This window comes from Scyliorhinus torazame, chromosome 17, assembly GCF_047496885.1.
Source record: "Scyliorhinus torazame isolate Kashiwa2021f chromosome 17, sScyTor2.1, whole genome shotgun sequence".
Taxonomy (NCBI): domain Eukaryota; kingdom Metazoa; phylum Chordata; class Chondrichthyes; order Carcharhiniformes; family Scyliorhinidae; genus Scyliorhinus; species Scyliorhinus torazame.
In genome coordinates this window covers 39554815-40708247 of record NC_092723.1, presented here as the reverse complement: position 1 = coordinate 40708247, position 1153433 = coordinate 39554815, and the positions used below count along the sequence as shown (strand labels likewise).

The 1153433-nt window shown below is 47.2% G+C and overlaps 1 protein-coding gene across 13 annotated transcripts; it reads right to left on the bottom strand.

Moving 5' to 3' along the window:
* Positions 1-432470: 432470 nt before the first annotated feature.
* On the bottom strand, positions 432471-1083411 carry LOC140393831 (chemokine-like protein TAFA-5). Of its 13 annotated transcripts, none has more exons than XR_011935741.1 (7): positions 1075651-1076267; positions 933164-933313; positions 809856-809983; positions 707526-707779; positions 652143-652250; positions 628244-628297; positions 617597-618734 (listed from the first exon to the last, which is right to left on the bottom strand). XR_011935741.1 is itself a non-coding variant. In XM_072480333.1 (5 exons), exons 1-4 carry the CDS (start codon positions 1075742-1075744, stop codon positions 628271-628273), a joined length of 399 nt encoding a protein of 132 aa, XP_072336434.1. In that variant the 5' UTR covers positions 1075745-1076266; the 3' UTR covers positions 617597-618734; positions 628229-628270. The 13 variants fall into 13 exon arrangements, 6 of the variants coding, with proteins under 6 accessions (XP_072336432.1, XP_072336434.1, XP_072336433.1 ...); XR_011935742.1 differs by lacking the exon at positions 617597-618734 and adding an exon at positions 623927-624267; XR_011935744.1 differs by lacking the exons at positions 628244-628297; positions 1075651-1076267 and adding an exon at positions 1082855-1083411.
* Positions 1083412-1153433: the final 70022 nt, after the last annotated feature.

Sequence of the window (1153433 nt, the reverse complement as noted above, 5' to 3'; positions counted from 1 at the left end):
GGGTTTAAATTAAAGTTTATTTTACCATAAAAGCTGTCTGTTGGTCAGTATTTTCACTCCTGTGTTGCAGCAACATTTACTCACAATTTTCCAAAGTAAAAGTTGAGTTCTCGTCCAAAATCCCATAAAAAATTGGGTTTCTCGTTCTTCCACACATAACAATTGGGGGCATTTTAACAGAATTTAAAAAGTATAATTCTTTGTTTGCTTTGGAAGTTTTGAATCTAAAGACAGTGAGTGTGAGGAACTGTTGCTTTCAGGTGTTGATACTCTGTCAGTTTAATAGGGAAAATGGCTCCTTCAGAGTCTAAAAGTTTCCTGGATGTAGAAGAAATAGCCAGGGGTGGGTTACAAAAGATGGTTAAAACAAAACTTTTGGAATTGGCAGGCAAGTTGCAGTTGAATTTATCTGGAGGGGCGAGGAAGTGATTGCCCATCCTTTAGACTTGGAAGAGATGCCAGAAACACAGTGTAGGTCACGGTAAGAATCAGTGGAATTAGTTAAAATTCAATTCGAAATGAAACGATTATAAATTCAGAAGAAAGAAAGAGAAAGTGCTTTTCAAAAGAAAATTGAAATGAGCAAACTTAATGTGCAAATGGAAATATTAGCAAGGGAAGAAAGGGAAAAGAAGGGAGAGAGAGAATGTCAATTTAAAAGACTGGAGTTGAGGAAAGTCAAGAGATAGGGAGGAGTAACCCTTCCCAGTCCAAATTCTAGTGGGATATGTTTGAATATTTTAATGCACTGCCAAGGTTTGATGAAAAAGATGTGGAAGCATTTTTTTAATCACTTGAGAAAGTAGCTAAACAATTGAATTGGCCAAAAACCATGTGGGCATCATTTGTTCAATTTAAATTAGTAGGTAAATCTCGAGAAATATTTGCATTATTGTCAGAGGAAGTGTCTAGGGATTATGGTGAGGTAAGAAACATAATTTTAAGTGCATGGGCAGGATTCTCTGTCCATTCATGGCAGCAGGATTCTCTGGTCCTGCTTCAGTGAATGGGAGAATAGCCTGAGCACCAAACTGTCTGTCCTCGCCAGTAGCAGGGTGGACTTGCACAAGAGAATCCCAGCCCATGTGAACTAGTGCCACACACCTACAAACAGATGTTTAGAAATATAAGGAAATAACAAGGTCAGACGTATATAGAATTTGAAAGAATCAAAAATAATCTTGATAGGAGGATAAGAGCATTAAAAATAGACCGAAAGTATGGCACTCTTAGCAAAATTATTATTCTGGATGAATTTAAAGATTCACTTCCCACAGTAGTGAGAATTCATGTGGAAGAGCAAAGGGTTAAAAGCGCTAGACTGGCAGGAGAAATGGCAGATGATTTTGAATTAATTCATAAATCAAGATTTTATTTTCAACATCATTTTCATTCCATGAAGGATAGAAACTGGGGATAGAAAAATCCACAGGTAGTCAAAGCAAAGGAGATATATTTGGTGATATTACAGAGATTTTGCTTCAGGTTAAAAAGTAAACTTATGAGGGTGGAAGGAAAATTTAAAAAACTCCGATGTTTTCATTCTAATAAAGTTGGACAGACAAAATCAAGGGTTGATTGCTTAAGAAGAGTACTGGGAAGATTGTTTATAACAGGAGAAGCAAGTGGGGTTTATTAAAGTGGCAAATAAACCACGTTTCCAGCAGAAGAGGGGAAAAGATGTTTACAGTCAGTTCAGAGATTGGTTGATAAGTATATGTCAGATAGTTTTAAACACTTTATTTGGGAAGGTAAGTCTCCAGAACGGAGAATCCAGCCCTACATATCTCCTCATCTCTCACCATCAAAAATTGACTTGACCGTAAGATTTTACCTCCCTTACCTACTCCATCTTAAGGTGTACAGGACCAAGTCAATTTTTGATGGTGAGAGTTGAGGAGTTATGTAGGGCTGGATTCTCCGTTCTGGAGACTAAGTCCCCATGCCGGCATGAAAACGGTGCTTCATGCCAGATGCCGCTCGTGGAACCGGCTCATGAAATAGACCCCCCTTCGGCCGGCTCGCACGCCCCGGACCGCCCCACCACAGTGCCCCCAACCCCGAATATGTCCACCCTTGCCCGCGGATCGGCCCTCCCCTGACTGTGGCAGCGCTGGACTGAGTTTGCAGCTGCCATGTTGATTTTGCGACGGGTGAGACCACACATGTCCCACGCCATCAGGAAGTCGGCCAGTTGAGGACAGAACATCGCAGGGTGGGCCTCAGCCAACGAACAGAGGCCGTGGATACGGCGCACGCCGTACTCTCCGAGCATGTCGCTCTTCAGGGGGAGGAGCATCGTGAAAGTGGCGCCGCCCCCAATTTCAGCGTCATCGGGGATTCTCCACCCTGTTGCTGAACACGATTTTGGTGTCGGGATCAGAGAATCCAGCCCGTAGTTCAGAAGGAGTATTGCCAGAAAAGGGAGTAATATGTGGGATTAATGGTGAAGTGATCTGTTATGCAAGATAAGGTTAGAGAGTCCATTGGAAAATGAAGAAGTGGTGGTCGAAATAATAGAGAAATTATCGTTTTCAGGGGTATGGTTTACCCTGGGAATTAATATAGCTGGATCACAGGTAGGAATGATGTCTACTGTGGTTGAAAAGTAGGTGGAAAGTCAAACAACTGAGGTGTTGCAAGAAGTATTTCCTGGGGTATTTCCAGGTTGTGTGCTAACAAGATCACAAAGCCCCAGGTTAAGACAGGATGAAGAGAAATCAAGGAGTAAAAATAGGGAGGCTGCGGTTCAGTTATCAGGACCAAACTTTGACCAAATTGTCGATAAATGATACGAGCAGTTGGAGGAAGAAGCTGATATGAGGTTTGAAAAAAAATCATACAGACTCGAAACATTAACTCCCTTCTCTCTCTCTACAGATGCTGTCAGACCTGCTGACGTTGATAGAGTTACAACACAAAGATTCAGAGATAAAGCAGTTGTATCAGAAAGCCAATACAGAAATAGAATCCGAATGTTATTACATTAGAAATGTATTAATGAGAAAGTGGAGTTCTTTACACATTCAGGCAAATATGAATGGGCAGAATGTTCATCAAGTTATATGACAATGGGTTGTAGAGAGGAGATATTGCGGTAGCTTATCAGGTTCCAGGAGGGGGTCATTTAGGAGTGAGGAAAACTCAGGCAAAAATACACATTTTTATTAGCTTGGACTGCTTAAGGATGTAGTTAAATTTTGTCGTACATGTCACACGTGTCCTCATAATATGCAGAAAAGGTATTTTGATAGGGAAGGAAAGCAGAAGGATGGGGTAGTAGTTTGGGGCAGCACTGTAGCATTGTGGATAGCACAATTGCTTCACAGCTTCAGGGTCCCAGGTTCGATTCCGGCTTGGGTCACTGTCTGTGCGGAGTATGCACATCCTCCCCGTGTGTGCGTGGGTTTCCTCCTGGTGCTCCGGTTTCCTCCCACAGTCCAAAGATGTGCAGGTTAGGTGGATTGGCCATGATAAATTGCCCTTAGTGTCTAAAATTGCCCTTAGTGTTGGGTGGGGTTACTGGGTTATGGGGATAGGGTGAAGGTGTTGACCTTCAGTGGGGTGCTCTTTCCAAGAGCCGGTGCAGACTCGATGGGCTGAATGGCCTCCTTCTGCACTGTAAATTCTATGATAACTCAGGGGGAAGGGATAAATCCAGAAGATTCTGATTTCAACATTCCTCAAAATAGTTTAGACAATGAGGTAGTAATAAAAAATTTGGCTAAATTACTGAGTTACCTCCGGAGGAAAATTAGAGTGACCTGAAATAGCAATTACAATCACATGGAGATATATGTGTGAGCATCCTGGGAAGTACCAAGGCGATTATACATGACGTAGATGCAGGGATTTCTGTTCCAACTAAGCAACATTCATATAGACTGAAACCACTCAAGTTGGCACAAGTTCAATTGGAGGTTGAAGAGCGAAATAAATTAGCAATGGAAAGCAGAGGAGATTAATAAGAAGGTGGAAAAAACAATTCAGAGCCAGGTTCGTGATTCACATAGAAAGTGAAGAGAACCAAATTGTTAAGTTGAAGATGATGGCTGAGCAGAGTGTTGATTCTTTAAAATTTGATTGGGTGAAAAAGTTATACAATGATGTTGGAGAATTGGAGCAAGAGACGTTTGAATTACAGCATCAACTAACTTTGCCACACTTAATTGGACTGATTATGGAGAAATTACTACTCAGTTATGCAATACCCCCAGAACATGGGAAAAGGTTGCAGCCACTGGAAAAAAAGGCTTCATGATGTATTTCTTCAGCACACAATGACTCTTATACCACGTTCAATGCTGAAGAATTACAACCTTCCCTCGGACAGTTGTAGAGACCAATTTGTAACAATGGAGGTCTAAGTTGGAGGAAATTCTGGAGAAATTGACATTTTGCTGTTGAAAGAAACGGGCTGAGATTTGACCTATATAGAATACCAACAACTTTGAAAAAATATTTATGAGAGAAACCAATACCTCTGTCTCCGATTTTAACAAAAACAAGCCTGGGAAATGTTAACGCATCCTGCAGACTCGAGTTTAAATCCACGAGACAGAGTTAGAGATCAAGACAAAGGTGCTGAAAGTACAATTTCATGAGGAGAGTCTCAAACTGCAGTAACAGCATGATGCTGATGTTCGACAAATTTTGGACCAGAAAGAAAGGATGAAAAGGACTATACTGATGTTACATGCATGAATGTATGAATATGACAAGATATGTGTTTAATTTTGGAAGAGTAGTATTTAGTAATGAACAGTATATTAAGTTGAAACGGCTTTGGGGTCTTCCGGTGGCATTCGCGAACAGAGCGGCCGCAGCAAAGAGGCTCCCGCAGGTCCACGAGGGGGTTTTCCCGGTGGGTTTTGATAAAAATTAAAGTCCCGCGAAATCGGCCCTACCTCCCTCGCCTTGCCCAGGCGTCAAAGCTCCATTCCACAGAGCTGAAGAGAAATAAAAAAGGAGAGACTGGTCCTGGATCACAACAAGAAACTGCCGGAAAGTCGGAGCACGGAGAAGATAAGACCCAAAAAAAAAAATTTTTTAATTCAACTTTTTTTTTTCCTCTCCTGAAAATTTGAAACACTTTTAAAAAAAAAATTCTAAAAAAAAATATCCTTTTTATAAAAAATAAAAAATCGTTTTTAAAAGGAGAAAATACCCTCGGTGGGGGGGGGGGGGGGGTTCTTTGGGGGAAAAAAAGAATTTCTTTTTCGCACCAAAAGAGAAAGGTACATAACAGAAATATGCCTGCAAATAATAATAAATCGGGGGGGACGGCGAGATGTACGAAGGAGCAGCAGAGAAGGAAAAAAGCAGGAGCTGCCAGAGGGGCCCGGCCAGCCACACCCACATGTTTTGGGCTTGCCCCAAGCTTGCTGGGTTCTGGACAGCCTTCTCCGAGGCAATGTCCAAGGTTGTGGGGGTGAGGGTGAAGCCATGCCCAATAGTGGCAATCTTCGGGGTATCAGAGCAGCCAGAGTTACACATGGGGAAGGGGGCCAACGCCCTCGCTTTCGCTTCCCTAATCGCACGCCGGAGAATCCTGCTCGGCTGGCGATTGGCAGCACCCCCCACAGCTGCAGACTGGCTCGCTGACCTTTCGGAATTTCTCCACCTGGAGACGATTAAGTACGCCATCCGACGGTCAGAGGAAGGCTTCCTGGATACTTGGGTGCAGTTTGTCGGTCTGTTCCAAAACCTGTTCGAGGCCAGCAATGAGGAGTAACCTAATAATAATGAAAAAACACCAAGATAGATGAGGTACCAAAAGACTGCAACCCGGGCGGGAGGGGGGGGGGGGGGGGCTGGAGAGAGAGGCGTAAGGAAGGTGGGGAAACCACGAGAAATGAGGGGGGGTAGCTCCACCTTTTTTTCCCCCCATTCTGTCCAGACAATAAAAGAAAAGCACAGCCGAAACCGGGGGGGGGGCACAATGGGGAAGGGGGAGGAACCATAGACCGATCCATGGGGTCAGTTACACAAAGGGCAAACTAAACCTCTCTGTATAATAAAGGAAATTAGCACGGGTGATAAAAATGTGATGTGTACATGTACAACTGATTATAAATATGGGAAATGCCAATAAAAAGATTTTTAAAAAATAGAAGTTGAAACGGCTTTGAAAAATGAAGCCAACTTTTCATATCGCTGGTTAATTTTTGCTTTAAGGGGGGGATGTGTGAGAAATGTTCATATTAATTTTGTATTTAGCATTTCTGATTGTTTTGCAGGGGCAATGTAACCTTTGGTAACAAGACACAAGTATGTGGTGGATCTTTGGATTGTAGATGGCATAGTTAATGGGAGAGGCCAGGTTTGGCAGTTTCTTCTGGACAACCAAGCTGGACAGACAGATTCCATAGAAATATCTCTCTCCCTATGACGGTGGCAAGATAAGCAAATAAAACCTGATTGTTAACATTATTCACAAGTAATATTTTAATATAAACAAATTTTCTTCATTGGAGGCATGGTTAGAAAACATGGAAAATATTGCAACTGTTAAGTGTCAGAGAGTGATTGAAGCAGGGTCAATATATATTTTTAAGGAGGGGTGTGATGAGATGCATAAGGCAAATTTGTACATAATGTTAAGAATGACCTCCGCCCACTAGGTGGCATTGTAAACCCATCATGTGACCCTGTGGTCTGGGAGAGTTGGGAGTAGGTCATGATGGAGAATAGATATCTTTGCAGTAGTTCCATAATAGTTGATTAGCGTTAATCGTTTATTCTTTTATTTGTCCTAGTTATCTTATCATGCAGTTGTTCTACAATAAATTATTTAACCTACATGTTCTATAGTTCATCATTCACTTCGGCCAGCATACAGAACATGACAAGGGATAGGTAGATTTTTGACTGACAACAGATCAAAGGTTATTGAGGGAGACGGAATGTGGAGTTGAGGCCCCAATCAGATAAGCCATGATCTTTTTGAATGGTGGACTCGGCTCAAGAGGCCGAATGACCTACTCCTGGTCCTAATTTGTACATTTGTATGCTCCTATTAGTGCTTCTCCAAAGAGTATTATTTAGGTAGACATAATGCAGGCTGAATGTTGCTGCACTAATTGTGAAAAATTGTAATGATATTACATAACTAACTCCTCAATGCAACTGGACCTATTTCAGGCCATTGGCAGAGACCTATGTTTATACATGAGGATCCTTTACGGAATCATTTGTATATAATATTCAATATCCTTTTTGATTTGGGATGTGATGCAGCACAAACAATTGCATTATGAATCCATGTGCAAAGTAAACTTGCTGATCATGCTTCTCAACAATAAATATCGATGAGTTTTATAAACTTCTTGCAGTTCGATTAAAAGCAAACCTAGTTGCGTCTGCATTTTTCTTAGTACAGTAATGTCACCATGGCTATAGAAAGTGCTTTTCACCTGCAGCAATAGTAGTTGTCATCGTGCATTGAAATTGATTGCTTTCTTCAGATTTGCTGCAGGGCTCCCATGAGAATGATGAGCGATTGATTTTCAGTAGGATGAAAAGGTTAACTAGAAACACACAATGGACTAATTCCATTTGTGTAAAATTTCATTGACTTATTATAATATCCATTTATATCAAACAAACCTAATTTAGAAAGGTTATAATTATTGGTTCAAGGTTATTTGATCATTGTATTCATATAATTAACACCATACGTTTTGACACAGGATTGTGGAATAATCCGCTTATTTTTCTCACAGATACAACACAGACAGTTCAAGACATTAGAAATCTTCAGACCATTGGTATCTTTTTGGATGGCGAATGTTGGTGATTATGTAGTTTAATAACCTTATCAAAGTGATTGTGAAATGTAAAGTTTTGGATTTGTTTTACTTCCATTCTTTGTGCAAATCAATATAGTACCTTGCTTTCTGTAAGATTTTAGCAAACAATATAGTCAACATCAGTGATGTGAAAGCGGGGCTAATTCTTTCAAATAGATGCAAAATTATTCCAATTTGATCCTTTAGATGTGCAACACTAATTGTTGCCCTGAATTAGCACTATAACAATTTTATTTGAATCATTTAATTTATAGTATATTATATCATATTTTATTGGGAGCGCTTTAAACAACTAATGCAAGTCAGAGTATAAAATCATGACAGTAAAGTGCTCTGTATTGCACTGACTAAATAGAATATGATAACGATGAAATATGATAGAATTTTTCATCAAGATGGAGAGTGACGTATTGATTCTGAGACTAGGGTCCTGAATCTTAATAAAGGAAACTATGTGATTTGAGGTGAGTTGGCTTTGATCAATTGGGGAATGTTACTTAAAGGAGTGGCAATGGATAGGAAATGGCGCACATTCAAGGAGTGCAAGGGGGAACAGCAACAATTGTTTATTCCTGTCTGGCGCAAAAGTAAAACGGGAAAGGTGGCCAATACAAGGCTTACAAGGGAAATTAGAGATAGTATTCGATCCAAGGGAGAAGAATACAAATTGGCCAATGAGAACAACAGGTTGAGGATTGGGAGCAGTTTAGAATTCAGCAAAGAAGAAACAAGGAATTGATTAAGAAGGGGAAAATAGAATATGAGAGTAAACTTGTAGGGAACACAAAAACAGACCGTAAAAGTTTCTATAGGTACGTGAAGAGAAAAAGATTGATGAAGACAAACTCTTACAGTCAGAAACAGGGGAATGTATAATAGGGACAAAGAAGTGGTTAAGTAACTAAATAGATACTTAGATTCTGTCTTCACAAATGTGGACACAAATCGGATATCAGTAATGTTGGGGCATGCAGGGTTTATTGAGAGGGAGGAACTGTCAATATTAGTAGAGAAATCGTGTTGGGGAAATTGATGGGATTCAAGGCTGATACATCCATAGGGCCTGATAATGTACATTCCAGAGTACTTAAGTGGTCTTCTTAGTGATCAGCTTCCAGGATTCTACAGACTCTGGAACAAATTGGAGGGTAGCTATTGTAACTCCACTATTTAAAAAGGGCGATAGAGAGAAAACAGGGAATTATATACCAGTAAGCCTGATGTCAGTAGGAGGAAAACTCTAGAATCTATTAGCAAAGATTTTATAGCTGAGAACTTAGGAAACAGTGGCAGGATTGGAAGAGTCAGCATGGATTTATGAAGGGGAAATTATGCTTGACAAATCTACTGGAATTCTTTGAGGATGTGAGGGCAGCATGGTGGCTCAAGATTAGCACTGTTGCCTCATGGCGCCGAGGTCCCAGGTTCGATCCTGGCTCTGGATCACTGTCCGTGTGGAGTTTGCACATTCACTCTGTGTTTGCTTGAGTTTCGCCCCCACAACCCAAAGATATGCAGGGTAGGTGGATTGGCCATGCTAAATTGCCCCTTAATTGGAAATAATGAATTGGGTATTCTGAATTTATTTTTAAAAAAGAATTCTTCGAGGATGTAAATAGTAAGTTGACGGGGGAGCCAGTGGATGTAGTACACTGGACTTTCAGAAAGCTTTTGACAAAGTCTTGTATAAGAGATTAGCGTGTAAAATTAAAGTGCATGGGATTAGGAGTAGTACATTGAGATGGATAGAAAACTGGTTGGCAGACAGGAAACAAGGAGTAGGAATTAAGGCAGTGATTAGTGGGATACCGCAGGGATCGGTGTTAGGATCCCAGCTATTCACAATATATATTAATGATTTAGATGAAGGAACAAAATGTAATTTCTGCAAATTTGCAGATGACAACAAGTTGGGTGGGAGGGTGAGCTGTGAGGAAAATGCAGAGATCCTTCAGTGTGATTTGGACAAGTTGGGTGAGTGGATAAGAATGGCAGACGCAGTATAATTGGATAAATGTGAGATTATCCATTTTGGTAGCAAAAACAAAAAGGCAGGTGTTATAACCTGCCTACTTACCATTGGCTGGGGACTAATGACAATCCCACAATCCTGTGGGAGTATGAGCTTCCCCAATGAGGGGGGCAGAGAAACCATTAGTAAACTCCTAGTATAAATAAAGCTGGCCAGTTCAAGAACCAGCAGGAAGGAGTGTGCAGCAAGGGACGTTGCTGCTGCTGTTATATATATATGTTATTGTAAATAAATGTTATTACTTTGTATCCTTAAAACTCGTGCTGGATTCTTTGTGGCCCTCACAAAACTGGCGACGAAGGTTAAAGCGAATAGCTGTCTACACTGCTGAAGCCACCTCCCTGGAGTTTTGTTGGATACAGGTTAGAAGTTGTTTTCTATTATACCAAGCCTCTGTACGGACGTTTGGATGTTTTTGATGCTGCGCTGGAAAGCTGGAACCAGTACACACAACGGATGCGTTACTATTTCAGGGCAAACAATATCACTGAAAACGAGCGCCAGGTGGTCATATTGCTCACCACCTGCGGCCCGCATACGTTTGGGGTGATTAGGAGCCTTACATACCCAGGTGCGCCGGACACCTAAACGTTTGATGAACTTGTTAATATAGTGGGGCAACATTTTAAGCCAACCCCGTCCATGATAGTCCAGCGTTACCGGTTTAATACCGCTGAGAGAACCCCTGGAGAATCCCTTGCCGATTTTCTATCCAGGCTACGCAGGATTGCGGAGCACTGTGACTATGGTGAGACCTTGTCAGAATTGTTACCCGACCGTTTGGTTTGCGGTATTAACAATGCGGCCATCCAGAGAAAGTTGTTAGCTGAGCCAACATTGACTTTTCAACAGGCCATTCAAATAGTATTGTCCCGAGAGAGCGCAGAATGAGGAGTGCAGGAGCTACAGGGAATGGAAGTGCATGCCTTGGGGCGCAACCCCTTCCGTCCGAAAACGTCCCCCCGCACTCCTGCGGTACCTTGGGCGAGGCAACGTCCGGACCGACGCCAGTGGCCGTCGGACATTCCTCCCCGAAGGGAGCCTTCTCCAGAACCAATGGATGAGGAGCCATGTCCGTGTCAGACTTGTAGGCGCCGACCCTGTCACGGACGGCGGGCCTGGGGGCGCCAGAGGCGCCGTCGTTCCGACCGAAACTGGGACCAGCCCAGGGGCCGTACCTTCCATGTGGATGAACCTGCGGCGACTACTCCTGAGGACGTGGAGACGGAGGACGACTGCCTGCAGCTGCATTGTGTGGCAGCTCCCTGTGTGGCCCCCATTAAGGTGACAGTATGGGTCAATGGCCACCCGCTTGAGATGGAGTTGGACACTGGCGCAGCGGTCTCCGTGATCGCCCAGAGGACATTCGACCGCATCAAGCAGGGTATACAGACCCTTACATTAACCGACTCACAGGCCAGGTTGGCCACCTACACGGGGGAACCACTGGACATTGCAGGAACTACAATGACCCCTGTTGTTTATGGACGCCAGGAGGGGCGTTTCCCACTTATCGTGGTGCGCGGCCATGGGCCCAGCCTGTTGGGTCGGGACTGGTTGCACCATTTGCGGTTGCAATGGCAGCACATCCTCCAAACAGTTTCTGAAGGGTTGACTGAGGTGCTAGGACGATACCCAGATGTATTCCAGCCTGGTTTGGGGAAAATAAAAGGGGCTGTAGCCCGTATCCAAGTCGAACCAGGAGCCATGCCGCGCTATTTCCGGGCACGCCCGGTGCCTTACGCCTTGCTCGAGAAGGTAGAAGGGGAGCTCACTCGTTTGGAGAGTTTGGGTGTTATCAGGCCCGTCCGTTTTGCTGACTGGGCAGCACCAATTGTACCTGTAATGAAGCCAGATGCCACAGTTCGCTTATGTGGCGACTATAAACTTACAGTGAATACGGCTTCCCGACTCGACCAATATCCAATGCCTCGCATAGAGGATCTCTACATGAAGCTTGCAGGTGGACTCTCGTTCACAAAATTAGATATGAGTCACGCCTACCTGCAGTTGGAGCTGGACCCTGCCTCCCGACCATATGTAACGATTAATACACACCGGGGCCTGTATGAATATACACGGTTGCCCTTTGGAGTATCCTCTGCCTGCGCAATTTTTCAACGTGTTATGGAGGGCATTTTGAGAGGTTTACCACGTGTTGCTGTCTACTAAGATGACATTTGATTACAGGGAAGTCGGAGCAGGAACATTTGGAAAATCTGGAGGCTGTCCTTAGACGCCTTTCGGAGGCTGGTGTCCGTTTACGTCGCACAAAGTGCGTATTTCAGGCAAAGGAAGTAGTCTACCTAGGTTATCGGGTGGACCGCGAAGGTTTGCACCCCGTCGCAGAGAAGGTGCGTGCAATTCAACATGCCACCGCCCCGACTGACACTTCGCATCATCGTTCTTTTCTCGGTCTCGTAAACTATTACGGGAAGTTCCTCCCCAATCTGGCAACTACGCTGGCCCCTTTGCACCTTCTGCTAAAGAAAAATCAGACCTGGGTTTGGGGTCAGCCACATGAAACCGCTTTCCGGCAGGTAAAGCACCAATTGTCATCGTCTGGGTTACTAACCCACTATGATCCTGGAAAGCCTTTGCTCGTCACATGTGATGCATTCCCGTATGGTATTGGGGCCGTCCTATCCCACAAGATGGAAAACGGGGCCGAGCGACTGATAGCTTTCGCCTCCCGCACATTGACTGTAGCGGAGAAAAAGTACGCGCAGATCGAGAAGGAGGGCCTGGCAGTGGTTTTTGCGGTGAAACGCTTCCACCAGTACATGTATGGCCGCCATTTCACTATCGTGGCTGATCAGAAGCATCTGCTGGGACTTTTCAGAAAGGATAAGCCAATACCGCCCATTGCTTCCTCACGGATCCAGCGCTGGGCTTTGTTGCTTGCTGCATACGAGTATTCTCTGGAGCACAAACCAGGTACGCAGATAGCAAATGCCGACGCACTGAGCCGATTGCCTTTATCGACCGGCCCCATGTTGACCCCCACGACCGGTGAGGTGGTTGCAACCCTAAATTTTATGGACACCTTGCCTGTCACGGCATCACAGATCCGTGAGTGGACCCAGACGGAGCCAGTCCTGTCAAAGGTTCGGCACATAGTCCTGTATGGTGGGCAGCATAGACAGCTCCCAGGCGAGTTGCGGGCATTTTCCTCCAAGCTGTCAGAATTCAGCGTGGAAGACGGCATCCTCTTGTGGGGGACGCGTTTGATTGTCCCGGAAAAAGGCCAGGAGCTGATACTAACAGACTTGCACAATGGGCATCCAGGTGTGACCAAAATGAAAATGTTGGCCCGGAGTTATGTCTGGTGGCCAGGCCTCGACACCGACATTGAGAAGGTGGCCCAAAACTGCTCCATTTGCCTGGAGCATCAGAAGCCTCCGCCGGCCGCACCCCTACGTCACTGGGAATGGCCAGGGCGGCCTTGGGCACGCTTGCATGCAGATTTTGCAGGCCCTTTTCAAGGATCCATGTTCCTTCTATTAATTGACGCCCCGTTTAAATGGCTAGAGGTGCATAAGGTGCAGGGGACAACGTCCTGCGCAACAATTGAAAAGATACGTTTGTCGTTTAGTACGCATGGCCTCCCCGAGGTGCTGGTCACGGATAACGGCACTCCATTCACGAGTGAGGAGTTTGCGAGGTTCACGAAGATGAACGGCATGCGCCATATCCGCACTGCCCCTTACGACCCGGCTTCAAATGGGTTGGCAGAGCGTGCAGTGCAGACATTCAAAAGAGGCCTAAAGAAGCTGGCTCGCTTTTTGTTTACGTATTGGAGCACACCCCATGCGGTGACTGGGCTAGCTCCCGCAAAACTCCTAATGGGTCGGAGACTTCGCACCCGCCTTAGTATGGTTTTCCCGGACATTGGCGCAAAAGTACGCCGCACACAAGAACGGCAGGGACAGGGATTTTCTCGGCATCGGCCGATTCGGCAGTTCGCGCCCGGTGACCGAGTATTCGTTCGGAATTTTGCTGGTGGTGCCCAATGGGTTCCTGGTGTAATCTTTCGCCAAATGGACCCTATATCTTACCATGTGCAAGCCCAGGGTCGTCTCCAGCGCAAACATGTAGACCACGTTCGGTCCAGAAGACTATCCCCTCAAAAGATTCCTCGCCCCCGGAGCTCATTTCTACAGCCGCAGAGACCAGAGACAAGGGAAGGTAGTCCTCACAATCTTCCACTGGTGCCTCACTCGAAGCCTGCGCAGGTCGTTACGGAACCGAATGGAGATAGAGACGCTGACATGACAGAGGCAGCAGACTCTGACTCCGAAATGGAGACACAGGACGCATCAGAGGGGGAATCCTCGGATCCACGGTCCGTGGATGTACAACCGTTGCGCCGTTCATCACGGAAGCGCTGGTCTCCATCTCGTTACACGCCGCCTGATCCAGCGCCGTGTGCAGATGGTGTCCGGCCTGCGGCCAAACGAGTCCGACGCCTTCCTTCGCCAGGGTCTTCGGTGGATTCCTTGGACTTTGGGGGGGAGGGATGTTATAACCTGCCTACTTACCATTGGCTGGGGACTAATGACAATCCCACAATCCTGTGGGAGTATGAGCTTCCCCAATGAGGGGGGTGGAGAAACCATTAGTAAACTGCTAGTATAAATAAAGCTGGCCAGTTCAAGAACCAGCAGGAAGGAGTGTGCAGCAAGGGAAGTTGCTGCTGCTGTTATATATACATGTTATTGTAAATAAATGTTATTACTTTGTATCCTTAAAACTCGTGCTGGATTCTTTGTGGCCCTCACAAAAGCAGACTATTGTCTGAATGGCCATAAATTAGGAGAGGAGACTCTGCAACGAGATCCAAGTGTCCTCGTACACCAATCACATATTTCAATTAAAATGCCCCTTAATTGAAATATGTACAAAAATAAAGGCTGCAGGCATAAGTTTTAAGTATTGGGTCCAGAATGTTTAAGAATACAATCATAGAAAATTGTTAATTTTAATGCAAATCAATAAGTGAGCTGTCAAAGGTGTAGCTAAATCATTTCATACCTTTGTGAGGAGAAGTTTTAAAAATTAGAAAATCCGTATAAACACAAGGAATATGAGTAGGATTCTGTTGCACTTATAATTTTATCTGGTAATTGAATTTCAATGTTGGAGCCACTGTGAGTTCGCAAATTTGCATGATCTACACTTGTGCACCTTGGAAAAGAACTATATTAATTCAGTGGAGGTTTTGTAAAATGAGCATAGAAATTCAGGAAATTTAAGTAAAAATGGACAGGAGTCATTTGTGCTCAAATCTCCTTGATCTTCCATGCCAAGAATTGTCATTGAATGCACTTGTGTCATCGTCTTTGGTGTAAGGTTTCAGGACACTTTGGACCTATGCAATGTTGCAGGCATCAAAATTTGACTTAAGCCTTTTTTACAAATGATATTTGGACAGCTGTGAGTGGGAAATGTTTTGCTGACATGCCTGTGGCACTTTGTACCCTGTGGCATTTCTGACAGGCAAAACTGATGGCAGAGGAAGCATTTGCCTCAAATGAGCAGATACTTAATTGAAACTTTAATTGAGGGGCATGTCGACCTTGCATGCCATTTCCTGCTGTTATAGCACACAGATGTTAGATGTTGATAACGTTAGTTTAGAATGGATGCCAGGATTGTTAGTCAGCAGGGTATAGGTCATGAAAAGCATCCCACACTATGAAGATATGTGCACTTCATTAATTTCTTCACTTCTAAACAATTTTCTGTTGAAACTTAGATTCTTATGAATTATTATGTCAGTTGCTGTAAAATATTTACTCACCCCAGTACCATTACAAGCATTGTTGAGAATTGCCCAATTAATAGAATTACTACAGTACAGAAGGAAGCAATTTGGCCCACCGCGTCTGCAACAATCCTCTGAAAGAACACCCCACCCAGGCCCACTCACCCACCCCATTCCCACAACCCCGTAAACACACCTTTCCTTGGACACGAAAGTGCAATTTAGCATGGCCAATGACCAGCACATCTTTGGAGTGTGGGAGGAAACCCACACACACAGGGAGAAAATGCAAACTCAATACAGACACCCAACATTAGTCACCCAAGGCTGGAATTGAACCCAGGTCCCTGGTACTGTGAGGCAGTAGTGCTAATTGTACCACACTCAAATGCTTTTGAAAAATGAGAAGAACCTGTAGAATGATGCCACGCAAGTTAGGAAACTACACATCTGTACAACCTACCAAGACCTGAGCGCCCATATTTTCAGGCAGACATTGCCAGATCTCTCTTCAACAGATGGTTAACACTTATGTGTCCTTCTCTCCTCACAAAATGTTGCCAGAGCTGAATTAATATTAGTACCTTAGATTGTGAATGCAAGTATAGTTACATTACACTGCATGCCAGAGTCAGGAAGATCTATAACCCCCTAATTAGACTGCATCTGCCAACCAACGATCATCTGGAGTTCTTAATGCTCGTCCCTGGCAGTGATCATGGCGTGCAAACTTCTCATGTCTGTCTGAGTACAGAGGTTAATGTTTAAGAGTCCTCCCTGTTTATTTCCTTTGTTCCCATTTCTTTCATGTTATTTTATTATTTTGGTTTGTGGGCCCAGAATCGGAATGCGTCATTAAGTAGAAGACTCGAGTTGAAGCAGTCGGCTTGTCAGGACACTGTTTTCCCAGGTTTTGTCTTGAGACAGACTCTTGGGCACTGAGTAGATCTTAGGAATCAGGGGCGACATTCTTCGCCTTGTGCCGCTAGTAGTGGAGTTCCCAGTGAGCCGTAAAATCCCGTGGGTGCGATTTTCCCAAAGGGAGACAAAGTCCCGACGCCGGAGTGAAAACCGGAGTGTTTCACTCCGGCGTCGGAGCCCGCTCCCAGCCCCCATTCTCCCGCCCCCGGGGGCTAGGAGCGGGTTCGCATATTTTATGCATGCTGGGCCTTGGCGCCACGTAAAAAGCAGCACCGCGTAAATGACGCAGCTGGCGTCGCTTAAATGAAGTCACCCGCGCATGCGCAGTTGCCGTCCTCCCCGAGGCCGCCCCGCAAGAAGATGGTGGATGGATCTTGCGGGGCGGCGGAGGAAAGGAGGTCCTCCTTTAGAGAGGTTGGCCCGCCGATTTCCAATGCTCTCCCCCCCGCTGCCATTGGGATCAAAGTTTGCATCTCGCGCCAGCAGGGCGCAAATGGGTCATTGAGACCGATTTGCATCCACTTAGCGGGCCGGGCACCATATTTTCCGGGCCTGCTTGATTCTCTGGCCCTCTGGGCCAGGAATCACGTGGGTGAGAATTACTACAGGTTTGTATAAGTGTTGCCCTGATGTCGTGGACCTCATGGGGGGCCAAGGGGGTAACTTCACATACAAGCTCCCCTCCAAGCCGCACACTGTCCTGACTTGGAACTATATCACTGTTCTTTCACTGTCACTGGATCAAAATCCTGGAGCTCCGTTTCCAACAGCACAGTGGGTGTACCTACATCACATGGACTGCTGTGGTTCAAGAAGGCAGTTCATCACCAGCCTCTCAGGACAACTAGGGGTGGGCAATATAAATGCTGGTCTAGTCAACGGTGCCCTCGTCTCATCAAACTATTTTTAAAAAACAGCCTGCTGTTAACAAAGCCTTGCCATGTTTGACATCCTATTCCAAATTGGCTTTGTGGCAGAAGGCAGTCATGGTCGAAGGTTGTTTTTGTGATGGTTAGCCTGTGTCCAGTGATGGAGTGCAGGGATCGGTGTTGGGTCCCTTGCTGCTTTGGAGTGTACAATAATGATCTTGATGTGAATGTGGGAGAGTTGGTCAGTAAGTTTGCAGATGTCAGGAAAACTGGAGGGGTGGTAAAGAACGAGGAGGGAAGCCTTAGATTCCAGTGCGATATAGGTGGGCTTGTCAGATGGGTAGAACAGTGGAGAATGGAATTTTATCCTGAAAAGTGTGAGGTGATGCATTTTGCAAGGACTAAGAAGGCAAGGGAATATACAATCAACGCTAGGAAGCTATGAAGAATAGAGAACCAGAGAGACATTGGGGTGCATGTTGATAGATCCATAAAGGCAGCAGTAAAGGAAGATAATGTGGTTAAGAAGGAGTATGGGATAATTGCCTTTATTAGCTGATGCATAGAGTATAAGAGAAGGGAAGTTATGATGGAGCTGTATGAAACGCTTGTTAAGCCACAGCTGGAGCACTGTGTGCAGTTCTCGTCACCACACTATAGGAGGGATCTGATTTCACTCAAGAGGGTGCAGAGGAAATTCACCAGAATTTTGCCTGGGCTGAAGCACTTCAGCTGTGAGTAGAGGTTGGTTAGGCTGGGGCTGTTTTCCTTAGCGCAGAGAAGTCTGAAGGGAGATCTGATTGAGTTGTACAAAATAATGAGGGACATAAATAGGAAGGACGATTGAGTAAAGGGTAAATAACCAGGGGATATAGATTTAAGGTAAGGGTGGGAGATTTAGAGCGGACTTGAGGAAAAGCATTTTCACCAGAGGGTGGTGGAACCTGGAACTCACTGCCTGAAAGGGTGTTATCGGCAGGAACCCTCACAACATTTAAGAAGCATTTAAATAGCATACAAGGGGCGGGATTCTCCGCCCCCCCCCCCCCGCCGGGTCGGAGAATCGCCGGGGGGGGGGGCGGCGTGAATCCCGTCCCCGCCGGTCGCCGAATTCTCCGGCACCGAAAATTTGGCGGGGGCGGGAATCGTGCCGCGCCGGTCGGCAGGCTCCCCCCGGCGGTTCTCCGGCCCGCGATGGGCCGAAGTCCCGCTGCTGTCATGCCAGTCCCGCTGGCGTGAATCAAACCACCTCCCTTTCCGGCGGGACTGGTGGCGCGGGTGGGCTCCGGGGTCCTGGGGGGAGGCGCCGGGCGATCTGGCCCCGGGGGGGTGCCCCCACGGTGGCATGGCCTGCGATTGGGGACCACCGATCCGCGGGCGGGCCCGTGCCGTGGGGGCACTCTTTTCCTTCCTACTCAGCCATAGCCTCCTCGATGGATGATGTAGAAGTGACCCCCACCCCCGCGCATGCGCGGGGATGACGTCAGCAGCTGCTGATGCTCCCGCGCATGCGCGGACTTCCGCCGACCGGTGAAGTCCCTTCGGCCCCGGCTGGCATGGCGCCAAAGGCCTTTCCCGCCGGCCTGCGGCGCGCCAACCACTCCGGCGCGGGCCTAGCCCCTCAAGGTGAAGGCTTGGCCCCTAAAGGTGCAGAGAAATCCGCACCTTTGGGGCGGCCCGACGCCAGAGTGGTTCCCGCCACTTCATCCCGCCAGGACCCCCCGCCCTGCCGGGTAGGGGAGAATCCCAGCCAAGGCTTTGAACCAAGTGCTGGAAAATGGGAGTAGAATTGATAGGTTTTTGATGGCCGATGCAGCCATGATGGGCCGAAGGACCTTTTTACGTGCTGTAAAATTACCCTATATACGTTTTAGGACCCTGATGGACATAGATTTATTATTCATAGAATTTACAGTGCAGAAGGAGGCCATTCAGCCCATCAAGTCTGCACCGGCTCTTTGAAAGAGCACCCTACCCAAGCCCACACCTCCACCCTATCCCCATAACCCAGTAACCCCACCCAACACTAAGGGCAATTTTGGACACTAAGGGCAATTTATCATGGCCAGCCCACCTAACCTGCACATCTTTGGACTGTGGGAGGAAACCGGAGCACCCGGAGGAAACCCACGCACACACGGGGAGAACGTGCAGACTCCGCACAGACAGTGTCCCAAGCCGGGAATCGAACCTGGGACCGTGGAGTTGTGAAGCAATTGTGCTAACCACCATGCTACCGTGCTGCAGTTTGTCCGAAAAGGTGGTTAAAGAAAACAGCAAAGCTAAATTGGCTAAAGGGAGGTAAAACTTAAGTCAAAACATCGCTTGCAATTTATCTATGACTTTTCAGCGAAATTCATGAAAGGTCACAGACCGGAAACAAAATGACCGAAGTTTTTCTGCCTCTCCCACAGGTGGGGTCTTCAGGTCCTTCTGAAAGCCAGCCCCCCACGTTGGTTCCCGGCAGCAGAAGGTGCAAACAACAGGAAACCCCGTTGACAGCGGCGGGACTGATAGATCCTGCTGCTGGCCGATGGCAAACTGTCTCCACAGCTGTAAAACTCGCCATGACCGTGTGGGGGAGAGAGCGGAAATCTAGCCCAATATTCTGTTTTCCTCTCCACAGATGTTACCTGACTATCTGACCATTTCCATCATTTTCTGTTGGGCGGCACGGTGGCACAGTAGTTGGCACAACTGCCTCACAGCTGCAGGGATGCGGGTTTAATTCCAGCCTCGGGTCACTGTGCGGAGTTTGCACTTTCTCCCCGTGTCTGTGTGGGTTTCCTCCGCGTGCTCCGGTTTCCTCCCACAGTCCAAAGATTGTGCAGTTTAAGTGCACTGGCCACGCTAAATTGCCCCTTGATGTCCAGAGGTTGGGTTGCAGGGATGGGGTGGAGGTGTGGCATAGGTGGGTGCTCTTTCGAGGGCTGGTGTAGACTCGATGGGCCGAATGGCCTCCTTCTGCAAACACATTTTATGAAGACAGGTTTCCAGTATCTGTAGTATTTTGCATTTACCTAGGTTTTTATCTCCTGTACTGCTCAGTTTTTGTCACGTATGGGGATTCAAAATGTCCCCTTCTATCTTTTCAGTGATCTGCCACAGGACAATCTCACTTGGACAGAGCTGTTACTTTCTTTTTCAGCAATCTATATGCGTGGACAAACAGCAGTCTCAGGTAGTCTCACCTCCACTTCAGAAATGGCAGATATTACTCACAGCAATATATTCAAATTACAAATTATAAATAGAAACCAAAACACATTCAGGAAAAATACTAGATGCTACAAGTATAAAATGTACTAGATAAGACCATAGAAAGTTACCAAGTCTTTGAGGATATAAACAACTGTATTTTCAGTGACGCAACACATTTACCCAATAAGATCCTTGATAATTGACTTTGTAAACAGGCTCCATTCTCTTGGACGCAGTGGCACAGCGGTATTGTCACTGGACGAGTAAACCAGAAACCCAGCGTAATGCTCTGGGTTCAAATCCTGCCATGGCAGATGGTGAAATTTATATCCAATAAAAATCTGAAATTGAAAGTCTAAGGACAACCGTGAAACTGTTGTTGATTGTCGTACAAACCCAACCGGTTTGCAAATGTCCTGTAGGGAAAGGAAATCTTCCATCCTTACTAATTCTGGCCTCATTGTGATACCAGACCCACAGCAGTGTTTCATCATTTCTCCGCCAGCTTTCAAAGCTCCAATTTTACCCATTTGATTCTTCTGAAATGTAGACCACACATTTCTACAAGATTAAAATTCACAACAGTGTAACTTTATTCGCCACTTTGAATTGGCACAATTGCAAATCTGAAGTTCAGCTGAAACTCACATCCACATGTAATAAACCACATTTCAATCTGTGCAGCTCTCAAATGCTCAAACAGAGCATTCACTATACAATTGGCAGTAAATTAGCATCTGCGCCTATGAAACATACTTAACACATTCCTGTTAATCACTCGATCATTCACATGAACCCCTTTGAACTCTGGATCAAAGGACAACTGATTCTTTGATTAAAAGGGAAACAAAAATGTTTTAAATATGTAACAATCAGCACTAATTTGCGTACCAGTGTTGTCAAGACTAGGCGCAACATGCAGTAAACACATAATTCACATGGTTGACACTCTGATGTAATAATAATCATCTTTATTAGTGTCACAAGTAGGCTTACATTAACATTGCAATGAAGTTACTGTGAAAATCCCACAGTCGCCCCACTAACGGCGCCTGTTTGAGTACACTGAGGGAGAATTCAGAATGTCCAATTCACCTAACAAGCATGTCTTTTGGGATTTGTGGGAGGAAACCGGAGCGCACGGAGGAAACCAGACACGGGGAGAATGTGCAGACTCCGCACAGACAGTGACCCAAGCCGGAAATCAAACCTGAGTTCCTGGCACTGTGAAGCAACAGTGCCAACCACTGTGCTACCATTTTTGCACATGTTCTGTTGGATTTTAAATAATTAAATAAATTATCTGTTTTTGAAGTCTGCCAGTACACAAGTACAATTGATTGCCACTGAGGGAATGTTTGTGCATTCAGTTATTCGAAGTGCGCACTTTTCAATCTCACAAATGGAAGACAGAAAAGTGGCTCGTGCCTTTGTTATTTATTGTGTTAGGCGTGGGAGAACAGATGGAACTGGAGCTTGATTTGGCTCAAGTTTACAGCTTGAACAATGTCTATCATACCCAAATTTGGCATTGTCAGATAAGCATTCTGATCACTTGTACGGTGCCAACCTAAGTTTATTTCCAGGACTTCCCTGCCATCATCATCCTAACTGAAATTCGCTACATATCGAATTCCAAGTATCTACCAACAGAGAAAAATATAACTCGTTTACAAAGGTGAATTTGTTTACATATTTACAATTGCATGTTTACAACAGCATCTCACTTCCAGTACGGACCTCGCTGGAAGCAGAGAGCTGACCAGGCCCTGCTTTTATCTCCTACCTTAACGAGCCCCAGGTGATTGGCCTCCGCCCCCTACCTAGTCAGTTCATATTCCACGAGTCCCACAGGAAGTTCAATGATTATTTCCACGGGCAGCACGGTGGCACAGTGGGTTAGCCCTGCAGCCTCACGGCGCCGAGGTCCCAGGTTCGATATTGGGTCACTGTCCATGTGGAGTTTGCACATTCTCCCTGTGTTTGCGTGGGTTTCCCCCTTACAACCCAAAGATGTGCAAGCTAGGTGGATTGGCCACGCTAAATTGCCCCTTAATTGGAAAAAATGAATTGGGTACTCTAAATTTTTTTTTTTAAATGTTTTTTAAATGAGTATTTCCACATGGTCCTCATGGGGATTATAACAGTGTCAAGTGGAGCTTTTCTGAAGGAAAGAAGATATAACTTGTGCCACTATGCACAATAGCCCAATAGCAAGTGACACTCTTATCCTATCAGTTGATGAATAATGTGTATCATGGAAAGACCTGTAAATTGCTTCAAAATGTATTTCTAACAGCACTCACTTCACTATTCAACAAAATTATTTAAAAAAACCTAACAATACGACTTTCACTTGTAATTGTTCCTTTTTTAACCCTTGGCATGCTGCAGAAGAACTTACAACAATGGTTGTTTCTTGATAATGATTGATCCAAACAATGTATTGTGCCAATCATTTGAAAAGAAGGATAGCTCCATGCTGATGAATGATATCACAAAATACAGTCACAGCAGTGATGCTGGTTTCATAATGACCCAGTGTCAAATTGTGAGAGATTATCGAGGGACAGATTATCATATGTATCAAGGAACATATAGCTTTGTCCCTCCCATCACCACATGTATTTTGATTTCTGATATTGAATTGTGGAAGCACAAAAACTTAGTCCAACTGAATGTAAGAACAAAACCATTTTGTTTTTCTTCCTCCAAATATACCATCCACTTTTCCCTGCTTGTTCAGGTTGAACTCAGCAATGCCAAACACTATGTGCTATTTAATCACATCTCAAACCTCACATTTTGTCTATCAGCAAGATTAATTACTGCTATTTCCACAATGGACGGGAGGTAACAGGGAACTGGGGTCCCCATGGCAACCGCCCCCCACAAAGCAAAAATGTTGGTAGTGAGCACATCCCATTCCAGTGGCTCGCCCTGCTGTCATTTCACACTCAGAGGGGCATTTACTAGTTTAAGGTGGGACCTCCACCCCAACCTGGTCAGCATGTCCTGCCTCTGAGAGCTGCCAGCCAATTAAATATCAGGCATCTCCCTGATCCCTGTAATGCCATCGGGACCCGTGGCAACAGCTGCCAAGGAGCGGAACTCGAGTGAAAGGTAAGTTGGGGAGAAGGTATCACTGGGGCTGGGCTCGAAGGCCTCTGGTGAAGGTAGTTGTGGAGGTGGGTAGGGGTGGGAGGGAAAGCTCTGGGAGATCGACCCAACGGGTGGCCGGAGATGAGGTTTGGGGGGGTAGGGGAGTGGGCATTCAGGAGGCACCCATTTCCTTGCCCATTCCCAGTCCACACAGCGAGAGCTGCCAGGGTAGACACTTGGTGTGGGCCTCTTTCGCTGCTCATTAAATCCCAGCAGCAGCAGAATGTGGCCCTTAAAAGGTCATTAGTTGGCCACTTAAAGGTCTCAATTGGTCCATGCACTGGTGGGCCGCCCGATGTCTCCCCCATTGTCTGGTAAAATTATGGTAGGGGCCGTGGTATGCAGGTAGGCAGGGGGTACAGCGCCCATGGCATTTTATGGGCCCCCCAGCTGCAAACCCAGGGTACTGTTAACTCCTCACAAATCTCTATCGGCTTTCTGTGCTCATGACGCATAGCATTCAACGTGCTGTTCTTGATTTACAGATCCTTTGTAGTCATTACCAAAACTGCACCATGCCTTTTCTAACCTTGCATCCTAACTCTGTAAAGTGTCCTGGGATATCTTTTGTATTCAAAGTTCCAAATTAATTAAAAGTATTCTTTGGCAGCATGTGAAGAAGTACTTAGTAATTGTCAGTGAGCAAAAAAAAAGATATAATGGTTCTAAAATTGTTTTAACCATTCAACCAGCTAATACTTGACCTTTGGTCTTGGCCAATCTGACTACCCTTAGACCAATTGCTGTTGTTTCTTAAACCCATGAAAATAAGAAGATCAAATGTATTTGATATTTACGGTATCGCTGTGTAGTTGACATCGGGTTTTCATTCGGAGTGTCAGAGTTTCATTTGTATCAAGTGTGGAAGAGTTAGGGGCTGAACTGAATTGTTCTAAAAAACAGGCAGAGGTGGATGGCGGGTGGGGGAGGGGGGGAGTGGTTGACTGCGATGTACAATTATCTCTCATCCATTCAGTGTTACACATACAGCACCTTCGTGCTGCTTGCTTATTAGTGTGATTGCTGTATGTAGCCAGCATTAACCAGGCTGTATATTGACTGCAAATATCAGCAGAGGGCCCAAAATCAATACTTGTGAGTAACACTTAAATTCAACCTGCATTGCTTAAAGCTAGCCTGCACCTCTTAAAGGAAAAGTGCATTGTGGCTGGAGCAGGTGCGAGTCCTTTGCGATCTGGATCTAACGGGGGAAAGACAGAAGAAAGGCTGAACGTGGAAGGATGCTGACACCCAGCTTTTCAGACTCCACACTGGAGGTGTTGGTGGAGAAGGTGAAGGGAACAGGAGGTTTGGTATCCACAGGAAGCCAGGATGCCCTCCAGACATACAATGAAAGGGCATTGAGAGAATTTCCTAGCTTCAGAGGTCAATGCCAGGATTTTAGCGCCAAGCAGCTGAATGCAGTGCTGTAAGAAGTTTAATGACCTCATATGAGTGGTCAAGGTCAGTGAATGCATCTTAAAATGCAAGATCCTACCAAGTGCGTGGGTTTCCTCCGGGTGCTCCGGTTTCCTCCCACAGTCCAAAGATGTGCAGGTTAGGTGGATTGGCCATGATAAATTGCCCTTAGTGTCCAAAATTGCCCTTAGTGTTGGGTGGGGTTACTGGGTTATGGGGATTGGGTGGAGGTGTGGGCTTGGATAGGGTGCTCTTTCTAAGAGCCGGTGCAGACTCGATGGGCTGAATGGCCTCCTTTTGCACTGTAACTTCTATGAACTGCATCACTAGCCATGGACACTGCTTAAATCATCACATCCCCATTACTCACTCACCAACTATCTCTACAGCTAGGAGGCATGCTAACATTCTTGTGCTTTACCTCACCCTTCACACACCCCCATCTCAAAGTTTGTACACCCTGTCAGTTATTCAACCATGGCAGCCCCGCCACATCACCCAAACATATTGCATGTAACTCCTTGACACATTTCCCTCTCTTGCAGAAGAAGATGACAATATTCTGAAGGTAGCAGGAACTAACTGGGTGGGGGGCAGGTGCAGTGCGCCTTCATGTCATTGATCTATTGCAGGAAGCTGTGCTGGCCATATTGAAAGGGTCATTGCTGAGGTCGTAGCCTGTGTTGGGGTTGAATACATTTGATGCATGATCAATAACTCCCGAAGCGAGATTGTAGGACAATTGAAGGCTTTATTGAACTAGATGGTTCCCCCAGCAGCGCAGGTACAGAATGCAGCAGCTAGGGAAACACAGACTCTTTACTCCGCCTTTCTGGGCGGAATCAGCAGGCAGGCTCCACCAATGATCTTACAGGACCAGGTACCTCCAACACCAATGATCTTACAGTATCAGGTACCTCCAACCTGAAGTGTTGGGTACTCTGATACACAGACGAACCAACACGGTTGCGAATGGTACAACTCAGTTTTATTTCAATCAACTATTAACATGTTAAACTCTGGTATTCAGCACATGGTGAACCTCTGAGTGGCTGGCAATGAGGTCTGTGCCCTGAGCCCTCTCCTGCTCGAGTGCCCAGGAAGTGTTGTGTTCCTTGCTTTGTACTGTGTATGCTCTTGTCCGTGATTGGCTGTCGTGTTTTGTGTGTTGATTGGTCCGTTGCTCTGTCCATCATTATGTATGTATGTGCTGTGATGTTCACCTGAATATCATGACATCCCCCCTTTTTTACGGGATTATGTGCCTAAGTGTTTATAAATAGAGATGTGTACTGAGTGTAGCGAAATGTGTGTTTGTGCAATATTTACAGCATGTACATGGGGCTTAACTATATACAAGGGGCGACGTCGGGTGTGACATAACAACGAGGTTGTACCATGAACAAAGAACGGGCAAATGTTGAACGATAAAACAAATTCCTGTAACGATAAGAACATAAACATATTAACACAGTGGTAGTATGAGTTCAATGTACAAACAGTCTCATACGTCCAGTCTAGTAGGTGGGCGCCGAATTGAGGTTGACCACCTCAAGGGTGGGTCTCGAACCACCGGCTGAGGAACGGGCCTGGCCACGGGCGACGACGGAAGGGGCATGGTAGCAGGCAGCTCCACAAAGTCGAAATCAGGAACAACAGGAGGGCACGGTGTCGGTGTAAGGTCTCGTAGCGAGCGTGGAAGCAGGCGAAGAGCCCGGCGATTGCGCCTACGAACGGATCCATCAGGCATGCGTACCAGGAACGAGCGGGGAGCCACGCGTCAGAGAACTTCGGCAGGTGCTGACCAGCCACCTTCTGGTAGGTGGATGCGGACTTCGTCTCCAGGGGCCAGGGCGGGAAGATCAGTTGCCGGTGTGTCATATGACCTCTTCTGGCGACCGCGCTGCAGTTGCATCCTGTGCAGTACTGGAGCATGGTCGATTGTGGGTGCCAGAATGGAAGGCACAGTAGTCCTGAGGGCGCGACCCATCAACAGCTGGGCTGGTGAGAGACCAGTGGCTAGTGGGCCCGAGCGATAGGCCAGCAGGGCGAGGCAGAAATCCAATCCAGCAGCAGCAGCCGTACAGAGGAGCCGCTTGACAATGTGAACGCCCTTCTCCGCCTTTCCGTTGGACTGGGGGTGCAGAGGGATAGACGTCATGTGTGTGAACCCATATGAGGCAACAAACGATGACCATTCCTGGCTGGCGAAACAGGGCCCATTGTCCGACATGACCGTCATCGGAATGCCGTGGCGAGCGAAGGTGTCTGCAGGCCCTTATGACAGCGGGTGACGTCAAATCGTGCAGGCGTATGACCTCTGGGTAGTTGGAGAAGTAGTCAACGACGATGACATAGTCCCTGCCGAGCGCGTGAAAGAGGTCTTCACCCACCTTCGCCCAGGGGGACGTCACCAGCTCATGGGGCAGAAGCGTTTCAGGAGGTTGCGCCGGCTGAAACCTTTGGCAGGTTGTACAGTTGAGCACCATATTGGCAATATCATCACTGATACCCGGCCAGTATACCGCCTCTCGGGCCCTCCTTCTGCACGTCTCGACTCCCAGGTGGCCTTCGTGTAGTTGGTCGAGAACCAGCTTGTGCATGCTGTGCGGAATCACAATCCGGTCCAACTTCAGAAGGATACCATCAATGACGGCCAAGTCACCTCGGACATTGTAGAACTGCGGGCACTGCCCTTTGAGCCACCCTCCCGTCATGTGGCGCATCACACGTTGTAGAAGGGGGTCGGCCGCAGTCTCTCGGCGAATACGGGCCAGACTGGAGTCGTCAGCTGGCAGATTTGCCGATGTGAAGGCCACCTGCGCCTTGACCTGACATACGAACCCCTCCGAGTCTGGCGGCGTCCTCACTGCTCTCGATAGGGCATCCGCAATGATAAGGTCCTTCCCTGGGGTGTAGACTAGTTGGAAGTCATACCGCCTGAGTTTAAGTAGGATGCACTGGAGGCGAGGGGTCATCTCGTTCAGGTCCTTGTTTATGATGTTGACCAGGGGGCGGTGGTCAGTTTCAACAGTGAACTGGGGAAGACCATACACATAATCATGGAACTTGTCTAAACCGGTTAGCAAGCCCAGGCACTCCTTTTCGATCTGCGCGTAGCGCTGCTCTGTGGGCGTCATGGCCCGCGAGGCATAGGCGACCGGGGCCCATGACGCAGTGTCATCCCGCTGCAGAAGCACTGCCCCAATGCCGGACTGGCTGGCATCAGTCGAGATTTTAGTGGCACGAGACGTGTAGAAAAACGCCAATACCGGTGCAGTGGTGAGCTTGAGTTTGAGCTCCTCCCATTCCTGCTGGTGTGTGTGCTGCCACTGGAACTCCGTGGACATTTTGACGAGGTGGCGGAGAGCTGTCGTGTGGGAGGCAAGGTTGGGAATGAACTTCCCCAGGAAGTTGACCATGCCTAGGAAGCGTAGTACTGCTTTCTTGTCTGCCGGCTGCGGCATGGCTGTGATGGCGCTCACCTTGTCTGCATCCGGACGGACCCCTGACCGGGAAATGTGGTCCCCCAGGAACTTCAGCTCGGTTTGGTCGAAAGAACACTTGGCTCGGTTGAGGCGCAGGCCATTTTCACGTCTGCGTGCAAAGACGCATTGGAGACGATAGATGTGCTCCTGTGGTGTGGTGGACCAGATGATAACATCGTCCATATATACGCGCACCCCTTCGATGCCTTCCATCATCTGCTCCATGATCCTATGAAAGACCATGGATGCCGAGATGATGCCAAATGGCATTCGGTTGTAGCAGAACCTGCCGAAAGGGGTGTTGAAAGTGCACAGCTTTCGGCTGGACGGATCCAGTTGGATCTGCCAAAAGCCTTTAGAGGCATCCAGTTTGGCAAATATTTTCGCCTGGGCGATTTCACTCGTGATCTCTTCCCGTTTGGGTATGAGGTAATGTTCCCTCATAATATTGTTATTGAGGTCTTTTGGATCAATACAGATCCGGAGCTCGCCAGAGGGCTTCTTGACACACACCATAGAGCTGACCCACGGTGTGGGCTCCGTGACCCTGGATAGGACCCCGTGGTCCTGGAGATCCTGCAGCTGCTGCTTGAGGCGGTCTTTGAGTGGCGCAGGGACCCTGCGAGGTGCGAGAATGACAGGGGTGGCGTCTGGTTTGAGCCGAATTCTATAGGTGTATGGCAGTGTTCCCATGCCCTCGAATGCCTCCTGGTTGTGGGCGAGGAGCGATTGGAGCTGTGCGTTAAGCTCTGCATCCGGGAAGTCAGACGTTCCGTCTGGAGAGAGAGAGTGGACTCGTTGCACGAGGTGGAGAGCCTTGCATGCCTGTGCGCCTAGCAGGGAGTCCTTCGATGAGCCGACTATTTGGAATGGGAGTGTGGCCGTGTGTGTTTTGTGTGTCACCTGGAGCTGGCAGGATCCCATAGCCGGGATAACGTTCCAGTTGTAGGCGACCATCCTGCACCGGGACGGCCGAATTGGTGGGCTGACCTTCATGGTGTAGAAGGCTGACCATGCTATGAGGTTGGCGGAGGCGCCAGTGTCCAGGCGGAAAGTTATCGGCGATCGGTTGACGGTTAGGGTGGCACACCATTCATCACCCGGATTGATCGTGTTAACTCGGTTCACATCAATGACCGCAACACGGAAGGCGTCTCGGTCATCTGTGTCACCGGTCTGGATGTCGTCTGGGCAAAATTCGTAATGGGGAGGCTGAACGGTCCGCACGTCCCTGCGAGGATGTTCGGAGTTGTGGAAGATTGACAGGCTGAGTTGCTCGACAGTAAGCAGCGTAGTGGCCCACCTTGCCACAGCGTAGGCATTGTCGGATTCTTGTGGGACATTGCCGCTTTAAATGTGCAGCTCCACAGTTGCCACACGTCGTGACGTCATGACCTTCGTTGCGCCACTGCGTATGTGCAGTTCGGTCTTGCGTCGGGCGTGCCTGCGCATCGCATCCCTCAGTGTTGCCGTAGGTTTTGGCGCGCACAAGCGCGGGAGGCTCCGAAAAGTGCGCGAAATGGCCGACGTCGTCCGGGCCGCGGGCCGGGAGGAACTCGATCGCCTGGACCCGTTCGGCCTCGTGGGGCACCTGGCTCGCCGATCCGGCCGCGTAGGACTCCCGCCGCGCCGATTCAGTCGCCTGAAATTGTGCATAGCGGCTAGTCGCGTTTTCGTGCAGGTCACACGCTTCGATTGCGGAGGCTAAGGTGAGGCCTTTTATTTTTAAGAGCTGCTGGCGTAGGGTGCCCGAGGTGACCCCAAAAACGATCTGGGCCCGAATCATGGAGTCTGAGGTGGTGTCGTAACCGCAGGACTGCGCGAGGATGCGCAGATGGGTAAGGAATGAATGAAAGAGCTCATCCTTACCTTGCAGGCGCTGCTGGAAGACATATCTCTCGAAGCTTTCGTTGACCTCGACGTTGAAGTGTTGGTCGAGCTTGAGAAGGACCGTCTTGTATTTGGATTTGTCCTCGCCTTCCGCGTACACCAGGGAGTTGTAGACATGGGTGGCGTGCTGCCCTGCGGTGGTGAGGAGGATGGCGATCTTTCTGGTGTCCGAAGCGCTCTCTCTTTCGTTGGCTTCCAGAAAGAGCTGGAAGCGCTGCTTGAACACCTTTCAATTACGCCGAGGTTCCCAGCGACTTGCAGCGGCTGCGGTGTGTTGACGGTGTCCATGGCGCAGGATGGCAGATTTGTGGGTAGGTGTCAAATCACTCCTGGTATCATGAAGTGTTGGGTACTCTGATACACAGACGAACCAACACGGTTGCGAATGGTACAACGCAGTTTTATTTCAATGAACTATTAGCATGTTAAACTCTGGTATTCAGCACATGGTGAACCTCTGAGTGGCTGGCAATGAGGTCTGTGCCCTGAGCCCTCTCCTGCTCGAGTGCCCAGGAAGTGTTGTGTTCCTTGCTTTGTACTGTGTGTGCTCTTGTCCGTGATTGGCTGTCATGTTTTGTGTGTTGATTGGTCCGTTGATCTGTCCATCATTATGTGTGTATGTATGTGCTGCGATGTTCACCTGAATATCATGACACAACCTAGGTACCGTAATACCCCTAATACAGACTACCACATTCACCCCCTGTTAAAAGAGAGTCCGGCGCGGGTGATGGTCTTGCGCTGTACAGTGATGGAAGTTATGGCAGTACCCATCGGTGGTACAGTGTTTTGCCTTTTTACATGTCACACAAATCATTTCCAGGTATTTATTTACAGATACATTTCATAATGAAGCCATTAGTCGATCGGGGGCCCTGGTCGTCTTCTGTGATCGTTGCAGTCTCGGCGGTGATGCAGGCGCCGGCTCGAGCATCCGTGACTCCGGGAGCGTGGTGTCTTCAGCTTCATCGCCCCTAGGTGGGACCAGTGGAAGGACCGATCCCCCTGGGAAAGGGGCAGCAGTGGGGTGCACCGATGGGAGGGTAGGTGGGGTTGGTGAGCGGGGTGTGGGTGGGGATCCAGCGGAAGTGGTAGAGCCGTCCATCTGCTTTGAATGCAGTGTACTTGCGGTCGTCTGGGCGAATGGGGAGCTGGTGGTAGGCGGATTTGAGGTCCACTGTGGGAAAGATCTTGTATTGTGCAATCTGATTGACCAAATCAGATATGCGGGGGAGAGGGTACGCGTCGAGCTGCGTATACCTGTTGATGGTCTGGCTGTAATCGATGACCATCCTGCGCTTCTCCCCGGTCTTTACAACCACCACTTGAGCTTTCCAGGGGCTGTTGCTAGCCTCGATAATACCTTCCTTCAGTAACCGCTGGACTTCCGACCTGATGAAGGTCCAGTCCTGGGCACTGTACCGTCTGCTCCTGGTGGCGACGGGTTTGCAATCAGGGGTGAGGTTTGCAAACAGGGAAGTTGGGTCGACCTTGAGGGTCGCGAGACTGCAGCCAGTGAGAGGGGGTATAGGGCCGCCAAATTTAAAAGTTAAGCTCTGGAGGTTACATTAGAAGTCCAATCCCAGGAGTGTGGCAGCGGAGAGGTGAGGGAGGACGTAGAGTTTGAAATTGTTCAACTCTCTTCCCTGGTCTGTGAGGTTAGCTATGCAGTATCCCTTGATCTCCACAGAGTGAGACCCGGAGGCCACGGAGATTTTCTGTTTAACTGGGTATATAGTGAGGGAGCAGCTCCTTACCGTATTGGGGTGGATAAAGCTCTCCGTGCTACCAGAGTCGATCAGGCAGGATGTCTTGTGTCTGTTGATCAGTACTATCATCGTAGCGGTCAAAAGAGTTTGGGGCCGAGACTGGCCCAGGGTCACCGAGGTGAGTCGTGGCAGAAGCTGATGGATCTCCTCGGGCGGTGTGCAGTCATCCGAATCGGGGTCTTGAGACTCCAGCCAAGATGGCGGCCCCCACGGGTCGCACATGGCCATGGGCGGGCAAGATGGCGGCACCCATGAATTGCACGTGGCCTCTGGGGGACAAGGTGGCGGCGCCCGGGGTCCGCACATGGCTCGCGGGACCAAAGAGGGCAGCGCCCACGGGCCGCACGTGGCCTGCGAGGAGGGGAATGGCGTCAGCCCCAGTTCGCCTGCGGAGACGGCGGCGACCGACCGGGCCTGGCATACCGCCACAAAATGCCCCTTCTTCCCACAGCCCTTGCAAGTTGCGGAACGGGCCGGGCAGCGTTGCCGGGGGTGCTTGGCTTGACCACAAAAATAGCATCGGGCCCCCCCGGTGTTGCCTGGCAGCCGCGTGGCACAAGCTTGTGGGAGTTGGAGAATGCATCGGGATCGGCTGCGGGTGGGGTCCACGCTGCCCATGGGGATGCCGCGCGGTCGGGGACGTACGAGGCTATGTCTAAGGAGCTTGCGAGTGCCCGTGCCTCCTTGAGACCCAGCGTCTCCTTTTCCAGCAGCCGCTGGCGGATCTGCGAGGACAGCATACCTGTAACGAAGGCGTCCCAGATTAAAAGTTTGGTGTGGTCGTTGGCTGAAACTTGCGGACAGACACAGTTCCTACCTAGTACTAGCAATGCGCAGTAGAATTCGTCTCGCGATTCCCCCGGAATTTGTCGTCTGGTAGCTAGGAGATGTCGGGCGTAAACCTGATTTACTGGGCGGATGTAGTGTCCTTTTAACAGGGTCATCGCGACCTCGAAACCATCCGTGTCTTCGATGAGCGTGTAGATTTCTGGGCTCACCCTTTGAGTGGAGAACTTTCAGTTTCTGGTCCTCCGTGGGTGTAGTCGTGGCCGTCCTGATGTATCCGTTGAAACACGACAGCCAGTGTTTAAAGGTCGCCGCTGAGTTTGCCGAGTGGGGGCTAAGTTGTAGACACTACGGCTTGATGCGGTGCTCCATTCTTCAAATCTAGTTCAATAAAATGATGCAAGATCAATAACTCCCGAAGCGAGATTGTAGGACAATTGAAGGCTTTATTGAACTAGATGTTTCCCCCAGCAGAGCAGGTACAGAATGCAGCAGCTAGGGAAACACAGACTCTTATACTTCGCCTTTCTGGGCGGAACCAGCAGGCAGGCTCCACCAATGATCTTACAGTATCAGGTACCTCCAACCTAAGTACCGCAATACCCCTAATACAGATTACCACAACGTTGAAGATGATTATATCTTCACACCTAATCCTTACTTCCACACTCCTATCTGCCTTTCAACCCAGACTAACTTCTGATTTTTAGATGTGTAAGAATGCACATCTTATTTTCCCTCGCTCTCCTCACCACAAGCCTACCCTTATGCCTTTCTCCTTTCAGATTGCCAAGGATGGTAAGTTGGCCAGGCAGCAGAGGAAAACCGGGTGAATGTGAAGACACACGGTCACTTGATTTCACATTTGCTGCCACAATCTGAGAAAGCTTACATGATGGTTTACAGGTGGGATCTGCACACTCTGGTGGTGAGACAAGAGCCATGAGTGCCTTGCAGATAGGGCAGAGAGCAAGGATAATGCAGGTACCAGCTTGCAACCAGGCAAACCTACGCACAAGCTCTGATCCAACCTGAAGTGAAGATTTCAATGGACCAAGCTACAGAAAAAAGCTGATGAAGGAGCTCCAAAAGCTCATGATTCCAAATAAACCTGTTGGACTTTAACCTGGAGTTGTAAGACTACTGTATCGTTGTAACGGTTCTCCACTTCGGTATGGGCCCCCCGTGCAGGCGTTATTAGCTACAACCGAGGTGGATAACCTCTGTTTCACAAGAGCCAACCCCTCACCCAAGGGAGCACCTCGAAGATGTCGGTCACCGAGGAGTGCACCAAGACGAATGCGTAGTGCACGCTGCCCGGGAATCGAGCGCAGACATGCACGATGAGCAGTCAGTGGTCAGACACCAACTACATGTTCATGGAGTGGAAGCCCTTCTGATTGATGAATGGCACCTCCTCATGAGTTGGTGCCCGTAGGGAGACATCTGACTCATCGATCACCCCCTGGACCTGGGGCATGCTGCGATGGTGGCGAAGCCCGCTGCCTGGACAACCTGGTGGGCTGGGTCCACATTGAAGTTCATATGGAGCGCCACCTTGGCATATAGGGCATCCGTGATGGCATGGATACACCTGTGCATGGATGTCTGCAAAATCACAGACCGATTCCCACTTGGCACCTGGAAGTACTGTGTGGCATAGAGGCTCAAAGCGATCATCACCTTGAGGGCCACCGGGAGTGGGTGTCCTCCCCCACACCCCCGAGGTTCCAGGTGTGCCAAAGTCCAGCAGAGATGTTGCATGGCCTCTGCGCTCAGCCACAGTCATCGGCGACATGCTCAGTCTGGCAGGTCCTCGAATGACAGATGCTGCTGATATACATGAGGCCTGATGCAACGCCTCCTTCGCACCTCCTGCTCGGCCTGTTGGACGGCTGGCTCTCCAGCCTCACCGGAGGCCCTTGCTCCTCTGGTGCAGGCCCCTGTTCTGCAGGACCCTCCCTGATCAGCTCCTGTTCGTTCAGCCTCAATGCATCCACAAGGGCTGCCGCCACCAAGCCGGTATCAACCATTCCTGGCTGGACTCCAAAATCCATTGCCTGCACGGGGTTGAAGGCCGACATGTTAGCAAGGTGAGTACCCCCGTGCCCATCCAGGTCCAATGGGCTACATGGTAGCCCTGGTGTGCATGGCAGACCCTGCCCCCCCATGTATCCCCCCTTCCCAATTCCACCCCCACTCCTAGCTGCTCCCCCCCACACTCCTTGGGTGGGCTGTGTGATACCCCACCAGCAGGATGGCACCTCGTTGTGGGGTGGGAGGGTTACCGTGTACCACCAACCGGCGCCATACTTGGTGGCATGCGTGCCGGCAGGGCCCATGAATGAGGCTGGGTGAAAGGGGTGGGCACCTGTTGAGACCATAGCTTTAGTGTGCCGTAGGCCCTGTGTGTGACGCATGGGTTGTGACTACCTGTCCGGGGGCAGGGTGGATCGGGTTGGGGGGCTTGCTGACGGCCGGTGGTCCTGCGGGATGCCCTAACTGATAGTGCCACTGGTGGGCATCTACCCTGAAAGGGGCAGTGTGCCAGGCTAGGTGACAAAGGCCACGGTGTATACGCCCACTGTTTGGGGTGCACTCTGCTCACCCCCTTGGATGGATGCACAGAAGAGTTCCACCACCACTGGCTGGCTGGACCACGCCGATCCCGATGGTGGGGCAGCTGGGGCCTGAGGGTTGCTAGGGGGGTGGTCCGGGGGCCGGGGCAACCCTATGGTCGGTGGCGCTCTGCACATTTACGGACACAGTGGGCAGTCTGCGGAGTGCATAGCCAGATGGCTGCCTTGCAGGCCGCGACATTGGCAGTACGTGCCTGGGGGGGGGGGGGGAACCCTGAACCCTGAACCCATGAACCCATGGTACATCTCCTGGTCACCCCCCGGCAGTTCCCCCCAGCCCTGGCAGACCCCCCAGGCAGTGGCACAAATGTCGGCCCACCGTTGTGCCTTTGGAAACTTTCCTTGTCTCCTCTGTCTCCCTCAGCAGCCACAGTGGCCAGTCCCCATTTTTAAATACCACAAGTGAAGCGCACTGGTTTCACTTCTGCCTGATGGAGGTGGAGCATTGCGGGAGGCCGGAGACTACATGATCGGACCCATTAATTCTTTTTTTCCATTAAATTTGGAGTACCCAATTATTTTATTCCAAATAAGGGGCAATTTAAGCGTGGCCAATTCACCTGCACTGCACATCTTTTGGGTTCTGGGCGTGCGACCCACATAAACATGGGGAGAATGTGCAAACTCCACAAGGACAGTGACTTGGGGTCGGGATCGAAACCAAGTCCTCAGTGCTGTGAGGTTAACCACTGCGGCACCGTGCTTCAGTCGGACCCGTTAATGATATGTTTGCAAATGCTATTGTACATTTTGTATGCCTACGCCAGCGCGGGTCGTGGAATGCATCCACGCTGCCATCGAAGCACCAGAGCATGACGCTCCATTGGATGCCCGGTGCCGGCCTCGATTTTCAGCTCACACCCAATTCTCCGCCCGATTGCGATTCACGATTCTGGCGTCACTGGACAGTGAATCCCGCCCTTTATCTTTAAACAAAACCCATGCAATGATTTAATTGATTAACTATATTGGTCGGGTGGAACATATTTCTGTTTTGACATTATGATAGGAAGTGTTTATAACAATTGCACTTTATGATATTTGTGGGAATGTGCTACAATATTTTCATGTGAATATTTCTTTTAGGTGCATGAATGACAAGAGGATGTGGCATTGTTTCTGCATTGGTAATCTCTATAGGAAGAACGTAGCATTTGTTCATAATGAAATGTAAACACTGGGTGCTTAATGGTACAAGGGATAGACATGTTTCTTTAATCTCTGTGACATTAGTTAGAGAGGTGGGGTGACATAAAATGGTTTGCAGCCTAAGATAATGGAAGAGTTTATTTATGACTTTTTCCAAATAAGGGAGGAAGAATAATGAGAACAAAGGATAAAATTGAAATCTCAGTGTTGACATAGTTTCTGGGATATGACTCTTCAAGACAGAGAAGAGAGACATTGCCTGTGTTGGACGGGCTCAAGAACTCTGGAAATTTAAGAGGTGAAGAACGTCCATATTGTCTTCATGTAAACTATATGTAAAATCTTGCTTCATAAATTATACTTGATTTATAAATACCAGAATCGGGATTCTCCGTCTTTGGGATCTTCCGCTTCGCCAGCAGCGCACCCACACCCTAGGGTTTCCCGACGGCGTGGGGTGGCCACAATGGGGAACCCCATTGACCGGCTGCGGGAAAGGAGAATCCCGCTGTCAGTGGGGGCGCGCCGCGCTAGAAATCGGAGCTGTCAGGACGAAGAATCCCGCCTCAGTTATTCGTACCTTGGCAGGTAAAGGACAACTGAGGACCCTAGTGTGACAAATTAAGAATCTGAAACGTAAACATTTCAATGAAAAGGCTTTTAAACCTCAAAACACTAGAATCTTATTTTTTATCGTGATAATAATTAGCGTCAATTTAAACATGTTATATCCACTGAAGACCACAATTGTCACGTTTTATTCCATGTTCTTAAGAAATTTGTCAGCAAAAATGACAAATACAGGAATAAAATCCCTTGACGATTTATTGATTTTTATGCCCTTGACCCATGCTACATTTTCAATGTTGGCAACAATATTTTTTATAGTTAGATGATGAAATCATTATTGAATAATTGCTTCAACACATTTTATGACACCTCCAGCTATACCCTCTGTATGATCACAGTTCTATATATAAGTTTAAATAGAATTTAGGAATAGAACAAAATTAGTTGTAATCGTTGATCTTTTGGACATTTTTAGTATTTTAATAGTAATTTATCAAAATATAAAGAAACTAACTGGACTGACTAGTTGAATCACTGTTTGAAAATGCATTTTTCCTTTAATAACTGATTCTAATGTAGTTTTGTCATCTGTGGGATCCTTCAAACATATAAATTTCATCCAGTACAAGATGGAATCTTTTTTATGCTTTAAAAAATATTAAACATGGTAAAGGATGTGACTGCGGTAGGAAGGATTAATTTCCAGCACTCCCGCCTATGGCAGGAGTGTAACCTCTTTAAAATGGTCTTTCATCTGAAACCTTAATAGTACAATCCTTTTGCACTGGTGTAAAATTTAACGTTTTCCAAATTAGCTATCCTTAGGGCCTCTGACTGCGATTGTTAATTTATCCCAATTTGTGCCAAATTATGGGTAGTGATCCATACCAATGAAAAACTGAGTTGTGATTAACCAAATTAATTTAATTTAGATTTTCAAATCCATCAGAGAGGGGAACTTTTATCCCTTCAAAAGGATTTGATTCAAAGCTAGATCCTGGAGGTAATATGACAATATTCTAACACCATTCAGGTCGCTGAATACATATCCTGATAAGGATGAATATAAATGATCCAAAAATGCTTTTATCTATGCCACCAGTATTGCAGAATTATGAAAGATTTTAAAGATATAACTGATTAAAGCAACCTTCAATATTGTTTGTAATTTCACATTTAAAAGTGAAGACCATAGGATTTATGAAAATAAAGGTTAATGAAGGCAATGGGGGTTATCGTTACTTTTGATTTTTAATAAGGGGAAGGCAGAAAATCTTCACATAGCATTTTTTTAAAAATTCCTGGGATGTATGTCCCTGACTAAACCAACATCCCAAATTGCCCTTCAACTGACTAGGCCATTTCAGAGTCAACCACATTGCTGTGGGTCATGAGTTATATGTAGGCCAGGTAAGGATGATAAATTTCCTTCCCGAAAGGACATTGTAATGATATGTAGAATTTCATTTGTTTATAATTTAATAATCGAACTGTAAGTTAGGATAGGTGCCGTATGCATAGACTGAGATTCCAGCATCTGACCACAGGTGGCGTGGTGACAGGAGGAGGTCACTAGAAGACAGGCCTCATGGTGATGGGATGTTATCTCTTGAAAAACAGCACAAAGAATCTAGACAACAAACACAGGACACAGTCGCACAGCGAGCAGCTCCTGAGACAATAGTTATTAATAAGAGTTAACCATAGTTATCTGTATTTAGCCATAATATCCAACTGCAATCTTACATCATAGAAACCCTTTAGTGATTTAGGAACAATTAATAAACAGTTTTGTTCATTTACAAAGCCGCATGTTCTCTGAGCCTTCAACCAGAAAGACCTCACCATCCGTGCATACAGAGAACATTACAGACATTCGTGAACTAGATGGGTTTTTACAACAATCGACAATGGCTTCATGGTCTTCATTAGACTTTTGATTCCAGATTTTTATTGAATTCAAATTCCATCTTCTGCCATGGTGGGATTCAAACCGGGTTCCCAGAGCATTACGCAAGGTCTCTGAGTTACTGTAAGATATATTATATACTATTTCATATTATATATAACATATATATTACATTGGTTGTATTTATGTAAAGTTCCACTTGACAGTTGCCCAATTTTAGAAATTGCAGGGTAACTTCAAGTCCTATCTATAGTACAGCTTCTATAGCAACCTGTTGAATTATAATGTTTTTGTTTCAGTCCTGCTAGAATTGTTTGCAACCGACCTTGTGAACCCGTGACTCTTGTTTCAGTCCTATATACAATTGGTGCAATTTGAATAGGGTATTTGCAATATAGGGAGGAACTGCTTACTTCTTTGATGACAGTGGACATTATCATAAGGTCCAACTAAAGATGTGTGTAAGTCATATTAATACAAGCATTGCTGAAAACTAGTTAGTCATTTTTCACACTGGATGCAGCATAGAGTATGCAAGATCATGTATTGCCAACGGAGGTGTTGAATCATTAAGCATATTCTACTGAATGCATCATTTTGATAATGAGGTAGTGGCAGTATACTGTTGTTGATTTCGATGTTCAAGAGGTTACTGTGAGCTTTAACACCCAGTAAAAAAAAATCAGAGAATTGGGACAGGATGGAAATCATGGTTAAATAATGTGCGCATTTAATCAGAAACTAATTAAGGTTTTATTGATAAACTATAACAGACACTCAGGTAAAAAAAAGTAGACCATATAAAGCAGAGCAAGTCTCAGGGTGAGCGGACAGTATCTGAAATGTACTTAAATATCTGCTTACAACAGTGTTAGTCCCCCAAGGTTTAACAGTGTGTGCCATTGCCCTGAACGTTATCTGTCTGCTGAATGAAAACTAAACGTCTGGAGGTTTTCAGTTAATTAATGAAAAAGGATTGAGTAAAATCTGCTGTAAAAATCTCTTCTTCAAGTCAAACTTGAAAACAAGAATGTATTTTTCGACAGCCCATATTGCAAAATAGGTTAAATGTAAATCATTTGTCTTTCAATCATTCTGATACAATCATAATTTATTTTGTTTTCAAATTACATATGACCATATTAAATTTACTTTTATTTGCCAACTTTAAGCAAGAATGATCGGCATTAGTTTTCCCACAGATATAGATTATAATATTGAAGTGATTGCAAATGATGTTATTGTAGAAACACTAAATGCAATTATATTGAATTCCTTTGTGTGCTATTTTAACAGAGTTAACAGACCTGCTATTAATAGGGAGGCAGAGATGATGAAGGGGAAGACGAGGAAAGCTCAGGAGGGTTGGGGATGTGGAGGCCCTAGCGGAATTAACAACAGGCCCTCAGCTAAATAGCCAGCTGCAGACTCCCACACAACAATAAGCTAAACTGGTAGCCTGACAGGCAGGCAGAAGCACACACAAATTGTAGGGACCATGGGGACAAGTCCACATATCTGCATTTTAAAGAAGAACCATGCTTCCTTCCGGTGTATGTTCTGCTTGCCTGCGTAAAAGAACAAGTTAATATGCAGACTGGCTGGGAAGGCAGAGGCAATGATGTGATTAATAATTCATGTTACCTCCGATCCCCCTCACCCTCCTGGTCTCCATGATGAGGGGCCAGTTACTTCCTAAAATATTTTATATTTTTATGCAGGTGCATCATGTATTCATACAGTAAAAGGTACAGGTGTGGAGCTATCTCCATGTCTAGATTGTAATGTGTCTTTGCTCAACACCACACTAACCCTAGACCCGGGTCATATGCCTCCTTATATTACTGTGCAGGTGGAACTATACTAAGTCTCATATTAACCCTGCGTATAATACTGCATGATCTAACAATATTATCTAATTTCTCTCATACTGTACATTTTTTCCAATGTATAATTGTAACTAACTTAAGTTGAATGTCACAGAAACATTTTTGTGTTTTATCATCATCATCATTACACATCTTTATTCACCATGAACAACGTTAATTGGGCAGCACGGTGGCGCAGTGGTTACTGCTGCTGCCTCACGGCGCCAAGGTTCCAAGTTCGATCCCGGCTCTGGGTCACTGTCCGTGTGGAGTTTGCACATTATCCCTGTGTTTGCGTGGGTTTCGCCCCCACAACCCAAAGATGTGCAAGGTAGGTGGATTGGCCATGCTAAATTGCCTCTTAATTGGAAAAATGAATTGGGTACTGCTTTGAAAACTCACCACTATTCTTAGAATTCCCCCATACCAAAAAGGGCTGACATTCTAAATGGTGATCAGGGATTCTCACTCCCCGACTCCGATGCAAGCTTCAGTGGGTGCTATTCAGGTCAAACTATGTTTTCAAGTTATCCCCCGGTATAACCCATACCTTCACCGAAGGTTTCATCTACTTACCTGGTAGCAGTGATCCTGGGTCCTGCATTGCGAAGTAAGTAAAGTAGACTTTGGAATAACCACTATTTCAGTTTAAATTAAGTTATTTTATTATTATATTTTTTCTTTTAAAAGCTACAAATACTTTCTTTACAGAAAAGTAAAAAGATCTTGCTTCTGGATCCTTCTGGTTGGTTGAAGGGACCTTCAGGCCCAACTTGACAATCAATCTTCTTTAAAGTCTGGTCTTCTTTAGATGTATTCGCTGGTTAGCTCAGTTGCTGTGTCCTATCTTTCCCAAGTACCGGTAGCTATGAGAGCTGACTCTGCTGGCTGTCTCTGAGCTGACTCTTTAAATTCTAGTCTTCCTTAGATGTATTAGCTATTTTAGTTCGGCTGCTTTGCCCTGTCTCTTTCCCATGGCCGAGCTGACTGTAATCTGACTCTAAACTGCTTCTCTCCTCTCTCTGAGTTCTGGTTCTGATTCTGGTCTCTAGGTTTATATTCTCTTTCTAACAGTTATTAAGTTTTTATGATGTTATTGTAAAGTAACTCTTATTTTCTTTGATTGTAAAAAGTATCTTTGATCTAAACCTTCTAATCCAACTAAGTATTCATTTTGACATGACTTCATCTCATTGATCTGATTACATTGTTTCCTTTGTGATGTTCAAAATGCTTTGGTTTCAATAGAGGTGTGAATTTTAATTCCTGTCATTTCTAGTTTTATTTTCCAATTGTGTCCTCAGCTCATAATTTTGATTTTGATTTTGGCTTTGAATTATGTTTCTCACAGACTGATAGTCTCCAGTTTTCTTAATTTACCTGGTATCAGCAAATTTTTGCACCTAGAATTATCTCCAAATTCAACTGAACCTCATCCATGCTTTTCCAAATGCTTCCTAAGATAGTTAATTTCATTGAAGGTGTGAGCCATTATTTTTGGCTTCATTCAAAATCCTGTTTGTCTCGTTTGCTAAGCCTGCTTGACCAAGGCTATCTGCATTTTACAATCCTTCTCCGGCAGCTGCTGTTAACCCTTTGTGGGATCTTTCCCTGTACCCTCTCATGTTTCTCACAGACCAGGGGCGAAATTCTCCCCCAACGGCGCGATGTCCGCCGACTGGCGCCAAAAACGGCGCCAATCAGACAGGCATCGCGCCGGCCCAAAGGTGCGGAATGCTCCGCATCTTTGGGGGCCGAGCCCCAACATTGAGGGGCTAGGCCGGCGCCGGAGGGATTTCCGCCCCGCCAGCTGGCGGAAATGGCGTTTGTTGCCCCGCCAGCTGGCGGAAATGGCGTTTGTTGCCCCGCCAGCCGGCGCGGAAATGCGGCCATGCGCGGGAGCGTCAGCGGCCACCGACAGTTTCCCGCGCATGCGCAGTGGGGAGAGTCTCTTCCGCCTCCGCCATGGTGGAGGCCGTGGCGGAGGCAGAAGGGAAAGAGTGCCCCCACGGCACAGGCCCGCCCGTGGATCGGTGGGCCCCGATCGCGGGCCAGGCCACTGTGGGGGCACCCCCCAGGGTCAGATCACCCCGCGCCCCCCCCAGGACCCCGGAGTCCGCCCACGCCGCCTGGTCCCGCCGGTAAATACCAGCTTTGATTTACGCCGGCGGGACAGGCAATTTCTGGGCGGGACTTCGGCCCATCCAGGCCGGAGAATTGAGCGGGGGGGGGGGGGGTCCCGCCAACCGGCGCGGCCCGATTCCTGTCCCCGCCCAATCTACGGTACCGGAGACTTCGGCGGGGGCGGGGGCGGGATTCACGGCGGCCAACGGCCATTCTCCGACCCGGCGGGGGGTCGGAGAATGACGCCCCAGATATTTCCAGACTTCCATGTTTCAAATGACACATCTTTCCATATTTTCAATAACAGTACTCTAAATTTTTTTTTAAATGAGCAACGCTAATTATTATTTGAGAAATTCTCTATTTCTTATCGGCTGAGTATTATTGTACTCAATATTAGGCTGACTGTTATTTTGTTCCCATCTTTTGATGCCCAGAGTAAAAGCAGTGAAACCAGTTTCCCGTTCACTTTGAAGGAATAGCCAGCAGGTTTCAGGCTTCAAAACTCATTATTTTTGAGATTCTGTCAAAGTCTCTGTGTAGCATTTCACAGGAGACTTGACATCTGAGGCTTTTCGCAGTAGTACTTTATAAATATCATTTAGCTGCTTTTCCCATTCCTTGGATATCTAACGGCATTTAGATTCTTCTAAATGGGGGCTGATCAGAATCAATCAGCTACTTCATTAATCAAAGGTAATAGTGTATATAACACAATATAAATATTATATCTACCAGGCTTCATGCACCTTCTGTTGCATTTGGAATATCTGGGCATTTATCATTATGGTGTGGGTTGTTTTCTGGCCACTATTCTGAAAGGTTTTACATTCTACTGTTTTGGTCTATTCAGAAATTTAGAAGTAAAATTTAAATCCTAGATACACGGTTATATATAAGTTTGTCTTCCACCCTAAGGAATAGGAGATAGTTCAGAATATATAAACTGCAGTAAATGTGGCATAGAGTAATAGTGTTAATGTCCACACATTTCATAAATAATGGACGATGGTACTTAATCAAATAGGAGTAATTGAAATGGCCTGTCATTACGCAAAGAGATACAACATTGGACAGGACTATTGCTTTGCAAATATTGCTGTCTTTGATATTTTTATGCAGAGGATAATTTTCAGACTTCTCCTCTATCCCCTTTGGGTGGCCTGCAGATCCATGCTTTTCCTGCATATTGTGGAAGGTGTGTTTTCCTTTAATGTAAACATTTACAAAAATAAAATAATGTCTGAGAGAATGGGATCTGAACAGTGAGTGAAATTCTCCACCTCGCGACGCCGCAAACGCGATCGGGCGGAGAATTGGGCGTCCGGCCAAAATCGAGGTCCATGCCCGGCGCTGATTTGGGCACTATGCTCTGGTCCCTCGCTGGTGGTGATAACGAGTTATGCCCCGTGCCGGAAGCAGCAAGCAAAACCGACATATGTATGCATTTAAATGTGATTAACGGGTTGGACAATGTAAGCTCCTCCCTTTGCAATGCTCTGCTCTTAAGCTGAAGTCTCATGGGCGTGAATTGCTACAAGTGTTTACAAACATTACCTGGGTGCCATAGCTGCGGTCAGAGAGCGGGAGACTAAAAGAATTACTGAAAAACCATTGAAAACTGTCGGGCTTGCTGGGGAATGGCTCGCGGGGTGGGGTAGTAGAGGGTAGTGACTTGATACCAAGTCCGTGGACGGGGTATCTCTATGGAATCAGGGTGGCCTGCTGTCTGTCTTTTAAATGCACCCTATTGGTGATACTTATAGGCTCCTGGCTGCTCACACTGTTGAGTGCTGCCTGTGTCCTTTAAATGCTCAAAAGGCCACTAGTCATCTGGGGGCCCACCCAGGCCGCCACTCTAGATTGTCATGCCCAGCTGTATCATCGAGGGGATGGGCGTGGCAAGGCTCAATCAGGAGCCCAGCAGCTGTTCGCACTCCTCAGAAGTGCTGACCCATTGCAGAGGAAGCAGGGGATCAGCAGAGCTCATTCCAACCAGAGGACACCTGCACCACAGCCTTTGGAACCCTCCCTGGTTCTCTGCCTCTCTCAGGGCAGAGGAATCACCAGTGACCCCCACCCCTCCGGATTACCAGTTGTCTCCTCCTGGTGAGACTGGCAGTGCTGACTGCCTCTGTCATCACCTCCTATTCTGGAGGGCAGGCTTGAGTCTATGGGCACTCGGGAAGAGGGTGTCCCTCTGCTCCTCATTGGCATGGAGCTGCGACCTTGGGGGAAGGTTTCTCTGAGCCACCTCTGTGGCTGCAGTGAGTGTGCGGTAAGTGAAGCGTTTAAAAACTGCTCCAACTGCCCGACTCTTTTGTGCTAACACTGACTCAGCGGTGATATGCCTTCTGGGCCAGAAATTGCTTAAAATTCACATCAGCAGTGATGGTCCTTTCGCATGCCCTGAATTGCTCCACAAATAGTGCCCCCAATGGGAACACGAAACGCAAGCAAATCAGTCCAGGCGTGAATACATAGGGCGAAATTCTCGGTTTGGGGTACTATGTTCTCCCGCCAGAGCTGAATTGCACCTGATTTGCACTTCAGTCACTCCCTACCCTTCATGCTTGAGTGATTATGAAGTTCTCAGCTAGAAATTGACAGCACTTAACTCTCTTTGAAGTGGTTGATGTTTGTAAACATTATGGTATTATGGTTAGAGCACTTCAAAGTTACCCAACTGTGAAGGATGAAGAATGACGCAAGGCTGACAGCTATGTGTGTTTGGAGGCTGTCAATCATAGCCCAGCAAGGAAAATGAATGATTGTCTTGCAGCTCAAGGATCTGAGGAGTTTAAACACAGCTGACTGGTTTCTCTTTCCAGGAATTGACATGTGGTGCTTCCTGCAGGTTTGGCATTTTGGGGGGGAGGTTGGCCTTTGGATGAAATTTGGGGGCAACTCCCTTAAGGACTAACTCTCTTGGCCCACCGTGAGATGCACCATGTCAGGGTCATGCTGGGAAATACCTTAGTGAATCCCACCCATGTGATTCCCAGCCCAGAGGACCGGAGAATCATGAGGGCCTGGAGAATATAGTGTCCGGCCCAGCCTGGTATACGGTCAGTGCCCTGATATCCTGGCAGTGCTAACCTGTGGCACTGCCAGAGTTCCTAGGTGTCAGGGGCAGTGCCAGTATACTACCCTATCCTGTCTCTGACCACTTGGGAGGTGTTAATGGCCTCCTTGACCCCCCCAAGTTACCATTATGCCTGGTCCAACAATGCTAATTGATGCTCAGCTGTGGCCTCGCAGGCACGGCCGTTGACTCCTGGGCACCGGGTGAATACGGCGTCGAGATATTTAAATGAGTCATTCAAATATCATTATTTAATGTCACATAGATGATTTTCAAGCTCAACGAGGACGCGATCCAGATCATGCCAGGCATAGTGAGTCAGGTGACTCACGATTGGCACAGTGCAAAGTCCAATTTGGGGCTCGCCAGTGATTCACCCTTCGCACCCGGCTCCACATCAGGTGCAACGCGCCCCATGAATAATTTTGAAAATGAAAACCTGAAGGGAGAATATTTGGTTTATTAAACGGTCAACAGTAACAAAGATTTGAAAATCAACAATGGAACATTTCACATATCACACTAACCATGAAACAATAAGGAAACATTACCGTTCCGTATGGGTACCAATACAAAGCTTTATAAACTCATTTTCACAACAAAAAAACTCCATGGTATCACCCTCCACAGGTTCCTCAACTGAAACGGAGGATAAGCCTGAGAACGTGTTATCATGTGCATAACTTAGTCGTAGAAATGATCTGTCCATCAATGTGTTACTTGTTCTATGTATCAGTGCCAATCTCCGCCCAAGAGCTGCAGCTGTGCAAGCACTCCTGCACGGCCCAATCTCACCGGAATGAGATCCTGCCATCCAGATATTCCACTGGATCATAAGGTGCAGTTGAACATCCAGCATGTTTAACCCACGGTGACATGTCAGTTACATGCAGCACTCACCTCACCAGTAACAAAAGCATCAACAATCTGCAAAAGCATTTCTTCAACGCCGTCATCAGGAGGCCCATTTGGACCAATGTCACGCACCAGGTCCCGCAGAATAGGTGGCGCGTTGAAAATGTCCCATTCTAGTTAACGATGCAGACTCAAATTTCATAATTGAATGTTTTTTTCTCCATTTCGAAGAGGAACATCTTAATGATATTTAGATTTGAACCCCTCTTCAACAGTTACACTCATACTCCTCTTTCCACCCTTTATCGCCCATCCCCATCTCAGTTCACAGAATCATTTGGCTCTCACTTTCTCCTCTCAGTTTGAATTGACAGTCTTGAGAGAGGAGTAGTGAATGATTGTTTTCCAGACTGGTGCAAATTGCTGATCTGTAGGACCCTGGGCTTGGTATTGGGATTGCTGCTCCATGTCAAATATATTAATTAATTGGACTCAGGTACATAGGACATCATTTCAAAGCTTGCAGGTGACACAAAACTTGGAAATACAGTAAGCAGTGAGGAGGACAGTAACAGACTTCAGGCGGATGGAGAGCGACTAGTGACATGGGCAGACAGATGGCAGATGAAATATAATACGGAGAAGTGCTAAGTGATTCCTTTTGCTAAGCGGAATGAGGAGAGGCAATATAAGTTAAATTACACCATTTAAAACAGAAAAATACAAGTCTTTGGAAGTGGCAGGACAAGTTGAGAAGGCTGTTAAACAGCATATGGACTTCAGTAACAGCCAGAGAGTAGAGACACTCAGCTTGTTCTCTACCGAGCAGAGCAGGTTAGGGAACATTTCCAAGAGATATTCTAGATCGTGAAGGATTCCAATAGAGTAAATCTGGAGGAAATGTGTCCTGTTGTAGAAGGGTTGCTACACAGAGGACATGGATGTAAGGTTTTTGGCAAAATAATCTGGAATGGCATAAGTAGAAAAAATTATAAATGGAGTTGTTTTACTCTAGAATAAACTGCCTGAAAGGGTGGTGGAAGCAGACTCAGTTGTAACTTTTGAAAGGGAACTTGATAAGTACAAAAAGGAAAAATATGTTCAGGGATATCTGGCAAGACCAGAGGAGTGGGGCTAATTTGATAGCTCTTTCAAAGATTTGGCATGGACAGGGACCGAATAACCCCCTTCCACGATGTATCATCCTATGGCTCGAGATACTCTTCAATCACGCGCCTAATGGAGCCCTTATCCTGAAGTAGCATGTAGCACCACACAGGGGCAAACTACTATCCTGTCAGCATTGCTCCGAACACTTAATGGAAGTGATCTTGGCTACTGTCCTCTGTCATTGCGGCCTCAACTACCTGTTATCATTTGGAGACACCAGCGGCCAGATTATCCGTTCCTGATACTAAGTGTTGACACCGGGCAGGATTCATGGGCTTTTACGGCAGCAAATCTGGCGCTGCACCGGGATCGATTCAGTGATCGTGGAGGGGCTAGCACCATGACTGATTCCAATGAAAAATGGTGTCTGATACACCGGGTCCGTGATTGACACTCGGGAGGCTGACATGCTGCTTCATATGCACACTTCACTCCCCGCACACACTCATCCCAGCCTACAGATGGCACTGGTTGCGCTGGACCACACCCATCCTGTTGATGGATTGGCTGGGGCCAATGGGCAGCTGGGGGGGGTAGCCTGAGGAGACAGCCATACGACCCATGGCACTAACTTCACAGTGGCCAGTTAGCGGCGTGCGCAGCTGCACGGCTGCCTTGCAGGCTGTGGCAATGGTGTTTCTTATATGTCCACCCCAACCACACAGCCCACCTTCTGGCCACCCCCACTACCCATCTCACCCCCCCCCCCCCCCCGGTCCTGGCAGAAGCCCCCCGATCAGCGGCATAACTGTCAGCACACTATGGCGACATTGGACACTTTCCATACATCCTCTCTCCCCCTCAGCAGCCACGGCGTCGATTTCACGATTTTTGAAAGCACAAGTGAACCTCGCTGTTGGCAATTCCCCCCAGTGGAGGCGGAGAATCGCGAGGCCCTGAAGAAGACTGGGTCAGGCCCGCTAATGTACAAACGGCATTTACAGTGTGTGCGAGTGGAACACATGGATGTCACTGTCGAGGCACCGAAGAATTGAGATCTGGCGTGAACCCGGAGCCCGCCACGATTCTCCACCCAATTAGCGATTCTGCCGTCAGCTGACGGAGAATCCCATGAGAGAACAGGTTCCACCTGATTGATTAGTGGCTGTATGTCTGTTCATGCTGATTCATTACCAGAAAAATCCTGTCATTTTTCAGTCAAGGCCCCAACACACCAAAGCATGGGCGGTCGATTGTCACTGGGCACTGCTGATAGTGGGGCCTGTATTTAAATACCCTGCGAGTAGGTGAAATGGTGGCAATAAAGACTGGTTAGTTTTGCCAGGTTACTTTCCCATTTCCTTTTCTTCACCATTCTCCAACATGTTACTCTTCAAAGTATTTGGAAATTGTAAAGACAGAGCGTGGTGGGATTTCTCTAGAATTTTAATCTCAATGAAAGTTGAAAGGGAAGCAAGGATTAACAGTAAAACTGTTGGATTATTCAACGTGTATGTGCTTATTTTTTTGTTAAATACGCCTGGTGTGAGAAGATATCTTAATGAAGGCACTCTGCTGGAGGGGAGCTCCTAATGAAGGTGTACTACTTGACCTTCTCTGAGAGTGCACTAGTGCCCAGGAGTTAAATTATTAATTTATTTGAAAAATCCCTCCTTCTTCCCCAAGTGTGCATTGTACATGCAATCTATACATACTTTCTCTTCTCTCTGACTTTCTGTAGATTTGACAAGGTGGTGCCCCACTTATCAAATCCATTCCAGTAACTCATTTGTCAGTAAAACAACTGGATTAAAAAGTTAAAATATCAGGTGGTCGTCGAGGCACTTGCTGTCAGGAAGACATAACGTAATCTTGAAATGTATTAGATTTAGGATCCTTGAATATGCAAAGAATTGCACCACCTTCATGAAGAGTTAGATACAATGCAGCACTTCCTCTTAATGGGAAGCAGTTCATTAACAATTGCCAAAGATTGAGTTGTAATACACAGAATCTTCAAAAGAATTGGGCGCTGCTGCCTTCATTAATGCAAACTGATTTTTGAATTAATTTTGCTAATAATAGTGAGATGACTCATTGGCTAATGCGACACTAACCGGCTGGGATTACAAGTGCCTGAAATGGTATGGCTATTTGTAGGGTAGTAATGCCTTTCACTTATTATTTCCCACTTTTGTGGTGTTACCCTCACAGATCTCTTCGACAAAATGTTTGCATTCCATTGACAGTGTAGCCAAGCAACCTGCTTGTAGCATCTGTTGTTCTGCATAGATATACACGAAACGATTTCTAAATGTCCTTCTCTCACACGCCATAGAAGGATTTGCCCTTCTCCTGAAGGTAAATTGCTGTCTTTTCCATTAAACGTAGTACATTCCTATTTCTTGGTGCCAATTATAAGTAAGGACATGAGTGATCTAAATTAAGAAATGTTGAAAGCATTTGGCAAAAAAAGTTGAAAGCCACTCGTAGTCCATTTCTGAAACAGAAATAATAGGGAGGATCTTGTTGAGGCAGCAGGGGTCTCACCATTTAAGGGTCTCAATTGGTGGGGTTCAGGAAGGTTGACAGGACTTAATTCGGGCGAAGGTGGGAATGCAGTGGGGTTCCAGTACGCTATCATCGCGACTAAGTAAATGGTCTTCCCACCTCCAAGCTCGCCACCAACCAGAGCACAAGCTCCCACACAAGGTAATTTATTAGTTCACTTGCAATAATTACACACAATTATAGGCTTCTCAAGCAGAATTAATTTTCAACATTCTGAATGAAAACATTCGTCAAGTTTGAGCAATGTTGGTTAACGAACACATTCAATTGGAGTACATTCATTTTAAAAATGTTTGGTGGTGTTAATTTTACTCAGATTTTCTGACAAGATGTCTAGTTGAGTTAATATCTGCTATAATTCCTATTTATATTTTCATAAGTTTCTTGTTTCCGGCTACTTCAAACTGTGATGCAGTGATAGTTGTCTTCTGGGCACAGGTGCATGAAACATTGCCATTTCTAAATCATTTTTGTGAGTTTTGTTAATCCTGGCTCTTTTCCAATCTCCATTCTTCTCAAGTGTTTTCTTGATACCTCATCAATGCCCCAATACCCCTGCCCCAAGTCTTCCAATTTTATTTGCTTCTCTTCTTCAGACAGAATGCTTCACCTGTTTATTACTCCCCCAGGTATCTCTGACAGTCACATTTTGGGATTGTTTTTGATCATTTAATCTAAGGGGAGTTGGGATAATTTATATTAAGATTCAACAGAGGTAACTGCTGGAAACAACTGCTACAGGGATTCAACTCTTAACAGGCCAGGCCTTCGCAACCGACTCTGATCAGACAGGAAATTGCGCACTTATCTGCTTACATTTAAAAGGATCTGACTTCCATTGCAACATCCTGATGAAGTCGCTCAGCACGGGACTCTGTGCAGAGACCTGCGAAGAGGATCAGTTCAGAAGACACACACCCTTTTTACGACACTAGCTGCCATGTCATGGCATGGCGGCGCAGCGGTTAGCACTGCTTCCTCACAACATCAGTAACACAACCCGCATTCGACTCTGACCTTGGGTGACTGTGTGGAGTTGCACGTTCCCCGGGTGCTCCTGTTTCCTCCCACAGTCCAAATATGTGCAGGTTAGGCCGTGCTAAATTGCCCTTTAGTGTCCAAAGGTTAGGTGAGGAGCGGGGTTACGGGGATAGGGTGAGGGAATGGACCTAGGTTAGTGTGCTCGTTCAAAGGTCGGTGCAGACTCAAAGTACTGAATGGCCTTCTGCTGTACTGTAGGGATTCTACGTGGTAAGATTAAAGGTCCAGTTTTAGAGTTAATGAATAGCTGAGTGGATGATGGGTGAATGAATGAGATCCGTTATGGACAGAAGAGGAGTTAATTTAAAGAACCCTAAGTTCTCCTCTCACAGTCTTTTAGCACAGTGGGTAGCACCCCTGCCTCTGAGCCAGGACTTGAAAGCCAAGTTCATAACGCGGCCAAACAAGTTGCGTGTCAACCTGCAAATACTTCCAACACGCTGATGGTTGGCAGTACGTGCGGGAGAGACTCCTGGTCAGCCATTCTTCATGTGGAGTGGTGTCCCTCAAGCTATATAAGCCTTTGGCTGTTACAGGAATAAATAGCTATGGAAGCCAGTGAAAGTTTGCCTTAGTGACTGAAGGGAATGTGAATGAAGTTTTTCCTCTCACCACCGATCCATAAACAGAAAGGTGATTTAATTTGCTACCTACTGTCATGATATGCAGACACACACATAATGATATACAGACAAGCAGCTAATAGACACAGAGAGCAGGACATGACCAATAAGCAGGCAGGACACTCAGGGGTGGGATCTGACTATAAAAGACACGATGCACTCACATTCCACCTCTTTCCACTGATGAACATCTGGAGAGTCAGTCAAGGGTGTTGTTACAATCTCACACCTCCACCATGTGGCTAAGAGCTAGTCTGGTTCAGTCATTCAGAGTAACCACACTTAAGTTAGCAGAGAGTCGAACTCACAGAGAACTGTGCTAACTGTGCTATTAGTTCAATAAATCTGATTGAACTAACTTCAAGGTCTGGAGTATCTTTCTGATCTAAGCTGCATCCAATTGCAGCCAGTGTTAGACCAATGTACCTAACACAACATGATACCAGGAGACTACTAATTTAAGGTGGCTTACCGCAGTCCGTTCCATGATGACCAGCAAATGTATCCCGGCACCATGGAAAAGATTCAGGCTCCTCACCAGCTCAGGACCTCTGGCAATCTCAGTGCCAACTGACGGATATTCAAGCAAAAGTTTCTGCTGTACATCGAAGCCTCAGACCTCGAGGGTGAGTCTGATGCAAGAAAGATCGCGCTTCTCCTCTCAACAGCGGGTGATCAAGCCATCAAACTCTTCAACTCGTTTAACTTCACCGAAGGCCAGGATAAGACAAAGTTTTAGACCATCCTGGACATGTTCGATAGTCACTGTGAAATGGACACCAATGAAATCTTCGAGCGCTACATATTCAAACAACGACTTCAAGGTAAAGATGAATCTTTCAATGCCTTCTTAACTAACCTCCGCCTGATAGAGCTGTGCTGCAACTTTGGTGATATTGCTGACTCCATGATCAGAGACCAAATCATGTTTGGAGTTCACTCTGTGAGGCACGATCAATTGAACAAAGACTAGAGTTGGATACAACTGAGGCTTTATTGCTCTAAGATGTGTGGTCTCCCACAGCAGCGTGCGAAATGCCTGTTGAATGGAGAACATGCATATTTATACTCTGCCTACTGGGCGGAGCCAGCAGGCAGGGACTACCGGCCAACCTGTAGTACAGGTCTTACCTTACATTTCCTAATACAGGTGCAACAGTGGTTTACCACATTCACCCCCTGTTAAAATTGAGTCCGACGGGGATGGTGGAGAACTATATACAGCAATGAATTTATATTTATAGCATTTGATCAGAAAAAAAAAAGACTTTTGAAGTCCGGTGCCAGTTAGAGATTTAACCGGTCTGGTGCCTTGATGTTCCACTGGGAGCAACGTAGCGGTGGTGGCGATGTCGATGCTGGTCTGATGTTCGGTGACTCCGGTGGCATGTCGAAATCCTCTTCATCCTTGGGCGTGGGCAGGGGAAGGACGGATGATCCTGGTGGGGTTATTGCTGGGAGCGCCGGGGGAGGGGAGGGTGGCACCGGGCCGGAGAAGCGTGTGTGTATGGAAGCTGCTGAGGGAACCAGTATCTTGGCGGCCGTCGGGGTACGCCACGTAGGCATACTGGGGGTTGGCATGGAGCAATTGCACCCTTTCCACCAATGGGTCCGCCTTGTGGAGGCAGATGTGCCTACAGAGCAGGACTGGTCCTGGAGCTGCGAGCCAAGTCGGGAGCGAAACCCCGGATGTGGACTTCCTGGGGAAGGCAAAAAGACGTTCATGGGGTGTGTTGTTAGTAGCGGTGCACAGCAGTGACCGAATGAAGTGGAGTGCATCAGGGAGGACCTCCTGCCAGCGGGACCGTAGGGCCAGTTGGATGGCCTTCCATAACGTCCCATTCTCATTCTCTACCTGCCCGTTTCCCCGGGTGTTATAGCTGGTCGTCCTGCTGGAGGCGATACCCCTGCTGAGCAGAAACTGACGCAGCTCATCGCTCATGAATGAGGATCCCATGTCACTGTGGATATAGGCGGGGAAACCGAACAGAGCAAAGATAGTGTTTAGGGCTTTGATGACGGTGGGAGACGTCATGTCGGGGCATGGGATGGCGAAGGGGAATCTGGAGTACTCATCGACCACACTGAGAATATACGTATTTCGGTCGGTGGAGGGGAGGGGCCCTTTGAAATCCACGCTGAGGCATTCAAAGGGGCAAGAGGCCTTCATCAGGCACGCACGATCCGGCCGGTAGAAGTGCGGCTTGCACTCGGCACAGACCTGGCAATCCCTGGTGATTGTCCGTACTTCCTCGACAGAGTTACGGGCATTTATGAAATGGTACAGCTGTGTGACTCCTGCGTGACAAAGGCTGTCGTCCAGGGTCTGGAGTCGGTCTACTTGTGCGCTGGCACATGTAACTCGTGATAGGGCGCCTGGAGGCTCGTTGAATTTGCCGGGGCGATACAAAATCTCGTAATTATAGGTGGAGAGCTCGATCCTCCACCGCAAGATTTTATCGTTTTTGATCTTGCGTGTGTGTTTCTCTGTGTGTTATTGAACGTGAAGGTTACCGACCGTTGGTCAGTGAGGAGATTGAATCTCCTGCCGGCCAGGTAATGCCTCCAATGCCGCACAGCTTCAACGATAGCTTGGGCCTCTTATTCGACTTACGAGTGCCGAACTTCTGATGTATGAAGGGTGCGGGAAAAGAATGCCACGGGTCTGCCTGCCTGATTGAGGGTGGCGGCTCGGGCGACGTCCAATGTGTCGCTCTCTACTTGAAAGGGCAGTGTCTCGTCTACTGCGTGCATCCCGGCCTTGGCGATATCGGCTCTAATATGTTTGAAGGCCTGCTGTGCCTCAGCCGTCAGGGGAAAATGAGAGGACTGAATGAGTGGGCGGGCCTTGTCCGCATAGTTTGGGACCCACTGGGCGTAGTATGAGAAGAATCCCAGGCAGCGTTTGAGGGCCTTGGGGCAGTGGGGAAAGGGAATTTCCATGAGGGGGCATATGCGGTCGGGATCGGGCCCCAGAACTCCATTCTGGACCACATAGCCGAGTATGGCTAAGCGGGTCGTGCTAAACACGCACTTCTCCTTGTTGTAGGTGAGGTTGAGGAGAGTGGCGGTGTGGAGAAATTTGGCAAGGTTGGCATCGTGGTCCTGCTGGTCATGGCCGCAGTTGGTGACGTTGTCTAGGTACGGGAAGGTGGGCCGCAAACCGTACTGGTCGAGCATTCGGTCCATCTCCCTTTGGAAGACCGAGACCCTGTTAGTAACGCTGAAGGGAACCCTGAAGCAGTGATAGAGACGACCGTCCGCCTCGAAAGCGGTGTATAGACGGTCTGATTTACGAATGGGGAGCTGGTGGAAGGCAGATTTGAGATCTACCGTTGAGAAGACCCGGTACTGTGCTACCTGATTGACCATATCATATATGCGTGGGAGGAGGTACGCGTCGAGCTGCGTGTACCAATTGATGGTCTGGCTGTAGTTCACGACCATTCTGTGTTTCTCCCCAATTTTAACGGCTACCACTTGGGCTCTCCAGGGGTTGTTCCTGGCTTCAATAATGCCCTCCCGAAGCAGCCGCTGGACCTCGGACCTGATGAAGGTCTGCTCCTGGTGGCGACGGGTTTGCAATCCGGGGTTAGATTGGCAAAGAGGGAAGGCGGATCGACCTTTACGGTCGCGAGGCTGCACACAGTGAGGGGTGGTAGGGGCCCGCCGAATTTGAGGGTTAGGCTCTGGAGGTTACACTGGAAGTCCAGGCCGAGTAGTAGGGCAGCGCAGAGGTTATGGAGGACATAGAGGCAGAAGCCGCTGAATTCTACGCCCTGGACCGTGAGTGTGACCGTGCAGACCCCCGGATTGTGATGGAATGGGATCCGGAGGCCAGGGAAATTCTTTGTTTGGTGGGGTGTACTGCGAGGGAGCAGCGCCTTACCGTATCCGGGTGTATGAAGCTTCCGGTGCTCCCGGAGTCCAGCAGGCAAGAGGTCACGTGGCCGTTGATTTGCACACTGGACGATGCAGTGGCCAGGTTGTGCGGACGAGACTGGTCGATCGTCACTGAGGCGAGTCGTGGTCGGTCGTCGCTTTTCGGATGATGGAGAGCCTGGGGGGCCCAGGTCCTGGAATGCTGTCGGTGTCCATGTCCCATGGGGGAGACAAGATGGTGGCACCTGAAGATCCTGCGGGACAAAATGGCGGCGCCCATGGGCCGCACATTGCGGGGGTTGGACAAGATGGCGGCGCCCATGGGCCACATGTGGACTGAGGGGGAGAAGATGGCGGCGCCCACTGGCCGCGCATGGCTCAGGGAGGTGAAGATGGCAGCGCCCACTGGCCGCGTGTGGCCCCGGGAGGTGAAGACGGCGGTGCCCACTGGCCGCGCGTGGTCCGGGGAGGGGAAGATGGCGGCGCCCACTGGCCGCGCGTGGTCCGGGGAGATGAAGATGGCGGCACCCATTGTGTGTAGGCTAGGGGGGTGGGGGTGATATCGGCGACTGCGCGGGCCTGGCACACCGTGGCGAAGTGCCCCTTTTTGCCGCAAGCCTTGCAAATGGCAGCGCGGGCCGGGCAGCATTGGCGAGGGTGCTTCTGCTGGCCGCAGAAGTAACATCAGGGACTCCCGGGGTGCACGGGCTGGCGTGTGGCGCAGGCGTACTGGCTGGGTAAGGCCACCGCTGGGGCGGCCATCTCTGGGGTCCACAAAGGGTAGGAGGGGTGGGCCACGCGGCTGGTGGGGTAGGCCTGAATGTTACGTGAGGCAACCTTCATGGAGAGCGCTAGGTTCTTTGTTTCAGCTAGGTTGGGCGTGGCCCCCTTCTAACAATCTTTGGCGTACGAGGTCCGACCCAATCCCCGTTATGAACGCGTCCTGCATAAGAAGGTTGAAATGTACGGTGGCTGTAGCGGCCTGACAGTCTCAGTCCCGGATGAGTGGGGTTAGGGCCCACCAGAAGTCTTCTATGGACTCACCAGGGAGTTGAGAGCGAGTGGCGAGTACGTGCCTGGCGAAGAGCGTTGTGGTGTTGGGTGTTCTAACACACAGAAGAGCCAACACAGTTGCATATGGTACAACACTTGTTTATTTAAACTCACTATTTACAACTTGGTCTTTGCACTCTGCACGTGGGGGGCTCCCTGCTTGTGGTGTTTCAACAGCTCTTTCATGCTTCCTTCTCCCCAGACCTACTGACCTCCAGGTGTCGTGCTCGTGCTTTTTATGTGGTTGGTGTTCTTGTCTGTGATTGGTTGTGGTGTTGTGTACTCTGATTTGCCTGTTAGTGTGTCCATCATGATGTGTGTGTTTGAATATCATGACATCCCCCCTTTTTACAAAGATATGTGCCTACGTGGTAATAAATATGATCGTGACGTGAGTGCATCTAAGAGTGTGTGTGTGTCGTGTGCAGCATGTGTCTATGACGGAACTATGTACATGGGGCGATGTCGAGTGCGTCACATGAATCCAGTTGTACCATAACATAACAGAAATGCGAACGAGAGAAGAAGAAAAAAAATTTTGAACAGTTGTCCAGTCAGACGACATCTGGAACGATAAACAACAACAGGTTATCATGTAAAATTGTCCAACTTATTAAACATATGAACTGTATTATAAGTCCATTCTAATGGGTTTGCGACGAATTCGGGTTGACCGCCTTAAGGGTGGATCAAGAACCACCGGCTGCTGTGCAGGCATGGCCATGGGTGGCGATGGAAAGGGCGTGATGTGCGGCAGCTCCACAAAGTCATCCTCGGAAGCCTGTTGAGGATCTGGCGTGTTGTGTGGCTGTGAACGTGGAAGTCGGCGAAGGGCGCGCCGATTGCGGCGACGCACGGAACCATCCGGCATGCGAACCAGGAACGAGCGGGGAGCCACTTGTCGGAGGACTTCGGCCGGTGCTGACCAGCCACCATACGGTTGATGGACGCGTACTTTGTCTCCGGAGGACAGGGGGGGCAGGTCCGTCGCTCGTGTGTCGTACCGACCTTTCTGGCGATCACGCTGCAGTTGCATGTCCCGAAGAACCGCCTCATGGTCTGTTGTCGGTGCCAGGACGGAAGGTACCGTCGTCCTGAGGGAGCGACCCATTAGTAGCTGCGCTGGCGAGAGGCCCGTGGATAACGGGGCCGATCGATAGGCCAGCAAGGCAAGGTTAAAGTCCGATCCGGCATCAGCCGCCTTGCACAGGAGCCGCTTTGCGATGTGGACACCCTTTTCAGCCTTCCCGTTCGATTGTGGATGCAGAGGGCTGGATGTCACATGAGTGAAACCATATGCTGCGGCAAAGGACGACCATTCACGGCTGGCAAAACAAGGTCCATTGTCTGACATGACAGTCCTTGGAATGCCATGGCGAGCAAACGTTTCCTTGCAGGCCCCAATGACTGCGGACGACGTCAGATCATGGAGAGGCATGACTTCCGGGTAGTTTGAGAAGTAGTCTATAATAACAATGTAATCTCTGCCGAGCGCGTGAAATAGGTCAACACCCACCTTCGCCCAGGGGGACGTCACCATCTCGTGTGGTAGAAGTGTTTCCGGAGGTTGCGCCGGCTGAAACCTCTGACAGGTTGTGCAGTTGAGCACCATGTTGGCTATGTCTTCATTAATACCCGGCCAATATACCGCCGCCCGGGCCCTTCGTCTGCATTTTTCGACACCCAAGTGGCCTTCGTGTAGTTGACGAAGAATCATCTGGCGCACACTGTGTGGAATGACGATCCTATGCGATTTCATAAGGACCCCGTCTATATTGGTGAGATCATCTCGCACATTGTAAAACTGGGGGCACTGCCCTTTTAGCCACCCTTCCGTCATGTGGCGCATCACTCGCTGCAGCAGAGGGTCAGTCGCCGTCTCTGCGCGTATGTGGGCCAGACAAGGATCATCAGCTGGCATATTTGCTGCTGTCAGAGTCACGTGTGCCTCAATTTGACGCACGAACCCCTCCGCATCTGGTGGTGTGCTCACTGCTCGGGAAAGAGTGTCCGCCACTATGAGTTCCTTCCCCGGAGTGTAGATCAGTTCAAAATCGTACCTCCTGAGTTTGAGTAAGATGCGCTGGAGGCGAGGAGTCATGTCGTTCAGGTCTTTGTTAATGATGTTGACCAGGGGGCGGTGGTCAGTTTCGACCGTGAATCGTGGCAGGCCATACACATAGTCGTGGAACTTGTCCAGTCCAGTTAACAAGCCCAGGCATTCTTTTTCGATTTGCGCGTAGCGCTGTTCGGTAGGGGTCATGGCTCGTGAGGCATACGCAACCGGGGCCCATGATGACGTGCTGTCTTTTTGCAGGAGTACCGCTCCAATACCAGATTGGCTGGCGTCTGTTGAGATCTTTGTAGGGCGAGTCGCGTCAAAGAAGGCCAGCACTGGTGCCGTGACCAGTTTGTGCTTGAGCTCCTCCCATTCCTGCTGATGCGACTGGTGCCAGTTGAATTCCGTCGATTTTTTTACGAGATGGCGCATGTTTGTTGTATGAGAAGCCAGGTTGGGAATGAACTTCCCAAGGAAGTTGACCATGCCCAGGAATCTTAAGACAGCCTTCTTGTCAGCCGGTCGTGGCATGGCTGTGATGGCGCTAACCTTGTCTGCATCGGGACGGACCCCGGACCTTGAGATGTGGTCCCCGAGGAATTTCAGCTCCGTCTGGCCGAAAGCACACTTCGCACGGTTGAGACGCAGGCCATTTTGCCGTATGCGGGTGAAGACACGTCGAAGACGATGCATGTGTTCCTGCGGAGTGGTGGACCAAATGATGATATCGTCCACATATACACGTACCCCTTCGATGCCTTCCATCATCTGCTCCATAATGCGGTGGAATACTTCAGATGCCGAAATGATGCCGAATGGCATCCGGTTGTAGCAGAATCTGCCAAAAGGGGTGTTGAATGTGCATAGTCTTCGGCTGGCCGGGTCCAGTTGGATCTGCCAGAATCCTTTGGACGCATCCAATTTAGTGAATATGTTGGCTCGCGCCATCTCGCTGGTGAGGTCTTCTCGTTTTGGGATGGGATAGTGTTCCCGCATGATGTTGTTGTTCAGATCTTTTGGATCTATACATATACGGAGCTCGCCAGAGGGCTTCTTTACACAGACCATGGAGCTGACCCATGGCGTGGGCTCCGTGACCTTGGATAGGACCCCTTGGTCCTGAAGAATCTGCAGTTGTGCCTTGAGGCGGTCTTTGAGAGGCGCAGGAACCCTGCGAGGTGCGTGAACGACAGGGATGGCGTCCGGTCTGAGTCGAATCTTGTACGTGTGTGGCAATGTCCCCATGCCTTCAAAAACCTCCTGGTTGTGAGCGAGGAGGGAATGGAGATTCGCGTGGAACTCAGCATCCGGGAAGTCGGATATCTCATCTGGAGAGAGAGACATGATGCGCTGTACCAGGTGAAGGACCTTACACGCTTGTGCGCCCAGTAACGAGTCCTTTGATGAGCCCACAACTTCGAAGGGGAGTGTGGCCGTGTACCCCTTGTGAGTCACCTGTAGCTGGCAAGATCCTACGGACGGGATAACGTTCCCGTTATAGTCAACCATTTTAAGCCGGGATGGTGTGATGAGTGGTTTGACCTTCATGGCCTGGACTGCAGAGTAAGCAATCAGGTTGGCGGATGCGCCGGTGTCCAGACGGAAGGCGACGCGCGATCGGTTGACCGTCAGGGTGGCACACCACTCATCGTCTGGATTGATGGCATTGACCTTGTTGACATCAATGACGGCAACTCTGAAGTCATCCTGGTCATCTGCATCACTTAACTGGAAGTCTTGATGCGTGGGCTGGACGGTCCTGACTCGTGTGCGAGGTTGTCGAGGATGCGCCGGATCCATGGGTTGAGCCGCACGACAGCGGGCTGCGTAGTGGCCTATCATGGCACATCTGTTGCACTGTTGGTATTTTGCAGGACATTGCCCTTTTAAGTGTAGACCTCCACACTTGCTGCACGTCATGACGTCACGGCGTTCGTTGCGCCACTGCGCATGCGCAGTGCGATCTTGCGGTGGGCGCGCCTGCGCAGTGCGTCCCTCGTTGTGGCCGTTATTCTTGGCGCGCACCTGCGCGGGAGACCGCGAAAAGCGCGGGAAGCGGCCGCTGTCGTCCGGGCCGTGGGGCGGGAAGAAATCGACGGCCTGGATGCGTTCAACGTCGTGGGCGGCCTGGCTTGCCGATTCGACGGCTGGGGACCCCCTCCGTGCCAACTCGGACGCCTGGAATCGGGCAAAACGGCAGGTCGCATTTTCATGGAGGACACAGGCTTCCACAGCAGACGCTAAGGTGAGGCTCTTTATTTTAAGAAGCTGCTGGCGTAGGCCACTGGAGGCAACGCCAAAAACAATCTGGTCCCTGATCATGGACTCTGTGGTGGTGCCGTAACCGCAGGACTGCGCTAGAATCCGGAGGTGCGTCAAAAAGGGTTGAAAAAGCTCCTCCTTACCTTGCAGGCGTTGCTGAAAGATGTATCTTTCGAAAGTTTCGTTTACTTCAGTTTGAAAGTGCTGGTCCATTTTGAGGATGACCGTGTCATATTTGGCCTGGTTTTCGCCTTCCTCGAACACCAGTGAATTAAAGACATCATTTGGGTGGGGGCCTGCGTAGAAGAGGAGCATTGCAATCTTCGAATCATCCGAGACATTCTGTTTTTCGGTGGCACGGATGTACAGGTCAAATCGCTGCCTGTAGAGCTTCCAGTTGGTGCCTAGGTTCCCCGTGACTTGCATCGGCTGCGGTTTGCCGGTGTGGTCCATGTCCAGAATGGCAGGTTGGTAGGCAGGTATCGATCCACTCCTGTACCATGTGGTGTTGGGTGTTCTAACACACAGAAGAGCCAACACAGTTGCATATGGTACAACACTTGTTTATTTAAACTCACTATTTACAACTTGGTCTTTGCACTCTGCACGTGGGGGGCTCCCTGCTTGTGGTGTTTCAACAGCTCTTTCATGCTTCCTTCTCCCCAGACCTACTGACCTCCAGGTGTCGTGCTCGTGCTTTTTATGTGGTTGGTGTTCTTGTCTGTGATTGGTTGTGGTGTTGTGTACTCTGATTTGCCTGTTAGTGTGTCCATCATGATGTGTGTGTTTGAATATCATGACAAGCGTGTTCGTTTTCTGTGCGTAGTTTTCTTTGAGAAGAATGGCGTCAGCATAGTCCGGGGCGAGGGGTGTTCGCTGAGTTGGTGTACGCCTTGAAGCAAGCTAGCCAGTGATTAAAGTCCTTTTTGGCGTCGCTTGATTGCGGATCCAGCTGCAGGCGATGTGGTTTGATTCAGAGGTCCACCTTTTAGAAAATCTTAGAACAATAAATTGAGGCACGATCAATTGAACAAAGACTAGATTTGGATACAACTGAGGCTTTATTGCCAGAAGATGTGTGGCTTCCCACAGCAGCTGGCGAAATGGCGGCTGAATGGAGAACACGCACACGCATGAGCGATGCGTACGGGATAACAAAGCGGCCGACACCCACACTGTGCAGGTGCAGGCGTCTGCTGACCGCACTGCACATGTGCGACGCCGTACACCGCGTCATGACGCCGACGTCATGATGTGCCCGAACTGTGGCAACGCCAATTTAAAGGGACACTGTCCTGCAAGAGGCAGGCGATGTTTAAACTGCAGGAAGCCTGGACACTATGCAGCCTTGTGCAGGTTTGCACCACCAGTCAGGGGCCAGTGCTCCCAATTCCGACGACGGCGCGTCCAGAATGTGCAACGACGATTACAGGATTCTGATCCTGGCAGTACAACGGATCCAGAGGATGAGTGCCTGGAGTCTGCCGACTGAGTGGGCATCATTACCACACGTGAACATGCCACACCTAACTCATCTCACATTCAATCTATCCTCGCTGTGGATTCTGCGGACGAATGGCGTGCGGTGATGCAGGTCAACCGCTGCTCCATCAAGTTCAAGCTGGACACAGGTGCTTCTGCCAACCTCCTCTCACAGGCAGACTTCAAACGCATCAAGAAGCCCCCCAAGGTCCTTCCAGCAGCCTGCCAGCTCCTGGACTATGACGGTAATGCCATCGCGGCACTGGGATCCTGCCATCTACTCATCTCCAACCGGAGTACCCATGCACGGCTAAGGTTTGAAATTGTCAAGCCGGACAGGGCATCTGTACTGGGCACGCATGCCTGCAAAAAGCTAAACCTGGTGCAGCGGGTTTATTCAACGACATCCTCCAACATGGATCTTCAAGCTGGCATTGACGACATCGTCGCTCAGTATCCAGATGTGTTTGACGGGATGGGCACTTTGCCATATCGGTGCAAGATCAAACTGTGACATGTGCCAAGCCAGTGGTCCATGCACCATGCCGCGTCCCAGCTCCGCTGAAGGAGCGCCTGAAGGAACAGCTCAAGGATCTTCAGCAACAGGGAATCATTTCCAAGGTAACCAAACCGACTGACTGTGTCAGCTCGATGGTGGTGGTTAAAAATCCCTCTGGAGATCTGCGCATCTGTATTGATCCCAAGGATCTCAACCAGAATATCATGCGTGAACACTACCCCATCCCGAAGCGGGAGGAACTCACCAGTGAGACGGCACATGCAAGGTTTTTTCACGAAGTTAGATGCGTCACATAGATTCTGGCAAATCCAGCTGGATGAGTCCAGCAGAAGGCTCTGCACCTTCAACACACCGTTTGGCAGGTACTGCTATAACCGTATGCCGTTCGGCATCATCTCGGCATTGGAGGTATTTCATCGCATCATAGAGCAGATGATGGAGGGCATCGAAGGGGTTCGTGTGTACGTGGACAACGTCATCATATGGTCCACGACCCCTGAGGAACATGTTTCCTGTCTCCAGCAGGTATTCCACCATGTCCACGCCAATGACCTGAAGCTGAACAGGGCCAAATGTTGCTTTGGCATGTCGACACTCAAGTTCCTAGGAGACCAGATCTCTTAGCAGGGCGTGTGCCCCGACATAGACAAGGTCAAGGCCATCGCAGCCATGAAGGTCCCGGAAGACACGAAGGCGGTACTGCGCTTCCTGGGCATGGTCAATTTTCTGGGCAATTTCATCCCAAACATGGCCTCACAAACCACGGCCCTACGAAACCTAGTGAAGAAGTGCACTGCCTTTGAGTGGCAGGCGGCCCATCAGGCAGAGTGGTTGGAGCTGAAAGCCAAGCTCACCACTGCACCCGTATTGGCATTTTTTGACCCAGACAGGGAAACGAAAATCTTGACAGCTGTGAGCCAGGATGGCATCGGTGCGGTCCTGCTGCAACGCGATGACACTTCATCCTGGGCACTGGTTGCCTACACATCAAGGACAATGACGCCCACCGAACAAAGGTATGCACAAATCGAGAAGGAATGCCTCGGCCTCCTCACTGGCATTCTCATGTTTCACGACTATGTCTACGGCCTGCCGACATTCACAGTTGAGATGGATCACAGGCCCCTGGTCCACATTATCCACAAGGACCTTAATGACATGACGCCTCGGTTGCAGCGCATCCACCTCAAACTCAGAACGTACGTCTTTGACCTGGTCTACACGCCTGGCAAGGAGCTCATCATTGCCGATACACTGCCCCGCTCCATCACTGTGCCTAGTGAACCACTGAACATCATCCGGCAAATTGAGTCACAGGTTGAGTCACAGGTGCAGTTGTGTGCTAGCACCCTCCCGGCATCTGATGAGAAGGTGGTTCGTTACCGTGAGGAGACAGCCAAAGACCCCCTTTTGCAGCGTGTTATGCAACACCTAGCCAATGGATGGCAAAAAGGGCAGTGCCCTCAGTTTTTCAATGTAAACGACGACCTGACGGTGGTTGATGGTATCCTCCTCAAACTGGACCGGATTATAATTCCACACAGTCTCCAGAGCCTGGTGCTCCGTCAAATCCATGAGGGCCACCTGGGTATAGAAAAGTGCAGACGCAGAGTCAGGCAGGCTGTCTACTGGCCCGGGATTAGCCGGGACATAGCGAACATGGTCCTTAACTGTGCGACCTGTCAACGCTTCCAGCCAGCGCAGAGTAAGGAGACACTTCAGCAGCATGAAATCGAAACCTCTCCGTGGTCCAAGGATGGCATCGACCTCTTTCATGCAAATGGCCGTGATTATGTGTTAATCATTGATTACTTTTCCAATTACCCTGAAGTCGTGAAGCTCTCAGACCTCACATCTCGGACCGTCACCAAGGCCTGTAAGGAGACATTCTCCAGGCATGGTATCCCACTCACTGTCATGAGTGACAACGGCCCGTGCCTCAGCAGCCATGAATGGTCTCTGTTTGCCAAGTCATACCATTTCAAACACATCACTTCCAGCCCACACTATCCACAGTCAAACGGAAAAGTTGAGAAAGAGGTGCACATAGTGAAGCAGCTCATCTGCAAGGCCGCGGATTCTGCGTCTGACATTCACCTTGCACTGCTTGCATCCACTGGCATGTTGCCGGCTCAACTCCCGATGAACAGGGACCTGCGAACGACACTTCCAGCCATACACTTGCGCAACCCGGATCACCTCCCGGTGCTGCAGAAGGTGCAGCAACTCCGAGACCGGCAAAAACAAGGCTATGATGCTCATGCCACAGATTTGCCCGTGTTATCCCCATCAGACACTGTTTGGGTCAAGATCCCTGAAGGAGGCTGGTCAGCTCCAGCTGTCGTTGTTCGACAGACTGCGCCCCGCTTGTATGTTGTGCGTCTGGCTGATGGTTCTGTTGTGCGACGAAACAGACGGGCACTGCGCAAAGTTGCCTGCCTGCAACCACATTCTTCTCCGTTTCCTTCTGTTGTTTTGTCACCTCCTGATACCTCGACTCACGAGGCCACCAGTCAGGCTTCAATCCCGCCCATCAAGGCCCTGTCGTCCCCACCACCACCTTCCGGCGGTGGACCAGGATCAGAGGCAAGCCACAGAGAGGACTTATGAACATTTGTTCTGTTTGCTATGTTCTGTGTTCTCGCATTAGACAGCTGTTTTCACATGTACATATGTTCACAAGCACTGCATGTATATATGTTAATATTGGCCTATTCTTGTAAATACGTTCACATATGTCATCCAAACATTAAAAAAAGGGGGGAGATGTCATGATATGCAGACACACACATAATGATATACAGACAAGCAGCTAATAGACACAGAGAGCAGGACGTGACCAATAAGCAGGCAGGACACTCAGGGGTGGGATCTGACTATAAATGACACGAGGCACTCACATTCCCCCTCTTTCAACTGATGAACATCTAGAGAGTCAGTCAAGGGTGTTGTTACAATCTCACACCTCCACCACGTGGCTAAGAGCTAGTCTGGTTCAGTCAGACAGAGTAACCACACTTAAGTTAGCAGAGTCGAACTCACAGAGAACTGTGATAACTGTGCTATTAGTTCAATAAACCTGATTGAACTAACTTCAAGGTCTGGAGTATCTTTCTGATCTAAGCTGCATTCAGTTGCAGCCAGTGTTAGACCAGTGTACCTAACATGACACCTACTTTATAAGTGGTGGTGTATTTCCCAACCCCCCAGTTTTGGTGTAATCCAATTTTCTATTAATAACCCCACAGCAAACATGAGGTAGGTTGAACTCAATGCGTTAGTTTATTTACCCACATTCAACTGTGCGAGGAGTGTCCAAACATTGTCTCCATACTTTCAGAAAGCCAAAGAGAGATAGACAAAAGTAAGAGACCACAGAGGAGATAAATACTGGGGTGAATGCTCCGCCAACCCAACCGCGTGTTTCTCAGTGGCACGCCATCACTAGCAGTGGGATTATCCATTCCTGCCGCTATAGGCACCCCAACGCTACCGGGAAACCCACGGGCAGAGGTGTGCTGCCGGCGGAACAAAGGATTTCGCCGGCGGAGGATCCACTCCATTGTTTCACATGGGTTCCAGAGTCCAGAATCAAAGTCCAATGAGGTATTCCTTCATCGATGTCAGCAGGCTGAAAACTGATGCTTTTTTCTGGTGGTGCTAACTTCACACGATGAGATAGGCACGCACAGAAGAGTCAGTCTTATAGGCGAGGGTGTAGAAGTTCCAGTGAAAGCAGTGTAGATGGACACTTGTTGCCCAAGTTGGGCCCGAGCTCCTTCTCTGTAAGGTTGCTTGGAGGATGGTAAAATGATAGGCTGAGACTATAGCAAGGCAATATTATTGGTTCCAAACACCCATGGCACGTGACTCACACTTTTGTATAGACTTTGTGCATCCCTCATCTGGGGTCCTGAGATTGTTACATGTCTCAAGCATTCTGAATTGAAAGGAAGGTTGCAGGTGTTTTGTATTTGCATGAATTTTTACTGGCTCTAGCAAAGCTCTGCTGTATTAATGTATTCACAGGAAATGGCGCCATAGGTCCAAGCGCAGGAAACAGAGAAAGAAGAACAGCCATGTATGAGATAACACACTGTAAATAAAGCCCTGTCGTTTTAAATCTCCGCGCTCCCAAGTATCGCACCTCCAAAACACAACGGTAGGGTCCTTTGTCTTAACAGGTGAGCAGACTCCTACTGACCAGCCTGGGTTATGAAATGCAGATGACCTTTGTACAGTGCTCATTGAATTTGGTCTGTGCACCCCACATGGTGTCATTAGTGGCTCTTCAGAAATAACAAAGTGTGAATTTTCCTGATTTTCCCAGGTAGCTTCTATTGTTCGATGGTCACAGACAGACATCGATTCAGCCATTTTAGATCTCTGACTTGTTTGATCATTTTTGGAGACAGCAATGACAATGACAACAAGGTTTTAGTCGCTCACAGGTGGATAAATGAGTGAGGATTGTCGGCAGATAAGTAGATGAGGTGGGTGGGGGTAGTTGGGTCATCAGGCCATGGGAGTAGTCAGGCCGGTTTGGGTTGGACAATAGTCAGGGTTGTCGAGGGGATAATCTGATAGTTTGGGTGGATAGGTCAAGTCGATGAGTTGTTGGGCAGTTGGCGGGTGTAATTGAATGGTTGGGGAGACAGTTGGGTTGAGTTGGGGGGCTGTCAGGTAGCAGGGGCTTTGTTGGGTGGTCAGGGGTATTGGGGGGATCTGGAGTGGGGAGAAGGGTGGGTGATTTGAGAGTCAGTGTGAATGTTAGGTGGGGGAGGAGGGGGGCTTTCTGGCATTACTCAGGAGTTAGACGAGGTTTTAATCTGTCTATCATTTCCTGGGCAACCATCCAAGTAAAAACTATGAAACTGTCCGAAGTCAAAATGTATCATGGAATTCACCTGACCCACAACTTTTAATAGATTGTGGTATGGGGAGCACACGGCCCACTCTACAGGTGTGGTATGGCAGAAATGGAAAAGTATTTTTTAAAGCAAAACAATGGTTATTCTATGAACTCAAGTTAACCTTTTAAAACATACAGTGAACATCTTAGCAACCATTAATTCAAATACAACCCCCAAAGAATACAACACTAAGTAATCCTTAATAACTTCCCAAACAACATCCAGAAGACAAAAGAAACACCTTTTAACAGAAGCACATTAGGTTTACATTCACTACTCAGAACATTTATAATTCTGAATTCACCAAATGATCAAGGGATAGTCTTTTCATGGCAGAGAGATCAACAGTACACCTGCTCTGTCTGGCTTCAGCTCCAACACTGAAAACGAAACTAAAACACACCCTGCAGCAAACAGCCTAAAATGAAAGTAAAAAGCTGACAGACAGCCTAGCTCCACCCACACTCTGACATCACTGATAAACACCCATTTCTTAAAGATACATTTCTTAAACACCCATTTCTTAAAGGTACTCTCACATGACACCTCCCCCCAAGAAACAAAACCCATCAACTTCAAGATGGTTTCATTTTTCACCTTTTCACTATCCTTTAAGAAATGCACACAGTAAATATACTTTTTTGTTTCAAAAAACACACACAAACAGGTACAATAATATAGTCCATTTTTGTTCTTCCTCCAACTGAAATCCTTCTCGATTGACAGTCTCTTTGAACAAGAAGGTCTCTGCACGATCCATCCATTTATCTACACTGCGGCATTTCTCTTTAAAGTCAGGTACTTTAGTTCAATCTGATCGCAGATTCCCTTGTAATTCTCCAACACAGGAGCATTGGTTATCACAGCTGTCAGGCAGTTAAATGCCTGTTCAAAGTCCGCCGCTGTCCGCTGAAATTTTCAATGTTTCTTCAGCAAGTCCATTCGATCCATTTGATTGAACATTTGTGCAACGGTTTTGTAGTGTGAGCAATCACACTACAAAACCGTTGCACAAATGTTCAATCAAATCCACTCATGCCAAGAAATCGCATTGTTTCCCTTCGTCTTGAGATTATCGGAAACTCCTCAAGGAAAGTGACTTGGGATTTTCCAAATTCATTTTTGGCTAGGTTTATCACCAAACCCGCCTCCTGAAGTCGATCGAATAACTCCATCAGATGTTTCAAATGTTCTGTCCATGTGTGGCTGAAAATTACCAGATCGTCGATGTATACCGCAACTGGATAATCATGAAACAACTTTGTTAGTTAACCGTTGAAATGTAGCTGGTGCATTTTTCATGCCAAATGGCATAACTTTGAATTGGGATATACCATCTGGAGTCAAAAAAGCTGAAATCTCCTTTGCCCTTTCGGATAAAGGTACCTACCAGTAACCTTTAAGTAAATCCAGTTTGGAAATAAAAGCTGATTGTCCCACTTTCTCAATGCAATCCTCCAAACGTGAGATAGGATAAGAGTCCGTCCTTGTAACTGCATTCACCTTTCTATAGACCACACACAACCGTTGGGTGCCATCTGGTTTTGATACTATCACTATGGGTGAGCTCCATTGGCTGCAACCCACTTCAATTATGCCATTTTTAAACATACTCTCAATCTCTTTGTTAACCTGTGCCAATTTTAAAGGGTTAAGTCTATATGGATGTTGTTTGATATTAACAGCATTTCCCACATCTACGTCATGTGTAGCCGTTTTAGTACTTCCCAATTTATTTCCACAAACATGCCCACGTGACATCAATAACTCTTTCAGGTCAGTCCGTTTTCCTCTGGAAGGTAACTCAACAATTTATCCCAATTTTTAAGAACATCCGCGTTTTCCAATTTAATTTGAGGTATGTCAAATTCAGTCATCTGGATTTGTTTCGTCACTTTGAGTTAGAAACATTAAAACCTCCTTTTTCTCTCCTTCCCTTTCAAAGTACCTTTTAAGCATATTCACATGACACACTCGGTGAGTCTTCCTTCTATCTGGTGTTTTTACCACATAATTCACCTCACTTAATTTCCTTTCAATCTGATAAGGTCCACAAAACCTAGCTTTTAAAGGTTCACCTACCACTGGTAACAACACTAAAACCTTATCTCCACTGGCAAAACTACGAACTTTGGATTTCTTGTCTGCTACCCATTTTATCACATTTTGTGCAACTTTCAAATGTTGTCTAGCCAATTCACCTGCACTATTTAATCAATCCCTAAAATTTGACACGTAATCCAATAATGTAAGTTCTGATTTCTCACTCACCAATTTTTCCTTAATCAATTTAAGTGGTCCTCTTATCTCATGACCAAAAATTAGTTCAAAGGGACTAAATTTGGTAGACTCATTCGGTGCATCCCTAATTGCAAACAATACGAATGGGACAAATGGAATTCCTTTATCCCAATCCTCTGGATAATTGTGACAATAAGCCCTCAAAATTGTCTTTAATGTCTGATGCCACCTTTCTAATGCTCCCTGCGATTCTGGATGGTACGCAGTTGATTTAAATTGTTTTATTCCTAAGCTATCCATAACTTCTTTGAATAGCCTTGAGGTATAATTTGATCCTTGATCCGATTGTATTTCTGTGGGTAGTCCATATCTAGTAAAGAATTTAAGTAACTCCTCCACAATCTTTTTAGCTGTAATATTACATCCTGGAATGGCCTCTGGAAACCTAGTAGACACATCCATTATAGTCAAAAGATATTGATTCCCACTTTTTGTTTTAGGAAGCGGTCCTACACAATCAATTAGGACCCTTGTAAAAGGTTCCTCAAATGCTGGAATGGGTATTAAGGGCACTGGTTTTATCACTGCTTGAGGTTTCCCTATCACTTGACATGTGTGACATGATTGACAACATTTAACTACATCTTTATGAAGTCCAGGCCAATAAAAATGTTTCTGGATTTTAGCTTGAGTTTTCCTTATTCCCAAATAACCTCCTACTGGTACCTCATGTGCAATTCGCAACACCCTGCAGCAAACAGCCTAAAATGAAAGTAAAAAGCTGACAGACAGCCCAGCTCCGCCCACACTCTGCCATCACTGATAAACACCCATTTCTTAAAGGTACATTTCTTAAACACCCATTTCTTAACACCCATTTCTTAAAGGTACTCTCACATACACACAGGATCTTGACATACATCTTCAGTTGTACCTGTGGTTACTGATGATCAGAGAGCAGATGAGGTAAACACAACCAAAATAGCTATTAAGAATTTATTTCTTGTATACTATTTCCATTTGAGACAATGAGGATGCTATGTATAGAAAACTTGCTTTCATTTTGGCCTCATACTATTGGAGGGTTTGCCTGTCCGTCTTCCATGAAATGGGCGTGCAGGTCAGGTCGGGGGAGGGTCTCATACAAGTTTATGTCCTTTAAGTTGCTGTTTAAACCGAATTGAAGACTATGGTGGGGTTTTCTAGCCCCGGTTGCCCCTGGGATCATCCGGTCCCGTCGAAAGTTAATGGGTGCTTGGCTGGCCCTCCGCCTCCTCCATGGCGAGACCCGCCATGACAGGGCTAGATACTCCTGGCCTATGATTCATATTAATTATTTACAAGTGATTAAACTCATTAGGTTCCTCAAAGATAAAAACAACAATGCTGGAAATATACAGTCGATCAACAACAATGTATAGAAACATAAAGAGAAAATAGAAGCAGGAGGAGACCATTCAGCCCTTTGCGCCTTCTCCGCCATTGATTATGGTCGTGGCTGATCATCAAGTTCAATACCCTGATCCTGCCTTCCCCCTCCCCATATCCCTTGACCCCTTTAGCCCAAGAGCTATATGTAATTCCATCTTGAAATTACACAATGTTTTCGCCTCATCACTTGCATTTATAAAGCACTTTAACCAAACAAAATAATCCAAAACACTGTGCAGGATTATAATTGGACAAAATCTTCCACCGAGCTAAAAGAAACAAACAGGTGGCCAAAGACGTGGTCAAAGAGTTATGTTTCGAGGTGCATCTTACAGAAGGAGAGGGAAAGATGGCGATATCAGGCTCTCTTAGATGCCTGTGTCGAGCATCACCTGTTGTTTTCCCTCCCTTCTTTGGTCTCTGGATTGCAATAAGGCTCTTCTGACCTCACCATGCCAATTTTAACAGGTTTCACTCAAAATGTTAATCTGTCTTTCTCTTCTGGGTATGTACAATGTATTTTCTGTTCTTTCCCATTTATCAGGTTGTTTTGCATCTGTGAATAATTTAGTGATTTCTCAAACTGTGCAATAAATTACAGAAATAACACATTTACAATCTACATTAATTCTGACAAAGTAACAGGTTGCTGATCAGCAGTGTAACTCCTTCGGGCTAGATATGCCTCCATTTTTTCCAGTTAAACTGGAGATGATTGGTTTGCTTTCATGTCCTTTCTCTCAAATTGTTAAATTTGTTCTCCTCAACAATTTAATGTTCTTATTTTGAACACGCAACTCAAACAGCGTTGAACTTTCAACAGCAATAACAGTTCTTTCCTGATGGTTTCATTAACATGCATTTATCTCTCTATAATTTGAGAGCTGTGTTTGAAATGATTAATGTATTTAACTAACAGTGTAACACCAGAAACAATTGTCCTTCCTAAGCTTTTCGGTTATCCTTCAAATCCATATGAAATAATAATCTTTTCTATTTCACGGCACTTCACTATTTGAAGAATCCTTAGCAACAGACCAACAAGCTTCTCCATCAGATCTGACATACTCTCTCCTACTTAATGATTTATCTTGTCTTTTATTTTGCGTTATCGTCTATTTTGTTTCAAGCCTTGTTTGAGACTTCCACCCCTTGACTCTTTAACGGAGGTTGATTTCTAACAACACCAGCAGTTTAGTGGCACACCTTACCAATTTAATTCGAATGAAACAGTTACCAAAGTTAAAATTCATAGTAGTAATGGCTTCTACGTGGGAGGTTTTGTGATGTCAATTTGCTACAATGAGTGATAAGTTTAGTCGAATTCCATATTTAATGTGTATCTTTTGCAGATTACATATCTTTGATTTTCCCTCAGAAACAATTATTGCATAAAATGCACTGATAAGCTATTTAATGGCAATATCTTATCTTCCATTTTGAAGCCATATATTCCACTCACCAATGCTGTATTGCATTTCAGTCAGACATTGATAAATGTCAGTTCAGAAATCTCTTTTTGTGCAAGGAACAACTCTCTTTCCTTGTACCTCGTTGTCTTCTGTATTGCACATACATAGATATTTGTTATCCTTGAATCAAAGTACTATCAGTAGCTGCAGCTGTTCCAGAGAGGAGGCAAAGGACCAAATGAGTAGCTCTGGCAGTCCACACAGCATCGATCTTTGATGATTCCATTACTATGTCTCTGCCATCTCAAAACTGTGAGTAAATGTACCCTATCAATCAGCTCCCCCACGATACAGATAACTAATCCTTGCTCGCCACCTTGTATCCAGCTTTTTCCTGTGACTAATAAAGATTAATTAATTTTTAGAACTAGGTTAATGGCAGAATGTGCCTTGTTCTTTAAACTAGAATGCACATCATTGAGTATGAAATTAAAGTTTAGACTGTGCTCAGTCATAAGTTGAGCTGTGGTGGTTTAAATCTTCAGTTTGGAACAATTGTTTTTTCCTCATTAACCTTGGACCATTCCACATTTGACAGGTAATCTGTTACCTGATGCTTTCTGGTACAATTATTGGTCAATTCTTCACGATTTGCAGCTAGCATTCTATCTGTCATTCACAACCATGGTAACACCAGCATTTGTTTATTTCAACCTGAATATTCATGATATGTCCCCAATAAATATTCCTTTGACTTTGTTTTAATAGGACTTTGTCACACTGGTTGGACGTGTGACGGAAATAATCGCAGCAAAGGACTCACTACGATTAAGGGCGGCTGCAGTTGATCTTTAGTCATTTTGATTTGGAATTACAACTGAGAATATAGAAAGGTTCCAGCAGCAGTAGATAGTCATTATGATTTAAATACATGCTGCTATTTTAGTAGGCATTGTTTTGTGTGTTTGCCACACTTAGTTGCTGGCAGATCAATTAAACACGATGGCCCACTAAGTCATTGTGTAGTTCCTCAGTAGAGCACGTAATGTGGAATCACAAAGCTTTCTAACTCATGCAGGTCAAGACAGGGGGAAAATGATGAGGTCCTAAAATTTGCTGCTGGTTTACTATTGAGGAATTAACTGTGTGCTGAAGATTCTGGAGAAAAAGGTACAAGAATTTAATAAGAAATTTAAAAATTTGAAAGGGGAAGGGGTGTCATAGTGTCATTGTCACTCGACCGGTAATCCAGGGAACCAGGATACTGCTCTGGGGATCCGGGTTCAAATCCCACTATGGCAGTTGGCAGAATTTGAATTCAATTTTGGGGCGGCGCAATGGCACAGTGGTTAGCACTGTTGCCTCACAGCACTAGGGACCTGGGTTCAATTCCGACCTTGGGTCACTGTCTGTGTCGAGTTTGTATGTTCTCCCTGTATCTGCATGGGTTTCCTCCCGGTTTTTCGGTTTCCTCCCACAGTCCAAAAGATGTGCAGGTAAGGTGGAGTTACGGGTATGGAGATAGGGTGGGTGAGTGGGCGCAAGTAGGGCACACTTTCAGAGTGTCGGTGCAGGCTCGATGGGCCAAATTGTCTCCTTCTGCACTGGAGGAATTCTTTGGTTCTGTGGTAAGATGGGCATTTGTGGATAGTGGTATTGAGGATGTACAAGATGGGCTAGTCTGTGTATGTATGAGGAAGAGCTGCATGATGCTGGTACCTGGAAAGCAGCTGTCTAGAGGATTAGTGCAGAGATCCTACCTCAGGCTGCACGGCCTGAACTGGTGAGGAGTGTAGCAGAGTCCCCTAGGTAAAGCTGTACAGTCCCAAATGAATGCTGTCTCCACTACAATCTATCATGGGGTATGTCTCAAGATTTGGCATCCCGAGAAGAGCCCTCAGCAGTGCAGATATTAGGCAAAATGGAAAGATCTCTTGTGAGTGTCCTGCCTGTTAAAGAGGTGTAAATCTTGGGCTTGTTTCTTTGTTTGGGAGGTTATGTTCTCCCGCTGGAGCTGAATCGCTTGTGGTTTGCACTGATGCTAGGAGCGGCGCTCACAAGTGATTCACTCTCTTCAGCCATGCCAATTTATGCAATGCAGGGATTGCAAGGGATTCCGCCATGAATCCCGCTATCGAGCTGTCCCCTCAGTGGATGGTGGATTGTTGGATTGTATTTGCCGGCGTGTCTCTGATGTGGTGCACTTTGCAGTGGGCCAAGGGAGTAAATATTTAAATGGTGCCCCCAAAATCCATCAGAAAGTTTCCCACAACCCCCAGGTCCCCAATAAGACCTCCTCATCAGAGACCACCACCAGATCCCCATCAAAACTCCCATCAGACCCCCTCATCAGAGACCCCCACCAGACCCCCTACCAGAGACTCTCCAGTAGAGACCCCCCCACCAACCCCCCCCCACCAGATCCCCCATCAAACCACCCACCTGATCCCCATCAAACCTCCCCACCAGACCGCCATCAGAGTTTCCCAACAGAGATTCCTACCAGACCCCCATCAGACACCCAATCAAATCCCCATCAGAAAACCCCACCAGACCCTCAATGAGATACCCTCATCAGAACCCCCATCAGAGACCCAGACCAGACCCCCATCAGACACTGCCCCATATCAAAGGACTCCCAAATCAGAGACCACCCCACAGCAGGGAACCCCCATATCAGGGAACCCTCCATTTTAGAGAATCCCTCATTTTAGAGAAGCTCATATGTCAGCAAACCCCCCATATCAGAGACCTCCCCATATCAGAGAACCCCCCTCAAACAGAGAAATCCCCCTTAACAGAACCGTCCATCCCCCCCCCCCCCCCCCCCCATCAGTCAACCTTGCTAAAGAGCAGTCCAGGCACAAACAGTGAAAAAGCATTGCTTTTTCACACACCTGCCCCTTATACATGCTGCTTTCGACAAATGTCTTAAGTGTAGTTGTTACTTCATAGAAAGCCAAAACCATATCACAAGGCTTTATTCCCCCCACTCCGCCCCCCGATCCTTTGATCTGCAAGACTTCCATTTACTTCAATGAGAAATAGCTTTTAGTGACCTGTATTTGACAGCTTCCAGACAGGCAGATGTCTGGATTGTTTATTTTTATTTCCCTTCACGCTTGAATGCAAGTAGCCTGATTTGAACCTAACCAAAATGTTTCTTAACATCTCGGAATTAAGTGTTTTCAATTCATCTTTTTTCCAGCAGAAAACATTTAACTGCTTTTGATGTGGTCAGGAGCCATCAATGATCACTAAATGTTTAAGTACACTTGAAAGGGGTTCAAATCTCCTGACAGCCTTTGAAATGCAAAGATTTCATCAAATCCTAAACAAAAACACATATCACTAGCCAGTGATTGACAGGTTTATTGGTCCAGGCACAGTGCTTGGTAGATTGTTTGTTTATTTGTCCTTTCATGCTTGAATGCATCTCAAGTACCCTGCTTTAGTGCTAACCACAATGTTTTTAAACGTTCTAGCTATAAGTGACAGATCCTCACCACACCAAAAGAAGCTAAGTGGTTTCACTTCCTCTTTTTCACAGCAGAAATCACTTAGCTGCTTTTGATGTTAAAGGTAAAGTCGGCAGAGTCCTAGATAATCATAGGCTGCTTTCCCCTTTGAGGGGGGGGAAATGACTGGTGATGATTTAACCTCAGGCGAAAGCAAGGTTGAGAAGGCAAGGCCTTCATGAATAACGTCTTTTGATATAGTGAGGAGCTATCAATCATAGTTGTACTTGGCTTTCGAGGAAGCTTCTGACACTTGTAACAGCTGCTGCTTTAAAGACTTTGGTCTGAGTCAGCATGTGTTAAGATATGGTAGGTGAAAACGCAGTGATTTTTCACAGTATTGCCTGGCCTGCTCTTCAGCGTTCAGGCAGGGAAACATGATGGAGATCTCTGCTGGAGGTTCTGATGGGGGTCTGAAGGGGGCTCTGTGGGGTCCCAATGTCCATGACCTTGGGGGACCCTTCTTTACCAGCCTGGCAGCACCAGAGAGGCACTTCATCAATGACTTGAACACTTTGAACACCCCCCTCAAGCTCCACCATGGCAGGTGCTGCGCTTGGCCCACCTCCGCACCAACGCCCGCGGTGGAGTTCCCAATTGCCCAATGAGGGGGGGGGGTCATAGTATTGGGGGGTGGGAAGGGTAGGGGGGAGACTCACACTTCGGGCCCATTAATTGCATACAGATACTTGCATTATCTTAATTTATATGTTCCTGCCGGCACGGGGTAGGTAGCACACTGCTGCCGCTGGCGGGGATCGGAGGGTAGCAATGCCAAATCTGTTTGTTGAAGGACGATTGGGATTCCCGATCAGAGCGGAGGTTAATGGCGAATCGAGCTTTGTGTATCTAGGCTAGTTTATTTGTTCCTTTAATGTTAAAGTTCCTTTAAATTCAGTCACAACACAGCACGTTTAGTCAGCTGAAATAAAAATACAAGTATAAATACTCATATGCCAGACCAATCCAATGCAAATCTTATGAGTTCAGTTTAAACTTGCTATCAAACTGTAAATTGAGGAGAGGAAATGACCCAGTTTTGATATCCAAAATAATTTCTTCTTTTCCAAACCAGATGGCTCGGCCCCCATGTACAACTAAACTATTTCTACATCATCTTAAAATTCACATTCTGTTGTGCGAAGAATATATTTCCACTTTGCAAGCTAGAAGGTCATGTGAATAACACTGGAACATTTACTGTTTATTGTGCACTTGCTTCTTGAGTTGGTGTTGTGGAAGATAGTTCAATATTAATAATAATAATAACATTTTTATTGTCATAGTTTCTTGTAATTGACCTGTTTGTAAAAACAAGGGGCTGGATTGTCCGGGTTGACCGAGCCGGCACAGGTGTCGTAGAGTTCCATGACAGCAAAACTGGCGCTGGACCTGGGCGGACTCAGCTACTGTTGAGGGACTAGCACTGGCGCCACATGGGACACAATCGATTCCAATGAGAAACGGTGCCGGATTCACTGGATTTGCGATTGACACTCAGGAGGCTCTCAAGCTTCAGCCACATATGCACACTGCACCCCCCACACACACCATCCCAGCCAACAAATGGCAGAGGAGAGCAGCTCCACAATTTACGGACGGCGAGCTGCAGAACCTCCTGGACGCTGTGGAGGGGAGGTGGGTGACCCTACACCCCGGCCCTGGAAGGAGGCTACCAGCTGGCAACATCACCCCCACACCACCCTCACCACTATCCTCAGCCCACCCTCACCACCACCCCCACACCATCCTCACCTCCACCCTCACGACCACCCCACACCATCCTCAGCCTCACCTCATATCACCCTCACCACCCCAACACACCACCCTCACCCCACCCTCACCATCAGCCCCGCACCACCCTCATCCTCACTCAACAACACCCTCACCACCACCCTCCCCCCCCCCCACGCCACCCTCACCACCACTCTCACATGCACACCACTCCCACTCGCCCCAAGTCTAATCATGCGTCCTGACTTGTGTCTTATAGGACCTGCTGAAGATGGGGTGGGTCCATCTGGCATCCCCTGCCCCCAGCTATGTCATAATATACATCGATGTATATAATGGAGTACAGACAGGCAGTGATTGACACACAGGATGACCAGAATGCACACAGAGCAGAGCAGCCAATCACCAGACAGGACACAACCACTATAAAGCCAGAGGGCACCAGTTTTCCTGCTCTCTCGGGACCCAGCCTCTGGGACAGTCAGAGTTAGTGAGCTGGCCAGTGCAAACACCATGTGGTAGCTAGTAAGTCTAGTTAGGCTAGTATCAGGTCTCCAGTCAAGTCAACATAGTGTCAACCCACAGTTGAACATGTATAATAATTTAGATGTAAAATAAAATCGAGTTGCATCTTATCAAGTGTTGGAGGTCTGTCTCTCGCTACACTGCATCAAGTGCAGTCCACATCGACCCAGCCTACCCAACACATCATGGTACCAGTGAGTGATGCTGAAAATTGATGGACCTACCTTGAGTGAATCAGCATTGACCAGCAAACAGACGTACGTACCTTGAGTGAATCAGCGTTGACCAGCAAACAGCCATCTAGTGACATGGAAAACGTCTGCCTTCCTTCGCAGCTCCGCATCGCCGGCAACCTCGGTGCAAATTCGAAGATCTTCAAACAAAAGTTCCAACTTTATCTAGAAGCCACCGACCTCGAGGCCGCATCGGACACCAGGAAGATCGCACTATTCCTCTCCACAGCCGGGGACCACGCCATCCACATCTACAACTCCCTTACATTCGCTGAAGGCGAAGACAAGATGAAATTTAAAACAGTCCTACTGAAGTTCGACAGCCACTGCAACATTGAGGTGAATGAGAGCTTTGACCGGTACGTTTTCCAGCAGAGGCTTCAGGGTAAGGATGAATCTTTTCAATCCTTTCTGACCCATCTCCGCATCCTCGCGCGGTCATGTAACTATGACTCAACCACTGATTCCATGATCCGGGATCAGATCGTTTTCGGGGTCCACACTGATTCCCTTCGCCAGCAGCTCCTGAAAGTCAAGCAGCTCACCCTCACCATCGTCTTCGAAACGTGCGTTCTCCACGAACATGCTAACAATTGGGACTCCCACATCAGGGCAGCAGAAACGGCAAAGCTAACCTCCCACGAGGCGGAATGGGTGCAGGCCATCGCACAAATGCAGGGCCTAAGTATCGATGAGTGTGGCCATTCCGCGCGCTTTTCCTGGGCCCCTGCGCATGCGCGCCACGGCCGAGGAGACGGCGAGACCGACGACCAGAATGTGCAGGTGCTTACGTCGTTCGACCGCACTGCGCATGCGCGATGGTGCACGGAACGCGCTGACATTGGCGTCATGATATGTCCGAATTGTGGCTCCGCCCATTTAAAGCGACAATGTCTGGCAAAATCCCGACGGTGTCTACAGTGTGGCAAGCTTGGCCACTACGCAGCCCTTTGCAGATCTGCTCCACGGCCCAGCATCAGGCGATCCCAGCCGTGGCGCAGAAGCTGTGCACATTCACTACTCCGTTCGGTCGCTACTTCTACAACCGGATGCCTTTTGGCATCACCTCTGCCTCAGAGGTATTTCACCGCATCATGGAACAGATGATGGAGGGTATCGAGGGGGTGCGCGTGTATGTTGACGATGTCGTAATCTGGTCCACAACTCTTCAAGAACACATCAATCGTCTCAAGCAGGTATTCCACAGAATCCATGAGCATGGCTTCCGACTCAACAGAGCCAAGTGCTCGTTCGGTCAATCAGAAATCAAATCCCTTGGTGACCACATCTCGCAGCAAGGCGTGCGGCCAGATGCTGACAAGATCTCAGCGATCAACGCCATGAAGACCCCAGAGGACAAGAAGGCGGTCCTCCGCTTTCTCGGGATGGTCAACTTCCTCGGGAAGTTCATTCCCAACATGGCGGCACACACCACAGCCCTCCGTCATCTCGTCAAAAAGTCGACGGAATTCAAGTGGCTGCCCACTGATGAGAACGGCAGCTCCTGAAAGTCAAGCAGCTCACCCTCACCATCGCCATCGAAACGTGCGTTCTCCACGAACATGCTAACAATCGGTACTCCCACATCAGGGCGGCAGAAACGGCAAAGCTAACCTCCCACGAGGCGGAACGGGTGCAGGTCATCACACAAATGCAGGGCCTAAGTATCGGCGAGTGTGGCCATTCCGCGCGCTTTTCCTGGGCCCCTGCGCATGCGCGCCACGGCCGAGGGGACGACGAGACCGACGACCAGACTGCGCAGGTGCGTACGTCGTTCGACCGCACTGCGCATGTGTGATGGTGCACGGAACGTGCTGACGTTGGCGTCATGACATGTCCGAATTGTGGCTCCGCCCATTTAAAGCGGCAATGTCTGGCAAAATCACGACGGTGTCTACAGTGTGGCAAGCTTGGCCACTACGCAGCCCTTTGCAGATCTGCTCCACGGCCCAGCATCCAGCGATCCCAGCCACGGCGCAGAAGCTGTGCACATTCACTACTCTGTTCGGTCGCTACTTCTACAACCGGATGCCTTTTGGCATCATCTCTGCCTCAGAGGTATTTCACCGCATCATGGAACAGATGATGGAGGGTATCAAGGGGGTGCGCGTGTATGTTGACGATGTCATAATCTGGTCCACAACTCCTCAAGAACAAATTGATCGCCTCAAGCAGGTATTCCACAGAATCCATGAGCTGGCCTCCGACTCAACAGAGCCAAGTGCTCGTTCGGTCAATCAGAAATCAAATTCCTTGGTGATCACATCTCACAGCAAGGAGTGCGGCCAGATGCTGACAAGGTCTCGGCAATCAACGCCATGAAGACCCCAGAGGACAAGAAGGCGGTCCTCCGCTTTCTCGGGATGGTCAACTTCCTCGGGAAGTTCATTCCCAACACGGCGGCACACACCACAGCCCTCCGTCATCTCGTCAAAAAGTTGACGGAATTCCAGTGGCTGCCTGCTCATGAGAATGAATGGCGTGAGTTGAGGGCAAAACTCACCACAGCCCCGGTTCTGGCGTTCTTCGACCCTACCAAAGAGACCAAAATATCCACTGACGCGAGCCAGGACAGTATCGGGGCGGTGCTCCTCCAACGGGATGACTCCTCGTGGGCCCCAGTTGCGTATGCCTCCAGAGCCATGACGCCCACTGAGCAATGGTACGCTCAGATCGAGAAGGAATGCCTGGGCCTCCTAACGGGAATTGACAAATTTCACGACTATGTGTATGGCTTCCCAAAATTCACGGTTGAGATGGACCGCAGGCCATTAGTCCACATAATCCAGAAGGATTTGAATGACATGACGCCTCCGTTACAACAAATCCTTCTCAAGCTACGCCGCTATGACGTTGAACTTGTCTACACGCCAGGAAAATAACTCATTGTTGCAGATGCCCTTTCCAGGTCTATCACCACATCGTGTGAACAAACTGACTTTGTCTGCCAAATCGATGCGCAGGTGCAATTGTGTGCCTCCAACCTTCCGGCCACTGATGAGAGGGTCATCCAAATTCGTGAGGAAACAGCCAAGGATCCTCTGCTACAGTGTGTGCTGCAGCACCTCACGAATGGCTGGCAGAAGGGACAGTGTCCCCAGTTTTACAACATCAAGGACGACCTGACGGTGGTAGACGGCATCCTCATGAAGCTCGATAGGATTGTGATTCCGCAGAGCATGCGAGCTATGGCGCTCGGCCAACTCTATGAGGGTCATTTGGGATCCGAGAAATGTTGACGCAGAGCTCGAGAGGCAGTCTATTGACCAGGCATCAGCCAGGACGTTGCCAACACGGTCCTCAACTGCCCCACATGTCAGAAATTTCAGCCAGCTCAACCCAAAGAAACTCTGCAGCAACATGAGATAGTGACCTCCCCATGGTCCAAAGTCGGTGTCGGCCTTTTCCACGCCAAGGGGCGTGACTATGTCCTCCTGGTCGACTACTTTTCCAATTACCCAGAAGTGGTGAAACTGTCTGACCTCACGTCGAAGGCGGCGATTAAAGCCTGCAAAGAAACGTTTGCCAGGCATGGGATAGCGCTCACAGTGATGAGTGACAACGGTCCCTGTTTTTACAGCCTGGAATGGTCTGATTTTGCCCGCCTATACAACTTTTGTCATGTAACCTCCAACCCCCACTACCCGCAGTCAAATGGGAAGGCCGAAAAAGGGGTCCATATCGTCAACAGATTACTATGAAGGCTGCAACTCAGGCTCCCACTTCAACCTGGCGCTGCTGGCATACAGAGCATCCCCACTGTCCACTGGGTTGTCCCCCGCGCAGATGCTCATGAACCGCACTCTCCAAACCACCGTTCCAGCCATCCATGTTTCAGACTTGGACCACCTCACGGTCATACAAAAGATGCAGCAGTCTTGGGCCCAACAGAAATCAGCATACGACGCTCATGCCACGGATCTCCCCGAGCTGGTCCCAACAGAATGTGTTTGTGTGCAGTTGCCTGACGGCGGCTGGTCTGCCACAGCTGTGGAGGTCAAGCAAGTGGCCCCGAGATCGTTCCTTGCCCGCATGGCTGATGGCTCCTGAAGTGTTGGGTACTCTGCTACACAGATGAACCAACACGGTTGCGAATGGTACAACTCAGTTTTATTGCTAACATTTATTTACAGTTGTATGTTGTTCACTGAGGTTCGATCATAACCCTTGAATCTGTGGACCTACTCCTAATTCTATCTTGTAGTGGCACTCAGCACATGGTGGATGTCTGAGTGGCTTGCTATGAGCTCTGTGCCCTGAGCCGTCTCGTCTTCGAGTCCCCAGGAAGTGTCGTGTTCCCTGTTTTGTACTGTGTATGCTCTTGCCTATGATTGGCTGTCGTGTTGCATGTGTGTTGATTGGTCCGTTGATCTGTCTATCAGTATGTATGTATGAATGTGCTATGATGTTTCCCTGGATATCATGACATCCCCCCTTTTTTACAAGAACATGTGCCTATGTGGTCATATGTGGAGATGCCGGCGTTGGACTGGGGTGAGCACAGTACGAAGTCTGTGTGGTCATAAATAGAGATGTGTACTGAGTGTAGCTAAATGTGTGTGTGTGCAATATCTACAGCATGTACATGGGGCTAAACTATATACAAGGGGCGATGTCGGGTGCGACATAACAACGAGGTTGTACAATAAACAAAGAATGGGGAAATGTAGAACGACAGAACAAATTCCTGTAACGATAAGAACAGAAACATATTAACACAGTGGTAGTATGAGTTCAATGTACAAACAGTCTCATAAGTCCAGTCTAGTAGGTGGGCAACGAATTCGGGTTGACCGCCTCAAGGGTGGGTCTGGAACCACAGGCTGAGGAATGGGCCTGGCCACGGGCGACGGCGGAAGGGGCATGGTTGCCGGCAGCTCCACGAAGTCGATGTCAGGAACAACAGGAGGGCGCGGTGTCGGTGTAAGTTCCCGTAGCGAGCATGGAAGTAGGTGAAGAGCCTGGCGATTGCACCTACGAACGGATCCATCAGGCATGCGAACCAGGAACGAGCGGGGAGCCACGCGTCGGAGAACTTCGGCAGGTGCTGACCAGCCACCTTCTGGTAGGTGGATGCAGACGTCGTCTCCAGGGGCCAGGGCGGGAAGATCAGTTGCCCGTGTGTCATATGCCCTCATCTGGCAAACGTGCTGCTGTTGCATTCTGTGTAGTACCCCGGCATGGTTGGTTGTGGGTACCAGAATGGAAGGCACAGTGGTCCTGAGGGCGCTACCCATTAACAGCTGGGCTGGTGAGAGGCCAGTGGCTCGTGGGGCCGAGCGATAGGCCAGCAGGGCTAGGCAGAAATCCGATCTGGCAGCAGCAGCCTTGCAGAGGAGCCGCTTGACGATGTGAACGCCCTTCTCCGCCTTTCCATTGGACTGGGGATGCAGAGGGCTGGACGTCACGTGTGTGAAGCCATACGAGGCAGCAAAGGATGACCATTCCTGGCTGGCGAAACAAGGCCCATTGTCCGACATGACAGTCATCGGAATGCCGTGGCGAGCGAAGGTGTCTTTGTAGGCCTTTATGACAGCGGACGATGTCAAATCGTGCAGGCGTATAACCTGTGGATAGTTGGAAAAGTAGTCAATGACGACTACATAGTCCCTGCCGAACGCGTGAAAGAGGTCCACACCCACCTTCGCCCAGGGGGACGTCACCAGCTCATGGGGCAGAAGCGTTTCAGGAGGTTGCGCCGGTTGAAATCTTTGGCAGGTGGGGCAGTTGAGCACCATATTGGCAATGTCATCACTGATGCCCGGCCAGTACACCGCCTCTTGGGCCCTCCGTCTGTACTTCTCGACTCCCAGGTGGCCTTCGTGTTGTGTGTCACCTGGAGCTGGCAGGACCCCATAGCCGGGATAACGTTCCCGTTGTAGTCAACCATCTTGCAACGGGACGGCCGAATTGGTGGTCTGACCTTCATGGCGTAGAAGGCTGACCATGCTATGAGGTTGGTGGAGGCGCCAGTGTCCAGGCAGAATGTTATCGGTGATCGGTTCACCATTAGGATGGCACACCATTCATCACCCGGATTGACAGTGTTAACTTGCATCGGCTGGTGGGTCCTGGCTGGAGACATTCGGTTCCCATCAATGACCGCAACACGGAAGGCGTCCCGGTCGTCTGTGTCACTGGTCTGGATATCGTCTGGGCACGACTCGTAGTAAGGAGGCTGAATGGTCCGCACGTCCCTGCGAGGTTGTCGGAATTGGGGAACATTGGCAGGTTGAGCCGCTCGACAGCAGGCAGCGTAGTGGCCCACCTTGCCACAGCGGAGGCATTGTCGGGTTCTTGTGGGACATTGCCGCTTTAAATGTGCGGCTCCACAGTTGCCGCACGTCGTGACGTCATGGCGTTCGTTGCGCCACCGCGCATGCACAGTTCGGTCTTGTGTCGAGCGCGCCTGGGCATCCCGCTCCTCAGTGTTGCCGTCGTTTTTGGCGCGCACAAGGAGGCCTCGAAAAGCGCGCAAAATAGTCGCCCTCGTCCGGGCCACGGGCCCGGAGGAACTCGATCGCCTGGACCCGTTCGGCCGCGTAGGACCCCTGCCGCGCCGATTCGGCTGCCTGAAATTGGGAGTAGCGGCTAGTCGCGTTTTCGTGCAGGACACAGGCTTCGATTGCGGAGGCTAAGGTTAGGCCTTTTATTTTCAAGAGCTGCTTGCGTAGGCTGCCCGAGGTGACCCCAAAAACGATCTGGTCCCGAATTATGGAATCGGAGGTGGTGTCGTAACCGCAGGACTGCGCGAGGATACGGAAATGCGTAAGGAATGACTGAAAGGGCTCATCCTTACCTTGCAGGCGCTGCTGGAAGAGATACCTCTCAAAGCTCTCGTTGACCTCGACGTTGAAGGGTTGGTCGAGCTTGAGAAGGACCGTCTCGTATTTGGTCTTGTCTTCACCTTCCGCGAACACCAGGGAGGGAGTTGTAGACATGGATGGCGTGTTGACCTGCCATGGTGAGCAGAATTGCCATTCTTTCTGGTGTCTGAGGCGCTCTCCTTTTCGTTGGCTTCCAGAAAGAGCTGGAAGCGCTGTTTGAACAGCTTCCAATTAACGCCGAGGTTTCCAGCGACTTGCAGCGGCTGCGGTGTGTTGACGGTGTCCATGGCACAGGATGGCAGATTCCGGAGGTTTTGTAAGTAGGTACCACAGTTACTCCTGGTACTATGAATTGTTGGGTACTCTGCTACACAGACGAACCAACACAGTTGCGAATGGTACAACTCAGTTTTATTTCAAACATCTATTTACAGTTGTATGTTGTTTACTGAGGTTCAAACATAACCCTTGAATCTGTGGGCCTACTCCTAATTCTATCTTGTAGTGGCACTCAGCACATGGTGGATGTCTGAGTGGCTTGTAATGAGCTCTGTGCCCTGAGCCGTCTCCTGCTCGAGTGCCCAGGAAGTGTTGTGTTCTCTGTTTTGTACTGTGCATGCTCTTGCCTGTGATTGGCTGTCGTGTTGTGTGTGTGTTGATTGGTCCGTTGATCTGTCCATCAGTATGTATGTATGTATGTACTATGATGTTTCCCTGGATATCATGACAGCTCCTTCCTACGGCGCAACAGACGGGCGCTGCGCAGAGTTCCACGCCCGCCACCCAACCATGATGTCCCGCCTCACACAATGCTTCCTCCGGACGTGCCCTACCACGAGGCCACCGATCTACCAGCAATCCTGCCGACCTCTACGACAACCGCTTTGGCGGCGGCCCTGCCTATCCAAGTGCAGGCGGCCCCTAATCCACCTTTGAGGCGGTCAACCAGAATTCGTCGCCGCCGCAGAGACTAAACTTATAGACTGAACTTTTGCACAACTGTGCTACCTTATCGTTTTGACCTCTGTAAATATTGTTTTTCACCATTTCATTTGCCCACACTGTCCTGTGTACATAAGGTCATTTTAGCACATTCTGTATATAGTCACGCACATATACACATCCACACGTACATGCACCTTAATATTTATTATCTCAACACACACAATACAAAACAAAAAAAAGGGGGAGAGATGTCATAATATACATCTATGTATATAATGGAGTACAGACAGGCAGTGATTGACACACAGGATGACCAGTATGCACACAGAGCAGAGCAGCCAATCACCAGACAGGACACAACCACTATAAAGCCAGAGGGCACCAGTTTTCCCGCTCTCTCGGGACCCAGCCTTTGGGACAGTCAGAGTTAGTGAGCTGGCCCGTGCAAACACCATGTTGTAGCTAGTAAGTCTGGTTAGGCTAGTATCAGGTCTGCAGTCAAGTCAGCATAGTGTCAACCCACAGTTGAACATGTATAATAGTTTAGATGTAAAATAAAATTGTGCTGCATCTTATCAAGTGTTGGAGGTCTGTCTCTCGCTACACTGCATCAAGTGCAATCCACATCGACCCAGCCTACCCAACACATCAAGCCAGTTCCACAGCCTGATTCCCCCCCGTGAGCCGAGCAGCGACGAGGAGAGCATCTCGGACACCAGCCCTCCACCCAAGACCCAGGACACCCCGGAGCCGAGTCCGATGTTGACACAGATTTCCCGTACAACTGTCTCCAACACCCTCCACCATCCCAGAGACACCTCGGTTGGGCACTTTGGTGAAGAGGCTCCTGGGGCACTCTCTGGTGCGCATTACACAGATAACCTGGTACAGCAGGCAGAGGTAGGAACTCCCGAGGGGGAAGACAGTCAGAGGCAAGGCCGGCCCCAGGGATTAGCTGCTGTCCAGACGGGTTTCGGCCATCTACAACGGACAGTCCCATCAATCCTGGAGATGCAGTCATAGAGCCAGGAACAACATGAGGGGTTGTCGGCAAGCATCCAGCACCTGCAGGTGCAGTTGGAGAAATCCAACCGCGTGCAGGAGCAAGAGACGGTACCGACTGTGCGTGCCACCCAGGCCAACACCGCACAGGTGGCGTCAGGCATTGGGGGCGGGAGTTTTGGCTATGGATAAGCATGTCCAAGGCCTGGGGCATTCTGTGCAGGTCCTGGCTGAGGCAAAGGACAAGGTTGCCGACTCACAGGTAGCTCTGTGCCAGAACCACCTGGACATTGCATTGGCGCTTCTGAGCATGGACCCAGTCACAATGGACCATGGCTGAGAATACCGGCGGCATTGCCCAGGCGCTGGCAGACATGGCACAGACACAGAGGGAGGTGGCCCAATTCTAGAGGGAGATGGCGCAGTTACTGACTGATGTGACACAGACCCAGAAGGTGGTGGCACAGTAATAGCGTTATGTGGTGTAGTCCCAAACGGGATGGTCCGCTCTCTGTGCTCCATGGCTGTGAGGGTGCAGATTCTGGCCGCGAACAGAGCAGGCCTCCAGGACTGGCAGTGCTAGGTGGCGGGGGAGCCACAGGAGTTAACTCCGCTCGCACCTCTGTCTCATGGAGTAACCCAGTGGTCATCGTGCACCACGAGGAAGGAGGAGGTGATGTGGCCTGTGCTGGTAGCTCCCGCAGAGGAGTTACCAGCCCACTCCTGTCCCTGGTGCATCTAATGGGCAACGGGCAGAATAAGGTGACTCCAACCACCTGGGACACCCGAGCAGCAGCCGGGCCCATCCATGCCCGGCCGTCTCAGAAAATGGCCGTCAACGGGGACGCAGGCTTCAGGGTGGGAATCTCAGCAGGCCGCCTCCACTCCTGCTGTACCATCTGGGGATCCACCTAGACAGATCATTAGGGCCCGTAAGGTCAGGAAGTTAGACACCAGTTCAGTTGCAGGGGGGAAGAGCACAGTTTAGTGATAGAGGGTAGGGCACATATCCGCAAATATTTGTGCACATTAAACACCTGTTGACACTGTTACAACAGCCTTGGTGCTTTGTCAGATGGGGTGAGCTGGTCTGGGCCAGAGAGGGGATGTGGGGAGGGGGGGGGGGTGGGGCTGGTGGGGGTGGCGGGGGTGATGGGCGGACGTTGTGGATAGGCTTGGTTCCTCAGCACACCCCGACAGTCCCCATCACCATCACCCGAGAGATCCGATGGGACGGTGTGATGCAATGGCCTACTCGCATGCAAGAATCACCCAGGCGGACGGTGGAAAATGCTACCGTGGGCAGGAGTGAGATGTTGTCAAATTATGAGGAGCACCAGAGCTCATCGGAGAACGGGTTGTCATCATTCTCCATCCCATGGACCAGACTCGGTGTTACTGCCAACAGAGGGCCCACGCCCTCTGTATCACGGAGCGGGTGGTGAAGATCAAGGAGAAATGGGAAGCAGAGTTGGGAGAGGAGATCAATTGGGGAGTATGGAGTGAGGCACTGGGTAGGGTAAACGGGACCTTCTCTTATGCAAGGATAGGCCTGATACAGTTTAAGGTGGTGTACAGGGTGCATATGACTTGGGAGAGAATGAGTAGGTTCTTTAAGGGGATAGCAGATGTGTGTGAGAGGTGTATGCGGGGGCCAGCGAATCACACGCACATGTTTCGGGGTTGCGATAAATTGGAAAGGTTCTGGGCTGGAGTGTTTCGTTCTTAGCAAAGATAGCGGATAAGGAGGTGGACCCGAACCCTTTGGTGGCGATATTTGGTGTCTCAGAGAAGCCGGAACTCATGGAGAGGAGGAAGGCCGATATCTTGGCCTTCGCCTCTCTGATTGCACGGCGACAAGACACCCTTCATGTTCAAGTGAAGGCAAGCATCCAACAGAGGGCAGCAGAGCGAAGCTGCTGATTGGCTGTTGCGGGGAAAATTTGCATCAGTGCATTGCGGTCACTGTATCCAGAACATGTAACTGAGCAAGACACCCTTCGTGTTCAAGTGAAGGCAAGCATCCAGCAGAGGGCAGCAGAGCGGAGCTGCTGATTGGCTGTTGCTGGAAAAATTGGCATCAGTGCATTGCAGTCATTGTATCCAGAACGTGTACCTGAATAAGACATCCTGCGTGTTCAAGTGAAGGCAAGCATCCAGCAGAGGGCAGCAGAGCAGAGCTGCTGATTGGCTGTTGCAGGGAAGATTTGCATCAGTGCATTGTGGTGTATCACTGTAAGGATCTCAGCCGAGTAAAGAGCAAGAGGGAGACTCGAGGGCAGGTAAGTGATTGGCTGGTGACTGGTAAGTAGTTTTTCTTTTCCCTGAGGTGTTCTTGTGCGGGGTGCAGTGGCTGCTGAGCGAGTGCTTGCTGAGAAGGGGAGTAAATTTAAAAAACACTTACTGTTGGGAGTTTCCAGCTGAATCCGGTCGGAGTGAGGACAGAGTGACTGCTGGGTAAGTAGTAAAGATTTAAATTATTTGCGCGGGCCCATAAGAGCTGATTGCTATTCTCGTGTGGGGCGCAGTGCTTGCTGGTTAAATGTTTCATTTTTACCTGTATTTAAGTTGGGCAGTTCCTAAACCCTGGTCCCCCACCCTTCCACCTCCTCTAACCTAAGGGGTAGAGTGAATAACAGGTAAGCTCTTTCTTTCTTTTTCTTGTTTTACATAGAGGGGATGGCAGGGAAGGCAGTGCAATGTTCCTCCTGCAGGATGTTTGAGGTGAGGGACGCCGTCAGTGTCCCTGCTGATTTCACCTGTGGGAAGTGTACCCATCTCCAGCTCCTCAGAAACCGCATTGGGGAACTGGAGCTGGAGCTGGATGAACTTCGGATCATTCGGGAGGCAGAGGTGGTCATAGATAGTAGCTTCAGGGATGTAGTTACTCCGAAGAATCAAAATAGATGGGTGACGGTGAGAGGGGCTGGGAGGAAGCAGTCAGTGCAGGGATCCTCTGTGGTCATTCCCTTCAGTAACAAGTATGCCGCTTTGGATACTGTTGAGGGGGACGACCTCCCAGGGGTAAGCCATGGTGAACGGATCTCCAGCACTGAGTCCATCCATGTGGCTCAGAAGGGAAGGAGGGAGAGCAGGAGAGCAATAGTTATTGGGGACTCGATAGTTAGTGAGACAGATAGACGGTTCTGTGGCAACGAAAGAGACTCACGGATGGTATGTTGCCTCCCGGGTGCCAGGGTCCGTGACGTCTCGGAATGTGTTTTCAGAATCCTTAAGGGGGAGGGGGAACAATCACAAGTCGTGGTACACATCGGTACCAACGACATAGGTAAGAGAAGGGACGGGGATTTAAAACAGGAATTTAGGGAGCTAGGGTGGAAGCTGAGAGCCAGGACAAACCATGTTGTCATCTCTGGTTTGTTGCCGGTGCCATGTGCGAGGTGAGGAACAGGGAGAGAGCGCAGATAAACACGTGGCTGCAGGGATGGTGTAGGAGGCAGGGTTTCAGTTACGTGGATAATTGGAGCACATTCTGGGGAAGGTGGGACCTGTACAGACAGGACGGTTTGCACCTGAACCAGAGAGGCACCAATATCTTGAGAGGGAAATTTGCTATGCCTCTTCGGGGGCGTTTAAACTAATTTGTCAGGGGGATGGGAAAACGAGATGTAGTCCAGAAGCCAGTAGGAGAGTAGTGAGGTACTGAGGAGGGTATCAAGGTCGCAGGAGTGTACCGGCAGACAGAAAGGTGGGTTTAAGTGTGTATACTTCAATGCAAGGAGCATCCGGAATAAGGTAGGTGAACTTGGAGCGTGGATTGGTACTTGGGACTACGATGTTGTGGCCATTACGGAGATATGGTTAGAACAGGGACAGGAATGGTTGTTAGAGGTTCCGGGGTATAGATGTTTCAGTAAGAGTAGGGAAGGTGGTAAAAGAGGTGGAGGAGTAGCATTGTTAGTCAAGGATAGTTTAACGGCTGCAGAAAGGCAGTTCGAAGGGGATCTGCCTACTGATGTAATATAGGCCGAAGTTAGAAATAGGAAAGGAGCGGTCACGTTGTTAGGAGTTTTCTATAGGCCCCCAAATAGTAATAGAGTTGTGGAGGAAGAAATTGCAAAGCAGATTATGGAAAGGTGTGGAGGTCTCAGGGTAGTTGTCATGGGTGACTTTAACTTTCCAAATATTGATTGGAACCTCGATAGGTCGTACAGTTCGGATGGGGCAGTTTTTGTACAGTGTGTGCAGGAGGGTTTCCTTACACAATATGTGATAGGTCGACAAGAGGGGGGGGCCACATTGGATTTGGTACTGGGTAATGAACCGAGCCTAGTGTTAGATTTATTTGTGGGAGAGCACTTTGGAGATAGTGACCACAATTCGGTGTCTTTCATTACTGCAATGGAGAGGGATCGGGCCATACCGCAGGGCAAGGTTTATAATTGGGGGAGGGGTAATTATGATGCAATTAGGCAAGAATTAGGGAGCATAAGATGGGAACAGAAACTGTCAGGGAAAGGCACAAATGAAAAGTGGAGCTTGTTCAAGGAACAAATACTGCGTGTCCTTGATAGGTATGTCCCTGTCAGGCAGGAAGGAGATGGCTGTGTGAGGCAACCATGGTTCACAAAAGAGGTTGAATGTCTTGTGAAAAGGAAAAAGGGAGTGTATGTAAGGATGAGAAAACAAGGTTCAACAGGGTCGCTTGAGGGTTACAAGGTAGCAAGAAATTAGCTAAAAAAAGGGCATGGGATAGCTAGGAGGGGGCATGGGAAGTCCTTGGCGGGTCAGATCAAGGAAAACCCCAAGGCTTTTTACTCTTATGTGAGAAATAAAAGAATGACCAGGGTGAGGTTAGAGCCGGTCAAGGACAGAAGTGGGAACATGTGTACGGAGTCAGAAGAAATAGGAGAGGCGTTGAATGAATACTTTTCTTCAGTGTTCACCAAGGAGAGGGGCCATGTTTTTGAGGATGAGTGTGTGAGGAGGAGGTATATGTTCTGAGGAAGGATGTATTAGCAATTTTGAAAAACCTTAGGGTCGACAAGTCCCCTGGGCCAGATGGGATATATCCAAGGATTCTTTGGGAGGCAAGGGATGAGATTGCAGAGCCTTTGTCTTTGATCTTTGGGTCCTCACTGTCCACGGGGATAGTGCCAGAGGACTAGAGAGTTGCGAAAGTAGTTTCTCTGTTCCAGAAAGAGAATAGAAATTACCCTGGTAATTATAGGCCATTAGTCTTACTTTGGTGGTCGGTAAGTTAATGGAAAAGGTCCTGAAGGATAGGATTCATGACCATTTGGAAAGATGCAGCTTATTCCAGGATAGTCAACTCGGATTCGTGAAGGGTAATTCTTGCCTCACAAATTTGATTGAATTCTTTGAGGAGGTAACTAAGTGTGTAGATGAAGGTAGTGCAGTTGGTGTCGTATACATGGATTTTGGTAAGGCATTTGATAAGGTTCCCCATGGTCGGCTTATGAAGAAAGTAAGGAGGTGTGGGATAGAGGGAAATTTGGCCAATTGGATAAGTAACTGGCTATCACATAGAAGACAGAGGGTGGTGGTGGATGGAAAATTTTCAGACTGGAGACCAGTTACCAGCGGTGTACTACAGGGATCAGTGCTGGGACCTCTGCTATTTGTGATTTTTATCAATGACTTGGAGGAGGGGGCTGAAGGGTGAGTCAGTAAATTTGCTGATGACACCAAGATTGGTGGAGTAGTGGATGAGGTGGAGGGCTGTTGTAGGCTGCAAAGAGACATTGATAGTGTAGATTAGAAGGATGGTGGTCACTCTAACTCCCTCCACGAACTTCGTGTGATAATAAAAGACCTTTGCAAAACCTCAAAGTGCTGGCTAGTTTTTTCCACAACAGATAGGATGCAGAGCTGGGCCGAAAAATGGCAGATGGAGTTTAACCCTGATAAGTGTAATTTGAGGGTGGGATGCGGTGGCCGTGCCCCTGCCCAGTACTAATAACGAATGCTATAAAGAAACTATAAATCAAGCCTCTGAGGTGGGCGACAAATTCTGGTTGACCGCCTCAAGGGTGGGTCAGGAGCCACCGGCTGAGGATCGGGCTGGGCCGCGGCCAAGTGAGGAGGATGCAGAGTATCCGGAAGCTCTACAAAGTCCAGGTCGGGGACAACAGGAGTGCGTGGCACTGATGGAGGATCGCGTAGCGAGCATGGAACCAGATCAAGGGCACGCCGATTGCGGCGGCGAGTGGAGCCATCAGGCAGACGAACCAGGAATGAGTGGGGAGCCACCAGCCGAAGAACCACAGAAGTCGCAGACCAGCCACCCTCCGGAAGATGGATTTGGATGTTGTCACCTGGTGCCGGAGCAGGAAGATCAGTCGCTCGAGCGTCATGCGCCGCCTTGTGCTGCGCGCGAGACTGTTGCATCCGCTGAAGGGCCGGAGCATGGTCGAGGTCTGGGACGTGAATGGACGGTACAGTGATCCTGAGGGTGCAACCCATCAGCAGCTGGGCTGGTGACAGGCCCGTAGACAGTGGAGCCGAGTGATAGGCCAGCAGGGCGAGGCAGAAGTCGGATCCTGCATCAGCAGCCTTGCAGAGGAGCCTCTTTACGATGTGGACGTCCTTTTCTGCTTCGGCATTTGACTGGGGGTGCAGGGGACTGGACGTCACGTGTTCAAAGTTGTACCTGCTGGTGAAGTTAGACCATTCCTGACTCGCGAAGCAGGGGCCATTGTCCGATATCACAGTGAGTGGGATGCCATGTCGAGCAAAGGTCTCTTTGCAGGCACGGATAACAGCCGATGGCGTGATATCGTGCAGGCGTACAACCTCGGGATAGCTGGAACAATAATCAACTATGAGAACATAGTCCCTGCCGAGCGCATGGAACAGGCTATCTTAGACCAAGGGGACGTGACCAACTCATGAGGCTGAAGGGTCTCCCGTGGTTGGGCCAGCTGGAACCGCTGACAGGTGGGGCAATTGAGCACAGAGTTGGCAATGTCCTCATTTATGCCATGCCAGGAGACAGCCTCTCGGGCCCTCCGTCGGCACTTCTCTACTCCGAGATGGCCCTCGTGCAGCTGCACTAAAACCAGGTGATGCATACTGTGTGGGATCACGATGCGGTCCAGCTTCAGCAGGACACCATCAACAACTGCCAGATCGTCTCGAATATTATAGAACTACGGGCATTGTCCCTTGATCCATCCGTCAGTCATGTGGCGCATCACACATTGTAGCAGGGGGTCAGCCGCAGTCTCACGGCGAATGTGGGTTAGGCGTTCATCCGTGGCCGGTAGATTGGCAGCCGTGAAGGCCACATGGGCGTCGACTTGGCAAACGAACCCCTCTGGGTCGGACGGAGTGGTGACTGCCCTGGACAGAGCGTCGGCTATGATCAGGTCCTTACCCGGTGTGTTCACGAGCTGGAAATCGTATCTCCGGAGCTTGAGCAGAATGCATTGTAGGCGAGGGGTCATGTCATTGAGGTCTTTTTGGATGATGCCGACCAGCGGGCGATGGTCGGTCTCCACAGTGAACTGGGGAAGGCCATACACGTAGTCATGGAACTTGTCGACACCGGTCAACAGGCCTAGGCACTCCTTCTCGATTTGCGCATAGCGCTGCTCTGTGTGGGTCATGGCCCGTGACGCATAGGCAACAGGGGCCCATGACGAGGCGTCATCTCGTAGCAGGAGCACCGCCCCTATGCCAGATTGGCTAGCGTCCATTGATATTTGCATCTCCCTTGCAGGATCGAAAAATGCCAATTCCAGGGCGGTGGTCAGCTTGACCTTGAGCTCCTCCCATTCACGCTGGTGGGCGGGAAGCCACTGGAAGTCCGTCGTCTTCCTAACTAGGTTACGGAGAGCCGGGTGTGGGAAGCGAGGTTAGGGATGAACTTTCCGAGGAAGTTGACCATTCCTAAGAACCGGAGCACCGCCGCCTTATCCGCCGGTTTCTGCATGGCCATGATGGCTGCCACCTTGTCCGCATCCGGCCGCACACCCAACCGGGAGATGTGGTCTCCTAAAAACTTGAGTTTGGTCTGGCCGAAAGAACATTTGGCTCTATTGAGGCGTAGGCCTTGATCCCGTATTCGCTTAAAAACGCGTTGGAGGCAACTGATATGCTCCTGCGGGGTGGTGGACCAGATGATGATGTCGTCCACATAGACGCGCACACCCTCGATGCCCTCCATCATCTGCTCCATGATGCGGTGGAACACTTCAGATGCTGATATGATTCCAAATGGCATTCTATTGTAGCAGTACCTGCCAAATGGGGTGTTGAAAGCACACAGCTTTCTGCTGGACTTGTCCAATTGAATCTGCCAGAAGCTCTTTGATGCATCCATTGGTGCTTGGTGATTATGTTGGCCCGAGCCATCTCGCACGTGATCTCCTCACACTTGGGGATAGGGTAATGCTCACGCCTGATGTTACAATTTAAATCCTTTGGGTCAATACAGATCCGGAGCTCACCGGAAGGCTTCTAGACGCACACCATGGAACTGACCCAGTCGGTTGGTTCCATTACTCTGGAAAGCACTCCTTGGTCCTGGAGGTCCTGCAGCTGCTGCTTGAGGCGGTCCTTGAGGGGTGCTGGGACTCTGCGAGGTGCATGAACCACAGTCGTGGAGTCCTGTTTGAGCAGGATTTTGTATGTGTAGGGAAGTGTGCCCATGCCTTCGAAGACATCTCGGTGTTGAGTGATGATGGCACTTAGTTGCGCCCTGAGGTCCTCATCTTGCAAGTCAGACGTGTCCTCTGGAGAGAGGGAATGGACGCGTTGCACGAGGTTAAAGAGCTTGCACGCCTGTGCGCCTAGCAGGGAGTCCTTTGAGGAGCCCACGATCCCGAAGGGTAGGGCGACTTTTCGCGAGTTGTGCATCACCTTGAGTTGGCATGACCCGGTGGCGGGGATGACGTTACCATTATAGTCGACCAGTTGGCAATTGGATGGAAGAATTGTTGGTTTGACCCCCAGGGTTTGAAATGCTGACCATGCGAGGAGATTGGCGGAAGCACCAGTGTCCAGACGGAATCTGATCTGGGATCGGTTGACCGTCAGGGTGGCACACCTCTCGTCGTCCGGATCAATGCTGTACACCAACAGCGGCTGGTGCTTTCGATTCGGGGACAGCCTGTTCTTGGTTATGACAGCGACTCGAAAAGACTCCCTGTCCTCGGTGTCACTGGTCTGCATGAAGTCAGGGTCAGACTCGGTGAAGGTGGGTTGGATTGCCCGAACATTCCTGTGAGGCTGGTTAAATTGTTGCGAGTTGGCAGGCTGGGCTGCTCGACAGCAGGCAGCATAGTGGCCAAGCCTGCCACAGCGTAGGCACTGTCGCGATTTTGCAGGGCATTGCCGCTTTGAGTGGGTGGAGCCACAGTTACCGCACGTTGTGACGTCAGTGCGTTCGTTGCACCACCGCGCATGCGCGGTACGGTCTTGCGTGGTGCGGGCCTGCGCATCGCGTTTCTCCACGTCACCGTCCCCTCGTTTGGCGCGTACAAGCGCGGGAGTCCTCGGAAAGCGCGCAAAATGGCCGCCCTCCTCCAGACAGCGGCCCGGGAGGTGTTCGGTCGTTTGGACTTGTTCCGCCTCATGGGGCCCTTGCCGCGCCGTTTCAGCTGCCTGTATGTAGGAGTACCGGCTGGTGGCATTCTCATGCAGGACACAGGTCTCAATGGCAGTCGCTAGGGTTAGTTGCTTAACTTTAAGGAGCTGCTGACGCAGGGTGCCCGACATGACCCCAAAAACAATCTGGTCGCGTATCATGGAGTCGGAGGTGGGCCCGTAGCCGCAGGATTGCGCAAGGATGTCCAGGTGTGTTAAATAGGATCGGAAAGGCTCGTCCTTACCCTGCAAGCGCTGCTGGAACAGGTACCTTTCGAAGCTTTCGTTGACTTCAACACTGAAGTGTGTGTCGAATTTGAGGAGCATCGTCTTGTACTAGGTCTTGTCCTCGTTGTCCGCGAATGTCAAGGAGTTAAAGATGTGGATGGCATGTTGCCCAGCCGTGGAGAGAAGAAGGGCTATCTTCCTGGTGTCCGATGCATTCTCCCTGTCCGTGGCCTCGAGGAAGAGCTGGAAGCGCTGTTTAAATATCTTCCAATTTACCCCGAGATTGCCAGCGATGCGGAGCGGCGGCGGCGGCTTGATGTTCTCCATGCTGTAGGATGCCGGACTGCTGAGAAGTTGCAGGTAGGTCTCACAAGTGCTAGATTGCGGCCAATCCTTGTACCATGTCGTGTTGGGTGTTCTGGTTCACAAACAAGCCAACAATGCTGGAAGTGGTGTAACGCTATTTTATAAACTGTTCAACTATGCTAACATACTGTAAACGTGGGTATAAGCAAGACCAGCTTAACTGTGGACCCTTTCCTATCACTAGCTATGGTGAGGCACTCAGCACATGGTGAATGTATGTAATGCAGGCTGTGAGCTCTGTGCTCTGAGCTGGCTGCTGCTAGAATGAGCGGGAACTCTCCTGTCCCGTGTCTTTATAGTGCTTGTGCTCTCACTGGTGATTGGCTGCGGTGTTATGTATGCTGGTTGGTCCTACTGCATGTCCATCAGTGTGTGTATGTGATTGCACCATAATGTACTGATGTATATTATGTCAGTGACCTGGTCCCATGCGCTTTTTCCCTGGTGCACACATCATGCGGCCGCCCGTGACTGCCTGGGCCCCATGTCCTGCCTATCCTTGCCCTCCCCGCGTCCTCATCGGAGGAGGCCTGGCCTTCATCCTCCTCCTCCAGTACATCGCACCTCTACTGCATGATGTTGTGGAGGACACAATGGGCCGCTATTATGAGGGCAACCCTCACAGTGCCACACAGGAGCTCCCCTCCAGAGTAGTCCGGGAACCTGAACCGCATCTTCAGGATGCCGAAGCACCCGGCCTAACGACCGACGCCAGCCCCCGGATCGCCTTGCCCGGTCCCCGGAGCTCCCGACCCGACCTCCGATGGCAAGGCCCAGCCCAACGCGACCCCCAGAGACCCGCCCAGCGACCCGACCCGGAGAGGCCCGCCCAACAACCCAACCTACCTGGTGATGGAAGAAAGAAAAATCCACGTGGAGGCCCGACCGAGCCTACTTCAAGATCCGACCCCAGGTGCGCCCAGGGAGACCACTGAACCCAGCCCAACCTGCCTCAGGAAGCCCCCGCCCACGACCCCCGATACGGCGGAGACCCCGCTCGAGGACCCAAACGCACTGCAAGGTATTCCCATGCCCACAGAACGCCGGGACCCATCCGGATCGCAAACATGCCCCCCTAGCAACCCCTCTACCTCAACCAGTGCCTGGGACCCGGCGGTCTGCAGGTTAGACTGAAGCAACGCGGTTTCAAGACCACCCTCCCCAGCATACTCCTGGCAAACGTCCAAGCGATCGAAAACAAGCTGGATGTACTTAATGCCAGACTTACCTCTCAGAGGGAAGTAAGAGACTGCTGTGTGCTGTTTCACAGAGACATGGCTCACCCCCGCCTCACCGGACTGTGCCATACAACCTGAAGGCTCCTAAATTCACCGGGCGGACCGCACGGCATCATCAGGCAAAGCGAAGGGTTGAGGGGTTTGCCTCCTCATCAACTCCTCCTGGTGCTTGGATGTGGCGACTCTGGCGACCTACTGCTCCCCAGACTTGGAATACCTGACCGTGAAGTGCCGTCCATACTATCTTCCACGTGAGATAACTTCAGCCATTATCATAGGGATCTACATCCCACCCCAGGCAGTAGTGAGGAAGGCGCTGGACGAACTATACACAGTAATAAACAACTACGAAACAGAACACCTGGAGGCCTTGTTCATCGTGGCCGCGGACTTCAACAAGGCCAACCTCAAGAGTGTACTGCCAAAATTCCACCAGCACATCTCCTGTCCCACCAGGGGCAACAACACTCTTGACCATTGCTACTCAAAACTCAAGGGCGCCTACCGCTCCATCCCCCGACCGCACTTTGGGAAATCAGACTACAAGACGGTGCTCCTTCTCCCGGCATACAAGGAGAAACTCAAGCGGGAGGATCCAGCTAAGAAGGTTGTGCCGTGCTGGTCCGAGGAGACAGAAGAGCTCTTACTTGACTGCTTAGAGACAGTGGACTGGTCCATATTTAAGAACTCAGAGACCAACTTAAATGAGTATGCCACCACCGTCACAGACTTCATCAGCAAATGTGTGGACGACTGCATGCCAAAGAAAACAGTACATGCGTCCCCAACCGGAAACCATGGCTCAATCACGAGATTGACTCCCTATTGAAGGACAGATCTGAGGCGTTCAAGGCAGACGACCCTGACCTATTACAAGAAATCCAGGTACGACCTCCGCAAAGCCATCAGAGATGCCAAGAGAGAATATCAAACCAAGCTGGAGTCACAGACAGACTCTCGGCGGTTGTGGCAAGGACTAAACAACATAACGGGCTACAAAGCGAAGCCGAACAGTATCTCTGGCAGCAGCGCACCCCTCCCCGATGAACTCAATGCATTCTACGCTCTGTTCGAGCAGGTAACCAACAATCCGCTGTCGAGTGCCCCAGCAGCCCATAATTTACCCACACCCACCATCACAGCTTCCAAAGTCAGATTGGCTTTCCTGAAAGTGAACCCTCGGAAGGCGACGGGCCCAGACGGGATCCCTGGTCGTGCACTCAGAGCCTGCGCGGACCAGCTGGCAGAGGTATTCGTGGACATCTTTAACCTGTCCCTACTCCACTCCGAGGTCCCCACCTGCTTCAAGAAGACCACCATCATACTGGTACCAAAGAATAACCAGGCAACGTGCCTCAATGACTACCAACCAGTGGCCCTGACTCCAGTCGTAATGAAGTGCTTCGAGTGCTTGATCATCAAGCGCATCACCTCCATACTCCCAGAATGCCTTGATCCACTGCAATTCGCATATCGCTGCAACCGGTCCACATCAGACACCATTTCCCTGGCCCTACACTCAACCCTAGAGCATCTCGAAAACAAGGACTCCTACATTAGACTCCTATTTATTGACTACAGCTCCGCCTTCAACACCATAATCCCAGCCAAGGTCATATCAAAGCTCCAAAACCTAGGACTTGGCTCCCCACTCTGCAACTGGATCCTTGACTTTCTGACCAACAGACCACAATCAGTAAGAATGAACAACAACACCTCCTCCACAATAGTCCTCAACACCGGCGCCCCGCAAGGCTGCGTACTTAGCCCCCTACTCTACTCCCTGTACACACACGACTGCGTGGCAAAACCTGGTTCCAACTCCATCTACAAGTTTGCTGACGATACGACCATAGTGGGCCGGATCTCGAATAACGACGAGTCCGAATACAGGAGGGGGATAGAGAATCTAATGGAGTGGTGTAGCGACAACAATCTCTCCCTCAATTCCAGCAAAACTAAAGAGCTGGTAATTGACTTCAGGAAGCAAAGTACTGTACACACCCCTGTCAGCATCAACAGGGCCGAGGTGGAGATGGTTAGCAATTTCAAATTCCTAGGGGTGCACATCTCCAAAAATCTGTCCTGGTCCAATCATGTCGACGCTACCACCAAGAAAGCACAACAGCGCCTATACTTCCTCAGGAAACTAAGGAAATTCGGCAAATCCACATTAACCCTTACCAACTTTTACAGATGCACCATAGAAAGCATCCTATTGGGCTGCATCACAGCCTGGTATGGCAACTGCTCGGCCCAGGACCGCAAGAAACTTCAGAGAGTTGTGAACACTGCCGAGTCCATCACACAAACCTGCCTCCCATCCATTGACTCCTGGGGAAAGCGGGCAGCATAATCAAAGATCCCTCCCACCCGGCTTACTCACTCTTCCAACTTCTTCCATCGGGCAGGAGATACAGAGGTCTGAGAACACGTACGAACAGACTCAAAAACAGCTTCTTCCCCACTGTCACCAGACTCCTAAATGACCCTCTTATGGATTGACCTCATTAACACTACACCCTGTATGCTTCATCCGATGCCAGTGCTTATGTAGTTACATTGTATATGTTGTGTTGCCCTATTATGTATTTTATTTTATTCCCTTTTCTTCTCATGTACTTAATGATCTGTTGAGCTGCTTGCAGAAAAATACTTTTCACTGTACCTCGGTACACGTGACAATAAACAAATTCAATCCAATCTAACTCTTTCATGCATGGTCACTGCATGGGCGTCATTGCAGCGGTCTCTGCGTCGGTCTGTGGTCTCCAGTTAGACTTTATCAGCCACGACTGCAGTGGATAATCCGTGAAACCTAGGAGCCAACCCCGGGTGGACGTCTAAAACATGTCAGGAATCATTGAATATGCCAGGATGACGCCGTCATGCACACTGCCTGTGTATCGGGTGCAGACGTGCATGATGTGCATCTGATGGTCACATATCAGCTGCACGTTCCTCGAATGGACTCCCTTTCGGTTTGTGTAGAGCAGCCTGTCATCTGCAGGAGCTTGTAGGGCGGCATGCATTCCCTGGACACGGGGGCATTCCGTCAATATCGGGGAACCCCCACTATCCAGGCATCCTGGTGGGCTCGGTCCACATTAAAATGGATGTATTGTGCTGACTGGACATATAAGCCCTCCGTGACGGCACGGATTCATCTGTGCACCGAGGTCTGTGAGATCCCGGACAGGTCCCCATTCAGCACGTGGAAGGGTCCCTGGCATAGTAGTTCAGGATGATTTTCACCTTGACGGCCACCAGGAGCGGGTGTCCTCCCCCAAACCCCCATGGTGCCAGGTGCGCCATAATCGGGCAATTATGTCGCACTGCCTCTCTGCTGAGCCGGAGTCTTCAACGGCATATCCAGTCTGGCAGGGCCTCGAATGACAGGCCCTGCAAAACCTTGCAACCTAATCATGCTTGTTTTTCTTTGGCAGGAGTAATGCCAGATGAATTTCTGGCTGATCCGGGAATAGAGCCTTCTTCCATCTCCACTGATGATGAGAGCACTCCAGTCTCAGAGGGGGCAACATCACCTTGTTCACTTGCACCAAGAACCATTAGTACACACACACACACTGGTGAGTCACAATCTTGTGAACACCTCATTGTTGAGCAGATGCAGATGAGAGAGGTTGTAAAAGCTGAGGTCACTGATGGTTGGAGGACTGCTTGGAACCAGGTCCACGCTGTGCCCCAGGCTGATGGCGGGCCTCCGGTGAAGGCCACACTCAAGGTGCACGAGTTTCAGTCAGACAGGGAAGGATCTGGTGGAGCTGCCTGAAGTATTGAGAAGACATATATGGCCGCTGGAAAGGTCCATCCAGACCATGATTTCCACTATGTCTCAGGTGGGAAAGCATACTGCTTTTTCCATGGAGAGGTCAGCAATTGTCAGGCAGAGGCAGACCTGGGGAACCACACAGTAGTTGCCTGGTATTATATATATATTACAAACCTGCAGACAATCACTGGCACCATGCTAACAGTGTTGCAGTGGGCCAGCAAGAGGTGGATGATGCCCCTGCCCATCCCTCCAGGAGCACTTGCACCCACGGAAAGCAAGGAGGTGCCACACCGCACCGAAAGGACTGAGGAGCAGCCAGCTGTACTTGTGGGTACCTGCCAATAGCTCCCACACCCTTTACTAGTGCAGGAGCCACCTACTTGTTCTAGCAGATCCAGAATTGCAGCCAGGGACATCAAAGTCCATAAGCATGGAGAAATGCCAGCAGCCTCAAAGTCGCCTGCAGATGCCAGGGATGCAACTCACTGTAGCACTTGCAAACAATTTAAGAAGAGTATGTATACATATCAATGTGGTCCTGGAGTATGCTTGACTTTGTATGTATTATTCCATGTATTTAGACGAAACCTGCTTGTGCTCTACAGATCTGTGTGATTCAATCATTTAGGGTGTTATGATACTAGGCAGGGTGTGAACGGAAAGTGTTATCAGCGGATGTGTCACGGACATGATACTTGACTGGTTCAATGAGTGTGAGTACCAGGTCAGCAGAAAGGGATGGGCTATATTGGGTGTGTACATGATTGAGATTTAACGTCATTGGCAAGTAAGGCAGACCTTTTTCTAGATGGTCATCTGTGCATGGCATGGCACTGGAATTGAGATAGGATCAGGTTTCCTCCTTTGGGCCGACCTCCACCACTTTGGCATCTCCACGATGTAGATGTTGATGTCTCTCTTCTGGCACAATCTTCTCATCCCCATCATTATAATCTGATGAGGCTTGTATCCCCTCTTCCTCATCAGAGTCTGGAATTCGCCCCTTTGCCAGATTGTGTAGGGTGCAGAATACCATGGCAACATCGGACACTCTCTTTGTGGGGGTGCTGAAAAACCTCCCCTCCAGGCAATGAAAACGATCTTCAATTGTCTAATAGTCTAATCGATGATGGTTCGGGTGGAGCTGTGACTGGCGGTATCTCTTTCCTCAGCTTCATTGTGAGGGCTTCTCATATGTGGCAGCGTGGAGAGAGGATCCATCCATTGAGCTGCTTCCTTGGAATGAACAGGTGTGGAACCTGGGAGTGCAGCCATAGGTCATCATGGCTGTTGCCAGGGTACCTGGAACACACTTGAAGAATCTGTTTTCGATGGCTACACAATGCTTGTATTCTTAATGTTTGGAACTCTTTCCTCTTGATGAATGTAGCCAATTGGTCAGAGGGAGCCTTAATGGTGAAATGTAGGTAATCGATCGCTGCCCATATTTATGGAAAACTAACGATGATGAGAAAGACCGCTCTATGTCCAATACTGTATGAAGACACCAGCAGCTCTCTTGAAAAGAGTGCTATGAAGTCCTTGATGTCGGAGTTAATTAATGCCCCAGAGATTCCACGCAGGTCCCCAGACAAGTCCTGAAATGAACCCGCAGCATGTGATGTGAAGCACAAGATGAGGCTGAAACACTTGCTACAATCCTCAGCCAGAAGTGCCGAGTGAATGGTCCATCTCGGCCTACTCCGGAGGGCCCCATCATCACAGATGCCAGTCTTCAGCCAATTCGACTCACTCTATGTGATGTCAAGAAACGGCTGAAGGCGCTTGATGCTGCAAAGGCTATGGGCCTTAACAATATTCCAGCAATAGTACTGAAGACTTGTGCTCTAGAACTGACAGTGCCCCTAGCCAAGCAGTTCTAGTATGGCTACAACACTGGCATCTATCCAGCAATGTGGAAAATAGTACAGATATGTCCTCTACTCGCGCGGCATGATGGCGTAGTGGTTAGCACTGCTGCCTCACTCGGGCGGCACAGTGGCATAGTGGTTAGCACTGCTGCCTCACGGAGCCGAGGACCGGGGTTTGATCCCGGCCCTAGTCCACTGTCCGTGTGGAGTTTGCACATTCTCCTCGTGTAGCCGTGGGTGTCACACCCACAACCCAAAGATGTGCAGGGTAGGTGGATTGGCCACACTTAATTGCCCCTTAATTGGAAAAACTTTAAAAAAGATATGTCCTCTACACAAAAAGCAGGACAAATCCAACTCAGCCAATTACTGCCACATCAATCTATTCTCAATCATCAGTAAAACGATGGAAAATAGTAATAACAGTGCTATCAAGCAGCACTTGCTTAGCAACAATCAGCTTGCTGACGCGCAGTTTGGAGTCCGCCAGGACCACTCAGCTCCTGATCTCATTACAGCCTTAATTCACACATGGACTAAAGAGCTGAACTCAAGTGGTGAGGTGAGAGTGACTGCCCTTGACGTAAAGGCAGCATTTGACCAAGTGACATCAGGGAGCCCGAGCAAAACTGGAGTCAATGAGAATCAGGTGGAAAACTCTCCACTGGTTGGAGTCATACCTAGTGCAAAATAAGATAGTTACGGTCATCTCAGTTCCAGGACATCAATGAAAGAGTTTTTTAGGGTAATGTCCTCGGCCCAACCATCTTCAGATGCTTCACCAATGATCTTCCTTCCATCATAAGGTCAGAAGTGGGAATGTTCGCTGATGGTTACACATTCCTCATCAGCACCATTTCTCAGATATTTAAGCAGTTCATGTCCAAATGCAGCATGACCTGGACAATATGCAGGTTTAAGCTGACAAGTGGCAAGTAAAGTTCATGACACACAAGTGCCAGGCAATAACCACCTCAAGCAAGAGAGAATCTAACCATTGCCCCTTGACATTCAATGGCATTATCATTGCTGAATTTTGAACTATCAACATCCTGAGGGTTACCATTGGACTAGCCATATAAAAACTGTGGTTCCAAGGTCAAAGGCTAGGAATCCTGTGGTGGGTAACTCACCTTCTGACTCCCCAAAGTCTGTCCACCATCTACAAGGCACATATCAGGGGTACAATGAAATAATCTCCACTTGCCTGAATAAGTGCAGTTCCACCAACACTCAAGAAACTTGACACCTTCAAGTTGATAAAGCAGCCCACTTGATTGGCACCCCATCCACAAATATTCATTCCGTCCACCACTGATGCACAGTAGCAGCCCTGTGCACCATTTACAAGGAGCACCCACAGGAACTCACCAAGGCTCCTTAGGCAGCACCCTCAAAACCCACGACCGCTGTCTCCTAGAAGGACAAGGCCAGCAGACACATAGCAACACCACCACCTGGAAGTTCCCCTCCAAGCCACACACTACCGTACTTGAAAATAGCGGCAGGATTTACTGACCAACCCGCTGTGTGTTTTTCGGTAGCGGAGGATTTATTGATTCCACCGTTGTCAACAGGATATCCTGTTGACTGCACCCCTCGTCGCCAGGAAACCAGTGCGCCGGCGTGGGACCGGAATATCCCACACGCATGAAGAGCTGACAACTGCCATTATATCGCCGTTCCGTCACTGTCGGTAGGTGAAAATCCTAGAGCTCACTCCTTAAGAGCACTGGGAGTGTACCTACACCATACGGATTGCAGCAGTTCAAGAAGGCAGCTCACTACCACCTTCTCTGGGGCAATTAGGGATGAGCAATAAATGCTGGCATAGCCAGCAATGCGCAGATCACCTGAATTTATATTTTAAAACCCCCCAAAAGGTTTCATTGGGTATGTTTGATTGGCCACGGGAAACCTGTGGTGCTTTCATTAAATTCCAAAAGCAGCACGGAATTTCAGTGGTATCAGTTTTCAAATGATTGGCAAACGAACATTTATTAGCTTTACACTGCAACTGTGCACATTGCGTGTATGGACCTCTTCCTGCCTCCAACATCGCCATGGTAGGTTTCCCCGCCTCTTGGCAGACTGATGTGAGACCTTCTGTGCTATTTAGTGGGCCTGTCCACCATTGGTCCCTCCACGACAGAGAGTTAAATTCCGCCCACCATTTCAAAGTCTAATTTTGAAATTATTTCATATCAGTGTGAATAGATAACTTGGCATTTCAGAAGCGGATCACAGAAGGAGCATGGGTAAAGCTCTGCTCTTGCTCCAAAGGTTGCTTCTTTCCCAGGAGCCAAGCATTTTGTGCATTATAAATGAAGCTTTGCTGCAGTGAATGTTTTCAAAAAAGGCTAATTCAGACAACTGCCAACAAATATATTTATAAGGGCAGCACGGTGGTGTAGTGGTTAGCACTGCTGCCTCACGGCGTCGAGGTCTCAGGTTCGATCCTGGCTCTGGGTTACTGTCCGTATAGAATTTGCACATTCTCCCCGTGTTTGTGTGCGTTTCACCCCCACAACCCAAAGGTGTACAGGGTAGGTGGATTGGCCACGCTAAATTGCCCCTTAGTTGGAAAAGTGCATTGGGTACTCTAAATTTAGAAAAAACTATATATATTTATGGGTAAAAGTGAAGGGTATGGGAAAGCGGAAGGTCAATTCTCTTCAAACAAAACTAAAAAGGCCAATCCAGAGAAACCAGGGGCTAAAAAAATTGCTTGCTCATCAAAATCTATCCTTGCTGTTCTCCGAGCAATTTGGATTAGTAGAGTGTGGCAGATTGGCTTGTAGGCTGTAAACATTTGTAAATGGATTTTAAGGGAAGCTTGGCAGCAACTCAAGGTTAAGGTTCCAATTTGCAGAAGAAGAAATGTATTTTCTGACGTTTTGATCTCAAATCTGGTGGGATTTTTGAGCTTGAAGTGACTCCAGTTGTATACTCCCAATGAGGTTGCTTCATTTTGTTTTCAGCGTTTCACTGGTCTGATTTATTTTCAAAAGCTATTAGTGTACTTGCCATAGGTACGTTGTTGGATTTTCTGGAAAAGGCAATACTGCTTTGTTAAATTGAGCAATGGCACAGAAGTATACTTTAAAAAGGAGTGCATGGATCAAATTTCTTGTCACCCAGCTCTGTGATTTTATTTGTTAATGACTAGGGAAGAATTCTGTACTAACAAGACGAGGGATAACATTTCTGGGAAATGGAATGCTTCCCCATATCGCGCCATCTGTTTCAGCATGAAACTTTCTGAAGCTCAATATAAATCAATGGCAAAAGCTTATCTATACTCACGCAACAATTAGGTGGGAAATTTTCCTTTGCATTACATAATAAAGTTAGAAGTATATTTTTTCTAAATACATTCAATATTTAACTACATTCCTGACACAATAACCATTCTTTATTATTTCATGGGATATGGACATCACTGGAAAGGCCAGGATGTATTGTCCAACTGCCCATGGCACAGTAAGGGTGAGCCGGATTCTTGAATCGCTGACCTGGGGAAGCTACTGCCACATGGCTGTTATATAGGGAGCGCAAAGAGTTTCAGCCAGAAATGAAAAATAAATGGTGATATTTTTCTCCGTCGAGACCTTGTGTGGCTGGGGAACTTACAGGCAGCGGTATTCCCATGCACCTGTTGCCCTTGTCCTTAATGTAGGTGGTAGAAGTTGCAGATTTAGGAGGTGACTTGTTGCACTGCATCTTGTACATGGTACACACAACAACTACGATTCAGTTGTGGTGGAGGAAGTGAATATTTAAGGTGGCAGATAGGGTGCCAATCAAGTGGGCTGTTTTGTCCTGGATAGTGTTAAGCTTCTTGAGAGTCATTGAAGCTGTGCTCATCCAGGTAAGTGGGAGAATATTCCACCAGTCTCTGATTTGTGTTTTGTGGGTGTTGGAAAGGCTTTGGAGAGTCATGGGATGAATATTGAGCCTCGACCTGCTCCTAATGCTATTTGCTCATGCGTGGATTTTATGTTTTGCTGGGGTTTCCTCCCCCCACCCCCGATGAAAATCCCACCGCTGTTTAGGCAGATTACCCCAGAGCCATTTAACACAAAGCAGCGTATTAATTGGCTCAGGGTAAGGATGTGCTCTTATCGAATAATTTCTGCCTCTGAGTAGCCGGCCAGTCAAATAACAACAGACCTTTGCTCCTGGCAGTACCATTGGGAGTGGTGGCCACTGCTGGGAATGCAGCAGTGGGAGCAATGGAGACAGCCAGGGAGCTAAGTGGGGATGGTGCTTGGTTGGGCTATTCAGGTGCCCCATAAAGATGGGCGATGAGCGTGAAGGCAGGAGTGCACCGGAAAGGGAGAAGGAAAACATGAGGTGGAAAAACCTGTGGGGTGCTCCAAGGAAGAATCCCCCACTCTTTCATACCAATAGCTTGGGAGGCTTCAAACATGGCTTGGCCCTCCGCGTGTCATGGGAAAAATTGTGGCAAAGTGGTTAATCAAACAGCTAAGGGCTACAATTGGCTCAAGGTTGGGTGGGTTGCCCTGCACCTCCCATGTGGTGTGTGTGATTGTCAGATTGTGGTCAGGAGTGGGTGAGTAGGTGTCAGAATGGTGTTTATGCCATTATGCATACCCACCTCCAAACCGCCTGCCAAACTGCCCTAAGCAAGCATAAAATGTTGCTCAGTTTGGCTAGTGCAATGACATTTCTAGTGAAGAATGAAGACCCCATGTTGGAGGATCAGATAATGGTAATATATTGAATGTCCAGGAGAGATGTTAGATCTTCTCTTCTTGGGGATGATTATTGCCTGTCAGCGGAGTGATATAATTGTTGCTTGCCACTTGGCAGCCATGCCTGAATGTTGTCCAGATTTTGTTGTATTACAGACATGGACTGCTTCATCAAGAAAGGTTATGAATGGAACAGTCCACACATCAGCAAACACCTCCACTGGTGACTTTATAATGGAAGGAAGGTCAATGCTGAAACAGCTGAATGTGGTCGAACCTAGGACAGCCCCCTGAGGAACTCCTGCAGTGATGTCCTTGGGCTGAGGCGGTTGGCCTCCAACAACACAACCATCTTTCCTTTGTGCTAGGTATGACCCCAGCTGGTGGTGAGTTTTCACTGATTCAGATTGACTTCAATTCTGCAGGTGCTTCCTGAAGCCCCACTCAGCCAAAGATTACCTTGATTTCAAGGGTAGTCACTTTCACTGTTTGGACGAGGTCTGGAACCAAGTGATCCTGGCAGAACTCAAACTGAACATCAGTAAGCAAGTAAGCATCCCTTAATAACACTGTCAACACCCATATCCATCACTTTGCTCATGATTGAGAGTTGACTGATAGGATAGTAATTGGTTGGATTGGATGTGTCTTGCTTTTTATTGACAGGCCATACCTGAGCAATTTTCCACTTTGTCGGATAGCTGTAGCTGTACTGGAACAGCTTTACTAAACTATTTGACTGTATCCTCACTAATGTTACCTGCCACACATGCAACTGTCCATGAAAGTATTCCTGGAGTAACCACCACATCGTCTTTATAGGTTGAAGTCCGCAGTCAGATATACTCCATCATGTTGTGTGGCACTGTCTCACAAATCATTCTTTTCAGCCAATTCCCCAGACACCAGTCACCATCCCTGTGTCAACGGGGCAGGAAATACCTACCCGAGGTGGCAGTACAGTGGTATACAGTCAAATGGAATTACCCTGAATGTCCTAAACATTGCTCTGGAGGCCAAGTCTTCAGTACTGCAGCCAGAATGTTGTAGGTGCCACTAGCCTTTACTTTCTCCACAGCCTTAGCCGTATCCTGAAATCACAAGCAGTGAACTAAATTGGCTGAAGTCCGACATCAGTGATAGTAGGGGCCTCAGAAGGAGGCCAAGATGGACCATTCCTTTGGTTATTCTGGCTGAAGGTGATTGCAAACGCTTCCGCCTTGTCTTTTGCACTGATATCCAGGGCTCTGCCAACATTGAGGATGGAAATGTTCATGCAGTCTCCTCATCCTTTTAGATTTTTAATTGTGTATCATCATTTATGGCTGGATATGGTAGGACAGAGTCTTGATCTGTTGTTTGTGGAATCTCTTAACTCTGTCTAGAAGCATCCCCTTTCCATTTCTGGCATGCATGTAGTCCTGTGTTGCAGCTTCACCAGGTTGATGTCTCAGTTTTCTGTATGACTGGTGGCGCACTTGGCATGCTGTTCTATATTCTGCATTGATCCCAGGACTTGATAGTGATTGTGGAGTGAGAGATTTACCAATCGTCAAGTTACAGATTGTGATGGACTAAACTCTGCTGCTGATAAGAGCACACAGAACCTCATGTATTGCCAATTTTGAGCTATTAGTTTGTTCCCAATCTATTCCATTTAACACAGTGGTGCTGCCATACAACACAATAGAGCATATTTTGATGCACCCTTCAAACCTTCAAGACTTCAATACGGTGGTTACTCCAGAAATGCTTTCATGGGCAGTTACATCAGGGACAGGTAAATTTGAGAGGACAAGGTGAAATAAATTGTCTTCTTGCTTGTTCTCTGACCACCTGATGCAGGCCCAGTCCAGCAGCTATGCTATTTGCGCTCAGCCAGTAGTGGTGCTACCAAGGCACTTTTGATGATGGGCATCGAAGTGCCAAACCCAGAGTACGTCCTGTGCCCTTGTCACCCTCAGTGCTCCTTCCAAGTGGTATTCAACAGGGAGGAGTACTGATTCAAGAGGCAGGGAGTAGGGGATAATTAATAGGAGGCTTCCAGGACCATGTTTGACTTGATGCCATGAAATGCCATAAGACTTGGAATCAATGAGGAGGGTTTCTCCCTCTCAAGTGTATATCACTGTGCCGTCACCTCTGGTGGGTATGCCCTGCCCCACCAGCACATCAATGGTGATGGGACGTGTCGGACATTGGCTGAAAAGTACAATTCTGTGAGTATGTCTTTTGCTGTTGCATGACTAGGCTGTGGTACATATTTCCCAATTTTAGCATACCCTAGATGATAAGAGGATTTTGCAAGGTTGATTGGTCTGGATGTGTCTTTGTTGTATCTTAGTCCAGTGCCTAGGTCAATGCAGGCTGCTCCATCTGATTTTAAGTTTTACAATCGCACGTTTTGTGGCAGTTTTGATACAATCGAGTGGCTTGCGAGGCCATTTCAGAGAGTCAACCACATTACTGTAGGTCAACAGTCACAGATAGGTCAGAATGTATATGGACAGCAGGTTTCCTTCCCAGTGTGACATTAATGAACAAGTTGAGTTTTTATGACAATCCAGTCATTTCAAGGTCAGCATTATTAATTTTAGATTTTTATTTCAGGTTTTTTTAATCAGTTGAATTTAAATTTCCCCAATTTCAAACCATCTTCCCTCAATTATACATCCACACCTATGGGTTACAGGCCCAATAACATACTATTAGAGATGTGGAATGTTAATGAGATTTCCAGTGAACTTGAGATTAAACTAAAATAACAGAAAAGTAACAACACCTGGATTGCCCAGTAATAAGATTAGCTGGAGTCTAGAGGCATTAAGGTGCGAATGCTCATATCAAAAATATTGTTTGCCAAAGATCAGTGGAGCTATACAATAATTTCTAAAGGCAGGGGGCGGTATTCTCCCTTTGTGGGACTAAGTCCCTACACCCGCCGGAAAACGGGCGAGAATCACTCCGGACGTTTTCCTCGAACGTCTGGGCTGATTCCCCATTTTCCATGGGGCTAGCAGGCCTCCGGTGTGCGACCCACAGCTCTGGCTGCCGGCGGGACCCTGCTGGACAGAACACGCAGCCGCGCATGCGCACGGCAGCTGCAATCGGGTCTGCGCATGCGCGCGGCGGCCCACCTCGGCGCGGGCGTCGCCGACATGGCGGAGCCATACAGTGGGCTGACACGGAGGAAGATAGGTCGCCCCCGGATCGCGATGGCCCACCGATCGGTGGCCCCCGATCGCGGGCCTGCCCGTCGTCGAGGCCCCCCCGCCGGTGTCTGATCCCCATGCCCCCCCACCATTACTCCCACACCAGCCGCAACTCCGAGTTCCCACCGGGTGGAACCACATTAGAACCATGCTGGCGGGACTGAACGGGCACTCGGCCCATCGAACGCAGAGAATCGCCGGGCGGAGCCTTTCCCAACGGCCCCCGACCAGCGCCGCGTCGATTGCACGCGAATGACGGCGATTCTCCGGTCGCCGGAGAATTGCGTGCTGGCGTGGGAGCCTATTTTGGGTAATTCTCTGCCCCTGCGATGAGCGCGTTTTCGGACGGTGGGTCGGAGAATCCCCCCCCCCCCCCCAAGGAATTTGAGAGAGATAAACAGCAGAATCCACAGTCTACTTAGGCCCACTCCCTAGCCCAAGTTCCGTAACGTCATGCATTAACACAGCCAATTCTCCTAACCTGCTCATCTTTGGACTGTGGGAGGAATCTGGAGCACCCGGAGGAAACCCACGCAAACACAGGGGGAACGTACAAACTCCACACGTACAGCCACCCAAGGCTGGAATCAAACCCGGGTCCCTGGTGCTGTGAGGCAGCAGTGCTAACCACTGTGCCACTGTGCCGCACCTGACATTTTTACGGACCTTTTCCTGTGCACAGAACATTATCGGCCCAGTCACAAAGTTTCATACCATTGCCTCTTGATCCGGCATACAATACAACTTTGTGTTAAGCTCAATAACATTTAATTCTGGTAACTGAGTAATGAATTTGGAAGAAACATCAGGTTATTCCACCTTCTTGTGACAAGCCTTGAATATATTTTGAAGCAGATAATGGAGAATCAATTCAAAGTCGGACTGCCTCCAAGAAATTTTGCTTGTGTGCCCTCTCTACAAGACGTGCTAATGCTTGAATTTGATTCTTCCAATTATAATTTATGCCCCAAAACTGAGGAAGACACTTTCCAACCATCTATTATCAGTCTCTGCTCTGTTTCACCTCTTTCTCACTTCCCTCATCAGAATATAGGCACATAAGCAGGTCATTCAGTCCTTCAACTCTGTTACACTATTCAATTAGACATGACTGATCTATGGCTTACGCCCATCCACCTATATTGGTTCTGTGACTCTTCATGCCCTCTCTTCTTTAAGGTACCATGCCCTAAGTTGAGGTTGATAGTCACAGATTTCCATTGGATTAGTCCATGATTATGTTTGGTAAAGTACTGCAGTGGCTTACCGTTGCCGGCTGCAGTATGGCTGACCAGGAAACTCTCCCACTCATACCACCTGCCATCAAGCATATCAGCAGGATCAATCAACCTGTTTGGCTGTGTTATGAATGTACCCTCTGTGGTTATCGAGTCCGGAAATAGAACTCGAACCCGGAGCTTCTGGAACACAGGTACGGAAGTTTAGCTCCAAAAGATGAGTGGGAAGTAATTGATTTTCATCGGGGGTGGGAGCTTGGGTCTGACTAATCTGCTCTTAGGAGGTGGATTGACCAGGAAATGATTCCAATTTTAACAACATTTAACTGGCAGGTGAGAGGCAAGAAAAGCTGCGTTCACAAGGTAAGTGCATTTCCAGCATTTATTGTGGGATAACATCAGTATGGGTGTTTCCTCCTGGTCCACCAAGAATCACCCTTTACGCAACGGACAATCGACCAATCCCCTCCCACCTGCAATCTCCCATTGCCCCACCCCAATCTCTGGTTCTCTCATGACCTCTGACTGACCTGCTCCAACTCCATGATCTCCTACTTATTCGGCATCCACCTCTTGGCTGCTTTCAGGCTTTATAATCACAGAATCGCAGAAGGAGGCCATTCGGCCCATCTTGACTGCACTGGCTCTCCGAATGAGCAACTCACCGAGTACCACTCCCTCACCTTCTTCTCCATAGTCCTGCAGATTCTTCCCTTTTAGATAACTATCTAACTGTCTTCCGAATGCTTCAGTTGAACTAGTCTCCACCGCACTCTCGGGCAGACCATTCCAAAACCTTTGCCGCGTAAAAGATATTTCTCATCATATCATTTCTGCTTCTTTTGATAATTATTTTAAATCTGTGCCTTTCTGTTCTTGATCCTTTCATGAGTGGGAACAGTTTCCCCCTGGCCACCCTGTCCGGCCCACTCTTGATTTTGAATACCTCGATCAAATCTCCTCTCGGTCTTCTTTCCTGTCAGGTAAATAGACCTAACTTCAATCCAGCTGGCTGTTGGCTGGGAAATATACTTTGAAAATAAATAGACACCCTGTGATTTAGTTCAGCAGGACGTCTGACATTCAGGTCAATTGATGTCTGATATCCAGTCCAGAAAGCCTCTCTCCTGCGCTCCTCCTCGTGTCCCATTAAAAAATTGGGCTCTTTGTTCCAGCAAGTGAATAAAATCTACATGGAAGGAATCCCAACCATCAAGAGGAGTTTGATTTTGCGTAGAGAGACAACAGCAGGAAAACAACATTCTTCTCAGATCGATAAAGTACAAAGAAATCCCTGAAACAGCTGGACAACACAAAATCATTTAAAAGAAATTTGAAAAGTGAAGTAAAAAACTCACCACTATTCTTAGAATTCCCCCTATACCAAAAAAGGGGTCAAGATATTCTAAATGGTGAACAGGGATTCTCACTCCCTGACTCCTATGCAGACTTAAGTGGGTGCTATTTGGGTCAAACTAATGTTTCAAGTTATCCCCCAGGATAACTCATATCTTCAGAGAAGAATTTTATCCACTTACCACTTAGTAGCATCGATCCTGGGTCCCGCGTTGCTAAGTTAGTAAAGTAGACTTTGGAATAACCACTGTTTCAGGTTAAAACTTTAAGTTATTTTATTATTATTTTTTCTTTTAAAAGATAAAATCAGTGTCTTTACAGAAAAGTAAAAAGATCTTGCTTCTGGATTCTCCTGGTTAGCTGATCAGACCTTCCTGGGTCTCCTTGACAATCTCAAGGAGATTCTTTATCTGTTGGTTTTCTCCCAGTTGTTTTGCGGTTCTGCTCGGCTTTCGTGTTCAGTCCTTCACATGACCGAGATCACTCTGCAAGCTGAGAGTGAGTGCCTGGCTGAGAGCGATTCAGGATATATATCACCCTTCCAATAACCTTGCTGATTACATGACATTATTTTAAAGTATTTTCTTCTGTTCCTTAACGCAATACCCTTTCTGTCCATATGATTCCACATCTAGTTTCCGTAATGTCTAACATGAAAGTGCCTTCATGTTAAGCTTGACCTTAGTTTGTCATATCACTGACAGGGAGGCTTCCTGCTAATTATTTTGTGGCATTCCAGCCTTTCAATCCCTTATCTTTTTTAGGCATTGTATTTTCTTGTATTCCTAAATGTTTCAAGTTATATTCTTCCCTTTTTACAATTTTACAAAAAGTTGTCAACTGCTTTTTTGAAAAGAAGCAGTTCGCTGCAGTGAATTGTCCTGTATTAAAATCAACTGTTCTCTCCAGATTTCCACTTTTAACTGGTGTCATTAAGTTTCTATTATTCACAAATAAATTTTATTTCAAGTAATTCAAACTTAAGATTCTGGCAATTCCAATCAATTGCTTGCTAAGCTAATTAACTTATATTACAGGGTAGAAAACTCATTCCCTCCATGTTACTTAAAACTTAACTTTTATAAAAATGTCTCCGATTTGAACTAAAGGGGCGAAATTCTCCCCCAACGGCGGGATGTCCGCCGACTGGCGCCACAGCCGGCGCCAATCAGACGGGCATCGCGCCGGCCCAAAGGTGCGGCCTAGCCCCAACATTGAGGGGCGAGGCCGACGCCGGAGGGATTTCCGCCCCGCCAGCTGGCGGAAATGGCGTTTGTTTCCCCGCCAGCTAGCGCGGAAATGCGGCGCATGCGCGGGAGCGTCAGCGGCCGCTGTCAGTTTCCCAGCGCATGCGCGGGAACGTCAGCGGCCGCTGTCAGTTTCCCGCGCATGCGCAGTGGGGAGAGTCTCTTCCGCCTCCGCCATGGTGGAGGCCGTAGCGGAGGCGGAAGGGAAAGAGTGCCCCCACGGCACAGGCCCGCCCGCGGATCGGTGGGCCCCGATTGCGGGCCAGGCCACCGTGGGGGCACCCCCCGGGGCCAGATTGCCCCGCGCCCCCCCCCCCCAGGACCCCGGAGCCCGCCCACGCCGCCTGGTCCCGCCGGTAAATACCAGGTTTGATTTACGTCGGCGGGACAGGCAATTCCTGGGCGGGACTTCGGCCCATCCGGGCCGGAGAATCCAGCGGGGTGTCCCGCCAACAGGCGCGGCCCGATTCCCGCCCCCGCCCAATCTCCGGGAGCGGAGACTTCGGCGGGGGCGGGGGCGGGATTCACGGCGGCCAACGGCCATTCTCCGACCCGGCGGGGGGTCGGAGAATGACGCCCAAGATATCAGGTTACAGCATGAGCTGCTTCATTATCTCAAGGCCTGTGTGATAATGGCTGTCTGCATTCTAAAGAACTTTTGTCTGCAGTTAACCCTTCGAGGGCCTTCTGCTATATCATTTTTTAGCATTTCATTACATTTACGTGAGAACATAGAACATAGAAAAATACAGCACAGAACAGGCCCTTCGGCCCACGATGTTGTGCCGAACCTTTGTCCTAGATTAATCATAGATTATCATTGAATTTACAGTGCAGAAGGAGGCCATTCGGCCCTTTGAGTCTGCACCGGCTCTTGGAAAGAGCACCCTACCCAAACTCAACACTTCCACCCAACACCAAGGGCAATTTGGACATGAAGGGCAATTTATCATTGGCCAATTCACCTAACCCGCACATCTTTGGACTGTGGGAGGAAACCGGAGCACCCGGAGGAAACCCACGCAGACACTGGGAGGACGTACAGACTCCGCACAGACAGTGACCCAAGCCGGAATCGAACCTGGGACCCTGGAACTGTGAAGCAATTGTGCTATCCACAATGCTATCGTGCTGCCCTTGAGAACAAATAAATCTACACTATCATTTTACTGTAATCCATGTACCTATCCAATAGCTGCTTGAAGGTCCCTAATGTTTCCGACTCAACTACTTCCACAGGCAGTGCATTCCATGCCCCACTACTCTCTGGGTAAAGAACCTACCTCTGATATCCCTCCTATATCTTCCACCATTCACCTTAAATTTATGTCCCCTTGTAATGGTTTGTTCCACCCGGGGAAAATGTCTCTGACTGTCTACTCTATCTATTCCCCTGATCATCTTATAAACCTCTATCAAGTCGCCCCTCATCCTTCTCCGTTCTAATGAGAAAAGGCCTAGCACCCTCAACCTTTCCTCGTAAGACCTACTCTCCATTCCAGGCAACATCCTGGTAAATCTTCTTTGCACCTTTTCCAAAGCTTCCACATCCTTCCTAAAATGAGGCGACCAGAACTGTACACAGTACTCCAAATGTGGCCTTACCAAAGTTTTGTACAGCTGCATCATCACCTCACGGCTCTTAAATTCAATCCCTCTGTTAATGAACGGGAGCACACCATAGGCCTTCTTCACAGCTCTATCCACTTGAGTGGCAACTTTCAAAGATGTATGAACATAGATCCCAAGATCTCTCTGCTCCTCCACATTGCCAAGAACTCTACCGTTAACCCTGTATTCCGCATTCATATTTGTCCTTCCAAAATGGACAACCTCACACTTTTCAGGGTTAAACTCCATCTGCCACTTCTCAGCCCAGCTCTGCATCCTATCTATGTCTCTTTGCAGCCGACAACAGCCCTCCTCACTATCCACAACTCCACCAATCTTCGTATCATCTGTAAATTTACTGACCCACCCTTCAACTCCCTCATCCAAGTCATTAATGAAAATCACAAACAGCAGAGGACCCAGAACTGATCCCTGCGGTACGCCACTGGTAACTGGGATCCAGGCTGAATATGTGCCATCCACCACCACTCCCTGACTTCTATCGGTTAGCCAGTTCGTTATCCAACTGGCCAAATTTCCCACTATCCCATGCCTCCTTACTTTCTGCATAAGCCTACCATGGGGAACTTTATCAAATGCCTTACTAAAATCCATGTACACTACATCCACTGCTTTACCTTCATCCACATGCTTGGTCACCTCCTCAAAGAATTCAATAAGATTTGTAAGGCAAGACCTACCCCTCACAAATCCGTGCTGACTATCCCTAATCAAGCAGTGTCTTTCCAGATGCTCAGAAATCCTATCCTTCAGTACCCTTTCCATTACTTTGCCTACCACCAAAGTAAGACTAACTGGCCTGTAATTCCCAGGGTTATCCCTAGTCCCTTTTTTGAACAGGGGCACGACATTCGCCACTCTCCAATCCCCTGGCACCACCCCTGTTGACAGTGAGGATGAAAAAATCATTGCCAACGGCTCTGCAATTTCATCTCTTGCTTCCCATAGAATCCTTGGATATATCCCGTCAGGCCCGGGGGACTTGTCTATCCTCAAGTTTTTCAAAATGCCCAACACATCTTCCTTCCTAACAAGTATTTCCTCGAGCTTACCAATCTGTTTCACACTGTCCTCTCCAACAATATCGCCCCTCTCATTTGTAAATACAGAAGAAAAGTACTCGTTCAAGACCTCTCCTATCTCTTCAGACTCAATAGACAATCTCCCGCTACTGTCCTTGATCGGACCTACCCTCGCTCTAGTCATTCTCATATTTCTCACATATGTGTAAAAGGCCTTGGGGTTTTCATTGATCCTACCCGCCAAAGATTGTTCATGCCCTCTCTTAGCTCTCCTAATCCCTTTCTTCAGTTCCCTCCTGGCTATCTTGTATCCCTCCAATGCCCTGTCTGAACCTTGTTTCCTCAGCCTTACATAAGTCACCTTTTTCCTCTTAACAAGACATTCGACCTCTCTTGTCAACCATGGTTCCCTCACTCGACCATCTCTTCCCTGCCTGACAGGGACATACATATCAAGGACACGTAGCACCTGTTCCTTGAACAAGTTCCACATTTCACTTGTGTCCTTCCCTGCCAGCCTATGATCCCAACTTATGCACTTCAATTCTTGTCTGACAACATCGTATTTACCCTTCCCCCAATTGTAAACCTTGCGCTGTTGCACGTACCTATCCCTCTCCATTACTAAAGTGAAAGTCACAGAATTGTGGTCACTATCTCCAAAATGCTCCCCCACTAACAAATCTATCACTTGCCCTGGCTCATTACCCAGTACTAAATCCAATATTGCCTCCCCTCTGGTCGGACAATCTACATACTGTGTTAGAAAAGCTTCCTGGACACACTGCACAAACACCACCCCATCCAAACTATTTGATCTAAAGAGTTTCCACTCAATATTTGGGAAGTTAAAGTCGCCCATGACTACTACCCTATGACTTCTGCACCTTTCCAAAATCTGTTTCCCAATCTGTTCCTCCACATCTCTGCTACTATTGGGGGGCCTATAGAAAACTCCTAACAAGGTGACTGCTCCTTTCCTATTTCTGACTTCAACCCATACTACCTCAATAGGGTGATACTCCTCGAACTGCCTTTCTGCAGCTGTTATACTATCTCTAATTAATAATGCCACCCCCCCCCACCTCTTTTACCACCCTCCCTAATCTTATTGAAATATCTATAACCAGGGACCTCCAACAACCATTCCTGCCCCTCTTCTATCCAAGTTTCCGTGATGGCCACCACATCGTAGTCCCAAGTACCGATCCATGCCTTAAGTTCACCCACCTTATTCCTGATGATTCTTGCGTTGAAGTATACACACTTCAACCCATCTCCGTGCCTGCAAGTACTCTCCTTTGTCAGTGTTCCCTTCCCCACTGCCTCATTACACGCTTTGGCGTCCTGAATATCGGCTACCTTAGTTGTTGGACGACAAATCCGTTCCCATTCCCCTGCCAAATTAGTTTAAACCCTCCCGAAGAGTACTAGAAAACCTCCCTCCCAGGATATTGGTGCCCCTCTGGTTCAGATGCAACCCGTCCTGCTTGTACAGATCCCACCTTCCCCAGAATGCGCTCCAATTATCCAAATACCTGAAGCCCTCCCTCCTACACCATTCCTGCAGCCACGTGTTCAACTGCACTCTCTCCCTATTCCTAGCCTCGCTATCACGTGGCACCGGCAACAAACCAGAGATGACAACTATGTCTGTCCTGGCTTTTAACTTCCTGCCTAACTCCCTAAACTTGTTTATTACCTCCACACCCCTTTTCCTACCTATGTCGTTGGTACCAATGTGCACCACGACTTCTGGCTGCTCATCCTCCCCCTTAAGGATCCTGAAGACACGATCCGAGACATCCCTGGCCCTGGCACCCGGGAGGCAACATACCTTCCGGGTGTCTCGCTCGCGACCACAGAATCTCCTATCTATTCCCCTAACCATTGAATCTCCTACAAATATTGCTTTTCTATTCTCCCCCTTCCCTTCTGAGCCCCAGAGCCAGACTCAGTGCCAGAGACCTGGCCGCTAGGGCCTTCCCCCGGTAGGTCATCCCTCCCAACAGCATCCAAAACGATATACTTGTTTTGAAGGGGAACGACCACGAGGGATCCCTGCACTTTCTGCCTGTTTGTTTTTTTCCCCCTGACTGTAACCCAGCTATTCTTGTCCTGTACCTTGGGTGTGGTTACCTCCTTGTAACTCTTCTCAATCACCCCCTCTGCCTCCCGGATGATCCGAAGTTCATCCAGCTTCAGCTCCAGTTCCCTAACACGGTCTTTGAGGAGCTGAAGTTGGGTGCACTTCCCGCAGGTATAGTCAGTGGGGACACCGGTGGTATCCCTCACCACCCACATCCTACAGGAGGAGCATGTAATTGGCCTAGCCTCCATCCCCTCTTACCTGACAGAATATAGCTGCCCTGTGGACTAACTAGATCTCCGCCCTCCGACCCTGCTCCCAGTCAGCTACACTTTCTGTAAACTCCTGGCTCTCTTCGCACTCTTTGCGGAAATGTCGGAAACAAAATGAAAGGAGCACCTTACTCCCTCCTCACCTAACTCCCTCGGTCACCAAACTCTCACTATCGCACTCAAATGCACCAAATTCAGCACTCAGTGCAAAAACGTTCATAGGATCTTTTCTGTTACTTTGCTTTTTCTCATGTTCCTTGGGTTTTATCATCAGACCTTCATGTTTCAAATGACATCTTTCACATTTTTCTTCACAAAAATCTACAGCAATTGCCGCATCTGATTTATCACAAGGCTCCATTTACCACCTCAGCAATTCATTCAAGACTTCTTTACTCTCCTTCATTTAACTCCCACTCAAGCTAAACGTTTGTTGGTGTAGAACAATGCCAGATAAGATGGGCAAATTTCACCCAGTACCCTAGTGCTGTGGGTCGAAAGTCACATGTTGTCCAGAGCAGATAAGGGCAGCAGATTTCTTTACCTAATGGATTGTATTGATCCAGATGTTTTTAATGATAATCCGATAGTTTAATGGCCCCTCTTACTGAGAAAAGCTTTTTATTCTATGCCTGGCCACCCGGACGCAGCTGCGTGCCAGCATCTTCAAGGGCCGCACGGTAGATTAGTGGTTAGCACAACTGCTTCACAGCTCCTGGATCACAGGTTCGAATCCCGGCTTGGGTCACTGTTTGTGCGGAGTCTGCACGTTCTCCCCGTGTGTGCGTGGGTTTCCTAATACAGTCCAAAGATGTGCAGGTTAGGTGGATTGGCCATGCTGAATTGACCTTAGTGTCCAAAAATTGCCCTTAGTGTTGGGTGGGGTAACTGGGTTATGGGGATAGGGTGGAGGTGTGGGCTTGGGTAGGGTGCTCTTTCCAAGAGCTGGTGCAGACTCGATGGGCTGAATGGCCTCCTTCTGTACTGTAAATTCTATGATTCCATGATTCATCTTTGTCAGCGCTGGGTGAGCTTGATGCAGCTCCTGTAAGAGGGATCCCTTGGCTGGAGACGGAATGACCACTCGTGATCCCCACAAGATCAAACCATCCGCGCAGGTTAATTCATCCTGATTGGTAAAATAGAGCCTCAATGCTCAGATTTTTCATAGCAGCAGCTGGTCTGTATCATTCTCTTTACTTTTGAGAGTAAGGGGTCCCTCTGGGTCCAGTTACGAAAGTGTCCAGTAAGGAGAAATTATATCTTGGAGGAGACATCAAATGAAGCTTTGTGGGTAGAGCTTAGGAACAAAAAAAGGGACAGCCACAGTGCTAAGTACTTTTTATAGATCCCCAGATAGTCAGTGTGAAATTGAGGAGCAAATATGGGCACAATTCGCAAAGGTGTGTAAAAATAATAATATAAGAACATAAGACATAAGAACTAGGAGCAGGAGTAGGCCATCTGGCCCCTCGAGCCTGCTCCGCCATTCAATGAGATCATGGCTGATCTTTTTGTGGACTCAGCTCCACTTTCCGGCCTGAACACCATAACCCTTAATCCCTTTTGTAGCCACCTGGGTTGGCCACTTCCTGACTTAAAATGGAGAACCGCAAAGGCTGAAGGGAAATTCAGCAAACACAGGCAAAGACTAGCAAGTGCAGAAATCATGTGTATTGAAACCTGTAAGGAAACAGACAACACTGAAACCAGCAGCCATCTGCATAGTAATGCAGCAGCCATCTGCATAGTAATGAGCGATTCCAAGGCACAATCGCAACAGTTAAGGTGAATAAAGCCAAGCCAGACTCCTCAGCGCCAGCAGGAGCCAAGATAAAGGGAGGCCAACGGACATTTAGGGACCGCCCAACGATCCGGTATTGGAGAAATCGATCCAAGTGATCGGAAAGTAGTCCAATCACTTGGAACCAGGTACGGGGTACGCCCCGAAGGGTGGGAAGCCCCTGGGGACTATAAAGTAAAGCCCCCAAGTTCAAATCGTCCTTCTTTGGCAGGGTCACTCAGCAACTTGAATCAACCCGTGAGAGTGACCTGTCTCAGCTGCCGCCAACCAAGTAAGTCTCAAGTCAACGCTCGCTATGAGATAGGCGCTCCTAGCTACCAGTCCATACCAGCTTTTGAATCCTGCAGACTCAGGACCTGAACGAAAGGCTATTTATTCCCTTGACCTGGTGGGCCAGTCCGAAGCTAAGTATAGGCCTTTTAGTGATAGGAATAGCCTAGAAAGTAGAGTTTATGCATGAGTAGTGATTTACTGTGTATAATAAATGTATTTTGATTTGAATCTTACTAATTGGTGTGTTGAGGTATTAATCATTACTTGAGCTTGAACCTCGTGGCGGTATCATAAAGACACCTGGCGACTCTAGAGCAAAGGTTAAACAAACAGAGCAAATTACAAATTAAGAGCCAACCAAAACTTAGCAACACTTTATTCTTCAAAAAACTATCTATCTTTATCTTAAAGACATTTAACTTCCTCAACTGCTTCACTGGGCAAGGAATTCCATAGATTCACAACCCTTTCGGTGAGGAAGTTTACATATACATAGATTACATGGAACATACAGTGCAGAAGGAGGCCATTCGGCCCATCGAGTCTGCACCGACCCACATTAATCCCTCACTTCCACCTTATCCCCGCAACCCAATAACCCCTCCCAACCCTTATGGACACTACGGGTAATTTAGCATGGCCAATCCACCTAACCTGCACGTCTTTGGACTGTGGGAGGAAACCGGAGCACCCGGAGGAAACCCACGCACACACGGGGAGAACGTGCAAACTCCGCACAGACAGTGACCCAGCGGGGAATCGAACCTGGGACCCTGGCGCTGTGAAGCCACAGTGCTAATCACTTGTGCTACCGTGCTGCCCTAAGTTCCTCCTAAAATCAGTCCTAAATCTACTTCCCCTTACTTTGAGGCTATGCCCCCTAGTTCTGCTTTCACCCGCCAGTGGAAACAACCTGCCTGCATCTATCCTATCTATTCCCTTCATAATTTTATATATTTCTATAAGATCCCCCCCGCATCCTTCTAAATTCCGACGAGTACAGTCCCAGTCTACTCAACCTCTCCTCGTAATCCAATCCCTTCAGCTCTGGGATTAACCTAGTGAATCTCCTTTGCATACTCTCCAGCGCCAGTACGTCCTTTCTCAAGTAAGGAGACCAAAACTGAACACAATACTCCAGGTGTGGCCTCACTAACACCTTATACAATTGCAGCATAACCTCCCTTATATTAATTATAGAAGGTGATCTCAACTTTCCCAACATTAATTGGTTAGTCACTGTGTTAAGGGCTTAGATGGAGTGGAGTTCAGAAAATGAATACAGGAGAATGTTTTAGCTCATTATGTAAAGGGTCCAACAAGGGACGGTGCAGTGCTGGATCTAATTCTGGCGAATGAAGTTGGACAGGTGGTTGATGTGTTGGTGGGGAAGCATTTTGGTGATAGCGACCACAACATGGTACAATTTAAGTTTGTTATGGACAAAGAAATGGACAAGTTGCAAAAAATGATTGTGGATTGGGGAAGAGCAGATTTTAATAAAATAAGGCAGGAACTAGCCCAAGTAGACTGGAAAGAGTTACTTGTGGGGAAATCTACAGAAGATGCAATGGGGAGGGTACAGGCCCAATATGTTCCCTCCATGGAGTAACAATCTCAGAGAACCATGGATGACCAGAGACATTTAGGATAAGATGAGAAGGAAAAGAAGCAAGTTCAAGGCGGATAAATCAACGAAGGCATTAGTGGAATACAGGAGTGCAGGATGGAGTTTAAGAAAGCAATTAAGAGAGCAAAGAGGGGATATGAGAAAGCTCTGGCTGGTGAAAGTAGGAAAAATTCAAAGTTATTCTGTAAGTATATCAATGGGAAGCGGATAACCAGGGAAAGAGTAAGGCCCATTAGGAACCAATAGGGAAATCTGTGGGTGGAGCCAGAGGGCATTCGTAGGGTGTTGAACAAACACTTCATATCTGTCTTCACCCAAGAGAATGTGGAGGTAGATATAGAGCACGGGAGAAAGACTGTGAGGTCCTTGAGCAAATTGGCATAGGGAGTGACAAGGTATTGGAGGTGTTGGCAGGTTTAAATTGAACATATCTCCAGGTCCGGATGAATGGTATCCCAGGGTGCGGTGGGTGGGAAGCGAAGGAAGAGATTGCAGGGGATCTGACCCAAATTTTGAATTCCTCTCTGGCCATGGTGGAGGTGCCAGAGGACTGGAGAACAGCTAATGTGGTCCCACTATTTAAGAAAGGTTGTAGAGATAAACCAGGGAACTACAGACCAGTAAGTCTCACGTCAGTGGTGGGGAAACTATTGGCAAAGATTGTGAAGAACAGCATCTATCTCCACTTGGAGAGGCAAGGTTTGATCAGAAATAGTCAGCATGACTTTGTCAGAGGGAGGTCATGCCGAACAAATTTGTTGAATTTTTTGAGGAGGTGACCAGTTGTTAAGATAAGGGTAGCGCAGTTAATGTAGTTTAAATGGATTTCAGCAAAGCCTTCACAAGGTCCCACATGGGAGACTTATAAAGAAGGCAAATGCACATGGGATACAGGGTAACTTGATAAGGTGGATTTAAAATTGGCTTAGCTGTAGGAGACAGAGTGTGATGACAGGCGGCTGCTTTAATGACTGAGTAATGTGACAAGGAAGTACTCAATGAATGGTAATACACTGGGAAGTTGCGAGGAACAATGGGATCTTGGCATGTTTGTCCATAGATCTCTGAAGGCAGAAGGGCAGGTTAATAGGATGGTGAAAAAGGCCTTTATCAATTGCAGCATAGGTTATAAGAGCAGGGAAGTCATGCTGGAGTTGTATAGAACTCTGGTGAGGCCACAACCCGAGTACTGTGTGCAATTCTGGTCACTACACTATAGGAAGGATATGATTGCACTGGAGGGGGTGCAGAGGCGATTCACCAGGATGTTGCCTAGGATGGAACATTTAAGTGATGAAGAAAGGTTGGATAGGCTTGGGTTGTTTTCGCTGGAGCAGAGAAGACTGAGGGGCGGCCTGATTGAGGTGTACAAGGTTATGAGTGGCATGGACAGGGTAGATAGGGAGCAGCTGTTCCCCTTAGTTGAAGATTCAGTTACAAGGGGACACAAGTTCAAGGTCAGGTGCAGGAGGTTTAGGTGGGATTTGAGGAAAAATAGTTTTACCCAGAGGGAGGTGATGGTCTGGAATGAACTTCCTGGGTGGGTGGTAGAGACAGGTTGCCTCACATCCTTTAAAAAGTACCTTGATGAGTACTTGGCATGTCATAACATTCAAGGCTATGGGCCAAGTGCTGGCAAATGAAATTAGGTAGGCAGGTGAGGTGTTTTTCATGCGTCAGTGCAGACTCGATGTGCCGAAGGGTCTCGTCTGCACTGTATTATTCTGTGATGCTGTGATTGGCAATCTGCGTGCCTGGCCAGTGCTGGAGAGCATAACTGTAAGCCGCCAGCAGCAAGGCCCAATGCTGCATGCTAGCCGAGGCTATTGGCAGTATTGGCTTCTCTTCCCTCAAACGTCCCAGCAGTTGCTTGTGGCCAGTGACTTGGTCAAATTGCGGTCCAGGCACATATTGGTGGAATTTCTTCACACCATATATGACTGCTCAACCCTCTTTCTTGATTTGGGCATAATTCTATTCACTTCTGAAAGTGTCCTTGAGGCAAAGACGATGGGATGCTCAGAACCATCCCTCATCTTATGGGATAATACTGCCCATAGACTATAGCAGATGCATCACATGTAAGCACATGTAGTTGCCAGGGTTTGAAGTGAACCAAAAGTTTTGTGAACTGTAAAGCTTGCTTCACCAAGTGAAAACCTCTTCTTGGGGGTTCGCTCCTTTGCCACCACTGATTATTCTTTTTTTAAATAAATTTAGAGTACCCAATTATTTTTTTCCAATTAAGGAGCAATTTAGCGTGGTCAATCCACCTAGCCTGCACATTTTTGGGTTGTGGGGGCGAAACCCACGCTAACACGGGGAGGACGTGCAAACTCCACACGGACAGTGACCCAGTGCCGGGATCAAACTTGGGACCTCGGCGCCATGAGGCAGCAGTGCTACTCACTGCGCCACCGTGCTGCCCAGCCACTGATTATTCTTTAGTAGCTGGTGTAATGGTGCCAATGTTGTGGCTAAATTCAAAATTAATGTTTCATGATTAATTTACCATGCTGAGGAAGGGTTTGAGCACACTTACATTTCTGGGTGCTCCACCTTCACGTATAGCCTTGACAGTCTCCTTCAGCGGGTGCAACCCTGTCGCGTCTATGTGGAATCCAGGATACATTGCTTCTGAGACCTGGAAAGTAAATTTTTCACATTTACCCTCTGTGTCCTGAAATCTTCTTAACATTTCCTTCAGGCTAGCCATATGCTCTTTAGGGGTGGTGCCTGTGACTAGAATGTAGTTGATGCAGACCACCACCTTAGGAACTCCTTGGAAAAGCTTTAGCACAAGCTGAAGTGATATTGAATACTGTAAAATGCCCTTGTGGGCTGAATTCTTTGTCTAATTCTCATTGAAGGTATGCATGGCTGAGATCTAATTTAGAGTAGGTAAGGCCTCCTGCCATCTTGATGACAAAACCGGGGAAACAAATACCTATCAACACAGGCAGCCTGATTTGTGGTTAATTCGTAGTCCCCACAAATTCCTATTGAACCCTCTGGTTTGAGAATGGGGACTATGGGGACTGCCCAATTCAGAGAACTGAACTGGTCTGATTATTCCCAGTTCATCTAATCTGTTGAGCTCAGCTTCAAGCTTCTGATGCAGGGTATAGGGCAAGGGATTGGGCGTCAAACCCAGATTGACAGAGAGTTTGACGTTGATGCCTTTGCTCCGGCCCAGTTCTTTGTGAAATACATCCTCATACCTCCTCAGAACAGATTGAAGGACACTGTTGGAAATTTAAAAATATTCCAGCCAATTGAGTTTGATCTTTTGTAACCAGTCTCTTCCCATGAGGCTGCGTCTGTGTCCTTCCACGACAGCCAAGGGCAGATTGGCCTCCGGTCTGCTGGTGGTTCCAAGGATTTTCAAAGTTTCCCCAGTGTAAGTGGAAAGCTTGGCTATGTTGCTGTTCAAACCTAAAGATTGAATTCCACCAGGGATATACTTGAAGGTCTCTTCCCCCACAACAGTCACTGAAGCCCCGGTGTCGACTTCCATTTTGAGGGGTTTACCATTTACCCATAGGACAATTTCGAATGAGGCCATCTTATTCAACTAAACTGCATTCAATCGATATATTGTGTGCTCCTCTTCAGAGTCCTTTCCACGATGTTCAGCGATCCTGTGGACTGCTGCTGCTGTTGATTTTTGCATTGGCGCACTTTGCCTTGCCTGGCAATGTGCTTGAATGTGACCCCCTACAATCGCATCGGAAACAATGGCAAGTCCCTTGGGGATGATCCTCCCTCTCCACAATGATAGTAGTCCACCACTGACTTGGGTTGACACCCTGTCTTCTTTGGTGTCCTTTGACTCCGGTCCATTCCCGAGGACTGCGTCTGGTTTTGCACTGTTCCTGGTGGTCCTGCCGTGCACCTGGCGGTCATATTCCTCTCATTGATAGACTTCGCCTTCAGCCACCCTTTGGAGCTTGGAGGCATCTTTTTTGGCGCATCACCTGAACTAGCTCAATCGTTTTTTTCCAATGTTATGGTGGTTTCAGCCAGGATTTCCTCTGGATGTTGAGGTTATGGATCTCACAACCAAGCCAGTCATGCAACATGTCACAGTGTTCGGTGAGTTGATGAAGCCTGGCTATGAAGGCTGAGGTGAATTTTTCATGGCCCCTCACCATGGAGTTAAATTTATAACATTGGAGGAGAATCAAAGGGCGTGGGCTGCAGTGTTCTTTGACCAACTTAACTATCTGATCAAAGGTCTTTGAGTCGGGAGCCTCGGGGACATATGTTTCCCAATTAGATTATACATTTGGAACCCCAAAACTGTTAGAAGTATCACCTGCTTGTCTTGTCCATAATGTTGATCGCGGTAAAACAAATACTGGAGCCGTTCGATGTACTGACTCCAATCTTCAGCCTCTTGGCCAAACGGGTCTAGTTTACCGATGATAGCATTTTCACTCTTGTTTTAATGGTCCCTGACTCTCGTTGTCCTTCTTTCTTTCTTCAAGTGTTACTTCCTTCCCTCCTCAAATCGCGAAGTACAGCAGGCTGCGGTCGAACCTTTTACCTCGTTTCCAATGTGGTGACTCGAGAAACACTTTGGAGGCTTCCAGTAGTGAATAAGGGGTTTATTAATGAAAGGCAAAGGCTGGCAGCAATACAGGCAGAGAACGCAATATAACAGGTCCAGTAACTTAGGCTCTGGGGCCCACTCTGCCCGGGGTCCTGCTCCCAGGGCCCTGCGTAAACTCCTGGTAGGCCGGAGTCCACACTCTCCTGTGCGATTGGCCCCAAGTCAGTTATGTGGTCCATCAAACCCCAGTCCCTTGAAGGGGCTGCACTACCACAGGGACCTAACAGTTGTTTCAGGCAGCTGCCAATTTTGAGTTTGATGTTTTTTATGCATCATTGGACAACAGAAACATTAGTCCCCCAAAATGGCTGCAACTGGTCCAACCTCCTGCACAAAATTTGTTTTATATCAGTTGCTGATAGTCTCCAAGGATTTGACATCTAGCCATTCATTTATGATCTCACCTTTAGGTATAGGTAGATGATTATTCAGCTGCTACTTGCCAGGACAGGGAAGATGATTTCAGATCACTGAGCCAAGTCCAACATGACAGTTCTGATTTTGGATTGATTGTACGTGCACCAGTTCATACTATCTACTGCTCACCAGAAGGTGGTAGCAGATGCTCGTTTCTGAAGGATTCACCTCTCTTGCTTTTCGTATTTGTGGGTTTCATAACCTTTGGAGGTACCACTGATCTGCATTAGTTTTGCTTCAGTTGACCTTCAAAGCCATGCATTTCCTGTCCTCTGTGCGCCATTTCACAGAGACAAATTTGCAATATTGTGATTCAGATTTGAAAAGGGGGTTTATATTTGGGTCTTGGATTTTATGAAGAGAGGAACAAAATAAACACGAGGATTATGTTAAACCTTTTTAAATCATTGGTTACGTAAGAACATAAGGAATAGGAACAGGAATTATCCATGCCAACTTTTGAGCCAGCTCAGTTGTGGAATATCATGGTTCATCTGATCTTGGCCTTAACTGCAGTTCCCTGCCTGGTTCCCTCGTACCCTTGACTCACCTACGATTCAAACATCTGTCTATCTCAACCTTGAATATATTCAAAGAGTCACCTTCATTGCTCCCTGAGTAGACAATTCCAGAAAGCCAAGACTTTCTGAAAGAAGAAATTTCTCCTCATACCTGTCTTAAATGGGTGACAGTCCTTTATTCTGAAACTATGCCCCTAATTCTAGATTCCCCCACGAGGGGAAATATTCTCTCAACATCCAACCTGCCAAGCCCTCTCAAAATGTTATATATTTCAGTAAGATTACCTTTCATTGTTTGAAACTCCGATAAGTACGGGCCCAACAAGCTCAACGTTTCCTCTTAAGACCGCCCCTTCATCCCAGGACTCAACCGACTTAACCTTGTCTAAACTGACTCCAATACAAGTGTATTATCCTTAAATAAGGAGACCACAACTGTACGCAATACTCTAATCCTTTACAGCTGTAGCAAGATTTCACTACTTTCATATTCCATCTTCCATTTAATAAAGGCGAACATTTTATATGCCTTTCTAATTGCTTACTGTGCCTGCATGCTAATCTTTTGTACTTCATATACAAGATCACACAGATCCCTCTGCACTGCAACATTCTGTATCTCTCTCCATTTAAACAATACTTTGCTTCTCTAAACTTCTCACTAAATTGGAATCCTCACATTTTCCACATTATAGCCGCCAAGTTTATGCCCACTCACTTAACCTATTTATATTGCCTTGGTGTATTCCTCAGAACTTGATTTCCTATCTATCTTTATATCATCAGCCTATCGAATGAATGCCTTTTGGAAATTTAAGTATATCTCAATGACGGCTGTTAGGCCTACTGGCCTATATTTTTCTGCTTTCTGTTTTCCTCCTTTCTTGCACAGACTTTTTTCTTTATTCGTTTATGGGATGTGGGCATCGCTGGCTGGGCAGTACTTATTGCCCATCCCTCGGGGAATGCAAGAGTCAACCACATTGCTGTGGTCTGGCGTCACATGGTGGTCAGATCAGGTAAGGATAGTAGATTTCCTTCCCTTAGGACATTAGTGAACCAGATGGGTTTCCCTTAAGGACATTAGTGAACCAGGGGAAGGGGGAAACGTCTCGTCCCACCGCTCAGTAATGCCTCCCTGAGATTCTCCTCCATGCGGTCGAGGAAAGACGGGAGTCCTCTTCCTGAAGGATCGGAACAAGAGGCTCTCCTGCCTGAGCACAGCGGCCTGGGAGGAGATTGGCAGGGTGGAGAGCACCCGTGGAGTGCTGAGGAGGACTGCCCTGAAGTGCAGGAAATGAATGGATGACCTCATCTGCTCTGCTGGGGTGAATTAAAATTCTACACATTGCAAACACACAATTTCCTAAGTCTATAGGTTGTTGTCCACAGGGATATCACACAGAACCAGCAGATGGGACATTAGCACTGATTTTTCTTTTATTATTTCATGGATGTTTCTGGTTAGACTAGCAATTTTGTTGCTCATCCCTAATTAGCCATGAGAAGGTGGTGGTGAGCTGCCTCCTTGAACCACTGCAGTCCATGTGGTGTAGGTACATCCACCGTGCTGCAGGGGAGATCCCGGATTTTGACCCAGCGACAGAGAAGGAATAGCGATATGGCTGCAAGTCAGGATGGAGTGTGCTTGGAGGGGAAGCTGCAGATGCTGGTGTTTCCATGTGCCTGATGCCCTTGTCCTTCCACGTATAAAGGTCCTGGGTTCAGAAGGTGCTGCCAAAAGAGGCTTGATGAGTTGCTCAAGTACATCTTTTGATGGTACACACTGCTGCCACTCTGCATCTTTGGATAAGGGAGTAGATGTTGAGTTTGGTAGATGAGATATGTTATAAACGTACTGCTCTGTGACCGTAAAAGAGTGCCAATCAAGCCGGTTGCTTGGTCCTGGATGGTGTTGAGCTTCTTGAGTGTTGTTGGATCTGCACTCATCCAGGCCAGTGCAGAGTATTCCAGTGCACTCCTGACTTCTGCCTTGCAGAAGGTGGACAGGCTTTGAGGAGTCAGCAGATGAGTTACTCTCAGCAGAATTTCCAGCCTCTGAACTGTTCTTAAAGCCATAGTATTTATATGGCTGGTCCAGTTCAGTCTCTGGTCAATGGTAACTCCCAAGCTGTTGGTAGTGGGTGATTCAGTAATGGTAATGTCATTGAATATCTAAGAGAGATGGTTGGCTTCTCTCTTGTTGGAGAAGGTCATTGCCTGACACTTCTGTTGTGCACATGTTAATTGCTACTTATCAGTCCAAGCCTGGATATTGTCCAGATCTTGCTGAATATCGACATGGAATGCTTCAGTACTTGAGGATTGTGAATCCTGCTGAACATTGTGCAATTATCAGCGAACATCCCCACTTCTGATCTTCTGATGGAGGGAAGGTCATTGTGGTTGCAGCTTGAAGATGGTTGACCTAGGACATGACCTTGAGGAACACCTTCATTGATGTCCCGGAGCTGAGAAGACGGACCTTCAACAACAACCACCTTTCTTTGTCCTCAGTATCATTACAGCTAGTGAAGAGTTTCCCCCCTGATTCCCATTGACTCCAGTTTTGCTCGGGCTCTTTTATGCCACATTCAGTCAAATGCTGCCTTGATATCAAGGCATCTCACTTCATCTTCTGAGTTTAGTTCTTTTGATTGGATGAAGACTGTAATGAGGTTAGGTGCTGAACGGCCCTGGCAGAACACAAGCTGAGCGTTAGTGAGCAGGTTATTGCTGAGTAAGTGCCATCTGATAGCACCGTGAATGATATTTTCTGTCATGTTACTCATGATTACAATTACACTGATAGGGCAGCCATTGGCCGGGTTAGATTTGTCTGTTTTAGTGAAACGTTCTGACACCCACTTTACATCACTAACTGATCTAAAATTCTGCACAATAGGCTTCTGAGCTCCTTGATGTGGAGGGCTCCATACACCCTGCAGCCATGCAACCTTCTGATCTGTTCTTTCATTCCGAGTGTTCACACTTCGTCCATCTGTCTTTATGCAGGATAAGATAGCCCATAACAGGAGGGAAAGAGAGGAGGGGAGGTGGGACCCTGGAGCTGAGGAATCTCACCCATTTCGAAGAGCAGGCTGCCGAGTTGGCTGGGGAGGCTACAGACCGTGTCTGAAACAAGGGCAGGATTGGCCTTCCTAGCAACCAAGTGCGGAAGTATCCATTATACAGAGACAACATTCAGACAGTGTCTGTGAGTCATGCTGAGATTTGAGTTCTGACCAGCACTCTATTGCGCCAGCCATGTGTGGGTTCCCGAAGTGGCTAGGTAAGAGATGCATGGGCACCTCAACCTTCCTTCACGTTTCCATTTCCCTCAAGGAGTTAGGGAAAGAGCACCGAGAGGGTGGAAGAGTGCCAGCCCGTCATCCTTGGGGCATCCATCCAGGGTACTTCAATGGTTCCCTGTCATTCCACCCCCCCCCCCCCCCCCCCCCCCCCCGCCAGTGACCCCCACTGTCTTTAGTGGGTCAGGTCCTGGAGGTGGCATCAGTCCAGTACAGGAGATCCTTAGCAGGCCGGGGCCCTCCAGGCTTTGGGCCTCCAGAGGATGGCCTGCAAAGTCATCTCAGGGCATGACAGTCAGCAGGCTCCTGCACCTCTGCTGTTGATGGCAGGATTGCACCTAGAAGTAGTAATGGAGTCAGGAAAATTAAAAAGCTTCGAAAGCACACTGGTGGCGTGAGTGCTCATTCATTGTTTATACTTTGCACGCTTATAAATATATTCCACTCTAGTTCTTCTCCAAGTCTCATGGATTCAATTGATATTCCAGTTACACTACATTCCATATGCATTCAGGAGTGAAACATGCCTTCCATCTGGAACTTCAGATGCATTGATTCCCACACAGTCTCATTACAGTGAGTAAGCTTTATCTCCACACCCGTGCCATCAGAAATCCAGATGATATGAGATTCTGATAGGTGGCCAAGGCATTATCACCCTTCAGTCTCAGACAAACATCATGTGCGCATGGGAGAATTACTCATCGGGCTTTTTGATCATGATGCTGCTTATGTCCTTTCCTGGAGGACAAGAGATGGGTGATCCTTCCGTTCACACATGACTATATATGGGGACATCACTCTTTGACCAGGGTGATGAGAGTGCATGATGCCCGATGCAAATATCAGCATTCCTCACTCCTCCATCACCCCTGAACCGAGCCCTGTTATTTTTGCTTGTCCCCACCACAATCAAATCTCTGTGGAACAACAGCACGATCCTTTGTCCACCATGACGATTCACTCGGGAGGATAAAAGTTTGGAGTTGCGTGTTGGCAGCTCTTCACCAACCGTGCCACCTTGTGGGCCTCCACCTCCCTCCCTCCCTCCATCCCTGCCTATGACTGAAGCCGATGGCAAATAATATAGAATGAACAGCAGCTCCACACCTTGCTGGGATCTCAGTGTTATGAGACGCATGACTCTGGACAGACTTTCTGCCATGAGGGCTTCACCTAGACTGAGGATCTCAACTGACCATTGGATTGGATTGGATTTGTTTATTGTCACGTGTACCGAGGTACAATGAAAATTATTTTTCTGCAAGCAGCTCAACAGATCACTTAGTACAAGAAAAGAAAATATGTAAAAGGGCAACACTAGGTATGCAATGTAAATACATAGACACAGGCATCGGGTGAAGCATACAGGAGTATCTGTTCATGCGTGTTCTCAGACTTTTGTATCTCCTGCCCGATGGAAGAAGTTGGAAGAGTGAGTAAGCTGGGTGGGAGGGGTCTTTGATTATGCTGCCACTTTCCCAAGGCAGTGGGAGGTGTAGACAGAGTCAATGGATGGGAGGCGGGTTCATGTGATGGACTTGTTCACGACTCTCTGAAGTTTCTTGTGGTCTTGGGCCGAGCAGTTGCCATACCAAGCTGTGATGAAGTCAGATAAGATGCTTTCTATGGTGCACCTGTAGAAGTTGGTAAGAGTCAATGTGGACATGCCGAATTTCCTTAGTTTCCTGAGGAAGTATAGGCACTGTTGTACTTTCTTCATCGTAGAGTCGACATGGGTGGACCAGGACAGGTTTTTGGTGATGTGCACACCTAGGATTTTGAAGCTGTCAACCATCTCCACCTTGGCCCCATTGATACAGACAGGGGTGTGTACAGTACTTTGCTTCCCGAAGTCAATGACCAAGAAGTTTTCATAGAGTTTCCTCATGATTATTAGGATGTTGCTTTCGGTGGCTAGTTGTGCTGACCTGGAGTTCCACCTACCCAAGAGACCCATCTCCCAGTTTTATGTGTCACAATTAGACATCGAGGGTGTGGCCTTGCTGCTGCAGAGATGGTACGCACCTCCTTCGAATCCCGTTCCATCACCTTTCACCCTCCCCGCTTCGCCCACCAAAATCCCGCCCATCACCATCGACCTACCAAATATCAGCATTCCTCACCCCTCTGTCACCCTTGAACCGAGCCCTGTTATCCTGGGCCTTATCACCATCCACCTTCACATACCATTCTTTCCCTCAGAGCTGGCACCCGTTACTGTCTCCATGTCCTCCCTGACTCTGTTCACTCCCTTTATCTGTGCAATATTTCTTGCCCATCTCCATGAGCACCCTGATGACATTTACACTTGCCAAACTCACACCCTGAACTTCCCACCATTCTTCATCCCACTCTCCCCTCTGCCTGGCATTGTTTCCTCTTACCATTAGTATGCTGAGTTCTCGCCCATGGACCCCACCATCGTCTCTACAGACCCCTCCCTCTAAAATACTCTGGCTCCCTCCCTGGCTCCCATCTCTGGACACTCTACCCTCCCCGACTAGTCTTCCACTCCGCTTACAGTCTTCAAAGCTCCCACACCACCTCTAGTCTCCCCCTTCCCTTTCCAGCCTTCTACCCGCATCCAGCCTGGTATGTTGGCCAGGAGAAGCAATTGGGGTTCCCAACATAGATCTGTGTGACATGCAACCCACCTTTTTAAAAAATAAATTTAGAGTACCCAATTATTTTTTTCCAATTAAGGGACAATTTAGCGTGGCCAATCCACTTAACCCCCTGCACATCTTTGAGTTTTGGGGGTGAAACCCATGCAGACACTGGGAGAATGTGCAAACTCCACACAGACAGTGACTCAGGGCCGGGATTCGAACCCAGGTCCTCAGCGCCATAAGCAGCAATGCTAACCACTGTGCCACTGTGCTGCCCTGAAACCCACCTTTAAGCAGCCGTGAAAGTCGGGAGAACATGATTGCAATCTAATTTCCCAACATCGGGGAGCTAATCTTTTGGTCAAATCTTGCTTCAACCCCTGTCACTATTCCCGCTGCTGGTGGGAGTGGAAAACTCCATCCAGAGAGACTTAGACCATATACAATGATTACACATTAATACTTGAACAGCCAGTCTTTCTAATAGAATATCAACCCAGAAGGAAAAAACAGTAAAACTGATCTGAACTTGTGTATACTTCCAGTGGAACACCAGTAAAACAAGGAAATAAGAATACTGGTCTGAGCTGTTTTATTTCTTAAAGTCTAAGGGCGGGATTCTCCGACTCACCCCACCCGTTTTCTGGTGTTCCCCCACCGGCAGCGGGATCCTCCGTCCCGCCAGCTGGCCAATGGGGTTTCCCATTGTGGGCACCTCCACGCCGTAGGGAAATCCGCGGACGTGAGTGCGCTGCTGGTGAAGCGGAGGATGCTGCCGATGGAGAATCCAGCCCAAAATGTCCCAAATCTACTTCCAAAAGGTACTAAAATGTAGAACGGTTGCTTTGCCATATATATGATTGATAATGCATTACTGTCCCTGAAACACTTCCGATACCCTAAAGTCATTTATTAATGCTATCTTGGATTGTCAAATTTCTGACCTGCACACATGCTTGAACTCTGGGAAATCAGTTTCTATCAGTTTTTACCAGCAGGGAAATCTATTGGCCACGTTTCCAAAATTACCATGATGTCTCCTCTTCGTCACAGATCATTGTGCACCTTGTATGCCTCCACATCTACCAAATGCAAGATTCTTTTGGACTTTGTTCACCTGCACAGCAGGTCCTCAGTATTCACCCATATTGAGCGCCATCTGTTTGAGGATACAACTGATGATGTTAGGTACTGACACTGATGCCTCACAGTTTGATCCTGACTCTGTCAGGAGCATTTTTGTCACCAAAAGCTATTTGTTTTGAGGCATGTCGCCATACAAAACATCTTTGAAGCTGCTCAATAATTAGGAGCCAGACCTTTAATAGGTCTCCTTTACCCTTCTGCACAATTGCTACAGCCAGGTAAAAGTGGTTCCAATTAACTTTGAAAGATTATTATTGCAATAATAATCCAATTCTTTGGAGATATAAAAGAGTAAAAAAGGAGTAGAGGGAAAGCTCTGACTCACATGGGTGGAAGTGGGTTGCCAATTCACATTCATGAAATGCCACATTTTAACCTTGCTATGTTTATTGATACAGCATAAATAATTGGGCTGTTAACAGTTGGTCTAGTTGAATACTCCTTTCTTCAAAAGACAGAAGTGTATATTGATATTCCAGTTAAGGAGGCCACTTGTGCACCAACAGAATAAAGGTTGATTAATGTCTTAATGCTTGTTGTAAGGTTGATTTTGATTGCAGCAACTTGACATCAAACTCGGGTATAAATTACTGATTTTAGAAACAAGGATGAATAATAAAATTGTGCAAAACTTCATTCGGCTCCAACCTTTGACAAGTGTAGATACAATGGACAACTAACAGACAACTAAAACCATCAGTAAATTGTATCTGTGTTCAGACAATTTAGCTGACACTATGGAAGGCAAACAAATATAGATACCAAAGGTAACAAAATAAACACTTTCCAAATTAGAACTGTTTCAATGAGTGCTTTGGAATGAAACACAAATGGGTAATATTGTTTATTAAAACCAGATGCGTTTAAATATTAAGGTTTGGGAGGCATGGCGAGCAGTGGTTAGCATTGCTGCCTCACGGCGTTGAGGACCTGGGTTCGATCCTGGCTCCAGGTCCCTCTCTGTGTGGAGTCTGCACATTCTCTCCATGTCTGCGTGGGTCTCACCTCACAACCCAAAGATGTGCAGGGTGGGTGGATTGGCCACGCTAAATTGTCCCTGAATTGGAAAAAATATGAATTGGGTACTTTAAATTAAAAAAGAAGTGTCGTTAGGATCGATGTCGATGTGATCTGTGCCCATTAGAATCATTGCTTTAACATTGACAAATCAAAACCTGGTTGAGGGAAAGATCTGTTTTAAACATCTTCAACAACAACATGAATTGAACATAAAATTTCACTTTCATGATGACTAAGCCATGTTAAACTGCAAGCTGAGAAACAGGGATATTAAAAGATAAATGTCTTACTGTCAGACAAAGGTAGTTGGCTGCCAAGGACAAATCTTGGGTTGCTATGCGATCAGCAGAATGGACTGGTAAAGTCTCGAGCTCAGACAACGAATGAGCGGTGTAAAACAAGGGGTAGAATTTTTGTTCTGACTTTTGAACCCTGCGTTAGGCGCATGTGGGCGGCCAATTAATGCCCAGCTCAAATGAAGGATGGTGGGCGGGTTTCAGATAATGGAGGGTTACTTAGAGACCTTTCAGCTTTGAGAAGATGGCAGTCTGAATATCAGAGCTGGGAGTTACTGATATAGAGTCACCCTTTGATAATTTTTGGAGAAGACGAGAATAAAACTGACCATAGTTCCCTGATTGCTACTTCAAGGTTGACTATCTTGCAAATTCAAGCGACCGAGTTGATCACACAGAGCCACAACGTAAAATTCGTAGATCTCACTGCCATCATCAGAGATCTTCATATTTCAAAGACTATTCCTACACTTGGAGAAAACAGTTACTCTAAGCAGAACTCTAAGAAATGACTCAATGTGCATATGTTTGTTGTTTGGGAGGGTTTAATTCAAAATATGGGCCGAGATTCTCCGGCCTCCTCACGGCGTGTTTCGCGATGGTGGGAGGCAGCCCATCATCGCCTGGTGGCGGGATCTTCTGGTCCCGCCGCTGTCAATGGAATTTCCCATCAAATCCACCAAACGCTACTGGGAAACACAGTGGGGGGGGGGGGGGGGGGGGTTGCCATCGGCGGGACTGGAAGATTCCACTGATGTAAACAGCTGGAGGATCTCACCCAAGGTCTTTAGTGCTATAAGGAGGAAAAGATGTAAGGCGGATCTTCCGGCCCATCCGCTGGCCGGATCTTCTGGTCCCACTGAATTCGACCCCCACCCCAGGTGGGACGGGCGAGCCCATGCAAATTCCCATTGACACTGGTGGGACTGCAGGACTGGAAGATTCCGCCAGTGGCCAATGGGAAGCTGCCTCTGCCGAGGGATAACCTGCGGTAAATTTCCGGCCATCGTGCTCAATTGCTTGCAGTTTGTCTGTGTCTATTGACTCACCTCTGCACTGCATGTGACTAGTTATGCCTGGGTATGCTTACTTAGGCATAATAAACTAAATTGAGACAAGCTGTAAGCAGGTATGAGCAAGCATTGTAAAGCATTGAATAAAACTCTTGGTACACCCATAGACGCTGGAGTGGGTTATCTCTGCACAGATCTGAGGCATAAAACACAACACATAGGCCCATGTCAGTGATTCTAACAGGAATAACTATCTGGGTTGTTCACTGAAACATTATCATAGAATTTACAGTGCAGAAGGAGGCCATTTGGCCCATCGTGTCTGCACCGGCTCTTGGAAAGAGCACCCTATCCAAGGTCAACACCTCCACCCTATCCCCATAACCCAGTAACCCCACCCAACACTAAGGGCAATTTTGGACACTAAGGGCAATTTATCATGGCCAATCCACCTAACCTACACATCTTTGGACTGTGGGAGGAAACCGGAGCACCCGGAGGAAACCCACGCACACACGGGGAGGATGTGCAGACTCCGCACAGACAGTGACCCAAGCTGGAATCGAACCTGGGACCCTGGAGCTGTGAAGCAATTGTGCTATCCACAAGGCTACCGTGCGTTCAGACTTTTGGAAAACTATGGAATCTTTACATGTAGCTGCTTGTCAGGTTGTTAAGGTAATTATTTCAAGAACACCACATAGTAGAACGAGTCCAATATCTTTTCAGAGCATAATAGGGTTGTTCAAAGTTAATTACGCATTACCACTAAAATTGCACTCGCTAGCAAATGCCAACTGAGTGGTACAGCTCAGTTAATTTTCATTGATCTTTTACTTGTCAATTTTGTTATTTAGCTAGTTATATTTGCAATTACCATGTGATACATGGTTTACAAACAATGGATGTGAAGTGTATACATATAATACGCCATGAGAGAGTTTTTAAAAATTATTTCAAAATGCAAAGGAATATTTTTGGGGTTATTTCATGAAACGCTGAATTTTTAACTATCCCATCAACTATGGGATCTACTGGTGATATTTGTAGAATTTTGTGACAGGCTGCACACAAGTGCATCTGTCATGTGACCAATACCATGTTTCCCAGGGCTGGCATTGCTGTATGTTTGACAACTGATGAGAATGTACCAACCCTCAGCTTTGCCATTCTGACTGGCTTCTCAGAGGTTTATTCACTGCATACATGTGGCAACCAAAGGGCCATCAAATCGTCTGTGCCCAGTGCTCATCCCTATAGTATAGAAAGGATAGAGAGGTACTGGAGAAGGCACAAAGACCTGCAAAGATGATACCAGACCTCCAAGATTATATATATCAGCAAAGACTGAACAGACTGGGGGTCTTTCCACTCAGGAACAGAATGTCGAGGAGCGACCTGACAGACATCTTTTAAGATGTGGAAGGGTTTGATTGTGCAGACGTAGAGAAGATGTTTCCACCTATGGTCAAAACTAGCAGCCACAAATATAAGACAGACATTAATAGGAAATTCAGGAGCAACTTCTTTGCATTGTAGAACTCACGACCACAAGGAATAATTGAGGCAAATGCCGACATTGCATTTTAGAGGAAGTTGGATAAACACGCAGAGAGAAAGGTGTAGAAGGTCATGATAATCGGGTTAGATGAAGCAGAATGAGAAGACATATTAAAGCATAAACATTGCCATAGACCCGTGGGCTGAATGGTCCGTTGCCGTGCTGTACACTTTAAGTAATTCTATGTAAAAGTAATGAAACGTAATGAGGCCTGTGCGGTGATGCCTTTTTCAAGGTAATGGAAGGGAAAGCAGAACTGCATTTCAGCAGTATTCACACCTGACCTGAAAGTACAGATAATGCAATACTAATAATGATAAATAGTAGACAAACCTGGCACTGTTCCCAAACTACAAATCGGGAACAAAGGGAACTCTGAAGTAACAGTGGAATAACATGTCGGTACTTTTGTTTTTGTGTCTGTAAACAAAGCAGAAATGCGTGAAGATGAAGGAAGGAATGGCAAGGATTTTTACATAAATAATGCATCTGATTTTATATGACCCCAAGGCATCATAACATCATTCTCAAGGGATTCCCCACAATGAGTCCACTTTCAAAGATTCACAGCAAGTAACAGTTGGGTGCCTTTTAAGAACACTATCTTCTCTAGCGTAATGTTACTAAATTGCTTACTGATGGCTCTATTGATATGTTTTGAAATTGCGCTTACTGCAATTTGCATCATATCATGTTCACCAAAATGCTCATACGAACAGGCTTAAGCAAATAACTAGCATTATCTATTTCCATGATAGTTTTATCGTGCCGCTAAAAACTCAGAAAATTAATTAGATTAATAAATCATTATTATTTAAGGAAGTCAGGAAAAGCATTAAACACACAGACAGCAGCTAAAATAACAACCACTGAGACATGTTAAGAAAAGGCATAGATATTAGTGCTAGACAATTCTGCCTGATTTTTTTAAATGTGAGTTACTGTTGTGTGTGGGCAATTGAAGTAAACAAAAAATGCATTAGGTTGGACATTCAGATAAGGCAGAAATCCTTAATATCAGTTTTTACATCGATGGGGTTAAATTGTAACGCAGAAAAATTGACCCCTTGTGATTTTTGGAGAAATAATTCCCATTGTTTTTCTCCATTTCTCTCTTTTCCCTGTTGCTTTCTACTGCCTTCCATGTTTCCTTAGTTGGAACAGCTGAAAGAAAAAGACAAAAAATAATTATCATGCACAATCTCTTTCATTTTCAGATTATTTTCTTCTTTAGTTTCATCCTCATTTCCTTATAATTTATTTTTTTCCCAATCTATTATCGTAGTTGAGCACTGGACATGAATATATATTCTGCATTGGGACTTTCGTTTATTTAACTCTGTGGAGATGGCTGAAGATCTCTCATTTTAGTAATATCTGCTAAATCAGAAGCGTTACAGTCTGAAATTAGGTAATTTAATTGGAACCTTAATCCAACATTAACTTGTGACCCGACTGATTTAAAACATGCAGATATATCAGCTATAACAATGTCTTATATTCCTCTGAGGCTGTCTGTGATATTTCTATTAAATCAAATAAGGGAAGAACAGCAGTGCTCCTTCTGAGCACTAATTCCTCCCCTGGATCCTAACTTAAACCCCAAATCTGACGTTAACTTCATCTAGCCCTACAGCCCTTTACAATTCCTACGCTCCTTCAACTCTGGGCACTTGTGTTTCCTAATTTTAATCGATAAACTCTGAAATATTAACTGTGGCCTGTGCCCTCAGCTGCCTAGGCATTAAGCACTCACATTCTGATCCCCCAAACCTTTCTGCCTCTATATCTTTTGCTCCTCCTTTCAGATAATTCTTAAAACCCATTTGTCCTAATATTTCCTCATGTAAGTTGGTGTACAATTTGGCTTCATGATGCCTTGGGACATTTTACTACGTTATCTAAATGTAAGTTGATGTTGCTGTTGTGACCCTCCCCCACACCAGGTTCCTATCCACACCAGGTACAAGGTGTGAGAACATAGAGAACATAGAACATACAGTGCAGAAGGAGGCCATCCGGCCCATCATGTCTGCACCAACACACTTAAGCCCTCACTTCTATCCTATCCCTGTTACCCAATAACCCTTCCCAACCTTCGTTTTGGTCACTAAGGGCAATTTATCATGGCCAATCCACCTAACCTGCATGTCTTTGGACTGTGGGAGGAAACCGGAGCACCCGGAGGAAACCCATGCAGACACGGGGAGAACGTGCAGACTCCGCACAGACAGTGACCCAGCGGGGAATCGAACCTGGGACCCTGGCGCTGTGAAGCCACAGTGCTATCCACTTGTGCTACTGTGCTGCCCCGCATGGTTTGGAACTGCTACTTCCTATTCTTTCTTTCATCACATGAGACATATTCAGCAAATGCTTGTTTCAGAGTACCGCTTAACAAAAGCATTTGCTGAATATGTCTTAAGTTAGTATACCCAAGTCATCAAAGGGATTGGAGGCATGTGAGTGTCATGGGATGTTGGATATCACTTGGTAAGTTTTAAAGAAATATTTAGTTTTAAATAGCTTAACTGTATGTATTTATTAGCTACAAGAGCTAAGTACATACCTACAGCAAAGTATTCAAGCAAGGAAATGTCTCCATGTTCACTTGTTCACCCAACTCTGTCCAACAGTACATTGATCCTAAGGTGCAGGTTATGTATTCTCTTATACCATTGCATTGGCAATACTATATTCAGTGCTATGTTTAAACCTATGTGTGCCAGGCCCTTATACTACACTAGGACACAAATTGGTACATTGGGTAGGGGAGGGAAGAATCAACTGAAAGAAATAGCAGAAAAATGTTGATACCATTGTACGTATGTTTTTTTCAAATGAGTTGAACACCATGGTATTAGCCTGGTACTATAAAGATATGCTCTTCATAAACATCAAGTAGCACTGTTACAAGCCCAAGTCCAAGCCCAGAGAGGGTTTCCTTTGGCCCAGAGTTCAGTTCAGATGAATTACTGGTGGAAGACCGCAGCATGAAAATCCTTAAAAGTGAATGAGGATGCTTTTAAAATAAAACAGGCTTCGAGGCGTTGAAAGATGGTGACCAGCTGCTTGGTCAGCCTGTCGTTATTCTTTTCACGTTGAACGTAAGCAGCAAAATGATCTGTGCGGCTAGGAATGTAGTATTAAAACTGTCCAAAAAGTATGGGTCATGTGATGTGACCTACTAATGAGTTGATTGCAGCTTCACAAGCAGTTTCTGTGCTTCTGGTCAAAATCCATTGTTTCCTTCGGAGTGAAATGTTGGCTGTTGCATATCTGCAGGAATAACGAGTTTCAATGTCTCTTAATGTGTTATTACCCCAGACGAGGAGCCAATTAATCTATTAGCCTTCTAGTTTTGTGATTATAATGTGGCCTTACAATGGGATGTAAGATTCCAGAAGGATGAAAGTGGAACTCTTTTGTTCTTGTGGTCTCTGTAGGAAACTTCAGCAACAGATGGCCAATTGTTGAGTCATGTGACCTGTAGCAGCTATCTTTTAGTTCAGCAAAAGTCAATTTTAAAATAGCAAATAAGAATAAAGTTTTGACGTGATTTATGATCATGTCATATTCAGATGATAGGATATATAAACATGAATGGTGGTTTCTTTACTAGTTTGGTCAGATATTTCTGACATTAACATATCCAACTTGCTCACCACTTGTCTAAAGGGCATGCATTTCAAAAGAATGTCTAGTGTCAAAACACAGTAAGGTTCAAGATAGTAGGCTGAAAAAGAGCAAGTTGTGAGGAAAAGAGGTTGGAATTATAGAATGTAAACTGGTGGGAAAAAGTGAAATGAGACAGAAGTACAGTGGGAGCGAAAGAAAAAATCAAATCCAAAGTAAAAGACATTTAAGATGTACTTAGAGACTAAAGGAGAGGAGCACACACGGGAATATGAGGAACGTGAGAGAGAAGTTACAAAAATAGAGGAGAAAGCTAAATTATGAAATCAAATGATCAAGGAATATTTTTCTAGTTCATAAAATGAATACTAAAGTGGGGTGACAGCCATTCAACTTACTGTGTTATGGTCGGAAAATGGCTGAAGTGCTGACCAACTAACCCATCTCCATTTTTACTGAAGAGATCAATGAAGTAATTAATTCACTAGACAATGAGCTGAAAACTAATATTACTGAAGTTTGGATAGAAAGAGAGAAAATAAATAGCAAATTAGCAAAATTGAAAAAAAATAGGTGAACTCCCAATTCCAGGCGGCATATAAGGACGGAATGTAGTACTCAGAGGATTGCTGGACAGCTCTTGTTGTTCGAATGTACAAAAATAAATCTATAAAGCTCAATGTGAGCTATTGAATGACATGTAATATATTGGAATCTGTCATGATATTCAAACACACACATCATGATAGACACACCAACAGACAAATCAGAACACACACCACCACAACCAATCACAGAAAGATATAAAAGCACAAACACGACACCTGGTGGTCAGTATTAGCTGGAGAGGAGGACCAGGACAGACCTGCTACACAAAACACTCAGGGAGACAGCACGTGCAGAGTATCCAGAACGAACTGTATTATAAGAGTTAAAATAAAATAGAGTTGTACCACATACAACTGTGTTGGCTCATCTGTGCACCAGAGCACCCAACACCACAGAATCTATACTAAAGAAGTGATGGATAGGCACCTAGAGACGGAAAGATTTTTTAAAAGTCAGCCTGGATTCTGAAAGGCTATGTTATGCCTAACTAAACCTATGGAGTTCTTCAACCAGGCAACAGAAAGAGTAAAAGGACAATGCAACCAATGTCACTGAGGAAGTATGCAACTTAATATAAAATGAGATGAGAAAACCTGCAGACTTGGCAGTTAAGTGGCAAAATAAATTTTAACATTCATGAGTATGAGGTGGCACACTTTAATAAGAGAAGTAAAAACATCACCAATGCCTTGGAAAGTTAAAAAAAACTGCATCGGATAAAAGAGCGAAAGGATCTAAGGATACAGGTGAACAAATAATTAAAAACACCATTGGAGGTAAGCAAAACAATTAAAAATGCTAACCAAGTACTGAAATTTATCAAGGGGTAAAGAATTCAGAAGGAATGAAGTTGTGTGAAAGTTGTATTCAACCCTGGTCAGGTCATAATTGGAGAACCGTGCACACATTTCATCTTCATGGTTAAAAAATAATGGAAAAACAGGGCGGGATTTTCTGGCCTTGCAGTCCCAGCGATGGTTATCTGGCACATGGAGTGTGTGAACAATGGGATTTCCCATTGACAACAGCAGTACTGGAAAAATCTGCCTCCGTCACCGCAAAACACGCAGCCATGTGAGCGGGGGTGCAGGGGGAATCCCGCCAACAGGAGGAAGTGCAAAGCTGATTGACACAGATGGTCCAGGAATTGAGTGATTACAATTATTGGAATTGAAGAAGTTCTGCTTTTTTATCTTTAAACAACAGAGAGGATTTTTAAAAAATTCTTCTTGTGATCAATAAATTTATGAATGAATTGGCCAGGATATATGTGGAGTGAATGTTGGGAGAATCTAAAACTAAAGGCTATAAATCCAAGTTTATTGCCAAAATTCAATAATTACATCAAGATAAATTAATTTACTAAGGTAATGGTTAGAATGTGAAAATTGTTGCCTCATGAAATGATTGATGAAAATAGATAGGATTTAAGGGTAGGCCATTTGGCCCTTTGAACCTGCTTTGCCATTGTAAGCGTCCTTCCTGTTTATTCCCTCATTTCCCTTTTATTTTATTTTGCCATTATCATTTCTGATCCATGGGTGATTAATGGTCATGTACCTTTAAGTCATGCAGCTCAGCGAATGAGGAACTCAAAGGTTGCAGCAGAGAATGCACTGCTAGCCTCTGCTAGTTTGAACAGGAACTTCAGATGTTTTGGCGCCAGAGAGAGAAATAAGGTGCGACTTGGTATGATTGGTTGACTGGGAGCCAATGAATTGGCCAAAATGCGTACTCTGCCCAGTAACAGGTGGTGATTGGATCCTGTCCCAGTGGGATGGTTCTCAGAAACCTGAGGGAGCAGTTGAGTCCTAGACATAGAACAACAAGGACCTGCTTTCTCCCCCTCTCTAGCAAGGCGATGAGCGCTGTATACATGAAGCTGCAGAGAACCTGAATGAATGAATCTACAGGGAAACCTTTACAGGCTGCAAACAAAGACAAGAACCTGAGGCGGGATTCTCCGCCCCGCCACACCATATTTCTGCCTCGACCGGCTGGCGGGATTCTCCGTTATGCCAGCCAGTCAATGGGGTTTCCCATTGTGGGGCAGCCCCACGCCGTCGGGAAACCCCCAGGCGCCAGCATAACGGAGAATCATGCCAGCGGAGAATCCCGGCCCTGCTCTTTCTTTCTCCAGAAAAGCTGTGAGTCCTGTATATCTGAAACTACAGAGACCTAAATGAATCTACTGTAAAATCTCAGACTGAAAGTAAAGTTTTAAGAGGATGAAGGTGCTAAAAACCACCATGAAACAAAGACTTTTTGTTCCTTTTACTTATGATTTTTTAACCCGTTCTTCCCCTCTTGTGTTTGTCTAACTTGCCTGTGTGTGTATAGAGGGTGGGGGGCAAGTTAAAGTGCGGAATTAGGAATTAAATAGCCAACCTGTTGTATTGGCTGTATATTCCATTATAGCTCTTTTTCTTAATAAAAAGTAATTCTGTTTATATATATAAACCGGGTGACTGTATGTGGTGAATGTATTCACCATAATATAAATTGTCTGTATAGTACTGTGGCCTATGGCCAGGGAATGTAATTTGATCTCCTTCCACGTATTGTACTGGAACCCTGGTGAGCTCCGCCTCTGGCTCCCCCCCCCCCCCCCCCCCCCCCCCCCCCCCGGCGGCGTCTCCCTTGCCTCAGGATCCCATTCGATACAGATCATGGGGTACTGTGTCGCGAACCTCGCGATACAGGGCGCTGAGTACGCCCATTTTAAACTGTATGTCCTCCCTCACCTCTGCGCCCCCCCCTACTGCTTGGACTCGACTTCCGATGCAGTCACCGAAGCCTGACCCTAAGGTTCGGTGGACCCCCTACCCTCTCTCACTGTATGTAGCCTCGCAACCCTTAAGGTCACCCCCCCCCTTCGCTCTTTGCAAATCTCACCCCCAACAGTAAGCCCATCGCCACCAGAGCAGGCGGTACAGTGCACAAGACATGACCTTTATCAAGTCGGAAGTCCAGCAACTCTTGAGGGAGGGGGTCATCGAGGCCAGCAACAGCCCCTGGACTGCACAAGTGGTGGTTGTCAGGACCGGGGAAAAGAATCGGATGGTTGTGGACTACAGCCAGACCATAAACCGGTTCACGCAACTTGATGCGTACCCCCTCCCCCGCATCGCAGAGATTGTCAACCAGATCGCACAGTACCAGATGTTCTCCACAGTAGATCTGAAGTCCACATACCACCAGCTCCCGATCCGCCCGGAAGATAGCCACTACACTGCTTTTGAAGCAGCCGGCCGATTCTTCCACTTTCTCAGGGTCCCTTTCAGCGTCACTAATGGGGTCTCGGTCTTCCAGAGAACGATGGACCAAATGGTGGACCAGTAAGGGCTGCGGGCTACATACCTGTACTTGGACAATGTTACCATCTGCTGCCATGATCAGCAGGACCACGATGCCAACCTTCAGAGGTTCCTCCAGACCGCCCAATCCTTCAACCTCATATAACAAGGAGAAGTGCGTTTTCTCCACAACCCGGCTAGCCATCCTCGGCTATGTCGTGGAAAACGGGGTCCTAGGGCCCGACCCCGACCGCATGCGCCCCCTAATGGAACTTCCCTCTCCCCACAGCCTCAAAGCCCTCAAACGCTGCCTGGGGCTATTCTCCTATTATGCCCAGTGGGTCCCCAACTATGCGAACAAAGCCCGCCCACTTATCAAAGCCACTATATTCCCCCTGACGGCTGAGGCCCGCTCAGCCTTCATCCGCATCAAGGCCAAAATCACTCAGGCCGCGATGCATGCGGTGGACGGGTCCGTCCACTTCCAGGTAGAGAGCGATGCGTCAGACGTCGCCCTGGCCGCCACCCTCAACCAGGCGGGCAGGCCAGTAGCCTTCTTTTCTAGAACCCTCCACGCCTCCGAGATTCGACACTCCTCTGTCGAGAAGGAAGCGCAAACCATTGTGGAAGCCGTGCGGTATTGGAGGCAATACCTAGCCGGTCGGAGGTTCACCCTCGTCACTGACCAACAGTCGGTAGCCATTATGTTCAACAACGCACAACGGGGCAAAATTTAAACGGCAAAATCTTGAGGTGGAGGATCGAACTCTCCACCTATAATTACGATATCAAGTATCGTCCTGGGGAGCTCAACGAGCCCTCGGATGTCCTGTCCCATGGCACATGCGCCAGCGCACAAGATGATCGACTTCGGGCTATCCACAATGACCTCTGTCACCCGGGGGTCACTCGGCTTATCCACTTTATTAAGGCCCGCAATCTGCCCTACTCCACCGAGGAGGTCAGGGCCATGACCAGGGATTGCCAAGTCTGCGCAGAGTGCAAACTGCACTTCTACCGGCCAGGCAAGGCCCACCTGGTAAAGGCCTCCCGGACCTTTGAGCGCCTCAGTATCGACTTCAAAGGGCCCCTCCCACTCCACCAACCGCAATATATTCTTCCTGACCGTCATTGACGAGTACTCCCACTTCCCCTTTGCTATCCCATGTCTCGACATGACCTCGGCCACTGTGATAATGGCACTGCACAGCATTTTCATCCTGTTCGGTTTCTCTGCATACGTCCACAGTGACCGAGGCACCTCTTTCATGAGCGATGAGCTGCGTCAGCACCTGCTCAGTAAGGGCATCGCCTCGAGCAGGACTACAAGCTACAACCCGCAGGGAACCGGGCATGTGGAAAGGGAGAACACAACGGTATGGAAGGCGGTTCTTCTTGCCCTTCGGTCTAGAAGTCTCCAGATTCCCCGCTAGCAGGAGGTCCTCCCCGATGCGCTCCACTCCATTAGATCGCTCATCTGCATGGCCACGAACGAGACCCCTCATGACCGTTTGTTCGTCTTCCCTAGGAATCCATCTCCGGGGTCTCGCTTCCATCCTGGCTGACAACTCTGAGACCTGCCCTTCTCCGGAAGCATACGAGGAGCCATAACACCGACCCCCTGGTCGAGAGGGTCCAGCTGCTGCACGCCAACCCCCAATATGCCTACGTCGCGCACCAAGACGGATGGCAAGATACGGTCTCCCTCTGGGACCTGGCGCCCTCTGGTTCCCATGTCAACGTGCCCCCCTCCCCACCGCCTACCGCCACCCCCCAAATCCTTAACGGACCCTGGGGCTCCTGTACTGTTCCGTGCCTACACTGCCGCCATCCACCACCCCCCTGCCTACCCCCACCCCTCAACCGTCGCCGACACGCCGGACCAGACAACACGCTCTCGGAGTCAAAAACTACAACATCCCTACCCGCCGCACCGCCAGAGCTGAGGAGGTCCAAAAGAACAATCCGGCCTCCAGACAGACTGAACGTATGTTGACTCCACTTCACCCCTGCTGGACTTCATTTTTAACAGGGGGTGAATGTGGTGAATGTATTCACCATAATATAAGTTGTCTGTATAGTACTGTGGCTTATGGCCAGGGAATGGTAATATGATCTCCTTCCATGTATTGTACTGGAACCCTGGTGGGCTCTGCCTCTGGCTCCGCGCCCCCCCCCCCCCCAGGGCGGTATGTAGACCTGCCACCTGTGGGCAGCGCTCATTGTTACAGCAGTCACAGGCAGGCAAATTCTTGGATAATAATGCCTATGTTCACTCGTTCTCATCATCTTGTAGTGAATTGATGGTACATCACTGTAATTATTGGGAAGCCGAGGGGCAAAGACGTTCGACATTTTTCGAAGAATACTTGCTTAATTCGCTTGTGTTGGGACTCTGGGGCAAGTGGGGCTTGAATTGACCACACACTAGCCCAGAGTGTTGTAACACCATTCAATAAAATCACGGCTCATCTGGTTGTGGTCTCAACTCCACTTTCCGATGTGCACCCACTCCACCACCCCCCCCCCCACCCCTTGAGTACTCTGTCTGTCAAAAATCTATTGAAATCAACCTTGAATATTGGAGACCCAGTCTCCAATGCTCGTTGGTGAATAGAATTCCGCAGGCAATAAAATTCCACAGACCCTCTGAGAGAATATACAAATCTCTGCGGTTACATCTGAAATTATTCTTAAACTTATCCCCTGGTTCTGGTCTCCCCCATAAGAGGAAACATCCCCCCCTCATTCTATCAAGTCCATTCTGGATCTTATAGGTTTCAATACAATCACGTGTCATTATTCTAAACTGGGTTAAGGCCTAACCTCCTGAACTTCTCTTCATAAGATAAGCCCTACATCCCAGAAATGAGTCAAGTGAGCCTTCTCTTATCTGCCTCTAACACAGTTACATCCTTTTAAAAAACTATACACAGTAATCCAGATGTGGAGCGGGATTCACCCGTCTCCCAGCTGGCTGCTTCTTGGCAGCGTGCTGTTTGCTGGCAGTGCGATTCTCTGGCCCTACTGCTGTCAATGGGATTTCCCATTGAAGCCAACCCACATCGCTGGGAAACCTCCGGATGGGGATGTGCCGCTGGCAGGACTAGAGAAACCCGCCGACGTGAACAGCCAGAGATTTCAGCCGCGATATAACCGGTTTGTGGCCGGCACGATAGCACAATAGGTAGCACTGTTGCTTCACAATGCCAGGGTCCTAGGTTCCATTCCCGGCTTGGGTCACTGTCTTTGTGGAGTCTGCTCGTTCTCCCTGTGTCTGCATGGGTTTCCTCCGGGTGCTCCGGTTTCCTCCCACAAGTCCTAAAAGACGTGCTGTTCGGTAATTTGGACATTCTGAATTCTCCCTCAGTGTACCCGAACAGGCTCCGGAATGTGGCGACGAGGGGCTTTCCACAGTAACTTCATTTCCAACTTGTAACAATAAAGATTATTATTATTTCACATTCCATTTCCTTTGCCGTAAGCATCAACATTCTATCTGCTTTCCTAATCATTTCCTCTACCTGCATACAAACCTTTTGTGGTTCATGTACCAGAGCACAAAGATCCTTCTGTGCCACTGAGTTCTACTTTCAAATAGAAACTAGAGAAGCACATGGCAGAAAAGGGAATAGAAATATATCTAAAAAGATGAGATGGGGTAGATGGCTTGGGAAGAGACTCATGTGGAGTATAAATACCAGTGTAGACTAATGGTCTATTTCTGAGCTACAGTGTCTGCTCCATGCAATATTCTGGAAAGTTCTGCATAATTGTATGTCTTGTATTTTATATCACTGTTCTTTCACATTCAGTAAGGCATCTTATTTCTTTATGTAAAAATATTTATTGTGCTTCTTTACTATGTGAAATATGTTCCATTTCAACTGTTGAACCTCAGCTGTGTTCCATCAAAACCTTCTGGATGTATTTCTATAAGATATTCTGTTTTCCGCATTGAAGGCGGATTGTTCAATGTCAATGTGGATTTCATTCCACTTATGCTTTTTCTGATTTTATTACTCATGAGTCATGAGGTAGAATTAAAGTAAACACTGAATTTCTGCTTTGGAGCGCCTTGTTTCTCCCAACCACAACTTGACAAAGCATAACAAAGGATTCCTCAAGCATTCTAACAGTATAAGTGTAAACCTGCTGCCTTCACATTTCAATGGTGGCAGTGTTGAGTCAAAACATAACCCCCAGAGATCAGCCACTATTCCACGAGATGAATTTTATCTGTGTTATATATCAGAGAGCACATCCCTTCTGGTGAAGTGTCACGTGATCTGTAGTGACGTCAGCAGTTAGTGCGCGGGCTTCGATTCTCCATCGTAGGTTGTATGAGCAACATCCCGAAAAAAAATCCTGTTGTGCGTGTCATCAACCAGAGTGTCCTTGTGGCAAACTCAGACATAACAATCTGTTGTTAATTAGGTTTACTGGCAGAACCAAAAAGCACGCAGAGGATATAACAATTCCAGTTTGTTGAAGGAGAGACTTGCAGTGGACCATCAGTAAATGTAAAGTGTGCGCACGTGATCATGAAATAAGGAAATTAGGAAATTAGTCAAAGCATTGCTGCTACTGCCATTTTTGTACTGGGTGTGGCTTGGACAGTAAAGGTAATGAGCTGTTTGTAAAAATTAATCTGCTCTTAACCAGAGGTGAAGCTCAATTTGTATCACAGTTCATATTAAAGTGATTCATTCTCTTGTTCAAATAAATTCCAGGCATAAGTTAAGTCACATTTTGTGCTGATCTATTACATAGGTTGTTTTACTATAACTATTCCTCAGTAGACTTTGAAGGGCTGAATTTAACACCACCCGCCTAGAGGAATTGGACAGCGGGCAGTTAAAACTGGCCGGGAGTCTTTCTTAACATCATAAGAACTAGGAGCAGGAGGAGACGATTCAGCGTCACGAGCCTGCTCCGCTATTCAATATAATCATGGCGGATCTCATCTCGGCTTTAACTCTACTTTCCTGCCCCTTCTCCACAACCCTTCAACCCATTACTACTCAAAAATCTGTCTATCTTCTCCTTAAATTTGCTCAATGTTCCAGCATCCACTGCACTTGGGAATTCATGACTCATTGAGAGAAGTAATTTCTTCTCATCTCTGTTTTAAATTTGCAAACTCTTATCCTAAAACTATGATCTCTCGTTCTAGATTGTCCCACATCAGGAAGCATCCGCTCTAAGTCTACTTTGTCAATACCTTCCATCATCTTTTTTCCCCAATTAGATCTCCTCTCATTCTTCTAAACTCGAGAGAACATTGGCCTAAATTGCTCAATCTCTCTTCATAAGACAAACCCCTCATCTCTGGTATCAATCTAGTGAACCTACTCTGAACTGCCTCTAATGCAACCACATCCCTCCTTAAATAATGGGACCAAAATTGCACACAGTACTCCAGGTGTGGCCTCACCAATGCCTTGTACATTCCCCTACTTTTCAACTCTATATTCCTGTAACTTTTAAATGCTGAAATTCATTTGTCTTCCTTATTACCTGCTGTACCTGTCTTCAAGATTTCTGCGATTCACGCACAAGGACACCCAGGTCCCTCTTGCCCCATTCCAGCTGTCTTTAAATTAATCTGCTCTTCTGAGGAAGCAGCAAGGACACCAGTGGGCCCTTTGTTAAATATATAGATTCAGGTCTAACAATGCCCTCTGACCCCCTTTGCAATGTTAACTAGTGGCCTGATTGGGAAAGTCTTTATGAGTTCCCTGCCAGGTGAAGATAGTGGATAGTAAAGATCCAGACATATTTTCTTTTTGTTTACATTTTCCTTGGGAAAAGGAGGATCCTCTGGGCCAGATAAAGCAAGTGTGGGTCTCCCCTTCCTGAACCTGAGACCCTCACAATAATCCCCACCCATGACTGACTGGAGTGCCAGAGCCTGGCCATGGACACTAAGAACGTTTGTGTTTCCCCTCCGCACATCACCTCCTCCATCAAAACCTTTCAGAAACAGCATTATTTATGCTGGGGGAGTAATATTATTTGTTGCCTTGCTCATCCCCATGCTGTCTTCATTCACTGCAATTTTCACAGAAGAAGCATAGACTGCAAACTGTGAAGGAGACATGGTGGTCACCTGTCCTGACAAATTACCCTATTAATAGGCTCTAACTACATCTTTGCTGTACTTAGTTACAAATATTTCTGACATTCTCTGAGTAGGACAAGAAATAAAATGAAGGGTGAGCCTATACAAATGTATTTGTTTGCCTGAAAGCACCGTTTGTGACTACAAAGAAACTTCCTGTGAATTTGACCGGCCTGATTGCAATGAGTCACGAACCATACTGATGTTATTTGCAAGGGTATCCCAACTTGAAGCACTGGTTCATGGGGTATATAGTTTTGTTTTTGGAAGGGTGTGCAAAGTGTAGTGAAACCCCAGTGAGAATAAGCAGTCCAATCATCATGAAACAATCATTAAAGACTATTTATTCAATTTTTTAAAAGATAAATACATATGAACAGGACTATACTACTCTATGACAATTAAGTATATTAACCACTAAACACACACACACTTTAATGTAGATAGGCCCTTGATTCCAAAATATATCTACGAACCTTAAACTCCGTAAGACTTCCCCTGTTCCCCAAACAATCTCCAGATTAATTAGATCTATAAATTAAATCCAGTTTCACAAAAAAGGCTGATGTTCCAAGTCTGGGAAACATTTCCTGGTCCAGCGAAGATACGTAAACTCCCTGTAATAAAGTTTTTGCCCTGCCTTGGCTCAAAGACGTAGAGGCTGTTAGATGGAAAACTTGGCCTCCAGGCTGCTATCTGGAAAACTGGTCTATCTGTTTCTGAGACAACTGGATGTCAACTGGCCTCCTTGCTTCTGCGGGTCTTGGCAATTATATTTTTGTTCCCGTTTGATCCTGTCTTTGGTGTATTTGGCTGCCTGCCCTCCTCGAATTCATTGACTCCAGAAATTAGCGTGTGTATGTCTCGGTGATCTCCCAATCTTCTACATAAGCCTTTTCTACTGATAGGGGATTGACACCTGATTCTATCTGCTAATCTCATTACTGGGAAAGACGCAGTTCATCTTGCCTTTTGGAGGCTGCTACTGCTGTTGCCAGGTAGATTTTTATCTGTTGCTGGGCATATCGCATCTTATTATGCCTTGTAAAATTTGAGTTACTGCTGTTGCTAGGAAAACCAATGACAAATGTCACCTTGAAACATAAGTGGGTCAACTTACAATGCACACGTGTATATGTTTAGTGCATCCATGGATCTTTACAGTATTCGGTTTATTTCAATTAGCATTGAATTTTAGTGATTTTTGACATTATAAAATGTTATTCGTCAATAAAGGAAATTGAAAGATAGGGAGAGACTGCTCACTGAATCAACATGGCATGTTTTGTGGTTTAAATATATTTGTGACCTGGTGGTGATCATGGAAAGAGAATTTGAATGTGATTCATGATTTGAATATGTTTTAAAGAATTCTTTAATCAAATATTTCTGTGTGGTTTATTTTATGGGCAGTTTAGTCTTGGTGTGCCTTACTTCAAATGCGACATTTGAATAGAGAAAATGCGCTACTGGGTCAGTATGATTTCACATAGCGCCACAGAAAACTGTCATCCCACTCGTATTATCACTCACATTCATTGTATAATTCTTGCGGAACCCACTTATGGGGTCCAGAGACAGGAATGTAAGGTCAAGAGAGTTTTGGATATGTCATGAGATTTAGTTTGCTTTTGAAAATGAAAATCGTTTAACAGAAGATGAACTATGTTACTCATGAGTTATGTGATGACATTTAGTTCTTATTTAAAAATTGTATCACCGAAGGATTTTAGTTTTGTTATTGAATCCAATGGATTTATCATATTCCCATGCGCTGCCTGATCCTGAGGTTAGCTTTATAACTGGACAGCAAACAGCAACTTTAGTTTTGTTAGTTAAAGCACATTATAAATCGTAGCCCTTGGAGAATGGCAGAAGATAAAAGCAAATTACTCGTTAATTTTAATATTAAATGTTTTATCTATACTGCTACATAAGGCAAACAATATAGGGCGGGATTTTCCGGCCCAGCCGTGGCGTGTTTTCCGATGGCGGAGACAGATCATTGTTGGCCACTTACAGAATCTTCCGGTCCCAAAGTTTATAGCGTTTTGCGTGGTTCCCTCACCGGAACCCGCCATGAGGGGTTGCTTTTGACGGCACCAGAAGATCCCGCTGTTGGGATATGTGACTAGCTTGAACACCAGAAAGGCTTTAAAAATATCTGTCCATTGCTTTTACATTGGCTCACCCCAAGTCAGGAATATTGGGGCAGAATTTGCTGGAGCACAGTATCTCATGGCATGATCTACAAATCGAATTTTTCTCCTTGTCCTACAGTGAGAAAAATATTGTGCATTGTATATTATTGGAAGTACGAGTTAATAATTACACGGCAAGGTCAACGGGGCATCTGCCACCTTGGCGAATGATGGGACCAACAGCTCGTTTCCTTAACCAATGAAATTTAAGGACTGAGAAAGACATGGAAAAGGAACAGGGTGACATGAGGGAAGGAGATATGAGGGAATGAATTAGAGGTTAAGAAAAAAAAGGATAGAAACAAAAACCAAGACAATAGTTTTTTTAAATGTTAAGTTTTGAAAACTTTAGTACCCGCAGGAATGAGAGTCCATGGTTTCCTTTGCTACCTTTCTGACCATCCAAAATTAACAGTGCAGGAACATAAAACATGTCATCAAAATGGCATTTCTAATGTTCTGTGGCAAGTTTATAATATTTTAACAGTGGAAATGCAGCACTATCTTGAAATCGTGGATGAGTTCTGGTACTGGCTAGATTAGTGGGTGGAGTGATGCAAAGTGTCCACCAATTTGTGGTTATTAACAAAGCAGAGCGTATTTCATCCTGGTCACAAATTTCTGGGCTTTTTTTCAACTATTAATTGTGTGTTATTTAACTCAAGTTATTTTCCTGAAGGCCATTTATTTCATGAAACACACATCTGGGAACTCAGCTAGCTCAGTGAATGCATACTGTAGAACAAAGAACAAAGAAATGTACAGCACAGGAACAGGCCCTTCGGCCCTCCAAGCCCGTGCCGACCATGCTGCCCGACTAAACTACAATCTTATACACCAAGAAGTAATGCAGTACCATGACTGGAGCCCAAGGACTTAGAACAGTAACAGTCTTACATGCTGTGTGTCTGCTATGCTCCCAGGAGAGCTACTATGCCCCCAACATGGGACCCCTTTTGTACCCGCATCATTGCAGCATCCACATGAGTACCGGTCTACATCTTCCCCGTTTTATTTGGGAAAACCAGGAGTGCAGAGGCATAAAAGTGTGCAAGGACAGTCATAGAATGAAAACTATTTACAACATATAACATTGAACAGACTCACAACATGTAATATACGGCGTGGCGGGCTGTACCGGCGCCGAGGAGTGGCGTGAACCACTCCAGCGTCGGGCCTCCTGGAATATGCGGAATCCTCCGCACCTTCGGGGGCAAGGCCGGTGCCGGGGGGGTTGGCACCACGCCAACCGGCGCCGAAGGGCCTCCACGGCCGGCGAGAGTTGGCACATGTGTGGGAGCACCAGCGTGTTCTGGCGCATGCGCAGGGGGTTTCTTCTCCGCGCCAGCCATGGCGGAGCCCTATAGCAGCAGGCGCAGAGGGAAAGAGTGCCCCCACGGCACAGGCCCGCCCGCAGATCGGTGGGCCCCGATCGTGGCCAGGCCACCGTGGGGGCCCCCTCCCCGGGGCCAGATCCCCCCGCGCCCCCCCCCGAGGACTCTGCAGGCTGCCCGTAGAGCCAGGTCCCGCCGGTACGGACCTGGTGTAATTACAGTGGGGGGACTGGCCGAAAACGGGCGGCCGCTTGACCCATCGCGGAGCGGAGAATCGTCGGGGGGGGGGGGGGGGGGGCGCTGCCATCAGCCCCCAACCGGCGAGGCGCGATTCCCGCCTCTGCCAAAAAAACGGCGCCAGAGAATTCGCCAGCCGGCGTCGGGGTGGGATTCACGCCGGCCCCGGCGATTCTCCGGCCCGGCGGGCGGTCGGAGAATCCCGCCCAGTGTTTTCATCTGGTCCAGATCGTTGACTACTTTCTACTTCATCGATGGGGGGGATGCTTCTCAGGGCACACACTTGTTTGTCCGCCCGCTATAGGCCACAAGGTCCTCCTGGGTGTTAAGATCTTGTGCAGCATATGGGTCGATTTCCAGCAGCAACTGCCAGGGCAGTACATTGCACTTTGCTCCAGTGTCAATCTTTACTTTTAGTTTGTGTTGCTGCAGGCAATTCTTAAGGTGGTGAAAATCTCACCCTTCTCTATGGTGGTGCTGACACTCTCACAGTAGAGTATTTTTGGATGCTCAGTGGTTTGGTTTCTCTGATTGAGTTCTAATTCATTTACCTTGCTCGTGTTCTGAACGTTGGAGGAGTGCCCAGCTGCAATGTGGCTAGTGGAATAGGCAAGCTGCTGTAGCTTAGGTCTGCGGCATTTCACAAAATGGCTCCCTTGGCCACGTTTGTTGCAGCATTTAACAAACGCCAGACATGCACTTCTGTTCTGAGTAATGGCTACCGCAGTTGGGGCAGGGCATGGCCTAATCCCCCAAACTTCTGTTTCCTGCCTTAACTCTTTGCTGCTTCTTTCTGGCTGCTCATCCGGCATACAGATGCTGACAACTGATTGTAACGTTTCTCACACAAGCTGCTTGCGCACAAGATTACCATGGACCCGACACACAATGCGATCTCTCACAAACTCGTCAGTGAGGGTGCCAATCACACATATTTTCGCTGGAATTTTTAGAATCATGGTGTAGGATTGAATTGATTCATCACATTTTTGGTTGGTAGAATTAACGTGTCTTTCCAAAATGGTGCCCCTTTTTGGCAATTTTTAGCAATATCTTGGGATCTTCCTTCTCTTCCTCCTATAGAAAAACAAAAGATTCAAATTTCTTCACAGCCGCGGGGCCCGCTAGCTTTAATGAAAGGTATGGCTCTGGGGCAGCACGGTGCGCAGTGGTTAGCAATGGGACTACGGCACTGAGGACCCAGGTTCGAGCCCTGGGTCACTGTCCGTGTGGAATTTGCACATTCTCCCGTGCCTGCGTGGGTTTTACCCCCACAACCCAAAGGTGTGCAGGTTAGCTGGATTGGCCACACTAAATTTCCCCTTAATTGGAAAAAAAATAAATAATTGGGTACTCTAAATTTATAAAAAATAAATAAATAAAAAGTATGGCTCTTGGATTTATATAATAAACTGGCACCACAATACATACGCCACTGTTTCTCAAATTGTGTCCAATTGTCAGCAGTGTTTTAATCGAACATGAACGGGTCGATGTGGCAAAGACCTTGGTCTGAATACTCCGCCCCGCCACGCCACTTTGCTGCCCTGACCCGCCGGCAGGTTTCTCTGTTACGCTGGCCTGTCAATGGGGATTCCCATTGTGGGGCAGCCCCACGCCGTCGGGAAAGTGCCAGGCGCCGGCAAAACGGAGAATCCCACCAGAGGAGAATCCCGCCCCCCCCCGTGTCTTTCATAGAATTATAGAATTTACAGTTCAGAAGGAGGCCATTCGGCCCATCGAGTCTGCACCGGCTCTTGGAAAGAACACCCTATTTAAGACCACATCTCAACCCTATCCCCTTAACTCAGTAATCCAGGAACCCCACCTCACCTTTTTGGTCACTAAGGGCAATTTATCATGGCCACTCCACCTAACCAGCACATCTTTGGACTGTGGGAGGAAACCGGAGCACCCGGAGGAAACCCATGCAGACACGGGGAGAACGTGCAGAGTCCACACAGACAATGACCCAAGCCGGGAATCGAACCTGGGACCCTGGAGCTGTGAAGCAACGGTGCTAACCACTGTGCTACTGCTCCTGACAACTCCTGACACGTGTAGAAGCACTGAGTTGCAATAGTCGACCACCAAGGGCTTTGAACAATAAAGGTTTATTGTTAACTCTGAGCAGGCTTACATGCTGCGTTCCCGGAAGAACTCCTGACATGTGACCCCTTTTGCATCAGCGTCATTCCAGCATCCATGTGGTCACCCCGTCTACAATTACAATGTTGGGTACAAATATTTTAACAAATTGTAACATGTAAAATAAACTTAACAAATTTGATGGAAAGTAATATTGGTGGAGTGACTAATGACAGCTAATTTGTTGCCATTAGTTTCCTTTTCCCACCAACGTGATTTTCTTTCCCCTGGAATATCAGTTTCTGCGCTGTTGGACAGTGTTGTTTTTAAGCAGTCAGTTTTTCTTTAAAATAAGTAAACATTTTACTAACTGCTTAATAGGATCACACTTTGGATTAACTGTCAAGGTTAATATTGCATGGATCAGCCACCAGGAAATTGTTTTGTTTATAAGGTCAGGGTTTTGCTCAAGTGATCTTAGGAGGGCACATGTTTGCAAGATTCAGAATTTCCAGGAGAGGAGGCAAGAAAATTGACCAATTAATGGAATCAAGGAAACAGTATTGGAGAATATTTCACTCTGGTTTATGTCTGCTTAAGCGACTGAAAATTGATTAATCATTAGGGGCGGAATTTACCGGCTGTTCACTCCGGCAGGATATTCTGGTCGCACCGACAGCACACAGGCTTCTCGGCGACAAGGGCTGCAGTCAACAGGAAATCCCATTGACAACGGTGGGACCAGAAAATCTTGCCTTGCCGCCGAAAAACACCTGGCTTGTTGGTCGGTAAATCCCACCCAATGTTTCAGCACTATGTTACATACCCCAATTCACTTTCTTTAGTATGGGCGGCATGGTGGCACAGTGGTTAGCACTGCTGCCTCAAAGTGCCAAGGACCCGGGTTCAATTCCTACCTTGGGTGACTGTCTGTGCGGGGTTTGTACATTCTCTCTGTGTCTGCGTGGGATTTCTCCGGATGTTCCGGTGCTCCCACAGTCCAAAGATGTTCGTGAGAGGTAGCATGGTTTTGTACGGGGAAGGTCATGTCTCACCAACTTGATTGAGTTTTTTGAAGAGGTGACAAAGAATATCGATGAGGGAAGGGTTGTGGATGTAGTTTATATGGACTTTAGTAAGGCGTTTGACAAGATCCCACATGGCAGACTGGTGCAAAAACTAAAATCACATGGGATTCAGGGTGAGCTGGCTAGATAGATACAGAACTGGCTTGGTTACAGAAGCCTGAGAGTAGCGGTAGAGGGGTGTTTTTCTGAATGGAGATCTGTAGCTAGTGGTGTTCCGCAGGGATCAGTGCTGGGACCTCTGTTGTTCGTAGTATATATAAATGATCTGGAGAAAAACGTGGGTGGTCTGATTAGTAAGTTTGCAGATGACACGAAGATTTGTGAAGTTGCTAGTAGTGCAGAGGATTGTCAGAGGATACAACAGGATATAGATAGATTGGAGACTTGGGCACAGAAATGGCAGATGGAGTTTAACCTGGAAAAATGCGAGGTGATGCATTTTGGAGGGTCAAATCTAGGTATGAATTATACTATTAATGGCAGAACCCTAAGGAACATTAACATACAGAGGAATGTGGGCGTGCAGGTCCACGGTTCCCTAAAAGTGGCAACACAGGTGGCCAAGGTGACTAAGAAGGCAGATGGCATACTTGCACTCATCAGCCGGGGCATTGCGTCAAGAGTTGGGAAATCATGTTGCAGCTATATAAAACCTTGGTTAAGCTGCATTTGGAATATTGCGTGCAGTTCTGGTCACCACATTATCAGAAGGACGTGAAAGCTTTGGAGAGAGTGCAAAGAAGGTTCACCAGGATATTGCCCGGTCTCGAGAGTGTTGGCTATGAGGAGAGGTTGAATAAACTAGGATTGTTTTCACCGGAAAGACAGAGGCTGAGGAGAGACCTGATAGAGGTTTACAATATATGAGATGCATAGATAGGATGGACAATCAGAGGATTTTTCCAAGGATGGAAGTATTAATTACACGAGGGCACACGAGGGTTCAAGGTGAGAGGGGTTAAAGGCAGATGTGCGGGGTATGTTTTTCACGCAGAGAGTGGTCGGTGCCTGGAACGCATTGCCAGGATGTGGTGGAAGCAGGCACATTAGCAACAGGATGGGTACATGAATAGGGAGGAGATAGAGGGATATAGTAACGGCAGAAGACATTTTTTATCGTTAGGGCATCATGATCGGCACAGCTTGGATGATCGAAGGGCCTGTTCCTGTGCTGTACTTTTCTTTGTTCTCTTGGATGTGCAGGTTAGGTGGATTGGCCGTGATCAATGTACGGAGTTATTGAGGGTTTATTAAGATAGAGCAGGGAAGTGGATTTGGGTGGTGTGCTCATTCAGAATGTTGATGCAGACGTGATGGGCCAAATGGCTTCACATAGAGATTCTATGATTAAATAACATTCATTTACACCAAGAGTGAATAATAGATTGATGCTAGTAATGCAATGTTTTGCCACATGTGAATGCGATGCCTGCTGGACTTCTAATTTCCCTTAATCCAGCTAATTTCAGTCAGTAATAATGTGCATCATTAGTCCAAGAATGAAATAATCCATCTGTGATAGCATATATACATTACATAATAGCAGGGTGTAAAACTTGGCACCCACGTTTTATTGAAAGCTGCATGTCTTGTGTCTTAATTAAAAACAATAAAATGCAACAGATTTAATGGATAGTTGTTTTCTAACATACATAAAGTCATTAAAAAAGGTCAGACTTGCACAGAGAGTACATTTGCTGCAATTACTGAAGCATTTTGCTGCCTACACATCCAAGAATCAATTGATTGTAAGGCTTGCCAAAAACCACGTCAACAAAACAAAGTTTAACCTTTTCCTACAAGCCGGCAGTTAGGGTTTCAACAGGGGAGAGATGATGTTTGAGAAAATAATCATTGAAATTGTTATCTCAGCAAAATGATATTTATAAACTAGCTTGTGCCATACAGTAATATGAGCAGGTTTGGAGATTTTGGTTCTACAACATTGCCACGTGTGTCAGGCCCTTACCCAAAGCTTGGGGGCAAACAAATGTAATGACTCGTATATACAGAAACATGTGAGCAGTATTAGTTTTATTATACCCTTTATAATATAAGGAAAGACTTTAATTACACACTTGGCCAGTCCACTGACTAGTTCTAAGTACAATAATCATTGATGGCGGAAACGCTAGAATGGTTTAAGAAACACTGAGGAGCTATTTCAGGAAGAAATCTGAAGAGGTAAAGAGGCAACTAGTTCCATTAGTTCTTGCAAAGTCGAAGTGATTCTTTCCGGACAATATGAAACCAAACTATTTATAATTGGGAAAAAAAGTAGCCTTGTGCCATTAGACTTTATATCGCACAGAAAAAACCCATAATTGCCAGTCACTTCTTCCTCCAGTTTATTTATTAATAATGGAATACTCTGCATTTTTTTCTAAGTATAATATTTTATATTCAAATGAGCATAGACATTTAAAGATGACATATTATGGGCATTTTGTAGTCAAATTTTGTGTGTACCACTTTTTTCTTAATTTAATTTTTGGATGTAACACTGGCAAGACCATCATTTATTGGCCATCCTTGTTGTCTGACAAGCAAATGCTGAGCCGCCATCTGGTAATTGTACATCAGAATAGTTTAACAGGCCACTTGAGAGTCAGCCACATAATGTGGACCAGTTCACATTTAGATCAAACTGTTTTACTTTCATGGTGCTAGCTTAGAATTATTGAATTTAACTTTAAAACTTGGTATAGTAGGAGTTACATTCTGGAGTCTCCAGTTCCCCAGTTGCATGTTTCTCAGCAGCACGCCGTTCGTTGCTGGCAGGATTCTATACTCCCGCCGCTTGTTAATGGGATTTCCCATTGAAGTCACCCCTTGCCGCAGGGAGACCCACGGGTAGGGTTACGCTGCGAGGGGGAAAAGTAAATCGCAATGGCCAGAGAATTCCGGCCATGATCTGATAGTCCAGTGTCATAAACACTAAAACAGCATATTAGATCTGGACTGTTATGGGCAGATTTCTGCACTCTCCGTTCAAAATGATATAAAGACATTGGAGAGGGTTCAGAGAAGTGATAGAAAGACAGAGAGGTGAGCTTGTTCTAACTGACAAGATACAAGCTGGAGTATTAATGGATGCAACGCCAGACATAGTGATGCTGTGTAGCTCCTCTGACTCTCCCAAGACTAATAATGTTGCCAAATTTCATGGTGGTAGCCACAATGATTTGTTTTATATGAGCCACAAAGTATTTTTCCCATGGATCATTCATTTAACTGACCTGCAGTTGCCTTGGATTACATAGATTACATAGAACATACAGTGCAGAAGGAGGCCATTCGGCCCATCGAGTCTGCACCGACCCACATTAATCCCTCACTTCCACCTTATCCCCGCAACCCAATAACCCCTCCCAACCCTTATGGATACTACGGGTAATTTAGCATGGCCAATCCACCTAACCTGCACGTCTTTGGACTGTGGGAGGAAACCGGAGCACCCGGAGGAAACCCACGCACACACGGGGAGAACGTGCAAACTCCGCACAGACAGTGACCCAGCGGGGAAACGAACCTGGGGCCCTGGCGCTGTGAAGCCACAGTGCTAATCACTTGTGCTACCGTGCCCATCTATTGCAGCAAATATCACCTTTATGGGGAGAGAAATTCTATAGTGTTTCACTCAAACTGACGGTGCTATGCAGACTTAGGTGGATTCTCTGGGGTCAGACAGCACTACAGACTGTGCCCCGCATTTCGTTCTGCAGTGTTATCATTTCCTGGCCCCTGAGGTATCACTATGAAGCACAACTAGAAGCAATGCTTTGTAAGCGAGTCTTTCTCCCATAGTCTTCTCATTCCCGAATTCAAAGTTGGATTTCACTTTATTTATCCATGCATTACTATTTAGATCTTCAGTCAATTTTGTATTATCAATACAATGGAAGAATATTAAAACGGATTTATTTATGAGATAATGGGTGGAATCTCAACTGAATAGGACCGCAGGTGGTGAGGTGGCCACCAGCAGGTTGAAAACTCATTTACAATTGAAACGTGCTTTAATGTGGCTCTTTAACCAATCAGAGAGGGTAGCTAGGATGCTACAGTGAATCTGCGAAAGGGAGAAATTCTATTGAAAGGACCAGAGGCAGGTGTCAGAATGGCTGAACTGGGCATTGATTCCTGAAGTCTTAATAACTCCAGGAATGGAGGAGGTTGCCCTCTTGGGCTAGGGCCTCTTACCTCCAGTGGCAGTTGCAAGGTCTGAGGGACTGCAATGAGATGATGTTTGGATAATGATTTGATGGTGCAAATAAGGGGCTGCGGGCAGGACATTGAGGCTTTACAGCTGCCAGCTCTGTGATTGGGCTGGCAGCATCACGAGCCCACCCGTTATTCTTTAATTGAATGGCAGGCACACAGATGGACAACCTCGGGGGCCATCTGTGGTTATGGATAAATTGTTGAATGTGTCCCACTACTGAAAATTTTGGTCTTGGGATCTGCTTTGTCCTTCAACATTGGGGTCTTGACTCACCTTGTAAATATGAACCTTCTGTGCCCAACTCTCTGCCCTATGGAAAATGCAGCTGAGGGGTGTAGCGCACAAAGTCTCCGTGAGACGAATAGAGTGAAGTCGATGAGGCTTTATTAAGCGTGTCTGTTCCTCAGCAGCCCGATAGTAAACTGGCCTGCGGGGGAAGGCACCGGCTTCTTATACTTCGCCTTCAGGCGGAGCATGAGGTCAACGGCCAACCAGGACCCGGGATCTGTCAGCCAATGACATTAGGGCTTCCAGTCCCACATGACCCCCAATACATACTACCACATTCACCCCTTGTCAAAAATGAACCCGGCGGGGTGATGCTTCGTATGGTGGTAAGGGTTTACAGGGCTGGTCCTGGGAGGATCGAACAGTTACATGGTAGTACAGTATTGGACAGTATCGTCCTGTTACAACTATTTACAGAGGGTATAGGAAAAACAAAATGTTCATTGGACAGTCCATCTTTGTTTTACATCGACGCCACGAGTCGGCCGGGCGGTCTGGTCGTCCGTGTCGATCGCCTCGGCCCCGGCGTTGGTGGTGGTGCTTGTACCAGTGTTGTCGCCTCCGGGAGCTGCACGGTTTCAGCTGTCGGTGCAAAGGGGAGGGGGACTGATCCTCCTGGGAAGGGGGCGGTCGCGGGGTGCGGCGGTGGCAGGAAGGGGGGCAGTTGGGTTGATGGTGTCGGGGGGGTGTGCGTGGTGCCGGCGGGCGCCAGATCCCGCAGGGAGACCGTGTCCTGTCGGCCGTCGGGGTACTCCACGTAGGCGTACTGGGGGTTTGCGTGGAGGAGGTGAACCCTTTCGACCAACGGGTCCGCCTTATGTGCCCACACGTGCTTTCGGAGCAGGATGGGTCCTGGGGCCGCCAGCCAGGTCGGCAGCGACGTTCCAGAGGAGGACCTCCTAGGGAAGACAAGGAGACGCTCGTGGGGCGTTTGAATAGTACTTGTACATAATAACGACCGGATGGAATGGAGAGCGTCCGGGAGGACCTCCTGCCACCGTGAAACTGGGAGATCCCTGGACCGTAGGGCCAGTAGGACGGCCTTCCAGACCGTGCCATTCTCCCTTTCTACTTGCCCGTTCCCCCGGGGGTTGTAGCTGGTCGTCCTGCTTGAAGCTATGCCCTTGCTGAGCAGGAACTGGCGCAGCTCGTCACTCATGAAAGAGGACCCCCTGTCGCTGTGGACGTATGCGGGGTAACCGAACAGCGTGAAGATGCTGTTCAGGGCTTTAATGACTGTGGCCGCGGTCATGTCGGAGCAGGGAATGGCAAAAGGGAAGCGGGAGTATTCGTCCACTACATTAAGGAAATACGCGTTGCGGTCGGTGGAGGGGAGGGGCCCTTTGAAATCGAGACTGAGGCGTTCAAAGGGGCGGGAAGCCTTAATCAGGTGCGCTCCATCTGGCCTGAAAAAATGCGGTTTGCATTCTGCGCAGATGTGGCAGTCCCTTGTGACTGTACGGACCTCCTCTAAAGAGTATGGGAGATTGCGGGACTTGATGAAGTGGTAAAACCGAGTGACCCCCGGGTGGCAGAGGTCCTCGTGGAGGGCTTGGAGGCGGTCAATTTGTGCGTTGGCACATGAGCCGCGGGATATAGGCATCTGACGGCTCGTTCAGCTTTCCAGGCCGGTACAAGATCTCATAGTTGAAGGTGGAGAGCTCGATCCTCCACCTTAAGATCTTGTCATTTTTAATCTTGCCCCGCTGTGCATTATCGAACATGAAGGCTACCGACCGTTGGTCAGTGAGGAGAGTGAATCTCCTGCCGGCCAGGTAATGCCTCCAATGTCGCACAGCTTCCACTATGGCTTGGGCTTCCTTTTCCACTGAGGAGTGGCGGATTTCTGAGGCGTGGAGGGTTCGGGAGAAGAAGGCCACGGGTCTGCCCGCTTGGTTAAGGGTAGCCGCTAGAGCTACGTCAGAGGCGTCGCTCTCGACCTGGAAGGGGAGGGACTCGTCGATGGCGCGCATCGTGGCCTTTGCGATGTCCGCTTTGATGCGGCTGAAGGCCTGGCAAGCCTCTGTCGACAGAGGGAAAGTCGTGGTCTGTATTAGGGGGCGGGCCTTGTCTGCGTACTGGGGGACCCACTGGGCGTAGTACGAAAAGAACCCCAGGCAGCGTTTCAGGGCTTTTGGGCAGTGCGGGAGGGGAAATTCCATGAGTGCGCGCATACGTTCGGGGTCGGGGCCTATTATCCCATTGCGCACTATGTAGCCCAGAATAGCTAGCCGGTCGGTGCTAAAAACGCACTTGTCCTCGTTGTATGTGAGGTTCAAGGCTTTGGCGGTCTGGAGGAATTTTTGGAGGTTGGCGTCGTGGTCCTGCTGATGTGGCCGCAGATGGTTACATTGTCGAGGTACAGGAACGTGGCCCGTAACCCATGTTGATCAACCATTCGGTCCTTCTCCCGTTGGAAGACCGAGACCCCGTTTGTGACGCCAAAAGGGACCCGTAGGAAATGGTATAATCGCCCGTCTGCCTCGAAGGCTGTGTACTTGCGGTCACTTGGGCGGATGGGGAGCTGATGGTAGGCGGACTTGAGGTCCACGGTGGAGAAGACTTTATACTGGGCAATCCGATTGACCATGTCGGATATGCGGGGGTGAGGGTACGCATCTAGTTGTGTGTACCTGTTGATGGTCTGGCTATAGTCAATGACCATCCTTTGTTTCTCCCCTGTCTTCACTACTACCACCTGCGCTCTCCAGGGACTATTGCTGGCCTGGATTATGCCCTCCTTTAGTAGCCGCTGGACTTCGGAGCGAATGAAGGTCTGGTCCTGGGCGCTGTACCGTCTGCTCCTAGTGGCGACGGGTTTGCAATCCGGGGTGAGGTTCGCAAACAAGGACGGGGGTTGCACCTTGAGGGTTGCGAGGCCGCAGATAGTGAGTGGGGGTATGGGGCCGCCGAATTTAAACGTAAGGCTCTGTAGGTTACATTGAAAATCTAAGCCCAGCAAGGTGGGGGCACAGAGTTGGGGAAGGACGTTAAGTTTGTAGTTTTTGAATTCCCTCCCCTGTACCATTAGGGTAACTATGCAGAATCCCTGGATCTGTACGGAGTGGGATCCTGCAGCTAGGCAAATCTTTTGTGCGCTGGGGTAGGTAGTTAGGGAACAGCGTCTTACCGTGTCGGGATGTATAAAACTTTCCGTGCTCCCGGAGTCGACTAGGCATGGCGTCTCGTGGCCGTTAATTAGGACCATTGTCGTCGTCGTCTGGAGAGTCCGGGGCCGAGCCTGATCGAGCGTAACCGAAGCGAGCCGTGGTTGTAGTAGTGGGGCGGGGTCCGTTGTTGCCGTCCAAGATGGCGTCGGGGATGGACAAAATGGCCGGCCCCATATATCGCACGTGGCTGAGGGGTCACAAGATGGCGTCGGGGGTGGACAAAATGGCCGCGCCCCTCCTCCCCTCGTGGTGGTCGGGACCCAAAATGGCGGCGTCTGCGGGTCGCACATGGTGTGCTGGGGGGTCTGGGGAGCGCTAGGACTGCGCGGAGTTCCTGCACTGCAAGCGCCAGGGCCGCGGGCGCTAGGACCGCGCGGAGCTCCCTCGCCGGGGACAGCGGTGGTCGGGGCCCAGGTCGGCGGCGCCGGCGGGTCAGTCGTGGGGCCGCGAGCGCTGGGACCGTGCGGAGCTCCCTCGCCGGGGACAGTGGTGGTCGGGGTCCAGGTAGGTTGCGCTGGTGGGTCAGTCGTGGGGCCGCGAGCGCTGGGACCGCGCGGAGCTCCCTCGCCGGGGACAGCGGTGGTCGGGGCCCAGGCCGGCCTCGCCGGCGGGTCAGTCGTGGGGCCGTGAGCGCTGGGACCGTGCGGAGCTCCCTCGCCGGGGACAGCGGTGGTCGGGGTCCAGGTAGGTTGCGCCGGCGGGTCAGGCGTGGGGCCCGGGACGGGGGTGAGGGTGGCGTTCGGGACGCGAAAAACCCCTTCCTCTCCGTGGAGAGTGTTGGCCGGCACCCAAATCGGGAGCGCCGGCGGCGGGTCGTACATGGACTGCGGGGAGGGGGGTTGGGGAGCATAGGCGGCGTGCAGGGCTCCCAGTTCTCCCGGGACCGCGGTGGTCGGGACCCAAAATGGCGGCGTCTGCGGGTCGCACATGGCATGCTGGGGGGGTTGGGAGGCATAGACTGCCTGTAGGGCTCCCTGTGGCCCCGGGACGGCGGCGACCTCGCGGGATCGGCACACCACCGCATAGTGGCCCTTTTTCCCGCAGCTTTTGCAGATGGCTGCGCGGGCCGGACAGCGTTGTCGGGGGTGCTTCGCCTGGCCGCAGAAATAACAGCGGGCGCCCCCGGTGCGACTCGGCGTTTGGACTGCGCAAGCCTGTGGGGTGTCCGGGGGGGGGGGGGTAGGGGGTTTGCCGCGACGGGTACGTATGGGGCCCAATGGCCTGCTGCGCGGTCGGGGCCGTAGGCGCGGGTATTACGCGCGGCTACGTCCAGGGAGGCTGCGAGGGCCCGTGCCTCTGAGAGTCCTAGCGACTCTTTTTCTAGAAGTCTTTGGCGGATTTGGGAGGATTGCATACCTGCCACAAAAGCGTCGCGCATTAACATGTCCGTATGTTCGTTTGCATTCACCGACGGGCAGCTGCAGGCTCGTCCCAAAATCAGCAGCGCGGCGTAGAACTCGTCCATCGATTCTCCGGGAGCTTGCCGTCTTGCCGCGAGCTGGTAGCGAGCGTAGATTTGGTTAACTGGGCGAACGTAGAGACTTCTCAGTGCTGTGAACGCCGTCTGGAAATCGTCGGTGTCTTCAATGAGGGTGAAAATCTCCGTGCTCACCCTCGAGTGCAGGACCTGCAGTTTTTGTTCGTCTGAGACTCGGCCTGTGGTCGATCTGATGTAGGCCTCGAAGCAAGTCTGCCAGTGTTTGAAGGCTGCTGCCGCATTCACTGCGTGGGGGCTGATCCTCAGGCATTCTGGAATGATCCTGAGCTCCATAGTCCTTTTTAGGCACGCTTAATAAATTGTAGCGCACAAAGACTCCGTGAGACGAATAGAGTGAAGTCGATGAGGCTTTATTAAGCGTGTCTGTTCCCCAGCAGCCCGATAGTAAACTGGCCTGCGGGGGAAGGCACCGGCTTCTTATACTTCGCCTTCAGGGCGGAGCATGAGGTCAACGGCCAACCAGGACCCGGGATCTGTCAGCCAATGACATTAGGGCTTCCAGTCCCACATGACCCCCAATACATACTATCACAAGGGGAAAGCCACTTTTGATGGTGCTGCTCCGGCTACTTTTAGAGTTGGCCTCGTTTTTCATCAGAGGCGCATGATAGAGTTGTACCCGTACCAGCCTCCCCGAACAGGCGCCGGAATGTGGCGACTAGGGGCTTTTCACAGTAACTTCATTGAAGCCTACTTGTGACAATAAGCAACTATTATTATTATTAATATCCAAGCCTACTTCCCCTTGGCCATTCTGCACCCATTAAGCTGCCACACCTCTGCAGGTGTATAGTTTTGGAAATAGAAGCTTTACAATTATTCTTTGCTCAATCCTGCCTGTGAATATACTTCATTAGATTAATTTAATAATATATCATAATATATAATGTCTCAGTCAACTCTTCGTTTTTTACCATTAAAAATGCCAAGTTTTCACGCCGGCGTGCGGACTTTGTCTCCAAAACCGAGAATCCAGTCCATGGAGTTTTCAAGACTGATGGTTTAAGATAGAATAAACCTATCAGTGTTAAAGATATTGAAAATGGATAAGAATAAACTATTGATAAAATAATTTGGACCGTTAGAAGGCATTGTCTTATCTCATTGAATGTTGGCTTGCACTTGTGTGACCAAGTGGAAATCAGGGGAGAGATTTTAATGGAAATGTCGAATTGGCACTTGGATGATCTGAAGTGGATTATGCAGCCTGAAAAAAAAAGAGATCTGGCCAAGATTAACTGCCAGACATCATTTTCATATTAGAAAATATTGTCGAAGGCTGGCGGACAGGAGTGAAAATTGGAGGAAGAACTAAAAAGAATGGTCCGGATTATGTGGTTAGTGGGGGAAGGCTGATGTCAAGAGGGAGAACCGGAATAGGGGAAACCCAAAGATTTCTTTGAGGCCTTCCTGGCCTTTAAGGCATACCGCCAAAGAATAAAAAATATCATTTGTTTGGGTCTATTCTGGCCTCTTGCTTGAACTTAGCCTTCCCACGAGTCATCGTGAAAACCATGTTGGGGCACTGATTGGGCCAAGGGGGGAAAGCGTTAATAATTTAATTAGGTCCGCTCATATGCTTGTTGTGGGTGCTTTTGCCGACTTTAAAATTGGAAAAGGTAAAATGTCATTGAGCAGGAACGGTGGATTCTTTTTTAACATCATTTGTTTACCATTCAAACTGTGAGGGGTGGAAGACAAGGCGATGACAGCAGGTTAAAATTCACTCATAATACGAGTGGGTTCGATTTATTTTCCCAAGTGTGCAATTAGAATGACCTCTGCTCTTAATAAGGTGAAAATGCTAAGCTGTGACCCGAGACTAATAAAATCTCACCGGGAAGAAAGAATTCCCTCGATGGCTCACTGCCACATGGGTAGTTGCACTTTCACTCTTTTAGTGAAATTCATATTTACAAAAATGTTCATTCTGGAATCATTGGCTCAGATCTTTCCCCTATCAATTCCTTTCCATCCTGTCGCAATTGTTTACATTCACATCCAGTGGAATTTTCACAATTTACCTCAGCTGCTGCGTAAAAGCCTGGCCAAGCAAATCGAAATCCAAAACATTCAGGCCAAAGAAAGACACAAAAAGGCTGATTAGAGATCATGGGCCGGATTCTCCCCTACCTGGCGGGACGGGGGGTTCTGGCGTAATGGAGTGGCGGGAACCACTCCGGCTTCGGGCCGCCCCAAAGGTGCGGACGTCTCCGCACCTTTAGGGGCCAAGCCCTCACCTTGAGGGGCTAGGCCCGCGCCGGAGTAGTTTCCGCTCCGCTGGCTGGCGGGAAAGGCCTTTGGCGCATGCAGCGTAAAGTCCCCGGCTTTAGCTTTGGATACGGCCGGAGAATTGCCGGGTCCGTGACCGCGCATGTGCACGGCGACGAGTACGCCATTTTGGAGGGGGCAGAGCAGGGCAAGAGCAGCGCAAAAACAGCGCCGCCCCTGATTTGGGTCCAAATGGGATTACTCAGGCCGATCGCCGAACACGATCTTGGCATCGGAGACCGGAGAATCCCTCCCCTGATGTTTGTTGAAGTCATTCAGTCTTTGAGTATCATTTTAGTCTTAGAATGAAATAAATTGATTTCTAATACCTGAAACATAACGGGCGTCATTCTCCGACCCCCCGCCGGGTTGGAGAATGGCCGTTGGCCGCCGTGAATCCCACCCCGCCCCCGCCGAAGTCTCCGCTCCCGGAGATTGGGCGGGGGCGGGAATCCGGCCGCGCCGGTTGGCGGGACCCCCCGCTGGATTCTCCGGCCCGGATGGGCCGAAGTCCCGCCCAGGAATTGCCGGCGTAAATCAAACCTGGTATTTACCGGCGGGACCAGGCGGCGTGGGCGGGCTCCGGGGTCCTGGGGGGGGCGCGGGGCGATCTGACCCCGGGGGGTGCCCCCACGGTGGCCTGGCCCGCGATCGGGGCCCACCGATCCGCGGGCGGGCCTGTGCCGTGGGGGCGCTCTTTCCCTTCCGCCTCCGCCACGGTCTCCACCATGGCGGAGGCGGAAGTGACTCTCCCCACTGCGCATGTGCGGGAAACTGACAGCGGCCGCTGACGCTCCCGCGCATGCGCCGCATTTCCGCGCCAGCTGGCGGGGCAACAAACGCCATTTCCGCCAGCTGGCGGGGCGGAAATCCCTCCGGCATCGGCCTAGACCCTCAATGTTGGGGCTAGGCCGCCAAAGATGCGGAGACTTCCGCACCTTTTTGCCGGCGCGATGCCCGTCTGATTTGCGCCGGCTTTGGCGCCAGTCGGCGGGCATCCCGCCATTGGGGGTGAATTTCGCTCAACATATTAAAGTCATGAGTGCGATTCTCCGACCCCCCACTGGGTTGGAGAATCGCCGGAGGCTGGCATGAATCCCGCCCCCATCGTGTCCCGAATTCTCCGCCACCAGAGATTCGGCGGGGGCAGGAATCGCGCCGCGCCGGTTGGCGGGGCGGGAATCGCGCCGCGCCGGTCGGCGGGCCCACCCCCGGCCATTCTCCGGCCCGCGATGGGCCGAAGTCCCGCCGCTGTCAACCCTCTGCCGCCGGCGTGGATTAAACCACCTATTGAACGGCGGGACAAGGCGGCGCGGCGGGCTCCGGGGTCCTGGGGGGGGGCGTGGGGTGATCTGGCCCCGGGGGTTGCCCCCATGGTGGCCTGGCCTGCGATCGGGGCCCACCGATCTGCGGGCGGGCCTGTGCCGTGATGGCACTCTTTTTCTTCCGCCTTCACCATGCTCTTCACTATGGCGGAGGCGGAAGAGACCCCCACCCCTGCGCATGCGCGGGGATGACGTCAGCAGCCGCTGACGCTCCCACGTATGCGTCACCCGGCGAAGACCTTTCGCCGCCGGCTGGTGTGGCGCCAAAGGCCTTTCCCGCCAGCTGGCGGAGCAGAAACCACTCCGGCGCAGGCCTAGCCCCTCAAGGTGAGGGCTTGGCCCTTAAAGGTGCGGATACTTCTGCACCTTTGGGGCGGCCCGAAGCCGGAGTGGTTCCCGCCACTCCATTACGCCGGAACCCCCCGTCCCGCCAGCTAGGGGAGAATCTGGCCCATGATCTCTAATCAGCCTTTTTGTGTCTTTCTTTGGCCTGAATGTTTTGGATAGTGGGAGCTTGCATCCTGCCATCTGAAGAGTCAGCAGGGAACATATCCCAGCCAGGTAATATACACTCCAATGAGCATTGATTGGCTGCAGGTGGAACTTCCTCCCCTCTGTAGGGAGGAAGAACCACTTTAGAGAGATGCCAGCTAATCTGATTGGCTGGCGACTCGCCAGTCCCTGCAGCGACAGTGCTACAGTGTACAGAAGGAGAACTATACAAACTGCCGGGGCCTAGGTGCAGAGCTGCAGGATGAGGTAAGTGTAAAGTTCCCAGGATGGGGAGGGTGGGAAAGGCCTGGGGATGTCTCTGGGGGGGTGTGGTGGGATCCGCATCTTGGGGAAGAGTCCAGGGAGTTGGGGGAGGGAGTTTCCAGAGGTCATCTGGCTTTAAGGGAAGGGAGCCCCCAGTCAGAGGAGGTTTCTGATGGAAGTGCTGCCCCTATCCTCCTTCGGCTTGAGATTTAACTTTGATCCTTGGCTTCCACCGTGCAGGGTCAGTGTTCCTGCTCGCCTAAAAATTGAGGCTGGGCGTGAAATGGCCCTGAAGTGGCCATTGATAGGAGCAAGCGTGGGCTTCCCATCTGATGGCTATCCCGCCCCAGCGTAAGATCACTGTGAGGTAGGTTGGGCTGTAAACTGGAAGGAATCTCATCCCTGCAATTTCACACTCCTCTCCTGTCGACAAACATGCCGGTGGGGAAAAGCCTAAAATTCAGGCCTTTGAAACAGGATTTTTGAGGGACAAAAAGAACAAATAATATAATTTTCTTCACATCTTTTAGTGGTTATTGTTTTCCCCAGAGGAGAAGTGGGAATTTATTACTCGCTTCAAGGCAATGGGAATCCCTACTTTATAAAATATTGGAAGGCCTGGAACATAACCTTGTCCACATATCATGTTGACAAGGTTCTTCTTGGTTTTGTACATGTGTTACTCTGCATTGTGTTTTTTTTTATCTGAGATTACTTTTTAAAGCATGGGATATTTAGGTTAAATGTGTGTCAGGTAATGTGTGAGGCTGCCAATGTTTCAAACTTCCTGTTCAAAAGGTTGATTTTATGAAGGTCACCATTGGGTCACTGATGGCTTTCTGACAACTTTCACGGTGGAATATTCCATTCTGGGATTAAGTCTCGTGGTCGGGGTGGGAAGCAACACGGCGGCCGGTGCAATGCTGGCCCGATTCTGCAGTCGAGGGTTTCTTGTCATTTAATGTGGCGGGCGGGTTGTTTGGCATGCACCCGGCCATCATATCCAATTGTCATGTTTAAAAGGTACCTGGGCATCAACTTACCCGCCATTAAAGGAGGAGATAGCCTGTCAATCACAGTGCGCCAGCCCCCAAATTCAGCGACACATCCCTGGAAGTTTTTCTCCATGCAGTGGAGGCCAATGGGGGTGTTCTGCACCCAAAGGATGAAATTAGGTGGCTAAGATGTTAAACCAACCCTGCATGGGAAGAAGTCTGCAGGGTGGTCAGTGCCCAGCACCTCCTGCAGTGCAGGAAATGGATGAATGATCTCATGTGCTCTGTTAGGGTAAGTAAACCCTCGACTGCTCACACTCACCTCACTGATAGTCACAGGGGGTATGCGTCTCAGTGGCAAAGGAACCATCCATGTTGCACACGATAAGGTGATGCCTCATAATCTCACTGGAGACCTTCTAGTCTGCAGGTGGAGAGACCCCTTCCACAAAGGTAGCTCAAATACTCTCTAGGAGGAGCCAGGGGAAAGGGATCAGACTTTGAGGGCATCAGCAAGTACTGTTAATGACATGCCTCTATGAGCCTTGCCCTTCAATCTGCATGGGATTACCACTCTGAAGGGTGCTGCCCCAGAACCCTTCGAGACAACCTACAGTATATCAGTCACAGGGCACACAATTCATTGGGTTATTTTAAGACTGGAAGTATGAGAAACCTGCATGAAACCTAATTGTTCTCAACCCCATCTTCTCTCTTCACGCAGGAAACCCTGAGGCACAATGGGAGAGAAACAGGGAAGACAGGAGGAGCTGGCCGGACCTCAAGACCCTCACTGATTCAGAGGGGTGGGCAGCCCAGCTAGAAGGGAATGAACCAGACTGAGCCTGTGCAGATGGAGAGGTGAACGGGCAGCCTCTATCTGGTCATGATCCATGCATGTCACATAGAAACGTAAGGATTATATATTCCTCCATGTTGAAGGCAGCTCATGAGGTCACTCACTCTTTCCTCTATCCCTTTCAGATGAGGACAAGTGAAGAAGAGGAAACCCTGCCCAGCACTGCACCCAACGCAGAGAGGACCAAGGAAATCCTGGAGAAGGGGGAAAGTTCACCGGTAGAGAGGTCACAGAAGCCACCTGCACCTCCACCGCACTGAAACACACCTCAATGGGTACTCAACGTAGTTTGGGGGTGTCTCACATTCTGGTGGGTGCCACAAGAATACGTGTCCACAGCAGGCTGTCGTGTCAGCCAAGCTCACTGGCACTCGGAATACTGCTGAAGAAGGGCCATTTGTGGCGTGCAAGTTGGAGGGTGAGCCTCTGGGATGGGTCCTGCATGAGATGCTGGCAAAGCTGCAAGAGGCAGAGGAGCATCAGGTAGAGTTGTTGGAGGCCCTCAACTGAGTGGCACATGAGGTGGAGGAGTCCCTCTGCCTGCTCTCTGTTGAAAAGGTGCCAACATGTGGGGCGCATCGAGGTCTCCATGGAAAGGATGCCAGATGCCATGGAGAATTCTGGAGAACCATGCAGTAAGTCCAGTTTCGGCAGGGGATGCGTGCAGACCAGCACTCCATCATGTAGCCACGCGTGAACTTATCCTTTTGCAGTGGCTAACCAAGAGGGGGATGGGTCATTTTGACCTCCCTCCGGTACCCTTCTCCTCAAGGGGTCAGGGAGGGCTCTTGGGCACCCAAAAGGAGCAGAGGTTACTGTTGAACACATCTGAGACCTCCACTCAGGACTCTGTGAGAGTGTCCAACCCTTTTGAATTTCCTTTGCCCGTGAAGCCTTCAGCATTATCCTCTGTGACCACAGGGGGAACAGCTGCCCCACAGCAGCACAGCCAAAGGCATCCAGGCCTCGGGTATCCAGAGGACAGGGCACTAAGGTCATCCATCGCAATAAGGCAACATGATCACCAGTCTGCCTTCATCCCGCAAAATTTAAAAAAAATTTAATTCAAGGGAAGTAGGCTTCACTGGGAATAGGCCAACATTTATTGCCCACCCCAAATTGCCCTTGAGAAGGTGGTCGTGAGCTGCCTTCTTGCACCACAGCAGTCCGTGTGGTGTAGGTACACCCACAGTGTTGTCAAGGAGGGGTTTCCAGGATTTTGACCCAGTAACAGTGAAGGAAGGGTAATATATTTCCAAGTCAGGATGGTGAATGACTTGGAGGGGAACATCCAGGTTGTGGTGATCCCATGCATCTGCTGCCCTTGTCCTTCTAGACGGTAGCGGTCATGGGTTTGGAAGGTGCTGTCTGAGGAACCTTGGTGAGTTACTGCAGTGCATCTTGAAGATGGTACTCACTGTTACGTCGGAGGAGCATCTGGAAGAAGTGCTAGGAAGGCAAGGTTAAGAAGTTATGATTTCACATGTGATTGAATGGGTGAACTATGATTGTTATTGATCTAACACTTTTGTAAATAGACTACACGCGCACTTTATTGAGGTCTGATGTGGTCATTAATTCTCTGATCCTTCAAACCGGCAGGATTCTCCATTCCCACTACAGTGACTGGAAATATGGCTGAGTGACAAATTTGCCGTCCTTGCTGGTAGCGGTAGCGTGGCGAACTCACAATGAAGAATCCCGCCCATGGTTTAATTGCAATTCGCTTTCATCGAACCTGTGCATCCCTACGCTACAAGAAGGACACCCGGCTGAGTCGATATCCCCCAGTATCAAGCATGTGCAGGGAGACAAAGATATTTGCCAGGGCCCTTGCGAATCATATGCAAGAGTTCTCCCGTGCACATTGATCCTTTGCTCTTCATTCACTCATCTGTCTCAACGCCATAGCACTGTAAGGTCAACACGCTGGGGTTCCCCTCCAGTTGTCCGGTTGAGATGACCTGTATATCCGCCCACCACCGATGACCCAACTCCCATATGGCATCTCGAGATCTCCACTATGAAGTGCTACATTGTTGCGAGCAGCTGTCGTTCTTGTACATCTGGCGTATAGTCAAACCTTTGCTCTTCCCCCAGTGACCCACAGCCTACGCCCCCCCCCAATAACTATTTTCGTCCGAAGTGTACTATTCGACCTTCACATAGTTATCCTTCAAAATGCCCCCATCATTTTTCATCTCATGCAGGTGAATGCTCACGCCCGCTTCCTAAGGAGCTCACCTCAGTTATAGTAGATCAGCCCACCCCTCATTCTGCTCACCCCCAGATTCTGCTTCTCCTCTGTACTCCCTCTGACATCCCATCACACCCCTATATCCACCATTGCTAACCCCTCACCTCCCGCTCGAACAGATGCCATTACCCCTTCTAACCTTCACTAGCTCTTCCTATCACCAATTCCCTCAGTAGCCCCCAACAATTGACACATTGACTCCTCTCTTTGAACTTTTCACCTTTTCTGCCACCCCCCCATTCCTGATCATACCTGCAGCTCCCCAATGTCCATTCACAACTGCACACAGTCCCCTGCCTGCACTACACCGCGGTGCTTCCCAATCTCCATACCACCTCACCCATTTCATGACCCTCACAAGATCACTCCCTTTCTCCTACCACCCTGTCCTCATCTTCCTCCACCTCTTCCTTCCTCCCCCCCCCCCCCCCCCCCCCCCCCCCGCTGCCTTCCAGTTCAGCCCATCGCCGCCCAACAGTGCCTCCTGCAGCTGTCCACCTGCTTCTTGAAGATTTACCTCCCGGAAGAAGTTGCTGCAGTGGGAGGATCCACATGGTTGATGCTCCACCCACCCACTGCTGCATGTGGTTTTCCAGTGTCCATGGTCACTGGAGGCCACCAACCCAATCTCCATAGGCTGCCCCAGGCCTTGTTCCAGGTAATATGTGCACACCACGTTGGTCCAGACATGATCTGGGTCAAAGTGGATTCCCGCTGGTGGCAACAGATTATTGGGCGAGGGGTGGAGGGCGGGGTGGAAATTCTGGTTGGGCCTGTGTCGGTATCCCATTAATGGGTTGAAAAACGGTTTAATGCCCCATTAATGGGTTGAAAAATGGTTTCATGCTGGCCTTTGGCAGGAGTGGTGACATGTCATGGCGGGTCATTGTGCACAAACCTTTGTCTCTCATTGCATTGTGACCCCTGCCGCAAGCCATTACACCTGTTGCAGAGTGGGCAGGAGCCTGAAACATCCTGCATATTCAAAACTGTAAAGATTAAATATCAGAGACTTGGGGCTGGATGTTTCCACCCCAATATTGAGTAAACCCATCAGGCAGGCAAAAATAAAGGTGTTCTTTGTACAAAATGTTCTTGACAAAAAGTTCTATTGTATATTTATATATATATGTATATAACCATTCAACAGATGACATTTCAAATTAATATTCCACAGAGCACATCTTAGGAACATGTCTGGATATTTTTCAATTTAATTTTTTGCTATTTTAAGATTATTCATGAAATATATGTGCCATTTATTTTCCTCCTTCTAAAAATGCCTTGCACTCTTCATTAGATTCCATCTGGTGTCAATTTATATAAAATTATTATTTTTGTTTCAAATAAAATGTCTGTTGGCTAAAATTGATTTATCATTTATTTTGACTTCTAACTAATGACTTGATTGGGAAGGGATAGGACCCACTGTTTATTTTTGCAGCTGTTGCTTGCTTCATTCTTTATTGTATACTTCATCGGCTAAAAAGAGCTGCAGGGCCATAACTATAAATGGCAACATTGGGGAAGCATGAATACATGTGTAGTGGTCACATATTAGATAGTAGAAGCTATATTGCTGTTATTGACTAGTGTCTGAGTAGTCATCACTTGCTTTCTGGGAGACAACGGTGCAGTTATACCAATGGTGGACATCCTGTCGACCAGGGGCCACATGCGGCTCATTTGGGTTGTGAATGTGGCCCACAAGACATTTTGTTGAGTGTTGCTCATGCGCACGGTTGCCACATTCCGCTATTACCGTCTGCATGTTTTTTTTCCCTTCTAGATGATTGAAGTGATAAGCACGTAAAGCAAGGGCAAATGGAGTGAAGTACAAGTCCTTAACACACAACATTGAATGTGAGAGCCCCGCGCTCCCTTTGCGTCCAAAGTTTAAATAATTCTTCTGTTTTTATCATTTGATAAATAATACATAAATGATTAAGCATGTGTATAAATGATTAAGTGTGTATTAAATGTATTTAATCTTATTCATGGAGTCAGGATGAGTGAACAAGTCTGATTTCGATCTTGCGGCCCCCCGAGATGAGGGAGGGCCAATCGTGCCGCCCATTACTACCCTGGGTTGCCCATCACTGGTTTATACCGTAAACTGATTTTAGTTCCTCTGGTGGCAGCTTCAACAGAAAGCAAAGTAAACAGGATATAAAAAGGTCATTTATGACAACAGGCTAAAAGGATGCTGCTTGTTTGACAACTCTGATTGGCTGAGGCATTGCCATGGAGAAAGCAGGGGGGAGCTAGTGGCTTCTGGATAGTTAAAATAAAATTAATTTACATTTGCTGGAAGTGACATGCATTCAGGCACAGGCCTATTCTCTGCCAACAAAAGAAATATGATCAAGCCTTGAACCTTTTTTGAATTACCCAGAGCTTGAGGAGTCTAGAGTCCCCTGTTGCTTTCTCCATGACAACACTTCTACCAATGGGAGGCAACTTGCCAACTAATCAGCACCACCTTCCCCTGCAGTCTAAATTGTTGTGGTCGCTTGAAATTTGGCATTCTTGTATTTGTCCCGATGAGTGCAAGACAAAAAAGCTTTGGAAATATCACTCTGTTCAACAATATTAAAGTTCAGTACTACCAAGTGACAATTGGCAATAGTCTGGAGATTTCTTCAGTCATAAAGTTGGAAGTCAGGACGCTCCCTCAGAATGTTTCGTAGCTAGTTGATAAAATGATCTATATGAGAATAGAGGATAACTTGGCATCTTGCCAATAACAGCAATGCATATTCCGAGATTTTATTGGGATAATTTATCATCTGAATGCAAAGAAAACCCACTTACTGCTTCATGTGGGAGATCATACAGCACAAATGCATTACAGGTTGGTGTAACTGATACATTACAAAATGTTACAGAAGGGAGAAATGGTGATTCAATATCCCAGCTCTCTGTTTTTATAATGACTGACGAAACAAGTTTTCGCTTATCAACCATAATTCGTGATTCATGTTTTAAACGTGAAGGCAGGAAATAAAGCAAGGCCAAGAAATTCTCTTAAAATGTTAAATGAAATAAAATCCCAAGAGAATAATTGATGTTTTTATGCTCTGTTAACTTTCCAGAGCCTAGGGCATTTGGAAACATCACATGAATTGCTGCTGAAAATATATTCTCATGGCTGGACTAAGCACTGCATGGTGTTTAAGGAACTCCTTAATATATACTAGTGTGACATTAATGTAATGTAGCATAGTCGTGGACCTTGGACGACTCTGAACAGATTTTCTCTCAGTGTAGTGTCCCCAGAAAGCAAAGTAATAAGTTTGATGTGCTGAATAACATTTCCAGGTTCCAAAGATTTCAAAGTTTGTTCATTATGAAAAGGCTACTGCAGCATTTCATACATGCTACAAGATATAGCCTTTGTAAAATGAAGATTTGTATGTAAAACTGCAGCACATTTTGTTAAACAATTCAGATCAGCCGGTCATTGATGGGGGGTTGGGCTTCTGGTAGAGGAAGGGGGTTGTTTCATATAGGGAGAGGTCCCTTTGTAGGGGGTTGTTTCATATAGGGAGAGGTCCCTTTAGTTAGGAGGTCTCTGTGGGGGGTCCCTCTAGTTAGGGGGTCCCTTTAGTTATGGGGTCCTGCCTATTCATGGGGTCCCCCTATTTAGAAGGTCCCGGGGGGGGGGGGTTCATGCTGGGGGGTTGGGCTTCTGGTAGAAGAAGAGTGGGCAGGTTGTGCATTGTGGGGGAGGGTTGCCCTCGGATGGACTCTGGGGGTAGCTCCCCTAACAGGTTACCCTCTTGGCCCACCCGTGAGGTCCATTATATCAGGGCCATGCTGGTAGAAACCATAAGTGATCCGTGCCCACATGATTCCTGGTCCCGGGGACCAGAGAATCACGGAGGACCGGAGCATAAGGTGCCGGGCCTGCTAAATGGATGCAAATGGGTCAGTAAGATCCATTTGTATTCATTTACATCCTCCTCGACCTCGATCCCAGCGCCAGCAGGGAGTCGGAGCATCCCGATTGGGTCGGCACCCCATTCTCCATCCGAGCGGAAAATCGATTTCCCCCCCATTCTCCATCCCAGCGGAAAACGCAATTCGGATGCTGTGGGACAGGGAATCCAACCCATCATTATTTGGCATAGCAGAAATAATAAAATAGGCTATCGTCCATTTCTAGAGTAAAATGTTCAACCATCATTCACAAAATCTAGAAGGACTGAGGCAAACGTGTTTAATCTTTGCAGCTAAGCAAGCAAAACTGTATAATGTTGCTACAAAGATTTTTTTTAGCAGTAAAGCAATTATAAAAAACCTGACAGCAATTAATTGTGGTGAATTAAATCGATCATAAAAAATGACAAGTTCTTTAAATAGAGTGTGATTATTAAATGGGTATTCATTGGAATGTCCACCACCGTACCCTTGCAAATTGGATTAAATTCCTGCCCTAAAAAAAGTGAATGCTGATGGTATCGTACTGGTGCATTTGAGCTGTTCGGTTCACAGGTACATTGGTTTCGGAATTTTTTGCCAGATCTTTAGCGTGCAAATCAAAACTTGCCCAGAATTTAGCATTTGACGGCTGCGTAGAATAGAGAGATTAGCTGTGGTCTGTGAGTGCAACTATGAAGGCAAGAAACCTGTTGCTGCCCTAGCCCTATTGTAGTGCTTCTGTCCAAATTCTTGGAGTTGAGGGTCACTTGCAAGACCGGGTCGGTGCATTGTGTTTGCAAGGGTCCACCAGAGGCATCCATCCTGATCTGCCAGCTAGGCGACCAGGCTGGTGACATACCATTCTAATGGCCTCATTGAGGTTCAGAAGAAAATAATTCATTGCAGATTTTCTGATACCAAGAACCAAGCAGTTTCAGGAATCAATGCAGGCCACAGCGGGAATGATGTGAGTGTACACTTCCATGAGCTCTGCTGAGGTCCACAGAGGACAAAAGTGGTGGAATTTCTGAGGAAATTTCAAGTAACCCAGGAAATCCTTCTATTTAAAAGGCCACTATAAACTGAGTGACATTTCTGCAGAACCAGATTCTGCTGTTGCAACTGATAAAATGGCATCTTATATGTACCCGAGTTTGGATGCGGTGTAGCTGCCGTATTGCACCCGGCACAAATCTGATTGAGCCGGTTAGATTGCGGGAGAGGACTAAATCGTTAACTGGAGCGGGCGTCGACCGGTTTCGTATCTTACCGGCCCTCTCCCATTGGCGAGATCCAGATCCCGCCGCGATGGGAAAAGAAACCAATAATCACTTATTAAGGCCTATCGCCATCCCATTCATGGGAAGGACCTCTATCGAATGGCCTCCAATGACCTAACTGGCTCCCAGCGAGCGATTACTGACACCCTTCAGCACACCTGCTTAAAAATGCGAAGCTGGTGCAGTGGCTGCTGTGGGGACTGGAGGAGGTGAATAGCCATCTTGGAGATGTGGCAATCAGCTCGGGGGCAACGGGGCTGCTGCCCCAGTGCTGGGGCGGGGGGGGGGGGGGGAGGCGTGCTGGGTTCGATGGGGAAATCGCACCTGGGCTAGAGGGTGAGGGACTCAGTGTCCATGGTTCCTAACGGCCACTCCCCGGGTTGAATATACCCAAAAGAGGGGCAATTTCAGCTGTGCCCGTCCAGCCCACCAAACACTACCAGGACAGAGCCCCATCCATGGTAATATGGTGAAGGTCACTTTAACACCCACTGATGGTGGCAGGCGCTGGCTGCTCAGCTGAAGGCTATCGCTAATAGGGAATTGGCAATGTTAGTAATGTGAGCGCTTCACAGTTCCCAAGTAAATTCCCATGGGTTGATGCGCCATGTCGCCGGCATTCCAGTCAGACCATGAGGCCTGGACACTTTGCCTGGATGCATCAACACCACAGGGCAACAGCCAAACACCCAAGAGCTGGGCTTCAGCACTGGGTACATCCAGACAACCAGAGGGTGGGTGTATGGATCGGGAAGGGAACCTGAGAATGTTCCCGGCAGAGGTCAGCGGTCCAGTGCCCAGGGGCCCCCAATGTGGTCAGGGGTACATGTGCAGGGCTCTCCTCCCAGCTCAACCAGCATGTGGATGGCACCCTGAGAGAAGGCGGGAAGTTTCAGGGTGAGGGAGGTTTGGGGGATTTGAGGGTAACGGGATAGAAGCCATAGCTTATCGTCGGTCTCTGACCCCCTCCGATTCCTTACAAATATCTCAGTATGGATGATACTGTGGAGCCCACAGAAGCTGTCCTCACGGTGCTGGTGGCAGTCCAGGCGGACAGACGCCAGAGTAGGTGGCGGCAGCAGTGTCGACAGAGGCTGGAGGTGGCAACCTATGTCCACCCCACACCCTGAGGACCCGGATGCCCATCAGCCCAGAAAGTGACCCAGAGAGGGAGGTCGGTGATGGCCCAAGGTGTACAGGCATCGCAGTTTGTTTGAAGAGGTGTCGGACAGCATTTGCTGCAGGAGGATCATCCTCAACAAGGGGATGGTGCAGCATCTGTGCCATGTCCTTCAGGACATGGCACCACGTGGAGGAGGAGGATATCCACTCCTGGTGGCCGTCAAGGTCACTGCAGCCCTGTACATATATACCTCGGGTTCATTCCATGGCTTGAGCTGGGACATGTGTGGCATTTCCCAACCAGCAGTGAAGTCATGGAGGCCCTATTTGCCCAGGCAGTTGACTATATAAACTTGACCTGGACCAGACCTGTCATAATATACACCAGTATATCATGGTGCAGACACACACTGATGGACACACAGTGGGACCAATCAACATACACAACACCGCAGCCAATCACCAGTGAGAACACACGCACTATAAAGACAGGGGGCATTAGAGTTCCCGCTCATTCGAGTAGCAGCTAGCTAGGAGCACAGAGCTCACAGCCTGCAACACAGACATTCACCATGTGCTGAGTGCATCAACTGGTTAGGACAAGGCAAAGGTCTTTAGTTAAAGCTGGTATCGTATTTACCCACAGTTCAAGTATGTTTAAATAATTAACCTTTTAATAAAATAGTGTTGCACTACTTCAAGTGTTGGTGACCTGTATGTGATCCAGAACACCCAACATATCAAGACCCATCAAGATGCCCGGTCAGCAGGATTCTCCGCCATCACCGAAATGCCCCAGGTCCAGGTTGCCTTGCGTGCACTAGTGGGTTGGGAGCGCCTTCCATTAACAGGAAAGGGTTCCACTCCCTGAACATTCAACTTATCTGCGACCATGCTTCCCAAGAAGAGTGCATGGCAGCTACATTCTGGGGCAGTCGGAGCTCCCCAACATCTTCAAGGACCAGCGCAGGATGGCCGGTTGGCTCTCGGGGGATATGGGATACGCACTTAGGTCCTGGCTAATGATGCCAGCACGAAGGCCGGAGACCGATGCTGAGACCAATGTAACGAAGCACATGTGGCCACACGAGCTTTCACTGAGCGGTGCATCGGACTGCTCAAAATGCGGTTCTGATGCCTCGACTGCTCTGGTGGTGCACTGCAGTACAGCCCCCAGAGGACCGCCGGCTTTGTGGTGGTCTGCTGTGCCCTCCACAACCTGGCACAGCAGCAGGGCGATGAGCTGGAGGTGGTGGATGAGGAACATGCAGCTTCGTCAGAGGAGGAGCCGGAGCAGGAGGGGTTGGAGCCTAGGGAGGAACTGCGGGAGCAGTCGGAAGGTGGATGTACAGACAGCGGCGAGATCCAGGATTCCCAGAGGGCTAGGGAGACCCTCATGCTTGCCCGCTTCTCATAGGACGTGGCTTTGCCCGTTATTTCACCCCCCCTCTCCGCTTTCCACCCACCATCCCCCCACACCTGTTCCGCCTCTACCTTCCCCCTCCTTTCTCCCCAACCATTGCCCCAGCCCCCTCCTTCCCGCCGCTGTACTGCCCTGTTCCACCCTCCAGGTCTGTGTCACACCATTCCTGGGTGTTGGGCCTATGCGGCAATGTCAGCGACCATTAGTCATGACAGGAGGGTGATGGCAACCTGCTGTGAGCGGAGCTCTCGTGCTCCTCAATCTATGTCATAGTCTAACTCTTGTCGGTCTGCTGGCAGCATGCTCACACCCATCACCTGCACATGGTGTGCCTCGGGGTGGCCCAGATCCAGGACCACCGTGCCCAGGGGGCTGGGGCCGAGGGAGGGGGAGGGAGGGAATGGGGGAGGGGGGTGCAGGCCGGGCCACAGTGCTGAATATCATGACAGAGGCTTCACATGTCTCGGGTGTAACATATATTAATGGTGAATAATCGTGATCCTAATTGTCCCTAGCTATTGATGATGCCCCCCCCCCCCCCTTCCTCCCAGTGCCCACTCAGTGATCTTCCATCTGCTTAGCCCTTCATGTTTTGCCGTTACATCTGGGTGTGTCCCCAGGATGCACATCAGAGTTGGAGGCAGCTTGCTGCTTACCGTGCCCTGTGACCTTTGAAGCCCCTGGCAGGCGCTCTCTGGACGGTCTGGGTTCGGAAGCCCCCGGCCGGCTTGCCGGTGGCACATGCCTCGCCGTGCCACCCTGTTCTGCCCGCTGATCCCGAGATGCGCCGTTGTCAAGTGGGGGAGGACTCGGGAGATCTGGTGACCACCATTGTAGGGAGGCTCCAGGTCGGCCTCCATTACTCTTTCCTCCTGCCAAATGCTCGTAAGGCTCTGGGGGCCACCCTGGGACAGAGGGGCAGCTGGATTGCGCTCCAGAGACCCTGCGGCATCTGGCTCTGCCTGCCTTGGCGGCTCCCCTTTGTCTGCACCATAGCGCCAATACCCTCAGCGATGTTCCCCTGTGACCAGGTCACACTCTACAGTGCCTCGCCAATGTCCACCTGCATCTGGGACATGGTCCTCAGCGACTGGGACATGCTAAGCAGCACCTCGGCAATGTCCACCTACGTTTTGGACACATCCCCCAGAGACTGGGACATGCTTTTGTGGCCCCCAACCATGGCTGTCACTAACTGAGCAACGTCTTGGACACCACTCATGCTGCTGACATCATATACAAGGCTCCCCTCTGTAGTTGCCACTCTAACAGTGTTGGCCTCGGTGCCACGCATTGCCAGTGCAATCTCCTATGCCCATAGCCTCTGGGATTCCTCCAATCAGCTATGGACCTGTTGGAGTGACGCTGACATCACCCCCCTCCCTCCAAAAATCTCGTGGCCGCACCCTAGTGTCTGCATCAGCTCCGGGATAACCTGGTCCAGAGGCTCGACATCGGACTATAAGACCATAAGACCATAAGACCTAGGAGTGAAAGTAAGGCCATTCGGCCCATCGAGTCCACTCCACCATTCAATCATGGCTGATTTCAACTCCATTTACCCGCTCTCTCTCCATAGCCCTTAATTCCTCGAGAAATCAAGAATTTATCAACTTCTGTCTTAAAGACACTCAACGTCCCGGCGTCCACCGCCCTCTGTGGCAGTGAATTCCACAGACCCACCACTCTCTGGCTGAAGAAATTTCTCCTCATCTCGGTTCTAAAGTGACTCCCTTTTATTCTAAGGCTGTGCCCCCGGGTCCTAGTCTCCCCTGTTAATGGAAACAACTTCCCTACATCCACCCTATCTAAGCCATTCATTATCTTGTAAGTTTCTATTAGATCTCCCCTCAACCTCCTAAACTCCAATGAATATAATCCCAGGATCCTCAGACATTCATTGTATGTTAGGTCTACCATTCCTGGGATCATCCGTGTGAATCTCCGCTGGACCTGCTCCAGTGCCAGTATGTCCTTCCTGAGGCGTGGGGCCCAAAATTGCTCACAGTATTCTAAATGGGGCCTAACTAATGCTTTATAAAGCTTCAGAAGTACATCCCTGCTTTTATATTCCAAGCCTCTTGAGATGAATGACAACATTGCATTTGCTTTCTTAATTACGGACTCAACCTGCAAGTTTACCTTTAGAGAATCCTGGACTAGGACTCCCAAGTCCTTTGCACTTCAGCATTATGAATTTTGTCACCGTTTAGAAAATAGTCCACGCCTCTATTCTTTTTTCCAAAGTGCAAGACCTCGCACTTACCCTCGTTGAATTTCATCAGCCATTTCTTGGACCACTCTCCTAAACTGTCTAAATCTTTCTGCAGCCTCCCCACCTCCTCCATACTACCTGCCCCTCCACCTATCTTTGTATCATCGGCAAACTTAGCCAGAATGCCCTCAGTCCCGTCATCTAGATCGTTAATATATAAAGAGAACAACTGTGGCCCCAACACTGAACCCTGCGGGACACCACTCGTCACTGGTTGCCATTCCGAAAAAGAACCTTTTATCCCAACTCTCTGCCTTCTGCCTGACAGCCAGTCGTCAATCCATGTTAGTACCTTGCCTCGAATACCATGGGCCCTTATTTTACTCAGCAGTCTCCCGTGAGGCACCTTATCAAAGGCCTTTTGGAAGTCAAGATAGATAACATCCATTGGCTCTCCTTGGTCTAACCTATTTGTTATCTCTTCAAAGAACTCTAACAGGTTTGTCAGGCAAGACCTCCCCTTACTAAATCTATGCTGACTTGTCCTAATCTGACCCTGCACTTCCAAGAATTTAGAAATCTCATCCTTAACAATGGATTCTAGAATCTTGCCAACAACCGAGGTTAGGCTAATTGGCCTATAATTTTCCATCTTTTTCCTTGTTCCCTTCTTGAACAGGGGGGTGACAACAGCGATTTTCCAAGCCTCTGGTACTTTCCCTGACTCCAGTGACTTTTGAAACATCATCACCAACGCCTCCACTATTTCTTCAGCTATCTCCTTTAGAACTCTAGGATGTAGCCCATCTGGGCCCAGAGATTTATCAATTTTTAGACCTCTTAGTTTCTCTAGCACTTTCTCCTTTGTGATGGCTACCATATTCAACTCTGTCCCCTGACTCTCCGGAATTGTTGGGATATTACTCATGTCTTCTACTGTGAAGACTGAGGCAAAGTACTTATTCAATTCCTCGGCTATTTCCTTGTCTCCCATCACAAAATTACCAGCGTCATTTTGGAGCGGCCCAATGTCAACTTTTGCCTCCCGTTTGTTTTTAATGTATTTAAAGAAACTTTTACTATCATTCCTAATGTTACTGGCTAGCCTACCTTCAAATTTGATCCTCTCTTTCCTTATCTCTCTCTTTGTTATCCTTTGTTTGTTTTTGTAGCCTTCCCAATCTTCTGACTTCCCACTACTCTTTGCCACGTTATAGGCTCTCTCTTTTGCTTTGATGCATTCCCTAACTTCCTTTGTCAGCCATTGCTGCCTAATCCCCCTTCTGATAACCTTTCTTTTCTTTGGGATGAACCTCTGTACTGTGTCCTCAATTACTCCCAGAAACTCCTGCCATTGCTGTTCTACTGTCTTTCCCACTAGGGTCTGCTCCCAGTCGATTTTCAACAGTTCCTCCCTCATGCCCCTGTAGTTACCTTTATTTAACTGTAACACCTTTACATCTGATTCTACCTTCTTTCTTTCAAATTGGAGATTGAATTCAACCATATTATGATCACTGCCTCCTAAGTGCTCCCTTACTTTAAGATCTTTAATCAAGTCTGGCTCATTACATAACACTAAGTCCAGAATGGCATGTCCCCTCGTGGGCTCCATCACAAGCTGTTCCAAAAAGCCCTCCTGTAAACATTCAATGAATTCCCTTACCTTGGGTCCACTGGCAGTATTATTTACCCAGTCCACCTGCATATTAAAGTCCCCCATGATCACTGTGACCTTGCCTTTCTGACATGCACTTTCTATTTCGTGGTGCATCTTGTGCCCCTGGTCCTGACCACTGTTAGGAGGCCTGTACATAACTCCCATTATGGTTTTTTTGCCTTTGTGGTTCCTCAACTCTACCCACACAGACTCCACATCATCCGACCCCATATCATTTAGTGCTATTGATTTAATTTCATTCCTAATTAACAAGGCAACCCCGCCCCCTCCGCCCACCTCTCTGTCTTTTCGATAGGTTGTGAATCCCTGGATGTTTAAATGCCAGTCCAGAACCCCCTGCAACCATGTCTCTGTGATGCCTACCACATCATACCTGCCAGTCACAATCTGGGCCACAAGCTCATCTACCTTGTTCCGTACACTGCGCGCATTTAAACATAGCACCTTTAATTCTCTATTGACCGTCCCTTTTTGTTTTCTTAGTGTGGTGGACCTTGGTTTACTGAGCCTTTCCATACACTGTGTCATATTTTGTGGGATGTGGACTATTGTCACCTCTCCTGAGTTCTGTCTTTTCTTGCTTTTTTGTATTCCTAAGCAGCTACGCTTCCCACTGGAGTATTCCTGGGGTCCAGCAGACCTCTGCCTGATGTGCATCGGCAACTGTGTGGTGCTCACCAGAATGTGCCCCAGAAACCTGTCCACTACTTTCGTCCATTGAAGTCTGTGTCACTGCACTGGTGGAGGATGAGGATCACAGCTGTGCCACGAATACGAGAGTCTCCTCAGAACTCCCCTCCGAGGTGTTCTTTTGGGGTGGGGAGGGGCTGCGGCACAGGGCACCCCTGATGGACCGGCACCATTGGACGGAGATCCTGCAGAAGAATGGACCTGTGGACAGTGCGAGGGAAGGATCATTATTCTGACAGGAAAAACACACATGTGACAGGTATGTGTGGGGGACGATTGAAACTCACCCCTGCGGTACAGGCCAAGCTCAACGTCAGTGACCGCTCTATCCTCTACCCTCTGATGTCCAGCACTCTACCACCCATCTGGGCCCTCTCCTGTCTGTTATGGGCCAACATGTCCTGCGGGGTCAAAGCAAGGGCATTGTGGGCTCAACGTTTCATTCATCGTGGGGGTGGGGGGGGGAAGGGACTATGGCGGGGGACAGATACGGGCACCGCTGATGATGATGTGTGGAGTGTGCAGGAGGGTGACAGAGTGTGCTGGGGCACAGGTGCAGTATTGTGTTGGGCGGGGGTCATGTAGTGTCAACCGCAAGCTCATCAGGGGTGGGGGGGGGGACCAGTGCCAGCGGACTAATGCCAACTCATCTGTGTGGCCGATAGGAGGTCGTTTAGCGGGGAGCTGCCGGGCGCGGTCCAGGCGAATCAGATGGCGGAACAGTCATTCCTGACGTGATGGGACATTATTACTGGCCCTAATTGCCATTAAATATCGGTAGCAGTTTCGCTGGCTCGGCCATCGGGACGCACCAGCAATTCCTGTTCACTGCCACACTTTTCTGTTAGATCATTCCCTTTATCACAGTGTTCTAGAGTCAGCTTGTGGCTCAGCTAACAGCATTCTCACATTTGAGTCAGGAGGTTGCGGGTTCAGATCTCACTGCCGAGATTTGAGGACAAAAATAAAATGCAGATTGATAGTCTACTGTGGTGTTAAGGAAACGCTGCACAGTTGGAAGTGCCAACTTTCAGAATGAGGCGATAAAATGAGGACCACATCTGCTCTCGCAGTAGGATGTAAAGGATCCTGCAGTCTGATTTCAAAAGGCAGTAGAATTGTCCCTCGTTCCCAGCCAATATTTATCACTCAAGCAGAGTAGCTGGTCGTTATCAGCTTGCTGCTTGTGCAAGTTTGCTGTTTGCAAATTGGTTGCTACGTTCCCAATAATATGGCACATCAAAATAAAGTACTTTAGTGGCTTATAACCTTTTGAAGAGCCCGGAGGTGTGACATGTACTCCTTTTTTGATGACAAGTACTTTAAAAAAAGTTCTGACATTTTAAGTCTATTGATGTAAAATGGCAAAGATTGCGGGTGGGATTCTCTGAGCCTCCGCTCCGAAATCGTGCTCGGCGCGGGGATGGAGACTGGGGCGTCAGACCCGTGATCAGGTCCGACCCCAAGCCCGCGATTCTTCGCGGACCGGAGAATCGCCGCCAGTCGCGCGCGGTCGACGGGGCGCCGGTTGGGGGCCATTGTAATAGGCTCTCGCGGCGATACTTGGGGCCGGCTTGCTTTGAGGTTCCGCCATGTTGCGCGGGGCCGCCACCGCAGGCGGCCGCCGCACGCATGCGCAGACCCACAGCCGGTTGTGCAGGGCCCCGTATCGGCAGCCGGAGCTGCGTGGAGCACTCCGGGACCCTGCAAGCCCTCTTCAAAATGAAGAAGCACTCTGGACTTTCTCCAGGAAGGTCCAGAGTGATTCACGCCCGTTTTCGCGCAGGCGTGGGAATATAGCCCCATTTTCAGAGAATTCTGCCTTGTATTCTTGTTATTTATAAAGCGGAGAGATAATGGGTGCGATTCTCCGACCCCCCACCGGGTCGGAGAATCGCTGGGGACTGGCGTGAATCCCGCCCCTGCCGTGTCCCGTATTCCCTGCCACCAGAGATTCAGCGGGGGGCAGGCATCGCACCTTGCCGGTGGGCGGGGGCGGGAATCGCACCGCGCCGGTCGGCGGCCCCACCACCGGTGATTCTCCAGCCCGTGACGGGCCAAAGTCTCGCCGCGGTCATCCCTCTCCCTCCGGTGTGGATTAAATCACCTTTTGAATGGCGGGTCAAGGCGACGCGGGCGGGCTCCGGGGTCCTGGGGGGGGGGGGGGGGCGCGCGGGGCGATCCGACCCCGGTGGGGTGCCCCCACGGTGGCCTGGCTCGCAATCGGGGCCTAGTGATCCGCGGGCGGGCCTGTGCTGTGATGGCACTCTTTTTCTTCTGCCTTCGCCATGGTCTTCACTATGGCAGAGGCGGAAGAGACCCCCTTCCCTGCGCAGGGATGACGTCAGCAGCCGATGACGCTCCCGCGCATGTGTCACCCAGCGACGACCTTTCGTCCCCGGCTGGCGTGGTGCCAAAGGCCTTTCCCGCCAGCCAGCAGAGCGTAACCATTCCGGCGCGGGCCTAGCCCCTCAAGGTGAGGGCTTGGCCCCTAAAGGTGTGGAGACGTCCGCACCTTTGGGACGGCCTGACGCCGGAGTGGTTCCCGCCACTCCATTACGCGAGAACCCCCCGCCACGCCGGGGGGTTGGGCGGAGAATCCCGCCCAATATTGCTGAACTGGCAATACAGAGATGTAATCCAGAGACCAAGCCTCATCTTGTGGGACAGGGGCTCAAATCCCACCAAGGCAGCTGGTGGAATTTGGATACAATTAACAAATCTATATTTATAAAGTTTGTTTTAGTGATGGTGATCATGACAGCTATCATCGATTGCTGTACAAACCCAGCTGGCTCATTAATGCCAATTAGGGAAGGAAATCTGGATTTCTTACCTGGTCTGGCCTACATGTGATTCCAGACCTACAGTAATAGAGTCATAGAGTCATAGAGGTCTACTGCACCGAAAAGGCCCTTCAGCCCATCGCACCTGAGCCCGTTAAAAACAACCACCTAATTATTCTTATTCCTTTTTTAAACACATGGCCCATAGCCTTGTATGCCTTGGCATCGCAAATGCACATCTAAATACTTCTTAAATGTTATGAGGGGCTCTGCTTCCACCACCCTTTCAGGCAGTGAGTGCCAGACTCCCACCACCCTCTGGGTGAAAATGTTTTTCCTCACATCCCCTCTAAATCTCCTGTCTCTTACCTTAAATCATTGATCCCTCCATCAAGGGAAAAGTTTCTTCCTGTCTACCCTATCTATGCCCCTGATAATTTATACATCTCAATCATCCCCCCCCCCCCCCCCCTCCCCCCTCCCTCCAACTCTCCTCTGCTCCAAGGAAAACAACCCCATAGATAGACAAAGTGTGAAAGGCTTAGAGCGAGTGGGATTCTTAAAGTACATCCAGGAGCGCTTTGAGCCAGCATGTCGAAAGTCCCAGAGGAGAGGGGGAAGTACTTGATCTAATTTTAGGGAATGAGGCCAGGCAAGTGGTAGAAGTGCCAATAGGGGAGCATTTCAGTAATAGTGACCATAACTCATTAAGATTTAAGGCAGTTAACAAAAAGGGCAAAGATGGACCGGAAATAAGGTTGCTGAACTGGGGGACGGACGATTTTAATAGGATAAGACAGGAACTGGCCAAAGTGGACTGGAAGCAACTCCATATCAGAGCAGTGGGAATCATTCAAGTAGGAAATAGAGGGAGTAAAATGCCAACAAGTTCCAGTAAAGGTAAAGTATGGGATCAACAAGTCCAGAGAATCCTGGATGTCAAGGGATATACAGCATTGGATAAGGGGGGAAAAAGGAGGCTGAAGGCAGACTCAGGGGGTGCAAAACAATGGATACCGCAGAGGAGTGTAGAAAGTGCAGGAGGATACTCAAAAAAGAAATTAGTAGACTGAAGAGGATGTAAGGTAAAACACTGGTGGGAAAAATAAAGGAAAATCCCAAGGTGTTTTATAAGTATATTAAGGGCAAGTGGGTAACAGGGAATGATTAGGACCCATTAGAGACTAAAGTGGCAATCTCTGTATGGAGCCAAATGATGTGGGTGAGGTATTAAATGAATATTTTGCATCCATGTTCACTATGGAGAAGACAGTGTAGGTATAGAAATCAGGGAGGGGACTGTGATATAATTGAACAGGTTAGCATTAAGAGGGAAGAGGTGTTCGCACTTCTCGCAGGCTTAAAAGTGGATAAATCCCCAGGCCCAGATGAGATGTATCCTAGACTGTGTGAGGCAAGCAAGGAGATTGCAGGGGCTCTGCCTCTACTTTTCAATTCCTCTCTGGCCATAGGAGAGGTACCAGAGGACTGGAGGACAGTTAATGTGATACCATTATTCAAGAAGGGAAATAGGGAAGAACCAAGTAAATATAGGCCAGTGAGTCTAACATCAGTGTTAGGGAAATTATTGAAAAACTTTCTGAGGGACAGAATTAATCTGCACTTAGAGAGGCAAGGATTAATCAAGGATTGTCAGCATGGCTTTGTCAAGAGGAGATCATGTCTAATAACAAAGAACAAAGAAATGTACAGCACAGGAACAGGCCCTTCGGCCCTCCAAGCCCGTGCCGACCATGCTGCCCGACTAAACTACAATCTTCTACACTTCCTGGGTCCATATCCCTCTATTCCCATCCTATTCATGTATTTGTCAAGATGCCCCTTAAATGTCACTATCGTCCCTGCTTCCACCACCTCCTCCGGTAGTGAGTTCCAGGCACCCACTACCCTCTGCGTAAAAAACGTGCCTCGTACACCTACTCTAAACCTTGCCCCTCTCACCTTAAACCTATGCCCCCTAGTAATTGACCCCTCTACCCTGGGGAAAAGCCTCTGACTATCCATTCTGTCTATGCCCCTCATAATTTTGTATACCTCTATCAGGTCTCCCCTCAACCTCCTTCGTTCCAGTGAGAACAAACCAAGTTTATTCAACCGCTCCTCATAACTAATGCCCTCCATACCAGGCAACATTCTGGTAAATCTCTTCTGCACCCTCTCTAAAGCCTCCACATCCTTCTGGTAGTGTGGCGACCAGAATTGAACACTATACTCCAAGTGTGGCCTAACTAAGGTTCTAAACAGCTGCAACATGACTTGCCAATTCTTATACTCAATGCCCCGGCCAATGAAGGCAAGCATGCCGTCTGCCTTCTTGACTACCTTCTCCACCTGTGTTGCCCCTTTCAATGACCTGTGGACCTGTACTCCTAGATCTCTTTGACTTTCAATACTCTTGAGGGTTCTACCATTCACTGTATATTCCCTACCTGCATTAGACCTTCCAAAATGCATTACCTCACATTTGTCCGGATTAAACTCCATCTGCCATCTCTCCGCCCAAGTCTCCAAACAATCTAAATCCTGCTGTTTCCTCCGACAGTCCTCATCGCTATCCGCAATTCCACCAACCTTTGTGTCGTTTGCAAACTTACTAATCAGACCAGTTACATTTTCCTCCAAATCATTTATATATACACTACAAAGAGCAAAGGTCCCAGCACTGATCCCTGTGGAAAACCACTGGTCACAGCCCTCCAATTAGAAAAGCATCCTTCCATTGCTACTCTCTGCCTTCTTTGGCCTAGCCAGTTCTGTATCCACCTTGCCAGCTCACCCCTGATCCCGTGTGACTTCACCTTTTGTACTAGTCTACCATGAGGGACCTTGTCAAAGGCCTTATTGAAGTCCATATAGACAACATCCACTGCCCTACCTGCATCAATCATCTTAGTGACCTCCTCGAAAAACTCTATCAAGTTAGTGAGACACGACCTTCCCTTCACAAAACCGTGCTGCCTCTCACTAATACGTCCATTTGCTTCCAAATGGGAGTAGATCCTGTCTTGAAGAATTCTCTCCAGTAATTTCCCTACCACTGAAGTAAGGCTCACCGGCCTGTAGTTCCCAGGATTATCCTTGCTACCCTTCTTAAACAGAGGAACAACATTGGCTATTCTCCAGTCCTCCGGGACATCCCCTGAAGACAGCGAGGATCCAAAGATTTCTGTCAAGGCCTCAGCAATTTCCTCTCCAGCCTCCTTCAGTATTCTGGGGTAGATCCCATCAGGCCCTGGGGACTTATCTACCTTAATATTTTTTAAGACACCCAACACCTCATCTTTTTGGATCTCCATGTGACCCAGGCTATCTACACACCCTTCTCCAGACTCAACATCAACCAATTTCTTCTCTTTGGTGAATACTGATGCAAAGTATTCATTTAGTACCTCGCCCATTTCCTCTGGCTCCACACATAGATTCCCTTGCCTATCCTTCAGTGGGCCAACCCTTTCCCTGGTTACCCTCTTGCTTTTTATGTACGTGTAAAAAGCCTTGGGATTTTCCTTAACCCTATTTGCCAATGACTTTTCGTGACCCCTTCTAGCCCTCCTGACTCCTTGCTTAAGTTCCTTCCTACTTTCCTTATATTCCACGCAGGCTCCGTCTGTTCCCAGCCTTTTAGTCCTGACAAATGCCTCCTTTTTCTTTTTGACGAGGCCTACAATATCTCTCATCATCCAAGGTTCCCGAAAATTGCCATATTTATCCTTCTTCCTCACAGGAACATGCCAGTCCTGAATTCCTTTCAACTGCCACTTGAAAGCCTCCCACATGTCAGATGTTGATTTGCCCTCAAACATCCGCCCCCAATCTATGTTCTTCAGTTCCCGCCTAATATTGTTATAATTAGCCTTCCCCCAATTTAGCACATTCATCCTAGGACCACTCTTATCCTTGTCCACCAGTACTTTAAAACTTACTGAATTGTGGTCACTGTTACTGAAATGCTCCACTACTGAAACATCTACCAACTGGCCGGGCTCATTCCCCAATACCAGGTCCAGTACCGCCCCTTCCCTAGTTGGACTGTCTACATATTGTTTTAAGAAGCCCTCCTGGATGCTCCTTACAAACTCCGCCCCGTCTAAGCCCCTGGCACTAAGTGAGTCCCAGTCAATATTGGGGAAGTTGAAGTCTCCCATCACCACAACCCTGTTGTTTTTACTCTTTTCCAAAATCTGTCTACCTATCTGCTCCTCTCTATTTCCCGCTGGCTGTTGGGAGGCCAGTAGTAAACCCCCAACATTGTGACTGCACCCTTCTTATTCCTGATCTCTACCCATATAGCCTCACTGCCCTCTGAGGTGTCCTCCCGCAGTACAGCTGTGATATTCTCCCGAACCAGTAGCTCAACTCCGCCTCCCCTTTTACATCCCCCTCTATCCCGCCTGAAACATCTAAATCCTGAAATGTTTAGCTGCCAACCCTGCCCTTCCCTCAACCAGGTCTCTGTAATGGCAACAACATCATAGTTCCAAGTACTAATCCAAGCTCTAAGTTCATCTGCCTTACCCGTAATACTTCTTGCATTAAAACATATGCACTTCAGGCCACCAGACTCGCTGTGTTCAGCAACTTCTCCCTGTCTGCTCTGCCTCAGAGCCACACTGTCCCGATTCCCTAGTTCTCCCTCAATGCTCTCACCTTCTGACCTATTGCTCCCGTGCCCACCCCCCTGCCATACTAGTTTAAACCCTCCCGTGTGACACTAGCAAACCTCGCGGCCAGGATATTTATGGCTCTCTGGTTTAGATGCAACCCGTCCTTCTTATACAGGTCACACCTGCCCCGGAAGAGCTCCCAGTGGTCCAGATAACGGAAACCCTCCCTCCTATACCAGCTGTTTAGCCACGTGTTTAGCTGCTCTATCTTCCTATTTCTAGCCTCACTGGCACGTGGCACAGGGAGTAATCGAGATTACAACCCTCGAGGTCCTGTCTTTTAACTTTCTGCCTAGCTCCCTGAACTCCTGCTGCAGGACCTCATGCCCCTTCCTGCCTATGTCGTTAGTACCAATATGTACAACGACCTCTGCCTGTTTGCCCTCCCCCTTCAGGATGCCCTCTACCCATTCGGAGACATCCTGGACCCTGGCACCAGGGAGGCAACATACCATCCTGGAGTCTCTTTCACGTCCACAGAAGCGCCTATCTGTGCCCCTAACTATAGAGTCCCCTATTACTATTACTCTTCTGCGCTTTGACCCTCCCTTCTGAAAATCAGAGCCAGCCGTGGTGCCACTGCTCTGGCTGCTGCTGCTTTCCCCTGATAGGCTATCCCCCCAACAGTATCCAAAGGGGTATACCTGTTCGAGAGGGGGACAACCACAGGGGATTCATGTACTGACTGCCTGCCCTTTCTGGTGGTCACCCATTTCTCTGCCTGCACCTTGGGTGTGACCACATTTACATAACTGCAATCTATGACGCTTTCCGCCACCTGCATGCTCCTAAGTGCATCCAATTGCTGCTCCAACCGAACCATGCAGTCTGTGAGGAGCTCCAGTTGGGTGCACTTTCTGCAGATGAAGCCATCCGGGCGCTGGAAGCCTCCCGGACCTGCCACATCTCACAGTCAGAGCACTGCACCCCTCTAACTGACATTGCGTCAATTAATTAAAATTAAAAAAAAAATAATTAAATATTTTTTTTTTTAATTTCAAAGTTACTGTTAACTATCTGTTTCCTAGCACTAGATTTCTAATAGAAATGCGAAAGCTAAATATAGTACTCTCCGATCTCTGGCTTAGATATCCCTCTAAATTATAATTAAGTAATTATGTTTAATTAGTTACCAATGCTTAATTTTTTAAATTTAGTGTAGATTCCCAACCAGCCACTCAGACCACAGCTTTTCTGTGATGTCACTTCAGTTTCCCCCTGACACACACAATTTGAAAAAGGTATAAAAGTAAAAATGAGTAAAAATCACTTACTTACCTTCTTACCCTGAGTGTCTTAGATGTTCTCAGGTTCTCTCCCTGACAGAGACTGCTCCTCCTCCTCCGAACGGCTCCCGAAACTAGGCCGTGATCTTTTAAAATCTCTGCTCAGACTCGCAGCTCCCGCGCTTTTTAAATCTCCCGCGCTGTTTTCACTGTCCCGGCTCACTCAGCTCTCGCGCTGTTTTCAAAGTCCTGGCTCCCTCAGCTCCCGCACTGTTTTCAAAGCCCCGGCTCCCTCAGCTCCCGCGCTGTTTTCAGAGTCCCGGCTCTCTCTCCTCCCGCGCTGTTTTCACTGTCCCCTAATTTGATTGAATTTTTCAAGGTGGTGACCAGGTGTGGAAATGAGGGCAGTGCAATTGATGTAGTCTACATGGACTTCAGTAAGGCTTTTGACAAAGTCCCACATTGGAAACTAATTAAGACCTCCAGGGAAATTTGGCAAATTGGATCCAATATTGGCTTGGTAACAGGAGGCAGAGGATAATGGTCGAAGGTCGTTTTGTGACTGGAAGCCTGTGTTCAGTGGTGAACCACAGGGATCGGTGCTGGGTCTATCTACGCTGTTTGTAGCGTACATTAATAAAAGCAAAGTCACCATAGTCCCAGTTGACCAGAGGCTGCTTTCCCGTTTGAGGGGGAGAGTTAACTGGTGAAAATTTAACTGGTGATGATTTCACTACACCTCAGGTGAGGGACAAGGTTGAGAAGATGGGGCCTTCATGAATAACCTCAGTCAGTACAGGAATTTCAACCCATGCTGTTGGCTTTATTCTGCATCACAAACAAGCTGTCCAGCCATCTGAACTAAAGCAGATTAATGAACTCAATGTGAATGTGGGAGGAATGATCAGTAAGTTTGCTGATGGCACGAAAATTGATAGTGTGGTACATAAGTGAGGTGGAAAGCCTCAGATTACAGGACAATATATATGGGCTGGTCAGATCAGTGGTAAATTGAATTTAACCCTGAAATATGTGAGGTGATGCTTTTGAGGACTAACAATGCAAGGGAATACATGATTTTCGGTAGGACGCTAGGAAGTACAGAGAACAAGAAGGGCCTTTGGTGCATGTCCAAAGATCCCTGAAGGCAGCAGGGCAGTTTGGTAAGAAGGTGGTTAAGAAGACATGTGGGGCACTTGCCTTTATTAACCAAGGCATAGAGTATAAGAGCAGGGAGGTTATGATGGAGGTGTTTAAAATGCTTGTTAGGCTACAGCAGTGATGTGTGCAGTTCTGGTTGCCACAATATAGGAAGGATATGATGATCACACTAGAAAAGGTGTAGAGGCGATTCATCGGGATGTTGTCTGAGCTATGAAGAGAGGTTCGATAGGATGGGATTGTTTTCCTTAGAGCCAAGAAGGCGGAGGGCGTGCTCATCATGAGGGGAAGGCTCATCAAGGTGCACAACATTTGGAGTGGTATAGATATGACAGATAGGAAGCCACATTTCTGCTTGGTAGAGGGGTGAATAACCAAGGAGCAGGAGATTTACAGGGGATTTGAGGAAAAACCTCATCATCCACAGGGTGGTGAGAATCTGGAACCCACAGCCTGAAAGGGTGGTAGTTGGGGAGACTCTCAGAATATTTAAAAAGCTTTTAGATGAGCACTTAAATGCCACAGCATACAAGGCTATGGACCAAGTGGTGAAAAATGGGATTAGAATAGATCGGTGTTTGATGGCCGGCACGGACACGATGAGCCAATTGGCCTCTTTCTGTGCTGCAAAACTCCATGAATCTGTTACTTCAAATGAAGAAAAGGCTTGTTTCCAAGTGAAAAATGTTGTTCCAGTCAGTAATTTAGTGGAAATCAATGATCCATATACATAATTATTCCCACGCTTACTCATTGAAAAAATCCGTTCTTGTTATCATTGTTATTAAATTCAGCAGCTTGTAACGCATAAACTGACGAAGTACATCTTATGACTCCTGTGGTTGATGATTCAATAAAATTATATGTTACGTGAAGGGATGTCTACCAAATCCATTCATCTTAAAAGTTTCAGTTAATAATTGCAATTAAGTCCCCTAAAAGTGATGTTGGTTCGGGTTCCTGGCATCATCTCACCATCTCTGGGTTTCACCCCAGCTGGTTTCAAGGCATATGCGGAACACCCATACACCTGTCAGGAAGGTAATTAGATTATACATCAGTCAATTAACCCTGCATTCTGACTTGAATTTCCAGTGGGATTATCTCCTGAGCTGTTGGATACTTGCCAGGGTCAACCAGGCGAATGCACAGTAGGGAATGTTTCTTCAGTGAGACTGGGAAGTCTTTTGTCGGCGAAGCTGAAGAGCGGCATCCTTGTCCTTGTTGCTGACAGGACTCCTGAGAGTGCACTTTCAGTTCTTGACAGGTGATTGCCAACCTCTTGGGAGGCACTTCATCGGTCTTGTACTTCATTCAGCAGCATGACCCTTCAGTTGACCTTCACCATGGCTTGGGAGCACCTTATACAGCTTTATCTTGAACCTCTGACCGAGGCCAAGGGGGTAGCAACACAAATGACTCCACCAGTAGCAACACCAGCTGCTAGCTTCTCAGCCAACAGGGGATGGACATGGAGATCCACTTCAGAGAAAGTATGACCCTCAACATAGAGTGTACAGCAGAGGCTCAGTTCTCTTGACATGGGTGAGCACCAGTGTCTCAGGAAGCTCACTCTCAAGGCAGGTTGTTGCTGATTTCTACAGCCTCCCCGTACAAGACGTCCTTCCCATTATACTTGGTGGGCACTCATTGCTCGTGGCCTTCGGTTTGCAAAAGACCAATTGGGTGAGGGTGAATGTGAGTGTTTGCTGATCTGATGGGGATGTGACGGTGTGCTTAGAAATAGAGGAATAAGTGAACAGAAAGGTCTGATTGATTGGAGGAGAATGCCGGGAAAGTCGCAGTGTGGGGAAATTGCTAAGGCACTCACCTTTCCCAACCTCCTGATACTTTTTTTTACAGGAAGCCAGTGCTTCATCAACCCCTTCCAAGCATGCCTGTTTGTTTGGAAAGTCTGTACTCTTCTTCTCATCTTTGGGAAAGATTGCCTCACCACCGTCTCTCAGATCATGCAGCAAGATCTCCTGGTAATAGTGAGAGACCCAAGCAGCAGCCTCCCAAACCACCTCTCTATTCCTTGGCTAAGGGTGGGGAGAGGGGCAGGTTCAGGATTGAGTCAGAGCTACCATCCCTCAGTGGAAATTTGAGGCAAATTAGTGCCAACTCATGCCTTCCATGCTCCTCAAACACCAGAATTAATCTTGACACCATCCATGCCAACTCACCCAGTATCCATCAACAGCAGGCCTCAGGAGCCATGTTGAGACAAAATAAAGTTCGAAATATCTATTACATATTTTACTGCATTGAAAAAACACTCTCGTTCATGAAAACGCATTCAATATATTTAAATCCACCCAAGTCCTTTATAATAACAAATATTTTTATTCAAAACTTCACATAAAAGATAGCTAATCCATTAACCTCTTGGAGCTGTCAAACTGTAAACCTACAACCTCTCACCCCACACCTCGTGATAATGCTAGATTGTGGAAGCAAGCAAACAATAATAATGCCATAATGATCGCACTCAGCTTATGTCACTAACAGCTATTGAAACGACAAGTGCAAGTTTTTGTCAACTCACAAGCAGGTTGTTATTTTCCCATTTTTAAAGGGCAGTCTATTTAAATAATTTGACAACGTGACAGTTCCGCAGACTTTATTCACCCTTTCTGAGCGCTTATCCCTACTTTAAAAATGTATGACTCACACACTGTGGGATAAGTCCCCCTCTCCCTCAAGTGAAAATGGGTCTGTTTGAACTCAACATGGAGTTCAAATGGCCCTGATAAATTGGGGTTTCTCTCATGTGTGATATATGTACTACCCACATTCCCATACTGGCAAAATTAAGATCAGTTAGTGATGGGGACTTATATAGATTCAGCTTCACAGCATAATTTTGTATACACCACAGAGTCTCCATAACTCTGTGAAAACCTAGGCATGAGTTGAAAATTGCACAAGCATACATATTGTTTTTATTTTCCCTTTTTCTCCACCCTCACATAACAGGAGCAAAGCTTTTGTGGTTTAGTTTACACATGCAAAGTCCAGGCATCAGCAGTTCAGCTGTCAGCCTATATCATCCGAAAAGAGGAACGATGGTTTTAATTTAATGGACTCATTAATCTTCCATGGGAGGATTAGTGTAAAAAAAAAGGCAAGGGAAATGAATAGTAACATTTTAATTGCTTTATGGTTAATGGAGATTTAGTGGCCAATATTTTCCTGCAACAATGAGATCAGCAATGAACAGTGCACATTCAACTTCCTCGCATCTCAACTTTTCCATCCTAAACTTCCTTCCTAATTTGCTGTATTTCCAGTTAGAGTACTCTGCAGCAGAAATGGCTACAATTCAGAAGCCGCATGGCTATTTTCTTTCCAACAAATCAACGAGTACCTCCCATGCAAATGATTGCACCTTTTCCGGGGAGGAGGAAAGGAAGGGTGGAGGCAGTAAGGATTTGTTGCTGGACACGCTACCACTGCTAGCGAGCACGGAGAATTTGGCGCTCAGCCAGATTGCCCATTCACTGCAGCGGGCTGTCGTTAACTGATGGAGAATCCCACGCAATATTTATATCTAAATATGAGGCAAGAGCTTGGGGCCAGCATTATCTACTGTTTCTTTTATTCAATCACTTTAGGGTGCAATAACGTCTCTAACAGGCTTTACCACCTCCTGGCTAGATTACTTGTGACACTTCTGCCACTGTTTTCATGTTCTTCGTAGCAACAATTAAAAAGAAAAATACCGTAGATCGTAATACATTTTGATCAACAAGACACTAATTATTTGGGGACCTATCTTCCAACAATCCTTGATCAGCAAGTACGCTCGCACCTCATTACAACAGTGACTACACTTCAAAATTACTTAATTGGTTGTAAAATGTTCTGGAGCCATGAAATACTCTATATAAATACAAACTTCCTTTCTATGTAATCAGAGAATGCACAATATCCATAAATCAAACTGCTACCCGGCCAGCAGCGCCATTATTTTTAAGTCTTAAGTGACAGTGGTGTGAAAGCGGATACTAATCACAGACAATTGTGATCACCGTTGATTTTAATGAGGAGGATCTATGAAATTTACTTTGTAGTGGTTTTTGGCAAAGACATTGGTGGGATAAAGAAAAAGTCTCAGGGAAATATAGCACGGTGTATTTAACGACGTAAGTCACTTATATTGTAACTTCATCTTTTGCACTGTTCATAGTTTCCTACATTGCAGATGCTCTGGGTGACTGGGAAAAATCAAGCCTGCTTTAATACTATTGTCCAACTTCAGATTTATTCTTTTCTGAAAATCTCTTGTTTTAATGAATGAGTAAGATCCTACTTAAGGTGTACTTTGTGTTTGAATATCCTTGTGAGAAATAAACAAACACCGCATTCTTGTCACAGAACATCCACAACACTTCAACAACATGGTTTAAAGTTACATTATTCTTTATAGAGCTTTTCACAGATTTGAATGAAAGTATACTCAAAGTGCACATTGACTTTATTTGATAGTTTGTAATCACAGTTAAAATAGTTTCCAATCATAGAATAACGCAATGCAGATGGAGACCATTGAACCGATCAGCCGGGAATTTCCGCAGCCATTTGTTGCGTAAATGGCGGCATGGGTGCGAAATTCTGAGAGAGGCCAAAAATGAGCATCTCGCTGGTGAGATTGCACAATATGATAGTCCCTGCCCACCGCCATTGATGTCATTTCCAGGACAGTTGGGAACCTCATTTAAATCTCATTAGTGGGTTTCCCTGCTGTATCAACCCCTACATTGAGATTCCCCCCTTGCCGACATTGGCGAGGTTTGCAAATGGCCTGGAGCCATGTGAACCATGTGAAGAGACTATGCTGGGAACACACTGTTGAGTACAGTCCCCAGGGGGGAGAAGGAAATGCCTGGGCAGTATCCCGACTGTGCCTTCTGACACTGCCTCCTGCCCCTGGGCACTGCCCCCTCGCACTAAGGGGTGGTTCCAGGGGCAGTGCCAAGGGGGCAGTGTCCTCTGAGGAGATCCATGGTGGGGGAAGAGCATTCCTCATGTCTGTTTGAGGGTTTATTCTCTATGTGGGGGAGGGATTCCCCATGTACGGTGAGGGAGATCGCCATGTCCCTGGGACGTGTGGGGGTGGGGGAGGGGGGGGGGGGGGGGGGGGGAGCATGGAGATCAGAGCACCCTTTAAAAAAGGCATCCCAATCTCCAGAAGCTGACATTGTCGACTGAGTGGACTCAGTGTGACGCAGTTGGATATGAATCAAATATGAAGGTAGGCTAGCCAGTAACATGAGGAATGATAGTAAAAGTTTCTTTAAATACATTAAAAACAAACGGGAGGCAAAAAGTAGACGTTGGGCCGCTCCAAAATGACGCTGGTAATCTAGCGATGGGAGACAAGGAAATAGCTGAGGAACTAAATAAATACTTTGCGTCAGTCTTCACAGTAGAAGCATGAGTAATAGCCCAACAATTCAGGAGAGTCAGGGGGCAGAGTTGAATATGGTAGCCATCACAAAGGAGAAAGTGCTAGAGAAACTAAGAGGTCTAAAAATTGATAAATCTCCAGGCCCAGATGGGCTACATCCTGGAGTTCTAAGGAGATAGCTGAAGAAATAGTGGAGGCGTTAGTTATGATCTTTCAAAAGTCACTGGAGTCAGGGAAAGTCCCAGAGGATTGGAAAATCGCTGTTGTAACCCCCCTGTTCAAGAAGGGAACAAGAAAAAAGATGGAAAATTATAGGCCAATTAGCCTAACCTCGGTTGTTGGCAAGATTCTAGAATCCATCATTAAGGATGAGATTTCTAAATTCTTGGAAGTGCAGGGTCGGATTAGGACAAGTCAGCATGGATTTAGTAAGGGGAGGTCGTGCCTGACAAACTTGTTAGAGTTCGTTGAAGAGATAACAAATAGGTTAGACCAAGGAGAGCCAATGGATGTTATCTATCTTGACTTCCAAAAGGCCTATGATAAGGTGCCTCACGGGAGACTGCTGAGTAAAATAAGGGCCCATGGTATTCGAGGCAAGGTACTAACATGGATTGATGATTGGCTGTCAGGCAGAAGGCAGAGAGTTGGGATAAAAGGTTCCTTTTCGGAATGGCAACCGGTGACGAGTGGTGTCCCGCAGGGTTCAGTGTTGGGGCCACAGCTGTTCTCTTTATATATTAACGATCTAGATGACGGGACTGAGGGCATTCTGGCTAAGTTTGCCGATGATACAAAGATAGGTGGAGGGGCAGGTAGTATGGAGGAGGTGGGGAGGCTGCAGAAAGATTTAGACAGTTTAGGAGAGTGGTCCAAGAAATGGCTGATGAAATTCAACGAGGGTAAGTGCGAGGTCTTGCACTTTGGAAAAAAGAATAGAGGCATGGAATATTTTCTAAACAGTGACAAAATTCATAATGCTGAAGTGCAAAGGGACTTGGGAGTCCTTGTCCAGGATTCTCTCAAGGTAAGCTTGCAGGTTGAGTCCGTAATTAAGAAAGCAAGTGCAATGTTGTCATTTATCTCAAGATACTTGGAATATAAAAGCAGGGATGTACTTCTGAAGCTTTATAAAGCACTAGTTAGGCCCCATTTAGAATACTGTGAGCAATTTTGGGCCCCACACCTCAGGAAGGACATACTGGCACTGGAGAGGGTTCAGCGGAGATTCACATGGATAATCCCAGGAATGGTAGGCCTCACATACGATGAATGTCTGAGGATCCTGGGATTATATTCATTGGAGTTTAGGAGGTTGAGGGGAGATCTAATAGAAACTTACAAGATAATGAATGGCTTAGATAGGGTGGACGTAGGGAAGTTGTTTCCATTAACAGGGGAGACTGGGACCCGGGGCACAGCCTTAGAATAAAAGGGAGTCACTTTAGAACAGAGATGAGGAGAAATTTCTTCAGCCAGAGAGTGGTGGGTCTGTGGAATTCATTGCCACAGTGGGCGGTGGAGGCCGGGACGTTGAGTGTCTTTAAGACAGAAGTTGATAAATTCTTGATTTCGAGGAATTAAGGGCTATGGAGAGAGAGCGGGTAAATGGAGTTGAAATCAGCCATGATTGAATGGTGGAGTGGACTCGATGGGCCAAATGGCCTTACTTCCGCTCCTATGTCTTATGGTCTTATGCCGCCAGCAATTTTTTTCAAAGTACTGGAAAATATGACGAGGAAAACCGGTACCGCATTTCTGGCATAGGCCGGCATTTGGAATAAAAACGGAAAATTTCACCCATCATGTCTGCATCAGCTGCTTGAGTGATCTATCACTGACACCATCTCCCCAAGCTGAAAAACAAATTAACTTTCCAGGGACTGAAAGCCCTTTAACTCCCCAGGGACTGTCCCCGGTCAAACCACAGTGCATTAGCCCAGGGTGAAAAATGCACTCCTTTGTCAATTTCACCTTCTGGATGCTAAAAGTTCCCATGACCTGTAAAACAGAATCCTTTTTTTTTTTAAGAAACAGGACCACTGAAGGCTTTTAACCCTTAATTTTCCCAATACGTTTATAATCCAATTTTCCTAAAATCCTCCATTCGTCAAACCAGTTATCGTTTGAAAGTTACATTGAATCTGGTCCCACCATCTGTGCAATATATTCAAGATTATAAGTTGCTGTGTACATTTTTTCTTCACGTCACCTAGAACATACAGTGCAGAAGAGGCCATTCGGCCCATCGAGTCTGCACCGACCCACTTAGGCCCGCACTTCCACCCTATCCCCATAACCCAATAACTCCTCCCAACCTTTTTGGTCACTAAGGGCAATTTATCATGGCCAATCCACCTAACCTTCATGTCTTTGGACTGTGGGAGGAAACCGGATCCGGCACCCGGAGGAAACCCATGCAGACACGGGGGAACGTGCAGACTCCGCACAGACAGTGACCCAGCGGGGAATCGAACCTGGGACCCTGGCGCTGTGAAGCCACGGTGCTATCCACTTGTGCTACTGTGCTGCCCTCTGGTTCTTTTGTGAATTACCTTAAATTAGTCTCCCATGTACCATTCTGAAAGGGAAACCATTTTTCCTTGATTATTCTTGTAATAATCCACAGGAGGCAGGGGTTCCATCACCACACCAGTATTTATTTGCAATAACTTATATACAAGAGCAGCTCCAAACAGTGCTGCTAGCATTCCAGTCAACTTAAAACTGCCTCAAAGCCTACACAGGTGCTTATATGGGCCCCCTCAATGAGCTATCATTGAGAGAGCTCATACTCCAATTGGCCAACCAATAATACCAATTGGAGGCCATTGCCATTACCTACCCCCCCCCCCCCCCCCCACCCCCCCCAAGCTGGCATTCCTCTGAGCTTCTTCCTGCTCCTCCTGGCCGGGTCTGTCACCTCTGTGTCGTCCGCCGGGTCGTTCGTGGGTGGGGTGTACCTTAATAGGTACCCGTCTTTTCCTTGATGACCTCCTTGGAAGTTGTACTTCCTCCTCCTCCTTAGGGAGAGGTGTCGCCGCGGCCTCGTCGAACGTGTCCATCTCCGACTCCGACTGGATGACGGGGTCTGGAGAAATTGCTCGGGGCTGGGGTATGGGTATCTTTCCTGTCTGAGCTATCCCAGCTTCAGGCGGTCCTGCTTTAACTGCCTCCAGGTGTGGTTCCGCTGCCCTTATTTGGTCTAGGTGTTTCTTCAGCACCTTACCTCCTATCGAAACTTTATATAATATGGGCCCAATTTGGGACTCTACCGTGCCTTTGCCCCACGCTGGTCCATTCCCATAATTCTTGACCCAAACCTGTGCCCCCACCTGGAAATGTCTCTGCTGCCGACTATTATCATGCCCCCTGCGTGGGACCTCCTGTTGTTTCTCCACTTTCCCCATTAAATTTGGGAAAAGGAGACTCAGCCTCGTTCGCAGCCGCCTTCCCATTAAGAGTTCAGCTGGCGGTATGCCCGTTGTGGAATGCGGTGTGGTCCTGTAATCAAACAGCCAGCGGGAGAGCTTTGTGTCCATTGACGCTGCCGGCTGCTTCTTGAATCCCGCTTTTAGTGTCTGGACCGCTCTCTCTGCCATGTCGTTGGATGCTGGATGGTAAGGGGCCGTTTTGATGTGGCGGACTCCGTTTCCCTTTAGGAATTTTCCAAATTCCCCACTTGTGAATGCCGTTCCATTGTCAGACAACAATACCTCCGGAAGTCCATGTGTTGCAAACGAGGCTCTGAGCTTTTCAATTGTCGATGCTGTGCTTGCCGCGTTTACCCGGTGGACGTCCAACCATTTGGAGTGGGCGTCCACTATCACCAAAAACATTGAGCCCATGAAAGGGCCGGCGTGGTCAATATGCAGGCGGGTCCACGGTCTGCCTGGCCATTCCCACGGGTGCAATGGCGCAGCTGGTGGCACTCTTTGCCCCTGTTGGCACTCCTAGCACCGACGTACCAAGGCTGCTATGTCTGTGTCCAATCTTGGCCACCAAACGTAGCTTCGAGCTAGCATCTTCATTTTAGACACCCCTGGGTGTCCGTGATGTAACTCGGTTAAGATTGCCCGTCGGCCTTGAGCTGGGACTATTACCCGGGCTCCCCATAATAGGATACCGTCTTCTACGGTTATTTGGTCCCTTCTGCTCCAGTATGGGTGCATCTGGGGCTACCTGGTCTCTCCAATTCCCCTGTTAGCAGTAAATGCTTCATCTTGGCTAAAACTGGGTCTTTTTGCGTCCACAACCGAATATGTTGTACGTCCACTGGTAGGGTGCCCAAAAAGTTTAGAGTCATTACTGTCTCCTCTACTTTCGGTATTAGCGGCGGGGTGTCTGGGAGGGGAAGTCTGCTCAAAGCATCTGCATTTGCTATTCGCGTTCCCGGTCTGTGCTCCAGAACGTATCTATACGCCGCCAGTAGCAACGCCCAGCGTTGGATTCTAGCTGATGCAATCGGGGGTATTGACTGGTCTTCTTTTAATAACCCTAATAATGGCTTATGGTCCGTCACTATGGTGAATTTCCGCCCGTACAGATACTGGTGAAATTTTGTTACTGCAAATATCACTGCCAGTCCTTCCTTCTCGATTTGGGCATACTTTCTCTCAGCCACCGCCAAGGTCCTCGAAGCATAGGCTATTGGCCTTTCTTCCCCAATCCTTCATCTATGAGCTAAGACGGCTCCTACCCCGTAAGGTGATGCGTCACACGTGACCACCAACTCCTTCCTTGGGTCATAATGCTCTAGGACATTTTCGGATGACAGCTGTTCCTGAACGTCCCTAAATGCTCGGTTTTGGCGGGCGGACCACTTCCATTCTTGTCCCTTTTTTAGTAGCTGGTGGGGACGCCCTATTTTCAATAAATTTGCAATAATATGTTACCAATCCTAGAAATGATCGTAGCTCCTGGACCGTGGTGGGAGCTGGGGCTTCTTTTATTGCCCTTACTCTGTCTTCCAATGGGTGTAAGCCCGACTCGTCTACTTTATATCCCAGGTACATCACTTGTGGGGCCAGAAAAACACATTTTGCTCTTTTCAGCCGTACGCCTGCCTTAGCGAAACGCCCGAGTACTTCCTCCTGGTTCCTTCAGTGTTCCCTGTTTGTCCTACCCGTGATTAAGACATCGTCCAAATAAATCGCCACCTGCGGTAGTCCCTGCAGAATATTTTCCATCGTACGCTGGAATATAGCGCAGGCTGATGACACTCCGAAGGGTAGCCTAGTATAACGAAAAAGTCCCTTCAGGGTGTTGATCGTAGCGAACTTCTGGGAGTCCTTGTCCAGTTTTAACTGCAGGTAGGCGTGGTCATGTCCAGTTTCGTGAACAAAGGCCCACCTGCCAACTTGGCATATAGGTCGTCTATTTTCGGGATCGGGGATTTGTCCAGCAGTGCGTATTTGTTTTACCGTCTGTTTGAAATCTCCACAGAGACGTATCGAGCCGTCTGGCTTCAAAATTGGTACCACCGGTGCTGCCCATTCAGAGAACTGTACTGGTCTGATAATGCCGTCGCGCCATAACCTTTCTATTTCGACATCTACTTTCTTCCTTAATGCAAAAGTTACTAGCCTGGCCTTACAAAATTTCAGAAGGGCTTCTGGGTCCACGTGCAAAGTTGCTTTGGCGCCTATAATTTCCCCCAAACCTTGGAAGACCTCCGGGTATTTTTGGAGTACTCCACTCAACTGCCCGCTTCCACTCTGGAAAATGTTCATCCAATCTAAGTTTAGGTCTTTCAGCCAGTTCCGTCCTATTAAGTTCGGTCCGGAGCCCTCTACTATCGTCAATGGTAATCTGAGCAATTGTTTATCATTATTCCACGGGTACATGACCGTGCCTAGAACTTCCAGGGGTTCCCTCGTGTAGGTTTTAAGTTTCGTCGATGTTTTTGTTAGGGTTAGTGGCTGGAGTCCATCTTTGATTTTTTTAAAATGCTGTCACTCCCATTACTGATACGGCTGCACCCGTGTCTATTTCCATTATTGTCGGCCGACCGTTCACCCGTGGGGTAATCTTAATAGGTTCTGCTTTCTTCGTCGCAATATTATATATCTGTTCCCCTTCGGAGGAGGATGGGGCATCTAGGTTGCGTACTTCCCTGCGTCCCCACCTGCTATTCCTCTTTTGCCACCTCCTTCTAGGGTATCTGTCACTGTTACCCCACTCTGTCTGGTGCCAGAAACGGTCATTCTCTGTTGGGGGAGCCTCAGCCAGCAGTTCCCTCTGTCTCCAGTTAGTCCTAGCAGACTTGGGGGCAGTTCTGGGATTTTCCTTTGGCCCGCTGTTCCTCAGGCTTTTCCTGAGGGCGGCTACCTGGTAGCTGGACCCATTGTGGTAGTCCCTCTCCCAGGTATCTACCTCCATCGGCGTGCCCTGTAGTTCCTGCACCCCACTTGCTGCCTTTTCTAGGGACAGTGCGAGCTGTAACGCCCGCCTGCAGTCTAGCTGCGTTTCCGCCAACAGGCGCTTCTGTATTTGGAGGTAATTTATGCTACACATGAACCGGTCCCGAAGCATTTCATTTAGCATCGGGCCAAACTCACATTTTTCCACCAGCCTTCTCAGGCAGATCAAGAAATTCGTGACTGACTGTCTTCCCGCTTCGTTGTGTAGAATCTGTACCTATGCAAAATGAGGGGTGGTTTTGAGTCATAGTGCTCTTCCACCAATTTTGTTAATTGTTGGAAAGGTATCATGTCCGGCGTATCGGGAGAAGTTAGACTACGTATAATGGCGAAGGCTGAGGGTCCGCACGCCAACAGCAGTATAACCCGTTTCCTTCCGTCCTCCGTTATCTCATTGGCCTGGAAAAAGTAACACATTCTCTCCACATACCGGGACCAGTCCTCAATAGTCAGGTCGAATGCATCCAACTTCCCAAAAAGAGGCATTTTTGAAAGAGCAAGGCTTACCCTCCGAGTGCGGCAGCTGGTCTCCGCAAGGTTCTTTGTTTACCTCGTCGCCACTGTAATAATCAACAGGAGGCAGGGGTTCCATCACCACACCAGTATTTATTTGCAATAACTTATATACAAGAGCAGCTCCAAACAGTGCTGCTAGCATTCCAGTCAACTTAAGACTGCCTCACAAAGCCTACACAGGTGCTTATATGGGCCCCCTCAATGAGCTATCATTGAAGGAGCTCATACTCCAATTGGCCAACCAATAATGCCAATTGGAGGTTATTACAATTCTGTTAGTACCTTTCATGGTTTTGAACTCCTCTATCAAATATCTGCTAACCCTTTTCTGCTTTAAGAAGAACAATTTCAGTTTTTCCAAAATCGTCATGTCGATGAACTCTTACATCCCCAGGTATCATTCCAGCAAATCTCTTCTCCCTCTTTCTGTGGCTTTCCCAAAGCATGGTACCTCAAAGTGGCTAATGATTACACTCCTTCAAAGGACTTCAACTTTAAAACGACAATATCTACACTAACGGTGGAACTGATGGGTTTGAATCTGGATTTGTTGCAAAGACCTGTAGAACTCTTGGTATGAGGACTGAAAGTAACTACTTTATTACCTCAAAGTCATTAAAGATAAATGCTATTCAATTTAACTTTATAGTCCATATGGAAATTCATTTGGGATACATTACTCATAGTATAAAAAATTGCAGATAAAAACATTAAAAGAAAGACAATTACTTCATCACAGAGATCTCAAGGGCAATCTGACTGAAAGGTTAAGTAAGCGGCATTTGTGGCGGGATTTGCTGGGGGTTTCTCCCCGGCTCTGACAGTGAGTTCCCAACCATTATCTAACCACACTTAGGGCTCAAGTTAACTAAATGGGAACAAAGTCCCACAGTGAGCGCATTTAGCCGCATGTTTCCTGGCACTTGCAGCTCCAAAATTCACAATGCTGTCTACGTTACTGGGTTAGATAGGGGCCTCAGCGGGGAATGCGCGGCCGAAGCAGCACATAGCCCCATTTTCTGCACTGAGGTGTTCCACTCGCTGGAATTCCTCAGTAGCGTCCCGATCTCTGTAACCCCTGACGCAACCCCCGACTCCCCCAACTCACTATGAGGGGGCACCCCTGGCCTGATTGCCACTGTGCAAAGAAATGCCAGCTTGGCACCTTGGCAGTGCCAACCTTGTACCTTGGCTGTGTCACCTGGGCACCTTGGCAGTGCCAGGCTGACACCTAAGTGGCACTGCCAGGGTGCTCAGGTGGTATCAGCAGTGCCAGGCTACCACCATGCCCAAACGGCATGCACCTGGTTGCCTCTGATCCCCTGGAAGACCCCCACAAGTGCCGTTCCATCTCATCCGTGTTTATGAAGACCAGTACTGAATGGCACTCGCCCGAGGTCTCCGAGGCGAAGGGAACATTTACCAATGCCTCGGATGCCTAGCAAAACTACATATTAGAGTGAGATTAGCAGTCTCACTTTAATATGCAGATTTACCAAACAGTGATTCTGCCCACAATTGGTGGGATTCACATCGCAACGTCTCGTGAGATAGCGTTAGATCCCGCGAGGAGATGCGAGCCACATAGATTCCGGGAGCGGATCACCCAGCTTCTATCGGCCACATTGTGCGCGGTGCACTGCTTTTTGGGCGTAGCCTGGTCATTCGTTCTTGCCCTTCATCGCTTTTTTGGGCCCTGGCGGGTTTCTCACCGGGCTAGCCCACACTTGAATTATTTTCAACAAAGGAAAGTAAAGCACAGGAACAGGCCATTCAGCCTCCAAGCCTGCGCCGACCATGCTACCCATCTAAACTAAAATCTTCTACACTTCCGAGGTCCGTATCCCTCTGTTCCCATCCTATTCATGTATTTGTCAAGATGCCCCTTAAACGTTACTATCGTCCCTGCTTCCACCACCTCCTCCGGCAGCGAGTTCCAGCACCCACTACCCTCTGTGTAAAAAACTTACCTCATACATCGCCTCTAAACCTTGCCCCTCGCACCTTAAACCTATGCCCTCTAGTAATTGACCCTTCTACCCTGGGAAAAAGTCTCTGACTATTCACTCAGTCATAGCCCCTCATAATTTTGTAGACCTCTATCAGGGCGCCCCTTAACCTCCTTCGTTCCAGTGAGAACAAACCAAGTTTATTCAACCGCTCCTCACAGCTAATGCCCTCCATACCAGGCAGCATCCTGGTAAATCTCTTCTGCACCCTCTCTAAAGCCTCCACATCTTTCTGGTAGTGTGGTGACCAGAATTGAACACTATACTCCACTATACTAAGGTTCTATACAGCTGCAACATGACTTGCCAATTTTTATACTCAATGCCCTGGCCAATAAAGGAAAGCATGCCATATGCCTTCTTAACTACCTTCTCCACCTGTGTTGCCCCTTTCAGTGACCTGTGGACCTGTACACCGAGATCTCTCTGACTGTCAATACTCTTGAGGGTTCTACCATTCACTGTATATTCCCTGCATTAGACCTTCCAAAATGCATTACCTCACATTTGTCCGTATTAAACTCCATCTGCCATCTCACCACCCAAGTCTCCAAATGATCTAAATCCCGCTAGATCCTCTGACAGTCCTCATCGCTGTCTGCAATTCCACCAACCTTTGTGTCGTCTGCAAACTTACTAATCAGACCAGTTACATTTTCCTCCAAATCATTTATATATACGACAAACAGCAAAGGTCCTAGCACTGAACCTTGTGGAACACCTCTAGTCACAGCCCTCCAATCAGAAAAGCAACCTTCCATTGCTACTCTCTGCCTTCTATGACCTCGCCAGTTCTGTATCCACCTTGCCAGCTCACGCTGATCCCGTGTGACTTCACCTTTTGCACCTTTCATCACTGGGGAGCTGAACCCACTGGCCAGACCAAATCCTAGAGGTCGGGCCACCCTTTTTAAAGGGTGTGCCGATCTAAGTGGAATGAGGATCCCTCACACACCCCCACCCATGGGCAATGACACCCCACATACACAGAGGCACTATTCCACCCCCCCCCCAAGTGATGACACCCCACTTGGGCCCCCCTGCTCAGGCCTTCCCACACCCCCTTTCGGGGCCCCCCCTTCCAGAAACCCCCCACCCCCCAAACGTTTCGGAGGCCGCTTCATACCCGCCCTTCACCTCGCTCAACCTTTATCGTCTCCCTCCACCCTCTTTTCATGGGACCCCCTCAGGCCCTGACTCTTGGCTGCGCCATGCTGGCACCTTGGTACGCTGTCACTGCCATTTACAGGCTTTGCTGTGCCACCCAGGGACTTTGCCAGTGTGGCAGTGCCAAAGTGCAGCCAGGCCGTGCCAAAATGCTTACATTCAAGGGAGAGGGCCAGGGTGACACCCTTCCCTGCTCCTGACCACCCAGGGGTGTCCGGTCTAGGTGTTGTTCTGTCTGGTCTACATTTGTATGGACCAGTACTGAATGGCGCCCAGCTGGGGTCTCTCTGGGGAGGCTGGTGGATGCCCGGAGCCCGATAGATGCCGGGTCAGCACACCGAAGCAGGTTTAAAACCTACTTAGGTGTGTGAGGTTTGGTCCTGCCCACTGTGGTCTGGGTAGATCTCGTGAGGCAAATTGGCTGTCGGGAAGCCCAGTCTCCTGTTCGGGCATAACATGGCTAGTAGATTGCACCCTCGTTTTAAATAAAATACCAATTCAAAACTATTCCAATGCATCAAAAAATCATCATTCCGGGCAGTACTGTGGGACAGTGGTTAGCACTGCTGCCTCAGAGTGCGAGGGACCCGGGTTCAATTTCAGCCTTTGGTGATTGTCTGCCTGAAGTTTGTATGTTCTCCCCGCGTCTGCGTGGGTTTCCTCCGGGTGCTCCGGTTTCCTCGCACAGTCCAAAGATGTTCAGGTTAGGTGGATTGGCCATGCTAAATTACCACTTAGTGTCCAAAAGTTTAGGTGGGTTCCGAGGATAGGGTGGGTGAGTAGGCCTAGGTAGGGTTCTCTTTCAGTGCAGACTCAATGGGCCGAATGGCCTCTTTCGACACTGTAGGGATTCTAGGATCAATACATCAGTTTCCTGTTAAATGTTCTTGTAGAGAAGGGCACATTCAAGCTCAGGAAAAAAAATGTCCTGCGTCTGAGGGATTGCAGCCTTTTCCCTGAATACACCCAACAGTAATTCTGAAACAAGGGATGAGTCTCATTGGTCCGTGGTATTCTGCTCATCAAATACCCTACCCCTCTGGTACTGGGGTTTTTCTTCTCACCTGTGCGGTGTTCAAGTATCAAGGCATCACCCCCCCCCCCCCCATGCTCAACCCCTGGCATTGCAAACACAGCACCCAGGCACCTTGGCACTGCCAGTCTGGCACCCTGGCAGTGCTGCTGGAACCCTGGCAGTGCCAAGGTGCCCAGGTGCCAGGGGGAGTGCCAGGGTACCACCCTGTCCTGTCCCTGACCACCTGGGGATCTCTAATGCCCTGCAGGACCCCCCTCAAGGTGCCATTACACCTGCTCTATGTTTGGGTGAAACAGTACTAAGCGGCACCCTGGCGAGTCTCACAGGTGCGGCTTTTGAGTCCTGGATGCCGGGTGAATCCGGCGTCAAGGTATTTAAATGAGTCTAATGGCCTCAGCGAGGGCGAGATCCAGATCACATCAGACGGAGCAAGCCATGCGATTTGCGACCAGCCTGGCACGGATGATGGCTTGGGGCTCTCCTGGGGTTCACCTGGCATGCCCGGCTCTGTGCTGGATGCAACGCGATCACTGAATCGTGCCCTAGATCTACCATCACTGCCTACTCAGGGAACGACAATAAGTGGCAGCCTTGTAAATTACACACATATCCTGAAAATAAATTTTAAAGTAAGTCCCTTCATTAAGCATAGTTCCAGGTTGTGCAGACTAGGGATTCGATTTTGTGAGCAGTTTTGGAAGGTTACGTACTCCTGTCATTTCCCTTTCCATCCCAAGGAAAATTCACTGACCATGATAAGACAAGAGATGGTGTGGACAATTCAGCTATAATAGAACATAGAACACAGAACAGTACAGCACAGTACAGGCCCTTCGGCCCACGATGTTGTGCCAACCATTTATCCTAATCTAAGATCAACCTAACTTATACCCCTTCAATTTACTGCTGTCCATGTGCCTGTCCAAGAGTCACTTAAATGTCCCTAATGACTCTGACTCCACCATTTCTGCTGGCAGTGCATTCCACACACCCACCACTCTCTGTGTAAAGAACCAACTTCTGACATCTCCCCTATACCTTCTTCCAATCATCTTAAAATTATGTCCCCTCGTGACAGCCATTTCCACCCTGGGGAAAGGTCTCTGGCTATCCACTCTATCCATGCGTCCCATCACCTTGTACACCTCTATCACGTCACCTCTCTTCCTTCTTCGCTCCAGTGAGAAAAGCCCTAGCTCCCTCAACCTTTCTTCATAAGACATGCCCTCCAGTCCTGGTAAATCTCCTCTGCACCCTCTCCAAAGCATCCACATCCTTCCTACAATGAGGCGACCAGAACTGGACACAATATTCCAAGTGTGGTCTAACCGGGATTTTATAAAGCTGCAGCAAAATCTCGCGGCTCTTAAACTCAATCCCCCTGTTAATGAAAGCCAACACACCATACGCCTTCTTAACAACCCTATCAACCTTGGTGGCAACTTTAAGGGATCTATGTACGTAGTAAGTTTGCGGATGACACAAAGGTTGGTGGAATTGCGGATAGCCATGAGGACCGTCAGAGGATCCAGCAGGATTTAGATCGTTTGGAGACTTGGGCGGCGAGGTGCTAGATGGAGTTTAATCTAGACTAATGTGAGGTAATGCATTTTGGAAGGTCTAATACAGGTAGAGAATATACAGTGAATGGTAGAACCCTCAAGAGTATTGACAGTCAGAGAGATCTTGGTGTACAGGTCCACAGGTCACAGAAAGGGACAAAACAGGTGGAGAAGGTAGTCAAGAAGGCATACGGCATGCTTGCCTTCATTGGCCGGGGCATTGAGTATAAAAATTGGCAAGACATGTTGCAGCTGTATAGAACCTTAGTTAGGCCACACTTGGAGTACAGTGTTCAATTCTGGTCGCCACACTACCAGAAGGATGTGGAAGCTTTAGAGAGGATGCAAAAGAGATTTACCAGGATGTTGCCTGGCATGGAGGGCATTAGCTATGAGGAACGGTTGAATAAACTTGGCTTGTTCTCACTGGAACGAAGGAGGTTGAGGGGCGACCTGATAGAGGTCTACAAAATTATGAGGGGCATAGACAGAGTAGATAGTCAGAGACTTTTTCCCAGAGTAGAGGGGACAATAATTAGGGGGCATAGGTTTAAGGTGCGAGGGGCAAGGTTTAGAGGAGATGTACGAGGTAGGTTTTTTACACAGAGAGTAGTGGGTGCCTGGAACTCGCTGCCGGAGGAGATGGTGGAAGGAGGGACGATAGTGACAAAAAAATGAATAGGTTGGGAATAGAGGGATATGGACCCCGGAAGTGTAGAAGATTTTAGTTTAGACAGGCAGCATGGTCGGCGCAGGCTTGGAGGGCCAATGGGCCTGTTCCTGTGCTGTACATTTCTTTGTTCTTTGTTCTTTTTTCTTTGACCCCAAGATCCCTCTGTTCCTCTACACGTCCAAGAATTCTGTCTTTAACCCTGTATTCAGCATTCAAATTCGACCTTCCAAAATGAATCACTTCACATTTATCTCGGTTGAACGCCATCTGCCACTTTTCAGCCCAGCTCTGCATCCTATCAATGTCCTGTTGTAATCTACAACAGCCCTCAACACTATCTACAACTCCACCAATCTTTGTACCATTAGCAAACTTGCTAACCCACCCTTCCACTTCCTCATCCAAGTCATTTATGAAAACCACAAAGAGCAGGGGTTCCAGAACAGATCCCTGCGGGACACCACTGGTCACCGACCTCCAGGTGGAATATTTTCCATCCACTACCACTCGCTGTCTTCTTTCGGCCTGCCAATTCTGTATCCAGACAGCCAAATTTCCCTGTATCCCATGCCCCCTAATTTTCTGAATGAGCCTACCATGGAGAACCTTATCAAATGCCTTACTGAAAACCATATACACCACATCCGCTGCCCGACCTTCATCAATGTGTCTTGTCACATCGTCAAAGAATTCAATGAGACTTGTGAGGCATGGCCTGCCCCTCACAAAGCCATGCTGACCATCCCTCATGGTAATGCTGTACCGTTTGAACCTAGCCAACTCCCTCAATGGACTGAGGAAGTGATAATAAGTGAGCAAAAGCAGGTCAATATCTGAAATGGTAGCAGTAGTTGTTCAGTCATTATCTCCCTACCCTGCATAACGAGATACACAGCGACAAAATGCAAGCCATCAACTAACTTGCTCTTTCAATCAAGTTAATAACTGAAGTAGATTAGACGAGAGAAGTGGCATCCCCTACCTTATCACCAAGGAAAAGTGTCAAAAATAAACAGCAGTAATAAATCAGCAGAGAACTAATAGGCAAACAGGTGTTACTTTATTTCAATGTAATTGTGAGGTTTCTTTTGGAGGAGGCATGATTATGAGGCAAGTGATGAATTAATTGGCTGATATTTATGGTGCTCACAGAGTGTTGGACAGCTCAGGACAGCTGGTTTGTGATGTGGCGTGATGCCAACAGTGCAGGTTCAATGCCCATACCAGCTGTTTATCCATAAAGGTCCTGTCTTCTCAAACTTGCCCCTTGCCTGAAGTGTGGTGACCCTCAGGTTGAATCATCACCAGTCAGCTCACTCGCAAGGAGGGGCGAGCAGCCTATGGTCTTTTGGGACAATGGAGTCTTCAATTTCACAGGGTGACTATCAAAGTACTGTTTGTATGGTGTGAAATTTGAATTACTACAAATCAGGTAGTTTCATGCAAGATGAAAACATTGGGCTGTTCTCAGGATATTGTGCGAATGATTCAATTATTTATATCTGTTGAGACAATCTGCACATTAATGGTCTGGAGGCTTTTTCTTTTGTGAGATGTGGGATTGTTATAAGGGATCTCAATGAAGACATCAGGCATCAGTGAAGATTTGCGCTTTTAAGATACCTTTGGCGGGATTCTCCCCTACCCGGCAGGGCGGGGGGTTGCGGCGTAATGGAGTGGCGGGAACCACTCCGGTGTCGGGCCGCCCCAAAGGTGCGGAAGTCTTCGCATCTTTAGGGGCCAAGCCCTCACCTTGAGGGGCTAGGCCCGCACCGGAGTGGTTTACGTGCCGCCGGCCTTTGGCGCCACGCCAGCCGGGGCCGAAAGGTCTTCGCCGGGCAACCCGGATCGGCGCATGCGCGGGAGTGTCAGCGGCTGCTGACGTCGTCCCCGCGCATGCGCAGGGGAGGGGGTCTCTTCCGCCTCTGCCATAGCGAAGACATAGCGAAGGCGGAAGAAATAGAGTCCCCCCGCGGCACAGGCCCGCCTGCAGATCGGTCGGCCCCGATCGCGGGCCAGGCCACCGTGGGGGCACCCCCCGGGGCCAGATCGCCCCGCGCCTGCCCCAGGACCCCGGAGCCTGCCCGCGCCACCTTGTCCCGCCGTTCAAAAGGTGGATTAATCCACGCTGGCGGGACAGGTATTCCCGCAGCGGGACTTCGGCCCATCGCGGGCCGGAGAATCGGCGGGGGTGGGCCCGCCGACCGGTGCGATTCCCGCCCCTGCCGAATCTCTGGTGGCGGAGACTTAGGGACACGGCGGGGGCAGAATTCACGCCAGCTCCCGACGATTCTCCGACCCGGCGTTGGGTCGGAGAATTCCGACCCGGCGTTGGGTCGGAGAATTCCGACCCAGTTACCTGGTAAAAATGTCGTGCTGTTACCGGTGCCTCGCTTCCATGGAGAAAGATGAAAATGGTATTCTTGGTTACTTGTTTGATGCATTGCTGCATAGAAGGCTAGAAACAGTCCAGTAATATAAAAATAAATGCTGGTTACCACCATAATTGCAGATTGAGTTGTTCCAGTGATGTGTCTTACGGAACAGTTTTGAGTGCCAAATGGCTTCCATTTTGTATATTGTTCCTATGGCATCTGCAGGTTATGTTTCAAGAAAGTGCTTCCATTGTGATGTGCAAATGAAGAAAAACCTGTCCAAGCAGGCATAAGGTAGGTCTCTTGAGAAAAGATTGAATGATGGCAAGTGCCTCACATCAAATTGCTGTCATTCTTTCTCCCTAAAAAAATAATATCTTTCTCCTTCTACGATAGAACTAATGTAAGAAGGCCTCGGGGCGTTTTATGTTGGACAATTTTTTGTTGCAAAAGTTTGGTGGGAAAGAGATTTTGGAGGAAAGAGTACTGCAGCAAAACAAAAACACAGTGCAGATGATGATGGAACGAAAAAGAATAGAACTTTAGATGCAATACAGGACAGTGAACTAATCCTTTAAGAAGGGATTCCCGTCACCGACCAGAATCACGCAACCTTGAATTGCAGAATTTGAAAGTCCTATCAATCAGCAGACTGGCACAAAATACCAGCTTTGAGGCTGTTCCCAGTGTCAGCATGCAACTGGAAGGAAGTTAAGTGGATGAAAAAAAAATCTGTGATTCTGGCCGGACCTGAAACTAGCACCTGTAATGAGTCCCAGACACTCAGTGCAAATCCTCCACAGATGAAAAAACCCTCTTGCTGAATTTGGCATGTTACACATCGGCAGGCTCCTGGAACGCACGACTAAACTTAAGAAAAAAAATCATTGTAACATTGAAATTCTGCTGCCTTTTAACTCGCCCATGCCACAAGACAATCATCCAATGATACAAATAATAACAGCTTCAATCTCGCAATTATCTCAAAAGGCAAATTTAAAAAATCTGGAAGGCAAGCATCTCGCATAATGGCAATTCTCCAAGAGCTGGCCATGAGCTTGTAGATCTTCAGGGCAGGTGCACGAGGCAGGAGATGAGACGCAGCGAGGGGAGAGAAACAGAATGTAAAAACACATGGAGACATCCTGTGTTGAGTCACTGTAATGGAGCAGCAGACTAGTGCTCCCAAAGTGCTTCTCTGTCTTTTGATCCCAAGCAATTAAAAGGTCTTGGCAAATCGCAGATCTTCTGTCCACCCAGATGGCAGAATAGCATCCGTTTGTTCGTAATTCAAATATTACACATCTCTGATGAGGAGCAGGTTGCAGTAACAAATATGTTGAAGCATTTACCATGTAAGCCAGAGCCACAGTTGAACAATTTGCTCACACTGCACCTATGCAACAGCACTTGTTACCATTGTTCGCACCTCAATTAGTTATGCTCACAACAGTGTGAGCTTAAAAACAACCTCAGACAGTGCAAGGTCAAGAAACGATTGTTAAAGATGTGAATGATATTTTCCTGGGGAGTGAAATAAAGGAGAAATTTAATGATGAGTGACGAGGTTTTTTCCAGTTTGAGTAAGAAAGGGAATAAATTAGGAGAAGGTAGACTGACAGAAATCAAAGGCAAATTGAGGTCACCATTAGAAGGACAGAAATAGCGATGGAAGAAAGCAAGATATCTGCAATTGAGTTTCCCAGAGGAAGGAAACTGTGACTTTAGAGCTACAACGTAACAATAGAATGTCCTTTTGATGTAGGATGGGGGCAAAATGATTGCTCGGGAAATGAACAATTATTTTTTAAGTTTGTGGAACAGCCTATGGGCTGTTCTTACAGGATCATGATGATTTCTCCAGATACAGGATCAAGGGTTCTTGTCCTGATGGGATCATTTATCAAATGCAACATCCAAAGCCAAATTAATAGGTTCGATAACATTGATTGGATTTACTTCATGGCAGTCAACAGATTCGGGGTAGTCTTGTGGTACAATGGGTGGTGTCCCTGCCTCTGAACCCTTCAGGTGTCTATTGTCATGCCTGTTTTGTGCACAACAACATGTGTAAGGGTTTGAATAGGGTTGGCAGATTGTGGACAAATCTTCCATCGTAGTTGATTAACCCTCGGAATAACCGAAGTTGAGTGACGTTCGTTGGTCATGGAGCCTCCAGAATAGCTTTCATGTGTTTTTTGGTATTTTATGCTGACTCTTGCTATCAACTACATGTCCAAGATATTGTATAGATGTCTGAAAGAAATCACATTTATCTTTCCTGACACAGAGCCCAAGCATTTGAAGTTATTTCAGTGTCGCTTCTAAGTGTTGCAAGTGGGCGACAGGCAGTTTATGGATTGTCATGCTTTCTCCAAGCTGAGATGCCTCCTTCTTCAGGCTTCGATTTAATTCCGTCAATAATCTTCTTTGTATGGCCTCATTTTTCAAAACACACGCTAAACAATCTCTAATTATGAATCGGCAAATTCTCATTACTCTGCAAGTCGCTTGAGGGTTGCAGTGATCTGCACAATATTTCCCCCTTCTAACTGATTCCTTTGTTTAAATCAAAATCTCTCTGCAATGATCAACTGCTTTGGTGAATAAAGAACTTCTAATATTTGAGCCAATTCTTGATATGTCTTACCCTCCGGTTTCTCGGGCTGAACTAAGCTTCTTAGCAAATTAAAAGATTTGCTTCCAATTGTACTTAGGAATAGAGGGACCTTAATTTCTTCCAAAATTTTATTGGCAGGAACATATAAATGTTTTTAAAATTTAGAGTACCCAATTCATTTTTTCCAATTAAGGGGCAAATTAGTGGGGCCAATCCACCTACCCTGCACATCTTTGGGTTGTGGGGGCAAAACCCACGCAAACACGGGGAGAATGTGTAAACGCCACAGAGCCGGGATCGAACCTGGGACCTCGGCGCCATGAGGCTGCAATGCTAACCACTGCGCCACCGTGTTGCCCTTTGACAGGAATATATTAAAAGAACCTCTCTGAATATAATTTCTGGTTCTCTGAGTCTTCATCAAAAGAGCACATTGCAAAATTTCCTGCAATTTTTCAAGGTATCGGAATATCCTACCCCCTTCACTTAATTCAGTGCTCTAATTCATTCAAGGTGGATTATCAATTTGTGGCAGCTTTAACTTGCATACAAGTTATGATAATTTGCTCTCTGCCACATTCTATCTCTGTGTCTTACTGTACTGCACGTGGCAAGCCCCGCAACCTGGCTCCTTGGAAATCAGTATGGGCCATTCCTTTAAATTATTGCCCCAAACATTACTATTTCCAAAGATGGTGATTTCTGACCTCTGTAATTCTGCTGATCGATTGATCTGTTAAAGGTGCTCCATTCCAACGGTATTTTCCTTTCTGAAAATTATTATTTTTTCTTTCTTCTGATCTGTTTCTGGTCACCAGTTTTCTTTTTGTAAACTGTTGTATCTTTAGACAAACAGTGTGAAAGAAATAGAATGCCGAATGCAAGATCAACAGATGTTTATTGAACAGGTCTTCACTGTACAAGGTTTGACAAGAGACCAGGCAAAAGCCTGCAAAGTAGCCAATGATGTCACGCATGTCTGTGACTCCGTTCTTAAAGAGACAATGCACACAAATACAACAATCCCCATATATAAAATGTATGTTTTTAAAGAGAGTCGTAAAGGAGGAGTGAGTTGTGGAGAGATTCAGGAGAGGACTTTCAGAGATCATGGACTAAACTGCTGGAAACACAAACACAAATTGTAGGCGTAAAGAATAAGGACGCATAAGAGACCGGAGTATATTTTTATTCTTTCACAGGATGGAGGAATCACTGGCTCAGCCAGCAATGTATTGCCCTCGAGAAGGTGCTGGTGAGCTGTCTCCTTGAACTGCTGCAGTGTAGGTACACCCATAGTGCTGTTAGGGCAGGAGTTCCAAGACTTTGACCAAGCGACAGTGAAGGAATGGCTGTGCAGTTCCAAGTCAGGATGGTGACTGGCTTGGAGGGGAACTTGCAGGTGGTGGCGTTCCCTTGTGTCTGCTACACTTGCCGTTCTTGGTGGTCGAGGTCACAGGTTTGGAAGGTGCTAATGAAGCAGCCTTAGTGATTTGCTGCTGTGCACCTTGTCAGTGGTACACGCCTCTGCCACTGCATCAGTGTTGGAGGGAGTGAACGTTGAAGGTGGTGGATGGGATGCCAATCAAGCGTGCTGCTCTGTCCTGAATAGTGTCAAGCTTATTGAGTGTTGTTGGAAATGCAGTCAAGCGGAGAGTATTCCATCACACTCCTGACTTGTGCCTTGTAGATGATGGACAGGCTTTAGGGAATCAGAAGGTGAGTTACTCACCGCAGGATTCCAGCCTCTGACCAGCTCTTGTAGCTGCAGTATTTATGTATTTATAAGGTTGATCCAATTCAGTTGCTGTCCTATGGTCACCCCCTGAATGTTGTTGGTGGGGGATTCAGTGATTGTAATGCCATTGAATGTCAAGCAGAGATGGTTAGATTCTCTCTTGTTGGAGACAGTCATTGCCTGGCACATGTGTTAGAATGTTATTTGCCAATTATCAGCACAAGCCTGAATATTGCTACATATGGACACAAACTGCTTCACTAGTTTGAGTTGTATTTCTCAAAGGCTTGCAGGCTTCACTCCTGGGTTTTGGAAGAGGGAGGCAGAATTAAACCCACTGTGAAGCAAAGAAGTGAAAGATAACAAATAATTTCTCAATCAAATTGGAATAAACACTGATCAAAATTAACAGGGTGCTTGCAACCAAATGCAACAACACCATCTTGGCCTTGCAAAATATTTTTAACTACGCCACCATTACAGAAAGCCGCATACAAAATGAATGAAGATAAAAGGCTTTGAACGAAAGCCAGTGTATTTATATTGCAGCTGTTTGCGCTGATATAGGCAATTAATTCTGAGATTATTTCACGCAGTTTGAACCAAAATCACATACAAATGAAAATCTTGAGATAATGTTGAACAGATTAGTTTTGTAGTTGGTATATTTTCAATTCAAAATCTAATAATCCTGAACATTTCAACATATGTGCCTTCTCCCAGATGCTTCAAATAAGCAACACGAATTAATTGGCCTGAATTTGCATGAAGAAATGTCTAATGCAGTATGCTGTTAATTGGACATTCGCAATGGGCATGGCAGGCAGCAACAGTTTTCTTGAAAAATACTTTCTACTTATTTAAACTAATGGTTACTCATGCCCATAAATGATAATGTCAATGAATTTACAGTTCAATTTCTTGGTGCGATCTCCAATATCTTTTTCAAGGAGACAAATTTTCCAACGATTGAAGGAAGGAGTCAAAGGAGAAGATTTTACTTTCTGAAACTTATACTGTAACAAACAATCTAAAATCAGCTTCGATCAAACATCATTCAATTGGAAATTAATAAATCAAAATAAAGAAAAGGTAGTTTTCGAATGAGCGTTAACTCGCGCAACTGAAATGTGCCTTTTGAAACTATTTTCCTTTATGTCACACTTCTGGTAGATGTGTATCATTAAAAGACCATTTGGAAAATCATCCCTAGCTTTACAGCAAAGATCCACTTCTCCCCACCATGCCAGGTTGAAACTTCCAGTGTCCTTCGACAAGCATTCCACTCCACCCTAGTATTCCTAAATACGATTATCACCAGCAAGCAACAGTTTGACCACTCCCCATTCCTTAAATCTCCAAGAGCCCTTTCTGTTCCATTCCCTTTCTTTTGAACAGAAACCAAATTTTTAAGGGCACTCTTCTCGGTCATTTGCACAAAATAGTTCTCCCTGCTTTTCCACAACATTAGTTTATTTGTTCCTGCATCTTGGTGGCAGCTGTCGTTTTTCTGTGAATTACTGTGAAATGTGTTAAAACTGCCATTCTCTACCTCAGTGAGTTCCTATTTGAATTTCTGTCCCCAAGGTGATCGATTGCATTGGAATTTTCTCGAACTGTGGGGTTTATCAGGAATGCTAATTATGCATTCCTTTCCAGAATTCTCTGCTTTACTTTGAGTTTAAAGGAACATTTAAAATATAATCATCCTGCAAAGTTCAGCGTTCATGGCATTCCATACAACAGTAAATGATAGTACAGAATCACAGTCATAGAGGTTTACAGCACAGAAAGTGACTCTTTCGCCCACCGTGTTTACAGTAGCCAGCAAGCACCTAACCATTCTAATCCCATTTTGTGCACTTGGTCCATAGCCTTGAAATCTGTGGCATTTTAAGTCCTCATCTAAATGATTCTTAATTGTTGCGAGGGTTCCTGCCTCTATCACCCTTTCAGGTAGTGAGTTCCAGATTCCCAGCACCCTCGGAGTGAAAAATATTTTCCTCTAAATCTCCTGCCCCTTAACTTAAATTTATGTCCTCGGTTATTGACCCCTCTATTAAGGGGAATAGATTCTTCGTATCTACACTTTCTATGTCTCTCAATCAGTTCCTCCCTCAGCCTTCTCTGCCCAAAAGAAAACAACCCCAACCTACTCAACCTTTCTGCGTAGCCCAGGCAACATTCTAGTGAATTTCCTCTGCACCCTTTCTAGTGCAATCACATTCTTCCTGTAGTGCGGTGACCAGAACTGCAAACAATACACTAGCTGTGGCCTAACTGTTTTTTATAGCTCCATCGTAATCTCCCTGCTCTTATAGTCTTTGCCTCAGCTAATGAAGGCAATTATACCATATGCCTTCTTAACCAGTCCTAGTGCTTTGAGGGATCTTTGGACATGCACCTTAAAGTTCCTCTCATCCTCTGTACTTCCTAGCATCCTGCCATTAATTGTGTATTCCCTTGCCTTGTTAGTCGTCCCAAAATGCATCAACTCACATTTTTCAGGGTTAAACTCCATTTGCTACTGTTCTGCCCACCTGCACAGTCATTCTATATCAGTCTGTAATCAACGGTTTCCCTCCTCATTATTTACCACCAATCTTTGCGTGATCTGCAAACTAACTGATCATGCCTCCAACATTTATGTCTAAATCATTAATGTTCACTACAAACAGCAAGTAGCCGAGCACCAATCCCTGTGGTACACCACTGGACACAAGCTTCCAGTCACAAAACAACCTTCGACCATCCCAGTTGATGTTACCACTGGATAGGAAGGTCCCAGAATGGAACCTTGGCCTAGATTCACCGCCCAGCGATGCTGGCAACATGGATTGCGATCAGTCAGAGAATCGGACGTCCGGCCAAAATCGAGGGTCGGCACCCACTGCTGTGCTCCAGCCTCCTGGCAATGGGATTGGCGTTTACGCCCACATGCCAGTGGGAGGATGCTAATGGATGAAAATGAGTCCTAATGACCCATTTGCATCCGCTTAGTGGGCCCGGCACCAGAGTCTCTGGGCTCTCATGATTCTCTGGTCCACCGAAAAGGGCTGGTCTTTTTAAAGTTACCTACATAATGGCCACCCCAGGCCTTACGATGAAGATGTCAGCTCGGAGCTACTTCTGGTGTCCTGGTTTGGACATAAATATCAAGATGATGGCCTGACAGTGTGACAATTGCAAGGAACACTAGTGTCTCCCCACCGCTGCACCCCTGCACCTGTGGGAATGGCTTGGCCATACTTGGGCCCACGTCCATGTTCGTTTTGCCAGTCTCTTTCAGGGCTCAATATTTCTTCTGCTAATCGACGTGCACTCCAAGTGGATGGAGGTCCACTGAATGGCGTCTATCACCACGCAATCGAGAAACTCCGCCTCTCCTTCCCCACCCACGGGATTCCGGAGGTCCTCGTGTCCAATAATGGGCCCTCGTTCATGAGCCAAGGGTTCTCGGACTTCTTGCACTCCAACGGGATCCACCATGTCAGGACTGCCCCCTACCATCCAGCATTGAATGGATTGGGTGAGCGGACCGTACAGCCCCTGAACAGGGTTTGAGGAAACAGGGCACTGGCTCGTTGGAAACCAGTTTGGCCCAATTTCTGTTTTCTTACCAGACTACCCAATGCTGTTACAGGGATTGCCCCTGAGGAGCGTCTGATGAATCGGCATCTACGGACCAGATTGGTGTTGCTGTTGCCTGACACAGAGGCAAAAGTACGAAAAGCACAGGATCTTCAGACCGCAGTTCCGCATTGCAAGCGTCCGGTTCGTGTTTCTGTCTAGGGGACACGATTTACATCCGTAACTACGTTCAGGGTGACTGCTGGCTTAAGGGCATTGTTCTGCGATGGACCGGGCCGATCTCGTGTCCCTTGCAGTGGGGCACAAGGAAGTCAAGTACCATGTGGATAAAAGCAAATTACTGCGGATGCTGGAATCTGAAAGAGTCATCTGGACTTGAAACGTTAGCTCTTTTCTCTCCCTACAGATGCTGCCAGACCTGCTGAGATTTTCCAGCATTTTCTCTTTGGTTTCAAGTACCATGTGGACCACCTTAGAGTCAGGTGCCGCGCCCGCAGGCTGCTCGTCCGACAGCCCTGCGGGCCCTGTCGGACCCCTGTGGCATCTCCGCCCACACTATGCAATATGGCGGCTGCACCGTTCCGCCTGACTCTCCGTCAGACTCTTCTGAATCGGTAATGGACTCGGCTCCCCTGGTACTGGGGCTGCAGAAACCTCCCCCACCAATGCCGCAGGTGCCCAAAATTCCCCGCCGGTCTGGACGGAAGAGGCGCAGCCCACTCTGCTACTTGTCGGTGGACCCTTCCCTGTCTGTCACTGTTGATGGCCAACCATTTCTTAAGAGACGCCTCCTGCCTCCCCGTATTGGACTGGTCGCGTGTGTGACGGCACCGCCACAGATTTTGGGGGAGGGGTGGAATGTCATAACCTGGGGTTAAGCAGGTCATGGAACACTTATGAGACTGGGGAATTGATATTCCCAAAGGACTATGAGGAATACACACTCCCCCACTGAGAAGCCCTTCTAAATCATGTCTAAAACCGGAGCTGTCTGCTGGCTCCTGTTCCAGTTCTGTTGCAGTAAGCTTTTTTCCTTTGATTCAACTTGTTCAGCTTGGTGTGGACTCCTTTCTGGACCTTTTAATACAATATTTTCATTACCTAGTTTCTGGAACTAGCTTTCTTGCCCATTACTCCATCGCACCGCTTTCCTGCTTATAGCAGGGCTGTGAGAGCAACATTTTCTCTCACTGCTTCGTTTCAACTGCAGTGAATTCAACTAAAAGTAAACTCCAAAATCCTTCCTACGCTAAAGGTGCCCCTGGTTGCTAAGCAAAACCTCATTCTTTCTCCAATGCTCTTGTTTATCCTTCACATCGTAAAGCAGACACATTTTGAACTGAAGTCAAAAATGTCTGCAAACAGCTTTGTTTAACATGAATCTAACTAGAGTTTTACCATTATTGTACAGAAATACTAAATTAAGCCCTAATCTATATCTTATTTCTAGTATCCATCAATACAACCATAAATCATTTAAAACTATCTCTTTTTCCTGACATGTATACTTTTTGCATTATTGTTTCCCACATCTGATGGACCTGCTCACCTTTTAGTGGGTTTTCATGCTCTACTCTAGACAGTTTAACTTTCCTTACAATGATGTACTAATAATTTAGCAATGGGGCAAACATTTAAAGATAGAATCTTCTCTTTCATGCATCTGGATTAACATACTGGGCTTTATTTCTCGCAGGCCCGGTGATAATGGATGATTACGTACCATTTTTACAAGTGTAGTATTTATAGCTGCTGTGTTCATTGGTGTTGGTTCCTCCATTCTCCTAGGGAGCATCTGGTTACTATCTCCCAATAGAACCCCTACTAAGATTTAACATGCAGATGGAAGCTGTGCCCTAGAGTTCTATAACACTATATAATAACACTATGTAATGCTGCTGCAACACTCAGCAGAGACACAAAGCCACCAGCTCACAGCGTTTCTGAGCTCAGGTTTCTGTCTACGGGAAAGTAGCTCAATGGATGTGTGAAACAATATGACACTTTTAAGACTGCTTTTGTAACCCTATAACTTGTTGCTATATCTTCTGTAAAAGTATAAGTTGATTGGATATAAATTATAAGATTGGATATAGATTATAATGATAACAAAATAATTGTAATTTGTAGCACTAGCTGTCTCTCACCAAGACAGAACAATGGGGAAACTCAGTACTTGAAAGACAATATGGCAGCACGGTGGCACAGTGGTTAGCACTGCTGCCTCACGGCGCTGAGGTCCCAGGTTCGATCCTGGTGCTGGGTCACTGTCCATGTGGAGTTTGCACATTCTCCCCATGTTTGCGTGGGTTTCGCCTCCACAACCCAAAGATGTGCAGGGTAGGTGGATTGACCACGTTAAATTGCCCCTTAATTGGAAAAAATGAATTGGGAACTCTAAATTTATTTTTAAAAATACTTGAAAGTATATACTAGGGGTTCAACATTGTTCTCCTCTCCAGCATCAACAATACAGTAAAGGAAGCAAAAGGTGCTGACATTTTGGGAGAAAGCCTCCAAGGAAGCAGAAGAAAGGAAGTGAAACTACGTTTGGCAGGCAACGAGATGATTTTATATCTGTTCAGATCAGGGACTGGATTCTCCGGTCTCCCAGTGGTGTGTTCCTCAGCAGCGTGCCATTCGCTGGCGGCGGCATTCTCTACTCCCGCCGCTTGTCAATGGGATTTCCCACTGAAGCCAGCCCAAGCCACCGGGAAACCCACAGGTGGGGGTACGCTGCCGGCGGAAAAAGAGAATCGCAGCGGCCAGAGAATTCCGGCCCAGAAATGAACTAAAGGTCAAATATCATATTGATGAGATTAGCAAAGGTTGAAATATGTGATTGTTATTATAACCATAAAAGGAATTTTCACCCCAATGACACAAATACAGTGGCCATTCAGGTCAATGTAGATGTGATGCAAGGGGACAGGACAAACCGAGATCATTGGAAGCAAATGCTTGCAGCAGTTAGTACGATAAGCAGTAACTCAGTTACGATAGAATCATGGATTTAGCAGAGTAACAATATACGATGAAGCTTAGATTCACAAAATAAGTTATGGTTGTTCGTGGTAACCGTCATCAATGCCCTCAATTATTATGCAGGGACATGAAGATAGAATATTTGGAGAACACATAAACCTACTAGGCGGAGTCAGCAGGCAGGGATCTACCCCCGTACCTGTAGTACAGGGGCCTTACCGTAATACCCATATATACAATATAATACAACAGTGGTGACAACCAAATTCACCCCCTGTTAAAAATGAATCCAGCGGGGGTGGTGGAAAACTATATACATACAGATTGGTTTTAAAATTATAGAGAAGGTTACAAATTTAGACAATCGGGCACCTTGATCTGTCGTTGAGAGTGGCGCAGTGCTGGTGGCGACTCGCGGGCCGCACGTGTCCTGGGGCAGGCAAGGTGGCAGCGCCCTCGGGCTGCACGTGTCCTGGGGTAGGCAAGATGGCGGTGCCCATTGGTTCTGAGGCAAGCAAGATAGTGGCGCCCACAGGCCGCACGTGTTGAGTGGGGCAAGATGGCGGCGCCCACGGGCCGCATGTGGTCTGAGGAGAGGAAGATGGCGGCGCACACTGGCTGCACGTGGGGGTGCCGGGACAATAGTGGCGGTTGAGCGGGCCTGGCACACTGCAGCGAAATGTCCCTTCTTGCCACAGGCCTTGCAGAGCGCGCTCCGCGCCGGGCAGCGCTGCCGGGTGTGTTTTGTCTGTCCGCAGAAGTAGCGCTTTGGTCCCCCGGGGTTGGTTGGCTGCCATGTGGCGCAGGCGTGGGGTTGGCTGAGTGCAGTCGTTGATGGGGTCCACGATGGGATGGCCGCTGGCGGGGTCCACGATGTACAGGGGGGGTGGGCTGTGCGGTCGGGGGCATAAGCCTGTATGTTGCGTGAGATGACCATGAGCGAGAGCGCTAGTTTCTTGGTCACCGCGAGGTCAAGTGTGGCCCTTTCTACGAGGCGCTGGCGGATGCAGTCAGACCCTATGCCCGTAACGAACGCATCTCTCATTAGCAGGTTCGAATGTTCAGTGGCCGAAACGGCCAGGCAGTCACAGTCTCTCACCAGGGCGAGCAGGGCACGCCAGAAATCTTCCACAGACTCACTGGGAAGTTGGTGCCGCGTGGATAGGAGGTGCCTGGCATAGATCCTGTTGGTCTTGTTATGGGCGAGGCTTTTCAGAACCCCAAAATGTATCATGGAGTTCAACCAACCTCTTCCTTTAATGGATTTGTTGCTTTTCCGAGCACACGGCTTTTTCCCTAGGTGTGGGAATTCAATTATGGACACGTGGGTTTTTGAACACAAAACACTGTTTATTCCATGAACTCAACTTAACATCTTAAATAAACATTGGATCTCTTAACACCCCTAACTTCAAAGATAACTCAGAAAATATTGCAACAGTAAATAATTCCTTAAAATGTTCCTTCAAACTTCCAAGAGACTTAACACCTTTAAACAAAATCACATCAGGTTAAAGGCTTCACTATTCTAAGTTTAAATCACCCAAATGATCCAGAAATAGTCTTTCTTGGCAGATATCCAGTTCACTGCAAAACACAGACACACACCCAGCTCTTTTTAAAACTGAAACCTGCCAAACTAAACTGCAAAAATGGCTGACCTGACCTCAGCCCTACCCACTCTCTGACATCACTGTTTTCTTAAAGGTACATGGCTTAAACATCCATGTCTTAAAAGTACTCTCACATGACACCTCCCCCCAAGAAAAAAAAACCCATCAACTTCAAGATGGTTTCATTTTTCACTTTTGCACCATCCACTAAGAAATGTACACAGTAAATATACCTTTTTGTTTAAAAAAAAACACATGCAAACAGGTATTATAATATAGTCCATTTTTCTTTGTTCTTCTTCCTCCAACCGAAAACCTTCTCGATTGACAGTCTCTTTGAACAAAGTCTCTGCACGATCTATCCATTCCTCTACTGCTCGGCATTTCTCTTTAGAATCAGATACTTTAGTTCAATCTGACCACAGAGTCCCTTGCCATTCTCCAATACAGGAACATTGGTGATCACAGCTTTCAGGCAGTCAAATGCGTGTTGAAAGTCCGCTGTCCATTGAAATTTTTTACGTTTCTTCAACAATTCCATCAGTGGAGTAATCTCGCCACAAAACCTTTGTACAACTGTTCGATCAAATCCACTCATGCTAAGAAATCACATTATTTCCCTTCGTCTTGAGGGTATCGGAAACTCCGCAAGGAAAGTGATTCGGGCTTCTCCAAATTCACTTTTGGCAATGTTCATCACCAAACCCGCAACCTGAAGTCGATCGAAGAACTCCATGCGATGCTTTAAATGTTCTTTCCATGTCTGGAAGTTGTAAATAAAAGCAGATTGTCCCACTTTCTCCGTGAAATCCTTCAATGGTGGGACAGGATAAGAGCCTGTTCTTGTAACTGCATTCACCTTTCTATAGTCCACACACAACCGTTGGGTACAATCTGGTCTAGGTACCATCATTATGGGTGTGCTCCATTGGTTGCAACCCACTTCAATTATGCCATTCTTCAGCATACTCTCAATCTTTCTGTTAACCTGTGCCAATTTTAAAGGATTAAGTCTATATGGATGTTGTTTGATAGGAACAGCATTTCCGACAGCTACATCATGTATAGCCATTTCAGTACTTCCCAATTTACCTCTACAAACTTGCCCATGTGATATCAATAAATCTTTCAGGTCAGTTAGTTTTTCATCTGGGAGGTAACTTAACAATTCATCCCAATTTTTGAGAACATCCTCATTTTCCAATTTAATTTGAGATATGTGAGATTCACAGTCATCTGGATTTGGTTCGTCACTTTGAGTTAGAATCATTAAAACCTCCTTTTTCTCTCCTTCCCTTTCAAAGTACCTTTTAAGCATATTCACATGACACATTCCTGCTATCTGGTGTTTTTACCACATAATTCACCTCACTTAATTTCCTTTCAATCTGATACACAAAACCTAGCTTTTAAAGGCTCCCCTACCACTGGTAACAACACTAAAACTTTACCACCACTGGCAAAACTACGAACTTTGGATTTCTTGTCCGCTACCCGTTTCATCACATTTTGTGCAACTTTCAAATGTTGTCTAGCCAATTCACCTGTTCTATTTAATCGTTCCCTAAAATTTGACACATGATCCAATAGTGTAATTTCTGATTTCTCACCCACCAATTTTTCCTTAATCAATTTAAGTGGTCCTCTTACCTCATGACCAAATATTAGTTCAAAAGGACTAAATTTGGTAGACTCATTAGGTGCATCCTTAATTGCAAACAGTACGAATGTGATTCCTTTATCCCAGTCCTGTGGATAATCTTGACAATACGCCTTCAACATTGTCTTTAATGTCTGATGCCATCTTTCTAATGCCCCCTGCGATTCTGGATGGTACGCAGTTGATTTAAATTGTTTTACTCCTAAGCTATCCATAACTTCTTTGAATAACTTTGAAGTTAATCTCGTTCCTTGATCCAATTGAATTTCTGTGGGTAGTCCATATCTAGTAAAGAATTTAAGTAACTCCTCCACAATCCTTTTAGCTGTAATATTGCGTACTGGAATGGCCTCTGGAAACCTAGTAGACACATCCATTACAGTCAAAAGATATTGATTCCCACTTTTTGTTTTAGGAAGCGGTCCTACACAATCGATTAGGACTCTTGCAAAAAGGTTCCTCAAATGCTGGAATGGGTATTAAGGGCACTGGCTTTATCACTGCTTGAGATTTCCCTATCACTTGACATGTGTGACATGATTGACAAAATTTAACGACATCTTTATGTAGTCCAGGCCAATAAAAATGTTTCTGGATTCTAGCTTGAATTTTCCTTATTCCCAAATGACCTCCCACTGGTACCTCATGTGCAACTCGCAACACCTCCGTTCTATACCCTACCGGCAATACTACTTGATGAACTTCTGCCCATTTTTCATCCTCCTGCATATGTACAGGTCTCCATTTTCTCATCAAGACATCATTTTTACAGTAATATCACTCTGGTATACTCTCAGATTCCTCTTCCGTATGTGCTTTCTGATATATCTGTTTTATTTCTACATCTTTCTGTTGTAACTCCACCAATTTTCCTGAGCTAAAAATATCCGCCTCATCCTCCACCTGTTCTTGTTTTTTTTTCAACCATCTGATCAAAAATCATTTCTGATAATTGCACTTCAACTTCATCTTCACTCTTTGATTTCTCCTCTTGTCTTAACCTGTAACTTTGCAACCTTGTTACTACACAATCTGGAAAAATCCCAGGATATTCGTCCTTCAACACTTCAGTTGATTGATTTTCCACTGGCTTATCAACCACAGTGGGCATCACTCCCACGTACGATCCAGCTATATCATTACCCAAGATAAACTGTATTCCTGGACAAGATAGTTTATCTGTTACTCCTACTACCACTTCACCACTCTTCACTGGACTTTCCAACCTTACCTTATATAATGGAACGCTACTCCTCTCACCCTGAATTCCACATATCACCACCTTTTCTGGCAACATTCTTCCCAAACTACATAATTCCTCATCTCTTACCATTAAAGATTGACTAGCCCCTGTATCTCTTAAAATTGTGACTTCTTTACCTGCTCCTCCTGATACACATGAGTAAACTTTACTCACACAAGTAAATTCTTCAAAGACATCTGGCACCTTCTTAACAATTACTTCTTGAACAGGCTGTACAATCGTTTGCACCTCCTTCACTTCCCTTAGGCTTTCCTTTACCACTCTAACAAACCCCACTGTCTTATCCTGTTTGACCACATCAGCCTTCCCAGTGCTTTTCTTCAACCACCAACACTGTGACTTTACATGGCCTAGTTTATTACAGTGAAAGCATTTGAAACTTTTCATTTCTTTTCCACCCTCCTGGATTTCTTTTTTAATCTGAGGTACACTCTCTTTATTGTCTCCCATCAGATCACCTTTACCTTTACCACTTGAGTATTTCTCATGTCCCCAGTTTCTATCCCTCACCGGCTGAAACTGATGTCGGAAACCAATCTTTGATTTATGAACTAATTCATAATCATCTGCCATTTCTGATGCTAATCTCGGAGTTTTAACCCTCTGCTCTTCCACATGAGTTCTGACTACATCAGGAATTGCATTTTTAATCTCCTCCAAAAGTATAATTTCTCTGAGAGCTTCATACGTTTGGTCTATTTTCAAAGCCCTTATCCACCTATCAAAATTACTCTGTTTGAGCCTTTCAAACTCCATGTATGTTTGACCAAATTCTTTCCTTAAATTTCTAAACCTTTGCCTGTAAGCTTCAGGCACTAGCTCATATGCACTTAAGATGGATTTTTTCACCTCCTCATACGTTCCAGATACCTCCTCCGGGAGTGATGCAAACACTTCACTAGCTCTACCTACCAGCTTTGTTTGAATCAGTAACACACACATGTCCTGTGGCCATTTCATTTGTTTAGCTACCTTCTCAAATGAAATGAAAAAGGCTTCCACTTCCTTCTCGTCAAACCTTGGCAATGCTTGGACATATTTAAATAGATCCTCACCACGTCTTCGACTATGACGCTGTGTCTCATTATCCTCATCCATTCCTCCAACTGTACGTGTCCCTTTACGTCTGCCAATTTTAACTGATTGTCATGTTTCATGGCCATTTTCTGAAGTTCAAACTCCCTCTCTTTATCTTTTTCCATGATTTGTATCACCCTTTCTTTTTCTTTTTGTACTGCTGGGACTATTCTTTCGTCTCTCCTTTCTTCTCTCTCCTTTTCTTTTTCCTCTCTCTCTCTTTCTCTTTCTTTTTCCTCTCTCTTTCCCTTTCTTTTTCATCTCTCTCTCTTTCTCTTTCTTTCTCCTCTCTCTCACTCTCGAATGCCAGCCGCTTTAATTCTTTCTCATGTTCCATTTGTTTAATTTGCAACTGAATTTTTGCCATTTCCAGTGAGTCAAACTCTATCTTTAAATGCTTAACCACCACCATAATTACCTCATCTTTTCGCATTTTGTCAGGTAATGTTAACTGCAATGTTCTTGCCAAATCTAACAGTCTGCTTTTCGTTTCTGTCCGTAAGGTACTACGTGTAACCTTCTCCACCCCCAAAAACGTCTGAGCCTCTGAAAGAGCCATTGTTCACAACACTCTCCCCACTTAAACTAAAATACCACACCGGAAAAGCAACAATCCTTCACTGTCTTTAAGTTCACAAAAGCCAATCCAATAGATAGACTTTTATCCTGGACGAGCCCCCAATTGTTATGGGCAAGGATTTTCAGAACCCCAAAATGTATCATGGAGTTCAACCAACCTCTTCCTTTAATGGATTTGTTGCTTTCCCTAGCACACGGCTTGTTCCCTGGGTGTGGGATTACAATTATGGACACTTGTGTTTTTGAACACAAAACACTGTTTATTCCATGAACTCAACTTAACATCTTAAATAGACATTGGATCTCTTAACACCCCTAACTTCTCAGATAACTCAGAAAATATTGCAACAGTAAATAATTCCTTAAAATGTTCCTTAAAATCACGTCAGGTTAAAGGCTTCACTATTATAAGTTTAAATCACCCAAACGATCCAGAAATAGTCTTTCATGGCAGATATCCAGTTCACTGCAAAACACAGACACACACCCAGCTCTTTTTAAAACTGATACTAAAAACCTGCCAAACTAAACTGCAAAAATGGCTGACCTGACCTCTGCCCCACCCACTCTCTGACATCACTGTTTTCTTAAAGGTACATTGCTTAAACATCCATGTCTTAAAAGTACTCTCACATTACAGTCTGCAGAGCGTAATTTTCCTTCAGTAGCGCCATGGCCTCTGCGTAGGTCGGCGTGTCCTGGATGAGGGGGAAAACGTTGGAGCTCAGCCGCGTGTACAAAATCCGGAGCTTCTGTGCTTCTGAGATTGGGTCTGGTGCAGACTCGATGTATGCTTCAAAGCAAGCTAGCCAATGTTGGAAGTCCTTTTTGGTGTTGTCTGCTTGAGGACGTAGCTTACGAAATGGCTGCTGTTCGGTGAGCACACATATTTATACTCCGCCTACTTGGCGGAGCCAGCAGGCAGGGATCTACCCCCGTACCTGTAGTGCAGGGGCCTTACCGTAATACCCATATATCCAATATAATACAACAGTGGTGACTACCACAAATAGATTAACTGTTGCAAAGGTCTAAAGATGAGCAATTTATATGCCTCTTTACTGTACTGTGTATTTGTGCTGCAAAGCTGTGCACTAAATGAAAATCGTACTTTTCCATGTTTGGCAGCATTTTTTCCCATTCAATTAAGTGAGGACTTTTTAAACAAGTCTGCAGTTGAACGATATTGCAAGAAAGTGGAGCAGGAGGCGGCAGAAATAGTGCAAAAATAACATGATCTCAGTTTGAAATTTTTTTTCAAATTTTTGAAAGTTTTATTAAAATTGCTATCATGCAATTTAGCAATGTTGATCAATTAGAATGGTTTGTTACACTATACAGCATTTTGTTTCTCAATGAATGTGTCCTTCACAAAGCTCTGTAGTCCTGTAAATTAGTAGTCAAGGGTGGGATTTTCCAGCTGCGTCCACCCGGCGACCGGAGAATCCCACCCGAGGTCAATGGACTTTTCCATTGTCCGGGTCTCGCCGTGGCGTTCTTGCGGCGGGTGGGGCAGAAGAATCCAGCCCTAAGAGTCCTTCCTGTTATTTCCTTTGTTCCCATTTATTTTATGTTATTTGTATTATTTTTGGTCTGTGAATCCATAATCTTGGTGTGCCTTTAAGCAGAAGACTAAGTTAAAACAGCTGCTTGCCAGGACACTGTGTTCCCAGGTTTTGTATTTTGGGGTGGCACAGTGGTTCGCACTGATGCCTCACAACGGCAGGGGCCCGGGTTCAATTCTGGCCTAGGGTGACTGTCTGTGTGGAGTTTGCATTTTCTCTCCGTGCCTGCATGGGTTTCCTCCGGGTGCTCCGGTTTCTTCCCAGTCAAAAGATCAATCCAGGTTAGGTGGATTGGTGATGCTAAATTGCCCCTTGGTGTCCAAAAGTTGGGTTGGGTTGCGGGGATATGGTGGAGGCCTGACCCTAGGTAGGGTGCTCTTTCAGAGGGTTGGTGCAGACTCAATGGGCCAAATGGCCTCCTTCTGCACTGTAGGGATTCTATGAATCTATGAAGTAGTCAGACTCCACAACACTGAGTGGATCTTAGGAACCAGCTTTGGAGGGACTCGGTTGGTTTGGTTAACTGGCAACTGCCGGTTGGCCAGGGACATTGTTCTGCCAGACAACAGTCAGTGATTGACTCCTGCATGATGCTTTCTGAGAGAACTTAGCAGAAATTTTTAGACCTTGGAAGTGAACAGATTGGTCTCTCTCTCTCTCTTCTGCTTGCTGAAGTTAAAGAACTGCTCTGTTGTTCTTGAAAGCAGTGAGTGCCTGACACATCCTTTGTTGTAAATCTGAAAAGAAGTTGAGTCTTCAGTGAAAGTAAACAACCTTGCAGAGGAAGCTATCTCAAACCTAGAAGGATGGATTACCAAAACGAAAGCCTGAACTACAGAAAGACATTGACTGTAGGTCATATCAGTGCATCAATTATCCTTTTATTTTATTTTTCCTCTTTCCACCTCCCTATCCGTTCTGTGTTGCTTGTCTGTATGTGTAGAGTGGAGCGAGTTAGGAAGAGTGGGGTGTGGAAAGGGTATTAGATAGTTATATTTTCTTTCTATTTCATTGAATTACTGTGCTTAATAATGGTTACTAGTTATATTTTCTATCTATTTAATTAAATTACTGTGCTTAATAATGGTTACTTGTGTTTTAGAGCTACAGGCCCTGGTGTCTGTCATTTATTTGACTCAACCAAGGACCTTTGGTATTTTAAATAAAATATCAATTCACCTGTGTTGCAATTCCGGGTCCAGTGGGGCTGAAAGTGACCTCGCACTAGCCCAGGGTGTCCTGACAGTGGGAAAACAGATTTTGGATGACTCTTGTTGCTTGGAATTGGTCAATAATGACTTATAAATGTTTTGCTATTTCCTTTCAATGTTAATTAGTTGATTTGCTAACCCTAAATTACCTTCCTAAACTTATAAATTATATTCCAAGATCCTCCTTGGAAAAGCCAAATGAGTGATGTGAATTGATCAACAGACAGATTATGCAAACTGCATTATTGAGTTTGGCAAAACAAGAAAATGTTAGAATGTAGCAGCATATGACAATTTTCTAATTCTTAAAGAAGCTACTGCACCAAGGTCACATTTTGAAATTGGAAAAAACTCTTTGCAGTGAGTATATGGGTGGTCTTTGATTTATACCAATCACTGCTTAAGATTGAAGTATAGTAGGAAGTCTTACAACACCAGGTTAAAGTCCAACAGCTTTGTATGGAATCACTAGCTTTTGGAACGCAGCTCCTTCATCAGATTGAAGGGCTTCATGCACTCTCCACTTCTTTGATAGCTAGTGCTGATGTGGTCAGATGTACTATCTGTCATCTTGTGCTTGACTGATGTTTAAGACTGACCCATTTTTAAGTGAGGATCTTTTGATAAGCTCGCAGATCTGGTTGGATCATATTCTACTGTGATCTCCAATAGATAGCTTGAAATGGGATAACCAAATAGCTTTTACTGTTGCCGTGTGAGGCTGTGTCATTGAAAATTGATTTCAGGTGTACGTCATTGTAACACTGCCAGTATAACATGGCTTCAGGTTTACACCAAATGAAGTATGCCTGCAGTCCAATATGAAGTTGGGTTTGAAGGTAGCTGTGGTGATCTCTATGTGTGCATGTACACAAGGGGTTAATATGTCAGCAGTAGCAGCACATGATCACTAGAGGGCCGGACCACCAGGGGTATAAAAGGCTCTCTTGGGGCTCTCACTCTCTCTCTCTTGAGTGCACTGTAATCAAAGCAACAGCAGACTAGTTTAGATGGCCAATGGAGTTACGTATAGTTAACATAGTTAGATCTTGTTAACCTTATCGCTAGTATCAAAGTTAAAGTAAAGAAGTCACGTAAATATTGTTATAGTTACTCAATAAACCTTTTGTTACTATTGGAAGAGTACGAATCTTCTTCATCGGGATTCAGAATACCTCATCACTAACCAAGGATTGAGTAGCACATGTTACCTACCACACAGGTAACAAAACATGGTACCAGTCAAGTGGCTTTAGCAGAACTAGTTAGATTAGGTTAGACAAAAAGAGAAGAAAAAAGAGAAGACTGGACATTCGACAAAACTTCGCAGCAAGTGAATCCTCGACGACTAACTATGGGACTCATTGGACCTCTCGGGCAGCTGGAAACAACCGGTAATTTAAGTTATGATTGGAAAAGATTTGAACAGATATTCCAAATATTTATCGCAACTAATGATTTAAGTACGGTCTCTAACACAACGAAAATAGCACTACTACTCTCAATAGGAGGGCATGAAGCTAAAGAAATCTATAATTGCTTTAATTACTTAGAAGGTGAAGACGACACCAAAATAGAAGCAATACTCAAAAAATTTGATGAACACTGTAAGAGTCAGTCTGCTGAGATGCTGGAAAGATTTAACAATTGTCATAAATACCAGAGAAACGTAGGGCTCATCACTGATTTTATTACAAATCTCAAATTAATACCACAAGGCTGTGATTATGTTGATTTCAGAGACACTGTGATAATGAATCAATTAATTTCTGGACTATCTGATAACAATTTGAGGGAAGAACTATCACAAAATAAGCATCTAACTCTAGAAACTGCTGCACAAAAATGCCTTGCTTATGAACAAAAACAAAATCAATACTGTGAGTCTTTACAAATACAGAATCAGTGTCTAGAAAACAAAATCGGTAAAAACGGCGCCAAAACTTACCACGAGGCAGCAGGAGGATCTCACTCGATGCAACAGCACTTTTTGATTGGCAGCCATCTTAAGCGAGAGCGTTCCAGCCAGTACGCACATGCGCACTTCTCAAAAAGAAGGAAAACGGCAAACTACACTTGCGCGCAAGCGCAGTTGCGCCAAGAGCGCATAGTAAAGGAAACTCGAATTGTACATGTGCAATAAAGTCCTACGCATGACATCACGAGCGCCATGATGTCAATGGACCAGGACCACGCCCACTTAAAAGGGAAATGCACGAAAATGAACAAAAAGAAATTTAAAGCTGCAAAACCCAATTTTCTTACCTCAAAAGACAGAATAATGCCCGAACTTACACCAGCAGTTGAAAATAACTTTCACAACACCCTGGAACAAGCAGTCTGCACCACCCAAAGTGAAGAGCACAATGAAAAATCCGACACCAAAGAAGATGATTTGTTCATTGAACATGAAGAGAACGATAACAACTCCGAAACAAAAAGGGATGATTTGTCTATCGAACAATACACACAATACTGCTCAGACTGAGCTGAGTTATTCGGATATGCTGATCACAGCATCAGCAACAAGGTTGAAAAGCTCAACACTACTCTTCTCATGGTAGATGAATCCAATACCATGGGTGCCATGGCAGATCGTCGATACGTTGGATGACAGCAATACCCAAGACGAAGACGACAACACACAGAGAGCACAGAACGACTCCATTGAGAGAGCACAGATCGACTCTACAGCGAGAACACTGCATGACTTCACAGAGAGAGCGATGACAGACTCCACAGAGAGAGCGATGCCAGACTCCACAGAGAGAGCGATGACAGACTTCACAGAGAGAGCGATGACAGACTCCAGAGAGAGCGATGAAAGACTCCACAAAGAGAGCGACACAAGCCTCCACAAAGAGAGCGGTGCAAGCCTTCACAGACAGCTCGGTGACAGACTCAAAATTGGAAGCAAGCAAACACTCCATAGCAAACGCCATGCATACATGAAGAAGACTATGAATGTCTACCCACTGTATGTGAGACAAGTGACGAAGAAATCACAATTCCCATACAGGATGTGCAGGATCACAGCGAGACTGTCATATCTCAGCTCGTCTGCACAGAAGCACTCAATAATCAGAGGACAGCTACTCATATGTCCAGAGAGACCATGTCAAATGAAATCGTGAAGATTTTGACTCCAAAAGAGGAGCACCAAGAGTCCAGAGAGACCACGTTAATAGAAATCTTGAAGATTTTGACTCCAGAAGAGGAGCACAAAGAGATCACAGATGATTCAAGTGAACCAGAAATGACTCTAGAAGAGGAGTACCAAGGAAGCAAAGCAGGATAATCAAATCCACCACTAATGACTGATGTCACCAACATCAATGCAACATCAGATCATTCTCACAATTCTCAAGAAGAAGCGCTCAATGTAACCGATACCACAAAGGACACTGACACCAATAACTGTGACAATGACTCAAATCATCCACACGGAACACTCATTGAGCGCAACAGGAACAACAAAAAACGCAAGAAGCACAGCAGAAACAAGAACAACAACGAAAACAACATGCAGCGCAACAAGAGCAACAACAAGAAGCGCTATAGAAACAAGAACAACGACAGCAACATCAAAAACTACAAGCACAACAACAAAAACTATAAGAACAACAACAAACACAACAAGAAGCAAAACAAAAACAGAAACAACGAGCACAATGAGAAAAACAACAAGAACAACAGCGAAAACAACAAAAACAGAAACAACAAGCATGACAAAAACGACAACAAGAACGACAACAAGAACAACAACGAAAACGACCAAGACAGAAACACCAACAATGAAATAATGACCTGTACAACATGGTACAACTCTGCACATGAAGGACAATGCCACAGCACACTGCAAAACAATGGCAAGAGTATAAACATGCCATGGCATGGCAACAGATCTCACAAATTCACATTTGCTCCACAACAAACAAGCAAACCAGCTGTCAAGAAAGATGACATACAGAATCAACACCACAAACTCAGGAAAATGTCCAGGTCAGACAACAAAGATGACATACAGAATCAACACCACAAACACAGGAAAATGTCCAGGTCGGACAACAAAGATGTAACACAGAATCGCTAACGCAAGCATAGAAAAAAAAGCAAGCATAAATCAGACAACAAAGTGATTCGACCATTCAAATACCTCATTGATGACTTCTTGGTTACTTAAACACAGGAACACTGATGACATTCACAAAGAAATAACAACATCAACATCACCACTTCAACAACAGAAGACGAAAGCAACTCGACCGAGCAAACTCATAAAGTATGGTCTCACAAATTTTTTTAAATTAAGACTGCACTGATAAATATTAATAGGCTTTGTATAATCGTCAAGATCATCACAACTTGTACATAACGTCATTTGTCTACCTATTTTACGCAAGCAAAAAACAAAAACTTCAGAGACTAAATGTATTACCATTTGACGGACTAACTCATTGATTTTCTGTAATGCATTTGCCATCTGCATCCATTATGTTTTGTTCAATTTTCTTTACAACATACAGAAAATATGTAACATGAAAAAAAGGGGATCTCTATGTGTGCATGTACACAAGGGGTTAATGTGTCATCAGTAGCACCACATGATCACCGACCAACAGGGGTATAAAAGGCAGCCACATTGGGTCTCTCTCTCTCTCTTGAGTGCACTGTGATCAAAGCAACAGCAGACTAGTTTAGATGGCCAGTGGAATTACGTATAGTTAACATAGTTAGATCTTCTTAACCTTATCACTAGTATCAAAGTTAAAGTAAAGAACTCATGTAAATATTGTTGTAGTTTATCAATAAACCTTTTGTTACTACTGGACGAGTTCGAATCTTCTTCATCGGGATTCAGAATACCTCATCACTAACCAAGGATTGAGTAGCACGTGTTCCCTACCACACAGGTAACAAAACAGTTGCCTCCAAGTAATCTAAATGCAATGACTCTTTTCAGTGTTTTTACAAAATAAACACCTGCTCTTGCAACATTTAGAAAATAAGCATGCAATGGCAGACATTTTTCGTGCTAGTCCTTGAGAATAGCTGGCCACAACATAACTTGAGTCTTGGCAACTTCAGTAACCGAGGAAGTCAGGGGTAGTAGAACAAGGATTTATTGAACGAGGTACAAAACTCTGCCCATGGCAGCAACTCTCTCCCAATCTAGTCCCTGTTGGAAAAACCAACAACTCCGAGCCCTGCTTGGGCCAGCTTTATATGCAGGTCTGATGAGCTCCAGTTGGGTGACCTTTGCCCCCTACCTCAGAAACGTATGCTCCACGAATCTCATGGGGCGATCAATAATGGTTTCCCCATGGCCGTCGTTGGGGTTATGACAGAATAAACAGCATACTCCTCTACAGGTGCTGCTGTCAGACTGGTTGTTGTACCCTCAATAACGACGCTTAGAGAGTAAACGGTAAAGAAGGCTTTAATAAGCTAAGAACTAGCCTGGTGCCAAGACGGGTGCTAACAAGGCGGCCCCTTATATACGACTCCCAGGTGGGCGGAGCCAGAGGCGGAGTCCCCCAGGCTTCCAAGCCTGGTGTTAAAGGGGACATCACCTTACATGATGTTAAGGGTACAGTAATACAGTAACCGTTCATCACATTCACCCCCTGTTTTAAAAGGAAGTCCAGCGGGGGTGAAGTGCCATCATACGTCCATTCGTCTCAGCAGCCTGATCGTCCGATCAAACTCCTCAGCTCGGGCGGTGGTGCGGCGGTCCGGGCATCTTAGTAGAGGGTACGTTCGGGAGCACGGTGGTCGGACCCTTGGTCCGGGTCATGGTAGGGGATCGGGGCACAGGGGGAATAGTTGGAGCTGGGGATAGCGTTGCCGGCACCAGCGGGGTGTGTAGAGGGGGGGGGTGCTAGGGGGCGCGCACGGTAGGTGCCCACCAGCGGGGAGTGGGGCCGGGAGGGGGGTGTTGTAGTGGGTACCGGATCCTGCAGGTGGGCTGCGAGGGAGGGGCCTTCTGTAGTGGGGGAACCAGCGAGTGCCAGATCCCGGAGGGAAACCGGATCTTGCCTGCCGTCGGGGTCCTCGACGTAGGCGTAACTGGGGTTTGGGTGTAGCAATCGGACCTTCTCGACCAGGGGGTCCGTTTTATGGCTCCTCGCGTGCCTCCGGAGAAGAACAGGTCCCGGAGCCGTCAGCCAAGGTGGAAGCGAGACCCCGGACTTCCTGGGGAAGACAAACAATCGGTTGTGAGGGATCTCATTCGTGACCATGCAGAGGAGCGACCTAATGGCGTGTAGGGCATCGGGTAGGACCTCCTGCCAGCGGGTGGTTGGGAGACTTCTCGACCGTAGGGCCAGAAGGACAGCCTTCCAAACTGTCGCGTTCTCCCTCTCCACCTGCCCGTTTCCCCGCGGGTTATAACTGGTCGTTCTGCTCGAGGCAATGCCTTTGCTGATCAGATACTGACGCAGTTCATCGCTCATGAACGATGTACCCCGGTCGCTGTGGATATAAGCGGGGAAACCGAACAGGGTGAAGATGCTGCAGTGCCTTTATCACGGTGGCAGAGGTCATGTCGGGGCAGGGAATGGCGAATGGGAAGCGGGAGAACTCATCGATAACGGTGAGGAAATAGGCATTGCAGTTGGTGGACGGGAGGGGGCCCTCGAAGTCCACGCTTAGTCGCTCAAAGGACCCCGAGGCCTTCACGAGCCGAGCCTTGTCTGGCCGGTAGAAGTGCGGTTTGCACTCCGCACAGATCTGGCAGGCCCTGGTCATGGCCTTGACCTCCTTGGTTGAGTAAGGTAGGTTGCGGGACTTGATAAAGTGGACGAGCCGGGTGACCCCTGGGTGGCAGAGGTAATTTTGGATGGCTTGCAGGTGGTCCTCCTGCACGTTGCCACACGTGCCGCGGGACAGGGCATCTGGGGGCTCGTTGAGCTCCCCTGGACGATACTTGATATCGTACATGTAGGTGGAGAGTTCGATCCTCCACCTCAAAGTTTTATCGTTTTTTCTTTTGCCCCGTTGTGCGTTATCGAACATAAAGGCAACCGACTGTTGGCCGGTGACGAGGGTGAACCTCCTACCAGCTAGGTACTGCCTCCAGTGCCGTACAGCCTCCACAATGGCTTGTGCCTCCTTCCTGACTGCAGAGTGCCGAATCTCGGAGGCGGTGAGGGTCCGGGAGAAGAACGCTACTGGTCTGCCTGCCTGGTTGAGGGTAGCAGCCAGGGCGATGTCTGACGCATCGCTCTCTACCTGGCAGGGGATAGTTTCGTCCACCGTGCGCATAGCGGCCTTGGTGATATCGGCCTTGATGCGGTTGAAGGCCAATCGAGCCTCAGCCGACGGGGGAAATATCATGGTCTTCATGAGTGGGCGGGCTTTGTCCGCATACTTGGGGACCCACTGGGCGTAATAGGAGAAGAGCCCCAAGCACCTTTTGAGGGCCTTGAGTCTGCGGAGAAGGGGGAGTTCCTTTAGGGGGCGCATGTGGTCGGGGTCGGGACCTAGGACCCCGTTTTCCACGAAATAGGAAAACGCATTTTTCCTCGTTATAGGTCAGGTTGAGGGCTCGGGCGGTCTGGAGGAACTTTTTGAGGTTAGCGTCATGGTCCTGCTGATCATGGCCACAGATGGTGACATTGTCCAAGTCCGTGTATGTAGCCTGCAAACCGTACTGGTCCACCATTTTGTCCATCGCCCTTTGGAAGACGGAGACCCCATTTGTGATGCCGAAGAGGGCCCTGAGGAAGTGGAAGAGCCGGACGGCTGCTTCGAAGGCAGTATAGGGGCGGTCGTTCGGTCGGTTGGGGAGCTGGTGGTAGGTGGATTTGAGGTCGACCGTGGAAAATACTCGGTATTGGGCGATCCGATTTACCATTTCTGCTATGCAGGAAGGGGGTACGCATCAAGCTGCGTGAAGCGGTTTATGGTACGCATCAAGCTGCGTGAAGCGGTTTATGGTCTGGCTATAATCCACGACCATCCGTCTCTTTTCCCCGGACCGGACTACCACCACTTGTGCTCCCAGGGGCTGTTGCTAGCCTCGATGACCCCCTCTCCCAGTAAACGCTGGACCTCGGACTTGATAAAAGTCATGTCTTGGGTACTGTACCATCGGCTCCTGGTGGCGATGGGCTTACAGTCGGGAGTGAGGTTCGCGAATAGAGAGGGGGGGTGCGACTTTCCGTGTCACAAGGCTACATACCGTGAGGAGGGGCAAGGGTCCGCCGACCTTCGGTGGCTGCACTGGAAATCCAGTCCGAGCAGTAGGGGGACGCAGAGGTGGGGGAGGATATAAAGTTTGAAACGGGTGTATTCGGCACCCTGGATCGAGAGATCTGCGATACAGTACCCCTTGATTTGTACCGAGTGGGACCCGGATGCGAGGGCTATGCTTTGGGACGCGGGATGGGTGCGCAAGGAGCAGCGCTTACCGTTTCTTGATGAATAAAGCTCTCCGTGCTCCCAGAGTCGAAGAGGCATGAAGTGTCGCGCTCGTTGGCTTGGACCTTCATCATCGAGTTCTGCAGATGTTTTGGCCGAGTTTGGTCGAGGGTGATCGCTCCCAATCGCAGGTAGTCCGAGTCCTCGGCCAAGTCGGACTCGTAAAATGGCCACCGCCGTCGGTTGCACGTGTCGGGTCGAGAAGATGGCTACCAACAAGATGGCCGCTCCCATGATTCGCACGAGGCGGGTGACGCATCAGAAGGGGGCGTGCCAGTCGATGCGCAGCCGCATTGCGAGGCCTGAAGAAGAAGGGGCATTTTGCGAGGCCTGCGGGCCTGTGAGGCTGATGTTCGGGCCTGCTGTTCTTTGTGTTTCTGGCCCCTGGGCCTGGCCAGGCAGACCCTTGCAAAATGCCCCTTCTTCCCACAGTCGCTGCAGATAGCGGAGTGGGCTGGGCAGCGTGGGCGTGGATGCTGGCTCTGCCTGCAGAAGTAGCACGGTGTGCCCCCAGTCTGAGCGGGTCGCCGCGCGGCGCAGTTCCGTAATGTGGCTGAGTCTGAGGAAGTCCAAGGGGGGCTCGCAGAGTCCGCGGGGTACGTGCCCAAATTATGTCGGGCCACCACCAGCGAGGAAGCGAGCGTTAGCGTGTCCTGGAGGTCCTTTGTCCCGTTTTCGAGTAGCCGCTGCCGGATGTAGGTCGAGCGGGTGCTAGACACGAACGCGTCTCTGATGTGCAGGTTCATATGGGTTTCCCCTGTCACATCCTGATGGTCACAGTCCCTAGCAAGCGCAAGTGAGTTTTTCTACGAATTCGTCTAGCGATTCCCCCGAGCGCTGCCGGCAGGTAGAGAGCAGGTACCTGGCATGTACCTCATTGATGGGTTTGACGAACCGCTTGCGGAGTAACTCGACCGCCTCTCCATATGTAGTTGCCTTTTTGAGCGTGGCAGAAATACTGTGACTCACCCGGGCGTGGAGTAGGCGCAGCTTGCATGGCCCAAGGATGCGAGTCTCTGAGGAGTCCAGGTAGGCCTCGAAACATCGGAGCCAGTATTAAAAAATGTATTTTGCCTCCGGTGTCCACGCTTCCAGATTGAGCTTCTCTGGTTTTAGGCCTGCATCCATCCTGATGTAGTTTAGCTTATTAAATTGTTGTACCCTCAATAACGATGCTTAGAGAGTAAACGGTAGAGAATGCTTTAATAAGCTAAGATCTAGCCTGGTGCCGAGACAGGTGCTAACTGGGTGCCGCCCACAAGGCGGCCCCTTATATACGACTCCCAGGTGGGCAGAGCCGGAGGCGGTGTCCCCAGTGTTCCAAGCCCGGTCTTAAAGGGGACATCACCTTACATAATGATAAGGGTACAGTAATACAGTAACCGTTCATCACACTGGTGGTGTAGGCTAAGTACAGCCAGAGATTCATATACTCATTTTCAAGGAAGTGATCATTCTTAAGTCTATCCTTTAAGTGTCCACAGGTATGTAATTTAGATCACCTGTGAAGCTCGTTAGCCCATTGCTACATGTATTTTCTATTAATATAATTGTGAAATATCACATTTGCAAAAAAAACCTCAAAAAATGAAATCTGCAGAAATCTGCTGTCCTGTGTGAATTCAAGAGTTTTTTGCATCCATCGTGACTACTCGAATGCAATGCCAAATGTTCCATATACGTTTCTGTGAATTAGCTGGTACACCGCATGAATCTTTCACCCTTTTGAATTCTGTTTGTTTATGCAGCTTGACCTGATATGACTAAGCTGATGCAGCAATTCATGAGCAGATGCAGGTGGAGAATTATAATCTTAGTCATCAGTATTGTATTTTTAATAAAAGGCAAGTAGTATATGAAAGCTGCATATTGTTCATTTAAAAACCAGAACACACATGCTTCAAATACTAAATGGTATATTGATTATGGCATAAGACATTGGTATTGTTATGTAGTTTAATTAGTCATTTTCACAATTAATAGTTTCATATTTTGGAATTAAAATATTGATAATAAAAGTTACCTGAAAAGATTCTCATTTATTAACGAGGGAAAACTTCAAATATATTATCAACATCTCAGACAAATGAAGCATAGACACTAACTGCAGGTTGTTTTGCTAAATCGATTTGAATGTAATGGGAATTACGATTCTGATCCCCCCGGTGTTCTTTCCTCATTTGTGTGCTTTGTGCCCCTGTTTCTGAAAACCTGTCTGATCTGTGTTGTGAAGAATGTGGCCAGCAACCAATCATGGGAGGTGTTTTACCAAACTCTGATGAATGTAACTAGCTCGCAACTGCAAGTAACCTTATGTTCAAATCAATTCACAGAAACTGTAAAGTGCTTTACTACCCTTCTGAGTAACTGCAGTGTCCCATCGTATTAGGAACCATCTACCGAGCAGAGGTCTTCCACATTAATGCCCGAGACCATGCAGAACATCCGTAATAAACCACGCTAAAGCACCAAGTTGGTAAAGTTGTTGAAGACATATGACAGTCAAGCAAGGTCTTTGAATTGCAGCTTGCTGAATGTCATGATTGACAACATATTTGCATTAGATTGAAGGCCTGCAAGAAAATGTCATCAAAGATAAAACAGCTTCAGAAATGAATTCTTGGATCTATTTATTTCCTTTTTATATTTGGTAAGAATGGCCTGACCAACATGTATCCCCCAACTGATATCTAAAACCGGTGAGGTGGTCATTTATTTCACTGATGCTTTGTGGGAACTTGCAGTTTGCAATTTTGGTTGTGGGTTTCCTACATTACAATAGTCATTGGTCTTGAAGCATGTTGGAACAGCCAGCAGTCTTGTTTTCCTTCTTCTAAAGAAAGCAGCAGATCAAGGCATTCAAATGAAACTGTGAAAGGTGGATGTTGCTGCGGGTGTTTGTTTTACATTTTTGCTTTTCGAAGGGACGACTTTTCAACTTTTCCCTCCATTTGACATCAACCAGGTTTACATTAAGGCTATTCGTGAGTTTGGCTAAGTCACCTATTCCTCAGGATGTGCACCATCACCAAACAGAACATCGGCGACTAGTTGGCTCTTTGCCCGGGTTATATGGAGTACAAAGGGTATCCATCCAGTGGTTCAATTGAGCCCTTCCTTAATTAATAGGTGGAAAACAGGCTCCCTTCTTAATTCAAATCTGAAGACCTGTAATTGACTTACTTGATATTGGTTTTGACTGGTCATCTAAGGGGCGATTTTCAGCCCACAATCACCGTCAGAGAGAACACCAAAGTGGGCGGAAAATCCAGAGAGAATTGGGAAACATTCTCTCTGAAGAGATTGCGTTTCCTGATTTTCCCCGCCTCATTATTGCACCGACCAGTTTTCACTCCATATCTTGAGCCTCTAAAAAATAAACTAAGTCAGTGGGCATGGTTTACTCAGGAGGGAACCTCACTGAAATGAATCATAATAAATTTTAATATGATTAATGGGCCGCCCTGCCACGTGATCCCCCCTCATTAAATATTCAACGTGGCAACAGCTTTTAAAAAAAAGAGATTCAGCCAAGGGGATCCCTCCGGGGACACAAAAGTTGGTATAGCCCCCAGGGGAGAGGGACTTGCCCAGGCAGTTCCCTGCCACTGCATCTTGGCACAGGTTGGCAGTGCCACCAAGGGCAATGCCAAGGGTGATCCCCCATGGGAGCTGCATGAGGGGACTTCCATTTACATGTGGTAGGGGAAGAGCGGTCAGTGAGGAGGGGAACCTGCAGGCACAGGAGGTGCATTGGTGGGTGGGGGGGGGGGCGGGATGGCAGCGATGCCTCCTCAGTGGTGATGGGGAGAAGCCCCCAGTGTTCGTTTGGAGTGACAGGGTGCGGGAGGGGTGAGGGAACCACCGATACTTCCGTGGTGGGGAAGGGCAGAGTTGATGTTTATTTCTGATCGGGGCTCTCTCTCTTTCTCTGTGGAGCCTGGTGCCGCTACCATCATGTCCCGCCCCACCGGAGTGATAGCATAAACCATGCCTACTGACCTATTTTCTTTGAAGAGGCTCAAGATCTGGAGTGAAAACTGTGGAATTGGAGAACTACACACCAGTTTCAGTCTGAGCCTGACACTTTCAAAAGATATGGTGAGATTCCACCCTATGTTTTCATTAGTGTCTTCCACCTGGAGTTAGATTGGGAATGGGGTGGGATGAGGCAGGATGAAGTACTTGTCATAATATCCACTCATGTATATAATGAGATGCAGACAGGTAGTGATTGACATGCAGGATAACCAATGAACACACACGACACATAACACTCAATCACCAGACAGGACACCACCACTATAAAGCACACAGGGCATTCAGACTCTCCCTCTCTCTACAGGACACAGCTACTGAGATAGTAAGAGTGCACAAGCCAGTGAGCACTATCACCATGAGGTAGAGAGTTAGTCTGGTCAAGCCAGTAGGAGGTTATCAGTTAGATTGATAAGAGTGTCAACTCACAGCAGACTATGTACAGCAATCAGGAAGTTCAATAAAACAGTGTTGGACCATCTCCTGTGTCAGAAGCCTGTTTCTAGTTTCACTGCATCCAGTTGCAGTCAACGTTGAACCAACTTCCTTAACACGTCATGGTACCAGAGTGCTATTAATCCTAATGAACGTACCTCGAGTGCATTGCAACGACCAGCAAGCAGCCATCCAGCGGCATGGAAAACATCCAGCCTCCTTCGCAACTCCGGATCTCCAGCAACCTCGGCGCCAGCTGGAAAGTCTTCAAATAAAAATTCCTCCTGTACATCGAGGCCTCCGACCTCGAGGCAGCATCGGATGCCAGAAAGATCGCGCTGTTCCTGTCGACTGCGGGGGATCACGCCATCCACATCTATAACTTGCTTACGTTTGCCGATGGCGAAGACAAGACAAAGTTCAAGACAGTTCTGCTGAAATTTGACAGCCACTGCGACATTGAGGTGAATGAGAGCTTTGAACGGTATATCTTCCAACAGAGGCTTCAAGGTGAGGATAGAACATAGAACATAGAAAATACAGCACAGAACAGGCCCTTCGGCCCACGATGTTGTGCCGAACCTTTGTCCTAGATTAATCATAGATTATCATTGAATTTACAGTGCAGAAGGAGGCCATTCGGCCCTTTGAGTCTGCACCGGCTCTTGGAAAGAGCACCCTACCCAAACTCAACACCTTCACCCAACACCAAGGGCAATTTGGACATTAAGGGCAATTTATCATTGGCCAATTCACCTAACCTGCACATCTTTGGATTGTGGGAGGAAACCGGAGCACCCGGAGGAAACCCTCGCAGACACGGGGAGGACGTGCAGACTCCGCACAGTCAGTGACCCAAGCCGGAATCGAACCTGGGACCCTGGAGCTGTGAAGCAATTGTGCTATCCACAATGCTACCGTGCTATCCACAATGCTACCGTGAGGATGTACCTTTTCAGTCCTTCTTGACCCATCTCCGCATCCTAGCGCAGTCATGTAATTATAACTCGACGACTAATTCCATGATCCGGGATCAGATCGTTTTCGGGGTCCAGTCCGACTCACTGCGGGAGCAGCTCCTCAAAATCAAACAGTTGACCCTTTCCATTGCCATCGAAACGTGCGTTGTCCATGAGCATGCCAGAAATTGCTACTCCTGCACCAGGGCGGCAGAAACTGCAAAACTGGCCTCCCACGAGGCAGAAAGGGTGCAGGCCATAGCGAAAATGCAAGGCCTGAGCATCGAGGAGAGTGGCCGTTTCACGCGCTTTTCTGAGGTCCCCACACATGCGCGCCACGACCAGGTGGACGATGAGGCCGAAGCCCCTGAGGCGCATGCGCAAACGTCGGTCGACCGCACTGCGCATGCGCGATGGCGCACAGAACGTGCTGACGTCAGCGTCATGAGGTGTCCGAATTGTGGCTCCGTCCATTTAAAGCGGCAATGTCCAGCCAAAGGCAGGCGATGTCTACAGTGTTGAAGCCTGGCCACTACGCGGCCTTCTGCAGGTCCGCTGCGCCGAGCAACAGCCAGCGATCCCAGCTGCAGCGCAGACGTGTCCGCTGCGTACAACAAGGCATGCAGGATTCTGATCCAGACAGCCCAACGGACCCCAATGCTGACATCATTACCACACGCAAGTTGGTCTCTACCGTGCCTGCCAACCGCCTTTCGATCCTCAGTGTGGATCCTGACGACGAGTGGTGTGCCATCATCACGGTCAACCAGTCTCGCATCCGATTTAAATTGGACACTGGCGCGTCTGCGAACCTCATATCACAGTCGGACCTCAACAGCATCCGACACCAACCGAGCATTCTTCCACCAGCCTGCCAGCTCCTTGACTACAATGGTAATGCCATAGCTGCCAGTGGGTCGTGTCAGCTAGGTGGCTCTCACAAGGCAATCAAGGCGACGTTGAGATTCAGATCGTCCAGCCTGACAAGGCATCCCTGCTCGGTGCTCGCGCATGCAAACTCCTAAATCTGGTACAGCGAGTCCATGCCATGTCCTCGACACCGGCAACGGCTTCGCCCAATTTGAATCTCCAGGCTGAGATAGACGACATTCTCACACAATACCACAGTGTGTTTGATGGGATGGGCATGCACCCATATCGCTACAAGATATTGCTCAAGCCGAATGTCACCCCAGACATCCATGCACCACGCCGGGTGCCGGCTCCCCTCAAGGATTGTCTGAAAACGCAGCTACGAGAGCTCCAAGACCAGTGCATCATCTCAAAGGTCACAGAACCCACAAACTGGGTCAGCTCCATGGTCTGCATCAAGAAACCCTCTGGCGAACTCCGCATTTACATTGATCCCAAAGACCTGAATTGGAACATCATGCGAGAGCATTACCCGATCCCGAAGCGTGAAGAATTGACCTGTGAAATGGCTCACACCAAATTCTTTACCAAGCTGGACGCTTCTCGTGGCTTCTGGAAAATTCAGCTGGATGAGTCCACTCGGAAGCTGTGCACTTTTAACATTCCGTTCGGCAGGTACTGCTACAACCGCATGCCTTTTGGTATCATATCAGCTTCCGAAGTATTTCATCGCATAATGGAGCAAATGATGGAGGGCATCGAGGGGGTGCGAGTCTATGTGGACAACGTGATCATCTGGTCCACGACGCCCGAGGATCACATTGCTCGCCTCAAACAGGTTTTCCAGAGGATTCATAAAAATGGCCTCCAGCTCAACAGGGCCAAATGCTTGTTTGGGCGGTCCGCTATCAAGTTTTTAGGTGACCACATTTCACAGCAGGGTGTGCAACCTGACGCCGACAAGGTGCTGGCAATCAATGCCATGAAGACACCAGAGGACAAAAAGGAGGTCCTCCGTTTCCTCGGGTTGGTAAAGTTTCTCGAAAATTTATTCCCAACATGGAATCCCACACCACGGCCCTCCGGCATCTCATTAAAAAGTCGACGGTGTTCCAGTGGCTTCCTGCACATCAAGCGGAGTTCCTTGAGCTGAAGGCGAAGCTCACCACAGCCCCAGTACTGGCGTTCTTTGACCCAACCAAGGATACCAAGATATCCACAGACGCAAGCCAGGGTGGCATTGGGGCGGTGCTCCTCCAGCGGGACGATTCCTCGTCCTGGGCTCCAGTGGCATATGCCTCCAGAGCCATGACTCCGACCGACCAACGGTATGCCCAGTTCAAAAAGGAGTGGCTGGGTCTCCTGACAGGAATAGTCAAGTTTCATGACTACGTATACGGTCTGTCGAAGTTCACAGTGGAAACAGACACCAGGCCTTTAGTCCACATAATCCAGAAGGGTTTAAATGACATGATACCTTGGCTGCAGCGAGTTCTTCATCGTCTCCGCCGCTATGACTTCGAACTCGTCTACACATTGGACAAGGAGCTGATCGTTGCGGATGCCTTTTCCCGATCCATCACCACGCCATGTGAACCGGGCGACTTCATTCGCCACATCGAGGCACAGGTGCAGTTGTGTGCCAGCAACCTCCCAGTCACTGATGAATGAGTTGTCCAGGTACGTGAAGAAACTGCCAAAGATCCTCTACTGCAGTGCGTGATGCAACACCTTACCCATGGCTGGCAAAAGGGGCAGTGCCCCCAGTTCTTCAATGTTAAGGATGAGTTAACGGTTGTCGAGGGGATCCTTCTTAAACTAGATAGAATCGTCATTCCCCAAAGCATGCAAGCCATGGTGCTCAGACAGATCCATGAGGGTCACCTTGTGGTAGTAAAATGTCGATGCAGAGCTCGACAGCAGTCTACTGGCTTGGCATCAGCCAGGACATTGGCAACACGGTCCTCAACTGCACAACATGCCAGAAGTTTGAACCAGTTCAGCCCAAGGAAACACTGCAACAGCACGAGATCGTGACTTCTCCGTGGTCCAAGGTGGGGATAGACCTCTTTCATGCAAATGGGCGTGATTATGTGCTCTTGGTCGACTACTTCTCCAGCTACCCGGAAATGGTGAAACTGTCGGACCTCACGTCCAAGTTAGTGATTAAAGCCTGCAAAGAGACGTTTGCCAGGCACGGCATACCACTCACAGTAATGAGTGACAACGGCCCATGTTTCTACAGCCAAGAGTGGTCTTACTTTGCACGATCTTACCACTTCAGTCACATCACATCCAGTCCCCATTACCCACAATCAAACGGGAAGGCCGAAAAATGGGTCCATATTGTCAAGCGGTTGCTGTGCAAGGCTGCAGACTCAGCCTCGGACTTCAACCTGGCGCTGTTGCCATACAGGGAAACCCCTCTGTCGACTGGTTTGTCTCTGGCGCAGCTGCTCATGAACCGCAACCTGAGGACGACTGTTCCAGCCATCCATGTTCCAGACCTTAACTGCCTCACGATGCTGCAGAAAGTGCAGCGATCCAGGAACCAGCAGAAGATCACGTATGATGCTCATGCCAAGGATCTACCTGCGCTGGCTCCAGCCGATGTTGTTCGCGTCCAGTTGCCTGAGGGAGGTTGGTCAGCCCCAGCTATTGTCGTCAGGCAGGCTGTCCCCAGGTCCTTCGTTGTCCAAATGGCTGATGGCTCCATTCTACAGCGCAACAGGAGGGCGCTACGAAAAGTTTCCTGCCCACCGCCTGGCTGCACTTCTCCGCATGTCATCATGCCTCCTCCAGACATCTCGCACCACGAGATCACCGATCTGGCAGCGATCCCGCCTCTCCATGAGGCCACTGACATGGCAGCAATCCTGCCTGTCCAAGTGCCGGCATCCCCCCCTCCACCTCTGAGGCGATCGACAAGAATTTGTCGCCAGCCACAAAGACTGAATCTATAGACTTAAATCTTGTAAATTTTGTTCAGTTTGCTCTGTATCTGCACAATAGACACCTTCCCATGTACATATGTTCATTCACTCACCACTTGTATATAATCATGCATGTATATATATCGCCACATTCCAAAATTTACTTCAAAAGGGGAGATGTCATAATATCCACTCATGTATATAATGAGATGCAGACAGGCAGCGATTGACACACAGGATAACCAATGAACACACACGACACATAACAGCCAATCACCAGACAGGACACCATCACTATAAAGCACACAGGGCATTAAGGCTCTTCCTCTCTCTACAGGACACAGCGACTGAGATAGTAAGAGTGCACAAGCCAGTGAGCACTATCACCATGAGGTAGAGAGTTAGTCTGGTCAAGCCAGTAGGAGGTTATCAATTAGATTGATAAGAGTGTCAACTCACAGCAGACTATGTACAGCAATCAGGAAGTTCAATAAAACAGTGTTGGACCATCTCCTGTGTCAGAAGCCTGTTTCTAGTTTCACTGCATCCAGTTGCAGTCAACGTTGAACCAACTTTCTTAACACATCAGTACTCTTGTGGATAGAACTTTGCCTAATCCCCGATTTATTAAAAAAACACTTTTTTTCCCTTTACCATGACTTCTGGTGCCTTCTAATATTGCTTTCAGACTTTTCACTATGTCATTTAAATTGGGCAATGGTAGAGATATATTCCTCAAACCTGCAGTTTAATGACCCTGCATAATCATATTCATGGAGCCCCACTGGGATTCATCAGGGGTTCCTGGAGCTTTCTCTTTATTGAAGGAATTCTGCAGTAAAAATTCAAATCATTCATTGAAAATGTTCTTGGATTAAACATTAAAAGCGCAATTTCTGTAAATTTGAGGCCAGTGAAACAAATGGTAATAAATCTTGAAAAGATGAATGATTAGATGGTGCTTTCAATGTAAACCAAAGATATGGTGCACTTACAATTTAAAACTAATGAGCTGATAGATCTTCCCCGCTGTGAACAGTTGGGTGGTTGAATTGACCCTTAAATGGGTGACCTTACAACTGTCATTCACTTTTACCTATGGTGCGACAATAGCAGCTACGTGCAGTTACTCCTGAATAATTACTACCCAGCATTTAAACTCTGTATTTTAAACTTTTATCACTGTTTGCTCGCTTTTCCCGTTCAGGAGAAGTGCAAAAAACTAACGTTATTTCTTGAAGCACCTTGTTTGATCTGCAAACAGTTTCAGCTGCTCGCACTCGGTGAAATTACCCATATCACTATATAATTACAGCTTAATTATCCTCCAACATCTCATTTGCTGCATTATTTCTAAAGACAATAAATGGAAAAGTGACAGCTGGGGTTTGGTCCTGCTCCATCTGTCAATTAAACAATCTATTTGCCCTTAGAGTGGATTGCATTATGCTCGCTTGGATTTAAGCTTGCATGAAATAAAACCACCTTATTATAATTCTGTGACTAGTTTTAGAAATCGCTTTGTTACTTTTTTCATTTTGTCACAATTCATCGGCAAAAGTAGATTGCTCATATTTAAGTATTGTTGTAAAAGATTCTACAAACTGGCTTACCCTTCACAAAGGTAGCTAAGCCAACCAAGTTGTAATAAATATTTGTTCTGCCGCCATAGCATTTCTAGCCTAGGGCTTGTGCTTGTCTTTTCTATTACCATTCTTTAATAGAACACAGTTGGATTTAGTGCAATTCGCTGAGAAATAAGGGACAGGCTATTTAAACCTTTGCAGTTCAGCTCATGTCATGTTTGCGGCTATTTTGATCCATTATTCTGGACATTAGCTCAGTCACTGTCATAGTCAGATTTTGTTCATAAAGTTGTACTGCCTTCTGGATGTTTTTTGTCTCAAAAGAATATTTGTTTCATTTATAGTAGCAATCTCCCGAGTCACACAGTTTCAAGCTCAAGGCCAATGCCAAGGATTGAGCGCAAAAATCAAGAGACACTCCAGTGTAGTCCTCAGTGAGTGCTGCACTGTTGGTGGTATAGTCTTTCAGATGGTACATATTAAATCAAGGATCCATCTGCTTGCTTGGGTGGGTGTTAAATATCCCAAGACACTATTTTGAAGAAGAGCAGGGTAGTTATCTGGTGTCCTTCTCAGTGTTCATCTGTCAATCAATAGCAAAAGGACAGATCAATGGAAGTCATAACACCGCTGTGCACAAATTAGCTGCCGTGTTCCCTACATTACAACAGTGATGCAACTTGTTGCAATTCCCCCGGCTAATGCACAATTCAACCTCACTTGACCCGGAGTCGCAACACAATTGAAATTTACAAATAATTCTTAGAAACACACCTGAAGTCTTTGGCCCTTGGCTGCCCAATAGCTATTCACCACATTTGCAAATTTAAACACAATTAATTTGATTAATAACAATAACTATAATTAAATATGCAGCAAATCCAACAGGTTAGCTATTATCTAATTCCTAACTCCCCCTCTTTAACTCACCCTACCCTCTATATACACACACACGCAAATGACAGACAAACAAACACAGAGGGGAAAAGAGGGGTGCAAAAATAATGAGGAAAGTAAAAGGATAAGAGTCTTTGTTTAAGATGATTGTCTTCTTGCATACATTCCTCTGGTCTAGGCTTTCAGTTTGAGGTTTCTGCTTTCAATCTGTAACAGTTTTCACTGTAGATTCATCCAGGTTCTCTGTAGGTAGAGAAACACACAGCAGCTATGCAGTTTTTTCTGGAGAAAGAAATAGAGAGATTCACAGTTTCTGCTCTGAACATCCAGGAGCCAACTGTCCTTTCCTTGGTTCTCTGAAAACCTTCCCACTTAGGTAGGCCCCAATCAACACCTGCCACTAGCCAACCAACTGCACTAAGTTTCTCTGATCACTCTGGTGCCATAAAGTCTGAGTTCCACTGTCCAAAAGCTAGCACAGTGTACTATATTGTAACTTTTCCGTTCCTCAATTTCTCTGCTCGACTTAAAGGTAAATTCCATTAAAAGTCCGTGGATCAAAAATGATAATGGCAAAATAAAAAGAAATGGGAAATAAGAGAATCAAGGTAATGAGTAGGAGATTTAGAGGAGACTTGTGGAAAAGCCTTTTCACCCTGAGGGTTGTGAGAATCTGTAACTCAGTGCCTGAAAGAGTGGTAGAGAGAGGAACCCTCACAACATTTAAGAAGCATTTAACATAGAGGTGCTGGAAGATAGAATTAGAATAGAGAGGTGCTTGATGGCTGGTGCAGACACGATGGGCTGAAGGGCCTCATTCTGTGCTGTAAAGCTCTATGATTCTGAGAGAGTAAGAGCGATACAATATTGCTGTTGCTTGGGTGGATACACCATCACCTGAACTGTCAATTGTAACCACGAGGTCAAGCTGGCACTGTGCAAACCTTCGAGGAAACTACAGAGTCCGGGTCTGCACCTGGTGATTGACTGAGCGCATGTGGCATGCATCCAGGCTGGCAGGAGAGATTTGTCTGTGTGTCAGCTCTCTGGAAGATGATGTTGCATGTAAGTTCTGTTCTGTTGCATGGGAATGAGATAGGGACTTTGATGAGGTAGCAGGCAGGACAAAGTGGATGAGGATGCAAACCGATATGCTTGGTGTATTGTCAGGACTGCTAGACAGCCTCATGTCACTGCTAACGAGCATAGTATAGTGCAGCTCCACCATGGCATGGGGCATCTTGGAGCCCATTCTTTGTATGCTGAAAATGGTAGCCAGCTCCATAGACCCACCCATAATGCACATAGGCAATGTGTCAATGTCCAGAGCAGCACAGCCAGAATACACCTAACATCTGGGCGCAGCAGTGGAAGCTCAAGAGATCCATGTTTGCTGTCATGTCAGTTCAGAGTATGCCATTATGGTTGCACATCTTGGTGCTCAAACAGGTATGCAGGCTCTCACGGCAGCTCAGCAACTGTTTACAAATTGATTACTTTGATTGGTGAGTTGATGCTCTGAGTGAGTTGGCCTCACATAGTCGGGTGGTGGAAGTGACTCATCATTTAGGTGTAAATGAGGTATCCCTTGTCTCTGAGCAGCTGACCTCTGGTTCTTTGTGGTGGTCTGAAGGTGACAAGAACAGCACATTGCCTCAAGATGAAGGCATCTTGGCTGCAGCCAGGAGAGTGGGCATTCACTAACATGATGGTTTGGGCTCCTTTACGGCTCATGTACCGCTTCTCATTGATATGTGAAAGCTACGGAACGACGTGTGCACAGTTGATGAATGCCTTCACTTCTGAGAATCCAGATACCTGGGCAAAGCCATGTTCTCACTCATCTGTTTTCCTTTAGTTTGGGAAATAAATATGAAATTGTACTCTTTGCATGCAGGGCCTCCATTCCATTAGATGTAGCAACAGATGATGTATTGGAATATGAATGCAATGCTGCCTGCTCTACCTGAAAAAATACAGTCCCATAATAGCTTAGAGTGACAGTGGCTTTGGCAGCAACTGACAGAGCCATCCTCATCCTGGTGTGAAGCTGCAGGTCCTGGTGAAAGTAGCATAGGACTGGGACTATGACCTTGGTGAATCTTAACCATGCTCCTGGATGCGGCGGAGTTAGAAGAAGTTTTCCCTGAAAACCCATCAAGGTATGGCATTCTGTGGCAAGCCCTCCTCCTCTTGTGTATGTGCATAGCTTCCCTTCTCTGCCACCTCTGATCTATTTGTTTGTTGTGTCACAGACCCGAGGAATTGCAATAACAGCATCCATAGCTGTTGCCCCCTTTGTGTGGGCAGGTCACTAAAACTCTGCTTTCCCTGTGTGGATAAAGCAACATTGCCAACAGCACCCTCCAAAAACATTCTCAATCTTTGCAAAGCAGATGCAAGTCAAAGCATGTCACCTGCAAGTTAGACGGCTGGTCCTTTAAATATTGCTTATCGAGCAGCAGAGGATGTTCACTTGTACAAGGAATATATGTTCAGCTCTGATCGATTGGCACAAGCGTTTGTTGGAACTGCGTGGTCGAAATTGTCTAAATGTGCATCAAATTGGCTGGAATATTTGACGCCATTAATTGCCCACCTCAAAACTTCCGCAAGTGCCAGACATACCTGTGGCTATGCCCTTCTCATTTAGAGGCACTGCCTTGGCCATGCTATGCCTAATGTGTTCGGAAATACTGAGTGCCCTATTTTCTGACTAATGATGGCGGGTTTCTCCGACCCCCTGCCGGGTCGGAGAATCGCCAGGGGGCGGTGTGAATCCCGCCCCCCCGCCGGCCGCCGAATTCTCCGGCACCGGAGATTCGGCAGGGGCGGGAATCGCACCGCGCCGGTCGGCGGGCCCCCGACGATTCTCCGGCCCGCGATGGGTCGAAGTCCCGCTGCTTCTATGCCAGTCCTGTTGGCGTAAATTGAAACAGGTCCCTTACCAGCAGGACCTGGCGGCGCGGGTGGGCTCTGGGGTCCTGGGGGGGGGCGCAGGGTGATCTGGCCCCGGGGGGTGCCCCCACAGTGGCCTGGCCCGCGATCGGGGCACACTGATCCGCGGGCGAGGCCTGTGCCGTGGCAGCACTCTTTTCTTACGTGCCGACCATCAGCCTCCGCCATGGCCAACGCGTAGGTGAAACCTCCCTGCGCGTGCGCGGAAATGACATCAGCAGCTGCTGACGCTCCCACGCATGCGCCGGCTCGCGCCGGCTGGCGGAGTCCCTTTGGCCCCGGCTGGCGTGGCGCCAAAGGCATTCCACGCCAGCCGGCGGGGCGCCAACCACTCCGGGGTGGGCTTAGCCCTCCGCACCTTTGGGGGTGGGGGGGGGGGCCCGACGCCAGAGTGGTCCACGCCACTCCATCCCGCCGGGACCCCCCACCCCGTCAGGTACAGGAGAATCCCGCCCAGGACACCAGCAGCAATTGCTCAACTGAAATGTTGTTTCATGAGCTAGTGAAACGAAAGTCAACTGGGGCAGTATCTGGAGAGGGAATCTAGCAAATCATATCAATAGATGACTTATTTCCGGAGTCTCAATATATATATATTTTTAAATTATTTTTTAAAGTAATTTAGAGATGAAGTTAACTTAGTGTATGCAGATTTTAAATGGGGTCCTGCGTATTTACTTTCATTTGTCTATCAAGAAACCAAACTATATGACATGTCAGATAATCAGGAAAGATGCTAAATACCCTGCCTAGAGCTTCAACAAGCCTTTTGTCTGCCTTTGCTAAGTTCCAAAGGAGTCATGGATGACTGAACTGAAACAATTTCCATCAGCAAATCAACCATGACTGATAATGCTGCCTCAACATGGGAAATTAATGAAGGTTCACAAGACAGGCCCGGTTTGAGAAACATTGCAAATCATGGATTGTGGGTTTGGAGGAACATTAAGCCAGATCTATATGGTTTTGTGTATATGCACTCAGACTAACATTCTAATATAACTAGCTAATACCCCTGCAGTTTCAGGCTGTATAATTCTAATTAGATCCATTCATCATTACAATGCTAAACACTGACTTGAACTCCAGGGATCCTTGATAGACTACAAATGGAGAATGCATCATTAGGGAAAGAAATGTTCAATAAGCACACAGTGGTGTTGAAGTTCTCGTCATTGTCCCAAACATACAAAGTTTTGAGATTTTATTGAAAATATGTAAGATTCATTGCCCCCATTATTATAACATTGCAGACCTATTTATTATAGACTGACTAGTGCTTGATATTTAGCAAATTGCAATGCAGCTTTCCTCACGCCTACTCCTCCAGCTATGTTGACATTAATTGATAAATAAGCCATTGAAGTTCATTTTGCTGTCTCTTCAGGAAAATCATTAATCCCTTTTTCAGGCCTGTAAGTTTGAATATTTATAAACTTTGCAAGTTGAAATATTAAATTTCAATCTTAAACTTTAACTTTTTATTAAGCTAATCCATTGGGACACTTTTAGCAGGAACCTTTGTGATTTAAATTCCTTCAGACAACAAGGGCTGACTCCCATGTTGTTTCTTCAATGCTTTCAGCTAAATAGATCCCAATGCTCTACTTTCAGTGTAATTGTTTTGATGGGCAAACTGTTGGCAAATAAGGCAGCAACAAGGTTACGTTTATGAGCAGCAAGGAAAAATTTGCAAACAATAGCTGTCATTATAGCAATCAACTTTGCTTTGAGGTAGGAGGAATACAGTCAGAATATAGCGTATATTGCATACATGTGTGTCTACGTAACACAAATTATCCTATTGGTATCGCTAATATGTTTGGGATGTCAGTCCCTTTAGGATAGTACAGCCGAACAGAACCTTACCTGAGGGAGCAATGGGGACCGAGAGTGAATGATAACCCCCCAGAGGGTGGAGACCTCCCTTGGGCAGAATACATCTAGCAACCATGTCGGTCTTGGAGCTGTGCTTCAAAACCTCCAGTACTAAGTTACTCTTTAGTAATAATACCTCCTTGGTGCAGTGGGTTAGCCCTGGCTCTGGGTCACTGTCTGTGTGGAGTTTGCACATTCTCCAGGTGTTTGCGTGGGTTTCGCCCCCACAACCCAAAGATGTGCGGGGTAGGTGGATTGACCACATTAAATTGCCTCTTAATTGGAAAAAATGAATTGGGTACTCTAAATTTATTTTTAAAAAGTAATAATACCTTCTTGTTCCGAACCGAAGTCTGATGCCTCTTGACAACGGCAGAAGTGTGCCACCATACATAACATATTGGCGATAAGGTGTCAGACCCTGGGGCGGTGGGGGGGGGGGGGGGGGGGTGTTGCTAACTTTCTCCTTGGTTCAATTGCTCTGTTTTATTACCTCTGCTCTCGAGTTGCCAGGTATCTTTATGATACCACCACGAGGTTCAAGTCCGAGTAATGATCAATAACCCAATTCACCGATTAGTAAGATTCAAATCAAAGCACATTTATTATACACAGTAATCGCTACTCATGCACAAATTCTACGTCTAAGCTACTTCTACAACTAACAGGCCTATACTTAACTTCGGACTGGCCCACCAGGTCAGGGGAACAAATGGCCTTCCGTTCGGGTTCTGAGTCTGCAGGATTCAAAGTTGGTACGGATTGGTAGCTAGGAGCGCCTATCTCGTAGTGAGCGTTGAAATAAGATTTACGTTGTTCGGGGGTCACTGCACCGGTCACAGTCAATGTTGGTTCGCATTGCTGGGTGACCCGGGCAGGACACAGAGGTGAAGAGAGCGATTTGAACTGGGGGCTTAACTCTTATAATCCCCAGGGGCTTCCCGCCTTTTGGGGCGGACCCTGTACCTGGTCCCATGTGATTGGACTTTGTCCCAATCGCTTGGTTCAATTTCTCCAATACTGGAGCGGTTCCCTGATCGATGGGCGGTCTTGAGGTGCTCGTTCACCTCCTTTGTGTTGGCTCCTGCTGGCGCCGAGGAGTCTGGCTTTGCTTTGTGTGTCCAAAATGTTACTTATTGTTCCCGGGGATTGCTCATCAGTATGCAAATGGCTGCTACTTTGTTATGCTGATGGTCGCTGGTATCAATGTTGTCTGGCCTTTGCAGAGGTAAATACACAGCAAACCTGCAGCTGTTTCTGTCTATGTTGGCTGACTTTCCCATCAGCCTTTGCCATTCGCCATTTTAAATCGGGAGTTGTCCAATTTAGGTGGCTACGGGGGGGGGGGGGGGGGGGGGGGGGGGTGCCATTCGCCATTTTAAATCGGGAGTTGTCCAATTTAGGTGGCTACGGGGGGGGGGGGGGTGGCGATGAAATAGAAGGCTGAGATTTGCTGCATTAAACAAGTTTAGAGGCTAAAAAGAGTAAAAGGGAAAGAAAAGCCTCAGGGGTCCTGGGAGGGAGATTTGTAGATTTGTGCACTGGGGGTCTCCAGCAAAGAAGTTCTAGAGGTTAGGGGAGAAGACCCCACCTGTTTTAAACAAAGCAAAGTTAAAACGTTTTTAGAAAACGTCCTGAACGTCACTTGCTGGATCTCCCAATTGACAAAAAGATAGATATTAGAGGAAAGAAAAACACACTTTCCAGCCAGCCAGAAAAAAATGGCAAAGCTGCAGAAGTATTGTGGAAGTCTTCAAACAGGAAACAAAATTGAAGTTAAACAGTTTAAAAAGGGCCTAAAAAAGGAGGGGCTGTACTTTCCCACCAAAACTCCAAACGTACAGAGCGAGAAGCGGCAGCTTTGGCAGCTTAAAAGAATGTTGATGGCATTAAAGCGGTAATGCATTTAAAATTGTACAACATTTAATGCAACAACCACAAGAAGAAACAAGGGACAGGGAAATCAGAGAAGATCCCAGATAGAGGGCAACTCCAAAAAGCAGTTCCATAAGCAATGCAAGACCTCAAAGGAGCACTGAGACCTCAAAGGAGGCAGTTAAGAACTCAAAGGGGAGGCAATGGCAGAGCTCACAGGAGGTAATAAGTCCTCAAGGAAGAGGCAATGCCAGACCCGGAGTAGGCAGTGAAAAGAAAGAGCACCAAAAGACATAGAACATAGAACATAGAAAAATACAGCACAGAACAGGCCCTTCGGCCCACGATGATGTGCCGAACCTTTGTCCTAGATTAATCATAGATTATCATTGAATTTACAGTGCAGAAGGAGGCCATTCAGCCCATCGAGTCTGCACCGGCCCCTGGAAAGAGCACCCCACCCATAGTCAACACCTCCACCCAACACTAAGGGCAATTTTAGACACTAAGGGCAATTTATCATGGCCAATCCACCTAACCTGCACATCTTTGGACTGTGGGAGGAAACCGGAGCACCCGGAGGAAACCCACGCAGACACGGGGAGGATGTGCAGACTCCACACAGACAGTGACCCAAGCCGGAATCGAACCTGGGACCCTGGAGCTGTGAAGCAATTGTGCTATCCACAATGCTACCATGCTGCCCTTAAGAACAAATAAATCTACACTATATCATTTTACCGTAATCCATGTACCTATCCAATAGCTGCTTGAAGGTCCCTAATGTTTCCGACTCAACTACTTCCACAGGCAGTGCATTCCATGCCCCCACTACCATTCACCTTAAATTTATGTCCCCTTGTAATGGTTTGTTCCACCCGGGGAAAAAGTCTCTGACTGTCTACTCTATCTATTCCCCTGATCATCTTATAAACCTCTATCAAGTCGCCCCTCATCCTTCTCCGTTCTAATGAGAAAAGGCCTAGCACCCTCAACCTTTCCTCGTAAGACCTACTCTCCATTCCAGGCAACATCCTGGTGAATCTCCTTTGTACCTTTACCAAAGCTTCCACATCCTTCCTAAAATGAGGCGACCAGAACTGTACACAGTACTCCAAATGTGGCCTCACCAAAGTTTTGTACAGCTGCATCATCACCTCACGGCTCTTAAATTCAATCCCTCTGTTAATGAACGCTAGCACACCATAGGCCTTCTTTACAGCTCTATCCACTTGAGTGGCAACTTTCAAAGATGTATGAACATAGTCCCCAAGATCTCTCTGCTCCTCCACATTGCCAAGAACTCTACCGTTAACCCTGTATTCCGCATTCATATTTCCTTCCAAAATGGACAACCTAACACTTTTCAGGGTTAAACTCCATCTGCCACTTCTCAGCCCAGCTCTGCATCCTATCTATGTGTCTTTGCAGCTGACAACAGCCCTCCTCACTATCCACAACTCCACCAATCTTCGTATCATCTGCAACTTTACTGACCCACCCTTCAACTCCCTCATCCAAGTCATTAATGAAAATCACAAACAGCAGAGGACCCAGAACTGATCCCTGCGGTACGCCACTGGTAACTGGGATCCAGGCTGAATATTTGCCATCTACCACCACTCTCTGACTTCTATCGGTTAGCCAGTTCATTATCCAACTGGCCAAATTTCCCACTATCCCATGCCTCCTTACTTTCTGCAGAAGTCTACCATGGGGAACCTTAACAATTGCCTTACTAAAATCCATGTACACTACATCCACTGCTTTACCTTCATCCACATGCTTGGTCACCTCCTCAAAGAATTCAATAAGACTTGTAAGGCAAGACCTACCCCTCACAAATCCATGCTGACTATCCCTAATCAAGCAGTGTCTTTCCAGATGCTCAGAAATCCTATCCTTCAGTACCCTTTCCATGACTTTGCCTACCACCGAAGTAAGACTAACTGGCCTGTAATTCCCAGGGTTATCCCTATTCCCTTTGTTGAACAGGGACACGACATTCGCCACTCTCCAATCCCCTGGCACCACTCCTGTTGACAGTGAGGACGAAAGGATCATTGCCAACGGCTCTGCAATTTCATCTCTTGCTTCCCATTGAATCCTTGGATATATCCCGTCAGGCCCGGGGGACTTGTCTATCCTCAAGTTTTTCAAAATACCCAACACATCTTCCTTCCGAAACAAGTATTTCCTCGAGCTTACCAGTCTGTTTCACACTGTCCTCTCCAACAATATGGCCCCTCTCATTTGTAAATACAGAAGAAAACTACTCGTTCAAGACCTCTCCTATCTCTTCAGACTCAATACACAATCTCCCGCTACTGTTCTTGATCGGACCTACCCTCGCTTTAGTCATTCTCATATTTTTCACATATGTGTAAAAGGCCTTGGTGTTTTCCTTGATCCTATCCACCAAAGATTGTTCCGGCCCTCTCTTAGCTCTCCTAATCCCTTTCTTCAGTTCCCTCCTGGCTATCTTGTATCCCTCCAACGCCCTGTCTGAACCAAATTTCCTCAGCCTTACATAAGTCTCCTTTTCCCTCTGAACAAGACATTCAACCTCTCTTGTCAACCATGGTTCCCTCACTCGACCATCTCTTCCCTGCCTGACAGGGACATACATATCAAGGACACGTAGTACCTGTTCCTTGAACAAGTTCCACATTTCACTTGTGTCCTTCCCTGCCAGCCTATGTTCCCAACTTATGCACTTCAATTCTTGTCTGACAACATCTTGGGCGCGATTCTCCACTCCCACGCTGGTTGGGAGAATCGCCTGGGCGCCGAAATTTCCGGGGATGCCGGTCCGACGCCCTCCCGCGATTCTCCCAAGCGGTGGGAACGGGCCGGTCGAGTTTCACGGGCCGCAGGCCGGAGGATCGCCGGAGATACCCAAAATGGCGATTCTCCGGCACCCCCGCGATTCTGAGGCCCGGATGGGCCCAGCGGCCAGGCCAAAACGGCGGTTTTCCCCCGGCGCCGTCCACTCCTGGTCGCTGCAGTCGTGGGCGGTGCATGAACGCTGGGGGGGGCGGCCTGTGGGGGGGCTAGGGGGGGAATCCTGCACCGGGCTTCGCCTTGAATGTGGGGTGGCTCGCGATCGGTGCCCACCGATCGTCGGGCCGTCCTCTCTGAAGGAGGACCTCCTTCCTTCCGCGGCCCCGCAAGATCCATCCCCCATCTTCTTGCGGGGTGGATTTGGACAGGACGGCAACCACGAATGCGCGGGTTGGCGCCGGCCAACCCCGCATGCGCGGATGACGTCCGTTATGCGGCGCCAGCCGCGTCATCTATGCGGCGCCGCTTTTACACGGGCGACAAGGCCTGGCGCGGGTAGATGACGCGGCCCCGATACTGGCCCATTGTCAGGGCCTGAATCGGTCGGGACCGGGGCCGTTCCGCGCCGTCGTGAACCTCGACGGCATTCACGACGGCGCGGCCACTTCGGCGTGGGGGTGGAGAGTCCCGCCCCATATTTCCCCTTCCCCCAATTGTAAACCTTGTCCTGTTGCATGCACCTATCCCTCTCCATTACTAAAGTGAAAGTCACAGAATTGTGATCACTATCTCCAAAATGCTCCCCCACTAACAAATCTATCACTTGCCCTGGTTCATTACCAAGTATTAAATCCAATATTGTCCCTCCTCTGGTCGGACAATCTACATACTGTGTTAGAAAAGCTTCCTGGACACACTGAATAAACACCACCCCATCCAAACTATTTGATCTAAAGAGTTTCCACTCAATGTTTGGGAAGTTAAAGTCACCCATGACAACTACCCTGTGACTTCTGCACCTTTCCAAAATCTGTTTCAAAATCTGTTCCTCCACATTTCTGCTACTATTGGGGGGCCTATAGAAAACTCCTAACAAGGTGACTGCTCCTGTCCTATTTCTGACTTCAACCCATACTACCTCATTAGGGTGATACTCCTCGAACTGCCTTTCTGCAGCTGTTATACTATCTCTAATTAACAATGCCACCCCCCCCCACACCTCTTTTACCACCCTCCCTAATCTTATTGAAACATCTATAACCAGAGACCTCCAACAACCATTTCTGCCCCTCTTCTATCCAAGTTTCCGTGATGGCCACCACATCGTAGTCCCAAGTACCGATCCATGCCTTAAGTTCACCCACCTTGGGCGAAATTCTCCCCCAACGGCGGGATGCCCGCCGACTGGCGCCAAAGCCGGCGCAAATCAGACGGGCATCGCGCCGGCAAAAAGGTGCGGAAGTGTCCGCATCTTTGGCGGCCTAGCCCCAACATTGAGGGGCTAGGCCGACGCCGGAGGGATTTCCGCCCTGCCAGCTGGCGGAAATGGCGTTTGTTGCCCCGCCAGCTGGCGCGGAAATGCGGCGCATGCGCGGGAGCGTCAGCGGCCGCTGTCAGTTTCCCCGCGCATGCGCGGGAGCGTCAGCGGCCGCCGAAAGTTTCCCGCGCATGCGCAGTGGGGAGAGTCTCTTCCGCCTCCGCCATGGTGGAGGCCGTAGCGGAGGCGGAAGGGAAAGAGTGCCCCCACGGCACAGGCCCGCCCGCGGATCGGTGGGCCCCGATCGCGGGCCAGGCCACCGTGGGGGCACCCCCCGGGGTGAGATCGCCCCCCCCCCCCCCCCCAGGACCCCGGAGCCCGCCCACGCTGCCTGGTCCCGCCGGTAAATACCAGGTTTGATTTACGTCGGCGGGACAGGCAATTCCTGGGCGGGACTTCGGCCCATCCGGGCCGGAGAATCCAGCGGGGGGTCCCGCCAACCGGCGCGGCTGGATTCCCGCCCCCGCCCAATCTCCGGGAGCGGAGACTTCGGCGGGGGCGGGGGCGGGATTCACGGCGGCCAACGGCCATTCTCCGACCCGGCGGGGGGTCGGAGAATGACGCCCCTGATTCCTGATGCTTCTTGCGTTGAAGTATACACACTTCAACCCATCTCCGTGCCTGCAAGTACTCTCCTTTGTCAGTGTTCCCTTCCCCACTGCCTCATTACACGCTTTGGCGTCCTGAATATCAGCTACCTTAGTTGCTGGACTACAAATCCGGTTCCCATTCCCCTGCCAAATTAGTTTAAACCCTCCCGAAGAGTACTAGAAAACCTCCCTCCCAGGATATTGGTGCCCCTCTGGTTCAGATGCAACCTGTCCTGCTTGTACAGGTCCCACCTTCCCCAGAATGCGCTCCAATTATCCAAATACCTGAAGCCCTCCCTCCTACAGCCACGTATTCAACTGCACTCTCTCCCTATTCCTAGCCTCACTATCACGTGGCACCGGCCACAAACCAGAGATTACAACTCTGTCTGTCCTGGCTTTTAACTTCCTGCCTAACTCCCTAAACTCATTTATTACCTCCACACCCCTTTTCCTACCTACGTCGTTGGTACCAATGTGCAGCACGACTTCTGGCTGCTCCCCCTCCCCCTTACGGATCCTGAAGACACGATCCGAGGCATCCCTGGCCCTGGCACCCGGGAGGCAACGTACCTTCCGGGAGTCTCGCTCACGACCACAGAATCTCCTATCTATTCCCTAACCGTTGAATCTCCTACAACTAAAAATAACTAAATGAAGAGCTGAAAGCAAACAAGACTCAGTTGTGTCCCGTCCTTTTGTATTATAATGAGAAATTCCTTGTGAGTTTTAGCAAAAAAATACAAGCACAATGATAAAGCTGTAATCAGTCAGAAAATAAGGAAAGCCACAGCTGGAGTAGTAGTAAGAGTGAAGAAAAAAAGAGTTGAATTAACCCCAATGAGAATTACGCAAATAGAAATTGAGGTGAAAATTTGTGACTCACATCTAAATGAGAAGCAGCCCAGCTAAGGGAAAAGAAAGCCCATGAAAAAGGTAGAGTAGCAAGGAAATCTACTAGAACCAGTAAGAAACAGTACAACATTCACTAGCAAGTGGTGAAGGAACTGGAATTATAGCATGAAGATGCAAATCAAAGATAAAAAGAGTTGAGAGAAAAAGCACAAGCAGAGGTCCACAACAGTGGTCATAGCATGGAACTGGAGAAGAGCTAAGGAAATCCCATGCAATGGATGTTACCAGCTTTGTGGTGGGTGAAATAACTACTAGTCCTTTGTGAATTGCAACTAAGATTCGATCCATGGTGCTCATGTGGGATATCCTATATCATCGACTACAAGGGTCACCGTGCTGTTGAAACAGAAATTGGAGCCATTATTGGGAATTCTCTTCAGATCCAATTGAACTACCATTCGTCAGGAGAAATTGGCATTCTGCAGAGAGGCAGAAACTCTCTGGTGTTCTGGCTGATTGAGGAGGACTTAGCAATGGACAAACCCAAATAGAGAACACAACTGTTGAAACAAGTTAACAATTCCGGAGAACTGACTAATATAACAAGAAGACGGAAAACATTATGAATGTTGAAGGAGTGTTTGCTGCAACTACAACAAAAGGAATATTTCAATTCTCTAAAAAAAAAACGTGCAAAACATGAGATGGGAGAGATCGTTATCAAATGTTGTTAGACGGGAGCGATGGATTCACCTTGGAAGAAACTCAGAAACGGATAAACTGAATGGATTGCGAAAGCAGAGCATTGGACTAAAGAATAATTACGATTACCTTTGAAAAGAGAAATATATTCTGACAGAAGAAAGCTGCAAAGGTGGGCCATTTAAAATTGTCAGTTCACCTAAGCGTACTTTAGAGGGACATCAAGATGAACGGTGCCAAGGACCCATGTTCGATCCTGGCCCTGGGTCACTGTCCGAATGGAGTTTGCACATTCACCCCGTGTCTGTCTGGATCTCACTCCCACAACCCTAAAAGATGTGCAGGGTAGGTGCATTGGCCACACTAAATTGCCCTTAATTGGAAAAAAAAAAATTGAGTACTCTAAATTTTAACAAAACCAAATCAACCACAACATTTAAAAATCTATGCCTCAAGGACAAGTGAAGGATACTTAACGATCTCTTTGTTTAACTTATTTTTTGGGCTCTAACTTCCCTTATCTCTGATACCTATGTGTACTGCGCTGCATTTTTATGAGCTTTTCCTCATGTTTAGTGGTTAATAAATTTCCCCTTTCTTTAACACAAGAAAACCTTATTTGATTGACTCCTTCTTGCTCACACCTTAAACAGTTAAATAAATTAGCATTCAGAAAAGGAATATCACTGTGATAAAGAAACTTAAACCTTTGTTATGACCAACCGAGGAGATTGAACAACAGAAAGTCAGTTCACCCCTTCTCACCTAGTCACAACACTGTTCAGGGGCGGCACGGTGGCGCAGTGATTAGCACTACTGCCTTACGGCGCCAAGGGCCCGGGTTCGATCCCAGCCCCGGATCAATGTCCGTGTGGAGTTTGCGCATTCTCTCTGAGTCTGCGTGCGTCTCATCCCCACAACCCAAAGATATGCAGGGTAGGTGAATTGGCCACGCTAAATTGCCCCTTAATTGGGGGAAAAAAAATTAATTGGGTATTTTAAATTTATATATATATATATAGATACTTAATAGGTTTAATGGAAATAACAGATCGGGATGAGGAGTAGGGATAAGGTGTTCCTTGTCCTAATTGGACAAGTTTTAAATAAAAGCTGACGGTTTTTCCGTAAAAAAAATACTTCCACAGTGAGTGAGCTGAAAAGTGGATATAGCATTAGGATATATCCAGAATGAAGTGTACTTCAAAATTTGATATCAAATCAGATTAGGAGGAAGAAAATATTTACTTTTTTCTTATAGTTTTAATTAATAGAATCATAGAAACCTATAGCACAGCAGGAGGCCTTTCGTCCTGCTGTGCCCGTACTTCAAAAGAGCAGTTGTACTTTGATCCAATCCAAGATTTTTTGACTACAAGTTAATGAGTTCTTCTTTCTCAAGTACCTGGCTGACTCCCTTTTTAAAATTACCTTCCGTCACCATTTCAGAGATTGTTTCAGAATCCAGCAAATTTTGTGGAGTGAAAAGATTTCCCCTCGTCTCCACCCCAGAGCTTTTGCCAATGATTTTAAATCTATGACTTCTGAAAATCATTTTCTGGCATCGTGGGACATATTGGCCAGGATTTTCCACTCTCATTCGGCAAGTTCAGCGACTGGAGTGGAAAATATCGTGAGAAGGCCAAAGTCGCAATTCACAACGGCGTAAACGTGGGACGCAATTGACCCCACCCGCCACCCCCAGTCAGTGACAGGGTGCCAACATCGCAAACATCATTTAAATATTTTAACCAGTAATTTCCATCCACGTCGGCATGATGGCAGAATGACATGAAACCCAACTGGTCTTCCTCGGCATTTTAGTCCTCGAGGAGCTCAGGTGAGTGCAGGACTCAGCGGGGAGAGGGCTATGCCCGGACACTGCCCGGACACGACACGCTGGCTTGTGATTCATAGTGGGACCTACCCTTTAAGTTCTTTGTTCAAAGTCCAGGACTATACAGCGGAGAAAGCCGTCATTGCTGTTTTCCCGCCCGTCTTCGGCCTTTGCTGATTTCCAGGAAAATCTCACCCAACCTAAACAGAAGTGAAGTGATGTTTAATTTTGGGCAATCTTAAGAACCTCAGTCATCTCCAATAACCCACACCATCAACTGATTGTGGGTCAAATGGCAATACTCTCTTCCAGCTCTTTTAAGACCTTGTATGTTAACTGAGGTGTCAATCGACCAAAGGAGAAATCAAAAATCAGGCGTGATTTTCCACGCAACACTGCGTGTTTCATGGTCACGGAGATGGCCTGCCAGTGGCTGGATCTTCTGGTCCTGCCATGATCAACGGGGTTTCCCATTGAATTCACATCTCACCGCCGGGAAACCCGGGGTGAGGGTGCGTCCTCGGCAGGACCGGAAGATCTCCCTGGCTTGAACAGCCAGAAAGTTCCGCTGCATGTTTTGAAACCAATATGATGTAACAAATAAAATCAATTAGTCGGATTTGAATCAGCAAACGGCAGTTTTTTTTCCCCAAGAATGCTCATGATGAAATCCTTGTGGCTTTGGTTGTGGCAACTGAATCACCTGTGCCTTTTAAATCAGCATTGAATCTTGGGAAAGGAGAGTATCTCTGTGTGAGAATTTTCTTCCTTCGTAAATGTTTCTCCTTCCCTGTGCAAAGTCCAATGGTGTTTGAGAACCAACGGACTCAAAAGAACAAAGAACAAAGAAAAGTACAGCACAGGAACAGGCCCTTTGGCCCTCCAAGCCTGCTCCGACCATGCTGCCCGTCTAAACTGAAATCGTCTACACTTCCGGGGTCCGTATCCCTTTATTCCCATCCAATTCATGTATTTGTCAATATGCCCCTTAAACGTCACTATCGTCCCTGTTTCCACCACCTCCTCTGGCAGCGAGTTCCAGGCACCCACTACCCGCTGTGTAAAAGAACTTGCCTCGTATATCTCCTCTAAATCATGCCCCTCGTATCTTAAACCCATGCCCCCTAGTAATTGACCCCTCTACCCTGGGAAAAGTCTCAAATTTTATTTCCATTCATTTTCTGTTCTTATGTTCTGTTTATATGACCATTAGCCATAGATTTCATTGTAAATAATTTTATCTTTCCTCAACAAAATTAAGATCAGACATGATAGTGTAAGGGAGGAGTAGAAGAGTCATTTTGTTATTCAGTGGGTAAGTACACTGGAGATCTGTAATAGCAAAGATAAACCAATCTTTCATTCCGTTGTTTTATAAACCCCTTTCAGTCAGCCAGTCACTGGTTGACCACCAGGCATTGTTGCCTAATATAGATTTTAGATTGTTTGGGATTTCTACTTTGCTATTGGATACAAACATTATGTCAACTGACAAGTACAATAATGTATAGATTCTGAACGCACTGTTAGACCTTGAGTTCTACTGTGCTAAGCCTCTTAATCAGATAATAAGGCATTTTCTCGGTCTTCTTAAACAGTTCCCGATAGCAATATCTGGACTAATAAAAGCAAATGCAATGTTCTGATACAGATTATTTTATGAGTATTTTATGCACCTTATGAAGTGGAAGGAGTTAAGACAGCAGCACTAAAGGTGAGCTGATTATTTTGAAATGGGACCTCTTGTATACAGGATGATAAAGAATGGTAGTGTAAAAGTTTTTACCATGATTGTCATGATTCAATAAGACTGAAAACAATCTTCAAAGTCTGTGGAAAACGTCATTTTGCAGTGAATAGGAGGAGGAAACTTTCATTACTGCAGTCCATGTCGGGTTGAACACAGTTTTCGAATTCCATTGGATTGTGTAATCTTCCTAGCACCCACCACTCCCAATTGCCTTGCGACTGTATTTCTGGAAATGGTACAGGTCAAATCGAGAGGAAATCATCCTGCTGGCTGTCTGAGTAGAGTTTGATTAACATCCCACAGTAGAGATTTTTGTTCTTGTTTTCTAACTTGAACTCTGACCCTTGTGCATCCCATCTGTGTATATCCATGCATATTCCTTCAAGTTGTAATGATGTATAGCACTGTAACAGACAGATCGCCTGCTAATAGGTGAATATGTTACCATACATAAAACATAGCATTTCATTGTTTTCCTTTTGGTAATTGATCTACTGTGTTCCGTCCTGCTCAAATGCATGCAAAAGGAAATCTACTGAGCAAACTAGTTTGCTGAGTGTAATTCATGTTGTAGCCCTCAGTGCACATGACAAGTCTGGGTTTCGTGTTTTCATGCAGGATTTTGTCTCACTTTAGCACACACTGTATTCTCTCTGATCTTGGTGATGAAAGAGAACCATGCTTTGCCATGAGTGAATCAAGCTGTGATATCTGTAACATGAGCACGTTAACTCAGTAAACCTTAGCTTGATCAAAATGCAAAGCATAAACCCAGAGAAGGGATCTGTTTGTGCGGCGGCAGGAGTTAAGGTTTTAAATGAGGCCCACGCATTTCAACTTTCAGCATCATATTTGGAACGTACAGCACCAAAGATCATGGACGGGATTCTCCATGAATCGGCACGATGGCCCGAACCCAGGGCGAAAAACGGTGTGAATCACTCCGGCATCGGGCCCCCCGTGTAATTGATAATATGGAAAGATGTGTCATTTGAAACATGGAAGTCTGGCAATATCTGGTCTGATAGAAACATGATAGGATACAGGGAAAGATCCCACAAAGGGTTAACAGCAACTGCCCGGGAAGGATTGTAAAATGCAGATAGCCTTGGTCAAGCAGGCTTAGCAAACAAGACAAACAGGATTTTGAATGAAGCCAAAAACAATGGCTCGCACCTTCATTGAAAGTAACTAAGTTAGTAAGGATCTGGAAAAGAATGGATGAGGTTCTAGGTGTGAAAATTTGCTAATACCAGGTTTATCAGTCTACGAGAAACATAATTCAAAGCCAAAATCAAAGTCAAAATTGAGCTGAGGACACAATTGGAAAATAAAACTATAGAAATGACAGGAATTAAAAGTAACACCTATTGAAACCAAAGCATTTTGAACACCACAAAGGACACAATGTAATCAGATCTATGAGATGAAGTCATGTCAAAATGAATACTTTGTTGGATTAGACTGTTTTAGATCAAAGTTCCTTTTTACAATCAAAGAAAATAAGAGTTACTTTACAATAACATCAAAAAACTTAATTGTTAGAAAGCAAATATAAACCTCGAGACCAGGCAGGAACTATCAGAACCAGAACGAGAACCAGAGCTCAGAGAGAGAGAGGGGAGAAGCAGAGACAGATTATAGTCAACTCGGCCATGGGAAACGGACAGGGCAAGCCGAGCTTAAATAGCTGATACATCTAAAGAAGACCAGACTTTAAAGAAGATTGATTGTCAAGTTGGGCCTGAAGGTCCCTCCAACCAACCAGAAGGATCCAGAAGCAAGATCTTTTTACTTTTCTGTGAAGACAGTGATTGCATCTTTTAGAAAGAAGAAAAAAATATATAATAATAAAATAACTTAAAAGTTTTAACCTGAAACAGTGGTTATTCCAAAGTCTACTTTACATACTTAGCAATGCGGGACCCAGGATCGATGCTACTAAGTGGTAAGTAGATGAAATGTTCGGTGAAGGTATGGGTTATACCGGGGGATAACTTGAAAATATAGTTTGACCTGAATAGCACCCACTGAAGCTTGCATCGGAGTCGGGGAGTGAGAATCCCTGATCACCATTTAGAATGGCGGCCCTTTTTGGTATAGGGGGACTTCTAAGAATAGTGGTGAGTTTTCAAAAACACCCGAAACGCCGCAAATTCTCCAGCCGGGAAAGGGGTAGTAGTGGCGTGACGCCATTCGTGATGGCGTCACCCGTCACGGACACGCGCGCCGTCAGTGATGCCGCACGGCACCACTGCAGCAAAATAGCCGCTCGCCGCGCAGCGCCAAATGAGACACCCCACTGCCTGCCCCCATTCACCCTTCCCCCATATACCCCTTCCCCTGTACAGCCCCTTCCCCCATATCCCCCTTCCTCCATATCCCCCTTCAGCCATACCTCCCTTCCCCCATCATATCCCCTTCCGCATATCCCCCTTCCCCCATATCCCCCTTCCTACATATCCCCCTTCCGCCACATCCCCTTCCGCCATATCCCCTTCCCCCATATCCCCACTTCCCCACCCTCCATATCCCCCTTCCTCCATATCCCCCCTTCCCCCATATCCCCCTTATCCCCCCTTCCCCCATATGCCCCCTTCCCGCATATCCCCTTCCCCATATCCCCACTTCCCCCATATCCACTTCCCCCATATCGCCCTTCCGCCATATCGCCCTTCCGCCATATCGCCCTTCCGCCATATTCCCCCATATCCCCCTTCCTCCACATGAAAATGAAATGAAATGAAATGAAAATCGCTTATTGTCACAAGTAGGCTTCAAATGAAGTTACTGTGAAAAAGCCCTAGTCGCCACATTCCGGCACCTGTTCGGGGAGGCTGTTACGGGAATCGAACTATGCTGCTGGCCTGCCTTTGTCTGCTTTCAAAGCCAGCAATTTAGCCCTGTGCTAAGCATTCCCATATCCCCATCCCTCATATCCCCCATACCCTCTTCCCCATATCCCCCCATAACCCCCCATATTCCCCACATCCCCTTCCCTCATATCCCCTTCCACATATCCCCCATATCACCCTTACCCAATATCCCCCCTTCCCCATATCCCCTTCCCCATATCCCCTCTTCCCCCCCTTCCCCCATATCCCCTTCCCTCATATCCCCTTCCACATCCCCCCATATCCCCCTTCCCCAATATCCCCACTTCCCCCATATCCCCTTCCCCATATCTCCCCTTCCCCATATCCCCTCTTCCCCATTACCCCCTTCCCCATTACCCCTACCCCATATCCCCCATTACCCCCTTCCACCATATCCCCCCTTCCCCATATCCCTCTTCCCCATATCCCCCTTCCTTCTCCATATCCCTTCCCCATATCCCCCCTGCCCCCATATCCCCTTCCCCCATATCCCCCTTCCTCCATATCGCCCTTCCGCCATATTGCCCCATACCCCCTTTCCCCCATATCCCCTTCCCTCATATCCCCCTTCACTCATATCCCCCTTCCTCCATATCCCCCCATTTCCCCATATCCCCCATTTCCTCCATATCCCCCATTCCTCCATACCCCCCTTCCCCCATATCCTCTTCCCCCATATCCCCCTTTCCCCATTATCCCTTTCCCCATTACCCCCTTCCCCATATCCCCCATTTCTCCCATATCCCCCCTTCCCCAATACCCCTTCCCCATTTGCCCCATATCCCCTATAGCCCCCTTCCCCCACATCCTCTTCCCCATTTCCCCCATATCCCCTTCCCCCATTTCCCCAAATACTCCCCTTCCTCATATCCCCATATCCCCCTTCCCTCATACCCCCCTTCCCCCATATCCCCCATTTCCTCCATATCCCCCTTCCCCCATATCCCCTTCCCCTTATCCCCCCTTTCCCCATTACCCCCTTCCTCATTTCCCCCATATCCCCCTTCCCCCATATCCTCTTCCACATATCCCCAATTTCCCACATATCCCCCATTTCCCCCATTACCTCCTTCCCCCATATCCCCTTCCCCATATCCCCTTCCCCCATTTCCCCCTTCCCCCATTTACCCCATATCCCCTTCCCCCATATCCCCCTTCCCCCATAGCCCCCTCCCCCCATTTCCCACATATCCCCCTTCCCCCATATCCCCATCCCCATATCCCACTTACACCCCCTTCCCCCATTTCCCCATTTCCCCCTTCCCCATATCCCCCCACCCCCATATACCCCTCCCCATATGTCCCTTCCCCCATAGCCCCCATTCCCCCATAATCCCCTCCCCATAGCCCCGTATCACCCTTCCCCAACATCCCCCATATCCACCCTTCCACCATATCCCCCTTCCCCTTATCCCCTTCCCCATATTCCCTTCCCCCATATCCACCTTCCCCCATATCCCCTTCCCCATGTCCCCATATTCCCTTCCCCATATCCCCCTTCCCCCATATCCCCATATTTCCTTCCCCCATATACCCCTCCCGCATATCCCCATATTCCCTTCTCCATATCCCCCTTCCTGCATAACCCCTTCCCCATATCCCCACTTCCCCACTATCCCCACTTTCCCCCATATCCCCATATCCCCACTTCCCCCATATCCCCACTTCCCCTATATCGCCCTTCCGCCATATCACCCTTCTGCCATATCCCCCCATACTCCCTTCCCCATATCCCCTTCCCTCATATCCCCTTCCCCATATCCCCTTTCCCCATATCCCCCCATACCCCCTTCTCCATATCCCCATACCCCAATATCCCCCTTCCCCATATCCCCTTCCCTATATCCCCCATACCCCATTTCCCCATATCCCCTTCCCTCATATCCCCCTTCCCCCATATCTCCCTTCCCATATCCCCCATATCACCCCATATACCCCCTTCCCCAATAACCCCCTTCCCACATATCCCTTTCCCCCATATCCCCTTCCCCATATCCCCTTCCCCCATATCCCCCTTCCCCCATATCCCCCCTTCCTCCATATCCCCATATCCCCTTCCCCAATATCCCCTTTCCCATATCCCCTTCCCCATTACCCCCATATCCCCATATCCCCTTCCCCATATCCCTTTCCCATATCCCCTTCCCCATATTCCCCCTTTCCCCATATCCCCTTCACCCATATCCCCTTCCCCATATCCCCCTCCCCATATCCTCTTCCCCATATCCCCCATTCCCCCCATATCCCCTTCCCCATTTCCCCCTTCCCCCATTTCCCCATATCCCCCTTCATCAATATCCCCCTCCCCATATCCCACTTACACCCCCTTCCCCATATCCTCCTTATACCCATATCCTCCCTTCCCCATCCCCCTCCCCATATCCACCTTCCCCATATCCCCCTTCCCCATATCCCGCATCCCCCATGTCCCCCCTTCCCCCATATCCCCCTTCCCCCATACCCCCCTCCCCATATGTCCCCTTCCCCCATATCCCCATTCCCCCATATTCCCCTTGCCCATATCCCCCTTCCCCCATATCCCCCCTTCCCCCATATGGGGGATATGGGGGAAGGGGATATGGGGGATATTGGGAAGGGGAATACGGGGGGGATATTGCGAAGGGGGGGATATGGGGGAAGTGGGGATATGGGGAAGGGAATATGGGGAAGGCGATATGGGGGAAGGGGGGATATGGGGAAGGGTGTCTCCAGTTCTGCTGTACCATCTGGGGGACCACCAAGACGTAGTCATAGGGCCCATAAGGCCAAACTATTAGACACTGAGTAAGTTGGCACGGGTACAGGGCACAGATTAGTTCTGAGGCTAGGCCACAGGTATGAACTGTTTGTTATTAAAATCACTTTCACACCTACAGAAGCTGCCTTTGTGCTCTGTCCGATGTGGGGGTGTGGTGTGAGGTGAGTGCCAGTGTGTGTGTGAGGGGTGATAGAACGTTCGTCTCAGCTGAATGTGCCCCCCTCCCCCCGAATCGCCCTCGCCACCCCCCCGGGCAGACGACAGGGCCGTGCGCTGCAGTGTCACGGCCGCATGCAGGGACGGTCCGGGTGGAGGGTGGTACTGTGGCCATGGGTCCGACATTGTCCAATGATGTAGAGCCCAGAGCTCATCACAGAGCGGGTTGTCATCATCCTCCATGGCCTGCACTGGCGACCGTGTGAGCCCGGCCCGTTGTGCCGCAGGTGGATGTGCAATGGAGGGGTGATGTGCATGTGGGTGGGGAGCGGGTGGTTGTTGTTGAGTGGGCGGCGTGAGGGTGGTTGGTGTTGGGAGGGTGGGGTGAGGGTTGTTGGTGTTGGGTGGGTGGGGTGAGGGTGGTTGGTGTTGGGTGGGTGGGGTGAGGGTGGTTGGTGTTGGGTGGGTGGGGTGAGTGTGGTTGGTATTGGGTGGGTGGGGTGAGGGTGGTTGTTGTTGAGTGGGCGGCGTGAGGGTGGTTGGTGTTGGGTGGGTGGGGTGAGGGTGGTTGGTGTTGGCAGGGTGGGGTGAGGGTTGTTGGTGTTGGGTGGGTGGGGTGAGGGTGGTTGGTGTTGGGTGGGTGGCGTGAGGGTGGTTGGTGTTGGGTGGGTGGGGTGAGAGTGATTGGTGTTGGGTGGGTGGGGTGAGGGTGGTAGTCTGATGCCATGGTGTGTAGCTTGTGCCCATACTCGGCGATTCCCACGCCCCCCCTAGTCCGTGAACTGGGCGGCTATCAGCCTGTCCCGTGCCCGCTGGCCCAGCCGGTAGAGTTGGGCAGCCTCCCGTCCATGTCCAGCCCGTCTGTCCTGACCATTTCCCCCATCCTCCTCATCTGGGGAGGTCTGCGCCTTGTCTGGCTGTTTCTCCCCTTCCCCCCCTTCTGCCTGCAGCACATCGCTCCTCTGCTGGGCTATGTTGTGCAGGACGCAGCAGACCACAACGATGCGGCCGACCCTATTTGACGGGTACTGGAGGGCCCCTTCAGAGTGGCCCAGGCGCCTGAAGCGCATCTTCAGCAGCCCAAAGCACCTCTCTATCACACCCCTGGTCGCTGCATGGGCATCATTGTAGCGATTCTCCGCGTCAGTCTGGGGCCTCCGTATAGGCGTTATCAGCCACGATCGCAATGGGTAACCCCTGTCGCCGAGCAACCAGCCCCTCAGCCGGGGGTGGGGGGCATCCCTCCAACATGGTGGAAATGAAACATTGCGCCAATACAAATGAGTCATGTACACTGCCCGGGTACCGGGCGCAGACGTGCAGGATCATCATGCGGTGGTCACAGACCACCTGAATGTTCATGGAATAGGTCCCCTTCCTATTCATGAACGCGGCCCTGTTATCCGCAGGTGGCCGCACGGCGACATGCATCCCATCGATCGCCCCCTGGACCATGGGCATCCTGGCCACGGCAGTGAAGCCCGCTGCCCGGGCATGCTGGCTGGCCCCGGTGCACAGGGAACTGGATGTAGCAGTCCGCAATGGCATATAGGACGTCTGTCACTGCACGGATACACCGGTGTACCGGTGCCTGCGAGATGCCGGACAGGTCCCCACTTGGCGCCTGGAATGACCCCGTGGCATAGAAGTTCAGGGCCACCGTAGCCTAGATGACCGCGGGGAGAGGGTGTCCTCCCCCAGTGCCACGCGGTGCCAGGTGTGCCATCAGGTGGCAGATGTGTGCCACGGTTTCCCGGCTCATCCGGAGTCTCCTCCTGCATGCCCGGTCCGTGAGGTCCTGGTACGATGAGTGGGGCCGGTACACACGGGGCCTCATCGGGCGTCTCCGTCGCCGTGGCACCACCACAACCTCCTCCTCCTAGTTCTGTCGTGCGGGCGGCCCTCCAGCCTGGGCGGCTGCCACCTGCCTCCCTGCAGCAAGCTCCTCTGTGGCAGCCTCCGCCGCCTCCCTGGCACGCTCCTGGTCCAGCTCCCCCAGGGCAACATGTAGAAGTGCGGCTCCTGCCACGGTGGCCAACATCGCTGGGTGAAGACCAAACAAAACGGCCTGCAGGGGGTGGGGGTGGGGGGGATAGACTACATGTCACCATTGCCCATCCCCCCCACCCCCACAGCCAGGTGCCATGGGCTGCATGGTCGCGACTGTTGCCAGCTGGCACATGGTCAGGTGGACACCCCCCCCCCCCCTCCCCGGCACGCACCGTCCCCAACACCCCACCCTCTCCTCCCCGGCAGGCACCCTCCCCAACACCCCCCCTCTTCTCCCCGGCAGGCACCCACCCCAACACCCCCTCCACCCTCCTCCACGGCACGCACCCTCCCCAAACCTCCCCCTCTCCTCCCCAGCACGCACCCTCCCCGCCATGCACCCTCTCCATCACTCGCCCTCCCCGGCCTCTCCCCTCTCCTCTCCATCACGCACCCTCTCCATCACGCACCCTCCTCAACCCCCCCTCTCTCCCAGCCTCTCCCCCCAGCCCCTCCCACAGCCCTCCCAGTCCCTCCCTCCCAGCCCCTCACCACCCCAGCCCCTCCCCCCCCCCCCCCCCCCCCGGCACACAGACTCCAACAGCTCCTGCGACCCCCCCCCACCACCTGTGGCCGTGCCGTCACTTCTCCGGCGGCCGCCCCACGCCGACCCCTACCTCCGCGCTGGCTGGCGTCAACCAGCACGACTGGTTGACACCGTTAAATAGGTGGTTTGATTCACGCCGGCGTGACCCGCGGTCACGTCGTCGGGACTTCGGCCCATCCGGCCCGGAGAGTTGGGGCAGCCCCAGGGCCTGTTGCATCGTGCTGGTCCTCGACTATTCTCCGAGGCGCGCGGCACAATTCACGTCGACGGGAGTTTTGGGGGCCGGAGAATATCGCGAGGCGGCCGAACGGGATTTACGCCCCCCCCCGGCGATCCTCCGACCCGCCGGCGGGGGTCGGAGAATCCCGCCTCAAGTAAAAAGGCTTCATTGTGATTGACTGAATTATTAGTTTTCTACTGATGATTGAATTTATGTCTCAACTATGAAAGTTCAGCATGAACATTCATCTATTCATTTTTCATTTGAAGCACCAGGATTTGTGCCAGTGGTTTGCAGGTTGAATGTGCTGGTTGTGTCAATGGAGCATGAGAAACCTGAGAATACGAGCATCTTCTTGTTAAAACATTAAAAGACCAGCATACATGTATCGAGGCATCTTTGTATGCAAACTGATCTAAACAAGAAAATGCAAAGACTTACTTTTAGGCCACACTTATTGGATTAGTATAGAAGTAAGGCCATTGATATGAAACATTGGGTGCAATTTTCCATTCTGGAGATTAAGTCCGGTGGGAAAGTCAGAATGATTCCCATTGAATGGTGGGATGGCTAAGCAAACACGAGCTTTCACTTTTCAACTCATTAACAATGTGTCAGTAAGGAACCCAGGGTATCTCATGGTGGGACAGGAAGAAAGAGCCCCGCCCACTGTCACCGCACAGTGTCGAAGATCCTGACATCATATCTAAATGGCATCCTGCCAGACATTCAGTCACAACAGGCCAGGTGTTGTGGTGAAGAGGAAAACTGTGACACCAAGCGAAGTGAAACCTTTGCACCACGTTTCAGCGAAGACTCCAGGGTGTTCACCTATAGCTTTCGAGGAAAGGTGGGAGGTCCACACACAAGGAGATGGGACCCGGAAGTCCTTCCACCTGACATGCCAGCCCAGGAGGAGTTGACCAGGGTTAGCACCAGCAGTGAATGCCTGCCAGCCACTTTAAGCTCACCATCTCATGTCAGTTCCTGCATAAACAGTATCTTAATCCCTTACTGGGGAGGGCTCAGCACAGGTAATAGGCATGCATGCTTCTTAACTTCTCTTGAGTGCTCACAATCAATCCACCTATCTTTATGCAGGGCATGATCTATACTCCATCAATGTTTGAAGAACAGGCCACAGGGCTTGCTAGTGAGCAAACAAAGAACAAAGAAATGTACAGCACAGGAACAGGCCCTTCGGCCCTCCAAGCCCGTGCCGACCATGCTGTCCGACTAAACTACAATCTTCTACACTTCCTGGGTCCGTATCCCTCTATTCCCATCCTATTCATGTATTTGTCAAGATGCCCCTTAAATGTCTCTATCGTCCCTGCTTCCACCACCTCCTCCGGTAGCGAGTTCCATGCACCCACTACACTCTGTGTAAAAAAACTTGCCTCGTACATCTACTCTAAACCTTGCCCCTCTCACCTTAAACCTTTGGCCTCTAGTAATTGACCCCTCTACCCTGGGGAAAAGCCTCTGACTATCCACTCTGTCTATGCCCCTCATAATTTTGTAGACCTCTATCAAGTAGCCCCTCAACCTCCGTCGTTCCAGGGAGAACAAACCGAGTTTATTCAACCGCTCCTCATAGGTAATGCCCTCCATACCAGGCAACATTCTGGTAAATCTCTTCTGCACCCTCTCTAAAGCCTTCACATCCTTCTGGTAGTGTGGCGACCAGAATTGAACACTATTGAACAGATGCATTGTTCCTGTGTGGAAGGCGAGATCAACCTCCTCCAACAAGCCAGTGAGGGCATCCAGTACACGTCCACAGCATGTGAGCAATGACTGTGAGTGATACATAATATATAAGCCTGTCTGCTCAATTACTAACTCTCTCTTCCCTCTATTCCAGGGGTCAATAAGAAAAGGCAAAAGACTTCCTCTAAAAGGAGATACAGCTCCCAGATTACTTCTGAGGAGGAAGCAGACCTACTACCTGATGAAGAACCATCACTCTATTTAGCTGCACCCTCCACCAGTGCAGATACACGCACCTTGGTGGGTTCTAGTTCTAGAGTATGCTCAGGTTAATCAGAAACACCTCTTCAAAAAAACAATCTTTGCTCTATTAAGGGCCTTGTGACAGAAGGTGTTGCATTGTATCTCGCCTCAGGTTACACTATGTGAATGATGAACAGGCATCATGATCCAGGTCTTCTGGTCACCAAGGAGCCAACCTTCTAAGCGCTGAGGTTCCTCAAGGTTCTGCAGCACCTGCGAGTGAGTCGAGATGACAGAGACATAAGATCTCCTGGGTACCGAGCACAAACAACCCTGATCTGCTTTCTGTGATTACAGATTAGCTAGACTTTCAGAGAGTGAAATGTTTTTCTCTTTATGCATCTCACTGATTACTACCAGGCAGCTCTCAAGGCCACATGTGCAGGCAATGGTGGCCCACATTTATGGGAAAATTGAGATTACAAAAAATCCCACAGCTCTGGCAGCCTGGCTTGTTTAATCCATGCGGAACTACATGTAATGGTGAGCTCTACTGAAAAAGTCATCAGCATGGTAGCATAATGGTTAGCACTGTGGCTTCACAGTGCCAGGGTCCCAGGTTCGATTCCCGGCCATGCCTGCATGGATTTCCTCCGGGTGCCCTGGTTTCCTCTCACTAGTCCCTAAAGACGTGCTATTAGGTAATTTGGACATTCTGGATTCTCCCTCTGTGTACCTGAACAGGCGCCGGAATGTGGCAATTAGGGGCTTTTCACAGTAACTTTATTGCAGTGTAAGCCTACTTGTGACAATAAAGGTTATTTTTTTTTTAAATTAAAAATGTTACCTCGCTTATGTATTTGTGTATCACCAAATGTGAGACTCTGCAAAGGTCCTGAGTGGAGTTCTGGAACGATCTGCTGGCAAAAATGTTCAGTGCAGCGGTAACCTTCAGAGCAAGTGGAATTAGATGCCCTGAAAGTCCTTGTGGCATGAGTTGCTGTCAGGAAAACTGGTAGCTTTAGATGAGCTATATTTGTGTTGTTAAATGTTAGAAATAAGGTATGGATTTAAGTGGGTTTCATTTAGTGGATCCGTGGAAAAGGAGTAAAGCTCTTGTTAGGTTCATGCTAATCAAAGGTGTTTGTATACGTGGGGTTTGGTTCAAAATGTGCTGCTAGTGTGCTTATAGTTTAATGGCATGAAAGGTAAATGAGCTGGGAGAAGTAATAAGTCATTGCTTAGCAACCAGGGGCACCTTAAGGGTAGGAATGCTTTTTGAATGCTGTTTTAACTGAATTTATGACAGTTGGTTATAGAAGGCCAGCAAGGAAACATCTCTCTCAGTTTTGCTGAAAAAAAAACATACCATGGAATAACGGTTAAGAAAACCAATAGTGTAAACTTAAAGAACAGCTTGTTACGGAAACTAGAGAAATGAAAAGAAGTTTCCAAGAAGTCTGAAGTTAAATGAACAAAACAGAACTGGAGTTAGAGCAGAATAAAGCCACATATAAAACCAAAAAGAAGTTGGCTCATCAGAGGCCAGAAATATACCTGAAATTGTTCTTAGGTTTGTGTGAAGCTACTACCATTTGAAAGGAGATTTTGAAGAGTCACTCATATGACAATCATCTAGAGGGAATTTGAGAAGAAACCCACAAAAGATCGATTGAGTGGCACTGACCATTTGATTCAGAGTGGGGAGTTATTTTTTAAAAGCTACACATTTGTGAAGTTAAGGGGGTTGGGTAAAGGAGTATTGTATGATAATCAAACTTTTCATGTTCAATAAATGTTTTTTTCTTTTTAAAACTAATTAGCGGTCCTCTGACTCTGTTCCTCCATGTTTTCTAAAAAAAAAGTAAAAGTTACAATCTTTTGAGCCAAGGTTCCATTCTGGAATCTTCCCATCCAGTCATAACACCAATTGGGATTGTAAAGAAGATACATTATCTAAAGCACTACAGGAGGTGGTGTGTTCTTAATGAGACAGTAAACTAAGATCCTGTCTGTCCTCTCAGGTGAATTTAAAAGATCCCATGGCACTATCTGGAGAGCAGAGCAACTCTCCTGGTGTCCTGGACAACATACTCAGCAGGTCCCATCAGGTAAAGAGAGAAGTCAATGGACACAATTATCCGCTCCATTGTGACTGCGAAAATGAAAATCACCATAGCTCTCAAGGAGCTTCTTTGAGAGAGAGTTGACTGGCGGTGACTTAACCTGAGGGTCACCACATCTCAGGTGAGACTGAAGGCAGGACCTTCATGAATATCCTCAGCTGGTATGGGAAGTGAACCCACACAATTATTGTCACTCTGCATCACAAACCAGCCATCCAGCCAACTGAGCTAACCGACCCTCTGTGACTCTACTAGGGTGTCAGCCTCAATTTATATTTTCTAGTTTCTGGTTTACGGTATAAACACTCAGACTCAGCATTAAATCCAATGCTGAAAATGGGCATTACTTTCATTTCTAGGTTTGAATATTCTCTTGCCATGGAGCCAAAACTGACACCCAAAATATCTGAATGTTTGTTGCATTAAGGTATGGTGTTTGTTACGATGAGAGCAAATGTTATTGCTTAACAAATCAGACCCCAGAGTGAGGTTCGTCTCACTGATCATAAACTATTTTCTTTATGAAAATGAGGAGGAAGGACTACTGACCTCAAAATCATAGAACTCCAATAACACAATGAGAATTTTTTAAATTAAAAGATTTATTTTTAAAAAAGCCTTTCAGCACACAAGATTAAAGTTACACGGTTAAAATAGTTGTACAGAACAACCCCCACAAAAATCTTGCTTATCAAAAGTACACAAGTAAACAAACTTCTTGGCATCATTCCCCTTAATATTTTTTACCATAAGAGGTAAAAGAGGTTCAGAAACAAACTGCTTTTTGAAAACAAAGGCTCCTCTGGCTTAACACTGGGTGGTTGCCTCCAATTATAAACTTTCACAGCAATTCCCACACGAAGGAACTGGTCTTCAGGGCTTTTCCCCATGGCCACCACATACGTTAAACATCCCTCCTAAAATATTTCTTTCCCCTTTCATTGCAGGTTCCATTGTCCTTAAACACCTCGTTTAACTCAACTTCTGTAAATTTAAAATTCTGTCATTTCCTATTTTGCCTCTAATTTTGGGTGCATAAAATTTCCTGGCCGCGATTCTCCATCCGGTGCAGTGCGCCCCCCGGGTTTCTCCATCTCGCCAGCCAGCCAATGGAGTTTCCCATTGTGTGCAGCCCCATGCTGTCGGGAAATCCCCGAGCTGCCGACGCAATGGAGAATCCCGACAGCGGAGAATCCAGCACACTATATCTTCTCCTGTTTACTCATGGAACCTTTGTAAGGTACATATGTTTCTTCACCTCTGAACTCCTTTTTGAAATTCCACAGTTGAAAAACCAAGTTTTCTACTTATCTCACACTGCAAATAAATTTTGGATCCAACTTATTTACTTGTAACTGAAATTCACCATTACTTCTCAGTACAAATGCATTTCATTTCTTAAACCTCACAGACAACTATTTTATAGTGACCTTTCCCTGTTGAATTATCCTTGGACATGTTTTGTTATGCTCTTGACGTAGCAAAAGCTGCTTCCTTGATGTGCACTCTGACAAAGGAAGGTTCAGACTTGGAGATAGCTTTAACACGTTTATTAAACTATTAACAATTCTCCTACTTGGATTCGACGCTACTGTTAATCCTGCTATAGCTACTCAGACTGACGAACCAGTCTGCTACAATCCACTTGGTGGGAGTGATGCTCAATCAACCCTGTGTCTGTACTCCTGAGAGTCTCCACTGGAAAGAGACTGAGCATGTGTTATGTGTCCTTTTATATGGGTTGGTGTAATGCCCTCCTGTGGTAGTGTCACCTTTGTGTGTATCGTGACTGCCCATTGGTCGTGTCCTATCTTACTGACCAATTGGTTGACTGTCTGTGTGTCATGTCTCTGGTGTTCCCTCTAGTGTCTAGCTAGGTGTAGTGTATGTACATTAACCCTTTGTGTACTTACAGTGATGTATATCACCACAGGACACACACACACATGTTATATTTTACTATTATTTTGAAATGGAATTGGATATGGACTTGCAAAGGACCAGTTTGTAGGGCTATTGGGAAAGAACACGCAAATGAAATGAGTCGAATAGCTTTTCCTGGGTCAGCGCAGGCACTGTGGGCTGAATGGTCTCTTTCTGTGCTGCATGGTTGAATAAATGGTTTGACACATGGATAGGATGGGTATAGAGGGATATGGCATAAGGAAGTGCTGAGGGTTTTGGCAAAGGTTGGTATCATGACCGGTAAAGTCTTGGAGGGCCGAAGGGCCTGTTCCTGTGCTGTATTGTTCTTCGTTCTTTATTAATGGCGTTCAAAAGGCATCTTGACAAATTAGAAAGTGGCAATCTGTATACCAAACTAAATTAACTGTGCAAAGGCATTTAATAGAGATATCTAAATTATAATTCTTCAAATGTGCACTTGCGACTACAGAGGGTTAACTCATGGCCTGGGATAAAGGTTTTCCAATCATTTTGATATTTTAGACCACATTAATATCATACAGAATGTGTGACAACAAATGCAAGTAAGCAAATGTGTAAAATATTTTTAAATTGATCAAATTATTCTGTTTGCCTCTTTGTAAATAAAATAACCATACAGTTTTGACTAAATAATTTTTTTTAAATTTTCTGGATTATTAAGTGAAACTTTGCCCGAGGTGGATGGTTGTTGATAGTATCAATGCATCTTAAATTCAATGCTGAAAATGGCAATTACTTTCATTTCTAGGTTTGAATATTCTCTTCCTGCAATTCCAATTCAGTTTCTCACTTTCATCGCAGAAATCACGCCCTGCTCTGAAGCCTCGATTGAATCATGGGATAATTTGATGTGTTGTGACTCGGGGGATTTCAAGAAGTTAAAGCACTTCACGGGAACCTAGAAATCGCATTTAGAATTGCTGTCTTCTTACTATTGACCATCACAACCTTTATGTAAATAGTGAACCACAGAGGTTTGCTGTGCTCAAGAAGGCCACTCAGCCCATTTTGACCATGCTAGTTCTTTGCTGGAGCAATACAGAACTAATCACACTGATCCTCTTGTAAGAGCTATAAGGTTAATGAATAGACTTAATTCCATGAAAGGCAAATTTGTCATCCGGCTGTAATACCACTAATTTGGACATATAATGATGTCAACGCTCCAGATTGTCTGCAATGGAAGATGAATCCCCCCATGTCATTTGCCCCAACGAGCTGGGAGAAAAGGGACGTTTTGCACCCGTTGTTGACCGAATTGTCAATTTGCAGCTAGAGATCCCAGTGTGTCTGGGGACAAAGACATCAAGCCTGATTGAGGCCTGCTGGTATCAGGTCACTGGTTCAGTCTGAGGAAAGTGGTCCCAGGTCTCATAAAGGTCTTGAACCAGGTGTCCTGCTGCCTTTACTGTAACAGAGAGGAAAATCACCAAAATTCACAGAAACTTTACGCTGCGGAACATTTTCAAATGTTTTTTTTTAAAAACAGAAATATAAGAGGCAGTAAAATCCCCATCCACCCTGCCAAACTCAATTTTACTTGAACTGTTTGACACAGAAAGCATATCTGTAACCTACTCAACATTTTCTAAGTTATCTTTGTCAGAATGCTTCTTCAGATGAGATATTATTAAATTATCACTCTGCAAAGATAATTGGGGAAAAAGGTTTCTTTGCCTATTTATTCTCATAAAGTGCCCAAAGCAAATATTCATCTCTCATTACTGATAGTCTCTGTAATTTGTATTTAAAAGCCCTGTTGCATTACAACGATTCTGGAACCAGCTGCCAAATCATTTTAATTGACAGAATAAGTAGCTGTAAATGTCTGACATAGGTTTTAGATCACCAACTGGTTGCACTAATCACAGAAAAGTGAATCCCCCTCTCTTCACATACACACACTTTGCACTTCCCCGGAAGTTGGGAAGTATTTCAAACTGTGAAGAGGGCAGAATAGAACTTCAAAAGGACATTGTCAAGTTGGGGGAGTGGGCAGATAGGTAGCAGATGCTGTTCAATGCAGAGAAGTGTGAGGTAATACATTTTGGTAGGAAGAAAATGGAGAGACAATATAAGATAAGAGGTAAAATTCTAAAAGGGGTGCAGGAGCAGAGGGACTGTGATTAGATCATTGAAGGTTGCATGACAGGTGGACTGAGCAATTATAAAGCAGATTATAATGGAGAGTACAAGAGCAAGGAGGCTATGCTGAATTTATACAAGTCACTAGTTAGACCTAATCTGGCGTATACTTCTGGGTGCCACACGACAGAAAGTATGTGAACGTATTGGAGAGAGTGCAGAAGAGGTTTACAAGAATGATTCCAGGGTGAGAAACTTCAGCTATCAGAATAGATTGGAGAGGTTGGGACTGTTCTCCTTAGAGAGAAGAAGGCTAAGAGGATATTTAATAGAGATGCTCAAAATCATGAAAGAGGCTGGACAGAGTAGACAGAGAGAACATGTTCCCACTCGTGAAAGTATCAAGAATGTAGGGCAAGGATTTAAGGTGATTTGCAAAAAAAGAAATTGTGATGTGAGAAAATACTTTATCACACAACGAGTGATTCCTGTCTGGAATACAGTGCTTGGAAGTGTGATAGAAGCAGGTTCAATTGAGGCATTCAAGATGACATCAGATGATTCCTTGAATAGAAATAATATGCAGATGTGAGGAGAAAATGCAGAGGATTGGCACTAAGTCCGAATGCCCGTTTCGAGAGACAGTGCAGACACGATGGGCCAAATGCCCATCTTCTGCGCCATAACAATACTGTGATTCTGTGAAGTTGAGATGAACATGCTGTGGCCAATAGATTTCGTGCAGCATTAACCAAGTTACTGTAGTGAGGTATCCAAAGTTGGGTCAGCTCCGGTGAGGTAATTGCCATAGCTAACAGGTCGTATTATTTCTGTTCAATGTTTTTACTCTCTGCGTGATGCTGGGAATTGTATTGTCCCTGTTTCCACTGCATGCACAAATAGGCAGTGATGCAACCAAGAACGCTCCCACATCGCCACCTTCATCCATTCTAATTAAGATTGCTGACCATATCAGGTTGTTCAAGTTTCTCCTGTTTTAGGAGGAGGGTAATGTAGAAGTGGGGTCAGCACCGGGTGAGTCACAAGGCACGAGTGGTCTGCAGCCAGAGCAGGGGGAAAGCATTGTTTGTGTGCCAACTCATGTACCACAAGGCAAGATTGTAGACAGGGTGTGCTGCAGAGGGCTGAGATGAAGACTTTGGGGTGGTGTATGAAAGGACACTAATGGGCATGTGAGGGAAATGTTTGTTGCTTTTCTGGGCCTATCACAGAGGCTGCCATTTCAGTCATGGGGAGTCTGGCACCAACCTGGCAAAAGGCTCTGTGCAGAGCTTGGAACCAATCATCTCCAGCACAGAAGTAGTGGCCAACCTGCTGATCGCACTTGCTGCCTCCAGCCCTGAGACAGTAGCTGCTGGCTGGTGTCTCAACATGCACTGGAGCATAGGCCGAAACCAATGTCTCAGTGATGATGTTTGATGTCAAACAGGCTCAAACTACTGCCATCATGGCTGCAAATACCAATAGCCAAAGGGGCTTGCAGGAGCTTAGAGCAGCAGTGGAGCAGTCTATACTGCAGATAACTAGGAGAGTGGCAGTGGCTCTGTGATACACAAAACCCCTCTCCAGATTATAAAAGCTCAGGGGGCCTGAGAAGGTTAATACAAACAAAGATTAATTTGACAACAAAAGTAAAGGTCACAATGTGACTTACAGTCCCAAGGCCCCAATTGGGACTACTGATCTCGCCGGTCCCAGTCTGCGCGGGCTGTTATGAGGTGATTTTTACAAGCGCCAACTAATGGTCCTCCGCTCACTAGCGGGGTAGCTCGTATTCCACGAGTCCCATGGGAAGATCAATTGGGGTGTCCCCGTGGGTCTTGTGAGGGTTATTACACAGATGATGGCATTCATCCTCCCAGCCCTGCCATTCCACAAGTGCATTTGTCGTCTGTCAGCCAGCCAGCAAGGACTACTGTTTCCTATGTCCCAATGTGGTGCTGTTCAAATAGCCCCTTAAGGATCAGTGCTACTCATTCTGCAAGGCCATGTGCAGTCTCTCTCCCATTGTAAGTCAGCAACCATCTGGCAGTCATACTGCAGCCACTGGGTTAGCGCTGCTCAGGAATACTTGGTCAGGCAAAGGCACACGTGGAGGATTTGTGGAGTAGTGCTGGTGCGGGCATGAGGTTTTTGGTTTCATTAGATGAGTTTGTTGGTCATGGACAATCCATCTGGATTCTAAAGATCCCTTGATGTCTCACACGCACACTCCCATCCTTTTCTTCATCCCGTGGAGGCCTGCTGGCAAGAGCTGTGCCCTCATGAAGACAAGATTGTGAAGGACACAGCTGACGAACATGGACTTGGAAAGACATGCTCAGATGTACTGCATTGCCCTTGGTGTTCCAGGTAGTGGAACTATTGTCTCAGAACCTGATGGTTTGCTCCAAATGTTCTTAGTGGTGACATCGCTCTAATTGTACCAATGCACATGCCATGTGTTGGCATGGCTTTCATTGTACTCATGTATGGTGGTAGACCATACTTAATACATAATCCATAAGAACTAGGAGTACGCGTAGACAATTCAGCCCCTCACGCCTGCTCTGCATTCAATACAATCATGGCTGATCTCATCTCAGGCTCATCATGGCTCCCATTGTACCCATTCTTAGTGGAGGCATGGCTCTCATTGTACACATACCTGGTGGTGGCATGGATCTCATGTACCCATTCTTAGTGAAGGCATGGCTCATTGTAGCTATTCTTAGTGTTGGCTTAGCTCTCATTATACACATGGTTGATTGGCCGGGCAATGAGGGAAGTGGTGTGTGTAAAATAGGTAGCTCTTGCCACCAAGCAGCCATCCTCTGCTTCATTGTGGTGACTCACAGTTGGTGGACACAACTAAGTGGCTCAGGATGGATGCATTGTGACTGCAGCCAGGATAATGGGAATTTACTGCCATGATGCTGTGTGCATAATTGCACTCAAGTTGCACATTGAGAAACTGTAGTACTTGTTCCTACTGTACATCATTCTGTTGATCAGTGGAGCTCAAAAAACTGCATGTGTGCAGATGGTAGCACCCTGAGCTGCTAGGAATTCTGTTAGCCTAATAAAAGAGAAAACAAAAGGCCCTGCCCCTCCCCTCCCCCATCCTGGCTTCAAGACCTCTGTCATCTCCCTAATCCAGCAATGCATGGCAAATTGTGTAAATTAGCAAAGTTTCCTGATCTGACCTGTGGAAATCCATTGGCTTGGAAATTGAGGTTGTTGCAAGTCCAGTTGTAGGAGGTGGCACAGTTCTGTAAAGACCTCCTTGCTGAAACACCTCAGACAGTGTTCCTGTTTAAGGGGCAGGTAGAAGAAGTGCTTCCTGAACTCCCTTCAGCAATGATCTTCCTTCCAACATAAATAAGGTCAGATGTGGGGATGTCCGGCAATGATTGCAGAATGTTCAGCACTATTCCCGACTCATCACACAATGAAGCAGTCCATGTGCAAATGTCGCAATACCTGGACAATATCCAGGCTTGGACTGAGAAGTGGCAAGTAACATTTTCATCACAAAAGTGCCAGGCACTACCCCCTCCAATATGAGAGAATCAAACCATCGGCCCTTGACAGTCAATCATTACCATCATTGAATCCCCCACATCCTGGGGGATACCATTGACCAGACACTGAACTGAACTGGCCATATAAACCCGGTGGTTACAAGAGCAGGTTAGTGGGTAGGAAACTGTGGCGAGTATCTCATCTCCTGACTCCCCAAAGCTTGTTCCCAACTTACAAGACACAAGTGATGGAATACTCTCCATTTGTTTGGATGAGTGCGGCTCCAACAGCACTCAAGAAGCTCAACATCACCCAGAACAAATCACCGGACTGACTGGCACCCCTTTCACAAACATTCACTCCCTCCACCACTGATGCACAATAGGAACACACGAAGGCTCCTTCGGCAGCACCTTCCAAACCGACGACAGCTACCATCTGGAAGGACAAGGGCAGCAGATACATGGGAACACAACCGCCTGGAAGTTCTCCTCCAAGTCACTTACTACCCTGACTTGGAAATATATTGCCGTTCCTTCACTGTTTGCTGAGTCAAAATCCTGGAACTCACTCCCGAATGGCACTGTGGGTGTACCTACTCCACATGGACTGCTGTGGTTCAAGAAGGAAGCTCACCACCTTCTCAATGTCAATTAAGGATGGGCATCAAACACTGGCCTAGCCAGTGAAGCCCATATGCTGTACAAATGAATTTTAAAAAAATCTTCTGAAGAAAATAAACGGCAGCTGAGCAAGCGGAGGTGCTGCAAAGATATCACTCCCATGTTTCATGTTTCCAGCACACACACACAACATGCCCATCCAGCACCCTTATATTTATGCTGCAAGTCGAAAGTACATCAGCTGCCATTTTAGGAGCTCCAGGCTTTTCAAGTGCCGACGTCAGCAGTGTTTGTGCAACAGGGTGATCACGGTGTCTCCCTGACTCGCACCAGGCCCTGTATTTGCCGTGTCGGCTGTCAACTGGGTCCGCACCTGGCGAAGGCGAGGGAAACGTTCGGACATGAAATTGTTCGACCTATGTTGGTCCTATCGGGGGAGGGGAGCAGTGTCCTTGGTGGGGCAATGCGGGGTTGAAGCCAGAGGCCATGATTCACCCAGTGTCCAGGTCTCAATGGCACTGCCTGGGAGACCTCGCCAGGTGCTGTTTAGTACTGATCCACACAAATCTGGACCAGTCGTAACGGCACCTAGAGGGCCCCCCAGAGTTGCACTGCCAGGATGCCAGGCTGGCACTGCCATGGGTTGGACCCAGGGCGGGTCCTTACAAGGTAGAGGAAAGAGGGTAAGGGGTGTTCCTCAGGGGCCTCCCTGAGGTTGGCGGGGTGAAGGGTGTCCAAACAGTGGGAGGGGGTTCGGAAATTGGGGGGGGGGGTGGAAGATCGGAAATTGGGGGGCGGGGGGGTGGAAGATCGGGGCAACCTTTCAAAATGGTGCCCCAAACTGCGAGGAGCCTTTCTCTCGCCAGCAGGAAATGTCTGAGTACTAACTCGGTGGAGAGAATCTTTCCGATGCCAAATAAATGGCAAAGGGCTGTCAGATCGTGAGATGCTGCAGCCACAGAGGAACACCCCACTAAACACGCTGTTCAGCGGACTTTAACTTGAGTCCACTGAATTGCGCCCATAATCATTGCAGTACATCTGGTACCTCTGCTGCTGAACTGACTCATACTGCAATCTCCTAATTGCCCCGTATCCTTCAAAAGCTTTTTCAATTGCTCACCAGAGTTCCTGCCACTTCCGGTTTCTGGGAAGAATAGGCTGAAAGGTCGGAATTGGCTGCACCCTTGGAGTTTGGCATTTATATTTTTCACTCTAAATAACTGCACCAAACACAAAACAGGTAGAATTTTTAAAAAAAAATTTAGAGTACCCAATTAATTTTTTTCAATTAAAGGGCAATTTAGCATGGCCAATCCACCTACCCTGCACATCTTTGGGTTGTGGGGACGAAACCCAAGCAAACACGGGGAGAATATGCAAACTTCACATGGACAGTAACCCAGAGCCGGGATCGAACCTGGGACCGCGGCGCCATGAGGCAGCAGTGCTAACCACTGCGCCACCGTGCTGCCCTTGAAGTTTTTACTCATTGTGGTAGTACCAGGTATTGTGGTACCTAAGAGATGGATGACCATTGGTTAGACCCAGGAGTTTACCATTGGCTGTTGTACATAGCTCCGCCCTGAGAGGCGGAGTATAAGAACCGGTGCTGTCCCAGCAGCCTTCACTTTCTGTATCGAAGCTGCTGAGGAAGAGTTCTAGCAGATTAAAGCCTTCAGATATGGAATCACTTCGTCTTGAGTGTAATTGATTGCGCATCAAATTAATCTGCTACAACTTCAGTTGGAAGGATGGATCTCCGCATCAAACCGGAGTGCCTCCAGCTCAGTCCCCACGCGGATAACTCTGCTGCTATTTTTAAACACTGGCTGGCGTGCTTTAAGGGCTACCTCAACACGGCCGTAGGCACCCCCACGGAAGGACAGAAGATGCATCTCCTGCGCTCCCGGATCAGCCCCGGGATCTACCCCCTTATCGAGAAGGAGGAAAACTATGCCGCCGCTATCGAACTGCTGGAAGGACATTACATCCGCCCGGTAAACCAGGTCTACGCTCGTCACCTGCTTGCGACTAGGCGGCAAAGCCCCAAGGAAACGTTGGGAGATTTCTACCGGGCGCTACTGGTGCTGGGCCGAAACTGTGGCTGCCCGCCTGTTTCGGGGAGCGAGCACGCGGAACTTTTGATCAGGGATGCTTTCGTGGTAGGTCTTACCTCCCCCGATATTCGCCGAAGGCTCTGTAGAAGCCAAGTATTTCTAATACAAATAATATAGGTAAAAGATAGCTGTTTAAGCATAAATATTAAGCCCCAGTTTTAAATACTCATTTAAAACTGAGAATTTCAGCACCCATAAATTCAGGTCTTCAATAGATACATGAAACAGCATAAAATTCCATCATAGATTAAAACAGCACAGTTGCAAGACAATTTGACACTGCTTGTGCTAATTGTCAAGGACAAGGACTGAATACCATAGCAACATGAAGGCACCATTGTTCACAATGCAGATAACAGCTAAGTCAGCAGAAGACCAGTTTTTGTCGGTCAGAATATCACATTCCATAACATGAAGACATGAAACAATTAAAAGCTAATGTTGCACATTGAAGATGGACGGCTTGCCATCAAATCAAATGTGTTTGGGTCTAACCCAAACCAATTAGGATTATATTGGGGTGTGATTAGATGACTTAAGACAGACATGAAAGTGTATAACTGAAAAGTTTCCGCCCGCCATTTTAGTGTTGTCTGTCCTTAATTGCCGTCTTTAATTCTGTTAGTCTTTCTGTTAGTTCGTTAGTCTGTCCTTAATTGTCTGTCTTTAATTCTCTTAGTTTGTGTTGTGTCTTTGTGTTGTTGTGTAGTCTTTCTGTTAGTTTAGTCAGTTTTGTCCTTAATAGTCTTTCTGTTAGTCTTTGTGTTGTGTTGTGTTGTTGTGTTGTCTTTCTGTTAGTTAGTGTAGAGATGTATTTTCCGGCATGTTAGCCTGTGTCAGTGATGTCGTGTACTTTTGACTTTGAGTTTGAGTTTAGCTGAAGATTAGCTCGCTCTCTCTTTTCATGTTTCATTTCCAGACTTTGACCTTTTAGAAGTTACTTTCGAGCTGTCTGCCTAAGCAAAAAAGATAATGGGCGCGATTCTCCACTCCCATTCCGGTTGGGAGAATCGCCTGGGCCGCCAAAATTTCCGGGGACGCTGGTCCGACGCCCTCCCGCGATTCTCCCAAGTGGCGGGAACGGCCCGGTCGAGTTTCGCGGGCCGCAGGCCGGAGAATCACCGGAGACACCGTAAATGGCGATTCTCCGGCACCCCCGCTATTCTGAGGCCCGGATGGGCCGAGCGGCCCGGCCAAAACGGCGGGTTCCCCCCGGCGCTGTCCACACCTGGGGCGTCATTCTCCGCCGGCGGGAGTCTCCGTTTTGCCGGCGCCTGGGGGTTTCCCGACGGCGTGGGGCTGCCCCACAATGGGAAACCCCATTGACCGGCCGGTGTTACGGAGACTCCCGCCGGCCGGTCGGGGCAGAAATGTGGCGGGGCGGGTATGAGAATTTTTGCCCCCAGTCGCTGCAGTCGTGAGCGGTCCGTGAACGCTGATGGGGCGGCCTGTGGGGGGGCGAGGGGGGATCCTGCACCGGGCTTTACCTGGAATGTGGGGTGGCCCGCGATCGGTGCCCACCGATCATCGGGCCGTCCTCTCTGAAGGAGGACCTCCTTCCTTCCGCGGCCCCGCAAGATCCATCCCCCATCTTCTTGCGGGGCGGACTTAGCGAGGACGGCAACCACGCATGCACGGGTTGGCGCCGGCCAACCCGCGCATGCGCAGATGACGCCCGTTATGCGGCGCTGGCCGCGTCATCTATGCGGCGCTGCATTTATGAGGGCGCCAAGGCCTGCCGCGTGTAGATGACGCGGGCCCGATCCTGGCCCATTGTCAGGGCCTGAATCGGTCGGGACCGGGGCCGTTCCGCGCCGTCGTGAACCTCGACGGCGTTCACGATGGTCCGGCCACTTCGTCGCGGGAGTGGAGAATCCCGCCCATTGTCTTTGATTCTCTGAAAACTTCGAATTGTCTATGAATTGCCTTTTAAATGACTTTCAAATTGTAATCAAGCAACTACAAATAAAACAATTCTTTTTGGCACTCAAGAAGTTTTAACTGCAAATTTCTGCTGAGTCCCAGTAATCGCAAAGTGCTACTGGGATCTGAATAGTGGAAATAATATAAATTCCTTCAACTTTACACAGTCGAATAATACTAGGAATCGAACAACTTGGCATAGTCCAGAAATATTACAAATCTTACAACTTGTCGTAATGCGCCAGGACTTTGATTCATCAACTAAGCTTCCCCCAACTTGGCGTAGTTCAGCAGGTTAAGATCCTATAAAAATTAAAGATTCCAACGGGCTGCTAGAAAGGGACACTCTGGGACATACAGAGGCACGGGCCCTGGCAGGGTCCATGGACGTTGCCTATAAAAACGCGCTGTCCTTTGCACCCGATCGCGCGGCGGCCCCCTGGGCTGCGTGGCACCCCGCAGCGGCAGCCCCTCAGACCTTCCCCTTGACCCTGCAAGCCTGTGCGGCGAGACGGCCCGCTAACGCTGCCGGACACCGCTGTTTCTTCTGCGGGCAGGCAAATCATCCCCGCCCACGCTGCGCGGCCCGCACCGCCACCTGCAAAGGGTGCGGCAAGAAGGGCCACTATGTGGGGGTCTGCCAGGCCCGCGCCGTGGCCGCGGTCTCCAGCGGCTATGGGCCGCCGTGGCAACCCTCCCCTCAGGCCTCGACCGGCCAGCGCTCACCACCCCCCCCCCACCCTAACGCCACGTGCGACCCACGGGCGCGGCCATCTTGCCCCCGGGACCCCACGCTGGACGGGTGGGCACCGCCATTTTGTCCATCGCTGACGCCATCTTCCTCCTCGGACACCATGTGCGACCCATGGGTGACGCCATCTTGGATGGGGCCCCAGGCCCTCAGCTCGGTCGACTACATGCTGCCCAATCAGAACTCGCAACTGCTTCATCTGGCCTCGGTAACACTGGACCAAAGTCGACCTCGGACACTCGCAACGGCTACAACGATGGTCCTCATCAACGGCCACGAGATGTCCTGTCTGATCGACTCTGAGAGCACGGAAAGCTTTGTTCACCCCGGCACGGTAAGGCGCTGTTCACTTGTAACCCACCCTGTAAATCAAAGGATCTCCCTGGCCTCCGGATTGCACAATACAAGGTTTTTTCCACGGTGGACCTCAAGTCCGCCTACCACCAGCTACCCCTCCGCACTAGTGACCGCAAGTACACTGCCTTCGAAGCAGATGGGCGGCTCTATCAATTTTTAAGAGTTCCCTTTGGTGTCACTAATGGGGTCTCGGTCTTCCAGCGAGAGATGGACCGAATGGTTGACTGGTATGGCTTACGCGCAACGTTCCCGTATCTGGATAACGTCACCATCTGCGGCCATGACCAGCAGGACCACGACACCAACCTCCGCAAATTCCTCCAGACTGTGAAAATCCTTAATCTGACCTACAATAAGGATAAATGCATGTTTAGCACCGACCATCTATCCATTCTAGGCTACGTAGTGCGAAATGGAGTTATAGGCCCCGACGCTGAGCGCATGTGCCCCCTCATGGAGTTCCCCCTCCCTCACTGCCCAAAGGCCCTGAAGCGCTGCCTAGGGTTCTTCAGCTATTATGCACAGTGGGTCCCCAATTACGCAGACAAAGCCCGACCCCTGATCCAGTCCACAACCTTCCCCCTGTCGGCGGAGGCCCGCCAGGCCTTCAGCCGCATTAAGGCAGATATTGCTAAGGCCACGATGCGTGCCATCGACGAGTCCCTCCCCTTCCAGGTCGAGAGCGATGCGTCTGACATAGCTCTGGTGGCCACCCTAAATCAAGCGGGCAGGCCTGTGGCTTTCTTCTCCTGTACCCACCATGCTTCCGAAATTCGCCATTCCTCGGTCGAAAAGGAGGCCCAGGCCATAGTAGAAGCTGTGCGGCATTGGAGGCATTATCTGACCGGCAGGAGGTTCACTCTCCTCACGGACCAACGGTCGGTTGCCTTCATGTTCGATAATGCACAGCGGGGCAAAATTAAGAATGACAAGATCTTGCGGTGGAGGATAGAACTCTCCACCTTCAATTACGAGATCTTGTACCGTCCGGGGAAGCTAAACGAGCCTCCTGATGCCCTGTCCCGCGGCACATGTGCCACCGCACAAGTGGACCGCCACCGATCCCTCCACGAGGACCTCTGCCACCCGGGGGTCACTCGCTGTTTCCATTTTATCAAGACCCTCAACCTGCCCTACTCCATCGAGGAGGTCAGGACAGTCACCAGGGACTGCCAAATCTGCGCGGAGTGCAAACCGCACTTCTACCGGCCAGAGAGGGTGCACCTGATAAAGGCTTCCCGTCCCTTTGAACGCCTCAGCATGGACTTCAAAGGCCCCTTCCCCTCCACCGACCGCAACACGTACTTCCTTAACAAATACTCCCGGTTCCCATTCGCCATCCCCTGCCCAGACATGACCACCACCACCGTCATCAAGTCCCTCCAGGGTATCTTTACACTGTTCGGTTTGACCCGCATATATACACAGTGATAGGGGGTCCTCCTTTATGAGCGACGAACTGCGTCAATTCCTGCTCAGCAAGGGCATTACCTCGACTAGGACGACAAGTTACAACCCCCGGGGAAACGGACAGGTAGAGAGGGAGAACGGAACGGTCTGGAAGACCGTCCTGCTGGCCCAACGGTCCAGGAATCTCCCAGTCTCCCGCTGGCAGGAAGTCCTCCCGGTGGCCCTCCACGCCATCTGATCGCTGCTCTGTACAACCACAAATCAGACACTTCACGAACGTCTCCTTGTTTTCCCCAGGAAGTCCTACTCCGGGACATCGCTCCCAACCTGGCTAGCGACACCCGGACCCATCCTGCTTCGGAGACATGTGAGAACGCACAAGTCGGACCCGTTGGTCGAGAGGGTCCACCTGCTGCACGCCAACCCCCAGTATGCCTACGTAGCGTTCTCTGATGGCCGGCAGGACACAGTCTCCCTTCGGGACCTGGCGCCCGCTGGAGCCCCATGCGCACCCGAACCATTGCCCCCACCCCCACCCTCCCCACAGCACCTGACTGGAGGGTCAGTTCTCCCGCCGCTCCTGCCTAGGCCCGACCACACACCGACCCCCCTACAGGCGCTTTCCCCCCCTGTCCACCTTTTGCCCCAGCAGCGCCGCCTAGGGGTGATGAAGCTGCCAGGGAGGACGACATCACGCTCCCGGAGTCGCAACCGCCGGGACCCCCATCAGAATCACCGCCGAGGCCCAGATGCTCCAGAAGGACGACCAGGCCACCCGATCAACTGATTGCTGCACTATGAACACTTTGTAAATACCCTCGACATCACGGTACCTCCATACCTGGTCATACCATGCGAAAGGCGACTATTAACGCTGGACACCACCACCGCCGGGCTCTTTTTTAACAGGGGGTGAATGTGGTCGTACCAGGTATTGCGGTACCTAAGAGATGGATGACCATTGGTTAGACGCAGGAGTCTACCATTGGCTGTTGTACATAGCTCCACCCTGAGAGGCGGAGTATAAGAACCGGTGCCATCCCAGCAGCCTTCACTTTCTGTATCAAAGCTGCTGGGGAAGAGTTCCAGCAGATTAAAGCCTTCAGTTATGGAATCACTTTGTCTTGAGTGTAATTGATTGCGCATCACTCATATAAAAAAGCAGGCCTGGATTGGTGACAAATTAAACACATACAAAGTAAGGGACTTGTCAGTTCAGCTAAAAAAATACGCACACAGGGTTTTGGGAAGGTGGCTTCAAATGTTTAATCTACAATCTTGTTATTACATGCCAGTAGGTCATAAATTACTGAAACTTCAGCACTAGGAGATACATGCAGTTTAGTATGAGACGCATCTTAATTCTATATTACAGCTGTAAACCAAAATAAAAACATTGAAGGCAGAGAGAACAATCCAGGAACTGGGTACAAAGTTCCACTTTATTATTCATGATGTTTTGAAAGAATACTTATATGCGACAAACAGATAAATATACGGTAATTGCTAGCTCAGCATTTTATAATTAAAAACAAAACAAATACAAATTGCAAGGTTTCAAGATTTCAAGAAAGGGTACTTCTAACATTATGACACTGTTATCTGGAGGAACATAAAACCTTATCTGTTTTGCATAATCTGAATGACAAAGTCACTAAGGTTATGACTTTGACAGAAGGAAACAACTTCCAAGTTGACATTTATTAATATTGAAGTATTTGATGGGCGGATGAAGCACCAAAATTAATTAAGAATCCGACTGACCAGAATTCTAAGTTTATTTGCGAATATTCAAATTTAATCTGATTCATGACGCCGGGTCTAAGGTTGTTTAGCTTGGCTGATTAAATGCATACACACCCAGTCCCAGGCAATTTATTGCGAGGAATGGTTCTATGTCCCTCGCAGTTTAGTAATGCATCTTTCTCGTACTCTCTGGTGATTCCATGCCCCTTTGTGTTGTGAGAATCCGTTCTCCACTTGGTGACTGTCTCGATTTGAGGACTTGGGAATCTGCAAACAAGCACAAATTATTCAAGTATTTAATAGAAAAAAGGTTAATTTACTAACTCAGGAATTTGCCTCCTTTGGAATGGCGGAGCAGACTCGATGGACCGAGTGGCCTAATTCTGCTCCAATGTCTTATGGTCTTATGGGTTCTTCTGGTTGAACATCCTTATTTTCAGTGACTGATTAGGGATATCTTAGGAACAGGAGTAAGCCTCTTAGCCCCTAGAACCAGTTCTCCATTCAAAGAGATCACGGCTGATCTTTGACTTAACTAAATACACCAGCTTTTGCCTCACATCCCTTCATAGGTTTAGTTTACAACAATCTATTGATCTTGGACTTATAATTAACAATTGCCCCTAGCATCAGCTGCCATTTGCAGACGAGCGTTCCAAACTTCTATCGCCCTTTGAGTTGTTACGATCCCAGCTGATGCGATTGCTGGACAATCAGATCCCAGAGCGGGGCCTTGGCTCAATGGATTTTATTTTGACTTCTTGTTCAAAGATGTGATTGAACTGAATCACAGGACTGCTGGTTGACTTTTAACAAACAAATATAACATTTATTCAACAAGAAAAGATTGACTATAATACAATGCTCCTTTACTCTCACTACACCTTCACAGATACATATAGATCTACAAGGGTTACACAAGTTACAAAGTATTCTATCCCTTAATGTTCTCAGTAAGCACACATTCCATGTAAATCAACAGGAGAAATGTTGTCAGTCACACCACTCTGAAACCAAGTGACCAACCCACTCAATTCAACTTGTGTGGATTTCTCGTCAATTTCCTCCCAGATGCTTGTCACTCTGTGAGCAAACTGGTCTCACTGGAAATCTGACTTCCACAAGAGGGTTTCCAATCACCATTCTCGAACAACAGACTTTGACATTTTCTTCCACACAATGCTTTCTTTCGTATGCCTTTGCCAAGGATCCTGATCCAGGATTTCAATTTCTCATTTCAGTATGCCTCTGCTCTGGATTGCCACATGCATTCAAACTTCCACCCAATCTCTCAGGAACCCAGCCATGCCAACCAAGCACCATTGTTTCACAGGCAGTATTTAAGGTGTTAGCAACTGTAGAGTTCCTTCAGATATATGGCTTTTCACTAGCCAACTTCACCAGCTCTGCACCTTTCTGATCTATCTTAACTGGGAGCTTCTCTTTCTGCTCCTTTTTTTAACTTCAGTGAACAGTATACATTGCTCAGATTTCAGGGGCAGGATTCTCCCGCAATCGGCGATATGGCCCGACGCCAGCACCAAGAACAGCGCGAACTAGGGGAATCGCACTCAAAACAACCGGGAGCGTGGGAGGACCGGAGGGGGTCAACCTGAATTGTGTCCCCTCACCGTTCATGAGGAGATGGCCCTGGACCTTGCAGGCGGACCCGAGGACCGGAAGGTTGCAGAAGCAGAGGCCGGGGGCGCAGCACCAAGTGAGACCCCCCACTGCCTTCCCCACATCCCTCCGTCCCCCCTTGTCCCCTTCCTCCGATCTCCTCTCTCCCCTTCCCCCCATCTCCTCCCACCCTTCCCCCATCTCCTCTCTCCCCCTTCCCCCCCTTGACCCCCTCCCCCTTCCTCCCCAGTTCCCCCATTCCTCCCTTCGGCCCCCCATCTGCATGTCTAACCATGCACGCTGTATTGCGTATTGCAGGACCAAACGTCGACCCACCCTTCCCTGCGGATGCCGATCGCCCCCAGGATGTGCCAAGGCACCCACAGTCAGGGATCGACCAGGGGCGTCAGGAATATGATGCACCCACCCAGTACCAGGGTGCCCACGGGCCAGAGATAGATCCGGACCGTCAGGCATCCGCCGCCCCCATCTGGTGCCAGTGCGGCGACACCACAGGGCCTCATCCAGAATGGGGAGGGCAGCCACATCACCAGGCCCCCGTCCTAGTCGACCCAGGACACGTACACGCAGGATACCCACACCCAGGCCACCCACACCCAGAGCACCCACACTCAGGACACCCACACCCATGGCACCCACACCCAGGATACCCACACCCAGGATACCCACACCCAGGCCACCCACACCCAGGCCACCCACACCCAGGCCACCCACACTCAGGACACCCACACCCATGGCACCCACACCCAGGGCACCCACTCCCAGGACACCCACTCCCAGGATACCCACACCCTGGGCAACCACACCCAGGATACCCACACACAGGATCCCACACCGAGGACACCAACACCCAGGGCTGCCACACCCAGGGCACTCACACCCAGGACACCCACACACAGGATGCCCACACCCACGATACCCACACCCAGGACATCCACCCCAAGGACACCCACACCCAGGCCATTCACACCCAGGACACCCACACCCAGGACACCCACACTCAGGACACCCACACCCAGGGCACCCACACCCAGGGCACCCACACCCAGGCCACCCACACCTAGGACACGCACACCCAGGATACCCACACCCAGGCCACCCACACCCAGGACACCCACACCCAGGATACCCACACCCAGGACACCCACACCCAGGACACCCAAACCCAGGGCACCCACACACAGGACACCCACACACAGGACACCCACACCCAGGATACCCACACCCAGGGCACTCACACCAAGGACACCCACACACAGGACACCCACACCCAGCCCACCCAACCCGAGGACACCCACACCCAGGACACCCACACCCAGGACACCCACACCCAGGACACCCACACCCAGGACATCCACACCCAGGGCACCCACACCAAGGACACCCACACCCAGGATACCCACAACCAGGCCACCCACACCCAGGACACCCACACCCAGGACACCCACACCTAGGGCACCCACACACAGGACACCCACACCCAGGACACCCACACCCAGGGCATCCACACACAGGACACCCACACCCAGGATACCCACACCCAGGATACCCACCCCAAGGACACCCACACCCAGGATACCCATACCCAGGGCACCCACACCCAGGACACCCACACCCAGGGCATCCACACACAGGACACCCACACCCAGGATACCCACACCCAGGACACCCACACCCAGGATACCCACCACAAGGACACCCACACCCAGGATACCCACCCCAAGGACACCCACACCAAGGATACCCACCCCAAGGACACCCACACCCAGGATACCCACACCCAGGGCACCCACACCAAGGACACCCACACCCAGGATACCCACACCCAGGCCACCCACACCCAGGATACACACCCAGGGCACCCACACACAGGACACCCACACCCAGGGCACCCACACCCAGGACACCAACACCCAGGCCACCCACACCCAGGACACCCACACCCAGGGCACCCACACCAAGGACACCCACACCCAGGATACCCACACCCAGGACACCCACCCCCAGGATACCCACACCCAGGACACCAAAACCCAGGACACCCACACCCAGGACAGCCACACCCAGGGCACCCACTCACAGGACACCCACACCCAGGACACCCACACCCAGGGCACCCACACCAAGGATACCCACACGCAGGGCACCCACACCCAGGACACCAACACCTACGGCACCCACACCCAGGCCACCCACACCCAGGACACCCACACCCAGGGCACCCACACCCAGGATACCCACACCCAGGGCACCCACACCCAGGACACCAACACCCACGGCACCCACACGCAGGACACCCACACCCAGGACACCCACACCCAGGGCACCCACACCCAGGATACCCACACCCAGGTCACCCACACCCAGGATACCCACACCCAGGACACCCACACCCAGGACACCAACACCCAGGACACCAACACCCACGGCACCCACACCCAGGCCACCCACACCCAGGACAACCACACCCAGGGCACCCACACTCAGGACACCCACACTCTGAACACCCACCCCCAGGGCACCCACACCCAGGACACCCACACCCAGGATTCACACCCAGGACACCCACACCCAGGACATCCACGCCCAGGACACCCACACCCAGGACACCCACACCCAGGACACCCACACCCAGGACACCCACACCCAGGACACCCACACCCAGGATACACACCCAGGACACCCACACCCGGGACATCCACACCCAGGACACCCACACCCTGTGCACCCACACCCAGGACATCCACACCCAGGACACCCACACCCTGGGCACCCACACCCAGGACATCCACACCCAGGACACCCACATCCTGGGCACCCACACCCAGGACACTCACACCCAGGATACCCACACCCAGGATACCCACACACAGGACATCCACACCCAGGACACCCTCACCCTGGGCACCCACACCCAGGACACCCACACCCAGGATACCAACACCCCGGACTCACACACCCAGGCCACCCACACCCAGGATACCCACATACAAGACACCCACACCCATCGCACCCACACCCAGGACACCCACACCCAGGACACCAACACCCACGGCACCCACACCCAGGGCACCCACACCCAGGGCACCCACACCCAGGACACCCACACCCAGGATACCAACACCCACGGCACCCAAATCCAGGGCACCCACACCCAGGACACCCACACCCAGGACACCCACACCCAGGACACCAACACCCACGGCACCCACCCCCAGGGCATCCACACCAAGGAAACCCACACCCAGGACACCCACACCCGGGACATCCACACCCAGGGCACCCACACCCAGGACACCCACACCCAGGACACACACACCCAGTGCACCCACACCCAGGACACCCACACCCAGGACACACACACCCAGGACACCCACACCCAGGACATCCACACCCAGGACACCCACACCCAGGACACACACACCCAGGACACCCACACCAAGGACACACACACCCAGGGCACCCACACCCAGGACTCCCACACCCAGGTCACACACACCCAGGACACCCACACCCAGGACATACACACCTAGGACACCCACACCCAGGACACTCACACCCAGGGCACCCACACCCAGGACATCCACACCCAGGACACCCACACCCAGGACATACACACCCAGGACACCCACACCCAGGGCACTCACACCCAGGGCACCCACACCCAGGACATCCACACCCAGGACACCCACACACAGGACACCCACACCCAGGACACCCACACCCAGGACACACACATCAAGGGCACCCACACCCAGGACATCAACACCCAGGACACCCACACCCAGGCCATCCACACCCAGGACACACACACCCAGGGCACCCACACCCAGGACATCCACACCCAGGACACACACACCCAGGACACCCACACCAGGGACACACACACCCAGGACACCCACACCCAGGATACCGACACCCAGGACACCCACACCCAAGACTCCCACACCCAGGACACCCACACCCAGGACACACACACCCAGGACACCCACACCCAGGGCACCCACACCCAGGACACCCACACCCAGGACACACACACCCAGGACACCCACACCCAGGATACCGACACCCAGGACACCCACACCCAAGACTCCCACACCCAGGACACCCACACCCAGGACACACACACCCAGGATACCGACACCCAGGACACCCACACCCAAGACTCCCACACCCAGGGCACCCACACCCTGGACACACACACCCAGGGCACCCACACCCAGGACATCAACACCCAGGACACCCACACCCAGGACACCCACACCCAGGACACCCACACCCAGGACACCCACACCCAGGACATCCACACCCAGGACACCCACACCCAGGACACCTACACCCAGGGCACCCTCACCCAGGCCACCCACACCCAGGACAACCACACCCAGGACACACACACCCAGGATACCCACACCCAGGACACACACACCCAGGACACCCACACCCAGGACACCAACACCCACGGCACCCACACCCAGGCCACCCACAACCAGGACATCCACACCCAGGACACCCACACCCAGGACACCCACACCCAGGACACCCACACCCAGGACACACACATCAAGGGCACCCACACCCAGGACATCAACACCCAGGACACCCACACCCAGGACATCCACACCCAGGACACACACACCCAGGACATCCACACCCAGGACACCCACACCCAGGATACCGACACCCAGGACACCCACACCCAAGACTCCCACACCCAGGACACCCACACCCAGGACACACACACCCAGGACACCCACACCCAGGATACCGACACCCAGGACACCCACACCCAAGACTCCCACACTCAGGACACCCACACCCAAGACACACACACCCAGGGCACCCACACCCAGGACATCAACACCCAGGACACCCACACCCAGGACACCCACACCCAGGACACCCACACCCAGGACATCCACACCCAGGACACCCACACCCAGGACATCCACACCCAGGATACCCACACCCAGGGCACCCACACCCAGGACACCCACACCCAGGACATCCACACCCAGGACACCCACACCCAGGCCACCCACACCCAGGACAACCACACCCAGGACACACACACCCAGGATACCCACACCCAGGACACACACACCCAGGACACGCACACCCAGGACACCAACACCCACGGCACCCACACCCAGGCCACCCACACCCAGGACAACCACACCCAGGACATACACACCCAGGACACCCACACCCATGACACCCATACCCAAGATACCCACACCCTGGGCACCCACACCCAGGACACCCACACCCAGGACACCCACACCCAGGACACACACACCCAGGACACACACACCCAGGGCACCCACACCCAGGACATCAACACCCAGGACACCCACACCCAGGACACCCACACCCAGGACACCCACACCCAGGACATCCACACCCAGGACACCCACACCCAGGACATCCACACCCAGGATACCCACACCCAGGACACCAACACCCACGGCACCCACACCCAGGACACCCACACCCAGGACAACCACACCCAGGACACACACACCCAGGATACCCACACCCAGGACACCAACACCCACGGCACCCACATCCAGGCCACCCACACCCAGGTCACCCACACCCAGGACATACACACCCAGGACACCCACACCCATGACACCCATACCCAAGATACCCACAGCCTGGGCACCCACACCCAGGACACCCACACCCAGGACACCCACACCCAGGACACACACACCCTGGGCACCCACACCCAGGACACCCACCAGGACACACACACCCAGGACACCCACACAGGATACCCACACCCAGGACACCCACACCCAGGACACCCGCACCCAGGGCGCCCACACCCAGTATACTCACACGCAGGACATCCACACCCAGGATACCCACACCCAGGACACCCACCCCCAGGACACCCACACCCAGGATACCCACACCCTGGGCACCCACACCCAGTATACTCACACGCAGGACATCCACACCCAGGATACCCACACCCAGGACACCCACACCCCGGACACACACACCCAGGACACCCACACCCTGGATACCCACACCCAGGACACCAACACCCAGGATACCCACACCCAGGACACCCACACCCAGGGCGCCCACACCCAGGACATCCACACCCAGGATACCCACACCCTGGGCACCCACACCCAGGACACTCACACCCAGGATTCCCACTCCCAGGGCACCCACGCCCAGGACACCCACACCCAGGTACCCACACCCAGGGCACCAACATCCAGGATACCCACGTCCAGGTTACCCACGTCCAGGATACCCACGTCCAGGATACCCACGTCCAGGATACCCACACCCAGGACACCCACACCCAGGTACCCACACCCAGGGCACCAACATCCAGGATACCCACGTCCAGGATACCCACGTCCAGGATACCCACGTCCAGGATACCCACACCCAGGACACCCACACCCAGGACACCCACACCCAGGACACCCACACCCAGGACACCCACAACCAGGACACCCACACCCAGGACACCCACACCCTGGACACCCACACCCAGGACACCCACAACCAGGACACCCACACCCAGGACACCTACACCCTGGACACCCACACCCAGGCCACCCACACCCAGGGTACCCACACCCAGGGCACCCACACCCAGGATACGCACACCCAGGGTGCCCACACCCATGACTGTGACTTACAGGACTCACCCACACAGGACACCCACACACAGGACACACCCACAGAGGACACCCAATGACAGGATACGGACTGACAGGAAACACCACAATAGGGGACCCTGGACTTCGGGTTCCATGAAGACCTCGACACTACGCCACTGCTGTCTCCTACACCCTCCACCATCGCAGAGACACTCACCTCGGTTGAGCACTTTAGCGATGAGGCTTCTGGTACACTAACTGGTGCACACAAGTCAGCCATCCCAGTACAGTAGGTGGAGGTAGGAGATACCGTGGGGGCGGACGGTCGGAGGGCAGCCTGGCCCCAGCAACCATCACCCACCCATAGACCCAATGCAGTCACAGACCCAGGGACGATCGAAGGGGGCTGACGGCCGGCTTGCAGCAGCTGCAGCCGCAGGTGGAGGTGTCCACCCGGGTCCAGGAGCAGAGAATGGTGCCGGTCATGCTTGCCACCCAGGCCGAAACCGCACGGGTGGCGTCCGCGGTGGAGGCAATGGTTGCATCAGTGTCAGACATGGGTCGCAGTATGCAAAGCCTGGAGTTTTCCGTGCAGGCGGCGTCCGTGGCCCGGGACATAGCTGCCCTCTCACAGGCAGCCATGAGCCAGAGCCAGCAGCAGATCGCAGAACCACTCAACACTGTGGCCCAGTCTCAACAGGCCATGGCCCAGTCTCTGCAGGCCATCGCTGAGGGCATCGGCGCCATTGCCCAGGTGCTGGCCAGAGTCACCCAGACACAGACAGGGATGGGCAACTCCCTGAGCTCCATGGCTGCAAACTTGCAGACCCTTGTTGATACCAGAGCGGGCCTCCAGGACTGGCAGCGCCAGGTGCCGGGGCGGGGCGTCGGGTGATGGATCCATTCGCATCCCCGACCCATGGCGAGGCCCGGGGGCTGTTGGGCACCCCGAGGGAGGAAGAGGGGCTGGGTCCCGTTCCGGGTCCTCCTGTAGGGGAGGCCCCGGAACACCGCGACACCTCGGACTCCCCCCCCCTTCCGTTCCATCAGGTGGGCTACGGGCAGGACAGGGTGGCAGCACGCCATCCCTGTCGCCCGAGCCGCAGCCTCGCCCATCCAGGCTGGGCCGCACCAGGAGACGTCCGCCAAAGGGGTCCCTAGTCACAGGGCAGGAATCACAGGAGTCCGCCTCCAGTTCTGATCTATCGTCTGGGGAACCACCTAGACGTAGTCATAGAGCCCATAAGGCCAAAAAATTAGACACTGAGTAAGTTGGCACGGGTGCAGGGCACAGATTAGTCATAGGGGCTAGGGCACATTTATGAACTGTACCTACAGAAATTGCCTCTGTGCTCTGTCCGATGCGTACGGGGGTGGGGTATGAGATGAGCGCCAGTGTGTGTGTGAGGGGTGATAGAACGTTGAGCTAAGGTGAGTGTGCCCGCCCCCGCCTCCCTCCCCTGGCCTCCCTCGCCATCCCGCTTCCTGGCAGACGACGGGTCCATGCGCTGCAGTGTCCAGACCGCTTGCAGGGATGGTCCAGGTGGAAGGTGGTAGTGTGGCCATGAGTCAGACATTGTCTAACGATGTAGACCCCGAAGCTCATCGCAGAGCGGGTTGTCATCATCCTCCATGGCATGCAATAGACCCGCTTCCACTGGCAACCGTGTGAGACCTGCCCATTGTGCCGCAGGTGGATATGCAGTGGAGGGGTGGTGTGCATGCGGTGATGCGGTGGTTGGTGGGGTGAGGGTGGTGGGCTGGTGCCGTACTATGCTGTCTGTGCCCATACTCGGCGATTCCCACACCCTCCTAGTCTGTGAACCATGTAGCTATCAGCCCATCCCGTGCCCGCTGGCCCAGCCAGTGACGGTTGGCAGCCTCCCGTCTCTGTGCAGCCCGTCTGTCCCGTACATTGCCCCCATCCTCCTCATCTGGGGAGGCCTGCCCTTCATCGTGTTGCTCCTACCTCTGCCCCCCCCCCACCTTGCCTCCAACACATCGCCCCTCTGCTGGGCTATGTTGTGCAGGACGCAGCAGGCCACAATGATGCGGCCGACCCTATCCGAATGGTACTGGAGGGCCACCTCAAGTGCATCTCCAGCAGTCCACAGCACTTCTCGACCACACCCCTGGTTGCTGCATGGGCATCGTTGTAGCGGGTCTCCACATCAGTCTGTGGTCTCCGAATAGGCGTCATCAGCCACGACAGCAATGGGTAACCCTTGTCGCCCAGCAACCAGCCCCTCAGCCGGCGTGGGGGTGGGGTCCCTCGAACAAGGCAGGGATGAATGATTGTGCCAGGATAAACGCGTCATGTACACTGCCCGGGTACCGGGCACAGATGCGCATGATGTTCATGCGGTGGTCACAGACCACCTGAATGTTCATGGAGTAGGAGCCCTTCCTGTTCATGAACACGTCCACGTCCCTGTTATCAGCACGGCGACGTGCATCCCATCGATCGCCCCCTGTACCATGAGCATCCTGGCCACGGCTGCGAATCTCACTGCCCGGGCATCCCGGTGGACCCGGTCCACAGGGAACTGGATGTATCGGTTTGGGATGTCGTACAGGGCGCGATCACTGCACGGATGCACTGGTGCCACGACGTCTGTGAGATTCCGGTCAGGTCCCCACTTGGTGACTGGAATGAGCCCGTCGCGTAGACATTCAGGGCCACCGTCATCTTGACGGCCACCATGAGAGGGTGTCCGCCCCCAGTCCCACATGGTGCGAGGTGTGCCATCAGGTGGCAGATATGGCCGACGGTTTCCCGGCTCACCCTGAGTCTCCTCCTGCATGCCCGGTCTGTGAGGTCCTGGTATGACGAGCAGCACCGGTACACACGGGGCCCCATCTGGTGCCTCCACCACCTCCCTGGCACGTCCCTGCTCCAGCTCCCATAGGGCAACATGAGGAAAGCAACTACGATGGCAACATCTCTGGGTGATGCCCAAACATAACGGTCTGCAGGGGATGGGGGTAGACGACATATCATCATTGCCCATACCCCCCTCTGCAGCCAGGTGCCATGGGCTGCATGGTCGCGACTGATGCCAGCTGGCAGCTGGCCAGGGAAACCTAACCCCCCTCCCCAACCCCCAAACCGGGCACTCCCCTCCCCGGCATTCCCCTACCCATCCTGGCACCCCCACCTCCGGCATTCCCCTTCCCATCCTCGGCACCCCCATTCCCTGCAGCCCCACCCCCGGCACACCCATTCCCGGCACTCCCCTCCCCACCCCCGGCACTCCCCTCCCCACCCCCGGCACTCCCCTCCCCACCGCCGGCACTCCCCTCCCCACCCCGGCATTCCCCTCCCCATCCCTGGCACATCCCTCCACACCCCCGGCATTCCCCATCCCCAGCACACCGCTCCCCACCCCCGACACTCCCCATCCCCGGCACTACCCTCCCCATCCCCGGCACTCCCCTAACCATCCCCGGCACTCCCCTCCCCAGCCCCTGCACTCCCCACGCTGACCCCTAACTCTGTGCTCGCCACGTCAACCAGCACGACTGGTTGATGCCATTAAAAACCATCTGGGCCGGAGATTTGGGCAGCCCCGGGGCCAATCGCTCGCGATTCTGCGAGGAGTGAGGCGCAATTCCCGTCGGCGGGGTTTTTCGCCGGCCAGAGAATACGCCAGCCAGTATCGGAGCGGCGGGGTGGGTTTCATGCTGCCCCCCCGGGTATTCTCCGGGGGGTAGAGATCAGGAATAAGAAGGGTGCAGTCTGCTATATGGGTAGAGATCAGGAATAAGAAGGGTGCAGTCAGGGGGTCGGAGAATCCCGCCCAAGTTCTTTGTCCCTTTGACACAGTCTTCCTCTGTTTCCACTTTAATGCCCTGGTTCTACAACTAGCTTCTGGGACTTGCTTTATACTCCTAACTCCATTGTCCTACCTATGCTAGCAGTTTCTGTGAGAGCTAATTTCTTCTCAGAAACCTGGTTCCAATCTGAACCACATGTGCTTCTGCTTTTCAGTGTGGGACCCTGGTTGCTAAGCAATAGCTTTGTTATTTTTTACCTCTATAATTGTTTTTATGTCATAAGCCTTCAATGACAATGCAAGCACAGTTTAAAGTGAAACAAAAACCCACAGACACGCAGGCACCTTTGTTTAACATGAAACTAACTAAAATTGTAACCCTTTCTTTGCACACAAGTACAGAAACACAAAATAAGTTGAAACTTAAACTTATACCATATGTCTATTACCCAAAAATTCAAATATCACATATTGAATCTAGCTCTATTTCCTAACAGAGAGTAAAAATATTTGTCAACTTCATTTCTAAATGACCTGGTTTTAACATTTTGGCCATGTTCCTTAGTCTTGTAGTGGAAATGGTTTCTTTTCTCTGCCTTTTCTCCTCCTCTTCATATTTTGAAAACTTTGACCAAATTACCCTTTCAACCTTTAAATTCCATGAAATACAACCCTAGATTTTGTAATTTAATCTGGCAATGTGACCCTTGAGGTTCAGTTATCGTTCTGGTACAATTGTCTCTGCACTCCTTCAAAGCCGATACATACTTTCTGAGGTATGGTGTCCGTCACTGAATACAATCCTCCAGAAATAGAACCAGAACAAGTCTAAACACTCTGGTCAGGCAGCATTTGTGGACAGAGAAATAGAAATATTGGCCGGAACTTTCTGGTTGTTGCGGTTCAATTTTCTCACCGGCAGAGCAGCTCTGTCGGTAGGTTTCATGGCAAAGTCGGGTGGTTATAATGGGAAATCCCATTGACAATCGGCGGGAAGATAGAATTCCACCACCAGCGAACAGCGTGCGGCTGAGTAACACACGGTTGGCGGACCGGAACATCCCACCCATTGTTTCAAGTCAATGACTTGACATCAGAAATAAATTGTACCTAAACGTTTGAAGGCAGGTTAGTGGGAAAATCAGGCCTGAAATGTTGTGGAAACAGATGTTGGCTTGTGATGCCAATGTGACTCCTGCTCTTGTGGCTTTTGCCAGCAGGTTGCTCATGTATCAGGAAGATTTATGGGTCTGGCAGGTAAGTAACTGAGAATCTGGGTTGTTCAGAAGTCATTTAGGAGGATATTTAGCACCAAATCCAGATTGCTCAGTTATGGAAGATCTCGCCTGACCTGTCAGAAACTTGTCAGGATTACCAAGCCAAGTGAACAGCAGGAAAAACTTCTTCAATGAAATTGACAAGATGTAAATGCCCTGATCAATGACATGGAAGAGCTCCAATCATGGCCATTACGCCAAGAGCAGAAAGGTGTGAGTGCTGATAATGGCAGTGCATGGAGAGGGGAGAAAAGCACAACAATGCTGGAGTAAAACTGTGAGGAATGGGTGTGAGAGGGCAGTGGGCAGAGGGTGAGTGTGAGTGTTGGCTGTTCAGAGGAGGATGTGTCTGGTGAGAGAGGAGTAAGCGAAGCTGCAAGATGTGTTGACCTGAAATGTGGTGTGCAGGAAATTGCTGGACAAGACAGTGTGATGCCAAACACTTATCAGGTCTGCTGAATGTCCCAGATCTTCTTGGTGCACTCCAGTTTGGAGGGTCCAACCTCTAGCTGCTGTCTTCCTCAGCCGCGTCCATGTATATCTGCTTAGTTGGAGAGTTTATCCTCTTCCTCCTGTCCTTGAAAGGGTTCACCTCACTCCAGCCCCTCAAATCCTACAGAAGGACCTCCAGGTAATAGTTAATGACCCTGGGAGCAGACCCCCCAAGATCTTTATCCATTCCTGTGCTTTCTGCAGCCTTTAAAAACCCAAGTGTTAGTAAGTTTTTCGGAACCATTCTGTTGTCCCTTTAAATGGAAACCCTTCTTTTGATGGAATGGACATGTTGGTAGCGCCACGGCTAACCAAGCTAGCTGAGTCTTGCCAATATCTGCCAAACATAGCCTGCAGCCTGCGGTGAGAGACCCAACAAAAGGGTCTCTCTATTTGACTTTGTCCACATCAGGCTACATGTCACACATGCTTCTGTCCATGACAGTACTGATAGGAATGACCACCGTATAATCCTTGTTGAGACAGAGTCCTGTGTTAAATGGGATTTCAAACAGATCCAGCAGCTTAAAATGGGACACCCCTGAAGTGATCGGAAACAGAGGAATTGTATTCAACCAGAATCTGTAATGCCGTAGTCTAGTGCATCCCTCACATCTTCCATTACAGGACCAACTCTGGTTCAAACAAAAATGAAGAGTGTGTGCCAGGAGCAGCACAATACCTAAACATGAGGTGCCAACCTGGTGAAGCTACAATATAGGATTACCTCCATGCTAAACAGTGGAATAAGCATATTAAATACAAGGGTAAACAATTGTACAGCCAATGGATCAGATCTAAGCTCTGCACTCTTGCCACATCCAGTAGGGAATAGTGATGTGCAATTAAGTAACTAATGGGAGGAGGAGGAGGCTTCATGAATATCCACTTCCTCAATGATGGTGGAGCCCAGCACATCAGTGCAAAAGACAAGATGAGGCAGCGGCGGCAGCCCACCAGTGGGATTTTCGGGTCCCTCCGTTGTCAGCGGAATTTCCTCCTGACTGCACCCCTCGTCGTTCGGAAACTTGTGCGCCGTCGGTGGGACCGGAATTTCCACTGGCGTGAACAGCCGGTATATTCCGCCCCATGTTTTTAAACTCAGTGAATGTTTAGACAATGGAGTAGGACCCCTCTGCTGTGCTCAACCACTTCAGTACGATTTCAAATGGCATCCTCTCACATAATCCATCAAAATGGCTCCATCCCCACGTACTTCCATTGAGCTGGTCTGATACCAGACAGCTGCAGAACTCAGCCGGCCTCGCTGGAATTTGGAAATACGTATCGGGGCCAGACTGTTAATGAGCCCTCAGCCATCTACGTTGCCTTGTTGATAGGAGGGCATGGGTTGTGAAGCTTTGTGAAAATGGCATAGGGCAGAAAGGGAGGTGAAGGGAGGATTGTGATGTTGCAACCATTTCTTTTCCTGTCTCGTCTTTGTTCCATCCTGATCAGCAATGGGAAAAGCTGGTCCTGGAGAGCTACAGGAATCCCATGAATCCAAGTCTCAGGTACATGATACTGGGACAGAATTCCAAATGATTTTAAAGCTAGTAATTTCATCGGTAAATTAAATGTGGTTAGATGGAAGAAAAGTTTGCTGTACTTGCTGTGCTACAAATGTCATTTTTGGATTTAGGTCCTCCGGTTACCACCAATCAAAATGGCAATTGAAAGGATTTTCAAAAAGAAAACTATGGAATGATTGAATTGGCTTTTCACTTGTCTTGTATTGTTTCAATGGTAGTGTCATGATATACACATCAGCATATCATGGTGCAATCACACACACACTGATGGACAGGTAGTTGGACCAACCAGCACACACATAACATCGCAGCCAATCACCAGTGAGAGCACACGCACTATAAAACGGGGAACACCACAGTTCCCGTTCATTATTCCAGGAGATAGCTCAGAGCACAGAGCTCACAGCGTGCCACTCAGACATAGACCATGTGCTGAGTGCCTCACTAAGATAGTGATAGGGCATGATACCAGTAGTGGAAGCTAACCAGCACCTGTGAGACCTACCTGCACCCTTTCAGAAATCCGCCATCCTGCTCCATGGAAAACATCAGCCCGCCGCAGCCGCTCCGAATCGCTGGAAATCTTGGCGTCAACTGGAACCTGTTTAAACTGCGCTTTCAGCTCTTCCTAGAAGCCACAGACAGGGAGAATGCATCGGACACCAGGAAGATCGCCCTCCTCCTCTCCACGGCGGGGCAACACGCCATCCACATCTATAACTCCCTGGCATTCGCGGAAGGCGAGGGCAAGACAAAATATAAGACGGTGCTTCTGAAGTTCGAGGAACACTTCAGCGTGGAAGTCAATGAGATCTTCGAGAGGTACCTCTTCCAGCAGCGCCTGCAGGGTAAGGATGAGCCTTTCCAATCTTACTTGACACACCTCCGTATTCTCACGCAGTCCTGCAGCTATGAGACCACCTCCGATTCCATGATACAGGATCAGACAGTTTTTGGGGTCATCTCGGACACCCTACGCCAGCAGCTCCTTAAAATAAAGCGCCTCACCCTAGCGACTGCCATCGAGACTTGCGTCCTCCATGAGAACGTGACCAGCCGGTACTCCCAAATCCAGGCGGCCGAAACGGCATGGCACGGGTCCTACGAGGCGGAGCGGGTCCAGTTGATCGAGTTCCTCCCGGCCCGCGGCCCGGACGAGGGCGGCCATTTCGCGCACCTTCCGAGGCCTCCCCGCGCTTGTACGCGCCGAAAGAGGGGACGTTGACGCAGAGGGACGTGATGCGCAGGTGCGCTCTATGCAGGACCGCACCATGCATGCACGGTGGCGCAACGAATGCCATGACATCACGACGTGCGGCAAATGTGGCTCCGCCCACTTAAAGCGGCAATGTCCGGCCAAAGCGCGACAATGCCTCCGCTGTGGCAGGATGGGCCGCTACGCTGCCTCCTGTCGAGCAGCTCAACCTGCCAACTCCCAACAATTCCGCCAGCCTCGCAGGGACGTGCGGGCGATTCAGCCCCCTACACTGAGTCATATCCTGATAGTATGCAGACCAGCGATACCGAAGACAGGGAGCCCACCCGCGTTGCGGTAATCCACAAGAACCGGATGTCCCCAAGTCGGAACCACCAGCCGCTGCCAGTGCACAGCATTGATCCAGGCGATGAGAGGTGTGCCACCCTAACGGTCAACCCAAATTCGTCACCCACCTGAGAGGCTTGACTTATGAGCCTGTTAGCACAATGGACTCACTGAATTGTTTTACAGTACGGTTAACGGGTTTCTTTTCTTGTCGTTCATTGTTCCATACGTTTTCTCTCGTCGTTTGCTGATTGCATTTGTTCTGTTATTGGTACAACCACGTTGATCTGTTGCATCTGACACCTTCCTCTGTATATAGTTTAGCCTCATGTACATGTTGTAAATATTGCACACACATACTCAGATGCACTCAGTTCACATTTCTATTTATTAACATGTAGGCACATATCCTTGTGAAAGGGGGGGATGTCATGATATCCACATCAGCATATCATGGTGCAATCACATACCCACTGATGGACAGGTAGTTGGACCAACCAGCACACACATAACATCGCAGCCAATCACCAGTGAGAGCACACAAACTATAAAACAGGGAACACCACAGTTCCCGCTCATTCTACCAGGAGATAGCTCAGAGCACAGAGCTCATAGCGCGCCACTCAGACATAGACCATGTGCTGAGTGCCTCACTAAGATAGTGATAGGGCTGGGTCCACAGGTTAACTGGTGAAGCCCGTACCCAAGCCAGCAGTTAGTAGTTGTCGTCGTTTAAGACAATAAAACAGAGTTGTACCATCTACAGCCATGTTGGACCATTTGTGCATCGGAACACCCAACACGACAGGTAGTATTCCACTGATTGAAGCTAAGTTTTGCCTGACGGTATTTGTTCACATTCGGCGACTTTTTCAATGTTTGGCTCTCTCCCTGTTCCGTTGTGATGTGCTGCTATGTTATGAAAGATATTTGAAAAAATGAAAATCGCTTATTGTCACAAGTAGGCTTCAATGAAGTTACTGTGAAAAGCCCCTAGTCGCCACATTCCGGCGCCTGTTCAGGGAGGCTGGTACAGGATTTGAACCATGCTGCTGGCCTGCCTTGGTCTGCTTTAAAAGCCAGCGATTTAGCCCAGTGTGCTAAACCAGCCACTCTATTTCAGTCAATCAGATCCAAGTGTAGCAGATGCATTGCATAAAACATTTTCTGTGCATTATTTCACTTTCTGGGCTGTTACCTATAGTAAATGACACAATGAGGGTCATTTTTTTACCTGTATCAGATAATTGGTTGTATCGATTTTCTCTTTCTCTTTTCTTCAGTTTTTCTGCTGTTTCTCTCTCACCCCTTAGCAGTAACTTTTGCTTCACTCTGTTACCTTGGCTTTTCCTCGGGCTTTTGTTTTACTGCTTTCAGGGTAGGATTTTTGGTTCGCTGGGAAAAAGAAGTCACCAGTGTATTTTGGGGATAGAATGTAGCCTCAGCAATGCCATAAGCATTTCAGAAATTATAACTCAGAAGTAATTGCAGACAGTAGCTAGCCTTTCAATAAATTATATATGGAATATTTTTAGCCACCTGATCATGGTAGGGATTTATTATTACTGCAAAATACTACTTCATTTGACATTAGATTACACTTCAGATTCATAATTCATATCTTAATTTTAATGTATACACATGGTAATATTTTAAATTAGAAAATAATGAAACATGTCACTTCTGCCATGAAATGAAAGTTACAGCAAGATTACCATATGCAGCTTATTTCAAGAATTTTATGAGTTAATGAATACATTTCTTCCTCCATTCCCTTTCTGGTTAGAGTTCAATATTTAGAAAGACATTTTAATGATTGCTCTGGAGTGCTCGGAATATTGGAGAGGTCTATGATACTCACAAGGGTTAAAGCAAACAGAATAAAACCCAATATAATTTTTAACTGAAATATTAAACAATATTTCCCAATACATCTTTGCTTAGGAGAATGTTTAAACTTTATTAATTATAAAGGTAAATCATTATCCGAATAAAATGCGTGTATTAGAATCACCTAATAAAAAGTCACAGCTGCAGTGCGATCACTGGAGCATGAATCTAATCTATCATACCAAATTAGTTTAATTTTAATAAGTTTCATGCATTTCAAGTTATTTAAATGACAGTTTTGTACTGGAGAAACTGCAGTGGGTTAGAAAACCAGCTTTGTTGTGGCCTCGACATAGCTATGTTACCATAGGCACTTCATTTAAATTCAATCATTGGGAATATATCATCAAGCTCAATGTGCGACAGAAAATCTTAATGTGGTTTATTTGTAACCACGACACCAATGAGCTAATGTGGAACTAATACTGTAATGAAGTATGACGTGAGGGAAAGCAATCCAACTGCTTGCTGGAAAATGGAAATAGGATAGAATGCCGCAGTCTATTGATACGAAAATAGAGAATTCTTGACTTACCCAGCAGGTCTGGCGGCATCTCTGGAGAGAGCAGCAAAGTTAATGTTTCAGGTTTGTGATCTTACATCAGAACTGGCCTATTGCGCTTAGATTCGAGAACAGGGTCGCATCTAATCCTCAAATCCTTCTACTCCTTAAGGGCAGCACGGTAGCACAGTGGGTAGCACTGTTGATTCACAGCTCCAGGGTCCCAACTTCGATTCCCGGCTTGGGTCACTGTCTGTGTGGAGTCTGCACGTTTTCCCGTGTCTGCATGGGTTTCCTCCACATGCTCCAGTTTCCTACCACAAGTCCCGAAAGACGTGCTGTTAATTTGGACATTCTGAATTCTACCTCTGTGTACCCAAAAAGGTGCCGGAATGTAGCGACTGTGGGCTTTTCACAGTAACTTCATTGCAGTGCTAATGTAAGCCTACTTATGACAATAAAGATTATTATTATTATTAAATATTTCTCACCCAACAACATACAGATGATAAGGAGGATTTGCATTTATATAGTGTCTTTCATGGCCTCAAAACATCCTAATACACTTTCCAGTTATTCAAGCACTTTTGAAGTGTGCTCTCTGATAAGGTAGACATAAGCAAAACATCTACTCAGTCGTTACAAGCAACAAAAAACTGTCATTTTGATAAATACGGTGATCAAATATTGCCAAATTACCATTCGGTAATCTGCCAGTTACAAATTCCATCTGTTAGACTGAAAATATCTATTTATATTTTTTTAGTTGCAGGATTTTGGAAGAGAACTTGCAGATGCTATTGTGAAAAGAGGATTTATTGTTAGGAAGGCTGCAGCCATACGATTTTCCCTGTAGTTATATAATCGGAAATATCAGAGTTTCTGGATCTTTTAAATCTCGTTATGTTTTCCAGAGAATGAAATCCGCAGCATATATTTCATAGAAATCAATGTAAAAGCAGCCAAAACCAATATCCTGAGCAGGGGGATGAATGTCAGGCAACCAAACGATCTGTGACGTTGGATAATGGAGTAACTTTTCATCATTAATGCCAAGTCCGTATCCTTTGAGCAATGTATAACTTGCAATAAAACTCCTCAAAGGAATAACTCACCAGAATTCAGTTTCTCACCATCTCATTATGATGGCTAAATAACCTTTAAATGTGGCCTTTAGCCATTCAACTCTATTTGGCAGTAAGAAACTGTCATAACTGGATTTGGAGTTAACTCTTCCACCATCAAACTATTGACACCCTATTTTCAGGAATGCTACATTTATTTTACCCCTTGATGGAATAGATGGGGAGACTGTACTAGACCAGTGTGGAACGAGTCAAACAGAGTGTCGTGTTATTCACCCTGGGGTAACACGGACTGCAACTGGATGCAGTTGTACTGTAAAGTAGACACCAAACTTAGACGTTAGTTCAATACGTTTTATTGAACTTCTGGAGCAGTGCACACAGCTTGCTGTGGGTTGACACCCTACTAATCTAAGCGTGCTAACTATAACGAACTAGACCGGACTAGCTCCGAGCCACATGTAGAAGGTGCTAACTGATATATTCACCCTGACTGTCACTACAGTTGTCACCAGTGGAAAGAGGCAGAGTGCTGATGCCTCGTGTATTTTATAATGGGAAACCCCCCTCTAGTGTTCTGCCTGGTGATTGGTTGTGTTCTGTCCTGTGTGTTGATTGGCTGTACTGGGTGTCTGTCACTGCCTGTCTGTATCTCATTATGTGCATGAGTGCATATCATGACATCTGCCCTTTTAAAAAAAAAAATTTGTTGGTTGCTTAGAGCATATGCGACTGTATGTACATGTATAACTATTTACATTAAATGGCGAGTGAATGAATGTGTACATGAAAGGTATCTAGCGTGCAGATATAGAAAATTATTTACAAGATAAATGTCTATAAGTCCAATCTTTGGGGCTGGCATTGGATCCTTGTCAACCGCCTGAGAGATGGAGGTGGGAACGACGGCACCTTAACAGGCGGTATTGCTGCCAGATTGGTGGCCTCGTGGTGCGAGGTATCCGGAGGAGGCATAACAACATCTGGAACGGTGAGATTTGGTGGTGGGCAGTCAAGTTTGCGTAGTGCCCTTCTGTTGCGCCTGACAATGGAGCCATCAGCCATATGAACCACAAAAGATCTTGGAGAAGCCTGTTGAACAACAGGTAGCTTGATCCGAACAGCATCTTCCGGAGATAGCACAGGCAAATCGGTAGCATGAGCTTTTGCCAATTCCTGAGTTGCTGCACCTTTTGCAGCACTGGGAGGTGATCCAGGTCTGGTAAGTGTATGGCCGGAACAGTCGTCCGCAGGTCTCTATTTATGAGGAGTTGTGCCGGAGACATACCGGTGGACAGAGGGGTTGCCCTGTACGCCAACAGCGCACGGTTGAAGTCAGAAGCAGAGTCCGCAGCCTTGCAGAGCAGTTGCTTCACTATATGGACCCCTTTCTTGACCTTCCCATTGGACTGCGGGTAGTGTGGGCTTGAGGTAATGTGTTTGAATTGTAGGACTTGGCAAAATTGGAACAGTCTTGGCTGTGGAAACAGGGACCATTGTCACTCATGACAGTGAGTGGAATACCTTGCCTGGCAAATGTCTCCTTGCAGGCCTTGATTACTGTCCTTGATGTGAGGTCTGACAGCTTCACAACTTCCGGGTAACTTGAGAAGTAATCTATGATGAGCACATAGTCACGCCCATTGCCGTGAAAAAGGTCGATTCCCACCTTGGACCACGGAGCGGTCACGATCTTGTGTTGCTGGAGTGTTTCTTTCGCCTGAGCAGGCTGGAAGCACTGGCAGGTCGCACAATTGAGGACCATGTTGGATATGTCCTGGTTGATTCCAGGCCAATAGACAGCCTGCCGGGCCCTGATCCTACACTTTTTGACACCAAGGTGTCCCTCGTGGATTTGTTTGAGCACTAAGCTCTGCAGGCTGCGAGGAATAACAATACGATCTAGCTTGAGGAGGATCCCCTCGACGACTGTCAGGTCGTCCGTGACATTAAAGAACTGGGGGCATTGCCCTTTTTGCCAACCATTTGTGAGATGGTGCATTACACGCTGCAGAAGATGGTCCTTGGCAGTCTCTTCTCGAATGTTGATCACTCTTTCATCTGAGGCCGGGAGGTTGCTGGCACACAGTTGCACCTGCGCCTCAATTTGGCGGATGAGGTCAACCTGTTTACAGGGCGAGGTGATGGAGCGTGACAGAGCATTCGCAATCATCAGCTCCTTGCCTGGTGTGTATACTAACTCAAAATCGTACCGTCGGAGTCGAAGGAGAATGCGCTGAAGCCTGGGCGTCATGTCATTCAAGTCCTTATGAATGATATGGACCAAGGGTCTGTGGTCAGTCTCCACTGTGAAGGTTGGTAGACCGTAGACGTAGTCATGGAACTTTACAATGCCGGTTAGGAGGCCCAGGCACTCCTTTTCTGTCTGGGCGTACCTCTGCTCAGTCGGAGTCATGGCCTTTGACACATAAGCCACTGGAGCCCAGGATGAGGAGTCATCCTTCTGGAGGAGAACCGTACCAATGCCGTCCTGGCTTGCGTCTGTGGAGATTTCTGTCTCCCTGTCTGGGTCAAAAAACGCTAGCACCGGAGCAGTGGTGAGCTTTGCCTTTAGCTCGAGCCACTCTGCTTGATGTGTGGGTAGCCACTGGAATGCAGTGAACTTTTTCACCAGATGCCTGAGAGCCGTGGTGTGTGATGCCAGGTTGGGAATGAACTTTCCTAAGACGTTTACCATACCGAGGAAGCGTAGTACCGCCTTTTTGTCTTCCGGGGTCTTCATGGCGTTAATGGCCTTGACTTTGTCCGAATCTGGTTGCACACCCTGCTGGGATATCTGATCGCCCAAGAACTTGATGGATGACATGGCAAAGGAGCACTTGGCCTTGTTCAACTTGAGGCCGTTTGCATGGACACGTCGAAAGACTTGTTTGAGACAAGATATGCGTTCCTCGGGGGTCGTCGACCATATGATTACATCATCTACATAGACACGCACACCCTCAATGCCCTCCATCATCCGCTCCTTGATCCTGTGGAAGATTTCAGAGGCTGAAACAATGCCGAACAGCATATGGTTATAACAGTACCTTCCGAAAGGTGTATTGAACGTGCAGAGCTTCCTGCTGGACACGTCCAGTTGTATCTGCCAGAAACCACGCGATGCATCTAGCTTCATGAAGAATTTGGCGTGTGCCATCTCAATGGTCAGTTCCTCCCGCTTCGGGATCAGGTAGTGTTCCCGCATTATGTTCCGGTTAAGATCTTTGGGATCTATGCATATCCGCAACTCTCTTGAGGGCTTCTTCACACAGACCATCGAGCTGACCCAGTCAGTCGGTTCCGTCACTTATGCCCTGGTCTTGGAGCTCCTGCAGCTGTGCCTTTAAACGTTCCTTCAGAGGAGCCGGCACCCGGCGTGGTGCATGGATTACAGGCGTGGCATCAGGCCTGAGTAGGATCTTGTAGCAGTATGGCAGGATATCCATTCCATTAAATACATCCGGGTATTGCGCCAGGATGTCATCAATGTCAGCTTGAAGATCCACATTGGAAGAGGACATGGCATGGATTCGCTGTACGTGGTTGAGTAGCTTGCATGCATGGGCACCAAGCAGGGATGGCTTGTCAGGCTTGACAATTTCGAATCGCAGTGTGGCATTGATGGTCTTGTTGGAGACAAACAGATGACAAGATACTAATGCAGTTATTGCCATTATAATCGAGGAGCTGGTAGGCTGGCGGAAGAATTTTGGGTTGCTTTTTAATGCGGTCAAAATCATTTTGAGAGATGAGATTGGCTGAAGCACCAGTGTCCAGATTGAACTGGATGCTGCATTGGTTAACGTGTATGACAGCACGCCATTCGTCCGCAGAATCCACATTGAGGATAGATAGGCGTCTTGCTGAATTTGAGGAGGCATACTCACATGCAGTGATGATGCCCACACGATATGGGGACTTCAGGCAGTCGTCCTCTGGATCCGTAGTGCTACCAGGATCAGAATCCAGTAGACTTTGCTGTACACATCGAACGTGTTTGCGTTAGAAATGGGATCGCTGGCCCTTGACTGGCGGTGCAGACCTGCACATGGCTGCATAATGTCCAGGCTTCCCACAATTTAAACATCGCCTGCCTTTTGCAGGGAATTGCCGCTTTAAGTGGGCGGTGCCGCAGTTCGGGCACGTCATGACGTTGACGTCGTTAAGCTCCGTGAATTGTCGCACATGCGCAGTGCAGTCAACCGACGTTCGCACTTGCGCAGTTTGGTCTTCAGCCGCTTCGTTCACCCGTTCGTGGTGCGCATGCGTGGGACCCCGGGAAAAGCGCGCGAAATGGCCGCCTTCATCGATACTGATCTGCATCCGGGCGATGGTCTGTACACTCTCTGCCTCGTGGGAGGCAAGTTGTTCATGTTCTGTTGATTTGAAACGGGAGTACCGATTTCTCGCCTGTTCATGCACTTTACACGTCTCGATTGCGACTGGCAGGGTCATGTTTTTAATTTTGAGGAGCTGCTCCCGCAAAGAGTCGGAGTGGACCCCAAACACGATCTAATCCCTGATGATGGAATCAGCGGTGTCACCATAGTTACAGGACTGCGTTAATGTACGGAGCTGAATTATAAAGGATTGGAAAGGTTCATCCTTACCCTGAAGGCGTTGCTGGAAGACATGGCGCTCAAAGCTCCCGTTCGTTTCGACTTCACAGTGACTGTCGAACTTAGCTAAAACGGTCTTGAATTTGGTCTTGTCCTCGCCGTCGGCAAAAGTGAGCGAATTGAAAATTTGGATGGCTTGGTCCCCCGCAGTTGATAGGAGCAGCGTGATTTTTCTGGCATCGGACGCATCCTCGAGGTCAGAGGCCTCAATGTAGAGAAGGAACCTCTGCTTGAAGACCTGCCAGTTGGCGCCGAGATTGCCGGAGATCCATAGCTGTGGAGGGGGCTGGACCTTCTCCATTGCCCTGGAAGGCAATCGCTGGTCATCACTGAATCACTCGAGGTAAACCACTTAGATAAAGTAGACTACTGGTACCATGTCGTGTTATTCACCCTGGGGTAACACGGACTGCAACTGGATGCAGTTGTACTGTAAAGTAGACACCAAACATAGACGTTAGTTCAATACGTTTTATTGAACTTCTGGGGCAGTGCACACAGCTTGCTGTGGGTTGACACTCTACTAATCTAAGTGTGCTAACAATAACTAACTAGACCAGACAAGCTCTGAGCCACGTGTAGAAGGTGCTAACTGATATATACACCCTGACTGTCACTACAATTGTCACCAGTGGAAAGAGGCAGAGTGCTGATGCCTCGTGTGTTTTATAATGGGAAATCCCCCTCTAGTGATTGGTTGTGTTCTGTCCTGTGTGTTGATTGGCTGTACTGGGTGTCTGTCACTGCCTGTCTGTATCTCATTATGTGCATGAGTGCATATCATGACACAGAGCAGCAGCTCCCCTGTGATTGGCTTGGTCGACAGGAAAGCTGTTTGTTTAGCAAGGCTGTTTTATACAAGTGTAACCTTTAACTTTAATTTGTCAATACATAGTAATGTTATCCTTATGCTGCAATGTCTTAAAATATCGAATCAGTAGCTAGCTACCGATTTTCAGCTGCGTGTAAGGAAAGGTTTTAAACAGATGGTTTTTGAGTGAGTAAGTGAATAAGGAAATAGAATCTGTGGTTCGAGATAAGAACGTTGAGGTTGAAAGCAAGCTATGCCTTTGTAATAAAATATGGCCCTGCAAGATGACACAGGTCGACTTAAAAATTGACAGGTTTGTTAAGAAAGCTAATTCATTGTCACTTGATCCACATTGTTGAGCAACAACTTCCTGAATTAAGAATGTGTCGTACAATAAGAGAACCGGTGCATACTGGTACAAATTGCAAGGGTGCCAAAGTGTGAATTCAGCAAAAGGAAACCGTCTCCTACGTGTAAGAAAGTTTATGTAAAGCCTGAGAGACAAATGGATGCTGCTGCTGGAGGAGAATGCTGAATGTGATGAACAATGATGAGAAAAAAGAAAGAGGGCAAGCACCTAGATGGGAAGATGCACATAAGATAGATAAAAGCAAATTACTGCAGATGCTGGAATCTGAAACAAAAGCAGAAAATACTGGATAATCTCAGCAGATCTGACAACATCTGTGGAGAGAGAAGGGAGCTAACGTTTTGAGTCTGGATGACTCTTTGTCAAAGCTGGAGAGAACTGGAAATAGGGTCAGATTATACTGTTGTGGGGGGCGTCGAGCGGTAGGAAGATTAGAATGTGTGAATGCCAAACAAAGTTGAATAGACTGTCAAAGGGCAACTGGGACCAGGGAACAAATGGCCCAAGTGGGGTGGGTGGAGGGGTCAATGGTGAAATGGTCAATGGAAAAAATGAAAATAAGTTGATTTAAATAAAATTGAGTTAAGGGGGAGGAGGGATTTCACAGTCTGACGTTGTTGAGCCCAATGTTAAGTCCGGAAGGCTGTAACGTGCCTGATCGGAAGATGAGATGCTGATCCTCCAGTTTGTGCTGGGCTTCACTGGAACCTTGCAGCAGGCCCAGGATGGACGTGTGGACGTGAGGGCAGGACAGTGAGTTGAAATGGCAAGCGACAGGAAGGTCTGGACTTTGCTTGTGGACGGATCAAAAGTGTCCTGCAAAACAGAAGATAGAAAGCGGAAGACAGAAGGTAGATGTTGGCTGGCTGTACTTCCTAAACAGACATACATGTTCTGTTCTGTTTGTTGATGTCCACCCAAAGTTTGAAGGTGGACATCAACTAGACAGGTGGTGATGTCAGTCAGTGTGATGTTGCTTAGACTATATCTGTGCCAGTTTTAAGCCAAATATTCCAGATAATCTCTCTCTTAACCTTGCATAAATGAACATGCATTTCAAATGATTTAGATGAAAGACATCTTGGTTTAATATCTCTCCTGGAAGATGGCACCTCCAACAATATAGCACTCCCTCAGTACTGCGCTGGAGTGGGTCGTGAACCTGCAACTGTGTGTCTCACAGGTAAGAGTGTTACCAACTGAGCCAGGGCTGACACAAGAACGAGACCTCCCCGACATTGAGGATCTGACTATCTAAAGGGATCATCAACCACTTTCAGATTAATTGTTGATTGATTGCTATTGGATGTTTTGAACTATTAGACAGAGTTGAAGATTTGTGCTGCTATTTAAGGATGGTGAAGTTTTCAGTGGGTTGTGTGGTACATGGTCTTGGTTTGCACTTCAAGTATTCTGCTCAAATCACTTGCTCCCAGCCATGGGCACTGCAGTTCCTATTTCCCTTTTCCTCACAGCGTCACAGGAAGAATGAGTGGACGCGACACAAAGAAGGATAATCTACTCTCGAAGGAGAAGGAGGGGGAGTGGAAGAAGAGCATTAAGCAGGAGACTAAACATACCCAGGGGTTTTCAGGGACCAATTCTCCTGTCTTGACAGTCTGCGAGGAACAGTTTTTGTGTCATCCATTTCACAAAGGAGTTGCTCATTGAAATCTGCCACCTGTTGCAGACAGACCTGCAGCCTCAGAGCATGACAAGGTTTGCAGTGTCAATAGTTTCAAGTGTGAGCATGGGCATAAATATCTTTACAGGCTCCCTTCAAACTGGAAAAGAGCATCTCCGATTTTGTGAGGGCCAAAAAGAATCCAGCACGAGTTGAAGGATAGAAAGAAATAACATTTATTTAAAATAACAACAGCAGCAGCAGCTGCACCACTCCCTTGCTGCTCACTCTCCTCTAGCCGGTTCCAAACTGACCACCTTTATTTATGCAGGGAATCTGCTAATGATTTCTCCGCCCCCCTCATTGGGGAAGCTCATACTCCCAAAGGATTGTGGGATTGCCAGTGGTAAGCAGGCAGGTTATAACAACCCTCCCCCCCAAAGTCCAAGGAATCCACCGAAGACCCTGGCGAAGGAGGGCGTCTGACTCGTTTTGCCGCAGGCCGGACAACATTTGCACGAGGCGCTGGATTGGGCGGCGTGTAACGAGATGGAGAATGGCGCTTCCGTGATGAACGGCATAACGGTTGTACATCCACGACCCGTGGGCCCGAGGATTCACCCTCTGAGGCGTCCTGTGTCTCCATCTCGGAGTCGGAGTCCGCTGCCTCCGTCATCTCGGCGTCTCTATCTCCACGCGGTTCTGCAACGACCTGTGCAGGCTTTGAGTGTGGCATCAGAGGAAGATTGTGAGGAATACTTTCCACTGTGTATGGTCTCTGTGGCTGTAGAAATGAGCTCCGGGGGCGGGGAATCTTTGGAAGGGATAGTCTACTGGACCGAACGCGGTCTACATGTTTGCGCTGGAGACGACCCTGGGTTTGCACCTGGTAAGATATAGGGCCTGTTTGACAAAAGATTACGCCAGGGAGCCACTGGGCACCACCAGCAAAATTCCGAATGAAAACTGGGTCATCGGGCGCAAACTGCCGAATCGGCCGGTGCCGAGAAAAACATGTCCCTGCCGTTCTTGTGTGCGGTGTACTTTTGCGCCAATGTCCGGGAAAACCATGCTAAGGCGGGTGCGAAGTCTCTGGCCCATTAGGAGTTCCGCGGGAGCTACCCCAGTCACCGCATGTGGGGTGGTCCTATGGTTTTATGAAAACAAAAAACAAGCCAGTCTCGTGTCCATCGTGCCTCCACTGCAGCCGCAAATGGCGCAATCAGTCCCAACCCAACACGCTGGGCCCGTGGCCGCACACCACTATAAGTGGGAAACGCCCCTCCTGGCGTCCATAAACAACAGGGGTCATCGTAGTTCCTGCAATGTCCAATGGTTCCCCCGTATAGATGGCCAATCTGGCCTGTGTGTTGGTTAATGTAAGGGTCTGTATACCCTGCTTGATGCGGTCGAATGTCCTCTGAGCGATCATGGAGACCGCTGCGCCAGTGTCCAACTCCATCTCAAGCGGGTGACCATTGATCCGCACTGTCACATTAATGGGGGCCACACGGGGAGCTGCCACACAATGCATCTGCAGGCAGTCATCCTCCGTCGCCACGTCCTCGGGATTAGTCACCGCAGGTTCATCCAAATGGAAGGCACGGCCCCTGGGCTGGCCCCAGTTTCTGTCGGAACGACGGCGCCTCTGGTGCCCCCAGGACCGGCGTCCGCGACGGGGTCGGCGCCCACAAGTCTGACATGGACATGGTTCCTCATCCATTGGTTCTGGAGAAGGCTGCCTTCGGGGGGGAATGCCCGATGGCCACTGGCGTCAATCCGGATGTTGCCTCGCCCAAGGTACCGCAGGGGTGCGCGGAGACGCTTTCGGACGGAAGGGGTTGCGCCCCAAGTCGTGCATCTCCATTCCCTGTAGCTTCTGTACTCCCCGTTCTGCGCTGTCTCGGGACAATACTATTTGAATGCCCTGTTTAAAAGTCAATGTTGGCTCAGCTAACATCTTTCTCTGGGTGGCCGCATTGTTAATACCGCAAACCAAACGGTCACGTAACAATTCTGACAAGGTATCACCATAGTCACAGTACTCCGCAATCCTACGTAGCCTGGATAGAAAGTCGACAAGGGATTCTCCTGGGGTCCTCTCAGCGGTATTAAACCGGCAACGCTGGACTATCGTGGACAGGGTTGGGTTAAAATGTTGCCCCACTAAGTTCACAAGGTCATCAAACGTTTTGGTGTCCGGCGTAGCTGGGTACGTAAGGCTCCTAATCACCCCAAACGTATGCGGGCCGCAGGCAGTGAGCAATATGACCACCTGCCGCTCATTTTCGGTGATGTTGTTTGCCCGGAAATAGTAACGCATCCGTTGTGCGTACTGGTTCCAGCTTTCCAGCACAGTGTCAAAAACATCCAAACATCCATACAGAGGCATGGTGTAATAGAAAACAACTTGCAACCAAAAATCCAGGAAGGTGGCTTCAGCAGTGTAGACAGCTATTCACTTTAATCCCCGTCGCCAGTTTTGTGAGGGCCACGAAGAATCCAGCACGAGTTGAAGGGTAGAAAGAAATAACATTTATTTACAATAACATATATATACAACAGCAGCAGCCGCAGCACTCCCTTGCTGCTCACTTTCCTCTACCTGGTTCCAAACTGGCCAGTTTTATTTATGCAGGGAATCTGCTAATGATTTCTCCGCCCCCCCCCTTATAGGGGAAGCTCATACACCCAAAGAATTGTGGGATTGACATTAGTCCCCAGCCAGTGGTAAGCAGGCAGGTTATAACATCCGATATCTCACAATTTGCCACCTATTGTATTAGGCAGGTGGCTCTGGACTAGTGATCCAGAGATTGCGCCTGGGTCGAATCCCACCATGCTCTGTCGGGCAGTTGGTGAAATTTGAATCTAATAAAATCTGGTATTAAAAGTCTAATGATTACCATGTAACTGTTGTTGATTGTCGTAAAAACCCATCTGGCTCAATAATGTCCTTCAGGGAAGGAAATCTGTCACCCTTACCTGGTTTGGCTGTCAAGTGACTTGGTGGTTGATTCTTAAATGCCATCTGAAGTGGCATAGCACTCAGTTTAAGGGAGATGAGGGATGGGCAATAAATGCTGGCCCAGCCAGCGATGTCCACACCCCCTGAACAAATTTTCAGAACACTCACGCACTGTTCTCAAAGAGAGGGGAGTATAAGACATTCTCTCTTTCCAGAGAGAAGCAGACAAAACAGTGGTTCATGGGAGTTCAAGTGAGGGATTGCCATGATTTTGACACAGCAACAGTGAAGGAACGGCGATTTGGTTCCATGTCAGGATGGTGTGTGACTTGGAGGGGAAGTTGCAGGTGGTGGTGTTCCCATGCATCTGCTACCCTTGTCCTTTGAGCTGGTGGAGATCACGGGTTTGGAAGGTAGTGTCGAAGGAGCCTTGGTGAGTTGCTGCAGTGCATCTTGTAGGTGGTACGCGCTGCTGTTATTGTGCATTGAGGGGAGAGGGAATGAATGTTTAGTGTGGTGGACGGGGTATCAATCAAGTGGGCTAGATGCTCTGGATGATGTTGGGTTCTTGAGTGCATTTGGAGCTGCACTCACCCAACCAAGTGGAGAGTTTCTATCACACTCCTGGCTTGAGCCTTGTAGATAACGGAAAGGCTTTGGGGAGTCAGGAATTACTCATCACAGAATTCCCAGTCTCTGACCCATTTTTGTCGCCATAGTATTTATGCAGCTGGTCCAGTTCTGCCTTGAGAAGGGTCAGCATCCAATGCCTCCACTGGCCCCTGTAAAATCGGAGACAGGTCATAAACCAAGGTCAGTCATCCAGTTTCAAAGTGTTAATATTTTTGTTCCTTATATAAGCAATGTAAATATGGTAAGCAGTTTTCTCATCTTTCTCCAATGCAGAAAGACAATGGTGCCAGAAAATGGGCTGAACTTCGTCTCTAATGATAAGAATAATCTTTATTAGTGTCACAAGTAGGCTTACATTAGCTGTAATGAAGTTACTGTGAAATCCCCTCGTCGCCATGCTACGGCGCCTGTTCGGGTACACAGAGGGAGAATTCAGAATGTCCAATTCACCTACCAAGCACGTCTTTCAGGACTTGTGGGAGGAAACCGGAGCACCCAGAGGAAACCCACACAGACACGGGGAGAACGTGCAGACCCCGCACAGACAGTGACCCAAACTGGGAATCGAACCTGGGTCCCTGGCGCTAAGTGAGTTTATCATAGAAACTAGCATTTTTAAACAATGACAATCCAACACTTGCGAGCAACCTTATTTTAAATCATGGAAAATGACTTTTACAACAGGTATGAAATCATATACAAGCTTTGTTGGGAATGCAGTAGTACTTTCTTAGGAAATTAAAGGAAGTTTACATCCAAAGTCTTCAAAAATGTGGCAAAGACTGTCTTGACCCCAGAATCACTGAATTGTTACAGCACAAAGGAAGCCATTTGGCCCATCGTGTCTGCACTAGCTCTCCAAACAAGCATCATGATTTAGTGCCATTTCCCTGCTTTCTCCCCGCAACCCTGCATATTCCCCACAGGTAATCATCTAATGCCTTCTTGAAAGAGCCAACTTAATTTTAGGAGCCGCCTCAAATGTCTGCAGCAGAGAGCCATTAGCAGAAACTACCAATGATGACCTGGGGCATGGCCACTTTGCGACTGGGACAGTTGGTGTGATGCTTTCAAGACTCATTTGTGTTTAACGTTCTGCGACCTCTCGCACAATGTGATGCCAGTTTCAGACAAATTGTTCTGAAAATCCAGAGCAACTGAATAGAACCACACAACCGCAAAATGTTGTTTAGCTTGAAAGATTCTTTTTGGATGCGGTACTGGAAGAATGTATTAGGTTTACTCAGGACACCTGTGAATTCTCACTTTGTCCCTTCAATAAAATGTAGAAGCTGTTATTATTTTTTAAATGGCTTTCAATGAAATTATGCAAAGATATTCATTGAACAAGAAATTGAATGCAGCTGGAAAACCACCATGTGTAAGATATAATGCTCGGACAACTAAATTACAATGAAGAAATTGTAATGAGCCCCTTATAAATACAGAGCACTGCAAATGCCTGCATTTAAGACATTTTCACGTTGCACTATGCTTTGGTTGCCTGGACTGAACTTGAAGCTCTTTGACTTCAAAACTTATGTTCCAATAAGGCATTGCGGCGGAAAACATTTCAAGGAAAACATGCTGACCCAATCCTCATATTGGCAAACATGGACAGGGCCTAGGAAATATACAAATTAAACACTAAAGTTATTTTCATGTGTCAATTAACCCAACCAATGACATTTCCTCATGTTGCCCACTGCTACTTAAAGAAATTCTTGGGTGATATGGGTGAAAAGGATTAAAATGGGCAGTTCGGTGGCGTAGTGATTTGCACTGCTGCCTCATGGCACCAAGGAGCCGGGTTCGATCCCCATCCAGGGTCACTGTCCATGTGGAGTTTGCCCATTCTCCCCGTGTCTGCATGGGTCTCACTCCCACAATCCAAAGATGTGCAGGGTAGGTGGATTGGCCACACTAAATTGCCCCTTAATTGGGAAAAACATCTTGTTTTACAAAGAAAAGGATTAAAATGTTGAATGCTGATTTCAGCTCAATAAAGGATCAACATATGAGAGTAGATAGAAAGGTCAATTATCTATTTAACATCTGCAGATTGTCTTTAAGAAGTGGAAGGACCATCTGGGGTTTCTGCCCTCTCTAATGGTAAACTATCTATCAGAATCATGATTAGTGCCGCCATCTTGATTCCAATGTTTAAATGAGGTCAGATCATGAGAATGCTCGGGCCTCCCATCGTTATCGCCGAGTAGAACAGAACACGGACCCAGTGTTGCGCCATCTGCACAACAAATGATGATTGTCCCAAATGTCTCTAATATTTTCTGCATTTGTGATTTTTAAAAAAAAAAACCCAACATAACAATGTATCCAAGAGCAAGGAAATAATTTAAGGTGGGATACACCAAGAGGCCTCATGCTTCAGCATAAAATTCCTCCATTCTAATTTTTAGAAATTTTCTGATGTCTCTTGTATGTTTTGAAGACAGTACTATCAAAATTGCACATTGAGTGAACAGACATTTGAAAAAACGTTAGTGATGCCTTGTTTCTTTCTGTGTTGCAGCTTCCTGTCTATTGGCCTCAGTGCTGGTATTTACAAACTCTTAAACATTCATTAATTTACCACTGTTAGTGAAGCACAATTGTTGTGAGACAGGCTGAGCCCTGCCTAAATCAAATCACCTGAGATCATTTTATCTTTTACATGTCAGGTGCAAAGACTCATTCACCACTATATTTCATTTCAAACAAAAGGTCAAATCATGTAAAGTTTGGGTCTGTGATTTGAGAAATGCCAGCTAATTGGACTAGTTTCTATTCCAATAAAGGGTAAATTGCACAGTATTTGATTTAAGCATTTGGCAAACATCAGCACTCTGTGGAAATGATGTGCAATAGGTTTTAACTTGCCTGGCAAAATCCAGGAAAGGATTTTCAGTTATTTAATGTCTGATGCAATTTACTAAACAATTATGTTATGCTCTAGTTTTTGTGGTTAATATCTGACAGTGCCATTGTACGGAACTGCTATTTAGCAATATTACTAATACCATTGTTTAACCTTATTATTCCAGTTTTCTCATTCAGCACAATTGAAAATTCATCAAACTGAAGTGTTAACCCTTAGCTTCCTCTCCACGCATGCTGGCTGAGCTGATGAGTGTTTACAGCATTTTCGGTTTATGGGTCCAACATTTCGGCAACCTTGTCGTGTTGAATCCTGCGAAGGGTCTCTCTCAAGATTTGCGATGCTCGAAACGCCTCACGAGATTTCACAAAGTCTCGCCGGACATCGTAATCGGGTATCACCCTCATTGGGTGTGATCCAGATCTGCATATATAAATGATCCATTTGGCTCATTTAAATATGCATTCACGGGATTCTCCCGGTGCCCGGGACCTAATGGTCATGCCTGTGAGACTTCTCCAGGGCGCCATTTAGTACTGGTTTCCACAAACATGGAGCAGTCGTAATGCAACCTGGGGGGGGTCACCCAGGCCATTAGAGATCCCCAAGTGGTCTGGGACAGGGCAGGGTGGCACCCTGGCACCACCTCTGGTACCTGGGCACCCTGGTGGTGCCAGACTGGCATCCTGGCAGTGCCAGGGTGGCACTTCCAGGCTGACATGGGCACTGCCATGGTGCCAAGCTGGCAGTGCCTGGGTGCCAGATTGGCACTGCATGGGATCAGGTCCGGGGGGGGGGGGGGGGTGCCTTCACGCAATGTGCTATATCTAACTGCTTCTTGAAACCATATAATGTTTTGCATTCAACTATTTCCTGTGGTAACAAATTCCACAGGCTCACCACTCACTGGGTGAAGAAATTTCTCCTCATCTCTGTGCTAAATAGTCTACCCCGTATCCTCAGACTGTCACCCCTGGTTCTGGATACACCCACCATCTGGAACAATCATCCTGCATCTACCCTGTCCAGCCCGGTTGGAATTTTATAGGTTTCTATGAGATCCCTCCTCATTCTTCTGACCTCCAGCGAATGCAATCCTAACCGATTCAATCTCTTCTCGTACGTCAATACTGCCATCCCAGGAACCTGCCTCGCAAACCTTCGCTACAAATCCTCTAAGGTTAGAACATCCTTCCTCAGATAAGGGGACCAACACTACACATAATATTCCAGGTTGTCCTCACCAAGGCCCTGTATAATTGCAGCAAGCCATCCCTGCTCCTGTACTCAAATCCTTTCGCAATGAAGGCCAGCACACCATTTGCCTTCTTCACCGCCTGCATGTTTACCTTCAGTGACTGTTGTACGAGGACGCCAAGGATTCATTGCACATTCCCCTCTCCTAATTTATGGCCATTCAGATAATAGTCTGCCTTCTTGTTTTTTTTCTACCAAAGTGGATAACCTCGCATTTATCCAAATTTTGCTGCATCTGGCGTTCATTTGTCCATTCACTCAACTTGTCCAAATTACACTGAAGGATCTCTGCATCCTCTTCACAGCTCACCCTCCCACTCATCTGCAAATTTGGAGATGTGACATTTTGTTCCCTCATCTAAATCATTAATATATATTGTGAATAGCTGGGTTCCTAGCACCGGTCCCTACAGTACCCCACTAGTCACTGCCTGCCAATCTGAAAAAGACCCGTTAATTCCTACTCCTTGTTTCCTGTCTGCCAACCAGTTTTCTATCCATATCAATATACTGCCCCAAATCCCATGCGCTTTAATTTTACATATTAATCTTTTATACGGAACTTTGTCAAAATCCTACTTTCTGAAAGACCATATACACCACATTCACTGGCTCCCTTTTATCAATTCTACTAGTTACATCCTCGAAGAATTCCAGTAGATTTGTCAAGCATGATTTCCCCTTCATAAATTCATGCTGACCCTGTCTCATCCTGCCACTGTTTTCCACGTGTTCTGCCATAAAATCTTTGATAATGGGTTCTAGAATTTTCCCCAATACTGACGTCAGGCCCACTAGTCTATAATTCTCTGCTTTCTCTCTACTTCCCATTTTAAATAGTGGAGTTACATTAGACACCGCAGTCTATAGAATCCTGGAAGATGACCACCAATGCATCCACTATTTCTAGAGCCACCTCCTTCAGTACCCTGGGATGTAGATTATCAAGCTTTGGGGATTTGTCAGCCTTCAAACCCATCAATTTCCCCCAAACCATTTCTCTACCGATATTGATCACCTTCAGTTCTTCCTTCTCACTAAACCCTGCATTCCCCGACATTTTGGTGTCTTATTTGTGTCCTCATTTGTGAAAACAGAACCAAAGTATGCATTTAGTTGCTTAATCATTTCTTTGTTCCTGATAATACATTCCCCTGTTTCTGACTGTAAGGGACCTACTTTGTCTTCACCAATCTTTTTCTCTGCACATACTTACAGAAAAATTTACAGTCACTTTTTATGTACCCTGCAAACTTACCTTTGTAATAATAATAATAATCGCTTATTGTCACAAGTAGGCTACAATGAAGTTACTGTGGAAAGCCCCTAGTCACCACATTCTGGCGCCTGTTCGGGGAGACCGGTACAGGAATTGAACCCACGCTGCTGGCATTGTTCTGCATTACAAACCAGCTGTTTAGCCCACTGTGCTAAACCATCCATATTTCCCCCCTTCTTAATCAATCCCGTGGTCCTTCCTTGTTGAAGTCTAAACAGCTCCCAATCCCCAGACCTGTTGCTTTTATTGCTCAATTTGTATGCTCCTTCCTCGGATCAAATACTATCCCTAATTTCTCTTGTAAGCCATGGATTGGCCACCTTCCCGTTTTACTTTTATACCGGACAGAAGTAAACAATTGTTGCCGTTCCTCCATGCACTCTTTGCATGTTTGCCATTGCTTATCCACTGTCATCCCTTTTAGCAACATTCCCCAATTGATCATAGCCAATCACACCTCATTTTATCGTAGTTTCCTTTGTTAAGATTGAGGACCCTACTCTCAGAATCAACTACTTCACTCTCCATCTTGATGAAAAATTTCTATCCTACTATGGTCGCTCATCCCCAAGGGGCCTCACACAACTAGATTGCCAATGATTCCATTCTCATTATACAGTACCCAGTCGAGGATGGCCTGTTCTCTAGTTGGCTCCTCAAAACCATCCCGCATACACTCCAGGAATTCTTCCTCTAAGGTATTGTGGCTAATTTGATTTTACCAATCTATATGCAGATTAAAATCACCCATAATTACAGTTGTTCCTTTGTCACATGTGTCTCTAATTTCCAGTTTAATGACATTCCCAACAATGTCACTGCTGTTTGGGGGTCTGTATATAATGTCTATTCATGTTTTTTGCCCCTTGCTGTTTCTCAACTCTACTCATACAGATTCTGCAATGTCAGAGCTAATATCATCCCTCACTATTGTGTTAATTTCCTCCTTGACCAGCAATGCAACCCCACCGCCTTTTCCTTTTTGTCTGTCTTTCCTAAATACTGAACGCTCCTGGACATTCAGTTCCATCCCTGGTCACCCTGCAGCCATATCTCCATAATCCCGACTATATCAGACTCGTCATGCCTATTTGTGCAATTAGTTCATCCGCTGTATTGCGCATGCATCGTGCGTTAAGGCACAAAGCCTTTAAGCTTGTCTGTTTAACATTACTAGTCCCGCTTTCAATATTTTTCACTGTGGCCCTGTTTGAATCTGGCTCTTGATTTAACTGCCCATCACTTTTCTTATTCCCCTTTCTGTCTTTTGTCTTTGTCCATAGTTCCTCCTCCTCTGATTCCTTGCATAGGTTCCCATCCCCCTGCCATATTAGTTTAAACCCTTCCCAACCACTCTAGCAAATACCCCCCCTGGGACCTCAGTCCCAGTCCTGTCCAGGTGTAACCCATCCAGTTTGTATTGGTCCCATGTCCCCCTGAACCAGTACCAATAACCCAAGAATCTGAAACCCTCCCCCTCACACCATCTCTTCAGCCACATATTTATCCGATATATCCTGCTATTTCTATTTTGAATAGCACGTGGCACTGGTAGTAATCCTGAGATCACTGCCTTAGAAATACGACTTCTCAACTCCCTATACTCTGCTTTTAGGACCTCATCCCTTTTTTTAACTATGTCGTTAGTACCGATGTTCACCCTTCCCTCCAGAATGTCCTGTACCCGCTCCAAGGCATCCTTGACCTTCGCACCAGGGAGGCATAATACCATCCTAGAGTCTCGTCTGCGGCCACAGAAACACCAATCTATTCCCCTTACAGGTGAATCCCCTATAGTTACTGCATTCTCACACTTTTTATTCCTCCCTTCTGCAGCGGAACCAACCATGGTACAATAAATCTGGCTGTTGCTGTTTTCCCCTGAGAGGTCATTGCCTCAACGGTATCCAAAGTGGCATATCTGTTTTGCAGGGGAATGGCCACAGGAGATTCCTGCACTGTCTGCATAGCTCTCTTGTTCTTTCTGGCTGTCACCCATTCCCTTCCTGCCTGTGGGGCCATCCAAAGTCACCTATGCTGGGGTGGTGGCCTCTTCAGCCTCTTCGGCCTCCGCTACTCCCACAGCCCCGCCACCTTTCCGGTTGCCAACCCGAAAGCTGGAGTTTAAGTGCTACTCTCACCCCACCATCACCATAGAGGCGTGCGTTTGTGCAATGGCTGAGGTCGTCGCCCCCTCAGCCATTGTGGCCACCTCTCGGATGTACGGGAAGGTCGTGTTCCTCCTGAGGGCCGAGAGAGTGGTCCACCTCACCGTTGAAATGGGGCTCTCAGTGGGCGGGACCTACGTGGCTGTGGATGCTCTTGAGGCCACCGCCGAGAGGGTCATATTTTCCAATGTCCCGCCCTACCTCCCTACGGAGCTTCTCCTCCCCCACTAACTACTGGCGGAGGTTCGTTCCGAGGTGGCACCGCTTCTTCTCGGCTTGAAGGACACCCCCCCTCAGGCACATCTACTCCTTCCGTCGCCAGTCTTTCATCCACCTGGCCCGGGACGATGTATTAGAGGGGGGATTCTAAGTCTGCCATTTTTGCATTTGTCTGAACCAGACATTCCGCATTTTCTGGTTTGTGGAAGGCGTGCGGTGTCATGCCTGCAAGAAGGTGGGGCTTTTGAGGAAGAATTGCTCCGCCTCCAAAACAGCCATAGACACCAAGGTGGCTGCGGGGGGCACCGTTGCCCCCTCTCCCTCCATTGACGTCACCAACCCAACTCTGCAAGGGGAGACCGCAACGGCACCTACTGACCAATCGGCTGCCAGCGTGGAGGAGGGATGGGCACCCACCAGGCTGCAAGGCCCGAAAGAAGGCAAGGCGGGGAACGGCCCTAGATGCCCCCGAACCCGACAGCCGAGAGAGCCTCACGCCCCGGTACTCTGGCTTGACGGCCAATGATAAAGCAGGCACCATGGACACTCCATCTCATCCTTGGCCCATTGACGCCTCAGCGTCAGGTAGTGGGCACAGCGTCACTTCGGCGCGGGTCAACAAGGGGGCGGAAGGCGATGATGCGCGCGGCCCCAGGCCAGTGTGAAAGACTCAAAAGTCACAAACCCGGGGGGTAGTCTGTTGAGGGAAGGGGGGGATGAAGTGAGAATGGAGGTTTCTTCGGAGCAGGCCACCCCACGCAAGCGGCGCCATTTCTTGGAGGGAGGGGAGAAAAACATCATGACCCCCCCCCCCACCCGGTGGAGAGAGGGTGGCCCCCCTTGACATTACGCTGTGCCCCTGCAAAAAAACAGAGAAGATGAAGCATATTTCGACCCCTGAACTTTCGCAGCCCCCCGAGCAGGACGCCTCATGGCTGGGTGCGAGTGTGACCGCCGAGGGCTCGTTCCACCCAGTGCAATTGTGCACCCCGGAGGCGTTCATTTTCACAACTCCAGAGGGCTGTGGCAGCTACCTGACCTCGGGATCATTGGGCGTTGGTGGCGTGGAGGGCCCCCCCTTCTCCAATCAGCTTCCATCCAGCAGCTTTTTCCGGGTCTATCTGGTGGCCCGGCATCGCAAGAGGAGGGAGGAGCTCGACCTGGAGACATGTCTCAGTCAGCCCGATGAGGACCCTGCCTATGGCTGTTGTCAAGAGAGAAGAAGGGCGCACTACGAGATCTGAAACTTGTCAAGACCAATGGCGTCTACGTGAGGACGTGGATCCAGATCTTTACAGACATGGACGCGGCTCCCCCTTCCTCTACTCTCTGGAAAAAAGGCGCGGGGTCCATCAGTAGCTCCTTACACTGCTGGCCAACGACGGGTCCTTCGTCTTGGATCCAGAGGACGTCAGGGCCCAAATTCAAAACTTCTACAGTGCCCTTTTCACCCCAGATCCGTCCAGCGAGACGCTTGCAGAATTTTCTGGGAGGACCTGCCACAGGTTGGCTCAGAGAGTGCTGGGGGGCTTGATGCGCGATAAGCCTGGGGGAGCTGACCGGTGCCCTGGAGAGCCTTTCTTGCGGCAAAACCCTGGGGCTGGACGGGCTGACATTAGAGTTCTTCAGGGAATTCTGGGAAATTTTGGGGAACGACTCTGAGGGTGTCCTGGGGGTAAGTATCGCAACCGGGGAGATGCCCCTCTCGTGGCGCACGGCCACCATTACCCTTTTGCCAGAGAGAGGGTTCTACGCCACCTTAAAACCTGGTGGCCGGTCTCCCTCCTCAGCATGGACTATAGAATTTTCGCCAAGGCGATGTGTTTGCGCCATGGCACCATGCTGGGCCACATGATCCACCCTGACATGTCCTGACATGTCCCAGGCCACATGATTCACGATAACATCAATCTGGTCCGGGACCTGATGCATCATTCAGAGCTGTGCGTCTTCCTGTCCCTTGATCAGGAGAAGGCATTCGACAGGGTGGGTCACGAATATTTATTCGGGATTCTGCAAGCATTCAAGTTCGGAATGCTTTTCGGCACCCGAATCCGACTTCTGTACAATGCTGCAGTGTCTCGTTAAGGTTAATGGGTCCATGACTGAGCCCCTTCGCTTTGGGAGAGGAGTATGTCAGAGCTGCCCCTTGTCTGGTCAACTCTATTCCACTTGCGTGGAGCCTTTCCTGCACCTCCTGCGGAGGAGGTTGTCAGGATTGGTTCTGCCCGGGCCTGGCATTGGGATGGTGCTCTCAGCTTACGCTGATGATGTGATCCTCATGTTCACCGAACCTGCTGACCTGCGGAGGATGCAAGAGTGCCAGGCTGTGTACTCTGACGCCCAGGATCAACTGGCCCAAGTGTTTCAGACTCCTGGTCGGTCTGTGGCAGGTGGACTTCCTCACAGAGGAGCTCGGGCCTTTCACCAGAGCAGGACCAGCCTCCTCTGCTTGGGAGTCCATCTTTGCCCAGCTGAGGAAGCCTGGCCGGCTAACTGGCAGGAGCTGGAGACCAAGGTCATCGCTTGCCTGGGACGCTGGGCAGGACTGCTCCGAGTGCTGTCTTACAGGGGTTGAGTTCTCATCATTAACCAGCTCATAGACTCCATGTCGTGGTACCGACTGGTCACTTTGACCCCTCCCCCTGACTTTGTCACAGGATCCAGAGAATGCTTGTCGAGTTCTTCTGGGACAAGAGACTGCACTGGGTCGCTGCTGAAGTTCTGAGTCTCCTGCTTGAGGAGGGCGGCCAGGAGCTGGTGTACCTTCACAACCAGGTGGTGATCTTCTGCCTTCAGACCCTGCAGCAATACCTCTACATTGAGCCACCTCCACGATGGCGTGCCCTGGCGACGTATTTCTTCCGCCAGGTGCATCGCCTGAATTACGAAGTGCAGCCCCTGTTCATAGATCTGAAGGGTCTTCTTTACCCCTTGCAGGTGCTTTACCAGGACCTTCTTAAAGTCTGGAACATGGTCACCTCGCACCGCAGCTCCCCCCCGTCAGGAGTGGTGGCTGTCGTCAGGGAGCCGCTGCTCAGGAATCTGCAACTCCACCAATCCTCGAGTGATTGGCAGTGGAGCGAGCTGTGGCTGCTGGGGTGACCAGGATCGGGACCAGGATGCTGGGTGGCGGAGGAGTGACTGAATGACATCCCATGAGCTAGCACGACATGCAGCAGTGGACATCCGGCTCGCGGGCAATGCCATCTGAGACCTCAAAACAGTCGTGCTGGGACCCAATTGCACTCGCGGTCTGGAGGACGCGCAGGTGTGCGATAGTGTCCCGGCTGAGCGAACCACTGCTCAGACGGAATTGTACATTGGTCCCAGGCCCCGATACTTCCCTCAGGGGTAGGTACCTCACAATCCTTGCCGCCTCATGGAAATGCCCTCCATGCCTTTTTGCCCTGAGTGGAGGGGTTTCCTGTACGGGCTGTTGCTGCACGCCCTTCACCTCCTCACCCTCGCCTGTCATCCAGACACGCAGTGGTGTGTCTTGTTGCCGTCTGGCGGCAGAGGTCCCCACAGGAGGTCCCTCGATGGAGGAGCCCTCCCTCTCTATCATGGGGACCTGGGGTGGCGGGTGCTGCATGCAGCAGTGCTGTACAATCACCGATTACATCGATCCATGGACTCCCAAGAAGCCTGCCTATTTTGCGGCCTTGTGGAGTCTGTGAACCACGTCTAGGTTACATGCTTTAGGCTGCACCCCCTTTTAAGTTTTCTGTCGACTCTTTTGTTAAAGTTTAGTTCACGCTTCAGCTCCTTGGGCACAAGGTGCGGAGAGGGGCGGGGAAGGCAGAGGACTTCCTTGTCAACCTACTCCTAGGCCTGGCAAAGCACGCCATTTATCGATTCAGGCAGCGGGCAGCCGAGGGAGCTGTTCGGCCAGACTGTCTGCCCCTCTTCTCTGGCTACATTCACGGCTGGGTGTCCCTAGAAAGGGAGCATGCGGTGTCCATTGGCACCATCGAAGCTTTCCGTGCCCGGTGGGTGCCACAAGGGTTAACGTGCTTTATTGACCCCTTTAACTGGACTCTTATTTGAATATTTTAAGTTTCCATTGATCTTTGTTACGTTCGGGCTGTGCCCTTAACAGGAGCGGCCCTTTTTGTTTTACCCCAACAGTTTGTTTCTTCTCTTTTATTTTATTTGGTTGACCTCAAAAGACAACCCTGAAAGCAAGTTTAGTTACTACTTACCTCCTTATGTTTTCTGGTTTCTGGCATCTGCAGAATTCTGTTTTTCATTAACTTTTAATTTTTCGTTCCCATTGACCTGACACATAAGCTGCTATACAACATTATTGTGGACACTATCATAACCGGAAGATGGAGGTTTCTAATAATATGTCTGTGGTAGTCTGTGTAGAGGTATTACGTTACCTGGTAATGCTGGAACACCATTGGTAGATATTGTATGTTTCCTATTGGTCAAGCCATATTGTGGCTCCACCCTGCAAGGCGGGGTATAAGAGCCCGTGCCGCCCCAGCAGCCTTCATTCTGTACCTGAGCTGCTGGGGGAAACATCTAGCTTATTAAAGCCTTCAGTTGGACTACAACCTCGCTTTAGTGGTCATTGATCGTGCATCAATTTAATAAGCTAGATTTAAAAGGATGGAGCTCCGAATCAAGCCGGAGTGTCTGCAACTCAACCCCCACGCGGCGAACTCAGGGGCAACATTAAAGCACTGGCTGGCGTGTTTTAAAGGATATCTCGGAACGGCCGAAAACACACCCACGGGAGAACAGAAAATGCAAGTCCTGCACTCGAGGGTGAGCCCAGTAATTTACACCCTCATCGAGGACGCGGACGACTTCGATGCAGCAATAGAGCTGCCAAAAGGACATTATATTCGCCCGGTAAACCAGGTCTACGCCCGACATCTGCTAGCAACAAGGCGACAAATCCCTGGGGAATCTCTGGAAGAATTCCAGCATGCGCTCCTGGTGTTGGGGAGAAACTGCAGCTGCCGCAGGTTTCGGCGAGCGACCACACAGAACTCTTGATCCGGGACCCTTTCTAGCAGGTATGCTGTCCTCCCAAATCCACCAGCGATTGCTGGAAAAACATAGCCTAGGCCTCAAGGAGGCACGGGCCCCTGCAGGCTCCCTGGATGTGGCCTCCCGAACCGCCCGCGCTTATGTTCCCGACCGCGCGGCAGCCCCCTGGGCAGTGTGGAATCCCTCCGCAGCCAACCCCGAGACATCCCCCATCCCCCCGCAAGCTTGTGCTGCAAGGCAGCCTGGCAACCCCAGGGGGCCCCCCTGCTACGTTTGCGGGCAGGCCAAGCATCCCCGCCAGCGCTGCCCGGCCCACACATCCACCTGCAAGGGATGCGGTAAAAAGGGCCACTTCGTGGTGGTATGCCAGGCCCGTGCGGTTGCCGCGGTCTCCGGCGGTGAATGCGGACCGCCACCACAAACCTCTCCACGGTCCCCATGCAGCCAGCGGGTGCCGCCATCTTCCTACTCCAGGACCATGTGCGGTTCCTGGGCGCCGCCATCTTGTCCCGCGGACGCCACGTTCGATGGATGGGCACCCCCAGCCATGTGTGACCAATGGGAGCCGTCATCTTGGATGGACTCCCAGGACCCCAGCTCGGCTGACTGCACACCGCCCGAAGAGAACACTCAACTGCTGAGATTAGCCTCGGTGACCCTGGATCAGTCCCGGCCTCGAACACTCTCAACTGCTACAACAACAGTACTAATCAACGGGCACGAGACGTCCTGCTTAATCGACTCTGGGAGCAAGGAGAGCTTCATACACCCCGACACGGTAAGGCACTGTTCTCTCCTCGTCCACCCCGTTAATCAAAAAATCTCCCTGGCCTCCGGTTCCCCTCAGTAGAGATAAAGGGGTTTTGTGTAGCAAACCTCACAGTCCAGGGAAGAGAGTTTAATAATTACTGGCTCTACGTACTTCCCCACCTCTACGCAGACTCTCCCGCTGGCAGGAAGTCCGCCCGGATGCCCCCCACTCCATCCGGTCACTGCTTTGTACCACAACTAACCAAACACCTCACGAACGTCTCCTTGTCTTCCCCAGGAAGTCCTCCTCTGGGGCATCGCTCCCGACTTGGCTGGCAGTCCCCCGGACCCGTCCTGCTCAGAAAACACATGCGGGCACACAAGTCGGACCCGTTGGTCGAGAGGGTCCATCTTCTCCACGCTAACCCCCAGTACGCCTACGTGGCATACCTCGACGGTCGACAAGATACGGTCTCCCTACTAGACCTGGCACCCGCCGGAGCCCCACGCACTCCCCAGCCACCAGTCCCACCCTCCCCCAACAGTGCACCTTACAGGAGAATCGGTCCTTCCGCCGGCCCGGTCTAGGCCCCCCCCCACCCACCGACGCACCCCGCAAACGCTCCCTTCCCAGGTCAACCATTTTCCCCACCAGCGCCGTCGAGTGGTGTCGAAGCTGCCGCAGAGGTCGAGGCCACGCTCCCGGAGTCACAGACGCCCGAGCGTCCACCGGAGTCACCACCAAAGCTTCGACGATTACAGAGGACGACCAGGGCCCTCGATCGACTGATTGCTTCATTTTAAAGTGTAGTTAATTATGAATCATAAATTGTAAATAGTAAATAGAATTGTAAATAGTTACAAAATGCTGTATGGAGGTATTACGGTACCTCCATAACTAAAATTTCTACCACGTTACCATGTTGTAATACCAGGCCACCACCCCCGCCGGACTTTTTTTAACAGGGGGTGAATGTGGTAGTCTGTATTACGGTACCTGGTAATGCTGCAACACCATTGGTAGATATTGTATGTTTCCTATTGGTCAAGCTGTATGGCAACTCCGCCCTGCAAGGCGGGGAATAATAGCCCGTGCCACCCCAGCAGCATTCATTCTGTACCTGAGCTGCTGGGGGAAACATCTGGCTTATTAAAGCCTTCAGTTGGACTACAACCCTGCTTTCGTGGTCATTGATCGTGCATCAATCTCAAAATTGTGATATGCAACATTTGATTTTACTTGACCCAAACATTGAAAATATGTATAACATAATACCATGATTGATTTCAAATAAGGCACAAAGCATCAATGTCAAAATATCTCAGTTAGCATTGCAGGCAGCGCGGTAGCACAAGTGGCTAGCACTGTGGCTTCACAGCGCCAGTGTCCCAGGTTCGATTCCCCGTTGGGTCACTGTCTGTGCGGAGTCTGCACGTTCTTCCCGTGTCTGCGTGGGTTTCCTCCGAGTGCTCCGGTTTCCTCCCACAGTCCAAAGACGTGCAGGTTAGTTGGATTGGCCATGATAAATTGCCTTTAGTGACCAAAAAGGTTAGGAGGAGTTATTGGGACACGGGGATCAGGTGGAAGTGAGGGCTTAAGTGGGTCGGTGCAGACTCGATGGGCCGAATGTTCTATGAATTAAACTTATCTGGGAAATGTTTGATTGATTAGAACGATCTTCTGCCTTAGTTGTGTTACCTGCCAAAAACATACTTTATAGATATTAACCTTTCGAGTGGTATTCGTTAATGAAATGAAATGAAAATCGCTTATTGTCACAAGTAGTTGTCAAATGAAGTTACTGTGAAAAGCCCCTAGTCGCCACATTCCGGCACCTGTTCGGGGAGGCTGTTACGGGAATTGAACCGTGCTACTGGCCTGCCTTGGTCTGTTTTCAAAGCCAGCGATTTAGCCCTGTGCTAAACAGCCCCAATTCAGGCATGCATATATTTCTGGTGCAGCTCTCACAATTCCTTGAGATGTACTACTTTTTAAAAATTGTACTGTTCCCAGCTCTTTCGCAGTGAGAGAGAAAATCAGACAATTTAGATACAAGGTAAGCCCAGCATCCTCTGCATTTTGAACTTGCCCTATTCTCTGTGGTGAAAATAATTTGCGTTACAAAATAAATAATGTGTGAAAATAAAGTTACCGGGTTGGTGCGGGTCACAGATTTAAAGGAACAAGAAATCGCCAAATGCAAGGAAGAAAGAACAAAAAGGTTAGAATCAAATTCGGGCAACCCTGGTGAGGCAGAAGCATCCATTTCTGCTAAGTGTAAGTCCCCACCCCACCCCACCCCACCTCCCATTGCTCTGGATGCAGACCTTTCTGGGCAAGGCACCAATTAGGAACAAGCTGAAACTTGCTTTCACACTTTATGGCAGTGCTGCCTTTGAGCCAATTTCCAGGAGGTGAGAAAGGATTCTCGAGAAAACTCACCCTGATTCCGTCTCTCCCCTGTGGAGGAGTAACCGGTGCCTTCAGTCATAACATAGGTGAGTCTGGCAGCTCAACGGAATGTCAAACTGCAGGTACAAACCCGGACCTCTTTTCTCAATGCCATGAGTGAGAAATGATCTTCCGTGATTGTAAGTGCTTGCAATGGAATGTTTTTATTGGTGTACTTCTTCCCTACATTGGTATCCTCATGAACCATAATCTGTAGTCAATTCTGTGATGTTCCAAAACTTAAAAATCTAACCAATCGAATTAAATACAATGGGCGGGATTCTCCATCTCAGAAACTAACTGTTGATGCCGGGACTGAGTCGGTGGATTTCGCCGACAACTAATTTGGCACCAGTCCTGGAGCAAGTCAGAACTGTTGATGGGCTAGCACTGGCGCCACGTGGAACTCAATCGATTCCAGTGAAAAATGGTGCCTGAATCGCCAGAGTCGGGATTGGCACTCGAGAGGCTGACAGGCTGCAGCTGCATATCAGCACTGCACTCCCCACACACACTCATCCCAGCCAACAGGTTGGCAGCAAGGAGAGCGGAACCCTGGTTTACCGACGCAGAGCTGGAGACTCTGCAGGATGCCGTGGAGGAGAGGCGGGCCACCCTGTTTCCTTGGGAGGGAAGGAGGCTACCATCCACCACCGTACACCGGGTCTGGGAGCAGGAGGCAGTGGCCATGAGTGCTGTGGACCCCACCGCCAGGATGGGCCAGCAGTGCCGAAAAGGCTGCATGACCTCCTCAGTGCAGCCAGAGTGAGAAGGCAGTACTGTGCCCTGGCACCAGCCCCAGTCCCAAACAGCCATATCCTTCCCCCCCAAAATGGAGGGCATCTAAACCCCACCCTCCTGCAGTATGTACGCTCCCCACCCTCCAATACATGCCAGCACCCATACCAGCCGCCATGGTTGGGTGTCCTGGTCACGGAGACCACCAGCTGTCCACCCCCTGTGCTGCCCGTGTCTGACAGTCTAACACTGTACGCTTTCTGTCCCCCCCCCCCCCCCCACTGCCCCAGGAGAAGGCGGTGCATAACAGGAGAGAAAGAGAGAAGACCGGAAGGGGACTGCTGGACCTAGTCCCCTCACCACCGCAGTGTGATTGGTACTGGGCCTCGTCAATGGGACCGGAGAGGAGAGAGGACAGTGGCCGAGGTGGAGGTCAGCATCGGCCAACCAAATGAGACCCCGCTGCGTTGCAGTTTCCCATGGCATGCGTGGCACAACTCCCACCCCCACACCACCCCCCTCCACCCCCCCACCACCCAGTCACCACCCCCACATCACCCTATCATCACCCCCACATCAACCACCACCCACTTAGCATCCCCTCACAACCCCACACCACTCCTACAACCCCTCAATCACTACCCACACACCACCTCCTCACCAACCCCACGACCCACTTAGCTCCCCCACACCACCCATACACCACACCAACCCGTGATCCAATAATGTCTTGTGTGTTGCAGGATCGCCTGGCAAGTATCCGGGCCCTTCTGGTGTCCCCTACCCCAATCCCAAACCCAACCCCAAGCATATTCCAGTGATGAGGAGGCAGCGGACAGTGACACGAGCCCCCAAATGCCAGCCAAAGACACCCCGGAGCACGGGTACGGGAACTATACTGACTTTGCTTCCTAGCTGTCTCCAACCCTCCACCATCCCAGAGACATTCACCTTGGATGGGCTCGTTAGGGAAGAGGTTCCTGGGTGATAGATCTGTACTTTGGTCAATATATTTTACGTGTCGCCGCACAATAGATTACTCGACAGAACTTTAAAACTGAGCTTCATGCGTGAAGTAAATTCAAGCTTTATTCAGTCAGTTTTCAAATGTCTCTTAATCAGGTCAGTTTGTTTGCAAATACAGAGGGCACGATTCGCCGAGCCCCGCGCTGGGCTGGAGCATCGCCACAACCGCGCCACGCCGCCCCAACGTCTGCACCCGATTCTCCGAGGTGCGGAGAATCGGCACCATTTGCGCCGGCACGTTTGACGCGGCGCCGGCCACAGGCCGCTGGAACCGGCGAGGCCGCCGATTCTCCGGCCCGGATGGGCCGAGCGGCCGCGCGGAAATGGCAGAGTCCCGCCGGCGCCGTTCACCTCTGGTCGCTGCCGGTGGGAACTCTGCGCGAAAGGTCGGGGGGGGGGGCGGCATGTGGGTTGCGGAAAAGCGCTCCTTCACCGGGGGGGGGGGGGGCTTCCGATGGGGTCTGGCCCGCGATCGGGCCCACCGATCGGCGGGCCGACCTCTCCCCCTCTGGGCCTACTTTGTTGCGCGGTCGGCCCCTGAACCCCCACGCCATGTTGCGTTGGGGCCGGCATGCCCCGCACATGCACGGGTTGGCGTGGTCTGGACGGCCAGAATTGGTCGTCCCCCTGCACGCGTTTTGCGCCGTCGTGAAACACAACGGCGTTCACGAGGGCACAAACACTTGGTCTCCATTTCGGAGAATCGCGCACCAGAGTTTTTAAAAGTTCATTTTTTCCAAGCAAATACAGATAACTGAGTCAAATTCAGTACAAATCACAGTTTTTGATGATTTCTTCAAATTAAAATACACGTTACAGAGAAATTGAAAATAGACAAAATGGCGTCTTCAGAGCAAAGCGCAGGAAATAGTTAAAGACAGGAAATAAAGATGATTCCGGAATAATTTGCTCAAAATCGGCACCTATTTTTAATGTAATTGCTATTGCTAATGTTCTGTCCCCTTTCTGTCTCTGATTGGGTCATAATAATTATAGTTCATTTTATTTGATAGAAATGCCTGTCCATCAGATGTTTAGTATGGGGTGACGTAACATCTCATTCCCACCACACTTTCTCAGTTCTCATGACCACTGAACTAGGAACTTTGCCCAGATTCATATACTAATGAATATGTAATGAATGTGTCTGTCTGCAGTTTTAATCTAATCATTCTCATGCTATTCAGCAGTTTTCACTGCCTGTCTGTTTGAACTGTGTGACCTTAGTGAAGCCATTTTGATCCTAAATCACTTTAAAAAGCCATTTTGATTTTGAAGCATTTCTTCTTTTTAAACTTATTATATATTAAAACTAGATATCTATCACTGGGGCACTATCTGATACATACCACAAACATTCTGTGGTACATCAGGTGAAGGTAGGAACAATCAAGGGCGAGGATGGTCGGGGGGCAGCCTGGTCCTAGGGCCAACTGCTGTCCAGGTGGGTCTTCTGGAAAGGGCGGTCCCATCGATAATGGATATACAGACACAGAGCCAGGGACTACATGAGCGGGTGTCAGGAACCGTCCAGCACCTGCAGTTGCAGTTGGAGGAGTCCAACCGCCTGTAGAGGCAAGAGGTGGTGCTGTAAATGTGTGCCACCCAGGCCAACACTGCAAGGGTGATGTCCACGTGGAGACCTTGGAGGCGAAGGTAACGGTCATAGGTCAAGATGTCCAAGGGCTGGAGCAATCTGTGCAGGTGGTGGCCAAGGCACAGGACAGGGCTGCCCTGTCATAGGCAGCTATGTACTAGGGACATCTGGACATTGCAGCAGAGCTCCAGAGCTTGGCACAGTCACAACAGGTTTTGACTTTGCGCGCCGTCGGCTTTACCTGGGCGCTGGCTGACCTGAGGCAATCCCAGAGGGAGGTGGCACAGTCACTGTGTGATGTGGCACATTCCCAGAGGAAGTGACCCAGTCCCTGTGCTCCAGGACAGCGAGCATGAAGACTCTGGTCCAGACAAGAGCGGGAATCCAAGAGTGGTATTGATGTGACAATAAATCAAATCAATCAATCAATCAATCAATCAGTGCCAAGTGGCGTGGGAGACCCAGGAGTTGGCTCCGGTCACACCCCTGTGCTACGGAGTAGCCCGGGGGCCATCGGGCACCCTGAGGGAAGAGGAGGAGATGGGGCCCTTGCCAGAGACTCCCACAGGAGAGGTGCCGGACCACCACGGCGCCTCAGACTACCCCCCCCCCTCCCCCACCTATCCCTGCCGCACCTGGTTGGCAACAGGCAGAACAGGAAGGCACCATGCCACTTGGGACACCGAGCAACTGCCGGGCTGACCCAGGGCCGGTCGCTCTAGAGGACGGACGCCAAAGAGGACCCATGACATATGGCGGGACTCGCAGCAGGCCACCTCCACCCCTGAAGTATCGCCTGGGGATTCACCTAGACATAGCATTAGGGTCCATTAGGCCAGAAAGGTAGACACTAGTTAAGTTGGCAAGGGTGCATCACATAGGACAGCGTTAGAGGCTAGAGCACAAATGTTTATCGTGATGTTCACATGTTAGTTGTAAAACAAACACCTGTGCACAAAAGTTCCAACCTGCGTTTGTGCTCTGTCAGCAGGGTGTGAAGGATTTGCTAGGCTGGGTTGGGCTGGCTGCAGAGGAGGGAGGGTGCAGGGTGGTGGGGGAGATGGGCAGATGGTGGAGGTGGTCACAGGCCAGGACCGACAGGTCCGACCCCACGCCTCGCCCTGTTACCCCGCCCCTCCCCCTCCTTCTCACCCAACCCACACCCCAGACCCTGTCCCCACCTCTGCCACCCCAAGGGTTCAATGGATCCATTGATGGAATGCCCAGCTCACTTACGTGCTCACCCGGGTTGATGGTGGAAAGAGCTACCGTGGGCAGGAGTCAGACATTGTCAAATGCAACAGAGCACCAGAGTTCATCGCAGAATGGGTCATCGTCATCCTCCATCCCATGGACCAGACCTCTGTTACTGCAAACCCAGTGGCCACACCTGCAGGTATGGATCACAGAGGGGGATGCAGGGCAGGGAGGTTGGGTGGGGGGGGGGGGGGGGCAGTGGGTGGCTGGAGTAGGACAGGAGGTCATGGGAGGGCATGGTTGCCCTGGGGTGGGGGGAGGTGGTTGTGTGTGTGAGGGAGGGTCAGGATGTTTGTGTCGTCGAGCAGGTCCCCTAGTTGGTGAACCTGGAGTGATTAGAGCGTTCCATGCACACTGGTCCTGGCGCACACGGTGTGTGGGCGGCCTTCTGTTTCTGCCCGAGCCCCATGCCCTGCCCATCCTGGCCATCTCCCTCATTCTCATCGTCAGATGAGGCCTGGCTTTCATCTTCCTCCTCCAGCATATCGCCCCTCTGCTGCGCAATGTTGTGGAGGATACGGCTGGCGACGACGATGCGGGAGACTCTTCTGGCGCTATACTAGAGGGCCCTCCAGAGTGGTACAGGCACCTGAACCGCATCTCCAGGATGCCAATGCGCTACTCGATCATGCCCGTTGTCTCTGCGTCGGTCTGTGGTCGCCAGATAGGCGTCATCGGTCATGACTGCAGCAGATAATCTGATCAAGTTTTTCGAGGAAGTGACGAAGTTGATAGATGAGGGAAAGGCAGTAGATGTTGTATACAGGGACTTCAATGAAGCTTTTGACAAGGTAACTCATGGTAGACTGGTACAAAAGGTGAAGTCACATGGAATCAGAGGCGAGCTGGCAAGTTGCATACAGAACTGGCTTGGGCACAGATGACAGAGGGTAGCAGTAGAAACATGCTTTTCTGAATGGAAGGCATTCCATAGGGATTAGTTCTGGGACCTTTATTGTTCGCGGTGCATACAAATGATTTGGAATAAAATGGAGCCGGTCTGGTTAGTAAGTTCGCAGATGACACAAAAGTAGGTGGAGTTGAGGGTAGTGAAGAGGATTGTTAGAGAATACAGCCGGATATAAACTGGTTGGAGTCTTGAGCGGAGAAATGGCAGATGGAGTTTAATCCGGACAAGTGTGAGGTAATGCACTTTGGGAGGTCCAATGCATGTAGGAATCACACAATAAATGGCAGAACTCTTGCGAGTACTGACAGGCAGAGAGATCTGGGCGTGCATGTCCACCAATCACTGAAAGTGGAAACGCTGGTGGATAATGTGGTCAAGAAGACATACGGCATGCTGGCCTTCATCGGTCGGGGCATTGAATATAAAAATTGGCAAGTCATGTTGCAGCTGTACTGGACCTTAGTTAGGCCTCATTTGGAATATCGTGTACAATTCTGGTCGTCACATTATCAGAAGGATGTGGATGCTTTGGAGAGGGTACAGTAGTGGTTTACTGGGATGTTGCCTGGTATGGGGGGCATTAGCTATGAGGAGAGGTTAGATAAACTCAGTCTGTTCTCACTGGAACGACGGGAGGTTGAGAAGTGACCTGATAGAGGTCCACAATATTATAAGTGGCATGGACAGAGTGGATAGTCAGATTGTCTTTCCTGTGGTAGGAGAGTCAAGTACTAGGGGAGATAGGTTAAAAGTGCGTGGGGAAATGTTTAGAACAGATGTGCGAGACACTTTTTTACACAGAGGTTGGTAAATATATGGAACGAACTGTCTGGGGAAGTGGTGGGAGCAGGTACTATAGTGGCATTTAAGGGACATCTAGACAAATATATGAATCAGGTGGAAAGGTAGGATACGGACTCCGTCAGTACAGACGGTTTTAGTTTCAACAAGTACCATGGTTGGAGCAGGCTTGGAGGGCCAAAGGGCCTGTTCCTGTGCTGTATTGTTCTTTGTTCTTTGATAGCCTGTCGCCCGAAAGCCAATTCCTCACCCGGAAGTGTGCCTCACAGGTGTCGGGACCCGCCGAGTGTGCCCGGATGAAGGTGTCGTGCACACTGCCCGGGTATTGGGCACAGACGTGCATGATGTACAGCTCATGATCACACAGCAACTGCACATTCATCGAGTGGAACCCCTTTCGATTTGTGAGGACCTGCCTATCATAGGCCGGTGTTCATAGAGAGACATGAATCCCGTCGATCACTTCCTGGACCTAGGGCATTCCGGCGATGGCGGCGAACCCCACTGCCCTTTCATCCTGGTGGGTTCGGTCCATATTCAGGCTGATGTACCAGCCTCCCCGAACAGGCGTCAGAATGTGGTGACCAGGGGCTTTTCACAGTAACTTCATTTGAAGCCTACTTGTGACAATAAGTGATTTTCATTTCATTTTTTTTTTCATTTCATGTATTGCGCCGACCGGCCATACAGGTCCTCCATGTGGGGCAGCACGGTAGCATTGTGGATAGCACAATTGCTTCACAGCTCCAGGGTCCCAGGTTCGATTCCAGCTTGGGTCACTGTCTGTGCGGAGTCTGCACATCCTCCCCGTGTGTGCGTGGGTTTCCTCCGGGTGCTCCGGTTTCCTCCCACAGTCCAAAGATGTGCAGGTTAAGTGGATTGGCCATGATAAATTGCCCTTAGTGTCCAAAATTGCCCATAGTGTTGGGTGGGGTTACTGGGTTATGGGGATAGGGTGGAGGTGTTGACCTTGGGTAGGGTGCTCTTTCCAAGAGCCGGTGCAGACTCGATGGGCCGAATGGCCTCCTTCTGCACTGTAAATTCTATGATAATCTATGATGACGATACGGATACACCTGTGAACTGAGGTCTGTGGGATCCCAGACAGGTCCCACTCGGTGCCTGGAAGGACCCTGATGCATATAAGTTCAGGACGGCCGTTACCTTGACGGTCACTGAGAGTGGGTGTTCTCTCCTGTACCTGCACGGTGCCAGGTGCGCCATAATCTGGCAGATGTTTCGCACTGTTCCCCTGCTCAGCCGGAGTCTTCGGCAACATGCCTGGTCCGGCAGGTCCTCGGATGACGGGCGCTGTTGGTACACACATAGAACATAGAACATTACAGCGCAGTACAGGCCCTTCGGCCCTCGATGTTGCGCCGACCTGTGAAACCACTCTAAAGCCCATCTACACTATTCCCTTATCGTCCATATGTCTATCCAATGACCATTTCAATGCCCTTAGTGTTGGCGAGTCCACTACTGTTGCAGGCAGGGCATTCCATGCCCTTACTACTCTCTGAGTAAAGAACCTACCTCTGACATCTGTCCTATATCTAGCTCCCCTCAATTTAAAGCTATGTCCCCTCATGCTAGACATCACCATCCGAGGAAAAAGACTCTCACTGTCTACCCTATCCAATCCTCCGATCATCTTGTATGCCTCAATTAAGTCACCTCTTAACCTTCTTCTCTCTAACGAAAACAGCCTCAAGTCCCTCAGCCATATTATATGTTTGAATACGTTACGATGCCTGATGTAGCGTCTCCTTCCCACCTCATCCTGGGCCTGTCGGGTGGCCGGCTCCCCATCCTCACCGGCTGCCTCCTGTTCCTCTGGGGCAGGCTCCGCTGCTGCAGGACCTGCTGCAGGTCTCTACCCGAGCAGCTCAAGCTCCTACAACCTCAGCTTTTCTCCCAGGGCTGCGGCAGCTAAGATGAAGGCCACCATCCCTGGTTGGATTCTGAAGTCCATTGTCTGCAGGGGCTGAAAGGCAGACATGTTAGCTTGGTGAGTAACCCCCTGCCCAACCAGGTCCAATGGGCTACATGGTGACCCTTAGCCTGCACTGCAGACCCTGACCTACATGTCCATCTTCCCCCCTCTCCTTTCCCATGACCTACAACGGTCGCGCCGTATAACATGTTGCCGGGCGTGCACGGACACGACCCGAAAAATGCCTACAGGCCACCCCGTGGCCACCATATATTTTACATCTCTCCCTCTCCAAGACTCAGATATTCAAGGGCTAAAAGATGTGATGCAAGATCCCATGTTCATTCAAGGATCAAAAACTGAAACGATGCACTTTCAGAGACTTCATTAGTGAACAATAAGAAGAACTCCTCCCCTGGGGTGATTCCCACTCTGAGTCCCGAATGGTCATCCAGGCCAGGTAACCCTTACTCTGTTATGTGGCCCTGAAAAGGGCAATCACCCACATCCTTCCCCCTTTAACTCCTTTATACAATCTTCAATAACTAATTTACGTTGACCTAAATTCTAACTAACCATTATATACATGAGTTGGACAAATATAAATCAAGTCTTTGAGGGGAATTCCTGACCCTTGTTGAGCGGGACACTCCTGTTGTCTGGGATGCTTCCTCAGGATTCACATTGACTGCAATACCGGGCACCTCTTCTGGCACAGGCAGTTCATCACTATTTGCTGCCAAGGAGACATTAGTTATGTCGACAACAGGTTGATCAGGTGTTTCGGTGTTTACAGATTGGAAACATCTCTTGATGGCACCACTGATAGCTGGAGCATCTCTCTACATCTCACGTGATCCACATGTTTATGAATGATCTGCCCCTCCACATCCGCTTGGTATGAAAGGAGTCCGGTCTTTGAGACAATAATTCCAGGGATCCAACTTGATCAAAGACCAAAGTTTCTTACATATCGGGCTTCATTTACCATAAGTCACCGTACTATGTGGATCATGGTTTACTTTCTGATAACTCTGGCTGGCCTCTACCCTGCCTGATAAATTTGGAAACACAAAGCTCAGTCTCATACTGAAATGATGTTTCATTAACATTGCATAACCTTACATTTATTCAGGTCACGTTTAAAATTATTTATTTTGTAGTGTCGTACCATCTACACTTTGAAAAGTTAAATAATCAGGCACATCGACAAGTGTTGAATTAAGGCCTCATGCTGTACATTTTTCTAAAATATATATGTACTCAAGGCTATTTCTAAATTTTAAAACTGGACTTTGGATGAACAATAGCCTTAAAATGGCTGAACGTATGTCTGTCTGTGACCCCAGAACAATAGAAGCTATTTTGCAGTTTCAGAAAACTCACACCTTGAGGAATCACTAACGATCACTGGTTGACTACGCAGCTCATCTTTAAGATTATCATCATAGAATTTACAGTGCAGAAGGAGGCCATTCGGCCCATCGAGTCTGCACCGGCTCTTGCAAAGAGCACCCTACCCAAGGTCAACACCGCCACCCTATCCCCATAACCCAGTAACCCCATCCAACACTATGGGCAATTTTGGACACTAAGGGCAATTTATCATGGCCAATCCACCTAACCTGCACATCTTTGGACTGTGGGAGGTAACCGGAGCACCCGGAGGAAACCCACGCACACACGGGGAGGATGTGCAGACTCCGCACAGACAGTGACCCAAGCTGGAATCGAACCTGGGACCCTGGAGCTGTGAAGCAATTGTGCTATCCACAAGGCTACCGTGCTATACAAACCGACATTTGCATTTGATAACCAAGCTGGTCCACAGGGAACAGAGGGCGGGATTCTCCACTCCCACGCCGAAGTGGCCACGCCGTCGTGAACGCTGTCGAGGTTCACGACGGCACGGAGCGGTCCCGGTCCCGACCGATTCAGGCCCTGACAATGGGCCAGTATCGGGGCCGCGTCATCTACACGCGCCAGGCCTTGTCGCCCACGTAAAAGCGGCGCCGCATAGATGACGCGGCCGGCGCCGCATAACGGACGTCATCTGCGCATGCGTGGTTGCCGTCCTCTCTAAGTCCGCCCCGCAAGAAGATGGGGGACGGATCTTGCGGGGTCGTGGAAGGAAGGAGATCCTCCTTCAGAGAGGACGGCCCGACGATCGGTGGGCACCGATCGCGGGCCACCCCACATTCCAGGTGAAGCCCGGTGCAGGATCCCCCCTCGCCCCCCCACAGGCCGCCCCCCCAGCGTTCACGCACCGCCCACGACTGCAGCGACCAGGTGTGGCCGGCGCCGGGGGGAACCCGCCATTTTGGCCTGGCCGCTCGGCCCATCCGGGCCTGAGAATAGCGGGGGTGCCGGAGAATCGCCATTTTCGGTGTCTCCGACGATTCTCCGGCCTACGGCCCGCGGAACTCAACCGGGCCGTTCCCGCCGCTTGGGAGAATCGCGGGAGGGCGCCGGACCGGCATCCCCGGAAATTTTGGCGGCCCAGGCGATTCTCCCAACCGGCGTGGGAGTGGAGAATCGCGCCCAGGGGGTCTGCTAAGACAAAGGCCCCTTAACCATCCCTATTAACTCATAATGGTTGGGATGTTTAACAGTCTTTGAGACCCAGCCAAATCCCAGACAATGGATACATATCCTTTACTGAAGATCTGATGGAGAGGTGGGGGGGTCCTGTGACCTCAGTCTCTGGCTTGTGGAACATGTAATATTGCCGTTCTGAATTGTATAACTCATTCTGCACTTTAACAACTGACCAGTGGCCACAGAGAAAGGATACTCTTCACATTGAACACCTGACCTCATCTAGACTGCTTCTGTTGGAAGTTCTGTGCCATTGCCTACAAGGCTGATGCACCTCTACATGCCTAACTCACCTTGTGAAGTCAACACCAGTGGAAAATTGAATTCTACAACATCAGCTTTAGACCGCTGACCTCCCTGAAGGAATACCTCATTGGACGTTGAACCAATATTTATTTTCTCTGTAGACTGTGCTGTAAAACCTTCTTTTCTCTTTACTATCTTGAGCGTGGAGGTGACATCGCAAACCCTCATTCCTGCAATTTTAGTGTGTGCAAATAAACTTACCCTTTTGAGTTCATCCTATCTCAAGTGGGGATATTAATAGAAACTCGGATGGCACAAGAACCAACTGGTTGGGGAAATAAACCAATGCTTATAAAGAGGGAAGCAAATCAAACCACTATTCTCTTTGGACTGGTATCAGGTATGAGAGGAGAAATGAATGCAGTTTAAGGTAACCGCACCCCCCCTCCCCCTCTCCTGTCCGTAGCACACACAAAATCTTGACTTCTGATCTTTATTTTGATAGCTTATTTATTGCAGTATGATCAGTTATCATTAAATTATTCACGACTTGGAAAAATGTTGATTTTACATACAAATAGTTTAGAAGACAGGGACATTCCAATGAAAGATACCAGTCATATAAAGGAAAATGTAACTGGAGTGCAAATGTGATGAGGGAATATAGATTGAGCCACTTCATAATTGAACACATTTTAATCTGTGCTTTATTCTTGTAAAATATAAATTATCCTCCTGTAGCGCACAAAGACTCACGAGAGACGAATAGAGATGAAGTCGATGAGCCTTTAATAAGCGTGACTTAGTTCCCCGCAGTTCAGTAGCTGACTGGCCTGCGGGGGAGAACTCCAGGTTCTTATACTCCGCCTTCAGGGCGGAGCTAGAGGTTAACAGCCAACCAGGACCCGGGATCTGTCAGCCAATGACATCACGGCTTCACAGTCCCACATGACCCCTAACGCATACTACCACATTCACCCCTTGTTAAAAATGAACCCGGCGGGGTGGTGCTTCGTATGGTGGTAAGGGTTTACAAGGCTGGTCCTGGGAGGGAAACTTCTGCATGTACAGAGGTTTTTTTTTTGTGTGTGTTTTGAACTATTTACAGTAAAAGGGGGAAAAGGAAAACGTTCTCGTTACAGTCCACAATATAGTAATGTTACATTGATGCCACAAGTCGGTCGGGCGGTCTGGTCGTCCTCGTCGATCGCCTCGGCCCCGGTGGTGGTGCTTGTTCCCGTGTTGTCGTCTCCGGGAGCCTTACGGTTTCTGCTTCCGCTTCACTTCTGGTCGGACCTGGGAGGAGGACCGATCCCCCCCGGGAAGGGGGCGCTCGCGGGGTGCGCCGGTGGCAGGGAGGGGGTGATTGGTGTCGGGGGGGTGTGCGTGTTGCCGGCGGGCGCCAGATCTCGCAGGGAGACCGTGTCCTGTCGGCCGTCGGGGTACTCCACGTAAGCGTACTGCGGGTTCGCGTGGAGGAGGCGAACCCACTCGACCAACGGGTCCGACTTGTGCGCCTGCACATGTTTTCGGAGCAGGATGGGTCCTGGGACCGCCAGCCAGGTCGGCAGCGACGTTCCAGAGGAGGACTTCCTGGGGAAGACAAGGAGGCGCTCATGAGGCGTTTGGTTAGTGCTAGTACACAGTAGCGACCGGATGGAGTGGAGAGCGTCCGGGAGGACCTCCTGCCACCGTGAAACTGGGAGGTCCCTGGACCGTAGGGCCAGTAGGACGGTCTTCCAGACCGTGCCGTTCTCCCTCTCTACTTGCCCGTTCCCCCGGGGGTTGTAGCTGGTCGTCCTGCTCGAGGCTATACCGTTGCTGAGCAGGAACTGGCGCAGCTCGTCACTCATAAAGGAGGACCCCCTGTCGCTGTGGACGTATGCGGGGCAACCGAACAGTGTGAATATGGTGTTAAGGGCTTTAATGACTGTGGCCGCTGTCATGTCAGGGCAGGGGATGGCGAAGGGGAAACGGGAGTACTCGTCCACCACGTTCAGGAAGTATATGTTGCGGTCGGTGGAGGGGAGGGGCCCTTTGATGTCCAGACCAAGGCGTTCAAAGGATCGGGAAGCCTTGATCAGGTGCGCACCATCCGGCCTGAAAAAGTGCGGTTTGCACTCTGCGCAGATGTGGCAGTTCCTTGTGACTGTACGGACCTCCTCCACAGAGTAGGGGAGGTTGCGGGACTTTATAAAGTGGTAGAACCGAGTGACCCCCGGGTGGCAGAGGTCCTCGTGGAGGGTTTGGAGGCGGTCAATTTTTGCGTTGGCACATGTGCCGCGGGATAGGGCGTCGGATGGCTCGTTCAGCTTTCCGGGGCAATACATGATCTCATAGTTGAAGGTGGAGAGCTCGATCCTCCACCTTAAGATCTTGTCGTTCTTAATTTTGCCCCGCTGTGCATTATTGAACATGAAGGCTACCGACCGTTGGTCCATGAGGAGAGTGAATCTCCTGCCGGCCAGGTAATGCCTCCAATGTCGCACAGCTTCCACTATGGCTTGGGCTTCCTTTTCCACTGAGGAGTGGCGGATTTCTGAAGCGTGGAGGGTTCGGGAGAAAAAGGCCACGGGCCTCCCCACTTGGTTAAGGGTGGCCGCTAGAGCTACATCGGAGGCGTCGCTCTCGACCTGGAAGGGGAGGGACTCGTCAATGGCGCGCATCATGGCCTTTGCGATATCCGCTTTGATGCGGCTGAAGGCCTGGCAAGCCTCTGTCGACAGGGGGAAGGTAGTGGTCTGTATTAGGGGGCGGGCCTTGTCTGCGTACTGGGGGACCCACTGGGCGTAATATGAAAAAAACCCCAGGCAGCGTTTTAGGGCTTTTGAGCAGTGCAGGAGGGGAAATTCCATGAGGGGGTGCATGCGTTCGGGGTCGGGGCCTATTATCCCATTGCGCACTACATATCCCAAGATGGCTAGCCGGTTTGTGCTAAACACGCACTTGTCCTCGTTGTATGTGAGGTTCAAGGCTTTAGCGGTCTGGAGGAATGTTTGGAGGTTGGCGTCGTGGTCCTGCTGATAGTGGCCGCAGATGGTCACGTTGTCGAGGTACGGGAACGTGGCCTGCAACCCGTGTTGATCAACCATTCGGTCCATCTCTCACTGGAAGACCGAGACCCCGTTTGTGACGCCAAATGGGACCCTTAGGAAATGGTACAATCGCCCATCGGCCTCGAAGGCTGTGTACTTGCGGTCACTTGGGCGGATGGGGAGCTGATGGTAGGCGGACTTGGGGTCCACGGTGGAGAAGACCTTATATTGGGCAATCCGACTGACCATGTCGGATATGCGGGGGAGAGGGTACGCATCTAGTTGTGTGTACCTGTTGATGGTCTGGCTATAGTCTATGACCATCCTTTGCTTCTCCCCTGTCTTGACTACTACCACCTGTGCTCTCCAGGGACTGTTGCTGGCCTGGATTATGCCTTCCTTCAGTAGCCGCTGGACTTCGGACCGAATGAATGTCCGGTCCTGGGCGCTGTACCGTCTGCTCCTAGTGGCGACGGGTTTGCAATCCGGGGTGAGGTTTGCAAACAAGGATGGGGGCTCAACCTTGAGGGTTGCGAGGCCGCAGATAGTGAGTGGGGGTATTGTTCCGCCGAATTGAAACGTTAGGCTCTGCAGGTTGCACTGGAAATCTAATCCCAGTAATGTGGGCGCGCAGAGTTGGGGAAGGACGTAGAGCCTGTAGTTTTTAAACTCCCTCCCTTGCACCGTTAGGGTCACTATGCAGAAACCTTTAATCTGTACGGAGTGGGATCCTGCAGCTAGGGAAATCTTTTGCGCACTGGGACGAATGGTCAAAGAACAGCGTCTTACCGTGTCGGGGTGGATGAAGCTTTCCGTGCTCCCGGAGTCGACTAGGCATGGTGTCTCGTGCCCGTTTATCAGCACCGTTGTTGTCGTCGTCTGGAGCGTCCGGGGCCGTGCTTGGTCCAGCGTCATTGAGGCCAGACGTGATTGTAGTGTTTGAGCTTCTTCCTCGAACCCCGTGGAGCCGTCGACACTGGGGTCCGTTGTTGCCGTCCAAGATGGCGGCGGGGGTGAACAAAATGGCCGCCCCCATGCATCGCACATGGCTGGGGGATCACAAGATGGCGGCGGGGGTGGACAAAATGGCCGTCCCCCTGCGTCGCACAGGTCTGGGGAATCCCAAGATGGCGGCTCCCCTCCTCCCCTCGTGGTGGCCGGGACCCAAAATGGCGGCACCTGCGGGTCACACATGGGGCGCTGGGGGGATTGGGGAGCGTCAGAAACGTGCAGCTCGCCTTGTTCTCCGGGGACAGCGGTAGTCGGGACCCAAACTGGCTGCGCATGCGAGTCGTACATGGGGCGCTGGACAGCGGTGGCCGGGACCCAAACTGGTTGCGCCTGCGGGTCGTACATGGGGCGTTGGGGGGGTTGGGGAGCGTTATAAGCGCGCAGGAATCATTGTTCGCAGGGGACCGCGGCGACCTCCCGGGACCGGCACACAGCCGCGAAATGGCCCTTTTCCCCACAGCTCTTACAAGTCGCTGCGCGGGCCGGGCAGCGCTGCCGGGGGTGTTTCGCCTGGCCGCAGAAATAGCAGCGGGCTCCCCCGGGACGACTTGGCGTCTGAACCGCGCAAGCCTGTGGGGTGGGGGGGGAGGGGGGGGGGGTTTGTCGCGACGGGGGTCCACGGAGCCCAAGGGGCTGCCGCGCGGTCGGGGCCATAGGCGCGGGCGTTTCGCGCGGCCACACCTAGTGAGGCTGCAAGGGCCCGTGCCTCTGAAAGTCCTAGCGACTCTTTTTCTAAAAGTCTTTGGCGGATTTGGGAAGAGTTCATACCAGCCACAAAAGCATCACGCATCAACATGTCCGTGTGTTCCATCGCGTTTACCGGCGGGCAGCCGCAGGCCCGTCCCAAAATTAGTAGCGCGGCGTAGAAATCATCTATCGATTCTCCGGGACTTTGCCGTCTCGTTGCGAGTTGGTAGCGTGCATAGATCTGGTTCACTGGGCGAACATAGATGCTTTTTAGTGCTGCGAACGCCGTCTGGTAATCCTCTGCATCTTCGATGAGAGGGAAAATTTCCGGGCTTACCCTCGAGTGCAGGACCTGTAGTTTCTGGTCTTCTGTGACCCGGCCGGGGGCCGTTCTGAGGTAGGCCTCGAAACAAGTCTGCCAGTGTTTGAAAACTGCTGCTGAGTTCACTGCGTTGGGGCTGATCCTCAGGCATTCCGGGATGATCCTGAGCTCCATAGTTCTTTTAAGCACGCTTAATAAATTGTAGCGCACAAAGACTCACGAGAGACGAATAGAGATGAAGTCGATGAGGCTTTATTAAGTGTGACTTAGTTCCCCGCAGTTCAGTAGCTGACTGGCCTGTGGGGGAGAACTCCAGGTTCTTATAGTCTGCCTTCAGGGCGGAGCTAGAGGTTAACAGCCAACCAGGACCCGGGACCTGTCAGCCAATGACATCACGGCTTCACAGTCCCACATGACCCCTAATGCATACTACCACACCTCCAAAAGCTGGTCAGTTAATTTTATTTGATAATTCTACATTTAAACGTGCCCCAGTGCATCTTCATTATGTTTTAATTTCAGAGTTAGATGAGTTAGTTGCTATATAATCAAAGCCTAGTTTTTGAGAAGAATCAATAGAAAGCCGATGGAGTGCACACTCTTGTGTACTTGCCCTCTGCCCGATTATTATAGTTGCAATAGTTATGGAAATGTTTAGAAGAATGCTCATAGATTATCATAGAATTTACAGTGCAGAAGGAGGCCATTCGGCCCATCGAATCTGCACCAGCCCTTGGAAAGAGAAGCCCACCCAAACCCACGCCTCTACCCTATCCCTGTAAGCCAGTAACCCCGCCTAATCTTTTTTGGACAGCCAATCCACCTAACCTGCACTTCTTTGGACTGTGGGAGGAAACCTGAGCACCCGGAGGAAATCCACGCAGACATGGGGAGAACGTGCAGACTCCGCGCAGACAGTGACCCAAGCCAGGAATCGAACCTGGGACCCTGGAGCTGTGAAGTAACTGTGCTAACCACTGTGCTACCGTGCTGTGTTGATGCATTCGAATTAATTAACAAAAAGTGCAATTCTTTTGGAAGAATTAAATGATTTGGATTAAGAGCAGCATGTTGAACTTAATCTTACTGTAGGTTTATTGAATCCCAAAAGCTCATTAATTGTGCTTTGGTGAGGTTTTGAATCACAGCATAAACATGTCGATATATATCCCTTTAGTGACACAAAAATAAAATCTCATTCCAAACAACATCGCCATCCAAGAAAACTTATCGTCAGCCTGGTTCATTTGGTCCGCAGAAGATTTGGGAGTTTAAATTCCACGACAGTATTGAGCGTATAAGTGCAGTTGCCACTTCTGTGCACAACAAAACTGTGCTACATTTTCAGATAAGCTGTTTTTTTCACCCCCAAATGAGTAATTAAACCGGAAGTGCACAGGTTCAAGGCCTGTTGGGTATGGGATTGAGATTTGACACCTTTTTACATCCCACACTCCCCAAACAAAACCTACCCATTTCTGAGAATTAACATTACCCTCATTGTTTTGGGGTCGAGCTCTGTAGCATGTGAGTTCCGAAATATGGATCGGTCGAGGTCAGTAAGATTATTGTCTCTTGATAGTGTCCGACATAATACTTTGCCACAAAGGGGCCCAATGATCATTCAACAAAGGGTGGAAAAAAGCAGAAAGATGCTCAGGAGGATGTGACTGAGCAGAATTGTCCACTGAACAAACAGTTTGATCATCATTCGGGATCTAATCTCCCAAACCTTTCATTCATATGCTTTACCCAACAGTACAGATTGTCTTCACCAGGTGTTTCCAATCCCCGTGCCAATCCAAACTTCCTTTTTATTACTTCCCACTCTATTTCAGACATAGGAATTCAATTTGAATCAGTCTGGTACTGAAAGGATATACCACAATATCAGGTAGTGTTTTTTTCTTTTTTTAAATTAAATTTAGAATACCCAATTATTATTTTTCCAATTAAGGGGCAATTTAGCGTGTCCAATCCACCTATCCTGCACATCTTTGGGTTGTGGGGGTGAAACCTATGCAGGCACGGGGAGAACATGCAAACTCCATACAGACAGTGACCCAGGGCCGGGATTCAAACTCGAGTCCTCAGCGGCACAGTCCCAGTGCTAACCACTGTGCACCGTGCTGCTTTTTCTAACCATTGCCATGTACAGTGTTGTTCCATTAAATGTATTTTCACTGCTACTTTCCCTTTTGTCAAGGTGTGCATCTTTAACTTTCTAACCTTTCTAAGCTGCTTCTACGGGTTCTCCAGGAGGTGAAGAGGTGAAATGGATGGCTCTGGATGTTAGTGCTCCATTCCTTCTCCTGAATCTGAAGATGCTGCTGAAACGAAGGGCACCACAACTAACAATGAAGTGGCTGAACTTAAGACGTTGTCTCAGTTGTTACTAGAGCAGAGTGACAAGGAAATTAGACTGTGCCCTTATCTGTGAGACGTCCCAGCTTTTTTTTCTCTGCGCACCCACTTCAGAACAATCTCGGGGGAGCAATGAGACTGTTGAAGCACTGCTTTATCCATTTTGATCCATTTCCACAATGTGATGAATACTGGAGATGGACTGCTGGAGACTCTCAGTCAAGGTGCTCTTGAAAACAGTTGAAGAATTTGTGAGAGAGACTAAACTTGAGCTTGAAACCTTGCAATAGGGATCTAAACATACATCTAAATGGAAGAGGGCTAATTAAAAAAGAGTGAGAAGTGATCTAACCAGGGTAAAATGGATTTAAAGACTGACAGAAAAGACTGTTATGGAGCAGTGAGTCATCTTTAAGCAGACAATGCTTCAACACATTTGTTGGTAAATTCCAAAAAGGATGAGAGGTAGAAGGATCAAAACTAAGGTTCCATGGATGGTGAAAATAGAGGATATTATAAAACAAAACAAAATGTTTAGGCTGATGGGGTTACCCTTCCCGCCGTCCATGCAGTTGGTGGCGAACACATCTTCACCGATATTGCCTGGCCCGCAGCCATTTTAAAGCAACAACTTTTACAAGTTGTGCTGAACCTCGATAAAGCTCTGGTTTAAGCCACAGAAAAAGTATTGCACTCGGTTCTGACCACCGCACTTTAGGAAGGAATGTGAGGGAGTCGAGGTGATTCTCCAGAATGCTTCAAGGAACGGGAGTGTTTGAAGCCACAAGGTTAGGCTGGAGAAGCCGAGTTTGTTCACCATGCGACAAAGGAGATCAAGGGGAATTTTAATAGATGCATACAACGTTATGACAGATTTGGATGAGGTAGGCAAGGAAAAACTGTTCTCTTGAACAGATAGGACGAGGGGACACAGGTTTAATGTTTTGGCCAAGAGAAGTAGGGAAAATGTGAGGAAGAACTCTTTTCTTTTCCAGAAGTGTTACTGATTTGGAACTGACAGCCCTGGAGGGTGATGGGATCAGAAATTATGAAAGATTTCAAAAGAAAATTGGAGGGCCCTTGAAAGAAATAAAAGGCTTTGGGTATAGGTTCAGATTGAAATGATCCACAGAGGGCCCACATAGACTCAATAGGACAAATGGCCACCTTCTGTGCCATAAATGAATCTATGACTCCATGATCAGTTGGCTATTCGGCATCACACAAATGCAGGTTGTGGATTTCCCCTCATTGTGTCCCCAACCTTACAGGTCGTGGTACACAGTCTAAAGCATCACTATTTAGTCGAGGGGGAAAATTTGCTGCTCTCGCCCACCATTACATAGGCGAGAAGACAACTTTGTGGATAATTGAAAGGTCCATTGACCTCGGGTGGGAAGCACTGCCCCACTGCAGGGGAAGCAGGAGACGGACAGAGTGCACCCTGATAGTGGACGCATGTACGGTGTCCTCTGGCACCCTCCGTGGCACACTGCCCCTCTCAGCGCAGAGGACCCACCTGAGGACCCTATCAGCTAGTCCACTCTGCAGGACCACAAGTTATCTACAAAACCTGCCTGCCTACCATGCCCCTGCTCCCCTCCATCCTGCCCGCGGACTGGTTGCCACAGCCCGTGCGCTGCACACAGGACCTATAGCTACTGTTCCAACAGGTGCCCATCCCACCTCATCCAGCCTCATTCATGGACCCTGCCCCCATGCATGCCACCAAGCATGGAGGTGGTCGGTGGCACATGGTGACGACCCCTTCACCCCACAATCCAGTGCTACCCTGCTGATAGGGCAGCGCACGGCCCACGCAAGGAGGACACCCACATTGGACCCCACGGGGGGGGGGGGGGGGGGTGCATGGGCCAGGAGCCACAGAGTGTATCACTGGCATAGGTATTGCCAGCCATCAGTACCTCTGCCGACAGGGATGGGTGGTAGGGTCAGAGGCTCCCCGGTGCCAGGCACCGACGGGGCCAGTGGTGCAGTGTGGACAGCAAAGTGTTGGGGGAAACAGCCGATGGGTGGAGGGTGGGATTGGGAGGGGATACATGTGGAGACTGCGGCTGCAGCGCAACCCAGGCCACCATGTAGCCTGTTGGACATGGTCGGGCTTGGGAGTACTTACCATGTTAACATGTCTGCCCTTTACCCACCAAAGAGAATGGACTTTGGTAGTCAGCCAGCAGGAGTTGAACGCCTTCATCTGCACCTACAGGCACTGGAAGGTTGCTGACAAACCCTCCTGTAGTCCCTGACTCTGCACCTACATCTCCAGCATTGATAGCACTGCCCTTTCCATAAGTCCAAAACCCATCTGGATGACAGTTATTCCCTGGGGCAGGGGTGCCCCCGACCATTCGCCCCCTTGGGGGTTCCTTCAAATGTCAGTTGATAGGAATTCAGGACCGGCATGTTCCTGTGAGGAAGAAGCATAAGTAATCCATATGCCTTCCTGACTACCTTCTCCACTTTTGTTGTCAGATCTCTCTGCCTGTCAATACTCTTAAGGGTTCTGCCATTCACTATATATTTCCCACCTGTATTAGGCCTTCCAAAATGCATTACCTCACATTTGTCCCGATTAAACTCCATCTTCTATCTCTCCACCAAAGTCTCCAACCGGTCTATATACCGTTGTATCCTCCGACAGTCCTGATCGCTATCTGCAGTTGAACCAACCTTTGTGTCATCCGCAAACTTACTAATCAGATCAGTTATATTTTCCTCCAAATCATTTATATATACTACAAACAGCAACGGTCCCAGCACTGATCCCCGTGACCCTCTATTCAGAAAAGCATCCTTCCACTGCTACCCTCTGTCTTCGATGACCGAGCCAGCTCTGTACCCATCTTGCCAGCTCACATCTGATCCCTTGTGACTTCACTTTCTGTACCAGTCTGCAATGAAGGATGTTGTAAAAGGTCTTACTGTAGTCCATGTAGACAACATCCACTGCCCTACCTTCATCAATCATCTTTGTCACTTCCTCAAAATACTCGATTAAGTTAGTGAGACACAACCTCTCCTTTACAAAACCATGCTGCCTCTCGCTAATACATCCATTTGCTTCCAAATGGGAGAAAATCCTGTCTCGAAGAATCCTCTCCAATAATTTCACTATTACTGTTGTTACGCTCACCAGCCTGTAATTTCCTGGATTGTCCTTGTTACCCTTCTTAAACAAAGGAACAACATTAGCTATTCTCCAGTCGTCTGGGACCTCACCTGTAGCCAGTGAGGATACAAAGATTTCTGTCAAGGCCCCAGCAATTTCCTCCCTTGCCTCCTTCAGTATTCTGGGGTGGATCTCATCAGGCCCTTATCTACCGCTTATCTACCTTAATGTTTTTCAAAATGCCCAACAGCTCTCCCTTTTTGATCTCAATGTGGCCCAGACTATCTTCACACCCTCCCCCAGACTCATCATCCACCAAATCCTTCTCTTTAGTGAATACTGATGTAAAGTATTCATTTAGTACCTTGCCATTTCCTCTGGCTTCGCAAATAGATTCCCTCCCCTGTCCTTGAGTGGGCCAACTCTTTCCCTGGCTACCCTCTTGCTCTTTATATATGTATAAAATGTCTTGGGACTTTCCTTAATCCTGACTGCCAATGACTTTTTCGTGACCCCTTTTAGCTCTCATGGCTCCTTGCTTAAGTTCCTTCCTACTTTCCTGATATTCCTCATGGCCTTCGTCTGTTCCCAGCCTTCACGCGGCCTGGACAGGGGGTCTGCAGTTGGTGGCCTGTGTATGTAGGGCACCCGGACATGGCAGGGGGTACAGCTGTTGGCGTGTGGTGCAGGGTGGGGTGCAAGAGCGGCACCAGCGGCAGGGGTTCAAGGGTTCGATTGCCCTCTGGGAGGGGGGGGGGGGTCACCCTGAGGAGGCCGTGCAGCTTCTTTCAGCATGCTGGATGGTCCTCGCGGCGGGGCCCCTGGTGCTCACTGTCTTTGCCACCTCCGCCCAGGGCCTGTAGACCTCGGCATGTGGCAGCGTCCTTCCCACCTCAGGGAACAGTGTCACACGTGTCTTCCATGATGTCCAGCATGGTGTCCAGCTCTGCATCTGCAAACCTTGGGGCCGCTCTTCATGGATCCATCTTCTTGGCTGGAATGAGAATGTGGGGAGTGAAGTACATATATGCAGCTACAGCTTGTTGAGCTGTCCAGAGCCAATTCCGACCCCAGCGAATCCCATGCCGGCGTGAATTGGAATTGTCCTAGTTCCACATGGGGAGAATGCTGGCTCATTAGCATGTCCTGAATGGCTCCAGGACTGGCGTCCCCATCGGGACCAGGGAACAGCCCCAATTAGTCCCGGTGTCAATACTTAATCCTTCAAACGGAGAATCCATCCTAATGTTTCAAGTTAATGACCTTGGTTTATTGTCCTGGATAATGGAGAGTGTATGTAAACATGGGGAGCCTTGTAATCATCACAGATACACTTCAGGAATTTACCAAGGCTCCTTAGACAGCAACCTCCAACCCCACGGCCACTACCATCTAGAAGGACGGCAGAAACATTGGAACACACCACTGGGAAGTTGCCCCCCAAGACAATCAACATTCTGACTTGGAAATATATTGCGATTTCTTCCCAGTTACTGAATCAAAATCCTGAACTCCCTCCCTAATAGCACTGTGCGTGTGCCTACACCATATGTGCTGCAACAGTTCAAGAAGGCAACTCACCATCACCTTTGCAAGGGCAATTAGGGATGCGCAATAAATGCTGACCAAGCCAGTAATGTCCACAACCCTTTCATGAATGAAAAGAAAATGTGGTTGATGTTTGGATTGTGGTTCTATATGATTGCTGTCAAAATCCAGCTGTGAAATATTTATTCAAATTTTGATTCAATGTGGATTGTGAAAACGTCAAATGTAAAAATTATTCCTTTGAAGCGCAAGCAAACAAATTGTAAAAGGTCTTGTTTTATATTATCACAGTAAATGCTATGGGCGGGATTCTCCCTTTTGGGGACTAAGTCCCCACGCCCGCCAGAAAACAGGCGAGAGTCACTCCGGACTTTTTCCTCGAAAGTCCAGGGTGATTCTCCGTTTTCCAGGGGGCCAGCAGGGCTGAGGGCGTGCGTCCCACAGCTCTGGCTGCTGGCGGGGCCCAGCTGTCCAGACCGCGCGGCCGCACATGCACGCGGCAGCCCACTCCGCCCAGGCGCCGCCGACATGGCGGAGCCGCCCAGCGGGCCCGCGCAGAGTAAGGTAGGTCCCCCACAGATTGCGAAGGCCTGCCAATCGGTGGCCCCCGATCGCTGGCCTGGCCACCACTGAGGCCCCCCCTGGAGTCAGATACTCCCCCCGCCCCCCACCAGGATCGCCACTGCGGACACGGGTCCGAGCTCCTACCGGTGGTACCAGATGTAAACCACGCTGGCGGAAGTTCGGCTGGTCGATCGCGGAGAATTGCCATGGGGGCCTGTTCCATTGGCCGCCATCCGCCGCCCCGTCGACCACGTGCATGCGACTGGCGGGTAGGCAGAGAATCGCGGAATCGCCGTCACGCCGGATTTCCGGCATGAACGGCTATTCTCCATCCCTGCGCTGGGCGCGATTCCGGCGCGGAGGGTGCGAGAATCCCACCCCTGGAGTTTGGGAATTGCAAGTTTAAAATTCTTCATTCTGTTGAACCATTAATGACCATGGGCGTCATTCTCCAACCCATCGCCGGGTCGTAGAATGGCCGTTGGCCGCCGTAATTCCCGCCCCCGCCCCCGCCGAAGTCTCCGGTACCGGAGTTGGGCGGGGGCCGGAATCGGGCTGTGCCGGTTGGCGGGACCCCCCGCTCAATTCTCCGGCCCAGATGGGCCGAAGTCCCGCCCAGAAATTGCCTGCCCCGCCGGCGTAAATCAAAGCTGGTATTTACCGGCGGGACCAGGCGGCGTGGACGGGCTCTGGGGTCCTGGGGGGGGGGGGGGGCGCGGGGCGATCTCACCCCGGGGGGTGCCCCCACGGTGGCCTGGCCCGCGATCGGGGCCCACCGATCCGCGGGCGGGCCTGTGCCGTGGGGGCACTCTTTCCCTTCCGCCTCCGCCACGGCCTCCACCATGGCGGAGGCGGAAGAAACTCTCCCCACTGCGCATGCGCGGGAAACTGTCGGCGGCTGCTGACGCTCCCGCGCATGCGCCGCATTTCCGCGCCAGCTGGCGGGGCACCAAACGCCATTTCCGCCAGCTGGCGGGGCGGAAATCCCTCCGGCGTCAGCCTAGCCCCTCAATGTTGAGGCTCGGCCCCCAAAGATGCGGAGCATTCCGCACCTTTGGGCCGGCGCGATGCCTGTCTGATTGGCTCCGTTTTTGGCGCCAGTCGGCGGACATCGCGCCGTTGGGGGAGAATTTCGCCCCTGATTCTGTTTTTCTTGCATAACTGCTGCCTGACCTGCGTGCTTCCAACATTTTCTGTTTTTATAATATTGCTGGTTTAGTCTAGATTTATTAAAACAAAGTTTTGTGACCTTGTAAGCTCAACATTGTAAATTTCTGTTGAGTTTCCTCTGGATGCTCTGGTTTCCTCCCACAATCCAAAGATGTGCAGGTGAATTTTCATTTCATTTTTCATTTTCAATTGTATTGGCCTTGCCAAAATTGCCCCTCAGTGTCCAGGGATGTACAGGTTGGGTGAAGTTGCGGTGGTGGGGTTGTGAGTGGGCTTTGCTAGGATGTTCTTTCATGAGAGGCAGTGTAGACTCGTTGGGCCGAATGGCCTCCTTCTGCACTGTAGGGATTCTATGATAACGTATGTAGCAGCTTGCTGCTCTAACTAGTACTAATATTCTCTATTGTTCAGATGGTAATATAGATATATTACTTTCTTACCAGTAAATACTTGAGCTTGTGCAGCACCTTTACATAATAATGCTGAAATGGTGTGAAACCTAAACGCAACCATGCATATTATTTTTAAAATTTTGCATAACCCATATTCGATAACACGCCTTGTTAATCACTTGCTAAGATACTTGGGCAAATGAAATTAATAAGCTCTGGAATTTAATATAATTATAATTTTCCCTCATAATTAAATTGTACGTATGCTGTGTTTGTGTTGGAATTTATAGTGTAATGACCACAAACTAATTTCTATACTTCTTGGTTTGCTATTCAAAATGGCATATTTTATTGATGGACTAGTTAGATTTTTTCAGAATCTATGGATTTTCCTCAAGACAACATAGACATCAATGGACCACTTTAGAATTTCTGATGTTGCCCAATTTATGAAGAGGATTTTGTGTCTCCGATGTTGATTGCTATCTCCTGTCCCATTTTTATGCAGGAACAGGGTGATAGCACCACTAAGATTGCAAAATTAAACGGACTTAGCACCAACTTCATCCACACATATTCCACCCGACGACAACCCAACATAATTTTTAAACAGGCCGTAATGTAGTGATTGTTGCTTCCATCAAAAACAAGCGCACACCTCATTAATGTGGACAATCAAGTCCCAATGACATGGTTACGATATTGATGCCATTTTGGTAAATGTTCAGTGTGGTGCCTGATAAGCACTGAACCTGCTTACACATAGGGCAGGAAGCAACTAGAACAAATAAAAGAGGGCACTCAGTAGAACACATACTTCTCGTGCTGTGTTAACTCAATGTTATAACAATTATGTAGCTCTTCCTCTAGCCTTACTGGTATTTGGTTAATGCTCTGTAACTACAAAGCCGGGGAAAATATCTTGAAGAGCTTCCATCTCACAAAGGAGGCTTCAAAACAATCCACATCCAACAACCTGCTTTGAAAACCCTGCTCACATTTTACAGCTAAGACAAATTTCATCACAGTAGATGAGACAATGCACAACCAAAAACCTTTTTTAAAAATCCTAAACAAAAAAAAATTCAATTCATCCTATCTCCCAAAGTTCTTCATTAGGCTATACTGTGTATTCTAAGCTTTAATGAAAATCTATCCATTAGTTTTTGAGAAAATTTGTTTGCATACAGACTAACAATCAGAGGTGAGAACATTCACTCTGTCCACCTCTAGTGGTGGAGGTAACCACTGGCACTTAAACAGATCAATGGCATCAGATCAGGCAACATTAGAATCATAGAACCATAGGATTCCTAAATGCAGAAGGAGACCATTTGGCCCATTGAGTCTGCAGCGACCCTCTGAAAAAGCAGCCTACCTTGACTCACTTCCCCGCCCTATCCCCGTAACCCCATAACCCTACCTAACCTGGGCATTAAGGGGCAACTTAGCATTGCCAATCCACCTAACCTGCAGATCTTTGGACTGTGGGAGGAAAGCAGAACACCCAGAGGAAACCCATGCAGACAGTCACCCTAGACCAGAATCAAGCCTGGGTCCCTCACGCTGTAAGGCAGCAGTGCTAACCACTGTGCCAGTATCCCACCTTTAGAAACATGGCTGCAGTTTTACAATAATTATACTCCCCACTATAAGCTGCTAATCTTCTATTCTTTATTAATACTCTAATTATTAATGTACCACACTTTCTCCATCAACCTACCCATCCTCTTAAATATTTTGTTACAGTCCCCTGCTCTGTGGATGGTCCAATAGATATCCTTCCCACCCAAAACACCAAACTGTCTATCATTGCTGCTAACCTGTTGCCAGCCGTACAACAAAATGCAGAGGAAGCCTAACGTTTTGATTTCTCGAAAGTGGTAAAGGATAAAACAAAGCCTAACTCTACACTCTTTTAGAAGCAGTTATTTGCAAAGATTTACATTACAAGCTTGCACCTCCTAAACACAATCCCCAGTATCAATCTAGTCCTATTTGTAGGAGTTCATGTGTATGCCTAGTTAATTATCACCACCTATATCTAATTAAACATAATTAATAAACAATTATAGCAAGTATTTGGTGACATTGGGCAGATGTTCTAATCACTTTGCCTGCCTTCTCCCTGGTGTGTGACCCTCTCCCTCGCAAACGGCGTCACTCCAGGTTCTTTTCCATAGATGTCATGCCCAGTCCCCGAAAGAAAAGAGGCAGGGGGATAGTGAGGAAACCCCAGCAGCTGCCGCTGTCCCCCGAGCAGGGTGCTTTGGGTTCGGACGGGGCCCTAGAGGGCCCGTTCCACCCAGTACAATTTAGCACCCCGGACTTGTTCAATTTCTCAGGGGAGGGTGTCAGCGATAACCCCCTGCTTCTTAAGATTCTTAGTGGGTTGTAGTTTGGAAGATCCTCTGTCCCAACAGTTGTCTTCGGGCACCTCTGCCACCATCCTGGACCTATTTCCGGAGTTGTTTTCAGGGCCTTCCGGTGACCAGGCGGTGGGGACGGCGCAGGCATCTGCACCATCGCCTCCCATTGGCCCGGGACTCCGGGAGGAGCCTGAGGAGATCCCGCCTGTCGATGATCCCGGTGGCGGGATCAAGGCAGGCCCTGTGTTAGGTGGTAGGCCCATGTCGTCCGACGCACTCAGTGTAGTGGAGGATTCGGGCCCGGAGGGCGACTGTCCGAACGCTGTCAGCCGCCCAGTGTCAGGAGCGGAGGGTAAACATGGGGCTCTCTGCAGTGGGGTGCAGGGCTCACTCGTGTCTGACACTGTGTCATCCGTCACCCCCTCTGGGGGTCTCCCAGAATCTGGCACATCATAATTGAAGGTTATTTTGTTTTTCTGCCTCCGTTGATCGTTCAAGCAGTGCCCTATTGCCCCACCCCTCCGCCAACACCCCGACTCCCTCCCTCCCCACCGCCCTCCTTTCCCCTCTCTCCACCGCCCCCCCCCCCTACCTTTCCCTACTGTTGGTAGAGAGGCGAAGGGTATCTGGTCTCTCCAGCGCAAAGTTTAGTGCTTGTTCCGTTTGTGTTTTATACAACTGTGTTGTGAACTGTTTTAATAATCAGAGTATCCTACCCCCCCTCTCCGTATGTTGGTACTGAGGGGAGGGTACCCTGTTTTTCCAACACAAAATTACCATTGGTCTTGTATATATTTTTTACTGTTTTAATAAAAAGATATGCCCAATGTGCACGGAAAATGATTCTCAATCCCATTCAGTTTCGCAGTCTAATTCCTCAAAGGATGTGCGGAGCATATTATTTCATAACAGCAAAGCATGCATTGTCATAATAGAACTGACCTCCAGTTTGGAGCCGCGTGTGTTTTTTGAGACCAGTGGTAACTGTGAGCTGTAACTTGGACCTTTACTAATGAAGAGCCTTTTGTCCAGTGCGTATTTCCTGGTCAAAGCAGATTTTTCTTTTCAGTTTATATGTCTTTCATGCTGCATGGTCTCTGAAGGTAAAACATTTCAAACAATCCTGCTGTGCAAGAAATTATCACATGCGTGACTTACTTTCAATTCACTACAGTTTGCTGAACATAAATGACTTATGATTTGTTATGATGGCTGTTCATAAAACAGTTAAAAGTGAAGGGCAGAACAAATTCTTGCATGAATATGAATTCTATTGGTCAAATATTTCATTCTAATTGCCCAAAGTCCTGAGGGTGCATATTGTATTACTACAATTTATATGTGTATTGTTTTCTAAATTTACATGAACTATTTTAAACAGTAATTCTTTTGATTATATATAGAAAATTAGTTATTACATTATAATTATGTACCTGTTTCATAATTTTTTGATCACTAAGTAGTCACACTGAATATCAAAGGAACCTTTTTCCATTGTAAGTCAGAGAATGAAAAATACATTTTCTGTGACCATTTCATTCCACTGTTAATTATCTTCTTGTCATAGGATCTTTCTTGAGGTGGTATATATTTTAAACACATCATCGGTTTTTTTGGCTAATTAAGTTACTGGTTGCCATTCAACTTTATTTCAAAGCAGGAACTGAAAGAAAAGAAATTGGTCTCTATAGATTCATTAATGTGATAATATCTGGATCACACGAGAGCTGTAAGAACGCGTTGTGCTTCTGTGCGGATGTAATAGAATATCTAGCCATCTGAAAGTAGTCGAATTTTGGAGTGATGTTCTTTTCAAACTTTGGTGTTTTTTTAATCAAAAATGTGAAGTAAGCAACAACAATTTCTATTAGCTGCATGTTGGCATTATGAAAAATAATCTTATACATTGGTTTTGTACAATAGGGCTTCTAGTGAATGTAGAAACCCCCATGATGTTATTTGAAGACGTTCTCATGATGTCCTGATCAAGATCTAGCCCTCAACCGACAATGTCAAAACAGAGCCACCATTTACCTCATTTCAATTTCCGCAGCCTTTTGGTGCATAGATTATCTGACAAATTTACCAGTTTGTGAATACTTTAGAATTTGAAAAAGGCGCTGTATAATGGAAAGATTTTTTAATGGCTATTTATAAGAGATTTACAATAATCAGAAAGGAATGTTCTAGGCAGCTATTCTTTGAGCCAACATCTTCAAATTAAAATTTTCATCCCCAGGTTCAAATCCCTTCATGTTTTTATCCGCTCGCTATCAGTGTAACCTCCTCCAGCTTTACTATTCTCCGAGAACCCTGCAATCTTTCAACTTTGCCGTCATGTGAAACTCCACCATGTTGAACATGCCCTCATGACCTAAGTTCTGGAATTCCCTCCTTTGCCTCACCAACTTTCTTTCCTTCTCTAAGACGCTGCTTAAAACCCAACTCTTTGACTAACTGTATTCTAATAAGAAAAGTTTAGGGAGACAAAACTGTTTTCTTGGGATGTGCCAGATTATCAGAACATTTCACAGAAATAATGGGTGGGGTTTCCTCCCCCTCCACAGGGTGTGTGGTGATGTGCATCAATATAAGTACATGTAGGCTAGCTAGACACTAGGGGGAGCACCGGAGACATCACACACACACACTCGACCAATAGATCAGTGAGATAGGACACGACCAATGGACATTCACGATACACACAGAGGTGACACCACCACAGGAAGACATTACACTAACCCATATATAAAGGACACCACACGCATGATCTGCCTCTTTCCAGTGGAGACAGTCAGTGAGTAGAGACACAGGGTTGATTCAATGTCACTCCCACCACGTGGATTGCAGCAACTGGTTAGTCAGTCTGGGTAGCTATAGTAGGATTAGCAGTAGTGACGAACTCGAGTAATAGAAGTGTAAATAGTTTAACAAATGTGTTGAAGTTATCTCCAAGTCTGAACCTTCCTTTGTCAAGTGCACCACAAGAAAGCTGCTTATGTTACACCTAGAACATAACAAATCAGGGTGCACTGCAGCGGTGGAGGGTAGCTCGCCAGTGGCCAGCCACGGGATCTTCTGGTCCTGCCGTTATCAAGGGGGTTTCCTGTTGAACGCACCCCTCGCGGAGTGTGCCGTTGATGGGACTGTAAGACCCCGCCAGCATGAACAGTCAGAAAAACTCACCCAAAGTTTGAAAAGCACTGCATTAAGTGAATTAGCTGGATGGGCAATTTTTGGGATGCCTTAATCAACTTAGGTAAACAGAATTAAATAAATTAGCATGAATATTGCCTCTTCCAGCATTATTGTTAAATTCTAAAAGTGTAAGAATTCTATCGGAGGATAGTGCTTATCAGCACTCAATACAGATGTCCTTTCAGGCAGGAGAAAAATGGTACAAAAATCATAATTTTAATATTCTTTGCCAGTCACTGTACAGTAGCATAAAAGGCTTGTGAAAAATGATGGAACGCAAGCTGTTCCACATTGTTTGAAATTACATTGCTACAGCAATTTTTGGAACAATTGAAGTTTGAACCAAAATAAGGACAATGTATTGCCACCTCTCAGTTTTATATCTGCCTTTATGCAAGGAATACCAATTTATAAATGTGGGTAATTCAGGACACCCTAGGTTAGATTTTCATTCCCGAGGCGGGTTGCCAGGAAATTGCCCTGCTTGAGGGGCCCACCTCGGAGGACTAAAGTGTTTGGCCAGATTTTAAGTCTGGGATGATGAGGGATGGAGCTGGACCCACCTCTCTTGGGTGCAGATGGAGACAGCCATAGAGTGCCCAGATGGGCTATTTATAAGTTCCACATCGGTCCTCAGAGACTTCATCTTAGTTGATAGTGTATGTGTTAGGCCCTTCGGCCCTCACCCCTCACACAATTATGCATGCTTGGCTTAGAGCCCAGGCTTCAATAAAGGTTATACTTTTTTGAAAGGGTTGCACAGCCGGGGAGACACTGGGCAGGATCTACCGGTTGTTCACGCCAGTGGGAAATTCCGGTCCCATGCCAGCGCACGGGTTTCTCAGCGATGAAGAGTGCAGTTTATGTTAAATCCAGATGACAACAGTGGGACCGGTAGATCCCGCTGGCGGGCTGCCTCTGCCGCCGAAAAACAGGCGGCGGCTGGTGAGAAAATCCCGTCCATTGTTTGGTTGACAGCTTTGCAAGCTATTATTCTGTTATCTATTTGGTCACTGGCTCAATGCTTATTTTCACAAGGTGAAGAGTTGTCAAGTGCTTCAGGTTTCTGTTATTGGTACTTTAAAGGTCTGATTGATTTGGTGGCTTAGTGGTTAGCACTGCTGTCTCACAGCACCAGGGACCAGGGTTCGATTACGAAGTTAGGTGGCTGTCTGTGTGGAGTTTGCACTTTCTGCCTGTATCTACTTGGGTTAGCTCCTGGTGCTCAGGTTTCCTCCCACAATCTAAAGATGGCAGCTTAGGAGGATTGGCCATACTAAATTGCCCCTTAATGTCCAAAGATGTGCAGGTTAGGTGAGGTTACGGAAATTGAAAATGGGTGCATTGATAATTCAGAGGGGTGGGCCGAATGGCCTCCATCTACATTGTAGGAATTCTTTTTTATGACTGATAGTTTTACAATGCTGTTGCTGAAGCAATATTTTAAAAAAAGAAACTTATGAATGAGTATTTTTAAGCATTTCCAAACATGTCATCGGTACATCAGGGTTCATTGTTTCTGTACAGAGAGTAGACCATGTGAATGGTCATTCAAATAGGTTGGAATGGAAGTTTTTGAAGGTAGTGGGGTTAGGAACTGACATGGAGAAACTGTGGGAGATCTTTTGAAGTTGTCTTTCCAACAATTCCCACATCCAGACGATGGTGGAGATGCCTACCCCACAATGGAGCTGGTCAGGCAGGATGCAGGGTGTGGGCTCGCTGCCCAGCTTGGCAGGCCCACCACGGTGGGTGGTGGGGAAAGAAAGTACCCCTTCAGACTTTCAGTTTGGGGGGTGCAGAATGGTGTTGTGCCCACCTCTTCCAGATGCAGATTGGAGACAACCCCAAGGGCTGCCGAATGCCCAGTCATGGTATTTAAAAGGACCGTGAACAATGATTTCTTGAGAAGCAGGAGTTCTCTTGAACTCGTGAAAATTGGGGGTGCCGAGAACGGGGGAGGCAATCCGGAATCAGGGGCGAAATTCTCCGGTATCGGCGCGATGTCCGCCGACCAGCGCCCAAAACGGCGCAAATCAGTCGGGCATCGCGCCGCCCCAAAGGTGCGGAATCCTCCGCATCTTTGGGGGCCGAGCCCCAACCTTAAGGGGCTAGGCCCGCGCCGGACTAATTTCCGCCCCGCCAGCTGGCGGAAAAGGCCTTTGGTGCCCCGCCAGCTGGCGCGGAAATGACATCTCCAGTCGGCGCATGCGCTGGAGCTTTGGGGGCCGCTCACGGCATCCCCGCGCATGCGCTGTGGAGGGAGTCTCTTCGGCCTCTGCCATGGTGGAGATTGTGGCGAAGGCGGAAGGAAAAGAGTGCCCCCACGGCACAGGCCCGCCCGTGGATCGGTGGGCCCCGATTGTGGGCCAGGCCACCGTGGGGGCAGTCCCTGGGGCCAGATCGCCCCGTGCCCCCCCCCCCCCAGGACCCCGGAGCCCGCCCGCGCCGCCTTGTCCCGCCGGTAAGGTAGGTGGTTTAATCTACGCCGGCGGGACAGGCATTCTAGCAGCGGGACTTCGGCCCATTCGGGCCGGAGAATCACGGGGGGGGGCCCGCCAACCGGCGCGGCGCGATTCCCGCCCCCGCCGAATATCCGGTGCCGGAGAATTCGGCAACCGTCGGGGGCGGGATTCACGCCAGCCCCTGGCGATTCTCCGACCCGGCAGGGGGTCGGCGAATCTCGGCCCAGGTGCTGCCTGGCATTTTCAGAGGTCCACCAAGTCTCTATGACTCTACAAAAAAAAGCCCTGCGTGTTTGTTAACTTGAATGTAGCACACACCCTTATTTTTCCCCATTACACCGAGATAATTAAACTCGAGTAACTTTCTAATCAGTTGTTATTGGAAATATAATCTCGATCTGTGTGCTGTTACAGTGTGCCTGCTCTAATCACTGAAGCACCACAACTATTATAGACCAAAAAGGCCAAATCCAGGTACCAGAACCAATGTGTACCATGTTTGTCGTTCGGCTAAAGGTGTATTCATCTGTAAACTTAAGTAAAATGCCTTCTGAGTCATGCCTAGTGATTTTCACATATCTTTGCTGTTTGGAAACTAGGTTCAATGTGTTTAGGGTTAAAATTATTTTGGTAAAGAGCTGGAAATCTACAAAGAAACAATACAAAACAGTTTATTTTCAATTGTAAGGAAAACAGATGATGTGACATCCTGAAATCTGTTGCCTATCAACAAAATGTATATATTATGACAGACATCAGGCTTTGACACCCTGTGATTAGTTGCCTTATAAAATATTACAACCAGTTATTCAAACACAGCACGAGATCCTTACTTTATTTTCATTTGTGAGTAGATATAACAAGAAAAAAGGCAATTTTTGCCATAATGTAAACCTACTGTACACTGAGAATACGATGCTAACATTTGAAAGGACAGCATTTTTACAGCGTCATATATCCTGCCTAAATTAATGTGGTCTGTCTGAACTTGGTTCAGATGATAATGCGTAATCCATTTCTCATTGGTCAACCAATCTTGGCAATGTATTCTTTTTTTAAAATTTAGAGTACCCAATTATTTTTTTCCAATTAAGGGGCAATTTAGCATGGTCAATCTACCTACCCTGCGCATGTTTTTGGGTTGCGGGGCTGAGACCCACGCAGACACGGAGAGAATGTGCAAATTTCACACAGTGACCCAGGACCGGAATCAAACCCGAGTCCTGAGCGCCATGAGGCAGCAGTGCTAACCACTGTGCCATCGTGCCACCCTATCGGCAGTGCATTTTAATGAATCATCTAACATTTTGCGAATTGATTTGTAGGAGGAATGCACGTTGGGACAAGGGTGACATGACTGTTTATCTTACCCAGTGGTCTGAGTGGGAAGTCCATCAAATCTCAATCTCTCTGCATTGGTGAAATATGTTGTGTTGTTCCTGTATATTTTTGTTGTAGATGTGAAAAAAACACCATACTTAGGTGATAGCTGACATGAATTCAGAGGTGCAGATCGATGTGATGAGATTTTTTAGAGGATTCATCACCACAGTGGGAAATTATTGAAGTGGGAGATTGCCAGCTAAATGTCAAATGACTTGGGACTTGAACTGTGGAAAAGAAATATCGGAGATGCTGGAAAATTAGAGGTTAAAAAGTTAACAGCAGAGATAAAAGGATCTTTGCATATGTCACCTGCTTTGTACACAGTTGTCTCTTATTTGTTTTTTTAAAGCTTGCAAATAGCAAAGTACAAACACTTTTTGTATCTCACATTGTTACAGATCAGTCATGGGAATGAATATAGTCTACTAATAATAGTTATTTCAGGTACAAAATAAAATGTTGACAGTCAAATTAAAGGATGCAAATAAAAATTGTGCAAAATAAAAACAATAGTCAGCAGGTGTCTTCCAAACATGGTCACAGCAGGTTTGCCAAATCTCGAGGGTTGTCTTGAAATCTCCAGGAGTTAACGATTCATTTCCCGAACACTGAGGGGAAGGACAAAAAAAACATAGGGGGAATTTATAAAATGTAACTTTTTCATTTTCTTTGAACGTCTTCATTTATTAGTAATAAAAATGTTGGAGAAGGGAAAACAACGCTGACTGGATAGGGTGGTTGGAAGCAGCTGGTCATGCGATTCACGCACTAGAAATATGCCTAACCATAGTTGGTAATAGAACATAGAAAATACAGCACAGAACAGGCCCTTCGGCCCACGATATTGTGCCGAACCTTTGTCCTAGATTAATCATAGATTATCATTGAATTTACAGTGCAGAAGGAGGCCATTCGGCCCCCTGAGTCTGCACCGGCTCCTGGAAAGAGCACCCTACCCAAACTCAACACCTCCACCCAACACCAAGGGCAATTTTGGACACTAAGGGCAATTTATCATGGCCAATCCACCTACCCTGCACATCTTTGGACTGTGGGAGGAAACCGGAGCACCCGGAGGAAACCCACGCAGACACGGGGAGGACGTGCAGACTCCGCATAGACAGTGACCCAAGCCGGAATCGAACCTGGGACCCTGGAGCTGTGAAGCAATTGTGCTATCCACAATGCTACCGTGCTGCCCTTAAGAACAAATAAATCTACACTATGTCATTTTACCGTAATCCATGTACCTATCCAATAGCTGCTTGAAGGTCCCTAATGTTTCCGACTCAACTACTTCCACAGGCGGTGCATTCCATGCCCCCACTACTCTCTGGGTAAAGAACCTACCTCTGATATCCCTCCTATATCTTCCACCTTTCACCTTAAATTTATGTCCCCTTGTAATGGTTTGTTCCACCCGGGGAAAAAGTCTCTGACTGTCTACTCTATCTATTCCCCTGATCATCTTATAAACCTCTATCAAGTCGCCCCTCATCCTTCTCCGTTCTAATGAGAAAAGGCCTAGCACCCTCAACCTTTCCTCGTAAGACTTACTCTCCATTCCAGGTAACATCCTGGTAAATCTTCTTTGCACCTTTTCCAAAGCTTCCACATCCTTCCTAAAATGAGGTGACCAGAACTGTACACAGTACTCCAAATGTGGCCTTACCAAAGTTTTGTACAGCTGCATCATCACCTCACGGCTCTTAAATTCAATCCCTCTGTTAATGAACGCGAGCACACCATAGGCCTTCTTCACAGCTCTATCCACTTGAGTGGCAACTTTCAAAGATGTATGAACGTAGACCCCAAGATTTCTCTGCTCCTCCACATTGCCAAGAACTCTACCGTTAACCCTGTATTCCGCATTCATATTTGTCCTTCCAAAATGGACAAACTCACACTTTTCAGGGTTAAACTCCATCTGCCACTTCTCAGCCCAGCTCTGTATCCTATCTATGTCTCTTTGCAGCCGACAACAGCCCTCCTTACTATCCACAACTCCACCAATCTTCGTATCGTCTGCAAATTTACTGACCCACCCTTCAACTCCCTCATCCAAGTCATTAATGAAAATCACAAACAGCAGAGGACCCAGAACTGATCCCTGCGGTACGCCACTGGTAACTGGGATCCAGGCTGAATATTTGCCATCCACCACCACTCTCTGACTTCTATCGGTTAGCCAGTTTGTTACCAACTGGCCAAATTTCCCATTATCCCATGCCTCCTTACTTTCTGCAGAAGCCTACCATGGGGAACCTTATCAAATGCCTTACTAAAATCCATGTACACTACATCCACTGCTTTACCTTCATCCACATGCTTGGTCACCTCCTCAAAGAATTCAATAAGATTTGTAAGGCAAGACCTACCCCTCACAAATCCGTGCTGACTATCCCTAATCAAGCAGTGTCTTTCCAGATGCTCAGAAATCCTATCCTTCAGTACCCTTTCCATTACTTTGCCTACCTACTACCGAAGTAAGACTAACTGGCCTATAATTCCCAGGGTTATCCCTAGTCCCTTTTTTGAACAGGGGCACGACATTCGCCACTCTCCAATCCCCTGGCACCACCCCTGTTGACAGTGAGGACGAAAAGATCATTGCCAACGGCTCTGCAATTTCATCTCTTGCTTCCAATAGAATCCTTGGATATATCCCGTCAGGCCCGGGGGACTTGTCTATCCTCAAGTTTTTCAAAATGCCCAACACATCTTCCTTCCTAACAAGTACTTCCTCGAGCTTACCAGTCTGTTTCACACTGTCCTCTCCAACAATATGGCCCCTCTCATTTGTAAATACAGAAGAAAAGTACTCGTTCAAGACCTCTCCTATCTCTCCAGACTCAATACACAATCTCCCGCTACTGTCCTTGATTGGACCTACCCTCGCTCTAGTCATTCTCATATTTCTCACATATGTGTAAAAGGCCTTGGCGTTTTCCTTGATCCTACCCGCCAAAGATTGTTCATGCCCTCTCTTAGCTCTCCTAATCCCTTTCTTCAGTTCCCTCCTGGCTATCTTGTATCCCTCCAATGCCCTGTCTGAACCTTGTTTCCTCAGCCTTACATAAGTCTCCTTTTTCCTCTTAACAAGACATTCAACCTCTCTTGTCAACCATGGTTCTCTCACTCGACCATCTCTTCCCTGCCTGACAGGGACATACATATCAAGGACACGTAGTACCTGTTCCTTGAACAAGTTCCACATTTTACTTGTGTCCTTCCCTGACAGCCTATGTTCCCAACTTATACACTTCAATTCTTGTCTGACAACATTGTATTTACCCTTCGCCCAATTGTAAACCTTGCCCTGTTGCACGCACCTATCCCTCTCCATTACTAAAGTGAAAGTCACAGAATTGTGGTCACTATCTCCAAAATGCTCCCCCACTAACAAATCTATCACTTGCCCTGGTTCATTACCAAGTACTAAATCCAATAGTGCCCCTCCTCTGGTCGGACAATCTACATACTGTGTTAGAAAAGCTTCCTGGACACAGTGCACAAACACCACCCCATCCAAACTATTTGATCTAAAGAGTTTCCACTCAATATTTGGGAAGTTAAAGTCACCCATGACTACTACCCTGTGACTTCTGCACCTTTCCAAAATCTGTTTCCCAATCTGTTCCTCCACATCTCTGCTACTATTGGGGGGCCTATAGAAAAGTCCTAACAAGGTGACTGCTCCCTTCCTATTTCTGACTTCAACCCATACTACCTCATTAGGGTGATACTCCTCGAACTGCCTTTCTGCAGCTGTTATACTATCTCTAATTAACAATGCCACCCCCCCCCCCCCAACCTCTTATACACCCCTCCCTAATCTTATTGAAACATCTATAACCAGGGACCTCCAACAACCATTTCTGCCCCTCTTCTATCCAAGTTTCCGTGATGGCCACCACATCGTAGTCCCAATTACCGATCCATGCCTTAAGTTCACCCACCTTATTCCTGATGCTTTTTGCGTTGAAGTATACACACTTCAACCCATCTCCGTGCCTTCAAGTACTCTCCTTTGTCAGTGTTCCCTTCCCCACTGCCTCATTACACGCTTTGGCGTCCTGAATATCGGCTACCTTAGTTGCTGGACTACAAATCCGGTTCCCATTCCCCTGCCAAATTAGTTTAAACCCTCCCGAAGAGTACTAGAAAACCTCCCTCCCAGGATATTGGTGCCCCTCTGGTTCAGATGCAACCCATCCTGCTTGTACAGATCCCACCTTCCCCAGAATGCGCTCCAATTATCCAAATACCTGAAGCCCTCCCTCCTACACCATTCCTGCAGCCACGTGTTCAACTGCACTCTCTCCCCATTCCTAGCCTCGCTATCACGTGGCACCGGCAACAAACCAGAGATGACAACTCTGTCTGTCCTGGCTTTTAACTTCCAGCCTAACTCCCTAAACTTGTTTATTACCTCCACACCCCTTTTCCTACCTATGTCGTTGGTACCAATGTGCACCACGACTTCTGGCTGCTCGCCCTCCCCCTTAAGGATCCTGAAGACACGATCCGAGACATCCCTGACCCTGGCACCCGGGAGGCAACATACCTTCCGGGAGTCTCGCTCGCGACCACAGAATCTCCTATCTATTCCCCTAACCATTGAATCTCCTACAACTATTGCTTTTCTATTCTCCCCCCTTCCCTTCTGAGCCCCAGAGCCAGACTCAGTGCCAGAGACCTGGCCGCTAGGGCCTTCCCCCAGTAGGTCATCCCCCCCAACAGTAATCCTAGAACACAGTTGAAAGGAGCTATGATTTTAAGTTCAATTTTTAAAAAAAACAATACGGACCACAATTAAAACAGGAACATCCAAACTTAGAACCAGCTACTGTTGCCAGTCTACGGAGTCATGTTTAAACAGAATTGTAAAACCAGAATAAAGATCAATCTTCCCAAAACTCTACTGAGTGATTAATTTAACAAAAGCTTAAGGAGAGGGTAGTGGTTTCTGTTGAACAACTTTCTCATTCAAATGCATCTCTTTACATGAAACAACAGATTACACACATATCTGCAGTTGCAACAAAGCAAGGTCAGTATTTGTTGAGACAGGTAAGGGTCCTTCCTGTTGATTCCCTTATTGCCCCTTTAGTTTTGCCGTTATTATTTTTGAAGCATCGATGCTCAATGGACATGTATCTTTAAGTCAAGCAGCAGCGAGAGTGAGGCATTCAAGAAGTTGCAACATAGTATGTGGCACTGCTAATTTTGGACAGCAAGACCCAGATTTTGCAGCACCCAAGAGATGGGGTAGAACTCAGTTCAATTGATTGGCTGGTGGCCAAGGAATTGGCCAAAAGGCTGTATTCTGCCCAGTAACAGGCAGTGATTGGATACTGCTTTAGTGGGATGATTTCCAGAGAGTTAGGAAAAGCAGAGTTTGACTCCTGGACGCACAGGGACGTGGACCTTCTCCTTTACTCTCTCTCTTTCTCACCAGAAAGACTCTGCGTTGATGTACCTCTGAACCCACAGACAACCTGAATGAATGAATCCACAGTGGAACCATTACAAGCTGCAAACAGAAACCGGAATCTGAAAGCTTACTTTAAAGGAAGGTATGCATAAAGTCAACCATCTGAAACAAAGTCTCTTTTTCCTTTTAATTGTGATTTTCACTGCTCTCCTCCCCTCTGTGTTTGTCTGTCTTGCATGTGTGTGTGTGTGTGTTTAGAGGTTGGGGACAAGTTAAAGTGGGAAATTAGGAATTAGATAATAGTCAATTACTTGTATTTGCTGCATATTCCATTATAGTTCTTGATATTAATAAAAAGTAATCATGTTTACATTTACAAACCTGGTGACTGTAATTGTTGCGCAGCCAAGGGCCAAAACCTTTGGGTATTTTTCGAAGAATTATTTGTTAATTCAATTGTGTTGTGACTCCGGGTTAAGTGGGGCTGGAATTGACCGTGCACTAGCCCAGGGTGTCATAACAGACACCACGGGCGGGATTCTCTGCAATCGGCGCGATCTCCGCCGACCGGCGCCAAAAACGGCACGAATCAGTCTGGTATCGCGCCGCCCCAAAGGTGCGGAATTCTCCGCATCTTGAGGGGCCGCACCCTCACCCTGAGGGGCTAGGCCCGCGCCGGACTGATTTCCGACCCGCTAGCTGGCGGGAAAGGCCTTTGGTGCCCCGCCAGCTGGCGCGGAAATGACTTTGCCGTGCGGCGCATGTGCGGGAGCATCAGTGGCCGCCCACGGCATCCCCACGCATGCGCAGTGGAGGGGGTCTCTTCCGCCTCCGCCATAGTGGAGACCATGGCGAAGGCGGAAGGAAAAGAGTGCCCCCACGGTACAGGCCCGCCCACGGATCAGTGGGCCCCGATCGCAGGCCAGTCCACCGTGGGGGCACCCCCCTGGGCCAGATCGCCCCGCGCCCCCCTCCAGGACCCCGGAGCCCGCCCGCGCCGCCTTGTCCCACCGGTAAGAGAGGTGGTTTGATTCTCGCCAGCAGGACAGGCATTCCAGCAGCGGGACTTTGGCCCATCGCGGGCCGGAGAATCGTCGGGGGGGGGTGGGCCCGCCAACCGGCGCGGCGCGATTCCCACCCCTGCCGAATATCCGGTGCCGGAGAACTCGGCAACCGGCGGGGGCGGGATTCATGCCAGCCCCCGGCGATTCTCCGACCCGGCGGGGGGTTGGAGAATCCCGCCCCATATTCACAATTCCCAGATGAATGCTAAATACAATGATTCATCTATAACCTTTTGATCATTAATCTTGGCACAGGCAACCCGAAGCTTCCTCAGGAGGAAGAGCAAGAAGGGAAAAGGTATTCGGGATCCCTTCACTTCAGATGCTCAGATACTGAGACTCCACCCCATCCTCACCAACTGTTCCATAGTTCCTCACTCTTCAAGCCATCTGTAAGATATCATCACAGAATCCTCTTGACAAAACCCTGCAATAAAAGTCTCCGACAAAAAAATCGTTACAGACGAACTTTATTCAAAATATTCAGATCATAAATTAAAACTGAACACTCTTGTACACGTCCTCAGTGTTTGTTTTCCTGGTGCCATTGTCCTTTGCCTGTCCTTTTACTCCTAAGCACTGATACCCCAGTGGCTGCAGCATTGACTGGGTAATGGCTGCTGGCATTCACTGGAGGAGACTGCAGATTGACTTGCTTAATGCCTTCAAGCAGCTCTAAGCTGTGTGAGCTTGACTTCAATGAATAGGTAAGCGCTGCAGAACCCAACAAGTGCAAAGTCACCTCATTCCATCTTCGGTGAGCTTCTGTCTCTGCTTGCAAGCTTTGTTTCTGTTTTCATTAGCGCATAGAAACTATGTGTGGTGGGCAAAGGGGCATAAAGATAATTGTAGGAATGTAATTCTAATGAGAGATGTGACAGTGAAAGAAGTGGACATTTAGTTTGGTTGGCAGTTAGGAAGACAAATGTGATGTTAGCTTTCATGTCGAGAGGGCTAGAATATAAGAGCAGGGAGGTACCGATGAGGCTGTAAAAGGCTCTGGGCAGACCCCATTTGGAGTATTTTGAGCAGCTTTGGGCCCCATATCTAAGGAAGGATGTGTTGGCCTTGGAAAGGGTGCAGAGGAGGTTCACAAGAATGATCCCTGGAATGAAGAGCTTGTCATAGCAGGAGCGGTTGAGGATTCTGGGTCTGTATTCATTGGAGTTTAGAAGGATGAGGAGGGATCTTATTGAAACTTACAGGATACTGAGAGGCCTAGATAGAGTGGACGTGGAGAGGATATTTTCACTAGTTGAAAAAAACCAGAACCCGATGGCACGATCTCAGACTGAAGGGGCGAGCCTTTAAAACAGAGATGAGGAGGAATTTCTTCCGCCAGAGGGTGGTGGATCTGTGGAATTCTTTGCCGCAGAAGACTGTGGAGGCTAAGTCACTGACTGTCTTTAATACAGAGATAGATAGGTTCTTGATTCTTAAGGGGATCGGGGGTTATGGGGAGAAGGCAGGAGTATGAGGATGAAAACATATCAGCCGTGATTGAATGGTGGAGCAGATTCGATGGACCGAATAGCCTAATTCTGCTCCTATGTCTTATGGTATTATAATCATCAACATGAATCTCAAATGTGTGTTTCCTCTCAGGTGTCAGGGCCAAGAACACAAACAGATTGCGAAACAGATGGAAAAATGGAAGTTCTGGGACAAATAGGGTGCAGGTGCTCAAAAAAAATGACCAGGAGCTGAGTAATCGATACAGAAAAATGACCATAGGATTCATGATTTAAAGATTACTATTACTTTCACATAATAGACAGTACTGGAACGGCCAAATTAGGGGGGGAAATAGATTTGCAAGCAATAATGGCCCAATTTTAACTTTGGGGGTAGGTTTTGAATGGATTAATGTTGTGCTCCTTAGTGTAGAAGGGAAGGGTCTTTATTCCTCTGTCATTGAACCACTTCTGGAGCTGTAATCAAAATGGCGACTTATCCAGAATAGAGCTGAGGGAGGATATCTTCAGACGTGAGGAAGGTTTTAATGGCAGAGAGAGAAGAGCTGATTAAAAAGCTTTAATTGCAGGGAATAAGGAGGTAATATGATAAAATATATTAGGAAGAATATGATAGGAAGAATTGAACAAGTTAAGATGAGGAAATACAGAAGAGGAAAAGAAAACTATAAAATAAAGGAATCCAAACTATAACCCATCTGTATTAACGCATAAAAACTAGAACCCGTCTATAAACTAAAACCCATTTGTATTAATGCACAAAATGTAAAAATAAAATGAACACTAATGATTAAAATGGAAAACCAAGCACTGGACTAACTGAAATGTGGCTGCAGCTGGATCAGGATTGGGAACATAAATTGCAAAGTATAACATTTATTTTCGGGATAAGGCAGGTATAAACGTGTTGGAGTATGCTATTAGGTAAATACAATATCACAGTGCTAATTAAAGATGATTGCATGCTGCTTTTAATAGAATCCTTCTGGACTGAGTTTAAGTAAAGTAAAAAATCAGCCACATTGCTGGGAGAATATTATGGATGCAACACATGAAATTAAACTGAGATGAAATTTACAAACTAATTAGAGATATATTTTCGTTATATATTTCCTTGTGGGACGTGGACATTGCTGGTAAGGCCAGCATTTACTGTCCATCCCTAATCACCTTTGAGACGATGCTGAAGAACTGTCTTCTTGAACTGCTGCTGTCCCTACACTGCTAGGAAAGGAGTGCCAGGATTTTGACCCAGTGATGATGAAGGAGCGCTGATGTATTTCCAAGTTAGGATGACACATGGTTTGCATGGGAAATTGCAGGTGATGGTGTTGGATTGGATTGGATTGGATTTGTTTATTGTCACGTGTACCGAGGTACAGTGAAAAGTATTTTTCTGCGAGCAGCTCAACAGATCATTAAGTACATGAGAAGAAAAGGGAATGAAAGAAAATACATAATAGGGCAACACAACATATACAATGTATATGTTCCCATACATCCGCTGTTTTTGTCCTTGCTGATGAATCTGCAGATTTGTAAGGTGACACTGAAGGAGCGTTGCTGCAGTACATCTTATAGAAGTGCCACCCATGGAAGGGCCTGTGTGTGAGTGGGTGGGAAGTTTATTGCACAGTGGGCCCCACACCATCTTGGCAGGGCACCGCCTGCTTTCAGTGATAAGGCAAGCCTGCATAGATGACTCTGCTGCAACCTTTCGTTCGTCCTCACAGCCATTAGCCGATCGACCATTAAAGGATTTTGCTGTGGTGGCATTTATTGAATGGTAAGCCTCGCTCACCATGTTGCAAAGTGTTGTAAAGTAGATTTATGTTTTTTTTAAATGATGCACAGACAGTGCCCTCTACAACACCCACCCTAAAAGCCCTGATGCTACAGTCCATGGCTTCTTATTCACCAGGAGAGATCCTGCTTATTTTGTGTGGTGGTATGTATTAGGGGTCATGTGGGACTGTGAAGCCGTGATGCTATTGGCTGACAGATCCCGGGTCCTGGTTGGCTGTTGACTCCTGGCTCCGCCCTGAAGGCGGAGTATAAGAACCCGAGCTTCTCCCCGCCGCTTCATTCTGTTGCTGAACTGCTGGGGACAAGTCTCGCTTAATAAAGCCTCATCGACTTCATCACAACTCGTCTCTCTCGTAAGTCATTGTGCGCTACAATTTATTAAGCGAGCTTAAAGGACTATGGAGCTCCGGATCGCCCCGGAATGCCTGCGGATCAGCCCCCACGCAGCAAACTCGGCAGCAGTATTTAAACACTGGCAAGCATGTTTTGAATGCTACCTCCGAACGGCCCCCGGCCGGATCACAGAAGACCAGAAAATGCAGATCTTGCATTCGAGGGTAAGCTCGGAAATTTACCCTCTCATAGAAGACGCAGAGGATTTCCCGACGGCGCTCGCATTACTGAAGAGCATCTACGTTTGCCCCGTGAACCAGGTCTACGCGCGCTACCAACTCGCAACGAGACGGCAAAGTCCCGGAGAATCGCTAGAAGAATTCTACGCCGCGCTGCTAATTTTGGGACGGGGCTGCAGCTGCCCGCCGGTGAACGCGATCGAACACACGGACATGCTAATTCGCGATGCTTTTGTGGCAGGTATGAACTCTCCCCAAATCCGCCAAAGACTTTTAGAAAGAGTCGTTAGGACTCTCAGAGGCACAGGCCATTGCAGATTCCCTACATGTGGCCTCGCAAAACGCCCGTGCCTACGGCCCAGACCGCGCGGCAGCCCCTTGTGCTCCGTGGACCCCCATCGCGACAAATCCCCCCCCCCTCACAGGCTTGCGCGGTTAAAGCGCCAGACCATCCCGGGGGGGCCCGCTGCTATTTCTGCGGGCAAGCGAAACACCCCCGGCAGCGCTGCCCGGCCCGCGCAGCTATTTGTAAAAGCTGCGGCAAGAAGGGCCATTACGCGGCTGTGTGCCGGTCCCGGAGGGTCGCCGCAATCCCCGGAGAAGAACGAGCCCAGCATAGCGCAAACGCTCTCCAACCCCCCCAGCGCCCCATGTGCGACCCGCGGGCGCCGCCATTTTGGGTCCCGGGCACCACGAGGGGAGGATGGGCGCCGCCATCTTGTGACCCCTCAGCCACGTGCGATTCATGGGGGTGGCCATTTTGTCCACCCCCGACCACGTGCGATCCATGGGAGCGGCCATTTATTCCACCCCCGGCTGCGTGCGATTCATGGACGCCGCCATCTTGGATGACAACAAAGGACCCCAGCATCGACGGCTCCACGGGGTCCGAAGAAGACGCCGCGACACTACGACCACGACTGGCTTCGGTGACTCTGGATCAATCACGGCCCTGGACGCTCCAGACGACGACAACAACGGTGCTGATCAACGGACACGAGACATCATGCTTGATCGACTCCGGGAGCACCGAAAGTTTCATTCACCCAGACACGGTAAGACGCTGTTTTCTGACCATCCATCCAAGTACGCAAAAGATTTCCCTAGCTGCAGGATCCCACTTCGTAGAGATCAAAGGGTTCTGCATTGCGAACCTAACGGTGCAAGGGAGGGAGTTTAAAAACTACAGGCTCTACGTCCTTCCCCAACTCTGCGCGCCCACATTACTGGGATTAGATTTCCAGTGTAACCTGCAGAGCCTAACATTTCAATTCGGCGGCCCAATACCCCCACTCACTATCTGCGGCCTCGCAACTCTCAAGGTTGAACCGCCGTCCTTGTTTGCAAACCTCACCACGGATTGCAAACCCGCCGCCACTAGGAGCAGACGGTACAGCGCCCAGGACCGGATATTTATTCGGTCTGAAGTCCAGCTGAATAGTCCCTGGAGAGCCCAGGTGGTAGTAGTAAAGACCGGGGAGAAGCAAAGGATGGTCATAGACTATAGCCAGACCATCAACAGGTACACACAGCTAGATGCGTACCCTCTCCCCCGCATATCCGACATGGTAAATCGGATTGCCCAGTATAAGATTTTCTCCACCGTGGACCTCAAGTCCGCCTACCACCAGCTCCCCATCCGCCCAGGTGACCGCAAGTACACAGCCTTCGAGGCAGACGGGCGTCTATACCACTTCCTAAGGGTCCCATTTGGTGTCACGAACGGGGTCTCGGTCTTCCAACGGGAGATGGACCGAATGGTTGACCAGCACGGGTTGCAGGCCACGTTCCCGTATCTCGACAACGTAACCATCTGCGGCCACGATCAGCAGGACCACGACGCCAACCTCCAAAAATTCCTCCAGACCGCTAACGCCTTGAACCTCACATACAACGAGGAAAAGTGCGTTTTTAGCACAAACCGGTTGGCCATCCTGGGATACATAGTGCGCAATGGGATAATAGGCCCCGACCCCGGACGCATGCGCCCCCTTATGGAATTTCCCCTCCCCCACTGCTCCAAAGCCCTGAAACGTTGCCTGGGGTTCTTTTCATATTACGCCCAGTGGGTCCCCCAGTATGCAGACAAGGCCCGCCCGCTAATACAGACCACTACCTTCCCCCTGTCGACAGAGGCTCGCCAGGCCTTCAGCCGCATCAAAGCGGATATCGCAAAGGCCACGATGCGCGCCATCGACGAGTCCCTCCCCTTCCAGGTCGAGAGCGACGCATCCGACGTAGTTCTGGCGGCCACCCTTAACCAAGCGGGCAGACCCGTGGCCTTTTTCTCCCGAACCCTCCACGCCTCAGAAATCCGCCACTCCTCAGTGGAAAAGGAAGCCCAAGCCATAGTGGAAGCTGTGCGACATTGGAGGCATTACCTGGCCGGCAGGAGATTCACTCTCCTCACCGACCAATGGTCTGTTGCCTTCATGTTCGATAATGCACAGCGGGGCAAAATTAAAAATGACAAGATCTTAAGGTGGAGGATCGAGCTCTCCACCTTCAACTACGAGATTTTGTACCGTCCCGGAAAGCTGAACGAGCCGTCCGATGCCCTATCCCGCGGCACATGTGCCAACGCACAAATAGACCGTCTCCAAGCCCTCCACGAGGACCTCTGCCACCCGGGGGTCACTCGGTTCTACCATTTCATAAAGTCCCGCAACCTCCCCTACTCTGTGGAGGAGGTCCGTACAGTCACTAGGAACTGCCACATCTGCGCAGAGTGCAGACCGCACTTTTTCAGGCCGGATAGAGCGCACATGATCAAGGCTTCCCGCCCCTTTGAACGCCTCAGTTTGGATTTCAAAGGGCCCCTCCCCTCCACCGACCGCAACGCATACTTCCTGAACGTGGTGGACGAGTACTCTCATTTCTCCTTCGCCATCCCCTGCCCCGACATGACAGCGGCCACAGTCATTAAAGCCCTTGGCACCATATTCACACTGTTCGGTTGCCCCGCATATATCCATAGCGACAGGGGGTCCTCCTTCATGAGTGACGAGCTGCGCCAGTTCCTGCTCAGCAAGGGCATAGCCTCGAGCAGGACGACCAGCTACAACCCCCGGGGGAACGGGCAAGTAGAGAGGGAGAACGGCACGGTCTGGAAGACCGTCCTGCTGGCCCTACAGTCCAGGGATCTCCCAGTTTCCCGGTGGCAGGAGGTACTCCCGGATGCTCTCCACTCCATCCGGTCGCTGCTGTGTACCACCACTAACGAAACGCCTCATGAGCGCCTCCTTGTCTTCCCCAGGAAGTCCTCCTCCGGAACATCACTGCCGACCTGGTTGGCGGGCCCAGGACCCATCTTGCTCCGGAAACATGTGCGGGCGCACAAATCGGATCCGTTGGTCGAGAGGGTTCACCTTCTCCACGCGAACCCGCAGTACGCCTACGTGGCGTACCCCGACGGCCAACAGGACACGGTCTCCCTGCATGACCTGGCGCCCGCCGGCAACACACACCCCCACCCCCCCGACACCGATCATCCCCTCCCTACCACCGGCGCACCCCGCGACCGCCCCCTTCCCGGGAGGATCGGTCCTCCTCCCGTGCCCGCCCAGGAGTGAAACAGGAACGAACACCGAAACGCTCCCGGAGACGACAACGCCTGAACAAGCACCTGCACCACCACCGGGGCTGAGGCGATCGACGAGGAAGACCAGACCGCCCGCTCGACTCGTGGCATCGGCGTGACACCAAGAATGTTGTTGGATTGTAACAAAAAAAATTTTTTTCTCTTACTAATATTGTAAATAGTTTCACAAACTTTGTACATAGCCCAGTGTAGGGCTAAAACTGTAGTAACATGCCCGAAATTTTCCTCCCAGGACCAGCCTTGTAAACCCCTACCACCATGCGAACCACCACCCCGCCGGGTTCCTTTTTAACAAGGGGTGAATGTGGTGGTATGTATTCGGGGTCATGTGGGACTGTGAAGCCGTGATGCTATTGGCTGACAGATCCTGGGTCCTGGTTGGCTGTTGACTCCTGGCTCCGCCCTGAAGGCGGAGTATAAGAACCCGAGCTTCTCCCCGCCGCTTCATTCTGTTGCTGAACTGCTGGGGACAAGTCTCGCTTAATAAAGCCTCATCGACTTCATCACTACTCGTCTCTCTCCTAAGTCATTGTGCGCTACATTTTGCAGCTGGCCTCTATGTCTGGAGGTTGTTCCAGCTCTCTGCCACATACTAATGCAATCTGGTAGCTGCAATTCGGTCTATCTTGTAATAGATATATTAATAGTGGAGATGGAATTATTCAAAATAGTTTGGAATAGAGAAACCTCAGTTCAAAAAGTGAAATTTTTTTTCTGTTGTTCATTTTTTAAATCAGGAAACAAAAGGCATGAATGGTCTGTTTCTGTAATATTTTATGATCCTATTAATCATCACGTTGGTGGTCTCCTTGACTTACTGAGGCAGTGGCTGCATCTGCATCTCACTTCCTAACCTGGACTGTAGCCCGCTATGATTGATGCTTTCTTGAATTGAGTAAATATTGTTTTACAACCACAATAGGTTAGATTTTCATTTGTGCCACCTGGCACAGTGCTGAGAGTAAAATCAGATGTGAAGAATGAGATGCCAGTAACTCAATCTGTCCAACTTTGATTCCTGTAATTGAACGGAATAGAAAATCAGGCACAATTCATTATGGGCGTGTGGTCCTCTCTGTCTAATATTCCTCTAAACATTCTGCCTAGACATCACTTACCTCCTGGCAGTACAGATGAAAATCAACCTTAACATCTTAACTCACTGGCAGACATCCCACTTTGTTTGGTGAATATGCACCAGTGATTCTGGTAGAAGCATTCATTTTCCTACCAGCTATTAATGGTTCGAGCTCAGAAAGTGAAAGAAGTACTCAATTCAAAAATGAGCAAAGAGAAGTAGACAGCTTTGCAAACTCTCGTCCAATTATAATACTTGGGTTGCCCTGCAAGTTTCAATCAACCTTTACCAGGAATGTTCCTGCATAATGGCTTCTTCCCCTTCATCCTTGCTCCCAGCATTGGTTGTCATGGTGATGGGCGCAGGTGGGGCAGGTTCAGCCATCATGCCAAAAAATATCTAATTTGTTTCTTAACTCATAACATCTTTGTTGAGGTATTATCCTCAACAGTTTATGTAATGTCTAATTTCCTGGTATTTCTTTATATGCTATGGAAAATTATATGCCTAATACTTTTTGCCAGAAAAGCTATATGTTTATTCGTTCCGATAGATCAATGAGACACTTCTCTTTTATTTTGAAGTGCTCTCGCTTTCAGCACTTCAATATTGGATGTTGTTCTTATCCCTTGTGAGGAGTGGAAAAGGAGCACGAGTGAATGAAATCTTCTCCAGATGTTGGGTGTAATTTTCCCTTCCGGAGACTAAATGCAGGCGAGTTTCCTACTGGGCAGTGTGGTGGGAAATCGTGCCCGATTTCACACTCAGAAGCTCATTACTTATGCATCAAGAGTACCTCTCTGAATCACATGGTAGGAGGGGGCAGTGATTCAACCGCCCAACCATTACCTAATGGGGGTTAGAAGTCTGGGTGCCATATTTAAACGTCACCCAAACACACACATTGCTCTCAGCAGGACAACTGTGTGCAGGAAACCTTTTGAAATGGTTCCACCAAAGAAAAACGCCTCTCCCAGGTACAGCAATGACTTCTTTGAGGCCCTTTTCCATGGAGTCATCCAGCATCTACCCAAAGGAGGTCCGGGAGGCACAACAGTCTCACCTTTCCGGCCCGCGAGGCTGTTGCAAGGGAGGCCAGCCCCCTGGGCATCTGCCCGAGAAACAACATCCAGTGTAGGAAGAGGATGAATGATCTAATCCGCTCTTCCAGGGTAAGTCAACCGTCAGCTCACTCCAATCTTACACTCTCATAATGGCATCTCCTCACCCTCTCCTGCATCTCTTCTCATCCTGTTCCATTCCATTTATCTGCATGCAGGCCAAACTCACCCACAACTGGAGGGTGATAGCCAAGATGGGAAGAGTGATGGCAGACCTCCAGGAGCTGATCCATTTTGAAGAGGATGCTGCCAAGCTCCTGTGGGGAAGGGGAGACGAGACTCTTCAAGCAAGTACGTATGGATGAACCATCCATGAGTTAATCACATCCTGACAACCATAATGAGTGATATGCAATATTGTATAATGCCTGCATGTGAACTAGAGTTAACTTCACTCTCTTACAGGCACCAGCAGGCCCAGACTGACTGACAGAGCTAGCAAAAGCCCAGGCCATCTCAAAGGATGGTGCAACAGAGGAAGAAGCATCCCTGTATTCACCTGCATTCTCCACCAGTACAAAGACACACACGCCGGTGAGTCATGGATCTAGTTGAGGCTCGGGATCACATTCTGGTGAACACTCCACTGATGCATCTCTGCTGTGGTTGGAGGCAGTGATTGCCCAGGTCTCTGGCACTTGTGGGACTGTTGGAGAGCAGGCACATTCTGCGTCTGAGGGTGAGCCCCTGGAGGCGACCATCTCAAACATGCTGGAGGTGCACTGGCAGGCAGCAGAAAGAGTTGCGAGAGGCAGTCAGAGCAATGGATGGAGGAGTCTGTTCGCATTCAGTCTGATGTTGTTTCTCTGACATGTGAGCGCCTTGACGTCTCCATGGGAAAGGTGGCGGCTGCATTGGAGACCTTGTCCACCAGATCCTCCCAGATTTGTGCTCAGACCTGCACTCCATCACTATATGTATTGGTGGGATCCATCAGTGATGAGGTGAATTGGGGGCAGGGCACCTTTACCTCCCTCCAGGTGCCCCTTTATGTGAGAGAGTCAGGGCCCTCAGGCACTCATAATGAGGAGGATCAGCAGTTGGACATCCCAGGGATTTTCAACCAGGTGACTCAGAGATTCCAACTGATCCCAATCCTGCCTGCCAACCCAGTCACCTCTAGCTCCACAGGCTGAGGCGGGTATACCTGCCCCACAGCAGGGCACCCAAAGCAGGCCGGGGCCCTCCAGGTATTGGCCCTCTAGGGGATGTCCACTAAAGTCATCAAAGACAATAGGGCATAGCAGTCAGCAGGCTGCCTCCACCTCTGCTGCATGGGCGGCACAGTGGTTAGCACTGCTGCCTCACAGCTCCAGCGACCCGGCTTCGATTCTGACCTCGATGACTATGTGCCATTTGCACGTTCTCCCTATGTCTATGTGGGTTTCCTCCAATGCTCCGGTTTCTTCCCACAGTCCAAGATGTGCAGGTTAGGTGGATTGGCCATGCTAAATTGCCCCTTAGTGTCCAAACATATGTAAGTTATGGGGTTACGGGGATCGGGCGGGAGATTGGGCTTCAGAAGAGTGCTCTTTTGGAGGGCCGGTGCAGACTTGATGGGCTGAATGGCCTCTTTCTGTACTGTTGGGATTCTATGGAGATGTTGGGGCTGCAGTAAGACATAATGGTAGGGTTGGAAAAAGTAACAAATTTTGACATCAGTTCTGGGTCATGGTTGTTCAATCACTGTTAATATAATGCACTTTTATAAATACAATTTATATTCACGAGGATGGTTTCATCATTTGAAAGCATCGTGGATATGTAGCTATGTTCCCTCTTATTGCAAGGGTGAGACAAGCTCCCACGCAGTGATCACCTCCCTTTGTGAGCCTCACATTCAAGTGATGTGTCGCTGAGACATGATAGTTACTCGACTCGTTTCATGTCAGGCAGATGTGTCAAACTCTCTCCCAGAAGTGTTTGAAAAGTCCAGGACTAGGGGTAACAGTATAAAAATCGAGGTAAATCTTTTATGACTGGGATGAGGAAAAATGTCTTCACCCAGAGAGTGGTGAATCTGTGGAATTTGCTGCCACAGGAAGCAGTTGAGGCTTTCAAGAAGGAGTTAGATATAGCTCTTGGGGCTAAAGGAATCAAAGGGTATGGGGGGGGGGAACAAGTTACTGAGTTGTATAATCAGCAGTGATCATAATGAATGGTGGAGCAGACTCAAAGGGCTCAATGGCCGACTTTGCTCCTGTTTCTGTTTCTTGAAATCTCCCGATGTGCAGGTAGGCCTCCTTCTGATTACAGACCAGCCTGCCCAAGAAACCCTGGGTCCCATTGTAATTGTGGTGGATTTTCCAGCCCTCCCCACTGAATCCATCACTGTTGATGATCCATGCTCCATGTGGACCTCACCCCTCCTCACCTCAAGGCTGTCTGCACGGTCACATACAGAGGAGAACCTCCTTACAGGGGAGCTTCAAATGCCACTTCCCCCCTTTATTAAATTTTCCCCCTTTATAGACTGCAGATGCCTCCCTCAACAATGACCATCCCACCTGCAGCCCAGCACCAATCAGCCAACCCCATCATCACCATCTGTAAGACAATGAACATGCCCTGCATACCAATATCCTAATTGAGTGCACAGGCATTGCTGTTACCTTGATTGAGATGACAATATGCATGTCATGCATAGCCCTTTACCATGGCTCGCAAAGCCGTAGGACAACATGTCATCTCCCTTGGCTATCAGGTTCACAAAGGCCCAGCACACTGCCTTTAATCTCACACGAATCCGGTCCCAGACCAGGGACTATGACTGTCTTTCAATGAATGAGCTCTCCTCTGACAGACCACAACTGGAATGCCTACCTCATCCCCACACCTCCGTGAGTCTCTGAGCAGCCCGTCCCTCATATGCAAGCCTGACCACCCCCCCCCCCCCCCCACCCCCACCCCCACCCCCCACCTCCATGAGTCCCTCTGCAACTCCTCCCTCTTATGTCACACAAACACAACTCTATATCCAAGTACAGCCCTGCCTGAGACCCACAGCACACACTGAGCGCTGTCCTCCCAGAACACCCACTGTGAAGAGAACACCCCGATACTCCACCAATGTGGCATCACACTGCCATTGCTGAGAAACTGGAGCAGCGCTGTTACAGGTAGGCTTTGAATGTTGGACTAAACTTTTTTTTAAATTCCAATTAAGGGGCAATTTAGCCAATCCACCTACCCTGCACATACTTGGGTTGTGGGGGTGAGCCCCACGCAGACACGGGGAGAATGTGCAAACTCCACACGGACAGTGACCCAGGGCCAGGATTGAACCTGGGGCCTCGTGCAATGAGGCAGCAGTGCTAACCACTGCTCCTCCATGCTGGCCTTGTTGCGCTAATCTTGAAGTCACAAGTGAAGTCAGACAGCTGCAAGCCCCTTATATCTGAGTGTGACTTCAACCAATCTAATTTCCATAGAGTTCCAACAGTGCAGAAGGAGGCCATTCTGCCTATTGAATCTGCACTGACCCTATGAAAGAGCGTCCTAATCCCCCACCATATCCCCGTAACCCCATCAAACATTTGGACACTAAAGGGCAATTTTAGCATGACCAATCCACCTGAATATCTTTGGAATGCGGAAGGAAAGCAGAAACCCATGCAAATACGGGGAGGATGTGCAAACACCAGTCACCGAAGGTCGGAATCAAACCCAGGACCCTGGCACTGTGAGGCAGCAGTGCTAACCACTGCTACCATGCCGTACTTAATTGTGAAAAAAGTGGACAGTTAAAATGTGATACAAGGAACAATCTAAGCTTTTCCACAGAGTTATGGCTTATTAAAAAGTTGTTCCAGCTGTTACCTCTTACTCAGCAGGCTTTCCCTGGTAAGTTTATGGAGCAATCACAGTGATGTGAATGTGAAGGAGTGATAAACAATTTCAAAGTTGCAAAACCTGATTTTCTGCACCAGGCAGAATAAAAAAAAAGCAGGCATGAATTTTGTACCTGGTAAAATGAAGGGTGTCAATGCTGTGGAATCAACCAAATAAGATATAACACACCCAGATGCAAAGTAAATCTCCCCTTATGCTGTCTTCTTGCACATTAGAGGAGCCCAAACCCCTTGAGTCAGACAAGTATCTGAGTAATGTGAGTGTGCAACTCAATTTACAATCCAATGCCCCAAAGGGTTTCTCCAATATTGATATTGAATGGATCAGGTTGGCTGCCTGTTTTTCACCCTGCCTGATTCTGTTCTCCACTGAAAGCAACAGACCTGATCCTATTCGCCACCGTATGAATCAGGCTAAAATTACCTTTATAATTTAAAATATTGGTCACAGGCTCAAACTCCAAGCACTGTAGAAATGAAATGATACCAGGAACAGTCAAGTCATAACTTACCGACATGTTCTTTGTACAAATGTAGTCAATGAAAGAAATCCCATTATAAATGAAATATGCATTACTTGCAATGCATTTTGTCTTGGAAAAAAACAGCTTTTTTCCACTTCACTCAATTGTTCAGACAAGCCTAGTCTGCTATGATTGGGCAGCACAGTAGCATAGTGGTCAGTACAGTTGCTTCACAGCTCCAGGGTCCCAGGTTCGATTCCCGGCTGGGTCACTGTCTGTGCGGAGTCTGCACGTTCTCCCCGTGTCTGCGTGGGCTTCCTCTGGGTGCTCCAGTTTCCTCCCACAGTCCAAAGATGTGCGGGTTAGGTGAATTGGCCATGCTAAATTGCCCTTAGTGTCCAAAAAATGTTAAGTGAGGGTTACTGGGTTACGGGGATACTAGCTTTAACTAAAGACCTTTGCCTTGTCCTAACCAGTTGATGCACTCAGCACATGGTGAATGTCTGTGTTGCAGGCTGTGAGATCTGGGCTCCTAGCTAGCTGCTACTCGAATGAGCGGGAACTCTGATGCCCCCTGTCTTTATAGTGCGTGTGCTCTCACTGGTGATTGGCTGCGGTGTTGTGTATGTTGATTGGTCCCACTGTGTGTCCATCAGTGTGTGTCTGCACCATGACATACTGGTGTATATTATGACACACTGTAGGGATTGTACAATCCTAACAGGTAAATGACTCGCTGGCTCTGTGAGAATCTTGACAGAGTCATTACAAGTTGATACATTATGATTGTGGTTACCTGTGGTGCTGTTGATGAAATTATATATTCTCAAAGCTCACACGTTTGAAAACCCCACATTTCTGCAGTATTGCCAGCATTCCATTCAAGTTCAGCAGAAAAAAAAAGCTTTTGTTCTGGTTGTTTGCCAAAACAGTAATCCGGGTTCCCTGGAATTCTGTTTATTGACAAAATAATCAGCAAAGGTGTAGATTAGGACTTCTGTAGATTAGGGACTGCCAAAATAAGGCAAAATGTGAAGATTTAATTCATTAGCCTATAATTATCAGAGTTTGATTCTTGTCTCAGTCCAGCAGCTAACACATGTTTTCTGGGTACTTGAACACCTGAGTTTGCACATACTCACATAACTCTGCAGTAGTGATAGACGAAAGGGCTTGAAATTATGCCATGTGGTATTTAAGTATGAATGCATAACTTAATGCTTAACACTTCCATCTGACATTCCTCTCTCCTGTAAAACAGCACAGAGATAAACTTCAGATAATTGCAAAGTGTTGACATTCTAAAATTATAGGATCGTAGAATGGTCACAGTGCAGTAAGGAGCCACTTGGCCATCATTCCCATGATGGTCTTCTGCAAGAGCAATGCAGACAGTCCTGACAGTACAAAAGTAAAACACTACGGCTGCCGGAAGTGTGAAATTAAATCAGCTATTATTGGAAACACTCAGCAGATCTGGCAGATTATTTGTACATAAACAGGGATAATGGTGGGAATTTTCCAACCCCACCTCCCCCAACCACCATCCTTGCATCTCGGTTGGGCTGACGAGCCATTGAAATCTCCATACACAGCAGCAGGACCAGAGGATCCCACCAGTGAGACGGGTTTGGAGAATTCCGCCCAATGCTTCAGGTCCATGCCATGTTCTGATGAAGGGTTGTCGGCCTAAAATATTGGGCGGGATTCTCCAACCCTCTGCGCTGGAATCGCACCAAGCACGGGAGCGGAGAATAGCCGTTCATGCCGGAAATCCGGCGCAACGGAACTTCCGCGATCCTCCGCGGACCCACCAGTCCCGCATGGGCGGTTGACGCGGCGCCAGTCGGGTGCCGTTGGAACAGGCCCACTCGGCGATTCTCCGAGGTCGACCGGCCGAACGCCCGCCGGCGTGGTTTACATGTGGTACCACCCGCTAGGAGCTGGGACACGCGGCTGCGGTGGCGGTCCTGGTGGGGGGCGGGGGATATCTGACTCCGGGGGGGCCTCAGCGGTGACCAGGCCCGCGATCGGGGGCCACCGATAGGCGTGCCATCGTGACCTGGGAGGGACATACCTTCCTCTTAGTTCGACAGCCTGCGTACAGCCTGCACACGTTCCAGGGCGGCGAAGGAGGCCCGCCCACTTATGACAGGGCCAGGTTAGAAACGCCCATTGAGGGCAGGCATTTAAACTGCAGATTGATATTCAAGACCAGGCAACATATTTAACAAGTGTTTTAAAGTTATGTTGAAGTTTTTAAAGCAGTGTTTCACTCTTTCTTTTGTATCGGAATTGCCTTCATTATTGATTCTTTTAAGATCATTTTTAATTTCTTTATGATTAAAGGTGATTTTTTTAATTTTAATTTTTTTAATTTAGAGTACCCAATTATTGTTTTCCAATTAAGGGGCAATTTAGCATGGCCAATCCACCTAGCCTGCACATCTTTGAGTTGTGGGGGCGAAACCCACGCAGACACGGGGCGAATGTGCAAACTCCACACGGACAGTGACCCGGAGCCGGGATCAAACCTGGGACCTCGGCGCCGTGAGGCAGCAGGGCTAACCCACTGCACCACCGTACTGCCCTTAAAGGTGATTATTTATGAGTGAACATAGGTTTGGTTATTTGTTTTATCTGTAAAACTATTTAAATCGGCACTATTATTACATAATTGTACGTGTGGCATGCTTAAAAATGTATGTATGTTTTAATGCGATGAGGGGATTTTCGCAGTGACTTCACTGCAGTGTTAATGTAAGCCTACTTGTGACACTAATAAAGATTATTATTATTAATTTAGATTATGATCATAAGATTCGAAAAGCGTCCCAGGGCTTTTTACTGTCACTGTCCTTGTAACACCTGTTTTTTTATTATTTGTGTTTATAGAATCATAGAATCACTGAAATGCAGAAGAAAGCCATGCGGCCAATCCTCTGAATTAGGGCATGGGCCTACCCAGGCCCACACCCTTGCCCAATCCCCATAACTCCACCTGACCTTTGGACAGTAAGGGGCAATTTTGCAAGGTCAATCCACCAAACCTGCACATCATTAGACTGTGGGAGGAAACGGAAGCACCCGGAGGAAACGGCAGTAGCACAGTGGTTAGCACCGCCGCCTCACAGTACTAGGAACACGGGTCCAATTCCGGCCTTGGGTGATTGTTTGTGTGGAGTTTGCATATTCACGCCGTGTCTGCGTTGATTTCCTCTGGGTGCTCTAGTTCCTACCCGCAGTCCAAAGATATGCAGGTTCGGTGGATTGGCATTGCTAAGCTCTCCCTCAGTGTCCAAGGATGTATAGGTTAGGTTCCGGGATAAGGTGGCGTGCTCCTTCAGATGGTCTGTGCAGACTTGATAGGCTGAATGGCCTCCTTCTGCACTGTAGGAATTCTACAGTTCTATTCCATGGTTCTAGGAAATCCATACAGATACGAGGAGAATGTACAAACACCACACAATCACCCAAGGTCCGAATTGAGCACTGGTCCCTGGTGTTGTAAGGTAGCCATGTTAACCAGTGTGCCACTGTGTTACCTGAGTTATTATGGTTCTGTCTTATTTACATCAATTATCTTATTCATTTAAGGGGTGGGTGGAAGGGGAGGGGTTTGACATATCAATTAATGTTACAAACTCAAAGTCAAAAAGCAACAGCTGCTGAAGCGAAATATCCTGGCACACATCTCCTCATACACCCCTTTGTTTGTACACTCTTAATCGATTCACTTCCTCGCCAAGCGGAGATGATGTCTGACTCATCTCTCATGCTGCCTGCGCCTAGGTCAAAGCCTCAAAAGAACTTGAAGCAGCCAAGCTACCAGTGTGATGCCTCAGCGGATGTGAAACATAACTACAGATTTTGAATCTGCACTGGATTTTTGCAATACCTGTCAGAGAGATAGTTCACATTAGCTTACAGGAGGCTTGCATATGTCAACTAAGGCATTAAACTATGTTAAGGCATTTGAAGTAATCACTGAGACCTGTAAGGATGAATATTACATCAGGAAGACTCTTCACGTCACAGCTTAAAATACATTGCAAAATCCACATGTAATTTAGCTCTGAGTTAGCTGAGAGGACAGGCGTGCTAACATTAGTGTCCTTGAAAGAATCAATAACACCAGTATTGAGGCCATAATAATCCAAAACCAACTCTACTGGGCCGCCCATATGCTTAGGACGTTAGAATCCTGACTGCCAAAGCAAATCTTCTTCACCCAGCTCACCAAGCAAAGATCCTGAACAAGAGGAGGACAAAGGAAGCTCAGCAAAGACAACTTGCAGGCTTACATCAAAAAATGAAACATAGACGTCAATGCTCAAAAGAGACCTACTTGGAGGAACATTCTGATTGAAGGGTCACAATTCTTCAAGAACACCTGACGGCAAGGAGAGGCATGGAAAAGGAGCCGGAGAAAGGAATACCCATGGCCTAGCATCCAAGGTCGGATCCCAGTTTTTGGAAACTTCTGCCAAGTGAATGATTGAAGATGCGTCTCTAGGATCAGGCTCATCAGCCCCGCAAGGACCCACAGAACCCATGACCAGTAACAAGGAATATTGGCCACTTGCCTTTATCAATCGAGTAAGAAGTCTTACAACACCAGGTTAAAGTCCAACATGTTTGTTTCGAATCACTAGTTTTCAGAGCACCGCTCCTTCCTCAGGTGAATGAAGAGGTGGGTTCCACAAACACATATATAGACAAAGTCAATGATGCAAGACGATACTTTGAATGCGAGTCTTTGCAGGTAATTAAGCCTTTACAGGTCCAGATGGAGCGACTGGAGAGAGGGATAATCCCAGGTTAAAGAGGTGTGAATTCTCTCAAGCCAGGACAGTTGGTAGGATTTTGCAAGCACAGGCCAGATGGTGGGGGGTGAATGTAATGTGACATGAATCCAAGGTCCCGGCTGAGGCAGGACTCATGTGTGCGGAACGTGGCTATAAGTTTCTGCTCGGCGATTCTGCGTTGTCGCCTGTCCTGAAGGCAGCCTTGGAGGACGTTTACCCGAAGATCAGAGGCTGAATGCCCTTGACTGCTGAAGTGTCCCCCGACTGGAAGGGAACGTTCCTGCCTTGCGATTGTCACACAATGTCCATTCATCCATTGTCGCAGCATCTGCATGGTCTTGCCAATGTACCACGCCTCGGGACATCTTTTCCTGCAACGTATGAGGTAGACAACATTGGCCAAGTCGCACGAGTATGCACCGCGTACCTGGTGAGTGGTGTTCTCAAGTGTAATGGTGGTACCCATGTCGATGATCTGGCATGTCTTTCCGAGGTTGCCATGGCAGGGTTGTGTGGTGTCGTGGTCACTGTTCTCCTGAAGGCTGGGTAGTTTGCTGCAAATAATGGTCTGTTTGAGGTTGCGCAGTTGTTTGAAGGCAAGTAGTGGGGGTGTGGAGATGGCCTTGGCAAGATGTTCGTCTTCATCGATGACGTGTTCAAGGCTGCGAAGAAGATGTTGTAGTTTCTCCACTCCAGGGAAGTACTGGACGACAAAGGGTACTGTTGCTTACATTTGGTTGGTTCACTTGGCTCTGTTTTATAACCTTTGCTCTCGAGTCACCAGGTATCTTTATACCGCCACGAGGTTCAAGTTCGAGTAATGACCAATAACTCAATACACCGATTAGTAAGATTTAAATCAAAGCACATTTATTACACACAGTAATCGCTACTCATGCACAAATTCTACATCTAAGCTACTTCTACGACTAACAGGCCTGTACTTAAATTCGGACTGGCCCACCAGGTCAGGGGAACAAAAAGGCCTTTCGTTCGGCTTCTGAGTCTGCGGGATTCGAAGTTGGTACGGATTGATAGCTAGGAGCGCCTATCTCGTAGCGAGCGTTGACTTAAGACTTACGATCTCTCGGCGGCAGTTGAACCGGTCACGGTCAATTTTGGTTCGCGTTGCTGGGTGACCCGGTCAAGAAGAACAATTTGAACTTGGGGGCTTAACTTTATAGTCCCCAGGTGCTTCCCGCCTTTCGGAGCGGAACCTGTACCTGGTTCTAGGTGATTGGACTTTGTTCCAATCGCTTGGTTCGATTTCTCCAATACTGGAGCGGTTCCCTGATTGATGGGCGGTCTTGAGGTGTCCGTTAACCTCTTTTGTGTTGGCTCCTGCTGGCGGCGGGGAGTCTGGCTTAGTTTTGTTTGTCACAAATGTTGCTTTTGTTCCCAGGGATGGCTTATTAGTATGTAGATGGCTGCTAGTATTAATGCTGTCTGGGCCTTTGTAGAGTTAAATACACAGCAAACCTGCACCTGCTGGTTTCTGCCTGTGTTGGCTGAATTTCCCTTCAGCCTTTGCGGTTCACCATTTTAAATCCCGACTTAGCCAAATCAGGTGGCTACAGTACTCTGTCGGTTGTGTCCTGTGTTTGCCTTCTGAGGAGGTCGGTGCGGTTTTTTGCTGTGGCGCGTTGGAACTGTCGATCGATGAGTCGAGCGCCATATCCCGTTCGTACGAGGGCATCTTTCAACGTCTGTAGATTTCTGTTAAGTTCCTCCTCATCTGAGCAGATCCTGAGCAGTTCCTCCTCGTCTGCTCAGACAAGGAACGTAACAGACATCTACAGACGAATTGTCGCTGAGGACAATATACCATAATGAAAATTAATCTGCATGATTCTTTGAGAATAAAAATGCCGTTCATTACAAAGATGTCCAGTATATTGTCACAAACCACACTGATGTTATCTGAGAGGGTATCCCAATGTGGAAGACAAATTTGTGTGGATGTATAGTTTTGTTTTTGGAATGGTGTGAGGATCCAATTGTAACCCCAATGAGAAAATGAGAATAAGCAGTCCAGTCATCATTATTAAAGACTGTTTATTAAATGAAAGAAAAGATGAATACACACAAACAGGATTACACTGTTCTAAGACAATTAAGTATATTGACCACTAAATACACACACAGGGCAGGATTCTGTGATCATCAGGCTAAGTGTTGACACCGTCGGAAACTCCGTCGCATTTCTCGACAGCGTCAATACGGCCTCAGGATCAGCAATTCTGGCCCCTACAGGGGACCAGCACGGCACTGGAGTGGTTCACACCGGTCCAGCTGCTGAACCCGTTGTCAACTGGGCACCGCGGGATCTGCGCATGCGCAGTGGCACCGGCGTCAATGCGCGCATGCGCAGTGGCTCCCTTCAATGCGCCGGCCCCGACGCAGCATGGCGCAGGGCTACAGGGGCCAGCGCGGAAGAAAGGAGGCCCCCAGCCAGAAAGGCCGACACCCCGATTGCGGACCAGGCCACATTGGAGCCCCCACCACCCCCCCCGGGTCAGAACCCCCCTCACTTCCCACAGGCCGCCCCCCGACCCTTCTACGCCGTGTTCCCGCCAGCTGATAGCAGGTGTGGATGGCGCCGGCGGGACTCGGCATCCTGGGCCGAGAATCGGCGGGGGAGCCGCGTAGAGCGGCCCAGACCGGCGGCGGGCCAACCATGCCGGCGTCGGGACGCCCGCGATTCAAGCCGGTCGCGGGGATTCTCCGGCCCGGCCCCGGGCTGAGAAAATCCCATCTACAATCTTTGTAGAACGTACCCCTTGATCTAAAATATATCTACGATCCCTGAACTCCTTAAGATTTCTCCTATTCCTCAAACGACATCCAAATTAAATAGATCTGTAAGTTAAATCCAGTTTATAATTATCACACAATACAAGGCTGATTATCAAGTCAGGGTAGTGCCTTTTCCTGGTTCAGCCAAGATATTTACACTCCCTTTACAAAGGTTTCTGCACTGCCTTGGCTCTAAGACTTAGAAGCTGTTACATGTAAAGCCTGGCCTTGAGGCTGCTAGCCAGAAACTAGCGTGTCTGCTTCTGAGGCTGCTAGAAGTCTACTCGCCTAACTTGCTTCTGAGGGTCCTGGCAATTAGACTTTTAATTCCCTTTATTATACCTTTGATTCCCTTGATACCCTTTCATTCTGTCTTCTGTGTATTTGGCTGTCTGTCCCCCACCCCGCCTCAAATTCCTTGATTCTAGAAATTATCATGTGTATGCCAATTGTCTAGAACTAACAAGGGATTCACACCTGATTCTATCTGTTAATCTTGTTGCTGGGAAAGATGCATCTCATCCTGCCTTTCGTAGGCTGACTACCGCTGTTACTTGCCAGATTTCTACTTGTTGCTGGGCATAATGCATCTTATTATGTCTTGTTAAATTTGTGTCACTGTTGTCACTAAGCACATTCATTACAATATTTCGTAGTGCAGGCCACTGGAACATTATCATTTTTGGGCAGTCCCTCAGGATCGAGGATGACTCTCATCCACCATGAGGAGGTGGGTTCTGCGGTGGTTGAATAGTCCAATCCTGGATCTGCAGACTCTGCCACAAGTTTGTCAGGTGGTGTTTGATGAGATGCGTGGGACGCTCGGGATTCTCTGCCCTCAACTGTTGTTTACGCTTGGCCTCCGTGAGATCCACCCTGTGACGCGAAAGGTGATCGGCCCCTTCGCGGATGATTCATCTCCAGTTTGTGCATTCTAAGGCAAGTAATTGCCACGTGTCGATGGGGATGTTGCATTTATTTAGTGAGGCTTTCAGAGTGTCCTTGTAGCATTTCCTCTGCACGCCTAGTGATCGCTTGCCATTGCGGAGCTCAGAGTAGAGCACTTGTTTTGGGAGTCTTGTGTCGGGCATGTAGACAATGCGGCCCGCCCATCACAGCTGATTGAGCATGACCAGTGCCTTGATACTGGGGATATGGGCCTGGGAGAGGATGCTCATGTTGGTATGCCTATCCTGTCACTGGGTTTGCAGAACGTTGCGGAGGCAATGCTGATGATATCTCTCCAGAGGTTTGAGGTGTCTGCTGTACATTGTTCATGTTTCTGATGCATTTAGGAGTGCCTGACCATGACTAAACTGTAGACCATTAACTTGGTGCTGGATTTGAGATCTTGGCCTTCAAATATTCTGTTCCTAAAGGTGTCCGAAGACTGCACTTGCACTTTGGAGTCGATGCTGAATTTCATCGTCGATGTCTGCTCTTGTTGAGAGGAGGTTCCCAATGTATGGGAAATTATCCACATTGTTCAGGGGTTCACCATAGGTTGGGGCACAGTTGTTTAGTCTGAGGCCCTTTCTCTCATTAGCATTAATGAATGCGTCAACGATGGTCTGCAGCTCGGTCTCTGAGTGTGCACACGCACATGCATCGCCTGCATACAACAGCTCAATGGCAGAAGTTGGGTTGGTCTTGGTTCAAGCCTGGAAGTGTCAGAGGTTGAAGAGTTTCCTGCTTATCTGGTAGGTTAGCTCCACTCCAGTGGGAAACTTCGGGGTGATGAGGTGGAGTGTTGCTGCAAGGAAGATGGAAAAGAGCGTTTGTCCGATGATGTAGCCCTGTTTGACCCCAGTTTACATATGTGTTGTGTTCGTGGTAGTTCCATTGGTGAGGATCACGGCTTGCCTATAATTGTAGAGCAGGCGGAGAATGGTGACGATTTCTGTGGGCAGCTGAATTTGATGAGCATGTTCCACAATCCCTCATGGTTAAGAGAGAGTCGAAGGCCTTTGCGAGATCAAAGAAGGCCATGTACAAAGGTTGATGCTGCTCCCTGCACTTTTCCTGGATTTGTTGCATGCTGAAGATCATGTCCATTGAGCCGCTTGATGGGCGGAAGCTGCAGTGTGACTCAGGGAGCTGCTCTTCAGCCACTGGGAGGAGGCGGTTAAGGAGGATTCTCGTGATGAACTTTCCCATGGTGGAGAGTAGGGAAATCCCTCTGTAATTTCCGCAGTAAGACCTGTCTCCTTTCTTGAAGATGGTCACAATTAAGGTGTCTCTGAGATCACCTGGCACACTCTCTTTCTACAGACAAGGTTGATAAGGTTGTGGATCTTTGTCAAGGGTGCCTCTTCACTGCATTTTAATTGTTTTTCAGCTGTCAGATGGCGTTATCAACCTCATGGCAAACTTGTGCTGCGCTGAGATCGTGGCGGATAATGAGTTACGGGATGGTGTCCACTTGCATCGAAGACTGTGGGCGGGATTCTTCCGTTACCGGTGGGGCGGGCAACTCCGGCAGGACGGAGTGGCGTGAACCACTCCGGCGTCGGGCCGTCCCAAAGGTGCGGAGATGGGGCTAGGCCCACCCCGGAGTGGTTTGCGCCCCGCCGGTCGGCGGGAAAGGGGCTTGGCGCCACGCCAACTGGCGCCGAAGGGCCTCCGCCAGCCGACGCAAGTTGGCGCATGCGCGGGAGCGCCAGCGTCCGCACTGGGACTGGCGGACACGGTACAGGCCAGCCTGCGGATCGGTGGGCCCCAATCGCGGGCCTTTCCACCGTGGGGGCACCTCCCAGGGCCAGATCCCCCCCCCCCCCCTCCTCCCCCCCCAAGAACCCCGGAGGCTGCCTGTGCCGCTAGGTCCCGCCGGTAAGGACCTACTCTAATTTACGACGGAGGGACTGGCAAAAGACGGGCGGGACTTCGGCCCATCGCGGGCCGGAGAATCCGGGCAGCCCCGGGGCCCATTGAGTCGCACCGGTCCCCGCCATTCTCCAAGGCAGGCGGTGCGACTCACGCCGGCTGATTTTTGGGGGCCGGAGAATTTGGAGGACGGTGGGAGCGGGATTCACGCTGACCCCTGGTGATTCTCCAACCCGCCGGAGGGTTGGAGAATCCTGCCCTGTATCTTGATTGAACACACATCCCAAGCTTACGCAGTAAAATTCTAGTTCAGAACGCAATTGAGACTTCAATCAGTTCATTATTGTGCCAAGTCACTGGGAAAAGCAACTTGCTATGGAGAAGAATAATTCAACAGTGTTGATCTGAGCTCATTTGTCCTCATTTAACAAATTCACAACATTGATACCTGCTGAAAAATGGGTGGTCCATTTACTCCACTCGAGATAAATGCCGTAATGGAGATGCTTTAATTCAGTAAATTAATATTACATTTATCATAGGCTGCCTTATCTGGAGACCAGTGCTTTGTAATTTTGATGCAAAAAATCTTCACCTTCATTGATTTCCTGAAGGAGCTTTCTTGTGTATTAGCATCTCTCATCATTTGGTAGAAGCAAAAAAAGGGCTGGTTTAAAATGGAATGTGAAACATTATAATCAGCATAGTTTTTTTTTGAAGGAGTTAATAGAACCAAATCTACCACCGTACTTGTCAGATTGTAGGGTAAAAAAAAAAAGGGACTTCTTCACTTCATAGAAGAAGATATGTAAATACAAGATGGGGCTCTTCAGGGAACTATTGAATTGAAACACACCGAACAATCAAACACCATTAACAGAATTACTGAAGTGAATGTCAAAATGTTTGAGATCAGGCATAAAGAAATTACAAAAAAAAAGTAAAGTCTTGGGATTGGTGCATTGACAAAAAGATGACTAAAAATAGCAGATGTTGCAGCACAAGTGTGGATCCACCTCATCTGTCCTCATGTCTAGCTTGTGTAACATTTCTGTTTCACTGGCAGAAGGTTGCCACATGAGTAATGCAAATAGACATCCTTCACATCAGTCTTTTAACTTTCCCATAAATTAACGAAGCAAGACCAGCAGAACTTAATGTCTAGGGTATGCCAGCATGCAATTGTCAGACATGACAAGGGTTTTTGATGCTGCGCCTTCTGGGAGTCCAGTGTTGCGTTGCAATGTCACTAGGTGCTGTGAACATTTCTTTCATCAACAATTTAACATTATGCAGTACAGAACAATCAGTAGGAAAAAATATGATAAATGCAGTGCTCGCCATAGCTTGTGGCGTGAGAGTGGAACAGGGAGCTGTGAAATTGCATGGACAACAATTGAATTGAATTTTTACCGATCTTCTATCCTGTCTAAACAGTCAGGGTTGGCTTTCGGCACTGAGGATGAAAACAAGTTAAAGTTTCATTTTAATATTGTGCTGTATTTTATGTAGATGTTTGTCAGCACTCACGCAATTTCCAGAGTTTTATGCCAGCATTTACTTTGAGTCCAGACATATTCTGAGCTGACAGATAGACTGCATCTGAAGGTGAATCAAAGAACAAAGAACAATACAGCACAGGAACAGGCCCTTAATCTGTTGTGAAGTACACCAGAAAGTACGATCTACCTTCAGTGTCTGGTAGACAGCATTTACTATTCTCTGTCTGCCTATTTTTCCAAATTTTGCCTGAGAATTTTGGCTGCCACTTGTTTTGCTACAATTGTGATTTTGGAAATGGACATTCCAATGAGGATTCCTTTTATTTTTAGTTTATTTGAAAGATAAGGAAGGCTGTGAAACAAGGAATATGAGGCAGAGCTGAATGAATCAAAAGAGAGCTGTATGCAATGACCAATATATTTAGGTCCATGTCTACTAGCAGAAATCCACCTCCCTTGAAATGTCAGAGGAACACGTTTACTTCACTATGGAGCCATTGGCAGCAGCTTAACCTCCCAGCTCACCTCAATTACTGGGATAGCGATGCCAGTGACTCTGACCCCTTACTCCTTAAACCTCAGGCATATTCCAAACTGCCCCAGAAGCCATCAACAACATCAATCAATTTGTGGTGCACAGTTCGCTGATACATTGTTTGCTCGAGCAAATAGTTTCATTGGTTTCCTCATGAGCAACTTATAATGGAGAGAGTGAGCAATGCACTTTTCTTAAATTGCAGAGTTTTCCGGTACCTTGGGATCACTGATGTCACCTAAGTGGCTGCCGCACACATACGGATGACTCTCCTGAACTGCAATGACCTGCACACCATTAATATACAGATCAGTTGCAGAGCACAAATACAACAAGGTCTGTGCAACTGCCATTATGGAATAGCTTATAGATTATTTGAAACATCAATGCTTTACACATTTACTATCCAAAGAGATTTAAGCATGGAATTGATGTAAAAGAAACACACCCACCGACAGAATACAAGGCAAAGTTGAGTTGGCAGCAGTATTGTTCTTCATCGCTGTTTATTAGTCTGTAAACAATATATCTCAAAACCTAATGGATGAATTTCAACAAAACATGATACGCCAATAGGGTGTGGATCAAAGAAAAACAGATTCGTTTTTGGCAAAGATGCAGATCCAGTTCCAGATGCTGGAATTTTTTAACGATGCATTAATATTGGGGGATAGGGCGAATTGACTTTTTTTTAAAAAAGATTCTTGTAGGATTCTTTTATTTAGAATGTTGTTGATTATTTGAGAATTTTGTGGATTGGTCTCAGCTGCTGTGGTGGAATTTTTCACAGCTGTCAAATTGTGTGCAGAGTATTCAGTGCAGGTTATTGGATGTGGATTGGCCTTAAACCTCCTACAATGAGAGAGAAGTTGTGAAGAAAAATATTGGCCCCTAACTTCCTTAGAATGGCAATCTCTGGCGGATTGACCACTCTCAACATACTTACCCAAACTTAGGATTTTAAAGCCCCTGCCTTGCCCAACCTGCCTCACTCAGGCTGGGTGATACAGAAGCAGCGAAGCCTCCCCCCCCCCCCCCCCCGGCTGCATCGATAAAAAGTAACTGGATGCAGAGAGGTATGAAACACTCCCTTTTTACAACACCAGCTGCCGTAAAGGAGGTGTTAAATTGACAATTAAAAGGTTCAGACAACAAAGGGGTGGACCTGAGTGGGGAGGAGTGTCGGACAGGAGGTAGGGGAGGGGTTAGACTGGAGAGGTGGGGGGGGGGGGCGGGGGGTGTCGGACCGGAGTGGGGTGCTAAGGGGTTGGGCTGGAGTGTCGTGTCGGGAGGTAGGGGTTCTGCTTGAGCTGGGGGTGGGGAGAGGGGGTGGGGCTCTAGATGGTAGGGGTGTGGTTGTGTCAGGAATGAGGTTGGTGTGGTGGGTCGCCTGTGGGATCGTGTGTGTGAGGGGTCTACTGTGCCATTCTGGGTCTGGGTATTTTAAGGGGGTACTCTGGAGCTTGAAGTAATTGTTTTCCTCCAGCTCTTTCAGAGTAACTATCAGGGTAGAACTGGCTGGACCATCCAAAGTTAGCCATTTAAATCGCTTCTGTCAGATGGTTCCCAGCCCAGCGCACTTGCCCAGAGGAAGTTAGCCATTCTGGATAATTGCTGGGAAAACCCTTACATAGGAACTTCCGAGAGGGATTCCCCAGCACATAAGTGTAGTACCCCCTAAATGCAACTCTGGGGAACGAGGGAGTTATGGCTCTATATGTTTTTTCAGCTTTGTAGTTATAGAGCATCAACAAATTAGGGAATAGCTTCAAGGAAGAGCTTCGCAACTGTAATACAATTGTGTTAACAGAGTGTGGTAGAGGTGTGTGCTCTACTGATTGCCCTCTTCACTTATTGATTCATGTGCCTAGTGTTTCTTACTTCAATGATTCCCCTTGGTGACAGTGTATGCTTTCTGTACTTTAACACGCTCCTACTGTCAGCCATAGTAAGTGAGTAGACGGATGCATTGGGGTTGAAGTAATCTTTGCCCTCATGGTTTTTCATGATATGGCCTGCCACAGGAAGATCAACTGCTGCAATGCGGCATGACGCTAATCACTCTCCGACACATTTGTCACTTGAGCAGTTTGTCTAGAGGCACCAGATAATACATTGCCCTGAGAAGCAGCAGCCTCATCTGTGGCTATGTCAGCATCGCTGCACTAGAGACTTTGGATGAGATCTAATGACTATGCCATGCCGGATGCAAATCCAAGTGAGCTGGTTAGATCACGGAGGAGTCTGAAATCGGGAACCGTGCCTGGGCGGCGATCAGTTTCCGATCTAACCGGCCCACTCCCGGTTCTCACTGGGGAGGGGTGAAAAACCAATGAACACCGATTGCAGCCAATCTCCACCCCATTAACGGGAAGGACCACCTATCTGACAGTCTCTCGTGATCTAACCAGCTCCCCAGCCAGCGGTCACACAGATGTCCTTTAACATACCTGTTTAAAAACGTGAAGCCAACGCAATGGCTGCCGTGAGGATCGGAGGAGGTGAGTAGCCATCTTGGAAAATAGACAGTCAGCTCGGGGGGGCAATGGGGCTGCTGATCCAGTGCTCGGTGGAGAGACCAGGAGGGGACAGGCCTGTTTGGGAGATCAGTCACCCGCGGTGGGGGGGGTCACCCCTTGGCTGGGGAGAGGGGGTTGGGGGGGGGGGGGGGCGAGGCACTCGATGCCTGCAGTTCCGGCATGCCACTCCTCAGATCGTGTGCACCCATACCAGGGGCAAGTTCATCTTCTGCCAGTCCATCACACTGAACACCTCCAGGACAGAGCCCCATCCATGGTGATATGGTGAAGGTCACTTTAACCTTCACTGATCGTGGTGGTTTCTGGTCACACAGCTGAAAGCTATCACTAATAGGGAATTGGCAATGTTAGTAATTTGAGCACTTCACAGATCTCAAGTGGATTACCGTGGGTAGACGTGCCATGTCACAGCCAGGTGTTACTGCAGAGCATCCCAATCAGGCTGTGAGTCCTGGACATTTTGCCTGAACATTGGAGGCTTCAACACGGCAGAGACAACAGCTCACACTCGAACACCCAAGAGCCTCAGCACTGGGGGTACCCCCTGCGACAAGAAGGTAGTTGTGTGGATCTTGCAGCGTGGGTAGGGGGGGGTGGGGGAGGGGGAGGGGTGGGGGGGCTGGTATGTGTGCAGGGCGGGGTCCCCCTGCACAACCAGCTTGTTGGACGGCACCCTGAGAGATGGCAGGGAATGTAAGGCTCGGGGAGGCTTTGGGGATTTGAGGGTACTGGGGTAGAAGCCAGAACTGATTGTTTACCTCACACTCTCTCCAATTCTTTACAGATATCAAGGTATGGGTGATATTGTCAACTGCCCTCGCTGTGGCAATCCAGACAGCTAGATGCCAGAGAAGGCGGTGGCTGCGACGTCGACAGAGGCGTGTGCACTCCCTGAGGACCTGGCCGCCCATCAGGCCAGGGAGAGACCCAGAGGGGGAGGCCAGCGATAGCCCAAGGTGTACAAGCATCGCTAATCGTTAAAAGAGATATCAGACAGCTTGTGTCAACAAGGAGATGGTGCGGTGCCTGTGCCATGTCTTTGAGGGCTTTGAGGAGAATGATGCCCATTCCGGTGTCCGTCAAGGTCATTTCAGCCCTGAACTTTTATGCCTTGGATTAATTCCAGGGCATGAGTGGGGACTTGTGCGGCATATCCCAACCAACAGCCCAGACGTGCATCTGTGAAGTCACGGATGCCCTGTTTGCCCGGGCAGCTGATGATATAAACTTTGACCTGGGCCAGGTCCATCAAGATGCCCGAGCAGCAGGATTTTCCACCATCACTGGGATTTCACAGGTGATGGCACGCATGTCGTTTTGCGTGCACCGGGTGGTCCAGAAGCGCCCTTCATTAACAGGAAGGTGCTTCATTCCCGGAAGATCCAACTTGTGTGCGATCACCAGCTCAAGATCGTGCAGATGTGAGCAAGCTTTCCCGAGAGTGTTCATGACAGCTACATACTAGGGCAGTCGGAGAACCCCATCGTCTTCAAGGGACATCTGAGGATGATCGGTTAAAAGATGATGGAGGATAAGGGGTACCCTCTTAGGACCTGGCTAATGACGCCAGTGCCGAGGCCGGTGGACAAAGCTGAGACCCGATATCAGAAGGCCCACATGGCAACTCAGGCTGTCATTGAGCGATGCTTCGGACTGTTTAAATGAGATTCCGATTCCTTGACCACTCTAGTGGTGCCCTGCAGTACACCCCCCCAGAAGGTCGCCTGCTTTGTGGTGGTCTACTGTGCCCTCCACAACCTGGCACAGCAGTGGGGTGATGTGTTGGAGGTGGAGAAGGAGGAACATTCAGCCTCGTCAAAGGATGAGCCGGAGAAGGAGGGGCTGGAGGATGAGACCAGGAGAACTGGTGCGAGCAGCTAGAGGATGGAGGCAGGTGGCGGCGAGAGGCCAGCATGCTCCGATTAGCAGGGTGGCCCTCATCCTTGCCCACTTATCATAGGATGTGGCTTTGTCCGTCATCTCATTCCCTCCCTTCTTCCGCCCACCGAGGTGTGTGTCTCTGCGCTGGTGGGGCGTGAGGATGACAGCTGTGATGCCTGAACTGTGGAATCCTCAGAGCTCTCCTCCGAGGTGTTCCCTTGGACAGCAAAGGGGGGGTGGCCACCTAGGATGTGCTGGCACCATCGGATAGAGATCCTGCGGGAGAATGGACATGTGGTCAGTGAGAGGGAAGAATCACTATGTCTGACATGAAGAACACACATGTGAAAGGTCATCTGGGTGGGTTTTGGTGGATATTTAACTCTGTGGCGCAGGCAAATGTCGACGTCAGTGACCAATCTGCTCTCGACCACTCCCGCAACCTCCAGGGCCCATTCCTGGTAGGGGATAACGACTCTGTTGTCCGGCACCCTGCCCCGTCTGGGCCCTTTCCGATCTGCTGAGGCCAACTTCTCCTGGAGGGACAAAGAGAGGACATCATGAGTTGCACGTTTCATGTATCACAGAATAGGGGTAGGGGGGTGCTATGGCAGGCGTCAGGTGTGTGCAATGCCGATGGGCATGGGTGGGGTGGGCAGGTGGGTGCCATGGTGTGCTGGGCACTGGTGCGGTATTAAGCTGGGGGTGCGTGGGGCAGTACTGTGATAACCGTAGGGCCGTTGCAAGGGGTAGCGGCGGTCCGGTTGGCAGTGGGACCGGAGCTAGGGGGTCGATGTCAACTCACCCGTGCAGCCTGGTGGAGGTCATTTAGATTCTTACGGCACTGGGTGGCTGTCGTCCTGGTGACACTCCCCATGCTGATGGCTGCTGCCACCTGCCTCCCACGAGGCACTGGTTGCCCTGTGGCTGATCCTCCGACCCCCTCGAGGGAAGAGGTCATCCTGTCTGGACTCAACCGCATCCAAAGGTCGGAGGAGGACGGTATCACCGAAATGTTGGGCTGTCTGGGTGACGTCATGGCTGCATGCTGTCTGGGGTTTGCTCTGCAGGATCGATTTAAGCACTGCTCCCACCTGTTAGCAGGGAGCTGCTGAGTGCGGTCCAGGCGAATGAGCTGGTGGGACAGTCATTTCTTGTGTGAAGACCTTAGAGCATCGTTAATTGACTAATTGACATTAAATACCTGTGATGGTCTTGCTGGGTCAGCTGTCGGGAAACAGCCGGTAGTTCCTGTTCTCTATCACACTTAAAAGCTCTTCTATTAGACCGCACCCATCATCCAAGTAGGAGCAGTTCCTTGGGAAGCAATGAGGACAGGAAAGTTACTCTTTCCCTCCTCCTGCTTTGTTGAAAATAGCCAAAGTAGCTTGAGGATTGGCATCTAAGGACTCTATAGCAGTACTCTGAACACTTGCAGGAGAAATTATAGCTGAGCGCAGAATCTCTGTCACTGGAAGCCTCTCTGAAGTTTCACCTTGAAGTTCCCATATCCTTCAGTCTGAACTAAAGTTCTGATACGTGGTCATTTAAATATTTAAAATTTGAGGAGTTAGGTTCTTCACATTGAACCTCAGAGCGTGCAGGGTACAGTTCATTCTAGTTAATCGCAAGAATAAAAAAGTAGAAACCTTTAAGTGTTAAAATTCAAAAAGACCTTGCGTATGCTTATACAAGAAACACAGAACGTTAGCGTGCAGGTTTACCACACTATTAGGCAGGCAAATGGCATGTTGCTATTTATTGCAAGAGAATTATTTACATGAGTAAATGAGTCTTGTTACAGTTGTACAGAGTTTTGGTCACCGCATCTTTAGTATTGTGTGCAGTTTTGGTCTCTGCATTTAAGCAAGGATATACTGACATTGGAAGCGGTGCAGTGGATGTTCACTAAATTGGCCCCTGGGATGAGGGCGTTATTCTATGATGAGAAGTTGAGTAAATTGGACTTACATTCTGTTGAGTTTAAAAGAATGAGATGTGGTCTAATTGAAACCTACAAAATTCTGAAGGGGTTTGATCGGGTGGACACTGAGAAATTGTTTCCAACGATCAGGGAGTCTGAAACATTGGTGCATGGTCATAGGATATGGGACCAAGTGGCCAACCATTTAGGATTGAGATGAGGTGAATTATCTTCAAAGAGTTGTGATTCTTTGGAATTCTCTGCCCAAGAGGGTGTGGATGTTCCATTGTTGAAAACATTTAAGATTGGAATAGACACATTTTTTGGTCTCTCAGAGAATTAAGGGATCTGAGGGCAGCCAGGAAAATAGAGTTGAAGCCTAGCATCAGCCACTGGCGAAACAGGCTCGATGGCCATATGGTTTACTCCTGCTCCTATTTCTTGTGTTCCAGTATATAGTTCATCCAGTAATAACTACGGAGAATAATGTTGCTCAAAAACCCTAATTTTATTGACAAAATACCAGGAAATCCAAATCTGTAGGCCTTTAGTGAGGGAGTACAGTGGCTTTCCAATCAGTTTAGCTTTGCTGCTGCTCTGTAGCTACCACCTGCTGCTGCTCACTGATTTCGCATCACCCAGTATGCCCCTTTCGACGCACTACTTGAATTCCATGAGGTGAATGTACCTGCGCTGATGTTTGCTACAGGTGCCATGAGATACTTGTCTGGTGGATGCCACTGTAGCTTGCAGATATGTTCTTCAGGAACAACTGTGAAAACAAAAAGAAAATCTGTTAGAATATAATGTCCTGATAGTGTGTGTCATGTCGGTATGTGTTTGAGTGAGGCCAGTCGTTGCTTTCAGCACCATAGAGCCCTCAACTCAACTTACAATCCACACCCTTTATATCTTCAGATGCCAATAGGTCCAGCCTTGTCTTCATTATTCCTATGTGAAGGGTCCAAATTGAGGTCTGTGTGAAAGTAGAAATTGTTATATACTATATCTCATATTTGGGGCCGTAATGTTATTAAAAACCCGGTTTTAAAATACATACAGGCAGTGTGTCTACTAAAGCTGGAAGGAAAGAGTTGTAAAAGGTGAGGTAATTATTCATTCCAACCACTTGGTTACAGATAAATGGTGAATGGAATTGTGTTTTGATTACTGAAGATTTGCTACGTATAGATAATTTATGAGGGAATGTTGTTTAGTCCAGGCTAAGCAGGTCATGAAACATAGTAGGATAGAGATTATGTAATTAATGGGAGAACCAGGTTTGTCTGTGGTTTTGCAATTTGCTATAGGATTTCAATTTGAACAGAATTTTTGCCAAATGCTTTTAGGTTCAGCAGAAATGTACGAGAATCATAGAATCCCTATAGTGCAGAAGGAGGCCATTAGGCCCATTGAGTCTGCACTAGCCCTTGGAAAGAGCAACCGACTTAAGTCCATGCCTCTACCCTATCCCCGTAACCCAGTAACCCCACCTAATCCAGGTTGAGGGATAAATATAGGGCAAGACAGGAGAGCAAATTCTCCTGCGCTTCTTCAAAATATTGCCATTGCATATTTTGTCTTCACCTGAGAACACATAGGAGACCTTGGTTTAATGTCTCAAATTGAAGATACAATGAGATACCAGAGGATGACAAGTGCCTATCGAATTATAACCCAGCAACAGAGCACCTTCAGGAGGGAAGACTTCACTTGTCAGTGATCTCTAATGTTGATCACACCAGATCAATGGATAGATGTTTAATTAGCTTGGTGCCTGCACAATACAATATCACTGCGGATGTCCATATGCCCCAATGTTGCTAGAAATCCAGTCCCTAGTTGCCATCGATGAAGCATTCACAGTTGTTCCCCCTTGGCTTGTACGTTAGAGGACAGATCCTAAATTCACTTGAAAATGTGCTTTCTTATCTTCGAGGCCCAGGCCACTTTCCTGACCTAGGCACCCTTTACGGGTGCCCCTACACTCTGTTGGAGACCAGCAGGCCTCAACCATACTCTAGATCCCTTCTTAGCCAAGGAGCAGGAACTCCAAAAATAGAAAGCTGCCGCTACCTTGGCTTTCTTGTCTTGTAAGGATTTGGCAAAAGTTCCAACACAACAACGCCAGCCTGAAAGTATGACAAAAACATCCAGGAAATTTCACCAGAGTAATGCAGGAATCCAGTAGAATTCCAGAACGAAATCAAGGGACAGGATTCTCCTGACTCCCTGCCGCCTGTTTCACAGCAGCAGGAAGTGGCGCGCCGTTTGCTGGCGGTGGGATTCTCTGTTTCTGCCGCTGTCAATGGGATTTCCCTTTGAAGCCACCCCACGCTGCCGGGAACCCCGCTGGAGGGATCAAAGAATTCCTGCCCAAGGTCACAAAGACTGAAACAAATTGTTCTACCAACTAGAACCTGATCAAATGGTGTAAATATCTTTATGCAATATCAGAAAATCCAAGAAAACTCAAAATAGAGCACAAAACATTGTGAAAATGTATCAAACACTTTTGTCATACCATCCCAAAAATGCCTTGATGTGACTGCTAAGGTGCTCTGAAACCATTCCTTTAAAATTGAGAAAGATATGTGCCGCATGCAAATAAACAAATTATATAGCATTATTCAGCCTATGAAAAGAATCCGTGATAGGATGAGGAATGATGTGTACAGATCTTCAGTTCCCTCCTGGGATAACGTGTCAGTGGTACAGTCCTCAGGTGACAGAGGAAATAATTTACCAATAGACATTTCATCAGTGTTTAACCTACAGGGACTGTGTGAGGTTCTGGATAAACACATACTCTATCATTGCACAGACAGGCAGATGAAATCACTATTGTCCACATCTTAGTCCTGTATTTTGTGACAAGCTCCCCACTGGATTCTGTCATAGTTTTCTTTCAAAATGAAAAAAAAAGATCCAATTATTCAACAAAAAAAGTTTATTTTTAAAGACGTTTATCTTCCTTTTGCAAATGTGGCTATTGGAGTCTGGTAAGATTGAATTGTCATAGTTTATTATGCTTTGCAGCAGCTGTAAAAATGTAGATGAGTTTTTATATGTGAGCTTGTAATTACACTATCTGTAGCAATGTTAGCAGGCAACTGAGGTGTACCCTGCCTTTGAATTTTGAAACAAAGAGAATACGTTTTCTTTTCTCAATCTCACAGTACTCTAATCCAATCACACAATTCCCTTTAGTCAGGAAAGATAATAATCATGCTTCTAGTTATGTCCCACTGTGTATTCTTGATTATTATGGTATCCTGATTACCCAGTTTCCTTTGTCCTTCTCACAGCTGGCTTGTTGGCTCCGGACAACCTCTGCTTGGAATAAGTAAACTAACTCAACCAATTGTCCTGGCATGAATTAATTTTTTTTAAAGCCAATGCACAGTGTGGATAGGGCAAGCACTTAATCCATCTTCTTGCCTACTCCAAAACGAGTTCACATTAAAATTGACTCAAATTCAGGGTCTTTATAGAAGTGACATCCAAAATCCAAGCTGAGAAGAACAAGCACCTGATTACACCTGATCCCAGGCTTGATCCTATGTTTGATCTTAACCAAAATTGGAAAATTGAAAAAAAATTACAAGGTACCATACTGCTGGGTCCAAGCCAAGGCAACCATCTACATTCTATTCAACAATTACACTTTTCAAAATAATGCAAAGCTTTCAATAAAAATCTTTGCTTCAAAATTCAAGCACATAGTACACCTCACTTACTTGCTAACATCACTACAGATGGTATAATTACCACCTCACATATCAAAACCTATCTGTATGCCACAACCGCAGCAAAGTACAATATCTGTGACAATCCCGCCTTCAAACTTGCTATATTTAAAATAAACCTGGGTTTCAGTTTACTCTCATGCATGTGCTGCCCATGTCTGTGCCCAGCTTCTTTGTAAATCACAAATGGATGGGTCTGTGAGCTGATAGAAAACCGAAAGGGACCAGTGAGAGCTGTTGAACATGCCATTGGAGTGCATTAACTGTGTGCGCAGTCGATACCCCAAACTGTGAGCAGGCAGGTCACAATGGGCAAAGAACTTGGGTTATCCTAATTGGTTCTGTTCTTTACTCTCAGTAACAATTTGTTGTCGTAGTTCCCCTGCCTTCTCATGGAAGCACAAGTGTGAACAATGGGCGAGCCATTTAATCAGAGAACCATAGAGATTTATAGAACAGAAGGAATCCATTCTAGCTAATGTCTGGATCAGCTGTTTGTAAGAACAATTTAAAAGTGGCCCCATGGTCTCAGTCTGTCCCCATAGCCTTGGAATTTCTGCTTCATGTATGTATCCATTTTATTTCTTAACAGCTGCAATGGAATCTGCCTGAACCACTATCTGTCAAAACCTTTTATGCTGTGTAAAGATATTTTTTATAAGCTCTCACTTCTCTCAGTAATCATTTTAACTTGATCTCTTTGCTGCCTTCCCAACCAAAAGAAATAGCTTCTCCTTTGTCACTCTGTGGAAACCCTTCACTGTTTGTTTTAAATCACAAGCAGTTATGAACCACAGCAGGAACTGGGAAGGTGGCAAGGGCAGGGCAGCAAGGTGCAAGAGTAGGAAGAAATGCAGGAGATGCCAGATGCAGGCCACAGTGAGGACAGAAAAGCTAAAAGGACAATTGGCAGGTCTCAGGATACTGTAGAGTACAGAATGTCATTGAAAAAGCTGGAGCTCAAGAGCCCAAGAGCAGAAGGCCAGGTGTTACGTTTTTGGGGTTTTTACTTTTACTTCACAGTCGGGACAAAGGATAAACAGCTTGTCACATTGCAGGTTACTTAACCAGTTGTCAGAGTTTATTGCAAAGGTATTGCTTGGTTAGTCAAAGATGGAAGAGAGGGAATATCTCTCAAGTGCCTCTGATAATGTCACCACATAATCATGTGACATACTATACAGAAGGGCATTGGTCACAATACATAACATCCCTCTCCCTTTGCTTCTGTAATATACATATATATATATACACACACACACACAGATCAGTACGAGAACGTCAGTTCCGCTTTGACAGAATCCGTCTTTCAGAAGTCTTCATTTTCACACTCTCAGTAGTCTGTTCCATACTTGGCTCAGGCACATTATCTAATAAAGTTGGTTCTTCTTCAGCTTCTACAGATTCTATTGGTTCAACTGCTGTAGAATCTGAAGTTGACTCAGGCGTAATTATTGGTCCAGGGGTTAGCTTTTTAGATACCGACTTCAGATAACAATATTCTCATTTTGAAGTGAGGATTTGATCGGTGTGTCTACTCTAAACTCTCTTGTCATTGGTTTTCACCGTATAAGTAATAGGTCCTGTCTTTGCGAAAATTGTGACAGGTACCCACTTCTCATTTGAAGACTAAAAGGCAAAGTCACCATCGACCCAAATGATCATAGGCTGCTTTTCTCTTTGAGTGGAAGGGCTGACTGGTGGTGATTTAACCTGAGGATCACCACACCTCAGGCAAGGGGCAATGTTGAGAAGGTGGGGTCTTCATGAATAACCTCAAACCATGAATAACTTGAAGATTAGTTTCTTGTTAAAACTCTTTCTCCCTGCTCAAAATATTTTGAAATTGAAATTTGTTCACGATGTGTAACTTGGTTTTGTTGTTTGCTGCTCCACAGTGGTAGGATGTCAGACGGTAAGAGTAAATAAAATTTGGTTCTCAACTTCCTTTTGAAAAACAGTATTGTCGGTGAATTTTGGGTTGTCATAGATGTTTACAGCATGGATACAGGCTCTTCGGCTCAGCTTGTCCATGCCGCCCAGTTTCCATCACTAAACTAGTCCCACTTGCCCACATTTGACCCATATCCCTGCCCATGTGACAATATAACTGCTTTTTAAAGGAAAAAATTGTACCCCACTCTACCACTGCCTCTGGCAGCCCATTCCAGATGCTCACCACCCTCTGTGTGAAAAGATTTCCCCTCTGGTCTCTTTTGTATCTCTCACCTCTCACCTTAAATCTATTCCCTCTAGTTCTAGACTCCTCTACCTTTGGGAAAAGATGTTGACTATCTACCTTATCTATGCTCCTCATTATTTTACAGACATCTAGAAGATCACCCCTAAGCCTCCTACGCTCCAGGGAAAAAAGTCCCAGCCTATCCAACCTCTCCTTACAACTCAGACCATCAAGTCCTGGAACCATCCTCATAAACCTCTTCTGCACTCTTTCTAGTTTAACAATATCCTTCCTATAATTGGGCGACCAGAACTGAACACAGTTTTCCATATATGGTCTTACCAAGTCTTGTACAACTTCAACAAGATTTCTCAACTGTATTCAATATTCTGACCAATAAAACCTAGCATGCTGAATGCCTTCTTCACCATCCTGTCCACCTGCGACTCCACCTTCAAGGAGCTATGAACCTGTACCTCTAGATCTCTTTCTTCTGTAACTCTCCCCAACTCCTCACCAATAACTGAGTAGGTCCTGCCCTGATTTGATCTACCAAAATGCATCACCTCACATTTATCCAAATTAAACTCCACCTGCCATTCTTCGGCCCTCTGGCCCAAATGGTCAAGATCCTTTTGCAATCTTATGTGACCTTCTTCACTACCACAATGCCACCAATTTTGGTCATCTGCAAACTTACTAACCATGCCTCCTACATTCTCATCCAAATTATTAATACATATGACAAATAACTGTGGACCCAGCACTGATCCCTGAGACACACCACTGGTCACAGGTCTCCAGTTTAAAAAACAACCCTCCACAACAACCCTTTGGCTTTGGTCACCAAGCCAATTTTGTATCCAATTGGCTACCTCACCCTGGATCCTGTGAGATTTAACCTATATTGCAGCAACCTACCATGCGGTCGCATGAGCAGTGTTCTTATAAGGAATGAGAAACTTGTTTACTCTTAGCTAACGTTCCGTCATCCTTTGATGGCATTCTTCAATAACTGTACAAACCTCTCCCCCAATTCATTTGTGGGAGGATGATAAGGTGCTGTTTTTATAGTTATATACCATTGTTTCGAAAGGAGTCCATGAATTTCTTTGATGTGAGCTGTGTGCCATTATCGCTAAATAGTTGTTCCGATTTGCCAAACAGTGCAAGTAAATCATCCGTATGTTCAATTGTTTTTTCTGTAGTAATCGACTTCAGCGTCATTACATCAGACCATTTGGAATGTGCATCAACTAAGACAACAAACATATATCCTGCAATTGGTGCCGCGGAAAAAATATGTACTGTTTGCCATCGTTGCTTTGGCCAATCCCAAGGGTGATGTGGTTGCAGAGGTGGAGGATTTTGTATCTACCACAAAACTGACATTGACCGACTCTTTCTCCAATCCGTGAGTCTAGTCACGGCCAACAGAAATAACTCCTTGCAAACTCTTTCATATGTATTTCCCCTGGATGTCCTTCGAAGAGTTGATGCAGGATACAACTCCACTTGCATTGAGGAATGATGTACCATTAATTCAAGTTCCCTTGTTCGGTACGGCTTGAATTCTGGATTCCTCCTCTGTTTATCCAGTGGTATACCTTTCAAGACTATGTCCATGGCATTCCCCATCACAGGATAGAACCTCATGCCTCTTTGCACCTGAGATGCAGTAATAGGTACACTATCTACCTGGGAAAAGCACACATAGTTTACATAGCTCTCCTGTGATTCAGCTTTGTCCTGCATTGGTAAACACAATAGAGCATCGACATTCACATGTTGCTCCAATCTTCTGTATTTAATTTTGTAATAATGCACTGATAAGATGAGGGACCATCTCTGCAAATGACTCGCAGCTAGGGACAGTATTCCTTTGCATGGACCAAAAATCGTTATCAAAGGCCTGTGGTCTATCAACAAGGTAAAATATTTTCCATACAAGTAGTGATGAAATCGTCTGACTCCAAATATTATAATCAAGGCTTCTTTCTCCATTTGAGCATAATTCTGTTCAGTGTTTCTCAACGTTCCCGATTCAAAACCTATTGGTCTTTTGTCTCCATTTGGCATTATATGAAAGACAACTGCACCCATCCCATAGGGCGGTGCATCGTATGAGAGTTGTTTTTTCAACCACAGGTCGACTTCTGATTTCTGCAGCACATTTTTGACTTCAGTATATGCCACTTCGCTGTCCGGTGTCCAAGCCCATGGTTGGTTCTGTTTATTCCCTTATTTCCCTTTCTTTTAGTTTTGCTATGACCATTTTGATCCATGGATAAGTAATGGACCTGTGACTTTAATGCAGCCAATCTTTAAGTCAAAGAAGCAGCCTGTACACAGCCTTTAATTAAAACAAGCAGATTCCAGAAGGCTCTGCTGTTTCAGACTGACATCAGTGATGTCTCGATTGATTGACTTGGCTGGTGGCCAATGAATTGACCCAAATGTTTGTGCCCTGCCAGTGGCCAGTGGTGATTGGTCCTGGGCCCACTGACATGTTTCTCACTGTCACAATGCACTGTGATATCGTCATCAGGGAACGGTGAATCCCGCCCCTGATGAATTCACTCAAGAAATCCAGGGTGGGATTCACCCTTCCCCGAAGCCAATATCGTAATCGGCGATCGTAGGCGGAGAATCCCTTCTGACAGCCAAATTGGGGGCGACGCCGGTTTAATGCTGGTTTTCTATCCTCCGCAATCTCTGAAATGTCATCATCTCGTTGCGTGACACACACCATTGGAACGGTGTTGGCGTGTCACCTGAAGGCCCTTCCCCGATGCTTTGCCCCCGATTGGCCGAGTTCCCGACTGCGCGGGGGATGTGTGGGCTCAGCGGTCGGGACCCCGGCGTGGTATCTGCGGACAGTATCCAGCGCCGCCAGTCAGACTGGAGCCGTGCTGCTGGCCGGGGGAGCTTCCGCGAGGGTTGGGGGACTGATGGGGGGTGGCCACGGTGGGGCCAGGGGGGCACTATTTGGCAGGGCAGGTCCGCGCACAGCCGGCGGCATGCTTTGTGGTGCGACGGCTGCAGGTCGTCGCTGTGAGCATGCACGCCCACAGACCCAGCCATTCTCCAACTGTTTATATCGCGGGAGTCTGGAGGTTTACTCGACACAGCTGCTAGCCCCTCACCGGTCGCAAGATTGCTTTTGCCATTGTAAAACGCCACAGTTCCCCGCCGGTGACGGTACTTAGCTTTGGAAACGGTGAATCCAGCCCCTAGTGTAAGATCTCTCTCTCTCTCCAAAATAATGAATGTGAAGCAGAGACCAGGGGCGGGATTCTACGACCCCCCCCCCGCCGCTGTGTCAGAGAATCGCCGGGGGCAGGCGTGAATCCCATCCCCGCCGGTTGCCGAATTCTCCGGCACCGGATATTCGGCGGGGCGGGATTTGCCAGTCGGTGTGCCCCCCCGCCGATTCTCTCCCTCAATGCCAGCAAAACTAAAGAGCTGGTAATTGACTTCAGGAAGCAAAGTACTGTACACACCCCTGTCAGCATCAACGGGGCTGAGGTGGAGATGGTTAGCAGTTTCAAATTCCTAGGGGTGCACATCTCCAAAAATCTGTCCTGGTCCACCCATGTCAACGCTACCACCAAGAAAGCACAACAGCGCCTATACTTCCTCAAGAAACTAAGGAAATTCGACATGTCCACATTAACTCTTACCAACTTTTACAGATGCACCATAGAAAGCATCCTATCAGGCTGCATCACAGCCTGGTATAGCAACTGCTCGGCCCAGGACCGCAAGAAACTTCAGAGAGTCGTGAACACCGCCCAGTCCATCACACGAACCTGCCTCCCATCCATTGACTCCATCTACACCTCCCGCTGCCTGGGGAAAGCGGGCAGTATAATCAAAGATCCCTCCCACCCGGCTTACTCACTCTTCCAACTTCTTCCATCGGGCAGAAGATACAGAAGTCTGAGAACACGCACGAACAGACTCAAAAACAGCTTCTTCCACACTGTCACCAGACTCCTAAATGACCCTCTTATGGACTGATTTCATTAACACTGCACCCTGTATGCTTCATCCGATGCCAGTGCTTTTGTAGTTACATTGTATATGTTGTGTTGCCCTATTATGTATTTTCTTTTATTCCCTTTTCTTCTCATGTACTTAATGATCTGTTGAGCTGCTCGCAGAAAAATACTTTTCACTGTACCTCGGTACACATGACAATAAACAAATCCAATCCAATCCAATAATCCCTCCTTAGAATCTGATAACACTCTGTTTAAGAACAGGCTGATGTAATGCATGAGGTCTCTCCTGGAAAAGCTGTGAATAAGATATGCTGCTGAACTTCAAAGAAGTCATTACGGGCTGTAGGCCAGAGACTTTAAACCACACTCATACTGTGAATAAGGTGTCTCAAAGAACCTACCATCTGAAGCAAGAATTATTTCCTTTTCACTTAGTGCTAGGGGCTTAGACGGGGCAGAGTTTGTAAGGAGCATCCAGGAGGGCTTCTTAAAACAATATGTAGACAGTCCAACGAGGGAAGGGGTTGTACTGGACCTGGTATTGGGGAATGAGCCCGGCCAGGTGGTAGAGGTTTCAGGAGGGGAGCATTTCGAGAACAGTGATCACAATTCAGTAAGTTTTAAAGTGCTGGTGGACAAGGATAAGAGTGGTCCTAGAGTGAATGTGCTAAATTGGGGGAAGGCTAATTATAACAATATTAGGTGGGAACTGAAGAACCTAGATTGGGGGTGGATGTTTGAGGGTAAATCAACATCTGGCATGTGGGAGGCTTTCAAGTGTCAGTTGAAAGGAATTCAGGACCGGCATGTTCCTGTGAGGAAGAAGGATAAATAAGGCAATTTTTGGGAACCTTGGATAACGAGAGATATTGTAGGCCTTGTCAAAAAGTAAAAGGAGGCATTTGTCAGGGCTAAAAGGCTGGGAACAGACGAAGCCTGTGTGGAATATAAGGAAAATAGGAAGGAACTTAAGCAAGGAGTCAGGAGGGCTAGGAGGGGTCACGAAAAATCATTGGCAAATAGGGTTAAGGAAAATCCCAAGGCTTTTTACACGTACATAAAAAGCAAGAAGGTAGCCAAGGAAAGGGTTGGTCCACTGAAGGATAGGCAATGGAATCTATGTGTGGAGCCAGAGGAAATGGGCGAGGTACTAAATTAATACTTTGCATCAGTATTCACCAAAGAGAAGGAATTGGTAGATGTTGAGTCTGGAGAAGGGTGTGTAGATAGCCTGGGTCACATTGAGATCCAAAAAGACAAGGTGTTGGGCGTCTTAAAAAATATTAAGGTAGATAAGTCCCCAGGGCCTGATGGGATCTACCCCAGAATACTGAAGGAGGCTGGAGAGGGAATTGCTGAGGCCTTGACAGAAATCTTTGGATCCTCACTGTCTTCAGGTGATGTCCTGGAGGACTGGAGAATAGCCAATGTTGTTCCTCTGTTTAAGAAGGATAGCAAGGATAATCCTGGGAACTACAGGCCGGTGAGCCTTACGTCAATGGTAGGGAATTCTTCGAGACAGGATCTACTCCCATTTGGAAGCAAATGGACGTATTAGTGAGAGGCAGCATGGTTTTGTGAAGGGGAGGTTGTGTCTCACTAACTTGACAGAGTTTTTCGAGGAGGTCACAAAGATGATTGATGCAGGTAGGGCAGTGGATGTTGTCTATATGGACTTCAGTAAGGCCTTTGACAAGGTCCCTCATGGTAGACTAGTACAAAAGGTGAAGTCACACGGGATCAGGGGTGAGCTGGCAAGGTGGATACAGAACTGGCTAGGTCATAGAAGGCAGAGAGTAGCAATGGAAGGATGCTTTTCTAATTGGAGGACTGTGACTAGTGGTGTTCCGCAGGGATCAGTGCTGGGACCTTTGCTGTTTGTCGTATATATAAATGATTTGGAGGAAAATGTAACTGGTCTGATTAGTAAGTTTGCAGATGGCACAAAGGTTGGTCGAATTGCGGATAGCGATGAGGACCGTCAGAGGATACAGCAGGATTTAGATTATTTGGAGACTTGAGCGGAGAGATGGCAGATGGAGTTTAATCCGGACAAATGTGAGGTAATGCATTTTGGAAGGTCTAATGCAGGTAGGGAATATACAGTGAATGGTAGAACCCTCAAGAGTATTGAAAGTCAGAGAGATCTAGGTGTACAGGTCCACAGGTCACTGAAAGGGGCAACACAGGTGGTGAAGGTAGTCAAGAAGGCATATGGCATGCTTGCCTTCATTGGCCGGGGCATTGAGTATAAGAATTGGCAAGTCATGTTGCAGCTGTATAGAACCTTAATTTGGCCACACTTGGAGCATAGTGTTCAATTCTGGTCGCCACACTACCAGAAGGATGTGGAGGCTTTAGAGAGGGTGCAGAAGAGATTTACCAGGATGTTGCCTGGTATGAAGTGCATTAGCTGTGAGGAGTGGTTGAATAAACTCGGTTTGTTCTCACTGGAACGACAGAGGTTGAGGGGCGACCTGTTAGAGGTCTACAAAATTATGAGGGGCATAGACAGAATGGATAGTCAGAGGCTTTTCCCCAGGGTAGAGGGGTCAATTACTAGGGGGCGTAGGTTTAAGGTGCGAGGGGCAAGGTTTAGAGTAGATGTACGAGGCAAGTTTTTTTACACAGAGGGAAGTGGGTGTCTGGAACTCGCTACCGGAGGAGGCGGTGGAAGCAGGGACGATCGTGACATTTAAGGGGCATCTTGACAAATACATGAATAGGATGGGAATAGAGGGATATGGACCCAGGAAGTGTAGGAGATTATAGTTTAGTCGGGCAGCATGGTCGGCACGGACTTGGAGGGCCGAAGGGCCTGTTCCTGTGCTGTACTTTTCTTTGTTCTTTGTTCTTTGTTTGTTCTTGAGCTTTTGTTGATATAATGTTTCAGAGATAAGAAGTACAGTGGCTCCTGGGTCTACTTCCATTTTAATTTAGCTTCGGATAGACCCAAAATCTCCTTGTAGCGCCTTGCATCGATAATACACTGAGTTTTAGTCCTTTGATCCCTGTAGACACCATGGACGGGATTCTCTGCTCCTGAGGCTAAGTGTTGACGCCATCCTAAATGCCATCGCGTTTTACGACGGCATCAACAGGCCCCCAGGATCAGTGATCCTCCGCCTCACAGGGGGCCAGCATGGCACTGGAGCCATTCACACAGCTCCAGCTGCCGATACCAGCGTCAAACGGGCGGCGCGGGTCTGCTCATGCACGCTGCGGCCGGCGTGAATTTGTGCATGCGTGTTACAACTGGCACAAACTCATGCATGCGCGCTAGTTGTCTTCTCCACGTCGGCCTCGACGCAACAAGGCAGAGAGCGACAGGGGCCTGGCGCGGAGTAAAATAGGCCACCACCAGGAGAAGCTGGCCCGCCGATTCGTAGGCCCCCATCGCAGGCCAGGCCACGGTGGAAGCCCCCCACCCCGGGGTCGGATTCCCCCCGCCCCCCCCCACCAGGCCGCCCCCCGCAGAATGAACGGCGAGGTCCCGCCGGGTAGGACCACACGTGAACGGCGCCAGCGGGACTCAGCCTATCTCGGTGGCCACTCGGCCCAACGCGTGCGGAGAATCGCCGGGGGGGGCCGCATAGATCGGCCCCCGACCGGCGGCGCGCCGACCGTGCTAGCGCCAATGGTGCCGATTCTCCGGTCACCGGAGAATTGGCGGACCGGCGTCGGAGCGGTGTCACACAAATCGCGCCCACCCCCGCTGAATCTCCGACCCGGCCTGGGGTCGGAGAATCCTGCCCCATGTCTTCTTGGGAATTTTCAATATCTTCAGTCATTCTATAGACTCTTTTTGTGAATTTGGGTGCATTCTTGGCATCAAACATCTTCGAGGTTTGAAGATTTTTGTCTGTTCCAGCATTCCTCTGTTATGTCACCTTTCTTGCCACAATTACAACATTTATTTTTTTCAACACCAATATTCCTGCCCTATGCATGTTTGCATATTGAGAGATACGCTTTTTGCAGTGTTCATCTTGCCTATTTTGGCACTAGCTCCAATTTGGGAAGCTTCTTTAACAACCAAATCCATAGACACTGATGTTTAAATAGCAAATTTGAGTGTTAGAGAAATTTCTGGCAGCAATCGTCTCTGGATTGTCTCATTTCTCAATCTGCACCCAAGTCTGTCTCACAGCGTGCCCTCAAGGGTCAATCCAATCTCACAATTCTTGGCTAGCCTCTGTAGTACAGCTACAAATTACGAAATATTTTCACCCTCTTCTTACCCATGTTGATGATGTTTGAATCTTTCTGCTATGATTAATAGTTTGTGCGAGAAGCATTCTTCAAGGGTCTCAGTCAATTCCTCATAAGTTATTGTACCAGGCTTTGCAGGATGGACAACACTTTGTAATGTGTTAAAGTTTTCCATCCGTTTACACTCAAGACAGTTGCTATTTTGATTTCATTCGGTATCCTGTTTGCAGTAAGGTAGTACTAGAATCTCTCTTCATAGGAACTCCATGATTCACCTTTCTCACCGAATGGCTCCATAGTGCCACCTTGTCCCACTACTGTAGTCACCTGCTTTTAAGTTGTTATACTTCCTTTAACTTTTCCTCCCCTCTAATTTCTTTCTCTTTCAATATAATTTGTATGATTTCTTTTGTTGTTTCTGCAAAAATGTTCTCAGCTGGACTGCGGCTTTAAGAAAAAAAATTCTTTGTAAACACTGATCTGTTTTAAATTCAGAAAATTCCAGCTGTAATTCTGCTTAATCTTGGTTACTATTGCGTTATTTTTCATTTTTATGCAGTTGCTTTTCCCTCTCTCAGAGTTTGAGGATCAGGCGAAGCAGCCCTCCAGTGCAAAGGCATGCCAACTAGCTTTTTTTACAGCCTGTCCCCTTACTTTCTGGCTTTCTCTTTTTCAACCGATTTTTTTTTCTCTGAGCTCAAGTGTGCAAATCGCCTGGCGCAGCATAGAATCACAGAATGCCTACAGTGCAGAACGAGGCCATTGGGCTCACCAAGTCTGCACCAGCTCTCTGAAAGAGCACCCCACCCAGACCCACTTCCCTGCCCCATCCCCTCCTAACCTTTGGACAATAAGGGCCAATTTATCATGGCCAATCCACCTAACCTGCACGTCTTTGAACGGTGAGAGGAAACCGGAGCACCCGGAGGAAACCCACGCAGACAGGGGGTGGAAGTGCAAACTCCACACAGATAGTTACCCAAGGTCATGATCAAACCCAGGTTCCTGGTGCTGTGAGGCAGCAGGGCTAGCCACAGTGCCACGATGCTGCCCCTCAACGCGCTGGCTATAAAATGTTATTTTCTTCCCGTTGCGACTCTCCGAGCGCTCCCGGGCCATGGTCTCGGTGCAAACATTTAAGAACAGTCTTTTTTCTAAAAATAAAAATAAATTTAGAGTATCCAATTCATTTTTTCCAATTAAGGGGCAATTTAGCATGGCCAATCCACCTAGCCTGTACATTTTTGGGTTGTGGGGGCGAAACCCACGCAAACACGGGGAGAATGTGCAAACTCCACATGGACAGTGACCCAGAGCCGGGATCAAACCTGGGACCTCGGCATTGTGAGGCAGCAGGGCTATTAAGAATATTCCTGAGTGCTGCCTATCACTTCTAAAATTAACATGCACGCTGAAACCCCATTCCCAATGCTCGGTTTTCCTGCTGCAAAGTCTGTATTCGTAAAGCATTCCAATTTTATTCTTATGGCTGTGGTGCACTCTAATAAAATTATCAGCCACTGACAAAGAAACTAAGAGACACTGAATAGGTTCTGGCAGGAATCCACTGATTTCAGTTAGTTTCCCTGCAGCAAATACATGAGGCTGCAGTGAACTGTGGACATCATAAACTGGATAGGAAATGGTTAAATTCCCAGTGCGACTAGGGGAGCAGCTACTGGTCCCCAGAAAGCCAGGTAGGGTTGAAACAGCAACATTACCAACAACATTACCACTATGCCACAGTCTCCACCAGGTCTTTTACTGTCAACATGGCAGCATTTTAGCAGCTGAATAATCCATGATGCATGACCTGATGATCTGCTTCTGCACAAGTTTATGAGTCCACCCTTTGGCTAAGCATGAGTAATGCCATGATGAATCTACTGGTCTCTATCGAAAATAAACATTGAAATGAAACCGTATGCATTCCAATTTTTTTGAATGGAGAGCTTGATTATTTCAGAGTTAAATGGAATTCTCACGGTTGTGCCATACTTCCCCTAACAAATCAGGGGACATCTATGTGCTGATGTGCATCAATGTAAATACATGTAAATGAACACACACTCAACCAATAGATCAGTTAGATAGGATACGACCAATGGACATTCATGATACACACGGAGGTGACACGACCACAGAGGGGCATTACACCAACCCATATATAAAGGACACCACACACAGGATCTTTCCAGTGGAGACAGTCAGTGAGTACAGACACAGGGTTGATTCAATATTACACCTACCACGTGGCTTGCAGCAACTGGTTAGTCAGTCTGGGTAGCTATAGTAGGATTAGCAGTAGTGTCAAACCCGAGTAATAGAAGTGTAAATAGTTTAATAAACATGTTGAAGTTATCTCCACGTCTGAACCTTCCTTTGGCAAGTGCACCGCAAGGAAGCCGCTTATGTCACATCTACAACATAACAAATCATGGTACCAGAGTGAACTGTTTCAATCCATATAGCCATACCTCAGCGTACTGTGACAACCAGCAATACCCAGGCAAGATTTTCTAGATCCGGGTTCCGCAGCAGCTCCAGTGCCACGGCGGTCTCCGCGAAAACTGGCGGGCATTCCGGCAAATGTTTAAATTCTTCCTGGTAGCAGCTGACCTGGAAGACCTGGCCGATGCTGAAAAGACAGAGCTTCTCCTCACCATCGCCGGTGCCAGAGCAGAAGAAATCTTTAAAAAATTCAAGTTCTCCAAAGGGCAAAACAGGAGCGACTTCCAGGCAGTCCTGGACAAATTTGACAAATACTGTGAGGAAAACACACTCCAACCAGCAAGAAAAGGTAAGAGAAGCACCAGCGCCAGCCTGGCCAGACGGCATATTCCTTTCAGGTGCAAGGTTCTAGTTTCACACCATCACCAGGTATTTATGCGAGCAGCAATTCTGTTTCCAATTCGACAGGCTTCAACGGTTCTCAGCAGGATCACCCTTCCAGCACAGCATGTGGCCAGAACCAGTATGTACAGTCTTATCTAACTTCAACATATGGCACATCCATGACCTCGAATGATACTGTTGATGGTACCTCTTCAACGTCAACACCTCATCAGCTACAAGATGCCATCTAACATCACCATCACAAACATCGAAAAAAGAAAGGGACTCCAAATCTGACAGCAAAGTGATTTGACCACTACTTGGTTCCTGTGGCACAGGGACGTTGATGGCGTTCATAACCAAGACAGACATTTGACCATGATGATTGATGGTTTTTGAACTCACACAAATGATTTGGACTTATTGTTTAATCACTGTTCTCATGACTTGTATATACCTTAACCTATCGACCTGTTTTTTGTTCAATTTTTTAAAGTGTACAGAAAATATCTAACATATAAAAAAGGGGGGATGTGGTGGTGTGCATCAATGTAAATGCATGTAGGCTAGCTAGACACTAGATGGAGCACCAGTGACATCACACACACACACACTCAACCAATATATCAGTTAGATAGGATACGACCAATGGACATTCACGATACACACGGAGGTGACACGACCACAGGGGGGCATTACACCGACCCATATATAAAGGACACCACACACAGGATCTGCCTCTTTCCAGTGGAGACAGTCAATGAGCACAGGCACAGGGTTGATTCAATATTACACCCACCACGTGGATTGCAGCAACTGGTTAGTCAGTCTGGGTAGCTATAGTAGGATTAGCAGTAGTGTCGAAACCGAGTAATGGAAGTGTAAATAGTTTAATAAATGTGTTGAAGTTATCTCCACGTCTGAACCTTCCTTTGTCAAGTGCACCACAAGGAAGCTGCTTATGTTACACCTACAACATAACAAATTGCTGCTAACTTTTGCCTTAGTTTAATTGCTCTTTTTTATCACCTTTGCTCTTGAGTCGCCAGGTATCCTTATGATACCGCCACGTGGTTCAAGTCCGAGTAATGATCAATAATCCAATACACCGCTTCGTAAGATTTAAATCAAAGCACATTTATTATACACAGTAATCACTACTCATGTACAAATTCTACGTCTAAGCTACTTCTATGGCTAACAGGCCAATACTTAACTTGGAACTGGCCCACCAGGTTAGGGAAACAAATGGCCTTTCGTTCGGGTTCTGAGCCTGCGGGATTTGAAGTTGGTACAGATTGGTAGCTAGGAGCGCCTATCTCGTAGCGAGCGTTGAAGTAAGACTTACTGGATATCAGCGGTGGCTGGACCGGTCACTGTCAAGGGTTCGTTCGCGTTGCTGAGTGACCCGGTCAAGAAGAGAAGAGAAGAAAAAGACGATTTGAACTTGGGCTTGATTCTTATAGTCCCCAGGGGCTTCCCGCCTTTCGGGGCAGACCCTGTACCTGGTTCCAAGAGATTGGACTTTGTCCCAATCACTTGGTTCGATATACTCCAATGCTGGAGCATTCCCTGATCGATGGGCGGTCTTGATGTGGGCGTTCACCTCCCATTGTGTAGGCTTCTGCTGGCGCCAAAGAGTCTGGTTTGGCTTTATGTGTCTAAATGTTGCTCATTGTTCCCGGGGATTGCTCATTAGTATGCAGATGGCTGGTGTTTTGTTATGCTGATGGTTGCCGGTATCGATCTTGTCTGGCCTTTCCAGAGGTAAATACACACTCAACCTGCAGCTGCTCGTTTGTGTCCTGGTGGCTGACTTTCCCATCAGCCTTTGCCGTTCGCCATTTTAAATCGGGAGTTAGCCATTTTAACTGGCTACAAAATTAATCTACTCAATCTGACATTTGATTTGGTTCTCAACGTGGAGATGAGGTCTGAGACTTTCCTGCTGATGAATGGCTGTTGTTCTGTCCAAGTGAAAAGGAAATTGAAACTCTCAGGCTTGTCTGCAGATGACAAGCATAATGAAATTTACCAAATCCTGCTCTGAGGTACCAAATAAAGGGAAGTATTAGCAATCGATAAATTCAGTTGATGCTGTAGAAGCTGCTCTTTGAGATTCAGCTCGAGGCTATATTGTCAAACCGTGTGAGAGGGCCTCCCATTGCGGCTGATGCCTGACATGAATGCTTGCTCAGTGCTGCTGATGGATGAAAAGGGAATTTAGTCTTCAACAAAAATGCTAACACAAGAATGAAACACAGTTTTTGACATGCAAGGTCAAAGCAATGTTTATCAATGGCAATGGTAAATGGCAAGGGCAGCTAAGTTTTGTTTTATGCTATGAACAAGGTGTAAAAGAATACGAGTTACTAAAGCCAGCCCTGGAGCTCAAGGAGCGCTCCATGGTCTTTGGAGACACATCTTAAACTCATGTCACCATGTGCCACAGGAAGATTAATTTACTACAGACCGCTCGGAAATGGAAAGACAAAGGTTCCTGAGCTTTTGATCTGCAAAAACAACGAACGGAAACAATCAAATATTCAAATATAACAACCTTTACATTTCCAAAGCTAAAACTATTCCAAGTTCTAAATCATGCAGCAGCCAAGTCAATCTGGGTATCGATGAGCCAGAAAAGATGCCTACTATCTGACAGAATGCTCGAGATGTCCCAATCAGAGATAATATGAAAATGTTTCAGAATTGTGACATTTCTGGCAGCACGGTGGCGCAGTGGTTAGCGCTGCTGCCTCACGGCGCCGAGGTCCCAGGTTCGATCCCGGCTCTGGGTCACTGTCAGTGTGGAGTTTGCACATTCTCCCCGTGTTTGCATGGGTTTCACTCCCACAGGCCAAAGATGTGCAGGGACGGTGGATTGGCCATGCTGAATTGCCCCTTAATTGGAAAAAATGAATTGGGTGCTTTAAATTTTTTTTTAAATTGTCACATTTCTGTACATACACGTTAAACTGAGAATGTATGATCAGTACAGATTGCTTTTCTGACTGAGTCAAAATTCAAGCCCATTCATGGTCAACAAAAATGTCACTCTTGATTCTTGGATTATAAAGTCAGAGGTTAGAAGGACTTGCAGTAAATCAGCCGTGCCTTATTGGTCATATTTATCCTAGTTTTTATCACTTTTCTCTCATTGTTTTTCCCAATGTTTTATTATTCTTCAATTTAGATTTCTTTGGCTGGAATTTTACACCAGCTCCCTCCCTCACCTCCCAACCCCCACTCCCCCCCAGGAGTGGGCTGGGAGGGTGGGAGGTGTAAACTCAGGTGGGACAGTAGGGAATAGGTTGGGGGGGGGGGGGCTGTGCCTGTCGCTTTCACGCCTCTGTTCATATTTTACCAGCGTAGCAGAGTAGCTGGAAGCTGGCTTGCCTGCCTCTTCAGTCAGTTGAGGACTTTAAGTGGCGATCAGGGTCACCTTCTGTCACTGCTGGTACTTTGGAAGTGGTGGGGCACTTCACCACCTGGGGAGGCTGCCCAGTAAAACCTGGTTTGGGATCAGGGAGGGGTGGTAGTACATCACCTCTGATTGGCCACCCCATGGCCCATGGCGGATATCCTCCCCCTCACAAAGCGGCAGGAGCTGGCTCCAATGGTAGACCACTCCCGCTCTCCTGAGTGATCCTCCCATCCCTCGTCATATCCCCAGCAATCCGTGACCTCACCTAACTTCTTTCTGTGAGTGCTCCATTTTCGTCAGTCCAGGGACGGACCATCGCTCTAGGTGGCACGGCCAGGACTGACCTGGCAGCCTTCTGACTACCAAACAACTCTCAGATATCCTGCCTTAGAGTGGAGGAAGCCATGATGTCAAGTAATTAATTGCGTAAATCATGTAAAGCAGAGGTTTGGTTTCCAGGGCTAGCAGAGGTTGACTCATGCCCAACTTTCCAGCTGGTGGGTGGGCCTTTGTCTTTGTTTAATTTTCTATTTATCTTCTCATTGATTTATAATTTCCTCCTTTTTCATTTAGCACTCTTCATACACTTCAGGAGTCTGTTCCTTGTCAAATTAATTCAAGGTAGTGGTGTAGGTGACATTGTGTAATGTGATGAAAAAAACCTTATTGTTAACACATCATTGGCGATTCACATCCTCTTAAAATAGTTAGGCAGCATGCCTAAGCATCTGTTGCCCAACTCCAGTACCATGTCCCTTGACACCAGGTTTAATTCAAATGAGTTCAACTTCAGTAAAATAAGAATGAATGGATTCCCTTATTTAGAGTTGTTCTAATCATTGTCCTTTTCATAACAGAAGAAAAAAAACCAAGGTGAGGTAAAGTAATGAAGCAACATCAATCAGGTAAAGGTGTCAACCAGTCAAATCGACAGAATATGTGCACGATTCCTGTCAAAGGATTTCTGTACTGTAAAGAATGAGGAGGTCCATTTTCAATAACATATGGGGCGTCATTCTCCGACCCCCCAGCGGGTCGGAGAATGGCCGTTGGCCGCCGTGAATCCCACCCCCACCGGTTGCCGAAGTCTCCGGTACCGGAGATTGGGCGGGGGAGGGAATCGGGCCGCGCCGGTTGGCGGGCCCCCCCCGCTCGATTCTCCGGCCCGGATGGGCCGAAGTCCCGCCGAGAAATTGCCTGTCCCGCCGGCGTAAATTAAAGTAGGTATTTACCGGCGGGACAAGGCGGCGTGGGCGGGCTCCGGGGTCCTGAGGGGGGAGCGGGGTGATCTGACCCCGGGGGGTGCCCCCACGGTGGCCTGGCCCGTGATCGGGGCCCACCGATCCTCGGGCGGGCCTGTGCCGTGGGGGCACTCTTTTCCTTCCGCCTCCGCAACGGCCTCCACCATGGCGGAGGCGGAAGAGACTCTCCCCACTGCGCATGCGCGGGAAACTGTCAGCGGCCGCTGACACTCCCGCGCATGCGCCGCCCGGGGATGTCATTTCCGCGCCAGCTGGCGGGGCAACAAACGCCGTTTCCGCCAGCTGGCGGGGCGGAAATCCCTCTGACGCCGGCCTAGCCTCTCAATGTCGGGACTCGGCATTCCGCACCTTTGGGGCGGCGCGATGCCCGTCTGATTGGCGCCGTTTTGGGCGCCAGTCGGCGGACATCGCGCCGTTGGGGGAGATTTTTGCCCATGATTTGTCAAACTTCAGGGGCGAAATTCTCCTACCCACCCCGCCACATATCTGCCCCGACCGGCCGGCGGGAGTCTCCGTAACACTGGCCGGTCAATGGGGTTTCCCATTGTGGGGCAGCCCCACGCCGTCGGGAAACCCCCGGGCACCGGCAAAACGGAGACTCCCGCCGGCGGAGAATGACGCCCCAGTTTTTGGATCAAAATGTGAATAAGAGTGCCAAGTGCCAAGTGGTAGAGATCTTTAACTTTCTGACCTGCCATAACAAATATATATTCCTGCACAATACCTTGAGACTAACAAAGTAAAATGTGAAATTTACTTTTTAAAGTTTTAACTCCATCTCCATCTCAACTCATCACTTCATTTAATGTGCTAGTATCCTCCCCTCTTCAAGTTTTAGCATGTTGCTCAATGATGGACAACATGGGACAATTGCTATTGTCTTTAGCATGTGCTGGGACTGCGTTTTCACACCAAATTTAGGCTGGAAGGGAGATGGGCTCCCTGGCAAAATGGCGGTGATGCCATGCAGCCGAAGGCCCTGCCTCCATTTCTGTCCTCCCTGTTTTTTTACGGCAAGGGACAGCGGAGGTCTCTGTATGCCAAATGAGGCTGCAATTCTCTAGGCAGATGGTCATCTGTGCCCTCCTCAGCGTGAACCTCAGCAGCATCTCGCAAGTGATGAGGCACATTGGTGCATCACAGATCCCTTTTTGCTGAGACAGCACATCAGAATCGTAACTGATGGGGCATTGCAGACTCAGAAGGCATCGGATCCAGTGTCTGGAACAGTCGGGGGGCACCCTCCAACACACTCCTTCAAGGGCCTCAGTCATTATGGTGGTATTCTACTCTCTCTATAACATGGCTCTCCAGAGAGGTGTGGACCTTAAGAATGGTGAGGCCCTAGAATGGGACAACCCATCAGGATAGGAACAGGGGATAAGAGGAGAGGAGGGACTGAAGGCAGATGTAGTTGGCTTTGAACAGAGAGGGGCCCATGCTGCATGGTGAGGTAGCATCCTCCGGCCACCCTTCAGGAACGGGATTTCTAGACAAGCATTGCTAAAATTCCAAAGATGTGCAGGTTAAGTGGATCAGCCATGATCAATACTCAGAGTTACGGGAATAGAGCGGGGTGTGGGTCTAGTTAGAGTGCTCTTTCGGTGGGTCGGTACAGACTCAATGGGTCGAATGGTTTCCTTCTGCACTGTAGGAATTCTATGGAATAGATGCCAGTTCTCTGGTTCTCCTGTGTGGTGCAGTGGCAGACTTTGGCACTAACTTTCGCCCTCAGGACAACAAGCAACCTCAGTGATGACTGCCTTGGGTGTTTGAAACTTGCCTCCATTTCTGCCCCACTTGTGTTAATTGGACAAGAAACCCATCTCCATTTCAATTAAGGGCTTTCTCCTGCAAAAATTCTAAATTAAGTCAGCTTCCCATTCGAGGCAGGTTCCTGACACAACATACGACCCAGCTCCTGTTTCCCGCCTCTGTGATGAAAATCCAGCTTCTGGTGTTGATTGTTAAATTTCCAACTGTGGTCACCTGAGATAATACACTGGAGACTTTTAGTAACAGCAAAGAGGGTTTATTAACAATAGGCAAAGATAACGATGTACAGGCACAGAGCAGGTCTTAACTCTCTGGCTCCGAGGTTCACACTGACCAGCCCCTGCACCAGGCCCCTGCACTTTCCTTCCATTGGATGGGGGCGGGGGGGGTTAACGTGTGATTGGCCTCAGGCTGGTTACATGGATTGCAAGGGCTCACCCTTTAAAGAGGCCATGGTACCACATCCATCACCCCTTAAGTCCCTTAATTATATTTTACAGAACAATCTATATACAAATCTTATATAATGTGAAAAGATCAAGCGACATAAGGGGAAAGAGTCCATCACAAAGTTAGTCTGTCCAGGGAGCCTCCAGTCCTTTGGAGCGCCTAAGTCCCTGATCTGACTCCTCTACCATTGAGGTAGTCTTGTTTTCTGCAGAAGACACCAGTCCAGGAGACTCCACCATATCTGTTGGATGGGCACTATGTAATTCTTGCTGGGGGTGGTATGATGATTCAAGACCCTCAAAGTATTACTCCATCCTCGCAAGTGAGCTTGCCCCTGCGGGTTAGGTCGGGCCTCAACTGCTCAGACATCTCGTGGTGCCAACCTGTTAACATCATACGTTTCACCTTGGATAATACAGGATCTCGCTGTGTTAAATTTCCCAATGACACCGGCAAGGTGTCAAGAAAGTTCAGGGCCGGGATTCTCCCAACGGACGGCTAAGTGCCGACGCCGGAGTAAAAACGGGAGTGTTTTACTCCAGCATCAGGGCCCGTTCTGGGACCCCATTCTGCGGCCCACAGGGGGCTAGGACGGCGCTGGAGCGGCCTACGCCACTCCAGCTGCTGACCCCGGCCTGAACCCAGCGCCGCAGGATCCGCGCATGCGCAGTTGGGCCGATGTCAACCAGCGCATGCGCAGTAGCCTTCTTCTCTGCAGCGGCCCCAACGCCAAATGGCGCAGGGCTACAGGAGCCGGCGCGGATAAAAGGAGGCCGGGGGGCAGAGAGGCCGCCCCGCTGATCGGTGGTCCCCGGTCGCGGGCCAGGCCACTACGGAGGTCCCCCCCCCAGGTCGGATCCACCTCCCCCCCGTAGACCGCCTCTGGACCCTTCAACGCCGAGGTCCTGCCAGCTCAGAGGATGTTAGAATGGCACCAGCGGGACTCGGCTTTTTGTTGACGGCCGCTCAGCCCATCCGGGCTCGAGAATCGGCGCGCCGGCCCGTGCCGGAGAGTCGGCGCATACCCCGACTGGCGCTGCGCCACCATGCCGGTGCCAATGGCGCCAATTCGCCGCACTGCGGAGAATTGCATCCCGACGCCACGCCGATTCTCCGACCCGGCAGGGGGTCGGAGAACTCCACCCCAGTTCCTTGGGGTATTGGCATTGGCGCCTCCCTTTATGGCAAGGGGAGTCGACTCAATGCACCCACATTGAACATTTGGGTACCTGGTCTATGTTGGAAAGTGTACTTATGTCCTGCTCGCACACTGGCAGAGGCAATTGGGGTATTGGCTTTTCTTCTCGGAAGAGTTCCAACAACAGCTTGTGGTCACTTATTATTATAAAGCGCTGCCGATGGACATATTAGTGGAACTTTTTAACGCCACGGATAACGGTATATTCAATTTGGGCGTATTTTCTCTCAGCTTCTGAGAGTCCTGGAGGCAAAGGCCTTTCTGCCATTTTATGGGATAGAACTGCCCCTATCCGATATGACAGTGCATCACAAGTTTGGACAATTTGTTGGGTTAAAATGGACTAGAAGATTGTAAAGCTTGCCCAGGAAGAAGGCTTGCTCTTGTTCCTCATTCCAGTCCCAATGCTGGTGCTTTCTCAACAGCAGGTGTCGTGGCATTAAGGTTGTGGCTAGGGTTGGGATGAACCTGCCATAATAGTTCATCATCCCCAGGAAAAACTCCAACTCGGCTACATTCCTGGGCACTGGGAGCTCGTGTATGGCTCTAACTTTTTTTTTGAGTGTAGCCTGTAGCATCCATTCTGAACCAAGTGCGTTACTTCTGTAGCCCGGAAGGTGCATTTCTCATGTTTAAGGTGGACAGTTGCATCTCGGAATTTTTTTATGACCTTTCCCAAGCTTGACATCTGCTCTTCATGTGTAGTTCCAGTTACTAATACACCATCTAGGTAGACCTTCACTTCTGGGATACCCTGAAGTGGATTCTCCTTAGTGCAATGAAATATAGCGCAGGCTGAGTGAAATGTTGAAAGGTAGTCTGGTGTATTGGAATAAGCCCTTATGTGTGTTGATCATGGTGAATTTTTGTGACTCTTCATAATAATAATAGTAATAGTAATAATCTTTCTTGTCACAAGTAGGCTTACATTAACACTGCAATGAAGTCACTGGGAAAATCCCCTAGTCGCCACATTCCGACACCTGTTCGGGTACACAGAGGGAAAATTCAGAATGTCCAAATTACCCAATAGCACGTCCTTCGGGACTTGTGGGAGGAAACCGGAGCACCCGGAGGAAACCCACGCAGAAACGGGGAGAACATGCAGACTCTGCACAGACAGCGACCCAAGCCGGGAAACGAACCTCGGTCCCTGTGCCGCAAAGCCATAGTGTCAACCACCATGCCACAGCACCGCCCACATGTAAAACAATAACAGCAGAATCCAGTTACTTGTGAACTTGCAGTTGTATCAGTAGGTGAGATGAGACTCTGAATCCCTTCCCACATTGAGAGCAGGTGAATGGTCTCTCCCCAGTGTGGATTCGCTGGTGTCTCAGTCGAGTGGATGAATCACTGAATCCCTTCCCACATTGAGAACAGCTGAATGGCTTCTCCCCAGTGTGAACTGGTGTTTCCGCAGCTTGGACGAAACACTGAATTCATTACTACACTCAGAGCCGGTGAATGGTCACATCCCAGTGTGAACACGCTGGTGTCCAAGCAGATTGGATGAATCACTAAACCCTTTCCCACATTGAGAGCAGCTGAATCGGCTTTCCCCAGGTGAACTTCTCTGGTGTGTCTGTGAGTGGGATGAAACACTGAATCCTTTATCGCACTGAGAGCAGGTGAATGGTCTTTCCCCAGTGTGAACTCGTTGGTGTACCTGCAGGGTGGATGCATGGCCGAATCCTTTCCCACACTGAGTGCAGGTGAATGGCCATTCCGCAGTGTGCATGCGCCTATGAGCTTCCAGCTCTGATGGGGATCTGTATTTCTTTCCACAGTCCCAATATTTGCATGGTTTCTTCATGTTTTGTATCTCCTTTCGTCTCTCCAGGTTAGATAATCAGTTGAAGCCTCATCCACATACACTGAAAACAGGTACAGTCTCTCTCCATTGTGAATGGTGCGATGTTTTTCCAGGTTGTGTAACTGGTTAAAGCTCTTTCCACAATCAATGCAATGCATCTAATTCCTACTGCAGGTACATGTGGATGAGGCCCAGTTTGGAGAATATAAAGGCTCCCCCCAACTTAGTGTAAATGTTCTCGACTCTGGGAATTAGGGTGGGATTCTCTCAGCCTGGGGCCGGGCCAGAGAATCCCGGCGAATCGCGCCACGCCGCCCCGACGCCCTGATGCTGGGACGCGACTCTCCGCAGACGCCATGTTGCGTTGGGGCCAGCGCGTTGAAGGAAGCCACTGCGCATGCGCGCGTTGGCGCCGGTGCCACTGCACATGTGCGAATCCCGCAGCGCCCAGTTGACGCCAGGATCAGCAGCTGGAGCGGCGTGAACTGCTCCAGTGCCGTGCTAGCCCCCTGTCGGGGCCAGAATTGCTCATCCTGAGGCTGTGTTGATGCCGTCGAGAAATGCAACGGCGTTTCCGACGGCGTCAACACTTACCCTCAGGATCATAGAATCCCACCCTGGATACTTGCCTTCCTGGGTTGCTTGATTGATTGTCAACTTGTAGTCCCCAGACTTCCGGGTGCGGCGATGACCAGCTGAGTCGCACGTTTCGGCAGCTCCCGGTGAAACGGACTTTTGGGCTCTTGATAGGAGCCCCAACGGCAATTTTGACGGCTAAAAACACTGTGCGGTAAACCAGAAGGGAATCCCCCCTGGATACGGATGAAAAAAGGAGGAGAAAGTGGCCGGATTGCAGTGGATCCTTTAGAACAGCGGCAAGGAAGGCAAGCAAAAACCAAGATGGCGTCGGAAGGTGGCAGTTTAACATGGGGCCCTGAACAACAAGAGTTCTTGAAATGCTGTGTGGAAGAGCTCAAAAAGGAAATGAAGAAAGAGCTGTTGGCCCCGATACTACAGGCGATCGAAGGGCTAAAGGAGGAACAAAAGACCCAGGAGCGGGAGCTTCGGGTCGTGAAGGCAAAGGCAGCCGAGAATGAGGACGACATACAGGGCCTGGTGGTGAAGACGGAGACGCATGAGGCACATCAGAAACGATGTGTGGAAAGGTTGGAGGCACTGGAGAACAACGCAAGGAGGAACAACCTGAGGATTCTTGGTCTTCCTGAAGGTGTGGAGGGAGCGGACGTCGGGGCATATGTGAGCACGATGCTGCACTCGTTAATGGGAGCGGAGGCCCCGGCGGGTCCGTTGGAGGTGGAGGGAGCATACCGAGTGATGGCGCGAGGGCCGAGAGCAGGAGAAATTCCCAGAGCCATAGTGGTGAGATTCCTCCGTTTTAAGGATAGAGAAATGGTCCTTAGATGGGCAAAGAAAACTCGGAGCAGTAAATGGGAGAATGCGGTGATCCGCGTTTATCAAGACTGGAGTGCAGAGGTGGCGAGAAGGAGGGCGAGCTTTAATCGGGCCAAGGCGGTGCTTCATAAAAAGAAGATAAAATTTGGAATGCTGCAACCGGCAAGACTGTGGGTCACATATCGAGGGAGGCACCACTACTTTGAGACGGCGGATGAAGCGTGGACTTTTATTGTGGAAGAAAAACTGGAATGAGCGGGTTATTAAAAAGAACGTTTGAACAAAGTGGTGGGGCGAATGTGGAGGGCAAAGAAGGGGGTTAAAAAGGGGGGAAAGAGGAGTTTTATGTACTAATCCTGCGATGTGGTAACTTTTCTCTCTCCCACAGGTGGTGATGGGGAGAGGAGGGGAGGTGGAAGAGATGGGGCGTTGGCCATTGGGGGCGGGGCCAAGGGAGAAGCGCGGGCTTGGTTCCTGCGCTATGATAATCATGGCGGGAATAGAGAAGCAGGAAGGAGGGGGCGCGCACGGTGCGAGCCGAGGTCACGGGGGGAAGCCGAGGTCGGCCAGAGTTTGCTGACTTCTGGGAGCAACATGGGGGGAGTAATTACACTAGCGGGGGATCTAGCGGGGGGGGGTGGGAGGGGGGAATTACTGGGTTGCTGCTGCTGGGGAGAGGGGGGAGCTGATATGGGAGGGGATGGGTGGGGGGGCACCGCCTGGGGGAGATACAGCTGCGTGGGAACCGGGTGAGGAGCTGGAAAAAGGTGATGGCTAATCGACAAGCGGGGGGGTAGGAAGCCCCCCAACCCGGCTGATCACGTGGAACGTGAGAGGGCTGAACGGGCCGGTAAAGAGGGCACGGGTACTCGCACACCTGAAGAAACTTAAGGCAGATGTGGTTATGTTACAGGAAACGCACCTGAAATTGATAGACCAGGTTAGGCTACGCAAAGGATGGGTGGGGCAGGTGTTCCATTCGGGGCTAGATGCGAAAAACAGGGGGGTGGCTATATTAGTGGGGAAGCGGGTAATGTTCGAGGCAAAGACTATAGTGGCGGATAACGGGGGCAGATACGTGATGGTGAGTGGCAAACTACAGGGGGAGACGGTGGTTTTGGTAAACGTATATGCCCCGAACTGGGATGATGCCAATTTTATGAGGCGGATGCTAGGACGCATTCCGGACCTAGAGATGGGAAAGCTGATAATGGGGGGAGATTTTAATACGGTGTTGGAACCAGGGCTGGATAGGTCGAAGTCCAGGACTGGAAGGAGGCCGGCAGCAGCCAAGGTACTTAAAGATTTTATGGAGCAGATGGGAGGTGTAGACCCGTGGAGATTTAGCAGACCTAGGAGTAAGGAGTTCTCGTTTTTCTCCTATGTCCATAAAGTCTACTCGCGAATAGACTTTTTTGTGCTGGGAAGGGCGTTGATCCCGAAGGTGAGGGGAACGGAGTATACGGCTATAGCCATTTCGGATCACGCTCCACACTGGGTAGACTTGGAGATAGGGGAGGAAACAGGAGGGCACCCACCCTGGAGAATGGACATGGAACTAATGGCAGATGAGGGGGTGTGTCTAAGGGTGAGGGGGTGCATTGAAAAGTACTTGGAACTCAATGATAATGGGGAGGTCCAGGTGGGAGTGGTCTGGGAGGCGTTGAAGGCGGTGGTTAGAGGGGAGCTGATATCAATAAGGGCACATAAAGGGAAGCAGGAGAGTAAGGAACGGGAGCGGCTGCTGCAAGAAGTTTTGAGGGTGGACAGACAATATGCGGAAGCACCGGAGGAGGGACTGTACAGGGAAAGGCAAAGGCTACATGTAGAATTTGACTTGCTGACTACGGGCACTGCAGAGGCACAATGGAGGAAGGCACAGGGTGTACAGTACGAATATGGGGAGAAGGCGAGCAGGTTGCTGGCACACCAATTGAGGAAAAGGGGAGCAGCGAGGGAAATAGGGGGAGTGAGGGATGAGGAAGGAGAGATGGAGCGGGGAGCGGAGAGAGTGAATGGAGTGTTCAAGACATTTTATAAAAAATTATATGAAGTTGAGGTAGGTGCGCTTCCACGCAATTGGGTCTCATCCGGTCAGGTGGACGACATGGGGGCTTGACCTTTCAAGGGGTCACACTAAACCCATTCAACATGGCTGCTGAGAATATGGTCTGCTATTTTCCTCCCAGCTCCAGCTCTCAAAACGAATTCTCTCATTGGTTCCAGCCAGTTCTGTGATCCCTTCAGATCCTTCCTATTCCAGGAAGCTCTACTTTCAATGTAGATTTCAAGTTGGAGCTCAATTTTCAGATACGGAATGCAAAGCCAGTTATATCTGCAAAGTGTTCTTTGCATCACCTCCACTGCTACCAACTGCCCACCCCCCACACCCAACCCCCCCTACCCTACCAGCGCTGATGAACTCCTGCAATAATTAGATCTGAATGCTCTAAACTCTTCCCACTCACTAATCATAACCTAAATGCTGAACTTTTTCTTTTGCAATATTTTGGTTCCTACTTTCCTTAGTTGCCCTATCCTTGACTATCCTCTTGCTAACAATGTGCTTATGGAGAACTTTTTCTATTATTAGAACAAAGAACATAGAAAAATACAACACAGAACAGGCCTTTCGGCCCACGATGTTGTGCCGAACTTTTGTCCTAGATTAAGAACAAATTAATCTACACCCCATCATTCTACCGTAATCCATGTACCTATCCAATCGCCGCTTGAAGATCCCTGATGTTTCCGACTCAACTACTTCCACAGGCAGTGCATTCCATGCCCCCACTACTCTCTGGGTAAAGAACCTATATCTGACATCCCCCCTATATCTTCCACCATTCACCTTACATTTATGTCCCCTTCTAATGGTTTGTTCCACCCGGGGAAAAAGTCTCTGACTGTCTACTCTATTTATTCCCCTGATCATCTTATAAACCTCTATCAAGTCGCCCCTCATCCTTCTCCGTTTTAATGAGAAAAGGCCGAGCACCCTCAACTTTTCCTCGTAAGACCTACTCTCCATTCCAGGCACCATCCTGGTAAATCTGCTTTGCACCTTTTCCAAAGCTTCCACATCCTTCCTAAAATGAGGCGACCAGAACTGCACACAGTACTCCAAATGTGGCCGTACCAAGGTTTTGTACAGCTGCATCATCACCTCACGGCTCTTAAATTCAATCCCTCTGCTAATGAACACTAGCACACCATAGGCCTTCTTCACAGCTCTATCCACTTGAGTGGCAATTTTCAAAGATCTATGAACATAAACCCCAAGATCTCTCTGCTCCTGCACATTGCCAAGAACCCTACAGTTAACCTTGTATTCCGCATTCATATTTGTCCTTCCAAAATGGACAACCTCACACTTTTCAGGGTTAAACTCCATCTGCCACTTCTCAGCCAACTATGCATCCTATCTATGTCTCTTTGCAGCCGACAACAGCCTTCCTCGCTATCCACAACACCACCAGTCTTCGTATCGTCTGCAAATTTACTGACCCACCTTTCAACTCTCTTATCCAAGTCATTAATGAAAATCACAAACAGCAGAGGACCCAGAACTGATCCTTGCGGTACGCCACTGGTAACTGGGCTCCAGGCTGAATATTTGTCATCCACCACCACTCTTTGACTTCTATCGGTTCGCCAGTTCATTATCCAACTGGCCAAATTTCCCACTATCCCATGCCTCCTTACTTTCTGCATAAGCCTACCATGGGGAACCTTATCGAATGCCTTACTAAAATCCATGTACATTACATCCACTGCTTTACCTTCATCCACGTGCTTGGTCACCTCCTCACAGAATTCAATAAGTCTTGTGAGGCAAGACCTACCCCTCACAAATCCGTGCTGACTATCCCTAATCAAGCAGTGTCTTTCTAGATGCTCAGAAATCCTATCCTTCAGTACCCTTTCCATTACTTTGTCTACCACCGAAGTAAGACTAACTGGCCTGTAATTCCCAGGGTTATCCCTAGTCCCTTTTTTGAACAAGGGCACGACATTTGCCACTCTCCAATCCCGTTGGAGCATCCCTGTTGAGGGTGAGGACGAAGAGATCATTGCCAACGGCTCTGTAATTTCATCTCTTGCTTTCCATAGAATCCTTGGATATATCCCATGAGGCCTGGGGGACTTGTCTATCCTCAAGTTTTTCAAAATGCCCAACACATCTTCCTTCCTAACAAGTATCTCCTCGAGCTTACCAGTCTGTTTCACACTGTCCTCTCCAATAATATGGCCCCTCTCATTCGTAAATACTGAAGAGAAGTACTCGTTCAAGACCTCTCCTATTTCCTCAGATTCAATACACAATCTCCCGCTACTGTCCTTGATCGGACCTACCATCGCTCTAGTCATTCTCATATTTCTCACATATGTGTAAAAGGCCTTGGGGTTTTCCTTGATCCGACAAGCCAAAGATTTTTCATGCCCTCTCTTAGCTCTCCTAATCCCTTTCTTCAGTTCTCTCCTGGCTATCTTGTATCCCTTCAACGCCCTGTCTGAACCTTATTTCCTCAGCCTTACATAAGTATCCTTCTTCATCTTCACAAGACATTCAACCTCTTTTGTCAACCATGGTTCCCTCACTCGACCATCTCTTCCCTGCCTGACAGGGACATATATATCAAGGACACGTAGTATCTGTTCCTTGAACAAGTTCCACATTTCAATTGTGTCCTTCCCTGACAGCCTATGTTCCCAACTTATGCACTTCAGTTCTTGTCTGACAGCATCGTATTTACCCTTCCCCCAATTGTAAACCTTGCCCTGTTGCATGCACCTATCCCTCTCCATTACTAAAGTGAAAGTCACAAAATTATGGTCCATATCTCCAAAATGCTCCCCCACTAACAAATCTATCACTTGCCCTGGCTCATTACCAAGTACCAAATCCAATATGGCCTCCCCTCTGGTCGGACAATCTACATACTGTGTTAGAAAAGCTTCCTGGACACACTGCATAAACACCACCCCGGTGACTTCTGCACCTTTCCAAAATCTGTTTTCCAATCTGTTCCTCCACATCTCTGCTGCTATTGGGAGGGCTATAGAAAACTCCCAACAAGGTGACTGCTCCTTTCCTATTTCTGACTTCAACCCATATTACCTCAGTAGGCAGATCCTTCTCAAACTGCCTTTTTGCAGCTATTATCGTGCTGTGAGTTTATTTTTTGATTGTTTTTTTCTCCCATTTTATGGCATTTCTAGATTCATTACATTTTTTTAGGTACCCGATTTAAATTTTTGTCTGGAATCAAGGGTTGGTATGTCGGCTGGCTATTAGGGGCCATTGGATTGGATCGGGAAAATGAGTTGGCTTGAGGACTAGAAGAGGTTATGGAGTTGGATGGGGCCCGTGAATTCACATGTGTTGGCATGAGGACTCTAAAGGGACAGGGGGTTGTATGGGGCTATGAGTTGACATGGAAGTGGTTTGGGGTTGTATGGGGCTATGAGTTGACATGGAAATGGCTTGGGGGTTTAAGGGGCTATGTAGGGTGAAGGCTGGAGTTCCTAATAGATTTTAGTATAACTGGGGCAAAGTCTCAGGGAATTGAGATGGGCCTTCTAACCAGCTTGCCTGGCACTCTGCTGCCCCTGTGGCTGCCTACATTATGTTCCTGGGTATGGCAGGCCCAGCTCTATCCCGCATCCCATTCCAGCGCTGAGGACGATCCTGGATTTTCATGACTGAGGCAGGTAGGTCCAGTTGGGAAATTTCTCATCTAGAGCTACCCACCTCAGTAACTAAGATCCAGGCCTTGTCCTCAGTTGTTCTCTTGTAGCAAACCATTGCAAAAAAAATCATACAATTAGCCATGAAAGGGCTAGGTACAGTCTTGCTTTATAAAAAGAAAATAGCCCTTTCAAATTTGCTGGATGGGGCCTTCAATAGACTGCACAGATTAAATAGTCCATGTAACTTGGAATTTGATATTTAAATCTGAACAAAGTGAACTATTTTTTTAAATTCCTTCTTCTGTGAAGAACATTGCCATTTCAATTTTCAGACGTTTATGCTCTAGGTCAACAGATATTAACTTTAACAAAGATTGATACTGTTTATCCCTTCAATGGAAATGACCTAAGCCATTTAGTTATCTAAGGGTTAGAAATAATTCATAGATAGTCAATAATATAATCTGAAGTTCATGGTATTCTTCAGCAGGACAAGAATTCTGCATTTTCTTTTGAATACCAGATTACTCAGAACAAAGTTCACACTGGTTAATTGCTATCCAGCTGAAATGGATTAAAAAAGAACCTGTTAATATTAACCTGTTCCTTAGTATGTATCTGAGAGATAAATGAATATTTAAGGGAAGTGTGGCCAAATTCCCCTCCAACTCGATTTTCAAATTTGCTGATGACACCACCGTAGTGGGTCGGATTTCAAGCAATGACGAGACAGAGTACAGGAATGAGATAGAGAATCTGGTGAACTGGTGCGACGACAATAATCTCTCCCTCAATGTCAACAAAATGAAGGAGATTGTCATCGACTTCAGGAAGCCCCTGGGAATGGGAATGAAGTAGAAAGGGTCGAGAGCTTCAGGTTGTTAGGTGTGCAGATCACCAACAGCCTGTCCTGGTCCCACCATGCCAACAGTATAGTTAAGAAAGCCCACCAATGACTCTACTTTCTCAGAAGACTAAGGAAATTTGGCATGTCAGCTACGACCCTCACCAACTTCTACAGATGCACCAGAGAAAGCATTCTTTCTGGTTGTATCACAGCTTGGTATGGAGCCTGCTCTGCCCAAGACCGCAGGAAACTACAAAGGGTCGTGAATGTAGCCCAGTCCATCAGGCAAACCAGCTCCCATCCATTGACTCTGTCTACAACGCCCGCTGCCTCTGAAAGGCAGCCAGCATAATTAAGGACCCCACCTTCTTCCATCAGGAAAGAGATACCAAAGTTTGAGGTCACGCACCAACCGGCTCAAGAACAGCTTCTTCCCTACTGCCATCAGACTTTTGAATGGACCTACCTCGTATTAAGTTGATCTTTTCTCTACACCTTGCTACAACTGTAACATTATATTCTGCAGTCTCTCCTTCCTTCCCTATGTACGGTATGCATTGTTTGGACAGCATGCAAGAAACAAAACTTTTCACTGTATACTAATACATGTGACAATAATAAATCAAATCAAAAAATCAAATCAAATCAAAGTGTTTACATGTAGAGGCGTTTTCTACATTGATTGATGTGCATAATTCTGTCATTTGTTCCAAGTACATATTTTTCTAAGAATGATCTGATATAATAAATCTCAATGACATTTTTCATAGATTTCAAAATCTACTGATTTTGGCATGGTAAATGCATATTAAAGATGCCCCTGTTTTATGCACGGAGACAGACATTTTGGACAATGAAAATGTTTTAAAAATGGACTGACAAAATCTATTAATAGCGAATTCCATTTTTGTTACAGCAATCTTTTGTTGCGTTATTCCTTTTAATGCATAAAGTATCAATGCTGCAAATATGCAACTAAAAAAGCCACATAAAAAGTCCCAAATTTAAATTCATATGCACTCTGATTTATAATATTAGAAACCAGTACTAATGTTATACCATGTGCAGTCATGCAGCGGGCAGCATCTCAATTTAAAAAGAAGGGATTAAGGCATTCAGAGGTGCGATTCTCTGTCTGGGAGAAGTGTGAAGGGGGTGATTGGAATGAACTTAACTCTCTTTAAAGTGGTTGATGTTTGTAAACATTGCGGTTACAGCAATTTAGAATTACTGAACCATGGACAAGATGAATGAAGCATGGCTTACAGCTGTGTTTGTGGAAGCTGTCAATCACAGCCCACTAAGGGAAATGAATGACTGGTTTGCAGCTCAAGGATCTGAGGGATTTAATGCTGGTCACTGGTTTTCTCTTTCCAGGAATGGATACGCGGTGCTACCTCTGTCTGAGCCAGTAGCTGCATGGCTAGGTGAGTATTACAACAGTCATTCTTCTCACTTGCCCCTGTCTGGACTGCTCTCTAGCTTCCAGACAGGTGTCTCTTTTCAGGGGGTTCTGTGGGTGGTCCCTTTATTTAGGAGGTCTCTGGCAGGCTCCCTTTATTTAGGGGGTCTCTGTGGGGAAGGTCTCCCAATTCAGGGGGTCTCTGCGGTTCCCCAAATTTAGGTGGTATCGGGGGAAGTCATTTTATTCAGGAGATCTCTAAGTGGGGCCCCATCCAGGCGGTGTCTGTGGGAAGTATAATGATATGCATAAGCAATCATGTAAATAGTGATGTAATCGACCACCAACCAGCAGGTGGCAGTGTAAATCTACCACATGACTCAGTACCCCGAGGAGTCTGGAGGTAGTCGTGTTAGTGGATAGTCATACTTGCAGTAGCTCTAGGATAATTTATCATAATTAGTAGTTTGTAATATATTTCTCATAGTTATCTGAAACATGCACTTATTTTGTAATAAAACACTTTATCTAGTCAAGAACTAGACATTCTATTGTGCATCATTCCTACAGGCCAAGCACAAGAATGCAACATGGTACCAGGAATGAAGATTCATCTAAGAAAACAAGATTCTTTGAAGATCCGAACAAATAAAGCTAACTGCTGAGAAAAAATAAAAAGTCTTCTACTAACCTCATGAACTACTGGCAACTCGCACTCAACGCACCGCTAGACTTCGAAGTCCAGGATGGAAGGTCTGAAGGCACCACACCAGTTTCAAGTCACTGGAATGTAGATGAGAATTGGAGCATTTTTATACAGCAATTCACATTCAACGTTGCAGCCCTTGGTCTGCAGGCACAGCCTGATGAGAGACGCATAGTGTTGCTGCTCACTGTAGCAGGTCCACAAGCGATATAAATATTTAATATGTTCGTTTTCGATAGCGAGGCGGCTAGCAAGAACTTTGATGAAGTTGCAAAACAGTTCGATCATCATTGCACTCCAAAAAAATGAAACGTTCGAGCGCTATATATTTCACACAAGTACCCAGAAGACAGACAAATCGTTTGATAGTTTCCTGACCGATTTGCGATTGAAAGCTCAGTCATGTAATTTTGCTATAAGCATCGATGATCTGCGATCAAACCATGTTCGGGATTTGTAAAGACAGGTATGCGAGAGGCTGTAAAGGGAAAATGAGCTTCAGCTTGATGAGTCTAATAAAACTTATCATGCCAGTGAGCTAGCTGCACTGCAGATTAGCACGTTGAATCTCAAGCATTTTGGTGCGAAGATAGCAGAGGCAACTGACGCCATTAGTGTTGTGGCGCATCCGAGTGCAAAACATGGTTCCAGCACCGGCAGCCATTCTAAGAGACCAACCTAAATCTCCATTTCATGCAAGAAATGCAGCAATCGACATTTGCAATAGCAATGTCCGGCGTTTGGAAAGATATGTTCCAAATGTAAAGGCAAAAATCAATTTGCCACACAATGCTTTACCAATAAACAATGGAACAAATAAATTCAATCAACATAGCTGATGAAGTAAGCCTCGGGTTCTTCGTAGACATGGGGCTGGATTCTCTGCCCCCCGACACCAAAATCGTGTTCAGCGATGGGGCGGAGAACCTGCTTTGGTGCACAAAATCGTGGAGTACGCCGCGCTGAGTATCCACCGCCTCAGGCCATTGCCTGAGGTATGCCCCGTGATGCCCTGTCCCCGAGTGGCCGAATTCCTGATGCCGTGGGACTCGTGTGGACCCACCGTCCATGATCCTTGCGTGGCGGCTGCGGACTCAGTCCGGGGCCACCACAGTTGGGGGAGGGCCAATCGGAGGGCAGGGGGGCTTCATTCGGGCCTGGGGCAATGTGTGCAGGTGGTCCGGGGTGCGCGAGCGGCTGATGCGGGGCACTATTTTGCCAGTCCAGGTCCGCGGGCTGAGTCCGCAATTGGAGCACGGCGCGGCCGCTGGAGGCTGCCGCCGTGCGCATGCGCAGCCTCTGACCTGGAGGTGCGGGGGGCCGTATCGGCAGTTAGAACTATGAGCTCTACGATGGCTGCCTGCTAGCCCCCAGCAAAACGGGGAATCTGTGGCCTTTTGACGCCAGTTTTCCTGGCGTAAAAGACCACAGTTTTCCTGATGGCGTGGGGACTTAGTCCCAACAATGGAGAATCCAGCCCATGATTTCTCGTGAAGACAAGGATAGTCAAGACAAGCAAAAAGACAAAGATTTAATGAAGATTTGCAGCAACAGTGAAGCAAATGCAAATGCTCCAAAAGACAGTTCCATTACTAATTAACGAAACATTAATGAACTTCAAACTCGACACAGGAGTGAGGACCAATTTTATCAGTTTGACAGATTTTAAAAAGCTGAGAATTAAACCGCAAGTGTTAAATAAAGCAGTACTACTGAAAGACAACAACGGAAATGAAATTATTAGCTGGGAGTATGCGAGCTCGATGTAAACGTAAAGAACAAAGTTCACAGAGTAAAATTTTCCATTGTCGAGGCTGAATGTGAATCTCTACTTGGAGTGGAATCATTTGAAGCACTTGAGCTAGTTAAACACATTTACAGCACAGACTAGTGTAAACAGGCAAAATACTTCAGTAAACTCCATACTGAGGGAATTTCCCGGGATATTTCAAGGCTTTGGCACTTTACCTTTCACACATCGTATCCAGTAAAAAGAGAATGTGCAACCAGTCAAACACCCACCAAGACAAATACCAGCTTCATTGAAAGACAGATTGAAGAATGAGTTAGAAAGATTGACGACTTTAGGCGTAATCAAACACATTGAAGAATCAACAGATTGGGTAAACTCTATGGTCTGCATTAAGAAGAGAAATAATTTATAGATTATCATAGAATTTGCAGTACAGAAGGAGGTCATTCGGCCCATCGAGTCTGCACCGGCTCTTGGAAAGAGCACCCGACCCAAGGTCAACACCTCCACCCTATCCCCATAACCCAGTAACCCCACCCAACACTAAGGGCATTTTTGGACACTTAGGGCAATTTATCATGACCAATCCACCTAACCTGCACATCTTTGGACTGTGGGAGGAAACCGGAGCACCCGGAGGAAACCCACGCACACACGGGGAGGATTTGCAGACTCCGCACAGACAGTGACCCAAGCCGGAATCAAACCTGGGACCCTGGAGCTGTGAAGCAATTGTGCTATCCACAATGCTACCGTGCTGCCCTAATAATGACCGAAGAATCTGTATGGATCCCAAAGATCTGAACCTCAACATTAAAAGAGAACATTATCCGATTCTGAAGAGGAAAGAAATCACATGTGAGATGTGTATATGTATATGTTGATGACACAATTGTCTGGGGATCAATACGGTAAGAGCACAACAGAAGGCTTCTCAAAGTGCTGAAGAGCATTAAAAAGAATGGCTTAACGTTGAATAAAACCAAATGACACTTTGGTGTCGACAATATCACATTCTTGGGAGATAAACTTTCTGCAAAAGGTACACAAGCTGATCTAGAAAAAATAAAGGTAATTTTGAATATGCCATTTCCCAATGACAAAAAACAAACACTCCGAATGTTAGGAATGATAAATTCTGTTGGAAAATATTTTGACCTGACAAAAAAGACGAAAGTATCGACAGATGCATGAAAAGATGGGTTGGGAGCGGTGTTATTGCAACAATACGGTGAAGGAAATTGTCTTCCAATTGCCTGTGCTTCCAGGTCAATATCTAACACAGAGCACAGGTATGCTCAAATTGAAAAAGAATGTTTAGGTTTAATTAATGGACGTACCAAATTCCATGACTACGGATATGGTCTTCCAACATTTTTAGTGGAAACTGATCACAGACCCCCTGTCACAATAGTTTAATAAAATCTGAACGAGATGTTCCCTAGAATACAGCACATGATGATGAAGCTACAAAGGTCTCATTTTGATCTTATCTACACGCCAGGTAAACATCTCGTAGTAGCTGATGTAGTAGCTGATGCACTATCATGAGCCACAGGCATGGAAGAGATATATCACTTGGATGAGGACATTCAAGACCACATAAATCGTGTCACAGAAGTCTTTCCAGTACCTGCTGACAAATCAAGACTGATAAAGGAAGAAACGACCAAAGATATAGTTTTTCAAAAGGTAATAAAATATCTCCACGAAGGATGGCCTAAAGGATCCTGCACCAACTACTATAATGTTAGGGCAGAGTTGAATGAAATGAATGAAAATCGCTTATTGTCACAAGTAGGCTTCAAATGAAGTTACTGTGACAAGCCCCTAGTCGCCACATTCCGGCACCTGTTCGTGGAGGCTGGTATGGGAATTGAACCGTGCTGCTGGCCTGCCTTGGTCTGCTTTAAAAGTCAGCTCTTTAGCCCTGTGCTAAACCAGCCCCTTAATAATAGCTTATTGTCACAAGTAGGCTTCAATGAAGTTACTGTGAAAAGCCCCTCGTCACCACATTCCGGCGCCTGTTCGGGGAGGCCGGTATGGGAATTGAACCCACGCTGCTGGCATTGTTCTGCATTGCAAGCCAGCTGTTTAGCCCAGTGTGCTAAACCAGCCCCAAAGTCTAAACCAGGTCAATGATTCTTCAAAAACTTCATGAAGGGCATTTGGGAATAGAAAAGTGCAATCGGAGAGCCAAGGAAACAATGTATTGGCCAAGTGTCAACTATGATATTCAAGTAATGGTCGATAACTGTGTAACTTCCCAAATGTTTCAGTGGAAACAGAGGAAAGAACAGTTGCAAATGGGCGAAATCATTCCAGCTCCATGGCAGAAGATGGGAATGGATCTGTTGTATCAGACAGGAAAGGATTATCTTCTAGCAATTGATTACTTTTCCAATTTTCCAGAAGTCGTACAGTGAGCAAACTCTTCTGCTTGGTTCGTTATCAAGCACACTAAAGATATTTTTGCACGCCACGGAATACCTCAAATTGTCATGAGTGACAATGGTCCATTTTTCAGCAGTCATGAATGGACAGGGTTTGCAGGTAATTACGATTTCAAACATATAACTTTGAGTCCCATGTATCCTCAATCTAACGGAAAGGCTGCGAAAGGTGGTCACATTGTGAAGCAGCTACTCAGAAAAGTCATGGTTAGCTAAGAAGACACTTATCTCGCGCTACTGAGAAATCGAGCAGCGCCATTAATCAATGGGCGTTCATCAGCTCAGTTGCTGATGAACCGGCAACTTAGGACAACTTTGCCCTGTGTTCTGAAGAAACCAGTTAATCGAAAAAACCAGAGAGGAAACTTTTTTTCAAAAAAGGAGGCAGAAGACGTATTATGACAAATCCACTAGAAGGTTCCAACCATTGCAATAAGATGACACAGTTAGGCTGGAAGATCCTGATGGGAAGGGATGGTTGAAGTATGCTAAGGTACTGCACCAGGTAGGTCCTATTTCATATCTAATCATCACTGATGATGGGACAGTCTAAAGGATAAACCAGAGAGCTTTGCTGAAGGTTCAGCAACCATAAGACCATAAGACATAGGAGCGGAAGTAAGGCCATTCGGCCCATCGAGTCCACACCACCATTCAATCATGGCTGATTTCAACTCCATTTACCCGCTCTCTCTCCATAGCCCTTATTTCCTCGAGAAATCAAGAATTTATCAACTTCTGTCTTAAAGTCACTCAACGTCCCGGCCTCCACCGCCCTCTGTGGCAATGAATTCCACAGACCCACCACTCTCTGGCTGAAGAAATTTCTCCTCATCTCTGTTCTAAAGTGACTCCCTTTTATTCTAAGGCTGTGACCCCGGGTCCTCGTCTCCCCTGCTAATGGAAACAACTTCCCTGCGTCCACCCTATCTAAGCCATTCATTACCTTTGTTATGGAACCACAAGAAGACGTTGTAAGCAATCCAAAGACAGCTGAAAAAGAAACATTTCAGCATGCAGAGCCAGAACAAAGTAAAAATGCACAAATTAAAGAAGACAACAAGAAACATCTATTACAACAAATGAAAATGAAACATGTTCACAAGTTCAACCTATGGTCAGAAGGTCAACACGACAAAGAAGAAAACCTGAGAGATTGAATTTGTGATGGACTGTAAATAGTTAATGTTCTTAAGAATTATGCATATCATATTGTATTGCAAAACAAAGTCATGCATGCAAATAGTTACATTTCCAAAGGAAAGGGGATGTGATGATATGCATACGCAATCATATATATAGTGATGTAAAAAATGGCCTCCAACCAGCAGATGGCAGTGTAAATCTACCATGTGACTCTGGAGATAGTCGTGTTAGGGGATAGTCATACCTGTAGTAGCTCAAGGATAATTTATCATAATTAATAGTTTGTAATATATTTCTCATAGTTATCTGAAACATGCATTTATTTCATAATAAAGCACTTTAACTAATCTTTCTGAAAAAAATGACAAATCGTCACGTTCTGACTGAAAAACCATGTGTTTCTACACAGAAACACAGCCAAGTATTCTGTCCATACCTTCTAACACTTCGCCAGAAAAATATTGATGGGCATGTTTAATGGCGTCACTCTGGCGGGGCAGGGCCTCATAGAGCCAACAAGCCCGACATCACAGAGATCAGGGCACCATCTTTAAAGGGTGCCCCAATCAGCAAGAACACTGTACTCCCTCCCACCCTCCCACGGTGATGGAGGACACCCTCCCCACAAGCTTTGCTGTGCGCCCCCCCCCCCCCACCACCACCATGGACATATTGGGGGGCACACTCCCCTCTCTCCTCCAAAGCCCCATCATGCATTATGCATACCCCAGGGTGCACTCTGAGTGCTTGCTCTTTTGAGAAGGTGTTCTTTCTAACTGCAGTTTTTATAATGAGGCTGCATCTTTGTTCCAAAAGCTTCCTAAAAAGACCAAGTGCGGGAGCAGCACTCAGGCAGAGCACTTGATGTTTTTAGGAAGCTATTCAGAACAAAGAGACAGCGTCTGTAAAAAGAAGCAGTGGTTAGAAAGAACACCTGCTCAGAAGAGGGAGTACTTCAAACTTAAGGGATCCCTGCAGAGCTATAAAAACAAACAATGTTAATCTCTCCTTTGAAATAGCCTGGACCTGTCAATCAAGAGGCTTGTAAAAGGCAACGGACTGTAAAATTGAATGTAAACAAAGCAGTTCAAAGTCTGAGGCTTCTAAGCATGCCGAGGGGCTTGAAAAAGTTTGAAGGGAAAGAAATTGATATTTAAAAAACGCTTAAAAGGCTTTCATCTTCTTCTGATAGGTAATTGATTTTGATGTGATGGGAAAAAATTTAAAGGTTTAAGACTGCAGAGGGAAAACTTATACCTTCTTCTGACGATTTTTGAACTTGACATGCTGGGTGAGAGGCTGGGCGCTGGAGCATCCCAAGAAGCCGGTGAATTGGGCTTCTTGTTACATAATCACATTAAAATTTATGTAAATGGGACTCAGCATACTCTCGCCCATTCCGGCAGAGAACCTTATCGGAGCCGGTGCGAACCTATTGGGGGCCGGCGGATTAAGCCAGGAGACTCGCAACAGGTTTGACACCAGTGAGAATCCTGTTTCGGCCTTCCTGCCTGATTTATGGGGCCATCACATTTCCTGAAAATAATCGCCACCAAAGTTTTTGATTCTCTATCCTTTTCTTTTTCTCTCTCCAATAGTTTTGACTAAAGTTTTAATGAAGAGCTAATGTTGCTATTCATGGCTGATCATTGGTCCCAATATAAACCTCATGCAAATATAGAGGGGGTAATTGTCCAACTAGGAGGGGGCATCTCCCAGTATCAATGCAAGAATACCACATGCAGTTTTTGGTCCAGTAAATTATACTCCAAAATGAACACCCCACAACTCTGTCCTTGGAAAATTAGCCATTGAGATAAGCAGTAGGGAGATAAACAAAATCTTTATAGCCAAATTTATTATTCTTCAATTTCTCCCAACCTCTCCTACTTGATGCTGGGGGAGGGGAGTTGAATTTTTGTTGAGATATTAGGTGCTGAGCATTTTCCCAGACCTATCTTATTTTTCATGTATGATCCTGTTCAATGGGCGGGATCATCCACGGCAATGCCCCCCCCCCCCCCCCCCCCCCCCCCGCATCCCCCACCCCATAGCATCTTTTCCAGAGGGAAAGGTGGCCTGCCATTGGCAACGGGTTATCCTGTTGTTTACACCCTTCACCGCTGGGGAACCTATGGGCGGGGGGGTGGCACATTTTCGCCGTGAGCGGGACCAGAAGACAGCTGGAACGTTTTGTTCAATAAGTGTGATAGTGTGTTGAACTGTGAGATACATTAAAGTAAAGCCTAATCGCTCCTCACTGTGGGTCAGCCATGATCCTATTGAATGGCGCAGCAGACGCGAGGGGCCGAATGGCCTACCCCTGTTCTTATTTCTTAGGCCTGGGTACCCACAATCCCATCAAGTTCGGAGGGGCCTTGTTTATCCAAAGTATACCTCCGGCTGGAAGATCAGGAGATTCCAAAAAGCTATACAAGGACTGATCTAATCTAAAGATATATGTGTGCCATAAAAAGGTCATTGATCGATGATAAGTGGATATCGAAAGGAAACATGTTTGATATTTTCATTTCTATTTCATGTTCAGCTAAATTAGAGGTCTCAGTTGATGACATGTTGATCGTCATTGGATTGAACCATTCAAGTAAACCACATCAATCTAATTTATGCTGTAAGAACACATTGTTTATTAGCTTCAGTTATTCCACAACAAGCAGCATAGCATGCCTTTTAAAGCCTTTCTCCTCTAAATTAATTCATGCAGGTTTTAAATCAGCAATAATTAGTAATGTGCTATCCCCATGATGCATAGTTCAAACAACAGCCCATTGAATGGTGCTGTGCTCCAGAAATCCTTTTGCTGCATTGAGAATAGTAAATATGCATTAGGTCAGGCAAAATTAACTTTCGAATCTCAGGGCAATTTTAAAAATTGAGTTTTTGAGTATTCTTTTCCTGATGTATCAAGAATAGCTTTGTGTTTGGGAAGGCAGAATCACATCAAACATTTTTCTACATTCAGAAACCTGAATCTAAATTGTGAAAATGTTGCAGTCATAATAGGTTTTGAGGCAGTGAGACTGGAAGCCACGGAAGTAATAGTGCAATCAGGAGATTAGGCAAAATATTCTGCCAAAATATATCCCTCCTGATTTTTTTTTTACGGATCTGCCTAAGAAAACACAAATTGAGCTAGTCTTTGTTGTATGCTGCTTAAAATCCCTTGTGATTCGTCATGTGTATATCTGCACATGAGGCATTCTCCATTAAAAGTGAATTTTAATTGTGCAACAGAGTGTGCAGCATTCCGAAATTTTGCAGTCCTTGGAAATGATTACAAAAAGTTACCAATTATAAGGGTGACATTGCTCTGTTGAGAATGTTGTGAATGTTCAGATGCATTCTGGAAGCAAGTGCAGCATCATGTTAGCTTTGCTTTTGCTCTTTTTTTTACCTCCGATTCAAGGGTCAGGATGGAAACAAAAGTCTCAACAACCGGCCTTCCTGGTGGTTTCTGAGGCGGCGTTGAAGGGGGAGTGTGAAATTGCATGGGCAGGATTCCCACCAGGATTCCATCCTCCCTGTCATGGCCGCAATTTTGCGCCGGAGCAGGAGAGCCCTCCCTTGCCCCAAGTTTTAGGTGAAGCGAGGAAGTCCCGCCTTCTGTCAATCAACACTTGTTAGAGCCTGAAATGGCATCATGCCTGCTGGATACATACCCACTGACTCTTCGGATATGGATCAACTTTCATAGAATTTACAGTGCAGAAGGAGGCCATTCGGCCCATCGAGTCTGCACCGGCTCTTGGAAAGAGCACCCCACCCAAGGTCAACACCGCCACCCCATCCCCATAACCCAGCAACCCCACCCAACACTAAGGGCAATTTTGGACACTAAGGGCAATTTATCATGGCCAATCCACCTAACCTTCATATTTATACTTTATATAACCCTTATATATATACTTTATACCAGGATATTTGGCAAAACTGTCTGATGTCAAAGATTGGTTGTAGAGACTGATTAAAAATCATAAATTGTGTAAAAAGTGTTGATATCAGAATATAACAAATCGAAATATAAAGTTACCAGATGGACTGGTTGCTGCAGTTAGCCTGGAAACACCCAAGTAAAAGAGCCACAAACAACTAAGTCTCAACTACGAGCCTTCTTAACTAATCAGATTGAAGTGGTGGGAATTTAACAGAGTCTGAACAGAGTGTCATACTTTGAAGTTAATCGTCCAAATCAAAGGAGAAAACCTTGGGGGAAGTTTGTGCAGACTCTCGACATATTTTGCTTCCAAAAATTGCGGCAGATGCAGAGTATATTAAACCACTGACCGAGGCTCGCAATTATGAGTGCAACATCCAAAGTTCAAGTAGATAATTTCAGGATAAGAATTCATTCTATGTCAGGGGTTGACTGCAATGCCCATGCAATGAGATAAGTGAATTCCATGGACAGAATTGTACACTGCCCCTAATGCAGGTTCTGAGGTGGCGGGGGGGGGGGGATAAAATTAAATGGATGGGGTTCCCACGAGAACCAACCCGCCCAAACCAGATGCAATTTCATACTTGACTGGGTAGGGCCTTGGGTGGAAAATCTATCTAAATCCACCCATTTAACTATTAAGGACCTTCGGGGCCTTATCATGCCCAATCTCATTTTTAGGCTGGCCAGAGCAGTGGTAAAGTGGCATTTAAACTTTACCCTATCTCAGGCAGGAGGAGATTGGGGCGCCTCACTGTGAAAGCCAACTCCAGGTTGGGGCAGCATCTGCTTCCCCCCCAGGACTTTGGAGCACCGGGAATTCCTATTGCCCCCACCCCGGCCTAGGGCTAGGGCTAGGGTTAGGGTTAGGATGCTGCGATCACCCACCCTTCTGACGCCCCCCTCTGCCCAGGGCATCTCGACCCTCCCACCCCAGGACCCTCGGGATTTATCTTTACAAAGGCCCCGGAACTTAGCCCAAGGTAGAGTGCTGCCGTACCACTCCCGACTTCTGCAGCACTCTGCCTGGCCGGGTTGACGAGCTGCCGGCTGATCAGATTGCCGACAGCTCTCATGGGCAGGTATCCCTTGCAAGGGTGAGCATTTAATGGCAGTAGGAGTTCGAGAGCCAGTGGCTGCATGTTAGGCGCAGACTATGAATCAGTGATAGATACTGGAAAGTTCAACAGCGGTTGATCACCATTATATTGATGGTGGGAGTGAGACTTGTACCATTTATATGAGGGCACTATGTACCCACGTTAAAGGACTCAAAGCGATAGCATAGAATTCATAGAATCCCAACAGTGCAGAATGAGGCCATTCAGCCCATCGGGTCGGCACCGACACTCCAAAAGAGCGCTCCACCTAAGCTCACTCCCCTGCTCGATTCCCATAACCTCGCACAATGATCATGGCAAATCAAACTAACCTGCACATCATTGGACTGTGGGTGGAAACTGGAGCACCAGGAGGAAGCCCATGCAAACACAGGGAAAATGAGGAAACTCCACACAGTCAGCTAAGGCCGGAATCGAATTCGGATCCCTGGCACTGTGAGGCAACAGTGCTAACCAATGTGCCACCATGCCACCCATTTGGTAGCTAAATAGAGCATGAAGCTTGTAAACTGTATAATGTACAATTCTCCTGCCCACTGAGTATCAACCAGTCAGAAAACCTATTTCAATGAAGAAAAGGGTCGCTAGGTATAGATTACAGTATGGTTGAACCCCACGATTCAGAAGCTCCCTTCATATGCTGGTAAGCATGAATGAGTGGTGTGGATTGGTGATTTGGAGATTGTACAACTTGTGCAAGAGAAAACAGCTTGTATTGTTTTGACTCTGATAGAAAATGCTTGGATAATATACCAAAACATTTTATGAAGAACATAAGAATCTATCTGATTAGGACCTTAGCTGATAAATTTGCGTTGTCCACATAATCATGGCTGGTATCAAAGTAAGTTAGATCGTAGAATTTACAGTGCAGAAGGAGGCCATTTGGCCCATCGAGTCTGGACCGGCCCTCGGAAAGAGCACCCTACTTATGCCCATGCATCCACCCCATCCCCGTAACCTGACCTAACCTTTTCGACACTAAGGGGCAATTTAGCATGGCCAATCTCCCTAACCTGCACATCTTTGGAAACCAGAGCACCCGGAGGAAACCCTCGCAGACACGGGGAGAAAGTGCAAACTCCACACAGACAGTCACCCAAGGCTGGAACTGAACCTGGGACTGGAGCAGTGAGGCTAACCAGTGTGCCACCATGTCACACTTGAATTTGAAGACTTGAAAGCAGGTAGAAACAACATGGGAGTGCACAGAGGTTTTGCACTACTTGAACTATACATTTTAACCATTGCCTGTTGAAGACTTAAGTGATGCAATGTTCATGGGATGTCTTATAGACAGTCTTACCCCTAAGTCAAGGATTTCAATTAAGGTGTGAAAATATTGATGGGCAAAAACTTAAAGATAAGGCTGTAGTTGGTTGCTGTTGGATATTGGAAATAACTGATCCCTGGGAGAGTGAAAGACACTGAATGCAAAAGATATGGGCTGTACCTAATTAGGACAGATTCAGACTTCTAGGGGATCAGTTTTCAGTACTAGTGTCGGTCAATTCTACAAATTTAAGAAATAATTCCTATCTCGTTGGAATAACAGTTACTCTCTAATACATTTGAACGAGATCACCTATCATACATTCTTAATATAGGCCCATTCTATTTAATCTCTCCTTAAAGATCAATCTATTGAACAGTAGTTGCATCCCCTCGAAGGCAAATATAACTTTCTAAGGTAAGAAGACCAAAGCTATAGACAGTACCCCTGGTGTGGCCTCACCAAAGTATTGCATAATTTCAGCAAGACTCCTTTGCTTTATACTCCATAGGTTTGACAGAATTTACAGCCCATTGAGTTGGCACCGGCCCTTAGAAAGAGCACCATTCTTATCCCATGCCCCCACCCTATCCCTGTAACCCAGTAACCCCACCTAACCTTTTGGACTCTAAGGGTCAATTTACCATGGCCAATCCACCTAATCTGCACATCTTTGGACTGTGAGCGGAAACCGGAGCACCCAGAGGAAACCCACGCAGAGTGCAAACTTCACACAGGCAGTCGCCTGAGGTCGAAATTGAACCGGGGTCCCTGGAGCTGTGAGGCAGCAGTGCCAACCACTGTGCCATCATGCCACCCTTGCAACAAACAATTGCCTTCCTGATTGTTTGCTGTACATACATGGCAATTTTCTGTGATTTGTGTGGAAGGATTGCCAATCCCTCAGAATACCAATGTTTATTAATCTCTCACTTTTAAAAATATATATTTGCTGCGATTTAATGCCCACATTTGCTGCAAATGCAAACAGCGAATTGGATGCGCAATATCACTGTGGTGTTCTTTGTGTTGCTTATTTCAGGATGGTTGGCATAGTGTTCACAAAGACCACAAAATAGCTTGAATTTACACAAAGCTATGAATTTATTAACACTACTAACTTGGATTTGACACGTACCGCTAAAGAATACAGTTGATTAATAACATCTAAACTACATTCATCTACAGCTAATCTCACTACTGATATAAACTATGTTCTGAACTCACTTACACTATCTGTAATTCTGACTCTGTCTAGTGAATTCCTGCACATGCTCTCCCTCACGGCTTAGTATCACTGCCTGTTGTAACTGTAGCTCTCTCTAGTGGCCACTCTAGACACTTCATTAACCCTTGCAGTTCTTACAATTATAATAATACCACAATCACGATTTCCAGAAATCATGAATCTCACCTGCGAAATCTTGCTTTGCAATTCTCTGCCCTCCCCCCTCCCTTGCTGCTGATGTAACGAGGTTCCGCCCAGGAAGGCTGGGAACTTCATTTCAATATATTTAAATTTAATTAGCGGGCTTCCCCCCTACATTAGGAATCCCTTCCCCCCAATCCCCATCGCTGATGCGACATCATGTCGGCGGAGTTTACAACAGGTTTGGCAAAACATGAACCTGGAATAGGGACCCTGTCCTCAATTATAGTCCTCAGGGGGGAGAGGGACATACCCTGGCATTGTACATAGGGGCAGTGGTAGGGGGGTTCCTCTGGGGAACTTCATTGGATGGGGGGGAGGGTTCTCCTTACCATTTGTAGGAGTTACCCTTCTGCATGTGGGTGGGGGTCCCCATATCTGTGGGGAAGGTTCCCCTTGTGCATGTGGGGGGTGTGGGTGTTCCCCATTCCCCATTCATATCCATTGGAGGGTCAGATTCCCTGGCGGGGATTGTCCCTTTAAGTCCCCACACCCTCCGGAAAACAGGTGAGAACCACTCTGGACTTTTTCCTCGCATGTCCGGGGTGATTCTCCGTTTTCCAGGGCCTTGCTGTCCAGACCGCGTGGCCACGCAAGTGCACGGCGGCTGCAAGCAGGTCTGCGCATGCGCGCGGCGGCCCACTTCGGCGCAGGAACCGCAACATAGGGGGCCTGCGCGGAGTAAGGCCATCAAATCGCGATGGCCCGCCGATTGGTGGCCCCTGATCGCGGGCTTGGCCACCGCTGAGGCCCCCCCCCCCGGAGACAGATTCCCCCCGCCCCCATCAGGACCGCCACTGCTGCCGTGGGTCCGAGCTCCTGCCGGGTGGTACCAGATGTAAACCACGCTGGCGGGGGTTTGGCTGGTCACTCGCGGAGAATCGCCGCGGGGGCCTATTTCAGCGGCTCCCACGACCGACGCCATGGCGACGGCGCGGGCGCGATAGGCTGACTCGGCTACCCGGCGTCGGAGCGGCGCGGCGGGAATTTCCTACGCCCCCGGCGATTCTCCGACCCGGCGTGGGCTCGGAGAATCCCGTGTCTGTTTGGGGGTGTTTGCCTTGTGCATGTGGGATAGCGGGGAGTTTCCTGTGTTTGTTATCAGAGATTGGGGCATCCTTTATCTCAGAATTCCCCACCATCATAACAACTCATTTTGTTTTCCAATCTTCCAATCAAACTTGACGGTTTTACACTTCTCCAAATGATAATCCATTGATTGGCCACATTTTTAACCAATCACTTAACCAGTCTATGCCTCTTTGCAACTTCTTTCTGTTCTCATTACAGGTTAATTTCCACCTACCTTTGTATCATCAGAAAACTGTAATATGTTCATTGTACCCTGAACCTTCATCCAGGTCATTCTTTGAGATTGTAAATAGCTGAGATCCAATCACTGATCCTTTGAAACTCCACTAATCACACGCTTGCATCCCAAAGACTGTGTATTCTGACTGTCTTTTAAAATCCATTAACTAATCCTTAATCCATGCTAATGTGTTATCCTCAGTTTAAATTTCTCATTATCATTTGACTCTTGATGCCCCACAAATTCTCATCTGTTCTTTGCATTTTCTACCGTGAAAGCAGATGAGAAATATTTGTTTAAAATCTCTATCATTCCTTCAGCTCCATTATAATTTCTCCCGTCTCTGCCTCCAAGGGAATTAACTAATCTCCCTTTTTACATACTTGTAAAACCCTCTTACAATCTGTTTTTATATTTCGTGCTAGTTTAACCTCATATTCAGTTCCCTTTCTATCAATTTATTTTGGCATTGTCTGCTGATTTTTGAAACCCACCTGATCTTCAGGCTTCCTATTATTTTTGGCCACATTGTCAGGTTCTCCGTTTAATCTGAGACTATTCTTAACTTCTCTTAGCCGTGCCGCACCACTTTTGAGTTGAATTTTATTCCTGAAAGAAACATGCTTTTGTTGAGATTTATGAATGACTTATTTCAATATTTGCCATTGTTTATCTACCAGTAAGCGGGCCAGTTAGTTCAGCTGGCTGGACCTTGATCCTGATATTAACACATTCTGATATTTTGTTTGTAGACAGCGTTCACCTTTATTCTGCTATTAGCACTTACTCTGACCAAGATTTGTGTCCTGAATACGATTATTACCACTGCCTATGCCTTGCATTCCATGATACCTTTGTTGTTTAATCTTCCCTGCTCTCTAACCTATTTGTGCCCTTCTCTTTTGTTACGCCTGACCTTCCCCGCTTCTTCAATAGCATAAAGCCCATCACATTCTTCCCTCTCTTCAGTGGCAAGGAAGAGTCAAACGGACTCAAAACGTTAACACTGGGCAGAATTCTCTGATAATGGGGCTATGACCCCACGCCCGCGAGAAAACGGGTGCAAATCACTCTGGACTTTCTCCAAGAAAGTCCAGAGTGCTTCTCTGGTTTGAAGGGGGCTAGAAGGGCCTCGGAGTAGTCCTCGCAGCTCCGACTGCCGATACGGGGCCCTGCAATTCCGGCCGCGGGACCGCGCAACATGGCGGACCCGCACAGATGGCTGGCCCCGTAAATGTAGGGCCCCCCAGATCGCGCCCGCCAATCGGTGGCCCCGATCATGATCCCCCCGTCCCCCACCAGAGTGGCCGTGGACTGGGTCCACAGCCGCCACTCCGAGCTCCCGCGGGGTGGAACCATGAGTAAACTATGCCGGCGGGAACTCGGCCAGTTGTCGGCGGAGAATCGCTGTGTGGGCCTCTTTCAATGGCCCCCGACCAGTGTCGCCTCGATTGCGCGTGCGTGACTGGTGGCGATTCTCCGGTCCGTGGAGAATCGTGGGAAGGCGTTGGACCCGATCGTGGGTCTGACGCCCCCATTCTCCGCCCTGCGGCAAGCCCGATTTCTGGGCGGAGGCTCGGAGAATCCCGCCCTCTGTTTCTCGTTCCATAGTTGCAGACAGACCTGTTGAGTTTTTCCAGAACTTTCTGGTTCTTTTATGGCTAGGTGTCTGGTGCGTGCTTCAGAATAACGACAACATCATGGCTCAATTCCCATTCTGTCTGAAGTAGACGGAGGAACTGCCTCCTTACCCTGTCCCAAGAGAATAGAAGACAATGGCAAACCCCCATTAGCAAAAACAATATGGAGCACCTGCAAACAATGAGCCTAGGGTGTGCTTTTGGGGTGAGCACATTTGAATAAATGAATCTACCATTCAGTCTTTTAACCTAATCTCACAATTAGCATCAGCCAAGTTGACCATGAGTTCATAACTTGACTGGTTTAATTTTAAGACTGCAATTTTGGGCTTAAGCACATTTCTCTCAAACTGAATATGAAGTTCTATCATATTGGTTGAATTTTCATGGAGTTGGGCAGAATACGTGGAGCGGTGAAATGGCAGCCAGGACCTAATTCCATGATCCCGGATCCCAATCCAGGGTTTCTGGTTTTTAACAGTGCCATTTAAGGGTGAGGGCTGGTTTGGGTCACAAACTCATACACTAACACCTGATCTGGCGAGATAGGCATGTACTATTCCTCTGCAATTTTCATGGAGTTGGGCCAGCTTTTAAGGGATTTGCAATTCATAGCACCTTGGAGATGCCATGAACCATAGATTGGATGAAGGAACCTTTTAAAAGGTAAGTTCAAAAGCTCTTACCCATGTACCCATAACAATTCATGCCACTCCAGCCACCACCATGGCCCCTTATACCCTAATAGAATCCCTATAGTGCAGAAGGTGGCCATTTGACACATTAAATCTGCACCAACTCTCTGAAAAGGCACCCGACCTAGACCCCCCCAACCCTCCCCCCCCGCCCTATCACCGTTAAACCCTAACCTGCACACCTTTGGACATCAAGGGACAATTTAGCATGACCAATCCACCAAACCTGCACATCTTTGGGCTGTAGGAGGAAACCGGACCACCCAGAGGAAACCGACATAGACACGGAGAGAATGTGCAAACTCTACACAGACATTCACCCAAGACCGGAATTGAACCTGGATCCATGGTGCTGTGAGGCAAAAATGCTAACCACTGTCCCACTGTGCCTGCCACCATGCCAAATTATAACTCCTTACCCACCTTCCATAGTTCCTCATAACCACAACGCTATGCCATGCCCCAAACCCACCCCCATGGCCCTTCATGCCAAGCTATGCACCCCACTCATTCTCCTTGACCCCTCATGCCTTATATGCTTGCCTATGACTCTTTCTTGATATTCACCCACTGTACATAACCAATGAATCTTATGGTGACTATAGGATATTAGAAAAAAGCTTTTTGGCTGCAAGCCCTTACATCTATTAGACTGTTCAAACAGATGAACTCCAGGGAAAACGTTGCTTTATTGACATTTCTGGATCCTTGATCTCTTCTGTCAAGTTCACAATGTTTATTTGTACAAAATAAAGAGATTTCAAGTGTTTATAGTTCCTGTTATTGATATTTTACGGGATCTGGATGATTGACACTTTTATTGTGTCTTTTTGTTTAAATAAAAAGGCTTTTATTAAAGCCTTTTTAATGCTAACTATTGTCACCACAGGCTGCATTCTTTCGACACAGTGAGCATGGAAGTGCCATAGCTTGATATGGGGGTATGAAGGGCCATGTGCATGGAGGGGCAAGAGGTGGCATGGATGGGATATGGAGAGTGTGTAGGGAGTGAGGGATTTGAGTGGAGAAGGCTAGAAGGCGTTACTGTTTTTATGATAACTGAATGAAGTCCCACAGTCCCAGGGGCCTTTCCCACAGCCCGCCCTGGCACCCCAGTTGCTCCCTCCGACCTCTTTCCACGGCCAGCTAGCCTGACTGCAGCCCATCCCTTGAATTTGAAAATCTCCACCTCTATAATCAATCTTTCCCAGAAGATTTTTTATGATAAAATTATTCATTAACCCTGTATTGTTAATCAATACTGGCCAGGATTTCCCATCCTGCCTGTGGAGAAAATCAAGACGGGATCGGAAAATTTGGAGAGCAGTCAGGAAAATCCACCCAACATAACCTTTTCCCCAATTGGTTCCTCTGGTTCCTCAAGATATTATTCTAGAAAACTGTCTCGAATGCATTCTATGAACTCATAGGTGAAGCTACTTTAACCAATTTGCTTTGCTAAGTCTACATGAAGATTAAAGTCTCCACAATTATTGCATTACCCATAGGTTTATGTTAGTTTTTGTGGTTTTTTTAAATGCTACTTTCTTCACAGTGTTGCTAACTTTGGCTGTTTGTCTCTTAATTTGGCTCTGTTTAATTACATTTGCTCAAGAGTCGCCAGGCATCTTTCGACACAAGGTTCAGAACCGAATACTGATCAAAGACTCGATACACGAGTAAGTTGAAAAGCAATGCTCATTTATTGACACACAGTCAAATCTACTCATGCATAAACTCTACAAACTAAACTACCACTATTACTAAAGCCTATACTTAGCTTCGGGTGCCCACTCAGTCAGAGGAACAATAGCCGTTGCTCGGTTCTGAGGCTGCTGGGTTGAGCAGTTTACAGGATAGCAACTAGGAGCGTCTATCTCGTAGCGTGCGGTTGACTTGGAACTTACTTGGTCTGGTGTAGTTGCTAGGCTGGTCTCTCTCTTTGCTGAGAGCCAAAGCCAAAGAAGGAAGATTCTACCTTGGGGAATACCTTTTACGCTAAAAAGGGCTTAGTGCGCTTTTAGGCGGGCCTTGAACTTGGCCTCAATTAATTGGGTCTTTCCCAATCATTCGTATCGATCTTCCTCCAATAGGGGGTGGTTCCGTGATTGCTGGGCGTGTCCTGGTGACCGTTGGTCTGCTTTGTTTTAGTCTCTTCTGGCGCCGGGGTGTCTGCCTTAACATTGTGGATCTAAATGTTTCCCTTTTGTCCCTAGAGATGGCTCATTAGTATGTAGATTGCTTAGCAGTTTCTGTCCTGTCTGAAAGCCTAAGGTTCTAATCAACAGACAGACCTTGCACCTGCTTGTTTCTTTGTACTTTCCCTCCATTCTTTGCGAGTGTCCATTTTGTAATCGGGTCATGGCCATCCCAGATGGCTACACTCCCTCATTGTGATCCTCAACGCGAAGCGTGAAGGATCACACTACTACGTTGTCTTCATCCTCTGACCAACCGGGGCACCCATACTTAGGCTCTATACTGTCCTATCCTATGCAACACAATTTTACCTAAACCATTTTAAATACATTCATTATCATTAAAGTCTACGGGGCGCTATGACATTCATACATGCATTACAGAAAAATAAAAACACTGGAACCTCTAACTATTCTCAATAAACTATCCTCATTCAAACAAGCCAAAAAATCTATACATCTTAACCTGTACAAAATAGCAGCACACAAATTTCTCTGGCCTGGCAGTCAGACACAGAGGTTTACATCTCTTTATTCCACAGAATACATAAAGAAAAATGGATGCACTTTAATCCGTCCCAATAGGTTTGGGGGTCTGGTGAAACCCGAAAATGGGGGACCTAAACCTGTATACCGGGGTGCGAGAGCGATATGCTCTCCTTCGCCATTTCCTGACTCTAAACATTTGCATGATACTGCAAAGTATTGCCAGCACTAAGAGTGCTTCGACTACATATGAGAGTGAGTACCAGGTGATAAACTTATCACACCAGGTTGGGGTATTGCTGGCTGTCGCTGGGCTTATCTTGGGTTCTGTGTATTGCAGGGATGGGAATCATTTGCGGTTTGTGTGGTAGGGGTCAGGGGGGTAGCGTCCGCGCGCAACTGAAGGGATCCCGCTAAGATCCATGTGAACACGAAGGCTGTCTTCATCTTTGTCAGACTTCTTCTTTGTCTTTTTCTGGGGTTCCTGGGTTTCCGACTTCTGTGAACACAAGCATAATTTCTGTTATTATCTTGCTTAAGATCTCGTATGTCTGTCTGTCTGTCCTTTACTGCCAATTTCCCTTTATAATTGGTCACCATCTGTGACTCCCTCATTTTTTAAAAAACCGAATATTTGGACTAGACATCTAAGAAAAATACTGCCGTACTGCGAGCCGTCTCGCAGCCTGTGTGATTTACCATCCCAGTGTTTGAGGATGTAAATAGCATCGGGAAGTAACCTAAGGGTTGCCAAAACCAAACAATGTAATTTTGAACGTAATGAGCCAAAAATGGGGTGCGTATGGGCCGCGGCGGGTGAGAAATGGGTGGAATCCCAGGGTAGGATGGTGATCAATGCCATATGTGCTCTACCCGAGCGTAGCTGACCAGAGGGAGGTCCAATACTGTTTCTCCACTGCCTGAGCAACCGGCAAGAACGGGTAAGAATGTGGTCGCCATGGGGGCTTCCTCTCGAATCAGGAGAGGAACTTGTTCCATTAACAGCCAGGGGGAGTTAAAGGAATGGTGACGTGGGGCCGTGAAATTTCGGGTTTATGAAAAACATTTAACATTAACACTAACGAACAAACATTCAACAAACATGGTGCAGGTTCCATCAGAAAGGACACCATATCTCTCCATCGGTTCCTTTTTTCTCCATCATCTGGACACCTCATTGCTCAATAGCGAACAGGGTTGCAAAGGGATTCGTTTGGTGGGAGTCAGACTCTAAGTAATCATCTTCTCCCAGCTGCCAAACTTTTGACTGTAGTAACCGTGCTAAAGCTGCTTCGGGCGAATTGGGGTCCATCTCATCATTCCGGATGAGCCTGAACGAATTGTCTCGGTGCCAGAATCATGTGTCGAGGTTGGAGCTACTATGCTTCAATCCGTAATCGTCGGGCGGTGGGTCTGGTTCAGGGGTTTTGATATAAGTGATCTCGAATGGGTCGGTAGAATCATGCTCAGATTCGCTGGGAGTGGGGCCTGGTACAGGGGTGTAGTCGTAACGTGGTGTGCTGTGGCTATCGTCATCGTGATCGCTATCACTGTCGCTGTCGATGCTGGTTGAGGGAAGGTAGAGGCAGAGTCGTGCCTCTGGGGGCGGAGTTGAACTTGTGTCGGAGGGCGGACTGGACTGGGTGGGGGAGGGTGGGAATACGTCATCTGTGGACGGGACGTGATCGTCTGCTGCTGCGAGCAGGATGTGGTGTGTGTGGTTATTCTGCGAGCCGTAAGCCTTGAGCTGGTTTATATGAAACCACGCAGACTTACCATTGGGATATGTTATTTTGTATACTGAGGGGATGACTTTGTCCGAAATGGAGTACGGTCTGGAAAATGTTGGGGAAAGGAATGAACTGGGGTTGTAAAGGGAAAGCATAACTTGTTGCCCTACTGTAAACCCAGTGGCATGTACTGTTTTGTCGAAACAAGCCTTGCTCTGTTTCTTCCTGGTTCCAAGTCTCACTGATGATGCGAGTTGGGCTGCCTTTATATTCTGTATCAGTTGTTTAACCGCATTTTCATGTATGAGGGCTGTAACTGTGGGGCTGGCCAAATCCAGTCCTAATAAATACTCAGTGCCTTTCATGGGGCGTCCGGTCATGAGGGTGTGGGGGGTGTATCCTGTGGACGTAGATACCGTGTTTCTTAAAAACATTAAAGCAAATGGGAGTACTGAATCCCAGGTGCTGTTATTCTGCTGTACCATTTTCCTGAGGTTGGCTTTCAATGTCCTATTCATTCGTTCTACAATACCACTTGACTGGGGGTGGTATGCGATATGGAACTTTTGTCTAATGCCGAAAATCGTGAGGACGTTTTTCATTACACGTCCGGTGAAATGGGAGCCTTGATCGGACTCGATACTGCGTTGGAGACCCCATCTTGTAAAGATGTGGTGTATTAATATTTTAGCCGTTGTCTTGGCCGTATTAGTTCGTGATGGAAAGCTTCCACCCATTTTGTGAAGGTGTCTATGACCACCAACACATACTTGTAACCATTTCTGCACGGGGGTAGGGGTCCTATATAATCTATCTGGAGATTTGTCCAGGGTCCATTAACAGGGCGGTATGACCAAGTTGAGCCTTTTTCGCATAATTGTCCGGGGATTGTTCTGGGCACAGATTAAGCGATTCTCAATGTAGTGTGTTACATCAATTTTTAAATCAGGTCACCAGCAAAGCGGTCTGAGGTGGGCTAGGGTGGGTTCAATTCCTTTGTGTCCATGATTATCATGGAACTGACAAATGATCTGGTTCCTGTCCTGGCTGGGAATTGTATAAATGTCATCCTTTAAAATCACACCGTCGTGTGTGGTGATTGCGTTTTTGTATTTATCATTCGGGGCTGGGAAGGTACCCTTTAAAACTTCCCTGAGTTTCTCGTCCGCTTTCTGTGCCTTCGCTAAATCCTGAATGTTGGTCTGTGAGACCTGAACTGCGTGTACTGGGCAGCTTTCGGGGGGGGTTCTAAAAATAACCATGCCTGGAGCCCGCCTTCGCTAGGGTGTCTGCTTTAACGTTACCGGGGGGGGAAGAACGGTGATGACTGCGAACCTTAATTATTCCGTATTTCCTATCCTTCGCTGTCTCTAAGTTATGGCGGAGTAATGGAGCTGATAGTAGGGGTTTACCGTCCGCGGAAACAAATCCTCTTGTTTCCCAGAGTGGTAGGAACTCTGTCAAACTATTACAGACATACATGCTGTCCGAATAGATGTCTGCTGGGGTCAGGAACGAGTCGGGATGGTCTACAATGTATGCAATCGCTGCCAGCTCAGCTGCCTGCGAGCCTAAGTGTCCTGGCAACTTTAATGAAATGTCATCTAGGGCGCGTCCCTGCGCGTCTTCTACATATATACTGCAACCGGTAATTCTCTCTCCGTTTAACTCTGTGGAGGAGCCATCCACATAAATCTTCAGGGGTGCGCACGTGGCTGTAGGCTGGGGTCTCTGGGGTGTACTACCTGTTTACCTGGGAGGTGTCTTGGGAATAAATGGGCCTGTGTTCTGTTTCGTGGTGATGATCTCACATTCATGAGGGGTGCCTGCATACTGCAAAGTATCAGCAAGGAAGGTGGGTCTTGGATCGTTTTACTGTGATGTCCAATCCCTGTAAAAGAAGGGTCCAACGGGCTGCGCGGATTTGGCTGACTGTGCCATCCTTAAGTCGGCCGTCTAACAATAGCTGTGTCGGTGTGTGTTCTGTGAGGATGGTGATGGAGTTGAGTCCTGTGATGTAGGCGAAGTATAGTACTGCCCAAAAACCTGCGAGCAGGTGCCTTTCACAGGCAGAAAATCCTTGCCCTACGGGGTCTAACACGCATGAGGCATATGCTACGGGGCGTAACTGGTCATGGCGTTCCTGGAGGAGCACGGCCGAAAGGGTTCGGTCGGTGCTTGCTACTTCGATGGCATACGGGGAAAGTGGATCTGGGACCTGTGGTGCGGGGGCTGTGCTGAGTGCTCTTTTTAAAGCTTCTACGGCGTTTGTATGCTGTGGAAGCCATTCCCAAGGTGCCTGTTTCTTGAGAAGGCCGGAAAGGGGGGCTGCTTTAGTGGCAAAACCGTCAATATGGTTTCAGCAGTAGCGAACCAGTCCTAAAAATGACCGGAGGGCTGATGCATTGTGGGGAAGGGGCAATTTGACGATCGAGTCAATTCACTTTTGCGTTGTTTGTGGAAACTACTGATCTGAGTACGACTTGATACAACAAACTCTCTATTACTTTGGAGATTTCTCCCTCTGCGTCCTGGGGAAATCCGTACTGCTTCTGGCGTTTAGGGTCGGAACCCGTAATGTTCACAAAGCCAGCCAAATTGCCACAGTCGCGCTTGTGCTGTGCAAATGCTGCTTTATGTTCCTGCAGGACTGCCCTAAGCTGTTTGTCTGCACTAATGGCTCGAGGGTCGAACCAGAAGCCTTCTACTGAGCTAATCCTATTTATGTACTCTCCTACTGTGAGTGTGGCGGGGGCTCGTGCTGCCTTTGCCATTTTCCAAACACACTTGTTAACTGGGTCAAAAGAAAGGTTTATGGGAGCTCATGAAATCAATCCCAAGGATATGTTCTGCTGTCTGGGGCAGATCAACTAAAACTACAGGGTGCTTAATTGTGATGTTCCCTATGTATTGCTACAGGGGCTGTGATGTGTCCCTGTTGTAAATGGCCTCTAAAACCACTGAGTGTGATGGTGTCTGTTGTGGGCCACGTGTCTCTCTGAAACATCATGGAGGAATTGAGTGTGGTGCGGGACCCTCCTGTGTCCCAAAGAAATTCCACGGATTGTCCCCGAACTTTGCCTGCTACTACCGGTCTACCGGATTTGTCCCAAAGGGTGTCGCAGATCCAAGTTGGGGAGCCCGAACACCGTCAGTCGGTGCCGTTCATGTCTGCATTCTCTGAATGGACGCTAACGCTATGGATCGGCTTTGCCCTATTCCTGTTAGGGTGCCTGTTTGTTGGTTTCTCTGCTGCTTCTGGGGCGCGTTGCGCTCTCGTGCAAAGTGTCGTAGCTGTCCACAGTTGTAACATTCCTGAGTTTTGGGTTGGGGTTGGCTGTCCCTGCCCTCATTTACCCATGCGGGGTTCTGGTGTGCTTTAACTGGGTTCACCCCTGCCTGCTCTTAGGTGTTATAAATGCGGGTTTGCCTGCAATTGATTGTTCCCAAGCGCGGGACAATCTCTTCAAAACCCATTTTTCATTGTGGGCCTCATCTGAGGGGTCATAATTTGCGCAAGCTTTTCATCCTGCTTCTGTGGCATGGGAGACTAGAATTCGGGTCCATTTGGCCATATTATCTGGGGACAAATGGGTGCGGGCTAACTCTCCAAAAACTGCGGTGAAGTGAATCCACAAGCGTCCAGCAAACGCAGTGGGGTGCTCTGTCTTCTTTTGCCTACACTTATTTAGGCCTTCTACGTAGCAGCATCAAGGATCACTGTGTGCATCTCTTGGAGCGTGCCTCCTCCTACATACTGTGGGTCGGGAAGGGCTGAAACGACTGAAGGGTCGAGGCTTAAAACTGTGAGCTTCACTTGCTCCTTTTCGTCCAGGCCGTACATGGTAGCCTGTTGGTGGGGGTCTGAAGTGGGAAGGAACGGTGTAATTTTTCCACACGCGTCCTGTAATTGGGTCACGGTTAACGGGGTTGTATAAAGGAAGTCTGCTTCGCCTTCTCCTGCAGCCCTGCGGTGTGTGGTTACCGGATTCATGGGGGTGTGTTCTGCCTGTTCAGTTGGGGGTCGGGGCAATTTCCTTTTCTGGGGTTTTTCCTACGTACATGTCCCATGTACGTATCTATGGGCAGTCTCGTTCAATTCCTGCCAGTCGGGGCCGTTTTCCTGATCTAATTGTGGTCCAAATGTGCTTTGGAACCCATTTTGAACGGAAAGCAGAGATTGCAATTCTGCAATTTGCTTCCGGCACTTTGCGTGGTCCACTGAGCTCTGCCTTTGTTCCGTTGTGGAAGTATGCAGTTCTCATAGGGCTGCTTTTAAATCATTATACTGTTTCTGCAATTTCTCCATTTGTTGTTCTGTCTCTTGTCTTACCAAGACCGCACGTTGCATGTCCTGGTAGGCCTTATCTGAAAACTGTTCAAATGCACGAGACAAGACTGATGTGCCCGCTTGGCATCATCCACCTCTCTGTCCCTTGCTGCTAACTGCTTTTTAAAATCTCGATTCTCCTTCTCTACCTCACTCACATCTACCTCACTACATCTATCTCTCTCCTCTATCTCTGTACGGAGCATCGTAACGACCTCCTCTGTGCCTCGCAATTGTGCCAAGCAGGACACGATTGCCATCAGCTTGCGAGCTTTCCCTAAGCTCTTCTTGTCGATCTCTGACAGGTTCTCCCACCAAGTATGTCCTATACTCCCGGGACCTGTTTCCTCATTAGCGCAGAATTCACTCCAAAGGGGCCATCCTTTCCCTTTGATATATTTCCTGATCTCATCTTCCCAAACGGGACACTGTCCTACTCTACTGGTCGCTGCGACCTCAAGTTCCTGGGGGTTCATAAGGTGTAACATTGCCTTCATTGCCATTCTCTCTATCTAGGTTCTCTACTGAATTTGGAACAGGGGGTGATAAAGTGGTGATGTAAACATGGTTACAGCTTATGCAAATTTCCGGCCGACAAAACTCCCGACAGTTTTACGCAACAAAATCGCTCAGGTTTACCTTATATCCCTGTTAGTACGCATGCATTAACACACTTCCGAATCTCAGAGGCTTGATCAGTACTGTTCTTACGCTTGTGGTTTTTCTGTTTCCAATTTTTTTCTCAATTCAAATCTTGGGTTCTCTCGGAGTGGTTAGGCCACTTCTAAGTCGAGTCCCGGCGGAGTCACCAGTAAATGTTGCTAACTTTGGCTGTTTGTCTCTTAATTTGGCTCTGTTTAATTACGTTTGCTCAAGAGTCGCCAGGTATCTTTTGACACCGCCACAAGGTTCAGAACCAAATACTGATCAAAGACTCGATACACCAGTTAGTAAGTTGAAAAGCAATGCTCATTTATTTACACACAGTCAAATCTACTCATGCATAAACTCTACAAACTAAACTACCACTATTACTAAAGCATATACTTAGCTTCGGGTGCCCACTCAGTCAGAGGAACAATAGCCGTTGCTCGGTTCTGTGGCTGCTGGGTTGAGCTGTTTACAGGATAGCAACTAGGAGCGCCTATCTCGTAGCATGCGTTGACTTGGAACTTACTTGGTCTGATGCAGCTGCTAGGCAGGTCTCTCTCTTCGCTGAGAGCCAAAGCCAAAGAAGGAAGATTCTCCCTTGGGGAATACCTTTTATACTAAAAAGGGCTTCGCGTGCTTTTGGGCGGGCCTTGAACTTGGCCTCAATTAATTGGGTCTTTCCCAATCATTCGTATCGATCTTCCTCCAATAGAGGGGTGGTTCCCTGATTGCTGGGTGTGTCCTAGGTGACCATTGGTCTGCTTTGTTTTAGTCTCTTCTGGCGCCGGGGTGTCTGCCTTAACTTTGTGTATCTAAATGTTTCCCTTTTGTCCCTGGAGATGGCTCATTAGTATGTAGATTGCTTAGCAGTTTCTGTCCTGTCTGAGAGCTTAAGGTTCTAATCAACAGACAGACCTTGCACCTGCTTGTTTCTTAGTATTGTACAATTTTCCCTGCATTCTTTGCGAGTGTCCATTTTGTAATCGGGGTGTGGCCATCCCAGATGGCTACAACAGTAAAGTGAGTGATTCTGCAGTTTGCGGGCTAATGGTTAAAGGTCAGATACTTCAATGAGGGAATTCTTGGACAATTAAAAAAAATCGAGAAGACTGGTTTGAGTAATAAAACGAAAACAGGAAAAAGGTTTTCAAATACTCAGCAGGTCACGCAGGGCATCATCTGTGGTGAGAGAAGGGTACGATTCACAGGAAAAATGTCGAAGGCTGGTTTTGGTCACGTTTGGTGGGGTGTTTCATGACAACTGTAATGCTGAGACCCTGCCCTGTCCCTGATCACCTGGGGTGGGGTGGGGTGGGGGTTGCTCTATTGGCTTGTGAAACCTCCTCCCACACCCCAAGACCATCACTGATGGTCCGCGATTGGAAACCAATGCAAAACGGTGCCTGGTTCAGGCCTCGTAGGCGTGGCCGTTGACTCCTGGGCTGTGGCATTGGGATATTTAAATAAGCCTAATGTTGTACCCAGCGCCACTAGTCATATACTTTAGTGACGTTTCATGCCCGGTGTGAAGCCTGATTTGGGCCTCTTCCGCGATATGTCCGAGCACGACGCTATGGGAAAATCGTGTCCAACGTTAGCCGTTTAGATTGATGACCTTTCATCGGAACGCAGTTATAGTTGCGTCAGATATCATATTTCGAGAGTGTAAACCAAGTTACTGGAATAGAACACCTACTGTCAAGGTAAAGACATGGTACACTACAATATTCTAATAAAGAAATTCTCTTTTGAACAAACATTTATGGTCAGAATAATAATATTTTATTTTACAAAATAATACGCAGACAACAGTAGCATCTATGGTGGCAGTGTTGATAGGATAATTATTGTTTTCTCAGCTTCACAGTTAAACAGCTGGAATATGAACATTAAAAAAAACACAATTATTTAATTAAAAAAACGAGTTGATCCAAATCTCTCTTTTCTCTTCTAGTGTCGCAAGGCCTGAGGGGATTGTGGATTGTTATTAAAAAACAACCTGCCATGGTGTATATATGGCATTAGAAGCCCACTCATTGCATGATTGGTGCCATCTGTATGTCAATGATACGTGACATCCCAACACATAAATTACCTATTAAATATGTTGCTCAAATGTAGGGTTGCAACAGAAATGATTTTTGTCTAGTTTTAGGTTAATGTTTGCCTCTTTAAATCCAGTCACGGTTCATAAAGAGGTCAACAACTAGCAACGACATTTGGGGGGAATTTTCTGATGCTGCCCGTGGCTGGGATTTTCGAACCCCGCTGCATTTTCTGGACTTTTGGCTGCCTCTCCAAATTTTCCTTTGCCGCTCACGGCAATTCCCACCGCGAATGGGACCGCAAAATCCCTGCTGTGATTTATTAATTCTCAGCTGATGGGTATCCCTAGCAATGGCAAAATTTATTGCTCATCTTTCATTGCCCTGAGAAGGAAGCGGAGACCTTCTTCTTCAAGAGCTGATGGCAATTTTGACACCATGTTTAGACAACGCATGTATTCCTTAGTCACCATGATTATTCAAAACAAACCATGGTTTGTAAGAATTTGCACAATACCTGCACTGGGAATCATCCATAAATGCCTTTGAAATAGTCAACATGAGATGGTTCCGACTCCCTTACAACAATACGGAAAAAGCTAGAAGAATTAAAATCACTTCTGCCTTCTGGGCAATGACTGCAAAGATCAACACTGACCATCACCCCCCTCCCCCCCCCCCCCCCCAGCCTCCTCTCTCCCATTCAACTCCAAGGGATTCTCCCACCCTGAGTACCCCACCCAGAGTACTCCCCGAACCTCCAGGGGACAACTCCCACCACCACCACAGGATTCCCCCGCAGCTAGGAGTTATCTCACCGGTCACCATGCCAACAAAATGATGTTCAGTTTTGGTTATGGTCCCAAAAACAAATGACTCGAATGGAACCTGCGTGGATTTAACTCAGTTGAACAAAACAGTGGAATTTCAGACCCACCCATTAGCCCTATGGATGAGAGCCTTGCTAAACGAGCCAAGAGCACTTTATTTACCAAATAGCAAGCGAATATTGGGTTCTGGGACTTGCCTCTGAACAAAGAATCCAGATTGCACATTTGTAACGCCCTTCAATTGTTATTGTTTCCCCAGATTGTGCTTTTGGAATTGCTTCTGCTGCAGAGATTTTGCAGAAAGCAATGTCCAACAATTCAGAAAGCACAGAAAGAGTAATAGGCCATTTGGCTGATTTACTCATACATGGGTCCATGAAAGAGGAGCATGATGGCGGGGTCAGAGCAGCCCTGAGAGTCTTACGGGATGAATGAAAAATGTGAGTTTTCCAAACCCACGCTTAGGTTTATAGGTCAAATAGTACAAGCCATTGGAATCACAGTTTATCTGCAAAAAACAAATTCATATGAGAATTTCCACAACCCAGGAACATAACTGAGCTTCAAAGATCCCTAAGGATGGTGAACTAAGTAGACAAGTTCCTACCAAATTTAGCAGAGCTCAACGAGCCCTTGCTCCAGCTTTTGAGACATCAGCAGCTGCAGTACTGGAACAGGGACCTGCAAAATGCTTTTAAAAGCATTGACTTTTAATCTCTTCTGAAATGGTGACACATGATCACCCAGATTTACCGACCACATGCAATATCCACAGATCTGGAGACAGTACGATTAAAAGCATAAAAAGACAGCAGGTGCAGAACAGTCTACTCTGCCTCTGGGTAACCAGCGGAAACAGAGCGACAATATGCCACAGTCAATAAAGAGGCTTTGGCAACAACATGGGCATGTGAAAAATTTTCAGACTCTGTTATTGGATTGCTTTTCAAAATTGAAATTGACCATCAACCACTAGTCACCCTTCTGAATTTGGAAGCAATTGCAAAGATGCTGCCCAGAATCCAGCAATTCAGATTAAGATTGATGAGATACGACTCAATCACAGAGTAGGTGTAAGGGAAATGTCAAAAAACAGAGGTCCATCAGAAGGAACTGAACAAGCTGATTTAGATTTCAATGCAGAGGTGGATGCATATACGTCCTTAATCACTCAGCACTCACCAGTTCTTGCAACAAAGTTGCAGGAAATAAAGCAAGCTCAGAAATAGAATGACGAAATGTCTTCAAATCCAAACATATTGTCTGGAAGAATCCACAGTAATAAGATATTACACAAGTATTTTGAACAGTGTATGCACCTCACTGTCATTGATAATTTACTGGCCTTCAACAAGAGATTAGTCATACTGAGAGCTCTTCAGTGTGAAATTCTTCAAAGACTTTACCAAGGGCATTTAGGAATTGCAAAGTGTTGTGGGAGGACATAATAATCAGTCTGGTGGCCAGGAATACTGCTCTCTATAGAAGAAATATTTTCTAAACAGTCAGGAACAAAAAGGACCACTATTCCACACTTATTTTCCATCAGGGATGTGAGAGCACCTGGGAATGGACTTCTTTGAATTCAAGGGGAAATCAGGTCATTATTATTATCCTCAGTGGATTGAAGCTTCTGAGACAAATAAAGGGAAGGTACAATCATTGAAAAAATTCCAGAACCAAGATTGTATAGGGTTGTCACAAGCCAGTGCATCATAAAGTGAAACAATTTAAAAAAGGAAATAAAAACTTAGATGGTAACATAGAAAATAGGAGCAGGAGCAGGCCATGTGGCCTTTCAAACCTGCTCCGCCATTCAGTATGGTCATGGCTGGTCCTTTATCTCAACACTATATTCCAGCACTCTCTTTGACACCTTTAGAGTTTAAAAATCTATCTATTTCATTTTTAAATATATTCAGTGACTTGACCTCCACACCCTCCGTGGTAGAGAATTCCCCATGTTTACCACCCTCTGAGTGACTAAATTTGTCCTCATCTCAGTCCTAAATGGCCTACCCTATATCATGTGACTATGACTACTTGTTCTAGCCACCCTGCCAGCCAAAGGAAGGAATATCCGTACGGCCAATCTGTCCAGTCCTGTCAGAACGTTATACATTTCAATTCGACTTCGTCTCGTTCTTATAAATTCCAATCAATACAGGTTTAGTCGACCCAACCTCTCCTCGTACAACAATCCTGCCATCCCAGGAATCAATCCAGTGAACCTTTGCTGCCCCCCCTCTGTGGCAAGTGTATTCTGTTTTACATAAGGAGACTCAATCTGCAAACAATACTTCAGGTATGGTCTCACCAAGGCCCTGTACAAATGTAGTATGACATCCTTGCTCCTGTACTCAAACCCTCTTAAATAAAGGCCAACATACCATTTGCCTTCCTAACTGCTAGCTGTATCAGCATACTTAATTTCAGTGACTGCTATACTGGGATACCCAGGTACCTTTGTACATCAACATTTCTCAATCTATCACCATTGGTTTTTTAAAAAAATTCAATTAAAGGGAAACCCTGCATATCTTTGGGTTGTGGGGGTGAAAACCACACCGGCACAGGGAGAATGTGCAAACTCCATGCAGATAGTGATTTGGGCCTCAGATCGAACCCGGGTCCTCAGTGCCATGAGGCAGCAGTGCTAACCACTACACAACTATACCACCCATCTATCACCACTTAAATCACACTGTCATTGTGTTTCTCTTTCCGAAGTGGCTAATGTCACATTTATCCACATTATACTGCATCTGCCATGTATTTGCCCACTCACTCAACTTGTCTAAATCATCTTGAAGTTACTTAACATCCAATTTAGCGCTCACATGCTCACCAGGTTTTGTGTCATCAACAAACCTGGAATAATTACTTTTGTTTCCCTCATCCAAAGCATCAAAGTAAATTGTGAATAGAAACTCCCTGTTTCCTGTCTGCGAACTAATTCTCAATCTCAAAACTCTGACCAGTTTTTCAAACATGGGCCGGGATTCTTCCCTACCCGGCAGGTATGGAGTGGCGCGAACCACTCCGGCGTCGGGCCGCCCCAAAGGTGCAGATTTCTCCGCACCTTAAGGGGCCAAGCCCTCACCTTGAGAGGCTAGGTCCGCGCCGGAGTGGTTGGCGCGCCGCCGGCCGGCGGGAAAGGCCTTTGGCGCAAGCCAGCCGGGGCCGAAGGGACTCCGCCAGCCGGCGGAAGTCCGCGCATGCGCGGGATCGTCAGTGGCTGCTGACTTCATCCCCGCGCATGCGCAGGGTCACTTCCGCATCGCCCATCGCGGAGGCTGTGGCCGAGGCAGAAGGAAAAATGTGCCCCCACGGCACGGGCCCGCCCGCGGATCGGTGGGCTCCGATCACGGGCCAGGCCACCGTGGGGGCACCCCCCAGGGCCAGATCGCCCCGCGCCCCTTCCAGGACCCCAGAGCCCACCCGCGCCACCAGTCCCGCCGGTAAGGTAGGTGGTTTGATTCACGCCGGCGGGACTGGCATGGCAGCAGCAGGACTTCGGCCCATCGCAGGCCGGAGATTCGCCTGGGGGGGCCCGCCGACCGGCACAGTGCGATTCCCGCCCCCGCCGAATTTTCGGTGCCAGAGAATTCAGCGGCCGGCGGGGGCGGGATTCACGCCCCCCCCCCGGCGATTCACCGACCCGGCCAGGGGGGGGGGGGGGGGGGGGGGGGGCGGTCAGAGAATCCCACCCATGATTTCCGATTTATAAATCCATTTTGACTTTGTCTAATCCATTGATATATTCTAAGTGCCCTGTTGTTCTATCCTTTCGAATAGACTTTAGCTTTTTCCCTGCTACTAATGCTCGGCTAACTAATCTGTAATTCCATGGTTTCTCCCTCCCTCCTTTTTTGAAAAGCAGGGTTACATTTGCTACCCTCCAGTCTGCTGGGACTGTTCCAGAATCTACATAATTTTGGAAGATGACAACCAACATTTCCATTAATTCCATGGCCACTTCATTTAATACCATGGGATGTAGATCATCAGACCCTGAAGATTTATTGGTTTTCCATTAATTTCTCCACCACTATTTCCCTGCTAATCCTAATTTACTTCAATTCCTGCTTCACACTAGACGATTGATTCCTTAGCATTTCAGGGAAGTTATTTGTGTCTTCCTCAGTGAAGGCAGAACTGAACGCGTTGTTTAATGGCTTTGCCATTGCCTTGTTCTCTGTTATAAATTCTCCTGCTTCAGGCTGTAAGACATTTGTCTTCACTTTGTCTTCACTAATCTTTTTATTTTTATATACTTACATAGAGGATTTTACCGTCTACTTTTATATTACTTGCAAGTTTACTTTCATGTTCAATTTTTCCTCTTTTAATCAATTGTTTGTCCTTCTTTTCTTTTTTATAAATTTAGAGTACCCAATTAATTTTTTCCAATTAAGGGGCAATTTAGCGTGGCCAGTCCACCTACCCTGCACATCTTTGGGTTGTGGGGGTGGAACCCACGCAAACACGGGGAGAATGTGCAAACTCCACACGGACAGTGACCCAGAGCCGGGATCGAACCTGGGACCTCGGCGCCCTGAGGCAACAGGGCTAACCCACTGCGCCACCGTGCTGCCCTTTGTTTGTCTTTCTTTGCTGAATTCTGTACTTCTCCCAATCCTCAGGCTGAATACTTCTTCCAGTAACTCTATATGGCTCCTCCTTGGATCTAATACTGTCCTTAATTTATTTTGTAAGCCATGGTTGGGCCTTTTGTGTCTGTTTTTGTGCCAGGAAGGAATGCATAACTGTTGCAAGGCACACATTTGTTCCTTAAAGATTAGACATTTCCTACCATATTAATGGAAGTGTTGGGTGTCATCTTCCACAATTCTGTAGATTCTGAAACAGTCATGCTTTTTAATGAATGAATTTCCTGAATCTCGCTTAGCCAACGCTCACCTCATACCTTTGTAGTTGCCTTTGATTCGTTTCAGATCGGATTTCTTCACTTTCCATCTGAATGAAGAATTCTATCATGTTATGGTCACTGTTCCCTGAAGGATCCTGAACAATAAGATTATTAATTAATTCCTTCTCATTGCGTAATACCAAATCTAGGATAGGATATCGCCTAGTTGGTTCTTGAACATATCGGCCTAAAAAAAATCTTGTACAAACTTCAGGAATTCATCTGCCACAGTATTGCTGCTAATTTGATTTGCCCACCTACATGTAGATGAAAGTTACCCCTGATTACTGTAACACTCTTGTTACATGCATCTCAAATTTTCTATTTAATGCCATCCCCAACTTACCACTATTGTTTGGAAATCTATAGATAACTCACATGAATATTTTCCACTCCTTGTTGCTTCTTACTTGGACTTTACTATGCAAAACCTGAAGAAGCAGAAAGACCTAGTACAAGTTCTGCAGTCACCCAGGAGAACAACAATCATATCAACCGAAGGGAGAGGACGAAATATCAGCGACCTCAGAAGGAATTCAGGTCAAAATCGGGGAGATTGGTTGAGGCATCTCAGAGACTAACTCTGTGAAGGCTGAGGGTGGGATTTTCCAGCTGTTCCCGCTGGCGGGATCTTCTGGTCCCGCCGTTGGCAATCCCCCCACCACGAGTTCCTCACAGAGAGTGCAAACAAGGGGAACCCCCATTAACTGTGGTGGGACCGGAAGATCCTTCCCCCGGCCAATGGAGGGGTGCCTCCACCACCGCAAAGCGTGCCATGGGGAGGGGGGCAGACACTTGGTGAGACTTTGGGGGGTGATGTTGAAGGATGTAAATATGATGAGGACAAAGCCTTGGGGGAGATGTAGAGTAAAGCGTTAACAGCAGGAGCATACATGAAGCTGATGTAATACTGATGTCAGATCACATGACTGGGAAGTAAGAGAAATCTTGAAGAGAGCAGATGCTCTTACCTCATGTGATGACTCAGATGCATAAGTACATACGAAAAATAAATAGTCCTGGCTAAAAAGATTCTGGACGCTGACAGCATTTTTGGGAGACTATATAATCCCCAAACCCTGACGGAAACCCTACTACACGACAAAACAACAGGGTTAAAAAGAGGCATTCTGTTCCAATCGAAGATTATTTTAAGGTATTTGCGGTGGAATCGACCAACTTCAAACTTCTGGAAAGAGAGAATTGATTTGAACTTTCCTGAAACAATTTAGATTAATTAGCAGTCAGTAGCTCAAGGAACATTCTATTGTTCAATATTATTTAAGAAGTGTTGATGCTCTTCTTATAAAGCTGTCCACTTTAATTAGAACTACCAGTGCATTTTAAAGTATCAACGTTCAGCCACTCAGATCATTGAAGAGTAAGGGGTTTCCTACAACAGCTGGTCACGCAGATAGTCAAATGTTTTGTTCACCTGAACTGTTTAAAAGTGTAAGTGCCGGTAAGTAGACTGGTATGCTGCAGCTGTAAGAACAGCTGTTACAGTAGCCAGCTGGCTTTACGACTCAAATATATGTCCTGCTTCGCTCAGTTTACCAACACTTCAACAAATCTTAAAGACTGTTGGTGAGCTGATCATTTGCCACTTGCATGACCAATTGTTGAAATGATCAACTCGATTCATCCCTGGAGAGTCTGAGAGTGACAGAGCATCAGCACTTTAAAACCATAATGAAGATGAAGATTAAAATGATGGAAGAATGGTGAGGTGGACTGGGGGAGAGTGTTGGGGGGGAGGGGCAGAGAATGGTGGTGGTGGGTGGGCAGGAAGTGGTTGTGGGGAGAAATTGACTGGGATTGTCAGGAAAATACCTCCCTCTCTTGCCTGCAGCTGATCTTTTGCCATTTATTGTGATTTTTAATAATGTTTTTGCCATGGCGAATTTGTCGTTCTCCTGGAACAAAACTGGATTCTTTGATCAAGTGGGATTGTTGCCACCTTTTGAAAAGGGGGATATTGCGGAAATCTACAAAGTAGTAACCCGTCCTGTATGACACAGGAAGGTCTGATGCCATAAAGTATGAGAAGATATGTTTCCATTTTGTCTTGTTGTGACTTTGTTCTTGGGTAAAATCTGTTTCCAGTAAATCAAGTCTATTTAGATTAATGCTTCTCTTCATTTCACAAGGATAAGCTTTAAAAACCATGACGACCAAACTTTTTGAGGTTAAAGTAAAAACCCTCCTGACATGTAAATCATTAATATCTTTGATTGGGAGACTCAATAAAGCTCCAGTAATACAAAATAATTAAAAGTTAAAAGCATGAAATGATGAAGAGTAACAAGGTTACTGTGGCCCTGCTAACTCAATGAAGGTCGAATAAACAGTTAATAGAATTCATAGTAATTTATACAGAATACTTTATACATTTTAATGTGATGAAAAACATGTGACTGTGCCAAAAGCTACTCATTCATCATTCGGGAGGCTAATGTGTTGTATAAGGGGCAGGTTTGACTGCAGGGTTCTCGCAACATTACTGACATTACAAAGTCAGACTTCTTCCAGAGGCTTATACTCATCAAAACATGCAGGGTTATTTTAACACACAGGCCAAAATTTTATGGAGCTTAAGCAGGTGCTCGCCCGACCCAACCTTGTGGTAAATCGCCTGAAAAGATGCCGCCATGCGTCATGACACCATGGGGCCCTCGGGCAAAATTAAGGTTGGTGGGCGCATGTGGGAGTCGGAAGCACACTCACCGACAATCAAATGTGCAATTAAGACCATTACATCATTACATATGGAATTGCCATGAATTGTACGTGGCCCGGGTGCTTTTGGCGCACAGGCCAGGCGGCATTCATGTTTTTTCACCATTCTTGATCCCTGGTAGGATAAAAGGGCCAAATTTGTTTAAGTGTTCGTTGTTTGTGTTTGGAGCATTCTTTGTGTGCTGATAGCACCCCCCACCCCCCCTCCTCCCGAATATTATGTAGCTCCCTGAAGCACCTTCACAGTAGTTGGCAGCCTTCAGGGATGTTGTGTGATACCATCGGCCTGCACCCTCACTTGTCTTTGCGCCTCGACTTCCCCACCCTCAGACCACACCCCTGAGCACTTTTCATGCTGGTTGACAGTGAATTGACCAGCCAGTGTGAAATCACCGATGGAGGGTGGGAGCGGGAGCGGATTGTGCTCCCGTGCCAAACATATAAATCAGATTATAGAGTTTTCCTTTGGGCAATCGACAAAGCAACTGATTCATCTGTCTGCAGCTACAACGCACTTCAAACAATGGTATTTTTATCCACAATTAATGGGTTATTTTTTATACATTGGATGTGGGCGTCGCTTGCTGGATCAGCATTTATTGCCCACTCCTAATTGCCCTTGAACTGAGTGGTTTGCTTGGCCATTTCTGAGGGAAGCTGAGAATCAACCACATTGCTGTGGATCTGGAGTCACATGTAGGCCAGACCAGGTAAGGACGGCAGATTTCTTTCCCGAAAGGATGTTTTCAGACAATCAACAATCATTTCATGAAAGACTTCCGGTGAAACGGCCTTTTGGGCTCTTGATAGGAGCCCCAACGGCAATTTTGACGGCTAAAAACACTGTGTGGTAAACCAGAAGGGAATCCCCCCTGGATACGGATGAAAAAAGGAGGAGAAAGTGGCCGGATTGCAGTGGATCCTTTAGAACAGCGGCAAGGAAGGCAAGCAAAAACCAAGATGGCGTCGGAAGGTGGCAGTTTAACATGGGGCCCTGAACAACAAGAGTTCTTGAAATGCTGTGTGGAAGAGCTCAAAAAGGAAATGAAGAAAGAGCTGTTGGCCCCGATACTACAGGCGATCGAAGGGCTAAAGGAGGAACAAAAGACCCAGGAGCGGGAGCTTCGGGTCGTGAAGGCAAAGGCAGCCGAGAATGAGGACGACATACAGGGCCTGGTGGTGAAGACGGAGACGCATGAGGCACATCAGAAACGATGTGTGGAAAGGTTGGAGGCACTGGAGAACAACGCAAGGAGGAACAACCTGAGGATTCTTGGTCTTCCTGAAGGTGCGGAGGGAGCGGACATCAGGGCATATGTGAGCACGATGCTGCACTCGTTAATGGGAGCGGAGGCCCCGGCGGGTCCGTTGGAGGTGGAGGGAGCATACCGAGTGATGGCGCGAGGACCGAGAGCAGGAGAAATTTCCAGAGCCATAGTGGTGAGATTCCTCCGTTTTAAGGATAGAGAAATGGTCCTTAGATGGGCAAAGAAAACTCGGAGCAGTAAATGGGAGAACGCGGTGATCCGCGTTTATCAAGACTGAAGTGCGGAGGTGGCGAGAAGGGGGGAATTACTGGGTTGCTGCTGCTGGGGAGAGGGGGGAGCTGGTATGGGAGGGGATGGGCGGGGGGGCACCGCCTGGGGGAGATACAGCTGCGTGGGAACCGGGTGAGGAGCTGGAAAAAGGGGATGGCTAATCGACAAGCGGGGGGGGGGGGTAGGAAGCCCCCCAACCCGGCTGATCACGTGGAATGTGAGAGGGCTGAACGGGCCGATAAAGAGGGCACGGGTACTCGCACACCTTAAGAAACTTAAGGCAGGTGTGGTTATGTTACAGGAAACGCACCTGAAACTGATAGACCAGGTTAGGCTACGCAAAGGATGGGTGGGGCAGGTGTTCCATTCGGGGCTAGATGTGAAAAACAGGGGGGTGGCTATATTAGTGGGGAAGCGGGTAATGTTCGAGGCAAAGACTATAGTGGCGGATAACGGGGGCAGATACGTGATGGTGAGTGGCAAACTACTGGGGGAGACGGTGGTTTTGGTAAACGTACATGCCCCGAACTGGAATGATGCCAATTTTATGAGGCGGATGCTAGGACGCATTCCGGACCTAGAGATGGGAAAGCTGATAATGGGGGGAGATTTTAATACGGTGTTGGAACCAGGGCTAGATAGGTCGAAGTCCAGGACTGGAAGGAGGCCGGCAGCAGCCAAGGTACTTAAAGATTTGATGGAGCAGATGGGAGGTGTAGACCCGTGGAGATTTAGCAGACCTAGGAGTAAGGAGTTCTCGTTTTTCTCCTATGTCCATAAAGTCTACTCGCGAATAGACTTTTTTGTGCTGGGAAGGGCGTTGATCCCGAAGGTGAGGGGAACGGAGTATATGGCTATAGCCATTTCGGATCACGCTCCACACTGGGTAGACTTGGAGATAGGGGAGGAAACAGGAGGGCGCCCACCCTGGAGAATGGACATGGGACTAATGGCAGATGAGGGGGTGTGTCTAAGGGTGAGGGGGTGCATTGAAAAGTACTTGGAACTCAATGATAATGGGGAGGTCCAGGTGGGAGTGGTCTGGGAGGCGCTGAAGGCGGTGGTTAGAGGGGAGCTGATATCAATAAGGGCACATAAAGGGAAGCAGGAGAGTAAGGAACGGGAGCGGTTGCTGCAAGAACATTTGAGGGTGGACAGACAATATGCGGAAGCACCGGAGGAGGGACTGTACAGGGAAAGGCAAAGGCTACATGTAGAATTTGACTTGCTGACTACGGGTACTGCAGAGGCACAATGGAGGAAGGCACAGGGTGTACAGTACGAATATGGGGAGAAGGCGAGCAGGTTGCTGGCACACCAATTGAGGAAAAGGGGAGCAGCGAGGGAAATAGGGGGAGTGAGGGATGAGGAAGGAGAGATGGAGCGGGGAGCGGAGAGAGTGAATGGAGTGTTCAAGACATTTTATAAAAAATTATATGAAGCTCAACCGGATGGGAGGGAGAGAATGATGGGCTTCTTGGATCGGCTGTAATTTCCCAAGGTGGAAGAGCAGGAAAGGGTGGGGCTGGGAGCACAGATAGAAGAAGTGGTGAAAGGAATTAGGAGCATGCAGGCAGGAAAGGCCCCGGGACCGGATGGATTCCCAGTCGAATTCTATAGAAAATATGTGGACTTGCTCGCCCCGGTATTGACGAGGACCTTTAATGAGGCAAAGGAAAGGGGACAACTGCCCCCGACTATGTCTGAAGCAACGATATCGCTTCTCTTAAAGAAGGAAAAGGACCCGCTACAATGCGGGTCCTATAGACCTATTTCCCTCCTAAATGTAGATGCCAAGATCCTGGCCAAGGTAATGGCAATGAGAATAGAGGAATGTGCCCCGGGGGTGGTCCACAAGGACCAAACTGGGTTTGTGAAGGGGAGACAGCTGAACACGAATGTACGGAGGCTGTTAGGGGTAATGATGATGGCCCCACCAGAGGGGGAAACGGAGACAGTAGTGGCGATGGATGCCGAAAAAGCATTTGATAGAGTGGAGTGGGATTATTTGTGGGAGGTGTTGAGGAGATTTGGTTTTGGAGAGGGGTATGTTAGATGGGTGCAGCTGTTGTATAGGGCCCCGATGGCGAGCGTGGTCACGAATGGACGGGGATCTGCATATTTTCGGCTCCATAGAGGGACAAGGCAGGGATGCCCTCTGTCCCCATTATTGTTTGCACTGGCGATTGAGCCCCTGGCGATAGCGTTGAGGGGTTCCAAGAAGTGGAGGGGAGTACTTAGAGGAGGAGAAGAACACCGGGTATCTTTGTATGCGGACGATTTGCTACTATACGTGGCAGACCCGGCGGAGGGGATGCCAGAAATAATGTGGATACTTGGGGAGTTTGGGGATTTTACAGGGTATAAATTGAACATGGGGAAAAGTGAGTTGTTTGTGGTGCATCCAGGGGAGCAGAGTAGAGAAATAGAGGACCTACCATTGAGGAAGGTAACAAGGGACTTTCGTTACCTGGGGATCCAGATAGCCAAGAATTGGGGCACATTGCACAGGTTAAATTTAACGCGGTTGGTGGAACAAATGGAGGAGGATTTCAAGAGATGGGATACGGCATCCCTGTCACTGGCAGGGAGGGTGCAGGCGGTTAAGATGGTGGTCCACCCGAGATTCCTCTTTGTGTTTCAGTGCCTCCCGGTGGTGATCACGAAGGCTTTTTTTAAAAGGATTGAAAAGAGCATCATGGGTTTTGTGTGGGCCGGGAAGACCCCGAGAGTGAGGAAGGGATTCTTACAGCGTAGCAGGGATAGGGGGGGGGCTGGCACTATCGAGCCTAAGTGAGTATTATTGGGCCGCTAATATTTCAATGGTAAGTAAGTGGATGGGAGAGGAGGAGGGAGCGGCGTGGAAGAGATTAGAGAGGGCGTCCTGTAGGGGGACTAGCCTACAGGCTATGGTGACAGCCCCATTGCCGTTCTCACCGAGGAACTACACCACAAGCCCGGTGGTGGTGGCTACACTGAAGATTTGGGGACAGTGGAGACGGCATAGGGGAAAGACTGGAGCCTTGGGGGGGTCCCCGATAAGAAACAACAATAGATTTGCCCCAGGGGGAATGGATGGGGGATATGGAATGTGGCAAAGAGCAGGAATAACGCAACTGAAAGATCTGTTTGTGGATGGGAAGTTCGCGAGTCTGGGAGCGCTGTCCGAGAAATATGGGTTGCCCCCAGGGAATGCATTCAGGTATATGCAACTGAGGGCTTTTGCGAGGCAACAGGTGAGGGAATTCCTGCAGCTCCCGACACAAGAGGTGCAGGACAGAGTGATCTCAAAGACATGGGTGGGGGATGGTAAGGTGTCAGATATATATAGGGAAATGAGGGACGAAGGGGAGACTATGGTAGATGAACTAAAAGGGAAATGGGGAGAAGAGCTGGGGGAGGAGATCGAGGAGGGGCTGTGGGCAGATGCCCTAAGCAGGGTAAACTCATCGTCCTCGTGTGCCAGGCTAAGCCTGATTCAGTTTAAGGTATTACACAGGGCGCATATGACTGGAGCACGGCTCAGTAAATTTTTTGGGGTGGAGGATAGGTGTGCGAGGTGCTCGCGAAGCCCAGCGAATCATACCCATATGTTTTGGTCATGCTCGGCACTACAGGGGTTTTGGATGGGGGTGACAAAGGTGCTTTCAAAAGTAGTGGGGGTCCGGGTCGAACCAAGCTGGGGGTTGGCTATATTTGGGGTTGCACAAGAGCCGGGAGTGCAGGAGGCGAGAGAGGCCGATGTTTTGGCCTTTGCGTCCCTAGTAGCCCAGCGCAGGATATTGTTAATGTGGAAAGAAGCCAAGCCCCCGGGGGTGGAGACCTGGATAAATGACATGGCAGGGTTTATAAAGCTAGAGCGGATTAAGTTCGTTCTAAGGGGGTCGGCTCAAGGGTTCACCAGGCGGTGGCAACCGTTCGTCGAATACCTTGCAGAAAGATAGATGGAATGGAAAAAAGAAGGCAGCAGCAGCAGCCCAGGATCGGGGGGGAGGGGGGGGGGAGGAGGAACCAGAAGGGCTCTCAGGGTTGTTAATATATACAGTATAATATGTGTAGGTCGTTGCAACAGATAATTATATATTGGACTGTTAAATTATATTTTTGGAGAGTGTTACTTGTGACAAGGCAGTTGCCAATTAGGGTTAGTTTTCATTTTTGTTATTTATTATTTATTCATTTTTTGTTTATAAAATAGGTCATTGTTATTTGTGTTGTTATAATATTGTGTAAAGGATGCACAATGTACTGTGTTGGTTGACCAAAAATTTTCAATAAAATATTTATAAAAAAAACCAATCATTTTGTGGTCACAATTAGATGCTTAATTCCAGATATTTTTATTGAATTCATTTTGCAGCACCTGTTGTGGCAAGTTTTGAACATATGTTCCCAAGACCTTGCGACCTTTGGTCTCTGGAGTACTGACCCACTGAAAATATCACTGCACCATTGCCTTCCCCATGTTGTTATTTAAATTGTAAAGTTTTTTCTTCTGGCCACTGAATAAAGACACCTCGGGCGCGATTTTACAAAAACATTTTTAAGGGTAATTTTGGGCGCGATTAGCGGGGTGTCTCTTGATGGCCGTGTTGCCAAGATCGCGGCACGTATTTAACAGCACTGAGTGATGAAAATGAGCCCCCAGGAGCATCTCGCCATTACTGGCTGTCTCGCTGTCTGATTCGCCAGACTTGTTTCATGCACTTGGCTCATATTTATTGCTCATCTCTTGTTATCTTGAGACCTCTACTTGGACCTCGGCATTCAGCCACATGGCCTGCTCAGTTTATTTTTAGTTTTTTTTCTTTAAAGTGGTTCGATGCAACTAAATGGTCAGCTAGACCACCTCACAGGAAAATTAACAATCAACCATGTTCATAGGGACCAGGTGCCAAGGACAGATTGCTGGAGAGCTCCATAGAGTTGCTGAGATTGAATAACAACTTCACAAAGAGGTGGCGGTGGGAGGGAAATTTACCAAAACTTGTTTCTAGGGAAGAAGCTGGCTCTCTTGTAATTTACATAGCAGGTTGCTACTATTGGATATCCTGGAACCAGTGTTTTCTGTGAGGTGCACGACTGCTCAGCATCCTGGAAGTCCCCTCTCAGGCTGAAAACAAATTGGCCCCTTTAACTTACTGCACGTGTGTAATTAACCAAAAATAAAGAGCCACACTCCTAAATAAATCATCTGCTTGCTCCCAAAAAAAGTTAGATGGTACATTGTTAGGCACCCCAAATTTCTCAAAGCTAGTGGACCAAAAATCCCATGCCACATTTCAGATTTGGATTTGATTTGGGTTTGAATTATTGTCACGTTTACCGAGGTACAGTGAAAAGTATTGTTCTGCGTACAATCCAGACGGTTCGTACCAGACATGAAAAAACATAGGACGTACATAAATACACAATGTAAATACATAGACATGGGCATCGGGTAAAGCATAAGGAGTGCAGTGCTACTCAGCAGAGAAGATGTGTGAAAAGATCAGTTCAGTCCATAAGAGAGTCATTCAGGAGTCTGGTAACAGCGGGGAAGAAGCTGTTTCTGAACCTGTTAGTGCATGTTCGCAGATATTTGTAACTCCTGCCCAATGGAATAAAGTGGAAGAGAGAATAACCCGGGTGAGAGGGGTCTTTAATTATGCTGCCCTCTTTCACAAGGCAGCGGGAGGTGTAGACAGAGTCAATGGATGGGAGGCGGTTTTGGGCTACGTTCACGACTCTCTGTAGTTTCTTACAGTCTTGTGCCGAGCAGTTGCCATACCAGGCTGTGATGCAGCACGATAGGATGCTTTCTATGGTGCATCTGTAAAAATAGGTAAGAGTCAATGTGGACATGCCGAGTTTTCCTAGTTTTCTGAGTAAGTATAAGTGCTGTTGTGCTTTCCTGGTCGTAGCATCGACGTGGCTGGACCAGGACAGATTGGTCATGTGCACACCTAGGAATTTGAAGCTGTCAACCATCTCCACCTCGGCACCACTGATGCAGACAGGGGCGCGTATGATACTTGGCTTCCTGACGTCAATGACCGGCTCCTTAGTTTTGCTGGCGTTGAGGGAGAGACTGTTGTTGTTACTGTCGTGTTATTCACCCTGGGGTAACACGGACTGCAACTGGATGCAGCTGTACTGTAAAGTAGACACCAAACTTAGACGTTAGTTCAATACGTTTTATTGAACTTCGGGAGCAGTGCACACAGCTTGCTCTGAGTTGACACTCCACTAATCTAAGTGTGCTTACTATAACTAACTAAACCAGACTAGCTCTAAGCCACATGTAGAAGGTGCCGACGGATATATACACCCTGACTGTCACTACAGTTGTCACCAGTGGAAAGAGGCAGAGTGCTGATGCCTCGTGTGTTTTATAGTGGAAAACCCCACTCTAGTGTTCTGCCTGGTGATTGGTTGTGTTCTGTCCTGTGTGTTGATTGGCTGTCCTGGGTGTCTGTCACTACCTGTTTGTATCTCATTATGTGCATGAGTGCATATCATGACAGTTACAACCATTTCAAACCATTCTGGAGTCGTAAGAGCACCTCAGTCACCAGCAGTGTCTCGCATCAGCCCTGTAACAATTACCGTGAATGCAGTCATACATTTGCCTTCTTTGTAATATTTAAATTCTGAAACTAAAGTTCATTTTAATACATCTAGCAGTTGTTTAAAAAAATGATATTTATCTCAAGTGCTATACTATCATTTTGTAGTTTACCTATTATTGCATAGTATCAGCTAAAATATCATGTCAGTCAAGTGTTTTTATTACAGTTATGTAATATTTTCGGTTTATTTGTTCATTTATTGGATTTAAAATACTCACTCCCAAACAACCATACATTTTACATTCTTCGGTCAATTAAATTTTCAGCATAATGTTTTTTAACTAATCTTTACTCATACTCTTTCTTAATTCCCCTTCCCCCACAGCCACCATCAGACATTCTGCCTTTACCGTCCAACATCTGCCCATAGACTTTGGCCTTTTGGTATTTGCATGGAGAGGAAAGCACAGCGATCAGCGATTTTTCCTGTTACAAAGCTGTGTGTGTAAGCATGTATAGCGCTTAATCATTCCTTGAAAAAAATAATTCTGGTCAATGGCATCCCAAACTTCCCTACTGACTACATAAACTGTCGTTTGTGCTCCCACCTGGTTGTCCATTTTTACCATCCATTTGTAGTTGTTGCCTCCTTAAAGGTCAAATCTTGCCCTTTGAAGATTTGCCATGTTGCACACAGCACAATAGGAAACAAAATATTCACAGATGTTCTGGGGCTGCCACTGTGTAATATAACCTCAGGAATTCATTTTTTCAAATGTCAAGTATTGTATGATTTTTAGTTACAATAATGTGAGAAGCATTATACGTGGCTTATAGACAGCTAAGAAACATGGGGTGTAGCGTCAACCCTTAGACTCTGTGACCTGCGGACAAGTGACATGACACAACAATAACACAGAAAGGAAACATGTAGATTGAGTGATTTGGTGGCTGCTAATTTATCTCATGGCCGACAAATGTTTCTTTAAGAAATGTCTTGCCTTGTATTACATTATTGCAGAAATAAATTAGGCGTGAATATTTCTTGGTTAGATTGCCCATATATTGGAGTGGATTATAACTCTAGCTCCAAATATAGACTACCTTAGATCAGGAGAACTCTCCCAACAATCTCCCTCATCTAAGTTCAAGGCAATAACTTCACACAGACTGTTACTTTGGGTCTGAGAAAGTGAACACATCTCCCCCAAGGAAAGCAGCTATTAAGAGATATTGGGAGCAATTCAGCAATCCTTTCGCACTCGGCGCGGATCCAGGTGCAACGGGTGAATCTCATGAGAGCCCCAAATCGGGCGCCAGGTCGATCCTGAGTCACCAAACTCACTTTGCCCGGTAAGATCTGGATCTCGCCCTCATTGGGCATAAATGTGGATCAGGGTAATGGCTCTTGGCGGGTCTTTCAGGCCATTAGAGACCCCTGTGTGGTCAAGGACAGGGTAGGGTGTAACTCTAAGGGGTCGGGCCTGGAGGGGCCTTGCCAATTGGAGGGGCAGAGGTGAGGGATGGTTCCCAGGGGCATTGACAAGATTGGAGGTGGAGGGAGGCGGCCTGAAAGGGAGGGGGGGGGGAGGGGGAGGGAGATCAGGGCTGCCGATCAAAATGGCGCCCGATCTGCGAGCATCCATTCCTATTGGCTCGCAACCAGGAAATCTCTCTAAGTGCGACCTTGGTAGAGATATCCAAGGTCAAAAAAAACAGCCCAGTGTCATTGAATAGCGGGGTGGTTCTCTGCACTGCAGCTACTGAGAATCACCTGCCAAACATGCCTGAAAGTGGACAGTTTTAAGTCCACTGAATCATGCCCATTACCTTTTCCCAGATAGCCTGGTAAATAATTTGTGGGCCAGGTTATAACTACCCAGATATGAAAAGAGTTTAGTGTATCTTCCCACTTTCAGAAAATGCAAGAAAGGTGGGTTCATATGCTGCATGGAGAAGACTACAAGAGACGTTGGGTGGGATTCTTTGTTCCTGAGACTAAGTGTTGACACAGGGACAGGATTTGTGGACTTCTACGACGGCAAAATTGGCGCCTCACCTGGACCTATTCACCAACCATTAGGGGGCTAGCACCGGCCATGTGGAACACGACCGATTTCAATGAAAAATGGTGCCTGAATATCGGGTCCATGAATGACACTCAGGAGGTTGACAAGCTGAAGCCGCATATACACACTTCACTCCCCACGCTCACTCATCCCAGCCAACAAGATGGCACTTGTTGCGCTGGAGTGCACCAATCCCGTTGGGAGTACCAAGGGGGTGACCTGGGGGGTACACCCATACAACCTGTGGCATTAAGTTCACAGTGGGCAGTCGGTAGCATGCACAGCTGCATGGCTGCCTTACAGACTGCAGCAATGGTGTTCCGTGCCCATCCATCCTGACCCAACTACCCACCCCCTGGCTACCCCCCGCTACTCCCCCTGGTCCTGGCCAGGGACCCAACTATCAGCAGACAATGGCGATGTTGGACACTTTCCGTACCCACTTTATGCCCCTCAGCAGCCACGGCGACTGTTTCACAATTTTTGAAAGCAAAAGTGAAACCCGCCATCGGGGTTTCTCCCCCGGTGGAGGTGGAGAATCGCGGAGGCCCCAGAGAACACTGGGAAGACCCGCCCGTTATATTTTACCAACATATTTACAAGATTATTAGTTAACATGCAATCCACTATAAATTGCACAAGTACATCACAAAGTTATTGACTATCAAAGACAAAAATCAAAGCCTTAGTTCCAATATAGAATCAAATCAAACTTTCAAAATAAAATATCACATCACATATCAATTGAAGTATAAATGCTGACCTAGCCAGAAAAGCCCACATCCAGGAAGTGCCAGGGGATCCACCTTGGATTTCTCCTCCTCATGTCTCCAGTTTCACAGATATCAATCGTTAGTCAATTCAATTTGCTCCACGTGATATGAAGAAATGACTGATGGTATTAGATGTAACCCTAACCATGACAACATTCCCGCTGTAGTACCGGAGAAGTGTGTGCCATACAGAACGACACCCCTAGTTAAGTTGTTCCAGTAGAGTTACTTGACAATCTAGAAATATGCCCAGATTAATCCTGCCCACAAAAAGTAGGACAAATCCAATCCAACTATTTTTTTAAAAATTCATTCACTGGATGTGGCGTGCAGCAATTACTGCCCATCTCTAGTTGTCCTTGAGAAGGTGATGGTGAGCTGCTTTCTTGAACCACTGCAGTCCCTGAAATGTAGCTAGAGCTGTTAGGGAGGGAGTTCCAGGATTTTGACCCAGCGATAGTGAAGGAACGGCAGTATATTACCAAGTCAAGCTGATGAGTGACTTCAAGGGAAAATTCCACGTGATGGTGTTCCCAGTGTCATGAGAATGTCGCTTGAAGAAATGTTTGGCTGCTCATATTGCTGCAGTGATGTCAGAGTGTGGGTGGAGCTGAGCTCCGGTTCTGCTTTTTAGTTTCACTTTGAGAAAAGCTTGGGTGTGTCTGTCTTTTTGTTTTTGTTTTTTAGTGTGTTGTAGCTGAAGTCAGCCAAAGCAGCTGTATTGTTGAGCTCTCTGTCATGAAGGACTATCTCTTAAGCATTTGGTGAATTCAGAAGAATTATAAATGTTTTCAGTAGTGACTGTAAACTCTGATGTGCTTATGTTTAAAGGTTTGTTAAGTCTTCTGGGTGTTAAAAGAACAGCATACAGATTACTTAGTGTTGTATTCTTTGGGGGGTGTATTTGATTTACTGGTTGCTAAGATACTCACTGTTTGTTTTAAAAAGGTTAACTTGAGTTTATAGAATAAACATTGTTTTGCTTTAAAAAAGAACGTTTCCATTTCTGAAGTACCACACTTGTACAGTGGGCCCTGTGCTCCCCATACCACAATCTATTAATAGTTGTGGGTCAGGTGAACTCCATGATACACTTTTGGGTTCTCTAAACCCTGACCCATAACACCAGGTATCCGCTGTCCTTGTCCTTCTAGAAAGTAGCAGTCGTTGCTTTGGAAGGTGATGCCTGAGGAACCTTGGTGAACATCTGCAGTGCATCTTGTAGGTGCCACTGTTTGTAGGTGGTGGAGGGAGTAAATGTTTGGAGAAGGGTTAACACTCAAGTGGGCTGCTTTGTCCTGGATGGTGTCAAGGTTCTTGAGTGTTATTGGAGCTGAACCCATCCAGGCAAGTGGAGTCTATTCCATCATTCTTTTGACTTGTGTCTTGTAGCTCGTGGACAGTCTTTGGGGAGTCAAGAAGTGAGTTGAAAATGAAAATGAATGAAAATTGCTTTTTGTCACAAGTAGGCTTCAAATGAAGTTACTGTGAAAAGCCCCTCGTCGCCACATTCCGGCACCTGTTCGGGGAGGCTGGTACGGGAATTGAACCATGCTGCTGGCCTGCCTTGGTCTGCTTTCAAAGCCAGCGATTTAGCCTTGTGCTAAACCAGCCCCTATTTTGTTATTTTGTTATTTTTAGTTATTTTGCTGCAGGACTTCATGCTTCTGACCTGCTCTTGTAACCATAGTATTTCTATGGCTTGTCCAGTTCAGTTTCTGTTCAAATGTAACCCCCAGGTTGTAGATAGTGAGGGATTCAGCGGTGGCAATGCCATTGAATGTGAAGGGGCAACAGTTAAATTCTCTCTTGTTGGAGATGGTCATTGCCTGACACTTGTGTGGCATGAATGCTACTTATTACTTGTTAGCACAAACCTGGATATTGTCCAGGTCTTGTTGCATTTGGGCCTGGACTGCTTCAGTAACTGAAGTTTGCGAATGTTGCTGAATGCTGTGCAGTCATCAGCAAACATCCCCACTTCTGACCTGATCATGGAAGGAAGATCATTGATGAAGCAGCTAAAGATGGTTGGGCCAAGGACACTACCCTGAAGAACTCCTGCAATGATGTCCTGGAACTGAGAAGATTGATATCCAAACACCACAACCATCTTCTTTTGTACTAGATATGGCTCCAACCAGCAGAGGGTTTTTTACCTGGTTCCCATTGACTCCAGTTTTGCTCGGGTTCCTTGATGCCATACTCAGTTAAATGCTGTCTTGATGTAAAGGAAATTCACTCTCCCTTCACCTCTGGAATTCAACTCTTTTGTCTGTGTTTGAACCAAGGTCGAAATGAGGGCAGGAGCTGAGTGATCCTGGCGGAACCCAAACTGAGCATCAATGAGCAGGTTATTGCTAAGTAAGTGCCACTTGACAGCAATGCTGATGATCCCCTTCATCTCATTATTGACGATCGAGAGTAGACTGATGAGGCAGTAATTGGCTAGGTTGGATTTGTTCTGTCTCTTGTCTACAGGATATACCTGGGCAATTTTTCACATTGCCGGGTAGATGTTCGCCAATACATCCACGATCTTTATAGCAACGTCTTTCAACACTCTGGAATGCATAATATCAGGTCCTGGAGCCTTATCAACTTTCATCCCCATTAATCTCTCCAATAGAACCTCTTACTAATCCGCATTTAATTCAACTTTGTATCCTCCTGGTCCCTTAAATCTGTTCATCTGGGAGATGTATCTTCCTTAGTAAAACAAACCACAAAGTAATAATTTAGTTTTTCTGCCATTTCTCTATTCCACATAATGAATTCTCCTGACTCTGCCTGTAATGGACCCTCATTTGTCTTCGCCAAACGATTCCTTTTTACATACCTATAGAAGCTTTTGCACTCCGTTTTTATATTTTTTGTGAGATTGCATTCACATTATCTTCTCCCATTCTTTATCAGTTTCTAGGCCTTCCTTTGCTGTATTCTAAACAAACTCCCAATCCTCAGGTTTACAGTTATTTCTGGCAACTTTTCTTTTAATCTTATACAATCCTTCATTCCTTTGTCAGCTATGGTTGACTGGCTTTTTGGAGGTGTGTGGGAGGGGAGAGAGGGCTTTTGCACCCTGAGGGAATGTATAGGTACTGTACACTATGTTATAGTTCTTTGAAGACTTCACATTGCCGATGCACAGTCAGGCCTTTTAATGTATTATCCCAATCTACCTCAGCCAGTTTGTCCCTCATGCCTTCATAATTTCCTTTATTCAACCTTAACACCTTGGCTTCAGATTGAACTCCCTTACTTTCAAACATAATGTTAAATTAAATCATATTGCGGTCATTCATCCCTAAAGGTTCTTTTGCAACTATATTGGCCTGGATTCTCCATTGCCCGACGGCAATGTCGTAATCAGCGATCGGGCAGAGAATCCCTGTTTTCGGACGCTCTGCTCCTCCAAATCAGCGTCATCAAGGAGTACGCCAGACGGCCTCAGGACGTTACCAGAGGCCCTCCCCCGATGCTCCATCCCTGATGGGCCAAGTTCCCAACGGCGCAGGATATGTGTGCTCTCAGTTTTTGTGAACCCGGTGTGGCGGCTGCGGACTGTATCTTCCTCAGTGAAACAAACCACAAAGTAATAATTTGTTTTTTCTGCTATCTATCTATTCCACAGGATAAATTCTCCTGACTCTGCCTGTAACGGACCCTCATTTGTCTTAGCCAAATGATTCGTTTTTACATACCTGCGTCCAGCGCCACCACAGTCGGGGGGGGGGTCGTGTTGCTGGCCGGAGGGGGCTTCGGCGAGGGCTGGGGGGACTGGTGGGGGTGGCCTGGGGATGGCGAGGGGGGTGTCCAGAGGGGGCACTATCTGGCAGGTCGGATCCGTGCGGGGCCGGCACCATGTTGTATGACGCGACCACTGCAGGTCATCGCCGTGCTCATGCGCGGCTACGGGCCCGGCAATTCTCCAGGTGTTTATATTTGGAAGGCCTTGTATTTTACATGGCGCAGCTGCTAGGGCCTCGCTGATATTTCCGTCGTAAAACCAGACATTTCCTCCGGGCACAGCCTCAAAATCGGAGAACCCAGCCCATTATTCATTAGCTCCTTTTCATTACATAACACTAGACCTAGAATACCATGTCCTCTAGTTGGTTCCTCGACATACTGCTCTAGAGACCCATCTCTAACACAATCCAGAAACTCAACTTCCTCAGCATGGGTGCTCACTTGGCATAACGAGTCTATGTGCAGATTTAAATCATCCAGGACACAGTATTGCCCATGTTACAAGCTTCTCTCATCCCCTGATTAATTCTCTGCCCCACATTATCATTACTATTTGGTGGCCTGTTAACAACTCCAACCAATGTCCACTGCCCTTTTCCATTTCTTAGCCCCATCCGAACATACCTCACACATTGAGTTGGATTCTCCATTCCTGAAACTAAATGTTGACGCTGGCATCGGATTTGTGGACTTGCACAACAACAAAACTGTCGCCGAACCTGGACCGATACAGCAACTGTGGAGGGGCTGGCACCGGCGCCATGTGGAACACAATCGATTGCAATGAAAAACAGTGCAGGATTCGCCGGGTCTGTGATTGACACTCGGGAGGCTGACAGGCTACAGCCGCATATGCACATTAAAATCCCCACACACACTCAACCCAGCTGACAAGCTGGCACTGGTTGTGCTGGAGCATGCCCATAAGCTGATGGGTCAGCTGAGGCCAGAGGGCACTTAAAGGGGGTGGCCTGGGGAGTCACCTATACAACCAATGGCCCTAAGTTCACAGAGAGCTGTCAGCAGCATGCGCAGCTACATGGTTGCCTTTCCAGCTGCGGCAATGGTGTTCCGTGCCTGTCCACTCCAACCCACAGCCCACCTACTTGCCACTCCCTGGCAGAAGCCCCCCAGTCAGCGCCTCAACTGTCGGCAAACAATGGCGATGTTGGACACTTTCCGTCACCACTCTCTCTCCCTCAGCAGCCGCGTCGCCGGTTTCACGATTTTTAAAACCACAAGTGAATCGCGCTGTCGGGAACCCAGCCCATCGGAGGTGGAGAATCGCAGAGGCCCTGGAGAATACCATGTCAGGCCCGCTAATGTTTTGCAAACTGTGTTTACTGTAGCTGTGTTCGGATTGCATTACCGTTGCTGCCGCGGTGACGGAGAATTGCGATTTGGCGTGAAATCGGGACCTATTCTCCGCCCAATCGCGTTTGCTGAATTTGCCGTCAGCCAAAGGAGAATTCCGCCCTTTGTTCTTCCGATCTGAGATCCTCCCTTGCTACTACACTGATCCCATCCCTTCTGGGCAGCACAACTCCACCCCTTTTCCTTTCTCGTCCCTCCTTCCTAAAAATAGAATAACCTTGAATATTCAGTTACCTGTCTTGGTCAGTATGCAACTATATTGCTGGAATGACAATTATATTGTGGGATTTATTAATTATTTGGGGTCCTTTAAAAAATCAACTCTATACATACTGGGAAATAAAATAACTTTTAGAAGTGCCTAGTCTGCAAAAAGTGTAATCAATGTTCCGTAAAAATGAGTGAACTGCTGAACTCTTAAGGTCATGTCTGCAGCTGCTAAAATTGTTTCGAAGAATGTTCCATGTGAGCTCTACCTAAAGAAACAATGTATGGATATGCCATTGTACTGAAGACACATTTAGCAAATTGCAACAATCAAGTAACATAGTAAGACCAGTGGCTAGTCATGACGTAAAGGTTTTAACCATGAGAAAGTGCATGAGAAACTATACTGTGTCAGGGAAATATTAATTAATCTTCCGCTACCGGGGAACCCGTTGTGGGGGGGGGGGTCACCTTCAGTGCAACCGGATGATCCCGCCGGCAGGATGAGTCAGATCATCCCACTGTCATGTGAGTGTCTCTTAAAGACAAGTTTTTGCCTTATCACATGGCTTCAGTGATGTCATTGTGTGGGTGGAGCTGGGCTGTGGCTGTGTCAGGTATTTGCTTTCGCTTTCAGATTTGACTACTGTAGACTCAGACAGAAGAAAGAAATGTTTTGGCCTGTCTCTCTCTAGTTTCATTTCAAATATCTGTTCCAGTAAAAATCACCTTGGTGGCGGCTTTTAAGGTATAGTTTGCTTTCTGGAAGGGTTTAAACCTGCTGGTGAGACGGGGTCAGAATCTCAGGGAAAGCAATCTTATTCAAGTGAGAATGCAGATTGCTGGGCCACGTCCTTGAAAAGGGGTTTTGGTTTATGGGATTTTGTTATTGAATTGGAACAGTTCAGGTGGAATTCATGAAGTGTTTGTTATACATAGACTACTATAGTTAGGTGGTGTCTTTATGTTTGTAATTGATAGAAATTCTTGCTGTGCGTTTATATAAATGTTAAATAAGTTCTTAGAATAAAGCTTATTTTGATTGAAGTATCCAGGAAAATTGTTGAATAACACCTGAAGGGTAGGCTCTTGTGCCACATAAGAAGGTTGTAAGTCAGGTGAACTACATAATACACATTGGAGGTTTTAAACCCTGGCCCATAACACCACCCAAAGTCATTTTATCATTGCATTGTTGATGTTTGGGGGCTGACATAACTTATATATTCCTGAGCACTTGCTACTTGAGGAAAGACTTTGGACATGTGTGCTTGTGGTGACTGAACAACCGACATTGATAAAATGCATAATCAATTTTAATTTAATGAAACAATATTCCACATCTTGTAGTTTGCCTCATTTATTGTACTTCACAGTGAAATAAAGAATGAGTCACATCTTATTAGAATCATCATCTGGCCTTTAATGGTTAGTTCACTTTGACACAAGTGAATAGACAGCCCCCACACTTAAACAAAATGGTGAGGAGAGCAAAATGTAGTGCAAAGTGCAAAATGCTCATTAGAATAGAATTTAACTTTGAGAAAGAATTTAAATACGATCAGAGAAATAAATGACAAGCAATAGCAAACAGACAAAAGAAAACATATTTGATTGATTAAATCTGAATGAAATGAGCACATAGCCCTGTCACGCAGTGCGCCATTACCAGAAGATGAACATGTATATTATTATATCGGGCCCATGCTTTAGCTGAATGATTTCATGATTTCATTTCATTAATTCTACTCCAAGTACTCTTCTCGAAATAGCCAGGCCAGCTGCATTCATTTGCATTGCATTAATTTTCAGCCATCACTAAATTAACTGCCTGTTATAGTCATTAGTTATTCTTTTCTCTGCAGCTATTCGAGTTTTAAAAACAAATATTAGAAATTGTAAAAGTTTTTCTGATCTATTTTGATAGTTTTCCCATGTGTAAACATTTGGGTTTGAAGACAAGGTAGGTTTAATAGTCGAGTTATTAAAGTATATATCTTCGAGTGTTTTAGCTTTTTTCTTTCAAAGGAATTGCTTGCAAACAGAATTAAATAAAAACCATAGATTATGGAGCAGAGAAAAGGCCATTCAGCCACCCATGGAAATGCCTCAGCCAAGCAGAGACCATCAGCCAATCGATTATCACCTTTTTCAACGATAATATAAGATGTGATTGTTTGAAATCTGGCATTCTTGGTGTTTGTCCTGAATGCAAGATGACAGGTTTTGGCAATGGGCCTCGCCTTTCAGCGATGTTCAATTTCTGTATCACCATGCAACTGGTTATTCATTAATCCACCACCATGGATGTGATGGTGCCACTGGTTGCGGAATAGCTTAGATCTGTCTATAGTCTGCTGTTTTTGATGTTTGGCATCTCAGGTAAGTCCTGTGTAAAAGCTTCATTAAATTCTAAGTCATGCCTTATCTGTAATTATTTTTTGTTCTTTCACAGGATGTGGATATCGCTGGCTCGGCCAGCATTTGTTATCCTTCTCTAACTGACCTTCAGTAGGTGGTGATGAGTCGCCGTGATGTTATAAATTGTTGTGGTACACAATTTGGCTGCTCGCCATGGCTCACACACTCTCATGCACATTAGGTTTTGGGCTCCTGATCTTAACCTGTCACTAGCGAAGTGCCACATCGTACAATGGATGAATGATCACAAGTGGAGGTGAGACTTTGTTTAATAAGGAACATATCTTCATTGAGGGAATTATCACTGGAAATTGAGAGATGGGAGTACCACCACATGTTCAGGGTGTTTGAAAACATTCAATCTGAAGATTCTGGCTTCTTTCCCCATTGTCTAATAAAATCCTTATAGTCCAGGTGGCCATAGGTTGCTTTTCCCTTGAGGGGAGAGCTGATAGTGGTGATTTAACCTGAGGGTCACCATGAGGGGTAAGGGATAAGAAGGTGGGCCTTCATGAATAATCTCAGCCGGTTCAGGAATTGAACTCATTGCATTGGTTTCACTCTGCATCACAAACCAGCTGACCAACCTGCAATGTTCTTGTGGGACGGTCTGATTTATATTACAAGAACACTTGTAGCTAAAGCTCTCAACAATTTATTAACATTAACTGTGGGTAAACTATATACAAAACAATGGATAAATAACAGTACGATCAAGCACAAGCAACCTCTGTCCAGCTTCCTCCAGCCAGTCTGAGGGTTCACCCGACTCTGACATTCACTTATATACTAATGAGACTCCTAGTGGTCAGTCAGTGAATTACAACACAACCATGATATCACTACACCCCCTTTCCTTTGCAGGAATAAATTAATACATTATCATCGGTATATTTACATGTGATATCATGAGCCTGTGAGTCAAATAGTACTTTTTAAAATGTTTTTAAAACTGATTTAACAAATATATAAGAATAGCAAGCGTAGGTTGTACAAATAGCCCAAATCTACAAATTGAGTGGATCAGGTTTTCTTCTGACTCTGATTGATCGTGTCAAAGTATGACCGTGCTGCTCAGAACTTGTAGATTCAATGTTCTCCATGACATTCTCATGCTCAGGGACTGCTGAACTATCTGACACTGCAGCTTGCGTTGATTCTGATGTAGATTCGTCATCTATCACGTTGTTGTAAAAGTCTTCTCTGGTTTTCAAGAATACGCAACGATTTCTTCTTAAAACCAACCCTTCGTCTGTCCATACATTGTCGGAATGAGGTGCTACTTCTTCAAGTACAATGGCTTTTCTCGCCCAATTACCTGAATCTTTTACTCTTACAATGTCTTCAGCCAACTGCTTTTGTTTCACTTTAATGCTTTGCATTTCCTGCAGTACCACTGCATTTTCCTCCTTCGTTGTCAAGTATGGAAGTGTGGTACGCAATCTTCTATTTATGAGTAACTGTGCTGGCGACCTACCATGTGACAATGGTGACGCTCTGTCACTCAATAGTGCGAGATATGAATCAGATTGGCTGTCCATTGCTTTCTTCAACAATTGCTGAACAATATGTACACCTTTTTCGGCTTTTCGATTGGCTTAAGGGTACAATTGGCTCCATGTGACGTGATTAAAATTGAACATGGCTGTGAAGTGTTGCCACACTTTACAGCTTAAATACGGACCGTTGTCACTCACGACAACTTGCGGAATTCCGTGTCTTGCAAAAATTGACTTGGTGTGTCTTATTACACTGCTTGCCATTATCCTTGACAGTAGAGCCATTTCAGGATAGTTTGAAAAATAGTCTATGATCATTAAATAATCTTTCCCTCGAAGGTGACTTTCTGCCTTGGTGCTGTAGGTAAATCAGGTATTTGCATAGGTTCTCTTGCTGGCTTGCAACAATGCATCTGGCATGTGTCACAACAACTGCCCATCCTGTCAATATCCTGGTTTATACCTGGCCAGGAAACAGAGTCACGAGCTCTCCATTTACATTTTTCAATCCCTCGATGTCCTACATGTATCCTCTTCAGTACATCCTTGCGAAGAGATTGAGGTATGACTATAGTGTTCAAATGAAGTACCACTCCATTAATGATACTGTGTTCCGATCTTATATCGTGGAACTCCAGTGTGAGTTAATGTTCCTCACCACCTCTTGAAGAGTTTGATCCTTCCTGATCTCTTCTTGAATCTCACATAGTTTTGTATCTGATACTGGTAGTAGTGTGGAAATAATATCGACATGCAGGTCTAAATCTTCCAACAATTTCACTACTAAAGTTTGTATCAGCACTCTTGATAATGCATCTGCTAAGAACAAATATCTGCCTGGTGTGTAGATGAGATTGAAGTCATAGTGTTGTAACTTCATCATCATTAACCTCTGAATACGTGGAGACATTTGGTTGAGTTTTTTTGACGATGTTAACCAAAGGACGATGATCTGTCTCAACTGTGAAAGTTGGAAGCCCATAGACATAGTTGCGTAATTTCTCCAAGCCTACAACTAAACCAAGGCAGTCTTTTTGATTTGAGCATACCTCTGTTTTGTTGTCAACATGGATCGTGATGCATAGGCGACTGGTTTCCAATCGTTATGCTCGAGTTGCAGAAGAACTGCTCCCAGACGATCTTTGGACGCGTCTGTTAACACTTTAATCTCCTCAGATAGGCCAAAAAATATGAGGACTGGCGTGGTGGTTAGTGAAGTTTGAGCTTCTTCCACTCTTGCTCATATTGCTCAGTCCAAGTGAAATCCGTTATCTTGTGCAGGAGATCATGTAGATGTGATGTTTTTGCTGACAGGTTTGGAATGAATTTCCCTCTAAACATACCATCACTCTTAAGATGGCTTTCTTGTGTAGTTTTGGCATGTTGAGAATTGCTTGGATTTTGTCCTTGTCAGGCAATGAGAGCTTGTCACCGAGAAATGTGACCTCAGTTACTCTAACTTGGGACTTTTGCTTATTGTGCTTCAGCCCATTTCTCCTGACGCTCATTATAACTTTAAGCAACCTCGTATTGTGCTCTTCTGTGATTGAACCCCAAACAATGATATCATCCACGTACACACGTACACATTCAATGCTTTTGATTATGTGCTCAATGGCAAGGTGAAACATTTCTGATGCCGAAATTATGTCAATCGGCATTCTCAGAAAGCAGTACTGTCCAAATGGCTTATTGAAAGTGCAGTATTTTGTACTTTCTTCCTCGAGTTTGAGTTTACAGAAACCCTGAGATGCATTACGTTTCATAAAGAATTGTGCACCAGCCATCTCAGATGTGATTTCCTCATGTTTTGGGATTTGGCAATGTTCTCTTTTGATACTCTCGTTAAGATCTTTAGGATCCATGCATATGCGAATATCGCCATTCTTTATCTTTATACAAACCATGGAGTTTACCCAGTCGGTAGGTTCTTCTATCTTTTTGATTACTTTTAATTTTGTCATTCTGCCTAGCTCCTTTTTGAGGCGATCCCAAAGAGGTGCAGGTACTCTTCTTGGTGCTGGTATCACAGGTTTTGCATCCTCTTTGAGTTGTATCTTTTAGGTGAATGGTAATGTATCAAAACCTGTGAACACATCACTGAATTTACTGATCATGTTCTCAGAACCGTTGGAGTGGTTTTAAAAAAAAATTCGAGTACCCAATTTATTTTTACCAATTAAGGGGCAATTTAGCATGGCCAATTCATCTATCCTGCACATCTTTTGCGTTGTGGGGGCAAAAACCACGCAAACACGGGGAGAATGTGCAAACTATACACGGACAGTGACCCAGAGCCGGGATTGAACCTGGGACCTCGGTGCCGTGAGGCAGCAGTGCTACTCACAGCGCCACCTTGCTGCCCCATCGTTGGAGTGTTGATCAAATCCATTGTGCATGCTATTTACCAACTGCACTAGACCCAATTCTTCACAGGACTGATCACCCAATAATGAATCCAAGCCCTCGGATACAATATAGAATGGGACGGAGTAAACTGTGTTCTTCACCACCACACTGAGGACACAAGCACCATAACATTTAATGCTTGAACCATTATAATCTCTCAGAGATATTTCGTGATTTCTTCTAATCGGCTGAATTTTTTGCCTGAATGTAAGCCTACTTGTGACAATAATAAAGAGTAATAACAATAATAATCTTTATTGTCACAAGTAAGCTTACATTAATACTGCAATGAAGTTACTGTGAAAAGCTGCTAGTCGCCACATTCCGGCGCCTGTTCGGGTACACAGAGGGGGAATTTAGAATGTCCAAATTGCCTAACAGCACGTCTTTCGGGGCTTGTGGGAAGAAACCAGAGCACCTGGAGGAAACCCACGCAGACACAGGGAGAATGTGCAGACTCCACACTGATAGTGACCCAAGCCGGGAATCGAACCTGGGACCCTGGAGCTGTGAAGTAACAGTGCTATCCACTGTGCTATTGTGCTGCCCAATTATATTATATTATTATAAATCAGTGATGAAATGATCTATGGACGCCCCTGCCCTTGACTTCTGGAAACGTGATCTAGACACATGGGGCGAAATTCTCCCGAAACGGCGCGATGTCCGCCGACTGGCGCCCAAAACGGCGCCAATAAGACGGGCATCGCGCCACCCCAAAGGTGCGGAATGCTCCGCATCTTTGGGAGCCGAGCCCCAACATTGAGGGGCTAGGCCGACGCCGGAGGAATTTCCGCCCCGCCAGCTGGCGGAAACGGCCTTTGTTGTCCCACCAGCTGGCGCGGAAATGACATCCCCGGGCGGCGCATGTGCGGGAGCGTCAGCGGCCGCTGACAGTTTCCCACACATGCGCGGTGGAGGGAGTCTCTTCCGCCTCCGCCATGGTGGAGACTGTGGCGGAGGCGGAAGGGAAAGAGTGCCCCCACAGCACAGGCCCGCCCGCGGATCGGTGGGCCCCGATCGCGGGCCAGGCCACTGTAGGGGCACCCCCTGGGGCCAGATCGCCCCGCGCCCCCCCCCCCCAGGACCCCGGAGCCCGCCCACGCCGCCTTGTCCCGCCGTTCAAAAGGTGGTTTAATCCACGCCGGCGGGACAGGCAATTTATCGGCGGGACTTCGGCCCATCCCGGCCGGAGAATCCAGCGGGGGGGCCCGCCAACCGGCGCGGCCCGATTCCCGTCCCCGCCGAATATCCGGTACCGGAGACTTCGGCAACCGGCGGGGGCGGGATTCACGGCAGCCCCCGGTGATTCTCCAACCCGGCGGGTGGTCGGAGAATGACGCCCATGATGTTCATAAATTTCATTCTTTCTGGGGCTGCAACGTGCACCAAATCTTCGAATTACTTTGTTAAAATGTTGCTGTCTTCATCGTTTGCAACTTTAAATGTATTAAACACAGCAATTGCTTCGGGTCCTGCCACTGTTCGGAGCATCGCTACCTAATGCGAATCTGATTGATCTTCTAAATTTGCTGCAGTCAGAAACAGATTAACTAGTATTACCATGAAATCTGTGACTCATTGGTGGCTTCAAGGAATCCATTCTTGCAGTCTGAAAAATCATAGAATCATAGAATTTACAGTGCAGAAGGAGGCTATTCGGCCAATCGAGTCTGCACCAGCCCTTGGAAAGAGCACCCTACTTAAGCCCATACCTCCACCCTATCCCCGTAACTCAGTAAACCCACCTAACCTTTTTGGGCACGAAGGGGCAATTAATTATGGCCAGTCTACCTAACTTGCACATATTTGGACTTTGGGAGGAAACCGGAGCACCCAGAGGAAACCCACGCAGACACGAGAAGAAAGTGCAAACTCCACACAGATCGTCACCCGAGGCCGAAATTGAACCCAGAACCCTGGAGCTTTGAGGCAGCAATGCTAACCACTGTGCCGCCCCCACTTCAAATCTTTGTGGGCCTCGCGGCAGGTTTGTTTTTTTCTCAGTGTTTAATCCCATCCAGCCTTGGTACCATGTAGGATTAAGCAACCTCTCTCCAGATTCCTCAAGCCAGTCTGGGGGTCATCTGACTCTAACATTCACTGATATACTAATGAGACTCCTAGTAGTCATTGTAATTCACCGGCTGACCACTAGGAGTCTCATTAGTATATAAGTGAATGTTAGAGTCAGATGACCCTTCAGACTGGCTGGAGGAAGCTGAAGAGAGAGGTTTCTTGTGCTTGATCATACTGTTATTCATCTGTTGTTTTGTATATAGTTTGTTTACCCACAGTTAATGTTAATAAATCGTTTATAGCTTTAGCTACAAGTGTTCTTGTAATATAAATCAGGCCATCTGACAAGAACATTGCAGGGAGGGCCGTGCCAGGGCCGGGAGGGCACTGATGGGGGAACAGGCCGAGTTTACGGAGTGACCCCCATGGGACTGGGGTGGTGTCCAGTCACAGACCGCCATTACTGCAGCCTGCAAGGCAACCACCTTGCTGCGCACCCCACTGACCACCCACCTTAGCTCCTGTTTCTGTAGAATGACACCAGCCATATGGCTGCCCTGCTGCACGCAGCAGCGGAGTGTGCCGGAGAGGAACAGGAGGCAGCTGCCCAGGATGGAGAGCCGGCCGCCCAATAGGCCGAGGAGGAGGAGGTGCCAAGGAAGTGCCGCATGAGGCCCCGTGTGTACCGGCACTGTCTATCATTTGAGGACTGCCGGACCGGGCATGCTGTCGAAGACTCCGGCTGAGCAGGGATGCAGTGCGGCGTGTCTGTCAGATGATGGCACGCCTGGCACCGCAGGGGTATGGAGGAAGACACCAACTCCCGGTGGCTGTCAAGGTGATGGTCGTCCTGAACCTTTACGCCAGGGTGTCCTTCCAGACGCAAGTGGATCCTGTCTGGATTTTCACAGACCTCAATGCACAGGTACATCCACACCATCACAGAGACCCTATATGCTCAGGCAGTTCAATATGTCCACTTTAATGTAGACTGAGCCCACCAGGATGTCCGGGCAGCAGGGCCACCTCCATCACCGGGATGCCTCGCGTCCAGCGGGTGATCCACAGGTTGCATATCCTCCTACTAGCACCTGCAGTTAACAGCCGCCCTGAGGAGGTTGTGCAGTTTTGTCCGGCATTGCTGGCCGGCCCGGATGATGTTGCCCTCAGCTATGATCGCCTCTGCCACCTGTGCCCAGGCACAACAAATGGCTGCAGCTGGCAGCCTTCTTCCTGGGCTGGGATACAGGGTCATCAGCTTCTCCTCCACCACATCCAGGAGCGCCTCCAGTCGGTGAATCTTGGGGCCGCGTGTCTTGCTGCCATCTTGTTGGCTGGGATGGTGAGTGTGGGGAGTGAAATGTTTATATTTGGCTGCAGCTTGTCAGCCTCTTCTGTGTCAATCGTGAAACCGGCAAATCTGACACCGTTTTTCATTGGGATCGATCGTTGGTGCAAGCCTCTTAACAGTAGCGGAATCAGTCCAGGTGCGGCGCCAGTTTTGCTGTTGTGGAACGCCACAAATTCTACGTCGGTGTACTTAGTAGCAGAAACGCTCTCTTAAGGGTGAAATGGTAAGCCATGCCATTGTCTGTCTCCTCCACTGATTCCTCAGAGCTATTTGAAAAAGAGCAAAGTTCATTCAGTGGCCTATTAATATTCTTCCTGCAAGTGACACCAGGACATCTTTTCTGGCTGTTTATCTTATCTGTTCTGTGTGGGACCTTGAATGTGCGAATCGGTTGCCTACAGAACAGAGACTAAAATTCAGAAATAATTTATTGCTTGTGAAGGACATAAATAGGCTGGGAAAGACTCTGGGAGGCATTTTCCCTCTATTTGTTCGGTGGTAAAAGCAGCGTTTCGCTCACTGGCAGCAATGGCGGGTGTTCCCGCCGTATTGTTCGACATTTGGAAAAAATTTCAGTTCATGGGATTCACGCCGGCTCCGTGAATCTGCCGGCCTCTGATGTGCCCGCCCCACCACCGCCTCAGCTCGTTAATCATCGGGACGCTCTATTTGAAGACCACCCCAGCTCTCACCAGCCACTTATTCTTGGTCCACGGCTACTCATGGCAGTAACGAAGCCTGCCCCCCAGGTTCTCGGAAACTTCCCTCAACAAACTGGAATGGCATGTGACATCTTCCACCTACACACAAGGAGGAGACCAGCAAGCAGGACCATCAACCCAGCATGGGAAGGAGTGGCAATGATTGCCAGCGCCAACTCCCTGCACTGGAGGATGGGTATCCAGTTCTGCAAATGGATAAATGATCCCCTCTGTTCTCCAGTGTCAGTCAATCTTCTCATCACTCTCAGCTCTCACACTCACACACACATCACACATCCACAGGAAGGTCACTCCATGCCAGTTCAAGGGACACCACCAGTCCCACTCTCACAAATATCTTCATCTCCCCTGCGGGCGTGTCCTCATTACCTCTCTGGGCCCAATCAACATCCACACATGCCAGGCATCCTTAGAATCTGCCCTGGCATGTGTCCTGCTTACACTTTCCCCATCTGTTTTCCTGCAGGACAAGCTGGCACATAATAATAGTGAGAGATCCCAGACAGGTGGAGGGCTGCCAGTGATTAAAGTCCTCTCCAAGTTCGAGGAGAGAGTCCTCCTATTGGCCAGGGAGGAACTCAACTGCTCCTGCGTCAACAGTGAGGTGGGTGGCAACAAACTAAGTGAGGATCCAGTACAGCATCATTTATCGTACAAAATTGGCATGAGTCATGTCTCCTGTATCTGAAGACCTCTACCAGGCACTAATAAACTCCCACTTCTCTCGTGGGCACATCGGGAGAGCAGCCCTGGCAGTGCACCAACCAGGTCCAAGATGATTTCTCTGACGTGGAGATTGATGAACCATCATGACCTTCACCCACAGCCTCCACCAGAGCAGAGACAAATACCTTGGTGGGGCTTAGTTTTAGAGAAGCCTCAGGGTCTCAAACTGGTGAGCATCTCACTCTCTCTGATCCACAGCAGACAGAGGTAGGAACATGATGGACTGGGACATATTACTGAGAGGAAGGACAGTGGACAGGCAATGGCAGGCATTCAACGAATGAATGGATAAACTCCAAAAATTGCTTATTCCTATTTGGCGCAAGTGTAGAAAGGGAACCATGGTTCCACCATTGCTTACGAGGGAAATTAGATTTTACAGAAATTAGGTTCAAAGAAGAGGCATAAAAGTTAGCTTGAGAAAGCAATAGTCCTGAGGATTGGGAACAATATAAAATTCAGTAAAGGCAGACCAAAGGACTAACTAAGAAAGGTAAAATACAATATGAAAATAAGCTAGAGGGGAACATAAAAACGGACTGTAAAAGTTTCTAGAGGTACGCAAAGTGAAAAAGAGAAAAACGAATGTAGGTCCCTTACTGTCAGAAAAGGGGGAATTCGTAATGGGGAACAAAGATATGGCTGAGGAACTAAATTCGCACTTTGTTTCTGTCTTCACAAAGGAAGACATGAATAATATACCAGAGGTTCTGAGTAGCACAAGTTTTAGTGAGGAGCTGAAGGAAATTAGCATTATTAGAGAAATGGTTTTAGGGAAACTAATGGGATTGAAGGCGGATAAATCTCCAGGGCCTGATAATCTTCATCCCAGAGTACTTAAGGAAATAGCCCTAGAAATAGAAGATCTATTGGTGGTCATTTTCCAAAATCCATTGGATTCTGGATGGTTCTTACTGATTGGAGGGTAGCTAAAAAAACGCCCGATTCAAAAAGGGTGGTCGAGAGAAAACAGGGAACTATAGACCAGTGAGCCGAACATCAGTCGATGAGAAGTTGTTTTAGTCCATTATGAAGGATTTTATAACGCAGCAATTGGAAAGTAGTGTTATAATCGGCAGCACGGTAGTCTTGTGGATAGCACAATTGCTTCACAGCTCCAGGGTCCCAGGTTCGATTCCGGCTTGGGTCACTGTCTGTGCGGAGTCTGCACATCCTCCCCGTGTGTGCGTGGTGCTCCGGTTTCCTCCCACAGTCCAAAGATGTGCAGGTTAGGTGGATTGGCTATGATAAATTGCCCTTAATGTCCAAAATTGCACTTAGTGTTGGGTGGGGCTACTGGGTTATGGGGATAGGGTGGAGGTGTTGACCTTGGGTAGGGTGCTCTTTCCAAGAGCTGGTGCAGACTCGATGGGCCGAATGGCCTCCTTCTGCACTGTAAATTCTATGATTATCTATGATAATCAGACAAAGTCAGCATGGATTTATGAAAGGGAAATCATGCTTGACAAATCTACTGGAATTCTTTGGCGATGTAACTAGTAGAGTTGACGAAGGAGACACGGCGGATGTGCTTCATGCAGACTTTTAAAAGGCTTTCGACAAGGTCTCACACAGCAGATTATTATGTAAAGTTAAAGTGCATGGGATTGTGGGTAGTGTCCCGAGATGGATAGAAAGCTGGTTCGCACACAGGAAGTAAAATATTGGAATAAATGGGTCTTTTTCCGAATGTCAGGCAGTGACTAGTGGGGTACCGCAGGGATCTGTGCTCGGATCCCAACTGTTCACATTATATATTAATGATGTGGAAAAGGGGATTAAATTGTGTTTCCACATTTGCAGATGATACAAAGTTGGGTGGGAGAGTGAACTCTGAGGAGAATGCAGAGATGCTTCATTGGGTTTTGGACAGGCTGAGTGAATGGGCATTTACATGGCAGTATAACGTGGATAAATGTGAGGTTATCCACTTTGGTAGGAAAAATAGAAAGGCAGATTATTATTTGAATAGGTGTAAATTGAGAGGTGGATACTCAGCGTGCAGGTACAGCTGGCAGTAAAGAAGGCAAATGATATGTTGTCCTTCATAGCAAGAGGATTTGTGTATAGGAATAAGGATGTTTTACTGCAATTGTATAGGGCATTGGTGAGGCCACATCTGGAATATTGTGTGCAGTCTTGGTGTCCTTATCTGAGGAAGGATGTTCTACGATGGAGAGAATGCACCGAAGATTTATCAGGCTGATTCCTGGATGGCGGGATTGTCATATGAGGAGAGGCTGAATCGGTTAGGATTACTTCACTGGAGTTTAGAAAAGTGAGGGGGCAACACACAGAAGCTTATAAAATTCTAACAGGATTAGACAGGGTAGATTCAAAATGAATGTTCCCGATGGTGGGGGAGTCCAGAATCTGTGGTCATAATTTGAGAATAAGGGGTTAACCTTTTAGGACTGAGGTGAGGAGAAATTTGTTCTCCCAGAGAGCGGTGAATCTGTGGAATCCACTTCCACAAAACGTAGTTGAGGCGAAAACATTGTGTAATTTCAAAAATAATTAGATATAGTTCTTGGGACTAAAGGGACGAAGGGGAAAGCGGGATCAGGGTATTGAACTTGATGATCAGCTATGATCATAATGGATGGCGGAGCAGGCTCGAAGGGTCGAATGGTCTCCACCTGCTTCTATTTTCTATGTATGTTTCTATGCATGTCCCATGGAGCCAGAACCTGGAGGTTTGCTGGTGGCCAGAAATCTGCTGAGGCCCAATCAGGTGACATGCTTCTGGCCTGGGTCATGCCTGAGTTGTTGGAAATCCAAAAGCAAAGTCGGAAACATGAGGATGGCATGTCAACCACAATCAGCAGATTAAAAGGCAGAATGAAGGAGTCCTCCCGCTTTCTGTGCGATGAGACAGTGCTGACACACCAATGCAACCATGTCGAGACAGCAAGGGTGAAAGTCGCCGTAGAGACCATGGCATAAGACTTCTGTCCTGCACTGTTGCAGGACATGCACTCCATGGTAGAGGCACTTGAGAGCATCGACAAGTGCCAACGCCGGATGACAGTCGGGTTTCTCAAGCTCACTGCAGCTGCCCCTCTACCCCAGTGAGGGCGCCAGGGCACCCATTGTGAGGAGAAGGAGCAAGCCCACAGACTGGAGCCATCCACCCAGTTGACTCCGGGAGTGCCAAAACCATTCGATTCTCCTACAGAGGCCGAGGAGGGTAGCACTACCACATAGCAGGATACCGAAAGCAGCCCAGGGCTCTCCATGTCTCAGCCCCCTCAAGGGATGCCTGAAGGGTCATTACAGACAACAGAGCGTGGCAGACTGCAGGCTGCGTCCATCCTTGTTGTGGATCCTGGGGATGTACCAAGACGTAGCGGCAGGGTTAGAATGGTTAAGAGGTCTAGTTGCACAGTGTGGGCATGAGTGTTCGGCACTTGTAGATAGTGTCCATCTCTGTAAATAAACTTTCACTTATTGCACCCTCTCTATGGTGCCTTGCTCGGGTGAGATGTCTTCCTGTTGTGTGACTCAGACAACTCAATCCCTATGCCACAGAGAGGCTGGGTGCTCAGTCCAGAGCTGGACCATGTGCTCTCTGTAATGTTGCCAGCATATTGCTGGTGTTGCTCACAGTGACTGGACACATCAGTCATGCCAGTTTCTTGTGGGGAATTAGGACACCTCCCACAATGTTTCAGGGTATTGCACTCATCCCATTCATTGTCAATGTGTGCTTTCTGCACATGTTGCCCTACCGTTTGCCCCCATATTCCATTACCCTCCACCACCGGAGACATTGAACCTGAAGGGCACAGATCACTAAGGAGGAGTCCGGATCAGGAGAGGCAAAACTCTCTGTGTGACATCGCCATGATATGACCCAGACCACTGAGAGTAGCAGGCTGTCTTCAGCCAGATAGGAATCAGACATTCACAGTAGCTCTTTGAAGATCAAGTTGCAAGTCATCATCATCCTCCTGTTGCAACCACTCCCTTCACATAACACAAGTCATATCACTGAGGGTGTGTGTTGCAAGCAGTCAGATGAGAGAGTAATGATCATAGGGGGCTTGTGAGGATAATGGGATGTACTCAGTGACTCACCTCACCACCATTCATGAGCATGTTCCGAGCTTGTCTGCCATGTCTGACCACCGTCATTGCTTCACGGCAACCACCGTCCCCCTCCAGGGCCTCCTCTCTGTTGTCCACCTTGAATTACAACCATGCTCCCTCTCCAGGACGTTCTCTCTGTTGTCTACCTCAATGCCCTCCTCACCAGATGGAATGCGCTGCTCCTACATTTCCTCCTCAGGCAGTTCCTCCCCACATTGAAGCACCAGGTATGAAGGATGTAGAAGTTGACCACAATGTATGACACCCTCTGCAGATTGTTTTGCATTGCTCCACCAGACCTGGCCCAGGCCCCGAAACCTCATCTTCAGCATCCCAATGATCTGCTCCACCAAAGTGCGAGTTGCAGAATGAGCCTCATTGTACCTGGTCTCAGCTGTATTGGTGGCCTCCACAGAGCCATCATCAGCCATCTCCTCAGTGGGTATCCCTGTCCCCGAGGAGCCAAACTCTGGCCACTCTGCAACCTCATAAAATGCTGGAGATCTGAGAGCAGCTCAGGATGTAGGCGGCATTTACAATCCCTGGGAACTGAGTACAAATCTGGGGGATGTGCTTCGTGTGGTTGCAGACCAGATGAACATTTAGAGAATGGAAGCCCTTGCAGTTGATGAACTGTGCTCCTTGATGCCATTGAGATTGGAGAGACAGATGAGTGCAGTTGATGCCACCTGTGGAGAGGCAGGCATCTGGATAAATCCCATGGCTCTTGCATTCTGGCTAGCCTGATCCCAGTCAAAATGGATGCAGTTGTGTGCACTTGCAGAGGGTGCACCCATCACCACCTGAATGCTCTTATGTGTGGAGGCTTGCGCGATGACATTAAGGTCGCCTGTGTGGTCGTGGAAGTAGCGAGTCACATATAAGTTGAGGACGGCTGTGACTTTCAATGCCACAGGCAGTGCGTGCCATCCAAATCCCCATGGCGCCAACTCCCACAGAAGGGTGCATAACTGAGCCACCAGTTCACCTTGTTGGGTGAAGTCTTTGCTGACATTGCACATCTGCAGGAAGGCCTGCACATCCTGGTCATGTATTATGCCTCAGAGCAATCGCTCTCTGCGGTACCTCTTGTACCAGTGAAGCAGGCCCGGTCACCTCTTCCTCCTCAGGGTTGTCCTCATGCCTCTGGAGGACCAGAAGCCACCACTGACAACTTCTCCTCTCTCTTTGGACCAGAAGAACAATAGCCAATTCCACAGGCTCCATCTCTCCCTTGCGCAAATGACTGCAAAGGAAAAGACAGAGAGTTGACAGTTCGCTTTTGTCTCCAAGGGTTCACCTTTGCCCATCCGCCTTCGGTAGGTCACCTCTCAAAGGCCAGCGAGTCATGTGCTGAGCACCACATAGATCACCCATCCTTCATTTGCTCTCTGAATGGACAAACCCCACACCACTCTTGCCCCATGCAGCTTGACTGGATGGCCACAGCTTTGACCACTTTGCTGCAACCTGACCTCTAATCTCAGGCACAAGCAATGTCCCAATCTTTACCCCACAGCCTTGCACACTACCCAGCAGTACACTTCAGCACACAGCTGATGGGTCAGCGCCCTCTCCTCAGCCAGCGATTGGTGCAGGGAAACCATGGCAGCCACTGAATGTGGAGTTCAGCGTACCAACTGCTGAGTGGCAATCAATGGCCATCACACACATTAGTGGTGTTTTAGTGGGCATAATTTGGTGAGCAGTCAGACGACAGGCATGTTAATTGAGTTGTAGCTGAAAATCTCAGCTGCAACTGAATGCTCATTATTGATATGCCTCACCATTAGAACCCCCCTTGTCAGTAATGAGCTCACAGCCCCTCCCTCCCCCAAAGTATTAGTGGACCTGCCAGTCCATGATGACTGACCACCCACCCACCTCACTAGCTCAGGCTTTCCTCCCCATTGTCAGCGGCCTCTAAGAAGGATATTGCCCAGAAGTGGAAGAAGGCAGCCTCAGGAAATACCACCACCTGCAATGCCCCCCACGCCCAGGTTTGGCCAAGAGGCCTTTGCCCCTTTGAACCAGCTCCATTGCCCCTTGAGACCTGGTGCATTGGGCCCTTTAACCTTCATGTCTGAGCCCCTTCAGCTCCGGTGCCTTCAGTCCCTGTGCATTGACCCTTTCAGCACCCATGCCTGAACCTCTTCAGCCTCGGTGCCTGCACCCTTTAGCCCCAATGCATTGGCTGCTTCTGGCGCTGGTGCTTTTCCCAGTAACCCTGAGGCTTTTCAGGACCACCCTCACCTCTGCCAGTGCCTCCCACCTCTCTGATGGTGCCTGCTCACCTCTGACTGTATCCCCCTCGCCTCTGCTGATAGCCCCAAGACCTGTGATGGTAACCCCCCTACCTCTGCTGGTACCTCCTTCACCTCCGAAGAAGCGATATTGCGTGGGGAGCTGTGCGCTAACCTCCAACTTGCCTGACGCACGTCTTTTAAAAGTAGTCATGCTTCATGTTGTCCTGATGCCACCCTACTGTGAGAGGAAGTTTGAATATGTCAGGATGATTGTTGCGGGAAGGTCCAATAATGGAATGCAAATGAATGGAAGTCAGAATCCCGCAGTGGGATTCTCTGCAATCCGTGATGGCCCGACGCCGACGTCAAAAATGACACGAACCACTTCGGCTTCAGGCCGACTGGAAGTAGCGAATTCTCCGCACTTCCTGGGGCTAGGTGGATGCCGGAGGGTTTGGCGCCACGCCAGCCGGCGGCGAAGGGACTGCACGAGTCCACACATGCACCAAAGGGCCGGCATGATCCCGCGCATGCGCGGCGCCGCCGGCGTATTCTGGCACATTCGCAGGGGGGTGTCTTCTCCACACCAGTCATAGCGGAGCTGTACAGGGGCCGGCGCGGAAGGAAGAAGTGCCCCCACAGCACAGGCCCGCCCGCAGATCGGTGGGCCCCGATCGTGGGCCAGGCCACTGTGGGTGCCCCCCCAAGGTCGGATCCCCTCGCGCCCCCTCGAGGACCGCCCACGTTGACTTACCTGCCAGGTCCCGCCATGTGGGACCATGTCGAATCCACGCCGGCGGGACTGGCCAGAAACTGCCGGCCGCTCGGCCCATCGGGGCCTGGAGAATTACCGGGGGGGGGGGGGGGCGCTGCTGGTGTCGGGGCGGCGGGGTGGGATTCGCGCCGCCCCCCCCCCGGTGATTCTCCGGCGGGGGGAGAGGGGGGCAATCGCGGTGAGACTTCCCACCGAAGTAAAAACACGGTTCGGGCCTCTCGTGAGATTTTCCGTTCCTGTCGCCAAACCAGCCCCCCAAATATCCTGCCCACCGAAAATGCAGAAGATTGTTGTTTTTATTTATTCTATGTCTACGGTAACTGGACACCGAGAGCAAACTTCTAAATATTTTACTAAGTCTGTTGCCGGTTATTATACAAAGAGTTATTCTTAATTACAGCATAGCCACTCATTATCAACAGAACATTTTCAAGCTTGTATAATTTGTTACCATTTCCTCGACATTTCAGGTTCAGCACACACCTGATGGTGCAAACATGAGTGTGGGAGGATGTTTATGGCTGTAATTGTGATAATTGTTCATGGATAGTAAGATATTGTTGATGGGTCTGAGATCTGCAAGGTTATTAGTGCTACATGCTGATCACATTATGTCACACCTTTAAAGAATTGAGTTTTAATGTACTGCGAAAATCTCCTGCAGATTGTGCAACGTTAATGAACTGTTCCTGCATTTGCAATAAAATGAAAAAAATACCACAATAAAAGAATTTTGGATCGAGCTTTTACGATTTTATTTCCTTGCTAGATATGTTTGTGTGAGGCTAAAACACTGCCTTACTTCTAATGACTATCAATTGCGCCCACACTACACCCACATCATTAAATATAGCAGACTGTATTTCTTCAATTCTCCCAAGCATCTGAAGTTATCAAAATGGCCAAGAGTACTTGCAATATTCAAACTGAGCTAACTGCATTTTCCATCTCCTAACACTGAAATTGTGGGAAGCTTTCCTCTCAACAAAATAGTCCGAAATCTCATCCGCTATTTGCATTCCAAATGAACAAGGCAGGAAGTGAAGCATTTGGTCTGAAGAAATTTCAACACTAGTGAAGGGTAAAGCAGTACCAAAAAGAGAATATGCTGGACAAAACTCAGCAGGCCTGGCAGCATCTGTGGAGAGAGAAACAGAAAGTTCTGAGTCTGCATGTGTCGGACTCTTAATTCTGTTTCTCTCTTCATAGATGCTGCCAGACCTGCTGAGCTTTTCCAACATTTTCATTTTCTGTTCTTATTTCAAATTTCCAGCATCCACAGTATTTTGTTTTTATTTAAGGATTGCACAATAGAAGGTCGAAAGTTTCTGAACTTGGATATTTTATCAATGATACCCAGGACCCAAAAGGATTGCAATTGGTATCATTGTACATGGCGTTGTTCACTAACTGGTTAGTTAAAGGGTTACATAAGTGATGGAATATCCAAAATATCAGCCACTCAAGCAGAAGGATAAAGATACTTTCAGTTTAAGTTATCTCTAAAAGTGAAAATACGCAAACTCCTATGGTAATTGTGATGAATGTAGAAATTGTTGTATATATTGGACACGGTCTACCGGCTGTGCCCCACTGGAATCAAAGTGGGATGTGACTAGTGAATTCCAGGAGAGGCCTCCCCCGGGATTCCCGACGGCCGTAACGGTTAGATCTAACGAGACGTCGGCGATCTGGGTCCCGCCATTGTGGGTCTCACATAGTTGCCTGGGTTTATGAACCCACTTAACCATGCTGACGCCGGATCTAACCATCTCCCGGCATGTCCCAGCTTCCCCAAGGAGATCCCAGCTGGGCGCTGATTAGTACTAGTCCACCCAAACATGGACCAGGCAGAACGACTGGATGCTGGGGGGGGGGGGGTATCCCAGATCATTGTAGGTCCCTGGGTGGTTAGGGACAAGACAGGGCAGCACCCTGGCTCCTCCCCTGCTACATGGGCACCTTGACAGTGACTGTGTGGCACCTAGGCACTGCCACACAGGCACTGCCGAGGTGGCAGGTGGCACTGTCAGGCTGGCAAGATCACTGCCAGGGTGGCAATGACAGGGTGCCCAGGTGCCAATGTGGGACTGCCAAGGGTCAGAGATTGAGGGGCACCAGGCCCATCAAAGCTGCGACGAGGGGGTGTGAAGGGTGAGGGGGGGAGGGGGGGGATAAAGGGCGGAGGGTCTTGAAAGTGGAGGGCTCATAATGGGGTGTGAGAATGGCTGAAAAGGGGGGTTCTCAGCGACCCCGTAGCCGGTATCCTCATTTGGAGAGGGTTAATGCCCATGTGTGTCGGGGTCACATTGCCCGTGGGTGGGAGATCCTGAAGTTCACTTAGAGATGCGGGCACCATTTCAAAATGTCAGAACGATCTCTGAAGAGCATGTCTGGCCAGCGGTTTCTGCTCCCCAGTGAGTTAACAAATTCTAAATGTGGGCTAGCCCAGAGAGAAACTCCCCAGGGCACAGAAAAATGATTATGTGTGGCTAGATAGCAGTGGGACACTCACTGACAGAGCCAGGGAGAAACTCCCAACCAAAACCACCTAAGATGGCACTTAGAAACCCTTCAGTTAAATTGTGCCCTACATTTTGTATTTGTGACAATAATGTTATTCAACGCCCTGGTTTAAAATTCATACCATCCCAACATAATGAAGGAGGCCATTCAGCCCATCAACCCTCTGAAAGATCACCCTACCTAGGCCCAATCCCCCATTCTAGGGACAATTTCACATGGCCAATCCACCTAGCCTGCACATCTTTGGGAGGTGGGAGGAAACTGGAGCATCCGGAGGAAACCCATGCAAGACACGGGAAGAATGTGCAAACTCCACACAGATAGTTGCTCGAGTTCGGAATCAAACCCAGGTCCCTGATGCTGTGAGGCAGCAGTTCTAACTACTATGCCAGCATGCCACCCAAGCAGTGTGTCTACTAAACCTGTAATTAAGGAGTCATAAAAGAGTGAGGTAATCATTGATTTTAACCATTTGCTTGTTTATAGAGAGATGGTTAATGGGATATTGTTTTGATTGTTGGATATTCCCTGGAGAGGTAGATAATTTATAAGGGATTGTATTTAATTTATTTAAGCAGTTGAAGTGACATGTTAGTGGTATACAGAAGAAACAATTAATGGGAGGGGCCAGGTTTGTCTGTAGTTTGTAGTTTTGCCAAATGCTGTTAGGCTGAGCAGTAGGGTCTGGCAAGGTAGACCATCGGTGTACTGGATCTGCTCTTAAAAATGGTTTCTCTCTCCAAAAGTTGCATAGATAAGCAAGTAACCTGATTTGTTAACTTTATTTATAAGTGGCATTTGAACTGTTTTGGGTTGCTTAATTGGAATTAATGGAAGGTGCAGAAGTAGGTTTAATTTCTTTGTTTTATATAAGAACTGTTTAACTGTTCATTATGAGGCTGCTTGTTTGATGATAATGAGGTCAATTCTGAGTTTACATTAAAGTTTGTTTTAACATAAGGGTTGGCATGGTGGCACAATGATTGGCACTGCTTCCATACAGCACCAGGGACTCGGGTTCAATTCTGGCCTTGGGTGACTGGCTGTGTGGAGTTTACATGTTCTCCCTGTGTTTGCATAGGTTTCCTCCAGGTGCTCCGGTTTCCTCCCACAGTCCAAAGATGTGCAGGTTAGGTGGACTGGCCATGCTAAATTGCCCCTTAGTGTCATGATCAATGTGCAGAGTTACGTGGATAGGGTGGGGGAGTAGGCCTCGGCAGAGTGCTCATTCACAAGGTTGGTGCAGAGCCATTGGACCGAATAGCCTCCTTCTGCACTGTAAGAATTGTATAAAAGATACCTTTTGGTCAGAGTCATCACTCCTGGCGTTTTACAGTTTAAAAAATGAATAATAGTTTGACGTTCTCATCCGATATCCTAACAAAAGTTCAGTGCTGCTCTGGCATCCTGACAAAATGAATGGGTGAAATTAGTACCTCTCCAGGAAGTAATAATTGATTCGGGGGAATATTGGTTTGTGATGGTCTTTTACGAAATAATCTAATGATCGCGATCAAAAATAAATGATGACCCGTTGTGAGACGCAAGAATAGAAAGGAGGACTGTGGAACGAAAAGTCGATGGTGTTAGAAATGAAGAGAGAATTGTTGAACAAAATGACTAAAGAGATTTTTTGCTTTTTACAAAGAAAGTAAATTAAAAGTAACTGAAAGGAGTATTTAAAAAGGTAAGTGGGTACAAGAAAACAGCAGAAGGGATCCAAAAAAACCTCTACAGATATGGAAGTAGCAGGGAATCTATTATAATATACAGATTCCTTATACGATAGGTTTATTAGAAATATTATATAAAAATGTGAAGTAAACGTTTCTAAATCTTCAACAATAAAGACTTGAGAACTTCCTCAGGAATCTCTGTGTGCCGTGAAACAGAAGCTTCTGGCTTGCTTTTATGTTTTTTTAAAACTGAATAATTGGCAGTTTTGCTAATCAACTCTACTTGATCTTACAGATCACATACAGATTTCTCTTGCAAGGTATCTAGCCAACACACAGAATCCCATGAAAGAAGGTTATCCATTGCACATTAAGTCAATAAGATCATAATTATTCCCCCTAATCTTTCAAGAAGGTGCAATAGAATACAAACACAAAAGGGCTTCAAATGATCAGCGCAGCTGAGTGCAGATTCAGAACAGGTACAGTTGGTGAGAAAATTGAAGAACAAATCCAAGATGTGTATTGGGTTCAATTACTTCTGCCAACAATTTCCCGATGGCTGCACATAATCAATGAAAATTGATGAATGGAAAATCATGAGGGGCACACTTTTGTTTTCTCTGTGAGCATCCCAAGTGCATGCATTTTTGTACCAGTAGCAGGAAAGAAAAACATTTACTCACTTTCCACAGTCCCACTAAAGCTCCATGAATATTTCCAAAAATAGTTACGTGAATCCCTATGTGTTCTTGCAGCTTCTGTACTGTACCATAACCTTTCCCTAAATAGTCCAATTTAAATAGGTGCAAGGAAAGCTGTTCGTCGATGAACCTCTTTTAAGGGGAGCTCGGGCAACGACATAAAGAAGAACCACCCCATAATAAATTACAGTTAGTGTATTCCTTAGAATCACCTTTGAGCAAGTTATTGCTTGAGACTGTGACCATTTATTAAAAGATAGCAACACAGGTGTAAAGTATATTTAAATGACGTGCAGCTAATATGCGTGTTCAGTATTTGTATCTCCTTGATAATTCTCAGCTTTACAGTAGACTTATATATAATTCATTTTCTGTTCTTTCCTCGTGTTTTAGTAAATCACATGTATAAAGGTTGACAGTTCTGTGAAGAGTACTGCCATCTTAGCCTTCAAGGCATCAAGAATTTCTGTCTTTATGTAAAAAAAAGCTCTTTCCTCTATGTCAAATATACTACAAGAAACTGTGAATCTGACATGACCTTTGTGGCATCAATGTTTTTATCCAGATTCCGTCAGGTTTTATGTGAAGGTCAAACATGATAAAAGATTTAAAATACTTAAAATGTAAAGATCACAGGGACTCCCATGTACGGTGGTTGTCTTTTACCAAACTACAATGTGGAATGGATATTGGCAACTTGTATCAGCTATCCTTCTTGTGCACCCATATGGGGAACAAGCTCAGAAACAGTCCAGCCACCACAATGAAACCGTGCACATGCACCTGACTTGCAGCTGCAAATGTATCTAGCCACCAAAGCCTGCAACCTCGAACATTGGCAGAGAAGGTCTGGAGATCACGACTGTCGAGAGGAGGGGCGCGGTAGGTTTGGGAGTTTGGTGGAGGAAGGACTGGAATTTGAACCACTGCATAGCAGTCCCTACCATTTGAATTCATCACATTCAATTTGGCGTTTGCAAAAAGGGAAATACATCTGGCATTACCAATGTCAACCACAAATTGCAGTGTGTTAAGGCACCAGCTATTTCAGGTACAATCAGGTGTTCAGTGATTGATTCGTACCTCATTAAGATACAATTATCTCAGAGAGAGATGGTGACGCAGTGGTGGTATCACAGGTCTGGTAATCCAGAGGCCCAGGCTAAAGTTCTGGGGACAGGGTTTCAAATCCCACCATGGCAGCTGGTGAAAATTCAATTCAATTAATAATCCAGTATTGTAAAGCTAGTCTTAGTAATAGTGATCAGGAAACTACTGTTGATTGGTGTACAAATCCACTTGGTTCACTTTCAGCTCTTTCAGGGAAGGAAATCTGTCACCCCTACCTGGGTGACTCCAGACCCACAGTAATGTGGTTGATTCTTAACTGCCCTCTGAAATGGTGTGGCAAACCACTTGGTCCAAGGGCAATTGGGGGTAGGCAAAAAATGCTAGCCTTGCCAGCCAAGTTCACATCCCAAAAAAGAATAAATAAAAATGTACTTAATCAACCCTCAATAGAAAGAGATTTATTGAATCATTCAATCTTGCCTTGAATTACGAAACAGTAAATTTACAAGTACAGTGACATCTTACATGTATTATGTTGGGATAGACAAATACTTTGAACATAATTAAATTCTTGAATTTTGAAACACAAACAGCAGTAGAGACTGGAATACTAATATTTCAAATTGTAATACAATATAGTTCAGTGGATGCCCTGAAACCAGAATAACAATTTAATAGAGAGTGAATTTCCAAAGTTACATATACTGCCAGAGTGAGTCAAATACGTACGAACAAAGTCTAATGCACAGGAGGCCTGGAGATAAGAAAAAAAGGTCACAGATTTGGCTCCATAACAACAGTAGCTGAGATGAAAAATGATACAATGCTGATCCAACCACTCCTGGCATGCTCCACGACAAACACCCTGCTGTTGAAGGCATTATGTACGGGATAGTATGCACAACAAGCAGATTGTAACATCGGGCAGTGTCCGACGCAGATGTGATGTACAACCTGCCATTTTTAACCTCACTGTTCTAGTTAATGGCCCTTCTTGAATACACAAAACTGAGCAGGTGTTCAGCAGCATGAAACATTCCCCCACCAGTTCTAATCAAAGGTATCATCATCCAATTTGTGGGTTAGTTGCTTTTTATAACATACTTGCTCGTGCTGAGTTTGAGGAAGCCCTGGTTTATTGGAGGAATTTGGAAAAGTTGTATTGCCTGCAGGGAGTGGTGCTGGGCATTGAGAAGTTGTGGGTTCTTATTGGAGGACTTCTAAGTCCACCACTTGCTCCGAGACATGGGCAGGTATTGCAGTCTGCCTTGGGCTGCAGAATCAGGGAGCGATGGAGCAGAAGCAGCAGAGGAGACAAACTTCTTGGAGAATGCGGATGATGAGGACTCTTAAATTCTTCAGGAAACTGGAGGGCTGCACGGTGGTGCAGTGGTTAGCACTGCTGCCTCACGGCGCCGAGGTCTCAGGTTCAATCCCGACCCTGGGTCACTGTCCGTGTGGACTTTGCACATTCTCCCTGTGTTTGCATGGGTTTCACCCCCACAACCCAAAGATGTGCAGGATAGGTGGATTGGCCACACTAAATTGCCCCTTAATTGGAAAAAATGAATTGGATATTCTAATTTATTTATTTTTTTAATCTTCCGGGAACAATGCTCCTGCCTACACCTAAAATAAAAACCACACAAAACAACCATTCAGCACCAACGTTATCTAATAACACATTCAATACTCCACACAATATTCAATGAACCACTCTTGTGCATTGCCTTTGTGTCCTTCTGGGTGCCTTTACCTGGCCTAATGTTCCTATGCAGTGCTGTCCCAGCAGCAGTAGCATGGTTGGTGGAAGGCTGCTGAAATCCAGTGGATGAGACTGCAGATGCTCTTGCAGTGTATCCTCACGCAGCAATGAGCCTTGAGGACTTCACTACCTCAGTGTGCTTCACAGCAGTCTGTGCTGGCTGGTTCAAAAGCAAGAGCTCCATCACAATGGAGGTGATAGGAGCATGAATTCTATGCAAGGCACATGTTAAAAACCATGTTGTGTGTTTCTGTTTCTGAGTGAAATGGAACCAGTGGTGCTCACAGAGTCATGGAGGGACTGCAGCTCGGAAAAAGGTCCTGCGGCCCATCATGTCTGCACCGGTCAAAAACAACCACCTACTCATCCTGCAGTTGGCCCATAGTCTTGTATGCCTTGACATCTCAAGTGCACATCTAAATACTTCTTGAATGTTATGAGGGTCTCTGCCTCCACCGCCCTTTCAGGCAGTGAGTTCCAGACTCCCTCTGGGTGAAAAAGAATTTCCTCACATCCCCTTTAAACCTCCTGAGCTTTACCTTAAATCTGTGCCCCTGTTCATTTATCCCTCCACCAAAGGGCAACTTTATTCCTGCCTACTATATCTATGTCCCACATAATGTTGTACATCTCAATCATGTCCCCCCTCAGTTTCCTCTGCTTCAGCAAAAACAATCAAAGTCTGTCCAGTTTCTCTTCATAACTAAAACTCTCCAGCCAGGCAACATCCTGGAAAATCTTCTCTGCACCCTTTCCAGTGCTATTACATCCCTCCTATAATGTGGATTCCAGAACTGCACGCAATACTGTAGTTTTGGCCTAACCAACGGTTTACCCAGTTCCAGCATAACCTCCATGCTCTTAAACTCTATGCCTCGGTTAATAAAGGCATGTATACCATATGCCTTCTTAACCTTTTAAAGACACAACCATCTACCTGCCATGCTACCTTAAGGGACCAGTGTACATGCACACCAAGGATTCTCCGATCCTCACTGCTTCCCAGGGTCCTGCCGTTTATCATGTATTCCCTTGCGACGTTTGTCCTGCCCAAGTGCATCACCTCACACTTATCCGGATTTAATTTCATTTGCTACTGATCAGCACAACCGACCAGACTGTCTATATTCTCCTGTAACCTTAGGCTATCCTCCTCACTATTTGCCACCCCATCAATTTTCATATCATCTGCAAACTTACTGATCATCCCTCCACATTCATGTCTAAATCATTTATATAAACCACAACTCTGATCTCTGCAGGATCCCAGTATTTTGCTTTATGCCGATCCACATGAGTCCTCATTCAGCAGAAGACATTACATGTGACTTTGCCCTCTGGGGGACGGTACTCATGCTACCCTTTCCGCCTTGCCTACCTGCAGTAGACTCACACTGGTTTGGGGAGATTGCAGTACTGTGATAACTTAATTGGACATTAATCCAGAGACCCAGACTATTACGGGGAACATGGGTTCAAATCCCAACATGGCCCCTGCTGGAATTTAAATTTAAAACAAAACTGGAATATAAAGCTAGTCTCAATAATTGTGAATGACAACTACCATCAATTATTATTTTAACCCCATTTTGTTCACTAATGTCCTTCAGGGAAGGAAATCTGCTATCTTTACCCAGTCTGGCCTACATGTGACTCCAGATCTACAGTAAAGAAGGTCGACTTCAGACTCATCGAACTGGCCTCATGAGGGCAGAGCACATCTCTACTTCTGTTGACGTCCTGTGCCAATGGCTCCAATGTGGTAGATGAGGACCTGGGGTCGCCCTCTTGCCTGTTGCATTGTTTCTGTTCCCTCCTTCAGATCTTCAAATTGTTTTGAAGCAGCTATAATGCATTGTGTCTTTAAGAGCAGTAGACTGTCTTTAATAGTTATGCAGGCTAGGTTTGATTGGTGCTTGTCTTACTCGAACTAGTGCCACCTGCTGAGTTGTGCAGTCATTCAGCAAAGCAATCAGTGCTGGGGCAAATACATCAATAATTCAAATAAACAGGCAGCACAAACTTTACATGTTGCCGACATTGCTTTGAACCGGCACAGAGTAATCATGCGTTGCAAACTCCTGGACTAGAGCCCTGGGCTGTACAATTTTTCCTGCCATCAGTAACTCTAGAATGTGCTCCTGTATCTCCTCACAGTTAGTGAATGAATTGCATGGACAAAAAGGGTGAAAGTTACTTAGTTACTTTACTGCATTCATCTGATGATGAATGCCCAGCAAGGAAGAGTACAAATGGAAGAAAAAAATGAAATAACCTGATAAATCTGTTTCAGAATAATGAAAAGCACAATCAGCAAAAGTTAGAGGAAAGAGTGAAAATATTTGGAAAGGACAAACAATAGGATGATTCCATTCAAGGAAGACAAATTTTTAGAGTAAGTTATAGTGCAGAATCTGAACATGTTGGATGGATGACCCAGTAATCCAAATACAGTAGAATCCAGGAACAGTAAATAATTCTACCAATAATACAATTGTTCACAGCATGCCTTGATTCCCATCACACAACAGCTATGCAAACATAAAGGGTGGGATTTAACTAAACGGGACATAGCGAGTGTGTTTAGTTGTGTGTTTCCCGGCGCTCGCAGTGCAGAGAAACACAGTGCTATAAAATGGCACTGAGGAGCTCCCAAGAGATCAGGACGCCATTTATGTCCTGATCTCTGGAGCCCCCAAAGCGACCCCAACTCCGACCCCCCATGCCCCAACACACTATGGGAACGTTCCTAGGCCCCCCCCCCCCCCCCCCCGCCCCCCCCAATACCAAAACTGGGTGCCACAACCCAATCGGCAAAGCTTTGGGGCTTTGGGGGAGGGGGGGAGGGGGGGGGGGATAGTCCGTAGTCATGTTGAGGGCCTCGGAGATCGGGACACCATTTTAAAATGGCGTCCCGATCGCTCGCTCTACTGAGGAGTTCAAATTAGAGAAGGCAGGTTGAGAGGTCAGGTGATGTGCACCTGACACAGGTTTATATGCGACTTATTCAACTTTTGTGACTTGGTTCGATCATTAAACTATTTTCGGCACTATATTTTCGTGTATGGCATTAGGTGTCTGTTGTTTACCTCCTGCGAAATGCCTAACCCTACTTCCCAGTTTCTGCCATATAGGTTTCTTCCTCCCATTTCTGAGAAATAGCTTCATGCTCCAGATCTTCTCAGCTCCGAACAGCACATCAAAGGAGGCATCAGTGAACAGGAGCACAGCTTTGGAAAATCCAAACTTCATTTTTTAACTTCCTCCTCTCTTGTTTCCAACTCCAACAGCTCCAAATTGCAATATTTTGGTTTACTTTTTAAACACTACACTCGAGGTCACAGCATGTGAGATCCACATCTCACCCATTGCCATTGATTGGACAATGAATGTAGATGTAAATTGGCACTGAGGTGGCTGAGTTAAAAAGGCAATAACGACACACTACATAAGGAAGATGATCAAAATCTTGATCAAAAAGGTAAGCTTTAAGAAACATCATAAATAAGGAGAGCGAAGTAGAGAAAAGGAATGATTTATGAAAGGAAATCCAGAGCTTATAGGCCAGGCAGCCAATAACATGGCTGTCAAGGCAAATTCCTGCTTGCTAAATGGCTGATGAGAATCTTATTTTGAAATTTCAGCATCCTACATGAGTGTTGATATTTTCTGAAATGCAATTGATTTAAGAAGTTGCTAATTCTTATTTAGTGTATTGCGGATTCATTTTTTTTCTACTGTGCCCTGAACCTTCTGGAAACCTATTAAATGTATGTCATGGGCTTGGTAAGTGACAATGAACATCATCATTAACCTAGGACTAAAAACTCCAACTAATGGGACATGCTGACAGAAGTATACATGTTGCTCTTGGAGGGAAGTAAGACTCAATGGGAACTTTATCCAAATCTTTAGAACAGTAAAAAGCATAGATAATGTGAATGTAAACAGCCATTATTACTTAAAATTCAGATGAATATCTAGAAAATTAGTAAAAAATAGACAAGTTTCAATCAGGACTAAAGATGAGAGGATGTTTTACTTTCCATAGAATAATGAGTATGTGGCATAAAATTCAAATAATATTGCTGTTGGTTAATACCCTTGAAAGGGAATGAGGTTAGAAAGGGGGAAAGGGTTACAGGATTTCAAAGATTATTTCTATGGGTCCAGGCTATTGGAAGGTTATGTGTAGACTTCAGCTGAATAATATTGGATTGAAATTCTGCAGTGTTTATTGAATTCTCTTTTTATAGTATTACTTATGTTTATTTGGTTTCCTCAAAAGGATAAATGGATTTTGAAAGATCTGTGACAATATAAGTTATACTTGAAGCATTAGTAAGGGAGCTCAATAGTCCAAATGGTTGTTTCTGTCACTCCACACTTTTGTTTACCTTATTAAAGTTAATCTGGGATCAAAGCATTGAAGCTGCTTTGAAAAACGTTCTACCAAATGCTTTCAATACTCAGGCTTTCTCATTTGATGACAATAGCAGTTAAGGGATTTGTATTGGAAAGCATTAGCAATAAGGTATAGCATTAGGTAGGTTTAATTTAATGTTTCTCTGCCAGGAAGGGTAAAACCTATAACAATTCATGCAGGACAAAGGTGTTTGTATGTGTGAGGGTTGGTTAAGTTCCAACTGTGTTTATATTGTGCTTAGAGTGGGCTGTAGTAGGAAGAATAAATAGCAGCAGCAGGGGCTTTGCTTGGCAACAGGAGGTCACGTTCTGAGGGAGGGACTTTCCTTTGTTCTTCGTTTTAACTGAAAGCCAGAGTAGTTGGAGGTATGTAGATAGCGAGAAGGCAGCACTCATAGCTCTGCGAGAAGCAATTGGTTGAAGAGGCTACAGAGGGAACATCTCTCTCAGCATTGCTAAAATAAAAACAAAACCAGGGAGAAATGAGCAGTCAGTTAAGGAAACTAGTGAAATGAAATGAAGTTTCAAAGAAGTCTGACGGTAAAGATTCTAGATCAGAGAAAGACAACGTTGAGAGGAAGGCTGAGATCAAGAAAGACATCTGAAATGATTTTTAGGTTTGTGAGATTTTGGTAGATGCGTTAAAATAACTATGGAAATCAGTGGCTGGATCTCAGAGTTTGTATTGGAGCCTGGAAGACAAAGAAATACTAAAAGGGATGGTGTAAAATACTGGACTGGATTTGCTGTTAAAAGTGGAGTGGAAGCTTTGTTTGAAAGTGTCTTTTGGAAAACCAGGACTGGATTTCAAAATGCAAACTGCCAAGGGAAAGCATTATTAAGAGAGAAGATATTAAACTGTATTACTGGAGGGGAGTTTGTAAACTCTCACGTAACAATCAGCTGGGGGATTCTGAGGATAAAACTACAGACATTAACTGGGTTCAGAGCAGAGTGTGTATTTGACCACAGTTATTTTGTGTGCTGAAAAGGTTTTTTTTTGTGTTAATGAGATCGCTGTAGGGAGTCTGCATGTTCCCCTCATGTCTGCATGGATTTCCTCCAGTGCCTGGTTTCCTTCTACAAGTCCCGAAGACGTGCTTGTTAGGTGAATTGGACATTCTAATTCTCCCTCAGTGTACCCAAACAGTCGCCGGAGTGTGGTGACTAGGGGATTTTAACAGTAACTTCATTGCATTATTAATGTAAGTCTACTTGTGGAAATTAGAAAGATTATATTATATCATTAGATATACTTTATAACACATGTTAATTGTTAAATCTGTGTATTTGTTAAACGAAGAAGAGAGTACAGGAGTATTGGATTATAATCCAGTTTTTCATATTTAACAAATGTTTTCTACATGGTGTTCAAACTAATTACCTGTTCCTCTACATTTATAAAAAAATAATAAAAGTTGTGGTCTTATGAGCCAGAGTTCAATTCTGGGATCTTTCATCCAGTTATAACATCAACTGGGACCATAATAACTGAATAATTTTAAGGCAGAGTAGGTCAATTCTTGTTGGGCAAGGGAATTAATGGTTATTGGGGGCTGATGGGAATGTGGAACTCAAAATATAAACAGATCAATCATGATCTTATTAAATGGCAGAGCAGGCTTGAGGGGCTGAATGACCTACATCTGCCTATATGTTATATGAAGCCCATGCTTGTATGCTTATATGTTTTTATCTATGGATTTTGATAACTTCTGCATACACTACCTGATTATAGCTTTTGGGGCATTTATAGATCTGAGACTGTCATCTCAGTTTGTTAAGAACAAAGAACAAAGAAAATTACAGCAGAGGAACAGGCCCTTCGGCCCTCCCAGCCTGCGCCGATCCAGATCCTTTATCTAACCTGTCTTCTATTTTCCAAGGATCTACTTCCCTCTGTTCATATATCTGTCTAGATGCATCTTAAATGATGCTATCGTGCCCGCCTCTACCACCTCAGCTGGCAAAGTGCTCCAGGCACCCACTACCCTCTGCATAAAAAACGTTCCACGCACATCGACCTTAAACTTTCCCCCTCTCACCTTGAAATCGTGACCCCTTGTAATTGGCACCCCCACTCTTGGAAAAAGCTTGTTGATATCCACCCTGTCCATACCTCTCAGAATTTTGTAGACCTCAATCAGGTCCCCTCCTCAACCTCCGTCTTTCCAATGAAAACAATCCTAATCTACTCAACCTTTCTTCATAGCTAGCACCCTCCATACCAGGCAACATCCTGGTGAACCTCCTCTGCACCCTCTCTAAAGCATCCACATACTTCTGGTGATGTGGCGACCAGAACTGCACACAGTATTCCAAATGTGGCCTAACCAAAGTCCTATACAACTGTAACATGACCTGCCGACTCTTGTACTCAATACCCCGTCCGATGAAGACAAGCATGCTGTATGCCTTCTTGACCACTCTATCAACCTGCGTTGCCACCTTCAGGGTACAATGGACCTGAACTCCCAGATCTCGCTGTACATCAATTTTCCCCAGGACACTTCCATTGACCGTATAGTCCGCTCTTGAATTAGATCTTCCAAAATGCATCACCTCGCATTTGCCTGGATTGAACTCCATCTGCCATTTCTCTGCCCAACTCTCCAATCTATCTATATTTTGCTGTATTCTCTGACAGTCCTCCTCGCTATCTGCAACTCCACCAATCTTAGTATCATCTGCACACTTGCTAATCAGACCACCTATACCTTCGTCCAGATCATTTATGTATATCACAAACAACAGTGGTCCGAGCATGGATCCCTGTGGAACACCACGAGTCACCTTTCTCCATTTTGGATAGGATTTCTGAGCATCTGGAAAGACACTGCTTGATTAGGGATAGTCAGCACGGATTTGTGAGGGGTAGGTCTTGCCTTACAAATCTTATTGAATTCTTTGAGGAGGTGACCAAGCATGTGGATGAAGGTAAAGCAGTGGATGTAGTGTACATGGATTTTAGTAAGGCATTTGATAAAGTTCCCCATGGTAGGCTTATGCAGAAAGTAAGGAGGCATGGGATAGTGGGAAATTTGGCCAGTTGGATAACGAACTGGCTAACCGATAGAAGTCAGAGAGTGGTGGTGGATGGCAAATATTCAGCCTGGATCCCAGTTACCAGTGGCGTACCGCAAGGATCAGTTCTGGGTCCTCTGCTGTTTGTGATTTTCATTAATGACTTGGATGAGGGAGTTGAAGGGTGGGTCAGTAAATTTGCAGACGATACGAAGATTGGTGGAGTTGTGGATAGTAAGGAGGGCTGTTGTCGGCTGCAAAGAGACATAGATAGGATGCAGAGCTGGGCTGAGAAGTGGCAGATGGAGTTTAACCCTGAAAAGTGTGAGGTTGTCCATTTTGGAAGGACAAATATGAATGCGGAATACAGGGTTAACGGTAGAGTTCTTGGCAATGTGGAGGAGCAGAGAGATCTTGGGGTCTATGTTCATACATCTTTGAAAATTGCCACTCAAGTGGATAGAGCTGTGAAGAAGGCCTATGGTGTGCTCGCATTCATTAACAGAGGGATTGAATTTAAGAGCCGTGAGGTGATGATGCAGCTGTACAAAACTTTTGTAAGGCCACATTTGGAGTACTGTGTACAGTTCTGGTCACCTCATTTTAGGAAGGATGTGGAAGCTTTGGAAAAGGTGCAAAGAAGATTTACCAGGATGTTGCCTGGAATGGAGAGTAGGTCTTACGAGGAAAGGTTGAGGGTGCTAGGCCTTTTCTCATTAGAACGGAGAAGGATGAGGGGCGACTTGATAGAGGTTTATAAGATGATCAGGGGAATAGATAGAGTAGACAGTCAGATACTTTTTCCCCGGGTGAAACAAACCATTACAAGGGGACATAAATTTAAGGTGAAAGGTGGAAGATATAGGAGGGATATCAAAGGTAGGTTCTTTACCCAGAGAGTAGTGGGGGCATGGAATGCACTGCCTGTGGAAGTAGTTGAGTTGGAAACATTAGGGACCTTCAAGCAGCTATTGGATAGGTACATGGATTACGGTTAAATGATATAGTGTAGATTTATTTGTTCTCAAGGGCAGCACGGTAGCATTGTGGATAGCACAATTGCTTCACAGCTCCAGGGTCCCAGGTTCGATTCCGGCTTGGGTCACTGACTGTGCGGAGTCTGCAGGTCCTCCCCGTGTCTGCGTGGGTTTCCTCCGGGTGCTCCGGTTTCCTCCCACAATCCAAAGATGTGCGGGTTAGGTGAATTGGCCAATGATAAATTGCCCTTAATGTCCAAATTGCCCTTGGTGTTGGGTGAAGGTGTTGAGTTTGGGTAGGGTGCTCTTTCCAAGAGCCGGTGCAGACTCAAAGGGCCGAATGGCCTCCTTCTGCACTGTAAATTCAATGATAATCTATGATTAATCTAGGACAAAGGTTCGGCACAACATCATGGGCCGAAGGGCCTGTTCTGTGCTGTATTTTCTATGTTCTATGTTCTATGAGACACTCCCTTCCACCACTACTCTCTGTCTCCTGTTGCCCAGCCAGTTCTTTATCCATCTAGCTAGTACACCCTGAACCCCATACGACTTCACTTTTTCCATCAACCTGCCATGGGAAACTTTATGAAACGCCTTACTGAAGTCCATGTATATGACATCTACAGCCCTTCCCTCATCAATTAACTTTGTCACTTCCTCAAAGAATTCTATTAGGTTTGTAAGACATGACCTTCCCTGCACAAAACCATGCTGCCTATCACTGATAAGTCTATTTTCTTCCAAATGTGAATAGATCCTATCCCTCAGTATCTTCTCCAACAGTTTGCCTACCACTGACGTCAAGCTCACAGGTCTATAATTCCCTGGATTATCCCTGCTACCCTTCTTAAACAAAGAGACAACATTAGCAATTCTCCAGTCCTCCGGGACCTCACCCGTGCTCAAGGATGCTGCAAAGATATTTGTTAAGGCCCCAGCTATTTCGTCCCTCGCTTCCCTCAGTAACCTGGGATAAATTCCATCTGGACCTGGGGACTTGTCCACCTTAATGCCTTTTTAGAATACCCAAAACCTCCCCCTTCCTTATGCTAACTTGACCTAGAGTATTTAAACATCCATCCCTAGCCTCAACATCTGTCATGTCCCTCTCCTTGGTGAATACCGATGCAAAGTACTCATTAAGAAACTCACCCATTTCCTCTGACTCCACGCATAAATTCCCTCTTTTGCCTTTGAGTGGGCCAATCCTTTCTCTAGTTACCCTCTTGCTCCTTATATACGAATAAATACGAATGTTCGCTGACTTGTTAATTGTTTTTAAGGCACGATTCAACTAATTGGAAACAAAGTCCCATAGCATGTTTAGCTGCATGTTTCCGGCGCTCACAGCGCCATGAAACACATGGCTATGAAACACCTCTCGCATTCGATAAGGGGCCTCAGCGGGGAACGCACATGCCACACATAGCTCTGTTTTCTACACTGAGGAACTCCACACACCAGAACTCCTCAGTGTAGGGAGCGATCGAGACGCTATTTGCACCCCAGGCTCATTCGCCAGCACACAGAAAATGCCAGCTTGTCACCTTGGCAGTGCCAACATGGCACTCTGGCAGTGCCCCTGCCTGCTGGCAATGCCACCATTGCACCTTGACAGTGCCAGGATGGCACCCAGATGGCACTCTCAGAGTGCCAGGCTGACAGTGTCAGGGTTCCTGGGTGGCACCAGCAGTGCCAGGGTACCATCCTTCCCAAAGGGCATGCACCCAGGTGTCTCCTGGGAGACGCACATATATGCCATTCCATCTGTTCCCCATTTCTGAAGACCACTATCAAACAACACTTGCCCAAGGTCTCTGGGGCAAAGGGGCTAGACCCCATGCCACAGGTAACTCGGGAAAGTGCACATTAAAGTGAGACTAGCTGTCTCGTCCTAATATGCAGATTTGCCTAAAAGTGATCCCGCCCACAATGGGCAGGATTTACACTGCAACATTTCACACCATCACATTAGATTTTGCGAGGCTTTGCGAACCAGGTAAATCCTGGGAGCAGGTTCCCCGGCTTTTAACAGCCATACTACACCATGGCAAGCTGCTTTTTGGGTGCAGCATGGCTGTTCAATAGCATCATAATTGTATCCAGGCTGTGGCCATCAACTGGGCATTCATCTGAACCCCCATAAATAGTTGTAGGATAAACCAATGGTTGCTGATTAAGAGGTGTGTGCTTGTAATGTGTAAATCTGAAAATAAATAAATAAGTAAAGACTGGCTGTTGTTCTATTCCTGACTAACTGGCTTTATGGAGTGGAACACGGCTTTGAAAACTTTCTTTGCAGACCCTTTGCCAAATTTTACCAGTATGATTCCATTCACTCCTCTGGGAGAAGGCAGTCAATATTCAGAACAAGATGTTCAATCAAGGAAACATGGGTGGGCGAGATGACATAAAATGAACACAGTAAATAGAGCTAATGATTTTGCAGCCGCAGACTCACATGGTAGTGTCAACTTTGCCTCTATTTTTGCAGAGGAGAGGAAAGATAAAGGGAAGAGGAGAAGAGGAGAGAAATAGAACAGGGGGTAAGGGGAAACAGTGAAAGGGAAAGAGAAAGGAAAGAGTGGAGGAGGAGGATGAAATCAAGGGGGGGGGGGGGGAGGTAGGAAAGTCTTGGGTAATCTGGCACTGTGGAAGAATTTACAGTTTCACTGAAATAAAATTTAGATCCGTAGCAGGGATTAAGTTTAAATCCATTTTAAATTTGAAAAGGTTTTTCAACACATTGAATGCAACACAAGGTGAGAATTAGAACAACGAAGTGCAAAAGCGTAAACTTTTCTTAATGTAGCTTTAAAAATGCTGCTGGAACTATTTGACAAGCCAGAGCACATATCCACAGGGAAGGAGCCCAAAGTGCCCAGGAAGAAGTGGTTCAAAGTGTCAATGCTGTATTCAGCCTCCAGAAGTAAATGGCTGTAAATGCAAAAATACAATAGAAAACCTGACATATCATCCAATCTAAGACGACAAATCATTACCAGAGAACAAAGTATTCACACTGTTGTGTTATGCTTCTTCATGTAGCATAAGCTGCTTCCTTGATGTGTACTCTGACAAAGGAATGTTCAGACTTGGAGATAGGTTTAACACATTTATTGAACAGTTAACAATTCTCCTACTTGAGTTCGACTCTCCTGCTAATCTTGCTATAGTAACTCAGTCTAACTAACCGGTCTGCTCTAAGCCATACGGTGGGTGTGATGCCTCTGATCTGCTCCTGTGCTTCTCTCTGAGTGTTGCCTGTGGAAAGAGAAAGAGAATGTGTGCACTGTCCATTTATATGGGTAGCCCGCTTGTGGTCGTGTCACCTTTGGGTGTCGTGACTGCCCATTGGTCGTGTCCTATTCTATATGATCATTAGCTGTATGTCTGCATGACATGACATCTCCGGTGCTCCCTCTAGTGTTTACTTAGCTGTATTGTATTTACATTAACCCCTTGTGTATTTACAGTGATGCATATCACCACATCCCCCCTTTTTCCGTGTTACAAATTTTCTGTACAGTGTTAAAGAAAATTGAACAAAATAGGTAGATAAGTGATCACATGTACAAATGATGCTGACAGTGATGATTATACAATACCAAATAATATGTATGAGTCCAAAGTTCCTGAATTAATATGGTCGAGTGGCTTTTTTGTTTTGTTATTGAAGTGTCAATGTTGAGGTTATCATGTTCTTGTGAACACCGTCAGTGTCCCTGTGCTTAAGGAACCAAGAAGTGGTCAAATCACTTTGTTGTCTGATTTGGACTCTTTTTTTCTATGCTTGTGGTAGCGATGCAGTATGTCACCTGTGTTGTAAGCTGGTTAGCTTGTTCGTAGTGGAACAAACACATCTGCCTTGAATCAGGGAGATTTGCTGTCATGCCATGGTATGGCTGTACTCTTGCCAGTGTTAAGAGCTGTGCTGTTACATTGTCCTGCATTTGCAGAGTTGTACCACGTCGTACCAGTCGTTGTTCCAGTGTTGTTGTTTTTGTTGTGCTTGTTGGTGACGTTGGTGCCTTTGGTGCGCTTCTGGTTGTTGTCAGTGCTGTTGTTTTCGTAGGTTTTGTTGTTGTGTTCATTGCGCTCAATGACCACACCGAGTGGAGAATTTGAGTCCTTCACAAAGTTACTTGTGTCAGTGTCCTTTGTGGCACCTGCTGTTTCATTGAGCGTGCCGTCTCTGATTCCTCAGTGCTCACCGTCTGGAGTCATGTCCGGTTCACTAGAATCATCTTTGGCTTGTCGATGCTCCCCATCTGGAGTCTTTTCTGGTTCACCTGAATCAGCTTTGGTTTCTTGACACTCCCCGTCCGGAGTCATTTCAGGTTCACTTGAAACATCTGGGGCGCGATTCTCCACTCCCACGCCGGTTGGGAGAATCGCCTGGGCTGCCGAAATTTCCGGGGACGCCGGTCAGACACCCTCCCGCGATTCTCCCAAGCGGCGGGAACGGGCTGGTCGAGTTTCGCGGGCCGCAGGCCGGAGAATCGCCGGAGATACCCAAAATGGCGATTCTCCGGCACCCCCGCTATTCTGAGGCCCGGATGGGCCGAGTGGCCAGGCCAAAACGGCGGGTTCCCCCCAGCGCCGTCCACACCTGGTCGCTACAGTCGTGGGCGGTGCGTGAACATTGGGGGGGCGGCCTGTGGGGGGGCGAGGGGGGATCCTGCACCGGGCTTCACCTTGAATGTGGGGTGGCCCGCGATCGATGCCCACCGATCGTCGGGCCGTCCTCTCTGAACGAGGACTTCCTTCCTTCCACGTCCCCGCAAGATCCGTCCCCCATTTTCTTGCGGGGCGGATTTGGACAGGACGGCAACCACGCATGCGCAGGTTGGCGCCGGCCAACCCGCGCATGCGCGGATAACGTCCGTTATGCAGCGCCGGCCGCGTCATCTATGCGGTGCCGCTGTTACAAGGGCGACAAGGCCTGGCGCGGGTAGATGACGCGGCCCCGATACTGGCCCATTGTCAGGGCCTGAATCGGTCGGGACCGGGGCTGTTCCGCGCTGTCGTGAACCTCGACGGCGTTCACGACGGCGCGGCCACTTCGGCGTGGGGGTGGAGAATCCCGCCCAGGAGTTGTCACTTGAATCATCTGAGGTGTCTTGATGCTCCCCCTCCAGAGTCAAAACGTTCAGGAATGCATTTTCTTGTGGAGAGGCTCGAGTGGATGAGGTTTGAATTAACGTGGTGTCACTGGAGTCACTAGTAGCCTCACTTTGATCGTCGAGTACCTCTGTACATATTAGCTGAGGTCTGTCAGTCTCGCTGAGATGTCGCACATCTTGTATGGGAATTGTGAAGCCTTTGTCACTAGTCACTTGGGTAGACCTTCAGTGTCTTCTTGTCAGTTAGATGAGCTGGGTAGACTGTCAGAGTCTTCTTCTGGTGGCTTAAATAATCCGGGTAGACTGTCATAGTTTTCTTACTGTGCACTTGAGCGTGGCAGACTTGCATCGGCTGCTGCTGGTTGCTCAGATAAGGTTGCTATACCTTCATGGTCATGTTCATGCAAGGACTGCGCTCTGGAGTCTTACGTTGCTTCTATCGTAGAGTCTGTCAATGAGCTCGCTGTGGAGGCTTGTATCGCTCTCTCTATGGAGTCTGGCATCGTTCCCTGTGTGGAGTCATGCAGTGGTCTCGCTGTGGAGTCAATCTGTGCGCTCTCAATGGAGTCGTGCAGTAGTCTCGCTGTGGAGTCTTTCTGTGTTCTCTGTGTGGCGACATGCAGTGGTCTCGCTGTGGAGTCTGTCATCGCTTTCTGTGCGGAGTTCAGGATTCTTCGTGGTGCGTGGACCATTTCTGTGTGGAGTCGGGGACTCTTCGTGGTGCGTGAACCACTCTCTGTGTGGAGTCGGGGACACTTTGTGGTGCGTGGAGCACTGTTCGTGGTGCGTGGACCACTGGTTTGGCATCAGGCCGCTCTCTGTGGGCTTGTATCGCTCTCTGTCTCTTGGCATCAGGCCGCAGCAGAATCCTGTACTTCTGGGTTAGGATGTCGTCTGTGCTGGACTGAGGATCCTCAAATCTGAAGAACTCATCCATGTCTGTATCGGATTCTTCACTGTACAACACATCTCGTTGCGGTTCGGATTTGGTACGGAGGTCGCCACTTCCAATGATGAAATCATTGTCTGAGTCGTAGTCTTCAAGGACCATATCACCACTTTCTGTATCGGAGCTGTCATTGTGCTCGCGATGTCCAAAGAAGAAATCAACGTCTGAGTCGTAGTCTTCAAGGATCAAATCATTTCTTTGAACGGTGCTAACTGCTTGTTGCAGTGTTCTGCAGAGGTTGCTTTCAGCTACTGGTCGAAGTTCAGGCATTGTGCTGTCGTTCCAGGTAAAAGAATTGTGTTTTACGGCTTTAAATTTTTTTCCTTATTTTCGGGCATTTCCCCTTTACGTGGGCGTGGTCCGGGGCCTCTGATGTCATGACGCTTGTGACGTAGAGTGTAGGATTGGATTGCGCATGCGCAGATCGCTTTTCCTTTACTGTGCACTCTTTGCGCAACTGCGCATGCGCAAAACAATGTTTTGCCAGTTCGTGTCTTCTAGGGAACTGCGCATGTGCAGCTCCTTTCTCAAGATGGCTGCCAATCAAAACTGCCGTTTTCTGCATTTGCAAGCCTACCTATAGCTCGTGGTGAGTGGAGGCTCCATTTTTACTGATTTTTTTTGTGTTCACCTCACAGTTTTCAAACTTGTCCAGGACTGTCTGGAAGTCTCTCTTGTCTTGCCCTTTGGAGTACCTGAAGGAGTGGAAGATTTCTGTTGCACTTTCACCCGTAATGGTGAGTAGAAGCTTTATTTTCTCTGCATCCACCACGCCATCTAGGTCGGATGGTACCATGTAGATCTCAAATCTCTGTTTGAATGCACGCCAGTTGGCACTGAGATTGCCATGGTACCTGAGAGGCTGAGGAACCAAAATCTCGAACATCTTGTCTAGGTGCTGTTGCTGGTAGTCACGGATATGTTGAGTTGAACTATATAGATTCAACAGGGCACTACTGGTACCATGTTGTCTTATGTTTCTTCATGTAGCGTAATCTGCTTCCTTGATGTATACTCTGACAAAGGAAGGTTCAGACTTGGAGATAGGTTTAACAGATTTATTGAACAGTTAACAATTCTTCTACGTGACTTCGGTTGCGGCTATGCCGGGGTAGGTCGCACATTCGGCAGCTCCCGCCAAGAACGGACCTTTGGGCCCTTTTGAGGAGCCCCAGTGGCACTTGTACGACAGTTTCCAGTGTGGGAAGGTGATAGTAACGTTCCCCCATCACTGTATGGAGTGGACCAGGAGTGGAGCGGTCAAAAAAGTGGTGTTGGAGCAGCGAAGAGAGCGGGGGAAGAAAAGCAAGATGGCGGCAGATGGAGCTCAAGCAGCGTGGGCGCAGTGGTCGCGGGAGCAGCAAGAGTTCCTTAAAAACTGCTTTGCGGAGCTGAGAGCAGAAATGCTGGCACCAATGAAGGTGTCGATCGAAAGGCTGGTGGAGACCCAGAAGGCCCAAGGGGCGGCGATTCGAGAGGTGCGGCAGAAGGCCTCAGAGAATGAGGATGAGATTTTGGGCCTGGCGGTGAAGGTGGAGGCGCACGAGGCGCTACACAAGAAGTGGCAGGAAATGTTTGAGGACCTGGAGAACAAGTCGAGGAGGAAGAATCTCCGGATTCTGGGTCTCCCTGAAGGATTGGAGGGGTCCGACGCTGGGGCATATGTAGTTACAATGCTCAGCACGCTGATGGGTGCGGGAGCTTTCCCGAGGCCCCTGGAGCTGGGTGGGGCTCATCGAGTCCTGGCAAGGAGACCTAAAGCCAACGAACCGCCAAGGGCTGTAGTGGTGAGGTTCCACCACATTATAGACAGAGAGTGCGTCCTGAGATGGGCGAAGAAAGAATGGAGCAGCAGGTGGGGGAATATGGCGATCCATGTCTGCCAGGACTGGAGTGCGGAGGTGGCCAAGAAGAGAACTGGTTTTAATCGGGCCAAGGCGGTTCTCCATCGGAAGAGGGTGAAGTTTGGAATGCTGCAGCCAGCACGATTGTGGGTCACGTTTCAGGACCGTCACCACTATTTTGAGACGCCAGGTGAGGCGTGGACCTTTATTCAGACTGAAAAGCTGGACTCGAACTGAGGGTTTGTTGTGGGGGGGCGTTTACTGAATTTTGGGGGTGGTGTTCTTCTGGTTTCAGGTTGGGAAGAGGGGAAATGGGAAGGGGTGAGTGGATATGATGTAGGGGCTGTGTGAAAGTGTGGGCGCCGGTACTGTAGGGGCAGGTCCCCGCTGATGAAGGGGGGGTTAGAAGCCCGGGGATGGGGAGCTGGGGCAAGGTCGCAGAAAAAGGAGCTGCACCATAGGAGGCAGGGCCGGCTCGGATGGAAAGCCCGGGATTTTTCCCAGGCTATAGATGGGAGGGGCGGGGCCTGGGGGGAAGGTGGTGCTGGAGGAGAACGCACATTGATCAACAGGGGGGAGGTGGGGGGATTCCCACACTGGGGGGTCGTTGGAATGGCAGGAGTGAACGGGGTCAGCAGGAGTCAGCTGACTTACGGGAGTGTAATGGGAGGAGCAAAATGGCTGGGCGGTGATCTGGCTGGGGGTGGGGGGGGGGGGGGTGGTGGGGGGGGGACTGGGTTGCTGCTGTATTGGCCAAAGGGGAGCTGGAGGTAGAAGAGGGAGTCGGGGCGGGGGTCCGCCGCCTGGGGGACTGGAGGGTGCGGGAGGCACGGGCACGTGGCTGGCCTAAAAAAGGGGATGGCTAGTTGGCAGGGGAGGGTGGGGGGGGGGGGCGAGCAGCCCCCTGATCCAGCTGATAACATGGAATGCGAGGGGTCTGAATGGGCCGGTCAAGAGGGCACGGGTGTTCGCGCACTTAAAGGGACTGAAGGCAGACGTGGTCATGCTCCTGGAGACACACTTGAAGGAGGCAGATCAGGTCAGGCTGAGAAAGGGATGGGTACGGCAGGTCTTTCATTCGGGGCTGGATGCGAAGAATAAAGGGGTTGCGATACTGGTGGGGAGGCGGGTGTCGTTTGAGGCGATTAATATCGTGGTGGATAATGGAGGTCGATACGTGATGGTGAGTGGTAGGTTGCAGGGGACGCGGGTGGTACTGGTGAACGTATATGCCCCGAATTGGGATGATGCTGGATTTATGAAACGTATGTTGGGCCGGATCCCGGATTTGGAGGCAGGCAGCTTGATAATGGTGGGGGGGGACTTCAACATGGTGCTGGACCCAGCACTGGACCGTTCCAGGTCCAGGACGGGTAAGAGGCCGGCTGCGGCCAAGGGGCTCAGGGGGTTAATGGGCCAGATGCGGGGAGTGGATCCGTGGAGGTTTGCCAGGCCAGTGGCCAGAGAATTTTCTTTTTTCTCCCACAGCCATAAAGCCTATTCCCGGATAGATCTCTTTATAATGAGTAGGGCACTAATCCCGAAAGTGGAGGGAACGGAATAGTCGGCTATAGCCATCTCGGATCACGCCCCGCATTGGGTGGAGCTGGAGTTGGGGGAGGAGAGGGACCAGCGCCCGTTGTGGCGCCTCGATGTGGGGCTGTTGGCAGATGAGGAGATGTGCGGGCGGATCCAGGGGTGTATTCAAAGATACATGGAGGCCAACGACAATGGGGAGGTGCAGGTGGGGGTAGTCTGGGAGGCTCTGAAGGCGGTGGTTAGGGGAGAGCTAATTTCCATTAGGGCCCATAGGGAGAAGAGAGAGAGGAGGGAGGGAGAGATTGGTGGGGGAGATATTAAGGGTGGACAGGAGCTATGCAGAGGCCCCCGAGGAGGGGCTGCTTAGGGAGCGACAAAACCTCCAAATGGAATTTGATCTATTGACCACGGGAAAAGCAGAGGCGCAGTGGAGGAAAATGCAGGGGGCGGTATATGAGTATGGGGAGAAGGCGAGCCGGATGCTGGCACATCAGCTTCGTAAGAGGGAGGCAGCGAGGGAGATTGGTGGAATTAGAGATGGAGGGGGGAATCCGGTGCAGAGTGCGGTGAAAATAAACGAGGTATTTAGGGATTTCTATGGGGATCTGTATAGGTTTGAGCCCCCGGAGTGGGGGGGAGGGGATGCGGCGATTCTTGGACCAACTGAGGTTCCTGAGGGTGGAGGATGAGCAGGTGGCTGGTTTGGGGGCACCTGGAGGAGCTGGTTAAAGTATTGGGGAGCATGCAGGCGGGGAAGGCCCCGGGACCGGACGGGTTCCCGGTTGAATTTTACAGAAAGTATGTGGACCCGCTGGGCCTGTTGCTGGTGAGAACTTTCAATGAGGCAAGGGAGGAGGGGACCCTGCCCCCGACAATGTCCCGGGCGCTGATCATCGTTGATGGATGCGGGATCCATTGCAATGTGGATCGTATAGGCTGATTTCGCTCCTCAATGTAGACGCTAAGTTGTTGGCGAAGTGCTGGCTGCGAGGATTGAGGACTTTGTCCTGGGGGTGATCCATGAGGACCAGACGGGGTTTGTGAGGGGCAGGTAGTTAAACATGAATGTGCGGAGGCTCTTAAATGTTATCATGATGCCCTCGGTGGAGGGGGAAGTGGAGGTAGTGGCGGCTATGGACGCAGAGAAGGCCTTTGATCGGGTGGAGTGGGAGTATCTCTGTAAAGTGCTAGGGAGGTTTGGGTTCGGGGAAGGGTTCATGAGATGGGTCAGGCTGTTATATTGGGCCCCAGTGGCGAATGTGGCTACGAACCAGTGGAGGTCGGAGTACTTTAGGTTGTACCGCGGGACGAGGCAGGGATGTCCCTTATCCCCCTTGTTTGCACTGGCAATTGAGCCGCTGGCCATGGCACTGAGGGAGTCTAGGAACTGGAGGGGATTGGTCCGGGGGGGGGAAGGAACACCGCGTGTCGTTATATGCTGTTGACCTGTTGTTATATGTTGCAGACCCAGTGGAGGGGATGGCGGAGTTTATGCGGATCCTTAGGGAGTTTGGGGACTTCTCGGGCTATAAGCTCAACATGGGGAAGAGTGAGCTCTTTGTGGTGCATGCGGGGGACCAGGGAAGGGGGATATACGAGCTACCGCTGAAGAGGGCGGAGAGGAGCTTCCGATACCTGGGGATCCAGGTAGCTAGGAGCTGGAGGGCCCTGCACAAGCTCAATTTGACACGGTTGGTGGAACAGATGGAGGAGGACTTCAAGAGATGGGATATGCTGCCACTCCATCTGGCGGGCAGGGTGCAGTCGGTCAAGATCACGGTCCTCCCGAGGTTCCTGTTTGTGTTCCAGTGCCTGCCCATCCTAATCCCCAAGGCTTTTTTAAAACGGTGTAAGCAGGAGTATTATGGGATTTGTATGGGCGAATAAGACCCCAAGGGTGAAGAGGGTGCTTTTGGAGCGTAGCAGGGACAGGGGGGGCTGGCGCTGGCGAATCTATGTGGCTATTATTGGGCAGCTAATGTGGCGATGATCCATAAGTGGGTAATGGAGGGAGAGGGGGCGGTGTGGAAGAGGCTAGAGGTGGCGTCTTGCGTGGGTACGAGTCTGGGGGCGCTGGTGACGGCACCGTTGCTGCTTCGGCTGACAAGGTACACCACGATTCCGGTGGTGGCGACAACTCTGAAGATCTGGGGGCAGTGGAGGCCGCATAGGGGCAAGGTGGGGGCCTCGGTCTGGTCACCGATACGAGAGAACCACAGGTTATTCCGGGTAGGATGGATGGGGGGTTTCTGAGCTGGCATCGAGCTGGGATTAAAAGAATGGGGGACCTATTCATCGATAGGACTTTTGCGAGCCATGGGGCGCTAGAGGAGAAATTTGGGTTACCTCCTGGGAATGCTTTTAGGTACATGCAAGTGAGGACATTTGTGAGACGGCATGTGAGGGAATTTCCACTGCTCCCAGCACAAAGGATTCAGGACAGGGTGATTTCGGGTGTATGGGTCAGAGAAGGCAAGGTCTCAGCGATCTATCAGGAGCTGCAGGAGGCAGAGGACGCCTCGATGGAGGAGTTAAAGGATAAGTGGGAGGAGGAGCTGGGGGAGGAGCTGGATGAAGATCTGTGGGCTGATGCCCTGAGTAGGGTTAATTCTTCCTCCTCTTGCGCCAGGCTCAGCCTAATACAGTTCGAAGTTGTCCATAGGGTGCATCTGATAGGGGCGAGGATGGATAGGTATTTTGGGGTGGAGGACAGGTGTGTGAGGTGCTCAGGGAGCCCAGTAAATCATGACCACATGTTCTGGATGTGCCCGGCGCTGGAGGGGTTCTGTAGGGGCTTTCCGAGGACTATGTCCAAAGTGGTGAACACCCGGGTCAAGCCGAGCTGGGGGATAGCATTATTTTGGGTATCGGACGAGCCGGGAGTGCAGGAGCCGAAAGAGGCCGGAGTTCTGACCTTTGCGTCCCTGGTAGCCCGGCGGAGGATCCTACTAATGTGGAGAGATGCAAAGCCCCCAAGCGTGGAAGCTTGGATTAACAACATGGCAGGGTTCATTAAGTTGGAGAGGATAGAGTTTGCCTTGCGAGGGTCTGTGCAGGGGTTCTCCAGGCGGTGGCAACCGTTCCTAGACTTTCTCGCGGAACGTTAGGCGGAGGTCAACAGCAGCAGCAACCCAGGGGTTGAGGGAGGGGGGGGGGGTGGGTTAGGTTTTTCTGTTTTGTTTAGATTAGAGTGGGGCGTTTTCCTTACTGGCATGTTTATTTGTGAAATGGGGTTATTGTATTTTGTTGGAAATCTCATGTATAAATTTTGTTTGTTTTGTGCTTTATTCTTTTTTTCTGGTTGGAGTATTTTGTTGAAAATTGTTGAAAATTTGAATAATTTCTTTTTTTTTTAATTCTCCTACTTGAGTTCGACTCTCCTGCTAATCTTGCTATAGTAACTCAGTCTAACTAACCAGTCTGCTCTAAGCCATGCGGTGGGTGTGATGCTTTTGATCTGCCCCGGTGCTTCTCTCTGAGTGTCGCCTGTGGAAAAAGAAAGAGCATGTGTGCCCTCTCCTTTTATATGGGTTGCCCCCTTGTGGTAGTGTCACCTCTGGGTGTCTTGATTGCCCATTGGTCGTGTCCTATTCTATGTGTTCATTAGCTGTATGTCTGCATGTCATGACATCTCCGGTGCTCCCTCTAGTGTTTACTTAGTTGTAGTGTATTTACATTGACTCGTTGTGTATTTACAGTGATGCATATCACCACACACACTATAAAGTATTTCCTGTTACTTCAGTAACAATACATGTCCTATTTGATGCAGAGCATAAATTAATTTGCAACTTTAGCTGAAACCTTTGGTACATGAACATCTTAAAAGGGTTTTGCCCCAAAAATATTTCCATTCGAACTGAGACACAAAATCCATATGCATGTGTTCACACCGCTGAAGAACTGTAGGGTTAGCACCTGTGTATCTCTTTATGATTCCCTGACATTTCCAGCATCACTTCGCTCTCTGCAGCAGAAGGTGGCAGATAATCAAAAGGAGCAGGTGCACATAGGAGAAGCATCATGTACATCCGACCTTTGTTTGCATTTGGAGGTGTCATTCCCACAGAATGGTTATTTGTGGGAGTGAGAGTGATTGAATAACCTCTGCCACCTCTAGCACCATCTTGAGTTCCTTCTTCTGCCCTGTTGCGGACATGGGAAAGATGGTAGGATCGTTCCCTCTTTTTTTCCAACTCTCAACTAACCATAACAAAACGAGTTCCGACGAAGTCGTGTTTAACCCCTTGAGATCAGACACAAGCCAGGTGTTCTTGCTAAGTATTAAACGAAGAAAGAATAAACGTACATTTCTAAACACCCAAATGTAATCACAACATCACCCACTCACACCAGCCACACACAAACAAGAAAAGGTAACTACAAAAGAGGTAGCATGCACTGAGATTTTTAGAGAAGTCCAAAAAATCACTAATGCCCTTAAGTCTTTTGAGAAGGAAGCTGGAAACTTTGCAAGCCCGATGATTTTCTTTTGGCTCACTAAGGAAATGAAAGTCGGTTGTTTCTTGTTACAAATCCAAAGTGACTTATACATTGCAACAGCAAGTTTCTGACTTTGCTTCAGTTCAGTTCTGTAGTCAGATATGGTTTGTTTCTTCAGATCTGCATGTAAAATGCTCGTCCCACTCCTCTGCCGATCAGTGGGTTTTAGGCTGGGTGGGATCTGCTTGTTGCAACTCTCTTAACCTGCCAGATTGACTGACATGTGGATGCTCTCAATATGTGTTTTAACAAATATTCCTTATCACAAGCTGGTTTCTCTCAGATGACCACCGTATTGGTGTTCCCATTGTCCACACAAATGGTTCCTGATGACATGAGCATTGACTCACACTGGAGTAGAATCTAGACCATTTCCATCTCCTACATGGGCAGCACGGTAGCACAAGTGGATAGCACCGTGGCTTCACAGCGCCAGGGTCCCAGGTTCGATTCCCCACTGGGTCACTGTCTGTGCGGACTCTGCACGTTCTCACCGTGTCTGCGTGGGTTTCCTCCGGGTGCTCCAGTTTCGTCCAAAGACGTGCGGGTTAGGTGGATTGGCCATGATAAATTGCCCTTAGTGACCAAAAAGGTTAGGAGGGGTTATTGGGTTACGGGGATAGGGTGGAAGTGAGGGCTTAAATGGGTCGGTGCAGACTCGATGGGCCAAATGGCCTCCTTCTGTATGTTCTATGTTCTAAAAAAAAACATGAAAAGGAATAGGGCTGCATGCTAGGTGCAGGCTTGGAGAGCCGAAGGGCCTGTTCCTGTGCTGTAATTTTTTTTGTTCATTATTTGTCTTTGTCCTTGTAGAATGGTTTTTCCTCACACCCATTCTGTGGAATTTCATTCTGCAACCATTAAGTACTTGGGGTAATTGTGCATCAGTTTCTATAGGTAATTGTAAAATAGCAGCTGTGAAATACACAGGAGCGATCAGCTGCATTTCTAATTTCTTCTCAATGGAATGTCCCAAATAAGGCTGTTAGCATTTTTCAATATCCTGACCAGACCACCAGGCTAACCTCCAGCCGTGGGCTGTTTCATGTATATTTAATAGACAAGGAGGGTCACCAAACCCCCTTGACTCCATCTTATTGCAAGACAGATTACACATTCTCCATGTTGCTTCAAAGAAAAATAAGATGCTCATTTTTCATACATCTGCGGCTACACGTGTGTTGAAGTCAGATTTAGAAAGAAGGTTTTTAGACAAAAGATACCCGTTGGCTTAGATGCCTGTATAAGAGGCAATTTGTAGGAATTGACAGTGTATAAACATTGCATGTGATTTTATAACCTAAGAATTACTAATTTCAGAAAGGAAACAAAATGGCTGTTAGTTGAGCTAGCAATATATAAAGGCACAAAATGGCTTTTAGCTGAACAAACCACGTCCCTGAACAACCATTAGCTGGGTTAAGTTACAAACTGGTATAAATAACATCATTTAATTACAGACAGCAGAGTTAGTCAGGGGGTCAAGAATAATGGAAACAGACATGGGAGTTTCTAGGGAGTACTTCACCAGCAGTGATAACAGCTCCACAGGACAAAGAGCATTATGTATCCTCACCAGCTCAAGGTCTCCAGGTGCAGGCAGGAGACAATTTTAACTGTTAGCATGAGTGACTTCTTCATGAAGTTAGAAACTGGTAAGGGGCCAACCCACTTTAAGTAATGTTAAATTTAATTGGATATTTAACCAATGTATGTAATGTATGACCAATATTATTGGACAAGGTCCAGCCGAAATGGGCTGTGTAGTTGTGTTGAAAATTGTACAAGAATGGATGTTTTCCTTTGTTTGATGGAGAGATGGTCTGGGACTTTAACAGACGCCATCTCCCCGCCGGCAAAATAAACCATTTGATGAGAGGACCAGTAGCCCTGGGCGTTGAATGGTTTCTTTGAGATTCTCTCCCGCTAACAACCTGCATAGGAGTAACAACTCCAATTGTTCAATCACTCACTACTACCAAGGAATACACTTACAGCACCATATAAGATGGTATATTTTCAAGTAAATTACATTTGAAAAAGGGTCATGTAGCTATGATTCTCACATATCTTCTCTTCTTGTTTTTTATGCCTGTCCTATAAGAACCATTGCAGCGTCTTACCATGGGCGAAATTCTCCCCCAACGGCGCAATGTCCACCGACTGGCGCCAAAAACGGCGCCAATCAGACGGGCATCGCGCCGGCCCAAAGGTGCGGAATGCTCCGCATCTTTGGGGGCCGAGACCCAACATTGAGGGGCTAGGCCGGCGCCGGAGGGATTTCCGCCCCGCCAGCTGGCGGAAATGGCGTTTGTTGCCCCACCAGCTGGTGCGGGGAAATGTGGCGCATGCGCGGGAGCGTCAGCGGCCGCCGACAGTTTCCCGCGCATGCGCAGTGGGGAGAGTCTCTTCCGCCTCCGCCATGGTGGAGGCGGAAGGGAAAGAGTACCCCCACGGCACAGGCCCGCCCGCGGATCGGTGAGCCCCGATCGTGGGCCAGGCCACCGTGGGGGCACCCCCCCGGGGTCAGATCGCCCCGCGCCCCCCCCACGACCCCGGAGCCCGCCCACGCAGCCTGGTCCAGCCGGTAAATACCAGCTTTGATTTACGCCGGCGGGACAGGCAATTTCTGGGCGGGACTTCGGCCCATCCGGGCCGGAGAATTGAGCGGGGGGTCCCGCCAACCGGCGCGGCCCGATTCCCGCCCCCGCCCAATCTCCGGTACCAGAGACTTCGGCGGGGGCGGGGGCGGGATTCACGGCGGCCAACGGCCATTCTCCGACCCGCTGGGGGGTCGGAGAATGACGCCTCAGAAGTCAGTATCTTAAAATACCCCTGAGGTACGATCAACTGGACAAAGATCCTTTGGGAGCGACGCAGTGGTGTCGGTGATGTTGGTGCTGATCTGGTCGATGGTGACTCCGGGAGCGTGCCAAAATCCTCTTCATCATCGGGCGTGGGCAGGGGGAGGACAGATGGTCCTGGGGGGGTGCTGTTGGGAGTCACAGGGGAGGGAAGAGTGGCGCCGGGGGTAGGAGGGGGTGTGGGGGTGGAACCTGCTGGTGCCAGGTCCCTGAGGGAGACAGTATCCTGGCGGCCATCGGGGCACGCCACGTAGGCATACTGGGGGTTTGCCTGGAGCTAGTGCACCCTTTCCACCAACAGGTCCGCCTTGTGGAGTCGGACGTGCTTACGGAGAAGCACGGTTCCCGGATCTGCGAGCCAAGTCGGGAGCGACACCCCGGATGTGGATTTATGGGGAAGGCAAAAAGACGTTCATGGGGTGTATTGTTAGTGGCAGTGCATAGCAATGAGCGAATGGAGTGGAGTGCATCAGGGAGGACCTCCTGTCAGCGGAAGGCTGGGAGGTTATGGACCGTAGGGCCAGCTGGACGGCCCTCAACACCGTCCTATTCTCCCTTTCTACCTGTCCGTTTCCCCGGGGGTTATAGCTTGTCGTTCTGCTAGAGGCGATACCTCTGCTGAGCAGGAACTGACGCAGCTCATCACTCATGAATGAGGATCCCCTGTCACTGTGGATGTAGGCGGGGAAACCGAACAGAGCGAAGATTGTGTTGAGGGATTTAATGACGGTGGCAGACGTCATGTCGGGGCATGGGATGGCAAAGGGTAATCTGGAGTATTCGTCGACCACACTGAGAACATATGTGTGACTGTCGCTGAGGCGTTCAAAGGGGCGGAAGGCCTTCACCAGGCGCGCGCGGTCCGGCCGGTTGAAGTGCGGCTTGCACTCCGCACAGACCTGGCAGTCCCTGGTGATTGTCCTTACTTCCTCGACGGAGTAGGGCAGATTTCATGCCTTAATGAAGTGGTACAACCGAGTGACTCCTGGGTGACAAAGGCTGTCGTGCAGGGCCCGGAGTCGGTCTACCATGTACATGTACATCACATGTACTCGTGATAGGGCGTCTGGGGGCTCGTTGAGTTTGCCGGGGCGATACATAATCTCGTAATTGTAGGTGGAGAGCTCGATCCTCCACCTCTAGATATTATCATTCTTGATCTTGCCCCGCTGTGTGTTGTTGAACATGAAGGCTACCGACCGTTGGTCAGTGAGGAGAGTGAATCTCCTGCCGGCCAGGTAATGCCTCCAACGCCACACACAAGGCTTCAACGATAGCTTGGGCCTCCTTTTCGACGGATGAGTGCCGAATTTCTGAGGCATGAAGTGTGCGGGAAAAGAATGCCATGGGCCTGCCTGCCTGATTGAGGGTGGCGGCAAGGGCGACGCCTGATGCGTCGCTTTCAACTTGGAAGGGCAGTGTCTCATCTACAGCGTGCATCGTGGCCTTGGCAATATCAGCTCTGATCCGGGCGAAGGCCTTTTGGGCCTCGGCCGTCAGGGGAAACTGGGTGGACTGTATCAGTGGGCGGGCTTTGTCCGCATAGTTTGGGACCCACTGAGCGTATTACAAAAAAAAACCCCAGGCAGCGTTTGAGGGCCTTGGGGCAGTGGGGGAGGGGGAGCTCCATGAGGGGCGCATGCGGTCGGGATCGGGACCCAGAACTCCGTTCTGGACCATGTAGCCGAGGATGGCTAAGCGGTTCGTGAGGTTGTTGTAAGTGAGGTTTAGGAGAGTAGCGGTGTGGAGAAATTTAGCAAGGTTGGCATCGTGGTCCTGCTGATCATGGCCGCAGAAACTGACGTTGTCTAGGTAAGGAAAGGTGGTCCGCAACCTGTACCGGTCGACTATTCGGTCCATCTCCCTTTGGAAGACCGAGACCCCGTTTGTGACGTCGAAAGGGACCCTAAGGAAGTGGTATAGGCGGCGTTCTGCCTCGAAGGCAGTGTATGGACGGTCCGATTTACGGATGGGGAGCTGGTGGTAGACGGATTTCAGGTCTACCGTTGAGAAGACCTGGTACTGTGCAATCTGGTTAACCATGTCAGATATGCGTGGGAGGGGGTAGGCGTCGAGCTGCGTGTACCGGTTGATGGTCTGGCTGTAGTCCACGACCATTCGGTGTTTCTCCCCAGTTTTAACTACTACCACTTGAGCTCTCCAGGGGGTGTTGCTGGCCTCGATGATGCCTTCCCGAAGCAGCCACTGGACTTCGGACCTGATGAAGGCCTTGTCCTGGGTGCTGTACCATCTGCTCCTGGTGGCGACGGGTTTGCAATCTGGAGTTAGATTGGCAAAGAGGGAAGGTGGGTTGACCTTTAGGGTCGCGAGGCCGCACACATTAAGGGGTGGCAAGGGCCTGCCGAATTTCAGAGTTAGGCTCTGGAGGTTGCACTGGAAGTCCAGGCTGAGGATTAGTGCAGCACAGAGGTTAGGGAGGACGTAGAGGCGGAAGCCGCTGAATTCTACGCCCTGGACCTTGAGCATGACCATACAGTACCCCCGGATCGCTACGCAATGGGGTCCGGAGGCCAGGGGGATTTTTTGGTTGGCGGGGTGTATTGTGAGGGAGCAGCGCCTTACCGTATCCGGGTGAATGAAGCTTTCGGTGCACCCGGAGTCCAGCAGGCAGGAGGTTACATGTCCGTCGACTTTCACGCTGGTGGATGCGTTGGTCAGGTTATGCAGATGAGACTGGTCGATTGACATGGAGGCGAGTCTTGGTTGGTCGTCGCTGGTATCGAATAATGGGGTGGCTGGTGAGCCCGGGTCCTGGTATGCTGGTGGTGCCCAAGTGCTGAGGGGTAGACAAGATGGCGGCGCCCGGAGATCTTGAGGGTTACAAAATGGCAGCGCCCATGGAACGCACGTTGCGGGGATGGAACAAGATGGCGGCACCCATGGAACACACGTGTTGCATGGAGGGGAAAAGGGCGGCACCCACTGGCCGCACGTGGTCTGAGGGGGGGGGATGGCAGCACCCATTGTCCGTGACCGAACGGGGTGGGGGCGATAGCGGCTACTGAGCAGGCCTGGCACACCGCGGTGAAGCGGCCCTTCTTCCCACAGGCTTTACAAAGGGCAGCACGGGCTGGGCAACGTTGGCGGGGGTGCATCTGTTGGCTGCAAAAATAGCATGGGGAGCCCCCAGGGTTCACTGGCTGGCGTGCAGCGCAGGCGTATTGGGTGGACAGCGCCCCCACTGGGGCGGCTGTCTGTGGGGTCCACGAAGCGTAGATGGGGTGGGCCGCACGGCTGGGGTGTAGGACTGGATGTTGCGCAGGGCGACCGCCATGGAAAGCGCTTGCGTTTTAGTCTCTGCGAGGTTGAGCATGGCCCCTTCTAGGAGCCGCTAGCGTATGAGATCTGACCCAATTCCAGTCACAAAAGCGTCCCGCATAAGGAAGTCTGAGTATTCCGTGGCCATAATGGCCTGACAGTCACAGTCCCAGACTAGTGGGATCAGGGCCCGCCATAAGTCTTCTATGGACTCACTAGGGAGTTGAGAGCGAGTGGCGAGTGCGTGCCTGGCGAAGAGCGTGTTCGTTTTCTGTGCGTAGTTGTCCTTGAGTAGAGTCATGGCTTCGACGTAGTTCGGCACGCCCTGGATTAACGAAAAGACTTTGGAGCACAACCTGGAATATAAAATCTGAATCTTCTGAGCCTCCGGAACAGGGTATTGTGCCACGTTGATATATGCCTCAAAGCAAGCTAGCCAGTGCTGGAAGGCCTTTCTGGCGTTGCTTGAGTGCGGATCCAGCTGCAGGCGATCCAGTTTGATACGGAGGTCCATCCTTAGAAACTGACAGCAAGAAATTGAGGCACAATCAATTGGACAAAGACGATAGTTGAATCCAACTGAGGCTTTATTGCTATCAGATGTGTGGCCTCCCACAACAGCTGGCGAAATGGCTGCTGACTGGAGGACACACATATTTATACCCCGCCTCCTGGGAGGAGCCAGCAGGCAGGGACTACCGGCGAACCTGTAGTACAGGTCCTACCGTACATCACCTAATACAGGTGCAGCAGTGGTTTACCACAACCCCCTATCATCCACTTTACATAATGCGTGCATCAGGGTGTCTTGACCAACCTAAGGCAACTTTAATGGTTGTGTTTATTTTCTTTTGGTGACCATTCTGGGAGAACAATTTGACTTTCTGCAGAACCCTTCAACTGCTGATCTCACAACTATTGCATACAAATTACTACACACAGAAACAGGCCATTCGGGCCAACAAGTCCCTGTTGGTGTTTATCGAGGGATAAACATGACCAAACATGACCAATAATCCTAATACCATTTGCGAACATGTTCCCATCTCATTTATTCCCCTTGCCTGCAGGCATTAAGTTAACACACTCTAACTCCAGTGGTAATTCCCACAATCTTTCAATGTTTTGTATAAAATTGTTGCCCTTCTTTGCCCAAATCTTGCATTTAATTTTACATCCATGCTCAGACTGGAAGCAGTCGGGTTCTATCCACTCTGTCCTACTCCATTAGTATTTTAAGCACCTCTATCAAGTCACACGTTACTATCCTCTGCTTTAACAGAAACCCCCCAAGTTTAGGTATTTCTTCTACAACCTAGAATTGTATCCAATCTACTACCACAACATCCATCCCATAGTGTGGAGTCCTAAAACTGTATTCAGTGTACCAACCGTGATCGTATTGGTTTTATATTCATCATTACATCCTGACTTTTATATTCCATAACTTACCACAAAATCCAGTATTTTGTAAGATTTTACTTCACCTTATTGAACTGAGATGATGCTTTTAGAGAGGTCTATAGCAGCAAGGGTCCGCAAGGCTCCACAAATCACTTGACCATCTTCCTTGGAGAGGTTAACAGGTTACAAGAACTCCTGAAGAAAATGCATGTTGGCTGTCATAATATCCATTCATGTACATAATGAGATGCAGACAGGCAGTGATTGACACATAGGATAACCAGTAAGCATACAACATAGCACAGCCAATCACCAGACAGGACACTACCACTATAAAGCCAGAGGGCACTAGGTTTCCCGCTCTCTTGGGACCCAGCTACTGAGACAGTCAGAGTCCACGGGCTAGCAAGCACAAACACCATGCGGTAGCTAGTAAGTTTGGTCAGGCTACTACAAGGTCACTAGTCAGATCAGGATAGTGTCGACCCACAGCTGAATATGTACAGCAGTTCATCTAGTTGAATAAAACAGTGTTGGATCTTCTCCTGTGTTAGACGTCTGTTTCTAACTTCCCTGCATCGAGTGCAGTCCACATCGAACCAACCTGCCTAACACATCATTGGTGACTTGTAACAAATCTGGAATTAATATGGATGGTCCTTGCTGTAGTCATTACTTACTGTTCAGACTGCACTGTTTAAGTTGTGGCTTCCTGCAACCAGCAAGGATTTTAAAAATGACCCCTTCTGTGATACATTTAGCCTTATCCTTTAAGCTTTTGACTTTGATATTAACTATGAGATGGGAAAGAGTGGAGAAAGAGGATTTGCAGATGGGAAACCTAAAGTAAGGTTTCCAGCAGGCCCTGTCAAATTTGATAGTGGGACCATTTTTTCTCAGCAGGTTTTCTGCCCGATAGTCGATCCAGATTGACAGGTTGATTGTCGTTATGTGAGAAAGCAACCGGGAAACAATTGGCAGCACGGTAGCACAAGTGGATAGCACTGTGGCTTCACAGCTCCAGGATCCCAGGTTCGACTCCCGGCTTGGGTCACTGTCTGTGCGGAGTCTGCACGTTCTCCCCGTGTGTGTGTGGGTTTGCTCCGGTTTCCTCCCACAGTCCAAAGATGTGCAGGTTAGGTGGATTGGCCATGATAAATTGCCCTAAGTGACCAAAAAGGTTAGGAGGGGTTGCTGGGTTACAGGGATAGGGTGGACGTCATGTCTTAAGTGGGTCGGTGCAGACTCGTTGGGCCGAATGGCCTCTTTCTGCACTGTATGTTCTATGTTCCATGTATTTTGGAGTTTAGACCAGTGAGTCAGGCAAGATCAAAAGCTTCAGAGTTTGAATAGGAGACAAATAGTTGAGCAAATTGTGGTCATCAGGGTTTGGTTCAGAATGCTGATATTTTGCTCCATGATTACAGTGATCTGATTATGGGGCTGTAAGTCAGATTGCTTGGTGGACCAAAGGAAACGCTCCAGCTCTTCCTGGCACACAAGCAACGCTAAAAAGGCATATGACACCTATACTTCCATGCTTTTTTTAAAATCTGTTCTGAAGCTTGTAAAATTGGGCTTGCAATAACGATATGGAAATAACCTGCAGGCGCACAGCTTGTTTGAAGTATCTTAAGGATCGATCAGCCTCATGAGAGCAGATTGGTCACCTAATGTCCACCTCTGTTACAACTAACCTCCATTAAAATTGGAAGCAGGTGGCTTAGAGTCAGATTTCCCATTTTATTATTTTTAGTCTCCTATCTGTCCTGGGAGTCTGTAATTGTCTCATATTGCAGACTGATGGGATGGAATAAAAACAGAAAGAATAAAAATGTCAGTAGGCCTGGCAGCATCTGTGAAGAGAGAAACAGAGTTACTCATTTTGGTTCCAGTATGACTCTTCTTGAGAGCTGGATGGGATGGAATCCCCCCACTTGATCCTTGCCCAAAATAGGTTTAAACAATCAAAAACTTCTCATTGGTGTTGGCCAAGAGCACTGAGCCGAATTTAGGAATAAATTCAGAGTTCATAATTGTGGTCAGGGTAAGGAATAGAAATGTAACATAATTGTAGTGATGCATTCTTCTGCAGGGTGGGTTGGGTTTGTGGCACCTTTTGGAGATGAAGTGTAAGCCCTGCAGTTGTTGGTGTTGGTGTTAACATGATTTGAAAATAAAGTATTTTACTCCTGAACATTAATCCTAGTCAGCAAAGACTCGCTAAGAAATGCAAATCTGCAGCTAATGCGGATGCAACATTAGAGTTTACAGAATGAATTGTCACAGTTGTAATGGTGACATATAACGTGTTACTCTTGTGCTGCTTCACTTAGTAGGGCTGAACCGGTGAGGCAGTTAGAAACTCTAAATCGTTTCTTCACATTTGTTCCTAATTTATAACTGTTGTCGCTATCAGAATAGCCTCTGCTAAACTATGCTTATTTCATATTAGTAAAATTGCTATTGTACGAATTTGCGTGAGCGTTCTTAAAAGACTGCTCCTTTAAAGCAAATGAATGATTATTCCCTGCGCAAATGGTGAGATGAATATATAACAGTGGGGCTGTTATTTTTTTTCAAATGAAATCCTAATTTCTCTTTAGAAGAATTGTCTAGTTCCTGTTAGCCTTCTGTTCAGTTACAGGCAAAGCAATACATCAGCATTGACACAAATTGTTTCAATGCCACTTGTCGGAAAGCTTGCGGAGTTATGCATATTTCTAACAATCAAGGAAACTTTTCACATGCAGTCAGGATGACAGCCATGAAGAAGTGCTAAAATCACAGCAGCTAAATATTTATGAACAGCAATACCTTATGGCAGATTAACACATGATGCGAACTGATAAGATTCGGGGAGCAACACCGTTCTGAGCCCAGATAATTTGGACTTTTACTTGCCATTTGTTGAAACCTCATGCAAGGGAGCAAAGACATTTCATGAAACAAATTGTACGAAAAGTAATTGTTAATGAAAATACAAATTACCTTTGTAAATGGAACAAATCAACTATTTAAAACAGTATAAGTTATGAAAAAACAAGATTGGTAGTGGGGGGGACAGCGAAGGAGAATTGGATTACGCTCAATATTGGAGACAGGGCTCACAATGAATAATTACTCTGCACCCAATAATAATAATCTTTATTATTGTCACAAGTAGGCTTACAATGACACTGCAATGAAGCTACTGTGAAAATCCCCCAGTCGCCACATTCCGGAGCCTGTTCAGGTACACTGAGGGAGAATTCAAAATGTCCAATTCACCTAACAACGCATCTTTCAGGACTTGTGGGAGAAAACCAGAGCACCCGGAGGAAACCCATGCAGTCACGAGGAGAACATGCAAAATCCGTACAGACAGTTACCCAAGCCGGGAATCGAACCCGGGTCCCTGGCACTATGAAGCAACAGTGCTAACCACTGTGCTACCATGATACTCAATATTGGAGCTGCCTGTCCACTTACATGGCCACCAATATTTCACCTGGCTTAATTCACCAGTGAGTACTGGAGGGCTCACCATAAGTGGTCCAGGCAGGGCCGCTGTTGGTTCGGGTTGCCGGTATTTTGCTCCATGAAATTTCTGCTGGCTGCTTGATTCTCAGCACAGGCGTACATGTTTGTGTCGCAGGAGGCAGTCATGAGCCAGCTGTAGAATGCATAACCCTAGTCACCAAGCAACAAGCCTCCAGTTCTGAATGATAAAATTCTTCAGTGCCACAATGCACTCAGCAACTGTTTCACTACTTTTCTGGTCCCTGCACCCAAATTTATAGGTTTCTGCTATCTTTAGTGACTAAGGGCTAGAATGTTCCTCCAACTTGGTGCTAATTATTTTGAATGGCACATCTTTCACCATGTTGGAAAACAAGAACATTCGTTAGCATGCCAAATACTTCTCGGCCAGAACAAACTCACCAAAGCCTAGTGTAGTCTGTAGCTGAATCAGATGGACACTGGGACTCTGCAGCAGGCTATTCAACTGACTGTTTCTGTGTGGTGACAATCATACTTAACACAATTGAGTCTAAAATCTTTAACATCCCAGCAGGTAGATCACTGCAAGTTGTTTGTTTTGTTAATCACGGTCTCTACTGCTGTTTGCTGCAAAAGGTTTTGCACTTGAATCCCATTTCATCACCAAATCAGTTACATATCGGGAGGAACTTGTAAAAAGAGATGAAGACCAAGGTGGCTAGATGTTTAATGGCATAATCGCGCACGAGGCATGATTATAACATATGAATTCTTTATAAAGTCTCTGTCATCTCCTGATGCAATGATTGACAGAAAATTGAAATGTTGGAAATATCACATTCTCCTCACTGGAGAACGGCCTAGAAATTTAGGGCCACCGTGATCTCAAAAGCCTCCCTCTGCTGCGCAACTGCAGGTCAACTTGTCGGACATGACACAGCACAGAGGCCACCTCCAGGGTAAAATGTAGGCACCTCAGACACTCCTCTTGAGATAGAGATGGGAGAAATGCTCCCCAGACACCCCGGAAGGGTCTAACCTTCTATTGTGAAACCTCCTCTTCCCTGTGCACGTAATGACTTCTCCTTGTTGCCCTTCCCCATTTCCACAAGAAGCAGCAGGCCAGCAGCTACTGCAACTATAGTCTCCATTATTGATGTAGGTTTTCCCCTGCTGGCCTCCTTGTCCAAATCCAGTGCCATTCTTGCGTAAATCCAAAGTATTTGCCAATGTCCTCCAATGACACTGAACACAGTACTTCCACTAACTCTGCAGCAGGAAAAGAAAGTCATAGGCACCTCACCTCATGCCGCTAATGGTAGAATGGGAGAAGTGGGGGGGGGTGGATTTTGGTGGAGAGGGGGTGGCAAGGGATGGGTGCAGTTGAACAGATGCTCAGCTTGGAGTACTCAAGCTAGAGAGCTAATAGGACCTGCATGGCCCAAAATGGCAGGTTGTGCACCAAATCAGCTACTCCGCATGCCTCTGTCACACAGGTGGTGCACTTGCACCGTGGCCTGGGTGCACTGGAAGTGGCTAGAAGCGATCTGGCTGACAACCTTTTGAGTTTTGGACTTCTGCAGCTCTCATACAAATGGTGCTCCGGAGTCAAACTTGCCATCCCTACTTTTTAATTTTTCTCACATCCTGTGCTCTTTGACTTATTTCTTGCCACACTGCTGCCCGTTTTTCAGTGTGAATGAGGCAGTAGTGAAATTAAACTCGTAAAGAACAAATTGCCATGGGGTTTCAGCCTAACGTCCATCTCTTGTGATTGTCAAATGGACCTTGATTTAAACAGCCAGCCCTCCTGACAGAACCAAGGAGGAACCTCATGTATATGTTTAAAAGTCAAGGTCAGAATATTGTTGTTTTGTGCAATCATCTGTGGAAGCACAGACTGCACAAGCCTCACCCAGCAAGGCTCAAGGTAGAGTGACCTTAAAGGAAGTGCTGGAAGCTGTTTGGAGAACATGTTCGTAAACCTTTCTTCACTGAATTTTGTTAGACCAGGAGGGGCATAAATGCTCCCTGCCATCCTCATAAAAATCTGCCTGCTGTCTGCTGCTCTTCCCCGCTGGTATAATCCTCTTAACAGTGACATCAGCAGTGGCGCAATCATTCTGCCCACTTCCTCATCGCCCAAAGTGTGAAATGAAAATTGCCCCGTTGCCAGATATAATTAGATAGAACACATACACAGAAACTGCCCATTCTGCCCAAATACTCTATAATGCCCTTTATATTCCACACGAGTCTCCTCCCGTTCAATCTATCTCTGTTGTCTAGTCCCCATTTTTACAATGAGCTCAGCCCAACAGGAACTGCAAATATGGGCGGGACATACCCGTCGTGTTGAGCCTGAAAAGCAACGTGGCGCAACGCGACCAGTAGTTGCCGGGAGATCCTACTTCCGGGATCTACCCGGCTCGCCACGCCTCGCGAGATATAATGTGATCTTGATGTGAATCCCACCTATTGTGGGCGGTATCACTTTCTGACAAATCTGATTATTAGAATGAAACAGCTAGTCGCACTCTAATATGCATTCCCGAGATCTAACCAAGATGTGGGACCACCCCCTTCTCCTTGAAGACCGTGGGAGAGCACCAGTCAGTACTAGTCTCCACAAATGGGGACAAGACGCAATGGCACTCGTGGGGGTCTCCCAGGAGATTGGAAGCATACCATCTGGGTGGGGTGGTACCTGGCACTGCAGTGCCAGCCTGGCACCCTGGCAGTGCCACTTTGGTGCCAGGCTGGCACATTTATGTGCAGCGGTGATTGGATCGGGGTGGGGTAGGGACTGCCCTGTGCAGGTGTGGGGAGTGAGCCCCCCCCCCCCCCAAGGTATCCTCATATAGTAAATTGGGGCTTATGGGGGGGGGGACCAGGGATTGACTCAAGGGCTGAAGAGTTCAGGACGCCAGTTAAAAATGGCAATCCGATCTCTCACCGCACTGATGTGTTCCGACGAGCAGAGCTTATCAGGGAGTTCCCCGCTGAGGCCCTCGATCTACCTGGATGGGCGTTTGATTGCGTGGCGTTCCTCTGCATTCCGAGCACCCAGAGCACCCAGCTAATCTCGCACTACGGGTCTCTGTCCCCATCCGGGTAGATCACGCCCTATAGTTTCTATTACTTAGCGCCTTTCAATCGACCTCTCTATCCCCTTTTGTCTCATGCACATTCATCTAGCTTCCTTTTGGACGCATCTAAGCTATTTGTCATCTCTTCTGGTTGGCAAGTTCCACAGACTAAATGCTCCCTGAAATTGTGTTACTTACTTTTGACTCGCTTGCTGATATTATAAACTTTTAAGTTGAATATATTTGCGATCGTTACAGTGAGGGACTTGAATCATGGGAAACGCACCACGTCCCCATTCCAGGAATGTCACTATTGGGTCCCGAATTTCCCAGGCCAGGTGCAAGAAAAATTGGATGCAGATAAACTCCCTCCAATTTGACTTAGCAAGATGCCTTTGCCACATTGTTTGACTGCCCCGTTTGTTACCTGCAATTATGCCTTCTTTTGTTTCATCAAAATTGACACGTAATATTGGTTTTGTGCCATATATTTATGCATGAAGAATTGGGTTCAGACTGTCCAAATTATTTCGCAAAGCGATCAAACAAAGGGGGATATTTTTTCCATCAGCCTGCGTGGACTTGAAATCAGGCCACAGAAGTAAAATGTCGCTGCCTAACCTACTTTGTCTCATTCCCTGTTTCAGTATATAGCATATGCAGCTGTGTCAGTAGAAATGCTAATACATTCCATTAGTCAGAAACACTCACATTGATGTTGACATAAAATGCAAAATTAATCACTTATTTTCCTTGCATATTCAGTTTAGGCCGGAGTTGTGCAAAAAATTGATATAAAGTAACACAAATATTGAGTTATTAACTTTTATTTTAATGGGGGTTGTTATAAGCATGGGTTTTAATGATGTGATGTGAGTCATGTGTTACCTTGCTCCACAGATATCAACAAGCTTCTGCTTTAAACGGGATGAAGTGTTAGATTTATGAGGGTGCTCTTGCCTGTGTTATTTGTTGCAAGAGTATGCTTGGATCCAGTATAAATACATATGTGTGAGATACATGCAGAGAAAAGTAAATGAATATTAATCAAGCCGACTATTGGTACTATATGGTAGAAAGTAAAATATAAATCTGCTTATTATTCCCAAATAGTGTGGTACGGGTAGTGTCTAACGATGTGCAGGTTAGGTGGCGTCACGAGGATAGGGTGAGGGAAGTGGGCTTGGTTGGAGTGCTCTTTCAGAGGGTCGGTGCAGACTCGATGGGCCGATTGGCCTCCTTCTGCACTGTAGGGATTCTACATGACTGCTTAAAATACTTGATAGGCACAGCATTAAGTCGATAGTCACAGAAAGAAAACTGGTTGCATCATCCTATCATGCTATATTTTGTATTCCGCTGACACGTGAGAATTTCTTTCACCCGTGGCATTTGTCAAAAACTCACTGAATAAATTGTGCTTTCTTAGAATGCGACTGCAATCGTTCCTTTAACCAATGTCAAACCTAGAATCATGTAATTAACCATTTTATCTAACCAATTTTCAGCTGTCTAGAAAATGCTAACTTAATAAGAAATGTCATATTGACGCAGTTCATCACCACATTCAATGTACCAAATTAATCTCACTTATTGGTTGCTTAATGCATGGCAGCCATTATATTCGAGCGTAGGCAATGAATATTTCAGGAGCATTTGAATACACATTCATTATCTGCATGCTTGAAGGGTTGGCATCAACGAACAGAAAATAAACGATCAATGCAAAGTTTTAGGAATAGATATTAATGCCCCGAGTCCCATTAGCTACTTTTTAATCTTCATTCACGGATTGGAAACATTTGGAGCATTTGAACCTATCAATGTTGGCTACTGGATTGCTCGACCAATTTATTTGATGAATAGGTGAGTTCTACAAATCAAGAAAGTCCCGTGTTTAATCCTTTAGTCCCAACTGGCCTCAACTGGGTGATGGCGGGTGGCACTACAATTGAGACCAGTTCCTCGGAATTAGAAAGAGAAACACATTGAGGGTGTGTTTCTGCTTTTCATTACCATCTATCATTTCCTGCTCAAGTGTGTGTAAATGGGCATTGGGTGAGGCCAATTGACATCAAGTCATGCAAGAAGATATTCAGGCAGGTGAAAGGGGCACCTGAAAGGAGAAGAGGAATTTAGAACGGTGGCAATGTTTAGGGATGAAATTCCAAGGCGTGAGGCCTATGCAGTCAATGACATGGCCTCCATGGATGGTGATTATAATTAGGAATGTCAAGAGGCCAGAATTAGAGGAACCCAGAGATCCTGGATGGTTGCAGGGCAGGAGGGTTTTGGATTGTGGGGGGTGCAGCTTGGGCAGTGGAGATGGGGAGGGATGAGGGATTTGAAAAAAGAAACAAATGTCAGACCAGGATTCAACAAAGGCCAGCGAGCACTAATGGGACTTTCAGCAATTAGGATGCAGGGAGTGTACATCAGTGAGAAGTCAGTCCCTTCAAGAAAAGTGGGAAAATTAGAAATTACCTTGAATAATAAACCAGTTGTTTCTTATTTTGTTTAGCTGAAACAGGCGCAATGTGTGTTCATGTTCTTTCTGTCTGTAAAGTACAGGGCCATGTACATTAATATATGGAGCTGCCAGTACACCCTAGTGCGCCACACAATGAGCCTGACTGACAATCTTAAATTGGTTGTCAGCATAATTCTTAGCCCACAACTATGTTGACAATCTATTTTTGTGCCACAGTGTGGTAAATCTGTGGCACAAAAATTACCAAAAGCTAGCCTCCCATGGGATGGTAGGCTGCCATCTGAGGCCTAGATGTTAGGAACACAATTTTATGAAGTTCCATCCACCTTGGAACACAGTGAACACATTGAATGCCAGGTGACGCACTTCAAACTTATCTTGACTTGATACTGTGGTCTTGGTACAGCACACTCACCATGGCTCCCTTAGGATGCTGTGTTGATGTGCATAAAAGAGCTGACCTCATTTGAATCTATAAACCTAGTTGAGTTCAATATTTTAGAAACATTTCCAATATGCCAGAGTACTATAGGTAACTGGGGTTGGAATGTTTGATTGATTGATTGATTGATTTGATTTATTGTCACATGTACCGAAGTACAGCGAAAAGTATTTTTCTGCGGCCGAGGGATTGTACACAGTACGTATATAGTGGACAAAGAGAATAATCAACAGCGAACATTGACAATGGTACATCGATAAACAGTGATTGGTTACAGTGCGGAACAAGGGGCCAAACAAAGCAAATACATGAGCAAGAGCAGCATAGGGCATCGTGAATAGTGTTCTTACAGGGAACGGATCAGTCCGAGGGGGAGTTGTTGAGGAGTCTTGTAGCTGTGGGGAAGAAGCTGTTCCTACGTCTGGATGTGCAGGTCTTCAGACTTCTGTATCTTCTGCCTGATGGAAGGGTCTGGAAGAAGGCAATGCCTGGGTGGGAGGGGTCTCTGATAATACTGTCTGCCTTCCGGAGGCAGCGGGAGGTGTATACAGAATCAATGTGGGAGTGACAAGCTTGTGTGATGCGTTGGGCTGAGTTCACCACAGTCTGCAATTTCTTGCGACCTTGGACCGAGCAGTTGCCACACCAGGCTGTGATGCAGCCGGATAGGATGCTCTCTATCGCACATCTGTAGAAGTTTGTGAGAGTCGATGCAGACATGCCAAATTTCTTTAGCTTCTGTAGGAAGTAGAGATGTTGTTGGGCTTTCTTGACTGTTGCATCAACATGAGTGGACCAGGGCAAACAGTTGGTGATGGTGACTGTGGTGATGTGCATCACTGTGGGTACACGGGGGGTTAATGTAAATACATGTAGGCTAGCTAGACACTAGAGGGAGCACCAGAGACATCACACACACACACTCAACCAATAGATCAGTTAGATAGGACACGACCAATGGACATTCACGATGTACACAGAGGTGACACGACCACGCAGGGCATTACACCAACCCATATATAAAGGACACCACACACATGATCTGCCTCTTTCCAGTGGAGACAGTCAGTGGGTACAGACACAGGGTTGATTCAATATCACTCCCACCACGTGGATTGCAGCAACTGGTTATTCAGTCTGGGTAGCTATAGTAGGATTAGCAGTAGTGTCGAACCCGAGTAATAGATGTGTAAATAGTTTAATAAACGTGTTGAAGTTATCTCCACATCTGAACCTTCCTTTGTCAAGTGCACCACAAGAAAGCCGCTTATGCTACACCTACAACATAACAAATCATGGTACCAGCAGTGAACTGTTTCAACCCATATAGCCATACCTCAGCGTACATTGACAACCAGCAACGATACCAGGCAAGATGTTCGAGATCCGGGTTCCGCAGCAGCTCCAGTGCCACGGCTATCTCCGCGAAAACTGGCAGGCATTCCGGCAAAAGTTTGGAATCTTCCTGGTAGCAGCCGACCTACAAGACGTGGCCAATGCTGAAAAGACAGAGCTTCTGCTCACCATCGCCGGTGCCAGAGCAGAAGAAATCTTTTAAAAATTCAAGTTCTCCAAAGGGCAAAACAGGAGCGACTTCCAGGCAGTCCTGGACAAATTCGGCAAATACTGTGAGGAAAACACACTCCAACCAGCAAGAAAAGGTAAGAGAAGCTCCAATACTCACCACGAGGCTGAGATCCCGGAGCAGGGAACAATTTTGATTGGTGGCCATCTTTCTAAAGGGACTGCACTTGCGCAGTTGCGCGAGAAGCGTACAGACGGGAAGGTCCGTTTGCGCATGTAAACCCCCGGTACAGGAACAGCGATTTGCGCATGCGCAAACGCTTTCTACGTATGATGTCACATGCGTCATGACATCAGAGGCCCCGGACCACACCCATTTAAAGGGGAAACATTCCAAATCAAAGAAAAAATCTTTTCAAGCCGTAAAACAACCTTATTTCACCTGGAATGACAGCGCAATGCCTCAAATTGAACCAGGAAATGAAATTAACCTCTGAAGAACACTGCAACAAGCAGTTACCTATGCCCAAACCGATGATTCCGACCTTGAATACTTCGAAACCGACCTTTACGTTTTCTCTGGACCTCGCGAGCCCAATGCCACCTCCGACGTAAACAGTGATGATATGGTCCTAGAAGACTACGACTCGGACAAAGGTTTTTTCATTAGAAATGGCGACCCCCGTACTGAATCCAATGCAGACTCGGATTCATTCTTGGTATTTGAGGATCTTCAGTCCAGCATCTACGACATCCCGACTCGTGAGTGCAGGATTATGCTGCGGCCTGAAACCAAGAGACAGAGAGCGGTACAAGCCCACAGAGAGCGGCCTGCTGCCACACAGAGCATGGTCCACGCACCGCTCAGGGTTCCCGACTCTACGAAAAAAGACACGCAAGACTCCACACTGCAGTCCTTGCATGAACAAGAAGTGACTCCAGTGTCACAAGCCTCCACAGCGAGCCCGTGGACAGACTCCACGATAGAAGAAACGCAAGACTCCAGAGCGCAGTCCTGGCACACACAAGATGTGACTCCAGTGTCACAAGCCTCCACAGCGAGCTCGTGTACAGCCCCCACAATAGAAGCAACGCAAGACTCCGACGCGCAGTCCTTGCAGGAACAAGACCATGAGGGTCTAGCAATCTCCTCTGTCTGATTAGCGGCAGACGATGTAAGTCTGCCATGCTCAAGTAAACAGCAAGAAGACAATGACAATCTACCATGCTCCAGTGCACAGCAGGATAACCATGACGGTCTATCATGCTACAGTGAAGAACAAAACGACGATGACAGTCCAAGACCAAATGAAGGACAACAGCAAGACAATGGCAGTCCACCCACATTGTTTGTGCCACCAGATGAAGACTCTGACAATTTACCCAACCCAAGTGAACAACAAGCAGCTACTGAGGCTCTACCCACGGTATGTGAGATGAGCGACGACAGCATCCCACTTCCCATGCAAGGTGTACAAGGTGACAGACCTCAGCTAGTGTGTACAGAGGCACTCGACAATCACTGTGAGACCACTGGTGACTCCGGTGCCACCACAATATTTCCACCCTCATTCGCTCGAACCTCTCTACAAGTCAATGCATTCCTGCATTCACAGTAACTTCATTTGAAGCCTACTTGTGACAATAAGCGATTTTCATTCATTCGTTCATGTTCCAACTCCAGACGTGCAGCTTCAAGAAATCTCAGCTGATTCCAGTGAACCTGCTCAGACTCCGGACGGGGAGCATCAACAAACCGACACTGACTCAGTTAATACAGACCAGACTCCAGATGGGGAGCAACCAAACGCCGACTCTCATTCACGTAAGCCGGACTTTACTCCAGACAGGGAGTGCCACAACCTCAGTGATGGCACGCTCAGGGTGACAGCAGATGCCACAATGACAGGAGATGGATCACTTAACAATTACACTGGGTCAGTAATAACAAGCAGCGGCTACAGTTCAAGAGGAATACACCAATATTGGGTCACTGTCTGTGCGGAGTCTGCACATTCTCCCCGTGTGTGCGTGGGTTTCCTCCGTGTGCTCCGGTTTCCTCCCACAGTCCAAAAGATGTGCGGGTTCAGTGGGTTGGCCATGCTAAAGTGCCCATAGTGTCCAAAATTGCACTTAGTGTTGGGTGGGGTTACTGGGTTATGGGGATGGGGTGGAGCTGTGGACCTTGGGTGGGGTATCCCAAAGCACTTAACACCCAATAATATATTTTCGGCATATGATCGCCGTTGTTGTGAAGCTCAACTTTACAAGACAGTTATGTTTAAACTGTCTGGTATGGCAGCTGCTCAGTCCAAGATCGCAAGAAACTGCAGACTGTTTTGTCGATGTACCATTTGTCAATGTTCCCTGTTGATTATTCATGTGTCTACTATGTATGTACTGTGTACGTTCCCTCAGACGCTGAAAAATACTTTTCACTGTACTTCGGTACATGGGACAATAACTCAAATCAATCAATCAATCAATCTCATTTAATTCAAGGTAAAATGTAATAGTTTGAAGAGGGGAAAGTTACCTCCTGCTGGATCTGCCCAGAGATAAGCCCATATGACCTGGTTGCCATGGAGACAGAGGCCCAGGCCAAAACTTATCAAAAATAAGGTGCAAGTTTTAGCATCTGGGCACAAAGAAAGAGGTTCTGTTCTTTCTGTGAAGAGTTTCAAAGACTCTCAGAGTCAGTCAGGCAGAGAGATTTGGAGTAGTCCAAAAACAGATGCTGCCGAGCCAAGAAAAGGAAATGGAATGTTTTGGTGTTAACGACTGAGCAGAGTGTCAATGAGGACAGATTTCCTGTTTGAAGAGAAAAAGCTTGTGGAGGACACTGGAAGATTCACGCTGGTGGGGAAGGGACAAGAGATCCAGCTGAAACTAGGATAAGCTTTTGACTTTATATACATGACTACATTTCTGCTGAGAGTATAGTCCAATATATAAATGTGGCATGGGGCTTTTAATTGTGTTAAGAGGTGAATGAAGAGTAACTGTAGTTTAATGTATTAATTGTCCACTAAGTAATGTTTAGTTGATGTTGAATTCAATTTGTTACAGTAAAAGTCTTAAAGAGTGAAATTTGTCATATGATTCTTTGCATAGATTACTGGGAAATTCCTATCTTCTTTTAAAACTTAGCGCTCTCAATGGCAGTAATAACACTATTATAAAGTAGGGAATACAGCAGCCAATTTTAACACAACAAACTCCCACAAATAGCAATGTGACAACGACTAGACCATCAGTTTTTATTATGTTGATTAAAGGCTGAATATTGGCTGGGCATCTCCCTTACCTGTCTTCAAAAGTACGCCACGGGATCTTTTGCATCCAGCTGAGAGAGCAGGCATGGCTTGTTCAACCGACAAACAGCACCGGCGGTGTGTGTAGCATTCCTGCAGGACTTTGCTGGAGCGTGAAACTAGATTTTTGTGCTCAAGCCTCTGGAGAGGGAGCTAAACCCACAACTTTTGCCACATTGTTACAGTGTTACCAGCTGATCCACAGCTGATACTTAGCAAGGCTTGACTACTACAGTCAGACTTTTTTTTTTTACTGGTAGTTGAAGATATCTGCATTGAAAAATATGGAACACCAAAGAAATAGCAGGTGTAAAGTAACAAAGGAGAGGGTCACATGGAATCTGATCTTATTCTTCAGATGTCCCAGTTGCAATCCATTCCTATTTTATAGAGACCACAGGCACCCTTTGTTGAACACTATTGCCCGCATGTGAATATAAATATGTTCCACATATCGGGTGTTCCACTTCTCATTGGCTTTTTCAGGAGGGTTGCAGAGGACATTTTTAGGGAGATTGGGATAAGGAAAAGAAAAGAATGTAACTCATGTTTTTTATTGATTGCTTTGTTAATGTGAAAATGATGATTGAGGGTAAGAGGAAAACTGCATGAAAAATTTGAAAATCAAATCTGAAAATTATGGGAATGCAAAACTGGCAATTTAGTATCTGCACTTCCACACACTTCATTAATGGACACAAAAGGTATTTATGAATAAGAATTGTACGGCAGACACATGGCTGTAACTAGCTCCCAAAATGTGTCTGCCGAGGAGCCTCTCTCAGCATGAGGTGATTCCAAACTCTGAGTACTGATTGGTCACCAAGGTCAGGTGACACTGCTGCGTTGCCCTGAAAGGGACAATCACCACAGCAACTGCTTTCGGGGCAACCCAACATCAAAACGTCACCTGAATTTACCTTCCCCTGTTTTCATGGCTGATTGGGAATTTATCATCATTTTTTGAAATGCATCTTCCGATATTCGTTTTAATCCTTTGTCTTATTGTTTTTGGATACAAAGCCAGTTTGGTATCCATTTTACTTCAGTTCCTCTTATTAACCTGGATTTTGATACAGGCTTCGTGCCAATTAAATAACCGAACATCTTCTGGAAATCCATACATCACATTTACTGCATTCCCTTTACCTATCCAATCAGTTTTCTCTTTAACGAAAGGTCCTCCAATTTTTTAACTTAGCTTTAATGAGGTGGCTGTTCTTCATTATCCCAAGTATTTTTGCATGTTTACCAGTTTTATCCCAAATTACAGATTCTCCGAGCTTGTCCACAACTGATTATTAAATTGGCCAAAGTTAATCATTTAGTTATTTGCCCCACCCATCCACCCTGAGCTTGTCACATTCGCAGTGTCATCTTTTAAATATCTAAAGAGGATTGAAAAATTGTAAGCTGAGGCTTGTGTGAACTGCAAATCCAATTTTTATTTTATTTTTATTTCTCATCATACCCTTGAGTTTTCTGGTTCCTTCACTTGGCCAATTGATTTGATATTAATCGCGGCACAATGCGAAGTTGCAAAGTGCAATATTGTTCTTCCGAGTGCACCGCAGCGAGAAAGAGTTTGCAATATTTCAAGGTTTATAACAAATGACAGTAAAACCAGTCTTACTTCTGGGTCATTTGTTATTTGCTGGATGAAGTAGGTACTAAGCTCATTGTGCCAGTCAGGAAATACACCAGCAAGACAAAGATGTGTTTTCCCTCTGAACCCCTACTTTCTATTGGGGAAGGTTACACGAAATGTAGTGATGAGCTTACAGGAGCCACAGATACGTATCAGCAGGGCTCACAAAAACTAGTCCAATGACACATGCTTCTTGCCCATTAAGTAATACATAGAACATAGAACATCACAGCGCAGTACAGGCCCTTCGGCCCTCGATGTTGCGCCGACCTGTGAAACCACTCTAAAGCCCATCTACACTATTCCCTTATCGTCCATATGTCTATCCAATGACCATTTGAATGCCCTTAGTGTTGGCGAGTCCACTACTGTTGTAGGCAGGGAATTCCACGCACTTACTACTCTCTGAGTAAAGAACCTACCTCTGACATCTGTCTTATATCTATCTCCCCTCAATTTAAAGCTATGTCCCCTCGTGCTAGACATCACCATCTGAGGAAAAAGGCTCTCCCTGTCCACCGTATCCAATCCTCTGATCATCTTGTATGCCTCAATTAAGTCACCTCTTAACCTTCTTCTCTCTAACAAAAAGAGCCTCAAGTCTCTCAGCCTTTCCTCATAAGATCTTCCCTCCATACCAGGCAACATTCTGGTAAATCTACTCTGCACCCTTTCCAATGCCTCCACATCCTTCCTATAATGCGGCGACCAGAACTGCACGCAATACTCCAAATGCGGCCGCACCAGAGTTTTGTACAGCTGCAACATGACCTCATGGCTCCGAAACTCAATCCCTCTACCAATAAAAGCTAACACACCGTATGCCTTCTTAACAACGCTCTCAACCTGGGTGGCAACTTTCAGGGATCTATGTACATGGACACCGAGATCTCTCTGCTCATCTACACTGCCAAGAATCTTACCATTAGCCCAGTACTCTGTCTTCCTGTTATTCCTTCCAAAGTGAATCACCTCACACTTTTCTGCATTAATCTCCATTTGCCACCTCTCAGTCCAGCGCTGCAGCTTATCTATGTCCCTCTGTAACTTGTAACATCCTTCCGCACTGTCCACAACTCCACCGACTTTAGTGTCATCTGCAAATTTACTCACCCATCCTTCAAAGCCCTCCTCCAGGTCATTTATAAAAATGACAAACAGCAGTGGCCCCAAAACAGATCCTTGTGGTACACCACTAGTAACTGGACTCCAGTCTGAACATTTCCCATCAACCACCACCCTTTGTCTTCTTCCAGCTAGCCAATCTCTGATCCAAACTGCTAAATCACCCTGAATCCCATGCCTCCGTATTTTCTGCAGTAGCCTACCGTGGGGAACCTTATCAAACGCTTTACTGAAATCCATATACACCACATCAACTGCTTTACCCTCATCTACCGGTTTGGTCACCTTCTCAAAGAACTCAATAAGGTTTATGAGGCACGACCTACCCTTCACAAAAACATGTCGACTATCTCTAATCAAATTATTCCTTTCCAGATGATTATACATCCTATCTCTTATAAACCTTTCCAAGATTTTGCCCACAACAGAAGTAAAGCTCACTGGTCTATAGTTACTGGGGTTGTCTCTACTCCCCTTCTTGAACAAGGGGACAACATTTGCTATCCTCCAGTCTTCTGGCACTATTCCTGTAGACAAAGATGACTTAAAGATCAAAGCCAAAGGCTCAGCAACCTCCTCCCTAGCTTCCCAGAGAATCCTAGGATAAATCCCATCCGGCCCAGGGGACTTATCTATTTTCACACTTTCCAGAATTGCTAACACCTCCTCCTTTGAACCTCAAGCCCTTCTAATCTAGTAGCCTGAATCGCAGTATTCTCCTCGACAACATTGTCTTTTTCCTGTGTGAATACTGACGAAAAATATTCTTTTAGCACCTCTCCTATCTCCTCGGACTCCACACACAACTTCCCACTACTGTCCTTGACTGGTCCTACTCTTACCCTAGTCATTCGTTTACTCCTGACATATCTATAGTACCAGACATAGTACCTGACATAGGACCAGAAGTTTTCTGTTAGGTTGAACATAAGCAATGATTGAGACTGTCTTTCATTTTTAAAAATTGTATAAATTGTTGATGGTTTATGTTTTCTGTTCCAGGAAGATTAATCAAGGATTACTATACAGGCAATTAAATTACAATACTTAACATGTTCATGAAGATCATTTTTAAATCAACCCTCTCTCACATGCCAGTGATTCCCGTTCACCATACAGCCAACCTTCACCCTGTTTTTCCCCTTGCTACACTCTCACTCCCCCTCTGAGGCCCACTGCCCCCACTCCCTCTCTGAGGCTCACTGCCCCCACTCCAACTTCGAGGCTCACTATCCCCACTCCAGCCTGGAGGCCTACTTCCCCCATTCTCTCGCCAAGTCTTGCTTCCGCCAACACGTCTCCAAGGCCCGCATCTCCATCTCTGGCCCTTAAACACAGCCCTCATCCCATTTTCCCCTTGCCACACACCCACTCCCGTTCTGAGGGCCACTTCCCCCACTCCCTCTCCAAGGCCCACTTCCCCCACTCCCTCTCCGAGACACAATTGCCCCACTCCCTCTCCGAGGCCCACTTTCCCCACTCCCTCTCCGAGGTCCACTTCTCCTACACCCTCTCCGAAGTCCACTTCCCCACTCCCTCTCCGAGACCCACTTGCCCCACTCCCTCTCCAACGCCCAGTTGCCCCACTCCCTCTCTAAGGCCCACTTCCCTCACTCCCTGTCCGAGGCCCACATCCCCCACACCCTCTCTGAGGTCCACTTCTCCCACTCCCTCTCCGAGGCCCCCTTGCCCCACTCCCTCTCCGAGGTCCCCTTGCCCCACTCCCTCTCCGAGGTCCACTTCTCCCACTCCCTCTCCGAGGCCCACTCACCCCACTCCCTCTCCGAGGCCCACTCACCCCACACCCTCCCTGAGGTCCACTTCTCCCACTCCCTCTCCGAGGCCCACTCACCCCACTCCCTCTCCGAGGCCCACTCACCCCACTCCCTCTCCGAGGCCCACTCACCCCACTCCCTTTCCGAGGCCCACTCACCCCACTCCCTCTCCGAGGCCCACTCACCCCACTCCCTCTCCGAGGCCCACTCACCCCACTCCCTCTCCGAGGCCCACTCACCCCACTCCCTCTCCGAGGCCCACTCACCCCACTCCCTCTCCGAGGCCCACTCACCCCACTCCCTCTCCGAGGCCCACTTCCCTCACTCCCTCTCCAAGGTCCCCTTGCCCCACTCCCTCTTCGAGGTCCACTTCTCCCACTCCCTCTCCGAGGCCCACTCACCCCACTCCCTCTCCGAGGCCCACTCACCCCACTCCCTCTCCGAGGCCTACTCACCCCACTCCCTCTCCGAGGCCCACTCACCCCACTCCCTCTCCGAGGCCCACTCACCCCACTCCCTCTCCGAGGCCCACTCACCCCACTCCCTCTCCGAGGCCCACTCACCCCACTCCCTCTCCGAGGCCCACTTCCCTCACTCCCTCTCCGAGGTCCCCTTGCCCCACTCCCTCTCCGAGACCCACTTCCTCCACTGCATCTCCGAGGCCCACATCCCCCACACCCTCTCTGAGGTCCACTTCCTCCACTGCATCTCCGAGGCCCACATCCCCCACTCCCTATGGGATGTCCACTTCCCCCACATTCTCTCCGAGGCTCACTTCCCCCACACCCTCTCTGAGGCCCACTTCCTCCACTTCTGCCCGGACGCCCATTTCCCAAGCAGCATGGTAACTCAGTGGGTAGCATTGTTGCTTCTCAGCACCAGGGTTCCAGGTTCGATTCCCGGCTTGGGTCTCTGTCTGTAAGGATTCTGCATGTTCTCTCTATGTCTGCATGGGTTTCCTCCCACAAGTCCCGAAAGACGTGCTGTTAGATGAATTAGAGATTCTGGATTTTCTCTCTGTGTATCCGAACAGACGCCAGAATGTGGCGACGAAAGGCTTTTCAAAGTAACTTCATTGCAGTGTTAATGTAAGCCTTCTTGTGACAATAAAGACTATTATTATTATTAAATGTCTCGCTTCTACCACTCCCTCTCCAAGGCCCTTTTCCCCCATTCCTGTTCTGAGGCCCACTTCACCCATGTTCCCACTCCGAGGTTCGCTTCACCCACGTTCCCGCTCTGATGCTCACTTCACCCATTTCTGCTCTGTGGCCCGCTTCACCTATTCCCGCTCAGAGGTTCAGTTCCCCCACTCCCGCGCTCTCTCACCACCATTCCCACCCACTTTCTCTGCCACTCACACCAGCTCAACCCATCATGCTTGCCCATTCTTCCCTACACTCTTGCCCGCTCTCTCTATAACTCTTGCCTGCACCCCATCACTCCTGCACGCAATCCCCATCACTCCCACTCACTTTCTCTGGCAATCCCATCCACTTTCTCTACCACTCCCAAACATACCCCATCACTCCCTCCTTCACTCTCCGTTACTCCCTTCTGCTCTCTGGAACACTCCCGCCCGCTCTCCCCAACACTCCGCTGTCTGCATTCCCTATCACTCCCACCCGTGCTCCCCGCCATTCCCACCCACACTACCCGCCACTTCTTCCGTCTCTCCCCATTACTTCTGCCTGCTCTCCTCATCACCTGCTCACTTTTTTCTTCATTCCCGCCCACTTTATCCAATATTCATGCACCCTCTCTCGCCATCACTCTCACCCACTCTCTTCTTCGCACCCGCCTGCTACCCCCATCAGTCTCACCCACTCTCCTTGGCACTACCGCACACTCTAGCCATAACTCCGCTGTACACTCTCCCAATCACTCCTGCCAGCTCTCTCCGTCACTGAACCCACTCCCCATCACTCCCATCCGCTGTCCCTGTCATTCCTGTCTGATCTCTCCTGCACACCGCACTCTCCATCACACTGCTTGGTCCATCATAACATTTTTTCCATCACCCTGTTCTCGCCATCAGAATGCCATTGCTGTCGCAGTGCTCACCCCAGCACTCCACTCCCCCCGTCACTCCATTCTTGCTGTCACTCGCTCCCCCTGTCACTTCGCTATTCCCATCATTCCTGACTGCACTTCCCGGCACTCCAGCCCAAGATCCCTGTCACTCCCCTGTCTGCACTCCCTATCACTCCCGAACGCAATCCCGGTCATCCCCTCCCACTTTCTATGGAACTCCCACTCACTCTGCCTGTCACTCATGTCCGTTATCCAGCCACTCTCCCCATCAATCCCACCCGCACACCATGTCCCTTCCATCCACTCTCGCCATCACTCCCCTGCTCACTCTCCCTGTCACTCCGCTCTCCACTCTCCCAGCCATACCACTCTCTCCATCACATCACTCTCTCTGTCATTCCATTCTCTCCATCATTCCGCTTTCTCCGTCACTCAGCTCTGTCCATCATAACACTCTCTCCGCCACTCTGCACTCTCTGTCACTTAGCTCTCTCCATTACTCCACTCTATCCATCAGGCGTCTCCCTCTGTCACACTGTTCTCTCCGTCACTCCGCTCTCTCCGTCATACCACTTTATGCCAAGTCGCTCTCCGTTACTCTGCTATCATCGTCACTTCACTCTCTCTGTCTCTCGGCTCTCACCATCATTCCACTATCTGTGTCACACCGCTCTCTCCACCACTCCGCTCTCTCCATCACTCCGCTCTCTCTGTCACTCCACAGTCCCTGTTACTCCGTTATCCATGTCACTCCCCTCTCCACATCACTCCGCTCTCTCCCCCAATTTGCTCTCTCCACTCTCTCTGTCACTCTGCTCCCCCCATCAATCCACTCTCTCTGTCACTGCACTCACCACTCTTTCTGTCAATCCACTCTTACCGTCTGCAGTGAAAACCATTACAGGCTGAAAACAGAGACCTGGATCCGAAAGCTTACTTTGAAGGAAGGTGTGCTTATAGACAGCCATCAGAAACAAGATTATTTTTCCTTTTACTTATGATTTTCACTGCTCTCCTCCCCTCTGTGTCTGTCTTGTGTGTGTATATATAGAGGGTGGGGGGGGGGGGGGGGGGTGGAGGGGGGGGCGGGGGGGGGGGGTTGCAAGTTAAAGTAGAGGATTAGGAATTAGGTCATCGTTAATCAGTTATATTTGCTGCATGTGCATTACATTTCTTGTTATCCATTAAAAGTAATTGTGTTTATATTTACAAACCTGGCGACAGTAATTATTGGGCAGCCAAGGATCAAAAACTTTGGGCACTTTTCTTAGAATTATTGGTTAATTCAATTGTGTTGCGACTCTGGGTCAAGTGGGACTGGAATTGATTATGCATGAGCTCAGGATGTCATAACAATTGTCACTTAGCTCTCTCCATCACTCCGCTGTCTCCATCACTCCGCTGTCTCCATTACTCAGCTCTCCCAGTTACTCCACTCTTATTGTCACTCCGCGCTCTCCATCACTCCACTGTCTCCATCACTCCGCTCTCTCCATTACTCCACTCTCCCAGTCACACCACTCTCCCAGTCACTTCACTCTCCCAGTCACTTCACTCTCCACTCCCTCCGTCACTCCACTCTTTTCATCACTCCATTCTCTGCTCTCCACTTCAGCCCATTCTCCCCATCACTCTCCCCATCACTCCACTCTCTCCGTCACTCCACTCTCCCCATCACTCCTCCCTCCGTCACGCCACACTCCGCGCTCTCTGTTGTTCCGCTCTCCCCATCACTCCACTCTCGTTGTCACTCTGCTTTTTCCGTCCCTTTGTGTTCCGTTCTCTCTGTCGCTCAGCTCTGCCCATCACTTCGCTCTCTCTGTCACTCCGTTCTCCCCACCACCTCGTTTTCCCCATCACTCCATTCTCTCCATCACTCCACTTTTTTGTACAGACCTGAAAATTTGAAGGCTTAGTTTATTGCTGCTTCCACCTCGTTCAATCAGAGGCTGGGTTCTGAAGAAACCAGCCTCTGATTGGCCAAGCAGCTTTGAGGCATTTTTCAAATTTATATATTGACCTGGCCTCCAGTGGAACCCCAGGTTTCTGTGGAACTCAGATTGGGAAACCTTCTATTCAGTCAAGGCACTGTATGATTTTTCCACAAATATTAGTTGAAGAACATCTTCATGAACACTTTTGTGATGTTGCCATCTGTCGTGACCACATAATGTTTTCTCAAAGACTGATAAGAATTTATTTCTGGCAGGTATGATTCATCTCAGTATCTCAGAATCCCTGATTTTGAAATTTATGGATTAAATAGTAAAATTGGATTTTGTATAACACATGTTAATTGGGGCTGTGACGTTAGAGGGATGAATTTCAGACTTACTCTGACTTGGTGACATAAGAAGTAGACCATGTTAACCCTGCTCTCATTTAAATAAATTTGGCTAAATCCTGACCTGGCGCTGGCTGGCTGGCAGGTGTAGGTGCCGAAGGTAGGATGCAGCCATCGGCAAAGAGTTCCTGGCAAAGTCAAATCTAAATGGCTGAGGAAGGGTTTATGACTGAACCTTCTGTACTGCAAGGAAATCTTTCAATAAAGCTCATTGGCATTCTTCTCCTCTTTTGGTTCTGGGTTTCCTTGACAAATCCAACAGGAGCCAATGATTTCAGTGAAAGCTGGCCGATAAATGTTGGGGTCTGGTTGATTAAGTCATGCTTGGAATAGTGTTGGGACGGGGCTAGAGAGTCAGAAGCTGGGTCGTCCTAAAGCTGGCAGAGAGCTCTGAAGTTGCACGGGGTGGGGTGCAGGGGATAGGGGGGAAATCGGGGAGGGGAAAGAAATTGGTGGAGTTCCAAGTATTGAACTGCAACAACTCACCAAGGCTCCTTTGGCAGCACCTTCCAAACCCACCTCGACCACCAAGAAGGACCTGGGCACCACTGCAAGTTCCCGTCCAATCCTTACAGCACTGTGGGTATTCCTCCAACACGTGGACTGTAACGGTTCAAGGAGGAGGCTGATCAGGAGAATTAGAGAAGGGCAATAAATGTTGGCCTAGCCACTGAAACCCATGAAAGAAAACGAAGAGCATAATTAATTGGGGAGCGTAACCACATCCTGTGAGGTGCAGTATATCTAACTGATGGTTTACGATATTGACCTATTAGTCAATTATTATCAATTACATATCTATCAATGAGTTATTGTAATACTCAACGTTCTGAAGCGAATTGAAATGTTATTACTCAGAATGTTTGGGATCAGTGCAATTTTGGTGAGTTACGATTAGTTAAGGTTGGAAGCTAATCATCACTACTGCCCCCTGTGAATCGCTCCCCCATTTTTCGGTTCCACTTCTCTCAGACCTCATCGTTCCCCTTTTTGTCTGCTCGTAGGTGGCTTTCTTCTTGGACCAGCTCACACATTGGCTCCTGGTACAAAACCACAGACAAAAATATTCGACTGCATTGAAGCCGACCTCTCGATGGTAGCTGCAATAACATTTTCAGAAGTCATTGATCAGATGTTACATGATTGAAAGTCATGTGATCAGGCGTCAAATGGTCAAACAAAATGTGATCAGGCATCAGATGGTCAACGTCGAATGGTCGGATTATGCTCAAACCTCCAGGGATGCCTCCAAATAGTGTTTGCAATCCGGCCTTGCAAACTGACCAAATTTTGAAATGGAATATGAGGCAAAGTTGCTGAGAATTGTTTGGTGTGGCAAGTGAAAGGTCAGGAGACTTAATTAGTTGTTTTCGCGGGAGGCTCTTATTGAACTGATCTCAAGATGCCTGCCTCCAGAGGTAGACGCATGGCTTGGTCACATGACTATGGAAAGCCTGAGGTGTTGATCAGGCTGCTTCCATTTCAAAACCCAAAGAGTTGGGTTTGATGTTGCTGCAGTTACAACCCCCAATCTCATTAGTTTCTGCAGCTGTCGGATATCATAGAGGTGTTTAATTCTCTCACTTTTAGTAAGAATTCTCTCGGTGCAGTGTGTTACAGACTGACTTGTGCATTTTCCTGACTAGCCTGCTCTTGCTGCACTGGTGATGCAGCACTCATTGTTGTGAAGGCCAGGCTTCTTCCTTGGTGCCCTGAGTCTTTGTTCTGTAGCCATCATTGCTTGTACATTGAGAGCGCCATTGTGTTTACTCGAGATTTCGAGTTAACCTTGAAAAGAGGACACGTTGTACCAGCTGCTCTTTCAAAGGTTACATGGAAAACAACAGCTGTCATACTGGAAAGCTAATTGCGATGCCGCTACCAGCCAGAGTATTATTTATGCAATGTCCGTAAGTCTGGCTGCATAACGTGAAAGAGGTCACGTGAACCCCGCTTCGCATTTTAAGCATCAGGAAATTAAATGTGTTTAATGCCTGGTGGTTTATACTGAAAAATAGGGAGGATTCTGCAAAGGCAGCATCTGACATTTCAAAGGTACAAATTCCAGACTGCTCTCTCAGAGTCATGGTTAGAAACTCTCTCACCTTGCTGTTCACAAAAGGAAGGTGTATGTGGTTTTTCAATGAAAATGCAGAAACATCAATGTTTCCCTGAAAAATGTGTTATTCAACAAACATTTCTTTTAGGGAAGGAAGCCTGATGTTAAAGTGCTTTTAAATGGATTTCAAAGCCTAAGTGCAGAAGTTAAGCAATCCGAAAAATTCAAGCCATTCAAGGACACCCATTTTATCGTGAAGAGCCAGCTTGGAATTTATCTTTTATTTTAAATGTATTAATAGGATGTGGGTATTGCTGGAAAGCAAGCATTCTTTGCCCATCCCTAATTGCCCTTGAGGAGATGGCGATGAGCCGTTGTAGCCCATGTGATGTAAGTACACCCTGGGCTAGTGCACGGTACATTCCAGTCCCACAGGTCCTGGAGTCACAACACAAATGAATTACCAGTAACTCTTATAAAAATACCCAACATCTTTGTCCCTTGGCTGTCCAATAATTACAGTCACTAGGTTTGTCAGTTTAAACACAATTGCGATGGAGCGGGTTCCAGAATTTTGACCCAGTAACAGCAAAATTGATATATTTCCAATGAATTGGAGGGTAACTTGCAAGGAGGTGGTTTTCCCATGCGACTGCTGCCCTTGTTCTTTCAGGTAATAGAGATTGCGTTTGGAAGGTGCTGCGAAAAGAGCATTGATGAGCTGCTGCAGTGCACCTTGTAGATGGTGCAGGCTGCTGCCATTGTGCGTCAGTGGCAGAGTGAGCGAATGTTCATGATTGTGGATGGGGCAGTGCCTCTTGGCGCCGGACGGTGTTGAGCATCTTGAGTGACATTGGAGCTGCACACATCCAGGTAAATGGGGTGTATTCCATCACGCTCCTGACTTATGGGGAAGATACATTCAATTCTTTAAGTAATTTGCATGGCAACTCTTTGATGATAGTTAATAGGAAAGAGCCACAAAATCTGCTGCAGCTCAAAATCTCTTCCGAACGTTATTTTTAAAGTTGAACCTTGTTTGCTAGATATTATGAGAGCTCTCATTGCTGGCACACGGGTAACTAATAAGAATAGGTTATCACACATGGGTATCACCATAAGCACTTGGATAGTTAATAACTTTTATTTTGGAGGCTGGAATTAATGCTTTTATTTAATTTTACAACTTTTTTAACAGGGACGTGAACTCCGATTAAGAGTCCTTGAAAAAGTTCTCTCTATCGACTTTTCCCAAAACGTCTCAAGAAAATAATGAGTGAGATGTTAAACCATGACTGGATTGGAAGGTTGCAAACCAAATCTCAGTATTTAAGAAAGGAGATAGAGAGGGAGAGGAAGAGGGGAACAATAGGCCAACTCTCCTAATATCGGTATGAAAGAAAATGCTAGAATCTATTGTTACGACACCCTCGGCTAATGAGCAGTCAATTCCTGTGCCACAGGCCCAGGAGTCACAACAGAAATGAATTAACTAATAATTCTTCTAAAAATATGGCCCTTGGCTCTCCAATAATTACAGTCAACAGGTTTGTCAGTTGAAACACAATTCCTGTTTATTTATAACTAGAACAACTATGAAATATGCAGTGAATACAGCTGTGTAACGTCAAGCTAATACCGGACTCCCCTTTAACTGCCCCACCCTCTAACCCCACATACAAGACAGACAAACACAAAGGGTGGAAAGGGGTAAAAATAATAAGAATTAAGGTCAAAAGATAAAAGTCGTTGCTTCCTATGGTGGCTCTGTGACAGACTTTCCTCACAGCATGCTGGTTAATCCATGCCTCTGGTTTACAGCTGGTGAGGGTCTTGTTGGCAGAGTCATTCATTCAGGGTGGTACTTACAAGCAGCAGGCCTTCTGGACAGTCACTTTAGTTCTTATCAAACTGGGCCTTCAACTCAAAAATTCACATTCAGGCCTATTTCTTTCTTGAGATACTTTGTATCACATCAAACCCTGCTTCAAGCCCATTTGTTTGACTTCAGTCCTTTGCAGTCTCGAGAGAATAACAACCAGTCTTTCTGAAGAGAGATTCGGTCCTCACTTATGAAGGGAGTTTAGCTGGGTCTTTTGGGAGAGAATTAGTTGAAATCCACCACCCAGACTGCAGAACCAAAAGTGAAACTTAAATGTAACCTCGTGCTCTGAGAAACTTTCCAGAAGGATAATATCCAATCGGCACCTGTTACCAGGTGGATAAACACCTTTTTGGCCCATTTATGGACGTCAGCCAAATCAATCAAACCATTCCTCAACCAATCTCTGTCATAGGTGTCGGTCAGTTCACAGCTCCAGTCCAAACCGGAACAGGCTACTGCTCAAATTAAAGGCACAGGCCACTTTCCTGAAAGACACATGTCCATAAATGATCCATGGATCAAAAATGTGACAGCAAAAATAAAAGAAAGGGGAAATAAGGGAATAAACAGGAAATTAACAAGAACAAACAGGAAGGACCCTTAAATTATTATTGTTTTAAATTTAGAGTACCCAATTATTTTTTTCCAATTAAGGGGCAATTTAGCGTGGCCAATCCACCTACCCTGCACATCTGTGGGTTGTGGGGGTGAAACCCACGCAGACACAGGGGGAATGTGCAAACTCCACACAGACAGTGACCCGGGGTCGCGATCGAACCCGGGTTCTCAGCGTCACAGGCAGCAGTGCTAACCCCTGAACCACCGTACCGTCCCTCTCATATTATTCATAAACGGAGATGAATTTACTTACATATTTACAATAGTCTGCGTAATGCAGCATCTCATTCCCAGTGTAATCCTAGCTCGGAGGACGTGTTGCACCAGGTCCTGAGTTGGGCCTGCTTTTATGTCTTTCTCATAACCAGCTCCAGGTGGTTGGTCTCCATCACCTACCTAGGTAACCCGTACTCCACGAGTTCCACCGGGAGATCAATGATGATATCCCTGTGATCCTCGTAGGGGTTATGACACCCCTCCCTCCCAGTAGCTGCCTATGAAGGGGGCCTTCTGCACCACTTTTCCCATGGCTGTGTATCCACCTGTGGTGGCTCTGGATCGGGTGGAGTGTAATGAGTCACCGAACGCGGATTTCTGGCAGACGTCAGAGGAACCGTCAGGACTCTGTACCGGACACTCTGTCATCTGCCAGCGTCGGCATCATCCATATCCATGTCGGAATCCGAGTACTCTTGCTGGTCTGGGTGTGACAGTAACACTCCCGGAAACCACATTGCACCATCGCCAAAGTTCCATGCGGAAATGGTGTCCCCGATGCAAAATGCTCGCTCTGGCGCCCTCAAACCATGATATCTCTTCTGCGACTCCTGATGCCGCATGACCTTGGCACTGAGGTTGTCAAAAGCCAGACAGAGTTGAGCCCTGAGCCACTGACACATCAAAATCTCTGCCGGTGCAATCCCGGTGGTCACATGTGGCGTTGTACAGTAATTGAATATGAGGAAGTCAACATGCAGACATACAGCTAATGAACACATAGAATAGGACACGACCAATGGGCAGTCAAGACACCCAGAGGTGACACTACCACAAGGGGGCATTACACAACCCATCTATAAGGGCAGGGCACACATGCTCTGTCTCTTTCCACAGGCGGCACTTAGAGAGTAGGACAGGGGCAGATTAGAAGCATCACACCCACCACATGGCTTAGAGCAGACTGGTTAGTTAGACTGAGTTACTATAGCAAGATTAGCAGGAGTCAAACTCATAGAGAACTGTGCCAATGGTTCAATAAACTGGAATACTGTGTACAGTTCTGGCATCCTATTATAGAAAGGATATTATTAAACTAGAAAGAGTGCAGGAAAGATTTACTAGGATGCTTCCGGGACTTGATGGTTTGAGTTACAAGGTGAGGTTGAATAGAGTGGGACTTTTCTCCTTGGAGCATAGGAGGCTTAGGGGTGATCTTGTAGAGGTCTATAAAATAATGAGGGGCATAGATAAGGTAGATAGTTAACATCTTTTCCCAAAGGTAGGGGAGTCTAAAACTAGAGGGCATAGGTTTAAGGTGAAGGAGGAGAGATACAAAAGGGTCCAGAGGGGTAACTTCTTCACACAGGGTGTGGTGAGTGTCTGGAACGAGATGCCAGAGGCAGTGGTAGAGGTGGGTCCAATTTTGTCTTTTAAAAAGCATTTAGACAGTTATATGGGAAAGATAGGTAGAGAGGGATATGGGCCAAATGCAGGCAATTGGGACTAGTTTGGTGGTAGAAACTGGGCGGCATGGACAAGTTGGGCCGAAGGGCCTGTTTTCATCCCGTAAACCTTTATGACTCTATATCACATGCAGCGGAGCCAATAGAGACGTCAGATTGGCGATAAACTTGCCATATTAGGCCCAAAATTGACTGGAGCTCAGTGTGACGTTCCGCGGGATGGGGCCCTCATAATAGCGCAAACTTTATCCTTGACTGGGTGCAGCCCATCACTGTCCACCCGGTAATTAAGGTAGGCCACTGCTTTGGCATGGAAAACACATTTACTGCGCTTCAGTCTGGCACCCACATGGGCAAAACAGCGGAGTACTTCCTGGAGGTTCGCCATGTGTTCCTTCTCTGTGGAACTGGTGATAAAAACATAGTCCAAATAGACGGCCACTTTTGGTAGGTCCTGCAAGATGTTTTCCATCACACGCTGAAATATCGTGAGGACCGATAAAACCCCAAATGGAAGTCGGATGAATTCAAACAATCCATGATGTGTGTTAATAGTGGCAAATTTCCTATATTCAGGGTCAAGTTCTACCTGCAGGTACGCGTGGCTCATGTCCTGCTTTGTAAAAGAACAACTGTCGGCCAACTGAACGTATACATCCTCGACTCAGGACATTGGGTAGCAGTCCAGCTGAGAGGCCCTGTTGACAGGAAGGTTAATGTCTGCACAGGGATGGATGGTTTTATCAGGCTTCATCACTGGCACCACAGGCACAGCCCATTCCGCAAACAGTATTGGTCAGCGCATAGGAGAAGTACTGGAAGAAGTCTTACAACACCAGGTTAAAGTCCAACTGTTGGACTTTAACCTGGTGTTGTAAGACTTCTTACTGTGCTCACCCCAGTCCAAAGCCAGCATCTCCACATCTGAAGTACTGGAGCTGAGCAGCAGGATCCACATAAATATGGGCTCCGACACCCTTTATCCTGTCCAGACCCTCCTGGAACACCCCCAGATATTTATTCAACACATTGTACAGATTTCCAGAGCCCATTCAGAAGGCCTGTTGTCAAATGAACCAAAGGATTCACAACCAATCTCTCCCTAGTAAATTGGGACCTGGATCATGTACTATCACCAAGGAAAGGCAGACCGACTGCTGTCCATACATCACCGGCATCACGGTGATCCCCACGATTTTATAACAGTACCCACGTATAGGTGTCCAACCTTGCCTTGGTATCCCGCAAGGTCAGCAGCATGGCTCCCAAACAAAGCTGTTTAAATACATGGAGGTCTACAATGGAGAAGGCAGCCCAAGTGTCCATCTCCCTCAGGACTGGGTGTCCATCACCCTGCAAAGTAATCTGCACCAGATTACTGCCCTGAGGCACGACCCTAGGAGCTGAGACGTGGTTAAATTGCAACAAACAGTCATCATCTTTCGAGGGGTCCATGTGCACAGCACTGGTCCGGGCCACAAATAGCCTGCTCTGTGCAGCATCAGGCAACTGTGACCGTCACGAGACCCTCGACCTCTGTTGCGGCACAACACATCATTCTCGGGCGAAGTATCCCACTGAGTTGCGGCAGTGCCTGAAAACGAACTCTGCCATTAACCTGCCGAAGGGGCTGCTTTGTCAGAGGAATTCTGGCCGGACGCGCAATCTGTCCGTGACCAATATGGAGTTCGAAAGGGAGGGAGGCCCAAACTATGCACACCATAATCAACAGGCCCCTGCAGTTCCTGTATACCCTTCTCCATGTGTTTACGAGGGAATGCTCAATGGCTCATTTTAAATACAATGTAGTTTCCACTAACAGCTTCCTCTGTGTGGCTGCATCATTGATACTGCACACGAGCTGGTCCCTCAACATCTCTGAGAGAGATGGTCCAAACTCGCAGTGCTCAGCCAAGTACTGCAGAAGAGTTAAAAGGTCCATAACTGACTCACCAGGAGAATGTATCGCTGTGTAAAAGATATGGAATCTGGTGCAGCCGGGTACATCAAACCTTTGATGATCACAAATGTCTGGACCCCACAGGCAGTCAGGAGGAGAACGTTTTGTCGGTCTCCTCCCAATATTCCTTTCGCCCTGAAGAGGTATCTCATGCGTTCTGCACATTGATTCCAATCCTCCAGGCCTGCATCAAAGGGATCTAATTTTCCAAACAACGGCATTTTAAGCAATACGACGTGACCCTCCCAACAAACGAACTTCTCAGTGCAATCCTAGCTGGGAAAGTTTGTTCCACCATGCCCTGAGTTGGGCCTGCATTTATAACTTGCTCATGATGAGCCCTAAATTATTGGTCTCTGCTTGTACCTGGGGAGCTCGTACTCCACGGGTCCCATGGGGAGATCAATGATTGTTTCCCCATGGTCCTCATGGGGGTTATGACATATTGTTAGCGCTATGATCTTTAGTGAATCACAATATAATTATCCAGAGCCAACATTAATTTGTAAAGGGGAAATCATGTTTGACAAGTCGGTTAGAACGTCTTGAGGTTGTAACTGATATGGTGTTTAAGGGGAACCAGACGATCGAGCCTGGGTTCTGCATTGCGAGTCCGCAACGAGAATTTGGCCGTGCCATTCGCTGGCGGCGTGATTCTCTACTTCCGCCACTTGTCAATGGGATTTACTATTGAAGCCACCCCATGCTGTCAGGAAACCCGCAGCGGGTACGCTGCCAATTGGACCAGAGAATCCCGCCGCTAGCGAATGGCCAGAGGATCCCGCCCTACAGAGCATTTGGACTTTCAAAGAACATTTGATGAGGTGCCACACGGGAGATTATTACACAATATTAGGACTCGGGATTGAGGCTAATGTATCAACGTGGATTAAGCATGGACAAAAAGACTCTAAAGATCTCAATGTTTTCAGGTTAACAGACTGGAATTAGCTATTTACAACCTATATCAGTGATTTAATAAGAGCACTGATGTAACAATAGAAATAAATATAGATGGGAAAGTAAGATGCTTGGAGAGTGCAGCAAAGGCTGCAAAGGGAGACAGAGAGGTTGAGTAAGTAGACAATGGCATAACAGAAGGAATACAATTTGGAGAAGAGTGAAGTTTTCCATTTTAGTAAGAAAGGTAGGAAAGCAGAATATTTTTAAAATAGTGAGAGACTGGGAAGTGTTGACAACCATGGTCGGGGTGCTGGATGCCATGGTAAATGAATCACAGAAATTCAACATGCAGGCACAGCAAGCAATTATGAAAGATCGGCCCTTGGTGAAGGAAATGCCCCATCTTCGCCTCCTTACCAAAGGAAGGATATATTTTGCTTCAAGAGATTTGAAGAAAGATTCACGAGACTGACTCCTGGAATGGGGGAATTGCCCTATCAGAGATTGAGGAGACTAGGGACGGAATCCGCTGTCCATTCACGGCAGCAGGTTTCACTGGTCACGCCGCAGTGAATGGGAGAATTGGCTGAGTGCCAAATTCTCCGCTCTCGCGAGCAATGGTAGTGCTTTATGCACACAATGGAGAGTCCCGGCCTAGGCCTGTGCTCCCTGGAGTTCAGAAAAGTAAGAAGTGATTCCATTGAAAAATAAAATTCTTAGGCATCTTGATAGGGTAGGTGCTGAGAGGCCCTTATCCCCGGCTGGGAAGTCAGGAATTAGGAGTCACAGAATTAGGGATGACCTTTCAGGACTGAGATGAGGGCATTTTTTTAAAATCCAAGTAGTTATTAATCTTTGGAATTCTCAGCCTCCTGAGGTCTGTGTGCTTAGTTGTTGAGCATATTCAAATTGACGTCAATAGATTTTTAGACTCTAAAGATCTCAAGAGATATGAGGGCCAGGCAAGAAAGTGGAATTGAGGTCAAAGATCAGTCATAATCTTATTGAATGGCAGGGCAGACTCAAAGGGGCCTATGGCCTGCTCCCACTTCTACTCCTATTGCTTATGTTCAAAGTGTTGCCATCTACTTGGCAACAAGTTGATTTTTTTAACTGGACGGGAAGATCTCAGAATGGAACCTTGGCTCAAATGACTAACATTTTTTAATAGAAACCGTGGAGGAACATAGTCACAGGACTGCTAATTAGTTTCTGCAATGAGAGAAAAAAACATTTACTGAACATGAAAAAATTGGATTATGATACAGTACACATTTACAACCCCCTTTAGCTAAACAATTACACACAGGTTTTAGAATTAATCTGGATTACAAAGTACATCTTAATCTACAAGGTTCTTATTAGTACAAAGTCCCTTTTAAGCACACAAAATGACTGTGGGCAAATACAATCTCCACTTGCCAAATGAATGTTTGTGGATGTCCCCCAAAATCCACCCAGATGATTGTCATGTGAGAATTTCCAAACTCCACTCTCACAAACGCACTTTAAAATCTTGTGCTTAGTTGTTGAGCATATTCAAATTGACGTCAATAGCTTTCCCTTAGCAGTTTGTATTCCGAAATCCAGAGGTTTTCCAAATGACACTTTTAAACAAAGCTTCCACTCCACTTTTAACAATGAATATAGTCCAGGATTTTACAACAATCCCTTAATGAATTTCTTTGTCTTGGAGGCTTTTACACAAAGCCCGAGGTCCAGCCACTGATTTCCCCAATTATTTTTTTTAAATGTCTCTCAAACTCGTAATTTCTCAAAACCTTAGCACTATTGCAGATATCCTTCTGGCCTCTCATGATCCAATGCCTTTCCAATTCTCTGTTACTTTACTGAACAGAAATCCATTATTATTCCCAGTTCCCTCTGTTCTATTAATGTCAGACTTATTGGAAACTTCTTTTAATTTCTCTAGTTTCCTTAACTTCAACTTAACTTTTCCTTAACTGGACTTTTAACTTCCGGCATCTGTTTTCTTAACCATTACTCCATTGTATGGATTTTTTTCTAGCAAGGCTGAGAGAGACATTCCCTCTTTAGCCTTCTAAAACCAACTTCTCCTAGCAGAGCTGTTACAACTGCCTTCTCTCTCACTAACTAACTATCTCCAGCTGCTATCAAATTAGTTGCACTAAAACTTAAAAGCTTATCTGCTGCACAAGGCCCCAGTTGCTTATGTGTTTTATTTATTCTATCTGCTGTAGCCCTCTCTAAGCACAATAGAAACACAGTTGGAACTTAACTAACCCTCACACATAGAAACACCTTAGTCTAGCATGATCTAACTATAGGTTTATCTTTCCAGGCACAGAAACATTAAATCAAACCCACTTAAACCTATACCTTATTTATAATGTTTACCACTACAAATATAAATCCCTTAAAACTACCATTATTTTCTGAACAAAAGAGTTTTGGATCATTGAAATTCTTATAATTTCATGAAGGGATTTGAAACCAGGTTTCTTGTTCTTAAAACTGACGTCTCCTTTTATAGCTCACTGTATTCCCTGACTACTCTCCTTCTGGTTACAACTGCTGTACTTATGTCTGATTTAGTCTGATGTGCCCCTCATTTCAGGGCAGCACAGTAGCATTGTCGTTAGCACAATTGCTTCACAGCTCCAGGGTCCCAGGTTCGATTCCCGGCTAGGGTCACTGTCTGTGTGGAGTCTGCACGTTCTCCCAGTGTGTGCGTGGGTTTCCTCCGGGTGCTCCTGTTTCCTCCCACTGTCCAAAGACGTGCAGGTTAGGTGGATTGGCCATGCTAAATTGTCCTTAGTGTCCAAAATTGCCCTTAGTGTTGGGTGGGGTTACTGGGTAATGGGGATAGGTGGGGTTACTGGGTAATGGGGTAGGGTGGAGGTGTGGGCTTGGGTAGGGTGCTCTTTCTAAGAGAGCCAGTGCAGACTCGATGGGCTGAATGGCCTCCTTCTGCACTGTAAATTCTGTGATTCTGTGATTGTGCCCTTGTCGTTTGTCCAGAGTTTTTAACAAAATGTCAAATTCCTTTTATGGTCATTTTGTTTTACCGGTATCCCCTAAACCACATTTTGAACAAATATCTGTAATCAGTCCAGTAATGTTCAGTTTTGCCGTCCTAAGGGACTGGATTCTTTAGTTAATCTTAGATGTTACAAAATGAGGACCAAAGAAAAAGACTCCGTACTGTGTTTTCCAGGAGGTCTGGCAATATTAAAGTGATTTTGCACATAAATCTAGATGCAAACAAGGCAAAAGGCAAGAGACTGGATGACATTTAGAGTGCTGTGATTAAAATCTGTATAGTTAACAACGGTGGCCTGGGCTTTGCTCTGATGGGTGGTAATGGTGTGTCACTAGAAAGGAAATCTAAGTATATAACTGGTAATACCTCTGTAAGCCATATCTCAGCCCTTTGCCCATGTGGGTTATTTGGGATTAATGGGGATTTAGATTCAAAGGCCTTCAGGTGGTAATGGATTATTACTTGGCATGCACACAGGCTCACCACAGAGTCCTCGGCCAAAGACTTTCTTCTAAACCTGGAACTGTAGAAACCTATTAATATGAAAGTGGCGATATTCTCTTGGGAAGCAAATAGTTCTTTCATTCAATTCTTTCCACTTTGCAAATGAAACTGCGTGTGCTGGTTTTCAAGTTATTAACCAATAACGGGGAGCAGTTACTCGGCTGAACTCCACGGGATCAACATCTATTATATGCCAAGAGCAAGAAGTCAGAATAGTCTGTGTCCAAACTGCTGAAATGCTGATTGAAATGTTTGCCTTTAAAGAAGGCGTCTTGCGTTGACCTATTAGTATCAAGCCTCATGGTAATATGCAAATAATTAATTGCTGTCAAGATAAATGCTCCATTGTAATAGTCTTAGTAATAGTGCCCATTATGGAATCCAACAATTCCTTTATTAACAAAAATCTCACAATTAAATATCAACTTTTGATTTATTTTCATCAGCAGTTTTTGTCATAATTCCACAGGGAAGTCTCTTCTTCATGTTTATATTATTTTACTCTGCATACTATCTGTCAAAACATAGTTTGTGAGTCTTTGGGGAGTTTGAACTCTCCTCCGTCGGCGGGAACAGATTGGGCAATAGCTGCTAAATTAAGTCAGCTTTCACTTCTCAGCCCATTCGCGTTGACTTCCAATTTTAACAACCACACGAGGTACTCTCGGGACTCAGAAAAGAGCCTCAGGTAGAAACTCTAGCCCACATCCTCTGATGCCAATAGGACTCTAATTGCATTGTCACCCAGTGATGAGACACCCACCGTGGCCACTTGCTGCAAAAGCAGCACATGCACATAAATGTAGCAACATAGAATCATAGAATTTACAGTGCAGAAGGAGGCCATTCGGCCCATCGAGTCTGCACCGGCTCTTGGAAAGAGCATCCGACCCAAGCCCACACCTCCACCCTATCCCTATAACCCAGTAACCCCACCCAACACTAAGGGCAATTTTGGACACTAAGGGCAATTTAGCATGGCCAATCCACCTAACCTGCACATCTTTGGACTGTGTGTTGGATGGGGTTACTGGGTTATGGGGATAGGGTGGAGGTGTTGACCTTGGGTAGGGTGCTCTTTCCAAGAGCCGGTGCAGACTCGATGGGCCGAATGGCCTCCTTCTACACTGTAAATTCTATGATAATCAAAAAGCTCTGACCCCCTCACCTCCACCCACTCCCCATTCCCCATCCATGCAAACTCATGCCAACCCACATCCCAGTTACCACTATTGGTCTCTCATTTCCTCCATGTCAACTTAATGCCCCACCCACCACCATGACCCCTTATAGCATGTCAGCTCATTCTAACCGACACACCATCCTTTTCCCATGCACCATTCCTGCCAGCTCACTCAGTATCCACCGTGGGCCTTACATCTATTATAGCCTTCATTATATTAAAAAAATACTCCCATTTATAAACATCTATTTAAAACATTTAAATCTCCTCAATTAATTCACCCCTTATAAATACAATCAGACTTGTATTCATAACCACACATCAAGAACGAATCCTTTAATGACCTCTATCAACTGTCAATCAAAAAGCAACCATAAATTCAGAATAACTTAATGATTGCTCTTGAGGTAATGTCAACAAACAGTTATTATAACTGCTAGACCCCATGGCCCTCCTGAGTTCAAGGTTCCCATCAAGTATGAATCACAACCCACCTCCTTTCCATTTGCAGGAAAATGGGATCAGTTGGAAATTCAGAGTCTGGATTGTGACACTGAGAATATAGGAAGGAGAACTAATGTGTATCGCTACATATTTAAAGTTCTGAGGAACAAAAGAGGAAAGTTCAAAGAGCCCTGATTATGGTAAGATTTATGGAGAGCAGAACAACACATCACTGACAGCTCATCCTTTGTTCTTGAAAAATTACAATGCTGAGCTTAAGTCCTGGGTTCTGGGGATAATAGCAGGATGAAAGCCAATAAATTAGGCCTCAATTTTAACTCATCCCACCTCTCGCCACACTCAGCCTCTACTCCCCCCCCCTCCCCCAACCCCCACAGCACACACACACACACACAACTCCATACCTCAATCCTCTGTTTCCCCTTTCCCCAACTCCAAGCTGGTATAAAACAAACACGATTAAGTTAAAATGGAGTGAGGGACTTTCCATTCCTCTTTTGCCTTAGTCTGAGGGGCTGCATTGCAGCCCATTCTGCAGTTATAACTTCAGGCCTGAGTAGCAGAGGTGCCCAATCCACCAGACCCAAACTGCCAGGATCTGTTGAGGACAAAAGGAAATCTAGAAAGCAAAGTTGAGAATTTTTCTACTGTCTCCTTTGTGATCCAAAACTGCTCCCCCAGGCCTCGTAGGTAACCTTTGGGTGTCCCTTGTCCTTTGACTTCCCTGATTGGGACAACTCCTGAAGATCCACATTAATAATATCCTGCTGGTGGCATATCTATTGCTTACAGCCTGTAATATACATCATGTTTATGTCTGGGTCCTCTCCTGAATATGAATTGTAGTTCTGAAGCTAAAAATTCACTGAGACCTGAATGTGGGTTTCTCCTTTGCCACAACACCCAACCCCTGAACTGCTGACAGAGAAATTATAAACTTAAATTGTAATGATAACCGGACAAGAGAAAAAGTAAAGCAGTCAGAAGTCTTGGATCCAGAATTTAAGTTGGCGAAACCACCCTCAAGAATCTGTGGTCTTGTTTAAGGCAGCAAACCCTCTTCTTCCTGACTATGGCATGAGTAACTCCAACGAGGCATCATTAAATATGCCCACCTTCCATTCTTTTCAGGTGCCCACTGTTTCATGTGGGTGCACACCACAGCCACTACACAGCTTGGAGACGCAGAATCCAGGAAGCAAATATAATTGGTATAATTGATTGGAGGTTACATATTCTAACCCACTCAGTGATTTCTGGGCTACTTTCATGCAATTCTACCTTGCTGCCCAAAAGCTACATTCAGATTAACATCAGGGCTAATACTTTCATATGTACACAGGGTTCCTTGATTGTTTTTCTATAAGTGATTTAATATAGGGACACAGCAGCATGTGTATGCCTTACCTAGCTTAAATGACATCAGGACATGGAATGAGAGAGGATCACTTATTTGATCAAGCCAGTTTTTTCCATTGACCATGTACAATCTGTCTTAGAATGAACTCTACCCTACTCAATTAATCACCTGCGGGAAAGGAAAGGTTCATTGTAAACACTGCCTAAAAGCAATCAAACAAAGCTATCCAGAATATTCATCCATCTTCCCATCTCCATTATGTGACCTTGGTTCATGTCCTCCACAGATAACATGTGCCTCCCCTCCACATCCGACTCCACTCACCTCAGCAGCACAGGAATAATTTTATCCTGGGCGCAGCTTAATAGAAGAAAATAAATAAAATAAGTTTGCTTTGATTCATGAGAACACCTTTACAATCATCATATCGTAACGTGTTCCAGCAAAATTGCAGGTTTTACATTGAGTTCCACAATTAAAGCAGCCTGATTTTTTTCTCATGAATATTTAGCAAGCCAGTCTTTGTTAGGATATTATATTTACAATTATTTATATTAGTGGATCCGCAAAGAAAAAAATAGAAGGATTCAAATTGAAAATTCTACCTCTATTCAATAGGTTTCTCTAGAAAGGGGACTCTTCAGTCTCTGTAAACATAAAGTCAGAGCAAATTATGAATATGATATATTCATCCATAAACACTGAGGCGTGGAGTACGTTGGTGATTATAGTGCAAGTCATTTCCATAAAATGTAAAGATTACATTAAATAATTGCTTATTTTCATGAAATTATGCACTTTTGAGCATGAGGCGGAAAATCTTTCTTATCTTTCTAATACCAACACTTTTATTTTTCACTTGAATGAGCAGAATCAGAGGAGGACTCATTTTTATGGCAAGGTTTCATTCTTTGGCTGTTTTTGTTTGACAAAGAGGCAATAATTCCTCTGCTCGCTATTTCTTCAGTAAAGTAACAGCTTTATTTGGCAGAATGAGATGTACTCTATTCACATCACAGCTTTCCATCATGGCATTGCAGGCCTTACATGATGAGCACGTACACAGTTAAATAGGTTTCCTACAAAGATACAACATACAAAATCTGTTAGAGGTTTACAAATTAAGATTCTTTCTCTAAACACACTGAATGATAACTTGTTTTGAATGCCACATTCAAAACTGAAAAATGCCATTGTTGAAGTACGCTCAAGTTATTGGATTCTGCAATGTGCCTAATAGATCACAGGCCTGAACAAACAGATTGGAGTTTGCCTAATGCTCCGCAGTGGCATGATAGGATAAGGTAGAGCACAAAACCCACAGGATGTTAGAAAAATGCATGAGCACATGCCTCAGAGCATGAGAGGTCCTTCGATGCCAGTGCAATTCCATTATCGTTGTTTTATGTTCATGTGCTATTTAGTTCTTTAGGGTAATTAAGCCATTCCGAATCCCAGCTTCAACATCGCCATAAAGAATGAAACATTAGCTACACCACTGTAATTGTATCTCCATCATTTGAGAATCATTTTCTTTTCCTCCAGAAGTGCAGCAGACCTCTCAATGATTACTCCAAGTGATTATTATTGAAGGGGTGCTGAAAAATATCATTTCTTTTGCACAGGTCTTTCATTCTTTGGTCATTAGTTAGAAGTCTTGGAGGAAAAGGCGGACACATTCTCATCATGCTAATGTGTTTCTTGTTCACTAAATTAATATCTCAAGTTTTCCTTGATGTTTGACTCAGTCTTTATGAAGGGACCCGAAGTGGAAATAATTGGACCATCTGCAAGACAGCTTTCACCAGAAAGATATAGTCACGGGACAACGATAGATCCACAAGGGGAGAAATCACCTCAGCTCCTGCAGGGCTTAGGCATCTGCATCTCTTAGGCTTGTGTACTTAACAGCTGGGCACGTCAGGCTTAGCCCCATGCTGGAGAAAACATTGATCCCACAGTGCAGCATGAAGGTACAGAGTGACAGACAACAGATGGCGATTCACAGCAGCGAAATCATTTTTTTTTTGAGGTAAGTGGCACACACAGGATAAGCTGCCCGGGCAAGGATTTCTCCTTTGCATGTGTCAGGAAACCTGTAAACCAATGAGAAATAACTTGTGAGTAAATGGCATTTTGCATTTTCCTCGAAAACTTAATTTTAATTTCAGGCCACAGCAAGGGAGAATAAATGTATTGTCCTTTCCTGCCGAAGTCAAAACAGAAAATAAGATGAGTTATCACTGAACACTGAATCAGATGTACCCAGCTGGCAAACATAAGGAGAATCAAAATTGAACACTGTAATTCTATCAAATACATTCCCCATGTATTTTCCAACACCTGTCTTTACAAACTTTTGCGAATAATAATAAGAATCAAGATTCAAATATTTAAGGTTCAAGCCCCATTACAGTTTCATGACCTTACTGATTCAGATGATTGTAAAACAGATCTCCTACATTGCACCAAAAAGATTGTTTTGTTATTTAATGATCACAAACAGTGAAAAGATTCACAGCTGCCTGGAGAGCTGTCAGAAAGAGAATCAACAAAATCTTCAGTATAAGTGATTTGAAAATTAAGATTTCTGCAAAAATGTTTTGAGCTGTAATTATAATTACCCTGATATGCTATTTGGAAATGTGCTTGAACAGGCTCATATTGAGTAGGAAGTAACAGAAGCTGCATGGTAGCTCCCGTTAATCCAAAAGGTTGGCTTTGAATTAGCACTCTCTGCCCCTTAGATCCACTTATCTCAGTTAAGTAACAGTTTGATCATTTTTGTAATGGTGAGTATCAATATATTACCCCACAGGAATGTATTGTCATTCAAATGGGGTGGTGCAGGGAGGAAAGATCTTCAATTTCCACTGATTAAACTGTTCCATTCCTCAATATGAGATACCTCTCAGCTATACTGCAATCTAGGGGGCTGGCTTTGCTCAGTTGGCTGGATAGGGTTTGTGACATAAAGCGAGGTCAACAGCACAGGTTCAATTCCTATACCGGTTGAGGTTATTCATGAAGGCCTCACCTTCTCAACCTTGTCCTTGCCTGAGGTGTGGTGATCCTCAGGCTAAATCACCCTCAAAGGGGAAAGCAGTCTATGGTCAGTTGGGACTATGGAGACATTACCTTTACTTCAATCTAGCCTGAAAATGAATACGTTTACTTCTTGAGTGCAAGTTGTGCATTTTATGACAAGATCTTGCCACCAGCTCATCAAAGCTGTTAAGATGGTCTTTTCTAATCACCTTAATGCGAAATGGAGTCCTCGTAAGCTTGCATTGTAATTAAAAGCCATAATAACTAATTCCCTGTCAATAACTGAGCAGCGTAGTCTGAAGGAGATAAGGTTTTAGTAAAATAATTTTTTTTTATAAAGGCGAGGGGAGTCAGATAAGTAAACAAATGAAAATGTTTATTTATAGGAACAACTATTTACAAGGGCCCCGATTATACCTCATTGGGTCCTCTCTCTGTGTTAGTCGGTTCTTGTCTGGCCGACCTTTTTATACAACATGATCTTCAGACCCGTAGTTAGCGGGGGAGCTCATACTCCTCAAGCCACATGGGGAAAACAATCAATCCTGCCCCATGTGTCTTGTGCAGATTATTATAGTTTTAATGAGATAATTGCTGAATAAAGAGACACGTTGAAGCTTTTCATCTAGCACTCTTCAGAACAATTTGCAAGAGCACCTGTGAAAGGGGAAAACAACAATTTATGCTGTATGGGAAGGGAATGCTGATTAATTAACAAGTGGTCTCTGATTGGAAGAGGTGTTGCCATGGAATCTGCACTATTTGGATTGGATTGGATTGGTTTATTGTCACCAAGGTACAGTGAAAAGTATTTTTCTGCGAGCAGCTCAACAGATCATTAAGTACATGAAAATAAAAGAAAAAGAAAACACATAATAGGGCAACACAAGGTACACAATGTAACTACATAAACACCGGCATCGGGTGAAGCATACAGAGGTGTAGTGTTAATCAGGTCAGTCCTTCAGAGGGTCGTTTAGGAGTCTGGTAACAGCGGGGAAGAAGCTGTTTTTTAGTCTGTTCGCCTTTTGTATGTCCTGCCCAATGGAAGAAGTTGGAAGAGTGAGTAAGCCAGGTGGGAGGACTCTTTGATTATGCTGCCCACTTTCCCCAGGCAGCGGGAGGTGTAGATGGAGTCAATGCATCAGATAACTGCCAAGCATTGTTTGAAATGCAAATGTAATGTTCCCAACTGGGAATTAAAATTGAACTGAGAAAGAGTTAAAATGTGCTCCATTGGTAGTGGTCATTGGGAAAGCCAGGAAATAAAACTTCACTATGATATTGAGGTGGGAGTGATCCGATCGATTGCAATAGTTATATTTTATTTATAAATTCAAATATTCAGCACCGGAAAATATTGGCTTAGTGGGACGATGTCACAAAACAATGAAACACATCCTTCCTGAATTCAAAATGTGACTCACCTATTGCTCAGCTGATTAAAACACCAAAGAGCTTAGCTGCAGGAAACAGGTAGATCTCTTTGGTTTCTGCTGAGTTATGTTATCTCAAATGGGCTATTTGAATGATGACTGGCTTATGTTCCACCGGGTTATTGATCCATGTTGGAAATGCACATGTGTGGATGAGGATCCTGGACAGAAATAGGCTGAACTGTGAGGTTCTCTGAGACAGCAAAGCAACTGATATTCAGAGTTGAGCCTCAACACATCCCGATTTTGGGCAGTATACGTGATAAGAGTCTCCTGTGCTGGCCTGAAGGAGAAGTCAAGTGAGTTCAAGAAGGAAGACAAAAATTGATGGGACATAAAAATAAAACAATTATTCTAACATTCCAAAAACAACTTGAATACAATAGAAGAGATATTGAAGAAGAACATTCAGTGTTGCTCAAATGTAAAAACATAAGTTTCTACAATCTACCCCAGGGTAAAGCTTAGAGAGAAAAATAGGCATGGGAGAGTCACATATCCGCATTGGAGCTACACAATTATTTTAAATCAATGTTTTCCATATTTTAGCCACTAACTACATGTGGTTAATTGGGATTCCAGATGTGGTTAATAGCATTTCTGATTAATAAATAAAAAGGAGTATTAAGATAGTCATTGAGCATGTAATCACAACACTATCACTTCCACCGTGTGCTAAACATACTTCCCCTGTTTTGTGCATATGTTGGAAAAGTGGCAAAACAGAAAGGGAAACGTGTATTTTTAATCATTGTGAGCTCTATATTTGCTTTGTTACTGAATATGCTGTTCGTTAATTAAATGTGAAAAAGGGAAGCACATTTATCTGTAGCATGTTTTGAAATAAAGTTAGTGCAATGTGACTAAAACAGTGTCCCCATTTTTCTGCTGGGCTAGGCTATTTTAACTGGGAATCACACAGCATGTGACTTACCTGCCTTTCTGCATTCCATCCAGATGATATTTTACCTGCAGAGTAAAATCTACCTGAAAATGTTTGCATTCGAACTCAGCGCATTAATTACAAAATAATGTGGCCCTGTCTCTCTCCAAATTATTGTCACAGTAGGAAACGAGGCACAGTAAAAAAGCATTGACGTATTGCATCTTGAAATTGTTTCTATAAATGTGTGGTCTCATCCATCACTGGGGCAGAGTGAAGGCTAGTAGCTTTGGCACAGCGATTGGGTGAAACCTTCGGTGGGGTGGGGGGTGGGTAGAATGGCAGTGGTGGGATCATTGTTTAAGATGAAACCCCTTCCAATCAGTGGCGGACCTACATTTTTGGGGCCCTGAAGCTTGAACTGTTATGGACGTCCCTTCGCAACCAGCAACGAGGTCTGGGTAATCACTGTTATCTCCTTCAATGGGGTTGTTCCACGACAGACCACCACAAATTTTTTAAATATCTAACCACTACATCTCAGATTTTGATTAAAATTGCTGTACTGGATTATCTCACATGTCAAAGTCACTGGTGTGAATAAAAATTTCCTATGCCTTATAGCTTTTGAGTTATGGGGGGATGAAAATTAGGGAAATGTTATATACATGCATGATGCATCATAGAATGATGAAATAAAACATAGAAAAGACCACAGTCAATATAATCTTTTATTTTGGACACCTATGAGAATACATACTACATGAAGCACATTTTACAAAATACTCTTTTTTCTGTTTTTTTTAGCAACATATTCACGTACAGTTTTGTCATATGAGAGCTTCCTTTCAATGTCATTTCCTAGAGGTAATATGCATAAAGAATTTAAGCGCTCTTCAGACATGGTAGACCAAAATTTGTTCTTTATAAAGGATAGGTTTGAAAAATTATTTTCTGCTTCACAGCTCGTGATAGGCATTGTCAAGTAAACTTAAGCACAGTAGTAATATTGGGGAACACTTCAATTAGGTGATGCTCACAAATAAGCTGAAGAACTTCTGCGCATTGCATTTTAGATGTCGTGTTTTCTTCTGTGTTCTGGGATTTCCTAAGGTGAAAATATTCTTTGAACTGATAACACTCGTTTACTAATTTGTGGTCAATATCATCTTTGTAATACAATATTATAAGTTTAACACTGTCCTCATCAATTTCAGAATTGTTCATCAATTCATAGAATTTACAGTGCAGAAGGAGGCCATTCGGCCCATCGAGTCTGCACCGGCTCTTGGAAAGGGCACCCTACCCAAGATCCACACCTCCACCCTATCCCCATAACCCAGTAACCCCACCCAACACTAAGGGCAATTTTGGACACTACGGGCAATTTAGCATGGCCAATCCACCTAACCCGCACATCTTTGGACTGTGGGAGAAAACTGGAGCACCCGGAGGAAACCCACGCAGACACGGGGAGGATGTGCAGACTCCGCACAGACAGTGACCCAAGCCGGAATCGAACCTGGGACCCTGGAGCTGTGAAGCATTTGTGCTATCCACAATGCTACTGTGCTGCCCCAATTCTGAGAGCACCCTACCCAAGGTCCACACCTCCACCCTATCCCCATAACCCAGTAACCCCACCCAACACTAAGGGCAATTTTGGACACTATGGGCAATTTAGCATGGCCAATCCACTTAACTCATACATCTTTGGACTGTGGGAGGAAACCGGAGCACCCGGAGGAAACCCACGCACACACGGGGAGGATGTGCAGACTCCGCACAGACAGTGACCCAAGCCGGAATCGAACCTGGGACCCTGGAGCTGTGAAGCATTTGTGATATCCACAATGCTACCGTGCTGCCCCAATTCTGAGAGGAACTTGAACCTTTTCGCAATTTGCTCATATGGGCCAATCCTCTGGCATAACTGGATTATCAAGCAGTCATAGAGTTGATATAGAACTTCTATCCTAAATTTGTCAGCTCCTCGCAAAGAAGCAATACCACTTGTCCCATCTGAAAATTTGCTTGTAACAATGCATTTGGAAACATCAGAATACATTGAGGTGATATCTTCACACAAACGTTTTGCTGCTGATTCATAGTGTGCAAGCCGATCGGCTGAATTTTCTCTGAGTTCTTTAACAAACGAAAGTAAAGTTGATAGCAGAAGATAACCTTCAAATACAGCAAAACCAGGGGTTTGGAGTTTCTTACTTGTTTTGTTGAAACGCTCCAGCACTTCTTCCCAAACAACTGTTAAAATAGCATATTCCAGCTTTACCAACTTGTGGTATAAATTTTTTGCATCTCGTTTACATTCAGGCTTCTCTTTTGAGTCTTCAAAAATACGTTTGAGAGTTTGTAAAATACCCATATATCCATTTTTAATTGCTTCATAGTGTGCAGACCATCTAGTTACACTTAAGCTCTTTAGAGAAGAATGTAGATTGCCCTGTGTGTCTGAAATCCCCCATCTTTGTGGAGATCCAGAAAAGAAAACATACAGCTCCTGCAAAATGCCAAAATAGTCAACAACTTCAGGTACAGTAGACACTGCCTTTTCTCCAACAGGGTTAAGTGAATGGGCTGCACATGGTACATAGTCTGCGTACCTGTTAATGTTTTTAAAGAGTGCTTGCAGCCCTTTCTCCGAGCCACAGCAGAACAGCCAACTTACCGCGACACTCCACCTTTACAACATCTGTGTTACTGACTCGCAAACTTTGGGATTGTTGAAATATATACAACAAAAAATTAATTAATTTGAATTGTGCGACTATTGTCGCATGCTTTGAAAGGAAAAAATTTTAGGTCTACTTTCTGAGAACGTTTTTAAAAAAAAAACCCTTCTCAGAAAGTAAAGTGTCATTTTTTAAGATTTATAATAAATAAGCTAAATAGGCTAAACTAGGCTATGTTCAAGCTAGCCTACTCTAGGGTAGACTAAGTTAGGCAAGGCTAAGCCACCAAAACTCATAGGCTAAGGTAATGTCACACAATTTTACTATTATTTGAACACTTTTCATAATAAACACCTGTAATTTAACACAAATTCACCCTTTTATTACTTTTTCATAAATACTTGTAATATAGTATTAGCCTAGGCTATGCGGTCATAGCCTACCTTCCGTTCACCTCGTCTTAAAAACAATAGGCTTAGGCTAATCTAACACTATTTCACCTTTATTACTTACCTTACTTTTCTAAATATAACATTTATTTTGGAGTAGGGGTAATTAAAATATTGTATCCTTATGAACACTTTGTTGAAAAAATTTCTTGTCTAGATCGCTATCACGAGTGCTATCACGTTGAAAATTCACGTGATTGCCTTTTCAACGGCTCCTTTTTTGTTACGACACGTCATCTACTGTTTGTATTTCTGCCATAAATGTTAATAGTGTTTTAAATTATTTATAATTATTTGATATTAAATATATTTAGAATTAAACATCCTTAATTTGAACGTTTTTTCGTTTACAGCTAGCCTACATGATGCTTTAATAACCTTTTAATTTTTATTTTAACTATTATTTTGTATTGAATTACACTATTATTAATCTTATTATTTTTTAAAAACCGCTTCTCATTCATAGAATTTACAGTGCAGAAGGAGGCCATTCGGCCCATCGAGTCTGCACCGGCTCCTGGAAAGAGCATCCCACCCAAGGTCAACACCTCCACCCTATCCCCAAAACCCAGTAACCCCACCCAACACTAAGGGCAATTTTGGACACTAAGGGCAATTTTTCATAGCCAATCCACCTAACCTGCACATCTTTGGACTGTGGGAGGAAACCGGAGCACCCGGAGGAAACCCACGCACACACGGGGAGGATGTGCAGACTCCGCACAGACAGTGACCCAAGCCGGAATCGAACCTGGGACCCTGGAGCTGTGAAGCAATTGTGCTATCCACAATGCTACCGTGCTGCCCATACGTGTACTTCTCATACAGTAGACCCAACATTTTTAAGAAATGTGGACTAAAGTCGCTTCTGGGGCCCCTCCAGGATTAGGGTCCCTGAAGCTTAAGCTTCATTAGTTTCATAATAGATCCGCCCCTGCTTCCAATATGAATGGAAGCAGAAATAAAGTATGCGGCGGATATGCGATTAGGGAAGGGAAAGGCTACTTGACCCTTAAAACACTTATAGGTTCACTATGCTGTGGATACATTACTTTTAGTACATTCTCAGTTAATCGGAGACACTGTGACAATCTCTCTCTCCCACATTCACACGCACACATTCTACAAAACAATGGCTTTAGGTAGAAGTAAGAGAAACTGGTGAATTAGATAACCTAGCAATATATATGTGTCAGACTAAAATTTGGTTTAATCGCATATGATTAAAGTGTTTGCGACCCTTTTACTTATTATATGGCTTGTGGATTTGTGCTGCAGTGAGATATAATGAAATGTTTAAAGTTGCTCATTCCCAGGGTGCTTTAGAGTTTAATGAATCAAGCTACAATTTAGCTGCCGCTGCTGTTTAGTTTCTGCTGAAAGGGCAAAATTATGATTCGTGCCTGTTGATTTATTTATTTTTGTTCCTGCAGTGTGAAACAAGATTTCCAGCTGGACAGTCATAAGATAGAAAGTGGGACAATAGGATGATAAACAAGTTGGTGTCTTGGAGGAAACTCTCTCATTCAAGAGCCTTCCAGCCTTCAGCCAGTTTAAGAACATAGGAAATATGAGGGGGCGAAGACCACACAGCCTGTTTAGCCGGCTCTATGATTCAGTGTAATCATGGCCGATCTTCACTTCCCCATCCACTCCCTACACCTCTGATTACCTAAGAGTCCAAAATCTGTCTCACTCAGCCTTAAATATATTTGATGATGACACAGCCACAAGCCTCTGAGGTAGTGAATTCCAAAGATTCGCAACACTTTTGAGTGAGATTTCTCCTCAGCTCAGTCTTACGATCAACCCCACTGCATTCCCCCCACCCCGTGTTCTAGATTCCTCAGCCAGAAGAAACAATGTCTCAGGTTCTACCTTGTTAAGTCCCTCCAGCATTTTGAATGTTTCAATGAGATCCCCTCTCATTCTTCTAAACTCCACAGAATAGTGACCCAATTTACTCAGTCTCTCATCAGAGGACAATCCTCTCTTCCCATGGACCAATCTACTGAACCTCACTGTAGTGCCTCCGATGCATGTCTATGCTTCCTTAAATATGCACACAGTGTTCCAGGTGTGTCTCATCAAAGTCCTGTATAATTTAAGCAAAACTTCTTTATTCTCATGCTCCAATCCCTGAGCAATAAGGGCCAACATGCCATTTACTTTCCTAATTGCTTGATGTACCAACATGCTATCTTTTTGTGTTCTTTGTATCACCTGAGTCTCTTTGAATATAAAATTCATGTCTTTTATAAAATGTTCTGCTTTTCTATTTTTATAACACAAATGAATAACCTTGCGCTTGAATGCATTATATTCTATTTGGCACCTTGTAGCCTATTCACTTAACTTGCCTTTATCTCTTTGCAGCCTCTTTGTGTCCTCCTCACAGCTTGCATTCCCACATAACTTTGTATAGTCAGCACATTTAGGTACATTACGCTCGATCTCTTCTTCTAAGTCATTAATATACAGATTTGAATAACTGATTTAATTCATACAATATCATTGGATAAAACCATGGTTTAAGACTCTGACAACATTTTGGTTGCAGTGCCGAAGTCCTATGGTCTTATGGACACCAGAAATAACTCTATCTCGAGCCAAGTTATTTCAGTCTAGCTACAGCATTAACATATGGTGGCATGGTAGCACAGTGGTTAGCACTGTTACTTCACAATGATGCCAGTGAGCCGGGTTCGATTCCCGGCTTGGATTACTGTCTGTGCGGAGTCTGCAAGTTCTCCCCGTGTCAGCGTGATTTTCTTCCAGGTGCTCCGGTTTCCTCCCATAAATCCCAAAAGACATGCTTGTTAGGTGAATTGGACATTCTAAATTCTCCCTCAGTGTACCCGAACAGGAGCCGGAGTGTGGCGACAAGGGGATTTTCACAGTAACTTCATCGCAGTGTTAATATAAGCCTACTTGTGACACTAATAAAGATTATTATTATGATTATAACGTGGAGAATTGCCCATAAATCAAACCAGCTAATTACCACTCCGCCAGCCTATTCACAATCATCAGCACAGTAATGGAAGGGATTGTTGACAGTGTTATTGAGCGGCACTTACTCACCAATCACCTACTCACCAATGCTCAGTTTGACTTCCACCAGGACTACTCTGCTTCAGATCTTAACACAGCCTTAGATCAAACAGAAAAAAAAGAGCTGAATGTCAGAGGTGAGCTGAGAGTGATTCCCCTTGACATCAAGGCAGCATTTGACCAACTGTGACATTAAGTAACCCAAGTAAAATTGTAGTCAATGGGAAACATGGAAATGCTCTCCACTGGCTGGAACCATGCCAAGAGCACAAAGGAGGATGGTTGTGATTTTTGGAGATCAGTATTTGAGATGAGTTCCTCAGGGCAAAGCCCTGAGCACTATCATCCTCAGCTGCTTTATCAATGACCATCTCTCCATCCATAAGGCTGGAAGTGGGGAGGTTTGCTGATGACTCCACGATGTTCAATTTAATTCATAACTCCTCAGATAATGAAGCACTCCATGTCTGCAATGCAACAAGACCTGGACAGCATTAAATCGTGGGCTGTTAAGAGTTTGTAACATGCATGACAATGGACATCTCCAATTCGGGAGAGGTTAACCACATCCTCTTGCCATTCAAGGGCACTACCAACACCAAATCCCCCAACATCACCAAAAGGGAAGCACAATTGCCCAGAACTGTAATTGGACAAGCCATACCAGCACTGCCAGCTTAGAGTTGGTCTGTTATGTGATAAGTGACTCAGTTCCTGATGCCCCAAGGTCTTTCCAAGGCACAAGGCAGGCTGCAATGGAATGCATTTTGCATGGCAGTATGAGCACAACAACACTCAAGGACACCACCGCCATCCAGGACAAAGCAGCCCTCTCAACTACCTTAAACGCTCACTCTGCCACACCATAGCTCCAATGGATATTATCTACAATATGTATTACAGCATCTTGCAAACACTTCTTCAACAGCACATCCCAAGCCCATAATCTCGATTACCTAGAAGGACAAGGGTAGCAGGTATATTGGGGACACCACCCAATTTCCCCTCCAAGGGGACTTTGTGGGGTGGGGTGCATATTGCTTGCCCGCCCCCGCCCCCCCTCCCCATAGAATGGTTGGTCACAAGCCAAACGATCTTGAAAAAATACTTCCTGGATATTATGCTGGAAATGGTCTTAACAAGCAAACAGTGGGGCTTTGATTTCTCAGTGGAAGGAAGTCCTGAGAGCTGTCAGCCAATCTGAATGCAGTCCCATCAATGTCAGAACTCAGTAATGGGCATTGGTGGGATGTCAAGCAACTCCACGAAGCTGAATGATTGTGAATGGAGCCGGGTAGTTCCTGGGCTTTCAGGCACATACGAATTGGGTCCTCAAGGGAGGGTATCAAGAGGGTGAGGGCATGGGGTTTAGAGACCTGGGGCGGGATTCTCTGGCCCCCCGCCGGGTCGGAGAATCGCCGGGGGCGGCGTGAATCCCGCCCCCGCCGAATTCTCCGGCGCCAGAGATTCGGCGGGGGCGGGAATCGCGCCGCGTCTGTCGGCGGGCCCCCCCCCGGTGATTCTCCGGCCCGCGATGGGCCGAAGTCCCGCTGCTGTCATGACAGTCCCGCCGGCGGGAATTAAACCACCTCTCTTACCGGCGGGACTGGCGGCGCGGGCGGGCTCGGGGGTCATGGGGGGGCGCGGGGCCAGTGGCCTGGCCCGCGATCGGGGCCCACCGATCCATGGGCGGGCCTGTGTCGTGGGGGCACTTTTTTCCCTCCGCCTCGGCCACAGCCTCCGCCATGGCCGACGCAGAAGTGATCCCCCCACTGCGCATGTGCGGGGATGAAATCAGTAACCGCTGACGCTCCCGCGCATGCACCGACTTCCGCCGGTCGGCGGAGTCCCTTCGACCGTTGTTTGAGGGCAAATCAACATCTGACATGTGGGAGGCTTTCAAGTGGCAGTTGAAAGGAATACAGGACCGGCATGTTCCTGTGAGGAAGAAAGATAAATACGGCAATTTTCGGGAACCTTGGATGACGAGTGATATTATAGGCCTCGTCAAAAAGAAAAAGGAGGCATTTGTCAGGGCTAAAAGGCTGGGAACAGACGAAGCCTGCGTGGAATATAAGGAAAGTAGGAAGGAACTTAAGCAAGGAGTCAGGAGGGCTAGAAGGGGTCACGAAAAGTCATTGACAAATAGGGTTAAGGAAAATCCCAAGGCTTTTTACACGTACATAAAAAGCAAGAGGGTAGCCAGGGAAAGGGTTGGCCCACTGAAGGATAGGCAAAGGAATCTATGAGTGGAGCCAGAGGAAATGGGCGAGGTACTAAATGAATACTTTGCATCAGTATTCACCAAAGAGAAGGAATTGGTAGATGTTGAGTCTGGAGAAGGGGGTGTAGATAGCCTGGGTCACATTGTGATCCAAAAAGACGAGGTGTTGGGTGTCTTAAAAAATATTAAGGTAGATAAGTCCCCAGGGCCTGATGGGATCTACCCCAGAATACTGAAGGAGGCTGGAGAGGAAATTGCTGAGGCTTGACAGAAATCTTTGGATCCTCGCTGTCTTCAGGGGATGTCCCGGAGGGCTGGAGAATAGCCAATGTTGTTCCTCTGTTTAAGAAGGGTAGCAAGGATAATCCCGGGAACTACAGGCCGGTGAGCCTTACTTCAGTGGTAGGGAAATTACTGGAGAGAATTCTTCGAGACAGGATCTACTCCCATTTGGAAGCAAATGGACGTATTAGTGAGAGGCAGCACGGTTTTGTGAAGGGGAGGTCGTGTCTCACTGACTTGATAGAGTTTTTTGAGGAGATCACTAAGATGATTGATGCAGGTAGGGCAGTAGTTGTTGTCTATATGGACTTCAGTAAGGCCTTTGACAAGGTCCCTCATGGTAGACTAGTACGAAAGGTGAAGTCACACGGGATCAGGGGTGAGCTGGCAAGGTGGATACAGAACTGGCTAGGCCATAGAAGGCAGAGAGTAGCAATGGAGGGATGCTTTTCTAATTGGAGGGCTGTGACCAGTGGTGTTCCACAGGGATCAGTGCTGGGACCTTTGCTCTTTGTAGTATACATAAATGATTTGGAGGAAAATTTAACTGGTCTGATTAGTAAGTTTGCAGACGACACAAAGGTTGGTGGAATTGCGGATAGCGATGAGGACTGTCGGAGGATACAGCAGGATTTAGATTGTCTGGAGACTTGGGCGGAGAGATGGCAGATGGAGTTTAATCCGGACAAATGTGAGGTAATGCATTTTGGAAGGTCTAATGCAGGTAGGGAATATACAGTGAATGGTAGAACCCTCAAGAGTATTGAAAGTCAAAGAGATCTAGGAGTACAGGTCCACAGGTCATTGAAAGGGGCAACACAGGTGGAGAAGGTAGTCAAGAAGGCATACGGCATGCTTGCCTTCATTGGCCGGGGCATTGAGTATAAGAATTGGCAAGTCATGTTGCAGCTGTATAGAACCTTAGTTAGGCCACACTTGGAGTATAGTGTTCAATTCTGGTCGCCACACTACCAGAAGGATGTGGAGGCTTTAGAGAGGGTGCAGAAGAGATTTACCAGAATGTTGCCTGGTATGGAGGGCATTAGCTATGAGGAGCGGTTGAATAAACTTGGTTTGTTCTCACTGGAACGAAGGAGGTTGAGGGGAGACCTGATAGAGGTATACAAAATTATGAGGGGCATAGACAGAGTGGATAGTCAGAGGCTTTTCCCCAGGGTAGAGGGGTCAATTACTAGGGGGCATAGGTTTAAGGTGAGAGGGGCAAGGTTTAGAGTAGATGTACGAGGCAAGTTTTTTACGCAGAGGGTAGTGGGTGCCTGGAACTCGCTACCGGAGGAGGTAGTGGAAGCAGGGACGATAGGGACATTTCAGGGGCATCTTGACAAATATATGAATAGGATGGGAATAGAAGGATACGGACCCAGGAACTGTAGAAGATTGTAGTTTAGTCGGGCAGCATGGTCGGCACGGGATTGGAGGGCCGAAGGGCCTGTTCCTGTGCTGTACATTTCTTTGTTCTTTGTTCTTTGACCCCAGCTAGCGTGGCGCCAAAGGCCTTTCCCGCCGGCCGGCGGCGCGCCAGCCACTCCGGCGCGGGCCTAGCCCCTCAAGGTGAGGGCTTGGCCCGTAAAGGTGCAGAGAAATCCGCACCTTTGGAGCGGCCCGACGCCGGAGTGATTCCCGCCACTCCATCCCGCCGGGACCACCCCACCCCGCCGGGTAGGGGAGAATCCCGGACCAGGTTGGGAGGCACAAAGATGCGATACAATGTTAAGGAGATGCCGCAATGTGAATATGGCAGGCCTCCCTTCCCACCCCACCTCCCCATAAAGAGTCTCCACTCTCCTTACTTCCCGTCCTTTCATCAACAAGAAAATGGCCTTTCCATTCTCACCGCCTTCCACTGCCCCAGGCATTATTGGCAATGATGGGAGATTGGGGGCCTTAAGTTGCCATAAATCGGCCACTTCAGGGCCTTAATAGGCCGAAGGATGAGTCAGCTAGTGGGAACCTAATCAAACCCCAATATTATGCGGACCGGGTTGGGAGTGGACGGGTAGATGGTAGCATGCCCACTTGTCATGTTTTACATGTGCCCTGCAGAAAACACAACATGGGGGATTGGTGGGAGGGTGTAAAATTCAGCCCCCTGACTTTCGTTGGTCAAAATCTGGGAACAATCCTCCCTTGCACCTGTGAGGATACATATACTACACATACAGCAGCATTTCAAGATGGCAGCTCACCACCATATATTGATGGGCAATTCCGGATGGACGGTGTAGTGAAGGGAATAAATGGCAATCATCAGTTAACGAGCTAACAACTATGGGTTTACTATAAATTCAAACAATATACAGAGCACTCTAATCGATGTCTTCATTCTCTAGGATCACAACTGGCTACAAAAGCCCACACTCTACATCGAGGACCACGTGCCATTGGGCAATTGGGTCACATGACCCATCCAATGCACAGCCACTTAATACATCCCCCCCCCCTTTATGTCCCTTACTACACACTACCTTGATAACATTATGAACAGTTTTTAACACCGTTTCTCAGAAACTTAATCTGTCAGAGGAATCTTTCTTTCCTGGGATTGACATAGCTCAATTTGTTGAGGTTCCGCTATAAAGATGGCTTCATTTGACCCTGTTTCACTGGGACTCTCTCCTGGTACTAGCACATCATTTTCTACTATTTTCTCGGTTTCACTGGGAGCAGCACTTGGACCTGCCACCGGCTCATCAACAGCTTCACTCTTTGGACAAACAACACTACTTGCTGACACAATTGGATCCGGCAGTAACACTGGCTGCTGGGACGGTTCCTGTCTCCACAAATGACTGAGGTGCTTCTTCAAAAATGTGTCCTTCATAGGACAGTGGCTCTGTCTTGGTCACCATGACTCCCAGGACCAACTTGGTCCACTTCCAAAATTATTTACAAAAACTTGATCATCTCTTTCAAATGCTCTTTCCACAATTGCCGAATCATGGTTCCTTTTCTGGCAACTCTGCCTTGACTCCACCCTCCCCGCCAAACCTGGAACTACTAGGCTGGTTCTCAAGTGTTGACCCATCAGCACCTTAGCTGGGGCTATGCCAGTAGTGGTATGTGGAGTGGTTCTGTAGGAGCCATGTTATCTTGTTCCTAGTGACGCAGGTGATTTTGTATTCAGACCAGCCTTGAATGCCTGAGCTGCGCGTTTAGCCAACCCATTTGGTGAAGGGTGATATGATGCAGTCTGAATGTTGTTTTATTCCATTAAATGTCATGAACTGCTGGAATTCCGCACTTATGAATGCGTTCCATTGTCCGGAACAAATACTTCTGGTACACCGTGGGGGTGAAACATTGGCACAGTTTCTCAACTGTAGCATATGAAGTTGTGGACTTCATTTCAAATACATCCATCCATTTTGAAAGGGCATCCATTAGCAAAAGGACCATCATTCCCATAAATCGGCCAAGGTAATTTGTATTAACTCTGGAGAAGTAATAATCGGAAACAAAGGAATGGCAGAGGAACTGAATAGTTACTTTGCATCAGTCTTCACGGTGGAAGACACCAATCGGATGCCAGAGCTCTAGGAGACAGAGGTGAGTGCAGTGGTCATCACTAAGGAGAAGGTTCTGGGGAAATTGAAAGGGCCGAAGGTGGATAAATTACCTGGACCGGATGGACTACACCCGAGGGTTCTAAAAGAGATAACTGAAGAGATTGTGGAGGCTTTGGTGGTGACCTTTCAGGAATCACTGGAGGTAGGAAGGGTCCCAGAGGACTGAAAAGTGGCTAATATAACACCGCTGTTTAAGAAGGGAGGGAGACAGAAGACGGGAAATTATAGGCTGGTTAGCCTGACTTCGGTCATTGGTAAGATTTTAGAGTCCATTATTAAAGATGAGATTTCCGAGTACTTGGAAGTTCATCATAAAATAGGACAGAGTCAGCACGGCTTCGTCAAGGGGAGGTCATGGCTGACTAAACTGTTTGAGTTCTTTGAGGAAGTAACAAGGAAATTAGTCAAAGGAGGACCAGTGAACGTGATTAAGTTAGATTTCCAGAAGACCTTTGACAAGGTGCCACATAGGAGACTGTTAAATAAGTTAAGAGCCCATGGTGTTAAGGGTAAGATCCTGGCATGGATAGAGGATTGGCTGACTGACAGAAGGCAGAGAGTGGGGATAAAGGGGTCTTTTTCAGGATGGCAGCCAGTGACTAATATGTGCCTCACGGGTCTGTGCTGGGACCGCAACTTTTCACAACATACATTAATGATCAGGAACAAGGAACTGAAGGCACTGTTGCTAAGATTGCAGACAATACAAAGATCTGTAGAGGACCAGGTAGTATTGAGGAAGCAGGGGGGCTGCATACGAATTTGGAGAGGCTAGGAGAGTGGACAATGAAGCAGCAGATGAAATACAATATAACAAAGAAAAGTACAGCACAGGAACAGGTCCTTCGGCCCTCCAAGCCAGCGCCGACCATGCTGCCCGTCTAAACTAAAATCTTCTAAACTTCCGGGGTCCGTATCCCTCTATTCCCATCCTATTCATTTGTCAAGATGCCCCTTAAACGTCACTGTTGTCCCTGATTCCACCACCTCCTCTGGCAGCGAGTTCCAGGCACCCACTACCCTGTGTAAAAGACTTGCCTCATACATCTCCTCTAAACCTTGCTCCTCGCAACTTAAACCTATGCCCCCTTGTAATTGACCCCTCTATACTGCGAAAAAGCCTCTGACTATCCACTCTGTCTATGCCCCTCATAATTTTGTTGACCTCTATTAGGTCGCCCCTCAACCTCCGTCGTTCCAGTGAGAACAAACCGAGTTTTTTCAACCTCTCCTCATAGCTAGTGCCCTCCATACCAGGCAACATCCTGGTAAATCTCTTCTGCACCCTCTCCAAAGCCTCCACATAGTTCTGGTAGTGTGGCGACCAGAATTGAACACAGTACTCCAAGTGTGGCCTAACTAAGGTTCTATACAGCTACAACATGACTTGCCAATTTAAATACTCAATACCCTGGCCAATTAAGGCAAACATGCCGTATGCCTTCTTGACCACCTTCTCCACCTGTGTTGCCACTTTCAGTGACCTGTGGATCTGTACACCTAGATCTCTCTGACTGTCAATACTTTTGAGGGTTCTACCATTCATTGTATATTCCCTACCTATATTAGACCTTCCAAAATGCATTACCTCATATTTGTCCAGATTAAACTCCATCTGCCATCTCTCTGCCCAAGTCTCCAAACAATCTAAATCCTGCTGTATCCTCTGACAGTCCTCATCGCTACCGTCAATTCCACCAACCTTTGTGTCATCCGCAAACTTACTAATCAGACCAGTTACATTTTCCTCCAAATCATTTATATATACTATGAACAGCAAAGGTCCCAGCACTGATCACTGCGGAACACCATTAGTCACAGCCCTCCAATCAGAAAAGCACCCTTCCATTGCTACCCTCTGCCTTCTATGACCTAGCCAGTTCTGTATCCATCTTGCCAGCTCACCTCTGATCCCGTGTGACTTCACCTTTTGTACCAGTCTGCCATGAGGGACGTTGTCAAAGGCCTTACTGAAGTCCATATAGACAACATCCACTGCCCTACCTGCATCAATCATCTTTGTGACCGCCTCAAAAAACTCTTATCAAGTTAGTGAGACACGACCTCCCCTTCACAAAACCATGCTGCCTCTCGCTAATATGTCCACTTGCTTCCAAATGGGAGTAGATCCTGTCTCAAAGAATTCTCTCCAGTAATTTCCCTACCACTGACGTATGGCTTACCGGCCTGTAGTTCCCTGGATTATCCTTGCCACCCTTCTTAAACAAAGTAACAACATTGGCTACTCTCCAGTCCTCCAGGACAGTGGAAAAGTGTGAGGTTATGCACTTTGGAAGGAGGAAAGGAGGCGTAGACTATTTTCTAAATAGGGAAATGCTTAGGACATCAGAAGCACAAAGAGGCTTGGGAGTCCTTGTTCACGATTGTCTTTAGGCATAAGGTTAACATGCAGGTTCAGTCGGCAGTTATGAGGGCAAATGCAAAGTTAGCATTCATGTCGAGAGGGCTAGAATACAAGACCAGGGATGTACTTCTGAGGCTTTACCAGGCTCTGGTCAGCCCCCATTTGGAGTACTGTGAGCAGTTTTGGGCTTTTAAAAATAGATCATCTGCTTATTATCATAATGCTGTTTGTTCCGTGCAAATTGGCTGCCTCGTTTCCTACATTACAACAATGACTGTACTTCAGAAATGTACTTAATTGGCTGCATTGTGCTTTGTAAGATCCTAACATTATTAAAGGTGTTTGAAACATGCATTTTCTCTCCTTTTTTGTACTGTGATAGAGTAAATCAAAGGAATCCTCGAAGTTTAAAACTATGGATATGTACAATGTTCCGGCACTTAGGCATGAGGTCCATTTCCAATTCACCATCAGTGACTGCAGTACATCTTCCAATGAGCCATTTACAGGGTGCTGCACGGTGGCACAGTAGGCGCAGCATGGTGGCACAGTGGTTAGCAATGCTGCCTCACAGCACCAGGGACCTGGGTTCGATTCCAACCTTGGGTGACTGTCTGTGTCGTGTCTGCACATTCTACCAGGAGGGTAGCATTTTTGATCAGTAAGCGAGTGGCATTTGAGGCTGGGAGAATTGTAGCTGATAAAGGGTATATAATGGTATATAATGGTGAGTGGGAAGCTGGAGGGGGTCCGGACTCGGAGACCAGGGGGGTAGCATTTTTGATCAGTAAGCGAGTGGCATTTGAGGCTGGGAGAATTGTAGCTGATAAAGGGTATATAATGGTATATAATGGTGAGTGGGAAGCTGGAGGGGGTCCGAGTGGTGCTTGTGAACGTCTACGCCCCGAACTGGGACGACGTGGACTTTATGAGGCGCATGTTAAGTAAAATCCCGGACCTTGAGTCACACAACTTAATCATGGGGGGGGGGACTTGAATACGTTATTGAACCTGAATTGGACCCCTCAAAATCCAGGACAGGGAAGAGGCCGGCGGTGGCAGAGGAATTGAAGGGCTTTATGGAGCAGGTTGATCCCTGGTGGTTCACATGGCCGAGGGTAAAGGAGGTTTTTTTTTTCTCCCACGTCCACAAAGTTTATTCCCGTATTACCTTTTTTTTTCTGGGCAGGGCGTTGATCCCGAAAGTGGCGGGGACGGAATACTCGGCGATTACAGTCTCGGACCATGCCCTGCACTGGGTGGATTTGCAGCTTAGGGAGGAGAGAGGGCAGCCTCCGCTGTGGAGACTGGATGTGGGGTTGTTAGCGGACGAGGTGGTTTGCGGGTGGGTAAATAAAAATATCTAGGACTACCTGTAAACAAACGACCCGGAGAGGTATCGGCAGCAACGGTCTGGGAAGCCGGGAAAGCAGTTGTTAGAGGGGAACTAATATCGATCCGGTCTCATAGAGAAAAGAGGGAGAGGGCGGAGAGGGAGAGATTAGTGGAGGAGATACTTCAGGTGGATGTGGGGCTTCTGAGGGAGCAGCGCAAGGTACAGGCGGAGTTTGAATTGCTGACCACAGGGAAAGTGGTAGAACAGCTGAGAAAGGCTAAGGGGGCGGTTTATTAGTATGGGGCGAAAGCGAGCAGGATGCTGGCGCACAAGCTTAGGAAGAGAGAGGTGGCCAGGGAGATTGGTGGGGTAAGGAATAAGGAGGGTAATTTGGTCTTGGACCCAGGGGGGTGCATGAAGTTTTTAAGGAATTCTACAGCAAATTATATGAGTCGGAACCCCCGGCGGGAGCGGAAGGGATGAGGCAATTTCTGGACCAGTTGAGGTTCCCGAGGGTGGAGGAGGGCCTGGTGGAGCGGCTGGGGGCCCCGATCGAGATAGAAGAAATTATTAAGGGGCTAGAGGGCATGCAGTCGGGTAAAGCTCCGGGTCCGGATGGTTTCCCCGTGGAATTTTAAAAGAAATTTTCAGAGACATTGAGCCCATTGCTGATGAGGACCTTTAACGAGGCTAGAGAGAAGGGAATCCACCCCCGTACAAAGTCGCAGACCTCGATCTCACTCATTCTTAAATGGGAGAAGAACCCTGAACAGTGTGGGTCTTACATGCCAATCTCGCTTCTAAATGTAGATGCCAAACTATTGGCTAAGATTTTGGCCACAAGGATAGAGGATTGTGTCCCGGGGGTGATAGGGGAAGACCAGACTGGATTTGTTAAGGGCAGGCAACTTAATGCCAATGTGCGGAGGCTTTTAAATATTGTTATGATGCCCTCGGAAGGAGGGGAAGCAGAGGTTGTGGCAGCAATAGATGCAGAGAAAGCTTTCGATCGGGTGGAGTGGGAGTACCTGTGGGAGGCGCTAGGTAGGTTTGGGTTTGGTGAGGACTTTATTCGGTGGGTGCGATTGCTGTACCAGGCGCCTGTGGCAAGCGTGTGCACGAACTGGCTTAGGTCGGGGTATTTTAAATTGCACCGGGGGACGAGGCAAGGCTGCCCCCTCTCCCCGCTACTACTTGCTCTAGCCATTGAGCCGCTGGCCATGGCGTTGAGAGCCTCAAGGAACTGGCAGGGGCTGGTCCGGGGGAGTGGGGGGGGGGGGGGGGGGGGGAGGGGGGGTGGAGCACCGGGTCTCGCTCTACGCAGATGATCTCCTCCTGTATATTTCGGACCCACTGGAGGGGGTGGGGGAGGTCATGCGGATCTTGAGGGAATTCGACAGTTTTTCAGGGTACAAACTGAACGTGGGGAAGGGTGAGTTGTTTTGTGATCCAGACTAAAGGGCAGAAGAGACTGAGTGAGCTGCCGCTGAGGAGGGTAGAAAAGAGCTTTCGCTACCTGGGAATACAGGTGGCCCGGAAGTGGGATTCGTTGCATAAGCTTAATTTGACCCGGCTGGTGGAACAAATGGAAGGGGACTTTAAAAGATGGGACATGCTCCCGCTGTCACTGGCGGGGAGGGTACAGACTGTGAAAATGACGGTCCTCCCCAGATTCTTATTTGTTTTTCACTGCCTCCCCATCTTCATCCCTAAGGCCTTTTTCAAGCGGGTGAATAAGTTCATCTCGGGATTTGTGTGGGCGAACAAGACCCCGTGATTAAAGAGAGTGTTGCGGGAACGCAGTCGGGGGGAGGGTGGGCTGGCGTTGCCAAACTTTTGCAACTACTACTGGGCGGCCAACATAGCCACGATTTGGAGATGGGTATAGGGGGAGGGGTTGGCGTGGGAGCGGTTGGAGACGGCGTCATGTAAAGGCACCAGTTTGGGAGCACTGGTAACACCACCTCTGCCGTTCTCGCCGGCCCGTTACTCCACAAGCCCGGTGGTGGTGGTGGCGGCACTGAAGATCTGGAGGCAGTGGAGGAGACACAAGAGGGTGGAAGGTGCGTCGTTCTGGACCCAGATATGTAATAACCACAGGGCTCAACCGGGTAGGATGGATGGCGGGTTGCAGAGCTGGCAGAGGGCAGGTATCGAAAGGATGGGTGACCTGTTTATCGATGGGAGCTTTCCCAGCCTGCAGGCACTGGCGGTCAAATTTAAACTGCCGCCAGGGAACGGCTTTAGGTATCTACAAGTGCAGGCCTTCCTGAGGAAACAGGTGCTGGCCTTCCCACTCCTGCCACCACGGGGGATACAGAGTAGTTTCCGGTACCTGGGTGGGGGAGGGGATGGTGTCGGATATCTACCAGGAGCTGTTAGAGGCGGAGGAAACTCCGGTGGAGGAGCTTAAGGGCAAATGGGAGGAAGACATAGGAGGAGAGTTAGAGCCGGGTCTGTGGGCGGAAGCCCGAAGTAGGGTCAATTCCTCCTCATCATGTGCTCGGCTCAGTCTAATCCAGTTTAAGGCGGTCCACCAGGCACACATGCCGGCGGCGAGGATGAGCAACTTTTTCAGGTAGAAGGCAGATGTGCGAGGTGTGCGGGAAGCCCAGCAAACCATGTCCACATGTTTTGGGCATGCCCGGAGCTTGGAGGGTTCTGGCAGGGGTTTGCCAAGGCAATGTCCAAGGTGCTAGGTATGTAGTGCCGAGTCCAGAGGTGGCGATCTTTGGCGTGTCAGAAGACCCGGGAGTTCAGGGCGTGAAAGAGGCCGATGTTCTAGCCTTTGCCTCCCTGGTAGCCCGGAGACGGATCCTTTTAATGTGGAGGGCCTTGAAACCCCCGAGTGTAGAGACTTGGGTCAATGACATGGCTGGGTTTCTCAGCCTCGAGAAAATAAAGTTTGCCTTAAGAGGATCAATGCTAGGGTTCTCCCGGAGGTGGCAGTCGTTCGTCGTCTTTCTTGGAGAAATTTAAAATGTTGGCAGTAGCAGCATTTCGAGAGGGGGGGTGGGTAAGAGTTATATTATGTTATTTCATGTGGTGTGTGAAGACAGAGCCGATTGGGGAAATGTCTATTTCTTCACCATGTTAATGTTCAATGTTTACTGTTCTTTTTTTTTTGTTATTGTTATAAAATGTTACAAATACTTCAATAAAAATATATTTTTTTAAAAGAAAGTTTTTGATGCCATAGATAAGAGCCAGGCCTTCTTTTCCTATTTGGGAGTATTCTATTCCCGTGTCTGTTAAGGTTCTTGATATGCACCCAATGGATCTTGGGCCCCACACCTCAGGAAGGACATATTGGCACTGGAGCGGGTCCAGCGGAGATTCACACGGATGATCCCAGGAATGGTAGGCCTAACATACGATGAACGTCTGAGGATCCTGGGATTATATTCATTGGAGTTTAGGAGGTTGAGGGGAGATCTAATAGAAACTTACAAGATAATGAATGGCTTAGATAGGGTGGACGTAGGGAAGTTGTTTCCATTAGCAGGGGAGACTAGGACCCCGGGGCACAGCCTTAGAATAAAAGGGAGTCACTTTAGAACAGAGATGAGGAGAAATTTCTTCAGCCAGAGACTGGTGGGTCTGTGGGATTCATTGCCACAGAGGGGGGTGGAGGCCGGGACGTTGAGTGTCTTTAAGACAGAAGTTGATAAATTCGTGATTTCTCGCGGAATTAAGGGCTATGGAGAGAGAGCGGGTAAATGGAGTTGAAATCAGCCATGATTGAATGGTGGAGTGGACTCGATGGGCCGAATGGCCTTACTTCCGCTCCTATGTCTTATGGTCTTATGGATCTCTTGAACACATTCTCCATTGTATAAGATAACACAGTCCCTACCCCCTATGGTGATAAATCACAAGTAATTCAATCATCTTAGAAGGGTCGAGATGTACCAATATCTATGAAGTTTGAAGTGCCTGCTTAACTTGATTGGAAGCCTCTTTCTGTGGTGCTTTCCACTTCCATCTCTGCTGCTTCTTCAGCAGCATATGCAATGGTGCTAGCAATTTTGATAGATTGGGAGGAACCACCCATAATAGTTGACCATCCCCAGGAAAGATCTGGGCCGGGATTCTCCCTCAACCGACGGGCGGGCCGTACCGGTGCCAAAGAGCGGCGTGAACCACTCCGACGTCGGGCCGCCCGGAAGTTGCGGAATCCTCCGCACTTCCAGGGGCTAGGCCGGCGCTGGAGTGGTTGGCGCCGCGCCAACTGGCGCCGAAGGGCCTCCGCCAGCCGGCGCATGCGCGGGCAGGGGGTTTCTTCTCCGCGCCAGCCATGGCGGAGCTTTACAGAGGCCGGCACGGAGGGAAAAAGTGCCCCCACGGCACAAGCCTGCCTGCAGATTGGTGGGCCCCGATCACGGGCCAGCCACCGTGGCCCCCCACCCCCCCGGGGCTGGATCCCCCGCTCCCCCCCCCGAGGGCTCTGCAGGCAGGTCCCGCCGGTATGGACCTTGTGTATTTCACGCCGGTGGGACCGGCCGAAAATGGGCGGCCGCTCGGCCCATCGGGGCCTCGAAAATCGCCGGGGGGCGGCTGCCAACGGCCCCCGACCTGCGCAACGTAACCAAAAAAACGGCGACAGTGAATTCGGCAGCCGGCGTCGGGGCAGGATTCACGCTGCCCCCCGGCGATTCTCCGACCCGGCGGGGGTCGGAGAATCCCTGTTCCTAGGGGCTGGTGCCTCTTTAATTTCCCTCACCTTGCCCTCCTTGGGGTGCACCCCTTGAGAATCCAACCAATAACCTAGATAAACCACCTTGCTTGGTTTTTTTCATATTTTAAATGCACTCCTGCCTCCTGAAATCTCTTCAAAAGCTTGTCCGAATTGGCCGGATGTTCCTCTTCTGTTATTAAAACATCATCCAACTAAACGACAACCCTGGCAACCCTGCGGCAAACTTTACATCGTTCACTGGAAGATGGCACAAGCTGATGAAACCCCAAACAGTAGACTTGTAAATTGGTATACACCCTTATGAGTATTTATGGTGACCTATCCTTTTGATGCATTGTCCAGTTCCAACTATTGATAAGCATGGCTCATATCCAACTTAGTACATGCCAACTTGCCATACAGATTTGTATCTAGATTTGCAATCTAATTTACCTTCAGCTTGCAATAGCCACAGATAGGATGGTCTTGTCTGGTTTGACTACTGGCACAATGGGTGTTGTCCACTCAGCAAATTGTAAGTACCCAAGTCTTCCAGTCATTTTAGTTCTGTCTCTACCTTCTCTACTAATGCGTAGACACAGCTCTTTGCTCTGAAAAGTCTCAGGGTGGCTTTTGAGTCCACATTGATTCTTGCTTGCGATCCTTTGATCTTTCCCAATTCCTCCTGGAACACATCTTGATATTTTTGGCTAACTTTGTGAAATTAAACATTTTCATCCAGTCGAACTTCCGTATTCTTTACCTTCAGGGGTTGAGTCCCTTGTTGGATATACCACTAGATCTGTTTGCTCAAGACAGTAGCTGATGCCCCCATGCCTACTTCCATTTTCAGAGGCTGGCCATTCACTAGCAGCACCACTGTGATGGGGCTATCTTGCCCATTTTCACATTACTTACCGACAAAGCATTCTGTTTACCTGCTGGGCAATCGTCCATACTATTGCACTGGGGATGGATTATTTACTCTGCTGGTACTGGGCAGACCTGCCTGTTTTTACACTTGTGCCTCAAATGTTTTTCTTCCACACGTGAAGCATTCTGCTTCTCTACACCTACACGTTTCTGGAGAGTGACTCCTCCTGCACCTATATCACTCTATTATTCCTAGGCTGTTGTTTAAATCTTGTATACTTTGTGGCTATTCCAGCTTCTGCGTTTGTTTAAAATAGAAATTTAGAGTACCCGATTCTTTTTTTTTTCCAATTAAGGGGCAATTTAGCATGGCCTATCCACCTACCCTTCATGTCTTTTTGGGTTGTGGGGGTGAGACCCACGCAGACACGGGGAGAATGTGCAAAGTCCACACGGACAGTGACCCGGGGCCAGGATCGTATCTGGTCCATGGCACTGTGAGGTAACAATGCTGACCACTGCATCACCATGCCACCCAATTCTGCGTTGTTCTCTCTACTTAAACTAATACCTTTACTCTTGGTACCACTGCTGCTCACAGTTTCCCACCCTAACTTGTGGACCTCATGCTCTGTGCACTTTGCAGCTCCTGGGTGCCCTTCTCAGCGCACTCTATCACTGACGCCATTTCCAATGACTTTTTAAAAGTTAACTTTTATTCAGTTGACAATTTTCTCTGTGTAGCTACTTGTTTACACAACATACCAATCGGTCTCTTAGCATGTCATAACGCTGACCCAAAATAGCATGCTCCATTATTTGTCTTAATCTTGCTGCAAAGGCTGCAAAGTACTCCTCGGGTTTCTTCTCGTGGAGTTAAATTAATACCTTCATAATATTGCTGAGGGCTTAGGTTGGTAATGTCCTTTGCTAGCTCAACGAGCTCTGCAAATGTCTGTGTCGGGAGCATCCAGGGATGTTAAACTTCGGATCGGTTATAAGTCAGGATCTCACATGCAGTCAGCAATATAATATTCTCCGTATCCTCACCCTCTATTTCATTAATTCAGAAAATAAATATTCCAAATGCTCCACATACTGTACCCAGTCTTCTGTAGCAGCGCTGAAAGCTTCTAATTTTCTGAAAGGAGGCGTGACTAATTTTTGATCTTTTGCAGACTGGACTTGATTGGATTTGTTCTGTAATTCTTGCAACTGAACTTTCCTTCAAAGTTCTTTCTTCATTGCAATCTGAGTCAGTGTTGTTTTCCTCATCACCAATGTAGTAAATGCAATAATTGCCGACCAGCAGTTAGCTAACTAACAACAATGGGTTTAATATAAATTCAAACTATACACAGAGATCAATGTCAATGCCTTCATTCTCAGCACTAGGATCACAACTGGCTGCAAAAGCCCATGCTCTGTACCGAGATCCCCGCGCTCGTTCCCCATTGGGCAATCGTGCCACATGACCCTTCTGATATGTGCCGCCTTAAGGGGGCTAGCTACTACAGGCAGGAAATGCGGGCAAACTGCCAGCTGGCCTTGCCAAGAATGTTCACATCCCAGAAATGAATAAAACAATGCAAAAATAAACTACCAAGGGCATCGTCCACGATTAGAAACCTGTAAAGATCTTGAGCTTTCTGTATCAATTTGTAGAGGCAGTACTGAAAGTATCAGCAAAGGTTATGTCCCTTTTCAGGGAAAAATGGGGCTATTGTGATTATTTTCCTTCATGCCTCCTCCTTGAAAACATTGTGCGAGTCAGGACTTGTTCAGGCACAATAAAGGATTATGTTGCAACCATATTGGATTTGTCAGATTCAGATTATTTTACAGGTGTCACTTTCATGCCATGAGATAATCCTTCAAAATACAGACCAGTTTCTCGGACAAATAAAAACCTTTGAAAATATTGATGGAATGAAAGAAACAAAATTGTAGGAAATGTGCAACATTTCCTGCTGATAGCCTGAGGGAGCTTTCCCTGGATCAGCACTCAGGGACAATGGGTCACTTTGTTGGAGCAAATACCAGAAGACCACACAGGGTGGAACACACACACACCCAAAAAGGAACCCCATATGTTTTTCCTTGATTGATATTAATGGAGCAAAATCTGGTTTATTCTCCTACAGGTGTGTGCTCCAACTATTTTGATGGAGAACAATTTAACTAAGTTAAACAAACTGAGGGACAAATTAAAAGGGACAGTCACTTCTAGGGATACTGCCTTAAACAAAATCAAAGAGCAAATAAAACTTAAAACATTAAACCAAAATGTGATTAAATGGGTCAGTAAAGCATCCCTGACCCTACGGTGCCCACTGGGCATGAAGACCTCAGGGGCGTCATTCTCCGACCCCCCAGAGGGGGGTCCGTGCCGGGGAGGAGGTTGGGGGGGTCCGTGCCGGGGAGGGGGATGGGGGGGGTCCGTGCCGGGGAGGAGGTTGGGGGGTCCGTGCCGGGGAGGAGGTTGGGGTCCGTGCCGGGGAGGAGGTTGGAGTCCGTGCCGGGGAGGGGGATGGGGGGTCCGTGCCGGGGAGGAGGTTGGGGGGGTCCGTGCCGGGGAGGAGGTTGGGGTCCGTGCTGGGGAGGAGGTTGGGGTCCGTGCCGGGGAGGGGGATGGGGGGTCCGTGCCGGGGAAGAGGTTGGGGGGGGGGGGTCCGTGCATGGGAGGAGGTTGGGGGGGTCCGTGCCGGGGATGGGGATGGGGGGGTCCGTGCCGGGGAGGGGGATGGGGGGGTGTCTGTGCCGGGGAGGGGGATGGGGGGTCCGTGCCGGGGAGGAGGTTGGGGGGTTCCGTGCCGGGGAGGGGAATGGGGGGGTCCGTGCCGGGGAGGGGGATGGGGGGGGGGTCCGTGCCGGTGAGGGGGATGGGGGGTCCGTGCCGGGGAGGAGGTTGGGGGGTTCCGTGCCGGGGAGGGGGATGGGGGGGGGGTCCGTGCCGGGGAGGGGGATGGGGGGTCCATGCCGGGGAGGGGGATGCGAGGGCAAGTGAGTTGGTCCACCTGGCCAGGTGCCAGCCTCCAACAGTTGGACCCATGCGGTCCATGCCACCTGGCTGGGGGGAGGAGGGGATATGGGCAATGTTGACATGTCGTCGTTCCCCTCCCCCCCACCAGGCCGTCATGTTTTCCGATCATCCAGCGATGTTGGCTGCCGTGGCAGCAGCCGCTAATGTCTATGTTGTCCTGGATGAGGAGGAGGAGGAGCGTGCCAGAGAGGCGGCGCAGGCTGCCGCAGAGGGACAGGAGGCAGCCGCCCAGGCTGGAGGGACACCTGACCGACAGGACGAGGAGGGGGAGGAGGACGTCGCGGCCCCACGGCAACGGAGGCACCCGAGGGCGCCCCGTGTGTACCGGCAGTCATACCAGGACCTCACGGACCGGGAATGCAGGAGGAGACTCCGGATGAGGCGGGAAACCGTGGCACACATCTGCCACCTGCTGGCACACCTGTCACCGCGTGGCACTGGCGGGGGACACCCTCTCCCTGTGTCCGTCAAGGTTACGGTGGCCCTGAACATTTATGCAACGGGGTCATTCCAGGCACCGAGTGGGGACCTGTCCGGCATATCGCAGACATCGGTACATCGGTGCATCCGGGCAGTGACAGATGCCCTATATGCCATGGCGCACCGCTACATCCACTTCCCCGTGGACCGGGCCAGTCAAGATGCCCGGGCCGTGGGCTTCTCTGCGGTGGCCGGGTTCCCCATGGTCCAGGGCGCGATTGATGGGATGCACGTCGCCGTGCGGCCACCTGCAGATAACAGGGTTGTGTTCACAAATAGGAAGGGGACCTATTCGATGAACATACAGGTGGTCTGCGACCACCGCATGATGATCCTGCATGTCTGCGCCCGTTACCCAGGCAGTGTACACGACTCATACGTGTTGTCACGGTCATCCATCCCCGGCATGTATGAGGGACGCCATCCCCGGCTGAGGGGCTGGTTGCTGGGCGACAGGGGCTACCCATTGCGATCGTGGCTGATGACGCCTATACGGAGGCCATGCAATGAGGCGGAGAACCGCTACAATGATGCCCATGTAGCGACAAAGGGAGTGATAGAGAGGTGCTTTGGCGTGCTGAAGATGCGTTTCAGGTGCCTGGACCTTTCTGGGGGTGCCCTCCAGTATCGGTCAGATAGGGTCGGCCGCATCATTGTGGTGTGCTGCGTCCTGCACAACATAGCCCAGCAGAGGGGCGATGTGCCGCAGGCAGAGGAGGGCGGAGTGGAGGAGCAGCAGGAAGAGGCGCAGTCCTCCCCAGATGAGGGGGATGGGGGCTATGGTCAGGGCAGACGGGGTAGACACAGGCGGGTGGCTGTCCACCATTACCGGCTGGCCCAGCGCGCACGGGACAGACTGATAGCCGCCCGCTTCACTGACTAGATGGGCGTGGGAATCGGGTAGTATGGCCACAGACCGCACACCATGGCAACAGCCGACCACCCACACCCCCCACCCATCCACCCACCCAGCACCCTCATCCCCCTCCCCAACCACCCCACCCGCATGCACACCACCCCCCCCCCATTGCCGATCCACCTGCGGCACGACGGGCCGGGCTCACACAGTTGCGGGTGGACGCGTGTCTATTGCAGGCCATGGAGGATGATGACAACCCGCCCTGTGGTGAGCTCCTGGCTCCACATCGTTGGACTATGTCTGACCCATGGCCACAGTACCACCATCCACCCGGACCATCCCTGCATTCGGCTGTGACATTGCAGCGCACGATCCCGTCCTCTGCCTGGGGGATGTTGATGGCGGCCCAGGGGGAACGGGGCAGACTCACCTGGGGCTGAGGTAAGACCACCCCTCACATACACACTTGCGCTCAACATACATGACACCCCCGCACGCTTTGGACAGAGCACAAAGGCAGCTTCTGTAGGTGTAACATTGACTTTAATAAACAAAGGAGTTCATGCACGTGCCCTAGCCCCTAAAACTCATCTGTGCCCTGCACCCGTGCCAACTTACTCAGTGTCTAATTGTTTGGCCTTATGGGCCCTTTGACTACGTCTACGTGGTTCCCCAGACGGTACAGCAGAACTGGAGGTGGACTCCTGTGATTCCTGCCCTCTGACACTGGATCCCTTTGGCGGCCGTTTCCTGGGGCGTCCTGGCCTAGATGGGCCAGGCTGCGGCCGGGCGACTGGGATGGCGAGCTGCCAGCCTGTCCTGCCCGTTGCCCACCTGATGCACCTGGGACGGAAGGGGGGGGAGTCCGAGGTGTCGCGGTGTTCCCGGACCTCCCCTACAGGGGGACCCGGGACGGACCACACCACCTCCTCCTCCCTCGGGATGCCCGATGGCCCCCAGGCTTCTACATGGGTGGGGGAGGCGAACGGACTGGCCATCCGACGCCCCCCCGGCATCTGGCGCTGCCAGTCCTGGAGGCCCGTGCTGGTATCGACAGGGGTCTGCAGGTTTGCAGCCATGGAGCCCAGGGGGTTGGCAAACCCTGTCTGTGACAGTGCGACGCCGGCTCGCACATGGCCACTGGCGCCGATGCCCTCAGCGATGGCCTGCAGAGACTGGGCCATGGCCTGCTGAGACTGGGCCATGGCCTGCAGAGACTGGGCCATGGCCTGCTGAGACTGGGCTATGGTGTTGAGCGCCTCTGCCATCTGGCGCTGGCACTGGCTCATGGCCTCCTGTGAGAGGGCAGCCATGTCCTGGGCCACAGACGCCGCCTGCACGGAAAGCCCCAGGCCTCGCAAACCGTTCCCCATGTCTGATACCGTCGCACCCATTGCCTCCACCGCGGACGCCACCCGTGCGGTGTCGGCCTGGGTGGCACGTATGACCGGCACCACTTCCAGCTCCTGGACGCGGGTGGACTCCTCCACCTGCGTCTGCAGCCGCCGCAAGCCGGCCGTCACACTCTTCGCTCGTCTCCGGGTCAGTGATTGCATTGGATCTATGTGTGGGTGTGGTAACTCCAGGAACCCGGGATCCATCTGGGCGGCAGATGTTCGCTTGGGCTGGGCTGCCCTCCGACCGCCCGGCCCCTCTGCTCCACCTCCACCTGCTGTACCGGGACGGCTGTGTTGTGCGCACCAGTGAGTGTACCAGACACCTCATCACTAAAGTGCCCAACCGAGGTGAGTGTTTCTGCGATGGTGGAGGGTGTTGGTGACAGCAGTGGCGTTGTGTCGTGCTCTTCGTCCCACTCTGAGTCCATGGCACTTTGGGGTGGGGGTTCGTCTCCACCCATCCACTCTGAGTCACTGTCCGGTATTTCGTCTTCCTGGGTAGTGCTGTCCCGGGTAGGGGTGTCCTGGGCAGTGCTGTCCCGGGTAGTGGTGTCCCGGGTAGTGGGGTCCCGGGTAGTGGTGTCCCGGGTAGTGGTGTCCCGGGTAGTGGTGTCCTGGGTAGTGGTGTCCTGGCTCGGATGTGACGGGGGCCTGTGGCTGCTCCCCTCGTCGCTGGGTGGTCGCTCCCGCACGGGGGTGTCGTGTCCCTGTTTCTCCAGGTCTCTCCGTCTCCCGTGCTGTGCGAGGGGCATCCTGCGGGCGTCGCATGCTGGAGGGTCCGGGTCTCTCTGTCTCCCGTGGCCTCCGAGGGGCATCCTGCGGGCGTCGCATGCTGGAGGGTCTGGGTCTCTCTGTCTCCCGTGGCCTCCGAGGGGCATCCTGCGGGCGTCGCATGCTGGAGGGTCCGGGTCTCTCTGTCTCCCGTGGCCTCCGAGGGGCATCCTGCAGGCGGTCTGCATCTGCGGGGATGGGTGCCTGGACGTTTGGTCCTGCGATACACAATGAAGCATGCATGGTTAGACACGCAGGCAGTGATCAGGTGATATGGGAGAGGGGGATATAGGGGAGAGGGGTATGGGGACGGGCTGTCGGTGGCTCACTTGCTAGTACGCCCCCGACCTCTGCATCAGCAACCTCCCGGTCCTCAGGTCCGCCAGCCAGTTCCAGGGTCCTTTCCTCGTGTTCGGTCAGTGGCCTCTCATCAGCGGGGCCTCCTCCAGTCCTCACATGCTCCCTATTGTTGTGTGCGTGCTTCTCCCGTGGGGGGTGGGGGTGGGTGGGGGTGGTGGCAGGGGTAAAAGGCAACACTGTTAGGCAGGTATATGAATGCACGCCATCGGTTCCGCGTGCATTGCAGAGGTTAAGGTTAGGGCTGGATTCACTTGGGGATATGGGGGAGGGGGGGATATGGGGGAGGGGGGATATGGGGGAGGGGGGATATGGGGGAGGGGGGATATGGGGAGGGGGATATGGGGGAGGGGGATATGAGGGAGGGGGGATATGGGGGATATGGGGAGGGGGGATATGGGGAGGGGGGCTATGGGGGAGGGGCGATATGGGGGATATGGGAGGGGGATATGGGGAGGGGGGATATGGGGGTGGGGGAGATGGGAGAGGGGGATATGGGGGAGGGGGGGACATGGGGGAGGGGGGATATGGGGGAGGGGGATATGGGGAGGGGGATATGGGGGAGGGGGGATGTGGGGGATATGGGGGATATGGGGGAGGGGGGATATGGGGGAGAGGGGGGATATGGGGGAGGGGGGATATGGGGGATATGGGGGAGGGGGATATGGGGGAAGGGGGGATATGGGGGAGGGGGATATGGGGGAGGCTCACCCTGTCTGCTCTGACAAGGTCGTTCACCTTCTTGTGGCACTGGGTGCCTGTCCGTGGTGTCAGGGCCGCAGCGGTGACGGCCTCTGCCACTTCCCTCCACAGACGCTGGCTGTGGCGTGGGGCAACTCTGCGGCCGTGCCCGGGATACAGGGCATCCCTCCTCTGCTCCACCGCGTCCAGGAGCGCCTCCACATCCCGTGACCCGAACCTCGGGGCTGAGCGGCGGCCAGCCATCCAGTCGGGTGTTCCGGTCGGGTGTTCCGGTCGGGTGGGGGGGGGAGCAACGCGGCCTTATGAGCCGTCACGCCGTGCGGCGCGTATGACGCTGCACGGTGTGAACCACGTGCCCAACCGCGGATCCCGTTACGTCGCTGCTTGCCCATTTCGGGCCGGAGACTTTCGACCCATTTTTCCGACGTGACGCAAGTCGGATTTGCGCCGTTTTTTGCGCCGATCGGTGGACTTTGCGCCGATAACGGAGAATTTCGCCCCAGGTGTATTCTCCAACTGCCCCAATATTCTGTGATTCTCTGCACTCCAACAATCCAATATACCTGGGTGCAGATTTAGGAGAATGGCCCTTCCATTGCTTTAAAGCACTTTATGTTTACACATAAAGCCATAGAATTTGGAAGGTGTAATTTGATAATGTGACTGCTGAGTGTGAACAGAGAGAGTTCTGGATAATAAGAGAGAACAAAGGGAATTGTGAGCAGACAATCATTTGTCTATAAATTGAGACAAGCACAACTCATTGTTAACATCTTAAGCACATCTCTTGCTCTGTGGGAAGCAGCTTTTACTAGTGTAGATGAACTCTCCACATCCACCCAAAACTATCTGTCAATGAAGCTTTTCACAGCATTTGTTCTGACCATGGTATCCTGTCACATGCATAAAGGTATTCAATTGAAAACTTATATCATCATTTATTGTGCTGCATTGGAGGACGCTTTAAACTATGGGAAATCTGTGACTTGCCTGTTGGTACCCCAAGTTTTCCTGTCCTCCCAGCACCACCAGGGTCAAATTCGTGAGACATCTATTCTTCCTATTGTTGCCTTCAGCTTCACCCTGCTGTTATGCCACCTAATATAGAAAGAAATAATTACATTTTGGTCATTAGGCCTGCTTTAGCCAGAATTTGTTTTATGAACTCTTAGATTCTACAAGAGTGAGGCCTAACAGCCAAAATGCCTGGTGGAACTTTCAACCTCAGTTCAGGATGTGATGAAACAGCCACCAATTATACACACAGCCTGCCTTTTTTTTTCAAATCATCCACCATGGCCAGCTTTACACCTGCTGCTAAAGTTGAAAGTTCCATCCATCATGTCCATCATTTTATACCATGCACCCTAGACTGGCCCAGCATCTTACTTCCTGTCACCCGCCTGTTTGTCTGATTATCACTGCCCGAGTCATTCAGTGAAATAATATACATTTATTTCCCTTTGATCTTGTTGCACTTTAATATGATTCCTAAAATTCTGCAAGAACCAAACCGCCAACTAACATTTTATAGATTCGAGTTTCGTCGGTAAATTGTATTTCAGAAAATTATATAGACGTGCCTTAAGATACGTTTGGCCCATTGTTTGAGATTATTATGTGACAAAAATGAAAGAGAGAAATTAATCTGCTGGCTCTGTAAACAGTAGAACGTAGGAGAAGTAATTTTGGTAAAATGCCATTTCAACGAATCTATTGCATCCCAATGACTGAAGATAAACTTTAGTCTCATTGCCCATATAGGTTTGTCATCAAACTATTTCACACAATTAATTATTTCAAATGCCTTTGCATATAGTCTATTGTGTTCATTAATAATCATTTCCTCTGTTTAGCTTTTTATTATTCCATATGAAAGCCTGATTTATCAAGTAAAATGTATTTCTGAACTTAAATCCTAAATACCAACAGATTTATTTTGTAATTATGTGTCTCCATATCAATTTTATTCCATATATTTTAGCATTCTCCTAGTCAGTAAAGAAGAAGGAATTATTAAGGTTTGCCCCAAAAGGCATCACAGATTGACTTAAATTTTGAACATGTGCCAATCAGTGCAAGTGCTGCTAGCTTCAGTGTGACAAGCTACCCTCCTCAACTGCTTCTACAAATGTCTCCCGTTATAACTGTTGTGACGGAACTTTGGAAAGTAGTACCAGTTAATGGTATGGATCCTCCAGAAAAATTTCATTTGGCAGATTGATGAGTGGGGTGTTGCTATTTGTCATATCTTGCATTGTGATCTTATTAAATGGTGGAGCAAGCTCAATGGGCCAAATGGCCTACTCCTGTTCCGAGGTGCACTGAAGTAGGGAATTATTCACTGCAGTCTTTGGCCGAGGTAGACATTTGGACACTTTATGCTTTATGGATAAACTGGTTTAATTTATTCTAATTGGATATATTGAAGATCAACAAATTATGTGACATATTAAACAAATTTAGCAAGGTACAGCCTGTCAAAACAGACTTGCGTTATCAAGTTTGTTAGGGGAAAAGTATAATTTTTAAATTAATTATATACATTTGTATGTTAAATAAGGTAAAATGGATTTCAATTTCATGTCGGTTTGGTATGAGCCTTTAGGCCTAAAAGTCCACAGAATCCCTACAGATCAGAAGGAGGCAATTCGGCCCATCGAGTCTCTACTGACCATTTGAAGAGCAGCCTACCTAGGCCCACTACACCACTCTATCCCGGTAACCACACCTAACCTGCACATCGTTGGACACTAACGGGAAATTCTTAGCACGGCCAATCCACCTAATCTGTAGATCTTTGGACTGTGTGAGGATACCAGAGCACCCAGAAAAAAACCATGCAAACACAAGGAGAACGTGCATACTCAACACAGACAATCAACCAAGGCCTGAAATGAACCCAAGTCCTGGCACTGTGAGGCAGCAGTGCTAGCCACTGTGCCACCGTGCCACCCAGATGGACCCATGACTGAAAGGTCAGACTTTTGGGTTTGTTTATATGTATATACATTTTGAATGTGGGTTTGCAATCACTGAAGTTAAATAGAAGGATTTTTTGAAAAGGGGTTAGATGTTTTGAGATATTGGGGGAAAAATACCAAAGTAGATTAAACTGGACTTTTGCCTAGTGACAGTGTTCAAGTGACACTGAGACACAGAGCAAGACAGGGAAGAGTTCCGTATATGTCAGAAATTAAAGACAGAGAATTTCAGCTTTCTGAGAAAATAAATGTTACGAGGTTACTAGGAGACCGAGTTTAGAGAGTTCATCAGCGGGATTCTCCGTCGGCAGGATCCTTCTCCCCGCCAGCAGCACACCCACGCCCGTGCGTTTCCCGACGGCGTGGGGCGGCCCACCATGGGAAAACCCATTAGCCGGCTGCGGGTACGGAGAATCCCGCTGCTACTGGGAGCGTGCTGTGCCAGAAAATGGGGCTGGTGGGATGGAGAATCCCACTCCATGTTTGCTCTGCAGTTGAAGCAATAGTGAGATTAAAATACGATTTTTAGATGGCCCATGAAGTTGAAAAGCATCAGTGAATGCTCAAGAATTCACCAGAAGAAAAACATTTCGACATGTGCCAGTCCCAAGCAAGGAGTTTTTGTGTGAAGCTGGGGGTAACTCTTCACTGGTTTATGTGTCTGTAAAGATATTACTGCGTAAAGGAATATTGGTAAATTGAATCATCTTCTTGTGTTTGCATTGTGATTTTTCTAGTATTTTGTCTGGTGTGATGTAGTTCACTTTTCCTGTTTAAGAAATACTTTATCCTTTGTGGGAAATACTTTATATTTTGTGTCAAAATTCCAAGAGCAGATTCCAGTGAATTTGTGCAGTAACTTTCATCCATCGTTTCCAAAAAAACATTAGCATCTATCAAACCAGATTTCACTCTGCGATCTGACTTAGCCAGTATTAACATCAGCTAGGATCATTGAAGGATGATGTACGATATGATACATCTGAGTGGTAACCTATATGCGTTAAACTGTAACTTCCTGCATTGTACTCAAATTTGCAGAAGAGAATAAAGGACTATGGACAATAGTGTGATGAGTCAAGCAACTGGAATCTATCCTGCTTAGAGGCAGTGCAAAAATATCTCCACTAAATGACTATTGTTTCACTGCTTCATGTGAAGCGTAATTAAGGTTGATAGTAATATATCTTTACAATGAGGTGTTGCAAAATCTTTATTGGCATATGGCCGTTACAGTCTCTATGGAAATTAAGATGTGAGCTCTCACCTTTTCAATCTGTAAAGAAATTATGACAGGCTTCACCTCTCTTAATTGTTCCCAGAGCACAAATTAAAAATACTGTATGTTCATTCATGGTTTTAACTGCTTTTATACATGCAGGCATTGTTACCACAGCTATTGTTGCATAATGATAATGTAAATGATAATAACTAGGGTGAGTTTCTCTCATTTCTTTTTCTTAAATTTAGAGTACCCAATTCACTTTTCCAATTAAGGGACAATTTAGCATGGCCAATCCACCTAGCCTGCACATCTTTGGGTTGTGGGGGCGAAACTCACGCAAACATGGGAAGAATGTGCAAACTCCACACGGACAGTGACCCAGAGCCGGGATCGAACCTGGGACCTCGTCGCCATGTGGCAGCAGGGCTAACCCACTGCACCGTGTGTTTCCCTCATGGTACAGCACAGTGCATGTTGAAAATTGATCAATGGAAGACTAAGTAGAATTAAAACCTTACTGTTTTCTCAGTGTGCTCACAGGTAAACAAATTTTACGCAAATGATTTGATTACAGGTAATTCTTCAATACTTCATACTCACGTTCTACTTTATGAAGATGTATAAATGTCTGTTCAGGTATCAGTCTGTAGAACTGTTACAGTAATTAAGGTAATTTATTTATCCGCTGACTCTAATTGTACCAGGTTATGCTACACTCGGGTTTGTAATGAGCAGTTTTAGCTCCTATAAAAGATTTAAGCTATGTCAGGATGATTAGTGCAGACTTCAGCCCATAAGGCACGATGAGAAAGAAAGTAAAAGACTCACATTTATGCATTGCCTTATCCCAAAATACTTCACACACAGTGGGGCATGGTGGGGAGGGGGATTGTTACATCAATGTACTGAGAGCAGGGAGGCTTGGTAACACAAAGCAAACCCAGATGTCTAGGCCTTTCGTCTTTTGCCATTGGCACTTTCCCTCGCCTAGAGGTCAGCCTAATTGACAGGTATGCCATCCGATGGGGTGAGCAGGACTCCGGAGGAGCAGTAGCTGCTAGCGGTTTCCCATGACAACCAAGTTAAATCAGAGGCTCTGATGAAATGTCACCTTAAACTTTAAGTTAACTCAATTTCTCTCCACATATGTCTACTGCCCTTCTGAGTATTTCCAGAAAATTCAGTTTTTAAATGAGAGACTTGCAACCTTATGAACATATTTAAAATGCCACCATGCTACTTGGGGAGCAGACTTGTTGCCCACCTCAAAAGAAGCTGCAAGTCAATAAATAGAAGCCATTTTTATTTTTTGCCCTTTATCCCTTCATCTGCACCCAATACCCCTCGCATCCATATTATAATTCATCACAATGAGTTTGTTTTAATAGTAACTTTCTATATGTGTAAATGATGCATATATGTTGCACAGCAAGGTAAATCACTAATTAATCATCATTTTGATGATGTTGAGAGATATATTGACGAGGACACCAGGTGAAATTGTCCTTTAGTTAACTCAAATTTGTTTTACATCCTAAATCGATTCAGTTTTGTTCCTGATTTGAAGTTCAGTCTGGGACTAAATAAGCAAAATGGAGTTTTGAGCCTCGTACCTCAATTGCAAATGCTTCAGTTATTTATGCAAATGTGTCCTTGGAACAAATCATAATAATAATAATCTTTATTAGTGTCACAAGTCGGCTTACATTACACTGCAATGAAGTTACTGCGAAAATCCCCTAGTCGCCACTCTCTGGCGCCTGTTTGGGTACACTGACGGAGAGTTCAGAATGTCTAATTCTCCTGGCAGCACCTCTTTCAGGACTTGTGGGAGGAAACTGGAGCACCCAGAGGAAACCCAGGCAGACGGGGAGAACTTGCAGATTCCGCACAGACAGTGGCCCAAGATGTGAATCGAATACGGGTCCCTGCCGCTGTGAAGCAACAGTGCTAACCACGGTACTACCGGTCATCTAATGGCATGAGAGGTTACAACAATAAATGGCATTTATATGTCACATTCAATTTAGTAAAACATCCCAAGGTGATTCCTGGCAGTGTTATCAAACACAATGCGCTGAAATGTGATGAGCTATTTGATATCCCGATGTCAGGACCATGTTTGTGGGGTAACAGTGGAAAATGTGTGGATATAGGGTGACTCGGTGGCACAATGGTTAGCACTGCTGCCTCACAGTGCCAGAGATTAAATTCTGGCCTTGGGTGACTGGCGTCCTCCTACGCTGTAGGGATTCCATGATTCTATTCTATGGTCAGTCAGTCTCCTGAGGCAAAGTGGATCCTTGTGCAGAAATGAAGGAGACCATTCATGATATGAGCATGTCAATGTCTCACGCATCTGTAGTGTATGCATGAACTCCTACATTGAAAGAGTGGCTACCCTCATGGAGAGTTAATCGAATGGATGCAGGATCAGTGAATTGGCATGAGTGCATGAGTTGATTGCTCCCGGGAAGCGATGGTTTATGGATGGGCAAGTAGGTGCCCTCCCCTGCCTGATCAGTGTGGGCATGAGGTCGGAAGGGATGTTGGTGCTCAGGGATCCCATCTTCTGATATTGACCCCTCAGCTCCTCCAAATGAAACACACAGTAAGCCTCACCTCTCCATAACTGGGGCTGTCCCTGTACAATTGCAGTTGGTGCAGCCTAAGGCAGCACCGTCTAGTGCACTACAATCACAAAAGAAGGCACCATGGGCATCTCAGTAGCCTGGACGCTCTCTTGGCAGCCTGCTGTCACATCTGCTTCAGCCACAGTCAAAGCAGCACAAAGCACCTCCACAAGGGGCCAAAGAAGCAAGAGTACCATCACTCTGGGGTTCATCCAGGCACAGACCATTGAATCTTTGGTTCAATGCATGCACGTCAATGCAATGAAATGGACATGCTTGATACCGAGCAGCTGTCATGTCTTTTCTACTGAGAAATTGCAATCTTATCACAAATTCCTACCTGCGTGTGAGGTCTTAAAGTGTCTTGTGACAATTTGCACTCACAGGAGACTTGCAGCATCACGATTGATGAATCCTGTGAAAAGACTAATGTGACATTGGCCTCTGGATAGGGGCTGCAATATCTGACCCCAAGGTTTGGATTGGATGCTTGTACTGGAGCATCTGCTGTCCTTAGGAGATGTGTTTCTGCATCAAGGTACCCTAAGCACCCCTGTCATCCTGGTCGTTTTCACCAAAGTCCAATCTCTGGGTGGTCTTGCAAGCTGGCAGCATGTTCTGTTCGAAATCTTCATCCTCCAATGAGACAGTGTGCTTTTCCCCGTGGAAATCTTTCCATTTCAATACTCTCTGAATGACCATTTTGAGCAGCGATGCAGAAAGCTCTCCGAAATGGCCATACTGTAGGGCATCAGTCGTCTGGACAAGATACCAGAAGTATATCTTCAGGAGGCTGAAGGCATGCCCAATGGTGGCCCTCGTTATGGTAATAATTGCATCGCCAGTGTGCCTCAGTTGTGGGATTTCACACAGGACTCAGCTGCCATCACTTAAAAAGCTATCTGGAATCATCCACAGAGGCTGTGCTCTGGAAGAAACAGCTGCAGAACTTATGACTGCTTCAGAATGAAAGAATCATGACGGCTGCCAGGAAATCTAGTGCACACCTGCAGAAACTGCTTGCGATCCACAGTTAATGAGTGGGAGTTCTTCCTGTCGACTGGCACGACAGGGCCTTGAAGGCCACCTGGGAGCAATTGATCAGGCCGAGTAACTGAGGCAATCCTGCCATGGAGGCAAACCCCACAGCCCTCTGCACCTGACTGGCTGTAACTGTGTTGAAGACAGTCCAATGTCCACTCAATGGTGCATCTGTCATCTGAGGAATGCTGCATTGCGAGATCCCACAGAGGTTTTCTGCCTAACCCTGAAGAGAGCCAGAGGATAGAAAGTTTAAGGATACTGTCAACTTGATAGCCACTGACATAAGGTGTGTCTCCCTGCACCATGTAGCCTCAGGATCTCCTCCACGACTGTGCACAACTCTGCCCCATTTCCCTCGACACGCACAGCTACGATGACAGTGCTGCTCCGATACTGTTCAGGAAGTGTGGCACTGTCAGTTCTGTGGGTATCAAGTGCCTCTTGATCAACACTTTTGATCACTCTGACCTAGGGGACCACCTGTGTTGCTGTGCACATAACTTCTCATCACTACTCCAATTAAGTTCTGATTAGCTGGTCCCCATTCCCAATACAGCCACAATCACAAGGTCTGTGGAAGTAGAATTTCCAAATCCATTATTGTGACTACCATTAACCACAATATCCAATTACCTCCCGCCTCCTCCCCTTCAGCATTTGCAATATGACAGCTCAACAGTGGTAAGTCCATAGTCATTCATTGGCCCTTCTTTGCTTCTACGCCCTTTTAACAAAGTAATAAATTTCTGCCGCTTCACCCAATGGCTTTCCGCTGTGCAACTGCCGCAACCTGCTTGTATGAGGCTCTGACACAATTTGGGGCCTGTGTACTATTAGAACAATCGCAGATGTGAGCAAATGGACCACTGAACTGGATGATTAATGAGCTTTATTAGTATCCCGTTACATCTTAGCAGGTAGTCCTCTTTTATGAAACACCATCTCGTGAAAAATTGCCTGGTGGTGGCCACACCTCAGGCAACTTGCATACCACTGTCCTGTCCAAAATTGCTGGCCAATATACCTTCTCACCTCCATGACACAATCCAGCCCAATGTTACACTTAGCTGCATAAGGGGATATTATGTGTTGTGGTACACCTTTAAGTAGGTGTGGCTATGGTTTCTGTACAAATTACTTTTGTAGACCACAAAAGAGTCCACACTGAGTTGTCAAGAGAAATAAAATTTTATTGCAATAACTATTATTTTCAAGGCATAAAAGATCCCAGCCGGGTCCCTTTCCTTTTCTGTCCATACCCAAACTGGCCGACTTGATACAGAGGTTTAGCTACACATGGTTTAGTGTCCCTACCCCCTTTAAAGGGGGAGCTCGTATTCGGCATCAATCACGGGGAGTTTAATCATTGGCACTTCAGACAGTGACAAGAGAGGAATGATGCAATCAATCATGCAATTCAGTCTTAGTCACGGTTTGTTCTACAGAAGGTACTAACTCAACAGAAAAAAATAGCATTAGGGAGGTGACCAAATGTTTGATCAAAGGCAATAGCATCCTAAGGGACAAAAGTGAGGGAGAGCGCTGCAGAGGGTCTAAGAATTCCAGAGCTTAGGGCCTCAAGGCTGAAGGGACTGCCTCGAATAATGCAGCGATTAAAATCAGAATGTGCAAGGGGCCAGATTTGGTGGAGCACTAATATGTCGGAGGGTTTGGGACGTCAGGACATTACAGGGATGAGGACATGGAGAAATCTGAAAACAGAAAAGAAAATCTTATCATTCAGAGTTGCTGAACTGCAAGGCAATGTAGTCATCTAGAAGTGGGGTAATGATGGGTCAAGAGGACTTGGCGTGAGATTGATAGAGGCAGCATAGTTTTGAATCAGTTTAACTTTACGGAGCAGAGGAGTTTGGAGGCTAGCCTGCAGTGGAGTAGTCAAGTCTTCTGGTAAAAATAGGCATGAGATTTCAGCAGCAGATGAACTGGGACAGAGGTGGAGCTGGGCAGTATCACAGAGATGGAAATAGGCAGTCTGAGTGATTGCGTGGCTATGTAATCAGAAGATTATTAACAGCCTGGTTTGCTGTCACAGAGAGGTCTGGAATAGGTAGCTAGGGAAGAGTTTGAAGCGAGGATTGATGGCAGTCACTTCACGTCTCCTAATCATTAGTTCGGGAAAATATCTGCTCATCCAGTAACAGTTTTGTGATTGAGTTGTCCCAACTGGATGTGCAATTGGGATGTCCACTTGATGCCACAACATAATCAGCCTATCATCTCCCATTGTGTTCTGATTATTACAATACATTTTTTCTTTGTGATTTTGAGCTTGAAAAACTGCTTCCCATCTTCAAAATTCAATGCCTGATGATAGATTTAAGTGAGGGAATATTGTAGCCGTTTTCATGTGGATTACGTTTCAATGTATTTCCATCAACTAGAAGATGATTTGATTGCTTTAAGGTGACATTTCTTGTGCATCCTAATACACAGAATCCACAGTAGATGTCTGGCCATCTCAAATTATGTGCCCACAAATCTAAAGAATTCCAAAGATTGCTGAAAATTTGCAAAGTGATTCCATGTGCACAAATCAACAAAATTCAAGAGGCTGTGCGTGGATGTCATGGTGTTTCTGCCTGACATTTGATGGCAGACAGCTGAAATCATTAAATCATCCCAAAAGTGAAGTACTATGGATACTGGAAATCTGAAATAAATACAATAATGAAATTATGAAAATGCTGGAAATGTTCAGCAGGTCAGGCAGCATCTGTGGAGAGAGAAAGAGAGTTAACATTTCTGGTCTCATCAGGGGCGTCATTCTCCGACCCCCCGCCGGGTCGGAGAATGGCCGTTGGCCGCCGTGAATCCCGCCCCCGCCGAAGTCTCCGCTCCCGGAGATTGGGCGGGGGCGGGAATCTGGCCGCGCCGGTTGGCGGGACCCCCCGCTGGATTCTCCGGCCCGGATGGGCCAAAGTCCCGCCCAGGAATTGCCTGTCCCGCCGACATAAATAAAACCTGGTATTTACCGGCGGGACCAGGCGGCGTGGGCAGGCTCCGGGGTCCTGGGGGGGGGGCGCGGGGCGATCTGACCTCAGGGGGTGCCCCCACGGTGGCCTGGCCCGCGATCGGGGCCCACCGATCCGCGGGCGGGCCTGTGCCGTGGGGGCACTCTTTCCCTTCCGCCTCCGCTACGGCCTCCACCATGGCGGAGGCGGAAGAGACTTCCGCACCTTTGTGCCGGCGCGATGCCCGTCTGATTGGCGCCGGCTTTGGCGCCAGTCGGCGGGCATCCCGCCGTTGGGGGAGAATTTCGCCCCAGATCTCATTCAATTATTCTCTTCCAATTAGTAAAATCTGTGCAGAAGATATTTTAGAATAATCTTTATTAGTGTCACAAGTAGGCTTACATTAACACTGCAATGAAGTCACTGTGAAAATCCCCGAGTCACCACATTCCGATGCCTGTTCAGGTACACTGAGGGAGAATTCACAATGTCCAATTCAACTAACAAGCACGTCTTTCGAGACTTATGGGAGGAAACCGGAGCACCCGGAGGAAACCCACGTAGACACGGGGAGAACGTACAGGCTCCGCACAGACAGTGACCCAAGCCAGAAATCAAACCCGGGTCCCTGGTGCTAAGAAGCAACATTGCTAACCACTGTGCTACCGTGTCGCCGAGGCATGATACCCCAGCTATGTCGTTTGCTAATCCTGGTCAAGTATTGTCTTATTCATAGAATGGTGTTCTGAAATTAAAAACAGTAAATGTTTTCAAAGTGAGAAATGCAAACGGACCGGGGAGAACAAATGCGACTTTGTTAATCACCTTTGCACACACCAGACAAAAAAAATTGAGAGCAGTCGTTAAAAAAAAGGTGACCTAACAATAATTAGAGAGGAAAACTTTTGTCCAACAAATGGACCGTAGGGAATGAAAATTACTGCAATAAATGTTCCAATTGCAAATACTCGGATCAGATGGGAAAACTTTGTCCCCTGAGGCAGTGACGGGGGAATTGTTGCACTGTTCATGCTCAGGTCCTGTAATTTCCACACACCCACATGTTACTACAACAAGCCCGGCTGAGTTACACCCACTATCGACTACAAATTATCAAGAAACAGCTGTGATTGTAATAACTCTTTTTTAATCTTTAAACTATCCATATTTTTTCACAATAAATTAGTTTTGGTTTCAAAGGTTTAATCACAAAGTCACAGTGACGCTGATCTGGTGTTTTGCTCATTTTGCACCTCTCCTGAATCCTTAATCAGTTTGTGTCCACTCAGGGAGAGGACACAAAGGGATTGTTTCTTCATATAGGAATATAGAAACAGGAGTCGGCTGTTCAGCCCCTCGGGCCTGTACCGTCATGTAATGATATCATGGCTGATCTGTGACCTAACTCCATATACCTACCTTTGGTCCATATCCATCAATATTATAGAGTGTTAGTTGTCTCGGTGTACTAAGGTAGCCAATCCATGGTAGATTGTGAACATGGTGACGTTACTTGGAGTGATGGTCAGGTAAGTATTAGATAAAGACTGAAGTACAGAGCAGTCCAAAATACCGAAAAAGTGCACCAAAAAAGTCTCAATAATCAATTTTTACTGGAGTATAGGAGCCTGTCTGCAGAATTTCAGCAAGTAACTCACACACCTGCTCAGGTTGATCATAATAAGCGTACAGATCCACCCCTGTGAAAATTGCAACTTTGTAGTCTTTTCTTGCATTACATATTTGGGGGGACACAGTGGTTAGCACTGCTGCATAACAGCACCAGGGACCCGGGTTCTATTCCGGCCTTGGGTAACTGTCTGTGTGGAGTTTGCACGTTCTCCTCGTGTCTGCGTGAGTTTCCTCCGGATGCTCTGGTTTCCTCCCACAGTCCAAAGATGTCCAGGTTCGGTGAATTGGCTACGCTAATATTGCCCAAATGTTAGGTGAGGTTACGGGGATGAGGGCGAGGGATTGGGCCAAGATAGGGTGCTCTATCGGAGCAGGGGCTGGTGCAGACTCAATGATAAGAGATATATTGGTCAAGAATGACCACATTGGAGACAATCGCAATCCATTCAGATGCGGTGCTCAGATTTCTGCTCAAAATTTATTTGCATATAGACCTCGATGAAATATGGCATGAAGTCTTTTAAAGTATTTTAAGTCAAGGAGTGTTCCAAAAAAAATGTTTTCATTTTACATTTTAAAATGTTCCTTGATATTTTTAATTCATAACCTGCTGCAGAAATTGGGTTTAACCACAAAACAATAACATTTTTGATCAGAATGTCGAGTCCACCATCCGGGAGTATTTTAAATAACTGGAAATGGTTTATAAAAGCTAACGGGCATAATTAGGCCAATCTTGCAATGGGGCTTATTTTGATCTGGGGGAGCATGGCCAGTTTTGTGGATGCGACCAGCTTCCAGGCTTCCCCGCACTCAGGATCCTGGGAGCATCATGACGAGAGATGTGCTATCACCCTTACCTCCAGCCAGGTAATCTCCTTGTACATTAGTCAGAAACCTTCAGTGATTCTCCCCGTGTTTGCGTAGAGTTTGCCCCCACAACCCGAAGATGTGCAGGGTAGGTGGATTGGCCACGCTAAATTGCCCCTTAATTGGAAAAAAATGAATTGGGTACTTTAAATTTATAAAAAAATAAATAAACTTTCAGAGTTTTGTGCACTTAACACCTGGAAAATGGATTATGAAATATGGCCAAAATCTTAGAATTCCACACAAGAAATCAGCCACTGGCTTGTATTCAGGCCTATTCTTGTGTTGGTTAGCTTGTTAACTTCCTTAGCAATTTGGGCTAATTTGGAGTAATTCTCCGGCCTCATTACGCTCGAGCGAGAGCGCAACGAGGCCGGTGAATAGTGGGAGAGGCCAAAAATGAGATCCGTGCCAGATGCCAAACAGTTTGCGATGCAACCGGCACGTTCTTTTCGGTGAAATCGGGATCTCGCCGTAGCGTGGTGAGAAACCAATTATCACCACTTCAGCCCCATTTCTATACAATTAACGAGAGCCACCCCATATCCAACGGCCGCCTGTCAGTCAGCGGCCTCCCCAGCTGGCGTTGATTAGTACTCCTTTTGAAAAACTTGAACCTGGCGGAAGTGCTTCTGTGGGGAGCCGAGGAGGTGAGTAGCCACCTTTGCTCACAGGCAAAAAGTTTTGGGGCGCTGGGCTTACTGCCGCAGTGCTTGGCGGGGTGTGGGAGACCCACCGCAGGGGTATGGGGGGGAAGGCTTGGGGGACAACCGGAGGACAACAACTCACGGCACCACCATGCCAATCCCTGGGCATGTGTTCCCGTTCCAGGGGCAACCCTTGTCCCTGCCCATCTGCCCCAACGACAACCCGCCACCCCCACTGACTGCTGAGGCCTCTATCTATGCAGTTGAAGGCTATCGCTAATAGGAATTAGCAATCCTGGTTAAATGAGTACTTCACAGATGCCAGGTGGATTCTCGTGGGAGGGCAGACCATGTAGGAGTCATTACCTAGTACCCAATCTAACCTTGATGCCTGGGAACACTGTGGGAGGCAAGACCAGACATGCAACATCCAAACATCCAGGAGATGGGACATGCCCACGGCCAGAGGGTGGGTGGTTGCCATGGGGAGGGGGAGATGCCTAAAGAGATGGGCAAAGGGTCCAGTGGTCGGCCCGCATTGCGGAAGGAAGCGACAGAGGCATCATTATGGTTGTGCCAAAAGGAGCTTAATGTGCTGTACGAAACCCCACTCCTGGTGGTGCCGCCCCCCCCCCACACCCATCCCCCAGTGCTCTCAGTGATCCTTAACGTGCCTGGCCCTCCTAGCTCTACCACTACGTCCAGGTATGTCCCAGGGATGCACATCTGAGGTGGAGGCAGCCAGCTGCCTATCTCGTCCCGTGGCCCTTGATGCCCCTGACGGGTGTCCTCTTGTGGCTCTGGGGCCGGAGGGACCCAGCTCACTTGTCGGCAGCACGTGTATAGCCATGCCGCCCTGTCTCATGTGCTAACTGTGAGACGTGGCCTCATCAGAGGGGAGGAACTCGGGGGGAGTTGGTGTCCACCGTCGTCACTCCATGGGATGGGCCTGGGTTGGCACTCAGTGGCCCCTCATCCCGGTAAGTGCCCATTGGGCACTGGCATCCACATTAGGGCGGAGGGGCAGCCGATTTGAGCCCCGGCTACCCCTGCATCACTCATGGTGCCGGCGTCATGCAGCAGGCTCTCCACTGTGGTCACAATGCTAGCAGTGTAGGCCTCGGTGCCACTCATTGCCAGCGTCATCTCCTGCGCCCGTAGCCTCTGGCACTCCTCCAAGCGGCTATGGATCTGTTGGAATGATGCTGACTCTCCCTCTGAATGTGCAGGTTGCACCCTATCATCTCCATCAGCTCTGGGTAACCCACTTCCACAAGCTCAGCATCAGGTTGGGACCCAGCTGAGTCCTGGGATCCAGCAGCCCGCTGACTGCTGTCTCGCCTGCGGGTTCCTGCCTCCACCAGATGCGCATTATCATCTTGTGGTGCTCACCAGATTGTGCCCCAGACACCTGACCACTAGCACTTCCCACTAAGGTGTGTGTGTCTGCTCTGGTGGAGGGCAGGGATGACAGCTGTGCCGCGACCAAACCAGTTGCATCGTTGGAGCTGCCCTCTGAGGTGTTCTCCATGGAGTCACGAGAGGGGGCCACCCGAGATGGGCCGGCTCCATCAGCTGGAGGACCTGCGGGAGAATGGACATGTGGTCAGTGGGATTGATGGGTCAGTCAGTAAGGCAATCAGTCCTCACATTTGACAGGTCCTCCAGGAGGAGCCCGGTGGTTCCTAATCTCTGCGGCATTCACCAGCCTCCGAGTTGGTGACCACCCTGTCCTCGGTCACACCGGTCGCCTTCGGGGCCTGCTCCTTGAAGGAGGTGAGGATTCTGATGACCGGCACCCCACTACCAGTCTGGGCACTCTCGGCGATTGTGGGAGAGCTTTTACTGAGGAGACACAGAGAGGATGTCATTAGCCACACGCTTGTTTCACAGTTGTGGAAGAGGGGGTGTGTGTGTAAGAGGTGTCGGGCGGGTGTGGGGGTGGGGGGATAGGGGAGCTATGGTGTCTACTCACTCATGCTGCCCGGTGTAGGTCACCGACTTTCTTTCTGCACTGAAGGCCAGTCCTCTTGGTCACACTCCCTGATCCCAGGCAGCACTGGGTGTCTTGTGGCTCACCCTCTGGGACCCGCTCGCTGCCACACTTAGAAATGTTTCTGGAGAATCGCGCCCTATGTAAGCATTTTGAAGTTGGAGGAATGGGGCTAATTGCATGGTTCAGGTAAGTCATAGAATACCTACAGTGCAGAAGGGGGCCATCCAACCCATCGACTGCACAGACACACCAAAAGTGTTTCAGCCTGGCCCATTCCCCTGCCCTATGCCCTTGAGATCTCCTCGAATAGCACATAAGGTGAGTAGGTCACGCAGCAGGTTAAGAGTGCACAGACAGAAAGGGAATGGATGATCGCCAGGCAGAGCAAACGCACTAGGCAGGTCGTGCAGGAGGATCCATTCACTTGGTTATCCGGGACGCAGCCAACATTTTTCTAAACAATACATAAATACAAGTTTTCATTTCTAACTGTTTTTATATTACTATATCAAGCAGAATACCTACTTAAGTCACTGGTCACGTCTCTTGCTGCAGATAATCTAACCTGGCATTAATTCTTGAATGTAATTTTGATATTTATTACCTGGGCACGATACTTGAAATTGTCCACTGCCTCGAACCCCATGCTTCCAATCTTGACTTTTCCAATTTTTAGAGACATTATCTTGGCTTCGGCATATTTATGTCCAAAAGACTCATTGTGGGCTGGATTCTCTGCTTTGCGACGCCAGAAACGTGAATCGTGATCGGGTGAAGAGTCACGTAAAAATGAAAAAAGAGGTTTGCACCTGTTGCAGATTCCAACGCAACGTTCCACTCCCTCGCTGGCTGCCATATCGATGTTGGCGCGCCGCATCCCACATCACCGGATACATGTAAAACCATCATTTGCATGGGTTTTAATACCATTAGCGGCGTGGACAATTTATGCTCCAGCCTTCCGCGAAGCCCGCACCTCATAGGTGGAAGTCCCATGGGTGCGAATTATTTACAAACCTCAAAACCTGTCGGGCTTGCTGGGGGGGGCGGGGGTGCTACCCGGCCGGGGGCAGTAGCAGGGAACTACTTGGTGTCAAGTTCGTGGACATGGGCTGTCCCCCTTGGGATCGGGGTGGTCTGGCTCAGACCGTCATTGTCGCAGTATGTGTTTTAAATGAACCCTCTGGTGCTACTTACAAGCTCCCGGCTGCTCACACTGTTGAGTGCTGCGGGTCCTGTGAAGATTCAGAGAGGGTCTGGTCAACTGGGAGCCCACCCAGGCTGCCCCTCTGGACACCCTCATGCACCAGCTGTTTCATCAAGGGGATGGGCGTGGCCAAGCTCAATCCACCAGGGCCAATCAGGTGTTGAAGCCCCTTGGAATTGCTTCCCCACTGCAGAGGAAGTAGAGGATTAGCAGAGCTCACCCCAACCAGAGGACAACTGCAGCGTGGCCTTTGGGACCCTCCCTGGTTCTCTGCCTGGCTCAGGCCAGAGGTCTCACCAGTGACCCCACTCCTCAGTATCACCAGCTGTCTCCTCCTGGTGAGACTGGCAGCCCTGGCTGCCTCTGCCACCACCTCCCAGACGCTGTTCAGGAGGGCAGGCTTGAGTCTGCGGACCAGTTACCGTGACCCAAAATGATAGATAGGTTGTTATCATGGGATGAGATGGGGAAAGAGAAGATCACTTCCAGTCAACACACAAACATAGCATCGTTCAGACCGGCTCTTCGCTTTGGCGATGGCGACCTTACAAGGCTCCTCAAGGATGTGGATGTGAATGAGAGCCTGGCCACCCTGTTCTGGAACTGGAACATCAACAGCATCAGTTTGAAGTAGAAACTTCATCTAATACAGAATTATAAGAGCTGAAAATGTAACAGCTGCGGAAAAAACAGGTCCCAATCCATCCCCTAATGCAAATTTCTAAACTTTACTTATAACCGGTTCTTGTTTCATGAAAGCAAGACTCTGCCAATGACCCCATTAAGGCTATGTTGAAAAGAAACAAATAGCAAACACAAAATCTTGGCAAACATTCCCACAAGGTCTTAATATTATAGAATTTCCATTAAATCGAAAATTCATATTGAAAAATGAAAAGGTTAGTTAAGGTTCTTAAAAAATAGAGAGTATTTTCTTTTCAGAGCTTTGCAAGTTTCCATTCTATTGTACCACTGATAATCGTTACAAAGTTGAATGTGAGGACCACAGAGGGAGAGAAGTCAAATGTTGAGGAGAAGAAAGAACAATGAACAATGAAAGAAATGAACAATTCGTACAACCAATGAAAAGCAGAGTACAATCTTTATCCTCACTATTAAAGAGCAACTGTTGTATTTTGAAGGTTGTATTTTGCAGATAGCAAGCAACAGAAGCAAAAGTTCATGAAATGTGAGCTAGAAATGAACAAGAATCCAAGAGGCTGTCTTACTCTGTCCCATCCCAATCTGGGGGGTAGTCCGATTATTAGAAATTTGACGTTGAATTGTTTCCCTGGATATTCTGTCAACATTTCTGTCAGGCTATTTAAAGGAGGAGGCCACATATCAATCGCATTGAGCCATGATGGTCGTTTGGAGAACCAATGCACCGTAACAATTCTGTGATTATGTTCATATATATGAAAATGTACATTATAAATCTAAACTTCTTGCTCTCCAATATATTTATGTATATTGATGTATGTTAATGTGTGTTGGCTCTTTTAGGTTATTTGCAGATGCTGCAACTTCATTACATAATTAGATAAAAAGACAAATATTAATGTTGAAAACATTGCTGTACTACAGCCCAGAAGAGTGGTGTAGATTGATGAATTTATTGTTGGCTGACAAATCTTTGCAGTGCTTTCAGATTCCAACGTACACAGAGATACATTGCAAGCCCAATCAATAGTTCCCTCTTCAAAGTATTGTATTTTATCGCTGGCTTTTAAAGCAGACCACTGCAGGCCAGCAGCACAGTTCAATTCCCATACCAGCCTCCCCGAACAGGTGCCGGAATGTGGTGACTAGGGGCTTTTCACAGTAACTTCATTTGAAGCCTACTTGCAACAATAAGCCATTTTCATTTCATTTTTTCACTTGATTTCATTTGGTATATCTCTGTATTTATAAATTACCTGCACAATCGCTTTTGTTACGATCCCAGCTGATGTTACTATTAAACAGTCAGGCCCCAGAGTGGAACGCGGCGCGATATATTATGTGCGTGATTTAACTTAAGGGGAACAAATTCTTGTAATGAGCGCATTTAGCTGCATGTTTTCCGACGCTTATTGCATCGAGAAACACAACGTTATAAAACGGCACCCGAGTTAGATATGGGGCATCAGCGGAAAATGGGCGGCTGAGGCCGCACATAGCCCTGTCTTGTGAACTGAGGAGCTCCTCTCGCCGAAACTCCTCAGTGTAACGAGAGATTGCAACACCCCATCCCTCCCCAGCCCAACGCACGTAGGAGGGTCCTCAGGCCCCCCACCATCACCCTCCCAACACCCGCGCAGGCTAGTCCCCGGCCTGATCGCCAGCGTGCAAAAATTTCCAGCTTGGCATCGCTGGTGGGATTTACATTGCAACGGTTCGCAAGATTGCATTAGATCTCGCAAGGTGTTGCAAGCCAGGTGGATCCTGGGAGCGCGGTATCCCAGCTTCTATCAGCCATGCGGCACCATGGCATGCTGCTTTTTGGGTGCAGCATGGCCGATCACACCCTATAACTTTTATTTTTTGTTTAGAGACGTGGATGAGCAGTCACAGGACTGCCGATGACCATTTAACAAAATAATAAAACATTTACTGAACAAGAAAGGATGAACTATGATACACTACTCCATCATCCCAGCTACACCTTTATAGATATATATGGATTTATGAGGATAGCAAACTTTATCTTATCTCTCTAATGTTTTCAATAGGTAAGTAGTCCGTAAAAGCCAATGGGCGAAATCTGGTCAGACACACCACACTCTGAAACGAAGTGGCAGCTGCCATCCTATACAACTCTATGGATTTCTTATCAAATCCCCCCAGATGCTTGTTACACAGTGAGATGACTGGGCTCACTGGAACCCTGACTTTCACACAAGGCTTTCCAAACTTCAATCTCAAAGAACCCACTTTAGAATCTTCTCGATACAAGGCTTTCTCTCAGTTGACTACACCAGGGTCAACACCGAGGACTTCAACCTCTCCTTTTGGCATTCCTCTGCCCTGGATCACCATGGGAACTCAAGGTGCCATGCAATTTCTCAGGTACCCAGCGATGCCAACAGAACACTACTGCTTCACAGGCTGTATTAAGTGGTCACCAATCTTAGGATCACAATGAATGTCTGTCTTCTGACTTAGCTAACTTTAAATCTGCTTTGAGCAGCTGTCCTTTTAATTCAGAGCCCTTTCTCTGCTCTTTGCTTTAACTTCACCTAACAGGACCATGTTCATTTAACTTCAGTCTTCCTGGAACCTTCTTCTGTTCCATTCCCTAGTTTCTGGAACTTTCTGTTCTTTAGCTCCTGGATCTTTCTGTCTGCCTCTGTGCAGCCCTGTCTGTACTGGCAGTTTCTGCGGCATGCTTCTTGTCCCTGGGTTACCTCATTCAAACTGAATACTCAAGTGCTTCTGCTTTTCAGTGTGAGACTCTGGTTGCTAAGCAACAGCTAAGTTTGTTTCAAACCCCTGCAATCTCAGTCACTTTTAAATGATGATGTAGGCAAAGTCTGAAGTGAAACTAAAATCTGGAGACTTTTAAGCACATTTGTTTGACATGAACCTAAACTGAAGTTTTGACTGTCTCAGCACACAAATGCAGAAAGACAATTTAAGCTTAGACTTGAAACTATACTTTATTTCTAACACACATAAAACAAATATAAATTACTTAACCTACCATTACCTGTTGACAGTAATATGTCGGGTTTTCCAAAACCTACTTCAAAAAGTTAACATTTGGAGGTCTACAGAGGAATATGAGAACATGAGAATAGGCCAGAGGCAGGTGCAAACTCAACATGCAAAGGTAATTATGCAGATTCTACAGAAACGGGAGTGACGATCGTTCATCTCCCTGAGCAGAAGTAAATCGCCACCAGAGCCTTAGCAATTTCAATATTTTAAGTTGCTTGGATAGGTTCAGTCATCATCTTGAGTTTCATTCATTGATCTGATGAATATATTGTTATCATGAAGACAGCCATCAATGCCCAACATCACAGACCAAAAATTAATTGCATAACCCTTCAATGAGGATGCACATCTCCAAAGACAAGTGAAAGCTCTCCTCTCAATTCAAGTTATTTTTGTTCTTGTGATCCAGCGATAAGTGCTCATGTACTACTACATCCCTGAAAAATCAGTGATGGAGGGCAGCACGGTAGCACAAGTGGATAGCACTGAGGCTTCACAGCGCCAGGGTCCCAGGTTCGATTCCCCAGGATCGAAACTTAGAAATGACTCAAGCTATTTAAGATTTTCAATTTAATTCACGTCTCACTCCAAACGTCAAGCTACGCTTTGGCAGACAAAGCAGTAAATGAAACCCTTAACTGCATAATTTATCTAGCTGCAGTTATATTTTCCTATATTTGAGAATACAGCAACAAAGATAACGTTTTCAGTCCAAATGCTACGCTGGTAAGAAAAAAAACCTTCCTGTACTACTTTCCAGTTGTTTTAAACTTCTACCAAATGTATAGGACCGTTATTTTGAAACTGTGATGAACGGTTACTGCCTTATCATCATGTAAGGTGATGTCCCCTTTAAGACCAGGCTTGGAACCCTGGGGACTCCGCCTCTGGCTCCGCCCATCTGGGAGCCATACATAAAGGCCTGCCTCATGGTCTGTATAGCAGTCAGCTCTCGTCCAAATCTGTAGCATAGTTATTAGCCTAATAAAGCCTTCTTTACAGTTTAATCTCTAAGCATCATTATTGAGGGTACCTCAGAAACTACATCTTTGGTTGGAATGATGCCTCTTTGCCTTAATCCCTTTCTTATAATTTTGTGTCAGTTATAATGTTACAGCTTTCTCTAACCCAGTTTTGTTTTGATCATCCATGGAATTCAGAAGATTGAAGGAAATATTTGATTCAATGAGCAATAGAATTAAGAGGACTATAGCATCTCTGCCAGCTATTTATTTCTTCACCAAATTGTCTGAATATTGCACTCCATTATCCATGGAGTTCCCTACTCTCAGCTTCCCAGTGTTATACTCAGTGGGCTGGATTCTCCGTCATCGGGATGCTCCATTTTGCCAGTAGGCCGGTGGTTTCCCAACGGCCAGTGTTTTAGCCGCGCATTTGATACATGGTTGTATTGTTGGACATGAAAAATAAGGTATAGATTTAAGTGAGTTTTATTTATAGCGCAACTTAAAGGGCAAAAGTAGAGTCCCCTTTTGGGGACGCATACCGGGGTATTTCAACCTGTCTGGAGCGCCGAGATTGGCCCTGCTATCAAACGGGATCTTTTTTATTGGCCTCGGTTGGGATGCCCACCAAGGCCACATTTACTTCACTTCAGGCAACTGACGAGCATCTGGCACCATTTTTAAATGCCACCCCGATCTCTCATACGCCCTCTGACTCCCCACAGTGGCCTCCGGACACCCCCCCTCCCCCAATACCCCAACTTACCTCTTGGGGGGATCCTCACGTCCCCCCTGATCCCAACTCATTGGGGCAGGGCAGCCCAGGGCTGATCCATGCCATGGGAAACCTGGTCACCTGGTCACCTGGTCACCTTGTCACTTTCAGCCTGTCACCCAGTAAGTGACTCTGCCAGCCTTGCAGTGCCACCCAGGCACTCTGGTATTGCCAGGATTGCACTGCCCAAGTGTCTGGGTGGAACTGCCATTGTGCATGGATGGTAGTGCCAAGGTGCCAGGCTTCCAGTGTTGAGGTGCCCGGGTGGTTGCAGAGTACCACCCTTCCCAGAGCCCAGCCACCCGGGGCCTCCACCCACCAGGCACTGTTATGCCTGGTCCACGTTTGTGTGGATCCGGGCCTCAGGAGAATCAGACGGCAACATATTTAAATAAGCCAAAAGCTCACTTAAGATATAAATCTGGATCTCACCCAGCAGTGGTGAGATCCATATCACGCCACCCTTCACCGTCCCTGCCACAGCGCAAGACCCAGCCCCAGGCCAACCTTCCCTCCCATTGGACAGAGGTAAGAGGCAGATCAGACTGGCGGCACATTGGTTGGCACTGCTGCCTCACAGTGCCAGGGACTCAGGTTCAATTCCAGCCTTGGATGACTGCATGTGTGAAGTTTGCACGTTCTCCCCTTATCTGAGTGGGTTTCCTCCGGGGGCTCCGATTCCCTGCCACAGTCCAATGATGTGCAGGTTAGGTGGATTGGCCATGCTAAATTGCCCCTTCATGTCCAGGGATATGCAGGTTAGATGGGGTTACAGGGAAAGGGCGGACGAGTGGGCCTCGGCAGGGTGCTCTTTCAGAGAGTCAGTGCAGACTCGATGGGCCAAGTGGCCTCCTTCTGCACTGTAGGGATTCTATGGTTCTTTGGTGGTGCAAAGGTGTTTAATGGTTTATTTTTACAGATTGTGCTCCCTTCCCCCGACTATCTCTATTCGACTACACTCATGTCAATTTATGTGTCTTCTGTCTTTCTGATTTTCTTTCTCGATGTTCCCCCAGACTGCACATATGGAATGGAGGTGGCCTTTTGCTTTGTCTCACCTCTGCCCTGTGATGGCCTTGTCGGCCGTCCTCTGGAGAAATTGGATGGGACCGGCCGACATTTGGCTGTCACAGTTCTATGACTCAGGTCATCCACTTTTTCTTAAAAACGTCAAGGATTTTGTGGTCTTTTGAGCTCGGTTTCCATTCTGGGATCTTCCTGTCCAGTAGTAACATCAATTGGATCATAACAAAACAGAAACAGAATTAAGATTTCAGGTCATTGGTCAGAATTTTCTGGGTGTTCCCGTTGGCAGGATCTTCCGGTCTCACCGATGGTGAATCCCTGCCATGGATTTCCCAGTGGCGGGGGTTCCATGCAATGGGACAATGACATTGACAATGATGGGACCAGAAGATCCCAGTGCCGACCAATAGCGGGCCGCCACTGTGAAACACATGGAGTTGGCGCGTGAGACATGCCACCCATGACCTTTCATCAGGTGTGGAAAACATTAGAAATGTAATAGGTTTTAAGTTGGTGAAAGTGGGGGAGGGTGGCGAAAGAACAAAATGGAAGGTCCGTGATAAGGCAGATGATGGGAGATATTAAATGGCAAAAGAGTTGGTGGGACAGAGACAAAGAGAGTAATAATGGGACAAGTAAAGAAACAAAAGACGGGTCCAGAGGAACGTTGGATGAATCCAGCATTTTCTGCTTTTATTTTTTACTTAACCTAAACAGCTCCCTAAATTCTGACATCTTTGTCCTGCTAGCCTCACCACCTCACATAATTATTTGTCCCGTATCCAAGTCTGCTTTGTTCATCCAAGTATGCTTGCTACTTACTGCAGGACCTTCGGATTCTGCCATTGGACAGCACTCACTGAACAATCCCGAGTGTGCTAACAATTACACTAACAATCATTTTAAGATTATCACTCAGGTTTGCAATGTAGTCCATTTACGTTTGCTACATATATTTAAACATGGGAAACTTTCCTCTCCAGGCAAAATAAATAAAAGAATAAGGGACAATGGTCCGTTGGTGCATTCTCCATGGCAATGCTTCGACCAATCAGAGTCAACCTGCCAACCAGTCAGTTCCCTTTTCTAATACAGTACGAACGTTTTTTCTCTTTGAAATTTGACGTTCTTAAGTCTATACTGATGAGTGCAAGACGAAAAGCTTCGACAACATGCTTCTTGATTCACATTGTGTCGTAATTGAACAGCTATCAACTGAACTCAAAATGAAAATGTCAGTCTTCTTGCTTTAAGTCCACTGATTGACACTAAACTGCCTGCAATGCTCAAAAGAGCAAAATCCTGACCCATATTATTCATCACCATCACTCTGCTAAGGATACCACATTGCTCTAAGTAATCCACCAACCCTGAGAATCAATAATGAGGGTAGGTGTTTGGTAACTAGATCTGCAAATCAGAAATCACTTCCCTGTGACCCACAACATAAGCTAGCTACGGTTCAGTTGTCGTGCATGACAGTATGAGTGCTTTAGGTTTGATTCTGTCACAAATCACTGGCTGCTTTGTAAATTAATCCCTCATTTTCATTTAGTGGTCCTGCCACTGAAATGATTGTGTGAAAACAAGGAAATCTCATTTGTTTTCTGCCCTTTTAAAAAAATTAGTTTCAGATTTTGGGCTTTAAAATAGAATAGATGGTGTAAGTTCTATAAGCTTTGCTCCTGCGATGCCCCAGACCTCCAGCTTGACTTTTTTCTATGGAGTCCTCCTGTGAAAATAGTCCAATTCCTTTGTGCCCAACAATTCCACTTTCTTTCTCAATTCAATCCATCTACTAATTACCAACTACTTTGTCAACACCATTTCAACTAATATGCTACCCAGAGGCAAGCACAGCTTTGGGATGAAATATAGCTTTTACATACCGTATCACTCTAATTGACATTTACAGATACTCAGTGCTACACTGGAAGGGTAGAAAGGACAAGGGCATCATTATAAATCTATTAGTACAAAGCAGTTTGATGGCAAAGTCTTCCGATTCAAAGCGAAAAGAACTTCCATTTATATACTGTATTTCACATTTTCAAGATACCCCTAAGCATTCCACATCCAATCAATTATTTGTTGAAGTGGAATCGCTGTTGTTGTGTATGCAAACACAGCAGCCAATTTGCATAAAGCCAAGCTTCACAAATGGCAATAGGATAAATTATTGGTTCACTTATTTTGATAATGCTGGTTTTGCGTAAATTTACGCCCCCCCCCCCCCACCCCGAATCACCCCCCCCCCCCCCTCCGCCCCAGAGCAATTCAATTTCAAAAGATGGGGCTCAGTTTTAGATCACATCCAAAATAGTAACACCAGCGATAATGCAGCGTACTCTCAGCACTGGACTGAAGTGTCAGCTGAAATTATGGCCAAAATATTGCTTCCCCCTAGTAGCCAACAGGCGGTGTGTTCTCCCCCCCCCCCCCCCCCCCCCCAAGCCCCCCACCAACCCCCGGCTTTCACTGACACCAGCAGCACTGCAGGTGGCAGACAGCTTGCCTGCCTTGGGCCAATTGAAGCCTTTATTTGACCAATCCGCATCCACTTAACGGGCTCTTCCCACCATTGTGGCATTTTACCTGTGCTTGTTTGGCCCCTGCCATATGGTGTCCCTGCAACAGGATCCAGAGGGATGGAGGGTGGATCTGATCAGACACCTTGTGCCATACAGAGGACCTCCCCTGCTGTAAAAAAACTCACCCTCCAAGCCTCTTTGCTGACTTGTCCCTATATTAAACTGGTTCCTATGGGCCCATCCCACTTCTCTGAATGTCAACACCATTTCAAATAATATGCTACCCAGAGGCAAGCACAGCTTGTGATGAAGGTCTCCAGTAATGCTCCTTATTGAGAAGTTGCAATCCCAGCAATAGCCACCACTGCTGGCGGTGTTGCTGGAACTGAAGAGCTGCCACCTCTCTGATTGGCTGGCAGCAGCGGGAGGTGGGATATGCTGCCTTCGAGGTGTGGAAGCTACGACTTCAAGCAACTAATTGCCTGAGCCATGCAAAATAGTGTTGTGGCTTCCAGTGCAGACTAGCCTCTGACTGGTGGTGGGTTCTTCGTGTCTGCATCAGATCCTGGCCTATGAGTTCCAATTACTTCTGACGTAGAATCATAGAATCCCTACAGTGCAGAAGGAGGCCATTTGGCCCATCGGGTCTGCACAGAACCTCCAAAAGAACACTCTACCCAGGCTAACTCTGCAGTCCACCCCATCCTTTTCCCGCAGCATAATCTGCACATCCCTGGACACTGAAGGGAAATTTAGCATGGTCAATCCACCTAACCTGCACATCTTTGGACTGTGGGAGGAAACCGGAGCATCCAGAGGAAACCCACGCACACACAGGGAGAAAGTGCAAACTCCACACAGTCAGTCACCCGAGGCTGGAATCGAACCCGGGTCCCTGGCGCTGTGAAGCAGCAGTGCTAACCCTAACATAGGGTAAATGTGAATACCACTGAGTCAAACTTACATGTTAACAATTCTCTTGCAGCACTGAATAGGTTTCACCATCTTGCAAGAGGGAACTAAAAGAGTACAGTGAAGGGTGTACAAATGAGCAGTTATTGAGGGCTCCTAATAACTTTCTTGCCAAAGTATAGACAATGCACTCTGAAGCCATGGGAGCTGGCACATTATAAACAACAGATAGTCTTTGATGCCCTTTCGCAATCATAATGGGTGTTGGAAAGCAGTGGCACCTGCACTTACACTTAATTCGGGGTTCACTGGTACATCCCCTCGTGGCATGTTACCCTACTGTCCAAATTCTTGCAAGATCTTCTTCAGGGGCTGATTTAGCATAGTGGGCGAAACAGCTGGCTTGTAATGCTGAACAAGGCAGCAGCGCGGGTTTAATTCTCATACCGGCCTCCCTGAACAGGCTCCGGAATGTGGCGACTAGGAGTTTTTCACATTAACTTCATCGAAGTTCACTTGTGACAATAAGCTATTATTATATTATTATTGTAGGTCAGTGAATGACGAACAATGTGAAGTGGCAGCGGGTTTTGTGAAAAAATGGCTTTTGTGGAATATGGGGTTCCTTTCCCATCATGCACAATGACAAAGAGCACACTCTATTGTTGGGATCGAATGCTTGCACCCCCTCTATCTCAGGATTGAAATGCATTGACCAATATATATACTTTTTTTACTGACACTTCATACTGCTGAATAGAATTGGTAAAATACCTCCAGGCACTGTGAGACATAGCACATTGGTGCCCATTCATACATGATGAATAAAATTCAGCTCATTGTACAATATTGCTAAAGCAGATTTTTCACATTCATTTCCAACCACTATGGGGAAATAAGGAGCTTCATACAGCCAATGAGAAAAACCCAGCCGTCAAAAGTGTAAGACAGCACAAAGATACTTGGAAATGGGAGTTTATTTGACTGGGAAAAAAAATCAGGGAGAGAAACTAATAAAGAAGTAAACAAACCTGTCACATAGCTACAGAGATCGAATGCATTGCCCCTAGATCGGGTCTAAATCTCAGGGAAATTGGATAAACATGCGACAACGCAAGAAACTGGGCAATGATTTGTATTATTGGTATTGCAGTCTAAATGGGATCAATCTCGGTTGACGTTGATTCCCAATAATTTATTTGCGGGTCCTCCTACTTGGCCAGCGCTATAATCTTGGCAGAAGATCAATGAAGACATTATTTATGAGGTGCACCCAGGGTCTTCACTGACCTTCTGCTGAAGCCATGATATACGCAGAGGAATCACGAGAAAAGTCCCCGCGTATGTTTTAATTGGTAAAATAGAGTCAGCTTCACTAGGCTGTCTTTTTTCTCTTCCTGTTTTATGCTTCAAGTGACTGCAATTTCTGAATTGGAGTTCAGGCACCCTGTGCTCTCCTGAATTCAGATTTGAGTGGCAAAATTACTATTTAAAGTCATAAAGTAAAAGTACTTATTTTCAATTAAGAAATTTGTAAAATAAAAGAACGGAGAAGATATATGGTGAATAATGGAAAGAAGTGCAAGTTCCTCAAGTCCCCAGACAGTACATTGACGTTACCCTTGTTATGGGCGAGGCGTTTTCAGAACCCCAAAATGTATCATGGATTTCAACCAATCTCTCCCTTTAATGGATTTGTTGCTTTACCGAGCACACGGCTTTTTCCCTAGGTGTGGTATTACAATTATGGACACGTGGGTTTTTAAACACAAAACACTGTTTATTCCATGAACTCAACTTAACATTTTAAATAAACATTGGCTCTCTTAACACCCCTTACTTCAAAGTTAACTCAGAAAATATTGCAACAGTAAATTACTCCTTAAAATGTTCCTTCAAACTTCCAAGAGACTTAACACCTTTAAACAGTATCACATCAGGTTAAAGGCTTTACTTTAAATCACCCAAATGATCCAGAGATAGTCTTTCGTGGTAGACATCACAGCAACTCCAGCTCACTGCAAAACACAGACACTCCCCAAGCTCTTTTCAAACCTTGCAGCTCTCTGGAAACACACAGACAGCCCCCACCCCCCCCCCCCCCCACCCCCACCCCCCGCCAGTTCTTTTTTAAACTGAAACTAAAAACCTGCAAAATGGCTGACCTGAGCTGAGCTCCACCCACTCTATGACATCACTGTTTTCGTAAAGGTACATTGCTTACACATCCATTTCTTAAAGGCATTCTTGCATGACACCCTAATAAGAGATATGAGCATGTGTGGAGGAACATTACACTGTCAGAGGAAACCAGGAAAGCAGAAAACAAATGCAATCTTCCTTCTTTCAGCCCTTGTTCACCTTGAGGACATAATGAAAATTAAAAATTTGGGTGAACAAATGATCGATAATGCTCACTAGGCATTTTTGCTTTAATTGTGGCAGCCTTTGTACTGCAAGTTTTAAGCACCAGAACAAGAAGATTCTTTTTGTTAACTGCTCGAAACATTGTTACTGGATCGTGAGCAAGCCAAAATTTGGGTGTAAATTGATGCCCATTCAGAATGTGCGGACTCGGTGGACATAACTCAGGAAGCACACAAACTATTGAGGCAATTGTGCACTCAGCTGGGTTATGTCACAAAACCAGCACAACCTGGAACAATGTGGATCTTACGTCATTGAGTGCACCAACAACTACAAGGTGTTGCCGTTCTTAAACGTGTCATGGGCACCTTTACACACCAAATGGCTGTCACATTCCTCTGCTTTGACTGGAATCTCCTGCTCTTGCTCTGTCAGATTTTTTTGCCCCCCAGTGGTTGGCACATCTGCTGGGGCTGAAACGTAAAAACTACAAGAGGGAAAGCAAACAGGAGAGTTGTCGACAGAGCACGGAAAAATAAATAATAGAGGGTGGGGGTGGGAGGGGGAATAATCTGAACAGAAGGTTGATTATTAATTGTATACTTGTACATCCATCATACTTTATCCGACAATAACAATCAAAGTGCAGTAAAGTTAACCAGGGCTGTGCAGAGGCATACGATTCCATTTCCTTTTTCCTCTTGCAAATGATTGATGAGTCCTTTAAATATGCAACCCACAACCCACAGCCCTTCTCATTGGTGGCAGCACAGCATTTTTATCACTGCATCATCAAATTTCTCAGCAAAACAATCACTTTGCTCTGTTCTGCAGCAGTGATTGATGTTGTGTGATATTCTTTCTACACTCTCTGCATACACAATACACCTCAACAGCAAGCCACTCACCAGGCCTGACCCTATATGCCTTCAACTTCATAAAACATGTGCATGGTGTACAAAGGAATCATGTTGTCTACTTCAGGACTCAATAGAGTTGTGGCTCTGACACCTGGTGACAGGGAAGCAACTGTAACACTAGTCACTACTGTTTTCATTAGCTATTTCATTGTCCTTAGTCAAACCAGATTGTGGCACAGCAACTTGGTTTACTTTGGCGTAGCTGCCCTATTAAATCACCTACCCTGCCTCCTCCACCCTCTCCTCCGATGGCAATTGCAAGGAGCTCCTGAACTTTTTTGTCACAAAGATTGAAACATTCCATCTGTCTGCCTTTGCCGCTGCATTCCCTCCCTAGCCATTTAGAATAAACTATCCCAAATAATGTCCACTGGCCGAACTCTGGACTCATGTCCTTCCCTAGATTCAATCGCATCTCCTCCAAACTCAACTTCTCCTTGAGACTCACCTCCTTGTTCCTCGATCCTATTCCAGCCAAACTGTTGACCACTCAACTTCCCTTACCGGGACCTATTTTAGCTGTTGTTTTCAATGGTTTCCTTTTCAGGAATACTGGTTGGAATTTATCAGCTGTTAATGCCTGCGGGATATTATGGTCCCACCGATGGCACATTGACAAGGGGTGCAGTCAACAGGAAACCCTTTTGATAATGGCGGGACCAGAGAATTCTGCTGGTGGGCTGCCTCCGCTGTCGAAAAACACGTGGTGGGTTGGTCAGTAAATCCCGCCCATTGTTCCCCCACCCTTCAAATTTCCTGTCATCACCCGTCTCCTGAAAAAAAATCTAATTTTGACACCCCAAAACATGCAATCTGCCGCCCCATTTCCAATCTCCCTTCCCGGAAGATCTATTGATGGGACGATTTGCACCAGGTTAAGTTTGTTATTTCCAAACTTGGCAGGGGGGGTGGAGTCCTAACAGGGAAATCAAAAAGGAAATCATGATGCCACAAGATCTGAGAGAGTGTTGAAGTTTGGTGACCTCGTCTACGTACAGAATTTCGGAGATGCCTCCAGTTGGGTCTCTGGAGGCATATTAGAGAAAGCAGGGCCTTTTTCCTATCAGGTCAAGTCTCTGACAAAGTTCTGAGAAAGCACTCGGATCAGCTTAGGCCGCGGGAGCCTGCCCCTGTTGATTCTTCATCTCTTGACTCCAGTGGAGGCCATCGCTAGTATAAGAACATAAGAACTAGGAGCAGGAGTAGGCCATCTGGCCCTTCGAGGAGGCTCCCCCATTAATGAGATCATGGCTGATCTTTTGTGGACTCAGCTCAACTTTCCCGCCCAAACACCATAACCCTTTATTCCTTTATTCTTCAAAAAACTATCTATCTTTATCTTGAAAACATTTAATGAAGGAGCCTCAACTGCTTCACTGGGCAGGGAATTCCATAGAGTCACAACTTTTTGGGTGAAGAAGGTCCTCCTAAGCTCAGTCCTAAATCTACTTCCCCTTATTTTGAAGCTGTGCCCCCTAGTTCTGCTTTCACCCGCCAGTGTCAACAACCTCCCCACATCTATCCAATCTGTTCCCTTCATAATTTTATATGTTTCTATAAGATACTCCGTATCCTTTCCTAATTGCAACGAGTACAGTCCCAGTCTACTCATCCTCTCGTCGCAATCCAACCCCCTCAACTCTGAGATTAACCGAGTGGATCTCCTCTGCACACCCTCCAGCACCAGCATGTCCTTTCTCAGGTAAGGAGACCAAAACTGAACACAATACTCCAGGTGTGGCCTCACTAACACCTTACCTTACACAGTTGCAGCATAACCTCCCTAGCCTTAAACTCCATCCCTCTAGCAATGAAGGACAAAACTCCATTCACCTTCTTAATCACCTGTTGCCCCTGTAAACCAACTTTTTGTGACTCATGCACTAGGACATCCAGGTCTCTCTGCACAGCAGCATGTTTTAATATTTTATCATTTAAATAATAATCCCTTTTGCTGTTATTCCTACCAAATTGGATAACCTCACATTTGTCAACATTGTATTCCATTTGCCAGACCCTAGTCCATTCACTTAACCTATCCAAATCCCTCTGCAGACTTCCAGTATCCTCTGCACTTTTTGCTTTACCACTCATCTTAGTGTCGCCTGGGGGCGGCATGTGGCGCAGTGGATAGCACTGGTACTGCGGCGCTGAGGACACGGGTTTGAATGCCGGCCTTGGGTCACTATCCTTGTGGAGTTTGCACATTCTTCCCATGTCTGCGTGGGTTTCACCCCCACAACCCAAAGGTGTGCTGGTTAGGTGGATTGGCCACGCTAAATTGCCCCTTAATTGTAAAAAAAATAATAATTGGGTACTCTAAATTTTAAAAAATAAATGAATCTGCAAACCTGGACACATTGCACTTGCTCCCCAACTCCAAATCATCTATGTAAATTGTGAACAATTGTGGGCCCAATGCTACAGGCTACCTACCGCCTGTAGGGGATCACATGTCCATCTCCCTATATTGTGAGGATTTTGGTTCTGACATGAAGGCCAGGGAATTGGATATTTCCCCAATAGACAAAGCCGAAGAAGAATTCATGTTATTGAGCCTTCGGCCCTCATTGTGGAAGTGAAGATCACTGAGCCATTTCACACACCCGATCTGGCTCCACCTGTTACGGAATCAAGGCCGAGTGCGAAGATGCAGAATCGGCCTCCTCTTCATGGAAGCACCAGGGGTAAAACTGGGGCAGCACGGTAGCACAGTTGCTTCACAGTTCCAGGGTCCCAGGTTTAATTCCCGGCTTGGGTCACTATCTGTGTGGAGTCTGCACGTTCTCCCCGTGTCTGCGTGGGTTTCCTCTGGGTGCTCCGGTTTCCTCCCACAATCCAAAGATGTGCAGGTTAGGTGGCTTGGCCATGCTAAATTGCCCTTAGTGTCCAAAAAATGTTAAGTGGGAGTTACTGGGTTATGGGGATAAGGGGGATGGAGTGCAGATGTGGGCTTGAGTAGGGTGCCCTTTCCAAGGGCTGGTGCAGGCTCGATGGGCCTAGTGGCCTCCTTCGGCACTGTAAATTCTATGATTGAAAACTGGCTTGAAGGGGAGGGATGTTATGATGACCACAAAGGACATGGGGAATCGCTGACTGATCTCCCTGTGATGTGGAGATGCCGACGTTGGACTGGGGTGAGCACAGTAAGAAGTCTTACAACACCAGGTTAAAGTCCAACAGGTTTGTTTCAAACACTAGCTTTCGGAGCACTGCTCCTTCCTCATGTGAATCTGAGGAAGGAGCAGTGCTCAGAAAGGTAGTGTTTGAAACAAACCTGTTGGACTTTAACCTGATGTTGTAAGACTTCGTTTGTAAGGGCCACGAAGAATCCAGCACGAGTTTTAAGGATACAAAACCGTTTGGCGAAAGATTACACCAGGAACCCACTGGGCACTACCAGCAAAATTCCGAATGAACACTGCGTCACCGGGCGCAAACTGCCGAATCGGCCGATGCCGAGAAAATCCCTGTCCCTGCCGTTCTTGTGTGCGGCGTACTTTTGCGGCAATGTCCGGGAAAACCATACTAAGGCGGGTGCGAAGTCTCCGGCCCATTAGGAGTTCTGCGGGAGCTACCCCAGTCACTGCATGGGGGGTGGTCCTGTACGTAAACAATAAGCGAGCCAGTCTCGTGTCCATTGATCCGGAAGACTGCTTCTTTAGGCCTCTTTGAATGTCTGCACTGCGCGCTCTGCCAACCCATTTGAAGCCGGGTGGTAAGGGGCAGTGCGGATATGGCATATGCCGTTCATCTTTGTGAACCTCGCAAACTCCTCACTCGTGAATGGAGTGCCGTTATCCGTGACCAGCACCTCGGGGAGGCCATGCGTACTAAACGATCGGCACATCTTTTCAATTGTTGCGCAGGACGTTGTCCCCTGCATCTTATGCACCTCTAGCCATTTGGACTGAGCGTCAATTAGTAGAAGGAACATGGATTCTTGAAAAGGGCCTGCGAAATCTGCATGCAGGCGTGCCCAAGGCCGCCCTGGCCATTCCCAGTGATGTAGGGGTGCGGCCGGCGGACGCTTCTGATGCTCCTGGCAAATGGAGCAGTTTTGGGCCACCTTCTCAATGTCGGTGTCGAGGCCTGGCCACCAGACATAACTCCGGGCCAACATTTTCATTTTGGTCACGCCTGGACGCCCATTGTGCAAGTCTGATAGTATCAGCTCCTGGCCTTTTTCCGGGACAATCACACGCGTCCCCCACAAGAGGATGCCGTCTTCCATTCTGGCAGCTTGGAGGAAAATGCCCGCAACTCGCCTGGGAGCTGTCTATGCTGCCCACCATACAGGACTATGTGCCGAACCTTTGACAGGACTGGCTCCGTCTGGGTCCACTCACGGATCTGTGATGCCGTGACAGGCAAGGTGTCCATAAAATTTAGGGTTGCAACCACCTCACCGGTCGTGGGGGTCGACATGGGGCCGGTCAATAAAGGCAATTGGCTCAGTGCGTCGGCCTTTGCTATCTGCGTACCTGGTTTGTGCTCCAGAGAATACTCGTATGCAGCAAGCAACAAAGCCCAGCGCTGGATCCGTGCAGAAGCAATGGGCGGTATTGGCTTATCCTCTCTGAAAAGTCCCAGCAGGGGCTTATGATCAGTCACGATAGTGAAATGGCGGCCGTACATGTACTGGTGGAAGCGTTTCACCGCAAAAACCACTGCCAGGCCCTCCTTCTCGATCTGCGCGTACTTTTTCTCCGCTGCAGTCAATGTGCGGGAGGCGAAAGCTATCGGTCGTTCGGCCCCGTTCTCCATCTTGTGGGACAGGACGGCCCCAATACCATACGGGGATGCATCACATGTGACGAGCAAAGGCTTTCCAGGATCATAGTGGGTTAGTAACCCAGACGACGACAATTGTTGCTTTACCCGCCGGAAAGCGGTTTCTTGCGGCTGACCCCAAACCCAGGTGTGATTTTTCTTTCGCAGAAGGTGCAAAGGGGCCAGCGTAGTTGCCAGATTGGGGAGGAACTTCCCGTAATAGTTTACGAGACCGAGAAAAGAACGAAGATGCGAAGTGTCAGTCGGGGCGGGGGCATGTTGAATGGCACGCACCTTCTCTGCGACGGGGTGCAGACCTTCGCGGTCCACCCGATAACCTAGGTAGGCTACTTCCTTTGCCTGAAATACACACTTTGTGCGACGTAAACGGACTCCAGCCTCCGAATGGCGTCTAAGGACAGTCTCCAGATTTTCCAAATGTTCCTGCTCCGACGTCCCTGTAATCAAAACGTCATCTAGGTAGACAGCCACACGTGGTAAACCTCTCAAAATGCCCTCCATAACACGTTGAAAAATTGCGCAGGCAGAGGATACTCCAAAGGGCAACCGTGTATATTCATACAGGCCCTGGTGTGTATTAATCGTTACATGTGGTCAGGAGGCAGAGTCCAGCTCCAACTGCAGGGAGGTGTGACTCAAATCTAATTTTGTGAACGAGAGTCCACCTGCAAGTTTCGCGTAGAGATCCTCTATGCGAGGCATTGGATATCGGTCGAGTCGGGAAACGGTATTCACTGTAAGTTTATAGTCGCCACACAAGCGAACTGTGGCATCTGGCTTCATTACAGGTACAATTGGTGCTGCCCAGTCAGCAAAACGGACGGGCCTGATAATACCCAAACTCTCCAAACGAGTGAGCTCCCCTTCTACCTTCTCGAACAAGGCGTAAGGCACTGGGCGCGCCCGGAAATAGCGTGGCGTGGCTCCTGGTTCAACTTGGATACGGGCTACGGCCCCATTTATTTTCCCCAAACCAGGCTGGAATACATCTGGGTATCGTCCTAGCACCTCAGTCAACCCTCCAGAAACTGTTTGGAGGATGTGCTGCCATTGCAACCGCAAATGGCGCAACCAGTCCCGACCCAACAGGCTGGGCCCATGGCCGCGCACCACGATAAGTGGGAAACGCCCCTTCTGGTGTCCATAGACAACAGGGGTCATTGTAGTTCCAGCAATGTCCAGTGGTTCCCCCGTGTAGGTGGCCAACCTGGCCTGTGAGTCAGTTAATGTAAGGGTCTGTATACCCTGCTTGATACGGTCGAATGTCCTCTGGGCGATCACGGAGACCGCTGCGCCAGTATCCAACTCCATCTCAAGAGGTTGGCCATTGACCTGTACTGTCACCTTAATGGGGGCCACACGGGGAGCTGCCACACAATGCAGCTGCAGGCAGTCATCCTCCGTCTCCACGTCCTCAGGTGTAGTCGCCGCAGGTTCATCCACATGGAAGGTACGGCCTCTGGGCTGGTCCCAGTTACGGCCCCTGGGCTGGTCCCAGTTTCGGTCGGAACGATGGCGCCTCTGGCGCCCCCAGGACGGCTGTCCGTGACGGGGTCGGCGCCTCCAAGTCTGACACGGTCATGGCTCCTCATCCATTGGCTCTGGAGAAGGCTCCCTTCGGGGAGGAATGTCCGACGGCCACTGGCGTCGGTCCGGACATTGCCTCGCCCAAGGTACCGCAGGAGTGCGGGGGGACGTTTTCAGACGGAAGGGGTTGCGCCCCAAGGCATGCACTTCCATTCCCTGTAGCTCCTGTACTCCTCGCTCTGCGCTCTCTCGGGACAATACTATTTGAATGGCCTGTTGAAAAGTCAATGTTGGCTCAGCTAACAACTTTCTCTGGGTGGCCGCATTGTTAATATCGCAAACCAAATGGTCGCGTAACATTTCTGACAAGGTCTCACCATAGTCACAGTACTCCGCAATCCTGCGTAGCCTGGATAGAAAATCGGCAAGGGATTCTCCAGGGGTCCTCTCAGCGGTATTAAACCGGTAACGCTGGACTATCGTGGACGGGGTTGGGTTAAAATGTTGCACAACTATATTCACAAGTTCATCAAACGTTTTGGTGTCCGGCGCAGCTGGGTATGTAAGGCTCCTAATCACCCCAAACGTATGCGGGCCGCAGGCGGTGAGCAATATGACCCCCTGGCGCTCGTTTTCGGTGATATTGTTTGCCCGGAAATAGTAACGCATCCGTTGTGTGAACTGGTTCCAGCTTTCCAGCGCAGCATCAAAAACATCCAAATGTCCGTACAGAGGCATGGTATAATAGAAAACAACTTCCAACCTGTATCCAACAAAAATCCAGGGAGGTGGCTTCAACAGTGTGGATGGCTATTCACTTTAACCTTCGTCGCCAGTTTTGTAAGGGCCACGAAGAATCCAGCACAAGTTTTAAGGATACAAAGTAATAACATTTATTTACTATAACATATATACATAACAGTAGCAGTAACTTCCCTTGCTGCACACTCCTTCCTGCCGGTTCCTGAACTGGCCAGCTTATTTATACTAGGAGTTTACTAGTGGTTTCTCCGCCCCCCTCATTGGGGAAGCTCATACTCCCACAGGATTGTGGGATAGTCATTAGTCCCCAGCCAATGGTAAGTAGGCAGGTTATAACAACTTCTTACTGTGATCTGCCTGTGGGCTTCGTGGAATAGGAGTTCCCCTGTTGAACGGACGGAGGCTCATCCAATAGGAATCAAGAGGCGGGTGTTTATAATCCGCATCTCAGACCCTGATCCGCATTCCCGATGGTCCCTGGACTGGGATGCCAGCACCATATAATGTGGCAGGGGTTCTTTTCATTGTTCAAATAAACAAGAGTTTTGTCAGAAACAAAAACAAAAAATACTGCAAAATTTCTTTTTTTTTTTAACTTCTCCAATTAAGGGGCAATTTAGCATGGGCAATCCACTTATCCTGCACATCTTTGGGTTGTGGGAAGTGAGGCCCATGCAGACACAGGGAGAATGTGAATACTGGACAATCTCAGCAGGTCAGACAGCATTGTTGGAGAGAGAAGGGAGCTAACGTTTTGAGTCTGGATGACTCTTCATCAAAGTTTTGTATGAAGCCTGGTCTTAGCAGGGTGAATATAAGGCAAAAGTTGCTGAAGCACTGACTAAAATACTTTGCAATGAGCACACAAGTGAGTTAGAAGTAACCCATGATGAATGATACACATCCAATGTACCATGCCAGGCATTGAGTGGCCCAATAGGCTGGTTAACTCTTTTGTGTAAGTCAAGGTCTATTATCTTTACCTGTTTTTAATCCAAATATTTATTTCAGATTATTGCCTTTTGCATTGATGATTTTGTGAAATCATTGTTATGACAGCCAGGCATTTTCCCTGACCAATATTATCTTTACATTAATATTTATTGAGCTTGCATGCTAAACATAGAATGTGATTGGAAACAAAATATCACGAATGATCATAAACCATTTCAGAAACAGCGCTATGCATATGTGTCCAAACATATGTATTTATAAAATGTAGCTCTATTTTGAGGGTCCCATTGAAGTTTAAAGTCATGGCAACATTTATTGCAAAACAAAGTTCTTCAACAATGTGTAGTGATTAAAGTTTGTGTGTGTCTATCAACATCACAAGAGGTAACCCTCTGATAGAGCCAATTGAAAAAAGAAATTTAGAGTACCCAATTAATTTTTTCCAATTAAGGGTCAATTTAGCATGGCCAATCCACCTACCTTGCACATCTTTGGGTTGTGGGGGCGAAATCCACGCAAACACGGGAGAATGTGCAAACTCCACACGGACAGTGACCCAGAGCCGGGAGCAAACCTGGGACCTCGGCGCCGTGAGACTGCAGTGCTACCACTGCGCCACAGTGCTGCCCTGATAGAGACAATTTTGAGCAGTTGAATTTTTTAATGCTCTCAGTGGCAATCAATGAAGTGTTAATTTAAAATTTCAGATCGCTGATGATTTTGTTGAGGGCAGAGCTATTTTTCAGACTTTGGCAAGGGTCTATTACTGATGCAAAAGTTGCAGGAAATGATGGCAAGACTTGAGTATTGACGTAAATCATTCGTGTCATGATTTCCTTGAATGAAATGGAATACTCTATCGATGCAAATTACAATGGCGCATGTTTTTCAGCAAATTCTGCCCCTATGTATGTTTCTCTGATTTTACATTCAAGAGTGTTTCAGATGGAAAATAGCAACAGAGAACGCAAAATGAATTAAGAAATTGACTTCCCCACACTGTAATACCATCTGCTACTGGAAAAGCTCTAAAGAACTGTACGAGTGGTAATGGAGATGCTGATTGCTTCGAGCCATCTGACATCAGGATGAAGGAGGCTGTAAGGAATGTCAATGCAGAAGAAAAACAGGAAAGACAGCCATAATAATAATGGCTGAGTAGAAGAAACATTTATATATTTCAATTTAATAAAGAATTTTTTACTTCTTACACGTCGCGCACAGTTTTACATCTTTTGCATTGAAGAATAAATGATTCATATAAAATCGTAAGTTTGACATTGTGAGCTGTTTAAATGAATATTTAATCAATCAAAATATGATCAGAACATGATTCATAAATTTAACAGGCTGTTAATGAATATGAATGAGATTTCGCAAATATTGTTTAGGCTTTGTGATTTATAGCAAGATAAGAGTCCTTCTTTTTAAATTTGTTAAAAATCAATCATACCTTTCTCAAGCATATGTTTGCATGATGCTGTTGAATACAACCAATATAGGTTTGTAGGTGTTGCATTAGTGCATTTTGTAGGAAGAAAGCATACAAAGGGTGGCACGGTAGCACAGTGGTTAGCACTATTGCTTCACGGCAGCAAGGATCTGGGTTCGATTCACGGCTTGGGTCACTGTCTGTGCGAAGTCTGCACGTTCTCCCCGTATCAGCGTGGGTTTCCTCCGGGTGCTCCGGTTTCCTCCCACAAGTCCTGAAAGACCTGTTTGTTAGGTGCATTGGGATTCTGAATTCTCCCTCAGTGTACCCTACAGGAGCCGGAGTGTGGCGACTGGGGGATTTTCACAGTAACTTAATTGCAGTGTTAATATAAGCCTACTTGTGACACCAATAAAGATTATTATTGTTATTATGATTAGAAGTAGAAATTGTTCATCCTAGTGGCTGTTTTGCAAAGATAGGCAGTTTAACAGGGCCATGCCCCATGCCCTAAAGATGCCCGAAAACCACTGTTCATCAGGCATCCGGAATAGCTGCCTAAAACAGACAAAATCCATCGCATATGTTAATGATGAGAGTACACCTGTTTTTGGATCCCTCTGGAAATGGTGCAGCCCTGAGAGGAGTGACGTTGAACCTACTCCCTACTGCACGCCTGGTTGAGCCCCATCGTAGCCCCACTGCATTGAGGGCTGCTGCCAATGACACAGATTGCCACAAACTAGTTCCTTGAGATGGCAAGCTGTCTGCAAAGGTATGACAGGAGCTGGCAGCTCACCAGACACTGTAATGGAACCTGACTCCCAATTTTAGGCCAGCCTTAGGCTTCTCAGATGGGATGCCTGATGTGGGAGCAGGGTATGGCCTAAAAACAGGCACAGGTGAATTTTTGACCTCAAATATGTGAAATTAAAAATGTAACTGCAAAATACTTGCAATGTATATTTGTGCAGCGGTATATCACAGGGGCACAAAGTCCGACATCCACTTTTTTGTTAACCTGAAGTATTAGAACTAATGGAAGATTTAAAAAAAACTAATTTTCATTTCCTTTTCCCCATTTCTGCAGATGAAAACAGCTACAGCTCAAATTTGAATGATTTTGCATTTTCCCCTGGTCTAGTGTTAAATTAAAAATAAGTACAATCTCAGTCTCATGTTTTACACTGGACAAAGGGTTCAGTCGCACATCTTAAAAATGAGAAAGATTTAAAGAGGGAGAAGGAAGGCAGCAGCCACTTCTTGTTTCTGAATATTCCTGCGATAAATATATTTCAGGGATTTCGTCATATTGAGGTTCGAGTTCTTTTACCGAAAAAAAAAATGAGACCATTGTATCACCAAGCAGAATTTGCCGTAATATCAGTTTATGGTTTCACTCTGTTGCATTTTATACCGTATGCTCAGTGATTGATCTAACTCTGCTTCAGCAGCAGTAGTAATGGGTCACCAAGGCAATAAAAGCAATGTAATGGGAAGAAAGATAGAGAGACTGGATACCAAGAGCAGCACCAAGGGAGGGTGAAAAGATCGGCCAGGAGGAGCAATAGGATTCATGAGAGAAAACAGTGCACATGAAATCTTGGTGATTGGAAAATTAATTTTGCTAATATATCTTCAAACAGCAAGCGGTTTGAATAAATTAACATTGCGCAGACTGTGAATTGGTCAGAGCTTAACAGAGAGCAAATTGAAATCAAAAGGCTGTCCTCATTCTTGGGACAGGATCTCCCAGGTACAGGTCCTTGTGTTTGTGATCTATTCTTTACGCAAGTGCTTCTTCTGTACAGCATTAAAAAAACAATGTAGACCTCCCCCATTTCTGAATTATAAGAGTCCTTGCTGCTGGTGCTGTTTGCAAAATATGGGAGAGCTAACTGACAGTATTGACTGTGTCTTAACATTACCTTAAATTTTGATTTCAAGCCAATGAAGAAACTTCACAGTTCCAATCACAGAATTATAAAACCAACCAGAGGCACGTCCTTGTGTAACAGCATCATGGTATCAGCTTATTGTTGTTATTTAAAGCAAAATATTCCATATTCTCACTCACGTTTAAAGCTCCATCTTTTTTTTAATGTAGTGTAATAGAATTTTTAGTTTGGCCACCGAATCTTTGAACAAAAAACTGTCAATCAACAAATGCTTCAAGGGGCTTCCAACAAATCCACCAAATGTTCGATAAGACCAATAAGGCAATAATTACTGTTAAAATTTAACACTGGCGCAGTAGTACAGATACATTTCTGCTCGAATTTCATTAATTTCATTCATTATTCTGAAATTTAAAAAAAAGAGTCCCCAAATCATTTTTTCAAATGAAGGGACAATTTAGCGTGTTCAATCCACCTACCTTACACATCGTTGTCTTGTGGGGGCAAAAACCATTCAAACACGGGGAGAATGTGCAAACTCTACACGGACAGTGACCCAGAGCCGTGATCGAACCTGGGACCTTGGCACCGTGAGACTGCAGTGCTAACCACTGAGCCACCGTGCTGCCCTATTATTCTGAAAAATGAACTGTTGCTATAGATTAAAATTAAGTTTGGAGAATTTACGATAAGATGATATTAATGATCCAAATTCCACCCACCCCCGCTTTTACAGGTAAGTGTTCACTGCACTGGAATGTTGGGATATATAAACAACGCGAGTGAATGTAGAGGTGGGCAGGCTCTGGAGGTATGTGGGTAAGAGTGGGTGAGGTAAGTAGGTAATAGGGTAGGGTATCAGATGGGTGAGACAAGTGGGTAAGGTGGCAGATTATTGATTCAGTAGGTGTGTAGAATAGTAGGTTATTAGGATGGTAGATGGTAAAGTGGCGAGTGAATTTAGTGACTAGGTGGGTATAGTGGTAGATGGTGGGTAGAGCAGCAGGTGGAGAAGCTGGTAAGGTAATAGTTGTATGTGGGTAGGGTTGCGCCAGGAGCAATTGAGGGGGAACTCTGGGGGTCAGGTCAGGATGGGTTCGGGGTGTAGTTGATGGGTCGGGGCAATGCCAGTGTGAGTGATTTTGAGGGTGGAGAGTGGGCAGTTATATAGTTACCCAGGAGCTAGATCAGGAATTTTATGTTTAACATTCCCTGGGCAAGTAGGAACCGTCCAAAATATCCAACGCTAACTCAGAGTTGGAGACTTTCTTTGGAGGGTCCAGGGGAGCAGGAAAAGTGCCCATTGGGAGTTCAAATTTCCTGGGAAATTTTCATGGAGTCAGTACTTAAGTGGGGCCCAAATCATATGTCCAGTCTCTGATGATCTGGAGACCAGAAGAGCCATGCCAATCTGTCAATGCCCGAGGTGATATCTAGTAATCCTTCTGAATTACGCTTATTCTGATGAAAGGAAAGTGCAGAACACCTCCATTGGAAGTCAACTAAAGTCCCTAAATACTTTGTTTCCTAATTGAGAAAAAGGTCATGGTTTATCCACTTTCTAACTCAAAATAAGTGACAACACATCTTTCTGCCCCTTTCTTGGTCTGGCTATGCTGGTCCAAAAAATGGGATTCAGCCCAAAACAGGCAGCATGATTGCCGACAGTCTAAGGCCTTATCCACAGGGTCCCAGTAGTACCATAAACTATAGATCTTCTGGTCCCGCCGCCATCAATGGGTTTCCTGTTGTATGCACTGCCCACCGCGGTGTTCACTGTCAGCAGATCCCACCAGCGGGAGCGGCCAGAAAATCCTGGCCACCACTTTTTAAGCAGCCTCAAAGGGCAACTTTAGGGACCAGCGGTTAGGCTGTCGAGATCCAGGCCGGGTGAACCAATTGTATATGAGTAAGCTCTGCAAATTTACAACTGAATTTAAATCAAAGACCCTACAAAAAAATAATAGCAATACCCATCTGCATGAGGTCTAAAGTCTGTTTTAGGCAAAGTAGCCAATGGCTTCTGTCTTCCCAATATTTCACTGAAGGAAATTTCTGCTTATCCGTTACTGGTTCAGGAGCCCCCGACTTGAAATTCATTACAAGATCCTTTCTCTAAAATTAGGGTTAAAGCAAAGTTGAATTTCTCCCCCAGCGTGTCTTAACCATGTTAAGGCTCTCTGCGCAACTCACGTCTAACGTTGATACATGTGTGCTGAAGGTATTATCCGCACAAGCAATTGTAATAGATATAGATACTTAAATAGTTGAGTTTTGATTCTTAAAAAATTTGTGGTAACATATTAATAGATTTTGGTGATATACAGGTGCAAAGATTGTTTCTTTAATTGTTTTCAAATGTAACAATAAAAATGTAAACTTTTCAGTAACTATTTCAACAGGTGAATTGGTAATCCATTGAGGAACATCAACGCAAAGCAGGTCATCCAGTACAAAATTATAGCCAAGACAATTATAAATGCTGCTTTACTGAAAACTTAGGTAACAACCTTGATCTCTGTCTTATATTTGTTTTCAATACATTTTAGATCTTGCTCAATCCGCAATTGCAGTTGTTTCAGAATAACTGATGTATCATCTTTACAAATCTATTTGGCACAGATACCACTGACCCTCCGTCACATTGAGGATTCCCTCCATTGTGTTTTGTGGCACTACCACTCTGCTATATGGGATAGATTTCGAACAGATTTAGGCATGGGGCTGTGAGCCTACAACAGCGATCTGTAACCTCATAGCCCAGCATATTCCCCACTCTACCATTACTATCAAACTGGGGAATCAATCCTGGTTCAACGATGAGTGCAAAAGGTCATGATCGGAGTAGAACTAGGCATTCCAAAAAATGAGGTGTCAACCTGGTGAAGCTTTAACACAGGATGACAGCATTATCAGAATGACACAGACAGGGCTAAGTGAGCTCACAAACAACAGAATCTGACCTGAGCTCTGCCGTCTGCCACATCTGTTCATGAATGGTGGTGGACAATTAAGCAACATACTGGAGGAGGCGGCTCTACAATCATCCCCATCCTCAATCATGGGGGAGCCCAGTACATCAGAGCAAAAGGCTGAAGCATTTGTAACCATCTTCAGCCAGAAATGCCAAGTGGATGGTCCATCTCAACCTCTCCTTGAGGTCCCCAGCCTCACAGATGCCAGTCTTCAGCTAATTCAATGCACTCCACATGATATTAAGAAATGGCTGTAGGCACTGGATGCTGCAACCATAATGGGCCCTGACAACATTCCGGCAATTGTACTGAAGGTCTGTGCCCCAGAACTAGCTGCACACCTTGCCAAGCTGTTCCAATGCAACTACAATACTGGCATTTACCTGACAATGTGCAAAACTGCCCTTGTATGTCCTGGAACATAAACCAGGACAAATCAAACCCAGCCAATTACTGCCTGATCAGTTTAATTGTGATCATTAGTAAATTAATGGAAAGTGTCATCGACAGAGCTATTAAGCGGTACTTATATAACAATAACCTGCTCAGGCAGCACACTGGAGCAGTGGTTAGCACTGCTGCCTCACGGTGCCTCGATCCCGGCTCTGGGTCACTGTCCGTGTGGAGTTTGCACAATATCCCTGTGTTTGCGTGGGTTTTGCCCCCACAATCCAAAGATGTGCAGGGTAGGTGGATTGGCCACGCTAAATTGCCCCTTAATTTGAAACAATGAATTGGGTACTCTAAATTTATTTTAAAAAACAATAACCTGCTCACTGACACTAAAACTGTGGATTCGTCAGGGCCACTCAGCCCCTTTTCTCATTACAGCCTTTGTCCAAACATGGACAAAAGGGCTGAATTCAAGAGGTCAGGTGAGAGTGCCTGCCCTTGCCATCATGGCAGCATTTTACTGAGTATGCAGAAGTTCCTCTTGGTTTCCGAGGCCCAGCCATCTTCAGCTGCACCATTAATGACCTCCCCTCCATAAGAAGGTCAGAAATTGATGATTTTACGATGGTCAGCACTGTTCACAGCTCCTCAGATATTGAAGCTTTCCGTATCCACATGCAGCATTCAGGACAATGTTCAGGCCTGGGCTGATAAGCGAGATTTAACATTTTTTTCACAAAACTGCCAGGCAATGGCCATCACCAACAAAATGAATCTAACCATCTCCCCTTAATATTCAATGACATTACTAAGAGGGAATTTATCAATATTAACATCCTGGGCGGTTACTATTGACTAGAAACAGAACTGGACCAGCATACAGTGGCGACAAGAGCAGGTCAGAGGCTGGGAATTCTTTGATGGGTCACTCACCCCCTGACTGCTCAAAACCTGTCCATCGCCTGAAAGGCATAAAACAGGACTGTGATGGAATACTCTTCACTTGTCTGGATGAGTGCAACTCCTACACTCAGGAAGCTCAACAGCATCCAGGACAATGCAACCTGCTGGAAAGCACCCCATTCAGCACCTTAATCGCTCCCTCCATCACCAACGCACAGTGACAGCAGTATGTACCATCTACAACTTGCACCTCAGGAAATGACCAAGGCTTCTTGGACAGATCATTCCAAACTTGCAACCTCTACCATGTCGAAGAATAAGGGAAGCAGATTGATAGGAACTCTGCCACCTGAAAGTCCCCCCCAAGTCACACACTATTTCCGCTTGAAACTATATTGTCATTCCTTCATTGCCAGGGAGGGGGGGAGTGGGGCGGGGGGGGGGGGGGGGGGGGGGCAAAATCCTGGAACTCCCTACATAACAGCACTAGCACCTACCCAACAATGTTGAGAAAATTGCCCAGTTATGTCCTGTATGCAAAAAGCAAAACAAATAGAGTCTGGCCAATTATTGCTGGATCAGTCTACTCTTGATCATCAGAAAAGTAATGGAAGGGGTCTTCAACAGTGCTAGCAGTGGCACTTACTCAGCAATCAGTTGCAATTGATGCTCAGTTTGGTTCCGCCAGGGTCACTCAGCTCCTCGCTTCATTACAGCCTTGTTCTAAACATGGACAAAAGAGCTGAACTGAAAAAGTGAGGTGAGAGTGACTGCCCTTGAAATCAAGGCAGCATTTGACCCAGTGTGACATCAAGAACCCTAGAAAATAATAATAATAATCTTTACTATTGTCACAAGTAAGCTTACATTAACAGTGCAATGAAGTTACTGTGGACATGTGGAGTGAATGGGACTCTGGGGGAGAACTCTCAAGTAATTGGAGTCATACCTGGCACAAAGGAAAATGGTTGTGGTTGTTGGAGGTCAATCATTTCATCCAAGGACATCACTGCAGGAGTTCCTCAGGGTAGTGTCCTCGGCACAACCATCTTCAGTTCTTTCTCTCCATCATAAGGTCAGAGGTGGGGATGTTCGCTGATGATTGCACAATGTTCCAGACTCCTCAGATACTGAAGCAGTCTGTGCCCATATGCAGCAAGATCTAGACAACGTTCAGGCTTGGGCTGACAAGTTGCAAGTAACATTCATGCCAAAAAAGTGCCAGGCTATAACCACCTCCAACAAGAGAGGATCTAACCACCTCCCCTTGACATTCAATGGCATTACCATCATTTAGTGCCCCATTATCAACATCCTGGGGGTTACCATTGACCAGAAACGAAACTGGGCTCTCCATGTAAATATTGTGGTTATAGGAGCAGGTCAGAGGCTAGGAATCCTGCAGCAAGTAACGCATCTCCTAAATTTCCAAAGGCTGGCCACATCCACAAGGCACAAGTCAGGAGTGTGGGGAAATATTCTCCACTTGCCTGGATGAGTGCAAGCTTGACGCCATCTACGACTAAGAAGCCCATTTGATTGGCATCCCATGCACCATTTTTAACATTTACTCTTCTACCACCGACGTGGTGGCAGCAATGTTTACCATCTACAAGATGTACAATAACAACTCACCAAGGCTTCTTAGACAGCACCTTCCAAACCTACAACCTCTACCATCAAGAAGGACTAGGCAGCAGGTACCTGGGAACACCACCACCTCTAAGTTCCCCTCCAAGTCACTCACCATCCCGACTTGGAACTATATCACCTTCCTCACCGTCACTGGGTCAAAATCCTGGAACTCCATCTGTAACAGCTCTGTGGATGTACCTATACCACATGGTTTGTTGCGGATCAAGAAGGCAGCTCTCCAACCACTTATCAATGGTAATTAAGGATGAGCAATAAAATCTGAGCAATACTCAGATCCTGTGACAGAATTTAAAAAAACTTTCCACCAGCAATGCTATAGCCACTGCTTAGGAACACTAGGACAAGCAAAAGGACCAACAAGATAGGCTCTTAAAGAATGCACAAGGCTGAATAGTCTGGTCTTATTTGTATCACAACAGTGCCTATACTTCCTTTGGAAACTAAGGATATTCGGCATGTCCATATTGACGCTTACTAATTTTTACAGGTGCACCATAGAAAGTATCCTATATGGCTGCATCACAGCCTGGTGTGGCAACTGCTCGGCCCAAGGCCATGAGAAACTACAGAGAGTCATGAACATAGCCCAGTCCATCACGCAAACCCGCTTCCATTGACTCTGTCTCCACCTCTGCTGCCTTGGGAAAGCAGGCAGCTTAATCAAAGACCCCCCCACCCGGGTTATTCTCTCTTCCAACTACTTCCATCAGGCTGGAGATATGAAAGTCTGGGAACATGCACTAACACGTTCAAAAACAGCTTCTTCCCCTCTGTAAGTAGACTCCTGAATGACCCTCTTCACATATCCTCTCAACTGAGTAGTACTACCATATGTTCACCCGATGCCTTTGCCTATGTATTTACATTCTGTATTTATGTATGTCCTATGTTTTTTCATGTACGGAACGATCTGCCTGGACTGTACGCAGAATAGTACATTTCACTCTACCTCGGTACACGTGACAATAAATCAAATCCAATCCAATCATTGGATGCATTGGTGGATAAAAATATTAATGAAAACATTTTGTTGGTGGCTGTTGTAGTAAAATGTTGAGATAAAAATGCATTTTCACAGACTTCATTAATGAACACAAAATGCATTTATGAATAAGAATTGTATAGCAGCCTCATGGCTGTGGCTAGATCCCAAAATGTTGCTGCCTTGAAGCCGCTCTCACCATGGGGTAATTCCACACTCTGAGTTATGATTGATCACCCAGGTCATATGACCCTTATTCTGCTGTGTTGCCCTTAAAGGGGCAATCACCACAGTTGGTCCCCCATAAGAAGGTGAAGGGCTGACTCAGATGGATGTACGGGTGGGGATCCGTGGGCACAAAGAAGGGTGGTCCTATGGGAAGTAGAATCAGAGCAGATGCTCTCAGACACCATTTGCAAAGGGTTCTTTCTCGCTGCTGTTAATGATCTGCACAGTTTTCAGTGGACATACACAAGCCAAGTTTGTGCGGCATGCGTGGCATCACCAGAATAACTTACTGGCTTCACAATCAAATCTTTCTTCATGCTCCTGGTGCCCGTGCCGACACCAAGTACAGCTAGGGATAGTACACGGGACACACCAGAAAAGGTTGATAATCCAAAGCGCTGGCACCAAAGTTGCCATGGCACACAAAGTTGGCAGGCATTAACTCCTAATAGCGTAGTCTTGAAAATTAGCTGGCTACCTTTGCTTTTATTCATTTTTGAAGAAACAATTTATTTTTGGTCTAAATATTATAATGGAAAGTATTATAAGTATCCATCCCCCTATCAATTTGTAGCTGTTTAAATATGTTGAACCCAAGTGTTAAATTTCCTGTAGACAGTTGGGTCCTTTCCTGCTCTTGCTCTGTTTGAACAAGCTAAATAGACAGAATGAAATGTAAAACCCTTCAAAAAACCTTTGGCATTTTATGGAAATGGAGAATTGTTAAGAAGGAGGCAAAGTCAAGTGTCTGAACCTAAGCATGAAATCTAATATTTCACAGATAACGTCTGTCTTGTTCAATTATTACCATGAATGGCACCAGCACATATTCATGTTTTTTTTTGTTAAACCTTCTAATTCTCAGGAAATTACAGATTTATAGCACATTATGCCACTTGTTCTGACTATCAGATCCTGCATTTAGCCATAGCATTAGGAATACAAAGATAGCTGGATGCATGTCTTTTACTGACAGTGCTTGCCCTGAAGTTCAATCTTATTGCCTTAACGCATCTATAATTTTTATGCAACTTCTCAAACGTGACCATTGCCGAACCAGGTGTGCATCTCATCTTTGATTTTCACACATTATCGGATTCATTTTGAATGTGATTCAAGATTGCATATCTAGAACAGAACATACATATCCTGAAGCAATGGGCCAAATCTTCCGGGGAGCAGCAGCTGCCGACGGGTTGCCACTCTGCTCCTACTTTTCTGTGCCGCACCGGAGCTCCACATTTCCGGCTAGGACTTCCGATCACGGTTTCTTCGGAAATGCAGAGCACCTTCAGTTGAACTGCTTCCTCGTAGCGCTGGATCGGGGGTGGAAGGGCCCTTTTTTAATGCCACGAGCTGTTGTTTTCAGGTCAGCGTTCACGAATACACGAAAAAGCTGGGGCATTTAAACAGCTTTACAGTGTGTTAGTGTATGAGTGTCTAAGTCAATAGTGAAAGGGTGGTTAGGTGGGTAAGGGGGTAGGGTGGGTGAGGCAAGTGGGCAAGGAAGTACCTTGGCAGGTGGGTCAGGTAAGTGGGCAAAGGGATAGGGTAGCAGCTGGGTCAGGTGGTCAGCGAGTAGGGCAGTAGGTGGGTAGGGTGACAGGATGGTAGATAGCAGTAGCACAGCAGGCGCATAGGTGAGTATGGTGGTGGATGAGCAGGGTGGCAGATGGCTGGTCGGGAGGCAGGTGTGTAGTGTGGTGAGGTTGGGTCAAGTTGGTTTTGTGGGGGAGTGGGGGAGGTCATGGGCTCAGGCAGGGATTTGGGGGAGGGGGGCCACGTGGTGAAGTTGGGTCAAATCAGGTTGGCGGTTCGGGGAAGTAGTTGGGAGGTTAGGCCAGGTCAGGTAGAGTTGTGGAGGAGTGGTAGGGGCGGGTGGAGGTGGTTTCAGTGAGGTCAGTTGTACAATTGTCCAGGAGTTCGACAATAATTTTTCTACCTAATATTTCTTGTGTAACTATTCAGGTAAGTATTGTGTCATGTGAGAGTACCTTTAAGAAATGGGTGTTTAAGAAATGTACGTTTAAGAAATGGGTGTTTATCAGTGATGCCAGAGTGTGGGTGGAGCTGGGCTGTCTGTCAGGTTTTTACTTTCGTTTTAGGCTGTTTGCTGCAGGGTGTGTTTTTGGTTTTGTTTTCAGTGTTAGAGCTGAAGCCAGACAGAGCAGGTGTACTGTTGAACTCTCTGCCATGAAAAGACTGTCTTGATCATTTGGTGAATTCAGAATTATAAATGTTCTCAGTAGTGAATGTAAACCTAATGTGCTTCTGTTAAAAGGTGTTTCTTCTGTCTTCTGTATGTTGTTTGGGAAGTTATTAAGGATTACATAGTGTTGTATTCTTTGGGGGTTGTATTTGAATTGATGGTTGCTAAGACGTTCACTGTATGTTTTAGAAAGGTTAGCTTGAGTTCATAGAATAAACATTGTTTTGCTTTAAAAAATACTTTTCGATTTCTGCTGTATCACACCTGTAGAGTTGGCCGTGTGCTCCCCATACCACAATCTATTAAAAGTTGTGGGTCAGGTGAATTCCATGATACACTTTGGGGTTCCCTAAACCCTGGCCCATAACAATTGGAATTGTCCAAAATCTCCAAATCTAACTTAGAGTTGGAGACATTTTTCGAAGGATTCCTGGGGCAGGGGAATTGTCCATTCAAAATTCAAATTTCCCAGGCAATTCCCACAGAGTCAGTATATCAAGACTTCCCGCGATTCAATGCTTATGTTGGGAAGGACGTCCAGTCTCTGAATTCCGGAGACCTGAAGATATACTGAAGTTGACGATGTTCTCGCCATAACCAACAGCAAAAATCAAGGCACTATTCCATGGTTCAACAAATAATCACCATTGACAGAGTTTTGGAAACTGAATTGAAGATGTGGAAGATATTTGTTTAAATACTCCAAACCAACTTGTTTATGCCACCAAGCTAACTTCTCTGTACTGCATTGCAGGCCTGGATGTTCCCACCAGTAATGCGACAGCAACCAGAACTATACAGTACTAATGTGCCCGACTAATAGCACTGTTTAACTTCAGCATGACATCGGAAAATCTGCACTCAAGTAATTCACAATATCCTATTTCCTTACTTTATTGCTGCCTTGTTAATGTTCAAGTAATCAAATAACATTCCAAGTTTTCTATTACTTTCTGCTCAGGAAGTTCTGTCTTACCCGTAAAGACACATTTTTGTTTCTTGTGCCTTTTTTACTGAACTTTATGTGCCTCTGATAAATCTGAACCCATTTCCTGCAGAACCTTCTTTGATCTTCGCTGCTTTTGTTAAGTCCTCAAACCTCCTTACAATTATCTCCTATTAAAGACGTGGAGTCACTTATTATGAACATCATTGAGGGTTTTCTGGGCTTAATTTTCCTTGGCGGTGGATCCCGTGGTGGGTCAAGGGGATCAGTGTGCAATGGAGGTGCCCCCTAAAGTCCAGCGGAATGCCTGCCCGCCCCACAACACCAATCCTGCTTTGTGCTGTGAAAAAGAGGCAGTCAAAGCACTTGGCTGATTTTGATGTGCTGAGTACCTGTCAATCATAGCAAGAGTGTTTATAAACATTGTGGTTAGCATGAAAGCAGGGTAATGGAGATGCATTTAAGCGTGAAAGGAAAGATCAATGAACAATCCACCCAGCAGCTGTCTTCGGAATAATACAACTGTCAAGCACTAGTTAATGCAATGTTTATGCTGTGTGAAATTGAATGGAAGGTCTGCATTTCAAAGGATGTTGAGGGATTTCAAACCCATTTAAGTGCACTGGGCTTTGTGGAAGCCTTTGACACTTGTAACAGCTGCTGCTTTGAATGCTTTTGTCTGAGACGGCAGATGTTAGGAAAGGGTAAATAAAAATGTAATGATATTTCATCCTGCACAGCTATCAGTCAGGGTTCTCTGTCGTGGCCTCTGTTGGAGGTGAGGTGATCTGTGGGGGTCTTTGAGGGGGGTCTGATGGGAGGCTCTGTTGGGGGTCTATGTTGGTGGTGTCTGTTGGGGGTCTCTGATGGGGGTCTGTTGAGGGCCTTATGAAGGTCTGTGTGGTCTGATGGGAGGCTGGGGGTCAGTGGCGGGAGGGTGGTCATCCTCATGCATGCATGTTGTGGGGGTTGACCTGTTGTTCTTGTAGTTGGTAGTGGGGGTTGGGGCACCTACTTGTCAGTGGAGGAGGGGGCAGCAGGATTTTCCAACAGAATCCCACAAGCTCCCCTCCATATATACATTTTAACAGAAAAGGAGAGTGAATCACTCCTGGAAGCCGACCTAGTCCCAGCGGAGACAAGGAGCGATTCTGCTCTGATGGGAGCACGTTGGGTCGGATTCTCCATTGACTGACGCTGGAATCGGGAATTGCAAGTGGGTGTAAAATTAGTTTTGATGCTGAAATCGCGGCGGGCGCCAGTTTCACGCCAAACCGCAATACTAAACAGCGGCGTCAATGCATTCCAGAACACATGTGACGGGGAACGCCTTTGGCATGTCTTTTGCGGTCCTGATCCGGTATTCTCCAGGGCCTCTGCAATGCTCTGCCGCCACAGGGGGCCAATTCCCAATGGCAAGGTTCACTTGTGCTTTTAAAAATCGTGAAACAGGCATCGTGGTTGCTGAGGGAGAGAGACGGAAAGTGTTCAACATTGCCATAGTTTGCTGACAGTCGTGCCGCTGGACAGGGAGGCTTCTGCCAGTGCTGAGGGGAGTAGTGGGGGTGGCCAGGAAGTGGGTTGTGGGGTCGGGGTGGATGGGCACGGAGCACCATTGCCACTGCCTGCAAGGCAGCCATGCAGCTGCGCACACTGCTGAACTTAAGACCATAGATCATGTAGGCATCCTCCCTGGGCACCCCCCTAGGTGCCCTCTGGTCCCAGCCAACCCACCAAACGCATGGGTGTGCTCCAGCGCAACTAATGCCACCTTGCTGGCTGGGATGGTGTGTGTGGAGAGTGCAGTTTGTATTTGTGGTTGCAGCTTGTTAGCCTCCTGAGTGTCAATCCTCGGACCCAGCACATTTGGCACCATTTCTCATTGGAATCGATTGTGTCCCACGTGATGCTGGTGCTAGCCTTTCAATAGCCGCTGAATCGATCCAGGTGCAGCGGCAGTTTTGGGGTCACGGAAGTCCACGAATCTTCCCCCGGCGCCAACATTTAGGGCTGGATTCTACGATTTTGAGAAATGCGTCTAGTCTTACGACCAAAAAGATGGCGCCGCCCCTGACCAACGCTCCGCCCGGTGGGGGGCTAGCAGCCATGCCATGTAAAGCCCCGTCTTTACTTGCAGATACAGACGGAGAATTGCCAGGTCCGTGGCCTCACATGTGCACGGTGGCGACCTACAGTGGTCGCGCCATGCAACGTGGTGCCGGCCGTGTGTGGACCTGGCCTACTAGATAGTGCCCCCCGCAACCCCCTCGCTACCCCTGGGCCACCCCCCAGCAGTCCCCCCAGCCACCCCCAAAGCCCCCCTGGCCAGTGGAACGGCTCCTCCCCCCACCCCCACCCCCCCCGGCCTGTGGCGGCACTGGACACAGTTCGCCGCTGTCACGTGAGGTCCCCAAAGACTGTGAGCACACACGTCCCACTCCGTCGGGAAGTCGGCCCATCAGGGACGGAGAATCTGGGGAGGGTCTCAGGTGACGTCCTGAGGCCGTCCCAACGGTGTGCGGCATACTCAGCGATTATGCCATTTTTGACGGGGAGGAGCATCCGAAAAATGGCACCCCCCCCCCCCCCCCTCCAATTTTGCCGTTAAAACAGATTCTCCGGCCAATCTCCGAACACGATTTCAACGTCAGAAATCGGAGAATCGAGTCCTTCGTCTCAGGAAAGTAGAATCCCGCCCCATAGCTCCCCTCTCACACCCAGTGTCCCAACTGTACCCTATTTTTAAATGCACTCGAAGTGCTTAATTAAACAATGCCATTCATCACTGTATCTTAACAATATAATTATCATACCATTAACAGAATTGTCTTAACTCAATATCTGAGGTGCGCAAATTTGCAATACGAGAAAGCCCACAGTTTGGTAAAAATGAATATTCAATTGGCAGTTTCACGCAAGGAGGTTATAATGAGGACTGGAATTAGAAATACCTACAATCTGCTGAGGACCCGGGTTTGAATCCCGGCCCTGGGTCACTGTCTGTGTGGAGTTTCCACATTCTCCCCGTGCTTGCGTGGGTTTCACCCCCACAACCCAAAGATGTGCAAGTTAGGTGGATTGGCCATGCTAAATTGCCCCTTAATTGAAAAAAATAATAATTGGGTACTCTGAATTTATATTTTAAAAAATACATACAATTAGGGCTGTAGATATACTTTTCAGAAGGTATGTGAGTCAACTAGTCAGCTTGTCTTTCTAATGGATAAAGACAGAGATCAACAGAAGACTTTTTATTTGGTCCCTTTTTCTCTAAATAAATGCAGGGTAATAAATAGGGGTCAAGCTACACAAGTAAAATTAAACCCATAACATCATTTATTCCCTGGATGTTACCATTTGAAAAAGTTACAATTGGATGATTTTAAAATCCATTTTCTATTAGTTAGTAAGTTGTCAGTGTCGGAGATCATTGCACAGGGTTTTCATGAATGATGCTTTAAGGGGGTCTGAAGCTTTCGCATTGATTGATGATTACTTTCGAGATGCCTGCAGATTGCTGTACACAATACCAACTGTTATTATGATTCTTTCACCAGTGCAATCCTTTTTCTCTAATTTTCAGTTTTGTGGAATATAATGGTGGGAACCTAATATTATAACTGAAGCTAATATATCATGTCCACAGAACACAAATTATTGATCATATCTAAAAAGCTCCAAAAATAAATGATTTGCACACTGCCGTGCCTCAGTGCGATCAGTTTGTTTCTCGGGTGTCTTTTTGTCCAATCTGTGAAATTGGAAGTTTGAAGCAATCAATAGCTATAGAACGCAATTAGAGATGACACTCGCAGTGCTGGAATACTGTTATCTCCCACCTTTGCTCTATCGGTTCTCTGTACAATCAACCTGCCTCACTCTCTTTGGGGGCAATTTTAAGCTGTTCCAGCTGGAAGAAACAGAGTGATAGCAGCCCAAAAAAAACACTGCTGTTTTTACTGTACTGATCTGACTCTGTCTGCTGGGGCCTCCATATTTCACGCAGGCACTTCATTTAAGTATGCTAATTAGCCCTCAGATGTAAGTAAGACCTGATGCAATTTGCAGGAACCAATGGGTTGAGTGTTCAGACAGGGCTCATTATGAGGCGTGCAGTGGCCTAACCAATGGTTCTTAAAGGCTCTGATGCAGACTTCTTGCTTGAGGAATGTAGAAATTGTTATTTTTTATATTCTGTTTCAGTAATGTTATTAAAAACCATGGTTTAAAATACGTATCCTCAATGTGTCGACTAATGTTGAAATTAAGCCGTAAAAGATGGTTATCATTCATTCCAACCACTTACCTGATTACAGATGAGGGCTAATGAAGTAGTGTTGCGATTGCTGGAGATTTCCTGGAGTGTAGATAATTTATGAAGGAGTGGTGTTTATTCCTCGCTAAGCAGGTCATTGAACTTAGTTGGATACAGATGATGTAATTTATGGAAGGAGCCAGGTCTGTGGTTTTGCAGTCTGTTATAGGATTTTAAGTTGAACAGCAGTTTTGTCGAATGCTGTTCAGTTGACTCGGCTCTTGAAAGGATCTCTCTCCAAAGATCTGCACAAATAAATAACCTGTTTTGTTAACTTTATTTATAAGTGGCATTTGAACTGTATTGGGTTGCTTAATTGGAGTTAGTAGCAGGTATAGATAGTAAGTTCAAGTTTTTCCTTTTGTTTAAGAACTGGTTAAATGATAATTGTAAAGCTATTTTTTTGATGTTAACGTGGTTAATTCAATGTTTAAATTAAAGTTTGTTTTACCATAAAAGATACCTATTGGTCATAGTCATGACTCCTGGGGCGAAGTATCCTTTCCTCACAGTTTTACCAATTGAAATATTGTTTGGGGTTTTCATCCGGTATCCTAACAAAAGTTGATTTCTGGTTACGATATCCTAACACTTGAGAAAAGGTAAGTTTCTTTTAATTTTATGCAGAGAAGAGGGTCATAAAGTCTTCCTAAACTGAAATCAATCCTATTGTTTCTCAGGTGTTTATTTGTTCCTTTATTTCTCTCTGTCTCTCTATTTTGCCATTAAAATCATAACAGATTTATTTTGGCAACTTGGTCATTTCCACATCTGAAAAGAACTGTGCAACATTTCAGTGGCATCGTAAGAACCCTTACAAGGGATACTGCAAGCAAAGCTTTTCTGCAATGACAACGGAACCTATCTCTGGCTCACTCTTTTGTAGATATACATATTTTTAATTGTTCCAATTAAGGGGAAATTTAGCGTGGCCAAACCATCTGTCCTGCACAGCTTTCGGTTGTGGGTGTGATACCCACATAGACATGGGGAGAACGTGCAAACTCCACATGGACAGTGTCTCGGGGCCGGGATCGAACCCGGGTCCTTGGCGCCGTGAGGCAACAATGCTAACCACTGCGCCATCGTGCCGCCTCTACACAAGCTATTTCACGAGATAAAATGGACCAGCCAAAAAGTGTTCGCTCCTAGGCATGCGCACACACACTAGAAGATGCTGCAGGCTGTTCACAAGTTATCCTTCCTGTGCAACTGTGCAAAAAGATTTAACTGAGCATGATAAAGGAAAATTAGAGGGATCATTGCAGCTGATGTATTCTGCCCGCAATCATCTTAAGTTTTTGTTTTAATCAGGAAGGATATAAAGGGGGAACTTTGTGTTGCAAAGCATAGTGCTTTGGGACACTATTAACGACATAATGAGCATGCCATGTGATTCCAAATAGATGGCAACCGTACCATCATTGCTTGGCAATGACACTTCATCAGTTTCAAACCAGTGCACAACATTGCACTCTGTTCTACCAAGAGGCTTCATTTAAAAGGAAGAGCAAAAATGAATAGTCTGGAAAGCTAAAGTGCCTAATGGTCCCATGTCATATCTTCTTTGTCACCACCAGCCAGCATAGTAGTCAGGTGAACAGACATGCCCAATGACAAATTAAACTCCAGCGGAAATATTTTAACAGGCTTAAAAACCTCCCAGGACAAGAGCAACAGGTATCAAACTCAGCAGGAGGCATGAAAAATAAACTGCCATCAGAGCTGCATAAAGAAGGCACTGGAGAAGAAAATAACAAAAGCTGTGGTTTTGATAGCAATGTCATCAAATTTGCTTTGTTAGAAGTCAGACAGCCATCAAGGAGCGCCGGTGGCCATTGAAGATTCTTCAAGGAAAATTCAGGCGAAAGCCCAGGTTGTGGCAGAATAATTAAATGGTTGAAAAAAGTGAAAGGGAAGGAAAACCAATATGGAGATATGAAACAAAGTATACAGGCAAACAACAGAAGAGCTCAGAACCTGCCCCCTGTTTTATGCCCCGTGAAGTGAAGGTGATATAGCATGAGGAGATTGTGAGCAGCAGGGGCCCTGTTTACCTCTCCAAGGTGTAATTTCAGGATTTCAACAGCCCTGGCAAGTAGTGAAGGAAAATCTGAGGCTACAGTTCATTAAGGTCATCCATTCGTTGCACCATTGCTTTGGTAGGTATGAACTGAATTTACTTCAGATTTTACCAAAACTTAAAGGATAAGTACATTCGTAAACACAATCTCATCTTTTCCAATTTGCTTCTTTCATTCCAATCATTTGTTTCATTTGAAAGTTTCTGTTACAAGAGAAAAGAGCTGAAAAATAATAGACTTTATGAATTGAAAACATGGTTGGCAATTCTGCAAACAATAACACGATCTTAGTTCAAGGACATTTGATAGAGGGATCTTTGAACTATTCAAGAATCTACCAGACGTAGTTTTATTAGCCACTTTTTAAGATCAGATTAAAATAAAAGATAGATGGATGATGTTTGTTTTAAATGGGAGAATATGTCAAATGTGAAGTATCTTTTTTTCCAACAGAACTTTACACAATATAAATAACAGCTTATGTTTATTCAGCTTTGGACTCATTGTAAAGAAAACATCTGTATTAGCATGCTTTCTCCTACACCTGGAGCAAGAATTTTAAAATTTCTTCAGCAATGCTAGGTAAGAGAGTGGATGTGCGTACTGCCCTTGCACTTAATCAAGAAGGTATCCTCAAAATATTTCTGATGCGTAACTCAATGACAATTTTATTGCTAGTTCTGTGACATTCTTAGCTCACTTGGCTGGAGAGTTGGCTCATGATACAGAGCAAGGCTAGTCGCGTGGGTTCAATTCCCGAACCGGCTGAGGCTATTCATGACGGTCCCGCCTTCTCAACCTTGCCACTCGCCTGAGGTGTGGTGATCCTCAGGTTAAATCACCACCAGTCAGCTCTCCCCCTTAAAGGGAAAAGTGGCCTATGGTCATCTCGGACTATGGCGACTTTACCTTTTACCTATTTACTTATGCACAAAGTTTCCAGCCGGGGGCTTGATCTTTAAAGCTGCCATATTGGTGGGAAGCATTAATTAAGACTGCTGGGAAATATCTGAATTGCAACAATAGTTGTGAATTATATATTTAAAAAGCATTATTTTAAATATATCTCATTTGCTGCCCAATGTATTTCACACTTTGAGTTAGATACTGAAAGGTGATTAAATTGGATATCGAATTTGGTTTGTAAAATCGCCTCATTCTCAGCTTTCAATCATCTCAGGCTGAACTCAGTTGTCATCGTCGAGAAGAGCATATAAACCTTGGGTTGTCGGAGACCACACCACAATCGACCCATAGAATAAGGGGATAATAGCGCACTGATACTGAAAGATGAACACGTCTCCTAATTGGCTGTTACTGCCAGAAAACCTGACGGAATAAAATTCAGACTGCACACAAAGGAATTCAGGCAGCGGTTTTTTTTTCAATCAACTCTCAGTGAAGCTGCTTCCTATAAAAAAATAAATCAAGCAGGAAAAATGAAGAGGGGGGCTCGGGGCCCATTCGCTTTTTCTCTGCCACTAATGTTGTGCGTGACAATGATTATTTTTAATACCTTGCCAAGTTTTCTGTTAATGAGAAACGTGGTGGTTTCTAAGAAGCATGTGGTTAATGGAATGCATCTTACTGGGATACAACGTGGCTGGTGAGCATCCTTTCCAAGATCCCAGGGGTGCAAATAAGTAAGTCAACCAATTTTGTAAACCTCAAGACACTTCATCTATGTCAAAGATCTACCCACCTCATTGATTCTGGGTGAACTCTATGTGGATGTGCATTTTTGCTCTGTTTCAAATAACTGAGCACTCGGAACTGAAGCCAACAGGGAATTAATGCTGCCATCTAACCTCTGCAATTGCTGCCTTAGTGATGAGCTTAGAGTTTACTGGCGATGAATTCAGCTGTTGACTTGTGTCTGATGGCATTTGTTTGACCTTTTGAAAATGAAATGAAAGAACTACCCAAAGCCAAACCTTAATCATTCCATAATCCTCTCTGTTTTCTGTGACCGCCTTATTTTGTCAATTCAATATTTTTAGATGATAAATATGTTTATGATTCATTCTGTCTGTCCCACAGGGTTTTATTGAGCAATGACAATAGATCTCGCTGGATGGTGAAGGAATCAAAGTACCTTAAGTAGGAAAATTACTTTAGTTATTGAACAGCTTTTTAACTGCGAGATAATTACCATATCACACATTATTCTGAAGTTATTTGCATAACAGGAATTTTGGGAGGAATTTTATCCAAATAAATGGACAGGTTTGGGTGGGAGGGAAGTCTCTTTTCTGAACTACACCTGTTTCTAACCTGCCCACTTTCAGTATTAACAGAGTCTCAAAGATAGGTGTGTTGGAGCTTTAAATATGATAATAAGGCTTGCAACCTCATTGTCACTCAAATTTTCGACTTTAACTGCTGTTCCAATGCATCAGGACACACGGTAGCTTTATAAAGCTGAGGAATTGGTGGATTCAGGAGTTGAATGCCTTTAAATCTACCTCCTGGTTCGAGGTAAGTGCCTCAGAAGACCTCAAGCCTCAAATCCCACCACAAAGCCTCCAGGATCCCCACCACCACCAGGTTCCCAATACCCCATTGGGGTCTACCATCACACGCCTGTCTCCAGTCCTCCCTGGAATCCTGGGTTTTCCTGTAGAAAGTCCAGAGTGATTCTCCGTTTTGAAAGGGGCTTGCAGGACCCCGGAGTACGCCACGCAGCTCCGGCTGCCGATACAGGGCCCTGCACTTCCGGCCGCGGGTCCGCACATGCGTGCGGCGGCCGCCTGAGGCGGCAGCCCCGTGCAACAAGGCGGACCCATACAGCGGGCTGGCCCCAATAATATAGGCCCCCCCCCCCCAGATCATACTGCTACGTCCAGGTATATCCTCAGGATGCACATAAGAGGTGGTGGCAGCCAGCTACTGACCTCACCCTGTGGCCTTCGATGCCCCTGGTTGCTGTCTTCTGTGGCCGGAGGGGCCCGGCACACCTGTCAGCGGCACATGAACAGCCGTGCCACCCTGTTCCGGGTGGTGACTGTGAGATGCGGCTCCACCAGAGATGTGGCACTCGGAGGAGCTGGTGGTCACCGTCGCCACTCCATGGCACGCATCCGAGTTGCCATCCAGTGCCCCCTCTTCCCGGTCAGTGCCCATAGGTCCCTGGGGTTCAGCTTGAGATGGAGGGGCAGCTGGTTCGAGACCCAGATGCCCCTGCATCATCTGGCTCTGCAACCCTGGAGGTTCCCATGGTCTGTCCATCACGCCGATGCCCTCGTCGATGCTCCTCAATGATTGGGCCATGCTCTGCAGAACCTCGACTGTACCCACCTGCGACTGGGACAAGCTCGCCATTCCCGTCTGAGAGTGGGACATGTCCCGAAGAACCTCATCAAGGTCAGCCTGGTACTGGGTGACATCCCCCAGGAAGGCTGACGTTCTGGCGAGGCCCTCAGCCATGGCTATCACTGACTGTGCAACGCCTTGGACACCTTCACTAATGATGCTGACGCTGTGCACCAGGCTCTCCACTGCATTTGCCACCCTAGCAGTGCTGGTCTCAGTGCCATGCATTGCCGGCAACATCTCCTTCGCCCCTAGCCTCTGGGACTCCTCCAATCGGCCATGAATCTGCTGGAGTATTGCTCACATCTCCCTCTCAATGTCCTGACTGTTCCCTATTGTCTCCATCAGCTCCGGGAATAGTTCTTCCATAGGCTAAGCATCAGGCTGAGACCCAGCCCTCCGACTGCTGTCTCACCTGGGAAATCCTGCCTCCACCTGATGTACATCAGCAGCTGTGTGGTGCTCACTTGTGCCCCAGAAGCCTGACCACTATCAGGTGGTGTGTGTATCTGCACTGGTGGTGGGTGGGTAGGACAGCTGTGATATCTCGATCGTTTCTTCCTCCAAGTTCTCCTCTGAGGTGGTCTTGTGGGATATTGGAGAGATAGCCATGCAGGATGGGCCGGCACCATCGGCTAGAGGACTTGTGGGAGAATGGACATCTGGTCTAGTGGGAGGGATGGGTCAGCCAGTAAGGCAATAACAACTCACTTTTGACAGGTCCTTCGGGTGGGGTCTGGTGGTTCCTCACCTCTGCGGCATCCTCCAGCCATGACCTCGGCCACACAGTCATCTCCAGGGCCCGTTTGCTGTCCGGGACCCTCGGGGGAGCAGGACCATTTCTCCTGGCCTCCACGTGTCGAAGCGCCCCCCCCCCCCCCAGATCTGCATCCTCGCATCTTGGGGCTGGCCTCCTCGGCACCATTGTTGCGAGCTGGCTGGGGTTGGCTGAGTAAGTGCTGCTCGACCTTGTCAGTGGGAGGCTGGCGAGCGTGGTGCCGTCGAATTGGCTGGTGAGTCTTCATTTACGGCGAGAAGCCCGTGGGGCCTTGTTAAGTGGACTAATTAACATTGAACAGCGTTGCCGGCCTCGCTGGGCCCAGTGCCAGGAAGCTCGCAGCAGTTCCCGCTCGCTACCACACTTAGAAATCTTTCCGGGGAATCGTGCCCTCTGCTTCCACTGGCTTTTCAAGAAGAGAGTTCCAAAGACTCGCGACCGTCAGAGAAAATATGTTTCACCCCATCCCCATTTTAAATCGGTGACCCCTTATATTTAAATAGTGATCCGGAGTTCCAGATTCGCCCACAAGAGGTAACGTCCTCTCCACATCAATCCTGTCAAGACCCTTAAGAATCTTGTATGTTTCCATTACATTGCCTCTTACTCTTCTAATCTCCAGTGGATTTAAGCCCAGCCTGTTCAACCTTTCCTCAAAAGACAACCTACCCATTCCAGGTGTTAAGGAGGTGGGGTGTACTGATGGTTGAAAGATCGCCTAATACTCTCGCTCTGGACCCATGTAAAGGTAAGGAGATAGTTTACATCACAGTCAATATCACGTGTTCCTGCTCTGCTGCTGACTAGAAGATTTGGGCCACCATATGTTGACTTGAGTCAATTGGTGTATCATAGAATTTACAGTGCAGAAGGAGGCCATTCGGTCCATCGAATCCACACGGCCCCTGAAAGAGCAACTTACCTAAGCCCACACCTCCATCCTATCCCCGTAACCCAGCAACCCCACCTAACTTTTGGAAACTATGGCACAATTTGTTGTGACCAATCCACCTTGCCGCACATCTTTGGACTGTGGGAGGAAATCAGAGCACCTGGAGGAAATCCGCGCAGACACGGGGAGAATGTGTCGACTCCGCACAGTGACCCAGAATGGGAATCGAACCCAGGTCCCTGGTGCTGTGAAGCAGCGGTGCTAACCGATGTGCTACCATTCCTGTTTAATGTTTCAACTTCAGAAAGAATACGTGGAATAAATTTTATTCCACAGATGATAATTGCTACATCAATATTTCATTGCTTTTATCAGTTTCCCAGTGACAATAACAGAAGAATCTCCTCAAATCAAACAGCAGATTTTAACCCAAGACAATCTACGTTTGGAAAGAATGTTTGTAATTCCACAGATATTGATTATTTTCATCTCTTTTGCCAAGCAATTGCTGTTATTAAAGGTTACATTACTCCAACAGCAATACATCACTGCATAAATGCATTGAATGAGATAGATTCCTGCAATGTACATGAATTATAAATCTCAGAAAATTCGGGATTTGTCCATTAGCATATTCCACTGTTGAGGTGTCCTCCATGCATATTGTTGCTCTATTTTATATTTCTATTTTATATAAAACTATATTTTAAATTAAGAAATGGATCGACTCATTAAATGACATGACGATGTATGTAATGGACATAATCACCTCGTTCTGACTTTATACCTAGCACCAATGCCAAGACTGGTAGAAAGTAGTTATGTTGCTGGATTATTAATGCAATGTTGGACAAATATCCTGGAGACCCACGTCCTTAACTAATCTGGAGTATATGTGACTCTGAACTCAAAAATGTGGTTAACTCTAAAATGCTTGCTGAAATGGCTTAGCAAGCCTCCATTAGATCAAAGTGCTAAAAAGAAAACATACTATGAATGAGAATAAAACCAGATGGAGAACCTGGCATTGGCCTGGGCATCAGATTATGATGTGACAAACACACACTCAGCCCAGTCGATTCTGCAAAGTTCTCCTCACTCAAATTTGAGGACATAAGTCATAATTTGGAAAGCAACAATCTGGCATCCAAGACACCAAATGACCACACCTGGGGAAAATTGTGTAACACAGTGATTTACTGTCAGCACAGAAGAGTCCTGGAAGACCTCAACATTGAGTTTGGACCCGATAAAGTCTCATGGCATCGGGTCAAAACAGGGCAAGTAACCCAGCTGATTACCATCTGACCCCCTCCTCTCAGCTGTTGGATCAGTTGAGCAGCACTTGGAAGAAAGACAGAGGGTAGAAAAGGTGGGGGGGACTTCAATGTCCATCACCAGGGGTGGCCCAGTAGCTTCACTACTGACTCCTGAAGGAACTGAACTTCAGAGGTGAAAATTGAACTTCAGAGGTGAGGTGAGAGTGACTGCCCAAAGCATCAAAGCTGCATTTGACGGGGGCAGCACGGTGGCGCAGTGGGTTAGCCCTGTTGCCTCACGGCGCCGAGGTCCCAGGTTCGATTCCGGCTCTGGGTCACTGTGTGGAGTTTACACATTCTCCCCGTGTTTGCGTGGGTTTCGCCCCACAACCCAAAGATGTGCAAGGTAGGTGGATTAAACACGCTAAATTGCCCCTTAATTGGAAAAAAAAATGAATTGGGTACACTAAATTTTAAAGAAAAAAAATAAATAAATACATTTTTTTAAAAAGCTACATTTGACCAAGAGCGCCATCAATGAGTCCCAGTAAAATTGAAGTAAAAAGGGATCAGGCAAAAACAATCCACTGGGTGAAATCATACTGAGCACAGTGGAAGATAGTTGTGGTTGTGGGAGGCCCGGGAGGCGGTGACATAGTGCTATTGTCACTGGATTAGTAAACCAGAGACTCAGAGTAATGTTCTGAGGAGCCAGTTTCAAATCCCCCCACAGCAGATGGTGACATTTGAATTCAATTTAAAAAAATCTGGAATGAAAAGTCGAATGATGAAAACATTGTCGATTGTTGTATAAACCCATCTAGTTCACTATTGTCCTTTAGGGAAGGAAATCTGCCGTCCTGACCTGGCCTGGCCTACATGTGACTTCTTAACTGCCCCTTCAAAGGCAATTAGGGATGGGCAATAAATGCTTGCTCAGCCTGCAATGCTCATGTCCCATTAACGAATATACAGAAAGGTATTGGTGTCAAGGAGCTCCTGCAGGGTCCTCAGCCCAACTATCTTCAGATGCATCATCAATGATCTTCCCTTAATCATAAGGTAGGAAGTGGGATGTTCATTTCCATTCACAATTCCTCAGATACTGAAGTAGTCCGTACCAACATACCTCCATTACATACACCGTCTTGTCATTTAATGTGTCGATCCATTTCTTAATTTAAAATATAATTTTATATAAAATATAAATAGAAAATAACAGCAAGTAACATCCATGCCACACAAGTTCCAGGCAATGGCCATCTCCAACAAAAGAGAATCTAACCATCGCCCCTTGATATTGAATGTCATTACCATCACTGAATTCCCCAACTTCAACATCCTGGACAGACACTATTGACTGAACCAGTCATAAGCATATTGTGGCTACACGAATAGGTCAGAGGCTGGGAATTGTGTAGAGAGTAATTTACCCAGTTCAATCAGGATCTGATTCCCTGCATTTAAGACTTCTACACTAAGCTGCCACGGCCTCACCTACTCAAAATTGAACCTCAGTCACACAAAGGCCACATCCAGTGCACCAGAATGCTGTTTGGCATCGCTTCAGCCAGTGCTATCTTCCAGCGCACAATGGAATATCTCCTCTGGGGAATTTCTACAGTGATCGTTTACCTTGATGACGTGTAGGCATCAGCACGACACCAGAAGAACACATGGTCAGACTAGAGAAATATTAAAGAAGTTTTGTGATGCAGGGATCTGTCTAAAATGCAGAAAATGTACTTTTCAAGCCTTGGAGGTAACGTATCTAGGATTTTGCATTGATGGAAGAAAAGGTCAAGGCCATATGAGACATCATTGAACACAAAATCTCTGTAAGCTTATGGTCAATTATTATGGGAGGTTTATTTCGAATCCAGCCACAACATTGGTACTATGACACCAGTTATTAAGGGAGAATCAGTGGTAGAAATGGAGGGACCCTCAAGAGGAAGCTTCCGAGTCGTTAAGCAAGTAGTAGTCATCAAACTTCTTGGTGCATTTTGATCCGGGGAAATCAATCGCACTGACTTGTGACCCATCCCCTTAGGTGCCGTTTTATCCCACAAAATGGTAGGTTGTTCGAAATGCCCTCTCACCTGAAGTACCCTTTGTGAAGCAGAATAAAACTACACCCAGATTGAGAAGGAGGGCTTAAAGATTATAATCGGTGTGAAGAAATTCCACCAGTATGTGTACGGTTAACGGTTCGACAGAGTGAGGATGTTGGTGGGCAGTTACGTCTGGTGGCCTTGTATAGACAAAGCCACTGAAGAATTAGTACAACAGTACCACCAAATTCAGCAATCTGTGTTGCCTTCTGCCACCTTTCACCCTGGTAATGGGCAAGTTGCTCGTGGACAAGGGTCCACATTGATTATGCGGGCCCGTTCCTGAGCAAGATGATCTTGGTGCTGGTAGATGCCCACTCAAAATGGGTATCTGTTCAAGATATGGGGCAACTACCTCAGCGGCCACAGTAAGGTGCCTTGCGCCGAGTGTTTGTCATTCATTGACTTTCCGAGTCAATTGTTTCGGACAACCGGTATGACGTCCAGCGATTTGTGAGAGAAAATGGCAGACAACACACGAGGACAGCCCCCTACCACCCAGCATCAGACGGTCTGGCTGAGTGAGCATCCAAACTTTCAAGAATGCATCGAAAAGCAATCCGACAAGCCACTTTGTCAGAAGGTGGCTAATTTTTCATTGTTGTACAACTCAACCCCTCATTCAACCACAGGGGTCACACCAGCTGAATTGCTCATGGCCCATCAGTTGAGAACCCGATTGGATCTTGTGTTTCCAAATTTGGCGGGGAGGGTGGAGGCACGTCAGGCCTCCCAGACGAGTCAGCGATCAGAGCAGAGAGGTGAAAGGTCATTTCGGGTGGGAGACCCGATTTGGTCCGTAATGTCGCCTCAGGTTCGCTTTGGTCAGTAGGACGGGCTGCAGCCCAGTCAGGGTGATATTCCCTGGATGGTGTTGGTGTCTCATGTGGTCGATGTTAACGGGAAGACCGTCAAAAAGCACTTTGACCACCTGAGGAGTCGAGGGGTGGAAACTCACGACTTGGAATCGACAAGTCCAGGAGCATCATGAATACTCCTGTAACTCAGCAGAGAAGACCTGATGGGCCGAATGGCCTATTTCTGCTCGTATATCTTATATCTCATGATCGTATTGAGCCAGGGACGCCCGTTTCTGTTCAACCTGCTGCGTCTGTTGAGACCGATGAGACTATTTTGCCTAGTGTCGAAGTGGTCCCTCTTAAGGTGGCACTGACTGTGGACCATTCGATCGCTCAAAACAGTGCCAAGCCTGTGGCTGGGCTGTGGAGGTCTGGAAGGACCCAGAAGTCTCCAGGCCAAATGACTTTTTGATGGACTCTCGTTCCTTGGTTGTCCCTATTAACCATTGTAACATTTGTACATTGTTTTATGGTAGCCTGCTAAGGGAGGGTGAATGTTTGTTTATGACTGGAAGCTTCTAGTTATGCCTCAAGCCACGACAACCTGTGATGCCTGAATGAGACCAGCTCAAACAACAGTAAAGTAGCTCAACACCATCCAGTGCATATCAACCTGCTTGATTGGCAGCCCATCCACAAATAATCACTCGCTCCATCACCATGCAATGTTGCTGCAGTGTGAACAATCTAGTAAATGCATTATTGCAGCAGCTCACCAAGGTTTCTTCAAGAGTACCTCCCAAACCCAGGACCTCTGTCTCCTAGAAAGAGAGTAAGAAGTCTTACAACACCAGGTTAAAGTCCAACAGATTTGTTTTAAATCACTAGCTTTCGGAGCACTGCTTCTTCCTCACGTGTATGAAGAGGTAGGTTCCAGAAACATATCTATCGACAAAGTCAAAGATGCAAGACGATACTTTGAATGTGAGCATTTGCAGGTAATTAAGTCTTTACAGATCCAGAGAGAGGTGTAATCCCAGGTTAAGGAGGTGTGAATTGTCTCAAGACAGGACTGGTAGGATTTCTGGATTGGGCTTGCAAAATCCTTCTTGATAAGTCTTCCATGTGGGTCCTTGTCAAAAGCCTTACTGAAGTCCATGTAGACTACATCAACTGTACTTCCCTCATCTATACACCTTCTCAAAAAATTCAGTCAAGTTTATTGGGCACGATCTCCCCTCGACAAAGCCATGCAGACTATTGTTGATTAATCCTTGCCTCTCCAAATGGAGATTAAGTCTCTCCCTCAGGACTTTCTCCAGTAATTCTCCTACCTCTAATGATAGGCTCACTGGCCTGTGATTACCTCTTTCGTCCCTTCTTTCCTTCTTGAATAATGTGACCACAATAGCTGTCCTCCAGTCCTCCGGCACAGTAATTTTCAAACTCAGGGTCGTGACCCACGGGTGGGTCGCGGGCCGGTATCGGAAGGGTCACGGAGGGATCGGTCATGGTATTCCCGATCTCGGGAAGAAGTACCTAATTGCCGTGACCAGCTTTTAAAAATGCCAACCGCAACCGACTTTCAGAATGCCGGCCGTCTCATTCATGTGTTCCCCCTCAGCTGGATGTAGCAGCGCATAGGCCCGGAGCCCAGCAGGGCAGACTGCCTCCTCTGTACATCAGCACGCTGTCCCAGGAGTCGACTTTTTTTTTTTAATCGATTGGTCTTCCCGCCAGAAGCAGCGGCAGAGAGCAGGTCACATGCCCGGTACACTGATATCCCGTGCTCAGGGCGCAAAATTACTGAGGAGCGCTTCCTCCGTTTTGTAGCTGCCCGCAAGCAGGCAACAGGATTGCATGAAGAACTGAAGGTGGATCTTTTTGGACTAAGGAAGAGAGGGCCAGAGACACCAACTGGCCAGGATCTCATAATTGAATCTGCTGGAGAGAGCTTCACAAGAGAGTCCACGGTAGGACAGAGCACTGCTGGTGTGAGCTCCCGGACCTCTGATGAACAACCCGTACAGAAATGTAACATTGAAGTGAGATCGTGAGGACCAAGCAGGCTCATCTGTCACAATAAAGGTAAGTGAAAATAGTGGATCAGGAAGGTCGGCCGGCATGGGTCCCGAAGGTCGGCCAGTTGGTAAAAATGGGTCCCTGGAAAAAGATTTTGAAAAATGCTGCTCTGGCACCTCACCTGGGGCCAGATAGGATTTGAAAATTAATCATCCTTTACTGGATGATTGCATTTGCAAAATCATTCAACAAAGGCCTCGTAGTCTGCTTGTTCAGTGCTCTTGCCACTGAACTCAATATCCATCCCCTTCACCATTTGTGCACTGCAGCTGCAGTATGAACCATAACTATTTCTTCAATAGGCTTGTTTGATGCGAGACCCACAATAAGATTGTATTAACAGTACCTCCTAGGCTTCCGGGTGCGGCTATGCAGAGCTAAGTCGCATGTTCGGCAGCTCACGCTTGGAACGGACTTTTGGGCTCTTTACAGGGCCCCCAACGGAATTTGTTCGACATTTCTCGCTGTGGGAAGAAGTCTGCAACATTCCCCCGACAGTGTCCCCCAGGAATGGTATGTCTCTTGGTTACCAGACCCGGCAGAAACAGTAAAAGATTTGGCTGGAGCTGCAGGAATAGACAAAAGCCTCTTCCAGCATGCAGGTGGGGGAAGGGCAAGCTTAAAGGCTTCAAGCTGACTTGAGGGCCTTTATTAAAGGTGAATTCTAGCAGCAGAGGGAACAACTGTGAAAAGATCTCACCAAGGCCATTGAAGAAGCGGGGACAAGGCTTCCGGTGGCGTCCATGGAGGAGTCGGTCGCGCATTCGGCAGCTCCCGTCTGGAACGGACTCTCAGACTTTTTCAGGAGTTTGCACAGAATTTTTGTGGCAGATTGGTGAAGTGAACACTGCCAAAAGGATTCCCTCTCGAGACTTCCGGTTGCGGCTATGCGGAGCTAAGTCGCACATTCGGCGGCTACCGCAAAAACGGACTTTTGGGCTCTTTTCAGGGCCCCCAACGGCACTTTTTCGACGTTTCCCGGTGTGGGAAGGAGTTAATAACAGCTCCCCGTCAATATATGGCTTTAACTAGGAGCGAGGCGACAAAAAGGTGCTGGTGGACCCGAAGCAGGGAGGGAAGAAGGACAAAATGGCGGCGGGCGGAGACCAGGCAGCGTGGAGGCAGTGGGCGGAGGAGCAACAGGAGGGTATCCAGCGCTGCCTCAGAGAGATTAAAACGGACCTGCTAGAGCCGATGAAGGCTTCTATTGATAAGCTGCCGGAGACACAGATGGCCCAGGGGGTGGCGATCTGAGAGGCTCGACAAAAGATCTCTGACAATGAGGTTGAGATCTTAGGCCTGGTGGTAAAGGTGGAGGCGCACGAGGTGCTCCGCAAGAAATGGCAGGAGCGGTTCGAGGAGATGGAGAATCGGTCGAGGTGGAAGAATCTGCGGATTCTGGGCCTCCCGGAAGGGCTGGAGGGGCCGGATGTGGGGGCCTATGTGGTCACCATGTTGAACTCGCTGATGGGACCAGGGTCCTTCCAGGGGCCCCTGGAGCTGGAAGGGGCCCATAGAGTGTTGGCGAGGAGGCCCAAGGCTAACGAGCCTCCGCGGGCGGTGCTGGTGCGGTTCCATCGGTTCGTTGATCGGGAGTGTGTGCTCAGGTGGGCCAAGAAGGAGAGGAGCAGCAGGTGGGAGAACACAGAGGTTCGAATATACTAGGACTGGAGTGCGGAGGTGGCGAAGAGGAGGGCCGGGTACAATCGAGTGAAGGCGGTGCTGCACAGGAAGGGGGTGCAGTTTGGCATGTTGCAGCCAGCGCGACTGTGGGTTACCTACACGGACCTGCACCATGATTTTAAGTCTTCGGAGGAGGCGTGGGCCTTTGTTCAGGCCGAGAAGCTGGACACAGACTGAGGGTCGGGATGGGCGATTGGGGACTGCGGTGGATATATTATGCCTATTTTTTGTTCGGGGGGGGGGGCCATTGCATTGTTTTGGATTTCTTTTTCTCTGTGTTTTTCTCTTTCGGGTTGGGGAGGGTGGATGGGCGAGTTGGGCACTGTTTTGGTTGGTGGCGGGGCCTGGTAGGTGGAGAGCGCGGGCTTTCTTCCCGCGCCGCAGACTGGGGGGGGGGGGGCCGGGGCGGGGAAGCGAGGATTGTTTCCCGTGCTTAGAACGGAGGGGGGAGAGCCTGTGAATGGGGAGCGGGGGAGGAGGGTGTGCCACACAATGGGAGGAGTCGAAGGGGAGGCGGGAGTGGCCGGCGTCAGCAGGAGTCAGCAGACTTGCGGAAGTGCAATGGGGGGAGTAAACCAGCTAGGATGGGTCCTAGCTGGGGGGGTGGGGGGGGGGGGGGGGAATCGAGTTGCTGCTGCTAAGGTCAAGGGGGAGCTGGAGGGAGTGGGGGGGTCGAGATGGGGGTATGCCACTGTGGGGAACGGGCCGGGTGTGGGGTGCGTGGCTGGCCGAGGAGGGGTCATGGCTAGTCGGCGGGGGAGGGGGGCGAGTAGCCCCCTGATCCGGCTGAAAACCTGGAATATAAGGGGACTGAATGGGCCGGTTAAGCGGGCCAGGGTGTTCGTGCACCTGAAGGGGCTCAAGGCGGATGTGGTTATGCTCCAGGAGACACACCTGAAGGTGGTAGACCAGGTAAGACTGAGGAAAGGGTGGGTAGGTCAGGTGTTTCACTCGGGGCGGGAGATGCCAAAAATCGAGGGGTGGCAATCTTGGTGGGAAAGAAGGTGTCATTCGAGGCGTCGAGCATTGTGGCAGATAATGGCGGGAGGTACATAATGGTAAGTGGTCAGTTACAGGGAGAGAGGGTGGTACTGGTCAATGTGTATGCTCCGAACTGGGACGATGCGGATTTTATGCGGCGTATGTTGGGTCGGATCCCAAACTTGGAAGTGGGGGGCCTGATAATGGGGGGAGACTTTAACACGGTGTTAGATCCGGCACTGGTTCGCTCCAGGTCTAGGACGGGTAGGAAGCCGGCGGCGGCTAGAGTGCTGAGGGGTTTATGGACCAAATGGGAGGGGTGGACCCTTGGAGATTTGCAAGGCCGGGGGCTAGGGAATTTTCATTCTTCTCACATGTCCATAAGGCTTATTCTCGAATCGACTTTTTCATTTTGAGTAGGGCGCTGATAGCGAGAGTAGAGGATACCGAGTATTCGGCAATAGCCCTTTCGGAGCACGTCCCGCATTGGGTGGACTTGGAGATGGGGGAGGAGAGGGACCAGCGCCCGCTGTGGCGCTTGGAGGTGGGGCTGTGGCGGACAGGGAGGTGAGCGAGCGGGTCCGAGGAAGTATAGAGAGGTACTTGGAGATCAACGAAAACGGGGAGGTCTGAGTGGGGATTGTATGGGAGACACTGAAGGCGGTGGTGAGGGGAGAGCTGATCTCCATTAGGGCCCACAGGGAGCGGAGGGAGCGGGGGGGAGAGGGAGAGGCTGGTGGGGGAGATGGTGAGGGTGGACAGGAGGTATGCGGAAGAGCCTGAGGAAGGATTGTTGAGGAAGAGGCGCAGCCTCCAGGCCGAATTCGACCTGGTGACCACCAGGAAGGCGGAGGTGCAGTGGAGGAAGACCCAGGGGGCGGTCTACGAGTATGGGGAAAGGGCAAGCCGGATGCTGGCGTATCAGCTTCGGAAACGGGACGCAGCTAGGGAGATCGGGGGAGTTAAGGACAGGGGAGGGAGCGTGGTGTGGAGTGGGGTTGGCATCAATGGGGTCTTCAGGGACTTCTACGAGGAATTGTACCGATGCGAGCCCCCATGGGAGGAGGGAGGGATGGGCCGTTTCCTGGACCAATTGAGGTTTCCAAAGGTGGAAGAGTGACTGGTGGCGGGACCAGGGGCCCCGATTGGGCTGGAGGAGCTGATCAAAGGGATAGGAAGCATGCAGGCGGGGAAGGCACCGGGGCCGGCCAGTTTCCCGGTCGAGTTCTGTAAAAAATATATGGACCCGTTGGGCCTGCTGTTAGTTAGGACCTTTAATGAGGCAAGGGAGGGGGGGGGCTTTACCCCCGACGATGTCCCGGGCACTGATCTCCTTGATCCTGAAGTGGGACAAGGATCCCCTGCAATGTGGGTCTTACAGACCGATTTCCTTGCTATATGTAGATGCCAAGGTGCTGGCGAAGGTCTTAGCCACGAGGATTGAGGATTGTGTGCCGCAGATCATCCATGAAGACCAGACGGTGTTTGTGAAGGGGAGACAGTTGAACGCGAATGTGCGGAGGCTTTTGAATGTTATCATGATGCCGGCGAGGGAGGGGGAGGCGGAGATAGTGGTGGCGATGGACGCTGAGAAAGCCTTCGATAGGGTAGAGTGGGGGTACCTGTGGGAGGTGCTGAAGAGGTTCGGGTTTGGGGAGGGGTTTGTCAGGTGGGTTAGGCTGTTGTATGAGGTCCCGATGGCGAGTGTGGCCACAAATAGGAGGAGGTCCGAGTACTTTTGGTTGCAACGAGGGACGAGACAGGGGTGTCCCCTGTTCCCCCTGCTCTTTGCACTGGCGATTGGACCCCTGGCTATGGCACTGAGAGAGTCGAGGAACTGGAGGGGGTTGGTGCGGGGTGGGGAGGAGCATAGGGGTGTCGCTTTATGCGGACGACCTGCTGCTGTATGTGGCGGACCCGGTGGGAGGAATGCCAGAGGTAATGAGGATCCTTAGGGAATTCGGGGACTTTTTGGGGCACAAGCTCAATATGGGGAAGAGCGAGCTGTTCGTAGTTCAGTGAGGGGACCAGGAGAGGGGGATTGGCGAGCTCCCACTAAAAAGGGCGGAGAGGAGCTTCAGATATTTGGGGGTCCAGGTGGCCAGGAGCCCTGTATAAGCTTAACTTTACAAGGTTGGTGGAGCAAATTGAGGAGTTCAAGAGGTGGGACGCGTTGCCGCTGTCCTTGGGGGTAGGGTGCAGTCAATCAAAATGACGGTGCTCCCAGGGTTTTTGTTCCTGTTCCAGTGCCTCCCCGTGTTTATCCCGAAGGCTTTTTTCAGGCGGGTTAACAGGAGTATAATGGGGTTTGTGTGGGCGCGAGGGACTCCGAGGGTGAGAAGGGTGTTCCTGGAGCGGAGTAGAGATGGGGGGGGGCTGGCGCTGCCCAACCTCTGTGGGCCGCCAATGCGACGATGGTGCGCAAGTGGGTCATGGAGGAGGAGGGGGCTGCATGGAACAGGCTGGAGACGGCATCCTGTGTGGGTACGAGTCTGGGGGCACTGGCAACGGCGCCGCTGCCGCTCCCTCCAAGGAGGTATACCACGAGCCCACTGGTGGTGACGGCCCTCAAAATTTGGGGGTAGTGGAGGCGGCATGGGGGGAAGCTGGGGCCTCGGCGTGGACCCAATTACGGGGGAATCACCGGTTCGCCCCAGGAAGAACAGGTGGAGGGTTTTCGGGGTGGCACAGGGCAGGGATACGAAAGTTGGGGGACCCGTTTGTGGACGGGAAGTTCGCGAGCTTGGGTGAGCTGGAGGAGAAGTACGGGCTCCCCCCCGGGTACCTGAAGTTCCTTCAGGTACTTACAGGTAAGGGCGTTTGGCAGACGGCAGGTGGTGGAATTCCCGCGGCGACTGCCACACACAGTGCAGGACAGGGTGCTCTCGTGGGGGGGGGGGGGGGGGTTGGGAGTGGGGAAGATCTCGGAAACTTGCCAGGTGATGCAGGAGGAGGAGGAGGCCTCGGTGGTGGAGTTGAAAGGTAAGTGGGAGGAGGAGTTGGGAGAGGAGATCGAAGAGGGGACGTGGGCAGATGCCTTAGGGAGGGCTCTTCGTGCGCGAGGCTCAGCCTCATACAGTTTAAGGTGCTGCACAGGGCACACATGACCGGGACAAGGATGAGCCGGTTATTTGGGGGGTGAGAACAGGTGTGTTAGGTGCTCAGGGAGCCCAGCAAATCATACCCATATGTTCTGAGCATGCCCAGCACTGGAGGAATTTTGGACGGGCGTAGCGAGGACGGTGTCGAGGGTGGTAGGATCCAGGGTCAAACCGGGCTGGGGGCTCGCAATACTTGGGGTGGCAGAGGAGCCGGGACTGCAGGAGGCGAAAGAGGCCGGAATTCTGGCCTTTGCGTCCCTGGTAGCCCGGCGGAGGATTCTCCTTCAGTGGAAAGATGCGAGGCCCCCAAGCGTGGAATCCTGGATCAGTGAAATGGCAGGGTTCATTAAATTGGAGAGGGTGAAATTCGCCTTGAGAGGGTCGGTACAAGGGTTCTTTAGGCGGTGGCAACCGTTCTTAGACTTTCTGGCAGAACGATAGACATTGGTCAATGGCAGCAGTAGCTCGGGGGGGGGGGGGAGGGCGGGGTTTACTTTATTTTTGTTTATGTTATTTACATTGGAGTGTCTGAGGGGGTGTATATATTTGTTGTGTTAAGTCGGGGTGATAATGTTAATTTATTATTTAGGTACGGGGGGGAGGAGTTTGGGGGGTTACTTTTTTAGATTGTGTTTTGTACTTAACCCTGTTGGGTTCTTTTTTCTTTCTCATTTTGTTATTGATATTTTATGAAAACCTTTAATAAAATTATTTTTTTAAAAAAACAGTACCTCCTCGACCCACAAACACTACAACTGAGAAGGACAAGAGCAACTCAGGAGATACAAAAGTCTGAGAATACGCACGAACAGATTCAAAAACAGCTTCTTCCCCGCTGTTACCAGACTCCTAAATGACCTGCGAATGGACTGACCTGTTATGTAGTTATGTTGTGTACCTTGTGTTGTCCTAGTATGTATTTTCTTTTATTTCCTTTTCATGTACTTAATGACCTGTTGAGCTGCTCGCAGAAAAATACTTTTCACTGTACCTTGGTACACGTGACAATAAACAAATCCAAATCCAAATCCAATCATAAGAATGCCATCATCTGCAGGATCCACTCCAAGTTATGCATCAAGTAGACATTGCCACTTCGCCATTTTCAATAGATCAAATTCCTCACATTCTCTCGATCAGCACGAGGAGGTATGAAGTTTAAAAAGAATCATCACCATATCAGGGCAGCTCGTGATGAGGATAAATCTGCCCAGCATTGCCAATCTTATAATTTATTTTGTAAATGAAAACAGTCTTTGCCAGCCTTAAACGTTCATTTAAGCCCTGAAATAGGGTTTGAGAGCTATTTTCACTTTTAGTACTACAACGGTTTGCATTTACATATATGGGTGCAATTTAGCGGCCTTGTCGCGCCCAACCTTGTGTTGGGACAAGGCCATTGAATCTCACGGAATGTGTGTACGCAACACTCGAAACAGAGCTTGCGAAACGGGAGACTAGCCAGGAGAGCATTGGAAACGTTGGTCCTACAGGTGACAAAGGCATGTCCTGCGGGATCCGACACGTTGCAATTTGGATCTCGCTGGTCAAGATCCAGGTGCGCATATTTAAATGACTCATTAGGCGTATTTAAATATGCGCTCGCCCAATTCACCCGGGGCCCGGGATTCACTGGCCTCGCCAGTGAGGCCTCGACCAGTCGTGATGGCACCTTGGGGGTGGTTTCGCTGGGGAGTTGGGACCACCGTGTGGTTGGACACTGGGAAGGATGGCACCTCTGGCACTCCTGGCACCTGGGCACCTTTGGACTGCCAGCCTGGCACCTTGGCACTTACAACCTGACTCTGCCAAAGAGCCCAGGTGGCACTGCCAGGCTGGCAGAGGCACTGCCAGGGTGCCATGCCAATAGTGCCAGGGTGCCTAGGTACCAGCTTGCCGGTGCCAAGGGTCGGTCCCATGGAGGGCCTTGCCCATAAGAAGTGGAGTGAGGGGGATGGCGGCCTTGAGGATCCCGGAAGAGGTACATTGGGTGGGGGGGGGGTCCGGGGGCAAAGGTGGGTGGTCAAAAGATTGGGGCTGCCTTTTAAAATGACGCCCAATCCTCGAGTAGTCTTCTTGCACTGGCAAGCAGGAAACGACTTAAAGCGTGGCCTCGACAGGGAGTTCCTCGGCGAGGCCAAAATAAATGTCAAAACGCCGTTGAATAGTGGGGTCCTTCTTGGCTCTGCAGGTGCGAGAACCATCCCATTAAAAGTGACGTTCAGTGGACTTAAACTCGGGTCGCAGAATTGCGCCCAGTCTCTTTAGAACATAGAACATAGAACATTACATAGAACATAGAACATTACAGCGCAGTACAGGCCCTTCGGCCCTCGGTGTTGCGCCGACCTGTGAAACCACTCTAAAGCCCGTCTACACTATTCCCTTATCGTCCATATGTCTATCCAATGACCATTTGAATGCCCTTAGTGTTGCCGAGTCCACTACTGTTGCAGGCAGGGCATTCCATGCCCTTACTACTCTCTGAGTAAAGAACCTACCTGTGACATCTGTCTTATATCTATCTCCCCTCAATTTAAAGCTATGTCCCCTCGTGCTAGACATCACCCTCCGAGGAAAAAGGCTCTCACTGTCCACCCTATCCAATCCTCTGATCATCTTGTATGCCTCAATTAAGTCACCTCTTAACCTTCTTCTCTCGAACGAAAACAGCCTCAAGTCCCTCAGCTTTTCCTCATAAGATCTTCCCTCCATACCAGGCAACATTCTGGTAAATCTCCTCTGCACCCTTTCCAATGCTTCCACATCCTTCCTATAATGCGGCGACCAGAATTGCATGCGATACTCCAAATGCGGCCGCACCAGAATTTTGTACAGCTGCAACATGACCTCATGACTCCGAAACTCAATCCCTCTACCAATAAAAGCTAACACACCGTACGCCTTCTTAACAACCCTCTCAACCTTTAACTTGCAAAAGAATCCCATAGTGTTTCACAGGAGAGTATCGAAAAAAAAAAGCTTGGTCAAAGGAATCGTTTTTAATGATGATTATCAAGGTACAGAGGGAAGTGGAGAGATTTAGGAAGCAAATTCCAGATCATGGGATCTAGATGGCTGAAGGCACCAACGCCAATGGCAAGGCAAAGGGATGAGGATGAGCAAGGTCCAGGTTCCAAGTGATAGAGTATTCCTGCTGGCAGCTTGTGATGCTGAGAAGATCGATGGCTGAGCAGCATTTGGTGCAAGATAAGATAACAGGTGGCAGGGGTTTGGGTGCACTGAAGTAAACAGAGCTTGGGAAACGGGAGACTAGCCAAGAGAGCATTGGAATGGTTTATCCTAAAGGTGACAAAGGCATTTATGAGGATTTCACTGACAGATGGTCTGAGGTAGGAACATTGGCAGCCAAATACGGCAGAGGTGGAAGTCGGCAGCCTCTGAGATGAAGAAATATGTAGCCAGAAGGCCAGATTGAGGTCAAATAGATTGCCAAGGTTAAAAAGAATCAAATTCAGCATGAGACATTATTTGTGGAGAGGATGTAGTCAGTGGCCAGGGCATGTAGATTCTCCCAGAGGGGGTTTTAGTCTTGCCAATTTTTGCTGGAAGGGAGTGTGAATTTTCCCAACTTTGGATGTCAGGCAAACAGTTTGACGACACAGAAACAGTGGAGGAGTTGAGAGAAATGGTTCGAGCTGCAAGTTTAAGTCACCTTCTGACTGCTTCAGATTTTTAAACAATACTTCAAGATTCTGATGGCACCTTTGATAATTGGGCTCGTTGCGGCATGCAGAAATGATAACAGACTTGTATTTATTGCTGTACTTCGAAAATCCTCGCAAAGTGCTTCCCAGAGATGTGAGGAAAAATGAATGCTGAGCCAAGGAGGAGAGATTGGTCGTAAGATCAAGAGCTTGATTAAAGAGATGTGTTTTCAGCATAACCTGATAAAAGAAATGGAAGGGCAAAGGATTTAGGTAATGATCGGAACGGTATGAGTGACATAGTGATGGGCAAGAAAAAACTGTTTATTCTGCTGCACATTATACAGCAACCAAACGTTATCACCTGCTGCGGTTTTTTTGTTCATTTCCAACAAATATACTATAATTGAAATAATACTAGCATGAATCTGTGAAGACAAAATAAGATTTCAGAAAGTATATGCATTCAGCCTAATTCATTCATATTCTACCGGTAACTATAGAGAAGAATATTAAAGGCAGGACCAACCACAATTCAATAAAGATTTACATTAAAATGATGACCTTGCATTGCATGTCCAATGCGGCAAAGATGCAGATAAAGAAGCTGCCAACTGATTCACTGGTGGCAGGTTATTTACGATGTTCCGCCAGCCTTTGGAGTTGTGTCAGAAAGTCTCTCAAAATGGTTTTCTGTACCTAGCCTTGGCTTTAACCGCGTTATGTATGCTTGAAGGGTGAATTGTTCTAATCAGGTGCCACACAAATTTCCAGTTTAATTCCAGCTGACTCTGTCCAACTTTGCTAATCCGAAGTTGTTCAACTCTACGATCAGTCTGCGACTGTTGAAATTGTGTTCCTCCATTTGCTGCAAAACTTTCATTGGGAATCAATTTTTGCCTTTGCTCACATTTTCTCTTTAAATCCAGAGGAAGGATAGCAGAAAGCTAGCAGGGATATTTATGAATACGGCAGTACATTTTGCTCAAATTTTAATCATGACGCATATATCCTATTGTAAAGATGAACTTTCACAGATTTTATGAGGGAATACAGGAGGTATTTATTAATAAGAATTGTACAGCAGCCATTACAACCAAAACCGTCCATAATAATGCAAAGGTGTCGGATTAACGCGGCTGTGCGGATTCGGGAGAGTCGGTAACGGATTTTCTGACACGACTCCGAAGGCTGGCTGAACATTGTGAGTTTGGTCCATCCCTTTCCGAGATGTTAAGGGACCATCTGGTGTGTGGGATTAACAATATGGCAAGTCAGAAGAAGTTGTGGCACAACCAACAGTGGACCTGAAAAGAGTCATCGAGTTAGCCCTGTCACATGAGAATGCTGAGAAGGGGGTTCAGGAGCTCCAGGGTTCTGTTGACTACAGCATGCATAGCATTGGATGACCCCCATACAGAAGTACAATGCCCTCTCATGGCAGTGCTCACATGACGAGGTCACCACCTAAATAGCAATCAAGTACACAATTTTGCTTCCAGACTCAATAGTCTGGTACCACTACAGACCAGACTGGCAGTTCCCTGAAGGACGACAGGGAGTACCAGCAGCATTGTCATGCTTACGATCGACTTTGGGCATTTTCCCAACAATTATTGGTTAATTTACTTGTGTTATGGCTCCGGGTCAAGTGAAGCCGGAATTGACGGTGCACTAACTGAGTGTGTCGTAAAGCCTGGAACAACCTGTTGGGCCACGATTGGCTGTGAACACTTCATCTAGACTGCAACAAATCTTCTTGATGGGCACCGGCAGCCTGTACGAGGTCCTCAGGAAATATCCAGAGGTTTTCTAGGAGGGCCTGGGAAACATTCTTGCTAGGGCAAGAATTTACATCGACACAGAGGCCCAGTCCAAATACTTCCAGTCCCCTACACTTTGCTTGCAAATGTGAAAATCGAATTACGACACGTGGAAAGTTTGGATATCATATGCCTGGTCCGATTTGCAGAGTGGGCTGCACCGGTGGTCCCGCTGTTGAAACCAGATAAGTCGGTTTGTCTCTGCAGCAATCATAAATTGACAGTGGGGGCAGCATGGCGACACAGTTGTTAGCACTGCTGCCTACGCCGCTGAGGGCCCGGGTTCGAATCCCAGTCCTGAGTCACTGTCCACGTGGAGTTTGCACATTCTCCCCTTGTCTGTGTGGGTTTCACCCCCACAAACCAAAGATGTGCAGAGTAGATGGATTGGCCATGCTAAATTGCCCCTCAATTGGAAAAAAAATAATTGGGTACTCTAAATTTATTTTTAAAATAAAAACAAATAAATAAATAAATTGACAGTGAACAGGGCCGTCTGCCTGGACCGCTACCTCAAGCCGCGTATCGAGGATCTGTACGCAAAGGTAGCTGGGGGCTACTCGTTCACAAAACTAGGCATGAGCTATGCATATCTTCAACTAGAGCTAGATGCAGCACCAATACCCACAGGGGTCTGTACGAATACACTTGGCTCCCCTTCGCGGTCTCATCCTCATCTGCGATATTCCAAAGAGGAACGGATTGCTTCCTCCAGGGGCTTCCTAAAGTGTGTATACCTGGACGATGTGCTCATTTCATGGGCCACCAAGAAGGAACACTTGGACAACCTGAAAGAGGTCCTCAGGCGGTCCTCCCAAGCAGGCGTCCGGCTGAAGAGAGGCAATTGTGTGTTTCAGGGGATGTGGGCCATGTATCTGGGATATCGCGCGGACAAGAATGGGTTGTCCCCAGTAGAAGAAAAGGTCCAGGCCATAAAGGGAGCTCTGACACCAGAAAATAAGACCAAACTGAAGTAATTTTTTGGGGCTCGTGAACTATTAAGGGAAATTTATCCCGAATGTAGAAATTCTGTTGGCACCCCTACATAGGCTGCTGAAGAAGAATCAAAGATGGGCATGCCACACGAGCGCCACAAGACAAAGTATTTGCATGCGGCGGGTACTATCTACCCAGCTGCTGACACATTACAACCCTTCAAGGTCACTTGTCCTGACATGCGACGCCTTCCCCTATGGCTTTGGAGAAGTATTGTCCCATCACTGGGGCGATAGCACAGAACGCCCAATAATATATACATCTATGACCATAGCCGATGCAAAATATGGCTATGCTCAGATAGAGAAAGAAGGATTGGCTGTGATATATGTGATGGAAAATTCCATCAGTGCATCTACGGGCACTGCTTCTTTATCAGCACTGACAAAAAGCCCATTCTGGGCCTCTTCAAGGAGGACAAGGGGATTCCTCCCATAGCGTCTTTCTGAATCCAGCACTGGGCCTTGCTAGTAGCAGCTTACGAGTACACTTTTGAACATCGTCTGGGTGTACAGATAGTAAACACGAATGCCCTCAGTTGACTCCCACTGCCTGTGAGCTCCCCTCTCCACCAATAACACACAAGGTTGAGGCAATGCTGAACTTCATGGACACTCTGCCCATGACAGCCATGCAGATCCGTACGTGAACCCAGAGCGATCCTATATTAGCAAAACTACGCCACATGATTCTGCACCGCACTTACAGGGAAGCCGCCCAGCAGTGATATAGCTCTCCATCATGAAGCAGGATAGGCTCAATGAGGTGGATGGCATCCTCCTATAGGGAGCTCGCGTAACTGTCCCGCGGCTAAGCCGAGAGATGTTCCGAAGGGACCTGCATAGTGGACATCCGAGGACCTCGAAGAAGAAGGTGAGGAGCTATGTGTGGTGGCCTGGAATTGACAGTGACATTGAGGGCATACCAGGAACACCAGAAGCTACCTCCGCCGGCCTCGCTCCATCCCTGGAAATTGTTATGACACCCTAGGCTAGTGCGCAGTCATTTCCAGCCCCACTTGACCTGGAGTCACAACACAAGTGAACTAACCAATAATTCCTTAAAAAATGCCTATAGTCTTTGGCTCTTGGATGCCCAATAATATCAGTCACCATGTATGTATATTTAAACACAATTACTGTTTATTAATAACAGGAACTGTAAGGAAATATGCAGCAAATGCCGCTGGTTAACTATTATCTAATTCCTCGCTCTCCACTTTAACTTGCCCTCCACCCTCCACAGACACACATAAGACAGACAAACACAAAGAGGTGGAAAGGGGTAAAAATAATAAGCTAATACTAATAAGGAGTTCCAATCATTTATGCATGCCAACAGGGTAAAGCACATCCAGGCTGCTCCATACCACCCGTCCTTGAATGGTTTGGCAGAGCGGGTGGTTCAAATATTCAAACAAGGCATGAGGAAACAAAATACGGGCTCCCTTAATACAAAGCTGGCAAGGTTCCTGTTCCATTATTGGATCATGCTTCACATCATTACAGCAGTAGCACCGGTGGAGCTATTAATGATCCGACGCCTCCGAACCCGCCTGAGCCTTCCATTTCCAAGTCTTGGTGGGAAATTAGAGACAAAGCATGGCCTCCAAAAGTAGCCGACAGGGACCTGAATCTGGGAAACGCCGTCTATGTCTGTAATTTTGGGAATAGCGCCTAATGGGTCCCTGGGGTCTTGTTGGAGAGAATGGGGCCCATTTTGTACAAGGTCAGAACCCAAGAGAATACCATCAAGAAACACATGGAGCACCTCAAGGGTTGTGAACCAGTCTCGGAGGAAACCACGTCAGGCATATCAGTGCTCCACCACACATTATACTGGCATACTAAGGGCAGCAAGGTGGCGCAGTGGCTAGCACTGCTGCCTCATGGCGCCGAGTTCCCAGGTTCGATCCAGGCTCTGGGTTACTGTCCGTGTGGTGTTTACACATTCTCCCCATGTTTGCGTGGGTTTCGCCCCCACAACCCAAAGATGTGCAGGGTAGGTGGGTTGGCCACGCTAAATTGCCCCTTAATTGGAAATAATTAATTGGGTACTCTAAATTTTTTTTTAAATGATACTACCAGACAGTTAAGAAGCAGAACCCACTGTGGACCCGCATCCTGCCCGACAGGATAAAGATGACTCAGCCTCAGACATGGAAGCACCCACACTTACAGACAATGCCGCAACTGGTGGTGAGCCCCCGGCAGTGACGCCCCATCATTCATCACGAGATAGGCAATCGACAAATTAATACACATGCCCCAGAGGTGCAGCGGTGCAGCCACGCCCAAAGCAACGACAAAGGCCCCCTCAGCAGGCCACTGGAGGGAACTTTCGGACTTGTGGGGGACGGGTTTAATAACCCTCATGAGGCCTATGGGGATACCCTAATCGATCATCCCATGGAACTCGTGGAATATGAGCTTCCCCACGATGGGTGGATCCGCGCCAAGCTGGGCCTCATTACCGGGCTATGTAAATGCCGGCCCGGAGAGGGACCGACGATCTGGTAGCCCCAATGGGGACTGATTGTACGTCCTCACCCCATAGCTGCTTTTTTTATGACCACAATGAACCTGCATTTATTCACTTACAAGGGACTCCTGGGTCTCCATAGTCACCCAGGCCAGGTGACCCTTACTCTGCTGTTTTGCCCTTAAAGGGACAATCACCTCATCTATTAAACAACTGAGACAATCGTGAAGGTATTGATTATTTCACTTATGTTTGGATGATTGTATTCCTTTGGGAGAAAATGGACTTATAACAGCATAGATGACAAATAACCGGGAAGCAAATTTTCTCTACTAATTTTAGTAAGATTGTAAACGTGCAAAGAACAAGTTAATGATTTCACTACAAATAATGAAGTGAAGGATCTTCTACTGTGAGACTAATGGCCTTATCATCATATGCTAAATAATTGGAAGACCTTGGTAAAAATCTCTTTTAAATTGCCAAGCCCAATTTTCATTTTTTCCCATTTATATATTGCTTTTCTTTTTTCAAAACTATCCTTTCCATAATTATTCACAGGCGCATTCAATCTGCAAAATAATTGAATATATTAAGCTTTTTGAGAAAAATGCCATAATCTCAATGTATTTCAGCACTTTCATTAGACATCAAGGTAATGCAGATTGCTTTTGTAAAATTAGAGAGCAGATCAGGCTGAATAGAATAATTATATAACATGCCATACTAGGTGCGCAATTGAGCTCACAACTTCAGTCAAATTGAAGGAAACATTAGCAATTTTATTTAATAAGAGCTAATCTTAAAAGTACCCAGAATTCCAACACAACCTTGTTGTGACATATTTACCGGGCCCGTGGGGAGTGGGGCCGAACGATAGATCAGCAAGGCGAGGTAGAAGTCGGATCCTGCATCGGCAGCCTTGCAGAGGAGCCGTTTGACGATGTGGACACCCTTTTCCGCTTTGCCATTGGATTGGGGGTGCAGTGGACTGGATGCCACATGCACAAAGTTGTACCTGCTGGCAAAGTTGGACCATTCCTGGCTCGCAAAGCAGGGACTACTGTCCGACATCACAGTGAGTAGGATGCCGTGACGAGCAAAGGTCCCCTTGCTGGCACGGATGACCGCTGATGATGTGATGTCGTGCAGGCGTACGACCTCCAGGTAGTTCGAAAAATAGTCTACAACCAGAACATAGTCCCTGCCGAGTGCATGGAACAGGTCAACGCTTACCTTAGACCAAGGGGACATGACCAACTCATGGGGCTGTAGGGTCTCACGTGGTTGGGCCGGCTGGAACCGCTGACAGGTGGGGCAGTTGAGCACTATGTTGGCGATGTCCTCATTGATGCCGGGCCAGTACACCGCCTCTCGGGCTTTCCGTCGGCACTTCTCCACGCCAAGATGGCCCTCGTGTAGCTGTTCCAAAATGATCTGGCGCATGCTGTGCGGGATCACGATGCGGTCCAGCTTCAGGAGGACACCATCGACTACTGCTAGATCGTCTCTGATATTGTAGAACTGCGGGCATTGGCCCTTGAGACACCCGTCCATCATGTGGCGCATGACACGCTGTAATAGGGGGTCAGCCGCAGTCTCGCGGCGAATGTGGATAAGGCGTTCATCCGTGGCCGGCAGATTGGAGGCCGTGAAGGCCACATGGGCATCAACCTGGCAGACGAAACTCTCTGGGTCACATGGGGTGTTGACTGCCCTGAACAGAGCGTCGGCTATGATCAGGTCCTTGCCCGGGGTGTATAGGAGCTGGAAATCGTACCGCCGGAGTTTAAGCAGAATGCGCTGGAGGCGAGGGGTCATATCATTCAGGTCTTTTTGTATAATGTTGACCAGCGGGCGATGGTCGGTCTCGACAGTGAATTGGGGGAGGCCGTACACGTAATCATGAAATTTGTCGACCCCAGTCAACAGGCCCAGGCACTCCTTTTCGATCTGCGCGTCGCGCTGTTCCGTGGGGGTCATGGCACGTGACGCATATGCAACGGGGGCCCATGATGAGGCCCCATCGCGTTGCAGGAGCACCACCCCAATGCCGGATTGGCTGGCATCCGTTGAAATTTATGTTTCCTTCGTGGGATCAAAAAATGCCAATACCGGGGCTGTGGTAAGCTTGATCTTAAGCTCCTCCCATTCGCGCTCGTGGGCGGGAAGCCATTGGAAGTCTGTCGTGATGGCTGCCACCTTGCCCGCATCCGGCCGCACACACAACCGGGAGATGTGGTCCCCGAAGAACTTGAGTTCCCTCTGGCCGAAGGAACATTTGACTCTGTTGAGGAGAAGGCCTTGGTCCCGTATTCATTTGAAAACGTGCTGGAGGCGACTGATATAGAACATAGAACAATACAGTGCAGTACAGGCCCTTCGGCCCACGATGTTGCACCGAAACAAAAGCCATCTAACCTACACTATGCCATTATCATCCATATGTTTATCCAATAAACTTTTAAATGCCCTCAATGTTGGCGAGTTCACTACTGTAGCAGGTAGGGCATTCCACGGCCTCACGACTCTTTGCGTAAAGAACCTACCTCTGACCTCTGTCCTATATCTATTACCCCTCAGTTTAAAGTTATGTCCCCTCGTGCCAGCCATATCCATCCGCGGGAGAAGGCTCTCACTGTCCACCCTATTCAACCCCCTGATCATTTTGTATGCCTCTATTAAGTCTCCTCTTAACCTTCTTCTCTCCAACGAAAACAACCTCAAGTCCATCAGCCTTTCCTCATAAGATTTTCCCTCCATACCAGGCAACATCCTGGTAAATCTCCTCTGCACCCGCTCCAAAGCCTCCACGTCCTTCCTATAATGTGGTGACCAGAACTGTACGCAATACTCCAAATGCGGCCGTACCAGAGTTCTGTACAGCTGCAACATGACCTCCCGACTCCGGAACTCAATCCCTCTACCAATAAAGGCCAACACTCCATAGGCCTTCTTCACAACCCTATCAACCTGGGTGGCAACTTTCAGGGATCTATGTACATGGACACCTAGATCCCTCTGCTCATCCACACTTTCAAGAACTTTACCATTAGCCAAATATTCCGCATTCCTGTTATTCCTTCCAAAGTGAATCACCTCACACTTCTCTACATTAAACTCCATTTGCCACCTCTCAGCCCAGCTCTGCAGCTTATCTATATCCCTCTGTAACCTGCTACATCCTTCCACACTATCGACAACACCACCGACTTTAGTATTGTCTGCAAATCTACTCACCAACCCTTCTGCGCCTTCCTCTAGGTCATTGATAAAAATGACAAACAGCAACGGCCCCAGAACAGATCCTTGTGGTACTCCACTTGTGACTGCACTCCATTCTGAACATTTCCCATCAACCACCACCCTCTGTCTTCTCTCAGCTAGCCAATTTCTGATCCACATCTCTAAATCACCCTCAATCCCCAGCCTCCGTATTTTTTGCAATAGCCTACCGTGGGGAACCTTATCAAACGCTTTGCTGAAATCCATATACACCACATCAACTGCTCTACCCTCGTCTACCTGTTCAGTCACCTTCTCAAAGAACTCAATAAGGTTTGTGAGGCATGACCTACCCTTCACAAAGCCATGCTGACTATCCCTGATCATATTATTCCTATCTAGATGATTATAAATCTTGTCTCTTATAATCCCCTCCAAGACTTTACCCACTACAGACGTGAGGCTCACCGGTCTATAGTTGCCGGGGTTGTCTCTGCTCCCCTTTTTGAACAAAGGGACCACATTTGCTGTCCTCCAGTCCTCTGGCACTATTCCTGTAGCCAATGATGACATAAAAATCAAAGCCAAAGGTCCAGCAATCTCTTCCCTGGCCTCCCAGAGAATCCTAGGATAAATCCCATCAGGTCCCGGGGACTTATCTATTTTCAGCCTGTCCAGAATTGCCAACACCTCTTCCCAACGTACCTCAATGCATCTATTCTATTAGCCTGGGGCTCAGCATTCTCCTCCACAACATTATCTTTTTCCTGAGTGAATACTGACGAAAAATATTCATTTAGTATCTCGCCTATCTCTTCAGACTCCACACACAATTTCCCATCCCTGTCCTTGACTGGTCCTAATCTTTCCCTAGTCATTCGCTTATTCCTGACATACCTATAGAAAGCTTTTGGGTTTTCCTTGATCGTTCCTGCCAAATACTTCTCATGTCCCCTCCTTGCTCGTCTTAGCTCTCTCTTTAGATCCTTCCTCGCTACCTTGTAACTATCCATCGCCCCAACCGAAACTTCACACTTCATCTTCACATGCTCTTGCATATATGCGCACACCCTCAATGCCCTCCATCATTTGCTCCATGATCCGGTGGAATACTTCTGATGCCGATATAATCCCAAACGGCATCCTGTTGTAGCAGTATCTGCCAAACGGGGTATTAAAGGTACACAGCTTTCTGCTGGACCTGTCTAGTTGAATTTGCCAGAATCCTTTCGAAGCGTCAAGTTTGGTGAAGCTGTTGGCCCGAGCCATCTCACACGTGATCTCCTCACCCTTGGGGATAGGGTAATGCTCCCTCATTATGTTGCGATTGAGATCCTTTGGGTCAATGCAGATCCGGAGCTCACCGGAAGGCTTCTTTACGCACACCATGGAACTGACCCAGTCGGTTGGTTCCGTCACTCTGGAGAGCACTCCGAGGTCCTGGAGGTCCTGCAGCTGCTGCTTGAGGCGGTCCTTGAGGGTGCTGGGACTCTGCGAGGTGCATGAACCACAGGTGTGGCATCTTGTTTGAGCAGGATTTTGTAAGTGTATGGAAGCGTGCCCATGCCTTCGAAAACGTCGCGGTGCTGGTCGATGATGGCATTGAGTTGCGCCCTAAAGTCCGCATTCTGGAAGGCAGACGTGTCCTCTGGAGAGAGAGAGTGTACTCGTTGAACGAGGTTTAGGAGTTTGCACGCCTGTGCGCCTAGCAGAGAGTCCTTCGAGGAGCCCACGATCTCGAAGGGAAGGATGGCTTTTCGCGAGCTGTGCGTCACTTCGAGTTGGCATGAACCGGTAGCAGGAATGACGTTGCCGTTGTAGTCCACTAGTTGGCAGGTTGACGGAAGAATGGTTGGTTTAACCCCAAGGGTCTGAAAGGCTGACCACGCTAGGAGATTAGCGGAAGCACCAGTGTCCAGGCGGAATCGTATCTGGGATCGGTTGACCGTCAGGGTGGCACACCCTGGGTCGTCTGGATCAATGCTGTGCACCGACAGCGGCTGGTGGTTTTGATTCGGGGACAGCCTGTTCTTTGTTATAACAGCGACTCAAAAAGGCTTCCTCGGGTCCTCGGTGTCACTGATCTGCGGGAAGTCGGAATCGGACTCGGTGAACGTGGGTTGAATTGCTCGAACGTTCCTGCGAGGCTGGCTGAAGCGATGCGAATTGGCAGGCTGAGCTGCTCGACAGCAGGCAGCATAGTGGCCACGTCTGCCACATCGTTGGTATTGTCGCGATTTTGCAGGACATTGCCGCTTTAAATGGGCGGAGCCACAGTTGCCGCACGTCGTGACGTCAGTATGCTCGTTGCGCCACTGCGCATGCGCGGTGCGGTCCTGCGTGGTGCGCACCCCTCGTTTGGCGCATACAAGCATGGGAGGCTGCAAAAAGCGCGCAAAATGGCCACCCTCATCCAGGCTGCAGCCTTGGAGGTGTTCAATTGTTTGGACCCGTTCCGCCTCGTGGGGACCTTACCATGCTGTTTCAGCCGCCTGTATGTGGGAGTACCGGCTGGTGGCATTTTCATGCAGGACACAGGTCTCGATGGCAGTCGCTAGAGTGAGTTGCTTAATTTTGAGGAGCTGCTGACGCAGGGGGTCCGACAGAACACCAAATACGATCTGGTCGCGTATCATGGAGTCGGAGGTGGGCCCGTAGTCGCAGGACTGCGCAAGGATGCGGAGGTGTGTTAAAAAGGATTGGAAAGGCTCGTCCTTACCCTGCAAGCGCTGCTGGAACAGGTATCTTTCGAAGCTTTCATTGACCTCTATGCTGAAGTGGGTATCGAATTTGAGGAGAACCGTCTTGTACTTTGTCTTGTCCTCATCGACTGCGAATGTGAGGGAGTTGAAGATGTGGATGGCGTGTTGCCCGGCCGTGAAGAGGAGCAGAGCAATCTTCCTGGTGTCCGAGGCATTCTCCCTGTCCGTGGCTTCGAGGAAGAGCTGGAAGCGCTGCTTGAACAGTTTCCAATTGACCCCGAGATTGCCAGCGATTCGGAGCGGCGGCGGGTTGATGTTCTCCATACTTCAGGATGCCGGAATGCTGATTAGTTGCAGGTGGGTCTCAGAAGTGCGAGGATGCAACCAATCCTTGTACCATGATGTGTTGGGTGTTCTGGATCACAAACAGGTCACCAACACTGGAAGTGGTGCAAATCTATTTTATTATAAGGTTAACTATATTAACATACTTGAACTGTGGGTAAATGCAATACCAGCTTTAACTGTTGACCCTTGCCTAGTCCTAACCAGGTGATGCACTCAGCACAGGGTGAATGTCTGTGTTGCAGGCTGTGAGCTCTGTGCTCCGAGCTGGCTGCTACTAAAATGAGCGGGAACTCTCCTGTCCCCTGTCTTTATAGTGCGTGTGCTCTCACTGGTGATTGGCTGCGGTGTTGTGTATGCTGATTGGTCCCACTGCATGTCCATCAGTGTGTGTCTGCACCATGATATACTGGTGTATATTATGATAGCCTGAATTGAACCCGGGTCCCTGGCATTATGAGGCAGCAATGCTAACCCCTGTGCCACCATACCATCTGGTTTTATGTGGGGGGAGTCCCGTGCAAGGCTAGATCTGGGTTTTTAAATAGTTACTCGGGAGTTAGAAGTGATTTTTTTCCTTCTAACTCTTTCAGAGTAACTATCAGGTTAAATCTGGCAGCACCATCCTAAATTTGCGATTTAAATCACTTCCATCAGATGGTTCCCAGCCCAGTGCAATTGTCCAGGGGAACTTAGCGTTTCTGAACAATTGCCGGGTAAAACCTTGTGAGGGAAATACCACCCAGTGGGCTAGTGTTTTCTGTCACGTTCCCTTATTTTCCTCACATTCAGTCACTGCTGCCTTCCTTCTCTTGCAAAAAGATGACACTATAGTTGAATCAAGTGCTAATCTCAGTATACTCAATTGTTGGACAGCTGGTGTGTGATTCAGAATAATGGCAACAGCATTGAGTTGAATCCTCATTCTGGGTGAGGTAAACTTGGCACCCACCTAAATTGCCCAGCAGTATAAATCATGGCATGAAGCTGTGGTTTGACGACTTTTGAATATTGAAGGACACTACCCAAAGAAGAATTATGCCCAAAATGGCTACCTCCTGACTATAATGTTATGATGTGGAGATGCCGGCGTTGGACTGGGCTGAGCACAGTAAGAAGTCTTACAACACCAGGTTAAAGTCCAACAGGTTTGTTTCAAACACTAGCTTTTGGAGCACTGCTCCTTCACCTGAGGAAGGAGCAGTGCTCCGAAAGCTAGTGTTTGAAACAAACTTGTTGGACTTTAACCTGGTGTTGTAAGGGATCTTACTATAATGTTATGGGCCAGGGTTTAGAGAACCCCAAAGTGTATCATGGAGTTCACCTGACCCACAACTTTTAATAGATTGTGGTCATGGGGAGCACACAGGCCTACTTTACAGGTGCAGTGCAACAGTGAGTTGAAGTACTTTTAAATCAAAACAATGTTTATTTATGAAACCAGTTAACACTTCATAAACCCACAGTAAACATCTTAACAACTATCAACACCAATCATCCCCACAGATACAATATTCTATAAGTAACCCTTAATCTTTCTTTGCACCATTCATGAGACAAAAGACCCTTTTTAACACAGAGATCAGGTTTAAATTCTCTACTGAGAGCAGTTATCACTTTGTGATCACCCAAATGAGCTGGAGACAGTCTTTAGATTGCAGAGAGATCCTCATACAGCTGCTTGCTTTTCCTGCAGCTATCCAGCTCTCAAAACTAAACTAACAACACACCCTGTAGCTGCCTGCTCAAAGCGAAAGTGAAAGACAGACAGCCCAGCTCCACCACACTCTGACATCACTGCAGCTAATCGATAAACACCCATTTCTTAAAGGTACATCCACTACAGATATTTAATAAACACCCAGTTCTTAAAGGTTCTCTCACATGACAATAACCATTCACATATTGAGGAACATGGGTAATTGGTCAGGAAGACAAAAATAATTCTCAAAGGTCAAAACTATGTCAGCTGGTGTCAAATAACAAAAAATTGATTAAGTCCCTGCCTGTCTTGGTAGAAGCTCGAAACTGGGTTGAGGTAAACTTAGCTTGCTGTGCGATCAGTTCTTCAACTGCAATGCTCATTTATTTCCACTGCAACCCTGTTGCTAAGTGCAAACATGGCAGCAGGTCAGACAAAATCAGCCCTTTGGTACTGGGAATCTTGCCTTTATTATGGGTTCTGGCACACAGGTGAAATCCTTCTGACTTACTGGTTGTCGCCAAAAATGTACATTTTCTAATCTATCAAGTTGAAAAGCATGAGTTACTTTGTTTTGCATTGCACTTAATTTTCGAATCTTTACCCAGGGACAATCAAACTCATTAATGGTCAAGAATGTACATTTCCTCCCATGGAAACTTATGACCCAGTGCTACAAACACACACATTCACTCACTGAGCAACTTAAACTTCCAACTAATGCAGCAATTTAACGTTGATTCTTGCATTTGCTCCCACTGCTGGGGCACAGCATAAGGAAATTAGACCTTTGGTTTAAATTTCAGCTAGTTGGACCATCCTTCCGACTCTTCTTAAAAGTAGAAGATAATTTCTCCTTGCATGAGGAATCCCCTTTTCTGTCCACTCTGTTTATTAGGCAGACACCTCTTCCCTCCTCCGATCCCTGTGTTGAATATTACCCCCCTTCCTTTACCTCAATATATTTTAATAAACTTTGAACATTGAACAAAAGTCTGGTTGGGGTTGAGGGCAACAACTGTTAATTTTCTGTTCCGAACCAATGAATCCATCCCCTCAAGCCCTAAACTCTACAGTGTGCACATTTGCAAAGACATTTGTCTGAATCTAATAAGAAAATGAACAAATGTTGGTGCCAGCATTGCTTTTTGTAGATGCTGCACATACCAACGCCAGCTGTTTCTTTCATTACTTTGCTAACTTAAACTCATATGCATGGAACCAATGTGTAAATTACATTTAATTTCATTTGTCATTTCATTGGAAGCAATTTCAGACAGACATTCTGTTGCTATCGTTATACCAGACTTTGGCAAATAAAACCCTTCAATGGCTAAAAATGAATATATGTACTATCAAGAATTAGTTAAATTAAATAATATATTTTTGGTCGATAAAACTTTATGATATCAGCTGTGAGATGCCAACTTGTAATAACTCTGGAGTTCATTTGCCATCTGCACTGTGAAGAGCTAAACATTAAACAATGATAAACTAACAAATCAAAGAGGAAGATCAATATCATTGGAGCAATTTTATTTCCATTTTAATTACTTTCCTCTCCCTTTGTGCCACTATGTTGTCCTCGTTCGGTTTGGCAGGTCAATGCTTTGGCTTCTGCCGGATTTGGAATCAATGCTACTTCACATTACCCAACAGGACGCATGTTTTGTGAGGTGGAATTAACTGCCGGCTGCTGTTGTTTTTTTTTTTTATCCCTCCCTGTTCTCACAATGAAGGTCCAAGCTGAGCAAGAGCCTAGAAACATCCCCAGCCCTGAACTTAGTTAAGGCCGGACTTTAAAACCTCAATTCTTGAACGGATCCCAAAAGCAATGTAAACTTGATTGCCTCACTCTCTGCCAGTGTAAGCTTCATTCCGTGCCTGGTGAGCAGCATTCCAACATGCGGTGTGAAACAAGCTGACAATTTGCTGTCACCCATTTTGCACTGAGAGGCAAGACCAATTTCACCGTTGATAGATAGCCACTGAGCTATATAATACTCAACTGCAGCTCCATTACAATGCTTAGCAAGTGACTCCAAAGTACATATTAAAAATCAATATACTTTTCTGAAATGAATGACTTTCTTAAATCAGTGGATACATTGGGATGGTGTCTAGTTTCAAGGGCATATTTGAGGTAGGCAAAGTCAAGGTCGCTGCCTCTCAGGGCCACATAAGGCCCATTTTACTCTCCTCATTCAAATAGATGGTGCATCAGAAAATAGCCAGGGTCAGTCTGCCACTACAACTGGCAAGTGATAGGTAATGGCACAATGCAAGTACCAGGCAAGGACCACCTCCCAGCAAGAAAAAGTCAACCGCCTCCCCATAATCTTCAGTGGCACCACAGTCACCAAATACCCCCAACATCAACAACTTGTGGTCAACTTGATCAAAAAGGTAACAAGGTCAGCCTTGACATTATTATGGCGAGAAGAACAGGGAAGAGGCTCAGTACAACTGCAAAGAGTGGCCCAGCCGTTGGCCTTTCAAAGCCTGTCCACAAGGATTAAGACAGGACTGTGGTGGAATCTTCACCCTGGTTGTAGAAACTGATCACTAGGATAGAGCAATTCTGTTGCTATGTACTGCAGCTACAGGAGTAGTGCAGCGGTTCAAGAAGGCAACTCACCACCTTATGTAGGGCAACTAGGGATGGGCAATAAATGTTGGCCTGACCAGCGACACCCACATCCCGTAAATGAATAAAAAAGGTTTCCATTTTAAGCCCCTCCACTACTGTTACACACTGGTCGGAATATTCTGGTCGTAATCTTCTGATTTATTTTTGCTGAGTGGCGCAGTGGGGGGTAAAACAAGGCCAAGGGTTAGGTGAGGGGGGTGGGGGGAGCGGGGGAGGTGCTCGACCCAAGGACAGGTTACTCCACTATAATTTCAGCCACTAAGCATAAAAAAGGTAAACCGGCAGATCCCACGAGCCCACCCTGCCGGCAAGTTTTTTAAAGATATGGGTACCCTCTTTAAAGGTCCCCTCACACCAACATGAACGAAAGGTTCACCCCCCCCACCTGCCCCTGTTGAGTAGAGATTGCCCCCCGCCCTCCCACCCCACCCCACATGAATAATGTTCTGGAAGAGGTTCTGCAGTTACTCAACAAACTTATTTGACAGATTTCACAGTCTTGTAACTTCTACCATCATGAAGTCCAAAGATGTGCAGGTTAGGTGGATTGGCCATGCTAAATTGCCCTTAGTGTCCAAAAGGGTTGGGTGGGGTTGCAGGGATGGGGTGGAGGCATGGGCTGAAGTGGAGTGCTCTTTCCAAGGGCCGGTGCAGACTCGATGGGCCAAATGGCCTCCTTCTGCACTGTAAATTCTATGAGTCCATGATTCTATGAAGGACAAGTGCCAAATTCATTGGCAAATTATCACTTCCAAGTTCCAGAACGGAACGGCACAGTGGACGTGCGGCATGGTGGCACAGTAGTTAGCACTGCTGCCTCACAATGCCAGGGATCCAGTTCAATTCCGGTCTTGGGACTGTCCATGTGGAGTTCACACTTTCTCCTCCTGTCTGCGTGGGTTTCCTCCGGGTGCTCCAGTTTTCTCCCACACTCCAAAGATGTGTAGGTTAGGTAGTTTGGCTATGCTAAATTGCCCCTTAGTCTCCAAAGATATGTAGGTTCAGTATGGTTGCGGGGATAGGGCAGAGGAATGGGCCGAGGTCAGGATGCTCTTTCAGAGGTGCACACTCGATGGGCCAAATGGCCTCCTTCTGCAGTGTAGGACTTCTATGGTTCTAAGGTGTTCTTCCACGTGTAAATCATCTTGGCATGAACTTGTGCCACTATTGCATTATTCGCACTGAGGGAACATCATCAATGCCATTGAAGAAACACCATCACCACAAGGATTGCTGCGGTTTGACAAGAACGTCCACCAACACCTTTAAACACTACCGGGGATGGGCAATAAATTAAGTCTTGCAGAACTGATTCAATCAAAGGTTCACTCAAATTAATCTGACTGATGATGATCGACGGCAACAACAAAATGTTAATCTCAATCAGCTACTTGTGCTCAATGACCACAAATGTTCCCAAAGTGTTTTTGTAAAGTTTACTTTCCAAGCAAGCAAATACCTAGAAGGGGATTGAGTATTTATTGAGGAAAAGATGAGTATTTTAAATATTCCTTAACCATTTTAAATATTCTGATAACACTTCAAGATTAGAGTACTTTATCTGTTCCATGGTATAAAAATCACATAGATCCTATTTGTGTCAACAAATACAGCTGTATTAAATCATTTCTATAGTTTAACGCAGATAGTTTTGTAATATGTAGTTAAGTAGTTTGGCAGACAAATATAATTTTCCTTTCTGAAAAATGTCTTTTAAATAGAATACATTAATAATGATGCGCTATTAAGTTCAGAGGAAAGTATTTTTGCTTCAATAGAGAGATGTGATTCATTATTCCGTTACATATTTTCATTTATTGTATGACAGTCTAGAATCAAAGATAATTCACAAATTGTTTTGCCGAAGTATTTTAGTTAATTTTATTGTATCTTGAAGGCTATCATTCCGGCTATTTGTTTAATCTACAGTGAAACAGGTTGATTTGTTGTTCTTTACTTTTCATGATTCATCCTTTTAATTATCATTCTAAATTAACACCAAAATGAATAGTACCTACTTAGTAAAAGATAACTTCAACTGGCACAATGAGGTATAGGGCGCATTCAAGGGAAACATTTCTGAGTCTCATTTTGGGTGCGTTTGGCAGGGTGTTCCTCGACGGTTGCATTGACAAGATCACTGCCTGTATTCAGCAAAATAAAGAGCCCCCACAAGCTTCTCACCATTACTGGCTGTCTAGCCGTCTGATTCGGCGTACTCGCGCCTCAACTTCTCGTCACTAACATGGGGAGGTCTGCTTTTAAACACTCCCTCACCATTTACCCCCAGTCAACACACAAGCATGACAGCGCGCAGACCTGCTCCTCGCTTTGGCAATGCCGACCTGTGCAGGCTTCTTGACTCTGTAAATGAGAGACGAGGCATCCTGTTCCCCCGATGGGGTTGGGGGACCAGCAGCAGAATCAGCAATGGTGCCTGGGACGAAAGGGCTGTGGCATCCAATATGATTAATAGGTGTCCCCAGATCCTGTACAAAGCTTCAATGGTAAGGATGACAATCAACTGAGCTTCTCCAAATGGTGTTGCATTTGAGTGTTGGAGCTGCACCTATCCTGGGCAATGATGAATGTTCCATCACACCCCTGACCTGAAACCTAGATGGTGGGCAGCTTTTGTGAGGTCAGGGGGTGAGTCTGTTGTCACAATGTACTGAGTCGTTGGTGTGCTCTCGTAGCCATTGCTGTTTATAATGTGTGATGCATGGTGAGGAGCTGATGTAGCGGTAATTTTACAGGAGTCGGAATCTAGAAGCTCGGGCTAATGTTCTTGGCACATCAAGTTGAATCCCACCAGGGCTTTGTGGCAACTGGTGGAATTTAAATTTGGTTAATAATAGCTATTATTAAAAAAGCTAGTCTCGGTAATAGTGACCACGAAACTATTCATGATCATCATAAAAACAAAATTAATTTGGTTCACTAATGTACTTTAGGGAAGGAAATCTGCCAAGCCTACCTGGTCTGGCCTACATATGACCCCAGGCCGACAGCAATGCGGTTGACTCTTAAATGCCCTCTGAAATGACCCAGCAAGCATTAAACCGCTACAGTCTACAAAAAGGAATGAAACCTGATGGATAACCTGACATCAACCTGGCACTGGAAATAAAAACAGCAAAACCCAGCCTGGCAACCCTGCAAAGTCCTCCTTACTAACATTTGGGACATGTTCCAAAATTGGGGCAACATGGCGGACCCACACCGCGGAGCGGCACCAAAAAGATAGGCCCTCCTCGAGATCGCGTGCGGGTGCCGTCTGATCGATAGCCTGGCCATCTGTGATGGCCCCCCCCAGTGAAGGATCCCCCCGCCCCCCTACCAGGTCGGCCGCGGACTGAGTCCATAGTTGCCATGCTGAGGTTCCGACGGGTGGGACCATGAGAGACCCACGCCGTCAGTAACTTGGCCAGTTACACTTGGAGAATCACTGTGGGGGCTTCTGTCAATGGTCCCCTACCCGCGACGTGTAGACCGCACGCGCAAATCGCGGGAGCGGCGTCACGCCAGATTTCAGCGTCCATTCTCCGCCGCTGCGTCAATAGCGATTTCGCCGTGGAAGTTCGGAGAATCCTGCCCATCTTATTCCACTGGCAGGACTGACCCACCAGAAGGTGGCGGCAGTGTGGTATACATTAGAGAGGGAGTTGCCCTGGGAGTCATCAACATTGGATCCCAACCCCTTGAAGTCTTGTGGCATCAGCGCGCAGGTATAACAGGCAGTAAAGAAGGTGCCATGATATCCACATTAACATATCATGGTGCAATCACACACACACACACTGATGGACAGGTAGATGGACCAACCAATACACACATATCACAGCCAATCACCAGTGAGAGCACACGCACTATAAAACAGGGAACACCACAGTTCCCGCTCATTCTACCAGGAGATAGCTCAGAGCACAGATCTCACAGCGTGCCACTCAGACATACACCATGTGCTGAGTGCCTCACTAAGATAGTGCTAGGGCTGGGTCCACAGGCTAGCTGGTAAAGTATGAACCACAGCCAGAAGTTAATAGTTATTATTGTACAGAACAATAAAACAGAGTTGTACCATCTACAACCGTGTTGGTTCGTTTGTGTATCGGAACACCCAATATGACAGAAGGCAAATGGTATGTTGGGCTTCATAGTGAGAGGATTTGAGTATAAGAATCGGGATGTTTTACTGCAATTGTATAGGGTGATGGTGAGGCCACACCTTGGATTTGTTTATTGTCATGTGTTCCGAGGTACAGTGAAAAGTATATTTCTGCGAGCAGCTCAAACAGATCATTTAGTACATGAAAATAAAAGAAAAAGAAAATACATAATAGGGCAACACAAGGTACACAATGTAAATACATAGACACTGGCATCGGGTGAAGCATACAGAAGTGTAGTATTAATCAGGTCAGTCAATAAGAGGGTCATCTAGGAATCTGGTAACAGCAGGGAAGAAGCTGTTTTAGAATCTGTAAAGCTGTTTTTGAATCTGTATTGTGTGCAGTTTTGGTGTCCTTACCTGAGGAAGGATGTTCTTGCTACAAAGGGAGTACAGCGAAGGTTTACCAGACTGATTCCTGGGATGGCAGGACTGTCGTATGAGGAGAGACTAAGTCGGTTAGGATTATATTCATTGCGGTTCAGAAGAGTAAGAGGGGATCTCACAGTAAATTCTAGCAGGATCAGACAGGGTCGATACAGAAAGAATGTTCCTTATGGTGGGGAGTCCAGAACTAGGGGTAATAGAATCATAGAATTTACAGTGCAGAAGGAGGCCATTCGGCCCATCGAGTCTGCACCAGCCCTTGAAAAGAGCACCCTACCCAAACCCCCATCTCCACCCTATCCCCATAACCAGCAACTCAACCTAACCTTTTTGGACACTAAGGGCAGTTTGGCATGGCCAATCCACCTGACTTGCACATCTTTGAATTGTGGGAGGAAACCGGAGCACCAGGAGAAAACCCACGCAGACACAGGGAGAACGTGCAGACTCCACACAGACAGTGACCCAAGCCGAGAATCGAACCTAGGTCCCTGGAACTGTGAAGCAACTGTGCTAACCACTGATATCGTGCTGCCCAGCAGTTTGAGGATAAGAGGTAAACCATTTAGGACTGAAGTGAGAGAAATTTCTTCACCCAGAAAGTGGGGAGTCCATGGAATTCGCTACCACAAAAAGTAGTTGAGCCGAAAACAGTGTGTCATTTCAAGAAGGAATTAGATATAGCTCTTGGGACTAAAGGGATATGGGGAAGATGGGATCAGGGTATTGAACTTGATGATGGGCCATGGTCATATTGAATGGCAGAGCAGGCTCGAAGGGCCAAATGGTGTCTTTCTGTTTCTATTTCCTATGTATCTATATATCAGATCAAACATTGGTCAAGGAAACCTCCTGTTGATTGTCACCTACTGCCCTTCTAAAGCTGATGTATCAGTACTCCATGTTGAGTAGCGCTTGGAGAAAGCATTGAGGGTTGCTAGAGTATAGAATGTACGTACGCTGGTTATGCAAAAGACAAAGTTGAAGTATCTTCATCCAGAAGTGCCAAGTGGATGATCAATCTCTGCCTCCTCCTGAGGTCCCAAACATCACAGATGTGAACCTTCAGCCAATTCGATTCACTCCAAGTGATATCAAGAAACAGCTGAAGGCACTGGATACAGCAAAGACTTTGGACCCTAACAATATTCCGACAATAGTACTGAAGATTTGTGCTCCAGAACTAGACATGCCCATGGCAAAGTTGTTCCAGTACAACTACAACACTGGCATCTACCTGGCAATATGGAAAATTGCCCAAGTATTTCATGTCCAGAAAAGCCAGGACAAAGCCAACCTGGCTAAATACCGCCCTTCAGTTTACTCTCCATCATCAGCAAAGCGATGGAATGCGTCAACTGCAGTTTCAGAAAGCAGCAATTATTCAGCAATATCCTGTTCATTGATGCTCATTGGGTTCCACCAAGTCCACTCAGTTCCTAACCTCATTGCAGCTTTGGTCCAAACATAGACAAAGAGCTGAACTCTAGAGGCAAGGTGAGAGTGACTGACCTTGGCATCAAGACAACATGTGACCGAGTGTTGCATCACGGAGCTCTAGCAAAATTGATTTCAATGGGAATTATGGGGGAAACTCTCCACTTGTTGATAACTGTGGTTGTTGGAGGTCAATTATCGCAGTCCCAGGTCATTGTTGCAGGAGTTTCTCAGGGTAGTTTCTATGCTCAAACATCTTCAGCTGCTTCATTATTGACATTTCCTCCATCATAAAACCATAAGTGGGAATGTTGAGGATGATTGAACAATGTTCAGCACCATTTGCAACTCCTCAGATACTGAAGCAGTCCCTGTCCACGTGCAGCAAAACTGGACAATATTCGGGATATTCTGATAAGTGGCAAGTTCTATTCACAGCACACAACATGCAATCAATCATCATCTCCAACAATAGAAAACCTAACCTTCGCCCCTTGACATTGAAATATTATAACTGAATCCCCCACTATCAAAATCCTGGGTTTACCATTCACTGGAAACTGAACTGGACCATCCAGATAAATACTGTAGCAACAAGCGCAGTTCAGATGCTGGAAATTCATTGGAGCGTAACTCGACCTCCTGACTCCCCAAAGCAAGCTGATGACCAAAAGGCACAAGTCAGGGGTGAGATGGAATACTCTGCACTTGTCTGGATGAGTGCAGCTGCAACATTCATGTAGCTTGACACCATCCAGAGAAAAGCAACCTACATGATTGGCGCCCATTCACTAGCTTAAAAATTCTCTCCCTCAATCACGATGCATTGTGACAGCAGTGAGTACCATCTACAAGATGCACTGCAGCAACTTACCAAGACTCCTTCGACAGCACCTCCCAAACCCATGACCTGCACCACCTAGAATGTCAAGGGCAGCAGATTTATTGGAACACCACCAAGTTCCCCTTCAAACCACGCATCATCTTGAATTGCGAATGTACAACTGTTCCTTCACAGTTGCTGGATCAAAATCGTGGAATTCCCTTCCTAACAGCACTGTACATATTCCTGTGACACACAGGCTGCAGCGGTCCAAGGAATCAACTTACCATCACCTTCTCAGGCTCAATTAAGGATGGGCAATAAATGCTTAGCCAGTGATGCCCACATCCCATAGAAGAATGAGTTAAAAAAAAAACAGTGGACCTCAGTAACTTAACTAACAATACAATCCATTAAACACTTTCAGAAACTCGGGACAGCCAATAGTTAATCAAATTGCTGCCTGAATGTGATTGATGATCCTTTCAAATAACACTGAGGAGGGCTGTGGGGAGAGTAAGTGTGGGTTGTGGTGGTCTCCTTCATGCCACTGAACATGTGTTCAGCAGTGCGAGTTTAAGAGATAGTGTTGGCTGGAGCATTGAGCTCGTAAAGAGCATATTGGCATCAACTCAGCATTACACACTGAGTGACATCAAAATCTGCCAACTCTTCATACTACCTGTACATATGTTAATTCTCTACCCAACGTGCTGTCACAACCAAAAATGCCACCTTAGTGCTGAAAATATGGGCGGCTACGCAACCAAATCTTGCGGCCTTAGTGTTTTAAGCCTTTTCCCGTGAAACGACAAATGCCACAGCTCACAATTGCCAAAGTCACATTTACAAATAATAATGGCAAGAAAAAATGGAAAATAAAATTGCATTCCAAAAATGGGGTTAAACAAAAATTCGGAGTTTAACATATTGTTTGGGATAAAATATGTTTGCAGGCATTGTCCAAGAGTTTAATTCGGAGGAAATGAAATGATTAAAGTTTTGAATGCCAGCCAAAATCATGCTACAGTGAAAATAAATAACAACAGAAAATGGAAATATTCAGCAGGTCTGGAAGAGAAAGGTTAACTCTATTTCCCTCTCCACAGATGCTGCAAGACCTGCTGAATGTTTCCAGCATTTTCTGTCTTTATCTCAGATTTCCAACATCTGCAGCATTTTGCTTTTGGTCAATGGAAAGGCACCAGCTAAAGGGCACTGACAATGTGACGATAGGGCAAGAAATATCTCATGGTGCAGTGCTCTATCAGTAACAGTTTTATATAAGTATAAATCCATCAAGGTAAGTAAAGAAGAGAAAAAACATATTTTATAATCATTTTAACCCTAATGTAAATAACTAGGAAATGATAGGAAAAAGGGAAGATTAATCAAAAGTTATTTTCTCAGAATAATTCTACAAACTGACTGTGGGAGAATGGAAAAGATTGCTTTGTATATAATTTGGAATAAGCGGTTCTTGGTGACAGAAAGACAACGTTAATTACATTTCAATCAAATTTTCTTAAGTGGTAGATAAGTAGCATAACAAATATTACATCTGTGAGGCCAGTACATTTCAGTAATGCATATCATATTATTGCCTTGTATCATTCATGTGAAGTAACTTAAAGGGTTCAGGGAAGAGAAATGCCTCTTCATCCCTAATACAACTAGAGAAAATGGATTCCTGCTTTGCACCATCGAAATGTGTTCTCATTTCTAACCTAAGAGTGGAGGTTAATTCTCTTCCATTAAATGTAAATGTCGCCATAGTCCCAGAGGTCCATATGCTGCTTTCCACTATGAGGGAGAGAGCTGACTGGTGGTGATTTAACCTGAGGGTAACCACACCTCAGGTGGGGGGACAAGGTTGATAAGTTCATGAATAACCTCAGCCAGTACGGAAATTGAACCCACGATGTTGGTGTTGCTCCGCATCACGAACCAGCCATCCAGCCAACTAAGTTAATCAATCCCGTCTCCAGAGCTTAAACGTGTCTCACTCCTTCCGATGAGGAGGTAAAGCAGTGATATGTTCACCATTTGCTAAATGCTTTGTAATAATAATGTTATAGGTCTGATAACTAATATTACAGGCCAATCTGACAAATAAAATTGCTTTTCCTCTCTCTTTCTCTTATTCTTGTTCCACTAATTTATTTAGGGAACCCCCCCTCCCCCCCCGCCCACAAAAACATGAAACCCATTATCCAGCTTTGCAGACACTTAGGCCCAAATGTTTGCAGAAGCAGAGGGGCTCCTCAACTACCAAAATGGCACTGCATCACCAATTCCGGAATTACCCCTCCTGAACCCAGAACATGTCATTTCCACAGAGGGGAATGAACAGGGGAAGGAATAACTTCACATATGCACAGTCCACGGGGGCAGCAGCACATTCAAAAGTGCAGCTGCCTCCAAACAGCATCAATTTTGCTCAACCAGTTGTCTGAAACATGACTCAGGAGCTTTAGACATTTGAGGGGAAATTGTACGCCTGTCAAAGTTACTTGGAGAGAGGGCAGCACGGTGACGCAGTGGGTTAGCCCTGTAGCCTCACGGCGCCAAGGTCCCAGGTTCGATCCCGGCTCTGGGTCACTGTCTGTGTGGAGTTTTCACATCCTCCCCATGTTTGCGTGGGTTTCGCCCCCACAACCCAAAGATGTGCAGGCTAGGTGGATTAGCCACGCTAAATTGCCCCTGAATTGGAAAAAATGAATTGGGTACTCTCAATTTATTTTAACATTTTTAAAAAGTTATTTGGAGAGGTAAGTTACATTTTTGGAGAGATAAGGTACTCCTTGGGAAAAGATAGGTGCCCTTTGGGAGAGGATCGATACCCTTTGGAGATGTAAGGACCCCTTTGCGAGACATCAGATGCACTTTGAGATTTCTAAAAATAGACATGAATGTGTGTAAAAAGTTTGGACCTGTCAAACTATCAAATCATTACAATACCCTGACCTTTAAACGTTGATTAAAAAAAGAACCAGCCGATAGTTGAAAAAAATCAGTCCTGGCATTTTCAATATATGTCTGTTAACATATGCCTGAGGACTATCATTATAGGATCAGTGCTGCTTTATTGATTCCACAATCTCTCATTATCTCAGTGGGGGGGGGGGGGGTGAATCACAATTCACAATTTGATTGGCAGCTGGGTGAGGTTATGAAGGGATTAGCTCTCTTTGATGTGGGGCTCTGAATATTTGTTTTTTTATGGATGATTATGTATTTGAAGGAAATTTCTGTTTTATAAGGGGTCAAGCAAGTGAAGGCAATATTTATTTCTTAAAGGATTAAGAACTTGAAGGGATTTACGTTTTTATCAATGAGAGCATAGTTTAAACGTATAGTGAAGTTTGTAATAGATACTTAGAACTTTATTTTATTTCATCTCAGTAAAGGTCCTGAGGTCTGCCCATGGTGGATACTGGGTGAGTTGACAGGGTTAAGAAAAAAGAGTAGTGAGTGGGTGGAATTGCTTGGCATCATTTGCCATTGGATCTATAAAGGGCTACGAGGATGAGTGCAGATCAATGATAGGCATGAGTTAGCACTAAATTTGTATGGAGGAAACGAGGGACCAAAGGTGTGGGGCATAGGTTGGCACGGATGGTGAGGCCATGAGGTTGTGTAGGGAGCATGAGGTGCCATGCACTGGCATAAATGAGGCTTGGAGAGCATGTAGGGGGTGAATAGTGAGGGCTTGAGTGCAATTTGTTTTTTTGGAACCGAGACAATGTCTTGGAGCCCCGAGGCGGGCATTTCAACCAGCCCGCCTCAGCACCCGGAAGCCCCTATGGTTGCCTCCGAAGTTGTGCCGGGGACTTGGGTCCGACTCCCATTAGCCCTGGAATGAAAATTCACCAGCTCAGGGCACTTCCTCCTGAGTTGGAAGCTTCCCAATTCTGAGCTCCTGGCTTGGGAGTGAAAATTCAGCCCTCTTGCCTGAGTCCAACAGATTATTCCACCTCTTTGAATTGCTTTTTTTTGAAACCATATTCAACAATAATCTCTCTTCTGCTTCAAATAATGAACGAGAAATTATTTGTTTAGCATCCATAATATATGTTTATTTATATTTTTCTGACGTAACACGTGTAGTATCTGCTCCGCCTTTTGACTCAGAACTGGTGTGTCTCTCTTGTGGGGACCATGAATTGGATTCAATTTGAATTTGAGTTGGTTTTTGGAGCGGGCAGGGAGCTGGATTGGGGGTTCCCCCCCTGTCCACACTCTGAGCTCTGGCTTTGTGGCTCAGTAAAAGTAATTTTTAAAAAACAGCTCCCTTTGCTACTTTCCCTTCCAGTCACGCAGCATAATATACCTTTCGATTTATAACCGTTGTAGGGCCCTAGCGTATTGTCAGAGAACAAAACTTTGATTGCCGTCAGAGAACTGGGGCTGGATTCTCTGCATCCCGCACAAAATTGGGACCGCGGCGGTTTTGCAATTCCCCACCCCCCGATAATTGCTGTACTCATGGAGGACACCGTGTCGAGAAAATGGGTAAGAAGGCCTTACAATAATCTTTCTATTGATATAATTGGTCGCATTTTAGATGCAATTTTCAGAACACCATTTTGGGCTAAATACAGATGGTGGATAGTTTGCTCCCCAATATTTAATACTGGAATTTCGGGCGGAATCTTACCAAAAAACAGCAAAGTGTCAGTTCCGGTGAGAAAACCAGAGTGGACCCCACTGACAGGTGGCGGGATTTCTCACAAAATGTTACGCCACTTGAAGAAATGTTTTTCTTCCCACTGCTAATCTGATCGCCCTGGGTAAACGCAATAACTGAAGTCACTAGGGAGCTCTATTTAAACGCCTCCCAGCAGTCCCAGCACTTGTACCAGATCCATTTGAGGCGGAAGACAGCACAGAACTTATCTCCATGTTTTACTGAGAGATCCTTGACCAGACTCCTAGATGGGGCACAGCCGGGAGGTGGCCACCAGCAGCGTCACTACTCCCACCTGGGAGGCAATAGCTGCCTTGGCCAGTGGCAGAACTCTGCAGAAGAGGACGGGACAGCAGTGCAGGAAGAAGACGAATAACCTTTTTTGTGTTGCCAGGGTAGATCTGCCCCTCCAGTCTCTCACTGCACCCCCTCTGCCACCCCTCGCACCTCCAAGGTGATCTCTCACCCATTGACCTCATGGGTTGCCCACCTGTCAAAAGGTCTTCTCCCCCACCAGCCCCAATGGTCCCCCCCATCCCGCCCCCAATTGTCCCCCCCACCCCATTGGTACTTGGCCCACACTCATGGTGCCACCCCACACCCATGGTGTCCCTCAATCCCATTCCCATGGTGCCTCCCCCAAACTCAAGTTGGCGTTTCGCATCCCTGCTCCCACTCCAGTCCTACATATGCCAGCCATCCATCTGAACTGGCAGGTGTTCCGCCAACTATCTCCCTGTCTGTGTCTGCGCAGGACAAACTGGAACACAACTGTCATGAAATTGCATAGCCACCTGGAGTCATGATGCAACTTAGAAACTTGACCCCGAGGGGGGAGCGCTTGAACTGGACGCAGAGGAGTGTGATTGCACCTGAAAAGTGACAACCCTTAGGACACACAGTCATACCTAAAACCTCACGTGAGCAAAAACCTCACACCATTAATCCCCCGTGATGTACTAATGCCTTCTCCCTGCCCTTGCAAGCAAACAGTAGCCCAGCCTCGACCATTCTCACCACCCAGGAAGGTTCAGAGCAGAGCAACTCAGGGAGAGACTTCTCCGATCTCACCCTCAAAGAGGCGTCACAGCTGTCACCTGCACCCTCCACCAGCACAGGTACTCATACCTCAGTAGAATTAAGTAGTTGACAGGCCACTCACTGGTGTGGTCTTCACAGATGATGATCCACAGCTCGCGGACTCTGGGACGTCCCATGGACCTGGCACTCGGAGGGATGCCAGAGCACTGGACACTGCTGAGCCCCTGCCCAATGACGTGCTCCTGGGTCTGGTCATGCCAGAGCTGAGAAAAATGCAAAGTTAGAGTCGCGGGAATCAGGAAGAAATGACAACATCCATTCTCGGACTGCAAGGAGTACAATCGTCTCTGTTTGAGGAGGTGGTGCTGTCACTCAGAAGCACCGAGACCAACACTGCAAGAGTGGCATCCGCAGTGAAGATCTTGGGCGGGATTCTCCAACCCCCCGCCGGGTCGGAAAATCGCCGGGGGGCGGCATGAATCCCGCCCCCGCCGGCCGCCGATTTCTCCAGCACCGGAGATTCGGCGGGGGCAGGAATTGGCCGCGCTGGTCGGCGGGCCCCACGGCGGTTCTCCGGCCCGCGATGGGCCGAAGTCCCGCTGCTGTAATGCCGGTCCCGCTGGCGTGAATTAAACCACCTGCCTTATCGGCGGGACCAGGTGGCGCGAGTGGGCTCCGCGGTCCTGCAGGGAGCGCGGGGCGATCTGGCCCTGGGAGGTGCCCCCACGGTGGCCTGGCCCGCGATCGGGGCCCACCGATCCGCGGGCAGGCCTGTGCCGTGGGGTCACTCTTTCCCCTCCACATCAGCCATAGCCTCCGCGATGGCCGACGCGGAGGTGACCCCCCCCTGCGCATGCGCGGGGATGACGTCAGCAGCAGCTGACGCTTCTGCGCATCCGCACACATCTGCCGGCCGGCGGAGTCCCTTCGGCCCCGGCTGGCGTGGCGCCAAAGGCCTTCCACGCCAGCCGGCGGGACGGCAACCACTCCATCACGGGCTTGGCCCCTATAGGTGAGGGCTTGGCCCCTAGAGGTCCGGTTAAGTCCGCACCTTTGAGGCGGCCCGCTGCCGGAGTGGTTCATGCCACTCTATCCCACCGGAACCCCCCGCCCCGCCAGATAGGGGAGAATCCCGCCCCTGGTTGCAGAATGCAACACGGTAGGGGCAGCACGGTAGCATAGTGGTTAGTACTATGGCTTCACAGCGCCAGGGTCCCAGGTTCGATTCCCGGCTTGGGTCACTGTCTGTGCGGAGTCTGCATGTTCTCCCCGTGTCTGCGTGGGTTTCCTCCGGGTGCTCCGGTTTCCTCCCACAGTCCAAAGATGTGCAGGTTAGGTGGATTGGCCATGATAAATCGCCCTTAGGTTAGATGGGTTACGGGGATAGGATGGTGGTGTGGGCTTAAGTAGGGTGCCTCTTTCCAAGAGCCGGTGCAGACTCGATGGGCCGAATGGCCTCCTTCTGCACTGTAAATTCTATGATTCTATGATTCTAATGTGCACACCATGGCTAGGGATGTTCACTCCATGGATGAGGGCATGACTTCCATGACTGAGTGCTTCAGCCGCATTGTGCAGGATCTGGTGGGAATCCACGAGTGTTAGCACCGGAGGACAGCAGGGCTTTTGAATCACATTCCAGCTGCCCCTCTAACCCAGGGAGAAGTACTGGGGTCCACTGGCACACAACGGGAAGAGGATCAACAGAAGTGCGGCCCAGGGCTCTCTACCTCGGGGACCCCGGGAGTGCCTAGCCCATCTGATACCCCCTGCCGGTGTGCGACAGACCTCTAGCCCCACACACCATGGAGTGCAGCACTGCAACACCCTTGCAGCTTGAAAGTATGCCCGGATCCTCAAGGCCCAGGCCTCCCCGGGCACGCCTGCTAAAGTAATCTCAGACAACAGGGCCCTGAGACTCTCTACCTCAGCGCTGGCTCCAGGGCAGACAGTGAGCTGCAGTGTGAGGGTGAGAAAGAGTAGGAAACTGTGACACCCAGTGGGCACGGGTGGTCGCAGACACTAGTTAAGATAGGGCACCTCTGTAATAAAGTATTTGTAAAAAATTTAACTTTGTTCACCATCAGATCCTCCACCCTGTCATTTCATGGGCCCAAGATCCACAAAACCCCCGTGCACACTCGGCACTTCTTCCCTGTGCGATGTGAGAGTAGCAGCGCTGTGTCTCTCCCACCTCCCACACCGATGACTCATCAAAGATGCGCTACTGTGAAACACCCCCTCCCCCGCCCCAGCATCAACGCTCAGGCCTCTCAGAGCAACAATTCTTCTGCAGTGATGAGGATGCCATGAGCTGCCAAAGTGCTGAGCGTCTCTGAACCGCACAATAAGCCTGTTCCTTGGCAGGATGTGTTCAGCTCAATGGCAGGCAGGAGGCAGACATATCTCTGAGGATGAGAGGAACATCCTCAATGCAAGTCATCATCATTCTCCTGCAGAGTCCGGCCCATCGCTTTAGCCCATGGAATCGTGCACCACACTGATGCTGAGATAGCAGTCCTCTTGTATGGAGATTTCCTCAACTCTTGTCCTGCCTGTCCCCAAACCTAGAGGCTATTAGGGTGTCCCTAGCCCGACAGCCCAAACAAACCCTGGCTGTGGCCTGAGGCCCTTCCTCCTCATCCTCCATGGGTATCCCTCGCCATCTTCCTCGCCTGCTCCTCTTGAGGAGATGTTGCGATCCTCCATCTTCTCTGGGTCCCTCCAACACAGTGGCAAGTTGCGGTGGGCACATAAGACCACAATAATGCTGGACACCCTGTAGAGGCTGTACTGGAGGGCACCGCCTGACCAGTCCAAACAGCGGAATCGCATCTTTAACTGCCCGATGGCCTGCTCCACCAGCACACACATTGAAGCATGAGCCTCATTGTAACCAGTCACCATCTCAGCTTGTGGCCTCTGCACTGGTGTCATCAGCCACTTCCTTATTGGGTACCTCGTCCCCGAGGAGCCATCCCTCCAGCTGCTGCTCTCCCTCAAAGAAATCTGGGATCATTGAGCATCCCAAGATATAACCATCTTGTAGCAGAGACAGAAATGTGTTGATGCATGTCGCCAGGACCTGCTGCTGCTATATCACCATGAACAAAATCGCCAATTCAACAGGCTCCATGATCCTCCAGAATCATGCACTGAAAAGAGAAGGAAACCAAAATGATTATAGACTTAACCATGGAGCCTTGCCTTGGGGGTCACTTCAGTGTGTCCTGTGTGGTGTAAACTCTGATGAAGGAGCTGCTCTCAGAAAGCTAGTGACTCCACACAAACATGTTGGACTTTAACCTGGTGTTGTAAGACTTCTTACTGTGCCTAACCCAGTCCAACGCCGGCATCTCCACATCATGTAAACTCTTGACTGAGCATAGGGGTTCATTGGTTGGGACTGAATGTTGCAACACTTCCTTACTGCTGCATTGAAGTGTTAGCCTTGATTTTTCCACTCAAGCCCTGGAGTGACAGTCATTGTCCAACCTTTCCGCTTTTCCTCCATTTCCAGAGGACATTTGACGGTCAACCCACATTGCTGTGTATCTGGAGTCACATGTAGGCCAGATCAGGTAAGAACAACAGATTTCCTTCCCTTGAGGACATTAGTGAACCAGATGTGGTTTTACAACAATTGACAATGGTTAAGTCAGTGGCATTTCTCTTTAGCTTTGTATATTTCGTTGGCACTGTTGAGGTGCCAATGAAGGGTGAAACAGCATTCCAATCAATTGAATGCTGCTGTGACAAATGAAACATAGCTGATTAGAGTAAAGCCTGCAATGAGCATGGCATTAACACATCTCGAGGACACCCATATTCTCTCCATTCCACAGCCGTACACATTTATTCCTGAGAGACAAGCTTCCGAAACAAATGCTGTTGGTAGTCAATGGAGCTCAACCTCCTCTTGGTAAGCAGAGTTGTACCTGAGTGTGGGTTATACCCACTGTTCAGTTGTGCTTCCCCAAGTGAGAAGATCTTCATTCCTCATGAGGCAGGGAAGCAAACCATTCCTGAGTCACTTACCCTGCCCTTGAAACCTGGCCTCGCATGGGACCCCACCCAGTTACCACACAGTCACCCCATGTGGTGACCTTCAGTATTCACGTCCTGCCACCCACTTTCCAACTTCCAGTAAGGATGGGTACTTCCTCAATGGTGATTTGAGCAGAAGCCCAGAAAGAAGGACCCAGGAAGCGATGGCTACATGCCAGCCTCCAGACAAACTTAAAGCAAGGGGTGCCCCAAAAATGAATGGAAGTTAAGGCCCACTAGCAGCCCCCCTCCCCCCACCCCCCCTCTCCCCAAGAATGAGTGAATGATCCTCATCCCTGGCCCTAATGTGAACCTTTCTGCGTCCCCTGTGTCCGCTCCGGTGCACTCTGAGCAGTGAAGAGCCTGGTAAGTCATGGCTGCCTGAGCGCTCATTTCCAATACACCCCAGGTTCACGTTTATGTAAATGACGCCAGTGGGCCAGGTGAATATTACATGAGGGCTGAATGTCTGGAGAGAATGCTCGCTAATTGCATGCAAATATATTAAAATGAGGTTCCCGGGATTGCGCAGCGTGATTCGCACTACTCCACTGACGAGGTGTGGGGGGGGGGGATAAGATTCCAAAAGCCAATCACGCTGAAGAGAACCACGTTTTGTGCTTCTCTCTGTATTTTGAGCCTGGGCCGACTCTCTCACGGACAGAGAGAGAAGGTTCAACATCGTCCCCGTGATGTTTTTTCAGTATGTGCTGCCTCTGAGCATAGCTCCCTGTGCACTTGTAAAAACAATCCCTGCTTTTCTAATCTTCTGGCATCACCGTTATCACGCATGGTAGAATTAACTGAACTATCACATTTGATGCAAGTGCTTTCTGCTGATTCCACAATCTTGAATGACTTTGATATCTCCATAGGATTTCTGAGCTATAAACACCAAGCGCTTGCTCAGTTATGCTCCAATATCTCCCAGTACTTCTTTTGTAGAAGGATAGCAACGAGAAATGTTTCATTTCTACTATTTCTTGGTTCGCATAGAAACAAGGAAACACTATGGAATGGGGGTTGGGCACGTTAATTTCTCCTCATCAATATCAGCTTTGAAAAGTGGATGACTTCTGTGCAGTGTAGCAACATCAGCTTTGAAGATTCGTGACTAAGTTGTGTTTAAAACTGCTTCACATTGTCCTGCATTGTATAGCATCATATTCTATTTATAAAAGATGCATTGCACTATTCATGACCATGAGATAAGCTTAGTTCTTCCAAAGCAGCCAGACATAACTTTCAAAAGCTCACTTCACGCACTGGAGATTGCTGAATCTGTGCTAATCAGGGTTTCTCAGTGCATTTTGCGAAGTACACCACCCAGACCATGAAACCCTCACATCGCTGGTAAATGATGCGGCCGTCCATCCAGATATTGGGTTGGCCGATATGACATTTATACCACAAAGTGGTTGTGAGGTGTTTAAATGGCTGAAGCAACTATTTAAGCTGCTGGACTTTATGCATGGGGTAGCAGGGCAGCGAGAGATGTTGTAGAATTCCAGCTGCATCAAGGTTGCCCTCTGAGGATAGCCAGCAAGGGCAAAGCTACGGATCTGCTTTCTAATACCAAGCATCAACCTACAGACACCACAAGAGTGAGTTCCTTCATAGCAGGTGCCTCACTGCTGCAGTTTCAAAGCATTCGTGCAAGCTTACCCGATGCAGCCTTGCCAGGAAACTAAACAGTGCCAACAATAGTTGGGCGCACTGCAGAATGGCACAAATACAAGCAGCAACTTCATAGCTTTTAAAAAAATAAATTTAGAGTACCCAATTCATTTTTTCAATTAAGGGGCAATTTAGCATGGCCAATCCACCTAGCCTGCGCATCTTTGGGTTGCGGGGTGCGAAACCCACACAAACACAGGGAGAATGTGCATGCAAACTCCACACGGACAGTGTCCCAAAGCCGGGATCGAACCTGGGACCTCGGTGCCGTGAGGCAGCAGTGCTAACCACAGTGCCACCCTGCTGCTGTTGCAATTTCATAGCTGAAGCTGCTGTCACATGGATATCTCAAAGGAGATTGAATAGGAAATCCTCGCAAGTTAACTTGGCCGAATGATGAAAAATAAAAGTAAAGTTGGGACAAGAGTAATTGATCTAAATAAAGAGAATAATAACAAAAAGTAACCTGATCAAATTTTTTTTTTAAAGCGTAAATCAGCAATGGTAAATATCCAAACAAATGATCGAAAGGTCATAGTTAATCATATTCTAGCATTATGATCCAGAACCAGACCCCAACAGTGGCTAGGGTACTGGTCAGAAACCACAATAATTTATTTTAATTTTGTAATACTATGAAGAAAGGATGCCTCGCTCCAGGAGTGGTTTCATGCAAAATAGGGATTTGGTATATTAAAACAAACTTTATTGTTAACTCAGTGTTAGAATATCTTCAACATTAGACCAGAAAATAGCTGACAATTATCTCTTAAAGAATGCTAATCAATTCAGTGACACAATAACCCTTAACTGCTCTCTTTATTCCCACTCAAACAACAAAACCATCTCAGGTCCAAATCCACTTTTAAATACAGTTAGCACTCAGGAATACTTGCTGCATAGAAATGCCTTGGATACTCCACTTTGAGAAAGTGGCATCCTTCAGGAAGCAGCTGCAGATTCAATTTTCCCAGCGGCAGCATACTCCAGCCAGCGGGTTTCCCGGCGGCATGGGGGGGTTACAATGGGAAATCCCATTGACAATCAGCGGGAAGATAGAATCCCGCCGCCAGAGAACAGCGCGCAGTAGTGAAACACACGATGGCAGACTGGGCAATCCTGCCCAATGTCTTCAATTATCTACTCCCCAGGGAACCGTCATAATGTAAACAAAAGTCCATTAGCCCAAACTTTAACAATGCTTTAATTACACCACTTATAGCCACAAAACCGGGCTGCCTTGCAAGCCAGGATTTTTAAAACACCACTGCAGCAGCAGCAGACATTCACATGCTACCCAGGGGTTTTAACCCTTACTGCACCAAATATATATAACACAATATATCTGAAATTCCTACACTCCTCACACTAGTAAAAAAAAGAGAAGGTATCAAGGACTCTGTGTGTGAATAAACTGAAATTCAATACTTAGAAAAGAAGCATAGTTCTTACAGAATAGATAAAATAAAATAATGGCTAAATATAAAAGTAGGATAATTTGAATAATTGAGTTAAAAAGTTTGAGTGTGAAAGAAAATTAAGAAACAAACCTGAAGGGTAATGACATGTTTTTTCATAGACACATTAGGAATAAGAAGGCAATCAAGAGAGGATAGTTCCACTGTGAGATTAAGAAGGTAGGTTGTTGAGAGCAATAAGGAAACAACAGTATTGTGGTTTCAATATTTTTGTTAAGCAGAAGAGATGTGTGCTAGATTGTTATTGCAGGTTATTGACTATTGGAAGGTAAATGGTACTGTAGACATTTCTCAAACATAAAGGATGGTAAAATTGCCTGCAGCTGATCATTTCATAACAGAGGATCCAGAAAAAAGGCACTTGCTAGACACTTGAGGGAACAAGAACAGCCTCCTTCTATTTCTGATACCTGCACTGATCTGTTGCAAATCAATTTCTCAATTTGCTGGACAAGATAGATTGTCATATGAGCCAAATATCTGGTTATGTGTGATTTCAAACCACAACAGTTTTCTTTCATATGGCACTTTGAAGGTGCGGGAACATCTCACTGTGTTTTGCAGAGGTGCGATCAGATAAGAAAACTGACACCAAGCTGATATTACAAAGAGCTCTTATGATGTAATTAAAATAAATTTGGATTGGATTTTGTTTATTGTCCCGTGTACCGAGGTACAGGGAAAATTATTTTTCTGTGAGCAGCTCAACAGATTATTAAGTACATGAAAAGAAAAGAAAAGAAAATACATAATAGGGTTGTGCCCTCCTCTTCTGGATGTGTTCTCCTGGAACGCATTTTGACCAGATGCAGCACCAGAACCTCATCCAAATGGTTGGTCTTTGTTTGTGTCGATAGATTGGTTGACCATGGCTAACCCAATTAAGTGCTATCATGGGCCAGTGGTTAGAAACAGGTGCTTTTGCTCAATTGTTTCCTCAACAGCCTGGCTCAATGGAGATCTGTAATCACAGAGCAGATGTGGCAGCTCTTGGTCAATGCAGTTCCGCATTGTTCGTTTGCCACTTGGCAAGCAGAGGGGCAGGTAGTTAAAAGCCTTTTTTAATATAACTGATCATTTGTCACTTAAAACCTTTTTCTGATGCATTCCCAGAAGTTTTCTCCAGCCCCTTTTATTCTTTCCAGTTTCGGTTTTGCCCAATTTTGGTACAATTGCAACTGATCTGCTCCCAGGTTTTAGTGCTGACACTGCCTCCAGTCAACAACCAGGAGGGTTTGGGGTTTTCCTTCCTCACAGGAGCCTGGGCATCACTCAGTACATTCCTCTGCAGCACAATGGAGTTCAAGAACTCAGCGTCAAATCCATGTCAATTACTGGCATTTAATATCGGTGCTCCAATGCCAGCACTACCATATCCCCAATGCAGATTCATAACGTACACAAGCGTTGTGCACCCTACATCAGTTAACAACATTTTTCCTTCCCTCATGTGTCAAGGATGTCATTCTATGTTTGATACAAGTGATTACTGTATTTCAATGCATTGAATTTGCTCCACTAGGCATTTTTGCGCTCTGTAGAGCAGATTAAATAAGTGACAGATTGGCGACGGTATTACTTGGTCTGGATCCGTGAGGCAGAAAAAGATAGATATGAAAGCTGCCCTTGGCCACTGCCTACTCAATCTGGTGATGCAAAGAAGGTAGAAAATTACAGACTGCAGTTTTGTTACTTTCATACTCTATGGATTGATGATACATTTCAAACGGATACCACACAAGCTGCCCATCAATTTAAAGATTGAAAAATAAGTAAATTAGTTAGAAATCCAGAGGAATCACTGACATTCCAATGAATACTTTTAGTCTGACTATTCAATATCTTTCTGTTTGAGAAAGATAAGTTTTGCAGAAGCCGAGTTTCAAGTCCCCCAGATGTGGACTGGCCTCCACATTGAATGCCAGTGGCTTCCAAGTTGTCCTGCTTGAACTGATGTTTGGCACCTTGAACACACATATTTCAGTGCCCGTTGTAGGATCTCACTTAAAATCTGTTATAAACCGGGCAGAGTTTGTCCAATGCACAATCAGGATTGTCAGTGGCTTAACCAACCTGGGGCTGCCGCAGGCCACCCCCAAAATAAGGTAAGTGAACTTTATATAGTTCTGTTTTTGTGGAGCCAGGAAGGTCAGGGCTGGTATGGAAGTATTGCAGTGTGCTACCAACCTGGGTTTGCCCCCAGCCAGTTCGCATTCCCTCCTCCCTCCAATACCGACCTGGCAAATTTTCTAAGGATCCAAATCGGCATGCTGCGCTGGAATGCTCAATCTTTGTTCATGGCTCACCAATGTCACGCAGGTGATACCCAAAGGTGAGCAGGCCTTGAGCTGATGCTTTTCAGGCGCACATTCACAATATCTGTTCAGCGCCAGATTCAAATTTCTGTGCCATTATCCCGATTATCCTTATCAGTTAAACAGTGTTTAGCTGAACATAGCAGTAAATTGAGTCACTGGCCATCCTGTTTATTGCTAGAAGCACTCCTGGAATAGGGAAAGTACTGTTGCTCTCTTGCAATCATTTAATAAGGTGAGTAAATGTTAAGATTTAAAATGTTAAGTGGCAATACAGTGGGAGAGTGGCTAGTACTGCTAGCGCACAGCACCAGGGTCCCAGGTTCGATTCCGACCTTGGGTGACTATCTGTGTGGAGTTTGTACATTCTCCACGTGTCTGCCAGGGTTTCCTCCGGGTGCTCCCGTTTCTTCCCACAGTCCAAAGATGTGCAGCTTAGGTGGATTGGCCTTGCTAAATTGCCCCTTAAGTGTCCAAGGTGTGCAGGTTAGGTGGATTGGCCATAATTCTTTTTAAAATTTAGACTGCCCAATTCATTTTTTCCAATTAAGGGACAATTTAGCATGGCCAATCCACCTATCCTGCACATCTTTGGGTTGTGGGGGCGAAACTCACGCAAACACGGGGATAATGTGCAAACTCCACTCGGACAGTGACCCAGAGCCGGGATCAAACCTGGGACCTCGGCGCCGTAAGGCAGCAGTGCTAACCACTATGCCATCTTGCTGCCCTGTGGATTGGCCATAATCAATGCAGTGGGTCATGGGGATAGGGTGGGGGAGTCGGTTTAGATAGAATGGTCCTTCAGATGATTGCTGCTGATTCGATGGGCCCAATGGCCTCCTTCTGCACTGTAGGGATTCTATGGGTTTTATGATGATTTATTTAATAAATACTGGGGTGTTGGGGCAGCTGAATTTCACGGCATGATTTCTCGTGCCCAACCCCTCCCAAATATGGGCTGGCCACATTTAATGCCTGAACTGATATTGGGCTCTTGAATCATAGTTTGTCTGCAATATCATTACAACACAATAGCCTCTTAAGCAATAAATAAATAAGAACATATATATATATGTATATTATATATACATATATATATATCTCAGAGATATGATTGCAATTGGTCAGTAATAACTCAGTGCATATTTGCTGATAGCCTGTAGAATAATATTCCATTGTTCAAACACTGTGCTGTGATTATTGTAAGAATCCTTCCTGTTTATCCCCTTATTTCCCCTTTCTTTTATTTTGCTGTTATAATTTTTGATCCAGTGTTGCCGAATGGATATGTACATTTGCGTCAAGCAGCAAAGAGAATGAGGAACTCAGAAGATACAGGAGAGAACACTCTGCTAGCCTCTACTAGTTTGAACAGGAGTTTCAGACGTTTCATCACCAGAGAGAGAGAGATGGGGTGGGAATCGGTCTGATTGATTGGCTGGTGGCCAATGAATTGGCCGAAAGGCCATATTCTGCCCGGTAACAGGTGGTGATTAAATTCTATCCCAGCGGGATTGTTTTCAGAGACGTGAGGGAGCAATTGAGTCCTGGACACAGAAAGACAAGGACCTGCTTTCTCTCCCTCTCCAGAAAGACTGTGAGTGCTGTACTCCTGAAGCTGCAGAGAAACTGATGAATGATTCTACAGGAAAACCATTACAGGCTGTAAGCAAAGACCAGAACTCTCTCTCCAGCTCTCGAAAGGTTGTGAGTGCTGTATTCCTCAAGCTACAGAAGTCTGAATGAATCTACAGTAAAAACCTCAAATTGAAAGCAAAGTCTGAAGCCGAGTAAAGTGCTGGAACACCCATTTGAAACAAAGGCTCTTTTTCTCTTTGACTAATTTTTTCAAACCCCTTTCTTCCCCTATGTGTTTGTCTGTCTCATGTGTGTGTGTGTGTGTAGAGGGTGGGGGGGGGGGGGGGAGGGGGCATATAAAGTGGGGAATTCGGAATTAGATAATAGTTAGGTAAAGCTAAAGTCTCCATCATCCCAGATGACCCTAGGCTGTTTTTCCCTTTGAGGGGTAGAGCTGACTGGCGGCGATTGAACCTGAGGATCACCACACCTCAGCCAAAGGGCAAGGTTGACCAAATCAATTCATGAATACCCTCAGCCGGTGCAGGAATTGAACCTGCGCTGCTGGCCTTGCACTGCATCGCGAACTAGCTGTCTAGCCAAGTGAGCTAAACCAGCCTCCAGACGATAGTTAACCAGTTGTTTTGCTGCATATTTCATCATAATTCTTGTACTAAATATACAGTAATTGTGTTGAAACTTACAAACCTAGTGACTGTAATTATTGGGCTGCCAAGGGCCAAACTTTTCCAAACCATTGCCAAATTAGGTGACGTGGCTTCGATCATAAGCAAATATCGAACAATATGTTGAAATATGAATTTAACATCCACATTATTAAATATAGAATAAAAGCAACAGTATGCATTTCTGCCAATTATTGTTACTAATGAGCAAATCTTGTGTTTTGGTTGAACACCTTAGCCTCTGGGCCCCATGTTAATTTAGTGCAAGATATCTTTATTGTGTCATACGTACCTCAAAAACTTATAGTATCGATAGTTGCTGCTATATCTATGCAATAATAACCGAAGCAGAAAAAGTGAACACAAGCCAGTACGTTGCATATTCCAAAGAGTTTAACCATCATCACAATTAACCCTTCTTCATAATATCTCCCTATCAATAGCATTCAACTCTTTTCACAGCATTCCAAGTCATGCACCATCGACCATATGAGCTCCTAAATTAAACACCACTCATTTCTGCCAGCATGTGTCACACTATGGATTTTAACTTACTTTTTTATGATGTTAATCAGTACATCCTGGTAGCAGGAAAGCTGCAATTGCTAATAGTTTTGGAATTTGTAGAATGACTGACTAGTATTAATTAGCAATACAAATAGAAGAAAGATAGAAGTAGAATGGCAAAAAAAAAGAACAGGAACATCGGACACAGGAAGGAAAATAGTTTTAAACATTTAAAAAAAAAAGTTGATGTTACTATACATGGAAAATGTGAGTGGTCACACATAGATGTAGTGTGTGTGTGAATTCAGTCAACACAATATTGCCAAAATGTATATCCTGTTGGCAAGGTAGAAATAAATTATTGCATATTTCCAGCTCTCCTGATCGATTCTCATGTAAATTTATGGTAGTCTTCGTACCAGCAATCAACAGCAATAAGATCTAACTGGCGGTTTTCCATATTAGGTAATTAATATTGCACATAATAGGGTAGATTTGCATCCATTCCCCATCACTGGGTGTACGTCAGAGTACACCTTCGATGTGCTGTGTATGTTCGGGGAGAGGAGTTCTCAGATTTCCTAGCCCAAGCCATTTGCAACAAAGTAGGGCAACTCCTGACTGAATCAAGTGCTGGAAAGTTAATCCACAGAATCCCTACAGTGCAGGAGACAGGAATGTAGCTGCAACCAACAGGTGCCAAGCCCTAAAGATCAGCCTAGAGTAGATCCAATGATATGAGATTGGAAAACATTAGGAAATCTGGGGAAATGCAGTGGAAGCTGAAAATTGGTGCAATAATAACAAACTTTGATTGTCACAATTATGAAGTTACTGTGAAAAGCCCCCAGTCACCTTATTCTGGCGCTTGTTCGGGTAAGCTGGTTCCGGGAATTGAACCCGCGCTGCTGGCCTTCTTCTGCATCACAAACCAGCTGTCTAGCCCACTGAGCTAAATCAACTCAATGGAGCCTCTGCCCCTTTCCCTCACTGCATCTGGGAGCTGGCCAAATCGTAGTCACAGAAGAAAGAGATAAATCACCTTTGATGCATCCTATTGCGTTTCAAGATAGGGGCACATCACAAGAATGCGTTACTTTCCCAGAAATTGGGAAATGCCAATGAATAAAATTAAATCCTTTCCACGGTCGCTATCCACATTTCTGCCCAACAATTTGAAAATATCTGTCTCGGTTTCCGAACAGCCCCTTCAAGCACAACTAAGTTTGGTAATTCAGTGGGCATTTGAGCATTCGATTTTCAATGTTTAATTTTTTTTTTTACTATTCCTTTCCATGTACTGCTTAGATTTTGTTCAGATTTTGCCAATGAACAGATGTAAGCAGGTTTGTAGCAGTTCAACTTTATAAAGCCAAATGAGCATTCACATGATTGCACATTGCAATTGTGAAAATGTATACCAGATCTAACTACAAGCAGATCAGTCATATGCTTGGTAGCAAATATGCATTTAATTGTATACTATTGCATTAATATTTAAAGATGTTTCAAAGATAATAGCAGATTTTTTATTCGTCGTTAACAGTGTTCCATCAAGAGTAGCCTGCAACAACAATATATTTAAATAAAACTAATTATCAGAGATGAATGGTATTCTTTTATTCATAGGAGGAACATGTATTTTATTCAGCTCACAAAGTCAATAAAGGACATTTTGTTTATTTTATAATCAAAATATTACTTGTGTTTTTTTTCCTGAATGAATATAGTTTGTGCAATCAAACATTTGCCGAAGATCAAGCATTAAATCAAGCCCGCGAAGAGGTGCAATTCCTTTTCTTGTCAGCTTGGATCTTGTATGTCTCTCTTGTAGAGACCAATGAATTGGATTTAATTTGAATTTGATATGTTTTTTGGAGCAAGCAATGAGATGGATTAAGCGCTTGCCCTGTCCACTCTGTGCATTTTCTTTGTAACTTTAAGAATAGAATAAAAAGTGGGGTTGTTACATCAGCTGATCAGCACAGTTTCCTCCAATGTATGATACAAAGTGCCTGTTATTATGGAGTGGATTACCTAGTAGACAAACTGAGATATAATGAACCTATTGATGGCAGCCAACTGGAACTATACATTGAGACTCTCATAATTGGGGGTATAAGGTGATCTGTATTCTACAGGCATTTTTTAATTGAACACGAGAGAGCTCCCTGATGGGCACAAGCATATTACAGTAATTATACCCCAGAGTCGGCTCCTATATTAAATGTCCCAGAGAGTCTGAAACAAAATCACTTGTTCGATTATAAGCGTTTATTTAAGCGTTTATTGAACATAATACAAGATGTAATCCGGGCCTCAGTTTGTGCCTGAGTTTTGTTTGGGGTTAGGGTGGGAAGAAAGTATCAACTTGAAAACTATTCTTCAAGAACATCCAATCAGAGAAATTACTCATTCAATTTCCTATTTGGGCACTGCTGTTTGTTGTTTTGATTTGAATTGAACTTCAGACACCAAAGGAAAAATAATGCTGTGTTAAAATCAACAGAAGTGTTTACTAGGCTGGATTTTACTCTGGAGGCTGAAATCCGACTGCCCGGGCTGAAAAACGGGAGATGACTCCCAATCAGAGAGCTGGCAGTTCAGCTGCCTCATCAGCGCCCCCTTTACTGGTGGCCAGTTCTGAGACTGCAGCTAAAGGATGAGGACATATCGATGGTTGGGCGCTTTTGAATAAAGGTTAAGTGATGTCTGAAGAAAGCAGTAGGGTGGTCACAGCAGGTAGGGGGAGTTGTTGCCCTGAGAGGGGGGAGCTCCAATCAGGTAAGATCCCATCAAGCTTGCAGGCAGGCCACCAGGGTACAACTGGTAGCCTCGACAGCTGGATGATGCCTCTAAGTGACCTTAATTGGTTACTTAAGGGTGACAGCAACCTTGATCAGCAGGAGTCAGGAAGACAACACACACTCCAGCCCCCCCTCCACCATTCCACCTGATTATATACCCTTCACCCCTACTGCCTCCCAGCCTGTTCCCTGGGGGAAGAGGGAGAGGAAGAAGGGGCACTAAGTTCCGCCCAAGGACTGCTGCTAGTGTTTATCCAATCCCAAGAATCTCCTTTTCAAAACCGTACTTTGACAAAATATATAAATTTAACGAACAGGATTGTCTGATTGTTTCAAAATTTGAAAACGAAAGCCAGGAAGAGACAGTGAAAGCAATTATGTTATCTATTTGTAAACTTGAAGTTTTACCTACAATATGAGATGCAAAGATTGCAATACACTTGATGAATCTCAGAAACATATTATTACCAGCTGATCTACTGGCACATTGTTAATGACCACAAATATTGAAAGCATATTTAACATGACATGCAGTTAAAATCAATTGTTGTCAAATCTCTATTCCATTAGTTAGCAGCTATAACTACTATACTTAACAGAAGTACAAACCACCTGTATATTATATCAAAATAATGATCACTTTCAAGCCTTTGCTAACCTGTGCATAGTTGAATTAAAGAAAGGGAAGGAATCTACCCCCATTGCACTAAGTGAGGGAGTAGGCATGAAGAAGTGTTTTCCCCACTGGTTGCCACGGTAAATCTTTGCGCCATACCGTCCGCTTCCCACCTCATTAATTATGTACGCATGGGAAACATATTGGATTTTGGGTGGGCAATTTCAGATTCACCTGTACCACCATGACCTCACCGCTTACTCACTCTGGCCATCATAGTTAAACAGTAGCAGCGCACAGCCTTCTCAATAATCGCAGCTCAGGACAGCTTCACTGAAGACGTGGCCCCGAAAGCCAAGGGAACGGCAGCCCCCAAGTTTAGTGATGACTGCATGGAAACACCTTCTGGATGCTGTGCATGCCCGCCGTGATATCCTGAACCCCAGCTCTGGCTGCAGGAGGCCCACTAACCTCCGGCTTGGGAGGCAGTGGTGGTCAGTGCTCACGCTGCCCATAAGAGGCCAGCCAGTCAGTGTGGAAAGAGGATGAACAATATAATTCATGCCATATAATCCCTACAGTGCAGAAGAAGGTTATTGGGGTCCTCCAGTCTGCGCTGACTCTCTGAAAGATCACCGTACCTAGGCCCAATCCCAACTGCAGTGCTAACCACTGCACCACCGTGCTACCTTCCATGTCGGCCAAGTTAAGTCAATCATTTCATCACTCTCAACTCACACTCACAATCCAATCACACATTCACAGGGATCTCACAGTAGGCTAAATAGCTGGCTTGTAATGCAGAACAATGCCAGCAGCGCGGGGTCAATTCCCGTACCAGCCTCCCCGAACAGGTGCCGGAATGTGGTGACTAGGGGCTTTTCACAGTAACTTCATTGAAGCCTACTCGTGACAATAAGTGATTATTAGTATTGTTATCTCACTCACTGCCAGTTCAATGGACATCACCACTCATTCTCACACACCCTCACACCTCCGTCTGGCCTCATCTCCTCTGAAGGTCATATCTTCATCTCGTCCATGGGTCCACTTACTACCCACACATGCCAGGATTCCTCATCACCTGCCCTAGCATGAGGCTTGCTCACACTCTCTTATTATTTTCCCCGTTTAGACCCCAAAAGTGACTGGGATACTGGACCGAAACCCCAATACTTTATTTTACTTTTGTAAGACTATGCGGATGGAATACTTTGCTCCAGGAGTGATTACACGAAGAAATACGAATTTGGTATTTTAAAACAAAAATTCATTATTAAAATAATATTAAACTCTTTAACCTCACACCTGAAAGTAGCTTACAATTACCCCTTAAACAATACTACTAAATACAGTAAATACAATACCCTTAATTACTATCCCAATTCCCAATTAAACAATGAGATGGAGATGCCGGCGTCACTGGGGTAAGCACAGTAAGAAGTCTGACAACACCAGGTTAAAGTCCAACAGGTTTGTTTCGAATTACTTGCTTTCATGGCGCAGCTCCTTCATCAGGTCACCTGATGAAGGAGCTGCACTCCGAAAGCTAGTGATTCGAATTAGACAGCAAGAAAGGAAAATATGCAACTCCCAATCCATCCCATATCCCAGACACAGATGAAGAATTGCTGTCCAGAACACATTTGGCTCCTGTTAGAACCCCTGCAGACTCTGGCTGGAAGTCTTACAAAAGCTGTTTAAACTGGTTTGCTTCAGCTTTCCCCTTGTCCTCAGACAAGTTTGCTCTGCTTTAAATACTGCTATTTTTTTAAACTATTATACTGTGTGAGCAAAATACTTTACTTGTGGCCAGATTAGAACTCAACTAGAAAAACTTTCTCAGAAAGTTTGAATACCTTGGGCGGGATTCTCCCCTACCCGGCGGGGCGGGGGGTCCCGGCGCTGAGGAGTGGCGTGAACCACTCCGGCGTCGGGCCACCCCAAAACTGCGGCGTGGTTTGCGATGGCCAGCGGGGAAGGGGTGTGGCGTCATGCCAACCGGTGCCGAAGGCCCTCCGCCGGCCGGCGTGAGTTGCCGCATGCGTGGGAGCGTTAGCTTGTGCTGGCGTCATCCCAGCGCATGCGCAAGGGGATCATCTCCACATTGGCCATCGCGGGGGAATAGCAGCCGACGCGGAGGAATATAGTGCCCCCACGGCACAGGCCCGCCCGTGGATCAGTGGGCGGGATTGCAGGCCAGGCCACCGTGGGGGCACCACCCGGGGCCAAATCCCCCCGCGCCCCCCCCCCCCGAGGACCCCGGAGGCCGCCCGCGCCGCCAGGTCCCGCCGGTAAGGACCTACTCTAATTTACGCCGGTGGGACTAAAAAAAATGGGCAGCAGCTCGGCCCATCACAGGCCGGAGAATCGCCGGGGGGGGGCCACTGTCAGCGGCCGCCGATTGGCGCGGCGCGATTCCCGCCCCCGCCAAATCCCCAGCGACAGAGAATTCGGCAGCCGGCGGGGGCGGGATTCACGCCGCCCCCCGGCGATTCTCCGACCCGGCCGGGGCGGTCGGAGAATCCCGCCCCTTATCTCCACCACCCAGCAATGACATCATCGCCCCAATCTGAAAACAAAGTAACATCCAGGCTGAAAACACATTAACTTCGCAGTGACCTCCCCAAATCAAATAACATTGCATTAGCCCATGCTGAAAGCATATTGCACTGGTCAATTTCACCTCAGGCTCCTAAAGGTTTTCTGGTCTTGCAAAACAAACATGACTATTGCATTCAAACACAGTCTAACCCCAGGCTTTTAACCCCTAAAGTGCCAAATGTATATAATCCAATATATCCTGCATTCGTCATACCTCCCCCTTAATAAAAGCCCCAGCAATATAAAGTGATGGCTTTATTTTTCCAAAGCCTTTTGACTCTAAAAATTTCTCATGATTAAACACAATTTATACTCTACATGATATATATATATCATTTTACATTTTAAACATGCAAATGTAGACATGAGTATAGTTCCTTTCAGTCTTCTCACACGTCACAGTCATGATAAAGCTTCGGCAATAACATTTTTTTTTCCTGCCCCGTGTAGAATTTTTAATTTAAACGGTCGTAACAAACAATAAACTCCATCTGAACAGTCTTGCAATTTGATTTTTAAACTTGTCCAAAAACTTTAATGGATTATGGTCTGCATACCATTGTCTCCAATGAATTGTTACCAACATAAATGTCAAAATGTTGTAATGCCAGTGTCTCCTTCTCAATGGTTGAATATTCCTTTTGAGGAGTATTTAGTTTCCGAGAAAAATAACTGTTAGGTCTTTCGATTCTTTTGTTGTCTTCCTGCAGCAGTACAGCACCAACAACCACATCACTCGCATCAATTGCCACTTTAAATGGCTTGGCAAAATTCAGTGTGATCAACACTGGTGTGGCAGTTAAGGCAGTCTTCAGATTATCTAATGCCTCCTGACATTCCAACGTCCACTGAAAGTTCTTGCACTTTTTCAGAAGTTCAGTCGGTGGAGCAGCCATGCTGCTGAATTTGGCGTTTATTTCCAGTCGAAACCACTCATGCCCCGAACTCTCAGAATTTCTCTCCTTGTCGATGGTATTTACCACCAATTCAGCTACTTGTAACCGATTAAATAATTTTTGTAACTGTTCCAAATGCTTTTTGCACGTTTGACTGAACACCATCAAATTGTCAATGTACCATGCACAATTGTTCAGTCCAGAAATAACCTTGTTGGTTAATCTTTGGAATGATGCTGGCGCATTCTTCGTTCCAAATGGCATAACTTTAAATTGATACAGACCATTTGGCATTACAAAAGCCAAAACCACCTACCCTGTCTGATAAAGGTACTTGCCAATATCTTTTAAGTAAGTCAAGTTTGGTAAAATATTTGCTTGTCCCACCTTTTCAACACAGTCTTGAAAACAAGGAATAGGATACAAATCGGAATTCATAACTGCATTGACCTTTATATATCCACACATATTCGTTGCGTTCTATCCGGTTCTGGTACCATGACAATCAGTGAGCACCAACCTGACACTCCCTTCGATGACATCATCCTTAAACATGCTGTCAATCTCCTTTTGTACCTCTGCTAACATTAGTGGATTGAGCCTGTATGGATGTTGATTGATGGGAATAACATTTCCTACATCTACATCAAGCATAATTATTTTCACACTTCCCAATTTATTCCCACATACAGCTCTATGTGACGGTAATAACTCTTTTCAGTCATTTTGATTTTCCTCCAGAAGGTAACTCAATAATTTATCCCAATTTCTTAATACTTTCTCACTATCCAAATTAATTTGCGGAATATCAAATGCAGAATCACCTGGATTCATCTCTTCTCCCTGAGTTACAACAACTAACACCTCCTCCTTCTTTCTTCCTCTGTCAAAATATCTTTTGAGCATATTAACATGACACACTCTGTGAGCTTTCCTTCTGTCTAGCATTCTTATCAAATAATTCACCTCACTCAATTTCCTTTCAATTTCATAAGGCCCACCAAATCTTGCGGGAATAGTTCATCTACCATTGGTAACAACACTGGCATTTTCTTCCCACCAACAAAACAACAATTTTGTGATCTTTTATCCACCTCTTCTTTCAACACGTTGTGGCAATTTTAAATGATTCCTCGCCAACTTACCAGCTTTGGTTAATCTCTCCCTAATGTTTGGTACATAATCCAACAACGTAGTCTCCTAACGCTTACTCACCAATTTCTCTGCATTTTTGGCAAATATAGCTGGATTGCATCATCTCTACCTTCCTCACCCTTTTAGATAGGCTTAACTGCAGCTTCTCCACCAAACACAAGCATTTTGTTTTAGTCTCCCTTTGTAAAACACCCTGAGTAATCTCTTCCACACCCAGGAAAATGTCTGCAACTGAAAGAGTCATCTCCAGTCACTACCTGTTTAAATTCCAAAACCTGAAAGAATGCAATTCTTCAACACACGGACTCTGTCTTTAAGTTTAATAACCCCAAGCCAAAAAAGGAATTATACTTACGATCCTGGATGAGCCTCTTATTTTATTATTATAGAATTTACAGTGCAGAAGGAGGCCATTCGGCCCATCGAGTCTGTAGCGGCCCTTGGAAAGAGGACCCCATCCCCGTAACCCTACCTAACCTCTTTTTGGACACTAAGGACAATTTATCATGGGTAATCGACCTGACCTATACATCTTTGGACTGTGGGAGGAAACCGGAGTGCCCGGAGGAAACCCACGCAGACACGGGGAGAACATGCAGACTCCGCACAGACCCAAGTTGGGAATCGAACCTGGGACCCTGGAGTTGTGAAGCAACTATGCTAACCACTGTGCTACCGTGCTGCCCATGATCCGAGACCAGACCCCAACAGTAGCTAGGATACTGGACTGAAAACCCAATATTTTATTTTATTTTTGTAAGACTGTGTGGAAAGAATACTTCGTTCCAGGAGCGATTGCACAAAGGAATAGGGATTTTATTATTAACACAAAATTAAACTCTTTAACACCACACCTGAAAATAGCTTACAATTACCCCTTAAACAATACGACTAAATACAGTCAATACAATACTGTTAATTACTATCTCTATTCCCAATTAAACAAGGAAGAAAACAAAATACAGCTCTCAATCCATCCTACATTCCAATGGCACAGATTAATATTTGCTTTCCAGAACAGATTTGGCTCGTGTTAAAACCCCTGCAGACTCTACTTGGATGTCTTCAAATAGTTGTTTCAACTGGTGTATTTCCCCTTTTCCTCAGACAAGTTTGCTCTGGTCTAAATACTATTATTCATTTTTTTAACTATCCTACTGTGAGAGCAAAATACTTTACTTGTGACCAGATTAAAACTCAACTCAAAATGTTTTCTCAAAATGTTTGAATACCTTATCACCACTGAGCAATGACATCATCTCCCCAAGCTGAAAACACATTAACTCCACAGGGACTGCCCCTAGTCAAACAACATTGCATCAGCCCAGAATGAAAACACATTACCCTGGTCAATTTCACCTCTTACTTCTAAAAGCTTTTTGGTCAGAAAAAAACAAGATTCATTTTAAAAACATGACTACTGCAGTTAAACATACTCTAACCCCAGTCTTTAAACCATAAATTTCCAAATGTTTACAATCCAATATACCTAAGATTCTGCACTTGTCACATTCTCCATCTGTCTTAATGCAAGACAAACTGGCACCAAATAAAAAGGAGGTCCCAGGCGGAGAATGGGGTGAGGGTTTGGTGCAGAACCTACGATCCTCACTCCCTTTCAGAATGGCATCCTAGAACTCACTGGAGAAGGTGTGGAACATGCAGCACTGGTGAGGTTAGCGGCAAATATCCCTCAGTCAGTGCTGCTGTGAGTGCATCGTCATATTCTTTATTCAGCTGCCATGTACTAATCATCTCTACTTCCTTTGATAGCCACCTCTATCAAGCGCCTGAAGCCCTCAGCTCCAGTCCCGCAGACACCTCCGATGAGGAACCTGAGGATAGCACATCTGAAGATCCGTCACAGCGCTCAACCACACACACCCTCCCCCACTGCAGAGACGCACACCTCAGTGTGACCTAGTTCGAGAGCTGGATCAGGGTCATGATATGGTGAGCACAGCGCACGATCTGGTCCACAGCTGATGGTGGCAGAGACATCCGGAATCATCGGCATTCAGTGGACTTCTGCAGTCCACGATTCTGCTGAGTCTGAGCCAGAGAAAAAGCCTCCGGACTCAGTCCTAAATCAGTTGCTGGAGCTGCAGCAACAATTACGGGATCATCAGGAAGGGATGTCAGCTTCATTCCTCAGATGGCAACAGATAACGGAGTACATCCATCTTCAGTCTGAAGTGATAACGTTGGCATGCTAATGCACCGAGGTCAATACTGGAAGGTTGGCCACTGCCATGGAAACTTTGGTCCAGAACATTGGCCCTGCACTGTTGTAGGAGCTCCACTCCATCTCTATAGCCTTGGTGGCATTCATCGGTGGCCATGCGGGAGGGTGGTGGGACACCTAAATCTCACTCCAGCTGCCCCTTCTCCTCAAGGAGTTATCCAGGGGCCTTTGGAGACCCATAGGGAAGAGGACCACCAGCTGGACACCTCGGGGCCATCCAAACATGTGACTCTGGGACTCTCCCGCCGATCCCAACCCACTCTTTCCGTGATTGCATCACCTCCAGTTCCATAGGACGAGGAAAGTTCACCTGTCCCACAACAGGGCACCAAAAGCAGGCCGGGGCCCTCCATGTTTTGGGCCCCCAGATTATGCCTGTCAAGTTTATCACAGACAACAGAATGTGACAGTCAGTAGGCTGTCTCCATCTCAACTGTGAATGTCAGGGAAGCACCAAGACATAGGGGTAGGTAAGTTAAAAAGATTTAGGAACACTTTGGTGGCAGGGGTGTTCACAATATGCATATTATGGATATCAGAGATGTGTTCTTGCATGGAAGAGGATCATATATCATGCAACACCATGTTCTCTTGGTCTCTTGGCAACACTTTCATGCAGATAAGGAATGTGAATTCTGTAGACCCTGGGCCTTTGCGCAATGTCTCTGTGAAGCTCATCCCCTGTGTCCAGAGAAGGCCCTGATGACCCTTGGTCCTGAGGATTTGGTCCTTTTGGCATTCTAGGTGCCTCTGACGCAATCTTCTCCCTCTCCTCTCTTGGCTGTATATGACAATGCAGACAATGATAAATCCAGGCTCCATCATCCTGATGGTCTCCTCTCTGCAGCATCAATGAGAAATACAAATGTCAGCATTAGTTTCCAAAGATCCCCTTCCTGTCAATGACTCGACAACGAATGGGGGCTCAGGGATTTTATTCCTGTGTTGGACTTTACTCGACCCTGAAAGATGGACACACCAGAGTGCATATAAAGGTTCTGCCCCCACTGCACCAACACACCAACAGGCAATGGCATTGCTTTTACCAGGTGATTGAATACGCTGCTTTCAGCCCAAACACAGCGACATTCACTACACTCTAATATCACACTCTTTGGAATAAACATGAGTGTACATGTTCATTCAGGAAATTAGGCATTTGAGGAGGACCTGAGGCTTCTCTTCTGTGAACCTCCCAACACCAATTTTCTAACAGACTTCTGAAGCTTGTCCTCTAACTCAAGTGCTCTGGAATTTGTTATTACTCTGGGGAATATCCACACTGCGGACAAAGGGTCAAAACAAGGAGACCAATTTGTGACACTTTGCGGGGTTAGTGTGCGTGAATGTGCATCATTGCTTCACTTTCCTGATTACCTGCATTGTTATTGAAAGGCTCCTAACATGTCTCAGCTGTGCCTCTCTGCTCATTTGGGAATGCATAGTCCAGTTGCGTAGCAATACAATCAGCCCCGCATGCGCGCATGTCCCTGCCTTCCAATCCATACACACAGCCCTCACCAGCAAAGCTTCTCATTTTATTTCTGTACTGTGTCATTGCTACAACTTGGAAGAACTCTCACTGCCAGACTAACTTGCACCTTTCCTGTGAGAAACCACTCCCATCATCCCAGAGGAGATTTATGTTCAGGTTTCCCTCCCTCACACACCTCTCAATCTACTTGCACAGTTAAACACATTTATTCCCCCCCCCCCCCCACACACATCCTCAGATATCGGCACTATGCCTTTTCCTCATTTGTAGGCCGCAGATGACTGACTGTGCCAGCTGCGGCCTAGTACGATGCCAAAAACCCCACGGGCCGAGGCGCCTGATGTCATGACCAAGCCCTGCAATATGATGAACACGACAGACTGGCTTGACATGCCCTCCCCACCTGGGACTGGGACAAGGATCAACTTTGCAAGTTCAACAATGTAAACTGAAGTGCTTCTTCACTCAGTGTTCCTCCCATTCTGGCCTCAAGTGGCTTATGTCAATTTTTAATATTCTTTCTCACCATCCTTCCATTGAGGGTGCTAAGATCCCAGCATGTGTCTTGCGTGCAACCTTCCCCACTTTAACTCCCCCTCCTACCCCCACCCCTAGTAGAGCACTCGCCCCTTCTCCTGCCAGAGGCCAGTTGACACCCTTCCCCAGTACAACCCCAACCCTGAAGCCCTTGAAAAGCCAGCCCTACCCTACCACTGGTCTAGTATGTGAAAACTGTGAGACTCTCCTGAAAATGATGTGTTTCTGCCTGCAAAGCCTGGCACTGATCCCAATGAGTTCTGTGTGATATGAGGTAGGTAAACTAACCTCAAAGCCACAGGCGAAGTACAGATTGCTAGGTGCATGTTGCTTGTGCACCATTCTGAAACAACCTGTTCTAATTGCATGCCAAAGTGCCCGGATGATCCAGCTTGGGAGGATGATTCTGGTGAGAGGTCTTATAATAAGATGCAAATATATTAAAGTGTCATTCCCCATGTGCCACAGGGGATATTGCAGCCCACCATTGGTGATTGAAGTGGACAATCGCTGACTGGTTTTATGGTGGTGTAAAACCAGTTTTTAGCCTTCTCCTGATACTTTCCACTCCAGCCCCCCATGACGTCCGCTGCAAACTGGACTGGGAAATCCCGCCCTAAGGCTTTTTTATTTGTCAACAAAATATCTGTAAATTCGGTGGGGGGGTTTTCTTACGCCATACAGCAGAATATTTCTAACAAGCCTCTTGTGAAACATTTTATTGAATATCTTCAGAAAATTGCAATTTCCCTTCAACCATCACTCAATGTTCACAAGATATCAGAGCAGAAGGCCTTTTGGCCCATCGAGCCTGTTCCATCATGGCTAATCTCATCATGGCCTTAACTCCACTGTCCTGCCTGTTCTCCATAACCCTTCAACCCATTACCAATTAAAAATCTGTCTAACTCCTCCATAAATTTACTCACTGTTCCAGCGTCCACCGCAATCTGGGGTAACAAATTCAACAGATTTGCAACCCTTTGGGAGTAGATGTTTCTCCTCATCTCTGTTTTGAATTTGCTACTTCTTATCCTAAGACTGTGACCTCTCGTTCTAGAATGCCCCATAAGAGGAAGCATCCACTCCACATCTACTTTATCCACACCTTTCATCATCTTGTATACCTCAATTTAATCTCCCCTCATTCTTCTAACATCTGGAGAGTAGAAGCCTAAACTGTTCAATCTCTCGTCAAACGACAAACCCCCTCGTCTCTGGAATCAATCTAGTGAACATCCTCTGAAGTGCCTGTTCAGACACAATTTGGAATTTGGGCTCACTGAAGCAAATATTAAGTTAAAAATAGTGTACTTGACTCAGCTGCTGATCTTTGCTGTGCAGTAAGCAGGAGATGTAGGGTTGCGGACAAGTGCCATGGAGGGTGGGGGTACCCAAACATGAAGATCAGATACTGTTTTAGGAGAGTGGGCACTGTACCCTGGAGGGTGGGTACTATACTGAGAAAGGCAGGTAAAGCAAATTGTTGGAATAATTGTCTTCAGACTGTTTCACAAACCTCAATTGGCATGCATAGAGGCTTTGCCTGCCTGCTAATCTGGAACACAGCATTTTGAGGGGGCAGGAGGTAATATCGCAGTATCCACACAAAACATAAGTAATAAGCAGATTACAGAAATAATTTAGATCAGTATCCTAGCAATGTCAAGAACGAGTGAGCATTTTTTTTTTTCAAAAACTGTAATGACTATAATTTATTTAGCAAGCATTTCTTACAGCTGGGGGAAGTGTTCGGTTTGAGAATTCAATACGGACTTTTTTATTTATTTGTGGTTACAGCCCTTCTAATTTTTCTCAAAACCTAATTTTCAGTTAATTAACGTCTGGAATAGTCTGAACTCACAGAATATCTGCTTCCTAAGGAAAATGAGCACGAAAGAGAATTACAAGCCAGGAAACGGCTTAGGTGAAAAGAACAGCAAGCAAAAAAAAACCCATGGGAATTGAGTCCCCCCCTTTTGCACTCCTCCTTGGATGGCAGTTCCAGTAATAACATGAATATTTTCATCATCAGGGAATTTCCTTCAAATGAATGGAGCTAACAAGTTACAAGTTACGCTGTACTTTACAATCAATAAGTTATCGGAGATATAACAAATTGAGAGCCTGGTTCACCAATAGCATTTGTGAAGCCGAAACAAGTCATTCAGTTCAAATTATTCAATCATATATTTTTCATTAAAAAAAACCATGCTGGATAGCATTTGCTTTGCAAATGTTTGTGACTATCCTTCATGTGGTTGAAATCCACCAGCCATGGAAAAGGTATAATTTGCAATTAGTAAGAGCCATATGATTTTATGTTACTGCATCTTTAAGTCAAGACCTTTGCCAAATACGAATCGCTTCATCAACATCAATCACACTGTAAGCAGACCCATCATTATGTGCAAGAAGAAATTGAATTTCAAAAGGAATTAGCATTTTCTGTTTTGTAGCTAAAGCAGTGACTAAGTGCATGTTTCTGGCGATATCCTTGGACAAAGATTTAATGCACTCATATGATATTCTGTCTGGTTTTTTTTACCCGAGGTGTTTTCAAATAAACAAATTAACACCTCTGTTAAATTAATTAATGGATGAATGTCAAATAGCTTTATCACTTCATATCACCAGCAGCATGATGATATTTCTTAGAGCGATTCATGAGGCAAAATAGACACCAAAACCAGTCGGATGACATCTGTAGTTGCTCAGCATAGTGCAGAATGCTGTATCTGTCACAGTGCTTAAACTGCAGTCTCGGGAGTAATGCTGGTGAGTTTCAGCATAAATTCCGGCACCGGGCCTTGGTGAAGCTTCTATTGAAGAGAATTAACTCAACTCCTTTGAACAACGACTCTCATTTACCCTCTAACCTCGTGTGCAAACATTTATTTCGGGGAAACATAACACGACCCCTGGCACCTCACTGTCAATACAGTTTAAAAATTCAAGTTATTTTGGCGTATTCCATGAATGGATAGATGGGACACACCATGTGCTGACAGAGCACATGAACCCAACCGGTCTCTAAAGGACCTGCAGGAAACCCAAGGCAGACCCTAAATATGAAATAAAATGGGAGGAGTAGATTTTATGGTTCTGCCCTCTGCGGCAATTCCCGCGGGCAGAACAGAACATCTGGCGGAACATTTAGAGGTCCGTTTATCTCGGGCGGGAATTTCCAGACTCGGACCAGAAAATCCCACCCACAAGTGCTGCTTTCCCAAGAGAAGGATGGTAGTAAGGGCAGAATTAGGGCTGTCAAGGGGGCATGGCTGGCTTCCTTTTCCAGTCTTGCTGAGGGCTCTCTGGCAGAGATGACAAACTGATTCTTTTTTGTGTAATTTCCAAATTCTTTCACTGTGCCCAGAGATGTGCAACTCTAATGTAATCAATTTCTACAAAGGCTTTAGTTTGCTACTTTCTGGCTTGGGACCTGATTTTCAGGGCTCTCTTGTGGAAACACAATTATCATTAACCAGCGTGCATCAAAACAGAAGTTTGATATTTCCTACTTACAAAGCGATGAGTGTCATTAATATGCAAATGAACAACTAAGAGAATCAATGACCCAGTTGTGTATCATTTGCATCAATGTTCTGTCCTCAGCATGCTCCCAAAAAGCAATGAAATAAACCAATGAATTATGAAGCATAAAAAGTTAATTTATTAAAATGTTTAGGAAAAGGTTTCCCACTTCGTAGATGCACGTCAGAAAATTAAGGATTAAGGAATTTTCTCCGCCATCTTTTAACCTTATTTCTTTTTTTCCCATTAGTTGATGTCTCAGGAAGGACTATATAGAGTTTACAGAGAGGTATGAGAGCATTAGAACATAGAAAATACAGATGTTGTGCCAAATGTTTGTCCTAGATCAAGAACAAATTAATCTACACCCCATCATTCTACTGTAATCCCTGTACCTATCCAATAGCCGCTTGAACGTCCCTAATTGGCTTGGGTAAAGCTACAATGGTGGCCAAAGTTCAATTCTCTGGCAGCATTGAGGTACCATCCACTGACCCCTCAAGCTCTGACATTGTCAGTGCTGGAGGGAAAAGGCAGGTGTGGTCCTGGCATTACTACTAAGATTTCAGCCTCTGCAATCACATTGTTTAGCCCTTCACAGTCAGTGCCCTAATAAAGATAGCCAAACACTGGGGACAATTTCAGACGAAATTTCTCCAGGTCAATCAATTTTTGGTTGCCCGCTGCGGGAAAGATAAGAATAAGAACCTTTGTCAGTACCTGTCATTTAAACAAAACATCCTATGACAATTAACATATAAGCCGAATGGAAACAGACACCATAGGTACAATTTAACCACCACGTCGTGCTCCACAGCGGATCTGGGCGCGCCGGTTTAATAGCGGGAAAGGCTAAAATCGAGATTCTCGCCAGGCACGATTCAGTTTGCCATCTCACCTGCCCGCTCCCACTGGCGAATTCCGGATCTCACCCAAATATGACAAGCATATCATTAACCCCGATTTGCATTAATTTCAATCTTATTAGCAAGATTGACATTGATTGAAACAGCCTCCCAGGAATTAACTGGTTCCCCGGCGAGAAATCACACGGATGTCGTTCAATACTCCTTTTTTAAAAACGTGAAGCTGGCGCAATGGTCACTGAGGGGAACTGAGCAGGTGAGTAGCCATTTCCATTTTCGGACGTGCAGCTCAAGGGCACTGAGCAGCTGCTACAATGCTCAGGGGAGGGGGAGTGGGGAAACCTCTCAGGGGGTTCGGGCTTGACCAGGTGGCTGTATTCCAGGTAAAGGGCACCCCTGGGCCTGGGGGAGTGAGGCGGGAATTTTTATCTGTGAGGCCTTCAAGCCATCTTTGAATATTGTGAATACCCATAACAGGGGCAACCACAGCTGCAGTCTGTCCTACCAAAACGTCCAGTACAGAGCTCTGTTCTTGTTTATATGCTGACGGTCACTTTAACACCCTTTGACTGTGAGCAGTCTCCAGCTTCACAGCTGAAGGCTATTGTTAATATGGAATCGACCTTGTTAGTTGTGAGATCACTTCACAGCTGCAGGTTGTATTTGCTGCTTACTCCTGCTGGTGGCTGTTGATGCCCGGAGGCTGCTGTTGCTGTCTCCTTCCTTTTCTGTAACCAAAATAAGGCCATTTTCTTCTAAGATAGCTGGGTCCTGGAACACCTGGCTCAGGGGGATGTATGACTCCAGAAGGTAATCCGGATTGAAGCGAGAAGACGCTGTAGGACCTGGTGTGTGACATTGGTCCAAATGGGCCATCTGCTAACGCTTTTGAAGAAATGCTTTTGCAGATTGCTGATGTTTTTGTTGCTGGTGTGGTGATTGCTGCGTGTAACTGGCATGTCACCGCGGGTTAACATGCTGGAAGTCAAGATGTTCAACTGCACCTTGAGCACCAGTGGAATGTGTGGATGCCAGGATTTGGTTCCGTGAGGGAGGGTCTGCACAGTTGCGGCTCCTGGATGGAGAATGGCACTGTTACGTGAACAAGTCACACATTGATGGGCAGATCATTTCCATGACAAAGTTCTGGACATGATAACACATTCTCAGGCTTTTCCTCTATTTCTGTTGAGGAACCTGTGAGGGGTGACATCGTGTTTTTTAAATGAAAATTAGCGGACACAGCTTTGTATTGGTACCAATATGGAACAGTGATGTTTCCTTGTTTTGAAATGGTTAGAATGATATGTGGAATGTTACATAGTTGATTTTCAAATCTTTACAGTAAGAAGTCTTTACCAGGTTAAAGTCCAACAGGTTTGTTTCAAATCACTAGCTTTCGGAGCAGTGCTCACTCCAGTCCAACGCCGGCATCTCCACATCATTTCAAATCTTTGTTACTGTTGACTATTTAATAAACAAAATATTCTCAAGTGGTGCTGTAGGTTGTGTTTGCTCCTGCTTGTAGCTGCAAATGCCTAGACTTGTGAATACTGAGCCTTGATTCCAATGAAATTAGGCCATATAAGAAGGCTTGTAGAATGGGGGCTCATAAATAGAGATTGACACATAAAACAACTGCACAGCAAGGATCCTCCAATGTTGAGGATCTGTGAGGGGCGATACAGTGTATTTGATTTTCTTTGTACAAATGAACTTTTGTAGTTTTCTGTTTGTACCGATATTCTATAGTGGAAAGGTACTTGTGTGTGAATGGCATGGTGCCTTTTCTTTGTTGATTAATGGTTAGTGTGATTTATAGACGTTTAAGAAGTTACTTTTCATCTCTTTGTATAAAGGTACGGTGGACCCTTAATAAACAAAATATTTTCAAGTGGTGGAGCAGGTTGGCTTTGCTGCTGCTTATAGCTGCAAATGCCTAGAAGCTGCTGCTTCTGTTTCCTTCTTTTACTGTAGCCTGAAAGAAAAACAATTTTTTCTAAGACACCTGGAACCTGGAACACTGAACTTAGGGGGATGTATGAGTCCAAAAGGCAATCAGGTTTGAAGCAAGAAGACGCTGTGCGATCTTGTGCACGACATTGATCCAAATGAGCAACCTGATGAAGATGTTTAAAACTGCTTACATAGATTGCTGATGCTTTTGGGGCTGGTGAGGTGAGTGCTGCATGTAACTGGCACGCCAAGAGTAGGCATTATTATTATTATTAACTGTGCGACTATTAATGACTAATGCATTGCTGAACAGATCATTTCTACGACAAAGTTCTGGATATGATAAAACATTCTCAGGCATATCCTCATGAAGAGGACAATTTGGGCATCCTTAGATAGGAGAGAGTATACTGCAACCATTTGAAAAATCTACATTTAGGGCAGCACAGTAGCGCTGTGGCTTCACAGCACCAGGATCCCAGGTTTGATTCCCCGCTGGGTCACTGTCTGTGCGGAGTCTGCACGTTCGCTCGTGTCTGCGTGGTGCTCTGGTTTCCTCCCACAGTCCAAAGACGTGCAGGTTAGGTGGATTGGCCATGATAAATTGCCCTTAGTGATCAAAAAGGTTAGGAGGGGTTATTGGGTTACGGGGATAGGGTGGAAGTGAGGGCTTAAGTGGGTCGGTGCAGACTCAATGGGCCGAATGGCCTCTTTCTGCACCGTATGTTCTATGTTCTATTCCATAGTTTTACTGGAGATGTTGAATTCTTCAATTTCAGACTATGGAATTGCCATATGTAGCAGGTATAACTGGGACAGTGTGTCTCTGAGAAGCTATTTTTCAGGCAGAGAAACTGCATATGTTACAATTCAAGGTCTATTCAACAAAGTGTAACAAGGTACCGTTGCGATGGCCCCAGTCAGCCTGCTGATAGCAAAGGGAGATGATTTAATTGCTACATCCTGATATTAGACCACCGATATCACTAATTGCAAGACAGCATACATGCCTTTGTAATGATTGGATAGTTAATTTAAGCATGTGGACCTTTAATATGATTGGTTAGGTATTCTCATATACTATGCATGATGTAACCTTAATCATTAGTCATGATTGGACATAGATAACTAGTAACAAATGGTTGTTATAAGCTAATTTCTTGTAATCGAATCTCAAAGTATAACTGTACCATTCCTGAATCTGTGATTTTTGGTATCCTAATTAGAATGCCGATAGCCCTCGCTATAGCTTGTAAATAAAGACTAGGTTTTAACTCAAAGAGTCTTCGTCTGGTGTCTCATGAGAGTGAGGGTGAAATACACTACAGTAAAATAGCTGTATAATTTTTCTCTCAACACCCCATTTCTGTTGAGGAAGCTGCGAGGGGTGATACAATGTGTTGTTTTTTATGTGAAAATGAGCTGATAACGCTTTGTATTGGTACCAAAATGGAACGGTGTTTTTTTGTTGGTTAATTGTTAGTGTGATAGGGAGAATGTTATGTAGTTGATTTCAAATCTTTGTTCGTGCTGACCATTTTGCCAACACTTGTGTATTACTCAAGTGGTTTCTCGGGGGTACATGTGCCATTTCTCAGACGATGATTATTGCATTGCATTTGAAGCCTGAACATTTTGCCTGACCTCGAGAAATCAGCACCATAGAGGCAGCAGCCAACAATCCAAACATTCAAGAGTTGGACTTCAACACTGGGAATATCCTCACAACCAAAGGGTGAGTGTGTGGATCAGAGGGAGGGCACCTGAGCACAATTTCCCTAATATTCCCGGCAGGGGTTTGGGGTCTGGAGTCTAGGGGCTCCTGCTGTGGCCAGGGTTGAGTGTGCAGAACCAGGTATTCCAGCACAACTGGCTCACTGGATGGTACTCTGAGAGAAAGCGGGACATGTATGGGTGGGTGAGGCATGGGAGATTTGAAGGTCCCGGGGTAGACGCCCAAACAGATTGTCGGTCTATCTCCTTCTATAATTCCTTACAGGGACCAAAATGGATGATGGAGTCAGTCCCACAGAGGATGCCCTTATGGTGCTGGTGGCATCCCGGATGGCCAGATGCCGAAGAAGGCAGCAGCATCGACGCTGACCGGAGGCGGCCCCATGTGCAGGGGGGGGGCCACTGCACACCCTGAAGACCCGGCTGCCCATCAGGTTGAGGAGGAAAATAGAGGGGGATGCCAGTGACGGCCCAAGGTGCACAGGCATCGCTGGTCTTTCGATGAGATGACGGACAGCATGTGCTGCAGGAGACGCTTGTGAGTACTGACAGGCAGAGAGATCTGGGCGTACATGTCCACCGATCACTGAAAGTGGCAACGCTGGTGGATAATGTGGTCAAGAAAGCATACGGCATGTTGGCCTTCATTGGTCGAGGCATTGAATATAAAAATTGGCAAGTCATGTTACAGCTGTACATGACCTTAGTTAGGCCTCGTTTGGAATATTGTGTACACTTCTGGTCGCCACATTACCAGAAGGATGTGGATGCTTTGGAGAGGGTACAGTAGTGGTTTACGAGGATGCTGCCTGGTATGGAGGGCATTAGCTATGAGGAGAGGTTAAATAAACTCGGTCTGTTCTCGCTGGAACGACGGAGGTTGAGAGGCGACCTGATGGAGGTCTACAAGATTATGAGTGGCCTGGACAGAGTGGATAGTCAGATGCTCTTTCCTAGGGTAGGAGAGTCAAGTACTCGGGGACATAGGTTTAAAGTGCGTGGGGAAAAGTTTAGAACAGAAGTTTTTTACACAGAAAGTGGTAAATATATGGAACGCGCTGCATGGGGAGGTGGTGGGAGCTGTTAAGTTAGCAGCTTTTAAGGGGCATCTAGACAAATTTATGAAATAAAATGAAAAATGAAAATGAAATGAAAATCGCTCATTGTCACAAGTAGGCTTCAAATGAAGTTACTGTGAAAAGGCCCTAGTCGCCACATTATGGTGCCTGTTCGGGGAGGCTGGTATGGGAACAGGCACCGGAATGTGGCGACTAGGGGCTTTTCACAGTAACTTCATTTGAAGCCTACTTGTGACAATAAGCGATTTTCATTTCATTTTCATTTTTCATTTCATTTCATATATTTGAATAGGGTGGAATGGAAGAATATGGACTCTATAAGTGCATACAGTTTTAGTTTAGGCAGGTACCATGATCGGCGCAGGCTTGGAGGACTGAAGGGCCTGTTCTTGTGCTGTATTGTTCTTTGCTATTTGAGACTCCATCCCAACAAAGAGACAGTGTCCTCACAGACTTGGTACCCCATGGGGGAGGAAGACAACTGCTCCCAGTGGCCATGAAAGTCACTGCAGCCCTGAACTTCTATGCCACCGGATCATTCCAGGGCTTGAGCGGAAAATTGTGCGGAGGTCAATAGGGGGTGCAGGCACGCCCGCTGGTGAAAATTAATGTGACTAACGCTTCACATGTATCAGGTATGATATGTTTTAATTGTGAACATTTGACTTTTCCATTCCCCATAGCTACAGATAGTGCCCCCCCCCCGCCCCCCCCCCCCGCCCTGCCCTGCTGAATCAGTGATCCTCAATCTTCTTTTGTGGTCTAGTGCTTCATCCAGGTGTGTCCACAGGCAGGTTGCTGCTTTTAACTCCCTGTGGCTATTGATGGCCTAGGTGGACATCCTTTGGATGGCCTGGAGCCGTTTCCCGGGTCTACTTACCGGTGTCACTCGATTTGCCATGCCACCCTGTTCTGCCCATTGCCCTTGAGATGCACCGGTGTCGGGGGGGGGTTCAGAAGAACTGGAAACCACCGTCGACACTTTGGTGGCTGCAGATTGGCCTCCAGCGCGTCCCTTTGCCCTTGTAGGGCCCTCGGGGTCTCCAGGGGATGGAGTGGCAGCTGACGTGAGCTCCTGAGGCTTCTGCATCATCTGGCTCTGCCAGTCCTGGCGACTCCCCGTTGTCTGCAACACGGTGTCGACGCCCTCAGTGATGGTCCTCAGTGACTGGGCCATGCTCTGTAGTGCCTCGGCAATCTCCATCTGCGTCTGGGATATGTCACTCAATGACTGGGACATGATGTCAAGGCGCACAACCATAGTCATCAGGGACTGAGCCATGAATTAGACACCATTTCTCAAGATGCAGACATCGTGCTCCAGGCTTTTCACTGTGGTCACCATCCAAACAATGTTGGCCTCGGTGCCACACATTGTCAGCATCTCCTGCGCCCATAACCTTTGGGGTTCCTCCAATCGGCTATGCATTCGTTGGAATGTCGTTGACATCCACTCCTGAATCTCATGGCCGTGTCCTACCATCAGCTTAGCATCTGACTGGGATTCAGCTGATTCCTCGGATCCAGCAGACCTCACACTGTTGATTCACTTGGATGTTCCTGCCTCCAGCTGATTTGTGGTGCTGACCAGATTGTGCCCCAGAAGCCTGTCCACTAATGTCGCCCATCGAGGAGTGTGTCTCTGTGCTGGTGGAAGGTGGGGGTGAGAGCTGTGATGCCTGGATGGTGATTTCCTCTGAGCTTTCCTCCGAGATGGTCTCTTTGGTGGCATGGTGTGGGTGATTACTCTGGATGACCTGGTTCCCATCAGATGGAGATCCTACGAGAGAATAGACCACATCAGTTCGGGCGGCAGGACAAGGTGGAACAACGTCCAACTCACTCGAGACTTGGTCAAGGGGCAGTGGATCCTCACATCCACGGCGCAGGCCAACCTTGCTGTCGGTGACTGTTCTCTCTTCGAATAATTTGGTGATTTCCAGAGCCAGTTCTTCATAAGGGGTGAGGAATCTCTGGTACTCCGCTGCCCCCCTGTCGTGGCCCTTTCCTGATTGTTATGCACTATTTATTTTGCGGGGACAAAGAGAGGACAGTGGGAACCGCATACTTGATGGGTCGGGTGGGGGTCTTTAGCAAGTGGCCTGTGTGGGCACCGTACATGAAAGGGTTGTGCTGGTGGGTACCAGGAGATGCTGAGGAACAAGCATGAAGATTGGATGTGGGGAGGGTGAGAGGTGTCAGCCAGTGATTTGTCGTGGGGGAGGGGTGGGTTGGAAATTTGAGAGCTGGCAAGTAGAACTGATACCAGGACAGAGATAGTAACTTACCCTTTCAGCTCGTTGGAGGTAGAATTATAGAATTTACAGTGCTGAAGGAGGCCATTCGACCCATCGAGTCTGCACCAGCCCTCCTTGGAAAGAGCACCCGACTTAAGCCCATGCCTCCACCGATTCCCTGAAACCCACAAGCCCCACCTAATCTTTTTAGACACAAAGGGGAAATTTATCATGGCCAATCCACCTAACCTGCACGTCATTGGTCTTCTTCCGGCATTGGACGCTGTTCCACCTTGTCTTGCCGCCCGAACTGACAGCCCTTGCCACTGCCTCCCAGGTAGTATTGATGGCCCTGTTGCTGACCCACCAAGCTCGGTGGGCCAGCAGGGTGGGAACAGGATGCCCTGCCTCTCATCGACAGCGTTGTGAAGTCTGCCCAAGCCAGCATCGCCAAAGCGAGGAGCAGGTCTGCGCGCTACCATGCTTGTGTGTTAACTGGGAATGAGTGGTGAGGGTGCATTCAAAAGTAGCTCCCCCATGTTGGCGGCGAGGCACTGAGGTGTGAGTCAGGTGAATCAGATGGCGAGAGTAACGGCAAGAAGCTTGTGGGGGCTCATTCCGGCACCAAGTGCCATTAAACATGGTCCACGATCTCGCCAGTACTGCCATCGAGAAACACCCTGCATATTGCACCCAAAATTACACTTAGAAATGTTTCCATTAAATCATGCCCATGTCAGAAAGGGAGACTCAGAAATATTCAGAGTAACCAAAAACTGGACAGAGAGATTTAGAGCATGGGGTCCAAACTTTGCGCTTCTGAAACCCTACTCCTACAGATCCCCGTAACACAAGTTTTCTGCCCAAAAATGAGTTATACAATAAAACTTTCATCTTTATCATAGTGTTTGTTTAACTTAGTGTGAAACTTTTTGCTGGCACTGAGCATCAAATCTCTCAAGGCAGGGAGAGCCATCTTTGATATTTCCAAATGTACCCTGGTCGGCCCAGCTACACACTGTGTTCCATGTTGCTGTGCAGGGCCTCTCTGATCCTTCTCTACTCCATCGACTATCTGTCAGTCTTCTTACAGAGAGGCAAACCCATCAGGTCCCCTTTGGCTTCAATTCACTCAGAGCACAGCACATCTGTGCAAAAGACAAGGCTGAAGCATTCACAATAATCATCAGGCAGAAGTGTCGAGTGGATGATCCATCTCAGCCTCCTCTGGAGGTCTCCAGCATCACAGATGCCAGTCTTCAGCTAAGACTCCATGTTTGCTGATGATTCCAAGAAACGGCTAAAGGTATTGGATACTGCAAAGGCTCGGGGTCCTGACAATGTTCCGGCAATAGTACCGAAGACTTGCTGCGCCCCGAGCCAAGCTGTTCCAGGACAGCTACAACACCAGTGTCTACCCAAAAATGGGGAAGGTTGCCAAGGTGTGTCCTGCACACAAAAAGCAGGGCAAATCCAACCCAGCCAATTACCCTCTATGAGTCTACAATCCATCATTAGTAAATGATGGATGGGGTCATCAACAGTGCTATCAAGTGGCACTTGCTTAGCAATAACTTGGTCACCAACACTCAGTTTGGGTTCCACCAGAGTCACTCAGCTCCTGACCTCATTGCAGCCATGGTTCAAAAATAGACAAAAGAACTGAACACCAGAGGCAAAATGAGGGTAACCGCCCTTGTCATCAAGGCAGCAGTTGACCGGCGGCGGCATCAAGGAGTCCTAGCAAAATTGAAGACAATGGGAATGAGGATGAAAAACTTCCGCTACTTGGAGTCATACCTGGCACAAAGGAAAATGGTCATGGCGGTTGGAAGTGAATCATCTCAGTTCCAGAACATCACTGCAGAAATTGCTCAAGATAGTGTCCTTGGCCCAACCACCTTCAGCTGCTTCATCAGTGACGTTCCTTCCATCATAAGGTTAGAAGTGGGGATGTTTGCTGATGATTCCACAATGTTCACCACCATTTGCAACTCCTCAGATACTGAAGCAGTCCATGTCCAAATGCAGAATGACCTGGCTTGGGGTGGCATGTAACATACATGCCTCAAAAGTGTCAGGAAATGACCATCTACAACAAGGAAGAATATAACCATCAGCCCTTGACATGATCATCGCTGAATCTTCCACTATCAACATCCTGGGGGTTACCATTGGTCAGACACTAGCCATATAAGTACTGTGGAAGTGAGGCAAGTACACCCTCGGTGGGGCGTTCCTATGTATTTTTTGGCCATTAAACTGTGCCCAATACCTATGCTGCAGTAGCCAAATTAAGTTTGTTAAGGAATGTAACAAAGATCACAGAACTTTTTACAGTGCAATAATTCAATGATAAGATCTATAAACAAAAGGGATAAACTGCACATGCTGAAAAGCTAAAAAAAAACAAAGAAAATATTTAAATTATGCAGCAAGTCCAGCAGCACCCAGATATAAAAAAATCTTTCTAACATTGGATGAAATCTCTAAATATCATAGCCTGCTATTTTCTGTTAACAGATCACGACTGACCTACCCTGTATTTTGAGTGTTACCTATTTTCAAATTACAACCACAGGCGGAATTCTCCTGTCTGGCAGAGGCAGGAATGGAGACAGCAAATGTTTCCCACTGCAGAGGCCGACGGTAAACCATGCCCTATCTTCCTGCCCTGACCTCATTAATTATGCACTCGATGTGTGTAGTGGCATTTTCTGTGGCAGGGTGGGCATGATGGTGCACTCCCTGCCATCATATCTGGGTGCCATATTTAAAAGGCACCCTATATCTCTGACGCACCATGACCCAACACTCTTGAGGCTAAAAGATGGACCTCCTTGATTGCACTGAAGCTGGAAGATCCACCTGAAAGATGCTGTCCCGACCCACTGCTGTGGTGTTCTGAGGTACAGGGTTGCTGGCAGCCTCCTTCCCCAGCACAGGAGGCAGCCCTAGGAATTCTTCAGGTAAGTCCCGACTTGTGCACGCCATGTTGTTCCAGGCGTGTTCTGGACTGGCATGTTTTCCTGCTGGCGTTGTGGTGAATCGGGCATGGGGAGAAGATTCCGGACTAGCCTTGCCTGTATTCCATTAGTGGGATGCAATTTAGTTTCCCGTTGGCCACCAGCAGGTTTCCTGATTCACCATGGCAGGCGCCAGCGGACGATCCCACAGGAAATGTATGCCAGCATCAGAACAATTTTAGGACTCCTACCGAATTCTACCACCCTCCCCTCCCCCAAATGCACCCACATTGAACCTGTTGGCGGGGTGCACGGGAGAAGTCTGCCCTATGATGTAGCTTTTGGACGGGCCTTTATTAAAGTATCAGATTTGACTTGAATTGTGAGCTCTTCCATATCCAGAAAGACAAAGCAATATTGATTATAAAATAATTCATGTGACCTGCAGCACGCCAGAGAAATAAATTTTAATAATGTCTATTTACTGCAACAGACAGTTTTTGCCCCACTGTGAATAACATCTTTAGCTGTAAGATGAGAGAAGCATCAAAAATCATTGATCTGCAGAGTATAATCTTCCTCCTGGAATTTTTCTGTAGCTCATGTGGTTTCAGGCAAATCATAAAGCAAATGAGTCATACGCTTGGTGACACAATTTCTTCATGCCCGGATGTGCGGACTTACATTCAACATCGGAATCTTTTCAAGTGGACTTTGGGAAGAAAAAAAATTAGATTACCGAAATAGGAAAAAAAAGGACATGTAATGAAACATTTACACTTGCATTTGAATTCTGTAAGAGGAAGATACCCTTTTTACTGTAAAAGCTCTTCAGATTTGTTTGATCAGAAACTGCCCAATGCTTTCCATTTCCTCCACAGACAAAGCCTCATTAGCACTGCCCATGGGATAACAGCCATACTGTAGGTTGGGAACCCTCCAGGATTAGCCTGGATCCTCCAGGAAATTCAGGCCAATCTCCAGGACACAGCTCTATGTAACGCTGGAGAGAAATCAAAGGGACATTGAAAAACATTCTATTTTTAAAACATTTTCATTCAATGTTTCTCTTTACCAGGTATAAAAATATTGAAAATGTTGTGTGTTGGAGGGGGGGGGGTGAAAAGACTGCTTGGCTGGCAATCAGGTATCACCCAATCAGGTAATGAGTCTTTTTGCTTTCAATTCGCTGTGGCAAAGCAGTACGTCACAAAAATGGATGTGTTGGCATGGGGGGGAAGTGTTATGCAAACTCTAGGAACACATTGCATAATAGTTGGCAACCCTCGACACACATCGAACATTTCTTGCCATTTATTAACTGCTCCGCCCACTTCTGCACTTACTTAAAATGTTAGTGGAATGCGGATATTGGTCTGTGAAGCCAACACAACTAAAGCAAAAGCAGAAAATACAGCACAATGTTCCACAAAAATTGACCAGAATCTTATGGAGGCAAGTGGGTCTTGGCCACCAACTGGAGACTGGGCGAGAGCCCCATGTTGCCTCTTCTTGGGAAGGGTCAATGCAGCATGAAAAGGCCATCGATGGGCTTTCCTCAGGGACCCAGGGGGTGCAAGACCCACCCGATGAGAGCTGCTAGCCCCCAATCAGAGGCCAGCAGCTCTACTGAATGGCAGTGCCACAGGGGAAGTGGTGGCTCCTGATGGTATGACATGCTCTCCCTCCTCCTCTCCCGAGGCCTAGGATTGTTGCTGGATCCATGATGCAGAGGTGAGTGATGGTGAAATGAAAATGAAAATTGCTTATTGTCACAAGTAGGCTTCAAATGAAGTTACTGTGAAAAGCCCCTAGTCGCCACATTCCGGTGCCTCTTCGGGGAGGCTGGTACGGGAAGGAGTGGAAGGGAGTTCCCATGGTACGGGCCACGAGGAAGGGGGGATGGAAGCAGGGGCATGCAAGTGGATCTCAGTGGGCCCCTCCATCCGGATGTTGGGTCCCTCAATCAGACACTGAGTGCCTTTAAATGCGGGGCCAGCCATCGCCCCTCCCTCCAATCCCAGTAGCCTGCAAACAACCTCACACAGGTTTGTTTGCCATGTTCCCCACAGGGTGAGCCCCCTGCAACTGGGTGAATTACCCACTTAAGGACCTGAATTGGTGGAGGGAGATGGGGTGGGTGTGGGGGGTGATGAAGGCTGTTCAAGGTGCTTCCTGCAAAGGCAGGGGAGGGGTGGGGGGAGCGGTGGTAAAGGCTGTCTGAGGGCCTTCCTGTCCTGGACTTCAGTGGGGTGGATGTGACAATGTGACAGGGTCCCAACACAGCACTCTCCCACCTGACTCACCTTGGGAGAGGGCACAAGATTTTGCCCAATTGTTAAAATGCTTTTTTTGCTTGGGAGTATGGTTTTGACTTGGGATCATTGAATTTCCTGGAAAATGGTGTTAGTGTGTCATTTTATTCCCAAGGAAATGTGCACATAACCTTTTCCATCATTTAACAGCGGCTTTACAAAAGGTTATGATGGCAATTTCCCCAATTTTCTGAGAAACATCCGCCAAAACGCACCACTGCTCATTTACACAGATACAATCCATGACTTTCCTGGATATATTCAAATATTACACTGGCATAGATTCGCATTCAGACATTCAAAGGCAGCGTAGCCCAAAGTCACCTAACTTTGGCAACTAAATGTGAAATGTACTCCACCACCCCCACACTCCCTACACATTCAGAATGACTAAGCAGCTGCATTGGCCTTCCCAACAGGCAGAGACTTAATAATGGAGGAGGAAGAAAATCATCTCAGACAAAAGACGCTGAATGTGGGTTCCCACAGGAAAAGACACTGGCAAAATGTAGTCATTAGCACAGGATGGATATCCCGGTGGAAGCCAAAGAGAACAGGGGTCATTTTAATCCCCAAAATGTGTGGGTAGGATCGGGTGTGAGATAAACACTTAAAGATTAATTTCGGAACTCAACCCACGTTGAGCCTGTCCACTTCCAAGAGGGAGGTCAGTTGAACGAGGGACCGCACCCTCCCCCAACCCCAGGAGCCTGTAAGCAAGCCCACATGTCAGCAATATTGTAGAAGGCGATGGCAAACCACAACAGTACTTCGTCCAGCATAATCATGGACCGACCCATCGAATGAAAGTCCATGATTGCCAACGCCCCTTCAGGCCATGGTACCTGAAGGAGGAGTATCAGTTTGCTAATTTCTGACCCACCCCAATTTACCACAAGCATTTAAAAAAAATTAAATTGATCATATCTCAAAAGTCAAACAATTACCAAGGTAAAGTATCAACCGAGTGATTTAGATTGCATGCTTTGTGTTTGTGAATGCCTGCTCCCATGTGTACTTGCTTTTTGGCTACAGCGAATCCGTACCTGAGAATATAAACTCACAACCTTTATGACATCCTTCAAGTGATGACAAATTGCCTCTCTGTTTCAGTTCCTGGGAGTAATCTATATTAATAGCAGGCAACTTTAAAATGTATGGTGCATATATAAACTCCATTAGCAAGGTTAAATCCCAGAGTACACAGTGTCACTTTGATTTTAGCAAAGCTGACTAAAAAAAATATATTAATTTTGGGGTGGGATTGGTGCTGTTGGTTGACAGAAGGTGGAAGTCTCTAACACTGATATTTATGTGGACAAGGTGAGAAAATGTGGATATAGGTTTGCAGCTAGGAGCACAGAGAGCAGCCGGATTTAATGGTGGGACCTCATTATCCTTTTAGTGTTCCCATTTCCCTCCTGCTAGGTGCCAGGTGGGGAAGCCAGCAGGATAAGGCAGTAACCCATAATCACTGTGGCTGGTCCTAGGAATTTAGAGAAGACCAGGAATGGGAGAGGGAGCTCGGAGTGTGGCAGTGAGGAGGAAGGGTAAAATCATGGGGCAGTGAGGGAGAGATTACAAAGGGAGAGTGGAGAGAGAAATCACAGCAGGGGTGTTCTGATTATGGGAGAGAGAGATTATGAGGGGCAAAGATTGTGAGGGGATTGAATGTCCGTGAAGATGTTACGAGGGGGAGCGATTGCAACGGAGAGATTGCGAGGGGTGAGATTGCGAGGAGCAGAGGTTGCAAGGGGCAGAGATTGCGAGGGGGGAGAGATCGCGAGGGGCAGAGATTGCGAGGGGGAGAGATCGCGAGGGGGAGAGATCGCGAGGGGGAGAGATCGCGAGGGGGAGAGATCGCGAGGAGAGAGATTGCGAGGGGCAGAGGTTGCGAGGGGCAGAGATTGCGAGAGGCAGAGATTACAAGGGGAGAGATTGCGAGGGGAGAGATTGAGAGGGGAGAGATTGCGAGGGGCAGAGATTGCGAGGGGAGAGAGATTGGGAGGGGGAGAGATTGCGAGGGGGAGAGATTGTGAGGGGGAGAGATTGCTAGGGGGAGAGAGTGGGAGGGGGAGAGATTGTGAGGGGGTGGGTTGGCGAGGGGAGAGATTGTGAGGGGCAGAGATTTTGAGGGGGAGAGATTGTGAGGGGAAGAGATTGTGAGGGGAAGAGATTGTGAGGGGGAAAGATCGGTTGTTGGGTAGGGTGAAATTGCGGGGCAGGGGAAGAAATTGCAGAGGTAGAGATTGCGTGAAGGGTGAGATGGCAGACGGTTTACTTGAGAGGCAGGGGGAGCACTCCTCCTTCTCGTAGTTCACGAGTAGTGCTGGAAAGCCAACTATCTCCACTCCCTTTAAATGTTGGGTCTGGGTCCTGAAAATCCCCAGCTCAAAGCCAATAAAGGCAAACAGATACCAAAATCAGAGCCCTATTCATATTTTATAATGACAGATCCGCTTCTCCATAGCAGGCAACTCGGATGCCGCCAAACCCGGCACAGTTAAAATGGAATTAGCCAAGTGGGTTGGGATTGGGTTTCACATTTTTGCCAAAACAACAATCACCACCACTCCCCCTCCAAAGACTCGCCCACCTATCATGAGGGTGTTAAAATTCCATTCACTGCCTTCTAATGTTAAAGATGGTTGAAGAACAACCTTTATTAATAAATTATATCAGCATCAATTCACGTTGCAGAATATAATGTTATATCCCCACTAACCTTTCATCATCTCTTGCTTTACAATCTCCACATCAACTGATCACACTATTTACTGAAATTAGGACTGGGCCCATCTTTACACCTTTAAAGCTTTCTGGGTGGCAGAGGCTTTGAAAGTAATTTGTAACCTCAAAAGCTTTTCGGGTGAGATCGAAGATTTGTGGTGACACTATCAGAAGATGACAGGTGCTTTTTTTCCCCTCTCCACCCACACATTACAGGATTTCATTCTCATTTCTTCAGCTATTCAGGTGCTATTGTTCCTATGACTACCTGGTTGTCAATTCAGCAGGCTTGCTTAATGCGGGAAATGGTAGATAAAAAAAAAAATCTCTCAAAAGAAAATAAATACAGGTGGATAGACAAAAGAATTAAAAGGTTTTGCCAGCATAAAGTTGAAGAGTGCCTCTGGTACAGAAGAGCATGGCTCCCTGATGTATTCTACGTAATATCCTGGGATGTTGTGCCGAATACATCAGGGAGCTTCCAACTGGCACTTCAGTAATCAGACAATACAATGGCATTTCTCGATATGCTGCAGAAGACATGTGAAGAAAAATAAACAGCATAATAAGTATGTACGCACACAAGTCCTGACATTTGTGTTCATTCAAGCACTTACAACAATTTTCTTCTCGTCAGCTCCCCATACCTAGCTTGCAGATTGCTGCTCTATCTCCTACAGCATCCATTCCTTTTTGATTGCTACCTGTCCATTGCCCGATCCGTTAGCTTTATATAAGGATGATTAATTGCCATGTACTTAGGCGTAAAGGACCCCGGTTTGAATTTGATTTATTGTCACGTGTACCGAGGTACTGCGTAGGCTCCAGACAGATCCTTTTCTATCGTTAGTCCTTTAATTTTCATCCTAATTTTCTAATACGCCTCTTCAACAGGTTGGTGCATGGTGTTAAGGCCAACAGCAGTGGTCCTAGTCTTTATCTGTGAGCGGTGATTGAATCCACAGAATCCTTACAGTGCAGAAGGAGGCCATTCAGCCCATCGAGTCTGCACCGATCCTCTGAAAGAACGCCCTACCTAGGTCCACTCCCCTGCCATTTCCCTGTAACCCCACCTAAACGTTGATGCATAATTCATCCACTGAAACAACTGCAACTCAAACCAAACACGTCCCGATCCACGTGCTTCCAGACTGAGCTGCTCGATTGTGATAAAACATCGAGCACCATAGATAATCCTCTACACCTTAGGGAGGCAATACAGGAATACACTGTGGTGTCTGCCACTCCCAGTCAGGTCAGACTGGTAAGAATCAGCACAGCCAGAAATTAAAAATTAATTATTCTTGGTATGCATGGCTCAGTTGACCGGCCAGCAGGACAATGGAGTTGAGACAGAAGATGTTAAGGAGGCGGCATGGTGGCACAGTGGTGAGCACTACTGGTTCACAGCACCAGGGACTTGGGTTCCATTTCATGCTCTGGGTCACTGTCTGTGTGGAGTTTGCCCTCTCTCCCTGTGTCTGCGTGGGTTTCCTCTGCGGCTCCTGTTTCCTCCCATGATCCAAAGATGTGCAGGTTAGGTGAATTGCCCATGTTAAATTGCCCCTTAGTGTCCAAAGGTTAGATGGGGTTACAGGGATAGGTTGAGGCAGTGGGTCAAGGTAGGGTGCCCTTTCAGCAGGTCGTTGTAGTCACAATGGGCCGAATGGCCTCCTTCTGCACTGTAGGGATTCCATGATTCTTCTATTCTTTGTTTCTAAGATACGTTATGACCAGATTGAATGGTGGAATAGATTTGAGGGGCCCCTATATTCTAGTCTTGCTCCTATTTCTTATGTTTTTACTTCTACCCTGTACTTTGCAGAGTGATGGTCAGAAAGGACCTGTTGGATGGTGCTCAAAGTTAGCAAACGAAGGTGTTTTCAGTGGTCCTTGTGGAGAAGTCAATTTCACAGGGAGTGTGGGCCAGAGAGGATTACAGCATGATTATAATTGCCTTAACTCTCTGACCTTCACTTCTAGCGTCTTCCTCTTCAGTACATGGGAATATGGAATCACCCATTTCATTCCTACGAAGCATCCATACATGCTTTGTGCTTTTACATTGGTTCTCAAGAGTAAAGCAATTTTTGCCATTCCCTCAAGGAAGTAACTTATTTCTCGCCTTGATCCTCTGTACCCACAGAGAATCTCTTGCATTTTGATTAGTTAAAAATATGCTAGGTGGGATGTGTAGTAGAAGGATCTGGCACATATAGGTTAATGGGGACTGAGTACAGTAGCGCCCACACAGTGAAGTAAGAGACGCGTGACTCAGACCCAGGAGTCAATGTCCTGTTGAGCAGAGATGGATTAAGACCTATGCATGATGATAGCTCCTGACCTACACTCTTTATTGTACATATGTAAATAGTTCTACTTGTTAATAAAGTTTCTTACAGTTAACCTACTGAAGACTATGAAGACAACTTTAAGAGACAAAGTCTTAACTAACACCCTCCCAACCGCATATACAGTAGTGACCTATTCCAAACCATTGTATGGGATCATATCAATTATATAGCACTGTGTATTAATAGAAATGTGAAGCGCAGAAGAAAGCCCCTTCAGCCCATCATATTGTTCCAGTTGAAAACATCTATCTTGTCTAATCTCACTTTGTAGCTCCTGATACGTAGTCTTGTAGTTTACGGCACTTCAAATACATATCCAAGTGCTATTCCAAAGCAATAAGGGTTTCTGCCTCTACCACCCTTTCAGCCAGTGAGCTGCAGACCTCTACCACCCTCCGAATTAAAAAAATTCTCAACTCGCCTTTAAATCTTCTGCTAATTAATTCACACTCATTCCCTGTGGTATATTGGCTGCGCTGCTAAGGAAACAGTTCCTTCCTATCTGCTCTATACAGGCCCCTCATTATTTCATAAATCTCAATTAAACCTCCCCTGAGCCTCCTCTGCCAAAATGTAAATAACTCCAGGCTGTCCATTTTTTTCCTCATATCTAAAAGGTCTCTATTCCTGGCAACATCCTTTTAAATCTGGCCACTCTCACGTGATCATATCCTTTTTGTAATGTGATAACCGGGATATCACACGGTTGCGGTCTAACTAGTATTTAATAGAGCTCTATCTTAACCTCCCTGCTCGGCTAATAAATGGAAGTATCCCATTTGCCTTCTTAACCGCCATAGCTACCTGTCCTGCTACATTTAGGGATTTGTGGACATGCACACAATGTACCTCTGTTCTCTACACCCTATCACTGTCCTATCATTTGGCGTGTATCGCCTTGCTTTGTTTGCACCCCTCAAATACAAAACTGCACAATTTCCCAGATTGAATTCCATTTGCCACTTCACTGCACATCTGACCAGTCCATTGCTATCTGCTTGTGGTCGGCAGCTTTCTGTCTCTCTATCAACCGCATGGCCAATTTTTGTATCATCTGCAAGTTTCTTAATCATGTCCCCTCCATTTAAGTTTAATCATTGACGTATACCACAAAATGCAAGGGCGCCAGGTCTGAACCCTGTGCAACCCCACTGCAAACAGCCTAAAAGTCTCCTACAGGCTTTCAAATGTCGGGCCGGTAATCCTGTCCTTGTTAATTTAAATGAAAAAAAGAGAGAAATAAAAAGAGGTTGGCAGCCGGGGAAAGAAACAGCAGCTTATTTATCTGCGGTCAATGCTGATCTCATCATGCTAATCTTCAGTCTGTTTCTGTACAGTAGTTGCCCAGAGGTTAGAAGTGGTATTAATTCTTCTAACGTCTTCTGGGCAACTATTTGTGTAACACAGATGGAATCCACCAAACTTTGCAATTTAAATCACACCTCCGGATGGATGGTAGCAGAGTGTAGTAGGGCAATTGCCCAGAGGAAGTTCGCCCTTCTGGATAATTGTCATACAAACCAGTACCTTTGAACCTAAGAGGAAAATTCCCCAGCATATCTTGAGGGCACCCTCCAAAACTAACAGTTACGGTATTGATCGAAGGCCTTGTCGGAGGTTCCCTGAGCAGCATTCTACATCTGCAACATGGCACTGAATTGTAAAATCTTTACTGCAGGTCACTTCGTAGCCTTGATTTTCAGGACAAAATCAGGATAACCCAGGACAAATCCTGAGTGAGAGTACAGGGGTGGGGGCAGGGCACAGTTCAAGATTCATTACATGCATTGTTATATGTGTGGTATAAAAGCTCTATAGTATGTCAATCTTAGAAAATCTTGGAATATATGATTTATCATATATGTCATTTGTTCCACCCTTTCTCCCAACACTCCTGCACCTTCTAAACTTTATACCCAAATACCAACCCGAGCTGAATCTCCACCATTTGCTGTTTGCTGATCCTTATCATTTTGTCTTTAGATATCAGTGGAGCGAGTGTTGATTCACGGTGTTACTATTCAGTTTCTGAAGTATATTTTCTTTCTTGTCAAATATATTATGGACAAGTTTGCTATTTTTACTTCAATTATTTTACTTGCTGCCATAATAGCAGCATACATGTTAGAATACCTTTAATGTAATCAAATAAATTATGACAAATAGTGCTATCCTTGTGTGTAATGCAGTGTTACACCTTACCTTTGTTTGTGTGGGATGGGGGGTTGGTGGGGGGGGGGGGGGGGGGAGGTTTTAGGGGTGGGGGGGGGAGTGGTGGGGAAGACTGTTCACCTCCAAAATGTGTCACTGGTCCATTATTACTGTGCTCGCTAGCATTTGAAGGATTTCATTGATAAATTAGCATTTTCTCTGTTGGTACTGGATATTTTTTCTAACAAGTGAGCACTCTTCAGCCAGATGATTAAACATTTTGATGTTTATTATGGTTAAAAGACTCATTCTCTGCTTGAAACATGTTAAAGGATCATTATCACAGGTACAATGAGATTCACTGCTACTTTATCATAACCCATTCACAGTTTCCATTCTTATAAATTGAATAATTGAAAGCTCTGTCTTCTCAAAATTATATTAGTGGCTTGTTAATTTGGAGAAAAAACACTTCGCTCCCCTTTTTATAGCAAGAGGAATGGTGCACCCATATCAACAGTGAAGACTAGTAAATAACCTATGGATGTTGCCAATATATGCTTGCCTCTTTGCTCCAGATCATTTCAAGTTAATATGACCCAATGCTACATTTGCTTGCATAGTTGTTGTTGACCAAAGTACCTTTCTATAATAGCAATACTAAGGTGTGAATCTTGGCTCTGTGGTAGTATCTCACTTAAGTCAATAGGTTGTGGGTTCAATTTCCACTTCGGGAGCTGAGCAAATAATGTAGGCTGACATTTTAGTGCAGTGCTTTTCTTTGTCTGAGGGAGTACTTCACTGTTGGTGTCTTTAAGATGCCCCCTCATCTTAAAGATGCCCCCTCAAGTGAATGAAAAATGCCCCAAGAGAAAGATCTCATGGCATAATCTGAAGGAAAGCAGCAGAGTGCTGCTTGGTGTCCTACCCAATCTTTATTCCTCAAGCAATCTTGCTGAAATAAATGATTTTGTAATTGTCCCATTGCTGTTTAAGGACCTTCGCTGTGTGCAAATGGATGTTCGCACTTCCACATTGCAATGATGTTTACGCCTCAAAAGCACTTCAAAGGCTGTAAAACGACTTGGGATCTCCTTATAGGCTGCGTAAATGCAGGTTTGTTCTTGCCTACTTTAGTGTTGCACACTGTTTCATGTACCTAGTCATCTGTATTGATCTCCCATTAGAGGCTATTGTTTCCTTCTCTTCTTCACTCAGAAGAACGCATTATTCAAATATAATGTAATGTTGTAATTCATTTCATGGATCTCTTTTCATGAAGGTCAACAAGATAATGTTAATAAAATGAGGAATAATATTTATTAATCCACTTATAAGCAAAGTATATACTAACTTTACTTGCAGGTTAATTACATCTTCATAGGGTATCATAAATTAAATTGTATCTAACACAATGAATGTTTGAATATAAAGTGCAATAAAGATAAGTTGAAGTGAAAAATATATTAACATAGCCTATACACATGGTTTATGGATTCCATCTATTCCCTTCTGCACTGAATACTTTACTTTTAATCCATACTTCTCACTCGTACTTTCACAATCAACTGCAAAATAGTAAGATAAGTTAAAAATAGCATTACAATTAATAGCCTTCTGTAAAAAATCACCTCTTTCTACTCTCATGCTGTTACATCTGGTATCGTCTAAGTATCTATCCTGCCCTACCATTGATCCCATCCCACCCCTTGCAGTCATATCTGATAAGTTCCAACCATATATCCTTGCCGTCACTAACAATGCCTATTTCCACCTCTATCACATTGCCTGACAATATTGCCTCAGCCCATCTGTTGCTGAAAGCCTCGGCCACACCTTTATTGCATCTGCACTTGGCTAGTCCAACATACCCCTGGCTGGCCTCCAAGGTGCTTCAAATTTCAAAACCCTGTTGTCCATGTCTTAACCCATGCCACGTCCCATTTATCTGTCACTGCTGGTGTTCAACTGGTCTGTATTGACTCAAGGTCATGTAACGCCTTAGATTTTAAAATTCTTACCCTAGTTTTCAAATCCCGTCATAGCCACATCCTTCCCTATCTTTGAACCCTCCTCCAGTGCAACAACTCTCGGAGATATCTGTGTCCCTCCAATACTGGCCTCTTCAACATTCCAAATTTTAATTTTCCTACCATTGCTTGCCATGCCATCAGCTATCAAAGCTCCAAGCACTGTAATTCCCCCCCGTCAACCCTCTTCACCGCTCTAGTTTCTTCCTCCTGCGAGATGCTCCTTAAAACCTTTTGGTCAAGTTGTTGGTCATCTGTTCAAATCTCTCCTTACTCGGTTCGGTGTCAAATTTTGTTTGATTATCCATGAAGGACCTTGCAACCTTTTAGTCTGTTGAAGGCACTATGTAAATGCAAGTTTGGCCTACAGATTTTGAAGTGACATGAAAATTAGACTGACGTTTGTCTTTGTAAAATGTAAAAGTCTATTTTTGGAGAGAAAAAAAGCGGTTTGAATAAGATCACATTTTTGATACAGGCGCTCAGAATGGCCTACCGTTATTGTCTTTATTCGACCACCTGGTTGCGTGCAGGTCCAGCCTGACTTGTTCATTAATAAACCACAGATTTCTCCTTCTGAACAGGGGATCATTTCACACCACTGCTTGCTCTTTACAACTCGCACTGAAAATAAAAGAGGGAATTGTTAGACGTCTTGAAAAATTATTTATAGAAACACGCTTCCAATAAATGCAAGATGGAGACTGTATGGAGCAGTAGGTTCACCAAATCAGGAGATTATGAAGGGTTACCATCCTGCCCATCTAAAACACCCATGCAGAAGCGTGCAGAACATGCCGTTCCAGCAAGCCTGACACACTGGCACAGTGCTGTTACAACCCTCAAAATGCTCCTTAGGATGCAAGCCTTCGTCTGTTTGTTCCGTGTCTGTCTCCCAAATGAAATGAATTTGGCCACTGTTAATCTGACCTGAGTAGCTGTGGGCACACAGCTAAAAACTGCACACAATTTGTCACTGAATCGACAGTCTCATCAGCTAGCTAAAAGATGGCAGCTGTACAAAATGGACAAAGCTGTAGTAATGCAGTACGGAATGTTCGACTGAGATTGGCATTAAGGCAGATCATCAGGCCAAATGGAGAAAGGATTGCTCTGCGCTTAGCTGGGTTACAGATGAACTAAGAGTACTTGATGCTGAGAATGGATGGCAAAAATAAGATGTATGTGTCATTCAGCAGCAATGATGCACCTCAATCTCAAGAAATCCATAAAATGTAAAGTTCCTTTTGTAAAATAAAAAAAAGTACAAGATCGACAGACCCTGATAAAATCCAAATGAATTCCTTGCAACATTGTTCCTTCCTGTCATGTCAAGTTGACTGTCAGAACTGTTGTCAAATTTGGGCTGTCAAAATCTCCAGCAACTCAGTGCAAGATTCCAAATAGAAACAGAGGTGCACAGAACATAAGAGCAGGAGTAGGCCATTCGGCCCTTCGCGCCTGCTCTGCTATTTAATATGATCATGGAAACAAATCAATTTTTTCTGTCAAGAATGTGAAAGTTAGACTATAGGCTGAGTCATGTGATACCCCAACCCCCACCCCTGACTATAAGTTAGTGGTGAGCCCACTGAAGGGGGTCCTGCCCCACAGCCTTTTTGGATCAGGAATCCTGCCTCAGAGAGATGTCGGCCAATCAGAGGTTTCATAGAATCATAGAATCCCAACAATGCAGGAGAATCCATTCGGCTCATCGGGTCTGCACTGATCCTTGGAAAGAACACCCTACCTAGCACCCCCCCACCCCTATCCCCATTACCCCACTTAAAGTTTTGGTCACTAAGGGACAATTTAGCATGGCCACACCACCTAACCTACACATCCTTGGAATGTGGGAGGAAGCCAGAGTATCCGGAGGAAACCCACAGGGAGAAGTGCAAACTCCACACAGACAGTAACCCGAAGCTGGAATTGAAGCCAGGTCCTGTTGCTGTGAGGCAGCAGTGCCAACTAACCACTGTGCCACCCCTTTTCTTTAGTCCGTTTTCTGCACTGAGGAACTCAACCCGTTGGAACTCCTCAGTGCAGAAGGAGATCGGGATTCCCGAACTCGCGACACCCAGATGCGATCCCCGAACTCGCAGAATGCCCCAACTCACCTATAAAGGGGTCCCCAGGCCCCTCCACGCCAACGTAGGGCACCCTGGGTGTGATCCGCAGCATGGGAAAAAGACCTCCTTGACCTCCTGCCAGCCTGGCAGTGCCCCTTCCAACTGGTAGTTCCACCTGGGCACCTTGGCAATGCCGGGCTGGTTTCAAGTTGGCACTTCCATGGTGCCATTTAGGCAGTGCCAACGTGCCCTGATGGTACCATCAGCGCCAGGGTGCCACACTGTCCAGAGGGCAAGCACCTGGGGGCCCCCGATCCCCTGGGAGATCCTCCACTTGCCGTTCTGCCTGATCCCCGCTTGTGGATGGAGGTGTGCAGTGTTGGATCAGGTTTTGGGTCAGCATTTTGGGAGCATGCCAGGTGCCAAGCTGAGAAGCCCTGGCTGGGATGTTTGGGGGGGGGGGAAGAGGGAGAGAGAGAGAGGGTGTAGGAGAGGGTCAGGTGTTTGTGATGTCATGGGGGAGGGCAACCTTGGTGGGGGAGGGGGGGGTAAAGCATGGTGGAGGGGATTACCAGTCCTCTGATAGGCTCTGGGGCCCATTAAGGAGGGACCCGCCTGCCCACCACCAGCCCGTGCAGGGAAACCTGTCAAGCTGAGAAACATGGCCTGGGCATCTCCTATTGTTCATTAAGGGCTTCAGTTGACTCACTGGCAGGCCCACTATCTGAATTCTTTCCCACCACTGGTGTAATTCTAGCGGGTGCGGTGATGAGTGGGAAAGCAGAGTGTAGGTTGCCTGCTGGATTTTACAAGCCAACCACAATCAAACTATAGATGGGAGTGTGTTGAAATCAGCCCTGTGATGCAGAACCAGTGCTTTATGTGGCAGGGTGATTCATATCCTGTATGAATTTATAGCGGAACTAGCTTTGTGTATGTTTTTATGTTTATGGTATGAATAAAACATTGGAGCAAGTCTTAAAATGTGCTAAGTAACTTAAGATGATCAGTCAGTGTCAATTTGCCTTAATCACTACAATTTTCATTGCTCTTGTTATTCAAACTATTGAGGTGCTAGTCAAGAAAACTTGTTACAGGGGTGTAATTGGCCCAGAAACATATGGGGCGGGATTCTCCCCTACCCGATCGTGCGGCGGACCACCGTGGGGGCACCCCCCCGGGGCCAGATCCCCCCCCCGAGGACTCTGCAGGCCGCCCGTAGAGTCAGGTCCCGCCAGTACGGACCTGGTTTGATTTATGCCGGCGGGATCGGGCGAAAACGGGCGGCCGCTCGGCCCATCGTGGGCTGGAGAATCGCTGGGGGGGCCACTGCCAGCAGCCGCCGACCGGCGCGCCGTGATTCCACCCCCCGCCAAAACCCCAGCGCCGGAGAATTCGGCAGCCAGCGTCGGGGCGGGATTCACGCCACCCCCATGCGATTCTCCGGCCCGGCAGGGGGTTGGAGAATCCCGCCCATGATCTAGGAGCAGGGGTAGGCCACTCAGCCCTTCAAGCCCGCTCTGTCATTCAATGAGATGATAACTGATATGACAGTAACATCCTCCCGCCTATCCCCGGTAACCCGTCACCCTCTTGTTTATCAAGAACTAATCGACCACTGCCTTGAAAAGATTCAAAACTCTGCTTCCACTGCCTCCTGAGGAAAAGAGTTCCAGAGACCCATTAACCTCTTGAGGGGAAAAAAAATCTCATCTGTCTTAAATGGCGACCCCTGAAACCTGTGGAATTCACTACCCCAGAGTGCGGTGGACGGTGGCACATTGATTACATTTAAGGTAGGGATGGGCAGATTTTTAATTATTAATGGTTGAAGTGTTATGGAGATTGGGCAGGACAGTGGAGTTGAGGCCGAGATTAGATTAGTTATGATCGTATTGAATGGCGGAGCAGGCTCGAAAGGCTGAATTGCCTTCTCCTGGTCCTGTTCTTATTTTTAAATAATGACCCCTAGTTCTTGATTCTTTCACAAGAGAAATCATCTTCTCCACATCCACCCTGCCAATACCCCTCAGGACATTATATGTTTCAATCAAGTCACCTCTTACTCTTCTAAACTCCAGCAGATACAAGGCTGGCCTGTCCAACCTTTTCATAGAATTTACAGTGTAGAAGGTGGCCATTCGGCCCATCGAATCCGCACCGTCCCTCGGAAGCAGCACCCCCCTCAAGCCCACCCCTCCACCCTGACCCTGTAATCCCAACTAACCTTTTTTTTGGATACTAAGGGCAATTTATCATGGCCAATCCACCTAACCTGCACATCTTTGGACTGTGGGAGGAAACCAGAGCACCCGGAGGAAACCCACACAGACACGGGGAGAACATGCAGACTCCGCACAGACAGTGACCCAAGCCGGGAATCGAACCAGGGACCCTGGAGCTGTGAAGCAACTGTGCTAACCACTGTGCTGCCGTGCTGCCCACATTTTCATGTAAGATAACTTGCCCATTCTTGGTATGAGCTTAGTAAACCTTCCCTGAAATGTTTCTAATGCATTTACATCCTTCCTTAAAGAAGGAGACCATTATTGCACATAATGTTCCATATGTAGTATCACCAATGTCCTGTACAACTGATGCATAACCTCCCTACTTTTGTATTCATTCCCCCTCACAATAAATGCTTACATTTTATTAGCTTTCCTAATTACTTGCCATACCTGCATACTAACCTTTTGAGATTCATGAACTAGGACACCCAGATCCCTCTGAACGTCAGAGCTCTGCAATCTCTCAACATTTTAATAATATACATTTTTTCAAATTCTTCCTGCCAAAATGGATAATTTCACATCTGCTCAAATTACACTCAATTTGTCAGATATTTGCTAACACACTTAACCTAACCATGACCCCCTGTAGCCTCCTTTGTCCTTTTCACAACTTACTTTCCTACCTAACTTTATATCAACAAATTTAGCAACCAAACCTTTGATTCCTTGATCCAGGTTATGTATATGAATTACACAAAGTTGAGGTCGCAGCACTGGTCCCTGTGGCACAACGCTAGCTACTTCCCATCAACCAGAAAAAGATCAATTTGTGCCAACTCTCTGTTTCCTGTTAGGTAGCTAATCTCCAATCCATGTCAAATGTTACCCCCCAGACCATGAGCTTTTATGTTTCACAATAATCTTTGATGTGGCACCTCATCAAATGCCTTCTGGAAATCTGAGTGCAGTACATCCATATAGTCCCCTTGTCGTGGTAGTGTCCCTTTAAGAAAGGTGTGTATTATCAAATGGCTTCAGTGATATCATTGTGTGGGTGGAGCTGGGCTGTGGTTCTGGGTTTTACTTTCATTTTGAGCTGGAAGCTATCTGTGGCTCTGAGTTTTACTTTCGGTTTACACTTTTGGAAGCTGGATTCAGAAAAAGAAGGCTTCTTCGCTCTCTCTCTCTCTCCGTATGTTAAAATGTGTCCTTGATAATTTAAAAGTGATACCTGTTTTCTGTAAAGAATTCAAACCTACTGTTTTGTTAAAAGGATTTTCCTGATTTTATTGGATGTTGTTATCAAGTTGAAACAGCAGAAAGGGAAGTTATTAAGGGTTATATATATATGGAGAACTGTAGCTGTGTGGGGAATTTATGTTTGTAGTTGCTAAAAAATGCTTACTGTGTGTGTTTATAAAATGTTAACTGAATTCGTAGAATAAACTTTGTTTTGTTTAAAAGTGCTTCAGGCCTCTTGTTGAATAACACCTGAAAAGTAGAACCTTTTGCTCCTCATAACCAAAATCTCTAAAGAGTTGTGGGTTAGGTGAACTCCATGATATGCTTTGTAGTTTTCTAAACCCTGGCCCATAACAAATTGGGGGCTCGTCCGGGATAAAAGTTTATCTTTCATGATTGGGTTGGCTTAGTGAACCTAAAGACAGTGAGGGGTGAGCATATTTGTGTTTGCTTTTGAGGTGTGGTATTCCAGTTTAAGTAGGGAGTGTGTTGTGGACAATGTCTCTTTCAGAGGCTCAGAATTTTTGGGAGGTGGGAAAGGCCACACGCACTACCTTACAAATAGAGACTAAAAAAAGGCTTTTGGATTTGGCAAGAACATTGCAGTTAACATTCCCTGATGGCATACGAAAGGAAACGGTAATTGCAGCGGTAGCTGAGCATTTAAAATTGCCTGAGACGCAGTCAGAATCATTGGAAATGGCAAGAGTTCAATAACAGATCAAGCAATTGGACATGAAAAAGAATTAAAGCAACTTGAATACGAAATGAGGGGAAAAGAAAAAGAGAGAGAAGAAAGATAAAAAGAGAGAGAGGAAAGGGAAAGAGAAAGAATAGCCCTAGCAGAACAAAAAGAAAGAAAAAGGGAGATACAGATTAGGGAAAAAGAGAGGGACTTTAAACATCAGAAAATGGCCATGAAACATGACAGCAAGTTAAAATTGGCGGATGTAAAGAGCAAAGTACAGTCTGAGGATAGTGATGAGAATAGTGAGCATGAGCGCATAGTTGAAGGATTGGTGGGGATCTATTTAAATATATCCAAGTATTGCCAAGGTTTGATGAGAAGGAGGTAGAAGCCTTTTTCATTTCATTTGAGAAGGTAGCTAAACAAACAAAATGGCCACAAACAAAATGACAATCAGTAACAAATTACTGATTCAAACAAAGTTGGTAAGTAGAGCTAGTGGAGTCTTCGCATCACTATCAGAGGAGGTATCTGGGACGTATGAGGAGGTGAAGAAATCCATCTTAGCTGCATATGAACTAGTGCCTGAAGCCTACAGACACAGGTTTAGAAATTTAAGGAAAGAACCTGGTCAAACATACATGAAGTTTGAAAAGATCAGAGTAATTTTGATAGGTGGATAAGGGCTTTGAAAATAGACAAAACGTATGAAGCTCTTAGAGAAATAATCATTTCGGAGGAGTTTAAAAATTCAATTCCAGATGTAGTGAGAACTCATGTGGAAGAACAGAGGGTTAAAAATGTGAGATGAGCAGCAGAAATGGCAGATGATTATGAATTAATTCATAAATCAAAGTTTAGTTTCTGCCTTTGAGGGACAGAAACTGGGGAAAAGAGAAATACTCAAGTGGTAAAGGTAAAGGTGATCTGATGGGAGATAGTAAGGAGAGTGTACCTCAGATAAAAAAAAGAAATCCAGCAGGGTGGAAGAGAAATGAAAAGTTTCAGATGTTTTTACTGTAATAAACTAGGCCATGTAAAGTCACAGTGTTGGTGGTTGAAGAAAAGCACTGGGAAGGCTGATGTGGTAAAACAGGATAAGCCAGTGGGGTTTGTTAAAGTGGCAAAGGAAAGACCAAGGGAAGCGAAGGGGGTGCAAACGACTGTAGAGCCTGTTCAAGAAGTAATTGTTAAGAAGGTGCCAGATCTCTTTAAAGAATTTACTTGTGTGGGTAAAGTTTACTCATGTGTATCAGGAGGAGCAGGTAAAGAAGTCACAATTTTAAGAGATACAGGGGCTAGTCAATCTTTAATGGTAAGAGATGAGGAGTTATGTAGTTTGGGAAGATGTTGCCAGAAAAGGTGGTAATATGTGGAATTCAGGGTGAGAAGAGTAGTGTTCAATTATATAAGGGAAGGTTGGAAAGTCCAGTGAAGAGTGGTGAAGTGGTAGTAGGACTAACAGAGAAATTATCTTGTCCAGGAATACAGTTTATCTTGGGTAATGGGAGAGCTGGATCGCAGGTGGGAGTGATGCCTACTGTGGTTGATAAGCCAGTGGAAAATCAAACAACTAAAGTGTTGAAGGACGAATATCCTGGGATTTTTCCGGATTGTGCAGTAATAAGGTCGCAAACTCTCATTTTAAGACAAGAGATGAAATCAAAGAGTGAAGATAAAGTTGAAGTTCAATTATCAGAAACAATTTTTGATCAGATGGCTGGAAATGAAAAAGAACAGGTGGAGGATGAGGCGGATATTTTTAATTCTGGAAAATAGGCAGAGTTACAACAGAAAGATATAGAAATAAAACGGATGTATCAGAAAGCATACACGGAAGAGGAATCTGAGTGTATACCAGAATGTTATTACCTTAAAAATGATGTCTTGATGAGAAAATGGAGACCTTTACATATGCAGATGGATGAAAAGTGGGCAGAAGTAGCATGGCAGCACAGTAGCATAGTTGTTAGCACCATTGCTTCACAGCTCCAGGGTCCCAGGTTCGATTCTCCACTGGGTCACTGTCTGTGAGGAGTCTGCACGTTCTCCCCGTGTGTGCGTGGGTTTCCTCCGGGTGCTCCAGTTTCCTCCCACAGTCCAAAGATGTGCACGTTAGGTGGATTGGCCATGCTAAAATTGCCCTTAGTGTCCAAAATTGCTCTTAGTGTTGGGTGGGGTTACTGGGTTATGGGGATGGGGTGGGAGTGTGGGCTTGGGTGGGGTGCTCTTTCCAAGAGCCAGTGCAGACTCGATGGGCTGAATGGCCTCCTTCTGCACTGTAAATTCTATGAAGTGGTATTGCCGGTCGTGTATAGAAAGGTGTTGCAAGTAGCACATGAGGTACCAGTCGGAGGTCATTTGGGAGTCAGGAAAATTCAAGCTAAAATACGAAAATATTTTTATTGGCCTGGACTACATAAAGATGGAGTTAAATTTTGTTGATCATGTCACACGTGTTAAGTGATAGGGAAACCTCAAGTGGTGATAAAACCAGCACCCTTAATACCTATTCCAACATTTGAGGAATCTTTTACAAGGGTCTTAATTGATTGTGTAGGACCGCTTCCTAAAACGAAAAATGGTAATCAATGGGCGGGATTCTCTGATCCTGAGGCTAAGTGTTGACGCCGTCGGAAACGCCGTTGTGTTTCTCAACGCTGTCAACACGGCCCCAGGATCAGCAATTCTGGCCCCTACACCGCTCCAGCTGTTGATCCGGCCATGGGGAGGGCGCCGGGGGATGTGTGCATGCACTGTGGGTACTGCGCGAACCCACGCATGCGCAGTCCCACCAGCCCGATTTCCGCACACGCACGGGACTCGGTGCCTCCCTTGTCCACGCCGGCCCCGACCCAACATGGTGCAGGAGTGCACGCGCCGGCGCAGAAGAAAGGAGGCCGGCCCACTGATCGGTGGGTCCCGATTGCTGGCCAGGTCACATCGGAGGCCCCCCCCCTGGAGTCGGACCCCCCCCTCCTGCCCCCCACAGCCTCCCTCCCGCCCCACAGGCCGCCCCTGGACCCTTCAACTCCGAGGTCCCGCCGGCTGAGAGCAGGTTAGAACGGCGCCGGCGGGACTCGGGTCTTTCTTTACGGTGCAAGTTTCTGTCAGGTCTGGCTTCTTTGCACAATGCACAGAGGCTGTGTACTTGTCTGTGCCCCAAGTTGACCAAAATTCCCATGATCCTTTGCAGGTGGCCATTTTAGATGGCTACAGTGGTGAGAACGCCAGATGGAAGGAAAACTCACTGTGTGTCATGTGAATATGCTTAAAAGTTACTTTGAAAGAGGAGAGCAACAGGAGGAGGTTTTAGTGATTCTAACTCAAACTGAAGAACCAAATCCAAATGACTCTGAATTTGACATTCCTTAAATTAAATTGGATAACAAGGATGTTCTTAAAAATTGGGATAAATTGTTGAATTATCTTCCAGAGGAAAAATGAACTGACATGAAAGAGGTATTAATATCACATGAGTAAGTTTGTGGAGATAACTTGGGAAGTACGAAAATGGGTATACATGATGGAGATGCTGTTCCAATTAAACAACAGCCAAATCGATTTAACCCTTTAAAATTGGCACAGGTTAACAAAGAAATAGAAGTATGCTTAAAAATGGCATAATTGAAGTGGGTTGCAACCAATGGAGCTCACCCATAGCGATGATACCAAAACCGGCCGGCACCCAACGATTGTGTGTGGACTATGGAAAGGCTAATGCAATTACAAGAATAGACTCTGATCTGATCCCACGCTTGGAGGATTGCATTGAGAAGGTGGGACAATCAGCTTTCACTTCCAAACTGGATTTACTTAAAAGGTTACTGGCAGGTACCTTTATCGAAAGGGCGAAGGAGATTTCAGCTTTTGTGACTCCAGATAGTATATACCAATTCAAAGTTATGCCATCTGGCATGAAAAATGCCCCAGTCACATTTCAACAGTTAACTAACAAAGTTTCAGGATTACTCAATTGTGCAGTATACATCGATGATTGACTGATTTCTATTCAGACATGGAAAGAACATTTGAATCATCTGATGGAATTATTCGATCAACTTCAGGAGGTGGGTTTGATGGTAAACCTAATCAAAAGTGAATTTGGAAAAATACAAGTTACGTTCCTTGGCCATACAATTGGACAGAGACGAATGGTTCCATGGGATGTGAAAACAATAAGTTACTGGGGAGTTTCCAGTACCCTCGACACAAAGGGAAATAATGCGATTTGTTGGCATGAGTGGATTTTACCAAAAATTTGTGCCAAATTTTAGCAGCATGGTTGTTCCACTGACGGACTTGCTGAAGAAGCGTCGCAAATTTCAGTGGACAGCAAAGTGTCAACAGGCATTTGATAACCTGAAGGCTGTGTTAAACAATGCTCCTGTGTTGGAGAATTACAAGAGGCTCTGTTATCAGATTGAACTTAAGTACCTGACCTTAAAGAAAAATGCCGAGGCGTAGAGAAATGGATGGATCGTGCAGAGACCTTCTTGTCCAAAGACCCTGTCAATCAAGAGGGATTCCAGTTGCAGGAAGCAGAACTAGAATGGACTTTGTTATTATAAATGTTTGCATGTTTTGTTTTGTTAAAATAAAACGTACATGTGACTCCATCAAAGAACTCCAATAAATTGGTTAAACATGATTTTCCTTTCACACAACCATGTTGACTCTACCTGATTGCCTTGAATTTTTCCAAATGCCCTGCCATAAATTTTTTAGTCGTGGTTTCTAACATTTTTCCAATGATAAATGTTAAGCTAATTGGTCTGTAGTTTCCTGCTTTCTGCCTCCCTCTCTTTTGAACAAAGGAGATACATTTGCCATTTCCAATCCTTTTCTGAATCCAGAGAATTTGGGGAAATTAAAGCAACACATCAACTGGTCACTTCTTTGAAGACCCTCAGATGAGGTCCATCAGGACCTAAGGATCTGTCAGCCCTCAGCTCCAACAATTGCTAAGTACTACTTCCCTGGCGATTGCAATTTTCCTGAGTTTCTCCCTCACTTCTAGTTCCTATTTAGTTATTTCTGGGAGGTTACTTATATCCCCTATTTTGAAGGCCGATGCAAAACATCTCTTCACTTCACCCGCTATCTCTTTGTTTTCCATTAATAATTCCCCAGACTAATTTTCTACAGGTCCAACATTCACTTTGTTAATTTTTTTTTGGCTCAGGGTCTATCGTGCGGAGATGCATGAACCCCGACCAATGAAGAGAAAGCGTGGGGCCCGGAGAGCAGGGTTTTGGTCAAAGTGAACCCGAGAACCTGTATAGAAACTTGTGCCTGTGTATAAGTTAACCTTGTTAGATGCCAATTAAAACTCTGTTCTTCCTTACTGACACTATCTGGTATTAGCTCGAGCCAACACATTGATGACGAGCCAATATATTGAGCAGTTCTGATGTATCTTCACAGAAAATGAAATAACAGAGGAGGATAGTGGGCAGCACAGTAGCACTGTGGATAGCACAATTGCTTCACAGCTCCAGGGTCCCAGGTTCGATTCCGGCTTGGGTCACTGTCTGTGTGGAGTCTGGACATCCTCCCTGTGTGTGTGTGGGTTTCCTCCGGGTGCTCCGGTTTCCTCCCACAGTCCAAAGATGTGCAGGTTAGGTGGATTGGCCATGCTAAATTGCCCGTAGTGTCCAAAATTGCCCTTAGTGTTGGGTGGGGTTACTGGGTTATGGGGATAGGGTAGAGGTGTTGACGTTGGGTAGGGTGCTCTTTCCAAGAGCCGGCGCAGACCCGATGGGCCGAATGGCCTCCTTCTGCACTGTAAATTCTATGAAAATAATCATAAAGTTTTCCTATTAACAGTTTGTGGGCTAACATCCTCCTACAACGTTATAAGAAATTTGATGTCCCCTGAGGCTCCTGACACAAAGCCAGTTGGTGAAGCTGATTGGTTGTGTCAAATCAAGTTAAACTGGTTGGAATTTTTAAAAATCTCGGATAGCATCCTTCAGGAAGTCTTATGCAGATACAAGGACGTGTTACAGAGCAAATTGGATTGAATAAAAAGAGTAAAGGCCAAGACTTTACGTCAACCCAGACTCAACAACAACATTTTTCAGAGTGAGACCGGTCCCTTACACCTTGCACCAAACAGTGGAAGTCGAACATAAATGCCTGGAAGAACTGGGAATTATCAAACCCTTGCAGTTTTCAGAATGGGCAAGCAACCAGGCAGACCAGGTGCATACATACTCAATTTGATGAATTGAAGACCTTTACGCGAAGCTTGCAGGGAGCATCACATACACCGAACACGACCTCAGCCATGTTTACTTGCATCTAGAACTGGATGAAGATTCCCAAACGTTTGTGATGATTAACATGCATAAAGGCATCTTTCAATACACCAGGTTACCTTTTTGCATCTCCCTCGGCCTGTGTGATATTGCAGAATCCCCACCAGGGAATCCCGAATGTTGTGGTCTACCTGGATGATGTCCTAGTAACAGGAACATCACATGAGGAGCAGCTGACAAGCTCAGAAGAGGCACTGAGAAGATTCAGAGATGCGGAATCTGATTGAAATGTGGAAAGTGCACCTTCCAAGCTAGTGAGGTCACTTTCCTAAGGCTCAAAGTGGACCCAGAAGGCTTGTATTCACTTGAAGGCAAAGTGAGAGCTATAAAGGAAGTCCCTGCACCTAAGAATGTGGCAGAATTAAAGTTATTTTTGGAATGATACACAATTATGGTTGTTTTGTTCCCAGCCTTGCAATGACATTGGCACCACTGCACTTTCTCTTAAGAAAACAACAACTTTGGCATTGGAAGGAAGCACAAGAGCAAGCTTCAAACATGTTAAGCAGGCCTTACAGTCATCGAGTCATTGACCCGAGAAAACCCATCATTCTGACCTGCGGCGCATCGCTGTATGGGATAGGGGCAGATCCTGCAGTTCATCGCCATGTGGGATAGGGGCAGTTCCTGCGATGCATCGTCTTATGGGATAGGGGCAGGTCCTGCAGTGCATCGCCTTATGGGATAGGGGCAGGTCCTGCGGTGCATTGCCGTATAGGATAGGGGCAGGTGCTACGGTGCACTGCCGTATGGGATAGGGGCAGGTCCTGCGGGGTATCGCTGTATGAGATAGGAGCAGTTCCTGCGATGTATCGCTGTATGGGATAGGGGCAGGTGCTACGGTGCATTGCTGTATGGGGTAGGGGCAGTTCCTGCGTGTATCGCTGTATGGCATAGGGGCAGTTCCTGCGGTGTATCGCTGTATGGGATAGGGGCAGTTCCTGCGATGTATCGCTGTATGGGATAGGGGCAGTTCCTGCGATGCATTGCCGTATGAGATAGGGGCAGTTCCTTCCTGCGGTGTATCGCTGTATGGGATAGGGGCAGTTCCTGGGATGTATCGCTGTATGGGATAGGGGCAGGTGCTGCGGTGCATTGTCATATGGGATAGGGGCAATTCCTGTGGTGTATTGCTGTATGGGATAGGGGCAGGTGCTGCGGTGCATTGCCATATGGGACAGGGCAGTTCCTGCGGTGCATTGCCATATGGGATACGAGCAGTTCCTGCGGTGTATTGCTGTATGGGATAGGGGGAGTTGCTGCGGTGCATTGCCATATGGGATAGGGGCAGATCCTGCGGTGCATTGCCATATGGGATAGGGGCAGGTGCTGCGGTGCATTGACGTATGAAATAGGGGCAATTCCTGCGGTGTATTGCTGTATGGGATAGGGGCAGGTGCTGCGGTGCATTGACATATGGGATAGGGGCAATTCCTGTGGTGTATTGCTGTATGGGATAGGGGCAGGTGCTGCGGTGCATTGCCATATGGGATACGAGCAGTTCCTGAGGTGTATTGCTGTATGGGATAGGGGCAGTTGCTGCGGTGCATTGACATATGGGATAGGGGCAGGTGCTGTGGTGCATTGCCGTATGAAATAGGGGCAATTCCTGTGGTGTATTGCTGTATGGGATAGGGGCAGTTGCTGCGGTGCATTGCCATATGGGATGGGGCAGTTCCTGCGGTGTATCGCTGTATGGGATAGGGGGAGTTGCTGCGGTGCATTGCCACATGGGATAGGGGCAGATCCTGCGGTGTATCGCTGTATGGGATAGGGGCAGGTGCTGCGGTGCATTGCCATATGGGATAGGGGGAGTTGCTGCGGTGCATTGCCACATGGGATAGGGGCAGATCCTGCGGTGCATTGCCATGTGGGATAGGGGCAGTTCCTGCGGTGTATCGCTGTATGGGATAGGGGCAGGTGCTGCGGTGCATTGCCATATGGGATAGGGGGAGTTGCTGCGGTGCATTGCCACATGGGATAGGGGCAGATCCTGCGGTGCATTGCCATATGGGATAGGGGCAGTTGCTGCGGTGCATTGACATATGGGATTGGGGCAGTTCCTGCGGTGCATTGCCATGTGGGATAGGGGCAGTTCCTGAGGTGTATCGCTGTATGGGATAGGGGGAGTTGCTGCGGTGCATTGCCACATGGGATAGGGGCAGATCCTGCGGTGTATCGCTGATTGGGATAGGGGCAGGTGCTGCGGTGCATTGCCATATGGGATAGGGGCAGTTGCTGCGGTGCATTGCCTTATGGGATTGGGGCAGTTCCTGCGGTGCATTGCCATGTGGGATAGGGGCAGTTCCTGAGGTGTATCGCTGTATGGGATAGGGGCAGGTCCTGCGGTGCATTGCCTCATGGGATAGGGGCAGGTCCTGCGGTGCATTGCCTCATGGGATAGGGGCAGGTCCTGCGGTGTATCGCTGTATGGGATAGGGGCAGTTCCTGCGGTGCATTGCCATGTGGGATAGGGGCAGTTCCTGAGGTGTATCGCTGTATGGGATAGGGGCAGGTCCTGCGGTGCATTGCCACATGGGATAGGGGCAGTTCCTGCGGTGTATCGCTGTATGGGATAGGGGCAGGTCCTGCGGTGTATCGCTGTATGGGATAGGGGCAGTTGCTGCAGTGCATTGCCATATGGGATTGGGGCAGTTCCTGCGGTGCATTGCCATGTGGGATAGGGGCAGTTCCTGAGGTGTATCGCTGTATGGGATAGGGGCAGTTCCTGAGGTGTATCGCTGTATGGGATAGGGGCAGGTCCTGCGGTGTATCGCTGTATGGGATAGGGGCAGTTCCTGCGGTGCATTGCCATGTGGGATAGGGGCAGTTCCTGCGGTGTATCGCTGTATGGGATAGGGGGAGTTGCTGCGGTGCATTGCCTCATGGGATAGGGGCAGGTCCTGCGGTGTATCGCTGTATGGGATAGGGGCAGTTCCTGCGGTGCATTGCCATGTGGGATAGGGGCAGTTCCTGCGGTGTATCGCTGTATGGGATGGGGGAGTTGCTGCGGTGCATTGCCACATGGGATAGGGGCAGGTGCTGCGGTGTATCGCTGTATGGGATAGGGGCAGGTCCTGCGGTGTATTGCCACATGGGATAGGGGCAGGTCCTGCGGTGTATCGCTGTATGAGATGGGGCAGTTCCTGCGGTGTATCGCTGTATGGGATAGGGGCAGTTCCTGGGATGTATCGCTGTATGGGATAGGGGCAGTTCCTGCGGTGCATTGCCAAATGGGATAGGGGCAGTTCCTGCGGAGCATTGCCATATGGGATACGGGCAGTTCCTGCGGAGCATTGCCATATGGGATGGGGGCAGGTACCCCATACAATGGAGGGCGTCTCAGAGAGGCCACGTGCCTTTGTCTCTAGAATGCTTTCTGATGCTGAGCACAAATTGAGAGGGAAGGCCTTCTGCAATCTACGGCATCAAAAGATTTCACCAGTATGTTGACAAGCGACATTTCACAATAATAATGGACCACAAGCCCTGCTGGCGCTCCTTCACGAAGATAAGATGATACCACCAATTGCCGCTGACAGAGTACGATAGTGGGATTGTTGCTACCATCTTTGCATCTTTCATCTTAGGCCAGGTGCACAGATTTCAAATACTGACGCGGTGAGTCAGCTCCCACTTCCAAAGAACCTTATACCCCACCGCTATGTCAAGACATCGTCTTGGCATTGCACTCCTTGTCTGGCTATATAAAGAATTGAAAGCGATGTGAGCCAGACCTGTCCAAAGTGAAACACATAGGGCGGGATTCTCCCTTCCTCTGCTGGGGCAGAATTCATGGAAACTGGACCGATTCAGCAACTGTGGAGGGGCTAGCACCGGCGCCACGTGGAACACAATTGATTCCAATGATTAACACTCAGGAGGCTGACAAGCTGCAGCTGCATATACACATTGCAATCCCCACACGCACTCATCCCAGCCAACAAGATGGCACTGTTTGCGCTGAAGCGTGCCCGTACAACTGATGGGTCGGCTGGGGCCAGAGGGCACCTTGGCGGGTGGCCTGGTGGGACACCTATACGACCCGTGGCCCTTACTCCCAGTGGGCTGTCAGCGGCATGCGTAGCTGCATGGCTGCCTTGTCAGCTGCAGCAATGGTGTTCTGTGCCTGCCCATCCTGACCGCACAATCCACCCCCTGGTCACTCCCTGTAACTCCCCCGGCCAACAGCATACTGCCAGCAAACTATAGCGATGTTGGATGCTTTCCGTACCCCTCTCTCTCCCTCAGCAGCCATGATGCCAGTTTCACAAAGTGAACCGCGTCATTTGGAACTCAGCCCTTTGGGGGGCGGAGCATGGAGAATACCGGGTCAGGCACACTAATGACATTCAAATGGTGTTTAATGTACATTCTTTCCGGACCGCATTGATGCCGCTGTCAAGGTGATGGAGAATTGCAATTTGGCGTCAAATCGGCACCCGGCATGATTTTGGCGTTGGAACCTATTCTCCACCCAATCGAGTTTCGCGATTTCGGTGTCAGCCAACGGAGAATCCCACCCATGATCTTAACCGGGTGGCGCCGCAATAAACCTGGCCAATTGTGACTTTACCTTACTCATAAGGACAAACTCATTTTGGGGATTTTGTTTGATAGGACCACCCCCAGGCTGTGGGTTGCTGTTGTAAGAATTTCATATTGTCCATCCTGCCTAGACAAAAATGAAAATGTTCACTCGTAACTATATCTGGTGGCCTGGCATAGGCAAAGACATTGAACATGTAGCGTGCCAATGTGACCCTTGCCAGACACAGCAGACACTGCCCCCAACAGCCAACCTTGGGATGCCCAAGGACGATGGCACATGTGGACTTCACTGGTCCCTTCTTGGGCAAGTTGTTCCTCGCTTTGTCCGACACCCATTCAAAATGGTGGTAGGTTCAAGAGATGGAAATGACGACCTCAGCAGCCTCAGTAGAAGCCTTGGAGGGGTGCTTGCCACGCATGGCCTCCCTGAAGTAATAGTGTCCGACAATGACATTCCCTTCACTGGTGAAAACTTTCAGCAATTTGTCAGAACAAATGGCATTCACCATATGAGAACATTCCCCCTAACACCCTGCCCCAAACGGGTTAGTAGAGAGAGCTATACAAACTTTCAAGGCAGTTATGAAGAAGCAGTCTAGCAGACCACTCCGTCTTAGGTTAGCTAACTTTCTTCTGTCTTATAACACAACTCCCCCTTGCCACTATGGGTGTCAAACAAGCAGAATTGCTGATGGGCCATCGCCGAAGGACCCGGTTGGACTTGGTTTCACCAAATGTGGCGGGGACGGTGGAGGCATGGAAGGCTTCCCAGAGGAAAGACTTTGAGAAAAGGGGACAGATCAATCAAGTGGGCGACGTGGTCCTTGTCAGGAAATTTTCCTCCGGCTCACTACGGTTAGCAGGCCGAATTGTGTCCAAGTCAGGCCCAGTCTCGTACATGGGCAACCGATCCAAAAAGAAGAGAGGCCATTAGGCCAGATAGGCAGCAGAGCCAGACAGCCGGTCAGGAGCACACATCGAGGATCGAGGCTCAAGACCCACCAACCTGAGCGAGAGCTGAAAGGTGAGCAGAGCAGAGGTTGGGAATTGTAAAGCAGGCCAGACAAGCATCGGCATCACGTCTCAGGGAATCGGGGAGCTGCGGCCCCCGGGATCAGGTCGAATCGACCAGAGCCAGAGGCCAGTCAGGTAGCAGGGCTGAGAGTGAAAAGGGCTGGGCAGCAACTCGACTGGACGGCGAGGGCGAGAGACAGCAGAGGTCAGGCCAGATAGGCAGCAGCAACAGCCAGGAGCACACGTGGCTGTCGAGGGTCGAAGCTCGAGGCCTGGCTACCCGAGTGAGACGTGAGCAGAGCAGCAACAGCATACAAGGCCAGGTGAATGTCGTGTCTCAGGGGCTCGGGGAGCAGTGGCCAGTGGGAGTGAGTAAACTCTAACAGAGCCAGTGGCCAGCCAGGCAGCAGAGCTGAGAGTGAGAGGGCTGAGCAGAACCAACATCTTCTTTGTGTTACATTTACTGCCTTTTTTGATGACAGTCATTTCTCTCTCTGATCGATTTAGTTCTGCAGATTTTTAGACTTAGCCGTCTTTTCAATTACTTCTTCATAGTCATTCAATTGCCTGGTTCAGAATTTCATTGCAAAAAGCAGCAAAATTAAATTTCATGTAACCACAAAAGTAATGTGTTATAAATAAATGACTTTGTATTTTTCAGCACTGTGGGCCAGATTTTCAAAGTGGCCAATGCCTGGATAATTTCCTCATTTTCTAATTTTAGTGACATCAGACTTGCAAAACAAAACTCCTTCAGGTGAATATGACCATGTCCGTGGATCTTGATACATAAAGAAACTGGTTGAATTGATCCGTTTTTTCCTTTAAAAAAAGTAGGAACTCTCACTGAAAATCAAGCAGATCTGGCTTGGGAACTGATTTTCAAATCATTTGCAATTCCGCACGACTAGTTGCAGAATGTATTACACCTTGAAATATGTCCCCAGTGTCCATGTGGCCTGCATTAATCCACAATGCAAAATGGAACTTACTGCAAGACTGCAGACAAATGTAGGATTCTGATAATTGGATCATAATTCTTATTAATGCTGCTCCTTGCTATTAAACACAGAAATAGACAAAGTTTTTTTTTTAACAGGTACAACACAAATAACTTTCCAACCAATACATTTCAGTCCTTTGTGTGCCTGTGATGGTATGTTTAGGCTGGCAAACTCCATTGTATGAGCTGCAGTGTCCTTGCTTGTGAGTGAAGAATAGTTTTTGTTGTTTTAAGTGTAGGTTCTGATTGAAATGGGTTGCGTACAGTACACAATACAGGAGAAGGTTTACTGAATATCCTAACCTTGAATTGAAAACTCTTTTATTTTTAATTGTACTGCGATGGACAATTTTCTGACTCTATTTGTTTGAAGCAAACACAATAGCAAAATTAAATGCAATACATGTTTGTGTGTGTGTTACAGTCAAGCTAAAACACTGAGACAGAAAATTTCATTCACGCAGCACCTCTAACAGCACTACACAGGGCCAGACAGTGTCATTGGCCCTTCCCTGCGTGTCTCATGTGGCTTTGTTTGTTGATAAATGTTGCACGGGCAGGAAGTGGCCTGTGGCACATAGTTTGCATAACACCACTAGAAGCAATGCTATGTGAATGAATTTTTCACCTTGATATTCCTTGTTAACCGTGGGTGCAGGTTTAGAAATCAGTTAATTTCCTGATGAACTGTGGAATGGCATGGAATATACAGGAACAGGACATTCAGCCCAACCCATCTGTTTCATTATTTATACTTCACACGTGTTCCAAGGATCAAAGTTCCAAGTTTAGGATGGATTATAATCTGCATCTTTTCACTTGAAAATTGTTAGGACGCAAACCATCATAGACCATCATTGCTCCTTGCAATCCATGCTTCAGCATGGTTATTGGGCCGAAAAGCACATTGATATTACGGAGGAGCTTTCAAAATGAACGTGGTATCAAATGCAGCAAAGTCAATGGACAAACAGACAAATACCTCCTGATCGTAAGCAAGCATTTCCCTTCGGTTTATTTTCATCCTGGTTAACCTTTTTCACATTATTAATTTACCTTCTGAAAGTGTTGACATTTTGCTGAGACAGATCCCCCAGGTGTTGCTGTCCTCTGTCCATTACTGTTCATATGTTAACCTTAACAGTGATTGCTGGTAACCTGTAGTCATTACAGAAGGTACACCATACAAGCCCGAGCCACGCCTTGCAGTACTTCCAAGGAGCTGGAACCTTGTATGGCTCCAATGGCATGGCTCATGGTAAGACAGGTGTTTTATCATAGGGATTTTGCTGAGCACTATTATCTGAGAAACTGATTTTTCAAAAGGATGCGAGTAACCTGGAACAGAGTAGAGAAATGTTTTGAATACTGGAGGAGATGGTGAGAGCTGGGATCACTGAAAGATGGAGCTTGAGAATATCAAGCATTGACAATGCAAACAAATAAACATTAAGAGAGGACCTCAAAACCTGGAGGGGGGGGGCCCTAGAATCCAAAAGGATTTACATAGAAACTAGGAGAAGGGGTAAAACATTCAGCCCTTAGAGCCTGCTCCACTGGTCAGTGTGATCATGGTTGATCCTCTATCTCAATCCCATATTCCCGCTTTATCTACATATCCCTTGATGCCATTAAAATCTAAAAAGAAATCTATCTCTTTCTTGAATACATTCAGCAACTTGGCCTGCACAGTCTTCTATGATGGAGAATTCCACAGGTTCATTACCCTTTGAGTGAAGAAATTTGAAGAAGAATTTAGTGGCCATAGAGGAGTCCAAGCAAGAGGTATAAAGAAAACTGGTTTGTTACAAAGTAAACTATTTACAGAGTATTCTTCAGGTCCCAGTCAGGACTACGGACGCTCGACTCTCACCTGGGCCGGCTTTTATGAAAGAGTCCATTAACTGCGCTGATGGGTCCTCACCCCTCAGCGGGGAAGCTCACCTTCCAGGAGGCTCATTGGTCCATCCCCATAGGTCTTCGAGGGAAAGAAGGCAGGATAGGTCTGGTGGGTGGGAAGGGAAGGTTATTGGAGCATTGACAGGGAACACTCTGGCCGAACAGGGTGTTTTTTGAGGTCTGCCAATATTGAAGTGGAGCGTGCAGATGTACAGTGGATGCCTTGGAGGAGGCCCCATGAGGATGGGACCCAAAAATGCTATTGGGGTCTTTCATACCATCAGGGATCACTGGTGTTTCTGTTCCTAAGTGTCCTTCCTCAACTTGTCTATCAGCAATCTTACATTCTCAAGTGCTACCTCTCATCCTTTTCCTGCCACTTTTCAGACAATCAGTCATTCAGTTCTTGCTTTGAAGCTCTGAATGATACATTTTCTGCTTCCCACATAGAAAGATTGTTCACCCCTGCTCGCTGTGCTCCATCCATTAAACAAATGGACAGAAAATCACAGGCAAGGGGCTTGCAAAATCTCAAAATGCAACCAGGTAAGAGCGAAAAATATATCCTTTAATGCGCTACAGTGTGTTAATAACTTTTCTGGGTGAAGCCATCTTCGAGATTTATAAACGTCCATGAAAAAACTCAAAAAGATTTTTTTCCCCCAACCTACATATAGAAATAGTTTTCTCAAGCCTCAAAAAAAGCTCAGAAGAAATGATATGTCAATTGCATTTTTTTACAGAAATAAAGAAGCATGGTGACAAATACATTAATTCGTTCTGAAAAATGTTTTCCCTTTGAACTGTAAAAAAGTCACAATGACAGGTATAGTGTGTGAGGAGTTCATAAGGTCAAACATAATGGTTACCCTCTTGAACAGATTTGCCTGAAATAAAGCTTTGAAAATTTGTGTTGTGTTTAAATCCCACCAGACTCTTACGAACTGAGAACTGAAAATCTAGAGCTCTTTACCATTCTGTCCATAATTGTTGTGATTTTGGAAAGGAAGGTGTGTTTCCAAGTGTCTTGTCAATTTAACTAACAGCAGCATGCTGTTGTGGGTTTAAATAAAAAGAATTATTTACTCAACCATTCACCACACACACACAGACACACCCACACATGAAAAATACAGTTCGAGAGTACACATTTACAAGTTGTAAGCAAATTAATAGTTCAGAGTTCCCGGGTGGGATTCTCCGCGATCTGGCAGGGTGGGCCACTCCAGCGCTGAGGAGTGGCATGAACCACTCCGGCGTCGGGCCGCCCCGAAGGTGTGGAATCCTCCTCACATTCAGGGGCTAGGCCGGCGCCGGAGTGTTTGGCGCCGCGCCAGCGGGCGCGGAAGGGCTTGGCAACACGCCAACCGGCACCAAAGGGCCTCCGTGGCCGGCGCGAGTTGGCTCATGCGCGGGAGCACCAGCATGTGCTGGCATCATCCCAGCGCCTGCGTAGGGGGGTTCTTCTCCGCACCGACCATGGCGGAGGCTGACAGCGGCCGGTGCGGAGGGAAAGAGTGCCCCCACGGCACAGGCCCGCCCGCGGATTGGTGGGCCCCGATCACGGGTCAGGCCACTGTGGGGGACACCCCCGGGGCCAGATCCCCCCCCCCCCCCGCCCCGCCTCCCCAAGGACTCTGCAGGCCGCCCGTGAAGCCAGGTCCTGCCGGTAAGGACTTGTGATTTACGCTGGTGGGACCCGCCAAAAACGGGCGGCCACTCGACCCATTGCGGGCCGGAGAATTGCCGGGGGGTGGCCGCTGCCTGCAGCCGTCAACCGGCGCGACGCTATTCCCGCCCCCGCCAAAACCCCGGCGCCGGATAATTCGGCAGCCGACGGGGACGGGATTCACGCCGCCCCCCGGCGATCCTCTGACCTGGCCGGGGGGGGGGGGGGTTGGAGAATCCCACCCCACATGTTTGGATCATCATAGAGAAACAGATATTGCGGACCCATTGAAATTGGCATTTTCAGGGCAGCACGGTGGCGCAAGTGGTTAGCAGTTGCCTCACGGCACCGAGGTCCCAGGTTCGATCCCGGCTCTGTGTCACTGTCCGTGTGGAGTTTGCACATTCTCCCCGTGTTTGCGTGGTATTCGCCCCCACAACCCAAAAAGATGTGCAGTGTAGGTGGATTGGCCAAGGTAAATTGCCCCTTAATTGGAAAAAATTAATTGGATACTCTAAATTTATTTTTTTAACGCGGCATTTTCACTCTGAAAAGAGAGTTTTGGTGGTTTCAAGAACTGTTGTCGCATATCAGGGACTATTGTAGGATATCCTTGAAGGGGTGGATGTTCAGCAGCACACAGAATTGTCACCTTTGGTTTCTTCTTATTAGGAAATCAAGTTTCTTTACAGATAGATTTAAAATAGGAATCAGGCTGGGAGACCTTTTAGATGTAACAGTTTCCAGGGTTTAAAAAAACAAGGATCTTATTGCCTTTGGCTGCTGCTGGTCATCTTTGGACTCTGCAGATGCTGTTATCTGATTAGATTTGATCATCTGAAGACAGTTTCTGTCACATGATTCACTGTCATAGTCCACATCATGGGCTGGTTTAGCACAATGGGCCAAACAGATGGCTTGTAATGCAGAACAAGGCCAGCAGTGTGGGTTCAATTCCTGTACCGGCCTCCCCAAACAGGCGGCGGAATATGGCGACTAGGGGATTTTCACAGTAACTTCATTGAAGCCTACTTGTGACAATAAGCGATTATTATTATTATAATGGACTGGAGCCAGGATCATTGATACACATTGGTTGAATGATTGATGATCTATTAAGATACCAACTAAAATTATCTGACTGGAAGACCTTATTTGATGTTCCATCCTCACATGTTTGGTAGCTGTTGTTTATTAGATCTCTTCCATTGAGCCAGTAAAGATGGTCCCTTTGCAGCTGATTTGTATTTGAGAGCTTTCCAAAGGCATTTTCTGGCATGAATTAATTGTTTACCTGGGCAGAAATTGCAAAACTTACATGATTTTTAGCCACCTTGTTAGTCTCCATTTTTAAACAGAAGTGAGTGCTGAATGCAGTCCATGTTTAAAGTTCTGACTAGGATAGGTCTTTACTGGGCATAACACTGACATTGTAGTATGGTACTTCATTGCTGTAATCCAAAGCAAAAACTGGTCAATGGTTTAAGAAAAGAATGCAACTCTTTAAAAATTGTGGTGTTTTCATGTTTTACAATTAAATTTAAAAGTAAAATCATATATGTGAATTTTTGCTGAGTCTTAAAATATTTTCAAGTTTACTATTAATACAAATTAGTTCATCGATAGGCACCAGTCAGTTCAGATTTGTAGCATTGGCCTGTGCAATTCTTCATTTTCGAACAGGTGCATCCACTAGGACAGGTAGAAATTTCGCCCAACAGATCAAAAAGCTTTGAAGGGAATGTCATCTTGGGAGAATCACAGTAAACCTGACTGCTTTCAGAAGGAGATTCAAATAATATTCCTAAATAATTTTATTTCCTTTCTGCTCTTTTCTGTTGCACCTTTCCTCGCGCGCTTTATTCTTTCCTATCACACATTTTTTTCTTTCTTCCGCCTGGATGGCACATCTTAACACAGAGTATGGTGCAGTGAACTGGATAGCACATGCAACATGACAAGTATAACAAGTTTTATTCTGAACTTTAAATATTAGAACACATATCATGGATCAGTAATTTCTAATAGCAACAGACTACAGCTCGGGAAATCCATTATTTTCCAGAGCAGCTTCTCAATTTGCGGAGAGGAAAAACTCCATTACCGGGCTCCATTTTTTCAAACTTTTCAATTCTGTCTCTTCATTATTGTAGTCACCGCAATTTATACCCCTGGTACACTGACATCAATTCATCGTATTTTTTTACCTTGATGTTCTGAGGTGTATCACACATGATACCTGATGCTTTCCTACTCCAGAAAGCCCACTTCTTGATTTGTCTTGCAATTCTTTAAACCGCCAGTGCTACGTGTTTGTGATAACTAGAGCATGTGGTAAATAGTTCTTCATAGCATAAAAATGCCATTGTGCTCGCTATTCACATTTTGGCCCTGCAATCTGCCAAACTATTCCATACTTGGAAGCGCAATGTTCCACAAGTGCTCATTTTAAAATTATCTACATCACAAATAATTTTTAACAGCCTTCTTAAAAGATAAGCCTCTGAAGATGACGTAAAAATAGACGTGGAAAGACACAGCAGGTCAAACCGCATCTGTGGAGAGAGAAACAGGGTTAACGTTCCGAGTCTGTGTGACTCTTTTTCAGCTCTGAAGAGGAGTCACACCGACTCGAAACACGTAACTCAGTTTCTCTCTCCACAGATGCTGCCAGACCTACTGCGACTTTCCAGCATTTACTGCTTCTATTTCAGATTTCCAGCATCCGTGTTATTTTGTTTTTATTTTAGCCTCCAGAGATAATCATTTTGACTTTCAGATAGCCCAGCCACTGTCAAGCATAGAATCCAATTGCTGATAATCTTTTCAGAATTTCTTTTTAAAGTCTCCATTGTCGTTCATTCTTCCAACCCTCTGCCCAAGACCGCAACGCTTGTTTTTTCAGCTCTGACCACCTGGGCAATGACCATCTCCACAGCTTCCCTCAATAACTCACCCATACATATTCCTGAAATGGACTTCCTTGAAGGAAAAAACAGTTAAAGCCAGAATTCTTACTTGTTTATGTTTTACTGTTTTTTTCTGTTGGGTTCTCCAAGCCACAACTGGCCCAATGGGTGCTTACTCCCCAGTGCCCTACTTACGCTCCTAGGCCTTATGGTCTTACTCTTACTCTCCTCCTCCCATCACCACATTATCCTATCCCTGTGTCAACCACTCACTCATATGGTCACAATGAAACATTTCAACAATGGATTCAGCTATAAACTCAGGACCTGTAATTAGATGTCTTATTGGTTTTGTTCGTTAGAAGATCACAGCGTTATCACATGTAAGGCCACCATTGTAAAAATAATTCATGTTGAATAGACCTTGGCTATCAATTAAAATTAAATATAGTGCACATAATTGGCTCAACTCTTTATAAATGTAAATCACCAGCTTAGGTATTTAATGACTGTAATGATTGAAATACTCAGAATGTCAAAGATAGCTCCAGAAAAGGGAGACTCAGCCATAGCTCAGTAATACTGACGTTTTAGTATTAGTTAATCCATCTCAGTCAAGCATGGCTTTCTTTAGTGCCTGTGGGCACAATGTGAAATGTAAGGTAGTCAAAAGAAAACAGGAGAAAGAGAGTGCCGAAGGGCAGGAAAGAATAGGGAAAAATTTAAAGCGCTGAAGGGAGTGGGGTGAGAGAAGTATAAGGGGGAACAGATGCAAAAATGAGCATATGAATTAGGACCAGTAATAGATCATTCGGCTCCTCGAGCCTGTTTTGCCATTTGATAAGGTCATGGCTGATTCTGACTGTGGCTTCACTTTCCTGTCTACCCCCTTTACCCTTTGACTCCTCGTCAATCAAGAAAATACTTAACTCGGCCTTAAAAAGGTTCAACGCCTCTGCCCCCACTGCTCCCTGGTGAAGTGTTCCACGGACAAACGATCCTCTGACAGAAAATAAATCTCACTATCTCTGCTTAAATGCTCGATTTATAAATGGAATCTCCTCGTCCTAATCTCTACCAAAAGTGGAAACAGCCTCTCAGTATCCACCCTCTCAAGTCCCCTCAGGATATTATCTGTTTCAATAAGATCACCTCTCCTTCTAAACTCCAATGAATACATGCCCATCCTGTCCAGTCTTTCCTCATAAGATAACCTCTTCATCCCAGGAAGCAGTCAAGTGAACCTTCTCTAAACTGCTTTAAATGCAATTATAATCTTCCTTAAGTAAGGAGACGCAACCTGTAGACAGTATTCCAGATGTGGCCTCACCAATACACTGTACAATTGTCGCAACACATTCCGACTTTTATGTTCCATTCCCCTCACAATAAACAACCACATTCCATTGGAGAAAGAGAAAATCTTAGAGGATAGTAAATAATTTTCCTGGGACATAACAAATGGCCTACTCGTCTGCTACAGCTACTTTCTTTTGATGTGGGTTCCTGTGAGCGCTCTTAAGCGGTGTGATTACTTTCATAGCTCAACTAATGGACATTTTGCTGCTCTTAGTTGAGTGTTGCGCTGCTGTGAGGTAGCACCACTGTCAAACATCTTCGCTGACTAAGATGCTTTGCCAGTTATGCACAGAAATAACTTGATTAATTTGGCTCCATTACCTGCAAAGAAAGCGCCAGTCCACAATTTTCATCATCGGCCTCATAGGAAAGAAAGACTGTTATTTTTAGTGTTTATCAATTAATTGTTTAAATTCCGTGAGGCAAAAATAGAATTTTCATCCTAGAAGTTGCACGGGTAAAAATTAATGAACCTTCCATCGTGTTGCTGATTAGACATCAGGGGAACTGATTTCACATGGAGACATTTTTAAAAAGAAATAAAAGCTTGAATAAATAAATATTAGGTATAAAATCAGGGAATTTAAAGTGCATAAGGAGGCCATTCGGCCCATCAGGTCTGCAGCGGCCCTTGGAAAGAGCACCCTACTTAAGATCATGCCTCCACATTATCCCCAGAACCCAGTAACCCCACCTCACCTTTTGGACACTAAGGGGCAATTTAGCATGGCCAATCCACCTAACCTGCACATCTTTGGATTATGGGAGGAAACCGGAGCACCCGGAGGAAACCTACGCAGACACAGGGAGATAGTGCAAACTCCACACAGTCACCCGAGGCTGGAATTAAACCTGGGTCCCTGGCGCTGTGAGGCAGCAGTGCTAACCACTGTGTCACCTATTATAATTGGACAGAGCAGTGGGCTTCAGACCTGACAATAGGGTAGATTTCAGGCAGGGGATATTGGGAGGGGTTGGGGGTGGGGTTAGGGCATTTAGCAAGTGGCAAAATACCTTTGTGATGAAATAAAATGTTTTCAAATTGACAAATACAGCGGTGTCAAGTCTGAACTGAAAATGCCACAGCATCACCAGTAGCTGCAGGTCTCCAAGTAAATGGTGACACGTACTGTTCACATGACAAGTTCCAATAATTACATATTTGCGAACTGAAAATGTTTCCAATGACAAATTCAATTTGGGAATTTATATTAACTGCATTTCATATGGTTACAAAAAATAAGGTTAAATGGGCAGAAAATATGTGTAGCAAACAACATTTTAAATGTATAATAAGCCATCATTTTAAGGTAATCCTAAATATGAATACTTCCCTTTGACCTACCCTTTTGCTCTTTCCTTTCCTTCCACTTTGCTGTTTTTTAAAAAATCATTCAACGGATGTATGTGCGCTTCAATGGCAAGGCCATCACTTACTGCCCATCCCTAATTGCCTCAGACAAGTGAGTGGTAAGCTGCCTTTGAACCGCTGCAGTCCATATAGTGTAGCAACACCCACTGTGCTGTTATGGAGGGGGTTCCAGGATTTTCACCCAGCGACAGTGAAGGAATGCCGATATATTTCCAAGTCAGAATGGTGAATAACTTGGAGGGGAACCTCCAGGTGATGGTAATCCCATATATCTGCTGCCCATGTCCTTCTAGATGGTTGTGGTTATGGGTTTGGAAGCTGTCACCTCAGGAGCCTTGGTGAATTCCCGCAATGTATCCTATAGGTGGTACACACTTCTGCCACCATGCATCGGTGGTGGAAAGGGTGGCAATCAAGCCGGCTGCTTTGTCCTGGATGGTGTCAAACTTCTTGAGGGTTGTTGCAGGTACCATCCAGGCAACCGGAGCGTATTCCATTACACCCCTGACTTGCATCTTGCAGATTTTGGACAGGTCTTGAGGAGTCAGGAGGTACATTACTTGCCATGGGATTCCTAGTCTCTGACCTGCTCTTATAGCCAAACGGCGTAATTCCCTGTTAATGGTGCTAGGTCCCCACTCCTGTGAGAAAACGGGCGCGAATTATCCTGACTTTCCTGGAGAAAGACTGTGGGCGGAATTCTCTGTAAATGGGGCTATGTCCCCACGCCCGCGAGAAAAAGGGCGCAAATCACTCTGGATTTTCCTGGAGAAAGTCCAGAGTCATTCTCCATTTTGACGGAAGCTTGCAGAGCCCCGAAGTGCTCCACGCAGCTCCGGCTGCCGATACGGGGCCCTGCACCTCCGCCCACGGGTCCGCGCATGCGCGTGGCGGCCGCGTGTGGCGGCGGCCGCGTGTGGCGGCAGCCCCGCGCAACATTGCGGACCCACACAGCAGGCCGGCCCCAACAATATAGGGTCCCCCCCAGATCGCGCACGCCCGCCAATCGGTGGTCCCCGATCGGAACCCTGGTCATCCCCCCTCCAGTGATGGATCCCCTCGCCCCCCCCCCCCCCCCCCCCACCCCCGCAACCAGGGTGGTGCTGGGTGGAACCATGCCGGCGGGAACTCAGCCAGTTGCCGGCGGAGGATCGCCATGGGGGCCTCTTTCAATGGCCCCCAACCGGTGCTGCGTCGACTGCACGCGCGCGACTGGTGGCGATTCTCCGGTCCACGGAGAATCGTGGGAAGGTGTCGGACCCGATCATGGGTCTGACGCCCCATTCTCCACCCCTGCGCCGAGCCCGATTTCGCGCAGAGGCTCGGAGAATCCTGCCCATAGTATTTATATGGCTAGTCCAGTGGCTATCCAGTAGAGTGGGATATTTTATGTGGGAATACTAGGTACAGCTGTGTGGAAATGGATAGCACTTGCAACTTGTGCATTGAATCAGACTTGCAATGAGACAAGTTCTTGCATTCCGACATAAACGGAGCTAAAAGTTAGCTTTATGTGTCAGAGCAAATGTATTGTAGTAATGTCCAGAGCTTCACAGTCAGGGATGGAGAGAAGTGTGGTTTTGCTGATAACTAAACCAGTAAGAAATTCATTTGAAACTGTGAATTAGATTTAGAGAGCATCACCACATGGTACAACATCATTCTTGCTTTGATGGTTAAATCATTCAAAACTGGCGACCCCATACTGCTGATTTTCTACATCACCAAAGGGTCACCTGAATGGTCAAGTGACCTTCAGTCGCTTTCTTTATCCAACATTCATTGCATTGGGAACCCACATGCAATCTTTTTAGATAATGCAACATAATTTGCCAAGACTAGATCCAAGAATTTTGACTACTGAGAGTAAACTTCAACGATCATGCAAAATGGGCAACAGTAAACCAGTAGCCTGTTTTAACACAAACGCTTCCCAGTTGAATTTCTTTCCATTAAAACTGATACAAATTTATTATTACTCATTTTGCACAAGTGCTCAAAACAAATTTCATGCTCGCCATCTTTTTGTATTTTGATGGGTCAAGACTGTCGATATAATCACAAAAGGTTGGTTATTCTTCCTGTCCTAATACTCCCTCATGCACCTCAGTATAAACATTTGTTTCATAATGCTCCGAAGCATCTTCGGAAATTTTATAACCTTAAAGGTGCTACATAAATACAAATTGGTGTTCTTCCTACTACCTTTATCTTCAAAAACAACACTCACCAAGTTATTTTAGCCTCATGTAAAGGCTCTTGCAGGGAATCATTTGTCTGTTATTTAAGGAGATGGGAAAACACTGTATCCTTCAATAAGTGACTTTTTGGGGTTATTTTGTTAAACCTGGCCAAACTGGAAGAAGCATTCTGTTCATAAGCAATTTATAATACTTCTAAAAATGGTGGTATGGCCATTACTGTGAGTAAACTGCAGGGAAATTGACATCTGCAGTAAAAAACGTGAAAGCCTTTAGACACAATCGGCATTTTGGCTAATGTTCAAGATTTTTAATTGAAAAACTAAGCACAATTGGTTAAGTGCTAATAGGGGACAGTATAACAAATGTTTTGAGATGTTTTATGCTGAAATAGCAGACTTTAATTAGCTTTCGATCGCTTACTCCAATGTTGAAACATGTTGGAAGTATTCTCTAATGATATTAGTGAGATGATTTTCGATGCCTAAAAATGTCAACTGCATTACCACAATCAATTGAAGGGATACTCTCTATGCTTGTTAATGTACGCTAATGGTTGCTCCCCTGCCCAATCAAATTATTTCCTCATTAGCTCTTTAACAAATTTAACAATCAACTTTACCAATCAAACTGCTGGGGGTGCATTTTATACTTTAGCTGGGGAACGGGAGGTTGACAAGTTTACAATCCACAGACTTCCACCCCTCCTTTTAATGCACACCAACAAAGTATGTTGCGGCCAATTAGTGAGAATCCAGACAACTAGGTATGGAAAGGGTGGGCAGCGCACACAATCGGACCTCTAGGGAGAGATGTCCAATGGAAGAGAGGTCAGGTGTGAACTGGAAGTCGGTCTCTTGTCTCCTATTTAAAGAGATTTGTCCTGGGTTGGTGGCAACTGCAGGAAAGATCTACGTGTGCAGCGATGCCTGCATTGACAGAAGGCAGTTCAGAAGCCATGGAAGTATTGTAGAAGCAAGAGGTAAGAGCATTTTCCAGCAGTGTCTCATTCAGGACCGTTGCCAGGGAGGGAAGAGCTTCTAAGCACACCTGTGATGACGTGGCTACGTAAAGGGTCATTTGCCGGAAGCATGGGAGTTCTCTCCGGAGCAGGGGCAAGGTGGAAGCAGGTAAGAACTACTCAGAGTACTTCATAAATTATTGTTGTTCTCAGTCCTTCGTGGCCCGCCATGGGATCCCAGCATTTCTACATGATGTCAGGAGTTGGTGGTACAGCACAAGGATTTTACCGCATCGACCCACTTGTGTTTGATGAAAACATTGCAGACAACTGGACTAAATTTGTAAAGGCACAGTGATTAGCACTGCTGCCTCAAGGTGCCAGGCACCTGTATCCGATTCCGGCCTTGGGTGACTGTCCATGTGGAGTTTGCACGTTCTCCCTGTGTCTGCGAGGGTTTCATCCCACAGTTCAAAGATGTGCAGGTTAGATGGACTGGCCATGCTAAATTACCCCTTAGTGTCCAGGGATGTGCTGGTTAGGTTACAGGATTGCACGGATATGGTGGGCAGGATGGTGAAGTGAACTAAGTAGAGTGGTCTTTCGGAGAGTCGATGCAGATTTGCCAAATAGTCTCCTTCTGCACCACAGGGATTCTATAGAGGACTGATATATATCTTGTGGTGCTGGATTATCAAACAAGTCAAAAAAGGTACACGCTTATATCTTACTAATTCTAGCAGGCCTCGAGGCCATCAAGAAGTTTGAATCACTTGTTTTTCAAAATGAGGAGAAAGAAGACCCCCAAATACGCTTTAAAATGTTGAGAACATTTGCCTGCCATTGAAGAACATAATATTCGAGAGGCTGTTGATGACATGGTCAGGGGTTGCATTGTCTTTAGGGCCCACAGTGATCTTGACTCCAAGCAATGGCTGCGAGGGAAAGATTTAACACAACAAACAGCCATTAGCATTTTCACGCTAATCAAACAGACTGAAAAAAGCAGCAAGGATTTTAGGCAGCAAACAGAAGTTTTTGCAGTACATGGCACGCCCTGCCCTGACTGTGGTGGCCATCACCCTCAGAACAATATTACATGTTTCACGTTTGGTAAACGCTACTGAGCTTCCAAAAATACCCAGTGTTAAAGTGTCGACACCATCACAGGAAAGGGTGAGATCTTCACCACTCTCAACATGATTTGCAGCAATGCAAAATTGAAGTTAAAGAGTGACACTGGAGTAAACTACAATGTATTTCCCAGCCAAATGCTATGGGAACTAGAACCTTAAGCAGCACCTGACCCCAACACCCAGGTGGGCCTTGTGACCTATCACCATCCGCATGGGAGGTGTGGCTGCTCCCCATTGCACACAAGATAGTTTCAAGTTTCATATAGACAATCAGAACATAAGACCACTGCTTGGCTTTCAAGACCGGATCACACTGAGGCTCATCTAACTTGGTGCAGAGGTACATGCTCTGCAACATCAGTCCCCAGAAATGTGCCTTCATTAGTAAGCTACCAGTAATATACCACATGATACTAGATGACTCAGTATCACCAACAGGTGTTAGATTTGGAAGTAGGTGAGCACTTTGGTGATAGTGACCACAATTCGATTACGTTTACTTTAGTGATGGAAAGGGATAGGTATATACCGCAAGGCAAGAGGTATATCTGGGGGAAAGGCAATTATGATGCGATGAGGCAAGACTTAGGATGCATCGGATGGAGAGGAAAACTGCAGGGGATGGGCACAATGGAAATGTGGAGCTTGTTCAAGGAACAGCTACTGCGTGTCCTTGATAAGTATGTACCTGTCAGGCAGGGAGGAAGTGGTTGAGCAAGGGAACCGAGGTTTACTAAAGCAGTCAAAACACTTGTCAAGAGGAAGAAGGAGGCTTATATAAAGATGAGACATGAAGGTTCAGTTAAGGCGCTCAAGAGCTACAAGTTAGCTAGGAAGGACCTAAAGAGAGAGCTAAGAAGAGCCAGGAGGGGACATGAGAAGTCTTTGGCAGGTAGGATCAAGGTCATCCAAAAGCTTTCTATAGGTATGTCAGGAATAAACGAATGACTAGGATAAGAGTAGGGCCAGTCAAGGACAGTAGGGGGAAGTTGTGCTTGGAATCTGAGGAGATAGGAGAGGTGTTAAATGAATATTTTTCGTCAGTATTCACACAGGAAAATGACAATGTTGTCGAGGAGAATACTGAGATTCAGGCTACTAGACTAGAAGGGCTTGAGGTTCATAAGGAGGAGGTGTTAGCAATTCTGGAAAGTGTGAAAATAGATAAGTCCCCTGGGCCGGATGGGATTTATCCTAGGATTCTCTGGGAAGCTAGGGAGGAGATTGCTGAGCCTTGGCTTTGATCTTTAAGTCATCTTTGTCTACAGGAATAGTGCCAGAAGACTGGAGGATAGCAAATGTTGTCCCCTTGTTCAAGAAGGGGAGTAGAGACAACCCAGGTAACTATACCAGTGAGCCTTACTTCTGTTGTGGGAAAAATCTTGGAAAGGTTTACAAGAGATAGGGTGTATAATCATCTGGAAAGGAATAATTTGATTAGAGATAGTCAACACGGTTTTGTGAAGGGTAGGTCATGCTCACAAACCTCATTGAGTTCTTTGAGAAGGTGACCAAACAGGTGGAGGAGAGTAAAGCAGTTGATGTGGTGTATATGGATTTCAGTAAAGCGTTTGATAAGGTTCCCCACGGTAGACTATTACATAAAATACAGAGGCATGGGATTCAGGGTGATTTAGCAATTTGGATCAGAAATTGGCAAGCTGGAAGAAGACAAAGGGTGGTGGTTGATGGGAAATGTTCAGACTGGAGTCCAGTTACTAGTGGTGTAACACAAGGATCTGTTTTGGGGCCACTGCTGTTTGTCACTTTTATAAATGACTTGGAGGAAGGCGTAGAAGGATGGGTGAGTAAATTTGCAGATGACACAAAAGTTGGTGGAGTTGTGGACAGTGTGGACGGATGTTACAAGTTACAGAGGGACATAGATAAGCTGCAGCGCTGGGCTGAGAGGTGGCAAATGGAGTTTAATGCAGAAAAGTGTGAGGTGATTCATTTTGGAAGGAATAACAGGAAGACAGAGTACTGGGCTAATGGTAAGATTCTTGGCAGTGTGGATGAGCAGAAAGATCTCAGTGTCCATGTACATAGATCCCTGAAAGTTGCCACCCAGGTTGAGAGGGTTGTTATGAAGGCGTACGGTGTGTTAGCTTTTATTGGTAGAGGGATTGAGTTTCGAAGCCATGAGGTCATGTTGCAGCTGTACAAAACTCTGGTGCGGCCGCATTTGAAGTATTGCGTGCAATTCTGGTCGCCGCATTATAGGAAGGATGTGGAAGCATTGGAAAGGGTGCAGAGGAGATTTACCAGAATGTTGCCTGGTATGGAGAGTAGGTCTTACGAGGAAAGGTTGAGGGTGCTAGGCCTTTTCTCATTAGAACGGAGGATGAGGGGCGACTTGAAATGAAAAAATGAAAATCGCTTATTGCCTCTACACGGCCCTCCCGGCGAATGGGCCAAGCGGCCGTACAAAAAAACCCGAGTCCCGCTTGTGCCGTTCTAACCTGGTCTTACCCGGCAGGACTGTGGCGTGAATGGATCAGGGGGCAGCCTGGTTGGGAGGGGGGGGGATCCGATACCAGGGGGGCCCTCTGCTGTGGCCTGGCCTGCGATTGGGGCCTACCGATTGGTGGGCTGGCCTCTCGGGCTGGGGGCCTCCCTTGTTCCGCGCAGGCCCTTGTAGCCCTATGCCATGTTGCGTCGGGGCCGGCGTGGAGAAGGGAGCCACCGTGCTTGTGCGGCAATCGCCGGTCCCATTGCGCATGAGCTTACCCACGCCGCACATCTGATGCCGGGATCGCCAGCTGGAGCGGCGTGGGTCACTCCAGTGCCATGATGGTCCCCTGTAGGGGTCAGAATCGCTGCTCCTGCGGCCATGTTGACGCCGTCATGAAATGCAATGGCGTTTATGACGCTGACAACACTTAGCCTCAGGATCAGAGAATCCCGCCCTAGATACCTATTAAAAAACTCCAAGCTGAGTTGGAGTGAAGACAAGTAATCTTAAGGATCCAATTCAGCCAGGCTTAGTGGTTTGAAAATCCTTTTTGGGGAAGGAAATCCATGTGGGGAACTCTAGTCTTATCTCAGTGATGCTGACAGTTAATCTGGAGAAGATGGAAGTAAGTCAGATTTAAACAGACCTGAGTTGGATCTGCCATGTGAAGGCTCAGGGTAACACAAGTTAAAGTGACTCCCAAGAGGGGATCCCACAGCCTGAGAGTCCTGCCTGAATGTTCCAGCCAGAAGAATCTCATTAGCAATTCAATTGGTCACATCAGCACTCCCCGTGCTGGGAAGATATCCGGCTACAACAATTTCAGTATCAGCAACATGGACACTCATCTCTTTTTCTTTCAATTTAATCATTATTATTTTAGCCCTTTCCCTTCCTCTGCATGTGTAAATCTTGTGTGCGTTTTGGGTAGAGGGTGGGATGGTAAAAAGGGGGAGTAATAGATTAGCTGGCCGATATTCTATGATAATCATTGCATGTCTTATCTCTATTGTTAAAAATAAACAATTCTTCTGTGTTTCACTTACAAATCCAGTGCCTGTAAGTCTTTGGAGCAGTCAAGCATCAAAGATCTCTGCGGAGACTGCATGTTCTCCCCGTGTCAGCGTGGGTTTACTCCGGGTGCTCCGGTTTCCTCCCACTAGTCCCGAAAGTCGCGCTGTTAGGTGAATTGGACACTCTGAATTCTCCCTCTGTGTGCCTGAACAGGCGCCGGAATGTGGCGACTAGAGACTTTTCACAGTGGATTCATTGCAATGTTAATGTAACGCTACTTGTGACAATAAAGATTATTATTGTTATTATCTCAGACACTATATGCAAATTATTGGTTAATTCACTTGTGCTGGGATTCCAGGGTCTGTGGGCCTGCAATTGACCCTCACTAGCCCAGGGTGTCATAGCACAGCACCTCATCGATGCCCAGTCTCAACTTGCTAGATTTGTTCGAACCTTATCCTATTTAACATGGTGGTAGTGCTACACATCACAATGGAGGGCATCATCATTGTGAAGATGAGACTTTGTCTCCACAAGGACTGTTCGATGATCACACTTACCGATACTTCATGGACAGTTGCATCTGCGGCAACCAGGTTGGTGAGGATGAGGTCAAGTATGTTTTTCCCATTTGTTAGTTCCCTCACCATCTGTCACAGTCTCAATCTAGGAGCTATTCTTTTAGGACCCAGCCAGGTCTGTGATTGTTCTCCCCAACCGCTTTTGGTGGTGGACATTGACATCCTCCACCCAGAGTACATTCTTCGCCCTCGTCAGTATTTCCTCCAAGTAGCCACTTATTCACAGCTGGTGTTGTGAAGCCAGACAAGACAATGGCTATATGACAGATGGCCATCCCTGTGGACAAGCATGCTTTACAAAGCTTCCTTGGCGTGACAAATTATCTTTCTAAGTTTATTCTTTGTTACAGTGTTAACCTCTTTATCAGGCCATCAAAAGATGCTGGCATGAAGACCACACAGCGGTCTTCAATAGACGCAAACATGCCCATACTGCCCCACCAGACATATAATACTTAAGCTCCGAGCACCCATACTAATATGAGCAGATGCCTCCCAGCATTGACTTGGTGCAGTTTGTATCCAGAATGGCAGGTCAAAAACCTTTGCATCAAGGGCCGTGGATGCCACTGAGACGCATTATGCTCAGATCGAAAAGGAGCTCCTCACTCTAGTCTTTGCCTGCCAGAAATTTAATAGCTTCACATATGGTTGTCCTGCAACTGTTGAAACTGATCATCGGTCACTCATAATTATCTTAAAAATGTCTCTCCACATTGTGTCTGCACGACTGCAGCACATGATGCTAAAGCTGCAATGCTACAATCTTAGCGCCATCTACAAACGTGGTAAGGAGCTGTTCTTGGCTGGTGCCCTTCCCAGATCCTTCCTATCCACTAGAGATGAGGCAGATCGTGAGGAAGGCATAGACATCATGACAATAGAGGTGCTTTTTCTCATAGAATCCAGGAACTCAATAATGCTTTACAGGCGGACATCACAGAGACAACTGCATGATATCATCATGAGGGGCATGTCTGATTCCTCAAGGGAGCTTCCCCATGAGCACCGCACATTCTTCGTCAGAGATGAACTAACCGTACATGATAGACTGATACCACGTGGCCAGCGATTCGTCCTCCTTGCTTCTTTTCAGAGGTACTACACCTGACAACTTAGCCAGGGGCACTGGGTGGAAGCAACCAGATGCAGGGCCAAGAAATCATTATACTGGCTCTCCATGTAAACCGACATGGAGAGGAAGTACTGCACTAAAACCGCATCAAGCAAAAGAACCACACCTACATGAGGTCTGGGACCTCCCATGGTCACTCACAGTAGCTGACATCTTCAAATGGAACAGTGAACAAAATTTGGTCTCAGCTGATTCATCTCCGTATATCCGTGGCTTTTCACAGTAACTTCACTGCAGTGTTAATGTAAGCGTATTTGTGACAATAAAGATCATTAAACAATTAAATTAAAATTATTTCAGATGGTTTGAACTCGAGTGCCTGCTCAAGAGATACTTCGCCACACACAGCACTCTTCAGAGACTCGTGAAGGAAAGCACTCACCAATTTGTCAACACTGATTTTTGAAACTTTGCGCACACATGGGACTTTGGGTATACCCTGGGCAGCACCCTATGCCCACAGTCAAATGGCCTGATGGAACAGGTGGTATGCTCAACAAAGCATCTGCAAGAGAAGTATGCCGTTTCACATAGATTACTATGCTGCACTCACCAGCCTGGAAAACATGCCAATACAGGGTTTGCCCTCGTCAGCACAGCGATTATTCTCCAGCCGCACTAGGACCACAATTCCTACCGCCAAGGCTCTGTTGCTGCCCAAACCCAAAGCCAATGTGAGTGGGGCTCTCGTGGAATGCCAATTAAGAGGGAAAAGCAATATAATCACAACGTCCACGGATTCAACCCTCTGGCACACAGTCAAATCATCAGGATCCAGACCAGACATGGCCAGGAAGAGTTGGCAGTGGTACACAGCCATGCCGTTACGTGGTAGCCTCAGGCAGTGCTTATTATGTACAAAACCGCCTTCGTCCACTACAGGCACCAGAACCAGCAGATGTCGCAGCACCTCAGCCTCACAGCCCATAATGCATGCCCCCTACACCAGTTGAGAAGGAGGCTCCTCCAGAGGCCTATGCAACAAGCCCTGCACCCATTAACCAAAGAAGGAACACTCCAGGTCATCCACACTGAGGGCCGAGAACATCTCCAGTCCAGCCAACTGGCACAATAACGCCACGATATGACCAAACCAGACACACCAGTCGACAATTGATATTCGACTTTGTTCTTTACATAACAAAATGGAGACGTAATAGGCGATGCACCAGCTGCAACAACTTAATCCGTCTTTCACCTTGTGTAAATAGTCATGTATTGCTAGCCTGTTCAATCTGTATGCAATAAAATGGTTTGCACACAGTTATTGGTCACTCACAATGTTACATCTCAATACCACCGGTTGTCCCTCCTTAAACATGGAAGATGTAGTTTGAGTGGTCTTGTGATGAAATGGCTACTTAAAGGGTCACATTATGGTGGCGCGGGAGTTCTCCTTGGTGCGCGGACAGTGTGCAGCTGCTCGGAGTATTTAATAGACTATTATTGTTGTAAGTCCTTGGTTGCCAGTCATTGGAATGTTGCCTGTCCCACTTTCCGTTTGAAAAACAAATGTAATGAAAAAGAATCAACATCCACCCTTTCGCTCTGTTCATTTCTCCACAGAGAAGGAAGCTCAACATGCACCTTTTTCAGCTTAACATCTGCCAGAAATAATGGAGGAAGGGCAGCTGGTGGGTCCAGAACAAGGACAGCCCAGGGTTTGATGATGACTCCCTGCAAGTCCTCCTTTCGACTGTGTGTGATCAAAAGTGGAGTGGGTGGTGGGGCTCCTCATGCCAGCTGGTGGGAAGTGGAGACCTCCCACTACGGACCAAAGAAAGCTGGGTGGAGGTCACAGAGAAGGTCAGCAGCATGAGGTTGTTTAAAGAACCTGGTTGCAGTGCTGTAAGAGGCTCAATGAACTCTTACGATCGGCAAGGGTAAGTGTGTAATCATTTTTGTAGCTGTAAATAAGGGGGCGATGTGCGCCAAGTGTGGGATTGCTTGTGTCTTGGCTACGTGTAGAAGGAGGCATGAAAGTGATTGCTGTTATAGTGCGGGACACAGTGGTTGCTGAGTGCTTGCTGGGAAGGTGAGTGAATTTTAAAAAACTTACGGTTGGGGGTTTCCAACTGAATCCTGTCAGAGTGAGGACAGAGTGACTGCTGGGTAAGTAGCACATGTGGTATTATCGGGTATTACGGTACCTGAGAGGCTGAAGTATCATTGGTTAAACCTAGGCGTTTTACCATTGACTGTAGAGTATGGTAGCTCCGCCCCAATAGGCGGGGTATAAGAACTCGTGCCGTCCCAGCAGCCCTCATTCTGTACCTGAGCTGCTGGGGAATACTTCTTGCTTATTAAAGCCTTCAGTTGTACTACAACTTCATTTTAGTAGTTATTGATCGTGCATCAATTTAATAAGCTAGATTTAAGTAGAAAAGATGGACCTCCGAATCAAGCCGGAGTGTCTGCAATTCAGTCCCCACACGGCGAACTCAGCGGCGATCTTTAAGCACTGGCTGGTGTGTTTTAAAGGTTACCTGGAGACGGCTGGAGGCACACCCTCGGGGGAGCAGAAACTGCACGTCCTGCACTCAAGGGTAAGGCCAGAGATCTACACCCTCATCAAGGAGGCGGAAGACTTTGATGCAGCAATCAAACTTTTAAAAGGACACTATATTCGCCCAGTAAACCAGGTCTATGCTCGTCACCTGCTTGCAACAAAACGACAAACCCCCAGGGAATCGTTGGAGGAATTCTACCACACGCTACTGGTGCTGGGAAGAAGCTGTGGCTGCCCGCAGTTTTCGGCGAGTGAACACACGGAACTCCTAGTCCAGGTCGCCTTTGTAGCAGGTATGAGTTCTTCACTAATCCGCCAGCGTTTTTTAGAAAAAGACACCCTGGGACTTAGGGAGGCATGGGCCCTTGCAGGGTCCATGGTCGTGGCCTTCAGGAACGCACGAGCCTACGTGCCCGACCGCGCGGCTGCCCCCTGGGCAGCGTGGAATCCCGCAACAGCCGACCCAGAGACCTTCTCCGTTTCCCCGCAGGCCTGCGCTGTAAGGCGGCCTGCCAACCCTGATGGGCCCCGCCGTTTCTTTTGTGGGCAGGCAAAGCACCCCCACCAGCGCTGCCCGGCCCGCCCATCCATTTGCAAGGGATGCAGCAAAAAGGGCCATTTCGTGGGGGTCTGCCAGGCACGAACGGTGGCCGCGGTCTCCAGCGGCCACTCCGGACCGACACAGCAAACTTCTCCACGAGCCCCGTGTGGCCAGCGGTCGCCGCTACCCCCATATCCAAGGGCCACGTGCGGACCCTGGGCCCCGCCATCTTGTCCCTCAAATACCACGCTGGAAGGATGGGTGCCGCCATTTTGTGCACCCCCGGCCACCATGTGCAACCAATGGGAGATGCCATCTTGGATAGGGCCCCAGGACCCCAACTCGGCCGACCACGCACTGCCTGAACAAAATCCACAACTACTGCATCTGGCCTCGGTGACTCTGGACCAAACTCGACCTCGAACACTCTCAACAGCAATGACGACTGTCTTCATCAACGGCCACGAGATGTCCTGCCTGATCGACTGGGAGCACGGAGAGCTTTATACACCCCCATACGGTAAAGCGCTGTTCCCTCCTTATCCACCCTGTTAATCAAAGAATCCCACTGGCCTCGGGTTCCCACTCAGTGGAGATAAAGGGGTTCTGTCTAACAAACCTCACAGTCCAGGGAAGAGAATTCAAAAATTTCCGGCTCTATATCCTTCCCCACCTCTGCGCAGCTACACTCCTGGGTTTAGACTTTCAGTGTAACCTGCAAAGTCTGACCTTCCAATTTGGCAGCCCTATACCCCCCCCTTACAGTCTGTGGCCCCGCGACCCTTAAGGTCGACCCGCCTTCCCTGTTTTGCGAACCTCACCCCGGATTGCAAACCTGTCACCACCAGGAGCAGATGGTACAGTCGCCCAGGACTGGATCTTTATTAGGTCAGAGATCCAAAGGCTGCTGAGGGAAGGGGTCATTGAAGCCAGTAACAGCCCCTGGAGAGCTCAAGTAGTGGTGGTAAAGACCGGGGCGAAGCATAGGATGGTCATCGACTACAGTCAGACCATCAACAGGTTTACGCAGCTGGACGCGTACCCTCTCCCCCGCATATCCGACTGGTAAACATGATTGCGCATTATAAGGTCTTCTCCACAGTGGATCTCAAGTCCGCCTACTACCAGCTCCCCATCCGCACTAGTGACCGCAAATACACTGCCTTCGAGGCAGACGGGCGGCTCTATCACTTCTTAAGGGTTCCCTTCGGTGTCACTTGGTCTTCCAGCGTGAGATGGATCGAATGGTCGACCGGTTACAACCCCCGGGGAAACGGACAGGTAGAGAGGGAGAACGGAACAGTCTGGAAGACCGTCCTACTGGCCCTACGGTCCAGGATCCTCCCAGTCTCCCGCTGGCAAGACATCCTCCCGGAGGCCCTCCACTCCATCCGGTCACTGCTTCGTACGACTACCAATCAGACACCTCACGAACGTCTCCTTGTCTTTCTCAGGAAGTCCTCCTCCGGGACCTCACTCCCGATTTGGCTGGCAACACCCGGACCCATCCTGCTCCGAAAACACGTGCGGGCGCACAAGTCGGATCCATTGGTCGAGAGAGTCCATCTGCTACACGCTAACCCCCAATACGCCTGCGTGGCGTTCCCTGATGGCCGACAAGATACGGTCTCCCTACGGGACCTGGTGCCCGCCGGAACCCCACGTACATCCCAGCCACCAGTCCCACCCCCCCCTTCCACCGCAGCACATTACAGGAGGATCAGTCCTCCCGCCGCCCATGCCTAGGCCCCCCCCCCCCACCGACGCCCCCTACAGGCCCTTCCCGGGTCAGCCGTTTTTCCCACCAGCGCCGTCTAGGGGTGACAAAGCTGCCATGGAGGCCGAAGCCACGCTCCCAGAATTGCAGACGCCCGAGCCCCCACTGGAGTCACCACCGAGGCTCAGACGATCACAGAGGACGACCTGGGCACCCGACCGACTGATTGCAACATTTTAACTGATCTGTAAATATTAAACACAATGTACATGTCCGCCATCCTTGTAAATAATCACTAAACACTGTAAGGAGGTACCACGGTACCTCCATAACTGATTATACCATGTTGTTACATTTTGCAGTTGCTGACCACCACCCCCGCCGGACTCTTTTTTAACAGGGGGTGAATGTGGAATTATCAGATATTACGGTACCTGAGAGGCTGAAGTACCATTGGTTAAACCTAGGGGTTTACCATTGGCTGTAGAGTATGGTAGCTCCGCCCCGATAGGTAGGGTACAAGAACTCATGCCGTCCCAGCAGCTCTCATTCTGTACCTGAGCTGCTGGGGAATACTTCTAGCTTATTAAAGCCTTCAGTTGTACTACAACCTCGTTTTAGTAGTTATTGATCGTGCATCAGTACAGATTTAAATTGTTTGTGTGGGTTTCCAACTGAATCCTGTCGGAGTGAGGACAGAGTGACTGCTGGGTAAGTAGTACAGATTTAAATTGTTTGCGCGGGCCCATAACAGCTGATTGCTGTTATAGTGCGGAACGCAGTGGTTGCTGGTTAAGTGTTTATTTTTACCTGTATTTAAGTTAAGCTCTTTCTTTTTTTTTCTTGTTTTTACCGCAAGGTATCTAGGGGGAATGGCAAGGAAGGCAGTGCAATGTTCCTCCTGGAGAATGTTTGAGGTGAGGGACGCTGTCAGTGTCCCTGTCGATTTGTGCCTCGAACTATCGAGTCCCCAATAACTATTGCTCTCCTCCTCTCCCCCCTTCCCTTCTGAGCCATAGGGACGGAGATCCGGTCACTGTGGCCGCCCCCTGGCAACACCCGATGCTACAGTGCTGCATGGTAACATGTGCGCACGCACGTGTTTTCGGGGCAGCACGGTAGCATTGTGGCTAGCACAACTGCTTCACAGCTCCAGGGTCCCAGGTTCGATTCCGGCTTGGGTCACTGTCTGTGCGGAGTCTGCACATCCTCCCCGTGTGTGCGCGGGTTTCCTCCGGGTGCTCCGGTTTCCTCCCACAGTCCAAAGATGTGCAGGTTAAGTGGATTGGCCATGATAAATTGCCCTTAGTGTCCAAAGTTGTCCTTAGTGTTGGGTGGGGTGGAGGTGTTGATCTTGGGTAGGGTACTCTTTCCAAGAGCCGGTGCAGACTCGATGGGCTGAATGGCCTCCTTCTGCACTGTAAATTCTATGATCTATGATCTATGATTTCACCTGTGGGAAGTGCACCCATCTCCAGCTCCTCTGAAACTGCGTTAGGGAACTGGAGCTCGAGCTGGATGAACTTCGGATCATTCGGGAGGCAGAGGTGGTCATAGATAGTAGCTTCAGGGATGTAGTTACTCCGAAGAATGAAGATAGATGGGTGACGGTGAGAGGGACTGGGAGGAAGCAGTCAGTGCAGGGATTCCCTATGGTCCTTCCCCTTGGTAACAAGTAACGACTTACCAGGGGTACGCCACAGTGACCGGATCTCCGTCCCTATGGCTCAGAAGGGAAGGAGGGAGAGCAGGAGAGCAATAGTTATTGGGGACTCGATAGTTAGAGGCACAGATAGACGGTTCTGTGACAACAAAAGAGACTCATGGATGGTATGTTGCCTCCCGGGTGCCAGGGTCCGTGACGTCTCGGACCGTGTTTTCAGAATCCTTAAGGGGGAGGGGGAACAGACACAAGTCGTGGTACACATCGGTACCAACGACATAGGTAAGAGTAGGGATGGGGATTTAAAACAGGAATTTAGAGTGCTAGGGCGCAAGCTGAGAGCCAGGACAAACCATGTTGTCATCTCTGGTTTGTTGCCGGTGCCACGTGCTAGCGAGGTGAGGAACAGGGAGAGAGTGCAGATAAACACGTGGCTGCAGGGATGGTGCAGGAGGGAGGGTTTTAGTTACGTGGATAATTGGAGCACCATCTAGGGAAGGTGGGACCTGTACAAACAGGACGGTTTGCACCTGAACCAGAGGGGCACCAATATCCTGGGAGGAAAATTTGCTACGGCTCTTCGGGGGGGGGGGTTAAACTAATTTGTCAGGGGGTTGGGAAAACGAGCTGGAGTCCAGAAGCCAGTGTCGAGAGTAGTGAGGTACTGAGGAGGGTATCAAGGTCGCAGGAGTGTACCATTGGCAGGAAGGTGGGTCGAAGTGGGTCTACTTTAATGCAAGGCGCTTCCAGAATAAGGTAGGTGAACTTGGAGCGTGGATTGGTACTTGGGACTACGATGTTATGGCCATTGCGGAGACATGGTTGGAACAGGGACAGGAATGGTTGTTGGAAGTTCCGGGGTATAGATGTTTCAGTAAGAGTAGGGAAGGTGTTAAAAGAGATGGAGGAATAGCATTGTTAATCAAGGATAGTTTAACGGCTGCAGAAAGGCAGTTCGAGGGGGATCTGCCTACTGAGGTAATATGGGCTGAAGTTAGAAATAGGAAAGGAGCGGTCACATTGTTAGGAGTTTTCTGTAGGCCCCCAAATAGTAATAGAGATGTGGAGGAAGAAATTGCAAAGCAGATTATGGATAGGTGTGGTGGTCTCAGGGTAGTTGTCATGGGTGACTTTAACTTTCCAAATATTGATTGGAACCTCGATAGGTCGTACAGTTCGGATGGGGCAGTTTTTGTACAGTGTGTGCAGGAGGGTTTCCTGACACAATATGTGGATAGGCCGACAAGAGGTGGGGCCACGTTGGATTTTGGTACTGGGTAATGAACCGGGCCAAGTGTTAGATTTGTTTGTGGGAGAGCACTTTGGAGATAGTGACCACAATTCGGTGTCTTTCATTACTGCAATGGAGAGGGACAGGGCCATACGGCAGGGCAAGGTTTATAATTGGGGGAAGGGTAATTAAGATACTATTAGGCAAGAATTAGGGAGCATAAGATGGGAACAGAAACTGTCAGGGAAAGGCACAAATGAAAAGTGGAGTTTGTTCAAGGAACAAATACTGCGTGTCCTTGATAGGTATGTCCCTGTCAGGCAGGGAGGAAATGGCCGTGTGAGGGAACCATGGTTCACAAAAGAGGGTGAATGTCTTGTATGTAAGAATGAGAAAACAAGGTTCAGTTGGATCGCTTGAGGGTTACAAGGAATGAGCGAACAAAAAGGGCTTAGGATAGCTAGGAGGGGGCATGAGAAGTCCTTGGCGGGTCGGATCAAGGAAAACCCCAAGGCTTTTTACTCATATGTGAGAAATAAAAGAATGACCAAGGTGAGGTTAGGGCCGGTCAAGGACAGTAGTGGGAACTTGTGCATGGAGTCAGAAGAGATAGGAAAGGCGTTGAATAAATACTTTTCTTCAGTGTTCACCAAGGGGTGGGGCTATGTTTTTGAGGATGAGAGTGTGATACAGGTGGGTAGGCTGGAGGAGGTAGATGTTCTGAGGGAAGAGGTATTAGCAATTTTGAAAATCCTGAAGGTCGACAAGTCCCCAGGGCCAGGTGGGATGTATCCTAGGATTCTTTGGGAGGCAAGGGATGAGATTGCAGAGCCTTTGGCTTTGATCTTTGGGTCCTCACTGTCCATGGGGATAGTGCCAGAGGACTGGAGAGTGGTGAATGTTGTTTCTCTGTTCAAGAAAGGGAATAGGAATGACCCTGGTAATTATAGACCGGTTAGTCTTACTTTGGTGGTCGGTAAGTTAATGGAAAAGGTCCCGAGGGATAGGATTAATGACCATTTGGAAAGATGCAGCTTAATCCGTGATAGTCAACACGGATTTGTGAAGGGTAAGTCTCGCCTCACAAATTTGACTGAATTCTTTGAGGAGGTAACTAAGTGTGTAGATGAAGGTAGAGCAGTTGATGTCGTATACATGGATTTCAGTAAGGCGTTTGATAAGGTTCCCCATGGTCGGCTCATGAAGAAAGTGAGGAGGTGTAGGATAGAGGGAAATTTGGCCAATTGGATAAGTAACTGGCTATCACATAGAAGACAGAGGGTGGTGGTGGATGGAAAATTTTCAGACTGGAGACCAGTTACCAGCGGTGTACCACAGGGATCAGTGTTGGGTCCTTTGCTATTTGTGATTTTTATAAATGACTTGGAGGAGGGGGCTGAAGGGTGGGTGAGTAAATTTGCTGATGACACCAAGACTAGTGGAGTAGTGGATGAGGTGGAGGGCTGTTGTAGGCTGCATAGAGACATTGATAGGATGCAGAGCTGGGCCGAAAAATGGCAGATGGAGTTTAACCCTGATAAGTGCGAGGTGATTCATTTTGGTAGGACAAATTTGAATGCAGATTACAGGGTCAACGGCAGTGTTCTGAGGAATGTGGAGGAACAGAGAGATCTTGGGGTTCATGTCCACAGATCTCTGAAGGTTGCCACTCAAGTGGATAGAGCCGTGAAGAAGGCCTATAGTGTGTTAGTGTTTATTAACAGGGGGCTTGAGTTTAAGAGCCGTGGGGTTTTGGTGCAACTGTACAGGATCCTGGTGAGAGCACATTTGGAGTATTGTGTGCAGTTCTGGTCACCTCATTATAGGAAGGATATGGAAACATTGGAAAGGGTGCAAAGGAGATTTACCAGGATGCTGCCTGGATTGGAGGTTAGGTCTTATGAGGAAAGGTTGAGGGAGCTAGGGCATTTCTCATTGGACCGAAGGAGGATGAGAGGCGATTTAATAGAGGTTTATAAGATGATGAGGGGGATAGATAGAGTGGAAGTTTAGAGACTATTTCCTTGGGTGGATGTAGCTGTTACAAGGGGGTATAACTATAAGGTTCGGGATGGGAGATATAGGAGGGATGTCCGAGGTAGGTTCTTTACTCAGAGAGTGGTTAGGGTGTGGAATGGACTGCCTGCTGTGATAGTGAAGTCGAATACTTTCGGAACTTTCAAGCGGTTATTGGATAGGCACATGGAGCACACCAGAATGACAGGGAGTGGGATAGCTTGATCTTGGTTTTGGACAAGGCTCGGCGCAACATCGAGGGCCGAAGGGCCTGTCCTGTGTTGTACTGTTCTATGACACAGATTTGCCATAGCATTGGAGGATCCTGGGGGTGGGGTGGAGAGGGGGTCTTCTTAAACGCAAGACCTGTTACAGTTAGTAAGGAGGCTTGAGAAATGTTGTTTGCGACAAAGGACAGGTTTGGCACACAAATAAAAGCATGATGTTACAACAGAACATTAATTTCAAGGTCCCTTTACCTCTGTGGGAGAAGAGGGCGCATAATGCTGACAAGAGGTCAAAGACAGGAAGAGAGGCTTAATTTTCATTCAATGGTGCTGGAGTTGAACATTAAAACAAAGGCATTGTGCCATGGACCATGGCACGATTGGAGGATAACACAGAGAGATGATGTTCTAAGGGCACATAGCTCCCGCCTGCAAAGATAGTGCTAAAGGTCCGGGTGGTGGGGGAGAATGAGGTGAGGAGAGAGCATTGATGGGTGTAGATTTTGGATGCTTGCAGCATTTGGGGAGGAATGGATGTCTCAATTTTTAAGGGGCTCAGGGTGAAATCCTGGCTCCCATCTTCCAAAGATGAGAGCATGTGCACATGTGTTTGTGTGAGAGCGCATGTATGTGTGTGTGTGTGTGATGCACTTGTGCGTGTGTAGGAAGCGTATACCCCTGACGTCAATTCAAATGAAGATTGTGCCCTTCAAAATTCTTGCTTGTTTACACCGCCGATGAAACTTCTGCAGCGCCATCCATCAGCCCTTACGGCCAACTGTTAACCTCGGAGGAGGAGGAGAGAGCCTCAGACGGTGCATTATCACGTGCTTGCACAACACCTAGTACCAGCACAGGTACATGCAGCTCAGTGGGTATTCAGATTCTCATGTAAGGGAATGACATACTGGTGAGAGCACATTACAGTCAGAGGACAGGTTGTCAGAGACTGAGATCGTGCAGGCCTCTGACACTGGGAGAGGTGTTGGAGGTAACCTAGGTGCTGAGTCCCCAGCTGCCGGAAGCAAATTCTGCAACCTTGCCACCCTCAGTGCTTCCTCCAAGTGGTGTTCAACATGGATACAGATTCATCATCTGATGATGGCAAGTACGTGGAGATCAGCAGGACGTTTCCTTGCTCATGTTTCAGCTGAAGCCATGAGACTTCATGGGGTCCAGAGTCGATGTTGAGGACTCCCAGGGCAACTCCCTCCTGACTGCATACCAGTGTGCCGCCACCTCTGCTGGGTCTGTCCTGCCGGTGAGACAGGACATACCTAGGAATGGTAAGAGTGGTGTCTGGGACATTGTCTGTATGGTATGATTGTCAGTAAGACTATGTTGCTTAACTAGTCTGCGAGACAGCTCTCCCAACTTTGGCACAAGCCCCCAGATGTTAGTAAGGAGGACTTTGCAGGGTCGCAAGGCTGGGTTTGCTGTTTGTAGCACAATCAATTACTCACGAGACGAGAAGAGATGAAGTCAATCGAAGGCTTTATTAAGCAGACTTGTTCCCCAGCAGCTCAGTTACAGAATGCGACTGCTGGGAGAACCCGGGTTCTTATACTCCGCCTTACTGGGTGGAGCCAGCAGGAGGCAGATCCAATCAGGACCCAGTATTTGTCTACCAATAGCCTCTCGGCATCACAGGTACCGTACTACCCCTAATACATACCACCACATTCACCCCTTGTTAACAAAGAACCCGGCGGGGTGGTGAGTCGCATGGTGGTAGGGGTTTACAAAGCTGGTACTGGAATTATCTTAACACAGTGCTATGCATCGATCTCAACGGTGAACTATTTACACTGCCGCCTTACTCGGCTATTGAATTATTTACAGGTTTTGCTTTATCACGCGGATTCACGAGTCGAGTGGGTGCCCTGGTCGTCCTTGTCGATCGTCTCAGCCCCGGTGGTGGTGCAGGTGCTGGCTCGGGCACTGTCGTCTCTGGGAGCGTCGCGCTGTTTGTTCCTGTTTCACTACTCCTGGGCGGGCACGGGAGGAGGACCGATCCACCCGGGAAGGCAGCGGCCGTGGGGTGCGCCGGCGGGACGGAGGGGGTGATTGGTGTTGGGGGGGTGTGTGTGGTTCCGGCGGGCGGCAGGTCCCGCAGGGAGACCGTGTCCTGTCGGCCGTCGGGGTATGCCACGTAGGCGTATTGGGGGTTTGCATGGAGAAGATGAACCCTCTTGACCAATGGGTTCGATTTGTGCGCCCGCACATGCTTTCAGAGCAAGATGGGTCCTGGGGCTGCCAGCCAGGTCGGAAGTGACGTTCCGGAGGAGGATTTCCTAGGGAAGACAAGGAGGCGCTCGTGAGGCGTTTGATTAGTTGTGGTACACAGCAGTGACCGGATGGAGTGGAGGGCATCCGGGAGGACTTCCTGCCAATGAGAAACTGGGAGACCTCTGGACCGTAGGGCCAGTAGGACGGTCTTCCAGCCCATTCCGTTCTCCCTCTCTACCTGACCATTTCCCCGGGGGTTGTAACTGGCCGTCCTGCTTGAGGCAATTCCCTTGCTGAGCAGGAATTGACGCAGTTCGTCGCTCATGAAGGAGGACCCCCTATCGCTATGGATGTATGCGGGGAAACCGAACAGTGCAGATGGTGCAGAGGGCTTTAATGACCGTGGCCGCGGTCATGTCGGGACAGGGGATGGCGAAAGGGAAACGGGAGTATTCGTCCACCACGTTTAGGACGTACGTGTTGCGGTCGGTGGAGGGGAGGGGCCTTTGAAATCCAGATTGAGGAGCTCAAAGGGACGGGAAGCCTTTATCAGATGCGCTCTATCTGGCCTGAAAAAGTGCGGCTTGCACTCTGCACAGATTTGGCAGTTCCTGGTGGCTGTTCGGACCTCCTCAACAGAGTAGGGGAGGTTGCGGGTCTTCACAAAGTGGTAGAACCGAGTGACCCCCGGGTGGCAGAGGTCCTCGTGGAGGGATTGGAGGCGGTCTACTTGTGCGTTGGCACATGTGCCGCGAGATAGGGCATCGGACGGCTCGTTCAGCTTTCCGGGACGGTACAAGATCTCATAGTTATAGGTGGAGAGCTCGATCCTCCACCTCAAGATCTTGTCGTTCTTGATTTTGCCCCGCTGTGCATTATCGATCATAAAGGCTACCGACCGTTGGTCAGTGAGGAGAGTGAATCTCCTGCCGGCCAGGTAATGCCTCCAATGTCGCACAGCTTCCACTATGGCTTGGGCTTCCTTTTCCACTGAGGAGTGGCGGATTTCTGAAGCGTGGAGGGTCCGGGAGAAAAAGACCACGGGTCTGCCCGCTTGGTTGAGAGTGGCCGCCAGAGCTACGTCGGATGCGTTGCTCTCGACTTGCAAGGGGAGGGACTCGTCGATTGCGTGCATCGTGGCCTTTGCGATATCCGCTTTGATGCGGCTGAAGGCCTGGCGGGCCTCTGTCGACAGGGGGAAGGTACTGGACTGAATTAACGGGCGGGCCTTGTCCGCGTAGTGGGGGACCCACTGGGCATAATAAGAGAAGAAGCCCAGGCAGCGTTTCAGGGCTTTGGAGCAGTGGGGGAGTGGGAACCCCATAAGGGGGCGCATGCGTTCAGGGTCGGGGCCTATCACTCCATTACGCACCACGTAGCCAAGGATAGCTAGACGGTCGGAGCTAAACACGCATTTTCCCTCATTATAGGTGAGGTTCAGTGCGTTAGCGGTCTGGAGGAATTTGCGGAAGTTGGTGTTGTGGTCCTGCTGGTCATGGCCGCAGATGGTTACATTGTCGAGGTATGGGAACGTGGCCTGCAAACCGTGCTGGTCAGCCATTCGGTCCATCTCCCGTTGGAAGACCGAGACTCCGTTAGAGACGCCAAATGGGACCCTTAAAAAATGGCTCCGACCGTCTAGCCATCCTTGGCTACGTGGTGCGTAAAAAGTGGTAGAGCCGCCCGTCTGCCTCGAAGGCCATGTACTTGCGGTCGCTCGGGCGGATGGGGAGCTGATGGTATGCGGACTTAAGGTCCACGGTGGAAAAGACCTTGTATTGTGCAATCCGATTGACCATGTCGGATATGCGGGGGAGAGGGTACTCATCTAGCTGCGTGTACCTTTTGATGGTTTGACTATAGTCTACGACCATCCTCTGCTTCTCCCGGGTCTTTACAACTACCACCTGGGCTCTCCAGGGACTATTTCTGGCCTGGATTATGCCTTCCTTCAGCAGCCACTGGACGTCAGACCGGATAAACGTTCGGTCCGGTTTGCAATCCGGGGTGAGGTTCGCAAACAAGGAAGGTGGTTCAACCTTGAGGGTCACGAGGCTGCAGATAGTGAGTGGGGGTATAGGGCCGCCGAATTGGAACGTTAAGCTCTGGAGGTTACATTGGAAATCTAACCCTAGGAGAGTGGGAGTGCAGAGCTGGGGGGGGGACATAAAGCCGATAATTCTTAAACTCTCTCCCTTGCACTGTTAGGTTCGCGATGCAGAACCCTTTGATTTCTACGGAATGGGATCCCGCTGCCAAGAAAATCTTTTGGGTACTCGGATGGATTGAAAGAAAACAGCGTCTTACTGTATCCAGATGGATAAAACTTTCCGTGCTCCCAGAGTCGATCAGGCATGGCGTTTCGTACCGATTAACCAGCACCGTCGTTGTTGCCGTTTGGAGCGTCCGGGGCCGCGACATGTCACCGAAGCCAGTCATGGTTGCTGCATCGGGGCGTTTTCTTCAGACCCCGTGGAGCCGTCCATGCTGGGGTCCTTGGCTATCAGCCAAGATGGCGGCGTCCATGGATCGCACGCGGTCGGGGACAGACAAAATGGCCGCGCCCATGGATCGCACGTGACCGGAGGGACACAAGATGGCGGCGCCCATCCTCCCCGCATGGAGTCCGGGACCCAAAATGGCGGCACCCGTTGGCCGCACATGGATCGTTGGGGGGGGGGGTGGAGTCTGCTGTCCCCGTTCTCCCCCGGAGATTGCGACGACCCCCGGGGACTGGCACACCGCCGAATAGTACCCCTTCTTGCCGCACCTTTTACAGATGGCCGAGCGGACCGCAAAAATAGCAGCGGGGCCCCCCCGGGTGGTCTGGTGCTCTGGCCACGCAGGCTTGCGGGGGGATGGGGGTGCCAGGGAGTCGGTTGCAGCAGGGGTCCACGGAGCCCAAGGGGCTGCCGCGCGGTCGGGACAGTAAGCGCGGACATTTTGTGAGGCCACATCGAGGGAGGCCGCAAGGGCCCGTGCCTCCGTGAGCCCTAGTGAGTCTCTCTCCAGCAGTTGCTGGCGAATTTGGGATGAGGTCATACCTGCCACAAAAGCATCCCTGATTAGGAGCTCCGTATGTTCGTTTGCGCACACCGATGGGCAGTTGCAGTTCCTTCCCAATATTAGCAGCGCGCTGTAGAACCCGTCCAGCGATTCTCCGGGGAATTGCCGTCTCATCGCGAGTTGGTGGCGTGTGTAGACTTGGTTTACGGGCCGAATGTAGACTCCTTTCAGAATGGTTAGTGCCGTCGGGAAATCTTCCGCGTCTTCGATGAGCGTGTAGATCTCCGGGCTCACCCTGGAATGCAGGACCTGCATTTTCTGGTCTTCTGTGATCCGGTCGGGGGCCGTTCGGAGGGATCCCTCGAAGCACGCTAGCCAGTGTTTAAATACAGCCGCTGAGTTTGCTGCAACTGGGCTGATTCGCAGACACTCCGGGGTGATCCGGAGCTCCATAGTCTTTTTAAGTCTGCTTAATAAATTGCACTAAATGAAAATGAAAATCGCTTATTGCCACAAGTAGGCTTCAAATGAATAGAATTACTCACGCGACGAGAAGAGATGAAGTAAATCGAAGGCTTTATTAAGCAGACTTGTTCCCCAGCAGCTCAGTTACAGAATGCGGCTGCTGGGAGAACCCGGGTTCTTATACTCCGCCTTACTGGGTGGAGCCAGCAGGCGGCAGATCCAATCAGGACCCAGTGTCTGTCTACCAATAGCCTCTCGGCATCACAGGTACCGTACTACCCCTAATACATACCACCACACCGTTGTCCTTTCCGGTGCCTGGTTCAATGTCAGGTGGTCCGTCTGGTTTCATTCCAATTGTGTTTTTGTAGCGGTTGAATACAACTGAGTGGCTTGCTAGGCCATTTCAGAGAGCATTTAAGAGTCAACCACATTGCTGTGGGTCTGGAGTCTTATGTCGGGCAGACCACGTAAGGATGGCAAATTTTCTTCCCGAAAGGACATTATGAGTGAACCAGATGAGTCTTTACGACAATCGACAATGGTCATCGTTAGACTTTTAATTCCAGATATTTTATTGAGTTTAAATATCATCATCTGTTGTGGTGGGATTCAAACCCAGGTCCCCCGATCATTATCCTGGGTCTCTGGATTAGCAGTCCAGCGACAATACCACTATGCCACACCTCCCCGTGCACTCCAAGACATGGATCCTGCACATGGAATTAATGAATCATTGTATACTGAAATTCACACAGCATTAGGTTTTACCAGGGTCTTCCATGGTTACATATCTTTTAGAATTTACAAGGGTACTACATTGGCATTTGCCCCTGTGTCAAAGAACAAAGAAATGTACAGTACAGGAACAGGCCCTTCGGCCCTCCAAGCCCGTGCCGACCATGCTGCCCGACTAAACTACAATCTTCTACACTTCCTGGGTCCGTATCCCTCTATTCCCATCCTATTCATGTATTTGTCAAGATGCCCCTTAAATGTCACTATCGTTCCTGCTTCCACCACCTCCTCCGGTAGCGAGTTCCAGGCACCCACTACCCTCTGCGTAAAAAACTTGCCTCGTACATCTACTCTAAACCTTGCCCCTCTCACCTTAAACCTATGCCCCCTAGTAATTGACCCCTCTACCCTGGGGAAAAGCCTCTGACTATCCACTCTGTCTATGCCCCTCATAATTTTGTAGACCTCTATCAGGTCGCCCCTCAACCTCCTTCGTTCCAGTGAGAACAAACCGAGTTTATTCAACCGCTCCTCATAGCTAATGCCCTCCATACCAGGCAACATTCTGGTAAATCTCTTCTGCACCCTCTCTAAAGCCTCCACATCCTTCTGGTAGTGCGGCGACCAGAATTGAACACTATACTCCAAGTGTGGCCTAATACAAGTCTTGACCAATAATGACCAGACACCAACATTGAGGATAGGCAATTTGAATCATGGCAAATAATGCAAATGGTGAGATCGCATCTATGTCTTCCGCAAAATTGATGGTGTGAAGCATGTGCTCACCGCTCTTCATCTTGTTGTGCAATTTTGTCAGTCACCTTATGTACATATTTCTGATGAGGTATTGGGTGGTCATTGTTATTCCTTGAAGGTCCTCGTTGTGTACGGTCTGTTTGGATCAGCTCTTTGTAGCTGCATCAACCGTTGCACTAAATGAAAATGAAAATCACTTATTGTCACAAGTAGGCTTCAAATGAAGTTACTGTGAAAAGCCCCTAGTCGCCACATTCCGGCACCTGTTCGGGGAGGCTGTTATGGGAATTGAACCGTGCTGCTGGCCTGCCTTGGTCTGCTTTCAAAGCCAGCGATTTAGCCCTGTGCTAAACAGCCCCTTTCATTTTTCATTTCATTTTTCATGACCTGTAAGCTTTGTCGACCTGCGAGGGTCGCTTTGTACTTACATCCATCCTCGAGTAGCTCTTCAATGTTGTCCATTTTGGGCTTGTCCAGTAGATCCTTCTGAAACGTTTACATGGGAGTGATGCAATCACCAACTCAACAATTCTGTCTGCTACCCCTGCATCCGAAAATTCACAGGGCATACCTTTTTCTCTGCATCCGCTGACAAAGTGATTTATAGATTTTGTAGGCTGTTGTTGAAATGACAGGAATTGTAATTGATGAATGCAAAAGTTTAATCTGATACTGAACTGGTCTTCCAATGTAGACCATATGTTGTAGCACTTCTGCTCTTCACCCTGATGTGCTCAGACTGGGCAGGTATTATTTCCCAATTACCAGGTGAATTTATATGGCTTGCTGTTCTGGTTCTGAAACACCTGAATTAAGAAACCATGGGTGCGATTCAGCCACCACATTGCGGCCTAGCAGAACGGGTAAATCCCATGAGAGCCCCAAATCGGGCTCTGGGCTGGATCGATCGTGAGTCACCCGACTTGCTCCACTTGGCATGATCTGGATCACGCCCATGAAATTGATATCTAAATGAGCCATTATGGTCAATTAAATACCCGGATCTTGTATGTACCTAGCACCCAGGAGTCAACAGCCGTGTCTAAGAGATGGCAATTGGGTGCCGTTTAGTAATTGGCTTCCACAAATGTGCACCAGCCATGATGGTACCTCAGGGGGAGTCTATCAGGTCATTTGTGCTCCATGGGTTGTCAGGGACATGGCAGGGTACTACCCTGGCACTCATCCTGGCACCTGGGCACCTTGGCATGGCAGCCTGGCACTACCAGTGGTACTGCCAGGATGACAGGGGAACTGCCAGGGTGGCAGGCTGACAGTGCCAAGGTGCCAGGTTGGCACTGCCAATGGTACTGCCGGGGTGCCAGGGGCATTGCCAGGATGCCAGGTTGGCAGTACCAAGGTGCTAGGTTGGCATTGCCAAGGGTTGGGCCCTGAGTGGCCTTGCCCATGAAAGGGGATGCCGGGGATGTTTGATGGAAGTATGCAAGGTTGGGGATGTGAAGGGAGGTCCTGAAAGACAAGGGTGGGGTAAAGATCAGGGCAGCCATTTAAAATGGCGCTCTGATCTGCAAGGAGCAGGTCCTGCAATAAACTCACCTTTTCCAATGTAGCTACTCCAGTGCTGGTCTTCTTCATGTGTTGTCCCATTCAATGACCATGAGGAATCTGTCTACTTTCTAACCCTTTACTCGAGCACTCGAGGCATTGTTGTCTTCAAAGCTTTTCTGTGCAGTCAGCACATTGCGGCATCAACATTCTCTGATGTTGCTGCTTTGTTGCTGTCTGACCAAAACATTTTTAAAATAAATTTAGAGTGCCCAATTAATTTTTTTTCCAATTAAGAGGCAATCCACCGACCCTGCACATCTTTTGGTTGTGGGGCGAAACCCACGCAAACACGGGGAGAATGTGCAAACTCCACATGGACAGTGACCCAGAGCCAGGATCGAACCAGGTACCTCGGCACCGTGAGGCAGCAGTGTTAACCACTGCGCCACCGTGCTGCCCTATCTGACCAAAACATTGAGGGTGATCTCGTGCCATGTTGCAGGAAACCGGATCACCCAGAGGAACCCACACAGACATAGGGAGAACGCACAAACACCACACAGGCAGTCACCCAAAGCTAGAAATGAACCCGGGTCCCTGGCGGCGTGAGGCAGCAGTGGCACCAAATCACCTGACATCAGTATAGTCTCATTCAATTCATGTTCTTCATCTGAGATGCCGATGTCAGAATCAGATTCAATGCTTCGGAGTGGTGTTTTCAAATCTTGAAAGAATTAGGGCAGCAAAGAATAGGGCAGCACGGTAGCACAAGTGGATAGCACTGTGGCTTCACAGCGCCAGGGTCCCAGGTTCGATTCCCCGCTGGGTCACTGTCTGTGCGGAGTTTGCACGTTCTCCCCGTGTCCGCGTGGGTTTCCTCCGGGTGCTCCGGTTTCCTCCCACAGTCCAAAGACGTGCAGGTTAGGTGGATTGGCCATGCTAAATTACCCGTAGTGTCCATAAGGGTTGGGAGGGGTTATTGGGTTGCGGGGATAAGGTGGAAGTGAGGGATTAATGTGGGTCGGTGCAGACTCGATGGGCCGAATGGCCTCCTTCTGCACTGTATGTTCTATGTAATTCTATGTAAATTATGCATTATATGTGATGATTTGTGAACCATTCCTAACAATGATAACTGGCCCTTTTGTACTGGTCACAATAAGTAGTTCAATGTCATAAGGGGTTGTTTGTTTTCCAAAAAAAAATCATGGGGCGTCATTCTCCGCCGGCGGGAGTCTCCGTTTTGCCGGCGCCGGGGGGTTTCCCGACGGCGTGGGGCCGCCCCACAATGGGAAACCCCATTGACCGGCCGGCGTTACGGAGACTCCCGCCGGCCGGTCAGCGCAGAAATGTGGCGGGGCGGGTAGGAGAATTTCGCCCCCTGTTTCACAAGCACTTTCTCTCCTGCTTTAGTGGTGGAGTTATGAATTTCATGTTTATCTCTGCATTTACTCACATTCAATCCTTTTGTTCGTGATCGTGTTCATGTACATGTTGATCATTAGCTCCACAGTGTAGCTCAGGAAGATGAGTGCACAGGATGTGCAAAGGTGAGTGCAGCTGGAGCCATTCCACTGGTTGAGTGATGAGATGCGCTGTAAATGTGAAGAAAGCAGTACAGTTCTGATTTCTATGACATGCTGTCAGCTGCATATCACTTTTTTCAAGGTATGCAAAAATCTTTCGACTTCTCTGCAAGCTCTTGGCCAATGGGATGTGATTTTTCCATCAGGGAACCTAGAAAGTTTGCAAATGTATTGAAATTATTGCTGTTGAATGGGGGTCCTTGGTCACTTCTCACCATTTGAATGATTCCAAACAAGGAGAAACTCTGATCAAGCATTGGGATGGCTCCTTTTATTGAATTTAAGACCATAAGACCAGAAGAAATAGGAACAGGAGTAGGCCGTTTGGCCCCTCAAGCTTGCTCCGCCATTCAATAGGATCATGGCGGATCCAACATTCCTCATATTCCTGACATAACTATTTCCACAACTTGGAATCTGTTGTCGTTATCAATGCCGACAAGTAGGTTATTGCAAGTGTGCAAACCTGCAAAATCAGGGTTAACCACAATCCATGACTCTGGACGTTGTTCAGTTATCAAGAGGGTATCATGATGATTTGAAACTGTGATTGCCTTTCATGGCAATCACTGGTCGCTTTTGTGTTCTACCATGAGGTCAATTCCTGGAAACCACACCTTTCCCATCAGGAGTTGTTTGATTTTGACAATTCCCTGTGACCTTCACTTTCCATCAATGAGTGCAGAATGACAATGAAGTTGTTGAGAACACAAGTGAGATGTGCAGATTAGAATCTGCATTGATATGCAGTCAGGAAGCCAAGCCATAGAACAAGAAAAACATGTGGCACTCGCAATTGATGACATCACAGAGAAAGTGCATGGTGCTGACCATATAGCTAATCTTGACCTCAATGCCCGCTACCATCAAATGGAGCTTGCAGAACAATCGCGATATCTTACAGTATTCTCCATTCACATTGGACTTCCTTGATAAAAGCAGCTCAGTTTTGGAATGAGTTCAGCAGATGAGGTATTTCAGCACATGCTTTAACCTTTAGTCCATGGACTTGAAGGCACGCTGAACATCAGTGATGACATTCTCATCTGTGGTCACAGAGAGCTCGAGACATCTACATGCATGCTACAACATCTTTGAGATTGTAAGCTCTCCTTGAGCAAAGACAAGTGCTGTTCAATGATAGCACAATCAAATTCTTTCGTCATATCGTCAACGTTCAAGTAGTATCACCTGATCCAGGGAAGGTTGAAGTATTGCAGATGCTGCGAATCCTACAAACGTTCAGGAAGTCTGGAGATTGCTAGTGCCCATCATGAAGTCGCTTCATTATTCACCTCACTACATTATCTAACCGCAATACTTTTGGATGTGGTATATCTGGATTTCCAGAAAGCCTTTGACAAGGTGCCACACAAAAGGTTACTGCATAAGATAAAGATGCATGGCATTAAGGGGAAAGTAGTAGCATAGATAGAGGATTGGTTAATTAATAGAAAACAAAGAGTGGGGATTAATGGGTGTTTCTCTGGTTGGCAATCAGTAGCTAGTGGTGTCCGTCAGGGATCAGTGTTGAGTTTAGGAGGAACTTCTTCACCCAAAGGGTTGTGAATCAATGGAATTCCTTGCCCAGTGAAGCTGTCGTCTTTAAAATCTTTCCTACTTCGAGACTGTGAAGAAAACAACTTTACAACTCTGTTTCGATAAAAATATTGACCAAAGTCTGCATGCAGTATGGCTACAGTTTGAAGAGAGAGAGAGCAGTTAAAGCAAAACTGCTCATTCCTTCTCAAGCTCGCAAAGACATGGAGAAAACGTTCAATATTTATACAAAAGCTGTATCATTTTACAAAAACAGACCTTGTTCAAAAATGTAATCAGTAGTGAGAGATCAGTAGTAAGGAATCAATACAGTCATAACTTCTGACCAAACATGTTGTCATGGACTCGGCTTATTTGCAGTATTTTGTCTTTAGAGGGTTTAAGACGTGGTCCTATTTTGCTTTTACCTCTGCCCTCATGATGCCTTGACGCAGATGGACCTAGGTCATGAGGAAGTTGTGTTATTAGGACATTCCTAGATCGTGGCTTTGTTATCAGGTTTTACTAAGGTCAGGCACTATTTTCCCTCTTCTGGCCTTGTATGATACGATTATGTGGATTCTTAGCGTTGTCTAGTTTGTCAGGGTCTGGTCTTGGCAATAGCTGACATAGCTTTCTTATACATGGTTACATAAGTTGGCTATTTTTCCCATCATGCTATTGCTGAGTTTGTACACTTTCACATTCCCTCCTGTTGTCCCATCAGGACAACCACTCAATTGTTCAAATAGGGATATTCAGGAGATGGGTGTAAATACATTGACACAAGCATCCAAGCAATCCTATTGCTAATAGTAATAATAGTAATAGTATGAAGGCCTTAAAGATCCAATCGAACAATCCATGTCCCAGCCAACCTAACCAACCTGGTGGGTTATAATCGTGAAATTCTTGGCCAATTTCTTAAAGTTGATCCGCCTGTCTTCTTATATGGTCAGCTAGGTTGGTAATATTTTCAGAGGCATCTGGGATATAAGTACAGCGTTCCTGACCTATAATGGCACACGTTCCTCCCTGCGAGGCTAACAGATAATCCAGAGCCATTCGATTTTGTAATGCCACAGTCCGGGCAGCCACCAGCTCAGCCGAGACCTCGGCTAGTGCCCGTCCGGTTGCCCTGGATTCTGCTGCTGTTATGTCCGACAGTTGTTCCAATGCCGCAATGCCGAGGCCATAAGGATCAGTTTGTTTGCTGCCTTGCCTGTTCCGTATTGTGGAAAGGCGATCAAAAAGAACTCCTCGGTTTTACGAATGGTCCTCCTGATTCGTGAGGAGTGTTGTTTAAGGGAGAGTAGGTGGTGCATGCAGGGTATGACATATCCAATTTCTGGGAAGCCAGGAGTATGCTTTAGTGCCACATATGAAATAGGTCCCGTTATAGGCCGTAAAATTCTCAGCCATTGTCATCCAGGGTACCTGGGGATTATGCGTCCATGAGCTATTTGATGTTTTATTCCACACCCTGGACCAATCAAGAGCAAACAACTATTCACAATTTACATAGATGATTTGGAGTTGGGGACCAAGGGCAATGTGTCCAAGTTTGCAGACGACACTAAGATAAGTGGTAAAGCAAAAAGTGCAGAGGATACTGGAAGTCTGCAGAGGGATTTGGATAGGCTAAGTGAATGGGCTAGGGTCTGGCAGATGGAATTCGATGTTGACAAATGTGAGATTATCCATTTTGGTAGGAATAACAGCAAAAGGGATTATTATTTAAATGATAAAATATTAAAACATGCTGCTGTGCAGAGAGACCTGGGTGTGCTAGTGCATGAGTCGCAAAACGTTGGTTTACAGGTGCAACAGGTGATTAAGAAGGCAAATGTAATTGTGTCCTTCATTGCTAGAGGGATGGAGTATAAGACTAGGGAGGTTATGCTGCAATTGTATAAGGTGTTAGTGAGGCCACACCTGGAGTATTGTGTTCAGTTTTGGTCTCCTTACTTGAGAAAGGACGTACTGGCACTGGAGGGTGTGCAGAGGAGATTCACTAGGTTAATCCCAGAGCTGAAGGGGTTGGATTACGAGGAGAGGTTGAGTAGACTGGGACTGTACTCCTTGGAATTTAGAAGGATGAGGGGGGATCTTATAGAAACATATAAGATTATGAAGGGAATAGATAGGATAGATGCGGGCAGGTTGTTTCCACTGGCGGGTGAAAGCAGAACTAGGGGGCACAGCCTCAAAATAAGGGGAAGTAGATTTAGGACTGAGTTTAGGAGGAACATCTTCACCCAAAGGGTTGTGAATCAATGGAATTCCTTGCCCAGTGAAGCAGTAGAGGCTCCTTCATTAAATGTTTTTAAGATAAAGATAGATAGTTTTTTGAAGAATAAAGGGATTAAGGGTTATGGTGTTTGGGCCGGAAAGTGGAACTGAGTCCACAAAAGATCAGCCATGATCTCATTGAATGATGGAGCAAGCTCGAGGGGCCAGATGGCCTACTCCTGCTCCTAGTTCTTATTATGCTCTAATACATGATCCAAGTGGGAGGCTGTACATGGATCAAACAATGATTGTTAGAAAGTTTCACAAATGTCTTCTGAGACCCTGAAAAACAATCCAGCTAGTCATGAGGTGAGCTTCATTGGCTTAGAGACAATTCCCATGCAAAAAGGCATGGCAAGGAAGCCATCAATTGTTGCAATTGCAAGCAGATTGCTAACACTCAAGATCAACATTATCCACATATAGAGAATGCACTGAATCTCATGGGGTATCTTACATTTTTATTTCTATTTGTATGGAGGCGAGTTTAAAGTTAGAACCAATTACAGACCACTAGTAAGCTTCTTCAACAATCCATGTAGCAAGCCACCCACTTGAATAGAGCATTCGATACTCAAATTACAATGGTACAAGTTCCATATTCAGCATCAGCCAGGCAAGCTCAACCCAATGGACTATCTTTCATGACAACTGTTGGTAACAGTCAATGCTACCAGCCATGAGGAAACAATTGCCGAACAACATCTTAACAACAACGTAAGTCTAAATGCAATGTCAAAGTTGCTAAAACTAGCTGTTATCAAAACAGCATCAAGCCAAGATGAGGTGTCACAACCATATATGATGGCTATGGAATCACAGAACTGGAAAGACATGATCAAAACAAATGAAATTGCTCACACACTGCAAGGTCTTCAGTTCAAAATGAGCTCACCTTCATAAGTCCTTGAAGTGCACAATAAAATATGTGCTGAAATACCTGAGCTGCTGAACTAACTCTGAATTTGAGCCTCTTGTATCAAAAAATTCAATGTGTGTAGAAGGATACCATGTCATGGACAATTTCTTATTCGCCATGACCAAACATATTTATATGTGGATGTGTTGTTATGACTGGGATGGGATGAGTGCGCAGTTTATCTAGTCCCGCTACTCCACAGGTTGCACTATTAATCTAAAAGTTTAATTTACTCACCAAAATGACCAATTATTTACCTTCATCACCGTTAGACCCACAGAGACTTCAAAATGGCTTCTTCCAATGAAAATACCCCAGCATGCACATGCGCACACACACACACAAACAAATTAAGGAGAAACAGATAGGGGGCTGGACTCTCTGCCCCGCCGTGTCACATTTCTGCCCCGACCCGCCAGCGGGATTCTCTGTTACGCCAGCCGGTCAATGGGGTTTCCCATTGTGGGGCAGCCTCACGCCGTCGGGAAACTCCCGGGCGCCGGCAAAACGGAGAATCCCGCCGGTGGAGAATCACTTGAGATGGGCTTTGGAGGATAGGCTTTATCAACTAAAGTATAACTTTCACAGGGTTTTTGATGGCATTACTCTGAAGCCCCCTCATGTGCAGATGTTCTGCTGGTCCTGATAGATGCCTTGAGGTTCTCACCATTGGAGTTTTGACATGGAGGATTTTATTGAGTTGGATCAATTATTCTTGAACCAGCTTCGCAGCTTTCTAAATGCAGACAAATTACACTTAGATAAGGGGCGTCATTCTCCGACCCCCCGCCGGGTCGGAGAATGGCCGTTGGCCGCCGTGAATCCCGCCCCCGCCCCCGCCGAAGTCTCCGAAGGGAGAAAAGTCGGCGGGGCGTTAATGGCGCCGCTGCCGCGGAGAATGTCACGGGTCTGCGCAAGGCAGCCGATTTTCGGACTGCCGATATTCTCCCTTCCGGATGGACCGAAGTCCCGTCGACGTGATGACCGTTCACGTCGACGTGAATCAAACCTCCTTTTCATCGGCGTGACCCGGTGCTCCAGGCTCACGCCGACCAGCGAGGAGGTGAGTGACGGCCTGGGGGGTTGGCTCTGGGCAGGAAATGGCGTGGCCGCAGACTGATTGCCTGAGGAGAGGTGTGTCTCGGCTTGTGTGCGTGTGCGGCGGGGGGGGGGGGGGGGGGGTGGTTAGAGTAGGCTGGGCTCCGGGGGAGTGCCGGGAGGGGGTCCGTGCCGGGGTGGAGGTTGGGGGTTGTGGAGGGGGTCCGTGCCGGGGTGGAGGTTGGGGGGGGGGTCCGTGCTGGGGTGGAGGTTGGGGAGGGGGTCCGTGCCGGGGTGCAGGTTGGGGAGGGGGTCCGTGCCGGGGTGGAGGTTGGGGAGGGGGTCCGTGCCGGGGTGGAGGTTGGGGAGGGGGTCCGTGCCGGGGTGGAGGTTGGGGGGTGTCCGTGCTGGGGTGGAGGTTGGGGGTTGGGGAGGGGGTCCGTGCCGGGGTGGAGGTTGGGGGGGGGTCCGTGCTGGGGTGGAGGTTGGGGGTTGGGGAGGGGGTCCGTGCCGGGGTGGAGGTTGGGGAGGGGGTCCGTGCCGGGGTGGAGGTTGGGGGGGGTCCGTGCTGGGGTGGAGGTTGGGGGTTGGGGAGGGGGTCCGTGCCGGGGTGGAGGTTGGGGGGGGCTCCGTGCTGGGGTGGAGGTTGGGGGTTGGGGAGGGGGTCCGTGCCGGGGTGGAGGTTGGGGGGGGGTCCGTGCTGGGGTGGAGGTTGGGGGTTGGGGAGGGGGTCCGTGCCGGGGTGGAGGTTGGGGGGGGGTCCGTGCTGGGGTGGAGGTTGGGGGTTGGGGAGGGGGTCCGTGCCGGGGTGGAGGTTGGGGGGGGGGTCCGTGCTGGGGTGGAGGTTGGGGGTTGGGGAGGGGGTCCGTGCCGGGGTGGAGGTTGGGGGGGGGTCCGTGCTGGGGTGGAGGTTGGGGGTTGGGGAGGGGGTCCGTGCCGGGGTGGAGGTTGGGGGTTGGGGAGGGGGTCCGTGCTGGGGTGGAGGTTGGGGGTTGGGAGGGGGTCCGTGCCGGGGTGGAGGTTGGGGGGGGTCCGTGCTGGGGTGGAGGTTGGGGGTTGGGGAGGGGGTCCGTGCCGGGGTGGAGGTTGGGGAGGGGGTCCGTGCCGGGGTGGAGGTTGGGGAGGGGGTCCGTGCTGGGGTGGGTGTTGGGGAGGGGGTCCGTGCCGGGGTGGAGGCTGGGGGGGGGGGGGGGGGTCCGTGCCGGGGTGGGTGATGGGAGGGCAAATGAGTTGGTCCACCTGGCCAGGTGCCAGCCTCCAACAGTTGGACCCATGCGGTCCATGCCACCTGGCTGGGGGGAGGAGGGGATATGGGCAATGATGACATGTCGTCGTTCCCCTCCCCCCCACCAGGCCGTCATGTTTTCAGACCATCCAGCGATGTTGTCCGCCGTGGTGGCAGCCGCTCATGTCTATGTTGCCCTGGATGAGGAAGAGGAGGAGGAGGAGGAGGAGCGTGCCAGAGAGGCGGCGCAGGAGGGGGTCCGTGCCGAGGTGGAGGTTGGGGAGGGGGTCCGTGCCGGGGTGGAGGTTGGGGGGGGGTCCGTGCTGGGGTGGAGGTTGGGGGTTGGGGAGGGGGTCCGTGCCGGGGTGGAGGTTGGGGGGGGGGTCCGTGCTGGGGTGGAGGTTGGGGGTTGGGGAGGGGGTCCGTGCCGGGGTGGAGGTTGGGGAGGGGGTCCGTGCCGGGGTGGAGGTTGGGGGGGGGTCCGTGCTGGGGTGGAGGTTGGGGGTTGGGGAGGGGGTCCGTGCCGGGGTGGAGGTTGGGGGGGGGGTCCGTGCTGGGGTGGAGGTTGGGGGTTGGGGAGGGGGTCCGTGCCGGGGTTGAGGTTGGGGAGGGGGTCCGTGCTGGGGTGGAGGTTGGGGGTTGGGGAGGGGGTCCGTGCCGGGGTGGAGGTTGGGGGGGGGTCCGTGCTGGGGTGGAGGTTGGGGGTTGGGAGGGGGTCCGTGCCGGGGTGGAGGTTGGGGGGGGTCCATGCTGGGGTGGAGGTTGGGGATTGGGGAGGGGGTCTGTGCCGGGGTGGAGGTTGGGGAGGGGGTCCGTGCCGGGGTGGAGGTTGGGGAGGGGGTCCGTGCCGGGGTGGAGGTTGGGGAGGGGGTCCGTGCCGGGGTGGAGGTTGGGGGGGGGTCCGTGCTGGGGTGGGTGTTGGGGAGGGGGTCCGTGCCGGGGTGGAGGTTGGGGGGGGTGGGGGTCCGTGCCGGGGTGGGTGATGGGAGGGCAAATGAGTTGGTCCACCTGGCCAGGTGCCAGCCTCCAACAGTTGGACCCATGCGGTCCATGCCACCTGGCTGGGGGGAGGAGGGGATATGGGCAATGGTGACATGTCGTCGTTCCCCTCCCCCCCACCAGGCCGTCATGTTTTCAGACCATCCAGCGATGTTGGCCGCCGTGGTGGCAGCCGCTCATGTCTATGTTGCCCTGGATGAGGAGGAGGAGGAGGAGGAGGAGGAGGAGGAGCGTGCCAGAGAGGCGGCGCAGGCTGCCGCAGAGGGGCAGGCGGCAGCCGCCCAGGCTGGAGGGACACCTGACCGACAGGACGAGGAGGGGGAGGATGACGTCGCGGCCCCACGGCAACGGAGGCACCCGAGGGCGCCCCGTGTGTACCGGCCCCGGCAGTCATACCAGGACCTCACGGACCGGGAATGCAGGAGGAGACTCCGGATGAGCCGGGAAACCGTGGCACACATCTGCCACCTGCTGGCACACCTGTCACCGCGTGGCACTGGCGGGGGACACCCTCTCCCCGTGTCCGTCAAGGTTACGGTGGCCCTGAACTTTTATGCAACGGGGTCATTCCAGGCACCGAGTGGGGACCTGTCCGGCATATCGCAGACATCGGTGCATCGGTGCATCCGAGCAGTGACAGATGCCCTTTATGCCATGGCGCACCGCTACATCCGCTTCCCCGTGGACCGGGCCAGCCAAGATGCCCGGTCCGTGGGCTTCTCTGCCATTGCCGGGTTCCCCATGGTCCAGGGCGCGATCGATGGGATGCACGTCGCCGTGCGGCCACTTGCAGATAACAGGGCCGTGTTCACTAATAGGAAGGGGACCTATTCGATGAACGTACAGGTGATCTGCGACCACCGCATGATGATCCTGCACGTCTGCGCCCGTCACCCAGGCAGTGTACACGACTCATTCGTGTTGTCGCGGTCATCCATCCCCGGCATGTACGAGGGACGCCATCCCCGGCTGAGGGGCTGGTTGCTGGGCGACAGGGGCTACCCATTGCGATCGTGGCTGATGACGCCTATACGGAGGCCACGCAATGAGGCGGAGAACCGCTACAATGATGCCCATGTAGCGACAAGGGGAGTGATCGAGAGGTGCTTTGGCGTGCTGAAGATGCGTTTCAGGTGCCTGGACCTCTCTGGGGGCGCCCTCCAGTATCGGTCAGATAGGGTCGGCCGCATCATTGTGGTGTGCTGCGTCCTGCACAACATAGCCCAGCAGAGGGGCGATGTGCCGCAGGCAGAGGAGGGCGGAGTGGAGGAGCAGCAGGAAGAGGCCCAGTCCTCCCCAGATGAGGGGGATGGGGGCAATGGTCAGGGCAGACGGGGTAGACACAGACGGGTGGCTGTCCACCGTTACCGGCTGGCCCAGCGGGCACGGGACAGACTGATAGACGCCCGCTTCACTGACTAGATGGGCGTGGGAATCGGGTAGTATGGCCACAGACCGCACACCATGACAACAGCCGACCACCCACACCCCCCACCCATCCACTCACCCAGCACCCTCACCCCCCTCCCCAACCCCACACACCCCACCCGCATGCACACCACCCCCCCACTCCCAATTGCCGATCCACCGGCGGCACAACGGGCCGGGCTCACCCAGTTGCGGGTGGACGCGTGTCTATCGCAGGCCATGGAGAATGATGACAACCCGCCTCCGATGAGCTCCTGGCTCTACATCGTTGGACTATGTCTGACCCATGGCCACAGTACCACCATCCACCCGGACCATCCCTGCATGCGGCTGTGACACTGCAGCGCACGGTCCCGTCCTCTGCCCGGGGGATGTTGATGGCGGCCCAGGGGGAAGGGGGCAGACTCACCTGGGGCTGAGGTAAGACCACCCCTCACACACACACTTGCGCTCAACGTACATGACACCCCCGCACACTTTGGACAGAGCACAAAGGCAGCTTCGGTAGGTGTAACATTGACTTTAATAACCAAAGGAGTTCATGCACGTGCCCTAGCGCCTAAAACTCATCTGTGCCCTGCACCCGTGCCAACTTACTCAGTGTCTAATTGTTTGGCCTTACGGGCCCTTTGACTACGTCTACGTGGTTTCCCAGACGGTACAGCAGAACTGGAGGTGGACTCCTGTGATTCCTGCCCTCTGACACTGGATCCCTTTGGCGGCCGTTTCCTGGGGTGTCCTGGCCTAGATGGGCCAGGCTGCGGCCCGGGCGACTGGGATGGCGAGCTGCCAGCCTGTCCTGCCCGTTGCCCACCCGATGCACCTGGGACGGAAGGGGGGGAGTCCGAGGTGTCGCGGTGTACCGGGACCTCCCCTACAGAGGGAGCCGGGACGGACCACACCACCTCCTCCTCCCTCGGGGTGCCCGATGGCCCCCAGGCCTCTACATGGGTGGGGGATGCGAACGGACTGGCCATCCGACGCGCCCCCGGCATCTGGCGCTGCCAGTCCTGGAGGCCCGTGCTGGTATCGACAGGGGTCTGCAGGTTTGCAGCCATGGAGCCCAGGGGGTTGTCGAACCCTGTCTGCGACAGTGCGACGCCAGCTCGCACATGGCCACTGGCGCCGATGCCCTCAGCGATGGCCTGCTGAGACTGGGCAATGGCCTGCAGAGACTGGGCCATGGCCTGCAGAGACTGGGCTATGGCCTGCTGAGACTGGGCCATGGCCTGCTGAGACTGGGCCATGGCCTGCTGAGACTGGGCTATGGCGTGCTGAGACTGGGCTATGGCGTTGAGCGCCTCTGCCATCTGGCGCTGGCACTGGCTCATGGCCTCCTGTGAGAGGGCAGCCATTTCCTGGGCCACAGACGCCGCCTGCACGGAAGGCCCCAGGCCTCGCAAACCGTTCCCCATGTCTGACACCGTCGCACCCATTGCCTCCACCGCGGACGCCACCCGTGCGGTGTCAGCCTGGGTGGCACGCATGACCGGGACCACTCCCAGCTCCTGGACGCGGGTGGACTCCTCCACCTGCGACCGCAGCCGCCGCAAGCCACCCGTCACCCTATTCGCTCGTCTCCGTGTCGATGGTTGCATCGGATCTATGTGTGGGTGTGGTAACTGCAGGAACCCGGGATCCATCTGGGCGGCAGATGTTCGCTTGGCCTGGGCTGCCCTCCGACCGCCCGGTCCCTCTGCTGCTCCTACCTCCACCTGCTGTACCGGGACGGCTGTGTTGTGCGCACCAGTGAGTGTACCAGACGCCTCATCACTAAAGTGCCCAACCGTGGTGAGTGTTTCTGCGATGGTGGAGGGTGTTGGTGACAGCAGTGGCGTTGTGTCGTGCTCTTCGTCCCACTCTGAGTCCATGGCACTTTGGGGTGGGGGTTCGTCTCCACCCATCCACTCTGAGTCACTGTCCGGTATTTCGTCTTCCCGGGTAGGGGTGTCCTGGGTAGTGCTGTCCCGGGTAGTGCTGTCCCGGGTAGTGCTGTCCCGGGTAGTGCTGTCCCGGGTAGTGGTGTCCCGGGTAGGGGTGTCCTGGGTAGTGGTGTCCCGGGTAGGGGTGTCCTGGATAGTGGTGTCCTGGGTAGTGGTGTCCTGGCTCGGATGTGACGGGGGCCTGTGGCTGCCCCCCTCATCGCTGGGTGGTCGCTCCCGCACGTGACGGGGGTGTCGTCTCCCTGTTGCTCCAGGTCTCTCCGTCTCCCGTGGTCTCCGAGGGGCATCCTGCGGGCGTCGCATGCTGGAGGGTCCGGGTCTCTCCGTCTCCCGTGGTCTCCGAGGGGCATCCTGCGGGCGTCGCATGCTGGAGGGTTCGAGTCTCTCCGTCTCCCGTGGTCTCCGAGGGGCATCCTGCGGGCCTCGCATGCTGGAGGGTTCAGGTCTCTCCGTCTCCCGTGGTCTCCGAGGGGCATCCTGCGGGCGTCGCATGCTGGAGGGTGCGGGTCTCTCCGTCTCCCGTGGTCTCCGAGGGGCATCCTGCGGGCGTCGCATGCTGGAGGGTGCGGGTCTCTCCGTCTCCCGTGGTCTCCGAGGGGCATCCTGCGGGCGGTCTGCATCTGCGGGGATGGGTGCCTGGACGTTTGGTCCTGCGATACACAATGAAGCATGCATGGTTAGACATCAGGCAGTGATCAGGTGATACGGGAGAGGGGGATATAGGGGAGGGGGGATATGGGGACGGGCTGTTGGTGGCTCACTTGCTCGTGGGGCCCCGACCTCTGCATCAGCAACCTCCCGGTCCTCAGGTCCGCCAGCCAGTTCCAGGGCCCTTTCCTCGTGTACGGTCAGTGGCCTCTCATCAGCGGGCCCTCCTCCAGTCCTCACATGCTCCCTATTGTTGTGTGCGCGCTTCTCCTGGGGCGGGGGGGGGGGGTGGTGGCAGGGGTAAAAGGCAACAGTGTTAGGCAGGTATATGAATGCACGCCATCGGTTGCGCGTGCATTGCAGAGGTTAAGGTTAGGGCTGGATTCACTTGGGGATATGGGGGAGGGGGGGATATGGGGGAGGGGGGATATGGGGGATATGGGGGAGGGGGGATATGGGGGATATGGGGGAGGGGGGAATATGGGGGATATGGTGGAGGGGGATATGGGGGATATGGGGGAGGGGGGATATGGGGAATATGGGGGAGGGGGGATATGGGGGATATGGGGGAGGGGGGATATGGGGGAGGGGGGAATATGGGGGATATGGGGGAGGGGGGATATGGGGGATATGGGGGATATGGGGGAGGCGGGATATGGGGGAGGGGGGATATGGGGGAGGGGGGATATGGGGAGGGGGGAATATGGGGGATATGGGGGAGGGGGATATGGGGGATATGGGGATATGGGGGAGGGGGGATATGGGGGAGGGGGGATATGGGGGATATGGGGGACGGGGGATATGGGGGAGGGGGGGATATGGGGAGGGGGGATATGGGGGATATGGGGGAGGGGGGATATGGGGGAGGGGGGGATATGGGGGAGGGGGGATATGGGGGAGGGGGGATATGGGGGATATGGGGGATATGGGGGAGGGGGATATGGGGGAGGGGGGGATATGGGGGAGGGGGGATTTGGGGGAGAGGGGATATGGGGGATATGGGGGACGCTCACTCTGCCTGCTCTGACAAGGTCGTTCACCTTCTTGTGGCACTGGGTGCCTGTCCGTGGTGTTAGGGCCACAGCGGTGACGGCCTCTGCCACCTCCCTCCACAGACGCCGGCTGTGGCGTGGGGCAACTCTGCGGCCGTGCCCGGGATACAGGGCGTCCCTCCTCTGCTCCACCGCATCCAGGAGCGCCTCCACATCGCGTGACTCGAACCTCGGGGCTGAGCGACGGCCAGCCATCAAGTCGGGTGTTGCGGTCGGCTGTTCCGGTCGGGTGGGGGGGAGCTGCGCGGCCTTATGAGCCGTCACGCCGTGCAGCGCGTATGACGCTGCATGGCGTGAACCACTGCGCAAGCGCGGATCCCGTTATGTCGCTGCTAGCCCATTTCGGGCCGCAGGCTATCGGCCCATTTTTACGACGTGACGCAAGTGGGATTTGCGCCGTTTTTTGCGCCGATCGGCGGAGTTTCCGCCGATAACGGAGAATTTCGCCCAAGGATTCTCCGGTTGGAGGTTGATTCCACACATGGAATTTTAGGCAAGATAGGGGGTCAGTAAGTAATGGAAGTCTTCCTACTTGGCTTATTCCCCAAGACTGAGTTCAAAACAACAAGTTCAAAATTTAGCTTCCATGTCAGGTGATTGCCAGTCAATCAATAACCTTTGCTTTGAAGCCAGGGGCTGGTTTCTCCGTTACTGAGGCTGTGTGCCGGCACCATTAGGATCCGTGATGTTTCATGATGGGAAAATCGGTGCAAAACCCTCACCGATTCTGTTACCGATGAGTGGCTAGCACTGGCCCCATGTGAAACACCCGCGGAACACACGGAAAACGGTTGAAGAATTGCCGGGTCCCATGCTGCACATGCGCAGGGCTGAAAGGCTGCAGCCGCTTGTACGCCTACAACCCCACACATGCACCGGTCACGCCGGACAAGATGGCGCCGGCCATGCTGGACCATGTACCTGCCCACCCCGACCCCGCAGCCCATCTGCTAGCCACTCCCCACCACTCCCCTCAGCCCCAGCTGAAGCCTCCCGGCCGGCGGCACGGATTACAGCCGAGTGTGGCGGTGTTGGACACTGTCCGCATGCCCCCTCTCTCTCTCTCTCTCTCTCTCTCTCCGCAGCCACCACGCCAGGCTCATGACCACTGAGTCCACACGTGGCCCGTGCCATCAGGAACTCGGCCCATCGGAGGCGGAGCATCGCGTGTGAGCCAGCTAATGACGTACCAATGGCGTTGCGACTGTGTCGTGATGACACTGATTTGGAGGAGGCGGAGCATCGCAAACCAGCATCAAACTGGTGCCTGCTCCGATTCCGGTGTCGGGAGCCATTCTCCACCTGATCGCCGTTCCCGATTTTGACGTCGGGCGACAGAGAATCCCGCCCCAATTTTCTAACATCAATGAAAATAAATTAAATTCAAACGCACATCTCCTCCCTCCTCACCTCTTCCTCTAAGTACCATGCTGATTAGGTAGCTGAAATCATGTGATTTTCTTGAAATGGCATGCTACTTGACAGTCGAATTATGACTTTCTTTGGCAAAAATCAAAGTGACTAAATGATACTATGTCCTTCCATGTTTTAGAAGAAAAATACAGTTTGTGAATCATAGAATCATAGAATTTACAGTGCAGAAGGAGGCAATTCGGCCCATCGAGTCTGCACAGCCCTTGGAAAGAGCACCGTACTTAAGCCCCACAACTCCACCGTATCCCCTTTATCCCCACCCAACCATTTTGGACACTAAGGGCAATTTAGAATGGCCAGTCCACCTAACCTGCACATCTTTGGTCTGTGGGAGGAAACCCACGCACTCGGAGGAAACCCACGCACACATGGCGAGAATGTGCAGACTCCAAACAGACAGTGGCCCAAGCCGGGACTCGAACCTGGGACCCTGGAGCTCTGAAGCAACTGTGCTAACCACTGTGCTACCATGCTGAAGATATGGATTTTCCCAATAGTGTGTATTTTCTTACTCTGAATGATGGAGTCAATTTTAATGACCTAGTAGCAAGCTATTGTATCTTAAAAATGAAGGGTACTTTATTTCTCACACACTTGGCCTGGAGGTTAACGTAAATGTGACGTCTCGCTCACGCAATTCATCCACATTATCACACACATACAAAATTAGATGCAGGTGAAGATAAAACAATTATTCCAAAAACAAAATTGTTTCTATTTTAGTGCAGGCCTGTTGATTCCAAGACGAGTTGTTAATTTTGCTGAAATGAAGGTCTTGAAAATAAAGAAATTTTGCAGTATGTTAAGGATCATCCATCTCTACATTGATTACATTCTCTCCCTGATTTGCTGTGGTACTCATACATAATAATAATGACCTTTATTGTAACAAGTAGGTTTACATTTACACTGCAATGACGTTACTGTGAAAAATCCCTAGTCACCACATTCCGGTGCCTATTCGGATCCACATGAGGGAGAATTTAGAATGCCCAAATTACCTAAGAGCACGTCGTTCAGGACTTGTGGGAGGAAACCGGAGCACCCGGAGGAAACCCACGCAGACACGAGAAGAACATCCACACAGACCGTGACCAAGCTGGGAATCGAACCGGGGGACCCTGGTACTGTGAAGCTACAGTGCTAACCACTGTGCTACTGTGCCGTGTGGCACCGTTGTGTTGGTGCTAGTCTTAACAGTTGATTTTGCTGATGAGCGACAAACACGAGCAAAGCAACTGGGTTTTGCACTGATCACCTGCAGCAGGTTAGGTTACTGCTTGATGTGCGTAAGCACTGCCACTGTGAAAGCATTCTTTGGACACGTCACAATTTTTTGAAACTACAATTTGTTTTGCAGCAGGTTTTCTGGCATGTGAGTGATGAATAGTATTTTGCAGGTGTCGAGCCCGACGTGTGGTTGTTACCTTTGGTAGCCTCAACATCACTAGTTCTGGACTCTGAAAGTGATAGTGAATTTCATGCTTGGGGCTCTAAATCTGTCTGGAAGCTTCTCCTACTGGATGGCTGTCAGATTTAGACGTATAACTGCAAGAAAGACAGATAGATACTTCAGGGGCTGCTCAACTCTTCAAAACCACACAATCAACTGGAAAGAAATAGATAAAAAAGTACTCCCCTGGACTTTCCTTTTTTCTGTGAAAGTTATATCTGATGTCTCTTAAGTAAACAAGCCAAACACAGTGGACCTTTAACTTCTACAATTTTAAGGGATTGCTTCTGGGTTCTTTGATCAATAAAGAGAAAAGGTCATCATTATAGTTATGCGTTGTCTCCAGCTGAGTACAGTTGATAGTTATACTTTTCAGTTTGAAGAAGAACTTAAAAGGAAAGGTTAATGTTTTCAGGGTAGATCAAAAATTAAAGGCCTACAATGTCAATATATATTATCATTCGCAGCAGACACAGAATGCTTTGAGGATTTATGTTACTTTCAGTATCCAGCTCATGATACAATGCAGAGATATTTTTAGGTGAAGTCTTAAGGATAGGAGTTGTCCATTCAGCCTCTCATCCCGGTTCTACCATTCAATTAGATCATGAACTATCTGTTCCTCAATTTCATTTACCTGCCTTCATTCCTTATCTACAAAAAATCTAATTAAACAAAATCAAACTATTGCAGATGATGGAAATCTGAAATATAAACAGAAAATGCTAGAAATAGTCAGCAGGCCAGGCAGCAGCTATGGAGAGATAAACAAGAGTTAAGGGGCTAAATTTTCCCAAAGGCTTCTAGACCACAATGTAGAGATAAAATGGGGGTCCTGAGTCTGCACATGATGGCAGTGCATCTGCTGGCACCACCTTCCTGAGTCCTTGTCGATGTTCTTGTCATTGTTCTTGTCATTTACGTTGTGCTCAATGACTGTTCCTCGTTGATAATTTGAGTCATTCTCAAAGTTATTGGTATCAATGTCCTTTGTGGTACCTGATGTTTCATTGAGCTTTTCGACTTGAGGTATATGTGAATGATCTGATGTTGCATTGATCTTGGTGACATCAGTCATTTGTGGTTAATTTTATTCCTCTTTGATTCCTTGGTGCTCCTCTTCTAGAGTCCTTTCTGGTCGATTTGCTTCATCATTGATCTCTTGGTACTCCTCTTTTGGAGTCATTTCTGGTTGATCTGCTTCATCTTTGATCTCTTGGTGCCCCTCTTCTGGAGTCAACTTCGTCAAGATTTCAGTTTCTTGTAGGTTGTCAAGAGTAGATGAGATTTTAATTGATGTGGTCTCACTAGACTTATGACTGGTTGTACTTTGATTTGTCAGGTTCTTTTGTACAGACGAGCTGAGATCTGTCAGTCTCACTGTGATCTTGTGTGTCTTGTATGGGAATTGTGATTTCTTTGTCATTTGTCTCACATACAGTGGGTAGACTTACATTGTCACCTTGTTGTTCATTAAATAAGGTAGATAGACCTTCAGAGTCATCTTTTTGTTGTTCAGATGAGCTGGGTAGACTTTCATAGTCTTCTTTTTGTTGTTGAAATGAGCTGAGTGGACTTTCATAGTCTGCTTCCAGTTGCTCAAGTAGGGTGGATAGACCTTCATAGTCTTCTTCAGGTATGGTTGTCACTCTGGAGTCTTTAACTGCTTCCCTTCTGGAGTCTGTCAACGAGCTCTCTGTGGAGGCTTGCGTCGCTCTCTTAGTGGAGTCTTTCATCGCTCTCTTTGTGGATTTGTGCAGTGTTCTCTCTGTGGAGTCAATCTGTGTTCTCTCAACAGAGTCGGTCAGTACTAGAACAACAAAGAACAAAGAAAAGAACAACACAGGAACAGGCCCTTCGGCCCTCCAAGCTCGTGACGACCAGGCTGCCCATCTAAACTAAAATCTTCTACACTTCCTGGGTCCGTATCCCTCTATTCCCAGCCTATTCATGTATTTGTCAAGATGCTCCTTAAATGTCACTATCGTCCCTGTTTCCACCACCTCCTCCGGCAGCAAGTTCCAGGCACCCACTACCCTCTGTGTAAAAAACTTGCCTCGTACATCTCCTCTAAACCTTGCCTCTCGCACCTTAAACCTATGCCCCCTAGTAATTGACCCCTCTACCTGGGGAAAAGCCTCTGACGATCCACTCTCTGTGTGGCATCGTTTTCTTCTTGGCTATTTGACAGGTTGCTGTCATCCAATGTGTTAACGATCTGCCAGTGCATCATGGTGTTGGATTCATTTACCATGAGTAGAGTCGTGTTGAGCTTTTCAACTGTGTCGCTGATGCTAAGCTGATCATATCCGAACAACTCAGCCATGTCTGAGTAGTATTCTTTGATAAACAAGTCACCTTCTGTGGCTTTGGATTTGTTTTTGTGCTCTTCCCTTTTAATTAACAAATGATCTTCTTCAGTTTTGGATTTGTTTGTGAGAGTTTCACTATTAATTAACAAATCATCTTCTTTAGCTTCGGATTTGTTATTGAGCTCTTCACTTTTTATTAACAAATCATCTTCATCAGTTTTGGATTTGTTAATTTGCTCTTCACTTTTTATGCTACAAATTGCTAGTTCCGTGGTGCTGCAAAAGTTATTGTAAACTTTTTGTTGAAGTTCAGGCAATGTTGTGCCTTTTGATGTTGAATTTTTAGGTTTTGTACCTTTAAGAGTCTTAATTGTGATATGCGGGCATTTCCCCTTTAAGTGGGCGTGTTCTGAGTCCTCTGACATCATGATGCTCATGATGTCATGCGTAACAATCGATTGCGCATGCGCAAATCGATCATCGGGCGTTGTGCGTTTTGTTCAACTGCGTATGCGCATGCGCAGATCCATGTTCGAACGGTGTTCGATCTTTTTCTGACTGCGCATGCGCAGAATGATATGAGTCCAAAACATCTTTCTTCAATTGTGCATGCGCAAACAATGATTATTTAACAAAGTATTGTTAATATACAAATTTATACACATCAGTACGAGAGTCTTTTAGGAGGATGTCAGTTGCGCTACAGCAGAAACTATCTTCAGGAGTCTTCATTTTCACACTCTCAGTAGTTCCACACTTGGCTCAGGCACATTATCCTAATAAAGTTGATTCTTTTCCAGCTTCTATAGTTGCTGTTGGTTCAAATGTTGAAGAATCTGAAGTCGTAATTTTAGGTCTGCGATTTCCCAACCTTGAGTGTCTCATGCTGCCTTCCAGATAGCAACTCTGCAAATTCTCTTTTTGAAGCAAGGATTTGATTGGTGTGTCTCCTCCATACCCACTCGTCATCCATATGCACCGTATAAGAATTACGTCCCGTCTTTGCGAGTAACTTGGTTTTGTTGTTGTTGCTCCACGATGGTAGTAGTGTCAGGCGGTAAGAGCAAATAAAATTTGGTTCTCAACTTCTGTTTTAAAAACAATATTGCTGGTGAGGTATGGGTTGTCTTATGAGCAGTGTTTCTATAGTAAATCAGAAACTTGTTTACTCTCTCAGCTAACGTTCTTTTGTCCTTTGATGCTTTGATGGAATTCTTCAATGGCTGTACCAACCTCTCCACCATTCCATTTGTGGAAGGATGATAAGGCCCATTTTTTTATGTTGTATGCCATTGTTTTGAAGACCATCCACAAATTCCTTTGACATGAACTGAGTCCCATTATTGCTAACTAGTCCCAAGAGTGAAGTTGTCATATCCCAGCACAAGACTTATATTCACCTACTCTTTGTTCCATCTATGAGTTTAGCCCCGGCAACCAGAAATAACTCCTTACGAGCTCTTTCATCCGTACGATTCCTGGATGTCCTTCATGGAGTTGGTCCAGTAAGCAGACTCCATAAGCATCGAGGAATGATAATTCAGATCCCCAACATAAGTACTTCATTTTGTTTGCTACGGCTTGAATTCCGGATTCCACTTTGTTTATCCAGTGGTAGGCCTTTCGAGATGTCTATGACCTTCCCAACACCAGATCTGACCTCATGTGTCTTTGCACTTGAGAGGTTGCAATATGTACACTATCTATCTGGGATTAGTTCTGTGGCTTGGCTATGTCCAAAATTGGTAAACATGATAAAAGCATCGGCATTTGCATGTTATGAATATAGATCTACTGTATTTAATTGCGTAATTCTGCGCTGATAAGATGAGGGACCATCTCTGCAAACAACTGACAACTAGAGATGGCATACCTTTCTATGGACTAAAAATCATTGTCAAAGGCCTGTGATCTGTTAACAAGGTCAAATGTCTTCCATTCAAGTAGTGATGAAATCGTCTGACTCCAAATATTATACACTATGCTTCTTTTTGAGCATAAATTCTATTCAGCGCTTGCCAAAGTTCATGAAGTGAGAGCTGTTGGGCTTTCATCGCCATTTGGCATGATTTAAGAAATAACTGCACTCACCCATAGGGAGGCGCATCACATGCGAGTTGTAATTTTAACTCGGGGATCCAAATTAAGTAAGACAGCCGGTTCCTTCAGCACGTTTTTGACTTCAATAACTGGCTTTTCGCAGTCTTTTGTCCAAGTCCATTATTGATTCACACATAATAATGTACGGAATGGTTTTAATATGGTCGCATGATTTGGAACAAATTTTCCACAGTTATTGATAAGTCCCCAAAAAGATCTTAGTTGCAATATATTCTCCAGCCTTGATGCATTTTAAATCGCAGTCATCTTCTTATGAGCCTTGTGGAGCCCGTCCTTATCAATTACATGGTCAAGATAGCTTATTGATGATTGGAAAAATTCACATTTCTCTCTCGAGGTGGAGATGGCGCGATTCAGTGGATTCTAGTTAAAGTCCACTGAATGACGCGTTTAGTGGGGTGTTTCTCGGCGCTGCAGCACGCTTTGCTATTTTGTTTTGGCCTCAAGGAGTTTCTCACCACCGAGGCCACTGAAGGATTTCCTGACAGGAAAGGGTCCTTGCAGATCGGGGTGCCATTTTGTCCATCAGCCCCGATCTTTCCACTTTCGGAGCCCCCAGGCTCTTCTGACCCCCCCCCCCCCCCCCCCCACCCTAGGAACACTCTCCTCACCCATCTCTACCTGGCAATGCCCGCCCCCGGGCCTGACCATTGGCAGTGCCAACCTGGCACCTGGGCACCCAGGGGTCTCCAATGGCCTGGGAGACCCCGCAGGTGCCATCACAACTGGTCCACGCATGTGTGGCCCAGTCCTAAACAGCGCCCTGATGAGGTCTCCCAGGTGTGGCCAGTGAGAATCGGGTGCCGAGTGAAATTGGTGTCCGGGTATTTAAATGAGCCATAAGACTTATTGAAATATTCAGATCTGGATATCAACCAGTGACGGTGAGTTCCAGATTGTGTCTCGTGGAACGAGTCGGGACCCTCGCAATTGACCCAGCACTGCGCCCAATTTAGGTCTCACGCCTTATTCACCCGTTGCACCAGAGGCTGTTTAGCACAGGGCTAAATTGCTGGCTTTGAAAGTAGACCAAGGCAGGCCAGCAGCACGGTTCAATTCCCGTCCCAGCCTCCCCGAACAGGCGCCGGAATGTGGCGACTAGGGGCTTTTCACAGTAACTTCATTTGAAGCCTACTTGTGACAATAAGCGATTTCCATTCCATTCCATCCACACTGGGCACAACGGGGTCTCTGAATCACACCCTGTATCTTTCAAGACGCTTCTAAATACTTTTGGTGCTCCTGTTCAGTGCTGCTGATAATTAAAATGTCATTCGAATAACATTGAAGACCGCTGAGGCCACTAAGAATCGGGTCCATGGGACTTATTGCATAGGGCTGGTGCAGATGTTATTCCGAATGGTAGGTGCTTGTACCTGGACAGTCCTTTGTGTGTTAAAATTGTTAGAAGAGGTTACAGTGCAGGTGCTACCTTCATCTGACGGTGTGCTTGGGACAAATCTATCATACTGAAATTCTGTCCACCTGACAATCCAGAAAATGGGTCCTCTATTAATGGCAAGGGATACTGATCAGCACACAACACTGGGTTGATCGGCATTTTAAAGTCAACACAGATTCTTACTGAGCCATCAGGCTTGATAACTGGAACAATTGGGGTTGCCCAATTGCTCGTCAGCACACTCTCGATCACTCCATTTTGACCAATTGCCAAGTTCCACTTCGACTTTTGGTTTGATCACATATGGCACAGTTCATGTCTTTCCGCATTTAGGGTGCTATCAGATATTATCTTGAGTCGTGGCTCGACTCCTGTCATTTGCCCTGAAGTGTCTTCAAACATCTTCTTGTACTTACCTAAGAGTTTCTTCATTGTGTTCTTTTCATCTACCAACTGGCTCACAGCTTGCCAATTTAGTTGGATTTTGTTCAACCATGCTCTTCCGAAAAGTGCAGGAAAGTTTCCTTTTACCACATGTAAAGGCAATTTTCCAGATTGGCCATTTACTTCAACTTGCATCAAGACATAAACCTTTACTGGAGTCACCTCTTCCATGTAAGTTCTCAAGATTATGTTGGATGGTTCTAATGATGCCATGGGAGTGTCCCTTGAAGAAATGTTTTTGTCTTATCACATGGCGTCAGTGATGTCATTGTGTGGGTGGAGCTGGTTTGTGGCTCTGGGAAGTTTTACTTTTGCTTTGAGTTTGTACTGGTTTATATTGCACAGGTTGAAAGAAGGGTTTCTCAATCTTGATTTTAAAAGCAATTTCCAGACTGCTTGATAATTTAAAAGAGATCATTGCTTTCTGGAAGGAATTCAAACCTGCTGTTTGGAAAGGAAACAAGAGTATCAATAACAAGTCTTGAGTGCTGTGTGCTGGGCCACACCTTTGAAAAGGGGGTACTGGGTTTTACTTGGATCTTGTTGTTAAATTGGAACAGTCAAGGGGGGGGGGGTTCATTAGGGGTTATAGATATATTAGTGGAGCTGTGTGGGGTCTTTATGTTTGAGGTTGATAAAAATGCTTACTGTGTGTGTTTATACAAATTTTAACTAAATTCGTAGAATAAAGTTTGTTTTTTTAGTTTAAAAGCGCATAAGAACTTTGTTCAATAACACCTGATAGGCAGGCTCTTGTGCTCATCGTAACCAAAATCAATAAACAGTTGTAGGTCAGGTGAACTCCATAATCTCCTTTGGAGTTTTCTAAACCCTGGTCCATAACAATGGTATGTTCTTGAGCTTTTAGAAATTTTCAGAGATGAGAGATTCAGCAGCTCATTTATCTACTTCCATTTTAAGTTTGTTCCCATTTAGTTTGGATGGATGCAAAATCTCTGCAGCAGCTTGCAGAGACACCTAGTTCGAGTTCCTTGATCTCACTGAATATTGTGTCCTTCTGGAGAATTTTCATGATCTCTGGTCATGCTGTAGACTCCTTTTATGGATTTGGGTTCGAGGTTTGAGGATTTTGTCTGTCCCTGCATGTCTTTGTTATGTGACCTTTCTTGCCACAATGATGACCAGGTATGACCTCCGCAAAGCCATCCGAGATGCCAAGAGAGAATATCAAACCAAGCTAGAGTCACAGACTCTCGGCGCTTGTGGTAAGGCCTAAACAATATAACGGGCTACAAAGCGAAGCCGAGCAGTATCTCCGGCAGCAGCGCACCCCTCCCCGATGAACTCAATGCATTCTATGCTCAGTTCGAGCAGGAAACCAACAATCGGCTGTCGAGTGCCCCAGCAGCCCATAACTCACCCACACCCACCATCACAGCTTCCAAAGTCAGATCGGCCTTCCTGAAAGTGAACCTCGGAGGGCGATGGGCCCGGACGGGATCCCTGGTCGTGCACTCAGAGCCTGCGCGGACCAGCTGGCAGATGTGTTCACGGACATCTTTAACCTGTCCCTACTCCACTCCGAGGTCCCCACCTGCTTTAAAAAGACGATCATCGTACCAGTGCCAAAGAAGAGCCAGGCAACGTGCCTCAATGACTACCATCTGGTGGCCCTGACTTCAGTGCTTCAAGAGGTTGGTCATGAAGCGCATCACCTCCATACTCCCAGAACGCCTTGATCCACTGCAATTCGCATACCGCCGCAACCGGTCCACAGCAGACACCATTTCCCTGGTCCTACACTCATGCCTAGAGCATCTCGACATCAAGGACTCCGACATCAGACTCCTATTTATTGACTACAGCTCCGCCTTCAACACCATAATGCCAGCCAAGTTCATATCAAAGCTCCAAAACAGTGTACTTAGCTCCTTATTCTGCAACTGGATCCTCGACTTTCTGACCCACAGACCACATTCAGTAAGAATAAACAACAAAACCTCGTCCACAATAGTCCTCAATACCGGGGCCTCGCAAGGCTGCATACTTAGCCCCCTACTCTACTTCCTGTACACACACGACTGCGTGGCAAAATTTGGTTCCAACTCCATCTACAAGTTTGCTGACGATACAACCATAGTGGGCCGGAACTCGAATAAAGACGAGTCAGAATACAGGAGGGAGATAGAGAACCTAGTGGAGTGGTGTAGCGACAACAATCTCTCCCTCAATGCCAGCAAAACTAAAGAGCTGGTTATTGACCTCAGGAAGCAAAGTACTGTACATACCCCTGTCAGCATCAACGGGGCCGAGGTGGAGATGGTTAGCAGTTTTAAATTCCTAGGGGTACACATCACCAAAAATCTGTCCTGGTCCACCCACGTCGACGCTACCACCAAGAAAGCACAAAAGCACCTATACTTCCTCAGGAAACTAAGGAAATTCGGCATGTCCACATTAACTCTTACCAACTTTTACAGATGCACCATAGAAAGCATCCTATCTGGCTGCATCACAGCCTGGTATGGCAACTGCTCGGCCCAGGACCGTAAGAAACTTCAGAGAGTCCATCTAACAAACCTGCATCTACACATCCTACTGCCTGGGGAAAGCGGGCAGCATAATCAAAGACCAATCCCACCCGGTTTACTCACTCTTCCAACTTCTTCCATCGGGCAGGAGATACAGAAGTCGAGAACACGCACGAACAGACTCAAAAACAGATTCTTCTCCGCTGTTACCAGACTCCTAAACGACCCTCTTATGGACTGACCTCATTAACGCTACACCCCTGTATGCTTCATCCGATGCCGGTGCTTACGTAGTTACATTGTGTACCTTGTGCTGCCCTATTATGTATTTTCTTTTATGTATATTCTTTTATTTCCTTTTCTTTTCATGTACTTAATGATGGGCTGAGCTGATCGCAGAAAAATACTTTTCACTGTACCTCGGTACAGTTGACAATAAACAAATCCAATCCATTTCTTTTCTCAACACCAAAATTCCTGTGGAGAATGCCCCACTTGTGTACACTTGTGGCATGCTTGCATGTAAAGAGATCTTTTTTTCTCAGTATTCATCTTGCTTATTTTGGCGCCAGCTCTGCTTTGGGAAGCTTCTTTTGCTGCCTATTCCATAGATAGTGCTATTTACACAGCAAGTTTGAGTGTCAGAGAGCTTTCTGTAAGCAATTGTCTCTGGATTGTCTCATTTCCCAATCCGCACACAAATCTGTCTCACAGCATGTCCTCAAGGGACTGTCCAAATTCACAGGGCTGGATTTTCCATTATTGAGACTACGTCTCCACGCCAGTGTAAAAACGATGGAGTTTTACTCCTGAAATTCCTGCAAAAAAGTTAAACGAATTCCAAACTCTGCAGGGGGCTAGCAGGGATCCGTAGTGAATCTCGCAGCTTTTGCTGCAGATACGGGCCCCCGCACGTCCCGGCAGAGGCTTCCAGCGGTCACGCTGTGCCCCATGGCGGACTCGGACGGTGGAGGCAGACCGAAGAAAGAGACCCCCAGTTCGGCCGCACGCCCGAGCCTCAACCCCCACACATTAAATCCCCGGCTGCTATAAGGCCCCCCCCACCGGTCTCTGATCTGCTCGCCCCCTACCAGGGCGGCCGTGGACTGAGTCCGCAGCTGCCACGCAAGCATCCCGACCGGCAATAGGTGGTTAGTCAGGAACCACTGTCAGTAACTCGGCCGGTCAGGAGCGGAGGTTTGCTGGGCGGGCCTCTGGCAAAGGCCCCCCGGCGGCACGGCGTACTCCACGGTGGTGCCGATTTTCAGTGCCCGGAGGATCGCCAAACCGGCGGCGGGCCCAATTACGTTGTCCAACTGGATTCCCCGCCCTGGCGCCAGCAACAATTTTGTCGTTGGGCTGCGTAGAATCCAGCCCACAATTCTTTGTTAGTTTCCATAATACATCTATAAATTGTTGAATATTAGTACCTTCCCCTTGGCTACATCAACAAAATCTTGAACTCTCTGCAATGATCAATTGTTTGGGCGAGAAGTGTTCATCAAGTGTATTAGTCAATTCTTCGTAAGTTATTGTACCAGGCTTTGCAGGATGGACAAGACTTTGTAATAGGGTTCAGGTTTTCCATCTTATTATACTCAAGAAAGTTGCTACTTTAATTTCATCCGGTATCGTGTTTGCAGCAAGGTAGTACTGGGATTTCTCTTCACAGGACCTCCATGATTCTGCATTCTCACTGAATGGTTCCATTGTGCCACCTTTTCCCACCACTGTAGTCACCTGTTCTTAAGTTGTAGTATTTTCTTTAACTTTTCTTTCTCTCTAATGTCCTTCTCTTCCAATTTCATTGTATTAGTTCTTTTGTTGTTTCTTTAAACATTTTTCTTCCTTGATTGGACTGTGGCTTTGAGAATTTTTAAAAAAATTTTCTTACAGCTTTTCAGCCTGTAATCCTTCTTAACCTTGGTTACTATTGTGTTGCTTTTCCTTTTTGGGCAGTTGGTTCCCAAAAACATTGTCTCTCTCTAGTTTGCGTATCCAGCGCTGCAGCCCACCACGTGGAAAGGCGCGCCGCAGAAAGAACTGGCCAGCGCAATAAGTAACTTGTTTAAAGCCTACCGCTTTATTTCCTGGTTTCTTTTTTCTCAAGAGGTTTATGTTTCTCTGAGCGCACCGATTGTGCAAATTGACTGGCACCACAGATGATGCTCTGGCTGAACAAATTGTCTCTTTTCCTGCCTCCAACCCTCCGAGCGCTCTTGGACCGTAGTCGCGTAGAACAAAATTAAGACGCTATTCAGAGTACTTTCTATCACTTCTAAAATTGACAAGGATGAAGCTCCGTTCCCGATGGCCAGTTTTACTGCACATTTATGGATGGTGGAGTGGCCACCCGAAAATCAATCTTCGCCTCAAGGTCCTGGTCTGGGCGGATTCTTTCTGACTATTTTACTGGAAAAACATCCTCGTCGCCAGCTTTGCCTTTATGCTGTTATGTTTTGTGGGGTTTTACTTTTACTTCACAGTAGTGACAAAGGATAACCAGATTGTCACACCGTAGGTTACTTAACCAGTTTTCAGACTTTGTTAGAGAATTGTTGTTTGTTCACAGTCTAAGGTGGATGAGCGGGAAAATCTCCCAGGTGCCTCTAATGATTTCACCACATAATCGTGTGACACACAATACAGAGGGCATTGGTTACAATACAGAACACTAATAAAGTTACTTTTTATTTGACTCTAGAATGCCTGGTTAAATTGGTTTCTTTTGAAAAGTAAACTCGTTTGAACTGGGGAATGGTATCCCTGGGGGAAGCGATTCCTTTTAACTTAACTGTGCTGCGACAACGCAAGCAGCGATTGAAAAAAGAAGGGGAGCCAGCTCATTCCTCCTTACCCGGGAGCACATCAAAATTGGGGTCCAGTTCATGACGTTAACAAATCAGGGGACTTCATCCAAGGACCGTTCTTAATAAGATACTCTCTAAGATGTCAATTTGAATGAAACATTGTGAGGGGTGAAGTTAGTAAGCACCTAGGGTACAGAGGGAAACCCTTCTAGGTGGATGGTTTGTGCCACAAGAAATGCACAGCAGGCATGTCTGGGGCACAGAGCCTGTGGTTCCGATTGCTCTCCCTGGTCTGCCACACAGAGGATGGCTCCATTGCACTGTGACCTCTACAGGTGGAAAGAGGACCACTCCCTACTGGGAAAATGCCAGAAAGGCCACAAAATCACTGCTGACTGGACCCTTAATCATGTTAATTGGCTGCCCACTGCCATGGAACATGCAACTGTTCCATTTCCCATCCCAAAAATCCCTGACAGGAGGAATGCGTCAGGGAGTCATCCCAACTTGGCTCCCTCCTACTTTCTTGGATACCTCTCTGCCAGCCCCAGCTCAAAGGCCTCCACCACCAGGCCTGGGGAATTCAAGCTTGGAATTAAGCATGGAGTAATTGAAGTAATCCTTTGGCACACAAACCATGCGGAAAAAAATAGGAGCCACAGCAATGAGTATATGATGCTCTCACATTAGCTAAAGTGGTATAATCGTTCTGAATATGCAAACGACACAAAATAAAATATTCTAGTACAAGAAACATAACCATCAACCTGACTCAGCATCATGACACAAAAATAACTACCTGGAGATCAAGCCATTCAGTAAGGTTACCAGGAACATTAGTTGCAGTGCACCCAGTTATACTTTTTAATGGAACACAATTTATACTGACAGAACAAATACAGCCTAGAGCGAAACGGGCGGGATGCGGACCATGTAAAGGTTCATTGACCTTGGGCGGGAATTTCCGATCACTGGGCAGGCATGGCTGGAGAATCCCATCATGTCACTGGGGATTCCAAGTTTTGAGAGATTTTGAGTATGGAAATTATAGCATCATGTTATGCTGAATATCGACTTCAGGCTCAAAGTTAATAACTGAAATTCCTTCACATTATTAAAATCCACCAGAAAAGAATTGAACAAAGGTTCAGTCACTTTGTTATAACTAATGTAGGGCAGCACGGTGGCACAGTGGGTTAGCACTGCTGCCTCACGGCGCTGAGGTCCCAGGTTCGATCACGGCTCTGGGTCACTGTCCGTGTGGAGTTTGCACATTCTCCCTGTGTTTGCGTGGGTTTCGCCCCCACAACCCAAAAATGTGCAAGCTAGGTGGATTGGCCATGGTAAATTGCCCCTTAATTGGAAAAAATGAATTGGGTACTCTAAATTTTCAAAATAAAAAAAACTAATGGAAGATTATTAGCACAATGAAACGGCTCAAGATCATATCCAAGTTGTCAAAGAGAAAGTTAATTTTAGAGGTGTTTGTTAATAATAGTTCACACCTGTATGAAAGAAACACCAAATCATAATCTTATATATGGAACAATGACATCTACAATGTAAACCATTTTCAATGCCTACCTGAACACAAGAAATGAAAGAAGTTTAGTATTTTATTTTTTTAAAGTTTGTTTTTTATACACTTTAAAAGACTGAACAAATTGATTTTTGATACATTCATTGGAAGTTCTAGAAATGCAATTCAGCTCCTTCTGCCTGCTCTGCCATTCAACTAGATCAAGGTTCATCTATAACTCAACTTCCTGCTTTAGCTCCATATTCCTTGATATCTTTACCGAACAAAGATCTCAGATGAGAAAGCTCCAATTTTCCCACTGAACTGCAGGGTACAGGAGATAATTCAGAAATATAGATGCCGAAATAGTCTCCCACCACGGTGAACCAGTTTTCCTTTATTATTTCTTCCAGGTATGCCGCAGTTCAGAGGTGCAAGATAACGGTTAGGAAAACAAAGGTAGTTTTAACGGATTTATATGTGTATTGTTATCATTAGAAATAAGGTATCGTTTTAAGTTTGTTTAATTTATTGTTTCTGTGCCTGGACAAGTAAAACTGATAATTAGATTAATGCTGGACAAAGATGTTTGTATGTCTGGGGGTTGGTTAGTTCCAACTATATTTCTATTGTGCTTAGAGAGGGCTATGGCGTGAAGAATAAATAAAAGGCATAACCATGGTATTGTCGCTTAGCAACAGGAGGCCATTTGCCAGAGGAAGGGCTTTCTTTTGTTCTTAGTTTTAGTTTTAGCAGAACTGCTGGGAAGTTGGAGATAGGAAGAGAGAAGACAGCTCTCATAGCTCTGCTAGAAGCAGTTTGTTTAGAAGGCAAGAAGGGGAATCATCTCTCTCAGCTTTTCAAGAAAAAAAGCCATACAATGTTGTAATAAATAGTTAAGAAAACAAGTGAGATCTGAAGAGCGGCTAGTTAAGAAACCTAGAGAAATGAAGAGATCTTTCCAAGAGGTCTGAGGTTAAAGGTACAAGAACAGAGAACTGTTCAGTAAAGTTACAGAAAGTTGAAAAGGAATTGGATCTTGAATCGTTTGAGAGGCCAGAACGTTACCTATACCGATTTTCAGGTTTGAGAGATTTTAATACAGTCTGTGGAACGTGAGTGGAAATAACTATGGAAATCAATGGCTGGATCTTGGAGATTGTGCAAAAGCAGTTAAGATAAATGGACTGGATTTATTGCTAAAAGTGGAGTGAAAGCTTTGTTTAAAAGTGTCATTTAGAAAACATGGACTGGATTTTGGAATGCAAACAGCGAAGGGAAAGCATAAATATTAGAAGATTTTAAAGCATGCTTTTGGGAGTGGAGTTTGGGAACTCTCATGTGATCATCATCTGTGGGGGGGAGGGTTCGGAGGAGAAATCCAGGCAGTAACTTGGGTTCAGAGCAGAATATGTGTATTTGGCCACAGTCATCTTGTGTGCTTAAAAAGGACTTTTTTGTGTTAATGAGACCATTTTTAACATTCTTAAAATGTACTTTGTAATCCATGTTAATCCTTAAAGCTGTGTGTATTTGTTAAGATAAGGGGAGAGTAAAGGAACATTGTATAATAATACAACTTTTCTATGTTTAATAAATGTTTTTTTCTTGTCACTAAAACTAATTACCGGTCCTGTGAGTCTGTTCCTCCATTCTTTATTTAAAAAACTAATAGTTACGATATTTTGAGCCAGGGTTCCATTCTGGAAATTTCAAATCCAGTTATTATAACAATTGTGATCGTAACATAACATACAGTATGGGATCCCACCTACGTTGGGGCAATTTCCTGTTTTGATCACTGCAAACCCTCATCAGCCTCCCACAGAATCCTCCCTATGAATTTTTAGGATCCTCCAACTTCTAGGCGTTCATAGAACTCTTGAAGCCTCTTCGGGCTTTTCCAGGCTTCCAGACCCCTGTAGGCATACCTGACAAATTGCACCCTGCACTTCCTCAGCCTAAAGTTTGGACGGTAAAGTTATGTCATCCTGCAACCTATGTTGGGTTCAGTATCATAACCTCAAAGCAGAAGCCCTTCCTCTGACTCACTTGCAACATTGCAAAAGTGCTATTATAAATCAGGACCTGCAGTATCATCATCCAATTTAAGAACTTTACCTCCTGTATCAGTAGTTCTCTTATCAATTCCAATTCTATATTTATAATGGAACTGCTTTTGTAACGTAATCATGTTGTACACTGCCCCAAAGCAAATCATGATGATGTTGCAGCCCCATAGGTTTGAATTTCCTTGACTCATACTGCTGATAAACTCTAATGCTCCAAACCATCATGTTTCACTATTTAATAATACATAATGTAAATCAAAGTACAATATGGAAATAAGGACAGATCATCTTTAAAAGGGGCCAGCTATTAAATCCATATACTCTGGTATACCATTTCACGTGAAGACTAGGTTGGGTCTAACTCCTCTGTAACACTATGAGGGATCAATATACACAATATACATTAGATAATGAAATTGATAGATTATGTACAAATGCTGTTACAACACCCTGGGCAAGTGCATGGTCAATTCCAGCCCCACTTACAACACAAGTGAATTAACCAATAATTCTTACAAAAATACCCAAAGTCTTTGGCCTTTGGTTGCCCAATAATTACAGTCACCAGGTTTGTAAGTTTAAACACAATTGCTATTTATTTATAACAAGGATTATCATGAAATAGTGCAGTAAATACAACTGCTTAACTATTAGCTAATCCATGGTTCCCACATTGACTGCTCCACCCTCTACCTACACACACACGGCAAACACAGAGGGGGGGGAAAAGGGATGAAAGAAAGAATAAGGATGACAGACAAAAGAGTCTTTGCGTCAGATGGTGGTTCTTTCGCACATTTTCTTCACAGCAAGCTTGCTGATTAAAGTCTTTGTGTTGCAGCCCGAAATGGTTTTCCTCCAGTTTTTAAAAGCATCATAACTCACACCTTCCTGGTGAGGCAGAGACTTTCCTCAAAACGTGCTTTCAGTATCTGGTTCATTTTCAGGCTTCTGTAATGTAGAACAGGTATTACTCACAGACAGCAGGCCTTCTGGGGAAGGATAGTCGATTCACACCAGTTTTTCTGGGGAGAGATAATAGATTCTGAACTTTGCCTGCATAGCGAAAAATAGTTCTGCTGTAAACAGATTAGTCTCGGCTTTCTGCCAGTTCAGAAAAACAGACTTTCTGGATAAAAACAGAGAGGAGAAAAAGAGTGGGTCTTCTCTCAAAGCTGATAGAATCAAACTGAAAACCTCATGACTCTGAAAACATTCATAAGAACATAAGAACTAGGAACAGGAGTAGGCCATCTGGCCCCTCGAGCCTGCTCCACCATTTAATGAGATCATGGCTGATCTTTGTTGTCTCAGCTCCACTCTCCGGCCCGTACACCATATCCCCAAATCCCTTTATTCTTTAGAAAGGTATCTATCTTTTTCTTAAAAACTTTTAAAGAAGGAGCCTCAACTGCTTCACTGGGCAAGGAATTCCAGAGATTCACAACCCTTTGGGTGAAGAAGTTCCTCCTACAATCCGTCCTAAATCTACTTCCACTTATTTTGAGGCTATGCCCCCTAGTTCTACTTTCCCCGACCAGTGGAAACAACCTGCCCGCATCTATCCTATCTATTCCCTTCATAATTTTATATGTTTCAATAAGATCTCCACGCATCCTTCTAAACTCCAATGAGTACAGTCCCAGCCTACTCAACCTCTCATCATAATCTAATCCCCTCAACTCTGGGATCAACCTAGTGAATCTCCTCTGCACTCCCTCCAGTGCCAATATGTCCTTTCTCAGGTAAGGAGTCCAAAACTGAACACAATACTCCAGATGCGGCCTCACCAACACCCTATACAATTGCAGCATAACCTCCCTAGTCTTGAACTCCATCCCTCTAGCAACGAAAGACAAAACTCGATTAGCCTTCTTAATCACCTGTTGCACCTGCACACCAACCTTTTACGACTCGTGCACCAGCACACCCAGGTCCCTCTGCACAGCAGCATGTTTTAACATCTTACCGTTTAAATAATAATCCATTCTGCTGTTATCCATTCCAGTGGGATCAGATCCAATCACCACCTGTTACTGGGCAGAGCGCAGCATTTTAGGCCAATTCATTAGCCATCAGCTAAATCAATCAAAGCGAGACCCAACCAAACTCTGCCATTGGTGCCGGTCAGTCTACAACTCCAGTTCAAACTAGCACAGGCTTCTGCTTGAATTAAAAATACAGGCTGCCTTAAACAAACATGTCCATAACTCAACTCATTCATGGATCAAAAATGTTACAGCAAAAATTTAAAAAAAGAGGTAAGAAGGGAACAAACAGGGGATAAAGAGGAAGGATCCTTATAATGCATATATAGAAATGCATTTTATATAAAATGTACAGCAAAGAAACAGAGTCTCTCTGGTCCATGTTTATTTCCCATATGAGCAAGGTAGAAAAGAAGATGAAAGATGAATGTCCATTGCTGAAGGTGGCAACTATTGGAACTTTTTTCACATTGGCAGCTTGATGGTTGCCGGGGGTTTGCTTGGCTTAGTCATTCTATGGATAATCTCACTACTGTCAAAGGTTTCTCGTCTTTCCATTTTAATGATATGGAACATTTTCTCCACATTATAAGATATTTATGCTTATATAAACAGCCTACTCCAAAATACAACAACATGCGTGAAATATAGCATTAAAAATCAGCACTTCCCAGTAAGCAGCCACTGAAGAACGTCAATATGCTTCATAATATATAATACACCCACTTCCAACTATAAAACCTATTACAGATTCTGCGAAAATCACACACGGAGAACTTGAAAAGGATGCATCTGGAAAGTTATTAGGATAAAAATTGGATTTGTTCAGTTTCTTCTGAAAATATAATTTATTGTTTTCAGAATGGTGTTTTAAATATGTTGTTTGAAACATCACACAGCAGTCCCTGGATCAACAACATTAGAAATTTATGCAAGACTATTCAAGGGAAAATGAATCAATGTTATGGTTACACTGAAAATAATCAAGTCAATACACAATCATAAAAAGGATTGCTGCACAAAAGGCAGGCACAGCTTTATATTAGTGCTTTGCTTGCATCAGCTTCATTTCACTTCATTTCTCAAAACTGTTTGGGCCTAATTCAGTGAGATGAACTGTTTGGGGCTAACTCCGTGAGATGATATATTTTCTTCGAATAGCTATTGTGGAACTTTTAGTACCGACACCAAATCAGTTTTATAGTATTGTTGGCTCATTGCAGGCAGGGACTGTAAATCTGTGCCATTATTAAAATATGTCAATAGATCAAAGTTACTTTTGATCCATTTCTGTGCAAATCATTCAAAAATAAAATTAGCGACCGAAACCTCGGCTTAAATTTCAGTTTTCACTGTCAATGTAAATTGCTTGCTTTTCCCCCCAGTTTGCATACTTAATCAAAATTCAACAAGTGAAAAAGACAGTTAGGAAAACTGGCATCCCAAATCACCAGGGAAAATCAGTAAAATGCTTAGGCTCAATTTTAACTCGAGTGTGGATAGATGTGGGGCTAGATTCTCCGCCCCCCCCCCCCCCCCCAATGCCAAAATCCCGATCGGTGATGGGGCGGAGAATCTGTTTTGGCATCGAAATCAGGAGCGGCGCCGGTTTTTAAATTCTCTTCCCCCCAAAAAAAATCGGCGTACTCATGGAGTACTCCGCGCCGAGTATCCACCTCCTCGGGCCATTGCCTGATGTCCGCCCCGCGATGTTCCATTGCCAACCGGCCGAATTCCTGACGGTGTGGGACTCGTGTGGTCTCACTGTCCGGGATCCTCGTGTGGGGGAGGGCCGATCTGCGGGCAGGAGGGGCTTCATTCGGGGCTGGGGGCAATGTGGGCGGGCGGTCCGGGGCACACCCGCGGCCGATGCAGGGCACTACTTTGCCCGTGTCTAGGTCCGTGTGCTGAGTCCGTCATGGAGCACTGTGCGGCCGCTGCAGGCCACCGCCGTGCACATGCGCGGCCTCTGACCTGGATTTGCTGGGGGCCGTATCGGCAGATCGAGCTGCGAGCTCTGCGACGGTTCCCTGCTAGCCCTCAGCAAAACAGGGAAGCTGTGGCCTTAGACCAAAATTAATGCATCCACTGTCTCTGTAGCCACCACTTTTAAAACACTCCAATCTAGGGGATTTGTTCAGCGAATATAATCCTAACAGGAGAGATTGAGTCAGTTAGGATTAGATTCGCTAGAGTTCAGAAGAATGAGTTGGGGGGATGTTATAGAAACCTACAAAATTCTAACCAGATTGTGGTGTTCTTTGTGATTCTTGTTCACAGGGTGGATTTTGCAGTGTTCACAAATACCACAGAAGCTAAATTCATAACAAAGCTGACATTTATTTCCACTAATGAATTAAGCTCGACCACTTACTCCTATAGTAAACAATAATCTAGTAATCTACAATCTACACTCAACTAACACTAGTCTCTACACTCTATAACTGTCCTTTCTATCACTGCTCTCTTTAGTTCTCCTCCAGCTCTCTCCCAGAGTTCTGGGAGTCACTGGCCGGGATTCTCCGACCCTGCGGCGGGTCAGAGAATCCCTGGGTGGACGCGCGAATCCCGCCCCGCCGCCCCGACGCCGGCTTCCCTATTCTCTGGCGCTGTTTTTCAGGCGCCGGCGGGATTCCCACCACGCCGGTCGGGGGCCGTTGACAGCGGCCCCCACCCCCACAGTGATTCTCCGGGCCCCGATGGGCTGAGTGGCCGACAAGTTTCGTCCAGTCCCGCCGACGTGAATTACTCACCTCACACATGGCGGGACCTGGCAGGTAAGTGTGCAGGGGCCGTCCTGGGGGAGGGAGGGTGCGGGGGGAACTGATCCCGGGGGGGGCCACGGTGGCCTGGCCCGCGATCGGGGCCCACCGATCTGCGGGCAGCCTGGTTCCATGGGGTCCTTCTTTCCTCCACCCCTGCAGGGTTCCGCCATATTGCCCGGGGGCCGGCGCGGAGAACGGAAACCCCGCGCATGCGCAGAATACGCCGGCTGTTCCGCGCATGCGCGAACTCGCGCCGACTCTTCGGCGCCGGCTGGAGCTGCGAGAACCACTCGGTTTCAATCTAGCCCCCTAGATAGGGAATAACTCCTCACTTTCGGGGGCCGTTGACGCCGGAGTGGTTGGCGCCGGTTTTCACGCCGGCATGGGGACATTGCCCCATTAATGGAGAATCCCGCCCCACTGCTTTGTATAGCTCTGTATCTAGCTCCATCTGGTGGTTAATTATGATACGACATTAACCCTTTGTATTCTGAAAATTCCCATAATGCCACAAAGATTAGAAAGATCTTCTCAATGGTCAGGGAGTCCAATAACAGTGGGTCACAGTCTGAGGGTACAGGGTAGACCATTTAGGATGAGGTACAGAGAAATTTCTTCACCGCGAGAGAGTGGTAAGCCTATGGTTTCGTTATCACAGAAAGCAGTTGAGACCAAAACATTTTGTATGCTTTCAAAAAGGAGTTAGTGCAGCTCTTGGGGTGAAAGTCATCAAAGGATATGAGGGGAAGGCAGGAACAGTCTATTGAGTTGGATGATCAGCCAAGATCGTAATGAATGGCTGAGCAGGCTCGAAGGGCCGAATGGCTCCTATTTTCCATGTTTCTATGTCCGTTTTTGATCCCATTAACCTCTTTCTCCTTCAAGTACCGTGCTCTAACAGGGCCTTGGCGACCATGGATCTCCATTGGATTAGTCCAGGACTATGATTCAAAAAGTATTGCGATGGTTTGCTATTGTCTTCTGTGGTATAACTGACCAGAGATCTCTAACTGACTGCCATCAGACCTATTGGAAGGATTTGCACGATGCTAATCAACCTGCTTGGCCATGTTTTGAATCCGGAAGTGGGATGTGTACCTGGAGCTTCTGAACTTGAGGCAGGAACACTACCATTGCGCCACAAGACTTCCCAGCTCCATTAATCTACTGGTAATATTTATTTACTAATATTAATTTCTTTTAAGTTTCTCACTCTCACTAGACCCTTGGTTCCTCACAACTTGCAGAATGTTTTTTGTCTTTTAAAATGAAGCCAGTTGCAAACCTTCTTTAACTGTCTCTGCCATTTTCTCAATCACAATTATAATTTCTCCGGTCCCTTGTCTTAAGCTATACTTCCACTATTCTATTACTTTTTACGCACTGAAATGGGGTGGCACCGTGACAGGGGCAGCACGATGGCACAGGGACAGCACGGTGGCACAGTGGTAAGCACTGCTACCTCACAGCTCCAGGGACCCGGGTTCAATTCTAGGCTCGGGTGACTGTCTGCGTGGAGTCTGCACTTTCTCCCTATGTCTGCGTGGGATTCCTCCGGGTGCTCTGGTTTCCTCCCACAGTCCATAGATGTGCAGGTTAGATGGACTGGCCAAGCTAAATTGCTACTTAGTGTCCAAAATGTTAGGTGGGGTTACTGGGTTACAAAGATAGGCCAGGATGTGGGCCTAGGTAGAGCAAGTACTCTTTCCAAGGGTTGGTGCAGACTCAATGGACCAAATGGCCTCCTTCTGCACTGTACAGATTCTATGAAATATGTTTTGAAAATTAGTTTATTATGACTCACTTGCCAGTTTGCTCCCATATCTTAATTTCTCTTCCTGAATCACTTTCTTGATCATCCTTTGCGGAATTGTAAAAAAAGCTACCAAACCTCAGGCTCACTTTCTCTTCAATAATACTCCTGTGAAGGGCCCTGGGAAGTTTTACTATGTTAAAGTTGCTTTATAAATGGAAGTTGCTATTGTTATTATCATTTAAAAAAAAAAATGTTATTATTCTCCTCCTTTTTCACATTTTCTCCCAAGTTTACACCCACCAACAATAAACAACAATCAGCAACAAATATGTCAATCCCCATATCTATAACAATGATCCCATCCTCCCACCAAACCCCAAACATTAGACCGCATGTTTACAGAAACAAATTACAAAAAGGAATCAGGGATCACCCATAGTCACCCTTAATACACACAGCACCCCCCCCCCCCCCACCCCCCAACCCTCCCACCCATCCCCCCCAAACTAATGTTCGATGTTATCCAGTTCTTGCATAATGAATAATGCCCATGAATTGTAGAACCCCTCCGTCCTTCCCCTCAGTTCAAACTTAACCTTCTCAAGAGTCAAGAAATCCAACAGGTACCCCCGCCACGCCAGGGCACAGGGCGGAGAGGCTGCTCTCCTTCCCAACAGGATCCGCCCTCGGGCGAGCAACGAGGCGAAGGCTGCGATATCTGCCTCCGCCCCCGTTTCCAGCCTGGCTGGTCCGACACCCCGAATATGGCCTCCTGGGGACCCAGGTCCAGTTTGACGTGCACCACCTTGGAAGTTACCCTAAAAACCTCCTTCCAGTAATCCTCTAGCTTTGGACAGGACCAAAACATATGAATGTGATTAGCGGGGCCACCCCGCAACGCTCACACACATCTTCTACTCCTTCAAAGAATCGGCTCATCCTCGCCCTTGTGTGATGTGCTCTGTATACCACCTTCAGCTGTATCAGCCCCAACCTCGCACACGAAGTGGATGCATTTATTCTCCGGAGCACCTCACACCAGAACCCCTCCTCCATATCCTCTCCCAACTTTGCTTTGATCCCTTACAGTGGTGCCTTATCATCTTCCAAATTCGTAAACTGCTGACACTACCCCTTCTCCAGTCCCCCTGTCGTCAGCACCTCCTCCAGCAATGTGGAGGTCGGTTCCTCCGGGAAGCTCTGTATCTCCTTTCTGGCAAAATCTCGAACCTGCATGTATCTAAACACTTCCCCCCGTTCCAGCCCATACTTCGCTTCCAGCTCCTTCAGTCCTGCAAACCGATCCCTAAGAAACAAATCTTTTAGCATCTTAATCCCTTTCTCCTCCCATTTTCAAAAATTTCCATCCCACCTCCCTGGCTCAAATCTGTGGTTCCCCCAAATCGGTATTTCCCTTGACCCTAAACCCAACCCAAAGTGTTGGCGAAACTGCCTCCAAATTCTCAATGAAGCTATTATTACCGGACTCCCTGAGTATTTCCCCAGAGCTATCGGGAGCGGCGCTGTTGCTAGTGCTTTCAGCCCCGACCCCCTGCACAAACTCTCCTCCATTCTGACCCACTGGGAATCAACCCCTCTGACCCAGCTCCACACATTCTCCACATTCACCGCCCAGTAGTAGTACATCAAGTTCGGAAGACCCAAACCCCCTGCCTGCCTTCCTCTCTGTAGCAGCACCTTTCTCACTCTGGCCACCTTCCCTCCCCATATGAACGAGGTAATCTTTCCCTCAATCTCTCTGAAAAAAGCCTTTGGCAGGAAAATCGGTAGGCATTGAAAAATAAACCGAAATCACGGCAACACATTCATTTTAACCGCCTGTACCCGACCCGCCAGTGACAGAGGGAGACCATCCCACCTTGCCAGATCATTGTTGTTATCATTATCAAACAAATTGAAGAAGGGGATTAGAAAGTGAATCATTTCCCAGACAACCTGCAGTTTGACAAAATAACAAGCAGAATATCCATTGACGTTGCACAAGCACAGAGCCAGAAAAATAATGTTGTACTTGAACAAAATATATGAAACGACCACGAGAACTGTAGTCATTGAAAAAACATATCATGGAAGGCCTTCTTTAAAATATTCAGCAGGAGAGACAACTAATTTATTTTCTTCTCCTCTGTTGCTCTTTTGTTCTGCACCAATTGTGGGGGTGGTGACTCATGCTGATGTGTGCTTTCACATGTAGCAACAGTTCTTCAGTATCTCATCCAAGCAATTTTATTTTTTTACCTGGAGTAAGAGACTACTCAACCATGAAGGCCACCACAGTCAAACTTGATCCATATAGTAGGGATTATTGAATAGCAATTGAGACTAGGAGCTGCGGTGTCTCTCTCTCCAGTTTCTCACGCGGGATGCTACAAGGGCAACTGCATGATAATTTGCAGTAAAGAAAGAGATCAAGGCCAGGTTTATGCTCCACATGTACCTCCTTCCTCCCATGTTAGTTCATCTCACCCTAAGAACACCCTTTCACCTTAAACCACTGCACCGAATCATAGATTTTACAGTGCAGAAGGGCGACCATTCGGCCCATCGAGTCTGCACCGGCCCTTGGAAAGAGCACCCTAATTCAGCCCACACCTTCACTCTATATCCGTAACTCCACCAAATCTTTTTTGGACACTAAAGGTAATTTAGCATAGACAATCCACCTAACCTGCACATCTTTGGACTGTGGGAGGAAACTGGAGCACCCGGAGGAAACCCACGCAGACACGGGGAGAACGTGCAGACTCCGCACAGACTCCGCAGAGACAGTGACCCAAGCTGGGAATCGAACCTGGGACCCTGGAGCTGTGAAGCACCAGTGCTAACCACTGCGCTACCGTGCCGACAATCATACCTTATCTAGATATATATTTTGTTATTTTCTCATTACCAGTCCCTTTGGCTTTTATATTATGAAACCGTTTGTCGCTTTATCTCTCCTGCCCTCCACCCTATCACAGTCATTTACTTCCACCTCCCTTCTCCTTTTCACTTGTTCAAAACCTATTAAATTTCTATATTTTCTCAGTTCTTACAAAGGGTCATCGACCTGAAATGTTAACACTGTTTCTTTCCACAGAGGCTTCCGGAATGCTGAGTGTTTCTATTCCACATTACTTCAGAGGTTCCTTAAGGTAGTGCCCCAGGTGTTTTGTGGTTTGTCTCATGCCTAATCTATACTACGAGTGACTCAGATAAGTTAATTCAAACCTCCTTTATTATTGTATATACGATAAGCTACTTAGGAAATGTACAGATGATTCCATCTCACTACATAGTTTCTGGCACACATGATTGCTGATGTCACTGTCATATCATGATACACTTCATTATCTCAGTACCATGACGATGAACCTATTATGCAACATCAGGCCCAAACATCTTCAACTGCTTCACTACTGACCTTCCCTCTATTATAAGGTCAGAAGAGTGGTTATTCGCAGATGAAGAGGCTGGAATTTCCTGTCCGTTCCCACTGGCAGACGATGAACCCTTACCATGGGTTTCCCGGCAGAGGGAGGTGTATGCAATGGGATACCCCCATTGACAGCAGCGGGACCGAAAGATCTCGCCACCAGCCAATGGCAGGCCACCTCCTCCACTGCCAAACATGTCATGGAGGAGGGGAGGCGGCACACAGAAAATGCCATCATTCTGGTTGCAACATCTCAGATACTTAAGCACCCAGTGCGAGCATACAACACGATCGAGACAACATTCAGACTTTGGTTGATAAGTGGCAAGTAGCATTCATGCCACACACGTGCCAGGCAATGACCATCTCCAACAAGAGAGAACCTAAACATCTGCCCTAAACATTCAAATGCATTACCATCACTGAATCCTCAACATACTGGGTCCACCATTGATCTAAAACTTAACTAGACAACCGCAGAAATGCTTTGGCTACAAGGACAAATCAGTAAGTTGGGAATTAACTGGAGAGTAACACATGCCCTGACTCCTAAAAGTCTTTCTACCACCCACAGGGCACAGTAATACCCCCTACTTAGCTAGAAAGGGTCTGGTTTAGCATAGTGGGCTAAATAGCTGGCTTGTAAAGCAAACCAAGGCCATCAGCGTAGGTTCAATTCCTGTACCAGCCTCCCCGAACAGGTGCCGGAATGTGGCGACTAGGGGCTTTTCACAGTAACCTTATTTGAAGCCTTCTTGTGACAATAAGCAATTTTCATTTCATTTCATTTTTTTTCAAAAGTGCAGCGTCAACAACAGGAAGCTTGACGCTCTCCTGGACAAAGCAGCTTGATTGATTGGCACCCCATCAACCACTTTAACATTACTCCTTCTACCACAGACACAGAGAGGCAGCAGTGTGGACAATCTACAAGACTTACTGAGCAACTCACGAGGCTCATTTGAGGAAATGGGAATCGGGAGAAAAAGGTCAATTGTTTGGAGTCATGCCTTGCACAAAAGGAAGGTGGTTTTGAATATTTTAGGCTGGGACATCACTCCAGGAGTTCCTCAGCATGTCCTAGGCCCAGCCATTTTCAGCTGTTTCAATGACCTTCCCTCCATCATGAGACCAGATTACGGTTGTTCGCTGATGATTGTACAACATTCAACATCATTTGCAACTCCTGAGATACCGAAGCAGTCCATGCCCATTGCAGTGAGACCTTGATAACATGTCTGGCTTGGGCAAATAAGTGTCAAGTAACATTGTTGCCACACAAGTGCCAGACAATAACCATCTCCAACAAAAGAGAATGAAACCATCTCCCCTTGACATTCATTGGCATTACCATCACTGAATCCCTCATTATCAACATCTTAGGGGTTACGATTGACCAGAAATTGACCAGCTACTGTGGCTACAAGAGCAGGTCAGAGTCTGGGAAATTCTGCGGCATGTAACTCATCTCCTGCTTTGCCAAAGACAGCCCACCATTGACAAGGCACAATTCAGGAGTGGAATACACTTCATCACAATCCTGAACCAGACCCAAACATTTACGAGGATACCAGAAAGAAACCCCAATATTGAACTTAATTTGTAGACTATGAGGAATGGATACTTCGCTCCAGGAGTGACTCCATGCACAAATAGGGATATGATATATTAAAACAAACCTTATTATTAACATAGTATTAAACTTATTTTAACATAATACAAGAAGTAGCTTACAATTGCCAGTTAAAAAATGCTTAACAATAAAATGAAACACTTTAACTCCGAATTGCTATTTATTTTGTATCTCCAATCAAGCAAAACCCATCTCAAGTCAGGATCTACTTTTAAATACAGTTATCAAACACAGAAATACTTTCTGTATATTGATGGCTTGGAGAAACTGTACATGGCAACATCTACACTGAAACTCAACACCTGACTGATTCAGCCCCTGGCTCCTCTCATTAACTACATCATCTTTAGCCACTAATTGGGTTATGAGCATCTTACTAAGGCTAACCATAACTGCTCAATTATCTAAAACCCAAGGAACTTTCTTTCTATAAACAAAACTCCATTAGCCCTGTTTAAGTAAACAATATACATTGTTGGAATGAATGAAGATCTTTCTTTCACAATGCTTTACTTACCCCTTCTGTAGCCATAGTGTCTACCTGTCCTTTAAACCAGGAGTTAAAAAAACACTACAGCAGTCACATACACACACTAACTCAGGCTTTTAACCATTACTACACAAGATACAGATAATACAATATATATATGAAATTCTGTTATAACCTGCCTACTGACGATTGGCTGGGGACTAATGACTATCCCACAATCCTATGGGAGTATGAACTTCCCCAATGAGGGGGGCGGAGAAACTCCTACTATAAATAAGCTGACCAGTCCAGGAACCAGGAGGAAGGAGAAGGTAGCAAGGGAAGTTACTGCTACTGTTATGTATATATTGTTATAGTAAATAAACGTTATTATTTTGTATCCTTAAAACTCGTGCTGGATTCTTCAGGGCCCTTACAAAAAATTCCTACATTCATCACATTTCACTTGCCTGGATAAGTGATGGTCCAATGACCCTCAGCAGCCCATTTTTTAAAAAGTACTTTATTAAAGATTTCATAATTAACAAACACAATCTAAACTATAAAATTACTCAAACATGGTATGTAACGGCAACACTCCCACTCTCTCCAATGAAATATAACTCAAACCCAGTAATGATCTCCACTTTACAGATATGGAGGAAGCTCAGATAATATTACAAGCTCAGTGCCATGTCATTGTTAGTTCCAATCCATTTGTTTGCACCATCTGGTTTGGACTCTACAATCAAGGCAAGGGATTAGAGTGCTTTAGAGACCTGGGCGGAGGGTCGGAGAATCACCGGGAGCTGGCGTGAATCCCGCCCCCGCCGGTTGCTGAATTCTCCGGCACCGGATATTTGGTGGGGGCGGGAATCGCGCTGCGCCGGTCGGCGGGCACACCCCCGGCGATTCTCCGGCCCGCGATGGGTCGAAGTCCTGCTGCTGGAATGCCTGTCCTGCCGGCAAGAATCAAACCACCTTTCTTACCGGCAGGACTAGGCGACGCAAGCGGGCTCCGGGGTCCTGGGGGGTCGCGGGGCGATCTGGGCCTGGGGGGGTGCCCCCACGGTTGCCCGGCCCGCGATCGGGGCCCACCGATCCACGGGCGGGCCTGTGCCGTGGGGGCACTCTTTTCCCTCCACCTCGGCCACAGCCTTCACCATGGCCGATGCGTAACAGACAACCCCCCTGTGCATGCGCGGGGATGACGTCAGCAGCCGTTGACGCTCCCGTGCATGCGTGGACATCCGCCGGCCGGCGAAGTGGAGAATCCCGGCCCTGTTCATAAATGGACGATTCACCAGTTGGGAGGAGTTCTCGGCAAAGTTCCAACGAAAGGTTCCAATTATCAGGGACACACCTATTTCGATATTTTCAATTGCGCAACTTAGTTTGAGGGGTTTGCCTTCCATTCCCATTGGCACCACAGCCTTCCCTGTTGGGAGGAAATCTTACAGTTGGCAAGAACTTGGGGGGGGGCCTCAAATATCTCTGAGTGCACCACCTCATTGGAATCTGCGCCGCTTGATCGGGTGAAGGTGAACTGGGAGGAGGAGTTGGGACCCATGCCAGATGAGGATGTGTGGAATGAGACTTTATCGGGTAAATTCCACCTCATCCTGTGCACGGCTTAGTTTGACCCAACTCAAGGTGGTTCACAGAGCTCATCTAACCAAAATAGGATGAACGGGTTCTTTGATGGACGTTAGGACAGGTGTGAGTAGTGTCCTTGTGGGCCTGCCAACCATACCCACATGTTCTGGTCTTTTCTGACGTTGGTGAGCTTTTGGGTTTCCTTCTTGAACACCATGTCAGTGGTTCTTAACATTGATCTGTAACCTTGTCTGTTGGTGGCCATTTTGGGGGTATCGGACTCGCCGGCACTACAGACAGGGGTGAAATAGGATGACGGCACCTTTGCCTCGCTGATAGCCCAAATTCTTCTGGGATGGAGAGTGTCAGCTCTGCTTAGCGCTTCGGCCTGGTTGAGTGACCTTATGGAATTTTTACACCTGGAAAGGATCAAGTACAGGGACTTAGGGGGCTGGTAGAGGGACTCTACCTGAGATGGCAACCATTTATTTCATACTTCAAAGAGTTCATTACCATCAGCTGTTAGGAGAAGGTGGTAGGGTTTCTTTGTGGGATTAGGGGGTTAGGCGGGCGCGGGGAGGGTGAGGGGGGGAGTTGGATGCAGCGCAGCCCATTTGATCAGTTCCCTATTCACCTTCTTAACATTTCACTCCCTAGACCACTGACTTACAATGAGTGTACCAAATGCATGATGCACTGCATCAATCTGCCAAGCCTTCTTTAACAGCACCTTCTGAATCCACAATTCCCACACCCCCATGAAAAAAATAAAAAGACGATTGGATTTATTGGTAGTTATCTCAAATCTCTGACACTCATTTTGGACCCCTCCACAAGTGAAAACATCTATGGAACTCTCACTACCATTTAAAGTCGTATGAGCTATTCACCAGAGACCTGGAGGCTTCTTAGTCGAATAGGTTCACTGTCACAACATTATGTGCATTCATTAATTTAAGCATAGCGAAGGGAGTGCACCATGGTAAAATAAACAGTGATAGAATCTCTAGCAATACCAGCAAAAATAGAAATTGATCATTTGGGTCAGGTTAACTACAGAAAGCAACAGTCCGTCACAGGAGGAAAAATCACTGGACAATTTGTAGAACCAGGAAGGTCAAGTATCAAGAGGAAAAAATGTATCACCTCGTGGTGACGAGAAATTTAATCAACCGCCAAGAAAAAAAAAAGATCTCTCTCGCATGACAAAAGCAATTGGAAATATTCAAGTGCAGGCAGGTTTCTCTATTCAATAGTCCTGTGGAGTGGGATACATTCTGAGCCAGGCATCGTAAACTGGTGCAATTCTGCTCCAACGAGAGAATATAGGTCTCCAAATGGAGAACCCAGCCCGGTATGTTTCCTACTGGAAGAAAAAATATAGGAAGAGAAGGTTTTCATGGAAACCGCACTGCTGGTATCATTTCAAGGCATTTTCTAATTTAGAGTGTGAATAAAGGAGTGTGGGAACCAAGCTTATGGTGTACCATCAGCTTCTTCTACTCCTGATTGAGAATGTTGCGAAATTTGGGGCAACATGGGTTGCTGTCAGGAAGCATTATCCAGGGTGAACGGAAGCTAAAATCAGCCCACTAGTTTCAACTCTCTGTTCTCAGCCCTCAGAATCAGTGTATTTGTAACCAGCTCACAATGTTCTCAAAACTCACCCTACGTTCATGTCGAATTTGGATCCCTCTCTATCCCTGCAAATTTCATGAAGATCGAAGACTAAAGGAGACTCTATATTAATCAAACTGAACAACTTTGGAAATTGTCGTAATTATTCACCTTGGATTGCCTGGGGAACTCGAGAATAACCATTAACAAACTGGTAGCAAACTGGATATTACAAGTATGATATATTGTTACTATCATCACTCTAAAAAGCCTAGAGGTAGAGCTAAGAGTTATTCTACCCAATGAAACAGCCATGCCCTGAACAAAAGCTTTGAAATTATGAACATTACCAAATTGGGTTGCCTTAAGGTTAAACCACCACCAGTTAGCTCTCTCTCAAAAGTGGAGAGCAGCCTATGGCAAAGTTTAAAGCTCAACATGTTTGTGTCAGACTTGGTTACGTGCTACTTTAACGGAAACAAAACAATCAGTTAAATGTGGCAATGCCTCTTAAGTAACAAACAAGTTAATTTCACATTAACATGCAAAGTGCCCACACATTCATGCAATATGAAGGCCAAAGCCACTATTGTCTTACAATTGGTTACAGCCGCCATGGGAATTTTAGAAATATCACATCACACTCACAGTAACCATCACAGAAAAAGATTGGTGAGAAAACCTATTGGATGTTTAATGCAGGCATTGACTTCAGATAGAATCCCACAATGTTTTATATAATGGGGCATTAAGTACAAGAGTAAGGTGGTCATGTTCAACTTGTATGAGACACAAGTGAGGCCTCATCTGGAGTATTGTGTCCAGTTCTGGGTGCCATACTTGAAGAAGGCATTGGAAAGTTACAGGGGGCATTCCAAGAATAAAGAATTGCAGCTATGACGATTGATTGGAGAGATTGGGACTGTTTGCCTTGGTGAAGAAAGTCGAGAAGAGACTTGATTGAGGCATTCAAGATCCTGAGGGGTATGGAGAGGATAAATAGTGAGAAACTGTTGCCAATCAAGAAAACAAAGAACCAGAGGGCACAGATTCAAAATTATTGGCGAAAGGAGTAAAAGTGATGTGAGAATTTTTTTTTTCCATCCAGAGGGTGGTTGAGTCTGGGATTCCCTGAGAAAGCAGTGGGGCAGGTTCAGTCGAGGTATTCAAAAGGGAATTGGATTGCTGTCTGAAAATGGAATGTGCAAGGTGACAGGGATGAGGCAGGGGAGTGGGACTTGGTAGAATGCTCTTTCAAATAACGAGGGCAGGCTTGATGGGTCGAATGGCCTCCTCTTGCTTGGCAAATATTCTGTGATTCGGTGATAAGACTTTTCATGACCAAATGAGGTGTCTTTTTAAGAATGGTCACAGCACAAACTGCATTATTCAAGAAAAATGTGAGCATCATTGGTACAGAATAAATACCTAAGTAACAAGAACCTAACACAGCCAAAATAGTTCCTCAAGAATTAAACAGGTTGGTGATGGGACTGAAATATAACCACGGTATGAATATAATTTAGAACTTGGTAAACAAGCTGTGTAAATACTGATTTCTAGAAGATTCCTAAAATAAAATCACGAAAACCATTGTAATTTGGGGGTATAGAATTATACATTTTTACAATAGCTTTAAAATGGCCTTGGATGGAACCTTAAAATGTAAATACAAGAAGTATTCCAAGCAGTATTATGTGCTTATATCTTGTATATTCACGTTAATACCTAGCACAGTATAAATGTAAACACTCAAGAGGACTGTCGGGAACTTGAAATTCATCAGAAATTTTATGATTATGACTGAGTTTTAAAAAAAAGTTTCCAACAATTAATTGAGTGTCACCTATCTGTAATCAGCACACACCTGTACCACAATGATGCATATCTGCTCCTCACACGAGCTGAGCAGCATAAAGAAAAATGCCCATCCAAGCAATGAAACATCAAGGTCATTCCCCATAATACATGCATTTGAACGAATTATGGCAGGGAGACAGTTGGGGCATAAATCAGAACAAAATACTTCAAATAAAAAAAACCTCATGAACACCATAAACACTTGTTTCTGCTCGGAGGTGAGTTATAGTCTCTTCAAAAATAACCCAGGAGAGTTATTGCATTCTACTTGCTTTTAAACTATTTTTTCAGTGTTGTAAATCATCTTGGGGGAATAAAAAGGATTGAAACGTTCTTGATTCCAGGTCTCAGATATATAATCAAAGAAATTATTGTGTTATCTGAGTGATTGCTTCACAAACACTGTCATTTGCAAATTCCAGTAAGATGTTTGGAACTGGGTGGCCTTATTATTCTTCAATTTTACGTGAACTATTTTTTCTTTTGCTAAAATGAATCAAAAGAATTCAAATAGAGGCATCAAATATAAAAATCTCAAATCGGAATGGATTTAAAAGATGCATGCATTTTACATAATTTTAGAACGTGTGTTTCATCAGGGCTGATGAAAAAATATCACCGATGGCTCTCGAGATTATGAAACCCATCAAGCAACACTAATGGGTGGATCTATTGTATCTGTTCTGAAAATTAATAAATGAACACTGTATCTCATTGTTTACACAGAATTTCCATAAAATCTACAGCCCAGAAACAGCTTGTTCAGTCCAACTGGCTTAAGTCAGTATTTATACTCCACATAAGTGTCCTCCCTCTCAAATTACCTCCTCCCATCTTATTATATATATAGTGGTTAATTAGCTCAGTTGACTGGACGGCTAGTTTGTGATGCACAGCTTGCAGAGCCAAGAGTGTGGGTCCAATTCCTGTACCGGTATAGGTTATCCATGAAGCCCCTGCCTTTTCAACCTTGCTCCTTGCCTGGTTAAACCACCACCTCTCAAAGGGGAAAGCAGCCTGTGGTGACATTTACCTTTTGGGCGGCGGAGTGGTTAGCACTGCTGCCTCACAGCACCAGGGACCCGGGTTCAATTCCAACCTTGGGTGACTGTGTGGAGTTTGTACGTTCCCCCGTGTCTGCACGGGTTTCCTGCAGGTGCTCCGGTTTCCTCCTACAGTCCAAAGATATGTAAGTTAGGTGGATTGGCCAAGCTAAATTGCCCCTTAGTGTCCAGAGATGTGCAGGTTAGGTTACGGGGTTATTGGGATAGGGTGGGATAGGTGGGTGGGGGAAGTGAACCTTGGTAGAGTACTCCTTTGGAGGGTTGGTGCAGACTCAATGGACAAATGGCCTCCTTGTGCACTGTAGAGATTCTATGATTCATATGATTCTATGATTCTATTATTCTGAATGTGCCAATGCTATCTGCTTCAGCCACTTCATGGGGCAGCAAGTTCCACATTCTTACCCTGCTCAGTGAAATAAAATATCACCAAAATTCTTTATTTGATTTGGAACGACTGCGCAATATTTATGCTTCTCTGCTCTGGATTCGGCCACAAATTAAAACAGGGTGAATGTGGAGAAACTATTGAAGTCCTTCATAGTTTCAATGACCTATTCCAGGTCTCCTCTTAGTCTGGTTTTCTAGAGAAACCAGTTACAGCTTTCTCAATCTTTCATGGTAGTTGCATTCTTTTCATATCCTTGTAAATCTTTGCTGCATCTTAAGTGCTTCAATATATCTTTTTGGGTTACGGAGACCAGAACTGCACAAAGGTCCCCATTTATGATTTAACCAAGATCCTACATAAATTCAGCACTATGATCTGCCTTTGCATTTCCTCCAGAAATGAATTCCAACACTTTGGGCTTCTTAACAATTTGTTTTGCTTTTTTTCTTTAAAACAATTTATTCATCTGTATTCCTGGATCTCTCTGCTTCCCTAACACAGTTTTATACCTTCAGAGTGGCCTCTTTATAACATGTCTGAAAATAAGGCTCTTTCAATTCCTTACATTGAATTTAATTAGTCAATTATTTTAGTGCTGTACTCCACCTTCTAAGCTATACCGACCCAATTTTCTATCATCTCCATATTTCATCACCATCTGGCAGTAAGTGGGTGTGGGAAATGTCTGGCGATTGGGGCTGGGTGATGTTGAAAAGCACCTTCGGAAACGGGAGCGTTCCCATTACACTCAGCCCATAAGGGCTGTTGAAAAATGTTTGTGGAGTGGTATCTCCCATATTCCTTTCACAGCTGATGTTTCCGGCCCCTGGGAAACTCATGCAGCAGCAGCGCATTTTAAATTAAGCTCCCAATTTCCCACTGGATGCACGATCTAGACATTTTAAAAATTAATTCATGGGATGTCTAGGCCAGCATTTATTACCCAATCCTCATGACCTTTGAGAAGGTAGTGGTGAGATGCCTTCTTGAACCACTGCAGTTCAGGTGAGGTAGGTACGCCAACAGTGCTGTTAGAGAGCTAGTTCCAGGATTTTGACCCAACAACAGCGAAGGGACAGCGATATCTTTCCAAGTCAGGGTGATGAGTGGCTTGCAGATGAACTTCCAGGTGGTGGTGTTCCCAAGTGTCTTCTGCTCTTGTCCTTCTAGATGGCAGCAGTCGTGAGTTTGGAAGGTGCTGTCCAGGGAGCATTAATGAGTTCCTGCAGTGAATCATGTAGTTGGTATACACTGCTACCACCATGCATAGGTGGTGGAGGGGATAAATATTTGTAGATCAATCAAGCGGGCAACTTTGTCCTGGATGTTTCTGAGTGTTTTGTGTATTGTTGGAGTGATACTCATTCAGGCAAGTAGAGCGTATTCCATCACACTCCTGACTTGTGCCTTGTAGATGGCGGACAGGCTTTGGGGAGTCATAAAGCAAGTTACACACCAACGTTCCAGAGTGTGACACACAGATATCCCTATATCCATTGCCATAAAAGGCACCTGTACAATGTTGGGGTTGTGTTCCCTGCATTTAGTTTTTAAACCCTCCTCTTAATCCTCTCAGAAATCCTGTCCCAACCCTTCCCAACAAGATCAGGCCCTGTATAAGAGCACCTTCAATACCAGTTAATTTCTTGAAGCTTCAGAAAGCCCAATTTAAAAGATTATGTTGAGTTAGGTATGTTTCTTTTAAAGGACCAAATTTGTTTTGCTTCATCTGTTATTACTGATTAAAACTTACTGAAATTTCGAGGCCAGAATGCAAACATAGAAATCATGGATTTCCAAGAGGTAAGACATTTGAACAAACAACAGGAAGCAGATGCAAAGGCAATAGTGAATATGGTTAATGGGTACTTTCAGGAGGACACCAGTAAAGTGCCACATAAGAGGCTCATGACAATAACAGCAGGGGCAGCAAAAGGCCAGCTTATAACTGGGTGGGAGTAGGGTTGGAATGTGATGAAAGGCAAGTAGATCAATGAACTACAACGTAGTACTTTTAATACGAGTAAGATGAGGAGCACGTTTCAAATCTGTGCATAGCAAACATTTGTCAATTGTCTAATAATATCCATTTGTCCCTGCCAAGGGGCTTGTCAATATGACAGCCAAAAGAACTCCCAAAGAAGGCAATTCACCTGAGAAAATAAAGAGCAGGTAAGAATCCATTGCCCGAGTACAAGGTCATTACTGTGTACTTTTTTAAAATTGATTTATTATAGTGCTTTGGGGAAAGGAAAAATATTTTCACTGTGGCAATATATTTTATGATTTAGAACTTCCAGAGTGAAGAGCGTTGCAAATTGAAGCACTTTGGGAGTTTAAATAGAGTTCAGCACAGCCTCAATAATTTTCCATCCATTCTGTTCGACCAGAAGAGATAATTCATAGGAGCCTCAGTGGCTTTAAAGAGTAAATAAAATGTAAAATCGACAACTCTTCATCTCTCTATTTTCCAGTCTCTTCCTTCCCCAGTCTCTTCTGCATGTTTCCCACATATATTTCCACCTTTTAAAAAGCGCAGGTCAGGCAAGAGACGGCAGGTAAAGTGTTTAACGAAGGAGAGGTGAAAAGGCAGAGAACTGCGGGGAAGGAATTCCAGAGCATTTGGCTTAGGCAGCTGCAGGCACAGCGACCTATGGTGGGCGAAGGAGGTGGGGGTTGCACAGAAAAGAGTTGGAGAAAGGCGGAGATCTCAGGTCACCGTTGTTTTGAATAGAGCTTCCAGTCCTATCAGTCAATCTGTGAAGCTAATATTACATTTTATGATCCGAGTCAGCTCCACAGTAAAAGTGGCAGTCAGTAGATTTCTGATGTAGAAGATATTAGGATGAATAAGGTGACAAGTTGATTTGTGCAATTTTAGCTGCCCATCTGCCCCATTCTCATCTGGATGATTGGGTTAAATTCTCAGCCGTATTTCACTTAAAATGTAATGCCATGTTGATCTGTTTTTCATATATTAAAAAAGAAATCAAGGTTTAAGACTGAGAGAAATATCCAAATGAGGCTGAAGCAAGTCAAATATACACAATGATTTTATACTGATTAAAATTATAAACTGCTTAAACTAATGTGCTGCAAAGTGCAAACGTAGGGCGTGCATCAGCACAATACAGATGAGCCTAAATGGTGTCCATGGCATGCATTTAAACTTCCTGCATGAGTTGTGCCAGGTGCCATCTTGGTGACAGCATTGGTGATGTAAGCGTCCCCACCTCAATGAATTCCGGGCTCGACATGATGTTGAACTCTTCTTCCGTCGCCTTCGTCTCCGTGCCCACTTCTTTGGACAAGAGTCCTCTCCCCGGATCCACGGATCCTTTCATGTGCCTCCAACATTCTGCTTCCAATTGGACACCCCCGCCAGGACAATTACCTGCCCTCGATCATTTTATTGAAAACTGCCGACGGGACATTGGCCGTCTTAATTTTTCTGCCCCCCTCACCCATTCCAACCTCTCTCCTTCCAAACTTTCTGCTCTTCACTCCGTCAAGTCCAATCCCGACTTTGTCATCAAACTTTCCGACAAAGGGGGTGCTGTTGTCGTCTGGCGTGCTGACCTCTACCTTGCAGAGGCTGAGCGACAACTCTTAGATACTTCCCCCTAACTCCCACTGGACCATGACAAGACCACTGAACATCAAGCCATTATGTCCAACACCGTTAGTGACCTAATTTCTTCCCAATGCCTTCCCTCTACGGCTTCCAACCTCATAGTCTCCCAACCTCGGACAGCCCGCTTTTACCTACTTCCCAAAATCCACAAATAGGACTGTCCTGGCAGGCCCATTGGGTCAGCATGCTCCTGCCCCACCAAACTTGTATCTTTTTATCTTGATTCCATCTTCACTCCTCTGATCCATTCCCTCTCCACCTACATCCGGGATTCCGCTGATGTCCTGCGTCATATTGTCAGCTTCCAGTTCCCGGGCCCTAACTGCCTCCTATTCACCATGGATGTGTAATCCCTCTACACCTCCATCCCACACCAGGATGGCCTGAGAGCTCTTCACTTCTTTCTCGAAAAAAGGCCTAGAAAATTCCCATCCACCACCTCCCTCCTCCACCTGGCTGAACTCGTTCTCTGGTGTATGTGGAACATTCCTCATTCCAGGCCGACCCGGGTCCCCTCCCACAACTCCTTTACCAATACATCGGTGACTATTTTGGTGCTACTTCGTGCTCTCGGCCGACCTGGAAAAATTCATCAACTTCGCTTCCAGATTCCACCTGGTCCAACTCAGACACTTCGCTTCCTTGACCTTGCTGTCTCCATTTCCGGCAATAGACTATCTACTAATATCCATTACAAGCCCACTGACTCCCACAGCTATCTGGACTGCAGCTCTTTGCATCCTACACCCTGTAAGAACTCCATCCCTTCTCTCAGCTCCTTTGCCTCCATCGCAATTGTTCCGATGATGCCACTTTCCAAAGTGGTGCTTCGAAAATGGGTTCCTTCTTCCTCGACCGTGATTTCCCACCTACAGTTGTTGACAGGGCCCTCAACAGCGTGCAGTCCATCTCCCTCGCCATTACCCTCACCTCCTTCCCCCTCCCTCCCAGAACAAGGATAGAGTCCCCCTCGTTCTCACATTTCACCCGACCAGCCTCCGTATGCAAAGCATAATTCTCCACCATTTTCCCCAACTCCAGCATGATGCCACCACCAAACACATCTTCCCTTCGCTCCCTCTGTCAGCATTCCGCAGAGAGCGTTCCCTCCAAGATAATCTAGTCCACTCCTCCACCATACCCCAACACCTCTCCCATCACCCATGCAATCGCAGGAGGTGTAACACCTGTCCCTTTACATTTTCCATGTTTAACATCCCGGGCCCAAAACACGCATTCCAGGTTAAGCAGCATTTCACTTGCACCTCTTTCAAATTGATTTATTGCATTCGCTGCTCCCAATGTGGTCTCCTCTATACTGGAGTGATCAAATGTAGATTGGGTGATCGCTTTGCTGAGCACCTTCAGTCTGTGCGCATTCAGGACCCTGACATTCCCCTTGCTTGCCGTTTTAACATAAGACCCTGCTCCCATGCCCACATGTCTGTCCTTGACCTGCTGCAATGTTCCAGTGAAGCTCTACGCAAACTGGAGGAACAACATCTCATCTTCCGGTTAGGCACGCTACAGCCTTCCAGTCTCAACATCGAATTCAACCACTTCAGATGATTAGCTCTACCCCACTCAACCCCTTTGTTTTCATTCCATTTCATTTTAACTGTATTTTACATTTTATTTCTTTCTTGTCTTTCTTTATATATATATATCCCCCACATCTTATCCCCCCTCTCCTTACCTTTTCTCCCATTTGCTCCCCGCCCCCCAATGTCTGTCACAGCTTACCCTTTGATTTTAGTTACTCTGCTGTTTGGCCTTTCACACATTTTATTCTCTCTGGGGACTGTATTTAGCATTATTTTCCCTTTGTTTCTGTGGCTCTGAGTCATCTTTCATTCCCTCACCCCACAGTATAAATATCTCCCAATTTCTATGTCTTTTAGCTTTGACAAAGGGTCATCTGGACTTAAAACGTTAGCTCTTTTCTCTCTCTACAAATGCTGCCCGACCTGCTGAGATTTTCCAGCATTTTCTCTTTTGGTTTCAGATTCCGGCATCCGCAGTAATTTGCTTTTAATCAACATATTAATGTCACCATTAAAATGATACATAAATTTGTTGTAAGCCAGCTAAGTATTTGTAAGGATAAAATTATATAATTTCCAGGCTAATGAGTATATCAAATAGAGCCTCAGTTTTATTAACAAGGTGAGAATGCAGGTACTATTGAACTTGAACCTTGAACGCAGAATCTAATCATGGACTGCAATATTTTTGCCAAGCTCATCTTTGAAGAAATATGATTATATATAATTCAAAACAGCATTAATTTTTTATCTTACTCAACAGTGGTGATAATGTAAGCGAAACCCAAAGTGGGTGTAAGTGCCATGTTAAAATAAATCTGAATATCCAGACGCAGAGTCAAATAATGCTCCCAATGGATTTGCCATTCAAGATTCCAACATACGAGGCATTGCCTTCATTCACTCGCATCCAATGCATCTCCCTGTTCTCCATACTCAGCATTTACTGCCCTCCAATAATGGTTTGTTGAAGGAGAAATAAGGCAGACTTTAAAGGTGATGGAGCACATACATACAGTGATGGGTAATTATCATTTTTGACCAAAACAATAATCAGCCAATAGTGAAACGGGAGCTTTTAAAAAAAATCTTTTCTTATTTTTATCTCTATTGAAGTTTGACACTGTCCAAGCGAAATACTCTACAGTACATTAACTTCATGTCCAACTGTGGTTTTTTTAGAATGCAGAAGTCTTTTCTTGTAACACACAAAACAAATCTTATTAAAATAGAACTACAAGTTCAGCAGGGGTTTCTTTAATTAATTTGGGGCATAATTGAGGTAGTACCGCCTAAACATAACTTTTTTGTTGTTCAAATAGAGCAAGTGAAGAGGTAGCAGTGAACCAATGGAGTCCCAGGAACACATCGGTCTTACATCAAAACATACTCATGTATTCCTATGCAACTCCTATAATTTTGATTAGAAATGGAACAATGCCCAAAAGACATTAAGTACTTGAATTGTGGCGTTTCTTTTCCCACAATGCTAGCCATTATTCCAAATGAATTTCTGGTGAGTTGGAATGCTCTCACAGCTGAGCGAGACTATCATGAAACAAGCTAATCCTGTGTACAACAAATATTAACCTGCATTTCCATATGCAGCATTATCTTGTAGGATCTGAGAGTCCTGGGATTGGAGCTACAGAAGATAAGGTTCAAGAAGAAGCATTGTTTTCTTGCATAAATACAAAATTTGCACATAAAAAACTATCTTACGAATGAACAAATTGTAGTGCAAGTTGTGATGAAACCTTGCTGAGTTTGGAGGTCAGGACCTCTGTCCTGAGGAGCCTCGGACCTTTTGCACTTGTACCGGCCAGTAACTGGCTGCACATACGCAATTCAGGTGTTTTACATTCTTCAGGCCGATGATCGGCCCTGCAGACCTACACAGAAGAAAGATGAACATTGCAAAAATCCAAGTGAGATGACCTGGAATGAAATGCCATTGTTGAGTAAGTATCCCAGGGAGTAGAACACAGGAGGGAGACAGGGATAGGTCCCAAGCCAGGGAACAGGATGACAAGGGGAGGTACCAAAAGGAACACCCAGGTAAGGGACAGAAATGGGTCCATTGAACTAATGAGAAATAGGTTCTGAATTAAAGAAAGAGCTGCAGGGAAAAAACTTCAAGTGAAGTGGGCTCGAGGGAAGACATGAAGATCCTAGAAGGCAGCTAAAGATTTGTGATTCCATGCTGTAGGCTATTGGGAGCAAAGGTACCCCTTTGTAGCAGTGGTGTTCCTCTTGGCATGGTTAAAGATCTGGAATTGTGCTTGGAAAGTGAAGCTTAGGTGTACTCGGAGATCCAAGAATAGGAATCTCAGAAGGCAAGATTGAAACCCTGTGAGGTGAGCTATTGTTGAGACCGTCCGATTCAGAGTGACGTTTGGAGAGAATCCCTTGGTGAGATCTTCTGAAATTGAGATTGGAAACCCTTGTGCGAAAGACAAAATTTCAGTGAGATTGGCTGGCTCACAATGTGACAAGCATCTGGATGGGTTGCTGAGAAATCTATAGAATCTATTTTAGTTGCATCTGTCGCCAATGATCAAATAGTAAGGGCTCTTCCGGGAAGAGTGATCATATCATTTTAGAAATTCAAGTTCAGTTTGAGGATGAGAAACCTGGGTCTGAAATTAATTACCTAAATTTAAATAAAGATAATTACAAATGTATGAAGACAGAGGTGGGTAAAGTAGACAGTGAAAATAGGTTTAAAGTAAGATCATAGAAGACTGGTAGCAGGCATTTAAGGAGATATTTCAGAACTCTTAATAAAAATATATTTCACTGAGAAATAAAGAATCTACAACAAGTATGTGGCAATTGTGACCAGCGGTGGAATTGAAGGATGGTATCACATTGATATAAAATGTGTACAATTTGTGAAGACCGATGGTAAACCAGATCGGGAACATTTTCGAAACTATGGAAGCAGGGGTTTTAAAACAAGTGGGAGAAATTAGAGTAAACAAGCAAAAAATATAAAAACAGACAGTAATAGCTTCTACAAATATATAAAAAGGAAGAAAGTAGCAAAGTAAATGTTTAGATTTTACTATTAATTAAGTAGTACAGGACATTTAGAAAATCATAATATAATCAAGCAGAGTCAACATGGTTTCATGAACGGGAAAATGTTTTGACAAATTTATCAGAGTTATTTGAGGGAGTAACAAGCAGGGTGGATAAAGGGGTACCAATAAACGTGTATTTGAATTTATAGAAGGTATTTGATAGGATGCAAAATAAATGGCTACTACACAAAATAACAGCTTACTGTCTTGGGGGTAATATATAAGCGTGGATAAAGGATTGGCTAACTAACACAAAATGGTAAGTCAGAATAAATGGGTCATTTTCAGGTTGACGAATGGTAACTACTGGGGTGCCAGAGAGAACAGTGCTGGGGCATCAACTATTTGGATGAAGTTGTGAGGAAGACACAATAAGGACGATTCTCCGGCCTCCCAGCTGTGTTTCTCGGCAGCGGGAGGTGGCACACTATTCGCTGCTGGCGAGAATCTCTGCCAGCACCGCTGTCAATGGAAATTCCCATTGAAGCCACCCCATCCTCCCGGGAAACCTGCGGGCAGGGGTGCGCTGCTGGTGGAACCAGAGAATCCCACCGCCGGAGAAATGGCCGGAGAAGTCCCGCCAATATCTGCACAGGGATATAGATAGGCTAAGTTAATGGGCAAAAAATTAGCAGATGGAGTGTAATGTGGGAAAATGTAAAGTTGCCCACTTTGGTAGGAAGAATAGAGAAAACAAATCTTACTTAAATGCAGAGGGACCACAGAATGTGACACAGAGGGTTCTTGGTATCCCCATGTACGAATCACAAAATGTTAGCATGCAGATACAGCTAGTAGTTAGGAAGATAAATGCAATGTTGACCTTTAAAGACTATTGTGTTTTTTTGTTTTAGGCAACTTCTTAACATTGCAGGTCTGTTATTTTTAAATCAGGGCTCTAAATAGATGTTCCAATATAGCTTTACCTTTATTTACAATGCAATAAATGTTAAGGGTAGCAATTGCAGAGATGTAAACAATCCAGAGATATATTTAGTTTAAAACTGTGGCAGAACAAAATTATCTTCAAATTGAAAAAAAAACAATCTGATAACTCCAACAGGCAAACTATAATTCAACAGCATAATTGAAAGATGTAGATAAAATTGCTTTGATATTGCAAGGACCATATAATATGATGGTTTGAACCTAATGGGCGCGATTTAATGACAATTTAACGTCAATTTAATATGCCCGCCTTGGTGTCGGGACGAGGCATTGAGTCTCATTACAGATTACTGGGTGTGGCCCATTTCTGCACATTTAAATGTGCAATTGGGCTAATTTAAATATGCATTTGTGGTATTCTCTCGGCACCTGGGACCTAACGGCCGCGCCTGGGAGACCTCGCTGTTTAGTACTGGTTGCCACAAATGTGGACCAGTTGTAATGGTGCCTGGAGGGATCTCCCAGGCCATAAGCAACCCTTGGTGGTCAGGGACAGGGCAGGGATGCACCTGGCAGTCCCTCTGGCCCCCGGGCACCATGGCACTTTCCAGCCTGGCACTTCCAGGGTGCCAAGATAGCATTGCCAGGCTGGCATTGCCAGGGGCACTGCCAGGGTGCCAGGTTGGCACTGCCAGGGATCGGGCCTTGGTGACAGGCTGCTTCCAAAGGGCGGGGCTTGAAAACGGGAGGAGGGGGGCTGAAGGGGAGGCACGGAAAATCGGGGCAGCCAGACAAAATGCCGCCCCGACCTGCGAGGAGCCTTTCTTACTGAGCTCACCAGCTGGAAATTATTCTCAGTGCGGCCTCGCAGAGAGAAACCCCCATGGCCCCCAAAAAACGGCAAACTGCCATTGGATAGCAGGGTATTTCTCAGCGCAGCAGCCGCTGACAAACATCCTGCAAATACCCTGCTAAATGTGCCCGAAAACTAACCTAGATTTTCTTTGTGGTTAAATCGCAACCAGTTACATTGTTTGAAAAGCAGATCCTGCATTAGCTTGTGAATATCTGTGTCGGCAAGAAACATGTAAACAAATTATGGAAACGTATCCTGAGGAATATAAAGTCACATAACCTCTCTCTGACCAAAGATGAAACAGTTCAATTGGTAAAGTTTTGGGTTATCTAGAGAATATGACAGTGCTGTCGAGCTGACACAAATCTGCATCGGTAAACAATACTCCTTGTTCCCACAAATATGTGGACAAGCCTTCAACAACATAAACGGTAGTGTGGGGTTTTAGGAAAGGTTCACCCTCAAACATGCATTTGAAGTTAGCAACATGAAAATTGTGGTGCTGAAGACCATCTATGGATCTCACCCACCTCAAACAAACAGTTCATCATTCCCAAAATTGTACTTGAACATCACAAATGTTATAAAGGAATTGAGTGTAAGGAAGGCTTGCTATTTTGGAAATCATTTCTGGCCAGAATTGAAAGATTGATTTCACACAGTCCGATGATTGTAGAATTTGGTCATGCAGTTCAGCATCGTGCTCCAAAGCCGATTATTACCATGTCAGCAACAAAAAGGACTAGCTCCGGTTTCAGCATCTCCTCTGAAAATGCCTAAACCAATGGTCAATAAATATAAGCAGAAGCTACTAAACAACCATCTGATAGATAAAAAGCCACTGATGAAGCCACAAGCAGATTCAACCTACTCCTGTCAGCAAACTGAATGTGTTGAAAGGAAAGCAGAATGCTGTGGTTACAAGAGCTGGTCAGAGGCTTGGAATTCTGGGAAAGGAGACTTTCGATAGCCTGAACAACATCTATAAGGTGTAAGTCAGGAGTGTCCTGGAATACTCTCAACTTTCCTGGATGAGTGCAACTCCAAAAACATTCAGGAATGTCAATACCATCCAGTTAACTGAATAAAAACGTTTGTTTTATTCATTCAAGGGATGTGGGCTTCACTGACTCGACCAGCATTTATTACTTACTCCTATTTGCCCTTGAGAAGGTGGTGGTGAGCTGCCTTCTTGAACCACTTTAGGACAATTGGTGCACCCATAGTACTGGCAGGGTGGGAGTTCCAGGATTTTGAACCAGTGACAGTGAAGGAAGGGAATATATATTTCCAAGTCAGGATGATTTGTGATTTCGAGGGGTGTTCCCCTGCATCTGTTGCTCTTGTCCTTTTAGATTGAAGTGGTCGTGGATTTGGAGGGTGTTGCCTAAGGAGCCTAAGTGAGTTGCTGCAGTGAACCTTGAAGATGGTAAACAGTGCTGCACCGTGCATTGGTGGTGGAGGGAGTGGATGTTGAAGGCGGTGGGTGGGGTGCCAATCAAGTGGGCTGATTTATGCTGTATGGTGTTGAGCTTCTTGAATGTTGTTGGAGTTGCACTCATTCAGGAATGTGGAGAGTATTCCATTACACTCTTGACTTGTGCCTTATAGATGGATGATATGGGCCAGGGTTTAGAGACTCTAAAGTGTATCATGGAGTTCACCTGACCCACAACTTTTAATAGATTGTGCTATGGGGAGCACATGGCTCACTCTACAGGTGTGGTACAGCAGAAATCGAAAAGTATTTTTTAAAGCAAAACAATGTTTTCTATGAACTCAAGTTAAACTTTTTAAAACATGCAGGGGACATCTTAGCAACCATCAATTCAAATATAACCCCCAAAGAATACAACATTCTAAGAAATACTTAAACTTTCCTTTTAACATCCAAAATACTTTTAAAAACCTTTTAACAGAAGCACATCAGGTTTAAATTCATTACTGAGAACAGTTACCACTCTGAATTCACCAAATGATCAAGAGTGGGCGGGATTCTCCACTCCTGCGCCTAAGTGCGCTGTCGTGAACGCCGTCGAGGTTCACGACGGCGCGAAACGGCCCCACTCCCGACCGATTCAGGCCCCGACAATGGGCTAGGATTGGGGCCGCATCATCTACACGTGACAGGCCTTGTCGCCGCGTAAAGGTGGCGCCGCATAGATGACGCGGCCGGCGCTGCATAACTGGTGTCACCCACGCATGCGCGGGTTGGCCGGCGCCAACTGCGCATGCGTGGTTGCCGTCCTCTGAGTCCGACCTGCAAGAAGATGGCGGACGGATCGTGCGGGGCCGCGGAAGGAAGGAGGTCCTCCTTCAGAGAGGACGGCCCGCCGATCGGTGGGCACGATCGCGGGCCATGCCACATTTGAGGTACCCCCCCCCCCCGGTGCAGTATCACCCCTCCCCCCCCCCCCCCCCCGCAGGCCGCCCCGCCCCCCAGCATTCCCGCGCTGCTCCCGACAGCAGTGACCAGGTGTGGACGGCGCCGGGGGGAATCCGCCGTTTTGGCCTGGCCGCTCGGCCCATCCGGGCCTTAGAATAGCGGGGGTGCCGGAGAAACGCCATTTTGGGTGTCTCCGGTGATTCTCCGGCCTGCGGCCCGCGGAACTCGACGGGGCCGTTCCCGCCGCTTGGGAGAATCGCGGGAGGGCGTCGGACCGGCGTCCCAGAAATTTTGGGGGCCCAGGCGATTCTCCCAACCGGCGCAGGAGTGGAGAATCTCGCCCCTAGTCTTTATATGGCCGAGAGAACAACATTACACCTTCTGTGGCTGACTGCAGCTCCAACACTGAAACAAAACCAGAAAAACACAAATACACTCAAGCTTTTCTCAAAGGGAAACTAAAAGCTGACAGACAGCCCAGCTCCACCCACACTCTGACATCCCTGCAGTAATAAACACCCATTTCTTAAAGGTACACCCACTACAGTTATTCTATAAAAAACAACATTTCTTAAAGGTACTCTCACATGACATGGGGGACAGGTTTTGGGTAGTGAGGAGGTGTGATACTCTGCACAGAATTCCCAACCTCTGACCTGCTCCTGTAGCCACAGTATTTATGCAGCTGGTTCCAGTTCAGTGAACAAATCAATCTAATATGTTGAAGATGGGGCCATTGGAGGTTTACAGGGAACAGGAGGTGATAGAGTCTAATAGTAAGCTGCAATTACCATTGTGAGTAGAATCTTGTGCACATTTAATGGGAAATCAGGACTGTTTTTGATTCCCCACCCCACACTCAGTCAGCCCTCCCACCTGGGAGAACCTCCCAGAGGAAGCCATTGAAGTAGCATGGAGACCTGGAAGGAAGGCATTCCCCTGTCCCAGAAATGGGGATTGCCACTGGCATCCTCTTCAGATTCTGCCTCTGCAAAGCGGGAAAAAGTTAGCATACTGACCCAATGCTTACTTCTGTGACATTTCTACCAACCCTGCCTTCAAATCTGCCCCTATGGGACCGGGGAGATGCCCCCCAGCATTCACAGAGCTTACGATGATAAGAGGCGAAAGAGAAGCTGGAATTATGACAGACACATCGAAATGGAGCCTTTATAAAGACATGGGAAACTGGAATTATTAAAGTTGAACAGGTGGATGCAGTCAGGAGCTGGATGTGGGAGAGTGGTGGAGGGGGATGTGGGAGAGATACATCAAGACCAGTCAGAGGTGCACACAGTCTTAAAATTCAAGGAGGAGTTGCTAATTCCAATTTTTGGATCTATTCTGCTTTGTTATTAGTCCACATTTTTTGATGAGGAAGCTGAGATTTTGGAAGTACGTAATGGGTGAAAAAGCGGCAGATTAGCACAGGCACGGGGTGAGGGACAGCTTCCAGTAGCCTGTGCATTTAACTGACTAAAGAAAATTGCATGCTTTGCAAAAAGGTTGTGATTCTGAGAATGGCCCTTGTTTTTGCAGCTGAGCCATAGGACACTTTTCACAACATTGCCATGTAACTCTCGGCCTCTGTAACCCTGTCCCCAACAGCTCAAGCACGAGCATCAGATCAACGTACTGTGCAGGGAAAAGAATTTCACATTGTGAGATAATTGTCAGAAATGGCAGAAAACCATACCATAGGTCTCCTAATAACATCTCTTTAAAATTCTTGTGTAATTTTTAATGTTAGTATTGAGATACTGCTATCATTAATATATTAATGTAGAATCTTGTCCATGATTTCTGACTTCCTGATTTGCATGAGGACAGGTAACTCATTATCTCTGCTGGTGGCATGGTGGCACAGTGGTTAGCAATGCTGCCTCACAGCACCAGGGACCAAGGTGCGATCCCAGCCTTGGGCGACTGTCGGTGTGGAGTTTGAATGTTCTCCCCGTTGTTATGAGCCAGGGTTTAGATGGTGTAAAGTGTATCATGGAGTTCACCTGACCCACAACTTTTAATAGATTGTGGTATGGGGAGCACACGGCCCACCCTACAGGCATGGTACAGCAGAAATGGAAAAGTATTTTTTAAAGCAAAACAATGTTTATTCTATGAACTCAAGTTAACCTTTTTAAAACATACAGTGAACATCTTAGCAACCATCAATTCCAATACAACACCCAAAGACTACAACACTAAGCAATCCTTGAGCTTTCCTTTTAACATCCATAAGACTTAAAAACAACACCTTTATCAGAAGCACCTCAGGTTTAACTTCACTACTGAGAATAGTTACCACGTTGAAATCAGAAAAATGGACATTCATAAGCTTGCAGAGATTCACACACATCCTGCTGTGATTGCAGCTTCTCCAAAACTAAAATGAAACCAAACCCACCCTGCAGCAAAAAGCCTAAAGCGAAAGTAAAAAGCTGACAGACAGCCCAGCTCCACCCACTCTCTGACATCACTGCAGTAATAAGCACCCACTTCTTAAAGGTACTCTCACTACAGATATTTATATACACACCCATTTATAAACACCCATTTCTTAAAGGTGCTCTCACATGACACCGTGTCTGTGTGGGTTTCTTCCGGGCACTCAGGTTTCCTCCCACAGTCCAAAGATGTACAGGTTAGGTGGATTGGCCATGATCAATGAGCAGAGTTATGGGAATAGGATGGGGGACTGGGTCTAGTTAGAGTACTCTTTCGGAGGATCAGTGCTGACTCAATGGGCCGAATGGCCTTCTTCTGCACTGTAGGGATCCAATGGATATAATAGGTTAGGAATTTAAGTCTGATGGTAGTGGGAGATGGAAAGCATCGCATCGGCCTCCCGTTATAGTCCTGGTCGAATTTTTAGTTTCAGTGATATTAATGAAATTGAGTGTTGGGGGTCTGTTGTGATACAGCCCAATATGCATTACTGAGCAAGGAGCGATTCTACCCTTGAGTGTTCAAAATGGGGAATTGATGTCTATAACTGGTTCAGCTGAACTTTAGATATTGAACAATCCATTGACATGGCACCAGATAAGGTGCTAAGAGTTGTTTGATGCCCTTCAGTTAAAATTCCTTGCAAAGTTTAGGGGGTTGTTCGTTATTCATGAAGAGCCAGGAACTAATTGTTAAGGGAACATACACCCAGGGTGCCACATATGCTGCTGCACTGCAGTCAGGTGCCAAGCAACAGGTTATCAGTCCACCAGACACTTGTGGAGAGCAGCAAGAAATATATTCGATGAAGCACCGGGATTTTGAGTCCGACAGTCTGATTATTTCAAGCTTCTGAGAACCAGAAGGCATAAAGAAGGTTTATGGTTGCAGCATTATTGCAAAGACTTTAAAAAATAAAAAAAAATAAAAAAATGCAAATACTTTTTTTTTAATTTAGAATGCTTAATACTAGTCTTCAATAAGCCAGGCAGCTTTGTCAGGGAGTGAAGGCAGACAAGAAGATGCAAAACAAATCGTCCCTTAATTTTCAATTCCTGCCCTGTTAGCTGATGACATGTTTCTCAGACCCAGACATTTTAACACAAAGTATTTAATAGCTACAACTAAATTAACAAAAAACAATAATATTCAACAACTGGCTTATGTATAGTGTAGCTATAAACAAGCAATCATTTATTTTTGCCCATTTTCCCAGCTCGCTGTCACTTACCATCCACGCAGGCTGGCTTGGCTCTCGTTGTGCCAGCAATCTGTCCTCTCCTGCAGGCACATCGTGCTGTTTGTCTGGCTATTGTTCTCCGTGGTTCACTACTATCTCTGTCCAAGGTAACTATTTCACATGTGCCCACAGCCAGCTGACCTGGAACAAAGCATACAACACAAGAATCAATGCTCGGTATTTTACCCTCAGCTCCTCCCTGGTGGCCTGACCGAAACTGACAAATTTGTCACACTAGAGGAAGGCAAATGGTAGACATTCAACTATAGATTTGAAAGTTGAATTTTGTTTTTGAAAGTTCAATTGTAGTTAGTGTGATGACCTTTTACTTGAAGTGCAAAGAGTAAGGAACATGTATAATTACTTTAAAACGTTTGGGGAATCTATAATTGATTTTAGAAGTGTTGAAAGGATCTTTAAGGGTTTGGGCGGTACCACAGTGGTTAGCACTGTTGTTTCACAGTGCCAGGGTCTCAGGTTCAATTCCCACTTGGGTCACTTGTCTGCGTGGAGTCTGCACGTTCTCCCTGTGTCTGCGTGGGTTTCCTCCGGGTGCTCCGTTTTCCTCCCCAAGTCCCGAAAAACGTGATTGTTAGGTGAATTGGACATTCTGAATTTTCCCTCTGTGTACCCGAACAGGCGCCGGAGTGTGGCGACTAGGGGATTTTCACAGTAACTTCATTGCAGCGTCAATGTAAGCCTACTTGTGACAATAATAAATATTATTAAAACTTCAATTGTGAAGGGATCAATTGTAATTTCCACGAATGATAACAACGTACGGGGATTGGATCCTCCACCGGCGGGATGCTCCGTTTTGCCAGCAGCCCGGAGGGTTTCCCGATGGCATGGGGCTGCCCCACAATGGGAAACCCCATTGACCAGCTGGTGTAACAGAGCATTCCGCCAGCGGGTTGAAATAGAAATGTGGGGCGGAGAATCCAGCCCCTGGTCTATGCGTCCTTACAACCCTTGACCTGGAAGCAGTACCAACAAGTAGCTAAGAACAGAAATCATATAACCAGACACAAAGGGGAGTTCAAGACAGGAGAGCTGGAGTTAGAAGGCGGTCAACCCCCAAATGTAGACAGAAAGAGAAGTAGAAGTGGAGGAGCTGGAGAGGAATTGAGAAGATTCTGGAATGCAGTGGACCATACAGGGAAGACTGCATGGGTGTAACATTGTTAACACAGAAGATGTTGCCTGTTGATAATTGGCCAACTCCTGGGAGGAAAGGGGCTGGAATTCAGTTTGGAAGACCTATGTAGCTGAATAGGAGACCCACAGGCAGATTGAGCTACTCACTCATTCAGTGGGATAGTCTCAGTGAGGTAGCCTCTGTTTTATCTGCTATCTCTTGTGCAATTTATACTGATCATGATTTGCCTGTTAATTTTTTTTTTCAAAAACATTTTATTCAGGCATTTATAATTTTATAACAATAAACGGTACAAATACAAACATAATCATAGTGCAAAAAACATCTCTCACTAATCCCACCTCCCCTAAACACAAAGTGGCCTAACTCCCCCCCCCCCCCCCCCCCCCCCCCCCCCGCCATCCCTTATAGCCTCTGCTGACAGTTTAGCTTTTCCCGAAGAAGTCGGTAAACAACTGCCACCTCCGGACGGACCCCAACGTTGACCCTCTCAGGGCAAACTAAATTTTCTCAAGTCTGAGAAACCCAGCCATGTCGCTAACTCAAACCTCTGATTTTGGGGGTTTCGAGTCCCTCCACGTTAACAATATCCATCTCCGGGCTACCAAGGAGGCAAAAGCCAAAACGTCAGTCGCTCTCGCCCCCTGGCCTCCCGGATCTTCTGACACTCCAAAGATCACCACCTCTGGACTCGGCGCCACCCTTGTTTTAAGTACCATGGAAATGACATCCACAAATCTCTGCCAGTATCCCCTAAGCTTTGGGCATGCCCAAAACATATGGACATGGTTTGCTGGCCCTCCTGCACACTTGTCCTCTATCCCAAAAAAGTTGTTCATCTGGTCCACCGTATTGTGTGAAGCACCTTGAATTGGATCAGGCTGAGCCTGGCACATGACGAGTATGGGTTGACTCTGCTCAAAGCATCCGCCCACAAACTAGCCTCTATCTCCCCCCCTCAGCTCATCTTCCCATATACTCTTTAGCTCATCTATCTGGGTTTCCTCCCACTCCATAAGCTCTTTGTAGATATCCGATACCTTTCCCCCCCCCCCCCGTTCTAGAAACTACCCTGTCCTGTATCCCCTGTGGCGGTAGGGGCGGAAAGGTCGAAACCAGCCTTCGCACAAAGTCCCTTATCTGCAGATATCGAAACCCATTCCCTCCCGGCAACTTGAACATCTCCTCCAAATCCTCCAAACAGGGAAAGCTCCCATCAATAAATAGATCCCCTACCCTTTTTGTTCTTTTTAGATCCTTGGAAAATTAGGCGACAGGTTTAGATAAAGGATCTGGATCGGCGCAGGCTGGGAGGGACGAAGGACCTGTTCCTGTGATGTAATTTTCTTTGTTCTTGTTCTATCCTCTCAATCCCTGCTCTCTGCCATTTCCGAAACTCCCATCCAGCCTCCCCGGGACAAAGCGATGATTATCACAGATTGGAGCCTACACCGATGCTCCCTCCACTCTCATATGCTTCCTCCATTGCCCCCAGGCTCTCAGGGCCGCCACTACCACCGGGCTTGTGGAGTACCAGGCCGGCGAGAACGGCAGAGGAGTCATTACCAATGCTTCCAAACATGTGCCCTTACACGATGCCGCCTTCACTCGCTCCCACACCCCTGACCCCCCCCTTCACTACCCACTTCCTGATCATGGCTATATTTGGCGCCCAGTAGTAGTTACTAAAGTTCGGCAGTGCCAGCCCAGCTAACCCTCGACTCCGCTCCAGCAGTACTTTCTTTACTCGCGGGGTTTTACCCGCCCACACAAATCCGGAGATCACCCTATTCACCCGCTTAAAAAATGGCCTTTGGTGTAAAAATAGGGAGGCACTGGAAAACAAACAAAAGTCTTGGGAGGACCGTCATTTTCACGGTCTGTACCCTCCCCGCCAGTGACAGCGGGAGCATGTCCCACCTCCGGAAGTGCTCCTTCATTTGTTCCACTCCCGGGTCAAATTTAACTTATGGAGCTGCTCCCATCCCCGTGCCACCTGAATTCCCAAATAAGGGAAACTCCCTCCCACGACTCTGAACGGCAGCTCTCTCAGTCTCCTATCCTGTCCCCCCCGTCTGGATCATAAACACTTCACTTTTACCCATATTCAATTTCTACCCCGAAAACCAGCCAAATTCCCCTAAGATCCACCTAATCGCCCCCATTCCCACGAACGGGTCAGAAATATATAGGAGTAGGTCGTCTGGGTATAGCGAGACCCGATGTTCCACCACCCCCCCGGACTATCCCCTTCCAGTCCTTTGATGCTTTTAGCACCATCGCCAGTGGCTCTCTGGCCAAAGCAAACAACAGTGGGGAGAGGGAACATCCTTGCCTTATCCCCCGGTGCAGTTTAAAGTAGTCCAACGTCAGCCGATTCATCCGTATGCTCGCCACCGGTGCCTGGTACAGCGAACCCAGTCAATAAAGCCCTGCCCAAACCCGAACGTCCCAACACCTCACACAAATAATTCCACTCCACCCAGTCGAAGGCCTTTTCTGTGTCCATAGCGAAGACTACCTCCATCGCCCTCCCCTCGGAGGGCATCATGATCACATTTAAGAGCCTTCTAACATTGGCCGTTAGCTGCCTGCCTTTAACAAGGCAGTCTTCCCCCATCACCACCGGGACACAGTCTTCTATCCTTGAGGCCAAGATTTTAGCCAGCAGTTTGGCATCAACACTCAGTAGGGAGATTGGCCTGTATGACCTGCATAGCTCTGGGTCCTTCTCCCGCTTCAGGATCAATGATATCGAAGCCTGCGACATTATTGGGGGAAGGACACCCCATTTCCTTGTCTCGTTAAATGCCCTCACCAGCAGCGGGCCCAGCATCCCAGAAAACTTCTTATAAAATTCCACAGGGTATCCGTCCGGGCCCGGGGCCTTGCCCGACTTCATGGCCTCCAATCCCTCTACTACTTCTGCAATCCCGATCGAAGCTCCTATATTTAATTGAAGTTGATTCTGACTCACATTCAAGTAAAAATTACAAAACGTGAAATCTTGTTTGATAACTTTCTTCTGTTATAGGTCAGTCAGAGAATTTTGGTCTTTTGTTTTGGGATTTCCTCATGGAGACGATAACATTAGTCTTAAGGCATCAATTCTTGAACTGCTTTGAGATACTTTTTAAATGCAAAAATATATTGTACTCATGAATCTTCGAGCAAATTTTTAACTGTGACTCAAGAGGATATACAGGCCTTGATTTTGTTTTGGTAATGATTGTCAAGTTTCCAGCAATCACCATCATTACTCCAGTGAAACTGACAGTAGTTTCAGGAGGCAGGATAACATGGAAAATCCAAAGTTGCTGCTCGTGAATCTACCCTCCTCCATGTGGTGTGTTGTGACGGTTGTTATCTCCATTCAAATTAGGATTTCTCAGTGACTCTGTAAAAACCTTTGAAAAAGTTTCAACTTGTCGAATCAGTTATGACTTGGTGTTGGGACGAGGTCGTTGAATCTCGAGAGAGAGGTCTGCATCGAGATTTGCGATGCTCGAAACGTGTCGGCAGATTCAACAGAACCTCGGGGCACGTCACAATCTGGATCTCGCTCTCGCTGGGTGAGATCTAGACGCACACATTTAAATGATCCATTAAGATCATTTAAATATATGCTCGCCCAATTCACCCAGGGCCCGGGATTCACCGGCACAACCAGCGAGGCCTCAACCGGACAGTGTTTAGTACTGGTTCACAAAGTCATGAACCAGTTGTGATGGCACCTCGGGGGCTCTCGCTCAGGGCACGAGCCTCCCAGCTGGGTGGGGCACCTTGGCACTGTCAGAATTGCACCTTGGCACTGCAGGCCTGGCACCCAAGGTGTCCAGGTGCCAGGTTGCCCATGCCAGGTGTCGGGAGCTGGGGTGAAGGGACACTCAAGGATCCCGGAGGAGTTTAAGTTGGATGAAGTGGGTAGGGGAGTCCTGAGGCTGCAGTGAGGGCACAGAAGATCGGGCTGCCTTTAAAATAATTAAATATTTATAATGGGATGAAGGCAGACTCATCCCACACCAGACCTGCTGATTGGGGGATCCCTATTTAGAGAAAGATAGGGGAGTTGCCTCAATTGCAATTCTTAAAAAGTTGCCATTCAATATAGCTGCTTTTCTTGTTATCTAGTAAGGAAAACTTTGCCAGAATATTTTGTTGGACAAAGGTGCAAATAGCTGAAGGACTTAAAACATTTCCTTTTCCTGTTCTGCAGGAACTGTCTGAAAAAGAATATAGTTCTATGTGGACTTCCAGTGCATGTTCCCCAGGTGAAAAGTGTACACTCAAATTCAGAGGTGATGTCCAATAGCTTCATGACATGCATGACGCCCAAATGACAAATACATGAGAAAAATATTTAATCACCTCAGAAAGTTAACCAACGCCTATTAGACAAACGAGCTTCCTGAAGATGCCACAGCATCGTAAGAACTTCCTAGGTGAAGCCAGTTTTCCTCAGTCAAGAAGGTGTGCCTGGATCTTTGGCTGCTTGGCTGACGTTAGACTGCCTGGGCTGCAATCAACGTTCATGGCATCATTCCCTTCATTTAATTCTTCCTCCTCAAAGTAACGCAAGACAGGAATACCCAATGACATTCCTATATTCTGACTTTTAATTGGAGCAATCAAGTTCTGCCAAAGAACAAAGAAAAGTACAACACAGGAACAGGCCCTTCGGCCCTCTAAGCCTGCGCCGACCATGCTGCCCGTCTAAACTAAAATCTTCGACACTTCCGGGGTCCGTATCCCTCTATTCCCATCCTATTCATGTATTTGTCAAGACGCCCCTTAAACATCACTATCGTCCCTGCTTCCACCACCCCCTCCGGCAGCGAGTTCCAGGCACCCACTACCCTCTATGTAAAAAACTTGCCTTGTACATCTCCTCTAAACCCTGCCCCTCGCACCTTAAACCTCTACCCTGGGAAAAAGCCTCTGACTATCAAACAAAGGTTTGAGGAAAAAAACAGCTCTCAGTAAGCCACAGTAAAAAAATCCACTTTTGTGAAAACATCAGTGATCTCCCTTTCAGCAATCACTTGTTATCTGCCCAGAAGCATCCTCGTCTCTTGAGTAGCCTCATTATTCGTTCCGTATGGGTGCACTGAGCACATCATAATTTTCTGCGCATAGATCAGTCATTTCCACTTGCATTCCTTATAGTGCCATTCCAACATTTCAATGAAGCTTGAAACATATTTTATGTGCCAGCCAAAATGACCTTAGAGGCACATTGCACAGGAGGAGGCCATCCGGTAGATTGATCTATGCCCCGATTCCCAGTTCCCACCCACCCCATGTGGAATGCAAAATACATCCTAAAGAGCATTAACAAACGAGGAAGAAGATATCTGCAGAAACGATCCAACAGTCACAAAAGCAAGCAATAGTCATGCAATGCAAGGCAACAAAATAAATACAAGTAAGTTCAATTAAATTGCACCACTTCTGGCCCACATTATATTTCTTCCCTTCTTCAATACTGTTCAGTGAACAGCACGGTACAATAGCAATCGTCAGGAAGTAAAGACAGTTACCATACATGGAGTGAATATATTCTCAGGTCAAACAATTATTTTCATCAGGATCCCTCAAATGTTATTCATCACACCGGTTGGATATGTTGCTACATCAGTTATTCTGGATAATTTCCATCGCAATTATATTTGTATGGAGGTTATTAACGGTTAACTGTAATCTTAAAAATAGCACTGGTCTGAACAGAGAAGCAACAATCTCAAATTTGGTAGCAATGACCTCAGGGAAGGTGACAATAGCAGCTGAGGATCAAGAGTAGCAGCCTCAGGGAAAGAAGCAACAGCATGAAGATAGAGCTGAGTGAGAGGGGAATGTATCAGGAAATAGTGCTGTCGGATCCAATTAGGATTATGTCAGTTTCTAGTTAAATTGAGTGAGCAATGACAGCTGTTATTTGGCAAACAACATTTTTGTTCCAAAAACAATACATCAAATTTATTTCTCAATATCTGGGAACGGAAAAATTATATTCCAATCTTACTGTTTCCCTTTGAGTTCTCTTCTGCCCCAGATGGTGCACCAACATCACAGTTTTGCCTCTGACTTTGTTGGATGCCTACACCAGTGACATAAGAGGCATTTCTTCAGAGACCGTTATCCTCATCCCTGGTAACCCATTGAATCGAAAACTTTCACTTTAGCAAGGTCAGCTAATGAATCAACACTTGGGGCCCGATTCAGCAACCCCGTCCGGGTGCAATGGGTGAATAATGTGAGATGCCCAAATCGGGCACCGCGCCGGGCAGATTGCAAGTCACCTGACTTGCTCCACCCGGCGTAATCTGGATCTCGTCTTTGCTCGGCGAGATCCAGATCCGAATATTTAAATGAGCCTAGTGGTTCATTTAAATACCCAGAGGTCAGATTCATCCGGCGCCCGGTACTCAAGGGCCGCGCCTGGGAGATCTCGCTAGGGTACGATTTAGTACTGGTCCTGGGATCTCTCCCAGGCCATTGGAAGCCCCAGGTGCTTGGAGACTGGGCAGGTTGGTTCCCTGGCAATCCCTGGCACCTGGGAGCCTTTGCACTGCCAGCCTGGCAGTGCCAACCTGGCACAGCTAGGGTACCTGGGTGGCACTGTCAGGCTGCCAATGTCACTGCCAGGGGGAAGTTGTGGAACTCAATGTTAAGTCCAGAAAGCTATAAAGTGCCTGATCGGAAGATAAGGTGCTGTTCCTCCAGTTTGCATTGTGCTTGGATCAGGCCGAGGACAGAAATGGAGCTTGAGCACAAGGCAGTGAATTCACATAGCAGCAACAGGGTATGGACTAAGATAAGGTGTTTCTCAAAGCCATCAGCAAGTAAGTCTGCATTTGGTCTCCACAATGTAGAGGAGACTGCATTGTGCGCATAAGGACTCAAAATGTTAACTCTGTTTCTCTCCCCACAAATGCTGCCAGACCTGCTGGGCTTTTCCAGCATTTTCTGTTTTTATTTCTATCTCAATCTTGTTAATCTTGTTTTTACTTTCAGGCAGCAGCCATTCATTATTCTACCATCCACTCCTTTCCATCTTTTGTTTCTGCACTTATCCTGCAAAACCACTGCCTTTGGTTCTGTCCCACCAAATCTTTTGTCCTTTAATGTCTTCTATTTTCTGCACTGTTACAGACCTCCCCTTTTTGTTTTTCTCCACCCTCCCCCATTTCACCAACTAAAACAAAATTGCATTCATACCGGTTTTCCAATTCTGATTAAAGGCCACAACCTGAAATGTTAACTCTCTCTCTCTTTCCCTCACTCTGTCTCTATCTCTCTCTCTCCACAGAGGCTCCCAGACCTGCTGAGACTTCGCAGCATTTTTAGCTTTTGCTCCAAGACACTTCACTGGAACAGTAACAAAGTTTAACACACAGCCACATAATAAGAAATGAAGGGAGGTAGGCTTTCAGGAGCATCATAAAAGGAGGAAAGAGAGTTGGAGGTGGAGAGGTTTAAGGAAGGAATTGCAGTGCATAGAGCCTTCTGTCATGGGAATGTCACTTTAAGAAATGTTTATCTGCTCAAGTGGCTGCTGTGATGTCAGAGTGTGGGTGGAGCTGAGCTCTGGCTTTGCTTTTTAGTTTCGCTTTGAGGAACAGCTTGGGTGTGTCTGTGTTTTTTGGTTTATTTTTGTGTTGGAACTGAAGCCAGCCAAAGAAGGTGTAGTTTCGATCTCTCTGCCACCGACTATCTCTAGAACATTTGGTGAATTCAGAGTGATAACTGCTTTCAGTAGTGAATTTAAATCTGATCTCTGTGTTAAAAAGGGTCTTTTGTCTTCTGGATGTTGTTTGGGAATTTATTAGGGTTATCTATAGAGTGTTGTATTCTTTGGGCAGTGTATTTGAATTGATGGGTGCTAAGTCGTTCACTGTATGTATTAAAAAGGTTAACTGAGTTCATAGAATGAACATTGTTTTGCTTCAAAAAATACTTTTAAATTTCTGCTGCACCACTCCTGTGGAGTGGGCCTTGTGCTCCCCATACCACAATCTAGTCAAAGTTGTGGGTCAGGTGAACTCCATGATACACTTTGGGGTTCTCTAAACCCTGGCCCATAACAAATTGGGAGCTCGTCCGAGATAAAAGTCTATCAATTGGATTGGCTTAGTGAACGTAAAGACAGTGGGCGAGATTCTCCGACCCCCCGCCAGGTCGGAGAATCGCCAGGGGATGGCATGAATCCCGCCCCCGCCGGTTGCCGAAGTCTCCGGCACCGGATATTCGGCGGGGGCGGGTATCGCGCAGCGCGGTTGGCGGGCCCCCCCGCTCGATTCTCCGGCCTGGATGGGCCGAAGTCCCGCCGCTAAAATGTCTGTCCCGCCGGCGTAAATTAAACCACCTACCTTACCGGCGGGACAAGGCGGCGCGGGCGGGCTCCGGGGTCCTGGGGGGGGCACGGGGCGATCTGGCCCCGGTGGGTGCCCCCACGGTGGCCTGGCCCGCGATTGGGGCCCACCGATCCGTGGGCGGGCCTGTGCCGCGGGGGCACTCTTTCCCTTCCACCTCCGCCACGGTCTCCACCATGGCGGAGGCAGAAGAGACTCCCTCCACTGCGCATGCGCGGGAATGCCGTCAACGGCCGCTGACGCTCCTGGCCGCCCGGAGATGTCATTTCCGTGCCAGCTTTTTATGTTGTTAATCCTGCGACTCGGTAACTTTTCTCTCTTCCACAGGGTGTGGGGGAGGGAGGAAGGGAGGTGGAGGAGTTGGGGGCGTTGGCCATTGGGGGCGGGGCCAAAAGGGAAGCGCTGGCTTTGTTCCCGCGCTATGATAATTATGGCGGGAATAGGGAAGCAGGAAGGAGGGGGCGTCGCACGGTGCGAGCCGAGGTCACGGGGGGGAAGCCGAGGTCGGCCAGAGTTTGCTGACTTCTGGGAGTAACATGGGGGGTGTAACTACGCTCGTGGGGGATCTAGCGGGGGGTGTGGCAGGTGGGGATTTACTGGGTCACTGCTGCTGGGGAGCTGGTATGGGGTGGGGTTGGGCGGGGCGGGGGGGCACCGCCTGGGGGGGACACAGCTGCGTGGGAACCGGGTGAGGAGCTGGGTAAAAGGGGATGGCTAATCGACAAGGGGGGGGCGGGTAAAGAGCCCCCCAACCCGGCTGATCACGTGGAATGTGAGAGGGCTGAACGGGCCGATAAAGAGGGCACGGGTACTCGCACACCTAAAGAAACTTAAGGCAGATGTGGTTATGTTACAGGAGACGCATTTGAAACTGATAGACCAGGTTCGACTACGCAAAGGATGGGTGGGGCAGGTGTTTCATTCGGGGCTAGATGCGAAAAACAGGGGGGTGGCTATATTAGTGGGGAAGCGGGTAATGTTTGAGGCAAAGACCATAGTGGCGGATAGTGGGGGCAGATACTTGATGATGAGTGGCAAATTACAGGGGGAGGCGGTGGTCTTAGTGAACGTATATGCCCCGAACTGGGATGATGCCAACTTTATGAGGCGCATGTTAGGGCGTATCCTGGACCTAGAGGTGGGGAAGTTGGTAATGGGTGGAGATTTTAACACGGTGCTGGAACCAGGGCTGGACAGATCGAGGTCCGGGACTGGAAGGAGGTCGGCAGCAGCCAAGGTGCTTAAAGACTTTATGGAGCAGATGGGAGGAGTAGACCCATGGAGATTTAGTAGACCTAGGAGTAAGGAGTTTTCGTTTTTCTCCTATGTCCACAAAGTTTATTCACGAATAGACTTTTTTGTTTTGGGAAGGGCGCTGATCCCGAAGGTGAGGGGGACGGAGTATACGGCCATAGCTATTTCGGATCACGCTCCACATTGGGTGGACTTGGAGATAGGGGGGGAAAAAGAACGGCGTCCACCCTGGAGAATGGACATGGGACTAATGTCGGATGAGGGGGTGTGTCTAAGGGTGAGGGGGTGTATTGAAAAGTACTTGGAACTCAATGATAATGGGGAGGTCCAGGTGGGAGTGGTCTGGGAGGCGCTGAAGGCAGTGGTTAGAGGGGAGCTGATATCAATCAGGGCACATAAAGGAAAGCAGGAGAGTAGGGAACGGGAGCGGTTGCTGCAAGAACTTCTGAGGGTGGACAGACAATATGCGGAGGCACCGGAGGAGGGACTGTACAGGGAAAGGCAAAGGCTACACGTAGAATTTGATTTGCTGACTACGGGTACTGCAGAGGCACAGTGGAGGAAGGCACAGGGTGTACAATACGAATATGGGGAGAAGGCGAGCAGATTGCTGGCCCACCAATTGAGGAAAAGGGGAGCAGCGAGGGAAATAGGGGGAGTGAGGGATGAGGAGGGAGAGATGGAGCGGGGAGCGGAGAGAGTGAATGGAGTGTTCAAGGCATTCTATGAAAGATTATATGAAGCTCAGCCCCCGGATGGGAAGGAGAGAATGATGTGTTTTCTGGACCAGCTGGAATTTCCTAAAGTGGAGGAGCAGGAGAGGGTGGGACTGGGAGCACAGATCGAAATGGAGGAAGTAGTGAAAGGAATTAGGAGCATGCAGGCGGGGAAGGCTCCGGGACCGGATGGATTCCCAGTTGAATTTTACAGGAAATACGTGGACTTGCTCGCCCCGCTACTGATGAGGACCTTTAATGAGGCGAGGGAAAGGGGACAGCTGCCCCCGACTATGTCAGAGGCAACGATATCGCTTCTCCTAAAGAAAGAAAAAGACCCGCTGCAATGCGGGTCCTATAGGCCTATCTCCCTCCTGAATGTAGACGCTAAGATTCTGTCCAAGGTAATGGCAATGAGGATAGAGGATTGTGTCCCGGGGGTGGTCCATGAGGACCAAACTGGGTTTGTGAAGGGGAGACAGCTGAATACGAATATACGGAGGCTGCTAGGGGTAATGATGATGCCCCCACCAGAGAGGGAAGCGGAGATAGTGGTGGCGATGGATGCCGAGAAAGCATTTGATAGAGTGGAGTGGGATTATTTGTGGGAGGTGTTGAGGAGATTTGGCTTTGGAGATGAGTATATTAGATGGGTACAGCTGCTGTATAGGACCCCGATGGCGAGCGTGGTCACGAATGGACGGGGGTCTGCATATTTTCGGCTCCATAGAGGGACGAGGCAGGGATGTCCTCTGTCCCCATTATTGTTTGCACTGGCGATTGAGCCCCTGGCAATAGCACTGAGGGGTTCCAGGAAGTGGAGGGAAGTACTCAGGGGAGGAGAAGAACACCGGGTATCTCTGTATGCGGACGATTTGTTGTTGTATGTGGCGGACCCGGCGGAGGGGATGCCAGAGATAATGCGGATACTTGGGGAGTTTGGAGAATTTTCAGGATATAAACTGAACATGGGGAAAAGTGAGTTGTTTGTGGTGCATCCAGGGGGGCAGAGCAGAGAAATAGAGGACTTACCGCTGAGGAAGGTAACAAGGGACTTTCGCTACTTGGGGATCCAGATAGCCAAGAATTGGGGTACATTGCATAGGTTAAATTTAACGCGGTTGGTGGAACAGATGGAGGAGGACTTCAAGAGATGGGACATGGTATCCCTGTCACTGGCAGGGAGGGTGCAGGCGGTTAAAATGGTGGTCCTCCCGAGATTCCTTTTTGTGTTTCAGTGCCTCCCGGTGGTGATCACGAAGGCTTTTTTCAAAAGGATTGAGAAGAATATCATGAGTTTTGTGTGGGCCGGGAAGACCCCGAGAGTGAGGAGGGGATTTTTGCAGCGTAGTAGGGATAGGGGGGGGGGGGCTGGCACTACCAAGCCTAAGTGAGTACTACTGGGCCGCCAATATCTCAATGGTATGTAAGTGGATGGGAGAAGAGGAGGGAGCGGCGTGGAAGAGATTGGAGAGGGCGTCCTGTAGGGGGACTAGCCTACAAGCTATGGTGACGGCGCCGTTGCCGTTCTCACCGAAGAAATACACCACAAGCCCGGTGGTGGTGGCTACTCTGAAAATCTGGGGGCAGTGGAGACGGCATAGGGGTAAGACGGGAGCCTCGGTGTGGTCCCCGATAAGAAATAACCATAGGTTTGCTCCGGGGAGAATGGATGGGGGATTTGGAACATAGCAAAGAGCAGGAGTAACACAATTGAGAGATCTGTTTGTAGATGGGATGTTTGCAAGTCTGGGAGCGCTGACCGAAAAATATGGGTTGCCCCAAGGGAATGCATTCCGGTATATGCAACTGAGGGCTTTTGCGAGGCAACAGGTGAGGGAATTCCCGCAGCTCCCGACGCAGGAGGTGCAGGACAGAGTGATCTCAAAGACATGGGTGGGGGACGGTAAGGTATCAGACATATATAGGGAAATGAGGGACGAGGGGGAGATTATGGTAGATGAGCTGAAAGGGAAATGGGAAGAGGAGCTGGGGGAGGAGATTGAGGAGGGGCTGTGGGCTGATGCCCTAAGTAGGGTAAACTCATCGTCCTTGTGTGCCAGGCTAAGCCTGATACAATTTAAGGTGTTACACAGGGCGCATATGACTGGAGCACGGCTCAGTAAATTTTTTGGAGTAGAGGATAGGTGTGCGAGATGCTCGAGAAGCCCAGCGAATCACACCCACATGTTCTGGTCATGTCCGGCACTACAGGGGTTTTGGGTGGGGGTGACAAAGGTGCTTTCGAAGGTGGTGGGGGTCCAGGTCGAACCAAGCTGGGGGTTGGCTATATTCGGGGTTGCAGAGGAGCCGGGAGTGCAGGAGGCGAAAGAGGCTGATGTTTTGGCCTTTGCGTCCCTAGTAGCCCGGCGCAGGATACTGTTGATGTGGAAGGAAGCCAAGCCCCCGGGTGTGGAGACCTGGATAAATGACATGGCAGGGTTTATAAAGTTGGAACGGATTAAGTTCGTCCTAAGGGGATCGGCTCAAGGGTTCACCAGGCGGTGGCAACCGTTCGTCGAATACCCCACAGAACGATAGAGGGAATGGAAAAGAAGAAGACAGCAGCAGCAACCCGGGGGGGGGGGGGGGGGGGGGCGGGGTGGGGGGGGAGGAACCAGAAGGACTCTCAGGGATGTTAGTGTATATGTATAATATGTATAGGTTGTTGTTATAGGTAATTGTATATTGGACTGCTAAATTGTATTTTTGGAGAGTATTTATTTGGGACAAGGCAGTTGCCATTTAGTTTTGTTTTTTAATTTCGATGTTGTTTATATATTATTTATTTCTTGCTTAAAACTGGCCATTGTTATTTATATTGTTATATTACTGTGTAAAGGATACACAATGTACTGTCATGGTTGGCCAAAAATTTTGAATAAAATATATTTAAAAAAAAAAAAATTGGCAGATGTAAAGGGGAACGTACAGTTGGAGGATAGTGATGAGGATAGTGAGAAAGAGCGTCACAGTCGAAGGCTTGGTGGGGATCTATTTAAATATATCCACACAGTGCCAAGGTTTGATGAGAAGGAGGTAGAAGCCTTTTTCATTTCATTTGAGAAGGTGGCTAAACAAATGAATGGCCACAGGACATGTGGGCATTACTGATTCAAACAAAGCTGGTAGTTGGGCTAGTGAAGTGTTTGCATCACTATCGGAGGCGGTATCTGGGACATATGAGGAGGTGAAAAAATACATCTTAGGTGCATATGAACTAGTGCCTGAAGACTTCAGACAAAGCTTAGAAATTTAAGGAAACAATTTGGTCAAATATACATTGAGTTTGAAAGGATCAAACAGAGTAATTTTGATACGTGGATAAGGGCTTTGAAAATAGACCAAACCTATGAAACTCTCAGAGAAATTATACTTTTGGAGGAGTTTAAAAATTCAATTCCTGATGTACTGAGAACTCATGTGGAAGAGCAGAGGGTTAAAACTGCGAGGTTAGCAGCAGAAATGGCAGATGATTATGAATTAGTTCATAAATCAAAGCTTGGATTCCGACATCAGTTTCAGCCTGTGAGGATAGAAACTGGGGACATGAGAAATACTCAAGTGGTAAAGGCAAAGGTGATCTGATGGGAGATAATAAGGAGAGTGTATCTCAGATTAAAAAAGAAATCCAGGAGGGTGGAAGAGACATGAAAAGTTTCAAATGTTTTCACTGTAATAAACTAGGCCATGTAAAGTCACAGTGTTGGTGGTGGAAGAAAAGCACTGGGAAGGCTGATGTGGTAAAACAGGATAAGACAGTGGGGTTTGTTGAAGTGGCAAAGGAAAGCCCAAGTGAAGCGAAGGAGGTACAAAAGATTGTGCAGCCTGATCGAGAGGTGATTGCTAAGCAGGTGCCAGATCTCTTTAAAGAATTTGCTTGTGTGGGTAAAGTTTGCTCATGCCTATCAGGAGGAGCAGGTAAAGAAGTCACAATTTTAAGAGATATGGGAGCTAGTCAATCTTTAATGGCAAGAGATGCGGAGTTATGTAGTTTGGGAGGAATATTGCCAGAAAAGGTAGTAATATGTGAATTCAGGGTGAGAAGAGTAATGTTCCATTATATACGGTAAGGTTGGAAAGTACAGTGAAGAGTGGTGAAGTGGTAGTAGGAGTAATACAGAAACTATCTTGTCCAGGATTACAGTTTATCTTGGGTAATGGTATAGCTGGATCGCAGGTGGGAGTGATGCCTACTGTGGTTGATAAGCCAGTGGAAAATCAGACACACAGAAGTGTTGAAGGACGAGCATCCTGGGATTTTTACGGAGTGTGTAGTAACAAGGTCGCAAAGTCACAGGCTAAGACAAGAGGAGAAATCAAAGAGTGAAGGTAAAGTTGAAGTGCAATTATCAGAAATGATTTTTGATCAGCTGGTTGAAAAAGAACAAGAACAGGTGGAGGATGAGGTGGATATTTTTAGTTCCGGACAATTGGCGGAGTTACAATAGAAAGATGTACAACTAAAACAGATTATCACAAAGCATATACGGAAGTGGAATCTGAGTGCACACCAAAGTGTTATTACCGTAAAAATTATGTCTTGATGAGAAAATGGAGACCTTTACATATGCAGGTCGATGAAAAGTTGGCAGAAGTTCATCAAGTGGTATTGCCATTAGGGGATAGAAAGGAGGTATTATGAGTTGCACATGAGGTAACAGTGGGAGGTCATTTGGGAGTAAGAAAAACTCAAGCTAAAATACAATGATATTTTTATTGGCCTGGACTACATAAAAATGTAGTTAAATTTTGTCGATCATGTCACACATGTCAAGTGATAGGTAAGCCTCAAGCAGTGATAAAATCAGCGCCCTTAATACCCATTCCAGCATTAAAGGAACCTTTTACAAGGGTTTTAATTGAGTGTGTAGGACCACTTCCTAACACGAAAAGTGGGAATCAATATCTTTTGACTATAATGGATGTGTCAACTAAGTTTCCAGAGGCCATTCCAGTACGTAATATTACAGCTAAAATGATTGTGGAGGAGTTACTTTAATTCTTTACTGGATATGGACTACCCACAGAAATACAATTGGATCAAGGATCAAATTTTATCTCAAGGTTATTCAAAGAAGCTATGGATAGCTTAGGAATAAAACAATTTAAATCAACTGCGTACGATCCAGAATCGCAGGGAGCATTAGAAAGGTGGCATCTGACATTAAAAGACAATGTCGAGGGCTTATTTTCATGATTATCCAGAGTATTGGGATAAAGGAATTCCATTCGTACTGTTTGCAATTAGGGATGCACCTAATGAGTCAACCAAATTCAGTCCTTTTGTACTAATTTTTGATCATGAGGTAAGAGGACCACTTAAATTGATTAAGGAAAAATTGGTGAGTGAGAAATCGGAAATTGCATTATTGGATTACGTGTCAAATTTTAGGGAACAATTAAATCGAGCAGGTGAATTGGCTAGACAACATTTAAAAGTTGCACAACATGTGATGTAACATGTAGCGGACAAGAAATCCAAAGTTCGTAGTTTTGCCAGTGGAGATAAAGTTTTAGTATTGTTACCAGTGATAGGTGAAACTTTAAAAGCAAATGAGGATGTTCATAAAAATTGGGATAAATTGTTGAGTTACCGTCCAGAGGAAAAGCGGACTGACCTTAGTGATATCACATGGGCAAGTTTGTGGAAATAAGTTGGGAAGCACTAAAATGGGTATACATGATGTAGATGTGGGAAATGCTGTTCCAATTAAACAACATCCATATAGACTTAACCCTTTAAAATTGGCACAGGTTAACAAAGAGATTGAAAGTATGCTTAAAAACAGCATAATTGAAGTAGGTTGCAGCCAATGGTGCTCACCCATTGTGATGGTACCAAAACCTGACGGTACCCAACGGTTGTGTGTGGACTATAGAAACGTTAATGCAGTTACAACAACGGACTTTTAGCCTATCCCACGCTTGGAGCATTGCATTGAGAAGGTGGGACAATCCACTTTCATTTCCAAATTGGATTTACTTAAAGGTTACTGGCAGGTAACTTTATCCGAAAGAGCGAAGGAGATTTCAGCTTTTGTGACTCCAGATGGTATATACTAATTCAAAGCCATTTGGGATGAAAACACCCCAACCACATTTCAACAGTTAACTAACAAAGTTGTTTCAGGGTTACCCAATTGTGCGGTATACATCGTCGATCTGGTAATTTTTAGCCAGACATGGACAGAACATTTTGAAGCATTTGATGGAGTTATTCGATCGACTTCAGGAGGCGGGTTTGGTGATAAACCTAGCCAAAAGTGAATTTGGAAAAGCCCAAGTCACCTTCCTTGGCCATACAATCGGACAGGGTCGAATGGTCCCATGGGATGTGAAAACAAAAGTTATTGGGGAGTTTCCAATTCCTCGACGCGAAGGAAAATAATGCAATTTCTGGGTATAAGTGGATTTTACAGGAAATTTGTACTGAATTTTAGCAGTGTGGTCGCTCCGACGGACTTGTTCAAGAAGCGTAACAAATTCAACTGGATAGCGGAGTGTCAGCAGGCATTTGAAGGTCTGAATAAACATTGTTTTGCTTTAAAAAATACTTTTCCATTTCTGCCATACCACACCTGTAGAGTGGGCCGTGTGCTCCCCATACCACAATCTATTAAAAGTTGTGGGTCAGGTGAACTCCATGATACACTTTAGGGTTCTCTAAACCCTGGCCCATAACACTTGGCAGAAGAAGGCAATGGTCGAACTACTTAAATGAGGGCTGCATAAGAGGCCAAAACATGCGGCAGCATGGTGGCGCAGTGGGTTAGCCCTGCTGCCTCACAACGCCGAGGTCCCAGGTTCGATCCCGGCTCTGGGTCACTGTCCGTGTGGAGTTTGCGCATTCTCCCAGTGTTTGCGTGGGTTTCGCCCCCACAACCCAAAAATGTGCAGGGTAAGTGGATTGGCCACGCTAACTTGCCCCTTAATTGGAAAAAAATAATTGGGTACTCTAAATTTTTTAATTTTTTAAAAATGCCAAAACAGGAGAAGTGCAGATACTTTGGAGGGTTTCAGGAGATCACAAAGATAGGGAAGGTCAGGACCCTGGAAAATAGGCACAAGTTTTTTTTTTAAAGAAGTGAGGCACTGCTTAACCGAGAGCACAGGAGTGAAAGACAAATGTGACTTGGTAAAAGTTAGGATGTAGACCTGATTTTCCTGAATACAGCTGTGTTCAATGTAAATCAGCTAAAGGTGGCATTCAACAGGTGTCCAGTCCATTATTTGTATATTAAAAGGGAGTGGTCCTTGGACATTTCTGTTGTAACGGTGTCGGTTGCAGAACATGTCTGTTTAGGAAGTCTTCATAGTCTTCTGCATATTAACAGATAGCACAGTAGCACAGTGGGTAGCACTGTTCCTGCACAGCTCCAGGGTCCCAGGTTCGATTCCTAGCTTGGCTCACTGTCTGTCTGGAGTACGCATGTTCTCCCCGTGCCTGCCTGGGTTTCCTCCGGGTGCTCCAGTTCCCTCCCACAAGTCTCGAAAGACGGGCTGTTAGGTCATTTGGACATCCTGAATTCTCCCTCAGTGTACCCAAACAGGCGCCGGAATGTGGCGACTAGGGGATTTTCACAGTAACTTCATTGCAGTGTAAATGTAAACCTACTTGTCACAATTATTAGAACGTTTTTATTAACTACTTGCAACTATACACAAAGACACAGTAAAAGGTACAGGCTTAAAGCCATCTCCATTTTTAGACCGAAACACATCTCTGCTTAACACCACACTGACCCCTGGGTCTGGGTCACGGTGGTCTTTCAGCGCAAAGAGTTGTCCCCGACCGAGTGTTGCAGACTGATATATTCCAAAGCCCAGGACTACGTGCTGATGCAGTAAACCTTGGGGCAGCCACCGGGAGGCACAATGGGGGAAGGTCACTGTCCAAGACCTTTAAGCCATAATGAATTGAGGGAGGGGAATTGTATAATTGTTACACAAGCATCAAAGGTGCCGACCGCTCCATTCCCCGACCACACTTTGGCAAATCCAACCACAAGTCGGTATTCCTACTTCCGGCTTACAAACAGCAACTCAAGCATGCTGAGCCAGTCAAGAAAACCGTGCAGTGCTGGTCCGAGAAATCGGAGGACATCCTCCGCGACTGCTTGGAGAATGTGGTCTGGTCCATACTCAAAGCCGCGGCAGCTAACCTGGACGAGTACGCAACCATCGTCACAGACTACATCAGTAAGTGTGTCGAGGACTGTGTACCAAAGAAAACAATACGGGTAAAGCCCAATTGGAATCCCTGGCTCAACCAAAGTAGTTCACTCCCTGCTGAAGTTCCGAATGGAGGCGTTCAAGTATCACGACCCTGACTTATATAATAAATCCAGGTACGTGGTACGGAAAGTCATCAGGGTTGCAAAAAGACAATACCGCATCAAACTAGAGTCCCAGGCCAGCAACACTAACCCACGACGACTTTGACATGGTCTACACAAGATCACAGGCTTTAAAGCAGGGGCAGGTGGAATATCTGGGGCTGGAGCATCCCTATCTGATGATCTGAACAAGTTCTATGCCCACTTTGAGCAGTCAGCTAATGCCACCCGCCCCTACAGCCCTGGACACACCCATACCCACTATTACAGCCTCAGAGGTAAGAGCTGCCGTTTTGAAAGTGAATCCGCGGAAAGCGACGGGCCCCGACGGAGTCCCTAGGCGAGCACTCAGAGCCTGTGCAGACCAGGTGGTGAGTGTATTCACAGATATCTTCAACACCTCACTTCTCCGCTCCAAGGTCCCCACCTCCTTCTAGAAGACCACCATAATACCAGTACCAAAGAAGAACAAGGTAGCCTGCCTCAACGAGTACCGACCGGTGGCCCTAACATCTGTTATCATGAAATGCTTTGAGCGGCTAGTCATGAGACGGATCACTGCCAGCCTCCCAGACAGTCTCGATCCACTGCAGTTTGCCTATCACCGCAACTGGTCCACAGCAGACGCTATCTCCCTGGCTCTGCAATCAACACTCGAACACCTCGACAACGAGGACACCTATGTAAGACTGCTGTTCATAGACTACAGCTCCGCCTTCATCACCATTATCCCAACAAGACTAATAACCAAACTCTGCAATCTTGGACTTGACCCCCCCCCCTGTGCAGCTGGATCCTTGACTTCCTCACCAACAGACCGCAATCTGTCAGGATGGGCAACAGTGCCTCCTCCACAATAGTCCTCAACACCGGGGCCCTACAAGGATGTGTGCTCAGTCCACTACTGTACTCCCTATACACACATGACTATGTGGCAAAATTTAACTCCAACTCAATCTATAAGTTTGCGGATGATACGACTGTGGTGGGCCGTATCTCAAACAACGACGAATCAGACTACAGGAGGGAGATATATCACTTGGTTGCATGGTGTACCGAAAACAACCTCTCTCTAAATGTCGGAAAGTCCAAGGAACTAATCATCGACTTCAGGAAGCGTAGCACGACACACACTCCCATCTGCATCAATGGCTCCGAAGTGGAGATGGTCGATAGCTTTAAGTTCCTGCAGGTCACCATCACCAACAGTCTGTCCTGGTCCACTCACGTTGATGCAACAGTCAAGAAAGCCCAACAACGTCTCTACTTCCTACGGAAGCTAAAGAAATTTGGCATGTCTGCATCGACTCTCACAAACTTCTACAGATGTGCAATAGAGAGCATCCTACCCGGCTGCATCACAGCCTGGTGTGGCAACTGCTCGGTCCAAGATCGCAAGAAACTCAGAGTGTGGTGAACTCAGCCCAACGCATCACACAAGCTCGTCACTCCCACATTGATTCTGTATACACCTCCCGCTGCCTCAGGAAGGCAGGCAGCATTATCAGAGACCCCTCCCACCCAGGCATTGCCTTCTTCCAGACCCTTCCATCAGGCAGAAGGTACAGAAGTCTGATGACCTGCACATCCAGACATAGGAACAGCTTCTTCCCCACAGCTCCAAGTCTCCTCAACGACTCCTCTTCGGACTGATCTGTTCCCTGTAAGAACACTATTCACGACGCCCTATGCTGCTCTTGCTCATGTATTTGCTTTGTTTGGCCCCTTGTTCTGCACTGTAACAAATCAGTTTGTCGATGTACCATTTGTACTCTGTTGATTATTCTTTTTGTCTACTCTGTACGCACTGTGTACGTTCCCTCGGCTTTTCACTGTACTTCGGTACATGTGACAATAAATCAAATCAAATCAAAATCAAATCAATAGAAACCCCTCGAGCTGTATGACTTGCATTGAATGTATACAGCAACTATCACACTTGCTGCTCAGAATATGCGTGCGCATGTTGTACAAAATATTGGATACTTCACACAACGTGCAACCTTTGTGTGCAATAAATACAAAGAATTAATGTGGTCCTACTAAAAGCATTTTGATAGTAGTCAATGCTCATTTTTTTCAAATCAAGAATAAAACATTTATTAAATCTATTAATGCAGGCTCAAGTCATCTAATAAACCCAAAAGTGGAAATGAATGATAATGAGCAAGACACTGGCAGCTACATCAGAGGTCTTTCCCATGGAGAAATGTTCAATCCAAGGTATTTCAGAATGTATTAGGTTTCCTGTTCAAAGTATCAGGACAATAACTCTATTCTAAAAGATTAAACCCAAAAGAAAATCTGAATTCCAAAGGAACAATGTAGTGAAATTCAAACATTCAAAGTATCACCATCTGTGCCTCTGCTCATTCCCTGCCCCTTAAACAGCTACTGAATCCACTGCTTTCCCATAGCATCCACTCAATCTGAAGGTCATGACCATTCATAGACACTACCGAGTTAAATTCATGCTGTCGACAAATTGATTTCATCCTACCCTCGGGGCTTTTTCGCATTTTAACTTTGAATTGTTTCATAACCTCTCCGCTATTTTCTTTTTCCACTTAATCACATTGCTTCCCATTTTTGCAATGCCAGTGTAATCCAAATTCCATTTGTCCAATCATGTGCACATTTTGACTGCTGCTCTGGAGCCAAGCCTATTAATGTTTGCCGCCCTTATCTTTTCTCAGACCCTTCCTGTCATCCAGTCATATCACTTTTCAAATCTTCTCCTTCAGTCACTTTGCACTATCAGCCCCCTACCACCAGCACCCCCCCCCCCACTCCCCCAGCACCCCACTCCCCCAGCCCCTGTACCTATTCCAATCTATCACTGTCCCAACCCAGGAACTCTTCTAAATAAGCCTGGGTACTTTCTGGGCAACTATTGGCATTCTCCAAATAGGCATTTGTCACTCTAAGCAGCAACTGGAAATACTCAATCTTCCTGTACCTAGGGATTGCCAACCTCACCAACCTCCTTCCTGTCTGGTTCACCACATCCGTTCTCCCCCTATTTGCATTTATTTGCAAATTTTCTGCTCACCTGAGGGCAAGGCCATGACCTGATTTTTAATTATTACATTGCCATTCTAGCTTTGACTGAAACTTGGCTCATTTTTATTTTTATTCGTTCATGGGATGTAAGTGTCGCTGGCTGGGTCAGCATTTACTGCCCATCCCTGAGTTAATCACATTTCTGTGGGTCTGGAGTCACATGTAGGCCAAACCAGGTACGGATGGCAGATTTCCTCATTGGTGAACCAGGTGGGTTTTTACGACAATTGACAATGATTTCATGGTTGTTATTAGACCTTTAATTCCAATTTTTTTTATTGAATACAAATTCCAACAACTACCTTGGTATGATTCGAACCCAGGTTTACTAGTCCAGTGACAATACCACTACACCACTGCCTCCCCTAATACCTTTTCTTATTGCAGAAGCATTCCTGTGTGGTTATGCTTTCCATCAATTCCAACACAGGTTGCTCCCAAATTGCCATGGCGACCCACATCTCATGACTCACTTCTTTGGCACCTTTCCCACTTGCGAGAACCACTGTTCAGTCCCTTTTTTAAAAATTCTCATTGACTATCCTTCCCCAAACCTCACCCTGTTTTGCTCCAACATATCTTCCCTTTTTTCACATAAATTTTCTGCATTGAGTAGCTCCTCATTCTCAGTGATTTCAATTTTGTTTTCTACGTACCTCGGCCAGGATTCTCCGAGCCTCCGCGCCAAAATCGCGCTCAGCACGGGGGCGGAGAATGGGGCATCAGACCCTCGATCGGGTCCAAAGTCGGGACGCAAACCTCCGGCGACCGGTGAATCGGCGGCAGTCGTGCGCGTGCGGTCGACGCGGCACCGGTTGGGGACCGTTGAAAGAGGCCCCGCGGCGAATCTCCACGGTCGACCGGCCGAGTTCCCGCCGGCATGGTTCATGTATGGTCCCACCCGGCAGGAGCTCGACGTCGCGGCTGTGGTGGCCGTCCTGGTTGGGGGGCAGGGGGGATCAGTCTCCGGGGGGTCCTCCACGACGGCCAGGCCCGTGATCGGGGGCCACCAATCGCCGCACAACGCATGATCTGGGTAGGGCCTACCTTCTTCCGCGCCAGCCCGCTGTGTGGGTCCACCATCTTACACAGGGCCGTCGCAAGCGAACACCGCGCGCATGCGCGGACCCGCGGCCGGAGGTACAGGGCCGCGTACCGGCAGCCGGAGCTGCGTGGAACACTCTGGCGCCATGCTGGCCTCCTGTGGGCCACGGAATCGCTGGTCCAAGAGGCCCATTGACGCCGGCGTGAAACACTCCGGTGTTTACTCCGGCGTCAACACTAAGCCGCCGTTTTGAAGAATCCCGGCCCTCATCTTCCATATTCCAAATTGACTGGCTTCTTGTCCTTTCTTATTGTCTCCCTCCATTGAAACTCTCCTGCCCACAATGATAGCCATCACTCCACCTCACCATTTTCCTCTTTACCTTTCTGGCCAAAATGACGGTGAAGACCATTTCTGACTACCTCATTCCATCCAACAGCACACACATTCCCTTCCTCATTCAAGCACTCTTCCTTCTGCATTTGCCCCTGGAGAAAAGTCCTGCAAATTAACTTATAATTGTACTTTTCCACTCGCCAAATATCTAGCCTTTGACCCTCAACCACCATGATACCTTTACTGATCAATTTTCTCAGTGTCTTCCCCATGACAGTTTGGGGAACCCTTGACCTTAGCAAAACCTTCACAGACTTCAATCTTATTCATTCCTTCCATTATGGATAGCAAATTCCATCCATCAGGTTCAAGGGACGCACATCTGGTTCACAACTGGTTTAGTCATCCAGCACCCATTCTAACTGGGCGACATGAAGTCTCACTCTCCTCTGCCAAAGCCTTCGAGTACACTCGGGACACCTTGAAAAGAAAGATAAGTCCTGGTTTCTTTAATCCACTCCGAGCGTCCCTTTTCCCAATCCCTCCATCGTCAGTTATGATGTACAAGTAGTTTGTGGGCTACAATATGATCAAAACTCAGACCATCTATTCAGTTGCCTTTGCCACACATTTCAAACCCCTGCTTGCCTTCTAAGTTAATAATTACCTCAGGTTCTTACCCTGTTGAGCTAATGCTTCATGACATTTTTCCATCTTGCGAGACAACAAATTGCTCCTGGGTGTATGTCACTTCTATATTGAACATGGTCTGTTTTGGTTGTAGAGGTCAATTCATAAGTGACAGTCCTTTCTGCAGCTGGAACAGATCAATAGTGCTGGCCTGAGGTCAATAGACATTTTTTTTTTCTCTTCCTGCAAATGCTCTTTTTCACCATCTGGACATTTCCGTGTTCTCTGCTTTCTTCACATCTTCCTGCCTGTTTATCTCCAGGCACTCCTGTCAAGTGGGGAATTCCAATGCATCAACTCTGATCCCAGTTACCTTGAGGTTTGACTCACAGACATCCTTGTGGGAGGCATGGGTGACCTTTTCATCTTGTACCAATAGCGAGCATACCATAGAGCAAGACTTTGGGGATGCGGCCATCATTTATTCAGCTCACATGAGCCAGGACTGAAGAGGGCAAACATGCTGAGGATCACTGCCTGTTGGTGTAGTTCCATGATGGGCACTCTGTCTTGCCAGCAGATGCCCAATATTTATCTGAGGCTGTGGCGCTGACTCCGCAATAATGCCTGGAGCAGACAGATAAAGTGACAAACATGTTGCCTCTTGAACAAGGCCACTGTCATTTGCCTGATGTATCTATGGACACTTGACTGTCTGTTCTAGCGTGCTACTAATGGAGCCTGGAAGTATCTTGTACCGCAAAAGCTTAATACATAACCATGAGAATGGTTATTCTTGTAACACAAGTTAATTGCGGATCAGCCTTCTACAAGTGACAGGCCTGTGTGGTCACCTCATTTGTGAGATAGAAACCTTTAAAGGAAAGCCTCTTCTAACATGTTCAGGCATGACTATTAGTACACGCAGGTTCTGAGGAAAGAATGATTATATGCATAATTCCTAAAGCACAGCTGTACCTGTCACCATGTCCTCAAGAACCTGATGAGAATCCAAAAAGTGATTCCAATTTTACAGGAAGAAAATTGCAGTAAGGTGAATAAGAAATTAATTTAAAGTGCTCTAATATGAACCAAAATACCTAAACAGCTAGAAAAACACATGCAACAATAAAAATGTTAATAAAGCAATAAAACAAGTACAATTTCAAAGGTGATACTTTTTAGAAATCTATTACTACAGGCCAGGCAACCTGGTCTTGTCTTAAATGGGTGAGAAGTGCAACCAGAAGCCATCAAGAAACTGCAACATTTGACAGGAGACCAAATGTCAATATTTTTTGGAACCTCAAGGAGTACAGTCACAATAATGATGCCATTTTTACCAAAATAGAAAATATGATTTACTTCAAATCACGAGACCTAGTGCACATATTCAGTTTATGACATGTAATCACTATTAGTGAGGCTCTATTCTGCCAAAAATAATTTTGTTTCAGACATTAAATTTCTAAAACAAAAATACACCTAGACATAAATCATCTTAATTACTACATCTAGCAAACTGGGTAGTTAAAAATAAATAGCCGTTTCTCTCAGGTAAAAGTAACTCTTCAATCAATTGACTTTCAAAGATTTTGTTCGTATTTCAGTAAAAATAACTGGGGGACATCGAAATGAAACAATTAATGAAGAAAAATGTGCACTCTTTTCTTTGCATTTTTAATAGTAAATGGTTCGCTCCTCTCAACTAATATTGTCCTCCCTTTGCCCTAGGGTTACCAACCCTCCAGGATTGTCCTGGAGTCGCCAGGATTTGAAGATCAATCGGCAGGACCCTGATGTGTGCAATCCTGGAGAAATAACACAGGGACATTAAAAATGAATGCTTTTTGAACATTTCTCTTTTCCAAATATGAAAATGTTGAAAATGGGAAGAAAGTCTGTCTGACTGACAGACAAGCGTAAATCCAATTGGATAATGAATCCTTTTGCCTTCCAAGTGATGAGTATCTTAAATTGCATTAAGGTAGACAAGTCCCGAAGCTGAATGGGAACTATCCCAGGATACTGCGGGAGGCAAGGGAGAGATAGCTGGGGCCTTAACAGATATCTTCACATCCTCTTTGACCACAGGCGAGGTTCCAGAGGACTGGAGAATAGCCAATGTTATTCCCTTGTTTAAGAAAGGATGCGGGGACAATCCAGCAAATTTTAGGTCAGTGAGCATGACATTAGTGGTGGGGAAGCTTTTGGAGAAAATACTGAGGGACAGGATATATGCACATATAGAGGAAAATGGACTAGTTAGTGACAGGCAGCATGGTTTTGTATGAGGAAGGTCATGTCTCACCAACTTGATTGAGTTTTTTGAAGAGGCGACAAAGAGAATTGATGCGTGAAGGCCTGTAGATGTAGTTTATATGGACTTTAGTAAGGCATTTGACAAGGTCCCACATGGCAGACTGGTACAAAACAAATCACATGGGATTCGGAGTGGGCTGGCTAGCTGGATGCAGAACTGGCTTGGTTATAGAAGACAGAGAGTAGCAGTGGAAGGGTGCTTTTCTGAATGGAGATCTGTAGCTAGTGGTGTTCCGCAGGGATCAGTCCTGGGACCTCTATTGTTTGTAGTATATATAAATGATCTGGAGAAAAATGTAGGTGGTCTGATTAGTAAGTTTGCAAATGACATGAAGATTGGCGGAGTTGCAAATAGTGCCAAGGATTGTCAAAGGACTCAACAGGATATAGATAGATTGGAGACTTGGGACAGAAATGGCAGATGGAGTTTAATCTGGACAAATGCAAGGTGATGCATTTTACAGGTGTATGAATTATACTGTAAATGGCAGAACCCTTAGGAATATTAACATACAGAGGGATCTGGGCGTGCAGGTCCACAGTTCCCTAAAAGTGGCAACACAAGCGCCCAAGGTGATTAAGAAGGCATATGGCATGCTTGCATTCGTCAGCCAGGGCATTGAGTGCAAGAGTTGGGAAATTATGCTGCAGCTATATAAAACCCTTGGTTAGGCCACATTTAGAGTCTTGCGGCAGTTCTGGTCACCACATTACCAGAAGGACGTGAAAGCTTTGGATAGAGTGCAAAGAAGGTTCACCAGGATGTTGCCTGGTCTTGAGGGTGTTGGCTATGAGGAGAGGTTGAAGAAACTCGGATTGTTTTCACTGGAAAAACAGAGGTTGAGGAGAGACCTGATAGAGGCCAAGAAATTATGAGAGTCATAGACAGGGTGGACAGTCAAGGCTTTTTCCAAGGGTGCAAGTATAAATTACAAAGGGACACAGGTTCAAGGTAAGAGTGGGAAAGTTTAAGGGAGATGCGCGGGGTACGTTTTTCACTTAGAGAGTGGTGGGTGCCAGGAACGTGCTGCCAGAGGATGAGGTGGAAGCAGGCACATTAGCAACATTTAGGAGGCATCTGGATGGGTACACGAATAGGGAGGAAATAGAGGGATACGGACCGAGTAAGGGCAGAAGGTATGTTTTTAGTTACGGCATTATGATCGGCAGAGGTTTGGCGGGCCTGTTCCTGTGCTGTACGTTTCTTTGTTTTTTTGATCAATTGGCGCAGGAAGGCAGTGCTTCAATAGAATGGACGTTTTGGCCGATTAATAGCTGCATTGTGCAGGCAGGTCATGTGATGAAACCTCCCAGAGTGCATTTCATAATAGCTGTCAACACTATATTGTTCCCCACCTCAAAAATGTACCCTCGGTTCAGCTGTCCATGAAATCTGCTGCTGCAACTCCAAGGTCCTTATATTCTCTGAAGTGCGAGAAGGTTGGCTTGCATGCTAAACCCACAACCATGTTTCCCACAACTCCAAGTGTAAATCTCTTCATTCAGGCCTTTCTGCTTCTCCCACATCACCAGAACAATGTCAACCGAATTCACAAGTAAGATCCTCTGATAGGCAGAATGATACGAATAGCTTTTCATCCTCTTCAACCTTCCTGCAGTGTTCAACACAGTCAATTCTGTATTCTATGGGCAGGATTCTCCGGCCGCGTCTGCCTGGCGACTGGAGAATCCTGCCCGAGTTCAATGGACTTCGCCAATGTCCACGTCTTGCCCGTGGCAATCCAGCCCGTCTTTCTCCAACACCCCTCCTCTGTTGTCCAGCTTAGTGTTACCCTATCCAATCTGTGGCCTGAGTATCTTCTTCAGAGGATTCTCTTCTGTTATTGTCGAGTTCCTCAAAAGTGCATCATTGTTCCCACCTCTTCTTTCTACATGCTGCCCTTTATCACAGACAAGGGGCATCATTCTCCGCCGACGGGAGTCTCCGTTTTGCCGGCACCCGGGGGTTTCCCAACGGCGTGGGGCTGCCCCACAATGGGAAACCCCATTGACCGGCCGGTGTAACGGAGCATCCCGTCGGCGGGTCGGGGCAGAAATGTGGCGGGGCGGGATGGAGAATCTCGCTCAAGGAGTCAGCTTCCACATGTACTCTGTAATATCCCAGCTCTACCTCTTCGCCACCTCTCACACCCTTTGACTAGTCTTGTGTTGCCAGGCATCTAGCCTAACAGTCTTGAAGAAGCAACAATATACTCCTGCAAAATATTTAGAGTACTATTTTAACAGAAAACAGTTGAATGCTTTTGTACAAAAAGGTTATTTCTTAAAATTAGTTTAAAATAAAATGTCAACTCACTCGAGAGGTACCTCTGCTCATGATTAGTATTAAGAATGGATTCTTACAAAACCTAATTGTCTATTTTTGCTCATTAATAATTTTCAATTTAAGACAGTATTTGAAACAGCATACAAGTAATCTTCTTTGACAATGAGAGGAACATGGGACAGAGCAATGCACAGCGAATTGAAATAGTTTTTTGCACTAGTTTTGCACTAGTTTTAGTGAGTTTAACCCTCACTAAAATAAATCTGTTTAAAAGTTGCTAAACATAAGAGATTATTAACAAATCTCATTGTTTTTGTAACAATCCAGGGCAGTTGGAGAAAAACGAACAGATCAGTTGTTATCTTTCTATATCACTGTCTGCGTGGAGTCTGCACGTTCTCCCCGTGTCTGCGTGGGTTTTCTCCTGGTGCTCCGGTTTCCTCCCACAGTCCAAAGACGTGCAGGTAAGGTGGATTGGCCATGCTAAATTGCCCTGAGTGTCCCAAAAGGTTAGGAGGGGTCATTGGGTTACGGGGATAGGGTGGAAGTGAGGGCTTAAGTGGGTCGGTGCAGACTCGATGGGCCGAATTGCCTCCTTCTGCACTGCATGTTCTATGTTCTATCTCTTTGAAGAAGTACAGTCTATTTCTATCCATGTGGAAAAAGGTGAATGCCCCACTAACAAAGGAGGAATTCAGGGAAGTTAGGCCTTTGCTTCGAAATTCCAATTGCCTTTATGCGGCCCTGGGTTCCATTATATTCAACAACTCTTTGGAGTTCCTTGACTCGCCTAATTATTACTTAACTGGCAGATACAATATCCCTGTCCCAAAGCCATGCATCCCAACAAGAACCACTTCTAACACCATTGACATAATAACATGTCAACTGTTGACATTACCAAGGAAGTGATGTTAGTAACCTTGACCTAAATTAAGTGTAAATGTGTTGCTTTAAAAAAGCAATAACAATTAACAGTGAAATGATTTCAAGATAATTAGCAGCCTAAATTTGCGAGAATCTAATAGAACCAATTATAATAATGAATGTTTTTTAGCACAATATGCCCTGAAGCTGCTAATGTAGCAATTAATCATGCAAAGTATACTCAATTTTGAAATGTACTTTGACACTTTCATTGCAAAATAATTCCTTAAGCACTGCATGACCAACTAACTTCTTCTTACATTGGATAGCACGTCTTTGGATCGTCCACTTCCTAATTGTATTGCCACAATTATGGATGATGTCCACAAAATAAAATCCAGTTAATAATTGAACCACCTTTAAAGGGCTAGATTACGTTTGATTTGTCCCAGATTGCAGCCTGGTGAAGTCTATCACAAAAGTAACAGCTCAGTAAGAAGTAAAATGTGTTGATGCATTCTCATAACATTTTAAATTAGACTCGACCTTAATTGGACCCTAATGATGCAATTCTCAGCTGTGAATGTTAAGATTCTGCATTTGAATCATGCACATCATATGAAGTGATTGGAACCTTACCATCGGGGACTCATGGCAACAATCTTTACAATGGTGTAACTAGTTGCTATTAAAAAAAATAGACCAGTCAGCAGCTTAACGTAGTCGGCTTAAACTGGTTATCTAAGATAAGCTTGGTTATTGAAAAATAGACTTTAAAGTTGTGAATTGTGTGGACAGAAGAAATGGATTAAGTATTTACAAAGTGGCTCACTAACTCCACAGTAAGCATGGATCAGATAAACTGCCTGTGGTCGTTACTTCAATTTTCTTCTTATCATAAAGGGGTTCAGAAATCTGAGAATGTGCGTGTGTAATGAGATAAAGATTAATGCATAAAATAGATGATGGCTGCATATCAATTTTATGGTAATATACTGAGAATGGATGATTTGCCCTGCAGCTGCAGAATATTAACGAACCTGTTCAGAAAAAAGCAAAACAATCCAGATGCAATGTAGTTGAAAATTAGGGAGAAGGATAGAAACATATTTAAGGGCTGAATAATAATATAGAATAAAATCCATATGTCTGCATATATTTTGTTAGGGCTCTTTTGCTAGATATCAGGTAAGTTCCTGTGAAAGTGAATACGTCTGCAAACTATGCCTAAACATCATTTGAAAGCAGAAAATGATTCAATCGTTAAGGAGTAGGGGATAAAATACAATGGGAATAACATAATCCAGTGCAGGATAATGGAGTCTTCAGAATGTCATTCATAATTTCAACTAGGTTTGATTGTATTGTGATTATGCAACCAGATCAGCGATCCAGAGACCTGACCTAACACTGCGGAAATGCGAGGTCAGTAAACCACTTGTAAAAAAGCACCCGGAAAACCTATGGGTCACCACCAACCACGCCCTTCTTGTTTCAGGCTTCTTCCTTCTGTCAGGACATCCAAGGAAGCATCACTAACACAAAGTACAGTCTTTGAATTCCATTCTGACAAATTCTTCCAATATTTTCCCAACTCCAAACTCCCGCAAATTCCATAAACGCATAATTCCCTTTAAATCCTGGAGTTGAAATTGTCTCAAGCATTTCACCTTCAAATCCATTCATGCTAATTAGTCAGAAAAGTTAGAAATGATACGGTCATGTTGTGGCTGGGTTAAAGAGCCACGGACCATCCTGCTGTACATACGTTAGGGTTCCTCAAAGGCTTCCAAATCCTTGAAGCCTCATTCCTGGCGATTTGCGATGTCAAATTCCAGCCCATCAAATATATTTCTGGGCACCACACTTCTAGCAGGGTGTCAAGGCCTTACCCGCCTCCCTCAGGTACAATGCCGTAAGAGGATGTTTGCACCCACGGACTTCCATTGGATTGGTCCATGATTATGCTTGGCAAAGTATTGCAGTGCTCTGCCATTGCTGCCTGTAGCATGACTGGCCATTAAACGCTCCCACTCCTACCACGTGCCATCAGGCATATTGGAAGGATTTATAGGCTAATAATCAACCTTTTTGGCCATGTTATGAACTCACCAGGTCCTGAAGTAAGACTTGAACCTGGAGCTTCGGGCTCAGACGTAAGGACACTACCACTTCACCGTAAGAAAATTTTAGAAGGCATGTTGGAGGTTTATCAGGATGATCTCTGGGATAAGGGCATTCAGTTTGTATGGAAATAATGGAGAAGCTGTGATTGTTCTCCTTAGTGCAGAGAAGGTTAAGGGTATGTTTACCATTTGGGTTAGTATCATAGTATCACAATCCCAGACCAGGCCCCAACGGTGGCTAGATATTGGGCCGAGACCCCAATATTTTATTTTAAGACTGTGAGGAAAAGATAGCTTGTTCCAGGTGATTTCACGAAAAATAGGGACATAATAAACAAATTTTATTATGAACATAGTATTAAAATATCTTTAACATCATACAAGAAAATAGCTTACACAATGCTAATCAATACAGTATTACAATAACTCATAACTGCTCTCTTTATTTCCACTCAACAACAAAACCATCTCAGGTCACAATCCACTTTTAGCAGACTCAGGGATATTTGGTGTAAAGAGATGTCTTGGAAACTCCACTTTGAGAAAGAGAAATATTTTGAGACTGCTTGAAAGAAAGAGACACCCTGTCAGAATAACGCAGACTCTCTGGGTGTATTCTTCAAAAGACTTCTCAGCTCCACTTCCAGCCAAAAACTAACACTGAAAACCTCAATACCTGACTGCTTCAGTCCTTGGCTCCTCCCATTAACTACATCATCTTACTAAGCTGAACACGATGTCTCTAATTATCTACTTCCCAGGAAACCCTCTTAATATAAATGAAAGTCCATTAGCCCAAACATTTACGGTGCTTTAATTGCACCTCTGTCTCTAAAAAGCCTGGCTTTCTTTCAAACCAGGATTTTTAAAAACACTACTGCAGCAGTCATACACACACTAACCCAGGCTTTTGACCCTTGCTGCACTAAATGCATACAATACAATGGGCGGGATTCTCCATCGGCGGGATCCTCCGCTTCGCCGGCAGCACAAACACATATGGGGATTTTGTGACTGAATGGAGGTGGCCATATTGGGAATCACAAGAGGCTACAGCTGCAGCAAAGACCAACTACAGAACAAAAAAGGGATATTAGCGGACGGATTCTCCCACCCCCCCCCCCCCGCCGTCGGAGAATCCCCGGGGGACGGCGTGAATCCCGCAGCGCCGCCGTCTGCCGTATTCTCCGGCGCCGGTTTTCGGGCGGGGGCCGGGATCACGGCGCGCTGGTCGGGGGCCGTTGGCAGTGGCCCTCCCGGCAATTCTCCCGGCCCTGATGGGCCGAGCGGCCATCGTTTACTGGTCCCGCCGGCGTGAATTGGACAAGGTCCCACATGGCGGAACCTGGCTGGTGCGGTCCTCGGGGGGGTGCGGTGGGATCCGGCCCCGGAGGGGGACCCCACGATGGCCTGGCCTGCGATCGGGGCCCACCGATCTGCGGGTGGGTCTATGCCATGGGGACACACCTTCCTTCCGCACTGGCCTCTGTAGGGCTCCGCCATGGCCAGCATGGAGAAGACCCCCCCCCCTGCGCATGCGCTAGAATATGCCGGCCGGTCTGCGCATGCGCGGAACCACGCTGGCACTGGCCTAGCCCCGGAAGTGCGGAGGATTCCGCAACGTCTGGTCGGCCCGACGCCAGAGTGGTTTGCGCCACTTTTTACGCCGGCGTCGGGCCATCACCGGGATTCGGGAGAATCCTGGATTTGAATGCTAATTTCAATTACATTTTATGACCGAGGAGCTCCAGACAGGGGCAGGGGCAGATGTGTTGAGAAGGCGGATCCTATTGGGTTGGAAGTCAGTTTCTCCACCCTGTGCTTCAATATGGCTGGGAGATTTGATGGAGTTTCTACGCCTCAAGAAGGTTACATTTAGTTTAAGAGGGAATGAGGAAGGGTTTCATAAAAGATGCCTTCAGTTCAGATCTCACTTTGAAGAATTAAGCTCAATCAGCAGCTAAAGTTAGTTAGTTAATTCATCAATTGTTTTTGGGTTGAGGAAGGGATTGTTAAATGTTACTCAAATATGTGTAATGTAACTTAAGTACAAGAAAAACTTTGAAAAAGCTAATAAAAATATTTATTTAAAAGAATGTTATGATCCAGATAGTATATATATATCTTGCACCCATGTACTGAAACTTACCTGCTCAAAAATGGCTCAAACTGCTATCAATAAAATCTTTATGCAACTAGTATCAGAAAAACTGGACAATAATTAAGTAAAAATGCATTCTTTGGCACCATCACCAGTCCAGTGCAATTTTAACTTGCACTGCCACTCTGCTTATACTATCTTGTAATGTAGGATTTAAGCACACAGACAGCACCAAGGTTTAAAAAACAAGGGGCTGGATTCTCCGCCGGCGGGATGCTCCGTTTTGCCGGCAGCCTGGGGATTTCCCGACGGCGTGGGGCTGCCCCACAATGAGAAACCCCATTGACCAGCCGGCGAAATGGAGCATCCCGCCGGTGGGGTGAAACAGAAATCTGCCGTGGCAGGATGGAGAATTCAGCCTAAGGTTCCATTATTCTGCTGATAGAAAGACTGTGTAAACTGTGAAGGGAAAGCTTTGTCCATGCTGCTTTGTCCCTCGCCACATGGGGTCTGGCTCCACTCTTCACCTTGCAAAGACAGTGCTCCTAGAAAGGGGGCTGGGGGGCCTACAGGGGCCAATTAGTTTCCTTGCTCGGTGCTCTCCCCCACCATCACCATCTGCTGCCAGCAGCCCAGCTATAAAATTAAGGGATGTTTACTTCAGGCAGAGAAAAATATGGAAGTAAATTTTATGTTAATATTGTCATGATGCTGTATCAGACCTCATGGTTTTTGGTAAGATTCGGTCAAATACCAATAATATTTTATTTAAAGTAGACCAAGGGCCAGTTAAACTGCCTCATTGTCCCCAACTTGGTGATGTGACGAGGCCATTAAATCTCATGCGATTTGCGATGCTCGGAATGCCTCGCAAACGAGATATCGCGAGACGTCGCGATCTGGATGTCACCCTCGCTGGACAAGATCCAGATTTACATGTCAAAGTGAGCCAATGGGCTCATTTAAATATGTCGGCGCCCGATTATCCCGAGGCTTGGGAATGAACACTTGTGCCTGGGAGAACTCGCCATGGCGCCGTTTAGCACTGATTCACACAAACATGGACCAGGCATAATGGCAACTGGGGGGCGGTCTCCCACTCCTTAAAAGGCCCACAGGTGTTAGGGCTCTGGGTAGGGTAGTATCCTGGCACCTCTGCTGTCTCCTGGGCACCTTGCACCCTGGCAGTGCCACCTTGGCACCTAGGCAGTGCTACCATGGCATTGCCAGGATGCCCAAGTGGCACTTTCAGGCTGGCAGGGGCACTGCCTGTGTGCTAGGCTGGTAGTGTCAAGTTGCCCCAGTAGCAGGTTGCCTGTGCCAGGGATTGGGCCTGGAGGTGTCCTGCCCTTAAAAAGTGGGTGAAGGGAGGGGGGCTCGAGGATCCCCAAGACATATGTTAGGTTGTTGGGTGGGTCCGAAGGCTGCGGTGGGGAGTCCGAGGGCGGTCAAGACATTGCGGTGGCATTCAAAAATGGGACCCCAATCTCGCCCTGCACTGACAAGCTCACAAAATGAGGTTAGTGCGGACTCAGCAGGGCGTTCCTCGCTGAGACCAAAACAAAAGAGTCATGTTTGATAGCGGGGTCGTTCTCAGCTGTGAAGGTACCGCGAAACACCACGCTACATGCGTCCAAACTGTTTTGGTTATTAAATCGCACCCAAAGTTTGAGATTCAAGACACTTGCTCAGCAAAGTAAACCATAAGATTCCACATGTTTTGAACAAACTAGAATATACTTTACTACAACAAAAACAGAAAATACTTTGACAAAGAGCCATCCAGTCTCGAATCGTTAGCTCCCTTTTCTCTCCACAAATGTCAGACCTGCTGAGATTGTCCAGTATTTTGTTTTTGTTTCAGATTCCAGCATCTGCAGTAATTTGTTTTTATAAACTTTACTATACCTGTTCAGAAAGATTACAACAGATGATAATATTTATCTTTTGCTCTAACATTCAGGGTTAATATGAGGTACCTGTGAATTAGCAGGCAATCTGTGGTCGAATAGATTACACGAAACAATAAATGGCAGATGTGACCAAGACAGAGTCCATAGATTTCTCAACAACCCGCCCAGATGTCAAACACATTGAGTCAATCAATCACACTGGAACTCTGTCTTTCACAAGGAATACCAATTTGCACCTTTGAACAGTTCACCTTGGAATTCTCTCCAAATGTTGTTCCTGTGGTGTTGGGTGTTCTGACACACAGATGAGCCAACACAGTTGCATATGGTACAACGCTTCTTTATTTAAACTCACTATTTACAACTTGGTCTTTGCACTCTGCACGTGGGGGGCTCCCTGCTTGTGGTGTTTCAACAGCTCTTTCTTGTTTCCTTCTCCCCAGACCTACTGACCTCCAGGTGTCGTGCTCGTGCTTTTTATGTGGTTGGTGTTCTTGTCTGTGATTGGTTGTGGTGTTGTGTACTCTGATTTGCCTGTTAGTGTGTCCATCATGATGTGTGTGTTTGAATATCATGACAGTTCCAATTTGTACAGCATTAACAACGGCTCACCTCATAGGGTTTCAACCTCATCTACCGAGATTCCGATCCCCTGGATTCTTGAGTTTACACTCAAGCACCAACTAACAAGCACAATTTCAGCTCCTTGGTTCGCTGAGCAGAACACAACTGCTCAAAGGGTATCTTAATCCCAGCAGACCACAAAACAGAGTCACCAATCCTTGGCTGTCCTCTTGGATCTTCAGCGCGATATACAATTTCACGTTCTTAAAGTTTGGAATGCCCCTCCTAAAATTGTATCCAACAGACTAAACTGTCAACTTTGCCTGCAGGAGTATTCCTTCATCAGATGAGAGGTGCCAAGCAGTCATTTTATACAACATGGTCTACATTGGAGTACATACCTCTGTGAAGAAGTTGCAATAGTTCTCAGTGAAACATTCATCTTGTCAGCTCAAATATTACCTTGGTCAAAAGTAATAATGTTGTCAAACATCCACAGTCCCGGTTGTGTGAATGACTACTGTAGTTTTTTGCCACCAGTGTCAGATCCTTTAATCCTGACACTTCAGATCCACATTAAGAAAATCGCACTGGCCATCACGATAAGAGTTCACAGCAGCAGGAGGAACATAGAACATAGAACATAGAACAATACAGCGCAGTACAGGCCCTTCGGCCCACAATGTTGCACCGAAACAAAAGCCATCTAACCTACACTATGCCATTATCATCCATATGTTTATCTAATAAACTTTTAAATGCCCTCAATGTTGGCGAGTTCACTACTGTAGCAGGTAGGGCATTCCACGGCCTCACTACTCTTTGCGTAAAGAACCTACCTCTGACCTCTGTCCTATATCTATTACCCCTCAGTTTAAAGTTATGTCCCCTCGTGCCAGCCATATCCATCCGCGGGGGAAGGCTCTCACTGTCCACCCTATCCAACCCCCTGATCATTTTGTATGCCTCTATTAAGTCTCCTCTTAACCTTCTTCTCTCCAACGAAAACAACCTCAAGTCCATCAGCCTTTCCTCATAAGATTTTTTCTCCATACCAGGCAACATCCTGGTAAATCTCCTCTGCACCCGCTCCAAAGCCTCCACGTCCTTCCTATAATGCGGTGACCAGAACTGTACGCAATACTCCAAATGCGGCCGTACCAGAGTTCTGTACAGCTGCAACATGACCTCCCGACATCCGGAACTCAATCCCTCTACCAATAAAGGCCAACACTCCATAGGCCTTCTTCACAACCCTATCAACCTGGGTGGCAACTTTCAGGGATCTATGTACATGGACACCTAGATCCCTCTGCTCATCCACACTTTCAAGAACTTTACCATTAGCCAAATATTCTGCATTCCTGTTATTCCTTCCAAAGTGAATCACCTCACACTTCTCTACATTAAACTCCATTTGCCACCTCTCAGCCCAGCTCTGCAGCTTATCTATATCCCTCTGTAACCTGCTACATCCTTCCACACTATCGACAACACCACCGACTTTAGTATCGTCTGCAAATTTACTCACCCACCCTTCTGCGCCTTCCTCTAGGTCATTGATAAAAATGACAAACAGCAACGGCCCCAGAACAGATCCTTGTGGTACTCCACTTGTGACTGTACTCCATTCTAAACATTTCCCATCAACCACCACCCTCTGTCTTCTTTCAGCTAGCCAATTTCTCATCCACATCTCTAAATCACTCTCAATCCCCAGCCTCCGTATCTTTTGCAATAGCCTACCTTAGGGAACCTTATCAAATGCTTTGCTGAAATCCATATACACCACATCAACTGCTCTACCCTCATCTACCTGTTCAGTCACCTTCTCAAAGAACTCAATAAGGTTTGTGAGGCATGACCTACCCTTCACAAAGCCATGCTGACTATCCCTGATCATATAATTCCTATCTAGATGATTATAAATCTTGTCTCTTATAATCCCCTCCAAGACTTTACCCACTACAGACGTGAGGCTCACCGGTCTATAGTTGCCGGGGTTGTCTCTGCTCCCCTTTTTGAACAAAGGGACCACATTTGCTGTCCTCCAGTCCTCTGGCACTATTCCTGTAGCCAATGATGACATAAAAATCAAAGCAAAAGGTCCAGCAATCTCTTCCCTGGCTTCCCAGAGAATCCTAGGATAAATCCCATCAGGTCCCGGGGACTTATCTATTTTCAGCCTGTCCAGAATTGCCAACACCTCTTCCCTACGTACCTCAATGCCATCTATTCTATTAGCCTGGGGCTCAGCATTCTCCTCCACAACATTATCTTTTTCCTGAGTGAATACTGACGAAAAATATTCATTTAGTATCTCGCCTATCTCTTCAGACTCCACACACAATTTCCCATCCCTGTCCTTGACTGGTCCTACTCTTTCCCTAGTCATTCGCTTATTCCTGACATACCTATAGAAAGCTTTTGGGTTTTCCTTGATCCTTCCTGCCAAATACTTCTCCTGTGATCTCCTGTGAGAAACTCCAAAAGGCCAAGTAAAACTAAAATCTGAAAGTGTGTGCAAAGCGCCACCATTGCAATGGAGATCGGATGATAAAAACTGTGGCCTTCTGACACATTGGAGATCATATTATCTCATGAAGTGTGTCCATCAGATGTCTATGGGTACCTGAAGAAGAAGAAGACAGGTGTGGAAAAGGGCTGATATGGATTGACCTTGGAAGGATGTTGGGGGTGGGGTTGCTAGCTGGACTGCTAGCAGCCTAGGCTGGTTTTATGGAGCCCCGAGGACTACTCTGGCTCCTTCCATTTATGCCCTCACATAAATATATAGTAAAGCATTACCTGTGGGGTCTTCTTCCACTCGGTCGCCAGCTTGCAATGAGTGGAATGTGCAAAGCCACCCTCTGATGTATCCTGTCCTTAAATGGCCAGAATATTTGAATTGCAATGTGGAATTGTGTAGATATTTAATTATTGTTTGTACGTTGGAAAACCTTGAATATGAAATAAAGCTGCCATAGTCCCGGATGACCATAAGCTGCTCTCCCCTTTCAGGGCGCGAGCTGACTGGTGGTGATTTAACTTGAGGATCACCACACATCAGGTGAGGGATGTGGTTGAGAAGGTAGGGTCTTCATGAACAACCTCAGCCGGTATGGGAATTGAACCCGTTGGCCTCGATCTGCATCATGAACCAGCTGTTCACCAACTGGGCTAATCCGGCCTCCTTTACCCCAAGGTAAATCCTTGAACATGAAATACCCCCCAGGTGTAATCCAGTTGTTAATTATTTAAAGAGCATGATTGGCACCTTTCCAGTTTAGTGAAAGTTCCAGACAGTGGTTCCTTGCAACAAACAGGATGACAATTTGCATATTAAAAGGGCCCGCTGTCTGACTCCTGTCAGTACTCTGCTATCCATCAGTAAGCAAATGAGGAGATTATGGCAGCTGCAGCAATGGTGCAGTCTTTCATTCCCCACTAATTTTGGGATACTGCTGTTCGATTTCCTCTGCAGAGGGCCTCAGTATCTCCTCCTCCCAATTATCATTTGCTCTCTATTTAAATCTCAAGCTAGCTGATGAAGAATAAGATTATCGTTGTATCATATTACATAATGGTGTTTAGTTTGATATACACATGTTTGTTAATCCATGCTTAACAGTTTGCGTCTAATCAGCAAATAAAGGCTGCCAATTTCATATACAAAAAAGGGCACACAGACACCAATAAGTTACAGTGTAGGAGGTTAAAGCTTAATAAAGATCAAACTGAGACCGTTCTCATAGATTGATTATTTTTGGATTTAGGCTCGGCTCAGAGGCAGAGCTGGCTTCAGCATCAGGTGGTTTAAAAACACGGACAGACGGCGTATTTTTCTGGAGACAGCAGCTGTTGGATTTAGCTCTTCTTAAAATATCTGTCTGTGGCACATTTATAGTCAAGAGCCAACAGGGTACAAGCTTGCAAGATGGTTAGAGCATGTGAGGGAAGCCCACACTGGGGCCTTCCCACATCAACGTCTTATCAACTTCCACCCCTGGTGTGGAGAACACAGTTTATTAAACCCAAAATTAATTTGCTGGTTCATCACATGATCCACTCCCTCCAACTGACCAGCGACCCAAATATGGTTATGCTTGGTGTATTCCAGGGTTGGATTGTTTTGGCTTGATTAAATTATGGTTGGGGTGGAATCCTTTCTCAGACAGAATTCATTGTCTGAGGCGATTGCATCTAGTCTGTAATCTCCACCAGGTGTTTGTCGGGATGTTATGTGAATGGGTTGGGAGATGTTCCCATGTATGCTCCTTAAAGGTAATTGCCTCTGCTGGCATTTTCTAGAGAGACTGGCTTCAGTTAATAGCTTTGGAATTTGGGCTGGATTCTCCGGTCACCCAGCCACGTGTTTCTCATTGGCGGGAGGCGGTGCACCATTCGCTGGCGGCGGGATTCTCCGTTCTCGCCGCTGTCAACGGGATTTCCCATTGAAAACACTCCATTCCATTGGGGATCCCACGGTCAGGTGTGCACTCCCAGTGGGACCAGAGAATCCCGCTGCCAGCAAACGGCCGGAGAATTCCGGCCAGCGTGTACAGCGATGAAAATTATCAGCCATTGTAGAAGCTGCAATTCCAAGTCACTGGAACGTTGCTTCTGTCAAATCCAGTCGGTAGTTTCCAGCTCGTAAATTCAAAAAATAATTTTTTTATAAAACAAGGATTGATAACAATATTTATTAACTCCAATGAGAAACGTTTTTCATTTAGTTTATTTTAATTTTATTTTAATGTTACTCTCAGAATGGACAGTGCAGTCATGCCAAAGAAATTAGCACAATTAAACTATTTGAGTTTTTGATTGTTCTGGGAGTTTAACAAGTGTGTCTGTGTCTGTGTCTGTGCCCACACCAATTACCTTCAGCTTTTTTTTGGTTAGGGAGAAAAGGGCTTTATTAATGAACATATAATGAAGCAATGGAGTTCCACGTCTTATCGTTGTGGATGAAATTTTGCATAAATAGGATAAGTGTAATAATTAGAAATTTGCTCGGAATAGTTAAAATAAATAAAATTAGGAGTGAGATATGGCGGAATCAGAGAGTAGCAGGAAAGCTGAAGTGAAATATTTGAAATGGGTAATTTGAAATTGTTTATTGTATTTGCTTCTGCAAATAAGGTTACGACATGAACAAATCGGCTTTCAATATTTGCACTATTTTATTGGTACAGTTTGTTTCTGCTTCGATATATGCAAATTGAAAACTTTAAAGACTGACAACTAAAAGAAACTGGAATCTCCCAGGGCTAAGAATCTATACTGACCATGTAAAAGGTGGAATTGGAAGCATCACAATAGCTGATCTGGTGCTGTGCTAAAGCCTTATCCAAACAAGGTACTTAATAAAATAGATTCTACATCAAATAAACAGCGAGATCTTGCAGTGGTACAGAATTTTATTGTAGTATGGGGGCTTATTAAGTTGATAATGAAACTATGGTTAAGAAAGAGCATTATAAACACATTCTTAGTTAACAGTGCATCTGATCCATTATTGAATTAGCAGATGGAAAGTAACTATTTGCAAATAGTTGCGTGCTTCTTTGCGATGACCACTGATTAGATTTGCAAAACAAATGAAGTGCTACTTGCAGAGTTGAATAGATTTAGCCCAACTCCCTAGTGTTCATCTATAATGGTCTCACTCCTAAGGAGTACAGTATGCCAGCTTTATTCTCACTGAGCAGTTTCGGCAGGCATGAACAGAGTCCAATAGTGCTTAATGTGGTTCAGAAAGATGCAATAATGAATGGCTAAACCAGTTGTCCACTGTATCCTCCCAAGTCTATGCTCTTTGGAACAGGAGGAACAGCCAGGGAGAGAGTATTGTTTTATTATTGGGACTGTGGCATCAAGGAGGGGTGCAATTGAGTAACAGCAGCAGAAACACATGAGCAAAATTTTTAGAATCCTCGCCATTTGGAAAGTTGGGAAGGAACGCATTCCCACTGACTCCGACAGACCCGCTGCCATTTTGTGCTCTAATTCGTGTTGATTGACAACAGGAGAGACTTCCATCCTCACTTGGATGGAAGTCCTGCCTTGGAGAGCTTCTGGCCAATCAGATTGGGCAACAGCTCTCCAGCTCACGCAGGCACAGCGCTGCAGTGGTCAGGAGAGGCACTGCAGCGATGTGCCTGGGACTAAGTGTCAGGACATGGAGTCCAAGTAAGTGGCAGGGGTCCCGAAGAGGGGAGGACAGGAGACTCCTGGTGGAGTCACGTGGGAGGTGATTCGGGTATAATTGAGTGGACCTGAGAGGCATCTGGTCCTTGAGGGTAGGTCGTCAGCAAAGGTCTTCTAAAGGAGGAACCTTCTCGCCCAAAATCTAGGATTTGAATTTTTTTTATTTTCCGTCCTGATCTATTCAGCACTGTCAGCCTAAAAATAGGGGTTGAACTCAGTCGTAGATGTCAGCCGGTGCTGAGGGAGGGAGGCAGTGAAGGTATCTGATAGGAAAACTTTGAGTGGTAGAGAATAAAGATTTTAAATTAAAAGTAAGAGGGATGGAACAAGGTGCGATGCTTAAGAGGATGAGAAAGTGCCAGAGGGATAGGGGAACAGACCCCGGGGTAGTTTGGTGATTAAACCATACATACCACCTGGGTGGTCGGAAACAGGGTAAGGTGGCACCCTAGCTCTCCCTGTGGCACCTAGGCACCTTGACACTGCCAGTCTGGAGTCTGGGTGCCAGCTTGGAATATTCCCAAGGCCAAAGAAAACAGTAAAGTGCCGTTGAATGGCGAAATGTTACTCGGTTATGCAGGCCGCGAAACACCCACACAGTTCAGCAGACTTTAACTCAAGTTGCTGAATCGCATCCTTTGTTTCTTGTTCCCTTTTCAAGGTACATGCTGTGGGGCGGCATTAAAACATTTAGATGTTTAATCAGTGTTGGCAGAAGGAAGATGGAATTTAGATTGGGAGTTCCATAGAATCAATAAAATCTCTACAGTGCAAGAGGAGGCCATTTGGCCCACCGAGTCTGCAACAACCCTCTGAAGGAGCACTCTAGCTAAACCCACTCCACTGTCCTATCCCGTAACCCCGCACATCGATCATGGCCAATCCACCCAACCTGCACATCTTTGGACTGTGGGAGGAAATCAGAGCACTCGGAGGAAACCGGCACAGACACGGGGATAACGTGCAAACTCCTCAAGACAGTGACCCAAGGCCAGAACCGAATCCGGATCCCTGGTGCTGTGATTCTGTCTTAGGCAGTCTCTCAGAGTAGAGGATGACTTGCTTCCACGTTAAAAATGAATTCTCACATGACTGACGAGTCCAATGTGTGCCCTACAGTCTCTGTCAGAGGTGGGCCAGACGGTGCTTGGAGCAGCGGGTGGGTCGGGGTGCCCGGGTTACTATGTGCTCCTTTCACTGTCAACATTTGGCTTCAGCTTGCTCTCGATAAAACTCAAGGTGATCAGCTCAATCCCAGGTGCTTTTCCTCCACTTCGGGCAGCCTTGGACCAGGGATTCCTGGGTGTCGGAGGGAATGTTGCACTTTTTCAAGGAGTCCTTGAGGTTGTGCTTGAAGTGTTTCCACTGCCCTCCTGGGATTCGCTTGCTGTGTCGAAACTCCTGAGTGCCTGTTTCGGGAGTTTCATGTCAGGCATTGCAGACGATGTGGCCCACCCTGTTGAGCTAATCAAATGTGGTCAATGCTTTAATGCTGGGGACAATGATGTTGATGTTCCAATCCTGCCTGCAGGATCTTGCGGAAGCAGTGTTGGTGGTACTTCTCCAGGGCTTTGAGGTGCCTGCTGTACATAATCCACGTCTCTGAAGGCAGGAATCAATACTGGTCTGTAGACCAAGAGCTTGATGCCATGTATGAGGTCCTGATATTCAAACATTCTCTTCCACATATAACAGAGGCTGTGCTGGCACACTGAAGCAGTGTTGAACCCTGTTTCCTGCCCTTCTTGACAGTAGGCTCCCAAGGTATGGAAAGTGGTCCAAGTTGTCCAAGGCCTCATTGTAGATTTTGATAACCGGTGAGCAGAGGGCAGAGGCAGGTTGGTATTTAACTTATGGATGTTCAGTGCAAGGCCCATGCTCTTGTACACCTCTGAAGGTTTTGACGATGGCTTGAAGCTCAGCCTCCGAGTGTGCGTAGATGCAATCATTGTCTACATGTTGTGTGTCAATGACAGAGGATCGGATGACCTTGGATCTGATCTGCACATGGCAGAGGAGGAACAGAGTCCCATTAATTCTGTAGTTTAGCTCCACTCCAGTGGGGAGCTGCTGAGGGTGAGGTAGAGCATTGCAGCAAGGAAGATCAAGAAAAGCGTTTGTGTGATGAAACAGCTTTGCTCGACTCCAGCCTGAACATGAATTGGGCCTGTGGTAGATCCGTTGGTTAGGATCACGGCTTGCATGTCATCGTAGAGCAGGTGGAGGATGGTGCCAAACTTTTGGGGCAGCCAAAATGGAGGAGGACGCTCCATAATCCCTCGTGGTTGACAGAGCTAAGGCTTTTTGAGGTCAAAGAAAGCTATGTACAAGGGTTGGTGCTGTTCCCTGCATTTTTCTTGTAATTGATGCATGGTAAAGATCATTAGAATTCTCCGTCCTGCCAGCCCCGCTTTCCGGCATGGCATGGAAACGGAGAATCCCGCAGCCAGCCAATGGGAGGCTGGATTCTCCGTCGGTGGGATGCTCCGTTTTGCCGACAGCCAATGGGAGGCTGGATTCTCCCGCCGGCGAGGTGGGTCAGAAATGTGGCGCGCGGGGCGGAGAATCCAGCCCGGGGTTTACCATTGTGGCCACCCCCACACCGTTATGTGTGCTGCCGGCGAATCGGAGGATCCCACTGCATGTCCGTTGCACCCCTTAGTGGGCAGTATCCGTATTGCGACCCTGGGAAGCGCTCTCTTCAGCCTCAGGTAGAATAAGGTGTGTACCAAGATGCAGAATTTCTCTTGCAAGAGCTAAAACTCTCCTGTATAAAGAGAACCATCTTATCCTTACAGATATTGAAATGTCATGAGACCAATCATTGAATGGTTACACCATTACAGCACTGAAGGAGGAAAGACAAAAGATTGCAGAGTCCAGGAACTGCACCGTCAGTGAACAGTCAAGCCTGGCTCTCCAATCTCTTCAATCTTCCATTAGACTGAGCTGCTTCCCCAGTGTACAAACAGACACAAATCACACAGCTATTTGTTTAGATTCTTGATTGTGATCTGCTGGCATTTTAATCTCCAGTATTTCAATCAACTGTGAAACTCAGTTGGTCCAGTTATACACCATTGCACCTATGGAATAAACTCTGGCCCATAGTACATAGGTACTGTTGCTTAAGGTCTCAGGAATCCTTGCTTTTTCAAGAACGCACCAGCGTTTTCACTTAGCACTGAATTAATTTCAAGTATTACATTCATTTTGATGAATGGGATTGATTACATAAGTAACAAACGTTATTTTAAATCAGAATTTATGGCCAAAACATTCTGACAGGGAGGAAACAATATAACAAAGTTCCTATTATGGTGACCTCAAGACTTATCATTGTCTAAATAAATTAGCAATGACTTACATTAAAAGTGGCTTTTTTACTATCCTGTACTCTTAAACTTCAGCGTCAAGAAGTGAAATCAATGTTACATAGTTATACTTCCTTTCCAGATCTTGATCATTATATAGTGTGTCAGACATACTTTCATGCTTTAACTGTGCTAGATGTACACTGAATAATTAGGCAACCTACTAATTATTGCTGGAGTCCAGACTAAACACTCATATTAATCATTATGCTCCCTGGCAAGCAATTTCCGTGTGCATTTAAATTGTCTGCCTTATCTATTCTTCCAGGTAACATATAGGTATATTGATATTGTACATAGCCTTCAGAAGATTGGTATTCAGAACTGTAACTACTACTGTTAGCATTTAATTGATTCCAGTTCAAATTTTACCCAAGGGAACAGCACACTGAATCATAAAGTTGATATTATAGAACTTGCACATTTCAAGATTGCTCTATTATAGCCACAATACTCTACAGGCCAGCTCATTTAGAATGCTAGCCTTCTAATTTGTAAAAGGTAACTCAATAAGAAATGCCATATTGTCCTGGATCAAGCTTTTGTACAGGCTGTGAAGATTTGCCTCCACAAAACCTCTGAACATTCTGCCTAGTTTTGGTTGGTTTCCTGACCAATATTATTCAACATCGCCATCAAAAACAAAATCCTTCTGAAATCTAGCAGTGTGTGTCTAATTCAAAACTCAGAAGAAATATAGAATGCTACGAAATTAGCCAATACCCTTAGGTGTGAAGTGAGGATTTTATTTAACCACACAGCATAATTATACCTCAAATCACAGTGCTGAAGAGTGAAGACTTCCAGACTGCAGGAGTTCTGGTGTCGATTGGGACAATCTCAGACGCTGCTTTTAAACTTAATGCCATTAAGCTTTTGGGACTCCCATGGCCAGCTGAGATAAGATGAGTTATTTTTTCAAAAGATGTGCACTGGACTAAAGAAGTTCAACCAGCACTGATGACAAAACTTTGGTTTCAGCACTGGCAAAGCCAAGTAAAGCAGTTCTGAACAGCAAACTGCTTTCTGAGTAACAATCTTCTCCTCTTTCGTGGAAAAGCTGACAAGATAGCAAGCACCTTGCACCAAGAAGGAAGCTATTTTAAAAGCATAGTTACATAGCAGATAAACAGTTTGCACAAAGTAAGATCCCACAAACAGATAAATCTGTTTTAGTGGTGATGGTTGAGGGATAAATGGCGTCATGAATGAATGATAACTTCATGACATTGGGCATTAATTATGCGAGGGTGGATATCTCTAGTCCTCGTCTATTCTGATCCTGAATAGGTGACAGTAATTTATGTCAGGTATCACAACCCACTGCTGACAGTGCTTAGTGTTGCAGGATATAAAGTCTCCAAGATCAGAGCCCAATGGTTGCTGAAAGAGGCCCCAATTCATTTCAAGCATTCTGGATGGATCCAATGAAAACAATTAAGCATGTGTGTTAGTCTTTGGGCTGCCGTCAGGAGACCCCAGAAAGTGCAGGTCTGTGGCTATCCCCTCACCCACATTTCAGATCCTGGCATTGGGTTGTTCAGTGTTTGTTGCAGTTGGAAAGTGAGGCAGGGTGCCAACAATGACTTCCTCCTGCTTCGCTGGTGCATTAGCAATGGACCCACACTCTCGGCACAAGTCCCGTTCACTCTCTCCCTGTCCACCTTCAAAGAAGATCCCAAAGTACTTTGCAACACAAATGACGGCAGAAGGTAAGGCAAAGCTAAATGGATCCCTATCACTGTTTTCTCACATTATGCTCAGGGAAATGGTGTTTCTCTTTGACTCCTCCACTACTTATCTGTCAAACTGCTTCCTGACATCCAGTTGCAGATAATCGACAATTTCTTCCAATTAAACATTGGGCGGATTCTCTGGTCCGTCAGCCGCGTGTTCCTCGGTGGCACCTCCTCACTATCCTTTATCATGTCAAACTGTGCTTCCAACTGCACATCCTCTCTACCTCAAACAAACACCTTCCTCCACCTGTAGCCGATCAGCCTATTTACTGCCGAGGTCCTCAGCTCTGCCTTTTACTCCTCCAGACTCAATGATTCCAATAAAAGAAGCAAAATACTGCAGGTGCTGGAATCTGAAACAAAGAGAGAATGCTGGGAGAAAAACAGAGTTATTGGAAGGTGAAATTCTGATCCTCCAGCTTGCATTGGACTTCACTGGAACATTGCAGTAAGCCAAGGATGGACCTTTGGGAATGGGTGCAAGGTGCTGAGTTAAAATGGCAAGCAACAGTAAGGTTGGGGGTCATGCTTACAGACTGAATGAAGGTGTTCCACAAAGTCACCCAGTGTGCACTTAGTCTTCTCAATGTAGAGGAGGTTATAGATTGCAAGGGAAGGTGACATGGGTAAGGAATGGGGAGTTGGATGCAGTAGAGGAGCAGACCAGGATGTTAACGTGGGAGCGGTTCTTGCAGAATGCTGATGGGGTTGGTGGCATTATACCTGAGTTGGCGGTAATGGTGGAGGATGATCCTTTGAACACAGATTTTCCCTCTCTCAGTTCTGATGAAGAGCTAAACAGGCTAAAATGTTAACTCTGTTCTCTCTCCCTACCGATGATGGAGACCTGCTGTGTTTTTCCAACATTATCAGTTTGCTTCAATTATTCCAACACTTTCCTGGCTGTGCTCCTATCCTAAACCCTCCAAAGGCTTCAGCTTATCCAAAATAGTTCCACTACGAGATAACGCACACCAAGCCCCACTCCAACCTCGGGTGACTGTCTGTCAGGAATTTGCACTTCCGCCCCTTGTCTGCGTGGCTTTCCTCCGCGTTCTCCGGTTTCCTCCCGCAGTCCAAGGTTGTGCAGGTTAGATGGATTGGCCATGGTCAATTGCCCCTTAGTGTTCAAAATTTAAGCAGGGTTACTGGGTTTACGGTGGGGTGGGTCTAGGTAGGGTGCTCCTTCCAAGGGTCGGTGCAGACTTGATGGGCTGAATGGCCTCTTTCTGCCCTGTAGGGATTCTATGATTCTATGATAAGGATCACCCTAACCTCAACCCATCAAAATGGTGTTACTTGCCTACATCAGTGTCTGGTTTGCCAGCCACTTTAAAATTCCTATCATTGTGTAAAATCCTTTGACGACTTTGACATTTCACATACCTCTATAACCTCCTTCAATCTTTAGAGGCCACTGTGTTCCTACAATTCTACCCTCTTTAGCGGTCGTAGCCCCAGCTCTGGAACTCCCTTCCTAAATCTCTCCGCTTTTCTATCTTTCTCTCCTCTTTTAAGATGCTCCTTGAATTCTGTCATTTTGATCAAGCTTTTAGTCACTCCTTCTCCTATCACGCTCGTTGATTGAGTGTTAATTATTGCCTCATTACAGGCCTGCCATGCTTTCTGTGATTTTGTTTTCCCTATGTTTTTTTAAAATAAATTTAGAGTACCCAATTATTTTTTTCCAATTAAGGGGCAATTTAGCGTGGCCAATCCACCTGTCCTGCACACCTTTTTTGGATTGTGTGGGCGAAACCCATGCAGTCACGGGGAGAATGTGCAAACTCCACATGGACAGTGACCCAGGGCCGGGATTCGAACCCGGGTCCTCAGCGCCGTTGTCAGCAATGCTAACCAATGTGCCATCGTGCTGCCCTTTGTTTTCTCTATGTTAAGGGTGCAAAATAAATGTAATTTGTGATTGAATGATCAGAAAAATTGGCTCCACTATTTGTCAAAAGTGATCAATATTGTATATCATAATGGGATAGTTTTGTCAGAAGGTAACGGCCATGATTCTCTGGATCTGCTTGCCCCAAGTGGGATTCCTGATGGCCCATTGAATCGAGTGCGAGTATCAAAATGGAATTCAGGGCGTCAAACCCGTTGTGAGTTATCCCAGCCCGCTGCGCCTGTCCCAATCAGGTTCTTAACCTGATTATAACTGGCACAGGGCATCAGTGGTTAGCACTGTGGCTTCACAGCGCCAGGGTCCCAGGTTCAATTCCCAGCTTGAGTCACTGTCTATGCGGAGTCTGCACGTTCCCCCTGTGTCTGCATGGGTTTGCTCCGGGTGCTCCAGTTTCCTCGCACAAGACCCGAAAGATGTTCTGTTAGGTAATTTGGACATTCTGAATTCTCCCTCTGTGTAATCCGAACAGGCATCGGAAAGTGGCGACTAGGGGATTTCACAATACCTTCATTGCAGTCTTAATGATTATTATGATTTTAACTGTTTTCCATGAATTTAAATATAATTAACAGGTTTGAGGCTGGAAGCTTCAGCCTCCTGATATGCTACAGCCCACAGATGGGCGGCATGGTAGCACTGCTGCCTCACAGTGCCAGGGATATGGGTTCAATTGGGTGACTGTGAAGTTTACACTTTCTCCCTGTCTCTGCTTGGGTGCTCGGGTTTCATAGAATTTCATAGAATTTACAGTGCAGAAGGAGGCCATTTGGCCCATCGAGTCTGCACCGGCTCTTGGAAAGAGCACCCTACCCAAGCCCACCCCTCCACCCTATCCCCATAACCCACTAACCCCACCCAACACTAAGGACAATTTTGGACATTAAGGGCAATTTAACAGGGCCAATCCACCTAAACTGAACATCTTTGGACTGTGGGAGGAAACTGGAGCACGCGGAGGAAACCAACGCACACACGGGGGAATGTGCAGACTCCGCACAGTGACCCAAGCCGGGAGTCGAACCTGGGACCCTGGAGCTGTGAAGCACTTGTGCTCACCACTATGCTACTGTGCTGCCCCGTTTCCTCCCACAGTCCAAAGTAGTGCAAGTTAGGTGGATTGGCTATACTAAATTGCCCCTTAATGTCACAAATATGTGCAGGTTTGGTGGACTTATGGGGTTATGGGGATAGGGCGGGGAATGGGCTAGCTGGGGTGCTCTTGCAGAGGATCAGTGCAGATCGATGGGCCAAATAGCCTCCATCTGCACTGTAAGAGTTTTATGGTTCTTATTGTATAGAAGTCCCGCAGGTGCCAATCTCTCCTGGTCCTGACAAGCTGAAGCCTCTCTTCACTTACCTCTAAGGTGCAGAGGGGGGTCCTTCATGGGAGATCAAGCTGGGCTGGAGGGCTCAGGATGGGGGTCACATGTGGCAGGTCCTACCTTTGCAGCTTTGAAAAATCATTAAAGTCATTCAACATGTCAACCTGTAGTTACAAGTCTTCTTTCTGTAGCCTTAAAACCCTTTGATGTCTCTCCCAGCATGTTAAATTCAAACATCTGTCAAATTCAAACATCTGTCACAACAAGGTGAAAGTCTACCCTTTGATGCTTTGGAAAACTTTTAAATGCTTTTTTCACAGTGAATTTCATTCCTCTTTAACTTTTCCAAGCCTCTAGGCATGCTGAGAAGTGTTGAACTACATTGTTCACATTCAATTTCATAGTCCATTACCTTTTGCAAGCATCTTGATTGACAAGTCCAGGATATTTCAAAGGAGGAACTCTAAGAGCTTCCTCTTTTGAGCAGGTGTTGTTTTGAACCGCAGTTTATTTAAAGAGGTTGTTTCTTTGTTCTTAAGTGCATCCTAGAAAGATCTTGCTGTTGTTTCTAATTGCAGTTTTGGTTTCCTGCTGGGGTTTCCTCTGTTCTGAAGCCCTTCCTAGAAAGACTAGGTCCTCTGTCTGAGTGCTGAACCCCAGCATCCTTGCAGTGCCCCATGGAATCCTGTAAGTGCCAAATTGGCACCACCAGGGTGGTGGGGTAGCACTCAGACTGACCACATGGTCTTCTGAGGAAGGACTTCAGGGCAGAGAAAACTCCAGCATAAAGAAACTGCAGTTATAGAAATAAAAACACCTGCTATGAAATTCTCCATCCGTTCATGGTAACGGGATTCTCTGGTCTCGCTGAAGTGAATGGAAGATTGGCTGAGTGCCGCAATCTCCAACCTCACTAGCTGGGTAGTGAGGTGGACTCACAACAGAGATTCATGGCCCTGATCCTTTTAGGAAGTACTACAGAACAAAGAAACAGCCCCCTAAAAATAAACTGCAGTTGGGAAAAAAAACTGCTCAAAAGATCAAAGCACTTCACAGTTAATGGACTCTGAAGAGCTATGAAAACAGTCAAACCCTCCTTTGAAATAGCCTGGACCTGTCAATTAAAAGGCTTGTAAAAGGTAATGGACAGTCACATTGAATATAAACAGTGTAGTTTAAAGCTTTTAGGCTTCTCAGCATGCCCAGAGGCTTGAAAAGTTTAAAGGGGAATGAAATTGACTGTTAATAAAGCAACATTAAGTTTTGCAACACATCAAAGGGAAGAAGGCTTTCATCGTCTTGCGACTAATTTTTGAACTTGACATGCTGGGAGAGACACCACAGGGTTTCAAGAGACCTTTGATAAGTACATGTTGGGCGAGACATCAACGGTGTTTTCAAAGCTACAGTCGGAAGACCTTCACCTTCATCTGACAGATATTTGATATTGACATGTTGAGAGAGTGCTGAGAGACAGCTGGATGATTTTCAAAGTGTGTTAACTTGGACCACAAATTGGTAGTCGAAAGGCATTAAAATTAATCTACTTTAATATATAAAAATCGTGAAGTTTGAAATACAGCATGAATTCAAATAAGGGAGCAGCTAATTAAGCATCAAAATAACAGTAACCGAATAGAATTAGAATTTAAATACGAATATCCACAGGTAACAACAACAACTAATGATGTCACAGCACTTACTGGTGGCATCAGCAATGGATGTAAATGAGAAGATACATAATCATAACACTCTAGGGTATTACACCCCTGTTAAAGTTTAATCCCCCTTAAAGACATAAATACAATGAAACTCATGCCTTAATTATACATCAATCGTCAGGACTTATTCGACTATGCTGTGATCTGTGCAATAACATTGTTGACTCCGTCAACTCCTCCTTCATGTTGCCTTACATGACGTAGGGCACTGTCCTCGGTTTGAAAAAGCGAGGAGTAAGCTTAGGATCTATGAACAATTTAACTCTAGTGCCTCGTAATGTACCCAGTTCATCTTTCAAACCTCAGGATAATCCTGAATGACATCCTCTGTTATTTTCCTGAGCCAGTCATGCCTGAGTAGACTAGGCCCATGCCCATTTACCACCAGTAGCTGTGCTCTTGCTTCTTTGTCTGCTATATGCAATGTCGACCTCCAATGTTCCAAGCAAGGGTATAGTCTCGCCGGTGTAGGTCCGAAGGTTGACTCCTGCCTGACTAAGGGCCGGTGCCTGTTTCAGCCTCAAATCGTCCTGAAGGTCACCTCACTAATTATCTATGCAGAGGCTTCTATGCCCACCTCCATCTTTATTTTCTTTCCATTGATCTTCACTGTAGCACAAATAGGCTCTTTACCCCCCACCCTTCCACTCATATTAAACATTTCACAAGAGTGCTCCTCTGTTTGGTCTGAGCTTTCCAAGTGATGTGCCGCAAGTGAGGCTTCCTTGCATTTGAGCTCCTCTGTTCAGTGTTCGACTTTCTCTTAGCCCCTGGCACTTCTTTGCAAAATGTCCCTTCTTGGTGACATACAGTGTCCATAAACTTACAATGACTCACATAGTGTGACCCTCCACTAAAACACTCCACAGTCTTCACCTTTTTACTTGCAGTTTCTTTCTTTACTTGGTATAGAGCGCTTGTCTGCGTGCTACCATTGGCCGTCTGAATATCTTTTGCATTATAGGCAGCCATTTCCAAGCCCTGAGGAATCTCTAGAGCCCTCTTAAAAGCAATTACGGTTTCTCACAGCAAATGCCGCTGAATACTATTTCCATGAATACCACAAACTAGTCTGTCGCGAACCATGTCTTATACAACTGTCCCAAACTTGCGATGTTCAGAGAGCTGGTGCAACAAAGTTGTCTACAGACTGTCCTGTCTTCTGAAAATGACCATGAAATTTGAAACCTTGTACAATTATTGAGGGCTTAGGTTTATTGTAAATCTGAATGAGCATAACTGAATCCACAAATGAAATGTCCCCCAGTTTCTGCGATGTGGGCTAAATTTCTAACTAGCTTGTAAGTCTTAGCCCCACACACACTCAAGCACTTCCTCATCTTGTCTGTGATCCCATTTGCCAAGGAAAAGTGTTCCAACTGTAAGGGTCCTTCCTGTTTATTCCCCTTGTTTCCCCTTTCTTTAATTTTGCTGTTCTTATTTTGATCCATGGATGATTAATGGGCACGTCACGTCAAGGCAAGCAGCCTGTGTCTTTAATTCAAGCAGAAGAATCCAAAGGTTTAAGGAGAGATCACTTGCTGGTTTAAACTGGAGGTGCAGACGTTTTGGCACCAGTGCGAGAGATGGGGTTGGGACTCGGATTGATCAATTGGCCAGCGGCCAATGAATTGGCCTGAAAAGCTGTTCTCTGCCCGGTAACAGGTGGTGATTGGTTCTTAACCCGCTGGTATGCCTTTCAGAGTCCCAAGATACCCGTTTTGATTCTGGCAGCACAGGGAAAAAGACACACCTATCTCTCTCCAGAATGCTGCTGTGAGTGCTGTCTCTCTCTCCAGGCCAGAATACAAACCACGATCGGAAAGCAAGGTTTGAAAAGAAGTAAGGTGCCTCTCCGGAAAGTTGTGATTACTGAATTTCTTAACTGCAGAGGACCGGAATTAATGGATCTACAGAGAACACCAATACAGACGGCAAACCAAAGGCTTTAATCTGCAAGCTTACTGTGAAGAAAAGTGTGCTAAAACCATAATCTGAAACAAAGACTGTTTTTTCTTTCACTTATGATTTTTACCCCTTTCCACTGTGTTTGTCTGGCTTGTATGTGTGTGTATATGTGGGGTGGGGGTACGTTAGTGAGATAGGTAATTGTTAAGCATTAACAAACTTTATATGCTGCATATTTAATTATAGTCGTTATAAACAAACATTAATTGTGCTTAAACGTACAAGCCTGCTGACTGTAATTATTGGGCAGATAAGGGCCAAAGATTTGGGGTATTTTTATGAGAATTATTGGTTAATTCATTTGTGTCGTGACTCCGGGGCATGTGGGGCTGGAGTTGTTGACTGCGCACTAGCCTAGGGTGTCGGAACACAATATTTCCACATATTCAGTCCAGTTCTCGTTCTCTGCCACAACCTGACTGACAAGCCAATACATTGTCATGGTGCTGTTAATTTGTCTTCCGTGGAGGGTGGTCCGCATATTCAGTGATCCTCTCGGAAGGTCCCCCTGTTCAGTGGGTGTCTGGGGAGTCCCCCTATTCAGGGGATCTCTGGCAGAATTCTCCTATTTAGGGGGTCTCTGGAGGGGGGGGTGTTCGTCTGGTGGTGGTGGGGTGGGCATGTCTTGGATTGTGAGGGGGGCTGGAGGGTGGCCCTCAGGTAGACACTGGGGGCAACCCTCTTAAGGGGTTATCATCTTGGCCCACAGTGAGGTCAAGCACGTCAGGGCCACGTTTGTCCATACCTGTTATACTGCGCACCCACATGATTCCCGGCCCAGCGGACCGGAAAATCACGTGGGCCCAGAGAATCCGATGCCCACCCCGCTAAGTGAATGCAATGAGTCATTCAGATCCATTTGCTTCATTCCACTGACACATGGGCGCAAACCCCGTTTCCGCCACCAGCAGGGGGCCGGAGCATCGAAGATGGGTCAGCGGTGTGCTCCGATCCATTTTTTATCCCGATGCCCAATTCTCCACCACATGGGGAACCCCGCTATGGGCAGCGGGCAGCAGGGAATCCAGCACTCCAATTTGATTTGGGAGAATCGTGGCCAACAATTCTGTGCTCGATAACCGTTGATGTGCAGTGTTACAAATATAAAAGCCTAGATCCATGCACTTGGATAAGTATTAGAGCTTGGTGGAATTGTGTGCCAGTGTTAACATTTACTGATCCTTGGAAAGATCCTTCTCTCTGTATCTGAGCTTTTATATTGCTTTTGCTACTCTTGCTCAACAAAATGTTCGAAAATGTCTATTCTTGACAGTTATAAGGGGCGCGATTGTCCGACCCAACGCAGGGTCGGAGAATCGCCGGGGGCTGGCGTGAATCCCGCCCCGCCGTGTCCCGAATTCTCCGCCACCAGAGATTCAGCGGGGGCGGGAATCGCGTTGCGCCGGTCAGCGGAAATCGCGCCGGTCGGCGGGCCCACCCCCGGCAATTCTCCGGTCCGCGATGGGCCGAAGTCCCGCCGCTGTCAACCCACGCCAGCCGGTGTGGATTGAACCACCTTTCGAAAGGCGGGACAAGGCGGGCGGGCTCCGGGATCCTGGGGGGGCGCGGTGCGATCTGGCCCCGGGGGTGCGATCGGGGCCCACCAATCCGCGGGCGGGCCTGTGCCGTGGGGGCACTCTTTTCCTTCCGCCTTCGCCATGGTCTTCACTATGGCGGAGGCGGAAGAGACCCCCTCCACTGCGCATGCGCGGGGATGCCGTGAGTGGCCGCTGACGCTCCCGCGCATGCGTCGCACGGCAAAGTCATTTCCGCGCCAGCTGGCAGGGCGCCAAAGGCCTTTCCCGCCAGCCGGCGGGGCGGAAATCAGTTCAGCGCAGGCCTAGCCCCTCAAGGTGAGGGCTCGGCCCCTCAAGATGCGGAGAATTCCGCACCTTTGGGGCAGCGCGATGCCGGACTGATTTGCGCCGTTTTTGGCGCCGGTCGGCGGACATCGCGCCGATTGCGGAGAATCCCGCCCAAGGTCTGTCAAATGAAATCGTGGCACAATGGTGATATCTATATCCTGCCATGCAATTTTCATCTTGTCCTATTACATTTGGCTATGAAACATATAAAATAAAGTAAACACGCAGTCTTATCTTCATGTCAATAAAATGGAAATCATTACAAAAAATACCAATTTATCATGTTCATTCCAGCAAGTCGGGAATTCTGAAAAGAGCTTAATAATGTTTGCTGGACAGTGGGAGTGTTGGGAATAAATTATATACATTTTAAACGAGAAATTGAAATGTGGATTCAAAATCCAATTTTCAATGGGCGCCAAGTGGTTACAGCTGTGACCATTAATCAATAATTAATTTTTGAAGATGAATTAATGGATTCCCTGAAGCATTGCTAACAGATGTATATGCATCAGAGTATTATCATGGTACTCTATCAAGATGTTGGAAATGTTTGTATTTATTCTGTAACACACAAATGCAGTATTCTATAATAAGCCTGGCCTGCCCTTGCATTGCTCATGCACAAAAAAGAATTGTCTCTTTTCATATACAGTTATTGCCTCTGTACTTGTACCTACCTACCTTTTCTCTGTCTTTCTGTTTAGCTTCCATTCTGTGGATTACATAACACCTTCATGCATTGCTTCTGAATCTTTGTCTGGCATGTCTGCTGGTGATTCCTTTACATTCTGTCCTTCCCTTTCATGGTTCTTTACTGTGTGCTTGCTTTATACTCTTTGTATATTTCCCATTCTGTTTGCCTTTCACTGAGATTTTCTCCTGTATTTTCTTGATGCAGTTTTTTCCTGTATGCTTCTTAACTACCAGCTTCTATGTCCTTCAGAGAGACCTGAAGCCAGACTCCAGTGAATAATTGTCTCATAGGGGCGGCACGTGGCACAGTGGTTAGCAATGCTGCCTACGGCACTGAGGACCCAGGTTCGAATCCCGGTCCTGGGTCACTGTCCGTGTGGAGTTTGTACATTCTCTCCGTGACTGCGTGGATCTCACCCTCACAACCCAAAGATGTGCAGGGTAGGTGGATTGGCCACGCTAAATTGCCCCTTAATTGGAAAAAAAAATAATTGGGTACTCTAAATTTATTTTTTAAAAGTAATTGTCTTGTAGGTGCCGAATTGTTGATCTTCTCTCTGTTCACGAAGAATGGGGGTGGGGCATTTGGAAAGAAAATAAATATTTGTGCGGGGTAAGATCCAGTGCTTCAGACTGAAAGTAAGATATCTACGTCAGAATAGTCATAGGAGCTCTCCGCATTACGAGCCTAACAATCCATAAATGTCATGAGTGAGCTTTGTTTAGCTCTGCTTGCTATAGCCATTTAAATTTTGCATTGCATTTGTGATTTAATACTGCTACTGCAGATACTGTATTTCATATTCATGTACAAAGTCAGAAAATTTGGAACATATTAAAGTAAAAATAAAAAGTAAAGTTGCCATAGTCCCAAATGACTATTGGCTGCTGCTTTCCCCTATGAGGGGGAGAGCTGGCTGGTGGTGATTTAACCTGTGGATCACCACACCTCAGACGAGGGGCAATGTTGAGAAGGCGGGACCTTCATGAATAACCTCAGCCGGTAAGGGAATTGAACCCGCGCTGTTGGCCTCGCTCTGCATCATGAACCAGCTGACCAGCCAACTGAGCTAAAATTTTAAATTATTTTGGTGCTGGAACAAAAGTGACAATTTAGCACTCGGGTATGAAGCAAATTTCTTCAACATTTACCTTAAGAAATCCCAATCATCTCCCTACCAAGGATAGGCATAGGCCCACTGCCTGCAGTAATCGGGGCAAATATTGAGGTCCCTTTCCAATTTTGGATTGCAACAGTGCAGTGTGCGCTGCGGGCTGTGGTTCATTTTCTCAGACAAACAGCTTTCAAACCAACAACCTTTAATGAGGATGCTCTAGGCTGTGACCAAAACGTTAAGTACTTCCCTGGGAATGGAGCTAAAAGGAGCAGGAGCTTAAGACCAATATTTCCTAATAGACAACACAACAACCCAAATAAAATGTCAACAAATTGGACAGCATGCCTTCTTGAAAATACAGATATTCCTAAAACAATTTAGTTTGAAAAAGCCTGATGAAATATGCTTTGCTAAAGTTCCCCTGGCCATCAACCTATTCCAGTTAACAATTGCATATAATTTAAACAAACACATACTCCTAAACTTAAATTATTTAAAAAATAGATTTTTAATATTTTTCTTGCCTTCCATTTATTAATCATTTCTGTGTTTTCTTTCTTCCTATTTTCTTTGTAAAGCATTTTCTCTTACATTCCTTTTAGTTTCTTTGCTGCAAATTTTAATATCCATAAAGTGATTTGGCACAAATGTTTTCTATGAAATTTAATTTTAATTTTTGCGCATCCACGCTCATGTCATTAAAAGGCACAAAAATTACAACATTCAGTAATGCTTTGTAACCATGGTCAGTCCCAATTCCTAAAGCGATGGTTGATGAAAGAAAACTTATTATTTTGTTCAGTATACATTCTGCAGTGATTGTCTGCTGTAAACCAATCAATGGCATTTTTGGGCCTCTTCTTGGATCTCAGACCCAACATACATAGAACATAGAACATAGAACATTACAGCGCAGTACAGGCCCTTTTGCCCTCGATGTTGCGCCGACCTGTGAAACCACTCTAACGCCCATCTACACTATTCCCTTATCGTCCACATGTCTATCCAATGACCATTTGAATGCCCTTAGTGTTGGTGAGTCCACTACTGTTGCAGGCAGAGCATTCCATGCCCTTACTACTCTCTGAGTAAAGAACCTACCTCTGACATCTGTCTTATATCTATCTCCCCTCAATTTAAAGCTATGTCCCCTCGTGCTAGACATCACCATCCTAGGAAAAAGGCTCTCACTGTCCACCATATCCAATCCTCTGATCATCTCGTATGCCTCAATTAAATCACCTCTTAACCTTCTTCTCTCTAACGAAAACAGCCTCAAGTACCTCAGCCTTTCCTCATAAGATCTTCCCTCCATACCAGGCAACATTCTGGTAAATCTCCTGTGCATCCTTTCCAATGCTTCCACATCTTTCCTATAATGCGGTGACCAGAATTGCACGCAATACTCCAAATGCGGCCGCACCAGAGTTTTGTGTTGCTGCAACATGACCTCATGACTCCGAAACTCAATCCCTCTGCCAATAAACGCTAACACACCGTACGCCTACTTAAGAACCCTCTCAACCTGGGTGGAAACTTTCAGGGATCTATGTACATGGACACAGAGATCTCTCTGCTCATCCACACTGCCAAGAATCTTACCATTAGCCCAGTACTCTGTCTTCCTGTTATTCCTTCCAAAATGAATCACCTCACACTTTTCTGCATTAAACTCCATTTGCCACCTCTCAGCCCAGCGCTGCAGCTTATCTATGTCTCTCTGTAACTTGTAACATTTATACATTTCCATTTTGACTAATATTGTGAAAAAAAACTATATAAAGCAGCAGAAATCAAAGGATCTTAACTACAGTATTCAATAAAGAGCAAATATGCAGGACGGCATGGTGCACGGTGGTTAGCACTGCTGCTTTGTGATGCCGAGGACCCGAGTTTGCATGTTCTCCCCCTGTCTGCCTGGGTCTCACGCCCACAACTCAAAGATGTGCAGGGTAGGTGGATTGGCCATGCTAAATTGCGCCTTAATTGGAAAAAAGAATTGGGTAATCTACATTTATTTTTTAAAAAGCAAATATGCTTCAAACATATTCCACCATTCTCGCCAACACCCACTCGGAGTAATGGAGCTATGGATCTCTGTACCACTCAAAGGTTTATTTTCTGTAATCCCTTAATCCCTCTGGTGCATGTTCTTAATTAAGTAAACTTGATTTTGAGTCAGGTTATGACACCTTCATACATTTTTACATTGTGACACTTTACAGTATCAATTTGATCCGACTCACTACTGTGTTAAAAATGGAGTTCTAAAGATCTCAAACAATATTATCCTTTAACCTTACATAGCAAATTTGGTTTTTCAGATGTTTAAAATGAATAATATGCTCCTTGAAATAATCACTGCAGTTCTGAGAAAAGTATGTCCCAGGACTTATTTGATTCATAAAATTACACATTTTTAATATGTAATTTAACCTCCCCCTTTAATGTATTTGTTGCTTTTCCGAACACCCGGCTTGTTCTCCAGGTGTGATATTACAGTTATGGACATATGGGTTTTTAAACACAAAACAATGTTTATTCTATGAACTCAACTTAACCTTTTAAATAAACATTGGATCAATTAACACCCCTTACTTCAAAGATAACTCCGAAAATATTACAACAGTAAATAATCCCTCAAAATGTTCCTTCAAACTTCCAAGAGACTTCACACCTTTAAACAGAATCACATCAGGTTAAAGGCTTTACTATTATGAGTTTTAATCACCCAAATGATCCAGCTATAGTCTTTCATGGCAGAGATCACAACAGATCCAGCTCACTGCAAACATACACTCCCCAAGCTCTTTTCCTCCAAACTGAAACTTCAAAATGGCTGAACTGAGCTCAGCTCCACCCACTCTCTGACATCACTGTCTTCTTAAAGGTACATTGCTTAAACATCCATTTCTTGACACCTCCCCCCAAGAAAAAAAATAAACCATCAACTGCAAGATGGTTTTATTTTTCACTTTTGCACCATCCACTAAGAAATGCACACAGTAAATATACATTTTCATTTAAAGAAAAAAACACACTTAAACAGGTATAATAATAGAGTCCATTTTTCTTCATTCTTCTTCCTCCAACAGAAAACCTTCTCAATTGACAGTCTCTTTGAACAAAGTCTCTGCACGATCCATCCATTCCTCTACTCCTTGGCATTTCTCTTTAAAGTCAGATACTTTAGTTCAATCTGACCACAGAGTCGCTTGCAATTCTCCAATACAGGAGCATCGGTGACCACAGCTTCCAAGCAGTCAAGTGCCTGTTGAAAGTCCGCTGCCCATTGAATTTTTTAACTTTTCTTCAGTGGAGTAATCACGCCACAAATCCTTTGCACGACTGTTCGATCAAATCCACTCATGCTAAGAAATCGCATTATTCCCCTTCGTCTTCAGGGTATCGGAAGCTCCGCAAGGAAAGTGATTCGGGCTTCTCCAAATTCATGTTCGGCTAGGTTAATCACCAAACCCACCTCCTGAAGTCGATCGAAGAACTCCATACGATGTTTTAAATGTTCTTTCCACGTCTGGAAGTTGGAAATAAAGCAGATTGTCGCACTTTCTCAATGCAATCCTTCAAACATGGGATAGGATAAGAGTCTGTTCTTGGAACTGCATTCACCTTTCGATAGTCCACACACAACCGTTGGGTACCGGCTGGTTTAGGTACCATCACTCTGGGTGAGCTCCATTGGCTGCAACCCAATTCAATTATGCCATTTGTAAGCATACCCTCAATCTCTTTGTTAACCTGTGCCAATTTTAAAGGGTTAAGTCTGTATGGATGTTGTTTGATAGGAACAACATTTCTCACATCTACATCATGTGTAGCCATTTTAGTACTTCCAATTTATCTCTGCAAACTTGCCCATGTGACATCAATAACTCTTTCAGGTCAATTTGTTTTTCCTCTGGAAGGTAACTTCGCAATTCATCCCAATTTTTAAGATCATCCTTATTTTCCAATTTAATTTGAGGTATGTCAAATTCACAGTCATCTGGATTTGGTTCGTCACTTTGAGTTAGAATCATTAAAACCTCCTTTTTCTCTCCTTCCCTTTCAAAGTACCTTTTAAGCATATTCACATGACACACTCGGTGAGTCTTCCTTCTATCTGGTGTTTTTACCACATAATTCACCTCACTTAATTTCCTTTCAATCTGATACAGTCCACAAAACCTAGCTTTTAAAGGCTCACCTACCACTGGTAACAACACAAAAACTTTATCCCCACTGGCAAAACTACAAACTTTGGATTTCTTGTCCGCTACCCGTTTCATCACATTTTGTGCCACTTTCAAATGTTGTCTAGCCAATTCACCTGCTCTAATTAATTGTTCGCTAAAATTTGACACGTAATCCAATAGTGTAATTTCCGATTTCTCACCCACCAATTTTTCCTTAATCAATTTAAGTGGTCCTCTTACCTCATGGCCAAAATTAGTTCAAAAGGACTAAATTTGGTAGACTCATTAGGTGCATCCCTAATTGCAAACAATACAAATGGGATTCCTTTATCCCAATCCTCTGGATACTCTTGACAATACACCCTCAACATTGTCTTTAATGTCTGATGCCACATTTCTAACGCTCCCTGCAATTCTGAATGGTATGCAGTTGATTTAAATTATTTTATTCCTAAGCTATCCACAACTTCTTTGAATAACTTTGAAGTACAATTTGATCCTTGATCCGATTGAATTTCTGCAGGTAGTCCATACCTGGTAAAGAATTTAAGTACCTCCTCCACAATCCTTTTAGCTGTAATATTACGTACTGGAATAGCCTCTGGAAACCTAGTAGACACATCCATTACAGTCAAAAGATATTGATTCCCACTTTTTGTTTTAGGAAGCGGTCCTACACAATCGATTAGGACCCTTGTAAAAGGTTCCTTAAATGCTGGAATGGGTATTAAGTGCGCTGGTTTTATCACTGCTTGAGGTTTCACTATCACTTGATATGTGTGACATGATTGACAAAATTTAACTACATCTTTATGTAGTCCAGGCCAATAAAAATGTTTCTGGATTTTAGCTTGAGTTTTCCTTATTCCAAATGACCTCCCACTGGTACCTCATGTGCAACTCGTAACACCTCCTTTCTATACCCTATCGGCAATAGAACATAGAACATAGAACAGAGAACGATACGGCGCAGTACAGGCCCTTCGGCCCACGATGTTGCACCGAAACAAAAGCCATCTAACCTACACTATGCCATTATCATCCATATGTTTATCCAATAAACTTTTAAATGCCCTCAATGTTGGCGAGTTCACTACTGTTGCAGGTAGGGCATTCCACGGCCTCACTACTCTTTGCGTAAAGAACCTAACTCTGACCTCTGTCCTATATCTATTACCCCTCAGTTTAAAGCTATGTCCCCTCATGCCAGCCATTTCCATCCGCGGGAGAAGGCTCTCACTGTCCACCCTATCTAACCCCCTGATCATTTTGTATGCCTCTATTAAGTCTCCTCTTAACCTTCTCCTCTCCAACAAAAACAATCTCAAGTCCATCAGCCTTTCCTCATAAGATTTTCCCTCCATACCAGGCAACATCCTGGTAAATCTCCTCTGCACCCGCTCCAAAGCCTCCACGTCCTTCCTATAATGCAGTGACCAGAACTGTACCAAAGTTTTGTACAGCTGCAACATGACCTCCTGACTCCGGAACTCAATCCCTCTACCAATAAAGGCCAACACTCCATAGGCCTTCTTCACAACCCTATCAACCTGGGTGGCAACTTTCAGGGATCTATGTACATGACCACCTAGATCCCTCTGCTCATCCACACTTCCAAGAACTTTACCATTAGCCAAATATTCCGCATTCCTGTTATTCCTTCCAAAGTGAATCACCTCACACTTCTCTACATTAAACTCCATTTGCCACCTCTCAGCCCAGCTCTGCAGCTTATCTATATCCCTCTGTAACCTGCTACATCCTTCCACACTGTCGACAACACCACCGACTTTAGTATCGTCTGCAAATTTACTCACCCACCCTTCTGCGCCTTCCTCTAGGTCATTGATAAAAATGACAAACAGCAACGGCCCCAGAACAGATCCTTGTGGTACGCCACTTGTAACTGAACTCCATTCTGAACATTTCCCATCAACCACCACCCTCTGTCTTCTTTCAGCTAGCCAATTTCTCATCCACATCTCTAAATCTCCCTCAATCCCCAGCCTCCGTAGTTTCTGCAATAGCCTACCGTGGGGAACCTTATCAAACGCTTTACTGAAATCCATATACACCACATCAACTGCTCTACCCTCGTCTACCTGTTCAGTCACCTTCTCAAAGAACTCAATAAGGTTTGTGAGGCATGACCTACCCTTCACAAAGCCATGCTGACTATCCCTGATCATATTATTCCTATCTAGGTGATTATAAATCTTGTCTCTTATAATCCCCTCCAAGACTTTACCCACTACAGACGTGAGGCTCACCGGTCTATAGTTGCCGGGGTTGTCTCTGCTCCCCTTTTTGAACAAAGGGACCATATTTGCTAATCTCCAGTCCTCTGGCACTATTCCTGTAGCCAATGATGACATAAAAATCAAAGCCAAAGGTCCAGCAATCTCTTCCCTGGCCTCCCAGAGAATCCTAGGATAAATCCCATCAGGCCCCGGGGACTTATCTATTTTCAGCCTGTCCAGAATTGCCAACACCTCTTCCCTACGTACCTCAATGCCATCTATTCTAATAGCCTGGGTCTCAGCATTCTCCTCCACAACATTATCTTTTTCCAGAGTGAATACTGACAAAAAATATTCATTTAGTATCTCTCTCATCTCTTCAGACTCCACGCACAACTTCCCATCCCTGTCCTTGACTGGTCCTACTCTTTCCCTAGTCATTCGCTTATTCCTGACATATCTATAGAAAGCTTTTGGGTTTTCCTTGATCCTACCTGCCAAATATTTCTCATGTCCCCTCCTTGCTCGTCTTAGCTCTCTCTTTAGATCCTTCCTCGCTACCTTGTAACTATCCATCGCCCCAACTGAAACTTCACACCTCATCTTCACATAGGCCTCCTTCTTCCTCTTACTCAATACTACTTGATGAACGTCTGCCCACTTTTCATCCGCCTGCATATGTACAGGTCTCCATTTTCTCATCAAGACATCACTTTTACGGTAATAACACTCTGGTATACTCTCAGATTCCTCTTCCGTATATGCTTTCTGATACATCCGTTTTATTTATACATCTTTCTGTTGTAACTCTGCCAATTTTCCTGAGCTAAAAATATCAGCCTCATCCTCCACCTTGTTCTTTTTCAACCATCTGATCAAAAATCGTTTCTGATAATTGCACTTCAACTTCATCTTCACTCTTTCATTTCTCCTCTTGTCTTAACCTGTGACTTTGCAACCTTGTTACTACACAATCCGGAAAAATCCCAGGATATTCGTCCTTCGACCCTTCAGTTGTCTGATTTTCCACTGGCATATCAACCACAGTAGGCATCACTCCCACCTACGATCCAGCTATATCATTACCCAAGATAAACTGTATTCCTGGACAAGATAGTTTCTCTATTACTCCTACTACCACTTCACCTCTCTTCACTGGACTTTCCAACCTTACCTTATATAATGGAACGCTACTCCTCTCACCCTGAATTCCACATATCACCACTTTTTCTGGCAACATTCTTCCCAAACTACATAATTCCTCATCTCTTACCATTAAAGATTGACTAGCCCCTGTATCTCTTAACATTGTGACTTCTTTACCTGCTCCTCCTGATATACACGAGTACACTTTACCCACACAAGTAAATTCTATAAAGACATCTGGCACCTTCTTAACAATTACTTCTTGAACAGGCTGTACAATCGTTTGCACCTCCTTCGCTTCCCTTGTGCTTTCCTTTACCACTCTAACAAATTCCACTGTCTTATCCTGTTTTACCACATCAGCCTTCCCAGTGCTTTTCTTCAACCACCAACACTGTGACTTTACATGGCCTAGTTTATTACAGTGAAAACATTTGAAACTTTTCATTTCTTTTCCACCCTCCTGGATTTCCTTTTTAATATGAGGTACACTCTTTTATTGTCTCCCATCAGATCACCTTTACCTTTACCGCTTGAGTATTTCTCATGTCCCCAGTTTCTATCCCTCAACAGCTGAAACTGATGTCGGAAACCAATCTTTGATTTATGAACTAATTTATAATCATCTGCCATTTCTGCTGCTAATCTCGCAGTTTTAACCCTCTGTTCTTCCACATGAGTTCTCACTACACCATTTTTAAACTCCTCCAAGAGTATAATTTCTCAGAGAGCTTCATACGTTTGGTCTATTTTCAAAGCCCTTATCCACCTTTCAAAATTACTCTGTTTGAGCCTTTCAAACTCCATGTATGTTTGACCAAATTCTTTCCTTAAATTTCTAAACCTTTGTCTGTAAGCTTCAGGCACTAGCTCATATGCACTTAAGATGGATTTCTTCACCTCCTCATACGTTCCAGATACCTCCTCCGGTAGTGATGCAAACACTTCACGAGCTCTACCTACCAGCTTTGTTTGAATCAGTATACCTACATGTCCTGTGGCCATTTCATTTGTTTAGCTACCTTCTCAAATGAAATGAAAAAGGCTTCCACTTGCTTCTTGTCAAACCTTGGCAATGCTTGGACATATTTAAATAGATTCCCAACAAGCCTTTGACTATGACGCTCTTTCTCACTATCCTCATCACTATCATCCAACTGTATGTTTCCCTTTATGTCTGCCAATTTTAACTGATTGTCATGTTTCATGGCCATTTTCTGAAGTTCAAACTCCCCCTCTTTATCTTTTTCCCTGACTTGTATCTCCCTTTCTTTTTCTTTTTGTTCTGCTAGTGCTATTCTTTCTTTTCTCCTTTGTTCTCTCTCCTTTTCTTTTTCCTCTCTCTCTCTTTCACTCTCTTTTTCCTCTCTCTCACTCTCGTATTCAAGCCGCTTTAATTCTTTCTCATGGTCCATTTGTTTAGTTTGCAACTGAATTTTTGCCATTTCCAATGAGTCAAACTCTATCTCAGGCAACTTTAAATGCTTAACTACTGCCATAATTACCTCATCTTTTCGCATTTTGTCAGGTAATGTTAACTGCAATGTTTTTGCTGGACCCAACAGTCTGCATTTAGTCTCTGTCCGTAAGGTATAGCGTGTGACATTCTCCACCCCCAAAAACCTCTGAGCCTCTGAAAGAGCCATTGTTCACAACACTCTCCCCACTTAAACTAAAATACCACACCGGAAAAGCAACACTCCTTCACTGTCTTTAAGTTCACAAAAGCCAATCCAATAGATAGACTTGTACCCCCCTCGAGCCCCCAATTGTTATGGGCGAGGCGTTTTCAGAACCCAAAAATGTATCATGGAATTCAACCAACCTCTCCCTTTAATGTATTTGTTGCTTTTCCGAGCACCCGGCTTGTTCTCCAGGTGTGATATTACAGTTATGGACATATGGGTTTTTAAACACAAAACAATGTTTATTCTATGAACTCAACTTAACCTTTTAAATAAACATTGGATCAATTAACACCCCTTACTTCAAAGATAACTCCGAAAATATTACAACAGTAAATAATCCCTCAAAATGTTCCTTCAAACTTCCAAGAGACTTCACACCTTTAAACAGAATCACATCAGGTTAAAGGCTTTACTATTATGAGTTTAAATCACCCAAATGATCCAGAGATAGTCTTTCATGGCAGAGATCACAACAGATCCAGCTCACTGCAAACACAGACACTCCCCAAGCTCCTTTCCTCCAAACTGAAACTTCAAAATGTCTGAACTGAGCTCAGCTCCACCCACTCTCTGACATCACTGTCTTCTTAAAGGTACATTGCTTAAACATCCATTTCTTAAAGGTACTCTCACATGACAATATCAACTGGAACATCAGAAGAAAGTACAGAATGAATCTCGTACTTTGTTTCTTCAAGTGAAGAGATTAAGACTGATTTTAAGCCTAAACGTAGCCTAAAGAGTGGCCTGGGTTTGGAACCGGCTTTATCAGGTAAGAAAGACTCTGGGGAACAAGCACGACAACTTACATTCCTTTGGACCGTGAATACAAAAAAAAATAATTGCGTATTGTCACAAGTAGGCTTCAATTAAGTTACTGTGAAAAGCCGCTAGTCGCCACATTCCAGCACCTGTTTGGGGAGGCTGGTATGGGAATTGAACCTATGCTGCTGGCCTTGTTCTGCATGACAAGCCAGCTGTTTAGCCCACTGTGCTAAACCAGCCCCTGTTCAAATGTCCCAATGCACTCTACATGAGGAGCATTGGAAAGCCAAGTAGAACACCCAGGCAGAAGCTTATAGTCTCCAATGGGGAGGGGGCAGGGTCAGGGGAGGGGGCTTTTCACAGTAACTTCACTGAAGCCTACTTGTGACAATAAGCGATTATTATTATATTATTATTATTTCAGGCGGTGGGGGAAACTGTAAACGTTTGTGGGCGTCTTTCCTGCCGCTTACACCCATCCGCGTCTGTATCGGCCATGATTTAATGGGTAACAGGCAAAGCCTTGGGTGTCCCATCCATCCATGTGCTAAAATTATTCAAAGATGCCCACAAAGGTTTGCAGTTTTCCCCACTGCCTGCAATGCACCCCTTACCCTCCCCCCATTAACATTCTGCCTGGGTGTTATACTTGGTATTCCAATGCTCCTCCTGTGGAGCGCATTGGGACATTTTGTTGCATTGGCAGTCCAAAGCAATGTAAGATGTTGTTCCTCAGAGTCTTTAGCTAGTCACTTATTAGCAGATTAAAGACCACTTCCTGCCTACTCACACTATTTTGGCCGCGGGAGGAGGTGGGCAATGGGTTGGAAGCCCAAAAGGTAAGAATGGTTGGGTCTCAGGTGGGAAAGGGGGAGGCAATGTGTAGCATCCTTCACAGACCACCTCGTCTGATCCGAGGCTTCCTCCAATGTCTACTCATAGAATCACAGAATTGCTACGGTGTGGAAGGAAGCCACCTGGCCCATCGTGCCTGTACTGAATCTTCAAGTGAGCGCTATGACTTTGGGATATTCTCCTGCCTTTACCCTGTACTCCTGCACATTAATAATCATCTAATGCCCTCTTGAATGCCTCAATTGAACCTGCCAAACAACACATTTCCAGGCAATACATTCCTGACCCGTACCATGTATTGTGCAAAAACGTGGTTTCTCACATCACATTTTCTTCTTTTACAAACCACTTAAATCGGTGCCTTATTGTTCTTATTTTTTCCTATCTACTCTGTATAGCCTCGCATGATTTTGAGCACCTCTATTAAATCTTGTATTAGCCTTCTTCTCTCAAAAAAGAGCAGTTCCAACCTCTCCAAAGTTTCTTATCCCTGGAACCATTCTTGTAAACCGCTTCTGCACTCTCTCTGATGTGTTCACACCCCTCCTGTGGGGTGGCACCAGGAAATGCAGACAGTACATCAGCTGAGGTCAAACTAGTGTCTTGTATAAGTTCAGCTTAATTTTCTTGCTCTTATACTCAATGTCCCTTTTAATAAAGCCCAGGATACTGTATGCCTTCTTAACTGCTCTCACCTGTCTTTATCACTTTCAATGATTGGCTCATACACACCCAGGTTCCTCCGGTCCTGCGGCCCCTTAAAATTGTACCCCTTATTTCATATTGTCTCCCCATCCCCTACCTTGCATTTGAGCATTACTCACTGGGGAGGATTTACCAGCTGTTCGTACCGGCGGGACACGCCGGTCCCACACCAGCGGGGTTTCCGGGCAACAAGGGGTGCAGTAAATGGAAATCCTGTTGACATTGGTGGGACTGGTAGATCCCGCTGGTGGTGACCTCCGTCGCCGAAAAAAACGTGGTGTGGTGGCCGGTAAATTCCCCGCTCTGTTTCCTACTACTCAGCCAATTTTGTATCCCCATCGCTCCTGCCTCTTTTATTCCATGAGCTATATCTTTTCTCAAATCGGTTCTGCACTGTATCAAATACCTTTTTGAAAGTCCATCCTAGGCCCAACCATCTTCATCAATGACCTCTCCCTTCCATCATAAGATCAGGGGATATTTCCAGATGACAAAGCCATAACGCTCTCTTTCCAGATGACTGCACAATGTTCAGCACTATTCACGACTCCTCAGATAACGAAGCAGTTCATGTCCAAATGCAGCAAGGCCTGGACAATACCCAGGCTTGGGCTGACAAGTGGCAAGTTACATTCACACTATACAAGTGCCAGACAATGACCATCTCCTACACAAGAGGATCTTACCATCACCCCTTGACATTCAATGGCATTACCATCGCTGAATCTCCTACAATCAACATCGTGGAGGTTACCTAGGTGACTAGGAACTGAATTGAACTTGCCATATTAATATTGGGGCTACCTGAGCAGGTCAAAGGCTAGGAATCCTACAGCGAGTAACTCACATCCTGACCCCCCCAAAGCCTGTCCACCATCAACAAGGCACAAGTCAGGAGTGTAATGGAATACTTTCCACTTGCCTGGATGAGTGCAGCTCCAGCAATATCAAGAAGCTCGACAGCATCCAGGAAAATGGAGCCCGCTTGATTGCTCCCCCTTCCACAAACATTCAAACCATCCACCGCCGATGAATAGTGGCAGCCGTGTATACCATGTACAAGATGTAACTCACCAAGGTTTCTGAAACAACACCTTCCAACCCCACGACCACTACCATCAAGAAGGACAAGAGCAGCAGATATCCGGGAACCCCATCACTTGGAGGTTCCTCTCCAAGTCACTCATCACCATGACCTGGAAATATATCACCGTTTCTTCTGTCGCTGGTGCAACATCCTGGAGCTCCCTCCCTAACAGCACAATTGGTGTACCTACGCCTCAGGGACTGCAGTGATTCAAGAAGGCAACTCACCACCATCTTCTGAAGGGCAACTAGGGATGGGCAATAAATGCTGGCCTAACCAGCGACACCCTCATCCCGTAAATTAATTTAAGAAAAACAAGAGCATTACTCTCATCCACCCATCATTGTTGTCTCTTAAAAAGATTCTAGCGTGTTAGTTAAACACAATTCCCCTTTAGAAATCCATGCTGGCTCTCCTTCCCCACCACTGAAGTTATTGGGTTTTTCCTTACACCGTTTTTTGAACATTGGTGCATTCTTTGCAATTCTCCAGTGCTCTGGCACCTCCCTCGAATCCAGGGAAGACTAAAGGTTATGGCCAGTGGTAATTTACACTCTCACTTCCTTCAATAACCTTGGATTCATCTCATCCAGTCCCAGTAACCTGTGAACTTTAAGTACCGACAGTTTATTGAACACATCCTCCATTTCAATTTTGAACCCTTCTGGAGGGTGACAGAGGGTGGGATTTTCTGGCCTGTCACACTGGTGGGATCTTATGATCCCGCCGACTGCACGCCCCCACTGCAGATTTTGTGGCACCAAGTGGTGCATTCAGGGGAACCCCGTTGACAACAGCGGGACCAGAAGATCCATCTGCTGGACACTGGCGGGCTGCTCTCCGCCGCTACAGAACACGCTACGGAAGGGAAGGAAAATCCTGCCCAGAGTATCCTCCTCTGTTACCATAGCCTGAGAAGCATCTCCCTCCTTGTGCAGCCAACGTTTCCCGGGGAACTGCTGGGACCAAACAGCCACCTGCCAATAATTGGCTGACAGCTCCCAGAGCTGGTACTTCCTCCCCTGATGGGGGCCGGTGGCCTGTCCTCAGACAATTTGACTGTGCAATTTAAAGGGCAGCATGGTAACACCGTGGTTAGCACAGTTACTTCACAGCTCCACGGTCCCAGGTTTAATCCCCGCTGGGTCATTGTCTGTGCGTAGTCTGCACGTTCTCCCTGTGTCTGCATAGGTTTCCTCCGGGTGCTCCAGTTTCCTCCCACAGTCCAATGATGTGCAGGTTAGGTGGATTGGCCATGATAAATTGCCCTTTGTGTCCCAAAAAGTTAGGTGGGGTTACTGGGTTACGGGATAGGGTGGAGGCGGAGGCTTAAATGGGGGGGCTCTTTCCAAGGGCCGGTGCAGACTCGATGGGCCAAATCATTTCTTTCTGCACTGTAAATTCTATGATTTCAGATTCTATGACTGCATGACATCCCTCCAGAGCAGGGTTGAGTTTTATGGCAACTTTTTTTGGTGATGGGATGAGTAACACCGCCATCTGTAACAGCCTGCTCCCTGCCACAATAAAGGAGGTATTGGGTTGGATGGCCAAAGGCTTGGCCAAGTAGATACGTTTTAAGCAGTGTCTTAAAGGAATAAAGATAAGCAGAGGATATCAGGAGTGTATCCCAGAGCTTGGGGCCAAGACAACTGAGGATATAGCCATCAATGGTCAAGCGATTAAAATCAGAGATGCATAATAAGAAAAATTAGAGGATTGCAAATATCCTGGAGAGTTGTAGGGCTGGAGGCAATTCTGGGAAATAGGGAGAGGTGATGCCTGTGGTGTTGGGTGTTCTGACACACAGATGAGCCAACACAGTTGCATATGGTACAAAGCTTCTTTATTTAAACTCACTATTTACAACTTGGTCTTTGCACTCTGCACGTGGGGGGCTCCCTGCTTTGGTGTTTCAACAGCTCTTTCTGTTCCCTTCTCCCCAGACCTACTGACCTCCAGGTGTCGTGCTCGTGCTTTTTATGTGGTTGGTGTTCTTGTCTGTGATTGGTTGTGGTGTTGTGTACTCTGATTTGCCTGTTAGTGTGTCCATCATGATGTGTGTGTTTGAATATCATGACATCCCCCCTTTTTACAAAGATATGTGCCTACGTGGTAATAAATATGATCGTGACGTGAGTGCATCAAAGAGTGTGTGTGTGTCGTGTGCAGCATGTGTCTATGACGGAACTATGTACATGGGGCGATGTCGAGTGCGTCACATGAATCCAGTTGTACCATAACATAACAGAAATGCGAACGAGAGAAGAAGAAAAAAAATTTGAACAGTTGTCCAGTCAGACGACATCTGGAACGATAAACAACAACAGGTTATCATGTAAAATTGTCCAACTTATTAAACATATGAACTGTATTATAAGTCCATTCTAATGGGTTTGCGACGAATTCGGGTTGACCGTCAGGGTGGCACACCACTCATCGGCTGGATTGATGGCATTGACCTTGTTGACATCAATGACGGCAACTCGGAAGGCATCCTGGTCATCTGCATCACTTAACTGGAAGTCTTGATGCGTGGGCTGGACGGTCCTGACTCGTGTGCGAGGTTGTCGAGGATGCGCCGGATCCATGGGTTGAGCCGCACGACAGCGGGCTGCGTAGTGGCCTATCATGGCACATCTGTTGCACTGTCGGTTTTCTGCAGGACATTGCCCTTTTAAGTGTAGACCTCCACAATTTCTGCACGTCATGACGTCACGGCGTTCGTTGCGCCACTGCGCATGCGCAGTGCGATCTTGTGGTGGGCGCGCCTGCGCAGTGCGTCCCTCGTTGTGGCCGTTATTTTTGGCGCGCACCTGCGCGGGAGACCGCGAAAAGCGCGGGAAGCGGCCGCTGTCGTCCGGGCCGTGGGGCGGGAAGAAATCGACGGCCTGGATGCGTTCGACGTCGTGGGCGGCCTGGCTTGCCGATTCGACGGCTGGGGACCCCCTCCGTGCCAACTCGGACGCCTGAAATCGGGCAAAACGGCAGGTAGCATTTTCATGGAGGACACAGGCTTCCACAGCAGACGCTAAGGTGAGGCTCTTTATTTTAAGAAGCTGCTGGCGTAGGCCACTAGAGGCAACGCCAAAAACAATCTGGTCCCTGATCATGGACTCTGTAGTGGTGCCGTAACCGCAGGACTGCGCTAGAATCCGGAGGTGCGTCAAAAAGGGTTGAAAAAGTTCCTCCTTACCTTGCAGGCGTTGCTGAAAGATGTATCTTTCGAAACTTTCGTTTACTTCAGTTTGAAAGTGCTGGCCCAGTTTGAGGATGACCGTGTCATATTTGGCCTGGTTTTCGCCTTCTTCGAACACCAGTGAGCTAAAGACATCGGTTGGGTACGGGCCTGCGTAGAAGAGGAGCATTGCAATCTTCGAATCATCCGAGGCATTCTGTTTTTCGGTGGCACGGATGTACAGGTCAAATCGCTGCCTGTAGAGCTTCCAGTTGGTGCCTAGGTTCCCCGTGACTTGCATCGGCTGCGGTCCATCGGTGTGGTCCATGTCCAGAATGGCAGGTTAGTAGGCAGGTATCGATCCACTCCTGTACCATGTGGTGTTGGGTGTTCTGACACACAGATGAGCCAACACAGTTGCATATGGTACAAAGCTTCTTTATTTAAACTCACTATTTACAACTTGGTCTTTGCACTCTGCACGTGGGGGGCTCCCTGCTTGTGGTGTTTCAACAGCTCTTTCTGTTCCCTTCTCCCCAGACCTACTGACCTCCAGGTGTCGTGCTCGTGCTTTTTATGTGGTTGGTGTTCTTGTCTGTGATTGGTTGTGGTGTTGTGTACTCTGATTTGCCTGTTAGTGTGTCCATCATGATGTGTGTGTTTGAATATCATGACAATGCCACAGAGGGATTTGAAATCAAGGATGAGAATTTTTAAATCAAGTTGCTGTTTGACCGAAAGCCAAAGCAGGCCAGCAAGCACAAGGGTGATAGGGGAATGGGATTGGCAAACTTGAAATACAAGAGAGCAGCAGGGGGCCCTCCAACTTAGTGCAAGGGGCATTAGGAAGCACCTACATGCTCACTGTTTCCGCTGACCTCATCCTTATATATTTAGAATTTACATAGAAATCATCTGCTTACCAGTACTAATTACATCCTCCATCAGTTCCATCATGCAGCATTAGAGAATATTTAAACCTTCCAGGCAGATTCTGTATCAATCACACACGCACAACGAAAACTGTGAAGTTTTGATTAAACTGACATGCAGACTGAAGTGACAAATATAATAAAGGCCATTCACTTAGTGGCAAAGAGAGTAATTACTTTCCTGTCTTTCCTTACCCAAGTGGTCAACTGATAGATTTAGTAATACTTCTATGAAAAGCACTATTACTCCTAAAAGGTGCTCCCCTAATTGCTTCAGTAACACAACTGCACCTCATGCTGGGACTCTCAATATGCTGATGGCCAATGACTTTTTAAAAATTAATTTCTGGAATGCAGCTGTCGCTGGCATTTATTGGTAATCTGAAGATGTCCTGAGAAGGTGGTGGTTGGTCTTCAGCATGAACAGTGAGAGTCCATGAGTTGATAAGTGTCAAGTGTCAAGTAACATTTGTGCCACATAAGTACCAGGCGGTTGCCATCTCCAACAAGAGAGAACTCAACTTTAATTGACATTATCATCACTAAATCTCCTACTATCAACATTCTGGGGTCACCATTGACAAGAAACTGAACTGGAGCAGCCATATAAATACTGTGGCTACAAGAACTGGTCAGGGGATGGGAATTCTGCAGCAGGTAAATCACCTCATTAAACCCAGAGCCTTTCCACCATCTGCAAGGCATTAGTCAGGAGTGTGATGGAACACTCTCCACTTCCCTGGATCAGTGTAGCTCCAACAATATCAACACTGAAGACCATCCAAGACAAAGCAACCCAATTCATTCGCACCCCATCCACCAACTTCAACATTCTTCCGCCACTAATGCAAGGTGAGAATTGTGCGTACCAATGACACTATGCACTGCAGCAAATCACCAAGGTTCCTTTGACAGTACCTTCCAAATCCCCGATTTCTACCAACTAGAAGGACAAGGAGAGCATGCATGGGGATACTACAATGCCTGCAAGTTCCCCTCCAAGCTGTACACTATCCTCACTCGGAAATATATTGTTGGTCCTTCACTGTCGCTGGGTCATAATCCCGGAACGTCCTTCCTAACTCTGGGTGCACTTACACCATATGAACTGCAACAGTTCAAGAAGGTGGATCATCACCACTTTATCAAGCGTAATTAGGAATGTGCAATAAATGCTAGCCTAGCCAGCAATGTTTGTACTATGTTATCTGGACAGGAGAGGAATTCACCGTAAACATTCCTGATCTGTCCTCTTACTGAACACAGAAAGTTGTTTTTGAGTTTTGATATCCCTCTTTATGCACAGTGACGTATTCTTCCAAAAGCTTCAGTTTGGTTGATCCAATCCATTATTAATAACTCCACAGCAAACTCAAGATGAGGTAAAATAGGAGAGTTTGTCTATTTTACATAAACATATAACACGGGAAAGGTGTTTTGCAACATCCTCCGCTTTTTCCCCTCATACAATTAAAGAGCGATAAGGGAAAGAAAGGGGTTTAGGGCAAGAGTACTAACAAAAATAAGAGTTATGGTTTCATGTGAATCCAGAGTCCAGAAAAGTCCAATGGTGCATTCCTTTGGAGGGTAGCAGGCTGAACCTGTTTCAGTGTGATTCGTTTTTCCAGAAGTTCCAGGACTTCTGGAAAGTCCAGAAGGCATACAGATGAATTAGTCTTGATGGCACTGATCCATAAGGACCAATGTTCCAGGAGTACACAATGTAGATGAGGGCCAGGCCTGGACAGAGCTCATCCTACCGCCACCAGTTAGATGGTAAACAGTAGACTGCCTGGGTTCAGTTCCACTTGGCAATATTACAGGTTCTAGCAGCTTGGGGAGGCCAGGAGGCATAACTCACACTTCTTCGCCTGGGTGTTGGACAAAGGATGTATTTTCCCAGGTCTGGAATCTTAAGGTATTTCTTTGGAATTTGATTGTTGGCAGTCACAGGGGATATTTGCACCTCTTTAAAGATAATGAGGGTCCTATTGGTTTTTTGAAGGTTACAACTTCCTTTGCTATAGAACATAGAACATAGAAAATACAGCACAGAACAGGCCCTTCGGCCCACGATGTTGTGCCGAACCTTTGTCCTAGATTAATCATAGAATATCATTGAATTTACAGTGCAGAAGGAGGCCATTCGGCCCTTTGAGTCTGCACCGGCTCTTGGAAAGAGCACCCTACCCAAACTCAACACCTCCACCCAACACCAAGGGCAATTTGGACATTAAGGGCAATTTATCATTGGCCAATTCACCTAACCCGCACATCTTTGGACTGTGGGAGGAAACCGGAGCACCCGGAGGAAACCCACGCAGACACGGGGAGGACGTGCAGACTCCGCACAGACAATGACCCAAGCCGGAATCGAACCTGGGACCATGGAGCTGTGAAGCAATTGTGCTATCCACAATGCTACCGTGCTGCCCTTAAGAACAAATAAATCTACACTATATCATTTTACCGTAATCCATGTACCTATCCAATAGCTGCTTGAAGGTCCCTAATGTTTCCGACTCAACTACTTCCACAGGCAGTGCATTCCATGCCCCCACTATTCCATGCTATGAATCATGGCTAGTCAGGGTAAAACCTTGTCCACTTAAAAAATAAAAATAATAATTTTATAGAGTAGGCAGGTTAACGTAGATATATATTTTCCTCCTATCCTCTGGCAGGGATACATGAAAGTTTTTTTTTAAATTAAATGTTGTGAGGTAGGGAATTCCAAGATTTTGACACTATTACAATGAAGGAATGGCGATATATATTCAAGTCAGTGTGTGACATGGAGGGAAGCTTATAAGTGATGGTTTTTCCTTACACTCTTTGTCCTCCTATTGGTGGAAGTCATGGGATTGAGAAGTGCTCTGAAAATGCCTTGATAGTAGCTGCAATATATCCTGTAGTCAGGATGTATTGAAGCCATAGTACATGAGTAGTGGTAGAGGTTGGGGGAGGGGAGCTGAGTATTTAGTCTAGTGCTTGAGCTGTTGATCAACTGATTTACTTTGGCCTGGATTTGGTTGAGTTTTGAGTGTTCTTGTGACTTCGTCCATCTGTCAAAATGCAGAACATTCCATCACCAACTGTGCCCTGAAGGTAGTGGAGAGACTTTTTTGAAGCCAGGAGTGGTCACTTTCCACAGAAAACTCAGTCTCCAGCCTGTTCTAGCGACCAGGAAGTGATGGGTGCAGCTGATTTCCTGGTAAGTGGTAATTCCTGGAATGCTAATGGTGATGAACTCAAAGGTGATCATAATGCCATTGAATGTCATGGTTAAACATGGTCACTGCCTGACACTCACGTGGTGTGAATCTTACATGCCACGTTTCAGCCGAACTTTGGATGTTGTCCAGGTCTTCATGGGTTGTTTCATTATCTGAGGAATGCAGTTGGAGTTGAACATTGTGAAACATTATCAAACAGCCTGCTTCTGACCTTATGATGAAGGGAAGATCATTGATGATGTGGTTGAAGGTAGTTGTGTCTAGGATCCTGACCCAAGGAATAATAATTTTTATTAGTGTCACAAGTAGGCTTACATTAACACTGCAATGGTTACTGTGAAAATCCCCTAGTTGCCACACTCCGGCGCCTGTTTAGATACACGGAGGGAGAATAATTCAGAATGTCCAATTCATCTAACAAGCATGTCTTTCGGGACTTGTGGGAGGAAATGAGAGCGCCCGTAGGAAACCCACACAGACACGGGGGAACGTACAGACTCCACACAGACAGTGACCCAAGCCTGGAATCGAACCCAGGTCCCTGGCGCTGTGAAGCAACAGTGCTAACCACTGTACCACCGTGCCGCCTATTTCTTGCAGCGATCAAGATTAGATAGTTATCAAATGGCATGGGCAGAGGAATGGAAGCGGGTTGATTCTCTACCTTCTTGGGTCATATAACTGAGGGAATAAAACTAATTTTACAGCAGTCATTCTGAAGTATAAGATTTCTTAAAAATAAATTTTGGGTACCCAATTATTCGTTTTTTCCAATTAAGGGGAAATTTAGCGTGGCCAATCCACCTAACCTGCACATCTTTGGATTGCGGGAGTGAAACCCCACGCAGACATGGGGAGAATGTGAAAACTCCACACGGACAGTGACCAAGGGCCAGGATTCAAACTCAGGTCCTCAGCGCCACAGTCCCAGTGCTATCCACTGCGCCACATGCCGCCCTTCGAAGTATAAGATTTTGTAGTACCATGCTCACTGCAGGTTCATGCTAATCTTTCCCAGGACCACAAAGCACCCAAAACCAGTTAGCTTCTCAGCTTTCCACTCTTCCTACAGTTTTCAACTTATTAAAATCTAAACCATCACTTGCTGATTCACCTAATCTTCTTCACTCTCTGAAACTTTGCTATTCACCTGCATTATGGGTATTCATCCATTACTTTGTTTTCCAATAAAGGAACGGAGAACATTTGTCAGCCAACACCTTGCTCTATTCCTGAAAAGATGTGTTTGCTGGTGAATTGGACATTCTGAATTCTCCCTCAGTGTAACCAAACAGGTGCCGGAGTGTGGCGACTGGGGAATTTTCACAGTAACTTCATTGCAATATTAATGTAAGCCTACTTGTGACACTAATAAAGATTATTATTCAGATGCTAAGTTAAATATTGTGAAATTGTTGTTAACTGCATTTTGGGCAATTAGAATGTAGTTTATAAATCAGTTTGGCAACAATGCAATTAATTCATCGTGTATATTCACGTTAGCATTGGTTAATTATTTTCACATTGAGAGGGGAAAGTAAAGGGCTCAGCTAACTACTTAACAGGTGGAATTGTTGCATTGTACCCATAAATGACCATTGAAAAAGAGCTATAAGAACTGACCATACTACCAATGAAGCATCCAGTTTGAGAGAGCTGAAATAATTTCTGAAATTGAAAGCAGCATGCAATGGGTTTTCATCACTCAATCTAATGCCCACGATAATCCCAAAATTGCCGGCAACATGAACTGTACAAATTCATACGGGTCTCATCATAGCTTTGCACAGCATACTAACTGTTAAACAGTGAATATTTCAGTCAACACAGTCTCAGAATAAATCATTCCGCTGTGTCAAAAAGTATTACACTGAAGCCAATTTGTACACGTTGAGAGGACATTTATATTCTGATTAAGTGAATGGCAATCATTCAAGGTTTATGTCCCTATATCCTTTCAAGAAAAATGTTTTTGCTATATTAGAATAATGTAGATGTGTCTAATTTCAACCATCTTCAGGAGGATACATTTCTTTCAATTGTCAGGTAGTGAGTTATTGAAACAATATTGACAGCACTTCACTGGGACATTAGTTGACAATTTCATTCCATTGCACGGGTTTAATCTTGCCATGTTTTAACTTTAATTATGAAATTTCATGCCAATTTTAATTCTTTTGGGAAAAGACTCGCGGTCATAAATCAACATGGTTTCTGTGCCCATACCGAGTCAATGATTTGAGCAAAATGTATTTTACACAGTAAGCAATTAGGCTTTTACAACCAACAGTAAACTGAGCAGAAGACACTCACTCCTGTTGTTAAATATTCAAATCTAGCACATTATTTAATTTTAAACAAAGTAATTGCGCTAAGAGCACCCATGGCCACATAAGAAGTGCTATATATATTGACGTGCATACCAGGTTTCATGATTCTTTGACCATTTTCTTTCTACAGCAAGGATTCAGGACAAGTTATTTCAATGTAAGTATTAAATTAAAGCTTCCTTTCAAAAGAAAAGGTTAGTTTAGCAGGACAGACCCATGCTGGATGAGAATCCAAAGTACGACAAAAGGTGATTAGCATGCTAATCGGAAGTTGGTTTTTCTCTGAGACTAAGCAATATGTTAAGAGAACTTCCACTTTTGTATCAGAAAACCTTTGGATCTCTGGTTATTAGAGTGTGGCAGTTGAAGAGAAAGGAGCTAAAACTAGAGGGCATCAAATATGTGATAGTCACCAAAAAGATGCAGCTAAGAAATTCGGAAAGGAACAACTTCTTTGAGAGTGGTGTGGAGGTGAAACCTGATATCACAAGGATTGGTTGAGACAAATAGAATAGATACACTTAAAGGGATGTTAGATCAATATATCAGGGAGTAGCGATACATAATTATGCCTACATAGGAACATACAAAATAGGAGCACAAGTAGGCCATTTAGCCCCTCGAAATGCTCCACCATTTGATAAGATCATGACTAGTATGTGTTGAGTGCCACATTTCCCCATCTACCCCCTCCCCCTCCGGTAATCTTCGATTCCCTTGCCTAACAAGAATTATCTAGCTTCCACCGACTTCTGAGGCAGAGAGTTGCTAAGTTGCACAACCCTCAGAGAAAAGAATTCTCTTAATCTCTGTCCTGTAAGGGCAATCCCTAATTTTAAAGCAGTGACCCATTAGCTCTGGTCTTACCCATGAGAGAAAATATTCTTTCCACATCCACCTGGTCAAGACCGTTCAACATCTATTCCTCTTTCGTTTATTTTTGCCATTACATTTTTGATTCATGGATGATTAGTGGACATGTGTCTTTAAGGCAAATACATTGTGCCTTTAATTGAAGCAGAAGTCTGTGTTGGTTCATACTGTAGTAGTAAACTGACCAGCACCAAGGATAGAGATTGGCTGGGACTCAGTTTGATTGATTTGGCTGGTGGCCAATGAATTGGCTCAAAAGGCTGCGCTCTGCCTGGTAACAGGTGGTGATTGGATCTGATCCCACTGGAATGTTTTTCAGAACTCCAAGGGTCGTTTCAGTTTTGATCTTGGCAGCCCAGGAATGGACCTGCTATCCTCTCCTCTCTGTTTATCTCCAGAAAGGCTGTGTTTCTGAACTGGCAGAGAGCCTGGATGAATGGGCGACACGGTAGCACAGTGGGTAGCACTGTTGCTTCACAGCGCTAGGGTCCCAGGTTTGATTCCCGGCTTGGGCCACTGTCTGTTCCGAGTCTGCACGTTCTCCCCATCACTGCGTGGGTTTCCTCCAGGTGCTCCAATTTCCTCCCACAAGTCCCGAAAGACGTGTTGTTAGGTAATTTGGACATTCTGAATTCTCCCTCTGTGCACCCAAACAGGCGCCGGAATGTGGTGACTGGGAGATTTTCACAGTAACTTCATTGCAGTGTTAATGTAAGCCTCCTTGTGACAATAAAGATTATTATGTAAATCTATGTATCGGCAGATCCAGAACCAACCAACTCTCTCTCCTGAAAAATAGAGGCCTGAAGATGAATCTCAAGGTGAAGACCCAATTTGATGAGAAATTAAGGTGTCTCTCCAGAAAGCCTGCTGCCTGTGAGTATTGCATATTTTCTAAACTGTATAGAAGCTGAATGAATGACTTTACAGAGAAAACCATTACTGGCTGTAAACCAGAGACTTTAATAATCAAGCTTGCTGTGAAGAAAGTGTGCTAAAGAACTGTACAAAGCAAAAATTATTTGACTTCTATCCTTATGATTCCTCTCCCCACCCCCCCCCCCCAGCAACCGTGCTTGCCTGTTTTCTGCATGTGGGTAGAGGGTAGGAAAGTTAAAGTGGGTATTAGGTATTAGCTCATCTTCAACCAGTTGAATTTACTGCATATTTCATGAGAGTTCTACATGTAAATAAACAGCAATCTTGTTTATATTTACAAACATGAGGCGGGATACTCTGACCCCTCGCCGGGTCGGAGAATCACCAGGGGATGGCGTAAATCCCGCCCACGCCGGCCGCCGAATTCTCCGGCACCGGAAATTTGGCGGGGGCTGGAAGCCACGCCGGTTAGCGGGCCCCCCCGGCGATTCTCCGGCCCATGATGGGCCGAAGTCCTGCTGCTGTAATGCCGGCCGCGCCGGCGTGAATTAAACCACCACTCTTACCGGCGGGACCAGGTGGCGCGAGCGGGCCCCGGGGTCCTGGGAGGGGCGCAGGGCAATCTGGCCCCGGAGGGTGCCCCCACGGTGGCCTGGCCCGCGATTGGGGCCCACCGATCCACAGGCGGGCCTGTGCCATGGGGGCACTCTTTTCCCTCCACGTCAGCCATCAGCCTCTGCGATGGCCGATGCGGACGTGACCCCCCCCCCCCGCGCATGCGCGGGGTTGACGTCAGCAGCCGCTGATGCTCCTGCACATCAGCAGACTTCTACCGGCCGGCGGAGTCCCTCAGCTCCGGCTGGCATGGCGCCAAAGGCCTTCCACGCCAGCCGGCAGGACGGCAACGACTCCGGCATGGACCTAGCCCCTAAAGGTGAGGGCAGCCCGACGCCGGCGTGGTTCACGCCACTCCATCCCGCCGGGACCCCCCGCCCCACCGGGTAGGGTAAAATCCCGCCCATTAACTGTGATTATTGGTCAACCAAGGGCCAAATAGGTATTTTTATAAGAATCATTAGTTAATTCCCTTGTTTTGTGACTCTGGAACAAATGGGGCTAGAATTGACCGCGCACTTGCCCAGGGTTTCAGGACATTATATACTTCGCTCCTCACTCTTCTTGAGTAGTGGATACAAGCCCAGACTTTCAAACCTATCACAATCTGCTCATTCCAAGTTATACTAAGAGTTAGGTAGAAAGGATGGGAGGAAGCCTGAGTAGAGCCTAAATGCCAGCATGGGCTGGTTAGTCTATGTCTGTGCGATATATTCTGCGTAACATACAACAGCTAAATAGAGCCCATAGAGAGAACTATATTGAAACACCCTGGGCGGGATTCTCCGACCCCCCGCCGGGTCAGAGAATCGCCGGGGGCTGGCGTGAATCCCGCCCCCGCCGGTTGCCGAATTCTCCGGCACCAGATATTCGGCGGGGGTGGGAATCGCACCGCGCCGGTTGGCGGCCCCCCCCCCCGGCGATTCTCCGGCCTGTGATGGGCCGAAGTCCCACTGCTGGAATGCCTGTCACGCTGGCGAGAATCAAACCACCTATCTTACCGACGGGACAAGGCGGCGTGGGCAGGCTCCAGGGTCCTGGGGGGGCGCGGGGCAATCTGGCCCCGGGGGGTGCCCCCACGGTGGCCTGGCCCACAATCGGGGCCCATCGATCCGCGGGCGGGCCTGTGCCGTGTGGGCACTCTTTTCCTTCCGGCTTCGCCATGGTCTCCACTATGGCGGAGGCGGAAGAGACACCCTCCACTGCGCATTTGCGGGGATGCCGTGTGCGGCCACTGATGCTCCCGCGCATGCGCCGCACGGCAGTCATTTCCGCGCCAGCTGGCGGGGCACCAAAGGCCTTTCCCGCCAGCTGGCGGGGCGGAAATCAGTCCGGCGCGGGCCTAGCCCCTCAAGGTGAGGGCTCGGCCCCTCAAGATGCGGAGAATTCCGCACCATTGGGGCGGCGCGATGCCGGACTGATTCGCGCCGTTTTTGGCGCCGGTCGGCGGACATCGCGCCGATTGCGGAGAATCCCGCCCCCTGTCTTTACTCTCTGCCTCAGGCTAGTCTTCCAGCTTCGACAGTCTAGCTGCGCACCTCATATGTCTCCATGCCAATTATGGGATGCCTCTGTGAAAATCCGAAACAATGCCTGCTCCCATCTTCACCCACCAGCGGCGGTTTGGACCTGGAGACAGTTCCGACGCTGGGTTTCTTCCCTCAGAGCAAAGATTCAGCCCCAAATATCTATCAGGCAGCAAAAGCTGTTACGGGGCTAAAATACAGAGACTGTAGGGAGAGAGGATTTAGAGCTAAAAGGGACCAACACTCAAATTTTATACTATCAATCGACAATTAATCATTCTTAACTATTGCTAAAAAAGAGACATGTTGTTGAAGCTTTATGTCTTGCTCTAATCAGAACAGATGTAAGAATGCCCAATGTCAAAGTGAGAAATCATTTCTACTGCATGAGAATGGAATGCTCATTGTTCTCAGAAACAGACGAACAATTAATTGGGTTTACAATACGACTCACCTACTCTTGCTAGTAACTATACATTTATCCATCTTCTGCAGGAAAAATGAACATGGACAGGCACTCTGCCAATTTTTAATTGAACAGAAGTGTGAGGAACAATAGTTCCCTGGTGTATTCTCCACGGGCAACACTTTAACCAATCAAGTTCACATGCCAACCAATCAGCACACTTTTTTCATGCAACATAAAGGGCGCGATTCAACAGCCTTGTTAGCTCCGACTTGGTGTCCGGGCGAGGTCGTTAAATCTCGTGAGAGGCCTCTCGCGAGATTCGTGACGCTCAAAATGTCTTGTGAGATTCCATGGAATCTCGCAAGACGTCACGACCTGGATCTCGATGGGCGAGATTTCAAACTGCGTACTTGAAAGAGCCATTAGGCTCATTTATACATGCATTCACCAGATTCACCCAGTGCCCGGGATTCACCTGCCGCACCTGGGAAATCTCGTGAGGGTGCCATTTAATACTGGTCCACATAAAAGTGGGCCAATCGTAACACCACCTGATGGGGGAGGTTCCCATGCCAATGGAGACCCCTGGATGGTCAGGCATTGGGCAGGGTGGCACCTTGGCACCTGGGCAGATTGGCACTGCCACATGGGCACCCTGGCAGTGAGACCCTGGCACTGTCAGGGAGCCTGGGTGGCACCACCAGACATGAAGGAGCACCGTCAGAGTGCCAGGATGGAAGTGCCAAGGTCCCCAGTGCCAGCTTGCCCATTCCAGAGGTCAGGCCTAGAGTGCTTTGCCCATAAGAAGCGGGGTGAGGGGGGGGCGGGGGGCTCAAGGTCCCCCGAAGAGGTAGTTGGGTAGGGGGGAGGGGGGGTCTGGAGGCCATGGTGGAGTCATTGAATGGTGGGGTCAAATGATTGGGGCAATCCATGAGTAGTCTTCCTGCACTGGCGAGCTGAGCTGAGATCACCAGTGCAGGAAATAACTAAAGTGTGGCCTCAATATAGAATTCCTTTCTGGGGCAAAGATAATGTCAAATCACCAATACCACGCTATATGCGCCATTCAACCGACTTTAACTCAAGTACACTAAATTGCACCCTTTAAAATTTGGCATTCTTGCATCTATCTTGATCAGTGTCAGATTAAAAAGCTCAAATTCTGTACTACCAATTGACCAATAAGAATTCTGTTAAAATCCAGGAAGGTGACACTGATGAGGAAATGGAGCATTATTATTTGAATATATTCACCTAAATGGGCTGGACTTTCATGGACTCAGGGAAACTCTGTGGAAGAATCAAAATGGCAGCTGGGACCCAGTTCCTGGATTTCTGGCCTCCTTTCCAGAGTTTGCTATTTTCAGGAAGACCTTTTAATGGTGCTGATTTGTTCGGGTTGTGAGCCTGCACCCCCAGCCTGGTCAGCTCCATTGTAGGGATTGGCATGTCCGAATCATCTGCAATTTTTCATGGAATCAGGCCAGGTTTTCAATGTTTCATGGCTCATGACACTTCACAACAGTGCTATCAAGCAGCACTTACTCAGCAATAACCTGCTTACGGGCACTCAGTTTGGGTTCCGCCAGGGTCACTCAGCTCCTGGACAAAAGAGCTGAATGCCAGAGGTGAGATGAGTGACTGCCTATGACATCAAGGCAGCATTTGACCGAGTATGGCAACAAGGATCCCTAGCTAAACTGGAGTCAATGGGAATCGGGAAGGTGGGGGGGGGGGGGGGGGGGGGGGGGAGACTCTCTGCTGGTTGGAATCATACCTGACACAAAGGAAGATGGTTGTGGTGGTTGGAGGTCAATGGTCTCAGCTCCAGGACATCACTGCAGGAGTTGCTCAGGGTAGTGTCCTCGGCCCAACTATCTTCAGCTGCTTCATCAATGACCTCCCTTCCATCATAAGGTCAGAAGTGGGAATGTTTGCGGATGACTGCACAATGTTCAGCAGTATTCGCGACTCCTCAGATAATGAAGTAGTCCATGGCCAAATGCAGTAAGACATGGACAATATCCAGGCTTGAGCTGCCAATTGGCAAGTTACATTCGCGCCACACAAGTGGCATGCAATGACCATTTCCACAAGAGTATCTAACCATCGCACCTTGACATTCAATGGCACAACTATCACTGAATCCCCCACAATCAACATCCTGGGGGTTACCATTGATAAGAAACTGAACTGGACCAGCTACACTAGTACTGTGGCTACCAGGGCAGGTGAAAGGCTAGGAATCCAACTCACCTCCTGGCCCCCCCAAAGCCCATCAACCTCTACAAGGCACAAGTCACGAGTGTAATGGAATACATTCCGCTTGCCTGGATGAGTGCAGCTCCAACAACACTGAAGAAGCTTGACAACATCCAAGACAAAGCAACCCGCTTGATTGTTACCCCTTCCACAAACATTCAAACCCTCCACCACCGACGACCGTCGGTGTATACCATCTACAAGATGCACTACAGTAACTCACCAAGGTTCCTTCGGCAGCACCTTCCAAACACACGACCATGACAATCTAGAAGGACAAGAGCAGCAGATACCTGGGAACCCCACCACCTGGAGGTTCCCCTCGAAGTCACTTGCCACCCTGACTTGGAAATATATGGCCATTCCTTCACTGTCGCTGTGACAACATCCTGGAACCCCCTCCCTAACAGAATAGTAGGTGGAACCACACCTACACCTCAAGGACTTCAGCGGTTCAAGAAGGCAACTCACCACCACCTTCTGAAAGGCAACCAGGGATGGACAATAAATGCTGGCCTGACCAGCGACACCCACATCCCGTAAATGAATCTTTTTTAAAAAACCTCCATGCCTATTTCTGAGCTCTCAGCCAAGCCTCATGCATTCTTGTCTGAGAATCCTGATATCCATCAGAGTACTGAAACACCTGCGCCCAAAAGAAACCATTCGTTGATTGACAGCTCTGGCTCTCTGATCTCTTCTGTCAATTGGGCACTGTTTACTTATGCACGATAAAGAGGTTTCACACGTTTGCCTTTTCAATTGTTGATACTTTAACGGGGCCAGATGATTGACACTTTAATTGGCCTGTAGTTAAAAAGATTTTTTTTTTTAAAGTCAGTCATGAATGACCTTTTTTAAAGCTTTTCTTTACACATCCTATTGACACTATAGGGTTCATCGGTTATATGCAATATATAGTAGGTGAAGTGCATGGGAGTGTCAGAGCTTGACATGAGAGGCATGAGAGGCCTTTGAGCCTAGGTGCAAGGCATACCTTGGCATGGAATCATGATGGGCTATAGGCATAGGGTGGGCATACCTGGGCTTAGGGACATGCGCGCCACAGAGGTGCGAAGGAATCCCTTGCAATTACCGCCAACATAAAGTTACATGGCATGGGATAGCGAATCGCCTCTGGGCACCGCACCAGCCAAAGCGCAAATCAGAGGCAATTCATCTCCGAAGGAGAACACTGAGCGGAATTCTCTGTTAATGGGGCTATGTCCCCATGCCCGTGGGAAAATGGGCCCGAATCACTCTGGACTTTCCCCAATCGCAAGCCTCGCCGTCCTGGAGGCCTCCCCCCCCCCCCCCCCCCCCCCCCCGGTGACGGATCCCCCCCGCCCCCCACCAGGGCGGCTGCGGACACTCTGAGTGCCCGCCGGGTGGATCCATGAGTGAACCACGCTGGCGGGAACTCGACCAGTTGCCGGCAGAGGATCGCCGCGGGGGGCCTCTTTCAATGGCCCCCGACCGGCGCCGCGTCGACCACGCGCGCACGATTGCCGCCGAGTCTCCGGTCCCCGGAAAATCGCACAAAGCCGTCGGATCCGATCGCGGGTCTGGCGCCCCATTCTCCCCTCGCCGAGCTTGATTGCGACGGGGAGGCTCAGAAAATCCCGGCCACTGTCTCCCAGACCCAGAAGCCAGCCCTTAGTCATATTTTGGGAGAATTCTGCCCCCTGATCCTGCTGTTCTCAACATCTTAGCTGATGGTGGAGCAGGGCAGTAAAATGATTTGAACCAAACTTTGGTTTGTTTAGTGTTAACTTAATCCATCTTTAGAGGAATCAAAAACCGTGTGTGCAAAAGACACTGATATTCAGTTTAGATCATGAAAGGAGATTGTTATTACTCCTCTGGAACGCCGAGATTTATGTAGTGCAATGTGAGCAACTGTCATAAAATTAAGACATGAAGCCTACAGTGGGTGTGACTAATGGCACTGTGCCTAAGTGGTATCTGCAGCAGATCAAAATTTATAACATGCTAATATATGTATTCAAATCAATTATTAGTTGACTTATGAAATTCTTGTAGAATACAATTTTGAATTAATAGAATCCTATTGTTTGAAAACAAATGAATCAAGATAGTCATTTCTAGCTATCACTAAATTAGTAAATTATTCACATTCTTCAAGTAATAACATGCCTAACAAAACATTACCATTGAATGGTAAAGCACAGATTGGTAAATAAGCGGCCATTAATGGCCATTAGTGGCATTGGAGGCAGTTCTGAGGAGGTTCACTGGGTTGAGTTTGTCTTATGAAGAAAGATTGAGCAGTTTAAGCCTATACTCTCTCGAATTTAGAATGATGAGGGAAGATCACATTGAGGTATATAAGATGATAAGAGAAATGGATAAAGTAGACGTGGAGCAGATGCTTTCTCTTGTGGGGCATTCTAGAACGAGAGATCATAGTCTCGGGATAGGGGTAGCAAATTTAAAACAGAGATGAACAGAAACTACTTCTTCCAAAGGGGCGTGAATCTGTGCAATTCACTAACCCAGATTGTGGTGGATGCTGGGACAGTGAGTAAATTTGTGGAGGAGTTAGACAGATCTTTAGTTAGTAATGGGTTGAAGGGTTATGGAAAATGGGCAAAACAGTGGAGTTCAGACCATGACGAGATCAGCTATCACCGTATCGAATGGTGGAGCAGGCTCGAGAGGCTAAATTGCCTACCCCTGCTCCTAGTTCTTATGTTCTGTTCTAAGAAAGAACTATTCTGTCTAATTCCACCTTCCAGCTCTTGGTCTGTAGCCATATAGGTATCAGCACCTCAAGCACAAATCTAGTGTCCTTGATTAATAAGGGTACTTTTTGATTAATAAGGGGATCAGGGGTTATGGTGAGAAGGCAGGAGAATGGGGATGACAGATCAGCCATGATCAAATAGCGGAGAAGACTCAATGCATCGAATGGCCTAATTCTTATGGTCATCAGTCCAAGAAAATATTTTGATTAGGACGGTAGCAGTGAGCAGTATCTCTCTCATAATGACCATAATTAAAGATTGCGCAAGCTCTAAACTTGAATAGAAAACCTTCAGCTCAATAAAGGCACTTCACCTTTTCATGTTCTAGTTCAGAAATATTCTGTAGAACCACCAAAACATTACAGCACAGAAAGAGGCTATTCAGCCCATCATGTCAGCTCCAGTCAGAAAAGGAGGGGAAAAAATATCGCCGCTCATTTTAATCCCATTTTCTGTCACCTGGTCCATAGTCTTAGCACATAGGTATTAGGAGCAGAAGTAGGCAATTCAGTCCTTCGTGCCTGCTCATGGTTCAATCAGAGCATGGCTGATCTCTTCCTGGTCTCACATCCACCTCCCTGCCTATTCCCCATATCCCTTTAACCCATTTCTTCTCTTCAGAAACATGTCTATCTCCTTCTTGAAACCATTTAATGCTTTTTTAAAAATATTTTTTATTAGCATTTTCAATTTTACATAGTTACATTTTGTGTTTGATATGTACTGTACATGGGTTTCGTTTACATATATTTGCATTTTGTTACCATCTGTCTTGGTGCTCTGTCCTCTCCCCTCCATCACCACTCCCCCCCCCCCTCCACTAGATATCCTTTCTATTTATCTGGGGTATACTCCCTCCTGACGTCTGCTCTCTCCCTTCCCCCGCCTTCTTTCCTTTGTGCTTTTTGCCGTGTCTGCCTTGTGGGTAGTGGGCGGGGGGGGGGGGGGGGGGGTGGAGTCTTCCACCCCTTTTCCCTCCCTCTGTGGCATTCCCTTCATTTCCCCCACATTCCCTCCTCTCTTTCTCCCCCCTCTCCCCCAGGGTTGTGTATTCTTGTCAGTCTTTTCCTGATATTTAAATTTCCTTCCTTTCTCGTTATAGTTGGCTTCAAACATAGAACATAGAACATAGAACAATACAGCGCAGTACAGGCCCTTCGGCCCACGATGTTGCACCGAAACAAAAGCCATCTAACCTGCACTATGCCATTATCATCCATATGTTTATCCAATAAACTTTTAAATGCCCTCAATGTTGGCGAGTTCACTACTGTAGCAGGTAGGGCATTCCACGGCCTCACTACTCTTTGCGTAAAGAACCTACCTCTGACCGCTGTCCTATATCTATTACCCCTCAGTTTAAAGTTATGTCCCCTCGTGCTAGTCATATCCATCCGCGGGAGAAGGCTCTCACTGTCCACCCTATCCAACCCCCTGATCATTTTGTATGCCTCTATTAAGTCTCCCCTTAACCTTCTTCTCTCCAACGAAAACAACCTCAAGTCTATCAGCCTTTCCTCATAAGATTTTCCCTCCATACCAGGCAACACCCTGGTAAATCTCCTCTGCACCCGCTCCAAAGCCTCCACGTCCTTCCTATAATGCGGTGACCAGAACTGTACGCAATACTCCAAATGCGGCCGTACCAGAGTTCTGTACAGCTGCAACATGACCTCCCGACTCCGGAACTCAATCCCTCTACCAATAAAGGCCAACACTCCATTGGCCTTCTTCACAACCCTATCAACCTGGGTGGCAACTTTCAGGGATCTATGTACATGGACACCTAGATCCCTCTGCTCATCCACACTTTCAAGAACTTTACCATTAGCCAAATATTCCGCATTCCTGTTATTCCTTCCAAAGTGAATCACCTCACACTTCTCTACATTAAACTCCATTTGCCACCTCTCAGCCCAGCTCTGCAGCTTATCTATATCCCTCTGTAAACTGCTACATCCTTCCACACTATCGACAACACCACCGACTTTAGTATCGTCTGCAAATTTACTCACCCACCCTTCTGCGCCTTCCTCTAGGTCATTGATAAAAATGACAAACAGCAACGGCCCGAGAACAGATCCTTGTGGTACTCCACTTGTGACTGTACTCCATTCTGAACATTTCCCATCAACCACCACCCTCTGTCTTCTTTCAGCTAGCCAATTTCTGATCCACATCTCTAAATCACCCTCAATCCCCAGCCTCCGTATTTTTTGCAATAGCCTACCGTGGGGAACCTTATCAAACGCTTTGCTGAAATCCATATACACCACATCAACTGCTCTACCCTCGTCTACCTGTTCAGTCACCTTCTCAAAGAACTCGATAAGGTTTGTGAGGCAAGACCTACCTTTCACAAAGCCATGCTGACTGTCCCTGATCATATTATTCCTATCTAGATGATTATAAATCTTGTCTCTTATAATCCCCTCCAAGACTTTACCCACTACAGACATGAGGCTCACCGGTCTATAGTTGCTGGGGTTGTCTCTGCTCCCCTTTTTGAACAAAGGGACCACATTTGCTGTCCTCCAGTCCTCTGGCACTATTCCTGTAGCCAATGATGACATAAAAATCAAAGCCAAAGGTCCAGCAATCTCTTCCCTGGCCTCCCAGAGAATCCTAGGATAAATCCCATCAGGTCCCGGGGACTTATCTATTTTCAGCCTGTCCAGAATTGCCAACACCTCTTCCCTACGTACCTCAATGCCATCTATTCTATTAGCCTGGGGCTTAGCATTCTCCTCCACAACATTATCTTTTTCCTGAGTGAATACTGACGAAAAATATTCATTTAGTATCTCGCCTATCTCTTCAGACTCCACACACAATTTCCCATCCCTGTCCTTGACTGGTCCTACTCTTTCCCTAGTCATTCGCTTATTCCTGACATACCTATAGAAAGCTTTTGGGTTTTCCTTGATCCTTCCTGCCAAATACTTCTCATGTCCCCTCCTTGCTCGTCTTAGCTCTCTCTTTAGATCCTTCCTCGCTACCTTGTAACTATCCATCGCCCCAACCGAAACTTCACACCTCATCTTCACATAGGCCTCCTTCTTCCTCTTAACAAGAGATTCCACTTCCTTGGTAAACCACGGTTCCCTCGCTCGACGCCTTCCTCCCTGTCTGACCGGTACATACTTATCAAGAACACGCAGTAGCTGATCCTTGAACAAGCCCCACTTATCCAGTGTGCCCAACACTTGCAGCCTACTTCTCCACCTTATCCCCCCCAAGTCACGTCTAATGGCATCATAATTGCCCTTCCCCCAGCTATAACTCTTGCCCTGCAGTGTATACTTATCCCTTTCCATCATTAACGTAAACGTCACCGAATTGTGGTCACTGTCCCCAAAGTGCTCTCCTACCTCCAAATCCAACACCTGGCCTGGTTCATTACCCAAAACCAAATCCAACGTGGCCTCGCCTCTTGTTGGCCTGTCAACATATTGTTTCAGGAAACCCTCCTGCACACACTGTACAAAAAACGACCCATCGATTGTACTCGAACTATATCTTTTCCAGTCAATATTTGGAAAGTTAAAGTCTCCCATAATAACTACCCTGTTACTTTCGCTCTTATCCAGAATCATCTTCGCCATCCTTTCCTCTACATCCCTAGAACTATTAGGAGGCCTATAAAAAACTCCCAACAGGGTGACCTCTCCTTTCCTGTTTCTAACTTCAGCCCATACTACCTCGGAAGAAGAGTCCCCATCTAGCATCCTCTCCGCCACCGTAATACTGCTCTTGACTAGCAGCGCCACACCTCCCCCTCTTTTGCCTCCTTCTCTGAGCTTACTAAAACACCTAAACCCCGGAACCTGCAACATCCATTTCTGTCCCTGCTCTATCCATGTCTCCGAAATGGCCACAACATCGAAGTCCCAGGTACCAACCCATGCTGCCAGTTCCCCTACCTTGTTTTGTATACTCCTGGCATTGAAGTAGACACACTTCAAACCACCTACCTGAACACTGGCCCCCTCCTGCGACGTCAAATCTGTGCTCCTGACCTCTATACTCTCATTCTCCCTTACCCTAAAACTACAATCCAGGTTCCCATGCCCCTGCTGCATTAGTTTAAACCCCCCCAAAGAGCACTAACAAATCTCCCCCCCAGGATATTTGTGCCCCTCAGGTTCAGATGTAGACCATTCTGTCTGTAGAGGTCCCACCTTCCCCAGAAAGAGCCCCAGTTATCCAGAAATCTGAATCCCTCCCGCCTGCACCATCCCTGTAGCCACGTGTTTAAATGCTCTCTCTCCCTATTCCTCATCTCACTATCACGTGGCACGGGCAACAACCCAGAGATAACAACTCTGTTTGTTCTAGTTCTGAGCTTCCATCCTAGCTCCCTGAAAGCCTGCCTGACATCCTTGTCCCCTTTCCTACCTATGTCGTTAGTGCCAATGTGGACCACGACTTGGGGCTGCTCCCCCTCCCCCCTAAGGACCCGGAAAACACGATCCGAGACATCACGTACCCTTGCACCTGGGAGGCAACATACCAAACGTGAGTCTCTCACGCTCCCACAAAATCTCCTATCTGTGCCCCTGACTACAGATCTTGGAACAGGCTGCTAAATTTCCCCCGTGCTTTGAGAAAGCCTTCCTCCGGCCCTCGGCTGGTATATTTCATCTTCTCCAAATGGAGAAATTCCGCCAGGTCTGCCAGCTGTGGGCCGTGCTGCTGATCGCCAGCCAAGCAGGATTCTCCGGTGTGCGATTACAGAAGTGAAAGCTAGGGCGTCGGCCCTCTTCCCCATGTGTAGCTCTGGCTGTTTGGACACCCCGAAGAGTGCCACTTTTGGGCATGGCTTCACCCCCACTCCCACATTGCCTCAGAAAATGCTGTCCAGAAACCAACAAGTTTGGGGTAGGCCTAGAACATGTGGGTGTGGTTGGCCGGGCCTTTCTGGCACTGTTCACATTTGCCCTCCACCTCCAGGAAGAACCTGTTCATTCGGGTTCTGGCTAGGTGTGCTCTGAAAACCTTTTAATGATTCAGACTCCACCTCACTATGAGGCAGTGAGTTCCATAAATTCACCACCCTCTGTGGGAAGAAGTTCTGCTTATCTCAGTTTTAAATCTTCCACCTCTCAACCTATATCTGTGACATCTCGTTCTAGATTGCTCCAGAAAGGGGAATATTTGGCCTACATTTACTTCATCAATCCCTCTTAAGTATTTTATATACCTCAATCGGTTCCCCTCTCAATATTCTAAACTCCAGCGCATGTAAGCCCAAACTGTTCAATCTCTCCTCCCATATCAACCTTTCATCCCCGGAATCAATCTGGTGAACCTCTTTGAACTGCCTCCAATTCCACCACATCCTTCCTCAAATAAGGAGACCAAAACTGGACACAATACGCCAGGTGCAGATTCATCAATGCCTTGTACAGCTGCAACAATATTTCTCTATTTTTATACTCCAGTCCTTCCACAATAAATGAGAAAATTCCATTTGCCTATTTTATTACATTTTGTACCTGCATACTGACTTTCTGCGATTCATGAACAAAGACACCCATACCCCTCTGCCCAGATGCATTTTTAAACGGTTTTCCATTTAGATAATAATTTCCCTTTTCGTTTTTTTGGCCAAAATGGATAAACTCAATTCACACTTATCCACATTAAACTCCATCTCATAGAATCCCTACAGAGCAGAAGGAGGTCATTTGTCCCATCAAGTCTGCATCACCCCTCAGATAGAGTAGCCTACCTAGGCCATCACTCCCACCCTATCCCTGTAACCTCACCTAAACATTTGGACACTAAGGGCGATTTAGTATGGCCTATTCATCAAACCTGCACATCTTTGGAGTGTGGGAGGAAACCGGAGCACCCGAAGGCAGCATCACTACCCACTATGCCACTGTGCCATCCCTGGCATCTGCCAAATTTTGGCCCATTCTCCTAGCCTACCCGTCTGTAAACTCTTATCTTTTTTTCAATACCTGCTTTCCCACCTATTTTGCTATATCATACTCTGTCCCTTCTTGCAGATCATTTATATAGCTTGTAAACAGTTGAGGTCTGAGGACTGACCCCTGCGGCACCCGATAGTTACTTCGTCAGCCAGTGAAAGACCCATTTATCCCGACGCACTACTCTGTCAGTCAGCTAAACCTAGGCTGGCCTTCTCAATCTTGCCCCTCACCTGAGGTGTGGTGATCCTCAGGTTAAATCACCACCAGTCAGCTCTCGCCCTCAAAGGGGAAAGCAGCCTATGGTCATCTGGGACTATGTCGACTTTAATCTAAACTAGTACTCTAGCCCAATACCCTGCGATCTTCAAGGTCAGTCTGTTATGCGGCATCTTGTCAAATTCCTTCTGGAAGTCCAGATATACCATATCCACAGGTTCCCCACTATCCACCTTGCTGGTTACGTCCTCAAAGAACTCAAGCAAGTCTTACAGGTGACAGCACTTCAGGTACAGATCCAGGTACCTTTTAAATGAGTTGAGCGTTTCAGCTTCAACCAACAATTTGGGCAGCGAATTCCAGACATCCACCACTGTCTGGGTGAAAGCGTTTTCCACATGTTCCCTCTAATCCTTCCACCAGTCACTTTCAATCTGTACCACTTGATAATAATAATCTTTATTGTCACAAGTAGGCTTACACTGCAATGAAGTTACTGCCAAAAGCCCCGAGTCGCCACATTCCGGCGCCTGTTCAGGTACATAGAGGGAGAATTCAGAATGTCCAAATTACCTAACAGCACGTCTTTCAGGACGTGTGGGAGGAAAGCGGAGCACCCGGAGGAAACCCACACAGTCACGGGGAGAATGTGCAGACTCCGCATAGACAGTGACCCAAGCTGGGAATCGAACCTGAGACCCTGGAGCTGTGAAGAAACAGTGCTAACCACTGTGCTACCATGCTGCATTGCTAATTAACCCCTCGGCTCGGGTTTTTTCTGTTGAGCCTATCTAGGCAGTGTTTTTCCAAATTGTTTTTCCCGAGACCCACTTTTGCCAACTGGCTGACCTCCGGGACCCACTTGGTGAATGGTACAGCACGATTGGCTGAAGGGCTTCTTTCTGTGCTGTAAAACTCTCTGACTCTATAAAAGTAGAGAAATATTAAAAGTGCGGAGGAGAGCCACAAGGTTTATGTCAATGTTTGAATTATGGAAAAAACAAGATTTGAATTTTGCTCGCACCGTCACAACTACACGAGTACAAAGTAGTTTTCAGCCAATGAAGTAGTCACTGCTCTCCAACCTAGTGTTTGGCTTCCCAAAAACTCCATCCAATGAGTGGACCAAGAGAAAGTGTGTATGTGGAGGGCTCACGGGATAGGGATCTGTGTTAACTTCTCTACAGAAATGGGGAATGAGACTCCATCTGAGTAACTACCTGACTAGCTTTTGGGAAGCCTGTCAGTTCGCCAATCCACAGCTTCTTGCTCCTGGGTCATGCATTCTCTCGTATCTTCCGTCACAAAAGTTATTTTCATGGTACTCTTACTGTTTGCCATCCTGCTGCTGATCCAAAGGTAGTTGTGATGCTTATGTTCATTTCAGGGTGCACCACACCGCTTTTTACAACCGCCCACGACCCACCAGTGGGTCGCGACCCCCACTTTTAAAAAGACTGATCTAGGCTCCTCAAAATTGTGTAGATGTCAATCAAGTCGCCCCTCAGCCTCCTCTGCGCTAAAGAAAACCACCCGAGCCTATCCAGTCTTTCCTCATAGCTATAATTTTCAAATCCTGGCAATGTTCTTGTAAATCTCCTCTGTACTCTCTCTAAAGCAATTAATCTTCCTGTAATTGGGTGAAGAAGCGTCATATGGACTCGGATCATTGGGCTGAATGTTAAGGCCGCACTCGCTGGCCATGGAGTCAGCACTCGCTGGCCATGGAGTCAGCAGCGAGGGTGGAAAACCTTGTGAGAATCAGGAATCGGGATTCTCACCAGAGATTGCATTTCCTAATTTCCCCAGCCCTCGCCTGCGCATCAAAAGGTTTACGCCCACAGAGGGCATGGGCCTAATGTTAATAAATTTGAGTGAGTTTAAATATTATTAATGTCTCCCCCACTGCGCGAAATGATACCCCCCCCTCGCAGTAAACATTCATACCTCTCCGAAGTGACATCACGTCAGCAAGGTTTGCAATAGGTGAGGCAACAATTCGTCTGCAGTGCTGGTCAGGGGGCCATTGAAAGACTGGGCCCTGATCAGTTTTGACTCGGTTCCTGGCCCTAGAGGCCCCACCCCACCAGAGTGATGGAATAAACTGGCATAAACCACGTCCACTCATTTTATTTTAGAAAAGAGACTCAAGAACAGGAGACACGCCGGTTTTCTGTCTGTGGCTGGCACTTTGACAAGTTCTAGTAAGATTCTGCCCATTAACTCTTGTTTCCCCCACAGATGCTGCCAGGCCTGCTCAGGTTTTCCAGCATTTTCTCTTTTTATTTCAGATTTCCGGTAACTGCAGTATTTTGCTTTTATTTCATTGTATCTTCAAATGGGTAGGCTGCCGATAGAAGTGATGACAGGAGCCAGGATTCACCAATTAGATTTAATGAGAACCACATCCTAATTTTGGGCTGATATTGAACTTTCCAATTCGAGCACCAATTAACTTATACACCCAAGGTTCTAGTACTGGAATCTCTTGAATGATAATAATATATCTGACATAGGGAATGGCACTGCTTGAAAATCATACAATTAAATAACACTCTGGTGTGATTTCCCAATTAGAGCTGTGAAAAAATTAACCTCTGAAAGTAAATGCATGAAGAATACAACTTAAAGTATTTTTTAGTGCAACACATCATTTAAATCCATTGCTTGAAATAAATCACTGAGGATTGTTACAGCAGCAGTTTGCATCTGACAAAATCCTTTCTTCCACCTTTCCCTTCCCCCGTGTTTGTATCCTCAAATTCATGTTCACGAAATGACAATCGAGGAACGAACTGAACTGAAAATTGCCTTACTTTGCAGAAGTGATATTTTTGATCGAGTTTCCATTCAAATACATTTGCATATTGGACAGCACTCTGACATGACCAGCGCAGTAAGACATCTTAGAACTGTTGTGAAAACATGCTTTACATCAAAAACCTGCTGGTGTACTTTGAATCTACTGGCTGGAAATCCCGAATTGATTTTTTTTTTTTTAAAGAGATTAAAACCACATTCCGGAGACATTGGCCGGGATTCTCCGACCCGGCGAGAATCTCGGCTCGCCACTCCGACTTCCCCATTCTCCGGCGCCGATTCTCGGGAGCCTGCGCGCTGGTCGGGGGCTATTGACAGCGGCCCCCCCGGCAATTCTCCGGGCCCCGATGGGCCGGGTGGCCGACGAGTTTGGCCAAATCCTGCCGGCGTGGGTTACTGAGGTCCACACGGCGGGACCTGGAAGGTGAGTCCGCGGGGGCCGTCTGGGAGGGGGGGCCCAAGGTGGTCTGGCTCACGATCAGGGGGCAGGCTTGTTCCGTGGAGGCCTATTTTTACTCCGTGCCGGGCCCCTGCAGGGCTCCGCCATATTGCCTGGGGGCCACGCATGAACGGAACCACTGCGCATGTGCCGAATTACACCGGCCATTCTGCACATGCGCGGATATACGCCGGCCGTAGCGCGCATGCGCAGAATCATGCCAGCCATTCCACACCAGCTGGAGCTGCGGGGACCACTCCGGCGCCAACCTAGGCCTAGGAATAGGAGAATTCCTCACTTTCGGGGACCATTGACGACGGAGCGGTTGCCGCCGGTTTTCACGCCGACATAGACCGATTATTAGAGAATCCCGCCCATTAGCTCACAGCCAAAGATAACAGCACAATTTGTAGAGGGGGGTGCAGGGCAGTGGCACCGCCGGTGGCTTAGCCCCCAAATTGGTGAATCCGGAGGTGATGAGATAACCCATTGTACAGTGGCCCTGGATCACATGCCAGCTCCATGCCCGGGTCTTCCTTGACACCATCCTTGTCCTCATTAGATTAGGCCTACCATTCTTCCTCCTCCTCCAGCATGTCTCCCCGCTGCTGTGCGATGTTATGAAGAATGCAGCAGGCCACAGCCATGTTAAGAGACCCTGTGGGGTCCAAAGAACCACCAGAGTGGCCCAGGCATCAGAAGCGCATCTTCAGCCTGCTGATGTATTGTTCGGCGGCACTCCTGATTGCAGGGTGAGCATCATTTAACGGACCTCCATATCAGTCTGGGCCTCCACGCAGGTGCCATTAACCATTATCTCAGCGGGTAGGCCTTATCACCCAATAGCCAGCCCCTCACTCGAGGGAGCATCTTGAAGGTGCCAGGAATCTCTGAGTGCACCAGGCTGTATGCGTCGTGCAGGCTGCTTGGATATTTGGCGCAGACATGCATTATATACAGATGATAGTCATACACCAACTGCACATTAATGGAATGGAAGCCCTTCCTATCCATGAAGACTACCCCATGGTAAACTGGTGCTCAGAGGATGACATGCGTGCCATCAATCGCTCCCTGGACTGGGGCATTCCTGCGATGGCAGCGAATCCCGCTGTCCGGACATCCTGACGGGCCTGGTCCATATTGAAGGTGATGTAGTCCGAAGCCCAGGCACATAGGGCATCCATAACATCACAAATGTGCCTGTGTGTGAACAATTATGAGATCATACACAAGTCCCCGCTCAAGCCCTGGAATGATCCAGGTGCATAAATGTTTAGGACAACCATCACCTTGACAGCCACCAGGAGCAGGTGTCTTCTTTCACACTCCTACGGTGCTAGGTGCACACCATCCGGCACAGGTGGCATATGGTCAGACTGGTGAGCCGGAGTCATCAGCGGCGCTCACGATCCGGCAGCTCCTCAAAGGATATTCACCGATGGTATACATGTGGCCTGATGCGGCACCACCTTTACACTTCCTCTTCGGCCTGGTGGACGGCTAGCATTGAGCCTCACCAGCTGCCCCATGCTGTTCTGGGGCAGGCTCCTCTTGTGCAATGTCTTCCCTAGGCTGCCCTTTCGCCTCAAGCCGCAGTGCATCTGCAGCGGCAGCGGCCATCATGCAGATAGCTAACCATTCTGCCTGTGGACCAAAATCCATTTCTCTGCAGGGGAGAGACAGAGAATGTCAGCAAGAGGAGGATTCCTTTGTCCATCCAATGCCACCAGGTTACATGGACATCCTGAGTTCCTCAACATGTTCCCCCAACCCCCTCCACCCAGGCCCTTTGAGATGATGTCCTCCGCACTGCACCTGTGTCCCCATCAGTTACTGGCTCCCAGTCCATGATGTGGGGAGCCTCTACCCTCACCAGCCGTACCTGCCAACAGGGTTAAGGGTGGGTACCACAACCGGTGTTAGCAAGAAGCTCTGTGTCCCCTATCCTGTTTCTCATAGTGTGGTCCACTGGAGGTGTCCTCACTGGGTGAGCCTTGTGTTATCCACTATGATGGTGGCAACTGGTTGTGTGGTGGAGACGATCAATGTTTGCTGCCATTCGTTTCCCTGCTAAGAGCCTGGTGTGCGGGCAGGTCCTACAGATAGGGGTGAACGAGGGATGTGTGTGTTTGTTAGGAGCTCAGTTGCAATGTTATGTGGAGCCTGGGTTTATAATAATCTTTATTATTGTCGCAAGTAGGTTTTTACATTAACACTGCAATTAAGTTACTGTGAAAAGCCCCTAGTCACCACACTCCGGCACCTGTTTGGGTACACAGAGGGAGAATTCAGAATGTCCAATTGACATTCACGTCTTTTGGGACTTGTGGGAGGAAACCGGAGCACACGGAGGAAACCCAGGCAGACATGGTGAGGGTGTTCAGACTCCGCACAGACAGACAAGCCGGGAATCGAACCTGGGACCCTGGCGCTGTAGAGCAACTGTGCTAACCACTGTGCTACCGTGCCACCCTGTTTTAAAGACAGGTTTTGACAGGGAGTTGGTAGGGTTTCCTGGTCAGGGGCGGGATGGATGGGACCATATAGATACCGCTAGGGCCTGGTAGACCAGCAGGGCATGGACACCTCGCGTGATCCTTACGAGCATTGTGGATAGCACAATTGCTTCACAGCTCCAGGGTCCCTGGTCCGATTCCCAGCTTGAGTCACTGTCTGTGTGGAGTCTGCACATTCTCCCCGTGTGTGCGTGGGTTTCCTCCGGGTGCTCCGGTTTCCTCCCACAGTCCAAAGATGTGCGGGTTAGGTGGATTGACCATGCTAAATTGCCCTTAGTGTTCAAGATTGCCCTTAGTGTTGGGTGGGGTTACTGGGTTATGGGGATAGGGTTGAGGTGTGGACCTTGGGTAGGGTGGTCTTTCCAAGAGCCGGTGCAGATTCGATGGGAGGAATGGCCTCCTTCTGCACTGTAAATTCTATGAACTGAATGGGTTAGCTGACAGCGTCACTCTAAGGCTGTCACTCTGAGAGGGGCTGTGTGCCAGGGAGGGTTCCGGTAGCACCGATGCATGTCCCCTTTGGTTGCCGTGAGCTCTGCTAATCTGATGCTTCCTCTGCTGAGGAGCTGCACGCCTGAGGAGTGCCAACACCTTGCGGCCAACAATGTATCATGTCCAAGTCCATCCACTTGATTTTACGACTGAGACATGAGGGTGTCCAGATGGGTGGGCTGCCACATGATGAGGAGCACTAATTCCTGGATCCTGTGAGCAGTCAGCAGTCTCAACAGTCAGGAGCCTGTAAGTTGGAGCTAAGGAGTGAGTTTCAATGAATTTATAGCAGCAATAGGGTTTTCATCCAGGGCACTCGGATTCCCGAGGGGAGCACGTCAGAGTCAACTCACTCGCCACCAAGTTGTTCCCTGCTACTCTGTATACACCCCCCGTAGCCACTTAAAATGGCCAACTCCCGATTCAAAATGGCAAACGGCAAAGGCTGATGGGAAAGTCAGCCAACAAGACAAAAACGAGCAGCTGCAAGTTGGCTGTGTATTTACCTTTGGAAAGGCCAGACACTATCGATACCAGCAACCTTCAGCATAACAAAACACCAGCCATCTGCATACTAATGAGCAATCCCTGAGAACAATAAACAACATTTAGACACACAAAGCAAAACCAAACTCTCGGCGCCAGCAGAAGCCTACACAAAAGGAGGTGAACGAGCACCTCAAGACCGCCCATCGATCAGGGAACCGCTCCAGCATTGGTGAAAATCGAACCAAACGATTGGGACAAAGTCCAATCACTTGGGACCAGGTACAGGGTCCGCCCCTAAAGGCAGGAAGCCCCATGGGACTGTAAGAATTGAGCCCCAAGTTCAAATCGCTCTCTTCTCCAGCTCTTCACCTCTTCAGCAGCTCCTCTTCAGCTCTCCTTCCTGCCTGGGTCACCCAGCAACAACGAACCAACATTGACCGTGACCGGAGTAGTGAAGATCGAACCTGTAAGTTTAATTCCACGCTCGCTACAAGATAGGCGCTCCTAGCTACCAATCTGTAGCAACTTCGAATCCCGCAGGCTCAGAACCCAAACGAAAGGCCATTTGTTTCCCTGACCTGGTGGGCCAGTCCGAAGTTAAGTATAGGCCTGTTAGTTGTAGAAGTAGCTTAGACGTAGAATTTGTGCATGAGTAGTGATTACTGTGTATAATAAATGTGCTTTGATTTAAATCTTACTAATCAGTGTATTGGATTATTGATCATTACTCGGACTTGAACCACGTGGCGGTATCATAAAGATACCTGGCGACTCAAGAGCAAAGGTAATAAAACTGAGCAATTGAACTAAGGCAAAGTTAGCAACACCCCCAACAAGCCAGAATACTTTATATTGTTTGCTTACCTCCTTAATAATAATAATAATCGCTTATTATCACAAGTAGGCTTCAATGAAGTTACTGTGAAAAGCCCTCGATTACCTCCTTGATCTCCCTCAAAGGCCATGGTGCCTAGGCCCTCTGGAGGGCCTGGAACTGAAGGGCCCCAGCTAATGTTTGGGTGTCACAGGTGATGCTGTGGCATCCTGTTCTGCCAGCTATATAGTTAATGAGCCTGAGTCAGGAGTGAGGTATTCTTAAAGGTTGGAGACTGCTAGGGTCTACTTGGTGGAAGGTCCTGGGATGGGGTCCAACTCTTCCTCCTCCCTCGGGGTGCACGCTGACCCCTAGGCTACTCCATGGGATGAGGGGCAGCTAGGATGAGCTCCAGACGCCTCAACGTCATCTGACACTGCCAGTCTCAGAGGCCAGTCATTGTCTGAAACATGTGTCGAGTGCCCTCATCCATGGTGCTCTGTGACTGACACGTTTGTCAGTGCCTGAGATATATCCCTCAAGTGGCCCATGCTCTCGATGCCCTCAGCTATGGTCCTGTGTGACTAGGCATAGCTCTGAAGTACCTCATCAATGTCCATGAGTGACTGGGCCCCCCTGTCTTACACCTCAGCCATGGACATTACAGAGTTACCCAAGCCTCTATCCTCAGACATGGCTCGGGCTTCTTGCCCCAGGATTTCCACTGTGGGCACCCCACTTGCAGTGTTGGCCTGGGTGCCATAGAATGCTAGTGCCATCTCGTGCACCTGAACGCTATTGGATTCCACCAGTCAGTTGGCCTTGCAATTTCTGCATTGTATTTTGAGCAGTGATGGAATCACACTTTCCAGAGGCCCGACATCTGACTAGGGGGCGGTGGTTTTCAGGGATTGAGCAGCCCTCGACTGCCCTCACCCTTGGAAGTTCCTGGCTCCATTTGATGTTTTGCAGCAGGTGCGTGGTGCTCACCAGAGAGTGCCTGGGACGCCAGTTCTGCAAACATGTCCCACTGATGTGATTGTCTCTGCACTGGTGGAAGTGATGGTGAAAGCAGTGCTGAGAGGTCAGTGCCATCCCCAGAGGCCTGGTCAGAGGTGACCGGAGGGGTTGGGTGGGGGGATTTGGCCCTGGATGGCCTGGCTTCATCTGATGGAGATCCTGGAAGTCAAAGGACATGGGGTCAGCTTTTGCGAATGACAAGGCTATGGGAGATGAGAGACTCACTTGAGAAAGGGCACCTGAATAAAGTTGTATTGGATTTCTTTGATGCAGGCTGGCCTCACACTCTGCCGATGTTTGCTCCTCGGCCTTCCCCAGAGTTCCATGGCCCTCTCCTTGTCATGATATGCAGACATGCAGATAATGATATACAGACAGGCACAGACAGGCAGTTAATGAACACAGAGAACAGGACATGACCAATGAGCAGGCAGGACACTCAGGGGTGGTATCTCACTATAAAAGGCACGAGGCACTCACACTCCGCTTCTTTCCACTGATGAACATCTACAGAGTGAGTCAGGGTGTATGTACAGTATCACACCTCCAGCACGTGGCTAAGAGCTAGTCTGGTTCAGTCAGACAGAGTAACCACACTTAGGTTAACAGAGAGTCGAACTCATAGAGAACTGTGCTAACTGTGCTACTGGTTCAATAAATCAGATTGAACTAACTTCAAGGTCTGGAGTATCTTTTGGTTAAAGCTTCATCCAGTTGCAGCCTGTATTATACCAGAGTACATAACACATCACTCCTAAAAAGGATTGAGGACACGTATCTCAGCCATGCCCCCACCCATCTTCCCCTGCTCCCTCCTTGGCTTGCCTTGTCCTATGGGGACACAAAAAGGACATTGTGAAATGCTGGCTGGTGGGTATGAGGGGGTGGGGCAGTTTATAACAGGTGGCTAGGCACCTGGCCACAATCTTTTGTGCCAGTTTTGTTTATAAAAATCATGGCAAAAGCAGGTCCCATGCACAAAGCTGGCCACATCCCCAGGCTGAATAACTCACCTCCGAGTGTTTCCAACAAATGTGCTAGTTTTTAGAGACAATTGAGGAAGCCCCAAATCTAAGCTGGCTATACTGGGGGCAGGAACACCAATATGAATAGTTTAAAGCTTTGGAATGCATTTTTTTGGGTTAATTAAAAACCAAATGGTCGGAATTTTCTCGACGTTCGTGCTGCGATTTTTCCTGGCGGTGAAGGGTGCATACAACTTGGAGCCCCATGAGAGCAATGGGACAAGAAGGTCCCGCTGCCATCCGATGGCGGGCCACCTCTGCCACCACAAAACACGCCACTAGGGGCACTGAAAATTCCGCCCCATAACTCACTTCCATATAGCTCCAAATTACTGATATTTAAATATACAGAACCATATTGGGGTATGGTAGTCAGTTTCTCGGTATGCTTTTAAATGTGCGTTGAGAAAACGGGCCATATCTAACCCTGGACACAAAAAGTTTAAATTAGGATGGCAATCTAGTGATATCAATGAATTCCCCCCTGGTGATTAGAATCATAGAATTTACAGTGCAGAAGGAGGCCATTCGGCCCATCGAGTCTGCACCGGCTCTCGGAAAGAGCACCCTACCCAAACCCACACCATCCTATCCCCATAACCCAGTAACTCCACTCAAACAACACTAAGGGCAGTTTTGGAGAATAAGGGCAATTTAACATGGCCAATCCACCTAACCTGCACATCTTTGGAATGTGGGAGGAAACCGGAGCACCGGGAGGAAACCCACGCGGAGAACGTGCAGACTGCACACAGACAGTGACCCAGCCAGGAATCGAACCTGGGACCCTGGAGCTGTAAAGCAATTATGCTAACCACTATGCTACCGTGCTGCCCTTAATACATAGTGGGATATGAGCATTCTTATGGGTGAGACCAAATCCTTATGCAATTGACCCATAACTTCTGTATATTGGCAGAAAGCCATGTCTGTCAAAACTAAGAGAAAAATTACCTTCATACCTCTGTTGAAAAAACACAATGTAACTTCCGATGGAAGCAGAAGCCTTCGGGTTGCGCACGCCCCAGTGCAGCGCAGAATGACAACACCCATTAAGGCAGTACTTTAAACATCAGTTTTATAGAGGAGCGAGAGAAAGAGAGAGAGAGAGAGAGAAAGAGAGGGAGAAAGAGAGAGAGTGAGAGAGAGAAAGAGGGAGAGAAAGAGGGAGAGAAAGAGAGACAGCGAGATAGATAGATAGATAAATAGATAGAGACGATTCCCTTCTGTTATAAAGGTTACCAAAGGTATGCTGAAACTTTCTTACCATTTTTTGTTAATTCTTTTAAACAGTTAATGCTATTATTATTGGCTCATTTAAAAAGCGTCATTTTTAATTTAATTTTTATAACTGAAGTTGATTATTTACAATAAGTGAACATAGGTTTTGTTATTTGTTTTATATCTGTGAAACTACTATATAAATCTGCAGTATATTATTATATAACTTTACGCATGTTCGTATATTTTAATTTAGAATATGACAACTGAGAATTTAGTCGTGAAGAGAAGTCAGAACGTCACGGATTAGGTTGAAGAGGAGAGCTCAAATTCCAGGCCGTGGAAAATCTAAGCCGCCAAGCAAACTTCAATAAATAGTTTGGAAGCAAGTATCAGACAATGAAGATGATTAGATAGAAAAATGAGTATCTTCGTGAGATTCTCAATAAAGTTGTGACACCTGCTACTGCTGCATGCCCTGGCCAGGAGCCGCCCCATTCTGAGGCAGTTGCTACTGGGCAAGGTGCGGCGCCATGCACAACGTTAAGTCATGTGAACGGGAAAGGGTCCTGGGGGTGACTGCTAATTCTACCGCAACCACCCCCTTCATGCTCCTTTTTTAATTGATCTGTACAGTTGGCCAAAGACTTGATGCAAGATGTGTTTTGTCACATCTGATTTCCTTTTGACTTGTGTTTATTAGTATATTTATGCCTTGTTTACTTCAATTATGTTATTCATTTACAATTATCTTATAGTTAAATGTAGTGTTTTAATATTGCAATAAGATATTTGTCGAAGTCTGTAAACTTTAGTGGAAAACATTTATTAGCAAAGATGTTATAAATACAAAAATGTTATAAATACAAAACTTGGATACTGAGTTAACATTTAATTTACTGTTGAACTTTAGCAGCTGCAGCATTACATTCTGGTTAATAACTACCTCAACCTTTGCAAATTTCTCGAAATGATTTTTTTTTAAACTTTAACACAACAGTCAACAAATTGTATCTTTTCACTATAACACAACGGTTCTGTTGTCTTACATTTGTAAAAAGGGAGGGAGAGCTTGGACATATCAATTGCCATCTAAGGCATTAAACTTTCGTAAAGCATTTGAAGGACCAAACTGTATATTTCTCACATATATACATACTATATATGAAAACACTATTTCATGGCATTAACAACTTCATGACAAACCAAAGTTTAGAAAAAACACATCTTTCTTTCACTTTCTGTGCATTTTAAACATCTTTAAGCACTTTTACAAAAGATTAGCCCACCAAAAAAATCCTCTCCGATCTTGCTGCAGCTAGACGAAAGGAAACTGCACATAAGCAGACGTAAATACTTACATAACATCAGGGCAAACAGGCAAAGTTAACACATTCATTTCCACTTACCAGACCATCACAGCGATTCCATGAAAACGCGGGTCAGGAGTTTAAACGTTGCATACTTTCAGTGCGCATGTCCTGTCGTGCATGTGCGGCCTGCAATCCCGGCACGCAAGCTGATTCAACCGAAGTTATGGGCCAATATTGTTTCATAAAATGAAATTGAATCAATGGAGACACTTGATTTAAGTTGAATGCAATCTAGGCTTAAAACTCTGGGATCTATTGTGCACCCAAGAGGAAAATATATCTTTCCATGCATAAGTATAGCTTGATTATATGGGATTTTCACAGTAACTTCATTGCAGTGTTACGCAATGTTCTATTTGTTCACCAATAAAGATTTTTATTATTACTTTAAGTTTTCACAGCATCAATTAGAGAAAGAGGAACTTCTCGAAAGACAGTAGTACGTGTTACCCATTTTCCTTGGGCCATTATTGTTTACGCTGATTTTTGTTTTGTTTCACATTCCAGCCAAAAGAAATAACGTTCTCAGGAAATTTAGATACAAGTTTCCATTAATAAGATTGGCATAATCAAAAATAGTCAGAATTTCACAATCATATCCAGGAAATCCCAAATCATTATCAGGTTCAGTTGGGGACATAATGTTGACACAGAAAGTCTGTACATTGCTGTTATATTGTTGCTGGAATAGTTGACATGCTCATTAAAAGTAACTGAAGGTAGCAGTGGCAAGCAATTATGACAAATGCTTAGAGCCAGCTATTCCGTTGCCATTAGCAACAGCTAAAAGGTTCTGCTATATTTTGTTCTATTCTGGCATATTTTAATACTTTAAACATTGTGATTTAGAAACATAAAATACGCAACATAGAATCCCTACAGTGCAGAAGAAGGCCATTCGGCCCATCGTGTCTGGACTGACCTTCTGAAAGAGCATCCTGCGCCGAGGTCCACATTTTGCACTGTGGAAGGAAAACGGAGCACCCGGTGGAAACCCACGCAGACACGGAGAGAACATACAAACTGCGCATAAACATTGACCCAAGTCCGGAATTGAACCCAGGTCCCTGGTGTTGTGAGGCAGCAGTGCTACCCACTGTGCCACTGTACCGCCGATATAGAAATTTCATATAGAAACCTCGTATAGAAGTTTACATACCATTTAAACTGTTCAAGTACTGTTCTTATTGAAACATACAGAACAAACTATTCTGCAGATATTCCATGGAGCATGTTACACACTACCATTTCTGACAGCAATAAATGAGATTTATGAAGCCTTTACCGTGCAAAGGTAACACAGATTTGCATAGTGATTCTGCTGTGGAAAAATCACAAGATCATTACTCACAGTGTGCTGCAATCTGTGGGACAAACCTCTGCTTGGAGTGTGCTTCAAGGAAATAACACATCAAATGATTCAGATGGTGTCATAAACCATGAGCGCAATGCCTGACTGCTGTATTAATGCCATCTAAACCCTAAGAAAAATGTTACATATGAGGCATTATTCTAATTGTATATATACTGGGGAGAGTACCCAGATCCCTATTATTCCATTTTCAGATTTAAATCTACTGCTGATGACCAGCAATAGCACTCTCGGCAATTGCGTCTCATGAATTGAACTGGCATGTTCACAAGTTCCATTATACTCCCCACTGGAAAGAGAAACTTAACAAAAAGGTGAAAATGTGCCTCCACACAAGAAATAACACTTATATTTTATGTATATTATTTCCCCCTCATCTTTCAAATTCCTACACTTTCATACACAACATGGGCATTCTGGATCTTTAAACATTTTGCATCTTTATCTTCAGCCTATCTTAGCACCAACATGAAGAATTAGGTTGCGCCCCTCTTAAGCGGAATATTTCCCTCTCTTTGTAAGAATGTTTTTTTATTATAGCCGCATCTGGCCACAATGTTCCTGTGAAACATCATTTTAATGAAGGTGATCAAAAACCAGCCAATCACAAAAGAAAAGGTCGTAGCCATGATCAGTTCTTCAATTTCTCTAAATTACAATTTATGAATCATGACAAGATCGGAGTCGACATAATGAACAAAATAAGTGATCTCAACCTACCATAAAACACAAAAAAAATCACGCTATGAATATCTCGTTCATAAATTCATATGTTTTAGAAAATAACATTTGGTTTTAGGATTTCAAGTGTTAAACGTAAAATAAATAGAACTATCTGATTGAGAAACGGATAAACGCACCGAGTGTAATTGGAGAACAAACAAGTTGGGCTAATTATGTTTAAAAGGTAACTTGGTTTTATCTTACAACGTCATAGGTAGAAGTGTAAATACATTGAACAAAGGGTGACCCATCTTTAAGTTTGTAATGGAGCCAGAATGGCTACACTTACCTCAGTAAAACATTTAAATTGCATATGTGGCTCACAGATGAAATAACCTAAAAGCTAGCAAATCTGGGGCAAAGGGTTATAAAAGTCCATTCAAGACATATAGGCCGGGATTCTCCAAACCTACGGCCAAGTTCTGACACCGGCGTGAAAAGCGGCGCGAGCCACTCCGGCATCATTGGGCCTCACCTGGCAGCTATCCACCCCTTCCCAAGGGGCTAGTATGGCGCCGGAGTGGTCTCCGCAGCTCCAGGGCCCAAAGGCCGGCGCGCCACCTCCGGAGCGAGTTCACGCATGCACGCCACGGCCGGCGCGAGTTCGCACATGTGTGCCACGGACGGTGCAGGTTCGCGCATGCGTGTGGGTTCCCGTCTCCGCGCCAGCCGCCGGGCAATATGGCGAATCCCTACAAGGGCCTGTCGCAGAGGAACATAGGCCCCCATGGAACCAGCCCACCAACCGATTGGTAGGCCCCAATCGCAAGCCAGGCCACCTTGGAGGCCCCCTCGGGGTCAGATAACCCCCCTCCCCTACCACGACGGCCCCCGCAGACAGAACTCCGAGATCCCGCCCTGTGGGACCATTCGTAACCCATGCCAGTGGGACTCAGCCGAACTCACCGGGCACTCGGCCCATCGAACCCTGGAGAATCGCTGGGGGGGGGGGGGGGGGGGGGGGGCGGTGGCTTTCAACGGCCCCCGACAGGCGCGACGGTGATACCGCAGGCACCTGAAAATCGACGCCGGATAATTGGCGAGCCGGCGTCGGGGCGGCGTGACGCGATTTTCATGCCATCCTCCGACCCGGCGCGGGGTTGGAGATTCCCGGCCATATTATCCATATTGGTTGCAGATTCAAACGTTTGGATTGAAGGTAAAAATGAGTAGCATGCATCCCTGTTTGAATCATTCCAAAGCATGCCAAGCAGTCACCAAGGTGAGCTGTGGGGTTGTGAAGGTTCCTTTGTTCGATTTATCTCTGTGTTGCAGCTGCAGCTTTGGTCTCATAGAATTATAGAATTTACAGTGCTGAAGAAGGCCGTTCGGCCCATCGAGTCTGCACCAGCCCTTGGAAAGAGCACCCTATCCCCGTAATCCCACCTCATCTTTTTTTGGACACAAAGGGAAATTTAGCATGGCCAATCCACCTAACCCTCACATCTTTGGATTGTCGGAAGAAACTGGAGCACCCAGAGGAAACTCATGCAGACACGGGGAGAACGTGCAGACTCTGCACAGGCTGTGAACCAAGCCGGGAATTGAACCTGGGATCCTGGAGCTGTGAAGCAACTGTGCTAATTACTGTGCTACCAGAGGTAAGCCGTGGTGACCAGGTCTCTGGCACTGAGTCTGTCCCTGTGGCCCAGAAGGGAAGGGGGAGAGCAGGAGAGCATTAGTTATTGGAGACTCTATAGTTAGAGGTACAGATAGGCAGTTCTGTGGCAACGATAGAGGCTCACGGTTGGTGTGTTGCCTCCCGGGTGCCAAGGTCCGTGACGTCTCTGATCGTGTTTTCAGGATCCTTGAGGGGGAGGGGGAACAGCCACAAGTCGTGGTACACATATAGGACAGAGGTCAGGGGTAGGTTCTTTACGCAAAGAGTAGTGAGGCCGTGGAATGCCCTACCTGCTACAGTAGTGAACTCGCCAACATTAAGGGCATTTAAAAGTTTATTGGATAAACATATGGATGATAATGGTATAGTGTAGGTTAGATGGCTTTTGTTTCGGTGCAACATCGTGGGCCGAAGGGCCTGTACTGCGCTGTATTGTTCTATGTTCTATGTTCTACATCGGTACCAATGACATAGGTAGGAAAAGGGACGGGGATGTAAAACAGGAATTCAGGGAGCTAGGGTGGAAGCTGAGAGCCAGGACAGACCGTGTTGTCATCTCTGGTTTGCTACCAGTGCCACATGCTAGCGAGGTGAGGAACAGGAAGAGAGTGCAGTTAAACACGTGGCTACAGGGATGGTGTAGGAGGGAGTGTTTCAGTTACTTGGATAATTGGAGCACATTCTGGGGAAGGTGGAACCTGTACAAACAGGACGGGTTACACCTGAACCAGAGGGGCACCAATATCCTGGGAGGGAAATTTGCTACAGCTCTTCGGGGGGGGGGGGTTCAAACTAATTTGGCAGGGGGGTGGGAAACTGATTTCAGGAGTTCAGGAAGTTGAGGGTAGTGCAGTACTGAGGAAGGTACCAAGGTCACAAGAGTGAACCTGCAGGCATGAAGGTGGTTTGAAGTGTGTCTACTTCAATGCGAGGAGCATCAGGAATAAAGTTGGTGAGCTTGAAGCATGGATTGGTACCTGGGACTACGATGTTGTGGCCATTACGGAGATGTGGATAGAACAGGGGCAGGAACGGTTGTTGGAGGCTCCGGGGTTTAGATGTTTCAGTAGGATTAGGGAAGGTGGTAAAAGAGGTGGAAGAGTAGCCTTGTTAATCAAGGATAGTGTAATGGCTGCAGAAAGGCAGTTTGAGGAGGATCTGTCTACTGAGGTAGTGTGGGCTGAAGTTAGAAATAGGAAAGCAGTCACTTTGTTATAAGTTTTCTACAGGCCCCCAAACAGTAACTGAGATGTGGACGAAAAGATTGCAATGCAGATTTTGGATAGGTGCGGTAGTCACAGGATAGTTGTCATGGGTGACTTTAACTTTCCAAATTTTGATTGGAACCACTATGATTCGAATAGTTTGAATGGGGCTGTTTTTATCCAGTGTGTGCAGAAGGGTTTCCTCATACAATATGTGGATAGACGACAAGGGGCGGGGCCACATTGGATTTGGTACTGGGTAATGAACCGGGCCAAGTGTTAGATTTGGTTGTGGGAGAGCACTTTGGAGATAGTGACCACAATTCAGTGACTTTCACTATAGCAATGGAGAGGGAAAGGAACATACGGCAGGGCAAGGTTTATAACTGGGGGAAGGGTAATCACGATGCGATTAGGCAAGAATTGGGGAGCATAAGATGGAAACAGGAACTGTCAGGGATAGGCACAATTGAGATGTGGAGCTTGTTCAAGGAGCAAATACTGCGTGTCCTTGATATGTATGTCCCTGTCAGGCAGGGAGGAAATGATCGAGTGAGGGAACCATGGTTTACAAAAGAGGTTGAATGTCTTGTCAAGAGAAAGAAGGTGGCTTATCTAAGGATGGGAAAACAAGGTTCAGTTAGGGCACTTGAGGGATACAAGATAGCTAGGAAGGAGCTCAAGAAGGGCTTAGGAGAGCTAGGAGGGGGCATGAGAAGTCCTTGGAGGGTAGGATCAAGGCTTTTTACACTTATGTGAGGAATAAAAGAATGGCCTAGGTGAAGTTAGGGCCGGTCAAGGACAGTAGTGGGAATGTGTGCATGGAGTCTGAAGATATAGGAGTGGCCCTAAATGAATACTTTTCTTCAGTGTTCACAAAGGAGAGGGGCCATGTTGTTGAGGAGGATAGTGCGATACAGGCTGGTAGGCTGGAGGGGCTAGATATTCGGAAGGAAGATGTGTTAGAAATTTTGAGAAGCCTGAGGATAGATAAGTCCACTGGGCCTGATTGGATATATCTTAGGATTCTTTGGGAGGCGAGGGATGAGATTGCAGAGCCTTTGGCTTTGATCTTTATGTCCTCACTGTCTACAGGAATAGTGCCAGAAGACTGGAGAGATGCAAATGTTGTCCCCTTGTTCAAGAAAGGGAATAGGTATAACCCTGGGAATTATAGGCCAGTTAGTCTCACTTCGGTGATAGGTAAATTATTGTAAAGGGTCCTGAGGGATAGGATTTATGATCATTTGGAAAGATACAGCTTAATCCAGGATAGTCAGCACGGATTTGTGAGGGATAAGTCTTGCCTCACAAGTTTGATTGTATTCTTTGAGGAGGTAACTAAGTACATAGATGAAGGTAGAGCAGTTGATGTTGTATACATGGATTTTAGTAAGGCGTTTGATAAGATGCCCCATGGTCGGCTCATACAGAAAGTAAGGAGGCATGGCATAGAGGGAAATTTGGCCGATTGGATCAATAACTGGCTATCACATAGAAGACATAGGGTGGTGGTAGATGGTAAATTTCCATCCTGGAGCCCAGTCACCAGCGGTGTACCACAGGGATCAGTGCTGGGTCCTCTGCTATTTGTGATTTTTATCAATGATTTGGATGATAGAGTTGAAGGTTGGGTTAGTAAATTTGTTGATGACACCAAGATTGGTGGAGTAGTGGATAATGTGGAGGGCCGTTGTAGACTGCAAAGAGATATTGATAGGATGCAGAGCTTGGCTGAAAAGTGGCAGATGGAGTTTAACCCTGATAAGTGTGAGGTGATTCATTTTGGTAGGACAAATTTGAATGCTGATTACAGGGTTAACGGCAGGGTTCTGAAGAATGTGGAGGAGCAGAGAGATCTCGGAGTTCATGTCCATAGATCTCTGAAAGTTGCCACCAAAGTGGATAGAGCCGTGAAGAAAGCCTATAGTGTGTTAGCATTTATTAACGGGATTGATTTTAAGAGCGGTGAGGTTATGCTGCAACTGTACAAGACCTTGGTTCGACCACATTTGGAGTATTATGTGCAGTTCTGGTCACCTCATTATAGGAAGGATATGGAAGAATTGGAAAGGGTGCAAAGGAGATTTACCAGGATGCTGCCTGGATTGGAGGGTAGGTCTTATGAGAAAAGGTTGAGGGTACTAGGGCTTTTCTCATTAGCGAAGGAGGATGAGAGGTGACTTAATTGAGGTGTATAAGATGATGGGTGGGATAGATAGAGTGGACATTCAGTGACTTTTTCCTCGGGTGGATGTAGCTGTTACACGGGGGCATAACTATAAGGTTCATGGTGGAATATATAGGAGGGATGTCAGAGGTAGGTTCTTTACTCAGAGAGTGGTTGGGGCGTGGAACGCACTCCCAGCGATGATAGTGGAGTCGGACACTTTAGGAAATTTCAAGTGGTTATTGGATAGGCATATGGAGTGCACTAGAATGATTGGGAATAGGTTGATTTGATCTTAGTTCCAGACTAGTTCGGCACAACATTGTGGGCTGAAGGGCCTGTACTGTGCTGTACAGTTCAATGTTCTATGTTCTACCTTGTGTAAGCTGAAGCTCACTGAGTTGTGGGAGATAAATGACAGTCAGGCCTGCACCTTAAAGCAGAGAAAATACCAACTTTACCGTTCACCATGTCGAATGCTGATGGGGACTTGAGCTCAGTTTGAAATTTATGAGAGGGAAAACAGCTGGAAGGTTGACCTAGCTTGAAGCTTTAGGAAGAAATCTACAGTAGTTTGCACAGTGAAGATCAGAAAACAATCAGTTTGAATAGTTTATTTGGAAATATCTGTTTAGAACCTGTGGGAGCGGACTGGGAAAAAGCAGTCTTTGTATGTTCAAAGCCAGGACAAGGAGCTGAAGAGCCCATAGTGGTGAGGTCATTAAAGAAAATTTGAAAGGTCACTTCCATGTTATTTGAAGGATCCCCGTGAATCCTGTACCTTGCAGAGAAGCTGAAAGACTGAGGAGAAACCAAAGTGAATTTAGAAGGATTATGGCATACTTTTTGGTTGGTCCTGAAAGAAGTGATTGAACCTTTAAGATTTGTGTAATGTGTAAGGGAAATCTTGGCGGGAAATAAAAAGTAAACGTGAGTCAATATCATAAGTCCCTACAAACTATAATGTTACGTTATTGTTGATTACTGTATATAAAATCAATTTAAACAAAGCAAAGTTTATTTTTGTTTAAAAATGCAAAATCTTGTGGCATAGTTCTTGAGTTAATCACTGGGTGATTGAAGTGTTAAGCACTTCAAAGGTAATTACACAAGAGAATACAACAGTCAAATAATTCACTATAAATAGATAAATGGCCAGTCAATTTGGTGACGGGATGGTAAGCAGGGTCGAAGGTCATAAAATTGGGTGCCATGCCAGCAGCATGTGACTGTTGCCTACCAGCCCCTTCTTGCTCTTGATTGTAGCTGTCATGAGGGAGCTTTGCGTGATATCCGTGTCTCTCAATCAAGTGAAGCTTTCAAATTGCCAAATGGCCATTTAAAGATCCCCTCCTACTGCCAGAGGATTCTTCACTAAAACCTGGCAACCTGGTGGACAGACTCTGGGGACGGGTGGGGAGAACGGGGGGTGTTCGAACTTGGAAATTTTGAGGGGGGTGCTGCTCCGATGCAGGGGTGAGCCTTCCAACTTATTTCCCCTCACAGCGGAATGCCAACCAAGCTCCCTCGCTCAAGGTGACACTGTTGGGACAAGAGAGTTGGTGGCGGGGAGAAGGGGACGTGTCGGACCATCAATGGGCTACCCATCAGAGCAGAAGTCCTTTGCCCCGCCAAGATTTCCCTCAGCTCACTTCCCCTCACATCAAAATGCCCATCCAACTCCCTTGATCATGGTGGCACTGTTAGGACAAGAGAGACCAGTCATTTGATTGGCCAGCAGCTTCCGAAGGGAGGAGTTTCTCTCAGGTGGAGTCAGAGGTCGCACCTGAAGCCAGCTAAAGGCCCAACAGCTTATAAATGACGACAGGGAGGGTGAGCCCAGTACAGGTTGTGTCACCCCCTACAATTAGGCCGGGACAAGGTGTCATGTGAGAGTACCTTGATGAAATGGGTGTTTATAAATGGGTGTGTATATAAATGTCTGTAGTGAGAGTACCTTTAAGAAATGGGTGTTTACTACTGCAGTGATGTCAGAGAGTGGGTGGAGCTGGGCTGTCTGTCAGCTTTTTACTTTTGTTTTAGGCTGTTTGCTGTAGGGTGTGTTTTAGTTTCATTTTCAGTGTTGGAGCTGAAGCCAGACCAAGCAGATGTACTGCTGTTCTCTCTGCCATCAAAAGACTATCTCTTGATCATTTGGTGAATTCAGAATTATAAATGTTTTCAGTCGTAACTTTAACCTGATATGCTTCTGTTAAAGGGTTTGTTTTTAAGTTGTATGGATGTAAAAAGGAAAGCTTAAAGGATTACTTAGTGTTTTAGTCTTTGGGGGTTGAATTTGAATTAATGGTTGCTAAGATGTTCACTGTATGTTTTAAAAAGGTTAACTTGAGTTCATAGAATAAACATTGTTTTGCTTTAAAAAATACTTTTCCATTTCTGCTGTACCACACCTGTAGAGTGAGCCGTGTGTTCCCCATACCACAATCTATTAAAAGTTGTGGGTCAGGTGAATTCCATGATACACTTTGGGGTTCTCTAAACCCTGGCCCATAACACAGGGACCCCAAGGCCGTTGTACAATTCAGCCCGATTTGATTGGAACTTGCATTAACTGATTCTGAAAAATTTCTGAACTACAGTCTGTTAATCCATGTTGCATTTATTATTAAAAGGAACAATGATACTACAATTTAAGGGAAATATAATTGGAGCTTGTCAGTAAGAGACTATCAATTGTACATAAGAGCACATCTATCCAATTAAATAAGAAAATTTTCAATGATGTTGGTCCTGTTGAAGTTAGAGAGGCATACCAACAAATGTAGACTAAGTAGCATGAACCATGTCCACCACATATAGCACCACAAACTTAATTCATGCATTAAGTGTACTTTTTAATACAGAAGGATTTTGGCATGCTGGCCTTCATCGGTCAGGGCATTGAACTTGAGAAGTTGTGTTGCAGTTGTACAGGACATTGGTGAGGCCGCACCTGGAGTATTGTGTTCAGTTTTGACCACCATGCTATACGAAAGATGTTATTAAACTGGAGAGAATGCAGAAGAGATTTATAAGGATGTCTGCCTTTACAAAGTCCAACTGAGCCAGGCAAAGAAGTCATCTTGAACTAACGAAGGAATGGGGAAGTTGCGCATTCATGTAGATAGTCAGTGGATAAGCAAAAGTTACCATAACTGTCCCATCAACTATTTCCACCTTTATCATTTCTACTCATGAGGAACATAGGAAATTTAGAGAAGAGATGATAGTGTTCGAAAGGTGTTTCCACCCGCAGGAAAAGCAAATACAATGAAAGATTATAAAATTATAGCATTTCAATTTCACTTTCTTCAGACTAAGAACATTAATTATTCAAAAATAAAGTGAAACATACCCTTGTTTAGGTGGGGTCTGAGCAAAATTAAAGAGGAAAAGTGACTAACAAAGAAAATATCTTCATTGGATGGTAATGGTAGCCAAAAAAGCTCATACATAGCAACTGAAGAGGTCTTCATGTCTCTTCATTTTTCTCTGCACAGATTATTCCATGGCTACCGTACATCACAATCCTCCCGAACTTTGTGACATCCTGATATTCCTCATTCGGCACACAGGTATTCTTTTATGATTCTAGGCTTCTAACTGTTATGCTGCGCCTGCTGCCTGCTCCAGTTTGTTTTGTAAAAAGTCTTTACAATTATGAAAGAACCGCATTGGGTATATGAAGAGAAAATGTTTCCACTTGTGGGCGAGTCCAATACTAGGAGTCAGTCACAAATAAATTCAAATTGGGAATTCAAAGGAGAGCCTCTTGATGCAGTGGGTAGACCTCGCTACCTCGGGTATTTACGATGAATAGCACAGAAGCATTTAAGGGCAAGCTAAATTACGATGAGCGAACAAAGGATAGAAGGCAATGCTGATAGAGTTAAATGATGAGGTGGGGGAACAAGGAAGCTCATATGGAGCAAAACACCAGCGCTAACTGGATGACCTGTTTCTGAGTTGTACGTTCGATATAAATAGTACATCCCCAATACTCTCAGAGCTACTGGCTGCCCTCTCCTTTAGTTTCTATTGAACTATGAAACTGCTGACATGGACTGGTGCACTCATTCTTGGGAGTGAATAATCCTCAATAACATAATTTCTGAATTACGAATTCACATTTTTTTCATTACCGTTTTGCAATTTTATATTTTATTTCCTTAGAGCAAGCCTTGAAAAGGACTCAGAGTCCCTGAACAGCTCTTATTTGAGCTTCACTAATTCATTTTGGCATTTTGGCATTTGCATGAGGAGGCACTAACAACAGGTAATGACCAACCATTTACCATCATAGAATCAAATTCCTACAGTCCAGAAGGAAGCCATTTGGCCCAACAGGTCTGCACCGACCCACTGAAAGAGCACCCTAACCTAGGCCCACCCCCCGCCCTAGTCCCATAACCTCACTTTATTTGCACTTTATTTATCATGGCCAATCCATCTAACCCGCACATCTTTGGACTGTGTGAGGATACCGGAGCATTCAGAGGACACCCACGCAGATACGGGGAGAAATTGCAAATTCCTGACAGACAATCACCTAAGGTTGGAATTGAACACGGGTCCCTGGTGCTGTGAGGCAGCAGTGCTAACCACTGTGCCACCGTGCCTGCTACAAAGGCAGTAAAAAAATAAACACATTTAATAATGGATTGGCACAGTTTGCTACAGCCAATTAATACTGAGTGCAAGTAAATATCATAAAGCCAAGTTTATAAATAACAATCATTTTCTTTCCACTTTCTCAGACTATGAGAATCCTCTGTTCCCACAGGAACAGATACAACTTTTAAAATCTTCGCAAAAAGGTATTGGAAAAGCATAGGGGTTGCAAATGCAATAATTTTAGCAATTAGGTACAATGGCCATGTAAAAGATAAAATTATACCAACGATACCAATCTGAGTCTTTATATAATTAAGTTGCCAATCATTGGCCATATAAGGCAGTTTCCTGTCCAACCTCAATTTCTAAACTGGTGGGAGGATTGATCTTGCGTTGGGGAAGTCTGAAAATCAGCAGATTTAGGTGGGAAGATGGGTGGAGGAGGGGGGGGGGGGAGGTACTTCCATCAGTAGCCTCCTTCTGAAGTTGGGTGTCCCCCTGCCCCCTTAAGACCCGGTGGCCTCTGGGCCGCCCTCCGCCAGCTGCTGGCCTCTTCCACCGAGACCCCAATCTGCCCTTTCACTCCCCTCCAGATATTTCCTAGCCTCCCTGCCCTGCAGCCCCTTGAACTTACCTTGGCCTCCATTCGCCATATTTAGTCTCAGACGATTCCTCTTCAGTTCACTGCAGCTCTTGTCACTGCAGGGACTGAAGAGCTGCTGGCCAATCAGATCTCTAAGGCAGGACTTCTTCCCAAGTGAAGGACGGGATTCCAGCCTGCAGTCACTTAACACACGGTTGACCGTGAAATGGCTGTGAGTCACTCAGAGACTCACGGCCAGGAAATGGTACGAAGCGAGAACCCGTCATCTGAAAAATTCAGGCCACAATCTTGCTATGGTCGAAGAAAGGCCAGTTGGGTATAAACATGGGTAATGTAGCTGCTGACTGTTAGAACAGACCTAAGAAGATGGGATCTTAAAAGCAACTGTGTCTCTGGTTTAGAATCTAAAAAAAATCATACAATACAAAAAGGAGGCCATTCAGCCCATCAAATCTGCACCAACCCTCCCAAAGAGCTCTATACTTACAGCACACACCCCACTCTATCCCCTTAACCCCACACATTAATCATGGTCAATACACCTAACCTATACATCTTTGGACACTAAGGGACAATTCAGCATGGTTAATCCACCTAACCTGCACATCTTTGTACTGTGGGAGGAAACTAGAGCACCCGGAGGAAACCCACACAGACACAAAGAGGAAGTGCAAATTCCACACAATCTGTCGGAATCTGGAATCAAACCAGGGTCCCTGGTGTGAGTGTTAGCTCTGACTGCTAACCACTGCAACTGGATAACTATACCCTGTCTTTATCTTTGCAATATTGTTAATTGAGGTACTAAATTAAGTTGTTGTTCTGAGCTTGATTTTCTGGCATTCACCCAGGGTTTTTAACCATTCTTTTCCAAATTATACTTTCTCGCTCTAATCATCCATACACTGACGGCCATGATGCATAAATTATCTACACAACACTGTGATACAAAGTATATTAACATTTATGCTATGTTGGTGGCGTATGATGTCCTGTTTCCACAAGCACTCCTTAAAAACCTACAACAATAGAGAAGAGTTCAGTAAATCTCACGGCCTCTTGAGCCACTGCCTAGTTCATTCACAAGCATCTGCATATGCACATCCACCCCTGGGACTTTATTTAGACAGTCAGTTTGAGGAGGGATCAATCAGTGAATTATTATGTATAAGGAGGAGTGTGCTCAAATTGGCAGCAGAGGATCAGGCATCCGAGGGCTGGAGAACAGTTCACATCTTTCCTCATCTGCCAAGCACAGAGACTTGAACCTGTACATAAAAGAACATCTAAGGAGCAAGTCTTTTATGCAATTAAGGTTGCAAAAAGCACCCTGCAAAACTGGAAAAATGGGGAGGGGTTCATTAGCTGCATGCATGCATAATAACTCCACACAGTAAAAACACAGTTGGTGTACGTGCGTGTATGTGTCTGGGGGCGGGGGGGGGGGGGGGGGGGGAAGAGGTATTGAAACTGCATTGTTCAAAAGAACGAGTGTGGGGGTTGCAATGTGCAATTAATGATGTCCATTCAGCATAATACCGGCAGTGTGCCAATCTTGTGCTCCTGTTCATTATAACTTCTGCATACAGCCAGCACTAACCATGCTATTCACTGGCTTCCCGTCAGCAGGGGGCCCAATATCATTAGTAACTTGCATTATTGACAGCTAGTCTGTACTACTTAAAGAGGATCTGCAAATTAGTTATAACCAGAGATTGAAGACTTTCTGCAACTGAATCTGACCAGGGAAAGGAGTGAAGAATGGCTGATGGCTGGCTATGAGAGAGAGCAGGTGGCTTAAGATTGTTTTAATGCTGCACTGGAAGTGTTGCTACAGCAAGTGGAAAAGCGGAGAGATCTCCTAAATCCTCAAGTGAGCTTGAGGCCCATTAGATACATGATGAGAGGTGGGAACAGATTGCCACTGAAAATAACACCCAAAGTTTATCCCCAAGGACCGAGCATACAGTATCACAGGAACTCAGGCAAGTTATTAAGATCAAAGAATGCATCTTCAAATGCTATATCCTACCAATTGCATCACTAACCTCAAAGTCCAATTCACTTCAACCCCATCATTCATCTACCAACAATCTATATCAGTCCGGACTGATACCCAAAAGCTTATGGATTGATGGGCGCCACTCCACATCAAGCAAGGGCTTCACCTCACCCTCTACACATATCACTGCTGCATACACTAGCAGTTATTCAACCATGTGAGCCACATCACTCAATCCATAACCATACGACCATAAGATGCAGGAGAAGAATTATGCTATTGGGTTCCTCGATTCTTGTCTGTCATTTGATCATGGCTGATATGTTTCTTATCCCCATTCTCCTGTCTTCTCTCCGTAACCCTGATTTCCTTATTAATCATGAACCTATCTATCTCTGTCTTAAAGACACTCAGTGATTTGGCCTCCATAGCCTTCTGTAGCAATGTATTCCACATATTCACCACCCTCTGGCCAAAGATATTCCTCCTTATCTCTGTTTTAAAGGACCGTCCTTTCACTCTGAGGTTATTCCCTCAGGTTCTAGTTTCTCCTACTAGTGCGAACATCTTCTCCACGTCCACTCTATCTAGGCCTCTCAGTATTATGTAAGTTTCAATGAGATCCCTCCTCATTCTTGTATAATGTCGAATGAGTACAGACCCTTGTCCTCAACCACTCCTCATACGACAAGCCCTTCATTCCTGGGATCATTCTTGGGAACCTCCTCTGGACCCCCTCCAAGGCCAGCACATCCTTCCTTCGATACAGGGCCCAAAGCTGCTCATAATATTACAAATGGGGTCTGATCAGAGCCTTATACAGACTCAGCTGTACATCCCTCCCCTTGTATTCTCACCCTCTTGAAATGAATGCTAACATTGCATTTACCTTCCCAACTGCGAACTGAATCTGCATGGTAACCTTAAGAGAATCATGGAAAAAGACTCCTAAATCCCTTTGTACTTCACAGTTCAAAAGCCTTTCCCATTTAGAAAATAGTCTATGCCTCTATTCTTCCTACGAAAGTGCATAACCTCAAATGTTTCCACATTGCATTCCATCTTCCATTTCTTTGCCCACTCTCCTAGGCTGTCCAAGCCCTTCTGCAGCCTCCCTGCTTTCTCAACACTACCTGTCGCTCTACATATCTTTGTATCATCTGCAAACTTAGCAACAATGCCCTCCGTTCTTTCCTTCTTCCAGATTGTTATGTGAATAGTTGTGGTCACAACATTGACCCCTGCGGAACATCAATAGTCACCAGCTGCCCTCCTGAAAAAAAACCCTTTTTTCCCACTATCTTCCTTCCAACAGTCAGCCAATCCTCTATCCATGCCAGTACCTTGCCCCGAATACCATGGGCTTTTAACGTATTTAGCAGCCTCCTTTACAGCACCTTGTCAAAGGCTTTCTGGAAATCCAAATAGAGCATGTCGACAGGCTCTCCTTTGTTTAACTTCCTTGTTACCTCCTCAAAGAATTCTACCAGATTTGCCAGGTATGACCTCCCCTTGACAAAGTCGTGCTGACTCAGTTCCATTTTACCATGGATTTCCAAGTCCTCCACGATCTCATCCTTAATAATGGACTCTAAAATCTCATATTTCATCTTCTCCCCCCTTATTGCTTTTTTAGTTGTCCTTTGCTTGCTTTTGAAGGCTCTCCATCTTCAGGCTTCCCACTATTCCTCACCACATTGTATGCTTTTTCTTTTGCTTTTATGCTGTCCTTGACATCCCTTGTCAGGCATAGTTGCCTCGTCCTCCCCTTAGCATGGGAAGAATTTCTGTTGTGCCTCCCAAATAACCTCCAAAAGATCCTACTATTGCTGTTCCACTGTCTTCCTTGTTAGGCTCACCTTCCAATCAACTCTGGCCAGCTCCTCCCTCATGTCTTTGTAGTTACCTCTACTCAATTGTAACACCATTACATTGGATTCCAGCTTCTCCCTCTCAAACTGCAGGGTAAATTCTCTCATAGTGCACAACACTCACTGGCACACTTCCTTCTCTCTTGCTGGAGCTGTTGGTGCAGAACTGAAGGAAACAGGGGGATCTCGAGGGGGAAGGTTGCTCCTGCATATCCTAACCCCTTTCAAGGAAAATATGGTGGCCTTTATAAAGAGGATCATTTAGATGTTGTGGCCACATGGGTGGAATCTATTCAAGTCTGGGTGCAATTGATTTGTGCAGAAATCTTCAGGACCTGCTACATCACTCCCTGTAGACTTTTGAAACTGAAATAACTATGTGTGGCGCACAAAGACTCCATGAGACAAATAGAGTGAAGTCGATGAGGCTTTATTAAGCGTGTCTGTTCCCCAGCAGCCCGATAGTAAACTGGCATGCGGGGGAAGGCACCGGCTTCTTATACTTCGCCTTCAGGGCGGAGTATGAGGTCAACGGCCAACCAGGACCCGGGATCTGTCAGCCAATGACATTAGGGCTTCCAGTCCCACATGACCCCCAATACATACTACCACATTCACCCCTTGTCAAAAATGAACCCGGCGGGGTGATGCTTCGTATGGTGGTAAGGGTTTACAGTACTGGTCCTGGGAGGAGAGAACAGTTACATGGTAGTACCGTATTGGACAGTATCGTCCTGTTACAACTATTTACAGAGGATATAGGAAAAACAAAATGTTCATTGGACAGTCCATCTTTGTTTTACATCGACGCCACGAGTCGGTCGGGCGGTCTGGTCGTCCGTGTCGATCGCCTCGGCCCCGGCGGTGGTGGTAGTGCTTGTACCAGCGTTGTCGCCTCCGGGAGCCGCACGGTTTCAGCTGTCGGTGCAAAGGGGAGGGGGACTGATCCTCCTGGGAAGGGGGCGGTCGCGGGGTGCGGCGGTGGCAGGAAGGGGGGCGGTTGGGTTGATGGTGCCGGGGGGGTGTGCGTGGTGCCGGCGGGCGCCAGATCCCGCAGGGAGACCGTGTCCTGTCGGCCGTCGGGGTACTCCACGTAGGCGTACTGGGGGTTTGCGTGGAGGAGGTGAACCCTTTCGACCAACGGGTCCGCCTTATGTGCCCGCACGTGCTTTCGGAGCAGGATGGGTCCTGGGGCCGCCAGCCAGGTCGGCAGCGACGTTCCAGAGGAGGACCTCCTAGGGAAGACAAGGAGACGCTCGTGAGGCGTTTGATTAGTGCTCGTACATAATAACGACCGGATGGAATGGAGAGCGTCCGGGAGGACCTCCTGCCACCGTGAAACTGGGAGATCCCTGGACCGTAGGGCCAGTAGGACGGCCTTCCAGACCGTGCCGTTCTCCCTTTCTACTTGCCCGTTCCCCCGGGGGTTGTAGCTGGTCGTCCTGCTTGAAGCTATACCCTTGCTGAGCAGGAACTGGCGCAGCTCGTCACTCATGAAAGAGGACCCCCTGTCGCTGTGGACGTATGCGGGGTAACCGAACAGTGTGAATATGCTGTTCAGGGCTTTAATGACTGTGGCCGCGGTCATGTCGGAGCAGGGAATGGCAAAAGGGAAGCGGGAGTATTCGTCCACTACATTAAGGAAATACGCGTTGCGGTCGGTGGAGGGGAGGGGCCCTTTGAAATCGAGACTGAGGCGTTCAAAGGGACGGGAAGCCTTAATCAGGTGCGCTCCATCTGGCCTGAAAAAATGCGGTTTGCATTCTGCGCAGATGTGGCAGTCTCTTGTGACTGTACGGGCCTCCTCTAAGGAGTATGGGAGATTGCGGGACTTGATGAAGTGGTAAAACCGAGTGACCCCCGGGTGGCAGAGGTCCTCGTGGAGGGCTTGGAGGCGGTCAATTTGTGCGTTGGCACATGTCCCGCGGGATAGGGCATCAGACGGCTCGTTCAGCTTTCCGGGCCGGTACAAGATCTCATTGTTGAAGGTGGAGAGTTCGATCCTCCACCGCAAGATCTTGTCGTTCTTGATCTTGCCCCGCTGTGCATTATCGAACATGAAGGCTACCGACCGTTGGTCAGTGAGGAGAGTGAATCTCCTGCCGGCCAGGTAATGCCTCCAATGTCGCACAGCCTCCACTATGGCTTGGGCTTACTTTTCCACTGAGGAGTGGCGGATTTCTGAGGCGTGGAGGGTTCGGGAGAAGAAGGCCACGGGTCTGCCCGCTTGGTTAAGGGTAGCCGCGAGAGCTACGTCAGAGGCGTCGCTCTCGACCTGGAAGGGGAGGGACTCGTCGATGGCGCGCATCGTGGCCTTTGCGATGTCCGCTTTGATGCGGCTGAAAGCCTGGCAAGCCTCTGTCGACAGCGGGAAAGTCGTGGTCTGTATTAGGGGGCGGGCCTTGTCTGCGTACTGGGGGACCCACTGGGCGTAGTATGAAAAGAACCCCAGGCAGCGTTTCAGGGCTTTTGGGCAGTGCGGGAGGGGAAATTCCATGAGTGCGCGCATACGTTCGGGGTCGGGGCCTATTATCCCATTGCGCACTATGTAGCCCAGAATGGCTAGCCGATCGGTGCTAAAAACGCACTTGTCCTCGTTGTACGTGAGGTTCAAGGCTTTGGCAGTCTGGAGGAATTTTTGGAGGTTGGCGTCGTGGTCCTGCTGATCGTGGCCGCAGATGGTTACATTGTCGAGGTACGGGAACGTGGCCCGTAACCCATGTTGATCAACCATTCGGTCCATTTCCCGTTGGAAGACCGAGACGCCGTTTGTGACGCCAAAAGGGACCCTTAGGAAGTGGTATAATCGCCCGTCTGCCTCGAAGGCTGTGTACTTGCGGTCACTTGGGCGGATGGGGAGCTGATGGTAGGCGGACTTGAGGTCCACGGTGGAGAAGACTTTATACTGGGCAATCCGATTGACCATGTCGGATATGCGGGGGAGAGGGTACGCGTCTAGTTGTGTGTACCTGTTGATGGTCTGGCTATAGTCAATGACCATCCTTTGTTTCTCCCCTGTCTTCACTACTACCACCTGCGCTCTCCAGGGACTATTGCTGGCCTGGATTATGCCCTCCTTTAGTAGCCGCTGGACTTCGGAGCGAATGAAGGTCCGGTCCTGGGCGCTGTACCGTCTGCTCCTAGTGGCGACGGGTTTGCAATCCGGGGTGAGGTTCGCAAACAAGGACAGGGGTTGCACCTTGAGGGTGGCGAGGCCGCAGATAGTGAGTGGGGGTATGGGGCCGCCGAATTTAAACGTAAGGCTCTGTAGGTTACATTGAAAATCTAAGCCCAGCAAGGTGGGGGCACAGAGTTGGGGAAGGACGTTAAGTTTGTAGTTTTTGAATTCCCTCCCCTGTACCGTTAGGGTAACTATGCAGAATCCCTGGATCTGTACGGAGTGGGATCCTGCAGCTAGGCAAATCTTTTGTGCGCTGGGGTAGGTAGTTAAGGAACAGCGTCTTACCGTGTCGGGATGTATAAAACTTTCCGTGCTCCCGGAGTCGACTAGGCATGGCGTCTCGTGGCCGTTAATTAGGACCGTTGTCGTCGTCGTCTGGAGAGTCCGGGGCCGAGCCTGATCGAGTGTAACCGAAGCGAGCCGTGGTTGTAGTAGTGGGGTGGGGTCCGTTGTTGCCGTCCAAGATGGCGTCGGGGATGGATAAAATGGCCACCCCCATACCTCGCCCGTAGCTGAGGGGTCACAAGATGGCGTCGGGGGTGGACAAAATGGCCGCCCCCATGCGTCGTACAGGTCGGGGGCGGTCCAAGATGGCGGGGCCCCTCCTCCCCTCGTGGTGGTCGGGACCCAAAATGGCGGCGTCTGCGGGTCGCACATTGAGTGCTGGGGGGTCTGGGGGGCGCTAGGACCGCGCGGAGTTCCCGGGCCGCGGGCGCTAGGACCGCGCGGAGTTCCTTGGCTGCGAGCGCCAGGGCCGCGGGCGCTAGGACCGCGCGGAGCTCCCTCGCTGGGGACCGCGGTGTTCGGGGCCAAGGCCGGCGGGTCAGTACTGCGAGCGCTGGGACCGTGAGGAGGTCCCTCGCCGGGGACGGAGATCGGGGTCCAGGTAAGCTGTATTGCCGGCGGGTCAGGCGTGGGGCGCGGGACGGGGGTGAGGGCCCAGGTCGGTGGCGCTGGCGGGTCAGGCGTGGGGCGCGGGACGGGGGCGAGGGCCCAGGTCGGCGGGTCAGGCGTGGGGCGCGGGACGGGGGCGAGGGCCCAGGTCGGCGGGTCAGGCGTGGGGCGCGGGACGGGGGCGAGGGCCCAGGTCGGCGGCGCTGGCGGGTCAGGCGTGGGGCGCGGGACGGGGGTGAGGGCCCAGGTCGGCGGCTCCGGCGGGTCAGTCGTGGGGCCGCGAGCGCTGGCACCGCGCGCAGCTCCCTCGCCGGGGACAGCGGTGGTCGGGGTCAAGGTAGGTGGCGCCGGCGGGTCAGGCGTGGGGCGCGGGACGGGAGTGAGGGTGGCGTTCGGGATACGAAAAACCCCTTCCTCTCCGTGGAGAGTGTTGGCCGGCACCCAAATCGGGAGCGCCGGCGGCGGGTCGTACATGGGCTGCGGGGAGGGGGGTTGGGGGGTGTAGGCGGCGTGCAGGGCTCCCAGTTCTCCCGGGGCCGCGGTGGTCGGGCCCCAAAATGGCGGCGCCTGGGGGTCGCACATGGTGTGCTGGGGGGGTTGGGAGGCATAGACTGCCTGTAGGGCTCCCTGTTCTCCCGGGACGGCGGCGACCACGCGGGACCGGCACACCACCGCATAGTGGCCCTTTTTCCCGCAGCTTTTGCAGATGGCTGCGCGGGCCGGACAGCGTTGTCGGGGGTGCTTCGCCTGGCCGCAGAAATAACAGCGGGCGCCCCCGGTGCGACTCGGCGTTTGGACTGCGCAAGCCTGTGGGGTTTCCGGGGGGGGTGGGGGTAGGGGGTTTGCCGCGGCGGGTACGTACGGGGCCCAATGGCCTGCCGCGCGGTCGGGGCCGTAGGCGCGGGTATTACGCGCGGCTACGTCCAGCGAGGCTGCCAGGGCCCGTGCCTCTGAGAGTCCTAGTGACTCTTTTTCTAGAAGTCTTTGGCGGATTTGGGAGGATTGTATACCTGCAACAAAAGCATCGCGCATTAACATGTCCGTGTGTTCGTTTGCGTTCACCGACGGGCAGCTGCAGGCTCGTCCCAAAATCAGCAGCGCAGCGTAGAACTCGTCCATCGATTCTCCGGGAGCTTGCCGTCTCGTCGCGAGCTGGTAGCGAGCGTAGATTTGGTTAACTGGGCGAACGTAGAGACTTCTCAGTGCTGTGAAGGCCGTCTGGAAATCGCGGGTGTCTTCAATGAGGGTGAAAATCTCCGTGCTCACCCTCGAGTGCAGGACCTGCAGTTTTTGTTCATCTGAGACTCGGCCTGTGGTCGATGTGATGTAGGCCTCAAAGCAAGTCTGCCAGTGTTTGAAGGCTGCTGCCGCATTCACTGCGTGGGGGCTGATCCTCAGGCATTCTGGAATGATCCTGAGCTCCATAGTCCTTTTCAGGCACGCTTCATAAATTGTGGCGCACAAAGACTCCATGAGACAAATAGAGTGAAGTCGATGAGGCTTTATTAAGCGTGTCTGTTCCCCAGCAGCCCGATAGTAAACTGGCATGCGGGGGAAGGCACCGGCTTCTTATACTTCGCCTTCAGGGCGGAGTATGAGGTCAACGGCCAACCAGGACCCGGGATCTGTCAGCCAATGACATTAGGGCTTCCAGTCCCACATGACCCCCAATACATACTACCACACTATGAAAAGCACAAAAAACATGTAGAATTGTAACAAAAAACAGTAGAAATTAATTCACCAGCAACCAAATGATGTTTAGGTATGTTCATAATGCAACCAGATTGAGTTTCAACCTGCAAAATCCTTTTAACACACACCAATGGCAGGCGGTAAGTGTGGGTCTACCATGCTTGATGTTCAGTGACGCCTGTCAATCTAGAAGCCTCTGGCAGCGGGCGAACAAACTATTCAAGACAGGAAAGAAACAGATAGATGTCTGCCTTATGTACCAGTAGCTGTGGGAAGAGAAATAACAACAAACAAACTGTATGTCGTTAATGGTCCCCTTAGTTAGCACTGGTGGAGGGATCCTGAGAGAGTTTAAGACAGGGTGTAAGATGGAGGTTGGTACTCCAAACTGGCAGCAAATCAGCATTGTATGCTGACTGATATCATGATCTGCCTAAACTGCATCTTTACAATGGACTGTAGCTGCACGCTCAGTTAAGCCCATTATCAATGTGGTATTCAGCTGACTTTGCATCTGTAGTGTGCGCTCTTGTTATCGATTGCATTGTGGAATCTAAGAGGCCTCATCGGTCCAAAGAAATGGAGATCACTGAACTGAATTTCAATGGCAGCATCTTCAAGGCAATTTGCAGCTGATTCCTTGATGGTAATACCGAAGTGTATTACTTTCCCTGGAAGTTGTTCAGTTATGTACACCTCCAATCTTCGCCTTTTTTTTCCACTTCTGACATGTTGGAAATTGAATGGAAAGACCGTATTGCTGCTCTCAGGATTTTCTCCAACACAGATCAATAAGTGTACAAAGGGAGTGCCCAGCAGCAGCAATGTGGCTAGAATATAAATAGACAAGACAATGTAACATCAAGCTTACAAAGTTCTCTCCACCATGTAAAACATGTAAACCGCGAGAAAGTGACAAGAGTTGGCCAGTTATTGTAGCCTTGAACTCGTTGCAGACAATTGCAGGGTCAGTACACAGAGGCACAAGGTCATGCCATCTGAAGAGTGTGTGTTAACAGACATCAGTCAGCCACTTCATTGGGGAAACACTCAGGACAGATTTCAGATGACACACAACTACAGTGTCACCTAGGGAGAACCACGAGACAATAAACATTGATGGCATAAATAACAATTACTTGGATAGAATTTTACACTTTATATACATTTTGCCAGGGAGCTGACTCTTGATTCAGCAGATTAAATACAAGCAGATAAAAGGATGAACATTCATATCAGTTCAGTATCAGAATGACCAATGTGGAGCTTATTAATTGGGACATTGCATTGTGCACGTATAGACAGCACTGCTTGCTGGATCAGCAGTATAGCTGAATGGTCATCCGTTAGAGGTTGCGGTACACCAACGTATCCTACATTATTCTCTTTTGTCCACCATCAACTGCTACTATTTCACGGTTAAAAACTCACTGCAAGACAAAGGTTGTGCAAAATGCAACACACCCTTATCTTTGAGATCTTGGTGATGGTCTGCTGCAAAATTCCCTTGGTTGGTGTTGGCGCATTTCAGCATGCCAACTGCATGTTTCTCAAATATCTTTATGGCTGCATGTGCCTTATCAATCAGATCATGAACTGGGACTGAAGAGATACCTATAGTCACTTAGCAGCCATCTGTTCCATCTGCTTTAATAACACAGGCATGGTACATTGCCTTAAAATGCATGAATCATGACTACTGCCAGGAAAAATGACATTCAATTGCATGATTTAGTGCAGGTTGGCACATATTAACTACACATTGTAGGAAAGGTTCTTTGCTCATGAAGATTCAATGTAGAGATCTGGAGAACCATAATTCCTTCAATAATGGCCCACACTAGTGCCCACATATGTTACTGCCAGTTTTCAGTAGGGAAAGTTATGATCGATGTGGCCAAGATGAATAACACATGTCATCCATTGCAGGCACTGCTGTTAAGTATGCAAAGGAGGAAAAGTACCTAGGGTTCTGGAAATCTGAAACAAAAGCAGAAATCCTGAAAATAGTCAGCAGGTCTAGCAGCATCAGTGAAGAGAGAGAAAGAGAGTTAACATTTCAGGTCTGTGACTTTTCATCATAACTGGGAGTGCTTAGAGATGTAACAGCTTTCAAAGCAAGGCAGAGGAGCTGCTGTGGGCTGGAGGGGGGGGGGGGGGGGGGGGGGCATGGGTGGCGGTGGTGAGGGTAGCAAAGTATTTGACTACTTGGCAGTTGAAAATGCCGCTCCTGGGAATAGAAAAAACAAAGGATAGGAAAACAACAATACATGAAACAGAAAATAAAATGCATAAAAGTATAAGCAGAAAGCTTGATCAGGTGGCACTCATGTGCAAGGGGTTACGCATCAGATTTCCCAGCCTGCAAGTTCACATTGGGTGTTGGCCGGAACCCACATGGAAATTGACCTTTGTAAAATATTTTCCAAAAGAATTCAAGGTATGGGCCAAGTGCTGGCAAATGGGGTTCGGTAGGCAGGTCAGGTGTTTTTCATGCACCGGTGCAGGCTTGATGGGCCGAAGGGCCTCTTCTGCACTGTATTATTCTTTTTTTTTCTGTTTAAAAAAAATAAATTTAGAGTACCCAATTATTTTTTTTTCCCCAATTAAGGGGCAATTTAACGTGGCCAATCCACCTATCCTGCACATCTTTTTTGGGTTGTGGGGGCGAAACCCACGCAGACACGGGGAGAATGTGCAAACTCCGCACGGACAGTGACCCAGAGCCGGGATTCGAACCCGGGTCCTCAGCGCCGCGAGGCAGCAATGCTAACCACTGTGCCACCGTGCTGCCCTTTGCACTGTATTATTCTGTGATTCTGTGAATTTGCTCTCCTCAGACACTTTGTGATTCTTAAACACATTGGAACAAAAATAGCCATATCATAAGTCAGTCCAGCACAGATTTTCATTCAGCATTTCAATCCAGACAAAAAGAGAACAAGTTACACAACATGTATTTGAGTCAAGAAGATTTTATAGTGTAAAATATTCTATACCTCAAGGCCAACATTAGGAAATTGACTGCATTTAGTCTACTAAATATATGTTCATAGAATATTGCATACCAGAGTTTTTGCTTCTTTACATGAGTAAAACACAATGCAATCCAAGTGGATTCAGCCAAATTATCACAGAAGATTAGGGAACTTAAAACAGTACATTTGTATTTGCCTTGATCTTTTTTACATTCTTCAAAATTCAATTTGCTAGAATCAGACTATGTCCACCGAATTAGCCACACTCTCCAGGCAGAATTGCATAATTTCACTGGCAGGTCCTTCAAATTGGATTATCTTTGGTGCACAGGAAGTAATAGGCACACTTTAAAAGCTTTTGCATATCAAAAATATGTAATTTACTCAGAAACTGACTAGTGTACACCAGTAAAACAATTGAATAGTTCTGTACAGTTTGTTTTTAAATCATCTACAGTAATGTTAAAATCAGGTTACTCCACGGATAGATGAATGTATTGATTTTGGTGATCAACCCATTTTACAGCTGCAATAAAACTCCTCCATTCTTAGACGCATTAAGCAATATGTTTTAGCAGAAAGAAAAGATACATTCTATCATGATGCCCAACTGCACTGGTACATGGAATATTTTATGCTTGTGATTGATTACGCAGGCTAATTTTAACTGAAATCTGACCAATGTAACTTTGAGTCCATTTTAGCCTCACTTTCCAAAATCGAAACTCTAATGTTTGAATAAGAATGCTATTTGTGGATACAATGCTTGGATCAGGAACTCTATATTATAGATGTGAATGGAATGTTATAAAACTGAAATACAAGCCTGTTTCAATCTAATATGCCATTATCTCAAGTGTATATTAATATTGCTACTGATTGTCATTGTAAGCTTTTCAAATGCAAAGTCCAAATGGAAACAACCAGTTACTTTTTGTTGTTTTTACTTTTGCTTTTGAAACTCACAATACTTCCCCTACAGAGCTAATTGTTGCATTAAAAGTACTTAATCTAAGAGAACTGATCAGCCTGAGCGGTGTCGTCTCAATATAGACAGTACATCTCCTCTGCGAGTGTCAAATAGAGCGTTAGGAGGATGTCATTGACCCTCCAAATGAAGACTCACTTATTTGCGTAAAAGGCACATGGAAATGAATGATAGGCAAAATTGGGACTCAGTCCAATGACCATCTAATTAAGAAGCAATGCACCACATGTACACTTTGATCATCATAATATCAGTTGTCTAGAGTTATCGTCTGTTCAATGTTTCTCACTTGCCATTCAGCCAATGACTCAAGAATTTACAGCTTAAGAAATTTCACAAGCAATCTATTTGCATGGTGGATTCTTTGCATTTGCCTTTAATTTATTACAATGCAGCTTGGTATACTGAATTACATAATTATGCCAATAGTAGGCCTAACAAATCTAACCCTTTGGTCATATTGATCTGAACACACTTGAAATGTAAATTGGTGGTGGAAATTGAAAAGAAGTAACAAAGAATGTGAGTTAAAAGATACTACTCATGACCCAGAAATATCTGTACACATCAAGTATTTCCCTCCGAGTGAGAAACTTGTTTTTTGAACTAATTCACTTGAGGGCTGTTTTTTGATTTTGCTTTAAGTTGGTATGGTAAACTTGCCTTGTTTTAGATTGAGGTCATCATGAAACTGCACTTCAGCAAGATCGGTGCCTCACATCACTGTATATTAACAAGTCATTTTAACAAACATTTGGAAACAATTTGAGTTGCTGTACATAGCTAAGTCAAACTGGCATATATTTGTCTTTTGCATATGGAATATGCTTGGGAAAGTGGTTTACACATCCAAAATGAGATTTAATTGATTTGATTGTTCTTGTAATAATGACAAGTATTTTTATTGTGATGTCGATGTAAATAACTTTTCTTTTTGTTTTACTGCAGGTACTGTAGAGTGGGTTGGTTTCTTAAAATACACCAAAGGAATTAGAAACTGGGAATGTTTTCCCATTGATTGAACACAACTGAAAAAAGGCCATGTTAGTCAAAGCTTTTGAATAAAAGTTTTCAATCTCAGAGCATTGTTTGAATAACAGCAGCTGGAGGGAATATTCATGACCAATCCTATACATTAGTAATCATTAAATGCCATTGATAAGTTACTAAAGGAATAATTGGCCCGTCATTGGTATGATAAAATTACACAGCACTGTCCACAAAAGTTCAATATAACTTGACTATTAAGTGTATTGTTTCTTTCTGTCCCTTACTGTGTCTTGTAGTCAGCCAAGCTTAAATGCTAAGGAATTCTTTAGTTTGGTGCATATCAGTGCAACCTCTGTCTGATTTCTTCTTCAGGCTATAGTCATATTTCTTCCTAAATCAACGTTGGCCTCTTCTAGATCACAAAACAACAAGAAGACTGATAGATGTTTAGTCCCAGGCCTGCACATGCTCCATCAGTAGTGCTCTGATGGGAATGTTCGAAGGTAAATGAGTGCATTTAAAGATTACTCTTATTCAGCGAAATAAAGGTCGTTGAGACAATACTTGAAACATTGACTTCTGTGAAAAACCATTCACTCTTTTGGCTTATGTAACTTTGATAATTCTTTTACTCATACCATGTGGGTGTTGGTAATAATTGCAATTTCCAGTGACAATTAACTGCTGTTGAAACCAAAACGAGAGTTCAACTGAATTGTCTCCCAGACCCTCGTTCAGAACTGTAGTATTTCTCATTCTGCTGAAATTCACAAAAGGAATACTCTATGTTCCATTTCTTCCAGAAAACTCTCAGAAAACCTTATTGCTTCAAAGACAGTTGCTGGTGCAATGAAAGGTTTGATTGAAGAAGGGATACACAAATCCCTTCCCTGCATTACTTTGGAACTATTTTCTTCAATGTGAAAAAATCTATTTGATCTTCTTTACAGATTTCAGTTAGTCGTGCCCAAATATTCAGAGTCAGAGAGTTTATACAGCACAGAAAGAGGCTCTTCAGCCCATCATTTCTGTGCCAATCACCAAGCACATACATATTCTGATCCTCTTTTCCAGCATTTGGTCCGTAACCTTGTGTTCTGTGGAGCTTCAAGTGCTCATCTAAATGTTGTGAGCATTCCTGCCTTGCCCAACCTTTCAGGCAGCGAGCTCCAGATTCCACCCCCCCCCCTCCCCCCAAACTTGCGAGTGAATTCCATCCCTACACTTCTTTATCATCATATATTCTTGAATAAGTTCAAATTCCACCCTATGAAATAAATAAGAAATTATAGGGCCCATTAAGGTGCATTACACATGTTTCCTCTCCCACATAAAACACTGTACTTGGTAGAAACTTGAAGTAAAGACTATTTTGTTAGAAAGTTCTAAAATGTGAATACATTCTGTATATATGAATTATCTAATAGCTGTTTTTCCCTGTGTTTCTATTCCATTGCAAAACAACTCACTTGTGGTTTTCTTTGTTTATTCCCTTTTGAATGTGTATTGTTTCTAAGTTTCCTATTTCATCGGGAAGGGTGGTATAGTGCTCCACTCCTGATCATATAGCATCAATTCCAATTCATAGCCACAGCCTGTAAGAGGAAATATTCCATAGAGCGAGACCATACCCCTGCCCTGTGCCATCCAATCAAGAACCATTCACCTCATTCCTCTCCCACCCTAATCACAGACAGCTCCATTCAAAGAATCCACTCTCCTCCACCCTTCACAGGATTATTCAGTTGTTACAGTAGGCTGCACCCATGGGTCTATTTGGGAACTGACAAAGCTCCCCTCTGATACAACAAATCTGCCAAAACAGTACTCACAACTCTTTATTGCTGAAGCTATTGATTGTTATGTGTGTGCATTGTATACAGTCAGTCATACAGTGTAGAAAAGGCCCTTCGGCCCTTCGAGTCTGCACAGACAATAAAAGCCCTCATCTCGCACTCATCCTATTTAGCGGTTATATGGATGCATAGTATAGAGTCGGTCATACAGTGCAGAAAAGACCCTTCGGTCCATCGAGTCTGTACCGACAATAAAAAACCCTAATCTCACATTAATCACACTTACAAGCACTTGTCCCATACCCGTACCAGCATTCCCGAACAGGCGCCGGAATGTGGCGACTAGGGGACAAGTAACACAGTAACTTCATTTGAAGCCTGCTTGTGACAATAAGCGATTTTCATTTCATCCTTGAATGTGACGGTGTTTCAAGTGCTCACCCAAGTGTTTTTTATAGGTTGTGAGGTTTCCAGATTCCACTTCCTTCCCAGGCAGTGCATTCCAGATTCTCACCACCCTCTGAGTGAAAAAGTAATTTCTCAAATCCCCTCAGAATCTCCTTCCCCTCATCCTAAAACTATGCCCCCTTGTGATTGACCTCTCAAACAAGGGGAACAGCTGCTTCCTATTTACTCTGTCCAAGACCCTCAATCTTATACACCTCAGTCGTAGCCCCCCTCAGCCTTCTCTGCTCCAAAGAAAACAATCCAAGCCTATCCAGTCTCTCCTTACAGCTCAGATGTTCCATCCCAGGCAACATCCTGGTAAATCTCCTCTGTACCTCCTCCAGTGCAACACATCCTTCCTATAGTGAGGTGACCTGAACTGCACACTGTAGTACTACAGGTGAGGCCTAACCAACATTCTGTACAGCACCATCATAACCTCCATGCTCTTATATTCTATGCCACGACTGAAAAAAGGCAAGTGTCTCATATGCCTTCTTAACTACCTTATTCATCTGCTCTGCTGCCTTGGGTTGAGTCAAGTCATAACAAATCAGAACTTCATTATAATCTTTATCTCATTGAAAGCACTGCATTAATCCACCAAGACAGCATGATGCTAAAAACACAAGCATCATTTCAACTGTCCTTGCAAATGTTTTTCAGTGGCTCAGGAATGTACGGTGGCAGGCGACTGTCTCACAAACTGGAATTCTAACCAACCCTTAACAAGCATTGCATTAAAAATGAATTCACCGTCCTTCCGTCTCCAGTAGCAAGGCTCGTTGTTGGATTTGGCATTTGTTCAGGGCTGCATGCTTCAGCCCCATCAGTTAACACTTGCTGAATCTCTGATCTGATCTCACGGGAGGCTATCTAGGGCAGCGCTTACTGTAAGGGTTTGGGAAAATAAAATTGAAGGCAGTTCAACCCACACTGCCTATGTGCACCCTCCACAGATCGGTTCCGAGTTGAATTACGGGAAGTCTCAGCAAGTTGCTGCAGGCGCTCTCCATGGAGGATAGATGTATGGGGTGGGCAATCTTGGGAGACAGTGTAGCAGCAGCCATTGCATGTTCCTTCTGCTGATGTTTGCATTCAAAACATATAGCAGCAGAAATGTGTAAATGTCAAATGTGCAATGTATCATATTGAGAAGGTATGGGGATTATTTTCAGGATTTAGTTTGGAATCGCAGACAGGGTGGTATTTTCCAGTCGGTACGCATACATGCTCATTTCAATTCCGTCTGAAACTACACCAAGCATTGTCAAACTTGGGGGTGTGACCTGCGGGTGGGTCGCGGGCGAGTAACGGGAGGGTCGCGGAGCCGTCCGTCGTGGCGCTCCCGATCACGCAAATCTGCGCGCAACAGCCGCAGCAGCCGGCTGTTGATAACACCGGCTGCAATCGGCCTTCAAAATGACCGCAAACATGTCAAAAAAATGCAGCTGCACTGCGCATGCGTGCCAGATCATCGGCGCGCATGGGCAAAACTATTAGCATGTACGCCGATGTTCGGGCACGCATGCGCAGTGCGGCCACTTTTTTTTTTAAACGGTCACAGCTTTTTGTTTTCCAAGTTCCGGGGGGGGGGGGTTTCATTTATTTCATTCTTTTTTTTTCACAAGTTCGGGGGGGGGTTTATTTGATAAAGTTTTACAGGAATAAAATGCAGAATTTTGGACAGATGGAGACTCCATGGGCGGAATTCTCCCCCCCCCCCACGCCGGGTGGGAGAATCGCCCGGGCGCCGCGCGAGTCCCACCACGCCGTCCCGACGCCCGCACGCGATTGTCCCACCCTCCCCCCCAAACCGGCAGGGCACAAATCACGGCTGGCCGCTGGGAGAATCGCCGCTTGCCGTTGGTAATGGGCGAGCAGCGATTCTCCGGCCCGGATGGGCTGAGCGGCCTGCCCAACATGACAGGTTCCCGCCGCCGCCATCCACACCTGGTCGCTGCCTGCGGGAACAGTGCGAGAATGCTGGGGGTCGGCCTGTGGAGGGTCGAGAGTGGTTCCTGTACCGGGGTGGGGCTCAAAAGGGGTCTGGCTCACGATCGGTGCCCACCGATCGGCGGGCCGGCTTCTCTTAAGGAGGACATCCTTTCCTCCGCCGCCCCGCAAGATCGATCCGCCATCTTCTTGCGGAGGCGGCCGCGGGGAGGACGGCAACCGCGCATGCGCGGGTGACGTCATTTACGCGACGCCGGTTGCATCATTTATGCTGCGCCAAGGCCCGACATGCGTAAATGACGCGCCGCCGCTCCTAGCCCCCCGGGGGCGGGAGAATAGGGGGCTGGGAACGGCCTCCGACGCCGGAGTGAAACATTCCGGTTTTCACTCCAGCGTCAGGACTTAGTCTCCCGATGGAAGAATTGCGCCCCCTACTTTCCGACACCGGAAGGCTTCACCTTCATCCAACAGGTTGCGTTGGAGGGCCAAAGGGACCCAAAACCATTTCCTCCATTTTTGTCAGCAGCAAAAAAGGTAAGAGAAAATGGTGGGTCGCGCAGGTCGGCCGGCGTGGGTCGCGAAGGTTGATAAAAATGGGTCACCGGAAAAAAAATTTGAAGAACACAACTACACTGTTGAACCATCCTTCAATTTATAATTCTACTGGTCATACATTTAGGTAGCATTTGAACTTTAAAAAAAAAAATCCTTATCCCACTATTCAGAATCCTGGGGAGGGGAGGGGGAAATAGTTCGGAAGTTTCCATTCTTTTGCCCTTGTGAAGGGGAATGGTTTGAGCACACTGACTGACTAAAATGCATTTTATCATTGACGATACTGAGATGTAACATATGGTAGGTAACAAATACGTTTTAATCTGATCCAGCACTATTCTGCACTAAATGTTTCCGAGACGATTCGAAATTGTAACAAGCCAAAATCACTTGCATGTTATTTCATATCCTTGAAACCTCGAACTGAGCCTCTTCCCAACTCTACCCCCCGCCCCCCCCCCCCCCCCCCAACCACCACCAAAACGCCTCGTTTGGAAATTGGAATGGAGCTTTGCAACTGCATCAGATTCTTTTAAAAAAAAGAGACCAAATGGGTAAATAAAACCACGAGGATGTGGAAATGCTCAGCGGGTCGGGCAGCATCTGGGCGGGGATGATGATCCATCACCATTCGCCAGGATTCCTGACGGAAGGTCAGCGACCTGAACCGTCTGCTGCCTCCAACATGTTCGGCCTTGAACTCAGATTCCTTCCCCGGTCTGTTTATGAAGATCTGCAAAAGGCACCCTGAATATTTCACCTCGTGTTCCTTTTGAATGGAATGTGGGGGCCGCGTGTCCATTCACAGGACACGAGTCACTTGTATATATGTTTGTGTAAGCTTGAGGATTGCTCCAGTGTTTGCTGTTCAGTGTGAAGCTGGCTGTTGAGAGGCACGAGCCTCCCCCCCCCCCCTTCCCGGTACCTAATATCTGCAATCTATATAATCTCTCTCTCTCCCCCCTCCCCCCATAAAAAAAGAGTAATGGTAGGGGGAAATGACTCTCAGCAAATGGTGGCTCCGTAATAACTTTGTTGTTCGGCTGTATGCAAACTGGAAGATTCAGTGCTCCTGTCTGCAACCGCTCCCCAGGCTGGCTGCAATGGGATTGGGGTGGACGCGACCCGGATTTAGCACTGCTGTTTCGAAACTCGGGAGTTATTCCTTTCCAGGGTTTGGAAAGGAATAAGATTGGGCACGGAGTTTAGTCCTTTCCAGCAGTCATTCCTCCCGCCCTGTTTTAACGTTCAGAATTAGATAGGCTGCCACTTTCATGGCCGGAGGGAAACGCGCAGATATCATCGGGAGGTTAAATTGGCTGGGATACATGCGGCTGTTCAGTTTCATACACAATCCACACCAAATGCAGTCAAGCCCAATTACGCAAGAGAGGGAATGCGTCCAGATTTACTGGAGTTACGCAGGCGTGTATCGGTGCCCAAGGATGTTTCTAAGGTAAAGATGTGCACTCATCTCGATTAGCACAGCCGACTCCCGTTATGCAAGTTCCGCGCCCCAACACAACGGGGCGAAGCAACCAGATGGAGTTAAAGACATTCGAAATTACGAGGCTCAGAATGAAAAGCGGGAATGTCGCTGGCGACATTTAAACAGAAACCCCCACCGGGGTTCAGCACTTGAACTTTTTTTTTTAAATCAGGCTGCCTTTAAGAAGGGAAGCTTGTGACAGAATATTGCAGTGCTATTTATCACGAGAGGCGCCCATTTACCTTCCTTGACCAAGTGTGAGTAGATGATCCAGACGAGGAGGCAGCAAAGCGCTGCCCCTGCTCCAGTGCAGAGCCCTCTCCAGCCGGGCAGCATGTTCGGATCCTCCAGCTTTCAGCGCTGAGCTTCTGTGTGCCTCGTCCGCACCGGGACCACACATGCAGATCTCTCTCTCCACATTCAAAAGCCCCCAGAAGTCGGCTTGCGATTTCCCCCTCCACACACACACACACACACAAAAACAAGGCACCTGTGTAAACCTCCAGTCTGGACTGTGAACGGTCCCCTCAGCAGACAGCCCTAGATCCGCACAGCGGGATATGCATCTGGGTTGTAAAAGCCCCGATCGCTGCCCTCTATCATCCTCTTTGCACGCTAGAAGAGCCACATAGTGCTTGATCTCTGCAGCAATGAGGTCTCCAACTGCAGCTAGTCACTGCTTGGCAGCGTCTATTGATCGCCTGTTGTAATTATCCAGATATGCAACAGCGCGTAATTAACCCTGCCGGTGCTGAGATGGCTCCATAAATAAGTCAAGGGTGTTTAATTTACTGACTCGGTGTGTCACTGACGGATTCCTGCTGGAGAGGCTGCCTCCCCTTCACGGTGCGGGCAGGAAAAAAAAAGTTTGTGCAACGTGTGATGCACTGATCCAACCCCGCTGCAGATTGCTTTTCCGAAGCGAGCCCAGGCAACGACAAATAAAATACTCCCACTCGCTTGCAGTTCTCCACTCACCACCGCCAATCGCTTTACACAAGCCCTGCTATTTTTATAACTTTAAACTCGAGACATGTTACGTTTTTTTTTTCAAAAAATGCTAGAAAATGGCTGATTAACTCGGTTTGAAGCAAGATTTAATTACAGCCTAATCATTTCAATGGGTTAATGTCTGGGGTGCAAACCGCCTTTTGTTTTGTAAAGCTTTAGTAAATAAAAGCAGCAGTTTTAAAAATACCATCTGGTCAGTTTCTACTCACTTGACGTTTTGTCTGTCCGTAAATATCAATCTGCAACTCCACCAGAGGTCATTGCATTCTCGCTGAAGACTAAGATTTTTCACAGTATTCAGCGATCGCCATGTCGAGCTATGTGCACACAATTCAAACTACACGCTTGTCAGTAAGGATGCTTTATTTAATTTAAACAAAGAGCTCAATTAAATATGAGGCAACGAAATGAGCCAGGAAAAGCAAGGGTGTTAAGAATAATATGCTTTTCAATTTTATCGCAAATAATCCGCCCGAGAGTTTGGTCAAAAGGTGCCTCTAGGAATCAAGAGGGCCCGAGTTCAGTGGAACTGTATGTGCCAAATCAGCTATCCCCCTGTCTGCGTCCCTAAGACGGCCGGGTGGCGAAGTGTTCAGCGCTGTTGTAGCAAATACATTCATTCAGTGCACCGCTGCCCACAGATATTGTCAACGATTCCCGGTAATAAACGACGCAGAAACATGAAACATTCCTTTCTCAGAGCGCAGCACTCCCGCGACATGGTCAGGCTGAATATATTTCACGCCTTTTAATTAAAACCCTGACAATGGGTCGATTCATTAGCACCATCAAGCATCTAAAAGCACCATTCACATTCCTACTTTGTGCAGTCAAGACATTTCTCCAGTAGCGAGGCTGTATCGACCCACTCTAATTATCAGCCCGTTTAGTTCTAAGTACCTTTCACTGTACATGCGTTCCGAGGAACAGTACATTTGTTAAGAGAGTGCATGGAAATCAACAGCAACGTTGCGAGCGCTGGCTACATGCTGTGGACTCGCTCTCTTTAAATTCGCAAGTTGTTATTTCTATCTTTTAAACGAGGGGCGGGGGGGGGGGGGGTCCCCAGGAGTTAATTGCGATGCCAGTTATTATTCACGGTGAGTAGTATCTGGAAGGTAACACCAACCAAAATATATCTTTAAAATGCAGAATGTAAAGAAGCTTAACTCGCTGTTAAGGTGGGGTGGGGGTAGCGGGAGGTGTTTATGAAATGCTCCGTATATTTTAAACCTACTCCAGGAGTGTAGGAGCAGCTGTAATGAGGAAATCAGGACGTGCCAATATGGTTCCCGTCAAATGTACTGTTGAAAAAGAAAACCCAGAATATCAATAAGCTTCTCGTCTGTGCAACTGGTTCCAGTGGTTTGCAAAGCATTCGTCTGGAAGTTAACCGGACATTTGAGATTCGTTCTCGGCGCAGGGAAGGTGCACTCAGCCCAGTTGTCAGAACTCGCATCGGCATCCTGATGTGATTTTCCATTCACCCTCTCTTGTCAATTGCCTCGGGTCAGGATGGGTTTTACCGCATTAGAGATGCGATGGGAATACCCGGTGTTTTAACACCCTCGCGGTATGTCTTTTATTATGTAACCAAACGTCTCCCGCAATAGCGTGATGGGGGAAACAATGATGGATTCGAGTGGTAAACCCCGGAGCCCCTTCACTCATAATCTGAGCTGGGAAGAGGCTGCACACACAGCTGGTTTAGCACACTGGGTTAAATCGCTGGCTTTTAAAGCAGACCAAGGCAGGCTAGCAGCACGGTTCAATTCCCGTACCAGCCTCCCCGAACAGGCGCCGGAATGTGGCGACTAGGGGCTTTGCACAGTAACTTCATTTAAACCTACTTGTGACAAGCGATTTTCATTCATTTCATTCACATACAACATACACACAAGCCTGTGTTGTTTAGTGAGCTGGCCGTCCTCTGGCCACAAGGTGGCGGCGACGAGAGCTTTCGGCAATTTCTTTCCCCACTTTTCCACCAAAACTGTTGCTTTCGCACAACCTCTTGTTGCAAACTTAAAGCGCGTCGATAGCTCATTTCCCCGCGCTGCCTGCCTGTCCGTTCAAATGCAAAGAAACAACAACACGGGGACACTCTGGTAAACTCTGGACTGAGCGACACAGAAATATATCCAGCAAAACGCCCAGGTTTTATTGTCACATTCAATGCTGAGCAACAAACAAATTCATTCCAAATTCAACCTTCCGAAAATGCGGTTAAATCAATGCAGCCCTTTTGAATGAACAGTTTTTCATAAAAGTGGCAAAATCTTAAGCGAACTCTGTATACCTTTAAAAGTGGCAAAGGACAATCGCCAGCACGTTATGTGCGTCTGGTTTCCAATGCGGAGCCTTTATGTTCACGCTGGTGAGATGCGAGAGTCATCGCCTTCTCGTGTGCTAATAACTAGTGTTCTCCAAATGTTGGCCCCTGTTATTCCTGTTATTCCGGGTGCAGGCAGCTCACGCCGCGAAGAGTGCAATTTCTTCTTGGATGTTGCCACTGTGTCGGATGTGACCTTGGCAAGATGATGTTTCCAGTAAAATCACACGTGTAGAATCATGAAAGCGAGGAACCTGTATCCCGAGTTATTGGGTGCACTCATTAACGCCGTCCATTTAGATCTTATATTCTAATCTAGGCCCTCTGGTCAACAATTATTGTGTCGCTTGGGGGGGGGGGGGGGGGGTGATGTCATACATAAAACATCATCACAGTGTTAGCTCGGCTGTAAAGAGATCGTTGCTAAGTGTCAGTTTGATATCAGACTCTGTTTACATCACATCAACGCCAACGTTCCATTGCAAAGTTGGGGTTATCTCCGGACCCGATTCTGAAGCAAAACAATGCGAGTCCCAAGTGGCGAGTTGGGAAAGAGGCCAAACCGCTGGGATTTGACATCCAGGGAACTCCCTGCTATTATTTGAAGTTTCTTCACAACACAGAACACACTGCCCACTTTGTCTAAACACCAGTGAGTCAGTTCCCTCGCCCTGGTTCCCTAGTGCTGCTTCTGTAAGCATCTCCAACCAGTGGGTGTGAATACAGGGTCGTGCTAGGCGGCAGAAGGGATATGGAGAGGTAATAGGCCGTTCGGAAGAGGGAGGACCTGGAGCTTCATGTGCAGAAATCTTTGGCGGGACACCTGAACTAGGAGCAGGAATAGGCCAACTGGCCCCTGGAGCCTGCTCCGCAATTCAATAAGTTCATGGCTGATCTTTTTGTAGACTGAGCTCCATTTACCCACCCGCTCATCATAACCCTCAATTCATTTACTGTTCAAGAATCTATCTTTGCCTTAAAAATATTTAGCGAGGTAGCCTTAACTGCTTCACTGGGCAGGGAATTCCACAGATTCACTACACTTTGGGTGAGGAGGTTCTTCCTCAACTCAGTCCTAAATCTGCTCCCCCTTATTTTGAGGCTATGCCCCCTAGTTCTAGTTTCACCCGCCAGTGGAAACAACTTCCCTGCTTCTATTCTATCTCTTCCCTTCATAATTTTATATGTTTTTATAAGATCCCCCCCCCTCATTCTTCTAATATTGAGAGATGTTTGCAAATCGTATTGGATTGATTAATAGCGATGTGAAGAAAGAAAGCTATGCTTACCGGTATTAAACTCTGGTTAGGCCACAGCCAGTTCTGGCCACCACGCTTGAAGAAGGACATGAGGATTTGGAGGAGATTTGCCAATATGGTTCCAGGGACTGGGAGAGTTTATCGACAAGATTAAATCGAAGAAGTAGGAGGAAAGGAGATTGAGGCAAGATTTGATGGAGATGTATAAGATTACAAAAGGTTTAGGTAAGGTGATCAAAGAAAAGCTCTTCCCATTATGGAATGGTAGAACATCTAGGGGACACAGATTTAAGAGATAGAGGGGGAAGGGACGTGGTGAGAATTAACTTTTTTGTATAGCGAGTGGTGATGATATCGCTGCCTACAAGAGACAATTTCAAAAGGGAATTTGGATACTTGATCTACATAAACTTGCAGGTCTACAGGGATAGAATGGGGAACAGGACTGATCTGATTTCTCTCCAGATAGCTGGCATGGACCCGATTGGCAGAATGGTCTTCTTCCACACCATTATAACCTCACAGGGCAGCACGGTGGTGCAGTGGGTTAGCCCTGCTGCCTCACGGCGCCGAGGTCCCAGATTCGATCCTGGCTCTGGGTCACTGTCCATGTGGAGTTTGCACATTCACCCCGTGTTTGCGTGGGTTTCACCCCAAAAACCCAAAAGATGTGCAGGCTAGGTGGATTGGCCACGCTAAATTGTCTCTTAATTGGAAAAAATGAATTGGGTACTCTAAATTTATTTTTATAAATAACCTCATGAGTTCGGTATTGTCTGTTTACTTAGTTCTGGAAAAAAATAGATGTTTGGTGATTCTAATTTCCAAATATCTCCAGGAAGTTCATTAGAACGGATAGTTTTAGATGGTCTAAAATATGAATTTACCAATATGGTTCTCGAGCTAAGGTTAGTGTCTATTTGGAAAAGTGAAATTCTTATAAGGCAGCAATAATTAGTTGGTGTTGTTAGGAATGAGTAGCTGGCTTGATGTATTGCGAATACTGATTGATGGCAGGACAACTCATCGGTTGGAATCGGGGCATCCAAGTTAACAATACAGCACTGCAGTGAAAGCTGGTCCCTCTGCACCGCCACCAACCATTGACCAGTTTGAACACCCTGCAGCTCCGAATAAAACACATAAAATATTCTTACCCCCATGAGTAAATGAGGTATATCAAATGACTGTTGAAATTAGCCTAGCACCAATGATTTTACCGTTAGCCGGGCCCCATTGTCTGTGGCAAATTGACATGGCTAACCCACACAAACTGCTGTTATTTCGGGGGCGGGGGACCAAAGTGCCACGACCATGTCTGAACACTGGAGGCGCCAGTGAGTTGATAGACTTCTTCAATACAAGTAGCGCCGGCGTTGGTACCTGCTATAGTTTGAGTTGTTAGACTGACCTGGGGTGTGTTTTAGGTTTGCTTTAGAGTCTAGGGTCCCCATAAAGTTCTAACCACGTACGATGTTGGTCATGTTTGTTTTAAATTGATTTTTACAGTCAGTTTTATAACTGGAGACAAGAAAGCTTTGATTTCATTTCGGAAAGTCAGGCTTGCTTTAGCCGATCTGTACTGCCAACACTAACTGCCCTTGGAGTAAGGTCAGAGGTGTTACCATTCTAAAAGCCAACTTTGCTCCTTGAAAGAGCAATAATAAAGGTACTCGTTTTCAGTTCCCCTGACCCTTGTTGCCTCTTTTAAGTAACCCATTCACTTGTTAGATACAGGGCAAATTACATTTTCTGAAGTTATTAGAAATAATTCCAAAGGCAAAATACCTAACTTCATGTTCTTTCCGGAAGCCTGTTTTAGGGTGTATCATCATCACCCAACAATAACCAATCTCCACTATCGTACTTGCCTCCCCCCAATCACACTTTGGATTTGCTGCAAATGTTGCTGCGGGTTTATATTGACCCCTGGGATCACTTTCTAACCAGCCGGCCGGCATAGACGTCGTTGAGCTGGTATTCCCCCCCCCCCCCCCCCCCCACCCCCTCCCACCCTCTCTCTTACTCACCAGTAAAGAACCCTGCGGCAATACATGGTGGACATCAGACTGTTTCTCATGACATGTCCACAATATTCATTTCTGTCTGGCATTTCAGACCTGCCTTGTGAGTCTGTGAACAGCACCAGACACCTGGGCGGTACGTGTGTGTGTGTGGGGGGGGGGGGGGGGGAGGGGGGGGGGGCTATGTGGGGGATTGGGCAAAGCCCACCAGCTTTAGAATCGAGGTGGCAGCAGCAACTGGAAATTGACTTCCAATTCCACCCTGGGGGTACATCGACCTCCGTGGTATGATGTCTCATTGGAACAAGTATTGGGGGGGGGGCGATAGAAGTAACTTAGCACCCAGGGGGGAGGCGGGGAGAACTCCATCTGCCTATTCATCCGTATTCAAGAGGCGCGTTTAACGCTGCCAGCCATCATGATTGTGGAAAGACGCAGAACGATAATATGCCAAGCAAACTGCGAGGAAGACAGAACTCCAAATATTTCACCAGGCGGTGAGAGGGTAGGTCGGGGTGCTGGGCAAGTCTCTGAAATAATTCACGTTCACTCCGTCCTCTGTGGCTGCTAAACTATCTGTAATGGTGCATTCCTGATAAATACATTGCACAACGCCCTTGTATCTTCAGAGCGATTAGATATTGCGAGCAGTCGATATGTTGTTATAATTTATAAATAAAACAATTACTGAAATAAAGCAGGTTCAATCCAGGAAATTATTACACTGCGCGGCGACTGGATTTGTGTTCATTTCTCCTGAAATTATCTAAATATTTATGGGGTGGGGGGGGGGGGGAGAGAATAATGAAAACGTACTTACTACAAAATGCAATAAGAAGTGCAGAAAGTATGGCTAGAAACCAGAAAGTTGATGGCATGTTACTGTTCCAGCAAATACCCTTCCATCTGAAGTAGTCAGCGGGACTCCTGCAAACTCCGAGCCTGCCTTCAAAACCACCTTCCGGGGCTCGATTCGAAGCTGACCAGCTCGCTGGGCGTCATATTGCGATTGGGATGGCGGTGGGTGCTGAGAGCTAAAGTGAACTGGCCCCACTCACTCCTCTCACACACACACACACACTGAGCCCTGCAGGATAACTTAGGAAGCCGACACTGGAAGGCGGTGGGTGCAAAGCCGTCCGCAAATTGAAGCGAGAAGCGTGTGCTGAGAGCTCTCTCGCTGGCTGGCTGTCCTGTCAGCTTTCAAGATCCCGGTTCGCTGGAGAGACGGAGGAGCGTTCAGCACTCTGGACGGCGCCTGTCTTAAATTGCTGGCAGCGACCCTGCCCGCACTCAAACCAGCTCCCTCCCTCCCAGGCAAGACGTGCGTCAGGGTAGCATTACACAGCACATTCCGAGCAATAAATATGTCCTGATCAGACTGATAGGAGGACGGTTTATTCCGTCAATCTGTACTGAACAAAAGCGTGGATGTACGTGAGTGGACCTACCTGGACCCCCCCCCCCCCCCCTCCCCCGATCCCTGTACCATTTATAGGACAACCCTGCCTGCAATATAACAATCCTAGCAACAGTCAGGCAATATAGATGCAGTTAAATAGGTGTCCACGAGCCTAGTGCCCGTTTGAGCAGAGGACATTTGGGGAGTATCCTCCAGCGTGTATATGGTTCCTGGATTATAAAACCCGCTTAAATTTGCAGGGTGAGATGCAATTTAAGGCGCCGCCTGCAAGGGAAAGTGAAATGATCAAAGTAATCGAATGTGGTGTCATTTCATGGAAGTGTGCAGATATGCGAAAGAGCAGTGCTGCAAATGTGTTTCCTTTGAACACATCGGGAGCTCAGAAGACAATTGCGCCATCTACATCTGCCGGAGATCCGGTGCTGGTGTGAAATAAGTTTTAACAATGCGAGAAAAGACCTGAGAACGCCGAGGAAGGGGGGAGGGGGAGGGAGAGGACGATAAAAATCTGACGCATTATTGTTCCAATTCAAAGTCAACTGAGGCGTGTGTTGCATTTGCCGGGACCTCATGTGCTCGGTACCTGGAAAAGTCAGGCTCTATGTCAAGTCTATTCCAAACGGCCGGGGCGCTATCAGCGTTATAAATAGCAGGCGTATTTCAGGATGCAGTGCAGGCTGAACCAGGCTAACATCTACACCTTAAGTTGGCTGAGTTCTTCCACATTTCAAATGACGCCCGAGGCTGTCCTCATTGGTCAAAAACTGCCTTCATTAACATACCGCTGGGATGTTTTTTTTATTGGAAATGATTTGTATTACATTTCAACATGCCATACAAAATATAAACGAACATAACAAACTTGTTTTTAACAAAATTCCATAAACAAATGCTTTTTGCAAAGACTTTCTCACTCCTATTCCCTCTCCCCTCTCCCACCTGGACCACCCCTCCTACAAACAACCTCCGCCCCCCCCCCCCCCCCCCCCCCCTTACATTCTAGCAGTGGCCAATTCTTTAAGTTTCACTCACCTGAGGAAGGAGCTGCGCTCCGAAAGCAAGTGATTCCAAAGAAACCTGTTGGACTTTAACCTGGTGTTGTAAGACTTCTTACAGTTCTTTAAAGTACACTGTCAACGCTGGGATGGTTTCTCAAGGAAACAGAGACAGCGATCCTCGCAAGAAAGCAAACTTGTTTGATTGCTATGTAATATGAAAAGAGACACCATAATAGACTTGTACAGTTTGAGTCCGATTCTGAAAAGTCTGCCCTTACCAGCTGCGGTGGCGTTTTGGAAGCTTGACCAAATATTGTTTTACCTTCGAGTTTTTCCATTGCAAATAGAACAAAACTCCCTCCCCTCATCAAATGGAAATCAATCATTAAATACCCATTTCTCAGTAAAACAAGGAGTGCATCATTTCGGCAGTCACTGAACAGGAGTGGGATGCCCTGTTTATTTGCATGCAGTCACTGGGGCCTAAACATTATACAATCAGTGAACAGCTGCAATACAGAAGGAGACTATTCGGCCTAACATGATCACCCCAGTGATCTGGAAAGAAGGTTCCGAGTTTCTCTCCCCCATCTTTTCCCCGTAACCTGGCACATTATTCAGCTTCAGCGAAATATCCAGTTCTCTTTTGAATGCTTCGATTGAGTTTGCATTCACCGCACTCCCAGGCAGAGCACTCCAGATTCTAACCACCTGCTGCTGGGTAAAGATGTTTTCCCTTCAAATCACCTTTTCTGCTTTTGCCAATCACATTAAATTGACGCCCTCTGGCTCTTGATCCTTCCACTACGATGGGTATGGTTTCTTTCAATCTATTCTGTCCAAACTCCTCAGGATTTTGAACACTTCTATCCAATTTCCCCTTGATCTTCTCCAAGAAGAAGAATCCCAACATCTCCAACATGTCCATGTGGTGAAAGTTTTCATCTCTAGAACCAGTTTTGTGAATCTTCCCTGTGCTCCCTCAAACACCTTCTCATCCTTTTTGAGGTGTGGTGTCCAGAACTGGAAAGGATACGACAATTGAGGCTGAACCAGGGTTTTATACAGGGTCTTTATAACTTCCTTTTGTACTCTATGCCCCTATGTAAAAAGAACATAAGAGCTAGGAGCAGGATTAGGCAGTTCAACTCCTCAAGCCTGCTCCGCCATTCAATACGATGATGGCTGATCTCATCTCGGCCTCACTCCATTTTCCTGCCCATTCTCCATAACCCTTCAACCCATTTACTAATTAAAAACCTGTCCAACTCCTCCTTAAATTTACGCAATGTCCCAGTATCCACCACACTCTGGGTTATTGGATCCTTTGAGAGAAGTAATTTCTCCTTGTCTCTGTTTTAAATTTGTTAACCCCTCTTGTCTAGAGTGCCTCGCAAGAGGAAGCATCCACTCCACGTCTACTTTGTCAATCCCCTTAATCGTCTCAATTAGATCTCCTAATTGAAAGGGAGAAATGTAATCGGTTTTACGCAGGTGAAATGGGGGAGGGTGGAAAAGTCACAAAAGGGAAGGACTTTAATCAAGCAGAAGACAGCAGACATTAAGTGATAAAAGAGTTGGTGGTGCAGAGCCAAAAGGAGTTGAAATGGGACAAGAAAAGAAACAAACAATGTGTCTGGAGGTGGTGTGAATGACAGAATGATGAACAGCTGTTGTCTAAAAGCAAAAACAAAAGACAAACAAGAGTAAGACAGGAACCTGTACAGAAAAGCTTGACACCATCCACTGTTTGTTCATTTTAGGTTTCCCATCTTCTTCTCTGTCATCAATGGCGTTCCCTTTTTGTTTATTCACCTTTCCCTATTTTACCTGCTTAAAATCAATTACATTTCTAACTTTTCTCATTCTGATGAAAGCCTTTGACCTAAACTCAGTTTCTCTCTCCAAAGATGCTGCCTGGCCTGTTGGGTATTTCCAGCATTTTTATCTCAGTTCATTACATCTTCTCCTCCCCCTCAGGAGACATACAATTAAAATCTCTTGGTTCAAAAGGGAGGGAATACAATGCCTATAACTTTAGGCAGCACAGGAAACAAAGTGTGTTTTTCCAATGCTTTATTATTATTTCTCAGCATTTTTCTTTTAAAAATATAATTATCCTCACTGAAATTTTCACTATAGCATTCACTTGCTTTGTTATAATTCGTATTAAAAACTGAAAAACATCCATGTTTGCATCTTAGACATGCTGGGATCCGCCTTTATCGTGAGAGTATAAAATGGGCGATAGTGAATGGACATCCTTTTTTATATCTTTCCTGATATTTGACTTAAATACACATAAAAATCAGGAGGGATACACTGGATCAGGAAAAGTAAATTAATCCTTTATCTGATCATGTGAATCTGGATGTTAACTGAGAACATTGCAAAAATGAACACGCATTGACAAAATCATATAGATGTATTGCTACGATTGAAGCAATGGTTTTTCTATTTACTTTCACCTCAATAAATCATAGTTTTTAACCATCTCCAGCACTTCACTTTCCTAATGGAATGTAAAAGAGTAGTGGTGTTGCTTCATCCGGAATTGGCTGTCCATCAGTTATTGGTAGGAATGCTGTAACTGCATCTCCCTTCAGTTGTATGTGTGCAAACAGTTTTAACATTGATACTCACCATGGGATGAAAATAATTGGTTTGTACCATTACTCTACCAGGTATTAGATACATTTGTTTCGATCTGAAGAGCTTCAGATCAATACCTACCTCCAGTTATACTGCCACCTCCACACTGAAGCCTGGTGAGTACTGTTACTTGCACGCTGTACATGCAGGATCAAATTTTATTTTAAATCACTTAATTTTTGAATTGCTCTGCTTGCCAAACTCACTCCACTTAATTAAGGACTGCTAAGTGACAGGGAAACCAACAAATTATACTGTGAGCAACTGTTCACCATTACGTAATTACGGTCTTTATCTCACAAAACATCTTTATGTAAGCAGGTCTAGTGATGGCAGACTTTTCAAAATATAAATTAGATAGTATATATAATATGAATATACCTGATAACACATGTGTTTGTGTGTGCGTGCACTGTCCCAGTTATTTGTCAAAAATGATAATCAAATTAATGAATTGATAGACATATTTTCCCAGCAGCTCAGATCTAATGACACGATAAGAGCAATGATATATTATCCAAGATTTGTGATGAGAAAGTTCATGACTTGGGAACATAGGAGGAATAGGCCATTTGGTCCCTGGAGCCTGCTCTGTCATTCAGCCAGATCATGACTGACCATCTTCCTCAATGGCATTTCCCTGTGCTATCCCAATATTCCTTGATGTAATTAGTATCTCGGAATCCATTGATCTCTGTTTTGGAACATATGCAACGACATAGCTTCCACAACCCTCTGGGGTAGAGAATTCCAAAGATTCACTGTTCCCTAGGTAAATAAATTCATCCTCATCTCAGTTCAAAATGCCTTACCCATTATTCTGAGACTGTGTCCCCTGGTTCTAGACACCCCCACCATGTATTCTCCATGCTATCACTCAGCCAGGGAAAACATTCTTTCTGCAACCATCCTGTCTAACCACTTAAGAACTTTGTAAGTTTCAATGAGATAGCCTCTCATTCTTCTAAACTCTAGAGAATACTGGCCCAGTCTCCTCAATTGTTCCTCATAGGACAGTCCCACCGTCCCAGGAATTAGTCTGGTGAATGTCTGCTGTACTCCCTCTATGTCAAGTATATCCTTCCTTAGATAAGGGGAGAAAAAATGTACACAGAAATTCCATAAAACTAAAGCAAGACATCTTTACACCTGTACCCAGCTCCAACCAGACAATTCAGCTGACTAAGCATCATCCTCATAACACACATTTCCACCTAGTTTGATACCATCCACAAACATTTGGTCACCACTTCCAAATAATTTTTTAAAATTCTTTCATGGGATGTGGGGTTGCTGGCTAGGCCAGCATTTATTGCTCATCCCGAATTGCTCTTGAGGAAGCACTGCTGTGGATCTGCAGTCACATGCCAGACGAAGAAAGGACGGCAGATTTCCTTCCCTAAAGTGGGCCACCAGATGGATCTTTCCGACAAGCAACAATGGTTTAATGGTCATCATTAGACTTTCAATTCCAGATTTTTATTCAATTCGAATTTCACCATCTGCTGTGTTGGGATTCAAATCTGGGTCCCCAGAGCATTACTCTGGGTCTCTGAATTACTAGTCCAGTGACAATACCACTATGCCACCACCTCCCTCTATATTGATATAGATTGTTATCCCCTGGGGCCCAAGTACCTGCAAACCTGACAATTACTCACTTAGCCCGAATCTCTGATTTCTTTCCGTTAAACAATCCTCAAACCATGCCAGTATATTACCCCCAATCTTATGTGCTCTAATTTCTTTTTACCAACCTCCTGTGTTGTACCTCATTGAAAGCCTTCTGAATATCCAAACAGATCACAACCAATGGTTCCCCATGATCTATTCTGCTAACAGCATCCTCAAAAATCTCTAACAGGTTTGCCAAACATAATTTCCCTTCCATAAATCCATGTTGACTATGCCCAATCCAGTTATCACATCCTTTATAGTCGATTCCAGCATTTTCCCTACTTATGATGTCAGGCCATCAGGTCAGTAATTCCCTGTCTTCGCTCTCCATACTTCCTTAAATAGTGGGGGTTGCATTTGTAACCTCCCAGTCTGCAGGCACCATGGCAGAGTCGATATAATTTTGAAAGATGACCACCAATGTATTCACTATATAGCTATCTCATTCAGTTGCTGCTGCCTCACAGCACCAGGGATCGGGTTCAATTCTAGCCTTGAGTGACCATCTGTGTGGAGTTTGCACATTTCTCCGTGTCTGCATGGGTTTCCCCCATGCGCTCTGGTTTCCTCCCATAATCCAAAGATGTACATGTTTAGATATGCTAAAATTGTCCCTTAGTGTCCAGGGATCTGCAGGTTAGATGGGGATTCAGGATTAGGGCAGGGGAATAGACCTAGGTGATCTTTCAGAAGGTTGGTGCAGACTTGATGGGCTGAATGACCTCCTTCTGCACTGTAGGGGTTCCATCGATTCTATAGCACTCTGGATTATGGATCATTTGGTCCCTGGGATTTTTCAACTTTCAGCCCCATTAATTTCTCCAGTACTACAATTTCACTGGTACTCATTTCTTTCAGTTCCTCATTCCTGCTGCTCCCTAGGTGCGTTCTTATTTCTGGGAGGTTTTTTGTAACTTCCTCCATGAAGACAGGCACAAAGTAATTATTTGGTTTCCTTGCCATTTCTATATTCGCCACTATAAAGTCCCCTGTCTCTGTCTGTAATGTGCTCATATTTGTCTTTGCTAATCTTTTTGTTTCTACAGCATGTTGTTTCTTGCTGGTTTATATTCATATTTATATTCATATTTTATTCTCCTTTTTATCAGTTTCTTGGTTCTCTTTTGCTGAATTCTAAAATGCTCTCAATCCTGTTTTTTGGATCATTTCTTAGCCTCCTCGTTTGATCTAATCCAACCTTTAACTTCCTTTGTTAGCCACTGTTGCTCACTTTTCCTCTTGGATTGTTGTGCCTCAAAAGGAATATATACTTGTTGTAAACTGTGTATTAATTCTTTAAATAGTAGCCGTTGCCTGTCTACTGTTACACCTTTTAATATGTTTTCCCAATCCACCACAGCCAACTTGCCCCTCATACATTTCTTTGTTTAGATGACCCTAGTATCGGATTGAGTATATTGTTTTTAAACTTAATGGAAAATTCCATCATACTTTGGCCACTCTACCTAAAAGTTCTTTTACAAACAAAAATCTCGCTATTCAACAGCACTATGAATTTTATTTTGGCCTCAGCGAGGTTTTCTCCGTCAAGACCACACTCAGAGGGATTTCCAACTCATGAACTGAAGCTTGCCAGCAGGAAGGGCTCCCCTCAGATCGGGGCGCTATTTTGTTTGGCTGCCTCGATCTCTCTCTCTCCCCCCCCCCCCCCTACCACCACCACCACCACCACCATTCATTCCTCCGACTTTTTCAACCTCCATTCACCCTCCAGCTTTCAGGCCCCACCCAGTTTTTGATGATCCCTCCCCCCCCCCAACCTTCGGAAGGCCCCGGGAAGCCCCCTTCACCCCTCCCCTCGACCTGGTAAGACTCTCTGGGCCCAATTCTTGGCATTGCCAAACCGTGTGAGGTTATGCACTTTGGTTGGAAGAATAAGGCATAGACAATTTTCTAAATGGGAAGAGACTTAGGAAATCTGAAGCACAAAGGGACATCGGAGTCCTAATTCAAGATTCTCTTCAGGTTAACATGCAGGTTCAAAGAACAAAGAACAAAGAACAAAGAAATGTACAGCACAGGAACAGGCCCTTCGGCCCTCCAAGCCCGTGCCGACCATACTGCCCGACTAAACTACAATCTTCTACACTTCCTGGGTCCGTATCCTTCTATTCCCATCCTATTCATATATTTGTCAAGATGCCCCTTAAATGTCCCTATCGTCCCTGCTTCCACTACCTCCTCCGGTAGCGAGTTCCAGGCACCCACTACCCTCTGCGTAAAAAACTTGCCTCGTACATCTACTCTAAACCTTGCCCCTCTCACCTTAAACCTATGCCCCCTAGTAATTGACCCCTCTACCCTGGGGAAAAGCCTCTGACTATCCACTCTGTCTATGCCCCTCATAATTTTGTATACCTCTATCAGGTCTCCCCTCAACCTCCTTCGTTCCAGTGAGAACAAACCGAGTTTATTCAATCGCTCCTCATAGCTTATGCCCTCCATACCAGGCAACATTCTGGTAAATCTCTTCTGCACCCTCTCTAAAGCCTCCACATCCTTCTGGTAGTGTGGCGACCAGAATTGAACACTATACTCCAAGTGTGGCCTAACTAAGGTTCTATACAGCTGCAACATGACTTGCCAATTCTTATACTCAATGCCCCGGCCAATGAAGGCAAGCATGCCGTATGCCTTCTTGACTACCTTCTCCACCTGTGTAGCCCCTTTCAGTGATCTGTGGACCTGTACTCCTAGATCTCTTTGACTTTCAATACTCTTGAGGGTTCTACCATTCACTGTATATTCCCTACCTGCATTAGCCCTTCCAAAATGCATTACCTCACATTTGTCCAGGTTAAACTCCATCTGCCATCTCTCCGCCCAAGTCTCCAGACACTCTAAATCCTGCTGTATCCTCAGACAGTCCTCATCGCTATCCGCAATTCCACCAACCTTTGTGTCGTCTGCAAACTTACTAATCAGACCAGTTACATTTTCCTCCAAATCATTTATATATACTACAAAGAGCAAAGGTCCCAGCACTGATCCCTGTGGAACACCACTGGTCACAGCCCTCCAATTAGAAAAGCATCCCTCCATTGCTACCCTCTGCCTTCTATGGCCTAGCCAGTTCTGTATCCACCTTGCCAGTTCACCCCTGATCCCGTGTGACTTCACCTTTTGTACTAGTCTACCATGAGGGACCTTGTCAAAGGCCTTACTGAAGTCCATATAGACAACATCTACTGCCCTACCTGCATCAATCATCTTAGTGACCTCCTCGAAAAACTCTATCAAGTTAGTGAGACACGACCTCCCCTTCACAAAACCGTGCTGCCTCTCACTAATACGTCCATTAGCTTCCAAATGGGAGTAGATCCTGTCTCGAAGAATTCTCTCCAGTAATTTCCCTACCACTGAAGTAAGGCTCACCGGCCTGTAGTTCCCGGGATTATCCCTGCCACCCTTCTTAAACAGAGGAACAACATTGGCTATTCTCCAGTCCTCCGGTACATCCCCTGAAGACAGCGAGGATCCAAAGATTTCTGTCAAGGCCTCAGCAATTTCCTCTCCAGCCTCCTTCAGTATTCTGGTTGGCAGTTAGGAAGACACATGCAATGTTAGTATTCATGTAGAGAGGGCTAAAATACAAGAGCAGGGATGTACTTCTGAGGCTCCAAAAGGCTCTGGTCAGACCCCATTTGGAGTATTGTGAGCAGTTTTGGGCCTAAGGAAGGATGTGCTGGCCTTGGAGGGAGTCCAGAGGAGGTTCACAAGAATGATCTGTGGAATGAAGAGCTTGTCATAGGAAAGTAGCTGAGGACTCTGGGTCTGTACTGGTTGGAGTTTCGAAGGATGAGGGGGGATCTTATTGAAACTTACAGGATACTGAGAGGCCTAGATAGCGTGGACATGGAGAGGATGTTTCCACCAGTAGGAAACGCTAGAAACCGAGGGCACAGCCTCAGACTGAAGGGACGATCCTTTAAAACTGAGATGAGGAGGAATTTCTTTAGCCGGGGGTTGTGAATCTGTGGACCACTTTGCCGCAGGAGGCAATGGAGGCCAAATCACTGAGTGTCTTTAAGACAGAGATAGATAAGTTCTTGATTATTAGGGGGATCAGGGGTTATGGGGAGAAGGCAAGAGAATGGAGATGAGAAACATATCAGCCTTGATTGAATGGCGGAGCAGACTCGATTTGCCAAATAGCTTAATTCTGCTCCTATGTCTTATGGTCTTATAGCACCTGGGTGCCCTGACACTACCAGCTGGCATCCTGTCAGTGCCTGTGTGCCAGCCTGGTAGTGCCACCTATACACTCTTGCAGTACCAAGATAGAACTTCCAGGGTGCCTAGCTGGCACTTCCAGGGTGCCATGCTGGCAGTAGCAATGTTCCCGGGTGCCAGGGTGCAACCCTTCCCTCTCCCCGGCCATCTGGGGGTGTCGAATGGCGTGAGAGATTCCTTCCACCAGGTGCCATTACACCTGGTCCACGGTTGGGTGGATCAGTACTAAACGGTTTTCTGGCAAAATCTCGCAAGTGCGACCGTAGAGTACCGGGTGGCACAAGAATTTGCTGTATGGCTGATTTAAATATGCTGATCTGGGTCCACCCAGTGAGGGCAAGATCTAGATTGCGACATCTCGCGAGATTCCACTGGATCCCGCAATTTGTTTCGAGCTTCAACAATTCTCGCTAGAGGCCTCTTGCGAGATTCTCGTCCAGACACCATGTCGGGTGTGACAATGCTGCTGAATCACGCCCTATATCTAAATATCCTGATCTCCAGTTGGTTCCTCAGCATACAGTTCTAGAAAACCATCTCGTACACATTTCAGGAGTTCGTCCTTCACAGCATTACTGCTCAATAGATTTACCTCTTCTATATGAAGATTGACGTCCCCAATATCATCCTTGTTACACATACCTCTCTCATTTCCTGATTTATGACATACCTTACTTCATCACTACATTTTGGTGGCCTTTGTATAACTCCTCCTAATGTTTGTTGTCCATTACTGTTTGTTAGCTCCACCCAAACAGATTCTACATCTTGTTCTTCTGATATAAAACGTTCTCTCACTAATGTATTGATTTCATCCCTTATTATCAGCACTACCCCACCACTTCCTTTTCTTTTTTTTCTTGGCCTTCTTAAATGTCAAAAATGCTTGAACGTTCAGTTGTCAGTCCTGGTCACACTGCAGTCACATCTCTGTAATGAAAATTATGTCATGTACTTCCATTTGCATCATCACTTTACTGATATTGTTGCAAATGCATTTAGATAGTGTAACACTAATTCTGAATTTTTAACATTATTCTGTATTAGATCCTATTTGATGCTGGGGTTTGCTTTTGCTGCTTTCCATTGTCATTTGCTGCTTTTCTATGTCCCATTAACAGCTGTTTTTACCGATATGAATTTCCTCTCAGATTCCCATCCTGCCAAGCTAGTTTAAACCCACCCAACAACATCAGCAAATCCCCCTGTGAGTATATTAATTCTTGCCCTGCTAAGGTGTAGCCCCATCCACCTGCACAGATCCCAGTTGCTCCAGAACTGGTGCCAATGCACCAAAAATCTGAAGCCCTCTCTCCTACAACATTTATCCAGCAATGTGTTCACTTGTTCAGTCCTCTCCTATTTCTATACGCACTAGAACATGGTACTGGGATTAATCATTACATTATTGTATTATAAGTCCTGCTTCCCAATCTCTTTCCTAGCTCCCTAGAATCTGCTTTCACATTTGTACCAATGTGAAACACGACCTCTGGTGTTCACGCTCCCCCAAAAGAAAAATGTCCAGCACCTGCTTAGTGCCAACCTTCACACTAACATCAGGAAGGCAATATGCCTGCCCGGAGTCACGTTTACAACTGCGGTAATGGCTGTCTGTTCCCCTTGTTGTCAACTCACCTATCACGTTTGCTCTTGCACTCTTCTTCCTCATTACCTGTGCCGCCGTGCCACCTGTGGTACCACAAACGTGGGCCTTGCAACACTCCCCTAAAGAACCATTGCCCTCACCAGTATCCAAAAAAAAACACCTATTAGTGAATGGTATAGACTCAGGGAAATCCTACACTACCTACCTGGTACTCCTGGGCAGACTGAAGATGACCCATTCTCCCTCTCAGTTTACATTCTCCTAAGCTGCAGTGTGATCTCCTCCTAGACATGTTATCCACATAGTTCTCAGCTTCATGGACGCACCACAATGACTCCAGTTGTCTCTCGAATTTGGAAAGCTGGAGTTCAACTTTCTGCAGCTGGTGAAGCTACATACATGTGTTCATCCAGGCGACATGAAGCATCCACAACTCCCCACATGCCACAGGATGCACATTCCACGTGGTGGAGCTGTCCTGCCATATCGTAAGTTTACTTTTGGACTGTTTAATATAAACTGAAGTCTAAAAAGTAGAAAGTTGAAATGTTCGCCCTTACTCACCAATTAGCTCCGTCTCCTGTGCTGATACATAGAAACACAGAAAATAGGTGCAGGAGCAGGCCATTCGACCCCTCGAGCCTGCTCCGCCATTTGTTATGATGATGGCTGATACATGAGGTGCTTAAGGGTTAAGTAAAACCTCTGGAAAATGTTAATGTTTTTCTATAATCAGCTATTTACACACCTTTTCTAAATGCATTGAATTAATCCAGCTATTTGCACGCAGATCATGAAAGCAGATACTCACCGACCAATCGCTTACGATTTTACTGTGACGTCAGTTCGTTTTCTTTACTCTTCCTTCAAATTTAGCTCCTGCTGATCTAAGCAGCGGGATATGTAGGCCTTGAGCTTTGGCCCTAATTTATAACCCCCTACTCCAGACAGGTTCCATGCAGGTCTGCTGCCGCCTCGCTGAGTCATAGTGCCATATTGTTGTGTATTTAAATACAAGGACTTTTTAATTAATCATTTTCCAGACAGTAGTCAATATTACTATTAATTACAGTCACATCCCATCAACTATCATTCAATACTTCAATGAATGAGACAGAGCATATTATTAATAACATTGGGGTTTTTTTCAGCAACAATGGTGCCAGGATCAGAGTACGCACAAACCATGAGATGTTTAAATGGTTAGTGACAGTATGATGAAGTTATGAGCAAGATCTTATGGTTGCTCTTGGAGAAAGGTTGCTAAAAAGAACCAGGGATTCAGCCAAAGTTATGCCTCTGAACCCAATTGCTATTATAGTCAGTTTGTGGTAATTTCATATGGTAGCCATATCATGAAAACTGAATAATGGCCAGGCCATTATAATGGGAAATTCTTACAGCAATGGTTTTTGTGCAACATACATAATTGTTAATTAAATCATTTCTCCAGGTTAGCATCGAAGAATAAAATTGTACATTGGCTTAAATTCGGTTGTACAGCAATATCGGTGCTAAGCTGGAATCATTCACTGTTCAGATACTACTGCCAAGGGGATAACTTAAAAGATTTGAAAGATGGGTAAATTTTAAAAAAAGATTCATTGGAAATTCTAAACATCATCGAGAAATAATGGGAGGGGGGGAATCAATGTTTGCTGTTTATTTAAAACATATCTGAAAAACAAATGAATTTACATAAGTTGTTAGATGACACATTCCCTTTTCTCGCTTCATAAATTTAAAATCTTTGTTGAAACTCCTCTTCACTTTTTTCATTCCAGTGGAACTAATTCCAATATCGCAAGTTTATTATTACAATTACCGTTTCCTTCCCCTGGAATTATCCTGGTCAATCTGTACTGCACATGTAGGTTACATGACTTTTCTGTAATGACCAGCCCCAAACTGCCATTACACTCTAATTGAGGGCAAACCACGTTTTATTTAAACTTGTCGTTAGTTCAAACTATCAGTGGATTACGCATTTGAATTCCTCGGCCTGCCTGTTTAGCAACATCTTTCAGAATATTTTCATTGAACATTTATATGTCTCATCTCCCAAAATGTATTAACTTTCATTTATTCATGTTAAATTGCTTCTCTGCTAATTGTCCTAAGCTATGTCTATGTGGTTTAACACTGATAAATGTGAGGAAGTACATTTTGGTAGGAAGAACAGGTCTGCAACTACAGGCCAGTCAGTTGAACCTCCATGGTGGTAAAGCTTATGAAATGATAATCCGGAACCAATTTAACAACCACTTAGAAAAGTGTGGATTAATTAAGGAAAGCCAGCATGGATTCGTTAAGGAAAATTTGTTTGAACTGTTAACTGGCTTGCACTTTTTTGGTGAGGTAGCAGAGAGGTTGAATGCGGGTAATGCAGTTGATGTGATATACATGGACATTCAAAATGAGTTTGATGAAATGTCATACAATGGGGTTGAAACAATGGAATAAAAGGGACAGTAACAGCCTGATTATGAAATTAGCTGAATGACAGGAAACACAGTAGTGCTGAACGGTTGTTTCTCGGTCTGAAGGAAGGTTTGTAGTGGTTTCCCAGGGGTCATTTTTAGGGCAACAACTTTGCTTGGTATGTATTAGTGACTTGGGTGTACAGGACACAATTTCAAAAGGTGCAGGTTGACACAAAACTTGGAAGCATTGCGAATTGTGAAGAGGAGTCAATAGCTTTGCTAAATTATTCCATAGTGGTTTCGATATCCAACTCTGCCATGATAGGCAGACTGTCCATGTTGTTTAGAGATTCCTGTGTTCTTCCCAAAGCACAACTCAAGGTAGCAATCCACTCATCTATCCAACTGTTTATTACAGTTGTTAATAACTTTTCCCCCAGCCCCCACCCATTGCTTTCAATGGAAAGGTTTTCTTCACTGATGGACCTATTGCCTTTTTGATCTCTTCATTAAAGCCCTGTGTCAAAAGACATCTGGATATTCTGGCAAATTTGTAATGAGTAGTCACTGGCACACTGCCTAGTGGTCTGTTGGATTTTATTTTGAAGGGCTCTTAGTGTATTCAGAGGCATGTCGCTCGGATCTCTTTTCTAATTAGTAAGAACAAGAAAGAAGAACGGGAAACTGGCACTTCTGTGGCAACTGCACGGAATTCTCTGCCTTTGCTGGTGAGAGATGCCAGTTGCTCATGCTGAGTGTGATGCAAAGATTGTGATCCTGTCCAGGAACAAGGGTGACCACAGCATCTGCAACAACTATAGAGGCATCTCTCTGTTGAGCATTGTGGGGAAACTATTTGCAAGTTGCCTTTGTCAGACTGCAGAGCTTGTCTGACTGTCTACCCTGATTCCTACTATAGTTTCAGAACTGGATGATCCACAAATGACATGATCTCAGTCTGGCAGATGTAAGAGAAATGCCATGGATAAAGGAGGCCACTATATACTGATGTCATCTGTCTCACCAAGGCATTCGGCCACGTGAGCAGAGGTGGTCCAGTTAAGCTGCTAGTGAACATTGACTGCCTTGCCTGCCAAAACTGTTCAATGTGATCTCTTTCCATGACAATATGATGGGTAAACTCATATATGATGTGGCAACACTGTAAGCCTTTGAGATATGCAGTTGTGCCAAACAGAGTTGTGTTCTGGCACCGATACTCTTTGGCACATTCTTCTCTTTATAGGTGTCATCTACAGAGATTGCCTACTTATATACCAGAACTGATGGAAAGTTCTGCTCACCTGAGATCAAAGACAAAGATGCGCAAAGTTCTCAACAGAGAGTGGCTCTATGCTGACAATGCTGCAATAGCATTCCGTAGCGAGGAATAAAGTCAGCGCAGATGCACAGACTCCCTCACGCCTGTATAGAGTATGGTTTGACCATCAGCATCAGGAATACAAATGCCATGGTCCAGGATGTTGCCATATGACCATCTATCAGCATTGATAATGACACTGGTAGTCGTTGATAGCTTCACATGTATAGGCTCCACAATCAGTCTGTCGCTTGATGTTGAAATCAAGATGAGAATTGCAAAAGCTGCAGCTGTTACGTCCAAGCTGAATAAGAGAATGTGAAACAACAGTAACCGGACTGAGAACACTAAACTGCGAGTCTACCAAGCCTATATCCTCAGCATACTCCTCTACCATGATGAGGCTCATGCCATGCAGGAGAAAAGGCTGAACAGCTGCACTTTCATTGTCCCAAACATATCTTCAGCATCTCTTGGCAGAACAAGGTCACCAACTCAGAGATCCTTGAGCAGGCTAATCCCATTAAAATACACACATTGCTGAGATAGAACCACTGCACTAGTACGGTCATGTTCATCTGATGGGTGACAGTTGTATACCCAATGATCTTCTGTATGGTGAACTGGCTGGCCATTGGGTTATGTTCCCTGGGGTGTGCCTACCTCTACTGCAAGGACATCTTCAAGTGAGATATGAAGCTGGTGAACATTGATACTGGAAAATAGGAGGCTGTCATTTCCGGAGGCTGACTGTTCGGAAGGGAATTGGAAGAGATGGTCAGAAATAAAAAGCTCAGCTGGCCAATAAGAGAGCTGAGAGGAAAGAGGGGCCAACAGAAGCTGAACCTTCTCAATCACTGCCTTCTTATACAGCAAACACAGCAGAGAATCCACCTGTCAAACTTTACTGATTTGTAAATACATGCATTTCTGCTACCACCCTTGTAAATCTTCTTTGCACCTTCTGCATGCTTCTATTTCCTTTCTATGATAAGGCAAATAAAACCGTACATGGTACTTTAAATGTGATTTAAACAAGGTTCAGTACTGGTTTCGCTTAACTTTGCTACTTCTCAATTGTATTCCTCTAGAAATAAACGGTGGGATTATTTGGCCTTTTCTGCTGTTGAGATCTTTCTGGCAGGAAGGAATGGGTTGGGGGGAGAAAACTTGCACCTTCCAAATAATATTTCCGACCAAAACGTATTACCTGACATTTATTGTGTTACATTTCATTTTCCAATTATTTGCCCATTCTGGAAGCTCTGCAATGTCCTCCTGTAGTTTGTTGCAGTCCTCCTCAGGATTAATGATCCCCCAATTTTGTGTCATCACCAAATTTGGAAACTTGGTTTTTGATTCCAAATTCCAATTTGTTAATGTAAATTTTGAACAGCAGTGGTCTCAGTACTGATCCTTTTAGACTTCCCGCCTTCTGCCATTCTGAATAGCGATCCTTTAAAATCACAGAATCACTACAGCGCAGAAGGAGGCCATTGGCCCATGAAGTCTGCACTGACAATCCAAAAGAGCACCCCACCTAAGTCCGCTCCCCCACCCTATTCCTGTAACCCAGTAACCCCATCTAACCTTTTGGGGAAATTTAGCATGGACATTCCTCCTAACATGCACATCTTTGGACTGTAGGCGGAAACTGGAGCACCCGAAGGAAAGCCACGTAGATATGGTGAGAATGTGCAAACACCACACAGTAACGAAGGTCGGAATCGAAACCCGGGTCCCTGGCATTGTGAGCCCACAGTGCTAACCACTGTGCTACCGTGCCACTCTTACTCCCACTCTCTGCTTTTAGTGCTGAATCCAGTGAGCAATCCATTCTCCTCCTTGTCCCCTGACTCCACATTATCTGACCTTACTCTTTGGTCTGTAATCGAGCACTTAAGCAAAAATCAATTGAAATCCATATAAATTATATCTCTTTCATTACTTTTGTCTAACTCCGCAAAAAATGTCAATATAGTCGATCAGGCAAGAGTTTCCCATTTGTAACCCATGCTTGGGGGGGGGGGGGGGGGGGGAGGGGAGGAGGGGACGGACAGTCCCTGATGGGGCACTGGAACAAAAAATCCAAACTTCACAAAAAATATAGAATTCAGGTTTTATGAGCACAGCAGGGCTTGGGAAGGATACATTCGTTGTGAAAATAGGATAGAAAGGACCAATGTCTGAAGTCTGCATGTTGACATGATGGGGCTGGTTTAGCACAGTGGGCTAAACAGCTGGCTTGTAAGGCAGAACAAGGCCAGCAGCGCGGGTTCAATTCCCGTACCAGCCTCCCCGAACAGGCGGCGGGATGTGGCGACTTGGGTTTTTTCACAGTAACTTAATTAGAAGCCTACTTGTGACAAGAAGCAATTTTCATTTCATTGATGGAGTTAGTTTGGAGCCAGTCATGGAAAGGGAATGAATCCAAAAATGTTTGAGGAGCAGAAATATTCATTTTAGATGTTGCTGGAGGTTACACAGTGTAAACAGAAGGTTGCGGAGAAGTGGAACATCAACCATGGACTATTCCAAACAAACATTGCTGAGAGATACGGATGGATGTTAAACTGTTTCATCTTTAAACAACTTTAACATTGCCACAAGGAAAGCCGAATATGTCCATTTGTTTCCAATGAAAACAATTAACAATGCCAGTGATTTCTGTACATTTATATGGCGTTGCCACGGACAACAAAATTATTGTTTGGTCTTCAGGAACATGACTGATTTATTGCAAGATTTCTTTTTTAATATATATATATATATATATATATAAAATGTATAGATTCAAAAGATTGACCCCCCCCCCCCCCCAACCCCCCCCCCCCCCCCCCCCCCCCCCACACACACACACGCACACACACACAAATCCAGTTTTAAATATTCCCAGCGTTCAGATACGTTCATTCTTGAACGGGTTTTATTCTCATTAACAAATATGATGTCGGGATAGCGGTTGATAGCCAGTTAATTTGCTGCAAAGAAAGGGTTTATTAATTAATTTTATTGAAGTACATCTAATCCATTTAGTGGATTGTCCCCATTTAATTTGAATTATAATGGACTGGAGCTTCTACATTAACACAGCACAGGCCTTTTTATATGCAAATTCTTGATTCCAGTAACTCAACGTTTCATTGTTTAAACACCGACACGAAATAATTAGCAACAGTTCCGAAAATAAAGTATTTACTTTAATGAGATATGCATAAAATGTATGCTTGTTTAAGGATTAGGAACCATCTCCTTAGGCCAATGGAAGGAACAAGAAAATATTTTTTCAGCAAAGTGCAAACAATCAATTTTATTTGAAAATAATACCAAGCAATGTGTTGTAAGGAATGATATTGGCTTGATGTAGAATTTTTTTTTTAAATTTGTTTGGATCTATGTCTGTTACTGTGAGTGGCTGGAAGGAGCCTCTCTAGCAGGCACACTCCAACCCTATTGAATTTCCAGAGTTCTCTGTCTTTCACTTGGTGCCACGTTTAATTCTAATTGAGGCAGCTTCTGGGGTTTATTTTAAATCAACAGCAGACATATTTTGTAACTAATTCCCCACCCCTACCTCCATCCATGCTTTCCTGAAGGGTATTGACTTCATGCTGGGGTATAGTTACTTGAGCATCTATTGCTCTCTCTGGCACCTTGCCCAAGTGGCTATTACTTCGAACATAAACCTTGGCAGCGAATGTTGTCAGTCTATTAAACTGAAGTGATAAATCTCATTAACTCCTCTGTGCCCTCCTCTCTCACCCAGGGACATTGAAACCATTACATTGCCTATTGGGGGGGAAAAATAAGTGATTTGTATCCTGAGTCTTACGTTGGCTGGGGGTTTTAAAACTTGCTCTGAATCCTCCAATTCAGATTAAAATTAAAAGAATCAAACTTGATTCAACTGACAGCAGGAATTCAGTGGGGTAACAATGTGAGTCCATGTTCCCAATGGGAACATTTGCCAGTTGGCTGCATCAGAAACTGGACTGCATCGTAGGGAAATCCAATTGCAAAATTTGCAGGGGCACCAAATTGGAGGTAATTGTTAATGCAGAAGTGGATTGCAACAAAATACAGGCAGATGCCAGTAAATTTGAAAAATGGATGTGTAATTGGCAAATGAACTTCAGCATAAATTGAAGTGGCGCATTTTGGTAGTAAGAACATGTTCCTTGGAAAATAGGGACGGGTGCGGCGAGCCATCAAAGGCCCATTGACTTCGGCAAGACTGGAAGATGTCGCCAGCGGGTGGGGTTGGAGAATTCCGGCCTGATTGCTTAAAATGAGCAAGAGGAGCAGAAGGAATTGGGGGTACAGAAAGACAAATCACTGGAAGTAGCAACACAGGTTAATAAAGCCATCAAATAAACAATTAGTGGGGTTAATCTCGAGAGGAATAGCATTGAAAAACAGCGAAGTTATGGCAAATGTTTAGAAGCTTGGTTGGGACACATTTGTATTGCTGTGCCAGGCCTTCATATTATAAAAATTATACAGAAGAGCTGAGGAAGTTGCAAACATTTTTTTTACTGGAATAGTACTAGATCAGCAGGTTATACTTATCGGGAATGATTGAACCGGGAGGGCCTGCCTTTTTTCAAGAAAGACAAGACTTCTTGGTTGCCTGAAAGAGGTCTTTAAAATGACGAAATTATGAAAGAAAATATTTCCACTCATGGGGAGAACAAAACTGGGGCCCATAATGATAAGACAACCATTAATGATTCGCAGAACAAACAACAGTACAGCACAGGAACAGGATCTTCGGCCCTGCAAGCCTGCACCGATAATTTTCCATGTCTATACTAATACCCTCTGCACTTCTGGCGTCCATGTCCCTCTATTCCCATCCTATTCATCGGGAATTCAGAAGGAACTTCTTGAACCCAGATAGTGGTCAGAATATTCCACTAGTTGCCACAAGGAGTGCTGAGGCAAATATCATGCATGCATTTAAGAGAAATCTCAGTTATTACTTGTGGGAGAAAGGAATAAAAGGATATGTTAACCACGGTGGCACAGTGGTTAGCACTGTTGCCTCATGGCGCCAGGTACCCGGGTTCAATTCCGGCCTTGGGTGACTGTGTGGAGTTGGTACATTCTCCCTTTGCCTGCGTGGGTTTCCTCCGGGTGCTCCGGTTTCCTCCCACAGTTCAAAGATGTGCAGGTTAGGTGGGGTTATGGGGAAAGGGCAGGGGAGTGGGACTGGGTGGGGTGCTCTTTCAGAGGGTCCGTGCAGGCGCGATGGGCCAAATGGTCTCCTTCTGTATTGTAGGAATTCTAGGGTTCTATTCTAGGGTTCTTACTGGCGTTAGATATGGGACAGTGGGAGGGAGCTTTATGCGGAACATAAACACTGACATGGGTTGAATGGCCTCTTGCTGCCATGTGGAATACCATGTTATAACCACGATAGTTCGGGTTTGCACGGTGGTGCACTGGTTAACACTGCTGCTTCATGGCGCCAAGGAATCGGGTCACTCTCCGTGTGGAGTTTGTACATTCTCCCCGTGGTCTCACTCCCACAACCCAAAAAGATGTGCAGGGTAGGTGAATTGGCCATGGTAAATTGCCCCTTCACTGGGCGAAAAAAGAATTGGGTACTCTAAATTTATATTTTAAAAAATAACCACGATAATTCAACCATTTAAATTCAAATATTTACATGTGGCGCACACCTGAATTCCTGACGTGCTGAGACTCAAAAAAGTTACTCAGTATGTCATTGTTTCAGTTATCATTTGCTACATGCTTATCACCAAGTTATTAATATCTGCAGAGAAATTAACACATTAATACAATCAGCCTTGTTTAACTACTACAACAAACATAATGTCGGTGGCGGCTATGAAGGAGTAAGTCGCACATTTGGTGGCTCCCGCTCTGGTCGGACCTTTGGACCTTTCCCCCGTTTTTCTACCGGACTTGAATTGTAAAACGGATGTTAGTGGCAATTGTTTACTGAATTCCCACTTCAGTGCATGAAGAGAAGGACTAGAAGTGTTCGTAAGGGCAGAAACAAAAAGACAGAGAAGGCTTGGGCTGAAGCTGCAACAGAAGACAGCATGGCGGAGGTTCGGTCCTCTGGCTTGTCGACCCAGCAGTCTATGGAGCAGCTGATGCAAGTCATTCAGGAAGGCTTTGCTATGCAGAAACGGGACTGCTTGGACCCGATAAAAGAGTCGATTGAGCGCTTGGAGCATAGCATAGATTGGATGCCCAGGATCAGGGGATCCAGAAGGTGGAGAAGACACTGGCTGAGCAGGAGGAGCATCAGATTGCAGTGGAGCTGGAGGTGGGGATGCTGAGGGACCAGCAGAAGCAGCTCCTGGAGAAGGTGGAGGACCAAGAGAGTAGGTCCCGCCGGCAGAACTTAAGAATCGTCGGGCTCCCTGAGGGGTCTGAAGGAACGGACATTGGGGCATACATCGCAGACATGTTTGTGAAGCTGCTGGGGGAATGGGGCATTCTCCTGGCCCTTGGAGGTGGATAGGGCTCACAGAGCACTCGCGAGGAAGCTGCGAATGGGAGACCGCCCCGAGGGCAATGGTGGTGAGATTCCACAAGTTCTCGGATAAGGAGCGCATTCTACAGTGGACCAAGCAGACACAGAGCTGTAAATGGGACAATAGTATCCTGCGGGTTTACCAGGACCTGAGTGTAGAGGTGGCCAGGAGGAGAGCAGGCTTCAACCAGATCATGTCGATCCTTTTTAAGAAAAAGGTGAAGTTTGGACTGTTATACCCAGCCCGTCTCTGGGTCATGTATGAGGATCAGCACTTCTACTTCGAATCGCCTGAGGACGCGTTGGACTTTGCGAAAAAGAAAGGGCTGGTGATGGATTGAGAACTTTTGAACTTGGCTGCAGCGTTAATGTTTTTGTTTTTTCTTTTTGTTTCTCTGTTTTTGTAAAGAGTTTCTCGTTTTGCGTTTCATGTTTGTTATGCCGTTTGCATTGATTTGGAACCAGCGGTAGAGCTGAGTGAGTTAAGGCTTTCATTTGCACTGTTGGGGAATGGAGGTGTGCTTGTTTTTGATCTTGGTGTTTTTCTGTTGGGCAATTGTGTGGGGATTGTTTGATGTTGGAGTTTGTTTGTATGAGCGGGGGAGAGGGTGGGGAGGGAAAAAAGGTGGGAGACTATCTGGCGCCAGGGATGGGGGCCACCAAGCTAGCTGGGCGGACTAGCTCCCGGAAGCGCAGTGGGGGATGTGCATATGTTTGGTTTAGTAAAGGGGTTGGATTACAGGGTGTTGTTACTTGGGGGGTGAGGGGATGAATGTTCTGCTGACGAGGGAGGGACTTAGGCTGAGGGACAGAGAGGAGGTTGGGGGTAGGGGCTGCCTGGGGATGGACCGGTGGAGGCACTGAGTACGGGCTGCAGGCGGGCCTGAAAAAGGGGATGACTGATCATGGAGCAGGGGGGGGGCAATGAGCCCCCCAACTAGGCTGATCACCTGGAATGTTCAAGGGTTAAATGGGCCGGTCAAAAGGGCACGTGTGTTCGCGCATCTTAGGGGATTGAAGGCGGACATGGTAATGTTACAGGAGACGCACCTTAGAGTAACGGACCAGGTTAGACTGAGGAAAGGCTGGGTCAGTCAGATCTTTCACTCGGGTCTAGATTCAAAGACTAGAGGGGTCGCGATCCTGATCAATAAGCGAGTGGTGTTTGAGGCGGGTAGAACAGTCTCGGACGTGGGAGGTTGGTACATTATGGTCTGTGGAAAGCTAGAGCGGGTGCAGGTGGTATTAGTAAATGTATATGCGCCAAATTGGGAAGATGTGGAGTTTATAAAGAGGATGCTGGGGAAGATACCGGACCTGGACTCGCACAGGTTGGGCATGGGAGGGGACTTCAACACAGTTATGGACCCTGGCTTGGACCAGTCAAGCTCGAAAACAGGCAGAGTGCCAGTAATGGCAAAGGAACTAAGCGGGTTCATGGAGCTGATGGGGGGGTGGATCCATGGAGATTTGGGCAGCCGGGGGTGAAGGAGTTCTCCTTCTACTCACACGTGCATAAAGTGTATTCCCGGATTGATTGATTTATTTTCAGCAGGGCCTTGCTAGCTGTGGTGGTGGACACGGGGTGCTTGGCGATTACAATCTCAGACCATGCTCCATACTGGGTTGACCTGCAGGTTAGTAAAGACAGTAACCAACGCCCGCACTGGAGGTGGGATGTGGGACCTTTGGCTGACGAAGGGGTGTGCGAGCGGCTGAGGAAATGTATTCAGAGCTACCTGCAGGTCAATGGCACGGGGGGGGGGGGGGGGAAATTTCAGCAGCGGTGGTCTGGGAAGCACTGAAGCCGGTTGTCAGGGGGGTGCTGATCTCGATCCGGGCCCATAGGGAGAAGGTGGACAGGACAGAGACGGACCAACTGGTAAAGGAGATACTACAGATCATTAGGAGGTATGCGGAGACCCCAGAGGCAGGACTTTTAAGGGAACGGCGGAGGTTACAGGCGGAGTTTCGCTTGCTGACCACAGGGAGGGCGGTGGAGCAGCTGAGAAAGGCGAACATGGAGAGAAGGCCAGCAGAATGCTTACACAGCAGCTTAGGAAGAGGGAGGCAGCTAGGGAGATAGGGAAAGTAAAGGACAGAGATGGGAACCTGGTTGGTGATTCAGTAGGGATGAATAAGGCATTTAGGGATTTCTACAGCAGGCTGTACAGGTTGGAACCCCCTACGGGGCCGGAGGGGATGAGGCACTTCTTGGAGGGGTGGAATTTCCCAAAGGTGGACGGTGAGCGGGTAGAAGGGGTGGGGGCCCCAATCGGGCTGGAAGAGATAGTGGAGGGCTTGAAGGCCATGCAGGCGGGTAAGGCCCCAGGTCCGGACGGGTACCCAGTGGAGTTTTATAAAACGTTCTCGGGGATATTGGGGCCGGTGTTGTTGAGGATGTTCAATGAGGCAATGGAAAGAGGGGTGTTGTCCCTGACGATGTCACAGGCAACGATATCACTGATTCTTAAGCGGGACAAGAACCCGGAGCTGTGTGGGTCCTACAGGCTGATCTCCCTGTTGAATGTAGATGCCAAGTTGCTGGCCAAAATCTTGTCCTCCAGGATCGAGGATTGTGTTCCGGATGTTATTGGGGAGGACAAGACGGGGTTTGTTAAGGGCAGGCAGTTGGTGGCCAATGTAAGAAATCTGTTAAATGTGATCATAATTCCCCCGGAAGGCAGGGGGGTGGAGGTAGTGATCACAATGGATGCAGAAAAGGCTTTTGATCGGGTAGAATGGGACTACCTGTGGGAGATACTGGGACGGTTCGGATTCGGGCAGGGCTTTATTGACTGGGTCAGGTTACTGTATCAGGCTCCTGTGGCAAGTGTACGGATGAATAGGACAACATTGGACTATTTAGACTGCACCGGGGGACGAGACAGGGATGCCCCCTCTCCCCACTCTTGTTTGTGCTGGATATATAGCCGTTGGCAATTGCTCTGAGAGCCTCAAGGGGCTGGAGAGGATTGCGGGGGGGCGGGGGGGGGGGGGGGGGGGGTGTGTGTTGGAGCACAGGGTTTCACTCTATGCGGATGACCTGCTTCTGTACGTTTCGGACCCAATAGACGGGATGGAAGAAATCATGAGGACTCTAGGGGAATTTGGCCAGTTTTCGGGGTATAAGTTTAATATGGGAAAGAGTGAGATGTTTGTGGTCCAGGTGAGGGGACAGGAGAGGCAACTGGGAGGGCTGCCATTTAGGTTAGTCGAGGGAAGCTTCAGGTACCTAGGCATCTAGGTTGCGCGGGAATGGGACCGGCTGCATAAATTGAATCTGGCTCGGCTGGTGGACCAAATGAAGGATGATTTTTGGAGATGGGATGCGCTTCCATTGTCTCTGGCTGGGAGGGTGCAAACGGTGAAGATGCCGGTCCTCCCGAGATTCCTATTTGTATTTCAGTGTCTACCCATCTTTATTCCGCGGTCCTTTTTAAGCAAGTCAATAGAGTGATCACGGCTTTGTCTGGGTGGGCAAGGCCCCGCGAGTAAGGAAGGTAATGCTTGAGCAGAGTTGGGGAGAGGGCGCATGCGCCACCCGGAGATGTCATTTCCGCGCCAGCTGGCGGGGCACCAAAGGCCTTTTCCGCCAGCTGGCGGGGCAGAAATTAGTCCGGCGCGGGCCTAGCCCCTTAAGGTTGGGGATCAGCCCCCCCAAGATGCGGAAGATTCCGCACCTTTGGGGCGGCGCGATGCCTGACTGATTTGCACCGTTTTGGGCGCCGGTCGGCGGACATCGCGCCGATACCGGAGAATTTCGCCCCTGGTCACTGGGCGGAATTCTCCGAGCCTCTGCGCCGAAATCCCGATCGACGTGGGGGCGGAGAATGGGCATTGACGGCAAAATCCGGCACAATGCCACTCCCGCGATTCTCTGCTCCCTGGAGAATCGCACACGGGGTCTACGCGTCGCGGGTAGGGGGCCATTGACAGAGGCCCCCGCGGCGATTCTCCTATGAAAACTGGCCGAGTTCCCGATGGCGTGGTTCTAACCACGTTTTGCCTGTCGGGAATGACCAGTGGCAGCTGCGGAGTCAGTCCGCAGCCGCCCTGGTGGGGAGCAGGGGGATCCTTCACCGGGGTTGGGCCTCACAGACAGCCAGGATAGCAATCGGGGACCACCGATCCGCGGGCGCACGTGATCTCGGGGGGGGGGGGGGGCTATATTTTCGGGGCCACTTTGCGGCTCAAGTCCGCCATGTCGCACGGGGCGGCCGCCGAAGGCCGCTGCCGTGCGCGTCCGCAGACTCCTGACCGGAAGCCAGAGCTGCGAGGAGTACTCTGGGGCTCTGCTAGCCCACTTCAGGTAGGAGAATCACTCTGGACTTTCTTCAGGAAAGTCCAGAGTGAAACGCCAGCGTTTTGACACGGGAGTGGGGGCATTGCCCCATTATTGGAGAGTCCCGCCCACTATCTATGTATTCAGTGAAGAAACAGAAGAATCAGGTCATAAGTAAAGCACAAACTTGAAAACAATTGAGGGATATATTTGGCAATAATTAAGAAACGTAAGCCACTGTTGAAGTCATAGATTGGTCCATAATAAGATCTTGCCACCTTTACAGACTTGCAGCAGTTTATTCTCAAAGCCCTCAGACTTGCAAAATTTTGATGCCACCTTTCTAATGGGACTAATATCTCAGTGAATCATTCCCAGTCCTCTTCTTTCCCAATTTATCTCACATTTTCCTGTTTCATTGTTGTATTTTTGTCATTTTGGTCATACATTCCTTTTCTTCCTTGCACTTTTATTTTCCTTCACACTTACACTTCCTTACACTTCTCTAATAATGGCCACGATCTAGAGGCCTCATTAGCCACGGGCACAAATCCCACAATGGCTGCTAAATCCCACGGGCGCTCAAAATTGGGATTCGTGCAGGCGAGACTTCAATTTGCGATCATCCCTGCACCCCCACACCCCCACCGGTGATATAATAAGGTTCATGACCAGCTGGGGCGTGAGCCTGATTTCTGTAAATTTAAAATATTATCAACTAATTAATGGGCTTGACTCTGTAACATTCCCCCCCACAAAAATTGTTTCCCCCAACCCCAGGTGGTGTGACATCACACCTGTGCGACTCACAACTGTTTTGTAGGCCCCGGGGATTGAGGAACATGCCTGGGCATTGCCTCCTGGCAGTGCCCCCTGGCAATGCTGTAGGGGCACTGCCAAGGGTGTCCTGCCAAAGGACACATGCAAAAGGGGGGAGGGGTGTTACTTTCCTCCATTGGGCATTGGGAGGGGGGTCCCCTTCTGCATGTGACAGTTGGGGTGTTACCTTGTCTACTGGGGGGTCCTGGTGTTCTGTGGGGGAGTTCCCATCTCCGTGGATGGCGGGGTGAGTCCCAATGTCCATGGGGGACCCTTAAATTTAACATGGAGATCCGGGGCACCCTGACCTCAGCTTTCCGGCGTTGCTGGCCTGTTTATAGGCCCCACCCCTCCAGTTGGCTGCCTGATCCCTGCCAGCACTCTGAAATTGCACTGAGTGCCACTTAATCAGGCAGAAAAAGGTGGCTGTGAAGTCGGTAAGTTTCACACATTTTTCTTTGCCTTATCTGACATTCTTGTGCAATTTTGGGAAGATTGCACCCAACATGTAAAAGGCATGCTTGCTAGATGAATTGGACATTCTGAATTCCCCCTCAGTGTATCCGAACAGGTGCCAGAGTGTGGCGACTCAGGGACTTTCACAGTAACTTCATTGCAGTGTTAATATAAGCCTACCTGTGACACTAATAAAGATTATTATTACGTATTTCTCAATCTCTCACAACTTAAGCACTATTTTTAAACAAATCTAACACTAATTTAAAACATGTTTTTCATTTCACTATTTCATCTCTCAAACATGCCCTCATCAATTTTGGAATAGTTATGGCTAATTTAAACTCAACTGCCAAAATGGTCCTCATGGTAGGTTAATTGTCAATAAGTACTTTACTGTAACTTTAGCACTGCTGTATAAGCAGTATGAGATCCTTCGTGGGAAGCAGTTTTGTGCTTAAATAATTCTCGGATGTCTCCATACTGGCTGCCTGTGGGGTCAGTGAGGAGGATTTTTTCAATTACAAAGTGGAAAACTCTAGTGCGCTGTCTAAACAAGTTTAAAAAGTGCTCAGCCAATTCTTTGGCCCACTTTTCCATTCTTAAACTGCATTAAGAGTCTTCTTTCATTTCCTTTATTTTTGTATTGTTCAGTTTTCTCAGAGTTGCTACTGAGCTACACTGAACATGGATTTATGAGTATAAATGTTTGGGAGCCAACTCACAGGAAAGTTGGACTTATGCTGCTTCCCTGGAGTAACTCAAGTGGACATAGGCAGGAATTTTGTCTAGGACTCAGTCTTCTAGCTCCCAAATTCTCTCTGCCTTCGCCCAAATGTTCTGTTGGAAGTGTTATGGACATGAAGTGTGGCTGTTTTGGGTGGGCATATCTAAAGGGTGGCAAATTATTTTCTATCACACTGGGCAACAGTAGTGCTTGTGCCTTCCTAATACGCAATGTTGCTTCAAATACATGGAGCGAGGACCTAATTTCTAACCCACCCACAAGCAGCTGAATACATCATAGGATAATTGCTCCAATACTTCCCAGACCCACAAATTGTAATTTTTATTTATATTTCAATAATCCCTTCGACAGATTTCCAGATGGCCTACCACAATTATTATTTTTTTACCATTTTGATGTCTACCACATTGATTTCAAGACCTATCTTACTGATTTTCCAAATCTGATGGAGAAAGAGTCATACATTAACTCGCACAAAGTCCTAGTTCCCGTCATATCAGTGCTGGGTGACCTCTAGAGGCTCCCAGTCTGACAATGCCTTGATCTTGAAATTCTCATCCTTGTTTTCAAATACCTCTCTAGCCTCCGCCCTCCCTACATCTGCAAATTGCTCCAGCCCTCCAATCTGCAAAAATCCTCCAATTTTAACCTTTTGCAGTCCCACAGTTTTTATGGCTCTCCCACTAGTCGAGGTGAATTCAGCTGCCTGGGCTTTACATTCTAGAATTTGCCCCCCACACCTTTGTGAATTTTTATCCTTCTTGAAGTGCTCCTCAAAATATATCGTTTACCAATTTTTAGCCACCCATAATAATATCTTCCCGTACAGCTCAGTGTCCAAGTTTGTTTGCTAACACTACAGTGATGTTGAAGGCCCTTTATAAATGTGAGTTATTGTTATAATTACACTAGGAGGAACAATAATTTTAAACAATATGCATTTTGCTACTAAACAGCTGGGAAAATATTTAATCCCCTAACATTTCTCCGCAGTAAGCGGACTGACAGATGCAGGGTGCAAATCTGTTTTGTTTTCTTTCTTTTGCTTTAGTTGCGCTGGCACCTCAGACTAATATCCATGTTTCATTAACATTGCTTGCAGCGTGTGCAACATTTTAAAAATGCTGGCTAGCAGTTGTTTCCTGTAGCCTCCTGATCTTTCATCCTTACCTCTAATTATAAAAGTACACAGACAGCATTCTGGCTGGAAAAAGAGCTGCAGTCATTAAACAGCAATTTTTTATATGGTAACTAGCAACATGTTTAATGTGAAACCGTCGAGATAATTTGAATTTTCAGTGACTTCCCATTAACTCCTGCCACCGGTGCTCCAGTGCATTTGCATTTCCCTTTCTTCGTTTGGTTCCCAAGACGGTTTTACTCATTTCTCTCTCCCACTCCAGACCTTTTAGAGAATTCGCAAGTTTTCTTTCTCACAGCCTTCTGTTGGCTTTGCAATTTGCTCAAAGCCACTTTATTGTTCCTTTAAACATCTTAATGTGTCCCCTTGGTGTTCCATTCAATATTTGTCGAGCCCCGCACAACACTGCTGCACTATTTCACCCTTCAAGCTTTTACACAATTTCTTTCAGCTCCTTTAGGCTCCCTTTGCTCTTTATCCGGTGGTTTCTGAGCTCCTCCTGCCGCCTGTTTAATATTCCCTCAGCGTTCTATCAGGTTTCTCCTTTTAACCTAATTTCAGTATTCACATCTGTTTATTTCAGCTGTCGAGTCTCTCTCACTCTGAGACTGACTCCACTGCTCTTCAGAGTCTTTGGGTGGGATTCTCCGACCCCCCACCGGGTCGGAGAATCGCCGGGGAGCGGCTGCCGAATTCTCCGGCGTCGGGGTTTTGGCGGGAATCGCGACGCACTGGTCGGGGGCCGTTGGCTCGGCCCGCCGGTTCGCGGAGAATCCCGCCCAGCATCTGCCACTTTCGCTTTTTCCCATCAACCTTGTCTCCACATGAAAGCTCGGTTCACCTGCTGCTCCTTTGTTATTACATAAAAACGTAAGAAATAGGATCAAGGGAAGGCCATAAGTTTATAGAGCCAGCTTCGCCATTCAATATCAGCATGGCTGATCTTTGGCTTCGATTCCACTTTCCCACCTGCTCCTCATATCCCTGAGTTCCCGACAAGACTAAAAGTCCATCTATCTTCGCTTACGTTTGTTCAGTCATAGCACATCCACAATCTTCTGGCATAGAGCATTCCAAAGATTCAGCACCCTGTGAGTGAACAAATTTCTCCTTATCTCAATGCTAAATATTCAACCCCTTATCCTGAGATTGTCTTCCCCTTCTCCCTCTTTCCACCCGCCAGGTTTTAGATTCCCCAGCCAGGGGAAACAATTTCTCAGTATCTACCCTGTCAATCCCTTCAGAATTGTGAATGTTTTAATGCAGTCATCTTCAAACCCAGGATCGCGACGCGCGGGTGTGTCGCGACTGGATGTCGGGAGAATCGCGAGGCCATGGGTTGCGGCATTTCCGATCATGGGACCATGAGTCCCGGCATTCCCGATCACAGGGCCATGCGTCATGGTGTTCCCGATCGCAGGAAGAAGTAGCCCAACGGCGCGGCCGGTTTTATAAAGTAACTGCCATGACTGGCTTTCGGAATGCTGGCCGTTCCGCGCACGCGTACCCCCTCAGCGGTATGCAGGTCCGGAGCCTAGAGGGACAGAATGCCTCCTTCTGCCGTCAGCGCACTGACCAAGGAGCAGAAATGTTTTAAAATCGCTAGAGTCTTCCTACCTGGAGGGGCGGCAGAGAGCAGGTACATGTTCTGGCTGTGAGAGATATTCCTCCACTTTGCAGCTACCAGCAGAGCTGGTGTGAACCCCAGGGTCTCTGGTGGGCAACACATGAAGAAGAAGCTGAAAACAGGAACAAAGCAGCTTAAAGATGATTACTTGAGGAGTGGGTTATTAATTGTGCCACTGCAAATCAGGATTCCAAGTTCATGTGTGTTATATTCAGGGAAACCCCGGCAAATGAAAGTTTCAAACCCTCAAAACTTCAAAGACATTTGAAGACCAAAAAATGGGTCCCTGGCAAAAAAGGGTTTGAAAAAGTGTTTTAATGAGATCGGGCAGGATTATACAGCTGCCCAGCAACAGGTTTCCTGGCAGCGGAGAGGGCTTGCCATTGGCGACGGCGGGATTTTCCAGTCCACACAGAATGTCATTACACAAGATAAGTGCTGCTGGAATTGGGGGTGATTTGTTAGCATGAAGAGAGGATTGGTTAACAGACATGAAACAGAGAGTAGGGATAAATGAGGCATTTTCAAGTTGGCAGGCTCTAATTCACACTCTCACTCTCACTTTAAATCCTGTTTTCCTTTGGTATCGAGTGACTAAAGAGTTTCATAAATGAAGCAAACCACTTTGGAAACAGCAGAAGTTAGCAGGAGCCACAAGAACTCAATTCAGAGAATGCTTAGCAGTTATAGCACCTTAATTCAGGCTATATTCACACCACAAGTTTAGCATGAATACTCCTGGCGGGATTCTACGGCCTCCCAGGGCGTGTTACCTGGTGGACAGCGGGATTTTCTGTCAATTGGGAATTCCTATTGAAGCCACCCTACCCTTGTCGGGCAGCCTGAGGGAATCTCACCACCAGTGAACAGCTGGAGAATTCTGGCCTATATATTTTTGAGTTATTAACTGCATTAAACTGAAGGTGTGGGCTCAGGTCTATTCTGACTGAATTAAGGCAAGTAAGATAGTCAGAAGGAACAATTTGTGTATGAAGTCTCAAATTGCATTGGCTGAATAGCGCACTAAGGTCAAAACCATCAACCTAGCGGCCAGGTCTCTGGCACTGAATCTGACTCTGTGGCTCAGAAGGGAAGGGGGGGAGAATAGAAAAGCAATAGTGATAGGAGACTCAATGGTTAGGGGAATAGATAGGAGATTCTGTGGTCGCAAGCAAGACACCCGGAAGGTATGTTGCCTCCCGGGTGCCAGGGCCAGGGATGTCTCGGACTGAGTCTACAGGATTCTTAAGGGAGAGGGTGAGCAACCAGAAGTCATGGTGCACATAGGCACCAACGACATAGCAAAGAAAAGGGATGAGGATCTAAAAAGTGATTTTAGGGAGTTAGGCTGGAAGCTAAAGAACAGGACAAGCAGAGTAGTGATCTCAGGATTGCTACCGGTGCCATATGCAAGTGAGGCAAGGAACAGAGAGTGAGTGCAGCTGAACACGGGGCTACTGGGCTGGTGCAGGAGGGAAGGCTTCAGATATGTGGATCTTTGGGACATCTTCTGGGGAAGGTGGGACCTGTACATGAAGGATGGATTGCACCTAAACTGGAGGGGCACCAATATCCTGGGTGGGAGGTTTGCTAGAGCTCTTCGGGAGGGTTTAAACTAGCTTGGCAGGGGGATGGGAACCAGAGCTATGGATCAGAGGATAGGGTAGCTGTTGAACAGGCAGAAATAGTATGCAGCAAGTCTGTGAGGAAGGATAGACAAAGTTGCACTCAGTGGAATGGGTTAAAGTATGTCTGTTTTGATGCAAGGACTGTCAAGAATAAGGGAGATGAACTTAGAGCATGGATCAGTACTTGGAACTACGATGTTGTGGCCATTACGGAGACATGGATTTCACAGGGGCAGGAATAGTTGTTAGATGTTCTGGGGTTTAGATGATTTCAGAAGAATAGGGAGGGAGGTAAAAGAGGAGGGGGAGTGGCACTGTTAATTAGGGAGTGCACCACAGCTGCAGAAAAGGAGGTAATTGAGGAGGGTTTGTCCACTGAATCAGTATGGGTGGAAGTCAGAAACAAGAAAGAAGCAGTCATTTTATTAGGAGTTTTCTATAGACCCCCCAATAGCAGCAGAGAGATAGAGGAACAGATTGGGCGGCAGATCTTGGAAAAGTGGAGAAGTAACAGAGTTGTTGTCATGGGTGACTTCAACTTCCCTAATATTGACTGGAACCACCTTAGTGCAAATGGTTTGGGTGGAATAGATTTTGTCAGGTGTGTACAGGAAGGATTCCTGACTCAATATGTAGATAGGCCGACTAGGGGGGAGGCCATATTGGACTTGGTGCTCGGCAACAAACCAGATGTCTCGGTGGGAGAGCATTTCGGTGACAGTGACCACAACTCGTTGACCTTTACCATAGTCCTGGAGAGGGATAGGATTCACAGTGTGGAAAGGTATTTAATTGGGGGAGGGGAAATTATTCTGCTGTTAGACAGGAGCTGAGGAGCATAAAGTGGGAACAATTGTTCTTGGGAAAATGCACAACAGTAATGTGGGGATTGTTTAAGGAGCACTTGATTCGAGTGCTGAATAGTTTTGTCCCACTGAGACGAGGAAGGAATAGTAAGGTGAAGCAGCCTTGGATGACAAGAACATAGAACATAGAACATAGAACGATACAGCGCAGTACAGGCCCTTCGGCCCACGATGTTGCACCGAAACAAAAGCCATCTAACCTACACTATGCCATTATCATCCATATGCTTATCCAATAAACTTTTAAATGCCCTCAATGTTGGCGAGTTCACTACTGTTCCAGGTAGGGCATTCCAAGGCCTCACCACTCTTTGCGTAAAGAACCTACCTCTGACCTCTGTCCTATATCTATTACCCCTCAGTTTAAAGCTATGTCCCCTCGTGCCAGCCATTTCCATCCGCGGGAGAAGGCTCTCACTGTCCACCCTATCTAACCCCCTGATCATTTTGTATGCCTCTATTAAGTCTCCTCTTAACCTTCTGCTCTCCAACGAAAACAACCTCAAGTCCATCAGCCTTTCCTCATAAGCTTTTTTCTCCATACCAGGCAACATCCTGGTAAATCTCCTCTGCACCCACTCCAAAGCCTCCACGTCCTTCCTATAATGTGGTGACCAGAACTGTACGCAATACTCCAAATGCGGCCGTACCAGAGTTTTGTACAGCTGCAACATGACCTCCTGACTCCGGTACTCAATCCCTCTACCAATAAAGGCCAACACTCCATAGGCCTTCTTCACAACCCTATCAACCTGGGTGGCAACTTTCAGGGATCTATGTACATGGACACCTAGATCCCTCTGCTCATCCACACTTCCAAGAACTTTACCATTAGCCAAATATTCCGCATTCCTATTATTCCTTCCAAAGTGAATCACCTCACACTTCTCTACATTAAACTCCATTTGCCACCTCTCAGCCCAGCTCTGCAGCTTATCTATGTCCCTCTGTAACCTGCTACATCCTTCCACACTGTCGACAACACCACCGACTTTAGTGTCGTCTGCAAATTTACTCACCCACCCTTCTGCACCTTCCTCTCGGTCATTGATAAAAATGACAAACAGCAACGGCCCCAGAACAGATCCTTGTGGTACGCCACTTGTAACTGAACTCCATTCTGAACATTTCCCATCAACCACCACCCTCTGTCTTCTTTCAGCTAGCCAATTTCTCATCCACATCTCTAAATCACCCTCAATCCCCAGCCTCCGTATTTTCTGCAATAGCCGACCGTGGGGAACCTTATCAAACGCTTTACTGAAATCCATATACACCACATCAACTGCTCTACCCTCGTCTACCTGTTCAGTCACCTTCTCAAAGAACTCGATAAGGTTTGTGAGGCATGACCTACCCTTTACAAAGCCATGCTGACTATCCCTGATCATATTATTCCTATCTAGATGATTATAAATCTTGTCTCTTATAATCCCCTCCAAGACTTTACCCACTACAGACGTGAGGCTCACCGGTCTATAGTTGCCGGGGTTGTCTCTGCTCCCCTTTTTGAACAAAGGGACCACATTTGCTATCCTCCAGTCCTCTGGCACTATTCCTGTAGCCAATGATGACATAAAAATCAAAGCCAAAGGTCCAGCAATCTCTTCCCTGGCCTCCCAGAGAATCCTAGGATAAATCCCATCAGGACCCGGGGACTTATCTATTTTCAGCCTGTCCAGAATTGCCAACACCTCTTCCCTACGTACCTCAATGCCATCTATTCTAATAGCCTGGGTCTCAGCATTCTCCTCCACAACATTATCTTTTTCCTGAGTGAATACTGACGAAAAATATTCATTTAGTATCTCGCCTATCTCTTCAGACTCCACACACAACTTCCCATCCCTGTCCTTGACTGGTCCTACTCTTACCCTAGTCATTCGCTTATTCCTGACATACCTATAGAAAGCTTTTGGGTTTTCCTTGATCCTACCTGCCAAATACTTCTCATGTCCCCTCCTTGCTTGTCTTAGCTCTCTCTTTAGATCCTTCCTCGCTACCTTGTAACTATCCATCGCCCCAACTGAAACTTCACACCTCATCTTCACATAGGCCTCCTTCTTCCTCTTAACAAGAGATTCCACTTCTTTGGTAAACCACGGTTCCTTCGCTCTACCCCTTCCTCCCTGCCTGACCGGTACGTACTTAGAGCACTGGAGCTTCTAGGGAACTGGAGCTTCTAGTCAAGAGGAAGAAGGAAGCTTACGTAAGGTTGAGGAAGCAAAGATCTGACTCGGCTCTAGAGGGTTACATGGTAGCCAGGAAGGGGGCATGAAGAAGCCCTGGTGGGAAGGATTAGGGAAAATCCCAAGGCGTGCTACACTTATGTGAGAAATAAGGGGATGATCAGAGTGAGAGTAGGGCCGATCAGGGATAGTGGAGGGAACTTGTGCCTAGAGTCTGAAGAGATGGGGGAGGCCCTAAATGAATACTTTGCTTCAATATTTACTCGAGAGAGAGGGGTCTTGTTGCCCATGAGAACAGTGTGAACCAGGTTAATAGACTCAAACAGGTTGATATTAAGACGGAAGATGTGCTGGAAATTTGGAAAAGTATCAGGATAGATAAGTCCCCTGGGCCTGACGGGATATACCCAAGGTTTCTACGGGAAGTGAGGGAGGAGATTGCAGCGCCATTGGCAATGATCTTTGCATCCTCACTCTCCACTGGAGTAGTACTGGATGATTGGAGGGAGGCAAATGTTCCCCTATTCAAGAAAGGGAATAGGGAAATCCTTGGGAATTACAGACCCATCAACATCTGTGGTGAGCAAAATATTGGAAAGGATTCTGAGAGATAGGATTTATGATTATTTCGAAAAACATAGTTTGATTAAAGATAGTCAGCATGGCTTTGTAAGAGACAGGTCACGCCTCACAAACCTCATTAAATTCTTTGAAGATGTGACGAGACACATTAATGAAGGTCGGGCATTGGATGTGGTGTATATGGATTTCAGTAAGGCATTTGATAAGGTTCCCCATGGTAGGCGCATTCAGAAAGTTAGGGACAAGGGATACAGGGAAATTTGGCTGTCCCGATACAGAATTGGCTGGCCGAAAGAAGACAGCGAGTGGTCGTGGATGGAAAGTATTCTGCCTGGAGGTCGGTGACCAGTGGTGTCCCGCAAGGATCTGTTCTGGGACCTCTGCTCTTTCTGGTTTTTATAAATGACTTGGATGAGGAAGTGGAAGGGTGGGTTAGTAAGTTTGCCGATGGCATGAAGGTTGGTGGAGTTGTAGATAGTGTTGAGGGTTGTTGCAGGTTACAGCAGGACATTGACAGGATGCAGAGCTGGGCTGAGAAGTGGCAGATGGAGTTCAACCTTGATAAATGTGAAGTGATTCATTTTGGAAGGTCAAATTTGAATGCTGAATACAGGGTTAAAGGCGGCATTCTTGGAAGTGTGAAGGAACAGAGGGATCTTGGTGTCCACATACATAGATCCCTCAAAGTTGCCACCCAGGTTGATAAGGTTGTTAAGAAGGTGTATGGTGTGTTGGCTTTCATTAACAGGGGGATTGAGTTTAAGAGAGGCGAGGTTTTGCTGCAACTTTATAAAACTCTAGTTAGACCACACTTGGAATATTGTGTCCAGTTCTGGTCGCCTCATTATAGGAAGGATGTGGATGCTTTGGAGAGGGTACAGAGGAGATTTACCAGGATACAGCCTGGACTGGAGGGCATGTCTTATGAAGAAAGGTTGAGGGAGCTAGGGCTTTTCTCACTGGAGCGAAGAAGGCAGAGAGGTGACTTGATAGAGGTGTACAAGGTGATGGGACGCATGGATAGAGTGGATAGCCAGAGACCTTTCCCCAGGGTGGAAATGGCTGTCACGAGGGGACATAATTTTAAGGTGATTGGAGGAAGGTATAGGGGAGATGTCAGAAGTTGGTTCTTTACACAGAGAGTGGTGGGTGTGTGGAATGCACTGCCAGCGGAGGTGGTGAAGTCAGAGTCATTAGGGACATTTATGCGACTCTTAGACAGGCACATGGACAGCAGTAAATTGAAGGGGTGTAGGTTAGGTTGATCTTAGATTAGGATAAATGGTCGGCACAACATCGTGGGCTGAAGGGCCTGTACTGTGCTGTACTGTTCTATGTTCTATGTTCTATACCAAAGCACTTTCTCAACCTTATTGGGCTTCAATTCAATGTTTAGGGAGTTTAAACTGTGCCTGCAGAGGATGGGAATGGGGGTGTTTATACAGTTTATTTTAGGACTACCACTTTCTTCCCCATAATAGAGAATGGGGATCTATGGGCCGCATGGTGGCACAGTAGTTAGTAGTGCTGCTTCACAGCACCAGGGCCTAGATTCGATTCTGGCTTTGAGTGACTGTGTGGAATTTGCACATTCTCCCCCTGTCTGTGTGGATTTCCTCCGGAAGCTCCGGTTTCCTCCCACAGTCCAAAGATATGCAGGTTAGGCAGATTGGTCATGCTAAAATTACCCCTTCGTGCCCCAAAGGTTAGGTGGGGTTACAGGGATAGGGTGGGGAAGTGAGCCTAGGTAGGGTGTCCTTTCGGAGGGTCAATGGGTCGAATGGTCTCCTTCGACACTGTAGGGAATCTATGGATTTCCCTTTACCTTTCCTCACAAAGTGCAAAAGAGGGAAGCATAGTTGCACTAGAGACACCATCACTGCCATTTGCAAGGAAGCTCAAAATAGAAGTGGAATAAATGCAGAATGTTTCTCTCTCGGATACAGTGTGGCTATTTCCATTAAAAGCTGAAGAGTCTAACCCTGCAAGATTTGCCAGACAGGAGGCTTGGGTCTCTCCCAAGGTTTAACCATCTGGACTGCCTTCAAGCTGATCACATGCTTTTCAATGTCTGGATAATGGCAGGAAGGAGAATCATGCTTTTGCTCAGGATTATCTGCTGAAGTCCTGCTATGGGACCCAATCCCAAAACCTTCACCATTGAGTCAAACTGATCCAATGTTCCGAGTGCATAATTCATCGATACAGAAACAAATAAATGTGTTTTATTCCACCTCATTGTGGACAATGGCTGCAGAAAGATAATATGTGCTGGGTGCAACTGAAAGGGAGCAGTTCACCTTCAGTACACGCATGTTTCTGGGAAGTAGACAATTCTTGAAGGTTTATAGTAACAAAAATAATGTTAGCCATAGTTAAGATGTGTCTATTATTGCAGATCACAGTCTTCCACAGGGTCCGTGCAACCATCGGATGGTTGCCTAGAGCGGCAATATCTGGGGGATGGCAGCAAAAAACTGAATGAACAATTCATGAAATGGCATAAGTAAATAGAAAGGCTTCAGCAATAGGAATGGAAGTTCTTGATATACTGACACATGTCGAGATTCCCATGTATTTACATTACAATCTTTCCCAAAATTCCACATTGTATCCCTTATTCTGTTTGTACAATAACTTTGCAAATTTGTACCTCTACTTGACTATTCTGAAACGGAGAACAAGTAAACAATATCCAAGAGCATAATTTAATCTAACCCACTCTCTCATAATGATTATTGATTGAGCAAATTGCAATAAAATAATCATTGTATCAGGAACACATAGTATTACATCATGATAGCCACATTGCACATTGTGAAGTGCATCTCCTCCAGTACATATCCTGTGAAAAATGTAGAACAATGAGAATGGACAATTGGTATCACAGGAGAGATTACTACATGCGAGGTGGGTAGGTTGCGTTTCCTGGTTCTGTCCAAGATCAATCAAAGAATGTGATATTAAGCTGGTTGGCCTCTTAAGAGCCGGCCAGCGTGAAACATGCCTGGATACGTTCTGCAAGGCCAGCACGAATGTGATCGTCGCCAGGTCCAATGTCGGCCCAGCAGGAAGTTTAAAGGCAGCAGCCAGGGACCACTGGAGACACCAGAGAAGGAAGATGGAGGAAGGAAGAGGGAGGTCTGCATCATGGCGGCAGCAACAGCCCAAAGATACTCCAGGTGTGAGGGCACTTCATGTTGGCAACAAGGCAACAAGATTTTCAGTGTCTGCTCGCCCTTGTGGAGGCGGTGACAGCCAGCAGGGGTATCCTGATGCCACTGGATGGAAAGAGGAGGTTACCCCACCTCACCAAGGAGTTCTGGGCAGGGGTAGCAGCTGAGGTCAGCGAGCATGACCTGGTCCAATGCAGGTGGATACAATGCTGGAAAAAATTCAATGATCTTCGACAGTCAGCAAGGATGAGTTCTGAGTGGGAATTGTCCAGTGTGGAGAACTGAGAAAGGATGTCTGCCCATTTTTGAACACATGGGTATAGGAGCCAAGGAGTCTCATAACACACATCTGCCCATTCATATTAAGGTGGGAGAGAAGATCTGAAGCTCTGGATCGATCAAAAGATCATGTGCGCAAAGGGGTTGGGAATGCCCACATGCTTACTGGGGATGAGAGACAGCATGGAATCATGCTGGAGGTGGAGGGTTAAATGCTGAATGGAGCTTTGCAACCATTACAACATCAAAAGACAGCTCATGTCATCTCATCCCTCATAAGGTCTTCTGTGAAAGTGGTCAGTGATTCACCAATCATTAAGTCACTGCAATGCCAATGATTCACATCCAGACGCTTATCATGGACATTGACTCTGTGCGATATAACCAATATACTGACCGATTGTGTTCCTCCCTCAGATGAGTCATCCTCCAGAACTAGCCAGGGGATTTTAACCCTCCATTAACACCAGAGCAGGTGCCTGATAGCAGATGCACCCATGGCAAACCCTCTCTCAGCACCAAGTATCAATGCAGATAATGGCACGTCCGTGGCCAATAGCATATCAGCTCAGATGGTACAGTTGTCTGGGCACATCGTACTCGCTTGAGTAGATGGTGGAGGCAGGACGTGCCAGGGCGCTGACAGAGGACTGCTGGAGACCAGGGCCATACATTTCATAGATTTCACAGTGCAGAAGGAGGCCATTCAGCCCATCGAGTCTGCACCGGCTCTTGGAAAGAGCAACCTATCCAAGCCCACACCTCCACCCCATCTCCATAACCCAGTAACCCCACCCAACACTAAGAGCAATTTTGGACACTAACGACAATTTAGCATGGCCAATCCACCTAACCTGCACATCTTTGGACTGCGGGAGGAAACCGTAGCACCCGGAGGAAACCCACGCACAAACGGGGAGAACATGCAGATTCCGCAAAGACAGTGACCCAAACCGGGAATCGAACCTGGGACCCTGGAGCTGTGAAGCAATTGTGCTAACCACTATGCTACTGTGCTGCCCATGCTGAGTTCAAGGCAGATGATAAGCCTTGGAGTTGTCAATTAGGATGCGCAGGGAGATCTGACAGAGATCCCTGAGGGTCTGTGTTATGGACAGGTCCATATGGAGCATGAGTGCTGCATTGACCCTGAACACCAAACGCACAGTCTCTTCCATTGAGAGAGTGACCTCTCTCATGGAGAGGCAGCTCCTGGAATAGAATCAGGGGTTCCTGGGGATTTAATCAGCTGCAAACTCTCTCACACAAGCAATGACCTCAGGAGGTCACTGCCAATGTCAAAGATGGATATGGCACCTAGTCTCTCAGCTAAATGCCCATACATCAATGGTGAGCAGGGATGTGCAGACGCACCTCACAAAGACGAATGAGCTGTCTGTCGCCTGTGTGGGCTCCTCTCACGGTGTCCCGGATAAGGGTAGCAGCTCCTCTGCCTCCCTGCCAGTCACCGTACCATTCTTAGAGTTTGCGATGTGCCTCACTGAGGTGTGCCCAGCCATGTCACTGAGCCTACCCTCTCAGCCGGAGCCTACTCAGGCCCACCGGTCAGAGGCTGAGCGCCAAGGTCATCTACGGGAACAAGACAACAGAGTCAGCAATTTGCCTCTATTGCCACTGTCAGTGAGGGCCAGGGGGAGGAGGGGACACCAAGATGTAGCATCCGCAAACATAAGCGCAAGGCACACTGAGCACAGCAATGGGTTTGCACAGGAGGCTTATGTTTTGTCATAAATATCATGTGTATAAATCATGGATGTTTTCTGTTTATCTCACTTGAACGTCATAAAGAGAAATGACCTCTTTGTTTACAAGCCGAGTGTCCCGTGCATTTGATGAGGTTTTGCCTCATCAGTGCCTGCTGAAAGCTGGTTGGGGCAAGCAAACTTTATTACTGAGGCAGTGATACAACATTGGGTTCTTGGCATAGTTCTGTGTGAAATGTTTGGGGAGGAGGCTCTCAGATAGAAGGCAGTTTTGGCAGCTGAGCCACAGGAACACTGAAGCCCTTGCCTCCCTGAAGGTTTCTCATCTCAGCCTCTTCATCCTCACCATTTGCCTGCCCGAGTTCTGCATCTGAGTCTTCATTGGATTCCTCCTCTGAGCTCTGTGCACCTGCCTCAATGTCCTCCTGGCTCATTGGCTCCTCCCCAGAGAGGGAAAAATTATACAGAACATAGAGACAATGACAATGAGTGACACTCCCTCTAGTGGATTTTGCAGGACATACCCGGAGAGGTCCAGGCATTAGAAACTTATTTAAGCAGGCCTATTGACCTCTCCGCCAATGCCCTTGTGGAGACAAATCCAACGATTATATCTTTCCCCAGCCTCTGTCTTCGGGTGCCTGAGTGGCATCATCAGCTATCTTTTCAAGAGCTACCCCTTGTCACCCAGCAATCATCGTCAAGGTGAGCTGGATGCACGAGCAGCCTTGACACCTAACAGTGTCTCAGAATATAGGCATCGTGGGAACTGATAGGATCTGGGTCCAGTGGTCACAAATGATTTGAACATTTATGGACATTTTTGAACATTTCAAATAACAAAGATGCCTAGTGGGCCGTCTGCCACCTTGATGGCCACATGGGTGCAATCAGTTGCACTCTGGATGTATGGATGCAGGGAAATCCTGCAATTGCAGCAAAGCCTTTGCCCTACTCAACCTGGTTAAATTGGTCCGCCCTGAAATGGATGAGTGTTCTAACCTACCTGAAGAATGGGTCAGTCACCAGCTTGACAGCTGTGTCCTGCTGACTGGGGGAAAATCACACAATTAACTCCGGAAAGATCGATAAATATTATCGATACAACGGTGAACTTGGGAGTCACAAGAATTGGGTGTCCACCCACACAATTGGAGGTTATCTCTAGTCTAATTTTCTGGTAAAATGAACGTGACGGCTTCCCCTGAAAGCCAGAGCCTCCAGCGTTGCAGGACCTTGGTCATTTTGAGGTAGTTGAATCATTGCCTGTTGACCCTGCCAGCTGGATAGTGGCGTCATTTGCAGGCCGGTTCTCCTTGTTCTCTTCTGCTGGCCCTGAACTCTTGTATCTGTGCCTCTCTGAGGTGATGCCTGTGACTACCTGGCCTTCTCTCTCTTTGGCCCTTGTTTTCCTCCTCTTGGGAGGTGCTCCCTGCTGAACAGACAGATGTAAAGGGGGCTGACTCATCCACTGAGGCTGCCTACAGGTTGGAAATCTGAGAGAGATGTCACAAAACTGAAATGTCCAGAAAACTCTAAATAAAGTATGCAAACCTGAAAAGAAAGCGATGAAAACGTTCACTGGGTTTTAGTCTAAGCCCACAGCAAACACTCATTAACTCCCACCAACTCACATTGCCTTTGCTCCTGCCTCCTTTTATCCCGCCCTTGGATGACAATCGACAAAAGCAGTTTGGCCTCCTGCCTGTATTTTCCATGCGCCTCCCTAAAAATCTCACGGGCTGTGTAAAATCTAGGCCAATTGGAATTTTAATCTCTCAACGAGCTTCCGAATTATTGGCTGGTGAACATCCAATTCGCGCTTGTGCCTACTGACCAAACCCTCGTGCTATTGCGCGATGACTTCGGGAAGTGCGTAAAATGTCTTCTCACTCAATTACAAGCACGTCCGGGTCGATGCGTGACCAATCGAGCAGCCTAAAATTCAGCTCATATATTTTCCTTCTCTGCGTAAAATAAATTTGTAATCATAAATGCAGAACATTTATTAATACTAATATACAATATTCATTTTCAAAAGTTATTTGCAGGGGTGGGGACAGGTCGGTGGGGTGAGTTGACGAAGGCCTTGGGCGGTTAATACTCTTGCACTGGCCTTACATTCTCCTTGCCTGTCAATCAGTTTTCTATGTCACTATTGTCCGCTTGCTGCTACCCTGAAGCCCAATCAATCTCCTTCTCATCGACTGCATGCTGACTTCTCATCAAAATGATCAAAAACATGCAGCGTGCAATATTCATTTTGGAAGTCTTGGCTAGACTGCACATCAGTATTTGAGTGGCTCGAACAACAGAACCACTGCTTTAGCATCTCTATAATATTCACAACAGTAAGTCACATGGTGACATAGAATCATAGAATCTACAGTGCAGAAGGAGGCCATACGGCCTATCGAGACCCTTAAAAACAGCACCCTACTTAAACCCATATCTCCACCCTACCCCATAACCCAGTAAACTCCACCTAGCCTTTTTTGGACATGAAGGGCAATTTAGCATGGCTAATAATAATAATAATAATAATCACTCATTGTCACAAGTAGGCTTCAATGAAGTTACTGTGAAAAGCCCCTGTTCGGGGAGGCCGGTACAGGAATTGAACCCGCACTGCTGGGTTCTGCATTACAAGCCAGCTGTTTAGCACTGTGCTAAACAAGCCAATCCACCTAACCTTTACATCTTTAGACTGTGGGAGGCTGAGCTCCCGGAGGAAACCCACGCAGACACGGGGAGAAACTGCAAACTCCACACAGACAGTCACACAAGGCCAGAATTGAACCCGGGTCCCTGGAACTGTGAGGCAGCAGTGCTAACCATAGTGCCGCCGTGTTGCCCTCATCATGGTTTAGGAGATGTATGCTTGTGATGTGTAACTCTGTGTATGAATATAAAAACATGTAAAGATTGAATCCAGTTCTACCCTTCAACAACAGTCTTTCTGGAATAACACAATGCATGCAAGGTGTGAGTTGTGAGTGTGAAGCTGTAAGTGTTGCTAAGGTCAGCTGAAGCACATGAATGTTCGGTATGAGTCCTGGTTGTGGGAAATTGTTAATAGGCGAACATGGATGCATAGCGAGTTGAGCAATCCCAGAGGCCAGTAGTGCAAAATAAAGCATTTGAAGATGCATTCACAGATCTAGACCACTCGTGTGGGGTCATTAAATTTCTTCCGGCTCTGCATCTAATTCCTCGGGGCTGGCCTCTTGGCATTGATCTCCAAGGCAGTCTGTGGAAGTTAAGGCGTCGGACACCTTGGTAACAAATGCAGTTAATTGTGACTGCAATAATAATAATTAATAACAATCTTTATTATTGTCACAAGTAGGCTTACATTAACACTACAATGAAGTTATGTAAATTAGCAGGCAGCAAAGGTTGACAGGCTGCCCACATTGCATTGAACAGGCAAGGGTTAATCGCAAATGGCATTTCCTGCAGTTGTTTGAAATTTAGCCTCCAAAAATCTTGTGTAATGTTAGAACGTTTGAATAAAACATCTTTTTTTATTCATCCACAGAGTTACGCATCACAAGCATTCATCTCCTAACCCATGATGAGGGTGACACGCTGGCACTGTGGTTAGCACTGCTGCCACACAGTTCTAGAGACAAGTTCAATTCTGGCCTTGTGTGACTGTCTGTGGAGTTTGTACTTTCTCCCTGTGTCTGCGTGGGTTTCCTCCGGGTGCTCTGTTTTCCTCCCACAGTCCAAATATGTGCAGTTGTGCGGGAATAAAACATAAATTCAACCAAAAAGAGGGGAAAGTTCAAGATCCAATCGCTGAAACGTTCAAATTTGGCCGTATAGACATTTAATTACAGAAACATCTATTCTCCCCTGAGTGAATTGCTCTTGCTAAATTTAGGAGAGCAAAACTGTTGGACATTATGTAATGCTCTTGACATTATTTGTATATGGGGTAGATTATCATTGATTTTCATTATCAAAAGGGCCTGATTTCAATTTCCATTGATGACACTGAAAAAGGAAATAGGAGGATTCAAGAACACTATGGCTGATCCGTAATGCCAGTTTTATGCATGAGTTGAAATCTACGATTTATTTCAGCTCGTAGATAAGCTACAATTATATGGAAAGGCTAACAGCCTCTTTCATTTTAAAGGCTCAAATTTCAGGAAAACCTTGACAGTAAACCATAGATTGCTAATGGATAGGGGAAAGATGTGGGATAATTTGCCCTTTTTCCCACAACTCTTGACTGACCGTAAAAAAAATATGTTTGAATAGACTTAAAACTGGATTTCTTGTAAGTTTAAATCAAAAGAAAGGATAAATATTTATTTGCATAAAACCCAAAATGTAATCACAACAAACATCCACTCCTCAACCATACGACATACACACGTAGTCAAGAAAAGATGATTTTAAAGATGTAAAATGCACTCAGATTATTTAAAGTCCAGAAAGTCAATATTACTCTGTTTCTCTATGATGGTTGTGAGAAGCATTGCAGACCTGAAAATCATTTTTTCAGTTCACCAAATGAACAATGTAAGGTCTCTAGTGATAAATTTACAATGGTACTTCAAGCAATGGCAGGTTACTGGCATTACAAGTTGAAGCTGCGTTCGAGCCTCTGTAGGGAATAACAATGTAATCTTGCAGGCAGAACAAAAGCTCCACTTCTTTGCCTGGAATGATCTTTTTGAGGCAGTGTTCATCCTTTTGCTGGACAAGATGTCTTCCCTCTGACGTCCTTTCCCCAGACTGATTTGCCCTGCCCTCAGAATAATAAGATACTGTTCTCTCAAGCCCATTTCAGTCATGTGTGCACAGAATCAATACTCCCATTATCCACACAAATGATTTGCTGTCATAAGCCATTGCCACACAATGTGCATTTCATGGTGACCATTCACATCTGCCTGTGATAAATTGTTTCCTTCACACTGCTCTTTGTTAGATTTCAAGTTTAGAAACACCTATTATACCTGTACCTTGTGTTGCCCTATTATATATTTTCTTTTATTTCCTTTTCTTTTCATGTACTTAATGATCTGTTGAGCTGCTCGCAGAAAAATACTTTTCACTGTACACGTGACAATAAACAAATCCAATCCAATCCAAGATACCAGGTCTGGAGTTGACATGTTAGTTGTATCCTGGATAAATATCCAGGCAATAGTAATTGTTTTTGGTTCAATAACAAAGTAAAAATGTCCATAATCTTCATACATTTACCGGCATATAACACAATCATAACAAGCTTCAAAATGGAAGACACTGAAAGTGACTAAACCTTGACTGAATGACAACCAATGTTAATCCTCGATTTGTGATAACTCTAATTTATTTAGTTGATTTAATTCACAGCTTTTTTAAGACTTCACAGTGAATTTCTGCAAAAGGCTGACTTAATTGTCTCCTAACGAATGTACGGCATGTTTAAGAAAGCTTTTAGTTTACACCGAATATGTTACTAAATTTGTCAGAAAAGGAAACGTTTCCTTCACAGACAAATCAGTCCCGTTGCATCCTCTACACTTTAATCTCCTTGGACACATTAAAAGATCTCCTAATAGAGTTTCAGGTGTCTTATAATTTGAGCTATATAAACTTACTATATAAACGGGGCAGCATGGTAGCACAAGTGGGTAGCACTGTGGCTTCACAGCGCCGGGGTCCCAGGTTCCATTCCCCTCTGGGTCACTGTCTGTGTGGAGTCTGCACGTTCTCCCCGTGTCTCGGTGGGTTTCTTCCGGGTTCTCCGGTTTCCTCCCACAGTCCAAAGACGTGCAGTTTACGTGGATTGGTCATGATAAATTGCCCTTAGTGACCAAAAAAGGTTAGGAGGGGTTATTGGGTTACGGGGCTAGGATGGAAGTGAGGGCTTAAGTGGGTCGGTGCAGACTCGATGGGCTGAATGGCCTCCTTCTGCACTGTATGTTCTGTGTTCTATGTACCTCTCATCTCAATTGCTGTTCATGTTGTTGAGGCTGTGTTTAGTTTCCAAAGGTGATCATTGTGGAGTAGAAGTATGTAGTGTCAAACATTTCCTTGAATTTGAGTGCATACATTTAAAAAAGCCCATTGTTAGAAGTTAGTAGCTACACTATCCTATATAATCAACACTCTGCATTTTTAATTTGACATGATGCTTTACCATTTTAACATTGTCAGGCATATTTCAACTGTGCAAATTAAATTTAAAAAACATTCATAGATTTTAAAACTTCATATCCTGTTACTGCACAATAAACATGAATCGTTTTTAAGCCCGATCTACTTGAACTACTTTGAAACCTATAATTCAAGAGCTTTTTCTAATGGATTCATTTTAGTTTATATAAAGTAATAGAAGTTATGGTTTTGATCCTGTGGTACACGCACTTACTTGAAAAAAATCAATGATTTTAATGGCATAACAACATTTGCCTTCCAGCCAATGATTTTTGAAAATTCATGATATTTTCATGTTGACTGACTTTTCACCAATTGTTATAGTATTGTAAATATTGTTTTCATAACAGAGTGATACTCTGATAAATTAACAACAATTCATAAACCTCAATGACAGAATTGACACTGTCGCTGAAAAATATTGGTTTACATTTGCTTTTGCTGGAAAAGTGATATCATAACATAAATTATGAAAGCTTGGATATTATCAGTTTATATATAAATATTTATGAAAAATGGCATGTTGTCCCCCTCTCGAACAGGTATATCCCTTTGGATACTGCTAGGGGGGGGATAGCCTATCAGGGGAAAACATCAGCAGCCAGAGATGTGTCACCATGGCTGGCTCTGATGTTCAGCAGGGAGGGTCAAAGCGCAGAAGGGCAATGGTCATAGGAGACTCTATAGTCAGGGGCGCAGATAGACGCTTCTGTGGACGTGAAAGGGGCTCCAGGATGGTATGTTGCCTCCCTGGTGCCAGGGTCCAGGATGTCTCCGAACAGGTAGCGGGCATCCTGAAGGGGAGGGCAAACAGGCAGAGGTCGTTTTACATATTGGTACTAACGACATAGGCAGGAAGAGGCATGATATCCTGCAGCAGGAGTTCAGGGAGCTAGGCAGAAAGTTAAAAGACAGGATCTCTAAGGTTGTAATCTCGGGATTACTCCCTGTGCCACGTGCCAGTGAGGCTAGGAATAGGAAGATAGAGCAGCTAAACACGTGGCTAAACAGCTGGTGTAGGAGGGAGGGTTTCCGTTATCTGGACCACTGGGAGCTCTTCCGGGGCAGGTGTGACATGTATATGAAGGACGGGTTGCATCTAAACTGGAAAGGCATAAATATCCTGGGGCGAGGTTTGCTAGTGTCACACGGGAGGGTTTAAACTAGTATGCCAGTGGGGTGGGTACCGGAGCAATAGGTCAGAAGGTGAAAGCATTGAGGGAGAACTAGGGAATAGGGCCAGTATGGCTCTGAGGAAGAGCAGACAGGGCGATGTTGCTGAAAACAGCGGGTCTGGTGGCCTGAAGTGCATATGTTTTAATGCAAGAAGTATTACGGGTAAAGCAGATGAACTTAGAGCTTGGATTAGTACTTGGAACTATGATGTTGTTGCCATTACAGAGACCTGGTTGAGGGAAGGACAGGATTGGCAGCTAAACGTTTCAGGATTTAGATGTTTCAGGTGGGATAGAGGGGGATGTAAAAGGGGTGGCGGAGTTGCGCTACTGGTTAGGGAGAATATCACAGCTGTACTACGGGAGGACACCTCAGAGGGCAGCGAGGCTATATGGGTAGAAATCAGGAATAAGAAGGATGCAGTCATAATGTTGGGGGTTTGCTGCAGGTCTCCCAACAACCAGCAGGAGATAGAGGAGCAGAGAGGTAGACAGGTTTTGGAAACGAGTAAAAACAACAGGGTTGTTGTGATGTGAGATTTCAACTTCCCCAATATTGACTGGGATTCACTTAGTGCTAGGGGGCCTGGACGGGGCAGAGTTTGTAAGAAGCATCCAAGAGGGCTTCTTAAAACAATATGTAGACAGTCCAACTAGGGAAGGGGCTGTACTGGACCTGGTATTGGGGAATGAGCCCGGCCAGGTGGTAGATGTTTCAGTAGGGAAGCATTTCGGGAACAGTGACCACAATTCAGTAAATTTTAAAGTGCTGGTGGACAAGGATAAGAGTGGTCCAAGGGTGAATGTGCTAAATTGGGGGAAGGCTAATTATAATAATATTAGGCGAGAACTGAAGAACCTAGATTAGGGGAGGATGTTTGAGGATAAATCAACATCTGACATGTGGGAGGCTTTCAAATGTCAGTTGAAAGGAATTCAGGACCGGAATGTTCCTGTGCGGAAGAAGGATAAATATGGCAAATTTCGGGAACCTTGGATAACGAGAGATATTGTAGACCTCGTCAAAAAGAAAAAGGAGGCATTTGTCAAGGCTAGAAGGCTGGGAACAGACAAAGCCTGTGAGGAATACAAGGAAAGTAGGAAGGAACTGAAGCAAGGAGTCAGGAGGGCTAGAAGAAGTCATGAAAAGTCATTGGCAAATAGGGTTAAGGAAAATCCCAAGGCTTTCTACACATACATAAAAAGCAAGAGGGTAGCCAGGGAAAGGGTTGGCCCACTGAAGGATAGGCAAGGGAATCTATGTGTGGAGCCAGAGGAAATGGGCGAGGTACTAAATGAATATATTGCTACAGTAGTCACCAAAGAGAAGGAATTGATGGATGTTGAGTCTGGAGAAGGGTGTGTAGACAGCCTGGGTCACATTGAGATCCAAAAAGACGAGGTATTTGGTGTCTTGAAAAATATTAGGGTAGATAAGTCCCCAGGGCCGGATGGGATCTACCCCAGAATACTGAAGGAGGCTGGAGAGGAAATTGCTGAGGCCTTGACAGAAATCTTTGGATCCTCAGTCTTCAGGTGATGTCCCGGAGGACTGGAGAATAGCCAATGTTGTTCCTTTGTTTAAGAAGGGTAGCAAGGATAAGCCAGGGAACTACAGGCCAATGAGCCTTACGTCAGTGGTAGGGAAATTACTGAAGAGAACTCTTCGAGACAGGATCTACTCCCATTGGAAGCAAATGGACGTATTAGTGAGAGGCAGCATGGTTTTGTGAAGGGGAGGTCGTGTCTCACTTGATAGAGTTTTTCGAGGAGGTCACAAAGATGATTGATGCAGGTAGGGCAGTGGATGTTGTCTATATGGACTTCAGTAAGGCCTTTGACAAGTTCCCTCATGGTAGACTGGTACAAAAGGTGAAGTCACACGGGATCAGGGGTGAGCTGGCAAGGTGGATACAGAACTGGCTAGGTCATAGAAGGCAGAGAGTATCAATGGACGGGTGATTTTCTAATTGGAGGGCTGTAACTAGTGGTGTTCCGCAGGGATCAGTGCTGGAACCTTTGCTGTTCGTAGTATATATAAATGATTTGGAGGAAAATGTAACTCGTCTGATTAGTAAGTTTGCAGACGACACAAAGATTGGTGGAATTGCGGATAGTGATGAGGACTGTCAGAGAATACAGCAGGATTTAGATCGTTTGGAGACTTGGGCGGAGAGATGGCAGATTGAGTTTAATCCGGACTAGTGTGAGAGAATGCATTTTGGAAGGTTTAATGCAGGTAGGGAATATACGTGAATGGTAGAACCCTCAAGAGTATTGAAAGTCAGAGAGACCTAGGTGTACAGGTCCACAGGTCACTGAAAGGGGCAACACAGGTGGAGAAGGTAGTCAAGAAGGCATATGGCATGCTTGCCTACATTGGCCGGGGCACTGAGTATAAGAATTGGCAAGTCATGTTGCAGCTGTATAGAACCTTAGTTAGGCCACACTTGGAGTATAGTGTTCAATTCTGGTCGCCGTATTACCAGAAGGATGTGGAGACTTTAGAGAGGGTGCAGAAGTGATTTATCAGGATGTTGCCTGATATGGAGGGCATTAGCTATGAGGAGCGGTTGAATAAACTCGGTTTGTTCTCACTGGAATGACGGAGGTTGAGGGGCGACCTGATAGCGGTCTACAAAATTATGAGGGGCATAGACAGAGTGGATAGTCAGAGGCTTTTTCCCAGAATAGAGGGGTCAATTACTAGAGGCCATAGGTTTAAGGTGCGAGGGGCAAGGTTTAGAGGAGATGTACAAGGCAGGTTTTTTTTTTTTTTTTTACACAGAGGGTAGTGGGTGCCTGGAACTCGCTGCCGGAGGAAGTGGTGGAAGCAGGGATGATAGTGACATTTAAGGGGCATCTTGACAAATACATGAATAGGATGGGAATTTAGGAATATGGACCCAGGAAGTGTAGAAGATTTTAGTTTAGACGGGCAGCATGGTCGGCACAGGCTTGGAGGGCCGAAGGGCCTGTTCCTGTGCTGTACCTTTCTTTGTTCTTTGTTCATAACTGCTCTACCCTGTTAAAAAAAAGCTAACCTCGCAGAAAATCTGTTAAATTGTCTGCATAAATCCCTTCCCAGTTGCAGATTCTGAACCAAGGTAGCGATAGATTAACCCGACATTAAGAGATACAACACCGCTAATGCTCGCTGGGCAGCAGAAATTCAAGCAATCCCATCAAACTGCCAAGTATTTTGATTTGTTGTTGTAGTCCCTAATAACCTAACCTGACAGCACTGCTTCTCCCGAGATTACCTCCTCAAGATCCATTAATCAAACCATTGAAGTGGCATAATCATCAAGACTAAATAGTTTGGCCGTGATTCTCTGGAAAAATCTCTAAGTGTGGTAGCCAGTGGGAATTCGACAGAATGTCTGACTCATTAGGGGATGGAATCCAGTACCAGTCCGACCTTGATGAGGTTCTGCGCAACATGCCCCATGTTATGTGCCAGGATTTAGAGAACCCCAAAGTGTATCATGGAGTTCCCCTGACCCACAATTTTTAATAGATTGTGGTATGGGGAGCACATGGCCCACTCTACAGGTGTGGTATAGCAGAAATGGAAAAATATTTTTTCTAAAGCAAAACAATGTTTATTCTATGAACTCAAGTTAACCTTTTTAAAACACACAGTGAACATCTTAGCAACCATTCATTAAAATACAATCTGCAAAGAATACAACACTAAGTAGTCCTTTAAGCTTTCCTTTTAACATCCATAAGACTTAAAACACCTTTCAACAGAAGCACATTAGGTTTACATTCACTACTGAGAACATTATAATTCTGAATTCACCAAATGATCAAGGGATAGTCTTTTGATGGCAGAGAGAACAGCAGTACACCTGCTTAGACTGGCTTCAGCTCCAACATTGAAAACAAAACTATAACACACCCTGCAGCCTGCTCAAAAATGAAAGTAAAAAGCTGAAAGACAGCCCAGCACCACCCACTCTCTGTCATCACTGCAGTAATAAACACCCATTTCTTAAAGGTACTCTCACTACAGATATTTATGTACACACCCATTTACAAACACCCATTTCTTAAAGGCACTCTCACATGACACCTCCCTCCCAAGAAAAAATAAATAAACCATCAACTTCAAGATGGTTTCATTTTTCACCTTTTCACTATCCTGTAAGAAATGCACACAGTAAATATACTTTTTTGTTTCAAAAAACAACACACGCAAACAGATACAATAATATAGTCCATTTTTTATTCTTCTTCCTCCAACTGAAATCCTTCTTGATTGACAATCTCTTTTGACAAGAATGTCTCTGCACGAACCGTCCATTTGTCCACGCCTCGGCATTTCTCTTTATCTCTGCACGATCCGTCCATTTGTCCACGCCTCGGCATTTCTCTTTAAAGTCAGATACTTTAGTTCAATCTGATCACAGAGTCCCTTGTAATTCTCCAACACAGGAGCATTGGTTATCACAGCTTTCAGGCAGTCAAATACATGTTGAAAGTCTGCTGTCCACTGAAAATTTTGACATTTCTTCAGCAAGTCCATCAGTGGAGCAATCACGCTACAAAACGTTTGCACCAATGTTCGGTCAAATCCTCTCATGCCAAGAAATTGCATTATTTCCCTTTGTCTTGAGTGTATTGAAAACTCCTCAATAACTGTTGATTTCACATCCCGTTGTGACCATTCGACCCTGTGCAATTGTATGGCCAAGGAAAGTGTCTTGGGCTTTTCCTAATTCACTTTTGGCTAGGTTTATCACCAAACCCGCCTCCTGAAGTTGATCAAATAACTCCATCAGATGTTTTAAATGTTCTGTCCATGCCTGGCTGAAAATTACCAGATCCTCGATATAAACCGCACAATTGGGTAATCCTGAAACAACTTTGTTAGTTAACCGTTGAAATGTGGCTGGGGCGTTTTTCATGCCAAATGGCAGAACTTTGAATTGGTATATACCATCTGGAGTCACAAAAGCTGAAATCTCCTTCGCCCTTTCGGATAAAGGTACCTGCCAGAAACCTTTAAGTAAATCCAGTTTAGAAATAAAAGCTGATTATCCCACTTTCTCAATGCAATCCTACAAATGTGGGATAGGATGAGTCCGTTCTTGTAACTGCATTAACCTTTCTATAGTCCACACACAACTGTTGGGTACCATCTGCTTTAGGTACCATTACTATGGGTGAGCTCCATTGGCTGCAACCCACTTCAATTATGCCATTTTTAAGCATACTCTCAATCACTACAGATATTTATATGCACACCGATTTATAAACACCCATTTCTTAAAGGTACTCTCACATGACACCCACTCTCTGATGGGCATGGCTGAGGCACTACGGAGCTTGTCCCAGTTGCAGGTGGGCATTGCCGAGACATTGCAGAGCGTGGCCTGGTCACTGGGGGATGTGTACCAATCACTGAGGAACATCGGCAAGTGCGGCACCACCATGGTACAGACATTGGGGTACCGTCAGTGCTGGCAGAGCCAGATGATGCAGGGGCAACCAGGACTCGAACCAGCTGCTCCTCCACCCCGAGGTGGACCCCAGGACGCTATAGGCACTGACCGGAAGGAGGGGGTGCTGTGTACCAACACAGGCCCATCCCATGGCTTAAGTGGGTCGGTGCAGACTTGATGGGCCGAATGGCCTCCTTCTGCATTGTATGTTCTATGTTTAAAAAAAAAAGGACTGATGTGGCGACGGTGGGCACCAGCTCCCCAGAGTTTCACCCCTCTGATGAGGCCGCGTCTTGGGGTCAGCACACGGGACATGGCGGCACAGCCGTGCATGTGCCACCAACAAGTGAGCCGGGGCCCTCTGACCCCAGAACCCCCAGAAGACGCCAGCCCGGGGCATTAAGGACCACGGGACAAGGTAGGCAGCTGGCTGCCTCCACCTCAGATGTGCATCCTGGGGACACACCTTGACATAGTTGTAGAGCTAGGAGGGCCAGGCATGTTGAGGATCAACAAGGGCACCGGGGGAGGGAGGAAGGGTTGGGGGGGGGGCACCGCCAGGAGTGGGTTATTGGACAGCACATTAAACTCCTTTTTGCACAACCATTATGATGCCTCTGTAACATTCTTCCGCAATGCGGGCTGAACCCCAGAACCTTTGCCCATCTCTTTCGGCATCCACGCCAACCCTCCCCGTGGCACTCTGGTCATTGGCATGTCCCCGGAGCTGTCTCCTATCCTCTGCATGTTTGGATGTTGCGTGTGTGGTCTTGCCTCCCGCAGTGTTCAAGGTGTTATTGGGATGCTAGGCAATGACTCCCACATACTGCACGGCCCGCCCACCCTACCCACAAGAATCCACTTGGCATGTGCGAAGTGCTCAGTCAACCACAATTGCCAATTCCCTATCAGCAATAGTCTTCAGGTTTCAGCCAGAGGCCTCAGCAGTCGGTGGGGTTATAGGTGGTCACTGGGGCAGACGAGCGGAGACAAAGATTGTCCCCGGAACAGAACACATGATCCAGGAATTGGCATGATGGTAGCATGAGCTGTTGCCCCCCCGGTTGCCTGCCCCCCCCCCCCCCAGCGACTCCCCCCCCCCCCCCCCCCCCCCATGGCGACCCACCCATGCGAATGTGCCCCCACCCCCAGCCGAGTGTCCCCTATCCCCCGTCGAGCACTGGGGCAGCAATCCCAGCACTCCCCGGCTCTTTACCTGTGAGCAAAGATGGCTACTCACCTCCTTGGCTCCCCAGAGAAGCCCTTCCGCCAGGTTCACGTTTTTCAAAAGTAGTAGTAATTGGCGCCAGCGTGATCACTTACTGGGGAGGCCGCTGAATGACAGGAGGCCATTGGATATGGGGTGGCACTCGTTAATTGTATGGAAATTGGGCTTAAGTGGTGATAAATGGTTTCTCGCCTCGCTACGGCAAGATCCCGGTTTCACCTAGGGGAGCGGGCTGATTGCATCACAAACTGTTTGGCGCCTGGCGCGGATCTCATTTTTGACCTCTCCCGCTATTCATCGGCCTCATTACTCTTGAGCGAGAGCACAACGAGGTCGGAGGATCGCACCCACTGCCTAATGATGGAGGAATTTTCTGATCGGCAATTTTGACTGAAATTGCAAATAACTCTTTGCAACAGGGCGAACTTTGAACAAAATAAACTATCAGCCTATTTTACAATGAATATCTTATTAAATTTTTTATTGATCATTCAGATGCATTCCAGATGAATCATGGAATGATATATATTTGAAGTTTGTTATAATAGCTTGTCAATACGTAACCAATATAACTGCCGTCAGCAATTTGGAATGAAACAATGAAAGGTAACAATGCAAAGTTGCAGCTTATTAAACTGAAAGTAGTGAACGTATCACCTGAAGCAAATACAATCAGGCCTATAAATGCTCTGATGGCGAGGGAGCTCATATACAACTTTAAAGTGAATGTGACGAGATGTGCAGCCATTTTGGAATGAGGTAAAGGCGTTCCTGTTAAAGGTTCTGAAGTTCCGAATTCCAATGAGCCTGGCAAAGTAATTTAATCACTGATTTGTTACAGCGCAAAAGGAGGCCATTCAGCCCATGTCTGCACCAGCTCGCCCAATGAGCTTTATGGAGTTAGTGCCATTCTCCTACCTTTTCCCTGTACCCTTGCACGTTATTTCTGTAATAGTCTGCACAGGGCCTATGGGCTGGAATGATTATTTTCCCCGTGGTGCTTGCGGAGTACCAACTCCCCAGCTAGGGGCGGGGGATCTCTATTAGCCTCTGTATAAAAGGTCATCCAGTAAGGCACTGACCAGAACAGGAACCCGGTAGCGAATTATCCGGCAGTGTATAAAATTACATTTCTTTATTTTACTCGCTTTGGACTCTCGTGTCATTAATATTTCCATTAAAATAATCATCTAATTTCCTCTCGAATGTCTTGATTGAATCTGCCTCCACCACACATCCTGACAGTGCATTCCAGACCCAAGCAACTCGCCGTAATGAAATATTTTTTCTCATATTACATTTGCTTCTTTTGCAAATCACGATAAATCTGTGCCCTCACATTCTCGATCCTTTCATGAGCCGAATAGTTTCTCCCTCTCTACTCTATCCAGCCCCCTCCTGGTTTTGAACACCTCTATCAAATCTCCTCTTAGCCTTTCTCTCTCCAAGGGGATCAGTCTTAACCTCTTCAATCTATTCTCAGCCCTGAAGTCTTGTAAACCTCTTCTGCACTCTCTCCAATATGTTCACATCCTTACTAGTGTGCCACCCAGAATTGTACATAATATCCCAGCTGAGGTCTAACTAATGTCTTGTATAGATTCAGAATAACCTCCTTGCTCTTGTACTGTATGCCCCTATTAATAAAGTTGTGGCTACTGTATCCTTTATTAACTAGCACAGTGGTTAGCCACAGTTACTTTACAGCTCCAGGGTCCTAAGTTCAATTTCCTGCTTGGGTCACTGTCTGTGCGGAGTCTGCATGTTCTCCCCGTGTCTGCATGCATTTCTTCCGGGTGCTCTGCTTTCCTCCCACAGTCCAAAGATGTGCAGGTTAGATGGATTGGCCATGCTAAATTGCCCTTAATGTCCAAAAAAGTTTGGTGAGGTTACTGGGGATGGGTGGAGGTGTGGGCTTAAGTGGGGTGCTCTTTCCAAGAGCTGTTGTAGACTCAATGGGCCAAATGGCCACCTTCTGCACTGTAAATTCTATGAAACTGTTCTCTGCACCTAACCTGCCACCTTCAATGATCTATGCATGTATAAATCCAGGTCGTTCTACTCCTCCACCCCCTTCAGAATTGTACCCTTTATTTTATACAGTCTCTCCATGTTCTTCCTATCAAAATGCATCACCTCACACTTCATCTGCCACCTATCTGTCCACTCCACCAACTTGTCTATGTCCTTTTGAGTTCGGCACTGTCCTCCTCACAGTTTACAATACTTCCAAGTTTTGTATCAGCTGCAAACTTTGAAACTGTCCCCTATATACCAAGACCTAGATTAATATATATTAGGAAAGGCAAGGGTCCCAATTCCGATCCCTGGGAAACTTCACCAGAAACCATGCCCCAGTCTGAAAAATATCCTTTGACCATTACTGTCTGTTTTCTATTATTCAGCCAATTTTGTATCCTTTTTACTGTTTGCTACTGTTCATTTTATATGCCAAAAATGGAAGCTTATTTTTCACTGTGGTCAGTGGCCTGTTTATGAAAACATGGGAACTGCAACTTTAATAAGTATTAAGAGGAATTTTAGCTCTTCTCACAGAGGTGGGAAATAGGTGGGCTTGTTTGGGCTGTGAGTTTTACAGTATGCTCAATTTTACTCTCAGTTGAAGTCAGTGGATGTAAAATTGGACAGGGTGTAAGACTGAGTGGAGAGTGGGGGGTGGGGGAATGGGTGCAGCCATCCGATTCCATCAGTTCCTGCAGAGCATGTAAGGATAGTAATTTCCCCACAAGTTTTGCAAGCAGGTTTTTTTTGGGAATGAAACACATACTTTCCCATTTCTTGTTGAAAGAGGATTTCTACCTTATTGCCTCCTATACGACCTAGCTTCTTGAATTGTCTGCATTGCAAACAAAAGTTATCATTTTTAGTTTTGTAATTAACTTGAAAACAAATATTATTTTTTCTGTATCTACGAAAATCAGCTCACTTATCTAGAGGAACGCAGGCAATGTTTACTTCAGGGAGATAATTGCTTATGTCAGACCAGGTAGCAAAACATACACGAAGAAGATAGGTATTATTTAGAAAGTGTTAGCAGACAACATATCATTATATGATAAAGATATCTTTATCATATGGATGAAGATATGGAACAGACCTCTTCATTCACCTGAGGAAGGAGCAGCGCTCCTTCTCCGAAAGCTAGTGACATCGAAACAAACCTGTTGGACTTTAACCTGGTGTTGTAAGACTTCGTACTGTGCTCACCCCAGTCCAACGCCGGCATCTCCACATCATGGCTACCATCGACACCGCGAACTGCCGGCTCAAAGTGGAGAGGATCACCAGGAAGATCGCGCATATAGACACTGACATTAAGTTTCTACAAAGATGCAAGAAAGCAGACAAGATCCCGAAAGGGCTACAGATCACAAACCCACTCAAGTCGACCTACAACACAGACTTCGCTGAGAGACTCTGCTGTCGCACCTCTCTCACACTCCTCAACCACCTCGTAAGCCAGCTCTACAGCAGACGACGCAACCTGGAAACCAAGATAGAGGCCATATTCTCAACTTGCGCTCAGGATGCAGCAGACCAGCTGCGGAACACCACCAAACAGATGAGACAACAATACTATGCCACCTATATGCATACCAAGAACAGAAAGCTTGAGAAACTTGGCATCACCACCGGCAGCAACCAAGCCACCCCCGGTGTCACAGTAGAAAACAATACAGGGAAATCTATTGTCAACTTGTCAGACTACACCCTTCAACCAGATGAAATCGAAGCCCTCAGCAGAGGGCTTAATTTCTGCACCACCACCAAAATGGACCCCATCAGTCTCGCGGCAGACACGGAGGAAGTCATCAGGCGAATGAGGCTCCGGGAATTCTTCCACAGACCCCAAGAGGCCAACAGCGAACCCAAGCAGACTACCAATGAACCGGAACAGCAGACCGAGAGATCTGCGGTGCGGCAACCGAAGAGGAAACAGTCGAATTGGACCCCTCCGGAAGGCCGCTGCCTTAGACTCGACATGTATGCTCAAGCCGTCAGGAGTCGCGTCAATGCCAGATTCATCCGTCGCATTCACAAGACAGCCCCGAACGTCACCCAAGCACAACGCAATGCCATCCGCGCTCTCAAGACCAACCACAGCATCGTCATCAAACCAGCAGACAAAGGGGGGGCCACTGTCGTACTGAACAGAACGGACTACTGCAAAGAAGTATACCGGCAACTGAACAACCAAGAACACTACAGACAGTTACCCACAGATCCGACCAAGGAACACATCCGCCAACTTAACAGACTGATCAAGACCTTGGATCCAGATCTTCAGAGCACCCTACGTGCTCTCATCCCACGTACTCCCCGCATTGGAGATCTCTACTGCCTCCCGAAAATACATAAGGCCAACACACCAGGCCGTCCTATCGTTTCAGGCAATGGGACCCTGTGTGAGAACCTCTCTGGCTACATCGAGGGCATCTTGAAACCCATCGTACAAGGTACACCCAGCTTCTGTCGCGACACGACGGACTTCCTACAGAAACTCAGCACCCATGGACCAGTTGAACCAGGAACATTCCTCGTCACAATGGACGTCTCGGCACTCTACACCAGCATCCCCCATGACGACGGCATTGCTACAACAGCCTCAGTACTCAACACCGACAACTGCCAATCTCCAGACGCAATTCTGCAACTCTTCCGCTTCATTCTGGATCACAACGTCTTCACCTTCGACAACAAGTTCTTCATCCAGACGCACGGAACAGCCATGGGGACCAAATTCGCACCCCAATACGCCAACATTTTCATGCACAAGTTTGAACAGGACCTACTTACCGCACAGGACCTTCAACCGATGTTATACACCAGATACATCGATGACATTTTTTTCCTTTGGACCCACGGCGAAGAATCACTGAAACGACTACACAATGACATTAATAAGTTCCATCCAACCATCAGACTCACCATGGACTACTCTCCAAAATCAGTTGCATTCTTGGACACACTCGTCTCCATCAAGGACAGTCACCTCAGCACGCTTTACCGCAAACCCACGGATAACCTCATGATGCTCCACTTCTCCAGCTTCCACCCTAAACACATTAAAGAAGCCATCCCCTATGGACAAGCGCTCCGTATACACAGGATCTGCTCAGACGAGGAGGAGCGTAACAGACATCTCCAGACGTTGAAAGATGCCCTCGTACGAACGGGATATGGCACTCGACTCATCGATCGACAGTTCCAACGCACCACAGCGAAAAACCGGACCGACCTCCTCAGAAGACAAACATGGGACACAACCGACAGAATACCCTTCGTCGTCCAGTACTTCCCCGGAGCGGAGAAACTACGTCATCTTCTTCACAGCCTTCAACACGTCATTGATGACGATGAACATCTTGCCAAGGTCATCCCCACACCCCCACTACTTGCCTTCAAACAACCGCGCAACCTCAAACGAACCATTGTTTGCAGCAAACTACCCAGTCTTCAGAACAGTGACCACGACACCACACAACCCTGTCATGGCAATCTCTGCAAGATGTGCCAGATCATCGACATGGATACCACAATTACACGTGAGAACACCACCCACCAGGTACGCGGTACATACTCGTGCGACTCGGCCAACGTTGTCTACCTCATACGCTGCAGGAAAGGATGTCCCGAAGCGTGGTACATTGGCGAGACCATGCAGACGCTGCGACAACGAATGAACGGACATCGCGCAACAATCACCAGGCAGGAATGTTCCCTCCCAGTCGGGGAACACTTCAGCAGTCAAGGGCATTCAGCCTCTGATCTCCGGGTAAGCGTTCTCCAAGGCGGCCTTCAGGACCCGCGACAACGCAGAATCGCCGAGCAGAAACTTATAGCCAAGTTCCGCACACATGAGTGCGGCCTCAACCGGGACCTGGGATTCATGTTGCATTACATTCATCCCCCACCATCTGGCCTGCAAAATCCTACCAACTGTCCTGGCTTGGTACAATTCACACCTCTTTAACCTGGGGTTACCCCATCTCTGGATCTGTAAAGATTTAATCACCTGCTAATGCTCGCATTCCTAGCATTGTTTGGCATCTTTGAATTTGTCTATATATGTGTTTCTGGAGCAGACCTCTTCATTCACCTGAGGAAGGAGCAGCGCTCCGAAAGCTAGTGAAATCGAAACAAGCCTGTTGGACTTTAACCTGGTGTTGTAAGACTTCGTACTGTGCTCACCCCAGTCCAACGCCGGCATTTCCACATTCTGATAAAGATGGTTATCAATTGAAAGACAGCTTGGTAAAATATTGCATAGTGATGTCTAAGCAAGTACATTGCATTGTGAATACAAAACCTGAAACTTTAATTCTACAAATGATGACTACCTAAACCAAACTCTCATTTTTTTGTCCTCCCTATATGCACATTTTTAAAAAACACTAACAGAGAGGGAATTGAGCCCAAGAGGAAATCTGCTGAGTTTTTTCAGAATTAAATACAGGTTCTTTCATTGTTTTTCTATTGTCTTCCCCCAGGAGAGTATATTAGGGGATAGAATCAGGGAAGGTGTACAGCACAGAAAGAGGTCACTTGACCCATTGGGTCTGCACCAGCCAAAAAGTGAGCCTCCCAGTCTAATCCCACTTTCCAGCAGGTCTGTAGCCCTGCAAGTTGCGGCACTTGAGGTGCACATCCAGATGCCTTTTAAATGAGTTCCAGGCAATAAGTTCCAGACCCCCACAACCCTCTGAGTGAAGAAGATATCCTCATCTCCCACTAATCTTTCTATCAATCATTTCAAATCTATACCTCCAAGTCACTGACCACTGACCTCTCTGCTAAGGTAAATAGGCCCATACCATCCACTCCAGCCAGACACCTCACAATACTGTACATCACAATTAAATCTCCGCTCAGCCTCCACGGTTCCAAGGAGAACAACACCCGCCTATCCAATCTTTCCTCATCGATGCAATCTGCCAGTTCTGGCAACATCCTTGTAAATCTTCTTAGTACACCCTCTCTAATGCGATTATATACTTTCTCGAATGAATGGTCCTTTATAGTCCTTATATTTTTGTTAATCAAGAAAAGACATGGCTCTGATATTTACTGAGAGCTGGGAAGAGAACAGGGTGGAGCATTTTCAGACAATAAACCTGGAAGTAACGAACATCCTGCCAAAATGAACTGCTACCCAGATACTCAAGGCAGCTTCCTGTTGAGCTGGAAAGCAGCCAGTGAGCAGATGGCAGGTAAGTCTGTACATCGCTGGAGGGGGGAAAAGGAATAGGACATTGCAGGGAGCCCAGTTGATCATATGGGTTCAATCACATGGAGGTAAGCTTGTTGGACCTGAGAAACACTCCTGCTCATCCTGGCCCACAAGCAGTGCAAGGAAAACACTTCTCACAGTGTGGGTGTGGAGAGTGTTGGGAGGGGTGAGAGGGGAGGGGGTTGGTGGGCTTCCTTCTCACCTCCCTTCACCTGCCACTATTCCAGAGCACTCGGAATCCAGATCTCCATGTATTAAAAATGTAAATTCCGTTAAAATGGAGACACACCGCTTCCTTAAAAGATGTCAGTGACTGAACCGTCTCCTGACTATAGATTTGGCACCAACTTCTCTTGCCATCGCCATTAAATCAGGAAGTGGGCAGCTTGTGGTTGGATTTCAGAGTTTATATAATTTTACCTATCACCCCTTCTTGGGCGTTAACCACAACATGATGATTTTAAAATCCTATAGCCAAAAACCGACGGCACGGTAGCAGAGTGGTTAGCACTGCTGCCTCACAGTGCCAGGGACCGGGGTTCACTTCCGGCCTTGGGTGACTGCTTGTGTGGACTTTGTACATTCTCCTCGTGTCTGCGTGGCTTTCCTCCGGTTTCCTCCCACAGTCCAAAGATGTGCAGGTTAGGTGGATTGGCCATGATAAATTGCCCCTTAGTAACAAATGGTTAGGTGGGGTTGCAGGGGAGTTGGCCTAGGTCGGGTTCTCTTTCAGAGGGTTGGTGCAAACTAGATTGGCCAAATGGTCTTCTTCTGCTCTGTAAGGATTCTATGATTCTGTGAATGTCAGCCAAAATAGATAAAACTAGTTCACAACATCACGCAAATAATTTTATAGTTACTCATTCTTAAACTTCAAACCAAAGACACTTTTAAAAACCTATCGCTTTTTTAAGATAAATACTGCACATATATTACCCCGTCCCAACTGAAGGTAAAAAATAGATGTTTACCCAGCCATAGTCATTTCCCTTCCTCTAGTCAAGGTACTTCTGTGAACAGATTCTCCCATATGGCTTTCTCTGGACAACTCTACTGCTCATAGGCAGCAGGCCATCAGTTTGTCCATCCCATGCTTGCGACATGCTGCTTTCCTGGAGACTGTCCATATGGAGTGTCAGTCTTGAGACTGACCTATAGTCTGGCTTGCCCACTTTGTCTGACACTACAAACAACACGGCTTACAAAGAGGGCGCGTTGGCATATTGGTGTGTGTACCAACGCCACTTTCCAATCCTCTGAGGCACAGTTAGGGATTTACCTCAGAAGAAATAGCAGTGCCAAGAAGGCAACTGACAATTAAACAATAATTCTCAAAGCCAGCTGGAAGCCTGGACGATTTTGTTTAATAGGTGGGAAGATTTTATGTTGGGGAAAGAGATAATCCAACAGCAGATGAACCTTTTTTTATAATAACCATGTAATTGGTGAGCTGTGCTTTTTATCCAGTGATTCATCTGACCTGGCGGCATGTACAATTATAGCAATTAATGTGAGGCCGAATCAAGTTTCAGCTAAGGAGCACGCACAGCTGGTGAAAAATGAAAGTGAAGAAATATTCTTTGATAACTTATAGTGCTCAAAAAGAATGTTGAAATTCACAGAACAAAGAAAAGTACAGCACAGGAACAGGCCCTTCGGCCCTCCAAGCCTGCGCCGACCATGCTGCCGTCTAACCTAAAACCTTAAAGGGCAGCACGGTAGCATTGTGGATAGCACAATTGCTTCACAGCTTCAGGGTCCCAGGTTCGATTCCGGCTTGGGTCACTGTCTGTGCGGAGTCTGCACATCCTCCCCGTGTGTGCGTGGGTTTCCTCCGGGCGCTCCGGTTTCCTCCCACAGTCCAAAGATGTGCAGGTTAGGTGGATTGGCCATGATAAATTGCCCTAAGTGTCCAAAATTGTCCTTAGTGTTGGGTGGGGTTACTGGGTTATAGGGATAGGGTGGAGGTGTTGACTTTGGGTAGGGTGCTCTTTCCAAGAGCCGGTGCAGATTCGATGGGCAAAATGGCCTCCTTCTGCACTGTAAATTCTATGATAATTTTACATTTCTGGGACCCGTATCCCTCTATTCCCATGCTATTCATTCATTTGTCAAGACGTCCCTTCACCATCACTATCGTACCTGCTTTCACCACCTGCTCCGGCAGCGAGTTCCAGGCACCCACTACCATCGGTGTTAAAAACTTCCCTCGCACATCTCCTCTAAACTTTGCCCTTTGCACCTTAAACCTATGTCCCCTAGTAATTGAGTCTTCCACCTTGGGAAAAAGCTTATTGACTCTGTCTATGCCTCTCATAATTATGTCGACATTTATCAGGTCGCACCTCAACCTCTGTTGTCCCAGTGAGATCAAACCGAGTTTATCCAACCTCTCCTCATAGCTAATGCCCTTCATACCAGGCAACATCCTGGCGAACCTCTTCTGTACCCTTTCCAAAATCTCCACATCATTCTGGTAGTGTGGCGACCATAAATGAACACTATATTCCAAGTGTGGCCTAACAGTTAGGTTTCTAATCCATAAATCCACTCCCTTGGCTCTTCACAAATATCTTAGTCAACACTTGCCCATGCTGACCCAACCAAGAAGCTGTGCAGAGCCAAGAGTATAACTTTCTGTTCATATCCTTTCCTACATAATACAGTTTATAATTTTTAAAATTGCAAAAGGGTTTAATTTTTTTGGGACTTAACTAAATCTCTGAGGGGAAATTTCCTTCATCAGTATTGGCCAACTGTGCAAAAGCCATTTATAAATTGGTTGTAATGCATAAGAAGGTGACCATTTGGCCCATTGTATCCATGCTAACTCTCTGAGAAAACAATTGAACTAGTTCCACTCCCCTGCCTTTTTCCTGTAGTCCTGTAAATGTTTTCTCTTCAGGTAACTACTCAATTTGCTGTTGAAAGCCACAATTGAATTTGCCTCCACCTTACTCTCAGTCAGTGCATTCTAACCATTGGCTGGGTAAAAATGTTTTCCCCAATGCCGCCTCTGGTTCTTTTGCCAGATGCGATAGATCAGTGTGCTCGGGTTCTTGAGAAATAACGTCTCTCTATCTATGCACCCAATTTCCTCATGATTGAACACCACGATCAAATCTCCTCTCAACCTTCTCTTCTCCAAGGAAAACAGCCCCAGCTTCTCCAATATATCCTTGACACAGAAAGCTCTTGCCTCCGGGATCATACTTGCAAATCCTTTCTGTATCCACTCAAATGGTTTCATATCTCTCCGATAGTGTGACGCCCAGAAACGCACACACTGATCCAGTTGAGGGACACCAGTGTTTTATAAAGATTTCTCATAACTTCCTTGCTTTTGTACTCTCTGCCACCATTTATCCTGTATGCCTAATAAATCACTTTCTCAACCTACCATGCCACCTTCAAACATTTGTACACGTATACCCAGAGGTCACATTGCTCCTGCATCCCATTAGAATTGTACACTTCATTTTATATTGCCTTTCCTCATCCTTCCTACCAAAATGCATCACTTCACATTTCTTTGCATTCAATTTCATCTGCCTCTTGCTTTCCCGTTCCATTAGCCTGGCTGTCCTCGCAAAATCTATCCTCCTGAGAGTTCACAATACATCCAAGTTTTGTGATGTTTGCAAATTTTCAAATTGTGTCCTGCACACCCAATTCTAGGTCATTAATAGAGATCAAGAAAATCAGGAATCCCAATACTGGCTCCCGGCGAATCTCACCAGATACCGACCTTCAGTCTGTAAAACAATCACTCATCATTTGTCTCTGATTCTTAGCACTCAGCCCGCTTTGTAGCCTAGCAGCTGCCGCTGTCCTATTTATTCCATGGGTTTCAGCATTTACGATAAGCCAAATATGGCATTTCATCAAATGCCTTTTGGAACTCCATGTATACCTCATCAATCGCAATACCCTCATCAAGCCTCTCCATTACCCTCATTAAAAAAACACAAGCAAGTTAGTTAAAAATGTTTTTTCCACATCTAATCCATGTTGACTTTGCTAAATTAATCCACATCTGTCCAAGTGACTCTTAACTTTGTCCCAGATAATTGTTTCTTGAAGATTTCCCACCACCAAGGTTGAACTGGTTGGCCTGTATTTGTTGGGTTTTTCCTAATATCATTTTTTCGACAAGGATGCAACACAAGGATGCAACACTTGCCATTTTCCAGTTGAGAATAACATAATTTATGAGACATAGTTTCAGCCTAAGTAAATCGGGTGACCCAGGGATTGGTGCAGGATCCTGTCATCCTGTGGGTGTTCTTGCCCCACCCATCTCCTTCCTCCTTGTTTCAGATTGGGTAAAAGATATCAACACATTGGGCGAGATTCTCCGACCCCCCGCCAGGTCGGAGAATCGCCGGGGGCTGACGTGAATTCCGCCCCAGCCGGTTGCCGAATTCTCCGGCACCGGATATTCGCCGGAGGCGGGAATCGCGCCGCGCCAGTTGGCGGCCACCCCCCCCGCGATTCTCCGGCCCGGTTGGGCCGAAGTCCCGCCGCTAAAATGCCTGTCCCACCAGCGTAGGTGGGCTCCAGGGTCCTGGGGGGGGGGGGGGCGCGGGGCGATCTGGCCCCAGGGGGGTGCCCCCAGGGTGGCCTGGCCCGCGATCGGGGCCCACCGATCCGCGGGCGGGCCTATGCCGTGGGGGCACTCTTTCCCTTCCGCCTTCGCCACGGTCTCCACCATGGCGGAGGCGGAAGAGACTCCCCCCACTGCGCATGCGTGGGAATGCCGTCAGCGGCCGCTAACGCTCCCGTGCATGCGCTGCCTGGAGATGTCATTTCCGCGCCAGCTGGCGGGGCACCAAAGGCCTTTTCCGCCAGCTGGCGGGGCGGAAATTCGTCCGGCGCCGGCCTAGCCCCTTAAGGTTGGGGCTCGGCCCCCAAAGATGCGGAGCATTCCACACCTTTGGGGCAGCGCGATGCCCGACTGATTTGCGCCGTTTTGGGCGCCAGTCCGCCGGCGGACATCGCGCCGATACCAGAAAATTTCGCCCAATTATCTTCAAACAACTACTACCGCTTTGAAAAATGTATGAGAAAAGTGGCATTACAAATGTTAACTCATGAGATAATAGAAACATAGGAACATAAGGACAGCAGCAAACACTCAGTCCCTCGAATCTGATCGACCATCAATTAGATCATAGCTGAACTGCATCTTAATGCGGTGTAGCTGCCTGATTATAAATAAAGGGGCTGAATTTTACCAGAGGGAAGGGGGGGGGGGGGCGGTTGGCTCATGGCTCCCGTTTGAAAAGTCAGTTTTTTTGAAAAAGGCCACCTGCAATGATAATGCGCTGCTCAAGGCCTTACCAAGCAGAGAATGGGACTTCCAGCCATCACGAGATGACAATAAGATTGGCCAGCAGCTCTTGCAGTCCCCCAGTGCCAGAGCACAGAGGAGTGCGCTGCTGGGACAGCAGGCATCAATGGCGATCAGATCCAGTTAGCCGGGGCTTTTTGGGCAAGCAGGGATTGGTCACCCTGGGAAGGTGAGTGAGGGATTGGGCGGTCAGGCTTTGAAGGTACCATCTAAGGGAGAACCTCCTCTGATGTGCACCGGACACCTTCCAAAGGATGTAACCAACCCCACCCCCCTCCCCACTCCTGCCTTCCTTCCTGTCCTTTCACAACTTTGGTAAAAAAAAAAGGGCCTTCAGAGTCTAGTCCGCCCACTACTGTCCAGCATGTTAAGGCAGTGGATGCAGATTGAGGCCCTTAATTGCTGTTAGTTGGGCTGTTATGGTCCTCAATGGACCTAAACGCAGGGAGGCTAGTGGACGCCCTGTGTTATGGGGAACATGTTTGGGGAGGGCAGGAAGGCGATAGGTTATCCACTCATCATATTTTACATGTCCAACCTCACCAAAAATACATCTAGAGGGAGACCGTAAAATACAGTCCAAGGAATACTCCGACTGGTAAAGAACTAATGAGATTCTCATCTACATTTACATTCAGACTTTAAATTGGCTGTGTTGAGAAACTGATGGAAAGACAAAGTAATCAGTGAATATAAATCCTTAATCTAGTGGCAATAACAGTCTCAAAAATGTTGTATTTTTCCATGTCATTATCCAATAGAGTTCTCTCAAGTACACAGTATATTTTATGCCAAAACTAATCCTTACTTGTTAATTCCCATGAGGAAGATACATTTTGTTGCTTCACACAAATATTTAAGGCTCTTTACAGAGCTTGAATATTTCCAAAGAGATTTTTGAAACCCAAGAGATGAATGTCAGCCAATCGAGAGAATTGGTTTTTAGAACTGCAGTCAAAAAATAAGAGGCAGTGACAGAAAGTCTCTCAGTGCCACTCAATACAAAAAGCTATGGAACATATAACATCCTGCCTGCCACAGAACTGTAAGTCACACAACATAAATTGCTAATTGTATCAACTAAATTTACAAGAGCCATTTTGCTTCCTAATATTACTCACTATAACCACTTTGTTTAATTGAAATTGATTTTCGGTGGAGTAAGTGGAACTAATTTTCCTGCGCAATTAAATATTCCAACTAAATATTGTTGATAGGTAATGGTTTTGTGTATCCCACCTAACAACACAGTCCCTCAAACGTGTGGGCAAATGGTATGAAATAATCAACGTGCAAAGGACTACTGTAGAGAGTTGATGCCAGAATCTGTTGGCGAATGTGACTGACTGATTGACAGCTATGCATTCTTATAAATCACTAGATGTCCTAGATTAGTTTAACGTCTCTGGTAATTGAAGTCACCTATCATGCATTAATGAATACATTAATAAGAAACAAGTGATAGATAAGCCTGAAATATAGTGGAGCTTGTTGAAGTGAATAAAGCCATTGCTAATGAACATGCTTCAGTTATCTTTGCTCTTCACTTCAGAGATTTCCCATTCCCTCCTCTACACTATCTGTGACAGCCATGTTCTTCCAGCTTCCCCAGCTTCTGACCCAAAATGTTTTTGTTTCCCCCACTGATTGCCCAATGAACTTGAGATATTTGTATGGCTGGCAGGATATTATAGTTTCGCGCAAAAATTAACTTCCATTCAATGACTTCAGCTGAAGCACTGTGAATGGTTGTGATGCCAGCAGGAATGGATCTCTCAAAGGTCAGGAGTTTAGCCTTTGGGCAATAGTTTGACCTGGATGGCCACAACCATAATCTGAATTGTTCCACGTATTTCACCGCGAGTGGCCACATTTTTCCCAGCCTGCCTCGAGCAGGGTTGTCCATATATTCTGCGCAAGGTTGAAACCGGAGACTCCGCCATCTGGGTTTGGTTACCAGGTTGTGGTTGGAAGTGCGTCATCAAGGATGAACCCGTCAACAGTTTGTAGTTTTCCCCGATTCCCATTGACTTCAGTTTTGTTAGAGCTCCTTGATGCTATACTTAGTCAAATGCTGTCTTGATGTCAAGAGAAGTCATTCTCACCTCACCTCTGGCATTCAGCTCATTTGTCCATGTTTGAACCAAGGCTCTAATGTTGGCAATTGTTGCCTTTTTTGCTTGCTATAAATATGGCAGGCAATAAGGCTGCCCTTCTTTCTTTATATATCGATCCTATATTGCTTTCAGAGTCACCAGGTATCAAATGATACCTCCACAAGGTTCAACCGGATATTGATCAAAGAGCCAAACAACCGGTTGGTTAGTTCAAGATCAATGGTACTTTATTTACACACAAGATTAACTTACACGTGCAACATAAACA

What these genes read in the sequence shown, in the direction of transcription:
- LOC140393831 (XM_072480331.1), bottom strand. Translation starts at nt 1,075,744, where the DNA reads ATGCTGCCCGGCTGGAGAGGGCTCTGCACTGGAGCAGGGGCAGCGCTT. An exon ending in CAAGCCAGCCTGCGTGGATG is followed by an intron (nt 809,984 to 933,163) that starts GTAAGTGACAGC and finishes TTTTATTTTCAG; the next exon opens with TGCGAGTTGTAAAGAGCAAG. An exon ending in GTCGAATAAAGACAATAACG is followed by an intron (nt 432,599 to 809,855) that starts GTAGGCCATTCT and finishes TTGTTTTCACAG; the next exon opens with TTGTTCCTGAAGAACATATC.